The 882,980-nt window shown below is 38.8% G+C and overlaps 28 protein-coding genes, 6 long non-coding RNA genes and 21 other non-coding genes across 101 annotated transcripts; 27 read left to right on the top strand and 28 right to left on the bottom strand.

The window, feature by feature from the left end:
* Positions 1-3,824: 3,824 nt before the first annotated feature.
* On the bottom strand, positions 3,825-5,695 carry LOC110836977 (uncharacterized). Its single transcript, XR_002545524.2, has 2 exons — positions 5,559-5,695; positions 3,825-4,104 (listed from the first exon to the last, which is right to left on the bottom strand). It is a non-coding gene; the product is annotated as an uncharacterized LOC110836977 (long non-coding RNA).
* A 597-nt stretch (positions 5,696-6,292) lies between these two features.
* LOC110836971 (uncharacterized) lies at positions 6,293-255,824 on the top strand. The gene is made up of 7 exons (XR_015535781.1): positions 6,293-6,403; positions 68,052-68,130; positions 127,260-127,329; positions 163,709-163,769; positions 227,044-227,161; positions 251,004-251,219; positions 255,703-255,824. It is a non-coding gene; the product is annotated as an uncharacterized LOC110836971 (long non-coding RNA).
* LOC110836978 (uncharacterized) lies at positions 10,095-11,295 on the bottom strand. Its single transcript, XR_002545525.2, has 2 exons — positions 11,144-11,295; positions 10,095-10,438 (listed from the first exon to the last, which is right to left on the bottom strand). It is a non-coding gene; the product is annotated as an uncharacterized LOC110836978 (long non-coding RNA).
* LOC110836979 (cytochrome P450 6k1-like) lies at positions 17,208-25,492 on the bottom strand. The gene is made up of 5 exons (XM_022078743.2): positions 25,343-25,492; positions 23,122-24,075; positions 21,767-21,988; positions 21,093-21,344; positions 17,208-19,856 (listed from the first exon to the last, which is right to left on the bottom strand). The coding sequence occupies exons 2-5, from the start codon at positions 24,044-24,046 to the stop codon at positions 19,684-19,686; spliced, it is 1,572 nt and encodes a 523-aa protein (XP_021934435.1). The 5' UTR covers positions 24,047-24,075; positions 25,343-25,492; the 3' UTR covers positions 17,208-19,683.
* On the bottom strand, positions 29,308-39,560 carry LOC110836972 (putative cytochrome P450 6a14). 3 transcript variants are annotated; one of them, XM_022078734.2, is made up of 6 exons: positions 38,310-39,560; positions 37,923-37,999; positions 34,904-35,871; positions 34,396-34,617; positions 30,811-31,062; positions 29,308-29,684 (listed from the first exon to the last, which is right to left on the bottom strand). In XM_022078734.2, the coding sequence occupies exons 3-6, from the start codon at positions 35,838-35,840 to the stop codon at positions 29,500-29,502; spliced, it is 1,596 nt and encodes a 531-aa protein (XP_021934426.1). In that variant the 5' UTR covers positions 35,841-35,871; positions 37,923-37,999; positions 38,310-39,560; the 3' UTR covers positions 29,308-29,499. The 3 variants fall into 3 exon arrangements, with proteins under 3 accessions (XP_021934426.1, XP_021934428.1, XP_021934429.1); XM_022078736.2 differs by having other exon boundaries at positions 37,923-38,011; XM_022078737.2 differs by lacking the exon at positions 37,923-37,999.
* Positions 39,699-45,745, bottom strand: LOC110836973 (cytochrome P450 6k1-like). The gene is made up of 5 exons (XM_022078738.2): positions 45,610-45,745; positions 42,145-43,124; positions 41,689-41,910; positions 40,576-40,827; positions 39,699-40,156 (listed from the first exon to the last, which is right to left on the bottom strand). Exons 2-5 carry the CDS (start codon positions 43,076-43,078, stop codon positions 39,984-39,986), a joined length of 1,581 nt encoding a protein of 526 aa, XP_021934430.1. The 5' UTR covers positions 43,079-43,124; positions 45,610-45,745; the 3' UTR covers positions 39,699-39,983.
* LOC110836975 (putative cytochrome P450 6a14) lies at positions 46,917-54,190 on the bottom strand. Its single transcript, XM_022078739.2, has 5 exons — positions 53,997-54,190; positions 51,169-52,124; positions 50,514-50,735; positions 49,158-49,409; positions 46,917-47,960 (listed from the first exon to the last, which is right to left on the bottom strand). The coding sequence occupies exons 2-5, from the start codon at positions 52,097-52,099 to the stop codon at positions 47,785-47,787; spliced, it is 1,581 nt and encodes a 526-aa protein (XP_021934431.1). The 5' UTR covers positions 52,100-52,124; positions 53,997-54,190; the 3' UTR covers positions 46,917-47,784.
* On the bottom strand, positions 60,481-60,552 carry TRNAK-UUU (transfer RNA lysine (anticodon UUU)). Its single transcript has one exon. It is a non-coding gene; the product is annotated as a tRNA-Lys (tRNA).
* On the bottom strand, positions 60,914-78,824 carry LOC110836967 (innexin shaking-B). The gene is made up of 3 exons (XM_022078728.2): positions 78,057-78,824; positions 66,035-66,254; positions 60,914-63,539 (listed from the first exon to the last, which is right to left on the bottom strand). The coding sequence occupies exons 1-3, from the start codon at positions 78,423-78,425 to the stop codon at positions 63,022-63,024; spliced, it is 1,107 nt and encodes a 368-aa protein (XP_021934420.1). The 5' UTR covers positions 78,426-78,824; the 3' UTR covers positions 60,914-63,021.
* shakB (Innexin family member shaking B) lies at positions 79,982-109,300 on the bottom strand. 3 transcript variants are annotated; one of them, XM_022078729.2, is made up of 5 exons: positions 107,742-109,300; positions 106,232-106,365; positions 105,314-105,503; positions 85,408-85,627; positions 79,982-84,283 (listed from the first exon to the last, which is right to left on the bottom strand). In XM_022078729.2, exons 1-5 carry the CDS (start codon positions 107,778-107,780, stop codon positions 83,760-83,762), a joined length of 1,107 nt encoding a protein of 368 aa, XP_021934421.1. In that variant the 5' UTR covers positions 107,781-109,300; the 3' UTR covers positions 79,982-83,759. The 3 variants fall into 3 exon arrangements, with proteins under 3 accessions (XP_021934421.1, XP_021934422.1, XP_087207395.1); XM_022078730.2 differs by lacking the exons at positions 105,314-105,503; positions 106,232-106,365; positions 107,742-109,300 and adding an exon at positions 100,318-103,123; XM_087351269.1 differs by lacking the exons at positions 105,314-105,503; positions 106,232-106,365; positions 107,742-109,300 and adding an exon at positions 89,631-89,990.
* On the bottom strand, positions 114,816-114,888 carry TRNAF-GAA (transfer RNA phenylalanine (anticodon GAA)). Its single transcript has one exon. It is a non-coding gene; the product is annotated as a tRNA-Phe (tRNA).
* On the top strand, positions 121,420-121,490 carry TRNAG-GCC (transfer RNA glycine (anticodon GCC)). Its single transcript has one exon. It is a non-coding gene; the product is annotated as a tRNA-Gly (tRNA).
* Positions 123,258-123,329, top strand: TRNAE-UUC (transfer RNA glutamic acid (anticodon UUC)). The gene has a single exon. It is a non-coding gene; the product is annotated as a tRNA-Glu (tRNA).
* Positions 126,560-126,631, top strand: TRNAD-GUC (transfer RNA aspartic acid (anticodon GUC)). Its single transcript has one exon. It is a non-coding gene; the product is annotated as a tRNA-Asp (tRNA).
* On the bottom strand, positions 128,258-128,329 carry TRNAE-CUC (transfer RNA glutamic acid (anticodon CUC)). Its single transcript has one exon. It is a non-coding gene; the product is annotated as a tRNA-Glu (tRNA).
* ogre (optic ganglion reduced) lies at positions 131,715-140,399 on the bottom strand. The gene is made up of 2 exons (XM_022078732.2): positions 139,371-140,399; positions 131,715-134,531 (listed from the first exon to the last, which is right to left on the bottom strand). The coding sequence occupies exons 1-2, from the start codon at positions 139,884-139,886 to the stop codon at positions 133,959-133,961; spliced, it is 1,089 nt and encodes a 362-aa protein (XP_021934424.1). The 5' UTR covers positions 139,887-140,399; the 3' UTR covers positions 131,715-133,958.
* Positions 141,055-141,126, top strand: TRNAE-UUC (transfer RNA glutamic acid (anticodon UUC)). The gene has a single exon. It is a non-coding gene; the product is annotated as a tRNA-Glu (tRNA).
* TRNAD-GUC (transfer RNA aspartic acid (anticodon GUC)) lies at positions 155,947-156,018 on the bottom strand. Its single transcript has one exon. It is a non-coding gene; the product is annotated as a tRNA-Asp (tRNA).
* On the top strand, positions 158,016-158,087 carry TRNAD-GUC (transfer RNA aspartic acid (anticodon GUC)). The gene has a single exon. It is a non-coding gene; the product is annotated as a tRNA-Asp (tRNA).
* LOC110836966 (innexin inx7) lies at positions 179,724-183,306 on the top strand. Its single transcript, XM_022078727.2, has one exon. The coding sequence runs from the start codon at positions 180,632-180,634 to the stop codon at positions 181,847-181,849; it is 1,218 nt and encodes a 405-aa protein (XP_021934419.1). The 5' UTR covers positions 179,724-180,631; the 3' UTR covers positions 181,850-183,306.
* Positions 187,044-187,115, top strand: TRNAD-GUC (transfer RNA aspartic acid (anticodon GUC)). Its single transcript has one exon. It is a non-coding gene; the product is annotated as a tRNA-Asp (tRNA).
* On the top strand, positions 187,929-188,000 carry TRNAE-CUC (transfer RNA glutamic acid (anticodon CUC)). The gene has a single exon. It is a non-coding gene; the product is annotated as a tRNA-Glu (tRNA).
* TRNAE-CUC (transfer RNA glutamic acid (anticodon CUC)) lies at positions 191,791-191,862 on the bottom strand. Its single transcript has one exon. It is a non-coding gene; the product is annotated as a tRNA-Glu (tRNA).
* Positions 197,343-197,415, top strand: TRNAF-GAA (transfer RNA phenylalanine (anticodon GAA)). The gene has a single exon. It is a non-coding gene; the product is annotated as a tRNA-Phe (tRNA).
* Positions 197,485-197,557, top strand: TRNAF-GAA (transfer RNA phenylalanine (anticodon GAA)). Its single transcript has one exon. It is a non-coding gene; the product is annotated as a tRNA-Phe (tRNA).
* Inx2 (innexin 2) lies at positions 220,374-225,657 on the bottom strand. The gene is made up of 2 exons (XM_087351282.1): positions 225,533-225,657; positions 220,374-224,579 (listed from the first exon to the last, which is right to left on the bottom strand). Exon 2 carries the CDS (start codon positions 224,023-224,025, stop codon positions 222,949-222,951), a length of 1,077 nt encoding a protein of 358 aa, XP_087207408.1. The 5' UTR covers positions 224,026-224,579; positions 225,533-225,657; the 3' UTR covers positions 220,374-222,948.
* Positions 228,451-228,523, top strand: TRNAR-ACG (transfer RNA arginine (anticodon ACG)). The gene has a single exon. It is a non-coding gene; the product is annotated as a tRNA-Arg (tRNA).
* Positions 234,900-234,972, top strand: TRNAR-ACG (transfer RNA arginine (anticodon ACG)). Its single transcript has one exon. It is a non-coding gene; the product is annotated as a tRNA-Arg (tRNA).
* TRNAK-UUU (transfer RNA lysine (anticodon UUU)) lies at positions 237,793-237,865 on the top strand. The gene has a single exon. It is a non-coding gene; the product is annotated as a tRNA-Lys (tRNA).
* Positions 255,825-265,894: 10,070 nt separating the features above from the next.
* On the bottom strand, positions 265,895-270,230 carry LOC110836984 (uncharacterized). Its single transcript, XR_002545527.2, has 2 exons — positions 269,935-270,230; positions 265,895-265,992 (listed from the first exon to the last, which is right to left on the bottom strand). It is a non-coding gene; the product is annotated as an uncharacterized LOC110836984 (long non-coding RNA).
* Positions 270,231-273,320: 3,090 nt separating this feature from the next.
* On the top strand, positions 273,321-274,335 carry LOC147875086 (putative gustatory receptor 28b). The gene has a single exon (XM_087356846.1). It carries the CDS (start codon positions 273,377-273,379, stop codon positions 274,085-274,087), a length of 711 nt encoding a protein of 236 aa, XP_087212972.1. The 5' UTR covers positions 273,321-273,376; the 3' UTR covers positions 274,088-274,335.
* A 459-nt stretch (positions 274,336-274,794) lies between these two features.
* On the bottom strand, positions 274,795-274,867 carry TRNAV-UAC (transfer RNA valine (anticodon UAC)). Its single transcript has one exon. It is a non-coding gene; the product is annotated as a tRNA-Val (tRNA).
* Positions 274,868-276,847: 1,980 nt separating this feature from the next.
* On the top strand, positions 276,848-276,919 carry TRNAD-GUC (transfer RNA aspartic acid (anticodon GUC)). Its single transcript has one exon. It is a non-coding gene; the product is annotated as a tRNA-Asp (tRNA).
* A 6,590-nt stretch (positions 276,920-283,509) lies between these two features.
* Positions 283,510-283,582, top strand: TRNAK-UUU (transfer RNA lysine (anticodon UUU)). Its single transcript has one exon. It is a non-coding gene; the product is annotated as a tRNA-Lys (tRNA).
* Positions 283,583-284,943: 1,361 nt separating this feature from the next.
* Positions 284,944-285,016, top strand: TRNAF-GAA (transfer RNA phenylalanine (anticodon GAA)). Its single transcript has one exon. It is a non-coding gene; the product is annotated as a tRNA-Phe (tRNA).
* A 15,794-nt stretch (positions 285,017-300,810) lies between these two features.
* On the top strand, positions 300,811-319,435 carry LOC110836981 (uncharacterized). Of its 4 annotated transcripts, none has more exons than XM_022078745.2 (6): positions 300,811-301,348; positions 311,446-311,540; positions 311,977-312,086; positions 313,578-313,721; positions 314,179-314,297; positions 315,331-319,435. In XM_022078745.2, exons 2-6 carry the CDS (start codon positions 311,502-311,504, stop codon positions 316,158-316,160), a joined length of 1,242 nt encoding a protein of 413 aa, XP_021934437.1. In that variant the 5' UTR covers positions 300,811-301,348; positions 311,446-311,501; the 3' UTR covers positions 316,161-319,435. The 4 variants fall into 4 exon arrangements, with proteins under 4 accessions (XP_021934437.1, XP_021934436.1, XP_021934438.1 ...); XM_022078744.2 differs by lacking the exon at positions 300,811-301,348 and adding an exon at positions 309,810-309,983; XM_022078746.2 differs by lacking the exons at positions 300,811-301,348; positions 311,446-311,540; positions 311,977-312,086 and adding an exon at positions 312,679-312,918.
* A 762-nt stretch (positions 319,436-320,197) lies between these two features.
* On the top strand, positions 320,198-344,197 carry LOC110836976 (uncharacterized). Of its 5 annotated transcripts, none has more exons than XM_022078741.2 (20): positions 320,198-320,370; positions 321,917-322,051; positions 322,460-322,705; positions 323,035-323,383; positions 325,411-325,511; positions 326,977-327,138; positions 329,229-329,338; positions 330,091-330,179; positions 330,851-330,955; positions 332,048-332,169; positions 333,458-333,615; positions 333,723-333,823; positions 335,020-336,086; positions 336,955-337,043; positions 337,552-337,688; positions 339,083-339,133; positions 339,457-339,510; positions 340,215-340,378; positions 341,626-341,805; positions 343,709-343,853. In XM_022078741.2, exons 3-20 carry the CDS (start codon positions 322,490-322,492, stop codon positions 343,718-343,720), a joined length of 3,267 nt encoding a protein of 1,088 aa, XP_021934433.1. In that variant the 5' UTR covers positions 320,198-320,370; positions 321,917-322,051; positions 322,460-322,489; the 3' UTR covers positions 343,721-343,853. The 5 variants fall into 5 exon arrangements, 4 of the variants coding, with proteins under 4 accessions (XP_021934433.1, XP_021934434.1, XP_021934432.1 ...); XM_022078740.1 differs by having other exon boundaries at positions 320,199-320,370; positions 340,215-340,472; positions 343,709-344,197; XM_087351294.1 differs by having other exon boundaries at positions 320,199-320,370; positions 321,958-322,051; positions 340,215-340,472; positions 343,709-344,197.
* Positions 344,198-367,049: 22,852 nt separating this feature from the next.
* On the bottom strand, positions 367,050-376,924 carry LOC110838436 (xaa-Pro aminopeptidase 3). 6 transcript variants are annotated; one of them, XR_015535790.1, is made up of 8 exons: positions 376,790-376,924; positions 376,424-376,581; positions 375,124-375,624; positions 374,441-374,744; positions 373,131-373,372; positions 372,536-372,656; positions 372,014-372,241; positions 370,534-370,673 (listed from the first exon to the last, which is right to left on the bottom strand). XR_015535790.1 is itself a non-coding variant. In XM_022081618.2 (7 exons), the coding sequence occupies exons 1-7, from the start codon at positions 376,893-376,895 to the stop codon at positions 368,909-368,911; spliced, it is 1,452 nt and encodes a 483-aa protein (XP_021937310.1). In that variant the 5' UTR covers positions 376,896-376,924; the 3' UTR covers positions 367,050-368,908. The 6 variants fall into 6 exon arrangements, 4 of the variants coding, with proteins under 4 accessions (XP_021937310.1, XP_021937309.1, XP_021937311.1 ...); XR_015535789.1 differs by having other exon boundaries at positions 370,535-370,673; positions 372,010-372,241; XM_022081618.2 differs by lacking the exons at positions 370,534-370,673; positions 372,014-372,241 and adding an exon at positions 367,050-368,928.
* A 272-nt stretch (positions 376,925-377,196) lies between these two features.
* LOC110838435 (nuclear pore complex protein Nup54) lies at positions 377,197-395,203 on the top strand. The gene is made up of 11 exons (XM_022081616.2): positions 377,197-377,619; positions 388,513-388,860; positions 390,088-390,192; positions 391,276-391,422; positions 391,574-391,724; positions 391,885-392,027; positions 392,341-392,490; positions 393,359-393,615; positions 394,334-394,453; positions 394,535-394,645; positions 394,937-395,203. Exons 1-11 carry the CDS (start codon positions 377,517-377,519, stop codon positions 395,048-395,050), a joined length of 1,749 nt encoding a protein of 582 aa, XP_021937308.1. The 5' UTR covers positions 377,197-377,516; the 3' UTR covers positions 395,051-395,203.
* On the bottom strand, positions 378,979-387,199 carry LOC110838434 (uncharacterized). 2 transcript variants are annotated; one of them, XM_022081613.2, is made up of 5 exons: positions 386,789-387,199; positions 386,335-386,565; positions 385,652-386,044; positions 382,193-382,442; positions 378,979-380,150 (listed from the first exon to the last, which is right to left on the bottom strand). In XM_022081613.2, the coding sequence occupies exons 1-5, from the start codon at positions 386,906-386,908 to the stop codon at positions 379,336-379,338; spliced, it is 1,809 nt and encodes a 602-aa protein (XP_021937305.1). In that variant the 5' UTR covers positions 386,909-387,199; the 3' UTR covers positions 378,979-379,335. The 2 variants fall into 2 exon arrangements, with proteins under 2 accessions (XP_021937305.1, XP_021937306.1); XM_022081614.2 differs by having other exon boundaries at positions 386,737-386,801.
* A 1,070-nt stretch (positions 395,204-396,273) lies between the features above and the next one.
* Positions 396,274-416,624, bottom strand: LOC110838437 (amidophosphoribosyltransferase). Of its 2 annotated transcripts, none has more exons than XM_022081621.2 (10): positions 416,495-416,624; positions 406,108-406,293; positions 405,759-405,880; positions 405,059-405,207; positions 403,947-404,199; positions 402,861-403,091; positions 402,126-402,253; positions 401,537-401,758; positions 400,572-400,692; positions 396,274-400,279 (listed from the first exon to the last, which is right to left on the bottom strand). In XM_022081621.2, exons 2-10 carry the CDS (start codon positions 406,263-406,265, stop codon positions 400,140-400,142), a joined length of 1,524 nt encoding a protein of 507 aa, XP_021937313.1. In that variant the 5' UTR covers positions 406,266-406,293; positions 416,495-416,624; the 3' UTR covers positions 396,274-400,139. The 2 variants fall into 2 exon arrangements, with proteins under 2 accessions (XP_021937313.1, XP_021937312.1); XM_022081620.2 differs by lacking the exon at positions 416,495-416,624 and adding an exon at positions 410,606-410,743.
* Paics (PAICS bifunctional enzyme) lies at positions 410,841-418,834 on the top strand. Its single transcript, XM_022081633.2, has 8 exons — positions 410,841-410,982; positions 411,681-411,884; positions 412,537-412,715; positions 413,284-413,488; positions 415,033-415,229; positions 415,380-415,530; positions 416,077-416,235; positions 416,549-418,834. Exons 1-8 carry the CDS (start codon positions 410,970-410,972, stop codon positions 416,713-416,715), a joined length of 1,275 nt encoding a protein of 424 aa, XP_021937325.1. The 5' UTR covers positions 410,841-410,969; the 3' UTR covers positions 416,716-418,834.
* LOC110838442 (uncharacterized) lies at positions 416,827-419,261 on the bottom strand. Of its 2 annotated transcripts, XM_087351436.1 has the most exons (3): positions 419,103-419,252; positions 418,857-418,989; positions 416,827-417,849 (listed from the first exon to the last, which is right to left on the bottom strand). In XM_087351436.1, exons 2-3 carry the CDS (start codon positions 418,944-418,946, stop codon positions 417,271-417,273), a joined length of 669 nt encoding a protein of 222 aa, XP_087207562.1. In that variant the 5' UTR covers positions 418,947-418,989; positions 419,103-419,252; the 3' UTR covers positions 416,827-417,270. The 2 variants fall into 2 exon arrangements, with proteins under 2 accessions (XP_087207562.1, XP_021937331.1); XM_022081639.2 differs by having other exon boundaries at positions 418,857-419,261.
* Positions 419,262-419,411: 150 nt separating this feature from the next.
* On the top strand, positions 419,412-439,810 carry Atg5 (autophagy protein 5). 4 transcript variants are annotated; one of them, XR_002546109.2, is made up of 7 exons: positions 419,412-419,775; positions 419,980-420,065; positions 420,832-420,948; positions 422,358-422,482; positions 423,355-423,552; positions 436,058-436,181; positions 438,952-439,810. XR_002546109.2 is itself a non-coding variant. In XM_087351432.1 (6 exons), the coding sequence occupies exons 1-6, from the start codon at positions 419,620-419,622 to the stop codon at positions 432,994-432,996; spliced, it is 696 nt and encodes a 231-aa protein (XP_087207558.1). In that variant the 5' UTR covers positions 419,412-419,619; the 3' UTR covers positions 432,997-433,465. The 4 variants fall into 4 exon arrangements, 3 of the variants coding, with proteins under 3 accessions (XP_087207558.1, XP_021937329.1, XP_021937330.1); XM_087351432.1 differs by lacking the exons at positions 436,058-436,181; positions 438,952-439,810 and adding an exon at positions 432,983-433,465; XM_022081637.2 differs by lacking the exons at positions 436,058-436,181; positions 438,952-439,810 and adding an exon at positions 424,312-428,592.
* Positions 428,868-435,226, bottom strand: LOC110838440 (rab9 effector protein with kelch motifs). Of its 2 annotated transcripts, none has more exons than XM_022081636.2 (6): positions 435,137-435,226; positions 434,344-434,530; positions 433,791-434,148; positions 432,556-432,728; positions 431,736-431,943; positions 428,868-430,978 (listed from the first exon to the last, which is right to left on the bottom strand). In XM_022081636.2, the coding sequence occupies exons 2-6, from the start codon at positions 434,485-434,487 to the stop codon at positions 430,668-430,670; spliced, it is 1,194 nt and encodes a 397-aa protein (XP_021937328.1). In that variant the 5' UTR covers positions 434,488-434,530; positions 435,137-435,226; the 3' UTR covers positions 428,868-430,667. The 2 variants fall into 2 exon arrangements, with proteins under 2 accessions (XP_021937328.1, XP_021937326.1); XM_022081634.2 differs by lacking the exon at positions 435,137-435,226 and adding an exon at positions 435,084-435,135.
* Positions 437,645-453,404, bottom strand: brk (transcriptional repressor brinker). Of its 2 annotated transcripts, none has more exons than XM_087351360.1 (3): positions 450,479-453,404; positions 440,253-440,363; positions 437,645-437,740 (listed from the first exon to the last, which is right to left on the bottom strand). In XM_087351360.1, exon 1 carries the CDS (start codon positions 452,111-452,113, stop codon positions 450,494-450,496), a length of 1,620 nt encoding a protein of 539 aa, XP_087207486.1. In that variant the 5' UTR covers positions 452,114-453,404; the 3' UTR covers positions 437,645-437,740; positions 440,253-440,363; positions 450,479-450,493. The 2 variants fall into 2 exon arrangements, with proteins under 2 accessions (XP_087207486.1, XP_087207487.1); XM_087351361.1 differs by lacking the exon at positions 437,645-437,740 and adding an exon at positions 437,758-437,901.
* Positions 453,405-457,159: 3,755 nt separating this feature from the next.
* LOC147875088 (uncharacterized) lies at positions 457,160-461,232 on the top strand. Its single transcript, XR_015535849.1, has 2 exons — positions 457,160-457,720; positions 458,477-461,232. It is a non-coding gene; the product is annotated as an uncharacterized LOC147875088 (long non-coding RNA).
* Positions 458,404-461,841, bottom strand: Trmt6 (tRNA methyltransferase 6 non-catalytic subunit). The gene is made up of 2 exons (XM_087351383.1): positions 461,594-461,841; positions 458,404-459,983 (listed from the first exon to the last, which is right to left on the bottom strand). The coding sequence occupies exons 1-2, from the start codon at positions 461,614-461,616 to the stop codon at positions 458,492-458,494; spliced, it is 1,515 nt and encodes a 504-aa protein (XP_087207509.1). The 5' UTR covers positions 461,617-461,841; the 3' UTR covers positions 458,404-458,491.
* Positions 459,841-467,840, bottom strand: LOC110838438 (tRNA methyltransferase 6 non-catalytic subunit). Of its 5 annotated transcripts, none has more exons than XM_022081631.2 (8): positions 467,587-467,831; positions 467,361-467,397; positions 466,655-466,903; positions 465,528-465,728; positions 465,022-465,170; positions 464,093-464,255; positions 463,433-463,548; positions 459,841-459,983 (listed from the first exon to the last, which is right to left on the bottom strand). In XM_022081631.2, the coding sequence occupies exons 1-7, from the start codon at positions 467,655-467,657 to the stop codon at positions 463,441-463,443; spliced, it is 978 nt and encodes a 325-aa protein (XP_021937323.2). In that variant the 5' UTR covers positions 467,658-467,831; the 3' UTR covers positions 459,841-459,983; positions 463,433-463,440. The 5 variants fall into 5 exon arrangements, with proteins under 5 accessions (XP_021937323.2, XP_021937324.2, XP_021937322.2 ...); XM_022081632.2 differs by lacking the exon at positions 459,841-459,983 and adding an exon at positions 461,958-462,758 and having other exon boundaries at positions 467,746-467,840; XM_022081630.2 differs by lacking the exon at positions 459,841-459,983 and adding an exon at positions 461,958-462,702.
* Positions 467,841-469,206: 1,366 nt separating this feature from the next.
* On the bottom strand, positions 469,207-483,470 carry Dna2 (DNA replication helicase/nuclease 2). 2 transcript variants are annotated; one of them, XM_087351442.1, is made up of 17 exons: positions 483,191-483,470; positions 481,317-482,788; positions 480,500-480,655; positions 479,413-479,674; positions 478,701-479,075; positions 478,275-478,405; positions 477,263-477,472; positions 475,477-475,665; positions 474,839-475,069; positions 474,316-474,462; positions 473,514-473,665; positions 472,610-472,854; positions 472,067-472,260; positions 471,119-471,305; positions 470,221-470,535; positions 469,723-469,938; positions 469,207-469,577 (listed from the first exon to the last, which is right to left on the bottom strand). In XM_087351442.1, exons 1-17 carry the CDS (start codon positions 483,233-483,235, stop codon positions 469,359-469,361), a joined length of 4,746 nt encoding a protein of 1,581 aa, XP_087207568.1. In that variant the 5' UTR covers positions 483,236-483,470; the 3' UTR covers positions 469,207-469,358. The 2 variants fall into 2 exon arrangements, with proteins under 2 accessions (XP_087207568.1, XP_087207565.1); XM_087351439.1 differs by having other exon boundaries at positions 480,500-480,670.
* A 169-nt stretch (positions 483,471-483,639) lies between these two features.
* On the top strand, positions 483,640-488,533 carry LOC110838445 (coiled-coil domain-containing protein 28A). Of its 7 annotated transcripts, none has more exons than XM_022081645.2 (6): positions 483,640-483,774; positions 483,890-484,070; positions 484,180-484,300; positions 484,707-484,880; positions 486,285-486,419; positions 487,885-488,533. In XM_022081645.2, exons 2-6 carry the CDS (start codon positions 483,915-483,917, stop codon positions 488,124-488,126), a joined length of 828 nt encoding a protein of 275 aa, XP_021937337.1. In that variant the 5' UTR covers positions 483,640-483,774; positions 483,890-483,914; the 3' UTR covers positions 488,127-488,533. The 7 variants fall into 7 exon arrangements, with proteins under 7 accessions (XP_021937337.1, XP_021937338.1, XP_021937334.1 ...); XM_022081646.2 differs by having other exon boundaries at positions 483,676-483,778; XM_022081642.2 differs by lacking the exon at positions 483,640-483,774 and having other exon boundaries at positions 483,785-484,070.
* Positions 488,534-491,318: 2,785 nt separating this feature from the next.
* Positions 491,319-493,395, top strand: LOC147875090 (uncharacterized). Its single transcript, XR_015535868.1, has 2 exons — positions 491,319-491,697; positions 492,227-493,395. It is a non-coding gene; the product is annotated as an uncharacterized LOC147875090 (long non-coding RNA).
* Positions 492,933-871,033, bottom strand: exd (PBX homeobox extradenticle). 12 transcript variants are annotated; one of them, XR_015535862.1, is made up of 12 exons: positions 870,177-871,032; positions 869,386-869,459; positions 604,732-604,794; positions 588,603-588,853; positions 558,882-559,072; positions 548,718-548,853; positions 547,247-547,361; positions 536,264-536,412; positions 536,004-536,048; positions 512,620-516,054; positions 506,492-506,551; positions 492,933-496,228 (listed from the first exon to the last, which is right to left on the bottom strand). XR_015535862.1 is itself a non-coding variant. In XM_087351471.1 (11 exons), the coding sequence occupies exons 1-11, from the start codon at positions 870,374-870,376 to the stop codon at positions 496,211-496,213; spliced, it is 1,302 nt and encodes a 433-aa protein (XP_087207597.1). In that variant the 5' UTR covers positions 870,377-871,033; the 3' UTR covers positions 492,933-496,210. The 12 variants fall into 12 exon arrangements, 11 of the variants coding, with proteins under 11 accessions (XP_087207597.1, XP_087207605.1, XP_087207574.1 ...); XM_087351471.1 differs by lacking the exon at positions 512,620-516,054 and having other exon boundaries at positions 870,177-871,033; XM_087351448.1 differs by lacking the exons at positions 492,933-496,228; positions 512,620-516,054 and adding an exon at positions 499,260-501,881 and having other exon boundaries at positions 548,718-548,850; positions 870,177-871,033.
* Positions 871,034-872,462: 1,429 nt separating this feature from the next.
* LOC110840172 (uncharacterized) lies at positions 872,463-874,738 on the bottom strand. Its single transcript, XM_022085016.2, has 4 exons — positions 874,707-874,738; positions 874,467-874,602; positions 873,324-873,639; positions 872,463-872,988 (listed from the first exon to the last, which is right to left on the bottom strand). The coding sequence occupies exons 1-4, from the start codon at positions 874,736-874,738 to the stop codon at positions 872,606-872,608; spliced, it is 867 nt and encodes a 288-aa protein (XP_021940708.2). The 3' UTR covers positions 872,463-872,605.
* A 2,624-nt stretch (positions 874,739-877,362) lies between these two features.
* Positions 877,363-880,440, top strand: LOC110840173 (uncharacterized). Its single transcript, XM_022085017.2, has 3 exons — positions 877,363-877,503; positions 878,945-879,239; positions 880,003-880,440. Exons 1-3 carry the CDS (start codon positions 877,456-877,458, stop codon positions 880,362-880,364), a joined length of 705 nt encoding a protein of 234 aa, XP_021940709.1. The 5' UTR covers positions 877,363-877,455; the 3' UTR covers positions 880,365-880,440.
* Positions 880,441-882,980: the final 2,540 nt, after the last annotated feature.

Here is an 882,980-nt window from a genome sequence, read left to right on the forward strand (position 1 = left end):
CTGTCCGTCCAGTCCATACAATCGAAAGGCCTTTCTCTGACGATGCCATTGCATTCTGCTGTCCATCGTTGTTAATATACAGACGCTGAACAGATAGTCCCCGAACTCTCGCGTCCGACGCGCAAATTTCTTTGATGTCTTCTAAATTTTAACGACCACACTTATCAGAAAGAAGTGAGATAAAACGGCAGAGCTGCAGTTGTTGGCACTCTGCAGTCGCCTTGTAATATTGCGAAAGCTTTCAAGAGAAGCATCTCGAGTGTTTCATCCGCGTACCTTCCACATGCCTTCCAGTTCCGGGATTTTCAAACTTTCCTTCATCTCGCTCCACTTTCAAATGCCCAATTATCGCCAGTCATCACGCATACTTTACATCATGGGACTTTAAGCCGCTGACACTAATAACTGTTTTGAATCCAACATTCTTTGTTATTTAACGGCTATTTATTAGTTGCATTCGTTATATGTCATTGTGACTATTATGAATTAGGAAGAGTTCGAATGAAATGATCGTAGTCTATTTAAGGCACTAATCCAATATTTTAACTTGGTATAAAATGTTAACAGAATTATCTCACTCGTAATAGACTTTGAATCTTCAGCGGTATTAATAGGCATGAAAGACCTGTCAATTAACATTATATAACGTATCACATCTGACCCCATGTTGCAAAGTCTTATTTTAAAAGAAGATAATTGTTCAGATGGCATAGAAATTTCCTTCCTTCGTGAAACCGAAGTGCGCATGCCTTTGGCCTCTATTCCGAGCTAGCTGAAGCCATCCTTAGCCCTCACACCCTATTTATCTAGGATCCATTATGATATTGTCATATCATTTGCGTTTTTTTGTTTTTCAAGTGTTCTTTTACCTATGCATACAACAACTAAAGACTTGTATGTGTTTCTCATCCTTGATTCCCACATGCCCTGACCATCACATACACCCCTCTTGAATTAATTACTCTGATAACCGTTGTTAGGTAAAATATGCGTTGAAAGAGCTTACGCATTTGAGTTTGAGTATTTTATTATATAATTTTCTGCGTTTCTGTGCTGAGCTCGGATATGTATACTGCACCCTTTCATTTTGGTTTCGACTCACTATACAATAATCACATATTTTTAAGTTGACTGCCGGCAGGAAGTTGTCATTACGTAAACGGAGTCCAGGTAGTTATTGATGCAGAACGTATTATGGTCCACACTGCTTCCCAGCTCCAGGATGCCTCTGACGCCCCGCTAGAAGCCGCTCCCCACTGAATAAGAACCAGGGTGCTAGCCGTAATCGAAGATTAACAAGTTTCAATTTTGAAGAGGCACACAACTGGTTTGAATATAAATAGTAACAAGAAATGTAACATGTATAATCAATCTATTTTAGAACTGAAATGTTGCATTCAACATGTGGAGGAGCCAACAATTCGATGTGATGTATTGGACTCCGATTATAACAGAGCCGCTGGCGTGTTACTTCTATACGAGTAATCTTTCTCAATGGGAAGTGAGTCTACAAGTTGAGTAATCTAGGCAATTAAACACATATAGGCCCATTTGCTGCTACTATTTATATAGCAGTGTCAGAGCTCCACGCACGCCACATCACTCTTTTCCGATGTGGATGGATGTCATGGCGGGTTGACTCCATTCTCAGTCCTCAGTTCTTGGTACGGGGGTGAATGTTCTTCGTACCTGAGACCCAGTAGGAAGTCGGGCCCTAGAACTAAATAGGTCCTTTAACACCGGAGGAGTTTTGACTCCAGAGCCGTTTTAGCCTGCCGTCTGAGCTAACAAAGATTAATGTAGCACCGTGGTTCTCATCCCACTGCCTTTCGCAATTTGTTGTAGACCTAATTTTTTGTCTCATTCTGTATGCAGAAAAAGTAGTTACCTGATACCAGAAATCAACCTTTGTTGTAGTTTGTATTTGACAAAACAATGGCATCTGGTGACTCCCCTCCTGTAATGTGACATCTTTTGGAGAAGCTTAGTTTCCGAGCTACGGAAAACTCCCTCAGCAGGAATCGAGCTAAGAACACTTTTTCATAGTTTTGATCCTCCTATGATCTCTTCCTGGTCTCAACAAATAATCATGTCGAGTTTGGTCCGAATCAGTGTCCATTCTCGAGCCACATGAGACTTCCAATAATTTCAACATGGAACCCAGTATTATTGGATAAGAAAGACCTTCATCTTATATGGGTATTTTTTCTATTGTGGCTTGTATTTCCTTTCATTCTTATATTTTTTTATTTCTTATCTTTCACTTCCCGTATTTTTCTTTCGTTTTCTTTCCTTTGTTTCTAGGTTTATTTGTATTTTCTTCTACGAGGGTCGCTCATTAAGTAATGCCCCACATTTTTTTTCTCAGCCAATAATGAAGATAGAAAAGTGTACTTTTACATGCTTGAGATTTGATGTTTCTCGCGTTCGTGTACGGAGTTTCAAATGAATCCAACCGATGGCGGAGCTGTAGTGAACTGTTAAAATGGCGTCTGTGAACGACTCTCGTTACAAGCAACGAGCTGTAATTGAATTCCTTGTTGCTGAAAAAGAAACGGTGGTGAACATTCATAAACGTTTGTGTGCTGTGTATGGAAGCTGTGCAGTCGATAGGAGCACCGTTGGTCGCTGGGCTAAGAGAGTTAAAGCTTCAGGAAGTGAAGAAACCGAGCTCCGTGATCTGCCGCGCTCTGGGCGTCCTGCCACAGCCACCACTCCAGACATGTTGAACCGCGCGGATGCCATTATTCGTGAGGATCGGCGCGTCACAACTCGACAATTGGCCCAACAGCTTTCAGTTAGCAATGGAAGTGTAATTGCAATTATCCGGGCTCTTGCATATTCGAAGGTGTGCGCAAGATGGGTTCCACGAAGTCTCACAGCAGACCACAGGATTCAAAGGAAAACAATTTCTTCTGAATTGTTGGAGTGTTTTGATGCTGAGGGATCATTACAGGTGACGAAACCTGGATACACCACTTTGAGCGGGAGACAAAAAGGCAGTCAATGGATTGGCATCATCCTCAATCACCGAGAAAGAAGAAATTCAAGACAACTCCCTCCGCCGGAAAAGTCATGATGACTGTCTTTTGGGACAGTGATGGGGTCATTCTTGTGGATGTGATGCCAAGAGGTGCGACCATCAATTCAAACGCGTACATCAGGACCCTGAAACCCTCAAGAAGCGTTTCCGACGAGTTCGGCCTCACAAGCATCCAGCAGAAATTTTGCTCCTGCACGACAATGCACGCCCTCACACAAGTCTGAGAACCCGGGAAGAAATCACCAAATTGGGTTGGACGGTGCTGCCCCATCCACCCTCCGACTTCCATCTCTTTGGGCCACTCAAAGATGCTATCCGCGGAACAAGGTTTGAAGATGACGAGAGCGTAATTCAAGCAGTGAGGACATGGCTACGTGCACAGGACAAGAGCTGGTACCGGCAGGGCATGCATGCACTTGTTCCACGCTGGCGTAAAACCGTACAAGTTGATGGGGACTATGTGGAAAAATAGTATGTGTAAAGGAAACATTGATTTATATTGTCACTAAATTTCAGCCATCTTGAATAAATATATTCTGAGGAAAAAAATATGGGGCATTACTTAATGAGCGACCCTCGTATCTTTCTGTTTCTTTGCTTCCTTTTATCTTTATTTATTTGATTATTTATTCTGTTGACTTCAGCGGTCTCTTCGTAGTATTAGTAAAGACGTGCAGTATAAACTCTTAAACAAAATATTAACATCTACAAAAATAAAACCGTCTCATAAATCGAGTTATTTCTTTTGGGAGAGGTACGAGGCTTCATAAAAGTATGGGTGTTGTTTTGGTCAAGAGCTACAGTGCCGTTTATTGGACACAAAGCAAACTATTTACAACAACTTACAACAGAGCGACATTTCGTAACAGAGCAAAACGGTAGCGACGTTCATGGCGTCTGTGTTAGTAGTAGACGAGGGGCGTTATGAGGGCGTCGCGACTGGTCTGCACCCTGGCGGAGGAGCTGTAGGCGTAGGGCGAGTGAAACCCAGGGGCGCCAATTGAGATGCCGTACTGGGCGGATGCAATGGCGATCATCACCACCAGGAAAACGAGGGCCACCTGAAAAGTAGATAGACATTGCTGGTAAACTTTTTTTAAAAACTAGTCTTTTAATTTATACGTATCATTCAGGAAATCTGGAATGATCTGCAAGACCTCCGTATTATCACAAAGGGGAAAGTCTGCTCTAGAATGGACAAAGAACAGGTCTTTTCCTGGACTGTCATCAATCGGACGTACTTGAGATTGATGGTAGGACAGGAGCTCTTTCGATAACGTATATTTGATAGTAGTTGGCACTTAGTTACGTTTCTAGAGCGAATTCGTACAGCGAGTCGCAAAGTTATAATTGGGGGCTATCTTTTCGAACAACCAAAATATTACCAAAATAAATTAATCATCACTATTCGTAGAATATTTCCTCCTACCAGCCATGACCAGAAGGGAATAAACCACAATGTTGTTAAAAAAAATTCTCAGATTTCTTACCGAAGCAAAACATTGGAGCAACTGATTCATTTACATCCCCTGGTTCCATTGACTGACTTGGCGACGTTGAGTTTTCGTTAGCACGCGTTTAAATTTGTTTGCAAGATTTCAGATGAACAAGTTTGCGTGTGGTTGGCGAGCCAAGCTGACAGTAAGTGCTTCGTTATAAAAGTTCGTATGAGCGAAATGTCGTAATGCTAGTCTTCATAAAGCGAGGACTGACTTTATACACTCCGTGAAGTAAATGGATTTTTCGTTTCTGATCTTTATTTTGAATTGAATTGAATTGAATTGAATTAATCTAACAAGTACGTTTTGATTACAGAAGAATTTAGTTCATTGATAAGTTATTTTAGTTTTAGTAACCCAATAAAGTATTTTGAAGGTCGTAATTTTTCTGCTTGCACACGTTACATGTCATTTTTACAAAAATTAATAAGCTACGTAAATTTAACTAAAATTTATATAGTTTATCTTAATAAATTATAATATTTATTACGTTTACTTCTCCTCTGCGTTGATGCTTTCTGCCGCAGAAGTGTTAATAAAAATCATAATTACTAGTAATCTGATATGTACCTAAATAATTATAATTCAATTCAATTCAATTCTTTATTATTTGTGTGCTGTATCATTTAATAATAATAATATCACTGTCGTTCGCACCCTACTGTTGACACAAGGTGTTCTGATCAGCCTAAATAGGCCTAAATATAAATATTACATATAAAACAATCCCTAAAAAATATATTAAGAAATTAATTAAAGCATCACTCAGAAACAGGATGGCTCGGCTACTGTTTGATTCCAGTCCAGGGAACGAATTTTTGTATTTGTGAAGTCAAAGACGACTTTGGCTACGGGGCCTAAAGCGACCGGATCTTAAGACGTCCACTAATTTCCTTCTGTAATGTCTATAACGCCCGAGCATTAACAGCATTTGCCCTATAAAGCAGTGTTTATGCACACAGGTCGCTTCCTAATCATTAATTTAGATTTTTACATAGCAACTGATTTCTGCTTACCAGTTTCATCATGTTCCTCTTTGTGGTCTGCTACGTGAATCGACTGCTACCTCACACTGAACACCGCGCTCCTTTTATACCACAGCTACTGCGAGGGATGTTAAGGATATCAGGAAATTTCTCACCAATGTCACAAGTTGGAGATTAATTTCAGATGTCAGAACCACACCTATACGTATCTCTTACTCCTCCGTGACCCTCAGACGGGCGTTTTAATTACATATAGAGGTCAGCGTTGTCGGAGTGTTTATAGTTCCTGGTACCTGGTACGTCATAACTAATGACACCTGTTTTCGGTACCGTATTATTGTTATTATTAAAGAACAGACAGAATTTAAGGTCGTGGGTTCGAAACCTAGCAGAGGCATGGATAAATATCCGCCTCTTTTAGGTGCTGTGCTTTGGAATCATAGTTCAGACGTAAATTCTGAACTGGAACAGTCTACAGTGACCATTCCGCAGAAGGTGGGACGCCATATTTTAACTCACTGTGTAGACGCTCAAGACACGTGACCTTTCTCAGACGACTATTCCGATTAAAAACTAAACCACAGCCTGTAACAAAGCTGACCTTTTATCCGTTTTTTGCGCAAAAAACATGAAATGGACGCTGTGTCGGTTTGCCTGTTTAATTTTAGGAATCTCGACAGATTTAGATTAATATTTTTTAAAATCTACTGTGAGAGTTGTCGGGTGGATTTGTTTTGTCAGTATCTGCCAAATAGTCAGTTGGTGAGATTTCAGGTTATTACGGAGGCGACTATGAAGATTGCCTTCTGAAAATTTACGCCATGTAGTCGAGTCATGCAGATGTGTGGGGCGATATCGACCTGATAATGGAAGCAGTAAGTAGCCCTGTAACGTATGTAAAGTTCTACCAGACTACAAGGCGCAATATCCCTCAAGACAGGCTTCTTCATGTAGTATCATGCTCTCATGCGTAGTTTGCGCGCCGAAGAATAGAACTTAGTGGTTTTTCTAACGTCTCCTCATACAAAAGTGTCTAAAACATTGTAACAAATGACTCCCGATTATCCGGGTTAGTTGGGAAATATAATTTCCCGGATAATAGAAACTCCGGATAATGCTCAAAAATAAAACAAAAACACTTAGATGTATCAAGTAATATATTTGCATACATACACTACTTAAATGTTTAAAGATTTATGGATAACAGAAAGTATTTTATATGGAATTTAATACAGTACGTACCAACTGTAAAAAAAATCCCAATAGGTAGTAATAACGTTTTATTGTCGGAAACTTCGGGTTTTAGCAACAGTTGATCTATGTTAATGCGTTAACTAATGTAAATGTTATATTTATTCATTTCTTTTAAAAACGTTCTAACTTATACAAAAAATTTATAAATCAGTATTTATTTTTCATTTGAACCAGATGAACTCGGTTATTCGCCACACGGATAATCGGGAGTCTACTGTATTTGAGACTTTTTCAATTCGGTGAATATTTAACAAAATGTCTTCTGACTTTATAGTGATAGTGCATGTACAAGAGTAATTTTGTAGCTAATGTTTAATAACTGAGTATGGAGGGAATTGATTGCGAAAAGAGCATTAGGAAAACAGTGTACTCAGTTGGAGTACAGCTTTCTATTCTTGTTTGTAGGTTGTTATAACTTTAATGTACGATTTTAATGATTTCGGAGGACCAGATGGTAGCTCAGTTATGACGTCACAGACATCCATGCAGTGGCCCTGGACATTGTCCCTTGCAGTCATGGTGAGTGCCCACAATGTTCGGCTGCAGCTATTTCTGTTGACTGCCCCCCCCCCCCCCCAAAATTCTCGCCTCTTTCGTCGTTGTGCTTTGTTACGTCTCGATCCACGTCTCTTCTATTTCAGCTGCACAGGAAATTCCAGCCATGGTGATGCCGTTTATCTGAAACCGATTCTATTTTTGGATCGTAATATTCTCTTTGTTGTGGGCGATTGGTTCATACTATTACTTCAAGTAACGTAAATAAATGTAGAATTTTTTTTAAAAAATCTTGTTTCTGTTAAGCCATCCTTCTCACAGTGCAAAAATCGTTAAGTCGTGTTCTTCCGTATGTAAAATTACCGAGCACATTTTCGCTGATCGGATTTGGATTAAAACCTTTTAAGAAAAGCAGTTGGGTTGCCTATTCAAATGTTATGATAAAATTAAAATGGGCATTATAAGTAAAAATTAAAGGCAAGTTTTGACAAAATAATCACGCAGCTGTTAGACTTTTTTCGTAAACGCTGTGTTTTTTAATATGTGGTCCTACGATCCATGAATTACCTCTTTACGTAAGCGTAAGATGTAAGATTTGAGGTTTTCACAGCGGTGAGTATGAAGATTTCTGTCTTCTTGGTTGTTGCGCTGTGTAGTCTGGTCGATGTTTCCAGTTACGTCTTAAGCCATTATTGGTCTAATATTTCCATTGCTGATGGTCATTTCAGTTGATACGATTTTATCTGCAGTGATCCTTCGTTTGTTCGTTCTTCTCTTTTATCTCAGTATTTATCAACAATATTCATTCGCTCTGCTTCGAAAAATTTCACTTATTCGTAAATTTCTCTGGTTCATATATTAATCGTTATTAGTTTCACATTTTATGGCCACACAGACTGCTCTTATTTTGGGGGGAAGCTTTATCAGAGGAATAGCCTCAGTCTCTCCAGGCAAATGATTGGACAGAAGTTTAAAATACGCCACATATCTAACAATCTTTCAAAAAAACTGTCCTACAGTTTTATTCTACTTTTGCTTTACTTTTTCGATGTAAATAAATTATCAACTAACAACAATATCGGAGGGGTTTCATTTCGACTCTGATATTTGACGATGCTGTTTCATCCGCATATGTTATAATTAAATGAATAGAGCAGAATACTTCTTGAGAAACTGAAAGTCGCTTACATAGTCAATAAATTCCGTATCTTTTAAGCAACCTGGATGTTTGCTAGCGTGTTCACAAGAACACCTCACTAGACTCCCTCTTGAGGCATTACAATCCAATCCTCGCCCTATTTATTTAATCCACGAGGTTTATATAGGTTATTCTTATTCTGAGATTATTTAACTGTTTTGTGGAGTCGAATTATAATGAAGATGGACATGAATGACGTCTGAGTGCAGATTTATAAATAAGTCGTTTAGTGGCGTATTTCAAGACACTGTTTGTTTATTTGTCTGTAGAAAAGGGCAAATTAAAAATTTCTCGAATGGATAGTCGGTATCCTGGGCCGTGTTCAAACCAGGAACTAGTTACTGCTTTCTAGTCTCTTTGGTAAACACATTCTACATTATGGAAGAAATGGAGACACAGGATATTATCTTTATGTCCAGTGTTATTAAGATAATATTCAGAACACGAAACTTTAAGATATATTGTCACTACAGTGCAGTGCAGTGCAGTGCAGACGGTGGGTCTCTTGGTTTCATTCGCTTTTGTTATGACTGCCGTCCACCCCTGAATAAATGACACAATGTTCTTACAACAGATTACTTCCTTCCGCATGTAAAAGTTTCGTGTTTATTGACATGCCAAAAAATATAGTTTTGATTATCTTTGTATCCGTTTGAAATATTCTGGTGACCTCATTTTCATTACTTTCATCCACACAGAAATTCATATTACGTAAATATACATTTGTCTCAGTTATGAGTTATAGAAGGATTACATATTAACAAAAATCTTTGGGTTAGGACGTTTTACATTTCCTTGTGACCTGATTGTTAATTTAAGACTTCATTTCAATCCTGTATGAAGCGTCCAGTCTCCGACTCACTCGGCCATAGGTTTAAATTCTGTAGCATTTCTGCTAAACGTGTTGGCCGAGCTGACACGGTTAACATGAACGCTCCGCTCTGTAATTTCAAATTCCATTTCAAGTCTTTATGAAGCATCAAATCTCCGATTCGTTCAACCATTGTTTTTAATTATGTGCTAACTCAATGGTGCTGGGTATTCCCTGAGCATTTGACAGTTATTATGTTGGTCAGCAAATTCTGGAAGGCATCTTTTATAAATTCTGAAGCATGTAGTAAAAGTGTAGCATAATGAGGAGGCCAAGTTTGTTTTTCTTTCTATCCTTACATTTCCAGTGGTGTAATACTTCAACATAAAGCGTTACGTGTAGTTTGTGTTAATTAGACTTTATATTTTGTAAATAAGTAACAAGGTGAGATTTGAATTTTTACAGCTGTGAGGATGATGATGTTCTTCAGGGTTTTGAGACCGTGCAGAAATACTTTGGAATTCTATCGGGTTACTGACTTTCCTGAGTCTCCTGACCGGACGATTGGAATAGGCCACGTTCGTCACCTCTAAAATATATAGGTAATCTACGTACTATTCAACATCATCTCTCCATCTCATTTTCTCATGTGTACGTTAATTAATTGTTGTGTAGTTGAAGCAGTGTCATTAAGTAACCTAAGCCTTCTAACTAAGAAATCTCTTAAATTACTATTTGATGTAATTATTTCGTCTACGTTTCGGTGTACAAAATGGCCTGCTGATAGTTCAAAAGAAGTACACAGATGTTTACGAAAACGTATCCAGGTTAATTAAAACCAAGACAACAATTTATTTAAAACAGTTAACAATTATTACAGCGAATTCCAGATAGCATCATCACCAGACAGTGTACCCAACTGCTCAGAGGTTGGTCCAGAGCCTCGGTGCAGAAATATGGGTGTCTTATGTGACGTTATTGGGATTATTTGAATCAGTAGTAGACGAGGGGCGTTATGAGCGCGTCGCGGCTGGTCTGCACCCTGGCGGAGGAGCTGTAGGCGTAGGGCGAGTGGAACCCAGGGGCGCCAATTGAGATGCCGTACTGGGCGGATGCAATGGCGATCATCACCACCAGGAAAACGAGGGCCACCTGAAAATAGAAAAGTAATCGTCAGATGGTTAGGAATTCGAAACACAGCAGGGTTTTAAATTTGTACACATCGTCAGGGGAAACGTGTGTGTGACGGTCAACATTCTGGAATAGTCTTGGAATAGTAACAGTCAGTACCGCACCAACCAAATGTGTGCGAGCTAAGTTCCACGAATTTATGCAGAATATTCGATTATCTTTCCAGTAATTTATTGTTCCCTAGAAGACTTGCTAGTTTCAACCTAAGTGAAAGACGTACAGAATTTGAATTATCTACAAGTTTTTAAAATAACCCCGATTTTTCGCAGCCTCCGTGTCATTGCTTTACCTTAAAAATTATCTTAAAATTTGCATGTTTAGAGAATCTATCATCATACAGAATTTTGTGATTTTAACTGGGGTAAGTGGTTTTCACACTTGACAATTTCGGCGGTCCGCCATGTTAGTATGATGGTAGGAAGTAAGAAGTTAGGGTGTCTCTATTATCGTGATATTTATATATATTCGTTAAAATTTATCTGATGGTTCGTAATATATCAGGCAAGGGGAGTCAGAAAGTTTGTCTGTTTATAAAATAAGGAATGTTTGTCACCACTGGTCTAAATGTCTCTTTTTGAGCTTTAGTAACCAGTCCCTTGAATTTTGGTGTTCGAACTGCATGCTGTTGCCATGAGAAATATAAATTTCCCACCCGCAGCTACTCACCAGCTTATACATGTCGACTGTTTGTGATGGTGTGCGTCTACTATCTTCTGGAACTGATGATCGCCAATAGCAGGAGCTCGCCTTTATACCCAAAACAGCAGCCGGAGGTCTTCCGGAAAGGTGTCAGTGTCGCACCACGCCCGACACGCACAACTGGATGACACTGACCTTGTGCCTGTTACAAAGGCGGGGTTAACCCTGGCTTGATCTTGTACCTCAGACACTTCCTTATTTCGTAACGCTTCTATATTACTAATACAAAGACGGATGGATCAAATGCGAGTTTTATTAGAGACGACTTTCTGGTTGATTATTGGGTTACTAGTCAGAAGATTATATGTTAACAGTACTGTCATAACAAATAAACAGATTTATTATCCGAGTAAGGTTTGATTTGCTCAGATAAAATATGGCGCTTTTAGTAATATTTTCAAGAAACCAATTTTGTAAAAGTGTGATCGGATTTAACTGTCGCATGATAGAATACAATGATGGAATTTTTTAACAAAATAATTAATCAAACTTCTGCTTCTGTAAAAGAGTGGATTTCTTGAATAGCAAGGTAACTGTCAACTTTTCAAGAAACACTGCATCACTGAATTAGTTATTTAGTGTCATGTTTATATATTTATGCCTTTTTTGTTATTTTTATGCTATTTTCAGTTTGAAGTAACCAAGAAAGATCACGGTCAACATGTTTGCCATTAAAAATATTTGTTTCGGAACGTAACCCATAATTTTAAGATTAAATATGTGGAAAAAAGTCTTCAATTTGCAAATTTTCAATGAAGGAAGCTATCATGTACCTATACTGATTTCGTCAGAAGCCGGCGAGTGTTACATCGTGCATTTTACGTCTTCACTAGCACACACGATATCATTCCACGCTACCTGACAGACAGGCAGGATGTGAGGTGTTGTTGTGAGAGCCTGGTGTTCTCCCTGGTTCGTTAATGTACTCTGCGTTGCCATGGTACGAATGCAGAACCTTTACCAGATTGCTTGCCAAAATACATAAAAACATTTGCATGTCAGATAATATTATGGGCTGGAATAGCTCAGTCAGCAAACTGACTTGATACAAACTGGACGTTTCTTCTGAGATCCCTTTTCCCTTTTTTTTTTGGCAACTTCTTCTTTGCTTCTCATTAGCATAAATTTATCCGGAATCTCGTTTCCAGGCCATATCACAGCCTGACATAGGATATTATGTTTTACATGCGTTTGTAACTACATTTTTATCTCAAACCCACGGTCAGGGCTCAATACGGCCTATTCTCTGGTTTTCATTGTTACAAATGTTTATCGACGGTTAGGAGATGAAACGTTGGTGTAGACTAACGAAAATTACCTCCCTTACATGCGTTCACTTCATGCACCTGATGCAAATAACGGATAATAACCCTCTTAAAAGAATGTCAGTCCGGGGAACTTGTAGTTAAAAATGTAGTAAATAACATTTTGATAGTAGGATTCAGTAAGAAACAAATTAGATATTAATTAATTATCTTCTTTCTCGTTCGTTTTCATTTCTTTTCCACTTCTTCCATCATATCTCAAGACACAAAAGATACAAACTTGTCCTTCCTCATTTGTGGTAGGCAGGTAACCGAGTAAGAACACATTACAATTGTGGGCATTCAAAAAGGTTTGTTGATTCGTCTTAATATAGAGCCAGGGTCTGGACAGTGTTGGCCCACCTCAACGTGCTTCTGGCCTGCCTCTGTTCCTAGCACCCACACACGACACAAAGGAGAGTTAATTTAGACGTGTGATGTTCTCCAAATGTTTTTGTTTCCACAGAACGGCCTACATAAGCAAAAATACATGCAACAACGTTATATCTTATTACTGCCCGTTCTCAAAAGTGAAACATCTGATTTTCTTGTTTCCGTATATCAGATCCAATCAGGCTTTACCGTGCATGCGTCATGTAATTAATTTCAGTGTCATTAAAATTATATTATGATGGAGCTTAGTACTGACGGTTTGACTCTTGCTACATATATATACTCTTTATCAGCTGTGTGGGTTATAGTCGATCAGATATGTGTGAGGAAGTCAGCCTTGACCTGTTTTAATGAACTGTCCAAGAACTGGACTGGAGAGATTGAATGGAGTCCACGTAAAATCTCAATCGATATGTCCAGTTTCCCGAACCAGATACAAACTGTGACCTCCTAAATACAAAGCAAGATTGCCAACCACTACACACAAAATTCTGATTAAATATAATCCTATTTATTCTCTTAATTTCCCTTATATATTCTTAATTGATTTCCTGAATGCAAACTCTCTATTATGGTGGTTCGTACCGAAGTAACGTATCTTGATTTTATTGAGGTACCTAGTTCGAATCTGGTCGATAGCATCAACTATTTTTGGCTTTTCTCTGTATGCCTCAGTCATTTCAGACTATTTAGCAGTATCGTGATTTAAATAAGATTTGAGGTTTTCACAACGGTGAGTATGAAGATTTCTGTCTTCTGGGTTGTTGCGCTGTGTAGTCTGGTCATCGCCCTGATGACGGAGGCAGTATGACCTCTGAAATGTTGGTTAACATCGACCAGACTGCACAGCGTAACAACCCAGAAGACAGAAATCTTCATCGCCCTGATGACGGAGGCAGTATGACCTCTGAAACGTTGGTTAACATCGACCAGACTACACAGCGCAACAACCCAGAAGACAGAAATCTTCATACTCATCGCCCTGATGACGGAGGCAGTATGACCTCTGAAACGTTGGTAAACATCGACCAGACTACACGGCGCAACAACCCAGAAGACAGAAATCTTCATCGTGATTTAACTTTAAAAAGTATGAAAAGTAAAGGCTGCAGTTGGAAAACTGTCTCTGTGCCTTGAAACCCGTACTAAAACGAACCCTCGTCAGCTTTTTTCCGAAAGAACGTAGATTTTCTACCGAATCAGTAGCCTGTTTCGACTTCAAAATTGAATCGGAATTCGTAAATCAATAGTCTTGAGTGTCTCTGAATTTGTTCCATTGCAGAGATATCCTATATCACATCCTCATATGAAATAAATGGGCCATTTCTGTCAAGGAAGAGGAAATGGAGCGTAAACCTGCTACTTGAAAGAAGTCTGTGTTCAAATGCAGACTGCCGCGTGATAGACATTCTTTCTTTTTGGCAGAAGTTTTCGCCAGAGCACTAAAGCTCTTGTTGATAGGCTCGGTGTTGCAGTCCACAGATTCTGTTCATCCTTCCTATCCCGTTTAGGTTTCTTTCTCTCGTTCATTCTACGTTCATATGCATCTTTCTTTCTGTCTTTCCTACCCTCTTTTACTCTTTCTTTCTTTCGGTTAGGTTAGGTTTGTTTATTTGTTTCATTGTCTTGTGTTCCTTATTTTTCTCCTCTCTGTTGCTCTCGTGCTGTGTTTATTACATTTCTTTGCTACATAGGCTATTAATTATATTTTTACATTTATTTACGCCTTTATTTTATATATACTTGCTTTTCATTTTGTTTGTCTGTTTCTAAAACCTTTTTCGACCATATTCTTTTGTTATTTATTTTTTTACTTTCTTGTATTTCTCTCTTCTTCCTTTCTATCTCTCCTATTCTTTCTTCCTGCCTTTTATCTCTCTTTTCATTTTGTTATTCTTTTTATTTATTTACGTACAAATTCTCACTTTACATACCATTGTGGTAAATTCAGTGCATGTGGTATTTGTGGTGAGGTACCTTTTCTCTGAGAGCTTGGTTTCGTCAGTTCTTCGGCTATCGATAGTTCTTTCTGACCGTCCTTGAGATAAGCGACATGCCCGACCCGCTCAGAAAGATACTTAGCCTCGCTTTTTAGAATGATTAAGAGGTTATCTTTACTTACACCTGCAGCGCTGCCATATTTTAGTTCTCTGATGTTTCACAGAATACATTGACTCTGTCTGATGTCTGCTCTAATGCTGTGTCGTCTCGTACGTTTTTGCTCCCTAGGTTAAAATTAGCACTGTCATTTGTCTGTGTAATCTCTGGTCATTTCCTTGTTTTAGTTCCTAGTGCACTGTGTCCACTGCCAGAAATACGGCTCACACAAACTAAGAGTGAAGTAACATCACCAGTAACCAGGTTGTCACGTGCTTTGTCCACGTGTTAAGCATGAATAATCTCATCACAAATTCGGTTATGTTTGTGATGCATACGAAAGGTACAGACCTTATGCTCTATTCAATTTGTACCGTGTTTTTGTAGATTAGTCGTTTTAAATATGAAAACTGGAACTTCTGCTAGCACGGCCATGTTTTTATATAACGAAGCCTACTCTGTATATGCATTTTATTTCGTTTTTATATTCACATAACTTCCATATGAACGGATTAAAATGACAAGAAATGAGGATATAATTGTAACAGTTTTCCAGATAATCTAGGAATAAAACTAAAAACATATTCTCGTTGTGGCTGTAGGATTAATTTTTAAATACTTACGTCAGCCATAAACGTGAATTGAGTTAATTGAAGATTAATAGAGAAATCACACAAAATTTAATTCGCCATTTTTCCCCATCATGCTTAAATTGGAACAGAAGTGTAAATATCTACTCCAGTAACTTCATATGTGAATATTTTAAACGCATTCTCTGTTATTTCAGTACCTAATTTTCCTTGATTATTTTTTATTGCGGATTCAAAACCACCGCTACTAATGTAATTACAATAAATATTTTGCGCCTATAGAATTATTATTATTATGATTTAGTTTAAAGCCTTAGTAAGAAATACACCCAATGCTAGTTACTAATTAGTAATGTAATTAACATATCTTCGATAAACTGTATAAATGACAGTTTAAACGTGACGTAAAGTAGGTTTTGTAATGAATCGATACACTCCATAAGTAAATTCGATTGGCAATGTTAATTATAAATTCACCAACACCAAATTTAATCAGAGTCCGTCGATTAATTTCGTGCATAAAAAAACGAATACCCAATACTTGCCCTTCTGCATTCAATGGCTGCACTTCTTACACATAACTCATAAATATTTGCGAGGAATCTCTTTTATTTTAATTATATTCCATAATTTTTAAGACGTTTGCTTTGCGAACGGTGTCTCAGTAGTTGCGTGATTTGTGGTCCAGATTTTGTTTGAAAAGACGGAGTATAAGCTTAGTTCTGGCCTTCATAACGAGGCGATAACAAGGTGTGAGACGTGTCAATTGACAGAGCACATTTTACCAGTGCCGAGTTCAGTACCTAAAATATTATTGCGTTAACTACGTGTACCACCCGCTTTTACGATCGGTGATAATGCGTTTTGCCTACAGAGCGTATTTATGAGATTCATACGGTTCTCATACAGCATTGAGCCATTTGTTCTTGGAATAGCTATTTTTCTTGGAGGTATGCACTGGATATTTTATTGTTGTTGTCATGACGGCCTTGGTCTTAAAAGAATTGACTAACTTCTCAGTTCTTTACTTTTTGGTCAATAACAAAAACACATTTTAAGTCAATAAGATATTGTCAAGAAAGAAGAAGAAACAATCCAATGGAAAGTTTTGCATAAAGAGGAACTTCATAAGTTGAACTTTTTATCCGTTTTATATTATTCAGGTACTTATATTAATGATAAGATTAGCTAATCTGTAGTACGCACGGATATTTTAAAACTTACATACAAAATATTGGGAAACCTCAAGAGAAAAAACAACTGTAGGGAACTAGGAGTAGATGGAAGGATAATATTAAATTGAATATTAAGGGTATGGTGTGTAAACGAGACGGGAGGTGAATTTTTGTCTCATTTGTTTGTACAGAGCCCAGTTATAGGCCTTTTATAACATGGCAATGAACCTTTGTTTCCATAAAATGCGCGGAATTTCTCAAACAGTTGAATAATTAACAGCTTCTCTAGACTCCAGAGAGTTAATCTTCATATTTTGTTCAATGACCTTTATTCTTCTTCTTATGGTCACAAAACTGTGCAAATGAATAATCGGATTTTAATTGAGAATAAGACTTTTATTACAGTAGATATTTTATTATCCGTTTTGGATTTTAAATATATTTTCCCAGATAATCAGCAAACACTCAAATGTAACAAATACGTAAGTTTATTTACAGATATACACTCTTAACTTTTAAATATTTACCAATAACAGAAAGGATTTTATACAAAATGTAATACACTTACATAAAAATCTATTTTTAAAAACGCTCTATCTTCCTAAACTTAAGGTTTCAGCAACAACTGATTTATGTTAATACGTTAAATAACATGTTATTGTTGAGCTCATTAATTTATTTTAAAAACGTTCTAACTTTTACAACACATTTTTTAAATTATTGTTTTAAAATTTCTTTTAAACCAGACTGACCTCGGTTAATCCACCCCCCGGATAATCGGGAGTTTACTATACTTAAACATTTGATTTCTGTAATGTGGATCATCATCTTTTACTTCCTTTTTAAACGTTCTATGACAGTGTTTTCAAAAAGATCCGCTTCCGGAAATAAATAGAGTAATTAATTAAACAGAAAATCACTTCCTTCAGATTCTTTTACCCACGTAATTAAACGACCCGAATCAAAATCTGTTTCTCAAGTTTGCGATCTGTGACCCTCACTAGTGCCACGCTGACCTTGGCCTTAAAATCTAAAACATTTCAATCTCTTGCATTTATTTTATTGTACGTTATAACAATTTGTTTCTACTAGTATCTGAATTGGTAGAGGTCTATTTTTATTATCCACACAGGAACAACAACTCTGCTCCTTTTTATTCCCTTCATATTGGCGTTATAGTTGGCAACTTTCAGGGGTCGCACGTGGACGCTTTATCACCGCTTTACTGCTACATTCGTAACAAAAACATTTACTGCTGAGAACAGTTACAGCTTTCGCATTAAATTTACGACTATTAGTTGGTGGCGAAATAGAGCTGAATAAGCATGTTTGTCCATCTCAACAGATACATGTTTAAGGGTCCGTTCATTTCTGTTAAAAATGAACAGAATAATGAACATTGCAACCTTCGTGGAACCGAGTGATCGCTCAATAAAATGAAGACTGGACGACCAACCTCAGGTTGTTTATCCTGAATGAATTTTACGCGTTTTGAGATGATACCTTAAAATACACTACAATTTCTCTACGTGGTTTTCAATTCATGATTTACAGTCATTTTTCCATTCAACAGTACAAATTAATTTAGTATGAAAATTATAGTCTTTTGTGATATCATGCCATGTAGACTAATCTCAATTGACCGACGTTTAAGAATTGCTTCCTGCCTCATTATGACCCGCCGATGGATGCAGTGAGCACGTTTTGAAAGTTGGTCAATGTCTACGACTAATCTCCATGGTGATGGAGGCAATAGGAACCTCCGAAACGTCTATCAGATACTTGTTGAGTTTCTCGATCATGTATTTGTTAGACCCATTTCGTATTCAGGAGGTACCACGTTCCAAAACCTACCAGAGAAACTATAAAGCGAATGTGCGTTCTCGTGGTTATACAGGGCTATTCAAAAAGACTGTCGGGGTTTTGTGAATTTTTGTGGGGCAATGCATTAAACATACGACTATTATCATTACACTGGTGGATAGAGAAACTCTCAAAGTTTTGTTCTGTACCGCCCGCCATCCAGTATTTACGCGTTTGGCCGCCAAGTGTCAGCTTTTGCAATATGGCGGCTGACGGTAAGAAGAAGGCTTTTTGTACTCTCGAATATCAGCAAAGTCGGTCCGTTACCATTGTCCAGCGGCACTTCCACACGAAATTTGAGAAGGATCAAGTCTTTGTCCTCCTTCTACCTGCGACTATTCTGGATCTGAAGGTACGTATCAGAGCCGCCATTCTAAACATCACCGCTGACACGCTGGGGCGTGTGTGAAAAGAAATGGACTATCGTGTAGATGTCTGCAGATTGACAGAAGGCGCACATATTGAGCATTTATAATGCATGTACAAAAAAACTTTGAGAGTTTTGCTACAAAATAAAACAAGATTGGTATTCCTACCTCAATTGTACTACGTGTAGTGATTTTTTAAAACCCCGACAATCTTTTTGAATAGCCCTGTACTTACTTCCACCCAGGAAATGCTAGAAGTAATTATATCTTAATACTTCCATAACCGTTTTCTTCAAGACTTATTGAGCTCATCCTTCACAATAATTTCCCTCATATTCAGCGATCTAAATTAGGTAAATGTATTTGAAAATGGGTCTTAAATAAAACAAACCAAGTGCCTGTTTTCCAAGAGAATTTGCCACCAAAATCTCTCAGCATTCCTGGTTTCCCCATCTTAGATATATTAATTTAAGAGAAATAGCGTAATATATAACGAATACTAATTTTGTTTCTGAAAAATAAAACTGTTTATCGTCATCAGCAGCAGCAGTATCTTAATCATCATTGTCGTCTCTGAAACGTCACAGCTCTCATTTAAGCGATATTGGTTGGTAGTAGAAATTTTGTGCTATAATCACAGGAGAATGGAATGTTTCTCTAGCATTTTACTTAATTCCAATACTGACTCTTCTTACGCGGTCTCAGAACTGGCAGATATCACGCGTCATTCCTCTTCACAACGTCCAGCCACATTCCACCCAGCGGCGCCAACACTAGAGACCTGTGGTCAAACTCGAGGGGTATTGGAGTCTTCTGAGACACTCGAACCTCGTACTTTGACAGGAAGCTGACGATGCCCACCTTTGTCTGCATCAGCCCAAACCTCATTCCTGAGAAATACAAATTACAGTTTTTAAAACTTATCATAAATGAGATTAAAGATTCTTACAGGGGCGAGCGTGAATATGATAGCGATTCGTGTAGTCTCGTAGAAGTTAGGCGACGTCTCAGAAGCGCGAACTGCCTCAATCTTCACGATGTATCGACCGAACAACCCATTATTGACCTCGGTACAACACGAGCACTTAGTTTCAAGCTTCAACCGCTTTATTACGCAGGAAAGTTTTCCCAATTCTCATTGTTAACTACTTGTTTACGTGGTTGAATAGACATCGACTACCATTAAATTGACTATTCAAAAAAAATGTTAAATTAGTTACACTACATTTAGGTGAATTTACTTGACAAAGCGAAGTTTCATTTGTTCAAATTGTTTGGATGGAGGAAAATAAAAAATAGAATAATGTAAAGACATTATTGGAATTACGACAAAATTTATGTAAGTTGATACAGACGTAACTAGGCATAACAGTGCTAAATATCAAAACAGGATTTCATGCTAATTGCATGTTCCCAGGAGCGTATAGAAACAGCGCTGTGCGAAATGTCATACATCACCAAAACGTAACTTAAGCTTCACCTTTGACAGGTTGAACAACGCAGTACATATTTTTGAAAATCTTATCCTTTTCCGAGAACATTTTTCTTAAGTTAAGGGGTAAAATTTATTCAAACTTCCTGTCTACAATTGCATTTACCGTTATTATAGTAACACAGAAGTAAATAAACAAATTTTAAATTTACAACATTTTGAAGATAGGCCAATGCAGTACCTGAAAAATAAATGTACGCGAATGTGTGGACTCTGGAATTCTGGGTTATGACACGGCGCATTCATGAAGGCGGTTGCCAACGTGTCGGAAGAATTCGTTGCCTCGTTTATACGGAGCCATAACCCACAAGATGATAATCCATCGTCTTACCTTCGTCAAAAACTCAATTATGACTTTCGCGAATGTAAATGACGACTTCGTTTCGGTAGGTATTTGGAAACAAATGTGAGCTCTATATTCATAAAAATATGGCACATTCTGAAATTTATTTTATATAGAGATTGTCATAATTGAGAGGTGTCTTGAAATCGGAGCAAAGAGTTTAAGAAAATCGTACAAATAATTAAATTTAAATTAGTATTATCGGAATCTATGTGTCGAATGCTAACACAGTGACCTATATCCGTTTGATCCCTCACGTATGAATAATTAATAAAGGCAAAAATAACATACCTATGCAGATTCTAGGTCCCTCTCCAAAAGGAAGGTAGGTAAAGTGTGGTCTCTTCTTCTTCTCAACTTCGCTGAAACGTTCTGGATCGAACCTTTCTGGGTCAGGGTAATACTTTGGGTCGTGATGTATTGCCATAATGGGAAACAGAAGTTTTGTTCCTTTCTCCACCAGCACATCAGTTCCGTGCAGTTTGACTGACTTTGTGCATTCTCTACGTATAGTCGTGGCGGGCGGATATTTACGTAACGTTTCTGTAGGAACATAATTAAAAATATGAAGAATTGTACAAGCATTGATTATTCCTCTTCCTTCTAGTGCGTAAAGACAGTGTCAGTAGCAAACATATAATTAATTATTTTTATTTAGATTTAGTTATAGCCTAGATGCAGTTTCACATAATTAAATATGAATGTGACTTTATAATGATGACTCGTGTAAATACGAAGATAAATTTGTATCAAAGAATATGTGGGGCGATAAATAGAGTATTAAAGCGGTAAGCAAGGCTTTTAAACCTGTTACGAGTTTCATTTCCTTTGATTGAGGCCGTTAATTTTTGTATAATATAGACAACGTATAGTTATTTTCCTGAAAATCTTCCCATTTTATTTTGGTCTGAAATGAATGAAGCAATGAAGCGGTGTATTCAAATCAACAGATTTTGTCTTCTTACCATCCACCACTTTGTCCAGATACTCCATCTCGAAAATGGATTCGTAGGTGATGTTTCCGTCATGTTTCTCCACCACTGTATCGATTTCAGCCCGGAGTCGCTCCTGGATATCTGGATTCAGCGCCAGTTCGTACAGGCAGAAAGTCATTGTGGTTGATGACGTCTCGAAGCCGGCGAGAAAGAACACAAACGCTTGGGCCGCTATTACATTAACTGTTATCTCTGTAAAGTGACGAAATTGTATTAAGTAAAATTTTGAAAGTAATGATAACAGAATTTCTCTTATTTTCTACTAAATTAGAAAAAATACAATTAAAAAGTGTAAGAAAATCATGCCATCTTGAAAAATAATATTATATATGTATAAAGTGGTTGTGTTTTTGAACATATAAACAAGCCAGTTTCTGTCATTGTAATTTATATGACCCAGGAAGGGCATAGTGTTGATTAATTTCGTGTGGCATGATTAGTGAATATACCTTAGTAAGAATTCCTCTGTAAATATTTTTGCTGATGCCTAATGATAGTATAATATGATATTCTGTCCCGGCGAGACAAGAAAATAACTGGCTTTCAACCTTAAGTATGGCAGTAAAGTGGTGGAATGTGGAACACGTTGGCTGCCGTGAAGGTCACGGGTGGATTTAATTTCAGTACCGCGAAAATCATTGTTTGGTCACGTTAATCTTCTATAAATGGAGGTTTAAGTTTCATGGAGTATAAGAATAACATATTTCTAACACTACAGATGGGAGAATAAATATGCATGAGGTTCGTGAGAGCCACAGTAGTGTCACGCGGTCAATGCAGCAATGTTTCTGAGTTCGTATTTAATAACCTGTCTAAGGTTAGAGACACGGAACAGAACTAAAATATGGCAAAAATCGCATGGTTAGCAAAGTGTTAAATATTGTCAAATATATTAAATTTGATTGAAACGACATCAGACTGCAACATTTCCTCACTAGCACTGATAAAAATTATACTACTGCAGAGTACCGATTGTCGGACTTAAAATGGTCCGAAGGACGGTCGGATAAAACGGAATGTCGGATAATCGAGATCTACTGCATAGAATAGAGCTCATAGATCCCCGGATGATCAAAGAGTGATGATTTTAATATGGAGTGAAGACGTCGGGGTTTGCTTTAAGACAATGGCCGTATTTGCCTGGATGTAACGATAAAATTAATTAAAAATTCGGTCAGGATAACCGGTCGTTGATCGGAATTGTGAACCCAGGACCGCACAAATACGAAGCAGAGAAAAACATTCAGTCTAATATTTAAATATTGTACCTTATTCTAGCATATTTAGTTGTTAAATTTATATGAGAATATATTAGTAACGCTCACCAAATGGGGCGTTGTTCTCAGTTTCATCTGCGTCCAGGTTTCCCAGCTTTATGTTGTCTTCTTCAGCTACTCCCAGTGTTTTGTTTTTCAGTTGTATCATCAACTGCATAAAATCATTTCGCTTCACGTCATTCTTTTCGCGGTACTCCACGGTTTCCTTCACCATCTTCATGAAATAATCAGTGACGCCTTTCGAAAGAAAAGACGATCTAAAGAAACGACTAGATGACGGCAGCAAAAACGTTATAGTTCGCAATATTTTTCCTGAAAAAGTTGGTTCAAAAATTTTTCTTCCCCAGATACGGAACTCAGCATCGGGATTTTTCAAACAGTTGCACTGAATTCCAAAAGCACAAGAGGCTATGATGTCTGTACTGAATCTTGCTAAGATATCCTTTACCTCTATTGTTTCCTTGTTATTGGCTGGTTCCTGAAGAAACGTCTGGAGTTCTTTTCCACAATCCACCATTGTTCCAAACATCATCTTCATCTTCCCAGACGTGAATGTTGGGCTCAGTTTAACTCTCAGATTCCTCCATTTTGATCCAGACAAGGCAAACAAATTACCTTGTAATGGTTCCACCTCTTCGTTTGTTATAATTCCATGACTGTGAAACTTATTGAAATCTTTCACAAGGACAGCTTTGATAATTTCGGGGTCACGAATAAGGAGTGCAGGACTACTAAAAGAATATACCCCTCCAAATCTCTGTCCATCAAAATCGTTGTAAAATTCATTGATTACTTGTTGAAAGCTCTTTTTTGTCAATATGGCTTTACCGAAATCTCCGAATGGAGCTGTGGGATTCAAAGTTGGGACACCACGTTTTTTCCAATACAAGAATGACACTCTGAAGTACACATAGACAGTAGTCAGAATAGTTGCTATGGTTACCCACAGCTGGAGGAATGGTATATCCAGCATCCTGGATGTTATAAATTTCAGCCAGTCACCTGTGGAGAAGAATAATATGATAAAATAAAGAAAAGGTGCGGAAATACATGTAGTCCCCTCAAGTTCAATTAAATACAAGCTGAAATTCTTAAATACTTGAATGCTCTAATTTTAATGTGAACCTACATGAATAAGTTGTATATTTCCGTATAACAAAATGTATTTGTCACCTGCAACTAAATAAGACGATTTTGAGACCTGTACCTTCATTATATTGCCAAACCCTGAATAATAAATATAATTAATATAAAATCAATCTTAGCTGCCTCATTATAATTGTTACACCCTTGAACGAAACATTCACATCTGCAGAGCTAATTTCTAATAAGTATAACACTGAGTTCCAGGTAGAATCATAAAGCGTACTTTTCAATAACACAATTTTCTAGTCGTTGATATCTATTATTGATATATGAAGGCGATGCAAATTTATAACTTACTAGCGAAATGTAGTGTACCTCTAGAGTTAGCTCATAGGATCGTATGGAGATTGTCATACAATTGAATCCCACTTGAATCGCATTATTTTATTATTGATTATGTTTAAAGTATGTTTCAAAATAGTATTATTACTGTCTTCACTCTTTGTTATTTTTAAATGTTGCAGAAAACTTTGTTACTTACAAGGAAATTGAAATTTTGGAGAACATAACCTCAAATTTCTAGCGTAGCCACTAATTTTTTAGTTACAAATAATATGGCGTGCATATTTTCGGGTTTGTTTATGACCTGTCTCCATACTTAATTTCAAACTCTTAGCACCAACAATTCCGTAGTTATCGCTGTTAAAATAAAGCTAAAGAAAGTTTTCGCGTGGTTTTACATTCTCACTGGTTCTATTAACGCACGTGTATTTTTATTGCCTAATTATAAAGTAAGATTTCATCTCACATATTCTCGACTTTGCTATGCTATTATTACTAACAGTAGTTAATTAAAAATTACGAGGTTTTTGGAAGTCCGAATGGGATAACGTTCGTATCAAGTTTAGTGAAAATCGGTCAAGTGTTTCAATTCAGAATTTGGAAGGGAGCCTGTAACAAAACTAGTGACAGCATGGTGATTTAGTAAGCCTGTATTCTTTCCTTAAGAAACGAAAATAGCCCTTAAACGCATTCAGTATATTTGAGGCTATTCAGCTCTGTAAAAGTAATTCCTTGTTGACTTTTAATAATTCCATCTTTTGTGAAAATAACAGACCGTTCTATAATGTCTGTTGTTTTGTGATAGCTACAGTGATTGAAATGTGTCTCTGATGTACTGTACCTCAAGTTTTATTTTCTCTGTGGCATGTAGACCTATTTGTAACTGATGTAACGCCTTCAACACTGTGTATTCAATACTGATTGTCCTGCATTGAGTTCCAATTTCCCGAATGGAAAAGAGAGTTTCTTGACATCGTATAAATACCCGAGATTATGACAGAAGTCACACAATGACAAATTAAAGTGTCTTCTTATCTTAAGTACATATGAATGCTATTCGGAGTGCGTACATTTTGTTTATAAGAATGAATCAGCAGTTTTACCAGTTGCGTTACAAATAACGTATTTAAACAGTAAACATCGACTTTCGTTTTATACGATAAATTGGTACAGCAACAGGGGCAAAACCTGGATCAAGCAAAGAAATTGCCTTAATCAGATAATTCACCTGGTATCGTAAATATGACTTGAGATTTTATGTAAAATCATCTCAAACAATTACGAAATGTTCAACTAGGAAAGGGAAAGTAAAACGATAATCTAAAATTCTTCAACGCTGAAGATAGAGAAAATATGTTCCCCCAAACCGTTGGTATGAACAAATCCACGCCTTTATTACCCAGACGAGTAACAGGGACAGTGGACATTTATTTACAAAACATGCAGTTCCTTCATTTCAGAACAGCGGAGCTAAGCAGTTTTATACAGGTCTGCGTCGTCAATCAATCTAGTTTACGTCTTCGCGTGGTATTAGTCCAAGATCTATTTTAACGTTGCGCCTGCAGCTATAACACTAGTTGCATCTTCAGCAGCCGTTTTAAAACCCCAGCCCAGACTGTATATGTACATCTGCATTTCCCCACGGAACAACATATGTAAAACCACGTGTGAAACTACAGATATGTATACATTGTTTGTATTTTAATATCTGACGTTTTCGAAGTGAATAATAGACTAATAGCAAGAATTTTCTGACCCTAACACTTTAAAGCCTAGTGGTAAATATCTGTTCCTCCTGCTTCACAATCTATAAGTCTGCGTTTTTTAAAAGTCTGATTTTCAGTTCAATTAGCGATTATTTCATTAAACAGTGTCAACAATCTGATCTTCTAATTACTGAAGTGTTGTCTTATTTGTGGTACGGGCTGAATTATTAGATAACATCAGTGACCGCTGTGCTAGTGTCTGAGCCACATTGGTGATCTGAGCGACCGTGGCGACATATACGAGTCAACGTTGGACTTGTAATTCTACTTCAACTAACATGTTAAATATATATTATTTATGAGATGGTAAAGTTGCGTCATATTGTGATATAATAAATATATATTATTTAAATCTTGTCCGTCTAATCACAATAAATTCTTATTAAATATTAAAATATTATATTAATTAACATTTAAAATATTTAAAATATTAAATGATGTTCTTTATCGAAATATTCGATTTACATTAGACCATCATTTTTCACGACATGTTTCAGTTCCTAAAAGAACTATCTTCAGGTGTATATAATTATATAAAGATTCAAATCAATAATAACTTAAATACAATTTCTTAAATACAATTTCAAAAATATTAAATTTATATTATATTCTATATGTTAAAGGCAGAGGATTTATTCCATAAAGTTTAAATTGTATTTCTCGCGTATCTATTGCGTCCACCAGTGATAAAGTTATCTTTCTTGAATATGAGCTTGGTAACGGTAGTTAATTTTTAAAAGTCATTCCTTTATCAGTTCAGAGATACTTAAATTTCATTTCATGCATGCAGTAACGTTTTTGAATAACACATGTGATTTATTTTATCACTACCATCATGGTTTCTTGTAGTCACTAGTTATTAACGCTCCGACCATCTTCGCTTTTGTCTTTACTGGACAGTAACCACTGTTTCACCTCTGGCTGGCGCTAACCCTATCAGAATTGACGAATACAAATAAAACTCCTGAACACCAGAGCACAGACCATCCAGGTCGTAGCCAGTAGACATACCTCTAATAAAACTCCTTATAATCTAGTATGTAAATAATTAGGTCCTTTTCCATATGGAAGATAGCTGAAGTATAAGATTGAGTATACGTGTTTTTCACGATAATATAATTATTATTATTATTCTGGCTGTTGATACATCACGCTAATAATAAATAATTAAATTCAATTGTAATTGACTTTGTCACAACTTTAAATACAACGATTTGGAAACTGCTTTTGTCAGACCCATATATTGGGACTTCTTTGTTTGTTTGTTTGTTTGTTGTAGTTTCCAGCGAAATATGAACGTTTTCTATTGTCACCTGACAACGTAAGCATTCAGGTTGCGAAACGTTGTCTTATGATCCCCCCCCCATACCTTAAACAGGATGAATTAGTTGTCATTACCCACTGAATCAACATCACAATGAAGAAAGGCTGGAAGAACTTCGTCTCAGAAGATTTTCTTGCATGATTTTCGTAATGTATGAATGTAAATACAGACATGATGTGTTGCCTATGACTTGTTATCTTGAAATATCCATGTTGTAAACCAAATATGTCGCTCAGAATAACTGGGCTCTTCTCTAAAGGTTCTAGAATTTTTCGATTGTGATTTCCTTTGTATAATAAAATCAGTCCATATTTTTTAAAAAAAATATTCCGAATTCTTGGTGAAATTAATTGTAATAGCATTTAACTACGTTGTCTCAACTGTACACATAGTAGCGTTGAACAAATTGGGACCTAGTGGAGAATATTAAAATAGGTAGCTGAGGCCCCAATTAATGTGCCATCCCAGAATTCGTTTGCATATAAGAGTAAAGTCAGGAGAATCCACCAGTAACCAAGTCATGTTTGAAATCAATCACTAATGTAAGTCTCGGGCTTTTCTCTACATCAGCTTGTTCGGAGAAGAGGTGTGAAGAGAGAATTAAAAATGAAACGAAGAAGAATGAGAACTAGATGAATTAGAAAATTAATATAATATAAGAGAAGAAAAGAGGAATTTATAAGGAAGGAAAGTAGTAAGAAAGGAAGAAAAGCGGAGTGTAGTGAAGATAAGATTTGTTTGCTGGTTTGTTTGTTTTTTTAAATTAATTTCCAGAAGTTTTACCGCAAGTCACGATGCGTTTCCACTTAACGTTTGACGCAGCAACTGTTGAACTGTCACGATGATTTTCAACTCTCGTATCTTGCATGTGATAAAGTTCAACGATTGTAATTTTTCTGATTTGTAGTTCAAGGGAAGAGCACGACATGCAGCTATGAGCATCCTTGTAGGAATTGCTGGTAATAATTGAGAAATATAGCATTTTGAGAGAGACACAACACAAACAGTATTTTATATAAAGACACATCTTTTAAGAATACGCCTCTTAGGGATGTCATGTCAGACTGTCACTTCGCCCGATCGTCTATTCGCATGTTACAAGTCGAGAAGGAACTGAACGAATTTACATGGAATTTGGTACTAGAGACTTGTACTGAAATGAGTTGTCACGCTCCAATATTGATTAGAATCGGACAATAACACGAAGCTTTAGGAACATAATCAAATAAGAAGAAGAATTTGTTTTCCTTGTGCGTAATGTCAAATTGTCGTTAACAGACACATGCAGAAATCTTATATGGCCTGATGAAACATTGGTGAGGGCATATTTATATTTAACCGCTTTTGACTTGAATTTTCTATGATGGCGAGTATGAAGATGGCTGCCTTGTGGGTTGTAGCGCTGTGTAGTCTGGTAGACGTTTCAGAGGCTGAAGACATGTCTGAACGCCTATAAACTCGTACCAGAATACGAAAAAAAAACCCAGAAGGCAATCATCTTCAAAAGAATAGTTTCTTATGACATGTGGATAAAAAATAAATACATATTTGAAAGTTTAATATTGGGCTACACCATAAAAAAGAATTTGATAAACCTGCAATATATGTTCTTCATTTATATTGCAGACCAACCTCTGTACCTATGTAATGCAAGAGGCAAAATTTTAAGTCTGATTTTTTAAGTTTCGCCAGGGATAGGAGAATATAAGTTTAAACTTTAAACATAAATGCAGTACTTTATTCTAGAAACAAGGTATACAAAATAAGTTTTAAAAATCTAATTCCTCCCTTATTCTGAGTGTTACAGAAAGTTCCCATTTCTATATACGAATAACGCTATGTTTTTGTATGGATTTACTGTTCATGAATTAATACATTTAGTAAACCAACAGACTATTATATTTTGTGCTAAATTGAGTTACTTTTATTATGTCTATTCACAATTTTAAGCCACATTCCTCCGACAGTGGATAATATGAAGGTTCGCTGGTCAAGTACTGGCGGTACTGTGGTCCTCTCTGAAACCCTCACCTCGTAGTTGGCCAGGAAGCTGATGATGCCCACCTTGGTCTGCAACAGGCCGAACCTCATTCCTGGAACGTAAAAGTATCAGGCTAGTAGTCGACTACGATTTCGAATCTCTTTTTTAGCATCTTTATATCTGTGTAGGATTTGAGGTTTTCACATCGGTGAGTCTGAAGATTACTGTCTTCTGGGTTCTTGCGCCGTGTAGTCTGGTAGATTTCCACCAACGTTTCAGAGATCATACTGCCTCTGTCATCAGGGCGATGAATTCATTCAGACTACACGGCGCAATAACCCAGAAGACAGCAATCTTCATCTTAAAATCTCTCCACATTTTGTTTGCAGAGAGTTTTGTGGCGTCTAAATCACGTAAGTCCTCGTTTATATACCTCATGTTTAAGATTTCTGCTATTAAGATTAGAAATTTTTACCACGTTCATTATTATTCTGAGCAGTACAAAATTTCTCTCACGTAAAATCCCATACGAGGATTTGCAGTTGTCTGTAAGAATTTGATAGAATCACTTCTGTTAAAAATTGCCAGACCTATCGTATAAAGTTACTAATCTATCTGACACATAAAAGTATCTGGTAATGAACTTAGCAAGGTACACATTTACGATAATGAGGTGTCAATGACAGTGGCCACACTGTCCAAGTAGTGCACATTCTTGTATTCCTCGGACATTGGTACCGTTGATTGGAAAACCACTCGAAATATTAATATTCTGTGTTGTGCTGTCCCGTGTGTGTATAGGCACCTTGCAACACGCCGATACCCCGTTCAGGAAGTCCTACTCGAGTTCCTAAAAAGCTCTAGTTTCTAAAGTTAATTCCGCATTGGAACAGGCTAAAGGGCCCAGTCTCTTAAAGCTATATGAAAAGAAAAAAAATAATATATTAGCGACATGTTTCGATGTGAGAAGCCGTCATCAGGGAGCGTTTTCATCATACTTTGGTTGAGGTCTTTAATTACAGAGCTACAGTATGTCAAACGTATAGTAATTAACCTCAAGACAGCGTTAAGAAAAACATGTCGCTCGTTCATTATTTTATTATCGTATCTCTGTGCATTGCTACTTAGTCTATTAAGAAAGTGGTTTTCTTTTGTCAGACGGATTAATACTTTAATTTGTCCGTAATTTGCACTACAAGATGCTAAAACTCGTCAAAATTATCAGAAAGAGACTTAACCTATGCAGATCCTCGGTCCTTCTCCAAATGGAAGGAAGCTAAACGGCGGTCTCTTCTTCTTCTCTTCTTCACTGAAGCGCTCAGGGTCGAATCTTTCAGGGTCAGGGTAGTATTTAGGATCGTGATGAAGCCCTAATACAGGTAGCAGCACTTGTACGCCTTTCTCCAAAGTGACGTCAGTTCCTCGAAGTTTGATCGACTTTGTGCAGTCTCTGGTAAGGGAAATCAAAGGAGGGTACTTCCTCAGCGTTTCTGTTAAAATAAAACATATTTTAGTACGTAAAATCTTTGACTCCACTTGTATTCTTTGCGTGTGCGTTAGACTTAGGTCTTTCATACTTGTGTGCTCAGATATTCTCGAACCTTTACCAATGTTTAATACTTTATATTTGTAATGCGATAAAATTTATTAGCCTGGATATCTTATTCGGTAAAGTGGCTGAATGACTTGAATTCGAATACCAGCACGGAACCTATTTTCCAGGTTCCTTCCTCCTTTCATATATTCCTTTATATTTTAGGTATACAGTTTCAGAGTTTATTTGCCGTTATGTTTGTTAGTCTCGGTTGCATCGCCGATTGTACTTTCAGGCAGATACCGACGTTTCGGTGGAATTTTGCCTTCATCCTGAAGTTGAAATTAGTATGTCTATAAATCCACACAGCGTTACAACCTAGAGGACCAACAACAACATCTTTGCCGTCATGATAACTGCAGATTTGTTTCATTTAGAATTGTTCTGAAATTACGATACACGAATAAACGGAATTAAAATGAGATCCTTGTTCTTCTTTCCTGCGTAAAGATCCCCTTGGATTGCGTAGAACGTTTAATAATTTTGTTACACTTCTCCGCCTTTTTATAACGTTTCTGTTTATTATTAACTTGTCTGCCAACAGAGTTTAAGGTCATAAATCCCGACAGTGTCACAACATGGCCGGCGCGATAGACGACCCAAAAGTCGCGTGGGACGGAATATTTTAGATTTTTTGTGTGTATGTTTATGTACGTGTTTGGTGCTTTATATTATGTTTTTGTCGCATTACATGTATGTGGACCAACAATTAAGGACATAAGCCAGGCTTTTCTATGAGTATTATTCAGTTTTTCACTACAAACCCGAGACTGCCTTTTTTATTATAACTAGCGCAAAGCGTTACTTTCGGAGCTCCTTTCGTCTATCAACTGTCCACTTACTGCTTCTCTAGTTTGACTAAACTAGTTTTGTAATGAAATTTACAGTAGCTGTTAATCAACACACATTAGATTGGAGTTAGTCCCTATAATAATGTGGTAATGAAGCATTATTGTTTTTCATTATGTTATTTTATGTAATATATTCTCTCACTTTTATAAGTGTGCAGTTTTCAAAAATACGTCTCGAGAGAAACAGCGTGTACTAGCCTATGTACATGTGATAATTATGGCACGTCTTATTATGCTGCGTTGTGCCACTTTATCTGATGGAGACAGCAAATACCTCTGAAACGATGTTGAACGTCTATCAGACTACACGGCGTTATACACCGGAAGACAACCATCTGTTCTTTTTTAACGTTGAATAACGTTTATAAAATCACGGTACACTCGACGGAAACTGTAAGACGTAAGGTAACGCTGGTGTGTAACTTCTTCAAACGCAAATAACTCGAGACCTATGTAAGATATAGAATATAAACCTATATGTAAATTAACGAGTAAATAAAGGGTTTTTTTCTACATGATGTTTACTTTATTCTACAATGCATATTTTACACATTGTTGAAATAATTACCCAAAACATGCAATAACTATAACCTCGTTCCTTAACTTCAACCGCTTGCCACATCTAAAGCGTAAGAGTTAGATCAGGACATATTGCGAGTGAAATACGTAAATAAACACGAGCTTTTCAAATTTGCAAACAGATTTCAGCTAACTCTTACGGTTTAGGAGTTTTGGCCATTTATTTGGTAACAAAGAACTGTTCTAGAGTGAGTGTGTTGAGTACATGACGCAACATATAGATAAGCTGTCGACGGATGACGTCACATATAGATAAGATGTAAAGGTATACATTAATGTGCAAATAAAATTTTATTTTAGTATAAATATACTTCTACAGTTAAACGTTATTCAACGTTAACTAGGGAACCGTGGTTCCACTCTCATTTTTTTTCTCATTCTTTTAGATTGTAAACCCCTTCCATTTCACACAATATTAGAGGTAAAATAAACATGACTCTTCGTAGAAAGGCGATTGACTTATAATGCTAGACTAGTCCTCTTATCTATATTTACTTCCTGAGACAAACATAAAAAAGATATGTAACGGCAAAAGTAATCTTTGGTCTAAATTAACTTCTCTTGGTTTGAATAAGACGAGGTCTTCACTTTTCATACCTGCATTCATAGGCGTGACCACAGATTCAGAACACAAGTATATTTTTCTCATTAATTAGGACTAATGATGAGGTTTCTTTGTATGTTCGTTCAGTGAGATTTAAGCTCTATTTAAAGCTCTGTAATACCGAGTTCTTTCTCGCGAGACCATCTGGCTAAATGTCGCTTCGAAATATAAGCTACAGGTTAAAGTAATAACCCCCTCCCCTGTACTCCTGATCAAAAACTCTGTCCCATATTTCCGGCCGATCCAGAAAGATACTAATGGAAGCTATCGTGGAATAATTGAAGGTACTGCCCCGGAATTTATCTGCAGGGACTGGGGAAAACCACAGAAAGCCTCAGTCAGGGTAGCCGGTTTTCGGGCCTAGATTTTAAAGGGCGGCCGCCCTGGAATACAAAGCAGGGTTGCTGACATGTCCACCACGACGTTCGGTCGTAAAAATTTGTTGGTTTTAGATTGTATGCATGGAAAAGTATAAAGTCGCCGGTGCTTAATTAAGCACCACGTCATGCAGTCGTATGGTGAAGTTCAGGTATAGCTCCTTGCAGTCTTGACCTCGACACTAGATGGCGGTGAGTGATGATTTTCACGTCCCGGGCGCTTTACGCTGAGGATAGAACCCGCTGGATAGAAATTGGGTTTACCCTAGATACGGAGTGGACGTTGTGGCGAAGAAAAAGTTCCTGGCGGCCGTGAATCGAAAACCGGATGTCCAGCGTAGCCTAGGTACTGTACTTTGTGTGTGTGTGTATTTTTTACGTATGTATCTATTTATGCCTGGGACCCACCCAGCCTCCTCTACAATGGGTACCGGGGTCGTTTCCCGGGGGTAAAGCCGGCCGGGGCGTGATGCTGACCACTCACCCCCATCTAGTGCCGAGGTCAAGAAAGGGAGGAGCTATACCTCCTCTCACCCCAAGCGCCTACATGGCACATAGCGGGACAAACTTTAATTTTATGTATTTATGCATGAATGTATGCATTTACTCTTACGGAGTAAAATAACAGTATAATCATAACGTAATATTTGCATACTGTTATTCCTGATTGGTTATCCAAGAAATGATTTAGTTCAAACATTTTATTTCATTCGCCACTTTTTCATCAGCTTAGCATCTTTTCTGGTTACTTTATATTTTCATAAATCTGCCGACGCTAATCGAGTTTTATGCACAATTTGTAACTGTGATTCTCTCACCATTCACGACCTTGTCCAAGTATGCCATCTCGAAAATGGATTCGTAAGTGATGTTTCCTCCATGTTTCTCCAGCACTGTATTGATTTCAGACCGGAGTCGCTCCTGGATATCTGGATTCAGCGCCAGTTCGTACAGGCAGAAAGTCATTGTGGTTGATGACGTCTCGAAGCCGGCGACAAAGAACACAAAAGCTTGTGCCGCTATTACATCCATTGTTACTTCTAAAAGATAAAAATACTAGATGTAGAAATAAATTATCTAAACACGGTTGATAAAGATGTGCTTTACTTTGATTGCGGAGCTGGTAATAAATTAAGAAAGTGGTATAAGTAATTGTTAGGTGTTCAGTACAGAAAATTTAGAAAGGGGTACACGACTTCGTTAATTGCATTTAAAAATAAACAACTTCTAACGTCTTTCTGTAAGACTCTAGTTGCTTTAATAAAAACAGAAATCATATCATTAACAAAATCTCTGATGCACAAAAGGAGGCTGCTTATTACTCACCAAATGGTGTATTACTACTCTTCAGTCCGTCAGTTTCTTTCTGCAGGGTCTTCACGTCTTCCTCCTCTGCTACATTCAGTGTTTTATTTTTGAGTTGTATCATCAGCTGCATGAAATCATTTCTCTCCACGTTATTTTTTTCACGATATTCCACAGTTTCCTTCACCATTTTCCGGAAGTAGTTACTCACTTCTTTTGGAATTAAGGACACTTTTAAAGTGTAAACTAATGAAGGATACAAAATGTTTAGAATGGAGGTCAGTCTTTGTCTAAAATGCGGTTCAAATACTTTTCTTCCCCAGTTACGAAACTCTGCGTCCGGATTCTTCAAACAGTTGCACTGAATTCCAAATGCACAAGAAGCTATAATATCTGTACTATATCTTGCTAGGATATCCTTTACTTCAATTGTTTCTCCGTTATTGGCTGGTTCCTGAAGAAAATGCTCAAGTTCTTTCCCACATTCGATGACCGTTCCAAACATCATCTTTATTTTTAGTGTTGTGAATACCGGAGTCAATTTCACCCTCAGGTTTCTCCATTTCGTCCCTGATAATGCAAACAAATGTCCGTCCAGCGGTTCATATTTCTCATCAACTACCCTTCCGCGACTGAAGAAATGATCAAAGTCCTTGACAAGAATATCCTTGATAATTTCGGTGTCTCGCAGAAGAAGAGATGGACCAGAGAGTCTGTAGACTCCTCCGACCCTGTGGCCATCAAAAGCTTTGTATAGTTCTGTTATTTCGAATCCAGGGTTCCTTCCTAATAAGATGGAATCCCGAAAGTTTCCAAATGGAGCTTTAGGTTTCAAAGTGGGAATACCACGTTTTTCCCAATAGGAATAAGATATTTTGAAGTACAGATACCAAGCAGCTAGGACGACGCAGATGACAGCTCCTAGCTGCAGGAGCCAGGAATCGAGTGCCCCCAGCATCCTTCAAAATCACGGATCTCGGATCCTGTTACTGGAAGGAAGAATAGATAAATTGCAGATGAACTTGGTCTCAGTCGGTATGTTTTTTTTTCTGAAAGAAATTTCTTCCTGTAATTCATTTAAAATTAAAAATTATAAAATTGTGTTTGTAACTAAAGTGTGATTGAAAAATAACGTAACCTATTCCTGGGACTTATTCTATTTGTCAAAAAATAAATTACATTGAAATCAGAAAACAAATACAAAAGTTGTGTTAACTGTTGGAAACGTCCACCGCCTTCAGCTATGCATTCACTTTTATCCTAATTTTAATGCAACACGGTTAGTGCTTCTGCAGTGACGTTTGAAATGCACAGCTTACTCCATATTTTGACTATTAACATATCGTCTTAGATGGAACCATGCTTTGACAAGAAATAAAATTTTATCTTATATGTCCACGTCCCTTCGAATGAAACGTTTATACCATTTGCAATGCTGAAGTTTTACGCTATCAAATTGAGTTTGTGCATAACGTGTACGTGATATGGATGAAGTGTGAAAATATTTTTTGTCCTCATGTGCAAGTCCGTAAATAATTCGCTCTGAAGAGAAAGATTTCTCATTGACTCGTGGAAAGCGTAACAAAATTTGATACATATCGTCTAAACTATCGCCACTTGACATCGAAGGTTTACCGGAACGGTTTCTGCCCTGCAAGCTTCCTGTGTCACGGAAACTATTCACCAAACGAAATACTGTAAATGCTTTGCAGAGGAGAGTCGAGAAACGTATCCCTAAACAAATTCTGGCAAGTTACGTAAGAACGAGATACCAGACAGCGTTCGACATTGGACCCTCCTTGTAATCGTGAAAAAGATATCCTTGCAATGGACTGGGGTGAGCAGGTTTCAATATGACATGACCCTCGTGAGGTCTTGTATAGTCACAACGACGTTGTGTTTATGAATCAAAATTAATTGTTTTGAGTGGCAACCATCAATAAATATTTTAATATGTGTTGTATGACTTTTCGATCAGTCTGTAGGGTACTAGTATCGCAAAAAAACTTTTTCCATTAAGGTAGCGAGGGTTGGGCGCGGTCTAAAAATTGTTCACTGTAAAAAAAATCATTAAATGTGTCACAGAGCCCGGATTTAATCTTATTTTTACGAGCTAAGTAATTTCCCTGTCTCGGGACAGGGATCAGTGTGACATCTCGCGAACACAACAATCAACCTTCTGTTCCATTTCAAAATTTGAAAACGTTTGCAAGAAATCTGGTAAAACTTCGTTCTTAGAAATCTGGCTCAACCAAACTGAAACAAAGTTTTATTTCTGCTTATTTCAGTCAGTCTGGATTTTGAACTATGTAAATACTGAAATCAGTATGAAGTTGAATACTAACGGAGAAACACACAATTTGTTTATGAGGATTTCTGTGAGTAGGGGCTTTCAGTCTGAGTGTCGAGTTGCATTGTCAGGTTGACATGACATTCCTCGGTGTCTGGATAAAGGAAGTGTAAATCCTGAGTTTCGGGAAACGGGAAACAGTTCTTGGCTTGTACTCACAAATCATGTTTATTGCTTTCTTTTAAACTACATAATTGAGACATGGACTTCAGGTTATTACTTATGATGTAAATATAATCATTTCTCTAACCTACACAGATTAAATTTACCTTGTAGTATTTTGTAGTCTCTCGTTCCAGGTGTAAGTCGTGTTAACATAATAGGCTGATTGTACATGGTCCTTATAGAGAAATTCAGGTAAAAAATATGTTATGCTTTATACCAGGGTTGTGTAACTGTGTTTACTGAGGGTCACTTAAGGACGCTGAAAATTCCGTGGGTCATTACATAGGTAGGAAAAATTATTACTGCCTGCTTTTACGAATTTGAACCCGACGTTAGGCGGACACAAAATTCTGTACACGGAACTCATTAAGTAAATGCTAATTCCAGTGTTAATCTTAGGCTGAATTTTTTCCTATATTTTCCCCTAACACACACAAACCAGAAGGTCATTGAAATACATTCACACTGCATTTAATTGATGTCAGCGGTAAACACGAGGCTACTTGAATTACATTCGGAGCTTACCAGTCGAACGTCTGTAGGTTCTCGTTTGTCTCCTCTTCTAAAGACACTGGTGCATTTACACGTGTGACGATCACACACTGAAATAAAATCTGTGAATCACCAGACGTAAGAAGAAGTGGATTTATGGTCATTCGTACAAACCCTTTGGCCAAAAATCCCTTACCGTGACAGCGAAATATTTTATGTACAACACACACATGTAGCCATAAGCATTATCCTACCATATAAGATGCGTAAAAGTACATGGGCAAACAGTTAAGTGATAAAATTTATCGAATAATTCTGCAAGTGGGTAACAGAATTAGATGTCATATTCTATAATTCTTAGACTCCTTAACTTAATCGTATACCATTTTCAACATTTGAACTAAGACAATTATTACTTACGTTATCGTAGCTTTTCCTGATACCGATTTGTGTTCACTGCAGCTGTATGCTGTTCACTAAACTGTATGCATGTCTAATATTCTTACCACATGTGACCTGTGACGCATTATCCCATATATATATAATGAGCGTTCCGTTTTTGATAAGCATGTTATATTTACAATAAGTGACTAAGCATATTCTGTACTTGGCATAGTAACAACAACAACAAAATTTTGACTGCTAATTAATTACGTCTGAAAATTGAAAACTTTAGACTTTTCTGCTATATTTCTGATGTAGCCAGCCAAAACATATTACCCTTTGAACAATTCTTGCTATTTTCATAAAAATTGGTACAGTATTTATGTCATTAAAGTCGACGCGAACTGCGTTTTAACGTCTTCAAAAATATTCACATATACGTATTTCAAGATGTTTTATCTTAATCTTATTTGATACTAGATTTAAAGAGGCTTATATTTCACTGAACCTTGCAGCTTCAAGTTGAAACTTAAGAGGTTAAGTACCCTTTACGGTTTACTTTTCTCATCAAGTTAATTAAAAATGTATGCAGAAGATTAATCTGATATGCATGTTGTTCGAAACGTCAAGTAATAGTTATTGTAGACATGTGATATTATGGTATTTTTGTGCATTTGAATTTTAAGATTGTTATAAAAAAACAAGTAATTAAACGGCAGGATTTGAGGTGTTTACGGCGATGAGACTGAAGTCTTCTGGGTTGTTGCGCAGTGTAGTCTGGAAGACAGCCATCCACCTTATATAACTTAAATGATAAGAAAGATAGGCAGTAAACTGTAGGTCAGATTTTGCACGTTATTTCAAGGAACGACTATGAATAATTATAACATAGTTACTGTAAATCGTTTTATATTTCAGGAACCAGTTAACTCAGACAATGTAGTGACAGTCCCACACGTTGAACCACCGGGGTTTAATTCCCTGTAGAGGCAAGAGCTTTCCCTCTTATCTACCTGGCTGAGACCGGCTGTGGGGCCCAAACAGAGTCCTTTACATTTGGTATTATACCCAGGGCTCTTACCCAAGGGTAAAGCGGGCAAGGAGTGAAGCTGACCGCTCACCTCAATTTAGTCCCGAGGTAAAAAATGATTAGAGCTGTACTCCACTCCGCCTCACATCCTCATCGCGTGATGCTTGATGGCACCATGTACAGCTCATCTTATCTTTAATAATTTGGGGAAGGGGCAATCCTTTGGAAAATCGGTTCCGAGTAGGAGAGAGTAGGGGGACTTGTTCTGGTACTTCTGGTTTCCGTATTGGAGTATTTTCAAACCTTCTCAATTGAAAGACTTTCAGCGGCCTTCAGTCACCATAATTTTTTTCGTTTTATAGTGTATAAACACAGGAATCTCACCTTCAGCTTGCTTTAGTTTTCTCGTTAATTAGATATTTATTTGTCATGAGTATGTTGAACAATTCATTTTGTTACAGTTGGTATGTTATATTAGCTGTACGAGAAAATTACTAAGTATGATCTCTTATTCTAAAAATACTTGACTTTTAACTGAACAAAACGTTGTTCTGAAAACAACTTACAGCTTATGGAAGAGTTTCTGAAATTAAACCCAATAAAAATTTCGTATGTTCCCATATATGTATAAATGTTGAATTAACTCTTCTGTGACTCGTGTCATTTCTTGTCTGATTCAGTTACTTGTCTTGCCTGTTCACCAACTTAAGCCACATTCCACCTGCAGAGGTTAGTACAAGCGCATTTTTATCATATGCGAGTGGTACTTGGGTCTTCTCGGAAGGTTGCACGTCAAAATTCGAAATAATACTAATGAGCCCGACTTTGGTCTGAATTAGCCCGAATCTCATTCCTGAAACACAAAAGCCACACACAATATATTGGCCAGATGCCTCAGTTTCTAGAAACATTCTTTAAGATTTTTACAACGAATAATATTTCAAAACTTTATATATAATTATGAATATATGAGAATATGAACACCAAACCACGTGGTGTACTATGTGTTTGTAACAAATAGACCTAATTCGGGGATCACAATTGTAATCATGTGTTTTATGTTATGTTTTTGTCTTTATGTTTCAGCTACTTATTATTTTGGATATATACGTATAAAGCAACTTCCTTGAAATATGTGATATGAGATTCTCTTTCTTATGATTTTATTTTATTTCTCAAAAGTGAAACTGATGTTGTAGGCATCACATGTTGTAGCTGAGTCATCAACATTTAAAATTACTGCACAATCAAGTGAATTATCAGAAACTTGACCTATGCAGATCCTCGGTCCTTCCCCAAATGGAAGGTAGCTAAACGGCGGTCTATTCTTCTTCTCTTCTTCACTGAAGCGCTCAGGGTCGAATCTTTCAGGGTCAGGGTAGTACTTAGGATCGTGATGAAGCCCTAATATAGGTAGCAGCACTTGTACGCCTTTCTCCAAAGTGACGTCAGTTCCTCGAAGTTTGATTGGCTTTGTACACTCCCTGGTAAGGACGGTCACTGGGGGGTATTTTCGTAACGTTTCTGTAAAAAAGATAATATATTATTTGTAAAACTTTCCAATTGGATGGTCGATTCTGTGAATAGCCGCTCGATGGAATTACGTATTTGTGTCCTTGCACGCTTGCTCGTGTGTGGGCGCTCATGCACCCGTAGATCTTGGAGTGTGTACAACGTTCAACATGTTATTTAATTTTGATAGTGTTTTAATTATTGTCATTGATAACCCATTCAGTAAGTTAACTGGCTACTTGCTGTTCTCAGTGGGAGACCTGCTATTTTCTTCACAATCAGACCCCTCTGGGGACCAATCAGGTTTCTATCTTTACTCATGTACCAAGGGTAAAGCTGGACACTCATCTGCATCTAGGTTCGGTGGAAGTCAATAAGTAGATTTGATGTAAATGATCTGATATTTGTGAATTCGTAGAAACGATATAAATGAATGCGTATTGCTGATGTAAGTGAAAACATGGACGTGATTAAGTGAATCATCGTAGAGCTGTTTCCCTTTCCGTTTTGGCGGTTGAGGATTTTATTACATTATTTTGTGCTCACTGAATATGGGTAACTGATTCCACCTTTCTAATCTATACCTTTAAGGGCACGTTCACATACTACGATACCATATGTTTACGTGCCTGAATCTGATGTACTAATACTACATGAACACTGATCAGTTTCCAGTCAGCTGGGTCCCTTCGTCCGAAACAACAACATTTTAGTAGGACTGAAAGTAAAAATAGCTTTCATACAGCGATTTATCACCCATATATCACGCAGCTCTGGACATGTAGGAGGTGGATTTCTGTGACTTGTAAATATCTTTATTTCTAATTGGCTATAGCTAGTTAATAATTTCTTTTCATACAAGAAGGAACTCACCATTTACTACTTTGTCCAAATATTCCATCTCGAAGATGGATTCGTAAGTGATGTTTCCTCCATGTTTCCCCAGCACTGTATCGATTTCAGCCCGGAGTCGCTCCTGGATATCTGGATTCAGCGCCAGTTCGTACAGGCAGAAAGTCATTGTGGTTGATGACGTCTCGAAGCCGGCGAGAAAGAACAGAAAAGCTTGTGCCGCTATTACATCCATTGTTACTTCTGAAATGTAAAATACCGATAAGAATGCTGGTTCTGTAATTGAATTCATTATTTGTCTCTCGGAATTTTTTTTCGAATAAAGTGAAAACTTCCTCTTGAATTCTAATAATATTTTTGAAACCTGAACAAGGACACTTAGGAATGTTCAAAATTTTCTCAGTTGTAATTTTAAATATAAAGTCCAGCGTCTTATTGAGAAATGCAAAATAAAACTTTTAAGATACGATGACTTACCAAATGGTGCGTTACTGTTCAGTTCGTCTGTTTCTTTCACCGGGAAATTCGTATCATTATTTTCTACTGCACCCAGTGTTTTGTTTTTGAGTTGTATCATCAGCTGCATGAAATCATTTCTCTCCACGTTATTTTTTTCGCGATATTCCACAGTATCATTAACCATCTTCCGAAAGTAGTTGCTCACATCCTTTGGAATGAAGGACAGTTTCAAAGTGTAAACTAATGAAGGATACAAAATGTTTAGAATGGACGTCAGTCGTTGTCTAAAATGCGGTTCAAATACTTTTCTTCCCCAGTTACGAAAGTCAGCATTCGGGTTTTTCAGACAGTTGCACTGAATTCCAAAAGCACACAAGGATATGACGTCTGTACTGTATCTTGCTAAAAAGTCCTTTACTTCAATTGTTTCTCCGTTTCTGACAATTTTCTGAAGAGAAGTATGCAGTTCCTTGCCACATTCGACCACGCTCCCAAACATCGTCTTTATTTTCCCAGACGTAAATATTGGGGTCATTTTCACTCTCAGGTTCCTCCATTTCGGCCCAGATATTGAAAACAGATGACCGTTTAGTGGTTCAGATTCTTCATCAAATTTAAGTCCTCGCGCGAAGTAGTTTTTGAAGTCTTTAACGAGGATATCTTTCATAATATCAGTATCCCGTACAAGAAGAGACGGGTTAGTGAATCTATACAGTCCTCCTATTCTGTGGCCCTCAAAGGCCTTGTAGAATTCGGTGACTTCGTATTCAGGATTTTTTCCAAATAGCAAGGAGTATGAGAAGTTGCCAAATGGAGCTTTAGGTTTTAAAGTGAAAACACCACGTTTCTCCCAGTAGGAGTAAGATATTTTGAAGTACACGTACAATGCAGCTAGTACAATACTGGAGAAAATCCCCAGCTGCAGAAGCCATCTGTCCAGTGTCTCCAACATTTTAAGATTTACGAAGATGGGTAGAGTTCTTCAGAATTCACCCAACCTGTTTCGGGAAGGAAGATACAATATGTGAGAAATGTGATTTTGTTTGTTCGGTTAAGTTAATGTCACTGAAATAATATTTTCTTGAGCAATAATGTGATTTTGAAATTGAAGTGAATGATAAGGAACTTCTTAGAAAATCTATTATAATTGTTGTCTTCTGGGTTGCGACGCAATTTGGTCTTGAATTCCTCCGTCATTCTCACCGATGTGTAAACTTCAATCTCATATTAGTAAAAATGCAATACTATCGATACAGTAGTACGAAGTGGGACCGGTCCTAATAAATATTATTTCATAGAAGTGTCTTATTATGAAACCGTTGCAGGATTGTGAACAAGAAATTATCTAATACGTATGCGATAATAAGACGATTATTTTTAAGCCTAAGGCCACATGATGTACCAAACAAAATTCTTTTAAAGCTTTACGATTTTCCGTCGTAATTAATTTAATAGATTTATTTGTAACAGTCGTTTTCTTAAGAAATGGAACTGAAAAAAATTATCTACTGTACAGTTTATGTTGGCATCAGTAAACAAGATATAAGTGATGTTTCGTTTTGGACCGAAGTATTAAACTTTCTGTTTGTTAAATGTAATGACTTCCTCAATTCAATATTTTTTTAAAATTTCAGAAATATTTGGTTTATCGATGGATAAGTTTTGGCTAGCCTGAATTACAGACGCCTTTTGGATTTCGTCTTTATAAACATAAGCTAGACAGTTGTTTTATTTTTTAAAAATATTGGAGTTTTTTAAACTTTATTAAACGTGTGTTATACTTCGTATGCGATGTGTCTGGAATTAACTTTGCATTACTGTTATTTCGAGAAAAAAATCTAATTTGCCTTTTGAATTTCGATTTTCAACGGAATCTCGTATTAATTTTAATTGTATTAACAATATCAGATGAATAAAATTTGTGAAGCCCCTCGTTATTTAATTTATTGATTTCCGCGATGAATATGCAAATGTATGCTACCGAATTACATTTACATTCCGTAATTTGATAATATTTGAATTACGATTTGTATTATCCATGATCTGACGAACCGTTCTCTATAAATGTGACATAATAGCTGCTAATTTCAACCTACACTTTTAAAATAGAATTCGTGATCATGGAAACAAGTCAGCTACATAAAGATACGATGTTACTAGCTGCGTATGTTTGATGGGTTGGTAAAGTATGCAGTAAATGGTTTTCTAGTAATAATTTTATCTTGCAGAATGTGTGAACGTAACGAATTATAGTAATACGTTTCACTTTACTTACCTCGTTTCAGTCAATAGTCTTCGCCATAAACATGCACGCTTGCGGTCCTACTCTATTTCGTGGGCTACAGTGGGCTAGTTTCAGAAAATTAAGTAGAACTTGACTTGAGCGTAAATAAAGCATGCATAGATCTTTTTATAACTAATCCGACACTCCCACATTTGGTCCTCATGTATTCTAAATGTGTATATGTTCCGATCACTGTTTTTTATTCTACTTCCCTTATTGTATTGATAAAGCTAAGTTTATGATAGCGTGTAGGTGTTCATCCGCCCTGATAAATTTTGAACTACGCTAATAGAAGCCAGTTTACATTCATACTTTTCAATTTATCTTCATTAATAATAGCAGAATGGTGTCTATGTGTGGACATAACTTGAGTCTTTCAACATAGGGGCCTGTAATTCTGTATGGTAATGGATCTTTTATAAAAAAAATTGTATTGAGTTTGTTATTATTCTGAATCGGTGCATCACCACACGGTAGACAATCAAATTAAATAGTCTAGGCGTTCAAGAAAAAGAATATTAAGGCAATGAACGAAAAAAGAAAGTGAAAATTGTGTGGTGAAACCTGGTTAAAACTAAAAACAATTACGTTTTACTGGAAAGAAAACACAGGAAAGTTACATTTTAATAAAAAGGAAAGATTGTTATTTTAAGACTCTAAAGATTGAAGTTTTAAAAGTGAATTTTAACAATGCGTTTTGCTTTAACAAAGTTAAATGAAGTGATCAAGTGATGCATTGGTAGATTTAATACTGATGCGTGATTTGTGATGAAATAGTATAATGCTAATGCGTATAGAGGAGGCCTAAAGGTTATTATAAAACATTCGCCTTGATATACCATAGTCAACAAGGTAGTTTACACGGAAGGATAACTAGTAGAATTGTTACAAGATTTAACATGATGTTAACTACCCTTCTATAATCACTGAAAAATATACCTTCTTGAATTGAAAATTGTGATAGCTACACAAAGGTGATTTTTACGTATGATCGGACAAATTATATAAAAAGTTAAGAAATCGTTAAGCAATTTTATATTCGTTATACCTTCTGTCAAATAATTCTGTAGGCCCAGTACAACAATCAATGTAGAACTGCAGATTACTTTAGATCCTTATACTCACATACAAATTTTAAACACTGGCTACAAACTTAACATAGATTTAATTTTTAAATATTTAAGAAACCGCGAACTTACTTTGTAGTAACTTCTCTCGGTATTGAATGGTTCCCAGTTTCTGGTACGCCAGTACTCTATCGACAAAGATCGCACGTAAACGTTTATATGTGATGATACTTGTGACGTATGACCACTCGATAAGACTAATTATTTTGAATGACAAACAACGTGTTTAAAGAAAATAAATATCCGAGCGTTTGTGCTGATTTCACTTCATAATCATACACCATGACAAATCCAAAAGTTGGATATAATTGGCAGTTAACTATACGACTTAATTTATAGGTCCATTGCTTACATATGATGCATGCTATAATCCCCTGCCTGCTAATGACCCTAATTTCTGTTGTCTCTTACGCACTGTGCACTAGGAACATTTATTTCTGTCTAGCGTGCACCAAGGACTCTGAAAACAACGTATGATTCGCAGACGTAAACTATACAGGTTGGTGTATCCGTAATGTTCAAGACTTGTCTGGGCGGTAAATCTCCCAAATATCGACGAATATGTCAGAAATGTAACTGACGTTTTCCATCTCAAAACTAAGTAACTCCATGGAAGGAAGTTTTTATTGAGAATCTGATAGTCGCTAACCTAGTCAAGTAATTTTTCACCTTTTATGGGAAGCAAAGAGTATGAAGATATCCGTCTTCTGGGTTATTGCGCTGTGTAGTCTGACACAGCGCAATAACCCAGAAGACGGATATCTTCATACTCACCGCTGTGAGAACCTCAAGTCTTACAAGCAAAGAGTACGTTTCCTCTCCGCCTTTTAGTTCATATTCTCACTCTACTTCGCTGAAATCTTTTTAATATTATCATCCCATCCACGTCTGCGACACGGTCTCTTTCCTCCAGTCTTTTCAACCAAAACGCGTCTCATCTCCCTCACCATGCGTGCTACATGCCCAGCCTTCCCATCTCACTTGACACCATGTGATGTCTGTAGCCGAATTACTGTCGGAACCTAAAGATTTATGATCATATTTTGTTTACGAACTCTTAAACAGTCAGTCAGGGTTTTTTCGTCAGCTGTTTTGCGTGACTGGGCATGTTTTGTTTTGAATCACGATGACACAGCATGACAAACAATAATTTCAACGCGCCGATCTCTGGTGGGTCAGATGATAAACTTTTGGGTTGAGAGGTTTAATGACTTAACATACTTGAGTGTGACTTAGTGCGTCTTCTCTAATAATGCCTTCACGGAGTATATTTCTTAACATTGTCTCTTCGATTGTTTGACGATGTTGTTTCAGCGGAATTGCTTATGTTACGTCTTAAGAGATAGGACAGAAGGCAAATTTCAAAATAATTCTTAAAATTAAAAAAATTCTAAACTTTATGCGTTAAATATCTTGTACCACTCCAGTAAGAGACAAATAAAATAGGCTTGAGATCAGTAAAGATAAAATGCTTCAGAACTGTTGAGAGCTATACTAGCAAAAGCCATCCCGTTGCGCCCCATGTCGGCGCACAGGGGAGATATTTTAAAGTACTGTTATTCCCTGCATGAATCCCTTAAGGAAAATTAGGCGAATCAGAAATTACGTCATTTTACGCTGACTTTCTAGGGAGCTAGGGTAGCTGAGTCATTATAGTGTCTGACTACTTACTGTAGGACCGGGCAAGGGATTTTTCTTCTAGCCACTGCCAAGGCCTGACGCCGACCACTCTCCCCATTCTAGTTCAAAGGTAAATAAAGAGTAAAAATTATATATACTCTCCCTTTAAGCGCCTCCGTGGCGTGTAGGGGGACAGCTTTTGCAATGATGATCCAATATTTATCAATTATTTTTATCTACTGTAATCATACATAAGCATAATGAAGTAAGCTACCTTTAATAGAAATTATTTTGTTTGTGCAATGGTGATACTGGTTTTCGCTGGGCTTGTAATCCTGGGGTTCCGGGTTCGATTCCCGGAGGTGCCCGGATTTATAACTTGTGTTGGGTAAGACTGTGGTCCAGGTATCACGGAGTTTTCCTCCTTGGCATCCCAACAATTACTCCATTTTCATCATCATTTGACATTAAGCACACAGAAGAAGGCAACGGCAAACCACTTCTGGATCATCTGTCTAGGAAACATATGAACAGGTCCCTATCAGAGGGAACTTGTTCATAATGTCACCGACCTGATGGTACAAAAAAAATACTGGTTTTAAAGTGAGGTGTGAAAAGGAGGTTCCACTACATTCTATCGCTTCTGTCTGTAATCTTGAGATACAACCCTCCAAGAGGAGACAGGATGAAGCTTCTGGGATCCATCACGACTTTTTCCGGGGTTTTCTCCGACACCCGAAATTCGTAGTTGGACAGCAGACTGACGAGCCCAACCTTAGTCTGCATTAGTCCGAATCTCATTCCTGGAATATAAATTATTATAATTACTGGTTGGAGAATTTTTAATTATTCCGCTGCTTACCTAACACGATATTTCATGGAACAACTTCTTACCAGTAGGCCTAGCTTCTTTCCTTGTACGAAAGAAATGTCGTCAGCAGTGTTAATCAAGCAAAATTTATTTAAACGAAAATTAATTTGATTTTGCTAAGACAATAATTAGGGATATAGTAACGTTATATTACATATATACATATGTAAATAATGGTAAATAAAATTAAATACATGGGGCTCTACTTAATTATTTTATGTATTAAGTCATTTATTACTAGCGAAAGTTAATATTTTCCTCGGTGATTTTTCTTAAGCTGTGCTCCCCTGAAACAATGAAGTTTCTTATTTATTTTGACAAGACGAATAAATATAGGCTATATTTCCTCTTGCCAAAACATGAAAAGTTACAGAATGTGCTCTTTATTTTCACGGGATTTCTTAAACTAAACTGTACCTAGAAATAAATTAATTATATTTTATTAATAAGGGACTATATTAGCATTTACCTCTGTTGTGTTATATATACCACCATGGCGCCACATAGTGGTCGCCTTATACATTACACTGTTTATTCTAAAATCTGGTTCTTGTTGCCTAGCAATCAGGACAGGCACACAGAAAATAACGGAGAAGAGGATAATGCCATACGAAAGGGTTTATATATAAGGAAATGCACACTATTTCATCTTAAATTAACATTAAACAATAAGCAAAAATGTATGTATAAAGCAGCAGTTTCATTTGACGTCGATTGGGCATGCTTAATTCGTGATGAATGTCTATAACTAAACTTTTGATGATATAGGATTTGAGACTTTCGCGGCGAGTACAATCAATAAAATCTTCCCGGGCAATGAGCCGCTTTAACTGGTAACCGTAGTGAACCGACGTTTCGGGAACAAACTCTGTCCCCATCTTCAGGGTTCTGAGGATCCAGTCACATCAGAACCCTGAAGATGGGGACAGAGTTTGTTCCCGAAACGTCGGTTTACTACGGTAACCAGTTAAAGCGGTTGATTGCCCGAGAATTTTTATTAAACTTTTGATGCTTGGTTTTACGCGGTTTTGTTGTAGCGAAAATTCATTACGCATTCTGGAAAATAGATAGGTTAAATTTTCGAATTCGTCAGTTTCAAGTTGACAGATAAGGAGTAGGTAGAACTTACCTATACAGATCCTGGGCCCTTCCCCGAAGGGGAGGTAGGAGTACTGAGGTCGTTTGCTCTTTTCCTTGTCACTGAAGCGCTCCGGATCAAAACGCTCTGGGTCAGGATAGTACTTCTGGTCGTGATGTAAGCCCATAATAGGTACGAACACTCGAATTCCTTTCTCTAAAGTGGCATTAGTCCCAGGAATTCGGTACGGTTTGGTGCACATTCTGACCAATGCCTGCACTGGTGGGTACTTTCGCAGCGTTTCTACAAATCAGTACAACACCACTCCTTAAAGTCCCAGGTCACAAACTAGTTCAGTTTACGTATTATAACCTGGTATCCGGAAGATGAGTTGCATATGTACCAAAATTTACATTTTATTGTTCCTTAGTGAAACTGAACAAGTTAGCTACTCTTAAAGCGTGGTTACGTGTGGCATTTTATTACGAGGCTTGTATTCCACTCTCGTCTCCAGAGGTTAAGTTGCAATTGATAACATCCGACGTAAGAATAATCTTCTGTCATTTCATTCCGTGTGGATATATTACACATTTACCCACACACACACACAAGCATATACATAAACACAATATCTCCGGAAAAATGTATACACAATCACTGAATGAAATATACATTTAATAAAATAAACCATCACATATGTTAGCATTGACACTAAGTGTATTAGCGAATCTATTTAAGTGTTCAAAATATTCACCCTTACCTTCGTGGCACAGTTTACAGCGTTGAGGTCCATAACCAGGTAATGTTCCATATAAAGTGTGTGTGTGTGTGTATATATATATATATATATACATACGTTTTCTTCAGATACAGTCGCAAAAATCAGCTTTCTTTCTATAGTGTATTTATTCTACAAACGCGTTTCGGTCCATAAATAAGGTCCATGCTACTGCCGAACTCATTTCATGAACCAACTCCTATGCCCTTTGCAACATTTTGTAACATAATACTTTTCATTATGAGGGTTAGTTAGCCTCCTGTTTAACCTCAAAATTGGTTAGACCGCCCTTGTTGTTTGTCCGTTACTATTTATTCCATTTGTCTCCTAACGTCTCCATTTACTTCCAAAAATTATTCGCAGAAATCCCTTATAATGCTGCTATTAATGCATCATACATGAGTTTATGGACCAGTAGTGGTGTGTTGGGAAGAAGGTAATCAATTTTTGGATTCCATTACTGGTGATAATTTCGTAACTAGATATATTACCTTCTCAAGGACTCTGCTCCATGGAGTTGGACAAAGGACCATACAGAACTACGTTGTTGTGGATTGATTATGATAGCTGAATGTATGATCAAGTCAAAGTCCCCAAAGGTCTACCAGTTATTAATCTTGCGTTCTTACCACTTACGACCTTGTCCAAGTATTCCATTTCAGATATTGACTCGTAGCTGATGTTTCCGTCATGTTTCTCCAGCACTGTATCGATTTCAGCCCGGAGTCGCTCCTGGATATCTGGATTCAGCGCCAGTTCGTACAGGCAGAAAGTCATTGTGGTTGATGACGTCTCGAACCCAGCGATAAAGAACACAAAAGCTTGTGCCGCTATTACATCCATTGTTATTTCTGCAACAAATACTTCGTTTCGGTTTGTTCGGGTATTTTTCATGCAAATTTAAAAATAAATTAATTTTCGAAGAAAATCAATTTTTCTTTTAACATGATGTGTTAACGAGCAGAAAGTTTGTTTAATCATGAATATTTGTTCGCATCGAAATTGTTTTCTGCTGTTCTTGAAGCATTTAACAACATGTATCCTAACTAGGAAGTGAAGAATAAGACAACAGTACGCATACTGGTAGCAGTATTTCGTATTTTATGCTTGTCTTCGAGAAGGTGGCGGACTTTTTCAGCATTTTGTGCAAAGCTGTTATGTAAGTTCTTCATAACAAATAAAAAAAATTCTTTTGTCGTGTTATATTAATGTCACCGAAACATTCAAACAATTAAAATGTAGGATTACCATTTAAATAGAACATTCTCGAAATAATGTACGTACCAAATTCTTTGCTATCCTCAGCATCCAACTCCGAGTGACCACACTTAAACGCGTCCTCATCGGTCGTAGTCATTGTTTTGTTCTTGAGTTGTATCAGCAGATGCATGAAATCATTTCGCTGAATGCCGTTTCTCTCGCGATAGTCCACTGTTTCTCTCACCATTTTCCTGAAGTAGTTACTGACATCTGATGGAATGAGTGACAACCCAAAATACTTTATGAAGCCTGGAATTATGATGTTCAGTAATCTAAAAATCTTCGTCTTGAATGTTGTTTCAAAAACTTTTCGTCCCCAGGTACGAAATTCAGCGTTCGGATTTCTCAGACAGTTACACTGAATTCCAAAAGCGCAGGATGCTATAACGTCTGTAGAAAATCGTGCTAGAATATCTTTGACCTCTAGCGTTTCACCCATTTTCGCCGACTTCTGAAGAACGGCGTTGAGTCCTTTTCCACAATCCACGAGTGTTCCAAACATCATTTTCATCTTTCCAGATGTGAATGTCGGCGTAAGCTTAACTCTGAGCTTTCTCCATTTTGCTCCGGTCATTGAGAACAAATGAAGATCTAATGGGTCTCCACCTTCGCTCATAAATACTCCACGGTCATGGAAATGAATGAAATCCTTTACGATTATATCTCTGATAAGGTCAGGTTCTCGGACGAGAAGAAATTTGTAACCGAATCCATACAGACCTCCAAGTCTGTGACCCTCAAATGCTTTATAAAGTTTCGTAATTTCTGGTAGAACTCCGGTGTTCTTCATTATTATAGGTCCAAAGTTTCCGAATGGAACTACTGGTTTGTAGACAGGAATTCCAAGTTTGGTCCAGTAAGAAAATGACGATTTGATGTAAATATATATTGCTGCTAGGGCGGCGAGTACCAGGACTCCAGCTTCAAGGAGAAATGGACCAAATGTTTCCAGCATTTTGACTTTGGGCGAAAGATCCAACCTGTTGAAAAAATATCATCACAATGTTCATGTAAGATGTGTTAAAGAGAGATGTCGCTTACAATATCTAAGTCTTCTGATATTTTTAATTTGGCGCTATTAGTAAAACACTTGTCCTGTCAATTTTATATTTCATTCTGTTAATTACGGTTAAATGCAGGAACAAATAGGCTTTATTTTTATAATTGATGCTGGGAGAGACAAGAGTAGTATCCATATGAACCATGAAGTAATTTCGTAAGCAGAATCAACGTATTGTAGGACTGTATATGTATTTTAATGTGCTGGATTTATATTTAAACTACAATATTATTTGACTGAAGTGTTTCAAAGGCAAGCATTTTCGTTTTTCAATTTCAAAAGGCGTTCATTGTGCAAAGATTCACAAAAATAAGTTCACGACCGCATTAATTACTTTCATACATCGATGATGATGATGAAGACGGTCCTGTTTCGCATTCGTGAGGGATCCGGTTAGAGTTTTATCCCACCTGACAAATGATATTAACGGAGATCAAGGCAGCTTTTTTTTAAGTCTTTGCATTTCATTGTTAATCATCGTATCACTTGACGGTAATATGACCTTAGGACCGATAAAAAGATTTTAATTAAACCAATAAATTCAAATCTTGATAACATATAAACCATTACAGTTTGTTAAATTGCATGTGTAACATTGTCTTTGATGTTGAGCACGAATATGGCGACGTTGCGAAACTTGAGGTAATGTAATAGTAACACTGACATATAATATGTCACCTCCCAGTTTTCACATCTCAAGTTATAATGTTTCGTTAAACAAAAATTGTTCTAGTGATCGCCATGATTTTATTTTCTATCTTCCTGTCGCGAAGTTTGCTGCCTCCATCATAAGAGTGCGTACTTTTCGAAATCTACCACCCAACTAAACGTAACGCCACTGCAGTGAATGACACCAGTGTCACACCCACATACAAAGTTTTGCACCGCCGACATGTTGGTATTACTGACAACGTATTTTACACATGAAAATGACTGTCTTCTTAGGTTGTAACACCATGTGTTCTGGTAGAAGTTTACAGATGTTTTAGATGTGCTTGCAGCGAGGGTTATGCCGAATGTCGGTAAACTTCTACCAGGTTACATGGCGCTACAACCCAGAAGACAGCCATCTTCATCCTTGATACACAGAGTACCTCAAACCTCACTTGTTAAACGTCTTTATCAATATTACAAGTAAAATTCGCGAGAAATATGGCCTTTTGAGAGTTTCAGTTCGTATAGGAGAAGTTTCTGTGCATTAAATTGTACGGACAAACTACGTATTTCCACTCCGATAAGTGTAAGCCTACCGCTTCGGGCCGTTGATAGGGAGGCCGATTAGGTTTGAGAATCTCGCGGCGAAGATACGACCTTGGTCATCAGGGTAGTGACGTCGTTTAGACTCGTCAATACGTATGCACCAGCGTTTCGGAGAATCATACCGTCTCCATCTTCACAGCTGTATGAATCTCCAAGCGGAAGATGGAGAAGTATGTTTCTCCAAAACATTGTTATCCACCTGTGAGTCCACACGGCGTCACAACGCAGAAGTACAACATCGGCATTAGAGAGACCTATTTCATACGTATTTTCACTCTTTCCTTGCACATAACTTATAATCTGGACTGTATTTGGCAATACCATTGTCATAAGCGCAATTTCTAAAGGTCGGATTAACTCGATTTTACCAAGACAGAGAGCGCAGTAGATTATATAAGCATGCAGCCATTATTGGACATGACTCTCTCAGAGGGTCCGTCCTAAGTTTCCACTCAAATCCAAGGCCAATTCCCTCCTTACATCACTATCTTCATGTTTCTGTAATTCAGTAATATGTGTATATATAACTTACTAGAATATGTCTGAAAATCCCTTTCTTGCTTGCTGGATGTTTCGCACTTATATACTGAAGATATAAAAGTTCTGATTTATCTTCATTCAAACAGAAAATTCATTACACTGATAACGTTAAAACACGCACGATAATGATGTTTCATTCGTACTGAACTGCTTACAGCGGAACACGTTTCTTACGTAATCTTCGTGAGTTTTGACATGAAGGCTGTTCGCTCAAGGTTGCTTGGAAGCAATTAGGACTCATAAGAATGTAGCTGGTACAAATTGGATCCAACAGATGTCACCAGTAGTGTTAAACCATTTGAAGCCAAGTGGTAAATATCTGTCCCACCTGCCTCGCAATCTATAAAGTCTGCAGTTTCGTGTTTTGTATGATTATCGGTGCAAACAGAGATTGTTTCCATAAACTGCGTTAACAAAATGATTTTCGTATTGGTGAAATGTTGTCTCCTTTGCGGTACGGACTGAATTACTCGCAGTACTATTGCGGTTAGCCTTGTGGCGACCAAGGCGAACGTCATGCAAGACCCATACGACCGTCAGAGCGGTAATGGCGACTTCCGCTATCGTGGCGGCGCTACGGTCAGGTTTAGTTAGTTTAGTAAGGGTCAGATTTTGTTTGGTTTGTTCAGGTTAGGTTGCATTAGATTATGTTATTAATACCAGGCCAGAAAACAAAGAAATACATATGCATCTTTGCTGTTTGATATTCACTGTTCACTGGCTTTGTAGAGTGACTGTATCCAGTGTACATTCTGTATAATGTTTCTTAAATGAAAAGGAAAGCATATTAAGTAGGATTTTAGGTTCTCACGGTGGTGAGTACCATCAGGGCGATGACTCATCGCCTTGATGATGGAAGCAGTAATTACCTCCGAAACGTTGGTAAACGCCTGCCGGACTACAGCCCAGAAGACAACCATCTTCCAAAGAACATTAATCGGATGAAGAAACTCATTGCGTCGTTCTGTATGTAAAAACCCGCCATTGGAACACATCCTCATTCATATTACATCTTCGTAACCTCTTTCTTAAATATGCAGTTTAATATTATTCTCATGTCTACGCCATTCATTCTATTTATCACTTCCATTGAGATCTTTTGACGGACGTTTCGTTTGTATCTTTTAAACATACAGAACTTCTACGCATAGCCTGGAATCCGTGTTTCTCGAAACTAGGTTTAGGCTACTGATGGACGCGGTATTTGTTATTCATTTGGTTTCATCGTGTCGCAGAAACTTCCCAAGAGAAGTGGGTCACAAATGTTCAAAGCAATTTCTGGACGAGATTTATTTCTGCGTCACTTTGCTTGTACACAGTTACGAATCTGCTGCTTATTTCAGTTCGTCGCAATTTGTACACATCAGCCGTCTTAACATATCTGATGTCGGAAAGACTTCGCGCCTTTGATATCATTACAACACCGAACTTAAGAAATACGTGCATCGGTTTGACAAGCAAGACCCCCCAGGTTTGTCTTCTGACTTTTACAAAATGAGGAAAGTTATTATCGATTGTTCTTCTTTCTTTCATTTTACGATGTTGTGTCAAGTGTTGATGTTGTTTGAAATAAATCACAGCGAGAAAAGAGAATTTGGAGAGTTATTTTTGTTAATTTATTTAATGATATTTAATCATCTGTCATATTAGATATAATTTCATTAATTATTGGATTATTGTGAACCATAGACAAATAAACACTTCGAAGAGAGTGGCCATATTGTTTCAGCACTTATTTTGAAATTCTGATGGGTTTTGTATTACTTGCACTGTTTCTACTCTCAAAAATTTAGTTTGTCAGTTAACGATTTCGGTTTTTGTTTGTTAATGCGTTTATATATATTGTATGTTTTGTTAGTTCGTTATTCTAATGCTTATTTACTTGGTTACATTATTAATCACTTATTAGTTCATTACTCTGTCTATTCACTGACTACTTAATTATGTTAATAGGAAGTATATTATTTAGTTGAGTAGTTAAATTGTTCATTAATGTGCTCTTAGTTTGTACGTTCCTTATTTATACAGCCCTTTACTTAATTTCAATGTTAGTGGTTTAGATCGTTAACTTCTTTTTTAATTAACTAGCTGGTTTGTTGGCTACATAGTCACTCTATTAGTAAGAAGTAGAGTCAAGTCGCCACATTTATTTCGTGTCACTTTGCGGCTGACAGCTGGTTGATGGCTGTGTTTGAGTCAATGAGAGTGAGTAATAGATTTGTTCAGATTTTCTAAAGTAATATCAATGAGACAAATGTACGCTGTATGTATCAGAGCATAATGAGGCACTGGAGACACGACAAAAGTGACATGAATTTCCACTACCCATGTAACGCGTTTTTATTGTTTTTGTAATAGATTTGGCAGCTGACATACTTTCAGTGGGCTAACGTCCAACATAATTTGGAGAGATCAAGAAACGCTGCAAAATTAGAGTTGCAACGGAGAAAGAATCATGTAGTGTGACTAGGGAAAAGAAAAAGACAGAACATTAAAGAACAGTATATAGGCTATTATGTCGAACAGAGCTATGACCCCAATTCTTTATTATATTATATTTATATATATACCGGTGTGAAAATCGTCTATTCTTTTACGGGAATTTGAAAGCAGCATGTTGTGTGTCAAGTCGAATCCAGTGACTGTCATAGCATGATTATCTCTGAAAAATATTTTATGTGGTTTTATAAAGTGGCTGTGCTTATAGGTGTAGACATTCTTATCAAGGTTGATCAGTGGTAACACGACTGTTATCTTCGATGGATACCACGTTCGAATCTCGACATAAGTAATAATTATGCAGCCTGTTGGTTTCCTTTAATTTCTTCAGTCGCCCCAGGCTAGTACCAGGGCATTACCTTAAAATAGGCCACACTTTTTAAACCATAATAATCGCAATGAAGCATTTGTTAACTAAGGGAAGAAACACGACTGTTTCACGTGGAGTTAATTATAAATATTAGGCATATAAGTACTAATGGATGTACAGAAGTAGAAAGATTCGAGAATCTTCCTTTTTAGTTTTTTTTTAAAGTTACAGAAAATTTAAGTAGATACATGAGAACGGCTTTTCTTCTAAAGTAGGCTAATACTACGCGATCCCAAGCTGAGAGAAATGATAAAAACCAGGAGAAAATTGAAGCAGCTTCTTGATTGTCTCACAAAAGACATAAATAGTTTCTTAATGTTGCGTGTATGAGCTTTAAGGACACGTGCTGCTCATAATGAACCAATTTTCTAGCGGTGTAAAGACAGTGTGAAGAAACTTCACTCAGGGGGCCATGTTGAGAAACTGGGAGACCTGACGTGGGACTGTCTGCCTTAATTAACACTTTGAAGCCCGAAGCACATCTAAATAATATTTAAAAAAGTAAATCCTACCTCGAAGGAACACAAAAGTTCTTCAGTTCAAAGATCAATTGGCTAATGCTGTTTGAAGACACAATTCCATTTTATTTTGAGAATACAATACACATAAATTCATTCTGTGGGAAAATGTACAGTTATTTAGTGGTAAATAGATGGTACATATAGGTACCACTCGGCGTTATTGAATTTAATTTTGGTAAATATATAGATGGTACATGAAATCTATGTTTCGATAATTGGGTAAATGAATTAGTGAATGGCTGGATGGATAATTAAATGGGTGGGTGTGTGTATGCATTTATAAATGTATGGTTGAATGGATGAATCAGTGAGTATTTATTATGTAATTGTCTTACTGACACTGTTAATTGGAAATAAAATATAATATGTATTCAGTAGAATACAATTCTGTATTATTTCTTTGGTTATCGGCAGTTTGGAAAACAGAACATATCGAACTTAGGGAAATGCGTTCTGAGGATGACAGATTTTTGTATAAGAAGATACAACCAAAGGCATACTGCTAGCAAAGAGCCTGATTGGTCAATCAGTGGGTAGAATACCTGCAATCTATGTTCCTCCCTCAGAGTCAGAGACCATGTTTCACACCCATACAAAACAACAGGCAGAATTATTGTTTTGTATACTTTAATCTTCGAGTTCAGATTGAGGGTACAGAGAACATAAAGCATTCGCTATCTTAAGTGCTGAGGCGACCTTGCACACAATTGTATTTTGTAAGAAATTAGCACGAATCATAAAATGAGGTCGTTCTTATTATTATTTAAATATAGTTTCACGCTTTTAAATGAGAAGTTAAACAATAAACAACCGACAAAGAATCAAATTAACAGACTGACAAATTATATAATTATGAAATATTAATACTAGATAGTTATTTAGTTAATTTCTAAGATCCTGTTTGCAGTCCTCTAAAAAAGAATTGATAGAACCTCCTTGCATTGGTTGCTAACATTTCGTCTGGGGTTTACAAAGAGTTTTGAAGTTTTGAAATTGGTCGAAGCCCTTAACTCGGAAGTAATTTGGCCTTACAGGTTTAAGACCTGCAGAACAAATCCGATACAGAGTCCATTTATGTTTGTTGGATTTCTACCCGAATTGTTTGCTTTTATGCAAAACTGTTTAATTCTACTCACAGCTTGAACACACGCAAGACGCGGTAACTGGAACCATGGTGGGAGAGCAGTTTCATCAATCGTTCAGAGCACAAAACAAAAATAACTTGTGATAGTTTAGAAACGTCTACTTTTCTTTGCTAATGCACAGGGAAAATATACACCGTCAAAAATCGACGTGTTAGGTAAATAGATGTGGTGTTTGGAAACCCGGCATCAGGGAGGAATTGTTGCCACCGTGAGAAGGAACGAAGCATCACGACACACTCGCGCAGCGCGGCGCGACGCGGCGCAGTGCCGTCTGAAATCCGCCCGCTCTCCACTTTCCATATTTATAGGCTACATTTTATAAACACAACGGAGAGGATCAAAGTTTTATCTTTCATTTTTATTGTACCTTTTTCTCTTCTTTTCTTTTTCTGTCTCTTACTCTTTCTCGGCTTTTTTTCTTTCTTCCCTTCTAGATTACAGTCTGACCCATTACCTCTGCTGCCAACCAACTCATAAAATGAAAAGTCCACAAGCAAAACACTGGGTATAAATTCTAATGGAAAAGGTCACGTGGGAGACAAAATATAGATGAAATTTAATACTGAAATTCGTACGTGGGAAGATTTTACAATTATTTTAGTTTAAAGGTTGTTACTGCAACTTTTACACTCGATAACAAGAAAGGTGCTTTTCTTTTTTATTTAAATAACCGGGTTTTTTAACTGAATTCTTTTATATCGTTCGGCGCTAACTAGAGTGGGTCGTAGCATATTTAAAAATAACGTTTTAGAGTTTGTGTGTTTGTGCTGTGGAAAACCACGTAACATTTCTGACATTGTGAATGTAGGCCTAGATGATGTTGGCTGGGTGAGTAAAGAAAATAATGGAAGTTTATTTATAGATACAGAAAGAAGTTTAAAGAAGCTGATAGAATTGTACACAAAGAGAGGCCATTAGCCAAATGAAATGAGGCAAGATTTACTTTTTCTCTTGAAATAGAGGGAAAAATTCTTCAATCATTCCCATATTATCAGGCATACAAAAAATATGTTGTATAAAAGTGCTTCAGGACAACTGAAGTAACGTTCACACCGTTGTTTGATAGTACACTGGTGCATCACCATGTTGGTACTGTTCAGAAGTTATTTTAGTTTATTCCTATTTTGTAGAATAGGCTCCGTTGAGAGTGGGTATAACGGAGCTAGGGTGTGTTCTTTGTGCCCATGGGATAAATACTGAGGGAAAGTGGTCTAAAATTTACTTATCAAGTTTAATGCTTTATTTCAACTGAACGATGAGACATGAAAATCTCTTTTAACTACCATTAAAATAAGCATCTCAAGCCATTTATTTAACTATGAGTTTGATGTGAATATTGGTTTTAGTCATTGTTGTTTAAACTCTGCCGCTTTGAGCGTAATCGTCCAAAAATAATCCCGTCTTGCGAAATTTCTTGACGAGGTCTGAAATTGTGTGCCTTTCCGATCCAACTTTGACGCCAGTGTTCACAAACAACGTTCCTGAGATTGATCTGTGACAAACTTTTCTTGCGAGCATTTGCTGGTTGGAGAACATTTGATCTTCTATAGTAGAGCTGTAAACTTCAAAGCAAATAATGTTGTTCCCCATGAATTTAGTGTCATTTAGGAGACTAAGATGGACGTGGCATGGAAGACAGTCACGTGAATGACCGAGAAGTCATTTGCATAGAAGAGATCCCGGGTTAGAATATTCTTCGGAATACCGGTTATCCTATTTGACATTTTTGTCATTTTTCTAGTTGCCCTAGCTAGTCCTGGGACAGAACTTTAAAATGAACCACGACTGCTTTATTCCAGATCCTTCCATATTACTTTTTATACTGATTCTACCATACAATGCATTGTAATATATTGAATAAAAACGTGTATTTTAAACCCCAAAGGATTAATCATGGTACCGCCCTTTGGTGGGTTACATTGATAAAATATAAAATGTGAACGCCCGAACAGGGATTTGAACCCTGGACCATTAGGTTAAAAGCCTAATGCTCTACGACTGAGCTACCCGGGCTCGATACCATTTGGAGGAAATAAATTGTTTCCCACGCGGTTCATGGATTAGTTCACGACGTTGAGAGGGGATTTCGTTCACATGACTGTGTAGCACCCAGCGATGTAATGTTTGATTAATACATTGAAAATGGTGTGGAAGGAAATGTACGTATCCTTACCTGGTAATATCCCCGCATTTGCCTGGACGGTTGTATTCTTGAAGAGATTTTAACCCGGAACATTTCAAGTCCACTGGTTGAGGTAATCTCAAACCTGGACCAGAGAGTATTTAAAAAATTATACGTACGGAAGTAGAACCAAATTATGAAAATATGTAGTATTTTTAAATCTAGACGGTGAATGAAGTAAAAAAATACATCTGAACACATTTGAATTTTATTTCCTTTAGAGATAACATTTGACCTGCTAGACCCAGTATAAGTCTGCTATATTTTAATTTATGTTTATAACCTATATCAAATTCCTTCAAACTTTGTCGCTTAAGTTTTAATGCGAAACATGTGGTAGGATGAAGACGTAGGTATATTCACACCACTGTACTTTCAAGTTATGCAGAACTTGTTTTATGTGAACGCGCTATCAGGAGGAAAAATCCAACGCTCCTCCCGTCATTTCGTAGACTTCTTTACGGTTGCGCTGTCTAGGAAACTCATTGCATTTCGTGTAAAAAGAACTCTCAGTCGAAAACTGAGCATTCACGTCATAGCGTAAATGATGTTGTATATTATCTTGTAACATATATCGCCACAATTGTCACTTACAATTTAATTACAGAATACTTCTCGCGAGACTTTCCAGTTCGATCTCACTTCGATATACTTTCATATGCTTCCTAGGTCAAACTATCTGTTCATCCCTTATCCAGAGCTGCAGAAACACATAGAAAGTGTCAGTATTGTGAAGGTACATTTAAAGTGATGTAGGGAAGAAACTTTCGCGTTGATTCGTTGTGTTCATTCAGTCAGGGTGAGGGAGAAGTGAGTCCAGGAATACAGCCAAGACAAGAATATCGTAATAACTGAGGAAAGCCCCCTCCGTCATCTTACATTTTCGTACTCGAATGGAGAGCTGTCGACATTTGCGCAGATTTCAGAGCGACTTAGTGTCTCGTAGAGACCGTACATAAAATCATATGAAAACGTCTTTCATTAAAATTTATAAACATATCAACGATGGGAAACGATACTTGTCATATATCTTACAACATATACACAATGAATAATTACCTGTACTAGCTGAAATTTTGCATTTTTAAGCAAAAAGACAAACTACATACAACAGTGTCCTTGAAGATGGCTGCTTTCTGTGTTATTGCACCGTGTAGTCTGGTAGAAGTTTATGGACGTTTCAGAGGTGTTTCTTCCCTCCATTATGAGGGCGTAACCGAAGAGACATTTGTCTGAACCTGTAGAGGAAAACTACGAACAATATCAGTCAAGATAGCCATTCTTCGGGTCGAGATATGAATCCAAGACCTTCTGAGTGAAAATTAGGACTCCTAACCACTCGACCTCGATGTTCGGTATTACAGTTGTGCGTGACCTTCTCTGTCGTAGTTCCGAACTCAGAACACTGTCTGCTGAGGAATGTACACACGACCGTCCACACAGCGGTTTAAAATTGTTACTAGAATGTATTTAGTTTCTATGTGGATTTCCATGTCAGTTTTATTTTTCTTGGCAAGCATAAAACTTTTCAGACGAATACCTCCTTCACTATTCTCTGCTCAAACGTCAATGAAAACCGTAAAATCTAAGCTATATAGAGTTTAAGAAGCCAGCGTCCAAGGACGAAGAGGTCAGTACATTCACTTAAAACTGGAGCGATTTTGCATATAAAATCTTTGTTAAGATCTATTAAAATAATAACTGTTACCTTTAACTTTCTTGAGGGAGTCTGATGGTCTCAGCGTAAGACAATCGATTCTCATTCAGAGAACTATTTCGATCTCCAGTGAGATTGTTCTGCTCGTAGACTGAAGCCGTTCTGTTTGCCAAAAATATTTTTGGCAAACGGAATTGTAGGAAAGCAAATTTTATTAGATTTCCAACCGTGTTTCTGGGCCCTTGTTTTACCCATAAATGTGTTGATAGAACCCACAATTAGAGTGTGTCCTGAGCCAGTCGAATCCACTCCACACCTAAATATCCCGTTTACTTAGGTTACATTTTATTATGTGTTATTCCATATTCACATAGGACTCCTATATACTCTCCTCCATTCAGATTTTCAGACCAAAATTGTTTACGAATTTTCCGTTTCCTAAATATTTATCTGTTATTCTCATTTATTTACTCTAAAATATTATGTAACGAGTATAAAACTTATGAAATACAGATACTTCAATTGGTTTACTCCAGGAACAACAAACTCAGATTTATCGCACTGCATCAGTCGCAGACAGACAGAATGTTAAAGGAAACTGGCTACCCCATTCTTCTTACTTCCGATATTGTCTAAACAGAATTTATACCATGCGACGATTTTCTTCACTGCCATCTTTAATATTTTCAGCCAGTCTGTGGAACACATCTCTGAAAATTCCCGCATCTATATTGATGCCAATCATATAAAGGAGATACCAGTCCCCAACACCATAATGCTTCGCAATCTTTTCGATGTCGTATTGTTCAATGAGTCTGTAATGAATCTTGAAAAGGTAGGCCCTCAATTTGGAACTTGTGAACATAAAAACTCGATATATTATTAAAATTAACGTTAAGACTGCTAAAATGATGAACCAGAACCAAAGAAAAATGTATATCTTTTCATTAACGATGTTCAGTGGAAGAATGCAGATGGAATCATGGCGTTCCACTTCACCGGAAAGTCCGTATTTGTGGAAGGTGCACTTTGTCATTCTGGGGAAGATGTAAATCATCGGATCCACACGGTCTTCCTGATCGCTCTGCATGAAGTTGATGACGTCGGTTCCATAACTGAAGAATTCTCCATCGAAGAATCGATCCATCAGGAACATTTGACCTGGACAGTGAACACGACATTGTTGAAATTCACTACCTAATGGACGGAATGCTACAGAGAGAATTTATTTGAGCCATAGCGACCACTTTATGCTGATTTCCGAAAATAAAAAGGAATTCTGAGCACAAAGCAATTAGTCTACTTTCCTTGCACTGAAGTGTTAAGTTGTTGAGGTTATGTTTTGTAATATAAATTTATAATATATTAGAAATGTGATACGAGTAATACGCAAGCTAGCATTTCATGTAGAAATGTCAATGATGAATTTCCGTGTCATATTTCACAATTTCAGCTCCAGTGGTTATATTAATCAAATTATACCAAAATCTAAGTACAGCCTTTATGTCGAGATTTTAACCCGAAACCTCCAGAATTTGCAGCAAGAGTGATAATTATTTTTTTCGAAAAGATCGTTTTGCAATCGTGTGTAGTCATTTATAAATGCAGGCTTACCTATTTCCTCCGCACTTAAACATACTTCAGAAACAAAGCTCCATGTATAGAAGAATAAATAAACACTTCAGTACTTAAATTTTATTATAACTTAGTATGTATGATATACTTAACCCCGCAACTGTAATTCAGAAACACAACTACAGAAAGAAACATAAATAAACAAACAAGCGTTTGATATTTGGCGGACTGCATGTTCATGTACAGAAGTGACATAAATGAAACAGTTACTCGTCTTACTATTTTAAGTCAAGAAACAATAAACAGTAGGTACTATCCACCTCAAAAACATCGCATCCTGTTGTATAAAGTAGATGTTTAGGTCTGTAATATAAAACCCCTTTGTTCCTCTACAGTGATAAATTTTACGGTTAAGATATGTTAGATGCCAATCTCAAAATGTGCGCACGCTGAAGTCGCAAATTCAAATCCCCCTCGAGGCATTGATATTTGTTTACAATTTTAGCCTGCAGTCATGTGTGTATGTACGTCTGTGTGTTATATCCATAAGTACTCTTACCCCCTTATAACGTTTGAAACAATTGACGGATTTTCACGGAACTTGGTAAGAACGTTATCAAATGCCACCTCCAACTTGTGACGGAGGAGTGATTCTGTCATCACTTTATGGAGAATCCAGATATTCTTTGTGGTCATAGGCCTTTAAAATTTGCAGGGTTTTTTTTCCGGGTGATACATTTTGGTAGAATATAGAACAACAAAATGTTGACCGCGCTAGGCCCTTCCGTTTGGTATCGATAAATAAGGAACTGTTTTAAATTTACGCTGGTATTTTGTATGAATGTAGACTATAAAACACATACAAAGTTTGTATTGAGCATCTTTATTGTATATTAAAAATTACGTAGTAATAGTGAGAAATATTGATATTTCTGCCAAAAATGTTCATGGTGTGGAAAGCCATGTTAATGGAAAATATGCATGATATAGCATAAGATTAGAAAGGCTTGTAATTCCTGTTATTTAAATAGAGTAGATACCGTAAGTTCTTTCGGATTTTTGCATTGCTTCCTACTCAGATTGTTATAAATTATTTGTCCGTCTTTGCACATATTTAGCTTCCACGCTCTCACTCACATTTCCAATCAAAAGAGACAGACACCAGCTTGTTTAGCTTCAAAAGCGGACTTGTAGACGCATTCAGAACTTTCTTATGTTAACAGGGTGCAAATCACATTAATTTCCAGAGCTGAATTTTCAGACAGAACTAGGTAAGGATTTTCGCGAATTATAATTTGTATCTTTACTATTAATTAAATCGGTTAAATTTCTAAATTCCAGAATTGAATTTTCAGCCACAATCAAGTAATGATTTTTGCAAATTATAATTTTTATTTATAATTTTATGCGATTAATATCCTCCTACCACAATGAGACATTCTACGAGACATTCTCGCAGCTGTCAAAAAGATCGTTCAGTTTTGTAGGAAGATACTAACTCTTCGGAATAAAATTAGTAACTATCTACAAGGTTACTCGACGTCACAACCCAAAATACCCTAATAGCCTTTTTTCCAGAGCAAGATCATGTCTAGTTCTCTGGACGTCATTAATATGTTGCTAGCATGCCATTAATATCATACACGTGCATTGAAAGTGTTTAAGAAGGATCCGGTCTGCTGCTGAGAATTCATGATAAAAATGAAGAGTTGACGTAGCTTCCACCAAATTAGATCACACAGTTTTTCAAATGCGTTCTTAGAAATTCGGCATCTGTAATTTTTTTTTGTGTGTGTTAATTGATTACAATGGCAAATGTGTTGACATAAGTAGGTCAGTCGACAGAAAAAATCAAACGCTACAAGAGTATTAAATCCTTTCGTTCGTCTTCTGTTAATTATGGGTGTAAGACAATTGATAATTCGACACAATTATAAAGTAGCTGTGCAAATAATGGGGTGTCTAAAATTATTTTAGAGCAAAATTTACTTTATATTATTGAAACTTTTTTGATTATGATGAATTCTTAAAGGTATTGTTCCATGTACCTGGGGTTGAGAAATAGTGGGGGATGCACTTACCTACGACGTTGATGAAAGCGAGAATCTCGCAGAAGAAGTATTTGAAGGCCCAGAAGTTATGATTTCTGATATTGCTCTGGAGATAGTCCAGCATCATTTCCTGCTTTTGTTTTCTATCCACCTGTGTCATTATTCCGACATCCAAGTCCATTTTAAGCGCCTCGAGCTTTCCACCTTCCCACGTCTTCCAGAGCCATCGAGGTGCGTAGAACAGAATTGCCTGTGACAACCGTCATGTTGGTTAGACGAGCCTAATATCGACTCTAAAGAAGTTAAAGGAAATATTGTAATGGGGTTGAAACTTAAAACATCAATACGTCAGAGAACCTCAGCTTCAAAATATTAGCCTGTTGTTCATTGCACAGATTTGTAACAAGAATCAGTTAAAGATCTTCCTCAGCCACTGATTGTGTTAGAATCTTGCCATACGTCTAATATTACATTTCCCTACAGTTTCGATTCTAATTTTAACTTTTATGTAAATATCCTTAGGGTTGTAGAATTGTACCAGAAGTAATATATTGGACATACATCAGTACTTCTGCAAACAGAATGAGGCTTGTTTAAAATAAGTAAATCCTCTAGTTTTGTGATGCTGTAACCCCAATGCGTCAGTCAGTGTGTTTTGATCACAGTTATTGGCTTCTGTCCATAGTTGCCTCAAGGTGCACTAACACCGTCTTACTATAACAGTTGCGGATGTGAAACAGTGTCATTAGAACAGCGCGGTTAGTCAATGATAACCCGAATACTGTTCTGTAATGGTTACGTTTCTGGGAGTTTCCAGGTTCGATCTTCTGCCAGCAGACCTACAGATCTAGCTCAGTACTTTTGTCTTTTACCTGATAATTGTATAGCAAATACAGGGAAAGTAGGGTCATTTCTTGATATAGATCACTAAAGATTATTTTTACATTCTTTCAAGTTTATTTAATCTTATTTGAGATTAAATGTACTTTGCAGCTGATACAGGGCTTTAAGTGACTATAACTTAAAGACTCTAAAATAAAGTCGCTGTTCTAATATTAAATGTAAATAATGTGTAGAAAGAAGTATTGTAAAGCATACATCGAAGATATTATTTTGCTTTATGACAGACTATTAATATACACTTCTCTACAAATACTATTTGAGGTGAATCATATATGACTTGAGGCTTTCGCGGCGACTAAATGCAATAACATCCTCTTAATAACCAAATAAAACAGACAAAGAAACGTATATGAATTAAAGAAAGAGTTAGACATGTGCAAACAGATTTTACGGAGATGCAATTAATTTATTGCGTGCCTTTCAGTGGACCATTTATTTAACCCTTTCAATGTTGATTCACTTGCAGGTTACGTAATTTTAAAAATCTTGGTATTATTTTGACAATACGTTTCGGAAGCTGGCTCTACTCCCGTCTTCAGGTGAAAATGCCTATTCTGTTGGGTACGATAGAAGGGGCTGTACCCAATCTCTGCTAATCCAAGGATTGGTATTAGTCTTTTCTACCGGACCCAACAGAATGGGCATTTTTACCTGAAGACGGGAGCAGAGCCAGCTTCCGAAACGTAGCGGTATCTTTTTAGAATACCGAAGTATTGATGAAATCCAGATAAATAGCAGTAATGTATGCATTTATTGTTGTTAACTGTTTTCTTCGACCATGGTGAGACGCCGTATAGACTCGTAGGTAGTTAACATTTCGGAGAAATGAATGTTCCCAACTTCAGGGATGAAGTGGCGATGCTGTCAACTATAGATTTTATATAAGAATTGTAAAGGTCTTTCCTCTGATTCTGTATAATCTCCCCACTTCCCAAGCAATGCCACTTCAACCCAGACGATGGAGATAATGTGTTCCCCCGAAACGGTGGTTTATACCTACTAGTGTACACGGCCCCGTTTATCCTATAAATATCAGGCTTGTGGAATTACTTTATCTCTATGCGTGTCTGTGGGTATCTACTTTGAGGTACTCCAGCCCTTTGAAGTATTTGTAGTTACGTTGTTGTGTGTCTTTGTTTTTCAGATGATAATTAGCAACGAAATGCAGAACGTCCTGAGTGGTACATAGCCCACCCACTTGGCTGTACTTGGTTCAAGACTCGGTGAGTGTTATTGCATGCTCTGGCAACTTAAAATATAAAGATCTCTAATTTATTTCTTGGAACGTATCGTGACAGAAGTGTGTCTGGCACTGTCGGAACTCTTTCCGTGTCTCGCTGGAAGCATCATGTGTATATATACTTCAGTTACCAAGAAAATGTTAATACGTAGAGACGAAGGAAGGATTCTCAGATGAGTTGACATTTCCATGTGGGCTCGCTCCTATTTTACGCTCGCATACGGTCACGCACATGTGGATGATCCACCATTCCCGCCCGACAGCCGTATGGAGAGAAAAGTGGTTAAATATAGCGGGTTATATCGCTCAGTGCCTCACCAAGTCTCGCTTCTTCTGCCATTACCAGCTCGCACCATTGCTAGTTATTTTTACGATCTTCGCACGAATATGGAAGTCGTAGCAGCGAGGCGCGCGTGTTCAGTCTCCAAGGCAACTAAACGGAATAAATTTAAATTAGCTTCTTTCAAATCATTACAATTTAACGTAAGCCCTGCAGTGCATGAAGAACAAGTCTTTGTAATTAGTTTTATACAAACGTCATCGTAACAAAGCTGGTGCGAAATATACTTTGTAGAAGATGTTAAATGTTCGCACAGTGAAGTTAAAGACACCGTTTGGCGGTGATGGGTGGGTTATAATATAAACATACTTGACACGACCGGAGCTCACCGTTTGACCCAGTAACGAAGGTGTTCTATTGGTTCTCTGCAAAACGTAGCTCTCTGGCGCGACTGTTTCAAGAGACAGTCTCTCCCTGCTAAAACACTTCCCTGCTTATCACGTCTAAATACGTTCATTTGATGTTATAAAATGCTAATTTAAAATACTATATCTTTACTTCAGTTTGTACGACATACTTTATAGAGTCTTGTGGAATGTAAAGCTCTATGCTTTTGGACGACACCTTTACGTCTTCTATTTTATTTGTTTTTCCCTCCTCCATAATTTGTTCTTTGTTGAGTTTATCTGTTCGTTGTGGTGCCGATGTTAATAACACTCTCACATTTACCTTTACAACCTCCTTACTCCTTGATGGAGCAGTCTTAAGTGTACGTAACTCTACTCATGTCCAGGCAATCCCTACAGACACAGAGAATAAGAAGTTTGTAATCACGTCTCGTCATCAGACTGCAGGAAAGAATTATTAATATAGAGAAGTATCGGTAGCTAATAAATATTTTGGAAATGTTGCACCGTACTTTTTTTGATTGCGTTTTTCTTCACTTCTTTAATCTTATTTTATTTATTATTATTATTATTTTAGTATTCTTTTCCGTTTTCTCCTTCTACCAGCACCTTCTTTTTTCCTTTCTCTCCTGGCATTTGTCTTTCTTTCACATTTCAATAAGTATCAGTTTATCAAGGAAGAACTTTTGCCATTAACTTAGTTATCATGTTCTTGAAGTAACTATTTCTAAGAATCAACATTCCAATCGGAAATTGTATATATGGTAATATCTATTTTGGAAATCAACTGTTTAATGAGCTAGCGACTTGTGACACGCTTAGTTGTAACAGCTCCGAGCCCTCTAGAAGCTACATTTTGATGTGTTAATAGAACAGTTTCTTCGAAGCTTATACCAAGGGACTAGAGACAGAAGGGAGTGTGGCTATAATAAAATTTCCCTCGCAGTTCAACCCCAGCAGGTTAAAGACCACGCGTCTATATTTAGCGGACGTGATTCCAGCTGCCCGTTGCACGGTTCCAGGCTGGAAGTCAAAAAGAAGGGAAGTCTGTGGCGAAGACTAGACCAGGGTTTTAAGAAATGAAGTTCGAAGCCTCGTTTCAGGCTCTGCGAGCTAAATTTATGGTTATTAATTAGAATTCTGTATTGCATGGACACGCAGGTTTCTAGGTAAGCAATTTGTAGAGTTGATTTTACAACAGTAACACACTGAATGTCGGAAGAGAATGACAGGAATAAGAAAAGTAGTAATAACAGTAAACATAATAAGGTGGCGCAAAAGGAGAAAATAAAAGAAACAGAAGGAGAAGATAATTAATTTTGAAATAGATAAGAAGGAAGATAGAAAATAAAATAATAATTGTTATAGAATTATTATATTTCTGTTTCTCAATACATCACCTCTCTCTGCTTAGTCCGAGGTAGTAAAATGTCCATTTGTCTTTTAATCGGCGTCTCTCCAAATAAGCTTTGCTTAACAACTTTCACTGTTGTTTAACTGTACCTAATCTGGCCAGAATGAGACAAAAGGAGATGATGGCAGAATTTTCATCTTCATCTGTTGGCAACTTTCTACACCGACTTCATTCGGATTGTAATTTTTTCCACAACTTCAGTGAAGTTTAACTACATCGAACTTCACCAGATGTCTCCAAAACAAATTTGCTGTTCAACTGTATTTTAAGAAACCAATTTGTGCACCTCCAAACAGATTATTTGTACATATAAATGACTTGCAGTGTTTAAATATTTACTTTAGAATGTGTTAGTTTTAGTGGCTGTAACTATTAATATCAATGCGGTCCAAATCTTTGTCTTGCCCTATACAATCTAAAATTAAAATATTAAAATATATACAGCTTTTATAGAATATTACCTGTTGTTTGTGTGGGTCTCTCACATTAAGGAATGAATGCAGTTTGACGGTGTTCGAGAACAATCTGCTGAGTAGATATTTAGATTCTTTCAGATTCTCTGGTGTTGAGATAGTACCATAAAATAAGCCACCACATTCCTTCTACTTTATCATCCGTAATCACTATACCGTTATTCATACTGTGGGTGGACGTACAGTTGAAATAGCCTCGTTAAATAACATAGGAATCAGTCTGTTTATTAATGATTTTTTAGGATAAAGGCTTTAATTTTTGGGTTTCGCTGAAGACCGTTGCTGTAGTAGAGCTCTGGGCAGCCGTGGAATCAGACAGGCTTCGATTATACGATCAGACAACGCTTTGTTTACGAAGCTGGTGAAAATATTTACAGTATGAAGGAATGGCAAAGCGCTTCAATTACTACGAACGTTCTAACAGGAAGCAAATGAAATGTTTGGTGGAAAAAGGACATAATTTTCTAACGAAAAATTTTATTATGTAAGGCCTTTCTCTCCTAGAAATTTGCAGTATTTGTGCAACTCGGAGTCTCATTACTAGTTTCGCCATCACTCTACGTTATGAGCCAGTTAAATCTAATCCACACTTGTACATATGTTTTAGCTTTATTTTAATATTATCGTGCCATTTATGCTACATTTCTGAAGTGGTGTCTTCTCTTAAAGCTTTTGAGTTAAAATTTAATAGGCATATCTTATGTTCTCAATGCTGCATTTTTTATTTATTACATTGATATCACATGGAGAGTACTAATTATGAAGCATTTCATTGCGTTATTTTCTCTGTCTTTCTCTGTTATTTCTCTCATTGGTCCAAATATTTTCCGCTATACATTCTTCTCACACGTCCTTAATGTATGTTCCTTCTTCATTTTAAGAGGCCAAGTTTTACACTAGTAGAAAATAATTGATAGGATCATAGTTTTAAATTTTTCATTAAGTCGTGAATTTTATTTAAAAAGCTATTGCTCAAAATAATTTTGTTGCCATTCGATCAATCAGATGATGCCTAACGTTTCGGCACACAAAATATAGTGCATTCAAAGATTTGTAACACCTATGAAAATAGTTTTGACCAAATCGGCATAAACTACATGTAAGTTCATTTTCCTTAATTTTATAAACGACGTATCTACGTGAAAAAGGGACAAGGGACTGCGTATATCTCAGAACTACTCCGGACATTGTGGCGAAGAAAAGAATTCTGGTCGTGTTGAGAATCGAACCTTGGTCGCTCACCAAGCCTCCTGCGTCAGCCTTCAGCCAGACTAAACTTAAAACCCAAAATTAATATGACTTTAAGTTATGAAGCAGATGAAACCTCAAAACCGTGCTTCGGGAATTCTTTAAAGATATTCTGTATCGTTAAGACAGCTAGGCCAGTACTTGAGAAGTATTAGGAGGAGGTTAAGAGAAATGTCGAAGTTACTGACGTCCATTGTTATCTAACTTTGAGTGGTATTATCTCTGTGTTAATATGTCAGTGCTATCGCCAGATAGTCTTAACTTATAGGCTCTGTTATTTCACACCCCTCATTCTGTACAAAGCCGTGATGTCAGTATTTTAGGCGTTCCCATCAATGCCATTCTTTAAGACAATCGGAGACAATTGAAAATATGACAGAGAGTGCTTTATCTGATTATTCTGTCAATTATTAAGTGCATAGAACAACTTTTGCAACTTTACTGTAAAAATTTAATAAATTGAACTGATAAAACTAAAGCGTTCTTATACAATGTTCATAAATTTTAACTTGGCAGTTGGTCTGTTAAAATTTCAAAAAAATGTATTCTTGTGTTCTTGTGCAGTTATAATACGTTTTCACCAGATAATAGTTTTGTAATATCCTAGGATAATATGAAAGTTAATAATTTATTACCTTTAAATTACGTCAACATTTCTTCGTAGCTGCTGAGAGGAAAGAAGCAAGTACTGCTATTATCTCAGTTAATCTTGATTAGAAGTTGTTTTCTTGCGTAATTAAAAAATACGTCTGTGTCGTAACACAAAGCATTAGGTAAATGGTCATAAGTAAGTCAAAAGAATTATTAAAATAATCCTTTGTAAAAGCCAAGAATTAAGACGGATCTTGGACTTTGTCTTGGGTTCAAGTACCTCAAATTAGGATTCAGTGGTGCACATGCCCTCAGCATTCTGACGTATTATCGGGTTACGTAAGTGATGACTGTTGAATGAAGACACTTGCTGTTTGCTAGAACAACTTAGCGTGTTTGCATTTGCGATGTTCGGGACAAACTTTCATGACATTTTGTGGTGTTTTCTCTTAGTCCCTTCAGGGTGAATTTTTGTGTAGGTTGTCAAAATACGTTTTTCTCTTCTTTTACGATCTTCTGAACTCGATTTTAAAATGAAGTGTCATTCTTGGCGTAAGTCTCCAAATTCAGTTTTCCGTTTGTGTGTGTGTGTGTGTGTGTGTGTGAGAGAGAGAGAGAGAGAGATATATATCAGTATTTTGCTTTCATTCATATAAGACTTTATATTTTTAATATGGATTGTTTTTCTGAAAATTTTACATCTGTTAAGTGCAACACATGTCATGCCACATCTCCTCAATCCTCGGAAGGAATATTCTCTACCGTCTTCCAATCCAGGAACACTTAAAAAAACAGAAATTATTGGATTTATTCCCTTAATTCATCGATAATCTCATTTGTTGGCATATATTTATAGCTGTTCCAAGGTATTCACATGTGACATTCATATAATATATGATCTGAAGCTTTCACGGCGATAAATATCAATGAAATATTCTCGGGCTATCAGTCATGCCACTTCATTAAAACTCGACTTTTCAGGGGAGGGGACGGAAATGGTCCCTGAAACGTCGAGGTTAAAACATCTGGCACGGCTGATAGCCCCAGGATATTTTATTAATCGAATAATTTATTAGGTAACGCCAAGTTATGAAATATTTAAATGACGTCCGCTTTTGTGGCATTCTCATACATACAGCTCAGTTTGCATTTCTTCCAAATCATTATTTTTGCAGTTTCGCAAAAGTACCTTTGCGTTCATATCTTCTAATAAATTATTAGTTGTATTATCAGATGTTATATTTGGATTAGTAGGTTATTTAATCTCCTTAGTCAGAAATAATGAGGTTTCAACATTTTTATACAGCCTTCAGAAATAAGAGCAAACAGTGTAATCAGCTATGAAGATGATAAATATCTTCGTCAAATTGGGAACGGGTCACATACGAGTTACGTAATGTGTGAAGAGATGCAATGGCGTGAAAACTAAGATAAAGTATTTTATCTGCCAATAGATTTAATTTGTCTCAGATGGGCATTTCCGACAGGTAGTAATGTTATTAAAATACGCGTGTGACTCGTTTTGTCTACAAATCTTTTTAGGGACAATCTGAACGTCTGAAATCGCGTACTTAGATAATACAACACCCAAGCTTCGGAAAATTGTCTATTTGTTTTGTTTTATTATTTTTCGTTTGATTTTCCTTCGTCTTATTATCTTCTCCTATTTCCCATCTTCTTGCCTTTTCGCCTTTTCCTTCTTTCTGCCTTTTATCTGTCTGTCGTTCTTCTTATTTTCCCTTTAATTTTTCCTTCATCTATTTCTTATTGTTTTCTTTGTTCTATGCATATTTATTTTTTATTCATTTTCTGTTTCTTTCTCTGTGTTTAGTACAATATATTTATTTTTATCTCCTTTCTGTCCCCTTCTTTCTCCCGTTTCTTCCCTTCTTTCATCAAACTCCATAGAGCACAGCCGTTCTTGAGAAGTTAATGGCGGCTCTGCCATTTAAGAAATTACCCGCCGTTTACATGACCCCAAGGAATATTTCCGTATTTCGAAGAACTTGCCAACTAACCCTTGTTCAGAATCAGACAAACCCAGCCACAACCTCCCATCCTATTTTTTAAGAGACAATTTCGTATTTGTTTCCTTATACAGACCTATATATCCCAAATAACTTTCCGACCAAAACTTCGTATGCATTTCTCATCATGTTTCTACATGCCCTGAAAATTTCATTCTCCTTTGACTGCATCAGCTATTTATATTTTACGAATAGATATTCTTTGTTGATTTTCTTTCTGTTTATAACTTGTCCTGTTCTTTTCTTTGTTTTCCTTCGTTTTCATCCATCTCTCTCTTTCCTTCTTCGTCTGTCTGTTAATACTAGTCATCGAATTTTCCCGACTGTTCCACATTGGCCGCGGCTTTCAGCTCCAGTGGCTGTCACACGTGCTGTGTCTGTCAATTTTGCTTCCAGGGTGTGTTGTCACTTACGTGAAAGAGCAATCAATGTTCCGTGCGTGACCCATTCATTTAGTTTGGTGGCTACGTGATATTTGCCTTGTGCCTGACAGTGAGAACGTAGCAGCGCTTAGCTTTCCAAAAACACAGCCTTCGCCTCATTCACCGAATGGTCAAATTTCTTGCATCAGAAAACAAAATACATTGAAATAAAATCAATGTTATATGGTTAATGCCTTTGCAACATCTCAAAAGTCACGTTTGCCACGGCAAAGTCTGCATGCTTTATGTCTCTGGTATTGATTCGTAGTACAAGGTAATAGAATGTTTAACATCTTACACAAGCACCAACATTACACTCAACTATTAAATGGACTAGCTTAGTGCATTTCCCGTCAAAGTTGACTACAGTGAACCTCGTTTGTGTTGTCCAGAAAAACAGTTTATTGCAGCATTATCTTTTAAGATCGCATTGAAAGAACGAGTACAACTTTATAATCTTTTATAAATTAAATTAAATGCGAAAATATGTTCCCGGCGACTGAAGCTAGGTTTGTATCCCACGCACCAGATCAAAATCGACAACCTGACTCCAGACTTCCGCCAAACCCAACCATAGGCTCTTTTGCATTTCTTGCTAACAGGGTCTCCGCCGTCAGAACTTTATCTCACGAACGGTACACTGGTCCAGTCAAGTGTGACGAACATTGGCTCTTATATCAGGAGCAGATATCGGGTGGACATTTGTCGTTTGACCGTCTCAGGGCGATAAATTCGTCTGGATTACGGAGCTTGGACCGCAGATAACTGGACGCTCTTTGTATCAAATGCGTAGAGACAGGTTTCAAGCATTCTTACTCGTTGATTAGTTACATAAAATTAATTTTGTTATTGTGTCCAAGACAAAGAATCCGCAGGTGTTCTCAACCGTTCCCAGACATTCGGCCATACCCGTGCTTGCTTAGCGATTAGTGGGCAGCAAAATTATAAATGAGGAATATTTATTTAAAACTTCACAGGTTTTTTAAAAGCTTGTTTACATGTTATTAAATAAATTTCTTAAACAAAATCAGTGACTAGTTAGATATTCAGTAATTTTGAGGGTTCAGATTTAATTATTTTTCGCATTTTAGCCACACGTATGGACTGAATGCACGATGAATGAATCGGTTTGAGTGAGTCCACTATAAGACGTAAGCTAAGTAGGAACTGTGATAAAATCAGTTTCTTTATTCGTAATGTGATACAATTCCCTTTATTGACGATTTCTTCAGGACATTACGGAGCCCCTACTACCACAACAACACATCCCTTCATACGCATCTTAGCACGTTCAAGACTCTATAGTGGGATAGTACTTTATAATAAAGGTTAGTCACCTTGTATCTTGACGCCTTCATAACATAAGCTGCATTCTGTAGAATAACAAGTTGCTGAAACTATATTCTTTCGTTACGTCTGCAAAACGTCGCGCACATATATACATCTTTCAGGTTCTTGAATAAACGAAAATTATATTTTCTGAAATTAAGATCAAAAGAGTTTGCAAGCTTTCCGCCAATCGATCAATGTCCAGGAAATTGAGGCGAAGACGAGGACCTGTAAACCTTCTCTCTCTGTCTCTCTGTTTTGCACCGAAATGTAAACCATTACCGCCTCAACGAAACTCGGTTTAACCAATGTGAGAAAAGATTATCATTTAATCAAAGTACGCCCTTCCAGTAAAAAAAGAGGATCTTGTACGCTGTTATTAATCGAGCTATTTCCTGCACAGCGAAAGAAGATAATGAACTGTTGAGAAACTGTTTAATAATATATACATGCTTCTGACGAGGAAGCGATGACGTTCTTGAAGTGGTAGCAGGAATGTTCTGTAATGTTGTAGGCGTACAGCGCTGATTTCATTGGCGGAAGTTCGAGACCCGGAAATATTCAGGGTACGTATAGAGCTTGCCAACATCAGCCCTCTGACAATACATAAATAAATATTTTGGTCTTTATTTGGAGTGGGAGATCAAGCTTCACACCAAAATAAAACAGCAGGAAAAATATTTTCTTCTTATTTAATTATTCTTTACGTTTCTAGATATGCTACTGAATAATAAGAGATTCTGAGCTGGACGATAAAATTGCCCTACTGTAATCTGCTCTTAAAATCTCGAGAATTCAGTTCTGATTCAATACTGTCGTTCCAAAATACCTTCGCCATATTGATCTTTGTTACATTAACTTTGTTCATATTTTAGCAAACTTTAATATGAAATATCCTTGATTAGGTTACTGTCTATATCATTACTCTTAATTTTTCTGTCTCTTTCCAAGAAATATGCCATTACCTTCAGAATAACACGGACAATTTCTTTACTTTTTAAAAACAAAGCAATAACTTAGTCTATCCTAAATTTGTGAATATTATTACTGTGTCTGTCATTATTTCACTTTAAAAATTTGTTTAGATGCTTTAATAATCTATCCTTTTAGGTGCTGGCACTTCGCCCTTGTTAGTTACTGAAGATATAACTGTTGTGACATGCCGAACCTCTGATATTAGCTACTGCAGCGTCTAGACACTTAGGCCCTTATTCTGCGTATTCGTAGATGTATTCGAGTACAGTTTATTAAAACCAATCTTAATCATTGACTGAGACGTGGTGCATACATTTTAAGGGAATAAGTAACAGCATCTGAAGCGGATTATACAGTTCATGAAGTTTAAGACTTCATTTTCCAGTGATGTTGAACCGAAATAAGCCATAAAACTGAAATTAATAGTAGCTCAGCTAATTAAATATTCTCCGCCTGTTATGGAACTCGTAGACTCATTACCACGTTTAAGATCTGGCCATTGAACCCCATTATAAGCCAAATGTATCCGGCCCACATCCTTAAACCGTATCTCTGAAATACCTATTTTAATATTATCCTGCCATGTGTGCCTATTCCCATGTGGTCTGTTCTCTTAAGTTATGCGATTAAAACTGGTTACCATTTCTCATCTGCCCTATACATTCTGCTTGTCTCGTGAATTTCATCCTTCATGATTTTGTCAGCCTGTTTAGTGACGTTGAGGTTGGTACTTTGAGTCTTACCTGAAATAGAAGGCAGAAAGACACCCACTGGTAGAAGCGATACACTTTCACCTCTTCCTGATTCCCCCTTGAGTTGTCGACACCAGGAAACGGGACGTCTACACCCACTTTCTTGTAGAAGGCTTTGGTCACAGTATACGTCGAATGAATCCAACAGAAGGTGTCCAGAATTTCATCTGGGTGCTCGTCCATATGATGCATGCACCTGATTGGTTTCCCAACATACTGATTAGCAGCTAAGATGGCTGTGAATAACAAAATAATGCAAAACGTCGCACGATAATGTAACTTAAATATAGTCGAATCTGTGTTTACTTTCCGTGTCTTAAACAAAGTTCCAGTAGCGACACCTCTGACTATGTCCCACATGACTGTGTTCTGCTATAACACACGAGCACAAAAGTACTGTTGAAATTTACAACGTTCAGACTTATTGAATTTTAAATGGCATTTTAGTACGTCTAATTCACTCAATGCATTAATCAATTGTATTCGTATTACAGTTCCTTTTCCGTATTCCCACTCACAGGTTTTGCATTTCTAAATGGTAAGTAGCGAGTTCCGAAGATCATTACACTTCAAGAAGGCATTGTTATTATGGTTGTCTTTGATCCAAAGCTACACATATAGTTTTTATCAATGTGATTAATATATTAAGCAATTCGAAGCGCAATTAGGTTAAGCAGCATTAACTCTGGCTGTGTGGATTCCTGCAGGTGATCGCTTAACGATACTTTACAACGATAACTCAGATTGCTAAGTGAGAATAATAGTGCGGTTCTATCAATTTATTATTCTTAGTCTTGTTTTAATCAGTAGAATAGATAACTCCTTATCACGCAATGATCTCTTGAAATAGTAGAGTGCGTTTCATCAGACCATCTAAACGTGGCATCTGTAAGAAAATTGACTCAGACGACAAAGACAATATTGAAGATGGCTGTCTTCCCGGTTGTCGCGCCGTGTAGTCTGGTAGAAGTTTACCGACGTTTCAGGGGTCCTTAGGAAAACCTCAAATTTTACAAAGACTATTAATTTCGTTCTAATGAACCAAGGCTAGCAAATGAAATTCATCTTTGTGCCTACATGTTTCAACTAGCAGAAGAGATTGTCTTCTGTTAGCACTGTCCTCACTCAGAATTCAACGAAAACTGTATATGGGGTATCTTAATACTTTATTGTAAACCTTTCTCTTGTTACTACGAGAAATCTGTTGGAATTCTTAAAATATTAAGAATACTTTGTTTCAATATTAAATGTATTAAAATTTCAGTCAATAAATATTAAAAATCAAAATTTGTATACAGATTTGTCGCTTTATTTTGATTATTTTCGTAAGGCAACTGGTCGGGAAGACATGTGGTAAACCAGTTTAAGCTTTTCATATGTGTTGTTCACGTTACTAACTCGGCACATTCCATAGGATTCAGCAGTCAACTGATCTACTTCGTCTGTCCTCACTCAGGTCTGTAACAGATCGTACCTGCGTTCATAACCAATACGGAACGCTCCGAATTCATCACAAGAATAAAGCGATACCAGCAAACATATATATTAATTTATCAACTGGTTTTCAGTGAGCATCTTTCAGACAAAGTTCTATAATCACAATAATGGGTTAACAACTTGGTAACTATAATTTGTAATATTATTCCCTTGGTTGCCCTTCTGACGTCATTACTTTTGATTTGGCTCAGATAACATGTTTGGAACTTTAGTATAATCCAAAGACTTTGTCGATCCTATATTGTTTATTTTGTGACGTTAACTTCTTCATCAAAGCTATTGGAATAGCTGTAAGCATTCGTAATGCCAAGGACCAAAGAACACATGGAAAAATGTATACGCAAATACGGATTTTACCTTTCCAGTCTCGTTGATTATCATATAAAGCAAAACGTGTCGATTGAAATGATAACATGCTGTTTATTTCTACAAAAATTGACTTTATTAAAATACTTTTTTCAAAACATTTTCCTAAGATAAAAGAGAATAATCTCATGTATTTACATATTTCATTTTATCAAATGTTGGTCCAGAGAAAACGACATAATTGCCATGTCAATGTAAGGATTTTGCAACAGGGGACTAGTGTTAATTGCAATAAAATAAATATCTAAAGTTTTTATGAATATTAACCATTCATGTCTCATGAAGTGTAATTACTTATACCGTATCGGAATTGACCATGAATGAAGCCATCCTTTTTGTTGTACATAAACAATGTGTTTTATAAATATATTCATAACAGACTTGCTGTGGATTATTCTAGATACATAACTTATTCCCAGACAACAACTACAGTTATAATAATTTACTTTTGGTTTCCGTTTGGTTGATAATTTTTCGGTGCCAGTGTAAAGGGGAAAAGTAAAAATTTACAACAGACGTTTTATTTATACTTTAAAGCTTATATTTCATATTACCTGTAATCTGACAAAACATTCACTACAGCCTCGATTTCATGTGTAAATTCTGTTTTTCTTAAAAACCGTAAACAGTGTTTGTGAGAATTTTCCATAAATTGCTTCTCATTTCCTTAACATCTAGGACTTATAACCGTTTACTCTGGCATCGGCGCATTGCCAGTCCCAAAGATAACAAATAAAAGTATTTAAGTTACTTTAAAAAATGGTACCATTAAAATAATGCAGAGTGTTCATAAAGACTTTGGCAAACTAACAACATGACAGCGGTTATCTAACATTAATTTGAATCTATGTTCAATAGGCACAAGGAAACATACGGCAAAATTTACAAATTACATATGATTTATAATGAATGTAAAGCTAATGAATGTATTCTAGTATTTGCAATAGCATTAATTAATTATTTTTTCTTTCTTCTATCTGTTTCCTAAGACGTTTCCATCCTGATCGTGTAACAACAACCAAGCTTCTCCATGCATCTTCTCTTACCACAATGTCCCCTCCCCAATTTCTTCACACGTCCTTCTGTTCTACACTGCTCTTCCATTTTGAATTGTCTCTTTCTTGGGCCTTTTTCCTTCACATCCAAGTCCATTACCTTTTTAAATTCTTTCTTGCCCATATCATCTTATTTTTCTGTTAATGTACCTTCCGAGGTGTTATCATAAAATGTTCAAAATTTCCCACCACTTTTCTTCTTATATATAACAAATTTTATCTGTAAAATATTTTAAGCTCCTGAAGATTCAAAGAAATATATTATTAAATTTTATTATCATCATCAATCAGAATTGCTGAATACTTTTTCGTAAGCTTATTTTGAATTTGAAAATGTGATTCTGCCTATTAAAATCTAAACGTCCCACTGCACTGGACTTCATGAACACTCTGCGAAAGTGGGAGTTGTTGGATTTTCGCTATAAGTATTACTAAGATTAGTTTATTATAATATTCTTCATCACATTTACCTTTGTTGGCAGTTTGATGGCAGTTGAGAAAACAATTGACAGAAAACTAATCAATGCCATAATAACTGTTTCTGCCATCTTGATGTTTGTGGAACCAAGATCGCAGAAAGTCTGTACATTGCGCACGTCGTTCATAACAGCCGTTAGTACGAAGTTATGTGATACTCACGTGGTTAAGGTACTCTCTTCCTCCTTTACGGAGACCAATCAAAGGTACGCGGTATAATCCAAAGGCCACCAGTGCATACCCAAACATCCCACCTTTTTAGATTCTTTAATATTGTCGCCCAACTGATTTAGCTCTCCAAAGTGGCCTTTTCTTTTCAGGTTTTCCTTTCAAAATATTTTATTAATTTCTCATACAGAATTCCTCGTCCATCTTGACTTAATCGCCATTACTAAATTTGGCGAAAATTAAAGATAATGAAGCTTTCATTATCAAAGCCTTGCAGTCTTTTGTTAATTTGCCTGAAGTCCAAATATTCTCCCCTTTACTCTGTTCTCGAGCACTCAAAATCTATTTCTTCGCCCATAATCAGATACCACTTTATATGTGAATAGAAAATAACAATTTAAAGTAGGAAGATGGCTGTCTTCTGGTTTATAGCGCCGTGTAGTCTGGTAGAAATTTACCAACGTATCAGTGGTCCTTGCTGTTCCCATCATCAGAGCGATGATCATGGAGGCAGGAAGGACATATGAAACGTTAGTAAACTTCTACCATACTACACGGCGCTACAACCCAGAAGACAGACATCTTCGTACTCACCGCTGTAAGAACCTCAAATTGCAGCTGAGAGTACGGCTGTATTTATATTTTAGACATGACATAATGTAATAATTTCACACCAAACTAATAAGTGTTTCAATTTATTAAATGTTAAAACAACTGTTGATACGTTGATTCAATTAACAGAAATCAGCGATGAACTGAATCATAAAGCGTTTTCTGTCCCGCTGTTTGCATTATGAACATAGTCCTATCAAATTAGTGGGGCATTTATTGTCTTTCATTAATTACAGTCCTCTGACTTAGCTTCGGTGGACACTAGACCCGATCTGGGTATGATGGCGCCGTCCTGGCTCACAGGCAGTAGCCGCGCCCCACAAAATAATGAAATGGCAGTTAGTCCAGCAGTGGTCATACAAATTCAAAGCAACCAAACTTCCCTCTTTATTATTTTCCTACTTAAAATGATCTAAAATTATAGGGTCTGTGCAGCATTTAATATTTTCACAATTATGTAAGTTTAAATAGTGACCTTTTTAGTTGTTACGCCATATCAGTAACACCCTGAATATGAATAGTTAGTTTTCAAGCAAAATACTAAACGTCACAGCAATCCAGAATATCAATTTCTAAAGGTATACGAACTTCAAACTGAGCCTGCAAGTACTTTACATTCTGAGATCAGCTATGCAATTACGGAAATTTGCCAGAGGACACAAATGTATTGAATCAACAGGCTGAAGACGTAATAAAAATTTTTAAAAATGTCTGTAAAGAAGCTTTACAGTTTTTCATAGTACAGACTTGACTTAATTCACTTCCATTTGACCAAACATCTTTTACATGTTTAAAACAACACAAATAATAAAACATTCAGTTGTAAATGTCATATTTCCTTCAGAATAAATTATATATTAAAGTCTGTTACTTGTTATTCTCAGCTCTTGACTCCTACTATAAACACTTGACGTTACAAGACGTCAAGCCACCTTTACAGCAGTTAATATGTTTTTCAACCAGCCTCTATTTACTCAGGATTATTTAAATTTAATCCACATCCGTCCTACAACAATAAAATCTTTACTCTGATTTCTGTGCGTTATAAACACGTGAAGTATGGACTTCAGAATGACCTGGGTGATTTAGTTCCTCATTTACGAGATTTCATCTTTTTACTCAAGTAGTTACTAACTTGGATTACTTTAAGATTATTCCAAAAATGCCCCAGCTACTTCTTCTATACATACAATTCCGTGTTTAAAAATGTTAAGGTTTTCCCAGTGTCCATGCCCATGCTTTTAAATCATATAGAGAGCATAGACGTTAATTACCATGGATTCTTATCTTTGTCAACAAATGGCTAGCTTCACGCTCTAGTCGTTTGATTCTGGGATGGCGTCCTACATAGTAATTACTATTTTCTTTGTCATAATTAAACGTTGCCTTCGTGCCAGCTTCTGGGATTTTCACCATTTATCTCACAAAGAGGAACTGAAGTGATGGAGTTACTTCTAAATATGAGTTTCTGACTTTTGTTTCGACAAAGTTGCTTGGAGTGTTATGCACTGAACAATCATTACGCTTCTGTAAGCTCTCCTCTGGCGCCTCTGTATTGTCCAACTCTATGGGCCAGTTCATGCATGACGTCACGGAATATCATTGAGTCAACATTTTCCCCAAGCATGTAAAAAAGGAACCAGTCACCCATTTTGGAGTATCTAACAATTGTCCGGATATCGTCAGAACGAATAAGTCTGAAACGTATCCGAAGGAGGTAAACCCTCATCCTGGGACTCATGATGATGATGACTCTGTATAAAACACACCCGAGGGTTAGAACCCCCAGGATTAGGAACCAGAACCAGAGAAAAATGTAAATCTTTTCGTTGACGACATTCAACGGAAGGATGCACACGGCGTCATGACGCTCCACCTCGCCTGAGACGCCGTATTTGTAAAAAGTACACTTCGTCATCCTGGGGAAGATATATATCATTGGGTCTACACGGTCTTCCTGGTCGCTCTCCATAAATTTGAGGACGTCGATGCCAAACGTAAGGAATTCTCCGTCGAAGAAACGGTTCATCAGAAACATCTGACCTGTATCAGAAAAGATTATAATAACGCAACTCCTCTAGCGGTTCATATTTATCTGTCGAAGAATTGCTCTGTCATTACGAAACCAACATTTTTTTGTCTAATGGAGTAAGCCTGCACCTAGACCCAAGCGATATTTTTGCAGTTTCGTATTCCTCGTCGACTTTTATATTAATTCACCGCAGACATGGTGTAAGAGCACCACTAGCACCATTTAATATACGGTCCTCAAATAAGGCATAGCAGACTAACATAATTTCGAAAAATATGCAACTTTGGTTAAGATAATTTATTGCAGACTAAAACAAGAACATGGCGGAAATGTAATAATGTTCTGTGCCTGACAGTCTGTCAGTGATGACTAATGAACCATTGGCATAAGAATTTGTTCGAAAGTCAGTCATTAGAAACATGACGCCGGTGCAAATCTTGGTTTATATCCTGAAACATTTAACGTGGAATCTGGATGTGTATAAGTAATAAGTTTTCCCAAAACTTTATTATGCTTGTAACAAAACCTAATAAAGTAACATTTACAATTTCAATCAATTGTAAAGACAATTTGACAAATTTCAGGTTCGACCTACGACCATCTGTGCACGAGGCCAGAATGCTAATGTATGACTTTCATTGCATTTCATTGCTAAATTCTTACCTTACATTACCTAAATATAACATTCAGAACACAAGATTTGTAAGACTAGGAATTTGTTCATTAAGAACTTGGACTGCCAGTCCGCGTACTAAAATTTCCTGTATAATATTGTAAACGCAAAACTAAATAAAAGAAAAAATTATCTAGATCTTGACGTAAATTCGAGATTTAGGGTTCCTACTGCTCTACAATGCTTACATCTGGGAATTAAAAAGTCGCCTGGACTAGGGGTCACTCTAGACTAGGGGTTAACTTGTATTTTGTAACTTTTGAAAACACCCATCATTTTATAAAACCGTTCCGAATTAATTATTAATACAGCTTAAAGTAATTTGGTATATCTACAAAATACATTCAGTAATTTTAAATAATAGTTAGCTATTTATCAATTTTAACAACTTTAATTATCTGAAAATTTCTTCTAACGCTTCGAAATTTCCCCAGGTGTCTAAAACATAACCTCGTCACTCACCTATTACATTCAGGAGGGATAACAGCTCACACAGGTAGTAGCGATAGGCCCACCAGTTGTGGTAGGTCAGATTGTCACACAGATACTCCAGCAGAAGTTTCTTCTTCTGCTTCTTCTCCACCTCAGAGATGATCCCAATGTCCAGGTCCATCATGAGAGCGTGCAGCTTCCCACCTTCCCAGTTCTTCCACAGCCACCGCGGCGCGTAAAACAGGATAGCCTGCAACAAATGTTACATGCCCACTCGTTAGCAATTTAACCATTTAAAGCACACTGGTAACAATGCGTGCCACCTGCTTTAAACTGTAATATATTTATGACAATATATTAGTATCTGCGAGTTGAAGACCTTAACACACAGTTCAGTGACTGATTTTGGGAGGATGATAAACGTTTTAATTTGTCAGCAGCAGCGAATTTTTTAATCAGGTTAAAAAGTATTAATAAATGAATAAGTACTCTGTAATTTGACGTCAGTAAAGTGATTAATTATTGTCTGCGGTCACGTGAAATCTAGTCGGAAATTAGACTAACCAAACCTACACGTTTTGCATGTGTCTGAAAGTAAAATAATTGTAGCAATGTAAACCTATTAATTCAGATAAAGCAAAAAAGAGCCTTCTTCAAAAAGAGAAGTCTGCTAGTGTCAAATATTTACCTGGAATTAAGAAAGATTTTTCTGAAGTTATATGTTTGGATTACAGCGCTATACGGAAGCAAAACTTGGTCAGTGGGAAAGCCACAAAGAAGAAGGATAGAAGCATTTGAAATGTGGTGTTATAGAAGGATGTTGAAAATTAAGTGGACTGATAAAGTACGAAATGAGCTGGTGTTAGACAGGATAGGCGAAGGAAGAAGTCTATGGAAAAATCTTACCAAAAGAAGAGATAGGATGGTGGGACACATTCTGAGGCACCCAGGATTGGTTAATTTGGTAATGGAAGGAGCAGTTGAAAGGAAGAATTGTAGGGGGAGACAAAGGTTGGAATATGTGACGCTGATTTTTGAGGATGTGGGCTGTAAAAAATATGTGGAAATGAAGAGATTAGCGCAAGATAGGCGAAAATGGAGGACCGCATCAAACCAGTCGAAAGTCAGTTGGAAAAAAAAACTCCAGAAAATATAAGCCCATATCTAGTCTCGTGTCGCGTGCTTCAGTGCCCATTTATGTGATGTTCTGTCAAATTTAAAGCATTTTAAAACGAGCGAAATGTTGGTATTATGAAGGTTAATATTTGCATAACTGCACGAGGTCAAACTGGTTTAAAGGACTGAGCCAAATAGCGACGGCTTCATTTGTGACTTCCACTGAAAATCTCTGCCCTCGCATATGTCTGCGCCACATTGGCCTTCTGTTTTTCGTCCTCTTTGTATACATGTGAGGAAAATGATACCCATTGAAATACCTCCGTGGGCCACATAAAAATACGTCGTTAAATGTAGATTTTCTCTACTGTTTTCTTTTTTTTCGGGATTTGAAGTTTGTTGATCCGGCCCACTGATGTTATTGTTCTGCCTAAAAATAGATGGCGTTCAGTTAGTAGTCAACTTTGTTCCAGCTACATACTTGATAGCTCTGTGGGCTTCGGTATTCCTGGATGTCTGTCAACCAATTTTCCTGACGACATTCTGTCTTTCTTTCACTGGTTGTTTTAATACTTTAATCTGCAGATGAGAACTGGTGTAACGAACGATACGAACGGAGAGTATAGGAATGGATTGTGGATGAATAATATTGTGACCTATTTTAAGTAACTATTGAAATGTATTATATATATTTCTATGTAGTCTATGTTTATTATATTTATTTACAAATATATTTCGGTTTTAGTGTAAAGTAATAGCGCATATCGTTGTAGTTACAAGTGAAGTTTAACCGTTGGCCTGCATACTGCTAAAGACTATAAATAGCAAATGTTTATTCATCTTCTGTCATTTGCCTTATTTGTACAGAGAGACAGAGTGAATGACAGTTATAGATAGTTGAAAACATGACTAAATTTTAAAAAGTAATATGGAAGTATGTTTGTATGTGTGTTTTTGATGTTGTGTAGTCTTAACAGTTTAAAGCGTCTTGAATTCATGAAACGATGAATTAAAATTGGGAGATGTGCACTTCTTAACCCAGGCAGAAAATGAAACAACTATAAATAATGATCTACTCCTAATAAAATAGCCAATGTCCGTCACGCTGAATTGGACGAGTGCGCAGTTCGTGTGAAGCGGGAATAATTAAAATTAAATTTGACCGCTTGAAACTCTGGTAGCAAGAAATGCGTTCGAGGCTGTGGTGGGGTCTGGCGGAGTCTGTAGTCAAACGGTCGGTTTCGTGTAAGTGCGTTTGACAGGAATATGGCTTCAGTCGCCATGAAGTTTTTCCATATTTAATTTACTTTTTAAAGAATTTTTTTAAAATTTGTACTTTCAGTGCGATTTGCGAAAACAATGCTGTTTCAGATTGTATTATTCTGCAACACAAAAAGGGTTCATTCACATCAATTTGACTATGTACATCAGTGCATTACAATCCAGTTTGTGGATCTCCATCTGCCAGCTAATAATCAAATACTGGTTATATTACTAACTCCATAGAAGCTGATAGTCTCTTAGAAATTCAAGATATATTTCGCCTTTTATGGAACCTGAAGGTTTACAAGAATCAACTACTATTCTCTACCAAAAGGCAGATAAATCCAGCCAGTTTCCTCACACCTTAATTCTTAGCGATCCATAGCACATTATCTACACTCTTAAGAATATGGCCTAATTCTAACTTACAGTTTAATTAGATTTAACATTTCAACATGTTCCAACAAGGCTATCTTGTTCAAACACTTAAAACGCAAATATATCGCCATATATCATACTTTTTAATAGATACGTCATTATGAAGACAGTGAGACTTGCATAATATAATCTTCAATGAAGCCATAGGAAGAATCAGTAAACGATTACAATAACTACGTATTCGATCATTCATTGACATTTATCAGTTACAAAGGTAAAAACTTATGATATGAATTTGGCTAGAACGTAATTCCTGGAAAGGCACGTCAAGTCCGATTCCAGGGTCCTAGAGTTCATTCAGTTAAGGGGGTAAAGCGATCATCTAGTGTCAAGATTACGACTTTGAATATCTTCCTTCCTCTCGGCATGGCGTTTAAGTTTCGGGACACATTCACATTTTATTCTTGGTGGAACGCATGAAGAAAAATTTGGTTCAGTGGCATCGTCTGTCTGAGCAGCGACAACTGCTCGTGGTTCCACTCCTTGTTTCTGCTGAATAACCGAATTCATGGGCCATGTACGCCTGTTTTATCCACGCAATTGAAAATAAAGCCATATTTAATTAACTCCACGGAAAAGGTTCTTACCTGAAACGTTTACATTCAACCTTTATTCATTTTGCAGCTTTTTCGACATACATGACCTTCAAAATTGAAACAACGCCGTTAAATAAACTAGAAATCAATCGACCTTATATATCGCCTGCTTACCATTGGAGGCTGCTCGAATAGTTACTTGTATAGGCGTCGAGACTTGTGCTCAAATTTATATCATACCAGGAACTCGGAGTTTATCGGACCTGTTCGAAGACTTGGCCAACAAAAACAATTGAAGACCTCTGTATTCTCTAAATTGAACATCCTGATATACTGTGATGCCAGAAACAAGTCTTCAAGCCTAAATTGTCTTCCGAAGATCGTGGCTTAGAATACACAAAAGTCATCCACGCTGGCTAATTGACTAGTACTCTGTTAATAGGAACGGAATTTAAAACACCAGTAGTATAAAATTACAATAATTGACACGATTTCGATTCATTTCACTCCTCGTCATATCCTCATAACATGTCTTACTTTAATATTATACTGCCCTCTGCTGTGTGATGCAAACAGTCGCTTTCTGAGAGCATGGGGGTGATATCCACCACTAAAATTATGTATGTACGTCTTGTCTTCACTATCAGTCTGTCTACGTTCATAGCCATACAGAAGAACTGGAAATATATCTGAAGGTGGCTGTCTTCTGGGTCATAGCACCATGTAGTCTGGTTCCAGAAGACAGCCATGTTCGTACTCGCCACCGTGGAACCTCAAGTTCTACTTACTATGTCTGAAATTTAAAAGAGGTTCATTAAATAGCCTAAGAATCAATCACGTTCACAGCCACACAGAACAACCGGCTGTATGATATTTTCAGGACCAAGAACCAACACTCACCTGCATAAATAAGCAGAAAGCAACCCACTGGTAATAACGATGCTGTTTGTTTGGTCTGTGTCCTCCTAGGGAATTGTCGATTCCTGGGTGCGAAATGTCGGCACCGACTCTTTTAAGAAACGCGGACCGTATAGAGAAAGTGGAATGTAGCCAGCAGAATGCGTCAACGACATTATGAGGCAAATCCTTGCCATGAATGCAGTCGATGGGGTCTCCGACGTACTGCCTTGCGGCCACTACGACACATGACATTAAAAGAATGCCGACGGTGGCTCGGTAGTGGAGCGCAAAGACAAATCCACCCGTGGTAATACGTCGGAACTTAAAAAAGGGCTTCAGGCTATCAAATATATTAAACATTTCGCTTTATCGTGTCTCCAGTTTCGTTTCTTAGGATCAAAGTCGTTTTCTCACAAATTATTAAAATTTCTGAGTCGTCACGAGTGATGTTATACTTCCTAATAATTTCAGTATCTCGAATTTCTTTTTTATTCTGGAAGTATATTTTTTAATTAGTATCTGCTAAAATTATTGCTCTTTAATTTTATTTTGGATAACAGATGTTCCGAAACAATATTATATTTTGAAAAACGTGTGTTACAATGTTGATAATTAATGCGATGTCTGTGCACAAGGACAAATCTTACAGAATCAAGCAGTTTGTTTGTTCTGATAAAGTGTTACCACATTCAAAGCGTGTTTTTGAACCCAGATTATTATAAATTAATCTTTAAAATAATTAAGATATCACTACTAACACATTATACAAACAAATAAAAATCTGTGGAATTAATGTAATATGAAGTAAAAAATACAAGGTTAGATTTAAAATTCATTAACGACTCAAGTTTGATAAACTGATATCGGAATTTTTATAAACTTAAGCAACTTATTATGAATTAGTACACCTACAAAGCTTATTCGGGTCACATTCACAGTCGATGTTCAAAGTCCAGTAACACCTCAAAGTGTTATAAAAAAATAAATATCATTTATCACTGAGTACATAACAAAGTATAATAACATCTTTAATCCTTACGAAGGACACCATTAACTATGTAAAACTCAATTCACCATCCATCGAACTCAAATCGATATATCGCAATGATTCGATAAAACGTAATGTAAACATTTTTTCTATGTAAAGAAAACCCTCTCGACGTTAAGTACACGAACACAAATTCTCAGTACACAGAACCAACTTCGATAGATTTCAAAGTGTTAAATTTGTTGTCGGTCTTCTTCGGACTATGTCGACTCTCGAACATGCAAGATCGTTGAATTAAAATGTCAATTTCCCCCCCTCCACAAGAGTAAGCAAACGTGCCTAACACATTACTGTATCTATCTTTGTATTCGTTCCTTCAGCTGCAGATGGTACCCTTGTATACTTGAGGTATCACCTTACCTTAGGAGCAAGTAAACAACTTCTTACGATGGTATCAAAAACACACAAGAAACTCCCAGACACGTATAATTTCTTCCCTGGAACATCAGTTCAACAAAGCCACACAATTTTAGGACTTCGAACAGTGGAGACATTGTTCTGTCGGTAACAGAACCTCGCTTAAACTGAAAATGTTTTTTTTATTTAGATGAAATTTCATGTTTTATACGAGAGTGGGTGTTCGTTTCAACTCACTTCTGACCTGTGACTTGAAACAACAAAGAGAGACAAAAACGGCGTGCGAATCAAGTACACGTCATACACAACTCGGCAAATTAAATTAATTTTCAAAAAAATTCAAACTATTTTATTTGGGCTATTAGATCAAAGCGTACGGCTTCTGACATGCAATGGTAAGATTACAAATTCAGGCAGAAAGTAGTGGATCAGCCATCAGCAAAGTGCTGTATGAGAAGAATAGCAGCAAGAAATTAGAAATTCTAGACTTCCATTTGAGTGTATTATATTCTAATAAGATTATGATACGATTAACATTTTTGAGGCTAGGGCAGGAATAAGACCTGTTATCTACAAAGGTAGAAAAATACGTAAAATATGCCACATCACTAACTCAAGAGAGCGGAGTTCTTGAGAAATAAACTTTTCCTCGCCCCTAATGTCCGTTATCATGTTCAAAAGACTCCTTCATTGGACCTTATCCTAAACTATTTGATTACAATCCACGCCCTTAACTCCGTTTGTTTAAGAATCATTTTAACACCATCATCCCATGCACGTCTGTCTCCAGAGACTTCTTCCTTTCAAGTTTTCGTTCCAAAATTCCCTACATATTTCTCACCTTCCAAACATTCTACATACCCTGCCCATGTAGGGAAAAATAAATTTAAAATTTACAATATCAGCTACGTTAGCTGTGACAATATTCAATGCACTGAGCTGGTACATATTTGTTATTCAGTAGCTTTGTAATATGTAGTCTATTTGTCGACGTTATAAGTAGTTAATACTGTATCGCGTCCAGTGATAAGATGATTTATAAACTACGAGTGGGAAAGGATGTGGTTGGAAGCGGTCGTGGCCTAATTTAAGGTACTGTTTCGGTATAGCCGGTCTCCAGAAGAACTCAGCGATGCATGCTTGTTATGTGGTATACAAGAGTGAATGATTTCCATTACTGAGGCACACAATATAATAAACACGCGGACTGAAATCATTTCCTCATTAATGCCTGAGCTCTGAACATTTATTAAAAAATTAGATTAAGTAATATTTTTAAAATCTCAAATTTGAAATTGTGGGTTTAGTAGGCTCTGGTAACTTGTGAACGTCTGTCTATCCGAAATATGTTGTGACTCAGAAATCAGTGGCGGGTTATTAATGAAACTCCAGTTTCTGTAAAAAATCTGAGTGGCTATCAGCTTCTCAACTAGGAATCTGCCCCGTAAAGTTGCTTAGTTCAAAATAAAATATGGGCATGTGATCACCGTATAAACATCGCTAATTAGTTCTATCAGCTAATGGAATTGTATCTGCAATAAATAAACAACAAGATAAATGTGATACATTAAGAATGCTTTTAGTAATTCTGTGGGTACCTTAATTTTTTTTGTTACAATTAATGGAGCATTTGTTTCCAGTCCTCTTTGGGGCCAGCGACGGCTTCATATACAACGTGTTACCACCAAAGTGGTCTTCACTCAACTTAGCCCAGAATGTGACTCATTCCCTTTTCAAAACAAACTTACCAAATGTAAATGTTTCTGAGGATTTGTTTCACTGTTTACCGCGGGAATTTCTATATACGTATTTTAATAGACATTAAAGCGATTTCGAATAATGTAAGGTGTAGGAGAGTTAAAAAAAATTCGAAATCATTTTAATTAAACCTTTAACAGGCATTGGAAATAACGCGTAGACAGAATGTAAAAACAGGATATCCTTATAATGAGATAAATGCATGATCCACAAAGTAAATTATATATATAATGACCAAGGCATAGATGGAAGGACCAAATATTCTGAAGCTCGGAACGTAATTCAAGGCTCATGTTATTTTTGGACAAAGATGGCTTGACTTTTGAGAGTATAAGCTATATAAGGTGAAATATGTTTGTGATTCTTAGGACCAATTTATAATATATTCCGTTTTCTCATTTTCTCTTACTCTTCCCTAATTTCTAAACGGCCATAAGTGGTGTAAATCAACCGTTAATGCGGGTCCACGGCAGTAAATAAGAGAACATTGCTCATTTGAAATATTTAGAACACTGTAATTTTAAATAAGGAAGTTAATTATTTCAGTAAATATACTTTTAAAAATGGCGGGAAATGGACTGTTTTGTTATTTATCTAATAAGAAACCTGTAGTTTAGGAACAACCACAGGACAGCTCCACCACAACCTCATGTTGCCACTCATATAGGTCCTTTAATGAAATCAGTGCAAAATATTTTATTTCGCGAGACATATCTTGGTCTGCCACCATGCTACGAGCAGAGTGGTTTAGCGAGGGAACTAAAGGCTTATTTTAGAAAAATACCCGATTGGAATCCTACACCGATTATCGATTGTACTGGCTGACGTTTTCCGTGATTTTTCTCAGACTTTCCAGGTACAACATTGTTTGTCATCCCAACTTGTTTTTTCAGTACACAACATGAAACTGTATTCAGTCTGCATTCTTCCAGAATATTTTTGTCAATTTCTCTCGCATATTTTCATAAAGTCGGATTATTTCTTCATTCGCTGAGAGCAATGTTAGCTTATCAAGAAACACTCTGCTCCATTGAATTAGTTCATTGATAATATATATCATTCTTAATATCTAGTAATGACAAAACGTATGTCGCTTCCAAAAGAATCTCAATTTACTGTTTCGATCCTCTATTTCCTCTATGTAATCATCAAACTCATCATTTAACTCAGAGCAGAAAAAACTTTACTTCCATACGTAAGGTAGATTTTCAGCTAGTGTATTTTCAAAATATCACTATATTGGGTTTATCAGGTTCAGATATGAACATCCTGTCATATATTGAGACGTATCATTTGTTGCTAAACATTTCATGTCATGTAGAGATGGCAGATCTGTATCAAATAGCGCCACTTGATATAGTCGAGATACCAAGTTTCAAGAATTCCCATATTACGACAGTAAAACTGACGCACTACAGATGTACGTTTTGTAAAGATTAAAACTGACATAAGATTAACATAAATCTACTTTTCGTGGTAGCGGAAACCTTGTTTGATTTATATAGAAGATTTCGTAATGTTATAAAAATTTATAATAAATTATGACGAAACATGGTTATCAATCACTTTAATCTACAACATACAAGTTTAAAAATCCTTATTTCTTGTTCTTTAAATGACATACATAGTATATGACTGTAAGCTGACTGTGTTTGAGTAGCTCCAAGAGAAAAGAAAAACTCTAAAATATCAAATGGCAGTCGAAGTTTGTAGAACTTTGTTGAAAATTTCAGTCCTGTAGCTCTGTTAAAAGACGGTAGATCAAGAGATATGGAGCAACTCGTAAAATTTCATTACTCCTAACCCGCTGGTGGCCGCAGTGGCCACGCGGTCTGAGGCATGGCCCTCGTGCGCCTGACTGCTGCGACCGTGGGTTCGAGTCCGACTCAAGGCATGAATGTTTGTCCGCGTCTCCTCTTCCAGTCTGGTAGGTAAAGACAGGCCACGGAAGGAAGTGCGAACCCACCGTGGTTCTTTCGCATAAGCGTCCCGAAAGGGGTCACCACGTTCAGATATTGACCAGAGACGACTAAAAAAACCCACTGGTACACAATTTTATACGCCGAACGTACATTGTTCGGTGTAATCTTTTCTACTTTGTATTCCAGAAATCGGCCAGGTTGAGCCTCTGATCCGAGGCTCTCCTGAATTGGTTTCTGTGGTTTTAATAGTCCACGACCGCCTCCTTATACCTCCTTCTGAAGTTCATCATTCAGATTTCATCCTCATCAGAAGAGCTATCATCGCAGTAAACTCCTCTGAAACCTCATTAAACTTCAACCAGACTACGCGGTGCAATAACCCACACTGTCCGTCTTGTGAACCTGAAATATCACTCATCGTGTCTATAATGTTTAAGGAACAAAAAATGTTTTTTTTATTTGCAGATCCGTTTACTACACCAAACATTACAATGATCTGTCTGTTAACGTCATGAAACCGTTCCGTAAATATAGACTGGGTGTCGAGTGGTTGCCAAAATGATGCATGCTATTTTACACGTAATGACGTTAACAAAAGTTGTATATTTTTCAACTATTTATCACTGTACAAAATGTTAGCATCCTGCATTGAATAGTGCTAGTGTTGCTTCCACAGCAGACGTTCTAACGAACACCATGCTTGTATTGTTCATTGCAAAATAATGGTGACAAAGACGTGATGTTCAAACCGAGTTTCATAAGAATGATACGATTGGTTCAAAGCTTATACGATGGCCGATGGACACACCAATAAACAAGAACTTGATTATATCGAAATGTTCCCTTCCTTGTAAATGAGTAATTCTTGGGTTGTTTAAGGATTATGGCTCATCCACTCTTGTATTAATTGCTACATTTATCAACTGTACAGGTCTTAGAGCGTTAAGTGTTCATAAAATTATGAATAATCAATTGAAAAGCATTTGGAACGATGGTACTAAAGAAAATCACGAAAATCCTCAGTCATGACACCTGTTACCCAGACAGAAATTTAAAAGCGGAAACCTCGAATACTGAACAGAAATACTGATCATTCCGCCACAGAAACTGCTGGGTTTACATAGGATCGTGTAGGAAGATGGTCGCGAATGGTGAAAGAAATTTGGACGAAAGCTATAGTAACGATTTGAAGGTACAATAGCATAATTCGCTTGTAGATACTGAGGAAAATCATGAAAACTCAATCCCGATAGCTGGCCTCCGATTCTATACCCTATCCCGCTATCAGGTGAAGTGCGAAGCAGGAATTATTACGACATTTAGCATCAACGTTCAGTTTAAAACCGTACATTAGTGGGCTCAGAGAAATGTCTGTCTTTTTCATCCGCCGTCTTCGAACAGAGACCTATAAATTTCCGTTAAATTATACAAACTTCATCGACTGTAGCGTGGAATCTTGGAAGCCGGATAGTAGTAATCCGGCTGGGATCCGAACACAGTGACCCCCCCCTCCCCCACTTCCCTGACGTTAATCCAACTTAATCCATTGCGTAAGAACAGTTTAATTAAATGTAAAAGTTATTATACATTTCTGTAACCACTCGTTCCCTTGTCATTTCATAATTCATGATTATGGTCTGTATGTTATATCCTCGTTCATACAGCCCCCTTTTATAATAAAAATGTAGTATCTGGCTTATGTACAGACAACGTGTTGTAGTGGATAAGAAGTTTAGTTTTGTAATCGACTTCCTAACTGACTCCACCTGTCCACAAAATAAATTTTAAATTGACAGTAGTGGAAAGGTGTGATATAAATTACATTACGCCTGCGTATACCGTATTTTCTTGATTTTAAACAGCACTTTTTCACATTTTTGAAATTTCTGAAATAGGGGTGTGTCTTACATTTGATGGTGTCTAAGAATCGATGTTAAACAATAATATCGTATGGCTAAAACACAGGGAAAATCTTCGTGTCCGTAACACTAGCCATGGGGCTGCAAATACAAAGTCAGCAGCAAAGAAGATTCAAAAATCAATAATACAGATATTATTTATTTTTTGAATATTGACAAAATCCTTTTGTTGTATACATATTTTATCCCCTGAAAACATATTACTAAATCATTGGTGCGTCGTACAATGGATGGCGTCTTAAAATAGAGGAAATACGGTATTTCCCGAATAATTTATTTACCTTTTCGATTATCGTGTATTGTTCATCGCCGCTGCTGCAGCCCTCTATGATGAGCTTTGTCTGTTTGGGTACAGTTTACTTTGTCCTCATATACATTTGGTAGGACTGCATAGGCGGGATCAAGACAGAACAACACAGAAAGAAGCGAATACACATCCATGTCTTAAGTGGAACCATGCCTTAAGCCGCGAGGGCGCTGTGTTTGACTTTTAGTGATGGTAGGAACTGCAGATACAAATATACTCCTGCAAAGCTATTCCCACTTCTTGATCTCGATTTTTTATTTTATTTCGTTTACTATCTTATCAGAATTCGTGATTGCCAGATAAAAATTTAATGACGTGAATGACATATGCGCATGGGCTTGACATAAATCTGAAGAGCAGGAAAAGAGCTATTATTTTATCTCGTGGTATCAATGGAAATGCCTTCGCAATCGTAGTGAATATTTCTGTAACACTCTTTTATATTGCATTATGACTTATCGGTTCAGTTAACATTTTAATATTTTTATAGGTCTGTCTAATATTTGTGTTAATTTACCCCCATAAATTTTAAAATTATTTTAATCGAAATGTAAAGCAAAAAAAGTGCCAATTATGTTGAAAACGGCGTTAAATACTATGAAATCAATGCATTCATCTAGAGAAATACAGCTCCCAAACAATAATCATAGACAATATATCGTCATAAGTAACATTGCCGCATTTGGGTTTTTTTTCAGATGCACAATTTATATGAAAATGTTTAAACCAAAGCAGATATTATTAGGATGATCAAATACAGAAATATGGGGTAAATGAGACGTGTAGCACGCATGACAGCTCAGAAATGCATACACGATTTTAGCCGGAGAGCCTGAATGTAAGAAATCACTTGGAAGACATGTGAGTATATTATTATTATTATTTAGTGTTCTGTCTTACGACAGGTCCATTGCTCTGCCCAAAGTTTTCATGTGAGTATACAGGATGATATTATTAAAATGGCTCTGGGAGAAATGATTTGTGAGGTTGATGACTGAACTCGACTGCCTTAGGACAGGGACCAATGGCGGGCCCTTGTGGGAGACGGTAATTTAACTTGTGTACCATAATGATATGGAATTCATTGAATAGCTGAGCAACTATTTGTTTCTCAAGAAGAACACTGCTTCCTTCTGCAGCTTATGTAATACACATTTCATAATAAACCTTGTAATAACCAGTGCTGTTGATAAAGCGTCGTTTAAGAAAAATAACTGGTATTTTTTTCACCGACTATTGCAATGTAACACAATGAGTTTACGAAATTTTTAGTGTAGAAGTCTTTCGTCAGATTTCAAAGAGTAAAGTTTGATGTTGGTTTTCATGTTTAAGCCTAGCGATGAATAGGGGACGTTCAGGTGCAGCTAAACCTCTCCACCGTTTAATGATGAGTTGTTCGTTTCATGCAGTCTCTTCTGTGCCCAGAGGGCTTCCGGTGTCACTCAAAATGTAAAATACGAGAGTAGTACTTGAAATTTTCGCGGTGGTTTATGACGTCAGGCAACCATTCTGCGGGCGTAACATGTCTCCAATAAGCGACCAGGAGAAAAAAAAGCATCGTCAGTTTTATTTGAGAAGGAACACCGACCCAGTTCCCCTCCAGCCCCCGGAAACATGAGCAGCAAAGCGTCAGTTATACCAACTGGATACGAGAATGGGATGATTCGTTTGCCGACCTGGACTCAGCAGCGAAAACACCCTGCCCCTGTTATGAATCGAACCGAGATCGAGTTTATAAAGCCTTAAATAGTACAATATTCGACTGATATTGGGGAAGGTTGTCTGAATTAGTAATTTTTTACCGGAATTAAATGACGTAAATGTATGTATGTTTTCAAGTCTAGTTGACAAAAATAAGCAAATTGGTTCACAATCCAGCATCATGTTTAAAAGGTGGTAGTGGGACACAAATGTGATTAAACTGAAGAGAAAACTTTACCAAAACATAATTAGTACATTAGTAAAAAGACTACGAGGGTCGCTCATTAAGTAATGCCCCACATTTTTTTTCTCAGCCAATAATGAAGATAGAAAAGTGTACTTTTACATGCTTGAGATTTGATGTTTCCCGCGTTCGTGTACGGAGTTTCAAATGATTCCAACCGATAGCGGAGCTGTAGTGAACTGTTAAAATGGCGTCTGTGAACGACTCTCGTTACAAGCAACGAGCTGTAATTGAATTCCTTGTTGCTGAAAAAGAAACGGTGGTGAACATTCATAAACGTTTGTGTGCTGTGTATGGAAGCTGTGCAGTCGATAGGAGCACCGTTGGTCGCTGGGCTAAGAGAGTTAAAGCTTCAGGAAGTGAAGAAACCGAGCTCCGTGATCTGCCGCGCTCTGGGCGTCCTGCCACAGCCACCACTCCAGACATGTTGAACCGCGCGGATGCCATTATTCGTGAGGATCGGCGCATCACAACTCGACAATTGGCCCAACAGCTTTCAGTTAGCAATGGAAGTGTGATTGCAATTATCCAGGCTCTCGCATATTCGAAGGTGTGCGCAAGATGGGTTCCACGAAGTCTCACAGCAGACCACAGGATTCAAAGGAAAACGATTTCTTCTGAATTGTTGGAGCGTTTTGATGCTGAGGGAGAGGTCTTTCTGTCCCGGATCATTACAGGTGACGAAACCTGGATACACCACTTTGAGCCAGAGACAAAAAGGCAGTCAATGGAGTGGCATCATCCTCAATCACCGAGAAAGAAGAAATTCAAGACAACTCCCTCCGCCGGAAAAATCATGATGACTGTCTTTTGGGACAGTGATGGGGTCATTCTTGTGGATGTGATGCCAAGAGGTGCGACCATCAATTCAGACGCGTACATCAGGACCCTGAAAACCCTCAAGAAGCGTTTTCGACGAGTTCGGCCTCACAAGCATCCAGCAGAAATTTTGCTCCTGCACGACAATGCACGCCCTCACACAAGTCTGAGAACCCGGGAAGAAATCACCAAATTGGGTTGGACGGTGCTACCCCATCCACCCTACAGTCCAGATCTGGCACCCTCCGACTTCCATCTCTTTGGGCCACTTAAAGATGCTATCCGCGGAACAAGATTTGAAGATGACGAGAGCGTGATTCAAGCAGTGAGGACATGGCTACGTGCACAGGACAAGAGCTGGTACCGGCAAGGCATGCATGCACTTGTTCCACGCTGGCGTAAAACCGTACAAGTTGATGGGGACTATGTGAAAAAATAGTATGTGTAAAGGAAACATTGATTTATATTGTCACTAAATTTGAGCCATCTTGAATAAATATGTTCTGAGGAAAAAAATGTGGGGCATTACTTAATGAGCGACCCTCGTACATTCCGAATTATAGAGAGTCCGAATCGAATAGGTTTTACTGTTTCATAAAATTTGTAACTCACCTGAAAGAACAGACAGAAACACACCCACTGGTAATATCTGTAATATTTCTGGTCGTCTGTTCTACCACGGGAATTATCAACTCCTTTGAATGGGACATCTTTTCCCACGGTTTTGTTAAACGCTGACTTGAGAGTGTAGGTGGAATGGATCCAGCAGAACGTGTTTAGGACATCCTCAGGTATATCTTTGGTATGGACACAGTCTATGGGATTCCCCACGTATTGTCTTGTCGTCACAATGAGGCTGAATGCAATTAGCATCATCACGGTGATACTGTAATGTAGTCTGAACACTGGTGAGTCGATATGAATATGGCTGACTTTGATGAGGTTCTTTAGACCCCGGAAAATGTCCAGCATGTTGTAGCAGTCAGTTATCTAATCCATCCACACGTCAGTCATATTTCGGCACCCATATTTTAGCTTAATAATTAGTCTTATTAATTATTTTTAAGAATTTTAATTTATATCCGATGCGCGCACGCCACTACGTTGCTTGAATTAACACTTTCGTAAAGTGATTTCAATAACTGGTGTGTCCGCTGATGTGATTTTACTTAGTAATTTCACTGTTTATCTTCTTTATTTTTTTGAAAATTCACTGTAATTTTATTTTCGTCATTAACTCCACGACGTCTTTAAGTTTTATATTGAACTTTATCTGTGTTTCTTTTAATATCGCCCAACATATACACACACAGTTGTAAGTTAGTATGTTTTCACCGTTGTAGACATAACATACAATAATGTCAATGCGTTACTGTTTTAAATTTTCAATTCGAACTTTATTTCTATGCCTATTTTGACAGTTTAATATTTGTTCGCTTGGAACTAAATATTACCTAGTACACAAAGGCTAACACCTGTAATATCTCTTCGTGATGGGAAATTTCATTACCTAAAAATAACAGGGATATTGAGTAAGCATGTAGTTTCAAAATTACCACATTCACGTGTTCTTTAGTGGTTTCTTAATACAAAAATTAAGTTGTGTGTTACGATGAAGCAGCGTTCTGTAATTGTTGTTGTCCAAATAAACCGTCTTTTCCGTCAGGCGCTTACACAAGTTTCATGTACAAAAGTGCATACTGCATTACGACATGGCGCATGTCAGAAAGGCACCGAACTTTCAGGTAACTTAACTGCTGCATACATATATATGATGTATAAACACTGAATACAATGCAAGTAGTTTTTGTCTTCATATCTTTTAGGCACAGGAAGACTTCTTTTCTTACGAGATCGAGCAATGTTCCATTGATTAATTACAATAATTAATTTCCTTCAGTGGCATTATGCATATCTAATATAGTTTTAATACGATGTATTCAAAGCCTCGAATCTTCAATGCATCGGTTCGATGTGTGTCAGCAACTGTTCTCTCTTCTTTGTTATAAATATGGATAAAAGTGCTGCTCGACGGTCTGCGATGTTTGATGGCACATATTTTAACATCTACAAATATATAAGCCATCTCTTTCTTTTTGTAACGTCTGTCCCTCTCTCTGTCTTCTTAATGAAACAATTGAACGACTGAAGAAAACAATTACAAGATTTGATAATTTTTTGTAATATAGAAAAAAATAATAACTGCTCGTTCAAGAAGACAGACTTTCAGTCCTCTGCGTCTCTCCGATCAACGGCTGTTCCGTTATGCAAGATTGTTCATAACTAAGCTACCATGTGAACTAGCTAAACCTTGGCTTCCTAACATACTAACATTTTCTTTGCGGATGTTTAGATGACGTGTTAAAAGTTCGCCCAGTAACTGTCTAGTAAATAAAGTCCTTCACGCATTTGCACATAACCCAGTTTGAACTCGATTCTTAAAACAACTGGATATTTATTGAATTGTTTGCCTTTACACACCTCCCATTGTAGTTAAATGTCAGTATCTTACGTACGCTTTCATGTTAGAAGTGAACGTGTTATGCTAAAGTAATTAAGTTCACACGGTTTGTTAGGAATGCTGGCAATTCCTCGTTTTAATATGAAAACACTTTTCATAATTTAAATTAATTAGCGCCAAAGTTGATGCAATGACCTTCCGATTCACGGTTCCCTGGTAGGTGTTGTCTAATTCACTATATTTCCAGATGCGTGTTGAATCACCGAATATGAGTTAGGAAATAAAACTTTTAGCTCAGAACCAGTTTATAAATCACTTGTTTGGACAATTTTCTAGGGTTCCCTAATTTCAGGATTGGAACAAATTCAGTTCTAATATAACTTTACTTTTTCTTGCAGTTATAAACACAATCCTCTTGAAAATGTATCTTCATCACGTGATGGCCGCCATCATCTTGTTAGAAGCAATTTAACCATTACTTGCCATCCTAACTTCCACTGTCTCCAATGAAGTGGGAACACTATTTTTGCATTATTAAATATCCACATTATGTTGCAGGATAGTTGCAAGATATCACCCCTTCAACTACACTCGGTTGTGCCTTATAAACTAAGTTACATGATTGAAGGCAGGCTCGATGTTTTCTTGCTTCAAACCAAAACTCGTTACATTTCGTCTCCTTTTATCGGATGAATCATTACCACGACAGCGGGTATCAGCAGGCGTCTGTTTCCCACTACCAGCAACACGTCCGTGTCACACACACATGGTGTTTGAACCCCGAAATACAACGACGACCAGGGCGGCAGAAACGGTCCTCTGTTGTTCGGGGAGGCTGTCCAACTGACGGGCCCCACTTCCCTGTCACCTCAGGTGGATACATTCTTCCTCCATATGTTAGATCCTCTGTATACAACATCCCTCCCCGCTTCATACATCTTCAGCTTTTTCTCAATATATTTCTCTCCCTTCTCTTTACTTCTAAATCTAAAATGTCTAAAAATGTCTTCGGCAAGTCTCGGCAGTTTTCGGCGGCTACTACCGCTGCATGTAGTATATATGTATATTCCTCCAACTTCTCCGTTGTTAGGTCTAGCGTACTTTTATTTTTAACTTAGCTCGGCTTCCCCTTGCGCGTTACAGAGACTTAATTTAATGTTCGCTAAGTCTGATAAGTTTATGTTACCATTTTCCAAGCAGACGGATCGAGGTTCCATTTTTATGCGTTCATAAAATGCATAAACAGAAAGCATAATGGGAGAACATGGCTGTCTGTCCGTCTATCCGCGTGTCTCATCTCAGAAAGCATTTAAGAGATTTCTGGTATTTGGGAAGTATACAGACTGATGCGGTCCAATATAACCTAGAGTTCATGACGAACTGTTCGTTGCATACAAAAATATGTGCATAACAAAGAATATAGACCTTATAGGAACTACAGCTTTTATATTATTTGTAACATGTTTTTCTGTTGTTTATATTTAATTAAATAAAGTAAAAAACAATCTTTGTCTTTAACATTCGATTGCGCAATACGGGAACATCGCTGTTAATGAAATACGTAACCTCGCAGAGAAAAGCATTTCAAAAATGTGTGTGTACTATGTTTTGGATTTCACCTTGTTATTCTTCTTAAATTTAGTATTTTTCGTGTATAATTAAATCCAAGTACATTAGAATTCAAAGATAAATGTTTTCTTTAGTGAGATCATATGAGGTTTCAAACATGTGATTACTATATGTAATTTAACTATGATATCTCAACTGTGAAGCCCCTGAAAGTATTGGGAACGAGGTATTTCATATTAAAATCTGTTTTTCCTCCATGTTCATGTAAGAGGTATACGTAAAGAGTAAAATCTACCGCCATCTATTGGCGGTTTTAATTACATGCTACTGCTTGAAGTCTTTCACTAATGAAAGTTCAAGTTACAAAATGCTGACGTATGGATGGTTGTGCTTATACATCTTTTTGGGACATCCTGTAGAAATGTGCAAGCAAGAACGTGAATTGCTTCAAAAAGTTCAATCAAAGATCAACAATAGTGATGATAAAATGTGAAGGTTTGGAGTTGAGAATTGTAATCTTTAATTGGATGATTTGTAACAGGCGGCTAAGTAAACTTCCTCTTGGAGTTCTTAATAGCATTCCATTCCATGTTACAACAATAAATGTTGCTCGACATCATACTTATGGGATAGCAAATTATGAACCGCGAAGCGACTTCGATTAAATTTAGTGTCGAGAGTCTGCACAAAACGTTGTTGTGTGAATTGAAACTTTAGAATCGCTTCTTTAAATTAAACTAAAAAGTAATTTGTAGTTTTTCCTTCTGTCGTAACAGCAGGTGGACGATGTAAAGTCCAGTGTCGTATAGATTACAAAAAATTAAATCCGTTGAGCATCATACCGGAGAAACGTTTTGGTTAATAGCGTCGGATGATCCAATGATTTACGAAAAGAATACAGAAGAAAACGGACTTGCCTGGGAGGGCAGAGATTAACCACGAAAATCTCAGTCAGGAGAGCTGGCTCCTGACCAGTATCAGAACCCGGGACCGCCGGAGTACGAAGCAATAATTCTAACCACTCGATAGCAACCTTCGAATTGGTCAGTCGGTTAAACAAAAACTCACTTATGACAGTCTTCAGTGGTTGGCTTGTGCGATGGACTATAAATTTTGATTCCATTGAAGCACGAGATTTCTTGATAAAGTTTACTATCAGCTGTTCAAAATGAGTTTTTTAACTAATCAATTATCTAATCAGTGAACCCATCCAGCCAATTACAAGTACCTCCGCACTTTGAATTTCTTTGTTTGTAAGTGCCGTGATTTTTGAGGAAGAGAGCTGCAGTTTGCAAATGGTTATGGGCTAAAAATATCCAACGAAAAAAGCTGATATGAAACACACTGAAGTTCCTTAACCTTTTGCTCACAACGATGTTTCGTTGTTTGCTTAGATTATATCCCGCAGAATGATACGGTTGATGGATTTGAAGAGACATGACAGGAAGCAGTCGTGGTCTACTGTAGAAGTATTTAGCATTAGTGTTATACATCGGATTGCAGTTATTAAAAATGTCTCATAATAGACCGGAGACAGTAGCGTCGTTCTGTGACTCGTCTAGCTGTATTTTAAATTACCTGAATGAAGAGCGTGAATCCGACCCACTGGTAGTACTTGGTGAACTTCCCGTCTTCAGGCAAGTACTTGCTGCTGCGATCTACTCCAGGGAAGGGAACATCTACTCCCACTTTCTTGAAGAACGCACTGGGTATCGTGTACGTGGAATGAATCCAGCAGAATGCGTTCAGTACGCCCTGTGGAGCGTCCCTATGCGGACAAACACACTCGTTAATCGGAAAGCACATGGAAGGAAGCGATCGTGACCTTTCTCAGGCACTGTTCAACCATTGTCTTGAGAGAGCGAGGAAAATCATAAGAATCCTCAGGCAGGATATCCAGTCTTCGGGACACAATTCGAACCCGGGACCTTCCGAAAAATAAATGTCAGAGTGCCTAAACTATACAAAATTATCACCCGATCCTTTGGTTGCATATTGATCACCGCCACAGTTTCAACTGTACGGGTTTTGTAGCGACGGAAATAAGGTTGTGGAAGGAGGCAGTCGTGGCCTATTTGAATGTTTAATCCTGATAGTCGCAAAGAGGGACTGAGAAAAATCAGTATAAATCTCAGTAGGATGTCGTTAATACGGTTGAGTTTCGAAGCAGTTACTTTTCGAATAAAAGGAAGGAATGATAACCACTATTCTGCGACGTCGTAAGTGATTAAGTCATTCACTTTAATTAGTCGTGTTACTAATCAGATTAGATGGTCACTTAATTAGTTACTTAGCCAGCCAATTAATCCGCTAAATCTGTTAGTAAATCAGGTAACTGGGTATTAAACCCATTATGTAAACAGATAATCGGTCATTTATGTTGGTAAGACAATCAGTCGGCTAGTTAGGTGGGTGCATAATCGACAAGTGAGTCTGTGTTTTTGGTCTGTCGGCAAGTCGAAAGTGTGACAGTCTCCACAGGCCCGAGCAGCCTACCTGGTGTGGATGCAGTCGATGGGGTTGCCGACGTATTGGCGCCCAAGCACTGTGGCACTGAAGCTGAACAGCATGACCACAGTGGCAGACCAGTTGAGTCGGAACACCGCAGCGTCGATCTTGACACTGCCCACCTGCAGCAAGCAAGGCGCACAATTCGCTATGCTTTTCCTGCTACCACCAGTGACAAAGTTCAGCCTGTTTTTGTTTAACTTGGATCTCTATCGCAAATCGCATCCCACCTGAACACTTCCTTGTTTCAGACAGATTCCTGTTTAACGTAGTTACAGGCCGCTAACTTCTACATAAACACCACACAGTACAGATCGAATATACACCAACAGCAATTTGCCCTGCTGCTGTGAAGCACATATTTTGACTGTCTTTGCTTTCCTTATTCGTTGTTTATTCATTCTGTAGTATTTATCTTAACCCTTTCAAGGAAATCTCGTCGAAATAACATTTAGGAATTCAGTCCGTACCGCAAAGAAAACACAACACTTTACTGTTACAGATATATTTTTAATGCTGTTTAAGTAAATAATCGCTGTTTACACAATTAAATGAAACCTGCAAATACAAAATGTTGAGTTACTGACTGTATAGTTACCACTAGGCTGTAAAGGGTTAAAGTGTCCTGTACAAATATTTCTTTGCGTCTTATTTTCCTTTTTCCTCTCTTTCTGCCTGTATCACTCATGTTCTTTCTTCATGTCTTTACCTGTGGTCCATAAAATTATTCTACTTTTCCTTCTTCAGCATCACATTTTTCCTCCCTTGTTTTCTATCACCCTCTTTGTTCCCATTTTTTCTTTCTGTCTCCCCTTTTCCTTCCCTACTTTTCTAGTAGTCCATTAATGTGGTGTTCCACAACTGGTGTGCCGCGAATTTTATAAGAAATTATACACTCCCGCGTTATTGTTAGAAAAGGCAATGCGTGTTTGGCAAACTGGGGTGTGCAGCGAGTGATAAAAGTGTACTTTGCACAGTTATATTCCGGTGCAACATTATAACACAAAATACTACATATTAAATCAGAATATTTTTTTTAAAATTGTTGATTTCCTTCTTCTTCTTCTTTTTTTTTTATTCGAAGCAATTCTACATTACCTTCCACTCCCTGCTTTCGAGATAAATTTTCAGATAATCAGATTTGCGTGTTAGACATCTATAAATATATAGTTTGTGTTACTGTATGTCACTACTGGATATTTTAGAGATTAATGTAAATTAAGGCTATTAATTGACTGATATTGACAAAAATTAAATTTGCCCAGAAACGTTTGATGGAAAAACATTAAAACTATTCGAAGATTAGAGATGAACATAAACGTGTAGGTGCCTGGATAAGTATATGAGTACAAATAATACGCGAAATTATTCCAGATCATGGTAAAATTAAGAACTATTCTTCTGGATGCCCGAAAAATCGAAGTAAATGTTGATGGGTAAGCAGGTAGGAAATAATTAATCACTTTAAACAGTTAGATATAATAAAAATAGCATTTACCTGGGTAAAAGCTAATGCCCCGCGGACAGAATCCAACATGGCGTCAGTGCGTCGTGATGTTTTGACCCTTTAGAAGCTCAGCTCACACGCTATCAATAAACGGAAGTTCGCAAGGCGCACACTTTATTGGCATGGGATAACTATATTCCCCACACTTCGAAGTCCGTCTTAAACACAATGTACCATTCTGGAACTCCGATATTAGAAACCTTTCCCAGGACACCGTAGCGTATCCCAAAGTGGTCATGTTACTTTAACGTTTACCCACCTCTGGTCCAAGTGAATGTCTCCACAAGACTCTGAGAGAAACTGGTATAATGATCCTCACGGAAAGCAGGAGTTTTGTTTTTCGTTACTTAGTTTAAAATGCCGTATATGACTTAACCTTTCTTAAAATATATATCCTTGAAAGCCTAATGAGAAGGAATATAGAGTGTGTTGTTAAAATAGAACGTTATCCCACTAAGCACCGCGTAATATGAGCTTGTAGGACAGTGAAAGTAAAGCCCCTGTCGTACACCAGAATTAAGAACAGATTCTGTCGTGTAATATTTTCCATTGACAGTGCAAAAAGGGTCTAATTATTGGGTCTGATTATTTCAAATTGTATGAATTAATATAAAGAACAAAGTCGAAACTCTTATTATTTAAACTCTATCTTTAATACATTGTAATTAGGCGATTAGATCAAAATTCCCATATGAACGTAGTTCGTTATTCGACTTCAAGACTAATGCAAGTGATTACGGAAGTAGAACTACAGATTAAAATGCTTTCCGTGAATAATTTCGCTCTGCTCCAGTCCACACTCTATTAGCTTTAGATATATCTTAGTATCACCTTCCTGTCTTTGCGTAGTTTTCTAACATTTATTCCTTCTCTTCAGATTTTCCAACGAAAATTTTCCGTGGCTAATCACCTGAGCTATAGCACAGACAATGTACACCTAAGTAAATCTGTAAAGAGGAGAACACAGTCAAACTCATGACGTATGAATAACTGGTCCCCTCCCTTTACATATGCAGTTCGATTTAGGAATTTTCATTATTAAGTGCTATTTTTGATCTGTAATGTAAGACGAACGTCGTCAAATTCCCACAGGCTCAAGAATAATCTCACACCTTGCTTTTAAGTAAATATAAACACTGACAAATAGGGAAATGAAAACATTCACTAAAGATAATCCTATGTCAGCGATACATCATCCAAAATGTATCGTATAAACACCACACGCGCGCTTGCGATGAAAAACATCAGAAAGCTGGTCTTGATAATGTTAAGAAGCACAGAGAAGTCTACACACATACACAACCAGTCTCAATGTTAGCTGGCTTGGCATAAGAGCTTCATCACACAAACACTTTGAAAAGACTTCGAAACAAAACTGGCCTCTGTTCTTCGAGGGTAAGGGCTTTTTAACAGCGAAATGTTGCAAACTAAAAGTGGAAACCCTCGAATCAAGGCATATCCACACACATATCACATAAGAATTTAAGAAAAGAGACGAACTGAGTGACCATCTATCTTCCATTTAGTGAATCCTTGAATGCCGTAACACTAGCCTGACAGCAAAGCAGAACAACAAATAACACAACAAAACGCTTGTGCAAGACAGAAGAATTAGGGACACGGGCTAAAATAAGATTTTTAGCCTTGGTTGTTGTTTTTTTGGTTGTTTTGTGGCCTAATGTCGTGCTTCGGAAAAGATAACAAAAGAAACTCCAGTGTCTTCAGAAGCGAAGAACGATGCAAATGGGATTTTATGGATGAACGTGCTTGTTAAGTTAGACTCTTGGTTAGTTTGTATTCCTGGAGACAGTGGGTTTAGGCTAAGGTTTGCTTAAAATAGTGATTCATTGTAAGAAGGAACAGAACGTAACTTTTGGCATTAGCGTTAAGGCTGAGTAAACCATACGACAAAAAGGATGAATCGTGCAAATTCGACGTTGAACTTTGCTAATTTAAAATTTTAATTGAAATTGCTGTTGGTTATTATTGTTTCAGTGTCGTTGCTGTCACACCTTTTAACACACAAAGTAGTTTTGTACATGTTGATGAAGACAATCTTAATCATTGTAACGTGGGTTACCAACTGATGTGACTGGTTCTCAGGATTTAACTCATAGGGACATCCAGTTAACTCAAAGTTGTACAAATGAGGTTCGCATTCAAATGTTGATACCGTTACTCGTGAAAATATCACATATTCTCGCATTAATTAACTGCACTGAGCAATTTACTTCGTACGAGGCAAATATTCGTTCAGCTTGTCAAAAAATTCCCCAGCTTCCACGGACCCGAAGTTTCATTATCGTATTTACAAGAATCCGTCACTGATCCCACATCCTCACACGCTATTTTCTTTAACGTCCGCTTTAATAATATCCTCCATCTGCGACTAGGTCTCCGGAGTTGTCGCTTGTCTTGAAGTTTTTCTGACTAAAATTATGGAAGTTTCGCGTTGCAGAACTATAGTAATTTCTGATATCTAGTTATGTATATTACCGTTATATTCTTGGTAATTAATGTTTGCGTAATTTACCTATGACATATTGATGTGATTTGTACATAGGACATTTTTAAACCACTCACCATTAAAGCTACATCTGACACTGCTTATCTTTCACGAGGTCACAAGTGTGCACTTTGACGTTAGATAAAGCAGGAGCTCGTAATTCACTTTGCAAATATTCGTTCATAAGTCTGCTCCTCAGCATTTAATTCCTTCCGTCCGTCCGTCCGTCTCATTCACTTGCCCGTTCGGTGGTCGTGAGTTCGAATACATCAAAACATCCTAATTTCAATTGTCACTTCACAACGTAACAGTGTTAACCCAAGACTAGGATCTTTATTTTACTAAAACAAAAGCTAACAGACCACATATTTACAAATTTATTATATAGGCCTATGACAAGATCATATTTTCAAATAATACCACCGAGGATTTTAAGAAAATTAAACGACCCACGAGTAGTAGGTTGACATGGCGTAATTTATCTCATTGAGGAGGGTTGCTTGCCATCTCCCTTTCTTGTTAATTTAACCAAGTATTTTAAATAATTATAGCCGGAAAATAATGCAAATGACATAATTAATTGATCACAGAGTGACTTAGTAAAACACAAGTTAAAATGTCAAACGGTGAATTCACTGATAGACTAGTAAAAATTTAGAATGGCTGACAAAGGTGGTTAACATTTAACTGATCTGTGATTTCCTTTAAACCACTGTCCTGTTTCTTGAATCAGATTCCATCTCTGAAGGACGAAAAATTAACCGCCAGCCGACTTCACGTACTCGGGCGTCACCGTTCTGATTTATACCATTAGGCTGATGACGTCACGACCCAATTCTGCACTCCCAGAATCCATAATCGTGACTGGGTAATGTCTGCGATTACAGAACCTTCTATGAGCTCTCGTTCGTAATTCAAAATAGCACGTGACGTCTCAAATTTTTAAACGCTAAGCAATGCTATTCGTCACCCCCATCCAGCTCCTAGTTCAGATTCCCCCCCCCCCCCCAAAAAAAAAAATGCTAATCGCCAGTTTCTTACTTCCTGATTAGTTACGACAGACAGCGTAACTCTTTACTCCAGTAATCATTTGTGTGAAACCCAAGCGATTCCTATTGTTAATGAGAATCGCTTCTGTCTCTGTAACCCGCATCTATTTCAGTGTGGCATTTCAATAAATTCCAGTAATACTTCACACCTGGCTGGCTGATTGAGGTCCATTCCACCCACCCAGCCAATCGCCGTAGTAATTACTGAAACAGTTCACTGTCGCCAGCTCCCACAAATCTCTGTTTCTTCATTCACAATCGTCCATCTTGTCTCAGTGGAGTTACATAAGCCCGGTAGTTGACACAGCACCATAAAGCGATCGAAATAACCGACATTTCAACTTGGCTTCTGTCTCCAAGCAGTCTAGTTCTTCCTTCCCAATGAGTGCTGTAATATCAGTTTTCCATTTCTTAATTTAATGGCTAACAAAACTGGATGAAACTTTATTTTTGTACCCCCCACCCCCACCCCCCACCCCGAAATTCTGCTGTGAGAATTGTATTGTTTTTCCTGCATTTCTTCTCTGCTCAGAGAGAGAAAAATTACTTTTAGAAATACACTTATTATTGTAGTTTTTCGAAAGCAAGCTATTGTAATTCGAATAATGGCACAGATGTCATGAGTTATAAAATAGTGTCCGAATTGTATCACTGTTCGTGTTTATTCAAATTGGGTTTTCGTTGAAGTGAAGCGAAATAAACGCCAAGGCTTCTCTGCTCACCATAATCCATTGGATTTACTGTGTCTTCGGTGTTGTTTACGGAGAGTACGTGTTCTCACTTTACCAGAGAGTTCGTGATAGATCGCGTTACATTACGTCTGCGACTTGCCTCTTCTGCCACAGTTTTGAGGTTGATGCACAGGTGGCAGCATTAGTATTCTCAAGTTTGTGATGCCGCCTGGTGGTTGCAAGGAGTTGTACCACCATGGCGGGTTTTTTGGTTATTCACTTGCCGCCTTTCATACGTTACTTTATAGTGTGTGAAGTATGAATACAAGTTCTGATATTCCTTACTTTACAGTTCGATTTTTCATGCATATACTTTAGTTTGTGTATGAAGATTTATTTCTTTGAAGAATATCAACACATGTAAGTCTTTTGTGCTTCCAATTATTCTCTTAATCAGAGTACATAATTTTAAACTTTGTATTCAAGATATAATGTTGTATTCTACGTTATATTAACGGGGAGAGTTATATTGTGTAATTATAGTTTCGAGTGCAGAAGGCCTCCTAATATATAGAAAACTGTCTCAATATTTAGTTTTTTTACAAAGTAAAAAATGAATTTACAGTTTAACCTAAAACTTGGTAAAAGATGATAATGGTAATCTCCTTGCAGATACCCACAAAATTTTGATTTGGTGGAAGAATTACTTTTGTCTGCTATTCATTTACATGAGGTTAGTCATGTTTGCATACTGAAATAAGCCAGTGGTACCTGAGCCAAGTTCTTTGGAGGTTAAGATTGCTTTGAAATTTTGAAGAAATGTACGCCACCAAGTACTGGACAAATTCTGGCATAACTGATCCAAGCAGGAGATAAAACTTTGCATTCTAATATACACAAACTTACTAATTCTATTTTGGGAAAAGAAGAATGACCTGAGTAGTGCAAGTTGAAGGAAAATATTATTGTACCAGTTCGTATGATAGGTGATAAAACTGATAGAAGTAATTATTGGGGAATATCAGTGCTGTTAACTATGCAGTATATTTTATCCAACATAATATATTATGAATTTGTAAGATACAGAATTAAAATTAGAAATACAATGGGACAGTAAGTACATCAGCTATTAATGGCTAACCAAAATGTGTTCCTTCAAAACCAATAGTAAAATCCATACAGCACTTGTCTGATACAATTCCTATTCAGAATTGCATGTAACTAGGATATGAAGACCAGGGGCAATTTTCTAGGTTATAAAACGCTGTAAAGTGTGAAGCTCGTCTTCATCTACTGCTGAGGCATAAATGAATTGAAGTGAGAGTTTCCTAAATAGAAGTAACTTGGTGAAAGATGAGAATGGCAATTTGCTTGCATAGTCCTAGAATATGTTAATACTTCCAATCTCCCATTGGACTTCATTGTGTAGTGTTTTGGTGAACACATGAGGATCTTCACAGTTCCAGTTTTAAGAGTATTGTCGACCAGACCAAAAATACTGAACCGGACGCGGCCCTAAACCTATGATTTTGTATTGAAGGTGGAGAAAAGCCAACTAATTACATTATCAGTCACTAGATGGTAGCACCCGTATCAAAAGCCAGGCACAATTCCCATTTCAGAAGGACGATGTCAGCACACGTACTATGAAAGGGGAGAAATGAATTTTCGCCATCTTGTTGCGTACATGACCGGGATACTGGGAACGACCCGTTCTTCACGTGGCAGAGTGGCTCTAAGGACATTCGGTAGGACTCCTTGGACGAGGGATCGGCCCGTCGCAAGGCCTCTACCTGTACAGAGTACAGCATAGGAAGACGCGGACAAACATCCATGGCCTACATGACATGTTCGATAATTTTTATCGGACTAAAAAACACATGGGTTTCATTTTGTTCCTTTCCAAATTATATTATGTTGTCTCGTTGCGAGGGGGAACGGCAGTGGAACTCACGTAGTCCTTGTAAGAATTAAACACGTACAGACGACCAGAAAACATGTCCTCGCTGCAATGTCAAGGTCGCTTCTGTAATTCTCATATTCTACTGGGGTCAAAAGATAAATGGGCCAAAATAACACCACGATTTCTTATAAGAAATAAAAGCCCCTTAGGGCGCTAGTTTTATCGCTGCCCTTAATATTTTCTGGGTGCCAGAAATTTTCTCAACGTCTCTTGGTATGTCTTACCAGAGTCCAGCCATCCTTTGCTAGCTGTAACCCAACACTTCAGGATTGTAGTGCGCCATGCACTCGGGTTCACAGCGCTACGTGGCAAGGTATCCTTGAAGTAAAGGAAAATGTGACCTTTGCCGCTTCGTAGGAAACGATTCTCTTGAATTCGTTATGCAGGTCTTGGTTTTGTAAGCAGCGCAGTTCCTGGCGTCCAAAAAACAGGAAATTTCAACACTGGACCTGTAAGGCAAATACATCACCTCACCTCATCTGGATATTTTATCTGCAGAATGTTTTGGGAATCACACGAAAATTTTCTTTCTCTCATACTTTTTATTTAATTCTGTCTTCAGCTTACTAAACTTCTTTTTCCCCTGACTAGCTTTCCTTTAACGCAATTAAATTCCCAACAAATGGGTTTCGGGCGAACACGTATGTTGCGATCAACAATGGCACAACTGAATATCTGAAAATCGTTCGCAAACAGTTTTGATGCTAGGAGACTGACTGATGAGAGCACCGTAAAACGTTTCATGATTTGGTATTAGGAAATTCTTCATACGTGCACGTCTGAGGCGTGTCGACTCTCAGAGTCAAAAAAAAAAGTTTAAATTATGTGTAATATTATGTTTTACGAACACAAGAGACAAATAACAACAAAATGAACTGCCGAAACCCGGGATCGAACCAGGGACCTTTAGATCTTCAGTCTAACGCTCTCCCAACTGAGCTATTTCGGCTGCCTTAAGTTCAAGACACACATTATCTTTTCTTGAACAGCGTGGTAAGCTATGGACGAAATATTTCCTCCTTCGTTTATACAACAACGCTTTTCCAATTGCACAAGTTGTGTGACGTCAAATTATTATTTTGATAGTTTTCGATCATGCCTATAAAAAGCCTATAGTATTGTATTGGCTTTTGTTTCATCAGACGCATATATTTATTGAGGATTTAGTCTCTGGTTCTCTAAATTTACGAATATTTATTGTTTTGTCAAGTAATGTGTGACTTTGTGCAGAATATATGTCGAAAATGCGTATTAAAATGGGGTAATTTGAAGAACAAAAGGAATCCTTTGGGGTCCATGCAGATGATCACTGATGAAAAGGCAAAGGTTTGTATTTTTGAACAGTCAGGGGTAAGAAGTGATTATTTACAAATCCGAACCGGGTATTGTTAAGGTGATGATTAGCATTGTTTAACATTTCCAACCAGGCACCTCTACGGAGGAACGTGTGAAGAGGTACGGTTCCAGACGTTCGTCACTTTCCTATGACGCGGTAAAACTGTTTTCTGAAACAAAGAAATGCAGCAGCTGTTGATAGCGTCACGCAGTTGGCGTGTCCAGTCTGCCCGGAAACAGCTTAAAATGCAAGAAGCTTCTTGAGGTCAACTGCACTTCTAGTTGTATATCCTTCCTGGCACTATTGGGACTGCTGCTGAACCTTCGTTGACTGAATTCCTTAGCCTCGTCTAAGCAGCACAGAATCACACCCTCGGTCCTATGTTCGGGGCTTCATCTCTGATCCGACATTCGCATGCTAATAAAACTGTTACGATAGTAGTAAATCTTGTGATCTGTTCTTCGGAAACGTTAACCGCTCCACGTTCACAATGTGCTCTGGATTCTCCGCCCAGAACCATTAGACAGTCGATTGGTTTCTTGAAAGGAGGTTAAATGCAGGGGTGGTCAAACTCCACATGCGCCCAATAATCTCAAGAAGAGACGCTGTTTACTTAAAGATGCGGGTTCATGGACCTACTTTCCACATGCACTGTCTCAGGGCATGTGTTGCGATTTTAACTTGAAATCGAGTGTAGGTTCATCACCTACAGTCATACTGATTCTTTGTACCGGGCACTTGGTGATAGAAGAGTATAGAGTAATGGTGGAAAGCAAAGAACTCGGGAAAAGAACGTGCTAGAATGCGACTTCGTCCACCTCGAATCTCATTTGAAGTCACCAGGGAATGAACCCGGATTTTCGCAGTGAGAAAATACCATCTAGGGCCTCACAGTAATGCGTCAGTTTATTATTCGACGTTGCACAATTTTTGCAGTCTAAACACCGTCATTAAACAGCCGAATAACCGAAAAATATGTTTTCGGAAATCTGCAATCTGGACACCCTTGGCAAAGCATAATAAATCATCTCCGAAGGACCTACAGTTTAAGAACCTCTTCTGCAAACCTGAAAGTTTTTCTCACACGCTTCTTTTGTCTTTTTCTGCATTGTCTGTGTCTTTTCTATTGTTTATCGTTTCTCTTCCCTTCTCTACCACCACCAGTATGAGACCTCGAATATACGAAATTCTGAAAAGAAAACATTTACCATGTATCAGTGGTAGTGAATTCTATACAATAAAACTTGGACATGACATTTCGTATTCATTCTTTCACGAAGTGCATAAAATGAAAGAATTGTGTTTGCCCCTCTAAACATCCGCGTGATTCGCCTCAAAAACTATTGAGAGGATTTCTGGAAAATTTTCTGTTAGTAGTCGGTATAAAAATTGTCCAGGGCGAACGTGATGATGGTACGGACATAAAGATTTAATGTAACTCGTACTTGACAGGAAGTCCAAATCTTGCAAGACCAAAAATATTTCCTTTGTTTTAAGGCCTACCGGTATTTTTCGCAAACAAAGTAAATGTAAAGTTATTCTTGGTTTTTTATATAACCACACCCTGCAGACGTATGGGGCAGTGGAAGAACAGCTCCTCATATTCTTAACTCCGGCACAATATGTATGTGACATGTATCAATAATATATTAATTTCAATCGGTGTCGCTGATTAAGCTAGAAAGTTTGGATTGAATAGACATGTAGAACGAGAAGATGTAAACAAGAAATGCGTGCAGTATTTTATTCGAAAACGTCATGGGCAGATGCCGGTTTATAGACAACATGTAGATGGACAAGGCTAGGAAGAATTATTTCCATTAAAATACGGCCTCTGTACAGAGTGTGCCACGTAACTCGGAACTCGCCTGCTAACATGCGACATCTGTGGCCTGCGTTGTAACTCATGTCCCAGTAGCTCGCTCACTGATGCTGTGGCATGCTATCGTGGCGGGTCCCACATTGAGCTGGATAACCTGTATTTCCAATGTAACCCATACTTTACACGGAAAGATTTGTAACTGTAATAAAAAGAAAAATAAACATCAAGACCAGCGAGTTATGCGTAACCTTGGGGAACACATATAGACGATCTGTGTACCCTCATAAATTGCACCTTTCACGTAACTGTTTTAATAGAAAGTCACAGCCAAAGTTCATATGCAATGATGTAAATACAGTTTGCCTAATTCTAGAACATTTCTGAGGGAAGTTGTAAAGTGAAATTGATAAATTATTCAGTTTTAATTTGTTTATCACAGGTTTGAAAAGTGGTGCTATATCCATTTGGCACATTTTCTGACCTACTTTTCAACATACGCTCAAACAGACCCACTTATCCGAAAATTAACGAACCAGCGGAAGAATTAGTAACTAACCTTGTTTCTGAATACTCCATACCGCTCAGTAAGACACTTTCCTTCTCGCATAGACAACCTAGCTTCGAATGAGAAGATGATTATTGAGGATCAATTGGAAGGAATGTGGAAGGAAGCGGTCGTGTTCTGTTTTGTGAGCCGGAGAACGATTTATGAAGGTTGTATTGTTTGTACAAGGCTTATGGATATTCTTACCGATAGAATGTGGATCGGATCACGTGGCACTGTGTTCATGTTTCAAGGTCCTGGAGGATTTTGCTTGCAGGTCCTTTGACTTCCTCTATGTTTCTCAAAGCTACCGGTACCGCAGAGCTAATTATTCATTTCCTCCTTATTTCTCGTCTTATCTGCGAGAAAGTCTCACGTGTTTAAATTGTATCATACGTTGTCATCACACTCTTGTTGCAGGTCTTTATTTTCGTCATCTTACCAAAATCTTCTTCTCAGAATGCAATCCAAAGTATTTACCATCTGAAGCCCGAGGCTCGTTTATAAATTCAGACCGTACCGTTAAACCCCAAAGAAAACATTTTTCTGTCATGGCGGTGAAAATGACGTTCCTCTGGGTTGTGACGCCGTGTAGACGTGTAGGTAGAGGACGTTTTGGAGAAACATCTTGTCTCCAGCTACGTGGCTGACAGTCACAACCCAGAATTTCAACGTCACATTACAGCTCCACAGCCTATATAATTATCAATATTACAGGTGCATGACTAGGCCCACTTTTTAACAGAGATGTCAAGAACTGTCAGCTTAAAAATCTGTGATTGGTAAACTGGACTTTCTCAGACTCGGTTGTGTTTGCATTAGGCCCTAAATTGAAAGATAAAACGTGTACTGCTATAGTTAATACGAATACTAAAGATGTTGAGACCTTCTTTAAAAGCTCTGTTTTGTACATTTCTGCTATTGCAGTGCTGTTTCTGTTCTACATAGGTCTATGATAAGATACAGATGTAAACTACAAAGGGCCACGGCACATGGGGTCTGATATCACATCCTAGCCGCGGTTCGTTTTGACTCCCCCCCCTTTTTTTTCAGGCGTCACTTTTCCTCCCAGAATCGCACACGAAAGTTAGTTCTGATAGAAAATTTATGTTTTGGGTCGATTCATCTTGTTCGCAGCATGAAAGGTTCAAGAACAACACCGAATGCTATTGGTCGCGTTAGACTAGAGGAGGCATTTTTACGGAGACAACTTTGGTAGGAAACGAACAACGGTTGTCTTCATTGTCACGAGCATTGCCAATGTATTTCACAAGACGTGATGACATGTGTCATCAGAATTATCTAACAGCATTTTGCCACATGCTGGTCACACGCTGACGGTGACAGCAGCAGCGTTAAGAACAAGCTCTGTTCCGATGGACTGTTGTTCAGGGACGTATTAGAATGAACGTCGCGGTCAAGTGATTAGTACTTTTGCATTGTATTCGGGAGGATCTAAAATCCCGATCTCTGCCCGCAGTCCAGCTATCCGATAGGACGTCTCATGGTAGAAACCACTTGGGCCGTAGAATGATTCTTAGGGAACAAGTGAAATGGACAGAAGGGAGAAATAAAGCACATAGTTCTTGAATAAGAAGCTTAAATCATGTTCTCTGCAGGTCTCCGTGTGGCAAATTCTCCGACGTCTGCATGAGTAACCTTGCTTCTTGTCTTGCATTGCGAACAATCAAAAATGTTTTGTTCTCTTTCTCAGTAACTCTAGGCTTAAACACATTCCATTCCATATTATATTACTTCGGCATTTAAACGGCGTCGTTAAGTAACATAAGAACCAATCTGTGCAAATCTATGACAAAATCTGATTATAAAGTTAGAATTTCAACTCTGTCACGAGAACCATTTCTCGAAATATAATGTACACAGCTGAAAGCTGGTATGCCATCGCAGAGACTTGATTTAGTTTCATTTCTTATGTTATATTTATTATGGACAGAGTTGCATTGTGCTAGGTTTCCGTTTAGTAGATTTACGTTGGTTTTGACGTAAATACGTCTATATTTTAGGGTCAGTGTCATTCGGCAAAAAGTGGAACGAAAAAGTGTAACTGCATTGTTATGTTACCTTGGAAACGCATTATTGTTACCTAGGAAACGTCATCTGTTTACTTGGCATTTTTGTTACCTAGAAAACATTACATTACATTACATTACATTACCTTACCTTACATTACCTTACCTTACCTTACATTAGATTACATTTCATTACATATCATTACATTACATTACTTCACATTACATTCAGCTAGCACAGACCCATCTTAAGCGTAACTAATTGAAGTTGAATAAGCAATGTCTTAATCAAACTTTACTCAATTGTAAAGCATGTATAAAGGAAATATTTAGAATAAAGCTAATATATAAACTTCCTTTCTGTATAGACGTATTTACGTCAAATTCTCCGGAACCGTGGTTCCACTGTCACTTTTTCCTAGGCTTTAAACATTCGACCAAAGCTTCATACCGACGCGTTAGGCCAGACCTGCTAGCAGCACATTATCATCCGGATGCTTGGCAGGACTCGGGCAGAGTACGGAAGTTTCTTTGCTAGATAGACAAGCCTCAGCAACTTGCCACTGGCCCAGCGGACTGAACCACGTTATGATGGTAGTTCATGGGGTTATTGGCCTTCCCTACGAACCAGGAACAGGTTTTAGTTGTTAAGTCAGCCGAGGTTGCTCTGACTTTACCAGTAATTTGCTTCGTTACACGTTAAAAAATCTCAGAGCTAGAAAAAACAGTTTTCGGAGTTTCTTCTTGTCACTGATTAGGCCCTTGGATTCTTCCAACGTCAATAAAGTCCCATCTTCCGGTAAGGTTTGCTTTGCCAGACGTCAGCAGAATGTCATGTGTCTGACGGTGCCAAGGTCCGATGACTTACGTTGCATTATTTGGTTGTTCTTCGGCTTCTTTTATAAAAGAAAAGTGAAACTCGAGAAACTTACAGACCGTGTTTGCTCAGATAGTAAAAAGAATAATCAGGCGTGCCCTGTCGTGTTCCAGTACATCGTTTCGTGGATGATTTATTTCATCTCCAGTGTAAGAGACTGACCGTGACAACGAAACAAAAGTTCTGTGAAGGTGACCTTAAGATCGTGACCACTGGTAGCTGCATTATCTTGTACTGTGGTTTTCCACTTCAGAGGATCGTGGCAAGATTTCTAATCATCGATGTGATTCTACCATTTGATGATACTGTGGCATGCACTAATTCCGGACGCTTTTCCTATGATCTGTGGTGATTACTGTCTCTCGAAATAAAGGAATCGACACGGGATCGATTATTGCTGTTAAATTCTGTGTTACTTAAATCAGCGTAATTAATGAACGTCATAACAAGTGGTACAAATATTAACCACTGTGGTACAAAGAAACAAATCAGATTACGATGGCTTCTGCCTCACTTCACCTGATTCACTCTAGGCATGTATGTAGGCTACAGGTTACACGATGACTCTTCTCCCGTGCTTCTAAGGAGATTTTGTAGATCTCTGGCAAGATTAAAATTATTCAGTTACGTCTTGAATCACGCGAAAAAATTTATAGATTGGGATAGATGTAAAACTCAGTGTGTTGTTCCATTTTACACTACCGTCTTCATATCCAAGGTAACTCTGGACATGACATAAGGGTTAAAAAAATTCCAGAGTTGCTTCCAAGAATTGAACTTTTGGCGCCACAGCTTCGAAATATTTTATTAAGATTCATCTTTTATATGTAATACTAAATATATAGAGACAAAACTCCTTTATCGTCCACAGGCATCGGTGGTTCAGTGGTAGAATGCTCGCCTGCCACGCGGGCGGCCCGGGTTCGATTCCCGGCCGATGCATCGAACTTTTTTTTTATTGTGTATTTCAGTTCATTTATGAACTTTTTTTCATCTCTGACCTATCACGTGGCTGGGCTCAAAGCAAAGTCCGTTTTTATTTAGTTCGGAGTAAATTGTGGTATATTGAAAATCTTCGAAGTAAAGTGCATGTATAGGCCAACTTCTTATGGAATATTTTGGATTTCTGTTGCTAACTGGGAATGAATGAAAACAAGCGATCGTGGCCTAATTTAAGCAGAAAATTGGCCAATGCTGAACGAGATTCGTAATATTAATATAACTAAAACTACCCACGAGTAAAAGATGGATCTAATCTGCTCAATATTATTACAGCATGATTTTGTGTTTGCGAAAGTTTGAAGTACATGTTTGTTTTCATGAAAGCAATACGTCGATTGTTCTCGAAAACTAATGTGTAATTGTATTCCTTGGTCCCCACTCGTTCTCTTGCTGAAACAAGGGCTCCAGTGCTACAGAAATTACGTACTGAAACCAAAGCACGTTAGGTATTGCAGTCAGATCACAGAAGAGGTCCACCTTAACGAAACACCTAACATCAGCAAGAAACGAGCTCAATTCTGAAAGTTTGTGATGATCGTGCGTTGTTGTAAACTGTTTTCTGGATATTACCCTTCGTCCGAGACTAAATAAAATCAATAAAAACCACGACGTTTCGGAAATGGGAGTCTATCTCCGTCTTCAGGTGAAACCTACTCAGTTGGGCCTAATCGACAAAGCTAATCCCTATCTTCGGGTCCGGAGATAGGGATTATTAGTAGTATTGGATTCTAACGAAAGATGATCTGCTCCTTTAAGTTATAGTTAGGTATAGTCGTTGGTTGTGATTATAATATTTGCGCCGATGTGTTTTCTGCGACCCGTTTATATATTTTTGTTATAATTATAATTAACTTTTTATAATGAAAACTATTTACTGTGTAATTAAACGTTCAATTTTAACTTCATCATTAATTAAAGTAACCTAATTTGTTAAAGTTTATCAAGTAATGTGTCAGCACTTTCAATAATTTTCCATAAAGTTTATATAAAGTGACTTTATTTATAATCCGGCAGACAGCGAGTTTATAACAAAGGATGACTGCGTCTCCCGTTATAGGTTGAGAACCCTTTCCCTGTGTGAAAGTTGATTCAGCGCCGTGTCGTTAATATCTTAAAATCGCCGAGGTGATTGATGAATAGACGGATGTTTCCGCAGACTGAATTCGAGCGTGCAGAGCCAAGTGCCTTTGCTTCAAAACGTTGAAATTACGCTTTCTAGTTACACGTACTTCGGAAAAGAAGTATTCACCAGTGGAATAAGCATGATCAAATGAGGCTATAGACCGGAAACAAGTATAACTTTCAGGCCATGAAGTACAAGCATAATGGACAACGGGCATTAGTGTGTTTAGTTGACGCTGAGTCACGAAACTGCAGAGAAATTATCCAAACCTGTCAACAACAGGGTCTTTTGTTTCGTGTCGATTGTAGGCAGGTGAGAGAACAAGCAGCTCTGTAAAATATCGTAAGGTGTACTCCGGTTGGTACAACAAACTAACTACGCCTATTAGTTGGACGTTGATAAACCAATGTATGTGCTTTTTTCACCAAGTGATTCCAAAATTTGAAGTACAGACAGCTATTATGCCGACCGGATCGAATTACGTGGAATTCGCTATAGATATCTATCCGTAAGCCTATTCATTTGTCACAAGACAAAGATAAGCGTTGTACATTGAACAATGATCCAGTATGTACTGTTCATCGTCCGGTATGGTCTAGTGGCTAGGATACCTGGCTTTCACCCAGGAGGCTCGGGTTCGATTCCCGGTACCGGAATAACACTTTTGTTGTGACTTTTTTTTTTAATTTTAACGCACAAAATACAATAAGAAGAATGTACTTGTGTGGTTGTTTACAGATTTTTAGCTTTGAGAAAAGGACAGAGATTCAGTTTAAGAATTTTTAAGTAGGATGTATTTCAAAATAAAGTGCTACGAAGAACATTATAAGCGGGAAATTTTCGGATACATTATAATGGGTTAGTGTAGCGACAGTGCTGTAGACTCGTATTCTAGAGGTATCTAGTTTGAATGTCGGTCGTACCACAGATGAGTCGCTTCATAGTTTACCTCAGCTTCTAAAAGCTAATGCTGCTGTAGAATAAGAGAAAGTTTAGTTATCTGATGGGCGGTATTGGCGAAAATTGTAGGAAGAGAGAATTTTGAATGATACGAGGAATTTTTTGTTTATCCCGGTGCCGTTTTGTCTATCAACCCATCCTATAAATAACCCGTCGTTTAACCGCCTAAACATGGTACGTCCTAGAAGTAGGCAGTGACGGTAATGTTGGAAAGAGACCACCATTGACAGTTTCAAAATACGTGTAAGGCACTGCTATAGAAATGGTTTCTTCTCTGCCCACTCTGCTTGAGAAACGGCTGAGGTGTGAGTCTGTATGTTGGCGTGGTTATGAGGCCACGACCTGACCTCACGACAGAGACAGAGTAAGAACTACAAGTCTGCACGTAATCGTCTTTCTTATACTGGGTGTGGGCAAAGCATAGGCAAGTAACCGGAACGATTGAATGCTATCTAATCTTGCAGTCGAAGTCAGTTTATGCTGGCTGTGAAATTACATGCGCTACGCAGAGAGCTCATGATATTCGTCTTCAAAACAGAGCCGCCCCTGGTTTGGGCGAACGGAGAGACCTCTCATAGTTCTACTCTACATCTCTGAATGGGCGATGCTTCTGCGCGCAGGGATCAAAGGGTCAATTTATTAGGGTGGGTGCCAATGTACGACAGTCGCGGCTGTGTTCCTGGTAGTGATTCACGTTAGATGCTACTGTGAATTAGATAAATCTTTGGATGCTTACAGTGACATTGTCCAGAATTGGAAAGTCATGAATCCGTAGTGCTTGATGTTTCGACGAATAATTATAGGCCTAGATAGGTCATGATTTTAACATTGCAGGAATCTGTCAAATGCACCTTTTTAACTCTTTACGTGGAACTTCGCATAATTGGGGTACCCGCTTAATTGGCCAAAGTATTCTAGTCCCGATGCGTCCCAATTAAGCGGATTCCACTGTAAGCACTTCACAGTCTCGTTTTCATATTAACAGCCGATTTCAAACCGTGGGGTGTAATTTGCTGTCCTTACAGTAATCAGACTGAAGTGAGATTAAATTGAAGGTTCAGAGTCCGTTAAGTATCATATCTGACGTGGTTTCAGTCACTGACATGACGATACTCTACCCGGGAAATATGAGGTCTGCGGAATGCTTCAACTCACTTTGCCCTGTCATATCCGCTGGTGGTTTGTAACGAATTTCTTCCGACAGCGAATTTTTCTATTAATTTGTTGTGTCACTGTTATTTTGATGGTTACAGACCTATTGCGAGTAAGAATGTGACTCAACTAATAACGTGAACTACAGACTGATTAACTTACTAACTCATCGTAATCGAACTGGTAGCCCGCGGGCCGCATCCGGCCCGAAATCACTCGTAATTATTCCCGCAGATTGTGCTATTCGTCTATTAACAATGGACACGTTCTGTCTTATATGCAACAAACTCTAGAAGTAGAGCCCTGAATATGGAGACTGTATGTTCATCTGCAACGTTAGGGTCTATCTACATGTCACACTGCTTTACAATCCAGAAGACCAGAATTGTTCATGAATTAACAATGACTGCACAAATGCATGCAGATGGCCTTACTTGGTGAAGTCGGTGGTCCTTCGGTTTCTGCATCAGGACATTTATGTACCGGTCGAATATTTACTCTAGGATTCTATATTATCTAGGCGTGCATTTGGTTAAGTAAGGGTTTATGATGATGATTGCTTATCTTCAGTTGTTCTGCCCCTTGTCAGTCCTGTACCAAAGCGATGACCATTATTGCAGCTTGCCAAATTAAAAGCTGAATACCCTGTCGTGTCGTAAGCCTTTTTGAATTAAAATAGGTACAAAAATGCTTAGTCCAGTATTATTAGAAGGGAAAAATATATTATTATTCTTTTGTTTTCCATTTATCATTGGAAGAACGTAGTTTGAATTGGTAGTAGATTCTAACTGTGAAATTAACGCTGAGGTTACGTTTTGAAGTCCGGATTGTTTCTTGGATTGAAGTGATAACCTAATTGAGCTCTTTGATTCGCACAAAACTAACTTGTGAAACACCTGTTGTTCCACTTGCTAGAAACATTCTCTGTTACATAAAACATTGGCTAACTTGCTCTTCGTTTTGTTATTTTTTATGATTCTCGCATCTTTAACCAGCACGCAACTGAAGAGATGTCCAGACGTTCTCCTTGAACACAATACACCTGCCCTCAGAATCACAGTTCTTGCCCAACAGTAAAAAATCTATATCGATCACACAATAGAGTTGTCCTCTCGAAATTTAATTTGTTGTTCTCAAATGTCTGAACTGTTATGTTTCTGTCGGTTGAGGTCTTGTGTGTCTGCGTGGTTACAACGTTTCGGAAGTACTTTTTGTCTCCATCTTCAACTCTGAAGATGAGACGATATGATTCTCCAGAACTTTCCTGACATTTTCGTTATGAAAGCTTCGTATTATGCACCTACTCTTTTGTTCTTGAGCATTTCCTATGATGTCTATGGCCTTCTGATAGGATCAGGCTTGTTCGCAAAACACTATTCCACTCCAGGCAGGATTACACTTGCGCGTATTTATGGCTCTCACGCTGTGAAACAGGCATAACGTGCCAGATATAGAAGTTTGTGCCAGGTAATTCATCAAGCACGCACCATGTTTGAGCACTACCAACTACAAGCTAAAGCCAAACTCGCATTTCAGAATAAGACACATTGTGTAGAAAGACAAGCTTAACACTATAGAGTCTCATATCGTGCTGGAAGTCTTTGGCTTTTTATCGGGTATGACCGGGTTTAATACCAGGACAGGATTTATGGTGGACAAAGTAACACTTTCTGCAATATTTTATTCGTCCTTGTTACGTTGGCTATCGCGAGTCAATAACAATGATTCAAGGGACTGTCCTTATCACATGTTCACTTTCAACATATATTCGTGGTCCTCGGTAGTATAGTGGTCAGTATCCCCGCCTGTCACGCGGGAGACCGGGGTTCGATTCCCCGCCGGGGAGGATTTTTTTTTACGTGTAATGGTTAAAATAAATGGTATATGCTATACTCTTGAGCAGAAATTTAAAGAATGTTTGAAAATTGCAACTGAAGTGTCATTATTTGTTGATGTAAAGTCCAAATTTTCACGCTCGCAGACGATCTTCCGTTTACAGTTTTGCCAATTCAATCTTTAAATAATCTCCGTTGTTATCAGAAGCACGACGTTTTCCTTTGTCCGTTCATATCTTGACAACCTGTACCTGTATCTATTTTATGTACACTAGTACATGCGATTTACGTCTTGGTGCTTAAAGTACCGTATATTGACTTTTCGTACACGCATACCGCCCTTGACATAGTTCCATCTTAAAGCGTTTAGCTATTTAAAGTGTTGGCGAAACAAGAGGAGAATGCATTTATTTACACAGATGACAGATTTGTGTAATTAATTCGCCTCTCACCAATCAAAAAACCTTTTCGACTACGTCTCCATAAGCATAGCGACAGAAATGTTAATGACTTCATAAACATTTAACTAATAATTGTTTAGTCTACTGAAACCCGTAATTTTAGCAGCAGTTACAGATGCAATGTGTTGTATTGAAGTTCTTTTCATGCTAATGCACTAATTTCTCTTTGTTTTTCCAGGACATTTGATATATTCGTACTCAGCTGTTTCCGCTTCCCCTACTACTTTTCCTCACAGCGACAGGAGACGGTAAGTCATGATACAAGTTATTGCTTTTGTAATTTACTGTGACGCTAGTAATTGGTTTGTACAGCTTACGGATACGGACGGATTTAGGACCCTGAATATGGCATCTCGATTTTCGGGAAATCTTCCTCACGTCTGTCGGGTTTATAGGTTTATTTAAATTTTGGTTTTCCGCGAAAACTGTGCAATGGTTGAACTACAGATACTGCTTGTAACTTTAGTTCTTACATTATAATTTGGTGTAATTTTATGTGTTCGGTAATTACGGCCGCTAACATATTCCCCGTACGTCACGTTCATCCCTTCCACCTAAGCTTCAAGAAGGATCATTTCTTCACAATTTCCACAGAGTCCCAGAAATTTAAATTGCCCCAGCTTTAAACGTAAAATTGTCAAAATGCACCGATATTATTCTGAGCCACTTCATTTCGTGAGATTTTAGGTTCTCATAGTAGCGAATATGAAGACGACAACTTTGTGGAATGTTGCTTCATATATTCATGTAGAAGTTGGCCGACGTTTCAGAGGTGTCTACTGACTCATTCATCAGTCATCGTCGGCGCAATAACCCAAAAGAATGGCGTCTTCATTCCCAGTTTATTTCGTTCAACAGTCAGCAACATATTCTCCTAAAATTCGTGCTGGGACTCTTTTTCACAGAAATTAAACACATTCTGTCAGCTTTCTTGATTGCTTTGATGTTAGTGAATTGAGATTAGCAATCTTTCTCGTCGTGTGCGTGTATAATTTCTGTTAACTAATAATTTCTCATGTATGGATATGTATGTTGTATATACCTAGGGACTCGTCAGACCACACGCAAATGAAAGGCTAACACGTTTTTTCATGCACATGGACTTCCAGTTTTGAAATTTGTGATGAAAGAATATTCTGATGAATTAAATTAACTATGATAAAAGTAAAAAAAATATTCCGGTACCGGGAATCGAACCCGAGCCTCCTGGGTGAGAGCCAGGTATCCTAACCACTAGACCATACCGGAAGGTTGGTATTTGCCTGGGTTATCCTTGAGATATATACAAGCTCATGTATTGTTGTAGATACTGCACTAATGTACTATTAAGTTACTATGATAGACCTTAGTTCGGATTCAGATTTGAAAATGAAAGAACTAAGATTCCTGTAAGACATGAATAAAATGATAAGTCCTCCTGGAGAAGCACATACATGGGAAAAATATATTGGTTTCAAGAATCTGGATGTGATATCGTAACAAACTCCTTACCCTCTGAATAAATCCTTCCGCCATTCCAGTCAATTCAATTTAGAAAGAAAGAAAGAAAGAAGAGATATCTCACAAATATGTCGTCTGTGCGGTTAAGTTTACCCGACAGTTATGTGGTTTTGAGATTTTCACAGTGATTATGATGATGTTGTTCAATCACCGTCATTTCCCAAATGTTCACCAACATGTAACACCGGTGAGCCATGTTTGATATTAAGCAACACGTGTGTGATTAGCTTCAAGGTCCAGTGTACTAGGAACGAAGCTTCTGAGGAAGAATCCAAAATAAACTGCCCCCCCCCCCCCCCCCCCCCGCCATTCATCACTGCCTGTCTCTATCCGATAAATCTACACTCCGTAATTGTATGTTTCTCTATTCTGCACGATGATCAGCCTTACCACTTAATGATTTGGATAATGATGATTGATGCTCTTAGAGATCTTGTGTAGTTCAGATGGTCGGATTGCGAAGTGTTCGAAGGTGAAATGTTTCAAGCGTTTCATTCTCTCTGACACGACTGCCATGGAATGTTGTGCATAGACAGTTTGTAGTCGGGGATTGGGACGCCAAATAGTGATTTAAACAATCAAAATGGAGGCAGTATGTTCCTCCTGAACGTTGGTAATATCTACAAGATAATAACACAGTTTTTAAGCGTCACCGTCACACAAATCCTGTGCCGCGGTACGCAACAAATTTTCTGGAAACGATAACGTTTGTGGCGAGGAGCAGTTGAAGCCCTGCTGAACCTTATCGTAACCTAGCCCAAGTCTACGTATTCACAATCTGCTCCTCCCATTTTAATATTATACTGTCCTTTGAAGCACTCCACACAAGATGTCCCTCGTATTTAATCTCTCCGAAAAGACGTGGATAGAAGAGATTCAGGCAGAATCGCAGATGGTGCTTGACAGGCTGATAAAGAAAGATTTCCAGGGATGCTTCCAGGCTTGGCAGCGGCGCTGGGATCGTTGTGTTAACTCCCAGGGGAACTACGTCGAGGGTGATGGATGAATTTAATACCTGAGATAAGTGTACGGGTTTTCATACGCGCAGTCTTGAAACTTTCCGATCGCACCTCGTATGCTTTTGACCCAAACGCGATTGTTTGGTTTTTGAGCCATATCAGTTCAATAATTTCAAGAAACTCAAATCTTAAATTGTCACAGAATAAGCTTTTCGTGCAAGTCTTGCATTTTATTAAGACCTCCAAGTTTTATTGGAGACTTTTTTGAGTATGGTATATATTTAATGAAATAAAAATAAAATATTTACGATTGTATGGAGTAATGGCATCAAGTATATGATATATTTACAACCGATTTTAATCTATCATAAATGATCTCAGAGACCACTAAGATAACAAATGTCAAAAGAACGCATTTGGAAGGCCTATACATTTTGAACTTACTATAAGATAAACCTCTCTACATACTTGACTGGAGGGTTCCGGGTTAGGAACGGGTCTTCTTCTGAAATTATTGTGGGTTATGCATAACTCTTATAAAAGTCTTACTTGATTGGTCCTGATTATAGTGTGTAGACGTTTTTACATGTTACACAGATTAATGGTCCTGAGGGCATGGACCCTTCGAAGGTTCGGGTATTCAAAGAGGGGTGCTACTATGCTGTTATACGTCTGAACTGGATTAATAACTTTCAATAATGACGCTTACGATCGCGGCGCTAGTATCAATTACCGCGGGGGTTATCAGTATTATACTATGCAATTTAAAGTAGATAGACAAACAAGTGTTGTAACCTCTTAGCTGAAGACAAATACGTATCTGTTTAAAGATACGCTATTTGAAAACAACTTATTCTGCTACTAGTCTCGTGGACCGTTGCGGTTCATTGCTATTAATTTATTTAACTATGCTTTCTCACCTGTACAGGTCATTTTTATCAGGGAGTCTGAACCCGAAGACCGCATGTTGTCCGCTGATGTTACCTGCGGTCCGTGCACATTTTTTGATATTGTGTCAATCTTAGTGACGTATAATAGTCTCCGGTAAATGATCGGTTACCAGAAGACACTCTTTGTTAACGTCATCAGTGTTTGGCAGTAAACTATCGCTGTGAGCATGTATTCATCATAATGATGAACGCAAAATCAAGAATTAGGACGTGTCTTATCAATTGGAGGGACCTCACTAGTAACTGATTTAGTTAAAGACTATTATTGCGTGACAAATGAACGCTATTTCATATCTTGCAGGTCTCAACACAAGGGATGATAAGGTTGTGGGTTCCTGAGAAAGTTCATAACCCGTGTTGTAGAGTATCAAAACGGAAGCATTAATTTGAATGATAAAACTGCCAAGGCCTCTTAGAAGATACTACCGCATTTACGTGATGAGACACGACGAACTTGAGTCGAGTAAGCCGGGCTCCTGACAGATCTCCCTAATGTGAGACAGAAGCGCTAACCCCTACCGCTGCGTTTGGTTAAAGAACTAAAGTGTAATGCTCTTCAACCAGGATCGTAATACGTGATTTAGTGCGTTCTCAGTTCTTTGCAATATGTGGCCAGAACATCTCTGTAAAGTTAATCCCATTTGTTTTCCTGGGCAGCCCACACTTCTCAACATTCTTCTGCTCGCGGCTACGTTCTGGAACAATTTTCTCCCACCACAGGTGGTGGTCGTTAGGACTTCGGCTACGAGGGTTAAGCATTTTAATTTACGGTTTCAAAATTTTTATTATAAAATCACACCGCCCTTGTCTGACGTAACATTAAATGACGTCGCAGTCTTGCATCAACAGCATGAAACTGTTTTTCATCCTCTATCACGATCGAAATAAGGTACTGATAAAATTCACACATTGTCCTATTTTCCAGGATAGCTGACAGATTAATATGTCAGGAAGAAATAGTAACTTTCTTACATAGGCCTATAATTAAAAGACAGGATTACTTTTGGATTCTATAGCAAGAAAATGCTTGTGTTTGCTTTAATTTAGTATGTCAGCCAGGCAGTGAAGGATTATGGAATAAAGTGCATATGAAATGGAGATATCGTAAAATGAAATGGGCTATTTATTGCAGTGTTTGCCTGCCAAAATATCACTTGAATTCCCCCTCGCACCATTTTCAGAATACTTTTAAGTGGAAAGATATGGGGTAGAATAAAACACAGGTTTATCAAAAATCTCATTAAAACTGTATTCAAAATACTGTGCAATTCCAATGTAAAGAAATTCATATTACAATTTGGTTGGAATGTGTTCCATGAGGAAGACAGGTGTTCAAAATGGGGCAAAAATTACAACCTGTTTTTTGTTTGTTTCTTGAATTAGTATGCAACTTACAAACTGCCTTCAAAATGTATATCGACAGTGTATAAACTGCATGCTCGTAGCACATGTAGATAAAATTTCAGCTTTATTATCCACTTGTATGTAGTCTAATATAAATTATATATAAAATGTTCATTACATAATACACACACTAGAAACAAAATGCATACAGACATTTGTTTGTTTCATTTGTCTCATCATTTGAACACACAGTATGGAAGGTTCTCCATGTTGCCTTGTTAAGAGATCTCATCATTATAAAACCCTTTTGTAGAAATTACATAAAAACGTAACAGAAATTAGAAAATACATTTCTTGTCAGCTCTCAATTTAAGAAATCTACATGCAGGTTACGATTTGTAAATACTCTGGTATACTGAATGACTTCTTGGCCGGTGTTTGTGAAGTTAAAAAAATGTATTTGGTGAACTTTTGTGTAACCCCAGGGTTCCACAAAACAGCTTTAGAATAGGTTTTGGAGAATCCTCTGATTTTCCCAAGTAGCTCTGTCTCGACAACTACTGCACCACGAGCAGATGAGGATTTTATTCCTAGCTTAAACAAGATGGCTATAGTTTTGTTCAAGTTCTTTCTGAAGGATTTAGTTTTAATTGATTTAATATCTGACTACAAAATAGGACAATATTTTTAAGAATGCTGCAGCATCTGAAAATGTGACCGACGGCAGACAAAAGAACAAAAAATGTTTTAGGAGAACTTATTTTCCGAGCGCATGTATTTACTTTATAACATCCTTAAAGGAACACAGAACTGTCATTCATTGATACAATAACAACAAAATTATATCCCATCAGTGCACATTTTCTTCATTAATAAATGCGAACATTTCTGGAAAATTAATTTTATCTGAAGATTTCCGTCTTCTGGGTTGTTGCGCTGTGTAGTCTGGTCGATGTTAACCAACGTTTCAAAGGTCATACTCCCTGATGATGGAGGTAGTATGGCCTCTGAAACGTTGGTTAACATCGACCAGACTACACAGCGCAACAACCCAGAAGACACAAATCTTCATACTCACCGCTGTGAAAACCTCAAATCTTACTTAGTTTGATCAGTTTCTTCATCAACACTCTAAAACCAAAACTTGTGAAAATAATGTTAAAAAAAACTCTAATTTGTGCGTTAAATAACACACCACTTCTCCATTACAAAGATCAATTGACAAAGGTTAATCACCGTTTACTCTAAGAATCGAATACAGCATACGATGACAACTCTTAACATGTAACTGGCTGAAAGACAGAGAGAGAAAGGTATTTCTCCCAATGGTAGTCTTGTCTTTAATTACTGATCATGTTATGCCTTCAATAACATGTCCACAATATTACATTTACATACAATTTAAGGAACATAACAGCTGTTTAAGCATGCATACACCACCCTAATCTCATCGTCATAATCGTATGATACAATACATATTACTCTCCAGTGAAATTACACCAATAGGAAGTCTTCAACAACAATTCCTATTACGTAATATAATGATTTATCATATAAATGAATTTTACATTCTCATATCAATGGAAAAAATACTTGTATAAACTATATATATATATAGGAAGATTAGTTAACTTCTGAACATGTTTTTGGAAAGTTATAACATCTGTTCAAAAAACATTTGATCATTTGTGCATTAGTTAAGACGTACAATTTTGGTTTGATTTCTAAGATAGTATTATCAAAAGCGTCTCGTACCACGACACATAAATTCTCTATCGAACACTCGAAATTTACAGAAATTTATTCGTCAAGACTTTATCATTTTAAATGCTATGTGACTGCCATCTTTTTTCCACTACTGCGATACTTTAGAACCACTGAATGTGTAGCAAAACATCTAATAACTATAAAAACACGTACCCCAACTTTATATCACATATAGGCAACCAATTACGTCTCTTAAAACTGAGATTTTATTTTCAATGCAAATATGAATAATTAATGAGATAGGTGAGCAATTGATTACAGCACAGTAACCCTCAAAAGGGAATGTGCTACAGATTACGGGGAATCAAAAATGAATATCATTAACAATACCTGCCACTTCCCTTCACTAATTAATACTTAGGGTGCATTACTGGCAGCTGTCTCAATTTTCTTGGCCAGCTCTGCAACGACTTCTCTGTATATGACCGGATCCATGTTTCGACCAAGCATATACAGGATCCACCAGTCTCCAACATCCGTCTTCCGCGATATTGCCGCGGCCACTTCTCGGGGGACCATCTTGTTACGCGCGTGGAGCAAATACGGTCTCACTTTCGGTACGGCAATTATGAGTGCTCGATACAGAAGCAACAGTGACAGCAGGGTTGCCAAAATAATGAACCAGAACCAAAGGAATATGTACGTTTTCTCATTGACAATGTTGAGAGGGAGGATGCATAATGAATCGTGCTTCTGGATTGAACCAGAAGGTCCATATTTGTGGAAGGTGCACTTGGTGACACGTGGGAATACGTACACCATGGGGTCAACACGATCTTCTTGCGCTTGTTCTGAGAATGTCATGACACGCAGCCCATAACTGATGAACTCACCATCGAAGAAGTGGTCCATGAAGTAGAGTTGTGCAATGATGTTCACCAGGCACAGTGCCTCACACATCCAGTAGCGGATGGCATACGTGTTGTGCCTCTGAAAAGATGACATCAGTTTATATATGAATATCCAGAGTTCAATACATGCAAAGATGGCCTGTTGAAAATAAGTCACATTTGTAAGCCTTGAACTTGGAGAACAAAATATGGTACTTGTGGGTTATCCGGACACATCGCTTTAAAAATAAGTTAGGTTAGTTTAGGTTAGGTTAGGTTGGGTTAGGTTAGCTTAGGTTAGGTTAATGTGTGTGGATAAATGACATATAGTTTAAAGTTATCATCCACACACATTAACCTAACCTAAGCTAACCTAACCCAACCTAGCCTAAACTAACCTAACTTATTTTTAAAGCGATGTGTCCCGATAACCCACAAGTACCCAAAATATTTTTCCTATAAAAACTTTTGGAAAAAGCTGAAGAGAGAGGGACAGATATATAATTTGTAAATCCCAAACACCTCTCAAGTTCATGTTCACAGCAGAAACAGAATGTAAAATATAAAACCAAATACAATGCAAGTTGTACAGGAAATGGCAGTGAAAGAATGCTCAATTGTTCAACACATGTAAAGATTACAATGGTTTTGTTTTGTGGGCAGCAACAGAATGAGGTGTGGAATGAAAAAAAGAAACACAAGATCCAAATAAAGACGCAGATGAAGATGGATTAACTAAGAAATGAGTTTAAAAGCAGAGGAATAATTTGGATGGAGGTAGAAGAAGAAATGTGGGATGACAGATATTGGTATGCTATTCATCTAATCCTTTTGCAAGTTTTAGATTCACATGCACGTATTTACGTAGCGAACAATTTCAAGGCAATACAAAATAAGGCCAAACAGTCTGAACTACACTACTACATGCAAAGACAAATAACAAAGATGTTACCAGCACTATTAAATGAATCTGCAGATGTTTCTGACATCATGGTAACTGAATACACGTTTCATGATGTCACATCCACTTGTTTTTCTCTTTCGTACCACCATCTTCATAACACGCAAAACATTCGTATCTGAACAAGCACTTTTCAATTACTACCACCCGGCTTTGAACATAACTGAATCCATACAGCAGAGTCCTTGAGAAGCTGACAGTCACTTAGCTAGTTAACAAATTCCCCACCTTTTAATCCTTCTATCAGTCCGTCTTGACCCACATGTATTCACTCCATCCCTTCCACATGTTCCTTAAGATTCATTTTAATATTAGCCTTCCATCTACACACAGGTTTTCCAAATGGTGTCTTCCGCTCAGGATTCCCAACTAAAAAACTGTTCTCAAGCAAAATCAACATTCTTCCCTTATTTTGAGAGACCTTTTTTTCTATATAAAAAGGGAGGGGCAGATAAAGGCTATTAATTCGTTTAATAGATTTGAAAGGGCTTCGTGAAATCGCATGTCACTACAGCCTCAACTGAAGCTCCTGTTTATACATTACAGTACAAAAGCATACAGGATTCTTCGATCAAGTCGACTTCCTGCTATCTGTGATTTGATGATGGAGAATGTTCATTCGTTACGTAATTTTATACAGTCTGGAGGTAGAACAGTCGCTCAGCACACTTCCTGTTCCCGGAAATAGCAAGTAGTCAGCCAGCAGTGACTGCCCAGGGTGGATGACATCGCTATTACCTGCAAGAGTGTCGCGACATGAAGAGAGGTCATGCACTGAACTGATTTAACTGACGTCCTGACAGTGATAATGGTCAAGACACTTAACAATCCCAGTCACTTCCGTAGTTTACGTGTGCGAACAATGAGGAAACTTGTAGAATGATTCACTAGGAAAAACTTCATCTTTTCGATGTTACTTAGAAACAGAGCAGTAATACCAACATATTTATGTGAAAACATTTTTTAAACACAAAGCTGTAGTCGACTGATACCGAAAACACCCACGACTGCTTCTTATTAGTGGTCATGCTGTATTTTGACTACGTGTACGTAGTTGAGAAAGCGTTGTTAATAAAATATGAAACAAGAAGAACGAAATGGACATTCTCATTTAGTATCTTCAAGAAGCAGGGTGTAAGAATGTGGACTGGATTCGAGTGGCTCAGGATAGGATCCGTGTGAACCATTGTTCACCCGCAATACTGTACTTTCCCTTCCCACGAATATCTCACAATCTCACTGCATTTTTTTCTCGATCGTTAGTCATTTTCTTAACCTGTGAGGGCGAATAATCCTTCATCCAGGACACAACCACCTCCTTTCAAATCCTTACCTACGAGGTTCACTCTTATTAGCGTACAAAATCACTGTAGTTGAAACACGAACGGCCTGTCTGATGGGAGGACACCGGCTGTTTGTATTGGATTACAAGACGTTTCGGTCTCTCAGTTAAATATTGACATTTGTTTGGAGTGTTGTTTCAGTGAGATAAGCGACACTGAGATGTTTACCCCATACTTTATTTTACAGGTGTTTCATTAGCCCCCGTGTTGATTTATGGCGTGTTTACATGGGATACGACAGAAATTTCATTTACAATGTGGCAACTCCGTTTACACCACATGCGATGTGTTGGGTCTGTGCAAAATTTCGTAACGGAAGTTATTAGGAGCCTAAAATGTTTGTGTTAACTGATAATACAACTGCGACTTTACTTGAAGACTTAAATAAAATATCAATATCAGGTTCCGCGGCTACCGAAGCGACTGTCCACATTTTCAAGGACTGCTCCATGGAATAAAATAAACCAAAATCAAGTCGGTAATAATACATTAAAATTCTCAGTCATGGAAGCAGGAAAAACGTTGAACGTATTCAGTAAGGACACAACTCGGAAGATTACATCTCTTTGCCCAGTGATCTATCAGTATGACTCAGCATTGACACGTTAGTTCCTGACCATTCGAATTTCGATGTTCGCTGTCCTTTGGGAAAGGGGGGGGGGGGAAGCCACAAGTCGCGCACTTCCCTCTGTATTATCTAAGAATTATGCCGTGGACATTTTGTTTTCGTCAGTACTTATGCTTCGTGTACTGAGTGTCCGGCTTAAATCTGAAGTCCAAGGTCAGTCTGAAATTTTCGTGATTTACCAGTCCCTTCAGATCGATGGCGGGCTAATAAAATAAGCCACGGCTGCTTCCTTCCACTCACCGTTCAAATCATCTTTCACAGATCGCAATCAGGCAGCTCAAAAATCCGTTGCTAATGAATTACGTAAGCCAAGAACTTGAGTTTGTGTTTTGAAGTATAATTTGTATGCTTGCAACTATGTTGGACATTGAAAACCAGAAACGAGTTGTAGCTTCTTGTACCACGGTTCCTGTTTGTTACGTCATTCGTGGTCACTAAAGCAGGCAGAGTGCCGCCCTCACATGTGCCCTTGACCTTACAAAGCTGACACACTTACGGTGCCCCAAGAATGTAACCCACACGTCCTTGAATCATATTAAAATGGACACCATCGCAGTTTTGTTTAAGCATGCGGAAATTCGGATGTTTTAAACAATTTATTACTCAGTTGAGTAGTTCGTCTTCTGAACAAGTTATGAAAAACAGGTTGAAGTTTACAAGTTAACTTGAAGTATTTCGTCTTTTTTTTTGGGAACGGAGAAAATTCCGGACATTCTAAAACTCGGCATTATTTGGTGAGATGGAGATACACACGCAGTAACCCCAGAAAGAACGCTTGGTGAATCCCATAACTGGCCTCACCGTGGCGAAGAAAAAGACATTCCCGTCCAAGTTCTTTTTCAAGAGTTGTAACGCCGTGTTCACTTGTGGGTAGACACCAGAGTTTCGGGGAAACATGTTGCCTCCATCTTCAGGGCTGAAGTTTCTCCGAAAAGTTGGTATCTACCTCTTAGTCCAGGACGGCGCCGTTATACAGAATACCTACATCGACATTTTAATCACAATGACAAAATCCTACCTCTGCTGAGAATCTAACCGTGGGCATTCACCCTACAGCTAGCCACTTCACTAGCGGAAGCAAGCTAATCCCAAAAAGTGTCACTGTAATTATTAAATTTAGTAAAAAGTAAAGTAAAAATAGTACGTTTTATATGGGCTTGGGGGGAGAGGGAGAGAGAAGGTATACTTCTCACTCATTCTTAACCTCGGCACTTGATGGGGGCGAGTGGTCAGCGTTTGGACAAGATGTTGGGTGGGCCCCAAAGTCGGTCTGGACACAGAAGTTAGAAGAAAAATCCTCTGCCGTGTTGGGGTTTTTATTATTTCGTAGAAGTGAAAGCGACCAGCCACACTACGTTAAAAAGCGGTAACTGTTTCCCCTCCAAAGTTTTTGTTTGATAATTTCTACTGTGAAGTAACAACCAATTAATAACCTGCACAATCTGTAAAAGGTAAAGATAAAAACAGCTAATATGATTTATTTTCTCGCTCGTGAAGTCCAATGTTTTACGTCACATGTAAGTTGGCACCTGACATGTTGGTAACCCTACACGGTTTTAGTTACAACTCTTGTCACTGTTCCATACTGGTCTGGACATGCTCTGTAGGTAAGCCATGAAAAAAGCCCACAGACGCGAAAGAGGGGCAGGCAGATGCCACAGAACGTCGGAGGGTGTAAACAACATTTACCACTGGTCTTCTGATACTGTCGGTAAAGAAATTAGGAAGTGTTATGTTACGTTATAGTTGCAAGTCACACTGAAACAAATGCTTCGCGTTTCTAATAAATTCGGAACTGGTTTTGGTGTGATTCATTGATTTTAGATACGCTCAGATGAGCTCCCGTACTTGTTGGACAGTGAAGGGACTTCAACTACTGCATGAAACTTTCCAAAGTTCAGATCTGGTACCTGAACTTTATACGGGGCTACTAGTTGCTCTAACTGCACTGTTTCGTAAGGAAAAGGGATAAAGTTTCGCGTAACAATATACATTTCCGGTTCTTACCCGCACGTGACGTATGAGATAATCAATGAGAATCTTCTTTTTGTTGCATTTTTCGTCCTCGTGACATACTCCGATGTTCAGTCCCATGACGATGGACCTCATGAGGCCTCCCTCCACAGTGTCCCAAATGTACTTCGGCAAGTAACACAAAAGTGCTTGGAAGAACAGCACAAAACACACCCACTGGTAGTACGTATAATATTTCTTGTGTTCTTCCTCACCGTAATCGTTGGCGATGCCTGGATGAGCAACCTGACTGCCTACCTCTCTCAGGTATGCGTCAGGCATCGTGAAGGTGGACGTAATCCAACAGTATGTATTGATCGCGTTGGTAGGAAGACCTTTGCCAACAATGCACTGAATAGGGTTCCCGACGTACTGTGTGGCAGTGATGATAAGGGAACACGTGAGCAATAACACCGTGGTAAACAAATTGTGCAGCCTGAACACTGCGTTGTCTGTCACTATGTCCTGCCATTTCAGGTAGTCCTTAAGACCTCCCAACAGTTTATACATATTGCTGGTAACACTTCGCACAGAAACACATAAACAAGGGGCTCTACTTCAAGCCGCGCGAAACTCTTCTAAACACAAAACACTTCAAAATGCGTTCTTCAATATGGCGGCTCTTGTGGAGGGGAGGGGGTTACAATGTACACCCTCCACAACCCCAAAAACGGCTTATTCTGTTCGTACGAGTAGGCAGTCTACCACGTTCTCCTGCCAACAGCCCAAGTCATCTTGCTTGCTTTCCTTTACTGGTGCCTCAGTTTCCTTGCCTCAGGCACTACTTGCCCGTTTTAAATCCTTCTCACTCCTCCTTTTACCTGCTTCTCTCTCTTCTTCGGTGCCCTGAACTTCGGCGCACGGATGGTTTTTCACTTGCTATTTGTCCTGAAGCAGGACAAGGCTGTACTTGCACAGTACTACCGGCTCGTAATCTGAATCCTATACTGCAGAGAATAGAAGTTCCCCTCTGCCTCACTCACCCGTTCCGCCGCCAACAACTGCCTTTCCCTCCAATTCATTTTTTAGATCCCCTCTGCTGCGGGAACAACAGGCGGGCACCCTCCCTCCCGCTCAGGAGAGTAGGAATCCCTCCTCTCTGTCGCTCTTACTCATGCACTCTACTCTCTATGAAGGGTCTCCACGAAATGATGTTGCCTACACTGTGGCCCTTGGTTCATGGTTCTTTCGGGGTTAAAATGTCGAGCATGATCAAGATCATTCACCTCTTTCCCTCATTCGTACGTCCGCTTTGGCTTGTAAAACGTTCTGTTGATTTAGTTCTGTTTGACTTTGACAGAGGAGAATATTAAAGCCATACAGTACTGTAGTCTGATATCCTGAAGGGACGAGGAACGTGTCCAATTGCGGGCTTCGACATTAGCGATATTGCATGTCTAAAACACGGATGGTTTCAGAGATATAGCGGGAAAATTCACAGAATTAATTTTTGCTGAGTCACTTAAACTAGAGAGTTTTATTCCATTTACCAGCCTGTCTTACGAAAGGACTAGATCTTTATCGTTGCAAGGTTACTGGCGTTCTGGACACCAATGAGGGGAAGTATGTCCATGTATTAAATATTAGTATGAAGTTAAGGATATGTTTCTCATTAAATAAAAAATAAGCAGCGTTATTGTCGAGTATCTTACAGCTTGGAAATCATGCTATCCCGTCGTCCGGTATGGTCTAGTGGCTAGGATACCTGGCTTTCACCCAGGAGGCTCGGGTTCGATTCCCGGTACCGGAATTTTTTTTTTCTTTTGTGAACATAAATTATGTTATTTTTATCTCACAAATCGGTTTTCATTGTGATGCTAGTTTTGATTTCTCAGCGCGGTGTGATAGTTTTATCCATGTTTCGTATTGTGAAGATCGTGGTATTTCGGACTGATTGCAATAAAATTACAATTTTTCGGGAGCTGGATCTTCGTCCGTAGTCATGTAAAAAGGGGAAGGACAGAAATCCTAGCTTTTGGGCTCCCTGGTTGAGGTACCCTCAGACCTGGACCTGAAGACGGAAGAAGACCCAGCTTCCGAAACGTTACAATTTTATTGAAATTCAGACAATGGACGAAGTCCATAATACCATTTTTGGATATTATTACACCAGGATACTCGTACATTTAAGTCAAATATTTGAAAATAAAAGCCTCAAAAGACCAAGAAACTATTATTGGTCTTTCATTAAACAATTTCGACTTACATCCGGTGACCTCATAACCGTCAAAATAACGAATGCCATTAGAACTGGCGGATGACGTTCAAATGCCAAAGTGTATCCCTGTTACCCTGAGTGTTCATCTTTTATAAATGTAGTTTGCATCCAGTTTTGGTCACGAAATATTATCTGTGTAATAATATTGTTAGGGTGACAGTGGGTAATGCATAGAGTATTAAAATTGGTCGTAGATAAATCGGCAGGCTGACCTCCTTGAAGCTACAGCTTCTGTATTCTTCTAGTATGTCTGAAGAAACGCCCAGGTATTTCAACTATGATAGACAATTTCTAACCAGGATTCGAACCATGTATATCCCGGATACAAGTGAAATGCGCGCTAGATACTTATATCTAACGTGCTAAGATAGAGTGTGGCAGCTGCCAATTGCAGTGTGGACGTAAATAACGTTATTAAGCTAATAGTCGACTTATGAGCAGCGTCTTTGTGTAAGGGGCATGTTGATTACTCGTGCATGTTATTACCTTTAACCCAATGGCGTCTTCACAATTGGTGACTGTCTACCAATTAAATTATGAGCCGGGATAGCTCAGTCAGTATAGTGACTAGCTACGGGCTGGACGACCGGGGTTCGATCCCCGACGGGGGCAGAGGATTTTTCCTCTAGCCTCTGCGTCCGGACCGGCTCTGGGGCGCACCCAGCCTCCTCTACAATGGGTACCGGGGTCCTTTCCCGGGGGTAAAGCCGGCCGGGGCGTGATGCTGACCACTCATCCCCATCTAGTGCCGGGGTCAAGGAAGAGAGGAGCTATACCTCCACTCACCCCAAGCGCCTACATGGCGCATAGAGGGACAAACTTTACTTTTACTACCAATTAAATTGGTTTTAGCCGTGAAACGTGACTGGATGAAATTCGATATAGTTTACTTGCGGAACAACAGATGTAGTTAAAGTATAGGCAAGTCTTGTGATGTTGACATGAGATTTGTCTCTCTGGATCGGAGTTCATTTTATTTTTCTGAGGCATTTGTTTTGAAATGCAAAGACTATTTTTTTTTGCAGCTGTTCTGCTTAGAAGATATATAAATAGTATCCCGGTTAGTTGGCTTAAATCTGAAAACATACGCGTTCACAGTGCTTAGAGGGCAGTGGGAGATACCGTCCATAAATATTGCATTTCATGGAATATTAATTAAGGATGAGATTGGGAGATGTAGCACTAATGGGAGAGGTAAGAATAATATACAAAATTTTGATCGGAAAACCAGAAGAAAATAGAGTCTTTAATTGATAATTTCGAAGTTTTGTTTTCATTGGCACTTTCAGGCCTCTTTTCAACACACCTTCCTTACCTTTTATCCTCTGGTCTTCACTGTCAGGCAACAGTGATGCGCTTTTGCCATGTGTCACGTAACGAATTTGAAAATTTCAGTTTTATAGATGCGGAAAAGCCGAAGACGCTGACACGCCTCTAAACTCAAACACGCAAAAGTGACCTGACACGTAGTGGGCAACCGGGGTTCTAATCCTGTCATGGGCAGGAATTTTCCACTTCGGCAAGTCGAGAACGACTCTGGAGCGCGTCTGTTCTCTTAGCCAATCGACTACCAAGGACTCTGTTGCAGATGGTAATGCGGTCGGAGCATAAAACTGTCTACTGACGTTCATCTACTCTGTAGTGTATCCTCTTGAACCGGATCTTACGTCAAGAAACATTTTTTGTCTCTCTCTGTAGATGAAAAATCTCTGCCGTGTTCTTAAACACTCGGTGGCATTAACTTTTTTACTCTTGCGGCAGCTGTTGTGGCTAGCTTGTCATGTTGGCAGGAGGGGGGGGGGGTCCCACCCATTACGACTGAAGTTGCAGCCATGGGTTCAAAGTACGTCGCTCTATTGTGCCTAGACACAAGTTGCAATTACTGCATAGGTGTAAAATATGTTGACTCTGCATCGTGTAGTGTGACTGTTTATTAGAAAAGCTGTCTAAGTGCCTACATGGCGTACAGCGGGACTTTTTTTTTTAAAAAAAATGGATGTTCTGTTCTTCCTTGCCATCACTCCTCAAACAATTTCACCCCCCGATGTGTTTGAATATGGCATCGCGTTCGTCATTCGTGGGTGACAAGAGTTGCCAAGTAATATTTACACTAATTGTTTGGCTTTTATTGACATAATTATCGTACTGAAATTCGAGATAGAAAATTTCGCAAGAAAGAAGTAAGTTCTGTTACGCGAAAAGCAAATAAACCGAGAAACCCTTTTAAGATGGACATTTTAAGTAAGGGAGTGACGTATACAAAATTAGATTTCTGTCTTCTGGGTTGTTGCGCTGTGTAGTCTGGTCGATGTTTACGAACGTTTCAGAGGTCATACTGCCTCCGTCATCAGGGCGATTGCAGGCAGTATGACCTCTGAAACGTTGGTTAACATCGACCAGACTACACAGCGCAACAACCCAGAAGACAGAAATCTTCATACTCATCGCCCTGATGATGGAGGCAGTATGACCTCTGAAACGTTGGTAAACATCTACCAGACTACACATAACAACAACCCAGAAGACAGAAATCTTCATACTCTGATGACGGAGGCAGTAGGGACCTCTGAAACGTTGGTAAACATCTACCAGACTACACAGCGCAACAACCCAGAAGACAGAAATCTTCATGCTCACCGCTGTGAAAACCTCAAATCATACATATACAAAATGACTTTCTTATTATAGTCTGTGTGAGAACAATGTTCTAGGTCCCGGCCGTTCCCGGGCCCTTCACGTTCAAGATACGCCACTGACTCCACAAAACGCCTTCGTGGCTTCGTGTATAATTGAGGTTCCACCTGATGACGATAACACGTTGGTCTGAACAGAACTGTACTGTGCACGTTCAGCATATCAGGGGAAGGAGTAACAAACCATGCAATGTGGAAGTCATGACTCGTGATCAGGCCGTAAGAATCAGTCGTGAAACACGCGCACGTGTGACACAATAGTGATTGCCAACAGGTACTGCGTAATAAAATTTCCGGACACCCGGGTTCGTTTCCTGGCGTCACTTTATTGTGTAGTGTCCAGATGCTGATTATCTGTAGATATTCCGTTTCACTACGCCGTGCACGTGTGGATGCTTGCTGTATTTCGCCCATTGCGTCACATCAACTGATTAACTCCCGACAATTGAGGGACTGAGGCAAGCCATGAGACACCCCCAGTTAGGATAGTCGGTCTCTGACCAAGATTTCAACCTTGGATGTCCCGAATACAAAGCGGGAGTGTCAGCCACTCGATCGAGACGTTCCGTGATGATGATGATTTTGATGACGACTAGCATTTTTCGCCCAGATTCTAGTAGGATAAGCTGGCGAACACGAACACTAGAATATTTTAGTGTCCCTGGATGCATTTCCTCTGCCTTACAACGTACCCTCGTTCTGTTATTGTAAGCAGGGCATGTAAAGTTTAGGGTTGTTTTACAGACCACCAAATTCTAATCCTGAACAAGGCCGTCGCGTTGTTCTGGTTGGCTGGTTGCTGATGCAACACTAAGGCTGTTCCCTTTGTTGGGGTTGTTGCATCAGCCAGCCCCGACTACAGCTGCAGGAGTAGTCGTCGCTCGAGGGTGACTGGATCGGTCGGTAACTTAACAGCAACCCCCGATGTTCCCCTGCGGGGAAGAAAAAATCGACACATGCATCTGTCTGCCTGGCTGTTGGGGATGTGTGTATTTTTGTAAGTCGCCTAGAGGCATAGGTCTAAACGCCGAAAATCCACACGTCGTCACAATCCACAAGCCCTGAGAACGTTTTTGGCCGTTCTTAGTCAGTGTTCTGTTGACTGACTGCGTCTCTCTCCTTTCTTCCATCTATCAATGGCTTATAATTCAACTAGAGACATCGTAACGAGTGCATCCACCGTTTAGAATAAACTGTTGTTTCCATGATGACAGAGTTGCAGTTCTGTCATGGCACAATCAATTATTGCACAACAAACCTTGTTTGGCGTTTGCTCAATATATGTGTATTGCAACAGTTTTGTTGAAGCCTACTGTGTATATCATAAACATCGTTGAGCAAACTGGTCTGATCTGAGTTTGAGCCTTGTTCTAGATGCGTTCTATTACATTTTGCACGAAAGAAGGTCGAAGGGTTCGTTGTCATTCTTTAGCCCATGTTTTAAGTTCGTGAAGATGGTGTTTAACAAAATATAAGTGTAAATTCGTAGATCACTTCTTACTCTGTATTCCAAAGCATCGTCTCCTTTCGTTGCCGTTGCTTTGGCAACAGAATACCAACAGTCAGAATGTGACATTTATTTATTTCCTCATTCCCATTGCTTAGAATTTTCTTACCTCAAAACTGCACCAAATCTGTGCATATGGCTCAGTATAATTGTGACTAGTTTAGGGAGGGGGGCTCATGGTGGTTAAAGAACGCACTGAATCTGTGTCCTGGGCCCAGCGGTCGTGATTTATTTAGGTGTGTGAGGGATTAACGTAAACCGTGAAAAACTTTAAGATATCCATAATATGTCCGAGATTCGAACCAGGTATGTACCGAATACGGGACTAGAGTGTTGCCTGTGAGGTGAAGATGTCGATTGTAGTCTTATAGGTGCGCTTAGTTTAAGTTCCAGCTATAGTTGTCCGATTTTAACGAACACAAAATATGACGACAAATATCAGTAATACGTCTCAGTACCGGTATCGATTTCATGAACATTCGTGCACCCTTCTCCAGCTGTTGCTTGCAGACGGACGGACAGACATGGCGCTGCTAATATTGGCATTTCTGCAACTTTCAATTGCAAACGGTAAACTATCCAACAGTTCACACCTGGTGAGAATTCCTTTTCTTTGAGGTTTCTTTGGTTAACAAAGATGTACCAACTTCACAAGTTATGCAGCGTTGAGTGGAACAAGACAGTGACTGTACGGTCGATTACAAAGTACGTGGGTATGGTGGCCTTTTAAAAGCGTGCAGGTTATAGTAGTACACGAATCTCGGCCGAGTGCTTTCTGGTTTTCCTCAGTCTCTTCAGGCAAATGCCGGAATACTACTCTAAAACAGGCCACTATTGACTCCATGTACTTTCCACACCCTTGTAATTCCATGATTAGACGTTAAAACGTATGAGCTATTGTCAGCGTCGTTTAATAATCAAAAATAAGTAACATTCATGTTCTCTTACAGTCTCATAAGAGGCTGTATAGTCTCTGAAATAGTGTCGTTAAATAACCAAAAATAATTACAGTTTTTAATGCCCTACACCGGCGCTGTTTGTGAGGAATGGAGAAAAAGTCATTGAAACCGTTCGTTATTCTTTGAAAGTACTCACCGCTGTCCGGCTGCATACCTGCCACGTGCATCACCGTTGCAAGCACTGAGAAAAACAACGAAAATGATTTAGATTTTTAACTTCACTCACAAAGCCCCTGTAATTCTTACTGTCTCAGACATCGTCAGCAGAATTTGAAACCGTTTTAAATTGTAACTCTACCGCAAGAATTAACACCAATGACGTCATATCTTCGCTGTCTGGTGCATGAAGAAATCCCTAGTCAAACGTGATCTGCTAAACCTGTTTCTATGGCAACGTATTGTTGAGTCAGACAACTGATAAGATCCCTGCACGTGGCTTAAAAAAACATTGTGTTTTTCGATGCAACGTTGATTGGCGTAAACGGATGGTCTGTTTCGAGCAATGTCAGAGATGAGTGATATCCAGTGTTAGCTTACAAACATACACAGGGCAGTCTTTGTAAGTTCCACTAAACGTTTCCACATTTGACTGAGAATTTCTTTATTTGACATAAGATATCCTTATGTAATATCTGATCATTATACCACATGTTTAGGCAGAAAAGTGTTATATATATATATATATATATATATATATATATATATATTGTCCTTTATCTTAAGAACTTTTGGAACTCTGATCTCGGGTTGGAGGTTGATATCCTACAGGCACAGACGTCATCATTATACGTTCATCTTAATTACTAGAGAAGAGTGCCACGGTTTTAGCCCTGAGGGAACCCACGGTTGGCAAATCGGTTTCTGCACGTGCTATTCTGGAAGCACTATTCCTTCCGTAGCAACTTTGCAAACTTTTATCGCTTACTTAAGCGTGAGGTGTTGAGGATATATGTCAGCGAGGCAAACATTTTATATAGCGCCTTCACCCACTCATTTTTCATTGTGCAGTGCAGAGCACGTCTGCTCTTATCAGGCTCTGTAGTAAATTGCTTGCATCAATCACTTTATTACAGTGCACAACCTATTCTTAGCACTTATAAGCCGACTAGCGTGCCTGGTGACGCCTGCAGTCTGGAAATGCGGACTGCAGTGTGTGCAGGAGGAAATGCATGTTTTGTCTAGGCCAGTGTTGGATGCAGTTTTTTTCTCTCCCCTGATGCAAGGTCCACTCGTCACCGAGCAGATCTCATTCGACCACGGGAAGTTGTAAATTGATTGACTTGTGCACAGACCCCGCGGTTCTGAAGTAACCGGGGCAGCGGACATGTTCACAGGGTTTAGCTAATGACAGGACACGGATTACTCTGTCTTTTGTCAGTCACATGTGGCGGTGTTCGGTCGTAGAGTGCGTCAAAGAGGAAATTCTACCTCAGGATGTTCCTGTTGTTGTTACTGTGGGGTGAGACTGTCTCTGTGGAACTTCTACCACTAATGGCCGCTTTGTCCGTCCCCCAGATTGTATATGAGTGGATAAGGAGCAGCGGTTGGATGAAATTGACGAAGGAAAATGGATGAAAACTGCCCCAGAGTCATTTCGTCAACCGCAGAGTTTTTCTAGCGAGTTCTCTCTCCAGCTGTCGCTGAGAAATAAATTTATTTTATCCAGGCTGAAACTTGGATAATATCTTAAATAGACCATGGCCGCGTGTATTTTTTATTTCTCTCGATACATTGTTCACAATCGTTACCACTAGCTGCTGTATAATAAAAGCAACAGATCTCTATTGAAATTTTTCATTATTCCAGCATAAAAACTTGTTAAAAAACAAGCAAAAGAATCACAAAAATCGTTGAAGGTGAATATTGATAGTATTTTGTTCTTTGTTCTCATTGTCTCGTGGCTTCAAAAGAAAACAAATGCTGACGTCACAATTAAGCACGGAAACGTGTCGTTGTGAATAGAAATAATATCCTTCAGGGGTACGTATTTCTTTCCGACAAACGACATCCGGACATGTACATTCCCACGCCTCTGAGATTTGTTTCTGTGAAAAGATTTCATATCCTGTCCATGCACCACGAGTATAATATTATTTTTAACTTTGTTTAATTTTAGCAGAGAGTTGTCTATGCATGTGGAACCCTTCTAGAACTCGGTGGAAAAGAGACAAAACCCAACTTTTTCTAAAGCGAGATATAGGGAGAAAAACGTGAAGCCTACTTTAATTTTTTATGTTTAAATATTATAGGAACACTAGTAGTATTTTAAGTTCATAATGGTTTTTTAATTCAGTGAGCAGATTTAACACTATCTGACAACATGACATGTCTTTTAAACACTCGGCTAAAAGAACACTAATGTGTACCTGTGCATTTTTTTTTTGGGGGGGGGGGGGGGGCAAGATTGATGTCAGTGTTTGATCTATTTGAAAATACGTTTTTGTTAGCGCCATTTTTGCCGAAAATATTTTCAGTCTGATGACTGATGAATTGTAGATCAGACTTACAGTGGAGTTCCAATTATCGGGTCTAAGCGGGACCGAAGGATGGTCGGCATGACTAATGAAAAAGACGAGGGTAATTTTCAACTCCACTTTTAACTCAGTTTACGATATTATTAAATTACGAATAAAGTACAATACGGCTTGAAGTAAAAAAAATCTCACAAACAAAAATATTATTTAACATAATGTAAATCTGTAAATGAAAGAGTTTATTTTTTAAGAAATTGGTAATGGCTTCTGAATCTCCTCCTTTGCTGCAATTTCGAGCCATCGCCTGAGCATTATCACGTCTGTAGCAGCTGAGTACATAAAATGTAGAAGGTGGTGATTCGTGGTCGTCACACACTGAGTTGACTGTTGATAAAATGAAACGTTCCGGACATAAAACGCAATGTCGGATAACCGAAGATCGGTTAATCAGGGCTCCTCTGTGTTACTTGGTGAGAAATTATGCGTGTCTTCAACAGCTAATGTGGTTAGTTGCTGGCTTCTTTTGCCGAATCTCGAGTTCATGCCCAGGATAGTTAATGCAGTTCTGCCATTCAACACTTCTTTCGCATGTGGCAGTTGTTCGTCAGCTTTGAACTAGAATGACATTGATTTATGGTGTTATATGCAGCAACTGGTATCAAAACGGAATGATTTAGTGTGCACTCTTTTTGAAAAATTGTTTTCCTTTGGGATTTATTTACCGAAAGTAAAACAGTCATAAACGTATAAAGGCAACGGAATTTTGCATTTAATATTAGTGTTTTCAGTTGTCGATATTAACCGCAATTTTGTTAAATCTTTCGCAACGTGACAAATAATGATGAACCTTAAAAAACGATTTTAAAAATTGCATTTTTAAGATGTTCTGCTGAATTAAACTAGAGTTATGAAACTATGGCATCCAAATGACATTAAATAGCCTACCTGCTTGTGTCAAAATGTGCCAGTTCTTACAGAATTTGTTGGAACCACAATCAAATCATACTTCGTCCTTCAAATCTCTGTTTCTTTTCCTTTCGAAATCCTGGAGACAAATAATACATCGCCCTTCTAGTCCGCTTCCTTTCGAAAACCGAGCTTGTGATTAATAGGCTTATTTCTTTGTGTTTATTGAAATTCAAAGCTTGTCAGAAAAGCTTGTACTGCAATGTCATAGTAGCTTCATGTTTTTTAGTACATACGTGTCACCTCAAATATGCAACCTTGAGTTCAGGCTATTTTCAGAAGTACTTTATTTTTTTTGAGAGAGAGAGACCCTCATTATGATTCTTGTGTTCTAACTCTAATTCTAGTACAGTATTACTTTCTGTTCCTTCGCAAATAAGCATTAAACCACCAACATGTTTTATTTAGCAAGTTTCAAAATTCAGAATTGGTTATAAATTTTCTGGTTAAGTCTTAGAACGTTTCTCATTCCTGCGGATGGTACTTCGTGCGGATTTTGTTATTATTTGTATTTGTCACTGTATTCGGTTGTACTGTTTTCCATAATTATTCTCCAGTAATTGCATTACATATATATGATCTTGACATGTCAGCCGGACCAGTGTCGAAAGGCAACTTGTCTCTCGTGCTTCTAATATTTCACTGACTTCTATTATAATATTTACATAAAAATTACACTAAACAATCGCTTTTGTCTCATGATTTCTCATTTTAACGTAACTAAACGTAATTTTAATTAATTGAATCCGTATAATTTAATTTATGAATATAAATTTACTAGGCTTGAACGAAATTATAACATTTGAAGCTAATAGCAGCAAGCAACTTTAACATGTGAGGAATGGTAGCCTAATCTTGACTCTTGTTAAACAACTTCATATGCATGCCTAATTGTATACATCCTGCATCCATACGTACATATAGGACTACACATATACATACACACACATGCATACATCATACGTGCAAACAAATAATTTCTTTGTTGAATTTAAATATTTTTGGAGACTAACGACTACAAAATGAAAACTGGGCCTCGTTTTGAAACAGGGTATCGTAGCTATATCGAGTGCTATACGTACATTATCCGTACACAATATATGACCACTGTAAGTGCATTGATATTTTCTGCCAGAAAACTGCACGACTCTGTGTCTCACAAAATGTGTAATATGCTGGAAAATCAAGCGAGTGTCACTTACGAATAGACACGTATTCACTTGCATGAAAAACGCTCATCGTATTCATATACAGTATAAACTGGGCTGAACGCACGTTGTGATTGATTGTCAGCCAGTAGCCTGGTTGTTTGACTAAAGTGTTTCGTACAGTTCCTCAGTCCCTCTAGATAAATGTTAGGTCAGTATCTTAAAATAGACCACTACCGATTTCTTCCACATTATTACCAGTTCTTGTCTCGCAATCCTAGCGTCGTTAGATATGTAATCTAAAAATAAATTTTACAACTCTTTCTCAGATAGGCCTACACACGTTTCTTTTCAGTGACGAATGGGAGGGTGATTGTAAATTAAAGGGGACGCATAAGGAATTGGTCGTGGTTCGTGCTTGAGAACGTGCATTCTGTGGCTTTGGAACGGCAAGTGAAGAAAATAGGATGTTACAGAGAGAAAAGGGATTTGATGATTTATAGAGCTCGTCAGATATTCTTAAAAACAAAACGAAGGCGACTGAGGTGAGGTAAGAGTGTAATTTGACTAGGAGAAACAAATACATGTAGACCTTTGGTGGGGAAGTCTGTATGAAAGCGGGCTTTCGGTAGACTGTGAGGTATAAAAAGAGGCCTAATATTAATATAACTCTGAGGGAAAGGGGATGTGAACTGGATTCAATTGGCTTAAAATCGTCTGTAGTGGTCGGCTTCAATATCAGAGGTGTTCAATTTTCGGGGTTTGTTGCAAGAGAATTAGTAAGACGAATATACTCTTATTGTGTTTGCTCGTTTCAAGGTTATGCTATTTGCTCCTTTCTAAATTAGTTCTAGTTTAAAAAACACAATGGTTTACCTGAACACGTACCTTTATAAGAGAGTCCACCTTGGGAGTAAGGCGAGGTGAGAAAAATTGGTACGTGAAACACGTGAAGCGTGAAATCTAACTGTAAAATGAAGTGTGCTTTATTTCGCTATGAGGAATCATTGTGATATTTTCAAATGTTATGCAAAATTCGTTTATTCGTACGAAGTAGGTAGCATCATGAACGCATTTAGAAAAAGAAAAGTTGTTTCAGTTTTGTGCAAAGTTGTATATGCTTCTTGTAATTGTGAAAATTAATCTGCTCCTCATGTTCGCACGCTTTGTCTGGAGAATGCGTTTCTTAGACGCGACCAGCATTTCTGGTACATAAATATAGAAAGATGTACGTTATGCAGCTTACAGTGAAAAAATGACAAGTCTAACATGCCCATTAAAATTGCATTATTTTATTTTATAATTTGCATAAATATAATTTCATTGCAAAATATCAAAGTAACAAATTATTTACGGGCCTTGTGTGATATTTGTTCTCATGTGTTTGTTATAGCTAGGTTCCCCCAACCTTCGATAGTTGTAGAATAAGATAATAATGCAATTGAAATTATAATAGGCCACACGGAATTAGTGTCTTTTCTTCTGCCTGAAGACGGAATGAGAGTTGCAGTGATTGTAGCGATCCAGTGTCACAGAACTTTTAACAACGTTATAGGTCCCACTGCATCAATAAATAAATTATTTTTTGTCAGATTTGAAGCTTTCATGGTTTATGTTAATTTTTCTCTTTGTAGGCAAGTGTAGTGATATGATTCCAAGTTACTACGTTGCGGACACTTGACTCTGTTTATGGACTGATGAAGTTTTGTGGTCACAGCCCATTATTATTCATCTCTGTTATCTTTCAAGCTGCCATTTTCGTATCAGAGTTTTGCGGAATGCATGTCTCGTCTCCCCAGTTCGACCTATGATTATAACTTACCGTTACTTACTTCTGTGTTAATCTTAAAATTCCTTCTTATACAGTATTTTAAGTTAGCTCTTCACTTCATATCACACAGGTTCAGATATTTTTATGATCACTTTGTTTTCATGAATCTAAAAATACTAGTGTGGGTATACAGATAAAGTTTTGCTTGCTGAGAGAGTTCTCGAAAGAGTACCTGCTCACCCATCGCAGTAATTTTAAATTTGAACGTCTGTAGTGCAGCATCCCGATGAATTGAATTTGAAAAGTGCACAGGAAAGGAAAGAAAGAAGGGAAAAGGATTCGCGAACCACCGTTTGGGAAATAAGTTTTCCGGGCTGTGTGCTGCCAGCCTCCGGCCGTGAAATTAATAGGTCCGCCATTTGCTGCGTTGCCGTCAGAGTATCGATATTACATAACGTATGGAGGAGAGAAGAAAAATCCTTCGCATATTAAAGGCTTTTTCTCCTTCCTGTTTCGCAGATTGCTGCCTGTTGTGGGATGAAAAAATCCTCTTCTGGACATTCAACGATCATTTTAAGTTCTTTCATGTCTGAATCTACAAAATGAATCATCTTCAAGTTCTTGGTGCTCATACAATCTACGAAGCGTCTTATGTAGTCGGTATTTGGAGGTGTTTAAATAATTAAAGGACCTTCATGTTTGTTATAAAATCTTTGGTTACTCTACTGTTCACTGTTGTAATCAGCCTCAGAGGTGCGAACGAAATATTTGACCTTGCAGTGAACAGCTGAAGACGAAAGAAAGGAAACAAAAGAGACTGACTTCGGCTAAAAGTTTAAATTTCTTGCACAAAAGTATACTTGTTGTGTTTTTCCCCCATTCACCAATGGAAAGGCGACAGCTGCACCAACATCTGAGTGTACAATGAATGTGGAACATTGGGCTCCATTGGATCCGACGCTGAATTGAAAACAGTTCTTGCGCATTGCGTAATAACCAATAAACAGTTGCATGGATCGTGGAGGTCGTGCATGGGAAAGGAACAGTTTTCGATCCATTATCATCTGATTTATTCTGGAATATTTACTCACCCTGCATTTTCTACGAACAGATAAAAGTCAACATCTGTTTATTAATAATGACGAAGAGTAATCTGGATTTTAGGTAATCTGTGTTATTTACCTAGAGCTACCCTTTAGCGAACTGCACTGCACTGTAGAAAAATCATTTATTTTCGTAACGTGCGTCAATAAAAGTCCCCTTAGTTTCAGTTATTTTAGGAAAAACTGGTGTTCGCTTTGTAATTTGGAAGTTTGGAAAGGTATTGTATTCTGAGTTGTGACGTCGTGTAGACTCGTAGGTAGATACCAACATTACGAGTGAACACGCATCACGATCCAGAAGAACATCTACATCTTTGCCCCCGTGAGAACCTCAGATCTCACAGAACAATTGAGTAATTGGCCGTTGTCACAGTGTACTGTGAGTTCTTCAAGACTTAAAAAATCTGGAGATCAGCAGGCCAGTTACGTTGTTAGTTATGTAGTTAATTATTTAGTTGTCTATTAATTAAATGCTCAGATACGTAATTGGCTAGTCAGTTTTGTGACTATGAGGTACGTCTATAGTCCATGACTTCACAACCGCACTATAGCATGACAAGAAACGTCAGTAATTAGGAGCTTGTACGTGTGTGAATTGCCAAATGACTTGAAAATTGGAGCCAATTTAAGAGGGTAACTTGGAGGGGACATACCACGCACGGAAGCGTCAGCTGAGACTCTAGCACAGTAGTAGTGACGTCTATAAAGTCTTTTCTTTTCACATTTCATCATAATACTTACATGCGTCGCATTAGTTATCACAACGGTTTCCGGGATCTACAAAACCTGGCAGAAATATCACCATAATCATCATCATCACGTACAGCTTTTTTGGCACCGCTTATCAGGATTGAATAATTAGATTACCTGTTTCGTATTCGGCAGGTCTCGCTCAGATCTCGACCCGGAAATGGGCTATCCAAATTGGCAATTTTCGTGGGTTTGCTCAGCAACAAAGACAAGTGCCAGGCCAGAATCCAAAAAACAAAAACGTCACACTCAAATAATTCAGTACTTTTTTCTCATTTACCATCTTATTGAACCTCCCTTACATCCAGATAGTTAAATGAGGTATTTTTTAAATGATCCCAATGTTGAATATAGTCTGTGAAGGCCAGTGGACTGTACACCCCTGCCCAGCCATGACCCCTGATTTTGACACTTGACATCGCTGTACTATATGATACTGATAAGGAATGTTAAAGGTCGTTGGACACTGCTGCTGATCAATTTTGTAAAAAATTATTTCGTCAACTCTCTTGGTCGAAGTAGTCACTGTTACTGAGGAAATAATATGGCTTTTTTACATTACTGAGTAAACATATTTTTCAGTATTGTTCTTTGAGATTTTGCATACATTCATGTTTTAGATATGAGAAAAATGCTGCCAAATAAAAAATACAGGTAAAAATATTAGAAACAATTGTTTGCTGGCGTGTGGTAATAAACAGTGACAAATTTACACTGAATGATTCAGGGTTAAGCTATAGCTCTATGAATTTTGGGGAATAAAACTGTTACACATGATTGATAAAGTAAATACGTATTCGATTACTTTTAATGTCATCAGAACTTTCATAAAACAAAACAAAAAATTCTTAGTTTTTCGTATACCGTTTTGATTATTTTTTTCAGCACATTTTGAAAGACATAATTAAAGTTCATTAGCTATTTATTTAAAAAAAATTCTATTTTTAACAGACCACCATGTCAGAGTAGTTAATAAAAATTCTCCCCGGCGGGGAATCGAACCCCGGTCTCCCGCGTGACAGGCGGGGATACTCACCACTATACTACCGAGGACCATGCGAGAGATATCTTGTCATGATAACAGGTTCCTGGGATGTGACTACAGGACTAATTACATGAAGAGAAGTTGTATTACCAGTACTGCCAACATACTGCACTCACATGCAGTGACAATTCTTCCACATACATCGGCCAGCTGTTGCTGCGCATAAGACGAAAATGTTTAACAAAATTAAGAAGGGGAAGAGTTTGCTGCCGACTGGAAAACTTCCATTAACCGTCCAGTTTACAAAGAATGTAGTAAACGGGGTAAACCTGGTAATTATAGAGAGATTTTGCTCTTATTGGTTTTGGTAATCTTTTTCTGGTATCATGGCTTGTGGATTGAGAGACTAGTTAATAAATAATAATTTATCAAGATTTTAGGCAGGGTTTGTGAAAGATAAAATAATTATTTTTGTGACATTGAGAAGCAAGCACATCTGAAACATCGGTAAACTTCTACCTCATCCCACAAGACAGCCATCTCATACTCGCCTCCATGAGAACCTGAAATCTCACAGATTATTATAAGTGGTAGACAGATATTCATAGATAGAAATTATATTGACACAGTGTAAATCCGATCCTACTTGCAGTGTACGTTAAACAATTAATTTGTTCGCGCTAATATCGTCCAGTCGTGAACTGTTCGTTTTTAAAAACACTATATTTTTTGCCTGACTTATTAAAGTTCCCTTTGAAACTGAACGAGAAATCAAAAGGATACAAGTTTGAAGTTCCTGTTTGTTTGTCATATATGTATCTTCCATGATACCAATTTGAAAAATTCATCGCTTAGGCGTAGATGTTGTCCGTCAGCGCCAACATCAGATTAGGCTGCGGTAATCTGATAAATCCTAAACTTAACTGGAAAACACGTAATACCTATAATTGCCTGGACCTTTGCTTACTTTCCTTTAGTTTAATCTCTTTCCTCCTTCCGTTCGCAAGGGCTGGGTGCTTTGAAGCCAGTTCAACCTACTCCCAGTTCCTCCTATACATAGTATTCCTGGTGTAACTTGTGACAGCCACTTTGGGAGCTTGTCTTGCTATATCCTGCCTGCACGTAGCCTCATCTATAACGACATATCAGAACGAATATGTTTAATTCAAGCCTCATCTCATGCCTTGACAAAGAGCTGTCTTTCTAACAGGGCAATTTGTTTAATGTGACGTCACATTGAGTATTCTAAGATTGACCTCCTTAAGTGACCCTGTCTACTTAACAACTCGTAAAGGGAGGCAGTTTCAATCGTGCTTGTTACTGTAACGCAGAGCTTCTTTGTGACTCTAAACTGTGTAATTTTGCCCCCTATATCGACCCAAATCCTATAGAATAAGGCATGATACGAAAAAGAAGATGTACTGATGCTTCTTATAATACGCAAGTGAGTGGAATGCCGTCAGTCTGTCTGTCTGTTTTGGTTCTGCTATGGAATTTTGGTTATTTACAGGGATGTCATTCGATATCGATAAATCGATACGATATCGCAGGAAAATATTTGATATCGATATAAATTTCGTTTATCGATATACTGCTTGATGTTTTTAATATTTGTAAAGAAAAATAATTCTAGATGAAAGATTTTAACCAGAACTCCGTCCTCTACAGTAGTATCTTCAAAGGGAATTCAGATTAGGCCTTCATTCGCGAAATTTTCTGTGAATAGATTTTGCGCGTTATGTTCTAATACGTCACGCGGGAGAAGATTTTAAGTATGAGCATAAAATACGTCGTTAATGAGAACGAGTTAATGTCGGATAAGGAATGGATAGACAACGTGATTTATAATTGCACTGGAGACGTGAATTACATATCCTTGTTCCACGTTGTGTTACGTTGTCAGTGCACTCTTTACCTATTACGAACGAAAGGCTAAATATGAGAATCTGGGGTATGTACAGCTGTGGTACAGTAGCATATACGTCATTGCAAAGTTACAAAGTCCTGTTTATTGTTAACAAATCTATGTGTATGCGTACGTGGTGCACGAGGGTTTGTAGCCATGTCCTCGGTAGTATAGTGGTGAGTATCCCCGCCTGTCACGCGGGAGACCGGGGTTCGATTCCCCGCCGGGGAGTATGCTTTTTTTTTTGACAGATGTTTAGGAAGAATTGTACATAAGCATACGTACAATGTTGAAAGATTAGTTAATGCTTTTGAAGTTGAACAAGATTTTGTCAGTAGTGCGTCCGTTTGTGATCCTTTTTTTTTAAATCGCATTTATACTGAATGCAATTTAAAAACATTAGCGTATATTTTCAATACAGCATGTGTTCATTGACTCATACCTACTTATCTTCATACAACAGAACAAACTAGCAAATTGTAATCTAATATATACACTTCCCCCAAGTTTTACTGAAATATATTACACGTTTTAAACATTATTTTCTTTCTACTGATGCAGTTGTTTATCGGGAAGTGATAGTTCGCAAAGTGTTCTACAAGTATGCTGATTTATACGTGTTTGTTCCTTGGTTGGTGATAATTTTTAAAGTCACTATTTGCGCTACATTAAATTGTATCTTATCCTTTAATTAAGCAAAGATAATTAACTATTTTAACTTGTATGTGCTACTTTGTTAAATATGCAAATACAAATTTGCTTTTAAGTACTACGTGTTGTTTCCCAAGATGACAGTTTATGAACAGTTGGAAATAACTACTTTCTGCATGTCCCGCCTTTGTGACCGATTTTGAGTTAAAGAGTACGAATTACGAAGCTTCCCATTAGGCCTATATAATTTTCACCAGTCCATATTTCTTGAGCTTTATAAAGCCTGGGATATTCTTCTCAACAGTTTCTTCTCACAAGTTCTTAAGTTTTTGTACAAGGCACAAGAATACGAAATATTCCAAACTTTAGAAAGTGAATTACAAAGAGGGTGGAAACAATGGCGAAAACATTCTTTGAGCTCAAACACAATTTATTTAAATTGTCAGAGGCCCAAAAATATATGTGTAAGTTCATAATAAACCAATTAGGTTTAATGTTGAAAGTTGGCAATAAAGTGACAGGATGTATTCGAAAAATAACTAACAGACCCCTGGAGATTCGTACAGTAATAAGTAACAGTCTTCCAGAAGAAAGGGAATAGAATTGTGTTTAAGACACGTTTCTCCAGTTGAAAACATCCTGCAGTCCATTGTTATTGTATTTACCTCGCCTTTAAGGAACCATTTTCTGCTTGTTGAGTATATTTTTAGAAGACTGGTTATAAATTTGCTTTACGCTTAGCGGGCGGCTTGTAACGTGGGTACACGGGTGTTGTTGAGAGCTATAACGAAAACAAAGTGGAGAACAATGTTCCTCTAAAAGCAGACGAAAAATACCGCTACACATTTTAGGACCTTTCGAGACGAACTTCGCATTGTGATCAAGATACCAAAACGTTTTGAAAGTATTTTATGACTTCTACATTCCTTTGAACTCTTTCAACTGTGTGAAGATTGCCAGGTATTGTAAACTAAAAAATTATACTGTTAGTGATTTGTTTGTACTCGTAACATCAATTTAATTAAGGTACCTTAAATTCTGATATTTGAATAATACACAACTTTTTCCCTCCGACAAACAAATCAAACAATGTGAAATATCACGAAGATTTCCTGTAATTCCTTTCGCGACGAAAACCTATGAACCACTGTAGTCGGGCGTGCGTAATTAATACGGATTTGATTATAAACAAACCTACACATTTTGTTATGAAGTTTCTTTTATCGGCGTGAAACATATTCTCTTATTGTGACAGAATAACATAAATTCGGCTCTTTCTATGATTGAAAACGCACTGAGGAAAATATTTCTTGCTTTCCTTTCCTTCTAGCGCTGACCAAGAGCCATCATGAAGTTAGAAGTCAGTACCTCAAACCCCCCACTCGGGCTGTGGACCATAGGAAGCGTAAATGATGTCGGCTCCTTGGCTATTTTGTTAATGTCTGCTCCATACACGTCGTATACAGACCATGGACAAAATGACACAGCTGGGCCTCCAAGAACTGCAGCTGTGGTGTTTTTGTGTCAGTATCCAGCAGATGCCTTGGCTCCTGTCTGGAGCCGATTGCAAGAGGCAGCCGACAAACAAGTAAAATGGCTTGGCCGCAGAAACCCCAAGTATACAGTATGTGCCATAAAGAACTCTCTGATTAAGGCACAGAAGTCGCAAAGTCTGAGAAGCCTTTACAAATTTCAGACTTCGGGCTCGGAGTACCAGATGTTTTCATTCTGAGCCTTGCCGCACTTTCTCGTTCTAGCTGCCCCTACTGGTGGGAATCCAGATGTACCCCACTTGTGGAATGTGGTTCAAGGTTGGTCGGAGATTTAATAGCGAGCTTCCTTTTCTGGCGATGAGCCCAATGCTGCCGCCCTCGTGTGGTGGACACATGCTCTACTCCCTGCTTCAGATACTTTTGTGCTGCGTGCTCTTAGGACATTAGATTCTTCATACAACTTGACATTTTAATTAGATTTTTGACAACCGGTATTTCGTAGCGTAAGTGTTGAATTATTAAACCCTAGCCTTATTTTAGAAATATGTTTTAAAACGCCTGTCTATAGGTTCTTTGTCTTACACGTTCCAACTACTTCTGTTCGTCTGCGTTACATTTTTCTGTTTAGTTTATCTCTCCTCCTCTTTAAACCTTTTCTTTATTTGTTTCTTCCTTTATTTCTACCAGTGTAAAGCATCTTTTCATTACATTGTGCGAACAACACATTCATTGGTCTGCAACACTTCCGCAAAGACTTAACGTTCTCTCGTTTGCCGTGAACGTCGTCCTACTCAACAAACCCACACCATCTCTGCATCACCTAACTCAGACCGGCAAAACTTCTTCTTGAGCATGACGCAAGGGCCATTGCGTCATCCGAATGTCATCCAATGTGACGTAGGAGACCAACACACCTGCCTTGTAGTGGCATGCCGGTAAATTTGCATGTGGGAGCCATCACGATGACTGCAAGAACAGAACAGTTGGAAGCATTCTGTTGGTGGGGGTAGTTAAAATGTGTGTTCATACACACATATAAACATGCATACATAAACACAGACCGCCTATAAATCTGGCAGCGGAAACTCTCTCCCCTTCATCCTGAATATGGCCACGCAGTCTTAATAGAATACATGGAGCTGTGCCACCACTCTCCTCGCCAAAATCCACTGTTACTTTGTCGTAACATTCATTAAGATACAAAACCCGAGACAAGAGACAGTCCGAAGAACTTCTCGTCCGGTAGATTACGCTTAAATCTGGTACGGTCAAGAAGAGTTTAGAACATACGATCACTTAGCCTGGTCCAGAGATTCTCTAACTGAAGTTCTCGAATCCTTGCGTTTTAAATAAAATATTTCAATGTACTCGCCTAATAAAATAAGCAACTGAAGATTTCGTTTGTGGGCCAAATTACGCAAACTGAATATAGTTATTTACATACCTGATCATTAAAATTGACCGCTTTTGAGTGCTTCTCGATATGGTGTAGGAACAAAATACAAGTAAAAATTAAATTTTGAAAAGTTTCTGTAGTTTGAAAAGATTTGTAACAATATGTTTGAGTCTACGATGATGGTTTTGTGTCTCTGAGAGATTACCTTCAAGACAACTGACGTGTGAAAAAAATGAGTACTCCATCGGAATGTTGTAACAAACGAAGGGCCACCTTTCATAATTTGAACGTAGCATCGGTGTTTGATTTTCTTACCCTGAATGTACCTCCATCAAGTGGTAATAAAATATGTTTAAACATTAAACATAAATTACTTCCTATTAGCTATTAACTGCTGCTAACATCCATGGGTTTTACCTGCGTGTGACGTCATAAACTAAGTGTAGTCTCTCCTGGGGCTTTAACAGGACTGTAAATAATTTATTATACATCAGTCTGTCTGACAGTTGTGGACCTCAGTTCCGATTCTGGTTTCTGCACAGCTTTTGTGACACTAACTGGCGTGTAAGATATCATGTCCGAATTAATTCAAGTACCTGTGTGTGCAGTCATGCCATAAAGGGAACTACAGAATACATAGGCCCACATTACTCTGCCCTTGACGAAACATAATTGTCCATTTCCGTGTTATAAAACATAAATTGCAGGCCACGAGTAACTGACCATTTTCGGAGTTCATTTGTAAGTTCCGTCGAGTTTCCCAATGTGTGGGTGGATTGCGGCAGATGCGATGTTGAGTTGCCTATCTCTGTCGTTTGAATTGCGTAGTTTCATTAGCCTGCGGGCAGGTTACTCCCCCACAAGCACTTCCGAACACTTCCTACTGCGTAGGTTATGTTCTGAGCCCGAGTGTAAATCATGAGGGAATCAGTCAGTGATCGTGGCAAGGCCGTATTATGGTGGAGACATTTCCAGCGGTCACCGAATGTCTGGGATACTGAGAAAGAAATGTTTCCTTTTTATTATATTTCTTTAAAATTCTTTAGATTTTCGCGTAGAAATCTCAAAAGGAATTGCCACTTACAGCACGCAAATCACTACTGCATGTAGTCAGTAGAGTGAGCTACCAACGCCGACACCTTGAATCGTAGCAAATGTTGCGTTCTCCGACAGAGGACAGCAGAAGGTACATGTCTACATGCCCAAAGTGGATAACAACATTGTAATACAATGCAAGGAATGTGATGACCAACAGTGTCCTAACACTTACATGATCTCGAAACACCTTGCTGGAGGCGAGATAAAACGTATTTATGCATTTCCTTTGGAATCTAAAAGTATTTCTGAACAATGGAAATAAAGAAAATTTACAGTTGTTAATATTGGTATTCTGGGTAGTAGCGCCATGTGGACTTATAGGTAGATACCAACGTTTCGGAGAACACACTGCCTCCATTTTAAGGCTGAAGATGGAGGCAGTATGTTCCTCTGAAACGCTGGTATCGTCCTATAAGTCCTCACAGCTTTCCTCACCAGAAGACGAACCGCTGTCAGAACCTCAACTCTCACTTCAAAGTTGTTGTTTTTACTCGTCATTTTAATTGTGTATTACTTATTCTAAGCCACTCCTTCGAAATATTAACGCTTAAACGCCTGTTTCGTGATGTGCTTATTAGTTCCACAACTCTGCTGCAGGGCGTACGCAAGCAATTAGAGGTGTTCATGTTTGGTAACAAATGCTAAGAAGGGTATGAATTTAAAGGTACCTAATTTTGCAAATAAATATTTAGATAATTACAAAATGAGTGCAGTTTTAGTTTGGAAATGTAATTAACTGACTGGCTTGAGTCCATGGCTGAAGGTCTTCCATAAGCAGATGATAATCACTCGCTTCAAGATCAGATTCCCTACTGTCGTACATAAAAGCAAACATTGGACTTCGTCCTAAGCCAGTTCAGGCCATTTCACACCTTCAAGGTCAATTCTCTGAGGAAAATTTTAATATTAGCCTAAATCCGTGCCATGATCTCTTAAATAGCATCTTCTAGTGAGGTTTTTTATCAAAATTTTAAAAGCAATTATTATTACCTCGTTTGATCTACATGTTGTGCCAATTTTATTGTTCTTGTGTTAATCAGACTTATTTATAATTTTCATACTGAAAATTTAGACTATGCAGCACTTCTTGAAATAACAAAATGGCATCTTACAGGTCGGGAATGCCTTGTTAGAGGTTACGTTGATTGTAATTTATCTCGTATCTCTAACCATAAGATTTGCTCTTCTTTATAATGTAATTATGTTTGTTTCAGAATTCGTTCGTTCTGTGTGGAACGGCTGGTCAGGTGAAGAAGTAGAACGTCCGAACGCCTGGTGAGTGAATTTAACATATTTACATATTACACGTCGCAAGTAGGCGATGGATTATATTCTTTTTGAATTTACAATGAGCTTTGGTTGTGATTCGTATCCTTATTCTTACAACTATGGGTCTACTGGAAGGAAATGTGTTTGGGACAGCTTACAGAATGGCTTAGTAGAATCTGCTAAGCCACTACAAAGTAGCTTATTTCTTCCATAGGAATGACTGCAGTACGGGTTTACAACTTAGGATAGCATGGTCGTCATCAGTATAACGAGTTAAGCTCTAGGCCTGTACCGGTGACAAGGATTTAAATTATTCTTTTATCCTTCTGTCGAACTCCGTGGAATTCGGATATAGACGGTATCATCGTTCTGTATCCCGTGGCCGCTCTGACGAAACTCATTTTCGAGAACTTCATTCGTCTCATTTCCTTTTTCATTAACGTCTGACATTCAGTTTCATACCAAAACATAAGCATGAAGGTGCTCCGTAGAATTTTAGTGTGGTATGTTTTTGTAGCTCACTTGTAGCGTACGTTTTGTAGTTCTGCAGAACTGCTGAAATCGTGACTTTTGAGAATATGATATCGTATTTTATTTCTAGCGAATAACACAAAAGCGGATCTGGAAGCTAGAACCGTATCACACATGTCTGTGAAGTGCCACTAGATTTAAACCTCTCTTTAAGTTAATAGATTTATTTATATAAACACGTCACTTATTACAGAAACTTTTTTTCGGATCTAATCTACCCAAGCTCGTGTCACTGCTGTAGACAACTTGATCTGGATTCTGGGTCTCTCATGTGACCTACTAATTACAAGGCATGTGCTCGTTCTATTTCTGTCTTCACTGTTGCGGATTTGTGTTAGTTTCATAATACATGAAGGAGGCGACCAGAAAAATAATCCGCCAGGTGAAATGTTAGGTTCTCACGGCGATGAGTATGAAGATTGCTGTCTTCTGAGACGATGTGACTTGTGGTCTGATAGAAATTGGCTACAGAGACGGGTAGATTCCACGGGCTCTCAGATGTGGTCATGAGCACCCCCCCAAAAGAAGAGTTCGACGCCAAGACGGACTGACTAACTGGAAGTCGGTTGTAATGTGACTGACTTGTCCCTCCGGCTCCCCTAGAAAGACGTCTTCCCGCCCGTCTTTAGCACGACCTTCAATTCCATCAGCGGGATGATGTCCTTCCATCGTCGCCTTGACGATGGAAGCAGGAAGGATGTGTGAAAAGTTCGTAAATTTCTACTTTACACATCGCTACAATCCAGAAGACAGCCATCTCAGCTCTGACGTGTTCTCAGATACCTGTAGACTATATACAGATGTGACTGATACTGTTGAAGGTAGGCTTTGTGTGTCTGGGGCCTATTAACATGGATAAGATGTCGTGATTTGAAAGTCCGCTATCATGATGATAATTATTGTAGTTATTATCTACTTTTCTTGTTGCGAGGTATTTCTTACTTCAGGACATGATTGTGTTGTAATTATGGCCGATAATGTGGAACTGAAACATGTCTTAATCTGGATCAGGTACAGTTCTTATGTTGTGTAATGCAACAGTTTGAGTAGTTATAAGAAATAAAGAATAATCCTTCACTTCGACTTCATAATTCTCCTGGAAGAAAAGGTTTTGCTTCTTATCTTGCTCTCGTTTTGACTGAGCCAAAATAAAAATAATATATTACTCAACGTTAGGTGTGAAGGTTACATTCTGGAGATCCAAGGTTCAAATATCGGCCTGGAGACCGAGTATTGTGATTGTTTGCTTAGTTGTCGTCAGTCGTTCCAGGCAAATTCCGGGATAGTATCTTAAAGTAGGCTACGACCGCTTGCTTTCATATCCTTTTGTTCATTATTAATTTACCATTTTATTATTCAACGTTGCATGGCATCCTTGGTTATTCCAGGCAATACGACGTCATTAAATAAACCACACATAAATATTATCATACTCTGATTTATGTCAAAGTCTTCTCCCCTAAGATTTTCTGACTGGAGTCATGTTTCTATTTGTGCTACATATCCTGACCATCTTATCCTCCTCGGTGTAGTCAGCCAAAAGCTCCTATACTATACTGTGTATTTTACTCAGACTCCGCCTTTGTGTGCCTAGCAAAACGGAATTGGCTTTTAAAATCGAACAGACCAAAGACGAGTGTCTCGTATTTACTTATGTCGTTTGTGTTGAAGGGGCAACGTCCTACATGTAGAAATGAAATCGGACTGTTCAAATAAGGCTGTCGACATTCGATTGGTTTTTTTCGAAATCATGGTTGTCGTGCCGGTCGGTGTACGTGCAGCTAACCGGTTTTGAGTTGCAGTCTGACAGGAGCAGCATCCTCAAGCCACAGCCTGTCTCAAAAATGTGTTTACTAGCGACGCTTACCTCTCTCCTGAGTAGCCTAGTGATAATTCCGCCGTCAATTTAATGTTTTGTCAATTACTTAGGCTGTCTTTGAGTTGCTATATTTAGGCCTGGACAGCGAGTCACTAGCTACAAGTTGGATCACTGAGTTCGATTACTCGGAAGGGCGGGGAAGACAAACAACTTAAGAATCTTACAACTGAGACAGATTTTCTCGGAAACGAAATTATACACTGTCATATCTAAGTACTGCGTAGACCTTTACCTCCAAGAACATTTACGCTTATAAAATTGCAGTAAGGTAAGGTTAGGTTAGAAAGTTTGGGTTGCCCTCAGAATACAGTGATTTCAGAACGCCCACTGCAATGAGCGGCTGGTTACCAGAATTTTAGTGAGAGTGTCGACCGGATCTTGATCCATTTTACACACTCTGCATATTAGTGCCAGGGATCGCCAATCACAGAGTGCCAAAACACGTTTCTGAGAAATGTCGTGGTGTGCGAACACCAGGTATATTTTAATGGGTTAATTTCGGTCCAATATGAATTTTAAGCTTCTTCTAATTTGCCTGTTATCGAAGAAAGGTTAGTGAAACGTGCTGTAAGGTGTTACTGCATACTTTTCTTGTCCTTGTAGGTGTCTGGTAATTTTCTTGCAGTGCTTAGACCTAACGGGTTTCACGTAGCCATGTTGGGTCGTCTGAAAGGCTGGTTGTTAATGTTCCTTCGCTTTGCTCTTTACAGACCATGTCCTTAACTGTTCTTTCTTCTCCTCAAAAGCAGAACTTGTAAGCGTTTTTACTTCGGTAAACAACATTCGAACGGAAATCTACCAGACTACACGGCGCAATAACCCAGAAGACTGCAATCTTCGGATGAACGGAGTCTTTGAGTTCGGACAAAGGCCGGTAATTTGTTGTCTTGATGAGAGACCGTCAGCTTCTAAAAAGCAACTTATTTGCTACAGCAACCCTTTCGGTCTAAAAATATGTTGACGAAACGCAAAATCAAAACTGTAGATCCCGACAAAAGCAAACGTTTCGGAGATAAAGTGTCACATGTTTTATTCCTCAAACGTTTTAATATATGGCGAGGTTAACAGAAATTTTAAGTTTATAACAAAACAATTCGCGATCAATATCTGTTGTGTTTAACATCCAGATTCCGATTGCCGACACATTAAATTTTACAATTATAACCTTCAAATTTTGCAGTTATCCTGTTTTTAAGTAGGACTTCAGTGAGTACGAAGTTAGCTGTCTTTTGGTTATAGCGCCGTGTAGTCTAGTAGTGTAGTCAGGGCCCTCCTGATGATGGAGGCAACAAGGACGTCTGAAACGCTGGCAAACTTCTGCCAGACCACACGTGCTAAGATGACAGCCATCATCTTGTTTGCAGTTTTCAAAATATGAAAAATGTGCCCTACGGAATTTGTGGGTATTAGTATGATATGCCTCCATATAAACGTTACTGCACTTCGTTTCATTGGTCTATTAATTATCGCCATCAGCGACCATCAAGCTGTTGTTTAGCATGCTTAAAAAAATTCCAGTCCTCCTCTACTTTAAATGGCTCTATCGTCGCTCATGCTTCAAAACTTCACACGTCCGCAAAGTTCGTATTGTTGATGGCAAAAGATTAAGAAATACAAATGTGGAATTGCCTATAGTGGCATGATATTCATAACAGCTTAATGAATAACCATCACTTTGTTATACTGTTAAGGGACACACGGAGATAATACCAATGCCTGTCTTTCCTTGTAAAGTCGGGAACACAGGCTAAAAAGAAATGTAGCTATTTTAGTATTACATGAATTTGCATGCGTACTTGATTCATTGCAACCTTATTACGATATTTCAATACTAACATTACGAAAATGGCGATTTATACCCGCCCACTACCTAGCATAGTTAGCTCCGAAAATAGATTGTTTAATGCCTTCCGTGTTGGCATACTTTCGCCATTTGCAAAGCAGAAATGATTAGCGTTGATAATTGAATTAACGATTTAAGGAACGGAATTAGTTCAGAGGAATTTCCACCTCAATGCAAGTCTGGCAACAAACAAACACTGCGGTGGGCGTAGACCATAGACCTATATATTCATGACAACTGTTGCCAGGGTAAGTCAGGACCTTAGGGTTGCAGTAAGATACTGTTAATGTTTGTTTCATTATCGATAGACACTCGGGGTGAGTTAAAAGTATGTACGATTACTAGTGTCACATACACAGTGAAGTAGGCTGAGTTATTATTAGGTGTCCCACCCCTTAAGGATGCGGAAGGAAGCAGTCATAGAATACTTTAAGGCACTGTATCGAAGTTTTCCTGGAGGGACTGAAGTAAACTATGAAAACACTCATTCAGTACAGCCGTCTCAGGGGTTTGGGGGCTTGAATATGAACACAGGATCTCTCAAATACGAAACGGGAGTGTTAACCACTAGACCGCGACATTTAGTCAGAATTTAGGTTACAATAATAAATAAGACCCCCCCCCCCAAACTGTATATAATTAATGTGGGACATGCAATATTTTAAACTAATCTTTGCATTTTGTGTGTTATGTATTAATGACGGAATATCACAATTCCTAACCTATCATTCGACTGAAGAAGTGAATTATCGGTTACTAATCGATTAATCGATTGATCATGACGGTTTGTAGGCTTAGGTGTTGTTGATCTCTGTTCAGATAATAGTCATAGAAAAGTAAGCGTTTTAATTCTTCACAAAATTTCATATTTATTTCGCCATAAAATGACAAATATACGCACATGATACTCACATAAGCTTCACAAAGCTTGGATCTCATTAAAGCTCGCTGTGCATGGAAACATCGCAGTCCAAACAATTTACGTTTACTGTACGAGATAAGTCTTACCTTTTGGTTCGTGTGAGCCAGGACTATGCTGTTTATAGACGAAGCTTCATTTTTGGTGTTTATCTACAGTAAATAGAAATGTAAGGTCATCTTGGCATTGATAACTGACTTGAGGAGTGACCAATGTTCAGAATTCCTTCTCCACATGCCTCTTTTAACTGAGTCAGTATCTTCTTTCAGTTTTGAAGTGCAAATGTGAGGTATGATTTTTTATCTTATTTATTAAGTGAAGAATGCAGTTTTAAAGCTCACCGAGTCATTCTTGTAAAGTTTTAAAAAATGAAAAGACAAAACCTGCCTCGAGCGTGAGAGAACAATGGATTTTGACAACGTAAGGTGCTTGACTGTGACTGAAGTATAGTAGTAATTTGTAGAAACATACGATAATTATTTTGCATGTACACGTGAACAGATTGCCTCTGGTGTTCAGGAACTACTAACCATGGCGACTGGCTCATTGAAACGGACAAAGAATCGTTGTTACTTTAGCTGTAGATGTTGCTTACTCTTGTGTGCATTTTTCTTGCTGCCAATTATACGTAGCTTATTTATTCAACGACTTCACTGCAGTACGAGTAGCAGCGAGACACGATGAACATCGCCTCCTTGAAAGGCCAGCGTCTGTATTTCAAGAAACTGGTCATGTTTCTTTTGCGGCAGATATTAAAGAGTTTTGTTAACATTGCCAGTTCCGTAAAGTTTTCTTTGCGAACACATCTATACATGGGTTTCAGCCTATTTGATAGTTATCATGGTCGACATATGTTGTTTATTGGTCTATGTTTTAACCACAGGAATGATATGTCAAGAATTAACAATGAATCCGTTCGCTGCACGCAATTTCGTTCAGTGACATTTGTAGGAGATAATTTAGTGGTGTTTTTAAACGGACAGTTAAAGTAAGTTGCAGCATGTTCATTATGCTGTCTTCTTGGTTGTTGTGCCATGTAGTCTGGTAGATATTGACTGACGTTTCAGAAGTGTTTTCTGCCTCCATCGTCAGCCGTCTTCATTGTACCTTTACCTAACAGCAGTAAAGAAGGAGACATATAAGAAACATATGTACGTACTACTCTGCAGCTGTTTGAATACTTGATGTGGGATTTATGCAAGTAGGTTAAAGCGCAAAGAGATTGTAGGTTTAAAATGTGTTAAGCCACGACGTAGATATTGAGGCTGGTATTAATGAAGAACGCGTATGATTTCTCAATGTCGTCCGCACCTTCAGGTCCTATTATGAGACATTTGTTTCTACTAGCTGCTTATGTAAGAGTTCAGGTGAATTATCGGCAAAGAGTTGGCCGAATGTTGTACGTGGCATAGAACATGTTTATCCTTCGAAGAACTCTCCGATATTCCCGCGCTGTGTCTGGCATCCGTATTACGACCAACGCTGACGAAAATATCAAGTCAATCATGCTGATAGACTGATCCAGCGTGTTGGATAAGAAGTTGCACGGTCTTTTGTCTTGTTTTAAATCAGGGAAAGTTTATTGTTTCTAAAGTGTGGCCCGCGGACCATCAGTGGTTCATTGCCTTCAAACTGTGGTCAGCAGAAGAACTGGGTTGAGACCCACACAACTTCCTATCAAATGGGTTGAATCTACTGACGAAGGATTATCGGAAGGAGTTTTGTTTTCGTATTCCAGGCAGCGTCTACAGCCAGTTCATTAACCTCGAAGGACACAGATGTTCCGCGATACGACAGTTGACTGCAGTGAGGTCAATTGGTAGAACTTCACGTCTGTGAGACGCTGGGCAAGACGTGGCGATTTTGTACGGAGTTCGCGAGGTCCCTAGGTCTAATGCCGGGAGAGCCCTTTATTTTCTTATTTCTGTTGATCTGCTTTCGTTGTCGTCGTATCTTTTATTGATTGACGCTTCCGACAACAGAAAAGTTTCTATATTTCCCAAGGCGGGCAGGCACCAGCTCAGGCGGAATAATGTCGCGCTATTCTCAGCTCTGTTTGAACTCTTGATCATCAAAAAGTGCAGATGCAACCGTATAGCGTTCAAGGTGTGTATCTGTTCTATCCGCCGAAATATTTATATAATCTATAATTATCCAGATATGTAATCGTTTATGAGGAATGTGTGGTTTTATTTTCGGAGAGAATCGCCACTTCATAATCCTAGGGCAAGAACACGGGCTGAGGTTGCCTGACAACAAAGTGCTTAGATAATATTTATATCTAAGAAAGAGGAAGGTACAGAATGCTAGATAAACTAATTCCATGTAGCAGAGTCGTTTCAGGTGTTAAGAAATTCCCCACCCTTATGACACCCGAAGGCTTGTCAACATTGCTCACAAGTTCCCGCCACTGGATCCTGTCTTGGGCCAGATGAATTCAATCCACGTCATCATACACTGTTTTTAGATACAATTAATAATATCATCCCATCTACGTTTTTGTCTGTCAAGTGCTCTCTCATGTTCAGGTTATTAAATAATAATAATAATAATAATAAATACGAACTTGTTCAATTAAACTTTATACAAACCACAAGCTACAAAGAAGCAACATTATCTTACAGATATAGAATTTGAGAATTTCGCGGTAAGTACAATCGATAAAATCTTCTCTGGCAATCAGCCGCCTTAACTGGTTACCGTAGTAAACCGACGTTTCGGGAACCAACTCAGATTTTATTATCATACAGACTCTGCCCAGTGTTTTTCGCTATGCAGAATGCATTAACAACGTGCTGGGGCTGTCCCGATCTGAGATCCAGACTAATGTTAAGTCCAGTCGTGGTCAATTCGAATGCGGTCACATTCCTTTCACTTGAAAGCACGGTAAGAAATTTAAGAAATGTGAGTCGATAAAATCATCAGGAATTCTTAGTAGCTGGCCAACTGGAATATTTATAGCCAAGCATAAAATGTATTCTTAATAGCAAAAACTTAAAGAATTCAGAAAGGTGTTGTGATCTGTCACTCTTCTTCATTCATTTCAGCGTGTTAAAAGAAATACGAGCGAAGTATCGGAGACACAAATGAAACTGTTGTTTTGGTCGAAAAGAGTAATTTTGAGGCCGAGAGAAAGAAGTGAATATAAATAATAAATTGGCGACATCACATAGGGGAAATGGAGAAGACACATGTTGAGGGCGCCAGAGGGCACAACACTTGATTAGGATTTAGGCTGTTCTCTGCACAATACTAAAATGAATTTGGAGTCTTTAAAAAATGTTGTAGGAAGGCTTATAATGAAGGCTCTTAAGGAATTTCAGCAACAGACTTCCAAAGAAGCAGAAGTCTTCTTCAGTGCTGCTATCAAGTAAAGACTTGCAAATATATATCTCATGAAGCTGCAAGTCGAGTTCTTTCAAACAACACGTCATCAATTTTTTGTCTTATTTATAAATTCTTTGTCGGTTATTTAATTGTTTCGTGATGAACACTAGGTCAATGAACTGACATAAAGCAATTCATATTCTTGTCTGCCCAGTGCTGCTCCCTTACAACTATCGAATACACTATAACTTTGTTCATACACTCGCTGCTAGAAGGCAGCACCAACACTATTCTTTAGTTTCCGAGCGAACAAGGTCCACGCCCCAGACTGGGACATCCAAGAGTCGACCCCAAATTCTGCACAGAGATTCGAAGATTTAAATTTTGAATCTTGTAGCCACAATACCACCCTTTTCAACCGGAAGCAAATAGACAAAACAACGGCATTGTCCTTAATATCGGCTCCCCTGAGAAAATTATCAAAATATTTTGTTTTGCCCGTAGAACGCACTATGTGCGAAAACCTATGGACAAGAATTATGTCCAGTAATTCCAAAATTATTACGACAGTTATTAAGCATTGTTTATATATGCTTACAGATATTTTTTGGCCAGGTTAACCGGTCCGAAGTCACTTCGAATTAACCCATTCGGCTTCAATGACTGCCAACCCCTGGCGATATTTCGTTTGGACACGCACCCCTCCTCTCCCTGAAAATCATTAACAACGCTCGAAGAAGGCTGTTTGTGTGATCGTGTTGTTAATTTCTGGTTCAGAGCAGCTCGACTTGATTCACGGCGGAGAGGTATCGCGTATTTTGATGGTTTTGCTAATCCGTTAGGCAGGTCCTGAACCAGACTGTAGGCACGTATAGCTGACGTAACATGAACAGTTTTGTATGTCACACCTCTTGAATTTCCAGCAACTGTTGGACCGCTCCTTCTGAACTGAAACTTTTCGGAAGTGACGATATAACAAAGGAATGGCAACTCCGTAAGAAAGAGCATGGATTGGTCAGTTGGCTGCGCTGATCACTTCCACATTGTCTTCGAATGGTATTATTGGGATAGGAAAAAATTGGAACCCACAGTTGACATAAAAATGTTCAATCGGTGAACTCTCACTGTATTCCAGCCGGATCTAGGAAGCGTCCGTTATGTGTTTCGTTGTATACCGGAGGTCTTCATCCGGAAGTGAACCGACCGGAACGTGGAACTGACTACTCAGCCACATTAAGTGCCGAGGTTAATGGTTTGCTGATTATTTCTTCAGTTCCTCCTACCTGCCTTCTTGGCGTGAAGAAGAGTTAGCGTAACGTTCATTTTAAAAATAATCTAAAATAAATTGGGAAGAGGATTAAACACTGTAAGATAAGAGATTCAGAGGGGGTTTTATAAACACGATTTTGAATCTCGTGAAAATGGCTGTCTTCTGAGTTGTTGCGCCGTGTAGTCTGGTAAACGTTTACCGACGTTTCTGAGGTACTTGCTGCCACTACCATGGGGGCAATTGTCGCTTTGAGAACGTGATATCTCGCCATGAATTTTATGGTTTCAGACAAGCATGAACTTTGTTGATCAACCTAGAATCTATCAGCTGCCCAAGGAAGACGATGTGCTGTTCAGTGATCACTTAATAAGATATTCGTTAGTCACACAGTGAGTTACGCAGCCTGATGACTCTTATTCTGTTGAATACAGGTTGAAGAATTTGCGATCTGTATCTTCGTTGCCACACGCATTCCAACATTCTGTGAGATGGGTGTGACTGCTGATGACCAAGTCTGTACCACAATGCGGGTGATGCAACAGATATTCTTTGTGTGTCATGAATGAATCTCACCTCCAGTAAGACCCATCAATACAATATAACACGATCTCTGATTAAGAAGAGTTTCAAGAACCAAATAGGTGTATCATACGAGTATCAGAGTATTAACATGCAGAAATTTGTAATCGCCATTTACCTTTCTCATGAAGATCGCTGTGTTCTGGGTCGTAACTACGTGTAGTCTGGCAGAAGTTTGCCAAAGTTTCAGAGGTCGTTATGGTCTCAATCATCAGGACGTTTACGCGACGCTACAACCCAGAAGACAGCCATCTTCGTACTCACCGCCGTCAGAACCTCAAGAGTAGGCCTACTCGTTCATTGGTGTTAATTTTAAATCGAATTTCTTTGTCCTTTCGAACTTCGCCGCTGAAAGCGAGTTGGAGCCTAGGATTCTGTGACTTGCGTTGTTTGTTCACGCGGTGTGAGACGAAGTACGTCAAAGTGACGTCATCCCGACAACAGCAATTCGCATCTATAAAACATTAGCAGGTATCGGGTTTCGACAGACTGTCGCCAATCTGTGAGCATCATTTGTCTCAGGAACGAGTTTAAGGATGCTTGCGCAAGACGATTTTGTGAAAACTTAGGTGGGTCTACAACTGAACCCTAGAAAAAACTAGTAACGTCTAGGACTTCTTTCGTAGATCATAAAAATATCATCCGCGAAGATTGTATGTTCCCCCCAAGTTACGTGTTTCGGAAAAAACTCCAGTTGCCATCTTCAACGTACACATGTAATATTTCAGCGTATTTGGAAGCTTTACGTTAGCGCGTCATTTCCAAATGCCACCTACTTCCTGCCCTATGCGTAGATTGGAGTTGAAACTTTATTCTTTGTTTTTTGCAGTGAAAATGGTCTGTTAAAATGGATCTTACAGGGACAGGATGTAATGGGGTGAAGTAAGTCGAAGTAATTCGTAATAGAGTACGATGGAGGGGTTTTGTGAACATGGAGTTCAGTTAAAGTAGGGAATTTCTTGAATAATTCAATCAATCATGTATGTATGCATGCATGCATGCACGCGTGTATGTTAGAGGCGTCATTAAGATTGTCTTGGGAATTTCATGCAAATTAAAAACAGTCGGGAACAGTCACAGTAATTCAGAGATTCGAAGTGACACACGAGTTTCCAGCAATTGTATGACGTATCTGCGGAGGCAATGAGATTACTGGACCATGCCAAGCAGTTCACGCCTTTTGCATGTCATGCTATGAACAGATGACATCAGAAGGCTTCATCCGCAAGCAGGGGCGATGCAAATAATCCTTGTATCCGGCCCACTCCACGAAGGCGTACAAGGTTCATTCTTTTAACCTCAATACTACAGATGGTGCTAAATGTCACTGTCTGACCACCCTTATTCCTTCGGGAGAGACCTTGGTCCGTCTGCTCAAAGAAAACCCGCATGACGGAGATGAAACTTCCTAATATTATCGTTCGTTCGTTTGCAATTGGATCTACAGCTCACTAATGATCTTCTGTATTCTGGACCGATAGATCATCTCCAACAGTTCTTGAACTCGTCACCAGATGGAGAAGCTGCCAGGAAAAGAATCTCCCAGTACCCATTGGACAGAAAGTTGGGTGAGTCCCAGAGCGTATTTGCTCGAGGCAGGGAAGAGAAAAATGTCTGCCTCTTGCTAGAGATCGAACCAGGTTATCCAACTCGTAGTCTGGTTACCATACTGAGCTACTCCGTCTCTCACTGTTAATTATACGGTTCATATTGGACATCGTAATGGGGTTACCATACCACAGTTGTGAAAGGCGGTGTATGAGGTAACAACACCACAGTTATGATAGACATTGTATCACACTGGCGTTGTTACGAGGTATGTTACTTTGATGTACACGACGTCGATTTGTGATCATGTTGATGGATATTTATGTTTAAACATTTTCGTTATTAATAGCTGCAGTCGAATCGGAATCGAAACGTGGGCCTTCTGAATACCAAGGTTATGGTACAATTTTCATGGCGAAATATTGTAATACGCAAGCAGGAAAAGATTGTGATGCATTCTTAAATGAGGATGTGTTGTACGGTATGGTCTAGTAGCTGGGGTACCTGGCTTTCAAATAGGAGGCTCGGGTTCGATTTCCATTACCGGAAATGAGCATTTTGAGTTCTTTTGTCACTAAAACATTTTGGCAGAAAGTTTGTACTTTAAAGTTTCGTAATCACTTTTTAATTGTGACGGTTGGATATGGCATGTGAGTGAATATGTATTATACATGACTGGGCATTATCTCTCTAATCTCCCGAGTTGGTAGAATGACTGGAGATGGAGATTGCTGTCCTCTCCCATACAACGGAAGACCAGCCCGTCGCGTTACGGTCTCATTAACCTAAAACAGAAACAAGGTTAAAGATCAAACTACGAGCCATTTGTTGGCGATGGATTAGTCTTAAATACCAAGCAAACACTGTTAAGTCTTTGGGAAACAATGGAGATAAGCTAATATGATACAGTTTCAAGCTATGATAAATTAAACTGGCAGTGATAGGCTAATAATATACGGCCACACAAAATTTACAGTTCAAAACATAATTTACAGTAAACAGTTCTTCGTTCTCACACGTACGCAGGAGTTCCTTTAACAGGCATAATGCGAACGTGAAATTGAGCACTCACCAAGCTTACGAATGCGTGGAGATTTTCCTTCCCTCCCCTCTGCAAGGTGTTTAGTTCAGCACAAGGGACAGTTTTCTTTATATTTACTCGATTTCGACTGCTCATAGTTCATGATTATCTCCATATTCTGTACAACCTCTACGCTTGGAACTTTTTCTAGAATGCGTCACGGTATGTACCCTTCCGAGGAAACATTCCCGGACTGAACTAAAGCCGGATACAAAACATAAAATTAAACGGAAGAAGATGGCTGTCTACTGGGTTGTAGCGCCATGTAGTCTGGCAGAATTTTACAATCGTTTCAGAAGTCCTTGCTTACTCTATCATCAGAGTGATGACTTATCGCTCAGAAAGAAGCCATCTTCTCTAATTCACCGCCGTTATAACCTGAAATCTCGTCCAGTTCACATAATTTGTATCACAGGTGTACCATGACCTGCACAAAGGGACAGCCGATATAAAAATCTGTCTCGATCGAGAAGAAAGGAAAACCAAGTTTGTATTGTGTGCTAATTTCATGATACAGAGTCTTCCTTAAACAGATGACATTCAGTTGGCAAAGAAATTTCCACCATTATGGAACTGAATGATTCATCATCGCGTTCTTGCGCGGAACCAGTTACAGGAATACAGCTGAAATCCTTTGTGTTCTGAAGCAAGTTCCTGCCTCGGCAGATTTGCCTTTGTCTTCAATTTATTTATAAGTATCTGTAGTCTATATACGGCACTGAAACATTTTCATTTTCATGCAGAAGTTTCCAAAAACTGCCTGCACGCTTTGCTAAAACGTTGCCAGTTTCCAGAAACTTTTTCTCAAACATTTTATGTTCTACATTAAATCTTACTGGTGCTTATTTTCCGAGCTTATACCCTCACACTTTTACAGTATAAACTATTTAAAGGCAAGCGTCTTGTTGGGTCACTTTGTATGTGAAAGGAAATATTAATTATTTGGACTTTTCCTGCAATTTAACTCATTAACACGTAGGGAAAATCATCTGCTATTGATATGAATTAACACATGTGCCCTCATCTTTCGTGTTGATTTATACTGAATCATGATATGTTTAAGAATTTGATTTGTACTGCCAAGGAAACATAAAAGTTACAGTAGTCAGTAAAGGTTAATGATTTTTGGAAATATAATTAGTGTTTGTCTGAGAACCGACCAAAATACTTTACTAACGGTACGTTGTGTAGGCAGAAATCTCTGTTACGAATGCTACAAGATAGCATCCTTCTGTGGAATTTTGGTAGTCTTAGGCAATAAATACCGTCTGAACACAGCAGCAATACAACTCTTTGGCAAATGTGCGAAACTGACACATATTATGGCAAACGTTTAAGATAAAAACTACATGTTTTCACTTTTAAATAGCCATCCTGAGGTTTTTAATTATACAACATTTGAATGAATACGAAGCTTTACATAAAGAATTTCTTAGTTGTAGGTTTGAAATAACTTGATATTCTGTACTACGGTTTAGCTAATGTATGTTATATTTTGGAAAGTCGAAACATGTAACTTTTGTCAGTGACTTTTACCATAATTTGGCAGTTTGCACAGTTTGTAAAATTTTCTGTTATTGTTACTTGTAGACGGTTGTTTATTCTTAATATGTATAGGAAACTGCGTTGATGAGCCTAAAAGAGTGCGATATGCCTTAATACGCGGAGTTAAAGAGCTAAAACACGGTTCACCGTAGGAAGATATTATGTGTAACTGGAACTGCGGTCCAATCTTGAACAGATACGAAACTGTCGTTACTTAATGTTATTCTGGAAATAGCAAAGCTTGTTACCTGTTTGGGACACTTGTTCATTAACTTGGCGATACTCTGTCGGCATGCGTCGCTGATCGCTGTGGATATTTCCGAACTGAATATCGTTTCTTGTTTTCTGATTCTGTTGTTTTTTATGACGAATAGAATATGTGTCTAGGTTAAAAGTGATAATCCCGTTGGCATTAGAGTTTCTAAATTCCACAACGAATCATTCTTTTGTGTTTATACATTGTCAGAAACAGGAAATTCATAAATATTTAATTATTTCATTCATATAATTACTGACATTTGAAGGTGATGACTGGATCCATGAGCCCTTAAGAGTTCCGTTTTAAGTGTTGGCAACACTGTGTTGAAGACTGCCTTTTGCAGAAGTAGAACATATTTATCAGAGTCGCGTGTTGAAAGACCGAATAGAATTTGTAAGTACTCTATTAGGCGTGGTTGTTATTCGCAGATTATTTTGTTCTGCTGCGAGAGAGACAAAGTGAAAATGAGATTCCTCTTATTGCCACTTATATTATTTCTATTTCTCTGATATAAATAAAGTTGTGGACTACTACGTTTAACAGCATAAGTGTGCAAAACAGACAAACGTAAATATTTATTTTCTAAAGTACATATTTTCATATCATTTGGATTCTTGTATTTTCCCGCCCGGTTATGGAGGGGAAATGCTTGATAAGTGTTACGTGCTTAACCAACTCCGACTAAACTGGGATACGTACTTGATATGGCGTCATAAGCGGAAGTCTACTTTCGTCTTACGTAAGTTTTTGCTTTAAGATAACTGAATTACTTCATGTGCGATATCGTATCTTTTGGATGCAATGAGTTCGGTGTGATTACCCCTTTGTATTCTAGACCTGTGTGACCTGAATAGTTTGTTAGCTTTATGCTGCGTCCGTTTTGTTCCCGTTGCCCTTTTGGTACGAGAAGATACAAGCTCCAGAGGCGATGTAGTTGTTGTGGGGGGAAAGAAGTAGTAAGTCTGTCGGGAACAGAACCACGGCCGGCTAGCTTTGCTGTAAGCCACTTAGCTGAGAGATAAAATCCGTTGATATCGGTGATATTATTATTAATTTATTTTATGAAATTATTATTATTTCATTACTGAATCATTGTTTTAATTCTGTTTAGTTTCCGGCAGGTGCACAAATGTTTTTTTCTCTCCGTAGAGCCAGGCCGGTTCTGCGGCCAACCCGTTCTCGTTGCCAGGGCTGTGGAGGCTGTATACCGAGGATAAAGCGGACTGAGAGATCGGCTCACTGCTCAGCTCCATTTAGTCCCGAGGTTAAGAATGTGTGGAGATTTAACTCCACTCCTTCTTATGTCTTCATGGCGTCGTATCTAAGAAAAGGGACAGATAGTTATTATTTTGTGATTTTCCCTTGTTTCTTCGTGGTAATTCCAGATGTTTTCTCTGACGATGATCGCTTTCTCTTCATCATTCGTATTTTGTTATTTAGAATCATCGAAACTTTTGTCCCAGATATTAACAGTTCTTGTGAATTTAGTCCAAATTATAACAGATTGCCATTAGTGCTACTGAGAAAAGTTTTGTCGAGTTGTCAATTAAACGTTTTTCGAATGCCACTGTTGTCCATTGGCCGCACAGAAGCAGAGGCTTGCATTACGTAAGGGCAGAGGTCATCTCTCCCAGCCAATGTCCTTTTATATGACGACTTCCATTGTGACGTCTCCGGTAGACGGGCACATCGTGTAACGAGTTCACTCGCCCTCGGTGACTGCCGAGTTCGGATTAGTCAATGTTCGACCGGCAGAGCGTTACAGCATGGTATTCGCGTTCCCGTAACGGTATTTCCACTTTGCAGGAAACCGTGCAAATAAAGCGTCTTCCTGTAGACTGATGCCTGACTTATACGTTTGTGAGACCTACTTTTTCGCGATAGTGACGTATCTTGTTTACAATGATAAGCACAATACACCACGTGGTATGAATTTCGTGTTCGACTCACCTTGAAGACTTCAACTACTCAGTTATGCTGCTTGTACTGTTTGAACAGCGTTGAACAGTGAAACGTAGGCAGTATTTTCAGTTTGTGTGTTTGCAATTAAAGACTGGGTGTTAAGTTAATTCTAGAATTTCGTAACGATGTTGAAAACTTTTCAGTGTGTTGTTGAAAACGTTCACTACAAGAGTAAGGAGGCTGTAATTGACAACTTTGTATCTAAGCTCTATTACCGAGCGAGCTTTGCTATTCTCTTAACATCCACCATCTTGGTCTGCAGCCGTCAATACGTCGGTGAACATATCCGCTGTGTAGCTGACCACAGGTTGCCAATTCATGTAATAAACACCTATTGCTTCTTCACAACGACCTTCACAGTCGTAAAACATGCTAATCAATCCGCGCTTCACAGCGGAGTTGTGCCACATCTGGGTGTCGGTCCGTATGTCGAGAATGAAGATGCTGTCAAATATCACGCCTTTTACCAGTGGGTTCCTTTTATGCTGTTCTTGCAGGCGTTAATGTTTTATGCCCCTCATTATTATTGGAGAAATCGGGAAGGAGGACGAATGAAGGCGTTGGTGAAAGGATTACAGCACGCGTACTTAAGCCTGAACATAGAGGATATGAAGTTAGAATGTGGTGTTACAATACCGTCAAAAAAGAATGCAAGGCGAAAGATTATATTGATCAGAGATGCATTCGTCCAGAGAAAGGATATCAACAAGTCTTGGACGACAGATTTTGTCATTTCCGAGGTCATAAATGCCGCCAACCTCGTGGTACAGATCTACATAACGGATGTATTCCTTGGAGGGACTTTCCTGAATTTGGGACGTGATGTTCTTAGGGCTGATGGTACCAGCGAAGAGAGCCCTTTGGATTTAGTGTTCCCAAAGGTGACGAAATGTAACTTCAGGAAATATGGTCCTTCAGGTTCACTGCAGTTGCACGATGCCTTGTGTGTGATGGCACTAAATGTTGTAAATGAGAAGATATACGTATTCCTCTGGTTCTGGTTTGTCGTTCTCTGTGTTTTAACGTTGGCAGCCCTGCTGTGGAGGCTTCTGACTGTGATCCTTCATGCACGATGTCTACTATTCAACAGGATCGTGTTTGGCTTTGCAAATCCTCAGGTCCTTGACCTATGGAGTCTCGTCACGGTCACTAAAGAATGCCACTTCTCAGACTGGCTGTTTCTGTACTACCTAGCTAAGAATCTGGACGGGTTTGTGTTCCGGGAACTGTTCCTTAGTGCTGCTGTGGAGATCAGTGATGTTCCGCCAGAGACTTACCATTACGCTAGCGATGACGACGACGAAGAGGAAGCAGGGCAAGAGAACGCGGTCCAAGCGACGTAACAGCGTCATTCATTGTTGCTATGGAAACTGCTTACAGTGGCATTGTTGTTTTTCTTGGTAGGTTCAGGAAGATCTAGCTACTGGATGGCTCCAGTCTACACGGGTGAATCACGGAAGGCTACAATTGATTAAGCTTACTGGAGATAAGGACTTTTGAGTGAAGAAAATAATTAGAATATAGCATTGCTATAAAATTGTTAACTGTGTGTTTTTACCTTTGTACACAGTAGTGTATGTGGATATTAATTTCGGGGTGTTTCTTTAAAATAACTTCTTCCTTTCGCTGAAATGTCTTGACTTAATCAAACAATTCTGACGGTATTTAACTTGGAAAACAGACTGCAGTCGACCTCTTGTAATTTGGCACGTATACAAATAAGTTAACTTCGAATGGGTTTGCCTATAGGAATTTGCCCTGCAGTTGTGAAATTGATCCAGAATGAATTCGATCTGGTGTAGTGTCCGAATGAAACAGGAAAGGATGCGAAAGTAACTCAACTCTTGCAAGGATGAGAATGGATTTTGCAGTATATTTGTAGCATTGAATGACTTAATATGTCATTTTTGTTCAGTAAGCGAAACCAAGTTGTTCATTGTTTATAATTAACACATTTATCAGGCTTGATTCTTTTTAGTTCGAGAAATTTAAGAGATAACATAATTTGCGTACAGAAATTAGACGCTGAGCCTTAAGTAATTCTTGTAAATTATGTCTAAGTATTAATTTGTTATTTGGAGCGATTCAGTAGACATGATAAAATATTTTATTGTAGTAAGTTCCTATATAATATCAAAGACTGATGCAAATTATTGTAGGTAGGTTTGTATATATTAATAACCAGTTCTTTCTGTTCTGAGCCGACGATAGTGTTAGTTCGCCACCGGAATCACTTTGTTCTGTCTGGTAGGTATTGACCGAAGTTTCGGAAATGCTTGCTGATTCCATCATCAGGGCGATAAGTAAATAAGACCGCATAGCGTAACGCCCCAGAAGACAGCCTTCTTCATGCTCGTCTCCCTGAGAACACAAATCTCCTCTAATTTTAACAGAGTGCCTTCCACTCCCCTCACCAATTCACTTGGACCTTGGCTGTTCTATCGTTGCATTATGCAGATCTGTGAACGATGGTCTCTAACTGTGATAGTCTGTTTTTACCACAGTATTGTCTTGTTACAAGTGATAACTTAAAATAGTCCGAATTCACAGTATTTATTCTATAAGTAATTTTGTAATAGTTTGTAAGTCTGACTTAATTCAAGTCGGATACGAACAACTTTTATTCTAGATTGGTATTATGTGTAGCAATAATTTGAAGAAAGAACACTGCACTGTTCAAAAGAATATAAATATTATGTATATGCTGCGAAAAATGTTATTGCACCAATGAACTGTAAGATAGTCAAATTGACTTTCACACGAAGAATTTTAATAAAAATTTATTTCTGTTACCGCTTAATTTGAATCCGTCCTTTCTCACGTTTTTAAAAACAGGTATACATTAGTATATAGACATAGGCGAAAATTAAGGAAGCAAATTGTTAATCATTTTAAGTAATAGTTATGACTAAAATATTTGGAACAACATCGGGTTTCCCACGCCAATAGCCCCATCTCACTTGCACTTCAGTCAGAAATGAGTGATCTCAAATCCTATCTGGGCCACAAGATCGGTTATATCACCAAAATTTATATTTCAAACTGTTTCCAACCACAAATGTCCGTGGAACAGTCCTTATAGAGGAGCTGATAGTCGTTCAGCTCACTTTTTTAACTTGAGTTCTGTCACATAGTGAGAAGCTTTGTAATTTCTAGCATACTCTTAGTATTGTTAAAGATCAAATGAAATATGGTGAGATGGGCAAGTAGCACGCATGTGGGAGTGATAAATATGTATTAAATTTTCGTCGGACGATCTCAAGGGAAGAGACCACTTGGAAGATCTAGGCATAGATAAAATGTGTCGTTTATACGTAGAGCATGTGGTATTTTATTGAAATGGCCGAGTGTATGGTCGAATTGAAGACAATGATGTACATCTGAGTTTCATAAACACAGGAAATTTCCTTGCTAGATGAGAAAAATCTGCTTTCAGGAAAGAGTTTGGTTTATGGATACAACGCGGGTTTCGGGGGACAGCTTCAGTACCCGCGTTATATGAGACATATGTAAAATATATGATATCGTATTGGGGGACATGATCATAGCTTCGGTTTTTCCGAGACCGCGGAAAACGAAGCGCGGTATTTTGAGGATCCACTGTAATTTATTAAAGCACTAGACGTCTCAGCACGTGGCGTACTAATGTTTTAAGCTTACGTATGCGCAGAAGTGTCGTACAGACCATCTCGAGGCATACTATCGCCCTTCTTGTATAGTATACGTAATTAGAATTGCAGCTGAGCACAGCCGAAGTTGCAGGCGAATAATGCAAGGCAAGTGTATGTGAATGTCGCTTCTTGAATACAAACCATGCGGGCGAAGTCCCACTACAAGGCGCTAAGGAATACGTCAAATAGAATACCTGGCTGCATGTTTACAGTATTCATCTACACTTTAGCTTGAGATCCACGTGGTTCACATATCAGCAAAATGCTATAACAAATAAAGGGTCACAAACCACCAGTGGCGTATCAAGGGGCTGGGGGTTAAATCTCCCTTCCAATGTTAGAGCTGTCCCGGCGGTCGCGCAGAGCCCCGCGCATTGACGCAATAAAATATGCAGTACTTATTTGCACTTCTCCAACTTTGAATATCTCATAAGCCATTTATCGTTTTTTTGTAATCCGATTCATATAGAATTGAATCTCAGCTAGTTCAACTTCACAGTATATCCGGACATGGTGTGATGATGATAATTGGAACTGAATAAAAATTTTCTTGGATATTATCCATCGTCTAGTAAATATAAAACGTAAAACGACGTTTCGGAGATGGGACTCTATCTCCGTCTTCAGGTTCCTACACAGTTGGGCCCACTCTTCACCATCGTCAAGAAGTTTTAGATTTGATATAATTGGAACTGTTCTGCGCAACAAAGTGCATGGTCAACCAGTGGTAAGTAACTATAGGATCAGTTAGTTGATGATTTAATTCATGATTTGTTTCACGACGCTGTTCAGTTTACGTGGAGCCCATAGTGATTAACCGACTAGTTACTTCAGAGGGGTGTCTGGTACACAAGAATATCCAATAACAAAGGTTTAACTGGCTTCATGTTTATGTATAGTGCGTCGTTAAGACTCCCCTTTAAGCCTTTAGGCCCACACAGGGGAAGAGGATGGAAGTTAGACTGAGAATGTTGAAAGTAACCCTGATGACAAAAGAATTCTTGGAGGGTAAAATTGATGTGTTCATTAGTGTGAAGATGTCCTGGATGGCAGGTACAGCTTAGACAAAGCCACAAACCTCGCCCTTGCCCCGAGAAAGGCGCCAGAAGTGAGGACCGTGGTCCTCGAAGTGTCAGGATGATTCGTTGCCAAACTGAGCGAGGAAGTCAGAATGTAGAAATCCGCTCTCTTGTCGCGTCAGTCTGATTGGAGTATTGGTCGCTTTTGTTGCAGATGATTTCCAAACTCTTATAAGACACGATCTGCTGGGAGGCTGGCCAACTTGATTAACATTTTCGTGGTTTTCCTCTCTCCCTTCACGAAAATGAAATAAATTACGACTGACTCGTTGTAAATCCTTACGTGTGGACTATTCGTGAACATCTTTCCATTTCATTGAACAGCGTATAGCTTCTCATGAGTATTGTTAAATAAGCAGGGTCATTAAATAATTCAACGAAGAAAACAAATGATCTTGCATTCAAAATGACTGGGAGACAAAGAAAAACAGAAATCATGGTAACATGACAGGTTACGTCATGATTGAGAATGGAGTTCCTCAGGATGTAAGATTCTCGGATGTAATTGTTTTTACGCAGATAGCGTTTGGAAAATTTAAATAAATCTGATGTATTTTAAAAACAAATATGACAGCAAAGTTTGATGCTTATGAAGGCAGTGCATTTGTAAACCGCTGAAGAGGTAGCAATGGGAACAAGTTACGTGCACCCGTTTTTCGTACTCTCTAACAAACACCAGTAAATGCAACTAAATTGTTATTATAGGTAGCTTTAATGACATGCCTAGAAGTTAAAGTTGTGTTGATGCACAGGTTGCAAAATGTTTAAAGATTGCTTTACAAAGCAGTGAATTTTACATATAATTAGATGTAACATATACACAAGTTTCGTGACTTAAAGAGAACGTCGATTATTTTTTGTCCACTTTGTGGTTAACGTAAAACGAAGTGAAAGATACTTTTATGATCAGTGAAGAATGCAAATGTTCAAACACGCCCAGCTTAGTTCAAAGTGTTGCCTTTTTTGAAACATGTGTTTAAAGAAAATTACTGTTTCTTTAAACTTGACGTTGGAGGCAGGAAACACCTCTAAACGTAATCATAATCTCGATTCAAGGTTTTCGACTTTTAGCAAGAGCAAAATTTTAATGTTTGTCACCGAGTCAAGACCCGCTCCTATCTAGCTGGGTCTTTCTCTGTGAAAAGGCTTCTAAAGCATAAAGCTAACATTTTAAAACACTGGTATGCTAATATTATTTAAGAATATTTGTAGACGCTGTCAATAACTCAGATTATACTTTTGGTTCTTCGTATGGATAGCGTAAGTCAAACGTCCTGTAATCGGTATTGACCATGGCCTGTATTACGAAACGTCGAGTAACAAAGTGATTACTAAATCATTTTCCGATTGCAGTCAGTTTCCGAGCATTTGCTGGAGGGTCTGAATAAAATCACATAAAATCTCATTGAGGAAAGCCTACCAAAGGGCCGAGACTTGAACGGAATTTTCGAAGTTATTATATTATTATTGATGATTTAACTGTGACGATTACGTCATCAGCTTAGCATAATCTATGAAATCCTGTCTCTGTATAATGGGGCATTACAAATATGGTTTTGAGTTTCTCACGGCGATGAGAACGAAAATGGCTGTCTCCTAGGTTGTAGTGTTGTGTAATCTGGTAGAAACTTACCACCGTTTCAGAGGTCCTTGCTGCCTCGAATATCACAATCGATTTCATGACCTCTGAAACGAGGGTAAACTTCTACGTGACTACATGCTAATAAGACGCAAGAAAGACCCATCTTCAGACGTAATCTTCTGAAAATATAATGGGAAAGCTTTCATCCTCGGTAGTATAGTGGTAAGTATCCCCGCCTGTCACGCGGGAGACCGGGGTTCGATTCCCCGCCGGGGAGATTTTTTTTTATATTACTATAAGGCGTGAAATGTTTTTGGATAAAGGACAGTGATAATCTGTGCACTTGAAAAATCACAACACAATTCGGTGAAACGCATGGACAGACGGGAGGTGGCTATGTCGTGTGTTTTGATGTCTTGTGATTCGTGGGCAGATACCAACGTTCAGGGAAAACGTTCTGTCTCCATTTTATATCCAGAATGCTGAAGAACCACATCATAATCTTCACCGCCATGAATGCCTAAGATCTTACATGAATGAGGTGGTATGCGTCGTATATGGACTAAGGCAGTAAGCTGTGGGTACGGGCAAGATACAAATGTAACCTTCATATGCCAAACACTAAACCCTACAAATATCAAAAAGCATACTGTGCTGGAATTAAGGTATTCAATAATCTTCCTTCCACTATAAAAAAGTGTGAACCATAATATAAAAAAGTTTCTCCTATTTCACTCCTGTTCCGTAGAAGAATTCACCCCCCCCGCCCAAATTTCCTTTATTATAAATACGTGTAATTTCGTTGTGTAATTATCTGAGGGGTAATACCGTAGCCGACTATAAATTCTTGTCAGAACTGTGTAATTTATTATAATATTAAAAGCAAGTACACTGGGTTAATCAGTAACTTATTAACGCAGAATTAATCAGTTCGTAAGGAGAGTCTGTTAAGAATTATTACGTGTGAGAGAGATAGCCTGTCTGATCATCCATTTTAGTCCGTGGCATGACTCAAGCTTTTTTATTACATTTGAATAGGCGCCAAGCTGAAAGACCTTAACTGTCTGAGCGCCGAATATTGACGTCGTCGTCCGGTATGGTCTAGTGGCTAGGATACCTGGCTCTCACCCAGGAGGCTCGGGTTCGATTCCCGGTACCGGAAAATTTTATTTAACTTCCCATGGCGAATTTTTTATATCAGATGTTTTTGAATAGCGGTGTAAAAAACTAAAATTGAGTTTGGAAGAGAGCGTCAACTGAAGAGTTATCCTTGCACACACCTTCTGGCTTTTTATCATAGCTACATTAAATAAACATATTTATATGATTATTGCAATTAAATTCGTGGAATACTTGTTAGTATTCGGTTCATAATATTGCCTTCTCGTCTGATATCGAAAAACGCAATATATACAAAATTTTGGGACCAACTGTGTGTCATCTTACAAGAATTCTGTCATTATGAAATTAATTCTGGGCGGATTTATTAAATTTCTGTAACATATTTAAATTAACGTACGTTTTCTATAGGTTTGTTATTCTTTTCATTTATAATTATTTCCCTTGAAGAGGTTGCTGTTATCTTTTGAACAGAACTTCCATATGTAATTGCCTTATATTATTTCAGGGAAATAATGAGGATATAAATGCACGATTGCAAATTGGACTGCAAGTCAAAATTAGTTGATACTGTTGAAAATAATGTGTGATAATCTTGATCCGGGAAAGTGTTATAGTGTTTGAGAGACATTACGCCCTTTGAAAAACAAAGCTCATAAAAATAACATTTAAGAATTTAGTCAGTACCTCAAAGAAAGCACAACACTACACCATTACACAGATCAGTTTTTTGGTTCTGGGAAACTTCTGTATCTGTGAGCTCGGACTAGATTTCCACTCCCTCCTGTAGTTACAAGAAAGCGGAACTGTGGTTCATGGCTTCCAAACACTGTGGTTTGTTGTCAGACCAACTGTAACAAATTGCAGGCCTCCGAAATTTCAAACATTGTGATGTTGGCTGCTTTGGCATAAAGATGTCCTCAGTAAACTGAACAAATTCATAGTTTTCTGTGTATCTTTTCTAGCATCTGCAAGTATTTCATTTGGAAATGAGATTGAACAAATAACCTCCCAACTTTTGAAGTTCTTCCTTTCTATTTCACATCTTACCAACTTAATCTTTAAGTTCCGTTTGCACTTTGTTTATTTGGTTGTGCGGTTAATGCACTGGTACCCTCCCACGTGACCCCTGCTTTCTGTTCATCAGTTCTACGTTACTTTGACAGTATTAATGCCTTAATTTAATTCGTCCACTCCGACCTTACCATTATTTATTCTTGAACTCTTGTTTCAATTACATTAACAACATTATTAATGATTGTGAATCTCACGGTAAGACGATTTTCTCCTTTTTTTCCCTTATATATAATTTCCCATAGATCCGAACATTTTCCTTGGTATTCAGCTCAAGGAAAATAACTCTCAAATAGGTATAAAGTCACGACTAGGTGTTTATTTTTCTTGGGAAATGTATTTGAGCATTAACAATATTGTACATCCAGGATTTGAGACTTTCGCGGCGAGTACAATCAATAAAATCTTCTCGGACAACAGCCGCGTCAACTGGTTACCGTAGTAAACCGACGTTTCGGGAACCAACTCTGTCCCCATCATCAGGGTTCTGATGTGACTGGATACCTCGGGAGTCGCCAGTTTACTGATTGCCCGAGAAGATTTTATTGATTGTACACCCAGTTTATTTCCTTGTTATACCACCTGCTTTTATTGAATGTTACCTGAAATTTATGTTTATATGTATCCACCATATGTCGTGTTTTAGTCCCAGAGTCGCGAAATTTATTTTGAATATTCCATCATACAAGATTACACGTGGTTAAAATGTGTTAATAAATCAGGAGACACGCCAAAAGCTGCTTGCAAACGTCGTTTCGACGATATGTATGTTTTGTGTCCACACTTCACAGGGAGATGGCAGTTTCCAGGACTGAGTGCTGTGATCGTTTATTTACCCGGTTTCGTGTTTGTAGAGCTTGGTATGTGTTAAGATAAATTAGCATTAGCGGAACGCGGACAAAAAATTCTGCATAAAGGTTAGTCACTTGTCAGTAAATGTAGTCTCATCCTGTGTATAGCTTTTTCAACTTTTCTACGAAGTCTTCACAGTGGTGTTAATTACCGTAAGTTTTATTTAAACAAATTACCCAATTTCAACGTTTAACACACGCGAGATACATAGAAAATGAGCGTTGAAATCGACGTATTTAATCCGTTAAAGAATATAATGCTCAAGTATGAAAAATTGCGCTTTATCTTGACAGATGACACTTGAAGTCTGGAGTGACAACCGATTAGAAGGATGTTTATCGTTAGTAAACCCACAATATAATCATGATGGTGAGGAAATGAGTTTGTTGAGGCTAACCTTCCAAATATGAATTAATAAATCTGTTTTCTGTGTCACTGATCTACGATAGGTGTTTCAGGAAGTTTAATAAGAGATGATAAGAACGTATGTGTCTCACCTGATACAATGATTCAGTTTTTCTTCTGCAGTTGCAATACGTGGGCTATCGAACTTCGTAGTATTTAGCAACATATGTATTGGTCTTTGGGTTATGACGCCGTGCATACTTGCAGGTCGATAATAACGTTGGAAAGAAACGCACTGCTCCTACCTTCACATCTTCGTCCACACGGTGTCATAACGCCGAAGACCAATATCGATGTATTTATCATCGTGAGAACCAAATCTTTGTTCTTCTCCAATCTGCTTTGACCTAATGCCTGTAACGGGTTCAAAATCCTCTTACCAGCGTTTCCTTCTTTCTTTTCGTCCTGTCATCTATAGTATGTAACTGGATTTATCTCAGCCATGGTTTCAAAAGATTTGATTGAAATTAAGTTTTTCGTGAATTTCAGTATTTGTGTTGTTTCTACGCAACTGTGAGTCTTGCTGACTGATTGGCTGGATGCGAAATGTCATCAGTAGTTGAACTTACAGCTATATTGTCTTGATGAAGAAATCACTGTCCAGCACCCGAACGTAGCAAACGCCCACAGGTTGAGAATAAAAATTATTGTTTGCATATTCGCCGTTACAGTCTGCTGACAGTTACCGTGGAAGTGGCATACCTTCTTTCGTCCCACACTCGTCAACTCGTGTAGGAGACATTTCCTTTTTGAGTAGTGGCACTTGTCCAACAAGTAGACTGAAACGTGACAGTTGATCGTCGAAGAAACAAGCCAGAGACTGAAGATGGCTGTCTTCTGGGTTGTTACGTCGTGTAGTCTGGTGTAAGTATCCCGACAGTCCGGAGGTTCAGATGTGCCTGCTGCCTTCGTTATGAGGGTAATTAATGGAGGCAAAAAGCACCTCTGAAACGTCGGTAAACTTCTTTCAGACAACATGGACCTACAACCTAACCGCCGCTCGTGAGAGCCTGAAATATCACATCATGGATTCCCGGAACGTTGCAAGGGCGTGAAGGGAATCTGTAAGGTAAAAATGTTTCTCTACTGACGTACCCAGGTAGCACGCCAAGCAGACTTATGGATGAGAGGGTGTGTAGCTCCACAGAAGTACTTTATGGTCGAGGTGAGTGATCAGCTTCACGCCTCGGTTGCTTTACCCCCAGGGCAAGGGCTACGATTATTATTATGTAGGAGAGTGTGTGAACCCCAGAGTAAGTCTTGACGTGGTGACAAAGGGGAAATCCCAGCACCTCCCGGAAATCAACCTTCGGACTTTCAGACTGACTCATCTATCGCATCTCGTGTCTTATTTCGAGAATACTGAAGATCGGGCTTTTGAGAAACCAAATTGTAAAATAAACTGTGGTTAGAAAATTTCACACACCAGCACTTTTTGGTCATGTTCTAAGAAATATCTTATAAATTTACGTAAAGATAGTCTCAAGTAAAAAAAAAAAATATTCCGGTACCGGGAATCGAACCCGAGCCTCCTGGGTGAGAGCCAGGTATCCTAGCCACTAGACCATACCGGACGACAAGGAAAGTGTAATTCAAACCTGTTGTCTTTGACCACGCTTAATGGTAATTTCGTATTTCTGGCTGGTTCTGAGTGAAGTTCTAGCAGGGCCAGTCGACTGTTGATAAATTCAGAAATATAATTCATTTTATTGATCTCCACCTCTTTCTTTTCTCTCAGGCTGCAAAGCCTGAACCATTCCTAAATATTTTTGGTGTTCTACTTTTGCTTCTTATGCTGTGTAGGCAGAAGTTTTCTTTAAACGAACTGTGGAAGCAAGCCAGATTCTTATGAAGGGAATAAAAATATCTCAACGTATTTTATGTTTCAAGATAAGTTATTGTTATGACCGCTGAAGAAAAAAACATGTAAATCAGAATATCAACCGTGTATTACATGAACACGTGTTGGGCTTGAGCTTAAGTAAATGTAATGTTATCATGAAACATATTTCTGCGGCCAAAGGAGCAGGGGGACATTTTGAACCTTTTCTCAAACAGGTAACGGAAACTGGGATAGTTGAGATCTGTAAACAGTAATTTCCGGCCGGCACAAGACCTGAAGTATTTACAATCTTCGGGTCTCAAAGGGGAATTCTTCTTTAAATGTTCGTTTGCCCATAGAAGGTTAACATGTTCAAGAAAACAATTAAGACCATCTGAAACCTCCCTAATAGGGTTCTGGAAAGGGTATTATATCTCCTTTCTCAAAAACATTGACAACAGACATTTTACAAGACTTGAACCTTTCACCGAGAATAGAAGTGATAAAACCATCATCCCGCATGACGAAGACAGAGAGCGTCTTTCAAACTTTGGGCTTCGGTTCCGAACTGACGTGGTTGATCGCCCTATAAGATTTTGTCACAACAGAAATTTTCTGAGGTTTTACTGATTTTCCATCGTCCTTCGAGAAGAATACCGTTATTAGAGCCTTTCCATAGTCTTGAAGCTGACCACTCACCCAATCCAGTGCCGAGGTTGAGAATGAGTGGGAGCTATATCATTTCTGCCTTCCCCCCCCCCCCCCCCCCCAAGCGCCTACGTGGCGCATAGCGGGACAGCTTTATTTTTTTTTCCTTTAAGGTCGTTTCAGATTTACTCCATTCTTTCAATCTCACAGAAGTCAAAGTTGACAGCTTTTTCTCTCTTAAGTAATCCAATCGTCTGCAGCAGAAAAGCAGCTGTTCCAACAAATGGGTGTTGTAATTTCTAACCGTGTTGTAATTGTGACGGATGAAAAGGGATTTCTATATTGTATTGTAGTGCGGCAGATCACTGCATGTTTGGAAAATTACGCTCGATAATAATATTTTTTAATCTGTGGCCCACGATATAATTAATTCAGGTCTGCACATTTTAATTTGCGTTGAGTAGATAAGGATGTGGAAGGAAGAGGTCTTGATCTACCGGTAACTTATTTAAATGTACTGTTCCGACATGAGTCAGGAAGACTGAGGAAAACTACGTACCTGGTACCTCTAGAGTTGAAGAATTTAATATCGTTATTACACCAATTCTCTAGGTAGTTAATTTATATTTGTTTGCATATGAGTTCTTGCATACAAACGTGCGTAAATACACACAAGCATACAAACATTGATGCATACACACGCACAACTGTCGTAAAAGTTGCACGTAATCCCTGTGTATAGTGATCACTCATATATGTAATCAAACACACATCTGTGGAAAGCACACTTTGTTTTGAGATAAGTTTAAGAGCCTGTTTACTCAGTAACTCATTAACTCAACATGAATCAAGGCGCTGGATGTTCTCAAAAGTTAAATATCTACTTGTTTTAATTTCGTATCGAATGTGGTGCGATTAGGCAAAAAAGTACGCGAGCACTCTTAAACCTTTAAAAAGCTCTGCTGTTCTTCAGTGAAGTGCGGTGGCGTGCTGGGTCTGTTCTTACTGCGCTGCTAAGTAATTAATTCGCGGCCAAACGCCATAAATAAACTCATCAACCGGTAGCAACGAAATAAAGCATAAATTATGGTTATTGAAGAGTCTCTATGCTTAACGTTTGTCGAAGTTTCATTTCGGTGAACATGTCGGCCTTGTAGCGCAGTGGGGTAGCGGGAACCGTAAATTGCATTCCAAAACTACTGGACTTGGTACTCCGAGTCACAGGGATGAGTAAAAGAAGGAGGTAGAGCCGAATGTAGCTTCCAGCGGTTACAACAGACAGCAGCTTCATTGTAACACGGTAAACCTGCGCGAGTCCTCTTTTCTATTTGTATAAGCAAGGAGGATTTGAGGTTGTCACGTAAGTGAGTACGAAGATGGCTGCCTGCGTTCTGGGTTGTAGCGCCGTGCATACCAGACTACACGGCGCAACAACACAGAAGGCAGCCATCTTCAGACTCACTTACGTGACAACCTCAAATCCTACAACCCCAACTAAATTTGCGGATCAAATTATACTACATTTGGGATGATGATGTAGGGTGAATGGAACTTTCGCCGATGTGGAAAAACATTTCCCGGAAATGTTTTATCACGAGACAAGTTCTACGACACTCTCTTCCATTACTTCCATCCATGATGCAATATGCCAATTTTCACAACTAACCTCGGCCATCATTGTAGCAGATTAACACAGTATCTAATATTGCGTGTACTTCAGTGGGTTTGACTTTTAGACTGCCACTGCCTGTCTGCGGTCAGCAGTCTATAAACACTGATGTCGTAACTTTCAACATTTCTGAAATCACACTTGACTGAAATACTTTGTGGTTCTCAGGAAAGGAGACAATGCAAGTTTCAGCAATCGTGAGGACACTGGATTCCGATCCTCTGAACAGTGTGCTTTGTGATGAACTGAACAAGTTATGTCCTGTCTGTGTGTAAGCAGAGGGAGGTGTTGCGTCATCTGAAACTTATTTTCACTGCCAAGTACACAAGAAGTCAGTGTAAATGTTCTAAATGTTTACAGTTCTTAACTAAACAATACAGACCCTTACTTCGTGGAGTAGAGTCCTTCTTGAGAAGTTAACAGGTGCCCGTGTAACATTTTATAACTTACTAATCTTTTACGACGAGAACTTGTTAACGCCCTGCCCAATCCCAAAGCAGGAAGAACACCCCTTGTCGATTGTCTGCCACTACTTACTGAATATATTCACAGCTGCCCTCTAAATCAGAAGACAGTCTCCTACATCCGTTATTGTTGTCCAATTTAAACGAGAATAGGAATGTGTCGACGAATTATGGTAAAAACTTCCCGGCATCAAATGTAATTAAGTCCATTCAGCGATTCGCAGGTCGGTACATGCGAACAGACCGACAGCTGCGTGCGAATGAGCCAAAGTATTGTTAGGTTCATAAAACGTTAGAAGATTCTAAGAAAAATGTGGGAAATCATTTTCTGTTTGGCGGAAAATCTGTGTCAGTGAGGTAGTCCGTGGTAAAGTGTGGGAGAAATTAGGCTAAGATCAAACAGTACCATTTCCTTTTCAAGTAGACAGATAAAAGAGACGGCGTTAAAATAATAAATATACAGGAATATGTGAAGTCGTGGTAAAGTACTGGGTCACAGACTCGTCGTATGCTCTTTCGAAAAGTTAGTAATCACCCACGGGACCACACGACGTCATAAAACAGTAGCATCGCAATCCACATGTTCGTCGCTATCAAGACCTCAAATTTCAAGTTTGAAGTAAGTAAATCTCTAAAAACAAACATATTCAGGCCGTTTCGTGTTTTAAGGTGTGAAGTTCCGCTGGATATCAGAATTGACACACGCCCCACCTATTGTTGACAGACTGCTGCCTAGTCAATGTCACAACGACACGGATAGATTTAGAAGCTATTTACAAGTATCTTTGTTAGACAGGTGAATGTAGGTTATACACCATCTGTCCTTTCCAATGTTGCGCACAATAATCACACAGGTGTTACCCATTCCCAGCCTTCATTCTTTCGGTAGCCGCAATATTTATTTATTCAACCATCCAAGGATCCTACTGCGTCCGTCAACGCAAATTTCTACCATATGGTTTAACGTCCATTTTATCACCCTCATGTTATATTCTTTAATAACAGTTGGACAATATATAATTAAGTTTTCACGGCGATGAAAATGAAAATTTCAGTTTCAGGCGAAATGTTGGTAAACGATCTGCTCTGAAGATGAAGGTGGTGAGTTCAGAACGTTGGAAACTAACCACAAGACTGTTAGGAGTCATAACCCAAATGACCACAATCATCAAACAGTAATTAAATCAGAACAATATACAGGGTGATTCAAAAGGTTAGGGCCAAACTGAAGGAGTGTATAGAGGGACTCAGAGAGAATAACTTTCGGATAGGAATCCATGTCCTCCGAAGTTATCCTTAGTCAGTTGAGGCCATTGAAGGTAGGGAAGTCTGATAACATACCGCGAGTTGCGAACTATTTTGCTTAGTGTAATTGTCTGCACTGGACAGGATCGTAACTTCAGCAACAGGCCAATGGGAGTTGATCGAAGGGAATTTAATAGCGTTAGTATTTTATAAGTTCCTATGTGAAGCAGGTTTATCGCTGTGGTTAAAAAGTCATTTCATTTTAATGCGTCTGCAAGTAAGAAATCGTGTTTTAGTACTTTCTCAGTAATATTTTTATGACAGCATTGGTTTCTTTACAGGGTTTTAACAGTAATAATGAAGAATATATAGTAGTGTTCCTTAACTGGTGGTCCGCTGTTCATTAAGGTCCGCGATTTCCAACCACTGTTATGTTATACGCTGGAAAATTTACAGGCTAATTTTAAAAATATTGACATTTTCTGTTCTTATTTGCTACGTAGTCTTGTTGAACATGATCAGACTTTTGATCAGAGTTTTAGTAGGAAAGTTAATCACTTTCTACTAGTTTTCGTTTAATTGTGGTTGCATTCTCAAATATTGTAACTTGCAATCTGGTGTATTGACCGACGTTTCGGAGGAACTTAACTGCTTAATTCATCACGGCGATGATGGTGAATGCAGTAAGCTCCTCTGAAATGTCAGTCAGTAACTACCAGAGACACGATGTCCATTCCAGAAGGCATCCATCTTCATTCTCGTCTCCTTCAGACTCTGAAATCTCACTCACTTTTCTTTCCCTTAACGTTGGGAAATGTGTGGCAAGATAAAAAATTAAAATTGCTACGTTTAAAGTCGGTGATGTGTCTTTTAATACCACACAAAAGTGTTACTATTTTTAATTTGTTCTGATTGTGGACTGCTATTATTTTGCGCTGAACAATGTGGAAGAGATAGGTTACTAGTATTCCGAAATGCCACAGCTGTTCTACTAATATGTGCATGCACGCCAAGTTAAATGAAAGTAGGTTATTAGCGGTAAGACAAACGAGCACGTTGGTACCACATGTCTTTCTCTCTCAGGAAGCTGTCAGACTGAAGAACTAATGGTTCTTGGTTCAATTCCGAGTTTCGGCAGTCATTTGATTGAAATTGTTCTGTCGTCTCTTCCTATAAAAATACTACGATATGGAGGATACTCCATCGGCCGAAATAGCTCAGCTGGGAGAGCGTTAGACTGAAAATCTAAAGGTCCTTGGTTCAATCCCGAGTTTCTGCAGTAATTTTATTGAAATTGTTCTGTCGTCTCTTCCTATAAAAATACTACGATATGGAGGATACTCCATCGGCCGAAATAGCTCAGCTGGGAGAGCGTTAGACTGAAGATCTAAAGGTCCTTGGTTCAATCCCGAGTTTCGGCAGTAATTTTATTGTCGTTGTGTCGCTGACCCACATTACGAGGAAGGATATTTTGTTATTGTGATTCTTTCATCAGCTAAGAAACTCAGGTCTTATTTATTTGTTTATTTATTTATTCATTTGTATGAGCAGGGATAGTTCCACCAGCTTAGTGACTCAATACTAGCTGGTAATGCAGGGGATGTTATTACCCTTTTTATTCCAGACCTGCAGACCAGTGTCTAGATTCTAGATTTAATGTTCAATAGGTTCTAGACCCTATTGAACATTAAATCCGTACTTTCAGTCCTCCTTCATTGCATGGTACTTAGGAAAATGTATTATCATATTTTACTTATTCTATAGACCTACGTGTGTGACTTGCTCCCCGTCTCGAGATGTGAAAATGTTTGGTATAGTCTGTTGCTAATGTGCCGTAACGCAATGTTGGTAAAAATGAATGCATTAGCAGGTCTACCGTTGATGACACAATGTTTGTATGATATATAATTCGAATAATAATCAAATCATTAACTATATAACTTCAAAATATTTATAACTGATAGCATTTAGCCCCCCACAATTTTGCAGTGCATTATGGCTTTTCGTTTTTCTTTTATTTTTGTGTCACGAATGGAAACCTAACATATCGTGAATATATTTTTTAGCTAAAGAAAATTATAACCATCTTGAAATTCTTTATTGTCAGTAGACTCGACGTTTTCAGTAGAAGTCATAAAGTATTCTACCACCGTGTTCACCTTGAATACTGCTCCCTACGTCCCAGAATCGGTGAACACCGACAAGATTTTCAGGGTTATTACTATTGTACACATATTAGTGCTTAGTAACTGTTATAGGCTTCTCGCTGTTGGAAAGAATTGGAGCTCAGTTAAGAAGCTAATTGGAATTATCACTGCTGTCAGTTTACTGTATTGACAGCAAGAGACATTTGGAAACATTTCGGGAGCCTTGATATAAAAATTCACAATGGAACTTTGATAGATTTCTGTAATCTTAATCACTTGGTAATTACTTAACATAAATTAGCTATAAACGTTACTGAGAAATTTCAGTACAAGTAGTTCGATTAAAATCACCTCACTGGGGGAAAAAATATGGCATTAGCAGACCTACAAGTGGCGGGAAAATTAGTTTTATTTGTCGACAGGATGGGACTGTCTATTTCCAAGTGGCCGTAAACATGAGATTTGGGCCAGAAAAATTAAGGGGCAATGACAAAGCTTTCCCTGGTGTTTTACTAAACACCACGCCATATGTATACTTCGACGCGTTCTTAACGTCTGCACCAGATGGAGATTTGAGTTTAAAATTAAGAAATAACTGTTAATTATTTGCACTGATTGGACATATTTAATAGAGTAGGCATCCCGAATTTCACGAAAATCTGTTCTTTAGTGTATAGTGTATTGATGCGGGGGATATTCAGACGAAGACAGACATGTTGAGCTCGGTTCCTAAATTCGAAAGAAGATGTGTCCTTCGGAATCATAATGAAGACACAAGATGCGTTTGGACGTGCTCGGAATGATAGAACCACGCTTGTAAACCGTACAGAAAGGCCTTTGGGGCGACCATTACATAAAGACACAGGTAGTAATGAAATTTATGGGCGTTATTCTGTTATTACTTGTTGTAATTCTTAACTGTGGGAATGTCGTGATGTTGTATAAAGAAACACATAATTATTTGGAGTCACATAGAACGATACGATAATATAAATGTAGACAACATGACATTAAATAATATCCGAACACGGTAAAAAAAAATTGAACAGAGATTATGAAACTGTTGTTCTCCCTGAGAGCAAATTTACATGCGTAACAGCGACAAAAATATTGGGACTTCTATAGGCCTACAAACAAGACACGTGCCGTAACATATTCATACCTCAAATTCATTCGTTAGCAGGTATCCAAGGCAACCGAGTTTTCTCGGTAATTGTTAGTTATTAGAAAACCTTGTTCTGGGAAAAGTGTTCTTCTTTTTCTGGGACCTCTGCCACAGCGAACTTTGTTGAAGGAGATCTAGACGAATTCCGAAATTAGCGGAAATATTTTTTTTCAATGTAACTGTTTTATTCAGTAAATTCATCCAAATACTTTCTTAATTCCGTGTTTTGGTCGGGATTTAATTGAGTCTTAAATTGTAAATGAGTTCAGCATCTTATTTGGAAGACACACTTCTACCAGTACGCCCTTATGGCATGGTACTTAACTAAGCATGAGGTAAAATTTATATTTATATTTATACTGTGTTCTTCATTTTATCACAATGGGTCATCATAAAGAAGAGAGACTCTGTCCAACAGCAGTTAGGTTGAAAAAGAAATTCTGGCAGTCTGTGATGTTGAAGTAAGTCGATTCCTACAAGCGATTATTTCTGTGAAAGCTGCGTGGTATCCATGTTATCTCACCGTGATGGCTTATCTGTGGTGAGACCTTCTCTATTGAGTTGAGAAAGAGCGACTCTCGAAATCACAGCAGAGGGAAATCCCTGCCGTCATATTTATATTGCCGTACAGTTTATGTTGAGTTCACTGATAAAACGGGAACGCAGCTGTCACTTCAAGCTACCGGCAGGAAATGCATGACTCACCGCTAAGCGCTACAATTTTTTCCCGGTACGAGTCAAGGATCGCTGCATAAAAAATTGCAATATTCCTGTGTTTTAGAGATGCTGAAAATGCACTGTATGCCAGTTTAATACGGTGAAATTCACTACTTCGTCGCCTGGCTGATGGCGTATTCTACATTCCATTCTGTCCTGCATTTGCATACTGAATGAAAAAGGAGTGACTCCATTCGTTGGAACAAAGAGTCGAAAAGGAAATGAATATAATTTCAAGGTGAAGATGGCTGTTTTCTGGGATGAAAAGGCATATAATCTGGTAGATATTGACCGGCAATCCAGTGTGGCCACATTCCGTCCAATATGGTCACGTTGGACCGAAATATGTTGTTCATAGAATGGACATTGAAGTGTGTCTGAAAAAGTGACGTAAGAGGAAAACCAGGACTCGACATAACAAACCGGGATACAACACTACAGAGTTGATATACACGAGTCGTCACCTTGTAATCCTGAGGTCTCGGGTTCGATTCCCGGCGGTGCCCGAATTTATAACTTGTGTTGGGCAAGGCCGTGGTCTAGGCATCACGGAGTTTTCCTCCGGGGGCTTCCCCGGTTTCTCCGTGGCATCCCAACAGTTACTCCATTCACACACAGAAGAAGGCAATGGCAAACCACTTCTGGATCATCTGCCAAGAACGTATATGAACAGGTCCCAGTCCGAGAAAAGGATGGAAGATCTGATCTGATGTCATATATCTTTAATTAATATTAATTAGAATAAGAACATGTTACTTTTATACGATATGAACAAGCAAAGAGGAGGCATGTAACGACTACATTTTTTACCTTGATGTTTCAGAAAAGTATCGAAGCACAAAATGATTTGTACATTAGTAATACTTGAACTGGAAAACCTAAAACTGATGCTGATCTTCATGTTCGCCATGGCAACAGAAATCTTCGGCGGTAAGTAGATGCGGTTGGGAACCCGAGCAGAAAGTCTCACGGTTTTAACGCCTGCATTTCAACGTGAGACTGAAAGTGACTGCCCCTCAGAATGTGAAATGTCATAACAAAACGCAGGAGCTACTGGATATTCTATTCAAGGGCGCCCAATGTTACTGAAAACAGGTAGTTTTGTGATGAAATGGCTATTTTTCTTAACGACGCAAGTCGATTCCAGCCTTAGGTAATTGTTATCGGTAGGAGGAATAACCACTTGCTTATGGAAGGTGTATAGTTGATAAAGTAGGTCTCAAGCTAGAATTTACCGTTGCCGTACTGTAGAAGTTCTCGTAACCAAACATTTCCCGTGTCTGTCTTTATGAATAAAACCTGACGTGATCGCTTTCATAAATTAAACATCTGATGAGAACCCGCACTGATGTGAAGAAAAGAATTTGTCACGTACTCGCAGTCGCGAAGGGATTATTAGCCGTGGTTTGGTTTCATGAACGAAACGTTTCGCGTAGTCTCATTCATGAATGAAGAAATATGCGTTGATTCAGTCACGAACAAAAATATTGGTCATTGGCACATTTGTAAATTAAAGTTAGTTGTGGCTTCGTTTATGCAAAAAAACATTTGCCAGTACTGCATTCGATTGATGTCGATGTAGTTGCAGACTGAGTGGTCGATGAAAAAAGAATGTGTACGTAGGCTCGATAGAGCGGTGTTACAAATACTGCTGATAGGGCCTCCTCCTAAAAAGCAAATGTTTGTATGTTGAGTTTGCAGAAGATTTCTCGAACACGCATGTCTCATTTTGAGAAGTTTAAACGTATGTGTTTTAGTGCGTCAACTCCAGCATTTTGCCTTTGTATTTTTCTTATCTGAGCCGTGTCATCTCAAAATTCTCCCGTTTCCGGGAATTTCAACCATTGTTCTCAGAACTTATCATTGACTGATTCAGAGCCTACCGCAGTGGCTGATTGATAAAACTGCGAGAATAAACTGTTCTTTCGATTTCTTTGCTTAAAAGCTGACCCATCTGTAGTGGTTGTTCGGGGTCGTAAAGCTATCGAAGAATATTCTTGTTCTGTACACAAATTTCAGGTCCTGATAGGGTTCAGTCGCGAGCGGTAATGAATCTTTAGGTTCCGTAAAGCACGGGGAATTTCGTGACTGTCTTTGTTGTGAGGCTGACAGTTTTGACAACTGTTTGGTTTACAAGAAGGACTGTGCTTCATAGAGGAAATTGCTTAGTGTCGAATTAGATATAGTCAACAGAAATTGGAGCTGGATCGCCCAGACGTTTTGCATGTACAGAGCAATATTCAGCGTGTTGCACGTTGCATAGCAACGAGGTGAGACGGCTCAATGGCAGAATAAGACATAAGCTGTGATCGTGGCTCGAGGCGCATTTTATTTCGAGGGCTCTGACAGGTTGCTCATACTTTCGGGGATTACAGATGCGGACGGACAGACTTGAGTGCAAAGGACGCATAAAATATTACTACCTTTATAATGACTTCATGAATGTCTGTCAACTCATACGGAGATGGTGTGAGGGGAACCAGGAAGAAAAGACGGCGGACAAGGTGTTCGTGGTACAGAGCAGGGCAATGCCCCCACATGCCGACTCTTCCCAGGTGCGTGAGTAAGCGTGTGCTTGCATCACGCAGCTACTCCGGAAGTGCGTAGGTCTTTTATTTTAAATCTTCCTTCGTTTCTTGTCTCGTTCTTATAAAAATGTCAGACATTTAAAATTAATTTGTTTGAGTAACAACAACTTAAAGATTTTAGGTTCTCTCTGTAGACATGTTGACGCTGGTGTGATGCCGAAGTAACGCTGAAGATTGAGGCAGTATCTTCCTCCAAAACGTCGGTATTCACATGTAATTACACACGGCGTTACAATTCGTCAGAACAACATCGACCTGTGTTTTGTCCTGAGAATATTCTATCTCATTCAGTTGAATTATGTTCACGTCTTCCTAATTTCACAAGATAAGTTTTCAGTACTTTCCTCCCATCTTCTTGTTTTCCAGCATTGACCGGGAAACCGAAACACTCCTCTCCTGTCCTGGATGGTGGAAACAAGAAATGTATTCAGTATTTTTGGTTGATAATTTTCAAGATAGGACATAGTAGCACGTGGTAGGATAGACCTAAATAGGTGTAAAAGCAATAGGTTGTGAAGATGTGAAATTTGTTGAACTAGCTCAAGAAAGTGTGCAAATACGGGCTTTTGGGATCTCGCTCACAAATGCTCAGGTTCAGTAGCGAATTTCCTGACCAGATAAAGAACTAAGAACGCTCTTCATTCTGAAGATGTGTGGCCACACATGTTTACCCTGTTATTTTCTTGTTTAGAAATATGTCAGCCATATGGTCGCTTGAGACGTGCTGATCTTACGTAATTCATCTCACATCCTCTGATTTAATATTTTGTGCGTAGTTCAGTAGCTGACACTTGCCAGAAATGTATACAGATTAGCCATGTAGGAACCTGGTCTGGGAAAAATTCTTCTTCTTCTTCTATGGCTCTCCAGTCCGTATTCGGTCCATGGCCTCCTCAATTCTCCTCTTCCATTCGGTCCTCTGTTAGGTCCGTCTGTCCGAGGCTTTGACTGAGGTTTCGAAACATCTTCCTTTTTACGGTGCAAGGTTGTTAGCCTTGCGACCAACCCCCAACCTGGAGGACCAGGGTACCTGTCTTAGTCTGACCTCTCCCCCTCGATCAATCGGGCTAGGGAGGCCCTACCAGTAGCTATGCTACCGCCACTGAGGTACTCAAGCCCCACCACCACGACAAGGTACAGGTACCATTAAGTGGGGCTGGAAAAAATTACAATTTATAAATATAACTTCTTTGGCGAATATCCTACAATATATCCTCTTGTTCGTGTATATTCCCGATGGTTAAAGGCCAGAAATACACATTTAAAGCCTCAAGAGATGACGATAGAAGACATTTATTTTCCTGGTACTTTGAAAAAATTAAGATTTCGCCATATAAGCCCTGGGTCCCTAAGTGAAAATAATGAGAGCAATTTTGGTCTTCGGTTTGTAAAATTAGTCCGCGAGCCACGGTGGAAATTTCGGTAGGCAGCGGGTTGCTTACAGCTGTTGGGATCAGATCGGGTTCAAAGTGTTGTCCAAGATACCGCTGGAATAGCGTCTTCTTTTCCACAGCCACCCGTTAGTTTGTGGTCAACCGGCGCTTGCAAGCTTATCTAGAGGACTATCGACTAATAGAAATGTATGGCCACTCCAAACAGCCGTCAGCTGTGATAATGCTTTGCTTTGCCATTCATCATACTGAACGCTGGCTATTTACCTGCTCCGAATTTTAAAGTCGGAACCTGAAGGTTACGCTGGCTGTATCGGGCCTTTAGAAGTGTCACTGACCAGAACGAATTTATTTCTCTATTAGACTCAGGTACAAAACCTTTGAAGCGAAGATTAAAATTGTAAATGATATGTATGTAAATCGTGTAAGTAATTTATTCTGCTTATAATTTTGATCTGCTATCAGGACATTAATTAAGATTATTCAAGGGATGTCATTAGTTGTTTGTTATAACTGTGAACGTGCAGTAAACTGTAAGGCCATTATTTGAAAAGTGAGCTAAAGAAGCAAGGGTAAAGGAAACGTTGTCCCTGGCATGAAGATGTGTGCAGCAGTGGAGGTATAGCTCCACTCTTTCTTGACTCCGGCTGTAGGAGGTGAGTGGTCAGCTTGAAGCCTCGGCCGATTTACTCGCGGGAATGGAACCCTCGATACCCATCGGATAATAGGTTGGGTGGACCCCAGGGCTGGTCTTGATGTAGAGGTTAAGAGGAAAATCTTTTACCCCTGTCGGGAATCGAATCTCCGTCGTGTAGTCCGTAATCAGTCGCTGTACTGACTGAAAATTTCATAATAGCAAATCTCACTAGTGAACATGTCTGATAGTGTTGTTATGGTGATTCTTCATAGGAATTTCAGTTGACTGGACGTGTAGATGGAATTTGGGGAAGCAATAAGCATCAATTACAGATTTAACTCTTGGAAAAACGATTCATTGGATTAACAAGGAGTATAATATTCAAATGCGTCTTCTATAAATTGATTGCGGGCTTTCGTGTCAATGGTGTTGAACATTCGGCTTTCGAATGGCTTAGTTGATTTTAATTTATTTACTTCTTTTCTATTTTTAAATTTAGTGCACTGTAGGTGAGGAAGAAATGCAGTGTTTCTGAGGAGCTGCTTGCAAAGGCTAATTAATACGAACTCACGCTTCAGAAAACAAAGCGACACCTCGTGCAGTCACGAAAAGAAAGTAACAGTTGACAGATTTAAGCAGAGCCAGGTACGCTTGTCAGCTTTCTTTTGTTTCGCTTGTTTACAACTAAACTTGTTAACAATACGTGTAATGTGTGTCATTTAAACTGTATATTTATGGGTGCTGAGAGTGTGGAACACATGTGTTCGTCCTCGAGCACATCCAGACTTAAAACAACTGCAGGTAAACAGCCTCTTTCCTCTACCACTTAAAATTGTGTCCCGTATCATTTATTACTGTGTTAGGACGTTACCTGTCTTTTTGGGTCTACGCCTTCTTCTTCTTCTTCTTCTTCTTCTTCTTCTCCTGTCATTTAAGGTTAGGCTGTGAGTTTATGCCGGCTTCAACCGCGGATTTCAAGTGTCTGCTCAAAGTTACAGTCACATGTGCAAATATGTGCTGTATATACGTGCAATAACGATTTATGGTTCACGACAGTTGAAATTAAATTCCGTTACAAAATTGTCTGTTCTAACGGATATCGGGCTGAAAATTTGCCAGAGGATGTTACGATTTTCGTAATTTGTCACAGGCCACCGAGACCTCTTCAGCGTCTCGCATGACAGGCCCCTTCCTGGCGCAAGTTGCAGATCACTGCGTTCCGTTTCGGATTACTGCCAACGAGGACAACGTTCACCGCGAGATAAAATTATTTGCAAGCGCTTTCGATTTAAGTAGAAGATACAATTCGCTCGCTGTGCATTGAATGGCGACCAACGTTACAAAAGTCTGTTGTCGAATATAGCTCAGGTTTCTCATCACTGAAGGCAGTGTTCAGTCGATGAAAGTCCACTGTGGATGAGGAAGCACTAGACCATGTGATCTTACATCTGTCAATCATCATCGTCATCGTCATCACAGTCCATGAGGTGTGCTACAGGACCGACAAACCAGCACCAAGCAGACTAATATAGCGGTAGCTCTCAAAGTACTGCGCATTGGGTAATTAATCCGACACAGAATTTTACAATAAATCTTCAATATTTTTGTTCAAAATTATATAATCTTACAAATGCGAAAGATGAAGTATGCATTGTAGAATATAATCGTATTTTTTCGTTTCTCATTACGATTCATGTCCTCTAAAGAGTATAAAAGTTAGACCAAATATTTTGAAAAACATTTCTTCATAAATCACAATTTGTCAAAATAATTTTACAGGTTTTTGTTGGCCAAAATCTGTATTCTGAGTCCGTATATTTAAAAAAAAAGTGTTTTCACTGTTCGAATTGCGGCCGGATATCGACCAAATTTAACGTTTTGTTTGTTCCTCGACGAAACAAGAGACGAGACCAGAGCAAATTTTAGCAACGATTTGGTGTGGTTACCTTAATGCTTATAGCGCCATGGAGACGTATTTGGAGGTGCAGATAGAGCTCCGAGCATTCTTAGCATTCCTAACACTGGTACTTGATGGCAGTAAGTGTTCAGCTTCACGCCTCGACCGCTTTAACCCCAGGGGAGACTGGGTGGATGCTAGCCTGGACGTGGAGGAAAATCTTTGCCTGTATCAGGATTCGAACACGCGACGTCAGGCCTATGTCGGGTTACTTTACCCAGTAGATTAGATACAGAATGAAGGAGTCAGCTCAGGAGATTATGATCCGCCGTTGAATAAGAGCTGGTACCTACATTCTGCAGCAGTGAGATCACAGCCGTTGGTTACACGTGGAGATGAATCCTGATGCTGTGTAGTACAGAAGTATCACATTTTGTGTACGTGGCGACAGCTTGTTGCAAGTGATGACAACAAATTGTAAATACTTTCAAATTAAAGTGTTCGAATCTTTCGGATCTTGCGTGAAGGACTTTGCATCATGGGTACTGAAACGTTCAGTTTGTTATACCAGAAAACTAGCTAGTTAGTCAGTGTCACTTAGATCGTTGCTTTGTCAAGTAGTTGGATGGTTAATTCGTTCTGCTTGACACCTGATTGATCGAATTAAGAAGAGTGCGATTAATAGGGCACATAGCACCCATTGGGAAACGAGAAATGCGTACAAAATGTGAGGATGAAACTCTGAAGAGAAGAGACCACTTATGACGGAGATCTACGCTCAGACGAGTAATTCACATTGTTTTCTTGCCAAGGTATAGAGAGAAAACTATCACACAAGTAAACCAATTTAAATATCTTTATCGTAATTGACCATATGAAAAGCACATTTCAAATGTCAAGTCTATTCCAGCCACTAGATAGGTAGCTGGTCGCCTCAGAGCCGGTCGGAGCGTAGTAACAAGGAAAACATTTCTGGCTATGGGAATAGTACTTCTGCCCCCCGGGTTCATAGCCAGACTTTACTGACTGCGCTCTCCTGGCTGTCACTATGCGTAATTTTTCTTGTCACAATCGCAGTTGCGGTCAGCACAAGACATTGTCTGAAGGTTAACGATGTGCCTATACAGCGGTATTCTGATAACGGGCAATAAGTAACGCACGTGGCTTCCATTCGATTCGATAGGTCGTACCTCCATAACCTGTCTCGTCCGGTGAAAGACCTACCTCGATGCCAATTGGATAAGAGACAAAGATGAAGAAGATTAGCTCATAATCGGTCTATGCTTTGTGGGGAAGAAAAAACAAGTCCTTGCCTCTGCCGGGAATCGAACCCCGGTAATTCAGCACGTGGCCAGTCATACTGAAGCCTATGCCGGCTCATATTGGTGTCTAATACTTGTGCATTAATCGATAATAGTCTATAGCAGTGGTTTCAACCTGGGGTACGCGTACCCCCGGGGGTACGCAAATACATCTTAGGGGGTACGTGAAATTAAAAAAAATTATGATAAACACTGAATAATCAGTAATGTAATTTATTTAAATTATTTTAGATGTAGATTATATACTATGTATAACTTGAATTATACACCAACAACTTTGGGAGTACAAAGTTGAAGAGAAATTATATCTGGGGGTACGCGAACAAAAAAGGTTGAATACCACTGGTCTATAGAATGCACGTAGCAGCAAGGAATAAACCATCGACATGCCACGTGGTTGACAGAGTGCTACTTGGTCTGATTTTCGCAGAAGCTCGCTAAATTAGTGTCATCATCGAGAGCACAAGGCCACTTCAAGAGAGATTCGGCAGCATCTGGGACGTGGTAAGTGGTCTGCTGCGATCGGCAGGCTTCATCACCATCTCTCTTACCTGCTGCTGGATCTCTCAGCTACAAGGTGTTCTTCAAACATATCCACAAAACTACTTCAGTGATCTCTAGGATTGAGAAATCCCGGCAAGTCTGATAACATTCAGAAAAAAATTTAAACTTCTGAACTGACCGATTAGTTTCATGCTTCATCCTCTTGCCAAGATAAACAAAGTGTTAAGAAGAAAGCACCGTTCTGGACGATGTAATTCAGAGAAAACTTCTAACAACATTGTCAGAAAACAGTTAAGTCGCGTGAAAGCGTATTCAATAAACCGCGACCGCTTCCTTCCACATCCCTTCCAGTCAGTATCATTCGGCGCCACAAACTCCAAGCATCTTAAAGGGCGTCTTTATATAAATCAAGACTCAGCCGCCTCGTTCTTATTTTTATCAAATTTTATACTGCGATAAAGTTTCTGATTCTCATTCTGGAGGTAACCGATTCGAATTTTGACCGGGTATTTGATCTCCTGTATTACATTTTTTCAGTTCTTTCAGACGGGTGCCGAAACATCTTGACAGAAGCCGTTTTCCGTCTAATTTTTCATTTATAAACAATCGGACGATGCACAGCTTGCAGAACTTGATGCAGCGTCTTAATATAAGCGGATGACTTACTGTGTTCTTCGTCTCTTTCGTAGTCGTGTACGCTCGACTGTTGAGAGCACTCACACTGACAGAGGGCACCAACAACCATGAAGCACGAACAAGAATGCCAACAAAAACACCCTAACCTTGATAGGATCTGAACTCGTAATCCCAGAGACCAACAACATTCTTTCTCGTCTGAAAATCAGGTTATCTGATTTGGTAAAGCTATGACGAAAACGTAATTCACGTAGTGTTTGAAAATGCCGTGAAGCAGCTGAGATACATTACAACTTAACACCAATTTCGCTTTTCTGCTAATTAACCTGCGATTTCTTTATTTCATTTATTTTCCGCTATTATCACACAATGTTTACCGGCCTTAAGTAAGATCTGAGGTTTTCACGGCGGTCAGTATGAAGATGGCTGTCCTGAGGTTGTAGCTCAGTGTAGTCTGATAGACGTTTATCAACGTTTCAGAGATCTTTGCTGCCTCCATCACCTGAGCGAAAAGTGATGATGATTGCAGCAGGCACCTCTGAAACGTCGGTAAACTTCCACCACATACACGGCACTGCAACCCAAAAGACAGCCATCTTGTTTCTTTTATTGTCTAATCGGGTACATCCAGTAAAATATGCCTCTCCACGGGTTAAAATTATTTTTCAAAACCTATTGTGCCTTTCACATCGAAGAGGACAATTGAGAATTCTTTGGCCGTCCGCGGACTAGTGACATCTTCTGTAATTGTAAGAAACTTACTATAACTAGACTAAAGTCTGCTACTGTATTTGTAGATCTCTGGAAAGACTCTGGGACGTGCCTGGACCCAGGGGGACCTGGGCAGCTTCACTCTTTGCCCATTAGATAAAGCAGGCCTTAACGTCGGTTACCTTTATCTCCGAAAATGAACGGGATGGGAATATTTTCTTTCAACTGAATAAACAACTACCTTGCAAATAAATCACTAGGAACTGACAGTAACATAGGAGAAAACGCTCGGTTAATGAGAAGCGTTTTGCCGATTTACATTGCGACAGGAGTCCCGAAGAACCAGCCGGTCGCTGTTACCTTTTCGTCCTTGGGGAACCCGTTTGGTTCTTGATGAATGGAGGCAACGAGATACCGGCTGCAACTAGGGCTGGCCAACTGCACTTCGGCTGCCGGTGCTGAAGGAGTTCGTAATACCACCCCGACTCATCAGTCTGTAGTGTAGCATCACGGGGTGTATTCTTAAGATGGCCTCCCGGTTTAATGCCTGTATCAGAAGCTTCAAATATGGTGTCTGCATTAAGTACGATTATTAGCAATGCTGTGAGATTTCAGGTTCCCATGGTAACTAACATGAAAGTGACTGTTGTGTCGTGGGATGTTCGGCCGTGTAGTCTGGCTTATCATCAGCAGGGACCTTTGAAACGTCCTTAAACGTCTATCATACTACACGGCACAACATCTCAGAAGACAGTCATCTATTGACAGTACTATTTTTGAATCTCTTTGTAAACATCCAATGTATGTATGTACAGTCAGTGCAGATAACCGGTAACTACAAAACAATTTTTTCAACCACAAAGTTGTTCTTACTAGCCTCTACGACATGCTCACTCCGAAAAAGAAGCAACCAGTCCTCGAGTAAAATGAATAGGTCGTCTTTGTGTCATCCTGATATCGAAACCACGTTAATGGCGGAGAAAGGATCTCTGTAAGGATTCGAAGGGTAAGCGGGGGGGTGATATCCAAAACTGTTTTGAAGAAAGTGTCGAAGAAACAGACCCATCGTGAATCTAATCGAGCCGTCCAGCTCCATTTTACTAACCAGCCGCAGGAAATAGATAATCAGAACAAGGATTTGGGTAGGAACGTGATTGAAAGTGGACTAGCCGGATTTTCGGGCATCCCTTGTCGAAGGTGTACAAAAGCATTCCAGACAAACTGAAGAGAATCCTACGTGGCTTGCGCTTATTTGGAATGTCGCCCGTGGAGCCTCAGTGGGCGGTTGGAATTTCGCTGCGCTGCGCCTGGCGACAGAGAGGGAATGAAGAGGCATGTCACTGACTGGTACTCGTTGATGTCGTTCTTCTGCCACAGGGTGGTGGTCTTTGTTTCATAATTAAAGCGACATGACAGTTTTAGTTATCAGGCTTGGATGCTGCTTGCACACAACACACTTGGTAAGTCTTTGATATTAATAAGAAGTAATTGGGTTCGCCATGGATCCAGTCGTTTTGATACATAAATGTTTAGTATCCATAAAAAAACAGCGTTACAACAGAAAAACTACGCAATAACAAACATTACTTAGATACAACTAACTTCTATGTAAGATTTGAGGTTTTCACAGCGGCGAGTATGAAGATTTCTGTCTTCTGGGTTGTTGCGCTGTGCAGTCTGGTCGATGTTTACAATGATGTCATACTGCCTCCGTCATCAGGGCGAAACGTTGGTAAACATCTACCTGACTACACAGCGCAACAACCCAGAAGACAGAAATCTACAACTAACGTCATCCAGATAATTTTTTTCTGACATTTACGTGTGATTCATTTAACATTTTGATTTTGAATTTCGTACATTTGATTATCGGCAAGATATTAATAGATTTTGTTGTGAAGAATTACCACTGTACTTTTGACAGTATCTTTAGAAAAATTCCATGAAATACCAATGTTGGTCACAAAGAGACCACTTTGCCCTTTTGTCTTCCGGAATTGCTTTCTAACCTTAGCCCCAACCAGGAATGGAAGAGATAAATCCAGAGAAATTTGGTCGGCAAACCTTCAAGAAAAACGATTGTGAGAGTTAAGATTGGAAGGATATTACTAAAATGTCTTAAAATTCCTGTAAGTCTCGAAGTCATCAACTGGATACATGTATCTCAGAATGGAGTCAAATGGCGAGTATTTGTGAACACGTTCATGAACTATCGTATTCCATAAATTTAGTGAATTTTTCTACCATTGGGATGACTGTAAATTTTAGAGGAAGACTTTATGCCAACTAGTTAAATTCTTTAGTTACTTTATTCTTGTTGGTAAGAGCTAGGCTAGGCAAGTCATCGTGTCTGCTGTTTGCCTGGGAAACCTTCTTCAGTGGCTGAAAGACGCCATTGCTTGTGATGATGCATCTCATACCTGCAAGGGGTCGATTACTTTGACCGCGAAGATGAAATAAGACGAAAGGAATACAGCTCGTTGCTGTCGATACACAGGTTGGCCCTGAACATAATTGGCCATTAGTAAGTGCAAGTCAGGTACAGTCTCACAGAAAAGTAAAGTCTGTGTCATACGCACTGTAATGCGTATTGTATACCGTACCCCTGTCAGTGTTCCTGACCTATGGGCCCTTGAAATGAAAAGGATATAAACCCTTAACAAGAAGTTTGACAAATGACTGGAGTTCTCAGCTTATTGTAACCTAACTACTAGAATTTTTTAGATAACAATAGGCCCATGTATCACGTTCAGCAAAGCTTGGAATTTCGGCCATGAAGTGTATTGATGGGTCCCCCTTCGTCCGCAAAATAACAGTGAATAAGAAAGATGCTGTCTTCTGGGTTGTAGCGCCGTGTAGTCTGGTAGAAGTTTATAAACGTTTCAGAGCTCCTTGCTGCCTCCATCATCAAGGCGATGATTTTACTCATCGCCCGATGGCGGAGGCAACAACCCAGAAGACAGCCATCTTCAGACTCACCGCCGTGAAAACCTCAAATCCTAAACAGTGAATATATTTTTTTTCGTCATCAGCGAACTTTGTGTAGGATACGCTACGACTCACGAAAGGTCACTCCAAGACGCGCGCGCGGCGATACAAACGTCTAACCTGGGTTGTGCGGTTTCTTCTAGACCACTGCGACGTCAATACTTGAAGTTTTAATTAATTCCCTTTTTGAATCGCGCGTGTACATTATACCCTAACTTACAGACAGAACAAGTCTTCGGAAATTCATATTGCCTGCAAGATTGTTACGGATTACTTAAAGTTTCAAGGTAAATACCTTACTTTCGCCTTCTTCAGAGTTTCCTGGTTTGTTGTATTAGTTCTTTCGTCCTCTCTTTGTCTCCTTCTGCCGCTCTTCGTCTCCTTCTTTTTGAAGTTCGGTCATTGTTGATCGAATGGTAAAAGTTTGGTCAAATATGGACTAGTTGTTTACACGTTATGGACGGGTTGCCTATCGGCTCCGCGCCAGTGTGAACTCATCTTATACAAAGGCTGGCTGTCCTGTCTATTATAAATCGCCACAATGTACACTTTCCCATACAATGAATAGGATCCTCAAAGGGATTAATGTTAAGGTCAAACAAGTCCCGACATGAAATGCCTACTTTCTTCGTCAGTAGATAACTTAACGATCTACAATTGAAAATGTGGTAAGACTTTTGTTTCTTTGTTGATTGAATCCGCGCTGCTCATTTGAGCTGATGATGTTTAGTAGGGAACGATTTATTGATGTTGGTCTTCTGCATTGTAACGCCTGTGTAGTGGAACATACTGTCTCCATCTGCAGGGTAGGCGTGTCAAAGAATGTTTAGAACAGTTTTTACATTCCGAAGGCAAGCAGTTTTTATGATTATTAATTTGAGCTTCATATGAAGCAGGAATTATTGACCGGTACAAACCAAAGTTAAATTCGTCGGATAAATTTAGGTTTGTATTCCTGTATCAAATTAAATCGGAATTATTTGAGTGGTTTGGAGATGAAACACGTGGACGGACAGTACTCCCAATTATGCATTCATTTTACGTTGTGTTATACAAAGAACACTTATGAATAATGCAACATAAGTCAGGAGGAAGATGACGTATCAAACACATTACTGTCATGGTAACTGGAGTTCTTTTAATAATCTCTAGTCGTTTACATAGGACTATGAGATGGACAAAAGAATAGTCCTCCCACTCGCCTGTCTTAAAGATCATTCGTCTTTTCAAAGCTTTCAAACGCCATGATGATTCTATGTAAGAATACATAAAATAATAGTTTTGTCTTTATTTATTATGTAATATTATTTTGAAAATAGTATGTTTTAAAGATATGGATGACTTGTTTTGCTGAAGACTGGGTGGAAACAAGTAAAATTGACTGAAATAGCAGTCACCCTGAACACATATTCACTTGAGCTACGTGTCTGATATGTTTATACAGTGGAACCTCGATATGACACGGGTTTCGGGGGGACAGCTTCAGTACCCGCGTTGTATGTGAAATTGACATTTATCTATCATAAAACAAATGTAAACGCATTGGGGGGGCATGTTCACAGCTGTGGTATATGCGAGTAAGCGGTATATCCAGGTTCCACTGTAGTGCTACATAGTTATCATTCAGCCACTGAATTACGCGCTTTTACGTGCCCTTGCCGGCGGAGGTTCTGACAGTCTCTGAAGTTATGCAACGCGCGCCACTTGCTAAAGTCTTCGTTTTATCGCGTCCTGAGCCTGAACATGATTTCAGGCTTTCCCGGCGATACAGTGATGATGATGTTCACCTTGCTTTGGGCTGATGGCACCATGTGGAAGTAAGCTATGTTGCCGCCTTTGGACAGACAACAGAGGCCCGAATATCCTACCTTCGGTAATCAAATATTACGTTTTATCCGACGTGCCGATTTCTCATAAACTGTTGAGTTTTTGATTAACATATCAAAGAAAGTGTTTGTTCCCTTGGAACAAAGTCTAGATAAAGGCGAAACTATGCTTCAATGTGCCAGAAAAATATGGTGTCGGCCTGTTACTCTCTTTTTCATTGGTGTTCCGTACTATCTGACATTTTCGACTTCCCGACCGTCCATAAATCCCGTTTAGGTCGGATAATCGAGATTTCACTGTATTCAGTTTCGTTGATATTAGACATATTTAATGTTTTCTATGCCATATTTCGCTAAATAAATACAGACGTCTGAAAGAAACGCAGCTCAATAGCTGTGGTACCACGGCGAACACGTAGATATTTGGAAGGAGTCTGTCGTGACGTGTTGAAAGTATTATCTTGGTATTTGCCTGGACAGGCTTAAAAATCCATAACATTCTTCTGTCTGTTTTTGTCTGATAATACGGTCGAGGTTCGATCCGGGTACCTCGAAAAAAAAATCCTAGAGCGCTAATGCTGTCCCAGTCTGGTAGATGAACTAATAACATTCCAGCCTGTGGTCAGCCTGCAGAACATTTTAATTTAAAAGGATGACAAGTACCGCAGGTCAGACAACACGTCTTTGTGTAGCGTAGGCCACCGTTTTTTTCATTGATAGCCCATATCCCGGGCTGCTTTCCGGTGGCATTAAATCGTTTCTTACTCTAATGTCGTCATACCATCTACTGGAAGAGCTCTCCCACAACAGGCAGATTTGTTGATGTTCCCAGAACCTCAGCATCTATCAGAGTTTCAAAGTTTTTGCAAAACCATTTATACTCGCTTTGTGTACTTGCTTCATATTGACGTGAAGCTTGGCCTGTCATCCTAACGGAAGAGGAGGGCGTTTGAGAGCGATGTTCTAAGGTTAATATTTGGACATAAGATAGATAAAAGGGACGTCAGACATTATGAAATGGATAGGAGATGGTAAATTAATACAATATTTTGTCAGAATATCTAAAATAGACTGACCTAGTCATTTATTGAAGATAATATAACATGGATTTGAATGAAAAGGACATTATGAGGTTAGAAATTAAACAAACAAAATTCTCAACACCAAATGTGGTGGTTATACCGTCATCACTCGGTCGTTAGCTTCTCGTTTGATATATCGAGTAAAGGTAAAAAGGTATGGAAGTGAGGTTAAAAACGAAACCTACCTGTGACATCTGTCCTGAACAATGGGCACAGGTGACTATTTTCTCGGGAGAAAACCTGATAACTTTATATTTTATCCCTTTAAAACACTGTAATAACTACATGTATCAGACGCTTTACCATTCAGTAACTTGTCATTCTGCCCACAGAATGTATTCGTTGGATTGGTATTCTCAGAATAAAAAGATTTTTTTTTTAAACACCATCAACTAACTGATCTTGGTAACGGTGCCGATGAGTTTTTTAGGTATGAACTGAGTTTTTAAATATTACTTAGAGAGCTTCGTGCTTTGAAGGTGAAGACAAAACCTAATACGATCACTGACGAAATCATGAAACAGACAGTCTGGTTCAGAACAGATAATTTCCAAGCTCGTTCGACAGATTTTTGAAATTCATGGACGATATCAACTGCATTACGTCACTCGGTCAGCACTGTTTCGTAATTTACCGGGGGGGGGGGGGAAGTCGGAGAAAAAGCAAACAAAACATTTTCAGTCGGATAAACAACTGACAACCGACATCAAGAGCTGTTCCCTGTCACACCTTAGCAAAGTAGCTTAATAATCTTAAGTTCTCTGAATGGAAGCAGATTACACAATCACGGCTGTGACGTCTGAAGGCATCCGGGAATCACCGGCAAAGTTCCAGGAAAAACCGCACTGCCCATGTAACATTCCGAGATCCATGAAGTTGACCTCTTCCGGGAGACGTGACTCTGAAGTTTCAGCCGATGAAAAGTCCTACAGAAATCCCATTTCATTTTGGACAAGGACTGTCGTCATCATATATATGACGTATCGCATCATGTTCTCCTCGCTTCTTGAAGACTGGAAATTGGCCCAATTTGTTGCCTGCGTTTAAATATATTGTTCATGTCCTATCAACAGTATTCTTACGATTATATAGAGTCTAAGCGTAGCTATCCCGGCTTACTATAAATACTAAATAAGATATATTGAGTAATTTCGGAAATCTGTTACATTTCGTGCAAAGGAAACTGTAAAATCTCGTAAAAATATGGAAACTACTGCTCTAGGCCATCAGTAAATGCAACTGGAACGCACCATGGCTGACTCCAGAACATTCTCATGTTTATTTCTCTCACTAGAACACAGCCCTTTTCCTGGCTAATTGATTCGCGTACTGAGAAAGATGTGAGGGTCGCAAATTGTTTGCACTGAGTCTGCGCAATATGTCGCGTACCGGATATGGATAGTTGTAGCGAGCTGCTCACCCGATCCGCGTTTTGCTACAAAGCGCTGAGTGCTCTCTGCTGATCCGCAGAACACAGGACCTCTGTCCAAAGTTGTAGGCAAATTAATCTGACCGTTTGTTTCTCTGTCCCTTGTTTTAAATTTCGGACACCAAAATGAAAGGCTATAATTGGCCAATTTTTCGTGAAACTTTATGAATTTATCATTCATTCATCTTCACATTCGACGATATTGCTTATAACACGAGCAGGTGAGAGAAAGTTGAGGTTCATCAGTTCTAATTGTCCTGAGTACGAGAAAGTCCGGGCTCTTGAACGATATCTACGTTTAACATTCTGCATATTTTCACTTGAGTTAAGTGCTTTTAAGTGCCGAAGATAATATCAAAACTTCTGAGGAGTAGTGACAACTTTGACACTTACAATAGGTGGGTAACAGGACTTGATTTTCAACCTTCCCAGGTCCAGTGTACCAAAATATAACTACCAAGTTTAATGCTTCAGTCCACCAGATTCAGATCAACAACACCTGAATCCATATTTATATTACGATGGATTCATTCGACGATCTCTCCTAATCTTTGACACCAAACAATAAATCCTGTCTTGCAAAATTTCTTGACGAGGTTTGAAATTGTGTCTGTCTGGTCCAACTTCGACGCCAAACTTTACCTACAACACTATTTTGAGCTTTCAGATTTTTTGGTGTCTAGAAATCGAAAAAAACAAACAACAAATGATAAAAGAAATGGCTAGAATACTAGTGTGTCAGCAAAGGTTCTTAAAATTTAGTCAATTGTTGCGGAGAAAATTGAGTTTAAAGTTGGCAGGTATATTTTCGGTCACTGAGTGATTTTCACAATATTTTATATGATGGGTCAGTAGATTCGACGGCCATGTTTATATTACCGATAGGTTGAGATTTTTTCTTCGCTACACGCAAGATGTCTATAGGGCCCATCCAATCTTCTGTCTAATGAATACAAGGCAATTTCCTTGTGTTTAATATCTTACAAATGGCTCAGGTTGATAACAGACATTAACATTAGCGATTACCTATTGGTGTTTGATATTGTTACTGGAAGTAGCTATTAGTGAAATGAATTGTTTTGTCTACACATAAAAGGAGTGATAAAATAATTTTACTACCATTGTTACAATAATAGATGGGTAATTATGACGATTGGTTTAGAACTTGGTAATTCCTAAGTCAATTTCTCAGCTCATTGTGGTTCAGTGGACATCGCGAATGAAGTATACACAATCGAATCCCATTCGAGCGCCAAACCCTGTACACCATCAGTATTGACTTTAAGCTGGATTGGCGGTAAATTGGGAGTTATGTTTGTTTTTGGATGTTTTCTACTTATTAATTCATTTTAGTAAATTAATTTCTTCGAATCCTTATTTGTTTTTCATGGCAAAGTACAGTATTACTCTCAGCTGAGTCTCTGCATTTAGACAAATACTAATTGTTATGAAATTGATAATTTGTCTTAGAACAACTTATCTTATTATAAAAATTTGTGATTTCGTCGTCGTCAATAAATTACGTCATCAACAATGTCAACTATAAACAAACTCGGCATTGTTGTGTTCCACAACAATGCCGAGTACAACACAACAATGCCGAGTTTAGTGTCTTACTCAAGATTTTAAAACGCAACCAACCCCCCGAAAGGGGGTTGGTCAAGTGTTTTAACCCTCCATTCGGGGGGTTTAGTTTCTTACACGAGATTTTAAAACGTAACCAACCCCCCCGAAAGGGGGTTGGTCAAGTGTTTTAACCCTCCATTCGGGGGGTTTAGTTTAGTTTCTTACACGAGATTTTAAAACGTAACCAACCCCCCCGAAGGGGTTGGTTGCTTTTTAAAAACTTGACCAACCCCTCCGAGGAGCTCCGAAAGGAGCGTTCTGCCCTAGTTGTACAAAATATTGGTCATGATGTAATTGTTGTACTCCAGTAGAGTACACTTTTCCACTCGTGTATTAAACTTTGGAACCCAACCCTTCCTGACTTTTGACACGTGCTGTAAGCCCCGTATTTGAATGCCTGTGATGGAATCTCACAGAAGACGACTGAACCTGCCGCTAAGAAATATCCCTCCCCTCTGTTCAACATACCATGAAAGTAGCCCACCATTTCCCGAGCGTCGGACGATACCCACCTGCCTTAGCTCCTGGCTGCTGCACCATACACGGGACAAAAACCCAAGTTATGTTGTTAAACACCTGCCAGGAAGTTACAACCTTCATCATCTGCAGAAGAATTCGTTTCTATCTCAACTTCCATCCAGCTCCGCAATACGAATCATGTTCCCAGCACAACCTTCCTTCTAGAAAAGATTGCCGTGTTTAACCAAAATTTGGTGGACGTTATGTGAAATTATAATACGCAAGACCCACAGTTCGTAATCACTTAACACATAACCTATAATTATAATTCCTAGAGGAATTAGTAGCATTCACACTATATTAAGAAGTCCACTTGTTATATTAGATGACGTGAAACTGTAAATGCCACGAGCTCAATTTTCCAATGTGGCCCACATACTGAAAATGTTGCGTGCACCCTACCAAAGATTGCATATGAGATTCTCACGACTGTAACTGGTCTTGCGTATTTGTTGGTAAATACTAACATTTCGGAGAAATATAATGTTTCCTTCTTTAGAGCTGAAGTTCTGAGAATTTGTTTTCCTGAGGAGCTGGTACCAACCTACAAGTCCACAGGGCATCATCATCCAGAACAACACCGAATGCCTTGCACTGTGTCAAATTTCACACAAAAAGAAACACTGGAACATTAATGTGTGAATACACAAAGTGAGTTTCGAAGATAATGCATTACTTATTCTTCTTCTATGGCTCTCCGGTCCGTGGCTTCCTCAATTCTCCTCTTCCATTCGGTTCGAGGCTTTGATCGAGGTTTCGAAACATCATCTTTTTTACGGTGCAAGGTTGTTAGCCTTGCGACCAACCCCCCCAACTTCGGCATGAAATATGTACGCTAACTCTTCAGAAACAAAGGAAGTGTTAATGGGGCAACATTATTTTCCACATTTAGGCATATTTGTGAACACGTAAATGCCTAGAGCCCCAAAGACGGAGGGATTTTTTTAACAACAGTGGTACCTACCTACTAGTCCAGACGGCATTATAACCCAGGTCTACATCGTAATCTACAGATGTTCGTGGTTTTATTTAGGACAATGAAAAGATCAGTCTGCAAAAACTATATAAGCAGTGTATTTATTGGATGAACATGGTAAATGGTTGCTTACAAATAAAAGAGGCCCATTCATTAGGGTTTTCTACATACAACTGACACAACAAAAGATAACCGAGGAATGTACCTTGTGTACAGTGATGTCCAAAAATATAAGCCACAAGGCTATGTTTACATATTCAAAATGTGACAGATAAGAGCATGACCAGTGTAAAAGTAGCGATGACATAGAAATGGCGAAGTTTTGGACATACTTCACTTCAAATCTGAGCAATTTGAATTGTAAAAATGAAACCCCCGACAAAGAATATCACAATTTTTCAGCCTTGTAGAAAATGGTCTTAGATCGAAGTATTTAACAATAGTGAGTCTAAGGCACATGGATTACTTGAGTTTCACTTCTTTTGTGATATTGGAATGGTTACTTGACTTACCATTACATGCATCATTACACAGAATATAAAGAATATACATAATATAAAATGTCATTATTCAAAGGGCAAATTTTAAGTAACGCTTCTTCAAATGTACACACAATTATAATAGAAAACATTCTTAACGATTTGCCCTTCGTACAGTGTGTCAAAGCAGGCTACTCAACACTGATCAAATGACACAATAGCCAATATCAATGTGTATCATTGCTACCAACTTGTTTTTTCTAGGGATCAATCTTTTTTGCCCACAATAAACGAATCAAAGCATTTTGCAGTATATTTAATAAAACAGCATTAAAAAAGATTTTGCGAAAGTGGAATGGCTTGGCTTGACCTGAAACTGAAGTTCATCAACAGTAGTCAGAAATGGGGAATATTATCTCGTGCGACGTAATTATCATCAATAAACAGTTGGCACATCTAAATGAAAACCACACGTACAAATTTCCAACTACTGCCAAAAAGCATGGTTTACTATTCCAAGACATTGACTGTGGCTTGTCTTTCTTTCCTTACAATCAAATTCAAAACGTAATATTGCGATGGTCTCCAATATACAGCTGTGCCTCCCCCATTTTAAACGTGACAACTATACCATGCACTGCTATATAAGGTGATTATTGCTCTCAAAACATTTAGGGTATGATAATAGAAAAATGTCCTTTTTGACAAGGAAAATGAAAGGACATGTGCTGTGGCCCCTTCAATGCGGAATGTATCGAGACAATTTTGCATAAGAAAAACTTAATCATACATTTAAAATGGATATTGCTTAACCTTGAAGAAAAATACAAATACTATCACTAGAATAATTATTGGTAAAATTGCAGCATCCAGAAACTGAGTTATGTGTTAAATCATAACTGAATTACGTGGAAATAATATGAATAGATTCTAGTATATTAAGAAAAAAGCAAGTGGAAACATTTCAATTCCATATGAATATCGATATTGCCTGTAACAGTTCTGTTACATTGCCATCACAGCAGCAACATCTGTTGGCACTTCTGGAAACTGCAATATTAATCACAGAATATATTCATGTACTTAAAAACTATAGATATGGATTCAGAATGTAAATTATTACTGTTAGGAATGCAAGAACCTTTCTATTTCTTATTCACTAATTTGTCATTGTAATTTCACGAACAAATTCATTTAATTGAACAGTTTACCACTCAACAAAACACAACTCCACAACAGATGTTTATAGAAATGTTTTAGGCTGGAAAGAGGGAGCAAGGATTCTTTTTTGAATCCTTAAATCTGATATGTCTTTCCAACACTTTATATTGTTTTACATATTCAAAGACTTTTACTAAATGGGTAACTGAGAAACGTTAAAGTCATCGACAGACATCACGAACATTTACGTGTTTGCAAGACAATTGATGTAATATCAAAACAAAGTTGGTCCCACTTATTTGAGATTAAAATCCTTACATGTTAACCAATGCAAACACTAAATTTTAGAACTACAATTAAATAAATATGAGTACAAGAAAACTCAACAGTGAAAATTGATGTTGGAAATAGGGGGAACATAATGGCAGAATGTCTTGCTTGCTTTCTTTTCCTGGAAGCTTCTGCCAGAAGTGAAGTCACTATTTACTACGGGAACTTAAAAAGACAAAACAGAATCTAGACCTTACCACCATTCAAATTTCTGGCCCAGATTAAGATCAAATACCCAACAGTCTGCACAACAAATATTAAAATAAAAAAATCTATTATGCAAACAAGCAAATAGTATTGTTCCTGGCATTGCAGGCTACATGAAATGCAGGTCCATGTGTACCAAATTCGTGACGAGCCATAACCTCCATCCAGTCTTCTAATACATCACAGGAATCAAATATTTCATCTTGTATCTAGAGCCCACGCACAACTTGAATCAGCTTATAGCACGTCACTGCCAGACAGTGGTGTCAGGCTTCATTGTGAACATAACCTATAATACCAGCTGATGCAGGTGGTGCATGGAGACAAGGCAAAGTTTTGTTTGCGCTACGTGGCGACCTATGAATTGAACACAATAATTACGCCTACTTTGCCTCAGCTAATCCCATTAGATTTCTTTTTATAATTCATATTAGTTTTTTTTATAAAACAAAACGACAAGGCACTTGGATATTTTTACACTGTTTCTTTTCCTTCTAACTTCTTGGCCAAGTCCGCCACGAGTTCTTTGTAGACGAGTGGGTCGATGTTCTTACCAAGCTGATACAGGACGAACCAGTCCCCAATCTGGCATTTGCGGGATATGGCTTCTATCTGCTCCTGCGGTGCTAGACGAGATCTGGCCCGGAGTAGGTACATGCGTATCTGCGGGCCCATGATTACAGCAGCCCGGTACAGCAGCGCAATGCCAGTCACCACAGACAGGAACACGAACCAGAACCACAGGAACACGTAGATCTTCTCGTTCACGATGTTTAGGGGCAACACGCAGAGTCCGTCGAACTTCTGCACCGTACCTGAAGGACCATATTTGTGGAATGTGCACTTTGTCACCTTGGGAAACACACGACTCATTGGATCTTCTCTGTCCTCTGGCTCCATTTCAGTAAACCTGATAACATCGGCGCCATAGTTGGTGAATTCCCCATCCAGGAAGAAATCCATAAAGTAGATCTGACCCACAACATTGATGAAGTTAAGCGCTTCGCAGATGAAGAAGCGTATTGCATAGAAATTTTGTGTATGTAAGTTCGTTGAAAAGTAGTCTACCAGCAGCTTCTTTCGATCGGCTTTGCAGTCTTCGCTTACTACTGGGCAATTTAGGTCTAGTACCAACATCTTGATCCGTCCACCCTCCCACGTTTTCCATAGATAGCGAGGTACATAAAACAAAATGGCTTGGAAGAACAGTACGAAGCAAACCCATTGGTAGTACTTGTGGTATTTGACTTCGTCATTTTCGTTGTGGCTGGAAACGCCGGGATGCGCCACATCTATACCAGGCCTACCTCCCAGTCGATTCGGTATCGTAAACGTAGAGTAAATCCAACAGTATGTGTCCATAACAGCGAGGGGAATTTCGTCGACTATGCAATCGATTGGATCACCAATGTATTGTCGAGATGTAACCAACAACGAAAACGCAATCAAGATGATTACGGTGGCTTTGTAATGAAGCCGGAACACGTTGTTGTCTATGCATACCGAGTCTAGTTTAAGAAGCCCCTTCACGGAGCCAAACACATCAAACATGGTTTATTTCTTTTGCTGTTACGTTCACTTTAATCCAGGTTCAAAACAATCAACAACCACCACTCGCACGTCGGTTTTATTTCTTGCTATGGCGCTTAAAAACGCCACCAACCACTTGCATTGATAACAAACACAGTAATTACAAACACACTTTCTCTCTCACACACACACACACACACGTTATCGCAAGCACTCCCTTGCCTGTCCAACTAAACTGACTTACTGTTCTATCGTGTCTTTGGACTATGTCGCCCGCGTCAGAGCATTTCACTACAACTTTTGTTTGGCTACGGGAATATGGCGCGCAGACGCACGAATGGAGTGGAATTGTACGAAGTGGGGGTTAGTTCCACAGGGGCAGGAAGGAGCGAGAAGCTTCCTCTACCTCCCACCCTCTCTCACTCTCTCTCTCTCCCTCTCCCTCTCCGTGCTACTCTCTAAGCAGGGCCCTTTGCATATTACTGCGTTCGATTTTGTAAGGCCGTAATGGGATGTTGCTTGAAAAAAGTTGACAGTGGAACCACGGTTCCGGAGAATCTGACGTAAATACGTATCTGTAATGTAATGTAATAATTCTTATATAAGATAAGTAATTGTGATATTCTAAAACGTTTTTACCAGCAAAAAATTGTCTAGTCTACGAAGCACTTCTTCTACAAACGATTCACAGATCAACTGTTTCCGCAATAACGAAAGCGGATTGTTGACGGCAGTAATGTAACACAACAATGCCGAGTAAACAGATGACGTAACAATTAGTTTCTTAGGTAACATACCCATTGATGTCGGTCCATATTTACACAGTGTTGATATGGATCTGACACATCTTCGTTACGCTTTTTTCCTTACTAGAGCAGGGCGCTCCTTTCTGAGCTCCTAGGGGGGTTTGTCAAGTTTGTAAAACGCAACCAACCTTGGTTAGTCCCGAAGGGGAGTTAGTTTAGTGTCGCATTCTAGTGTTTTAACCCCTGAGTAAGAAACTAAACTAACCCCCCCCCCCCCGAATGGGGGGGTTTAAACACTTGACCAACCCCCCGAAGGGGGTTGGTTGCGTTTTAAAATCTTGAGTAAGACACTAAACTAACCCCCGTGTATAAACAAATATAAGGTGATATTGTTGATGACGTCATTTTTTGACGACAACGATGGCTAATCCTTTCGGAGCGCTTCCTGTAATCTGATATTTTACTTCTTTACGTCGCTGATCAGAGGCCAACAGTTCTTGGTTAGTCAACTATCTACGTCCAATCCCACCCTTGCAAATCTTCGTCTGTTTTTCTACATGTGTCGTTAATATGGTCTCGTTTATCAGTGTAAGTCTCCCTTCGCTTTTCTTTATTTCTTAAATATGTCTGATGTTTTAGTTCTTTACGTTGTTGTTCAGAGGTCAACAGTTCTTGTTCAGTCAACTTTTTACGTCCAGCCCCACCCCTGCAAATGTTCGTCTTAAAATCGGTCATAAAGTCAGTTTTCATAATCGTAATATATCGAATGCGTATCAGTTTACCTTGTTGAAGTTGTTGGAGTTGGTACTTCAAATACTTGATAACGTCTTCTTTCACTTTCCTGATGTTTTAGGACAACTGTTAGTCAATTTTTAAGATTGCGACGTGCTGCTTCTGGAGCAGTGATAATGCGACTGACTTGATATTCTTTGATTTCCTTGTTGTGAAGCGTTATTTGTTTACTCGGCATTGTTGTGTCGACTTCAACAATGCCAACAATGCTGAGTAAACAAATATCTGTTGGCATTGTTGATGACGTCATTTTTTGACGACAAATTGGTTGAAGAGAACGAGGAATCACAAATTTTTATAGTAAAAAAAGAAGATAGACGTATTTACGTCAAAATTTCAAAATATGACAACCCCACGAAATTCTATTTATCTTTAGTTCACTCTATTACGCTTTTCAATTGTAATTTATTTTAGTGAGATTCCGTATTTGACAATTCATATTATGGTTGTCGGTGAATGCTTAAATTCTATACAAAATAAATTGGTGTCATGTTATTATTTTTTATTTAGTGTTCTGTCTGACGACAGGTCCATATGAACAGGATCCTTCCATCCTTTTCTCGGACTGGGGACCTGTTCATATACGTTCTTCGCAGATGATCCAGAAGTGGTTTGCCATTGCCTTCTTCTGTGTGTGAATGGAGTGATTGTTGGGAAGTCACAGAGAAACTCCCGGAGGAAAACTCCATGTTGCCTAGACCACGACCTTGCCCGACACAAGTTATAAATTCGGGCACCGCCGGGTATCGAACCCGAGACCCCAGGATTACAAGGCGGTCTCGGGTTCGATACCCGGCGGTGTTAGAGGAAAGTAAATATTGTTTGTACACACGCGCTTGTGTTCAAGTGCTTTATTGCCAAAGACATTCTGGTATGTTATTTTTTTCATAATACTGCTTATAATACGATGAGCTGAATAGTATTACACAAATTCCAGTCTGCTGGCATACTCCATACTCCTCTTTTGACACTTTCTGAGACAAGTCAGTGAGATTTTGTGTATTTTCATACTGTAAGTATCCACGGCGTCAAAAATTGATCGAAATTTCTTTCTGTTTGCTATCAGCGCGATATGAAATTGTGTCTTGGAGAGTTTCGTCATTTACACTTGACTGTAAATGGCGTGTTATTACAAGAAGCATCGTGGTTGCCAAATTTGGATATCGCCTAAAAGTTTCGTGGTAAAGCCTATAGATTTCTACATTTTCTGATAGTCTTGTAACTTTGAATATTATGAATCATTAACAGATTCGCGTCATGAAGTTCCAGTTCCATTGTGTAGGTGGCAGTTTGTTGAGGTGATTCCTGATATGGTACCGTAAATAAAGCGGCCGAGAGCGAAACTGAACATTTATGTACCACCATGATTGCAGATTTATGCATTTAAAAAGAAATATTTATGACTAAATTGAGTACTGTGTTCATTATTATTATAATCATAATCTATCCTTTTTTGTAGGTTTACCGAAAAGCGTGAAAACCGTTCCTCTTTTGTTTTCAGACCGTGAGGTTTAAACTTTTAAGCATTGGAGACAGCCTAAGACTGCTCTGTGGCCATCCGAATTCACCATGAATATTCTGTTAGCCGTCATTTCCATGTCTACATATTCTTCTGCAAGGTACGTAAATTATTTACATGAATCTTCATTTACATTCTCATTATTTAGCATAGTAAACATAAAAGCAATAAGTAGGATTTGAGGTCCGAAGTTGACGGTCTTCTGGGTTCTTGCGCCTCGTAGTCCGGTAGAAGTTTACCGACGTTCAGAGGTCCTTGTTGCCTCCATCATCAGGGCGAATCGTATCACCGATAGGGTTTAGGCTAACTCAGTTGTACAGTAGGTGCCCGAATCAGACCCTGACTGATCTCAGCACCTCCAAACGTTCCATGACATCGTTTAAAAGTAACAACAGCAGATTTCAACTCTCTCACAATTCAGCGAACATTCTCGTAGGATCATTCATCACTCGGCGCACAAAATGACTCCATTTGACGCAGCGTCATTAAATAAACTAATAAATACTGGCAACGCAACTATAACCTGTTAGATTTACAAACAACACGTGTCTTGGGAAGAACCAATTCGTTGATGTCTCATCCGCTTTCTTTAGAGGCGTTTGTTTAATGACGCCATTAATTGATAAGATCGTGCATGTTTAGATGTGTTAGTGGTGGTTAGATTTGTAGATTTATTGCACAATTAAGACAGATGGACGTCATCACTGGAAAAGTCCACTGCCATTTTGCGGTCCACAAAGAAATGTTTTGGGAACTGTATCACTTCCTGGTATCCATGCTCAACGAGAAATGATGAACTGATAAATTTTCCCAGGTTAACTTCCGCACTCGTACGTCAGAAACGTGATAAACGTAATTCTGCCTGATATCAAAGACCGCACTGCTCTATGTGAACGAAGAAGCACGTTACCTTTACCTACAGCTTGGATTCTCTATGCGAAAGTTATCATGCGGCCAGTATGTACGTTCGTATGATGGACGAATGAATGACTCCACACACTTTATTGATTTATACTCGTGCGTCAGAGATATTAAGATGATTCCATTGATTCTGCCGTGGTAGAAGAAATTAAAGGTTTAGCACCTCTAATACGAAAGCTCACAACTTGATGAAATACGAATCAGTTCCATCCAAAGAAATGAAAAAAGAACAGGTACGAAGTTAGAGTTTATTGTATGGATGCATTATTCAGATATCGAAAATTTGTGGTCTGCGGTCCCCTGTGTCCGAATTCTCGTTGTCGTGACTCCTGATTTCAATGTTGGAGGTAAATTAAGTTGCTCTGGGAGAATGCTGAAAGCAGGAACTCATAGTATCATCCAAATTGAAAGGCATTGTGTGTTTAGTAACGGTGTTGAAGGTTTGATATTAGTGAGGTTAACTGTCGTGGCCCTGTGGCGCAACGGATAACGCGTCTGACTACGGATCAGAAGATTCCAGGTTCGAATCCTGGCAGGGTCGGTGTTTTTTTATAATTATTTTCAAAACATTTAATAATACATTTCTATTTTATGACGATTTATGAAAAAAAATTGTCGCCAAGAGGGAAAATACGCATTCCTTTTGTCGCATGATTTCTTCTGAACGTAGTAGTGAAAGTGTTCGCACTTCTTATACAGGATACTGGGAACGACCCGTTCTTCACGTGGCAGAGCACTGCGGGTTGGCTTTGATCTAAGGACATTCGGTAGGACTCCTTGGACGAGGGATCGGGCCGTCGCAAGGCCTCTACCTGTACACAGGACAACGCAACACAGAAAAACGCGGACAGACATCCATGGCTTGAGTGGGATTCGAACCCACGGTCCCAGCGACCAAGCGGCCACTGCGGACCCCTAGTTTAGGACACGTACTGACAAATATGACCTCCCTTATATGCGTTCACTTTGTTTAAAGAACGTATAATAAACCAGTGTTTAATACTATTTAATATAGCCCCCTGACTTCCCAGCCAAGGTTTTTATTTCGCGCTGTGTCCACCAACGCCGAGGGAAATGGGGCCTGTCTGGCACCAGTGCGGGATAACATCTACCACGTCATCCTGAGCTCTGCTTGTACTTTCTCAGAAGCGCGGAGCGCATAAAGAAACCAAAAAATACGAACAGAGAATGAAAAAGAGGCCTGCAAGTCTCCAGTGAAATGTATTATGGACACAGACTATCTGATATTACTACATGCTTATTTTATGTAATTAATTTTTTTACACTTCATTCTGTAGCTACGTAGACCATATTTCCATTCCATGAGAAGATGGGGCACGAATGGATTTTAGTTTTCAGAAAAGAAAACAAAATGCTGTGGTTACCAGTAGGCCTGTCTGGGAAGTGGAAAGCAGAGGACACTTGTGATTTGTCCGGTTGTTTCGCTGTTGTACATACATACATCTCATTTTAGCCTACCGATCGCAAATTGCGTTTCCCACTTGCTGGAAGTCTCGCTTTCTGCCGTCTTATTTATTTGTAACTCTGTTTCTCTATGCTTGTGATATCGATTAAATCAAGCGTCTGTGCAAATCGATGTGAGAGTCTGGTTGCTACAGTAGTCATCACCATACTGCACACTTCAAGGCCACGAAAGGATTCCCCTACATCCATCGCGGCTCTAAATCTGTCTTAACTCGTCTGGTCTCTGCTGTTCGTGTGCAACTTTGTACGATTATGCTGTGACTTTGACTCATTCAAGGCGGTGACGGTTACTATAGTGTAGCGACATTGCCCATTATTTCCATTCTACATTACTTTTTTCTCGTACTAGTTTCTTGGTCAGATCATTTAATGACGTTATCTCATTAGAAAGGTTCTCCTACTCTTCGTCGAATGAAAAGAACTTTCCAAGAAGTGACAAGGAAGGAGAAGTAAGCTGTTCTGGCCTATTTTAAGGAAGTATCGTGATATTCGCTTAGAAAGGCTCAGATTATAGTTTAAGCTGTTATGGTTTATTGATTAATCTATCCGTTTCGAAGGAGACTGGAGAGATATTCATGTACAGGAGCTGAATAATATGTACTCTTCATCACATATTATTAGGACAATAAAAGAAAGAAATTGAGAAAAACACGGGGAGAATGATGGGAGAGGTAAAAGGTTATAACATATTTTATTGAAGATAACATTTAAATGCGTTCTGTTACCTGCACCGACAAGCCAAGAAATTGAATGGGCACATGATAAATTACCTACAACAAAATGTTAATTTAAAATAAATTAAAATTACAAAGCAAACTGAACCAGGTGGCAACAGAACATCAATCACTGACAGTCATTTTCTGCAAGTTGTGATAATTATTTTTCTTGTCTGGTATTAAGATACACTAATTTTGAATGATGATACGTTTTATTCATTTTTTTACGTATTTATACCACCCAAAATCGACTTTCTATCTAACTGCTTAGCAATTTCCTAGAAAGAATTTCATCTGATTAAATCTGTTCTCCAATTATTTATTACATGCGTACAGACAAATAACTAAATAAATAAATAAATAGTTTCTTGCACCGTTGTGTGGGTAGCTTGCAATGGCATGACGTCAGACCAAGTTTAATGAATATTTGTCACACTGTTTAAAAGTTAATAATGACGTAAAGAGACATTCTGAGATGTGATAATAGGCTACTGTAGAACCTACTTCAGCTTGGAAATGGAAATTCAGTGACTGAAGGGATATCATTATATCAACAGCATCACGCCAGATTTCATAATAATATTTTAGCGTGTGTGGTGGAAATTAGCAGTACTATACATTTATAAATGTATCATGTAATTATCTATTCTGCGCATAATTTCTGTATTACATGAAATATGACATATAACTAGAGCCTAGTGTCCAATTGTTAATACAATATATGATTTGTACAAGATTTGAGCGAATGTGTCTGATTTATTCAGAAATAATTTTGCATTAATGTTTAGTCCCAGGGGTTTGTTGGTTTTCGGAACCAAACTTAGAGATAAATAAATAAACTTAAAAATTTATCTTGACCGTAAAATCCTTCAAAATTCTACAGTAAGTAAATAAATTACCTCAATAAACATTGGACTTTTTTAAAGACCTCTTTCACGACAAATTTCGGATATCTTTTATCAAATGTCGCCAATGTTTCTTTAAACTCAATTTAGAGACACCGTATTTCCGTGTTGGGAAAAGTAAAGTGTCGCCAAATGAAGGACGGAAATTGAAGTGAACTACTCATGATGTCTTCTGTGATCATAATAATAATTCTTAATTAATAAATATTTTAGTGAAAAGGCTGAAAAATTTATTTATAGAATGGTCATTAAATTTTTCCGAACTGAATAAAGAGGTTTGACAGTTTTTTCATAAAATTCTACAATATTAAATTTAATTAAAATCGTGTTATTCGTTTTTGAGTTTATTTATGCGTTCTGTGGAAGATGGTCACGCTATACGTCACATCAGGCTCGCGTGAACTGACTTTATTCTTCCCACAACGATATGTTTCGATTATTGATGGTAGGAAGTTTGGAAGTACAAAGGTAGAGGTGGAATGAGCTTCTAGCGGGATGCTTTTCTAACCAAGTTTCATAAAAAATAGTCAGTTGGTTTCGTAGTTATTAGGGGAGGATATACACATGTATTCGAACACACAGACTAGATGTCTTTGCTTGTAAAATAAGTAAAGACGGCTACAAATACATTTGATTCACAGCGGATTTTTGAAAATACTATTCTCTAAAATAAGATCTTGGTAACGCATAGAAATAACAAATATCTTTCCTTATAGCACAGCCAATTGTAAACACGTGTTCAGTTTTGCGTTTCCTTGGCTATACATGTTCCTCTCAGCATTAAAAAAAAAGTAATATAACCTATAATCTACGATACGCTAATTTGAAATTAAAAGAATGTTCGTGGAAACCTTGGAACGAAATTACTTCTAAATATAATAACCTTGTAGTGCAAGTATGCGGCTAGCGTACTTCGGTGCTCGTTCAATATATTCCACAGAATGGGACGACCACTTGACATCTGACCACAACTTACTGTGGTCAAGCTTCCAATAAATATCACGTGTGCATTCAGAAACCACGACAGCACAAAATCACCATTTCTTCTAAATGCCATTTGATTAAGCTTTCTTTCTAAGGAAGAAATCTGGCGTAGGAGACCACCGTGTTTTCTTTGTGTGTGTTTCAATATTTGAACCAATTGACTTTTCTTTTCGAATCTTGGTCAGATGGCAAAGACTTGAGAAAAAGGTAGCTGGAGAGAAATTATAATATGGAACTTTATAATTTGTACTATTCACCGATTTGGGGTGATTAGGCGATATGTTCTTCGAGTGATTTGGTGATTATTAGGGCGATGTGGGCGGAACATGTAACAGGAGTTGGAGAGATGACAAATGCATTTAGTTTTTTAATCGGAAAACCTGACGTAAAATAGATTGTGGAGTTTGTTCGCGTGAGGCAACACGTCAGTGGAGGCTGCATAGTGAAGTCCACTGTGCTTCATAATTGTAGATCTCTGTCATTAATTAGGCTTGCTGTACATTCTGCGGTTACACGGACAAGCTGGACGGGCAAGATGTGTCCTGACGAATTACATGGACTTGTGAGTTGTTACATGTACACAGGCGTAATCCACGAATTTTATAAGATTGTAAGAAAACCAGAGAAAATGAACAGTAAATAAAATAAATAAACAGGTGAAACAAATTGGTAAAAAAGAATACAATGAAGAACAGAAAAAAGGAAAAATCATAAGGAAAGAGAGAAATACAGAAAGAGGTCATTGTAAAAGGTTTTTTTTACTTTGTTACTCTTGCATGCAGAATTATTCTTTTCGTTTTCTTCTTAGTCTGAGAGTGTTATTATAAGCCCAGGAGGTCAGTTGACTGTGCCGAATTCTTACAAATTGCACTTTGTGGCTGGAACATAACCGGTTCTGCTGCAAGCAAGCCATTGCATTCATTCTAACACGTCCCCATGTTCGCGGCATTCCAGACCCCACGTTACGAACCTTGTAAGAATACAAATTACACCTCTCTGTGCATAAGTACACACCCGTATCAAGGGTCCTCGGCGATGTCCATTTATGAGATTGAATTTGATCAAACTTGTATGTAATGTATTTTGAGGCACATTATACTTCGTGGGTATTCTGTCGGTGGCATTTGAATTAAGGAAGCTGGGATAGGCCGGGCGTGTTCAGTCCTAAATAATTTTCTGTTTTCGTGAGTATAAATGACTTAACAATGCAATTATCAAATACAGCCACCGCTTATTTTGTTGAATATAAAATGTGAAAATTGAGGTTTCCACGGTCGTGAGAGCTTAATTTGGTATTCTAGAGTTGTGATACCAAGAATCCTTGCAGATGTCGGAGTTTCAGAAAAAAAATATCTTGCCTCCATGTTATACCCTGACGATGGAGGTGACTAACTTGTCTTCCTTTTGATAAGGATTGAATGTTCACTTGTTATTTAGATACGCTTCGGCATCAAAGGGGTTAATATCTGATAATTTATCTAAACATTTATACTCAATTCAACACGTCTGTTAAGTGCAATGACTGATTAACGATTATCATTATTTTTGTTTAGATAAGCGTTTATTATTACTTCAAAACAGTTTCTCTGCTATTAACGTGTTAATTAAAACCTAAGTCATGTTTAATATCTTCTGTTTGTGTTTCCTGTTTAGATAAATAATCTGCAACTTTTGATATTAATCCCCTTAAGTAATGATGAAGTATACAAAATAAGTTTTATTGAAATAAATAAAATAAATCGGTAGCTTTACTGCAGTTGAACACAACTTTTAACTCAGGGGTTCTCACAGTGGTTGAGTACGAAAATGGCTATCTTTTGGGTTGGAGCGCCGTGCAGTCTGGTAGAAGTTTACCCAAGATTTAGAGGCCCTTGCAGCCTCATCATCAAGGCGATGAGTCAGAAGACATATCTAGGAAAGTATTTGTTACTTCCTCTAGATATCCCAGTTTCATTATTGTGTATAAGATAAGCCCACACTACGAAATCATCAGTTTTATCTCCTTTTAAAAATTGTAATCTTTTTCAGCCACAGGCTGTGGCCGATATGGAGAATTAGGTTATCGGACGTACTCTGTCTTGCCATTATATGTTAGCTGCACTGGAGTCGCGATTTGATGATTAGACCTCTTTTTGTCCTCAGTGAACTTTCACACTATTGGCCAACAGTTCTGTTCTTACCAGGCGCGTTGCCCCTCAGGACGGATGCCTTCTTAGGTCGCAATGATAGGGAATTAATGATTCGTGATCTTCGTTGACCTAATTCACTGACGAGTCTTTAATAAGGACGGTGCTATGTTACTGTGCAGTCAATTTCAAATGTTTTTGATTAGGTCGTTAGGTTCCGCCTTCTTCCACTAGTCGGAGTCGAGCTGCATCTGGAAGCCACTTAACTCTTGATTAAAAGATGATTGTAAACGTTAATCCATTATACCAATAATAAGAATGGCGTTGTCCATTGTATGTCACGACGTTTCGGGAGTTTACTCTACTCCCGTTATCAGGCCATTGATTCTCATTACACTGACGTCTTTAATACTAGTTAGCTAGTAAAGTAATGCGAAATTTAATATTTGCGAGTTACGTTTGCAGTGAATGACGTTACAAAATTGTTTCAGTCTTAATTTCTTACGAGGTAACGGCCAGGAAAATGACAACACTTTTATCTTACTCTTAGCACGGAATCAAAGTTGTAGAGGTACTGTACATCAAGAAAAATATAAAATAAAAGATCATTTTACAAAGAAGGTTAACAAATGCTCCTTTCAAAAACGACCATATAAGACGTTAAAACATGGTACCTGTACATTGGAAACGGTTACGCAAGTGGCCCTGTGGCGCAACGGATAACGCGTCTGACTACGGATCAGAAGATTCCAGGTTCGAATCCTGGCAGGGTCGTTTTTTAAAATAGTTTTTGGTATTTTTAGAGGCATTGTTATGTCTATAGTTGTCGTTAATGACCACACACAAGGACATCTCGGAGTGTCAGAAACTGGAAACATTGTATCGCAGGGTCATCGACCTTTTGATTAACGGAGAAAAGAACATATTTGTGCTTATAATTGCTGCTGATCAGAGGGTTATAGATTCTAACCTAGTTATAGGAAAAGTGTACAACGAACTCCGTGTTCTGAACTCTTCATCGATGAGAGCGATTCTGGAGCGCAGAAATACTTCCTTTTTTGGAATTAACTTCTAAAAAAATGTAGACATTTCATGGGACTTCTTGAATTTAGGATCAGCCCATGGTAAGAAAACCTACACAGGATAATTACAGAAATAACATTGAAGCTCCGAACGGGGTTTGAATCTGGAACGCAAGACCGTAAAACCTTGGATGTCATATTAAAACCAACGATTATTACTATTATATAATAAGATTACAACGAGAAAATAAGGAATCATGTTATTGGAAACATTTGAGAAAAAAATTACCGTAATATGTCGTCTTCCTTCTTAGCAACAACCCAGTTAGTGTTGATTTAAAAATATCATCTGTGAAGCAAAAATGCTGTTGTTTCCAGCTTATGAGAACATATTTAAGCACAAAAAATGTATGTGATGAAGTTCCAAGCTGTCGCTTTTGCAGAGAAATTAAATTTGAAAAGATAATCATGTCTTAATAGTAGTGGCAGTAATAGATTTATTACGCTGTTATTTTCGACAACAGATTTGAGGACGAAGAAAGCGAAAATTTAAACTCAGCGGCAATTTTAATTTCTGGAATACAGAAGGCATTGAAACGTACCCAGAACAGAGAGTTTAATATAAGTACATAATATGCATATCCGAAGAGGGGATATGATTAAAATGAAGAAACTGCTTTCCATATTGAGCATATTAGTGCATCACGTATACGCAAAAAACAGAAATGAAAATGCAAGGCAAGTAATTATTCAGAGTTAAGTTGCCACGACGTGATGTATCGGGACGGTGTCTGCCTCTGAAGGTCGGTGCCGAATTAACAACTACACTCACAACCTGCCCCAGCAGGCCTGTAGTAGGCTGCGTTGGGTGTGGAAAAGCTTACTGAATTTTGCATATAAATGATGTAGCACGACGTACTTTACATATCAAATTGCATGATTCAGTTACTTTCATAAAAAGTTGATAGTTGCACAAAGGGTCAATATACTTCTTTCTTTTGTGGAACCTGAACGGTATCACCACTTTCCCGAACTCCCAACCTTTGACTCCGAGCCAGTTCAGTCCAGTCTAAACCCAAATATACTATTCGTGTACGATCCATTTTAATGTTGACCTGAATTTTCGATGTAGTCTCTTTTAGGACCAGGTTTAGGTTTTAGGGCTAACATTTTATCGATTTTCATATCCCCATGCGTGTTAAATATCTCACGCATTTTGTTTCTTTTTTGTTTTCTTAGTTAATGATGCCAGGCGATGAATGTAAGTAATTAAGCTTTTCGTCATGGAATTTAAATGATCCTTCTGTTACTTTGTCTCCGTTGTGTTGAAACATAACCCACTTTTCAGCGTGTCCTTGCACACTGTTAATCTATATTTTCCTCTTAGATTGAGAGACCTAGGGTGTCTCCCTTGTAAATACTTTCTTATCACCAGACTTGCCGAAAAAGAATCTCAAATACTAACCACTCGGTCACGTCTTTTGGTATCATTTATAGAGTGCAACGCCAAACATTCGTCTTGAACAGATGGCTGCCTGCTACGTAGAGGTCCATTGCTTCTAATGGATGGGCAAGGCCAGAATGGTGATCGCCGATTACGCTGTTTAGCAGTTGGCACGGTCATATGGAATAAGCGACAGTAGAAAGGCACTGGAGCCCAGAATACGATCATCTGCCTCTTGGTTCAGAAGATAACAAATGTTATCTGTGATAAAAATGTAGTTACTGCAACACCCCCAGGCAGCAGGGGAGAAATTCATATTCTGTCGGGAGACTAATCTGTGTTAAAACGATAATGTGAATTAAGATTTGGATCACGGAAGCATTGTCGCCATATTTCATTGACATACTTCCGAACCCCAAAATGAATTCCAGATCAGTAAAGAGCAAACAAGTTGGGCAGCATGCTCATTAATAAGTTACGGTAACTCATAATACCTCCATAACAAATTTTTCCATTTTAAAATATTAGGATTTGAGGTTTTCACAGCGGTGAGTCTGAAGATTGCTGTATTCTGGGTTACTGCGCCGTGTAGTCTGAATGAATGCCATCGCCCTGATGACGGAGGCAGTATGACCTTTGAAACGTTGGTTAACATCGACCAGACTATCCAGCGCAACAACCCAGAAGACGGAAATCTTCATTGCCCTGATGACGGAGGCAGTATGACCTCTGAAACGTTGGTAAACATCGACCAGACTATCCAGCGCAACAACCCAGAAGACAGAAATCTTCATCGCCCTGATGACGGAGGCAGTATGACCTCCGAAACGTTGGTAAACATCGACCAGACTACACGGCGCAACAACCCAGAAGACAGAAATCTTCATTGCCCTGATGACGGAGGCAGTGTGACCTTTGAAACGTTGGTGGAAATCAACCGGACTACACGGTCCAATAACCCAGAATACAGAAATCTTTAAAATATTGGCTTCGTGTAAAGGTTTTTGTTTGATGACAAGTGATAAAATGTCGGTTTTTGGAAGAGGGGTTGGGGAAAACGGTCAAACATGTTGAGGGATTTACATTGCTTCTGCATGCGTCAGCTACCCGAGAGGGGTAGTAGCATCAGCCCGGATAGCTCAGTCGGTAGAGCATTAGGCTTTTAACCTAAGGGTCCAGGGTTCAAGTCCCTGTTCGGGCGAATAATTTTAGTGTTACTTTCAGTAAATTTTATTAAGTATGTTTTTTTTAATCAAAGAGGAAATTGCAAAGAACGTTGTAAGATGTATTAATAGGAAACCTCTGTTTATATTATATTCACATACTTCGTAAAAGGGGTTTAGTCCCTACATATTTGTATTGTGTGTGATAAAGCAATATTTAATATCGAAGAAAACTGTGAATGTGATGAGAAATTTTGTCAAAATAATTTTTTAATATCGTATCACTCTTTAAAGAAAGCTGCTAGTTCAAATTGCTGCAAACATTTATGTTAAGCGAAAAAATTTCTTTGCATTTGACAAGAAAATGAGAAAATAATTGAAGGCAAATAAAGAAAAATGATCGGTAACTAGAAACCGGTAGAAAATATGAAAGATGTTGCTTCTCTCTCTCCCCCCCCCAGCACGTTTACTTGGTTCATATTCGGAATGTTTGTGATTTCAGGTTCCCACGGAGGGGAAGATGTCGTTGTTGGTCTTTTTGGTTATAAAGCTGGCGGACCTTCAGGTAGACACCAGCGTTTCTGAAGTACTTGCTGTCTTTATATTCAGTGATGAGGCCTGAAACGTTGGTATCCACTTACAAATCTACACGGCATTAGAATCCAAAAGACAAACTCCTAGTTTTTTGTGGTTGTCTTCAGTTACTCCAAGCAAACTTCGCAGTAACTAAAGGCCATGATACCGATCGCTCTTGTAGTGTAACGTAAGAAGGGAAGTTAAACAGAGTATCAGTAAAATTGACGTTTTTCATATTGGAGCTCTAGCTGTATGTCTTCGTATAATATGCTTGTCCTTATTGTCTGATATAGACCAAGATTACATTGTGGTGGTGAATTTTAGTAAAGGTATCCCTTGTCAATTCTTATCAAAATCCGTTCAGACAGAACAGAGTTGCTTTGTTTTTGGGAGGGAAGTTAAGATAAGAGAAGCTGCGGTCAGCTGTTGCCAGTTGCTACAAATTGCAGACGTTGCTTGCCTAAGTATATACCAAGGTTCCTACCGTGCAAATGAGAGGTTGTTGCGTTCTGGGATCTGTAATTAAGGCTGTGTCCCTACACAAGTGATCACCATCTGTCTGTCAATATCATCTTCACAACCAGCCGGACTATTGTATGCAAATTCACAGTCTGAAAGAATTACTCCTTAAATTCATGACTTCAGTATTACAAGTATGGAAGAGAAGATGGTAGTTTGATTAAACGCAGACGTTGATTTATTTCTCTTGGAGTTTTAAGCCGCAGAGAACACTGCATTTAAAAAGGAGAAAACTCAGCAAAGGTAAAGAATACTCCGCTCTTTATAGAATCTAAAGTTTAATTGCCGTGTTTACAAAAGACCTGCGCTGGTCCCTGTTCTGAGACTGGTTTATTCTTCCTGTTTTCTGACAATTTATGACGTGAACGTTTTCTAAACAGCGCAGTCGCAGAATGAACTTCCGCTGTACTTGTCGGTCTAAATTGACGGGAAGACATTCGAATTACACTGCAAGCGTCTGCTAGCTTTCATAGAGTGACTGTAGAACATTCAGTTTCTCGTTCCTGAGCTTAGGTTCTGCTTCGAGAAAGTTTGTAAATGTTATAAACACTAAGATATAAACAACTGCAGTTCGTAGAAAAAAAAGTCCATGTCAAACAAGTGCTGAACTACTTTATTCTCTTACCATGTAAACTAAGCATTAACCACACTAATGGGCACATTAAAATGTAAGTAAGTTGTGCGTTTATATGCTGTTTGAGAGATCCCCTGTTGATGGGGTCGGGATAATGAAGTTTGGTTCTTATACAGAATGTTTTTGAAATAAGTACGGTGGACGTTAGCATACAGAAGTCAACGGATAACGAATTTTCGCTTTTCGAATTGTCTCCCATATGTCGTAATTGAGTCACAAAATCAATTTCTCCCACACAACGAATTGTTTACGAAGTTACGCGGTTGCCAGTTTCGGCCATTCGGACTGAGCGAATTTATGTAACGAAGGCTTTCGTGGAAATAATAGAATTCGTTGTGCCGGGGCCCACTGTACTGTGTTTTCTGAGAGGTATATGTATGTTTGACTCACTTTAAATGCTCAGTTATCTAACATCCGGAAGTGGTTGTTGAAGTTCGTATACAGTGAAGATTTTTTATCGTGATATAGTCGCTTAATATGTTTCCGTCATTTTTATATCTTGGGGAAGAATATACTTTCTGCTGTCTGCAGAATGTGTCCCCGAAATTCTATGCAAGCAAAGCGCTTGTTTGAGGCGACACTCTTTATAATCTCGTGAGTTCATTTTCACACGTCTTCCTGACATATACTCATGTTCGTTTCGTGCTAGCGGGAAGTTTTTATTTATTTTTACCCCCTCGTCTCTCCGTAGGAGGCGTTCCCCGTTCACATGCTGGACCGCCCACAGAGTTCTCTGAGATTTCTCAGTAACTCGCTACTGTTTGTCGTTTTAGAAGACAACTGAAGGTGGCTATTAACTCGTGATATGTCACATTATTAGCCTGGCCACTATCATTCACTCATCGAGCAGCAACTCCGGAGAAAATAGAAATCACAACTTCAATTGTGGGATAAGTTCTCTTGCGATCTGCACGGCATGAGCGCGCAGTCCGTGCTTTGGGGGAACTAAGTTTTTCAACGTGTAAAACAGACGTCCTTTTCATAACTCCGTTAAACACGACCTTAACCCAAGCTGCTTCAGAAATTGATATTCTTTATATATGATTTGAGGTTTTGACAGCGGTGAGTATGAAGATTTCTGTATTCTGGGTTGTTGCGCTGTGTAGTCTGGTAGATGTTTACCAACGTTTCAGAAGTCATACTGCCTCCGTCATCAGGGCGATGAAGATTTCTGTCTTCTGTGTTGTTGCTCTGTGTAGTCTGGTCGATGTTTACCAACGTTTCAGAGGTCATACTGCCTCCGTCATCAGGGCGATGAAGATTTCTGTCGCCCTGATGACGGAGGCAGTGTGACCTCTGAAACGTTGGTAAACATCTACCAGACTACACAGCGCAACAATCCAGAAGACAGAAATCTTCGAATAAAAGCTTGTGTTAATAATTATGTAACCGTTTAAATGGGTAGACTGTGGAATAATATCAACATTGTACTGATGTAAAAACTAGTTACCAGAAAGCAAAGAATCAAAGGTCTGGATCACCACTTGTGAAGTTCCAGCATGACCACTGTTCACCGTCCAGTGGTTTCTAAGACTGGACTATAAATGCAAATACCATAACGTGTGATATGTATCAATCGCCTAAGAGAATCTGCATTGGAAATATGATCGTGATAATTAGTGTTTTTTTTTCAAGTTCCGCCATTTTTGTTGTGCTAATGGGGGTTCGTGATGACCCGCCCACGACAGGAAAGATGGGTATTAGCCTGTAGTCCTTGAAGGCAAAGCTGTTGAACCAGCACCACCGTCTTGCAAACCGATTGATCTCACAATACATTAAACGTATAACTAGATGACTTCTCGAAGAAATCCCGCTTGTGAAGTTCATAATCGCTGCTCACGTTCACAAGAAGTCGCCACTGGATTCTGAATTTCTTGCCTCGTAGGTGAAGCTAGCTACTGACCTCCATCTAGTGCTTAGGATGAAAAGCGGGGAGCTAGACCCACATTACCTCATACGTCTGCATGGTGTGGTACTTAATCAAGCATTAGGGACAACGTTATCTTTAAAATATTAATTAGTGGTTTTTGACGTTCGGTAAGTAAAGTGTGCGTTATCTTTATCCATTGTCATTTACTTTCGTTTCTTTGTCTTCAGTTTTATTACTAAGCTTATTCTTTACTTTGATGGCCCTACTTTATAAACACGAAAATTAAACATTGCTACTCAAATTCAGCAACTTGTGTTTTTTTTCCCTACAACACGGATTTTAATTGCGTTTAGTTATCTTGCTTTCTACTCAATGCGATGAGTTTTATGTGAGGTAGCAACTGGAAATTAATTATTTAAATTCGTGGGCAACAGACTTTTTGCAACTGTTAATAACAAGTCCTAACGCTAGTGGGTAAACAGTGTTTTTCAAATTACGAGGAAGGAATTTTCATCCTCAGAGTAGATAAAAGGCTTGTATGATTTGAGGTTTTCACAGCGGTGAGTATGAAGATTTCTGTCTTCTGGGTTGTTGCGTCGTGTAGTATGGTCGATGTTTACCAACGTTTCAGAGGTCATACTGCCTCCGTCATCAGGGCGATGAAGATTTCTGTCTTCTGGGTTGTTGCGCTGTGTAGTCTGGTCGATGTTTACCAACGTTTCGGAGGTCATACTGCCTCCGCCATCAGGGCGATGAGTATGAAGATTTCTGTCTTCTGGGTTCTTGCGCTGTGTAGTCTGATCGATGTTTACCAACGTTTCGGAGGTCATACTGCCTCTGTCATCAGGGCGATGAAGATTTCTGTCTTCTGGGTTGTTGCGCTGTGGAGTCTGGTAGATGTTTACCAACGTTTCAGAGGTCATGCTGCCTCCGTCATCAGGGCGATGAAGATTTCTGTCTTCTGGGTTGTTGCGCTGTGTAGTCTGGTCGATGTTTACCAACGTTTCGGAGGTCATACTGCCTCCGTCATCAGGGCGATGAGTATGAAGATTTCTGTCTTCTGGGTTCTTGCGCTGTGTAGTCTGGTCGATGTTTACCAACGTTTCGGAGGTCATACTGCCTCTGTCATCAGGGCGATGAAGATTTCTGTCTTCTGGGTTGTTGCGCTGTGGAGTCTGGTAGATGTTTACCAACGTTTCAGAGGTCATGCTGCCTCCGTCATCAGGGCGATGAAGGTTTCTGTCTTCTGGGTTGTTGCGTTGTGTAGTATGGTAGATGTTTACCGACGTTTCAGAGGTCATACTGCCTCCGTCATCAGGGCGAGATTTGAGGTTTTGACAGCGGTGAGTATGAAGATTTCTGTCTTCTGGGTTGTTGGGCTGTGCAGTCTGGTCGATGTTTACAATGATGTCATACTGCCTCCGTCATCAGGGCGATGAATTAGTATGAAGATTTCTGTATTCTGGGTTGTTGCTTCGTGTAGTATGGTAGATGTTTACCGACGTTTCAGAGGTCATACTGCCTCCGTCATCAGGGCGATTCATCTTCCTGATGACGGAGGCAGCAAGGATCTCCGAAACGTTGGTAAACATCTAACATACTAGACGGCGCAACAACCCAGAAGACAGAAATCTTCAGATAAAAGCCTTTTTTAATATAACAAGCACCAATGTGCTGCTGTTTGTGAACTTTGTTGATGAAGGTTGGGAGGAACGAAGTAAGGATATTTAGGTTAAAAGAGAAAGACAAAGGCAACAAAAATATGAAGAAAGAAAAGAAATGAAATAAAAAGAGAAAGAATGAATGGTAGAAGGAAATAAAGTCGTCATGAGGTATGCAGAAAGGGCGAAACCTTCTCGGGATGACTAGTTATGGCACTTTCTCTTTCTCTGTCTCTCTGATTTCGCAGTATCTCCTACGTCCGACGCAACCTGATTATCATCCCGTGATCAGAGCAGTGATGCTGATACACAAGGCCTGCAATAAACCTTACCCTAAGATTTAATCTCGAATGGTTTGTATTTTACAGTTGAATAAACTCTGTCTGGAAAAATCCAAGCATCTTGACTCAAATTAATGATCGCGAGGCCCGGTGAGATCTTACGTGCATAACTTTTATTTTGCTTCTTATGTAGTTGTTTTTTACGCCTTGTTTGATGGCGGCCACTGGTTGCCGAACCCCTTTCTGGCCAACATCCGGTGGCTGGCGACTGAGCCTTGATGACATCACGAAGGACTGCAGCAACTTTGCATATTATCTACAACAAAACAAAGAGTCTTGTCTTTATATCTCCCGGAGCTGTGGCAGACCCGGGCCGAATTTTAACAGGATTGTTCTCCAGAAGCATGTCGTTGCTGCGGTAGCAACAGCACTGGCGTGCTGGCATATCTTTGGTAGCTGTGACCCTCAGTAGTGGATGCGTTGAACCCCACGAATGGCAGACTGAGGGACACCAAATGTTTGTATCTGACTTAGACGGAGATGCGTATTCATTCTTAGTTACAGACGGGGAAAAAACACAAATTTACTGTTTTGCTATTTTAGTTACTGGCTTTCTGTATGCGTTCTGTTTTGCTGCAAGAAGCATACATCTCGTGAATAGCAGGTAATTTGATAGGTGCTTATTTCATTAATTAATAAATTAACCTGTTAATTAAGCAGGTACTACGTCCAAATCCGCTGTAGACCAAACCAGCCTCCTATTACACGGTATATAAAATCATGCATACAAAATTGTTTACACTTGAAAAGACACTAACAGTTTTGTTTGTATACATGATTTTATATATCAATACACTGCACGGTATGCAAGGTTTTAAGATTCATATTACATTGGGTAAAGCTGCTGGAGCTTCAAGCTGTCCACTCATCTACATCCTGCTCCAAGGTTAAGAATGCTTGGAACTTTATCGCAACTCATTCGGAAGTTCTTATGACACGGTGCATAAGTACAAGGTCATCCTTAATTTGTAGGCTGTTATTTTGCTTACCTGTAATTTCGGCTCAGGTATTCACCCATATTTTTAATACGAGGACAGTCCACGTTTGTTAGTTTGTTATCTGCAACAAGTTATGAACTTAGGCAGGCAGGTGTCCATCTCCGCTGTGTTATAGACACCACTGGAAACGATATCTGATGCTATACCACGATAATGAAATGTTGCAGGCTCGAGGTTGGATTAGACATTATGGAGTACCTCCTCCTTCTGAAAGTTTCCGTGTCTGCAGGAGTCCCCTCCAGTATTTTATAACATTAGAGTACAAACATCAGTGATGATAGCTTTCGACCCCTTTCATTACAACAGCCTCTATACAAATGTTGCTATAATCTATAACTGAATCCGTGGTATTTGGCACGCAAAGGACTAACACTATTGCACAACCTGAATAAAACCTGAGCGAACTTACATAATCGTTACCACAGTTCTCACTAATAACATTGTTGTGTGTCTTAAGTCAGTTCCTTCTGGCTTTCGTTGTTTAGACTTCCAACTATGCTTATTGTCTATGGTTCAGGAAATGGTTATGGTTTGAGCATTGCCCGAATTACTAGCTATATTGCTAGAGGTTTCTGATGGTTGTCCACATTCCCTTCAGACAATAAGAGAGTGTGAACTAGATTCAACTGTGTAAGATTTCAAGTTCTCACGGCCTTGAGTGTGAAAATAAACATCTTCAAGGATATTGCACTGTGTAGTCTGATAGAAATTAACAAACTGTAAGAGGTTCTTACTGTTTTAATTATCAACGCGATCGCCCTGATGTTGGAGGCAGAGACCACCTCTGAAACGTCGGTCAGTTTCTACTGGAATATACGGAGTAATATCCCAGAAAACTGTCATCGTCTAAGATTCGTCTAGCTCCGAATACACTTCTGTGGTGGGCTCTTGTGAACGACAGCTCGCACCAACTATTCCTTGAACTGACTGTTGTTTTCAGTTGGTCATGAAATTTCCTACTGTAGGTTTGGCACATTCATTAGATCACCACTCGAGTCAGTTGAACTCACTTGATATGCTCACAAGTTTATATCTACGACAAAGAGAAATTTGTTACGCAGACCCTCGAATATCTCTCACAGCACGCCTTGGTAATTTACCGCGAGATTGTCTGACTGATTTTTTGTGTTCGTTATATGGGTCCTGAATGTTTTGCATGCTAGCACATCATTCATCTTGATTTAAACACTCAAAGAATATTAGATGAAGTGTAAAAATGACTAATGTTCTCTGGTACCCTGCTAGCGATCTATGTTTGGTCAAAATTTCTCCTGGGAGTGTGACCTCATTCTCAACACCCAAAATGTCTGTACCAATGCGTTCGCAGACTGATTAAAGCTGTAGGCGTGATAAGAATCAACTGATCTCACGCAGGTAGACTCGTTCTGTAGCTGAGTCATCGGCCCTCTGTCGTCTTCTGACCAAGGTCCGTGCATCCCACACGACAAAGCAGGGACGTTCCTTCTCACAGAACCTTTATCTTCCATTATTCAAAGCCCTGGGAAGCAATTTCCTGCGTGTTTCTTATGGTAATGTTCCGTTCACTTGGCACGCAGGTTCAGTGAGTAATCAGGATTCCGAGAGCGATGCTTGTTTCTTGGCTTCAGAAGTTCATAGCCGTAAATGCGTTGTGTATTGGACTACGTTTTGGGGCTGATACTGTAACAGTTAAGCATGGAAGTTCCTAGATCACAGTGTGTGTGTGTGTGTCCACACGTAACGAGATATTCGTGATTTTTACACCTGTGTTGGTGATATTCGCTATTGTGACACTGACATTTCTGAATCATACGGAACTATTGCAGACAAATGAAATATGTTATCTAAAAATGAAGACAAGGAAGTACTATCAGGATATCTTTGTTTGTTATCGCCCTCCATTACATGAATGAGATATAGCATAAGCCACTTGGTATGTTAGGTTTGAGGCACTGATTTTCGCACATTCGGAGTCCAGTTTTTAAACTTATAAGTGAATTTATTTTAATGTAAAAGAATGTCTCGTATTGTTTCTATTATAAATCGTATTAATATGCCATGCGTTAATGGTTGATTGATAACGACGCTCTAACAAAAACGCAGATTATTTTTTCTGTTTTGAAAAGGTGACAACTTCTTGTAAACTGTAAATATAGTTTTTCTGTTATTTTCTCTTTCTTAATTCCAAATATCTTCCTAAGCAGTCTACTCTCAGACACCCTGAATATGTTGTCTTCCTGTGAGAAGCCAAGTCCCACCACATTCACCCGAAACAAGGAGAAGCAGTAACTTTGCATATTTTAATATCCTTTGTTGCACTATGAGATCTGAGATCCTCACGGCGGTGAAAATGTCCATGTTAGTCTTAAGGTCTGAAGATGGAGGCAGTACGTTCCTTTATATCTACCTACAATTCCTCACGGCGATACAACCCTGAGGACCAACATCGACATTTCCTGATTTTAGTTTGATCTATTTCGTCATTCGGTTAGGTCTGATTATGACTTGTTATTTTTGTCAAGTATCTGGTCCATCAGTTGACTGCTGTATAAAATTACGACAGCAAATTGCTGTTTCCCGTCCGCCTTAATTACACGTGGAGGCAGACCAGACATTGGCGTCCTCTTCGTGTTGTTAGTATTGGAACACAGATGAACGCAGCTGGACGGATTTGTCAGCTGCATAGTGGTTCTCCTCTTACCTACTGGCCTAGGGCAAATCATGACCAGGTCTCTCTCACCTCTTTAGAGACCGTCTCTAAGCACTGACTTGAACAATGTGCACGAGTTGGAACAAGTGCTGCAGCACAGGAGCGCGGAAGAGGGGGGTCAAGTGCATGCCATTCGCTTTCATACCCATTTTCTGTTCGGTGGACTAAAGCCACTGATGGAACAGACAATGCATTTATAAGAGCTAATTCTTTTTATGTGCTGCAACTCCCAGTATGAAGATTTGTGTCTTTTGGGTTGTTGCGCTCTGTAGTCTGGTCGATGTTAACCAACGTTTCAGAGGTCATACTGCCTCCGTCATCAGAGTATGAAGATTTCTGTCTTATGAGTTGTAGCGCCGTGTAGTCTGGTCGATGTTAACCAACGTTTCAGAGGTCATACTGCCTCCGTCATCAGAGTATGAAGATTTCTGTCTTATGAGTTGTAGCGCCGTGTAGTCTGGTCGATGTTAACCAACGTTTCAGAGGTCATACTGCCTCCATCATCAGGGCGACGAAGATTTCTGTCTTCTGGGTTGTTGAGCCGTGTAGTCTGGTCGATGTTAACCAACGTTTCAGAGGTCATACTGCCTCCATCATCAGGGCGATGACTGTGAAGATTTCTGTCTTCTGGGTTGTTGCGTTGTGTAGTCTGGTAGATGTTAAGCAACGTTTCAGAGGTCATACTGCCTCCATCATCAGGGCGGTGAGTATGAAGATTTCTGTCTTCTGGGTTGTTGCGCTGTGTAGTCTGGTAGATGTTTACCAACGTTTCAGAGGTCATACTGCCTCCATCATCAGGGCGGTGAGTATGAAGATTTCTGTCTTCTGGGTTGTTGCGCCGTGTAGTCTGGTCGATGTTTACCAACGTTTCAGAGGTCATACTGCCTCCATCATCAGGGCGGTGAGTATGAAGATTTCTGTCTTCTGGGTTGTTGCGCCGTGTAGTCTGGTCGATGTTTACCAACGTTTCAGAGGTCATACTGCCTCCATCATCAGGGCGGTGAGTATGAAGATTTCTGTCTTCTGGGTTGTTGCGCTGTGTAGTCTGGTAGATGTTAACCAACGTTTCAGAGGTCATACTGCCTCCATCATCAGGGCGGTGAGTATGAAGATTTCTGTCTTCTGGGTTGTTGCGCCGTGTAGTCTGGTAGATGTTTACCAACGTTTCAGAGGTCATACTGCCTCCGTCATCAGGGCGATTCATAGCTGTGAAAACCTCAAATCATACAACTCCCAGTATGTTGAGAATAGTAGTCATAATATGTTCTGCGACAGCGAAATTTATAAACTGAGATTCATTTGATAATCGTTACAAGTCTGCGAGTTCTGTTTATCTAGCACGAACGCTACATTAGTAAATTATTAAACAAATAATGTAACACTTTACTCAAGGATTGATCGAGTAGGTGTCAGTGGCAGTACAACTCCAGGCTTTGTATGCGTATGATGTACGAAGTTCGAATCAAGACCGGATTTTCACGATTTTCCTCAATCAGTCTACTAGCCGAGATGACAGTACTTTAATAACTTACCCACTTATGATTCATCATCGTCTTCCCATGTAATTTTACGCTTCGTAATCTGTGCAGTTGGAATAATGTATGAATAAATCAGTCTTTACAGAATGAAATAACATTTGAAATGTTGGTCTTACTTCGAATAGAAACACCACATCTCCGAAAAGATTAGTATTTTAGTGACGCTAGGAAAATAATAGCTGATTATTCTGAAAACAATAAATAGGCGTACGTTGTGATCAGGATTCGAAGTTGCTAATTACACTTTGAAGAAGGATTCATTCTGCGATACAAGAAGCTTGCGAAGTGAGCTGAAACTAACTTTGGAACGCGAACGTATAATTTGCAAACATTTGTATGAGGAGAGCTATGCAGCAGGTAGCGTTAACTACTGGTAGGACGTCCTTTGCCGGAAAGGTCGAAGGTCATCAGCCAGACAAAGCCTCCCATTGGTAGACGGGACTCGTAGGATCGTGAAGACCACCTGTCTCAGACAGAGACAACTCAGATCCAGTCTTGCTTTCCAAGTTCAGTGGTGGGAGGGGGAGATGGTTGCCTTTCTTAATACCGCATATGCAGCTCACACAAGGAAATTATTGGTCGGAACTTATGGGGCAGCAGTGGGACAACACGATGTCTGAAGACATGTGTAACCTAACTTTTAAAGAACGACTGGAAGAATCCTGAAAAAAAAGCTGAAACTTTCTAAAATAAGTGATATTTGAGGTTCTCACGGCGGTGACAATGACGATATTGTTGTCCTGGGTTGTGGTGTCTTGTAGACTCCTTGGTAGATAAATGACCTTTGTAAGAAATATTCAGCCCTGAAGATGCCGACAGTTTCTCTGAAACTGGTCTCTGCCTACGAGTCCAAACGGTGTCAGCCTAGAAGATTATCGTTATCCAAAAATAATGACATAGAAAGTGATAATACTCCAGGAACAGATCGGAAAAGATGGAACGAATGCGTTTGGTGGGAAGAGACCTCAGCCTGAAGGTGGTTGTCTTCTAGGTTGTTGCGCCGGGTAGTCTGGTAGAAATTTACCGACGTTTCAGAGGAGCTTGTTCCCTCCATCATCAGCATCGCGATATATATTGATACTGATATTTTGGTATGCCCCCCTACGAAAGTACGGAACCGGCTTGGGGGATGCACATCATACATTTTCAGGCAAATATAATTTTAATGTAGACTGTTTCTTCAGAACGCGTAAATGATGTTTTTATATGTTTCGTTAAATTTGAATAAACCGGATAAAAACTTTAAATAAGAAGTTTTAAAGCAACCGGGAAATATTTTCTGTCGTGCTTTATTTTGTCGTTTAAACGACGAAGGCTGTAGCACGGACTGCGACAGATCCGGGTTCAATCACCGGCTGGGATAGCAACAAGTACGCTAGGAACCTGCAGTTGGAAAAATGGCGCTCAAATTATTAGGACGAGAACAGAGAATGCAAAAACATTATTTGTCCTATAATGTTTCTTTTTCTTCCTTCAGTAACAAGCATAAAGTGGAGACATTAAGCTAAGACATTCTTTTCTTACATAATATAAACCTCTTGAGGTTAGCACACATTGGCTGATATCCACGTGTCTCTCTTCAAAACTGTGCTCAATATTTGTAGGTGTCTTCACGGTGAAGCCTGAGCGAAAAACCTGTTATTAGCCTTCCCCATCTGTCGCAGTTATCTACGGGGGTAGGCAACCTGCATGATCGGGTATCATTGTAGCACAACAATATGGACCGTTTGTTCCTGCTGTCCATACGCATTGTTCTACGTGAAGAACTTTGAAATGTCAGTGTAATCTTCTGTAGAGAGTATACCTTTCCAATCTTGTACAATTAGCAACGCTCTGCGGTGAGGTCCGTGGATCTAATCCAGATCGAGCCTACTAATCAATCACCTGTTTCGAAAGTTGCTATAGAACAATGAAAAATATGTCACGACTTTCTTAACTATAATTCTAACTAATTAGCTACTCACGAACTATCAATACGCCATCATGGGAAACCTCTTTATGGGAGCAGTTCGTTGTTAAGGGCGTGATGCAAGCTGTTCACAAGGTTATACGTCGTTAGATGGATACGAAATGCGAGGGGAGTGATCTTCATTGATCTGACTCTCACCTCACTTTGTAGCGCATTCGTGAACTGTTTAATTACTCACTCGTAATCGTTCATTAATTCGTTATGCAGGATCAGTTTATTCTTCAAAGTAAAATAAAGACGCTGTGCCAGTTACACAGATTATTTATGCTCAAATGAAATGATAGTGTCTGATGTATTTGGAGAAAGGTTAAGAGAAACTGTCGTGAAATATTTCAAGAAATTTTCAGTTAATTTTAGTGATGTATGGCTTTCTGTTATTAGTGGAGGAACGTTTTCTGAGACATCCACTTACATGACCAAGATAGAGATGGGTGGAGAACACCAAGAAGATGGTCGCCCTGGTGATGGGGCAGGATGCATCTCTGAAACGTCGGTACGCTTCTGCCAGACGGCCCAACAACCAAGAAGTCTCGCCCCCACAAGAACCTCAAATCTCTTAAAGGAAGGTTTCTTCAATTAAAACCTCAGCATGGAAAGGTTAGTTTAATTATAAATAGGTTACAATGTTATTTGTTACTGTTGTTCGCGAGTTTTTCAGCTGTACAAGCCTTCAAAGGATTCATCAGTAGCTGTTATATTGTGATCAGAGAACTGACAGATAAATCAAGTCTTGTGGTTGTTCTGTGTTACGACATTGCTGATGCTAATTCGCATTACCAACTGTGGACTTGCAGCTGTGTTCAAGGCTGTTGGGTGTCATAAAATTTATGGAGTGGCATTTTACCTATTTTTGTGATGTAAGCTGCTGAGTTGTTACCTTATTCCTCCACGTTTAATATCTTTTCAAGAGGATAATGATAAAGTTTAAAATCTGTACAGTAAGAATACATAAGTTGTGCTGTGCAGTCCCAAAGCTGGTTATTACCCTCTTGAAATATACCCAGTAGGGAGACTGGTTTTGCGGACTGAGATTTTTTATTCACTATGTTCGGCAAGTGTCAGAAATTTAACCAGTTTAAAATAAGCATTCACCAAACCCGTCAGAAATCGTTATTTTCCTTCCTGTCACATTTAATTCGTCGTTACATGACCTCAACAGCAGATCAAAGTTTAATCTTTCCTTGTGTTTTATTAGGAACACCGCTCCGGGAAAAAGGTTTCTGGGAGTGAAGGTATAACTCCACGCGTTCAGGACCTCCTACAAAGATGTCTAGTCAATTTAAAATTGTTAGGTTATGTTGCATGTGTGATGAGGTTAGCGCTAAGCGCATACAGTGATCCGGAGTTCTGAATCAGCGAAAGCGTTGTAGAAATTTCTTCAGAGGTTTCGGGCCGAGTAGGTAGGTAGGCTGGTTGGCATGTTCCCACGGAGGTAGAGTGGTCTGGCAACCTGGCAGCCAACACCGTGGAGGGAGGACAGGGGCTCCACCCACGGCGGTCACCCGTGTTACCCGTTCCCCTCCCACCCCACCATCCATCTTCCAGCATCCATCCACCAACAACTCTACCTCATCTTAAAACCCTTACAAATCTTCGTACTGAAGAACTGCCTTTGTGCAGATTGTGCAATGCTGCTGACACCGTCCACATGAGATTTCATATTCCCATGGCTGCGGGTATGAAGAAGGCAGTGATATTGCGCCTTGATTATGGACGCAGTGAGCATCTCTAAAACGTCGGTGAAAAAACCGCATCTCGTCTGAATTAGAAAGATCGGTTGGTTAATGTCGTCAGAATTCGCTGTTTATTATAATAATTATATAATGCATCCTCCTGTTATGCCGAGTTACTGATTAATCAAGCAGGTGGTGCATATACTTACCACTTGGCTCCAAAGGGTTTAGTGTCGGAGTCAGCACATTCATGCCAATTCAGAAGACAAAAGTAGAAAACATTCACGACGCAAATGACAGCGAAGGCTCGTGAAATGCTCGTCTCTAGTGTAAGGTTCGCGACAAGCTGACAGTCGCTAGGACCAGAAATTGTCCGCACTTATGAACCTCAAGTGTCCATTACCATGTTCACAAAAGACCGCCATTGCATCCTCTTCTGAGCCAATTGAATTCAGTTTACATCCTCATACCTACCTTATATCTCTGAAGTCGTTTTTAATATTATCCTTCCAACAATGTCCATATCTTACTTTGAAGTCTTTTTTGGACAAAATTAAAATAAAATATGTCGAAGTTTGTATCCCGTGGTATTTGTGTTTTCGACTTGCTTGATCTTATCTTAGAATGCTGTCTTAAGTATAAATGTTGCGTGTGTTTTGTTAATCTAGATTTAACTTATCGCCCACTTTACAATACGAGTTCTGCAATATGACGATACTCCATTCTGATAACAAAGCAGTTTACTTTAAGTAAAGCTGTGAGTTGATTCCCAAAGATGGGATTGCGTGATTCATGGTGGGGGAACCCGCACAGAAAATTATTCTCTGTCCATGAGCATTAAAGAATTTCGAAATTGTGTGTGTTTATAAGGAAACAACTTTTAGGGCGTAACTAGCATTAAGCTTATATGTAAGCAAAAACGTAGAGGGTGGTATAGCTAGCCCCTTTATTTACCAGTTTTATTGTCTGTTCATATAACACAAGTAAACAATAGTGATCATTTATAGGCTTGTCTGAGCACGCTAATGCGGATTCTGTAAACGACTGTGAATATCTGGACCAGCTGAGATACTATTAGATTCTCAAGAAGGACTTTATTACATGGAGTTAACTCTTTAGTTGGGGGGGGGGGGCAAATAATTTTATAAATATTCTTTTGTAAGCCTTGTTTCTCCGTTTCGTATTCCTTTTAACCACGCTTTAAAATGTTGTGACAGTAATGTTTTATTGTTGTTAAGGAAATATGTTTATCCGTGTTTTAGAATGTAAAGTATAAATTCTAAAAATCGCTTGTGATGAAGAATACTTTGATACAGATAGGCTATCTCTTCAGTGTCTTCCCTGAAGACGGAGACGTCACCGGTCTCCGAAACGTAATGCCCATATAAAATACCTAAAAAGTACACTAATGTAGTTTAAAATTCGAATAGCGTTTTATTGATATTACCGTCCTAATATATGGTTATATATGAAAATCGGCCGTGTTATACGAGCCTACTGATCAATGTAGCAGAAAGGAATCTCTTTGCCTCTAGCGGCCTAGTTACACCTTAACACCTGTTGCTAAGGCATCACTGACCTTCCGTCCATGGCATTCCAAGCGTAGTTTCGACTGCATGTAAGTATTCGTGCTGCCATAAACATTTTAACATCCTAAGAACGATCACATTAGAATCGATAAGAGTGGTGACTTGTACATGGTGATTTCAGGCACCAAAGAAACAAGTATACCAACTTATGAATATTAACGCTAGGTTTAAGTTTCTGTGGCGTAGTACTACGGGATCTCGTAATCTGACATTACTCTCCAGGACACAGATCCACACACGCCAAGAATTTTCGGGGCACGATATGCAACTCTTGGGGTGTTATATTTTAATCGTTAGGTTTATTTATTAGTTCAGACACACAAGTTCGTGGCGATTTTTAAACAGCTTGGAAATGTGAAATTTAGCGTGACATGTAAATCCTTTTGCCGGTATTTATCTGATTTTGGCTCCTACCTTCATATTCGCTCTATATTTCTACCTTCAAGTCATGTGTTTTGAGTTGGCAGCTCTGTCTGCGTCACATAATTGAAGGAGACCCTGATCCAACAACACTCCTTTTTTCTGAAGGAGCCTGACTTCTCTGCCACCCGCTGTGCTCCCATTTCTGACAAACAATGGGCTGATAATACTGAACATCTCGTAAATGTGAAGAAATATAAGAATCTGTTTATCTTTAGAAACGTCTTTAAGTCCTGATTAATGTTCCAAGTTCACATTCAGCTTTAACTAACTCCATGGAGCAGAGTCCTTTTGAGAAGCTAACAGTACATTCAGCTAGTCTAGAAATTCTCTTCCTTTTATGAAATCCAAAGATTTATTACCGCGTTTACAAGATCACGCCACTGGTCCCTATGGTGAGCCAGATAAATCCAATCCACACCTACAAAACCCACTTCCTTGAGATGTGTTTTAATATTGTCCTCAAATCTACGCCTGGATGTTCTGAGTGGATTCTTCCATGCGCGCTACATGTCCCTCCCATCTCGCCCTCCTTGAATTGATGATTCCAACAATAATAAAACACGCAGCCAATTGATTTAATGTTTTGTTATGAGATTCACATTCATGCAGGTCTCCGAGTACAATGTATGAAGCAGTGATATCGACGTACGCAAGTACAAATTTGTCTACTCTGACTTTGATTCCACATAGAGTTCTGCAGTATAAAAGGGGACTGCCTTACCTCTTACAGATGAAAACGAGCTATAAATAAAAGACCGGACTCTATTGGTCTTTTGAGTTTGTTCGTTTTACACAAAAGGAGCGAAGCAACCTTCCAAGTTTTCCGTCAAAGACAAAGAAACCATCAGATCAGGACTGAGCACCTTCACGATGCTTTTGAATGAGGAAAGTTAGAGAACGTCGTCAACCAGAGCTCCTGCCGTGTTATGACAGCTCTGAGACTCGTTCCTTTGTGGCCAGGCGACAGGTTCAGGGTCGGATAATGCAAAGTTGAATATACAGCGCGTATGAATCGACTGGAAGTCGATATCGCATCCAGTAGATTCTGTAATCTTCATTAATCGATTCATCGGTAAAATAGTATCAGGACACGGGCAACTGGCGGGCTCTTGGGAACCCGATGAGCCTTCGGATTCCATAAAAATTGGCGAATTTCTTGAATATCTAAGGAATTATTTGCTTCTCAGTAAAGTCTCTGTTCCATGAAGTTGAATCATGTTGCAGATAGAATACCCCCCTCCCCGAAACTATAACGATGATTATTTAATTTCTTTATGTCAAGTGCTGTGGCTATTTGGCGTAGGAGAAATCAGACTTGTACGTGTTTAGTCTGGTACTGAGTCAGTTTTGACGATTATCAGTTCTTCATTTATTACATTCGTATTGTAATTCTAGGCGGGCGCAAACATGAAATGTTGGATTTTCCCTGAGTGGTGGAATGCAGTTGTTCTGACACAAGCGGGTCTCATGGAAAGGACTTCTCATGTTCCCCTGGCTGCTGCTTCAGCAGGAGAGAGAGACAGGAAGGTAAAGATGATGTTCGAAAGTCATTCTCCTACACATCTTCCTCTCCACCCTAAACTTGGTCTGCATCGTCTTCTTTTGTGAAGCTACATTCCACTGCATTGCTTGCTTTCATCACCAGGGCTGACCAAACATTGTGAAATTTCAGGCACAACCGACGACGAGAGTGAAGATAATTTGTCTTCTAGGATGTTGCGTCCTGTAGACGTTTATCGACGTTTCAGAGGTACTTACTGCTTGGCATGATGATGGAGGCGGCAAACACCTTTGAAACATCTGTAAACTTCTACCAGACTATACGGAGTAGGAACCCAGAAAACAGCCAGCCATCTTTACATTTTTATTTACCTTATGGGGGATAAGAGGTATGATTTGGTCCATGTGTGTGTGCAAACCCTCCAGACCTTTATATTTCTTGACAAAATTTAAGTGAAAAACATTTCGTTTGAAGCCTTTGCATTGTCGAAGATTTTAATTCCAAGAAACAGTGACTCCAACATGGTGGCTGTGGAAGTTCTGACAGTTTTCTTTGCGACTTTTTGGAAGATTACATTTTGTGGTGTGTACAACATGGCAGTCGAGCGTAATCTGTATTTAACTTTCTATTTCATAGCGATAACTAACGAACCATTGAAATTAGGTTAAGAATGATAACAAATGTACGAGTAAATTTTCTTAGGAAAATGTTGACACGCCACAAAATTATATAAAAACTCTCCGTAATATGACCAATTGTTTATGCAAACGCATTAATTTCAAAGAAATCGGGCATCGTAATTCCCCCACCGGAAATCCTGTAAATTTTCTGATGACGCTAGAATGACGATGCCTGCTGGCTAAGCCAAAGCCCATTTAATAATATTTTAAAATACAATTCACACGGCAAAGATAACATAACACTTTACCATTGCAATGATCAATGGTCATTGCTATTTAAGAACAAATCGCTGTTTGTTCTGTGTGTGATGTTGACTGTTAAAGCAAATGGCACGTGTAGTTATCATTGGGTTTTATAGAGTTGATGAAATGGGAAGTGTATTTTTCGACAGCTTGTATTAAACAAGGCGTATGACTTGTGGTAGCTAGAACCTTGAACACAAAGACCTAAACCGAGCAAGAAGATAAATTTGTATGCCCATGATCAGGATTTATGTTCTGTCTCGATATTATGCGCGTGTAGATACGGTTACTGCAGTCTGTCACAATGAGAACGTAGGAGCACCGTCATAGCTAGGGAGAATTGTATATAGCATAAAATTGGTCGTTTCAGTTGCGACTGGCCTTGGAATATTTCTGCCTCCTTCACCACGAAGAAAACTCGCAAAAAAAACACCTAACAAAACATTTATATCAATATTTCATTGGCATATTAACTGCCTGGACAGTTTTGCTCTTGAATTTCTCTTTTTATTTATTTTTAAGGTTGCAGTACGAGATGGCCACATTTTCTCGTCAAGAATTTCTGTAATAAAAATTCTCTCGTAAGTGAATTGAATTAAACCTGAGTGCCATCTATGGGAAGCTATATGCACTAAGTTGACCTAGCTGAAGAACTGCGAATCGTCTCGTAAGTCTACAATGGCATAATAACTACACGCCAATGGCTTAAGATACATAACATCTGTCTGGGATATTTTTCAACTTTGGGGGCTGTGTTGGTGATTTAAACATTTTAAAAAATACTTTTAGAATTCGATGTTGTTCTAGCAGGTTATAACGCTGTGTGGATTTATTTTAAATGGATCCCAACGTTTCGGATAAACATACTTGTTTCCATCTTCAGGGCTGAAACCGAAGATTGATAAGATATGTTTCTCCGAAACATTGGTATCTTTCTACAAATCCATACGGTGTTACAACTGTGATAAACTCAAATCTCTAGAATTTATAACAGGCTGCAATATTTTCCCAACATTTGTCATTGTATAAAATCTTACATTTGACTACTGTAGTTTTGCTGAAAGTTACGTATGTACGACCGCCTTGGTGTTGCAAACCGGGAGCTCAAATCTTGTGGCGGGATGTCACCGACCTTCCGCCCGGGGCCCTGAAACCACGTTCATCCATAGTCGTAATTGTTGTCTCGCATGCCATCATCATGTGAGCCAATGGGTAATTACATACCAAGGAAACAATGACGAACTGAAGATATGCAATGTGAGAAATGCGATGAGAGCTAGAAAAACGTTCAGAATGTGAGTCTTAAGGTCCTCACGGCGGCGAGTATAATTGTGGCTGTCTTCTGGGTTTAATCGCTGTATAATCTGCTAGGAGTTTATCGACGTTTCAGAGGTTCTTGCTGCCTTCATCATAAGTGCAATCTCTAGTCGCCCTGATGGTCGCTGCAGTACAACCCAGAACACAATCATGCTCGTAGTCGCTTCTGTGAGAACATGAAATCCTGCTAGTAATAAAATTTATTGCAGCTGTTAGCAGGTCTCATTAAAAATTTACCTATAAAATTTCTTTATAACTAACTTACTAGATGGCTTACCGAAACCGAAGGTTCATCACCGAATTAACCAAAGCCCTCCACCGGACCCTGTCCTGGGCCAACAAATTCCAGTGTCCTTCAACTCCTATCTCCCGTAGATCCCGCCTGAGGTTATCCTCCCATCTACGTCTAGGTCTCCCCAGCGGTCTCTTCCCCTCAGGCTTCCCGACCAATACCCGGTGCACACCTCTTGTCCCATCCATGCGCGCTACATGCCCCGTCCATCTCATTCTTCTCGACTTAATCACCTAAACAAAATAAAATGTGAAACATCTTCTCTCTTTGCCACTTTTTGTTTTTGTTTGGAATGTTTTATTTTTTCCTTGGTCGTAATTTTATATAGAGCTGCGTGCAATCTGCCGTGATTGAATAACGACCTGCTACCAGAGTTGCCACCATCAGGACCTTACAATAAAACGTGAATGACATTTGCTTTTTTCAGGCGTTATATATCTTATAGTATGGTGATCAATATTTCTTCTTTGTTTAGTGTGAGTCAGGGTATGTTCCCTTAGACCGATAATGCTGACATATTTTGTTGTATTTCACAGTTCCTTGAAACATAATATGATCATGGAAAAAGATATTTCCAATTTGCTCGATTTTATAGCAGACCTGCCTTTTCAGTAGTGGGAACTGCTTCGTCACTAGAAAGTCAAAAGTGATAAGAACGCCGAGGTTGAAAGAAGGTCGGCCTTCAATTTCTGTTCTGATTGGCAGTGGCCAGCATCTGCTCTTCGATGTCCTCATCAACACCGCCTTCAACCCTTTCCCTGCCAATGAGGGCAGATCCTGTTGGGTCTCTCAAGGACTGTCTGGCAATTTCTTAAAGACTGTGCTTCCATTGATTGCAATTCGTCTGTATGGTATTAGGTAACATGTTCGTAGAAAATTCTTTATTATTAAAGCTTTCTGCTTCCTTGGTACAAAAGTGTTGAACAATAATATCGCTGTAATTCCTGTAAGCCACGGTGGTCTAGCGGTTAGAACGCTGGCCTTGTAATCCTGGGGTCTCGGGTTCGATTCCCGGCGGTGCCCGAATTTATAACTTGTGTTGGGCAAGGCCGTGGTCTAGGCAACACGGAGTTTTCCTCTGGGGCTTCCCCGGTTTCTCCGTGGCATCCCAACAATTACTCCATACACACACAGAAGAAGGCAATGGCAAACCACTTCTGGATCATCTGCCAAGAATGTATATGAACAGGTCCCAGTCCGAGAAAAGGATGGAAGGATCCTGTTCATATGGACCTGTCGTCAGACAGAACACTAAAAAAAATAAAAAAAAATAATTCCTACTCGCTTGTACAACTGTCTGGGTAATGAGAGGTTTATAGCAAGTTGATGACATGACATCCATGTGAGGAGGAATGGCGATACTAAGTCGTCAGTAAAAATGTTCCATTTTCTACTCCACAGCACTCATTGTCAAAAACAAACGCATTAACCGAATCAACTACAGACAAATAACAGTGACATTTTACAAGTCAAGTTTAGTGTGCTTTATTAACATATGTGTGGAGTGAAGAAACACGGGCAAGAGGTCAGGTGTCACAAATGAAAGCCTAGTTCACAATGAGCTGACGGTTTCAACACGGGAATGTAGGAATTCTGAATAATTACTGTCCTAAAGACAAATACTTCAAGAATATCGCTGTAAACGTAATTTGTTACTTTAGTGATTGCCTGACTGCCTTCTGTTCTGTTGTAAGGTACAGAGACATTACATGAAACATGCTTACAAATACATCCCAAACTGGAATTCAACTGGAGGCCTACTCGTGCTTGTCGCAAGATAGCTTCGAGCTTCGTTGACAGTTACAGATACACGCGTTAGTGGCCAGCGGGGCGGGAGGGAAACATACGAGGTACCCCCCTTCATATTTTGATGTAGCTCATGCTCGCAGATATTCTGCGCCCAGTATACCGTGCATACTTTTGCTTGCCTTAGACACCGGGAAGATAACAGCTTGCCTCCGTCATAGGGCGATAACTCATCATCATCGTCCTAAATAGATTCAGGCAGTGCCCAAAATATTAGGGTCGTAAACTAATATTAGATCTAACATTCATCATCGTCTGCGTTACCTACGTGGCAAAACAGTGAGACGTTTAAGTAAACATATAAATAACGACTCTGAAAATGAAAGGGTTTATTAAGCTGAGAATCGTAGTATTGTTTGCATCTAGTTATAAGCCGCATGTAAAGGTTGTATATGCTCCTTCAGTATACATAAGGTTGTGTAATGTCATATATTGCTGCCCTGTTTCTTTTATAGCCCTGTAATCTGTGTTGTTTACGTTGTAGATGAAAATTGCAGTTTGTAAAACATGTCGAAGAGGCATATTTGCATTGCTTATCCAGCAGGAGAAAGACGACGAGCTTCAGTGGGTGTATAAAAATTAAGTTCTCCCTTCAGTTGTCTATTGTTTCCCGCACTCAGTATAATTCTGAGCATTGTGTATTAAATGTTGGAGATACAGCACTGTATTTCCATCCTTACTGTGGGTTAACTGGTGGGGAAAAAATATTTATATCCTATGCCATTTTTGACGTAAATACGTCTATAAGGAAGGGTCATTCGGCAAAAAAGTGGAACGAAAAAGGGAAACGAAAAAGTGGAACGAAAAAATGATAGGAAAAAGTGACAGGAAAATGTGTAAGATGGTTACCTAGGAAATATCAACAATTTGTAAATGTGGACTGACAACAATAGTCAGCTTGCATGCATTGTTATGTTACCTACGAAACGCCATCTATTTACTCGGCATTGTTGTTACCTAGGAAACGTCATCTGTTTACCTAGGAAACGTTACATGACATTTCATTACATTACCTTACATTACCTTACCTTACATTACATTATATTACATTATATTACATTAAATTACCTTACCTTACATTACATTACATTACATTCAGCTACCACAGACCCATCTTAAGCGTAACTAATTCAAGTTAAATAAGCAATGTCTTAATCAAACTTATCTCAAATGTAAAACATGTATAAAGGAAATATTTAGAATAAAGCCAATATATAAACTTCCTTTCCGTATAGACGTATTTACGTCAAATTCTCCGGAACCGTGGTTCCACTGACAACTTTTTTTTCTCCGTAACAGATACGGCAAAGAGACCAAAGATTTATTTAAGATTTGAACCCCTGTAATTTTTCCAAGTGTCGCATCTTATTTCCATCTGGAGGAACATTAAAATTGTGTGGAGGACAAACAATGAACCTTAAAAATGTAAAATTAAAATATAAAGATATATGCTTTCACTACGGTCTACATAGGAATACAGTTAGAAAGATAAAATTAAAATTATTTGTATTAGTCTGGTAGATGTTTACCGACGTCACCCTCATGATTGAGGCAGCAAGGACCTCTGAAACATCGGTAAACTTCTACTAGACTACACGACACAACAGCTCTTCGTTGGTGATAGGGTGTGTATTTCATTGTCGTTCGTGGAAAGACGCATTTCGTACCGGAGTAAACAGCCTTTCTACAAGTGTTCTTTGCACTCTGGCTTCCTCAATGGTGACGAAATAAACACGAAAATATGTTTGTATTTTGCCCCTCTTTTCCATTTGTTCGTAAAAAAATGTTGACGGGGCAGCAAAGATTCAAATAGAGAACATTTATTTATATTTGAAATTATTCAGTAGGTCCACATTTCCCGCAACATATTAATTTCAGAAAACATTATCCGTGAAACAAAACGTTTATTAACTGTGTCTTTTCCTCCATTACGTATTTCTGTAGTGGAAGCATCCACCCTCATACGTCACCATATGCCTGTTCACGGTAACAATTATCCCTGCCAATTAGCAGTCTCGGTATGTAAATATGGTTAGCGCTTCTCCCAATTAGCTGGAATGCAGTATGCAGATTCTGTTTTCGACGTTTTACTTTGTAGGATTGTTTACAGGTCATTTCCGGGTTGATTCACTGGTGTGTTGACTGAACGCCGATACATTTATTTAGAGCGTTGACAAAAATGTGTCTTTGCTTTCATAATATATCGTTTGTGCCACTTTAATGATTTCCTCAATCGTGGCTCGCGTGTCTCAAGTTGACGCACAAACGCACCCAGAATCGGTTTAAGAAAAATCACTCAGGAGACCAGAATAGAATCGGGATAATAGTACTAAAATAAATATTGCTACATTGACTCATTTTCGACTCCATTGATTGACTTGTTAGCTTCTTAGATAATTAGCCAGTTTTGTTGATGATCTATTAGTGTTACATTAAAACCTGAGAATTTAAAATCTTTTTACAAGTCGTAATTGCAGACGTAATGAGTCGTTATATAAGGGCTGTTTTTACTCTTTAAAACTCGTCTTCAAGGTAGAGGAAGTGCTAATACATCGAGCTCCTACTGTTTCTCAAAATAACTTTCAAGTTAATTGTGTCAGTAGAAGGTCACACTATTCTAAGCTACTTCTACGTCATAATTTTAGGTTTCCGAATGAATACATTTCCTACTTCGGAGGCATTTTAGCGAGACTCGTTTGTCTGTCTGTAACCTTGTTAACGATGATGTTTAACTTCAAGTTTTGGCCTTGATTTGTTCACTCAATCGACTCGTCACAACCATTACAATTGAGGTGAAATTAACTTTTTAACAATTAACCTACGAACATATCGCATTGTGCTAACAAGTATCGCTAAATTTCGGACTGAAATGAGTCTCTGCACATTTAACATTTATTAAAAGTGTGATAAGAATAGTGAGATCTTCTTCATCATCCCTGTTTTATCGTCTTTTATGGACTTTTCATACTGTTTCGTCATCAAATTATTGCTTCCCCAATATATTTGTATCCAAACAAATTGTTACGTACTACTTTTTTTTCGTAACTGTTGTTTTTAATCTTAATATGTCATTTGTCTGTAACTGTTGTCATTATTACTCGTTCATGGTGTGTTCTTATCTTCTAAATTGTTCAGTACGGTATTTATATTATCATAATAATTTAATAATTCAGAGATGATTTTGGTTTTTAATTTAGAGAATTTCCATATTCTGGTTAATTTGTCCCTTTATTATTTGCTGTCCCTAAAGCATAGACAGCTTAATATTTGTTTTGATTTAGTGTGTTGTAAAGTTCTGAACTGTGTGGAAAGGTTTAAGCACCATTGCAGTAGAGTGCGGACATGTCGTACATTCGAACGCGGCGGGAGTGTGTGACAGACAGACACTTAAAGTATGAAAAGGTGTTGCTATGCGGGTGGTGTCTTTTATTTTCTTCTCCTGGTGACACATGACTGCATCGGGAACGCCCTTTTAGCAAGCCCTTTCAAAATACCGTCTCAGGTAAAAAAGAAGTTAAGTTAAAAAGAAATGTATCTTTGTGTTGTCGTGTGAAAGAAACATCCGTCCTGTCTTTCTTCTCGCTAACGAAGGATGACCAAAACATTTGTCGTTCTCCGAGTTACAGGTGTGGGTATTAATCAGGTAACCGTAGCTGATGTGATCAAGGTATTTGAGAATGTTAATAGTTGCCACTGTAACCAAGCGTAGGGCACTTGCGAATCGTAGTCTAGAAGGCACACACTCCCTAATGGTAGCGCTAGAGTGCTGAGGCAAACATTCACGAATTCTAGTCTTCGGCTCTAAATGGAATCCGGGTTCACACTCCTGACGCTTTGCCCCAGCAGAGATGGTCCTCGGTACACACCAGCTTGTAGACTGAGTGATGGAGAACAGAAAAGTGTCTACCTCTACCCAGAAGTAGTAAATCAGTTAACAGATGTTGTAGGTTAACATTATTACCCGATTCAATATTTATATTGAATATTCAGCGGTGAAATATGAACAAATGTTAAATTAGAGCCATTTTCGTACTCACCGCCGTGAGAAACTCAAATCCTTTAATGAAGCTGTTCAAATTGTTACATAATATAGTTTATTGTCGATAGCAGTAGTAATATTAAATCGTTTAATTATTTATTTTTTAATACTTTCGATCACATAAATGTATTTTGTCTTTGTTGTATGTCCACCTTTCACGTTAATTTAAATCTATGCTTATGAAGAAAAACTGTTACATTGTCAGTATAAAACTGATATACGTACACTGGGTGTAAGGTTTGTTGTTGAACAACAAAGATCGATTGTGAAAATGAGTGTTACGTGTGATTGTGCACATGAAATAATTAATCTCAGTTTGTTAGCTGCTTAGCAACTGCCGAGTGGTTTGAATATCCCAAGAATTAGTGCATATGATGCATTAATGACGCGATAACCAGGGAAAATTGTAAATCGGACTTCACTCGGACTGGAATGAAAAGAAGTCGGGCGTGCTAGATTGGACAGGATGCAAAGGAAATAAATGCAGATTCTGGATTAATTGCATCTGTCGCAGAGTTGGCAGACTTAGATTAGCCAAGTGGGTTTTGAAATTTGAGTATACATTACCCCACGTGGGGGAAACATGACGGGTCTGTAAAGTCTATTGTGTCCATTCGACAGACAACTCCATCATTGCCAAAGGGGGAAAAAAAATCTACACGCGTGAAGCAGCCAAATAACCTGTTCGTCAATAAGATTTGTCATGCCACTCAATTGCTACACCGGTAGATCTACAGACCGACAGATGGGTGTGACTCGTTTATTTGTTCTCAACTGATTTGAACAAGTAACTTCAGTTCTCGGAATTCTACATGAGTGGCAGGACAACTTGAAGGCAATGTCAGTGCGTGCAAATATAAATTCAGTTCAGTACCTGTTATTCCTATTTCAACTGAGAGTCGCGATGAATTTAATACTGTGGTAATTGCATTCTCAAGCTATGTATCTTTTTATTCTGATATATTTAAGTTGTGTATACTGATAAGGCATATTGTCAGTCAAAACATAATTTATCAATGTTATATTCGTGAATTATCTGCAGACGAAACCCGTTTAACAGGGTTTATAAAATTCATAGTGTTGGCGCGTGTTAATACGTAGATCTGCACGATGCTGTCTGTTATCAGTAATGTTTTTACGACTGGTAGTACATAACACGCTCTGGCTACAAACCGAGCCGAGGTGCGAATAAGCGAATTCTGTTCGTACCGACTACGACTGATAAATCTATGTGAGGTCACCAAATTCTGACTTCGCCTGGTGTGTTGGCCATTAAGAGGCTACCGCATCGCACACCATTTGCTTTGTGAGTGAGTTCTCATGCTCGTCTTAATTAAGTGACCTCTAGGCTGGCAGGACACCCGTGTGCTTGTCTGCGTCGCGGATCGGATTACTGATGGACCACGTTGGGTGGGTAGCACACAAAAACTTGAGCAGCGAGGCCCAGAAAGGGGGAGAGGGGCCCCGAAAGATTTTAACGAGGTCGTTGCAGGCACAGCTTCCAAAATGAAGGTTTACTTTGATACTTTTCGACACTGTATCAACTGCTGAAATTACATTATATCGTATCAGAATGACTGTCAGTGCTGAAATGCATGGAATATGTGGAAAAGGGCTTTTGCATATACTAAATAAAATTCATGAGTTAAAATGAATTTTCAGATTCGCTGTTTGTTAGCGATGGGGTCTACGACAGATAGGCTAATGAATGTCTTTAAGTAATTTTCTTTATTCCTAATTTACAGTTCTCTTAAAACATATTTCTTCTCCCCTGAATGTTGTTTATTCGAAAGTGGACATGTTGAATCTGAAACGGGAAAATAAAAATCAGGGCGTTTTGGAAAATAAATCACCAAGAAGACCAACAAAGAGATCTGATGATAATGGGCCGTTGCTGGGGAAATAAATTTATATACCTCTGGTACGACGAAAAGGAAATTGTATTTGAGAGTTCCTGCATATTTTCTGAGAGTTTTCTGTTCTGTTAGGTGAATGAAGGTTATAAACACGTTATAGCCTACGGCCACTTCACAGTGTTCTATGGTTACGAAAGTCTGAAGTAGGAAGGGACGTTCTGTTCTCTTTCTTATGATTCTTAGAATATTGCGCATTCTAAAAGCTGGGAAAACCAGGAAGAAATAGAGACCCTTAGCTAGGATTTTAATGACGGCGTTTGGAATTGCGGTTTTAAACATGAGTTCATTTGCATTTGCTTTGAAACAATGTCCCAGAACGTGTCTGTGTGTAAGAGACATCATTTAAACAAGACTGGAGAAATGTTCTCCGATTTAAAATACACGTGCGTATGTGTTCTTTGCGATTTGAACTGATTCACGCTTATTGAACACCTAATGAACGCAGTATAAATGCCTTTTCATTATAATGCGGTAAATATTACCTATATAAAACCACTCAAATAAGAATTGCAGGTTGTAATGGGATCCGTATTTTGTGTTTTTATAATTTTTTTGTTCGATAGTAAATTGATATGCTGAAATTTTAATTTAAGCTTTATCTAAAGTACGACTAGTTTCGGCCAATATGGACCAATACGGACAAAAATAAAATTGTTCCGAGAACGTTAGTTCAGGTCTAAAACTCCTTTTCATGTTTTATCATGATTTATACGAAATCTTTATTAGAATCAATTAGATCAGACTCATTGTAATGTGGCTATGTAACCGGAACATTAAGCGTTCTCAGTATTCGTTTAACTGTAGTTATCACAGTGTCTTACGTCAGGAGTATCGGAAGGAATTACGTGTATCACAGACGCCATCATCAATGGCGTTTCTGGAAGATTACAATAGCCTACATCATATCCTCTAAGAAATTCATGTCAGGAAGGAAATGCAGGATGTATTGTGGTGAGGAGTACCTTCCTTTATTGCGAGGTTTTTAAAGAATTGGGGATATCTGTTCAAATATGTGTTCAGTTAATTTTAACTCGAAAGGAAAATCTGCGTTAATTCTCACAATAAAAAATGTTGAAATATCTATTAATTTAAGTGTATTTAATTTTTGTTATGGCTGACATACATAGGTCGAAGACATTGCTTCTGCAACTTACGCTCATTAAAGTGAAAGATTTTGATTTGTTAAAGTCTTATTTGTGTTTGGTGCTGCAGGGGTGATTAGCGTAAAACCTGAAACGTCCATTTTACCCTGCGTCAGACGCAGAATAATTTGATTATGTTATTGCCCCCTCATCTAATTTTCGGTGTAAATAATGTTGCATGTGCATAACAGCGCTGCGATTACAACCCATGTAAATCGTCTCGGATTTTAGATATTTATAAGGCTCAATATTGACAGTGATATATTGCATCGGAGTGAGAAAGTGATAACGACGTCGGCTCTAAAAACCCAGAAAACAGTCATATTCAGACTCACCGCCGTGAGGACCTCAAATCCTACAATAATGATTTCGGTTGACACTTTTTGTTCAAAGGAGTATCGGTTTGTCAACTTTTCAGAAATTTTTGAGGAGGTGGGTTGCTTTGTCGATGTAGGATTCAGAAATTGATATAACCCTGAAAATTGAGGAGGAATTTTAGTGATTAGCGCGATGACTTTGTAATACTTGTAAAACGTTATAAATCCCGAGCTGGGATGGCCCTGACATGTTGTTCACACAGAGTTACAAGAAAATGGATTAAATTTTCTTTGACGTATTTGTGTCGGAAAATCAATCAGAATATGGCCAAGCAGAAAGGCAAACTGGCTCGTAAACCTCGATAAAAGTACTCCTTTGGACCCCTAACAACTCCTGTTCAAGTATTGGTTGTACTGACGGGAAACCACTCGTATGTTCCCATGCATTCTTATCAAGTTTTCCCCCCGACACTAGAATTTAATTCTCATTTCTAAGAATTTTATTTTACGTCCATGAGAATCCGTGTGGCATCATTCCACGGAGACAGATGAGGCTTCTACTTAAGCGTCAAGTAACATCGGTGTCTGATTTACATCAAGGTCGCCGGGATTCGAACATAATCGCATGTTTTTTGCAGATCCTGTTTTATATTCTCCTTGTCCTTCTCTTTAATAAGGTTTTCTTATTATTTGTGTTTTGTGGGAAGAAAAGAGAACTTAACAAAAGCCTAAGTTTGAACCAGAGGCTTTGAAACATATTTGTTCTAATTCTTTAAGAACAACATTTTTACCGTCCTTTTAGGAACAACTTTATTGATTTCTTAAACACCGTCATATGTCTGTAGACATGCCTTTGGACTTTTGAAAGAATGAATTGGTTTGTCTTACTCAAAAGTCTTTTAAATACCCACAGAAATTTGATAGAATTACCGGATCTTTCGGTAGATTTACTTAAAAATAAAAACAATGTCTACCGGAAACTACAGTTTTTACATCCAGATTATTAGTCCTTATTGAATCAAATTTGAATGCAGTCATTTCCATCGTCTTGTTGGTAGTCTAGATCAGTGGTATTCAACCTGGGGTACGCGAAGACATCTTAGGAGGTACGTAAAATTTAAAAAAAAAATATATATATTATTTTATGATAAACACTGAGTAATCAGTAATGTAATTTATTTAATTTATTTTAGATGTAGATTATATACCAACAACTTTAGGGGTACAAAGTTGAAGAGAAATTATATCTGGAGGTACGCGAACAAAAAAGGTTGAATACCACTGGTCTAGATACCGTTCTGCGGAAAAGACGGTATGCTTTACTGAATAATATTTTCTGATTTTCCGACATTTTTTGCGGGAGTTGATCACTTGTCTCCATCTAGTGCTGAGGTTGAAAATAAACGGATCTCTGTAAGGAGCTCTGGTACTGTCCCTGCCTTGCAACGTCATTGTCATTCTGAACGTTGTCTGGCCCATTCGGATCTATTAATAAAGTATACTAAAGCCTATTAACTTAAAGTGCTATATATGACGTCATAACACAAGAGGTTAAGTGTTGGTTTTAGCTTATCCGATTAATGCTGCTAGCGAGAGGAATATTATCGATATCTCGCTGAGAAACAGTATCTTCAGTTTATGCCAGTTATTTCTTTACTAGCGTACTGTTACCCGTCAATGTTGACGGGGATGAACCTTTTTTGTGTAGAACAATAACACAGTTTATCGTAGCGTAATCTTTCCGAATCGCCTTTAAAGCACATTTACACAGATTCTTGATAAAGTAAACTGAAAGTGGAAACATCTTCAGATCGACTGCCGAACTCGCCAACGTGAAACTTGGGCCTGACCCCATACTCCAGACTCCCGCAAAAACTCAGACTTCGCCAGGCCTCATCATACGCGCCGCCACAGCCTCGTTTGAATATCTTACTACCAGAGTCGCCACCGTCAGAACATTTCAATTATTTCGCCTTCCAAAAACTGCGCAATCGTACAGTCAAGCTTAATTGATACTGGCAATTATGTCAGGAGTAGATTACTGGCTAACGAAGTTTGAAATCTTAATTGTTTCTAAACTGGTTGAAAAATTCTCTGCTCCTTTGGAAGCTGAAGGGTTTTTGTGAACCCGCTGTTAGCGTGTTTACAGAAAACCTTACTGGACGCAGTTGAGCTAGTTGACCCCAGTCCTCGCCCTCACACCGAATTCTTTAAGTATTTATTTTAATATTATTGTTCTGTCTAAACCTGGGTCTTCCACGTGGTCTCTTTCTTTGGAGTTTTCCGTCATGTCAGCTTTACCTTCAGGCCTTTATCGTGTGATGCCCTGTCAAAGTGGAAACTTTGGCATTGTTTTAGTTACTTTACAACTTACCCACTGAGTTTGATCCATGAACTTGAAGGTTGAGAGATACAGAGGACGAGTTTTAAATACTGACTGTGAACTTGTATTGGAGATGTGAGTGTGATTTGCACATCATGGCCGAAGCTGCTGTTGCCAAGGTTGGATGACGTAACTGTAGTGACACCTTGCAGAGAGACGCAAAGACTCGGGAGTAATTTGAATTCTTCTTCCTCCATGTGCCCACTTTCGTGAGTGAAGGGACTGAAGAACGATTGTATCGCTGCAGACGTATTTGAAACTCTTTGCCCATCGTGTCACTAGACACCAGCGTGAGTAAATGTACGTTTGGTAAGCGATTTCTCTTCATGCGTTTTCTATAAGCAATGACGATAAACTGTAAGCAGTTAAGATGACAATTTCGGATCTGGGGGGAAAAGGGGGGAGAGAGAGAAAAAGAGAGAGAGAGACTAGATTTGAAGCGTCAAGTTTGTGACGAAAATAATTTTAAAATCGATTCATAAATTATGCAATGACAAAGGTACGTATTCAGTGGTTAGATCTTCAACTTGTCGAAAGCGAGCACTCCCCATGGCGTCGTGGACCACAGTTTGAAAGCACCTAGTCAACTACTTTTTTTAATATAATTAATATAAAATGTTGACCATAAGCATTATTCCATTTTCGTTAATGATCTGTTACAATGGACACATTTGAAAAAAATATACGCAGTCCATAAAATAAACATCACCAATATCCATTATCATTATTCCCATGCTTCTGACACGGCACCTTGAACAGTGAACACTTATTGAACAGCGGCCATAATTTTATAATACGACAAGGAGAGATGCCTTTCATTAAGATAATGACAAATTATAATGGAAACGAATGGGGCTTGTTACAACAACATTACATTATCAGGAGATGAGAGATATGTAGTACTTTGTCAACGGGAAAACACCTGTATCGCAAAAAGAGACTGACATCAATTATAATGAGACTATCAGTGAAAGCTGACTACTTGATGCTACTTTAAAAGATAAACATTAATATACATTAGTGTCTACGCATAGGTTAAGAAGACATGCGACCGGTTTAGTTCATGCATGATGTACTTCCTAGAATCACACTAGTCTTCACATAGACACGGAATTCTTACATGGTACTTAAAAAGGATTTATTCAAAATTAATTATGTTACACGAAGAAGATTTTAAGAAATGTGTGTTGTGTTGTTAAGAAGACATGAAGAACTTAGTTTGCTAGACAAATGCTGTCACTACAGCACACTACACAGTTAACGTTTGTGTCTGAAATACGTTTTGAAATTACCACGGTCTTCAAGAACACTTCAAATTTGCTACTTGTTTCTACATAATCAAAACATACAACAATTTCTACACTTTCTAAATTTCTGTTTGTAATTTAAATTGGCCTATTTCAAACTTAGGCCCCAAATACGTAAATGATAAACTTTAGTATCAACAACGGTTAACATCTGAAGGTAACGTCGTTTTCAAGCTGTAGGTTAAAATGCGAATCTACATTTGCAATTCTGAACCATTTTTATTTAATTTATTTTAAATGTTTCCCTTGTTCAAAGCCATTTTCACGTTCTCTGTGAAGCTTGGCAGTTACTGATACAGATTTATCATACCTTTTCGTCAAATGCCATATATTGAATATTGGAACTTTCACCTGTCTTTTCTCATTTTTTATACCATTTATCAGGGGTAAACTGGTAGATTTTCATGTGTGTTTGATACGGTGATAGACTGCTAATCACATCTAGACGTCGGAGTGCTTTAGTTCAAGTTGTTTTTACGAAGGCGCTGTGAAGTCGTCTATGTGTGCTATGATCAAGAATCCTTCAAGATGTTTTAGTGTTTCCACAGAGAACAAACATAATATGAACCGTACTGTTCTTTGGAAACACGTGACTTGCTGTTTTTTTGTGTGATTGTGGATACAACGACTCGCGTTGTCGCATACAAATAACGTCTTCTGTTTTTTTTGTGTTTTATGCATGAAGAAGTAGTGATGTAGAAATTACATCGCAAGGAATATACATGTGGACATTCTGTCATCGTATACGTCAGATTTTCTCCCAGACGTAAACTTTTTTCACGCACAGATATTCACACCAATTATCTTTAAAGTTATTACATAATATGGACGTCCAGTAACATAGCATGAATGTGCGGTGATACATAAACTTAATCGGAACGTAGAACCGGCCACGTTTATGTATGTAATAGTTCCACCCACAGAGATACTACTGTCATAAAATAGTTTTACTTTCAAGGAACAATGACAGCGTCTCATCGTTATTACATATTTATACAGCAGCTGTTGTTGATAGGGAACAAAAGCTGTTTAAGGCGATCTTTATAATAGCTTCTTCTCGTAACAAATATCGCTAAGTTCGAGGCATCAACAACAATCCCTGAAACTGTTTACGTGTTGTTGGACAAAGATTTATATCGAATTCTACCACAGCTACTACTATTGACAAACATATAACTTTTCGACGCGCCATGTAGATATTATTTTGTGTCATAATATTTGGTCACACAGTGACACTGACGTCGCCGAAGGTGTAGTTTTCATAATCATTGGATCTGTTTATATATATTACTGAAAAAAAGATTCTGTACAGAGGTATTACCTCTCTTTGGTTGTCCTCGGTATCTCAAGCAAAATGCTGCGATAGTACCTTAAAATAAGTGCCTCCCGTCAGTTTCTTAAATCCTTGCCAACTCACATATCATCGTATTGTCATAAAACTGTGCTCTTTGTAAAGAGTTAAATTGGCCTCCTTTAATAAGCTAAGAATGAATAAGTACTTGTATGCTGTGTTGTATTCAGATTTTTGCTTCGTTGTGTGGATGCATTAGATAGATCTTGTAAGTACTACACATTTCATTGAGTGTTGCGTCATTGCTTGGTTGTAGAAAATGAAGACTTTTGACAACATTTTTACAGCTATTAAACCACTATTTTACTTGTCTAAGGCATTTGGCCTCGCGCCGTTAAGCTGGATTAAAGAAAAAGATAGTGGAACAGTGAAGCCGAGTTCACGATCTTTTGATGTGTACTGGGGTGCTGTGTTATTCTTGTGTTTCCTTGTAAATGTGCCTTTGGAATTTTACGTTATGCAGTTCAATAATTGGAATTACCCGATAAAATTAAATGTAGTCTGTTGTATATATAAAATATCTTGTCATTTATCTGGTATGACATCTCTACTTTTCATATCAGCTTTCAAAAGACACAGCTTACCCCAGATATTAATCTTAATATCAGAAGTGGATCAACTGTTGTATAAGAAACCAGAAAGGCTAATCCTTTACAAGGAAACAAGGTCCTTTATTTCACGCGAACTTTGTATACTGTCCATTATTTTTATTCCTTTACTTGTCACGTATTTTTATTTCTCTCCCAAAGAAGGACTTTTAAGATATTTTGTTTTAATGATTGAGAGTATACAAAACTTGTCATTTATGTTGATGATTGTTCAGTTTACGAACATAATTTTGCTTTTGAGGCAGAGGTACAAATGTCTTAACAGGTGGCTCGATATTCATTCAAATATTTGGAGAGACAGAATAAAATCTGTTGGTAAGGACGTTCCTTTGTTATCAGATGTAGAGACCTACGTATTATCACGTTATAGTCTGAAGTATGGAAGACTTAAGATACTTGAGCAAAGACATATTTATAGTAAACTATATGATATTGTATGTCTGGTAAATTCATATTTTGGATTACCAGTTTTTATGTTGACATTCTGGATGTTTGTGAGTGTTGTGTTCATTTCATATTCGTGTATGTTATCTATTATGCTTGTTATAAGTACAGGTAAAGAGCTCGGTGAACATGTATGGGCAATGACTGGTTTAATTTGGTCCTTTGCTTGTGTAGTTTTGCTGCTTTTAATAATTGCGGCGTGTCATACCACAACTGAAGAATGCGGTAAGTCACAGATTCTGGTAGAAAAGTTAATATTACGCTCTGGATTAAGTTATGAAACGATAAATGAACTTAAATTTCTGTCAGCGCAACTTAAAAACATGAAAGTTTCATTCACTGCTTACGGCTTCTTTTCGTTGGACTTACCTTTCATGTACAACTTTGTTGGTGTCATATGCACATATTTATTGATACTAGCCCAGTTTAATTGACGTGTGAAGTGCATATCTACAAATAGCGTTGTCCAACATAGTAATAGCTAATTTATATGCCCGATGTAATTTGTGAATATTGCTTCTTCAGAGCGGTCAGGTATGTCCTTAACCCCGTGACGTCACGCTCCAATGTGCTGTAACGATTGAAAACGAGCAGATACTGCAAACTCATGTCTGACGTGGCAATTTTAAATACAGAAACATCCCGTCTTGGAGGCAGTTTTTCCCAAAAAAACAGCTTAACTCTAAAGCATGTAAATTGAAGATTTGTTTCCTGTATATTCAATTTTGAATAAAGATGGGGGAGGAATTACTATCCTGAGCGTACATATTTCAATATGAAAGTTGGTGCGTCTAAGTCTGACCTTTTAGTCATTTTGCAGACTGAAGAGGATGACTTTTTCTGGCAAGTGAGGTGTGACGTTGGGACGCAGATAGAACTGGCTCTGAGTTGTGTATCATTAGCGTCGAGTCTTCGGATTCTGCAACTACAAAATTAGAATTTAGTTATTTAATCAGTTTACCTGTACGTTGTCTCTACTTCTTTACCTCTCAATATATTTGTACTCATTTTCGTATATAAAATAGTACAGCTAATATTTATGGTAATATGACAACTTCCACAATGTGGTAGTAACTTCTGTACCTTGGGTCGTGTTTGATTTCCTCAGCTTGAAGTCATCATTAACAAAAAATAACATTCATGGCTCCGCCCGGTTTCGAACCGGGGACCTTCTGCGTGTAAAGCAGACGTGATAACCACTACACCACGGAACCAGTTGTCAGAACTCTCACAGATTAAGAAGGCTTACGAACTTTCGGAACTTGATTAAATATTTTGTGCAATATTGTATCATTTAAAATACACAAAGTTCAGGAGTCTATTGGATGAAAGCCAGAATTCCTACCATAAGATCAATAGCCTACGACACAAATGAATTCTCTTGTCATCAGTAACACCAACATGGCGGCATTATGATCTTCTGATGTCGGTGTCTCTCTTTGTAGGATACTTAAGTTTTCTGCAAGTTAGATCTTCGGAATATGTGCTGCTTTTGGCAAGGCGCCGTAATATTTTTGAAGATTTTAACAGACGTATTGCTGGTCTAATCATCAAGAGGATGACGTGACGTTTCTTTGTTTCACCTTATTATTTTCTGGCCATAGAGTGGTAAACCTGCATATAAATAATAAAGATTTTTATCCCTGCTTGAACTATGACAATAGTGCAGGATGGAATACCCTCTGTGGTAAATGAGCATAATAATTTGGATTGACTCACTTTCATCAAGGAATTTGATCTTGTTTCTTACATGAAGTTGAAGGAAGGGGCGTTCGCTTGAATAGTTTTAGTAAAGTGGTCAGAGGGCATTTTTGATTGGCGTGAAGATGAAGATGGATGCCTAGATCGCAGTGGACGCAATAAAAATTAAAATTCCTCTGCTTTGCCTGCGTGACTTGTAAAAGAGGCGAGGTCAGAAGGTGAAACATTAGAGCGGCCATCATGCCAGCTCGTAATGGAAGCCGCAGCTGGGCGAGAAGTGAGTGAGTGGTTCCTACATCAGCAGCTGACAATTAAGCCGTGTTGAGACGCGTGGTGCAGAATTCAAAAGCTGTTGTCCCCAAGTCCCCGTGTGAAGAAGTGTGTATGACTGCCTGCACATGGATTACCGCCGGTAGCATTTTGGGGTCGCCAGAACTCTTGAATCGTGTTTGATGTAACCTGCTACGTCATTGCCTCAACCATTGTCCGGCAGGGGAATAAAAGAAATGCTATCTTATAATTTGTATTCATTAATCAAGCTGTATTTTTTTAAAGACGGTATGCAGCTAATTAAAATTTGTCCCAAACATATCCTTGTTTATTAAACGACGCTGTCAGGAGCTTGGACTATATAGAATCGAAATGTAGGAAGATTAATTAGTTATAATTGGAAAAACTATGGAAGGAAGATACTATACCGGCATTTTCCTTCAGTCAGGACATCCGTCTGCATACCGAGATTTGTACTCGGCTCTTCCCGAATACGAATAAAGAGTGTTCACCGTCTCTCTGTACCTTCAAATGAAAATTTCAGTGAGTTGTGTAGTTTAACCCCTCAAGGCGAATTGGTAATTTTATGCACCAACTGCTCTTACAATCAGTAACCTTGCATTTTGTCCACAGTGTGTATTTACAGGTTCCGTGTCTCTCAGTGTAAACACTGATCATTTCCTTACACAGCATTCACCAACTTTTGCAATGGAGAAGTGTTGTGTGTTCTTTTGCGGTACGGGCTGATTTTATAAATAGCATTCAGACGAAGTACGGTCTCAGACGTTTGAGCCCTGAATTAATTTCTGTGCACAATGAATCAGTTTATAAATATGATAAAGTTTCCTTGCAGCTTGATTTAAAGTAGAAGTTGGTGTAGAACAAGACAGACCAAAGTGAAATTCACACGACAACTTTTAGTGGAGACCCAAAATGACAAACATAATCGAAATCGTAAACCTTAATAACGTGAAAACGTGTTCTGTTGTCACGAATCACGAATAGGCCTGTACCGACTTTGTAACTGTGATATGCTTTCATACGAATTTTTAGTCACCTGTAAAAATAATTGCGGCTGGGGACTGTCTGTTATCCTTATCTCTGTCTGTCCTTCTCTTTTTTATACACGCACACTAACAAAATGTTATAATGTATGTGATTTCTTATCACAAGACTTTATGTGTACTGAGTGTCTATATATACCGGAAGCGTTACGAAATATGTCCTCGGTAGTATAGTGGTAAGTATCCCCGCCTGTCACGCGGGAGACCGGGGTTCGATTCCCCGCCGGGGAGAATTTTTTTTTACGTTTTACCATTTTATTTATTGCTGATCATTATATCCTCATCGATATTTAATTTCAAATTCCTTTGCATTGCTTGATTGGAAACGAAAATGTAAGCTAAAATAAGCGATGGGTACACACAATTTCCAGTTGCAATGAGAATTACATATTCTATACTGTTATACATAACATCACTGAACAGACGGACTATTTTGTCTGTGGATCTTCGTGGTTTACCTCAGTGCCTCAAGGCACATGTAGTGCATTTTATTGAGCACTGCTTTCTTCCATATTCGCCATGAAGATGGTGACAGCAAGCACCTCTGAAGTGTCGGCAAACTTCTACCAGACTACACGGCACTACAACACAAGACAGCTATTTTAATATTCTGCTGTTTTTCTTGCAGAAAGCAGTACATTTTATTGTGAAGGACTTTCCAAATAATAAAAATCAGCAAACTGTGCACCTTCCCCCATCACAAGGGGCTTGTATTATACGAGTTACCAGTCTAATGAGGTCAGTGCACATGACCTCCTAGACATTACCACTGTCAAAAAACGTCTACATTTCGCACGGGCTTTAGTGCAGTGAAGCTAGTCTAGTGTTGCACCTGGTCTTTGCATGACCTAGGTGTCTTGGTTGATCACAGGTGCTCGACGGGGCATCGGCACATGAAATCGTTGCCAAGGTCCAGATAGCCCTCGGGACACAGTACACAGTGCCTGTTCATTGTTCGCGCTGCCCCCGAAGCCTGACATCACCAAGCGGTTGGTTTTCGTTCAGTGTGTAAATGGTTTAGGAAAGACGGGACCTACATCGGCTGACAGGCGGAACGAAGCGTTGTACGTGCCGAAGGAATATACGCTAACACTTGTTTGTCTCAAACTTTGTAATTAACTAAGTAGTTAAGGATTGCTGCGTAACTGATAGGTACGTTTATTGTGGTTTTATAACTCAAAGGTTCTACCTTCAACACACTAGGCAAGAAATCCAAGAAATTTGCATATAAATTAAATGTGCATTTAAACGTTGAATTATAACGGATTTACTAACAAAAATGTGCTCGGTCATTAAAGTGGCAGGATCCAGAGTTCAATTCTCTGCGGGGGCAGAGATTTTTTAATTCCGCCATCACTGGAGCCCACCCAGCTTCCTGTACAGTTGGTATTGTACATTTTTACCTGGGGTTAAAACGGTCGGGTTATGAACCTGATCACTTATCCAACCGAAGTCTTGTATACGTGCAGCTTTGCATCTACTTCCATTATCTTAATGGTTTCATGGAAACGCTGACTCAACTTAACAGATTTAGAAGTACAGAAAGTGAATTATGGAGGGACTGGGTTCAAATGGTTCAGGATAATTTTAGGATGTTTTTTGGTAAGACGGGCGAAGTAAGACGTAATTTATATCGACTTAAGCCCTTCTTTCCGAGTACCGAATTTATAAATTGAAGAAAAAGAATTTAAAGCCTCAGCGAACATCACACGAACCGCGGTCATTGTAACCTCACGTAGGCGTTGCACTTGCGAACCTGGCTTTATTGACGACGACGTACAATTCTTACAAGCCAGCTCTGCCAATATTGACGTTTCGAATCAGTATTTTGAAGGCCATAAAATACTGCGCTTATATAAGACGACAGGCGTGTTCTCTTAAGTTGTTTTAACGTATTACCATACTCTCTTAATTCACACTAATGCAAAGCGTTTGTCGTCTCTGCTGCAATTTTCTTTTACCTTTCCGCTCCAAATATAAATTTTTGAGATTGATTGATTGATTTTTATGTCCTTGTCAGGAATAAGCCACTTTATATTTCAATATAGACGGAATGTTAAGCGATTATACTGTAAGGCAGGTTATTTTGGTAAGATGGACGAGCGGGGATGATGGTCGAAACGGAAGGTTTTTGTACGACTCTGTCACGAAATGCTTTGCTGTGGACCTTCGACGTGGTGACACACGTCAGCAGTGGCTAACATCAGCACAAGCTGGTTTAACAAAGTAATTTACAGCAAGTAAGGAGAAGGAGATCATTAATAGTAACGGTATACTTTACCGATGTACACCGCCTGCTCGCGCAACCTTGACGCGTGGCAACCAGGAAGGTAGCTCACTAGATAAATTGCGCGTGTAGTACCTGGTGCTACCTCACGAATTCGCCTCTCGGGAAGTTTGAAAAAAGTGATTAAATTCAGACGCTTTCACAGACGACAAGACGTTCTACAGAGGATTTATTACATACTTTATTTCATGACTCTGTATCAGTTATAAAGGTTGTATTCTGCCCGGTTATTTGTGGTAGGATGATTATAGTGGGTGAATTGAGACAGATATGACGTTTTTGATTGAATCTTCGGTTTGAAGTCGATGAATTTGTTTCTTTCACTTACGATCGTGAAGAAATAAAAAAAACCAGTTTAAACTAAGTTGTAGCAGAGGAATTATGTCTACATTAAATATAATGGTTAATTCGACAATATTAATTTCTGTAATCAGTTGAAATTTTTTTAACTAGATGTAATGGTTATAGGCTTGTCATGGCAAATCGACGTCTTGTATTATGTCTCCCCACCCCAGATGTAATTGTTATATGGCCATGACTCGATCGTCGAAGCCATATCAGGCAAGTGCTCGTCCATTACATTAACGAGCCAGTAGAGGCGAGATATCGAGTTTTTTCTGTTGAATATAAGACTTGTTTTCGTGGCGTTAGCCCCCTCTAAAGTCTTTGTCAGATAACTCGTTTTTCTTCAGGATGGTTGGTTCCTCCCAACGGCGAATCACGTGATATCTCCTTGTATTTAACAAGGCGTCTGGGTTTCCACAGGCTCTGGGCCGACGTTTTCAGATATCGCATGTGAAGAAAGGAAAGGAAAGGAAATGTGTATTGGACTTGTCAGGCGGCCATGGAGTCACTTTCTATACTTTGTAATAATCAGAGACCTCTTCTCATTTTGCTCTTGGCATCTGTCATCCTTAAGATATGCAGATTTGTATGATTACACGCCCTATAATTTTTGTTGGAGTTTGGTTTTCAAATTAGGAAATTATCATTTAATTTCCTCTGTGGTCTGGTTTCCACTACATAGAAACCGACAGTGTTATTCTGCTGTTAGCTTCTCAAAATATCAGTGAAATTCTGGTTGTTGGAAATTTTATTTTGATGCAGAGTTTCCAGGATTTAGAACATCTTATTGTAATTTACGGCAACAAGAACATTTCAGTACAGTACAGATGAATGATCTGATTTTATGAATACATTATGATTTAGAGATTTAAACAGAACAGTATACGCGAGATTGGAAGTTTTCACGGAGGTGAAGATCTCCCTGATGGTCTTATGGGTTCTGATGCCATGTGGTCTTGTAGGTGGGTGTCAGTGATCCTGTGAGATGCTGCTGCCTCCAGCTCCAGAGCCCCATAGCTAGAGTGAGTAAGGCTCGTCGCGAGTTAGCCATTTCTTTTGTCAAGTAGCACGCTTTTTAGCTCCCTAGGTCTTTGGCTCCTGGAATCTTGACTTCCCCAGTACGAACATCCTGTTCTGAGTTGTTTAACCAACTGGTAGAAAGACTGAGAAAACCAAAGTAAAATCTCTGCTCGAGTCGCCGATGCTGATATTCTACAGAGAGAGAATGTTGTTCCGTTAATTGGTCGACGTTTCGTGTGGAAGGTAGAAAGCACGTGCAGACTTCTTTCTGCGTAACTACGTCCCGCTGGGCGCTGCTGAAACAGCAGCAGCACGATCTAATGAAACGGCTACAGCATCTTGCCCACATCTCAGTAGCGAATCTCTAAATCACTGTTATTCAACTAGATGTCTCCTCAAAATTCCTTGCTGTACGAACACCCCTTGGCTTGCCACCAAATGCAGCTCCTGACTTCTGTCGGGTCTTTGCTTCGTGTAAAGTGAATGGACTGTGACCTCCATTGTCGATAATGCGTCCATAGCTTGGTGATTTAGCACAGAAACAACGTTCTCTTCACCTTTATCTACTTCTAGGTCTTCCAAATGATCTGTTTTCTCCAAATTTTCCGAGTTCATAATTTATATTTTAAAATAAATTTTGTGCGAAGCCGGTTCGACTTTTCAGTGTGAATCCAAGGGTTGTAATGGGTCGATACCTCCCTCCCCACAAAAAAAATATAAATAAAAAAATTACCCTGACAAATTTTACGATGGAAACCCCCCCTTCCAAAGTAGTGTTAAATATAAATTGAAATCCTTTGAGTCGTTTCGGAAATTAAACACGTGGACTGACAGACACTGCCTGCCATGATGCGTTTGTTTTTTGTAGGCCTGCTATGTGCAAAGAACGTACAAATATCAGTAGAAGGTAAACACCTATAATCCTTGTAGGAAGAGGCTCTAGGCTAGGCCTGTGTGAAAGCTTCGTCAGGAATCCTTTTCCTTTGCTCGCCTCTTAATGACAACTGTCTGCAAGAGACGTCAACATTGACACATTCACAAGACAACTGAGGTTCTTTATTCTGTTATTCGTTTGCCATCTGGCGCCAACAGGATTGTCTCTTTGTAAGCAATGCAAATACATTCTATGTTTTCTGGTTGGAGCATTGGACGATGGCAGCTTCTTGTAGGTGAGTCTTCATGTCAGGCCTGTGGTTGTTGCAGAGAGGTTTTATGTACATGCCTTTAAAATTATAATGGAATTTTATATGGGATTTCTGACACAAATCGGAATTTTCTGACCTTCGAGCAAGAATAATTTCTGAAAATTAAGATTGTTCTACAAGTGGTCCAATATAAAAATATAGGCTTTATTTTTTGTTAACTTTCATGAAAATGTAACTGGATTCTTAAAATGATATATTTGTGTAGAAATTTTATAAATATTTTGCGAATGTATCCATAGTAAGCCGATAAAATGAAATAAAATAACCTTTTAATATTATATTATAAAAATATATTTTAATGTTTACGTTTTATTACGTAATTACGTTTTAAAATATAGTTATTTTAGAAATACTGTGATGCTGTCGTTATGGTTCTGTTAAACAATTCGTCGTCATATAGTTACTGTTATCAAGATATTTCTTTGCTGTGTTCTGACTCTAAGTGTAATTAATTATAAGTCCATTATAAATATTTAAAATGCTATTTTTTTAATGTTAAAGCTTTATCACTACAGGCGGAAGTTGTCTTCCTCAAGTTTATGCTGCGCTAAATCCCCTTTCTGCAGAAACTTATATACATCAGAAATAATAACATTTTCTATAAATGTATAGTTGTCCGCCTTTTGAACGAAGGGCCACAATTGAAGTGATCATGTGGCCTTCAGTTTCACGTTATCGGGACACGAAAGGTGTACGAAAATTCCAAGGCTTTGTTTCAACATCGACCTCACATTATATAACACAACTATATAAGAATTATCGCGTGTCTGGGATCGGTATGGCCTACTTGTTGCTCTATGGACCGGTCGAATACCCACCAGGCATAGGCCAACGGGTCTGGAAATTTTTTGAAGTAACCGCCGAATTCTTATGTTAAGAGTTTTGCGATAATCCGTATCTGCTATTTATGTTAATGCTGTTCCTGGAATGCTAATGTTATGACCACACTATTATTAATTTATTTTAACTAGCCTACTGACGAACCCGAAGATCTGTCACCACTTTAATATTATCCTTCAAGGACAAAAGGAAATGCATAATGCCGTCATATAGAGTACAAAACAATATTTCAAATAATGTAGGTAATAAATATGGACTAGCTAGTATTACGGTGTAGGAGTGTAATAGAACTTCGGAATATGAACGGTCAATTATAGACTGAATTTACGAAGTTGTTTCAAATATAAATACAGTATAATAACATTGGTGTGAAAGGGTACGTGAGTCGGAAATGGTTCTATAGGCAAATAAAACAAATCAAGAAAGGTTCATAAATGTAATTTCTGACACCGAAATTCGGATATACTTGTCACTGATACACCGTGATTCAGAACCTCGGCTGGAGATTATTATGGCTACTTTCACTATCATTATCGTAAGAATCATCGCCCTGATGACGGAGGCAGTATGACCTCTGAAACGTTGGTAAACATCGACCAGACTAGACAGCGCAACAACCCAGAAGACAGAAATCTTCATGCTCATCACCCTGATGATGGAGGCAGTATGACCTCTGAAACGTTGGTAAACATCGACCAGACTACACAGCGCAACAACCCAGAAGACAGAAATCTTCATACTCACCGCTGTGAAAACCTCTAACCCTAATCATTTTCACATGTTCCTGATTTACGCGCCTTAACTTTCTTCTCTTTTATCTCCGATTGCTTCTGTTTATTCTTCTTCATCACATACTTTCCATCTATCTCCTGCCCACCGCATATTATTTTTATCTTCATATCCGCGTTCGTGTTCTGCTTCTTAAATTTCTGTCGCACTATACAAGCAATGCTTCTGTTATGGTGCCGATAATAGAAAGATTTGTCTTTGTTGATAACTTTAGTTTTTCTATGGTTTCCGCTTCGAACACAGCAAATTGCGTTATAAATGCGATTTGTCATGACAACACGTGTTAGTAAGCTCCACGGAAAGATCTAAGTGATATTTTATGTGAGTGCAGTACAGCCCGGATAGCTCAGTCGGTAGAGCATTAGGCTTTTAACCTAAGGGTCCAGGGTTCGAGTCCCTGTTCGGGCGTATTTTTTGTTTATGAAATTGCACAGAGATTAGATTACTAAGAGAAGGAAGTTAAAAAATGTGTAGTACAGTCGATTTGTATTGCAAGATTTTATTATAACTTCTAAATGTAACAGTGAAATTCAGAGACGTGGATTTTTTTGTTTTTGGAGTGTAACGTGTCTTCTTCCACAATTAAAACTATTTTATTTAAATAACAATCAAGTTTAAAGTTCTTTGTACTTTACTTACAGACTAATTTCACAAGGTAAATTAATAAAACATGCGTGTCCTTCCTTTGTAACAACTTACTCTCATTGTCTTCCGAACAGTTCAAATATAGGTCTATATAACATCGTAACATATTTTAAGAAGAGTTTTATATACTCGTATATTGGCGTCGGTTTTTGTCCTGTGAGGCGCTTTAAAAAATAGCATTTCGATATGTCGAAACGTAAGGAAAAATGATTTGTCATGTGTCCGTGAAGACTAATATTTGTGTTATATGTTAGGTTTGTAAGGAACAGAAGTGTGGGTTTTGCGCTATTGATTAGTTCTGCAACAATAGACTTATATGAACAAGAGGACATCAACACCTTCAAGGGATAGAAAATTTCGAACAACGTAACTAATTTCAGTTATTGAAGTTAGACGCATACAGTTTATAACTCTAATACTTTACCGGTAATGATAAAATTAAGACACATTAACAGTCTTCGACCATGGAAAGTAAACACATTTTCTTTGGGTACACGATGGTTTCTGAACTCATACGCAAATGGTAACGATCTCCCTAATATGACTGCTCTTTGTCGCGGTAAGATCGCGGTGAATGAAGTGTAACAGAAACTCTGAAATTGCTTTGTGTCTTGTTACTATTTTAATCCGGTAGATATGTCTGTTAGACTTGAAGAATAGACAAAGACGATTTCATTGCTTATTACTGAAGTCCCGTGAAATAAATGATTGTTTTAATGCATAGGAAAGAGTATGATAATTATGGGATTACCATGTGGTGTGTGAATACTTCATTGTTCTACCATCTTCGTCGTCTGAAGTAATTTCTTTTTAGTAACGACACTTACTCATCTGGCTTTTCCATGTAGAATCGAATGAGAGTATACACAAGTGATCGATTGAGAACAGCGTGGAAAAAAGCGATCGATTAGTTGCAATCAGAATAGCTAATTATCAACCCTGACCAGGATTCCAAACCGGTACATCTGAAGCTCGTTGTTGGGTTGTTCTTCTGATGACAATGTTAAACTTTGTGGAACCACTGTTCCACTCTCGGGTTTATTGTCTTACGAAGCATCACTTGAATCACTCCTGCTTGCAGTGTACTAGCAGTACTTCACTCGTTCTGTAGGAGTGCATTATCAGCCGAAATAGCTCAGTTGGGAGAGCGTTAGACTGAAGATCTAAAGGTCCCTGGTTCGATCCCGGGTTTCGGCAACATTTTTTTTTATTCAAGTATACAAATTCTAATTAACGCAAAGAAATATTAACAAACACAGTGTTTTTAACGACTCAGTACGGGGAGAAAACTTATGGAAGGCGTATATAACTATACGGGCTGGCAGGTAAGGAAATATCGCCTTATTTCTTTCACTGGCGTTCCGTTTGCGTTAAAATTATTGTTATAAATTACTATGATATTAAAATGGATATTAAAGAAGTAAGTATTTACTTAATTGAAATGAATAAAGGGCGGCTTGTATTAACATGGTAATGCATTATTGAATTTGTGTTGGAGAACCTCTTGATCAGTCGAATTTCGCCAGGATACCCAAGAAGAATGTAGCATGGTGTTAATTTCTAAGTTATTGATAGTCTAGTGAGGACCAGTTGCTGTGTGTGTGTGTATACCCTCAAAGACTTGTAACGCTGCGTGTCGCTGATTGTTGGTTGCGTGCATTGCTGGAGATTGACAGGTTTTATTTTTTTACCGACACGAAAACCATTGCTATAGCCTGACTGGAAACACTTTAACCAGGAACCGAAGAAAGATCAATTTTGCAGATACGAGTAATGGTCAGACACACTTTTAAAAACTGATTTCACTTATCAGATCCATTATGAAACATGCTGCTTCATGCAAAGAACACATCAGCATTTTTGTCCTTAGCAGAAGGGTTTATAACATTTGAATTAACACTACGTGTTAATTAAAAACATAACTTTAACGGTTATTCAGTTTTATTTAGTGGTGGATTTAGAGACTCTTCAATAACACGATTATTTGCTGTCATTCATTATCACGTATCTATTATCGTTTGGTTTGCGGTCAGAATGTATTTCTGAGCTCACAAATTTGCATGACACGATTGCTAACCACTAACTATACGGATTATTTGAACGCTTGTTTAATACTTGTTGTTTCACATGCGCTGTTACGAAACACATTCATCTTGGTGACATCGTGTTCTCATGGTGACGAGTATGAAGATGGCGGCCTTCTGGGTTATTGTGAATTGTTGTGCGGTAAACGTCTGTCACACTAAGAGGTTCAACAACCCAGAAGGAAGCCATATTCTTACTCGCCACCGTGAGAACCTGAAACTCACTTCGTAGAAGTTTACCGACGTTTCAGATGTGCTTGATGCCTCCATGATTATGGTATTAATAAACGTCAAGGTCAGTGAAGTTTTGTAGAATAGGGAAGAGCGACATTTACACTTGCGATCTTCTGAATACAAATATTTAAGTTACAGAAATTCCCTTCTTCCTTTAGCGACGTTTTAACCCCTAAAATATAAATGTTCATGTTGAGACCAGCTGTGAGTTTCATCCATCTTGTAAGATTTGAGGTTTTCACAGCGGTGAGTATGAAGATTTCTGTCCTCTGGGTTGTTGCGCTGTGGAGTCTGGTAGATGTTTACCAACGTTTCAGAGGTCATGCTGCCTCCGTCATCAGGGCGATGATGATTTCTGTCTTCTGGGTTGTTGCGCTGTGTAGTCTGGTCGATGTTAACCAACGTTTCAGAGGTCATACTGCCTCCGTCATCAGGGCGATGAAGATTTCTGTCTTCTGGGTTGTTGCGCTGTGTAGTCTGGTCGATGTTAACCAACGTTTCAGAGGTCATACTGCCTCCGTCATCAGGGCGATGAAGATTTCTGTCTTCTGGGTTGTTGCGCTGTGTAGTCTGGTCGATGTTAACCAACATTTCAGAGGTCATTCTGCCTCCGTCATCAGGGCGATGAATTCTTCATCCATCTTCTCTGGGTTAAACAGTGAACAGGCAGTGACTATCATTTTAGAACACCGTGTTCCCACTGTGTTCCGTTGATCCCCAGTGGTGGTATTTTATTTTATTTTGGCCGTCTTTGTCTAAGCCTGTGGCTCCAAAATAAGGTTTCTGTTCCTGGTTTCACCAACGCTCAGCGCTTTTTCCATATTCCTTTTCTTTCACCTAGTAACCGGTTTCAGAGCCACCAACTTTGCTATTGGAATGCGCTGAAAATAGAATTATTTCTTTTCTACATAGAAAACTATAACAAATACTAGAAAGGTTAGACACCAAATACTAGTCTACAAAATGAATTTGAGAATTTAGATGTTATAGGTGCGGTATTATCTAATTAATAAAAGTTCTGTAACTGTGAGCGTCATTAATTATTTTTGTTGGCACACCTATCTACAGTAGTTCGGCTGTTCATTAACATAATGCAAATACGGTAGCTGTAAATGGTTAGAGGGCCAGCTGCTTCCTTGGTGTCTAGCATACGAACTTCAGCAATGCATAGAAGTATGAATGACTTATTAGCTGTGTAGTCTGGTACACGTTTACCGACGTTTCAGAGGTTCTTGCTGCCCTCCGTCGTTAGGGCGATGAGTAAGCCCACGTCATCGCCCTAATGATGGAGGCAGCAAGTACATCTGAAACGTCGGTAAACATCTACTGTATTACACGATCCTACAACCCAGGAGACAGCCATCTTTGGACTCAGAGACGTGAAAACCTGAAATTCTGAATGGAAGATCAAATACCAAACCTCCAGGTTATGCAAAATATAGACCGTAGTTTGTGGGACGCTGGATTAACTTCAACCGAGAGGCTGAGAAAGGTGAGCTTCTGAAGGGTTTTATTAATTATCAAGATCGCTGTATGGTATGGGACTTATGATAGGCAACTTCAAGTGGAAGCAGTGCCTTGTAGGTCTGTCTGTCTGTCTTAGCGCAACAGAACTCCGCTCATCAGCCGCCATGTACAAATATTGGTATGCAGGCAATTTTAAGTTTTTATTGCACTAGTATAAACAAGCATTTCCAGGTTTTCCTTGTCGGACAAAGGGCAACTGTTGTATCTGTTAGCCATACTGCTTCAGTTGAAGAATGTATATCTTTTTTGTCCTTAGTCATAAAACCGTAGGTTTAAAGTGGAACGAGAGATTTGGCATGTTACTTTCTGCTTCAACAGCACCTTCTTTCTCACAGGTAACAACTATTGGGACCCTTTTCCAAGGATCCGTAGAGCATTTATTGGTGGGCTTCCGTGAACTTGATTTTTATAGCTCCAATAATGTTGAAACTTTTTTTTTTTGCACTTTTCTTTTACTAAGGGCCTGCTTCACCAAGAACTGGAAGCGACATGTTTATCTTGTACATAAGAATTCCCCACAGATTGCAAATAAGATATTTCCGCTGTCTTCCTTAACTTTTCTTCGCGACCAGGAGGTCCAATCCCATTTCTAAGGACGTGATATATTATGTTCTGTTTGTGATATTCCTGGTTCTCACGGAGGCGAATATTGGGTCGCCCTGATGACGGAGGCAGTATGACCTCTGAAACGTTGGTTAACATCGACCAGACTACACGGCGCAACAACCCAGAAGACAGAAATTTTCATCGCCCTGATGACGGAGGCAGTATGACCTCTGAAACGTTGGTAAACATCGACCAGACTAAACTGCGCAACAACCCAGAAGACAGAAATCTTCATACTCATCGCCCTGATGATGGAGGCAGTATGACCTCTGAAACATTGGTTAACATCAACCAGACTACACAGCACAACAACCCAGATGACAGAAATTCATCGCCCTGATAACGGAGGCAGTATGACCTCCGAAACGTTGGTTAACATCGACCAGACTACACAGCGCAACAACCCAGAAGACAGAAATCTTCATCGCCCTGATGACGGAGGTAGAATGACCTCTGAAACGTTGGTTAACATCTACCAGACTACACGGCGCAACAACCCAGAAGACAGAAATCTTCATTGCCCTGATGACGGAGGCAGTATGACCTCTGAAACTTTGGTAAACATCGACCAGACTCCACAGCGCAACAACCCAGAAGACAGAAATCTTCATCGCCCTGATGACGGAGGCAGTATGACCTCTGAAACGTTGGTTAACATCGACCAGACTACACAGCGCAACAACCCAGAAGACAGAAATCTTCATACTCAAAGATGTGAAAACCTCAAATCTTACATTCAATAAACTTGTTTCATCCACGCCTTTGATTCGGTGAAACGCGTTTCGATAACAATGAAGGAATGCGAACACAGGTCTTAAAATATTGAGAAACCCTGAGATAAACTCTTGAGAAACAGTAATTGCCAGACGCAACGCAACTAGGTTTTACCATATCGTAGCAGTGAAGTGAGGAAGCCATGACACAAGAGGAACAAAGCGTAAAAATCTCAAGTCACAAACATATAAGGTGCGTCAATCAGAATATACTTAGCGAACATATGATCGTCGTCGTAGCAAGCAACATTTCGTTTATAATATGTGATCGTCGTCGTAAATAGGGTAAGATGTCTTTGGATAATTCATATAACGCGGAGAGTGTTATTGGAGACACATTTTAGCTTTCATTGTTTCAAGTGGTGGAATTAATATTGGCACTTTACATTGACTAATAGAATGGATGTACTTCAGACAGAGTAATCCTTAAATCGATATTTATTATCTCTTGAAGTGTACCAGATAACAGAGACGCAAACTTTGGACGTTTCTAAAGTAATTAACAAACGATGGAAAGACACGAGGAAAAAGACTGTAATTTGGAAATAAGGTTTTTCAGGATCAGTAGTCCTATGATATTTATGTGCTGTTTTGTTGTGTAGAAATTGTCCCTGACATTTAGATATTCAAGATAGCATTCATGTCTACTGTACGAAACTCTGTGGTTGTCTGACAACATTAAGGTAGTAGGAGTCTGTACTAGTGGAATTTAGGGCACAAATTAGCCACTGAGTTACTGATATAATCTTTTTGAGTAGACGGAGTCATTCGAAGGAAGTCAGACGCTTTGGTACTTCAAAGATCTGATTTTCTTCACGTGGAATCAAAACAGATGTGGCCCTTCTCTCTGCCCGTCTGTAAAATTCTTGTTACTTGAGACAGACTGCAGCGTTTATAGTGGTCGTTGTTTACGTCACTTGGTGGGGAGAGCGGCAGAGGATGTAACAAAGATGAAGGTGAGAGGAGGGGGCTAAATCCTGAAGCTGGATTCCTTTTCTCTCTTCCCATGATGCATCACACTGTGTAAAAAACAGGGCGACCGGTGAATGGCAGGTAAGCTGGTAGGCCTACGGTTGATGATTAGTGACTATGAAAAATGTGGCCCAAACTTACAGCGGATAGAAACGGACTAAAAAAAGATATGCATTAGGGACATACATGCGGGCGAGGAAGCGGATCTGACGTGAAGAGATGTAATTAATGGATTCTTCCTTTCAAAGTTGGCGGTTCATTAGAGTCCGTCGAGGTTGTGATTTCTAAATTTGAATAACTAAAACAGGGGTACGTAAAATATACGTGCTTTACGTAATAACAACGTCACTATTTGGCGTAGTAATTCCTAACTGCTGGTCCGCGGACCGGTTTCGACCAAAAATGTTACAGGTCTGTGTTTACCTTCAGATAAATGACGAGATGGGTTAAAATAGACTTCGTCAGTTTCCTGCAATGTTCTTTCCGATTCATACTTCACAGTAATCATACTCGAAATCATTCGACGCTGCATAACGCTGGCAGATGAAACGTTCAGAAATAATCGTAAACCGATCGATGTTATATGGACCAGCAGTTTGAGAATCACTCGGGCACTTGTCAGCATTTGGTGCACGGGTTACGTCAGTCTGAAACGTAAATGTGTCCTTTGGACCAACATAGTGTTTTAGAAGTATTTTATCGTGAGGAAAAGATAGAATGTTACGAATTGTAGTGTTTGGCGCAAAAAAGGCGTAACTTCAACTTGCTGGTTTCCCCCACGTTCTACTAACTACTCTCCGCTATTTCAAATTGCAAAGTAAGTGGGGGTACCTCAGTTGGTAGAACTGGATCCACCGATTATGGCCGCTGACCTTGCAGGGAGTGCCCAGTATGCGGACCACTCAATGAAAGAAGGAAGGAAGGAAGGAAGGAAGGAAGGAAGGAAGGAAGGAAGGAAGGAAGGAAGGAAGGAAGGAAGGAAGGAAGGAAGGAAGGAAGGAAGGAAGGAAGGAGTTTTCGTCGGTCAGTACAGTCTGTGTCAGTGGAGCAGTCTAGAAGCCTGATAAATGTTGTCTTGTGACTGTGCTGTGTTAACAACGTGACACCTGTTCGTTGCAATCTCCTTTCTATTCATTGATAACGCCTCGTATGACAACACTCAGACAGACAAACCACCGACGTCTTAACCAAAGAAGGACGAAATGAAAGCCTGGCTATTGAAAATAAACACCCCATTTTGTGACAACGTGTTGAAAGCTCAACTGTACGATTTAATCGAATTAAATAAGTCAAAGAACAAATATTATGTGATTGATAAGATTTTAGCAGACAAAGAACGTGCTGTGCTGAGACTTCCGCTGTTCAATCCCGATTTAAGCCCCATTAAACTTATTTGGGCAGATGTAAAACAATGGGTTGCAAGCAAGAACACAATATTTAAAATTAAGGTCGTCGAGCATCTGTGTCGCCAGACATTCGAAGAAATTGGACAAGAGGAATTTGATAATATATGTCAGCATGTGGAAAAACTAGAACAAATTTATTATGAGCAAGAAGGCATAATCGAAGACGCAATTGAACGTATTATAATTGAAGATAATGGAGTGAACAGCAGCAGCTGTAGTGATGAATCGAGTGATATGTCAGAAAGCGATGGTCTGTGAGGAGTGGAAGAATTGGAAGAGGACCGAAGAGACGTGAAGAAGATAAAACTATATAATACTCTCTGCAGTGTTAATTTTCTAGTGATGTGTAGTGTAGTGAAATCGTCTTTCCTGTGTTACATAACGTGGTGATATTTTATTTGGAGTGTACTGTAAGCGGCCTGCTGCCATCCCTTCCAGAAAACTTCTGCTAACTGACTCGCTCCTTTCACAAAAGTTCAGCGGCCAAAAACGCTGGAACGCAGTGTACGTTACGCTCGGTTAATTTTGGCAACTTTGCAATACGTTAGATGAAGTTACGACAGGTTAGGAATGTTTGGGTTAGGTTAAGATGAGTTAGGATAGATGTCTAAAGGGCCTAAATGTCCAACGGGGCCTATATGTTCCAGAGGGACTAAAATGTCGGAAGGGCCCAAATGGTAAAAGGGCCCAAATGGGCCAGAGGTCCTAAAATGTCCAAAGGGCCTAAATGGTCAAAAAGGCCTAAATAGTCCAGAGGGCCTAAATGGATCAGAGGGCCTATATGGTCAAAGGTGCCTAAATTTTCCAGAGGGCTTAAATGGGCCATAATGCCTAAATGGTGAAAAGTGCCAAAATGACCTAAATGGTCAAAAGGGCCTAAATAGTCAAAAGGGCCTAAATGTTCAAAATTGTCTAAATGGGCCAGAGGGCCTAAAATGCCAAAGGGACTAAATGGTCATAATGGCCTAAATGGTCAAAAGGGCTTAAATGGGCCAGAGGGCCTGAAATGTCCAAAGGGCCAAAATGGTCAGAAGGGCCTAAATGGTCAAAGGGGCCTAAAATTCCAAAAGGCCTAAACTGCCTAAATGGTCTAAAGGACCTAAATGGGCCAGAGGGCTTAAATGGTCAAGAGTGCCTAAATTGTCTAGAGGGCCTAACTGGCTCAAATGGGCTAAAAGGGCCGAAATGGCACAAAGGCCAATTTTGTATATGTACGTTGTTAGGTTAGGTTCGTTTAGGCTAGGTTAGTTTACGGCGGATTGATAGGTTGGGCTGTTTGTTTCCAAGGTCAGAGTGGGCTTCAGTGGCCGAAAGGGTCTAAAATCCCCAATGGGCCGAATGGGCGATATACTTAAGTGACAATACCCGTTAACCCTGTTGATATTCGAATCTGGTACGGACAGAATACAAGTTTAAAGCATTTAAACAGTACCTAACAGCCCTACATTTTGCGGGGTATTAAAGTTATTTCAAAATATACTAAAGATGAAGAAAGCTGAGTTCTCATGATACGCTTACAATTTGTTTCTGTGGTAATAATTCGATAAAATCCAATTCTAGACAGACAAAGGGGATACGCGTTCGCGCTGTATGTTTTGATTCCTGGAACAGATTGCTCTAGGAGAGAAACAATGAACGTTTATAAAGTCGTTGTTTCAATGAAATACGAACACCACCCGATCTGTTATCCTCTTGCATAACCAACCCATATTGTGGCCACCGATTTTGTGATTTTTCGTCAAAACGAAAACGCCAGTCATTGCAATTAGAGACAGTACAAAAGAAAGCTTATTCACCTCACACATTGCTTTTGCCAAATACAATCCACAATCATTCAAAAAATACATTCATGGGTCGCAATTGTATAAACACTACAGACCTCTAGTAGCTAAGCCATTAAATATATGAAGCGTGTACAGTGTAACCAATGCGACTAAATTTCTCTTGCTTGTTAGTGACATTTGTAAATGTGATTTAAAATGTATGTTCACTACAAAAGTAGCTGTTACATGTTACTTATAATCTATAATGTTGTTGTACCCTACATACTATATATTTTGTACCTAAAAGAATTTAGTTGTGAATTAATAGAGATAGTTGATGGGAGATTGGTTTGCCTGGCTGCAATAAAGATGGCGGAAGTCTTGTTGTGTAGTTAAGCCAACGTTTTGTCTGACTTGCATACGCGGCGAGTTTGTGTTCACTTTTCCTTATATTAATAGTTGTATTACACAAGCAGTGGGGATAATCTGTGTCGTTGTTTACATGCATGTAGGTAAATGGCAAATGACCAAGCTTGCTGTTTTTTGAAAATGTTTCAAGAGGAAGTTTTGAAGTCATATCGGTAAGAGCAGGAATGTATGTCGATAAGAGCCTTTATGTTCAACCTTCAATTATATATATTGTCACACCTTTGTTCCTAAACTTTTAATTTGTTGATGTATGTCGGTAAGAGACTTTGTGTTCAAAATTAAATTAAATGGCACTGTTCTTAAATGTTTAAAATGTATATATTGTGACCATATTTATTATACAGAATGCTAGCAACAGTAGGTAACATTTCAAAGCATCCACGCAACAATTTCTTGTAACGACTGTTACCTGTATAGATACATTCTAGCCTTTGGTCTTCAGAGGTAGCCACTAAATTTGTAGAAAATTTGTGCAGGTCTTGTCATATTTTAGAGATGATGAGAAACCTCCATAACTTAACTACCCAGATAATATGTAGTTGACTGTACGTCATAAAGTAGATATTAGCAAATAGGAAAATAACCTGCACTTCATACATGTGCAGTCAAGTATCATAAAGCTGGCTGCTGTAGTGAGGTGCTAGAGAAAATTTGTGGTTATGTAAATCCCTGTTCAGGACACACTGCAGCCTGTTCAGCTGCTTTGCATTACTACATTAACACAGTTCTTATTATCTGGTATACTTATTTTACTGTTTGTATTAGTTTAGAATGTTGCAAGGCATTAGGGCTCCTTACTGATTCATCCATAGCTTTTTTACTGTGCCCCAACATGTCTGGAATAACAGTGCAATTTAAGCTTTCATTCCCTTTAAGCTGAACTGAGCAAAGCAAATGAAACACAAGAAATTCAACCAGGAAGGAGGTACCAAAAACTGCCCAGAAGTATGATGTTATAAATGGAATTATAATATCAAATCCAAATGAAGATGATTCTTCTGGTGACAAAGAGGATGAGATGAAGTCATCTGGAGATATAAACTGAGATTGCTGTGATTCTGAGGTAGTGTATCTACTGAATTAGTTCCTCAGTTAGTAGATCATACAATGAAATTTCAGATTTAAGGAAAAGGGAACAGACCATAAATGGCCAAAACTGTGAAGTCCATCAACATGTGCATGAGTACACTTAGTTACTTGCGTTGTTCGTCAGTTCAGTTGTTGAAACATATTTGTTAAAATACTACATTTTGCAGTGTTAAAGCTCATATATTTTTGACAAGATCCATATATTTTCCCCCACAATGTCTGCTCCCACACCGCAATATCAGAGCTTTTCTTCTGAGTAACAGACAGTTATATTTGTTATTAAAATTGTCTTCCAACTTTCACAATGTGAATTACAAGATGAGATGGTAAATCCTGTGCCATGGTAGAAATTTTGAACTATGGTACAGTGGGTTAGATTATAAATCTAGATGGACAAAATATCATGTTCCTTTCTGTCTGAATTCAAATTTGAGTACTTTTTGTACAATAACAAACCATAACAAAGCAGTTTTGGAAATATGCATGCAAATATCAGTGTGCCAAACTTGCAACAACAAACTGCCATCACTGTTTGTGCTCTGTGGTCTTGTTCTCTTTTACTCTGAATTGATAACAGTTTTGTGAGTTCTCATCAAATTGATTGTATTCTGAACAATGGAAGGTATTGTATTGATTTATTTCATAATTTGTGCATTTACTGTTAATTTTTTCATGTATATTGCTTAGAACATGTCCCAAGAATTGTAATTAAACTAATTGCAGTGCACTGTACATAATGTTTGCAAAGGCTCTTGAAAGAACCATTTGATATCTGGCGAGTTAATTTATTTCCATTTATATTTGTTGATTATAGGACAACACTTATGTGCTGCAGTATGCTACTAATATGTAGTTTTGAGTGCAAAAAATGTAATTACTGTAATTAAAAGTAGCTTTGGTTTCTCTTATAATTCTGTCCACCTGCTGTTCATGGGTGTGAATGTGTTAACTTGGTAAGAGCTTTGCTTGTGTTGATTGAATTTTGCAGTATGAAAACTTGAGAAACTTTTTTCAGACAGAAGGCATTTCAGGGCTCTAGAAGTACAATTTAAGTCTACCAACCACATTACAAAATCCATTCATCTATTCTTGCTTTAGGCTTTATACAAATAATTTAACATGAGATATTTAAGAACTCAATCTTAAATGTAAGATTATTTTTACATTTTTAAATCCATTTGTTGTATGTTGCTTAGTGTATGCATAACATTATACTTCACTTGCATAAGGGTTTTTATTTTCCTCCACTATTTCTTTTAATAGTTACATTTTATCAATTATATATACTGTGGTAAAGGCCTGAGGAGAACATGCATTTATATATATCATAAGTAAATGTGTTGATGAAGATTAAAAGTACTTGTCATTGTCAACATTAACTTGCCAGTAGTGAGTAGGCGAGTATATTTCTGGTGCCCTGCTATTGGTAATATATAAGTGGTGACTGTTACAGGGTTCAGATGCAGAGATGCTTGTTGGACTGATGTGCGAAGCCCGAAGAATGCTTCGGCTGACACAGTCTCCAAGAATAGACAAAGATGACTGTGATCTGTATTTTAGCGCCATGTAGTCTTGTGGATGTTTATCAATGTTTCAGAGGTCTCTTCAGTTGATGTAGGCAGCAAGGATTTCTGAGACAGTGGTAAACATCTATCAAACTACACAGTGTTACAACTCAAAAGACAGCCATCTTTATTCTCACGGTCGTGAGAACCTCAGACCCTACAAGAATAGAACTGACCTGCTCACCTATTTGATTCTTCTTCTTCTATGGCTCTCTGGTCCGTATTCGGTCCGTGGCCTCCTCAATTCTCCTCCTCCATTCGGTCCTCTGTTAGGTCCGTCTGTCCGAGGCTTTCATCAAGGTTTTGAAACATCTACCTTTTTATGGTGCAAAGTTGTTAGCCTTGTGACCAACCCCCAACCTGGATGACCAGGGTACCTGTCCTAGTCTGACCTCTCCCCCTCGACCAATCTACTCTCAGAACTTTATCGTAGTTTTTCTACATTGTGGCAATAGCACAGTTAATACAGCCAAGTGTGACAGATATTGGCTATTGTATCAGGAGTAGATAACGGTGAGAAACCGTGGCTCATCTTGTGGCTTATTGAGGTGGGTGCTTCTTAAATCTGAAAATCTTCATACCTTGTTATCTTAAGAGAATCTTATGGCATGGTGCTTAAGTACCAATGTCAACTTTATCATTTTGTAGTTTGGAAATTAAATATGATAAAAAAACAGTGCCAAGACCATAGTTGTTTGAGGAGATTACAGGAATAAAGGCCACAACCCCAAACAAGTGTTTTGGGTATCAGTCCCAGTGAAGATTTTTCTGTACCTTAGAAATTAATTATGGTAGAAGAACATGGGTAAGACCAACGTTATTTGTTTTGATAGTGATAATAAAGTATCAAAGGTCTCGGACTCAAAAAGGCTGTCCTGATATCAAGTCTGAGTGAAGATGTTTTCTATATTTTGGAAAGTGATGTGATATAAGATGATGGATAAGAATGGCGATTTTTTTTCGGCAAGCAGACTGCAGAATCAAACACCGCTAAAACACAGACTGAAAAAAGTGTCCCTTGTAAAACATCTGGTAAAGATAGTTTTTCTGAATATTGAAAACTAATTGCACTAGATGATTGTATGAAGACAAATGAACTAAAGATTATAAAACAACAGTTTTAATACCAAAATTGCTCTTATCAGAGATAATATCCCCAAAAATTATGAGTTGGACAAGATTTCATGTTCAATTCTTAAGGCAGAACATAACAGAACTCAGAATTTTAACAGAATCTGCAAAAAGGAAAATGGAGTTGGTCCCTAAGCACCTCTAATGTAATACTGCCTGCCCACATTTATGGTGTAACTGATATGATGAGGAAGAATGGGCCAAACTGATAAGTTTTTGTAACTAATTACTGCAGATAATACTGTAAAGACAAATGTTCTTGGGTTTTGGGATCCATTGTTTTTATTGTGTCAAATGATTGGCCTAAGATCAGCTTTGGGACAAGAAACATTGATAAGAAAATGTTAACATTCCTCAGATTTCTGCACAGTAACAGTTCAGGTGCTGTGCTAGTTTTAATATGGTTAAACACATTCGGCCAATTATCATTTCTTGCATTTAGGCATGTGTCCATTTCGCTTTGCAAAATCAGGATTAATCATTCAACACAGAAGAACTGAATTAACCTTTTAAAGCCTGATTATTTCTGTTAGCAATACTAAGGAGTTAATCTTTGTAATTAATGGAGGTGTGGACTGAGTTTTAGAATATTATTTAGATGAGCTTTGTGATTCAAGGGTTAAGAGTCTTTTGAATTGTATTGGACAAAGCGAGATACTTGAGAACCAAAGTGAGCCTATTATGTTTAATGATCAGACCATTAGTAATCTAAAATGGAGAAAAATGCAAAACTGTTGTCCAAATTAATAAGCCTCGAATCACTTTTATTTTCTTATAGGAAGGATGACATCACAACCGAGTGTGAAAAAAAGGAAACCAGAAAATTAAATTTGAACAGATGGCACTGTTTGGAGCAAAAAGCTTGTAAAGACATCAGATTCTATTCTTCATGCTTATGAGGTCCCAGTATCAGTTCTTTGCCCAGACCCCAGTTATCCTGACTGAGGTTTTATGTTCTTTTCTTGATTCATCCAGCCAAGGAATTAAATTTGAATGGCCATGGCATCTTTCAGTTCATCATGAACAGTTATTCACCCACTTGACATTGGATAACTTATGCAAGTAAGAAAGAGCAATTAAATAAATTAAGAGGTATACAGGAAGCAGAAGCTACACATATGATTATTTTCCTTTAGTTACGGACCTACCACATTCAAAATTCTTCAGGTTTGACTGTGTCAGTACAATTATTGGATCATTTGTGGACCATTTCATCAGTTTCTACTCAGTTGATATAATCCTGTGTTTCTCAAGTTGGTTGTGCTAAAGGGGTTTACGAGTTGAGTAGTGCTGTTTTTATGCTGTATTGCTGTAAGTTGTAAGATTTTTGATAACATTTTACTTCCACATTGGTTAAAACATGACCAAACAATTAAACCATCTATCTGTATTTTAGTTGGTCATGTTTAACCATAATGGTTAAGATAATTTTTGGTGAGGGGTCTGCAGTACCAGAAATGTTGATTTTATTTCAGCCTTCTATCCATTGGGTATGCCAGTCAGGGTATGAAGCTGGTCACTCACCTCCATTTAAAGGTAAGGAAAAAGTGGAACTATACCTCCACTGCCAATTTATTTTCATGGCATGGTGCTTAATAAGTACCAGGATCAACTTTACCACAATTTATAGTGATTTAGGAAGGGATCCATATAAATTTTTTAGAGATATCTGCTGATAAACTAATCTACAATGTTGGTTGGTATTACGTTTCCAGATTCTGTAATAAAAAGCTGAATTTATGTTACTTCATGTCTGTTTGTTACATGTAAGTTGTATATAACTTATATTCAAGTCAGTCCACGAAGGTCTAGTCTACTCGTTGAATAGAATGAAGTGAATTCTCCAAGGTCAGTGTAAGGTATAGCAATAGGAGGAGGATTTCCACCCCTCCCCCAATTATTTGTCTCCTATGTATAATGTAATGTGTTCTGCAAGAATACCCCTTTTCCTATGTTCTCTTGTGTTATGCAGAGTTTCTTAAATTTTTATCCACTTAATGTTGTGGCAGTATACATATCTTCATGCATTGTGAATATGTCAAACAAGACTGGAAAGGTGTAATCCATACCTGAATACACACATGCATTCTTTGCAAGTTCTGAATGTTCCTAGATGAAATAAAAAAAAGTGTATCATATCTTAATCATGTATGCTGTGCACATGTTACTGTCAGTATCATCCACATAAGCATAGCATTAGCTTGCAGGCAGTGTAAAAACTTACATGTATATTCTACAAAATATTTATTCCTTTATTTTCTACTGATTAAGTTGTGTGGGTGAGGTAAGATTGGGTTACATTAGGTTAAGATTGGTTAACTTAGTTTTAGTTCGGTTGGTTTAGAGAGCAGGAAAGATGCTGAGAATTAACTACCACACAATGCTCGTCTTTGTGTTGCCAGCCTTGTCTCGTATGGCATCTTTATTCGGAGGTGCGTCAGCGTTGGGACTTACGGCATCTGGACGATCGATTGCGGTTTTTCAGTGTCTTATCATATGAAGCTATAGTTTGCTTTATTTGGATCTTGTGTCGGGTGTTGTTACGACAGGCGTTTCGACGCAGTGCGTCAGGGTTCCACCGTGTTACCGTATGGCTTATGCTAGGTTGGATGAGGTTGATTAAGTTAGGTTCAAAAGGTTGGCTCAAGTTAGATTAGTTTGCGTTGGTTTAGGTTAGGTTGGTGACATGATAGGGTCAGGTACAATAGGTTAGGATACAGTATTCATGTCCCAACTCAATAATTTGTTTGAAAATGGCAGAATGTCTGTGAACAACCCTCAATCAGGTTGGCTTTGTTTTCGTGGGAAAGCTGTTGGAATGTCGAGATGCCACTTTGAAACAGACGACGATTGCTGCTTCCCAGATCATTCCATTCCAATCCATCAAAGAAGCCCTGCAGATCATGCAGTGTGCATGCTTTAGTCAATATTAAACGACGGAAAGGAATTCTGAACAATCCACGCAATACAGTCTCCTTAAAATCAAACAACCTGCCCCACAGTTGTGACAAAGAAGTTGCCGCTATAGCACGGCGAACATTTATATGTTAGCTGTATATAGTAGTAGAACGTTTCGTAAGTATAGTTCTCCTAAATTCGGTCTTACCATTTGTGCCGCCACAGGACAGTAATAAAATTACACAAGTTTCTGTTTGGGCTCCACATCTTAAGGTGTTGAATTTGATCGAGATAAAGCAACATTAAAATTGCCTTACAAATTTAAACGCAGACCTGCAAAACCAAATTCAACCAAAATTTGTTTAGTAGTTTCAGAAAACGACATAGACCGATGGACGTACAAATGCGACCTCATACGTTTATGCATTAGCTCAAGGATTTATTACATTTTAGATATTTGCTTCTGAATTTTGAATTCTGGGTTTCAGAAATTAAAGGCTCGAAGTCTTGCGTCTAACCGATTAATTGATGAAGTAAAATTGGCCTAGTGTTAACTTCACGTTGTGGGTGAACCTGGTTAGCCATCCATCCAGTTTGCCAGAAGCCACCTGCGGTCTTCCGATTCCGCAGCAGGGCCACCTGTTGTCAACGGGCTGCATTACGACGTCGCCCCGGGAGGTCTGTACACTCCCCTCTGCCCCTCAGGCTGATGATGCAGCCCCCCTGTCAGGCTCCCCCCAGCAGCGATCTACACTCACACCAGACCAATGACTGTTACCGGTTTTTTAAAAAGAGGCAAGAGGGGGAGAGTTGCAGCTTGTGTTATGGCCACCACAACGAGTCCTCCAGCCGTGGGAAGGAAGGTTTTCGACAACAAAGCTGCTGCTTTGATCTAATGACACCCGAGGAACAACGAAGGATGGGCAGTACATCGCGATGAAGAAGCCTCCTCTTGCATTCGGCATTAAACCATCTGACCTCGCTTCTGTATCGGCCACGAAGAGTCAGCGGCGCTTTTGCACAAGGCGAGACTGACCGCGGACCACACACAGGTAAGTCCATCCGTCGTCAGCTGTACTGATTGTCACCTTTGTCTTCATCTGGGTCCGGAACATTATTTTGATAGATTCTTATCAACTGTATAGGTTAGATTGCATTGATGTTGAATATATGTATGGTCCATCCAGCAACGCTGGTTGTACGAAATGGCCTTTAGAACTACTTTCCTAGCTTTACCCATGGAGACCCGAGCAAAACTATTACAGACCTCTAGGCAGCTAGGCCTTGAGCCGAGGTTAGAGCCAAAGAACTTTGTAGCGCCAACAGAACATCGCATTCCAGGATAATATGATTATAAACAGTGTATTTTGCAGGATGTAAAAAATAAAGGGTTGTGGCCTATTTTAGGACATTTTACGATATTCGCGTGCAGACAGTGCAAAAACCTGTGACAAAATCGTCAAGGGTATATCGGGTACAAGAATTTCACCACTTCCGCGAATTCTGCCTCCTACCCAGGCCTACTAGAAAAACCAAAGTTTGCATTGGCTGTTATGCCTTCATTCTACGATGTGCATGAAATGAACGCTTAAAAGGTTCATAGTGTCTGTCAGTATGTCCACATGTTTCATCTCGGCAATCTCTTGACGGATTTATTATTTCGTTCGGTCGGTAATACCAGTGTGGTGGATACGCGAACTTCGTGGCTGTAGTGCCAGATCTTTTAAGGTTGAGAGCCAGTGATGTAGTGGGATGGTGTTCGTACTGCCGTCGTAGAATGATGTCTGTCGTGATGCCATTTCACTGTTCCTTTGCTGCAGTAATTATACCAGAGACGAATGTGATATGTCTTGCGTGAAGCTCACAGAGTTTGTCTCTGTCCTTACAGTAATCACACCGAACACCCATTTATTAACACAGTTAATCGGCTTTTAAAGCGGGTTTTACGTGGTTGTATAACATGAATAGGGATATGTAAGCAATCTCCATGGCATTTCATGTCGCTCGGAGTAAATTTTAAACGTTTTACCAACAACATGGAAAAAGTCTCAAAAGAACAAGTAAGCGATAGTGATCCTAGCCGAATGCGGGGTGACCTTCCTGACAGATCTCAGTAGGTCTGTGTTGCGGTAACCAATTAGTCCTGTATCCCGGGGTTACCATGTTCGAATCCTGGTTAAGCTACCAACTTTCCACAATATAAAAGTACTCTAATGCGATTACTGGTTTCTGACTTTTTCTTACCAAATACTTACTTGCTGTTCATGATAGTATTCCTATGATGTTAAAAACCGAAAACACATAAGCCTACATATTAAAGAGCGTTATTAAATAACCCGAGAATATGTCGTTACTGGAAAACAGTGTATTCTACAAAACCGCGTAAAGAACTATGGGAAAAATACGGTTCCGGGAACTTGGAAAAGAATACACAGCAAACCTCCCTAACAGAGAATGTGGATGTTTTCAACGAAAAATTCTATTGAAACATGGGTTCTTGGATTCCTTGAATTATGGGTAATTTTATTTTGGAAGAATACTGGTAAAAATAAAGTGTTAACCTTTCTACAGGATAGTGTTTATTTACAAATAGCTGATTCCAGTGTTGCAGGTTCCGGTTACAACAAAATTAGCAAAGTATTGTCCTTGTGCTTTCACACAGCGCGCTATGCACGCGCGTCTCATTAAGGACTGTCGCAGGACATGAAACGTTTCAGGCGTGTTACGAATTAACTCTCGTCCGTCTTCTACCCTCTGTACCACTTCCGCTACGTCATTAACTGACGTAGCAAAAACAGTACTTTTAAAATGGTCTCATAAAATCCAGCGGGTTCAAGTCCGGCGACCTTGTGGGCCATGGCACGAAAATGATTCGTCCAAGGTCTCAGACATCTTTCGTTATTTATTGCATAGAACACGTCCTCGAAGTGGTTACATGTGTTTCAGAACGTTCTGTAAGTTATGGGTTATACGAAAATGTGAATCGTGGTCTTCTGGGTTGTAACGCCATTGACGAAACGTCGGTATCTACTTACGAGTTATCGCAATCTACCACCTGAAACGTGTTTCTCTGAAACCTTAGTAACTACGAGACCAGCAGTTGAACCTTTGCTTTGGATCGATATCTCGGGCCAACTTGGTTCCGACTCTACATGTGCATGGCCCTAAGGGCCTCACCTCTTCACACAATGGTAGCCGGAAAACGCAAATGACACATGACATAGCAATTAGTGAATGCGACAGTCGTATGTTTCATTGTACACAGACAAGAAAGAGTGGTAGCACCTATTGTCCAATACAAAAGGGCCCGCACATGCTTTCTCTTCGACTAACTTTCAGCTGTTCTCTTACAAAGTTCTCTTAGACAACCAATACAAATGCACTTATAAGTAATTACTATCGCAGTTTTATCGATCATTACTAAGCTTGTTCCGTTGTTAAAGAAATAATTTTCATCTCATTTCCCTCTGACTGCATATTTCAACACAGAAACGACCATTTCTGTCGACTTTGGTGGGGTAAACTATATTAGTTATGTAATACCTTTGAAATAAATAGGCCCACTGAACGTGTGGCATGGTATAGACATTTTTTTCTTCATCGTCATGATGTAAAGTTGCCACTTCTCTCTTCAAACATTCTTCAGTCTCTTGAGGGGGGGGTAGTCCTTTCCCCTCCTCTGATTTGTGCCGTAAAACGCAGAACCGTCACATATTTAATTTTCTGCTAATCGCCCCCTGGGCTGGAAAACTTTAAAACGCACATTAAACTAGCTGAGGATATGGAGTGCTTTTGTGAACAAAGTTCTGAACATTTGGTTTTCGTAATAGGAGGGAATTTTTTTGGCTAGCCAAATAAATTACTCATCTATATCCAAAAGAAGATTATTTTATGGAGACAGTTAAAAATTACAGTTGGCTAAGGAACGCAGTAGCTTATCCGTGACGGGAATGATGATATTGGACAATGTTTAGCTTCCCTTGAATAAAGACCATATCACCTACTGGACGTACAACTTCACACGATCAACAGTTGCCCTACCTGTCTGAACAGCTTCGCCAGAGGGGAGGTTACACGCCGGATGCTGGCCACCCCTACCGTTTGAGACCCCCCCCTCTCTGCTCCTGCTGTTCTTTGTCGCCCCCCTGCCGATGCAACTGCCCGAACAAAGAATGAACAGTTTTTTATGTACTAGTTCGTCTATTATAATAGGACCTACAATTTGAAACGTGTCACACGTAGTGAGGGACCCCCACGTTGTTGCGTCAAGTACAGGGGTTCCCACAAACCGCTACACATGCCCTATTACCACTACTACTACATTTTGACTTCTGTTCGTAAATTAAAATGTACTTGCCTATGGAGTACTATAAGTTTATAGGCCTAAGTCTTCGTAGTGTGACGAGTTTAATGAGAAAGCAGAAGTTGTCATTAGTTCCGTCATGTGCCGCTTGTGATTGTCGGTCTTTCTAGCGCTCTCTCTCCTTGTAGACATTTCAAGGAACTTTGTTCTTTGTAATTGGGGAACAGTTTGTAACAGTTCCTCTTCTTCTTTGCTTTGTTGCCAAGGTGGGATCGGGTTTGATGACGGAATTTATGAGACTTATGCTGTGTCTTTAGGTATTTATTTCAGGTGATTGCTGAATTAAATTCTCCACACGATATTGGTAAAAGTTAATGTACTACACCGATACGTCCATGATAACGTTTCAACTTGCAACAACTGACAACTGACCGACGACTGATTCTAAAAGAAGTTTTCTCTCAAATATATTAATTTCTCCTACTCATTCCGAAATCTGAAATTGATGCGACTTCCCGCTTTATTTTGTGGTTGGTTGGATAATTTAAATTTAAGTCAGAATAACTTTTCTCTGATTGGTCGGTTCGATACCCGAGGTCAACTTTGACAGTTTACATCGCGTGGTGACGATAGGTCACTTATGCCCCCTATTGCATAAACCCGATTAATAGGGGCCCGACCTCCTAGAGGTGAAATACTGCAATGGCCTGTGAAAGTATCCAGTTACAAGAAGTTTCGAACTTCTTGGATGTGGATTTTTCGAAAGGACAGCTGACAGTGACAAATGTAGGTATATGTTCCGCTGTATTGAAAACGGAAACATTACTTCTTCCTTGATGGGTGGTCATAGTCTGAGCTCGACCTCATGACTAGACGATTACAAGTTCTTATGAACCACATTGATCCACTGCTACAACACTGGATACTTGACTTTTAAACATATGTGAAAATATTTTCAGATTTATATTAACAGCTGCTAAATAAATATTTGATTACAACATATATTTAGCCGAGTCAAATCATTTCAGCACAGGTGACTTGTTATACGCGCTTTCGCATATCCGCGGTGTTATTTAAGTATTAGGAGAAACATCAGTAGCCTATCCGCGGCCAAAGTTTAAAGCCTGTTGCCTGCGTCGAACCTTTTCTAAGCTTACAGATGATAAAATTCTGACGACAGTTTAACATTAAAATGGAGTTTCAAGATGAATTTTTTCTGAGCTGTTGCGCTGTGTACAAGTTTACCGACGTTTCAGAGGGCGATACCCTGATGATGGAGGCAGCAAGCCTCGTAGCAAATGTGCGGGACTGCCTCTGGTCACGCGGTCGGAGACACGGCTGCAAATTCTTCGTATGTTGGAAGCTGGTCACACGTGATGGTGAATCCTACTTTGTATACATATCATAGCGTGTTGTAATGAAGCACTAGTATTATTAGAAATCCCCCCTGCCCTTTGCCCCTTCTCGCCCCCGCAGGGGTACTGAATACTTTGCTGTGTCCCCTGGAGAGTGGCAATATGCACCTGAACCATGGCGTAAGGAAATGACAGTCTCCAGTGTTGATCAAGTGCTCACACATCCCTTGGAGCTGTGAAGTTGCGCTGGATGTTTCATTTACGTGGCTGAAGCAAGGTTGGTTGCCCGTGTACCCTCTGTAACTGACTGTAAGTACGATTAACACAATGTACGAACTTTGCCGTATTCTGTAGGATGTTTGGGGTTCACACGTTCTGAAATATACGCCGGCAGGATGAAGAAGTGTTTGTAGGCTAGATAAATTGACTTAAGGGTCTCTGGACCTATTCGACGAAGTTTTTTTCTGATGACCACCGAAATGACGTCCCTACTTCAGAAATAATTTGAGTTAAATATCCCAAATACAAAGTTGAACAATGAAGTTTTTTTAAAACAACGTTCTGAGGAAAGTATATGGAACTAAGGATAATAACAAACAGAAAGAAGAAGAAGAACATAACATAATGATCTTTAATAATTTATCTTTATCAAATATCATTAAGTTAATTAAATCTAGGATGACTTGCTGAGCGAGCCATACACCACGCATGGAAAAAATGAGAAACTTGTAAAACATTTTATTCGGAAAGCTTCAAGGGAAAAGACAACTTCGGTGACGTAGGCATAGTTCGGAGGATAATATTAAAATGTATCTTAGATAAATAGGATGTGGAACGGTTTCAACTGATTTAAAATATCGTCCAATGGCTGGATTTTTTTAAGGTTATGTTATGTCTTTGGGTTTCATAAAAGCGAAGAATTTCTGGGACACTACATGAATATAAACTTTTAATGAAATACGGAGAATTATGAAAAAAAGTACAGAAACTTTGTTCCACGTTCCAGTAAATTAGACTGCCACATTACTTCTAAGAGAGATGACACCGTTCAAGAAGAATAAAATCTTTAGCGTACATATTTCTACTATGCTTCAAAGGCCGTGATTGAACGAAGTATTTTTATTGGTGATATTCTACAATTATCGCATAGTTTTAAGATTCACGTGTCATACATTACGCAACGACGTGATGAAAGTGGTTGAATTTGACCTCCGTTTATTTGTAACTGTCGTCTGTCTTCCTACCAAAGTCTGGCAAAGTCCAACACATCTGCATGACTGTATGATACACACCGCTCTGACTGCAGTCATTTCACCAAATCGTAGGCCATAGAGGTCATGTATACCACCTCGTAGACAGATTTATTTTCTATTTCTTGCGTTTATTTTTACAAGTTTTGATAAGAGTACTGAATGTTTTCAACTGGATATGTATGGATTCATGAGTAGAGTTTTTTATGCAGTTATGTATAAACACTATTTTTTTGTGAAGCGGATGGATTGTGACGTACTGTAATTACTGAACCGTGCCCCTACACGCGTAATATACTGCGCTGTGCATAGAATATTATCGATATACGGTCCCAAGTGTGTGGACTCTTAAGGTTTCTTATAATAGAATGTTTTATCGATAGCACGAAAATTAATTTGACTTCTACTCTTCGGGGGACGAGGGTATAACCGTCAACCGTCATCGGTTTTGGTCCAGCTAACTCAGGGTCTCTCAAGGGGATCGAATGTAGAATAAAGTTACAACTGCACTTAAAATTCAGTACATTTATTTAATAGTTGCTTTTACATAGAAACGCGCTTATACGAGGTGCGTTCGGAAAGTTTATAGACTGCGCCTGTAAAAACCCGTACACTTATCTCAGGTATTAAATTCATCCATCACCCTCGAAGTAGTTCCCCTGGGAGTGAACACAACGATCCCAGCGCCGCTGCCAAGCCTGGAAGCATCCCTGGAAATCTTTCTTTGTCAGCCTGTCAAGCACCATCTGCGATTCTGCCTGAATCTCTTCTATCGTCTCAAATCTCCTTCCCTTTAGCTGAATTTTCATCTTTGGGAAGAGGAAGAAGTCACACGGCGAATAAGGAGGGTGCGGGATGACGGCCATGGTGTTTGAGGCCAAAAACTGGCGAACTCTGAGGGCGGTGTGCGCTGGCGCGTTGTCATGATGCGTCGCATGTGGAGTTCTTCCTTTAGAATCAGCTGACAGGTCCCATAGCCTATCCCAACAATGTCGCACAAGTCGTTGATGGTACGACGTCGATCTTCGTGAATGGCCTACCGAATCTTCGTAACATTTTCGGGCGTTGTGCTCGAAGATGGTCGTCCAGAACGCTCGTCAACATCGACAGAGGTTCGGCCATTTTTAAAACGTGAATGCCACACAAAAGTTTGTGCACGACCCATTGCGGACTCCCCAAATGCTTGCTTTAGCATTTCATAGGTTTCCGTAGCCGTTTTGGCGAGTCTTTGGCAAAATTTGATGCACACGCCATTCCGAAATCGCAGGAGAGTCGGTGTAATGCACTACCAAAACGCCCGTAACTAAGAAACAAATGCTAATTCGATGATGCCGGCTGGCACACTGATTCACTGTGAATGTAGGCCGCACCCCCTAGCGGCAGAAGCTCGTACTACATCCGGTTCGCCCGCTATTGACACAGTCTTGAAACTTTCCGATCGCACCTCGTAATATAAATTTGGTCTCTCTCCTTCGACTTTCTTATAATACTTCACTGGTCTCATTCCTTCAAAGAGACGCACTCACGAGTCTCCCACCTGGTCTCCTCCTCTAAAGAGCTTACGCGTTAATATTATAATCACTTCTTTGTTCAAACGGACTTCACCGCAGCATTCTTTCTCATAACTCCAATACACAATCATAAACAGATTGATAACAAGAATAATGAAAGCAGTGTAAGCATACGGACATGACGAATTTAGCTGAGATTTGGTATTTTGAATGTACGGTATTTGTCGGCTAATTACAACAAATTTCGTACTTGAAATTCAAATTGGGATTTGGATTTTTTAAATGCCGGGTTGCAAAGCAAAATGTATTTGAAATGTTTTTTGATATGCATATTTAATGCGAAGGGGGAATATCTTCATTTTCAATTTAATATCTCAACTACCGGTGGTTTTGTCAACAGCAGAACTCATGATTGTAACCAACTCTATGGAGGTGGCTTATTACTGAGAAACTGATAGTCGCTCAGCTAATTAAGAAGTGCTGCGCATTTTATGGATTACGAAGATTCTTTACCATATTTAGAAGAGTCTGCCACTGGACATTACCTCAGCCAGACGTATCCAGTGCATAGCCTGTTTCTACAAGATCCGTTATAATATTATCTTCCCGTCCACGCTTAGATTTTCCAAGTGGCCTGTCTCTTCCCTTCAGATGACCAATTTTTAAGCACTGGCCCCGTTTTCGGACGAACTAGAGAGAAACTTACACAGAACAGAAGTCTGACGACACTAACGGACATGATGTGCTTTCTCATACTATCATAAAAGCATGGGAGAAGTCAGCCATTTTTAAATAATAACATAATTGCAGATGTCTTCGTTCCCACTTACCTAAATATAATAACTCTGTACGTTGTGATCTGCCGGCCTGATGCCAAGTATCGTCTTCGTAAGGAGCAACGGTCAATGTGCTTATCACTTGGTCTCCAAAGTGGCCCAGACCGGTTTTCCTAGGAAAATCAAGTAGTGACCTCTGACCCTATGGGGCCAAGGGGAGACGCAAAACTGGTAGAATCTGGATCAACTCTGTCTCCATTTATTGCATGTTTGTTAGCATTCGCCCTTGAGCCCAACACTTTTCCTGCCAACATTACATTAATAGTTGTTCCTTCGAGTTGAAACCATTCCTAAAGAAGACACCACTACAAGCAGCTGCTAGTCCCTGTTTCTTTACGGGAGAGACTTTTCATCTTTTTTTTTATTTGCCCGAATACTGACAGGGAAAACAAGATATGGGGTCCATCTTGCAGTATTCGAACTGCTATCGAGGTAAACTACTATACTGTTATAGCATATTTGATTTATTGCTGTCGTTTGCAAACTTTATTACTCTGTGAACGAAATATATATCGTCGGTGGTGTTTGTTTATTTATTAACTACTGTTATTTCAGTAACATGATTTCATAATCATTATTTTTAGAGACTTACCAATGTGTTTCGCTCCAGGGAATGTAGTAGGTTTGCCTTTCCAAAATGCACAAAAATAAGTGAAATTAAAATTTTGTGCGTTTCAGCATTGTATGGTTGAAGTGTTCAGAGGTTCCTAACTTGTGGGCACTTCCAACATAAATTCACCTTGTATTTTATTTTACTTGTTAATAATTCGGATTGATTTTGTTCCAAGACAAACGTAGTATTATTTATTTATCAACTATTATAATTTTACGAGATAAGGAAAATTATATCAGTACTTTATCACGCGACCTGTTATTATTTCAGGAGGGATGGTAACAATATGACCTTTCTTATCAACTTTGATAACATTAAATTATACACTGTCACTAATAATGTGGAAAACATTACATATTATATAAATTAAATCGACAAAGCTCGGTCAGCAAGGCTGGGCGGCCGTGGTTAGACTCTCGTTAGAAGAGGCTGTTGTGTCCTTCACCACACCTAGAGTAACTGCTGATGCCGAATTAGTCTTATGTTCACTAGATAACGGGGGATTTTCCGGGAATAAGGGGCCTAAGCCTAAAGCTGAACTCATCTCAATCTCGTTTCAAGGTCATTAAGGCATGGTGCTTAAACTAGAGCGAAGTTTACTTCACGAGATTTGAAATTTTCAAGGCGGGGGAACGTTGATACCCACAGCCAAGATTACATGGCGTCTCAACCCTCAACAATACAGTCCACGTTTAGCCTTGTTTCAGGGGTGTTCATAATAAAAGTGTTAGCCCGGCTTACACTTTTATAAACGTAAAATAAGAAGTTTCTGTCTTAAATGGTTCAGTGGTACTCCATAAACTTGAACACAGCAGAACCGGTAAGATAAATGCATCGTTAGCCAGATAGGCGCTCGGGGTAAACGTTCCCCAAATAACCAAGAGAAATCGCCACAACGCAATTTGTACATTTCCTAATCTGTTCACACAATGTATCCAGAATTTGTAAGAAAATGAACAGATCAGTAGTGTTTTAGGAACGAGTGTTAAATGACGGGGAGAAAGTAAGACATTGCGATTAAAAATGTTCTTAAGCCCTGTACGGTATGGTACAGCAGCACAGGCGGATGACTCAAAATAAACTGATCTCACTACTATTACCACACATCTGAGATCTATTGCTAAATGTGTATAAACGCAGAAGAACAATCGATATAGCCCACTACTATTCGAAAGGGACCCTGAAACTGGAGTGCCGCTAATTATATAGGAGTTGGTTTTTCTTTCCCGGAGAGTGAATTACCTTCTTTGTGATTGGAACAGAAGTGTTTCGTTCTTGCAGGTTCCACGGGTAGAGGACTCTGGTGCCCTTACCGTCTGCCGGAACATAGCAACGCAATGGGTGAGATTGCTGAAGAGCTGAGAGCAGCTGTACAGGTAAGCTCCTCTACAGGCTGCCTCATAAATTTGGTAACGTTTCTCCAAAATTTAAATAGAACAGCCTTTCCCAAACTTTGCAACTTACGGACCAACGAATTAACAGCAATCGCTGTGGCAGCAGACTCTAACCTAAGCCAAAGGATTCGTTCGTTGAATGCCGAGGTATGTGTTACAAGTTCTGTGACGCAGGACATTTTACCGTGGAGGGTTGCTAACCTTACACCCAATCCAGTTCAATGACCACATCCTATTGGTTGTCGGTTATTACTCCTGTACACTTAACAGTATTCTCGCACTAAATAAATCGAGTTCACAATGGTCAATATTTTTAAAAGCGATGTCTCGAATGGAAAAGATTGACAAAAGGGGTCAGAATGGTGAATATCCGCCTCACAACTTTATGTTAAATTGTGGTTGTTTTGTGCCCATCCAGAGCGACAGTGAGGGCAGCAATTCGAGTCTGGACCTGGGCAATGGTGTTGCCAGCATGGCACTCACAACAGTCGAGGGATCCCCCAACACAGGCGCTGTTGTCAAGTGCAGGTGAGCATTGTAATGCACGATCAGTGCACTTGGAGGGAGGACCCGCAGAGTTAGAAATACTGCAAGGTATTTGCAAAGTGTGGTTTAGTCAGTTTTGTTTGGGCGGTTAAATGACAACACACAAACACGTTTAATTGGCTTTATAATGAGCGCTAAAACTGAACTGCCCTAGTCGGCAACCAGCAAATACCACATAGGGAAAATTTAAAAACCAATAAAATGTTGGTCGGAATTATTCCGAATGGCAATGTATGGGCTTATTCAAACATGGCACGTCCGGAATATGAGGCAAGAGTTCTAACCATTTAAACTCCTTTCCTATAAGGGCTGTAATGGGAAATCCGATGTACAGCAGGTATCGTCTTATCAAGGTAATGTTCATTTTCGTAAATCAGCCTTAATTGTGCCTGGTTTTCTCCTTCGCGGAAACTGTTATGTCTCTCGCTTTTATTTGGGTTGTTAAATAGTTGTGACATTCATTCACTAGTTATAACTGGAATGAGTAGCGCATATTCATAACTCAAGAGATAAAAAGGACGTAGTGTCGTAACTTTGGACCGAAGACTCGACCCTCTGCGCACGCGCACGGGCCTTCTTGCATCCTCCATGGGGGGTCAAGTATTGTGTAATGTACTTATTGCGTATTCCATCTTTTGCCAAGACGCCATTGATATGAAGGCCAATTTTCTCATTGGCATTTAAAATCTAGCAGTGGAATGCAAACAAGTTCCAAATTATTAACACTAAGAGACGCCGCGCAGAAGGCTTTTCTTCTTGTATTCGCAAATTTAACGCAAACTGTTCACGTATTAAATAAACAGATAGAACACAGGTTTGTTTTGGTTGTAGTCTACGGTACGACATACCCGTTATTTTTTAATATAAAAAATAAAATAGCAGAAGGCATTTCATATTTATATTAGATGTTTTGTGAAAAACTTATAAAAAGTTTGCACCACATTGTCATATTTGAGTGTTGGCAAATTTCTGTAAGAGAGTTAAGAATTGTAAACATAGCGTAACAATATTGGCGTGTTCTCCAGAATTTGAACCTCGTTTTTTTTGTGAACGGCGTACAATGACGTAAGAGTTGTCTAGAGTCAATGACCTTTACATGGGCAGGGTCTAGGAAACCATGGTAACGAAGCAAACAATGGTAACCAAGGTGAATGCCATATGCAGTCAAATTGAAATAAGCTAAAAAAAACTTGTGTTTTTAAACAAAGTGGTCTTTGAAATTTAGATTCCAGTTGAAATGTAAATGGTTTTACAATTTTTTATGTTCTCCAATATAAAATTTCATCGAGATTGGTGCATCTTGAGTTGTTTCGTGCTCTGAGACTTTTCTGCTAGAGCTATTCCAAGAGCCCAATCTACCTCAGTACATAAGTAACTGGTCACTGTGTAGTTCTAATTAAATAATTGATACCAAAGAATAACTTAATTACTGGACATCATAAAATTGCCTAATTCACCATATTTTCTTTGCAGGTGGGTTGGCTGTGGACATTGGTTTGGCCACTTGGAGCTACTGGCTTCACACGTGACCCGAGTTCATGCTACATCAGGACAAGGAGGCCTCTTCTATTGCGGATGGGAAGGCTGCAGTCGAGGAGACAGGGGTTTTAATGCCAGGTGAGTCACACTGTTTCATTCATATATTACCTTTAATGTATGTCTTTACTCTGTGTTGACCAGTTCCCATGTATCTTTTATTCATTTGATGTTCTGACATAATTAGCTATTTGCCAACATATATTTATAGATATTAGAAACATTAAGTATTTGCTAATTGGACATGCTTCTGTATATCTCCAACAAATCAGAATTGTGAAAAAAGTTAGGTTATGTTATTTTGATTTAATTTACGTAAGTTTATTTTGCATCTAGTAACGACAACTAAAACACAAATTTTGTGAGAAATTTGGTAGTATTTTACATATTCTGAGACTGTAGAGGTCACGTACAGACCGGCGTTGGACCAGTACATGATTTATACGAATGGAGGGTTTTATCTGAAAGGAACAGTTTTCTGATTATTTACATTGTAGGCAACTATTCTGTTTCATGACAATTCAGTTTCATTTTCCAGGTATAAGATGCTGGTTCATGTTAGGACACACACCAATGAAAAGCCACACCACTGTTTCAAGTGCGACAAGAGCTTTAGTCGGGCTGAAAACCTAAAGATACACGCACGCTCCCACACAGGTATGCAGCTGCAGATTATTCATATCACGAACCATGACAGCTTAGTGATAGGCCGTGGTCTGGGGTTTAACCCTGGCAGGAAATCTCTCAGTTTTCTCTTATTTACTTCATCTAGAATATCTTTTGGGGCCTATTTAACATCCTGTCCAGTGCGTTCCTGGGGCACTTTACTGTGGCTATGAAGCAACTTTTATAACAGTGAAGACTTTCATTCAAGTACAAGCTTACACATTTTGTATTATGGCTGCTTTAGGCAGTAGAATGTTATATGTTCTGTTCTGAATATCTGCATATTATTATGTGTCCTTAAGATAATATTCCTTTTGCTTTTGTTTATTGTTAAAATTATTATATGTTTAATTATGAATTCTTCATTTTATGTTCTGTAAAGAAATTTAGCTTCGAAGATTTCTGTCTTCTGGGTTGTTGTGCTGATGACGGAGGCAGTATGACCTCTGAAACGTTGGTTAACATCGACCAGACTACACAGCGCAACAACCCAGAAGACAGAAATCTTCATACTCACCGCTGTGAAAAACTAAAATCTTACATCTTTAGCTTCTGTGTCTGTAATGTAATGTAGTGAAAAGAATTTACCCATTCAGTATTATAATGTTAATATCGTCTTTTAATCATATTATCCATTTATCTACTGATGATGGCATAATAACTTCAATAACATGTTAGGAATATGAAAATGTATTTTAATCAATAACAGAAAATTTAACCATTGTTTTTAGCTGATGGCTATAAGAAAATTAGACATACTTAGGATTTCTTTTGTCAGTCATTGTTTCACCAATATTACATCCATATAGAAGTACCCCTCAGGTATGACAGGTCTGACGAACCAGCATGTTACAACAACCATTGGTCATCAGCTTGAGATTTATCTCTGAGAGAGAAATTGGCTTTGCTCAGCAAAGAAATTTAATTTATTCATATTAACTCATGATCTTGTTTATGCTTACAGCCAATTGTAATCAATCAAATAAACACACTCGATGAATAACTTGAAACTGAAATGTTGCAGGTGAGAGGCCATATGTATGTCCAGTTCCCGGCTGTGGAAAGGCGTATTCCAACTCAAGTGATCGTTTCAAGCACACTCGAACCCATTCAGTCGACAAGCCTTATGTCTGCAAGGTGCCAGGCTGTCCAAAACGGTATACTGACCCAAGCTCACTACGCAAACATGTCAAGACATACCGTCACTTTCCACCAGGAGCAGTTCCTTCAGACAATGATGAAGTGATCAACAGATCTGAAAACAACCACATTAAATTGGGTTGTGAGGATGAAATTCTTCTTTGTAGTACCAAAAGAACAACAGCATCTAAAGTTCCAATTAACACTTCCATAGCGGTTGTGCCAGAAGTTCTGAAGAGGGACTGTAGTGATGCACTGAAGTTGGGATGTGAAAATCGGGAAGCCAAAGTGTGTGGAAATGAAGAATGCTGCTCTCCACCTCCCAATGCAAGATCGCCACTTCGATGCTCAAAGTCATGCTGTGTAGAAAGTGGAAGAGAGTCAGTGCCTCCACATCCTGAGACAAATCTTTTATGGAATGGACATGGTGCCCATTACGATATGTTTCGTTCTTGGATCAATGCTGACTTCACAGTACTATCACAGTCATTACCTTGGCCTTCTGGCCTATCATTATGGAATTATCCATTGCTGCAGCTGTCGACTTGTGGTCGGCAAATGACAGATGAAGTCATAAACCGTTCTTCAATATCAAACTCTGGTTTGGGTATGGCTGCTTCTAAGTATAGCCAACTGGAACTTCCCATGGAAGTTACTGACTCTCAGGATACACCATTAGATCTCACCATGCATCATGCTGGTACCAGGGTTTAGTTAATGTCATGTAATCATTCATCATCATTTGTTAGAGTTGCCAGTTGTCTTGCACTTGCTTGGACAGTCCCATACACATGTCATGTACCTAGTCTTCTAACTCAGTCAGATAAACTTTACATATTTCTTGTCATAAATTGGCAGTTTCGTTTTCTAAAGATAACATATTGGAACCTGTTCTGGAAGAAAAGTAAAGTTTATTTTATCACTTTTTGTGTGTCTGTGTTTGCACTCCCAATAACATTTTAATGTCTGTGTTTATCTCCTAAACCCTTTAAAACAAGTGGACCAAAATTGTTGATGTTTTTGTAATTGATAAAGGTGAAAGATGAAGTTGCACCATGCTGTGAAAACATATGGAGAAGTAGATGTAAGGCTAAGTGCATTAAATGGTCAGCTTTTTGCTCAATCTGCTTTATCCCTAGAGAAAGACCCCCCCCCCCCCCCTCTTTACGTATTTGTATCAAGTATTACAGTAGGCAGAGTGGGCACATGAGACACTCTGGATATGGTGGTTAAAACACAAATCTCTTCCCCTGCTGGGAGAAAAACCTGGTCATCCAACAGATGGTCAGTCACTTTACAAGTTTTCCTTTCTATAATTTTTGCAAACTCCTCTGAAGTTTATAAAGGTGAAAAGATGAAGTCAAAATCCCCCCCCCCCCATAATTACATTGGCTGAGACACTGCCTATGTTATCAATGACATATTATGTCTGTAAATAATCTTGACAGAGAGTCACTACTTTGCTACCACTGTTAATCCTACTGAATTAGCTGTGAATATACAGATATCTTCTAGCAGTGCAATTCAAAATTAGTAGCATTATTGTTCAGAACTTAATATTAGTACATCCGATCCAATATGAAATAGTATTTGGTGAACATGTTATGGAAAGGAAACTGAAAAACATTTCTACTGCAGTTTGCAAATGATAAAATATCTTAGCTCTTTATTTTGTTCATATAAATGCTATATTTATTATCAAAATGCTATTGGGCCCCTTGTTTTAGTAAGTTTTTAACAGGCTGTTATGTTTAGAACTGCTAATTGTCGTACTTGTTTTAGAAATTCCATGGTAATCCTATCTCGTCCATCATCAACATCAAATTCATTACAATATTTATTTATTTGTGTTAGATCAGAGGCCAGCATCCTGAAACCCACAGGCCACATTTGGTTCTTGCAACCCTTTTCTGTAGCATATCAAATGATTTGGGTATTTGCCAATACGATAAGGGCACAAATGTTCTGCTAATGAACAACAAATATGAAATCAAAGCATAAGGGTAATCACAAGAAATAATAAAACAACAGTTTTGTATATCAAATCTAAGTTTTGTAGATGAAAATTACAGTGGCATTATAACTGAACTCCTATAAAATTAACAATGATTTGAAATGAAGACTGTCTGAAATTAACAAATATTTTTAAAACAAATTCATTTGTATGCATCCCCATAAGTTTAAGAAATACTGTTTTGTTTACTGTCCATGACATTAATTCTTTCTGCAGCCCTCTAAAAAGACAGCCAATATGGTCCATGGTATTGAAAAGATTGCTGACCCCTATTTTAGGTTATAAAGTTTGCACTTACAATAAATTATGTTTAAAGAGACCAATGTTTTAGGCCATATGTATTTTACATGGAACAAAGTAACGACAAAGATGATTTTATATACAAGTACATTATTAATAAGTGGCACTTACCATACAAGCCAAACTGGTGCAATTGTAAAATCATGGTTTGTGTTTGAAGCCAGTCTAAATCTACTTTAACCCATCCGTTTATGTCTCTGTTGTTCCGCTGCACTGCCCATGTTAGTGCTCAACATATTTAACCATTATTCCAGGAATATATTTAAACTGTGGTTTTGATTCAGTATCTTTTAGTTAGGAATTATAGCTAAAAGAGTGTCCATAGCATTCACTGCATATATAAGATTCATTGTACTGGCTCCCACTGTGAATACCACAAAAGTAAAGTCATAAATAATTAGAAGACAGTGTTCTCATGCTTCAAAATGGAAATGGTACTTTACAGGTATTTTTACACAAAACAATTGCAGAGTGGATGAATTAGCATACTCCCTGCCAGCAGCATAAATTTTTAGTATGATGAGAATATCACAAACTTGTATGTTGATATACACTGGATTCCGGTTAATTGGGACACATTGGGACTAGAACACTTTGGCCTAATTAAGCGGCTGCCTCAATTATGCGAAGTTCCACGTAAAGAGTTAAAAAGGTTTGTTCTTTTAAGATTTGTCCCAAATAAACAGCTGCCCTGATTAACCGATGGCCCAATTAACCAGAATCTACTGTATATCAGTACCCATTAATTTTGTTCATTGTATATTTAAACAAATCCTATGATATTTATTTGTTTACTTGTTCATATATGTAAACTTGTATGTGCAGGAGACCTGAAAATCCCTACTGCATCCAAACTTTCAAAAAGTCAGACTATACTTAACCATAAAATGGTCTGTTTATGACAAAGGTGCATAATAAATGAAAATTACTATTATATTCAGGCATTCCTTGCACCTTCCTAAATATTTTAAGCTTTTGAATTAAAATGTGAAACATTTAGTTTGAATTATGATTACTTGAAACTTCATACTGCTGGTTAGGGATATGTTAACTGCGTGCCTGAGATCAGAAGCAACAATTTGTGTGTGTTTATTTTGGTAAATTTTAAATACAGACATGATGCATTTACAGAGTTTGAAGTAAAAAATATACATATTAACTCAGGGCCCAATGAAGAAAACATAACCACAAAGAACATTTATCCTAAACAGAAAAGACAATTAAATTATAAACTTTGCGTTAAATATGATGCTTCGTTGTGTTGGGGGGAGGGGGGAGCATTTTTGTATAATGATATCAGTGAAGTAATATTACCATCAGCAGGTCCTTTATGAAGAAGTGAACTATTTCATGAGATGAAATATCTTGCTATATGCAAATTTCTAGTGCCTTTAAGCTTCAGGAATCATATCACATAAGGTATGTTCTGGTTCCAGATTAATGTACAAAGCATTTGTAAGGAAGATAAATTAATAGCAGTCTGCTAATCTATCCATGGATGGAAATTGAACAGAGTTTGGAATAATGATTTAATGACCTGAAAGTATCTGTGTTGCTGTAATTTCAAAGACTCAGTTGTTACCTATAAGTTTTTTTCTATAGACAAGAATTATACCTCAAAGGTTCAGAAATATTTATTGTATTTACAATAAACTTATATTCTTTTTCAATGTTACTGACTCTTGAGAAGTTCCTTTTCTTCCCAACAGACTGTACATGTTTTGAGTTAGACATATTGTTATGTAAGTTTCTGGTAAAAGATAATTTAACTTTGCTCTCATTTAGGAATTTGTTTCTTATGCTTCTGGCAAGGACACCCATTGAAAGAGTTTGAGAACAAAGTGTTGAGAAGAATATTTGGGCCTATGAAATGCAAAGTATCAGGAGAATGTTGAAAAAGCACTGCATAATAATGGAAGCATTATTTTAACTCTGCATAATATTATTAGTGATTAAATGAAGATGGATGAGGTGAGTAGAACATATGCCACAGAAGGAATAAATGTGAAATGTATATAGAAATATTGTTGCATGGGGAATTGGATAATATTAAATCTATCTTAGGGAAACAGGGTGTAAAGGTGTGGACTGGATTCATCTACCTCATGATTGTGTCTAATACTGGCTGCTTATGAACAAGGTATGAACTTCTGTAAACAATGGGAATTTATGACCAGCTACACAACTATCAACTCGTCAAGGAAGGCCCTGTACCATGGTGTTAGTTATGTGGGTGTATCATTTCTACAATCTAAGCTCAGCTGAATAAACCACAGATGTAATAAATAAATTAACGATACTAGGGCAAGTAAAGCACTTCATTACACGCATTGTTGTAATTAGAAATTACATAATATAGCAGAACTATCATCATGTAAGTTTAGATGTTACTGCTTTCGCCCCGGCGACTATCTCTGGGTATTATCTGTGACGTAACTAGTCATGTATATGAAATGCTTATGTGCTCGAGCTGTTACTTATGGCGGTGGGAATTTCGATCTTTAGGGACGCGTACTTTATTTGCAGTTCATAGTTTAAAAACGTAAAGTTAGATTGGTCTTACTTTTGGCATAGAATATGTGCTATTATTTCTTATGTTACGGTATTGAGGTAAGAGTTCGAAATTAAATTCGTTACATATGTTGTAGGTTAAGGAGTTACAATTCTTATTGATTGCTGGATAATCTCTTGGCATGTGGTTAAAATGAGTATGGATAAGCCTTCCAGGTGCAACCGTTTCTTAACTCGAAGTCTGTTAAATGCCTTCCTGGGATACCTAGCCTATAGTCAATTTGTTTATACATGTACATGACTTAACATTTAAGCCCAGGTGATTTAAACCTTTTCCAGACCTAGGGGCCCTATTCTCTCTTGCTTATGGACTTGTGGGCTGCATGATTATAAATGAAGACAATATATTGAAACTTCATGATGATTAATTAAGCCTCTTACTATTGCAAACAGGTTCACATATTGAAGACGACTGTCTTCTGGGTTGTTGCACCATGTAGTCTGTTAGAAATACTCATGGCCCTGATGATGGTGGCAGCAAGCACCTCTGAAACGTTGGTAAAATTTGACCAACTATGTAGTATAATAACTCTGAAGACAGCCTTCTTTGCTGTGATGAGGATCACAAGTCTCACTTAGGTTCATATAAGTAAAGTAAAGCTGTCCCACTATATGCCTTGTAGGCACTTTGGGGGAGAGAAGGTATAGCTCCTACTTTTTTTTAACCTTAGCAGTAGGTGGGGGTGAGTGGTTAGTGTCATGTCCTGACCACGCTTTACTCCCAGGAAAGGACCCCAATACCCATTGGATAGGAGGCTGGGTGGGCCCCAGAACCGGTGTGGATGCAGAGGCACATATTTCTCAAATATTTCCTTTTACAGAATCAGTCATTAGTGAGTTATTTGACACTGCCTTGCTTGTGTAATCTTTTGATATCAGGTTTAATTTATTGTGATTTACGTTCATCCCTCCTGAGAAGGATGAACATGATGTGTCATAGTTCTTGATTAACCAGAACAGTTGGTCACTATGATGGGCACTGTCTGATACTGATGATATTGACAGATCATGTTTGATGGTATCAGGTAACTATTTTTTATCATACAGTATGACATTATTACAAAAGAAATAAATGTGGATTGCACAAAACTCAAGTCACAGGTTCAGACCCTGCTCTTTAGACAATATAGTAAGCCATATGTTCAGTGTTTCCAGTTATGAATATGCATATGTTGGGAGAAACTGAGGAAAATTTATGATCTGAATATGAAGCAGGAGTGCTGATCACTCACTGGTATTGCTCAGTCTGAATCACTATTGTCAGCACCATCACTGCTAACAGTGCTGTTTAGTTTATATTCAGGAGGTCATTGGTTTAGGTGCCGCATCTGAAGCTAGCTGTCCTCTGATATTTTAGTGATTTTCCTCTCTTCTATGCAGTTGTTGGAATAACTCCTTAAACAGACCACTCTCACATGTATATGCTCTGCAGTTCTTCATCCACAGCCATCCTGTCATTTAACACTGTGTAATCTATACAGTTGACACTGCATTGTTCAATTAGTTGTGAAACTGATAACATTAATGCTGAAAGAGATGATACTTATCTATGAATATGTTTGTGATATTTTGCAATTAATTTCAGGGTTCCAAAAACTAATTTACAGAATTTCGTATTTGCTACAGAAGTCCCATGGAAATGTGCTTATGATACTCATCAGTTTGATCTTGCAATCAAGAAATTAAAGACTGTACTGAACTAATGTGAAAAATTTTCTGTGTAAGTATGTGTAATATTTTTGGATCCATAATGGTTAAACAATCTACATGGTGTAGGACCTTCCTTGAGCAGTTGACAGCTATGCAGCTGAACAAGAAAATTTTCTTGCTACAGAACCCAAAGGCCAATGCCAATTGTGTGCCATAGGACCCAGTCTTGATTGAGTAAAATCCATTTCACATGCTGATAGTTTGTTTCTTCAATTAGACTGATGTAGTAGTGATGTGATATGGGAGGTACTCAGTTTGAATCTCAGCATAGTTACCAGGTATCTTAACAGAGGTTTTCCTCTTCTTGGTATTTCTTAGTCTTTCTGGTTGAATTCCAGAATAAAACCTTGAAGTTCACTGTGACTGTGTTATTTCACATCACACTTGTCATATTGTTTTTATTTTGTTTTCCAAACAGAAATCCCAGCATGAAAGGAAATTGTACGATATGTTCAGGAAGAATGACATTTATAAGATTGGGTCTCATAAAGGCTCGTTGCAAGATAGAGGCCGTGAAGGTTCATTTCCTCCATCCAAAAAAGCAAGACTGGGTGACAACTATACAGCACAGCAAGCTAGAGTTGAGGATGATGTCTGGGGCGAGGACCTGGATGCCAATACAGTTGAGGAATGTTTTATCCTGGCTTCACAGGCATTATCTCAGGTTTGTACCACAAATGGTTGTACATATCATATGTTTCTCAGAAACAATGTTAACCACCTACAAGATTTTACAGCAACACATCCCAGAAGGTTAATGTTGATACCTTCACTGCTTTGAGAACCTCAGATCTTTGTACATTTGATTTCCAATTCTTCTTTTATTTTACTTTTTATAATATTATGGGGGGGGGCAGCATGAATTTCAGGCAAGTGTAACTCAGTCAGGAGTGGTTGTTTGGTAAATTAGTCATATCATGATACTAATCAATGGGGCACAGATTGGCAACTTGTTTATAAAATCTAAGTATAACAGACCATTTCTTTTCAAAGACATGCATCCCAGAAATATCCACAAGCAAAGAGCAGCCACAAGCACAGGAATGTCACCGAGTCCAGCCAACAGTGGAGCAGTTCCAAAAATCTGCAGTGCAGCTGTGCAAACAAAAGCAAACTGCAACCTTTACCAAAAATGTTACATCTTCAAGATGGTCAGAGACATTCCCAAGAAAGATTCCATCTGTATCAAAACATGTCGAGATTTTGCCAACAAGCATTCCATCATCTACAGGACAGGCGATGATAGCACAAAGAAATACTGCTACATTAAACTATAGAACATTGGCAGGAAATGCTACAACCTCATCTTCTTCAGTCAGTTCAATAAAGAACATAAATACAGGTAATTATTACCATTTGTCTCGAATAATACTGAGTAGGGTTTGCTTGGATGCCAGCAGGTGCAATTAAAGAATGGTGACATGCATGACTGCTTCTTGCATTGTCCTTCCTAGTTCACCGTATGAAACCAAAACCTTATCTCATTCAGTGCTTGTGAATATTTGCATTTAACATACCATCCCTCTCTCCATTAATGAACACATTGTTTAAAGAAGGTTGTTCTGCTAGCCCTAACATGATCTGGTACTTGTGGGTTATCGGGACACAAAACGGGAGAGTCGAATGAGGCATGGCCCGACATCATCTGGATTCATATTTAGCTGAGTTCATGTGGCGGGGTACAAATGATAACGGCGATATTTTTAAAATGATTCTAAAATCTATAAGCGAATTTTGGCCTCCGGAGACAGGTTGTAACAACAATTAACATCTCATGCATATCCAAATAAAATATAATAATTTGTCATTTATTGAAATAAAATATAATAACTTTCAAGTATATGTCATTTACCCACACACATTAACCTAACCTAACCTAACCTATTTTTAAAGTGATGTGTCCCGATAACGCACAAGTACCCATGATCTATTGTGGTTGGTGTATAGAGACTTTTATATTGCATATAATTTTCATATGCTATACTTACTCTTTTCTGAAATTGTTGCTTTGAAAATCATATTGTAACTGAAGGTTATTTGTTGGTTTCTTTTGTTTTTAGAAACATAAGTATATCAGAAGTTGGAATTTTGTTAGGCAGTGTAAGTCAAGAAATAGAATTTAAGTTGCGTGGAAATTTTTGTGAGTTCCATTTCACAGTGAGCAAACAGTATGTAATATGAGTGTCATTTATGCCCTGTGTTTTACATCATGTAATGAAATGCACTGAAAGAATACTAATATACAGGAAATCCCATTTAATGTCGATCCTACTGCAACAGCATACCACTGAAGCAGCAGTGAGCAAAATACTGGGATATGAGTTAGAGCGAAGAACTTGGCTGTCACATGCTAGTATGCGGGTTCCGAGTTACTTGGGATTCTACGAGCACAGTGTGTTTTCAACACCAGATATTTGAAATTGGTGGTGTTAGAATATAAAATAGTGACAAATAAGCAATTGGAATCAAAGCCTTGAAGCATAACATGTGTTAGACACCATATGTCAAGCCCATTCTGATAGCACTAGGACGAGTATACTGTAAATCATGAAGCATGTAGTTATGACATTTTCTTTATTATCTGTCTAATTTCAAGAGTCGGGGACCTTTGTGACAAGCTCAGCTTATTAAGAAATTCCTTGATTTTTCTGTTTTAAGTTTCCTTACAATAATGGTATATGCTTTTCTCATCTCCCCATGCATACTACATGCACAGACCATCTAATCTTTGTTTGTAAAGAGTAAAAATTATAAAGTTCCTCATTATATGATTTTCTCACTTCTCTTGATATGTCCTGTCTGTTAAGCACAATTGTCCTGAATATCATTAATGTGTTCTTTCCTGAAAGTGAGAGATAACATTTCACTACATGTACGAGAACTTGAAAATTAGTATTATCAGGCTTACAGTTAAAAAAAAACAGGAATGTAATAAATTCTAGTGTTTCTCCCAAGTATTTGAAGTTTTTCATATTTATATTATTTCTTCACTGTATTGTATTATGAACCGGGATGGCTCAGTCAGTATAGTGACTAGCTACGGGCTGGACGGCCGGGGTTCAATCCCCGATGGGGGCGGAGGATTTTGCTCTAGCCTCTGCGTCCAGACCGGCTCTGGGGCCCACCCAGCCTCCTCTACAATGGGTACCTGGGTCCTTTCCCAGGGGTAAATCCGGCCGGGGTGTGATGCTGACCACTCACCCCCATCTAGTTCCGAGGTCAAGAAAGAGAGGAGCTATACCTCCACTCACCCCAAGTGCCTATATGGCACGTAGTGGGACAAACTTTACTTTTACTGTATTATATTATATTTCAGTAGCATTTAGAAGCAAGTGAATTTGTCCTGCAAGAGTGATATTTGTTTTGCAGTCAATGATCGTGATGAAAAGGACTTACTCATTCGTGAGTTACAGCAGCTCAAACTGGCCTATCAGAAGCTGCAAGACCATGCTCTCACAAAGGAGGGAGAGGTGAGTTTAATCCTGTGTTCAGATTGAACACTGAACATCTTGTACAGGATGGTGCACAAAATGTCATACCATTTGTTTTACATATAACATATTTTTATTTTTATAAAAGTAGTACAAAACTGGTATAGAATTAATCACTGTAGCTTGGAAAATTGTTCCTAATGAATGATGTGTTCAATATGACCGCCGTTTGCCTCACAACCTCTTGCAAACGAACCCTTGTGTTCGTCACCACTTTTTGACACAAGTTTTCAGATAGCGCACGGCGCAACTGCACTATGCAGGCTCTGAGCTGCACTACATTTTCTGGCCTCCTTTGGTACACTTTCTCTTTGAAGAAACCCCACAAGAAGAAATCACACGGATTAATGTCCGGGCTATGAGGCGGCCACATTTTGCTGCCCTCATGATGTTCAGGAAACTGATGCAACATCACACGAAGATTAAACGTCTCGTTCAGGAAATCAAGAACCACGTTCACAGTTGTGTGGATGGGCTCCATCCTGCATGAACCACTTTTGTTTGCATAGGGAGACCTGTTGCCAAGAGATGGGGGATAAAACTGTTTTCCAACATGTCTTTGTATTGATCTTTGTTAACGGTTTCATCAAAGAAAAATGGGCAAAATGTGGCCGCCTCTTCAAAGAGAAAGTGTACCAAAGGAGGCCAGAAAATGTAGTGCAGCTCAGAGCCCGCATAGTGCAGTTGTGCCGTGCGCTATCTGAAGACTTGTGTCAAAAAGTGGTGACGAACACAAGGGTTCGTTTGCAAGAGGTTGTGAGGCAAAACGGCGGTCATATTGAACACGTTATTCATTAGGAACAATTTTCCAGGCTATAGTGATTAATTTTATACCAGTTTTGTACTACTTTTATAAAAATAAAAATGTGTTATATGTAAAATAAATGGTATGACATTTCGTGCGCCACCCTGTATCAGTTTGCAAAACATCAGAATTCGGTCTCCACAGTCAGTTTACAGTACAGGCAGGCCTTTTCATTGAAACTACCTCCGTAACAGTATGAGCCGGGATAGCTCAGTCAGTATAGTGACTAGCTACGGGCTGGACGGCCAGGGTTCGATCCCTGACGGGGGCAGAGGATTTTTCCTCTAGCCTCTGCGTCCAGACCGGCTCTGGGGCCCACCCAGCCTCCTCTACAATGGGTACCGGGGTTCTTTCCCGGGGGTAAAGCCGGCCGGGGCGTGATGCTGACCACTCACCCCTATCTAGTGCCGAGGTCAAGGAAGGGAGGAGCTATACCTCCTCTCACCCCAAACGCCTACATGGCGTATAGTGGGACAAACTTTACTTTTACCTCCGTAACAGTAATTGACAATGGGTAAAAACCGAAGCCAAAATTTGTATTTGTCTCTGAAATGTGGGAACTGATTGCACACTCACACTGTGGATTGCCTGAAAAAACTTCATTGCAGCTTTGTTTAAATTGGTATGTTGCTTTCACAGGTGTCAATTCTACGCACGCAGCTAAATTGCAAGAACGCAGAGGTTGAAACAGAGCGGCTAACAAAGGCACGGGAGATAGAGTCCCAGGCACAGGAGAACAGGGACAGGATGAAGGACCTGCAGAAGCAACTAGAGCAGATGAAAACACAACTGGAGTTCAAGGTGTGATGCATGCTCTCCCTTCACAGTAAACAATCATTATTTGAATTAATTTTCATAATCTGTTTTATAAGCTGCTAAGTTACTGTGATGTTGCAAGAGAAAAATAATTATTGTATAAATTAGGGAAGATTTCCTTCTACTTAGTATTTTTAGGACATTTACATGAGATAGTATTGGTCAGTCAGTAACAGATGGTCCTCCAGCTTTGGGGTTGGTGTATGGATTACAGCCACAATATTGTAGAATATCATGAAATGACAACAAAGCTTCATGGAGGAAGTTAGAAATTCATGCAACATTTTAGTCTGAAAACCTTTAAAAATATACAGCTTACGAGACCTAGGAGTAGACATGAGATTAATACAGTGAAACCTCTATCCATCGTTCCCGGAACTATCGTTTTCCCGGATGCATCGTCCGTTTTGTTCGGTCCCGAATACATCCCATATAAAATAATGTTACATTTTCCCGCTTCTATCGTTCCTCGAACTATCGTTTTATCGCATCGATCGTTCAAAAATCTTAGTCCCGGCCCACAATTTTCCCGCAATGATCGTTTCTGAGAAATTAAAATGCTGGGTTTTGAGATAAATTAATACCGAAAGACGCACAATGTTTTTGGAATACGCAGTAGCGGTAACCTGTTATGTCGCCCAACCAGCACATTCTTTTGGAATGAGGGTCAGCGGTGCAGGGGTGATATTGGAGTGAATGGCGGTGCTCATTGTCAGAAATTTTACGATTTTAATTAGGGTGCACTCATATTTCGTTCCAGCGATGCCAGATGGCATGTGCAGTGTGAATTTCTTCACAAATGCTTTTATTACAAGTACAAAGGAAAGGCTGGCGGCACTTTTCATTCTTCTGGTTCATCTCGTTTCCAGCGGTTCAGGGTCTTCTACAGCTACGTTTCGTTGAGTTCGGCAGTAATAGTATTTCCATTCTTCCTGTTATTGTCCGCAAAGGGGGTTGGAGTGGTGAGGAAGAGGGAGACGACGAATGCGAGCCCGAAGCTTTGCCGAGTTTTGCCGAAGCACACGCTGCATTGGCGAAAGTGAAGTCGTTCTTTTATGCGCTTAATATTAGTGAACGTGACGAGGAAAACACTTTGAACGTGGAAAGTGCTCTGTTTGGTCTAAAACGTAAAGTTTCGACAAACCAGTTGTCCACTAAAGACTTTTTTGGTAAAAAGAAGTAACTTTGAAAGAGAAACATTGTTTTTTTTTAAATTTTTAATGCTTTCCCGCATCTATCGTTTTCCCGCATTCATCGTTTTTATTTCCCACCCCCGCCGAAAACGATGCATCGAGGTTTCACTGTATTACAAGATTGGAAATGCATTTTTTTGGTGCACACCGAAATTTCTAAGATATTCTTCACACCACATTACATCAGCAGGTTGATTTGTTGGTAACTGCTACTTCAGTACAGTTTATATTAAAGAAACCAGGGTAAAGAATAGGCACATTTGCTCTACTTTTGTAAGAACAGAGTAGTGGCAGTATAATTTTTCACAAAAAGAAAAAAAAAATGCTTAAATTTGTGTCGGTGGAAACAAAGAAAACAAATTATTTTTTTCATTGTATGATAAGAGAAACAATCTAAGAATAGTTATTACAATACAATTTTCACTGTTAAGAGAGAAATAGTATCATTGTCCTGAACTGTGAAGAATATAAGAATGAATAAGAAAGAAAAATACCACACCAGAACACTTGGTATACTTTGATTAAGCATAAACGTCAGAGGAATGTTAGGTCATGTTATTATGAAAGTGATGTTGCTTCTGTTTCTGCATTCAGTATCTTTCTTTCTAGGCTTGCTATGGTTATTACATTATTAATCTTCATTGCAGGAAATATGTAAATTAATTTGGTACCCTGGCTAGTCCATAATGCCAATGTAGTGTTTTCTCTGAAAGCAGACGGCTTTGGACTCTCCTCGTTAAAAACCTCAAATCGTACGTTATCTCTCTTTTTTCTGATCACTCCGAGGCCAAATGTAGCAGTCTTCTTCTTCTTCTTCTTCTTTATTAATGGATTAAAAGTTAATATAACCAGGTAGTGAATTACATGTTTATATGGTTTTAGACTCTTGAGGTTGGTAATGCGGAGGAGAGATGTCGTCTGTTGGAGTCACAGACCAAAGTGAAGCTAGTGGAGCCACAGCTTTCTCAAACCCCACAAAAATTCCCCAAAAAGTAAGTAGATTTGCTACCGGTTATTACCCAGCGCAGGTATCTGTCTGTATACCGCTAATTCAGAATTTCTCAGGAGTGTGCGTGGGTAAAATTGGCTGGAGTATGATTCTTACTACTCATCTATATTTTGATTTTATCTAGAGTGACCAGTAAAGAAATTTGATCTGGCACATGGTTGAATTTAGATATTGTTAAATGTACAGTGCTTTATGAATTTTTAAATTTGTTTCCCACATGTAATCATAATTCTAGCTAATTCATCATACTCATCTAAATTATGTCCTTGATCCATGTCCTTCGCCTTTGTCCCTGGATTTCACTGCATTCAGATTAAAGGAACTAATCTTTCAAGATCAACTTATTGTAAAGTGAAATGATGTTATGTTGACACATTTAAATAAATATCATAAATTTATTCTTGAAATAAACAATTATAACGATAAAAATTTACTGATGAGTGTATTACGGTATTATGCGTAACTTGTTTTTGCAAGGTACCCAATTTGAATCCTGGCTGGAGATATGCTACTCTGAGTTTTTTGTGGTTTCACTCAGTTCTAGCTGAGTTCTGGGCCACTGTGTGTTTATTCATAACAATCCTCTCATTTCATAACATGTGACTCAACCCACTTTTATTAAACATTTTACTGCACATGCACAAAACTACTATGCCATTTTACCTGTTTTGATAATAATACAGTGTTAAAATATTATATTTTAAAATAAAACTGAACTTTATTTCCATGCCTCAGACTGCCAGTGAAGGGAAATTCCTCCCTGCAGATAGGGACTGCAGTGGCTTCCTTGAAACCTGTCAGATTTGAGATCCATGTTCCTGAAGGTAGGTTGTGTTCCGTGGTTTGTTATGTAAGTAATTCTGTGGTAGAGTGTCTTACCTGTGTCAAGACATTTCCTGAAACTTGAAGCAAAATCTGTAGCACTATTATTGACAATTAAAATGTTGTTTAGATTGCAGTGGACATAAAATATAAAGAAAATAATTATACTAAATTATATGTTCTTTCAGCTTTATTAGTATTATCAGTAAATATTTTTAATTTTATATATTTCAGTTATAGTTTTGTAGAATGAAATGTGATGTCTGTATTTTATGTGTATTAAAATCATAAACATTACAATATGGAACTTCTAAATCATATCTCACAGTTTTGAGGTAGTGGAAATTTGTTCCCAGAGGATGTATTCACAATTTTTGGATTGTAGTTTTCTAAGTTATGACAGTGTAGTTTCGTTTTGTTGGAACTTGCCATTTCCATCTTCAGGATGGGCTTCTATCAATATACTGGTAACCACATACAAGACTACAAAGGGTCAAAATATGAAGGATCACAATCCAAATTTTACCAAAACCACAAATTTTGCATTCACAATTCTTCATTCCTGCTGGCTTCCCTGTGCAGACGTAGGTATGCAAAAGAAAGTATATATTGTAAGTTTTTGTTTATTATCCATTCTTTTTTATTTGCTTATAATTGAGTTCATCTGTTTCAGGCCCCATGCTGTCTCGGTTGGTGACACCAGCTCTCTTTGAGAAGCCAGTGCGTGGCACAGAAAAAAATTCCTGTTTAGGTATCAGGCAACTACCACTGTCATCTGGTGAGTGGAATTCCTTACTACAGCATGTAACCAGCTCCTTAACTGTGGGAATTTTTTTAGCAGAGTGTATATTAAGTTTCTTAAGATTTTCCCTGTTTTTATGGAATCTGAAACCTATGAAAGTACATGCAGGCTAATTGTGTATGGACTGCACACCATTGCTATAGTCCTTTTAAATTATGCATGTGTCAAGATATTTGTAAGATTTGAGGTTTTCACAGCGGTGAGTATGAAGATTTCTGTCTTCTGGGTTGTTGCGCTGTGTAGTCTGGTCGATGTTAACCAACATTTCAGAGGTTATACTGCCTCCGTCATCAGGGCGATTCATCGCCCTGATGACAGAACGTTGGTTAACATCAACCAGACTACACAGCGCAACAACCCAGAAGACAGAACTCTTCATCAAGATATTTGTTTCGTATCACATTAATACACCTGTGAATTTTAGTTTCATAATGTGTGAATGTGTGTTTGTTTCTATTTCCATGCTGGTGACATTGTATTCGTTTCTGTTGCAAGACTACATCACAAATTGGGGAGGAGGACAGAGAGAAGGAATGTAGAATTTGAAGTTTCTGTGACAGTACAGTTCAGATTGTTGTCTTGACAATAACACCAAATAATCTTTTGGGTGATTACCAGCGATGTTGTAGAACATATTGCCTCTGTGATAGGATGGAGGCAATTTGGTTGCCTGAAATTTCAGTAAACACCTACAAGACCACATGGTGTTACAACCCAGAAGGCCACCATCTGAACAAAGAAAGAAGTGTAAAATACAATGTGCGTTCTTGTGTCATATATGTACTTGGTACAGGAAGTCATTGCTCTCTGAAATGTTTGTTGTTTATGATTAAATGGGTCTATAAAAGATGCAAGAAATTGGAAAGTTGAAAGAATGACCTGTAATAATATTAGCAAAATGTTACACTAAAAAGGAAGTGGATGCTTGGGAGGAACGCTGGAAAGATTTTATTTTGTAGTATCCACAACCGGTCAGGTATATAGGAAGGAAGATGAAAATGATATTGATTACAGATGGCGCTGTATTCACTAATGTCAGTTTTTAAACCTGATAGCTGGCTGTTTCAGGTGAATATGGCGAGAACCTGACACCACGAGGGTCCACAGTTAATGTGACTCATACCTCAATCAGCAAGCTGGTACTCATGGACTCTTTGGCTGGAAACAGTGCACAGCGACTCATACAAAAGGTATATTGAATCCTCAGTAACTTTACAGCCTTAGACTTTAGATGGAACTTTACTCAGAATAAGGATGTTAAAATTTTCAGGAAGGTGGTTAATTTAACTTTGTGTGAAATGTGTAAAGAGAATAGATGTCATGTCTGTCTCATGTTTTATTTCCCAGACCAGTTGATGGATTTCACTTGAATTTGGCATGGTAAGACTGTACCAAAAAAGTTGTTGGGAACATTTAATTCCATTTCATATGGGTATATTATGTGATTCATATTTTATAATGTTGGCTTTCTTAAAAATCACATATGTTCACTTTTATCACTTAATAATATTTACATATGTCAAACATGCATCATTTTCAAAGCAGTTCAGTGACATGAATCTCAAATATCTCGTATTAAACTGAAATGGAGGACTCATAATGCAAGAAGTGAGTATGTTTCATATAATACAGATCCTATTTTTATCTATAACTTTAATTTAAGGCTTGTTTTGTTGTTTATATTGAATAAAATACAATGAAATATATAATGTTGACTTACTGTATGATGTCATATGGCAACAGGGAATTTAAAACCCCACGTTATGTACCTTTCAGCAGTACTTTAACTCCAGGGCTATGGTTTGGCGGTATGGTACTATGATGCATGGCCAGTTGGAGTGTGCATAAGATCAATGAAGGTTAATATGTATTTTATTAAGATTTTCCAATTGGAAATTTATATGCATATATCATTTCTCCCATGTCCAGCCCTCCTCATCCTCCTTGATTTATGACCCCTAATTTTAGTGAAGAGTAAAAGGTATGAAACTTCTTGTTATGTAATTTTCATCAATTTCTTGTAACTTCCACTCCTTTTAGTATGAATGTTCTTGTCACATTTTTTTTGAACACCCACAATATGTGTTCTTCCATTAGAGCATAAAATCAGGTTTTGCACCCATGTAACATAATGGGTAGAATTAATATAACTTCTGCATTTGAGAAATTATCGTTAAATAAGTGATGAGCCAACCAAGTTTGGAAAATTCCTTTTCACTCCTGTTTGAGGTCAGAAGATATGTAACGATATTTGTCCGCAACTAATTCCATTTTAGTTATTTAATTGCAATTAAAAATGCCTGTTAGTTTTTAGTTTTCATTCTGATTAAGAGTTCTAAAATTACGTGATGTGCTGTATGGTGGCCTTATAGTCAATGCCTATTGGAACTGGTTTAGGTTAGCGTGATGGCAGAGAAATCTCATTTCCTCTCAGCAAACAAAATTTGGCCTCTCGCCTTATCCATTACCTGAATACAGGTGGTGTGGCAGTGTTACTTGATGCTGGTTAAACAGCGAGATCTTTTGGAGCTTCACAAACCTCCAGAGAACAAAGATAAACTTAAGGAGCAAGACTTGAAGGTATCGGCAGCTGCAGGAACATTGTGTGGGGGCAAACTTAGCATCATGACGGCCAGGTATGTGTTTAGTGCAGTTGTAAAAGAACTATGCTTTTTTCCAAACTGGCATTTCAAGTTTCCTTATTGTTTCTCGTAGGTAAAGATTGGTTTGTCATGTATTACAGACCATGGTTCAAGAATGAGCAAGGGGTGGAGACCCGCAGAGCTCTGGGGCTGATGGGAGCACTGGCATTGGTGTCTGAGTATGCTGCTGAGTACATGTCAGGTATGTCTGTAGGATGAAGTGCTTATTATCACCCTTTGATATGAGCTACACCATGGTATGGTTGAGTGGGTAACAAACTCACTAATGAATCAACTCCATGCTACACCTGGTTCTGATACTTATTCAGTTTGTCAAGAAATTCCCTGCTTTTGTGTAACCCATGTTCACATACCTCCACTTTTTTGACCTTATCCTGGGGCAGTTCAGTATAATCCAAACCCTCACATTCTGTGTCTTAAGATCAGCTTTCTCATTATTCCTCTGACAGTGCATGCATCTTTCATTGTTATTTTGCCTTCAGATTTACTGACCAAAATGCATTTATAATTACTTCCATGTGTGTTGGATGCCCTGTCAAGTCCACTTGTGGTGGTGGTTGTGCCATCCCAGTACTTTAAAAATGTGCAAAATGAAATTGTATTACAGGTAGCCCTCGATTTGCACCGGTCCAATTTGCGCTGATTCAGAATAACACCGATTTTGAAACCAGAAAGTCAAAAAGTGAAAAAAATATATTTTACTATTGTTTATAACTTTTTACAATGTTTCTCGTACTGATTCTTATACTAACTCGTAATTCTTACATCACTGATTTTGAATAAAAATTATAAATACAGTCATCTCTGCAATTACGTATGTTTCGTTAACACGAATTTGCTTCAATGAGATCGATGAATTGGTAAGAGCTGTTTGTGAAGTGCAAACTTTTGCATATGCGAGTTTGCTCTTCTGCAATTTCATTCCTGGCGCTTTAAACTTTCAAAGGACTAATTTAATCTCTGAGGAGGTACCGGGGTTATTTTTACTACGCGATTTTCTATAGGTCAGTGTTTTACCTGAATGCAGCTATCACATAACAGCAGAGATGACTGTACACATCAATCACATGAAAGAATCACAGTCAGTCGCGAGGACCAACGAATTGCCGATTGTAAGTGTATAAAATATATTTTTTAAATTCCCTCTGTTTTATTTACATTGTTTCAGAGCTTTAAATATATTGCCATTATATTACTAGTCAGTGTTGGTTGCTGGGAACGCATGTCATTGACTTCCCATTTATTTACATTATAAAAGAATTTCAATTTATGCCAGTTTGTCCAGGAACACGTCCCTGGCGTAAATCGAGGGCTACCTGTACTGACAAAGTTTTACTAATTGATACCTCCAAGTGTCTGGGTTCCTTTTTTATGCAGGTATGATCCGGTGTAAGAAGTTTGTCACTAAAAAAAAGCTTATAAAGAAAGGGCATTCTGAAGCTAAACCTGTTCACAGAAAATGGCTTGAACCTTGTAAGACAGTGCATCCATCTAAACTGAAAAAAGCACCAATATCAAATAAAGTGAGGGAGATCATCGAGCAAAGAATACTCACAAACCAAGCGATCAGCCGAGCCAGAGCAAGTATCCGAGCTGCAAAATGTGAGAAGGTGAGGATAGAAGCAGAGCAAGAAACAGAACTTGAGCAGAAGACCACTTTGTATGAGCCTGTTATTGCAAGGACTTCTAAAGGTTCGCGCAGACCTCCGAATCCCTTAGTGGTTTACAAGAAATATCTTGAAAGGTGCAAAGCTGCTTCAGAGGCCAGACTCAGATGGGTTGGTCAGGAATCTCCATCACAGAATCTGATTTCTGTGCAGAATTCTCTGGTTACAAAACCTGGACCAAGCTGGATATCAAAGCAGTATATGCCAAGTACATCTGCTGTGTCTGGACACAACCTGAACTGTGATCAGAATACAGCTACAAGGAAAGTTCCAGCAAGAAAATTTACACTTGATGGACCTTTCCCAGACCCAAGCAATGAATTGGTTTCAATTACACAATCAAAAAGTGCTTTGAGAATGAAGGTTGAGTTAAAAGAAATGAAAAAGTTTTCAAACAAAGAGCAAGAATCAGATGGAAGTGAAGAATTTTTTTCTATTGATCAACCAGGAACTACCAAGGATGGTGATAATATGTTTAAGAAACCTTTACCAGTAAAGCTTAAAGCTTCAAAACACAAGATAGTCGCAAAGGAAGCTGGGAGAAGGAAAGATAATATAAGGAACAGGAGATATTGGGCTGCTGATAAAATAAATGCAATAAAAAGTAAATTCCCTGTTGTGATGGATCTTATGGTGAATCAGAAGATGAAGGTTGCCAGGATTACGAAGCTTTCTTCGGAGAAGGCATGTTCACAAAGTACGAGGAAGGGGCAGACAGCAAGGGCAATAGACTTGTTTGAGACGCTGCATGACATTGTTCTACTTATATGTGATAAGGTGAGTTACACTCTTCATTTGTGAGGTTAGGAAGGTGTCTGTGTTTCCTCTTATTTTTCATGAGATACTAGCCTGTGGTACTAAGTTATAAGCATAAGGGAAGAACATATATTGAAGCTGTTTGAAAACAGGGTGCCAAAGAGAATGTTTGGACCTAAGAGAGTGAAAGTGAGAAGGAAAGTATAAAATTACATAATGGCGGGCTTTACAGTTTATACTTTTCAACTGATATTGTACAGTGCTGGTTTTATAGGTAATAATACCATGCAGACTTCTAGGTAGATACTAACATTTCATAGAAATGTACTCTCTCCATCTTCAGCCCTGAAGATGGTATATACCTGCAAGTCCACATGGCATTACTACCCAGAAGGCCGGTACATATTGACATTTTCACTGCCATGAGAACCTTATATCTCATAATATTGTCTGGTTTCACACCAGAAAATTATCCTCTTATTTCAGGTTTTTGTACCTTGTTAGAAACGATCAGTGTGTGTGTTATTGTATGTGCTTATTTATCCAAGGAATTCATGTTGTGAGAAATGTGGGCTATCACCGTCATCACTAAAGGCCTTTGCATTAATGGCAGTGATTAGTCTACACAGTTTTACTCATATCCCATGATACATTTCATGTTTCTCTAGGAATAGTGTCTGTGTATACTGAGCAGAGAAAAGTTGAATAAAGGGGGAATTAACACAGGTAATTAGACTGGGACTGCAAGTTGAACACTAAATTGGGATCCCAATATATCTTCTTAGTTATGCTATTGTTGAGTTCTCTCCCCCAAGGACACTTAACTGGAATCCAGGTTAAGGCACCTAGCCATATCACAATATCATTTCTGGTCTGAATTATGTTCCAGAGATTGTCGGTGAAATTCAGTGGCGTTTTGCTTGGAGTGACGCGTCTTTTAAGGGCCATCTCATGCAGAGTTGAGTTCAAGGAAGACAGGTGAGTGCTAATACAGGCTTTTCAATAATTGAGCGACATGAGGTCTCTTGTTTACAAAATGTTGATATTGCTACATTAATAGGTACACTGTCTCCTCATTTTATAGTTGTTCAGTTACTAAATTTTTACATTATTGGAAAATTAATATTCTCTCTTTTTCAAGAGTAGTGAATAGCTTATAATTGCAGTGAAAACACACCAAGCTGAACCTGAGAACCCTCTTATATTAGTCTGCTAGAATATTCTGCTCTTATTTTGTTTTAATTTTGTTTAATTTTCATCCTCTTGTGGCAGTCATGTTTGTAACAGCATAGAACAGGGTCCCTGTTGCAAATCTAATAGTTGCTCAGTAAGTCTAGAAATATCCCTCTCATGTTAGACACTTTCCATTCATTATAGGTAATTTAACATTAATTTTCACTTTGTGTTAGAACGAGAGAAATTTCTAATAAAGTCAGGGTTTCATTAATGCAAATGGGTTTCCCTGTATTGAGTTTCTGTGCTACAGGTGTCCAGTTTTGGCGAGGATAGTGCGAGAGATGATATTATGCCGCCCATCTGTGGATGTGCTGATGGAACTTACTGATCTCCTGTTCTCGCTCGGCGAGTACCGAAGCATAATGGAGACACTGTGTCGTGGCACTGGTATGTATTGTTCTACTATTTGCTGTTGGGAACACGGAGATGGAAATTAAATTTATAAGACCTCTTCCGTGGTAGAGATTAATAGATCACAGAAGAAATGAAAAAAATATTTTTAGTTTAAGTGGAAAATTAAGTAAAATACAGGACTGAATCAGAGAGCATTTGGAACACAGATCATACAGTAACATAACTGAACAAGCATTTAGGCAAAGAAGGAAAAGAGACACAAAAAGATGATAACGTATGATCTATAGCTTTCATGGCAACTAAATTCAATGAAGTCTTAATGGGCATTTAGCCATGTAACATCTGATTTCCAATGAAGACTTCATGGAAAAAGAAGATAGTTTGAACATGCCTGTAGACCTTCTCGTTGGTGTAATGGTTCTGTCTTTGGCTTGTTTCGGCTGATGTTCTGCTACAGTCTTGTGTGAAAACCATATTCAAAGTTTGCTGTTCTTGTGTAGTTGATAAATGTTGCTAAGGAAACACTGAAAAGGATTGATTGATTGTTGTATTATATTATATTATAATTTTATTTTAAGACTTATTTTGTAATCTGGGAAATAGAACCTAAATGCATAAGTTCTCTTATTTATTTTGACTATTTTATTATGTGGCATAATTTTTGACATGTTTGCAACCACTGGAGTGCCAATTAAAATCACCCTATCACTAAAGAATAACCTAAGAACAGCTGAATGAATTTTTCTTTATATTGACGAGTTTTACAAAAGCTGAAGCCGTTACACAATTTTAATTCAGATTGGGTGATTAGGGCATGTAGCTTGCTTAGGAATGTTGAGAAATGAACACAGAATTATGGCCAGACAAACTGAAGGGAAGAAACCACTTGGAGTACCTGGGCAGGGAGGATGCTATTGAAATGGATTTTAAAGATACGGAATGAGATTGTGGGGTCCGCAGTGGCCGCATGGTCTGAGCGTGGATCTTGTGCCGCTTGGTCGCAGGGACCGTGGGTTCGAATCCCACTCAAGCCATGGATGTTTTTCTGTGTTGTGCTGTCCTGCTGTGTGACGCGCCGATTCCTCATCCAAGGAGTCCTACTGAATGTCCATAGATCAAGCCAACTAAAAGGTTGGGGACCCGTAAAGAGTACCAGAAAATGTACAAACATTTTTAAACCAGAAAAAGAAGAAGAATGAGAGGGTGTGGACTGATTTAATTTGGCTCAGGATGTGGGACAATGACCAGCTGTTCTAAACGTGGCAGAGAATTTTCTGGTTCCATAAAGGACATGAAAATTAACTAGCTGAAAGACAGTATTGAGTTTCACTGATGTGGTGCGCTGATTGGAATGTTGGTGCTCCTGGTATCTGGGTCACATCATACTAATGGAACACACTTTAATACATAGTTCTTATTTGTTGCAGGTCCATCCCCCTATCTTGGTGGTACAATTGGAGTAGTGTATTTTGTTAAAGGTACTGCTTTCAGTTATAATCATTAACTCATTAACTTTAATTACACACTCACACGTTTAAAAAGTGGCATATGTCGAAAAGGAATATTTTCCTAATAGAAAGTAGTGAGTAATGAATGTAATTTTATAATTGCAGTTCTAAATGTGTCAGTATGTATATTTATCTAAATGGTTATATGTATATAAAGGGCTAATTGAGTTTACCTTAGTGATATTTCTGTTGAATGATTTTGTTGCCAGTCTGCTTGTCAGGAATTTCCTGTAATGTAGTGCATTGGAGTAAGTAACATTTCATTCAATTTGTGTGCCTCTTCCACATTATAGGGAAACCACAGTATGATCTCGGTTCTAATGAAGAAGTTGAATATTTTGGCAAAGGTAAGTTCACTTAATTTCAGTTTTGTTTTCTGTTTGTTTGATGATAATTTACTCTTCTTTAGTAAAGCCATTTATATTTGTCATTTAAAAGTGTGACTGTGTAGTGGTGTTAAAATGATTAGGTTCTTCTTGAAATAGTTTGTACTGAAATGAAATTGTTTATGATGGAAATCTTATGAATGTTTCCATTGACCAAAAAAGAATGTTATCATTTCAAAGTGCTTGTTCTTCACCTAGGTTTTTCACAGAATAAACTATATCAACTGAAATAACGAAATTGCTCCAGTCTTCTGTAATATCTCTTCGTGCCAACCTGTTAATCGACACATGACAATTAACAGACTGCAAAAAACGGGCATTAAATCATTCTTGCTTAACTTTACAATTCAGATTATTACAATCTACGGATGTAACATAACACAGCTTTTATATTCATTACCGTTATAGCACATCATAACAAACATTTTATACATTAAACAGTTACGAAGATCGCTTGATGCATTATAAAATACCATTGTGTGGTTGCCTAGATATGAGAGAGAAATGGAAAAATGAAACTTGTGAGGTGAAAGGATTTTATATAATAAATGTCACATACTTTGTTTGTATAATAGTTGAGTTTTACAAAACAGAAATGTGAAATGTGTGGTTCGTAAATTGCGTGCTGGTATAGCCTAAAGCAACGTAGGATGTTGATGTTGCAGACTCGTGCATGATAGCCCTGCTGTGTTGGATCCTGCTTGTCCAGCGTGCCGGTATCAAGCAATATGTGGTGTTGGCAAGCAATGTCATCAAGTGGCTGGTGTGTGTTTCCAGACAGCAGGAGGAGGGACCCTACTGGATTGGCTCCAGCGACCCCGAGACAGAGGTGCGTGACTGCCAGTGTAGAGCACGTATCATAGAGGCTACCATCATGCTCCTTCATCTCTGCTACTCACATATTAGGAACAATAACTTTCAGGGTGAGTTGTGGCTTCAGTTATGTAGTACATAACATTAAATTAATTAAAAATTAAATCCGTGGCGTAACAGCTCCAGAGAGCCAAAGCCGATTAGCTTGACTGCTGGCCTCACGTTCACATGCCTAAGTAGAGGTGAACGATCATCCAACCAGATATAGGGTGACGTGTGGTCAGCACGACGAACCCCCAGCCATTGCTAGTTTCCATGACCAGATTACGCTACTCATTGTAGCTCCCCAATTTCCTCACGATGCTGGGTTGGCACCGGACCCATACACTGGTCGAAAGCTCATGAGAAAATTTCTTCTCCCCCGAGACTCGAACCAGAGTGCATTTCGTATCGCCGGTCCGAAGCATGATGCCTCAGACCGCGCGGCTACGGCGCGGGACAGTACATAACATAAATGAATTGTTTTCTGGTAAGGGAAGAGAAGGCAAGATTCTGTCAGAGGTCAAGAATACATTTTGCCTGTCATTGGTAGTTTGTAAGTACCATAACCCATCAAAATCTGAATACTTAACCTAAGAAAGACATTGTTTTAAATGTATATAAACATTTGGTTGTTGCAAGTTCATGAATCTTAAATTTTCTTATTTGTAAAATTGTTTCAATGTGACCCTGATCTTTCTTCTTCTGCATTACGCTGATAATGCTGGGTTGAGATTGATATGGAAAAAAGTGGTCGTAACCCACTACACAGCTATGCCCCAGGATTTTTGGAGCTTTGATAGCTCAATCAGTATATTGACTAAGTTATGGGCTGATGATCAGGATTTTATTTCTGGTACAGGGAGGAGTTTTCTTGTCACTGACTGGTTCTTGGGACCATTCAGCCTCTTACCCACTGGATAATATCATGGAAGACAGGTTGATTGTGAATAATCACTCTGGAAGTTTGTAAGGGAAGCATTTCTGACCTGTTTTAGAATACTATCATGACATTTGTTTGAAGGATGTCAGGATAACTACAAAAAATATTGGTAATTTGTCTCCAGGCCATGGTTTGTACATGGGATCACCTGAATATGATTCAAATGTTGTTATGACTACATCACAACAGAAGAAGCATTTAAACAAAAGCGAACACATTAATTAAGTTTATTGTAGAATGTTTGCTTAAAAACCTGAATTTTCACACTTGCCTCTGTTTAGATGATAGGTTGTTCCGTGACATCAGGCATGTGCTGGGCAGGGGACTTATCTTCCTACATCGACTGGTGCACCAAGACGCAGATGTCGGATTACTCATGGCTAATGCAGAGGGGGAATACCAGGTCCTTATTCATGGTCTTATTGACAACCTCAAGTTCATGGACTTCGGTGAGCAAGAAGGTAAGTAGTGTTGAGACCATAATATAGTGAAAGTCAACTGTTACAATTGTGTAACCATTGTTATTTTAATTATTTATATCTGAAATGAAATTGTACCTGCATCCTACACCTTTGCAAAAAAGAAAAATATAAAGTCTTTCTTTATCTTTGTTCATGGTCACAGTGGAAATGAAACATTGCCAATACACAATTCAACATATTCTCAACAGATGGCAGGAACAGATTCTTTTTTGATTCACCTGAAATTCCATACACGTAATAAGCATTAATCACTGTTGCAGAAATGCATATTACACAATATCAGTTTCCTTCAGCATATACATATGAAGGTGCAGTACATATATGGTGTCATTAACCCTTTGCGGTCCCTTTTAAATACCACTACCCCTCTCTGCTGGTCTATTTAAATGCCACTAAGCTGTATACTTTCAACTACTATTATGAACTGTTTTGATTTCCTTTTTAACTTGCATAAAATGGAAGACACGTTGCTAAATATGGTAAAAGAATGTTCTGAGAGGATCACAATTCCTCTTGTTTGAATACTGACAATGTGTAATTTTTTCATGGACTGTACCACTGTCGCTAGTGAGATGCGTAATAAGTGGTGCCTTTCTGCTTCCTGTCATTCGGTAGAGAATAAAGCAAGTCCAAGTCGGTAGATATGACTTTGGCAACGTCTAAACGTCTCATATTGCATGCAGATATACGATGTATAAGCATTGGATTTCATATTCTCAGAGTTGTGCTTCTTTTGCGTTGGTTGTATTCGAAAGTTCAAGACCAAGATCAACACCTGGAAAGTGAAATAGAATGCAAGTGTAAACGAAGTCACTACACACAAAGAATGCTTGATAAGAAGATGAAAGAATATGCACATGTCAGTGGTAGACTACTCTATGCGCCATAAATAATTAAAAAATAGAATTTCTTATTAGGAAGATGGGATATTTGTTTCTAACTTTATCAGATATAAAAGACTTTTCTTCTAAGTAAATATGACAACTGCACACCCGATGGTATTCCTTTAATATATGATGTATGGCAAAACACTTGGTGTGGAATCCTGGCTTCCTTCGACATGTGTCAGAATAAAACGACTTTACTCTCCTGCCTCCTATCACTATTATAAGGTACACAAAGTCTTACCAGGAAAACTTGGATAGAACTATTGCAAAGCAGAAGGCTTGAATGATATGCTGACACTGTTTGCCAACCTCAGTTTGACTCCAGATGACGTAAAAATGCGTAAAATATGTGGCGGACTCAGTCCGACATCGGACTGGAACTCGGATATTTAAATGTCGGACTCAGTCCGACAGAGACTGCAAAGGGTTAAGACAGTGATTGGTGGCTGTTTGTAACAATTCCTTTTATAGCTGTCAGTTTATCGAGAATTAAGTTTTACACTCACTTTCCACACTCTCAAAACTTATGTGCATTTCATAAATGTAATGAATTTAGTATAGTATAGTTGAAATAAAATGGGACTGTTGAGATGGAAGAAACTTGTAACATGAATGGGAGACCAAAACCTCTTAAAAAATGTTAAATCTGTGACTTGCACAGATGTGATAGTTCAGATTATTTTCTTTTGGGTTGTAACACTGTGTAGTCTTGTAGGTGGTTACCAGCATTTTTGAGGAACAAGCTGCTTTCATCTTCACTAAAGAAATAATACAGTATAAAGTTATCCCCATCTAGTGCCGAGGTCAAGAATGAGTAGGAGCTATACCTCCACTCCCCCCAATTTAAAGGTGTATATTGGATTAAAGTAGATTAGATTATGGTCCATTAATGAAGCATGGGATCCTGTATTAGCTGAGAACTTCTTGAACAGCTAAATAATTATTACAAGATTAAGAAAGTTTTCCCTTATGACTGTTTGCATGTGCTACTGTAGAAGAAGCATTGAAGGTACTAAAGGATCTTGAAGACCAGCAGGATGCACACAGCCCCACTTTGAAATTCACTAAGCCAGCCGCAGTGATGGATGATATATTCAAGGCCATCAAGTCTTTCTGTGGACCTTCCTACAAATAGGAGGGCCTCATGCTGTCAACTTTGTCATTAATGTGAAGTTGGAATGGAAGGCCCATGTATTTGTGGTCTTGTGTGCTGTAAACATTGATATGAGGGCCACCTGCTGAAAACTTTCCTAGAAGGGCCATTACTGAAAGCTGTATCAGTTGTGTGAGGACACTTGATTGATGAACATATATTATATTATTTATAATTAAGAGTGATTGTATAACTAGGGGTCAGAAAATGGTAACTTAATTTACCAGATGTGTAGATATTATGCTTGTAAAGTTTCTGAATGTATCACTACAAATTACAAAATGTGTATTTAACATATGCTGGTATATATATAATAGCTTTCTACTCACCAGCCAAATTTTTTAATTTGTCTCAGATGACCAGCCAGATGTGTTTGATCCTGTGGTATATGTTGTTCAGGTTCCTGGTAAATGGAACATTGATTTAATGTATTATCACCATAACTATATCAGAGGGTGGTGGCAGGTGGCGCTGACACACCGCCACCCACCATCCACCACCACCACCCGCTATCCGCCACCACCCGCCAAACCATGTGTCAGTGATTGTTTCTGATAGCTATAGAATGGGGAAAATTGTACTGTGTCTCTGACGAATGCGGTCTGTGCCTGCCTGACTCGGTCTCTGCACGGACAGGTCTCTGTATGACACGGCTCTAAAAAGCTCTGGTGCGGCAGACAACACGTAAGGCAGAGACGGAGGCCTTGCAGAGGCCGGTTGGTGCAGACACCAAGGCAGGCAGCAACCGGGCGAGATAGAGGCCGAGTCTGGCTGAGACAGGGTTAGTCATTCACCGAGTTTGGCAGGCATCTCTTGGGGAGAGTTTAAAAAAAAATGTTCAAAATTTTCTAAAAATCAAAAAATGCTGGAAATTGTCTGAGAAGCGCACAAAACCAAAATGTTTTGAAAATTGTGAAAAAAATTTTGAATGTCAAATTTTTTGGTTTTGTGCGCTTTTTAGACAATTTCGAGCATTTTTTGATTTTTTTAAAATTTTGAAATTTTTCAAAATTTCCAACACCTGACGCCTTGCAGGACCCGTCTCTGTCGGACTGTTTCTGATGTGCTGTGTCTCTGACGAATGCGGTCTGCGCCTGCCTGATTCGGGCTCTGTATGACACGGCTCTGAGGCCGGTTGGTGCAGACACCGAGGCAGGCAGCAACCGGGTGAGATAGAGGCCGAGTCCGGCCGAGACAGGGTTAATCATTCATCGAGTTTGGCAGGCATCTCTTAGGGAGAGTTTAGAAAAAAATTTCAAAATTTTCGAAAAATAAAAAATGCTGGAAATTGTCTGAAAAGAGCACAAAACCACATGTTTTTGGAAATTTTGAAAAAATTTTGAATGTGAAATATTTCAATTTTTTGGTTTTGTGCGCTATTTGGAGAATTTCCAGCAATTTTTGAAAATTTTGAAATTTTTCAAAATTTATTTCAAAATTCTCCCCACACTTGTCCCAAGTCTTGAGAAGTCACTTGTCCCAAGTCGTGAGAAGTTGTATGTCCCAAGTCTTGAGAAGTCACTTGTCTGAAGCCTTGAGAAGTCACATGTCTCAAGTCTTGAGAAATCACTTGTCCCAAGTCTTGAGAAGTCACTTGTCCCAAGTCTTGAGAAGTCACTTGTCCCAAGTCTTGAGAAGTCACTTGTCCCAAGTCTTGAGAAGTCGCTTGTCCCAAGTCTTGAGAAGTCGCTTGTCCCAAATCTTGAGAAGTCGCTTGTCCCAAGTCTTGAGAAGTCGCTTGTCCCAAGTCTTGAGAAGTCGCTTGTCCCAAGTCTTGAGAAGTCCCTTGTCCCAAGTCTTGAGAAGTCACTTGTCCCAAGTCTTGAGAAGTCACTTGTCCCAAGTCTTGAGAAGTCACTTGTCCCAAGTCTTGAGAAGTCGCTTGTCCCAAGTCTTGAGAAGTCGCTTGTCCCAAGTCTTGAGAAGTCGCTTGTCCCAAGTCTTGAGAAGTCGCTTGTCCCAAGTCTTGAGAAGTCGCTTGTCCCAAGTCTTGAGTAGTCGCTTGTCCCAAGTCTTGAGAAGTCCCTTGTCCCAAGTCTTGAGAAGTCACTTGTCCCAAGTCTTGAGAAGTCACTTGTCCCAAGTCTTGAGAAGTCACTTGTCCCAAGTCTTGAGAAGTCGCTAGTCGCTTGTCCGAAGTCTTGAGTAGTCGTTTGTCCCAAGTCTTGAGAAGTCGTTTGTCACAAGTCTTGAGTAGTCGCTTGTCCCAAGTCTTGAGAAGTCGCTTGTCCCAAGTCTTGAGTAGTCGCTTGTCCCAAGTCTTGAGAAGTCACTTGTCCCAAGTCTTGAGAAGTCACTTGTCCCAAGTCTTGAGAAGTCACTTGTCCCTAGTCTTGATAAGTCACTTGTCCCAAGTCGTGAGAAGTCGGATTTCCCAAGTCTTGAGAAGTCGCTTGTCCCAAGTCTTGAGCAGTCGCCTGTCCCAAGTCTTGAGAAGTCGCTTGTCCGAAGTCTCGAGAAGTCACTTGTCCCAAGTCTTGAGAAGTCGCTTGTCCCAAGTCTTGAGAAGTCAGTTGTCCCAAGTCTTGTGAAGTCACATGTCCCAAGTCTTGAGAAGTCAGCTGTCCCAAGTCTTGAGAAGTCACCTGTCCCAAGTCTTGAGAAGTCACTTGTCCCAAGTCTTGAGAAGTCACCTGTCCCAAGTCTTGAGAAGTCACCTGTCCCAAGTCTTGAGAAGTCACTGTCCCAAGTCTTGAGAAGTCACTTGTCCCAAGTCTTGATAAGTCACTTGTCCCAAGTCGTGAGAAGTCGGATTTCCCAAGTCTTGAGAAGTCACTTGTCCCAAGTCTTGAGAAGTGGCATGTCCCAAGTCTTGAGAAGTGGCATGTCCCAAGTCTTGAGAAGTCGCTTGTTTCAAGTCTTGAGAAGTCACTTGTCCCAAGTCTTGAGAAGTCGCTTGTCCCAAGTCTTGAGAAGTCGCTTGTCCCAAGTCTTGAGTAGTCGCTTGTCCCAAGTCTTGAGAAGTCCCTTGTCCCAAGTCTTGAGAAGTCACTTGTCCCAAGTCTTGAGAAGTCACTTGTCCCAAGTCGTGAGAAGTCACTTGTCCCAAGTCTTGAGAAGTCGCTAGTCGCTTGTCCGAAGTCTTGAGTAGTCGTTTGTCCCAAGTCTTGAGAAGTCTCTTGTCCCAAGTCTTGAGTAGTCGCTTGTCCCAAGTCTTGAGAAGTCGCTTGTCCCAAGTCTTGAGTAGTCGCTTGTCCCAAGTCTTGAGAAGTCACATGTCCCAAGTTTTGAGAAGTCACTTCTCCCAAGTCTTGAGAAGTCACTTGTCCCAAGTCTTGAGAAGTCACTTGTCCCTAGTCTTGATAAGTCACTTGTCCCAAGTCGTGAGAAGTCGGATTTCCCAAGTCTTGAGAAGTCGCTTGTCCCAAGTCTTGAGCAGTCGCCTGTCCCAAGTCTTGAGAAGTCGCTTGTCCGAAGTCTCGAGAAGTCACTTGTCCCAAGTCTTGAGAAGTCGCTTGTCCCAAGTCTTGAGAAGTCACTTGTCCCAAGTCTTGAGAAGTCACATGTCCCAAGTCTTGAGAAGTCAGCTGTCCCAAGTCTTGAGAAGTCACCTGTCCCAAATCTTGAGAAGTCACTTGTCCCAAGTCTTGAGAAGTCACCTGTCCCAAGTCTTGAGAAGTCACCTGTCCCAAGTCTTGAGAAGTCACTGTCCCAAGTCTTGAGAAGTCACTTGTCCCAAGTCTTGATAAGTCACTTGTCCCAAGTCGTGAGAAGCCGGATTTCCCAAGTCTTGAGAAGTCACTTGTCCCAAGTCTTGAGAAGTGGCATGTCCCAAGTCTTGAGAAGTGGCATGTCCCAAGTCTTGAGAAGTCGCTTGTTTCAAGTCTTGAGAAGTCACTTGTCCCAAGTCTTGAGAAGTCGCTTGTCCCAAGTCTTGAGAAGTCGCTTGTCCCAAGTCTTGAGAAGCCGCTTGTCCCAAGTCTTGAGAAGTCGCTAGTCGCTTCTCCGAAGTCTTGAGTAGTCGTTTGTCCCAAGTCTTGAGAAGTCGTTTGTCGCAAGTCTTGAATTCAAAATTTTTGTCGAAAATGTCGAAAATTTTTAGTTTTCTATGCGTTTCATGCCATTTGCAGCCATTTTTAATTTTTTTAAATTTCGACGATTTTTGAAAAATTTCAATCTTTTCGAAAAATCAAAAAACGTGGGAAATCGTCCAAAAAGCGCACAAAACTAAGAATTTTTGAAAATTTTCAACTTTTAATTTTTTTTCGAATTTTCCGAAAATTTTTGGTTTTGTACGCATTTCAGAAGGTTTGCAGCGTTTTTTGATTTTTCGAAAAATTTGAATTTTTTTTCTTCTAAATTTGACCTGGCTCATCCCTATCAGGTCTAGACTCCGTCGGACTGTCTGCTTCACACATTCTCAGCCGTACTCAGTCTGTGAGTCAACCGGTATCTGCTGTACACGGTGTGTGATTCACCAGGTCTGTGCTTACCTACGTCTCTGGTTAACAGGGTCTCTGCGTCACTCGTCCTGTGCCTCACCGGTCTCTGCTTGATGCGGTATGTGCATCAGCCTGTACGTGCTTGACTCGGGCTCTGCCTCACCCGATCTCTGCTTCCCATTTTCTGTGACTCACCACGTCTTCGCCTCACTCTCTCTGTCTCACACCTCTCTGCTTGTTTCGGGCTGTGCCTCACCCGGTCTCTGCTGAACCATGTCTTTGCACAGACGGCCTGGCATATGTCGGGTGATACAGAGACCGTATCTTGCTGAGAGCGAGTCCGTTAGACACCGCGTCCGACAGAGAAAGGGATCGGCAGTGACCGGGTCGTGCAAAGACCGGTCCTGGCCTGGATATTGTGGAGAAACTTTTGACGAAAAACATAAAAATTTTCGAAAAATCGAAAAACGTAGGACATCGTCCAGAAAGCGCACAAAACCGAAAATTTTTGAAAAATTCCGAATTCAAAATTTTTGTCGAAAATGTCGAAAATTTTTAGTTTTCTATGCGTTTCATGCCATTTGCAGCCATTTTTAATTTTTTTAAATTTCGACGATTTTTGAAAAATTTCAATTTTTTCGAAAAATCAAAAAACGTGGCAAATCGTCCAAAAAGCGCACAAAACTAAGAATTTTTGAAAATTTTCAACTTTTAATTTTTTTTCGAATTTTCCGAAAATTTTTGGTTTTGTACGCATTTCAGAAGGTTTGCAGCGTTTTTTGATTTTTCGAAAAATTTGACATTTTTTTCTTCTAAATTTGACCTGGCCCATCCCTATCAGGTCTGGACTCCGTCGGACTGTCTGCTTCACACATTCTCAGCCGTACTCAGTCTGTGATGCAACCGGTATCTGCTGTACACGGTGTGTGATTCACCAGGTCTGTGCTTGCCTACGTCTCTGGTTAACAGGGTCTCTGCGTCACTCGTCCTGTGCCTCACCGGTCTCTGTTTGATGCGGTGTGTGCATCAGCCTGTACGTCCTTGACTCGGTCTCTGCCTCACCCGATCTCTGCTTCCCATTTTCTGTGACTCACCACGTCTTCGCCTCACTCTCTCTGTCTCACACCTCTCTGCTTGTTTCGGGCTGTGCCTCACCCGGTCTCTGCTGAACCAGGTGTTTGCACAGACGGCCTGGCATATGTCGGGTGATACAGAGACCGTATCTTGCAGAGAGCGAGTCCGTTAGACACCGCGTCCGACAGAGAAAGGGATCGGCAGTGACCGGGTCGTGCAAAGACCGGTCCTGGCCTGGATATTGTGGAGAAACGTTTGACGAAAAACAAAATTTTTCGAAAAATCGAAAAACGTAGGACATCGTCCAAAAAGCGCACAAAACCGAAAATTTTTGAAAAATCCCGAATTCAAAATTTTTGTCGAAAATGTCGAATTTTTTTAGTTTTCTATGCGTTTCATGCCATTTGCAGCCATTTTTAATTTTTTTAAAATTCGACGATTTTTGAAAATTTTCAAAGGGGTACCCCTTTGAGAAATTTCAATTTTTTCGAAAATTTTCGAAAAATCAAAAAACGTGGGAAATCGTCCAAAAAGCGCACAAAAGTAAGAATTTTTGAAAATGTTCAACTTTTAATTTTTTTTCGAATTTTCCGAAAATTTTTGGTTTTGTACGCATTTCAGAAGGTTTGCAGCGTTTTTTGATTTTTCGAAAAATTTGACATTTTTTTCTTCTAAATTTGACCTGGCCCATCCCTATCAGGTCTAGACTCCGTCGGACTGTCTGCTTCACACATTCTGAGCCGTACTCAGTCTGTGATGCAACCGGTATCTGCTGTACACGGTGTGTGATTCACCAGGTCTGTGCTTGCCTACGTCTCTGGTTAACAGGGTCTCTGCGTCACTCGTCCTGTGCCTCACCGGTCTCTGCTTGATGCGGTGTGTGCACCAGCCTGTACGTGCTTGACTCGGTCTCTGCCTCACCCGATCTCTGCTTCCCATTTTCTGTGACTCACCACGTCTTCGCCTCACTCTCTCTGTCTCACACCTCTCTGTTTGTTTCGGGCTGTGCCTCACCCGGTCTCTGCTGAACCAGGTGTTTGCACAGACGGCCTGGCATATGTCGGGTGATACAGAGACCGTATCTTGCAGAGAGCGAGTCCGTTAGACACCGCGTCCGACAGAGAAAGGGATCGGCAGTGACCGGGTCGTGCAAAGACCGGTCCTGGCCTGGATATTGTGGAGAAGCTTTTGACGAAAAACAAAAATTTTCTAAAAATCGAAAAACGTAGGACATCGTCCAAGAAGCGCACAAAACCGAAAATTTTTGAAAAATTCCGAATTCAAAATTTTTGTCGAAAATGTCGAAATTTTTTAGTTTTCTATGCGTTTCATGCCATTTGCAGCCATTTTTAATTTTTTTAAAATTCGACGATTTTTGAAAATTTGAGAAATTTCAATTTTTTCGAAAATTTTCGAAAAATCAAAAAACGCGGGAAATCGTCCAAAAAGCGCACAAATCTAAGAATTTTTGAAAATTTTCAACTTTTAATTTTTTTTCGAATTTTCCGAAAATTTTTGGTTTTGTACGCATTTCAGAAGGTTTGCAGCGTTTTTTGATTTTTCGAAAAATTTGACATTTTTTTTCTTCTAAATTTGACCTGGCCCATCCCTATCAGGTCTAGACTCCGTCGGACTGTCTGCTTCACACATTCTCAGCCGTAATCAGTCTGTGATGCAACCGGTATCTGCTGTACACGGTGTGTGATTCACCAGGTCTGTGCTTGCCTACGTCTCTGGTTAACAGGGTCTCTGCGTCACTCGTCCTGTGCCTCACCGGTCTCTGCTTGATGCGGTGTGTGCATCAGCCTGTACGTGCTTGACTCGGTCTCTGCCTCACCCGATCTCTGCTTCCCATTTTCTGACTCACCACGTCTTCGCCTCACTCTCTCTGTCTCACACCTCTCTGTTTGTTTCGGGCTGTGCCTCACCCGGTCTCTGCTGAACCAGGTGTTTGCACAGACGGCCTGGCATTAGTCGGGTGATACAGAGACCGTATCTTGCAGAGAGCGAGTCCGTTAGACACCGCGTCCGACAGAGAAAGGGATCGGCAGTGACTGGGTCGTGCAAAGACCGGTCCTGGCCTGGATATTGTGGAGAAGCTTTTGACGAAAAACATAAAAATTTTCGAAAAATCGAAAAACGTAGGACATCGTCCAAGAAGCGCACAAAACCGAAAATTATTGAAAAATTCCGAATTCAAAATTTTTGTCGAAAATGTCGAAATTTTTTAGTTTTCTATGCGTTTCATGCCATTTGCAGCCATTTTTAATTTTTTTAAAATTCGACGATTTTTGAAAATTTTCAAAGGGGTACCCCTTTGAGAAATTTCAATTTTTTCGAAAATTTTCGAAAAATCAAAAAACGTGGGAAATCGTCCAAAAAGCGCACAAAACTAAGAATTTTTGAAAATTTTCAACTTTTAATTTTTTTTCGAATTTTCCGAAAATTTTTGGTTTTGTACGCATTTCAGAAGGTTTGCAGCGTTTTTTGATTTTTCGAAAAATTTGACATTTTTTTCTTCTAAATTTGACCTGGCCCATCCCTATCAGGTCTAGACTCCGTCGGACTGTCTGCTTCACACATTCTCAGCCGTACTCAGTCTGTGATGCAACCGGTATCTGCTGTACACGGTGTGTGATTCACCAGGTCTGTGCTTGCCTACGTCTCTGGTTAACAGGGTCTCTGCGTCACTCGTCCTGTGCCTCACCGGTCTCTGCTTGATGCGGTGTGTGCACCAGCCTGTACGTGCTTGACTCGGTCTCTGCCTCACCCGATCTCTGCTTCCCATTTTCTGTGACTCACCACGTCTTCGCCTCACTCTCTCTGTCTCACACACCTCTGCTTGTTTCGGGCTGTGCCTCACCCGGTCTCTGCTGAACCAGGTCTTTGCACAGACGGCCTGGCATATGTCGGGTGATACAGAGACCGTATCTTGCAGAGAGCGAGTCCGTTAGACACCGCGTCCGACAGAGAAAGGGATCGGCAGTGACCGGGTCGTGCAAAGACCGGTCCTGGCCTGGATATTGTGGAGAAACTTTTGACGAAAAACATAAAAATTTACGAAAAATCGAAAAACGTAGGACATCGTCCAGAAAGCGCACAAAACCGAAAATTTTTGAAAAATTCCGAATTCAAAATTTTTGTCGAAAATGTCGAAAATTTTTAGTTTTCTATGCGTTTCATGCCATTTGCAGCCATTTTTAATTTTTTTAAATTTCGACGATTTTTGAGAAATTTCAATTTTTTCGAAAATTTTCGAAAAATCAAAAAACGTGGCAAATCGTCCAAAAAGCGTACAAAACTAAGAATTTTTGAAAATTTTCAACTTTTAATTTTTTTCGAATTTTCCGAAAATTTTTGGTTTTGTACGCATTTCAGAAGGTTTGCAGCGTTTTTTGATTTTTCGAAAAATTTGACATTTTTTTCTTCTAAATTTGACCTGGCCCATCCCTATCAGGTCTGGACTCCGTCGGACTGTCTGCTTCACACATTCTCAGCCGTACTCAGTCTGTGATGCAACCGGTATCTGCTGTACACGGTGTGTGATTCACCAGGTCTGTGCTTGCCTACGTCTCTGGTTAACAGGGTCTCTGCGTCACTCGTCCTGTGCCTCACCGGTCTCTGCTTGATGCGGTGTGTGCATCAGCCTGTACGTCCTTGACTCGGTCTCTGCCTCACCCGATCTCTGCTTCCCATTTTCTGTGACTCACCACGTCTTCGCCTCACTCTCTCTGTCTCACACCTCTCTGCTTGTTTCGGGCTGTGCCTCACCCGGTCTCTGCTGAACCAGGTCTTTGCACAGACGGCCTGGCATATGTCGGGTGATACAGAGACCGTATCTTGCAGAGAGCGAGTCCGTTAGACACCGCGTCCGACAGAGAAAGGGATCGGCAGTGACCGGGTCGTGCAAAGACCGGTCCTGGCCTGGATATTGTGGAGAAACGTTTGACGAAAAACATAAAAATTTTCGAAAAATCGAAAAACGTAGGACATCGTCCAAGAAGCGCACAAAACCGAAAATTTTTGAAAAATTCCGAATTCAAAATTTTTGTCGAAAATGTCGAAATTTTTTAGTTTTCTATGCGTTTCATGCCATTTGCAGCCATTTTTAATTTTTTTAAAATTCGACGATTTTTGAAAATTTGAGAAATTTCAATTTTTTCGAAAATTTTCGAAAAATCAAAAAACGCGGGAAATCGTCCAAAAAGCGCACAAATCTAAGAATTTTTGAAAATTTTCAACTTTTAATTTTTTTTCGAATTTTCCGAAAATTTTTGGTTTTGTACGCATTTCAGAAGGTTTGCAGCGTTTTTTGATTTTTCGAAAAATTTGACATTTTTTTTCTTCTAAATTTGACCTGGCCCATCCCTATCAGGTCTAGACTCCGTCGGACTGTCTGCTTCACACATTCTCAGCCGTAATCAGTCTGTGATGCAACCGGTATCTGCTGTACACGGTGTGTGATTCACCAGGTCTGTGCTTGCCTACGTCTCTGGTTAACAGGGTCTCTGCGTCACTCGTCCTGTGCCTCACCGGTCTCTGCTTGATGCGGTGTGTGCATCAGCCTGTACGTGCTTGACTCGGTCTCTGCCTCACCCGATCTCTGCTTCCCATTTTCTGACTCACCACGTCTTCGCCTCACTCTCTCTGTCTCACACCTCTCTGTTTGTTTCGGGCTGTGCCTCACCCGGTCTCTGCTGAACCAGGTGTTTGCACAGACGGCCTGGCATTAGTCGGGTGATACAGAGACCGTATCTTGCAGAGAGCGAGTCCGTTAGACACCGCGTCCGACAGAGAAAGGGATCGGCAGTGACTGGGTCGTGCAAAGACCGGTCCTGGCCTGGATATTGTGGAGAAGCTTTTGACGAAAAACATAAAAATTTTCGAAAAATCGAAAAACGTAGGACATCGTCCAAGAAGCGCACAAAACCGAAAATTATTGAAAAATTCCGAATTCAAAATTTTTGTCGAAAATGTCGAAATTTTTTAGTTTTCTATGCGTTTCATGCCATTTGCAGCCATTTTTAATTTTTTTAAAATTCGACGATTTTTGAAAATTTTCAATTTTCAATTTTCAATTTTTTCGAAAATTTTCGAAAAATCAAAAAACGTGGGAAATCGTCCAAAAAGCGCACAAAACTAAGAATTTTTGAAAATTTTCAACTTTTAATTTTTTTTCGAATTTTCCGAAAATTTTTGGTTTTGTACGCATTTCAGAAGGTTTGCAGCGTTTTTTGATTTTTCGAAAAATTTGACATTTTTTTCTTCTAAATTTGACCTGGCCCATCCCTATCAGGTCTAGACTCCGTCGGACTGTCTGCTTCACACATTCTCAGCCGTACTCAGTCTGTGATGCAACCGGTATCTGCTGTACACGGTGTGTGATTCACCAGGTCTGTGCTTGCCTACGTCTCTGGTTAACAGGGTCTCTGCGTCACTCGTCCTGTGCCTCACCGGTCTCTGCTTGATGCGGTGTGTGCACCAGCCTGTACGTGCTTGACTCGGTCTCTGCCTCACCCGATCTCTGCTTCCCATTTTCTGTGACTCACCACGTCTTCGCCTCACTCTCTCTGTCTCACACACCTCTGCTTGTTTCGGGCTGTGCCTCACCCGGTCTCTGCTGAACCAGGTCTTTGCACAGACGGCCTGGCATATGTCGGGTGATACAGAGACCGTATCTTGCAGAGAGCGAGTCCGTTAGACACCGCGTCCGACAGAGAAAGGGATCGGCAGTGACCGGGTCGTGCAAAGACCGGTCCTGGCCTGGATATTGTGGAGAAACTTTTGACGAAAAACATAAAAATTTACGAAAAATCGAAAAACGTAGGACATCGTCCAGAAAGCGCACAAAACCGAAAATTTTTGAAAAATTCCGAATTCAAAATTTTTGTCGAAAATGTCGAAAATTTTTAGTTTTCTATGCGTTTCATGCCATTTGCAGCCATTTTTAATTTTTTTAAATTTCGACGATTTTTGAGAAATTTCAATTTTTTCGAAAATTTTCGAAAAATCAAAAAACGTGGCAAATCGTCCAAAAAGCGTACAAAACTAAGAATTTTTGAAAATTTTCAACTTTTAATTTTTTTCGAATTTTCCGAAAATTTTTGGTTTTGTACGCATTTCAGAAGGTTTGCAGCGTTTTTTGATTTTTCGAAAAATTTGACATTTTTTTCTTCTAAATTTGACCTGGCCCATCCCTATCAGGTCTGGACTCCGTCGGACTGTCTGCTTCACACATTCTCAGCCGTACTCAGTCTGTGATGCAACCGGTATCTGCTGTACACGGTGTGTGATTCACCAGGTCTGTGCTTGCCTACGTCTCTGGTTAACAGGGTCTCTGCGTCACTCGTCCTGTGCCTCACCGATCTCTGCTTGATGCGGTGTGTGCATCAGCCTGTACGTCCTTGACTCGGTCTCTGCCTCACCCGATCTCTGCTTCCCATTTTCTGTGACTCACCACGTCTTCGCCTCACTCTCTCTGTCTCACACCTCTCTGCTTGTTTCGGGCTGTGCCTCACCCGGTCTCTGCTGAACCAGGTCTTTGCACAGACGGCCTGGCATATGTCGGGTGATACAGAGACCGTATCTTGCAGAGAGCGAGTCCGTTAGACACCGCGTCCGACAGAGAAAGGGATCGGCAGTGACCGGGTCGTGCAAAGACCGGTCCTGGCCTGGATATTGTGGAGAAACGTTTGACGAAAAACATAAAAATTTTCGAAAAATCGAAAAACGTAGGACATCGTCCAAAAAGCGCACAAAACCGAAAATTTTTGAAAAATTCCGAATTCAAAATTTTTGTCGAAAATGTCGAAATTTTTTAGTTTTCTATGCGTTTCATGCCATGTGCAGCCATTTTTAATTTTTTTAAAATTCGACGATTTTTGAAAATTTTCAAAGGGGTACCCCTTTGAGAAATTTCAATTTTTTCGAAAAATCAAAAAACGTGGGAAATCGTCCAAAAAGCGCACAAAACTAAGAAATTTTGAAAATTTTCAACTTTTAATTTTTTTTCGAATTTTCCGAAAATTTTTGGTTTTGTACGCATTTCAGAAGGTTTGCAGCGGTTTTTGATTTTTCGAAAAAATTGAAATTTTTCTCTTCTAAGTTTGACCTGGCCCATCCCTATCAGGTCTAGACTCCGTCGGACTGTCTGCTTCACACATTCTCAGCCGTACTCAGTCTGTGATGCAACCGGTATCTGCTGTACACGGTGTGTGATTCACCAGGTCTGTGCTTGCCTACGTCTCTGGTTAACAGGGTCTCTGCGTCACTCGTCCTGTGCCTCACCGGTCTCTGCTTGATGCGGTGTGTGCATCAGCCTGTACGTCCTTGACTCGGTCTCTGCCTCACCCGATCTCTGCTTCCCATTTTCTGTGACTCACCACGTCTTCGCCTCACTCTCTCTGTCTCACACCTCTCTGCTTGTTTCGGGCTGTGCCTCACCCGGTCTCTGCTGAACCAGGTGTTTGCACAGACGGCCTGGCATATGTCGGGTGATACAGAGACCGTATCTTGCAGAGAGCGAGTCCGTTAGACACCGCGTCCGACAGAGAAAGGGATCGGCAGTGACCGGGTCGTGCAAAGACCGGTCCTGGCCTGGATATTGTGGAGAAGCTTTTGACGAAAAACAAAAATTTTCTAAAAATCGAAAAACGTAGGACATCGTCCAAGAAGCGCACAAAACCGAAAATTTTTGAAAAATTCCGAATTCAAAATTTTTGTCGAAAATGTCGAAATTTTTTAGTTTTCTATGCGTTTCATGTCATTTGCAGCCATTTTTAATTTTTTTAAAATTCGACGATTTTTGAAAATTTTCAAAGGGGTACCCCTTTGAGAAATTTCAATTTTTTCGAAAATTTTCGAAAAATCAAAAAACGTGGGAAATCGTCCAAAAAGCGCACAAATCTAAGAATTTTTGAAAATTTTCAACTTTTAATTTTTTTTCGAATTTTCCGAAAATTTTTGGTTTTGTACGCATTTCAGAAGGTTTGCAGCGTTTTTTGATTTTTCGAAAAATTTGACATTTTTTTTCTTCTAAATTTGACCTGGCCCATCCCTATCAGGTCTAGACTCCGTCGGACTGTCTGCTTCACACATTCTCAGCCGTAATCAGTCTGTGATGCAACCGGTATCTGCTGTACACGGTGTGTGATTCACCAGGTCTGTGCTTGCCTACGTCTCTGGTTAACAGGGTCTCTGCGTCACTCGTCCTGTGCCTCACCGGTCTCTGCTTGATGCGGTGTGTGCATCAGCCTGTACGTGCTTGACTCGGTCTCTGCTTCCCATTTTCTGACTCACCACGTCTTCGCCTCACTCTCTCTGTCTCACACCTCTCTGTTTGTTTCGGGCTGTGCCTCACCCGGTCTCTGCTGAACCAGGTGTTTGCACAGACGGCCTGGCATATGTCGGGTGATACAGAGACCGTATCTTGCAGAGAGCGAGTCCGTTAGACACCGCGTCCGACAGAGAAAGGGATCGGCAGTGACCGGGTCGTGCAAAGACCGGTCCTGGCCTGGATATTGTGGAGAAGCTTTTGACGAAAAACAAAAATTTTCTAAAAATCGAAAAACGTAGGACATCGTCCAAGAAGCGCACAAAACCGAAAATTTTTGAAAAATTCCGAATTCAAAATTTTTGTCGAAAATGTCGAAATTTTTTAGTTTTCTATGCGTTTCATGCCATTTGCAGCCATTTTTAATTTTTTTAAAATTCGACGATTTTTGAAAATTTGAGAAATTTCAATTTTTTCGAAAATTTTCGAAAAATCAAAAAACGCGGGAAATCGTCCAAAAAGCGCACAAATCTAAGAATTTTTGAAAATTTTCAACTTTTAATTTTTTTTCGAATTTTCCGAAAATTTTTGGTTTTGTACGCATTTCAGAAGGTTTGCAGCGTTTTTTGATTTTTCGAAAAATTTGACATTTTTTTTCTTCTAAATTTGACCTGGCCCATCCCTATCAGGTCTAGACTCCGTCGGACTGTCTGCTTCACACATTCTCAGCCGTAATCAGTCTGTGATGCAACCGGTATCTGCTGTACACGGTGTGTGATTCACCAGGTCTGTGCTTGCCTACGTCTCTGGTTAACAGGGTCTCTGCGTCACTCGTCCTGTGCCTCACCGGTCTCTGCTTGATGCGGTGTGTGCATCAGCCTGTACGTGCTTGACTCGGTCTCTGCTTCCCATTTTCTGACTCACCACGTCTTCGCCTCACTCTCTCTGTCTCACACCTCTCTGTTTGTTTCGGGCTGTGCCTCACCCGGTCTCTGCTGAACCAGGTGTTTGCACAGACGGCCTGGCATATGTCGGGTGATACAGAGACCGTATCTTGCAGAGAGCGAGTCCGTTAGACACCGCGTCCGACAGAGAAAGGGATCGGCAGTGACCGGGTCGTGCAAAGACCGGTCCTGGCCTGGATACTGTGGAGAAGCTTTTGACGAAAAACAAAAATTTTGTAAAAATCGAAAAACGTAGGACATCGTCCAAGAAGCGCACAAAACCGAAAATTTTTGAAAAATTCCGAATTCAAAATTTTTGTCGAAAATGTCGAAATTTTTTAGTTTTCTATGCGTTTCATGTCATTTGCAGCCATTTTTAATTTTTTTAAAATTCGACGATTTTTGAAAATTTTCAAAGGGGTACCCCTTTGAGAAATTTCAATTTTTTCGAAAATTTTCGAAAAATCAAAAAACGTGGGAAATCGTCCAAAAAGCGCACAAATCTAAGAATTTTTGAAAATTTTCAACTTTTAATTTTTTTTCGAATTTTCCGAAAATTTTTGGTTTTGTACGCATTTCAGAAGGTTTGCAGCGTTTTTTGATTTTTCGAAAAATTTGACATTTTTTTTCTTCTAAATTTGACCTGGCCCATCCCTATCAGGTCTAGACTCCGTCGGACTGTCTGCTTCACACATTCTCAGCCGTAATCAGTCTGTGATGCAACCGGTATCTGCTGTACACGGTGTGTGATTCACCAGGTCTGTGCTTGCCTACGTCTCTGGTTAACAGGGTCTCTGCGTCACTCGTCCTGTGCCTCACCGGTCTCTGCTTGATGCGGTGTGTGCATCAGCCTGTACGTGCTTGACTCGGTCTCTGCTTCCCATTTTCTGACTCACCACGTCTTCGCCTCACTCTCTCTGTCTCACACCTCTCTGTTTGTTTCGGGCTGTGCCTCACCCGGTCTCTGCTGAACCAGGTGTTTGCACAGACGGCCTGGCATATGTCGGGTGATACAGAGACCGTATCTTGCAGAGAGCGAGTCCGTTAGACACCGCGTCCGACAGAGAAAGGGATCGGCAGTGACCGGGTCGTGCAAAGACCGGTCCTGGCCTGGATATTGTGGAGAAGCTTTTGACGAAAAACAAAAATTTTCTAAAAATCGAAAAACGTAGGACATCGTCCAAGAAGCGCACAAAACCGAAAATTTTTGAAAAATTCCGAATTCAAAATTTTTGTCGAAAATGTCGAAATTTTTTAGTTTTCTATGCGTTTCATGCCATTTGCAGCCATTTTTAATTTTTTTTAAAATTCGACGATTTTTGAAAATTTGAGAAATTTCAATTTTTTCGAAAATTTTCGAAAAATCAAAAAACGCGGGAAATCGTCCAAAAAGCGCACAAATCTAAGAATTTTTGAAAATTTTCAACTTTTAATTTTTTTTCGAATTTTCCGAAAATTTTTGGTTTTGTACGCATTTCAGAAGGTTTGCAGCGTTTTTTGATTTTTCGAAAAATTTGACATTTTTTTTCTTCTAAATTTGACCTGGCCCATCCCTATCAGGTCTAGACTCCGTCGGACTGTCTGCTTCACACATTCTCAGCCGTAATCAGTCTGTGATGCAACCGGTATCTGCTGTACACGGTGTGTGATTCACCAGGCCTGTGCTTGCCTACGTCTCTGGTTAACAGGGTCTCTGCGTCACTCGTCCTGTGCCTCACCGGTCTCTGCTTGATGCGGTGTGTGCATCAGCCTGTACGTGCTTGACTCGGTCTCTGCCTCACCCGATCTCTGCTTCCCATTTTCTGTGACTCACCATGTCTTCGCCTCACTCTCTCTGTCTCACACCTCTCTGCTTGTTTCGGGCTGTGCCTCACCCGGTCTCTGCTGAACCAGGTGTTTGCACAGACGGCCTGGCATATGTCGGGTGATACAGAGACCGTATCTTGCAGAGAGCGAGTCCGTTAGACACCGCGTCCGACAGAGAAAGGGATCGGCAGTGACCGGGTCGTGCAAAGACCGGTCCTGGCCTGGATATTGTGGAGAAACTTTTGACGAAAAACAAAAATTTTCGAAAAATCGAAAAACGTAGGACATCGTCCAAGAAGCGCACAAAACCGAAAATTTTTGAAAAATTCCGAATTCAAAATTTTTGTCGAAAATGTCGAAATTTTTTAGTTTTCTATGCGTTTCATGCCATTTGCAGCCATTTTTAATTTTTTTAAAATTCGACGATTTTTGAAAATTTTCAAAGGGGTACCCCTTTGAGAAATTTCAATTTTTTCGAAAATTTTCGAAAAATCAAAAAACGTGGGAAATCGTCCAAAAAGCGCACAAAACTAAGAATTTTTGAAAATTTTCAACTTTTAATTTTTTTTCGAATTTTTGGTTTTGTACGCATTTCAGAAGGTTTGCAGCGTTTTTTGATTTTTCGAAAAAATTGAAATTTTTCTCTTCTAAGTTTGACCTGGCCCATCCCTATCAGGTCTAGACTCCGTCGGACTGTCTGCTTCACACATTCTCAGCCGTAATCAGTCTGTGATGCAACCGGTATCTGCTGTACACGGTGTGTGATTCACCAGGTCTGTGCTTGCCTACGTCTCTGGTTAACAGGGTCTCTGCGTCACTCGTCCTGTGCCTCACCGGTCTCTGTTTGATGCGGTGTGTGCATCAGCCTGTACGTGCTTGACTCGGTCTCTGCCTCACCCGATCTCTGCTTCCCATTTTCTGTGACTCACCACGTCTTCGCCTCACTCTCTCTGTCTCACACCTCTCTGCTTGTTTCGGGCTGTGCCTCACCCGGTCTCTGCTGAACCAGGTGTTTGCACAGACGGCCTGGCATATGTCGGGTGATACAGAGACTGTATCTTGCAGAGAGCGAGTCCGTTAGACACCGCGTCCGACAGAGAAAGGAATCGGCAGTGACCGGGTCGTGCAAAGACCGGTCCTGGCCTGGATATTGTGGAGAAACTTTTGACGAAAAACAAAAATTTTCGAAAAATCGAAAAACGTAGGACATCGTCCAAAAAGCGCACAAAACCGATTTTTTTGAAAAATTCCGAATTCAAAATTTTTGTCGAAAATTTTTAGTTTTCTATGCGTTTCATGCCTTTGCAACCATTTTTAATTTTTTTTAAAAATTCGACGATTTTTGAAAATTTTCAAAGGGGTACCCCTTTGAGAAATTTCAATTTTTTCGAAAACTCAAAAAACGTGGGAAATCGTCCAAAAAGCGCACAAAACTAAGAATTTTTGAAAATTTTCGACTTTTAATTTTCTTCAGAATTTTCCGAAAATTTTTGGTTTTGTGCGCATTTCAGAGGGTTTGCAGCGTTTTTTGATTTTTCGAAAAAATTGATAAAATTGAGAATTTTTAGAAACATGTAAAAATGTTTGTAAATGTTGTGAAGAGCGAAATTACACAGAAATGCACAGCCCGGACATACGACAGGCCGTCGCTACGAAGACAGGCTTCCACAGAATGTGGGGCACAAACCTACTCAAGCTGAGAACGTGTGGGGCAGTCACCGATTCAAGCAGAGACAGGGTGAAGCACAGAGCACTACAAGGGGATGCCCTGTGTGTCACAGGCAAAGTGCAGTGCAGTTTGGGTGAGGCACAGACAGGCCGTCCCTGCAAGGACCTGGTTCGACGGACCGTGAGGCACTGGGACAAGTGACTTCTCAAGACTTGGGACAGGTGACTTCTCAAGACTTGGGACAGGTGACTTCTGAAGACTTGGGACAGGTGACTTCTCAAGACTTGGACAGGTGACTTCTCAAGATTTGGGACAAGTGACTTCTCAAGACTTGGGACAAGTGACTTCTCAAGATATGGGACAAGTGACTTCTCAAGACTTGGGACAAGTGACTTCTAAAGACTTGGGACAGTGACTTCTCAAGACTTGGGACAGGTGACTTCTCAAGACTCTGGACAGGTGACTTCAAAAGACTTGGGACAAGTGACTTCTCAAGATATGGGACAAGTGACTTCTCAAGACTTGGGACAAATGACGTCTCAAGACTTGGGACAAGTTACTTCTCAAGACTTGGGACAAGTGACTTCTCAAGATATGGGACAAGTGACTTCTCAAGACTTGGGACAAGTTACTTCTCAAGACTTGGGACAAGTGACTTCTCAAGACTTGGGACAAGTGACTTCTCAGGACTTGGGACACGTGACTTCACGGGACTTGGGACAGGTGACTTCTCAAGACTTGGGACAGCTGACTTCTCAAGACTTGGGACAAGTGACTTCTCAAGACTTGGGACAAGTGACTTCTCAATACTTGGGACAAGTGACTTCTCAACACTTTTGACAAGTGACTTCTCAAGACTTGGGACATGACTTCTCAAGACTTGGGACGGGTGACTTCTCAAGCCTTGGGACAGGTGACTTCTCAAGACTTGGGACACGTGACTTCTCAAGACGTGCGACAAGCGACTACTCAAGAGTTGGGACAAGTGACTTCTCAAGACTTGGGACAAGTGACCTCTCAAGACTTGGGACAAGTGACTTGTCAAGACTTGGGACAGGTGACTTCTCAAGACTTGGGACAGGTGACATCTCAAGACTTGGGACGGGTGACTTATCAAGACTTGGGACAAATGACTTCTCAAGACTTGGGACAAGTGACTTCTCAAGACTTGCGACAAGTGACTTATCAAGACCTGGGACAAGTGACTTCTCACGACCTGGGACAGGTGACTTCTCAAGACTTGGGACAGGTGACTTCTCAAGACTTGGGACAGGTGACTTCTCAAGACTTGGGATATGTGACTTCTCAAGACTTGGGACACGTGACTTCTCGAGACTTGGGACAGGTGACTTTTCGAGACTTCGGACAGGTGACTTCTCAAGACTTGGAACAAGTGACGTCTCAAGACTTGGGACAAGTGAATTCTCAAGACTTGGGACAAGTGACTTCTCAAGACTTGGGACAAGTGACCTCTCAAGACTAGGAACAAGTGACTTCTCAAGACTTGGGACAAGTGACTTCTCAAGACTTGGGACAGGTGACTTCTCAAGACTTGGGACAAGTGACTTGTCAAGGCTTGGGACAAGTGACTACTCAAGACTTGGGACAAATGACTTCTCAAGACTTGGGACAAGTGACCTCTCAAGACTTGGGACAAGTTACTTCTCAAGACTTGAGACAAGTGACTTGTCAAGACTTGGGACAGGTGACTTCTCAAGACTTGGGACAGGTGACATCTCAAGACTTGGGACGGGTGACTTCTCAAGACTTGGGACAAGTGACTTCTCAAGACTTGCGACAAGTGACTTATCAAGACCTTGGAAGTGACATCTCAAGACCTGGGACAAGTGACTTCTCACGTCTTGGGACAGGTGACTTCTCAAGACTTGGGACAGGTGACTTCTCAAGACTTGGGACACGTGACTTCTCAAGACTTGGGACACGTGACTTCTCAAGACTTGGGACACGTGACTTCTCGAGACTTGGGACAAGTGACTTCTCAAGACTTGGGACAAGTGACTTCTCAAGACTTGCGACAAGTGACTTATCAAGACCTGGGAAGTGACATCTCAAGACCTGGGACAAGTGACTTCTCACGTCTTGGGACAGGTGACTTCTCAAGACTTGGGACACGTGACTTATCAAGACTTGGGACAGGTGACTTCTCAAGACTTGGGACACGTGACTTCTCAAGACTTGGGACACGTGACTTCTCGAGACTTGGGACACGTGACTTCTCAAGACTTGGGACATGACTTCTAAAGACTAGGGACGGGTGACTTCTCAAGACTTGGGACGGGTTACTCCTCAAGACTTGGGACAGGTGACTTCTCAAGACTTCGGACACGTGACTTCTCAAGACTTGGGACAAGTGACTTCTCAGGACTTGGGACACGTGACTTCACAGGACTTGGGACAGGTGACTTCTCAAGACTTGGGGCAGGTGTCTTCTCAAGACTTGGGACAGGTGACTTCTCAAGACTTGGGACAGGTGAATTTTCAAGACTTGGGACAAGTGATTTCTCAAGACTTGGGACAAGTGACTTCTCAAGACTTGGGACAAGTGACTATTCAAGACTTGGGACAAAAGACTTCTCAAGACTTGAGACAAGTGATTTCTCAAAACTTGGGACAGGTGACTTCTCAAGACTTGGGACAGGTGACATCTTAAGACTTGGGACAAGTGACTTCTCAAGATTTGCGACAAGTGACTTCTCAAGACTTGGGACAAGTGACTTCTCAAGACTTGGGACAAGTGACCTCTCAAGACTTAGGACAAGTTACTTCTCAAGACTTGGGACAGGTGACTTCTCAAGACTTGAGACAGGTGACATCTCAAGACTTGGGACGGGTGACTTCTCAAGACTTGGGACAAGTGACTTCTCAAGACTTGGGACAAGTGACTTCTCAAGACTTGCGACAAGTGACTTATCAAGACCTGGGAAGTGACATCTCAAGACCTGGGACAAGTGACTTCTCACGTCTTGGGACAGGTGACTTCTCAAGACTTGGGACACGTGACTTATCAAGACTTGGGACAGGTGACTTCTCAAGACTTGGGACACGTGACTTCTCAAGACTTGGGACACGTGACTTCTCGAGACTTGGGACAGGTGACTTCTCAAGACTTGAGACACGTGACTTCTCAAGACTTGGGACATGACTTCTAAAGACTAGGGACGGGTGACTTCTCAAGACTTGGGACGGGTTACTCCTCAAGACTTGGGACAGGTGACTTCTCAAGACTTCGGACACGTGACTTCTCAAGACTTGGGAGAAGTGACTTCTCAGGACTTGGGACACGTGACTTCACAGGACTTGGGACAGGTGACTTCTCAAGACTTGGGGCAGGTGTCTTCTCAAGACTTGGGACAGGTGACTTCTCAAGACTTGGGACAGGTGAATTTTCAAGACTTGGGACAAGTGACTTCTCAAGACTTGGGACAGGTGACTTCTCAAGACTTGGGACAAGTGACTATTCAAGACTTGGGACAAAAGACTTCTCAAGACTTGAGACAAGTGATTTCTCAAAACTTGGGACAAGTGACTTCTCAATACTTGGGACAAGTGACTTCTCAACACTTTTGACAAGTGAGTTCTCAAGACTTGGGACATGACTTCTCAAGACTTGGGACGGGTGACTTCTCAAGACTTGGGACAAGTGACTTCTCAAGACTTGGGACAAGTGACCTCTCAAGACTTGGGACAAGTTACTTCTCAAGACTTGGGACAAGTGACTTGTCAAGACTTGGGACAGGTGACTTCTCAAGACTTGGGACAGGTAACATCTCAAGACTTGGGACGGGTGACTTATCAAGACTTGGGACAAGTGACTTCTCAAGACTTGCGACAAGTGACTTATCAAGACCTGGGACAAGTGACTTCTCACGACCTGGGACAGGTGACTTCTCAAGACTTGGGACAGGTGACTTCTCAAGACTTGGGACACGTGACTTCTCAAGACTTGGGACACGTGACTTCTCGAGACTTGGGACAGGTGACTTTTCGAGACTTGGGACAGGTGACTTCTCAAGACTTGGGACAAGTGACGTCTCAAGACTTGGGACAAGTTACTTCTCAAGACTTGGGACAAGTGAATTCTCAAGACTTGGGACAAGTGACTTCTCAAGACTTGGGACAAGTGACCTCTCAAGACTAGGGACAAGTGACTTCTCAAGACTTGGGACAAGTGACTTCTCAAGACTTGGGACAGGTGACTTCTCAAGACTTGGGACAAGTGACTTGTCAAGGATTGGGACAAGTGACTACTCAAGACTTTGACTTGGGACAAGTGACTTCTCAAGACTTGGGACAAGTGACTTCTCAAGAGTTGGGACAAGTGACGTCTCAAGACTTGGGACAAGTTACTTCTGAAGACTTGGGACAAGTGATTTCTCAAGACTTGGGACAAGTGATTTTACAAGACTTGGGACAAGTGACTTCTGAAGACTTGGGACATGTGACTTCTCAAGACTTGGGACAAGTGACTTCTCAAGACTTGGGAGAAGTGACTTCTCAAGAGTTGGGACAAGTGACGTCTCAAGACTTGGGACAAGTTACTTCTCAAGACTTGGGACAAGTGATTTCTCAAGACTTGGGACAAGTGACTTCTCAAGACTTGGTACAAGTGACTTCTCAAGACTTGGGACAGTGACTTCTCAAGACTTGGGACAGTGACTTCTCAAGACTTGGGACAAGTGACTTCTCAAGACTTGGGACATGTGACTTCTCACGATTTGGGACAAGTGACTTCTAAGGACTTGGGACTTCTCAAGACTTGGGACATGCGATTTCTCACGACTTGGTACAAGTGGCTTCACAAGACTTGGGACAAGTGAATTTTCAAGACTTGGGACAAGTGACTTCTGAAGACTTGGGACATGCGATTTCTCACGACTTAGGACTTTTCGGAACTTGGGTCACTTCGTGACTTTGGACTGGTCGGTTTTTGCACACAGAGATAGGCAGAAAACGGGTGAGATAGAAGCCGAGGCCTGCAGAGACGCATACAGACATTCACCGATTTTTCAGTCATCTCTTGGAGATATTTTAAAAAAAATTTCAAAATTTTTTAAAACTCAAAAATGCTGGAAATTGATTGAAAAGCGAAAAACGTTTTTTTAAAATCATGAAAAAATTTTGAATGCAAAATTTTACAATTTTTCTTAGTTTTGTGCGATTTTTGGACATCTTCGAGCATTTTTTTATTTCCAAAAAATGTTCAAATTTTTCAAAATTTATTTCAAAATTCTCCCCACGTGATGCCTTGCAGAACTGGTCGCTGTCCGACTGTATCTCATGTACTTTGTCTCTGACGAACGCGGTCATTACCTCATATGGTCCTTGACGTTCCGTCTCTGAAAAGCCCACTTGCAGAGACACGGTTCACACGAGTCCTGCATAGGCCGGTTGCTGCAGACACCGAGGCAGATGCAACCGGGTGAGGGAGAGGCCGAGTCCGGCAGAGATAGGGGAGACTTCCACGGAGACTGGCATGCATCTCTTCGGGAGAGTTTTGAAAATTTTCGAAAAATCAAGAAATGCTGGAAATTGTCTGAAAAGCGTACACAACCATTTTTTTTTTTAAAATTTTGAAAAAAAATTAAGGTGGAATTTTTCAAAAAATCTTTATTGCAAAATTTCATTTTCAAAATTTTAAAAAAAGAAATTGAATTTGAAAATTTTCAATTTTGCTTTGGTTTATTGCGCTTTTTGGACAATTTCCAGCATTTTTTGATTTTTTGAAAATTTTGAAATTTTTCAAAATTACCACCACCTGACGCCTTGCAGGACCGGTCTCTGTTGGACTGTTTCTGATGTACTGTGTCTCTGACGAACGCGGTCTGTGCCTGCCTGACTCGGTCTCTGTGTGACACGTCTCTGAGGTGCCACCTCTTAAAAGCTCTGGTGCGGCAGACAACAGGTAAGGCAGAGACGGAGGCCTTGCAAAGGCCTGTTGGTGGAGACACTGAGGCAAGCAGCAACCGGGCGAGATAGAGGTCGAGTCCGGCAGAGACAGGGTTAGTCATTCACCGAGTTTGGCATACATCTGTTGGTGAGAGTTTAGAAAAAATATTCAAATTTTTCAAAATTCCGAAAAATCAAAAAATGCTGGAAACTGTCCAAAAAGCGCACAAAACAAAAAAAAAATTGAAAAATTTCACATTCAATTTTTTTTATTTTGAGCGCGTTTTAGACAATTTCCAGTATTTTTCGATTTTTTAAAAAAAATTGTTAAATTTTGAACTGAACCTTACCATTATCGATCTCTGGGAGACTCATTTTCTGCCACGCTTGCCCTTAGTCACTCCGGGCTTCTGCTCAACCGGTCTCTGTCAGACATGGTCTCTGCATCCCGTATCTTCCACACCGTCTCTCACACGATGTCTACGTCTCCTGTTCTCTGCTGTAACCGTTCATTACTGAGACGGACCAGTAGAGATAGTGTCACACAAAGCACGGGTCCGTTAGATACCCAGTACGTCAAAGATGAGGTCTGGTGGAGACCGTTTCTGACAGTGGTGAGTAGGGGAAAATTTTAAAAAAGTTCAAATTTTTCATAATTTTCATAAAATCGAGAAAAAAAGCTGGAAATTGCCCAAAACGCTGGTTAATTGTTAACTTAAATTGTTTCAAACATTTCAAAAATATTTGATTTTGTGCGCCTTTTAGACAATTTCCAGCATATTTAGATTTTTTAAAAAAAATGAAAATTTTGAACTGATCCTTACCATTATCAATCTCTGCCAGACCCGTTCTGAGCCAAGCTCACGCTCTGTCTCACCAGGCATCTGTACAACCAGACTCTGCATCACTCAGGGTCTTCCACACACCGTCTCTGTCTCACAGGATGTCTACGTCTCCCATTCTTTTCCTACAGTTCTCCATCCACTTGTCAGACAGCAATAAATTTACCTGAGGAGAAGACTGTGGCTTAAAAACGTATAATTACAAATTATTTTATTCAAACAGAAAATGTAATTTTATATATTTTTATTATGCCATATATTCATGCTGCAATACAGTTGCCATTAGCCAGTTGTCCATTATTTGCTACAGCTTATTTAACCCTTTTTTAGTTTGAGAAGAAGAAAAGATATCAATCAGTTTTCTGTTGGCCAATATTCAACTCAGTAAATATTAATATCAACAAAATATTTAGTTTATGCATATTATGGATATATACTGTTTCGTTTTAAATTTTAAAATTAAAATCACATCTAATGTCCATTTTTTCCTTGCCCTGGAATTTAATGAAACAAATAATAAAATGGTACAGGATTTAGCATAACAGCTCTGTCCATAATAGTGAAGGGGTTAAAATTTATATGATAATGTTTTAAAATTGCACATTTCATAGTTATGACCAAAATGTACACAAACATACATCACTTGCTTTTCTGATAAAATATCTTAATACAAAGAGAGAGAGAGAGAGAGAGAGAGAGAGAGAGAGAGAGAGAAGAAGAAGAAAATAAAAGAAAGAGGCATGATGACATATTTAGAACTTTTTCACTACAAATGCTGTGTGGACTTGAGTTGCAGATATAAATATTTTGGTGGAATATACTGTTTCCATCTTCAAGGCTGACGGGAAGTGGACAGTTTACATGGGGTCAAGAGAAGGATCAGGCTGAGGGAATTTGGAAACCAGAGTCAAGGAATGAGATGATCTAGGCCAGCGTTTCTCAACCTATGGTACGTGTACCACTTGTGGTATGCAAACTAAATAAGAAAATCAAAAGATAATATTAACAAAAATAAGTTTTCCTTGAATGCATTTTGTTAGTGGTACAGTTAATTTCTTATATTAGAATTAGTGGTACGCCAGCGGTAAAGGGCGAGAACCCCTGATCTAGGCCAGACCCAGACCACCTCCTCCTTAAACATCAACTTCAGTAGGTGTCTTAGCCTGTTCCTTCTCCTGACCACACATAAATTACACTTTCCAACAACCTCACTTCAGTCTTGAAGATGCTACCAACCTACATGTCCACACAGCATTATACTAAGAAGACCAATACTGACATCTACACTGCCATAAAAACCTCACTGAAACTTTGCACAATAAAATATGTGAGTTAAGCACTACATAAATGAGACCTACTCCACAGTACCAGCCTGATAATTGTTTACCGCCCCAAAAAAGTTCTGAATAGTTTGCATTATTGTATTACCTAACCAAAACTAAACTCATTATAATACTATTGATAACGAATCATCACAGGGCATGTTCTTAGCATGCGAATACAGATACTGATGTAACAAGCACACATCAAAATGTCACATTTGGATAACCAAGATCGTATGTCATGCACTGCTATAAAAATAATCAAAATTATTACATACACCACATACTTCTCCATTATTATTATTATTATTATCACCATTAGCAAGAAATAATCACACAAATTATTTCTTAATCAATTATGATAATTTGGCACTAGTTCTGTGGTTTTGGCAAGGCATAGAAATCTGTGTTTATAAGTCCATAGAATGTGCATCGCTCATCAGGGTTTCTATATCACTAATCTGTTTCAGACATCTAACAGTAAGGACATCAGGTCCAGAAGCAGTAATAAGAACGTCATCTTCTATTCGTACTCCAAGACCATGGTACTTTGAGGGTGCCAGCTTGTTCCGTGGACTCACATAGATTCCTGTTAGAGATTTATAAAAAAAAGTAAATAGCCATAACTAAGAAAGAATAAATATTTATAAGTAACTGACAGATAACAGTCACCAGTTCTCTGTAACATGAAATGGACATTCAAAAATTAACTTCCTATGAGTCCAGTAGTGCAATGAAGGTGACTGTCTTCTATGTTGTAGCACTGTGTAGTCTGGTAGAAGTTTACCGATGTTTCAAAAGTGCTTACTGCCTCCATCATTAGGGTGCAGACTACACAACACTATAATACATATAAGCTGCCATGGAAACCTCAAATCCTACTTACAATGAAGCAATGTCTACTTTAGTTAAGTACTCTCTTTGGGCAATTTGAGCCAGCCTACAAACTGTCATGCATCTTTTCAATCCAGACAACGGACAACAGCCAAAATAGAATACTTCCATAACAGTAGTAAAATAATGTCACCAACAACAAACGTAAAATTAATAATGAAGATTTCTGTCTTCTGGGTTGTTGCCCTGATGACGGAGGCAGTATGACCTCTGAAACGTTGGTTAGCATCGACCAGACTAGACAGCGCAACAACACAGAAGACAGAAATCTTCATACTCATCACTGTGAAAACCTCAAATCTTACATAAAATTAATAATTTAGAAGTAATGGAACTAATGGATCAACCTTCAGGGCATCTAAGGTCATATTGAGATGCTCCAAACCATTCATATTTCTTTTAAACAAAACACAAAAGGCTTAAATTCATATTAAAAATTTCCTGCCTTTTATGGAACCAGAAAGTTCATTATCATGTCCACAAGAAACCAAAACCAACCCCTATCCTGAGCCAGAGTAATGCCATCCACTCTCTCCAAACCCATTTTTCTAAAATTCATTCTTTTTTATTATCTATCCTGCCATCTGTCTTCTGAATGATCTCTTCCCTTCAGGCTTTCCAACCAAAATTTTGTACACATTTCTCATCTTCCACATGAGCTGCATGTCCTGACCACCGCATCTTCCTTGATTTGATCATTCTAGTAAAGTCTGGTCAACCGATCTTCATGCATTTACTACCTACAGATATGGAATAGTGTGAAGGTAATAACTTTGATGAATCATACGATATTTTGACTCACTTCCACCTAGTGCCAAGACCTACAATATGTGAATTAATATCTCCACACTGTTCTTAGAATCGGGGAAGAAGATAGCTGTCTTCTGGGGTATTGTGCAGTGTAGTCTTGTAGAAGTTTATCAACGTTTCAGAGGTCCCTGCTGCCTCCATTATCACCCTGACTTAGACTTTATACTACCTTATATGATATATTTTGGACTAAATATGATAATGTCCCCACTTAATGGTACCTGCACCTTGTTGTGGTGGTCGGGCTTGAGTACCTCAGCGACCCCAAGAGCTATGCTGGCGGTAGCATAGCTACTGGTAGGGCCTCCCCAGTCCGATTGGTCGAAGGGGAGAGGTCAGACTAAGACAGGTACCCTGGTCCTCCAGGTTGGGGGTTGGTCGCAAGGCTAACAACCTTGCATCGTAAAAAGGAAGATGTTTCGAAACCTCGATCAAAGACTCGGACAGACGGACCTAACAGAGGACCGAATAGAAGAGGAGAATTGAGGAGGCCATGGACCGAATACAGACCGGAGAGCCATAGAAGAAGAAGAAGAAATATGATAATGTTGTTGAACATGTTAAAGTATGAAAGAAAAAGCACTTTATATCCTAGGTTCCAATAGATGGCAACAAACCTTACAAATCAAAGAGTTAATAATGATTATTGTGATAAGTGCTGTCTCTTACCATGACTAAAAAAAATGTCAGAATATTCACTCTTTCAATTTCAAAGAAATAAATATATATTGTACACGAACAATTTACCTGGCTCTATAGTAATCACCATCCCTGGTTCAAGAGGGACACTGCGTGGGATGAGAGCAGTGTCATGAACATCCATGCCAAGGTAGTGACTCACATGATGCGGGCAGAAACTGTATGCAGCCTAAATACAGAAATGCATAAGACACACATAACTGTTACATATGTATATACTGTAAATTTACTGTACAAATATTTGTTATTGTCCAACATTATGACTTATCAGAAAATTCCCCAACAATCCCACTTTACTCAGAATTGAAAATAACCTCTTCCAAGGACATTTTGTCCACTGTTCACTATACACAAACATGTTTCAGATAAAATTTTCAGAATTCAATAAGAAAAATATTTAAATTCCATCATGAATATACACAGATATGCATATAACACAACACCTACTGAAACAAAACTGTCTTCAAAGACTGCTTGATCCAGAATGCTTTTAGGTGCCATTCATCGCAACAAAAGTATAATATTTTTCCATTCTCTGTGGTGCCTTAACACGAAGGTAGTAAAACTCCAATAATAGAAAATGCATTAAATGCCACGTGGGAAGGGTTTAAAAAGCCATGGTTATGTCTGACACTTTACTCACCCTTGAAAGTTCCTCCTCTGTAGCGCGAGAAGAAAGAACACCAAGCTCCTGCAAATGCTGCCCAAGCAATGTGCACATGGCATGGAACAGATTGTCCAATGAAGGAAGGGTTGCACACATTCTAATCAGCTCAGTCTGAACTGACAGCACAGCTTCATACAGATCACGCTGAGGTTGGGAGAAGCGCCCATCCACTGGCCACGTTCGTGTGATGTCACTGCTGTAGCCATGATATTCACAGCCTTGACAAAGAATAAAACTTCACCGACTCAGTCATCTACTGGTTAAAATATTAATTAAGTCTGTAATCAAAGTGTACTGGGTTCAATTCTTCATGCTGTCAGAAGAAATGAAAATTATAACACAGAACATTATTAGAATAACAAATAATCAACAAATGAAAGAACATCCAACTTCCAAACATTGTTCAGAACAAAAACGGACAATGTCATTATACTTTTTCATACTGCAAATATTATTTTACTAAATATTTAATGCCACCTTGGACATCAACAGAAATTCAACAACATTCAAATGGAGATTACAATTTCATCCACTAAGTTACTATTTTTACTAAAAATATTAAATATTATGAAGAATTTATCATGACTAAAATCTGTTGAATATGTAAAAGAAACAAAAATAATAGAGACTCGACAAATTTGCTAAAGTATACAACTCCCTACAAATAAATTCTTGTTTCACTTGAAAATATGAACTCAATAATTTTATTCATATAATCTGTGTCAATACAAATATAAATAATGAGCAATAAAAAAAAGGTGTAAGGGAAACGTGGCTTGGGAAAATAAAGTTTTTAAGGACTCAACAGAGATCTGTACCAAAATATTTGGGAAAGATTATAGGGAGAAGTACAAAATTTTAAACTGAATAAGAACACTGTCTTATGCATTTTGTCCAATGAGATAACAGCATAATAAATATTACTCAGAAACCAGAAGGCTAAAAATATAAAACAGTTACTGGATACCTAATGAGATTCATAACTGTTTTGCAGTTAACTTGATGCAAGTGTAACATGTATGCACATGCATGTGCGCGCACACACACACTACTTACAGTCTGGATATCCTGTGGATGCAAACAGACATCCATATATGTTCTGGGGTATCTACAAAACAATTGTGGAACCATAAACACAAAACATGCTAACACACAGGAAGGAAAAAAGGCAGGGAATAAGAATAAGAAATGACATAAAAGTGACTTCCTGTCTTTTCAAATTATGGAATTTTTTTTACTCCCATTGACTTAAATGATGTTTCCATAAAAAATATGATTGAACTAACCAGCATCCATAAGAACCATCTCTCCCTCAGACACAACTTGATTGTTGTTGATGTAGTGAATGATGTTGGCTCGATCTCCACCAGCAACCACAGGTGGATATGCCAGATACTCTGCCCCTGTCATCCGACACTCGTAGTCCACACGTGCGAACAGCTGGTGTTCAGTAATGCCAGGATATGAAGATGCAATGGTAGCATTAATGGCATCACTGGCTATTTTGCAAGAAGCCTTCATGAGAGCCACTTCAGCTGTGGACTTATGCAGACGGAGGCGATGGATGAATGGCTTTGGTGACTCCCACATCTACACGCAAACCAAGGGATCGGCACTCAAGTTCAATAGATGACCTGAGACGAAAATCCACTTATGACAACTCATAGCCAAAAACTAATAATTCCACTGTGAAAAAGTTCTTGTAATATGTACATAAATGAAAATTATAATAAAAGATAAATTGTCCTAGACTAACACTGCAATAAATATACATTTCTAATTTGATTGCTTACACCACAGGGCAAATAAACCTAAATATGAAAAATCTAACTCAGGTCTGGCATATGAAAATAACCTCTAACAGATCGAAGGTTATTAACTCATTAATATTATTATTATTAACTGATAATTTTCGATGTTTTCACTGAAAACTGGAGCCCATGTTTACAGCACAGCCAAATGCACATACCTTATTCCATGTATCTCCTAAAAATTCACGTAAGATCCTATGAACATCCGGCTGGGCTGGATTCATAAAGTCATACCAGAGGATGAAGTTCCGATGACTTCGCATAAAGGATGCAATGAACGATTCAAGATCAGTCAACGCATAAGCCTGGTCAAGACCAAACAGTGCAGGAGCACCTTCCACCCCAGTACGCGGTCCATCCCAAAGTTCTGAATGTGTGTCACGTTCACGTACAAATAGTGTAGATAAATGATCATCTCCTCTCATTCCAGTTAGAACTAGGGCACTATCTGGTTCAAGGCACCCACTCAAGTACAGAAAGTCTGTGTTCTGACGAAACACATATGGAATTTTCTGCGTCATATAAACTTTTGTAGCTGATGGTATAACTACCAGGTGTTGCTTCAAATTGTTGTCATGTTTTGAAGCATGTTTGTGAATTCCTTCCATAAGACGAAATCTTCTCTCTTGAAATTCGTCTAGTCTCACTCCTGGCAAAAGCTAAAATATCAAAACAGATAGAACTAGAAAGGTATTATTCAGATTTTTCCACATGGATACTTTGCAAACTCTGAATTCTGAATGCTCCTAGCTGCAATAAAAAATACCACAATGCTTATATCATGTGTCACCATCAGTACTGACCACATAAGCATTACAATACATTGCAGGTGAAGTAAAAACATCAACATAAAATTTACTCAATAAGTCTTACATAATTATTTCCTTATTAACAAAAGAAATGAGCAAATTACAATCCAATGGATATATTTTCCAGAGTATTCACTGTTAAGAGAACTTGGATTTGGGTGGCCTTGACCTTGTCTTACAAACTGATCAATAAACAATACAAACCATGCTCTTATTGTCTTTTCTACACAATAAAAATCAATAACAATATAGGGCAATGAGAGTTTGGTATACTGGACTTGTACACATGTGACTGAGAGATGGAATCCTGGTAAAATAAACAATGTAAGATAAATTTAGTGTGAAACCACATCAAGATGGCAATATTAAATATCAGAGTATGTTGTGTATGTAAAATATATATAATAAAATAATATAGTAAAATTTCAGTGACTAATGGATAATTGATTAGCTCACAAAGGCTAATTATCGAGTGTTGACCTTGCAGATAAGATGTGACAGACTATTCTAGACATGCCACATAACATTTCTGCAAGTCATATAAGATGTTTTGCTACCAGTGGTTTCACGATACTGATAGTAGAGTGAAACCACTGGTAGCAAAACTGTAAATAAACTGCCATGATTATTTGAAAGAAAGATGTAATACCTCTCCTTCTTGCATAAGATGAGGATGTGTTGCATGAGTAGGTTGTCCTTGCTTCTGGGCTTTCACCTGCCATTGCCCCGATGCCTTCGGGGCTTTGATGGTAGTCGTTTTGGTGGAACATGCACAGTTAGTGTTCCAAAAAAACCCAATACTTGAGACTTGAAACAAAAAACACTACTTCAGCAACAACGAACACCCATTACTAATTCCTTCTACTCCACCACCACCACTACTACTACTAAGACTATTAAAAAAGTACATTCTTCTATCAGCTCTATTAATTTACACAATAAAACATTACACATAACAAATACATTGCATATATATATATATATATAGTACTTTACACTCCAATTAACGCTGTACCTGACCGTAACAACGAAGAACTAATAATTTGTCGAACTACAGGCAACATTTTGTACCATCGTTGTATTCCAATTGCAAGTACACAAAGCGGAATCGCCTGGAACATGACCCCTTACGTCATACTTCTTCTGTTACCAACATTACAAGAAGTTCCCAAACCACAGATAAAAAATTCATTCTTATGTGTGTACAAGTTTATGGTTCATTTAATGACAATATCAGCAGCTCAGACCATATGTAGCGTCGAGTTAGAGCCAAAATTGAATACGAAGGCCATAACCTTAGTAGGCCCTAAAATAAAATAAAATTTAGTAAATAATGGGATTGTACTACCTACAAAGTAATAATGTTCTCTCAAATTATCAGCCATGTAAGGTTAACAGGCTGGTAGCTGGAGGGAGGCTTATTATACCAAGTCGCCGTGAAACCTCAAGATCATACGTATAAGGTGTTCTTTGCTTACTGTAAAGCATAAAGAACACCTGATAAAGCTACAACATTGTTTACCTCACATTTATCTACAGAACACAAACTAAGGTTTAAAGGGATATTCAGACCTATTATCATCATCGTGGGATGCGTAAGAAATTTTAGCCTACAGAAGGGAAACTACAATGTCGACGGTACAGTGGTCACACTGTTGTATAATGTGACTAACAATAAGGGAAGAGGTTATATTCTAGTATTTTTAACACATTTATTCAGTTTCTGCTATTCACATATAACGATGGCTTTTAGTTTAGGATCTACCCCTGGCTTTCCATCAGCAACGTCATCCGCAGCACCGACATTTGGTTTCGGAGTGGGAAATACAGCCACTACAACGAAAGGTCGGTTCAGTTTGTAACCTCTATTCCCGGACTTTTTATTCCTCCCATCGGATTAAATCGCAGCGCACTGCATTTATGTAAGTGCAAATACATAATTTACCTCGATGCACATATCTTTCAGTCCTCGTCAAGGGTTTTGTATGTATTTAATCGTGTTGCACGTTGTTGGATGGTTTAATAGACTCCAAATCAGGTGGTAGTGTGGTCTGTCTCTAGGACTGTATAAAACTTGCTACAAACGAATGATTGAGGTTTTCAAGGCCTTGAGAGTTGATATTGTCTTCTGGGTTATGTTCAGGGTAGAACATGGAGGAAATACATTCCTCTGAAATGCTAGTAATAAGCTAGAAAACAGCATGCTAATGTATCACTATACTAATGCACATTGGCACTTTTTCCATGCAGAAGTTAGTATATGGAAGGGATTACTGAAACTCATCCCCAAGACTTGCTTTCTTAAGTTATAAAGGAAGAAATATAATGGTTAATGTATTATGAATTGCCACCAAATGCAATCATTTATAAACTGCAGGGAAATGAATACAGCAGTCAAATATGTTTTAAAATAAATAAACTGTAGAATAGAATTTATTTACATTCCATAGATCCTTCATAGGCCTAAGCCAAGGATGTAAAACAGGTCATAGCACAAATACAATACTTGTTTCTAGTACAAATATAAATACATACTTATAACAGCTATTTAAAGATTTTTTTGAACTACAGTATTATAGCAAAATTATGATGAGAAACCATCACCATTATTACTTACATGTATTTATAATAGTTGAGACTTTTTGGGTGATGTAAATTCTTCTACTAAGGAGGCCAAGGCTTGACTTCAGGCTGTCGCGCCATAGAAGAAGAAATTCTTCTGTTGAGTATGAGGGGTGAGATAGGAGATACTCTTTTTAACTCTGGCTCAAACATTTTTATAGCATGATTTAAACTTTTGATAGTTACTGAGGTTAGAATTTGGCACATGAAGGTTATATCTGTAAATTGGTCTTATATTGTGGATAACTGTTTGTATGGACATAAAGATGTAAGTAAAGCCCACAGCATAACTGTTGCTTTGTTTGGGACAAAAGCCATTTTCAGTGAAATAACAGAACATCTTGAAATTATCATTGCATCACCATCAACAGCAGTGATAAAGTACTACATTATCAGGGTCATTGAGGAGTTTACAAACAGATGGGCAAATGTTTTATAATGTATATTAGACTCAGAAAAGAAAACTGTACCTCTTTTGAAAAGCACCAACTTTCCTGTGTAGAATAACAAAATATTCTTGTCTTATTAGTATTATTTTGATTATGAATAACTTATGTTGTGTTCATTCAAAGCTATGGTAAATTTCTTATCTCATAGTGTGTTGTATTTAAATACATATAATTCTCAGTGCTGACATCAAATATATTTTCACTAACAGTGACAAAGTTAAAGATGCAGTTACCATGTAATACTACTTTATAATAAACAATAGTAGAACAAGGTTCAGTTAAATAATTTAACACAGGTATCATTTATACAAATCAGTTGCAAAGAGTTGACATCTTAGTAATTATAGTTTTCAGGTTCACAGTAATATTTTTGTAAACTTTATTAAAATACTTCAAAATCAATGCAACATAAGACACTTTTAAGAAAATGTATCATAATCATTTATTTTGTATGGTTAGTCCTGGCTAGGATATTGACTTGTCCTCAAAATTATTTCTTGATTAGCATATCTTTTGACGAAGCTTGCTTCATTTGCTGATGCTGCTGTTCCATTGGAGTTTCACCTCCATTAGGAGAAATTTGGCATTTCCTCTTACGTTTCAAAATGGAAAGAGTCACAGCTAGAGCAGTTCCTACAATTATGAGAATTATCAGGACAATGCCAAGAACAATATATATAGTTGTGTTATCAACAGACTTACCAATGTTTGTACCATTGGAGGCAGTGGAAATATTAGTCAGCCTGTCTTTTATTGGTACCTCTGTGGAAGTACTGCTGAGGTAGGCATCAGAAGTGTACATCCACTCAGGATTATCAGAAGTCTGTTCCAGTACTCCAGCTGTATGCTCTTCATTACATGCTGGGCTAACACTCTCCAGCAACATATGCCCTTCAGCATTGTTTGGCATTTCACATGTTGTTTCTTTCTTTGAGAGTAGAAACTTTCCAAGAGTGTCTCTTTCTCTATACTGTATCCACACAAGATGGCAGTCACAGTGCAGGGGATTGTAACTAATATCAAGACGAGTATTTTCTGGGATATTCTCTTGTGTCAGACTTACAAGCTGTGTGTGTCTCAAACTCAAATAATGAAGTCTTGTTAACTGAGACACCAACTGTTCATTTGTAAGTATTGGCTTGACAAGATGTGTACTTTGGTCCAAACTAAGATTTGACAGTATCTCCAGGCTTTCAATAACTTTGTCAATGCCATGATATGATTGTAACGTGATGTTTTGTAGCTTCAAGCTGGCCAAGTTCTTCATACCAGTAAGGAATGACAGATTCTGAATATGGTAGTTGACTAAAAGAAAAGATTTAAGTATGTTTTAGATAACCCCTTTTACATTGATTTTTGGGTTAGTTGATGATCCTGTTTCACCTAAGTGGACTTCATACAGGGCTCCAGAAATACAAAGTAAGTTTTTTACACACTTAATAAAATTCACTTACCCACAGTTTAGCAGTGTAAAAGTAAAGTAAAGTTTGTCCCACTATACGCCATCTAGGCGTTTGGGGTGAGTGGAGGTATAGCTCCTCTCTTCCTTGACCTCGGCACTGGATGGGGGTGAGTGGTCAGCATCACGCCCCGGCCGGCTTTACCCCCGGGAAAGGACCCCGGTACCCATTGGATAGGAGGCTGGGTGGGCCCCAGAGCCGGTCTGGACGCAGAGGCTAGAGGAAAAATCCTCTGCCTCCGTCGGGGATCGAACCCCGGCCGTCCAGCCCGTAGCTAGTCACTATACAGTTTAGCAGTGTGCTTCACATAAATATATTGCAGAACGCATTTAAAACCCCATATTAACATTAAATGTTAAGATCAGGGAACAAAAGTTGAACAGATGTACAAGTTGTAGAGCAGTTAATAAAAAAGCCCAGCATTACATTCTTTGCTTGGAATTCCTGGAAACTAAGTCTGAAACATGTTCTGAGAGATGTTATAAGAAGGTGGCTATTACTGTTCAGGTGCTTTCACAGAGTAATAAGAACACATTGAGAAGTAAAATTTAACTTTAAACATTTTCAGATCTGGACCATTACAGCCAAAAAGCAAAATTTAAAACCATACAAAAATACAAATAGATGGAAATATTATTGGTAATCATTATAGTAAATTCATCAGAGGAGAATAAAAAAAGCCTGACTGAGGAAACCCAAGGGAAAAATGATTGCAAAAGACAGCTGGTTAACTTTGACTCTGTGGTCCAGCTGTCCATGGGTTACAGCAGCATATTTCAAACCATTAAACCCTGCAGTTAAGTTGAGCGAAGAGCCCCATATATGGGGGCATAACACACTGGCTACCATGAGAATTAATTTGAGTATTGTCAGAAACACTAGTGGGTCACATGACTATATCATTATATGAAGGCTCAGTTTTCATAGAGTGAAATGATGTATTTCTAACACCACAGCTGGGACAGGATAGCCACTGGAGTATCACATGGTTCATACAAGAAGAGTTCTTAAATTTTGTTTAGGGTCGCTGGTGGGTCATGTGACAAAATGTATACCTGACAAAAACTGCTTGGGAGACAGTGTGTTAAATCCCATTTCAGTGCAATAAACATTCTTTAAAATGTTACCTGCATCTTACACATAATAATAAATAACTTGTTAAAGTTAATAAATTTGGACATGCTAGAAATGTATTTGTTGCTGGTATCCATTAATTTATTTGTCTGTAGTCACACCTGGTTATGTAGCATCAAATGAAATGAAAAGATGATAATGAATAATGAGAATGTAAGGAGTTTGAAAGGAATGGGCCACAGCCTATTCAAACATACTATCCTGGCATTAATTTGATGAGATGAAACTCCTTGGACAACTTGTCACAATAGCCAGTAGTCCTGCTATGCTACAGATCAAGTACCTCCTGAATACAAGTCTAAGACCTTGGCCACACGACCATACAAAGTACGTCCGTTGCAACACGAGTGCAGTGTGATGCGTCAGTTGCCCCAATGTAGCCGGAAGAAGCTGTTGTGTTCTGTGGTCTTACCCCTTCATAATTCTATGACGGACGTCACGATGTGCATTACAACGGACATACTTTGTATGGTCGTGTGGCCCCAGCCTAAAGTGACTGCTACATCACGATACAGTAGTTTGGACATGTTGCACACAGATGACAGTAGAATTCATTAGGGAGATCAAGTAGTAAGTGGAGAGAGGAAGAGAGAGGGGGAAGAAAGACACTTAAAATACAATAAGAAAGTAGTGAACATATGAGCCTTGCTGATGGGAGTGCAGGGAGAATGATGAATGAAGTCTTTGTCCTGGTGGAAATGTCAGTTGACGGTATGATCATAACTTTCCTTATAAACTGTACAGTAATCTTACCAATGGAGAGAGTAATCAGTTTCTTCACTTTACTCAACTCAGACTGTGTTGTTGAATCAAGCTCAGCCCGGAAAGGATGAGTTAATGCCACCAAAGTAATATCTGCAAGTTGAGGAAAATTAGCAGCTGTGTGATATGGCAGAACAGCAGCTTTGCCTTCAAGACAAATAGTTTCCAGTGTTCTTGATGACTTTATAGAAGGGAATCCATTTAGTGGATTTCCACATAGATCCAAGGTCTTCAGATTTATCTGTTGAGACACCAGACCAATATTAATGGTTATAGTAAATAAAATGTTTGTATAACAAAGGAAAAGCCTGGTAAGTTATATGTGGTAAAATAAGAAAGAATTTATAATATACTAAACTAAACTTTTCTACTCTAAGCCTAGTCAAGAACCAGGTCATAAGTGAAGATGAAATTTTTCTTGTGCTAAAGCATCTTGCCATGAAATTGTATAGGAATACTTACTTAGGCGACCCGTTCTTCAGTGCCTTGAGCATCCGTGGGTCCCAACTTTTCATTGGCTTTGATCTATTAGACAGCTGGTAGGACTCCTTGGACGAGTGATCAGCCCGTCACAAGGCCTCTACCTATACACAGGACAGCACAACACAGAAAAACACAAACATCCATGGCTTGAGTGGGATTCGAACCCACGGTCCAAGCGACCACACGGCCACTGTGACGGCTTGTATTGCAAAACATGCATTAAATGGAGGCAAGTGGTCAGCATCATGCTCTGACCACCCTCCCTATAATACTGAATTAAAATCTGGGTAGATCCTGGAGGTAGTCTGAATGTTATGGCAAGGAGAAAAATCCCGTCCCTTATGGGATACTGAACCCTGTCCATCCAGCCTGTAGCTAGTTACTTATTGACCGAGATATGCTGTCTTTCGTATTCTGAATCCAGCTAAGAGCCAGGTCAGATGTAAAGCCCTAAATTCGAATTATGATTGGCCAGAAACTAATGTGACCCATTACTAGTTTATCAATTGCCACAAATTCCAGTTTTGTTTAGTTCTGTGTGCAATTTCACATAAACTACTGAGGTTATGTACGAGGGTCGCTCATTAAGTAATGCCCCACATTTTTTTCCTCAGAATATATTTATTCAAGATGGCTGAAATTTAGTGACAATATAAATCAATGTTTCCCTTACACATACTATTTTTCCACATAGTCCCCATCAACTTGTACGGCTTTACGCCATCGTGGAACAAGTGCGTGCATGCCTTGCCGGTACCAGCTCTTGTCCTGTGAACGTAGCCATGTCCTCACTGCTTGAATCACGCTCTCGTCATCTTCAAATCTTGTTCCGCGGATAGCATCTTTGAGTGGCCCAAAGAGATGAAAGTCGGAGGGTGGATGGGGCAGCACCGTCCAACCCAATTTGGTGATTTCTTCCCGGGTTCTCGGACTTGTGTGAGGGCGTGCATTGTCGTGCAGGAGCAAAATTTCTGCTGGATGCTTGTGAGGCCGAGCTCGTCGGAAACGCTTCTTGAGGGTTTCAGGGTCCCAATGTACGCGTCTCGCACCTCTTGGCATTACATCCACAAGAATGAACCCATCACTGTCCCAAAAGACAGTCATCATGACTTTTCCGGCGGAGGGAGTTGTCTTGAATTTCTTCTTTCTCGGTGATTGAGGGTGATGCCACTCCATTGACTGCCTTTTTGTCTCCGGCTCAAAGTGGTGTATCCAGGTTTCGTCACCTGTAATGATCCCTCAGCATCAAAACGCTTCCAACAATTCAGAAGAAATTGTTTTCCTTTGAATCCTGTGGTCTGCTGTGAGACTTCGTGGAACCCATCTTGCGCACACCTTCGAATATGCAAGAGCCCGGATAATTGCAATTACACTTCCATTGCTGACTGAAAGCTGTTGGGCCAATTGTCGAGTTGTGACGCGCCGATCCTCACGAATAATGGCATCCGCGCGGTTCAACATGTCTGGAGTGGTGGCTGTGGCAGGACGCCCAGAGCGCGGCAGATCATGGAGCTCGGTTTCTTCACTTCCTGAAGCTTTAACTCTCTTAGCCCAGCGACCAACGGTGCTCCTATCGACTGCACAGCTTCCATACACAGCACACAAACATTTATGAATGTTCACCACAGTTTCTTTTTCAGCAAAAAAGAATTCAATTACAGCTCGTTGCTTGTAACGAGAGTCGTTCACAGACGCCATTTTAACAGTTCACTACAGCTCCGCCATTGGTTGGAATCATTTGAAACTCCGTACACGAACGCGAGAAACATCAAATCTCAAGCATGTAAAAGTACACTTTTCTATCGTCATTATTGGCTGAGAAAAAAAATGTGGGGCATTATTTAATGAGCGACCCTCGTAGATTCAAATGGGATACAAAAATACTGATGTAAGGTTAGTTGGGAAGAATGTGGAAGAAAAGTGGTTTGATCTGTTTTAAAACTTCTAGTAAGTATCTGGATATCAGTGACCTCATGTAGGATCATCTGTCTGCAATCTGAAGTTCTAACTAGGTACTTCCAAAATACAAAACAGGAGTAATTTTCTCTATGGTATGAAATTTATTTTTTATTTTCACCCATTTTTCCTTTGATGCTGCTAAATAATATTTAAAAATTCAGTTCTAAATATTGTCTAAGGAAATACTCATTGTCTACTCTGAGATTCATATGAAATCCATAAGTATATTGTGTGACCAAAATACAGAGTTACGATTGTTAAAGCATGTGGCACCACTGGAATTTAAATTATGAGATTTGAGGATTTAAAACATGGAGTCAGAATGACCAACAATTGCATGACCTTTCTAATAGTTTCAAACAAATTGGCAAATTCTTCCGTAATTATAATGGGACAGATGCACCGACAATTTTTCCTTTTAAAACTAGTCTGGTGTACACCATAACGGGTTAATTGTGATCACCAGATTTCTGTTTTGCTATTTCTAAAGTATCCTATGCACAAAGAGAATGAAATTAACCATAATGTTTGTGTCTCTGTCTGCATGTTTAATCTCCAGTATCATTGAATGTTCCATAAGACCTGGGTACTGGAGTCTACAATAAAATTTGTCAGGCAGATTTCATTATGGGCCACATTAGTAAATTAACCACACTTTAAATGAAGACCAGTATAATTTAAAATCAGATTTATGAAAAATGATTCATCATACATAAATAATTGACACACAACATGTAAATCTCATTAAGGTCTGTAACTTTACTTGAAATGGTTTCTGATATTGACATATATTTCATAAAATGCAAGGATAAAATAAATTGTATCTGTGCAATATAATGGATTAACTCTGTAATGTTTACAAATGACATATATTTTGTACACATGTAAATGAATACGGTCAGTGAGGAATACAAAATACATTTGGGAAAAATATATATATATATATATATATATATATATATCAAATTCAAATACACATTTCTTGTATTTTGGAGCACAAAATCTTACCTTGCTCAAATCCATAGTAATAGTTGAAATATGGTTGTGGGAAATATCTAGTATATTCAGTGAGCCTGGAAATGTAATGGGAATGTCCAGAAGTTTATTGTGTTGCAGATATAGCTTCTGAAGTGTTTTAAGTTGGGAAAATGCATCATTCTCTATGTTCTCCAAATTATTTCCATCCAGATAAATAACTTTCAGATGAGAAGATGAAAACATTCCGCTGCTAATTTCCTTGATGTTGTTATTGGACAATTTCAGGCTGACAAGATTATTCATTGAATTAAATGCACCTTGTTCAATGTTGATAATGTTGCAGCCACTCAAATCAAGCATATACAGTTCTCCTCCAATCTGTAATATCTGTTCACGTGTAACAGAATAGATGTCTCCAATTACCTGTAATAAAGATGTATTATATCCTTGACTTTCACTCTTAATTACTATATATAATTTCCTAAACCTGAAGTAAGACATGTATCTGGAGCTTAAAGAATGAGGGTGTAAAGGTCTGGATAGTATTTAACTGAATCAGGATGTCAAGTGACAGATTTTTGTGAACATGTTGACAAACTTTCAGGGTTCATAAAAACAGGATTTGACAACTTCCATAACTGTCAACTGCTTAAGGAGAATTCTGCATATGGAGTTACCTAGTTAGCAGAGATATATTAGTGCAAGTTATATACCTGTAATGACTTGATGTTGTAATGCAGAGAACTTGGTATCCTGGGACAGATTGCCTTTTTGAAGGCACTATGCAGATCCATTCTTGTACAGTTACATATCTCTGGACAAGCTGGAACTGTTTGTATGCTAAACGTGTCCCTTGTTGGTGCTACAGTTATTCCTTTCCTTTGACCCAATGCACACCCAAATGCAGTTAAAGCCATTAGAAAACACACAGCCTTCATCATGATCTGCTGAAAACAAACACTGTATTAAAATCAAAAGGTAATTATCAAAACATATATGAGAGGTGTGCTGATTTTAAAGAAAGAATTACACAATCTGATGGATGACTGATATGGTGATTTCTAGTGTTCTTTCAATTTCCATCTTGGTTACTAAGTTCTGAAAGCAGTACATACATTTATGAAACATGTATACATTATGTTTTCTCTACTTCAAATTAATTCATACCTGAAAACAACAAGACTTGCAAATGGGCTGTTGTTGGTCTGAAAATATGTAAAACATAGTGGGAAGGATGTAAACACTTTGTCTTCCTGTGGTATCATATATTTCCTCTTGTGGTTCCATTTCCTGACTTACAAAGAGAGACAGAAATCCATGTCACTGAATATTGTGGTTGAGTCAGCACTGTTGCTTAATATCTGTGGAGATCTCAGGTTCAGTTAATGACCTGGAGACAAGCTAACAGACTGATTTTTTCCTCAATCTCTTGATGCATATGCTGGAAAAGCATCTTAAAACAGACAACTGTAATTTCATTACAAACATCTGACAATGTATAACCTATGCAAAGTGTTGGTAACTAAACTAAACATAAAAGATACAAAATCAACACCACAAAAATAACACAATTCAAACAAATAACCTCACTAATAATTTTTATTATGTATAGAAATTATATGTGTGTGTGAAATACTATTACTATTGCTATCAAATAAATGAACTGAATTGAATTACATGTAACACTTAAATAAATGAATTTAATTGGTTTTGTGGAATGCCGGCTCAGTGGCCACACGGTCTGAGGCATGGACCTCGTGCGCCTGGCCGCTGCGACTGTGGGTTTGAGTCCCACTCAAGGTATGGATGTTTGTCCGCATCTTTCTATGTTCCTATAGGCAGAAGCCATTCATGCAAGGAGTTCTGCCAATGTCCAAAAAAATAGATGAATCATAAAACCTACAAAATAGGTAAAAAATGTGAATGAAGAAAAAAATTGGTTTTGTGGAATACATCTTTTCTAAATGGACTATTCAGCAAATATTGTTTTCAGTTTTCCTGCTATTTATATCCACTTCACACAACTTTTTTTCATTCTCCAGTAGTTTTAATATCAATATGTGATTTGAGGCTTCAAATTTAAGGCACTCAGTTGCTTTTTTATGCACAAGAAAACTACAAAAAATCTTAGGAATGTTTACTGGTTTCAAAATTTGATTCACAAACATTGTATAGAATCAGAAATTTGAATGGCTCAAAGTTTTTATTTTATCCAGTCTCATCCTTGTTTTACTTTTTATTTATTTTTGTTCCTTAAAAAAGTTTTAATTTTAACTACTGCTGTTTCATTAAGACATACTATGTCATGAAAACAGACAACTTTAACTTATCTCTGCTGATATGTTAACATTTAATTCAATTCAATTCTTACTGACATGATTAAAGCTTCCTAGTTGAAACTTGCAGTCTTCCCCATCTTAATGTATTTCCTGGTTATTTGTACTCTTAATTTCTCATACTTGTGTTGACTTGTTGAAATACAAGATTTTTGATTGGCTGTACATTAATTTGAATTAAAATATGAATTCTTATATATAAATAATGACACATAAATAAATATAAATTAATAAACAAGTAAACAAATATTCTCATGCATACACAAGGCAAAATATAAGAATTATTTAAAACTAATAAATTAAAGCAGCTTACACAAAGAAGAGGGAAGTTCAAATGCCTGAAGTGTGGAAATCACAGAATTTTTTTTACAGTCAGTAACAATGATGTTAATTAAGTCCCAAGTATAGGGAATATATATGTCTCAATGGTACTGACAGTCATGTGAGTGAGAACAAGTAAACCAAATGCTTTCTATTGTAAGATTTGATTTTTTGCTCTATTTGGATTTCTCAGTCTTAAATGTTAAACTTTTAAAATACAGCTTTTTCTTTCAGCTGGATTTGGTAACACTGGCTTCTCTTTTGGTGGTGCAACATCTACAGCTCCTAGTTTTGGCCTAGGCAGTGGCACAACTACTACAAGTTCAGGTTTCAGTTTTGGGGGTCTCAGTTCATCCATTGCCCCTACTGGAACAACAGGTGGTTTTGGTGGATTTGGAAGTAGTTTCACTTCTAATCCAGCAACAGCCATCACTACAACGATGGCAAGTGGCAGCCCATTTGGAGGGTTTGGAGGATTTGGGAGTACTGGAAACACTGCTCCCACAACTCAGAGTTCTTTTCAATTAACTCCAACTACAAGGCCCTTATTTGGCCAACCACAAACAACCACTGCAAATTTGGGTAAGGCTCATGTAGTTACAAGAGAAATCCCATTAAAGTAACTATTTAAATTAGGTGAAAAAGGAAGAGCTTCTACATATTGTAATTATTACATTGCTAAACTGCAGAGAGCATTACATATAGGTGCTTTTTCATATACAGAGTGACCACAAAAGTCCCTTTGCAGTGAAATTACAATTTAAGTCACCTTCTCTTCATTATTTCATCTGTGTCCATGATTTGTAGACTTTTCTTCCATCCTTTGTGAATGTTTCTAGATCTTGAACATTTATTAGGTACAGTTAGAGAATTTCTCATTCATGGTAACCAACACTGAAAAATTGCGTTTTGACAGGTCTGGGGTTCGAGGAGGCCATGCTATATCAAAACCTCAGCCATTAAACATGGTATTAAGATATTGAACTATTGTTAAAGAGATTGAATGTTACAGCTGAGTGGTTAGTACTCTTGCTTCATATTTGCATTGTCCCAGTTCCAAATCTTTGCCTAGAGACTGGTCATCCTGACTGAGGTTTTCATGGATTTCCTCATGCTCTCCACCGTGCGAAAACAAATGTTGTTAGAAGACTTTGTTGCCAATGCAAAGGGACTTTGTGATACCTTGAAGTATTTGAGTCATGTATATTTCATGCAGTGAAATTTGATTGAAAATAAGTTACATTCCTCTGAAATTGAAATGCCAATATTATGTACATTGAAACACTTTCTCTGCAATGTAAAGGGTTTTCTGACCAAAGAACTAATTGACTCACATTTATGATAACATTTTTAAATTTTTAGGAACAAGATGCGTACGGCAGCCAAGAACTAAAACTAAATCTGATTTCAAGTTGATAAAATTTGCTTAAAATTCAGTTTGTAATTCTGTGAACTATAAATTGAGGTGAAATGGAACTGAAATTTAAGAAATGTCACAGGTCAAACACATGCTCAAGGCATGTGAAAATACATTTTAAAACCGATTCAGTGTCTTCAGTTATTTAAGAATTTGGTTCTACTCTACTAGATTATATTACCAGATATCACAGAAGAATATTGCATTTAGTGTATTATTCTTCCTGTTCTATTGATGGCATATCAAGACATGCTCAAACAAACGCACAGTGACTTTTATTACAGTAATGACAGAGGGTTTAAAATGTGACTAATGTTTTCAGTTTATATTGTGTCATGTGAACCAAAACAGTTACTTTATATGCGATTATTCCATTTATATATGCTTTCTAGGATTTGGAGGATTTGGAAGTTTTGGTGTAAAACAGCAGCAGGCACCCATGCTAGGTTCTTTTGGAGGATTTGGTACTGGCGCTGGTAGTTTAGCATTTGGACAAGGTAGAATTATTTTTATTCTTTCTACTTTTGCTTATAAATGTAGTAGTCTAAGAAGAACAGGTAACCTTGCAACAAAATTTAACAGGTAATAAGTATGAAACACCATTAGTTAGTAGTAATAACAAAGAGAGTCTTGTTGTAGATACGAGGTGCGATCGGAAAGTTTCTAGACTGCGCCTATAAAAACCTGTACACTTACCTCAGGTATTAAATTCATCCATCACCCTCGAAGTAGTTCCCCTGGGAGTGAACACAACGATCCCAGCGCCGCTGCCAGGCCTGGAAGCATCCCTGGAAATCTTTCTTTGTCAGCCTGTCAAGCACCATCTGCGATTCTGCCTGAATCTCTTCTATCGTCTCAAATCTCCTTCCCTTTAGCTGAATTTTCATCTTTGGGAAGAAGTCACACGGCGAATAAGGAGGGTGCGGGATGACGGCCATGGTGTTTGAGGCCAAAAACTGCCGAACTTTGAGGGCGGTGTGCGCTGGCTCGTTGTCATGATGTGTCGCATGTGGAGTTCTTCCTTTAGAATCAGCTGACAGGTCCCATAGCCTATCCCAACAATGTCGCACAAGTCGTTGATGGTACGACGTCGATCTTCGTGAATGGCCTGCCGAATCTTCGTAACATTTTCGGGCGTTGTGCTCGAAGATGGTCGTCCAGAACGCTCGTCATCATCGACAGAGGTTCGGCCATTTTTAAAACGTGAATGCCACACAAAAGTTTGTGCACGACCCATTGCGGACTCCCCAAATGCTTGCTTTAGCATTTCATAGGTTTCCGTAGCCGTTTTGGCGAGTCTTTGGCAAAATTTGATGCACACGCCATTCCGAAATCGCAGGAGGGTCGGTGTAATGCACTACCAAAACGCCCGTAACTAAGAAACAAATGCTAATTCGATGATGCCGGCTGGCACACTGATTCACTATGAATGTAGGCCGCACCCCCTAAAGGCAGAAGCTCGTACTACATCCGGTTCGCCCGCTATTGACACAGTCTTGAAACTTTCCGATCGCACCTCGTATGTTGCTACATATTAAAATGGGTCTTTTAATCTTCATTAATGGTTTGTTAACTGACAGGATTAATCCAACCACAACAGCAGGTTCCACCAAATCCTGTGGAGGCTCTGTACAATGCCGTGTTTAACTGTAATGTGTATGGGGATGAAAGAGACCCTATACTGGCAAGGTGGAACTTACTGCAAGCTCTCTGGGGGACAGGCAAAGGTAAGTACTCAGTTTTCACATTCAGTAATATAATACATGCATGTACACTTGTCTACTTGAATGAACCTTCTGAATACAAAGCAGGAATGCAAGCTACTACATATAAACATTCAGTTTCATTTCATTACACTACATTTTATACACTTTCCAGCTTACTACTCACAGACAGCTCCTCCAATAGAGTTGACACCACAGAATCCATTGTGCAGATTCAAGGCTATTGGATACAGCTGCAAGCCTTCATCAGACAATGCTCATGGGCTAGTGGCACTCACCTTCAACAAGAAAGAAGACGAGATCAGGTCTGCGTTACTGCATATTCGAATCATGCATGAGATTTGTGTCCCATGCTTTAGTATTTAGTTAAAGCATGACAGAAATCCAGCGATATTGCTCCCTTTCAGATGGCAGCAATGTTGCTCACTGTTGGAATATCTGTATGTATGTGTACTGTCTGTGCAGGAGTCAACAGGCACAGCTGATGACGAGCCTGAATATGGTACTGGGCAACAAGCCAAACCTGACTCTTACCATTGAAGGCCTGAAACCCATCTCTGAAACCAAGACTCAGGTGGTTATATATGTCCAAGAAAGAAGTATTACAGGTAACATATAATAAATATAAAGAGGGAAAAATTAATGAAACTGAATACTGTACATCTCTGGTAGTAGAACCAGGAGGTTTAGTCTATTATTATATTTGTCCTGAGTCCATGACTCTAACAATATTTAATATCCAAAATATAATGACTGTTCAGAATGTAACTTCAGAGGTTGTGATACATTTGCATTTATTATTTTCACATAGGAAAATTTGTCATCAGTATAAATTAACACCCGATTTAGGCTATTCAGTTCTAACCCTTCCTGATGGTACAATGTATAATGAGGCATATTTGTTATGAAACATGTCCTTAGGGTCCATGAGGCGCATACCTGGTACAGAGTTGTCAGCATATCTGCTGATGCAGAAGCAGCAGCTGTCAACCCTGGGTGCCGATAATGTTTTTGCGCAAGTGACACCAGACAAAGACCAGATCAAGGAATACCTAGAAAATCCACCAGCTGGTAGGTAGCCAATAGAGTCTGAAGCCAGTTAGAAATAATATAATAGAGAATATTACAACCAACTCTAGTCACAGAATCGAAACGCCTAATACTGCTAATACCAAAGTCTGTCATTAGACATGATCACATGATTCTCATCAAGTATGCAAACACTGAAGAGACTGATTAACCTCCCAGCATTTGTGGCTTGCCATCCTCTTGCTCTGGCAAGAAACATTTTAAGAGGTTCATCATGACAACTATGAATGTACCTTATATGTTTTAGCCTTTTAGACCTAAGAAACATTTGTAATACTTTTAATTTTAATGACAGTATCACTTCTGATTTTCGGTTAGGTTTGTGTTAATTATCCTTCTCCATTTTTAAACACACTGTATAAAATGTCTTCAATCTAATTATCAGGCTGACTCTATAATCTGCCTTACCTTTTAGTTTTTTTAAAGTTCTTGTGTCATTTTTGATAGGTATTTACTATTAATCCATAGTATATTCTTATATGTACTAAACTGTTCCTCATTTTCTTTTCTGCTCTTTAAAAGATATTGTTTAGAAATGGAGCAAGAAACTGTTGAGTTTTGTAAGTTTCTTTTTCTTGTTGCTTTCCCTTTTTAATGCCTGAACAACTCACACGAATTATGCACTAATAAGAACTTCTGTGCCTGTAGCACCTGTAGGCATTCCTGGTTCTATCCCTCTGCCGCTGTTACTCCTATTGCTGGAGACAAGATCTCTCTCATCTGCATGTATATTGTTTCTAATGGCTGGCAATCTAGAGTGAAAAGTATATTAAATTTTCACAGCCAGAATCTGAGAAAGGCAGTCTTCCAGCCATGAAATGTGCTCTTAGATGTTCACTTCTTTTTGTAGGCATTGACCCTCGACTGTGGAAACAGGCCCAACTGGACAATCCAAACCCTGAAAAGTATATCCCAGTACCAGTGATTGGATTTGGTGAAGTACGTTGGCGAATGAAGTGTCAAGAGCAAGAGACTAAATTACACCAGGCATTCTTGGATCGTGTAGCTGAGGATATTGCAGAGTTACAGCGACGCCACACAGCTACTGTTGCCAAGATCGCAGAATATCGTCGCAAATTCCAAGAGTTAGAACACCGAGTGCTCCAGGTCTGTCATATATCTTGTCTTAACATTGATCCAATTGTTATGTTGCATTTAACTTGCATTTTGAAGGTTCTTGGATTGAATTGTGGGCTGAGCTGCCTTGACCAAGTTTTTTATGATCGGCCCTAATCACAGTCATTTTAAAACTTTACTAATGTTCACATCTCTTGCTCAGTCCATTTATTCTTGTCATTGCCAGAAAAAATGAGAGAAATTTGGGAAAATGTCACCGTTTTCAGTGAGGTACAAAAAAATGAGCATGTGCTGACTTGACGTGTAGACTTGTGGAAAACACAGGGAACTGCTGCTCAATATTAACGTTAGGAACTTAAAACAGATTCCATCATTTCATATTTATTATCCATAAGCCTCATCACAAAAGTTTGATATATAAAACATTTTTAACTCCATGGTAGAGGGTCAGAAGTTATTAGTTGCTTGTCTGGTCAAGAAAATCCTGCTTTAATGATACCTGAAGGTTCACTCTGTGTTCACAGAAGTCCGCTAATGGGACCTTACCCCAAGCCAGGTGAATAAAGTCCACACCCCCACCATATTCATGTAAGATCAATTTTAACATTTTCCTGGCATTTATACTTTGGTCCATTTAACAATCTTTACTCAGTATTTTCAAGAATTCTGTAAGCATTTGTATGCATGTAAAATATATTATTATGCAGACTTACCTAATCAGAAGTAATATTTTGTTTTGCTATAACAGGTCCTCGTGAAGCAGGAGGTATCACGGAAAGTGGGTCTTGCTCTGCAACCTGAAGAAGAAGCCCTTAGGAGCCAATTAGAGGCACTTCACAACCAGCTTAATGCACCGGCACAGTTCAAGGTAAAATCTATAATAAAGCATATGTCATACATTCTTCCTAGAATTTTTTGACAAGCTAAGTAATTTGGTTTCTGTGTGTAGGGTCAAGTAAGTGAATTGCTGTCACAGATGCGAATGCAGAGACAAGAGGCAGCTCAAAGAGAAGTAGAGCGCTATTCGATGGATCCATCTATACAGGATGATATCAAACAGGTTAAACATTATCAGTATTCTTAAATTCTCATCTCAGATGTAACAAAAATATAGTTTCCCCACACATACCAGTATTCCACTTATCCTCATCCTTCCTGATTTAATCACCCTAAAACTACTGAAATTATGACATTGATTTATATGAGATCTTAAGAATTATATTTGTGTAGGTTTTTGTTATTATTAAGTAATGATTCAATAGAATAAGCCAAGACTGGAAAATTAATAATATTAATGTAATGATTTTACTGTTTGTTATGCTGTTTCATTTAATGATTTGTTTTTTTTCAGTTTTTGGTTATGGAACAGAATGGCATGGCCCACTTAATTGAGACAATCCAGACTGACATGGCCACCCTGAAGATTATCAAGGAAGGGATGACTAGATTGTTGCAAGGGCACTGACATAATGGAATGTTTAAAAATGATTTTTTTCTTATAAGCTTCAGAGATAATGTTATACTTAATGATACACTCAGTTCTGATGTAATCAGGTTGAAATCTGACCAAGAATCATGTACCAGTAATTTTGTTTTAAATAAATTAAATTGAACTAAATCCAGTTATTGTTTTTCTTATGTATGGTTAAGCTTTATCAATCGTGTCACTGCTTATGTGCGATCCGGCTGGGTATGCATCACAGTAGCATATCATTCAACTGTTAGGCCCAGTAGTTATAGTTCAGCTGGTAGCCCTGCAATTTTGGGGTTAAAATTGCCAAACCTGAAAGATAAAGCATATGTTTTAGTTTATAACTGCAGTCTTAGCTTTCAGTTTGAGCGCGAATACAGCGGAAGGGAAGAGAATAATTTACAACAATTCTGAGTTATGAATTCATGTTGTCTTTGAGAAATATGTGGATTAAATTCAAAGATGGATCTGACTGGACAGTTTTACCAGTTTTAATACAGCCCTGCCTATCATAAAACCCACACTGCATGAACATAGATGAATAAATTATATGTAACAATGATCTAGGTGAAGTGGTTCTAATGGCTTTTGGAATATTATTGAAATTGTTTTATTTTCTTGGACACTGTTGAGTGTCAAGATAAAAAGATACAAGATATTTCATAGGATACCTTTGTCTCCACCTCTGTCTGGTAGAAAAAAGGGGTACTACTCTACAGATCACATTAAATAAAATCCATCAGTTAAAGCTACTCCATAACCAGTGACAGAGGGCTAGCCTCGACAACAGCACACTTTTACATTGACAATGTTTAATGTTAAAGATAAATACTCAAGTGGCAATCCTATACAAAGCTGATAAACTGTAAATATGATACCAAAAATACAGAAACACTGAATTATTACAAAAGTGCAAAGAGTCATACCATACCCAAAGTGTGTGGCAGACGTGTTTTTGCATGGAAGAAGCCACAGACTGATTTATCTGTCCATTGCCGACCACTTCTTGAAGGAAAATCTTGACCCAACAGCTCTGCTAGCTCTAAAAAACTTATAAAAAACAAATTTCAAACCAAACAACATAATTCATATAAAACTGGGTTCACATAACCTATATAGTATGTGGCTGGCTTCTTTTCCTCCATGTTAAAGACTAAATACATATTACCAAGTTTCTATGGAACAAGGAATGGAGAGACTGGAAAGTAAATGTAAAGTAGGAAAAAAATATATATTTATTATATATAGTTGAGCAATGTACAAAAATGGTAGATATTTTCCTACATGTAATACAAATAATGATGAATTAGGCTTAGTAAACATGTATAACATTTTACTATGAATCTCTAATGGGAATGTATAAGTAAATGAAAGGACTGAGCTACATGTGCCATTGTACATTGGGGGCACAGGAATGGCTCCAGACATTCAATATTCAACCTTTGCACTAAGAGGAGATGAATGTTCATCTTAAACTTCTAACTCAAATCTTGTAACACCAGGGGAGACAATCCCAATACCATCAGGGACAGATTGTATGCAGACCTCAAGCCATTCCAAATGTGTTGGTCAGTAATCAATGACCATTCTTCAACCCTCAACTATCAAGAACCATGACTTTGCATGAGTTACTGTGACTCAGCATATTCATTTCAATAAGTACAGTATATTTATTTTGTGTTCACCATAACACAGTATGTTTATAATAAGTACAGATAATTGACATTGGTAATTCAATGATTGCACATATGCAGCTACAGTATAGAGTAAAAATACTGTTATATTAACAGAGACCTCAGTAGTCTCACTGATTTGGCAGTTGTAGAGAATGAGAGACAAATGTTACGTTCTCAGACAAGTTAACAAGTTTTTGCACTAACCTGAAATAATAATATTAATTTTAGAAATATTCAGAAAACTTTGTACATTCTGTCACAAATGAAGAGCAAAATTTTATGTAGGGACAGACAGTTGTGCAATACCTAACTGTTACCTCTATCAAATCTTGTCTGTAATTAGGCATCACAGAAAAATGTTTTGTACCTTCTACAGTTCTTTCCTCTTTAACAGAACACAGTCAGTTTAAAATACATAGTAAAATAACAAAATAAAATAAAAATAAGCACAACACAATTAGGGCTAGATAAGTATTTACATGTAAAATAATATTTCAAAAACTATTAAAGTTACATGGTAAAATGTTGCTTGGAGAGGACAACCTATTGGTCACATGGGTATAAACTTACATACTACCATATTTTTAAATATGTGTGTATATATATATATATAAATATATATATAGAGAGAGGACTGACATTTGTTTCCACACCAAAAGTTACTCTAAAAAAATCCAGGTGTTTTTGTGTGTGTTAAGTCCACACAGAAACAGTTTCTACCACCAAGAGAGATAAATTACCAACTACATAAGAAAATTGCCTTAATGTGCAGTCTTCTTGAACTATTCTAGACTGAAATGTCTATCTTCTAAGAAATATCATGAAGGACTTCAAATAGTTTTACTAGAAATAAATATAACTTAGCTTCTGTTTATTACTAAGGAAATTTTCTATGTTCTATGTTTACTTCCTTTTTTCTCCCAGTTTATTCTTGTATTCTTGTTACTTGTATCGTTTCAGTGGAATGACAGAGAGAAATTAAACCGCTATGTGCAATAGTTTTTGAGCAACAAAAAGTTCAACAAGAGTAAAGTATCTGTCCATAACAGACTGCAGGACAGCATTAAGATGAATCTTAGGGAAAAAGACTGTGAGAACAGAAGATGAAGAAAAGCCAAATGGCCAGCTTTCGTATTAGTGGTACTTACTTTCTTCTGGATTGTTCACAACCATAGTATCAGAGAACAAGAGAAAAACAAAAATGCTTCCTTTAATAACTGTCCTGCATTTCAGTACTTGGGGGGGGGGGGGCACTAACATAACTTTTGCATTCAAGAGTATTATATGGCCTATACTACTACATCATTTGCCATAGAGAATCAGATATTATGAATGCTTAAATCCTTAATAATCAAATGCCGAGTTATTCCTTCAAATAACAGCACTATACTTGTGCTATGTTGACAGGCACAATTAGCATACGTGATTAATACATATTACTTATGAGGTTTAGTTTTACTCTAGTATAATAGCCAACATGGTGAAGAGAACATAAAAATAGGCTTCCTGGAAGTGCTGTTAATAAAATTATAAATATGTATAACATATAATACTTTCACAAAAGGTAGTCTTGACATTTCAGACCAGACTTCTCAGTTGTGTAATCACTCAAGCTGCAATGTCAGATCCATGAACAATCTAAATATTCTGCATACAAGAAGAAAGCTATATAAAGCATATCTAGCATTAAATCCAAATTAGCTGTAGTCATCAAATTTGTGAATCAAAATAAATTAGCAATGATCATATTTATTTGAAAATATTTTAATCATCCAAATATAAGATGAGATTTTTGTTTCATACTAATACCCACATCAGGAAACTAAGCCATAATACAAAAGTCTTCACAATTATTGTATCTTTTTTTTCTGTTATAAATAAAGATTAAAACTTTTGATGTTCGATTAAATTTTTCCAGGTTGTAACTAAAGATCACTCTCACATATATTATTGTATAACATTTTATTTCTTTAGTTAACAGATATTAAACCCTCCAATTTCTTTCAATTCAGAATTCTTAAATAACGAATGTTAGATATTTGGCTTGGCTCAGGAGCCCACCCCACTGCAAGGTCTCTACCTATAAAGGCCAACAAGACAGATAAAATTCCTCAAATGGCATTTTGAACCCACAATCCCAGTCTCTGTGTGGCTAAAAAAAAGTAAAATTACAATTAATTACATTATGACTGTGGTCAGATATATGGTTAGTGAAATTTTATAGATTAACAATACAGTAAAGATATATAATCTTCTATTGGTGATTGTTACTGTGCAAAGAAATTATGGATTATGTGTATACAAGAAGAGTAATATATATGCCTTCTATGGCAGTTCTGACAAGTTATGGTATGACTACGGCTATATGGCTGCTAAGTAGACACCTAACTAACTAGTCCACATCTTTAACTTGTAAGATTAACACAGGCAGAGAAAATAATAACTTTGATGGGATCTTGAAATAAAACACATTTTAATCCTCTGCCTGTTGGGGATGGGAAGGATAAAAAATATGGTGTTTCCTTAATGATCATAATGTACACATCTAAAGCTGTCTAGGAGATGAATCAACATGTATAAAATGGACGCAGAACATGTACAGTAACATTCACCAGTATACATCATCACGTCATGCCTTAGATGATACTCCGTAAAAATTCTCCAAGCATAAAATCACATGCCATCATAATAAAATGAACTACAGGAGAGATGAGAAATACACACAGGAAAACTTGAGGGGAAGAGACCAATTGGGAGATGTAGCATAAATAGGAAGATAATAAAATGAATCTTAAAAAGAAAAAGAGTATGGGCTGGATTCATGTGGTTCAGGACAGTGGCCAATTGTAAGTTCTTGTGAACACAATAATGAACCGACTGATTCCATAAAAGATAAGGAATTTACTGATAAAATGAGCAACTATTAAATTCTCAAGGACTCTGTTCCATGAAGTGAGGATGTTAGCGTTTTATATATTTAGCATACGGTTTTCCAATTTTTCAGAACTAATGCAAGCTACAGAAGGAACATATATTTACCTTTTATTATATGAAGATGCACCACTCTTGAGGCTGACCACATGATTAAAAAGAAATCCTACAGCAGGAACACAATGCATTCATGTTATGAGGCATCTCATCCAAACCACGTAAGATGGAGACGGTGCACAAGACACTTCATCGAAAACAGCTGAAGGGTTAATTTATACTCTACAGTTAGAAACCTTGCAAATGTGTTTTACAGCACATTATGTCTGTACCATACACTTTAGCATCCTCTCTTCAGTTAGCTACAGTATGAAGATTTTAGGCAAGAATTGGATATCGTGCTTCATAGATGACCACTGCTGCCTTACGTGACTGGAGGACTGGTTGAGGTAAGGATTCAGCCTGGCTGCTACAGTCTGCTACCATTCAAGTTTTTCTGGATAGTTCCCTGTAAGGCAGGCTGTGCAGTGACCAACTTTACTCGCGTTCTTCTCTGCGATTCGGTACCTCACAGCCTGAACCAGACCTTCTACGGACAGGTATGCTAGACTGTCAGCACCTGAAAAGCAGAGCTGTCACATAGGTATACGGTACCTCATATGTTTAAATAATCTCTGCAGTTATGAGACCGCATTTCTAACACTGAAGACAAACACATACTGCTTCCTTCCATATCCCTTCCAATTCATTAATCATATTATCATCCACTACACAGTCTGAGCTAATGATAGCAATGTTAAATAAACCACAACTACCACAAGCAAAGAACAGGTATCTCAGAAACAACTCATTTTCAGACCAAGAGAGGGTTATTAACAATTAATGCTGTTTTTTTATTTTAAAAAACTTACCCACATGTTTCGCCAGTTTCAAAGGATCTAACTTGTTTGCAATGAGTTCTTCTCTTGTTGGAATGTTAATACCCATGTAGCATGGATACAGAAGAGGTGGTGAGGCTACTCTTACATGAACCTGAAAGAAAAACATTTGGTCAAGTCTGGGTGACGTGAAGTTCGAATGATGACAAGTATGAAGATGGCCCACTTGACTTAAATCATATAAAGCAATTCCTTACGAAATACAAAATACTTTTGTCATGTTAGTACACTCAAGGGTTCTTTCCGGGAATAACAACGTTGTATTTTACCGAGAACTATTTATGAAAAACGAAAATAACAAAAGTAAAATTGTGTTACAACAAATTAGGGAATAGCAGAGACTGAAATACAGACAAACTTCTGACAAACGTCAATAATAGTTTCTAAAGTGTTCATCCTTGTCGTGGTCGTGGGGCTTGAGTACCTCAGTGATCCCAAGAGCTATGCTGGCAGTAGCATAGCTACTGGTAGGGCCTCCTTAGCCAGATTGGTCGAGGGGGAGAGGTCAGTCTAAGACAGGTATCCTGGTCCTCCAGGTTGGGGGTTGGTCGCAAGGCTAACAACCTTGCACCGTAAAAAGGAAGATGTTTCAAAACCTCGATCAAAGTCTCGGACAGACGGACCTAAAAGAGGACCAAATGGAAGAGGAGAATTGAGAAGGCCATGGACCGAATACAGACCGTAGAGCCATAGAAGAAGAAGAAAGTGTTCATCCTCATGTTACATGCTTCAAACATACATTTCACTTTGATTTAAACTGTGATGCAAACCTCATTACAAATTATGATCTGTTAAAAGTACATATCCATAAATGTATGAGATTCTTTCAAATGTACCCACAATATTAATTATATACCTGTCCTAAAATGGAGGTTGGGGGGGGGGGGGCAAGAAAGAAAAAGAAATGTTCAACAATTGGTAAGTCTGTATAATGTTACCTCCTTTGCACCAGCATCTCTCAACAGCTTGATTATAGGCCCAATAGTATTGCCTCTGACAATAGAGTCGTCAACGAGAACCAGTTTTTTGCCAAGCACATTTTCTGACAGAGCACCAAACTTCTTAGCTACGCCGAGTTGCCTAAGCCGTGTACTAGGCTGGATGAATGTCCTTCCCACATAGCGGTTTTTACAAAGCACCTCGGCGAAGGGTATCTTTGACTGAAAACACAAAATGATGGAAAATTCACTATCACTTTTAAATGCTATACACATAAACGGCACTAACAGTAAGATAAACATTACTGAAAGATTTTTATCTCCCAAAAATGTTGCATTTTAACACTACGATTAAAAAGAAGTAACATACCGAGGCAATGAAAAAATATACTGTAACATGTATATTTTATTCAAATGTGAAAGTGTTTATATTTAAATTCTCTCTTTGTCAGACTCTAATTACTTCCTTCATTTGGTTCTATACAAGTGGAATCTGGAATGCAATAATGTACAACCGCAGTTCTATAAAAATAAATACGCATAATCACATTAAATTCTACTTTAATTGATAAAAACAAGTCTCACATACCTCCCTGGAGAAGCCATGGGCGGCTGCAGTTCCTGATTCAGGAACTGAACTAACAATGTCAGCATTCACATGCGCTTCTCTTGCTAATACTCGTCCACACTGCATCCTTACAGAATACACCATTTGTCCTTCAAAGAAAACAAAGGAAGTTTCAAGCTTGGTATCAGGCCAACTGTAAAATCTAACACACAATTTATCTTCAATACAGAACGTCCTATTTCAGTGCATCCCAAACAACAGTCAGTAAGACATATATGTATATATATTTCACCAGAGCTTAAAAAGTTAATATCTTATAACAAAAATTTGTTCTAAGAAATTAAATTATTTGTGTTGAGCAAAACTATTATTTTCCTTTCCATCTTGGGTTGCATTTAATGGTGTAAATAAGTTCTGTCGTGAGGAAGAGGACAGTTTTGGTGCTGGTCACTGCACCCCTCAGAATGCGCATAACATTTTTTCAGATTTTAATATCACATGAAGAATGTTTTGGAATGCTCAAAAGAATTAGATTTGTAGACTATTATTTGTGTAATACATTGTAATACCAACATGACACCAGTCTTCAGGATATTTATTATTATTTTACCAGAATCAACTGGAAATTACCTTCTTCTTGATAAGTATTAAATGACATGTAAGAAATTAATTCTTTATAATTCAAAGTGGAAATTATAAACATCATTATCAGAAAGTGTAATTATCTGCCAAAAATATTTTAAAAAATACACAAACCCTCAAATATGCTGTCAGAACGAGCAAAGTACACATATTCAAATATACAGAAGGCTTGTGGTTTGGCATTTGGTCGTTCAACAATGCCAATAGTCTTGATACCATCTTTAGTCATTTCAACAATTTCTCCAGGAGCCACCTCCCGTTCATACCGTGCCCCAATTGACAAGAAGCCACAGGACTCAGATGAGATAACCCAACCTTCTTCCATTTCATCTTCATTTTTGTTACCTGCAATACAAAATAGATCACAAAAATTATAACAACTACAATTTCATAGGTATTCGAATATAAGTACGCAACCCTCAAACTTACAACATAATTCCACAGACCTACATCAAGAAAAACAATGTTATTTATGACAAAATATAAATAAAATAAAGATTATACAAAACATCTTACAAGAGAGAGCATTAAATACATGTACAGAATGAGAATAGTAAAAACCTGGTACAGGAGCAAATGTCCAAACCAAAGTAAAAGGAAAGAAATTTTTAAAATATGCAAAAATTATACATTTCATGCACAGTAATAAAACAAAAGGCTGTTTCAATTATACAGTATAGGCTCTCCTTTTTAAAGTATCTAACAGATAATCAATAAAAAAAATCATGTTGTTATGGACACATGACAGTTCATAACCATAGGCAGGTTATATTTGACCCTATTCAAAATGACATGACAAAATAAAAATAAATTCACCTCCGCACAGCAAAAATTCTATTAAATTTTCACATTTTGCACTGAATATGAACCTGACTCATGGCACAGTAAACAGTCAGAGAGCTAATCCATCACCACAACTCGTTGATTTTACCATTTCAGTCATTTAAATATATGGTTCCTAGGAAACGTAGTTCTAGAAAGCAGGACACATTGTGTTAAAAACACCATGTTCTTTCAGTTTCACAAACTTTCAAAACTTCTGACTACAAAAAATCATAGGCAAAACTTTTTCTTTTTATAGGATAAAAAAAATTCTCTCTAACTCTGAAAGAATCTTTCATGTAACCGAAGTTCTTCACACAACCACCAGAGTCCTTCATGTCACTAAAATGCTTCATATAAGCAGCAGTTGTCTCTAACCATTTGTAAGTTTGAGGGGGACTATCTTCCCGATGCAGAGAGGCCTGTTGCCATATGGGTCACGCACACCATATATACGATCCTTCTGCATGATAACAAGCGAGTATGAGAGAGGAGCCAGTTGCATCAGGTGCTTGATTCTTGCCGGCCAGTCAGGTCCATTAACCTCACCTTCTGGGGGGTTCAGACAAAGAGCCTGTGTGATTAGCTCACTATCAGAGTGAGTGGAGAGACCCACTCCTCGGCCCAGTACCTGTAGACACATCACAGTGTCAGATCAATTTACAATTTTCTCCTATAAGAAAAAGAAGGGTGACACATTACAATATTATAAACAATATCCTGGTTAATTTTAAGTTTTTCTTTTCAAAGTGCATTACATGGAAAATATACAAACTCTTGAAGATTTCTGTCTTCTGGGTTGTTGCGCCGTGTAGTCTGGTCGATGTTAACCAACATTTCAGAGATCATACTGCCTCCATCATCAGGGTGATGAATAATCCAATAGGGTGTGGCTGGGGGCAGGCTACTCCATTCACATTCCAGCACCTATAAACCTAGCCCCACACCCCCTATTGGCATATTCATAGCCCTGATGACGGAGGCAGTATGACCTCTGAAACGTTGGTTAACATCGACCAGACTACACAGCGCAACAACCCAGAAGACAGAAATCTTCATACTCATCGCCCTGATGACGGAGGCAGTATGACCTCTGAAACGTTGGTTAACATCGACCAGACTACACAGCGCAACAACCCAGAAGACAGAAATCTTCTTTTAAAGACTAATTCTTACACAATTTTTATATAATTTTTTCTCTAAAAGTTAAACAGAATAGTATATTTGCCATAAAACAATAATTTTGCAGCCGTTTATTGTTCACATTCATCGCCCTGATGACAGAGGCAGTACGACCTCTGAAACGTTGGTTAACATCAACCAGACTACCCAGCGCAACAACCCAGAAGACAGGAATCTTCATACTCACCACTGTGAAAACCTCAAATCTTACATAGTCTTTACAATATTACTCAAGCGGTTTTCCACAGACATAATTAACATTCACACAAGTACAAGAAAAATGAGAATAATAAGAACCAAACACACACCATTTTGCGCAATGATCCACAGTTTACAATTTCTCCATTGTGTGCAACAGCCAGTGCCCCATGGGCTGTGTGAACAACAAATGGTTGGCAGTTAACTTCTTCTGACGCTGCACTTGTTGAGTAACGTGTGTGCCCAATTCCCAGATTTCCTACAACATAACAACAATGCATGATTACAATCGACAATGATCATTAAATCCCAGTGTTTCTGAACAAGTGTGTTATGACACATTAAATTAAAATTAATTTCTACACATTTAATAATCATAAAGTATCTTAAAAACAGTGAGATTTTTTGAAGCCCAATTTTACCACCTCATCACCCTGTACTGACATTTCTTTGTTAAGCTCTTGCCTTGTTGACATTTTTTCACGTTTCTTTGTATTTGTTACATGCTGTGCCTTTATAGAATATAATTTTTAATCACAATATTTTATTTGTCTGTCATGCTTAGGCAATTAATACTTGCTCCCAAATGTTAATATGTTAAATTATGGATCTCTTTAACTGGCACATACATGTTCTTTTATTATAAATCAGCAAAGAACTATTCAAGAAAACGAAGGCATTTTCTAAATTTAACTCAGCATAGCAAGGATTTGATAATTACTATTACTGATGCAATTTTCGTCACTGGGTCCTTGAATACTTGTTATATCACTACTTTAACAAAGCGTAATCATTCATACTTCAGCTTACCCCTCAACTTCTTCATTGAGTCATCACTGAAGACGTTACTAATCATCCCCATTCCCTTGTGGACCCGGAATGCCTTTGCATTGTTGCCTTCGCTCGTTACAATCCCAGCACTTTCTTGTCCTCTGAAGAAAACATGTGTTACATTATACACATATTTATAGTGTTATTATATTTGAATTTCCTAGCAGTATCTTAGGATATGAACCACAGCTATTCATCACGTACCCAGTTACTTTGTTCACTGAGCTTATTGCTACATAACCACATAGCACTAATTATGCATCATTTTTAGTAACACTCTGCAAAATAAAGAATATTTTGTACTGGAGAGTAGACTACTCGACATTACCTGTGTTGCAAAGCGACGAGTCCGAGGCAGATAACTTGAGCAACATCAATCTGTGTGGGCCACTCTCCGGTAGCAACGCAACCAAACACACCACATTCATGTGTGAGACCTGTCTCCTCCTTGCTAATTACCGTCTTCACTGATTCAGAAGAAGCCATTTCTTCAACAGTATTGGAATATTACTGCCTAAAAATAAAATGCAATATGTATTATATGTTATTTCATAACAGTTTCTTTTACCTGGTCCTAAAAGAACCATCTTCCAGACTCTATCGCACAGGTGTTCCAACCCAAATTAACTGGATCCTGAAAGTAATTCATAGCACACACCTCCAATCAGTATTTTATTTCAGTGAGATCATACCATTTTTATACCAGACTCCCAAAAGAAATGAGTCAGATACTAATAAGGCCTTAATCATATCCCTGGAATAATTAATCTGTTTCCTTTAGCAGCTCTGTATCTTTTGGACCCTGAACATGTAACTATGAAGATCAGGTCATTACTTTCTCATATCAGCTATGCAAATGGATCTCTAGCGCATGAAAGTAAAAGCCTCTACGCGTATGTTAATTTCTGCCATAACAGATGTACTTTGTGAGACACTGTACTTCTTATTATAATGCACTACCCAGTTTCTGAAATAAATTTAATGCAGATGCAATTTTAAAGACTTGGCACTGCTCCCATCTAGGTGATTGGTTGCCATTACTGAAATGTTTCAATTTTTCTCATCTACATTAGTCAGAGGACTCAGGACTGAATCCAGAATTCTCTGAATACTAGTTTTGTAACAGTGGCAAGTTATAATAACATGACAAAAGTTCTCATGTAAATGACCTCACAAAACTTTTATCAAACACTATCTCTAGAATGCCAGTTTAAACTACTATTCAAACCAAACACATTAATGCTGAATATAAAATTATGCTCAGCAGAAACAGAAAAATGGGAAAGGAGTGAGAGAGAAAAAACAGAATTAGCAATTTAATACAATTATACAAAATTCTTCTGTGCAGATTATAAAAATATGACTACTACAAACTTATACTACTTCACTGTCATATGATAACTGGACCTAAAACTTTCCTTGAAAGCCTAAAGGAACTCTTATATCCATCTTGTTAAAGCAGCCACAGTTTCAGTGCATTTCCAATTTTCATCACTCACCAAATACTAGACTATTGTTTTGCATGAAATGTTGGAGGGTATTTCTGAAATATTCATATTGTGTAAAATTATATCTATAAATGAACCTTATAAACAGCGGTAATTTTTTACCCTCTCTGTCGAACATTTGCCTGAAAGTCATTCTAACATCCATCTGAGCCCGACATTTAAATATCCGAGTTCCAGTCCGATGTCGGACTGAGTCCGCCACGTATTTTACGCATTTTTCACGTGATCTGGAGTCAAACTGAGGTTGGCAAACAGTGTCAGCATATCATTCAAGCCTTCTGCTTTGTAATAGTTCTATCCAAGTTTTCCTAGTAAGACTTTGTGTACCTTATAATAGTGATAGGAGGCAGGAGAGTAAAGTCGTTTTATTCTGACACATGTCGAAGGAAGCCAGGATTCCACACCAAGTGTTTTGCCATACATCATATATTAAAGGAATACCATCGGGTGTGCAGTTGTCATATTTACTTAGAAGAAAAGTCTTTTATATCTGATAAAGTTAGAAACAAATATCCCATCTTCCTAATAAGAAATTCTATTTTTTAATTATTTATGGCGCATAGAGTAGTCTACCACTGACATGTGCATATTCTTTCATCTTCTTATCAAGCATTCTTTATGTGCAGTGACTTCATCGTTTACACTTGCGTTCTGTTTCACTTTCCAGGTGTTGATCTTGGTCTTGAACTTTCAAAAACAATCAACGCAAAAGAAGCGCAGCGCTGAGAATATGAAATCCAATGCTTATACTCGTATATCTGCATGCAATATGAGATCTTTAGTCTTCGCAAAATGGATCTCTAACAGACAGTTAACGTCATCTCTACGAAAACAATTATCACGCTGAATATTACTCAACAGACAGGTCACGACATATGATCCCAGTACTGACGTCCAGTGGTATCATGATTATGTGTAAACATGAGGATAATGCTGATGAAAGATTTCATCCATCATGAACAAGAGTGGTAGTCTGCAGCTTCCGGTTCAAGAGACTAAAAACCTCGGTCATAGTGTCGGTATGAAGTAATTCACTGCTAACAAAACGGCGAAAAGTCCCATTTCATCATACTTTTTCAACCCCCAATTGTCTACATGGCCATTCACATTTTGAGTGTTCACTAACCGCATTACAAAATCTATAAGGGGGACCCCCCCCCCCCCCCACATAAGAGTTCCAGTGACTAGAAGAAGATAAAACAGTATTATTTCCTACTTGGCGTATCGTTTCTTGAGCTACCCTTTTACACCTGCATACGTCAGTACAGTACCAACGAACAGGGTGATGAACGAATAATAAATGACGTGTAAGGAAGTGGTGGTGTATACACAAGGTACTATACCAGAATTTGCTCAGAGGGTCAGAGAGAGAAAATCGAACCCGCAACTCTCTAAACACGACGCATTAGTGTTATGCAGTAGGTCGGATTTGAAGTTCACATCGATGTGAGTACGAGTCTTTTGTGTTGTAGCGCCGAGTAATCTGGTATAAGTTTACAAAAGTTTCAGATGTCGTTGCTGCCTCCATCATCAGGGCGATAAGTACTCATCTACCAAATTACACGGCGCTACAACCCAGAAGACAAGCCATCTTTGTTGTCCACTGGACTGAAAAGTCCAGATTCAAAGACTGTCCCTTTCTAACGAACTAGATGGCTTAAGGAACCCAAAGATTCATCACCGAACGAACCAAAGACCTCCACCGGTTCCTGTCCTGGGCCAGCAAAATCCAACTGCCTTCAACTCCTATCTCGCATAGATCCCACCTGATATTATGCTCCCACCTACATCTAGGTCTCACCAGCGGTCTGCTGCCTTCAGGCTTCCCGACCAATACCCGGAGCACACCTCTTGCCCCATCCATGAGTGCCACATGCCCCGCCCATCTCATTCTTCTCGACTTACTCACCCTGACAATATTGGGGTAGGAGTATAAAATTGAAGCTCATCATTATGCAGTTTGCTTCAACTACGCACCATCGTCACAAACTTTCAGAAATGAGTCATCATTATGCAATTTTCTCCATACTCCATCCTCTTCTCTCCTGGGCCCAAATTATAACCGTCCACTCTTCTCGATTTGCTCCAGCTAACTCAGGGTCACTCACGGGGATCGAATGTAGAATAAAGTTACAACTACACTTAAAATTCAGTACATTTACTTAATAGTTGCTTTTACATAGAAACGCGCTTATAATATAAATTTGGTCTCTCTCCTTCGACTTTCTTATAATACTTCACTGGTCTCATTCCTTCAAAGAGACGCACTCAGAGAGTCTCCCACCTGGTCTCCTCCCCTAAAGAGCTTACGCGTTAATATTATAATCACTTCTTTGTTCAAAGGGACTTCACCGCAGCATTTTTTCTCATAACTCCAATACACAATCATAAACAGATTGATAACAAGAATAATGAAAGCAGTGTAAGCATACGGACGTCAAAACAAGGTCCAGCCGGTTACAAAATATTCTCAACACTTGCAATCTATGTTCCTTCCTCAGAGCGAGAGACCATGTTTCACACCCACACAACTGTGCCCTTCTGCCGTTGTGATATAATTTCTATTTAATTGAATTTATTAGACATTAAACATGACTCTGAATGGGGGATCAAATTATCACAGAGCTACTACCTAAGTGGACAACACAGAAACACGCATGGCCATAGAGTCATTCGAACCCACGACTCCGTGTAATTTTCAACACCCTTTCCTTGCAAGCTCGATAAGCGTGTGTGAATTTGACCTCACCAAACGTGGTTGATAGTATGCGAAAGTGTATGTCTTAAACACAGTATGAATGGCATTCATTTGAAAACAGATAAAGGTTGTACATCGCAAAAGAAGTCAATAATAATCTCTCAATAAAACTTTGCCTATTATAAGAATTTACTTAAATGCTACATTTATTAGTACAGTAGCAATATTACATTTTAATAGATAATTGTTAATGGCAACGTTTCGTAAGACCGCCACTGATTGTAAACAAAACATACAGGAGTGACTACTCACTTTACTCGCTGCCACAACCGAGAACTAACAAAACATGCAAATCACTTCGAAAAATGTGCTCAGTGAATATGCCTATTAATGTCAAAAAAGACGGAATAACAAAGTCACAAGAAACTGTAGCCTCCAGCCAAAAAGTGTTTTAAACCACTTGTATGCATGTTCATGGCCACTGCATATGCCTGGCAATGAACCAAAAGTTGGCTTCTAAGTAATTAAATCGTACAGAACATGATAAACTGCACAGAACCACCTTAAAATGCATAAGAATTAAGTTTATGACATACTTTTCACAAGGCACTTGTACTTACGTTGTATACACTCCACCTAACTTCGCAGTCACTAACAAACTGGTTACCACGCTCTATGCTACTTACTAACTACCCATGTGCCCTGATCCACTGTTTCTTGCCTTTCATTTCTTAGCTTAGCGATTTGCTGGAACTCCGTCCCACGTGACCGATAAATCTGCGAAGACTATACACAACAAACAGAAAGGTGATTTATTTGCTGCCATGGATTGACGCTAAATGTAGGGGCGAGTATAAGCACGCTACCAATACTAGATTAATACAAACATCCGCTACCAATCGTGGTAGGAGTGACTGAACAGGAAAATTTAGTAGTCTAGAAGGCCGAACTGACGCCGGACGCTTGTACCGTTACACTCCAGATATGACTGGTATTGGTGAGTAATTTTCAAACGCACAATGATGTTTTTGTGCCTGGAATACTTGCATACCTCTGAAATGCAGACACAGTTTTACGGTATTTATACGTAATACCTCTGTTATCCATAAATTACAAAGTGATATGTAATAAACAGAGATCAGCTGAGTTGGTGGTTGACCTATCATGAACTTAGTACCCTGAGGATGAGGACGGTTCTCTAAACGTTGGTGTTTTCTCCATTAAACCACTAGACACAGCTGCTAGCCTTTGAAGAATTCATTATGACCTATCATACTCTGAAACAAACTGAAAAGACAGCTCTTCTAAACATGCTTTTGCTGGAGTGACTTCAATCTATTGTCTCCAATTCATTGGTATTATGGAACCTGTCGGTGAAGTTCATGTAATTACATATGATTCATTTTAAAGTAATCTTATCATCTCTACTGTCTATAAAGTGGATTCTTTTCATGATGCTCATGTTCAAACATTTTGTATGCATTTCTTGTTTCCTCATGAGTGATGCATTTTATACAGACTGTTTTGTAACAAAACAGCAACCTGTTCCACAAACATTATTCTACTTTCCAAATGGTTTCTCTGTTATTATTCTTTTTAGGATTTTTTTTTGTGAAACAAAAATATGCACTAAGAAGGGGATGCCTGTTCCATGCTACTAATTAGAATGTGACAGTGTTTGTGTGTACTTTGCAGTGGATAATTACAAGTTTGAGCACCTGATCATAGAGGGCAAAACAAAGCAGGTATGGGACCTACCAGCAATGCCAGGCCATGTTCTGGTGTTGAGCAAAGACCGTATTACTGCAGGAGATGGCATCAAAGCACATGATCTGGAGGGCAAGGCTGCTATCTCTAATCAAACTAATGGAAGGGTGTTTGAAATTCTCAGTTCTGTTGGTTAGTACAGGGACTGATGGTATATTTGACCTAATCAAAAATTATATTGATTTTTTTATTGTTTTGTAACATTTGTATAATCATTGTGGACCTGATGTTTTTAACTTTTTTTTAAATTTTAATTTGTGGTGTTACTTATTTGTCAACTAGTATGTCAAGAAATGCCACTTTGAGAAAGATGGAGAATTTTTGTTTAAAGTGAGATGATTCTGAACAGCAAAAGGGGGCAACTGGTGTGAAAGCAAAGGCTGACCAGGATTGGGATAAGAAGTTGGTTATTAAAACTCCTTTAGAAATCTGGACTACAGACCTAACAAGTAGTGTTATTTCTTATTCTACTTGTAGCACTGTTTTCATTTCATGAGTTGATGGACAAAGAGTCTAAATGTGTGACTGTGATTTTTACCCATCTATGATTCTGCCTTTTTAGAGTTCAGTGCTGGATCATGATGTCATTAATTGTGTAAATTTGGCAGTGGTATATTGAACCATGATATTCAGCCCACTGATAGCTATGGTCTAAGAATGCAAGTTATTTTACATGTTAATTATGTTTAAATTTGTCATTATAAAGTAATGACTCATTTTAGTGCCAACAGAAAATGAGTCAGGTACTGAGCTATATTCTTAATACCTTTGCTGCATTATATAGGGCTCAAAACTGCATATGTGAAATCTGCTGGAGAGAAATCCTTTATAGCAAGAAAATGTGAGATGGTTCCTATTGAGTGGGTGACACGCCGCTTAGCAACAGGGTCCTTCCTGAAGAGGCACCCAGGAGTGCCTGAAGGTTTTCGCTTCAGTCCTCCTCTACAGGAAACATTTTACAAAGTAATTATTGTTACTTATGTTATATTCAGTGCCTTTTAATCCATTCTTCACATGACATACATGGAACAGAACATATTACAGGAATTACAGGTATTACTTCCCAGAAACTGCTAAATTAACTTTTGTAAAAATTTTACTGGGGGTTGGTGGAACAGAGACTAAAACTTCTTAGGCAAGCTTAATTTTGGTTCCTACTGGTCCAATATAACCCCCTACTTTAAATGAAGCTCAGATCAAACAGACATATTGCACAAAAATTCTGACACATGATATAAAATAAGGTCTCATTAAAATATATAACTTTTATTTTAAATGTTCCTTTAATATTTTGAATCTTTAACAAAATACATGGCAAAGTAATTACTGACTGCAGTGTGATATCTTTAGCATGATTTACTTTGCAACAATAGGTTTGCATCTCAGTAATTGCAAATGAAGGCCAATGGTGTAAGAGAAACTGTGGAAAAGGCATTTTGAAAATTGTCTACTCCTTACTACTCTTGTATTAAATATGAACAGTGTATTATTCTTCATGATGTTTCTGATTTCATTATGTGACCTTTGGTAGGATGATGCAAACCATGACCCACAGTGGTCAGAGGAGCAGATTGTGTCAGCGCAGTTCAAGGTGAATGGGCTTACAATTGGGCAGGATGAGGTGGACATCATGCGACGGACCACTGTGGTCGTGTTTGAAGTGCTAGAGAAAGCATGGGCAACAAGGAATTGTGCCCTTATTGACATGAAAATTGAGTTTGGAGTAGACTCAAAAGGTACACAAAAATTTACTTTACTTTTGCTTGTGTTAGAAACAAATTCTGTGGTTCTTTGTTTTTAATATATATGCATTCATGCTGGGATTAATGGGAGGGGGGTTGTTATTTTGATACTGTAATACGAGACAGGCTAGGTAACTGACCAATCAACCATTCTGACAAGCAAACTTATTAAAGTTAAAAATACCCAGTGTACAAAGAAAAGTGTTAATGTGTACTGTCACTTCTGAATGCTTTTGTACATTATTCTCATTTATTTTGTGTGTTTACCATCCTTGACAAAATGTGTTATGTAACAAGAGTATAGTTACATTATTATGATGCTGATGGGGCATATACAGAGACAATTATTGTTTCATAAAATATAATGTAGTGAAAGAACTAACAAAAACTTGATCAAATTAATTATATCCCAAAACAATACTTTCTCTAGGACCCATTTAAATACGAAGTGAATTTCACTCATGTTCCATTTTACTATAACTAATTATACTGAAAACTGTCCTTCTTGAGAAACTAATGGTAACTTAACTGATCAAGAAACTTTATACTGTTTATAATTTATGAAGGTACATAGTGTGTTAACAAGTCTTTATCCTGGGCCACATGAATCCAGTCCTCACCCTCATATCCTGTACCTTTAAGATTAATTTTAATATTATCCTCCCATCTTTGTCTAGGTCTCCCAGGTTGGATACTTGATAAAAACTTCCATAAAAGACGGAATTTCTTGACCAGCTGACTACAACTAATATAAGGTTCTGAAGGAGGACTATGCCTCATGGAATAGTTAACTGTACAATGATTAAAGCAGCTAGTATAATCGTAACAGTGAAGTTGGATTGACGTGGTGACAAGATATCACACACGCATAACAACAAAACTGTCACGCTGTGTGTTATCAGGAGATATATTCCCTTAACCTTTGCCCAGATCAGACATACATGCTAAAAGGTCAAAGAGGAATCCCTATGGACACAGAATGGCAAACAACAATTATCTGTAAATTAAACATCCAGAATAATTCTTGTAATTGTGCCAGAATGTGGAAATTATTGCATCCTTAAGTATGTCAAATTTCAAAATTCTAGATCTTATCATGTCAAGAAGTGGTCAACATAAATAACCTTCCATATGACAATCACTCCCAATACACAACTGAAAAAATTATGAAGAACCTGCTGCCTGTACACTATGAATCAGATGTGTTATGGTAATCAAGTTCTAGAGTTTCTCAACAAGGTGAAAAGGTCCACTCCAATGAAATACACACATTTTCCAAAGCCACTGTTTGTTGTTTTGAAAGTGTTATTGAGCTCAACACATATATCATATGATATGCTCCAGAGTAGGAATGTTCAAAAACTTTCTTAAGCGTGACTTAAAACTTTTCAGTAATGTCTGTACACTGAGACTTATAAGAACAAGCCTGACAGTTATTGTACAGGCACTGTCCTACAATTATCAGCTAGAGAGTTAAATGTTTCAAATAGAATATATTTTGTAAGAATAAAATTTAATGATGCATCTTTTATATTCAGGCGAGATCTTGGTGGCTGATGTTATTGACAGTGATTCATGGCGCCTTTGGCCTTCAGGAGACAAGAGGCTTATGAAAGATAAACAGGTGTACCGTAATCTCAGCACTGTCACCAAGGAAGATTTGGACACTGTGAAGTGTAACTTTAAATGGGTCGCTGACCAACTTGGTCACCTAACTCTGGATACAAGCTGTCTTGTAATTATGATCACGATTCACTTAACAAATAAATTAACATTCATAATTATTCCACAGAAAGTAGTCATGAATGGAATATATGTTACAGTTAATGTTCAATGAATATTTAATTCAGTTAAATATCCCTGATTTTATGCTAATATTTTCCAGGTTGTAGTGCTGATGGGCTCACCATCAGATGAAGACTACTGTAAAAAAATTGCCAAACACTGCAAAGAACTTGGTTTGATTTGCCAATTACGGGTGACATCTGCTCATAAGGGAACAGAGGAGACTCTCCAAATATTGGCAGAATATGAAGGTGTTTATGTAATACTTTATGATACAATGTACAAGATGGAGACATCTAAACAGTTTCATGCCTTGGCAGAATTCATCCTCAGGAAAGAGCCCCAGGTACCCATTAGCTACAGCAGGCTGATGGTGGGGATCCCAAGCATCAACTGTTACGTCATTGAGTCCATAGACAAAATATTAAAAGAAATAGCTGTTTATTTGCACAAACCAAATCACAACTCTAATATTTTGGCATTTGTTTTATACACAAGGGACCCCAATCATCAGAGAACAGTTGCAAAATTTTACGCATTCCTTTGATGGCAATAATATGAAAAACATTTGACTAGTGATTTGTGGTGAAAGAAAATGAAAAGTTCTAGGTTTGCTTTAATGTTCAGAAGTCACCTTAAGGATGGAAGGTTAGGGGATGAAGCAGCAAGAATTTGAATTTACGGTGAAGCCCCCCCCCCCCCCCCCCCATAAAATGGAAACACCTTACGTCGAAGAACAAGAAAGAAGAGATTCTGAAACTGATCATGGTAAATGCTACTTTTATTTTTGCTTCCAGGTTCTATTGAGAAAGTAGTACTGATAGCAGTTGCTGGAAGAAGCAATGGACTTGGACCTGTTCTGTCTGGAAATGCCTGCTTTCCAGTTATCAATTGTCCCCCAGTCAAGCCAGATAATGTGGCTCAAGACATATGGTCCTCTCTAAATATACCATCAGGTGAGATATTATTCTGCCACAGTTTTAATGAGAGATTTATCTCAGTACCTTCACATCAGATGTGCATTTGGGAGATACTCAGTTTGAGTCTGTGAAGATATCAACTGTCATGAGTACTGTAGGTGTTGGTCTTATGGTTTATACTCATACTACACATTTACAATTGGTGAAAGCACCCGACCAATATTTTCCACCTCTGTAATACTACTTTCATCAAGAATATTATCTTGTGTTTAAAGAATTTATATTATTTCCCTACCTTAATGAAGACTGCAGTTTCTTGGTAGTGGCCTCATGTCTTCTCTGTACACAGGGTTGGGGTGTACAACTGTTGTGTACCCAGAATCAGCAGCACTTGCAGCAGCTCAGATCCACGCCCTTCATGATCACATCATTTGGGCTAAACTTCGGGTGAAGCAGCTCAACAACTTCATCTCTCTCAAGGTGGCTGATAAAATGATCCGAAACATGTCTGTATAAATGAACATGTTCATTTGGTATTTGGTTGTAGCATGTACATTACTTCCAGATAGTACAAAAGCGAAAGAACATAATCATAGGTTCGAATCCATGTTATTATTATACAAAGAATTATTTTCTATGTTGTATTTTCTAAAAATATATAACCATACATCATTGCGAGGTCCTACTGCAAGTGGCACTAGTGGTTATCCCACCTCAAAAGTTTGTACATCCACCATGTTGGTATTACCAATTGTAAAACGCTGAAAAGCACAATTTTAGGCTACTCTTGAATGGCATAACATCCATACCAAATTTCATTGAAATCTGTCCAGTGGTTCTTGAGTTGAATCATACAGAATACAACTAGCTGATGTCAGTTCAAACTAATTCCAGATACTCCTAAATGTTGTAACTAGCAACTTCAATATTGGCATTACTGAATAAGGCATGATGGAACCAAACTGAATGCAGCTAATGCACTGCATGGAAAGTACAATGAATAACACAATATCAGTGCATGTAGCAGTTATCACTTCTACAAGTTACTCCACATGTTTCTCAGGGAAATCTTTAACTGTCGGAGACACTGTCAGAATCTGTCTCAATATTTCTAATGCTATCATTAGTAACCTTTATTTGTTTTTCTACAAGTCTTGACATCTCATGTGTCACACTCCTTGATGCAGTTGCTTCCATCAATGTTCCCAAAATTCTAGCATCACCATCAGGTAGATCAGACATCCATGAAGGGCCTGCTATTGGTTCAGGCTCAGGCCTTGTGGTCGCCTGTTTCTTCTCAGTACTATGCAATGGAGGAAATTCTTCTACCTCAAACATAAGGTTGATTGAAGAGTTGTCATGAACATGTTTGGATCCATTTTCCTGACTTTTATTTTTAGAATTCCCACCAATATCCTCTGGATCCAAGCCAGAATCATCTTCAGCATTACATTTTGCATTAATATTCTCACCTAAATCTCTTCTCCTTAAAAATACTCTTGACATGTGTAGTGCTTTACGAGTCTTATAAACATAATGAAGGTTATGTTCTGGAATGCTTGTAAAAACAGGATCACCTCCAGGGGGTACTGGATCCTCTTCAAAGAAAAGAGCTGTCCCCACAGTGTCACGATATTCCCCTGCAAATGTCTGAAAAAGATGTACAGGGACTGAATATTGATGCACACTATACTACTGCTAACATTTAATTTGCTGTCCACCATAAAGTCCTCAGAATGTAACAATATTAAAATTAATAATATTTGGTATCTTTAAAATATCATTTCCATCTATATCTTAATTCTGCTTTGCTCAGCCTCAGTCCCCATAGTTGGATCAAATCCAGACTAAAACAAGATGCCTCCTAAACACAACAAATAAGTGGAAATGCTACATCCAAGAGTGAGGCATCATTCTGTGCTCCTTGATGCTGCTGATGTTGCATTTATGTTGGATATTTTCTTTAATTATTTTGTAACATATATGGGCAGTGTCATGACCAATATCAAGAAATCTTCCATATTTGACCATTTTCTTCATACTGTTTATCAGTACACATGGACAGAGCCTGAAGGTTCATACATACACTATTAATAACAAACTTGGAATCAATTTTGTAACAGAATAATTAAACTCTCTTCTCTATAAAAATGTAATAACATCCTCTTCTCGCAAAATTCTATATAATTTCTTGTTTCCTCTTCCAAACTATGTATCTAACACTTTGTAATCTCTTGAATTCATTAACCTGGCAATACTAGAAAGGATTAATTTGACAAAGGTGTAGAAGAAGAAAAAGTATTCAACTCAGACATATATAATACTAAATAAGTTACACAAGTTATTTAATATATAATACAAAATGGAGTAGTAATTGCAATAGAACATGTTCTCTTAAGTCTATAGTAACAAAAGTCACATTGTTAAATAATTAATTGACCCAATAAACCCAAACCAGGAAACAACACTGAGGGGCCCTGGAACATGGCAACGTGGGAAATTAAAGACTATTGTACACTTTACCCATTACCAGAACTCATCTTGGCAATTTGACAGTCTCATGTTTATATAATTATCAAAATCTTGCCTACTATAACTATGTAAGAAATTTAACTTTCATAAATCTATATGTATATTTGTCTTTGTCTTACACATACCTGGTTTCCAATCTGCATTACCGGTCTTTTTCCTTCAACACCAATCATCTTGAACATTGGAGACCTATCAAGAACGTCCTTCTCCAACATGCCATTAAATTCCACATGGACCAAGAATTCCTCCTCTTCACTACTAGACATTAAGAGTTCTATTTGTGTCACAGTACACACAAATAAAATGCAAGAAAGACGCAAAACTACTTCTAAAATTTTTGCACAATTTTATACTATACGAAATAAACAAACCAAACAGGTAAGGTTAGATTAAACAAAAATACAGATTTCCGTCCTGCACACTGTTTTCGTTGGCGCGTTGTGGTGCACGTCTCACAAGTAAGACAACTAAGTAAAAGTTTAATATGAAAGAAATTTGCTCTTGAAGACTATCGATACATTTAGCAACAAATAGATACGTTATCTATGACAGTTAGTAACACTATTTTCACTCGCAAGTTGGTGTTCGTTTATTTATTGTTACCAATACTTGACGATGAAAAAGCAACAAATTTATATTACTGAACCTTAACATTCATTGAATAGGAAATAACTTTATAAAACATATATTTCATAACATCAGATTGGATCGATTCTAATACAAACATGTGGCTGTTTATTGAAGAATCAAAATCTGTAATTAACTACGTAGTTGGTAATGCACATTGGCCTTGCTAATGCTTCAAGATCAAGCAGACGATTTTGTGTTTAGTAAACAAGGTAACTGGAAGAAAGGGAAACGAAAAAGTTTTAAGTATTACTACAAGAAATGGCGAACGACAGAGAGGTTCTGAGAGAAATATGGGAGGGACGATTACCTGTCTGTTTTCAGTTAAATTCTGAAGAAATACATTCTCTCCAGGCCCCTGATGCATATTATTTGATGGTTCCTCGTTTAAGCTACTTTCCTCTCGTTACTGATAAGGTAAGAAGGAACTCACCAAAAACCTGAAATGTGCAACATAAGGACTCCAATGTTATTTAATTTTTATAAAACTAATTTATAGTCAACGAGTGCTTCCCCATCAATAGCTTAACCAAATTTTCTCATGACTTATGAAAGTGGCATAGCCCTTCACTTATGTTCCTAACATGTAGGTATTATAAACTAATGCATAGAATGTTTCAGGTCCGTAAGCAGTTTGTTAGGTATATTCATCCAGATAAACAGGAAGCTGAAATGTGGCTTGATTTCAATGGCCAGCCCTTGAGATGGTAAGAAAGCATCAGGATGTCCTGGTGATAAATTTGTACTGTTGTCCATTATTTGCTTTTTAGAACTCTGAAGATGCTTTGACCACTTATTATTCAGTGCTAGACTGCCAAGTTTGAATTTAGTGTTTACATAATTCAAGTAGTGGTTAAAACTATAATTTTCATTCATGTCTTCATGGGTATGGGTATGAAACTTGGTCTTTGCCCCCTTCAAAAGTTCAGTCAAAAAGAATAAGATGTGAAGAGCATGTGGCATGCTATGCATACAAAATTTTAATCAAACAACCTGAAGGAAAGATACCACTTACAAGAGCTAGGTATGGATAGGAGAATATTAATGTGTCTTAAATATGGCATGAAAATGTGAACTCCTTCATGATAGGGTCCATCAGTAGGTTCTTGTGAACACAGTAATGAAGCTTCAGGTTCCATTAAATGCAGGGGAATTTTTGACCATTCTCAAGAACAGTGGCTACATTGAGACAGTTTTCAGTATAATGTTACTAGGCATTTAGTTATATATCTGAAAGGGGTATGAATGCTGATATAGAATTATTACATGTTTGGCATTGATTATGTGGTAGGTCCAGCAGTATCAAATTGGAAAAAAGATATCACTAGATCCCATATAAATATATGAGAATCCTTCTCTTATTACAAATCCTCATTACAGACATACAAAATGTAAAGTTATATGATTTGCTATGAGAAATTCAGTGTATAAAATAAGTAATGGATTCAACATTTTATTTTCCCTGTTTGGAAGGCATTACCCGATTGGAGTGCTGTTTGATATGTATGCGTCAGATATCCAATTACCATGGAATATTACTGTTCATTTTGACAAGTTTCCAGAAGAGGAACTACTACACTGCCCTTGTAGGTAAGATGTACTTAGAATGTTTTACCCATTACATCACAAGGCATCAAAGTTTCATTATGTTTTGAAAATATAAAATTCATGTGAAGGAAAATTAAGGATATGAAATTTAGAAGTAACAATCTTTGTCTGACACCAATTACATTGTCACAAAAACTTCTGAAAATGATAACAAGCCTGTTGACCTGGAGTATGATGGGAGTGATGTTGCTGCACAAATTCACAAAATTATCATCCTGTACATGCTAATGTGATCTAATAACAGACTACTTGAACATGTGTATGCATGGACAAGTACTTCTGATACTAGTGTACATAATACATTGGTTCTCAATCAGTCCACAACCTCATTCCTTGAGAAATTAGAATATGTGAATATTATTTAAATTTTCTTCTGATAATTTCTCTTACATGACCCCTTATTCTTTCCTAGCACTGAAATCTAGACACAGTGTTTCACAAAGAATTTACAAAACATTAGATATATGAGTGATTAGCACTCTTGATTTGTATTTGGGAGGTTCTAGCCTGTAGACAGGCTATCCTGAAAGGTGTTCCATATTTTTTCTCATGGCAGATGCTGATAGTACCGTAAAGCAGGCCATGATAAGTTATTTTGAACATGTCCACTAATCTCTTAACCACTCACATGGAAGGGTTAGATGTTCATCCTGTCATAAAACCCATGGGCATTCATATTACTAGTATAACTGACAAATCTACAGACTGAACACATTCAAATTAAAACTTACTGTGATTACAGCAGATGCTGGAAATGTTCTCCATTGTTCTGTTCACATTCCTGGCATCTTTGTGAAATGTCTTATGTTCACACGTTGAAGTTCGTGGTAGCTAATCTGTGACCTGCTGGGATGCACAGAGAAAACCTCATTCCATATAAACTATACAGTTTAGAGAATTGTTAAACTCACAACCTTTTTTTGTTAAATGAAAGAAGTTGAAGAATTGTTACTCAACAATAAATGTTGATTATGCAATTAGAATATGAAAAATATTATTATCTGAAACAAAAACAGAGTGATTTTAACAGAAAGATCTTCATAACACAGTTTTTTTCTGGTGAAGCCCTTGAAATATTTTGCATGTCTCCAAGTGCTCACTAACTACTTGCAGTTTGGGAACCACTGATAAACTTCTAGCAGACTACATGGTGCTATGATCTGGAAGACAGCCATCTTCATACTCACTGTGGGAACCTCAAATCCTAACCACTGAAATGTTTATATTTATGTATTCACATCCTTCTTTTTTCCTGTTATTTTATGAATTAAAATTCCCCTTTGGAATTGTGGCAAAGTAAAGAAACTTGGTACCTTTCATTTCTAACAATAGTAGCCAAAGTTGGAAAATATAAAGTCTATGTGGATTTTTAATTATTATGTTGATAACAGGGAAGCTGTGGAATCTCACTTCATGTCATGTGTGAAAGAAGCAGATGTACTTAAGCACCGTAGTCAAGTAGTCTCTAGTATGCAGAAAAAGGACCATAATCAACTGTGGCTTGGACTGCAGAATGGTAAACATTTTCTGTACAAGCAGTAATAATTACAAGGGTCAGATAAAATGAAAATGGGCCAGCCATCACTTACTGCACAATTCTGATTATACAACATGTCTTATGTGAATACTGCAAAAATTTGTATACCAACACAATGACAGAAAAGATACAGCAGATTGAATAATAAAAATTCACTTATACAAAGAACTGTACAAATTAAAATGTTTCTGTGAACAGAATATGAATATATGATTTAAGAATTTTAAAACTGTTTTGTAAAAAACAATGTTCTATATGAGGGACCTCTGTGCCAAAGAAGGTAATGTTTTGAAAATCAAGTATTCTGCATGGATGTCATCTCAGCATATATATATATATATATATATTGTGTATATATATATATATTAACCAGCAGACCAGGCTTATTTATATTCAGTAAGGAATGATTTTTTCCTTATCGTCATCCCTCATAGCCTTTTTTTACTTTCCTATATCCCTTCCATACCATTCATAACATACAATCATAAACCACATACTATTATATTTATAGGTTATAAAACCAACCTTCAACAGTAAGTATTGGTCAGATAACACTGTAACAGGCCTAGTGAAAGTTGCTTTTGAGATTCAAGTGGTTCATTGGTGAGGAAAAGGCAAATATTTATAATCAGTTTTCAGTATACATGACATGGCCCAATCTTACTTGATTAAACTTTAGAAACTGTGTAGTAAACCTTTTATCAGTCACTTATTGTTTATTTAGCTGGGCAATCATGATTTTGAATTCCTAATAGTAACTTTAACAGATTGTGCAAGAGAGAAATCTCTCTTTGCATTTGATTATCTCTACTTTCAGGTCAGTATTTTAGATTTTGCGCTTAATTTTGCAGACAAATTTGATCAATTTTGGGCTGTGAACCGGAAACTTATGGAAGCGAGTGGCGAGGAAGTATTTAAATATATTCCATTCCGTTGTTACCGTGGTGAAGGACCTTTCATCCAGCGTCTTGTGAGGCCAGTTACAGAGGAAGGACAACGAAAATCTTTGCAAAATCTGATACAGGAAGTTTTCCCAAATGAGACAAATCGTAAGTTAACCTGTTGTAGCATCATGTATAGTAGGTCTACATACCAGCATAATTTGACCATCAATACTTGATAGTTATGGTCATGCTCACAGAAGCCTGCCTTTTCATACTATCCTGAGCTTGTTTAGATTTTATTCTGGAGTGCAGTGTTCCCTTAAAAATAAAAAAAATAATTGAACAAACATCATTATTTATCAGGTTCTTACATTTTGGATTTAAATATTATTGTGCATTGGGAACTGTCTAACCTATTAACCAATAGAGATGAATTATCTGACCTACTTACATAACATTGAGGTAACTAAATTATATAATTGAGAAAGAAGAAACACTGTCCACTGTCTTGTTCTTATCTTATAGTATTTCCTAAACACTTGATATTCAGTGTTCCAGCAATTTCAAAGGCTCATATCTCTAACCAAATGGCTCACCACCAAGCTGTATCTTCAGCGAATCCAGTAAAATTATTAAAAAGGTACAAGAATGATAAGGAGAAACAGAACACGTACTGGTCATAAGAGCTGCATGGACAAGTGAAGTCTTCTCCTCTTTTCTTCTTTTTATCTTCACATTTTCTTAAGCCCTGTCTGTATCATTGTGTTTTTGCATTTCCAAATTATATCATCTATGCCACATCCTGGTGGTCTTTTTAATTCCAGTAATCTTAGGAATTGTATGTGGCATGAACATAGCTTTTCATAGCTACAGTTTTATTCTTATTCCTATTACAACACTGAAGCACTGCCTTGTTTCTTCCAGTTCTTGTAATGACACATGGTATCGAGCCTCCTTGGGAAACACCATTACAGTGGATGAGTGAACATCTCAGTTATCCTGATAATTTCCTGCACCTTTGCATCCAGCCATTATAAATTAAATTGTCTGGTCTGTGTCTTGCAAGAAATTGCACATACCATTCCATTGCTACTCCAGAGCAAATTCCTTGCACAGCTTTCGATGTCAGTGCCTGTTGATTCAATGAGTCATTCATATGCCCAACAAAGTAAGCTTTCATTTTGTATGATAATTATCAGAAGTGATGTACCTAAAGAGACTACAAAGAGATGAACTTTTAAAATTACAAACATTTTTAAAAAAGTCCCTTCATGGAAGACAGGAATGTCAGAAGAGAACACATTTCAATAAGTGGAGACCTTAATATTAATAATAATCCGTGGCGTAACAGCCCTATGAGAGCCTAAGCCGACTAGCTGGCTGCTGGCCTCACGTTCACATGCCTAAGCAGAGGTGAACGATCATCCAACCAGATATAGGGTGACGTGTGGTCAGCACGACGAACCCCCAGCCATTGCAAGTTTTCATGACCGGATTACGCTACCCATTGTAGCTCCCCAATTTCCTCACGATGCTGGGTTGGCACCAGTCCCATACACTGGTCGAAAATCTCATGAGAAATTTCTTTCCCCGAGACTCGAACCAGAGCACATTCCGTATCACCGGTCCGAAGCATGATGCCTCAGACTGTGTGGCTAAGGCGCAGGACAAGTGGAGACCTTGGTAATGGTTATTTCTGTATTACCCATTGGAAGCATATGAGCACCAAACATATTAATGCTGGATAATATTTTCACAAATTTAGTGGCTCTGGCAGGAAGCTAATTTATGAATTTATCTCAAACATGGGAATAACTTTGAGAGTGTGTCATCCTGGTAAAATATGGATGATTATGCTGTATCTGTAATTGGCTGTTCATGTAGCACACTAATAATAAAGAACTGAATTATCAATGTAAGCACAATACTGATTGCTGAGATGTGCATAATTCATATGATTTGTGTGTTAGAGAGAGAAAATCGCAGACCGGAGAAAATATCTGAAACCAAATTAGGTCATTAAATTATTAGTTTCCTTAATATTTTGTACAATTCTTTTTTATAATTTTTTATGGAAGAAGTTAGTAAGTAACAGAAAATTTCTTAGGCAAGGAGATTATTGATACAGACACATAAATGACATGTTAAAATATAAAGTCATTTCATTTTGGTTATATGAATTTCCTTTCACTTGGTCAAGTCCATTTTTAAGGGGTGCATTTTGTCTGCCCCTTATGTATTTTATAAGCCACTGTAAACATGGATGCATAATAATCTGATTATGTTAAATGGCTTTCTTGTCTTCCCTGAAGGTTTAATTTTGCATTAAGAAAACTTAATGAAATAGAAACTTGCACATTTGAGACAATTTGCATTGTTACTTGTTCATGTAGATCAGCCTTCCATTTGTTCATAATGATTGTTACAATAAAACAATATTAATTCAATATGGAACTGAAAGAAAGAACATTGACTTTCTACTTAGCATCAACCCTTTCATTGTTTAACCTGACATAACAGCTGTTTCTGCTGCATCTTGTTTGAAATAAACTGATAATTTATTTGTAACCTCTTGTGCCCCAGATACAAAAAGATAGGAAAAAGTGCTCACAATACAAAGAGGAATCCTTTCTATTTATAATGCTATAGACATACAATATTGTCCCTACAATAGCTATTAAAGTAAATGGTATAAAGTTTTCATGTTTTTACTGTGGCTAAAATGATGTGGACGATTTATTTTATGTTGCTGATCAGTATTCTTGAAATTTAACTTCTTTCACTTTCAACAACACAATGAAAATTATGCATAATTAAAAAGATTGAAACAGACTGCTGTGGCCAGATTTGATATGTTTATCAAAGCAATGTAGACAAAAGATGAATATTTATAGGTATGAAATAACTAATCAAACAAAGAGATAAAATCTGTTGTTAATTACATCACATAATTATTCCTGACCTGAGAAGTACAAAGCTGTGTATCATTACCATTAACAAGGATTCATTACAAAACATTAAATATTCCCAACAACTGGCAACTAAGAATTATTCTTAAGCATACTTTACAAGTTAAGACAGTGTTTTGTGTCCAAGCTTGAATCTCAAATAGTGTAATCCAAATTTTTTTAAAGGCTACAGATATTTTGTTGTGTGCTACATCTGTCTGTCAGCCTTGACAGTGTAATCAGTATAATGGCAGCTAGAATTCAAATCTTAGTTCCTTATAAAATTGGAGCGCTTACCCTGAGAGTAGCCAGTTGACAGATTCTGAAACTGACAACCGATATCTGTCTAATGCCAAAGGTCAAAAATGTACTCCATGCCCTCTATGCACCTTCATGGTACAATACCTAAGCACAGTGGAAATTTTTCCTTTATCTCTTTTATTACCTATGTGCACAATAAGTTATGCATAACCTCTGGTCATTTAATACTGATGCACAGTCAGGACTTACACCCACATTTCCCATTGATTAGTTGCTCTGATGACTCAAGCCGTGGAGCTTACCTTCTGCATCAAGTATGAAAAATTTGGGAAAGAGGTCACATTTGTTCCTTTCCTAGAGTCAACAAATCACAAACAGAATATTATTATTTGTAGTATGAAGACTATAATACCTAAAGAGAAAGAAATTAATAAATTACATTAAAATATATGACAAACATAGATCTGTTGGAAATTGAAAGACACTATTCTTGCTGACTAATCACTTTGCTTAAGGGACAAATCTGCAACCACAATATGATCAGTTTGACCTCTGAAACTATGAAAATAATAATCTCAGGCCATGCCACAGCTCAGGCGGTTAGATGCCAGCTTCTCAGCACTGAGATCCGAGTTCAGGGAATTTTATGTAAGATTGGGGGGGGAAGAGAAAAGTGGCACTAGAGCAGGTTTTTCCCCTGAGCACTTTGGTTGTCCCATCATCATCATTCCACAAATATGACTACTGCTAATATGAAGTGGTGATATAATGGTCCAAATAAAACCACAGTCCCAAGGCACTCATTGTTACTCCACTCTTGAATAAATTAGCATAATCAAATGGCATACATATGGTAACATTAGTTGATTTGATGTTATATGAAGCATTTCTCTCATGGAAGAGAATGTGATGAGAACTGCAGATATACAGTATATAGTGACCTTGGTCAAGCAACTTTATTTAAGAAGAAGGCTTATGATCCTTGATATATCTAATTTTTATAACTTACCTAACCTTTTTTCATTTGACATTCAACTAGTGTGTCAGCCATCTACTGTCTATGGTACAGAATACAAGAATAGATGTTTAACTGTGTACCATAATGGAAATGTCTGACCATAGGAATGAAAAGAATAATAAAAAATGGTGTGAATTGATTTAAGTACACAAAACACATCACAAGCCAATGCTGAATAATCTCTGTAACTGATGCAGTATCATTAAATGACCTATGAATCAATCATATATAACAATTACACAAAGATGTGGAAACATGTATGCCTCATTACCCAAAAAAATGTTGTATACTGTACACAAATAATTTACTTTGTTTACACAAGTTTTAAATTAATTGGAAAGACTTGTCTTTGTATTGTGTTGGTGCCTGATATAGTTTGTGTTTTCAGCCTTTGTATTACTGCAAAGTTGCCTTTGAATGCCAAGCCCAATTCACAATGAAATACCATTTTTATACTTATATTTAAGGCAGTGCAATATTTATGTATAAATAGTATATCTTAACCACAAAGCAAGAAAATGGAAGAAACAAGAAAAATAAGTATCTCACTAAAGAGTCTTTTACATCATAAATCATTAATACCAGAGTTGTAGCATTAATTAAGTGCCACATTTATACAGACTTTCTCCTGTCATCCATGTTAGAAGAACTTCCCAAATGCCATACGTGTGGGCAAATATAAATCGTGCAATCACATATTTGTCTCAGTTATATATTTTATTGAAATGGCTAATATTTTAATAAGCATGCACTATTAACTTTTATGAGGGAAAACAATTTCTGTTGTATAGCAAATTTTAAATTGTGAATGGGGCTTTATTCAGGATTGTAATGTTTGGCTGAAGTTAACAGCTGTTACTTGGTGCTGAATTCAGTGAACTATTGACCATTTCTATACTGTGTAAATACTTGTAATAAATCTTAATAATACATCATTTTATACAATACTGAATAAATTATATAAAAGTATAAAAGGAACTTTTTTATTAAAATTACTCAAAATAAACCCAAGTTGAAGTTATATTGAAATGATTCTTTAGATTTAAAAGAAAGCCACATTTATGCTCAAATTTACTGTCCTAAACAAATATCCTTGTACTTTTAAGATGCAGTATAGTATAAGGAATAAGTTCAGTTTATAGTGAGCTAAAATTTAATTGTAATTATCCATTATATTGTTTATACACTCCCAGCTCACAGTATACCTCACCAAAATTCCAGATAAAATGTAAATCAATTTGGAGACACAGAAAAATGTTAAAGTACTTGTATTTATTATACTTAAATGTCATAGATTCTGGTTTCTTACAAATATTCAATTCTTCTAGGTTTAAATGTAATTATGTTAATGATCAAATATTCCTTAGAGAAACATTACATTACATGGGAATGTCACCAAAAGTTGTATCTAAATAACCATCTCCCTAAGGACAAACATTCTAAACCAGTTTATACAATATCCTGTCACTGGACAAAATTCTAAGCATTTCAGCCCAGTCCACATCCTCAGTCCCAGTATCTAATGTCCGTTTCAGTATTGTCTGCTTATCTTATTCTCAAGTTTTCTAAGTGTCACTTTCCAACAGGCTCCTGCACCAAAATTGTATGCAATTCCTTATTTCCATTTTCATGCGTCACCTTCTTACTTTGGTTATCATAACAATGTTAAGTGAGCTGTATAAATTACAAAATTCTTTATGTGATATCTACCATTTTTTACTTACTTGTCCCATTGTATGTATTGGTTTTATAATGCCACTGATTGTCTTCCAATTCCCAATCATCATTCTTCTCTATCTATGATCCCCCTTGCATTCCTCTCTCTGCCACTGCATCCTGGATTTCCTTCATCAATCAAAGTATCAGTCTTCCACCTTCCTGGTAGCATCTACACCAGCACTACTTCATCCTTTTTATGTCAAAATGATTTCCTTGGCACTTTATTTAATTGAGAATTTCCATGGAGTTTTATGACCAAGGTTTTGAGAGTTATAAATACAGAACAGTAAGAGGACTATCGGTGGTTTTCAGCCACAGATAACATAAATTTCTTTTTCCTTCAACCTCTCAATGTCCACTACTGGACATAGGTCTCCCATTTGGGGATTTTAGCCATACACTACCACGCTGGCCAGTGCGGGTTGGTAGTGGACAAACATCCATGCCTTAAGTGAGACTCGAACCCACGGTCAGTCAGGCGTACGAGGATCGTGCCTCAGACTGCGTGGCTACTGTGGCTGGCATAACTTAAATAGTATATCTGAATATCTGAGGAACAGTATCCACCTCACATACAGCCAGTAATATCTGGCACTAAATTTATTATAACATGCATCAACAAATGTATTATCGTCAACTGTGGTCTTCAAGATTGTGATGCCATGTGGTCTTGTAGGTGGTTGCAACTTTTGGCATTCCTTAAATTTGGTCATTACAGGTTCTTTTCGTATATTTTCGTATTTATCATTCATTAATCATCCTATCATTAAGTGGCATATAGTATGTGCTATTGACATCACTATTAAATAAACCACAAGACATCTTCACTACCGTGAGAACCTCACACTTCAAATGTATCTTTCTTTGTCATATGTTCTGACAATATATCATGATTCTTGTTACCAGATAAATGTCTTACAAAATATTACATATTTTGAGCATAATGAACAACTGGCAATAAAACAAAAGACTTTAAAAATTGACAGCTATCACATTTTTTAAAATGAAGAATTTTACATTACATAAACATTATAAAGTTAATCACCTTCTAAAGTATATGACAAAGACCAAACTTTCAAGTAGCAAAATTAATTTACTGATATGTTACAAAACTGAGATATCTGTGAGAAGGTGAAAAAAAACCAACACAATGATGCCTTAAAGAACAAGGCTGTAAATCTCCCCATGAAAGTCTTTACATATGAATGTTAAAATGAATAAGTTACAACTGTTGTACAACAAAATTTGACTGAATTTTGAACAGTGAAATGTGTTTTGATGATATGTTCTTGTAAGAAGTAAATTATTTCATGTAAACAGCAACAAGTTATGTTTCAGCCTAGTACAATGTCACTTCCCAAACCCAAACTCATAACATAAAAGTCATCATATATGTGACCTGTTTCATCTATACCTCCATGCAACAAAATATAAGGAACATATGGCTCATTTGCATCAGGTGTTTTGTTGACTGCAGTTTCTTCCTTCAACTCTCTTTCTTTTTTTTCAACCTCACCGTCACCTTGACTATGATCCTGCATTTTCTTCTCAAATCTGTGAGGAAGTTCTACTAAAACTAAAGCAAAATCCAACCTCCTTGGAGGCACTGAACCACTCACAGTGACTTCTTCCCATACCAATGTGTCTGAAATTGATAAGGAATCATTTGTAGTGGACAACATAGAAAAATTCAAACAAACTCAGATACCCAAATTATAAGTACAAGATACAGATCTAACCTTCATATGCCATACACTAAAGCCAATAAATATCAAAAAGGAGTTTACTATACTGGAATTAAGCTATTCAAATAATCTTCTTCTTTTTTGGCGTTACAGCCCGGTGTGAGCCTTGGCCTCCTCAACGACCCTCCGCCATCTGTCTCTGTCTCGCGCCACCACTCTCCAATTTCTGCATCCCAACACCCTTGCATCCCTCCACTCCATCAACCCATCTGAGCTTTGGGTGGCCCCTCTTTCTTTGTCCTCCAGGATTGCTGTCAATCTCTCCCCCCCTCCACTATAAAAAGTCACTATCATGATATAAAAACTTCAAGCTAGCACTAAAAGAATATCTTGTACCTCACTCCTACTCCACAGAAGAATTTACCTCAACCAAAAATTCTCAGCTGTTATAAAAATATGTAAGCAATGGTGGGTATGCTTTCTTGTGTAATTATTTTTGCAATAATACTGCAGTTGATTCTAAATTACTGTCATAACTATGTAATTTGTATTAGAAAAAAGTATTGTATTCAAGCTATGACATGTTCTACATCCCCAGCTTAGGCTTATGAAGGATCTATGGAATGAAAATAAATTCTATTCTATTCTACACTAAGCTATACAGAACAGACTAAATTATTAACATTACATTTTACAGCACAGTTCATTTTGACTCACCCACATGAAGTCTCCACATGTCACTGAGAGCTCCAGAATTACCCAAACCTCCAAAAATATAGATGAATCTCTTGTGGCATACAGCTCCGTGTGCTGCACGTCTACTGGGCTGATGCTTACAATCAATGGATGTCCATGTCCCATCACTGTCCAGTACATACAGGTCATCACAAAGACCCATTCCTGACATTCCACCATGACAGAATAACTGCAAACCAAGACAAAACTTCCTGTGGTTATCTTTACAGTTTCTTATAAACATTTAAGTATCATAAATATTCATGAACAAGCTAACCTGTATAGAATCAAAATAGTCGCAAGACTTAGAGTGTTTTAGAAAACAGACCTTGTGCCTTAGGATATCTAAAAATGCAGTGTTAATTTCTTCATGGAAGATTTGAGGTTTTCACAGCAGTGAGTATGAAGATTTCTGTCTTCTGGGTTGTTGCGCTGTGTAGTCTGGTCGATGTTAACCATCGTTTCAGAGGTCATACTAACTCCGTCATCAGGGCGATTCTTAGTATGAAGATTTCCGTCTTCTGGGTTGTTGCGCTGTGTAGTCTGGTCGATGTTAACCAACGTTTCAGAGGTCATACTGCCTCCGTCATCAGGGCCTTATAGGGTTTTACTTTGACATTCACCATAATTTTAAATTTGGGACAAATGACCATCCTGACCATCAGAACACTGCACTATAGTCCACCAGGGCTGCCTCTGTCAGCAATATTACGAAGACTTAATACATTAGTCAATTAATGTAAATATTGAAACTACTCAAAATGCTTTAATTACTATTTCACTTGAACATCAAAATTTATACCTTATCATCAACAGCAATGAGAACATGGCCCTGTCGAGACCTCGGTGGTTGTCCCTTGGTAGGAAGTATGCTCCATTCCCTAGTATGCATATTTAGCTGATATGTCTGAGTATCAGTCACTGCTTCTACACCTTTGGCTCCCCCACTAAATACCACAAATGTATCACCCAAAACTGCAAGATATACATATAAAGCAAATCAGAGAGGCGTGTTTCTTCTTGAATCACAAATAAAATTCATACTATACAGCCATTTTTCAACTACCATCGTCTGAATCACAAAATCTCATTTACTGTTTTATTGATGTAAAATGAGACTATAAATGGTATGCAATGATAAAAATGGGCCACCATTCAGTATGATATTCTGACAAGAGATATGAAACCAGTCACTGTACCAACAAAGATGGATATTATTATGTGTACAGTCAACTTGCTGTGATGTCACCTGAGGGCTTCAAGTTACCCTTCCCACCCCCCTGCAGACCCTTACCATCAGCTGTAATTGCATCGCCAAGATGTGTGTGCAACTCTGGTGCTCATGTTATTGCTAGAAACTTCCAGAATGTTTAGCTAGTGTGCTGAAGGAAACTAAACGATGTTGCCTCATCTCAAAGTGTATGAAACATTGGAGAACTCCACAGAACATTGCCTGGGCCTTTAAATATGAGTCACAGCCACCAACCAGAGTCAGTCATGTCATGTATGAGCAAGCAAGTAGAAAAGTGAGTGCCAAGTGAGCCGTGAGCTGACCGTTAAGTAGCAGTGTAATACATTGAGATATGAAGTTATTACTAGTGTGGAAGTTATCTATAGTCAAAACTGCAAGTCATAAACTGCCAAAACTGTCATCAAGGAAATAATTAATTGTAACTATAGTAAATGGAATAAATTATGATTTCAAACAGTAACTCAACTTAATTACTGATATTAGTTACAATATTTAGTTTTGTATTTGTAGAAGTCTGTAATACCTATAGTCAGTATCTTTTCCTTGTTCTTTCTGTCCTTGTAAAATGGAATGCTTAGTATGAGATAAAGAAGAACCTCACGGAGATGTGTTGTGCAGATGGAAATAACTAAGGATTGTGACCAATTTTAGACTTTCGTATTAGTGGTGCTGAATCTTTGGGTTCTGATACTAGACAGTGTTATTTTTCACATGAATCAAATAATTAACAGTGTTCTCAACAATTTTGTGGAACAAGCAGATCAGAATAATTATATTATACTTACATGCAGAGGTTGTGTGATATGTTCGTGGTGATGGAATTTCTCCACTCTGTGATAGTTGGACCCACTGCTGACTCTCAAAGTTCAGCTCCCAGAAGTCATTTTTGTTTTCCTCAGTATTTGCTCCAGCAAATATCCACAGTCTTGAACAATCATATGTTTTCTCTGTCTTCTCTGATTTTGTTACCATCTCTTCTTTAGTTTCAGAACTGATTACTTTTATTGGAAAGAAGGCACTGTGTTCATAGCGAGCCTCAAACTCACCTAAGACCTGAAGATGATTGCACGTCAAGTTTTTAAGGTTAAGGATCCAAACTTCACTATACAAAGAATGAGGTGTTGCACCACCAACTAGAATCACCTGTTAGGAAGAAACTAAAATTAAAATGTGGATTCAGTTCCTGGCATTTATGACAATTTTTGCTTACCTGAAAGCAGTACATAGTTCTGAACTTATTTACCAGTTAATAAATAATTTGAAAATTTTTAAACTGTAAGTATCTGGTAACAGCAACAACAAAAATATGTGAAACAATTTATCAACTGGTCTACTTACCTCATGATCAGTTTTACAATAAAGAGCAGTGTGTCCAACACGTGCATCAGGAAACTGTTCAGCTGGTTTAAGTTTATACCAAACATTCGCCTTGACATCACCAGGCACACTGTCTATATTTATTTCATAGGCACTTGGATTCATGTTGAATAGAATACTATCACACTGATGTTTCTTTCATCAGTACCTATGGTGAAAAATATACATCAGTTATGATTACTAGTCAAGCTAAGGGTGACAGATTTTACACAGGAAAATAATAAATGTACAATCATTTGAGAACTGAGCTGCCAAATTGTATAAGTCTCCTATGAAACCACCAAAACCAAAAAGTGGCATGACCAAAACAAAAGCAGGGAAGAACTTATTTATCAGTTTTCCTTTATGTGCTCACTTCTATGCCGAGAAGCTGCTGGAAATTAAAGAATAAACTGTTTTTAACTAAATATCCACTTTTGTGTGTAATTTTTGCTATTACAGATTAACACTACCCAAAAGCACAAAACTATATTTTATGTAAAATTCATAGGTATGTTTAAAATATATCATAATCAAATTATAAATCAAAATTGCATTGCTTATCACCATGGAAAAGTAAAGTAAATTCCAGAGGTTTTGGTTTTATCAAATTAGAGAGTAAATTCCCCACAACCCATACTCTAACATAAGACAATGAGAATATTTAACATTACTATGATATTCTAATATTTCAAAACTTTCCTGACAAAATAATTACACACATGGAATTACAAATTATGTTACAGCTGATGACTCTAATTATGATGTATCTGACCTTCCTGGCACGTGGCCCATTTTAAAATGAAGACAAGAGTCCATTTCTGAAATGGGGGACCTGTGAAACAAATTCTGTTACCTCTGATAACAAGATGATGATAATGACCAGAGGACCTAAACATTATATGTAGTCTGTTCTGTGGTGGGGGCCTCATACACATGTTCATTTCTGTCAGAGATGAGATGACATATGAAAAAATCTGCAGTGGATCTGGATGGTCTCAAACCAGTCCTACAGGACAGAAGAAGCCACTACCACGAAGTTGGTTCATGATTTAATCTCACCATGTGTAGTTACAGATTTTTTCTTTGGTCTTTATTGTTTTTAAACTGGTTTAAATACATAATTTATTAGGGCTGTTGTTTTTACTTTTTTTTGGTATTTATATATTTTTCCATGTTTGTATGATACAGAAGAAAGAATCTAAATGAAATATATTCATTATCTAATGACAAATCACTACACTTTTATCTTCCTGTCATCAAACAGACTTAATCATGATCAAAAAATTAAATGGCTCATGTGTGCACATCTTGGACACAGCAGGAAGTACAGTACTTAGGGTGTGTATTAATTAGAATGCATCATATATCACTTGTTATGACAGTATTTATTATAAAATATAAAAGATCAGTCGATAAAAATACCACATTTATAGAATTTACAAAAACACTTAAATTTATTTATTATTACAACAAGAAAAATTTAAATTCACAAAATCTGTATATTACATAAATAACATTCTTATGCCAAAAAGTCTTAAACACTTCACAAAATGACTAGAACCTTTTGCACAACACAAGGTATAAAAGTGTAATCCTGCTGAACTATAAAGCATGTCAAGCAACTACTAGAAAACACCAAAAATATGAAAGTTTAATGCCCAATTATAATGTGACTGAGTTTGTATGATTACAGATGAAATGTATGATGACTCAGCAGACCTTTCTTATCAAGGCAAAGTTCATATGCATACTTCAACAATATAAAACCAACAAGCAGTGAACAAGTCTTTGCCATCAACATACTCCAGACTTATCAGGTACAATTTAACATCCAACTGGCAAATCACAGCCTTCTGAGTTAAAAAATATAAACACAAAAAACAATTTGTACAATTACTCTAATAAGATGCACTGACAGAGACTCAGATTTATGATTTTAAATTGTGACACTACTTGTAATTATCCATCCATTAAAAAGGAAATTTAATGCTGCATTTCCTATGAAGAAATGTTTTTGGTCAAGAAACTACTGATGGAACTGTAAAAACTAAGGACATATAAGACAAGGTGATAGTTGTTTAATACCTAAAAAGACAAATCTAATTTTTCTTCTGTAAAAAGTATTACTGACAGAATAGTTCTGATTTTTCATTAAAATGCTAATTCTCTATATACTGTAAAATATACTACAGATATGGATTCAATAATCCCATTTATGTCATACACTTCCTTCATTTATCACTTAAGTACTACGCAAAGCAAACAAACACTTCAGAATCTTACCCTCTTGTTTTAGCACACATACACATAATACAATTGGGAAGCTTTCAAAATTTTTACTTTTCATGTGTTTTGACTGGGACCTCGGCATAACGATTAACTTATGGACAGAACCAACATTCTGATTTAATTTTAATATAAGTTTGTATTTAAGATAGTGTTAATATTAAAACCTGCCATTACAGATATCTATTTGTGGAACACCAGAATCTGTTTCAATGCCTCTGTTTGGTTTAATCATTTGTTTCCCTCCAAAACACAACACTTAGATTCAACAAACTTCAAAAAATATTTTATTGTCTCCACTTATCTTAGTATGTCTCGATACTGGAATTAACAACCAATCCTGTTCCTCTGCTTCCAAGCTTTTAAATCCATCTGGTGTACCAGTACTCCAAATTAAACATATTAAGTAAGATTTGAGGTTTTCACAGTGGTGAGTATGAAGATTTCTGTGTTCTGGGTTGTTGCACTGTGTAGTCTGGTCTATGTTAACCAACGTTTCGGAGGTCATACTGCCTCCATCATCAGGGCGACGGAGGCAGTATGACCTCTGAAACGTTGGTTAACATTGACCAGACTACACAGCGCAACAACCTAGAAGACAGAAATCTTTAAACATATTAACAAAATAAAAATAATATGTCAATCCACAAAGCACCTTATATTGTCTTAAAAAATGTAGTGAGCTTGGTAAAGTGTTTACCAAGTAACAGGAAAGTTCTTAATGTCATTAAATTATTCATGTGTGTTCTGTCCACATGTGTCAATTAAACAAATGACTCCCACACTACCCATTCACACACCATTCTGATACAATGTATCTTTCCGTTACTATCACCACTACCATCACCACCACCACCATTAACACTGCTTGCAACTGGAGTACAAATATCTGTATCTAAAAAATGTACATTATTCCACCACCTGAGACGTATCACAATAACACACATACTTGGGACTCGATGAACTTCTGGTCAGACAGCAACTCGTCTGGCTTGCGAACTATGACTGAACTGTTGCCATTGTTACTGTATTCATAAGTTCGACGACTGGTCCCAAATGTCAGGAAGTTTGAAGCGTGTTTATTTTGCTGCTGTTCCTAACAATCAGTTAATGATGTTAGTTGATATTTACACTACCAATACATGAAGTGTATCACAGATTTGTAAAATTCTCCTAGGTGAATGGCATCCACAACTGAACAGTCTATGTTTAACACTCAAAGAGTTCTGGGTCTCATCTCGACCACTGCCACTAATATAAAAAATTCAAAATGAAATGTCAGTAAAAGAACAACCTATGAGAGCAGAGTTTACTTCTGACCTGTTCTATATATTAAACACACCTCAAACAATGGACAGTGTCTAACATAATTCAGTCCTGGTATTGTAAAAGTAATCACCACAAAGATAACCACTGCATCCTTCGTTTCCAGATTACCTCACTAATCCCACTTCCCTACATTCAATTTTAAGTTTCTGTTCTATTAACTGGATATCAGAATTTATTTGGTGTTCGAGAAGATCACTGTAAAAAGCCCTTTGTGTCATCCTTAAACAGTTTATTCTAAGTATCTATGGCTTCTCAAAACAGAAATTATACATTACCATCAAAATATGTTAACATACAAAGGCTTCTGAAATGTTTAATGTTAGCCTGCCTTAATATCCCAAAAAGACTGTCCATAAGGTTTTCCTAACAAAAGTTATACTCATTTACTGTTTGTGAAATTAATGCTAAGCCCAGCCTATTATTATTTTTCTATTTGATTACCAAAACAGCATTTCCCAAAAACTAAAATTAAATTGTATTAAAAAACAAAGAAAAAGATTGTTACTTTGACACTAACTTTTAATCTGAGCCCATAAACTGTGGATACGTTTATGATACACTACTCTGTTATTTACTTTACTCTTAAGATAAGTTAGATCTGAACACAAAAAGAAAGCGTTAGGATTCAGGTTATTGTATTCTGAACCAATAAAACATTTAACGGTGACAAAAAATTGGTAAAATAACTCTATTTCTTTCTCATTGGTCATAAAATATTGGTTGTGTTAGAGAATATGGTTAGTATATACAAATATTTCTTTCACCATACAAACCAACTAAGAGTTCCTTCAGAGTTCATTTTTATTCTTTTGGGTTGGTGCATAAGTTTGTGCCATTTTCAATCAATCAAAGTTTTGACCTGATAAGATTTGACTAAGGCGGCAATGTTATATACAATTTGATATCTCTCATCGTCATCTCTATTAATATGTTTGAAATTTTTCGATTCAAATTAATGTCTAAAATTTTCAGGTTAAGAACTATGGAGTGCCAAGTTGACAAAAACGAACATTTCCGACACCTTCTCTGCGAGTTCAATTGAGTCTCCAAAGCTGCAGAGGCTGCCCGAAACATTTGTGCCGTCTACGGAGAAGACTCTATTGTATACAAAGTGTATTTATGTGTTTCGTATGATTCTCAGAATAAACAATGATTAACAGCATTTACCAAATGATCTTCATAATGGAGATGCACTGTTCTTTTATGGTGAGAAATGAATTTTGAAATATTATTTTGAAAAACTTCATTTCAAATCATTAAAGTGATAGATGTGGAGGACTTGAGAAAGCTGGGAATTAGATGCAAACAGGAAAGTAGTGACTGAGAGAGCCATGTTTCAAACTGAGGTGTGTAGTCCAGGGAGGAACAACATTGCAAAATATTGGGAGTAGAATGGAAATAAACTCTCAAGTTCTCACCAGGTGGTTCTGTATCACTTATGATGATCATTATGAATCATGTTATAAAAGTAAATATTCTTCTTGTATATGACACGTTTCGTGGTTACAAAGATATTTATTTCAAGTTTGCTTTAAGCCTGAAACATAAAGTGGTTCAAAAATGAATGCTTTACAAGATTTCTAATAGTCCAAACATGAACCAGTCAGAGTTTTTAACACATATATCCAAAGAGATTTTAACAACTTTGTAAAATAAATACTACAAACATTCCTGTATCCACAAACTATTTAGACACCCACAGCCAAACAGACAGACACAAGGTGCCAACCAGATCTAATGAAGGTATTGATTCTTGTCAATAATGCATTCAACTTTCATTCAGTGAAATATCTACATTATTTTTGGAAATAAAAGTATTTGTTTGTCTATACATCTGAGTTGCTGGCATTGAAATTTTGGTAAAAAATTCAAGGCAGGTTTTTTTATGAGACCTCTCACTCTCTTAAGGCAGATGAATTTCAGTATCTAAAATAATTATTACAAAAATATTTCAAATATTAAATCTTTTAAAAACAATTAAAAACCCAAAAACAGTAATTAACTCATTATTTTAAAATGTTCTTCTTCCGTACAAGTAAAGGAGTTAATTTAAGATGATAAGAAATAGTCTAAACAAATTTTCTACAAATAATAATGAAGTCTGCATTAAAATAAAAAGCTTTAAAACATGCATGCATAAATATAGTGAATTTGTTTTAAATCATTGCAAACTGAAACCCTATTTTGGTCTCATACTAATAAATTATTTAACACTGTCTTTCCTTAATTTCACACTGCTATAATATATAAACTGCTAATCTACAAACAAGTACCTTGAAAATTGCAAGGGATGTATCTTCATAACGCCGCTTGATCTCACTACGTGATTCAGCTACTAGGGTGCGGCCCTCCTGCATTGAGCAATTACACACTGAAGCCTGGAACTGAGCAAAATAAATGATCATCTCAGCACTGCTAATATGTTGAACCTGTAACCTCTAGCATATTAAAACATGACTTTACTAAATAAACCTACATAAAATGCTAAAGATTCAGGTAAGTTCCCTGTACATGCGTTAAAAATCATAACATGTTCAATGAGAAGGGCTTTTTTGTAATCATATACAACAAACTCCATGGAGAAGATTCCTCAGCTAGTCAAGAAAAGTCCCTGGCTGAAGTACATGCATTTCTGTACTTGAATATCATTCTGGTTGAAGGTTCCGGAAAGAGACGTGATCATCAGTTTTCTAGTAAACCACGATATTGTGCATATCATAACTCTGCAGTCATGGAGTTTCCCTGTCAAATTACAATCAGGCTCCATAGACAGGATTCCTACTGGCAATGACCTTACCTCTTATCTTGGCTTACAAATATATAAGCCTACCCACACAAATAGGATATTTTTATGATTGTGTGTGTTACACATGACTAACCAAAGTTCCCTCAGTAATGGTGCTATATGACAATAAAACCTTTTATATGCAAAAAGAGCTGTCCTCCTACAAAGGCATATACTAAAATATAATTTTTGCATACTAAGAGAGTAATAATAATAATAATCCGTGGTGTAACAGCCCTCTGAGAGCCAAAGCCGACTAGCTGGCTGCTGGCCTCATGTTCACATGCCTAAGCAGAGGTGAACGATCATCCAACCAGATATAGGGTGATGTGTGGTCAGCATGACAAACCCCCAGCCATTGCTAGTTTCCATGACCGGATTACGCTACCCATTGTAGCTCCCCAATTTCCTCATGATGCTGGGTTGGCACTGGTCCCATACACCGGTCGAAAATCTGATGAGAAATTTCTTTCCCCAAGACTCAAACCAGCGCACATTCTGTATCACCGGTCTGAAGCATGATGCCTCAGACCACGCGGGACGACTGAGACAGTAAGATATAACAATACAATATCTTCCCTCAGTGCATGACTCAACTTATAGCACATCAGAATCTGTTAAACTATCTGCATTATTTTCAACAGGTACTACATTACAATGTTATTTTATTAACTTAAATAGTTAATACTGATAACTGTAGCAGTAAGCTGTTTCTTGACATCAGTTAAATGGGTTTCTGACACACTAATGCACTGTACAAACATCAATGAGAACATACGGAAAGAGTGTCAATAGGAATGGAACATACTGAAAAGGAGTTTGAAAAAAGTTTAATTTATCTTCTGTTAATATATTTTCAAATTCCTGTACACAAGGCAAATATTATAAAAATATTTATGTTATTCATGTTACAATGTTATTGTATTGGATGAAATTCCACATGCAGACAAACTATCACACACGCACAGCTTATGGAAAATATGTTCAAAACACAACTAAATGTCATTCAATGAATATTGCTGTAATACAAATGAAATGCATAGATTAAAATTCCAAAAATGATAAGCTCCTTGTCAATGTGAACTCTTTTAACATATTCTTGTGTTCTGCATCAGCTTTGTTAACTTTCTTGGAAGATTTTATAGTTTGTCTAATCCTCCACTAGAAACTACTCATGTGATATTGTTTTTCCACTATATATTGCTTATGTTGTCACAAACCTGTCATTTCCTGGGTTCTTGCCAAATGCACACAAATATGCATTATCCTAGCATGAAGATGACAATGCTGAAATCTAAAATGTGTACTTTACCTCAGTGCTCCCTTATTTCTTCATGACAATGTTACCATTTACCTTTACAGAAATTGGAATTTAAAGCAGAGTTTCTGAAGTCTGATGTTCAAGTTTCTGCAAATACTCATAAGCATTTTTTTGTACATTCAGACATAATTTACATTCCCAAAATGTGTCTTAATATTTTTCAACATATTTCATACTCTGTTACAGAAAATAAAAAAGTTTACGAACAATTAAGTCTTTTTTCACACAGAAATCTTAAGAAGTTTAAAATAATCAAACGTTTTGAAAGATTTTAACAAATGTAATATTTATTTTACATGACTGAAACTAACGGAGCCGGGATAGCTCAGTCAGTATAGTGACTAGCTACGGGCTGGACGGCCGGGGTTCGATCCCCGACGGGGGCAGAGGATTTTTCCTCTAGCCTCTGCGTCCAGACCGGCTCTGGGGCCCACCCAGCCTCCTCTACAATGGGTACCGGGGTCCTTTCCCGGGGGTAAAGCCGGCCGGGGCGTGATGCTGACCACTCACCCCCATCTAGTGCCGGGGTCAAGGAAGAGAGGAGCTATACCTCCACTCCCCCAAACGCCTACATGGCGTATAGTGGGACAAACTTTACTTTACTGACTGAAACTAACATAAATTTTCTCCCCCACACAGTGGACTAGATTCTGAATATACACTTTGGATCAACTTACATACCACAGTACTTCTGAATTATAACAAACCAGTTCAAACTGCACCGCAGAGTTGCTACTTTAAAGAGATCAATAAATACTTGGAATTACTTGCCAACAATAAACAAGGCAAGGAATTAAATTTACAGTGGACAGTGATTTATTCATCCACTTATAAAAATTGTAGAGTTCCATACAATCTTGTCTTTGTTTGGTTGCACACACAAGCCACCTTAAGCACTGACAGAATCTCCAGTAAACACTTAAAGCCACACAATAAAGTGGTAGTATGGGAAATAAAAATGGAAAGCAATCTTCATGTTATTCCCTAAATGTCAAGCAACAATATCACACTTTAGTTTTAATGTTTTATAATGCTGATTCAAGTTATTAGTTATCAAAGAACACTTCATAAGTTGGCAATTTATGCATTCCTAAATTAAGGTCTGCAATAAGATGAAACATTTGACAAGCACCATAATATATTCAAAACAGATTATTAATTAATTTAAAATATGGCAGTCCATTTAGCATTTTTTTAACATTAAAAAAGATCACACTGAGTAAGTATAAAAGAAGCATTAAACAGGAGGGGGAACTATAACCTGACAAATTGCAAAATTTTAACTGACATTTCATGTCACCATTAAATATTATTATTCTTTATTGTAACCCAATACATACTACTTATGTCAAGAAATCACCAAAATATCATCTTAGCATATAACTGAGCAATTGCCACAATGTTACACAGGGGTGATAATTTAAGTTTATTAAATTATAAAGGATGAGTTCTAACCATTTTACTATGGCAAGGCATATGATCACATCTTGTTAGATGTATGATATGAAGCTTCATTATACAACTTGTTAAAACTAATGTCTTAGGGCTGTCAACAAGTCCAAATGTGTAATCCATTGAACTTATACAATTAACTAACTGACCAATGGTAAATCAACTGGTTAATTAAAATATTAATAATTTCATTTTAAGTCTGAACATACAAAAGACTGATTCATGGTAATTTTCAATTGGGGAGTAGTTTCCCAAAATCTGTAATAAAAAACTGATGGATATGTACATAATATTTCAAGGTACAGCCTAACTTGACTTTAAAAAGAACAGATTAAAGTTGCGCTCCTTGACCGACTGTCAAAGGAAATTAGCTGGTAATTAATAAATTTGTTCATGTTTTACAATTTATTAAATTTCTGTAAACTTACTAGTGTTAAAGCAAATACTTTAGATGGTGGAGATATTCAAAGGGCAGAGTTTTCAAAATCGTGGGCATCAGAGAGTCAGCATTAATCAATAAGCAAATATGTGCTATGTCAATTTTGTTAAACTAAACTCTGTTCATCAGCTTCAAAGGAATTCTGGCGTTACAATTGTAGTGTTGTTTCATAAAGAAATAATAGTTATAGAGCAGGAATGGGTATGCATTTACCTATTTCCCCCAGTAAATGAAAAACAAATAAAATCATTTTCATGACATGCAATCTTCTGATATATAATATTGGCTTACTGCATTATCAAAGATCTTTGTGATGTCATCCAAGTTATGCCAGTTATTTATATCATGTGAGAATAGTTCAATCAAAATATGTCAGATAAGAAAATTCTGTACAATTTTTGCCTCTCAGTTTTAAAGATATATTCATACAATTCATGTTTGCAAATCATTATTGTATTCATCTGTATGGTGGAAAATTCCTAAACAGTAACGTGCAAACATATTTAAGCTCTGCTGACTTGTCTCTGAAAATTAAATCCAACAATATAGCTGGTTAGGTGCATTCCTAGTTCCTGTACGCAATTAAAGAGAAGTATTTACTGTAGCAATTCACTGAGTCTAACTGGAGTATTAATTTCTTTAAAAACAATTCAGTGTGTACCAACATGAAACTACTTGGCCCTGAATAAAAACAATTTGTAGATTCATGTGTTGTAAATCTAATTATGGCCTACATAATATTCACTAATAATTAGCACTTTCAAGTGGTGTAAATTGAATGATATTAACCTCCCTTACAGGACAAAGGACAGAAACTTCAAAACAAATCAAACAGTGAAAACAAGCAATGATATAACAAACTTTTTATTAATATAATATTCACTCCTTAAAAACTGTGAATTGCAACCCAAACTGTTTCTGAGGGTTGATAAAAATGAGTACAAATGTGTACCTTAATATGTATATATTTTCATGCCATGTAACAAATATGAGCTAATAATATAGTTCAGTTTTAGTTTTACATAATGTAAGGGTTTAATATATTGATACAGACAAAAATAAAATTATGTAAGACTTGAGGTTCTCACAGCGGTGAATATGAAGATTTCTGTCTTCTGGGTTATTGCGCTGTGTAGTCTGGTCGATGTTAACCAACGTTTCAGAGGTCATACTGCCTCCGTCATCAGGGCGATGACTATGCCAATAGGCCAACCAACCAAAAAGCTAACTGAGGGCGGAGGTCTGCGCAAGCGCAAGCCTCGTCCCTACCTAGGTGAGGTCATACTGCCTCCGTCATCAGGGCGATGAATATGCCAATAGGGTGTGAGGAGTTGGATTTTATAGGCAGGGAAGTGAAAGGTGTAGCCTGCCCCTGAGCCGGTCCTGGAAGCCTCTGATCCACACACTCCGAGGACTCCGAGAACGAGCAAGAGTGCGCCGCCAGAACCAACCAGACCACTAACTCGGCCCCTTTCAGGGCCTTTATCCATACAACTACACTCACCTTTCTCTCTCTACTTTCTCTCCCTCTCCCACCCTCGCCCACGTGCTACCATTGGTCCACTCCCATACCTGCTCCCATTGGCTCGGGGCAGGCTACACCTTTCACTTCCCTGCCTATAAAATCCAACTCCTCACACCCTATTGGCATATTCATCGCCCTGATGACGGAGGCAGTATGACCTCTGAAACGTTGGTTAACATCGACCAGACTACACAGCGCAATAACCCAGAAGACAGAAATCTTCAAAAATAAAATTTTCCAAACAATTTTTAGTGTTAACACCAATTTCAAATTTCAATGAAACAAATTAAACCATTTTTGGAGAAGAAACATGGAGGAACAGATTGACAGGTATGACATCCCCATTCTGCATTCTATTTATGCACTGTGAAAGGGAGGGAAGAAGAAGAAGAAAAATCACCCTTGGCACTGTATGAATAACTTCATGTTGCAAATTTTATATAGTATGCAAAATGTGTTTTTAAACAGGCCTGAAGTACAAAATAATATTGAAATGTTATCTCTTTTAATGTTTGTCACATTAAAAATATCGTAACATTTGATAAAATTCAACACAGCTAAAAATCCCAAGAAAAGACTGAAAAGTATAAGCTATATTTATATGATTATTTCTAAAGATCTAGATGTAAATGAATTTAATTTTGATTTAAAATATGCAGTGGTATGTTCATAATTTACATATAACTTTGTTATGATATTTCTCAATAGACATTGTTATAACAAAGACAAGTTCATTTAAAGTCTTAAACATTCACTTATGGATGGCTCTGAAATTTAAAAACAGGAAAAAAATAACATACGCTGCAGCAGTCATGTATGATATATCTCATACCCATTCAAATATCCTCCAAGGTTTTGAGGATCTAAAATCCTCTATTTGGGACTGATTTCACATTACACTTGACTCCAAACATTAAGGTAATTAACAATACAGTTTTAAAGCAATTTAGTGACTTGACTACTAGTGACAACTGTCTTACAATCTTTCATACAACAGTTGAAATTATTGGAAAGGATGTGGAAGGAAGTTACTGTGGTCTACTTTAGGCAGCATTTGCCTTTGTGATCATGAGTATACTGTGAAGTCATGTAAGCTGAAAATTCACTTGCTTCTAACTGCAATGTCTGAAATAATTTATTTTTATCAAAATATTAATACAACTGAAACCAAGCTAAAAATCAGTATCTGCTCCCTTTTTAAGGCACTGGGTTTTTGGTACACTACATTAATATACATTCCTCACAAATCACTGGTTTCTTATTGACACAGTAGGGAAATTGGGGGGGGGGGGGGGAAGCAATGAAATATAAAAAAAAAATACAGAAACCCTTGTGTTTTGTTGTCTTACGACCTGTCTAAGGGTCAAAAGAACAATAACTTCTGTTCCCACTTGTCAGTAATCAGTGTAATAATCAGAATATTTAATAATTTGTTCCTAGTTTTCAGCACTCCACTTTCTAAATGGTTTGCTAGACATACCAATATTAATTCTTTCACAGAAATACACAACCGATATTTATAAGTGATTTCATCCTACACAAATAAACTGTACATATGAAACTCTGTAATGTCATGGATTACATTTCTTTACTTATTATAATTCCAAATTTTTATAACCCATCTATTTTGAGGATTTGTAATTTATTATTTGTTTTACATATCTTACACTATACCAATCTTCACACATGAGACTGAGTTGTCTTGTACCTTCCATCCTCTTACTGAGTTAAAACTGTTTAATATTTCTCATGTTGCTAGAGTATTTTAAGCTACATTACATAAAGGCTTTCACAAGAAATGATCTTCTCGAGAAAAATTCTTCTGATTGGTCAATTTCTGCAACTTCTTTTTAAAAATATGAATATGAAACAGGATACTTTCCTATATGCTTAAAATTATCAACACCTGCACATGGTCTCAAAGTCTCAAGAGAATGAAAACCATAGATTATTACAGTTTACCTTGTTACAATATTAAAATCATCTAACTAATTAAGAATATTATATTAAACAACTGTACGAACTCCAATATCCAGAACACATCATTGTATGAATGAATGAGGCTGATGAGCACAAAATTTCCCATTAACCATGGCAACAGACACCAATTTTGTTAAACATACCTGGTATACAGTCATTAAATTACATATTCTCAAGATCTGTGATTTTTGGGATCAGTTCTTATAAATAGCAATTACAATTACATACAGCATAGTAAAAACAAGAACATGTTGAACAATTTCTCAGAGACAAAGCACCGTGGCACAAATTTTATTATACATATACATCAGTGGTTCCAAAGTTTTCTGTACTAACCATCCTGATCATTAGACATACACTTGATGCAAAAACTATAATGATATAACAATAGTATAAATAAAGAAATAATCACAATGAAATTATATTTTCCATGTTAGTAATGACAAACTTTGGTTTGTAAAGTAAAGTAAAGCTATCCCTCTACGTGCCATGTAAGTGTTCATGGCAAGAGGTACAGTTCCTACTCATTCTTAACCTTGGCACCAGATAGGGGTGAGTGGTCATTATTACACCCCAGCCACACTTTACCCCTGGGGAAAAAACCACCAGAACCCATTGGACACGAGGCTGGGTAGGCCCTAGAGCCAGTCTCGATGCAGAGGCTAGAAGAAAATCCTCTGCCTGTGTCGGATATTGAACCCTGATCATCAAGCCCTCAGCCACTATACTGACTAAGGTACCTAGCTCTATGACAAAGCTTGGTTTGTAAATTTTGTAAATCAGTAGTAGGATAAAATTATTTAATTTGTACATTTCACTGGGATAAATAAATAAGGTATTAACAGAAAGAAAATATGGACCAGTGGCAATGAACTTCACAAAAGTATAATGAACAGCAAATTGATAAAAATTAACAATAAAGTGAATTTTCTTAGTGACCCAATGCATACAGCACAACTATTACTGGTTGTTTGTACTGTATAAAAGAACACAACTGGAATATTTCACACTGCCACAAATTAGAGCATTTCATTTGTACATACCCATGAAGTCAAATTTAGTATTTGAGGATCAGTATTCCACAAAATAAAAGGAAAGTGACATAAAACACTTTTATGTCCAAACCTTTTGCCTGAAACATTTTTCTATCTAGTCAGTATTCATCATGCTAAAAAGTTATCCATATTGTGGACTGTAATCTTCTAGGTTGGGATGCCATGCACTCTTCTACATGGTTACTGTTTTGGAAGAACGTATGACCTCTATCTTCATGGTGGACAATGAAGGCAATATGCTCCTTCAAAACAATGGTAACCATCTACAAGACTACATAGTACCACAAACCAGAAAATGCAAGATTAATTATATGCAGTTCATATTGTCCAATTTAGGCCAAAATTACTCTTACATTTAAATTCTGTTCAGGGCCTGCACCTTTAAAATATAGAGCAAACCACTTAATGTTTTTAGACTAGTTCTGTATTGTATACATCATTTCACTTGGAATCTGGGAGGGAACAAGTTTAGTATGACACACACTGCACACAATCTCAGTACTACCAACTAAAATAAAATTTCTGTTGTGCATGAATGCAGTAGGCATTGATGCAGAGAATGTTCTGTGACCAGCAAAGACCTGCTTTGCAGTCTGACTGCATAAACCAATATTAATTAAGCAGAACCAAAATAACTACTTTTGAGTGCAGACACCATGGAAACTGACACAGACAATACCACAGCTTGGATACCGCTATACACAATTCTGTACATCCCCGCAAGTAACACTTTTAAACCTATACAGTACAAATTCTATACAACAGTCTTAAAGACTTCAAAAATAGTGTAATCCAGTGAATCTGATAAATATCTGTTAGTATTTAATGCATTACTTAAAATAGCCTCCAAACATTACATATTTATTAAGGCACTGTAGATTCACCATCGTAAATATATATGCTACATAATCAGAACGAACCTAAAATTCAACCTGAAGGCCACATGCACATCAGTCCAAACATTCCTATGCCCATTAAATGTAGACTCATTAGGCTTCTCATGACATAGAAGTATAATCTCACATTTAATCAACCCTCAAAAATATCATTCATACATAAATATAAACACCTGGTTAGAAAGAGTAAGCATCCAAAGAATGAACTACTCAGTAGGGCTAAAATCAATTAAAATCACTAATCAATGAACTACTTGTCAATCAATTAAATAATTAGCCAATAAAAGAATCTGTTCATACAAGTACATGACACAATGCTACCTAATTTGTTCAATGAACAATAAGTGATCTGAAGTTTTATATCGGAAAATTTGTGACTCACAGTGTTTTCTGGAAAGGTAACAAATTTTCAGAGTTCTTGGCACCACAGGTTTGAAAATTATAATAATGAGGAGTAAACCAGAATACTGAAATATATATATATATATATATATATATATACCATCAGCACTGTGGGCAAAAAACAGCTTGGGTACTGCCTTATAGATATTCCACTATATAAACTTCATACAGTTGGGGTCATTCATTAACATGACCCAGCTTTCAGTTACCATCAGGCAGGAATTTTGTTTTCTGCCTGTATTAGGGTATTTAGGGTTGTTTTTTCAAAAGTTGTTATAAAGTATATAATACCACAAGTTTCCATTCTTTTTTCTTTGTCTCTTTCAGCTACTTAACAATACTTTATCAACAGCACAGCTAATATCAAATGCTTCTCTATGTAATTGTTTTTTAAGATTAATGAATCACCCTGTATAAGCAATGTTACATCCAGCATAAGTGATTAGGAATCTTGTAAATCAGTAAAAAATAATTTCAGTATTGTACAGGTATTTCTTCATACAAAATGTCATAAGACTTCAGGTTCTAATTTCTATTATACAAATAGATTTTTTCCATAAAATCATAAATAATTTTGAGGGCTGATTATAAATTATCCATAAAAATACAGTAAATTTCTTAACAAGACTACTTAATACAAATACCTGAATTGTTTAATTTCACCTAAACATATTGAATACGTGTGCACTAGTACTCCTCTGACGCAGCTGAGTTTCTTGCTGGAGCCACTTCTGAATCTGACGTCGATGGACACCAAACTTGCTGGCAACAGCACGTTGGTTTCCATGACAATCACTATTGCCATGGTAACAGTCTAGGGCATCCAATTTAAAGTCTAATGGATATGTATGTCTTCGTATCTTACATTCACCAACCAGCCCTCGGCAGAGATTCAGCATATGATGCAAACCACCAAATGTTGGCACCGGAGCAAATGATCCAATAGAAAGAGGCTGAGATGGCAGTATAAATGGAGGGGGTGTCACTGAGGGTTCCCTGTTGGAGTGAAAAAGTACGGGTCCTGTGCTCAGTTCCTGCCTAATTTTATCAATTGAACTTGTTACTTCAGGGTGACTCAACTTTGGACTTTCTTCAATGAATTCCTTCTCTCGCCCTTCCACTTTCACAAGACAAAGTGCAGTTTCCTGTACATCTGGCTGTACAGGGATGTACATTTTGTCCATGCTAGATGTCACATCAGTATTTTCATAAGGCATATATTCCTTGTGTTGTAATACAACCATGTCTGTAGCCCATTTCTTAAATTGTGGCACTTCAATAACAGGCTCTGCTTTCCTCTTCTTGTTTGACAAGTCCCAACACTGGTCTTCCAGGCTTTCTGGGTGCTGGGACTGGTTAAAATTTACCCTTGCTTCAATAGGTTGGTCATTTTCTTCTGCTCGTTTTCCCTCTTCTGAATCTAGCAACCTCCCTAACCTCTGTCTATAGAGACCACCTCGAAATGCTGCTTCACCTCGAAGCTCCGGTTCTTGCCCAAGCCACTTTTGGACCTGACGACGGTTAATTCCAAACTTCCTTGCTGTGGCTCTTTGATTTCCATGGCAAGATCTATCAGAATGGAATGCATTTAAAACCTCAAGTTTAAACTGAAGAGAAAATGAACGTCTTCTACTGAGGGTAGCACAAGTGAAATCCAATGCTTGTTCCGTTTCTGGGTTCGACGCATTCATTTCATCCATATCGTCTTCCTCCCAGATTTCTTCCTCTTTTACCCTAACCGCTTCTTCAGATTTAGAAACCTCAACTCTAACACTGGGAAATAAACTTACTCTCACCCCTTTTTGTTCAGTTTGTGGCTCGGAAACTTCGACTTTGATACGAGGGAACAAAGTCACTCGCGTAGGATGATTGGTCTTCTCACTACAAGGAACAGAACTTTGTTGGCACGTTGCCTGCCGACTTTCCCCAGCACTGTCGTCGCGCTGTCTGGCAGCATCGGCACAGAGGTTCAAGGCCGTCAGCTCGGGAACAGCAGCAGGAGCAACTTCAACTGCCGTGCGCAAGGAAGCCTCCACTTGAAGCCATTTCTGGATCTGACGCCTATGTATACCATATTTTCTGGCTGTGGCTCGTTGATTTCCACGGCAATCCGCATCTTTTCGATACGAATCCAAAACTTGGAGCTTAAACTGTGGGGCGAATATTCGCCGTGAACCCATAATTTTCCCCTCTCCACAACGACCTGAACGAACTGATGTTGACCTCTCATCTGATTCTTTAGACCGCGTGTGCACACTCCAGTCCAGCCCTGGGGCCATAGCACCGAAGAAAATAATTGCGACGCAGTCATATAACAAAACCAACAGCGGCGATTTCAACACTCAACTAACAAGCTCTCTCCTTCTTGCGACTTGCCGCTAGCGTTCCCTTCCCCCCCCTACGCCCCGAACCCATTCTTGGCTAGATAAAGCATCGGGCGCCCTCCCCGCTCCCCGAGACCCAAAGTTGTCAGCCAGCCTGCTGAGCGGGAAGCATCCAACATCTGGCGCCATTTTGTTGGAACGAACAAACCTATGAGAAATATTTAAATCGAAACGCAATACTTGCAACCGAAAACAAATGTTAATATTGCGGTTGAACAAAATATTCGTTATAATAAGTATTTTAAATACACAAGAATATCAAAATATTAGAAAAATTGTGTGTTCTTCTCCATTATTGACGTGTGCTTTGAAGCGCAATGTTCACAATTACAGCTATATTTTTCATAGCACCTAAAGTGTCATGGCAGCGATTCATTGCGAGACAAGGGAAACAAAAAAGAAACTGGTTTTTAACTCCACGTTGCCACATTTACCGGAATAAAATTAATCACTGACACTGTGAAGGAATACATAAAACAAAGTGTAACACCATTACCATTTTTGTGAACAACACTGGGAAACACAAACCGGAAATTATAATACGATCATACAGTAAATGTCTACGTTATCAGAATTCGAGTAGGCAAGGCAGTTTCCTTTGGCCTTGAACCACCGACAACAGCTGGCCAGACATGTGGCAATGATACATCCTACCCGCTCTGACCAGCCCAGACAGGGTGACGCCAAGCTCGTTCTACTCAAGAAACTGGCGCGCGCAAATTCTCATGAACCGAGCATACGTTACACGTCAGCTTTCAAGATAGGAACACGCAAAAATCAAACAGTTTGTAATTGCAGATGGAATTAAACGCAAAACTATGGTGGACCAATAACAGTTTAATTACTCTTTGGTACTTATGAAACAAAGTAATGGATGGATATAGTTGCATTTATTTCTGAAATCTGTTATAAACAAAAGATTTTTAGAAAATGAAAAACCTTAAATCGCCTTCAATGTACAAATACAAACTGGTTCCATTATGAGCACTGCTATGAAACAAATGCCATGCACTCAGTAAATCAAGTTAAATTCAATAAGTAAGGTTTAAAACCAATCCAAATCATATCAAATGTTTAATTCCAGTTCCATACACTCTCAATATGGTTTTGGAATTATTCAACTTTCCTTAGTTTGTCCAAACTAAGTGAGGCTGCTAATCCGGTCAATGACCGCCCCCCCCCCCCCCACACACACACATACACACACAAATCCAAGAGTCGCTGCACAAAAACCTGGCCACCATACAATTTGTCCTTTCCGTCGTTGGATTGCACGGTAGTTATGCGACAAAGTTACTAAATATGTTGTTACCCCACAGCACACATCTCCAGCTGGTACATTCAGAGTTTTACCTCGATGAAGTAAAAGTGAAATTTAGCATGGTATTACATGTATTAAACATCGCAATAAATACACCCCTAATAAAAATTACACGTTCTTCATGTTTCCTTCCTGCCCTCAAACGAAAGTCACTGATCTGTTAAGGTGCAAATATAACGTTCCTCTTCACTGGTTTATTGTAGAAGAGCTTTGACATAAAATCCAGAAAACAAACAGTAAGAGTTCCTAAGTCATATATTGTTTTGAAGATCTATGTAGTCGGCAAATTATGTCGTACACCTAAAGTAACTAAAAACAAGAGGAAAAGGTTTTATAGCACTATTTGGAAGCTGAGGTGGCTTTTAACATAATCAGGTCTTCATTCGCCTTCACGTAACACTAACCTGCTTGAATACAATGAACAATATTTATCCCTGGTTCTTCTGATTAAATGTTAAAATTATATTTTGGAACATGTCAAAACTAGATATAACAGTAAAACTTTGTATTGGGTATTTGCAATTATTAGCACAGCCACAGCACACAAATTTCTGTCGACATTAGTTCACTGAATAACATACACAGGACTTCCCTATAGGAACTGTTATATTTGTGATTAAGGATTATATTTAAAACGCACAGGAACTTCTACTGTATAAAACCATTTTTCGGCTGGTGAACTTTACCACTGCCGTGGTCATAGTGGACCTATCTGGTTAATGCAATGTGGTGTGTGTGTGGGGGTTGTGTATTCCGTAGATATCGGGCTGTTGTAGAATTGGACTGGTGGTCTTTCGTGGATGTTAATTTGATGATGACGATGAGGATGTCTTGTATCTTGTCTGGTGGGAGGTTTTACACTGTACAATCTGTCAGATCTCCTATATTTAAAAGAAGGTTGTGTAGGGCTTATGGTACAGACTGACCATGCTTCGAGCAGTGAAACACCATTCGTAATGTCCCTAAAACGGGGAACGTTGACTGCAGGTACTAGGCAGTCGTGATTGGCATTTCGTTCAGCCACTCTACCTTCCATCTAGTTTACGCATGTCTATGGCTTTATGATGAAATACATCTGTTCCCGGACATATACTGTATTACAGTGATAGACATTGTGCCAAAACCTGGTGTGAACGGTTAATGCAGCGAGGTTTAGGATATGCAGCACAACAGTGTGCGTGTGTAGTCATATTTTAAAACCGGCTGTTAACGCCTTTTATGACGTAACACACCCCACAACGCCCATAACTTCCACTCCCATAATGTGTTGGAACAGAACTCAGCTGCGTCCAAATCCGTCACTTGATGCGCACACACACACGTAAGTGTACCGATCGTACACCAGGTGACACCAGAAACATAAGGAACACAGCGCCATCTGTTATAAGTTTTCGTAACTACAAGAAACTGTTATTGTTATTACAGTAAAACCCCTCAAGTTGGACACTCCTTTATATTGGACACTTTTAATTGCAACCGGCGAATATCCTACAATTTTACATGTCCACAATACCCTATAATCTTGAACACCCCTTTATCCTGGAACTTGAAACCCCTTTTGTTGTAATTTGGACAGATTCATGTACTTAACTTTGATGCTTTTCAGGGAAACTTTTTCAATTACATATTTTGTTATTTTGAATTTCTGACTGTTGAATGCCTCCTCTCTGGAGGATTATCTTATGGACATTGAATCCATCATTGGAATGCACTGCAAGTGTTTTGGGAGTGGGCTTTGAAAGATTATTATTAATACTATTGTCATTAATTCTTAATTCAAGTAAGACTACAGTAGTTAGTGTATGTAAGTAAATAGATTATATATTGTCATTAGACAACAATCTGATTTTTCTCTTTCCCTCTATCTTGGACACCTCTGTAAGTGTGACACATTTTCGTGGAACCCCAAGTGTCAGAGAGGTTTTACTGTATTATTTAAATAAAAAAATGTTCGGTTTCTTGTGGTTGTGGAAATCAACTTTGGGTTAAAAAGGGGGGAGAAATTTCTTGACTAGCTGAGCTACCTTCCTACAATAGGTTCTGCACTATGGCATTTGTAAATAAAATGTGGTCATTGTACAAGAAACTGGGTTGTCCTGCAACTTCTGCTTAGCTAGGAATCTTCCTCTGGAATTAGCCTTCAGCATGGAATTGTTTCAATACCAGTTTATCCAAAGAATCCATAACATATTATAAAATTCAATCACAGACAAAAGGAAATAGGAGCCAGTGTACCACATCTAAATAAAAATTAACTTCTGGGAGTTGTTTACAACTATATGTAATTTTAATGATACCTATTGTGCCTTTTATTCAACTGCATGTCTGGTTTTGTTTTGTAAAACATCTTCTAAAATACAAATTAATAAGGTGGATACATGAATATACATGTTTTGTATACTATGTAATGTCGTTTTACTAATGTGACAAAATTTGTTACTAGTCTGGGTGTACAGGTCAACTTTGAAGCATTCCAGACCTTGGCAGGTTTTATCCGTGAGGTAAATATCTATTACATAGGATTTTGGGTAGCCTCCTCAGGCATTCTGGTTGCTAACAGAAGTATATTTGAAACTAATGTTCTTGGTGAAAATTTTGACTGTGATCTTCTAAACTGTGATCCCATACAGTCTTCTAGGAGGTTACCAATGTTAGTAACCATATTCAAGAATGTTGCATTACAGCTCAAAAGACTGCAAGTGGCAAGCAGGTAATATGTTATAAAAGCCAGGAATCAAACCCTATCAATGCTGGAGTTTATAAAATATATAATTATCATAAATATACTAGTCTTGCATAAGGCCAATTATTAGACGCAATCAACTGTTTTCTGAAATTTATGGTGCTTCAATTTATGATGCCATAGTAACACGTAAGTTACTGATACTCCTGCAATAACCAAGGTCCAATTGACTTAATGTCTAACATTTTATACAATGACTAAAATAGGGATGGTTTATATTACCATACAACGCGTCACAATGGGCGTAATTTCAATAAACCTTGTAAATGTTAAATGTTCATGCCAAGAAAAGATAAACTACAGTTGCAAGTCCCAGAGTGGAATCACCATATGCTACTGGGTGTTATTTTTTAAATATATCTATTTTATTTTATACGGACACACACGAAATAACTAAAGCCTCTAGTGCATGTCCACGGACAAAGTATGTAACGCTGCATAATATCCTGCGGACACTTGTCACTTTTTCATACGATTACGTCCTCACACGTTATTTAAAAATAGTGGTAAATACTAAAAAATTAATTGGTTACACAACGAATAAAAATATAATACTGTGATCTGTTTTGTTTTAGAGTCCATGTCAATGACACTAACCCCACAGGTAAACTGGTACAAGGTATATTGATAACTTGGTCAACATCGGAAAATAAACTACACTTAGAATCAAATAATGACACTCACTTTTCGCTTGCGTTTTGTTCTTCTATCCTTCCACCAGGTACTAACGAAAAATTGCAGTACGAATTACCTTCTCACATTACCACCAAGGCTACACACAAATGCCGGTCGACATTGTCATGACCCACTCTAATTTCTTTGCATATGACTTTCGTCACGAAGCCAAACTGCAACCACATAATCTATCTACCAACCTAAACGGACAAAACTGTACACATTCATAACGAAATGTGCACGAATGGGAATTTCCGGCAGCAAACTTATGACAAACACCAAAGGGTAATCTTGAACTACGAAGAAATTGCACAGAATGTTGATTACAGTCTTCTGAGTTGTGACGCCAGTAGTCTTGGACGTGATTACAAACGTTTTGGAGAAACGCATCGCTTCCATAAAAAGACGCCGCTTAACAAAACGCAAGACCTCAATCGACACTTTCACTGAACCTCAAATATAAGCTTTTACACAATGGATTTGACGCTGTACTGTTACAGAAGTTAAATACATAATTACATAATATATAATTCCGAGGCATTTCCATCAACGAACTTGTCAGCAAATGCGTTTGCCTACTTACGATAAAAATCACTGCCATGGCTCAACCGGACAAAAAGTATTCCTCATTTATGTCGATGACAGCCCCCCACTTCACCTCACATCAACTTCCAACATTACTAGATTAGATACTGACAACAATCCTTCAAACTTCCAAACCCTACACTTCAAATCTCAGAAGCATATTATTCCTCAGTTCAAGGTAAATGTAGAAAAAGTACTCAAACTGTCCCATCCTAATTACTTCATTATCATCCTGCAACTTCACATAATGAAGCAGTTACATATTATTTTTTAGTGACTGCCAATAATATCCACACAAGGAAAGTTATGTCTATATGTCTATACATCTATGATGTTAAGGAGTAACAACAGACTTAAATTTACTAAAGCTTTAGAGCTATACCACCTCTCCACCTTAGGACCTACATGGCATGTGGCAGGACAGCTTCTCCTTTAAAACTGCTAACATTTTCTTGTGATTCTGAAAATGCCAATGTACCAAAACTCAATGGGCTACTGGTAGATAATATTCCACAAAAAACTTAAATCTCAACAAGTCATTAAGTATATCTCGTCTTTCGTTGTGTCCATGAAAAAGCTTGCTAACAGAAAACAGTGACACATGATCTGAAGCTTTCACGACGATTAAGTATAATAAATTCTTCTTGGGTTACCAGCTACGTAAGTTGACAAGGACAAAGACGGTTCTTGAAACGTTGGTGTTTTCTTAATTAAGCCACCTAACATGGCTGGTAGCCCAAGGAGAATTTATTATAGTAAACAATGAGTTACTGTTTTACCATTATAAGAGGTAGCATAGTAAACACATAAATTAGTATACAATACAAAAAAGGACATGATAATAATTGTAGACTTTGGATATTTTCTTTTCAGAAAATGCATAATTTCCACATTCTTTCACTTTATTAAATAATGAATAAAAATTCTGTTGCAGCCATTTACAACAGCATTACTGCAGTGATGAACCTGATTCCTGTGTATTGGTGCTACATTCCACAACTATCCCAGTCAAAAGATATCCTCCACTCCCACTCATCAAGATGTCTGGGTGTGTGCGGCTTGGCAGGATCTGATGAGAGCGAAGCCATGTCTCTGTTACTCGAAGTCCAACAGTATTGTTCTTTCTCTTAAGTTGTATGTATATTTCCAAAAGTGGTTCTCGATATGGGCAAAATATAATAAATGGTCTTGAAGGAGCAACATATGGCAACAAAGCAGTCAAAATGTTGGAAGGGTGTTCACGAGAAATTATTACTAGGCCATCTGCTTTGGATGGCCTGAGAAAGTCAGCTGCCTTCTCAGTTTCTAGCTCCCACCGTGGCTTCTTTGACATGCTTTCACCTGGGTCAGAATGCTTCCTCTTTCTTTCATGAACTACATTTAAAGTTATTTCCTTTTCCTCCACAAACTCCTTATCATCCTTCTTCAAAGAATCGCATACCAATCTACCACTTCCAGAACCTTTTTCAGTTATAACATTTTCCTTTGTATCAATTACATCATTTGAAGAATTTTCCTCATTCTTTATTGCTTTATTGTCACTTTCAGATTCTGATAAAAAGCTCTCATTAATTACACTTTCTTTCTTGTTCACTTCAACATTGTTTTCATCTGATGCAGAATTTTCTTGAAGCTTTCGAAGGAGACTATATATATTAACACTAATAAGACAAGACATTTTGTCATTGTCATAATTCATTGCAAGGATTGCTTGTTTCTGAGGCAAATTTCCAGGATGGATATGGACAAGTTGTCCACCAATATTGATGTTGTTCAACATGGCAGCTGCTACAAGCCCTTGGCATCCACTCTCATACACCATGTATGTACCATGGGTATGTATGCCAACAATGGTCAAAATCTGTGATAACGTATCCATGCGAAGACCCATGATCTTCAATGGATCTGTACGGTACATGACCTCAGTTATAAGTCTTATAGTTGGCCATCGGATTGTTATATACTCAAAGTATTTTTTCTCTTTCTTTTTTAAGTACTTCTCTTGTGAGTACTCTGTCTTGTCCCGAAATGTTTTGCTGTTCTCAATCAACTGTCCAACAATAGCTTGTCCAGACATACCACTGGTACGCAAGCTCACTATCTCTTCTGTAGATAGCAACTGAGATCTGCCATCATCAAATATATTTCTGTTATCTGATCCACATGACACATCCTTTTTTAATTGTTCTGCTAGGGATTCATAGTTATCACATTCTTTCAGCACAAAAACACGTTTTCCATTCTTCTTTGGTATCATTTTGTAAGTCTTCCATACAGGTCTGCCAATAATTGGTCCCAGTTCTAACTGATCTTTTCCCAACATTACAATACCCTTCAAAGTCACTTTATGCAGTTTAGTGTAATTCTGTCTCTGGATAACTATGTAATCACCCACTTTAACATTATTCTTTTCCATTTCATTGGCCATTCTTCTAGCAACACTGTAACAGAAAATATATATCATTAAACTATTCTCATATCCATTAACAGTATGTTAATTTAGAACAAGTTTGTGACAGAAAGATATACTGCAAGAACAAAAAGATACAAAATAAATATACCCGAAAAGAAGTTATTTTACAACTTCTAGAATGTCTTTCAAAATGATATGCCAAATTTTATTTTGAAGATCATTATTTTCTGAAAGTCAAGAGTCATTTTTTGCATGACTGCAAACACAAAGTACAACAGGTTTCTACTGCTATGCCAAGCATGCTTAAAAATGTTAATAACTTTCATAAAATTGTGCACACATCTTTACAAAATAACCTTTCTTATAACTGCAAATATTTATATCTATCATACCTGAAAGCATTTATTTATAATGAAACTGATAACTCAGGAATGGTAAACTTTTCTGAACAATAACTAGAGTAATTAATCATTGTTCACAAAGAATGCATAACTTCACACATTCTAGATGAAAGGATGTTTCTACGTGTAGGATTATGTCTACAACATTTTCAAGCCAGCCAAACTACCAAACTTGGTTATAAAAATAACCACTACAGATAATGGGCAATTTCAGGGAATATCTTATGATACTAGACCACTGTCACAAACCTTCTGAACCTTATCCACACTCAGCTACCCATGCTACTGGAATGCCACTAACTAGTGAACAGAGGTAGGGTTATTGTTAAAAAGATATTTAAGGTCTGTAAACTTTGTGCAAATTCTGTCTTGTTACAAACCTCTCTTAAAATATCATCAGATTATTCATGTACATACATTCAGCACAAATGAGTTTCTGGTGATCATTTACCTCTTCCAAAGCCCATCTTAAAATATACTCAGAATATAATTCATGTATCATGCACATAAGTACAGAATAAAAGAAGTGTATTCATTTTCTCTGTGGCATATCTGAATCAGCAGAATAATTTACAAAAACTGGGCCAGCAATTTATAAGACCTGGTATGGGTTTGTAACTTACCTTCTATTATGCAAGAATAGGCAGACTGAAACAGTACATATAGTTTATTCCTATTCCTGGAAACGGATATTACTCCACAAAAGCAAGTGCAAATCACAGCAAAATTAATTTGCATGTAGCACTGTGTTGAGGTTCTACTTAACACAAATTGTACATTCCTCGGTTTCGCTTATAATTCAGTACAAGTTTTTTGACATTATGTCACACTCTCGTTACTTCTGACGAATCCCCTCAAAGATACAGATTTTTATGCTAGAATTACATTATACAATAACTTACTTCAAATATGATCTACAAACTTGCGAAAAAATATTGTAACTTAACTCTGTAGCCTATGAAGACCAAAAAACCTGCCGAGTTACCAAAATTAAAAATCTCCTTAACCAGACTACACGACAGAGAATCTAAACACACAATACTATTACGACAAAAAACATGTTTTCACAAGCATTTCACTTCAAATGGTGCTTCTTTCTTCGAACGCCAAAATTATTAATTCAAACGAAATAACCGATGCATTAAACGCAACACATGACAATCATAACCTTAAAAGCATGGAACGCACATTGGCTTCTTACGTACAAATTAGCAACTTCGACATGTTAACTTCTCACCCACAATTTATGCTTTTATCCATAAACACTGTTATAGGTTCAGATTACACATTATGTCCAGGCATATGTCCATGATAACTAAAATATAGAATATAAAAATAAAGGACCATTAATAGTATAACACACTTCTTTCATTACGTAGTTCTCGTCACAACGGTTGGCTACTCCGCCAATTTGACACAATTTCCCACGCCATGCACAGGGCAGTGCTTTGCAAACTGTAATTTCTCCAATTCTTTAACGTATGTAAAACCTCACGCTTTATCTTGGGTTATTAGTTGGTCATTTACGAAATGAAGGGAATAAAATGATTTCCAATGGGTATATCCATACAACTACACTTTTTGTCCAACTATACACTATATATATTACCTGTTCATAATTTATTTCCTATTTACATTTTTTAAGCAGAATTTTCACACAAATGTTGTAATGTTTTAATATTATCTGTGCTTATATATCTTTTCTTTAAGGATTTCCATCACATAATATAGCAGTTACATTATCGTAAGTTCTTGTCAAATCAACAAACTTCTTTTATACTGCAATTTCCTTCTGTTCTTCAGTTAACTGTCCTAAAAAATATATTACCAATTATAAATGACCCCATCTATATCCTGATTGTTCCTTTGATTTTTGTTTACAAAGAGAATTTTACAATGTCCATACACTCTAGCTATACTCACTACAGAAATACTGTGCACTCTATCATCCTTTATGTTTTGCTGAAAAGTATGCTACTTTCAAATCTTCATCTTCCAGTATGTTTCTCCAGTTATATGTTTCTAAGAAGTTCATTGGTTCCATTTCAAATCAGTTCTGCTGGTATTCTACCTAGTCCATTCACATATTTTAGTGTTCTTTACACTTTAGCATCCCTCCCTAGGGACTGCAAGACCTTAATGTTGGTGGGAGGGTTCAGTCCCCTAATGACCCGAAGAGTAATGCTGGCCAGAACGTATGTTCCTGGTAGAGCCACCCATGCCGGTAAGGTCTGAGGAGAAGGGGCAAGCAAAGAAGCAGTCCGGCCAGCCTGGGGACCAAAGGAGGCAGCCCCTCCACCAGGTTCGGGCAGCTGAGCGGCTCAAAACCCACACTGCCTTAAATCTCTAATATGAAAGAAACTGATATAAAACAATACCGGCCTGATTCTCTGTTGATGACCCTAAGCATGAAAAAAAGAACAAGAATAAGGTTACATGGCAGAGATCTATTGAAAAGGAAGCAAGATCACATGGTAAAAGTTGGAAGGAAATTAAGGCACTCGCCAAAACCGAGTGAGGTGGAGGAGCTTTATATCAGCCCTATGTTCCCAATAGGAATAAAAGGAATTAACTAACTAACTAACTAACACTTTAGCATAAGTTACAGACCTGTTCATTTCTGTGTGTTGCATCTTTCAGTGTAGATCATACTGCCATCAACTGGCGGTCTTACAATCTACACGCTCTACCACAACTCAAGAACAGATGAACAAGTATTCATACTACAGACAGTTTCAAACTGAATTACAAAGTATCAAGATACACACGCTGGAGTTTCATTAATGGTTTCTATTATCACACCAAGTTGGCTGAACCACAGTGGAAAGATCTTAGGATCACATTAACACGGTGGCTCCTAAGAAATTTTTTCAGTTATCATTCATGTGCCGGCTAAGGTGTTAGAAATGCATTACTTCACTCTATAAAGACTGGGATTTCATGTAACAATACAGTCCTGTAACCCACCAGTGCCTCTCATGGTAGTAAAATTAATACCTGTGAGACCACTTATGACCTTCATAGTAGCCAATCTGTTAAAATGGAAACATACAGTTATTCATACTTTAATTCTCACCTGGCAAATCACATTGCTCCCTCAATTTCTTCGTTGGCTGGATGATTTAACGTGTTAATGACACGTTCAATGTTCACACTGTATACTGTGTGAGATGGAATCACATTACGATGAACCTAGCACACAAACATTACATATACTAGTAAACACAGTAATAATCAAATTACTGCCCTACCACTCAGTAATCTCAAATGTTTATTTACAATGTAATAAAAATTAAATTAATTCAATCCGTGGCGTAACAGCCCTCTTAGAGCCAAAGCCGACTAGCTTGACTGCTGGCCTCACGTTCACATGCCTAAGCAGAGGTGAACGATCATCCAACCAGATATAGGGTGATGTGTGGTCAGCATGACGAACCCCCAGCCATTGCTAGTTTCCATGACTGGATTACGCTACCTACTGTAGCTCCCCAATTTCCTCATGATGCTGGGTTGGCACCAGTCCCATACACTGGTCGAAAGCTCATGTGAAAAATTTCTTTTCCCCCCCGAGACTCGAACCAGCGTGCATTTCGTATCGCCGGTCTGAAGCATGATGCCCCAGACCGCGCAGCTAAGGCGCGGGACATTTACAATGTAATAACAATGCAATAATGTGAGTGTATAAATTATATAAGCAATAATGAGTTAAGAAATTAACACAGATAGTTATACTAACCTGGAGAGCTTCCAGGACTTGATAAGCATTAACTGGATATTGGACAATACTAGCAACATCACCACATGCTATTTCATAAGCTGCCTTCTGCTCTATTTCATCCAATGATAAGTTGTGTACTGGTGACTTCATCCTTCCAGCTTCATTTATGTTAGTCGACAAGCTTAAAGGCAAAACAAGTTATATAAATTAAGTTTCCCGCCATGCATATTTTCTGTCAGGAAGGAAAATGAATCATTGAAAATGATTTGCATTACAGGCATTTGGCATGTACAGCTGTGAAGGACTCCATTTTGTCATTTATTTGGTTATTTTATACCACATAACTGGAGACCCAGAAAACCACTGGGCATACAAGGTGCGATCAGAAAGTTTCAAGACTGTGTCAATAGAGGGCGAACCGGATGTAGTACGAGCGTTGTGTTCACTCCCAGGGGAACTACTTTGAGGGTGATGGATGAATTTAATACCTGAGATAAGTGTACGGGTTTTTATAGGCGCAGTCTGTAAACTTTCCGATCGCACCTCGTATGTTGTTCTTGTGGGTAGCATCTCTGTGTGAACATGTAAGTGGATACCACCAAACACACTTGGCCTAACAGCCCAGACAAAGAACACTGGCCTCTTTGCCACTGTAGTGAACCTAAAGGAGAGGCAACACTAAAAAGATTCTAAAAACTGTGGATATCCTGCTCCTCATGTTAGCTGAGAAAGTAGTTCTTCTTCTGCCTAAAGTTGTGTCCACACTTAAGGGATGACTTCTGCATGTAAGCCTCAACTGGCTCTACCTCCTATTCTTTCACTTCATGTACTCTCAAGAAAGTGATTACACTTGTTAATAGTGCAAGATCATTCAATATTACTTTGGGTTCTAGAACTATTCAGGAAATACTCTGTACTAGGGAGTTAAAACATGGATATGTATTTACCTCACTGCCACATCATCTATAATATTCATTGTGTTACAAAGCCATGGATTAGGTACTGCTGATCCCATGGCATATAAGAAATGATCTTCTCGCACTTTGTATCCTTTCCTTCGACCCAAAATAGCTGTCAGCACATTCTTCAAAAAATGCTGCATAACAACCAGAGATAAGTAAAATGTACACAGTAATTTCAGGATCATTAAGTTACTCTTTGTCCCACAAATTACTACTGCATTTAGCCATCCTTAAGATGACCCCATGACAGTGGGAATACAACAAAATTACTTCATAAGAACAGACATATTAAACATTTAAGTAGCTATTAAAATGAATATGATGACCCTGATGACGGAGGCAGTATGACCTCTGAAACGTTGGTTAACATCGACCAGACTACACTGCGCAACAACCCAGAAGACGGAAATCTTCATACTCACCGCTGTGAGAACCTCAAGTCTTACATAGCTATTAAAATGTAGGACATTCTTTAGTTACTTTGTTAATACCTGAACACCAACAACCAAGAGTTCTGCAGCATGTTCCTCTGCTCCATCAAGACCCACTTCCCAAGCAGACAGTATCATACGACCAAAAATAAGTGGCATGTCCGGTAAGAACAATTCTTGTGCACTGTAACGTAATGGTTCTTCATGTACATGTGGTGGCAGAGCATTTGGTGGAACAATATAGTCAGCAATATCTGCTGGCTGCAACACAATTACACAATATCATCTGAATATCCCCCACAACAACACAGTTACATATCAAACAATTGCACAGTGTGGGAAAGCAAGCAATGTCTTACAAGATGAACTGTACAAAGTGTACCGTAATATCAGTATTGTGCAAAATAAAAAGTGCACAGGCGCATTCGTTCAAATGCTCTTATGGGGGATACAAAGACATAATATAAGAAGTCTGTCTTCACTTATAAATATGGAAAGCAGGCTAAAATGTACTAGTATCTCAGTTACAAAAAATTAGTTAAACAGCTAACAACGAAATATGTTTAAATGTACGGAAATTAAGTATCATTCAGATGCTCAAATGTTGTAAAGCTTTATTATATTATATTAAAGTATTATGTATTAGAGAGGAGAAAATTTCCAATCATGGATAAAATGAAAGCCATGTATATAGTGAACAATGCTAATAAAACAAAATACCCTATGTTTTACCAACAACTGATAATTTTAATTATTTAGAAATCATGAAACCAGTATAGAGAAGTGCCTTTTGTTTATGTAGATGACAAAACAATGATTCAAGACTCACAGACATTGCTGCAATAAAACATACCACCAGTACAGCAACTATGTTATTACTATACAAATTTAGATTTCAGAAAGAAGTATGTATATGCAACTTTTTAGATTACATTACTTTTAAAGAATTCCATGAAGCAGAGTCCTTATTGAGAAGCTAATAGCTACTTAGCTGATCAAAAGTTTCTCCTGCTTTTACAGTTTCATTACCATGATCACAGAAAATGCCACTGGTCCCTGTACTGAGCCAGAAGAATCCATTCTACGCTCTTACACCCTATTTTGTTAAGATCCATTACAATACTGTCCCACCTACTGTACTTCAAAATTTTAACTTATTATTTCACACACACAAAGTAATAAAATACCTCAAAATTCCCTTTGTCAGATCTGCTCCTTTTCTTCACCTTAGTTCTTCTATTGGTTTTATCCTTCAAAGCACTGCTTGTACTTTTGGATGGTGAAAATGATGTTTTACTTGATACAGGAGGACGTGATGTAAATGAGGCAAGGCCCTGACATTTGTTGAACAGGCAGAGGAGGAATTCATTGTGCAGATGAATCTGCTCAGCTGTCATTAGTTTGCGAGACTCAGTATCAAATTCTTCTTTGGTGGACTATATTACATAAAGACAAAGTTGTTCATTGTAATTAGAACATAGGCACAAAGAAAATAGTACGGTTATAAATGGCAATTATAAATTATACCCTAAGAATATATCTGGAGAAAAAATAATAAAATTCATACACTTACAACTATTCCAAATAAAAGAAAGGACTAGACATAATAAACATGAGTTACTTATTAGTCAGGTAAATACACATACAAACATTAGAGCACAAAAGGTGTGGATATGTTCATTGTCCAAATGCTTAGTCAGCTAGTATTAATGCACTAGCATGTTACAAACTAATTGGCAATGTTACATAATGATATTAACATAAAAGAAGCTTCACAGAAAATATTAAAGTAGTGCACGCTTAAAAGGATATATATGCCAATTTCAACTACCTGCCGACACCAACTGTCATTCTTGAATAACAACATTAATCTTTAATTATGTGTTATATTACCTTTAACTGAAACCAAAGTTTCATCAACTGGAAGTAGCTGAAACAAAAAAATCATGAAGGGAAGTAAACTTGATGGCATTGCGAATTAAATGTAGCATGGATTATTCTCATATAATACAAATAAAGGGGCACAAACCTATGTGACATAGTTTGGATACACTGAGCACACATCCGTAATTCCTAACCTAAAACGTCCTGAACATCAAAATTTAAGTGAGAAACTTACTGTTTTGTGGTTTCACCCAGGGCAGCTTCCAACTTTTTACGAGCATTGTTTAAATCGTCACACCCGGACATCTTGTCAGTAAATTATACAGTTATGCAAAAATGACATATCCTGAAGTATAACCTACTAAAATCAAATGTAAGCTTTCTGTTGATATACCTTGAAATGCAATACCACCAACATCAATAATATAGAATCTCTGCATTCATTTCGATAAACAACCGTAAGTGGGTGAAAGCTGGTAAACAGTGATCAGTTCAGATGTTAATGTTGGTATAACTGTGGTTAAGATCAAGCGGCTGGCAGTCGCAGATCTAGAGCTATTCGAATGGAATATCCTCATAACCAAGCATAACTATAATTTAGCTACATTCCACAATTCCCTTTTAGGCCTAAGCTATGGATGTAGAATATATATGATTTGAATCTTCGCGGCGACAAAACTGACGCGTCAATTGATTCGTGAAACGTTTGTCTATTCCTGTAAACATTCATGCCCCTGTAACCAGAGTAAATTTTAGTTGGGATGTGGAACATGACATAGCACAAATACAATACTTGACACCAATAAACATAAAATAAAGCTGTCCCGCTGCACGCCATGTACGCGTAGGCTAATTTTGTTTTTATAAGGGATGTGACAGTCCTCATAAAAAAGCATGCTGAGCTTAGTTTAGGGATAATGTACTGGTTGTGTTCTCCTATTTAAATTATAATCAATTTGCAGGCTAAAAAATTTGTTTCTACTGCTTCAATCGTTTTTATCCTCATATCCTACAGATGTTTGCTGGTAGTATAATATTTCATGAAGTTTGTTTTGTCAAAGTTTAATGTGAGTTGATTGGCTTCAAACCATGTGTTGAAGCTAGCAGACAACCATTTATGTAAATTTTGAAAGTCAATTTCTGGATGTGAAATAATATTAATATCATCCACAAAAAGTATGGGTTTAGACTGACAGTTAATGGCTAACATTAAATCAATGATACATGAGGAAAAGCAGAGGACCAAGCATTTTTATTGCTCCAAACCCCAGCTGAATGTTGCTTTCTATATATGCTTGGGGCTTTATCAAGTGGGGGCACCTGTTGAATTTTATCAAATGTCATACTCTGCTAAATGATTCTGAGCTTTCAATGGTGACTATACAAGTATGTAAGTCTGAATTTTAGTTAAAACAATGCATATTTTATAACCACTAATTAAAGTTACAATTTCCTTCTTGGCTTTTGTGGTGGTGTCTTGGTCCACAGAACATGCCATTTCTCATGGGAAATTCATGACTATAAGAATGTGTGTAACTAAACAACTTAGCAGCACTTGTTACTTCCTGAGATAATTATCAATGGCAAGCATACACTGATAAAATTTCTTAAAGAAGAAAAGGAATGTGGGAACTGTAACAAAATTTACAAAACTAAACACACAGTAGAGGGAAACTTCTTGCATGACAATCACAGTATACTCATCAAGGAATGAATATACACTTTGTAAACCTGGAAATCAGTTTATACACTACATTAGCTGGCAATGTTCTGTACTAATTACTAAATGAAATAAAACAAGACCAGATGAAGTAACTTATCCTCTACATGAAGATGCATTACAAAGATTAAAATATACACAAATAAATCACATTTAATCTTTCTCTAAGTGCAAAATACATTATAGTAATATAAAATTGGTAACATGACATTCCAAAATATTGTTTGGACTCTTTCTTAGCATGCATATTTACAAACATATATATGTTCAAAAAAAAAAGTCATATTTCAAGAGACTTCTTTTATGTTCATCATTAATCGACACCAATCAAAATTACTGCTACTATCTGAGAGAACTATTATTTGCTCTGATGACAGACAATCAAAAAGATTTCGAAAAGGCTGATATGTATGTAATGTTTGCGCATCTCCAATAATGAGCAATTTATGTTTTGCTCTTGTGATTGCCACTGTCAATCTTCTTTTATCTCCAAGAATTTCACTTTCCTAGAAATGAGAGACAAAAGGGTTTAATTATTTATATATAAGCAACATAAATGGTACAGTGACTGAAGTTCAGTTGTTGGCCCATCATCCCAAGAAATGTAAGCTAAGGAAGAAAAATTAAAATCTGTAGGAAGTTTTAATATACCTTATTTTTGGTAGGCAATGATTTGCTGGATGGAGACTCAACATTTTCAGTCCTCGTACAGGAGAAGATAATAACATCCTTGTCTCGGCCCTGATATTGATCAACTGTGTTAACTTCCACATTTTTATCACTGTCACTAGCAACCATCTTCTGTAGCAGTGCCACCTGAGCACGAAACGGTGCAATCACACCTATGCTACTGCCTTCTACACCACCCTGTGGAGTTAATCATTCAACAGTGTACAAAGACTCAAACCTGTTAAAACCCAAATTTCACACAGAACCACAATGGTACATGAGTTACTTTAAAAATGAATGGGAAACCTGTAGAACCAACTTTTGGAACATTGTCCTTGTAATTAAGAAACCATGGACAATATCCAATACAATATTATACACTGTATCACACCATAATCAGCAAATGCATTTTAGCTTGAGTAATGTTATCAACTATTCATTAATTGTGAAATAAATTCAGTTTATTCACTGCATGCTTACCTTCATCATTACTCTTACAATATGCTTAACAAGAGCTGCCTCAAACAGGTTTGTGCATGATCTCTCCTCATTGCTAATTTCTTTTATTACTTTGCTGAGTCCTCTGCATTTCAATACATCATTACTTCCTGTACTGGTTTCTTGACATTCATTATTTTCATTTACTGGATTGTAAATGAGATTGAGAAACGCAGAAGTGTTGTCTCGCAGTTTATCCCAAATGGGACCAGTATCCAAGACCAGAACAGAATGGATCATGGCAGGTGATAACACTGGACACAGCCAAGTCTCTGATTCTAACTCTTCTGTAACCATCTGAATAAGAAAATTTATAGTGGCATATTTTTGTGTATAAAATGTCTGTTGTAAAAATGTAAACACTGCTAAAAAAATTTACGTGCTTATTTTTCTGATGATAAATATGGAGTTGAATATGGATATCTTATAGGTTGAAGATTGCTGTCTTCTGGGTTGTTGCGCCATGTAGTCTGGTAGTTCATTCTGATGTTGGAGGCAGCAAAAACCTCTGAAATGTTGATAAACTTTTTCCAGACTACACGGTGCAACAACCCATCCCATGACACAGCCATCTTCATATATGCTGCCATAAGAACCTGAAATCTCACAGAAATTAAGTTATTTCATTATAGAATGTAAATTTAAAAAACTGGCTAAGTAGATTGAAGATGAAGGGAAATAGATCAAAACTATGTCCAATGGAGGACTGATTATATGATGTAGTTAAGGAGAGCATGATAGCATGATGATCAATATGAAAAATGCTGATACTTTCATCAATGGAGAAATTTACTTCACTTTCCTAATGTCTTCAAAGCTGGCTTCTCACTATTATTCCTCATGTTCATTCGTTTACTTACAATTCTATTATGACACTTACATGGGGGGCTGGAAGGTGCAATGTTGCACTGGACACCTGCTCATTGCCGCACTTCAACTGACCATTATACACAAGGCCATTGGCAACATTAGTGATGGCTTGATTCATACGATACTGGAGGTCAAGACACACTGATGCATCAGGAGAATCTAGCCTTTCAAATAAGCTCTCGGACATGCCCATCTCTCTATCACAAAAGAATGACATTAATTTGAAAACACTATCATACATCTTTTAACGTTTTAACACAAGTATGCACAATAAATGGTCAGCCAAGCTGTCTACTGAAGTTCATGGATTATATAACAACATTCAGGCAACTGCAGTAGTTATATACAACAACAACAACAACAACAAAAACATTGATGTGAGTTGGTAGGTGGGAGGGACAGCCTTGATCTATTTTTAAATACTGTACAAGTACTTCCATAAGAGGGACTAAATAAAATCCTGAACAAGTTTAACTAACCAACCAACTGCCTACATAAATTGTTCACAGCCTTTCTTAAAATGATTATAGTTATTCAGGTGGCAAAAATATTTCCTTACTTTATATAACACACAGTATTGCCACCACGTTCACAAAAGCTTGACATCAGATCCTACCTTCAGCCACTTGAATGTACTCCATACCTTTATACTCTATTTCTCTCAGATCCATTTTAATATTAGCTATACATCTATGCCAACAACTTTCAAGTAGCCTCTTCCTTTTTGGGTTTCATAACCTAAATTGTATATGTGTTTTTATTTCCTCCATACATGTTACATGTCCCTCCACTTCACCCTTTTTAACTTTATCACCCAAACAATTAAAGTCATCGACCCTTTATTATGTGTATTACACCAAGCACCACCAAGATACAAAATATAAATACAAATAACTATACTATTTTACTTGCTTGTGTGACTCATAATGTTAATGGACTGTGTGTAGTATAGCTGTACCTTGCAGTTTTGTTTCGTATAACAGGAGGTAGCTGTTCAGGATCTCCGATGAGTATAAACTTCTTGGCACTGAAGAGGGGACGCAGCACAGAGACTTGTAGTACTTGAGTACTCTCATCTACTATACACACGTCAAAAGTTCGTCGAGTAAAAAGAGGGTGACCTGCACCCAGGCATGTGGTGCCAACTACAGGCTAGACAAATTAAATGCATATCAATCACAATAGTGTAGAATCAGTCATACTTTTAAGGAATCTGCGTGAATCTACAACTAGAGGTCAGGCTGATTAATGACTATTTTCTTCAAGGATGGGCTATTTAATGATGCTGTATCAAGTACTGTGTTTGTAAATAAATAAAATTATCAGAAGACTATGATCTAGGAAACACTAGTTCATGTTCTTCTGGAAACACCTAGAACATTTGGTTTATGTAACAAATGCACATACATATTTCATGCAAAATTACAAAACAATCAATCACACATGGCCTCTAACTGAGTGGAGCAGGCTGTTTGACAAAATGTGGTCATACATTACCAACCTTGCTATTATATAAGGTCTCCAACTGAGCAGGTGAGGAACAATTTGCTGTAAGGTCATCCTCGCTCTTGGCTCGTAGTTGTGGGTGAATACGACTGGAGGACCCGAGTCTCAGGAGGTCCACATGTCTAGCTGCTAGCTTCAGCAGGACATTGTCTACAGCTGAGTGGGTATGACTTGTCACCACTACAGACTGCCCCAGTTTCACCAGCAACTCTACCAGTGACACTATGGTGGCAGTCTTACCTGACAAAATGAAATACTGACTTGCAGGTTTCAATGTTCACCAAAATATTAGGAGAGGACTAGGTTAAGTCAGACTGCAACAGTTGTTTTGTCCATACACTGTCATGAGAAAAGGCTAAACAACACTGGCAATGACCTTGAGATTCACTAATGACATGTTACAATCACTGTTAAGTCACCAGAATTCCAGTTAGTGGACAAAAAAGAGAAAATTTGTGGAGTTGGAAAAATATACCAATTGCTAGAAATATAATTTTGTAACAATAAAAACAACTGAAATATGAAACATCAACTTGTATATGATGACATCTGGAGCAGAAACTGTCATCTGTCTGTCCACATTTTATGTTAGATGAAATAGGACACTGGTAGTATGCACAAATGTTTAATTTTGGTCTTTATTTATTTACTATAACTCATATTTATCATGTTTATTAAAAGAGTTCAATGTACAACAAATTTGTAATTAATATATAATACGATAGAAGGGACAACATAAGAGGATGACGATTAAAGAGGCTTCACTATTTGCTGACATACATTTAACGGAAACAAAAGAAGTTTATGATAGCAGTTCAGTGGTTCAATATAGATTCTTACCTATGCTGAATGGCTTCTTTACTCTGCCAAAATACAAAATCTAATAAAGTTTAGATTACCTGTACCAGGCATTCCCTTGATTAGAAAGTAGTCTTTTGCAGTAAGAGCTTTCACTACAGCCCGACGCTGACCCACGTTCAAGGGTTCCAAAATTGGTCGAGCAGGGCGCATGATGCTAGATCTAAGTTTTTCTACAAATGTGGGGCGTTCCCTGGCAAAACACACACACACACACACATGTATAATATTACAAAACATTTGAATGAAAATGTATTACTATTAATCAATAAAATAAACCAATATAAGGAATGTTAACACTTCATAAATGTGAAACTATACTGTAAAGGTAGGGCCCCAAAAGCTATGTAAGCAGGTCAGAAAATTTTATAATCGGCTATGTTGTTTAATGCACCATAAATGTTTGAATAGTAGCCTGTGCCATTATTTACAACTTATGTCTTCTAATGTGATTGCATATTTTTCTCCAAAATGTTGATGATCTACCTACAAGCCACACAGTGTTACAACCCAGAAGACCAACACTGAAAATTGGAATGTGTTGACAAGTTATAGTAAAATTATCCAATATAAAAAATACAAAAAAATCTATTTAGCCATTCTTGGCCTTACTATGCACAGACAGACAAGGTGAAGCCAACAGGTGCATTATTTCAGCTTTTAGTTGTGAACAAATTTGAAAATCTGTGTGGAAAAACTGCATTTCTTCCACTTGAAGCTTTCCTTAGGTCAGTGTTTAAATCCACTGTTCCCCAAAGAAATACAAAATGGGCATTTTATTGATACTTGTTAAAAAACCCATACAAAACTGTACAAGACAATAATACACTTACTGATACATACTTATCAACAATGAGCTTGCGAAGTTTAGCTGCTGCATCTGTATCATCCATCAAACAACCAAGGTTCGTAAGGTTGAACACCTTGCCATTCTGCAATGTGTATATGTCAATGTGAAAACATGAACCGGGACTGTGTTTTGTTATATTCCTGTTGAACAAAACAGAATCACATATGGAAATTAAACAGAAAATTTAATCAGATTTTTTTTCAAATATTTGTTCTATATTGTAATATTAACTTGTGTGAAATATCCAAAGGTATTCACTGATGTTATTTTACCAAAGCAAAGTAAGATGCTACAATGAGTTTTTCCCAACTGACATGAAGGATCCAGAATGGAAGTTGGAACAATGTGGCCCACCATGCTTCTGAAGTGGAGTGACTATATCAATTCTAGATCAAGGTTTAGCTTCATGAGGTTCCCTATTGCTTGGTCAGTAGTTTTATACATTTCCGATGCAGTACAGGTCTGTAAAATGTCAAACTTTGCTACAAATACACAGATGCATATAAGAGAACTGACCTGTTCAACAATAATGTCAGAGTGCTTTGAGTGATGTCACTAATTGTGCCTGTAGCTACAGCCAGCCGGTTATCAGTACTGACAGTGACATATTCCCCTACAGCCAAGCCAGAGATACGGAGATCTGAGAACTGATCACAGTCCTTCTGAAAGATGTGAACATAATAATCACCTTTCTCCATCACTGTACCAACAACAACCATTGAGCACAGACTCTTGCCTCGCTTTTCTCTGTAAAAAAGAATAGAAATTGTAAGTAAAACCTGCTTGTTAGACACTTATCATTCCACTATGAGGTTTAATAATAATATTAAAAAAACTTAACCCTATTCCCCTCTTGATAGAGGCTTTTTGTTACAAAATTAAAGTGTGGTATCTTTAAACTTACATTCATTACAAAATATGAAAGACCAATAGTATTATGCCCATAAGAGTCTCCCTTCTAATAACTTCTAGTAACTAAACCACTTCAACAGACTTTCATAAAACACTGTATGAAGGTAAATCCCACCTCTGAATTTTTTAATTTCCAACCAGTGATCACCCAGATGATGGATGCAGCAGGAGCATTTGAAACATCAATAAACTTCTACCAGTCTATATGGTGCAACAATCCAGAAGTCATATTCACAACATACCTCTGCTGTGGAGTCAGGCACCACAGATCTTTCTGACAGACAGAACCAAAAGTCTGCGATTCCTCAAGCAGCAAAAGTCCAGTCCAATGAATCAAGTAGTCAATATGTGATGCAGACAGATGAGAAGTTGCAGAAGTAGCAAATTTTGATAGTGGATTACTCGTAGAGAGTCTGGATAATCCATCACGACTGGAACATGAACACAATGTCTATTCCCAGACATTTGAGAAATATACTCACCCACTTGTTATGGGCAAATAAAAACAAATCACTAGAAAGCATAATTTTTTTAGTATTTTTACAGAAGTACTGTATTTAAAAAACCTGGGGTAGCTCAGTCAGTATAATTTCTAACTATGGACTGGATGACCAGAATTTGATCCCTGGTAGAAGCAAATTATTTTTATTCTAGCCTATGTCCAGATAGGATCTGCTAAGGCCCACCGAGCCTCCTATCCAATGGGTAACAGGAGCCCTTTCCCTGGGATTAAGCAGCCATGGAATGATGCTAACCATCATTTAGTGCCAAAGTCAAGAATGAGCAGGAGCAATACCTCCTCTCCCCACAAAGTGTCTCCAAAGTGTGCAGCATGACAGCTTCACTTTGCTGTATTGGAAACATAATACAGTATACAAATAATATCAGACAGGTCTCCATTAATTTCCAGACTACTACTTTACCAGCAGGCACTTCATATGTGAAGGAGTCTTTACTCTAACGAACCTAAAAAAGTAAAAGTGAAATGATCAATGAATCTATCCATTCTTTGTGATTTACTAAAATACAGTATGAATGGTCCTTTCTGCAGGATCTTATTTAGGATAAAGCAATGGATAAGTGGCATTACATACATAAAAAAAACATCGGAGTGAGACTAAACCATAGCGTCACAGTTAACCATCCATGAAAATGCTTGAGAAGCATTGTCCTTGTGCCTAAGCAGTATGCCATGAAAACATACTGAGAGTAGAAGAGGTGAAGTTCCACATATTCTCAACCTCTGCCATTAATGGAGGCGAGTGATCAGTTTCACATTCGAGATGTTTTGCCCCCAAGAACGGGATCCTGGTAATCACTCTACAGCAAGTTGAGTGATCCTTATAGCAAGATTTGGATGGCAACAAAGGAAAGTTCCTTGTATGCTAGGAATCCTCAGTTGATAAATGTATGATTATTACTGTAATACCATATTTAAGATACAAAAAAGGAAATTAAATAATGCATAAGTTTTGTCTCCAATCTTCACAATCAACACCAAGCTTCTAAATATCTCCTATAAAAATAACTGTATGAACCATTCTGCAAATTCTGAAACTTTTATTTATATGAACTAAAATAACAAGGCCATAAAATTTTGTACTAAACTCTCAGTTTATGGCAATTAGCAACTAAAACATTTCAGCTAAGAATGTTGAATCTGGTATAGAAAGAAAAATAAATGAACACCCAAATTTAATGTGTTAAAAATTATAAATATGGCAACAAATTGAAAACTTGAGATCATGTCTAGCATTTTCAGACAAAGAAAATATGTAATAGCATTTAGGTTATGCACATGAATATGTTATTAAACTGAATAAATGGTAAATTATAATTCCTGCCAGCCTCTCTACAGTGTTTAAAGAAAATCAGTTATTGATGGATGTAAGGCATATTAAATTGCCAAATTCCAAATACCATACAAGACATCCAACAAAGACAAAAATAACCAAATATCAGTAGTTCTACACAAAAACAATGTACACTTTTCTAGAGTCACTAAACATATCCATCATATTATCTTACCCAAGGAATGAGGAGCATATCGTTAAATATGGGCATTTTCCACAAGCACTGGGATGGTTTATTGGTTCTGGCAATTGTGGAGGTTTGAATCCAGCACCATCGTCAATCAAAGCAGGTAATCTTGTGATGAAATGAGCAAGTTGGTTGCGCAGCATAATCAAATCCCTACATTCATTATTACCAGCTTTCACCTCTTGCATCATTCCATCTCTGCAAAACAGAAAAAATTATGAGACTATAAATTTGAGCAGAAACATATGTATACTTTTGTAGATCCCACAGCCAAATTTCTAATGTAATTTCAATATTCATAAGTACCTTCAGAAGTGTAGTTATTGTTAATGCCATTTATGTACTATGGAGCAGGCTGGTCATCATCAGTGTGATGCAAGAAAAATTATTTTTAAGACTACTAAAGACTGTTCTAAGAATTCAAAACCACCCTATTTTATATAACCTGTGGTGTGATTTGTACTTTTGATATGCAAAAGAGGTATGGGTTGCCAGTTTGCCTAACACCCCCTTTGTTTACCTGTTGAACAGTAAACCTTGGACATAAGAAGTAATAGTGAATAAAAGAGTGTGTTTGGTTTCCTGACTTTACCTTCATACTTGCTATATTAATCATTTCTACACTAGCATATCACCCATCAAAGTGGATGGGAATGAATCATTTTTTGATGAACAGTAATATAATTTATTGAAGCATTTTCTTTACAAATCAAACTGAAAGTACATTTATAAAACTTCATTATTAAATAAATTAAATGTCAAAACATCTCAGCAACTGAAGCCACATTTCTGCAAATGCACCAACATAAAACTGACTGCCTGATTTCACCATAGCCTTGTTTGCATTTCTTGCTATAAGTCACAATTGCCAGAATTTAATTTCAATTTTTTCCACAGTGCATGAACTGCACACTCATAGTCAAGTGAGATGGGCAATGGCTATTATATTAGGAGTAGATTATTTTCCATGGTTTTAAGTACATGTTTAAAAACCACTCACCTCAGGTACAGGAGTAAGCCAGAATCCACTTTATTTCCCAGCTGTGACATCATCATTGTGTACAGTGTAACCTGACCCCTATGTTCAGCTGAAAAACTTGAGCGCCCAGTTTTCAATTCTAATGGTATAACCTGTAATTTAAAAATATAAATAACTACAGTTTTTACAGAAAGATGCTGTACTCTGGTGTTAATTACTCTGCAGATAAATATTTTCTATCCACAGAAGTTATATCAACAAAATGTCAACATACTTTAATCCAACTTCATGGAACACCCAATAGTTGCTCAGCGAGTCAACAAATTTTGTCTTTTATGAAACCTGAGGGTTAATTTTCATATTTGAGTCACAAGAATCCAGTCCAGACTGTGACACCCTATTTCATTACAATCCATTTTAATATGGTCATCCCATTACTTTACTTACCTTAGTTAAATTCCTCCTATGTCTATTTATTTTAACTTCCACAGTGACATCCACCTTTCCCTTTATTCCAAGTTGTGGTGCCCAAATGTTTTCTTCTATATCACGAATAGCACATATAGTTCCATTCCATTTCTCAACATTGTTCCCATCTTTATTATTCTCATTTTGTGGTGGTGGTGACATTTTATACCCCAAATCTTCAACATATGTGTTCACAAAGTTATAAATATATGGGACAAAACCATTTAGCTCCTTCACTGCATCTTCCTTGGACATACAAGCTGAGTACAACATCTGAATACAGTCTGATCTATTCAGCAACTTCTGCACCACATCCATAATTGTTGACATTGTACTGATGCTACATTCCAGCACCTGCAGGGGTCAGAACAAACATTTAGTTATTTCACTGAGTCTAATAAAAAGATCCTATATAAGTAAATAAGCATTTAAATAACAATCTAACAAGACCCTACATAAAAGGTACATGCAATATTTGTTGGGTGTCTTATATTTTGAAAAGTAACATGCCTTACATCCAAGAACTTATTTTCTTTAAATAATGTGCAGAAAGGATGGCAAGAATTATAAACTGCCATTCATTCAACTTGCTGACATACTTGTGTGCATAAACACTATTAAAAAAAAACCTTGACATACAACACAATACAGAATAAAATGGGTAAATGAAGGGCAGCGGAAAAAGAATTACCTCTTGAAGCAATTCGTGCACCAAACTACCAATGACCATGATGCGGGAATCACCATCTATGCCTCTAAACCACTCCGACAGCACACCTCTGCGGCCACAGAAGTGTGACCCAACAACAGCTGTACTGGAAATCAATGTATCAGGGTGAAGCACAAGCAGGCCCGCAGAGTTGCTAACAAACCATGATGCAGTGGAATATGAGGCCTCACACTGACTGGCCTTGACACTTACAATGTCACCAATTTCCAAGTCAATGTCTGCCCTGCAAATTAAATTTACTGGTCAGTCTCCTTCAGTAGCATATTAATGAACTAATCATTGGAAACTGTCCTAGACATAGCCATTACTATAGTAAAGTTGTGCTGATGTTTAACTAATTTCAATGCCATGCAGCTGTATAGGAAACTGGAGGCATAGCTCCACGCGTCCTTCCTTAGCCTTGGCACTAGAAGGAGATGGTCAGCTTCATGTGCTGACTGCTTGAGACTCTAGGAAGAACCTGGGGCCATAGAGATGGTCTGGATGTTGTGACAGAGAAAAACTCTGCCTGCAGGAAATCAAACCCCAGCTATCCAGCCCATAACCTAGTCACTATACTGACTCAACCATCTCAGCTCTGAAGCCATTACCAAGGACAATACAACAACTGGCTCATATCATGATACACTGGTCAGTGCTACTGAGCAATGACAGTAAATTTTATTATTTCTTAACACCTGTATCATATTGTTGGGTTACAAGAGAAGAGTAAGAACTGTGAATAATATATTTTGGTGTCAACGTTGAACACAACATGCCAAAAGCTCCACTAAGTAAGTTTATGTAAGCAGTACCCAAAGACACAATTTTACCCACCACTGGACGCAATAAGCCAACGCTATCCACTCCACCTTCGGAACCTCTTGACGTTATTCTTCGATATTTTTGTTTTACACACGGCTGCTTTCCTACCTAAAAAGTTTCTTGGTATTCTGAATTCAATTAAAATGTTACACAGTAATTCTCCTGCAGCAGTCAGAGTATGTGGATGTGTTGAATGTATTTGTGGGTACTTTTCGATATCAACATGAACATTAAATAGTCTCACCAGAAACCCTGCAGCAAACACGATGTTGTGGCTTCACTGTGTGTAGAACGAAGCTTAATTTTTTTCTCCCATTTCTTGTTTCCACTTAGCTCTATGATCTCACACCGTTGGAAATTTTCCAGGCTTAATTCGTCTTCCTTCCCCATAACCACAGTTCTAAAGTAAAGACGTCTAAATTTAACATTAGTGAATTAACTTATTAACTCACAGGTTATTCAACAATGAGATTAAAACTACATTACATTAAAACTGTGAGATCTTTTATTAGAAAAGTCTTCTTGTCACACACATTTACAATTATTAGCATTATTTTTGTCAATTCTAGCATCAAATTCTGACCAAAGAAAGTAGAACTTGTTCAATATTCATTAATTCACAACAGGTAATTACAGTAAGACAGAAAAAGAGCAAGAAAGCAATGCAAAGAGCAATCCGTTTAGTGCGTACAGCATTAGCATTTTCATAGGTTAATAAGAACCCTCAATAATATCAAATTTAATCAAAGCTGTTTACACAGAGCAGTTGCTGTATAGGTAATCAGAAGCCAATAATTAAAAATGCACTGTTAAAAAACTCACCTGAAAATCAGGGAAAAATGAGGAGAGGGTGGAAGGAAGAGAGAAATATGGCAACCATGATTTCCGGTGACAAAATTTTGATATTTATCTAAAATTACTAGTCCTTACACAAAAATATTACAACATTGCTGGACACCACACCACAAATATATAATGAGGGGAGAATCCTAATAATATCAGATGGAACATAAGAATGGTGAAGCCACTTATTACTTAATTTTAGAAACTATTTCTCTTACTCTGTTTTCTTCTCATCAATCTGTGAGAAGTCCCATTCCTCCAATGGCAGCCATGCCAGATGATCCTCCTGAGTTGTAGTATCTGAACTCTGAACACAGGATTTAGTTTCCACCTGCTGAAATGCAGACCTGCCTGCTGTTGTGTGTACTTTGCCACATAATACAACTGCACTTTGGTCACTCTTTTGAAAACTACAACGTGAAGCTTCCAAATTTACTGAGTCAGAATTGGAACTCAAATCCTGCAATTCAATGTCTTTAGATGACACTGTACGTTTACTCACAACTGCACTTTCTTCAGTTTTATCTTGATTACTTTGAAGATTACAACCAAAAGCTTTATTATTTGAGTCAACTACATCTGTACACTGAGTGGAATTACTTTTATCAATTTCCAGAAGACTGGAGGAACAAGCTCCATCATTATTCAGATCTACACACTTTTTAATAGTAGATTTTTGAATATTGCTATCAGAAACTTTGATCTTTGGGTTTTCCAGAAACAATTCACATATGCTAGTATCATCATTTGAAATCACAGTTCCAGTTTCTGTTACATATGATCCAGTATTAACAGGCATTCGATCAAATTTGTTAATTAGAGAAATATCCTTTGTGTCTATAAGCTGCTCTAAACTGTTAGCTTCTACATCACAACCTACAGAAGGCACATCACTCACATAGTGCTCAGTAACAGGCAAGTTTTCACATTTCATGTCTTGAACATCATGACTTTCAATTTTCTCTGATAAGCTATCCAATTTTTTACAGTCTGATGTATTATTCAAACTAATACAATCATCATTTTCATCTTTTATGGTCCTCTTATTACCAGTAGATATTTCACTAAATTTCTCGCTAACCACTTTGACAGTTGTACTATTTGAAGACTCATCTCCCTGTGTACAAGTATTTTCATTTGTCGTAAGTTTTATTTTTTTGCACAGTGAAATGTGATGAACTCCATCTCCCATTACACCATTATTATAAGCATCATCCAATGAATCAGAGAGAGAAAAACCTTTCTTCCTTCCTTTGTCTGCAAAAGTCTTTTCCAGTTTTACTATTCCTACCTTTGAATGTTTTGTAAGTTTGCTTGAAAGGGTGAGCTTTCTGGTTTTAACAGTGGGTGTTGCAGGGATGACATCTGGAATCTCCTCCTCACTGCATAATTTCCTTTTAACACATGAGGTCTGCCTTGGTGTGGTAGAAATTAAATCATAGTTATCATTAAAGTGTTTTATTTCTTTTATTGGAGATGCCAGTAATTCATCATCTGAAATTATAACTTCTGAAAAGGATTGCTGGACCGGAGACTTAATTGGATCCTTCTTAAAATAGTGTGAAGTGTGAACCCCAACAGATATATGACTACTGTTATCAGATAAAACAGGCTGTGTCTGTTGATTTTGCAGCTGATTTTGCTTCACAAAGAAACTGGATATTTTTGTTTGTCCTTTACCCAGAATTACCTATAAAAAGGCCAAAAAAATTAATGTTGTTTACATTAAAGAAGATTGCAAAAATGTTATACAAAAACTATCTCCTTAACCAACTACACAAATAGTGTTTTATCCATAAATGAAACTGTGAACAAAGTAAACAAACTGATTATAAATAACATAACAAAGAAACATTAAAGAAAAGTATGATATTTCTACTTAAATACAACTTTAACAAACTAGTGTTAAAAAATTACAATGAAACAAACATTACAACACTTAAGCATAACGTGTTCTCACATAATATTTAAAAACAAGCATAGTATGACCCATCAAAGTTGACAGGATTGTCCAGTTATATACAGATTGGAAAGTACCAGTCAAACCATTGCACTTGGAAATACAATAAGATTTGAAGCTCTCAGTACTTACGTCTTTACGACCTTTGCCCATAATTAAATTGCAATTCAATTTCATAATCTGTAAGCTGAAGAATGCAATTCTATCCTACTCATTCACCCTTAAAAGACAGCAAGCAACATTAATAACAAACACAATCTTGGCGCCACCTCGAAATTCATATTCGATAGTTTCACTCGAAAACCAGAATAGCCAATACACGGACTGGAATTATAATCTTTAACCTACCAGATCAGAAGGCAACAAAATTAAAAAAAATACTTTCGATAAATTACACCTCAAAAAAGCATTTTCCACATATGTTTTAATAATTTTGTCATTATAGACCCCACCAGTATGTTGGTATACATATTCCAGTAACATTTTATTACAGTGAAGACTTTTAGTGCGCACTGTTGCCGCGAAAGTTGATATAACATATTAAATGTTTTGGAGAGTCATCTGTTGGCTGATGTCATAATGTATCATTTTTTGTTGGCATACGTCATACATAGTGTTAAAGAAGAGTATACAATATACATGAGTTACGGAAATTTGAGGAGGGACTTTTAGCACGAGAGGTTTTAGTACCACATTAATAGTCCCAAAAATTTTTGGCAAGTAAATGGTTTCTCTGATATAAAATGGACACCAAGGTCATAATTACTTTAAGCACCCCTCAGAAAGCTGAAAGCAGTAAAATTAATTATGGTGTGTAATGCTAATTAACAGGGTCGGTAGGCCTAGTTCTGAAACGATGGCGACGGAAGGTGAGGAATGTGAACTCCAACAACTGGTTCCGTCGGATGATGACTCCAGAATGATGAGCAAGTCTGGTGAAGTGACACCACCAGTAACTGCTGGTGTGAGTAAGGTGACTCAAACCTCTCCCACTTCCCCTGACAGTAACAAGGTCAGTAATAACAATAATGATGTTCACATTAGTCAAGTCACCTGCATGTGAACATCTATCACATAATAACGATTTTATCTTTTACAAGAATCATCAAATATTTTTGCAGGTGTCATCAAGTGCAGGAAGTGTGCGAGGAGCTCAGAGCCAAGGGTCAGGGGGCTCACGCAATCCGAATAGAATGTCAGCAGCTCCTATTTTGGGAACATCAGCAATTACATCACCTGCAGGTGATAAGATTTTTAAGGAAAATTATTTTATTTATTTGTGGCTTGTTTAATGATGCCATTAGTTGTACAGAATATGTCCCAGAATGATTCATGAACAGGAAAGGAGATGGAAAGAAGTGGTCATAAAATAAAGTTGTTCCTGGTACTTATATAAACACTGTGCCATGCTTATGTATGGGGCAATGGAGATATAGCTCCATGATTTCTTAACATCAGCATTATAGCTGCCAATTTAAAACAGTAAAAAAATAAACATTCAGAAACTTTCAATGTAGTCCATGACTGATCAACATTGTTTAGGGAATTCACGGTAACCACAGTTCCTTCTGGAAAGTTCTGAAAAAGACTAATATGAACTCTACCATTACATATCTTAATGTTCGTGTTTTATATGTGTTTGTCTCAGGATCTGTTACTGGAAGTCAGCATACAAAATTTCTTTATGTGAATGAGAGATTGCCTTGCGCATCTTCACTCATGCTGGACAATTCACCCTCTTCACGTGAACCAAGGCTGAATCCAGTAGCAGCACGACTACACAAAACCAAGAAAGGTACAAAGTTTAGACAGCAGCAGTCTGGTAAATGCAATTTGACACTTCAGTATGTACATGTGAGGAAATTGCGCTGTTCTTGATATTTATGGGGACATGATGCAACTATGTAATTCAGTATTTGACAATTAGAATTTATGATGCAGTTTTGAATCTTAATATAAAATTATTCTTTACTACTGTTACAATAAAGTTCACTCTTTTGCTGTGGTTATTGCATTAACATATTACCCCTACAGTGTTATTTTGTATTTATCCATGGAATATTTTAATAATATATGAACAATAATTTGTAATGACTGAAGTAGCTACTCAAAAATCGAATCAGTGTTGAAGTTAACTTTCTATGTAATTTTTAGTCTCTCTATAAGAGAAATGCTGATATGCTATAAAGCAAAGATGTAACAATGAGTACAGCACCCAAAATAGCCTTGGTTGTATAATAACTTGTACATGGATCACAAAATTTTGTACACACATTCAGGTATGGATGCAGTGTCTGCCACAAAACACCCTTGCTTATAGTATTTTATCTTGCAATTTAAATTCACCATGGAAATAATGCTCACAGACCATTTAAATCTACTTTTAAATATATCATTTTATTTCAGTACACTGCCCCCTTCAATTTCCTATGGTTTACTGCAATAGGGCATATCTAGGGTTAATTCCGCACTTGGGGAAGGAGTTATTTCAAAGTTTAAATCTACAGCAAGACTGGTTACAAAATATGCCCTCTATGACAGCCAGAAGATGGAATAAAATGAAAAAACATAATTTATTTTTGTGTTGTCTTGATTAGGATTTGTTTTGTTATTTCTTTCTATACTTAATTTTATTCAGCAAAAATGCCCTACAGTACTGATGGTAATGTGACATAACTTTTATAAAATGCCTCAGATAATTTGAATTAACAAAGAACTTACAAAAGTATTTTTCAATTAAACTGTTCAACACCAAAGTTATTAAGAAATTAAGTAATCACTGTTCTGTGTGAGAAACGTTTAATACAGTTCACTGTTGTCAAGAAAACAATATAGTGTAAGCTAATAAATAAGAAGTATTCAGTTTGAATACACCTATTTAATATACTAATGACCTATATAAAATGAAAGTGATGTTAGAAAAAGAAGGTATATTTAATATAGCATCTGATCATAGCATAAAACATGAAAGCTGTATTATATTTTGTAACTGTGGTGTTTTGTTTGAAATGCATGAAAGCTTAAAATGGTAGCATATTGTGTTTCTTTTGTATTGCACATTATTTGCATTAATATTACTGTATTATATTTGTTTATTCTTTAATTTATGTAGCTTGGTTGTAGAATCATTATTATTATTATTATTATTATGTTTGGCACACTTCTGTTTTGTTTTTGTTTTAGTTTAGTTTAGTTTGTGCTTTGTTTTGTTTGCACTATGAGGTAGGCATAGACATGGGTGCAGGTCGGCGCTCGTGTCAACACCACTCTTTTCTCTCAGATGTAACAGATGTTCGACGTATGGAGGCAGCTCTACTACACCTTCTTGAAGACTTCCATTCTGGCAAACTGCGGGCTTTTGGTGAGTCTATCGGACCATGATCTTGAGAGTGTGGGGAGTAGCAGGTAGGATAATGAGAACAAATACAACTACCCTCTAAAAATGAAAGGTATGCACCTCAAGTTATTTATAAACATTTTTGCACTTCATACATGAAGTGTACTTCCTATACACACACACACAAGGAGTTGAAGATATTTCTGTACATACATTCATCTAAATATTTTTGACATCAAGTGAGTTCCTCTGTGTTTTTGCATTGTATACTAAGTTTGTTGACTTCAGTTTTATCCAACTTAACATATTCAAGGAATGTGACTGTTTTTGACAACATATTTCTGAACTGTGGGTAATTTGTTTGTGGGTCCAGAGCACCATGTTTGTCTTTATTGTTCATGTATTTTACCTAATAAATCATCATCACCGTAAAACTATGATTGATGGAGGTATTTTAACCAAATCTCCCTTCTCTTCCTTATTGTTCTTGATAACATATGCTATACCTGTCTGGAAATGTGTCAGTCTCTACTTTAGAATGTTAATTCTAGAACTAAAATAATGCTAATATTTCTCTCTCTCACCATACACTGAACTTTGTAATAAATTATTAGACTTACTGAAAATATTAAAGTCTTTGAATGTGTCACTAGTTGGTTTATTCTATCACTCAAGTGCCCTGAAGTTTATATTTTACATGTATGAGACATCTTCTATTCTGACATTTAGGACATTACTTTTTTACTTTCCTTGATATTAACAAATGCCATCTACTAATCATATACTGCTGTGAATATTGTTTATCTCTTCACTTGTTTGTTGCAAGACTCCTACCATGTATTGGAGGAATTTCATATTTGCTGTATCAGTGCAACCCATCACTTCATACTGATGGATAGATTTGCAGTTTTAGAACACTTCATCATGTCTCATCCATCTTCTCTGTATTATGTTTTGTTAAAGTATCAGAGATTTTGCATCTCAGTGTTTAAAACCCTTCAAAACGTAGTGCCTTATAATTTGTATTACTGTTTCCTCCCCTTGTAAAATTCTTCATTTGATGAGCCTAAAATGACTGAATTAAGAATCTAAATCATACTGAATCCTTATTTTGTAAGAGTCTTTGCATCGTTCATCTGAACATCTTCTTAGTTATATTTTAAAGACTCAAAATCGTTGTTACTCTCATGGCATTGGATGGAAATGTGTAGTCAGATTTACCCATAGCAAAAAAAGCTGCCGGTATCCACAGCATTGGACCCAGTGCTATGGTGATAAGAACAATGTGTGGAAGTATGAACTGTTTACAGGTTTTATGCTATCCTCTTTTGAATTGACAAATCATAGATTCTTTACACTAAAGTTATTTTTCTTCATTCTAAATTAGCAATTATGTTTGTGTATTACAACTTGCTGTATACTTGGATTACTTCTATAACAATTATATGGAGATATACAATATTTTTACAATAAATAATTTATTCTGTAGGTAAAGACTGCAGTATGGAACAGATGACAGGGATCCGCGAGCAACAAGAGCGATTGGCAAGGCTGCACTTTGACTTAGGAGCGCAACAGGAACTGTATGATCCTCTCAGTGATGAAGGTTTACATGCTGGCCAGGAGAACATGCATCGCCTTATGGAGAGTCTAGAGCAGCTCAGTGTATCTATTGAGAGATTACATTCCTTCTCCAGTGACAGCCGAGATAGCAGTTTATTACAAGATTAACATCACCTGTACTCTAGAATAAGAAATTGTGCTGAGGCTTTCTGTGGTGCTGTGGAGGAGTGATAACTGTGATCTTTTCCATGAAAAAAAATTGTTATAATAAGGAATATATGAACTGTTCAAATTCTGAACTATTTGTGAATGCCTGAGCTCACATTTAAATATGTCACTACAGATAAATTTGGTTCATACTGGATGATATGACTAGTACTTGTCTTGGACCCCCCAATTTGTACTTCAGATATGAGATGTTCATGTGTTTAGTATTGTGATACAATCCTTTCAGTGTTATAATCTAATGGAACAGGCCTCAACACTGCATTATTGTCTGAATAAAATGACCACTTGTAATTATTTTGTATACTAGATACCTATAAAGAAGGGAAATAAAGAAAGCAATGCCAAGAGCCTAGAATTTGCATTGAAATAAACACTATAAAGTATGTATTCAGGTTAACACTAACTGGACTAACCCCTGGTTGCAATTCTAATGACTATTATCCATTAAGATAGAAATCTACTTTTGTATAGAAATAAAAAGGGGATTAGCAAACCTTTGAAAGTATTTTCAAGCTTGGGAACAGTGAGTATAATTTCTATTTACATATAAAACCAACAACTAGCAGTTTTAAAAATTATACTTGTTAGATCAGGAATAAATTAACAATTTTATTTTTCACTGCTACTGAGAATCCTCTTAGCATAATAAATGCTGAGAAATAAACTTCACATCTCTTTTACCCACACTTTCTGACCTACTTTGTGATCCTTAACCCAGATATTATTACCCAACACTTTAACCAAAGATAATTTTCTTAGCTCCAGTCTGAGTATGTACTATGGTATATATCATACATCGTTTTGGCTAGTTTCATAGTTTACACTTCACTTCAAGACCATGGTTCGAAACTCTCATTTACTGTTTACAAAAAAAAATTCAGACAAAATGTTGTGCAACTATATGAGAGAAATATTTTATGTTATAAACATTTATTTGATGATAACTAAAAGTTGAAATAGTGGTTAACATGTAGCAGGATGAACTGTATGGATCTCATTTATACAGTGTATTCCAGTCACTGCTCCCACAGATTTCAAAGCACAAAAAAATTACATTGATTTGTTTGGTGGCATTTATATAATTTTATTGTTTTGAGTAGCAGTTTTACCACACACCAGAGAATTCGTAGCCACTTTATCAATCTTCTGATCTGACATGGTTGGGAATTACTATTATAGCTGCGTGATACAGACATATAGCACAAGCACCTGTTACGTTGGTTCTACTAGATGTGGGACGTTACGAATTATGAGGTTCGAGCAATCACCTATGACATAACGTCCATACAAAGTTTCATTAAAGTCTTTGCAGTATTTTTTTAATATTAATGTACCACAATCAGAGAACACATTTAAAGTCTGAATTGGGTAGAAGGTTAAGTTAGGTTATAACAGGTTACGTTATTGATACGCATGCGGATATGATCACGGGTAATGGCGTCATCATCACTCCTTTCACGAATTCAAGCAACGTTGAAGTTGGTATTACCAGGTGTGGGAATATGAGTTTGGAGCACCTGTGATATAACGTACATACGAAATTTAATTAAATCTTGCCATTATCTAGTTAAAAAGTAAGACAGTCAGACACCATAGTTTAAGTCTGAGTTGGGTTACGGTAGGTTATGTTTATGATGCTCATGCACAGATCATCATCGGCAATGGCGTCATTATCACTCCCATCTCAAGATTTCAAGCAAATTCTATGGCTCCATGGCCTCCTTCAAATGACACTTACAAACTTGCCAATCGAGTTACTCTGGCTTCAGTATGTAACGTATAAATGGTTAATTAAGCGGTGGTGGGTTTGATCCTATGCGGATCGGTTATTTTGGATTCCTTTAAGTTTGATTGGGATAAGTTACATTGGATTAGGTTGCGTTTTGGGTTAGGTTAGGTTTAGTTAAGTCAGGTAAGTTAAGGGTAGTTATATAAGGTTGTTTTACGATGGGTTGGGTTGTCCTGGAGAATTTCTATCGTGTTCATCGGGTGGTCGTGGGGATTTCCTGGAGAATTCCATGAAAATTCCTGGAAACGTATGCGGAAAATTATTTGTCATGGAGAATTGCTGGAGAAGTCCTGGAAGGTTATTTAGACTCCTTAAATTGTTCCCGCACCCTAGCTTGTTTACTACTTGCACTGTGACTTACGCTTCATAGTTTTACAGATGTAGGTTCATTAATAAATTATTTCCTGTTTAAAACAATCGTCCTCTTTGCTACTATTCGTTATAAGACAAAGCAACTCCTGAAATCCATGGTTAATTCTTCTCAATTCGCAAAAATATTAATGTCCCTGCATTAAATATCAGTTTCAGCAAACATCAACGAAACCAACTTCACTAATCTGTCTTTCCTGTCTCCTGGTATTCAGTTGACTTGGTCCACAAAGTCACCACATTGAATGTCTATTCACTAAACACTAGACAGAAATTTCACGATACTATAGTACTTGCATTAATGTGCCGATCAGATCACCGCACATAATTATGCTCAACAACAACAAATATCGCGTCATAGAAATCGCTGCTGATACAGATTCAGTTAATGTCGTTTAAAATCTAAAAGATACACCCAGTATCTTAAATTAGATTTCCCGTACTTTCCTCTGTACTTGCAATCAAATATACCAATTCATTATCATCACATTGTCATTTATCAATTCGAAGCGAAATAATCTGGACCTCCAAGTGTCGTTAAACAAAGGAATAAACAACTGTCGGACATAATTCATATCGACATCGTCAGCCCTCATGTAACTTAATATGGTTGTTTTGTTATTTCATTAAGGAATGTTAGGTTATCTCACGATTCTCAGCAATATAAGACAAAACTTCCGATGTCACAAATTAACTTTACCATAGCAGTTCCTATCTTAAACTGTAACATGCAGGCTTACGAAACTGAAGGATGGTAAACAAGATTTGGGCAAATTCGCTGATGAGAAACGGGTCACTTTTCGATGAAGTACATAGTAATGAGAATACAGCAATCTATACAGATAAATATGTGACTCCAGTTAACAATTTCTTTTCTCCGAATATAAATTTTGAAGATGAATTGAAACTTTAAATCAACCTAAATCGCCACCCACCATTGAAATATTATAAACTAACACGCTAAAAGACCCGAACGTCAGCACATACACCCGCACCTCACTAATGCAATCGTCTTACTGCATTTCACATCAGCATCGATCATTAAAATATGATATTCCCTTTGTATCGATAATCTTGAACTACATTACCTCAGGATGCAACCGAACCACTCTGCTCTGTCACACAATCATTCGACATCGATTTATGCCATCTATTGATTAATGCATGAAGTTAAAACCTCCGTGTCTTCTTCTATAATAGCTTTGATTTTATTACGTGTTGATGATCGAAAAGTCTTCAGATTTCACTGAACGATTTCTTTCCAGCTGTTCCTTATCTACGTGTTCTAATATCTGGCAGAACCATATTCTTGTGGGTCATACCATGCGTCTCTTTCGTTAAAATTTTAATTAGGTATGAAGTCCGCATACGAACATACTAACCAAGATGTGATAAATAATTTTTTGAATTGCAAAACTATCTTTATCTAAAATACAAATTTTTCATGAATCACAAAGGAATTGCATTAAATTTATTTAACCAAATTATATATTGTTTATTAATTTCAAAATTATTTCATTATGTTCCATGACAAACATCGATCTAAAATATATAATGCTTATTTCTGATTACTTTAATAAACTCAGAATTCCTGATAAGATGAATTTTAGCCATGTATTCAATCATGCTATGTTTACAAGAAATTAACAGAAGTAACCCACACTCGAAACGTTGGCGGAAGAAATGGTTCATTTACCATTCAGCAACCTGACACGGCTTGTTGCCCGAGAGTCTTTCATCAACACACTAAACTGTTTTCACATTGTAACAGTTTTACTATAATTATGGTTTTAATACCAGTGTATGTTAAGATGACAATTTCTACTGATAACTGTTACATTGCATAGTCTATGTTATTGATTTTTGTTTTTGTCTTTTACAGTGAATTTGCTTTTGGACACATTTAAAAAATTCAATAGAAATTATTGAAGACTTTAGTCCATATGTAAAAGTTATTCATTCATTATCAACAATATGTGTACCACCAGCAATGTATGTGTGCAGAATGTCACATCCAAGATAATGGCTTCATCATACTTCACCCTAACAATTTTGAGCACGTCACATTGGTATTACCGAGTGTAAGAAGTATCCTGCGGCACTAAGTCCATACCAAATTTCATGACGAGGTTTACAGTGACTGTGTAGTTATCAAATGTGAAGAGACTGTTAGCATCTGTTAGAATGGAAGTGTAAGATGTTAGAAATTATGTTTGCAGTAGAGATTAGATTTCATGAATTTCTGTCCAGCCATTCCCTAGTTATTAAATGTTATATGGTTTGAACAACAGAACAATGTAACAGTACAGGCCTACATCTCCCCCTTTTTTATAAAAATGTTTAGAAATTATTTGCCCTAATGCTTAGATAATGTATATAAATTTATACCAGTGTTCTCTTCAGTAGCAGAATACTGCTCCCCTTTTCATATTAGCTAATTCCAAAATCATGTGATGGGTCCTATAAAACATGTGGCCCATAGGCTGCAGATTTCTGAAAGATGCCCTATGCTATGATGTTGGTCTGACTGACAGAGTTCCAACAAAGAAAGAAGTAGAATACATTATATAAAGAAAAATAACTCAGAATCAACATCCATTATTATATTTTGAAAACTGCATATTTTACAATACATACAGATGTCAATATTAACTTACATGAAGACAAGAAAAAGTCAGTTGCAGATGTTTTGTCAAAGAATTGACAATAATCACACTTTCTTAATAAAAATTGTATTCAACCATTACAGTATATTTTCGTGCTCGTTTTGAGTGGCTGAAAAACTGACTGTATATAACTGCACTAATCTTGGCAAACTAGTAATAAATGAATGACTTATCCAATGAAATATATAATCAATTTTTCAGTCCCTCAACTGTGAACATGTATATGAAAGAAGACACTGTACAGTTGTACCTGGACTCATTTTATTTTTTATTTGTTCATAACGTATACTGAGACATGCATTTCTGCACTTTTTGGAGACTTTAAAAATAGTTTTGCTAGTCATCACTTGTAAACATTTATAGTAAAAATTATAACTTATGAAAATTTCTAGAAATGAATCATTACTGAAATGCAAAACAAATTGTTTTTATTCTTTCCAATCTAACATGAGGAGCGGGGGTTTTGTGAACACACATACTGTACATGATATCAAAAGACCATTTTAACAAAGTTTTTGCAGTGCAAATGGTGAAAATATATTACTTGCTTTGTTTAGTGGATACAGTATTTTGTCTATGGACACCAACTTTCTTCTACCAAACCTGAACAATGTAGCAACCAACATTCAAAGAAATTCATACACTAGAGTACAGAATACAGTGGACAGTTGCATCTCTCATGCTAGGAGAATTAAGGTTCTCATGGCAGTGAAATTTGAATTTATGCAGATGTGAGGTTTGAGTGCAGCATTTTCCTATAGGCCAGGGTATTGTGTTTCATTAGTTTCATCACACTCTTCAAGTTACACAACAAACATATTTGGGTCTTATAGCAACTAAAAGTTTATCCTGGAATTTTTTTGCCAGAAAGTGGTTGTCATAAGCATTCAAAACTGGAAATTGGGTAATAATAAAATAACAATACAAAGTATGATGTAAACTCTGTCAGCAATATAATATGATGTAAAGAAGAAGAATTACAAGAATGACGATGTGACTGAAGTTGAAACACATATAATGCATTCAAAATGTGGTTTCTACTTTTCTTATTTCTGCTTTACGCTTTTGTCTACTGGCATCCATTATTCCAGTATATGAATCACCTTCATGTTGAAAAGGTACTTTAAAATCCAATCTAAAACTAATGTGTCAGTGTTTTTAAGCTGCATACATGGGAAAAACATATTTCTCATTGCTGAACTTATCGGTGTAGTTGCAATGGAATACTGTAATAAGACATCATTATGATCACTCTGAGATGATTATGCACATGAAATGTCGAATACATTATGCATTATTAATATTGCAGTATTGTCATCTGCCAAAAAATATTGTAAACAAAAATATAATAGCTTGAACACATTCCATGTAAAACACAATGAATGTGTAGAAGCATGTTGTAAATGTTTTATCCCTATACATGTTGACCTGCATCACAATTATATCAAGTGAAAACTGCTAAGCGTGCTTAAACCATATTAAGTAATGCATTTTTCCTATGACCATATCAATTCAAATCCTCTGTTGCTTATCATACAAAAAAACACATTTATGGATACTACATTGGCATCCTATTACAAAACAAATGGTGTCATAGCTTTCATTCCAACCATGTTCAAGGTTCAAGACATGTTAATAATTAGTAATCTCTTGGCATCATTTAATTTCAAGAAGGAACATTGATGTAAGCATTTTTAAATTTAACCAGAACTTTAATATCTTTCAAATTGCTAACATCACACTCTCAACTTTTTCATGTTTAGTGCAAACATATTTTTGTGTACTACAAAATACATATTTTACAAACTAATTTATACGTCACATTAATACATATTTTAAACTAACTAAACAAATCAGCTGTTAAAATATTCAGAATGATTTAAAACAATACAGTGCCAAGAGATAAAGTTTTAATAAAGAGTTATGACAACAAAACTGTTTATAATAATCACTTCTGACATTACAAATTAAACAATTATAAGGCATTCACAGTGTTAGCAATACAGCAGGCTACTGCGTTCATTTGACCTACTTACAAACTACAAGAATAGAATCCCCTAGAACCATCCACACTGTACAATATATAACCAAGATGTTAGAATAAACTAAAACCTAGGGTGGTTTTTCTTGATGAAACAGTCATTATTATTCATAATTAGTACCTTGATGTTTAATGTGTACTCTTGTTTGCTAATACTAATACACTTCTCAAGAAAAACTGATATAACTAACAAACTGAATTGCACAAGAGATTTCTCTCTTATATTTATGTAGAACATGGCTTTGTGAATACGACCGACATCACATTTCAACTGTGAACTAGTGTGTTGTGAAACAAAAAATAATTACATACAGTATATGCAATCTTATTTTAATTGTAGTATACAAGTATAGAATATCTATTAATTTGATATTGAAAAATCGTATACATTCTTGGGGGATTTAGAGTTCAGTAAAATTTAATAATGTTCCTGTTTTCTCATAGTGTGTAAGACTTACTATTAATTAAGCATTACAATTACTGCAGACCTCATTCGGACTATTGGTGACACCTTTTTCCTGTTTTTATTCCACAAACTCTATGTTTATACCAAAGCAGATACCACTTTTGTTAAGATTTATGAATTCAGGATAATTAAATAAATAATTCTCACAGAACACTTGAAAACACTGTTGATTTTGTATCTGAATAATACCTAACCTTTATTGGTTGTGCATCACAGCTTACAAGTGGTCTAGCTGGCCATGTGTCTATTCTGCTATCACGACTGTTGAACCACATCACAGCTAAGATCTGGCTGATGACCTTCTAATACAGGGATTTAAATTCCACATTCTCATAAGATGAAGGTTAAACTACATCGGTGTTCTAGAAAAGAGACATAAATTAACCAATTAAACTTTTATGAAGATGTACAAATACATATTAAAATATTTTAGCATTAAATTCGGTTGAAATAATCTGCTGAGGTAACAACACTGTGCTTATCTTAATAATTATTATACAGTGTTTATAACTGCAGCAAAAAGTACATAAAGACAAGTTTAACATTTGATGGGATCCACTTTAAGATGGACATCAGTGTTGCCAATGTCTGTATGAGATCTGTAGAAACTTTATTGACATAGTATACTGTTGTAAGAACCTGAGCTGCCAACCTCCACCTTCTACTTCACATACTCACAGAAGAAAACTTCTGTCAAGGTGATTCATCATCCTGAAAGTAGAGGTACTTATTATCCCTTTTTGTTTTCCTGAGAAGCACAATACACACAATACAAAACCTAAATTTTAGGCACCAACATGTGCCAAAATGGCATCACCAGTCAATAAATGATAACACCAATGATATAATTTAATAAACTTTGTCTTTTCCACAAACAAATGGCTTTTGTTTTGATCAGTAACCTGTAATCATAATAGAATGTTATTATAAAAATAAGTATGATGCATTTGATTTTTGAGTCAAAGTAACATTTATGGAACAATACTTGTTCTGAAATTTGAACTGAAATTCTGAAATATTAAATTCCTTTTCATTATAGATTGACAATGTTACGTATGAAGTATGAGAAGAAATAATGAATATTTTCCATCACCAGCATGCAGGAAACAATTTCCAAATTTACTCAGCATGTAATGAGAATTGGAGTGCATATGAAAATTATAGACACATAATTAAAAATTAAAAGACTTAACAGCATGCTTTAAATATAATAACAAATTAACATGCTTCACAAGAAAACACTACACCAGGACACACATTTTTAGATAAGGCAAAAAAACAAACAAACAAAAACTCGATACTATGCAAACGTAGCAATGATGCCAAACTAAGTGAAATCTGGTTACCCTTCTGGAAAGTCTTGTGTGCTAGGGATAATGTATGGTAATCAACAATTTATTCACCATGAGCACAGCACAGGCGACCTCCAAAGAAAGATGTAGAAGAAACAAGAACAAAGAGAAAGAAAATAAACTACTTAGTGTACTTAAAGCAAAAACTCCACACTGTAATCCAGCTAATTAAAATAAAGAGTGACAGCTAAGTAAGCAAGTTAATTATGTCTCCAACAAAGTGTGATTAAATCTTCTTAACTCAATCCCTTTTTACCTTCCCATTCCTACACTCTGAAACAAAAATATCAAGGTAACTTTTCAAGGATCCTTTTTCATCTCTCTGTGCGTTTCTTACTGACTAGTGGATTAAATGACCATAAGTGGGAAACAGTAAAATACTGAAAATATGGCTTCACTTCATTTAAGGTTCTGAAGCAGCACCACTGACAGAAACTATGACCAGAACACATCTGATTCTTACTCTAAAAACTGGTTTAAATTTCAAAACAGTCATCCGCTTTATCTATATCCTGGCACTGCAATTACAGAATCACCGTATACATAGGCTGAATAGCCAAATGAAATAATAACCATGGCCTTGATATGCAAGAATATGCAATTGTCCATATAAGTCCACTACAAATCCTACAATACTTATGAAGTGACACAATAATAGGGTCCCTGATCTCTCACCTTTTATTTAATTAATTGATGGCATAAGTTTTAAAGACAAAATCTCCTGCCAGTATTAGAAACTGTACGTATTAAAATTTCAAAAATATTCATTCAAAAACTGAATGACTTGAGGAGAATATGTACAAAGAATATGACAAAAATAACATGACTGTTACTAAGGTTTATAATCAATATAAAAACTTCACTGCTACATAAATATATAAAAATAAAATATTTATATTATATGGTAGATAAACTAAACCAATCATGCATAAGCATCTCCAGATTCCCCAATTCTGCTATCTGATCAAGAGGTAAAATTCAGTTCCTGGAGAATCTGGCCCAAAACTGCAGAAGTATGAATGTAAATAAAATAAAGTGAGGTATGAGGTTTTCATGGTGGTGAGAATGATGATGATTTTCTTCTGGGTTTTGATGCTGAGTGTTGGGGGGGGGGGGGGGGACCCCAGAACATCATAAATGAAATAACTCTTCATTTAAATAATTTAAATAAACATTTGGTCAGACAGCCAAAACAGAAAGAAATAAAGACTAGAGGTCATTCAACTTTTGGTTTGGAACTGCTTGTGGTTACAAGCATTACCAAATGTTATCTCCAGTTGAGCATCACTTGAGAAGATAACATGCTTCACTATCAGCAAAATCCAGTGAGATATCATGTTTACATAATAATTTTCTTATGGTAGTTATGTTTCTGTTATGAATTGCGAAAATGCTCTAAAATATAACATATCTATGTAGAGACTATTATATAAGTATTAATGTCATTTCAAAGCCAACGATTATGATAAAAATGACATATGTATTTGTCAGATAAAATGTATTTATGGTACATGTAACAATATTGATGCATAAGCGTAACAACACACATATAACATTTTCTGTTTTCTTTTAAAAATGATTATTATATATTACTGTATCTAAGACACAAATTTGCATCTGTGCAGTACTCAAGAAAACCTTCATATATTTTAACCACAAAAAGGCTTTTTTGTTATCACCTAGCTTAACAAGGACACTGTTCTTTGTAATGCTTAATTACAGTAAAAGTGATAAAATAATTCTCCACACTATTGATTTAAACTCGTAGGAGAAAAGATGATGTTTATGTGTACGTATACCAGAGTTATGGACACACCAAGTGTCAAAATTGTTTGCAAACTCTTCGAGTAAATCTTGTTTGCTTTTGAACACCTTGCAAAAATGACTACATATTGCGAAAATAATACTGTATTGTGAAACTAATTCCTCTTGACTTCTCCAAGAATCAATTGCATTATTAATGGAACAAAATGAAATAATGTTCTCAAGATTACCACACTACAGTATATCAAAAGATACATCCAATTAACCTATTACCTTTTAATTTAGCTTCCGTTTCTGTAACAGTACATTTAAGAGCTAATTCCTTTTAATATCTGAACAAAAAGTTATGATTGTAACAAAATATGGTTTTGTAATAACAAAAGAAATTGTAAAAATGCAAAGCAAAATTTAAAACCTGTCTGTGAAGACCAAATAAATCAGATGATTTTTTCATATGTTTAAATAAAGATATAACGAATATTTTACTTCTGGTTACTACTTCTTTATTACGCCGTCTCCTTTACAGGATATGGCGAAATATTATGAACAGGATCCTTCCATCCTTTTCTCGGACTGGGACCTGTTCATACATGTTTTTTATGCAGGTGATACAGAAGTGGTTTGCCATTGCCTTCTTCTGTGTATGTATGGAGTAATTGTTGGGATGCCACGGAGAAACCGGGGAAGCCCCAGAGGAAAACTCCGTAATGCCTAGACCACAGCCTTGCCCAACTACTACTGTTTACAAATATTAAAATATGTGGGTAATGACATATCATTCACAATATATTTCTAAATGTAAAAATAATTGATTGTAAAAATCTAAAAACTGTTAATTTAAACACAAATAAATTTGATCCCCGGAGTCATGTTATTTTAAATGTTGTGTTCTTTGAACTGTCTGTGTATTAATAACCATGGAATGAATATCTTGTGTCACAAAAGAAGCTTCCTTAGGAGATTAAAACACTGTGTCTTCTTTGGTTACTAACTAGCAAACAAGAAATATTGAAGAGAATGAAAACATCTCACAGAGTATTTTGGATAATGATTGGACCACCAATGACTTAAAAATGTTAAACTTATATCTTAAACTCTTACTGTCCTTTTCTCTCTTCTGTTATCTTCTTTTGTCTCTCATGTTGCTATTGCTGCAGAAGTAAAGGACATGAAGATTCATGATCTGCTGAATCATTCTAATCACATTTTATAATAATAGCACTTGCTACATGAACTCCACAATTACATCTTCATCATCGCGTACGGAGCCGTAACACTCGAGCCATGAACTTAGTAATTCAAACAATACAATTTACTAGGACCAGGAGACTGCCATCGCGTGTGACATGATTTCCTCTGAAAGTTGACATTCTTGAATGTACCTCTTCAGTTTTAGTTTATCACCCGAATATTTTAAAATCGTCAAATTAGTGACATCACCACCACCAATATTCTATTAATCACTGTCCTATCTTCACATTATCCTTATTTAAAAAAATCAGCTACCTTCTGAACAAGAAATACACCTATTATATTAAAATTATAACTTATATATGTGACTCATAAGGTTAAGAAACATGAAGCAATCAAATGGTGAATATAATTATGTTTGTCTCTGATATTAGTAGTTATACTATGTTCTTCTGTTAACTGATAAAACATGTTAAATTTAGCTGAAAAATAGGATAAAGAAAACAATGATACTGCCACAGTTCTAAATCAGCAATAATCACAGCTTCTATTCTTGGACAAACAGGGTTGAAGAAAATGATAATGGTCGTGCTGAATCCATGTACCACACTACTGCTTTATGCAGTGCCTTTATGATACAATGCTAATTATACACTTTTATAAAATGTCTTTATTTTGATGTAAATTAAAATTTAATCTAAACAAAAGTTGTAGAGAAAACTTTTTAGAATTATGCATTACCATTCTATTTTATGGTGTCATTATATATAATTTAATTATAAATTTCACAACAAATTTATGTAACATATTTGCATTAGCATCACATTCACTTAAGAATTTACAGACATGCTCAGTCCTTCAGCTGCTATAATGTATATGAGATGTAAGGAACTAGCATTCTGCATTACTAAACAAAAGTTCCAAGATTTGTAGAGTATTTATAATTCACATTATCCACTGAAAATAATGATACCATTCCATGCATAATAATTTCATGTCAGAAGTCTTACTTTTTTTGCCTCTCCTACTGACTGGATGTAGAGGGATCAGTGTAATTAGCACACAAAATATAGCTGTTGTTTCACGTAATCATTCCAAAGAAATTAATAATAAAATGTAAAATTTAATTTACACCTGGCACAAAGTTGGTCTTTCTCTCTGAATATCTTCTCATTCCTATTACAGTCTATTCTGGTAGCTTATATCTCTGGATTACAGCTACACAGTCCCATACATTCACTGTCTTGCCAAATAGGATGAGACACAAGGATTCAGTACGACAACAATCATTTGTTTTGTGGACAGTAAACCAAATACAAGATGAACTTAATTCATTAATTAGCAGTCATGTGGCTGAGTTTAGTCAAATTATCTTCCACTTGTGCATGATCTATCTTCATTCTTTTCTTTTGTCTACCTCAGTGATCATTTAAAGCTAACTTGTTTGACTTGTGGTTGCAATACTCCATATTTCCCTCTTCAGTGCAGTGGCATTTAATAGAGTTAGTGAAAGGATTACCGCCTTGTAATCATTTTCTCACAATTGTAGACATAAGCCAACCATTAATTTATTCTGTGTTGCTATTATTGGTTTTATCTTAAAAGAACCACAGTCAACATTAGAGCAAGTGGCGGCCAATTTTCACCAGTTAAATTCTCTCCTGGTGTATAAAATCCTCGAGTACAATTCATCTTGAATTTCCCTTCCTCTCGGCAAGTCTGTATTCTTATTTTCTTCATTTCTTTAATAATTTTTCTTTGTTTCTTCAACAAAGTACTTGCAAAATTAAGACTTGTTCCTGGCTTGATTGCTTCCATGGCCCACTTTATTATTATTAACCTTCTCATTTGATGCTGCAATCTATAGGACAGTCCTAGAGTTTCTGTCTTTTGACAGACTCTGGATCACTGCTGTCGCCGCTGTCCTCCTCATCTGGGTGCAGAGGTTGTACCGGAGGGAAGTCTGGGATCTGTTCCCGGGGTGGAGGACCTTGTGGATTCCATCCTCCAGAATTCGGTCGAGGTGGGGAGCCCGACTTGGGTGTAACGTGACCACCCTGGAAGGAAAACAGTCCCGGTGACTAAAGATAGAAATATGTAATTGTATCCTTCCATATTATGTTCCTTTGATTGGGATAGTAAATTTAGGATGCCTACATGAATAGATAATGTTCCAATTTGCCTTCTTGATTAATTTATTTCTCTTCCCAATTCTTGAACTGTGATCTTAACCTTAAAGCGACATATTTATCAATTACAATATTTAAGTGTTAGATATGCCCGAACTATCCATCAGCATAAGCAACCATAAATAATGGGAAACAATATTATCATTTAAAAACCAGTTTGTGCCATTTTTATATTTAATGAATCTTGTGATACAATAGTAAATTTAAGCCGCAAAACTTGTATAACTATGAAGTTTTTTTTTATAACTTTACTCAGCAACACTTCTGATTCCTTTGCATAAACTGATCCTTCTATAATGTACAAAATCTTAAGTGTTCTGTAGACAGAAAAATAACTCTTTGCATGGTACAAATGGTGCCAAGAGTTCTTTCACCTGAGGGTAAAACTGCCAGATTGAAGCAGACTACTCACCTCCATCTAGTAAAGTAAAGTTTGTCCCGCTACGTGCCGTAAAGGCGCTTGGGGTGAGTGGAGGTATAGCTCCTCTCTTTCTTGACCTCATCACTAGATGGGGGTGAGTGGTCGGCATGACGCCCCGGGAAAGGACCCCGGTACCCATTGTAGAGGAGGCTGGGTGGGCCCCAGAGCCGGTCTGGACTCAGAGGCTAGAGGAAATATCCTCTGCCCCCGTCGGGGATCAAACCCCGGCACCTCCATCTAGTGCTGAGGTTTAAAATGTGTGCAGCCATATCTCCAGTGTGTGATGCTTAATCACAGGGACAACTTTACTTTTACATAACTTCAATACCATCCTTCCAGCCACAACTACATTCTGACACGCTTACAGATGGACAGACAAACTAACAAGTTGAAAAATCTTTGCGAAACTGTCAAAAAATCTGAATCATTAGAATAAGGAAACCACTTCCAACTCCTGAAGTGCTGTCCTATGAACCATCAAGCTTGACACATCAAAGGGTCCAGGAATGGCGCAAACCTTTGAAGAACCATTGTTATCTAGAGCAGAATATTTGGGACAGAAACAATTTACATTTAAATCTAGTTTTATGACTGAAAGCTCTGCTACAGAGCATGAACCAGGCCTCTCAACACCCCATTCATGAACAGTGTTTCTCAAATGTGGAACCATGAAGCAACTGAATGTGAGCCTTAGAAAGGATTAACATCAATTCAAATAAACTTATAATCCTTCATGCCATGTACTTTTTGTAAGTACACAATTATTTCACAAATCAAGAATTTTTATTAAATATCGTATTATATAGACATAAGCATTTCAGGCCTCTTGAGGTCAACATGTGTCTTCTTGAGTGATTTCACTTTTTGTTAAAATGCATCTTTACAGCCTTTTTAAAAATTTAAAAACTCAAAAAATTAAAAAATTCATACCTGTTTTATTAAAACACAAGCTGGGATAACTGTATCTTGATAAAATGTACTAAAACTAACCATTTTGACAATTTTAATCTTGCATTTCCCACACACCACTTTTCATTTCATATTTAAAAATGTTGCACTTCACTGTCGATAACCTAGGTCACTACTATCTTGTTATCACACCACTTCCTTGTTCTTGTTTTAATTTTTTTATAAATTACCTGAGTTTTCTATTTCCTTCAGAAATCTTATCACTCATATTTAATGCTATCATATGACTTCAGCCCCGAAGATGGGCAAAATATGTTTCTCCAAAATTCTGAAATTTACCTACATTCTATATTGTACCAAAACCCAGAACTTGGTGTTATAATGTGTCACTATCATAAAATAAAAATTCACCACTAATTATGTTTCCTACGTGGATTTTTCTTCTCTGCAATATGAGGAATTTACTTCGCTGTGTTGATGTAATACAAGCATACAAAGTTGCAATTAAAAAGGGTCTAGTGTAGTGGTCCCCAAACCTTTTGTGACTACGGGCACATTTGAGATTTTATGAGATCATGGCGGGCACCAACCAATTAACAAAGTCAAATTTTCTTTTCTCTGGACAAATAAGATATGGACACCAAATAATACACAAAACAACACGACGTTTAATGATACAAGAAACCATGCAATCAAAAGTACGTACTTTTATAAGTACAATTATTATAACTCAAGTGGGAAGTTAGTGAGATGTTTGTCACTGTATTTCATCGGCCAGTTTTTCAAATTTGGGAGTGTAGAATGATGTTTCTGCTCGCAAACAATCGTCAAGATGGGCATTAGTAAGTAGAGATCTGTGCTTTGATTTTATAATGTTCATGGTTGAATGGCCTTCATTATTCAGTATAACCTCTTTCCGTATCAACGTGGGCACCCAAAAAAAGGCCTTGGCGGGCACCACGTTGGGGACCACTGCCTTATGCTTTTATATAATCAAGTTAGATGTCAGTGTTACCAGGCTTTAAAATAACTGACACTGGACCCTACTCTGAGTATGCAGTTCTAATTTCCCCCTCGTGTGCTACATGTCTGTCCAACTCATACAACTCGATTTAGTTACTCTAATAATACAAATAATAAATCCGAATATGGAAAAAAGAAAGGAGATGCATTACATGAAAAGAAGAGAATAATATGAATGAAAAAAATGGAAGAGAATGGGGAGGCAGAATAGAATGAAGGAGAATGAGAGGAAAATATTAGAACGAAAAACAAGAAGATGAAGAACATAAAGAAGGGTGAGAAGGGGGAAACAAAGATAAGACAAAAAGTCTTTATATTCAATTTCTGCATTGTTCATAAAACCAATACCCAACAAAAACAGACCTCTTCCTGATGACACAGGTTAAAACAGTTGAGAAACACTGTGCCATGCCAAAGTCACAAATATTTAGAAAACGGTGAGACCAGAAAAGGAAATATGTATTATTAAACTTGGCTGAGAAATGTATTTGTGGTTTTTAACTAGTTACTGCTATCAGACTGCTATATTGGAAAACCTACTTTCTCATACGAAGTTAAACAACAATACAATTTCAGTTCTGATTTTTGGTACCACAATAAATTAAATATTAACCATTTGGTTGTGATTTGTAAGTTCTGGTAGAATGAATTTTGGACATAAAAAATCTGTTTCAACCCCTTCCATGTCTGTAAGTTCAACAGTAAGACAATTATTTTGTTTCATAATTTCACGGAAACATAAAATTCAGTTAGTGGGATGACTAAATACCATGTTCTACACTCAGGAAAACGGAGGTTACATGTGCACACAATATCACTTGCCTACCAGGCTGCCTATGTATAGTAGTTATAATATTATATAACATTGAAAACACAATTACATTTGTGCATTTCGTGTATTTTAATAATCAGAGACTGTCACCAAAAATCGGCGTACGCCTGATATTGCTAAGTTAAGGGTGGAACGTCTGAAAAGAATAGATGTTCCCAGATCCTTCCATGAGCCGTAGTACGTAAAAATATTTTTCGGATTTTTCTGTGAAAAAACATGTTTTGGTATTTCTGATGTTTTATACACAATTAATAAAAAACAGGAAGGTTCTGTCTGTATCTTCATCCATTCACATCTTCCAGCTATAAAATATTATCGATAAACATCGAAAGTATACATTAAAATCTTAAAATTTAGTAAATTTATTTTTATTTGTACCGAGCCATTAGAACTACCACTTTATAAAATGCATTGCAACGGAAGAAAATTCAAATAAAACTGTAAAATATGAGACACGTATACTGTGCACATATTTTGGAAATGGGTCATTTCTCAGACATTTGATAAAAATGTTTTTGAGTCAAATGCTCAATCTATCTATTGAGACTGGAACTGTATCAAAGCCAAGAATTAGAATCTTTCACCACTTATTAAATAATTCCAGTGATATTTAATTAATTCAAATTTCTGTCACCACCAACCAGAATTTTGTATGAATACATCATCCCACGAGTGGTACATTCCAAAATTTATATATCAACCTTGATTTAATCACTATAACAATATTAAGCAAAAAATATAAATTATTACTCTCCTTGTTAGGTAATGTTCTCCTGGTGTTCGTTTATTACGTCAAAATATTGTTATTTAAACATGTATCAAAGGAAATAGTGAGATGGAGATCTACAATTATTTATACAAGAAAAATGTCAACAGAAAAAAATAACATGCTTTTAAATAAATATACAATAAAACTACTATTAAGTATGGGTGTCTATATTCTTGTTCAGAGTAGGGATTACGTATTAAAGGAATGGTGGAAATAAATTATATTTTTAAAAAAGACACAAGGTGAAACGAGTATCCACTAAAATATTTAAATTGTATATCCAGTAAAAAAAGGATAATTTCTAATAAATTGGCATAAAACAGTTTTTAATAAATATAACATAAACCAACAAATTTAATATTAGGATTAAGTGGAAAAGAACTCAGCTCAGAAGTTGTGTTGTGACGATATTGTGTTTAAAACAAGGAACCAGCAAGGAGTACATCTTCAGCGCACAAACAGAAGAATATTTCACATCGTCATATATGAAACGCACTAATTCGTATAGGGTGCGTTCAGCCTACCTTGTAAAGCAATGATTGCGATCCAGTTACAGGTTCATCCTTTATTAGAAGCCGGGAGGCCTGGTCAAAAAATAATTTGAAAATTAATTTTGTATAACAAATCTCAAAATTATATTTGTTGTTCACTTTATAACACAAAAATTTACTTCTATATAAGAGGCGGGAGTAAATAAATATATTCAGAGCAGTGTATGTGTAGTTCTTAAACTTCAGAAAATTTAAACACGTCATTTTTGTCCCTTAACCACAACTATCAACCAGTAGCACACAATTTTTAATAATGGCTATTACCTTCAATATACTCAAAGCACAAATTCTGATGGTAACAAACTATGGTGTACATTGCTCTAAGAATTAAACAACACCAGTGTGAAAATGAACTTACTCCCAACTCCATTAATGATTATGCCCAGCTATTAATATTTTTGTTAAGGGTACAACAATTTAAATTCAGAACTACAAAATCACACTAAATATCTAAAAGCAAATATTTGGACACACTGATATTCTAGTATCTGATGTCATAAAATAAACATTTAAAATTGCGTACCATTTTACAAAAAAATAACTTTAAACTATAATACAGGCAAAGATATTATAATATTATTTCTGTATTTTAATTTCAGATGCACGTTTGTCCCTTACTTGGAAAAGGTTTGTTTAACCGTCATGAATTGGAAAGGGATTGGATTAAGGAAATGGCAGTATCCTATTAAGCGATATCCAATCCTACTGCCCCGTACCAACAACTTTCATGCTGCCATCAATCAGTTTCCATACGTACTATTTGTGCTGCCATCTATCAGTTGCAATATGAACTAATTTATATCATACCAATCGAGTGTGATAAATATTTGGAAGTTTTGTGTAAATGTAATATCACATACCACTTTCTTTATTCTTTCTCACGAAGTATACCAATAGGCTCTCTTCAGTTCCATACAAAACAACGACTGTGTTTCTGAGTGGTCTTGGTGGCAGTTGAGATTAGTTTTCTTGGAAGTGGAAACTGAATTTGTTAATGTTATTTATAAGATAGTGTAATTGCGTCATACCGTGAATATTATAACAATTATTTATTTTAATCCGTCTGATCACAATATTTAAAATTTCTTATAATTAAGATAATAAGATATCATTGATGTTCCATATCGATTGATCGATTTACATTTCGGAACATTTACACAACATGTTTCGGTTTTTATAAAACCATCATCAGGTGTAAAATATATCTAAGAACTTAAAACTCAATTATGATTTCTGTAGTATTTTGGTGATGTTTCATTACGTTTGTTTTTCCATTTTTGGGCGAAGGTGTTGTTTTTCTTAAATGTTATTTGATGTACATATCAGCCAAAGATGTAGGAGTGAGTATCCCGATATGTCCAGAAGTACTAGTGTCTTCGAATAGGTGTGGGTCAATACTGAAATCATAATTGAGTTTTAAGTTCTTAGATATAGTTTACACCTGATGATGGTTTTATAAAAACCGAAACATGTTGTGTAAATGTTCCGAAATGTAAATCGATCAATCGATATGGAACATCAATGATATCTTATTATCTTAATTATAAGAAATTTTAAATATTGTGATCAGACGGATTAAAATAAATAATTGTTAATGTTATTTAGACACGTATCACGCTACACAGGAATAATGTAAAACTTCCATGTTTCAGAATTTATTAACCACAGCCAAAAATCTTCCCATGTTATTTTTGGTACATCTCAGGAAACTTAAAATAAATATGCACGTCAATTTATGTGCCTGATACGTAAGCAAACAGCTGTAACTCCAAATTACATAGACGCCTTTCTAAAAAATATTACAACAAAGTGCTTGGAATCAGATTTTTATAGCGGAACGTATGAATTTCTGTAAATGAAAATGTATGTTTTATAAAGTATCATCCATCATTTGGACTATTGTAGACTAACATCAATGTAAGATACAACTGTTTACCTGCAAGCGACATGAATTATACTTTATATATGTATACATGAATACACGAAACGCAACATGTTTCACGCTTAAGGAAATATTACAACGGGCCGAGCAGAATTTAAAATATTTGTGGCATGCCTGACTAATATGGCCGAACAGTACAATTTTACAACGTCTGTTTTTAAGTTTAAAATTATATTCAGACGATGCCGCTATATACACAAGCAGGAAAACATATGAAGACAAGAGACGCGTTCTCTTGGTTACAAGGAGGGAAACCGCTGGAATATGTTGAGACGCGGAAGATTACTTTCCCGAACGGTAATACATTATTTTAGAGGAAACATAATTCTAAAAAATGAGGAATATAAGATCTAGAGTACTTTTATTCACAATGTCATACAATGTGTTACTTAGCTACACCGTCTAATTTATTAAAGAACTGGAATAACGTCAAACTGTGTAAGGGTAAGTAAGATTCAACAAATGAAATAGCCACCATCTTTCCATCACAATTATACAGAGGCGCGTTAAACATAAAAAGATTTATTACATTAAGTGAGAAAATAAATGCTGCTAAAATACATCTTAACATAACTGATGCATATGAACACAGTGAACTTGGACCAAAAGAATCTGGAAGAACTGTGATATATATATCCTAATCAAAGACTGGTTCCGAGAAAGTAGACTGAGAACAGATCTGTCATAAGACTACGAAAAGTATTGTCATTTATGATGACTATCAAGAACATCTGAGTTAAAAAAATCCATTATAAAACTGAAATGTAATACTTCAAATACAAAATTAAATATTTTTGCCTTAAGTCAATAAGTATGAGGGATTAGTTTGTTTTGGTACGGGCATGAAACAAGATCTCAGTAAGTAGGCATTATAATTGCACGCACAACAAAATTTTTAGTTTGTTATAAACGACGCTTTCGGTATCTCGGACCGTACAGCGTCAAATGAGAGGATGATAGTGAATAATGAATTTGAAAGGATGTGGAAGGAGGCGGTCGTGGCCTAATTTAAGGTACTATCCAGACATTTACCTGGAAGGGCAGGACAACTACGAAAGACCTCAATCAGGGTAGTCGATCTCCGGGACGACATCAACCTAGGAAGCTCTGAATACGAAGCAGGAGCACACTCGACCAAAGAGTTTCGTATCCAGAATAATGCACAGATGCAATTGTGTGGAAACCGGCAGGCACGTGATTGATACGAGGAAGTATGATTACTAAACTTCGCATATTTATTTTTTGGTAACTGAAGTTTAGAAGTGACATCTGTGGTTTGTAATTAGTAGTAAAACCTTGTAACCGTCCACTGGTCGTAACCCCGTGGAGATGTAGTCGTCTCAGGGTGGGTGTTCGGATGCCTCTCCTCCCAAGGGCGATGTGGGTATCTCAGGGTGAATGATTACTGGGTCCTAGCTCGTCGGTGGGTGGACTCTTATCTCGGGTGTTAACGGCCTGGCTCGCATCAGCCAAATGATAACTCGGATTGAAGTTTTGAGGAAGTCACCACTATTTATTGACACTCATTCAATACTGAGCTTACAGAAGTAAAACCCTTACGTACTCACTGTCTCACTAGATGGTGCGCAAATGAGAGACCTGTCTTTAAACAACTTAGGAAACAACCAGTGGATATGGTACGTCTGTGTCCTGATACTATATACGGAACCAAACTTTCTGAGCTGGTGTTACAGTTTAAAATATAAATATTTCAATGGAACAAGTCCTCTTACATAACTAAACAAAATGAAGTACCAGAATATACAAATAACCAAACAAGTGAACAAAAAATAATACTACGTGCGTATTACATGTTTCCATAACGAAGATGGGCAAACGTTCTGCCAACAAGCAAGCACAAACAAGACGGATCATTTGAGCTACAGAACTCCAAACTCTGGTAACAAACAAAGCCATTTCGTTCGGAACACGGAAACGTAGCCCTCAGTATAACGCGAATGTAAAGAGAAATATTACTGTGTAAGATTTGAGATTTTCACAGCGGTGAGTATGAAGATTTCTGTCTTCTGTACGCAGCGCAACAACCCAGAAGACAGAAATCTTCAGAAATATCACTGTTATAACTGACAATTATTTTGTTTAAATATGACACGTAAATTCATCACATTTCTTTACATGGCGTTAAATTTTCTCAGGGAAAATTCTAGTCGGCAAACTGGATGCAGATGGCTTAGGGTAGGGTCAGGTTTTATACGTCAAATGATAGGATGTTTAAATAATACCGAACTGGAAAGGATACGGAAGGTAGCGCCAATGACCAAATTTAAGGTACTATCCTGGAATTTGAATAATGTGACTGAGAAAAAACAACCTGGTCTCCGGATCGAAATTTGAACCCGGGGCCTCCCGAACACGAAACAGGGGCGACGTTCGATAACAGAAAATGTTAAAAAGTGAACTAATTTGGTGGTTTTGTCGTAGGATTTCCTTCACGAAGTTACAAGAACAGATTAGTATACAATACTATTTAAGCTGTTGACAATTATTTTAGACTGAGGAAACGGGGCAACTCCAAGAATATTATTATTTTAACATGTGTCTAGAAATGAGAAGAAATTCACACAGAAGTTTGGTGGGCAAACGTCCATGCCGCCGTTTGGGGAACAAATAAGATACAAGTGAAGGGTTAAAACGGATTTTAGAGAAACCGAATGTTAGCTGGATTTAGTTGGCGATTGAAATATCCTCGTAAAATGGGCCACATTTCACTAGTGCTACAAATATTTCGTAAGGACTAAACAATCAAACCCAGACATCAATAGAATTGGAATCCACTAGACGGCGTGCAAAAAAAGAATAATTTTTGGTCCATGTATATTGTGGTAGTTTAAGTGATCTTAATCAATCATATTACGGTGAGATTTCAATTTCTCATGGCGGTGCGTATGAAGATGGCTGTCATCTAGGATGTTGCGCCGTGTAGTCTAGCAGAAGTTTACCGACGTTTCAGAAGTGCTTACTGCGTCTATCATCACTCATCTCTCTGAATATGGCGCCATTAAGCACCTCTGAAACGTCGGTAAACTTCTACCAGACTACACGATGCAATATCCCCGAAGACAATAATCTTCAATCATATTTATCCTCATCCACATAAATTCAAACTAAGTTTTAAGCACTGAAATTTGGCAATTTAGTTACTTGGGCAGCTTATGAGCAGTTTGAATACCAGAAAACACGGCGACATTAGTAAATTAAAGAAGGGTGAAGGATTCACGCCATTCACATCTTTATAAAATAGTAGTACCCTAATCAGAATGGATTGGAATGTAGGGCACATAATAAATAAATAAACAAATTCTGAGCATCCAAATATGAAATATTCACGAAACTACGCATAAAATATATTTATAGGAAGATATCAAATTAAATTTGAAATAAATACATAAATTAGTGCGAAAACTGTAACCTCATACGAATGACCATATTCACAAAATTGCGCTTACTACACGCTAATCCAGTATCATCAACCATTCTTTCTCTAAAAGTGAAATTTGTGTACAAATATTATGAATCTGGAATAGTCCGAATTAATTTTTAAGTTTGACACAAAAATCGGATTTATTGTCAACTGGACTGTCTTCGAACTAAACTGACAACACAAAACAGATGAAAAGGAAGCATAATCCAACAAAGATACATGCTACCTTCGATTTATCGAAAAGAATTGATGCGAATTAAATAGGCGACAAACTTTACACAAGGGCCTTTTAGAAATAGCAAATTTCATACAAAAACAAAGCACTTGATTGTCATGAACAAAACAGATTTTGGATCATGTTGAAATCAATCTTATCCAGTCAAAGTTCTCAGACGACAACATGGAAGAAGCATATGAACCCAACACAGTAAAACGCCTCAAGAAAATAATGACAAAGCGAACTTTATAGACCAAACTATCAACTGCATTCTTTGTTCAGGGCTAGAGACCAAGTTTCCCAACTATGCAAATCAAATAATAACACTGTACGTATATACATACGTTCAATTTTAATATTTACTGTTAATTATTTAGAAATTCAGCAGACGCTGCTCGTTGATAAAGCGCCTGGCTCAAATCGCGAAAGGTTTTTGTAGCTTTCTTCTGGCTTCAACAAAATGTTACAAAGTACCTTCTCAAAAGTGATCACGATCTTACCGTCAATTTACGAGACCCGAGGTTCTGACAGGGGTGAAGATGCCGATGACGACCTTCTACGTTTAACACAGTGTGGACCTGTTGGTGGGTATATCCCGTCTGACCAAGGAACTTCGGAAACTACCTTTTTGACCGGTTACGTCAGCTATACATAAACTGTACAGCACTGCACATGCAGCCTCTCCTCTTGCCTTCTCTACTCCCCTCCAGAGCCATCGTACGACGTAAACATTGACGAGCTCCCTCAGTTAAAATCGGCAGTCGCTGGTCAGACGGGTAGTACCAAAGTTTCGGAGCAACGTACTGCCTCAATCATCACGGAAGGTAGTATGTGCCTTTGAAATGCTCGTAACCCTAAGTTCATAATTCGTCACAACCCAGAAAACCACAATCGATTTACAGTCGCTTCTTTTTGATCATATTCTGACAGCGTTGAAGACTCATGCTAATTCAATGCGATGCAGCTTATGAGACAATGTTCAAGAAAAGGTGACTATACGTGCAGACGTACAAATTTTCTGCAAACAATACAAATATTAATTCTTATTGAAGGCATCAAAACATATGTTGAAAATTTAATGTATAACATAAGGATAACACGTTGAATGAATAAAAACGAAAAAATTGAATGTAGATGGATGATTAGGCGAAGTTTCCCTCGACCTACATTCATACAGAATGCTACACATTTCACAAATCAAAGGATATAAATAAACAATACTGTATATGCTTGGCGTAAACTGTCTTTTAAGACGAAATATTGAAGACCTTTTCCGACTGGTAGCATGTGATTCACTATATTAAAATCAGTTCATTGTGCTCACTTTATATACGTTGAGAGCTTAAACCAACAGACAAGTCACGTGAAATTTCTATGGTTGAAAGCTCAGAACAGCATATACCATTACTTCGAAAGGAACAAATAACTAAACAATGGTTATGTCAAATAGTTAAATTCTTGTTGAAACAAATTCTTTAATATAAGTAATAGATAATATATTCTAAATCAAGCCATGCCAATTATGGTAACACATTTTACGCTCCAAAATAACCTCTCTGTCGGTTACTGATCTAAAACTGAATAAGATTTCTGGCATTTTGCGTAATATTTTATTCATCGGATAAGTTTTTAATAATTGTGGACGGTGTACACATTTGCGACCAGCAGTGGATTCCATTACAATGAGTACAGTGCGAAAGTAAGCAGTTACAGTCACACAAATAAGAGAAGAAAGAACATAAATGTGCCCAGTAAGACGTATGATCCCATGAACTAACATATTTCAACGTTCATTTAGTTATTACATTACACGTTTTGTAAAACTGTTAAGTACTCCAAAATCTGTTCACCCCATCTGTCATCAGACACCTTACTTCTCAGTGGGCACAAACATTTACTGCTCGCGAAAATTAAGTACCTGTGACGTATGCTGCCTGTTAAGTCACGTGCTGCATTACTAGTAGACCAAAAAACGTCGTGCTTGTTCTTATTTAATGTAAACTTTATGGGTAATAATTTACAACACTAGAACTATTATAAACAGCAACAATAACAACAAAACAAATAAATGAATAACGATACCACGAACAGCGGAAAGCAAAAACTCGTGTGAGAACCATCTTTGTGCTTAAAGACCAATGTTCTCGACTCAGAGATAGGGGGATTACGCATGCGCACATCACTCCAGGCTGTCTACGTCACGAGCATTTACTTCGCGTACAATAAATATGCACGCATTTTACGTAATTTCACATTTCAACTACTGATATCTTAAAACATTTCTTATAACATGAGATGATATTATAAAAAAATAAGACAAAATTTTTCACTTCTTGTCTGTAGATTACTAAGTTTATGCGTATACTGATGTATTGCTGCGTGTGATTAATTTGTTTGTATATTTGTTGTTTGACGACAATGTTCAATTTAAGTAAAGACGAGAGAGATCTTAGAAGAAACGGAAATTGTGAAGAAATCACAACTAAGTTACTTAGAAACTTCTGTTAACAGTGAAAACGTAATTTCAGGTTTCTACTGGTATTTGCATACCCTACATTGTATTTCACACTTCTTATAAATTATGCTTGAGAATAAGAAAACAAAATTACACATAGTTCTCGACAACACTCAAAAATAATTTCGGTCTGTCGTTGTTTTCTTGAGCACGATGACAACCACCATCAAAGAAATAAAAACAGCCAGGAAAAGAATTACTAGACAGTACAAAGTTAACAACTCCTTCTAGCTCCATTATCATATAAAGACGGAATTATATATTCCGTTCATTTCCCTTTATATACAACCATTTTCCTCCGACTGTAGTTGCCTTCGAAAACTGTAATCTCATAAACTTCGACGGGCACCCATTTACATATTCAGGTCACGTAATACACTTCTGCCAAATGAATATGAGAAACAAATAAAGAGTTCTAAGTTTATACTTTTATTTTTCACTTCCTCACTCGTCTGTCATCTTATCTGATTGTCACTAATTACGTATATCGTATAGCTGAGTAGCACTGAACAGTTTTATAGACATGTTTATTTATATAATCATTTGTATAAAATAGTCATTCAAACTTTGTGTGCATATAATTAATTTAAAAAAGCTCCACATATAACAATAAAAGATATCATCCTTTTTAAATCTTTCTTTATCCTCTTTCCAGCTGGGAATAGAGATTGTAAATTAGCTCGGGTCACCATTTTTTTCCATGTTACTATAAATGACACACTTGTACACCTCACTTTCGTTCACGTACATTCACACATATGCAAAGTGAATGTACCTCACCACATCAACGCGCGAGTATACATTTAAAAAAACGTATAACATGAGGCTAGTTTAAAACGCACTGTAAGTATAATAAATTTAGAAGTTTTCACTTTTGTATTAATATGTTCACGTATACTGACATTATTATTATTAATATTAATATTAATAATAAAGGTCTGGGTAATCTTTATCCTTTTTCTTAGTTCAAAATAATGACACAGTTCTAATCTCAGTCACACTTTATCACAAACACTAGCTGTAACCAGCACACAGCAGTTCAAAACACCTGATCAGAATGCACCGTTGCAATTAAAAACAAAACAAAAATAACATACAAGTTATAAACAAAAATAAAAAAAATAAAAAAGAGTTCACGAGATCTAGCAGGCTACCAATGACAAGAGCCAAGTCCTTCCGTGTTAACAATTGTCCTTATCTTGATGTCTCCCTATGCTTCACGGGGGGAACATTCTCATATTGATTAATATTTTGGTGATTGATTGGTGATGGTGATGGTTGGTTGGTGTTGGTAGTGATGATGCATGCTGGATTGAGATCAATCCAATCCCCAACTCTCTCTCACTCTCTCTCTCTCTCGCTTGCTTGCTCGACCAGTACTCGCGCGCGGCCTCGGGTTCTCGAGTGTTCATTGATGAACCTATACATGAAACGAATGCAGTGTCTCAGTGATGGTCTTTTGTTTACTGTCAAAATAGTTATATAAAGTTAATTATAAATTATTAGGATGCAAAGAAATAAAGTACTTATCATAAGGTTGCCATCATCCGAATTCATTATGAAATTAACGTTTAAATTCTTGTACACAAAGGCGCACGTTCACATGACATAGAAACAGACCAGAAAACAGTAGTTGCCAACTGAACAATACTGTATTACCTTTAGGTTTGGATAGTTTGAGGTAATATTGTATAGTTCGGTTGGCGGCCTCTGGCAGGTTTTCAGAGCTGCCAACCACCACTAACTGCTGTGTCTCTAATTTTACCAAATAACGCATTTCAGCACGCCGTTTTCTTTAGAATAAAACTCTGGATATGATTTTATAACGAGTAAGATATTTTAAGGAATCCGTTTAGTATTAAAATCCGGTTTTCAGAAATTTACAACAATAGAAGGAAACAGAAACTTGTCGAAATCGAAAAGCGTTTACGAAGCAGCAGAAGATTTAAGACTAGTTACACATTGCAGAGAACTGAAATATTCTTTTAGCAAACTATTATTATTCAGAAATATAATGTATTTCTTACGGACATCAACGGTAAAATATAAACAATAAATCCATAAACATGTAACGACTCTGCATAGAAGACAGCTAATGAAATGTCAAGTAACCAAATTTATTAACCGATTGTTACAAAAATCTATAAATCGGTTAAAATATCTACCTTAAAAGTCTTCTGCATTTTTGTCTTACTTCCTGAGTTAATTTTTTAAGGTTTCAAAATAAAAAGTTCGTCCTAGAATTCAGGGCAAATGGCAACCCTATGGTCTTCATCACATATCTTCAATTTCTCGTGAGATAAAAAAGGCATCACCACCAAACACCCATCACCACCCTAACATTCAACTTAATAACATTATTTTAGTCCTTTACCCAAAAGGTTTAGACAAACAGTAGGATATACGATAATCCATGCAAAGAAGTGTTATTATTCTGATTAATTCTGATGTTTAAGACTACTTGTTAATGACACTGTTTCCTTGGTGACCATGAGACAATGACACAGAACTATGACATGCTCCAATGACACCAGGAAAACGAAATGGAGGTATCAAAAGTAGCGAACAAGAAACTTCCACAACGTACATACAGCATTTGCAACACTTACATTCACTTCCTACACAATAAAAGAAACAGTTCCACGGTGTAAAAAAGTGTTAACAGCAGACCGCGTTGTGGTTCTATTTATTTATGGGTTATTTAGAAACACTGTCAGTACCTCGTAATAGAATAGAAATATAGGAAAACTGATGAATAGCGAAGTCTGAAGGATTTCGAGGTAAGTGGTCATGGCCTGAAGGGACTAAGAACCACTAAAAACCTCAGTCAAGATAGTCGGTCTCCGGGCTGAGATTTGAATCGGACACCTCCCGAATACAAACACCAGGTCGTGATGTCCAGTGCAGTAACAGCGATAATATATTATTCACGTCAATCAAACAACAATTTCACTCCAAATTGTTCTTCACCAGTAAAAGTATGAAACATTCTCCTTGTTAACGTGGTTCACTTCAGGGTTTCTTAAGAATTATGCCTAGATGATTTTAAGTGACACCAGTAAACATGTTCATAAGAAATACATCCTATGGATTTCATACATGAAGTCAGTGGTTTATCAATTACTGCCGTAATAAAATAAGGGGTGTAACTTATAGGTCTAGCACAAATGCAAGGGTGTGCTCCACATACGAATCTAATTACAGTCAATACGGACATGGGACAGGGACGTGCCATAGCTCAGGTGGTCAGCCGCCAGCTTCTCACAGCGAATGCCCAAGTTTGGGCTCAGGACAGTCCATGTGGGACTTGTAGTGGACAAAGTGGTATTGGGATGGGCATTTCTTCGAGTCCTGTCAGTAACAGTCAACCGCTTCTCCATATTCACTCATGTATCATCTTGAGCTGATCGATCACTGTAATCTCGTGATTGAATCCAGATCGAGGCCTACGTCTTGCGTCTTTCTGTGCTGTGTTTACCTGTGCAGATGCAGGTCATACGATTGGACCATTTTAAATAGAGCAGTCCTATCTAATGTCTAATATATTAATTTACTTGGTAATTAACTTTGGATGTGAATAGGCCAGTGGGCACTAACTGTAACAACATATAAGACTACACGGCGCAATAACCCAGAAGACATCAATCTTCAGGATATTCCTGGCTGAGTTTTGTTGCGATTTTATTAAAATAAATACAGTTCTTTCAGCATTATGAATCAGTTTTATTGTAATTTTGGTATTTACCCATTCTCCTAGCATTGCAATCTACAAAACGCATATACGAATATATATCCCGTCACAATTAAATATGAGCTTTACTTCTCGAAACCACAGCAAGACGAGTTGAACATAAAAAGCGACTTTTTGTTTTTACTTTGGACGTTCCGAGAGATTCCATCTGCCGGTCGGACCCTGTTTCACACATGCAACAGCAGTTTTCGTTTTAATTAAACTCTGGTAACAGCAGGGGTTGCCCCCCTCCTCACATGAAACCCCCAGCTTGTGGTCACTGGGACCCGCCCGACACTGCCCGGGAATTTGTGAGCGTGGGTTGAGTGAGATTGGTTTTCTACCCCGACAACCAGTGAGTTGGCATGGTGGTAGATGCCACACAAAGTTCCTCCTCTTGGTTTGCGTTCACATCCTCCCCTGATGCGGTTTGCTCAAACCTACCCGTCAGCCCACCCAGTACCGAGTCTCGCACAAGACTGTCTATTGTTTCTGTTACATCAGCTTTTAACTATTTTCATCCATATATCTTTTGATCAGCAATGCTGACCAGTATTTAACATGTTACGTTTGTTATAAAGAAGAGAAGCATGTGGTTGTGTAGTATTTACAAATTTTATAAAAAAAATTAATCTGAAGCCGCTGTGAGGGTTCTGTTAAAAAGACGTCAAATTAGTCCTTGGTTCCAAACCAATGGGTGTTCATCCAAAGGCTTCGTGAATAACAAAGATTATAGAAAGCTATTATCTGATCAGCTAACAAACTAACGAACGAACCAACCAACTGTCTGGTAGGAGAATCCAAAGATTCAAAACTGCTAATAAAAACCTGACGACACGATTCAGTTAGTTTAATCTACTTACCATCTTTACATCCACCATCAAACAATGTATCTTTATTTCGTCCTATCATCTTCTTCCGTCTTCTACATGACTGTTTCCCCAAAAGCCTTACAGATGAAAATCCTACATGCAGTTACTGTTACCGATTCGGAGGTACAAGCCAACACATCGTGATTTCCACGATTTCACTATCTAAATATAACACCAAGTGACCTGTCTAAATCACCAAGTTCTCGTTCCGTAATTCCTCTAACTTGCAAACTTACTCTATCTATTTACCAGAGCACGTTTAGGCCTAAATTGGGTAACTGCGTAAAGAATTACGATCTTTTTAAACGCAAATTGGCGATACAGAATAATACAGAGCTGACAGGGCAGCACAGTAACTGTCAAAGAGTTCATGGGAGCGAATAAACTTGCAAAGGCAAAGAACAATTCATTTTATATCACTCCGTTTTAATCGAACAAGACGACTCTGTCTGAAGACGACATGCAGCCCACGTAAAACTGTGGTACAGCAGTCAATCTGTTAACTTCCCATTGCCTCGGACACCGTAACAACCAACCTCCTTCGAGAGACATTTACATGTCAAGAAACATTTATACTCAACACGGTCAAAGTCAAGGAAAATAATATTTCATTCAAAAGCTAATTGTTTCCGATGCTTCACAAACTCGACAGCAAGTGACAGCTCAACTTATGTGCCTTGAGTCCACCTATAGGTCTTGGAAATAACACGTGACCATACCAAACCCCATTCATGCTACAATCATTAGAACTAAATAACTGGATAGGATCTAGAAGGAAATAATCGTGGTCTACAACAACAGTAAGTTATTTGCCTATTATTATTTACATTTATTACAACAGTATTCATGTCAATCAGTTTTCCGCAGAATGATTATCTAATATCAATTTTTACTTAAAAGAGAATGCCCATGTGTTCTTTACACAAATCACATAAAACGAATACATAATGAGGAGATAGTATCTGTCCGTATGTCTGTCCGCATTTTATATATATATATATATAAAGCTATCAATTCATTTCAATCAGATTCAATATTTCGTTCTAACTAAAAACTATTGGGTGAATTTAACTTTAATCTGAACAGTTAATACTATAATTCCCAATTTACATACATTTACATACTTTATAAACTGTCTCAAAAAAGAGCTACAGTACAGAGAATTTACAGGGTTTGTGGGTCTACATAACATGAAGTATACTAACTACAACTCATTAACATCAACTACAATTTTTGACACCTGTTCGATATAACACGCATTTAACGAAATAAAAGGAAATCGACCACCCTCCACGTTGGTACATACTCCAGTCTTTGTTACTTATAGTTTGTATACATGCATCAGTATAGATAAGGAAGATTAGGTTCACAAAATGTCGTCACAGATTGCATGAAAATAAAATATTACTAAACCATTACCACAGAAATTGATATCAATCTCAAAAATAAAACGCAGACAATGTGGAACATTTCAATTAGACGAATAACATTCCAATTTTAACGCTACCTTCCTGAAAATATACGTCCTGTCTCTCACCGATACGGCTATAAATAAAATAAGATGTCGATATTCTGATACCGTTACAAAGAACTACGAGCCCATATTGTGAATTAACACGACATGTCAAAAAGTTTATAAATCATTCCTCCGTTTAAAACACCCGTATTATTCTGTCAACAATTACAGCCCAGTGGCGCTTCCTGGTGTCAGGATACTATATCCCATGGTGTTGCCTCCTACCGGTAGGGAGCTAAAACACATTAGTCATTCTCACTTAGCTGTTGCCGTCAGTAAACCTTCCTCGAAAGAAGTCGAGGTGTCGACGATCTATTTATTTACCACTTTCATCTGACGGCTCTGTTGTCATGCTTATATCACTTTATGAACACGCGGCTGTTGCGGAGAGGAGGAGAAGAAGAAGAAGAAACCACTTGAAAATCACCGCACAGAAATGTTTTCATATAGAACACAGCTCCGTCTTATTTAAATAAAACGTCTAGAAGGATGTTAACTAGAAACACGAATAACTTCCGCTGGTACTAGTCATCGCCAAACGAACCTTGCTACATAAATACTGGGCCACACAGTCATCACAAAATGAGACAAACCACCCATAAACACGTACAGAGTACTTAAACGCTGACGTCACTTCCTACCACGTGCCAAGCAAAAGTTCTCGGTGATTCAAAACAAACCAACTCCATGGCGCAGTCCTTCTTCAGAAGCTAATAAGTCACTCAGCTTGTCAAAAATTCTGTACCTTTTATAGTCCCAGAATGTTCATTACCGTGTTCACAAGATCCTGCTTCTCTGTTTATTTCCGAGGACCTGAGTAAAATTTAGTAATATATATTGGATTTTACTTGAAGATGATATACCCCACCCAATCACCAAGGTGGAGAACCACCCCTTATCTGCTGTCTGTGAGTGCTTATTTAATATATTCTCGGCTATCCAAATCTAGAGGTCATCTCCAAGGTCACATCATGCCGCGGTGACAATGGACCCACTAAACGTGGAAAAAAGATGAGAAAATGGCGGCAATGTGATATATAAAGTTGTGAAGGATAATAGATTAATATATCGTACTGACTTCCGACCGTTTATAAATTGTATTAATTTAAATAGTCAGAAAGTAAAATCACATATATTAATCAAATTACAGTTTTGTATCAACACATACGCCTGTCCGTTGGCCCCTCCATCCTATTTCAAAGATGAATATTCATTGTAGCAGACGGCCGGTCGACGTTCGAGCACGATCATGCAACTACTTTCCTTCCTATCTTGAATACATACCCGATGAGATTTTTGCACAAACCGTGTCAAACGAAAACATAATGGACAGGCCAAGCCCGTATCTGTCAATCCATCAAACATTTCACCTCCTGAATACCATTCTTATATTTTATAAAATAAACATGTTTCTAAAAACTATTAATTAGAAATAATGTGGAGATCATTTTATTTTAGTTCGTACAGACATGGACCTAGGTAAACCCTACTGAATGTGAAGGTCTAATCCTGACTGCATAGCCAACGACGAGTGCTTAATGCAATGAATGGAACAATCACAAGATCATATTTACGTATGTTTGCATTACGGTACAAAGGAGGATACAAAATAGGTCGAAAGGAAGAGAGAATAAACCGTGCAGAAAACAAAATTTCAGAAATAAATGAGGGAAGAAAGAAACAAAGAATGTGACAAAAATAATGCAAAGAAAGGAGGTAATACAGAATAGTGAATAAATACATTTTCCAAATAACGAGATGACGTTGCAATTCGATAGAAAAACAAGATTTGTTTCAAAATGTTCATTTCATGACGAAAACGCAGCGTGCCAACCGTGCACGCCTCTAATATTTGCTATGAAATACCAACGAGGCAACCAAAACTGAAACTCAGCCTGGAAGAACCTACGAATCACTGAACAAACAAATTGAAAACAGTTTTCTATGTAGGTCAGTTTATCGGAGACTGAATGTACAGGGATACTGGGTCTTATAAGAGCGGCCGGGGGGAGGGGAGGGGGAGAAGGGCTGGAGATGAGGGAATTTTTCAATTTGCAGTTAATTTCCGCCCCAGAGAGTCAGAACCCAGACCGAGAGACAGACGTAAAGAGGAAGGAGGGTGGGAGCTTGACGCCTGACCTGAGGGGATGGAAGAGCCCCAACCGGGTCATTGCAGGGGGGAGAGATCCCATTGCTCAAAACACCTCGTTCACAACCCGACAATTCACCCTTCATTCGGTCGTCCTGACTACAAGAGTCGGAAGATCACAACAAAAAATTTAACAAGTATAATTTTGGTTTAAATTTAGGTGTAAAGCGCCTTTCTACAATTTGCAAGCAAGAAGTGCGATTTGTGAAGAAAAGAAAACGGTCCGGACAAATTGTTACTTTACGAGGAAAAGGTGCAGTGTTCAAAGTGCGAGTGTCGGATAAAATTCCCGTTACATACAACAATTTGCTTCTCCGTATAATGTTTCTCATAAGTTGCGGTGAAAAAAAATGTGCATGCAAACCGCAATGAAATACAATTAAAACAATAAAATATATAACTCTAGCGGCAAGTCGGGTCAATTTTCCACACATTATAGACCTTAGCACGAGATCATGTCAATAGTAAAATTCACGATCATGTCGGGCTAAACTCCACAGCCGGTCTGAACGCGGTGGCAAAGAGGAAATTCCCTGCCCCCGACGGGAATCGAAACGCTGCCGTCAATCCGGTATCTATTTACTTTGCTTCAATGACACGACGTTCATAAAAATCCACCCAGGAGATCCATACTGCGTAAACGGCAAATATACAGACTCAGTACTTGAAATCTCTTTCAATTAGTTACAAATAATGCAAACTGCTCAAAATTACAATTAGTTACCACGTGCCTAGTTCATGTCAAAGCAGCCCACAGGAATTGCCTCGTTCCTTAGTTTTTATATGCTATAAACAGGGAGGGGTTGTGAAGTGCAGGAGAAGTAACATTTCATTACGTCACCTAGTGGTCAGTCCAGAAGAGAAGATGAGTCCACACACGACTGCCAAGCACGGTTCACTGTTAGTGCCCATAAAACGCCGACTACGAAGCTTTGGGATGGACCATTGCCCCACAAGTACCCCAGAAATGTGTCAGAAATAGACCAACTTTGACCCTACTTGATGTCTTGGTAGTCTCTCTCATTCTATTACTCCTTTCTCTCTTGTTCGTATTATCTCCATTCCAACTTACAAAACACTAAAAATACGAGAACAGTAAATCAAACACGAGCTTACTCCCTACATATCCAAAATGTTGTTATGATTCAATAGAGCTCGTGTGATAAAGACTGGATCTTATCTCTTCGAATGTAAAACAACCCAGTTCTTTGTAGGACTTTCGGTTAGGCTGTGAGTCCGAATACAGCATTGTCCTTACCCATTTCTTTGTTTCAATAAACAGACGCTAGGTTTTATGGCAGATTGTGTTCGAGAAGTAATTGTAACTTCCATCTGACTAACACTCGCATCGATATATCGACCAGGTGAGTGACATAACCAACTGAAGACTACCAAAAAATCAGATAAACATCTTACCAACCAACGAAGTCTTTCTGAAGCGAACAGTCTCTCAGTTGGCCAAGAAATTCCCCGCCTATTATGAAACGCGATCCAGCTCACACCTTCACATCCAACCGTTTTTAACATTGCCCTTTCTTCTACGCCCAGGTCTCTCAAATAGTTTCTTCCCTTCAGATTTTCTCCACTGACATTCTGAATGCATTTTCTCAAATCCCACATGAAAGGACATCGTCCTTAACTTGATCACCCTGATACATTTTGGTAAAAATACAAATTTTAAAGCTCCTCATTATGTTATTTTTCCTAACCCCCCCCCCCCCCCCCCCACGGTTACTTTCTTACGTCAAAATATTCCCCTCAGCACACTGTTCTATAACACGTTCTTACTCAGCCTTTAAAGCCAAATGAATATTTAAAAATCCACCACTACAAAGACCAGTTGATTAATGCCGTTCAAAGAAAATAACAGCTGAAAATCAAAGAAAACACAAACACACCCTTTGGGCAAACTGCAAAGACACTGATTATTAAAACCAGTGGTACACATCATTACCACTAACCATTAAACCGAAAGAATAGTTTTACACCCACGAGATAAAGAATTAGTTCACACAGCCAATATGGAACAAATAATTGGTCATATTACGTTCAGTATATTGTTTATTACGTTGACAGGATTTGAGAATTCCTACCATACGACACTTTCGAGTAGGAACAAGCCTTCCTATGTTTTCAAAGCGACCAACTCCTTACAGCTTCACTACACTGCGAGCTTCTTATATAAACAGTACAGTGGCTGTCAAATGTTATGACGTAGCAATCCCCCCCCCCTTTCAAGCTTATTTCCCGGGCAACTTCCCGCCACAATAACAACACATAACAGATAGGAGCGGGCCGTGGGAGGGAGGACTACTAAACAGATGACAAATATTGTTCCCGCCCAGAAATTACTGTCCCGGAAAATTTCTGTCACCCCTAACATCGATCAAACCCAATAACATGAAACCTGCCGCCACTTATAGCAGACGTCAACGGTTCGTTCCCTCTGATCAAGCAGCAATTTTTGGAATTAACAATCCGTGGTACCGCTATACGTCGGTAGATCAGGGGTTCGATATCCGTAAAACTAGTTATCTCGACTGAGATTTACACTGCCGTCACGTGATTTCTCTTGTAATGTCCTTACCTCTTCAAACAATTTCCCAAATATTTATTGTAATATCGTCTTATATACTCGGACGTCGGGTTAGCAATTTGTATACATTTGCGTGCTGTATGTCCAGACCGTCTAATACTGACTGATTTAATAACCATAACAATACTATATAAAGACTAGGGGTAAACAAATAATTTATTTCCTCAAATTATTTTGTTACTTTCTCAGGTTCAAATATTCTCCTCAATTCCTTGTACTCAGTCGCTCTCAAATCTTTTTTTCTCCTTCAACGTAAGACACGAAGTTTCAAAGCTGTACCAGACAAAAGGTAAAATTATATATTTACTTATTTGTCTAGAGGGTTAATCATTCTGATATACATTTAACGAACTTGACAAGTTTTCAATTTTTATCACAAATATACTTTGGATTTATTCAACTGTTGCAAATTTGCCCCATTACCAAACCACCTATCCTTAAACTGTGGTTCTACATTCTTCCGACGAAACACTAACACACACAGAGGTCATCGACTTAGAAAACTTAAGTCAAAGGAACTAACTTCTTCAGTCAGAATCCCACCAAATGCAGGGTCAAAGGATACGCCCCAGAAAAACAGCTAAGTCCTGATAAGATGCTGGCTGGTTGGTCCTATCGCATACTTCAGGGACAATGGCAGATGCATATGGATCAGTAAGGAGGCGATTGGCTGACAGCGGAAACCCAAGCCTTAAAGCCACACTATCCAAAGCAAACCGAACACGAATTTCTATATGACTCAACACAGTTGCAAGTGTCTCATCGCCTATATATTAAGCTTAATGATTTATCATTGTATTATTTTACGCGACTTTCTCTACTTTAAGCTACAGCCCCATTATTTGTGTTGAGGATCCGAGGAAAATACAAAAAAGTCCCTGTTAGAATAGCCCGTCTTAGGGACGAGACTTCCCGATTACGAAGCAGTGCTAATCACTAAATGCGAAGTTCCGTTACGTGGTATAGCATCCGTCTTCTTGCGGTCGTCAAATGCTATTCTGGTTCCATCGTCTCAGACGCGGTAGAGAGATGCGAGTTGTAAGACAACAAACAATAAATCCAGGCTGGGGCCTGCGGAAGCTCAAGATCGTCAACTGTTTCGGTTCCCTCGCGAACGCAACCACCAGGTTCACCCTGCAGTATATCAACCTCAAGTCCCTATGTTTCCACACAACAAATACGATTCAGTACAGTAATCTTAGTATAAAAGCAGGAACTACAGAATAGTAACCGACACTCACAGCACGATTAAAATAGACCCCGCTACTAGAATTAACTGAATATAATCCGAATTTTAAAAAAAATCGAGAGAGAATATAAAAAAGCATCACGTCTTAAAGTATTATATTATTAAACGTCGAAAAACGTTAAAGTGTAAAAACATCCCATCACGCATGGGCACAAAACGAAATCAGAGAACCAAAATACTTGTAAAATTCACACTCCGAAAGCAATTTAACGTATGGAGAAGTGAACTTGTTAACTGAGAAAGATCAAAGCATCTTATAAAATCCGGGCCAGCCACTCTGTGATCGGTACGCAAGCAGAGCACTACCACAGTAAACATGAGAAAAAAAAAGATTGGTATTTCTGGCCATTTGTCTCAACGATTAATCAGAAGCAAAGAAAAAATATCTGAACTTTTCGAATTGCAAAAAATCAAGATTCGAAACCAAATACAACTGCACATATAACCGAAAAGAAGATGATCCATGAAAATAAACACCACCACATTCTTATTTTATTTATTCACTAAGATCATAATGGCTCAACTGGCCTAAAACGTCCAGCCGTTTATGAAACTCATATATATTCATTTTCCCCAGTAAATTTTGTTGTTATCCAAAGGTTCCCAAACGAAATAACATAATGGTACTGTTTGTAGGCTTTCCAGTAATAAATGTGTTCTTGCAGTACGTACAAAAATAACCCATTCCGAAAATATGTAGGCCTATACTCCAATTATTCCTTCATATGTTACGCCTGCAAGATTCCGTTTAGATTACACGCTACGGAAGGGTGGCAGAGAAGTTGCCGCACTAACACGGCGATGCCTACAAAAGACACTAATAATTAAAACTCCTTACGCTTCAAAGTTACATCAAAACAGAGTATGAAAACTACATACATTGAATATACACTTTGCAACAACACACTCATCCCTTGTCTTTGGTTTTCGTTCTAAACACGTACATGTCGCACGAGAATTTTTCTGCAAAAGTTTCCATTTAATACAGGTTACGTTTTAAGCAGGTTTTACAGTGCCTCTCATTAAGCTATCTGAACAAAACCAAAAGTGAGAAATCGGTTTGTAAACTTCGTCACGCAACAAGAAAATTTGAGGTTAGAACTGGATATGCTATGTAATTTATCCTCTTCACCCTGAATACTAGGCAGTTAGCTCCTCTGAAACGTTGGCCAACATCCCAGGAAGTCCCATATTCAATGCTATTTTGTTTTATTAAAGTGTTATATAAATAAGAAGAATAAGACACACAGGAAAATCAGTCAAAGGAGATGAAACAAGGTGAGCACACCATAAAAGTCAAAACACACACGTATATAAAACTGACCACCACTGAAAATCCCTGGTTTTATTTGTTTCCTTTTTATGTTTCCCACAACAATGAGCATGAAAACGACATCTTAGACTTTTGACTCATCAAACTACCGTGAGGCTCCTACAGACGACATTCGGCTTCATAAAAGTCAACGGACACACAGACAGACAAAAAGACTCGATAAATTTCTCCAGTCCATTACATTTGCTCCAACCTTTCTTCTTTCCTTTACGCAAGGTTTTGGCGGCCCGGTCTTAAAAACCTGACCTCTCGATAAAGCATTCCCAGGCTGTTCGAAACCTCTGGGTCGTAAGATGGGATCTGCTTCTGTGCAGGTGAGACGCATTGGAATGACTCCATTTCACACTGACGGCTATTCAGGGTCCAACTGCTCACTCGCATCTTTCCCTCAAGAGAGTTACTTGGTCGCTCCAGCAGGCATACGAACTGCAGTCTCATTTACCACCCCTCCCCCCTCTATGCTTGTCGGGAGAAGTTCATATGAGGATTGAGGGCGTGATCGAAATAAATGTTTAAAATAAATAAGGAAAACGCAGTAATGGCGTAAACGGAATTAATAAGAGGGGCAAAGAAACATAAATAAGTTACGAAAGAAAGGGTACCAGTACGCATTATTAGCATTTCACGAAAACAAAGTAAAATTCGCATAAAAATAAAATAAACAATGTTAATGGTAGTTAAATGCATACTCTTAGACAACCTTGTGGATGGGAGTACGCGGCACGTATTCCAAAAGTACGCACTGCTCGTTCCCTGCAAAAATGTTGGTATAGACGGAAATGAGCGCAATAGCCAGCTCCTTTAACACTTTTATGCACTTCATTTTGGCATGTTATATCTTCGATGGAACCCAGCTCATGTGCCCAGCAACCTGGAAAATCAACGTTTGCTTTGTTCTTCTGAAACTCGCTTTCTTGATTCCTCAAACTTCATCGTAAACAGAAGCTTTCTCTCCGTGGTTTGCTCGTATTTTCCAATGATCATGCCATCAACATGCGTTCCCCTGTCCACTACTGCACTGCGCCAGAGGATCAACATTAGAACACGGAACTGCTCTTACATTGTTCTTATTTACACACCTGCAAATTATGTAGCATGACTAAAGATATGAACCAAACTAAAACGAACATAAACTAGCAATGAAGATGGAAGTCATCTGGATTTTCGCGCTGTGTAGTCTCGTAGAAATATGCGGACGTTTCAGAGACAGCAAGCGCATCTGAAAACGTCTGCACACTTCTACCAGACTACAGAACGCAACCACCCGGAAGACAGCCATCTTCATATTCTCTCTTTGTAAATTTACGTTGTCGGTGCTGAAAGAGTTAATATGGACAGAGAAAAGAATATGTATAAGATGCCTGAGAATGCATTTGCAAAGGCTTCAGCAGAAAAAGTCCCAATTCCCTGAAGAAAGGAACACGAAAGCAGAAAAACGATTGGAAACAGAGTTAGACTAGGAGGGGGGAATGAAGCTAGAATAAAGTAAGCAAGGAAAGGAGAAAAGAGAGATATAAAACGCAGAGGCATAGAAAGAGAAAGTGGACTGACTGCCACTGCATTGGCCAGGATCTCGCAAACCAGCGCTGTATCATATTTACAGTCCCCCAGAGGATCCTTGCCAGGGTGAGGAGGTGGTCCAACGGTGCTCAGTTCAAGAGCTACTGTAACTTCCGTCCATTTGCTTGCAACAGGGACAGACCTGGGTTTGGATAGCCCTGCTTCAAATTCCGGCACAAACCACTAAATCCCCAAACTAAAGCAAGAGAATTCTACCTGATTAAATGAGAGACTCACTAAGTGACTGACAAATTCTCTAACTCAACAACCAAGGATAACATAGACAGATTCGATATATAATCGAAGTATCAATTAATCATCCTTTCATAACCCTACCATTTCATATCAGAAGCTATAAAACGCATTAGTCGATACGAAGTCGTCAAACGAACACAAAATGATTTATGTCAGAGAACGGTTTATTTTCTTACTTCTATTAATTTCAATACAGAATTCGGGAGAGACACGTGCATTTTATTCCCATATAAATAACACTGTAATGTGGTAAAGTTATGGACTGTTTTAACAGCGTAAGCTTCAGTTTAGATTTCTGGAGAAGACGGCGCATGAAATGGTGGCTACTGTGACCGGGGTGGAGGGGTCTGGAGACCGACCGGACGGAATCGACTTTACGGTATCGATACTACTAACCCAAGGTACTGGCTACTGTGGACTTGCTGTGAATTTTTCATACTTTCTGCATTACATCTCGCTGGCATCGTGACTTCAAATCCAGTTCGGAGAAAGGTGATCTCCATTTGTGGTAGGGCGACGATAACATATCCGACCGGACCAACGGATGTAAAACGAAACACAAGACAACGATTTAAAATCTACTCGTATATGTACGAACAGCATCTGTAAAGCGCAAGTAATTCTTTTACCGATTTAAACTAAAATTTCAAAGAATATTGAAATAGATATGAACATGATATTTCAAAAGGGCATGAGTCTCACAAACAGAAATTCCCCAATGTAATAATATTTTAATCAGATTCATGGCACCAAAAGTGACATCTTATATTATTTGGCTAACAGAAACGCATGTCGAAAAACTTTTAAATAAACGTGAAATTACATTCCTCGTTCATTCAAAATTAATTCTCGTGACTCATGATTTCATTTTCAAAACGAAAGTTCCAGTTAAGTCGATCAATACGCGTATTTAAATCACTGTGCCCGTCTGAGTGACAAAACATTTTATCGAATCACTAAACGAGGAATATGCAATGGATCCTCAGATTCATACTTGAATACAGACCTACATCATGAGACATAAACGCAACGATCTCGTACTTTGGTAGTGATGCCATTTATTTATCGGTAACCTAAAACATGACCAAAACTTAGGGAATTCTGATTTTAACAGTTAACAGCACATCTGTTTAAAATGGCGTCGTATAAAGTATCGTTAAACTTCTTATAGTGAAAACATTTTACTTTCTTGGGAGCTTGTTTTGTGCGAATGAAATATCGTAATTACATTAATGTTCATGTAGTACCGTCCAGAGACGTACTGTTTGGTAAAATTAATCTGAAGTGATTAGCGTACGACAGGTAGCCTTCGTCGCTCGTTCGTCGTCCTGAAGCTGTCAGTCAACGGTCGAACAACAAGTTCAAGAAGCAGTGTTCGACATCTGTCACAACAGTTTGGGATCTCAATGAGCTTCGTAAGTGAAGTGTATCTTCCAAATTTATTTTTATTTGGTAAAGGATTCAATTCGGACGAGATATTGTTCTAATGACTAAAGTAACGTTACAACTGAAGTAGCCTATAAAACAAAAAACACTTAAAAATTAAAAACACGGGTTTTGGGCAGGAGAGCTGTGGGGGGGGGGGGGCAGGACATGTACAATTCTTACATTCTGTCCATATCAGGGGTGTTCAACCTTTCACGCAGACGGCGCACATTAAAAGATACAACGTGTACTAGAAGGATCGCACCATTCAAATTTTTCTACCGCAACCAACACAAAACAACTTATAATCACATTAATAAAGTGAAACTAGGTTCTGCCTTTGCTCCGCAAGAGAATTAGCATTTGGTTCAATTTTTGAAATGTTAATTCGTATCACGTACCCTAGAAACGACCTTAGCTAAAACTTATTTACGGACAGGTTAAAGGGACACATAAAGATGTACCGTGGGCCGCAGGCTGAGTATTCCTCTTCTACCCCCCCCCCCCCGTATGGCCCTCTTTGACCGAACTGTATTATTTTCCAAAATATCATGCTTCCTAAGATGCTGGAATCGCTCACAATAAAGAATTTAGCAACGGTGAATAAAAACCAACGAAATACTGTACTCTCTTATGGAGAACATTCGACGAATCTGTGGCCATGTGTAAAATACTTCGTACTGTTACAATTCAAGGGTCGACCTCGTGTTAAGGGAAGTGGAGTGAATGTATTCTCCATCGATGTTCACGAGGGGTGGGTAATCGTGAACGGTAATCCAATGGTAATCCTTGATATTAAGCTCTGTTGCCTCGCAGTATACTGAAGCACGCCTCACACGTTCGCTATGCATTTTAGGTGCCTCATTAAAAACACAGGCAATGTTGTCCCCAAGGGAATCCAACTCCCTCCAAGGAGAAAGACTTGCAGAAAAAGAGCCAATGGTTTCAGGTAGTTTCCCCGGGGCGTACGTTACAACTGCTAGTGGAAATGAGTCAGCACTGTAATTTCTTACGAAACCGTGAACTTGAAACCCTCTGGCATGCATCCACGTATCATTCACTGCTAAACCTATAACATTCTGAACTTTATTTATACTTATCACGTTCATCTTAAGTGATGTCATACGCAATGTCTAATTTTATTTCTGCTTATAATTTCAATCAGCATAAAAGGGGCAAAGCCCCATCATACGACTACTGAACTACACATATGAAATATTTAAAAAATAAAGAAAATACTTATATATGCATGTAATACACAAATGCATAAAATGGCTAATAATAAGTTACTAGACAAATTACGTTAAGTTAACTCATGTAATACCGGGTCTACAATTTGTGTCTTTCGGGGCGTGGCTTGCGTAGCGTGGTCGGCCGGCGATCTGTTGACGTCGGCAGGACTGGTGCGTGTTCTTCCCGTGAGTCACAAGCGAATCATTTTCAGTGCCGCTAGTAACAGGGAGCTGCGAGTGTTTCTCGTCACTGGTACATTTTATTACATTAATTGTTCTTACCTTAAATCACAAAAGATGTTCAAAGTGACTTCCTTGTGCTTGCAGGCAAGCTTCACATCTCGTTAACATATTTCTAAATACTCGACGAAGCTCTTCTGGGATATTGCCGAAATGAATTGTCGTTTCCTGTTCTTCTTTTTATCCAAAACTGATCCCGTACTACGACACTTTTTTACTAAGCTCTCTATCATGGGCCTGCTAGGAACATTTACACCGGGAAAATATCTGCGAAATTTACGGCGGCATCTTCCGTAGGATGAATATTTGGCATATGTTTCGACTAAGAACACACGTTGCTTAATACTATACACCATATTATCAACGTCAATCCGCTACAAGACGCAATGAAACTGATTCGCCTGTGACTCATGGGAAGAACACGGACTAGTCCCGCCCACGTCAACAGATCGCCAGCCGACCGCGCGGTGCGGGCGCGCCCCGCAAGACGTAAATTGTAGACCCGGTATAACCTGTCGTAGAATTATAATTATCTGAGAAATATAAATATTACTTTTATGTTGAACAGTAAAATTATGTCAATATGTTCAGCAAAGAAAGATACACAGTCACCCGATTATAGATAATAGATACAGCTTGCCCATGCATTTCTACTTTACAACTAAGGTTATCTATGCAGTCAGCCTTGGCTTTACAAGTATCAATACTTTCTTTAGTATAGCCATCATGCTTCGAGATTTATGTCTCATTTCTACAAGGGCTGTGGATTCGATACTAAAATCTCCGACTCCTTCATGAAAGCTCAATATGTATCAATAATGGTAAACCTACTAAAATGGTAAATGACACCATAAGAGATTTCATCACCACCACGTGAATCATAAGCCTACTTTTAGAATTATAACCTATATTTAAATATACGTCTAATGGTTATTACAGAAATCCGTTGATTTGAAGACAGTTTGTATTCTTAAGGTACCAGAGCCAAAGTTACAAAGCATTATTCCCACACCACGTGACTCAACGCGTCATTGAGTCTCCCTAAGCGTGGGGCAGCCGATGGCTCACACGGTATTGAAATTGTTCTTAAGATTTTATATCGAGTTTGGAGTCGGTACATTTTTACGGACTCCGACTCCACAGCCCTGATTTCTACATTTGATATCACCAACATAACATTGCAGAGCGCAGAGCAACGCTATTCCTTAGAATAAACAATTTATAACCTATAGCAGGTGTTCCTCCTCCAACCTCCGTGTCCATTATGTAATTCAGTGATAAACTTTTATAAAATTACGCTCCTAGAAATGCAGCCCAAAGTTCAAGCCCTGGAACTTGGATTTCAGTAATAAAACAATCTTATATGATTTCCTCTTCTGTGAATTATGCGTGAGTCTTCAGGATGTGTTCTAGCCTATAGATTCCTTATAATAAAAATAATGAAAGGCAGATGTGAGTTTTGCATACAATCATGTACTATAATATGCATAAACATGTTTATTTGAAGGATTTATCTGCAGAAGTAACTTTCATTCTTCGGAGTCCTTTAAATTGCATGTGAAAGGAAGAAGTGGGAAATTTCAGTCTAAAATACAAAGTGGACAGTTTACTGCTTAAGTGGCTCTTCGAAACATCTACGTGATGGCTCCGTTGGTATAAGAGAAGTCCACGCACTTTATAATGCTCAGATTGCAGGTAAAGATTCCCTAGCTCCCAATTATCAGAACGTTTCCAGTCTATGAATTTATCAATGCACAACAGACTTCCAGAAATAGGCCCGACTATAATCATCTTGCAGCTGTATCAATTAATGAAACAAAATAATACGTAATTCGTTCTTGTGGATAATCTACATGATTAGTCACCACCCAACCAGACATAAGAACATTTGTTGCTGTATTTGCGATACCAATTTTGATTACGAATCAATATTTATTCATAGGCAAGTAGAATGGAAACACAGATGACGCTTTCATCGTCTTATGACAAATCATCTCCCAGTTAACATTTAAGGAAACCATTTTAGAAACGTGGTTCACGACCTACTAACACTAGAAATGAACAAAATCACTAACTGAATTGGAGACAAGTGAATTGACCACCAGAGGCAATTTAAGGAAAGAAACAAGTTCGTGGCACTGGCCTAACAGTACATTCATTAATTACAATACGCACACAGAACTTAAGAAGTATTATAAAGTAAGAACATAATGTCAACATGCCAAGTTTAATGCTTTAGTAGAAGCAGACCGACAGCATGCCACTCGGGTAACATTCCAGAGAACTTGTTCATCAGATCATCACTTGCTGAGAAGCGTTAATTCTCATTCCACGAATTCCTCACAATTAAACTTTTTTCACGTATAAGCTATACTTAACAGAAAAGTCGATTACCTTACCATATCAATTTGCTAACTCTAATGAACAAGTCCAGTTAAGTCATGGTTAAGGCTGTGCACTGATATTTCAAGAAACTTTAATTTTTGTATTTCTTTGCGTGTATAGAGTATGGCACTGCATATACGGCGGGTTAGGAACCAGACCACCGCCGAACAGCGAAAATCGCCGAAAAGCGGATCTTTGCATTTTTTCACTTGCAAATGCATATCAAAGCCTAATACGATGTTTACACTATCATATAGTAAGTGAACAATAGCGCTAGGCCTAAGAAAACGAGAAAATGGCGCCGGACGTACTTCTCCAACTCAGCTGTTGAGCGCGTGGGGCATTAAAAGCGGGGCCCTCCTGAACGTAATTGAAAAACGCCGTATTAGCGGATCGCCGAAAAGCGGGGCCCTACTGTACTTTCATAAATATATTTTGATTTAACAAAAAGGACAAAATGAAAAGACCACACGTGACGCATGTGGCCAAGCCAACATCTTCAGATACTAACGTATTTTTTACTAACATTTTATCTTCAAATCTGAAAATTTAATTAATAAGACCTGTTATTCTGCGACAATCTGCAGGAAAAAAATTACTGCAGTTAAATTCTTCTCAGAATTTGTCACTAACACATTATCAGAATTCCACCACAGAAATGCCACCATCATCCATTACTTTCACACAAATATTTCCTATACTAACAGTACGCATTTCAGGAAAATTTGTTTTATACTGAGTTAGCAGTGGACAGCCTTAATGCCCGGGTGCTGTTAGGTTTATAGAAGCGTAACTAAACCTACTGATCAGTCAGAGTAGTCGCTCACCTGGTGCATCGGGTCATATCCCATACTGCTGTCTGTGTACGGGGGCTGCAAACACACACAAAACACAGCGTTACATCCTAGCAATTAAGCTGACACACAGTCCCTGCTCTGCATTTCGATTTCAAATTCAGCTACTCCAGATAGCAAAGTAGCAACGCGCAACCCAAACGTCTATAACGCGACTACAAGACTTTTTTTTCGTATTAATTCAGGAAAAAATCAAACAAATGATCGACAACACTGAAGTTGTAATGTCTTACCTGTGAACCTGACATTGAGGAATTGTAGTCACCCCCATTCATATTCATGTTATACCCCATACTGTCTTGAGGGCCCCCTGGGGGTGCAGGTGACATCATTGGGGTGGGTGTCCCCTGGGAAGCAGGACCCATGCTGTATGGTGATGCCCCTGCTCAAATGAAATACAATAAAATGTGTTACGAAAATTAGAAGTGAAAAAAAGAACAGAACGTCACATTTTTAAACAAATTTACACGAGTCACAAAAAATATAAGATTATGGGAACATGCTGTCAGGCGAATTATGCTAACTAAACTAGTCAAATAAATGGAATAATGTCGGTGGAATGAGAATGGGGCAAATGACCCCTGCCTGCTGAGAGATTATTGTCATGCAACAGTGGCAATTTTTTACGAAGCTCTGCACTAGACTCTTTCGTAGATTACTTTTACAAATTTACAAATCACTTTTAATGACCAATATTACAATTACTGCTAAAAACTGCCTGATAGTAGCAAGACATGCAAAATGAAATATTCTGCCACCTAACATCATTACTGAGATATTTTATGCTTCAGATCGCAGCAAATGTCCATCAAGAGCAAACAAACATCAAATTCGGTTTAAGACATTAATTATTTGATCCCCAAAATTAAAAGCAGTTTCTACCTGTGAATACTGGGCTATATATGAGCCAATAATAAATATAAAATGCAGTCAGCAGTCACAGCGTATTTCGATGTAGAGCCAAGTGATTCACAATAAATTTACATTTCCAATCCCGAGTTTAATTACATGAGCTTAGGAACACGATTCGGCCAAAGACTGCAACTTCATCCGTGTTAGCAGTGTGGGACTTGTAGGTCGGTACCAATGTTTCGGCTGTATATACAGCTTCCAACTTCAGAGCTACTGCATTACAACCCAGAAGACCAACATCGACACAGACTAAGTCTGTGCTCGGGAGATGGAAAAACCCGGCGGGAGCTGGAGGTGTGTTAGTGGGTTAGGAATTGGAAAACCGTCTTTAGAAACAAAAACTGTGAGAGAAAAAAGGGACAGGGTATAGGCCTCTGAGGAGAGACATTGGAATCCGGCCTCGAGCTCTGTGCTTATACTGAAAGAAGAGACTAGGCGAGCGAAGGAAGGCCTGCGCTCCCCAGACCCATTCAGACTGTCAGGACCAACGTTACGGACTTGTGATATATTAACTCCATTTCGTTGCCCGCCTTCTCCTCAGCTGGCTGGCGAGCCTTACAACCATACTCCACGTCTCCGTACACTCCCACCCAAAACCTGTGCTTCAAACCCCTCCGCCCCGATCACAAAAACACAACAATCCTTTTTGGATAATGGGAAAAAGTAGGGAGTCACCCTACAACGGTTTTCAGCATTTCCCATACTAAATTTGTCAAAAATTGCCCTGTTTTAAGGTCTGCTTTTTCTTTCTTTTTTTCAAAATTATATGCATGTTAGTGAACTGTACCACTAAAATAAACTACGCATTAGCCTTGAAGAAGACAGCGTGCTTCTATGAAACGATATCAAACCTGCGAGTCCACATGGCATCACAACCCACAACATCGACATCAAATGGAAAGAGTTGAAGACGAATCTTAGAATTGTGGTACATCCAACAAACCCCGTCCATCTTGAAAATTTAAATGTGACATAACAGTGTCGTAAAACACGCCAGTCTTAAAGAAATTTCCACATTAGCGTTTATACGGCACTCATGTCTTCCTGCAGACTTAGAGTAGTACCACCCGTATGAACGTGAAAAGAATAAGATTGGCTCTCATCGCCGTCAATATTTTAAAACCGGAAAACTACTCGTAAAGAATTGACGGTAAAATCTAAAGTGGTGCTTAAAACACATTTCGTTGAAAAGTGCAACAAAGCAGCATATAAAAATTAAAACAATTACTTATTTTCTGCTTAATTACGAAAGCTGTGAGCGTTAAAGCGTAAACATGTTTTGCTGGTTCTACAGAAGTAAACGAATGACAGACAAGTCTTGTTTTAGTGCATTATTTCCACAATGAAGAATACCAAAATTAAAACTACGTAATGCTGCGAAACAAAATATATCCTTCCTTATCTTTGCTTAATTAAGTAATATAATACGATTGTGTGTATCGCAATCTCAAACATGATCTTTCGAGTTTATTATAATAACTGTGATGCGTTGTAGTACAGGCCTCCCTCAACAGTATTACCATGACAACGGTTATAATATTATCCCATAAAGCCCAAAATCCCTTAACAGCATATGCTCTACATATTAACCAACTAGCATTAGACACCCTTACGAGATCAGAGCCAACCTTATAAACATAATATATTATTTACCATCCAAATAATAGATCACATAAAAGAAAATTCTCTTATGCCATCACTAAACCTTTAAAACCACAAAAATATGATTGTGTATCTCTGTATTGATGCACAGGTCACAAACATAAACCGTTATTGACTCGCGTTGGGTTCAAGACGTGCGTCTCTGAAAGTCAGAATGCCCCCGCTTTGTCGAATTGAAATCAACGTCGAATTCTCCTCAGTTGTAACGCCGTGCAGATATCAACGTTTCAGAGAAACAGGTAACATAAATTATGTTCCCCCCGAAACGTCGGTGTCTACATACAAGCGCACAAGGAATTACCACACAGATGACCAATGACGATAAAGTTGAGTTCTTTCGCAGATTCGCATTCCTAAGCTCGTGTAATGAAACTCTGGATCACAAATGTGAATCACTTAACTCTACATCGAAGTAGGCCATGATTGTTGCCTTCAATCTGAGACCTAAACCTTCTTAGTAATAATGATGCATGACTGAACACTATTTTACAAACCTGCTACGACCAGGCAGTGTTTATAACATGATTAAAACGCTGAAATAACACAGTACGTAGCGCGGTTGAGATTTTTCACTGAAAATTTCATGGGTAAGGGATGAAGATACGAAAGAAAACTTCTTGTGTGTCTACCGGCAATTGGTCGGATATACAACACTTCATCATTAAGCATCACAGCAAACCATGAAGAGATTAGGGAGAGATGACGTATACAATAAATAAGTAGCTACCATTCCGCGAAAACTCATAATCTCATAATAGTTATAAAACTACTAGCAAAACCACCCGCTCTTCACCCAGCATTTTATTAAAATAAATTACAGTCAAGTAATAAAATCCCTTATAAATTACGTCAGTCTTATTATTACTGAAAGCCAAAAGAAAAATATTGCCCATCGTGTCCCGTTCTTGGCCCGGCATTTTCTTAAAATAAACTGTGTTTTGTCAAATACCTATTTTTTTAGTGTTTTACACTGGAATACTGTTTCAGAAACTCAAATTTTTCTCAGCTCAAAACTGTTCGTGTTTTACCCCTTAAAAGCGCTGCAACTTGTTTGACATGTGTTCAGTCCGTTTAGTCCGGATCGTAAGATATTTATGCGCATTATAAACTCGCAAGTAGGCATATATAAATTATTTTTATTCAAAAATAATTTGTTTTCAATGAGGTCTTGACGGGCAATCAGCTGCGTCCGGTGGCCGCATCGAATCGACGTTTTGAGAGCCGTCTCGGTCCTCATCAACAATGATTTAATATGTCTGCGAAGCCCTGGAGACGACTGTCGAAACGTCAGTTTAATATGGTTACCTGACGCGGCTGATTGCCCTGAAGACTTCAGTGAATTCAGCTGCATCTCGGTCTGTTTGTCTTTGCCACTCTTTTAACACAAAGACCTGTGTTTGAGTTTTTGGAATGCATAACACTTCATGAGGGGCGATTCCCTGCTGCAATCAGCACAGGACAGAAAACCGAGGACGAATAATGTGGCAGAATTAATGACCATTAACGTTTACAGATGAGCGTACAAATTCCAGAGTGAAGAGGTCAAAAGCGGAAAGATACGGACAGTTGTGCTGGGGAGTTTCGGGTCAGATCTCTATCAACAGACGTCCTGATGATGGGGAAAGAGACAGTGCCCGAGACGTCGGCGAACTTTTACCATTTAACACGGCTGACTGCCAGATAGAATTTCATCAATTCAGAGCTTTTATATTTCTTAGAAGGTGTATTTTTACACGTAGACAATTTAAGATGTAATCAAAGCGAGGATAACTAACGGTTTGGCGTGCGAAGAGAAGCGATGTTTTAAGTTTAATTCCACTCAAATTTTTAATTCAATGTAAAGCCAAGAAAACAGTATTATTATCAGTAAATTCAAGAAACCGTTTTATTACAGTTGCCGCGTTATTACCACGTTTAGAAAATCAATGTCACACAGTCTGGACTTCTATTAAAGAACGTACAAAGTGTAAAATCTATGTGACGTAGAGTATTTCATTTGCAAGAATTTAAACGTCAATCATTCATAATATGAGCCATTTAAACACGACATTCCATCATGTTTTGACTGTGGCTGTATCTTGGTATACAGCCGAACCCTGGTACAAGTCTGATAGATGTATTTTCGGTCTGCTCCTTCCATCCTCTCTCACTTCCCTTCGTTCACCCTCCATCCTCAATTCCCGAGATTAAAAATACACCGAATGATTTCTACGGCAAAAATAAAACGGAAAGAATGGGGCACCGGAGGAGGAGAAGAACGAAAGAAAGAAGCAGAAACTCATATAAAGAAGTTTTTCTCAAAACTTCCCATCAAGTTCCTTTTTTCCTTCTTTCGTTGTGAACGTAAAGGGGAAATGAGGGCAAAGGGAGGGGAGTGTGTGTGTGTGGGGGGAAGACACAGATAAGAGGTCTGGCGACGGAAAGGCCAACAGAAAATGAAGATTAAAAAAAAATGAAGAAGGGGAAGTAAGAGGAACAAGCCTGATGCAACGAAACGTGGGTCGTATTCATGGCTGGGGACATCGTTCATTATCGAAAAAGTGCATTTAGGCTCGTCTTCAGGTGACGATAACGACGTTCTGGGTTCTGTGTGTGATCTGAGATTTTCACAGCGGTGAGTATGAAGATTTCTGTCTTCTGGGTTGTTGCGCTGTGTAGTCTGGTCGATGTTTACCAACGTTTCAGAGGTCATACTGCCTCCGTCATTAGGGCGATGAATGACTCTCCACTCAATTGGCTGATTCATCGCCCTGATGACGGAGGCAGTATGACCTCTGAAACGTTGGTAAACATAGACCAGACTACACAGCGCAACAACCCAGAAGACAGGAATCTTCATCGCCCTTATGACGGAGGCAGTATGACCTCTGAAACGTTGGTAAACATAGACAAGACTACACAGCGCAACAATCCAGAAGACAGAAATCTTCGTTCTGGGTCCTGTCGCCTTATTGACTGTTCGGTAAATGCCGAAGATTTGGGGATTATTTAACAACGCTTTTCATTTGCATAGGTCATTTAAGTTAAATTTTGGGATAATGAATTGGGAAGGACGCGGGTCATGACTACTTCAAAGTTCTAAACTGTCTAGACAGATCGAGCAAAAACCGAGATGGACCGTCTCAGGGCCGACATTGCGAACTACGACCATCATAACTGACAACGATCGTAGCTAACCAATGGGACCGGCAGTTTGTCTTTGTTTAACTACGCTTAGCAACACCCCGTGATGGCGTATGTAGGAATGGAGGTACAACTCGGGGCATTCTTAACTTCAGCACGAACTAAATATATAGTTATACGTTTAATAAACATATAAATACGTATTTATTAAAGGGAATTGGATTAAAACTAAAAGTACTAATTCAAACAAACATACAACACAGAGGTTAAAATTTGAACAAAGCAGAAGACAAGCGGATAAGGAAGTTTTCGATATGACTGGCGATGATCTGCTCACTGATAAAAGTTGAAGGTTCAGGATTTGAGGTTAGGTATGGCGTTTCAGCTGCAGTAAAAAATGTATTACAATCCTGGAGTTCGGCAAATCACTTTATTATAAAAATATTTATATCTGCATGTCTCATGATAAATTACTGGTGAAATATTTCGAAACATCCTATAGATGGAGTAAGTGGTTTTATGTGTGCGGTCGGAGGGTTGCGGGGATGTGCAATATTATACGACGAAATAAGATAACTGAGCAAGAAGTGCTAAATTTTGCGGTTTTCCACACAAATTCTCTTGTCCTAAGTGGCTTGAAATAATGGGAACAAAGTCACTGTAACGCTGTACTAACTTCTGTGACCATCGAATCAGCGGTCTTACTGACAAATGAAGAACGCACAGCGTTAGATGAAGTTTTATACACGTTGGTCGGAAAATCTAAAGAGACTTACGGAAAGAATTTAACTAGCTCGGGGCAGGCTTTTGTAAAAACTTTGGTAAACTTCTACCAGACTACACGGCGCTACAACTCACAACATTGACATATTCGTTAAAAAAATCAGTTTACCTTTCTTCTGTATGGTTATGAAAGCATAAATGAGACTCCGTTTTCTCCAGTTTCTCCAGGCTTATCCATCCATGGAATTTTTAAATGAGCCATAAACGCTGCCTCCAAAATATTTCGGGAGAACGGAGTAAAGCTCCACGCATTTTTCGTGTCCCACTCTCTTTAATCCTCGATCTTAAAATCTGAAGGGAAGACACCATTTCGGAGACACGATCATAGACGGAATAATATCAATATGGTTCTTAAATAAACTGATTTCCCAAATCAGGACTAGAGTAATCTGGCTCGAAACAGGGTCCAGCGTCTGGCTTGTTTGTAAACACGACAACTAAACTTTAAGACGTGGAATTCCTTGACGAAATGACCCACTGTCAGTTTCCAAAGAAGGACTATGCTATGATAAAAAATAAAATTATATAAACTACCTGTCTAATCGGCTCGTTTATTCCGTGTATTTAATTCTGCATGTAACATTTTAATGAAGTTGGTAATGACAGGTTTCTCCTGTAGAGTGCAGCTTGTAATTGTACACAATCCGGCTAGCAGAGTCGTAATTAAACAAGAGAGGTACAAGTGGTACAATTACCGAGAGAAACTCTGTGCGACAGACCGTGATTTAGAGCGGGCTAATACTAAAGTTTGCGCTATTAATAACAGTGTTTAAATAACAAAGGTATCAAACGATACAACATAAATTACACGATACAAATAAAGGAGTCTGTTGTTTAATGACAGCTACAATTATGACTTGTATTGCTTACTTTATTTTCACGGTAACGGTGATGGTAAATACTCAAAACTAGGGACTTTGGTATCACTGAATTACTGCAATTAAAAGAATACTGAACTGCAGTGGTTAGCAATGAATAATTTGTAATATTTATTAATTATCTCACTGGCATATTTTGACGGCTGTAGGCATCCTAATGTCACAGAAAGTCACAGGATATTAGTTTAAATTTTAATACGGCAAGTGAATAAGACAGAATAGATTAAGACAAGTGACAGAAAAAGAAACTTCGTGATTAACATCTGATACGTCATTTGACATTTTAGTCAATATTATGCAAGTTTCATTTCACTTTGGAGTAGGCAGATCACGTGGTAGTCGTGGGATTCACAGATACAGCCTACAATTTTGTTGTCGTGTGGGCAAAGGTTTCAGATTTTGATGGCGAAATATCCATTTCTTAATTCGAAGGGTTTCGTGTTTGAATCTCGGTTTGAAGGTCAGTTGTCCTAAGTTTGCGATCTTTTTCTTTGATCCCTCAAGACAAACACGCCTGATTTAACTAACTTCATACAACAGAGTCCTTCTTAAGAAGCTGACAGTGCACTCAGCGAGACAAGAAGTTCCGTCTCTAATGATAACAATTTATTACCGTGTTAAAAATCAATTATTAAAAATAATACATACGTTTCGGGGGGGGGGGGGGGGGTTTATAAGTATGTGTCAATAATATATTTAAATGTTTATCTACGGATATTCGGCTAGCCATGACATGACCTGCACAGAGTGAAGGGTGCATGCGGTCGGTCATAGGCTAGCGACCACCTGTCAACTGTCAAATTGTCAACACATCTGCAGACCACAGGCAGCACAGAGATGTCACACCCGAGTTACCGGTAAGTTCCCCCCCTCCCCTGCTCCCACGGTGCGAACATTGGCAACCTGCAGTTGACACGTAGTGACCACGGCACATGTTAACTCCCTCCACACAATTCAAAAACAAAACACACCATGATCCCTGTATCACATAAGCCACATATATGCCAGGCTTTTTACAGACCTCGACCACTTTCAACACCATTGATTGAAATGTTTCACTCATACGCAGACGTCTCTAACTTCCAGAACAGGGTAGCCAATAAAACAAGGGGTTACAGAAACAAGCAGACCAATCGTATTTAAACATGAAATTTCGTCATTGTTTCAATTGGATAAAATGAACGCGTAATACACATGCAATGTTAGTCCATCGATTTTTTTTTTCTTTCGAGATTACTTAAAAGAATTCGACGAAATTTAGTATTTGGTGAATTTGCACTAAGAGATGTGAAGAGAATTTGGATTTCTTTTGTTTGTGTTTAATCTAATCCCTACTTTTAAGGCTAAAACTTTCACAAATTGCGATGTCGGTATTTTGAGTGTTAACGCCGCGTGGACTTAGTAGATTAGATCGACGTTTTTACAGAAACGAGAACTTCAAATTTTATAGATTTCACCAAAACGACCCCAATTTACAACAAACTAGTACATGAAACGAAATATACATCTGAATAAGGTTCGTATATTTTGACAAGCATTGATAACGAACTAAAACAGAAAATATGTAATGCTAACACGGTGTGTAATATCTGTATTATTGATAAAGTTCGTCAACAATAGATTTGCAACTGCAGTAAATGAACATCAAAACCATTATGGTATAGAAAATCTTAAAAAATGTTTTTTGGGAAATAAAGGATCAATACAACTTTTTACCACTCCTGATACGTCCCTGACTGTGTCCCTTCTTAGCAAGGGTTCGTTTTAAAATAATTGAACTGATTATTAATTACGACAACCACATCAATGCGTGATACATTTTTATTTACACTGTCGTATAAAGGAGGCTTTACGGACTATAAGACGTAGCTAAATATTAATATTTAAATATCTATTGACAGCGCATGAAAACCGTGAGACTACGCCGTGACACAATTTATTAAAAACGATACACGATTATAATCGATACCAGCGTGGGAAACCTACATGGAAGCTTAACCTTAATAAAAAAATCTTTGACGAAAACAGCAAAACTGTTGTTTCTGTCTTATTAAAATGGGCTTTGTTTACTGCCAGAACTACAGTGACCCGCTTTTACTCACAGCCTTCTGAACAACGCACAGGATAATTTCTTGTCAAGTCACAAACAGAACTCGGCGTTCAAAGAATCAATACTGAATCATATAGCATATTACGAACGGAAATTTGCATGTGTCTGCTGATCAGGACCAGTTGAGTTGTGGATTGAAAATGCCAATAACAGAAGCGAAACATTTAAAACTGACCTGTTTAAACTATACAAATAGACTGCAAATGAATTCTAACAAAACCTACTGCAAACATCACTGTTCATTCTGACATTTTCACTTAGTTTGTAAAATCTGTGTTGATTCTGATTAGCTCTGAATTTATGTACGAAGATGCGTATTATTTTATGGACGTCGTTCAGTTTCACTATTATCAGACACGCGAAATAAAAGGCGAGGGCAATAAGTGGGAAGAAAAACATGAAGGATATAGGAGACGAAGAATGAATGATAATACGGCAAGGATGGAAGAAGAAAGTAGGGACAAAAAGAATAATTACAGAAGAATACGCATAAGAGGAAAGTTTTATACTCAGAACCCTTTCCGCTTGCGTTCTCTTGCGATACGTCTACATTACGTGTGTGCATTACGACTAAAACCTACTTGTCCTACTGAAGCTTCATCACTTACAGAGACAAGAAAAACATTTCTGACCAACCTCGCGTATTTATAGTCATCACAGGGTAGGGCAAGTGGGGAGATTTGCGAGAACGTGCGTTTAAAACCACTTTATGACTGGGAAAATATTCCATTATGCGGTATCTCACAAATCCATTACATTTATTTCCTGAATTAATCTAAATTAAGTTTTGGTAATAAAATACAACTACCCCTCCCTCCCCTGGTGCCATACCTCTCTTCACTTCAAATGCTGATAGGGGTGTGTCACGTGATCAACGTCGCTACAGCGCGGAGCAGGGAATCCCTACGCCCCTCGGACCTTTATCCTAGCAGCAAATCCATGAGTAACGTGCTCCTCAAGAATTCCCTTTGTATGACGTCAGTTTACCTGCAAACTTGTGTTTCTGTGTTGACATACGCGTTTGAATCTCGGGCCTTAACAGCTGAGCATCTGACCCAACTATAATCGAGGCATGACATGCTTAAGAATTGGATGAGAAAAATCGAAATCTAAATGAAATTTTCTTTGTTGTTTTTCTGCACGGATACAAATTTACGAACTTCAAAACCTATTCGAACTGCACGCCAAATTATAGGACCAACATATTTTACTGAATATGCTTACGTTAATAAAAAAGTACGTGTTAAATCACGCAATTCAGCTTTCGTGTCTCGTCTGTTCTGTGTCTTAATTCTAAAGCAATTAATTCTTTACACACACATGGTAAGACTCACAAGGTAAATACATAATTAATATTATTTACGGCTGATATTTCGCGCTTTGCACCAAGTATATAAAATAAATACGTAAGTGGACTTCGTTTCCGCTTGCCTACCCGCCCATTCCAATATTGAGCTTACTCGAAGTAGTTCGACGACATTTAATATTGCGGATCGACAATGAAAACCGGTTGGCGAATTTAACTGAGAAAGGAGGAATTACATGAAAGCCATGGGGCGATGACAAGGCAGGGCTTCAGCTACAGAAGACGGCGTGCCAAATTTACGTTAGACTAGCTCGGGACACGCGCAACTCGCTTCTTGAAAAAGTCCATCAGACTCATAAAGATCCGGCCACTGTCGCGATGCACCCAATGTCAGCATAACACGTGACAAAGAGCTATGGCACCTCATGTTTGGAACCCCTACCTTGTTTACCGTTCCTACCTGCTGCCTTCTTTGCTGCATACAGATTCGCTTCTTCTTGTGCCTTTCCTATATTCTTCTTGTATCGTATCCGCTTGTTTCCAAACCAATTCGACACCTGGAACACAAGAAGACGGCGTAGTTCTAGACACTATCTGGGCTTAGTGATGAGTAGCTCTACCGAACAGGCCCTGCAGAGCAACCACTGTTTTTTCTCTAAGCAATACCCTGGTGATGGACGCAATGAACACCTCTGAAACGTCCGTAAACGTCTACCAGACAACACGGCGCAATATCCCAGGCGACGGTCATATTTACGATCGCAGCCGTGAGAACCAGAAATCTCTCCAATACGTAGTGCCTTTAGAGAACCACGTTGTACCTTTCACGTCACAGTAATGCAATGCCTGCTGCTTCGTCAATCAGAATAAGCAAATGCGAAGCTAATTAAGCATGAAATTATTTGAGTTCAAATTTCAAAGCGCCTTTATATTTCTTTAATTGCACCCGCATAAATTAAACAAGAAGCTTATACTTGAAAATCCTTTCGTCTAAGAGAATTTCTGTAATTTCATTCCACCTCGCGATTTGATTAAAACTCTCGTTTTTCCCCCTCTCCCAGTTGTAGCCTACACACACCCTTCTGTAGTCGTTAAGATAGCCCAAGGAAGAAGACGAACCCCTAACAATCTCTGAAAAAGAATCTGAAATCTTTTTAAAAATTGCTACCCTCCTGAAAGCCTATAATGAAAAGCTGGATCATCGTAACGACGCTGGGGCGGAAATGCCGGGGGTGGGGGAGGTGTGGATGTCTTACATTTCCAACATGGCTGCTGTCAGAAAGAGATTAAAACTTTAAAATATTTGTATTCAGCTGTTTGGTTTGTTTTATATCTGGACTGATCTTGTAATGGCAAGGAGAATTGCTTTTGGAATATCAACCCCTGACCGTGATTCTCAATCCGTGAGCCGTAGTACACAGGTGTACCGCGATATTCTAAATTCATATCCTTTAATACACGCTGAACGACAATTTACAAAGTTTCTAACAGCAACGAAATATACACTGTTGTCTCATCAGCCAATGTTTTTGTTTGTTTGTTAAATTGCTTGTAACATTTATTTATATTTGGTGGCATCTCAGGTTCTCACAGCGGAGTGTATACACTCTGTCTTATGGGATGTTGCGTCGTGTAGTCCGGTAAAAATGTACCCAAGTTTTAGAGGTGATCGCTGCTTCCATCATATCCCTGATAATGGAGCACCTCTGAAACGTCAGTCAGTTTCAACATGGCGCAACATCCAAGACGACAGACATTTTTCTTTTAATTTTTATTTCTCTGACACTTTCCATTCATTGCTCGTTCCTAAAGTTAACCAGTAACATTTTCCCGTTAAATATAACGCGTTTTACAAAACGTAAAATACAAATACTCATATAAATGTAGACACATATACAAGAAGCAAAGCTCACCTGTGACACAGTGATACCACACTTCCTGGCAAGTTCCTCCTTCGCCTCTTCGGATGGGTAGGGGTTACTGAGGTGTGAGTAAAAGTATTCGTTCAGGATCTCTGACGCCTGCTTGCTGAAGTTCCGTCGCTTTCTCCTGGGGGAACACACAGGAACACCCTCTATTAAAGAGCAGAGCTCACGCTACAAACACATCAATATCCTAATAGTATTACCGTGGACAACATCTAAAATCACCCAGGGAAATTATCAGAAACCATACGATCCACGTCGACATATTTTATTTAAAGGATCTTTTTATTGTAAGACCGAGCGCTGTAGAGAATACTTCACTGTCCGTCCCATGCAGCAAGTATGCCGCCTGATCTGGCGCGCTCAGTCTCGCGATAAAAAAGACCCAGCACAATTATTACTACGTTAGCCATTCTTTCGTTGTTCTGTAACAAAAGCTCCCAAAATACAACTTAAACTTACGAGAACTGTATTCTTAAGTAAATGAGTGTGATATTAACGGCCAAATTTAATTCTATGTTATCCTGAAGTAGCAACGTACAAAAATATCAAAATTTCATAATGTAATTAATCCTTTGAAACAGAGAATCAATTGGTTAATGTCAGGAAATAATTAGTTTTTTCTCAGACTTACATGAACCCCATAAAAACACTCTATGGGCAAAACTGAAAATTACTGATTGTTAAAGCAGGTGGTACATACAGTTACTGCTGGGGTTTAAAACGTTAATCAACTAAATAAATGTTATAGAATCTTCGGTGAACACTACATAGCTACTCAATTCTAAAGGGTTTTGACGTCGGTAGTTTACACTTAAAATTATTCTTTGTCAGAACTTTTTTCATCGTCTGTTCTTTAAAATCACGACGTTTCGGAGGCTGGTTCTGTCTCCGTCTTCAGGTGAGAGGTACATACTCTGTTGGGTCCCTTAGTTAGAGCTAGTCTCTGTCACTGGACACTATAAATCGTGCAATTATTTCAACTTATCCACCCAAGTTCGGGTTCTGTCAGTAGATTATAATACTTAAATGATAAAATAAAAATTATAAGACCGCTCGTGCAGTTCTGAAAGCGACCAGTTCTGAAAACGCAAAAAAATTACATAAAATCCCTGTAAAAATGTTAAGGCGGACACAGAACCAGCCTCCGAAACGTCGTGATTTTAAAGAACAGACGATGGAAAAAGTCCTGACAAATAATAATTTGAAGTACATAGCTACTCGTTTTAATCAAATTACTTGATTTAATGCAGTCCAAACGTTGAACGTCGTGTTCACAGGAAAGCCAGCTATTCAACATCGTCTTTAACCAATTCCAACTGCATCCTCCCATTCATATTATGATATCTTAAGCGATCTATTCTGTACTTGATACATCGAACTATCCCATACCCTTCACGCAACTGCTTACGTAATAATGACATGTCGATGTTTTTGCACCAGATGATATAACATTTGTTCGGGAGGGAAGAATATTACAGAGTTGAATACAGCGTGTTCGCCCATAGTAACTTATACAGCCAGTATGTATTCCGACAATACGTACATAAAGATTACGGGGCAATAAGGGGCCCATCCCAGAGCGCCATTACGAATCAATTTCCCCTCGCATATACGACGCAAGCAAGAGAGAGAGAGAGAGCAAACCCCCAGCCATAGCGTCAGTGAAACGCACATTCCACCCGGCCTGGAATTTCCTAATAAAACCCGGCGGGCTTCGAGGGTATGAGGAAGTATGGAGCGGAATGGGCTTTTTTTGGCGGGGAGAGGGGATGAAACAAGAGAGAGAGGGAGGGAGAGAGAGAAAGGAATCTACGTCATTGATCCATTGCTGGAGGCAAGATACTGCAGACAAAGAAGATAGATACATAATATTATAGTAGTAGGAAAGAGATGAGATGAGATGAACCATAGACATCAAGTTAAGAACAAAAGGATGGAGAAACTAAAGTTTTTATTTAGCTTTTTTTTTTAAACATCGTCTCTTCTACCTCTAAAATTATCAACATTTGAAATTTTGTATTTTACAGTTTAATTTTTATTCCAGTTTCCTTCCAAAAGCAGGCTCATGTTATAACGGCGTCAAAAGCTTGTCATGTTTTGATCCAAATGACGGCTTTTCATTAACCTCGGCAATGACTCCACGCTATTTAAGGTTAACCCATCTTCATCATTTTTAATTTAATACCGTCGATAACATCAATATGGCGAACTTCTTACGCCAGCACCATTTAATGTAGCATTTCCAATTCGAAAAATGTGTTGACACTGGTAAGGCCGTATTTACGTTAAGTGATGACTGACTGAGTCATATGTTATTCAATCGCGCTGTTCCATTTGCGTAACATAACTTAGACTAAGATGGCAAAGTGAATGTAAACAGTGAATAGGTAGGGACTGGAAAGGCGGTTTCGCGCACATGATGGCATTCGCCTAGATAAAATGAGGAGAACCACTTTTTGTGTGTTGATCTGTGTCATCAGTTTTTTCATCTACTTTATATTTTAAGTGAGTATAAACCGATATTAAATTGTTTACATTTTAGAATACTTTATTCCAAACGTCGTCATCACAACGCGTTATAATTGTTTTAAGGACAGACTTATTATGCCTATTTGTTTCAGTTTAATTTTGTTTGAATTTGTTCCTTTCTACTATATCTTATTAATGTTTATTCTTATAAGAGTTATATCAGTGTTCACGTCACGAACACTTTGCTCTTGGCAAAAAACAGAATCGAATTAAACATAATATAAAACAGAAACATCATGAACGGGCGCAATATATAATTTCTGTTCTGTGTGACAGCGATGAACATCGAAGCATCGCAGCTAGGAATGCGTGCAGTGAATTTCTTAAGGGGCGTAGTGAAGCATGGTTAATCAAACAGGGCCTGCAAAGGTCAGTTCGACACTTTTCTCTTTATCAGTTCTTTGGACAAATATACACAGCCCCCTGGGGGTACAGTTTAGTATTACCATACATCATCCCTCACGTGAACAGGTAGCAGCAATTTTAACCCTTTACATTCACGTCTTACATTAAATAAAATACAACGCATTTCCATAAAAATGTCCATGTGGCTGATGTTATTTAAGGAAACAATCGCGGTTTGTTCTAAAAATCGTATAAAACCTATGAATCTGAATCTTATAGCGGATTACATGCTTTAAAAGTTAAATAAAATAATATACGAAGTCGTATTTTCCGGAATTTAATTACTGCTCTCCTGAATAGCCTATATATATATATATATATATATATATATATATATATATATATATATATAATATGCACCCCAATTTTGAAAATTAAAATTTAATAATAAATTCGTTACATCAGTGGCAAAAATATATTGCACAGTTTCTAAATACAATACAGTGAACACTAAGCGATATATCCTGTTAAACATGTTTATAGTTCATTTACTATCAGTTTGAAGAACAATAATTTTTTAGGGGAGGTATACGCAGATAAAAAGCACAGTACGTTCGGGTAAATACGAGTCTGTGATCCACTAAAAAATTCAATTTGTACGTCTGTCGTGAGCATTTACTTTTTCCTACATTTATTTGGACCTGCTTTGTTTTCAAAAAATGGAATGTGAAATGAAAACAGAGAAGCGGGAATGCGTGAGGTTAGTTAAGATGATGGCAGGGGCTGGGTAGAGGAAAAGGGTAAGTTATGATAAAAGAGGAGTAGAATTGAAATTTATGAAGTACAGGTTTTGTATAACGTCACTGGAAATGTCTCGTTTTACTTTCGTGTAGCTCTTTGGAAAGGACAACAGAAAAAAATTGCTAGCCGTATAAAAGGAATTTGTTAGCACTTTGAGATCCTCAGGGTGACAAAACTGAAACGGTAACAATTTTATTTCTGTTTACAATAACTATAACAGCAGAAAATGAATCACCAATTTAAAATAATTTTTATATTTTGACACTAACTAGTTTTATGAATGAATATTTGTTCAGTTTCATATGTGTCGTCTTATAATAACAAGGGCTGATCCCCATAGAAGGAGTGCTAGGGCGCATTTAAAATATTGATTATCTCAGGTTTAATCCAGATTAAGAATAAATGCAATATATAATTCGTGAAAGACAAGAGCCATATGATAGCAATTTCGAATATCTGTACGCTATTTTAGACTCCAGCGACAACGTAATGGACGAATGACAATTATATTTGTAATGAAGGAAATGTCAGTATCAAGAACAAATGCAGGGAAAACGTGGCCCGCGAGCTGTATGCGGCTAGCGAAAGGAACCAATCCGAGTCCATCACTTCGATAAAACTTTACTTTCTCATATAGCAGAGAGAAAGTACTGTGACGCGAACATTGGGATAATGTCGGAAGGTTAAGTTTTCACATCCGCAGTAAGTTACACACTAAGTGTGTACTATTTTAATCTACTCTTCGTGAAGAAGTTTGGTAAGGCCATCTCCATATTCGGTTTAATTAGTGTTAGCACAATAAGAACTCCAGGAAGTGTTAGTACTGTAATCGATATCATGCCCCAATTAATTATTAGTATTTATTTAGCCTTTTTGGCTGTTGTCAAGCAATTAAATAAATGAATTGAATTGAATTAAAGTCTTTTGGGATATTTATGAAGTGTGTTTGGATAACTATTTACACATTTGTAACTATAGAAATTTATTTCGAGGCGTACAGTTATTTTAAGACACTGCATTTTAGATTTTCAACACTATAAACTATTATGTACTATGAAAATATGACGACAGGATAAGGTATTTTAAACAAAACAAGCACGGAAAATACTAAATACACTTACCAATGTAAGTCGAGATAAAACAGACTTTGAGTTGAAAGTCCCCCCTCCCAAAAAAAAAAAAAGCAGAGATTTTGGCGGAAGTGTAAGAAGTACGAAGGTAGCCCACAGCAGTTTGTACAGGGGATCTGCAGTGTTTCCTGCCGTGGCAGACTGTTCTTCCACCGACGCCAAGTTTTCATTATTAAGTTTTTGAAGACTAGCTCTAAGTAGAAGTGATGCCCCGGAAAACAGCGCTAAAAGATATGAACTTTGTCAGTAGCTGCTCTTCCGTATTAATAATAACAAGAACACACACGAACAGAAGCAAGCGAAGGAAGAAAAGACCAAAAGACAATTTCTATGAAAATGCATGGAAATTTAATACAGTAATAATTAGATTCTCTTCCTCGTGAGGGAGGAACTTCCCTTTCCAAAGGACAACAAAGTCAACGTTCACCAGAGGAGGATAAACTTTATATGAAGGTTAACAAAGTGAACTGTTTTGGAAGGGAGACAAATCTCAGAGAAACAAAATTCCTGTAAGTCTTTCTCAAGAGAAGGAGTAATACATTCCTACAGATCCTCATAAAACTTCTCAAATCACTGCAGCAAGAAAAAGTCACATAATCAGAACATGAAAAGAGAAGAGTTATTTGGATACCGAAACACGAACTGATTGCAGACAAATGACATTTCGAGAAAGGAAACTGAGTTGGGGAGTATGGGACGCAGCTACCAGCAGTGACTGAAACATTCTAATTCCCACCTTGTAAGCTAGACAGAAGCTCTGCGCACTTTGTAATATTTTAAGACGAACTGGAAGCTCAAATAAGCTTTAATTATTCACCAATAAAGTGACGGAAGAGGAAACTTCGATAAAGGCTACAGGCCAAAGGTGTATTAAATAATATCAGAGTAGGTTAGAATCATACAAGCGTACCCTAAATTATGCATCTTCATACGCACAAGGGTCTCATTCTTAGAACATCCATTACGCGACACGTCCCAGAATATGGGCGGTTCCTTCGATTTCTAAAAAAAAAACGTCTAAAGTATCATCAGAACTCTACAGCCTTGTGCATTTCTTGTCCATCACATGCAAGCTACATGCACAGTCCATCGTAACCTTCTCCACTTGACTGTCCAAATTACATTTCCATTTCAGATCTTCCCATCTGTATCTGAGTCCCCTAAAAGATCTCTTTCCAATCAAATTTGTTTTTGCATTTCTTGTTTCCTGTCATGGACACTGCAAGTCCATGATATCTGGACCTCCTACATTTAACCATCGTAAGCAAAGGCAAAGCTACTGAAGAAGTTCGATATTACGTATTCCTCTCTATTCCTGTTTCTTCACGTGCACAATACAATAAAAGGAGGAATGAAAGAATTGAGGGGATAAAGGAAGACACTAAATAAAAACCTAATTAAGAGAAAGAAAGAAGGAAGAGGTAAGAAATGAGACAGAAAGAGATGAAGATGTTTCTTTACGTTAAATGACATAAGAAATCGACTGCGGCGAAATAGAATTGGGCAGGAAGCGGTGCGGGGATTCGAATGGATAATTGGCGGTCCAAAAGAGGTTCGAATCGAGTACTTCCTGAATACAGGTCAACACTTGGGATAAAATTCTAGGGTGAAATCTCAGGGTTTCTGCCGATGGTGGGTTAAAATCTCTAAACATGTTTTTCTAGACTTTGTCTATCGTCTAAATTACAAAGACAAACAAAATATTTGTAATTTAGACGATGGACCAAGTCCAAAAAAATACTATTTTTACAGAATAAAATTCTCGGAGTTACAGCGAGGCATTGAAACGAAGACACGAATACAATACGGAGAAAGTACGTATTTTATTTCACTGCAATAAAACATATGGACACAGAAGTAGCCGCCTCTAACGAAATAAGACGTACTTTGCTCACGTCACGACATGCCCAGCCGGATCTTGACAGCTGCTACGAATAAAAACCAACCCCACACTATATTCCAAATTCCCCCTCCCCCCTGTCAACTCTGGCGAACGGACGGCGAGAACGTCTCCTGTCACTCAAATGTACCGCGGTTAGGATTCTATCCCGGCTGGCGGAAAAAAAAAACAACAACAAAAAACTATTTATGCATTTATCTTTGAAACTTGAAACAGTTCATAGGGTCGACGTCTTTATCGACTCGATTATTCAATGTTTCTTTATTTATTTATGTGCAATGTCTATAAAACATGTATGGCATCTTGATTCTCAACGATTAATTGGAAAGGGTGTTGAACTGGCTACGCAGCAGGAACATTATTTGCTTATTTACCAACGCTATCAATAGCTCAGACTACACAACGGCGAACGATAGGATCATTCGAGAACTATGAATTTGAAAGAATACAGAAGAGTCCGTGGCTTAATTTCGATACTATCCTAGCATTTGCCTGCAGGGACTAAATAAAATCACGAAAAACCTCACTCAAAACGCCCGGTCTTCGTGCCGAGGGACCCTGGACCTTCCGAAAACGAAGCAGAATTGCTAACCACTCGATGGCTATGTTGGCTAGTAGAAATGATATGGAAGTCGCCATGGTCAACCACGTTCAGTTAAATCAATAATAATATGACAGCAGTGATAGTGATGGTCCTTTGTATTATAGTATAGAAATATCATTTTGTAGCCTGCATTTTCACGCAGGGCCCGAAAAAACCTGTAAAAATAATCCGTTTTCGGACAAAAGATCGAAAGGGGGAGCTCGCTGAATACGAAGCTGGAGGGATTACCATTACACACAATTCAGTGATTACACTAATACCTGACTAAACAGAAAATTACAACCCTCCAAGTTTTAAATCCATAATTATTCGATTTCGAACGAAGTCGTCAATTTTAACATAAAAATCATTGCAAAAAAAGTATTTGATTTACGTTTTAGCTTTATCGGTGTAGGCAGTATAAGGGCTCCTTTGATTCTTCACAAAAAGAAGCGTTCATTTATTTTAAACGGTTTGCTCTAAATACGCAATTTATGTTAAAGGCAAAAAACCCATTTGGGATATTAAAATTAATCTTAAAGAAATAAAAAGTGCGGATATGAACTGGATTCAGCGACGACATCTTGCGAAACGTTAATGGACTTCCGGTTGTACAATGAGCAGAGAATTTATTGACAAACCAAGCGACTATCAGCTTGACAAGCAGGATTATTCCCCATGGAATTAATTATAATGTAATTGATACTTTGCATACAAGTCCTGTAATTCAAACCTCTTACTATTACAATAAGAGTTCACGCCGCAGTTTTTAGATTCAGTTCTTATTCAATATTTTGAACACGCTTTCACATAAATATATAAATCCACAAAGGAAAACGAGGGATAGAAGGAAAAGGAAGGGATAAAATATGAAATATAGAACCAAAGACAGATAACAATAAAGAAAAGCTCCGAGTTGGTGTGTAACGCAGCATAACAACATACCGATTTCACGGTTTATGTGTTCTGTGGTGCGGTGGAAGTACACATCACTTTTTTTCCCCTTTCCTTTCTTAACGCGGCCAGCAATGGATGTGTCTGGCTCACAGGGATGGGGCAACGGTAGTCCTTCACATTACAGCTCGTTCGCTTGTCTCAACACCAACGCCTTCTTACAAGACACAAATAAATTCACAGCACTATCATACCTTTAACCCTTTCAATGCTACGCACGAGTTATCTCGCTTAAAAGCGCCGGGTTTGTTTGCTTTTTGAGGTAATGGAAAGAAACTTCTCATCTTCTCTGTCAACAATCAAATAAAAATATATGCGGGTTGTCAGCAACCGAAATTACACTTTACAGTGGAAATATATTATTAGGAACGGATCTTATGCCTAGCAGTTATTTAAGAGAATTTTAGTTCTCAAACCAGTGTTACAGAAGAGTAGTACAAAATAGGGGAAGTCATTTACCAACTGACGAAAATAAACCCCACGGAGCTAGGTAAGAAGCAGGAAATGTCAGACTTGGGTCTACGAAAGTATTTACGGGGTCACGCAAGAGTGACAATACACATTATTACATCGTACAACCAGAAATCGTTTTCCTGAAGCCAGATGTGGTGCCAAGGCTGAGAATGCGCGGAGCTATACCTTCACTCTCTCATACGTCTGCATGGCGAGGTGCTTAATTAAGTATCAGGGACAACTTTAATTTTACCTTCACCTCTATTCACTGCACACGCCGTCGTGACAAAGATGAGATTACAGCGTTCCAATATGGAGTCAACTCCACTTTACTGACAGTAATCGCGCGTCGTGTTACAAATCGGTACCGAAACGAATTCACTTTATGTACTGAAAACACGAAAGACGTTCGTGATGGACAGAAGAGTTGAACTTGAAGGCGGAAGAAAAGAATCTTGGACCACAGACATGCAAGATTTTGTTCAAAATTTTAACATACAACCATGTACCTTAGCTGAGACAATTTGCATACAAATAGCGGCATTTATGTGCGTGTTGGTGTGGGAGGGAATGTTGCAGATCGTGCAAGGGGGGAACCACGTGGAATAGAAAGCCTTCTCTCACCGTCGTACCACCTCACTGATTTGACCTTTTTATGCGAGGAAAGATTGCTTGCGTATTTTCTGCGACAAGGTTAAACAAAGCACAATACCTTGATACCCATAGAACGCCATGATGTGTTTCTGAAACCTCAAAATGGCACTTAAAATAAAAAGTGTACATGATGTGTTTACGCCGCGAATTTTCGTAAGTTCTGTGTGATCTCTCTGCAAGATTTTAAAAAGCACCAACAAGACCAATATTGACATGTATTCACGTCTTTGATTTTCTTCGTCTTGACTTCAAGTAATAAAGCAAATGCCTTGTCTTGTTCATGTAATAACACCTAGAGATTTATAATTACCAATGCTGAAAAACCAAAAATATTTTTTATCTTGAACTCATCGGAGGTCGCAGTACGTTAAGGGCAGGTGTTCGGTATGAAATTTTCTCCAGTATCCCTTCACTTCACACCTCTGAAGTTCAAACATTATCGTGGACAAACACCCTCAGCGTTTCTTCCCTACCGCGAGAGACCAAGTTTCACACCCATATAACTACGATGATAAGAATATATGTAGGATTTGAGGTTTTCACAGCGGTGTCTGAGAACGGAGGCAGTATGACCTCTGAAACGTTGGTTAACATCTACCAGACTACACAGCGCAACAACCCAGAAGACAGGAATCTTCATCGCCCTGATGACGGAGGCAGTATGACCTCTGAAACGTTGGTTAACATCGATCAGACTACACAGCGCAACAACCCAGAAGACAGGAATCTTCATACTCACCGCTGTGAAAACCTCAAATCCTACATAGAAACTTATGAAGACGAGGTGGTTACTGATTTACCTGGCGTCAAGGAACCTGGAGCGCAAGATCATGACGGCCTCGCAGGTACTCTGCTTCAGCTGCATCTGGATGGACGAGAACTTCTTGTGGATGATTTGAACCATGCGTTCGATCTCCTTCGGGGTGATAGGGCGTGTCCGGGACTGCTCCCGCAGGAGGTTCATCACGTGCGTTGTGAACTCGTTACACGCCTGCAACAAACCAGAAGTTTTATACACAACCATAAGCGACACAGTGAAATGACGGAGGAATTATATGCACATGTGGTACGGGGGAGAGAATTACAGACCTACAAGGAAAGTAAGAACGAGAAATGAAGATAGGAAACACACACACAAAATAAAAAAGGAAATAAATAAAGGAAGAGAAAAGGAAGTGATAAGGTACGAGTGACGAAAGAGAGAACCAAACAAAGTAAGGGAGATAAAATAAAACAAGAATCAAACAAACACGTATGAATGAATCCACTACGCGCTAGGGTAAGAACAAATTACAGTAGTTTTTAGTCTCAATTTCGGTCCCAGTTTGGCGGAAACGATTCTTTCAACTGCAACTCAAAAAAAAAAACAACAAAAAAAACTTCTCTTACTTCTGTGATAGGAAACCAGTTATGTTTAAACACAAAATAGCGTCACACTTCAATTGTTATCTGCATTCTCAAGAGAAAACAGATCTGCAGTGAATGGAGGTCCGTCTTAGATTATCTCGGCAAAATAATGAGCCGCCCTCTTGCGAATGTCCGCGCCAGACAAGAAGTCTAGACGAGGGGTGCACAACTTCCTTATGTAATGGAACTGCGATTCTCGTAATACCTTACAAAACTGACAAAGGCCACAACTAACAAATGTAACTCAGATACGGTATTGGTCTAAAGCAGGGGTGGGCAATTACGTTATCCATAACGGGCCGGAGGGCCTTGCCAGAAATATCTAGCACCTCAAAAGCTGCTATAGAATTTCTATCAGCCTTATGCATCTTGAGTGATTATAATTAATAGGTTATCAAAGTACATAAAAATTGCATTATTAATAATTAATACCCGCATGACATTCTGAGCTCTGATAGGCGTTCTCATGAGTTGTACCTGCTCTAGAGTGACAAGGGACTTTCTCTTATTCACTTGTATGTATAGCAAATTACAGTAGTTAACAAACACAAAAGGCCCCAATAACTTGCATATCCATAAAATATTTCAATTTTCCTGCAACCAAAATATATTTTTCCAATGCCCGAGCCCAATTGCTGTAGTTTGCCCATCCCTGAGTGTAAGAATTAAATAAACAGAGCCTCCCTGAGGATAATTTTCGTATGTACGTAAGAAAGAATGTTCAATAAATTCTGCGGAGAGACCTTGTGGTTTGCCTCATGGTACTGGACAGGCACTTTGGCACTTGCTTCTGATGTGGAAGAAAGCCGACAGCAGAAGGCGATCCGCCCCAAGTTACAATGGTATAAAGAACAAGTTCGCGACGACTGAGATAAATCTGTGTCCGACCTCTGCTGCTGACCAGTTTCACCCCCCACCCCATCCCATCACCCCTTCGCCCAGCTGGCCAAACGTATTGTCCTGACACGTCAGCAAGACTTGCATGGAGGTTCATCCTGGAATGGACACTCCACTCCACGTCAACGGGGAATGTTCCTACAATATATTTGTAAAATTTATCCCACTGCAGGAGTGCTAGGAGCAGTTGCCATGGGACAGCGCAGTCTTGAACTACACACAGTCTTAAAAACATGTGGCGGATAATTTCAATCCTTAAAGTCCCCGGTTAGGGCTCTGTTACCAATTTATGAAAATTTTCCCTACGCTTCTCGCCAGGAAGAGAGCCTAAAGTTGAAGGAAATACAAAAACAAGAAGGAAAAATTCAATGAATAAATGAGCCGTGTAGTTCGGTATAATTTACCGACGTTTCAGAGATGTTTCATAATGATCGCCCTTCGCTTGTAGTCCGTATTTGTCTTTCTCTACCTCTTCCTCTACACTTATTTTGTCATTTCTTTGTTTCTGTCCTTGTATCCTCAGATTCCTTCTTTATACCCCCTTACGCAACTTCGCATTATGGTCAACTGTTAATATTAAATGTCAAGACTGTACCTTGCTAAGCTGCTACAGAACAGTACAAATAAAAGGACAAGATAATTATAAAGACTTTAAGAAAAAGGGCCAAACGTAAAGGAGGTCAGTCGTCGTGCAGTGAAGTCAACAGATCCATGTGATCAGTCATCATTAGAGCTTCCGGTTTTGTGTGTCTCGAATCCTGGCTTAAAACATTACTGACTCAAGACGAACGGAAATTAAATATGCGCCTTTTTCTTTCAGACATACTGAGGCGATACAGTTTCGTAGCTTTCTTCGTGTGTTTAATGAGGCAAAAAGCCGAATTAAACAATTTACATAACTAAATAACTCTTCCCAAACAAATTATTAAACTATAAATCAGAGAAAGTTTTAAAAATATAATTTTATGAGTTCTCTGTACGACACACATAAAATGAACTCGTAGTACGGAAGACAGGTCTGTCCGCACGTTTCATCACATAAACTACTAAACGGAATGCGATGAAATTTGTTATCTGATATTACTAAGATATTCCAGGCGAAAAAATAGATGCATAAAATAAAATGTACATTTAATTACGACTATTAACGTTTATCTTTAACTTTCTTTTCATGTACTGTTTGCTTAACCAAGTGCAATAAAACAGATACTGGACAGTAATTGTCAATCGGTAATTCCGGTATAATGATTCAACTAATAACTAAAATGAACAATTTTCCGACAAAGTATAAGGTGGAATGTACATACAGACAATGGTATATTGAATTAACCAGTACCTACATTATTTATCTAAATGAATTTCGACTAGCCACTAGTGCATGTGTAACTAAATGCAAGGAAATAATCATAATGAACAATGTCCGACATAACTGCAGTCTAATGAATCAAAACCCTCAAAGAATTGCTGACATCTTGTTATTGTTTCATCAACGTTCTGTGATGCCTCTTGCACCTAATGCCAATTCGTTTCTTTATACGAGGTTAAAACGCAGTGCGCGGTGGCCGCAGGCAGGGAAAACATATTTTTAAACCAGAGAAGTAAGAGTCACGACTACTCCCGTCAGAGCGAGCAGTGCCTCTGTCATCCGTCTTGCGAAGCAGAGGGCAGCTTGGTGCAGAATGGGCCATTAGGGCTTCAGGGCGTCGAAACGCTAGCTAATTTCTTCAAAACTCCACGGCAAAGTCTTCTTTGAGCGGTTAAAATTTTACTCGCACCTAAAATTTTAATTTTATGTACGATTTACACCAAACATTTATCATAGTCAATAAAAAAAAGTCTGTTATAAGTCACTACCTTGGAGAAGTTCAATTCTGTTATCTTCATAATTGAGTCTCAGCTTATTTAACAAGGGTTTACAATCTGCATGTGAAGATACAGAGTGCTGAATTCGAAGTGATCATGAACTATTTTAAGGTACTGTACCAATGATCTCGTAGAAAGACAGGAAAATCGTGAAGTATAAATCAGAACAGTTGACCTCCGAGTCGAGATTCGGACCCCAAGTCCTCGTTAATACGAAACCGTAGCCCGGACCTGTCGGACCCCTACGTTCACTCTTGTTAATTTCTCTAGAGTCGCGTTACTATTAGCTCTGCCATCTACAGCCACGGCTTCTCTGTACGATCTTCTCATGAGGTTTTCCAATCAAACTTTTTTGTGTCTTCATGCGTACACCACGTGTCTCGTCCATGTATCTTCTATTTAATCAATGTAAACATACGAAGTGTACAGTGCACTCTGTGAAGATCCATACTACGTACAGAAACCATTTTCTTACGACACTAATCAAAGAAGTACTGAAATACAAGTTCCCAGGCGGTGAAAACATATATGACTTATGTGACGACGTAAACCACCACAGATGACCAAACAAACCGACTATTTAGAGATTGCTGTCTTCAGGGACGTTTCGCCCTGTAGTCTGATAGATATTCATCGACGTTTCAAAGATGCTTACTATCTCCATCGTCAAGGCAATAAACGCCGCCATGACAGCCTGGAATCTCACAAACTACTTAACCAAACTACAAAAGAATTAACCTGGAATAGAAATTTCCATCGGTGGTCAATTTGTTACGGAACTCTAAGATTCAACACCGCCTATGGTAATTAATGTTCGCCAACTGAATCAGTTCAACTCTAATAACCACTCTGCCCTTAGAAGCTGGGGTGACGCCGGTTACATACACTGCGGCGAAGATGGCATGAAACAGACAATTATTTTCTTTTCGGCTTCTTCTCATTTGCAGAACGAACACTGCGACGACTTTCCAACTGAGCTTTTGCGCGCAGAAAGAAACGGCGAGATTGAAAACGAGACGGGAGGAAGCAGGAAAACGAAAAACAGCCATCTTTATGCAAAAAAGTGCTGATGTTTTATTACTTTCTTGGGAAATTAAGACATGCGGAATGGACCGTGTGATGTGGGCGATATAGAACAGACACAGGGATTGCACCTACAATTTTCTAAGTTTCCCTATTAATCTCATCTAGCTGGGAAGTTTAATTTTTAAACCAAAGGAATTTATCGCATATTTATGTTTCAATGGCACGAAAAATCTTTTTTTATTTCATACTTGTTACTCTCTTATGTATTCTGGCCAAAAAGCATAACTAACAATAATTAACCTTTTGATGCCAAAGCTAGTCTAAATAATATTTAAAAACTCAGTCCGTACCTAAAAGAAAACATTACTTTACCATTACAAAGATCAATTTGTTGGGCTCTGTTTAAGGAAATAATCCTTATTTAGCATGAAACTTGTGTTGGGAGGTACCCCTATGAATATAAGGTTTCCGGTAAGTCTTTTCAGCCGAATGCCAGACTAGCATCTTCAATTAGAAACACTCAGTTCGTCCATTCAAAAATAGTTGTATCTTCACTCGACGTTATGAAATCATTGTAGTTGAACGAAATTATTCATCAGCATGTGCAAAAGCATAATAAACTAATGCCGATTTAAAATAATTCTGCATGAAATTAACTCAATCAGTCAACCACTCGGTTATTCGGTGATCGAATCAGTCAGCAACTCAGTCAATAAGCTAAACAGTCACCTATTCAACCTTAGGACTCATTCACTCAATAATTCAGCAAATAAATCAGACAAGATCATTAAACCAAAATGGTTGTCTTCTGCGTTGCTGCACCGTGTGGCCTCGTAAACGTTTACAGACGTTTCAGAGGTGTCTCCATCATCAGGGCTCGGTGTAGGCAGCAAGCACCTCTGAAACGTAGGTAAAATTCTACCAGGCTACACGACACAACAGCCCAGAAGACAACCATCTTCAACTCGCCTGAAATCACACACAGCAGTGGATCAGTTAGGCAATGAATCAACCACTCAAGTGGTTAGTCACTCAGCAAACCAGAGTTTGTCAATAGACAAAATGATGATTCCTTCCGTGAATGGAATAATGAACGAATGAATCAATCGATCAATCACGCAGTCAACAACCGGGGAGCGAGAGGGTTGTGCTACAGCACATGCAACTTGCAGGGTGGCTGCTGCTATTCGCCACAGTGTCCTTCCACGTTAATTAACTTGGCCATAGAGGTTGTGGTGCTACCAACCCAGCCGATCAAAAAAACATTACTCACGTCACGAAAAAATATCGATCTTTTCCACATTACTTTTAACTGGTCTGCGTGGGCGGCCGTTCAACTGCATATTTCGTGGCAGGCCCGTTAGCAAAATATTTATACATTTTGTGAGAGGGAGAAAACCAAATTCAAACCATCGGCTAGAATAATAACGTACCAAGCGACATTATTTAAAATGTACAAGTTGAGTGTAAAATGAAAGCGCAATAGTTTTTATGACATACCGAACGGCCCCAATCGGTGTAACAAGTTTATTTATTTCTAAAACAAATCGAACGTAGCGATTGAGTGATTAGAGCCCTTGCTTCGTATTCCGAATGCGAGCCAGGGTTAGGGAGGTAATCCCAAAGATTTTCGTGGTTTTCCACACACTTCTCAAATACTGGGTAATAATGTTTACCTTAGATATTCCTGTACTGCTTCATTTCCAACTGACAATTTTAAAAGCGTCGATAATTTAAATTAGATTAGATGATAGAAGGATCAACATGCATCCTGTATTCAAAGTACAATTTATTTGTAATTCAATGCAGCGTACGAGGAATAACAATTTTAGATTTTGACAATGGTGTGATACGATCTGGATTATTGAGTTTTTGGACCTTGTTCATCGTCTGCTGATGTGCTGAAGGAAGCACCTACTCTGTAAGGTCCGTTTGAATGAGCTATCTCAATCACTGGACAGATAGAGTCCTCAAAACGTTGTGTATTTTATAAAATCAGACAAGGTCTAAAAACCCAAAAACCCAGACAGAATTTTAAACTATGTTTCTCCTTCTCTTTAAGACATGGGCATGTGTTCTCCAACTGCATATCCTGACATTTTACGCAGTGTTCTAGAACTATCTCACCGTTTACGAAAGCTGACTTTAGCCATTCTGCTGTCAAACTGCGTTCTGATAGCACGCAACAAAATGATATCCTTGATATCCGATGACAGGACGAACAAATTCGCAAAATGTTGAGCCTCACAATTTTCATTTTTCACCAGATAATATTAAAGTGATTAAATCAGGGAGATAAAAAAGAGCACATAGAATTTTAGTTCGAAACCTCTCTTAGAAGACGTAAGCTATATTGGAGTATAATACTGATTGAACTGGCTCATAACAAAATACAACGGCGGACCGATAGCTATAACCGACATAGATCCATTTTAATAATAGCCTTTCATTTATGCCTTGATCTTCGAAGTGGTTTCAACACTTTTTTTTAAAAATGAATTTCATATCCATTTCTTGAAATCCCCAAGCTTGCTATACACCATCTTTTTTTACGTACTCAGCTGATTTCCCAACGACTAACAAGTATAATATTCTGTGTTAGGTTTTGATGTGAATATATGAGAGAGTATACGACTTCAGCTTAATAAATAATACATACGTAATCCAGAATAATATCAAAACTTCGACTCCTGCCTCCTTATGATCTCTGCAGAAACATGCATTCCAGAAAGTCTAGTGTGATGTATGAGACAGACAAGTGAAACATGAAAAATAAAAATAAAAACCCAAACCAGTAACAAGGAAAGCTAGCTGCTCATATTGCTTCCCGAGTAGAACATTATTCATAGTTTCCAACATACTTTGTTGATCATCGCTGGATAAAACTTTACTTGAAGGGGAAAAAAAACACGACCATCGTTGCTACATTGGTACTGCCATGCATTGTTTAAATCGTACCATCTGTGACATCTTACATTTAGTTATCCCTTTAGGATATTAAAGCCATTTTTATGTTTTCTGTTTGCTTGCGCTCACAGATGAGATATTTAAAATGGACACGGACCTTGGGGAAAACATTGACGAGGCACGATTAGAGTTGGCAAAGAGCTGTAATATGACTGAAACCAACCAAAAAGAAAAGACAAGCTACGAAATGCAAGCAGAGTTTAAGAATTCTGGCGGACTCTCAGTCTGTTACTGTCCCCAGATTTTAAACTCATGAATGAAACACTTTAATTATTTAATTATCTCTAAAACCGTAAAGAAGACCAAACAAGGGTAGGGAGAGAGACACGAAAAAATGTCAAAAAAGAAAAAGACTGAAAGCAATAAATAAAATAACAATAAACGGGCAAGCTAAGAAAGGTGTAACAAATAAATAATTAATTAACGCACTAATGAAGAGAGATGAAAGCTACGTCGGACCTACGACACAATTGCTGCCGGAGTCTTCGCCTTACCGCGTGTATTAAACGTTTCGACACGGAGGGACAAGTGTTACTTTATGGGATTTACAACCGGTTCGTGTTCCAAGGGGCCTGGGAATATGGTGTGTGGGTTCTTAATCTTATCAGCGTGTTCATGAGGGCAACGCACTTAGGTACACTCACATTGCAGCCAAATGTACAGGAAATATAACAACAAAAGTAGCACCCGAACGTGTGTACTTGTGATTTTGTATAGGCATACTTCGACGTCCTTGTTGCTTATACAAATCTATCACTGAAGATGAAAAAAAAAAACACACAAATGATAGTAGAGCGAACAACCAGAAAATATATTTCTCCGTATTCACTACAATGCTAAGCAAATATTAACCACGTACAAGAAAATGTTTCAAATGAAAGTGGGAGCCCGAGAAGAATTCGTACTTAGTCGCCGTAAAAGCTTCAGATCATACAAAAGTTGCAGATTTAACAAGGTCCTTATGCCTACCACTTTCCACTTGTACAACGAAAGTCTTTGACAAAACTTACAAAACTCGACTGATCTTCAAGAGAAGTAAGAATTATATCGGATCGATACAAACGAAAATCAATTGAAAATTTCTATCTTCTGGGTTGTTGCGCTGTGTAGTCTGGTCAACATCGACCAGACTACACAGCGCAACAACCCAGAAGACAGAAATCTTCATACTCACCGCTGTGAAAACCTCAAATCATACAAAATCAATTGAAGTTAAGAATGACTGGAGTTGTATCCCCACTCCCCCATACATCTGCATGACGAGGTGCTTATTCAAAGCAACGGAGACTAGTTCGCATTTATTTCGTTTTATTTTTTGTTGTTATAGTACCTTCACTATGTCGAAGAAAGACAGAATGTATGAGAACAATTTGTAAAAGCCATAATATTAATAGTGTTCGAATATCGCAGCCGACCGGGTTGAATTTTACCACAGGTCCATTTATACATCTGAGGACCATACGAATGTGAGATCAAATACGATGCAACAGAGGATTTCTGGAACCATATTTTCTTCAGCAACTTCAACCATAAGATGGTACCAATACGGCCTTCAAATTTCAATAACCACCCACAATCTTGCCTTATTGAAGAACACATACCGGGTGGGGCTTATACTTAAATTCCTTTGGTCTTTTCTGGTATAGTACGATAAACAAAAACAGACTGGACGTATGTTGTGAAAGTGACTGTACCTAGTAACGAGGTTGGCGCGAAGTAGTGTCGCAAATTAGTCGATCATGCAAGCCAAACAAGATTGAAATTCACTGTCACGGATGGAAAATATAGTCCACTTGGCATCTCTAGGGACTGCGTGGTTAATGCAGCCGTCCCTACTGAGAACCGCTTTAAAAAAACAACTATCTGTTTCGGAAGCCAAGAAAATCATAACCGACTACTTTTCCTAATTCCACGATTAAGCCTGGTGCGCATTTTTCGTTCCTCTATTTTCCCATAAGAACATACAAATGTGGATTCCACTGAAACACAGCGAATAATAATGGCCAGAAGATGAAAAGGAATACAGAAATATGAGCAAAATGTATGAAGAGACCTAGGAGCTTTTTCTTCTTCTTCTTCTTCTTGGCGACACAGAGTCTGTGGTTATCGACATAACAGCATGTACACGGAGCCAATGACATACAAAACCCTATTCAATGTCCATTCGTCGAATTCCATCTGATTGTAGCCTTATTCGAGTCCAGCATCAGCTCCTGAATGGACCAAAAGCATGTCTGTAACCCCTCATACCCCTCTTTGCGGCACTTCTAACCACTTGCAGGGCACATAAAACGCTCCGAGCTTTTTACTGCCAATTCTACTTTATAAACATCCTGGCTAAGAGCTTGGAAAAGAGGATGGGGGAGTCAGTTTAGGTTAGCTGACAGAGCCCGTTCGCTCGCTGGAAAACACTCCCTTATGGAAGTGGAGGGACGACTGCTTTAGTGCTTTAGAACGAATGTATAAATTGTTAAGTGCCACAGTTAAGCTCATATATGCACACTGATGGAAAGACAAGGATAGGAAAGCCGGATTTCTCCGAAACGTTCGCAGAACTGAATCTGTAGATTTGTACACGATGATGTATTATCACAACGAAAAATTTCTCGGGTGTTATCCATCTTCCTGATTTTAATTGAAGACGACGTTTCAGAGACGAGAATCTGTATCCGTCCTCAAGCAACATATATATAATTCAATACTGTCTTTTTTTTATTTCTTTTGGGCTATCCAAATCGTTCTGTATGCATTTCAAAACGTGTCACAATACTTGATTATCAATCCCTGCTCAACGGCCTATGTTCACCAGTTAATCGTCATTCATAGATCAAAACGTTCCCCGATACTGGAACAATACTCACCACCGTGTCAACAAAAGCCTGTCCCTTTATTCTTAACACGCGTAATCCATTTCACAACTTATCCCAACCTATTTATATGAAATCCATTTCAGAAGTACTCTCTTTCTACGAGGTTTCTAAACTAAAATACTATTTTAATACATTAATAGTAATTCAAAACTGTGAATTTTGCTCCATGAAGATCTAATTTGCATTTGTAATGGTGAAAGAAAGGGGTGCATAGAGTACTCCAGCCTTAGTAAGCGACTTCCCCCAACACGCTACTTCATGTTCCAACAGAGTGCGCTCGATTGCCTGAATGTCATTCACCTACTGCAGAATTTGTTTTGTAACCGTCTTTAACGGAAGTCTACACCTTAATTTGCTTAAGCCCTTTGTTCTCACACAGAATGCAATTCTCTGTTCGTATTTTGGGCTATAGAATCTTTTCAGCTCGGAGTATAAGCTACATCAACGTCAAATATCGATTCAAGTTTCACGCTATAAAATTTGGGTCAGCTCACGTGAAAGGTTGCGAACAATAATGTTCGAAATGAGAGGTAAAGATGAAAATTACAAATTCCAGATAAAATTCACAAGTTCCTGACATATATTTTAATAAAACGACATACCGCTTTTCCAGTTCTTTGAGATTAACAGAGACAAACTAATTCATTATTCCACCTCTTTCTCAAATGGGCGTGAAAACAGCTTAAGTCACTTTACGATAAAACGAGTTACGTTAATGTGAGATTTACGTTTATATTTGCAGGTAAATGAGTCATTTCCGGAAACTACTTCAAGAATCTACATAACATCCTGCATGTGAATATCACTTTGTCATGTATAATTAGCCAAGTTCTCCGGCAGTTCTGGCAAATATAAACATTCCACAGAATCCAAATTCGCCTTAAAATATAAACATTATAAGACAGTTGTTAATACACCAGAAGATAACAAAAATATTTCGACAGTGTGTATGCCAGCACCTTAAATACTTTGTAAACAAAACTTGACAAGCCTTCATATATAAAAAAAGGAAAACGAGAAAAATACAGGAAGAAACATAAAGGAAAGAGGCGAGAGAGAAAGGAAATTTCCCGGAAAGCAATTCGTGTTTGAACCTATAAAAGGTCGAAGTTAAGACAATTTTAAGGACATGTACCCTTTTTCCAGTCTAAAATAAATTTCTCTCAGAGCATTCATAGAACATACACGTTTTCATTAGAACTTTTCCAAAATTCTTGACACATGTAATAATTAGAAACCGAACAAGCTAAATTATACTGTGGACGTGTCTCCCGTCGCATCGTTTCAGCTCGTCTGTGCTGGGGAGGAAATACGAAACCTATCTCCATCCACTGTTAAATAAAATAAAACAAAACGGAACGGATTTAATGTACGTACTTATGTATATTTTATAAAATTTACAACTCGTGTCTCTATTAATGTTTCTAGGTGGTTCTCATCTCCGAAACACATTTTGAAACGGGACTTCGGTAAGGATACAATATTAATTCTTACTCTGACAACAAAACGTCTCGTCTAAAGGCCCTGTTACTCCTTTACGTTGCAAGTCTGATAACCACTGCCACATTTGACACAGAAGGGGAAAAATAATTGTCAGAAGTCAGAAACGTTTCGACGACCACGAGTGTGTCAAATGTTTTAAATATCAGAGACGTGGAGAATGATAAAAATGGCTTTGTACAATCTACTAGAAGCGATTAACAAAGAAACGGCTGTGGTCTGTTTCAAGGTAGTATGCTATTACATGCCGGGGGACTGAGGAAAAGTATGAAAATCTCAATCAGAATTGCCATCGGCCTACATAATTCCCAATTCATGATATTCGCCTGCTACTGCACCGCCCGTACAAAAACTGCTATTGCCAAACGTTGATCTTCAGTTTGGAATAAACAGTTTCCAAATCCGCTCTTTGCTATGACGCACCACAGAGAATTTTTGTTGATTTACAACAGATAGAAACCGATCACAGAAATAAAAATAGTAGAAATTTCACTGAAGATACACAAGCCCCTGTATTTCCTTAAATATTCACCATATCGATGCTTCAAATAAAAGTTGCATACCTTCAATAATATTTATATTTTATGGCATGTAACAAATTATCGTAAGAGAGATTTAATAGACATCTGATCTGAATTTCATGTAGGGTTTGTAATGTAACGACAAAAACAAAAATTTAACTCTCCTAAAAATATTAAACGTACGAAGTCCCCCGATATAAAATTTAACTAAAATAAAGTAAGTGGTTTAGGAGATTAAACGGACGGACAGAAATTTTATTGATCTGACTAAAACCGTTTCTTATTGTGTAGACGTCACAATCCAACCACGAAACCATGCAAACAAATCTCTGTTTATCTGTGAGATTACTCATATTTACTGCTTCATACCGAATTTGACTTTTCCATTATCCCCTTATAAACTACAAAGATTCTAAAACTGCCAGAGAAAATCGTTAAAATTCGTCACCTCGCATAGTTCATAAACACGTAAAATCTTTATAGCGGATATTATAAATACGTATACAAATCATTTATCAGGATTTCATTCCGCGGATTGAAAAATGCAATGTCGCTCCTATATTCAAATGGGGACAAATAAACGAGGCTGTATGTCATTTATTTTTTCAGATATTTTTAAACAACTTATTTTTGCATTGTTACTATATTGCTCACTGTCTGGGGTATATTTAACACACACGACGTTTCGGGAGTTGTCAATTTCTGTCTTCAGCTAATCAGCTGTCATTACACCTACATGTATGAGTTGCCTTTATTGTTTTGTTGTGTTACTGACAGTGGTTGAGATCATCTTCAGAACCTCTTCAGGCTCTAACGTGAGCGAAGGACAGGTTATGGTCCCAGCAATGGCTGCCTGTCTGTCGTGCTCTTCCTACGGAGTAGGCAACCTGCACGACCAAGGACATCTGTTGCGCAACACTGAGAAGAGTTCATTGTTGGAACATTGTTGAGCAACAGTAATCTCAGACATTCGTGTTAGAATGACATAAAGCCCAACAACCACCTCGGATGGCATTAGTGCAACAATGTGACGTGAAGAACACCTTTGGAATCTCAGTGTACTCCCAAGATCACGCCTTTCGAATGTTGTTAAATAGTAAAACTGTATAATAACCACTGGACCAACGCGATTATTCTTTTATTTTTTCCCACAAACTTTTGTTCGAATGTCACATAAACTTGACAAAATAAAGTGTATTTTAGCGTAATTGCTACATAAAAGTACAGCATTGTTACTATTTTGGAAACAGTAGAATCTGACGATCTATTTCCTCAATCTGTACACACGACTGCTTTCAAACCAGAATACTTGTTTGTGGGAACGAAAAGTATTGTTTGTGTACGTTGTAGCAGAGATGGAGGAAGAGTCTGACGCGCATAGGAAGACAGCTGAATGCTTCGACCATTAATTTCTAGCCGCAGGAATACAGACGATTTTCCGGAAACACGAGGGAAGCGACAGGCCCTTTGTAAAGGGCGGAAAACCGCGCAATGTCGGGTATAGTCTCGTGCAATTAAAACGTGCATCAAACTCACAAAAATTATAAAAAAAAGGCAGCATGGTTATAACCATAGAACTACATAGTTACTGATGTTTCTGTAGTGGTTAATTATGACGGTTTCGGAATGAGCTGTTACATCGTGCTAGCCTTTTGATGTTGACAGTTCAGTTATCGTTCACAAGGAACACTCGTGAGGTCGTAACGCTCTAGATTTGAATTACGGAGGAACCCGTTTCGAATCCCGGTTGGACCACCGTCTGTCCTGAATGACGTTTTTCATGATTTTTCTGTCTCTTAACGAACACTGAAATATCACATTAAAACAGGCCACTGCCACCTCCTTCCGAATCCGTAAAAACTCAACAGCAAGGACTTCTGAAACGTTAGTAAACTTCTACCAGGCTACACGGCGCTACAACCCAGAAGACGGCCATATTCGTACTAGCCACTGCCTACATAGCCTTCCATGGAGATCGTTAACTGCAGGTTTATAATGGAAAACATTCTGGTCCTCATACATTCCATTTCTGAAGTTTCCAGACAAATTGTTTCGTTTACAAAAAGCGATCAGCAATCGATTTCCAAGCAACCAGAATGTGATAAATGACAGTAACTTCGGTTTACATCCGATCTTGCTGTTTGGTAATAAGATATTCTCCCAGCATATAAATGCGGTATATAACCGAGTTTATTTACTCAAAACACATATATCTGTTGTCTTGGATGTTTCCTCAACAAAGCAAACGATCAGTATTCCAGGCAAGGGTAAAGTTTCTACATCGAACGTTCCTGGAAATCTCCATAAAACTTCAAAACAGAATCTTTAAACAAGTACTTTAAAACTTAATATTACAACAGCCAATGTTCAATTTTTTATCGCAGATGGTTATACGCCATACAATATTAACGTCTAAAACGTGGAAGGCTTTTATGCATCAAAATCCTATACATTAAAGACGTATTACAGTGTACGCGTAATACGTTTACTGAAGGACAAAATACAGACTGGCGGAAAAAGAAGTACATCAGAAAAGGAAGGAATGAATTAGACGAAAAGAAATAAAGACAAAGTCTGCCTAGGGAATGCAGAGAAAACAGGAACCGAAAAAAGCATGGTTACGGTGGGTATATTAAATATACATCAGCACTGTACGACGCGAGGAAGGCAGACTCCACAAACAAACGGCTACGTTCCAAAGTTCGTACTTGTCACAGTCTGTACATCTTAGCGGGTGTCAAAGAAGGCATGGCTCTTGACAGCCTGGATAATGTGATCGTGGGTTCGAATCCCACGCTAGGCATGGATGGTTGTCCTCGGTTTTGAGACCTTCCATAAGGAGGCGGTCTAGACTGTCCAAGAACGGGAAAAATAGGCCAACTTAGCAGGAAGTCACTCAGTGACTACCTCTACGGTGCATGATCTGTCTTAGAAAGAAAACTTCATTGTTTTATGGGACCCAAAGGTTCATTATCTTGTTAACCAAATCCCACCAATGGACTCTATCGTCAGACAGATGAATCAAGTTTCTGCATCCGCCCATCTATGCCTAGATCTCACAAGTGGTCTCTCGCATTAAGGTTGTCCAACCAAAGTTTCGCATGCATTTATTAGGTTAAATATTCTCTAAAGGCTTGTGATAATGTCTTATTTTTATCTGCGCAGAAATGTCCACACTTGTAATACCGCAGCAGCGCCTAAGAATCGATCACATGACATCGAGATGAGCGCAAAAGTAAAGGGTCGTATTTTCCCACCCCTGTTCTAGTATTTCTGACACGCAGTGGCAAACTCACTAGTCCCAACTGCATCTGTAAGCTCCGTAACAAACAAAGAGTTCCCTTGCTCCTAGAATGTCTAATAAGCTCTGCAATGTGTTAGCGATCGGCAGATTCAGCGCCTTGAATTTTACCTTGCGAAATGTGCTGTTTAATTGCTTGTTCGAGCATTTAATCGCTCTGCTGGGGTACAAATGGTACATGCGAATAATTATGGAATTAATGGCCTGCAGAGAATGTAATAGCTGCTGTTGGAGTTTGATTCGGAGGCACGTTCTGTAACGACGAACGTAGAATATCGAAGCTTCGAGTTCTGTCAATATATAGCCTAATCCGAAACAATGTTTCTTACACGCTTAATCATGGAACCATAATGTGAAATGACAATACAACTCAAATTATAAAACATTATTATTTTGGCTGTAGTACAACCTGTACGAGAAAGTAAACATTCCAAAATGTTGCGGCAATCGACAATTACGCTGCAGCGGAAGTACTTTGCGAACGGCATCCACCCCTCCTTCCTTCAACAATGCAATAAACACACACATCCTATAAATCCATCTATCGATCAATCGATTAAATAATGAATCGAATCAATGTCCCGTCAATAAATAGAGAAGCCAATCCTTGATCTCTGATCTATCCATTAATCCATCCTTAATCTTTCATTCAGAGCATTCAGTACTTTTAATCAGTATATCCAAACTTACATCTTACGTCCTTCTATCATTTAATCAATCAGTCCATCAATCCTGTCATATAACAACTAATCCATTCTTTGTAACCCCATCAGCAGCCTCGTGTTCCTGAGTCCACCTGCGGAAGTCATTGTGACAGACACATTTTTAAGAAAGTCGGTATGAACTTTACATACTAGATGGTTATAACAATAGAGCCAATCCAATGTAAGGCGGAGGTTGGTGAACGTTTTACTATGGAGCGGGATATGGCTATTTCTCCGATAGCCAGTGAGCATCGCAAGAAATGTGTTCTGAAAACATATGTTAAGGCCCTGAACATGTGGCTTATTCCCCAAAGTCGAAGTATTAGATGTACAGAAGAAAATACGTCAATTTCCGTCAGGGTATTTATTTATGTAAGCGATCACAGATTTGAATGATGAAAAATAATTTAGCCTACATTTAAATGTTAGTCGGAAAACGACAAGGACCACCTGGGCAATATAGACGAAAGGATAATATTAAAATGGATATTAAAACAAGATAACATAAGAGTATATACTGGATTTAACTGCCTAAGGCTAGAGGCAAATGGCAGACTATTAAACACGCTAATGAACATTCAGATTCTATAAAGGCGCAAAATTTCCTGAACACTTCGGACAATACCAGGCACTCAAAAAAGACTCAGGTCCATCGAATTATCTATTTTGTCTATTATAAAGCCTTATACATTGCATAAGAAGATACATAAATAGCAAAAAGGTTGAATAATTAATATCCGAGACAAAGCGAACTGTCAGCGTGAAATTTGCTGCGCTAGAATATCATGTAAAAACAAAAACGCCTATGCTAACAATATTCTTACTCGAGTTAAAGCACGAACAGCATTCTCATGCACGCCTTTCGTACGAGTGAGAAGGTTCTTGAAAAAATAACTGCAACCGGCGCAAATACAAAATTGAAGATCGCGCAAACCCAACGGAAGTGGGGAGAGCAGCGGCTTTGTCACGGTTGCCATTTTAAAATTCACGCCTAGTGTTCATCAAACATTCACTAGACATGATGTCAGCTTGTAAGTCTGTGTCGTAATTGGATGTGCAGGAGGAAAACTGGGGTGGAGGATTGTGCCGAAATGCGAACACAAACGTTAGCACCAGCAACACAAAACCCCACCGTGAAGCTCGTCTCAAAAGGCTTTTTGAATAGACCAATATAAGAAGATCTTGATTCAAAGCGACACTAGAGACAGCTTCAAGGGAAATATATTATATCCTCTGCAGATTCCAGAGCAAAAGAAGAACAAAACACTACGACGAACAAGAGAACTGTGTACAGTAAGTAATTTGGAAAGGAGCCAAAGACATAACAATAAGTGGAATAAGACGAAAATGTAACAACCCATTTAAGTTTACTTACAAACTGGACGAGAGATTATACAGTAATGTATTAAAACATTTTTTATATATATATACACACGCACACACACGTACTGAATCACGAGGCACCGCAGTAGATGACTTTTGGGATGTTGCATTGTGCAGTCTGGCAGACACTGAACGACGTTTCAGGGCGATGACCCTGATGATAAAGGTCACCTTTGAAACGTCGGTCAATCTGACAGACTGCACTGCAACATACCAGAAGACAGCCAGTCATTTTCAGCCGTCGCCGTGAGAATTTAAGATCTCACATAATGCATCGAGTTCACATATTTCTTATGTAAAGAGGAAGAACGGGAGTGTGACAAGACCTTGCTGTGTATAAAGAGTATTCCTGCTTCGTACTTTGGATATCATCGGTTTTATTCCCGACGGAGGCAGGATATCCTGAGGAAGGACCTTCGCGGTTACCGCCAGTGCCTTCATGCCAGTACTGGAATATTTACTTTCAACCAGACACCGACCAGTTCCATTCACTTTATTTAAATTCAATATCCATAATAACCTGTCTATACACTTACACATCAAATTCAAAATTCGCACAGTGCCCAAGCAACAATTGGGGGGGGGGCATGGTTCCACAAATTCTAGATCCGGCATTAGATAGAGTAGAGTCGAATTCAAGGTCGGACAGTTCCACTTCCCGGGCAGTGAACCCCGATGAGCATTGGACAGACTCCAGAGAAGGTCTGGACACACTGTTAATTCCCATACTGTCGTAAAGGATGTCTTTTATAAAACGTTCTCTGAAACATTTTGCGGAAGAACTATGTTTCACAAAAGACCTGATATGACACTATTTTATTACACAAAGCAGACAAACAGGCGGACGGAGAGAGACAGACAGAAAGGTTACACAGACAAGACGATTCGCGGACAAAGCAAGACAGACACATTAGACAGGTAAAACTACCGGCACACAATTCCTCTACTTTCATAAAATTTAATGATTCCGTAAAGCCTCAAAGACTATTTCTTCAGATCATTCTAAATGGCAAACGTAAACACTTGCCAAAAATTAATGCTAAACTCGGTTACCTTTCATGACTGAGTTTTTTGTCTTCAGTGCCAACGAAGATGGCCGAGTTATCTCGAATCTTGGAAACGGGGAACCAAGATATGGCAGAAACCCTGAACTCAAAGGAGGACTGTAAAGAACGCAGAAATATTCTCGTATCTCTAAATGTGTCGTAGTGAAAATAGCGCTTCGTGTATACATAACTACTGTGTAAATATTCAGCCACAAGTAAAGCAAGGACAGAGAAGGAAAAGAAACTCGTTTATTTTATCAGTGAAATTTTTAGCAAAAGGAAAGATGTCGCAGTGCCTTGGGAAATGTCAAAGAGCCGTGACGATTTTGTGGCTAAATGGAAATGAAAAGTGAGGAAAACGGTTAGATGGAATCTTTGCAAACATGGACGGCGAAAAGTTCGAGGGAAAGGAATAGAATAAATTAAAATAGGCAACTTTTCCTGGCCTTAATTTCCCATTTGTTGTCTTCAACACGTTCTTCTCATACCAGTCATACCGCAATCAATGGTTCGCATCCCCCCTTTTCCTTCACTCATCCCCTGCCTACGGAGAATCCATGATAATGAAAAAAGAACTCATCAGTAGTCTGCACCCCTAATGACTAGTGATAGCAGCTACCCCCATCCGCACACCTCATTTGATGAGGGTGAAAATGAGGGAATCGGGACGCATTACAAGACATCTCACCTCGGGCTCGCTACTTCCCTAGGGATGTCATTAAACAGACCTCATAGTTTTTAAGTAAATGGAAATGAAACCCCAGACTATACAATACCTGGATGACAAGAGGGCGAGGTTGGCAATCCCGGGTGATTCTGTGTGTAAGACAAGTTCGTTTCTTAGAGGAACTTGGAACACTGGTTATCAACAATCACCAGATGCGGGAAGTGTTAATCTCAAGTCATAACCCCCATCCAACTGTTGTATTCTGGAGGTCACAAGTTTGATACTCGGTCCGGAGACACCGCTGGTTGAGACTCTTCGTGGTTTTACTCAGTTCCCAGAAATTGTAAGAATGATACAGACCACATCCGATAACTTCACATTCGCAGTTATCATTCTTCATCACCCTCCAATACGACGATGCAACAAACTTCAGAAAGCGTAACTGAAGAAATTCCGAGACAAAGAACGCATTTCAAACAATAAGGACGAACTTTTTTCCCCTCATGAAATGGAACACTGAGTCAGAACAAGACGGAACAACACGTTTCTGAAACAGTGCAAGAAGCACCATCTGTTGGTAACACTGCTACAGGGGATCTCTGACACTTGAGAAAAGCACTGTAATGACGCTTCGTTATATTCTGATCTGCAAATAATAGGTTGCATGCCAAGCAGTTCGCTTCTGACTGGGAGTCGACCCGACGCATAGAAACGAGCCTTAACACTTTCAACACAGAGATGTTCAGCTTAACTGCTTGCAAGGTAACTGACAAATTCAGTGCGTGGGATGCTGCAAATTGTTAACTTAAAGTGTCTTAACCACGTTCAGAAAATCCGGTATCAAAACAACATAGGCCTCATTATATCGTTCTTAGCATGGGAATTCTTAAACGAGGTCATCTAAAGAATTTTGTGTTTTAAGGTTAAAATTTAACTTCGATATCACTAGCATAAGTTACAGGCTGACATGTAGCTGTCACGTATCTTACACATCGAATCGCAATGATTCATAACCATCGATATTATTATATTCCTTTACTTTTTTTTTTTTTACAAATCTTTACCAAAGTTAGATATCTCTAAAGACGTACCAGCTTACTAAACATTAACACCACACATTGAATGGTGCTGTTATTGTTCCTTCTCAAAAGTTTGCACGATTGACATGTTCATATTGTCGGTGAAGAGGGGTGGAATTGCGTTCAACGTCAAGGAAAATGATCGATATAACAATTCGGAGTGAACATATCAGGTTTAAGAGATATTCTCTTAATAATTTTGGAGATGAAACATGTACACGCCCATTTTATGAACGTCTCTCGAAGAAGAGATGAAAAATAACTAAACTAGTTTTATAATAACCCAATGGCTGGTATTTCACGTTTAAAAATGCACTCATAAATTACTGCCGGTATAAAATGCATTAATATGCGATTTTATCTACATGACTAAGTCATAGTAACTAAAATGTTTCGAACTCGTGTTTTCAAAATTCCCTGCGACACAGTTAACCTAATTCCTACAGCTGTGGTTTTCTTCACTATGCATGGGGCTACAGTCGCAAGAAACCACAACAAAATAAAACTCATTCTTAAGTAGCAATTATTAAATATAAGTAAGTTATTTATCCATTACCTAACTACACACAGCCTTCTAAACAGAGAGGGCAGCTCGCACTTAAATTACTCCTTTTCGGCCATAAATTACTATAATTATGAAAGGACTGTGAAATATTCTCAACATGTAATTTGTAGTTGGAATCGACTGTTGTTCGTACGCGCATTGCCATTAGTGTATAAGCAGAGGTCATGCGGATTCACTTAACCCTGTGGCTGTATTTACTTGCTGACCGAGGTACAGTCTGATTAAAAATGTGAACATCGATCAGCGTTATCACGCATACTGATTTAGCTTCTCTCATCCATCTCTTAAGCCAAAGTCTTCTTTTCCGTCACCATCATGTCCTACAGCTTACCACGTTTTACGATCAAATCCTTGAAAGTATTTTCCACTCCCAAATATGCCCCCCCCCCCCCATCTGAATCATCTTCATTTGACTGATTGAGTCCTAATATATGTGGGATGTAAGAGGTAAGACGGGGTTCTTACGATTTCCAATGCTTTAATGCCGTATCACCATCATCACATAATGTAACTCTGTTGACACAAACGAGCTTCTGAGGACCGAGCCACATGGTAATTAAGTATTATTGTCTATAAATGATGTGGTGAATATTCCAATACCTGATTCTAGAAATCGGATAATGGATGAATATTGTCGACAAGTAGAAGTGCTTTACAAGCCAAAATGGTGTTTATTGTTACTTACAGGCCTATACCTCAAAAATCCCTTCTTTATACTTGATATAATTTCTTCCACTACCACGGTCAGTTGACCTGAATTCTTTTAAAATATTCCCTTTCATCTCCGTTTGTTATTAGACATAAATTTTATACTTCAAAATGGAAACCTATATTAAAAGCACTGACTGAATGGGAATATAAAGTTAAGAAGTTTCCAGAATACAAAAGAGAAAGTTCGTGGCCAACAATGGTCTAAGTAATTGCTGAAGTAACCTACAAAAATAACATAAAAAATAGTTGAACAAACACTATTCCACGTCCATTAATAAATATGAATAGGATGGCATGGATCAAATACTTAGCGCACCTACTGTCCGACTTTTTATCCTTGACCGCTGGAAAGCGCGGAGGGGCAGTGAGGGGGCTGTGTAGTGGGATATTTGTTACGCATCTGTCTAAGAGGAAGAACAGCACCACCAAATAGCGAACCTGTCTCGCTCACATCTCCTGATCGACTAAAGCACACGTTTTATTCATAAATCAACCAAATCAGCAACGTATTTGGTAGACACAGACCATGCGTAAAAAATAATACTGTACTCCACCGTTCACAATGTAACTAAAAAAAAATCAGGCTTCACTTGCGCTAGCAAAACCGCTAGAAACACAGCATTAATTTCCTCATTAACGACCCTGGCTATAAAAAATATTTATTCTTCTGTGAACTCGTTGCATTAAGTTGTACCAAGTTTGCATGTTAGAATGAGCTGGATGACGCTAAAGGTCACATGGGTCAACCAGCAATACAATATTATAGTACTGTGATGTTGGTAACACTGCTCATATGATTGTAGCTGATAGCCAGACTGTTCCTTACCTATAAAATATAGCTCCATACGGCATAAAAGAGAGATATAGTTCGCAAATAAAACGGATTTACATAAAAATACCATGCATCGTGCGTAGACCAGAGACCCTATAATCCCAGCAGAGTTCCAGGAAACATCACCGGATGGCACCACATGCAGTCAATACATACACCGATCAATAAAAATTAGACGAAAATAAAACGAATACTTCGATGAACGAATGATTAAAAACACAAATAAAATAATTCATCATATGAGATTTGAGGATTTCTGAGCGGTGAAGACGTGGATGATGGTCTCATGGGTTGTAACGTCGTATGGACTTGTAGGTGGATACCAACGTTTCGGAGAAGCATGCTTTCTCTATGAGACAGAAATATCTTTGCCGTTCACACGCGTCCGTGAAACATAAAATAACGCTGCATGTTTCGCAACTGTCATTAAGATTTTGTCACAACTGCGTCATATAATAGAATGGGTCTGCAGCACAGGCCTACCTACACAACGGCTTATCTTATCCCCAGCACTGAATAAAGTTTGCAAAAATTGCAATATCGCGTGCTTGAAGTCACAAGACTGTAAATTTAGAGCCAACGGGGGTTTGTTATGACACGCAACCAATCAAAGATTGGCTTATCAGACAGGCGATATCATGAACTACAAGAATTTGCAGTATCTAAGGAAACAGCGGAATTAATTTCGGATACAGAAATACAGCGCGTTCACTGATAACGTTGAACGCAAGTTTTACTTCCCGGCTCCCGGCAGAAACTGCCACAATACAAGCAAGCAGATTTTATTAATTTTATGCACAGATACTTGACTATATAATACTCAACTATATGACACTTCTGGTTTTCACGGCAGCGAGTATGAAATGTCTTGTGGGATGCTGCACCTGGTAAACACTGACCGCAATATTCGAACCCGGTACCACAAGAATTCGAAGAATACTTCTAACCATTCGACCGCAACATTCGAACATTAATGGCGACATATAAAAGATTTTGAAGTGAAATTTTTTCAAGCATCTCTACCCGAAGCTGTAAACACGACCGTTGTTGAAAACAACCTTATCACCACCACACACGGAAGGTCTAGACGCTTTGGAAGAGAGAGTACGCCACTAGTATCGCACGTGGAAATGGAAATCACCAGCAAACGAGAGAATTGCGTGAGAGTACCCCTCCTCCACCTCTCATATCACCCCCATGCAGACACTGACAAAGAACCTACCACAGTTAACCCTCCCCTATTCCACCCCACACCTATTCTGGTCGAAACATGCAAAGCTTGAAAATGCGAATCGGAATGGTACACAATATCGACTGGAGTCAATTCTCTTGTCCGCGGGAAAGCAAACGCTGGAATTACTTTCAACTGTTATACCGATTTAGAGGGCAATTCTGTATTTCGATTCCTTGTCCGCTGCTTTCTAATTGCTACACTTAACGCAATGTTGAGGTTGTTCTGTGGCTCTTACTGGACACCCCCCCCCCCCAATAACCCTATTGCAGTTACACCCCCAGACACTTTTCCTAAAATGCTTAGTTTCCACAATAGTTTGTTTAATTGGAATCAAAGGTGTCCAGAAATGGCTTCGTAATGTTATGGCCACCCGATCACGTTCCACGCAACACGAGGAGAGACTTGCGCACGTTGCCATAGCAATCGTGGTTACAGCGGTAGCAGATAATGTTCGTATTAATCCACGTGATATTCCTACACGTTGGATAAGCGGACCAATAAGACACACTCAAATTAACAATTACACGTCGCAACATCCCAGAATAAGCACTGTTCGCTCGTATTTTGTATTTTAATGTTCTAACGGTAAGAAAAGAAAAGAAACTGTAAATGCTTATTTCTCAGTGACTGTATATATAGTGTACATATTTACCTCGATTTCTGATCTGACTTTAGGTTCGTAAATACACATACATGCATTAATACATACGTGGGATAAATCGTGGAAGAGAGACGAAAGTCTTATTACCTAGAAGCATGTCCTAAGTGTGCTCAACGAAAATCTTTTCGAAACGGGAAAATGTCCGTATCCCTCGGGAACCTGTCATAACAAGCAGGAGTTACTTGATATCGGTTGTTCTCGAACGGATTTCATACTTGTCCCCTTGAAGGAAACGCACAGAATAACTCAAATCTTAACAAATGAATCCTTTATCATTATACTTTTAAGTAATTGCCAGCGTTTATTAATGCTGTTCGTTCTTAAGAATCAAATATTTTTTTAAAAATCCCTACATTTCAAGCTTTGGTCCAGTAATAGTTTTATTTAACCGTATCAACTCTACTTCTACTTGTTACAGCTGACGGTAGTTCATACAGAACACAGGTTCCCTACTTCGTATAATAGGCACGTCACACAATCACAGGATGGTCAAACACACTATCCGATCAAAACCAACATTACCGCCCTTCTAAGCAAAATGAATTCATTTTAGAGCAGACAACTTCGCTTACTTTGTATTCTTTCCACAAAGCGCTGTTTCCAACAGCATTTGTACAATATTTATTTTGTCGCACAACACGCTGTTCGCTCTAAACACGTGGTAAAAATAAAACTTCCCTTCCCCTATCGCCCCCAACATTCCAGAAAGTGATTGGACATCCAGATCACATAGTTGCATCCGGCGACAAATGTACGCTTTAAATTATGTAGATGTTCTGGAAACACCGCCCCTTGGGATGCAGGCAGGCTGAGTGCTGGCTGAATGTTTCATTCTCTGTAGCTGTGATCACTAACCAGACACGGCCATTCTGACGTGTTCGCATTTTTACCAAACAGTTCGAGCCACGAAGAACTGACAGCTCTCGCCAGGTAAAGGCTACGCAGGGCAGAAACTCCCATTGCGTCTTACGCGTTCTGGGCAGTACGTGCGTAAAATCATCTCTGAAACGATTCATCGAATTTTTATGAAACTTGGAAGTCAGAGGGCGAGGTCCCACACTGAAACCAGTGGAGTGAATTTATTTTTCAATAGTATGCTATAAATAAGCCTACGTCAGCATTTACGAGCATTTGAGCCAGGAAAATTAATTTGTAGCTCATACTGCCAACACGGCGCCTTCGTATATTTGTGTTAATTAAATGCACTGTTTTAAATTTAAAAAAGAAATGCATCCATTTGCACAGTCTCTCATTAGCTCTACTTCGTATACAATTAAAACGTAAAAACGCTGAGTATTGTATACTACTATTGATCCATAACTTTCGTAGACATTGTTAAACTTGTTAACTAACATTACGTTAGAGGTTTCTGATGGGGTAAAACATGATTTTCGTTGAACTTAATCATTCTATTTGTGTAATATTATAATCCTCTTATTGTATACCGTCATTTATGACTACTTTGCCATATTTAGGAACTGTTCGCTTATTCTTGAGGATTTTAATAATTCAAAAAACCTAAAAGTTTTTGAAGGTTGCTGACTATGCTTGTTCTTATTTCATTGGCTACTGTATTATGTTCGTAATGTGCAATTTGTAAATTCATTACAATGTAAATGCAATATCCCCAGCCTGCTTAAGACCCTATTAAATTGCTTTTGATTACTCACGGAGAAAGATTTGGTGGCTGCATCGTCCCTTGTTACGCCGATGTAAAACTAAATGCATTCTCGGTAATGTGAACTTAATCATGTGCTGCACGGGCCCAAATACCCCCTTTAAGTAAACCTCGAATCAAGCTCGACCTTTTTTTTTTGCAGACATCTGTTACTGTAAGAATCATACAGAACCCTTAAATACAAAATACAGAGTTGCTAATTGTTAAGGCAGGTGGTACATATATTTACCACTGGGCTTCAATATGTCAAAAATTACCTAAAGAAGCCAGGAGTGTAACTCAGTTCACGTCGGAAAATATTTTAAATTGCTTCGACAACTTGTTTCTTTACGAAATTTGCTCGATAGATTTATAATTAATTAAAAATTAAATTTGTACGAAATTTACGATCGTCAAACATTTATACGTACACGTACATAATTACGGTGATACATGGTTTGGCGTGCTCCAAAATATTGGAACTATACTTTTGTGTTCTGTAAAGTGTAGAAGGCTGAAATATATTGATCTATAATACAAATATTTTCGCTAGGAATCGATTCTGATAAGTTTCGTAGTATAAACTATATCGAGTTACCAAGGAAACAGCTTGCTTATTATTGTGGGCTACAAGTAGCGCTACGTGGTGGTGCAACAAATTACAGGTTTGTCCTGCACTTACAGGGGCGGGGAACATAAAACGCGGTGTAAAACTTGTTACGACAAACGCTGTAATTAAGCTGATTCCTCTCTACACTCAAATCTCCTCCACATGAATTGTCGGCTCTTAAAACTTGCCAACCTCACAAGCCACTGTTATATAACACCCCATTAAGAGACTCATATACTGTATCTCAGAAATACCAGCAAAATAGGTGGGATTTCGTTTCGGGCAGTCTGCTTAAAATAAATAACGAAAACTAAGTAATTAACTGACTAAGACATGACCCAGGGTCTGAACTTAAAAGTTGCTGGTTACGCTGCTAGTCCATATATCCTGTGGTTGTAAGAAATTCGAAAGTTCATGTCTGTATTCACAAAAGTATGTCATTGTGCCGTAGCCAAAAATATTTTAATCCAGTCCCCAATTTCACACCTTATTTCATCAACACACACTTTAATATTATGCTCCCATCAATGCCTAGGTTTTCCTGGAGGCTTCTGGACGAAATAAATATATGAAGTGCAGGGATTTGGGGCATAAACTGTGCTATCCCTCAAACAACATTATTTTTACAATTATCCTTGATTTCGAAGAGTTTTTCTAGTAATAAAAATAAACCGTAAATAATCTTGGCCTGTCATGTTACGTAAGAGGAAGTGATCATGAGTTATTTCATTCGTATCCGAAATTTAACAGGAATAATTGAGGTCCTCGGCCGGGATTCGAAACTAAGTATCTTACGAATAGAAAGCAGAAGGATTACTGCACTGCGAACATGCTGTAGCTATGCCACAGCGTAGGAAGATCAGTCACCGGCTTCTTACTACCGACACCCGGGTTCGCTGTCAAGCAGTCCACGTGGGCAAAGTAGTACTAGGGGAAGATTTTCTCAAATTCCATCAATATCATTCCGCCGATGTTCCATACACTCTCGTGTCATCTCGGGGATGGACAGTGGGCCCGTTAGAGGCCGCAGTTTCACAGAGACAGTCGCCCCACCGCAACAATAAGAAATCATACTGTATTCAATGCAGCTAATGGAAAGTGTCCGGCTTGTGTGAGGCATGAGAGTCGTAGACCCAGGTTCTTGCCCCTTCGCGGTGCAGTCATTGCTCAGACATAGCTGAGGGGCGGCCACGCGATATGCTATCATATCGACAAACATTTGGCAAATAAGGAACACAACAAGACAATTTAATATAAATAACGCTCATTAACCATATTAAAGTTGGTATTTTCAGCAAAACGCATTCTTTGTTTTATATTTCTGTAGCAAAGTATAACAGTTATTTGGCTGAATTAAGGGTAAACAGCTGCTGGTGGGGTGTAATAATGCCATACAAGGAATGCGAGCCACTTTCAATGCGATATGCCTAGATCGTAACAGGACAGTATTGAGGAATTCGAAGTAAATTATAACAGGCATGCATAATCCGAACACCCTCAGAGATCAAAAAATCATAATCATATTTCCTTATGACTAATACGAACTTGCTGAGACTGCGCGATACAACTTGAATTCCAAAATGCAATGACATGAAGTGTCAGTTATTTTGTATCTCCCTGTAGTTTTCATAGGTCGTTATTTAAGGTGTTATTAGGGCGGGCAAAGAGGCCGTTAGCTTCATATCCTAATGCGATAATTCCAAGCCCAGATCTTCTTGTTCCTAACGTCTTAACAGACAGGTGTCTCCAGCTGGAAACATATAATTGAAAACGATTTCTTACTTCCATTTTTTTTACATCTTCTGCCCTCAAAGTTCGTAACCTCTCATTTGCCTGATATTTCATAACCATGTAGAGGGAAGGTTTTATACCGTCAAGTGGCAAATTGAAGGGCTGTCAAGAAATAAGCCACCAAGTTTTATTTTACAAAAATTTCCATCTAGCTGTAGCATTTCTTCAATGAGGTTCAACGGCTTTTACTGTGTCTTATGACAAGACTTCAGGAAACGATTTAAGTGACAGTGATTTAGAGCCAGATCAGAGCTCAATCATGCCATTGCTATAACCTTCTTCTATAACAAGATTAAAAATATATTCCTTCTTTAACATTTCATGGCTGTGAACGAGAAACGAAAGATATACTCAATACGTTCTTTTGTAAACCTCACAGGCTTCTATGTTCATTTACGACATATAATCTATTGTGAAACTGACATATCATTCACCACCACTTTCGTTAAATATTCTCCGTATAAAAACTAATTTAAAATAAAAGTTGTAGACCTTAATAAAATATACTGTATGTTTATGTGACATACAAATTTATTATGCACTGTTCAACGAGCTGATTTTAATAAAATCTATAAAATTCGAGTTTCGTATAAAATAGTGGTTCATATCAGACCTACACAAACCAAAATTAAATTCATATCACAATATTTTTTGCAGATCTGGGTGTCAGAAAAAAACTACTGTAAATATAATTTTTAGCACCTGTAACAGAACACAATGTAAATTTCTTATATTAACCTCTTCCTTGATTCATTCATAACAAGATCCATAAAATCATATTTTTTATTTCACAAATGGAATCTACTCACAAAAATGACATGACGAAAAATAATTAAGAGTGCTGTGCAAAATATAGTTTATATAATTTAAATTATTACTATCACGAGTTATATCGGGTCACATTCCATAGCTAGACATAGTGCAAAAATACACAGACGTAAGCGGCTTATTAAAGTACAGCAGTATTTCATTTGCTGACATCTACAGTCTGATATACGTATTTTCTTCACGAGTGTAATAATGAGACGAAAATAAATACTGTCCAAAATTAACTCGGATAAATATTTTTTTTGCAAAAATCATCAACCCAAGATATCTCGGAATGATCAGGGAAGCGGTTAAAATCAGTTTTAAATAAAATAATGCTCCTACAGGAATAATGTATACTGTCCCGGAACGCACTGATGCCAAGGAAGTTGCCGAATGTACAGTGATGGTAGAAGACTTACCTGCTCATATTTCTCGAGTTCTTGGTGATAAATCTGGCGGATTTGTGCGAGCTTGGCGCGGTAATCTGAGTGCTCGATGGCATTATCTGGCTGTCCGGGACCACCCGATGCTGCCGCCGAGGCGCTGGCTGCTGCCCCCGCACCACCACCCTTTTCAGGACCTGCTACCCCCTCGGCTATAAGCATGTTGTCTAGACGCATCAGCTGCGGGTCCGGTGGTTCCTCTTCCTGTGTGTTGCGAAGGCTCAGCACTGAAACAGCAGAAGAATGACGCTGCGTCTCATAACCACCACTTCATGAAAGATACTCTATGTCATTCAAAATAACTATAGAAACACGGTCACGGCATCTGGGTGAGACAAGATAAAACCTAGTTCACAGTCAGCCGATAGTCGCCTCCAACATAAGAGCCACGAGTCCTGATGATAGAGGCAACAAGGACCTCTGAAACGTTGGCAAACTTCTACCAGACTACACGGCGCTACAACCCAGAAGACAACCATCTTCAGACTCACCGCCGTGAAAACATCAAATTCTTGGGCTTTTCCCCTCGTCTGAATTATATATAAAATCACAACGTTTCGGAAGCTGGATATGCTTCTATCTTCAGGTAAGAGAGGGAAACCACAGAAACCTTATCAGATGGGTCTCTTTCAGGTTTCATCAACGTAAACACACTTTCCTTTCAATATAAAAGGAGACACCCATTGAAAAGTTATACGTCATTTTGAACAAGACAATGAACAACGCCATAATAATTTTCCTATTGGTTACGTACCTACTTCACATAGCGCCTTCTACTGAGTAACATCACTTCATTTTATCTGATAACGGAGCCTACATTCCCAAAAGAGAATGGCAAGCGTTTTAACACGACACTGAGCAAGTTTGCTTCTATGCGCCATCACTTGGTCCACGTACGTGCCAAGAGAAGGACGAGTTTATGAAAGAATTATGAACGAGGGGCCCCTCAAGTGGCCGGCTGGCTCTAGTCTTTTAAACGCTTGGAATCCTCGGCTCAAGCTTGCTTCCTACAGAGGAGTGTTGCTCGTAAAAATTACTGATATGAAAACTACCGAGAAAAGGACACATTGCTGGGCGGCGGAAAAGCACCAGAGCGGGGCGAGAGATTTATGTTCTGGTACGGTCAAGATGGCCTGGCTGGCTGGCACAGCGATGGGGAGGGGAGAGTGACCCTTTTCTGGAACATCGCGACGCTGTTTCCAGTTGCACGTCGCCACTGTCTGCACATAACACACAAAAAAGAATATGTTGACCCGCGATATTTTTGCATCATACAGTGTGCAGTCTGTGCCATACGTTTGGGGTCTCAACTATTGACAGAACAGCTATTTACGATTATGTAAGGTAACTAAACTGAAATACCGAGTCGTAATTCAAGTTTCTGTAGTTCACAACTGATAATTTTACGTTTCTGGCGTTATGAGTCGATATGCGAATAACAAAAACAACACTGAGAAACTGACAAGCAATTCAAATCGTGTCCCCCGCTTTAAAGTTAGTACAGCAACTGGTGTGCTGTCTTTTATGGTTTAAAATGCGTCTCCTGTGTCTTACTGGCGGTAGCTGATGCTGAAAACCTCCTCGTTATTTTTTGACGCGTTATATTAACTGCCTTAATAAGGCGAGGCGAATATATGAATAAAGAGTAGTTAGAGAAAATTAAAAGACAGCAGCAAATAAGAAGAACGTAATTCAATTACACCCTTCCTCTGGAATAAACTGCTTCTTTATTTTCCACTAGCGTCTAATTTTGGGGATAAAAAGGTGTTCAGAAAGTATTAGCCAAATACTTGAGACCGAACGTGAACAAACAACTTAATTGATAATAATATGGAAGGACAGAATTAAATTACAATGTTCAAGAAACTTCGCCTACGCTGTATCAGAGTCTTTGTCACTTTTCGTTAAATCATTAAATAAGAAATAGCAAGAGAAAGGTGCAGTTAACTTCGGTGTATGGGGAAGAAGGACAACACGGAGTCACATTACGTCGATTCTGGTATGCTACAAAGTTTGGATAATTCTCGCTTAACCCTAATAAACGGGCCACGGTGCTAATGTGGATAATCGAAAATCCGGTTAATCGTGAGAAACATAAGAATAAATTAAATAAAACGAGTCAAGACAATTATGAATCCTGACATTGTATTCTATTACGAGCTACGCAACTTCATGTCCAATTTAACTAAGATCTGAAGAAGACTGTCTTCTGGGATGTTGCGCCGTGTTGTCTCCCAGGAACTGGCTGACGTTTCAGAGATGCTTACTGTCTCCATGATCAGCACCTCCGAAACGTGGGCCAGTTTATAGCAGACTATACGGCGCGACGTCGCATAAGACAGTGGGGCATGACACTTCAATTAAATGGAAAATACAATAAAGTAATAGGAAAACCACACATGAGATATATGTGAAGATGGGAGAATAATATTAAAATACATATTAGAGAAATAGGGTATGAAGGTATGGAATATATAAAACCTTATGAAAATCTGACTATCCACTTGCGCCTTTACATAGAGATTATTTTTAATACTGTCCATTGTCAAATTAATAATAATTTACGGTGTGAAACTGGCTCAGTACAAGATCCAGATATAGGTTCCTGTGAACACGATAAAGAACTTTCGAGCTCCATAAAAGTCGGAAAATATCCTAACTGCCTGAGCGACCATCAGTTTCTCAACAAGGTCTCTACCCCATGGAAGTTTTGCGGTAGCCATATTCTAACCGATTAGGTATTGTATAATTCTGGCTATTAAATTCTGCTCCAGTGTAAAAAAAAGAAACAGTAAAATAACTTAACAACTATTTCGACGTTATAACGTTGCCTATGTCTTTGGGGACATGCACGCTCCCCAAGTTTGGAACCCAGGACTCAGATGCTGGTGTTCTTAGGCTCCTGGAACACACAACACAGCTGGAGGGCCCTTGAGCCAGTCCGCGTTCTGCACTTCTCGTATGCAGATTTATGACGACGACAGAGCTTGGCGCCTTGATACGACGAGTGGAGGCCGCTATCTGCCCAGTGTTAAAAACTGAAGTGTAATACCGATCCAGTGTGTGTGTGTGTGTGGGGGGGGGGGGGGGGGAGCTTAAACCTTGCTAATGGCGGTACTTAACTCCCTAATCGTTCACACTTAATCTAATTTATAGTTTTTAAAAACCTTTTAAGAGGTTCACCCCATATAACAAGTTATATATTCCTGTTATGTGTTGTGAAATGCAATTGCATAACTTTTTATTGCCCTCAATGAGAATATCCACTTCTAGTGCCTTTGTTTTGTTTTTCTCTTATCACTGAACACTTTCAGGGGTCTTGTAGTAAAAGGTTGGCTTTTCAGTATCTCAAACAGGATCGCTATGCTTTAACACATAACCGCGAAATCATTTTGTTGTAACGGAGAATTAAAAACTTATCGTAAACAAATGTGCAAAATTTGTATGCCTTCTTTCCACACAGAACATTTAAAGTGAGGAAGACGCATCAATCAGCCAAGAATGTCGGTGAGTTACAGCTCTCAGACAAGGCAACGGAAGTGGAAGAAATGTGGTACGGATGTCTGCATTTTCGTTTCGGGGCGCTTCAACCAAGAAGTTGGAATCAGTGTGTTTCTCCTAAACGTCGGAATTTACCAACAAGTCTAGACGGCGCCAAAACCCAGAAGAAGATCATCTCCACCGTCCTTAAAAACTCAAACGATCAACTTTTTTAAAAAATTCTTTACTGTACCCTGACCCCATATAAGCTCTGATTATACTGCGTCTAATTAATACGTACATAAGAGGTTCATTGTGCGAGAGTTCGACAAGGCACAAAATGCAGACCTTGTTCACAATTACAAGTCCAGTAATCATTTGTTGAAAATAAAATTAAACAGGAATCTATAAAAGCGTATTTGCGTTAATATAAATTATTTATTACAACAAACAAATCAAGTTGCTGCGATGTACTTTCCAGTACAGCCGGTGATCACGCGCTACAGTTTGATAACCTGTGTATTTGAATATTCATACCTTAGTCCAACCTGTATACAGTACGGTCGGTCACAGTTGCAAACTTCGTGGATCATCAATTTTGATTCTCGAAGCTTGGAAGCTCGATAGTTCAGTAGGGGTAGCATTTGATGGATGGCAGAGAGGGGGGTGTCGGGGGTCGACGGGGGGTACATCCCCGACCTGTCAGCACATTCAATGATATTATTGGTAGCTGTCATCTTCCCAGCGTGACTTCTGGTCAAACTGATAGCCATACCTCCATTGACAGTGCAATGATATCTCTCTCTGTATCATACAATGTAGTACTTTTATGCGAGTAACCGACCTACGTACTTATTACGACTTCTGTCGCCGTACATGGCTGCATAATTGTGCGTGTCGTTGATGATAACGCAGATCCCAACTCAACATTCAATAAAGATATAATACAAATGTGAGAGACTTTTAAGTTCTCACACCTGTGAGCATGAAGATTGCTGTCTTCTGGATTTTTGTACCGTGTAATCTGGTAAAAGTCTAACGACGTTTCAGAAATACTGGCTACCTCCATCATCAGGACGATTATCCCAGATATTGGTTAAGAAGAAGGTCCAATGACGCATGTCGTGAAGACGAAAATAAACACGAATCTTGTTTACCACACTATGGAACTCGGATGTTCAGAAATTATACCAGCAATTTTTAAGCAACTGGTAGAATAATATGTGCAGAATATCCTGATGAAATGGTTGGTTCCCCATTGGGTAAATAAAATTACAAAAACACTGATGTGATAAATGTTGTAAAAATCTATTTCAGATCATGTATGCGTCACATAAAGACACTTCTCTGTCCTTAAATAACAAGGTCTGCTCCTGGCTCACAAACACACAAATGACAAATGCTGAAGCAAATATTACTACTAGCAATTACAACAAAATAACAACAACAATATATAGTGAGCGGTTTTGTGTCAAAACCACCGGAATTTTATTCGATACGTAACAGGTCTGTATCTTGATTGGGGTTCTTCGTGATCTCTCTCTCCAGACAAATACAAAATAGCACATAGAAAAATACCACAGCCACTTCCTTCTATATTCAGCTTTTATCATCATCTCCCGTCTTCCTCGACGCGATACAATCTCTGAGTTCAAACAGAGTCGTTAAATAACCTAATAATTAACAGTGAAGAAATTATCACCTCAGGTGTGAATACTGGTATATGGTACGACCGGAATGGTCATTAGAAGGGAAACGCACCACAGCCGAGGCGCAAAATAAGCTTGGCCATTTCTTTCGCTGCTGTGACAGAATGCAGCCTCCTGTTTTATCACACTCAGCCAGGTCGATCTCCTACATCCGTCCGTCTGCGGTGGAATCCAGCCGCGAATCCCAATGTCATTATTGCGGGCTGCATCATTTATCAAATTCGTTCCACAGCCGATTTCATGCAACCGGCACCCACACAGAAAAACGTCGAAATCTTAATTCACGACTCACGATCTCAATTTCTGTATAACAACACGGTCCTAAAAGAACTGCAATCTTCCATAAAGGTCGACACTACGAGTTCCAGCATCGAATTCTAAAACGAAGAACGAAAGTGATGTTGAAAAGGAACTCGATAAACGGTCAACCTAAGAAGAAATGTCGAAGCCACGGCAAGAAACGTCCAGCCGAGTGCTTCGTATTCGGGAGGTCTCGGGTTCACGTATCGTGGTTTCCCACAGTCATTCCATGCAGTCGCCGGCACAGTACCCTAATTGGGTCGTGACAGCTTCCTTTCATATCCCCTCTAATTCATAATTCATTAATCATCGCACCATCCGATGACATACAGTCTTAGTCACTGGCAGCGTCGTTAAATCATAAACAAAGCGAACAACAAATCATGGAAACAAGTTAAAATGTACTTTTCGGAGCCTGCAACAATTTAATCCTTTATTACTGTCGACAAAAGACGAGAACTGCTTTAACATTCAACATTTTAGAGACATGGTCCACTTTTTTATTAATAGAAACAGATTCAGAGATTGGAAACGAGTCATTGTGTTTACTCTGTGAAGAGTTCTTACTATTACGCGTTTTCTCCCAAAATGTTTGTAACAAAAATATAAGATAACTACATTCATAAACAATATTTTACAAACAGGGTCTTTGTTTATACATTTAGAGAATTTACAACCAAAAAAGTTCTGCAATGGCAGTACTAAGTTCTCTTATTACAGATCCAACGTTTTGTGCAAGCGTCAGCTAACATTTAACAAAACTTCTTATAACAGGGAACGGACAATTTTTCCTACAATAAAATCTAGCGTGACGTCAGGCGCTGGCTGCGCGTGGTCCAGTATATATGTAATCTGGGCAGGAAATTGAGTCTTTAGCTCAGAGCAGCTGTGCCGATTACAGGAGGGACTTCCTTGCCTGGGACTCCATTTCCGGAATCATCCTCCTGCGTGCTCATATACCATGAGATAATGCAGTTCGATAACCAACCCCACACGCCCCGCACTTCAACACCATTGCACCATCGTCCGCCAGGAACACGTCATCGATAGTGACCAGGTGGAAGTTTGTCCGACAGAGTCACCCAGCGTGATGACGGAGGGACAATATCGACACGCCATAGAATATCTGATCGACTGTTACAAGAAAACAACACTGAGTTAAGTGTAAATCATGCGACTGACTTTGAAAAGTAAACGGGGAAGGCAGAGTCTCCGAAAGTAAAATTTATTCATGTTTATAGCATTTTTCAAACTGGAAATGTCTCCCTATAATGTGATGTGACACATTTACGTTAACTACAAATATCTCAGTAGTTCACCCATAAAAGGGTTTAAAGTTTTTCTGTACTTTGGTTCTATAACCCGACAACACAAAAGGCAGCCACTAAGCACGATTCACAAACAGTTAAATGTAGTTAAAATTCTGACGATTTGAATTATTTTTAATAGTATCCCCCACTTGCGGTCTCTATATTCCAGCTGTTGGTCAATTAACAAAAAATGCGTCTTTCGTAAGCCAAAAATCGTACGAAAACCAAAAAGAATTTCCCCGCTTAATTCGTCTGGCAGAAATACACAAAGTAAGGAAAAGTATTCAATTCCTTTCTCCATTACGAACCAAGATCTTAACCTATTTCATTGCATGAAACAAGTTTAGCAAAAATTAAAGCAGATCTCGAAGTTTCGATTCTGGTATCTGCAGGACTATTCTGTATGTCTCCATGTCTGGGTTCATCCAGCTTCCTAACCAGTGGGTACTTCGGACTCTCTTCAGTCGTAAGACGGTCGAGCCTAAATACAAACACCGACCTCATCTGATGTCGAATTTAAGAAACCGTGGATGTTTACCCTCACCCGTCTATAAGCTTTTACATCAACGGTAATAGGAACATAGAAGAATATACCTTCTGAAGTCTTCCTTTAGTACGTACAAGTGCACAGTACAGCATTGGAATATCTATAGTAGGTCTATATTTTATATAACTTCATAAATGAATATTCTACGCCACGTGTTTTCGTGTCCATAAGCGAACAATAAATCCTTCAACTTCACTATTAAGTCTCTGAACTTAATGTAATATACTGATTTCAAGAGTTAACAGATCAAGAGGTAATTATTCCACGCTGTATTGTCTGTGCTGCTGACAGCATCGTTAAATAAACAACAAAGAGACAACTGACACAATTCTGGATTATAAAATGGATGGAAAAGATCAGATAATACGAGAAAAAGTGGACAGACACAAGGGAGGAAAAAAGGTTCCTCGAGACATCCTATACATTACAGACTAACCGAAGTATCGAGAATAAACGAGCGGTTAATATAGAGAGAAAAAGAAACGAAGAGAGGGAGGGAGGGAGAGAAGATAAAGAGAGAAAGAACACCGCGATCTGAGGGGGGGGGGGAGGAGGAGGTTCGTTAGGATCGCCTTTTTGCTTCAGCAACTTTTCCATCTAAGCCGAACCGGCTGGAAGAATTATTATCAAAGTTCAATTTACTTTTGGAGGGGACGGAAACGGAAAGAACGGAATGAAGAGAACAAGAAGAAGAATGAAAGAGCTGGGACTGAAACTTGATAATTTCCTATCGAATTCCTCAGTTCACACTGTGACCTAAAATCCACTCCAATACAAACAAATGACAGATAGTTCAGAAAGAGTTCCACCAAGTTTGCCCTCCAGACACACTTGTTAAAAGTATAAAAACATGAATAACATTTGAAAGGACCCCAAAAAATAGTTATGTCCGTCTAAGAAGATCAATCCACTTACAACATTAATTCCATAACAATAAAGTTATTTTTAAGTGCTGATTACAGAAGCTTAATGCAAATAATAATATAATGAAATTTAGTCCTCCTTGTGAAGCTAGTAGTCGCTCAGATCAGTGTTGAGCAACCTTTCTACACTCGCAGCACACTAAATATTGTCGGAGAGTCATGGCGGCACACCAACCCCATTTTGCGTATTCGGGGTGGGGGGGAGGAGGTAGATGGTTTATGACATTGATTGGTCGCGACAACTTCTTATAAATCGACCTCAACTGAAAAATGTTCTATTTCATGTTCATAATTATCCATCTTTATTATTAAATTAAAATATATTTCCTACCGTTTGATCCAGAATTTATCAACTACGTACTTATTTATATTTGTACACTTAGATTTCAGAAAAATACACAGACTGGCAATGAAAGTAAAGGGGAGTTACACATGTTTTGCTGCAAAGCGGTTGTTGTTTTCCAATTCCATTTATTAGATCTTGTCTGTCCTCAGCAGCCGGTCACCGAGCCTTGTCACGATAAATACAGTACACATCACCAAATCCTACTTCTCTTTATAATATTCGTTTTAATATTATCCTCAAATGAACGGCGAGAGAACCACCACCCTGTTCCGGTACTGACAAGACGAGCAATTTTATTCACCCTCATGCAAAATTTGCGCTGTTAAACAAAGAAAGCTGCGTAGAATCACTTTACTAAATATACAATGTCGTCGGCGGCAGAGCCTTTCTGCAAAGTGATAAGCATAGTCTTGTATTCAAGACCAACAAGGCAATATCACCCATCCTATCACCGTGTAAACAATGGACTGTTGGAACTGGCCTTTCGTTGGGAAAGCAGATCATCCCATGTTGCTCTGACATCACCTCCACACCCGAAACAATACAGCAGCTGTCATCTCACGTTGCGCCTGTCATTTGTCACCATCTTGCACGACAGCTTCGGCGAAGGGGTTGAGGCCTGGGGGGGGGGGGGCGGCGGCACCGAACGACAATGGCATTCCCCGACAATGTCTCCTCCAGGGATGAACAAGAAAAGGATTTGTCACCGGTTGAAAAATTCTCCGTGTCCTTCGTATCATACATCTTATCGCAGTAATTGGGGTAATACAGAAATTGTCACAGAAAAACAGATATATACGAAAATATACAAGTAAATGAATATATAAACTTAATAGGGGATAAATAAATAAATAAATAAGCATGTGAATACATAGCAATAAATTTACAAATTTATCATGAAGTATACTAAATAAACAGAAATGTTGTAGTACTAAGACTTTATTTTATTACCAAGTCTACACTGTTAAATAGAGCATCGCATAAAAAAATCTTCCGAGGAAAAATAATTATAAATAGTACACAACTAACACATAATAAAGAAATTACTACAATAGGCCTATTCTTTGCAGGCGAAAAGGTCTTACTGACTAAATCGGGGTAGGAACAAAAAATGATGTCACACGAACTAAACACACCGCTTAACATAAATATGCAACCAAAATTTCTACTATAGAAAACTAAATCTACCGAACGTACAGCAGTGGCATTTCATAGAATATAGAATTACGTCGCACAACATAATTCTGTATCGAGTGCCATAGCTAAAATTACAATATTTAAGAAAAAAAACTGTTACTCACGAGATAAAGTTCGCCAAAAATGAAAGCAAAAAGAAGAAGAAGAAGAAGAAGAAGAAGAAGAAGAAGAAGAAGAAGAAGAAAATAATACGTAACAATAGAGTAAAATCAGCTTCGGGACATGGAAGAGAGTTGTTAAATGGCGCACGATTCAACGAATTTTAGCAGAACAAGACTGCCTTCTGCGATGTTGAGCTGTGTAGTCATAGAAACTGACCAACGCTTCAGAGGTGTTTACTGCCGCCATGTTCAGGGTGATTAATCTCAGCTTGAGAGCCGGTTGCGCAACATTTTCGCCCTGTCTCTGCCCATCCCTGGCAAATATTCACATTAATCCGATGCAAAGTCTTGCTGCGGGATTCCTTTCAGTCTTTCGCCAACTACCGACGTCTTACGTTATCTAGAAAACATGACAGTCGAGACAAACGCTTTGATTGACAAGGGAACCACGAAACAATTTGCATTTTGTCATTCATGGTTTGCTTCATGCACGGTGATCAATTATCTACAGCACTGGTCCTGGTTTATGCAACGACCACCTCCATGAAGTAGCTGCCGACAGGATAACAGGCTAAGAAGACAACCGGTCTCAATTGCCCTATAAGAATTATACCAACGTTTCCGTCTATCATTACAGGAGTTATACTACGTGCAAGTGAAATGCCGTATCTGCTCAATGAGTCAGCTGCTCGAATTTTGCGGCCAGAATCCGGTATTCCACCGTGTGTTAATCAATTTTCTAACTTTCTCACAGTAATGTAACTGACAATGGGCTACACAACCAGGGTTCAAATCTCAGGAAGCAAAATAATTTCTTCCTATCGAACCCAGACAGCGTACTAGCTATATTTTACTATTTGACAACACATGGGCCTTGCGTGCGTAGAAGTTTAAAACGCGCCGTGATCATGTCGGACAACTGTCTGGGCGAAGCGGAAGGTTTTGTCCAAAATGTTGCAATTTACCTCTAGTTTACAGGTGACAGTGCTCTTTTTAACACGTACTTAAATGGACTTGTTAATTATTTTGTATTGTTGTTATACGTAAATCTCGACATTAAAGGATATTTCTAAAGCGATACCAGTAAAGGTCATCATTTCGAAATGGCCCCATCCGGCCCAGGAATCTGTGCAGAACGCATCAAAGTTTCAAGAATGCTGAATACGTCGGAAACTGTTTACTCAAAGGTATTAAATTTTTTTCTTCAATATGAACTTTGAGAATTGGAGTCCGTGTTATTTTCGACGAAACATTAACTTATTCGGGCAAATACAAATTCAACTGACCACATCCCACAGCACAGACGACACACGAGCTGTTGATCTAATCCAACAAATTTAAATAGGTTGAATAGTTGATTTTTCGTCTACTTTTGTTGTTGATTCTAGCCTGTGAATCAATCGGCTGTCATCTCTACAACAGGGGAAACAATAAGCCTAGCAGAAAAAGAGAACATGGAGCCACGTGCTCGCAGGAAACAAATGACGGTCATCACGAAGACAATGGCCAGTGTGGGAGAAATGAAAACAACAAGACAACGGCGTACAGCCAGGCCCATAAAAATAACAGTACGCTTAAAGCCATCATAGCTTATATTTAGGCCTATTCAGCTGTCACAAAGAAAATGTATCGTTACAAATATCTCAATAGTTAAATCTTTTCAAAGAACTCTGGTATTTTCCTGTTTTATGGACGAACGGCTTAGAATTCCACGCATGGATCACACCAACACCTTTATTCGTAATCAGTGTCCCTTGTACGGTGCATAAAAATTAAAGCATAATGGAGAGGTCACAGTTGCGTGTCATGTCCTAAATTACTCAATCGATCCGAATAAAATTTGTTACTAGAGGCTCCTCTGAAAGAGGTGTGAGAAACAGAAAATGAATTAAATCTTGTAGGAGTATGAAAAGGTTGTATTCTTCCTCCATCACCCTAATGATGGAGGCGGCTAGTACCTCCGAAAACACTGACAATGCCTACGAGTCTACACGGCGCCTCGTTCGACACAGAAACACTCTGGGGTCGATACAACATATACAAATAAGTTAGAAATCAGTTAATCACATCAGTTTGTCGTCATCTTGAAATGGGTCGCGGGTCATAAAACGGTTAAGAACACATTGTAGAAGACAACGCCTGCAAAGATTTGTTCGGGACACACGCAACACGGAGAAGTCAGGCGAGTGGCGACGGCTGAATTGATGGCCTGGCAGTCTGCACGAGCGTCGTTACTCCAGAAGGCACGCAACGGAGTCTACAACCCGCATGACAACAATGCAGTTTCAAGCTGTGCATCCTCCGAACATCTATACGACACACGAGGAACACGATATAGCTTTTTTGTGATTTGTCGCCAAATTATGTATTCATGACGTGACCGCCAAATGTGTACAAACAGATTAAGAGGGCAAGGCCCTTCGAGGAAAGAAGACAACAGATGTAATTAAGGCAAAGAAGTCTAGCTACGCGCAATGGAGACGCTTGAGGGGAGAGGTGGTACAGATCCCACCGATTCCCGACCTCTCCACTGGAGGTGGAGGGTGTTCAGCTTCACGCTTTACCCCCGGGGGAAACGACCGACAGTGACCATCGGCTACAAGCCAAATTCTCTGCTCTTACCGGAGACTGCTCCCCGCCTGTCCAGTTCCTAGTCGGTCACTACTGAGTGAGATACACTGGGCTGTGGCGATGTTACACAAAGTTGCAAAGAATTCTGTTAACATATCTAATCATTTTTAGAGGAATAAACTACTTTCTAATGCATTTCGTTTAAAAAACACATGGAAAACATCCAGTGAGGTTGTGGATTTGATGAGTAGGCAAATGTTTCTCGTTCACAAACAAAATGATTTGTGGCCTAGTGAATTGTTGGTGTGAGCTTAATGCGACGTAGGCCTTTTTCTCGATACACGTACATTATTAATGTTATCATCATACTAACCACATGTTTACCAAATTATAAAAAAATCCCTGTGTATTTCGTTAAATTTACATCACATAGAAAAACACTTAAATCAAGAGTTGTAGTGCTTGGCCAAGCCACGTGGCTTTCTTTTTAAGATGAGAACCACTTTTAAGTACAATTATAGAATTAAAATTCAGGTTCGTATATAGTAGCAGTTACATTGTACCAATAGGCAGAATTACAATCTGAAAACAAATTACAGTCTAGACGCTCCACGCCAAATTTAACAAAATTCCGTTCAGCAGTTGCGGTGACAAGCAACAAACACAATTCTCCATTATACGTTCATTTTATGCATTTTGTAAAGAGAACGAAAAATCAGCTAAAATGAATTCAAATTATGTAAAACATAAAGTAAAATAGACGTAACACCAAAACACCGAGAGACGAAGTAAAAGCGAAGCTTGTAAAATGTTTGACAAAAGTTGGGTCCTCGCACCGCGCCTCACACCCTTCCCCCCAACAAGAACAATGCTCTTCTTGATCCAACTTTCTCATGAAGAATAAATAAGCAGCAAGTCGGCTGTGAAGCCAGACAGTTCTTAAGGAAAATAGTAATAAAGGAGAGAGAAACAGTATATAAATAAAAAATAAGTGAGGAAGACTTCTAAACACAAGAAATATAAAAGACTGTCTGTGGATGAGAAAGGCAAAGTTTTCCTCCAACTCCAGAACTGAAAGGGATTCAGAGAGTTTCAGACTGCCGTCCAGGACACAGGGGAAGTACCACAGAGCTGTAAAACTTATGACAAATAAATGCATCTATTTCATATATTTAAAAAAACCTTGTATGAGACTTAGGTGCACGTGATAATATTAAAATGGATCTTAAGAAATGTGGACTCGAGAATCTCAAAGCGACGAGAAGTCATACTGACTTATTTTAGGTTCTGATACCATTTGTGCATCCAGGTTATTACCAATATTTCTGGAAAATGAACTGCCTCCGTCACTTTTACCATGAAGAGAAAGGAGGTTTTCTTTTACTAATTCTATGCAATTTCAGTTTCTCTGACTGCTCCTATACCCTTGTAATTAGAGCCACACTGTCGACTTTGTAAGATCGAAAATCACAGAAACATATGCACTCACTACATGAACCACATCCTGGAACATTATATCACATCATATAACGTAATGTTGGCATGTAGTAGACCTATCGCAAGACGACTATAGGCCTGCATTGACTTTCTCTTTTTTGTTTTCGATAAATCTATACTAAAAATCTATAATTTCTTTCAACCTAACAAAAAATTCAAAGTTAAACCGGAACTTTTGTTCGATCTATGCCGCCACCTACCTCTAAATAATTAGTAACACTTCAGACACCCCGAAGTCCAGCAGCAAAGCAACAGTCTAACTGCTTTTCACGTCATCAGCATCGATCCTGAAATTCGCTTAGTATCGATAATCTTAAACTACGTCACCCCAAATGAAACACCCTGACCTCTATCTCAAACACTTCCTTATATCGATCTACGCCATCCGTGGAATAATCTTTCAAGTTAAAACGTCCATACCTTCTTCTTCTACAATCGCTTCCATTTTATTGGGGTCGTTTGCTTCCTTCAATCGTGACTGTTTAGAACAGATACTCTTTTCCGTTCGTTCTTTCTACAAAGGCAGTTTCTAACGTTATTGGTTATAACGTAGAATTCCCTGTTTTTGTGAAAGTTTATACGAAATGCAAAAACACTAGTGACCAGGAACGCCAAACACTAGACGTCGTTTAACATATTAACATACAGGACTTTATTTTCGTAAGGTTGCTTACAAGCGCATGATAAAATTAATTTTTATCGGACAGACAGAGTGTACTTTTAAATTATGACACGCTTCGAAAATTGTATCGTATTACAATGCAGAAATATTTTATTTACGCCAGGCCCAAATAGCAGGGCTGAGTAATAGTATAGAAACTGTGCTTATTGTAAGATTCCGAGAATTTATGGTAGAGCCAACTATATTCATCAAAGAGTATTCAATTACAGAAAACTGCGACACAGAACGACACACAAAAGAGTCGGTGTTTTTAGTTTAGACATACGATGGAAAAGCTACAGTGAGTTTCCCATAAGCACCCATCACAGCGAAGAACTTCACTGCCCTCTAAAACCCTTGGTTTTACAACTTCCCGAATTGGTCGTAACCTTGACTCTGCCCTCCCTCTCGCTTCATGTTCCGACCATATTCCACATCTTGAAGCCGTCATGATAGGCAGTCTCTCTCTCGTCCAAGTTTATTAATATTGTCACGACGGCAAAGTGCATTCCTCCCCCTCGAGTCAGGTGCCTCAAGTAACAGCTGATTCATAATCCTCAACCCGAAGTCAAACGCAACTTTTACAGAGACTACGCGACTCACGCGGTAAGAATTGTACACAAATTTACTTACATAACATACGCCAGGACCGTTCCAAACGAGGAGGCTGTGTGAACATTAAACACGAAGTGAAGGAAATGTAACTTCCAAAACTCATCCCAGGCTCGTGGTAGGATGAAGATGGCTTGTCTTCTGGGTTGTAGCGCCGTATGAGAAGTGCTTACTGCCTCCATCGTCAGGGCGATGAACTGCCGGTAAACTTCCACCAGACTATACGGCGCTACAACCCAGAAGACAGCCATCTTAATATTCGACGCCGTGAGAACCTCGGATCCTACTCATGAGTTTTTTTTTCCTTACACGAGCACAAAATGTTAAAATTGAATTTCTCCATCCGCTCGACAAATGAACGTCATCAGTATAGTACCTCTGACTTTAACTAATTTATTTACTGAAGTCAATTAAATGACAGCGCCTGCTAACGAAGATATATGCTTTCTTACGGCAGGTTTTGCATATGCAAGTTCTACGCTATGAAAGCTGCAGGAATTAGAACCAATTATTTATCCAGATTCTGTTCATTCGACTTTAACCGTTTAGACATAATTTCAACTGAATACGTGAAGTTTAAGACATATTTTCAGGAGTTTGGCGATACTAATGCTGCAAGTGAACTGCTCAAGAAAATACGTAAATAAATACATTTATAAATAACAAGAAAATCACAGTCGGTTGTATGAACGTGAGGATCAAGACAATCAAATCATTCAGAAACAGAAACTCTGAGTGAGATTTCAGGTTCTCAAGGCGACGAGTGTAACGATTACAGTCTTCTGGCCAGTATCTAATCTAGAAGACTACACAACATCTCAGAAGACCACTTACGATCTTGGTTTACTTACAAATTGAATTCTGGATACAGAAGCGTGGTTCACCCACACTTAGACCACCTAAGCAGTCCATACCTGCAACACAGAAAGAAACACAGTTATTTAAAATACCATACAAACAAGCCAAGACATCATATAATGCAACAATTTTGCCAGCTGTTAAAACGCGATCTATTAATCTGGGGGAAACAATAAGCCGACATGCACTTCAAGTTCTTTGAAACTTTTCAGGAAAATTCTTGAATCCAAAATAAAGTGTACGAGGATGCTATTTAACGAGGTACTTCGTGACTATTTGTTTCTACTGTTAGACCAATAAAATACAGGTTCGTACGACTAGCTAAGCATACAGCTCAGATGGGAAGAAAAATATATGCAAAGAATATTTGTTAGAAAGTCTCTTGGACAGCGGCAACTTTTGAGACCGAGTAAATGAAAAGTCAAAATTAAATAAGTCTTCGATTTTGTGGATAGTAAGTGGAAGGCAGTCGCTGAGGATCGTGTTCAGTGGCGTCTTTCATTTTCTGAGGCGTTGCACCTTCTGGTTATGCTGTCAGAAAGTTAAATAATAAGTAAGCAAGAGCTCTGTAAGGCACTCGGTCCAACACAAATTAACAATAATCTGATGTTCCGCTCATAAATATCTCCTTTTATAGTATAATTCGGATTAAAATTCGCTTTACTGATTGCATGTTAGTAACAATTCTCAGTATAAAAGTTAATCATAACTGGTGCATTGCATAAAGAATTTATTGTATAAATATAGATGGAGATACAGGTACTGCTAAGATAATACGCGGTGTTATGAAAACCGTCTAACAAAACACTGAGAGATGTAACAGAAAGTTTCCTCACGAGATGGCAAACATCTGGGTATATGAGATGCTGCAAAATGACATTCTGACTGCTCGTGGGGGGACTTCAATTTGCATGACGTCGCTTCACAACCCATCTCATCCGCGGTAACGATCCGGCTGCTACGAGGGAACGTCTGAAATTGCTAATGCGATCTCTATTGCAACCGATCGTAAATTGCATGGAAACAATTTTTAAATGCTTTGTTGTGAAAGAGACATCAACGATTCCGGAGCAGCCAGACTATAAAATACGCATGATCAGAATCGTATAACAAAGGAAGATTATTTCAAAACAAAATAAACTACACGTCCTTAGAACACATGACACAGACATAAAAAACACAGTAAGAAAACGCTGGAACTCAGAAACATATGGCAAAAACAGATTCCACAGCAAAGAAACAATGGACTGTACACACTGGGAACTACTGTCAACTGATTCGTACATCATTTATATTAATCGTACAGAAGTTTTACGTAAAACGACAACGATTCGATTGGCATCCTGAAGTTTTGTTTGTTCTTCTCTGTCAACCAACATTCTTCGGCGCATAATCTCTGTAGTTGCTAAGTTAGGTTAAAAAAAACTGAAGTAACAAATACGCAAAACACCACTTATCGTCGGATGGAATGTAAAGATCACCAGGTTAGTGCACTACAATCAAACAGAACAAAGTAAGGTACACACCGCTAAACCGAAACTTCAAAATTGCGCAATATTACAACAATTACATTACGCGCACTAACTTATGAACGAAATACGAAATGCACACAGTAGTTCGGTCATATAAGAAAACTCAGTAAATATGACTCACGTAGTTTGTAGTTGCGTGCAGTTGCCAGTGGCGCTCAAATCGCATCAGTAGGAAAGCAGACAATAAATGGGATGCAGGGGTCCAATTTCCTGTCCTTAACGATCACACGTACTATTTATATTTCTACGTAGGCGCACTTAATTGTAATTTTCTCTAATTTCTTCTCCTCCCACATTTTTCTATCCTTCACTGCTTCTTCAATCACCTATTTTTATTCACTCCTTTGTATCTGTAGGATTTGAGGTTTTCACGGCGCTGAGTTTGAAGATGCCTGTCTTCTTGCGATGGCCCTGATGGCAGAAGCAGGAACGACCTCTGAAACTTCGGCAAACTTCTACCAGACTGCACGGCGCAACAAACCAGAAGACAACCATCTTCGTTTGTATCTGTTTCATTTTGATTATTTATTCCGTTTTGTTTCTGTCTCCACAGGTTGTCAAACTTGCGTTACCTTATTACCCACAAATCAATAAATAAAATCCGCAATGTTGGTAAAATTCATCCGTCGGATTCTGCAGATGCAGACTTCGATTCTCCACGCAGTGGGGGCAATGCCCTCTGCATCGCAGACAGTTTCTAAACATAGACCAGACATTGTCCCGCTGTCCCAGTGCCAATACGACGAACAAACAAGGGATGGGTGGCCGATCCCCGATGTTCCACTTGAACAGCATCTGCAATATTAAATTGTTCGCTTCTCGCTCGGATGCAGTTGAACAGTCTGGTGAATACTGTCAGAATCTTTAAACAAACCTCGCTATATTCTTGCATATCTCGTCTTATTCTCAAGTCTCTTTAGCTCACTGCAGAATTTATAATGAATCGTTAACATCATCACCTGTTCAAATATCATGACCCTTTGGAATATTAACACGCACTGTCTCGACTGTGTCAGTGAAGGAACGGAAAGGTGTGCATAATATCCGCACTGAATCTGATTGGTCTTGAACCCGAGACCTGGGAACAGCCAGCTCATTGCTCTAACACAAGACCCTGAGGTCACCAAACTTTTCAACAAGTGCGCCAATAGGTCATTGGTCATGCTTGTAGGCCCGACTATCAATGAATAAATACGTTAATGCAAATGGCCAATATACAAATCTAAGCTACATCCACATTAAAAGGGGGGAGGAATAAATCGAGGTATTTTCCAGGCTGTCGTACTCTGGAGAGTACCAGGTTTACAGTAGGGCTTCTAAATCGGCCTACTGATTATTTTCATCGGAACTGCAAATTTACTATAAAAATGTTCAAGAGACCATGTGATGAGATGGATTAACTAACCACTTACATGTCTCAACATCGTCAAACACGAAATTGAGATGATGGTCCCATCTACCTCCTCCTAACAATATTTGGTAAAAAGTCAAAATTACGAAGCTCCTCACTGTATAACTATCTCTAATTCCTGTAACTGCATGCCTCTTAGGTCCAACATTTCTCCTTAAAACCCTGTTCTCAAACATAGTCAATATATAACAGATAAAAAGAATGTTCTGTACCTTTTAAACTTTACGTTTTTAGGTATCAAAAGGGGAAACATGTTCTGAATTGTAGGACGGCAAGCGATCCCAAATTTAATCAACTAATAATTTCTCGTAAATGCAAATTTTTCTCTGTAGTTCCCAAATATTTTAATTTTGTCTCATTTTCGAAAGATTGTTTACAGTAAACTTGTCCTGCAGTCTGGCGCCGAGACAATATATACACCCGCGCTTACTAACTTTGTTTCGAGATCTGATCCCAGAGTTGAGTTGATACGACAGTGATTCTGCAGTGGAAGAGGGCGGGCGGCATCAGGGTCTCATCTGCATAGTCGTACGTCACACACAAGCACAAGAACACGCGAACACCTTTGAATAATTCATGTGCCAAATGAAGCGGGCTAAAGCTGCAGAACTCCTTGGCTGCTGCAGGATGAGGCAGAGCGAGAAGGTGTTTTGCACTTAACAACTTCGCCGCAATTAGGAAAACATAATTATTATTCAAGGAGAAGCAAGCCAAGTTTAAGTAAGGACTATTTAGTGTCTATATAGACCTCTTAAAGATACCACAAACACTCAAAAGCCTCTCCAACTCCCCCACTCCAAAAACCGAGGCCTCTTTCAAACAGCAGCTGCATCGCACAAATACAAGTAAGGAACACTAAGTTTTAAACGAGTGATAGTTAAATCGCTTCTAACCCAAACAAAGTCAAATAACTACCATAAAACTTCTTCAGATATGGCGATTAAGTACACCGTTAAACATCTATGCCAGTCCTGTTTACATGACAACAACGCATGGCTTTAAGATCAGTTTCAATATAATTCTCCGACGAAATATTTATATTCAAAATTCTGTAGATTGGAGATCTTACACGAAGTGGAACCGACACAGACGAAGTCAGTCAAAACCATCCAATTCTGTGAAGCCACCTTTTTGTTTTCAGCGGACTGCTGGCTGGCCTCGTGTGGGTATTATTCACACGCCATTCGGCTAGAACCGCTCCACCCTTCTGTTTGAAACTTGCGTTTGCAGTCATTTTGTGTTCATGACAAATTTCGAGTCAACGTCACAGTCCTTTTATTCAGGGGTGACCATCACAGCTCACAACGCCCGCAATTTCTGTATCAAAACGTGGGTGCACGTGCACACCCCTTGTAAACCTCTTAAATATTCGTTGTGTAAAGAACCTGATGATGGCAAATTGGGTCGAAACATGTAGCTCATAAACATACTTATCAATAAACTGAATAATATTGTTATTTGCATATTTCAAATAGATATTTCCACAGCACTATGCTCGAATTTAAATTTGTTGTGGTGCATTGCATAACCACAAAACTAATTTCTTCGCACTGATCCTGATATTATTGTAGAGACATGAATTTGTTAAACGTTTCACACGACAACACAGTCGAACAAGCGGGGAATCTTGATCATTCAGACTGCAGTACAGACCGTTAGACGGACAATGGCGTTTATATACAACAAAACATTTCAACAGTTCTGAAAAGCTGTAAACACAAAGATCTACGGAGACACCAAAACGAAACTTTACTAAACTTCTACGTAATAATAGCCACATCGATGCAGGTCATAACACAGTAAGGACATGAGAGAAAAAGTAGGAATAATAAGCATTTATAAATAATAAAGAGACTATCAAGAGAAAAGACAAGAACATTTTAAAACGGTGTCTGAGAACCTGAATACGTTTTGCGTCCACATCAATGCGAACAAGAAGGCTCAACTGACATATCCTACTTGTTTGTTAAGAATGATGAAGAAGCAGGAAGGACGGAAGACGGAAGGAGAAGGCGAAGATGCACAAGGATAATGGATAAGCCTGGAGGATTCTCGTTTTTTCTGTATACATAAAAGCTCAGTACTTCTCCATAAATCAGCTATTAATCTAATTTTATCAGTTTTGCAATGATTCATTTCAGAATTAAGCGGCTTCTATGTTACGAAAGGGAGAAGAAAGTATGGAAATGGTGAGAGGGTGTTTAAAAAAAGTACACAGAAAGCGTACATTATCCTGAGGAAGTGGTGGTGGGGGGTGAGGAGGTTTAGCTGGAAGGTTGCGGAGTCTTTTAAATGATGAGATATTGTAGGAAGATTATTTAAAGCGCCATTAGAAGCACTTTACTTCTCTATAACACTTTTTCTTCCCATGGCGGGACTTTAAAAAGACGATGTTACACGACGCAGTTCCCCCACTGCATCCCACGAGAGCTAATTAATAATTTGAATAATGTGAAAAGCGTATGGATCCTTAGAACACTACCAGTGAGAGCAATTAGCTAGTTTACACCGAGTAAACAAAGCAAAACAACGAACTAAACTTAGCCCATATACTCTGAGTCCAGAAAATTGCTTACAAAGCGAAACATCTATTGGACCCAAGTTCTGTTAACATATCGGCTGATCACGCTTGTCACAGAGGATACTGAAAAATGTTATATCTCACACAGAAATGAATTAAATTTAATTACCTAATTGTTTATAGAGGAGGCTAGGGCTCGATTTTGGGCTGTTACGCCATAGTAGTAGTAGTAGTAGTAATTGTTTATAACCATAAATCTGGCTCGCAATATCATTTTTCGTGATATCTGAGCGAGTGTACGATTGTGTTGTTTCAATAAAACCACGTGTTGACGAACGTGCTTAAGACCTTACGTATCGTTTGTAAATTCTACACAAAACTAGGAATGTCATGCTTCTATATATTCTCTTGCAATGTATTCGTGATAACTTAAGGATGAGTACAAAAAAAGTATAAGAACTTCTTTTTCACCGTAATCAGTGTGATGTTAGTTTTAACCAATAATTTACAAACGCTTTATCATTCTAATAAAAACAGTTCACCTTACGCAACAATTGTACATAAAATAACATGTCAATACACAGGCTTAGTATGTAATTGTGCATGCAACATGTGTGAATATGTATGAAACACTTTTCTGTAAATTATGTTCCCACATTGAACAAACAAACTATAAATCTAAATTAACTAGTTACATGGGGTAGATCCATTAAGAAGCTAACAGCTAATACGCTCAGAAAGTCAAGAAATTTTTCCACCTTTTATCAAACATTAAAGTTCATTACTGGTTATTATCGTCAGCCAGATGACCAGAATCCACAACCGTTAACCCTGTCTCCCTAAGATTCAATCTCGTGTTATCTTCCCATCTGCGCCTAAGTTAAACTACAACGAAAATTATTTAAAATAGTTATAACGCATCTCACACGACTTTAATGCCATGTTTTATATCATGTGTCAGTTTCCGATGAACGAATCGTGTCTTTTAAACAAAACTGATTAATCTGATTTAAGCTCCTTTTTTAAGCAAAGGGCCACAGTGGACCCTTCGTCCAATTTTCCCCACAAACACCTCCCGCAATTCGTGACAGGGCTCGTCAGATGTGTGAGACAATTTTACACATACCAGAAAAACAGCAAAAAGTTTTCCAGCATGTAACATGGTCCAAAAGAAGAGTTTCTTCTTTCCGAAAAGAAAATAACGTGCGATTTTCAACCGAGCCTGCACGGCGCGATCTTGCGATGGCAGATAATTGAAAGGGGCGGATGAATGAAAGGAAAGATGGAGTGAGTCAGAAGTCTCCCATGGGTTTATTAACGGAGAATGAAATATTCCATCTCTGAGCGTTCCTGGGTAGACAACTCCTGCATCGTGGAATTTTTATATGAATCTTCGTTGCCCTTGCATCAAATCTTTGAATGTGAAGAACAGAGGACGGAGGGACACCAACCACTATAAGGTCTGCTTGTCTTTCCGTTCATACTATTATATGAAATGTGATTTAAGTTGCAATTTTTCGGGACGATGAACTTGGATTTTTCATCCTTTCTAGCCCCTTCCCCAACACGCAGGCAGAAAATAGAGGAAATTATAGAAGTCAAAAAGTCAGAGTACGGAAAAATAAAAGACCAAGAAAGATAATAATAAAGTACGTAGGCAAGAGAAGATGAAAAACTTAAGAAGATGAAGGGAGTAGCTTATGATGTCATTATTATTCAGTGGAATTATTAGAAATGTCATCTTTGTACAAGACTCAACACCAAACCTTCATGTCATGAAAATTCACCAGGACGACTTGGAGTACATGGGCACTAAACAATAACAATAATAACAACAACAAACCATCTGCATGCAATAAACAAACGATCCACACATGACTCGTCCTTGCATTATTAGCCTATTAGACAACGTACTACACACAGCACAGCCCTTTTTGAGCCAAGAAATCTTCGCCTTTTACGTATCTATAGATTCATTACCACGTTCACATCAGCTCGATAAATAGCGATCTTCCCTGCAAAATGTCAACACGTCTAGTAATTAAACGAGACATGATTTAGGGGACAACGGTATGCGGCCTGCTGCCAGAGGAAACAAGGTATACACCAGTCAGCTCCCCCAACCCCGCAGGCCCGTGACCATGGCAGCGGTACTCCGAGCGATTGCCATTTGTTTGATTAAAATGGCGGCGTCTTGCTCAGCAATGACGCCACGAGGGAGCTATGTGTGACGTCCCGATACCGCGAACACCTAAAGCCGTCATTCTGGCTTCAAAGATGTCTTATACCACATTAAATTTTCCATTCGGCCTTCTTAGTCAGAAAACCTCAAGGGAAGAGACAACTTGAGGGATCAAGGCGCAGATGGCGGGGATAACATTAATATCGATCTTACAGAAGCGGGGTATGGATACAAACGGTTCCATATAGGGTCTAATGGCGCGGTTCTGTGACACTATAGCCAACTCCAGTGATTCAAATAAGTTATTCAAGAACTTGTGTCCATTTCTTTTTGTCTTATTTTTGCAAAAATAAACTACATACATAACTATAACTGCATTTCAATGTTAAAACACATGTACATGTATTCAAAAATAAAATGAAAATGTTCAGAAATGTTGCTGGAAAAGTTTTTCGCGATTTCCCTAACATGTTCTGATTACTGTGTACAGTATCGGAGTGCAGTGTTACTGAGTATAAGACACTGACAGGAGCTGACAATAAAGCATCGTAAGATGGAACAATTAATAAATAATATACTGGAAAGTATGTGGGCGTTCTTATTGTCTAATTTAAGGTACTACCCCACCATAAACTGAGGAAAACCATGAAAACCGTCAGTCAGAATAGCGATACCCGGTCTCTGGACCGAGATAACCCCAGATCTTCCGAATACAAAACGGGGGTACTAACAAGTAGGCCAAGACGCTCGGTTTAATGATGCTTTAATATCACACGTCTACGTCTGAGTTAACATCCATTTCTTCCAGAAACTCACGGCTCATGCCTGCCAATGTAACACAGCCAAGTTGGACAATTGTTGAGGTTAAACTTTCAAACTGACTGAGTCTGCTGTTCATGTTAACTCGGTCGGCTTACCACGAACCTAAATTAATTAGCATCAGATCAAATTCCACTAAAGTCACAAATTTCTATAACTCACAAGGTAGCGTTCACACTTGGATAATGCATTATGGGACCAAATAGGAGATAGGTTACGACTATCGATAAGTACGGATCATCATGGCCCATTACAGAATAGACGCTCCGATCATATCTGCAGCAAAGTATTGGAAGCACGTTAACTATTGAACTCCTGCTCACAACGCCACAAAACCAATAACGATTACCAATAAATGGCTGCGCTAAGCGCTACATCCGTACCCTGGGGTACTCCACCCTCAACCCCTACCCCTCGACCAACACTCGGCCTATAATCCTAATTCGAACTGCGCTGACCGAGCGCAAAGAGTGGATTGGAAGGGATGAAAGAGAACGGGGGGGGGGGGGGGGGATTTTGTAGTTAGTGGGTATGAAGAGGTGGGGGGTTTAAAATGATAAGCTGAGAGAACTGGCAAATTTACAATTGTTTTCGTATTTCTTTAACAACGGTTCTTACCAATTAACCGTGAAGTAAAGATGAAATATGAGAGAAACTTATATGCAGAAATACCAGCAGATGTCACGGGATATCACCAAAAGTGTAGAAACAGACTGAAGTAATTTATATGTGGGAGGTAAAAAGTAATTCATCAATATTTCAGCACATGAACGTAGATAAATCACCATTCCAGAGCAAAAATAACGGCTATTAGGTCGCTAGTCGATATCCAACGTTTCCGCTCCCAATTTCGCTCCACAGCATAACACAGCATCACCATCGTTTCGCGGGATGAATGGCTCATCCAGCTGGCCGAACGCACAAAGGTGTTTGTGGTAAATTATTATACTACAGAAATATGTGATTAAAGAAGGGGCGTTTAAAGACACGAATATAGCTTATAGGCCTATTAAAAGAAAAATAAAGTACTAAAACAAGTAAGAAACAAAAATTAAAGCAACAGAAGTCAAAAGAGATAAGAAGACAGGAAATAAATGCATAACGAATCACTTCTGGCGTGTGCGCTGAGATTGCCTCTGGATTTCCATTCATAAACACTGCCTTATGAATAGCATAAATACTTATGGAAAGCTATTACCATCGTCAAAGCACAACATACAAAATTTGAAAACATGGTGCACCGCGATAGGGTTGCAATTTGGTTAGGAGGGCCTTAGTATAATCAACAAACGCTCGACATCCTAACCTTCACAGACTCACCCGGTTCGAATCTCAGGAAAATTAAGCGACAACCCTTACTGAGGTTTCCCGCGGTTTTCCTACGTCTCTCCAGGCGCGCATATGCCCTTCAAATACACGGCTGTCTCCAACAGAACACGTACATTAAAGTTCACGAAGATTCATTTTTGCAACTCTACTTGCAAACGTACGTAAAAAAGGGGCGACTGATAAGAAAGAAATATACTATCCTGTTCATTATTATAGCACCTGATTTGCTTATAGAATTAAGAAAACCCTTTAAAAATATCAATATCATCTGAGCTTGTTCGAATTTAACTTAATTACAGCCTAATCGTGAGGTATATGATGACAGAAAAACCTGACCATATGTCACGCGAGCTGCTAGTTAGTGAAGTTTATCTGCTCGTGTTCTCACCACGCTCGTGCTGTTTCACAGAAAGCATGAAGAAGAGTAGATGACATAGAGAAAAGATAAAACAATTTGGAGGTGCCATAAAGCGACTTTGCGTACCTCGTAACACCCTGTTACAGGCGTCTCCATGTACCATACAGATAACCCGCGCAACTGACACTGCTGCCCCCACCACACACACGGTCGTTTCAATGCGTGGGGGAGGGGGGGGGGTTTGCCTGAGCCCACAACGGTAATCAGGAGAACACAACCACAGTTACTGTACAACTACACCTGTGAACTGGGAAGAACAGGAGACAGAAGGGTGAGAGGCTGAATGAGGCCTACACTTTGTAAAACTATTTAACATTTTTATAACAACGGATACACAAGACCTTCGTCCTTTTATTCGTAGAATAAACATAAGAATCAAAGTTGGGATTAGGTCACGCTAGTGTTAATATATTCCATTTATGTTCAAACGTGGTCGACAGGCTTATACAACTGGTTAACGAGTGCAATACATTACTATTTCCAGGACTACCATTTTTTAATTTTAATAGATTTGTCCTTTGTCCACATAGGTTCAGTTTTATAAAGGAAAATGAGCAAATATGTTGTCGAAAACTTAAGGGGGGAGAGAGCATGCCGTATTTCTTCGATGTTAATTTTGTTACATTAACATACTTTTGATATTTTTTTCCGAAACCCTAATTAAAAAAATTGACTTCCATACAACCAATAAACCTGAAGATGACTAGTTTCTAGTCGACACATGTAGTTCAGCGAAAAACAGGCGTAGTTTCATAAATCCACCAAGGATGGTAGGCAACTTTTCAGGCATGCAATGTACTGCAAAATAAGAAACATAATTTTTCAGGCAGCGATCTACTTCGATCATGCCATCCCTTTCATTCTGTTTGAAAATTAACCAGGCGATTAAAGACAAGGTTCGACTAGACCGATCGGCAACTCCTATGACATGCGTGTGATGCGAAATATCTGATCACTCTCACACGGGCGGCGATTCTTTCATCCTCTTCGTTTCTAAATATATATATGAATAGAAGGACACATCTCTACATACCTTGTTACTAGAAATGCAATATAATGGAATAAATGGACACTGACATCTGTGAGCCGGAACAACTTAAGCCAAATGATTAGGTACCGGCTGGAAAAATAGGGTTCGACTCCCGGCACCGGAATAGTCGTTGATTGGTTAGCACTCCTGCTTCATATTGAGGTCACTGTTTCAAATCTCGGCGCAGATACAGCTATCCAGAATAATGTTATTCGTGGGTTTCCTCAATCGCTGTATATTCTGAGCTACTACAAGCCTTGTTGTTGATTGAATAAATCACAAATGCGTCAGATCCCCAGGGACAGAAACACTTCGCTTATATACCGCGTCCAAACCACAAGTGGATCACAACCAATGTCTTATTCCTGACAGCGAGGACTTTCTCCAGAGCTGAGACGGTCAGAGTCTGACGGTGTCTGCTCATTTACATCTGGTGGTGGTGTTTCGGAGGCTTGAAGTTTACCAGCACTCCTACACGACTTCACAGCGCAAAGCACAGCAGAAACCTTTTGCCTTACGATGTCTGAGAGGACTTCTACTGTGTCACAAACACATAAAAGTTTTAAATGTCAAATTACACGTGAGAAAAAATATTATATGGAGCAACAGCAGAGAGAGTGAGGGAGAGGGAGGGAGGGGGGATAGCATTATAACAGGCAACGAGCCAGTTCAGGTCATGCTATAAATAATTTCCCTAAGCGATGAGTGACAACCCCAATTATTACCCTTAGCTTAGCTTCATTAGAAGTCATCCGGCCCCTAGCGGCTGCTTTTGTGAAAACAACAAGCCAGAGGAACTCGAAAGCCAACAACAGATTCTAATGACCAGGACTACAAAAACAAAGAATCAAAAAGCTGACCCCTGGCTTTTATGTTGTCTTTTTGTTGTAATCACCTGAAAGCTTTGGCCAATCCTCGAACTCTCTTCAAACCACCCCCTCCCCAAATTGCGGTTTTGCATAAAGGAACCCTTTTTAGATTTCCTCTTTACTACATTTTTTCTCTCTATAATCCACCCCACATTCCCCGCTCAATCAATAGGTTGGTATACTTTATTCTCCTTTATAGTACTGCAGGGAAGCCGAAATACTGTTTTATGTATTGATACAGGCTGCAGCTTAGGGACTTGCCCGTACAGTATGTACAGCAACACTCTTCCCTACAGCAGTGTTTAAAAATAAAGTTTCCACTGTACATATGAATGACGCCCGTGAGGCTTACAGAGAATGTGAATTATCATTATCACTTTATCCCTGGAGAAAGATCTTCCACTATTTACTTAAAGAAGTTTGGGTGGGCACAACAGATATTTCGGATTTGTGGTTAAGTGAAAAATCTTAAATCCTTTCCCACGATTCAAACCCCGATCATCTAAGCCGAAGTCAGACATTTTATTGGTCGAGCCATTACTGAGATAGCGTGTGACAGTCCCGGGTTCGATACAGACAACTGCCAGCAGTAAATAAACTGCAGAAATGCCTAGTGTATCTCAGTCAGTGGGCGGGACAAAGCGCGTTCTGCCTTCAACTCGAACTCTGGGATCACGGGTTCAAATCCTGCTAGTGTAAGTATGTATGCATGCATTATCTCTTGGTCTGTGTAGACAGATGTGTGGTGATAAAACAGACTCCAATCAACGGGGCTCTACCAAATACTTGAAAGACTGAGTTCCGGAATTAATTCCGAATCATAATATGTAGATGTAAAATAAGCAACCCGAAGACCGGAACGGAGGTATCCCACGAAACGCTAGGTATATCAAAATATATTTGAGGAGGACAACGTATAAGGCAACCTTCTTTACAATGCCATTAAAGTAGAAGGCCGTCTTTGGAAGAGAAACGAACAAACCTATCACCCGTGTCGCCATGAAACAATAAACACAATATTATAACACAAAGTATAGTTTAATACTTCCAGAAACGCACTATGACATCGATCAAACTGTGCATTGGTTTTGGTCTGAGGGTCAGTGCAAGTCCAGCAAGAAGGCAGGCAGGTTACCTAGTTCCATCACACTTATTCGCATAACGAGAGCTCGGGAGGTAGGACTGCAACTAAGCTTCAGCTTTATGTAGTCGGGCATAGGATCACATCTTTCACGTTATTTTGAACCCCCCACGCCCCCCCCCCCAGCTTTAATACCCCGGTGGTTCTCATTGTGCAGTATTCAGTCGTACTGTGCTCGGACCACCTCGGGTTATATTTCAACCGGGCTCTGTACGCGGTCATTGCTAGTCCAGCCATCGAGGGATTTAGAACCCATTTTGGGTTTAAATTTAAAGCTTTAAAACCGAGCTTTGGGAACGACCAGAGTTGCAGGGGCGGCAGAGATAAAGGTGGCAGAGTGACGACGTTATCAAACTATCAAAACCCTGATATTCACCCGAGTATTCAGTTTATTCCACTAATTGGAACGGAATTTTTTTTGACAGAATCTTCTATAAGTCCGTATGAACGGTTAAATTTGGAAATACGGAGAGATGGAAGTTTACATCTCGACACTGGGTAAAACAAATTAGTCAAGGGATAATAAAACGTTTTACGACACAATTATTGTTAAGCAGTTGGGGTTAGATGCTGCAGTTAAAACGACTAAATTCTTTGTTACAGCATAGTACATACCCCTCCAGGCGTCTTCGTCTACAGATGCTCTATTACAGAATTACAGATACATGCGCGTGCAATTACCATCAGAAAACATTCAATCAAAACCGACACTCAGTATGAATAAATTCTGGAAATAACTGCCATTTTTATTCGACTAAAACACTTACTGCCCCGCCCACTTCCAGAACACCTTACAGCAAAACACACACACATACATAAAACAATATCTTTGTCAGTTGTCTTGTATAATTATGAAATGTTACCGGGGCGACGTCACCCCGATGATGAAGGCAGTAAGCATTTCTGAAACATCGGTAAACTTATATCAGACTACAACATTTCAGAAGACGGTCATCTTCTAATAAGAACACGGACAAACTGTTGCATCCACACCAAAAACGGGTCCTTTGCGTTGTCTGCAGCGAAGGATAATTAAGACGCATATTCTAGCGCCAACTGGCAGACGGTCCGAGAGGCGCTATCATGAATACACTCAATACGGATTGCCATACTGAAGTGTCAGTACAACGACAGTCCAACGCCTCTCACAATAGCGACAATGAAACCTAAAAAAAAACTAACCTAACCGTACAGACCAAGGGATAAAACCTCATCTCTGGCATGAATACGGAGATGAGGGTTAAATCTCTAGGGGGTAGGTGGCTAGAAGAGTCTGTTGTCGAGACCAGTGGTGCAACACGAGGTGGGGCGGGGGGAGGATTTGCCGGACTCTACAAACCATACCCCCAAACTACCCCGGCCAGCAGCCGTTCGCTATTTCCCAGTGAGCGCCGAACTGGACCATTACCCATTAATTTCAAGTGTAGCGTAATTTACCCGCCTTTCGTAATAGCTTCACGTGTGAGGGAAAGAGTTGTAGTGGCAGAGCAGGGGGATGAAGTGGAAACAGGATGTAAGATCGATACTAAAACCTCCCTCGTATCACATGGCAAGCTTCCACACGGAAACTTTTTCGTTCCCTTCATTTCAAGCGACATACAAAGGAGGTCTTCGTTCCATTGCATTGGCACTGCATATCTGAGGCCATCACAGTCGAGCAAATGACTTCCATGTCTAAAATGCTACAACAACCTTTTCGTTTCACGAAAGAAAAATGTATTTCTTGAAAGCGGTTAAGGAAAAACTAGTCACACTAAAATTATCTTACCATTACTTTAGACAAGAACAAGAGATAAGACAATGTGAGATAAACTAATACTTTTATGCAACCCAAAGACTCATTGTTACGTTCACAAGAAGCTCATCTCCGGACCCTACCGTGTCAGCTGAACCCGACTAACTATCCTAAGAAACATTTTAATATTATACTTACATCAAAGTCCAAAGTGACCAGGCGACCAGTTTCTTCCCGATTACAATTTGTATTAATTACGCGTATATGTTGCATTCAGGCAAGCTTCCAGCACTGGCTGTACTTTGTGCTGAACACCAACACAACAGCAGAAACTTTCGTATATCCCCACAGCCAAAATCATTACAAATGATGGTGACAGTCGCTTTAACCCAGAGCTTGATTACACTAATATAACAAAATGAAGCTCTCCGTATCCTCGGCAAACAGAACACGAAAAAGATGGGAGAAGGAAATTGAATTAAAGTAAGAAGGCTGCTGCCACCTATCGGGAAACGCCGGTAATGACATGGAACGCAACACCCCACCCCTTTAAAATTCGGACTAGTATAGATTGTTGGCGTGTGGGAGGAGAAAGACATTCCGAACAATGGCAAAAACACGATTGCACAGAGCATGGTTTGAACGAGAGGTGGATATGCCTGTCAGGGCAGCCCCTCATTTCAGCAGAGACGTACGGTGCAGCAAGGGAGGTGGGAATTTAGACAGGGGAGGGAATAATGAAAAGGGGGTGGGGGAAGCAAGGCAGCCAGAGAGGATCGAATTCCACTTTCTACCCTCCACCGTCGCCCCCTCAGCGCAGCAGAAAAAAAAGCTCCCACTGCAGCCTTTCGCGGATGAAATGCAGCACGAATACGCGTACAGTCACGACGAAATAAATTACTCAGATTCTAATAAAGGTACAGCTTGAAAATAAATTTCCCGTGCTTCGGGGACCCAAAGATTCATCGTGTTCACAAGAACTGGACCTTAACAAGGGCCATATGAATTCAATCAACAATCTCATTCCTATAAAGTTAATTTTAATATTATCCTCCATTTATACAGTCTTTAAACGTCTTCCACATGTTTTGCAACTAAACCTTTGTCTGAATTCTCATGTCTCTCGAGTTCTATAGCGCCCGCACACTTCATCCTCTTTCATTTGAGCACCCTATACACAGTTCTATGTCACTAAGCCATTTTTCCGATCACTCAAGCTGAGTAGCAAGTAGCGTGTTATTTTCCCGTCGTACCATCCCATAACTTGAATTCACCTAAATATCACACGGTACTGCAACATGTCAGAACCAATACCTGTAAACCTGAAAGCGTCTCACGGTGTGAGGTGTCACAGTAGTGTCCAAACAGTCCGTCTGCTTGTTGGCCCTGCACATTTTAGGAAAACAAACCACAATCGGTGCGGAATTATTCGTTTCTGATTACAAAAATGCCGTCTTTATAGACGCTCAACATCGGTAAGGGACGACAAGATATAAATGGATTCCAACATGGGGCCAAGACGTGAAAACGTACACTCAAATCGAGCGTTAGCAGATTTCGTCCTTGACTTATTTTGGAATAAGACACAGAGAAGCCTTGATCTTCCAGGATAAGGGTTGGTATTCCCTCCACGTAAAATATCTTCCTCAGGAGAAAACAAATTGGAAGAAACAATGTATTTGCAACAGTACATAAATTACCATGCCCTTGGAAGTTTCTTTTCTTCCTAACTTATTTAACGACGCTTTCTCGACTGCTCGTTAATAATGAACTGAACAATACGGAAGGGAGTCCTGAAGAATTATCCACAGGTACATACCAGGGCGATTGAATGGCGTCGGGATTTATCGATTTAGGTATCAAATGTCCTACTAGAAGCCATATATTGATTAAGCTACGCGCTGGATGATCGTGTTTCGATTCCTAGCAGAGCTGTATTTTTCTCTCTGTCACAGCGTCCAGACCGACTCTGAGGCCCACACATCTTCCAAATCTGTGTCACTTCGGCTCCACGGTACCGTTTACCTCAGCCAACCAACATATTTTTCACCCACAGTCCTCTATTATATGCGTGCTATATTCCCGGCCCATATAATCCTTCTTAATTTAATAATCCGAACAGTATTTGACAAGTACAAATTATAAACTTCGACGGAATGAGTAAGGCAATGGTTCTCTAAGCAATAGTGCACTAATGTTGTTAGCACTTGTGGTGGGTGGAAGCCAGAAGTCTACAATCGCCTTCACATAAACAGCTTTGCTGCCAATAACATTAACAAATTTGCTCGAGGGTGTGTAATACTAACGAGCGATCGGTTTTAAACTCCAGGACACATTAATGTCGGCGTAGATATGTGAGAAAATTCTAACTAACTAACTTACTAGATGGCTTACCGAACCCGAAGGTTCATCATCGAATTAACCAAAGCCCTCCCCCGGACCCTGTCCTGGGCCAACGAAATCCAGTCTCCTTCAACTCCTATCTCCCATAGATCCCGCCTGACATTAACCTCCCATCTACGTCTAGGTCTCTTCAGCGGTCTCCCCTCAGGCTTCCCGACCAATACCCGGTGCACAATCTTGTCCCATCCATGCGCGCTACATGACCCGCCGATCTCATTCTTCTCGACTTAATCACCCTGACAATACTGGGGGAGGAGTACAGATTTTTAAGCTCGTCATTATGCAGTTTTCTCCACGCCCCATCGTCTTCCCTCTTAGGCCCAAATATCCTCCTCAACACCCTGTTCTCAAACACCTGCAATCTGTGTTCCTCCCTCTGAGTGAGAGACCATGTTTCGCAACCATACAAAACAGGCAAGATTATTGTTTTGTATACTTTAATTTTCAGGTTCTTAGAAATCAGAAGGGAAGACAAAATAGTTTGAACTGAGAAGTAGCAAGCATTTCCAGAATTTAATCTCCTCCTAACTTCCTCATGAGTGTCATTTTGATTTGTTATTGTTGTTCCCAGATATTTGAACTTTGTAACCCTTTCAAAGGACTTATTAGCTACCCTAAGATAATTTTGCCCGCCTGTCTTCTGATGACGAGATACTAACATGTACTTAGTTTTTTCTAAATATACTTCTAGCCCCACCTGTCTACTAGCCTCTAGTAAATTGTAAGACCATCAAAAGACAACAAGTACAGAGTATGAATGTCATTTGGGGACGTATAACTATACATACATTAGTAAGAATGTGATCTTTACGTGTGGATAACGTATTGGACACCACTGGTTTAGACGAAGAGAGTGGATTTCATTTTAAAAGTGTGGTGCTGCAATTTCGATGAAGACAGACGTACGCCAGCTGAGCCGACCAGTAGGGAACCCCCCCCCCCCCCATGCAGGCAGGCACCATGTTTACACCGGAGACTAACGCAAAGTACGTAGCTACACAACTCGAGAGTGAATGAGAATTTATCGATATTGCTAGCCCAGAGAGCGAGATGGGACATGTCATAGTAGACGTCTCTATGCGTCAGAAAGAGAGAGAAGAAAAAGAAAAGAGGGACTAAAAGGGCTTTTTACACAGAGAGAAAGAAAGGGGGGGGGGGGGCAAAAGTGTCTGATGGGGGGAAACGAACTGAAAAAAGTGTATATACCTGCTGGATCATAGGCTACCTTATATGTGCTACGTGGCCACATATTACAGCACCTATCCCTCTATATCCTCTCTTGCATCTAAAACGTACACCTGATTGACTAGGTTTTTAAAATTTACATACATCCCTTCCACCATACACTTACAAGAGTAACAAGAGAACGTCATTAAATTTCCCAAAAAGGATCTCCTCGATTCTGCAAAAACAATGATACTGGCAGACAACACAACCACGCCTTAGTTCCAGTGTTTTGTTCGGACTTCTTTTTATTTTCGTTCCGATTACAGCTACTGATGATGGTGCCCTGCTCATGACATGCACGGATAGAGACGTATACCTTATTTAAGGCAGTTAATATTCCATAGGAAACTCAAACTTACTTTGTTACATTATTCTCCCTCTCTTAACCCGTCCATATACGCGGTAATTTTTGTAACATTTCAAAATTTCCTCTAACATACCGTTACAAAACATTTACCACATAATTTTACAAACTTCCATAAATACAAATCAATTAACACGAAGATAAATGTGTCAAAGTTTAGCGTTTTGTTATTAAAATGCGACATCCTAATAATAACAGTGTTTATACGCCGCTATTGCACTCACTACAATAAGGCACTGTTTCTTGAATCATGGCTAATTATAAAGGATTTTAATTCTGGCTGAAGTATCAGTTCTGCTGATTCAGACATCGTGTTTTCTCACAGTCACTCCTGACATTAATGGCTATTTTAACTCCCAGACACCGCCCTGCACTTTTCTGAAAGCGAAGAAGCATTTTAAGAACTTCCGAGTCGCTAGGATATTAACGAAATAAAGACAGCGCCTTCATTATGCAAACGTTTAAAATTGATTCCTCTAATGAAGGAAGCGACTAGAGTTAAGTTCGTTCTACTGTCTGGAGATGAGTTGAAGCCTGTCTGGTTGGACTAAAACTCCCCTATCAGCCTCTCTTAAGATGTATTTTCCGACCTTACTCAGAACAGGAAATAACTTTTCCGACGGTAACAACCAAAACCACCCCCCCCCCCCCCTTTCCGTCCGCTCCTGTTAAGACATTTCAGGTCTTCAAGATGCCGATGCTGGTCTTCTGGGTTGTAACGCTGAGTGGTAGATACCACTTTTCGGAGATCTACAATAATTAAAAGGGTGAATACGTGCGTTTTATGTCCGTTAGAAGTCTCGATTGTCCGACAATAAAAAGCAAATACCCATCACCAAATTCTTAAAAAGAATCTTCAAATTTACATTATACTATATAAATACTATTTTTGCATGTGAGATTTTTTCATTTCAGGCGGTACTGAAATTTCTTCAGAATTTAATAGTATCGCAAACTTAGTTATAAATTAAGCTGATATCTCCCCTCGCCTTTTTTAATTACTTTCCCGTATTATCCGACTGTAATTCGGTCCCATTTAGGTCGGACAATTAAGGACAATTCAATAATTTACAAGTTTTAGATCGCAGCCTGCGCTCCACAAATTAAATGTTCTCCGTTATGAACCAAATAATGTTCTTCTGCTTTCTGAGCGCGGGTGTATTAAGTGAAGAAAACGGACTTACGCGACACTAGGCTATAAGGCTCCTCTCAACATGTGACATCCGTATCTGCTCCGAACACGAAGTGAAATCAATAGGAAGTAACTTACATCAACACTAAAACAACCTGTTTAAAACCACTAAAACCACTGCTACTCCCTATAAAAGAAAAGTTGGAAGCGGCAAGGAATTCCGTCGGGATGCCATAATATTAAAAATAAAAATCAACCCTATCTAAATAACTTGCCCGCAGATGTCCGTTATTGCACGGGCACAAAACACGTTCGGGGGGGGGGGGGACATAAACCACAGAAATACGGCCTAATAAATGCAAGACTACGCAGCCATCAGTTGAAGCCATCAATTGAATTTAAAATTTTATAAAATAAACCGTTCACCGTGTTGAGAGCTAACGGAACAATTAAGGGGAATAGAACATTCATTACCAAATTTTGTGCCTAAGGGCCACGTAAGGACGTCACCCCTTACAGGGCTGCTCCACGTAAAACTGATATCTAGTAAATGGTATATACGAATGTAGACAGATTTAACATCGCTCTTAAGTATGAATGAGCGGCGGGCTCTTGTGAAAACAGAAATGAATATCTGGTTCCATCAAAGCCAGGGGATATTTTACTAGCTCGTCAAATATTAGCTTATTAACGTCTCTGCCTAACGAAGTTAACCAAAACTCTCTAGCCATAAAATCCTGTTATTCCACTAATTTCATATTGCATCTTGTTTACTTGAAATATATTCTAATATTATTGTCCAGTAGCAACCTAAGCGTTCTAATTAGCTTTGAGAGTAGAAAGGTTATGTATTTATCTTCTCCTGCCTGCTACATGGAGCACAAATGAGTAAAGGTAGAAATTAATGAACCTCACTTTTATAAACTTTCCTTACGTTTACTCAGTTCCAATTATAGTCGAGCGCCGATTATCTCAGATCGTGATCTGTAAAGTAAGTTATAAAGAAGTCCTCGCAGCTGCCGAGACATTACTTATCGCGGAAAATGAAGATGATGTTAAATATATTGACCTCTTACAAATTCGTGGGTCGATACACCAGAAAATTAATTATAAAAAAACAGGCTAGCAGAAAAATCAAACAAAATTACGGAACTTCTGGTTAAACTGGTTTAAGTAAAAGAAAAACATTACTGTTTCACACGCATTTTGCAATGTGAATATGTAAGTTTCTACGTACAACTGTGTACAAGTTATTATTTCGCTTACATGGATGATGATAATTATAATGCAATATAATTTTCATTAACCGTGTTTCTACATTATCCGTATCTCCGCTTTAGCACATCCTATATCTAACTCGATGTAGCACAGGATCAGCTAAGAGGGAAGTGTGATAAATGTGCACGACTGTACCTAGGTGTATGGGATGAAAATTTTGCAGAGAAAATTTTGCTACTGTGTGTTATGTACATACAGGGGGACAGGTGTTTCATGGGGCAGAGGGAGTTAGCATGATCCACAAAGCGATTACAGCCTGCTATATTGGAAGAGCTGCATGATTTATATTGCGCACACACACCGGCGCTCAACTCGGTACAAGCAGGCAGCAGGAGGCACGCGACACACAATCTAACTGAACAAAACCTGTGTGTAATCGTCACTAACTATGAAACTGATTCAGTATCTAGTCCAGTACCCAGACCAAAATTTATTTTAAATATTAAATCACAAAAATATACATAAAATGTATTACCAAGGTTGTCCAGAATTCAGATAAATCTTCAACGCATAATTTCAGTATGGTACAATTTTTCAATACTTACGATGAGTAATTACATTAGTCAAAAATTACAATGATTTTATGAAGCAGGGTGTATGTTTAATAGGCATTGATCATAAATGAATATAAAACAAAAAAAACTTTGAAAAGTTGTCATGAAATTGCAACTACAATTAAACACGTGATTAGCAGTCACCTGGAGCGACAGCCATATAACTGTAAACAAATGACATGAACTGGGCATCATCTCGCGAAAAGGGACAGAAAGAGGCAGACAGGTGGTGATGCTAATACCCTACGCTCACCACGACCAACCCCTCCAAAGGATAATATCAAAGTACATTATGCTATTATACTGCGCTTAGGTCATTATCTGGATTCTTGGAAGACGGATTACGTAACTTAAGCGTAGTTTATAAATGCGGTTCCCACATTCAAAATGTATTTTATTCTGTTCGAAAGTTGTCATAACATCCACTTCGTGATCCCTAATAGCTGAGCGATATAAACATTGTAAGATTTGAGGTTTTCACAGCGGTGAGTATGAAGATTTCGGTCTTCTGGGTTGTTGTGCTGTGTAGTCTGGTAGATGTTTACCAACGCCCTGATGACGGAGGCAGTATGACCTCTGAAACGTTGGTAAACATCGACCATACTACACAGAGCAACAACACAGAAGACAGATATCTTCGATATAAACATTGCTTCGTATGTTTGTAAAACAAAGTTTCTTAGTCAAAAACAATAAAATGTGGATGATTTAAGAGTTCACGTGAATCTGTAAGAACACAAATACATGTCTCATGCTGAACCTGCTTAAGACACAACTGGATACAGGAAAGTATTGATCAATGTGACACGTGACACAAGTCACTTGCCCGTAACTACAACAGATTTTCTCCCACGGAACAAAGACCTTCTAGGGTCGACGTTATGGAATTTACGGACAATCAAATCACCTTATGAGATTACAGCTCAAATGAGGTACGGCAGATCGAAACTGGCAGGTCTTTATATCATTTCATTTCGTCTGTATGAAGAAACTGAAAACCAGTGAAAATAACAACTGAGACAAGAAATTGCATTTGAAAACGACCCAACCCCAGATTCATAGGCAGACACAAAGAAATATCTACAGATAAGTAAGGTGGTAGGGTCAGAAGCGAAGAGACAGATGATATTCAGACAGACATTCCTACAGAAGATAGAAAAGTCGCGTTTCTCTTAGCTCAGACAACGCATAATCTGACAAGTATATTTCAGTGTTATGCAATAGCAAGATCACGTTAACATTTTAGCATCAAACCAATCCAATTACACAGGATACTTTAAGTTATTCAGCAACATTAATTATAACATGAAACTTCTTGCAGAATCCTGTACTTAAAAAAACACTACAAAGACCTCATGGACGTATGTACCGTGCAAAAATTTATTCTTTGTCACTGGATGTATTCGGGCTTCGTAAGACGGCTATAATAAATACAAGAAACTGGTCAGACTTCTCGTCTGAATGGATAGTTCCTTTGTCGACTTTTCACTGCCGAGGCTAAAGGAGAGAGAGACAGAGAAAAAGATATAATGGAGATGATGGTTATCTGAGGAGCTAGACACGTAGCCATTGGGACTGTTCTGTTGAGGAGGGGGGGGGCGGGGGGTTATAAGAGAGGTTTTTCAAAGATCATGCAGAGAAGGCCAAACTAACGAGGTAACAAGAATAAAGAAAGGAGAAAGATAAAAAAGTATAAAGCAGTGCCTTCAGGCCACAAACCGTTTAAAGGATACAACCTAACATACTATATTAACTTCTACCTTATGCTAAGAAGTCTCACTATGCCAACTTTCATCTGAAGCTAATACAACCCAAAAGTTGCGTTATCCTCACTTGCCTTTAAAAAAATCCTATCGGCATCTGATCTTTCTTATACTGGAAACATTTAACTCATTCGCGATGCTTCGTAGACTTTAATAGGATGAATTAATGAATATTCAAAGTAAGTTTACGATTAACTGTTTCTTGAGAAAATAAATTCCAGTCAGAAGACAGGAATGAGTCATCGCCCTGATGATAGAGGCATCAAGGACCTCTGAAACGTTGGTGAACTTCTACCATACTACACGGCGCAGCAATCCAGTCATCTTCAGACTCACCGCCGTGGAAACCTCAAATCCCACAATTTCAGTCTAAGCTTCAAGGCAACTTTACATCCAGCATGACTCAGAGGCAGGAGCGTTACACAATCGGCAATCTAAAATGACTGCCGGTAACGGAGTAACGTCTGTGGTTTCAGTGAAGTACAAACGAATGCAGAATCAGAAGTTATAAGAAACGAACAAGGGTGGGTTTTTGTTGGTCTACACAGCGTTATTTATTGAGGCCATTAATAAGGACCCACCTGTGGAACATAACGATGCACTGAGGGCCTTATGAAAACTGGAGGTGGGGGTTCAGGATTTATACTAATAAACTTCACTGAGAAAATGATGTGATGCCACTTTTACAACTGGATGTATTTGCAAATGGGGTTGATCTTAGAATTTTGTTACCAAATTTTTAAATTAAAAAATCAAACTGCACTTACACTAATTATAAGGCAATGTTTAACGCACGCAATACTCGTAGCCCCCAAATTCCTACCGTTTAGAGATCTACTATCATGTGTATCCAAAAACCTGTTGTCGTGTAAATGGCTGTCAGCCGTACTAAATATTCATAACGTAACTTCATTGTTATAACGACGTAATTACAGCCTATGTCTGTTTAATGTCGTATTAATTGAGTTCAATGTGGTTTGTAGCAGGTTACCATTTACGCTGGAAACACTGATTCCTTTACATTGTAGACGATATAAATATAAAAACAGTATCTGACAGATAAATGAACTGACGCCAGCTGTTTCAATTATATGTAAACATACTAATATGTAGGCGTTCTTTATTCAAGAAGTATAAATGGACGCATAAAAGAGGAAGTCATGTTTCTACAATCGAAAATTTTACAGCAGAAATTACTGAATAAATTAAATTTAATATTGGCGAGATCACATTAAAAGTTTCGACGCCCTGATGATGGAGACAGTTATCACTTCTAAAACGTCTGTCAATTTGAACCCGACTACACTGAGCAACATCCCAGGAGACGGTATTCTCAACTATAATCTGGTAATTCATTTTCGGAACTTCTTTAGAACCCATGGTGTGTGTGTGTTTTGCGGGTGGCCGGCACTTTGCCTGCTGGACCACCTCAACCGTTCGCTTCTGGGGCATTAGGCAGGCACAGTGAATGCCTAATGCGTGCGTGTGCATTCTGCATGGAGCAGGCTAATGGAAAACAACATGAATGAACGGATAATCGTATCAGAGCAGCGGAGCGGGGGAGGGCCTGGTGTCTGAGCCAAATTAACACCGAAATTTTGCCTGCGAACCGACTAATACTTTCAACCCATCGATTCAACGATTCGAATGTCGTGGTCTGGTGCTTCGTAATCGGGACATCCCAGGTTCCAATCCTCGGCCCGGTAACCTTATCCAAGGTGTTCGTGGTTTTCCTCATCATCTAGAAGTAAATTCCGTTACAGTAACTTACGACCGCTGCCTTTCAGTTCTATAAAATTCATACATCACGCTATTATCCTACGCTTCGTTATGTAGTTGAAGAAGTGTCGTTACGTAAAACCAAAAATCAAATGATCACTTGTTACCGATTCCTGATTCCGACGTGGCGTAATGGTCCCATGGTCATGACACGTTTGAACACAGGGATCGCGGGGTTCTAACTTAGCTCGGGGCACGTTCTTCAGTTGTTCTGCAAAGCCAAATGTTTGAAAATGGACTGATTCCCCTTGAAGGATTATTAGGTTATTTAACGACGTTGTTTCAATAGTATAATGTATAACGCTCAATGGACTGGAAAGATAATTAACTGAGATAACCTGAAAGTTTGGAAGCAAATGGACATGGCCCAGATTACAAGGTATAACATAGCAGAAGACATGGCCTATTTCATAATACTAGCACAGCAATCGCATGGGGAGACTGAGATAAGTCCTGAGTCAGAATATGTGCCAACCCAGTCGATATTCAAGTCCTGTGCATCCTGGGGGAGCTGTGAAATATGTCTATGCTTACTGGCACCATATTTGAAACACGTTACATCAAGACAAGTTGCAGATATTTTAATTCCTAACATTTCAGGCGGGGCGAACGACATGTCGTACAACGGACAGACAGAATTATTGTAAAATGCATCCCTCGAATATATATAAATGTTAATACAAAAGCGGAGAGAACGCGTTAATAAACGTTAACATTCTGGAAATAGAGTCATTTCTCGATTTAAGTCGGATTCTCGGTTTAACAACCGAGTGTACTTTACACCAAACAAAAATAAAAAATTTGACATTAATCGATAGTTAAGTACAATATTTGTAAATTTAAATGATATAAATTAAGTGAATATATCGATGCTTACCGACCACAACGTCTAACATCAACCAAGATCCAGGTTTGGCATTTACTAGTGCCACGTTATGAATAATAATGAGTACTTTATCCGAAGTTCGTTTCTAGCAAGGAAGAAGCCCTTTTCTTTCGACCTATAACATCTTGATCGTAAACTCTGCATGTTACAGCTGCTGCTTGTGGAGGTTAGACGCGGTCCATTTTGCAGCATCCTTCCGTACACGCAATCATGGGAAGTGGGGACAAATTGTATGATGAAGGGCTTTGTGGTGCATTACGGATGGAGGAGGGGTTGGATATCAGCAAGGAACAGACACACATTGGGTACAACATGCGGTATGGATTTTGAGCCACCGATAACAGACAACCGCGTGCCTTGATATATAACTCTGATAGAAACATTTCACGCCTGCAAAAAACAAAGGAAAATTATTTAACTGTTGGGTTACCGTATCTTTCCGAACATGTACTGTTATTCCCTCACAGAAACTGATTGCGCATTTATATTTGAGGGCGTTTAATTCTGTAGTCATTATACAAGGAGCTACCACACAGACCACATAGAAAAAAAGTGCCTACAGTTCTTTAAAGATCTCCGAAAAATATCCGTTTCATATGTGAAAATACTCGATTCTGTTACGTATTTTACTACAAGGTACCACATAAATCTTCCATGAATGTATTTCGCATAGATTTCCTTACAAATACCTCGATAAAAATGTTCGCACTTTACATTCAAGAACACAAAATTCCGATATTTCACTGGAAGTTATTAAAAACGTGTATACGTACAATTTTAAAGGGATTTTCGAGGGGGGAAAGTCTGTGCGTTACATACGTAAAACCTGAAAATAATGTACTGGCCTCCAGCTAGTGCCCAGATTCAGAATGCGTGGAGCTTTGCTTCAACTCCCCACTCGTGTTCATGACGTGATAATAAGGCAGTCTACCTTTAAATGTTCATCTAATTACTATAAGAAAAACAAAGCATCTATTAAACCTAACTGACACACAGAAGACGGATAATGTAAAGTAAAATGTATATTTCCAGAGTAATATCTCTTAAAACACTTCTAATTGTGACATACAGAGAATTGGGATTTCAGTCAGTCATTCTCCATACTGTTACCGGTAAAAAGAAAAAAAAATGATTGCAGGCAGTCGCCCGGCAGGGGCTGCAGCCCGCCGTATCTCTTCTCCGTGTGACAGATATCCTAACACAGCGGAGCAAGAGAACTTGAAAAATTGCAAAGTGATTGCACGCAATTACGGCCTCCATCCCTTCAAGTTGCGCCATTCCAACTGTCAGATTTATATAACGCAAGGCTTACCTATGTTATAACTTTATGCAAGACTCTCCCAAACTTCATATTATGGCCCACGACGCCGCGAAGTATATACATTATGCATGCATGCACACACACTATATATATATATATATATATATATATATATATATATATATATATACACACACATTTTAACTAACTTTCAATGCCTCTTATCAGAAAACAAAGTTTTATTACGGCATCATGACCGTCTTCAGTAGTAATCATAATCCTTTTTCTTATAAGCTCTTATGGACAAGACCCCGAAACGAAAATTAAAACAAAAACATATAGAAGATTTCTGTATTCTGGGTTGTTGCGCTGTGTAGTCTGGTAGATGTTAACCAACGTTTCAGAAGTCATACTGCCTCCGTAATCAGGGCGATTCATAGCTGTGAAAACCTCAAATCATACAAATAACATTTTAATTTCATGTCAAACACAATTAAACAGCAACACCGACTTCTATCAAAGTTTATCTCGGACGGACACGTAACACTTTTGTTTTAACGCGAACTGTCCGGCACTGCGTGCGGTTGGTCCTGAAGGATAACAGTTCAGAAACCGAGAAGGAAGTCCCAAAGGAGACGACGCTGCAGGACCGGGGATTATTGTATGACAGAAAAATGGAGTTTCCGCGTTCTTTTAGTCTTCACTTCTCCCAGCGAGGCGCTACGAGCGAGCACGCTGGATTGCTTTTTGTTTACACTCCGTACAACTTCCTGGTTCCATTTCAGAGAGACTGCCCTCTTCCTCAGATCCATATTATTGGCACGGCTGTGGGTAACTGTTGGCACTGAGAGACTGCAAGAAGCAGAACACTGAGGAAAAGAGCGAAAACGTTTATCTGAATGAAAATTTCTTACATTCAGATCTTTGGTACAGGACAGCTCGGTCAGTTCAGTACGTAGCCATGGGCCGGGCGAACGAGGTTCGATTTCCGGAACGGTAGCATTTCTCTCTTCCCGACGTCAAGCCCATAAATACAAAACGCATAAATACTGACTGTTAAAGCAGGTGGCACATATTACCACAGTGTTTCAAATGGTTAACGTTGACATTAAAGCAGGACACAAGTTACCTGAACTTCTAGACCCAAAACAACGTGAGATTTGAGGTTCTCACGGCGGCGAGAATGTATATGGCAGTCTTCTGGCTTATCGTAAAAGTTTACCAACGTTTCAGTATTCTGCGCGGGTTACTCATAACCCTGATGATGGAGGCAGCAATCACCTCTGAAAATCGGTAAAATTCCACCAGACAACGCGGCGTAACAATCCAGAAGACAGTCATCTTCAGAAACACGTATATCCTAGAAATAGATCCTGTGCTGGGACAGCAGGAGCAGCATTCAACTTGCTTTTCCTCCTCTTCTAGCGGACTAACCTCCCCCCCCCCCCTCCAACCAGCCCAACGGCCTCGAGCCGCGCCACTCACTCGCCTTATTAAAAATTCCTCTCACGCACGTTCCAGGACCCCTTGCACACTGCAGTGGAGTCCAATCTTAGATTAACACTGGCAAAGTACAGCACTCGGCACTATATCTAAAACACCGCCGCGTCAGCCATTTTCTTTGAAGAAGCGAAGGTGATACCTGCTGCTGAGTTGGTCCCAGGGCCTCGTCCCTTGCGAACTGTCTTCTGGCAGAACAGGAAGGCAACGGTAATACGGAAATCCGCCATTTGACACGACCTTCGGCCAGTTCTACCAGACTCCCATCTTCTCAAACTAAGTACCCAAGATCTGTCTTAATAATACCCTACTATCCAAGTTTCCCAAGAGCCGGGATAGCTCAGTCAGTGTTGCTACTAGCTAAGGACTGAACGACCGGGGTTCGATCCCCGACGGCGGTAGAGGATTTTTCCTCTATCCTCTGCATCCAGACCGACTCTGGGGCCCACCCAGTCTCCTGTCCAATGGGTACCGGGGTCCTTTCCCGGTGGTAAAAGCGCAGCCGGTGCGTGAAGCCAACCGCTCACCAACATCTAGTGCCGAGGTCAAGAATGAGTAGGAGCTATACCACCTCTCCCCCCAAGCGCCTACATAGCGTATAGTGGGACTTCTTTACTTACTTTTCCCAGTTTCCCTAAGGACCGCAAAATAACCTACATGAACATACAAACTGCTAATATCTCAAGCTTTAGTGTACATGCTGGTCTTCTGAGTTGTGCTGCCCCCCAAAGCATTTAGCCCACATAAAATTTCAACATTTCAAACACCAATTCCTCTAAAAGAATCCGTATATTTCCAATATGGCGTCAAACGATTCGTTCACGTAGAATGTCGCTCGTCGAATGCTCCGGTGTTGCAGTTAGCATACGCCACGTCCCACGGCAGGTGCAGGCACTGCATCCTCCCCTGTCCTGTCCTTTTTTGTATTCTGATGCAGTTCCACTGCCTGTCCGTCCGTCACAGTCAGCCTTTCACTCGCTTTTCTATTCGAGAAACGCGAGGGTTGAAGCAAAAGACGTCTCTCTCTCTCTCTCTCTCTCTCTCTCTCTCTCTCCCCCCTTCCTAAAAAAAATTCAGCATTCAGGGAAAGCAGGTTCTGGACGATTGCTCGCTCAGCCAGTCAGATGGGGTCAAAGTATAGGTCGTTTCAAATATTTTAAACCCGTCAATATAATCCCTTTGTTTAATCAGTTGTATTAATTTCCAGAGAATAATATTTGTGTTAGATTTATTCCAAACATTTTGTTTCTGTGAAACATTTTTATGTATGGGACTACAGATAACGACAGATAACGTGAAAGTTAATGTTGGTACCAAAACAAGAAATACTGGAAAGAATGATATATAATTTTTCTTTTATATTCCGAATGAAGTGATTATTTATCACTGGCTTCAGAATTTGTACGCGTTCTTCGCACAAAATATAAGCTGGCTTATTTAAACCTCCAAACTTACTCACAAGATTTCGATTTCTGATATTGGAAGGTCCCATGAATTTAACTTTTGGTCCAAAAAAACACATTTTATCATGCTCAAAAAATAATCTTTTTTTTATAAACTGCTCATCGTACAAAAGATTCGCATCATACATTATGTCCGAGAATGCATGCGCTCATAACACCATGAATAACGAATTCCTGATATCTTTCACTCTTAATAACTGTTTAACTTTTCTGGTGTCCAGAATATTTAGGCTAATGTACCTACATTGCTTCGTGATGTCTGCAACTCTTACTGTACGTGTAGGATTGTGTGTTCTTACAGAAGCGTTTGCTCGTATCTTACAGGCGTTTGTGTAATTGTTTCACTGTAATCATTCTCATTGCCTGACTAACGTATTCAAGAAAGTTAACACTGAACTGAGTCATTCAAAAGTTGAACTGATAACTCAGTAAAGTGGCTGGTCAGAAGCTTGACAATCAGCCTTAGATATCTCACGAGGGCATTTCTTTTAACGGTGTGTCAGGACTGACTCTGAGCCTATACAGAACAATATCCAATTAGTATAACAGGCCTGAAATTGAATCTGACCATTCATATACGTCTTGTTTCATAGTTATGAAAGCCAGGCGCTTTACATCCATTCCCAAGAGATACCTTCCACCCGCAATCCTTCAGCACTGGACCAAATTCAATCTAATGTAAGAGCATATCACCGCTATAATATAAACACACAAACATTCATACACATTTCGAAAATTTAAAGCGATAGTCTATTGGAGCATCCTAAACTACGGGCGATGAGTGAAAAAGTGCTCCAGCTAAGCAATGCAGGACGCAGGAGGGTTTGGGGTGGTTAGCATCCCTCTCCAGGCGGCCATATCTCTGCTTCATTACCCTGCTATTATCAGCTGCGAGGGGGTAGGAATGTTTGCATTCACTTGATAATCATACAAGCTTTCCAGTCGAGAGGGGTAACGAACTGACAAGGTAGCCAGCCAGTCGTGCTGTGCAGACACATCTTGGTACCCCACACTAGCTGTATCAAAGACAGGCCACGCCATTACGACGAGGAGAAACACCGACGATGGACTAATCTCGATACAATGGAAGTCAGTTATGGCTGGTTATTGATCTTTTCAAGAGAAGACCACAGACTGGAGGTGTCTGAGAACAAGGCGATGGGGAAAATGTTCGGACTTAAGTGCGGGGAATACGACATAACGACGAGGTTCACAACTGGCACTCTTCACAAAATATGACCAAATAAAAGAGGGATACGATGGGCGGGATACTTAGCACGTATTTAGAGATGAGACCTGCATACGAAATCTTAACCGGAAAATCTCAAGGAATGAATTATTTGGAAGAAAAAGACGTTGGACACGAGGATAATATTAAGATGTTTCCTACAGAAATATACTGTGAGGACGTAAGCGCCATTAAAATGGTGCAGGACGCGGTCTAGTGTGGGCTTTATTGAAAACGGCAATAAGCATTTTGGTTCCATAAAAGCATGGCCGATGGAAAAGCGAAACAAATCTCATCATCAGCACTCGCATAAAACCGGTGACTGAATACTCAAAAATTTATTTTTAAGTTTTTAAAATAGGTTAATCTCATAATACAACGGCGATCGATGCTAGTTTAAAAAGCCAACAAATGTGAGCAAATCATAATGGTGAATGGCCGGGGATTCCCTTCCTACACAGTCACATAGGTTTTCGTGTAAAGTGCCCGTCATTCTTGTAAAATGTTAACCAAAATTAAAATGCGCCGACAAATTTCAGTAAAACTCCCCAGTATGAAAATTTTATGGAAATCCTTATAGACATTCCCTGGTTGTAACGCGGGCACACAACAGACGAAAGGAGCGGTCCCCAGACGCGAACGAGCGTAACATATATGAATAACCCAATGAGTAGGTCCAAATATAAACGGATTTCTATTTCTGCATCCAATCACATTTTATAATTTCAAGAGGCGACACCACAACACTGTAACGAACTCATTTGAGTACGAGAAATCAAAAGAGAAAACCGCCCGAGACGTGAATCACGAAATCGTATCATAACTCGACGGCTGGTGGCGGGGGGTGTGTGTGGGGAGGGTGAGGAAGGTATAATTATAGGCGAAAAGAATAGACGTATATTTATAAAGCAGAATAAGAAGACAAAGGGGCGGAGGAAAGAAACGAAAGAAGAAGAAAAAATATCCCCGCATTACGGAGATTATGAAGCCATTTATGTGCTGACGCGCGGTGTGATGCAGCAAGAGGGAGGTGGTTAGGGGCGGCTTTAATTTCCGGAGACTTATAATTAAAGAAGGCCTCCCCGCCTAACCCTGCCCCCTCTACCCTATACCAAAACCCTTCCTTAGCAGTTACTTCTTTTTTTCTCAATTTCAGTACCTCTCTGTAATCGCTCAGAAGGATATAGGGCTACTCTGCCTACATGAAACTCGTGAAACCCTTAATCGGCGTTGTGAGGAGCTGAACGCATCATGGAAAAGCGGACGGAAATCTGCGTTCGGAAACAGAGACGTACGTGAATAAATATTTATGCAGAAAATTAATAGCAAGCAGAAAAAGCAGGTTCAACGGCCAACGAGAAATACAAGATTCAAAACAAAGGCAAACGCTAAAACTAAACGAAATTAAAGTTAAAATGCAAACTTAAACAGAAATAAGGTAAATGTGATAGGAAAAGAGAATACATGAAACAAAAATAACGAATTACATGACATATGCAAAGAAAGAAGATACAGTTGTATATATTTCAAAGGTTACATCCTTCTCGATAAAAGTAACGAAAGCTCACAGACTACACTAAAAATCAGCTGATTACACACTGCAAGACGTTCCTCCGAAAGCAGCTAGTTACTCGGCGGACTATAAATTGCCTGCATTTACGGACCCCCGAGGTTTATCAAAGACTTCACCAAAACCCGCCACTGAATCCTAGTCTGAGCCAGCTGAATCCAGTCCACACGCTACTGCTCTAAGATCCACTTTAATATTATCACCTCATCTACGTTAAGGTCCCTACGTGATATATTTCCTCCGTCCATCTTATCCTTCTTAGTATAATCATCTAAAATTATGCAGTAAAGAATGAAATTTTCACAAGCAACAAATAACTAGTGCACTTTAGTCTAAGGTAGTATGCCACATGAAACAAGCAACTTGGTTAGTTCTTAAGGAGGTTCGTCCCTAGATGCGACTATGCAAGATCACAGTATAGTCGTAGGCGGGGATAGAAGAATTAAAACCTTTATTTCCAATAAACATCGTATTAGGAAAGCCTATTAAAATGTTTAGGCTATAGAAGTAGGGCGCAACATTTCCTTTTAGCTCAAATGCCTGTCTCTAATGCAAGACAAAGTAAAACAATGAAATAATAAAAGAAATAAAATTTAACATAAATACAGACGGCAGGAATATGATAAATGAAGACAAAAGAAAAATAATAATGAAAGGAAGATGAAGAAAGAAAGAACGTAACGCAGAAATGAAAGAAAGACAAAGCAAGAGAACGAATCTCAGGCATGACACAGTATAAAATTGAAATTCTGATTTCGCAAATCCCTGTCTGTTCGTCCGTGATTTAGACGCACAACAGAAATCACCCCAGAGCCAGGAGGAAGGCAATTCAAACAGTTTCGCATGGATGGGATATCTTGGTACAGCCTCTTAATGGCCCCGTCCCATCTCACGCCCCTCGCCCTGTTTAAAGTCATTAGCACTTGTTCCCGGGCGTGCAGAATTTTCTTCTTCTTTTCTACAGAAACTCAGAGGGAGGAAGTTGGGTTCTTCCTTCGTGTCCTTTCTCTTTACACGCCTCCTAATGAGTGACATTAAGAACAGTTTCTTCGAGAAAATGTGTTTTAAATGAGTTACCATGCCGCTATATTGCAGACATCTTTGTTTTCTCCGTCAATATTCCTTCACTAAGGATTTCTGAGTCGCTGTCATGTCATGTCCGATATGCAGACTACGAGATGGATTCGCGGAATAAAATTAAAAATAAACGTATTCTTGGGCTTAATTTCGATAGTAATACCTCGCTCCGTTTCGGTTTTCTAAGGTCACTTCTCAGTCACACCAACCAAAATCATGTAACATACTTTTACCCATCATTTGACTGCCCTTGTTGTATTAAAGCAAAATAATAATGGAACATTAAGAAACGACCGGGATATGTAGAAAGACGCAAAACATGTTGCAGATCCCGCGAAAACCAGGCTGATAACGTAAAACTATTTTGAAGTTTAAAATTCCTAAGAACCCTCTACTACTGCTCTTAGATCTACTGCATCCATGCAACACACTGACTTAATGCTCCGTTAAAAAACCTGAAACAGCTTATCAATACCAGCTCCACTACGAATTAAACTGCAGTTACATTTCATTACTTCTGAAACTTTTATCTACTGTGTTACTGAACACATTGCTGCTAACCAACATCAACGAACAGTCAGTCCGCGGTTTTAATCGGCGTAATAATAACAATATTGCTTCTAGTTGTCCTATTAATATCTAAAGGAATTTGCCTTGAAAGAATGAAGCACTGAGGTATGAGAAATATTATGCTAAGGCTTTTCTAGAAGGTGATTATTTACCGAGGAGACGTCTCACGTTAGACTGAAGAACAGCAGGAATGTACACATTACGTACGTGAACATGAAATGAGGGGAGAAATTCAATTCCACTACAGTACTTGGGGGCGGGGGAGAAAAAACGACAAAAGTAAAGCAATCTTTACGAGCCTATAAAAGTTACACAACTCAAAACATCATAAAAATGCCGTAAAGCTGCACCAACAACTGAGATGACGATGATGTTGACTATGGCGGGCTCTTCTGGAGGAAAAAGTACTACTCTATACCCTTGTGTATAAACTCTTTACCGCGCTTTTAGAAACAAGAATGAGCCCTGTCCAGCCCACATTGGCAGCGCGTGCCAATTTAACCGAAGGAGTTCTACTGCTTCATATAAAACGTTTTAACAATGGAGTAATTGTTTTACAAGCAATACGATCCATTTCGGAAATAAAAGAAAACACAGTACCTACAAAATCGGTTTAAAATAAACAGGACAGACATCAACTCAGTGTCTTCTGACGACTGTAGACTGCTCAGAACTTAAAAGTATCTGGTTTGTACAAGAAAACAATAATAGGTGTGAAAAAGTATACTAAAACTCTCTAACAAAGCCTCAAACAAAAGACAGTAAACGATGGAACAAGCGATGATGTACGGAAACAAGTGGTAGTGGCAACTCAGCTGTTATCTGAATAACAGCGACTGATTTTTCACTTTGTACATAACTGAAGGATATCTGGGCATTAAATGTTCTGAATAAATTATTATTATTATTATTAGAATTATTACTCGATAGTATTCATAATTCCAACTACCTCTTACATGTTGCTTACTCGAACATATACTGTAGTATAAATAATGACGAAAACTGTAAGCATCCAAAGATATCGATAATTTGTGAATAGGTGTTTGGATAATGGTACAAAATTTGTTATAGTGAAGTAAAACAGCGATTATATTCTATACTCGCAAAATGAACAGCATAATTCGAGATTTTAGGTTTTTACGGCGGAGAAGATGTTCATGTCGGTTTTCTGGGTGTTAACAGCGTGAGGACTTGCGGGAAAATATCAAAATTTCGGGGAAACATACTATACAGCCACGGAGACCAAGGTATCCTATTAATGTCTGCACAGCCTCTGTCTGTCGAGAAACGCTGAACGGATTTTAACAGCATTTTTCTGGGGCGTTTTACTTAAACGTCGACACATTCCAGTTTTACAATAGCGGGCATTTCACAGCAAGATCTACATGAGAATCCCCAGCAATGGAATATTCGATGTTACTGGCCTCTACAGCATAGTCCATCGTTAAACACACGAAGCAGCGGGCAATCAAATGCTGCCATAAGGATGGATTACTTTTTTACAGCTTTAAAGCCGTTTACTTACATCTCTGCTATCTGGATCATGTGAAACTCACCTGAAACAGAACAAAACACGTCACTAAAAAGAAAAACTTTGTAAAGAAATTCTGCTTGCACCTTCACGAATTCCGATAACAAAAATCAGATTCAAGTTCCTCTAACTTCACGATATCTTAAAACACATAACTAAATAAATATTCCCATACTACACAGACGATAGCATTCACGAGAAACTAACCTTGTATTTTTATTTTCCAACTGCCCCTCTCACGTCTTCAGAATAAAATCCATCACTGAGAGCTGGGAGTCTGGCAATATGTACACAGGACTCGACTTTACGACATCTAACATATCGTTCGGGGCAGTTCAGACTCTATTCAGAAACGAAGAAGAAGAAGGACGCTATGTCATAAACATTCTAAGCTTCAGCATCGGAATACGATGTGGTAATACAGCAAATGTACCGTAAAACTGAAATACAGAGTCACTCGTTCTGCATATGTTGATCAATATCTCTAATGTGGCACACAGAACAAATAAATTGCTACTTCCCCTGCGAATGAAGGTGCACCCTTCCTCGAATACTGTATTTGTTAATTATGCATAATCGTCATTTGTCTTAACAACGTTTCGTAACGGATGATTGCCTGTTAAAAGTTTTGTTTGTTTCTTTGTTTGTAGGAAACAACACGTTAGCGCAAATTAGCTTCGTCCTGTCTGTCTTCCTGCTACACTTCGCTACGGACTGACGCATTTTGATTAAATTTGGTATTCAGATTTATTCATTGTATTAAAATTACTTCCTTGAGCAGATGGCAGTCATTCAGTCAGTCAAAACTCCGCGCCTTTTATAAAAACCCAAATGGAATTACTCTGTTTAAATGGTCTCCCATTAGGCTCTAACATCCAGATGAGGATGAGTGTCTTCTGCGATGTTGCGTCGTACAGTCTGGTGGATATTGACCGACGTTTTAGAGGAGATTGCTACCTCCATCATCAAGGCGATAAGTAAGCCGCGTCCCTATTTCTGTGACAACAGTTACAATTATCAACATCCATCTATCCCTTCCATATTTTCCTTTTAAAACTCTGCAAGCATTTATAATTTACCCCCATGCATGCTACACGCCCCACGCTAGCATGTCCTTATCCAACTTGTTACCAAGTTGCAGTATCAAATAAAAATCAAGTTCGCGAATAAGTCAAGAGTCGATTTCAGAATAAATTAGTTACTACATGAAAACCCAAGTAAGAAACTAGAAAACTCATTTTATCTACTGTTTTATATGGGTGCGAAACTTGGCTTTTATGCAAAAGTAACGCTATCCAGCCACACGCCATGGAGGTGCTTGAGGAAAGAGGTGGTATAGCGCCTACTCATTTTGACCTCGGCACCAGATAAGGGTAAGTGGTTAGCGCAACGTCCGGACTGCGCTTTACCCCAGGGGAAAACGCCCCGGTATCCACCATATAGCCGGGTGGGCCCCATAACTGGAATCAGAGGCTAAAATAATAATCCTTTGCCCCCGCCGAGAATCCAACCACGGTCATCAGTCAGTAGTCAGACACGATACTGACGAGCCACCTCAGATCTTGATGTACGTTCACGCAACAGAAATACTGGTCTATGTTTTGTCATAATTCTTTCTCGCCTCCTGTCCCCGAGATATAAATGTCGTGGGACGAACATTTCTGGCGCAATAAACGTCACGACTTGTCGTCGCTGTGCCGATGATTGTGCTCACTCCTTACGTCAGGGACCAAGCGGCTGCATGTGTTTACTCCGCCGATCCACGGAAGTGCAGATAAACGGGGCAGGACAGAAACTGCAAGAGAAGTGGAACCTGGATTCTGTGTGGTTAAAACGAGAAATGCACGTGAATCTAAACGGTGAACCAGAATGAAATACTATCCCTTTAAAGCCGAACTCGTCTAAATATTATTTAAGAATTAAGTCCGTACCGCAAAGAAAATACAACACTTTACCATTACAAGGCCAAGAGACCAAGTCGGGAACGCTGTTTAAGGAAATAATTTATGATTCTTAAAGAAGATACGAAACATTCGGTTACCATTGAGCTTTAAAAAGTAAGTAAAAAGTAAACTTAATCTGTTAACATCCTAAATGAATGTAAGATTTGAGGTTTTCACAGCGGTGAGTATGAAGATTTCTGTCTTCTGGGTTGTAGCGCTGTGTAGTCTGGTAGATATTTACCAACGTTTCAGAGGTCATACTGCCTCCGTCATCAGGGCGATGAGTATGAAGATTTCTGTCTTCTGTGTTGTTGCGCTGTGCAGTCTGGTAGATGTTAACCAACGTTTCAGAGGTCATACTGCCTCCGTCATCAGGGCGATTCATCGCGGAGGCAGTATGACCTCTGAAACGTTGGTAAACATCGACCAGACTACACAGCGCAACAACCCAGAAGACAGATATCTTCATCCTAAATGAAGTAACTAAACTGAATCATCAAACAAATTAAAGTAACAGAAGTAATTTATTAAATAAAATACATTTGATTACGTTACTAATTAACCTGAATTACGTACCTCAACTAAACTAACTTAAGCTCTGTTAACTTTCATTCCATCGTGTTCTTATTAGTAACACATCTTTAGTCGGCACACGGTTACTATGCAAAGTAGCACGCGTTTCCCGGCAGCATCTTTCACAAACAAAAATCTGTCTGATTCGTAAAACCATGGCGGAAGAATCTAAATCTGTTTTGTTGTTCAACGTGAATACTGCCACAGTTTTTGCAGCGAAGTACGGACGGACAGCGGGAATCTACATCATCTGTGCAGGAGAGACACCAAGGCCCCCCTCCAAAAAAAAAATACTGCAGAAGAGAGGGTAGGGGTGAGGTTGATCGGGGAGGATTAGCGCACGGGGATGCGGGGCTGCATGCTGGTCTATGATAAATTACGCTGTCCGGGGTTTATTTCGCACAAATTGGCCGACATCTGCTCATCCTGCAATACGGAGCAGGACAGCAAGCATGTCCTTATGGAGCAGATATCTTCCTTCTGGATTACTCAGTTCTTGGACTTCGTCCATCGTGTGGTATTCTAAAGACCATTACGTTTCGAAAACCGGATCTGTTTCCGTCGTCAGGTGTAAAGAACGGGGACACCTACTCTGTTGGGCCCCTCAGAAAGAGCTAACCTCAATCGTTGACACCCAACAGATCAGTAATTCAGACTGAAAACACCACAGTCAAAACTCTTTAGAATCGACAGACAAAAACACCCACAATACCTGATTCAAATTTCGTAAAGGGCAAGAGAAATTAAATTAATTATGGGTAGATTACAAATTTGCATAAAGTTTTGATTCGAAATCAAGATGAAAAGACAACCTGGAAAAAATATAGTCCTAGATAGGAAGATAATATTAAAATGACTCTAGAAGAAATTATATCCACTGAATTAATGTGATTCAGGTAGGGGCCAATTACGGGGTCTCGTGCGCACGGTAATGAAATTTGGCGCTCCATAAAAGACGGGACATTTCTTGAGCAGCTGCGTGACTATTAGTTTCTCAGAGTAACTCTGCTAAGTGTAGCTAGTACTGGAGTCCGACATGGAAATGTTGGTCTCCGCTGCGCACGGCACTGCTAAGATCTCTTCAGACAGCAAAATCTCTTCCCGCCTTCATAGCCGGATCAAGGTTTTTAAGCCAACCTACTTAAGCCCCATACATCGACATGGGAAATTTAAGTAGTTACAGCGGTAAAACCATAAAAGGGTTGCCTACATTGTTTAACGTTTGTTTAGAAATCCAAAGTCTTTTCCTGACAGATATTTGATAAAACAATGTAACACAAAATATCTTCGAAAATTAATTTATGGTTTAGCTGAATATATTTTAGAAACATTTTCTTCCCTTCTTTAATTTTCCTTCCTTTCTCCTTTCCTTCAACAATTTCTTCCTGTTACTTATACCCTAATTTTCTTATTCTAATGTATTTGTAAACTTTTCCTGGAAACAAACTACACACTTCAGTAGATAAAATAAAACAGCATTTATTGCGAAACTGCTATGTTCAATACATTAAGACCATTCAAATTACTCCACTTATTAATAAAACAGTCGGCCCAATTTGCCTACAAGATACTGTAATATCACAAACATCGGCCCATTCCTCCTAAATCTTGCCCGTAAAACTCTTAGGCCCTGGTGTCAGAGAAAGAAATTACGGAAGCACGGAGTATATGAAAAAGCTACTGCTTTTTCCTTCTCTTCCTGTTAAGGATGATGGAGACAAAAGAGGGGGCCGGAGTTGTGGGGGGGATAGGCAAGAAAGACTCGTGGTTGAGCAGAGAAAGATGGCCTAAGTTTAGAGGTCGTGAAACATTGCACATTCTTTAAGTCCTGTCCTCCCTTCTCAGCAATACAGCAGTAGGGGACTAGGTCAAGGAGAGCAGTCTGCAGTAGGCAGGTCCCCGAGTTATGGGTCGCTGTGTGTCTTCTGTCTCCCCTCGCCCCCCCCCCCCCCACACCCCGCTAACTGCCAGGGGGTAGGAAACTGACTGACGAGTGCAGTTACTGGGAATGCGAAGTCTTAAATTAAGGGCCGCAACGCTCCTCTTTGGCACTCAAATTCAGTTTGCTCGGGACAATAAAGATTTCACCCCTTTCTTATTTACACTGGATATGTTTAGTTATTTCTGTAGATTAGGGTTTTGCTTGTGATGTTCAAGGAACCATGAAAATTCAGGTGCTGCGTCTCGCTCAAAATGGAGCCAGTGAGTTCCCTTAGCAGTCTACCAGGACAATTATGATGAGGTGGACGGACGGATTTGCCCTGATATTTAGACCGATGCCGCGCGGACTGTATATCCTGCTGATTGGACTCACCATAACCACAGCCACGGGAACCCAAACAAGTGCTCAAAAAGTAGCTTTGCTGGGAGAATGATTTGATTTATTCTTGCCTTGTTTAACGATGTTTTCAGTTGCTTAGATTATGCAGCGTCGAATGGTAAGATTAATGAATGGGAAGGATATAGAAACAAGAGGTGATGGACCTAAATGGCATTTGCCTGGAGGGACTAATACAGGACAAAAACGTCAGTCAGAACAGTCCATCAAAACAAATGTGAAAACGGTTCTCTGAAACTCGAAACAAGAATGCTAACCACTCGTCCGCGAAGTACAGATTGGGCGGGAGAAACATGAGAATGTTTGTGTAGGGATTTTAGACGAACAGCGGAACAACAAATGAACACACAAATAATTAATAAACTCGACAGGAAGAAGAAGAAGAAACGGAAAAGGACAAAGGAAAGACAAAAGGCGAATAGAGGATAAAAGTTGAAATAATGTAAATTTGGAAATATCGATGAGATATGATAACATTAAAACAAGATTTTAAGCCCTCACACTGATGACAGATACACGCATTCAATCAGAACTCCATACCCGGCAAGACAACAGGAAGATAAAGTTTATGGAAATTGGTTTGAGAACGGGAGGCGCGTTCCTTCCTTCGTACACGCACAGAGTCCGATTAAAGAGTGGCACCGATACTTGCAGTTTCATTTGCCGGCTGTCGACTGTTCTGTCGCTAGGGAACCAGGGGGCTGTGCCCGGCGTCCAAACGGTAACGCGCGCCTTGGCTTATAGTGCAGATTAAGTGCAGTAAGCGGGTTGCGGGGATTTCAGGGCCCGGAACAATCAATATACCGCAGCTGGCGTAGTCTTGAGTGGCTTCACTAGACAGACAGGAGAACGGTGTGTCCGGCGTCAAGAGCGAAGTCGGAAATAACGTCACTCAAAATGGACGTCTTATTGAATTTCACTAACATATGATTCTCTAAGTCAAGACCAGTAACTCTAATGGTCTCAGCAAACTACGGATGAAAGAACTCTTACAATATTAAATGGGAGAGTTACTGAATATAATACTGATTTTTTATATTATTTAACGACACTGTTTAAAAAAACTAATTTTACAGAGTCTAACGACTATGCGACTGATTCTGTTAGTCCGGTTCTGTCCGAGTAATGTCTCTTAAAATATGAGTATCCTTCGTCTTAATATTATAATTCACTGTTAGCTTCACTTCTGTCTTCAGGAGTTTGGCTAAAATTTTGGAGGACGGGGTTCACGACAAGCACGAACACGCAGTGTATATTAAATAATATCCAGTAAAAAAGCAACGAAATGTACCAGGTACTCAATATAATCGACGACGGTTATCCTGTGGATGCTGCGCCGTATTCTAGTAGATATCCACCGACGTTTCAGAGGCGCTTACTACCTCCACCATCAAGACTCACCGCCCTATTTGTTATTGACTTCGTTTATTTGCTCATTCTTCCACCGTCATTCATCAGTTCATGTATTTATTCACGTCTTCCTGCATTCGTTCTCGGGTTTCCTTAACGCATTAATTAATTCTTTCGTTCAATAGTTCATTGATTCGATCATTCATTCAATCACTGACTATCTCATTTATTTATCCAGTCCTTTGTTAATTCATTCATTTGGTCATTAATTCATTTACTTCTACCCCACGGATTCATTCATTAATACGTTTACCCGTTCTTCACTTGTTCCGACATTGTTCAGTAGGCCTAGAGAACGGTTATCGAGAGGTTTATATACCACCACCGTGACAACCTGAAATCTCACCTAGAATTGTTGGTGTTACGATAAACTAGATGGATGTGCAGCTAGGGGTAGGGCGACAAGAACGTTAGGACGTGTGACTGACTTGGCAGCGAACGGGCCTAATGGCGGTGTAAAACCTCAGCGCAGAGGATGAAATATTTTATCGCATATATAATCACTACCTCAAACCCATTTTTTATTTTCGAAATTAGGGATCACAGCTAAGCTATAAGTTTTTAATTACAGGCGCATGGAAAAAAATATGGGGGACGGATTATAGAACACTGAGTGTCTTTTGTTCTTCAATTTATCTCCACTTCAGTGAGTGTCTGCTGGTGTAAGCCGTTTCTACTTCTCTCTTGCTTTATTAATTGTACTAACTGCATGATAGAAATGTCTGCGTTCGCGGAGGCATACGAGCGTGGGAGAGCCGTCTTGACCAACTGACGACATACCATGGCTACGGAACGCAGTCGCGTTGATGGCTCACCCTCAGCAACGGGTGTGTGTGTGTGAAACCCGGCTTATTACAACTTCCAGCAGACACCCGCTCAAATTAATATAATACTGCCTTCCTGCAACACGCATCGTGACCCCCCCCCCCCCCCAATTACAAGTTTGTAATTATTTCTTTCTTCGCTTTTCATTCTCCCTTTGTTTATTTCGATGCTTCTATTTATTCCCGTTTCCGTTCCGTCCTCCACTTCCCTCAGCCGCGTCGCGCTGACAGCAATGCCACAGCGACTGACATCCCGTCCGTCGTGCTTAAGAAGGCGCCACTGTGCGGGTTGACACTGACGAACTCGTGGAGATTCCAGCTGTCACTTGCGCTGGGCGGCCATGACCCAGTCAACCGCCCGCCTTGCTATTAGTGATTGATGGTCTGCCCTCTCGCCATTCATTCATATTGCCACCACATTGTTTCTAAACACGCGCCCAAGTCAGCTACTGTGTTAAAAAGCAATGCACAGGCCAAGAAGACTCCAGCTGACCGACGTTTCTGACGTGACAGCCCTGACGATGAAGAAACGTCGTTCAATTTCTACCAAAATACATGGCGCAATATTCAAGAAGACAGCCATCTTCATGTTCGTCGTTGTAAGAACCTGATATTTCTACAAATGCACAAGACGTCCCTTTGTTCTAATATTACTGTAGTTCAAAAATATTTAAACTTTGGCACATTTTCAGAGGATTTCTTAGCTATGCATTTATTACCACTGTGCCCCATATTCTCATGAGACGAGATATTCATTTTTACATAGTTTCTTCTACGTCTATTTCTAGACAAATCTCCGTACCAACACCTACGAAATGCCATGAAAATGGAGACAATATATTCCTTCGAAACAAGTTCACACGGCGATCAACGCAGAAAACCAACATAAACATCTTCACCGACTTGAGAACCTCAAATTCCCGATTATAAGCACAAATTTGATCTCTTTTGTTCACCCTGTGACAACCGCGTCCTGTCTTTGGCCATGATGTTGGATGAGTGATGGTGAACGGAAATTTATAGCTTGACGTGGCTACAGCTCAGCCCCGTTTATTAAGTGAGAAGACAGTCATACAGCGCCTGAAGTGTATGAAATGCAAAGTACAGGCTTCTACTTTTACACGAAAGTTCTATCAATGACAACCAAAAACTGACAGTTTTCTTACAGATCAATGCAGGTGTGACAAGTGACGTGTTAATTCCATCTTGATAAACGATTGCTCAGTTTTTAAAACACTGTACTGTACCGTACATACATCATCAGCATCACACGCAACGTGGACATAACAGAAGTTACTATCATACCATTTCTAATCTCCATTTTAAATAAATACCACAACTACCTACGTAAACCAGGCCTCCTGCTTTCTGTCCTGATTTAGGCCTTCTGTGGACACGTCAATAAAATAAACATTGAAATGTCATGTTCATCCACACGCCCACCTCAAAATATGCTACATTTTCCAAGCCATCACAGAATTTGAGTTTCTTGGCACATTTAACGACTCTCCATCAAATGCACATTTCGCACGTTTTCCTCAGGTGAAAACAGCAAATACACAGAATCCCGTAACGACAATTCCAAAAGCTTTTTGGAAATGACGTGCGTCAAATGTTGACAGTTGTCCAACGTTTCGGCAAACACTGTAGTTGCTATCTTCAGGGTGAATAAGTAATTGGTGGGCATTTTTTTGGAGTATATATAAATAGGGTAGGTAGTTTTCTGGCAAGTTTAGTTTGATGGTGCCCACTGGTGGAGTGGAAGAGAGGGCAGCTATCCAATAGGAAAGCCAATTTGAACATTGAACTCTAGCCTCGAAAACCTTATTCTTATCATATTCTTATTCCTGTCTTTAAAGACATAATTCTGTACGATACTGTCCACACTAAACAAGGGGACAATTGGATTTTCTCAGTTACTGCAAAATTTACCAACTCCTGCCACATTGAATGCTGGATGGCACAATATATCCTTAAATACCCTGTTGCTGGGTCTCAAATCACGACACGTGACCCGTGACAGACAGTGAGGACTACGCCCACGTGTGGTCAAAACATGAACAGCCACTCCTTGGATGTAGTGCCAAGATACGTCAGGATTAAGTTACTTGCTTTATACAAGGGATCTTCAGATTCAAAGGCGACCATGGGGAACAAGCAGACACTTTCTCAACGAAGGCAAGAAGACAGCCATGTGTGGTCCAATATTATTCTCGAAAACAACACAGTTCTTCCAACGCGTGTGTAAAAGTGAGTTCCATCCTTCTTCTGCGAGATAAATTCCAACTGAAATTTGGACCGAAAGTGTTTTCCAAATATATGTTTGTGATTTTGTTTACATTACTGATCTAACGCTAATTTAGACGGAATAGAAACACGTCTAATGTTATTCAACCACTCTTATTGACCATACTGTATACAGTCGGAAATTAACAGTAAGTGAGTTATCTTTAAATATACTCCGCAACGGAAATATTTAATACAAAAGTGTAGATCTCAGTAAGATCTGCATATTGTCAAGTACGTATTTGTGTGATGACTCGTCTTCGAGAAAAAAATCGAGATGTTCGATTTGGACCTCCCAAAAAGCAGCGATGTATCAGAAACATATGTAGCTGTGAGCAAGGACATTATCTTCAAGAACCTATTATTCACAGTTCATTGCTCAAAGTAAGAACTGTAAACCTTACCGGCAATGACCACTTTGATGCTCTTATTACGAAATTATATCCACTATCTGTCAGTTACACCTACATCCATGGATATTTTCCTCAACAGTTTTTCTTCCAAAAACCACATGATCTGCTCTTCTGTCAAGTAAAAAATCTAACAGACGGCCTACACACAATTACCACTTCTAAACGCTTCTCCTCGTGTAATTATCTCCATTAGTTTTCCTTGACTGTATGTCTTCTGCGTTGTTGCGCCGTGTAATGTAGTATTAGTTCACTAACGTTTATGAGGTCCCTGCTGCCTCCACCTTCAGGGCGATGAGTTAACTGGTAATTGTAGGCAAGATAGAACTGTAAGCTTTGAGGTTCTGACAGCAGTGAGTATGAAGATTTCTGTCTTCTGGGTTGTTGCGCTGTGTAGTCTGGTCGATGTTTACCAACGTTTCAGAGGTCATACTGCCTCCGTCATCAGGGCGATGAGTATGAAGATTTCTGTCTTCTGGGTTGTTGCTCTGTGTAGTCTGGCCGATTTTACCAACGTTTCAGAGGTCATACTGCCTCCTTCATCAGGGCGATTCATCGACCAGACTAAAAGGCGCAACAACCCAGAAGACAGAAATCTTCAAGATAGGATTCTCACTCTCAGTTAAGGGCAGAGTATTTTGTCTTCAAGTATTTTTCATGGTACTTCGTTCTCAAAGACAAAATACCCTGTCCATAACTTCGATAATCGCAACTTAATGACAATCACCAGCTAACTCTTGATACAATCTAACATGAGAATCAGAATCGTTTGCGGTGGACTATACATCCTGGTCTGGTGGAAAAAATTCTCCATCCTCAGAAAGAGATATTTACTTCGGGGCAACAATCTGAGCGGGGCAGAAGGACGAGGAATAAGCGTCTACAAAGTTTTGAAACAAAAGTTTCCAAAAACTAAGAAGTTACGGGCTAAGGGAGTCAAATGAAAGGGCGACAGCATGGAAATCGATTGCACCACCACCACTCCCCCTCCCCCCATTTCCCGAGACGCCTATACATACCATAAGTGCCTATAGTCTATAGCAGCGCAATTTCAAAGCGATTGTTCGCGTACAGTCATGACTCGAATAACGAGCAACGTTAATTCTGAGGAGGATTAGCGTTAATGTCGCCTTTCTACTTGTCACAAGATGTGGACATATTAACAGACGGTGCCGTAATTACTGTACTTCATCTCAGCGGGGATTTCCCTCCATGTCACCAAGTCTATTTGCGGACATTTTTATTGGACTAGTAAACGAGATGGCATTTACATACTACTCAAATTGAAATCACTTTATTGACACTAAATAAACAATAAGTTGAACTGAGCGACTTGGCTACTTGGTTTATCTAACGACGCTCTTTCAACTGCATTTATTACACAGCGATAAAGAATTGCATAGTTACGGCCGAACAAAGCTTCTTGTTCAGGAAGCTCAGTTTCGAATCTCGGATCGGAGAAGAGTACTCCCTGAAAAAATGGCAGTTCCGCAGCAGGTCAATAAACTCTTTTAATTGAACCTGAAGGTACATTACCGTGTTCACAGGAGACCGCCACTGGACCCTACGCTTAGCCAGATCAATCCAGTCCACAACTTCCCACTATATTTCCTTACGATCCACTGAATATTATAATCCCATCTATGCTTTGGTTTTCCGAGCTGTCTTTTTCCATTCAGATTATTTCCCAACATTCTATAAGCATTTAGAGTACAGATTATTCAGCTCCTTATTAAGTAGTTGTCTCAAGCATCCTGTCACTCTCAGGTCCAAATATCTTCCTCCTGTGTTCTTCCCTTTATGTGAGACACAAAGTTTCACAAACAAACAAAAAGCAGGTAATGTATACAGAATTGTTCATATAATTCGCTTTATCGACACAGTTTCCACTTTCAATTTGGTACTTTCGTGTGCAAGAGTTGGTCACTCTGCAGTTTAATCTTCACATTTCTTGATAGCAGAAGGCAAGAAAAAAGATTCTAAACTGAAACACACTAAATTCTGAATCGACGGTTTGACATGACGTTAAGAATGCCTCCCATACAAGTGGTACACAGTTCGCATCTCAGTCGGCTACTAAGTCGTTAGATGCGGTAAAATTATTAGCGAGGGACGTGAGAATAATAGGTCAAGGCGAATTCCGTCGCAGAATGGGGCAGAGAAAAACCACAAAGACGTCACAGCAGCCAACATACCGGACGAAAACAAAACCCTCCCCAGTACGAAGGCTAACCATTCCACAGCAAAGTTATCATAACACCCCGATTTTTCGGAACGATACTTTCTAAAGCGGGGATAAATTCTGTGAAGGGTAAACAATCATTCCCTAGCAACGGTACTAACATCTGAATACGCACTGCTTGCCCCTGCAATGCGAGCAGCCTGAAAATAATTCTATGATAGTACAACATTTGCAGCTTGCTGCAATACTGGCGATGACCTTCTCGTTATTAATGGTGTCTCTCCTGTCGGGGGGTCCCCCTGACAGTCCTACAGCTTCGTGAGTGATTACTCAATTCTCACATGGCCTACACAAAATATTCAGCTTACAGAACGCACAGAAACCAAAGCATCACGATGTATATATTATTATCTGTCATTTACTGCTTTATTGACGCAGTGGTGACAAATTCTGCCAGTCTATGAACATGGTAGTAGCTTTAAATTCTGTCATAAATCTGAAACAAACATTTATTTATAACTGCAATTATATACATATATGAAATAACATCGAACTTACCAATTAAAGATAACTTTTTCGTAAAGGAATGTGAAGGACGCCAAAGTACACACGCGGGCAATGTATTAATTACTAAATGTTTTAATGCGATACTGAATTCTCAGCCTCCCTAGTGAACATGTTCCTAATCAAAATTTTGTATTCTGTGTACATTTCTCGTTTCCCCCATTCGAGCAGCACGTATTCATCACATGACCTTAGCATTACAACGCAACCTGTCGCCTAAGGTGATAGTTCAATGTTAAATGTCCCACCTTCAGCTCGGTCTACCACGTGGACGTGGTCCAAGAGACTTCCTCACTTAAAATCTGTATGATAACTCACTTTCCTGTAACAATACAAACTGAGGTGAAAACGCTCCACGTTACAAACCATTGATTCGACATGTAACCAAAGTAGTTGGTAAAGGGTAGTCAAATAATCTAACCTTAATGCGGCCGTTCTTCAGTTTAGTGTAGAGAATGCCTAAAAACGAAACTCTGCTCGCACAAAAAGAAATTCACTGCCATTTTTCTCTCCATCTCTCTATATATTGTATATCTCTTTGCCCTGCCCCTTGTATATAGTAAATATTATCCCGTGGAGTATACGTACACCCTCGATTCCATACTCTGAACACGTATCCTTGCTCAACCGTACATTTTCAAAGCTAATTCAAGCGTACCATCACAGCCAGCCAAGGATTGCTTCAACTATGGATCAGGTATGCACCACAAACACCCCACAAGAAATATATGTACTATACAAAATGTGCTTGGGATTTCAAATGCGCAGGCTACACAAGCAAGGAAAAACTGTAGTCCAGCTGCATCTTTAGAACTAGTTTCGCCATGCTGCTGCATTTTCGAATGGATCATTTCTGAGGAGCAGGTGAGCTGAGTTTCTGTTCTTGGCAACCAAAATCATTTTCTCCCCCCAACAACCGCGTCCTTTGTATAGGCCACCCAAGACTCGCAAACGGCCAGAGCGTGAAGCTGACAGCTCTCCATGTTGTGCCGAGGCCTAGAATAATTAGAGCTTCTCCACACTCACAGTGTGGTGCTTAGACACAGGGACAACAGGAAGTCAGTCAGCCACCCACAACGTCAGTTCACAGATCAGATAGGCAACCATCCAGTCAGTCAGTGAATTAGTGAGTGAGTCAACCATCCAATCAGTGAACGTGTCGGTTCCTTACCGTGCATAAACAATACGTTTAAATATGATCATTGCCAAATAAAGTCAAGAAGGTCCTTTGTTTCTTACGTCGGTCGGAGTTTCCTTAATGAAAAACAACCTTTAAACAACAGCTTCGCATTAATATCGTGCCCCTTGAAACAAGTTACTTGTGCTACTCATTTTGTATTCATATCCGGTGCCACAGGTTGGTCTGTCTGTTATATTTCACTCTCTCTCTCTCTCTGCCTGCCTAACATTGTCATCCCCATTTGCGTTTCATTCTGACTCTGCATCTCATCTTTGAGGCCACCTTGTTCGGAGGTGAGTATGGTAGTTCCCTACGGATTATGCAGCCACGCAACACACATCAGCTCACAGAAGGCTATATTTTGAACTTGCTGAGTGACTTCAAGTTTAAGTGCTGATATGGATTTAATACACTGTAGACAAGGGGCTAATAACACCAGCATTGCCGATGTATGTCTCTGTCTCCCGCCAGTGCCGAAATGTGGTATGACGGACTCGTAAATCATCAACACAACTTAAAATATTATCAGCGAAGACCGTGTGGAGAGAAAAATGCTTCCAAACCCACCAGATCAAAAACTAACTATATTTTGTCCCTGATGTTGGGCAGATACTGTTAAAATGCTTGTTTCGTGTCCAACGCATTTTAAAGTTTTCCATAACTGCGTCCACGCTAGTGGTCAGTAAGTTAACACAAGCAATAAGTTACAGTGCGCGCACCGTAATGCATTGTAAAGTGTCTTCGAACCATCAGGACAGCGATTTATGGTTAGTTGTGACAAATGACATTTAGAATTTCGCCAACTCCCGTTTTACAACCATCAGCTCATTGTGAACCGAATTTTCAACTTCCACTCAATAGCTCAATTCTGCATACACAACGAACCAACATACGAAGTATACAACCAAGCACATAACTTGTAGACTAGCTAACTGCTAAAACCGTGGTATCAAATCCGTAAGTTTCAACACAATACCAAACCGCCATGATCCTAAAACCAGTTCCAGCCACTGAGCCCCTTCTCTAGAACCCATTCCAAACGATCCACGTCGGTCTTCCCATTGTCTATTTTCGTACTTCAAAAGCTGCCGGTTTGTTCCTATGAATCCATTATATTCCGAGGCTAATAAAGATTTTCGTAACGTAGTCTGCCATCCCCTTGTTCAACCTCAAACAAGTACCACCGATCCTTATTGGCGTCCGTGATAGCCTACTTAGTAGACCTATATTCGCAGCTCATATATCTGTGAAGTCATATCTACGCAAATGAATACCTCTTTCAACTTTCGATTAGGCCTAAGAAGAAACGGAAGTAGTTATATCAAGATAAAAATCCATAAAAACTCATCTTGAATCCGATAAAAATAAAAACCATAAAAAGGTTAGCGCAGAAACTCCCTTAATTTTGTATACTGCCAGGTCATTTTTCTTCAAATAACATTTAATTATGGCCCGATGTTGATCCCTGCCACTATGGGGCAATATCGCAGCACACCTTGTTCCTAATAAAGAACACGCTCGCAGTAATGGCGGAGGGAAAATAGAGTAGCGGCTCGGGGCAGTGGCGGCTAGTAGCCTGCAAGTAACATCTCTAACGCTCACAATGAGGTATGTCTGTATATCAGTTGTGGCTGTAACTGATAAAGATGTGTTGGCATAGCGTAAGTGACAAACATCAGCGAAGGCTAAAACTAGTAACTGCAGCGAAAATGTCTGAAACAGCGTCAGTGGCGGCTCTTTAACTGATGTAATGTGGCCACTTAACACAGTAAGACAAACAAATTACAAGACTAATTACCAGCAATATTAACGCGACTCATCCCGAGAAACGGTTACATTTGATCGAGTCAGCTGTTCAGTTTGGTTTTCATCGATGGTTCTTCCTTTGATAATGGAGGCAGAGTGCACCTCTGAAACGTCGGAAAACTTCCACCAGAGTACGAAGGCTTATTACATATAACTAATAATTTATAGAAAATCATCATATTTTAGTATAAGTAACACAGATTAACCTTAGAGTTACAGACTGAAGAAACAAATACATTACATACGTATAGTACATGAAACAACTTCCATGATCTCAAAAACCATGTACCGGACATACCACATTATAAAACAATTAACCTATTTTATCATTCCTAGATGTTACTATTTGTTACTTGTTCTACAGACCAATAAATACGCATATTTTCATGAAGTGTGCAGTTATTAGTGTAAACATGAATTTTCACTTGGAACTTCACGATGGTTGCTGCAACTGAAACGTCGTTCAAAGACGACACAACGTCCAAATATACTGCACTGATCACAGACGCTAAAACAACGATGTGAAAAAATCGACTGAACACAATACAAAGTTATTATTAAATAATACAACTGTACAAAAGCTGAGCTCTTGTAAAGGGACAGCGCGCTGAACGAGTAGTCAGTCGGCAGATGGAAACTCATTTTGGCTGGAGAGTCCCTCAGACGCTAGTTGTTCCCCACCCAGTCTGCCCGCCTCGCTCTTTCTCTAGGCAAGCCCATATAAATCAAACTTTTAATCTCAGCGGCCAGGAAAACTGTTCTCTTCAAGAAGACACCGAGGAGGAGGAGGAGGACGAAGACGAGAGCGAAAGACTGACGAAACTCGCGTTGCTGCAGGAAATATATTAACTACTTCAAAAACATTTCAGAACATGAAGTGACAAATCTATTGATAATGATTACCACAGTTCGCAACGTTTCGGAAAACAAGAATTGCAGACAGAGAATAAACACGTTTCTTCAGAAGGTATTTATTAGCCATTCGTAATTTACAGAGCAAATTCGCTGTTTAATAATGCACTTAGTTCTAAGGTATAACAGCAATATGAGAGAGAAATGAAAATTATATGACGGAAACTTCGTTGCTAACGAAACCTTGCAGGAATTAACGCGCAACTGTATGAAGTTAATCTCTCTTCAGATAAGGCTGTTCCAGGCGAGAAATTTTAGGCTATACAAACCATATTTTTGTAAAATAACGAGCAATGACCCATTCTGGAACAGATTACTTTTTCTAGTAAACTGTGAAGGGCTTCGTCTCTGACAGTTTAATACAGCCTAATCTAGACGAAAATGACTATATCTAAAATCAATCAAGTAACTTTGTATTCATTCACTGCGTAAAATGAAGGCGTGATAGGAAGCCATGCCCATCTGTCTGCATGTTTTATCTCCGAAACGGTTCAATGGATTTCAATTAAATGTCGTGTTAACAGTCTACAACAAAATTTAACCGGTACATGCACATTTTGGATCTTCCTAGACATTTATAACTCAAACTTTACGCAAAACTCAAATCGATGTTTATAGCCTTTAATAGATCTGCTGATTGCACAAGTACATTGGAAACATAGATCTCTGTGTGTGCTGATACTTCACGAAAAGACCTACATTACAAGGAAAAACAATTCAAGATTCCAAGTAGTGATTAGCAATGTAACAATAGCTTTATTATTGTTAACACATTACCTGCAGTAAGTCAACATCAAGGACAATGATGTGGTCAGAACAGCAAAGAACGAAGATAATGGGAAACTAATTGCAATAGTAATGAAGTACGAAGTAAAAGGGTTTAAACTGCGGAGTACAAAATTAGAGCCCGTTTCTTTACAGTTTATTTGATGGCCAATCAAAAGCTGTGAACCCGTCCGAATGAGCAGTTAACATTTACGAGTAATGAAGAGTTTAACGATTTGTCAGTCCTAGCTGTATAGCAAGGCCAGTTGTAAATGCGAACTGACAATCATGGCGATGGGGCGTAACAACGAAAGTCAAGCTACCGGTATCATTATTCTTGTCAATCTAAGTTGTATTCCCACCGGACAAATAAAGCTGTTACATCCAAAATGAAATATGGCCACATAAATAAGCCTACTATTGAAAAGTAACATATTAACTGAAACCAGAGAATTTTAAGAGACCGTATTCCATACATCAATAACAGAAACAGAATTACGGGAAAGAAATTACTCAGCACTTTACATAAGTCGTGTACTTCGATATCACCTCCAGAGGATATATTTTTTTGATAACTGCAGAAAGATTAGATTATCAAGCTTACTTGCTTCAAGTGACCGATAAAAAGCACGAGGACTTTTCGAAATAACCTGTTCCTGGCAGAAACTAGAAAATGGTACGTCCCGAATACAAGACAGACGACTGTGTTAGGGTTGAAAATTTCTGTCTTCTGATTTGTTGGGTTGTGTAGTTTGGTAGATGTTTACCAACGTTTCAGAGGTCATACTGCCTCCGTCATCAGGGCGACCACACAGCGCAACAACCCAGAAGACAGGAATCTTCATACTCACCGCTGTGAAAACCTGAAATCTTACATGTGTTAGGGTTGTCCAAAGAGAATGAATTTTCTAGGAAATCAAATCACATATCTTGTTAAAACCCTACCAACATGAAGTTATCTGTACAAACCACTAATTTCCTCGTCATGATACTAAGTAAAAAGGAAAGCGATGCTTTCTCTGCAAGATCAGAAGTCTCCATGGCGGTGTGAATACAGACGATCTCCAACACAAGGATGGAGACAGTATGTGCATCTAAAATGTTGGTACACAGAGAAAATCCACGACGGAATCTTCCCTTTGCGTGAGGGACCTAGTTTCACAGTCCCACGAAGCAACAGGTAAAATTATAATTTTGTAACTGAACACACGCGATGAATATATTAATTATTCTAGGCTTATATTAAATTTGTACCTGTACCATACGATAAGTCCATAGGCTATGTTCTAAAAACCCATCTTCAATTAAATTAAAGAATACTCGACATCGAATCTGACAGCCATTTTGTGACGACGTTGCAGACGGGCCAACTGACAGAGAGAAGCTAAGTAATATCTGTTCACTTTCTTTCGCTTAAACAAATGTGAATTGGTTGCGACGATCATAAATGTGAAGATCGCTGACAAAGTAGTCCTGGGATCATAACACCAGAATGCTCTTACATTCACTGGCAGCGAGTTTCCCACCTCCTGCCATGTTCCTGTGCATGCCACGCACGCGGCACAGTATTCTGCTGTTCTTATTTCTTTTCTTTTCTTTCCTTTCTGCCGACATACTTCCTCATTTCCCCGGCATTTATATGTTTTATTTGCTACACCTCCCTGCTCTTAGCGGTCCACAGTTCCATTCCGTGTATCAAACACCCTCCTCCATTCTACTATTCTTTTCTTTGGCTTTTTTTGTCTTGCTGTCTTTCCTATTCTTCCGCCCTCTCAACCATACAATTCCCGGTCTTTTCCTGTTCTGTCGTTCAGTTACTCTAACCTTCTCTTTCTCACGCGCCATTTTCCTTTTTCTCTCTCTTCATGTACAGGATGGATCACAAAAGACTAAACTTGTTTCATGGACTATAACATAAATGAAAATGAGTCCTGTAATGCAAGGGAGGTTTGTCTATTGAAATACAGCTTCAACTACTATCTAAGCACTTTTCTGTTTCAAAATTAAAATCGTGGCAAATAATATGCAAAATGCTGGAGATAAGAGGATGCGAAGAAGATAAATTCGCATCACATAGGTGTTGAATGTGCTTTCGACGTTTTCTGATCCAGAAAACCATTTCGTAGTCCTACGTGCATGGCGTACGAGCAAGGTAGTGTATGGTAACACACATGCCCTTTCGAGCCAAGGCTGCTTCCTATGCAGTGGTCTATTCTAAACAGCATATAGAAGTGCCATTATTAACTACTTAAAAGTTACGCACGAGATATCATGTTTTAAGAAAGCCGGTCCTTATAGAGTGTATTTATTGTTTCAGTACAGGCCACAAGTGAAATAAATTTCTCCCATCTCTCAGTATTTAGACTTGTATGTGGTTTTTCGACATAAAAGTATAACATTATCAAAAATATATTCTAAAATCGGAAGGCTTCTTTAAACCAAATCAGAATTGAATAGGATAAAGAACGTTGTTATGAACATGGTTAACGAACCCACTATCGAAGTTTTCGAATGACGCAAGTCCCTACAAGACCCACTGTAAATAGGCAGTAACAATATTTTTTATTCAAAGCGGGGCTTCAGATACAGTGGCTAGTTACATCAGCAACTTCTTCCACAGACTTGTCCGGCATGTAGTCTAAACAAACGTGGCAGGCGGTGTTGGAATCAGGCATTGATGTGCAGCAATAATGTATTCTGTTAGTGAAATTTGTGATCGATAAAACAGCACAGAGGCCGTGCTAGTCGCTCCATTAATGATGCCATTCTGCATGTTGTAATGTAAAATTTATAACAAGCTAAATGTTGGCTGATCTATTTTGCTCACGTTCTCTACTTAATTGACCGGCCAATGCCATTTTAATTTCTCCGCTGCCTTCCCCCCCCCGATTTGGCCCTTTCAAAAAGTTTGGTCGTGATTTTAAATGTTGGAGAATATTACATTTTTCATGGAACCGCTAAATGCAAAGAGTTCTGTATTTGGTACCCCAATTTGAAACGCATCGTCTGCTGAATTAATAATTTCACTTGATCACGGGATCAACTGTAAATTGTTCAGTCTGGTGATTCAGTGTGAAACCAGTGATAAAATAATCGTCAGTTCAAGTTACATCACAGTCTGAAAACTAGAACACTGTGTCATCGATAGTAACTTCTAGCCCGAAACTTGCCATGATCATACCATTGGAGACCATCCAGCCTCTACAATCTCCAAGTGCACTTATCGGCCTCTGAAAGATATTTAAGGAACGCCAAAACCGAGCGAAGAGCCCCAACGAGTGTGCACGGAGGGCTGAATAAGAAGTGGGAAGACGCAGATCAGTAGAGAGAAAAAGCAGGAAAAGAAGGGAAAGTGCTCGATAAAGTAAAAAAGGAGAAAAATAAGATAAGGTCGAAGGGGATACAAAGAAGGCAAATGAGAGGATGAGAGAGAAATGTAGTAAATAAAGACGAATACGCGGAGGAAATGAAAAATAAATGAGGAAGAGAAGGCAGAATAGGAAGAAGACCAGAGAGAAAGCAGGCAACTGAAGAAAACGGGGGAGACAGAGGAAATGAGGAATACAGAAATTAATAAGAAGAGGAAGATTAAACATAAGAAGGAGAACAACACATAATTAGGAAGGAACCTGTCTCATATGTTTTATCATTATTATCGCAGCACTTGCTAGAAGTGTTTAAAGAACAGAAAGTGAAGTCGTTCAGGTGAATCGGATTAGAGAATCAAACGAAAATGCGATATAACTCTAAGCTACGAAGGGCGTTGTGAAACTCCTTGCGGTCCATCTTATAGCGATATTCCTCAACCTTCCTTCTTGGTCTACATCCTCTCCCACCCAACATCCACCCCTCTCCCCATTTTCTCGTTACATCCCGGTTCACAAGTTGGGGATATTTGGGTCCCGGAAATCCAGCAGTCTCCCAGACTGAGTCGACTCCCGCCGCCTACATACAGACCGTTTCGGCGCCTCAGCGCCCCTCCTTCCCCTGTTCCCCGCCCCATACTGCACATACTAGCCATTTCAAAACCTCGGTAACACTCATCACTAGCAGCAGAAAGAGTGCTCAAAGCACATATACATTTAAAATGCGCTGTCTGCTTCTCCGAATACCTCAACGATTTCACTGCTCGCTTACTACATACAGAGACCTCCTTTTGGAAGAATCGATCAGCAATACAAATATCACAATGCATAATTAACAACTGGTAGCAGAGTCTTCCTTGAGAAACTAACAGTCGCCCAACTAGTCAAGAATTCTCCGCTTTATAAAACCCAAAAATAATCATGATGTTCACAAGAGCCTGTCACAGGACACTGGACATCGAGCCAGTTAAATCCAGTCCACACCTTCCCAAAAAAATTCATTTTAATAATATCTTATCCTTCCATCTACGGCTAAGTCGTCCATGTAATCTCTTCGTTTCTGGTTTCCCAATCAAAACCCCGTAAGAATTTGTCATTTCTCTGACGCCTGCTACATTCACTGTCTATCAAATCCTGTACAATGAAAACATGACTTTTAATGAGTTGCATCCAATTTTTATAGGACAAGGTATTTCTGAGAATCTGAAGTTCCACACGGACCTCGTAACACAAATAAGTTCTCAACATTATCATTACATTAATTTAATTAAACCAAAGAGATTTTTGCATTAGGTCTGATAAAATTCTGGTTTTATTAGCAATTACCAGATACTGAACTATAATTCAAGTTTGTGATTACAGCGCATGCGTTCATGAGTCTAACGTTACGGACAGAGTTTAGTTATGACACATTTGTCATAAATTACCCAATATTTTAACCAGCCAAATGACTAACGAACTATTTCTGATACTATAATGAACCAGTTTAACCATTCCAGAAATTACAACCAATTTTCCAGGAATCCGTGACACCATTATCCTCTTTCCATCTAAGTTTAGATCTCACAAGAGTGCCTTTCCGTAAAGTAAAATAAACTGTATGTACAGCATTCTGCTCACTTATCAATCTTCCAGTGCTGAAACTGTTTCCTCGGTAAGTAAGCCGTGTGGGTTCGATTCCTTGCCACGCTGATCCACAGTCTTGTGACGCAGAACGAGTACGAACACGTAATCGGCCAGAACGCTCGCGGCGAGAGAATCACTCCCCAGAGACGCATTATATTGGAGTGGACCGGCTTATAACTCCGCGCTATTCAACTATAGAAGCACATCATTTCGCAAAGCTTCTATGTACTGCAAACTCTGTCTAAGGCACGTAGCGTTCTATGAACCCAGCACATATTAAACTGAATTCACGTTATTCGCGTCAAGGCTATCGAAACTTAGTAATTCGCAACAAATATCAAGCCCGATAACACACGATCATTCATTAAACTCAGCGGATAAACTACTCAATATTTTGACAAGCCAACTGACTAACGAACTAATTCTGATACTATAACAAACCGCTTAAATCAGTCCACAAGTTACAACACATTTATCAGGAATCCACAATAATATTATCCTCTTTAAATCTGAATTTAGATTTCACAAGAGTACATTTCCGTAGTCTTCCAAACAAAAAGTTAAAATTATTTTCGAAATTTACCACGTGCGTGTTACATGTATTCCCCATCTTCATTTACCAGCCTTAATAGTATTAAGCAAACATTACAAATTACGATCCCAATTATACAGCATTATTTCGTCCACAGCTTCATGTTCATCAGAATAAAACATTATTCTTAGCGTTCTGTTCCCCCGTATCACTAACATTCGTTTTAATATTACGCCCCATCAACGCTCATATGAATTTTTTTTCATCGTTGCAAAATATTTTAACCTTGTCCCATTCTCAAATGGTTTATTAGCTACTTCTGAATTATGATGTTGTTTACACCAAGATAGAATTTCGTGGTAAAAACAGTCATTAACACGAAATATAAATCTCGTCAATTACAACTTCTGTTTCAAGTATTTTTTGTTGTGGTGAATATTTCAAGATCCACAAGGAAAACTAATTCCTGGCACCGTGTGCCTTATCTTTCCAACAAATGAACATCAGAACCAAAGCAATGAGGCACACAAAATATGAAACACGGCATCAGTAGAACACCAGTGCTTACCTTTCGAATCTTCTAGGCAGCATACGCATGGGGATATAAAATACTGTGAACCGAATTAACAGAACACGGATAAGCCTTATGAATCAAATCTTGTAAGCAGGATTGAACTGGACAGCCCTTGTTTATCTCACATAACACAGACACAGGCTGGCCTGTACACCTGATACCCATCAAGCGTTCATGTAACCATAACTTACCATCAGGCTAATGAAATTAGAGGGGGCTGCTACTGGGAGAGGCAGATACAAAGCTGGACATGTAGATGTTAGAACAGGATTGAGATAAAAAAAATTGTGTTTATTTCCATTTTCAAGCACATTCGCGTCGACTCTTTATACCCTTTCTGTAAGTGACCGTTTTTAATAAGCGGGTATAAAAGCCACGTATGAGAAATTTTTATGAAACTCTACGCGTAATACTCTCATACCGTAATTAATCTATGTTAAAGTCACGACACCTAAGTCTTTTTTTTTACTCCCTCCGAAAAAAAACCTGTTTAAGCTCATACTACATGTTGGTTGCGTAAATTCGTCCCACATAAAAAGACAATAAGCAAAGACTAATCGCCACACTTGGTAGAAAGTGAGATGCTTGGCCAAATAACATCGGGACGTGCAGACTTATTTTAATTTGAAATATTTATCTTACGCAAGCAGCACTTCGAAATGCCATCCTTTGTGATTTTACATGCCTCGCCGATATTGAAGTCATTTATTACATATACAAATAAGTTGTTGCAATGATAATACACTAGATACCACACTGCAAAGCACCGTAACTATCCTTCCTTAATACTTAATTAAATAAGAACCATTCCATTAGCAACCAAAAAAGGAAAGAAGTCAGTCACAGTTACTCAGATAGCTCAGCACTCCTGCTTCGTATTTGGGGATGGGGAGAGACTTCAAATATCGAACCGGAGACCGGCTATTCGTGATTTTCCTCAGTACTGCAAAGCAAATGTTGATATAGCACCTTAAAATAGGCCACGACCAAGTCATTAATTCAACCTTACATCTGGGTGGGTGTCAGTAGGTCGACAACAAATACCGAGAAGGTCCTGCACCGATTCTCTGTTCTGTATGACGGGCAATAATTGTTCCGGTTCACTACAATTCTCGGCAGTCGGATGAGGAACAGATTTTTGGAATCTGCTGTACAGGGGAGCCGTTATAAGACCGCCGTATGAGCAGCGACTCCCTCCTCTCAAGTCCCTTAACTCTCCGCCCTACCCTACGGTAGTTCTTGCACCAACTGAGACGGCTCGAAAATCAATACACACACAGACCAACAATTCTGGCCATCAAATTCGCAACACTCAGACAATACGAACGCCTCAACACGGTTTGTCATAACACAGGCTGGATATATGGCTGAAACAAGGGATGACATAATAACAGTTGCTAACAAACAAACACTAGAAGATGGCTGTCGTCTTGAGTTGCTACGCCGTGTACTCTGCGATCAACACCTTGATGATGGACGCAGCAAGGACCCCTAAAACGTCGGTAAACGGCGCTACAACCCAGACGACATACAGCTTCATACGCACTACCATAAGATACCCAAATTTCACATCACATATTTGGTTTTCTTGACAATGATATAAATAATAGACAGTAAAATACGTTCAATCAAATAAATAATTATAGGCAAATTTACAAACAGTACATATAACGTTTAGTCTGAAAGCCTCAAAGGAAGATATCTCTTGGGAAATCTAGCCGTATATGGGAGGATAATATTAAAATGGATAATAAGTACTACGTGAAGATGAAGAACTGGTTGTAATGGCTTAAGACAGGGTCCCCGGTAATGTACGTTAGATTTCTGTAAATGAGAGAAAATTCCGAACAAGATTATTTAACTTCATCTTCTCAAAAAGGACACAGCTCTGTGGAGCTGGAAGTACGTGAAGTTAAATTATTTGACAATAAATATCAATGAGTACATCTTAATACAAGACACTGGTTAAACCAATTGCAAATTACGAAGGTGAGAAATGGCCACGAGGAGGCAGAGACAAGAAACAGAAATGACAGAATAAGGTTGCAATTGTTAGCTGTATGTACCCGAAAGGCGGAAAAGCAATAGAAATGAAGTAAGCGAGAAAGTTAAGACAAATAATGACGCTGGATAGTTATCACAAATAGCAGAAGCTGGAAAGACCGTGCAGACAGAAGATCAAAGAAGACGGCTTGAAATTATATAAGCTTACAGGACGAAGAGTCGGAGAAGTTGGAAGAAGTATTTAAAGGCTAGAACGGGCATTAAACTTCTTAAATTTAAAGACAGGAAGACACAGAAACAACCGGCAACCTTACCGACAAAGAATTAAACCCGCATCGGATGTCTGATGAGAGACGCAAATGATTAAAGCAGATAAAAATAAATACACATTTCCCACTAATGTGTTGAGACACAATTCAAATAATCTTAAAAAAATGACAAGAAAATTCACTCCACTTTAGTGTTATAAGGTGATGGATAACTTGTCAGATTTATAAACTACAAAAGAAATGAAGGCGGCATCACAACCAAACACATTTCATACTTTGACGGAAAAAAATCTATATATTGTAAAAATAAGAACAGAAAATATTTGTGAAGACAGGAGAGCAGCTAAATAAGTATTTAGATACAAATCGCATGGCTTAAGAGTCGTCGGTTGTCCATGAGCATGAAGGAAGTAATTCCTGTTGAGGGGACATTCTTGGTTCATTTTGCGAGGGTCGCCACCTTACGGGAACGTAGGGCTGATTTTTATATCACACTCTTATTTTTAAATTTTATATAAAAAAGAAAATACCTTAACAAAAATTCAATATATTTCGAAGACTTCCTTTTCCATGTGCAGCGTTACTATTCACATACGACAATGAGATCACGTAGATCATAAAAGTCTTTCCGATGTTACACTGTCCCAAGACCTAGTACGAGTAATTCCTGTGGATAGTTGAAGGCCCAATCGCCGGGAAATTACCTTCTGAACGGGCACTAACAGTGAGATCCACAATAAAATGGAAGTCCCACTACAACGGCCGAATAGGTAGGTCACCGTTGCATGTACCTCGAATGCACGGCGTTGTTTATGACCACGGAGAGGTGGAAATATATCGAGAAGAGAATCAATTGGCTTTCGGCTGTCAGGGCGATACACGCTATGTGCATTAGACCCTACAATCGTGCACTAGGCGATACAACACGAATGTGCGGACAGTTTACAGAACACCTTTTGGTGTGTATATTGGATGTCTGTATTCATACGTGTATGTTTATGGATACATGCACGAAAGAATGAGCGTATTATACAGAGAGTTTCTGAATTATGCACCACAAATTATAGGAGAGATTCAAGATTTGAATATGAGTCAAAAGAGTCTAATGAAAGCAGACCCGGAAATAACGCTGTAAAGAGTTACAGAGAATGAAAGTTTAAGGGCGTAATGTTCCAGTACCTGTGAAACGTGAAATGCTTAGACTGAGGGACGATTTAATTGTTGCACGTGTTACGACAAATGCTCGAAATGTCCTCCACTGCCAGAGGTAGGTTTAGCGAAGGTAAAATATTTGGAAATGGAGCCGAGCCTCGTCTAAGTGATATCCAAGATTCGGCTCCTACCGCAAAGAGAACACAGCCCATAACCAATGCAAAGATCAACAGGTTAAATATATTTATAAATACACGCCTAATTGCTGTTCTGTGTAATACACAAACTAAAGCGGGCGGTAAAAATAGTTACCAATTGGTCATTAAAGGGTTTAACAAACGGTTGGAATAAGTTGGAAGGAATGGTCCAACGGGAAAAAAAATGTTGGAAGCGCAATAAACTGTTAAACTGTCAGAAGGAGATTTTAAAAGGGACGAAACAGACCAATGAATTTGATGCTGGCATTCTATGTATGAATCATTTCTGGGTGACGGTGAGTGGTAAGATGTAAGTGTGAAACAAATCCTTGGAGCTGTTGCTGCTCGGCTAGTAATGCGGCCGGCGTTTGTTTGTAATCTTAATACAACTGACATGTTGATAAGGGTGTGAGAGAGGGGGACTGAGATATGCCCCGGGTGGGGAGAATCTCCAGGTGGTCCGGATCATTCTGACATTTCCCGCTGTGGCGCTTTCTCTCTTCACTAACACCCAGAGAAAACAAATGACAAACGGGTTTAATTTCGAGATGGCAACCGTAAATTTCTTTCGGTGGAAAAGTGTCCTGGCGACCTGGGACTTTCACTCTTTTAAGTTAACCCCTGTGCACTACTATAGTCAGGTCAAAGTATCTTGGGATTTTCACAGCGGATAATGTATAGGCTGCTGTAACGACAGAGACGTTGAGAGGAACTCTGTAGTCGTCGGTATAACAGCTCTCTGCTGCGCGTGGGAAGTTTGTAGCTGCCTCAACAGTCAACCTACTGAGTAACTAATGAAATTAACAACCAACGTGCCCAGTAACTGAACGACACTTAAACCAAAAGCGATGTTCATCAACAGGTGTTCAGGGTTTTAAACACAGATGTTTTCTACCACTTAACATTACTTGAAGATGGCTGTCTTCTGGGCTGTTGCGCCGAGTGGCCTGGTAGATTACCAACGTTTCAGAGGCCCTTCCTGCCTCCATCATCAGGGCGATCATCGCCACAGCAGCAGCAACAATCCATATCTTATCATTTATTACTCATTCCTAATCACGCACCTACCGCAGTGCCTCCAGGCAAATTCCGCGATAGTACCTCTAATAATGCCATAAACGCTTCCTTCCATATCCTTTCCGAATCATAATTCATTAATTATCTTATCATTTGACTCTATATAGCCTGAGCTACTGAGTATCGTTAAGTAAACAACAAATAAACCTGACATGTTGCTAGTCTCGTAAGGTAAGCTTAATGCACATTTCAAAAATACATAAATCAAGGTCAAGACGCATAAATAATGTTAAAAATAGCCGTAATATAAGCATAGTGTATGCATACATGCACACACAACGTGAGATTTGCTGTAATACAGGCCTATGAAGCCGTCTGCTAACAGATAATGAACCACACTTCGACGTGTCGGCACAGAGAAAAGGTACGAGAAAGACTTCCTTCCTCACTGCGAGAGCCAAAGGTTTGGGACGTCTGAAAATAGCCCTACGCTAGCAGTCTGTATACACAGTGCCTGTTAAACTCTTGATGAACTGTTACAGACTAAACTTACGTAACTTCAGGCCTGGTCTCGAGATTCACGTTCGCATTTATGTAAAATTAAAACGGGAGGGAACAAGTTCATGCCTGTGAATACGTCACAAGTTACGAACAGTAAAGAATCTGCCGTCTCTAACAAGCGACAACTACAGAGAAACTTTACAACTTTCAAACCCATCATTGACATTTCTCCGTTGTTAACTTAAATACTAAAGAATTTTCTGTGGAAAGACAGCATTTGAATGTTGACTACTGTTCTAATATGACATAAATTACGGTAATACCTATCTACTTATCGGCCATTCACACAGCTTGTACTAAAACTGCTGCACGGATGGAAATGAGCACGCCGGTAGAATCAAAATATTTTGCAGATGAGTCCTTTGCTCTTTGGCACACCTCATTTCTTTGGCCGTGATATCAATTTATTTTAGATACAAATATTGTAGCAAATTTATTCACACATCTCACATTGCACTGAGTCAATTTTTTTTTGTTTCGTTAAATATTCACTGGATAGACAACTGCTTGAAACACGAATTGGAGATCTTAATGCCTTACACAAATATTTTGCAAGTAGCCATTTCAAAACGATGAAGTTACATTTAAGCTTCAAGTAACGTAGAGAATACATTTTACGTATTATAAATGACAATTAAGTGCGCGATTGACATTTATTGTAGACAAAACTAGAAAAGCCCTGTGTAACTATAGGCCTATATTATACTTTATAAAGCACGTATAATAATAACCGTTTTCGGAAGCAAAATTAAAGACGTAAAATTCACATTCTGTGGAAAATGGCAGGACAATGACAGATAAGGAAGGCAAAACACGTTGTTACCACTGTCCTCTTAATAATCAAAGTACTATATGTTCATTTACTTATTAATGACCATCGTTACCGCTAGTTCTATATCAAACTTCGAAATAACGAAAGATTCTGAGTGACTCGTCTTGATGACGCAGGCATTAAGCACATATGATCATCGGACTATTTCTACGAGACTACACGGCACAACAGCGAATAATCGTCTTCAATACTTTCGTAATGTGAAGAAGACAAGGCGCTGGAGCACACACATTCTCGTTGTAACCTTTCAACACCGTCGACTGACTCTTCGCTTGGTATAAAGTACACCTTTGTGTTCGCCGACACTTTAGCCTTCTATTCCTCCTCTCCCACAGATTTTTTCGAGTCAAATCCCTCATAACCGGGCTGTACACCAGCTTCAGCGATACAAAGGAACTTAATGTCCATAACAGATTCCATTAATACTACGTTTTTTTATGTTACTCACTTCTGAATGCAGCTGTGTCAAGTGCCTTCATTTACATGCTCGTGGTTAATGTACATAAATTCATGCAAGTCGATGTACAAGTTTTTATATCTGAAATCATTCGATTGGGGGATAACAAACAAGCTTTTAATACTACTTAAATTCTGAAGTATTTCGTTGCTTATTGTGTACACCTACGACAATTAGTACTATTAATCAGTGAAGATTAACTCTATATGACAATTTCAGTAACGAAATATGTTCCAGTGTCAGTATCACCATCGTCAGGGGTGGCCAACCCAAATGATCTTTCGGGCCACTTTGGAAATGCATCATAACTCCGCGGGCCACATATAAAATTATATATCCCCATATTAGATTTAGATACACTATAGACATTTTTTTGGAGTGAAAAATTGAAACATAATGAGTTATTATTATTGTGTTTACTATTATTCTTACATGTAAACATAGATAATATAATAATAATGATACTAAGCGTACATTGTAAAGAAATATATAGCACTAAAAATTAAATATAAAAAATATATAAATATGAATGAAATAAAATTATTCTGCGAACTCATAACTGTAAACTCATGAATAAAACAGGCAATATCTGTCATATATTCGCAAGAATATTATTTTAAAATCAAAGTTAATTTTTTCTCATAATTTCGACAGATAATTTTTGAATATATGGATGCACAAATAATGTATTTTTTTAATACATTGGTTTTCACTACTTTGGCCATTATAAAATAAATATATTTAGTAAAAGTGTGATGAATCTCGCGGGCCGGAAAAATGTTCAAGGCGGGCCACATGCGGCCCGCGGGCTGGCCACCCCTGCCTTAAACTCACTGAATTGTGAAGGTCTGAAGATGGTGACTTTAAGACCGAAAAGTGTTGCTTTAATAAAATTAATGTGTTAGGCCCTACAAAAGGTTGATGTAGACTAGTATCAGACCCACGTATCGTAGTTTCATAACATGCATGTTTAACCTAATAGTAATATGACTAGATCAAGGACATGAAGGAACGAAGCTGTGAAATTTTCTACAAAATTTAGACCAGAGCGTCAAAATAAAGGACACCGGGAGACATAATCGAAGATCACAAAATAAAAATTAGTGCCAGGATGTGTATGTACTGTATTAAACATAATGCTGCCGAGTTTTTCTACCTAGTAATTAAACCCGTAAGTCCATTATCGTATTCACAAAATCATTCAATATTTATACACACCCTATTTCTATGCGACACATCTGATCATCCACATTTTTACAAATAAGTTTCCCCAAATTTTGAGTCGATAACTTATGAGTATTTCCTCCCTTCCCCATGAGTGCTACAAAGGTCTAAGTCTCATCCGCAAGTCCCAGTCTCCTTAATTTGGTCACTCGCTCTTAGCGCCCGCACCGACCTCAAACTCATCTCCCACCAGAACTCCGTAAGTGCTAAGCATGGTGGAAAGGCGGCATGTTCGTTTCCTGGCTAAAGAAGGCCATTAAATTGACTTGCAAGATCTCCCTAGTGGCAATAATGTTAAAAGCTGCTTATCTGAATAACGTGGCAAGGAGGTACTTCACATTTCTTGTGTGTGACAGAAGAATGGAAGTGTTGAATTCTTTTTGCCTGTTATTAATGCCATTGCGTTATACCGAGTAGGTGAGGTGGGTATTGTTTTGCACAGTTCATCCGTTCTGGTCGTTTATTGTGCAACATCTGGCTTCAAGTGGCTCTTTTCCTTCTACGAAAAGCGGGACGGAAGGGGGGGACGGACGCATGAGTTAAAATTGTTGCTTCTTTATCTTTCAGACGAAAAAATGCGCACGTAATCGAGTTTTGTCCAAAACAATGAGAATCCTTCGGTCGAAATCCATTAATGTCCAGAAATCGAAACATCAAATAGCTGTTCAAACACATCGAAGAAGCTGGGAAAATAATTATGAATGGTGAGTAGGCAAAGATTTGGGAGATGGTAGTTGTCTATTATCCAATGGGCACCAATAGTTCTTCCTCAGGAGTAAAGCGGCCGTAGCAAGAAGCTATAATCACTCATCTTGTGTCGATATTAAAAATGTGCACAGCTATACAACCGCTTTCTAGACGTCTTCATATAGTGGTGCTTACTTAAATGTGCGGATAACTTATCTTACATCGCATAAATCTACGAATAGCCGGTAATGGTACAAGTACCCAATAATTTCTTTGGAAGTCTTATAACAAAACAGTAGAAACAAAAAACGAAAGAAAAATATTTTTAAAAATCATAAGCGCCAGATACGCGAAACATAACGTCACTAAGTGGAACCTACATCTAGCGCCAAGACAACAGAAGAAAGTTAAAAGAAAAATCCATGGCGCTGCTGCATTTTTCTCAGACGTTCCATTATTGACAGAAGAGTTCGATAAACTAACGTATTTCCTTTGTTTCTGGTGCCTAAGCCTCGGCGGACTGGATCTGCAGCAGCGCCAGCGTTGCCCCCACAGACCCACAGACCCACCCCACTCCAACTGCTGCTGCTGTTGGCTACGAATAATTCAGGGACGTACCAATCCCGCTAAGTGTACCTGATTAGATTAACGTTAGAGGAAGAGAGTGAGGTTATAGAACTGGCAGTGGTATCAGCTGCTGATACTCCTCTCTCCCGATACTGGGAAGTATTTTCCAGTTTCCTCTGGGGCTCACAACGCCGACACTCCCGAGACGAGCCAATACCACAAGAGTGTATATCCTTCGGGGAAGAGTAGGCACCTCGATCATCATTTGTACATTTATTTCTCTTTAGGGGAAGGGCGGACAACGTGCTCATTATATATGTACTAACCGAGCAGAAGATAATTTGGACTTACAGATTCATATTTCACGATTTTGAAATCGGACTGATGTGAAATATATATAGTCCTACGAATCAGGATTTTATTCTCATGAGCATTGGCCGGAACTTTAATAAAGGCAAATGCTTGTTAAATGTTATGGAAATATGTAGCACTGAGTACCGTATGACAATGACATGTAATTCGGGAAGTATTTATTTATTTATTTTTGGTTTATTTAACGATGCTGCCAGCAGCTCGGACCTAGCATGACAGCTTTATCAATTAATAATAAATTAATCGTCGTTTAATCTAAGATAACATTCCAACATGTCTATAAGTACGGGCCAAGGTTTGAACTTGGGAGCACCCGAGTACGAAGCAGAATTGCTAACTACCCTTGCTCACTATTTCCAAAGTAAATTAAATTTTATGTATGTATATACTTTTTTATGTACGCACACGAGGGTGTGTCACGATTGTGGCAAACTGGCATGTAAGTTAATCCTTTGGGCTTTTTTGATATACGAAAAACTCACCACTCATCATATTACTACTTAAGTCTTTGAAGACAAAGCTCGTTTAAATAAAATTTAAGAATTCAGTCCGTACAGCAAAGAAAACAACTATTCACCGTTACAAAGATCAACTAGCTAATGCTGTTTAGGGAAATAACCGCTGTTCAGAGAGAGAACCATACGAAATTCGTGTATATAACTTTTAGTGTTAATGTTTGTAAAAGCAGGTGGTATATATAATTACCACTAGACTTCACACGGTTACAAAGGGGAATCAAAATAATGGACGCAGTACAAAGGCGGTTTCAAGACCTTCAGGCTCCTCGTTATTATCAGATGAGATCGTTCCAAATTAATTACTGAAAAGCAGCAGGTCATATAGTTACCACTCGTCTTTAAAGGGTAAATTCGGCGCCATGTAAACAACAGATCATCGATGTTAAATAACATACGATTCAACCTAAACCACATCATTAATATAATCATTAATCAAAACGGAAATCTTTGTCTTGTACCTAAGCATCACACCACACTGTAGAATAGGGAGGAAATTTAGGGTGAAGTCTCCACTGATTCTTCACCTTTGCATTAGAAGGAGGTAAGTGATTAGGTCGATGCTCCAAAAGCTTTCTCCTGGCACCCACTGAAAAGAAGTACCAGGGCATAAGTACACACGGAAAAAAGAAAAAAAATTACTTCCCTCTACCGGTAGGGGTGGGGTGCTGTCGTGAGGCTTACAAGTACTGTAGGACCCACTGACTTACCAACGATGTCTGGTATTTTATTTTCTCTATTGCAATTATATGTGAAAATCTATTAATCTCCGTGGCATGTGTCTGGGTGTGAGTGTCTCCTGCTGTGGTTGGCTACTCTGGCATTCAGTGACCACTTAGCAGAGCGGAACATCAATCTTAGTCGACTGCACTGTCAGGCCTTCGTGTTTTCTGCATGACCACTGAGTGGGGGAATACCTTAATGAACCAATCGCCACCAATTGAAAATGCACGTGTGTTAATTGACCGCTTGAGTGATCCGGAAGGCAGATACGGGAGAGTCTGCCAAGAGGTCCTCCGCAGTTGTCAGATCAGATAGGTTACCCTCCCTGACATTTTTTATTAATCAGTTTTGGTTGATTTTAAATTAATGATTGTCACTTATTGACAAGTAATGGTCTCTATACGGGGTTATTTTAGCTCAGTTGGGCCAACAGAATGTGAGAAACTTCGCCGGGCATCAACTAGCCTCGTCACAATCTGTATTATAACTCTTCAAATTAGAATTTTTATCCCAAAATTAAAATAAAAGTCAACAGAGTAAAGTCAGTTGAAATAAAGTGTTTAATTGGAGCCGGGAATTTACCGAATAGTAATTTAAAACCAAAATATACAGAAAGAGAAACTAAACACGTGTTCGTAAAATAGAATCACATACAACTGGAAAGAGAAATGCCAACGTCTGAACAGAACAGAAAACAAATAATAAGAATTCCAGTACTTCCTGAACGATATGTACCAGGCGGTGGGCGGTCAACTTCACGCCCCGGAGTCTTCAACTCCAAATAGAGAACGCAGTACAACTGCCTCAGAGCCGGTCTGGATGCTGTGGCGAAGAGATAAATTCTGCCCGACCCGGAATCAAACAACGGTCGTCCACCTCACAACCTGGTCATTATGCTGGGTTCTCTGAAGGTTGGCCGTTGAAATAATGACAATGAAGAAGGCGCAAACTTCAGTCGATACGTATAAAGTGGAAGAACTGTCCTACCGTGAAAATAAACAGGGAGATCCCTGGTTCGAACTCGAATCAGCTCAGTGTTAACTTATATACAAACATGGCTTACTAAAAAACGGAAGTGTAAAAATAGTTTATACCACGGTTAAGTAAAAATCTAAAAATCTTTACGTATGTTACAATGATTCATCACTTAAGCCAATACGTATCAATACACGCACAACATGATGTCACCAAGCTGTCGTTTACGGTTTTGACAAAGAAAATATATAAATTTTCATTCTTTCGCGGATGTGTACCATAGACACTCCAACACCCTACAATGTGTTTCACTATTTAAAATTGGATATTAGGTGCCCATTCTTAAATCAGAGGAAGGTAGAACAGACATACACGCTAAAATGATTGTACCAAGTACATCTTATGTCGTTTTTTCTTCTGTAGCATTCGCTACCAAAATTTAATTACAGTAATCGCCAGCAAAAGACTTGAAATTCGTGTACCAACGCAAGAGAATGCTGTTGAGCACGAAATCAGAAGTTTGGCCACTTCGCAAGTCCTGCAACGGAGAGCGGGGAGCCATATCAGCGCCTGATAGTCCTCAATTATAATGTGGCTGCGTGAGACTTGTCCCATCAGCCAACGCGCTCACGCCGTGCTCGCCTGCTAATGGATCTAATTTATTAGGAATCCCCTTGCTACAGTACGACGCGTCAATCGCAAAGCGCCTCTGTACTGTCTAGTCATTCAGGAAGTTGGACAAAGGGCTTCGCCCTAATGACGGAGGCGGGTAGCACACGTCAGCGAACTTCATTTCAGTCTGCAAGTTGCTATATCCCAGAAGACAGTCATCTTCATACTCACCGCCGTGAGAATCTCAAAGCTCACAATGGGGTTTATTGTTGTTCTGGGTGTTGTATTTTGGCTCTATTTGTATTTGGCGAGATTTCAGGTTCTCACGGATGTAAAGCCGCCTAGGCTCACAGATATTTACCGACGTTTCAGAGGTGCTTGCTGCCTCCATCAACAGTGTGATGGAGGCGGTAAGCAACTCTGAAACGTCAGTCAACTTCCACCATACTGCATGCGGCAACATCCCAGAAGACAGCCATCTTCTTATATGTACTTACTTCCAGCTTAATTAACGGCGCTTTCAACTGCTAAAAACATGCATCGTCGAATTACAGGATGACTAGTGAATAATGAATTGCAAAGAGTGTGGAAAAAATCGGTCGTGGCCAACTTTAAGACAAACCCCGGCATATGCCTGGAGGTTCTGACTAACACCCGAGACAAGATAGCCGATTTCCGATACCAGATTCGAACTGGTACATTCAGAATAAGAAGCAGGAGTACTAACCACTCAACCGCGATGTTCGGTTAGGTGTTGGGTATAAAGAATATTACTGACTTTTGTGTTACAAAACTATTTCTCTGCTACACATATAGGACAAAAGAACAAGTTCTTGTCGGGCCAGCTCCTACATCTCAAACTACATTTTCGTGCGCGTCTTACTCATCGCCCTGTCGATGGAGGCAGTAAGCACCTCTGAAACTTCGATAAATTTCTACCAGACTACACGGTGCAATATCCCAGAAGACAGTCAACTTCATACTCGCTGCTGTAAAAAACTGAAATCTCAGCACGTAGAATTACAACTCTGATACATCATCGCTAAAACACAGGAGACTAGGCACTCCGGGTTGCTACGTGGAGGCAGGACGGCCTCGTTAGCGCCGTGGCCCTGTCACCGGACCGACAGAATGATCTGCACCCTCGCCAACCTAACCTTCTCTTGACACCCAACAAGATCACACAACCCCCTTCACTGGATGCTCCTTTCGCTGACTGACACGACAGGCGTATCTCGTTTCACCCCCCCCCCCCCCGCCCCCCCCAGTCCGTTCGAGAGATTTAAGTTATAATCGGACTTAAACCCTGACCTATTCTGCTTCAAATTCAGTTGCTGATTGCGTGCAATTACACCACACGACCACCTGATTGGGAAACACGTAGCATGACAACCAGGCATCCTCATGACAGACTACAAAAGAGCTTAAGATACGTGAAAAGGTTTGCAACTGGTGTGGAAAACCATTTCGACGATATTCGAACTTTTGAAATAATTTTAGATTTGGTTTAGAAAAAGACTTGGGCTCAGGGATGAAAATGTGGGTGATCAAAAAACAGCCTTCGATAATTATAACAAAGAGTTAGGATGTAAGTGAAATCAGGATGAATAAATGTGCCAGTTACTTGGAGCATAGAACAAGTACCAAATTACCAGGGCTATATATTGAGGTTTCGTATAAATGTACGCTGAATTTCACCCGCTATTTTGTATTATGGTGGAATACATTTTCTAAATTAAAACGTTGCTCAGTATCACAGCGCTATATCATTAAAGGCAAATGGGAGTGTTGAATTAAAACACAAAGCAGTACAAAACTCAGCACGGCATTTATGTGAGCGACAAGCCTCAAGCTTCGACCGAAAATCTCGAACCCCGCTCCTCCAGCCCACGTGTAGTCTGTTCAGCAACTGAGCTCAAAGCATAAAGTACAGGCTATAAGACACTCGAATCACTTTGCTAACTATCCTATTCGCAGTTGATGCATTATGTGCTACTGTTGTCATTTAAGACCGGACATACGCACATCGAATCACAAATCCACAATCTGCCCACAAACTGAATGTAAGAAGTCCATCAACCCCCCCCCCCCCCAAAAAAAACCTTCTATACTCCTAACCACGATTTTTACGGGCAGTAAAACTCTCCCTAATGCCTTGTTAGGAGGTCAAAGTGAAACACAAGGGCCCCTCTCCCAGCACAGGTTCTTCTCGTGCTCCCCACTGCATTTTGCAACTACACTTTACAGCCCTAACTTGTTTTACATATTTATGAAAACCTTTTTATATCTCGTTACAACCAGAATCTGGTTTTATACAAATACAATTTGAAGAACGTAGCCAAGGGCCATAATCTACTTAAAGATGACTCTCTTCTGAGCTGTTCGCCATGTAGTCTGGTAGAAGTTAAACGATTCACCCGCGTCTTGGCTCACCCATCGTCCTGATTATGAAACTTCTACGGCGAAACAACTCAGACAACAGTAATCTTCAACCTTTGCGCAGTGAGAGAGTGAAATCGCGCCCATACATGAACTTGTTTCTTGAAGTACTTAAGGACGCTTTAACTGAGTTTTTCAGCATCGAATGACAAGGGGATGATTCAGAATACTGAACTGAAATGACTTTCGTAGGAGACGATCGACACAAATTTTATGCTGCTCTATCACTGCACATCCATGCAGGTTTCGAGGAAAACAACGAAAGACCTCTGTCAATACAGTCGATAAACCTGTCGAAATCTGAAATGTGAATCTCTCAAGAAGTCGAGAGCGTTCAAGTTCTCGCGGCGACGAGTTTCACGACAACTGTCCTGATGATGGAAGCAGAAAGAACCTCGGAAACGTTGGCCAATTTCTACCAGGCTACACGGCAAAATGTTCTAGATGACTGATCTTCGTTACCAGCAATGACCACTATAAACTGTTCTTTTTTGTTGGTGCTTGGTCGTAGGGACTGACTTATCTTACAAATTCGACAAAAACTTGGAAGAGACGTTAGAGCGCTTCTGTAAGTTCTCTTTTTTCCATCTCTACCACTAAAGATGGAAACCGAGGCGGCTCTATCAATACGAGCGGCAATATACAACTCTATCGCGGCCCTAACAATGATGGCTCAGTACCTTTCATCCCGACAGCCACCCAGAGGGCGCTCTCCAGGGTGCTAAGTGGCACTCCCGCTAGGATAACCGTCTGAGACAAGTTTGTTCATCTTCGTCTTTCTGCACAGTCATCGCGCTGCTGTTACTGCATTTCTTACTCTGGATAATGAGGAGAGATTGCTACGGTTCAGTGAACATGGCTTGCTGCGAAAATACAGTTCAGGAGTAATTATTGTGTTCTCGTTTATTTGTGACTCGCAAAATAAGCTGGCGCCGGATACACACATCTTACAGTCCACGAATCTGCCTTCCCAGACGTGTTTGAAGGTATTTACATTACGTTTCTGAGACCTACATGAAATAAAACCAATTCTAACCTGAGATTACTCTGAGGCATGTTTGGTTGAATTCAGAAGAACCTACACGGTCCCAGCAATAACGCAAGATGCCAACATGTTCTATTTCACAACGGCTGCTATCATTAGAAAGCTTTTAGAAGTACTAACAGGAGTATCTAAAACGACATTATGCAGTACGTAGCATGGCTAACAATATTTCATTTGTCAGAGCATTCTGTAGTCAGTATTGACAATCAATACGACAAAGACGCAGTGAATAATCGAAAGCTCTTAGACATAAGTACGCCCCCTATAATGGACAACACGGAATAAACTTCGGTGAAGATCGTAATGAGCGAGTGCTTAGAATCGATGTATGTACAGTTCTTGAAATGTGCAGGGGATAATTGCCCTTCACTTTACCCGCGTCATTTATTCGGAACTGCGTCTCTTGACTGACGAAACAAGGACTACCGGTATCCAAAAAGGATCCGAGTGCGTGGCATTAAATTTCAGGACTTAGTTCTTAACTTCAGTTGTATTTCCTTACGCTGATTGAACTGTAATGTACCCTATTTATATTCCAAAAGCGTTAGGCAAGCTTTTCGCCAATGGTTACACAATTTCCATTCTTATTGCGTTTTCTGAACTGACGACAGGAATCGTGACAAAAATATGCTCAAACTTTTATTCTCTTATTTCACGAAACTCCTACAACACACAGCCGTGATCTGAGTTAAGCTGACATAAGAATAACAAGTCGGAATAGTTGATACGAAGTCTGCTATTTTCTATTCATTCAATCGATCCATACATTCATCTGCTCATCTACTTTTCTTTCCACCAACAAGAATAAGAACTCTTCTGAAGTCGATTCTCAATACTTAAACATTCAATTGTTACCTCACAGAAAACACAACACGTCTCTATAACAAAGATGAGATGTATGATTTGAGGTTTTCACAGCGGTGAGTATGAAGATTTCTGTCTTCTGGGTTGTTGCGCTGTGTAGTCTGGTCGATGTTTACCAACGTTTCAGAGGTCATACTGCCTCCATCATCAGGGCGATTCTTAGTATGAAGATTTCTGTCTTCTGGGTTGTTGCGCTGTGTAGTCTGGTCGATGTTTACCAACGTTTCAGAGGTCATACTGCCTCCGTCATCAGGGCGGTGAGTATGAAGATTTCCGTCTTCTGGGTTGTTGCGCTGTGTAGTCTGGTCGATGTTTACCAACGTTTCAGAGGTCATACTGCCTCCATCATCAGGGCGATGAGTATGAAGATTTCCGTCTTCTGGGTTGTTGCGCTGTGTAGTCTGGTCGATGTTTACCAACGTTTCAGAGGTCATACAGCCTCCGTCATCAGGGCGATGAGTATGAAGATTTCTGTCTTCTGGGTTGTTGCGCTGTGTAGTCTGGTCGATGTTTACCAACGTTTCGGAGGTCATACAGCCTCCGTCATCAGGGCGATTAGTATGAAGATTTCTGTCTTCTGGGTTGTTGCGCTGTGTAGTCTGGTCGATGTTTACCAACGTTTCGGAGGTCATACTGCCTCCGTCATCAGGGCGATTCATTCAATGATGTTTAGAAAAATTATGTTTATTATGAGAAACACTGGAAAATCCACAAATGCAGTCTGTAGGCAAAATGCAGAGCTGATTTTTTAAGCAGGTGGTTCACAGAATTATCACAGGGCCTTAAAAGACCAAATTATTCGTATTCCATCGACAGTTCGGTATTTATTTTTTAATCTACATTTACTTTCTTTCTCAGATAAAGCCATGGACCAGCACACGGAAAATTGTATTAACTAAAAACAAATATATCAGCAGCCTGTTTCCCGTACGTATCCGTGTGCTTCGTTTTAGTTTTTAACATTTCCCGTTTATTAACTGGAAGGAACTGGGCATTAGGTTGCACTGTATATTCTCCAGACCTGGGAATACATGTTTTGGTTTAATCTAAGTTACGTTTTAGATAACTTTTATTCTTATTTATCCAAATCTGGAATAAAATGTTAGCCTAATATACATACAGAACATTTTCTTAACACTCAGTGACCAAATGCAACAAATTGTAAGGGCCGGGAATATAAAAGTACAGTAACACGCCAGTTAGAAGCAATATCCGGGTGATCTTTTCTTCTTTCGTATCCAACAACCCTCATCCCCCATTTTTTAGCTTTATAATGCGATACAGCAGCAGCCCTGGTAATTACACTTCCAGACTCCCCGTCTTTGTCACGCCGCTGATATTCCGTCTCTTTCCTCTGCCAACCCGCCGTAGTTTTCCGCCCTGCTCACTCACTCCTCACTCCTCACTCGGTGTCTCACTCTAATGTTAACGTGCAGCGCCAACTCCACAGAGCTCGAGTAATTAAACCCTGCCCCTCACCCTTACTCCACCCCTCGAGAGAGATAATGGCAAGAAAATTATTTGCAAGACGAAGAAAACTTCCTCGTTTATCACGATAGGCCTGCATATCCAACTGTATACTCTGCTGTAACAAAGTACGGAGACACAGCAACAACGACTTAAAGCCGATCCCTACCCCTGGGTTCTGAAAGATAGGCTGGGGCCCTACAGGATGTATGTGGGTGTTCAAGAACTTACACAATTTTTTAGGGCAGTTTTAACAATTTCCATGCTTCGAGGGAGATATCTCGATTAGAAAGAAGCGTTGACAGTCTGACCTGCATTTACTTGGTATATGAGGTCAGTGAAAGTAACAGGTCTCACGATCAAAAGTTAAAACTAAAACACATAACCTGCTAATAGGAGGTTTCTTTCTTTGATTTATTTCAACGATGTCTCTACATGTCGTTCACAGTCTATCTATAGATTTCAACTGGTTCTGAGAATAACAAAAACATTTTCCTGAAGATCATGAACATTTCTAATGGTCATGTGGCGTTTTCTTGGAGATTAAGAACAGCTTCTATAAATAAGATTTAAATTAGTCTTAGTCCTTCAAAGGGTTAAGCAAAACCCAGAATCGATATAGTTAACAATAAGCACTTGCCACGATATAAAATTTACCATCATAAATGTAATAAAACATAATATTGTACTCGATTATAGTTAAGATTATTATGGTTCCGATTCCTACTTGGAAAATTGATACACGACGTGTTTTTATAAAACCCCCAAGTTCGTAACAGAGAGTACAGAAGCCCTCTTAATGGACTCTACCATGAGACACTTCTAATTAGAATCAAGAGGATAGAATTAGCTAGGAAGTTTCCCCCAGCGCCTTATTTCTGTAAGATACACATTAATGTTATCTTTAACATGTGTTTAGGTCAAACAGTTGGTCTGTTATCTTGAGGATTCCGGACCAAAATCTTTCACGCATCTTCCAATTCAGTCAACACCAGTAAAATATACATTGACTTTTCCACTTGCATCTCTGTTAGGACGCTCGCCTTACATACCAAAGTGCATATGATCGTAACACGCAGGTCCCACAGAAACAATGTACTGTTCATATGAGCTGGAACAGCATAGAATTATTTCAGCTTGTGCGATAAGTCTCATTGTCACTGAAAATAAACCAACCCTCTCCGCACAAATAAGGTTGGGGTGGGGGTGGTAAACCCTCTTCTACAGCAGAAGGAAAATGAACCGCCGACCTAGAAGATTCTCCGGGTGCTGTATCCTTTACTCTGCGTCCAGAGGTATGACATACGAGAAGAATCAAGATCGACTGGCAAAGGGGGAGGGGGTTGTGTTTTACAGCCCCCTTCATCTCAAAAACCTAACACCTGCGGTTTACAAGAGGGGCAATTTTCAGCACAGAGTACTTATGGGTTAATCTGTATTTGCTTCCTGGTAGGTTTACATGACGACACTATTAATTCCTCTGAAATGTTGAAATAAAAATGGCAACAAGATTTTTAAATTCACTGTATAGTGTCGAAATAGTAAACGTTCGTCCGAAACGTCGGTACTTTACCACTTTCTGCTACAAAGGAAAGAAAGTTTTTCAGTCATTTTTACTATTTTCAACTTTGCAAATGGACTTAAGAAATTCCTCCGAAACATCGTAATTTGTTTTCATTTTTTCAGTGTGCTCTAACCACAAAAACCCACGTTGAACTAAGTAATAATCGTCATGTTAACATTTTTTTGTCGCTTAACATAAGATAAACTAAGTAATTACAATTTTCATTTCATCTGACCATAACACTTGAAATAATTTGGCCATGAAAAGATTAACACCCTAAGGAATATCAGAAGGGTAGTCATTACAAGGTGTTTCACAAATGATTTCCGTTGTGAATACAAATGGGCCCTAATGAAATTACACATTTCGACTTTGAAACTCCGAAATAAATATAACTTAACCTACAAATGCTACTCCTCTCTCGTTCCTCTTGAAACATTCAATTTTCACAAATGTAATAATGTATATGAAGTGAACATCAAGTTCAAAAGAATTATCTATTCCTGCTAAGGTAAGTGGGAACTGTACTTCGCACTTTCGGGTCCCAAGTCTTGGTGAGAAACGTACGTCCTAGTCTTCCTCACCTTCTTTATGTAAAATATTATTTGACCCCGAAACGGATTTTTCGGGCGAACCCCGTGAAAAACCGTCAAAATGCAAATTCCAACCTTGATAAAATCTTTAGCCTATTTTCACTATCAGATGACATGTTCCACAAGGCGACAAGATGACCACTGAACGAAACACACTTACAGGCCATCTTTCTGAGTCACTCGCATGGCCCAGTTTTGCACACAGCCACATATCCACTGTATATGCGCGCCTTGCATGAGAGGTATGTTCGCCCCGAGCAGAACATTAACATGCTTATTGCTTTTGTCTACTCTCTCTCTCTCATTTGTTTCTCGCTTCCGACTGCTTCCCTTTTTCTTGATATTGTTTCATTTCAGTCTCCGTTCCTAATTCTCTCTCAACTTCATCTCAACCCTTTTCTCTTTATTCAGTGATGGCGTCTACAATGTCTCTTTAATCCCTCAAAGCATCGTGGTAACTATACGTGCCATCTGCTTTACCACTCGATAACTATATTTTGCCCAAAGTGTATTAGTGAGTTTCGTGTGATTCTCAGAATAAACAACTCTTATTTCCTTTAAAAAATAGATAAATGAATCTTTAAAATCCTGCATTCGTAGGACTTTATTTTCATTCGCGATATTTGATGATGGAGGCAGGAAGCAACTCTGAAACGTTGGTAAACTTCTACCAGACTACAAGGCGCAACAACCCAGAAGACAGTCAACCAACTTCACTTTTATATGAACCCGAAGGAACGTTTTAGAAACAACAAATAAGAACATTCCAAAAGACATGAAAGCGTCTCTCAGGTTAATGGCAGGTTAAAGAATGATGGCTCATATGGCAATAAAAACAGTTGGCAACAATTTGGAATAACAGTTACCAATTATAATAATGGGATCTATCCAAAGAAACTGCTAGAAAATTTAGAAAAATTGCGAAAACATAATTCCGAAGATGCTGTATCAATATAGCCTACAGAAAATCAGAAGGTGACAGACTTCCGACAAGACGATGCCGAAAACCGTTCAATTCCTGCAACCGGGTCGGACCACAAAATTAATCCGTGATGTTTACGACCATAAACACAGTTCATCCGTAAACTTCCATATAGTCAAGGGTAATATTTAGAGGGAGTATAATTTTATACTCGTTAGATTTGCTAATACCTATAAATAGCTTTGTAAGTACACACGGGCGCAGGAAACCGACAAGCTCGAGAATCACGGAGGTTCCTGGTTTACAAACTCTATGGCGACTCAATTTGAACCGTCAAAGGTAAGCAGTGTCTTGATTTTCCCCCCGAGTTTAAGTAAACACTTTTCAGACAAACTAATTAACACTTGAAATGCGTCAAACGAGGCACTTTTCCTTGCTAAAAAAGAAGTCTCTCTCTGTATGTGTACCTCTGCTGTTTGATGGTTGCTAATTTCCTGAGGGAGAGAAGGCACGCGTCCACTCATTCATCCACGACTTTCTGACTCAACAACGTACACTCGCCACTGAATTGCGTAATAGCGAACCAGAAGCTGATGGAAGAATGTATAACTACTTTCTAAATATTCTAATATATGCTTATATGGTAAAGCTAGCAAAGGTTGTAGATTAATAAGGTCTACTGTAATTACATAAATTCATGATCGATATCTCTGTAACCTATATAACCGCAAATGCACACGTTAAATTAGCAGATATAATTTCGAAAGATCTCCCAGCCACCATTTTTGCAAATCTTAACATTGCAAAATGCATTTCACACAAAAGCTATTGGTTGCTTTACATCGATCCTCATACGGAACTTTACATGAATTAACGATAGTCGCAGTGTCGTTCCGAACGAACAATAAGTGCCGGAGAATGCAAGGCATTCAAGTACGATAGTCCTGCGGCCAGACCTTCCTATTATGTAATTTAATACGCGAAGTCATTCATCCCGGAAAGTATTCTTAATGGCTAGCGTTTCTGTTAATGTTGCTGAACTTTAAGGATCAAATACATGAGAAGTGGTAAGTTAGTTAATACTTTAGTCAGGAAATGGGTCTGATGTGTACCCAGCTGCAGCGGTTACTCGTGACTGCCAAAACGGTGAACAAATCAAATCAAAACTTTAGAACTAATTTTAAACTTTCATAAAACTTACGTTTAAGGACTGGCATTTTTCCGCGCCAGAAGCAGAACCCATTTTTACAATGCAGAGCTTATTCATAAAATGGCGGTGTCCCACGATAAGGTGAGGGTTGGCATGGAGATATAAAATGATCTGTATTATCTGTGTTGAAAGCAATTCGTTGTAACAAACCTTCCGAAAAACATCAACTCAGTAAGTTAGCCAGTCATTCTTATGAACATTTTCCGTTGCTTTTCTCAGTCCCTACACGCAAATGCCAGGATAGTATTTTAAATTAATCCATGCCCGCTTCCTGTTATATAGTTTAAGCTACTGACAGCTTCGTTGAACAATAAATAAACAAACGCTAAACGTACAAAGGACCTCCGTGGTCAAAACGCAGAGACACTGAACATTAAATCAAGTGGGATCCGTTTGCAAAGAGTCCTGGGCATCAAAACTAGGACCTACATCCGGTATGACTGGTGGCGAAGGACATACTGCCTGCGACAGGAATCGAACCTCCGCTCTCTAGTCCATAGTCAGTCAATTTTGTCTAAGCCATCCCGGCTTACGGACACTTACGTCATAGCAAGAGGCAACGATCTGTGCTAGAAGAATCCAAAATACACTGGAGGTCTATAACGAGACGTTAAAAAGAAAGAGGATGAAACAAACAGGAACAAATAAAACAGGTACTGGATACAGTGACACAAATTTAAATCGTAAATGTCACGGATAAATTACTAGGCAAATGGCGAAATAAAAATTATCATCAGGACTCCCGATCACAATGTTGTGGCTCCGAATCGACATTTAAAGCGTCAACATTCGAGTAAAAATACACAAATGCGTCGACCAAATGGCTTTAAACACTGGTGGCTTTTTAACGCAGATGCTGAGGGCGTGGAGGGTTACTGTAAATTCAGTATTTTAAATCTATCCTGCTCAATTAATTGGAAAAAATTTCACGGCACTATAAGAAATTTTCGTTTTCAAGTTTGGATACTGAATCGGATTCATGATGAGATACTTTAACAAGGAAGTTAGCGGCCTACTTTACAAGTAGCCGTTTCGCGTAACTTATTTAAATATTATCACTAAACTTGTGTATATATAAACACAAATTCTTTATTAATGTTTATATTTCAAGGGCTAAACACAATTAAATACAAAATTTTGATATTATAATTGATACATTAATATATTTAATGCAGAAATCGGTATTATTACAGTAGGGTTTATGTACAAAATAAATCACTAAACAGAACGATAACATTTTATTCGCGTCAAACGTAATGTCCTAAGAATACAAAATATATAATTTGGCAAATCTTATATAATTTACCGTAAACATGAGAAATTCTCGTTGGTTCGAAACTCTTGGCAGATGTCTCTAGCATACTACACCTAACATGAAGTCAGGTAGCTGCAGATGAAGCGAGACCCCTTCTTTGTAACGGCAACACGTACTGAAATTAGCCTCTTGCCCCTTCCCTCTGTACCCCCTTTATTGCACACGTGGACTAATTTATTGCGCGATCCCTGGACGTGCGAAGGTTTGTGTATTACTACAGTTACCATACTCACCCCCACCCACCTCCTGGTATCAAGAATGCTGGGATCGGACGGTTCGCGTACTGCATGTGCCAGAAATCTGCTCTAAGCGGTAGAAATATCCGTAAAACAGTCGGTTTTTGACGTTTCTCATCGTCTTCGGACTTATAATACAGGGAACCTAATCATACCTTTATTACGCCTTCTATATGATTATGAGATTTATACCAGTGGATGTTGGCGGTCTACTTACTTATCTCATTCCGAGAGAAGGCGAACATAATGCTGAGAAATCGAACGAAACGAAGGAACAGCTTAATAAGAATCGTTTACACATATGGTGCTCACATAATTGTGTACTGATAAATCAACTCCAGAGGAAGAGACCACTAACATTTAGTGCTGGGAACCTTTTCACAACCTCAGTGGTGCCACGGACCCCTCCCCAAAATTATCTCATACATTTTGATTAAACAGAATACAAACAAAATAAAATACAGACAGAAGGTATGTTTTTTCGGCATGATCTTACTTCACTGAGGAAGAAAAAATTGCTTCAAAAATAAGGAGTAGAAACTTCTAAACTCGTGGACCGCATAGGCACAACTTGAAGAAACCCACGGGATCGACTGTTGATAAAAATTGCATTAGGGAAGGCCCAGAAAAAGGGATGAAGAAAAGAGAAAAGACAGTAAGGAGAAAACATGTGAAAAAGAGTGGAGAAAGGGAAGAGAAAATGACACAAAAAGGCAGACGATAAGAAATATACAAATACGGAATAAATATTTCTGTCTTATGGGTTGTTGCGCCGTGTAGTCTGGTCGATGTTAACCAACGTTTCAGAGGTCATACTGCCTCCATCATCAGGGCGATGAAGATTTGTGGCTTCTGGGTTGTTGCGCTGTGTAGTCTGGTCGATGTTAACCAACGTTTCAGAGGTCATACTGCCTCTGAAACGTTGGTTAACATCTACCAGACTACACAGCGCAACAACCCAGAAGACAGAAATCTTCATGCTCACCGCTGTGAAACCTCAAATCATACAAATACGGAATAAAATGTAAACGGAATAACAGAAAGAAACGAGACTCAATAGAGAGCCGAGATTGCAGACTTCAGTCGCCAACAACGCTGCAGCAGTTACATCGTTCGCCGTTGTTCATTATCATCACTTCAAGTGCTGTATCTTTCACGCCACAGCAAACGAGGAACGGAGAGACAGAGAGAGAGCAGTCACGGGAACAAGTGCGTCATGACTTAGCAACATTCTGAATGCCGTGCATCACTGTGCACTGAGACGAGCCGCGCCGGGTTGACTGGGCCAGCATAAGCAAGAACTCTTTTTCCTCCTTCACTATTCACGATTTCGCTCGGGTCCTACACAATGGCCATTGTTCTAGGCGCCGAGCATCAATGGGTTTTCAGCTGACAATGAGTAGCGAATAGGCTCGTTCTTGGGAGCAAGTGGGACGACGACAGGCGTCCGTGGCAGCACCGTCGGCTGCCGGAGGCACGCATACACAGAGGAATTAAATATGGAGAGGAACTTCGTTATCCGAAAAGGCAGACCTTCCAGCAGCTACACTCTGTAGCGAAACAGATTTCAGCACGTCGCAACTCTCTATGTCAATTGGTTGTCTGACAACGCTTTATCAACCGACACGGTTGTGCAGCATGAAATAACAGTACCAGTATACGTCGCAGCGTAATGTTTGGTACTTGGGAGGTTACGGGTTTGAACCCTCGGTTCAGATTAGGGTTTCATTGAAAACGGGATTTACTGACCTTCTACATAAGCAAAGATTACTCAAAATTGAGATTGAAAAGGTATAGTTTTTGGAGTACCCTACACTAACATTCCAAAGGCGTTCTTCAAAACATATTGACATATGGACGAACCCATAAGATGTTTCTCGCCAGCGCTAGAGTGCGAAGACATCAAATAAATACGTGGCAGCCCCCCAATTGGGCAACATGGGGTAGTCTCCACCTGACACATTAAATGAAATGATATTGTACTTTAGGTAAGATAACAGTATAATCTTTCACTCATACTTTTAACTGAGCCCCGGTTCAGGAGTGGCGAGAAACGAAATAATGGTCTGGAATGATAGTTTCGTCAGGAACCTATTCTCTGAAGAAGAAGAAAATATAATTCAGCCAGTCGGATAAATTTTGTGAAAATTTCGTACTAGCAGTTACCAATAATGCCACTTGAACTGATTCCGGAAACACTTATTTGACAATCCTAAAATGCACTAGAATTTGGTAATTTTATTTTCCCGTTTGTTTATGAACCACACAATAAAATACGGCACCAACGCAAAATTCTTGCAGGTTCTATAAAGTTATTTACTTTGCTGGTCATTTCCTTACACAACTTGGTCAGTAAAGTTACTAAAACGTAACAATTCAAGCTATTTAAGATTAACTACGTCAGATACTTATTAAAGTAACTTACGATTTACCGACTGTGTGCATACAGTGCCAAATGATGGCATACGTCTAAAGGCGGAAACTCTAAAAACATGAACGTAATCGTAGTCTGCTTTAAGGTGTCGTCCAAATAATAATAAAGGAACAGATAAATCATGATGAAACCTCGGTATAACCTGTCTCCAAGCCGCGATTCGTAATCGGAACCTACCGATTACTGATCCCTGCACAACGATGTCATTCTTAATTCCATCGTAAATATATAGGGAAGAAAAAGTCTGAACACACAAAAGCTCAGACTAAACACCACTTGGTAACAAAAGATATAAATATAGAACAAAGTTTTCCCAAGAAGGCAACGCCAAGAACTCCATGAATTCAATAGCAATGGCAGAAGACTGGATATATTTAGTCACATCACATAGTCGCGACTAGAACCATAAAAGTTACTCCTACTATCGGTTATTACCAAAACAAGCGATGAATGGATTTCATCAAGGAATAAACTGTACCATGAACTAAACTTCGGTACGGTTGGTGACTCTGACAAAGTGAATAATATTCGTACATTACAAGCATAGTGCAGTGCAATGCCACAAAGTGGTCTCTGTTGAATAATGACAAAAAGCTGATGATATCAGTTGGTACCCTACGTCCGCACGCCAACTGGCTGCAGATCAAATTGGTTCATCTCAAAGCCTTTTCTCCTTTTCTTCTCAGCTTCTGAAGAAATTTATATTCCCCTCACTCATTTTCCAAGACAGAGTAACTGTATTTTTATTATAATTACAAACTATCTGATTGAAATAAATATGGCTACTGCAAATTTAATAAAATTCACCTGGAATCAAAGAATAAATTTTATGCGAATGCATATAGAACAAATAATACCACGTGGTCAGTGGCCATCCGGATTCCAAATTGTGGTGCGCGGGCTAATTTCAAGAACAAAAAAAAAATAATAATCACATTTACAAGTATCAACGTCTCGGAAATTTGATAGTAAAGAATCAGAGCCAAATACTGCATTCACTTACTTCAATTTACATTATTAACATTTAAATAACTCTGTGGAAGATACAACTTCTTGAAAATCTGACAGTCCCTCTGATGACCAATACATGTCACACATCTTTTATGGAGAACAAAGACTCAATACCGTATTCAGAAGAGTCATGAAAAGAGACCTAAGTAAGCCAGATTAATCAAGCCCACACCCATTCACACTTCTTAAAGATCCATTTTAAAAATAGAAGTCGCGAGTGAAGATAAGACCCCAGCCAGCCCGCATCTTATAACAGATTTGCATCTTTAAATGGCAGTGGGAACTCTATGTATCATCTGTATAGGCTCGATATCTGACCATTTATGGCAACCATAGTTTGTTCATATGAGCAGCAATTCCATTCTTAAATATCAGCAACAGAGAGATGTAGGGTCTGATGCGTTTTCTTCGCGATAAGAAGATCGGTTTCAAAGATTCAGGCCCCATCTACATAATTTTCTTTAAAATATAGCAGACATACACGCGGCGACAAAAAAGATGAACATTTCTTAATCTTTGAACCGCGTACAAGCCAAGAATTTAAACATTAGACTAATGCCGATCAGGCTGTCTGGAGTCCACAGTTTAAAATCACGATACGGCACTGGAAATCTCTGCAGTCCGGGTTAAATTTCTGGGCTAGCTGCAAATGCAAATAGCGCATTAACAATTAACAGCTTCAAATGCGTGTGTCTAAGTATAAAAATGCATGCAAATTTTATTATGAATGTACAAATATCTCGTATAATCGAACAATAAAGTAACCGAATCAGAAAAACAGAAGCAATACAAAATACGCAAGCTGTATTAAAAATTCATGATAAACTTTTATTTGTCCCCTTCATAGTAATTCCTAGTATCAAACTTTGGGAGAAATCTGGAACACAAGGTGCACTGTATTTTGACAATATGCTAGGTGATTCTTTCTCAGTCTTATTCTTAAGCACACTCAACCTATGTTCTTTCCTAAGAGTGAGAGACCATGTTTCACGCCAACATCAACGAAAGAACTGTAGATGAAAGAGGGAAGACATTCATTCCTGTATTCTAAAAGGTTTATCTTTGAGTCTTACATTAAAATCAAGGTTTCTGTTTCGTTCTCTACTGCATAAAGAAAGGCTTCTCACACTACGTAATTCCGCTTGAGTGAACGCCAGTCGAAAACGACCTGTAAAGGGAAGCAGGAGCTGCCATTGTGACAGTCCCTTGGGGCCGATAGCACTGCCTTCTTGATCACTGTAATGCGAAGCCAAGCATTTCGACTGGAAACAGCATGCCCCCGTACCTTAACACGTGACACTGCGTTATTGATAACTCGAATAAGGCCATATATGCTAACAGCACCTTGTTTAGAAAAACCATCTGGATGATTCACCAAGGGTTATTTATAAAATGTAAAAGAACTTTAGTTGTGTGAATATGAGAACCGATCCAGCGCATAGACGTCACGACCCAGGAGACCAACCGCTGACAATGTGCTTCATAATTTCTGTGAGGAAACCTCTTGAAAGCTGCCACTTGGAAAATCGGAGGATAACATTAATATGGATCTTACAGGAACAGGCTGTGGAAATGGTAAGTGAACGGAAATTATTCAAGTTCGTGTCCAGAGCAGGATTTTGATAAGCTTGTAGTTGTTTGACAATCACCTTCTGCGGGGGAAAAAACCTTAAGACTTGTGGAAACAGGTTTTAAGGGCGTGAAATGTAAGCGAAACTCGATCAAGAACTGTCCCTAACGGCGTGTTTTCGCATAAGCTGTGTTCAACATACAAGTTATAAGACATCAGTCTTCTTCAACAGAAACAAGCCCATGTAGGTCTGTTCTAACTTACTACTATCCAACAGGACGCTGTGGGACTGCATTATTTATTATGTTAAGCCATTGTATGTGACTTTTTTAAAAAGGCTGTAAGTAGCTTCGAACAGACTGCCCTCTGGCTTGTACTCTCGCTCTCGGTTCTTATTTTAACCTGATGGAAACGCACAACAGTCAGGCTATGCAGAGTTAGAAGACGGTGAAGAATTCGTCTGCCGAGAATCGAATACCAGTCGCCTAACCCACACCTCGTGACCGAACCGACGAATTATCATGACTCGTAAGTATACTCCAAGAAAGCGCCATAATTTTAAGATAGAATTTTATGGTCGATGCCGTGACAGTAGGAGTACGCCATTAGCTCCTGTACGAATTGAAGAAAGGAAACGCAGCTATGGAAAGGAAACATCAGACTGATGTGTCGCGAATGGCAACGACTCCTGGGGGGAGCGTTAAGTTACGTTGGTGCACGTGATTTAAAAAAGAACGGAGAGAGAGACCCCGCAATCGAGAATAAAATGGACCAACATGAGGGCCTAATGTGTGCTCAACACCGACATTATTACCGATGGGGTTCGATTGGCAATGAAGAACAGCTGAATTCGCACATAGGTTCATAACTATGAATTAGCACCTGAATGCCACAGCAATTTTTGTACGTTTATTTAACGACGCTTTGACAAATGCATGGGTTACGTATCGGCAAAAAAAAAAAACCCAGAAGGAGTGATTAATTGGGAAGGAATCAGCTACCGTCTTCTGTACACAGGTCACAGTAGCTCGTTCACTGGGGAGATGCTAAGGAGAAGGAGAGTCTTCAGCCAGGATAATCAAATACCAGGCCGATATACGAACACGAGACTTCCCGAAAGAAGAGTACTTGACATCGTACCTTACATTTAGTAAAAAGATTACAATGCTATTAAAACAGTAAGATATATGGTTTTTATATTAAGTTCTACTCAACCACGAGCATTAGCCTACTGGACCCCTACACTTTGTCCATCGTCAGTATTCCGAACAGAGCACAGCGTTTCGGAAATTAGATGTTTTGTCCCGAGGTAAAAAATATATGGAGCACCTGCTCAGTAATGTCATTAGAAAGAGCTAACATCAACCACAGGAATGAAAAATAAGTCAACTAAAGCTATACCCAACTAAATAGGTAATGCTTCCACATAGGCAGCATTTTCATCGGACACGTCGTTACCTACCTACACGGTGTCACGCCCGAAACCAACATCGACATTCTAGCGATGCTCTTACACGTTTCGCGAAATTAAATCTTGCTCCCTGGTAAAGTACAGTGCCCAGGAAGCGTGAAGTCATAAACAACAACAATGATACGTATAAAAAAGATAAATGGAACAAAGGCACTGTCTTGCACGTAGGAATGCATTAAAATAAAAAACATCTGACACTTCATTTGGTTGGGTGATTAAATCAAAATTGAGATTACTAAGTTGGGTTTTCTACACAGAAGATTGTATCCGACTAAGAACGTGTTTTTACGGCCCACAGTTCAACCATAACTGTCTTTACTAGCGCTAGATTCCTATTACACAATATTTATTCTTACAACTATAATTCTAATAATCCCTCCCCAGTTCTAATTATATATTACTGATTTTCTTCACCTGTTTACATCTAAAAATTGCTGTCTTCTGGGTTGTTGCGCCGTGTAGTCTGGTAGAAGTTTACCCACGTTTCAGAGGTCCTTGCTGCCTCCATCATCAGGGCGAACCAGAAGACAGCAATCTTCAGACTCTACGCCGTGAACACCTCAATTCCTACATGTTTACATCTAGTTTCACACAGGTACTTTCCTATACTCCTTAATCTTACAGCACTAGCACAAGACAAGATGAAACGCGCGTATATCACATACTGCTGAAAGAGAGGTATACCGCCACAGAAATCAAGATTAAATCTTGAGTGAAACCAAAAAAGATAAGAACATGACTCCGATCGCGAGGTTTCGCCACATCCAATCGAACGAATCTCAAATGTCGACACGGGTTTTATATTTCCGAGTAATAACGTTCAATGAGCAAGTCTGTTAAACCAACGTGGCGCATTCGGGTGATGATCCCATACCAAGAAAATCAAATAGTTTATTTTACATCTTGAAAGATCAATTTATATCCAAAGGCTCGGGCCTGTTGCCAAAAGGAGTTTCATCACCTCAATTCAAAGCTGTATTCAAAGCTTCCATATCGACCAAACAGATCCTTGTAGTTACACTAAAACACCCATTCTATCCAAATCCTCCCCCGAGTTCCCCCTCCTTCCCATCAGCTTGTCACAGCTCGTAGTCACCGTCTCGCACGTACAACGAACCCCTTTTCCACCCCTCTATATCACCCCCTCATTCTGCATGCATTCTCTTTTCTTTCCAAAAACCTCCTCCCTCCCTCCCATAGCCTTGCTACATCTCTTCTCAAACTGCCATCTAGAGTTTTCGGCGCCTGGTAGAAAAATTGTTAAATTTATGGGTGCAGGAGGCGGCTCAGTCGGTGGTTGGATTATCTTCTGCCGCCCGAGCAGTTATGTGTCCCTGGAGAGGCCTTTACCATTACCACAAAGAAATCTGCACTCCCTTCTTCGGGCCCTCTCAACTCTGATAACGTATCTGCACTCCCGCCCGACATGCTCTGCAGTCCACGTCCGACAATGCATCACGCTGACACCACGCAGGAGTTGTTCTAAAATCAAATTCCTTCGCTGTACCTCACTAATAGCACACAACACTACACAGGCCGCGAGTCTACTGCTAATATAATAGTCAATGTCCGTCACGCTTGGCTGTATGAGTGCGTGATGCGGTAAACATGGAAATCAAGTTCTGACGGTGGCAAAGAAATGCAAGAGGTTATGGTGGCGCCTATGGCGGAATTCTGCAGCTAGGGGGTCGGTTTCGTGTTGTTTCGTTTCGCAGGAATCTGATTTCAATCGCCGTGAATATGTTTTCAAATTTAGTTTACTTAAAATAAATTTTATAAATTTTGTACTTTTAGTGCGATACGCAAATGTGATGCTGCCGTAAACTGTGTCGGACTCCGGACCAAATTCCGCGCCTTTCGGCAACGATTTCAGGTGCTGAGAGACTGATGCATACGGATGGACACATTTTATGGCAGACACCACACAAGCCAATGTTAAATTCCTTTACTCCTACATGACTTTTTACGAATAACTCACATGAGCTTCTATTCAGAAAACTACAGAGAATGTGAAATGGCTTTCGTCATTCCGCTTATTCAAGGAGAATGTCCAGAAAAAGTTTGCTTCAAGGAGAATTGCCTTAAGCCAGTGCTTCCCAAATCTGGGTAAATTATCCAAAAATGAGTAAAAGTGGTTTTTCTTTGGGTGACGACACACCCATTTCTGTGTGACTTGACTGAAATCCCCGAGAATGTTAATGGTTTTGCAGAGCGAATGATGGCGCTTAGGTCAAGCAGTCAGTGCAAAATGTTATTTGAAGAAAAAAGGACCATTTTGAGTCTTTTTGGTTAACAATTCACGATGAATATCCTGTGGTAGCTGGGGAGCCCGTGATGCAAATATTGCAGTTTCCGAGCATCTACATGTGTGAAGTAGGATTTTCCACTCTCGCCTTCATAAAGAGCACAAAACGAAACTGTTTGCTGAACTCCGAATACGATGAGAGGTGAGCTCTGTCTCCAATTGCTCCCAATTTTGCGGAACTAGTAAATAAGATGGAGCAGTGGCAATGTACGCATTAGCTGAGACCTGGGTGATGAAATATTCATGATGAATAATTACCAAATTTTTTGTGGTTGCTAAAATGTTTAGAGATGTTTAAAATAAAGACATTGCATCAAACGTATTGTTTGCTTCCTATCTTTTACCGATCTCTCTTCACTTGTCATATGTTTTCTGTGCAGTCAATGTTTTACCTACATTGGGTAAAAGGGACTTTCTGATAAGCGGTTTTGGGTAATGAAGGGAAAAGTTTGGGAAGCAATGGTTTACAGCAATCTTACTACAGTTTACAATACGAAAAATAAATAAACATATATCATGGATGGAATAAATAAAATTAAATATGGGATGAAGTAAAAGACAGTAAACAAAGACCCCATCCCGAGTTAGCTGAACCCAATACAGATTACTGAAACATGTTTAATCGTGGCCCATTTTAGTCTCATCATCGACTTGTCTTTTCAAAGTGGCTTTTTCTGCATAAAAATTCAAAGTTCTACAGATTCATCACACCGTATTCTCCTTCGTTTCACCATCCCAACTGTTAGTTACCCATTATACTATTTCCTCAGTTGACTAATTATTTCATCTCTATAAATTACAAATATTTCTCTTAGTAGGCTACGTACTTCAGCCGATGCGAAGAACACGTGGAGATTTGCCTCTACCTTCCTACGCGGCTTTATGGTGTGGTGTTTAGCCACTGGGGCACCTTCAACGTTATGTCTCACAGAGTTCGAATTCTTATCCCTTATATTCACTCTCTTCCCCTGACATTACTTTCAGTTTTCTTACTTTCTCTTCTGTAGAGGCCTCCCCAATACGGAAATGTAACAAACGGGGTTTGAGACTATTTCACAGCTGAGCGATCTCTGTGAGAGACGCCAGGAAGCGTGACGATACCGCTGTGGTAACTCTCCCTGTACAAGTAACAAGTAAAAATCATTCAGCCTCCAGACCGAACGATAATGCGCAATGCTGTAATTATCTGTGATGAGCTGCAGAAAGTGCACGCACGCACGTACTCAAGAGTTTTAAACCCTCATTCTGTATGAACATTATCATCCCCCACCATCCCCCGTGGTTTCAGACATTGTTAAATGACGGGTTAGCAGAGGAGAGGGAAGAACGGGGCGAGGGGGCGTATTAATGAGACTCTTGAGACACGTCTCTCCACTGCCATCTCGCGGCTATTTTACGCGAATTCAAACATCCCGCACATTCCTGTGCATTGGTGACATTTTAGGTTCTCGCGGCGTCGAGTATGAACATGGCCGTCTTTTGGAATTTTTGCTGCGCCGTAAAGTCCGGTAGACGTTTCTGAGGTGTTTTCTGCCTCCATCATCAGGACAGTAAGTCACTCTCATCAACTTTTAAATAAAAAAACCTCCACAAGTGGAAGTTTCAGCGTAAAGATAACATTAAAAACTCACCAGAATTCCTATCATATAATTTAAAAAAGTTAAACTTTATCCAACCAATGGTTTTCGAAATTATGTTTAAGGTAACCATAAACTCGCAAGCCATAACAGTGGCTATATTCATTTATAGAGTATACTTAAATTAATCACGGCACAAAGAACTCAGTTATAGAGTTATTAGATTATACGTATAAGGGATCATAACAGCATTTATCTGTCAGATTAGTGGCCACCAGATTCAATCACAGGGTCTCCAGGTCACATCGCAGACGCGTAAGCCACGAGCCATTAAGGTGGATTCAATTTAATTTCCTACGGGACATTGACAACAGTGACATGTAGGTTAACAATAACTAAACTGGCGACACTGATCGCACTTAGGTCCAGTGGAAACTGAGTATACAATACGCATTAGAGGGGAAGCAAAGAAAAGAATCCCTACCGGACCATCCCCACACAGTGAAACTCACCCCATACTCTGAAAAGGATCGGCGAAATGAGAATGGATAGTTGGGATTCCAGGACCACGTAGATGGCAGCAACGGAGCACTCGGGGGAGATGCAGGGATGCTACTTCTGGACTCAGAAAATACCTCAGGGGATGCGAGAGACGAAAAAAAAAAAAGACAGAAGATCCCAAAGCACGTTCTCGTAGTTCTGTTCGTTTCTGAAATAGACTCCACGAATACAGTGTGTTCACTAAGTAATAGCTTCTGGATTTAACCCCACCCCTAACTATAAGCAATTCCAATCAACAGTCGTTTTTCAAGCATTCATAACTCGGAAATGAACCCGGAACACAAGAATACAGTTTGCAGCCGGTGCGAGGACAGAGGTCTGCGCTCTTATCCACGTACGCGCCGTGAATTTACTCTCTATATTGCTATTTCACTTCCTTCTTATCTTTATTCTTATCAAATATGTTTCCTATCCGTTATTTACTTCGTTATCGCCACCCTTTTACGAAATACCTGCGAGGAGGAAGCAACCTCGACACAGTTTTAATCTTGGCACTAGAATGAAGCAAATGACTAGATTCAAGCTCCAGCGGCCTTTAACCAAAAGGGGAACAATAACAGCTGACCAGTGACCTGGTTCATTTTATACTTTTTCCAGTTACTCTGAGGTTAGCCGGCGTTCTAATCCATTAGTAAGACGATTATGAACTTACATTTGGTCTTCTTGTTCAGTACTTAAATTCCACAAGGAAAATCGTCAACATACCTGGAAAGAAACAAGAAATAAATTAAGAATCACAACCGACTGATTTGCAGCACTTCGTCAAACTTCGGTTGAAAACGAAAAAGTCGATGTTACGACTTCTGGGTTGTCACGTCACGTAGACTCGTAGGTGGATACCAACGTTTCAGAGAAACACACTGTCTTCACCTTGAGCCCTGAAGATGGAGACAGTATATCTCCCCCCGAAACGTTGATAAGTCCACGCGGTGCACAGCCCAGAAGATTAGCATAATCTTTTTCATCGTCGTGAGGACCTTAAACCTCATAGAGTTACACTTTGTCAAACACAAATCCCATATGCGTCGTCCTGAAATTGAACCACGGCCTCTGCCTTTACTTATTCATATTAAAGCTAAACGTTTCAACTAAAATAAATCTCAATATTTATTTTTCAAAATATAATTGTTTGGTGTTATTCGGTTAGGGAATTGCACAGAATTTGGGGCGTTTTAAATTAGTCTTGAAGCAAAATGGTTGCTTCAAGCGTTACGCAGAATTCTCGTAGGCAGATGAAATCCCTTTATCATGACACGGACAGGTTTGTCCAAACATGGAAATCAGCAAGAAAATGAGAACGGCATAAACAATGAGAAGTGTGGAATCTGCATCTTAAACAGCAGCAGTGCCCCCGTACTTATCAACCGGTTCTCTGTGACATGTCAATTCAATCTCATTTGCGTATTTTTTTATTTTAAATTTCCATTTATCTTCCGCTTCTCATAACACGATCATGGCATGTGGGGCTACTCACCCCTATATCCTGCCTGAGGCCTCAGGGGATGATGAATATTCACACATTATTCATCCCATTCAGTCACTGGACACTGGACGAGCTCGTGACGAACCCGCCTCATTCAGCACAGAGCGCGTATAAAAGAGATAACCCTCATTCACCCCTTCTCCCTCAGTCCAAAAACCATATCACATAGGCCACAACCCACCCCCTCACGACATCATATCTGCTGTTTAGATATGTATTATATTTTTATTATAAAAAGTTTTCTATAACGGGATTTGTATGTCAGATATTGCCCATGGGGCAATAATAAGAGTAACAAGTGAACAGCTTTCTAGTTGTAAAAATAGAAACAGCATTTTCACATTATTTTTATAGTAATATACTCAAAATTATGTAATTCTTTTTTTTTCCTCGTAAATCATGTATGTTTCGTATTGTGAAGCCTCCTATAACGGAGTTTTTCTCAGCTGGAGGTATATAAATAATATATTAACCCTTTGAAGCCGAAGGTACTTAACAGTTAAACATTCAGTCCGTACCTCAGAGAAAACACTATCCATAACCATTACACGGTACAAGTGTTCAAGGAAATCTCCATTTACTCTGAGAATCACATGAAACCGATAATACATTTGTGAACAAAACGCAGAATTATTGATTGTTACAACGGGTGATATATAGTTACCACCAAGCTTTGAAGGGTTAAATAACTAGAAAACGACCCGTCGTAAACAACGGGACACAAAAATATCAAAATTGGTCTCATATAAGTTACATCTCACCCCACAAAACGGCACTCCCTACTCTAAATAGGATGAATGCAACTCAGAACGAAATCATACAGACTAGGGTTCGCGATTTGCGGCCTGCCTAGGTGATCTATGCCTTACACTTACAGATTGTAATGCTGTTATAACCCCGCACGAAAAAGAAACTGTCTATCGTCACAGGACTTCTACGACTTCTGTCTTTGTGTAAGCGTTTGGGGGGGGGGGGGGGTGTCTGAAGGATAATATGTAAAAAAACAATCGACACACAACAGGAGAATTAAAACAAAATACTGAGCTGCGCATTTAAAACTCTTCATCGGGCTGCATTTTACATGAGTAAAATAACAAATGCATGCATCGCTGAACGATGTGGACAGTTAATATAACATTGCTTTTTTTTCTGATTTCAATGTAATCAGTTTTTTGACAAATGGAACATGTGTCAGGAATGGGTTGCGTGACTTTTCGATCATCGGCCAGCACAGGCCTCAACTGGCTGGCTGCAGATGGCCAACGATGCATGTTATCTTATTCGTTCTACTGCATTCCAATATGGATTACCGCTGAACCACGAAAGCAAAACAGGAGATTTGTTATTTTTCGGTTTTCAAAGTGTTAGCCGGGCTAACATGAACGCTCCGCCCCAGATCAAACATTCCACTGTTAACTGCTGGAGACATCTGGTGGAGCGTTTCAATCCTTTCAGACTTCAACACCGTATTGTAGACTTAGTGTGTTCCAGCAACTGTAGACAGTTTTCTGGCCGCGTGGAGTGGAATGACAAATGAAGGCCGGTGTCCATTAGGCGTGGCGAGAGCCATCTATTGCCGCGAGGGAACACGTCGCCCTCAGCAGAGGACTGGAATCTCAACACTTCTAGCTGCAATCCTCATAATGCAGCCGTCTCCATTAGTTACCCACAGACAAGTAGCCATGTAGGTCAGAATGGCTTGTTTACCTCAGCAGCCTAATAAGAACGAACCACCACGCATGGCATGTGCCATGACATTCACAGGGTTCCGCAAATTTGTTATCTCTCGTACTGGCCTACAGATACTGTCGATCTAACCAGCTCTACTTTGCAAGAACGTACAAAGACTTTTTAATGTACCGCGACATGACTTGTCATTTAAACGTGCAGAACACAAAGTGAGTTCTATTAGATCAGAAGCGCGACGCGTGTCACCAAGAGTACTAACGATATTAGTGAGGAATTACAGGTTAACAATAGGGTTTATTTGTGACACAATTTGACTATAGATGTAAAAAGTGAAGTCACGTTGAACGCATGGAAGAAAACTGTATCCAGTCTAGAGTTTCCAATCAAATTTCAAGAATAACAATTTCTGAAGTACAAAGAACTAGCCAATCGAGATTTTTAATGCACGGAACACCTACAAATGTACAAGCGAATGATAGATTAACATTCCATCAGCACTACGTTAGAGTATTTTCAAGACATTTGCTCACTATGCAGCATTTGAAATGGCCGGGCCTTACAGAACTCATAGGACAGATAAGAAATGCATACAAAATTTTAGTAAGGGGTAAACACATAGATTCAATGACTAGACACAAATGGGAGAATAATATTTATATAGAATGCGAGGGTAATAACTGGATTAATCTCGTTCAGGACAGTAACCAGCTGCTAGATCTTACAAACACGATAATAAATTGTCTCGTTTCCAGACATTTCTTGACTTGCTGAGCGACTAGTAGCTTTTCTGATGCGTATAGTTAACGAAGTTTAAGCAGAAAGAAGATCCAGAAAATTGTCGTTTATAACCAGAGACTTTAAGCAATTGAAATGTAGGTCAAAACGCAGTGAAACACTTAAATAACCTTAACGTCCAATAAATTAGAAACTTGTTGATTGTGGGCTGGATGTGATACATCAGCTCTGTGTCAATAAATAATCAGCACACAGTAGCTCTGGCTTGCTTCCCCGTGAGTTATTGCATACACAAACAGTGGTCCTCCTCCACAATAAATCCCCAAGGAAGCTGTCTCAGTCGCTTTCATTTGTCACGCGGCCTATAAATCATTTCAAATCGACCTGATTGTTTGTCTGGATGTGTTTCTAGCTTCCAGAAATTTGAGCTTTGAATTTCACTGCTTCCAAACAAGGAGCACAGGAATGAAGTTTTGAAAAGAGAGGGAGCCAGAAATTAGTTTAATACTTCTGAACGAATACACGTTAAGAAATTAAAATACAGCAACCCAGAAGACAGCCACATTCACGGCCGTCAGAACCTCAAATGTCACTAAAATAAAGTAATTTGTTGAATCTTCAAAAACGTTTAAGTTGTAAGTGAGACCGTGTCTGACGTTTAACGAAGTTCATTTGTGCCACGAGGGGCTAAGTGAAGTTTATCGCAGGATTCACGCGGACTTCAGAGAAATTCGAAGATTATTTTTTTCATTTCAAACGAGAACAAATTTTAAATATGAAGAAAATATTAGTTTCAGGCACTTCAAGTGTAGGAAACGCAGTGACAGATGGGCAGACTTGCATTCACGAAACACCTGGTTCATATCTCGACTGATTCTTGCCTTGCCTAAAATTTCTTCTGTCGTCCCTTCCAGTTCTATTATCAAGCATCGATCGGTGTACTTTACAATCCATTTCAACAAAATCAGGGAAATGCAAAGAATTGACGGACATGAAAATCGAAAGGAAACGGAAATTGGACTACAACATTCACTTAACAATTCCTGACTCTTATTACATGACTGAGGTAAGTTCAACTTTCTCGTTTTCGTTATTCCACGTGCCCCAGGACTGATCCTAATTCCATGGAAGTTTTTCGCCATTGGTTAGAGCACAATGCTTCAAACTACGAAGTCATGAGGCGTCTGACCGAATCACACAGTCCTATAAACGCTTCTGGTTTATAAAGACTGACGCAGAAAAAATTACAAAAATCCACCCACTTCCGCCTAGAGTTTGTACACATTTAGAACTGAAAGGAATCAAAATAAAATTTTACAATTCTCCAAAATTGGCCCTTTTGTAACTGAAGATAAGAACTGTCAACTTTCTGTTATGACATTCTAGTTCTCCAAGGATTTTAGATTGTGAATTTTGTGTCTTAACCTTTTCCGTTTCCTTTGTTTCCGTGGCTTGCTCTTTTTCCGAACTCTGTTACGTATAATCGCGCAGTCTTACTATACTATAGTCATAAGTGTACCTAAAACAGAGCAGAAATATACAAAATATTAGTTTGTTCCTTAATGCTGTGTCGGCGGATGCAAAATCTGATTATTGGTGTAAGAACCAGTCATGAAGACGTAGTTGCAATTTGTCGGAGCTTACGACAGATGTACACGACCTGACCTAACCAATAACCTCACTGGATAGGCACACACGCGCAAGAAGAAAAATAAGAAGAAGACGGCGACAGAGGAGGAGGGTTTATACATGCGGATAAACTGTCTCGTTTATTGCGCATTCGACAGAACCGTAAAATCCAGTTTTACATTCTCGTAAAATTAATAGGAAAATTGTTCCCTCCGAGTCTCCCGCTTCTCTACCTACTGGGTTTATGACCGCCTCCCTACTCCGTGGACTATCAACCCTTCCCCTTCCCTACTATCATAAGGGGCTATATATATTTACTTCTCAGTCTGACTGTTTGCTACTAACCACATGTTAAGAATAAGTTCTACTAAAAATCAAAAATCAATAATTCTTCTTCGTTATTATTCTATGACGCTTGCAGGAAACATCAAATCTATAGTTAACAGATAAAAGATTTTTCGTGTAATAAATGTAACAGCTTGTACTGTAAGAAAGAAGTGGTATACCGGAAAGTACATGGATATGAAACCAGTAGGCACGTATTTCATAATTAAATAAATCTCCACCCATATTGAAGTGATTTTATACAGGTCACGATACAGTCAATCAAAGAAGAGAATTAACTCGACCTTCGAAAAGAAGTACCTATTTGCGCAGGCGCACAGCCGTTCTAATACGTGGTGTAGAAACATCGGTTGATTCTCAGTTCTCCATTACTTTCCTAGCTTCCCAATGTTTCGTCCCCTTTAGTATTTCACAATTGATATACAATTTAGTAAACTGGTCTGGTCACCGGTTTCAAGCCGATAGTATCAAATAACATTCAGATCGCCCCAACAGTGGAAACATTTTTGTATGAGGCAATGTTTTTAGGACAGCATTCAGCATATCACAGCTTCAAAGTCGAGCCAGTTCTCAGCTCAGACAGACAGTACTTTAATAAACAAGATTTTCCTTTTTCTCTCCATTCCTTCTTTCCTTCCGCCTTGTTACTTTGTTTCTTCCTTTCTTTCACCCCTGTGCTCAACATTGAAAGATCACTTCTGGATTAAATGAAGATGTGGCCAGTTTCTCGATCAGACCGTTTTAAAACCCGGGAAAGAGTCCAGTCAGTCAATATCTACGGAAAGGAAGAATGTACATGAGTTCCACCGGCAGCTTGAACGAAGTGGAGCCATCCTACTGGGGTTTGTACAGCGTAACACAGCTTTGAAGATCACAGCACAATATTCAATTCAATTCATTTATTTAAGTGTCTGCCAACAGCAAGAAGCCAATAACAGGCAAACACTGATAACACATACTGATAATAACTTACACGAATAAGTTGTGACGTTGCAGAAAGTGCAAAGGGGTAACGTCTAGAATGTAAGACCACAAATTTGTCTATTCGCATATCAGTTATCAACTTTAAAAGGAGTGGGCTGTTGATAAAGAAGAAAATTAACCTTGTAAGTCACGAGAGGAGGAAAAATAAGAGATAAAGAAAGCAAACAACAACCAGAAGAAAAAGGACCTTCCCAAATTGATCCTGTTACTCCATTTTATTCCAATTTCTATTCCAACCCTCGTGTTGCTGCAGTAGTGCCCCTGGTGGCACGGAGAGGACTTAACTCTAGTATCTCTTCCCGGACGGTAGAAGAGGGAGGGGAACTCCCTAAAGCCTAATAACTATTTGACACGGCGGATGAATATGTCACAGTACTTGAGGGGTGGGTGAGTCGGCCTGCTTTACAGCCGACCTGGGAACAGGAGGAAGCAAACACAAAGAAAGAGAAAGGAAAATAAATAAATGTGTTCCTAGATGGAGAAAGTTAGGTACAACAGAGCTCAACACAAAGGTGGAGAGAAATGATAGGGCTTGTGGGTTTATGTTATCAACACGTTGCCAATGGATACCATAGAAAAGATCTTAACTAACTCTCAGTTAGCAGAACCCGGGTCACAAAGACCGCTCTTACCACGTTCAGCAACCGCCAACAATCCGTTGCCATTTCCAATTGCCTCAGTCTTCACAACTCGTCACCTTCCACGAGGTTTCCAGACTTAAAATTCCACATGCATTACTTGATTCCCCCTTTCCAGCTACAACCTCTCCCCCGCCAACCTATCAATGCCCCTAGATTTACGCTAATAGCACTGCGCGATCTGAAAGAAATAATGAAGTCTGTCGTTAAGCAACATTCTAAACTGCTTACTTCATGCTTCTTAAGTCTTTTTAAGCATAGGAAAGTTCTTCTTCGTCTAATCTCAAAGTTAAGACCTTTGCAGACCTATAAGGAAATGAGAAAACCTATTCTTTTACAGACAACAAAATAAACTATTTTAAAATGTCGATAATAAAAATATGATGATAAAAAGCAAAACATGAAAAAAGTATTCTTTTATCATTTCCTAGGCATTCTCCACAACACAGAGCATGATTCCGAATACTATTATAGCGGAATCACTTTTAAAATTCAAGCGAAATATTTTGCTGTCATAATCAGTAACCACATAAAACGCACTTGTGTTATGCCTGCACCACTGATCACGGTTTTATAACAAACAATAATAAACATACGTCATATATTTCTGTCACATTAGTACTTTCCCATTTGCCATAAACCACAGACCTATAAATTGTTTGTTCTGGAAATTCAACGCTCTTATTTTATCGCACAAGAACACCAAATAAATTTTGGTGTGTAGAAAGAAAACACATATCCTGGATCATTCTTCAGATCCTACATAAAGCCTGGGAATTTTATAAAGTGCCCTTATATTCTATACTTGGTCACTGTACAGAATGCCTCAGCTAATTACATACTGCGCCAGTGCCATACAATTACATATCTTTTTATCAGAGTCCAATAAGAAAATGGTCAGAAAGGGCAACCTGCCCCTACCTGAGAAATACCCCTGAAAATGAAACTACAAACAGGGAAGACACACACACGTGGCACTTGTAGCTGAACGCCGCGGGGATGTACGGATGGAAGCTCCCGAGTTCTGTAAACACGGCCTAATTGCATTCGTATGCCATTTATCGACGCCGGAAATGATGTGATTTGCGCTGAATACACAGGAAAACAAACGTCACATTTTTCAAACTGGATATTATAGCGTGTTTTACTTTTTTACATCTGCCTTCGTTCTTACACAAAAATATAATAAACAGGAACTAATGATTTTATTGTAAAACATTCTACAGGTCTCTGATTCTTATTATAATAAATCATAAAGTACGATGACAGGCCGCGATCGGAGAATTTAGCCCTTCCATACTACGAACGAGATATCTCGTTCAGTCAAGGTCACTAATGTTCTAGATCATTGGTATTCAACCTGGGGTACGCGAATACATCTTAGGGGGTACGTGAAATTTAAAAAAAAAATTATGATAAACACCGAATAATCAGTAATGTAATTTATTTAATTTATTTTAGATGTAAATTATATACCTACTATGTATAACTTGAATTATACACCAACAACTTTGGGGGTACAAAGTTGAAGATAAATTATATCTGGGGGTACGCGAACAAAAAAGGTTGAATACCACTGGTCTAGATAACTTAATAACGTTGATTTGAAGTGTTTCATGACTAGAAATTACGTACGTCTATGTTGCCATGGATACATAGCCTACAAACAAATAAAAGTGTTTTTTTAATAAATAGAATAGAATAAATAGAATCCGGCCTGTTTGACTAAATGCCGACTGCATTTCTTTTCGCTTCCTTCTGTCAGCACCTTTGAAATAAAATAAAAACAAATCAAACACAAGAAACGTTCCTACAGCACTGACAAAACCTGGAGGACTTGTGGGCGGATGATTTACCCGCCCTTTTGTGTTTCTAACTGGACCGAGTTTACACAATAAAACACACGTATTCTTCATCCAGTCAGCTGACTTCTGCCATCTTCTGCCTCCATTAATCCTTGTCAATTAAAATGAACAGTTCCGTTACGAGAATCTCACAGACGCGGCGCTGGTACTACATAATGCTCTCCTTCCTCAACGGCGCAAACCAGTGCAAGGAGAACAAAGAACAACCAAAGATTGGCACAGAACTTGAGCTGTGCGGTGAAACCAGGTTTTGTTCTTGCCTGGATTGGAAAAAGAGGTTGAAATGTCGACAAGATACATCCCAAAATATGCAATGTTCGTAGCTTTGCATTAAGAAACCGGTACTTTACAAAAGAGAGACAGGGTTTGCACTAACAGTGACCCCATTCTTCTGAGCAGTCGAACACGAGGCCAGCCGAGATGAGAACGGATGTAAGAAAGATGCAGCGAATACCTGTCACCCTTGGTTTTACTTTCGAAAATGAAAATGTTTTAATACACCCTGACATCACACGCTGAAGTTGCCACAACGCGCCTGTTAACTTGATATCTGTCCACCCGTATGTCAACATCGTGAGAAAGGCTAAACAAATTTTCATTAAATTTGGTAGTGGCTGCTTTTACAAAAAAAAAGCTACACATTTCCATTGTGGCTAAGATTACAATCTGACAACAGCGATATGCGCTTTACACTTTACGCAGAAGTTACGAAAATGGGAAATCCCGTCATTTGCCCAGTTACGTAGTACGTACCCCGTTATGACATCATCGCCCCGCCAGACAACAGGCAGACACACCTGACCACGCAGGGGTTACTAACCCCAGCAACTAAAGCCACTGATGCCATTCGCAAAGTTTCAAGGTCAAAATTACGGCGATAAATGCAAACTTGGTTGCATCCTTTACGCCTTGCGTACATTTCGTAACTTGTTCAATCCAAGAACATTTACTGGCAATGCCGGTTGTTCCTTTTAACATATGCATCCGGGCAGTTTCCACTTGAAAACTGATAGCCTACAAATTTTATACCCCCAGGGCAAGGACACTGTTGGCCATCAATATATTTTGCTAAGCATTAAAGTCCCGATTTCTATTAGAAAGGTGTCCAGTTTAATTTCACTCAAGCAGCCTGTACTCCGAGGACTTTCACGGGTTTCTTCAGTTCCTTCAGGCTGCTAAGACATTGTACTGGATCTTCATACATATTACGACCCTTTCATTTCAAATTCGCAATATTTGTTACACGGGCGTTCTAAATCCTTCCTACATCCCAAACGGTGGATTCGACCACACATTAGATGCTTATCAACACTCATTCTCATTTTCGTTGTGTAAGGTTCCAAAATCGGCCCTATCTTAACGAGATTCTCTTATGGCTTTTCCCCTATGCCCCAAGACAAATGCCGTGAAAGTGCTTTAAAACAGCCACTGACATTTTTTTTTCTAAATTTGTAATTTAAAATCACCATAATTTTAGACACTGCGCAACTTACATGTTGAAAAATCGTCATCAACCCTTTACAGTCGAAGGTCATATAAATATTATTTAAGAACTGAGTACGTACAGCAAAGAAAACGCTTCTCCATACTACGCTTAACTTCTTAATGCTATTTCAGGAAATAACCTCTGTTTACAGTGGAATATATAAAAACCATAATCCGTCAGTTGTAAACGTTTCGCCATTGCCATTGTCATTGCCATTACAACAAACCGTTAAGTGTGGTCTATCTCGTCACCTCTTAATTTCTGCATCTCATTCCCTTTCCGGAGTGTTTAACAGCTTTCTGTCTGCCAACGTCAAAGGTGAAGGGGGAATGGACTTGTAACTGCACTAACAGATGTCTTGTTCCGCACGCCTGTCTGCCCTACTAGGACATTCGTTTACTTAGTCTATTCCAATTACCAAACATACGAAACAGTTTCATTTCAAAAAGATTCACAGACCTGTTGCTTTACGATGTAGCGGGCTGCATTTCAAATACTGGTATCATATATGAACGTTTTATTTATCGCCCTGATGACGGAGGCAGTATGACCTCTGAAACGCTGATAAACATCGACCAGACTACACTGCGCAACAACCCAGAAGACAGAAATCTTCATCTTCCTGATGACAGAGGCAGTATGACCTCTGAAACGTTCGTTAACATCGACTAGACTACACAGCGCAACAACCCAGAAGTCAGAAATCTTCATCGCCCTGATGACGGAGGCAGTATGACCTCTGAAACGTTGGTTAACATCGACCAGACTACACAGCGCAACAACGCAGAAGACAGAAATCTTCAAGAAATAAGTGGATGTGAGAGCATCAAACGAAAGTAACTGCGTCCTACTCTTGAAGTAACTTCTTCTCACTTTGAAACTTCCTTCGCGTTGCGCCCAGTTGCATCAGCTGTTTCACGTAGGGACAATTATTTTTTACTGGGTCGTTCTCGGGACGATGCGATCGAAACAAGGGCATATAATGGAGGTATTGTCCGCATATCTCAGAAAATATCGAAAGATTTTGATTACATTTTATATTCTTTGGGTCTACACTACAATTTGTCGGGTGAACATTCTACAACATATAACTAAGCTCTTTCCGCACACTGCGTCTTATTCCTGACAGGTAGGTCCCTGGGTCCAGATTATTACTTTAAACGTGCAGACAGACAAATTCGTCTACAAAGCAGTGGCAAAAGATTTCTGTTATCTACCGAGTAAGATCAGCTCTGGGCCTCATCCAGCCTAGTACCGGAAGTTCTTTCACCGGAGGTAAGTGGACGGGGCGTGAAGCTGATCATTCAACTCCATTTAATATCAACTACTCAATTTCCAGTACAACAGAGTCGACATAAGCTACAAAAAGATATGCGCTTTATATTCGGAGGTACATTGCCCGAACACAAGCACGTCTAAATAAAATGTAAGAATTCAGTCCGTACCTCAAAGAAAACACTTCACCGTTGCAAAGATCAACTGATCAATGCTGGAAAAGGAAATAGCAGCTGTTTATTCTGGGAATGAAACAAAATTCACAAACACAAAATATAGAGTCAGTGATGTTACAACAGGTGGTATATATATTTACCACTGTATTAAAGAGTTAGAGTCAAGAAATTATAATCCTTTGTAACCACATTAACGGCGAATGTTCTGAATACTTGTTATTCGTTAAGTGAGTATTACACTTTTTTCATTTTACAAAATGTCGGCGCGTTGTGTGAGTAAGAGTGCAAAATGGAGTGCCACCAAGAATATGACTCTTCTAGATGCCCTTTTTCAGATAAGGGAAAGTACATAGGGAAATGTTACCACAAGCCGGTACACGCGACCACAATTAGAATTCATTTGAGAGCTCAAAACAGCCCTCCATAGAGTGGTGCTGTACACGGACGGATGAGAGAGAGCCCCCCCCCCCCCCCCAAACCTCTCGCTTCAACCTCTTAGTCTTGCCTCGTCTCCCTCAATTGGAAAGCTTATGCATTATTCATAACTTGTGAATTTCCCTCCCTCCAACCCTTATTCCGGTCTGAAACCAGTACAACTGAAGTCTATACATATCACAGTCAATACTAAAAGTTAAACTTAATATACAGAGACCGTGGTTCGGCCGCAGCCTCCTTCCCGAAACTAAACCAGACGCGTGCAAGTCTGCCAATATTGCATACTGCATGTCTACACATAGCATCGTCCAAATGTGTTCTGTACGGGTACTAGTTAGACTCTAACTTGGACGATTTGGGCTCGATTCTTGGCAGATACGTTATTTCTCCTTCTGCTGCAGTCTGCACCACCCAATGAGTGACCTATTCAAAGCCAATGGAGTAAATTGACTGGATCGCAAAGTTGTTCATTCGTCTTCACGTAGTGACTGAATTAAGAATACGTGGAGCTTTACTACCACTCTCCCCATACACTTTCACGTCTACGGGTGGAGCTCGCCCTGTCTGTCCACATGTAACAATTCGAGAACCTGTGAAAGGATTTTAATAAAATCTGACACTGGAGGGTTATATGTAAAAATATCTGCAAGTCTTATGGTTTTAAACACAGAATTCTGGTTGTTGCGATGTGCAGTTTAGTAAAGTTTGCCGACGTTACAGACGTACTTGCTGCCCCCAACATCGGGGTGATAAATATTTTATTCTGTCATCACTCGAGAACACATAAACTGATTTTGATTGAATTTTAAATGGAAGGTCCTACGTCGTAAGCCTCCACCTATTTTACGCTACTAGTAAGAATACAAAATTATCCACTGCTGACAACCGCGCAGTGCATTTTGAGCATGAGAACAGTTTCACGGATAGATTTGAGTCGAGTTCCGAACTTTTACCAGGTTCTGCAGTTCGTATTTACGTAAATTCAAAACGTATGAAACAACTTTTCGGCCTATACTACAACACTGACCATTTCACCGACATCATCTACCTAATTTTTACACAAAATAGGGTATCTTAATGGCATTTCTGTTATCTCAATCAATACAACAGGCATTTCAGTTCAGAATGCGACACACCCCACCATCCAACGTACCATCGCAATTTATGACAAACTTAAGGACCGAAATTAATACATTATGACTCTGAGTGAGGACGGAAGGATACGTTGACACGAGCTGACAGCGTTAGGCGAAGACTCCATGTAGCGAGAAATTATCATCAGGGCTATTTCTTCTTTCTGAAGTCCAAATGTTATCAGCAACACTGTTAAACCCTTCAGTATTCGAGGACTGGCATATTACGTGATCACGAAACCATGGCAACAGTGAGACATCGGACAGGATAAATGGAATGGGAACAACTTACTACCAAACTTCGCCGCTTGTCAAAGAAGTCCGGGGTGCCATATTGGTTGAAATATACCCAATATGAAATTCTGTGATTACAAAACCCATTCTTTGCGATCCCATAAACAGTAACAGAGCTAACTCAACCAATTGCAAACAAAAACAGAATCAAAACAAAATCTAGAAAAAACATGGTCTCTCTTCTTTTTAGTTCGCTTCCCAAATCTAACCCAAAACCCTGGTCGAGTATAAATCTGTCACAACAAGAAAATAGTACGCTGGCATTCGGGGCAGAACCCCCCCCCCCCAGAGGGGGGGGGGGGGGGAGAAGAGACACAGCAAGTTGCCGGCACGAGGGGGGCGGGGCTCCACTGAGCTCTCAATGGGAGGGGCCTTATAGTCTGCAGTCACGCCCCTCCAGAGCCGCACCCCGCCCCCGAGGGGAACAGCTGGACTGCTTTACGAGTTACCAACTGTCGTGGTCGCCCCAAAATGCCCACAATTTACAAAACAAGGGGAAATGTAAGCCCAGAAATAAACTGACCGAAAAAGAAATATTACAACAAAGCGAACTAAACCACAAAACTGGGTCATGTATTTTTAATACACGGGCTTATAAAATTGAAAATACGTTAAATACACGAATAATAAAACGAAATTTGTTTAGAGTTGCTATGCGACATACTATTTCAATCCTCAATATCTGGTGAAACAATTTACTTGCAGATGGCTATCCTCAGAAATGTCGCACCTTGTAATCAAGTAGAAACTGAGCCGACGTTTCAGAGGTGCTTATTGCCTCCATCACCAGAACGATGAGCCCCATAGAGGTTTAAGTGAGATTTCAGGCACTCACAGCGGCGAGCATGACTTCCTGGATCCTGCGCCATGCAGTCTTAAAGCGAACGCCCTGAACCCTGAAACGTCGGCGAATTTCCAAGAGACCACACTGCAACACGAAGCAGCTCTCCTTGAGAAGCTGGCAGTACGCTCAGCTAGTCAAGAAACTCCCGGCATTTTATGGAACCAAGACGTCGCCACCAGTCCTTATCCTGAGACAGATTCATCCCAAGAAAAGAAACTCTGAACTGAACAGCAGTTAGCACTTGATCTCACTTATATCCCATCTGGTAACATTGCTTTCGTACTTAACTACTGTTAAGATCCATCGTTCAAAGAATTCACTGGTCAATATTATGATTGTGTCCTGTATTCTAACATCCACCTATTAAAATGCACTCAAAATTATACTTTTTTGAAAAAAAAATCCACAACCTTACTGGTTTATAATACAATTTCCATGTTTCTGTCATCAACTGTTTAATCACAAACCACCCTAAGAATAAAGAAACGTGCTTAACGTCGACTGAACCTCCTCCCCCGGCCACCCACTGGAATGTCTTCTCACCCCCGTGACCATGACTTGTTTACGTCTGGACAAACCCCCCCCCCCCCCCCCCGGCCCAAACCGACAACAACACGCACACTTTAGTTCAACATTCTCACACACCACGAAGTGGACCAACTGTCGAGTAAAGAACAATATCAAGAACAACAGAAGAAAAGAAAGCGAAAATTCTAGAAAGAGGGGACGGATGGAGCAGAAGCGAGGAACGAATTACGACTTTTTGGTGGCCCACAGGTCAATCGCTTAAGAAGACAAAAAACAAAGCGGAAAAGGCGAAGATCTTGGTCTTGTTTCTGATTACAATTGGTTTGGAAAGGAATAGGTTAGCTTCGGCCGGGTGCTTAACGTCGCTAGCAGAAGGTGTCTTCAAAATAGGGGCAATTAACGGGAAATTATGGAATAGAAGCTCTAAGAAGGAACGTACACTCCAACACAAACCAAACTAAACAAGAGCCTTTCTTGTTATCTAATCCTGTATGTGGGCGCCTTGAGAGGGTATACAGTGTGATAAGATAGAGCCAGGGGTACAGAAGGTTGTGGCTCAAAATATATTTGAAAGAAAAATGGAATATAACAAACGAGTCTCTTGCATGCATTTAAATGGAGCTGGATTGTTCAAAATTGGTTCAAGGGAAAAATGAAATACGGTAAGATATCAGGTTCTCACGGCGGCGAGTATGAAGAATGGTTGACTTCTGGGTTGTTCCTTCGTCTAGTCTGGTATACGTTTACCGACGTTTCAGAGGTACTTGCTGCCTCCGTAGCCCTTATGATGCGAGGCGGGAAGCACTTCAATAAATGTCTGCAAGACTACACAGCTCAACTACCCGGAAGTCATTTTATCGAATAAAGCAGAGCATCACTTGACCGTCGTTACGAAACAGATAAATCAATCACCTACTACGCAATCAATGCTGAAATCTCTCTTCAGTGACGGACTCCTCATACAGTGAAATCTTGCGGAGTAAACAACAAATGGTTTTATTAGCGGCGATAGTTGATAATTTTAGAACACCGCTGTTAATAAAGTAGGCATTGTTTCGCCAGCCACGCGGTAGATAGAATGTCAAGATACAGCGCGCAGAGTGGGAGAGCTAAATAGCATTGTGTATCTGTCACATGGCTGATGTAAAACAGTATCAGGTAGCTAGTGCACGGGGAAAAAAAAAAAACACTTACGAACCCACTCTTTTGTTCCCCTCCCCCCATATAGACCACTGAATACATGCGCGGACCAGCTCAGTTCTGATAATAACCACTGTTCATACGTAAACAAACAAAAGATGAAATTAAACCCTGTTTTAATATGATTTTGTATCTCAGTTTCGCAAACAAAGGATATTCAATGCCCAACATTATCCCGACATATAATTAAACCTACCAACCTGCACCCAACACCAAGTTATGAAAACGAAACTTTTTATATCAGCAATGGAAGGGAGCGAGTTTTCAGATTTACGCTGTCTTTCTTTATCCCAGCCGCGGAATGAGTCCGTGAAGCCTTAGGGAAAGGAGGACGGATATGAAGATGGCTGTCCTCTGGGTTGTAGCGCCGTGTAATGTGGCAAAGTTACCAACGTTTCAGAGGTTCTATCAGACTAACGGTGCTACAACCAAAACGACACTCATCTTTGCTACTAACACCTTTTATACTTTCAACCCAACCATTTACCGGGTCAAAAGTGAACCTTAACTAAAGGCCACGTATGATGACATGCTGGCTGGCCTGGCCTGTCGCATACTTCACGAGCTGTGAGAGGAGAGTACAGAACAAAAGTGGAATGATTAACGGGAAAAACCAGACCCGAACATGGGAAAATTATTTATAAATTATTTAACGCCTTTTTTCAGCTGCTCAGACTATAAAGCGTCGAACGAGAGCATGATAGTGAATAATGAATTGGCAAGGGTGCGGGAGGAAGCGGTCGTGGCCAAACTTAAGGCACTATCCCGACATTCGCCTGGAGGGACTGAGGAAAACTACAAAAAAAGAAAACCCTGTCAGGATAGTAGATCCCGGGCCGAGATCTAAACCCGAGACCTCCCAAATACGAATTATGAGTGATAAGATAATACTGAGAAAAAGGAAGCAGTTAAGGTTTCTTATGCGGACGGTCTTTATCGACAGGTAGAATTCCGAAATGACTTCAAGACTGGAGGAAAGGAATAACACAGCCGAGCTTCGAACCCAGTAACATATAGATGCAAGTGTAGAGAGTTACGATAAGCTTCGGTAAACGGATCTATATATTCGGTTTGTACAACCCTGGCTTCCGCCACCAGGCTTCCCTGTGCAGCAAGGAACTCTGCCTCTAAACAATGCATGGAGTTCAGAAAGACGCCGGCCTGCCTCGAGGAGCGTCTTCACTCCGTACCATTATCTTGGCCGCTTCCTGTACACCTTCATCCACTCGACGTGCTGGGGTCTTTGATATCCCAGCACGACCTCAATCATATCGCAGAGGACGACGATGAAACAGGTGTGAAAAAGGATTACTCAGTTTCGAAACGCGATGTCCTTAAAGTTAAGACGGCCAGTTCTGGATCACGTTTTGTGAATTAGTTACAGACAGTGGACCCATACATTTGTACTATTGCAGCCATAGTTTCGTATCTACATTACTAATCTCTTAACACACGACACATACAAAAGCGAATGTATTCAGGAATTATTTGTCATTGTGCTATTCAATTTTTCCGGGAAAAAATGTTTCAAACAAAAAGCGTGTCTTCATGGGACGTACTTTTGTGTTCTGTACCTGTTGTTTGTACCACACGAGCTGTTAGTGAGAAACGAAAAGTTAATAAACTACAATTCTACCGCTATGAAAACATCAAATTTCACACACTGTATGAATTATATGGGCTTATAGAAAACAAAAATATCTGAAACGCGGACTACACAAAATGTCTTCGTTTATCGAGCTTTTATATAATTTTTTAACAAAATTTAAACACTATCACATGATTCAGGTCTGCATAGTTATCTGAGTAAAAAGCAAGACACACTCGCGAATAATAAATGAAGTTGTTGCGCCTGTTAACCTCAAAACGAACACCAACTACAGAGCACGTGTATTGCCATGTTGTGTGAACAATCTCCATTCGCGATGCCTTCTCCTGTATTCCATTGTTGCATGGAATCCGCGACTTCCCGAGTCGCAAAAGCCCAATCCTACTCTCAGCTTATTCCGTTATTCTGTCACTAAAATTACAAACTTCTTCAATGTTTAGTTCACTCCTTCCACGAACTAGCAGACACAAAATTTTCTTTGTCCACAGTTTGTTTGCATTACGGTATTTTTAAGCATAAAGATAACAACAAATTCGTTGTTACTGTGTTTACCAGCGGAAGAGAACCCATGACAACACAAACTCTACAAACACTGATAAAAATAGTGAAAAGAAACAAATTAAAACAAAATTAAATTAAAACCGATCATTACTGTAAATATGACGTCATGCGAATTTGGCCAAATCCTACTTATCCACCACAAGTATTAGGAGCTCATTTCCGAGGATCAAAGCGGCCGAGGCGTGATCCTCACCACTCACTTCCGTCCAGCGTCGAGGTTACAAATGCGTGGAGCTACACTTCTACCTCTCCCCACACGTCCACATGCTGTAGTGCTTAGTTAAACAATAAGGATAACTTCACCTTTATCACCACGAAAGAGTGGTATCTTGACAACGGTCAGGTCTAATTCAACTCCCTGGGCATTGATATTAATAACTCCCGAAATGTGATTTAAACCACTGTTGCTCGTAGCGCAATAGTACGCCAGCTGCAGACATCTTGCAACACGTCGCTTCAAGTGTATAAACTGGAGGATTTGTGCTCGGAATGAAGACAGGAGAATTTGCTGGTAGAGCCGAGACAAGTAAAGTCTTATTAGACCTACTTGAGCATGTTCCGGGTGTTAGCCCCCCCCCACTATCTGCACTCAGGAACAACAACCACCAGTATTATACCGCACTCCGAAACCCAGGAGCATGGATCTCTGTAATGTCCGGAACCAGCGCATGGCCTACCACCCACAAACATTCAAACTTACTCTCCGTGACTAACTTACTAAAGCTAGATAACTCAGTATGTGAATAACGATTCTCTAAAGATTTCTCAAAATTGTTGATTTATTACAGTCCATTGATATTAGGCCCAGGTCAATGATCCCAACATCCTATTTAGGACGGATAATCGGGACACTATTGTAAGTAATGAGCTAAATACCTAGCAAACTCAGTATCTGACCCTCGCACCTCAATTTTGGGTCTACCTACTGTCGACTTTCTGAAAGATTTTCCCACTTTCTTCTTTCTCAGTTCGAGCTATGCGTCCATCCTACATGCTGAATACCAAACATAACTGAAATCCTTCCAGTAGAAGTTTCGAAAATGAAATATAATGACCTGAAGATACGCCATTCATATTATGCATTAATTTTTGTACTCATATAAAACGTACGAAGTTATAAAACACAACTGCATAAAAAGATTTGACGGTGCCCTGATGATGGACGCAGCAAAGACCTCTGAAACGTTGGTAAACTTCCACCGGACTACACGACGCTACAACCCAGAATATAGCCATCTTCACAATTGCACTGGCTTATACCCTATTTCTAGAGGCCTAACGCTCTGAATACGGCACAGATTAATAGTGAATACGGTAATGAACCTTTTGGTTTCTTTACCACGACTCTGTTCGACAGAAAAAGTTTAGCGTACTGAAACCATTATTTATTTAACCAATCAGGCCAAAACTTCGCTAGACTTGAACGTATGTTTTTCCAATTCTTTACACAACAATTAAAAGCAATTCTCTGCATAAAATTTCTACACCACAAAATATCTAGAATATTCCAACACAACTACTCGTTTAACAGGTAACTTAAAAATTACGCTATCTCATTAATCTTCTCGCTTCCACATTAATTAATTAATTAGTAACACTGGCGTATCAAAGACAAAGTGGACTCTAGGGTGCAGAATTTCTAAACGAGTTTTAAATATTAAAATGCACTGTCAACAGCAAACAGTTATTATCGTGGGACTCTTTCATTCATACGAAACAGAACAATTATTATAAGTCTAAATGTAAATATTTTATAATTTCCTAACTTAACAAGGCAATGAGGAGTTCCGCAGGAAAGTGGGATTACTGACGCGTAGATGCGGAATAGAGAAAAAGCTTTCTCACATACACAACCACAAGCTTTTACCTCAGCTCCAGGCAATACTGAAAGGTTAGCTTCGTACAGCAGCTGCCTACACGACAGGGGGGTAATCGGTCGTCGAGAAGCAGAGGTTAAGACGTCTTACTGGGAAGTTACATTTCTGACAGGGAGATCGGGTATCCTGAATGAGGATTTCGTGGTTTATTTTGTATATTTTTCTTCATTTCTCTACCTCACTTTCTTCATTCATTCGACTTCCTCCACTTTTACTTCTTTGTTCCCTTAGCCATTTATTCAATTATTCACTTGTTTTATTTTTTCTTTGTCTTTAGGCACATTCGCATAACCGTTCCGATAAAAATTCGAGAATGGCTTAACAGATATTCATAAAATTTAATTCTGGAAAATCCTATTAAAATTTGTAGACATATACCAATTTTAGTTAAAATCGGTCATAACAGCGGGCACATAAGAAGACCTACGGGTGTTTCTGCGCCAGAGTGACTGGGCGGGGAGGTGAATCTTCTGGCTACCTTCGTTACGCTACCATAATTACTAATTAACTTGGTTAAAGATCAAATTCGCCAGTTTCCTTAAGTCTCTTTTACGAACTGTGGACCCGGCTAGAAATCCCACCAGTGAACACATCAAACGCTGCAATCGTATGTGTACACACTTTGTCTTAGAATTTCCAACAAGCCTCAATTAAGTGCTCCATTCCCCACTTTTCCTGACAAGGCTTCAGAATTATGAGCAGGAGATTTCCATTTATATGTGCCTATATCTACGCGTAACATAGAATGAGAAGCTAAACAGAAGCTTCAGTTCATGTATTTCACACCCCAACGGTTTTCAGCTTTATGAAGCCAAGAGCTTATCATATCAAACGGATTTGAATTCAACGGCTTCCGAATACAAGCATTATTATCTGCGGCGATGTCTGCCGATTCTGTTGTTGAAAATAGGGCTCTTAATATAAATCAATTAATGACTAAATTATTCATTAATCCTTTCAGCGATACGCACGAGATGACTTCGCTTAGCAGAACTTGTCTTCCTAGTGCAGTCGACATGTAAAACCATACAACATCCACGTCCAGCGTTCTAAATGAAACAATTAACTTTCAGAACTGAGCACAATTTTCGGTAATTATCAAGAGTATTTTAAAAAGTTTGGACTTTTATTGCAAGGAAATGTATTGAGCTGAATAGATAAGAATGGAAAATTTCTAAGTTACACATCAAACAACACCCTCGTTTTCCTTACAGGTTGATACCCTATAGGACAATGAAATAAAGCCAAATGTTTGTACTTCCGTCAACTACATACGATTTATGCATACTGGGGACACCACGTTATGTTTTCAAAGCTACTACACAGAAGACAGCCTTCTTCAGACTCGCCGCCGGGAAAACTTCAAATCCTACTAATACACAGACATCTTTGACTGGAATAAGCTATTCACTTTTATCAATACTGGGTGTCTGTCTGCAATGATTTCAGACCTTCTCTGTTGAACTGGGCCATCCTCTGAGTGAACAGCGATGGAATTATACTGGCAGGGAAACAAGAAGATTCGGAGAAAAACCTGCCCCAATGCCACTTTAGCCACACAAATCCCACATGAATTGCTCCGGGCGCGAAACCGGATCTCCGCGGCTAAAGAAAGCCTGATATGTTAAGGTTCGGCTTCCAATTAATTACTCCTTTCATTATTCGTATGATTATTATTATTATTATTACCACCACCATCGTCCAAATTAAATTTGCTTTCTTCCTAATATATAAAACAACATATAAACTGGGATTGGCCATACATAACTGTGCATAACGTTAATTTATAATCTGAAAACTTTGTTACATTTCAGAGCGCGGGTTTATCACAGACCAGCTACACTGTATTCTGGGAGCGCAGTTTTGAAATGCGACGGGGGAATTTGGGAACAGATACAGAATAGGTGGGAGAACTTGTATATATATTCCCATCCGCATTCACTTTTTTTTGTTTCCTTATTGCAAAGCAGACTGTGGCATTCATATTTCTAGCAACTCCACAATACAAACGGGGACGAAACAGGGGTGTCATTCGGTCTGTAATAAGGGGCTCACACGTGGCTCGTACATGGCGTTTGAAGATCAGCGGTTAGAATCCCCAAGCTTCGTATCAACGGTAACAATACATTTTACAGTTTTCTGAGTAAATTATTGATTATAAACGGTAAAATAACCGACATTGCGGAAGATCAACAGACGACAGAAAAGCCACGTCGTCTAGTTTATACAGAATATACCAGAAGTCACGCACCCTAAAGTTGAATGCCATGTTTATTATACAGATCAAATAGATATTAAGGTTATAATTTCATACGCAGGCCTGCACATATGCTTAAAGTGTCCTGAACCAAATTTATAAGTCATCGTCCTATTATGGTTCTTATTAAACCAGTAATCTATATTCAACCAAACGCACAACCACAAAATGTTTACAAAACCACCAACACCAACTTGTATTACTAAAGTCACTGTTGATGAAACACTGGCATACTGACATTGATTTTAGTAATAAGTTTTGTATTAATGGTGTTATCTTATACTGCTCTGTCTTCGAATATAAAACACTCGTTTGATAATTCAAGTCGTTTCAACAAACCCGGAGGAACTCTGTGAAGTGTGGCGCCGTTGAACAGCATGCCCAGAAATAGCTGACTTACTTGATACAGCATCATCCCGAAAGTAAACCTGATACGCCCATTTGCTTGCTTCTTACGACTACGTACGAAAATAATGTTCAATAATTAACACACCCTGCACTCCTGTACATTTAAGGTTAGGTTAAATTAGCAGTGGAAGTACTAAAAGAGAAATTTTAGTACGCAACAGAACAACGGCATAATAATAAATGCCTTGGAATTTTAATACGATCTTTTTGGGGGGAGGGGGTAGCCACTGTTATGGGAACCCTATCTAAGAACATAACAGACAATCAAAAGTTAGCGGTTATGAATTGTGTTTATCAGAAAACTGTAAAACGAGGTTAAATCGATTGGACACCCATTCATGTCAGACCTTAATCCCTGATGCTTAAACATGAATCAGGTATTTTCAGGTTATCACATATCCATGAGACATCGAAGTTAGTATGGGGCACGTAAAAATCAAAAGGAATTTTTAAAACTCATCATGGAAAGGGTTATGAAAGAGAGGACCTCCAGATATGACGTATCTGTAAACAGCTTATAATAAGCAGCATCGGACAGCCGACAAGAGATGGTCAATAGGTAAGGGATTGAATGCGTATCAAATTCTCGCAAAAAAAAAAGGGGCGTTACGAAATGTTAACGAATTCTAAGGAACAATCAATGCAACGGAAAATGAACGTAGAAAGGATTAGGTGTTTCTATTTAACAGACACTAACGGGGAAGAGATTCATGTTCATGTCACTGACGTTGATCACCCCTGTTCGGAGAAGGGGTTAGGGTGAATGGGATGAGAAGACCATGCAAAAGACGAAGCGACGGCAATGGGAAACCCTCTTACAGCAAGCAGAAGCCGTAGTCGGGCGGGCGGGAGGTACACAGAATGAGTTGAGAGGCTGTTGCATTATTGAAGAAATCGTGCGGAAAATGTCATGCCTGCAAAGTGCAGTACAGGCGAGACCAGGAGTTGGATATATCCATATCAGGTGGTAGCAGCGGACGGCTTCAAACACACACCGTCACGGGGAAAACCACAAAAGAAATCGGCCACTGCGACAGAACACTGTCGCCATGACAACCAGGTTTTGGTTTTGCCTCTGTGTATTAATGGTAGCTTAGCTTCCTAAAGCCTGGACTTAACTATACATACTGAATATTTTAAGATTTAATAATTCTGTATTTTTCTCACAAAATGTATTTATGGGTTTTCTAGGATTCTCAGAGTAAACAGTGATTACTCCCCTAAACAGTAAAAACCAACTGATATTGGTAATGGAGACACATTGCACTTTTCAAGCCAATAATTAGATTTTTAAACATCGTTTTCATGAGATTTGTGCTTCTCCAGGGTAAAACTCTTTCAGATTCACTAACCACGTGTCAAGACTTACAGTTTCCCTAGAAACGATAACTTGTTAATTTTGTCAATAATTTGCTTCAAATGGGGAAATAAGGGCACATGCAAACTTCTAGTCGGAAATATACGAGATACCTAGGCACACATCGGAGAATGATATTAAAATGCGTCATGGAAAAACAGACTGTGAAGACATAGGCAGGCCTCTTCTGGCACTGAATGGGGTCCAGTGTCTGGCTGTTGGGATACGGCGCGAAAACTTCGGGTTCTATGACCAAAACAGCGAACATTCTCTTATAACAGAGGGGAGGGGGGAAAGAAACGCTGTTCGTTGCAGTTAGACAGAATGTACTTGTTGACATGGGACCCAGGGGTTTGTCACAGTGCTCAGGGCACCGTACCTAAGCTAGTTTAATCCATGCAACAAACTCTCAATGCGGTTTTTATTAAAAGTCCTCATATGCAACGTCTCTTTGGCGGAGTCTTCCCTTAAGGTCTGTCCAGTAGAATTCTGTGTCCTCCGTTTCCTGCGTCAATCTGCTGTGAACTTCAAGACAGAATGCGGTGGAAGTATAATGGCTAATAACGGAACCAACCCCTAATGACCAAGGGGTCATATATTGGCAACAATCGGGTTTCCATCTCCTAAATCACAAGAGTGGGGGTAGGGGATAGGGGAAGGAGGGGAGAAATACAGCGCTGGCCCAGATGAGAGGAAAATAACAGGGATGTGAGCTTTTGAGCCACGCTCTTTTGCAGAACAGAACACAGAGGGAAAAAAATAATAAATAAAATATAAAAATAAACAAATAAAAGGCAGTATAAGGGCGTTGAACGGAATTTATGGGAAATTAATTACGATTCCGTTTGTCCCTTGCGTGATTTAATCTGGCCCGGCTGGCGCACAGTGGAGTACAGTCATAAACGTGTGAAAATGGGACGCGCAGTGATCAACGCCAGGGCAAAAATAAAGGGCAAGAAAAGATTAACTAGGTTCATCTTCCAGGCAAGGGAAACACTTTACAAAAGCATGAGAAGCAGAAGACTGAACTCCAAATTCCTTTTACCAGCTGCTACGAGTGAATCACTAAGAAGCGGTTTAAAATTCCAGAGGTTAATTGAGGAATGACAATTTAAAGTATCTATCCAGCATTTTAAAAATTGCAGATACCTTAATCGCATTTATACAGATTATTAAACTGAAGGGTAACTAAGCCTTTAGATCGTAGTGGGAACTATATGCTTTCACGAACAGTAATTGCGTGTTTTGTATTTATTGGTATTGCACAATTTTCAAAGTAAACAAGGATTACTTCCTTAAACAGCGTTAAAAATTGATCTTTGCGATGGTGAAAGATTGGTTTCTTTTCGGTACAGAAAGAAATCTTAAATATTATTTAAACGAGCATCAGTTTCAAGGGGTTAAGTCGAATGAGGCACACTGCAAATTAGGTTTAATGCGTGACCTTGTACTCACCAATGACAATCAAACACGGAACTACATCTTTGTTATGGATTTTATTCATCGCCTGTTTCTAAAAGACCTTTAAAGGGTTGAAGCCTTAAAAAATCAGCAAGTTCGAAGGACCAATATATTCCTGATATGTCAAAACATCCTTCGATAAGTTAAGGTATTATATTTTTATATTATATTTTTTAAGACTTTTAATTTTTTCAGAAATCAGACGATGGACGAAGACCGAAACAAAGAAAGTAGTAATAACAAGACCATCGCCATAGACATTCAGAAAAGACTATTACCACGGTAGTCACGTAAACTTGTAACACGCTGTCATATAATTTATTCTTAAAACAAATGTAATTATGTATAAGTTTAATTAATTTCTTTTTGTAATATTTTTCTTTATTATTTCATTATTATTGTATATATTATCAGTGTTTGCCTGTTATTGGCTTTTTGCTGTTGGCAAACACGTAAATAAATTAATTGAATTGAATAATGCTCAGTAATGCAGCTAACGAACAGCACATCATCTTAAGGCAGCCTTCCTCTGCCCCAAATACATTATTTTCAACCTGTGACGTTGGTGAAACACCGTTCTTTAAATTTCAATTACACGTTTACAATTCTCCATGGATATATTTCTTCTGTGGAAATACACAAACAAACTAAGGCATTTCGTATTAAAAGTCCACTCCCACTGACTGAGCAACGTTAAAAAATAAATGCAGCATTAAAAAGCACTTCACTTCAAATGTCAGCTGAATGGCCGACTGTCCCACTTGAGAAGTGTCTGTTAAAGTAGCAAAACGCCATTTTAACAGTTCATTTTTAGTGACAGAGAGTGTAAGAGTCCCATGCAGCCTCCATCAGTGTTGAATATAGGGCCAGAATGAAAGGGCGGGATTCAGCAAGCCATGAATATTAGGGGTGGTTTGTGGAGGGAGGGTGAGGGGGATGGCAATCGCGTGGTGGTTTTTGTTTTTAATCCTCGTTATCACATCCAGCCACATAGCAGCAGAGCCATATAGAACTAATAAAATATATTATGTACCTGTCACCAACCTTCAGATTCCAATTTCAGAGAATGAGAAATGGGGCTCCGGGGGTTGTGATGCTATACTCGCGCTATGGTGGCATGAGAGGGATGGTGTTACGTTGGATGTAGGGGAATTTTATGTGGACCCACAAAGGAATGACAAGATGGGAACATTCATCTGGAACTGCGCCGTCTTCGGTTGGATATACCATAGTGACTGCGACAAGGGTATGGGAAATAATATCAGCCAAGTCCATTATACCTCAAAACTGAGGTCATATGAACTGTGCACAGCCTACACACAAATTAGGGCTTCTTTTATAGGAGCATTTACAACCATATTGAGTGCCAATTAAAATAGCTTCGTCCGTCTTTACGGATACAGCAACTCAAGATCGGAAGAACAGATTTGCACGAAATTTGATATTAGAAAGTTTTACTGGTATTAATCGAAATATTCCAAGTCTTGATCGAAATCGGACAACAATTTAGGCCTACATTAAGACCACGTGCGTTGCTCGCGCGGAAATTACTGGGTGTGGAATTCCAAGTTCAAAGCTTGTTTAAAGTAAAAATGTCTTCGCGAGATTTTCAGTTACTTCAAGGAATTGGATGTAATTACATAATAATTAAAGACTTCATAATTTGCAGCACAAATATACTGCATTAGAGTGATTATGTTTATGACAAGAATAAATATAAGGGCAGGACATGTGAAGAAAATGAAAAATGCATAAAAATCAGAATAAAAACATTACCGTGAAAGTCTAGGATATGTACGCCTAATCCTATAATAAACATTAGAGAAATCGCTTGTGAAGACTCAAACTTGATTCTACTTACACAGCGCAGGGTTGAAAGGATGACTCTTGAGAACACGGTTATGAACATCTCAAATTTATACACAACATTAAATTTCTTGGCAAATTATTACTAAAAGGAAGTGATTATTTGTCTACGGGACAAAAATTCTGAAACGTCAATTTGAGCAAATGTTCTGACACAAGCAGCGTGAGGCACTGAACCTCCAAATCCTCTGTCTACAAGATTTCGTGCAACGCCCTACGCGTTCTGGTTTCCCCTTCTGTAGGAACGGAACAGGTGTCCTTAGCAAAACCGGCATAAATAATTCTGTTCTATCATGCGCCATGTTGCCACTCATACGGAAAGGATCACATGGGAGGTTGTGTGAGGGGCGGAGACGACAGGGGAGAGAGTTTAATTATGTTACATGTGAAGCAGTGAAATGGGTGGGGTCAATGAGACGAGTCAGAAATAATTAAAACGGAAGGAAGAATCAGTTCCATAACGATATCTTAGTACCGTTCTATTGGGTTCGCATTATGGAGGTGGCCGATTTTCGGTATCTGAGGAAACTTGGTCGTGTCCACTCTCTGAAACTTGCTATTCGGGGTGTGGGTGTGTGGATAAGGTTTCTCAAAGCTGTGTACAAGAATTAGAGATTATCATTGAAGCCACGAAAGGCAAGTCTAACTCTTATACGCCAAAATCATATTAAACGTACAATCAAAATGAGCCAACTGGATAGTTTTGAGCTTAATTCAAACGCTGTAGTAATGACATTTTAGAGTTGGGCAGATCGCTATGGCACAGTATTGTTTTGAAAAACAATGCATCCAACATCCAGTTTGATGTTCATTGCGTAATTTCAGAATAAAAAATTACGAATACATCACCATCTATACTGCGTGTACTGACCACCAGAGATCACTGTGGACTCACCTGAAACAAGAGAAAACAGCCATTATTATTATGTAAAAAAGGTTTTATAATGAGCATTTGTATCCTTATAATGTACACAGTCACTGTATGGCAGCTTAAGCTAGATCGTAAATAACTAACCAAACCCGACGTTGCTGTTATTTCTTCGAAGTAAGGTGTTGATTCATAGCACGCTCAAAGAAATTTCGTAAATACTGCCATGACGTCATATTACATTATTCTTGTAGCCTATTATTATTACACACGGTATGAATGGGAAAATTAGCGCGACGGTAAAGCCAGTCGGAGCGAGTTTATGATCCATCACAATCACATTTCACTTCTTTATAACTGAAGCAGTGCCGATATTTTCGTTAAAAAACTGAACTACAGAATTTCATTCATTCCAAACTGCGGACTTTCGCAAATCATGAGATCATTAAGTAGCATCCACCTGATGACCCCCCGCCCCGCAGCCCGAAACAAAGAACCATTAATTTTATGTTACAGTCACCTAAAATGACGTCACTTCCGGCCTTTTTCAGCTTCAGTGCTCTGATCCCCTCCAAGTGGGAGTACCTTATTGGTCACTGTGTCTTGTCTAACAGAAGAAAACGTTTGAAGATGTTAAGTCGCCTGGGATTTTGGGTCATACAGTCTCGTAGTACTTACCAGCGAAATGCTATAGGCCTATTAGCTAGCACTTTAACCCTTTCAAGCATAAAGTTCAACTAACTAATATTTTAAAATCGTCCCCACTTCAAAAAGAGCACAATTCGTCTAATTTGCAAATACGAAGTGGTTAATGCTGTTCAAACAAATTATCGCTGCTGATTCTGAGAATCATTCGAAACAAATTACTCTGTGGGGAAAACGCAAAGTTACTGAATGTTACCATGTTTCAAAGCGTTAAAACGGGGAGGCGACTGCTTCCTTACACGTCCTCCAAATTTATAATCATCCTACAATTAGACGATAAAGCGTCGTTAAATAATCCAGTAATCGGTGCTATGCCACGACTACGTGTGGGAAGATATAAAATAGACATGAAGACCAAAGCTTCAAACATTTGAAGAACGAGAGGCGTAGTGTACAACATATCGGTCGGGCTGGTGACAAGTAGAACGAAAAACTAAATAATTAGACAGTCTCTCAACTAACAGCTAACCCTTGTTAGAGGTTGCCCGATGAATCGATTGTATTATTCCCAACTAGCGTACACTTCTAACCCGTTAAACACGACTAATCGATTTCAAACTACACAGAAGTTTACTTCAAATGCCAATTCCCATCGATTTGGTTAAATTAGTGGTCAGTACTTAAAAGCGTACCGCTGTTGCGTCAAAGCATCCAATAAAATAACAAATACATCATGAGGAGAGATGGACAAACACTGCATCAGCCCACTAACCAAATTTCCCACCGACATGACATACTGATCTCCTGTATTGAAGCTTTGACATCATTGATAGGTAAATAATATTATTAATACCAAAAAATTGCCTCTAAAATGAAATTCAGTGTAAAATATCAAATGAACGCTTCCAGGTTATATTTATATGAAAATGAACACATTGCGAAAAGGAGTTATTGGTTAACCAAATTATTTTACCATGCTTTATCAACTGAGGTTACAGTCAACATATGCACACATATATTCAAAATAAAAGTATTGTTATTATTATAGTTAAGATTATATTCCCGACCTTTACGGCATCTGTCTACAATTGGTCTCTCAATTTCACTTTTATCTCGGTGGAATATTCTACACCCGTTACGTTGTGGAGCTGGCAACGCTTCTTTAAATCAAAAAGGAATTTCTGCCGAGTTTTAGGGCGCCTAAATCGTAATCAGAATGTACTTGGTTCTAACTCTTATTCTTCCTGTAGTTTTCAGTCCTGCAAGAAGTCCTTACAGCACTGACACCCATCTCCATCCGCTTTTCTTCTGGCCCAGCGTCATCGGGGTCTCAAGACTTCATGCAAAATCATGAAGGACACGAACTACATTGTGTTCCTCCTGTTTGCATACCTAGCAGGCGTACGAAGGTAAGTATTTTTTTCAACACAACACATTTAAGCAAATCCATCCCTCAAGCTTCATATGTGGAGAAGATGAACATTACTGCCGCCTGTAATCGTGGGTTAATGTACGCAACTAAAGCACGGAGTGATTATCTTTTCTGGACCCCCCCCCCCCCAACACACAAAAAAATCAATGTCGCACATTAAAGAGGGAGGGCCCTGCAGCAGTGGCAGGAAGGGCATAAAATTGCCCCTCCATGCATGACTAAAGCTCACTCAACTCGTTGGTTGGTCTGTCTGTCTGTCTGTCATGTCATGGCTGACATTTTGTTTCAGGCATTGTTATTTCCCGAGGGGACGGGCTTACATCCTGGGAAAAATCAACTGTGCCAAAGAAAAACCATATAAAAGCGTGTATTATGAAAGGTTTTCTGGCAGTTTTCCGAAAGGAAAAGATCCGTATAGAATAGTTGGCAGAGTTACTACTTATAATAAAGGAGGTGGTGGTACATACACTTACCACTGGGCTTTAAATGTTCAATTGAAATTAGATTTCGGGTTACATTACTGTGGGTTAAAATACATAAAAGATGTCTATTAGGTACTTGTAAAAAATCAAACGCGCGAAAATCAGTGCTCAATACAACGACTTTAATCAAAGGACTTGCGAAAATACTATTATAAGCAATGTCATGCCTTTTTTGCGACAGAATATCCTTCGCCAGCCTCTGTCAAAATTTTTCCTTCTGTAAGCTGGCAAATACAGACGATCCTGCTAATTTTGACCAATTCCCAGATACTAAGCAGCTAGAGAAGCTTCTGAAGTAAACAAGAAGCCTAATTGAAACTCATCTTTAAATCACCACTTGCCAAATTCGGGAAAATTAAGATTCCTTCGTCAAGTAATGGGCCTATCTGTGAATATATTCTTCTTCATATACCGGGCACGGTACATTTTATATCTGTGAAATGGTTTGGAAAACCAGTTCCTGTGAACGGAGTCCAAATTTAATAATTTCGAGGGTTGAAATATACAATGGCTAATGTTAGACCACAAATTCAAAAATATATAAAATTCTATTTTTGTACCCTTACAGTTCACAATGCATATTTTGCGTACACATTTTTCAAACCCCATGTGCTTAATGTTACAAATTTAGAAACGTCATAGTTAAGGGATCATATGGGTATTAGCCCGAAAGAAACATTATCGATCTCTTTAATTTCCTTTCATATTTATGTGTTGTTTTATTGAGAGTATAACACATAGGTCCTATTCATATTTTATATAGCAGTCAAATAAAGAAAATTTGTTTTATTTTCTCAGGAGTATAAGCTAACATACATTAGTACGTGCAAAAAAAAAAAGGTTCGGAATCAAACCATTCTCACAATTTACCATCATTCTGAGAAATAACTTAAAGCATTTTATACGATTACAAGGATTCATACCTTCATTCCCCCCGAGCGTGCCCTAAAAAGTGTCAGTCAGACACGTGGGAATTATTAGATCGATGTTTGAAACAGCGAGTGTAAGTCAATTTGCCTATATCACGTCACGACCGAGTTTTAGCAAAAATAGCCTTGTTATATGCAGACAGCACTGACAGTTGTGAAAACAAGCCATATCCTTGCGCTGCAGCTGCATGGATTCAAGGTATTTAGCGGATTCGAATGTCGTTTTGACAGAGCCGTCTCGTATGGAAACTGTCATCCCATTATACCGTATACGGAAAATAAAATGCACAAATCTGGCACAAGATGTAAGTAACAACTGAACTCTGAAAGCAGGAATTTTATTTTTAGACAGTTTATATCGAGTCAAATAGTAGCGTTAGGTCTAAGCATCAGGCTATGAAAGGGTGCAGGGGAATGGAAGTAAATCTCTTTGCATTTTAACCTCAGTCCCAGACAGAGGTAACTGAGAAGCTTCATGCTCCACCCCCATAAATGGTTCAGAGATGGTGGCCGGGAGAAAACGAAATAAGTAAATTGTACGGCGGGTTATTTTATTTTGAAATTTTATTTATTGCAGTCACTATTATTACAATTATTTTATTTTCTTGCTTGCAGTACTGTTAGTTTGAAAGTCACAACCTTCCTCGTTCTGCCCAGACTCCACACTATTATCAACTGTTCTCTTGTCGCTCACCTATTACTGCCAGGTCTTGGTTTAATACACGTATCAAACTGCCTCGTCTCGCTGCCGACCGCCACACTTCGACCACGATCAGGTCACAGCTCGCTTGCAGCACTGAACCAACAGCGCCAACCAAAAGGCTAACGGAGGAGTCCTGCGCAAGCGCGTAACATCGTCCCTTGCTACTGTACGGGACAAAGAAGAATGACCCTATGACGTAATCGGCCCTGCAGGCAAGTGATGTTCTACGCATGCGTAAACTCTCTATCCCTGAGTGATGAACATTGGTCTTTAGTACCTTCTGCAGCTCCGCTGTCCGTAGTATCATTATTAATTCTTTTGTTATACATTACTGCCGACAATTTTGTAACTTCCAGCGCTTTTAAAGTAAGACCGGTAAACGTTTTTTGGTCTGCTAGTAGTGTAACACTTCTTTCTGCTTTCCAGGCCGCATACGTCACAGCGACTTCCTTAACTGTTGCGTACAGTAGGCTACCATTTCTGCGCACTAAACGTATTGACAAGGTAACTGGTGATTTTCAAACCAACAACCGTACCATACCATGAGCGGATTACAAACCCACATCCTAAGACAGAGTAGCCAGGAGTACCGACAACAACGACAAAAGCTCAGAGTTCCAGACGAGATTGTATCAGATCATGTAATAAGTCGCGACTCAGCCAGTCTGACAATAATTACATGGGGTGGCGTTGTTGGAGGAGAAAGGGGAGGGGGTCCTCACTTGACACATTATGACATTGTTCGTGGCCAAGTAGTATCTGATCTACCTACGTCACGCAGGCTGCAGCCTACAACAGTGGCACACGTTTCTACGTTGAATCGTCTTGCATCAACCGCTGTCTTTCACACATTCAATACAAAAATAAAAATTCTTTTTTGCGATTCTACGCTCCCCAACTATGCCCGGCGGAACTCGTGTTCAGAGCGTATCGAGTACCCCGCCGCTGAAATCGAATAATGCGTTTTTAATTCAAATATTAATTATAGTCAATTTCAGATAAGTACAAAAAACAACGCAATGCCGGCATCGTATTTTCTACTAGTAAAGTTAGTCCCAGTTCCGCAACTATTTTATAACAACATTCAAGGGATAGATATGGAACTTTAATTTTAAAGGATGCAAAAGAAGTAGCCGTGACCTTTAACCTTCTAACCCCACTGTTACCTGTCCGTACCACCCGCTCTTACAATCAGTAACTTGACTGCACTTTGTACTAAACGTTTTCGTATGATTCCCAAAGTAAACAGCGATAATTTCTTTTAACATGAAACAACAGATCATTGCAGTGGCGAATTGTTTTCTTTGCGGTACGGTTTGAATTTTTTATATACTATTTATACGAACTTCCACTTCGACGATACTATACCGGAATTATTTGCCAGATGGCTGTCACGATAAACAAATGAATATTACTCCTGAAGCAATAAATCAGGATGGACTTGTTCCATTCTTACATTTAACTGTCCGAGCACGCATAAAGTGACGTCATCACTACAATCATTAACAGGTGCAGTGTATCCCATGATATGGCTCTCATCAATCGCATATCCCACGGCTTACAAAAACACCGTTCTACTGTTACATACACACACTTAATCAAGATTAAGCCACCTAACCACGAGTGCATGTTAAACGCAATACAAATTCATCTCTATATTAAAATGTTACAAATGCGATTTAATTAAATTAATACTCGACCATGATCAAAGTCACAAAAAAAACGACGAGAATTTCTGCTCCGCTATTTCACTTTAGGATAATTGAAACCGTGTCAGTGAAAGTGGTAAAGGAAATATGGCCGACTTTTCTATCTACGCATGAACAGATTAGGTAATGCTACAGGATCCTCAGGAGAAGTTATTCTTTTAAATCCCAGTGGTAACGAAATGTCCCACCTGCTTTACAAATCTAGTTAGTGTTCCATCTAGCAAAGCAGAACATCCAATAAGAACAGCTGAGCTTAGTATCGGACCGGGTGTACTGATCAACAACTCATGTTAACTGAAGTCACCTTTCAAATAAATTTCTTCAGGGAGGAAATTGGGAGGTTTTGCAGGGGGCACAGAAAATTCTAACGGAGCTAGAATGTGTTGCAAGAAGAAAAAAAAGGACAGAAGGGGTGAGTCTATTTTGTTGGGAAATGGCCCATGGGGCTTTGCGGTTTTCCTCCCCCGCACACGTTTTGGAACTTGGGTGCAATCAATCAGGAACTGAATTCGCCCCCTAACCGCCCCTTCACAGCCAGCATCCTCCAGGCCTAGGAGAGAGATAAAAATGATTCCGTTGTGAGTGTAATCACATTCTCTTGTCTCAGCTAAAAGCAGACCGCTAAGAACAGAAAGCTTCTACACCGAGCAGTGCAAATCACACGAATTCTGATCGGTCATGTCCTTGGCTCATCAGGCAAATCTGCAACGACTACAATCACCAAGCAACTAGCGAAGACCTCCCGCCTGAATAAGCGACATCGTAACCCAAGAGAAGATTTTTGTAACGTTAAACAAAAGGAACGCAAACATTTGTGTGATGTAACTTCCGGTTACTGTATCTGCCAAACAAAACCGAAATATCTCGGGCAGATTTAATTTTGGAGCAAGATATTTAGCAGAATCAACACGCGTAACCGAACACTCCGAGAGGCCTGACGCTCTGCCGCGACCAGAAATAGACCAGTAAGAACACAGGCCTACCGCAAGGTTGGCTGAGACCGATGGCAGAGCGCTAGCATGGTGACACGTTCATAGTACACAGCTGCTTCAAGAAATCAACTTGTATATTCCTGTCGTCAAAAATAAAATTAAATAAATTCTGGGTTGTAGTGCCGTGTAGTCTGGTTAACGTTTACCAACGTTTCGGAGAACAACGCTGCCTGGCAACATGAACCTCTGAAACGTCCATAAACTTCTACCAGACCACAAGGCGCTACAACCCAGAAGACAGACATCTTCGTACCCACCGCCGTGAGAATCTCAAGTCCTACAAAGTTAAAGATGAGAAGGAAAAACAAAGTAGTACAAAAAATAACAAAAAGACAAAAAATATAAACGACCAATGGAAAGATGGATAAGAAAGAAGGTAGGCAGATTGGCGTTGGTAGGTAGAAATAGATAAACAGACATTAGAGAGAACTATAAAATGTAAGATTTGAGGTTTTCACAGCGGTGAGTATGAAGATTTCTGTCTTCTGGGTTGTTGCGCTGTGTAGTCTGGTAGATGTTAACCAACGTTTCAGAGGTCATACAGCCTCCAATCGCCCTGATGATGGAGGCAGTATGACCTCCGAAACTTTGGTTAACATCGACCAGACTACACATCGCAACAACCCATAAGACAGGAATCTTCATCGCCCTGATGACGGAGGCAGTATGACTTCTGAAACGTTGGTTAACATCGACCAGACTACACGGCGCAACAAAACAGAAGACGGAAATCTTCAGAACTATAAAACTTCGCAAAGAACAGAACAGAATTATGTGAATAATTTGCGCTGCTTTCTTCGTTGTCTGAGGGCGTACGACCGTAATAATTTCAAAAAGCGCATGTGTGCGATTATCTGAAGAATGGCAACCAAAAAAATGTCCATTCTAGCCAAAGACCCTATTTATCCATTCCGAACACATTTCCAGCCTTCTATAACCACAAAACCAATGTCTTCATCTGATAAATATACACTAGTTTTAACCACCACTAATCCGGAAAGAAAATCTACAGTTATTTCCTCTGCACGAATAGAGCAAAGAGCTTACATTATTAAACACAGTCATTACAATGAACAGGCACATTACAAATGCGTTATTTAGAAACGAACTAATATAAACGTGTGAAAACGCGTATAACGGTATGGCCGTATAGAGATAAATTAAGTTTCATTATAGTTTTATGGCACTGTAATTACATACGTCTGTTAAGGCCCGCTTCACGCGCAACACTTTCATACTACCTTGTAACGATAGTATCGGTATCAAAGGGGAAAGCCATGCGGAAACAGCATTAGTGAGGATTTTCGTTTATGCATCCGTAACCCCCGTCTCTATTTTTGTTTCCGCCAGTTCACTGTAAAGCAGGCAACGTGTTAATCCATTTCCTCCCGTGCATCCCAACATATAAACGTGTTATCATTCACTTTACTTTTCGAAACAATACATACAATACAATTTCTGAGTCTGTTTTATGTGACTCTGAAACACGGCATTTTACTCTCAACAAAAAAACAAAATGCAAGTGTTGCTTCTCTTACTTTATTCGTCATATTTACGTTCGTATAGCGATGACAAACTACTTGTTTTGTGTGTTAACTACAGTCCATGTGCTGACGCAAAACACCCAAGATTTTCATCCGTGCCAAAATTGTAAAATTACGCCTGCGTCACAGTAGAAGCTCCATTCAGAATATAAACCCACGCGGAACCAGAAATCTGGGTCCCTTAAGTAACAAAACAGATGTAATTATAATTATTATTCAGTGTTCTGTCTTACGACAGGTCGATTGCTCTGCCCAAAAAGAGCTCTCCAGGTTTCCCTATTCTCAGCTTCTCGTTTTAATTCCTGGAACTTCATCTTCTTTCCTTGTTTCAGATAGTAAAATAAAATGATTAATAAAGATCTGGAATTTCATCCAAAACTGAAGACCCGGTAAACGTTAATTCAAGATTCCACATGAATACAGATTCAAAATTTATCACAGTCTCTAAGATCCACTATGTGGCCCACAATCAAAATATAGTTATTTATTTTTCCTTACCTAAAAAAATCCACATTTTTTATCAAAACTATAGAATATATTTTAGCAGCAAATAAATATCTGTTTAAACTACCTACACAAACACTGGATGGTGTGTTGTCCAAGGTAAAAGACACAGAATATGGCCCATAATGAACATCTGGTATTATGCGTATGATTAAAAACCCGGCCATTTCTTATACTAATGACCCAAACTTTAATTCATAATTTATATCTTCTCAAACCTTCGTCTATTTAAAATAAGCGTCTTGTACCGGTTCGTTTCCATGTAGCATAGGAAAAAACAGGATTAATTTCCTTTAACTGTTAAAAATATGGCGGGACAGGCCGCATTCGATGATCTGAAACGCCAAACAGACGGTCGATAATGGTTAATGACTTTAAGCGAAACCAAACAGGTCATTTACTGACCTAAATTCGTTATACGAACAAGAATAAGTCATATATCTCGTGGGTAAAATCGATTACTTGGTGAAACTTTGAACTGCTCAGGTTACGCAGCGCCGAACGGTAGAAACCATTGTATTGTGAACTAAAGAAGACATGGAAATAAGGTTCTGAACCCTACGTTAATATACCAGCATTTGCCCGGAGGGACAAGCGGAAACCACACAATCATCCAGTCAAAACAGAACGTCTCCGGATCGAGACTAGAATCCGATATTTCTCCGACGATTAAAATCCCTTGTTTTTAGACAATTATTGAAAAATCATGAAAAAGGTATCTAATTAAAGATAAGAAATTGTCTTCAATAAATTAACAGGTATATGACTCAGTTTACGTTATTCGATAAGCAAAATTTGAACACCCGGTGTAGGCCTACAGGCAACATGGAACATCGGTCTGCAGGCCTTCTACATAATAAACCCTTGATATAAAAACAATTTTAAAGTTATTTTCCTGTTCATTTAATAGACACAAAACGGAATAGGTCAGTAAAGTGGTTACGGCTGGGGAAATGGATTTTCGATTCCCGGCAAGAGTATGATTTCTCTTCTTCGCTACGTCCACACTGACCCCGAGAACCCGTTCAGTGGGTACCAGAAATTCTCATCCTGGGATTAAAGCGCTCGGCAAATGAAGCTAATTTATTCATCTCCACTTTAATAATGCGTGGAATTTCGCCCCCATTCCCCTATACATCTTCGCGACGTGGCGCTTAGGCATGGTGATAAATTTCAATTTATAATTTAATGAACCACTGACAGAAATCACATTCATAGTTATTATAACTTCTTTCGAAATTCTGATAAGAAATGAAGTAAGAATGCAAGGCGACACGAAATAAAGAAGGAAAAAGAAAATATAAGTAAGCAAACTAACGCGAAACACGTAAGAAAGTGTAGATTTAATGGATTTAGCTAGTTCACGATAATGTCTAACCATAGTTTTGTGATTACGGAGACGAAAATGACATGGAATATTTCGATCAGCATACTATTTATTACCAATTAGGGCAACTGATGGAATTCATAGGTCTGTTATGTTGGAATCAGGACGCTGTAAGGAATAGTTTCCAATATCCGAGCTTTCAATGAATGATTCTGTAAACTTTCTATGTTCTCATTAGCATAAAAACACATGCATATGCAGACGCTCCCTACTCAGCAGCGTCGATGCTGTGTTTCTTTGCCAGACACGACGCTAGGTGCCTACAGTCTAGTGCAATGGCGAGGGACACGAAAGCGACTGAACTGAAACCCCGAATTCGTATTTACCTCATCACGTTTTAAAATACAGGAGATAACACTAATAAAGTCAAAATTGGAAGTGGGGCAAAATAACTCAACTGAAAATGACGAAAACAAAATTATATACGAGGGAAGTCAATGAACCAAATACCAGAGAGAACAAATTCTCACAACTCAAAATTAGACAAGGAGTTCGAGAAATCACCAACTTCAATGTCACAGGAGAGAGAAAAAAATATCCGAAAATGCAAAGACGTGACTGAATGAAACTTAAACTTTCAAACGTTAACAAAACCTTCAACTCTAGAACCGTGGCGATGAGGTGAAATATTACGGAAGTAGATAAGACGATTTATAGCAGGATGCATTCCGAAGAAGTTAACTTATTCTGGACACAACTGAGTGTTTCTAGACAAACGGCTTTCCACGCAACTTAACACCTAAAACATTTGCAGCCCCCTTCTAAACAGAGACACAAAAAACAATCATCACAGATGTACGTATGTGTGGGTAGCTTTATTAGTCTTTTAATGGTTAAATACTCCAACGAATAAAATAAATAAACACATACTCCTGCAAATTGCTGATAGCCAATTACCTTGAGTGAACTATCGACAGACAGAAGATGTGCGTCCCCATGCCAAGAATTGTGAACTTACTAATTCTGTTTACGAGATGATGCAAACTGCTAGGGTGAAGTGTCAACAGATGGCAGGACTGGTTTACTTTCACTGATACACACCGAAGATACATTGTGGAACAGACAAAAGCGGCATATCTCGTAATAAAGTAAGTGTTAGGCCTAAATACAGAATGTCCAAAAATGATGAATACAAACATTCAATTAATAAAATAAAGACCGGAAACGCAACTGACCTTCCGCCATATTGTGTATGTGAATCATGAATCATGGGAAAAGATACTGATGTGCCATACCACACCAGGTTCCCCTCTTAAACACAACATACAGATATCGATAAAAAGATTAATATTCCCTATTATAATGTGTATCCGAGGTTCGATCCCCGACAAGGGCACAGGGGTTTCCCCTCTAGCCTCTGCGTGTAGACCGGCTCTAGGGCCCACTCAGCCCCCTGTCCAATGGGTACCGGGGTCCTTTCCCGGGGGTAGGGTGACGATGGCCATTCACCCCTATCTAGTGCCGAAGTTAAGAATGAGTAGGAGCTATACCTTCTCTCCCCTCAAGCGCCCACATGATGTGCAGCGAAACAGAAAAATAATTATAAGTGCATACACGTATTTTTGGGACTTTCTATATATATGAACGTAGCTGCGTTTTCCAGGGGTTCATTTGTTGTTGAAAGCGAATGTACACCAATAGGCTTACAGTATAGCTACACTATGATTACATAATACGTAGTGAATATTCATGGCTATGTGCGAGAATGCCAAAATGGCTCTGTGCAGCATCCCTCTCGCTTCGCTCTGCATTTTTACACCAACTCATCTGCCTCTCGCTCATTCCACCCCCGTTCTCTGTGGACTCAAAGTTTTGGAGAGGAGTGGAAAGGGAGGCCGGATAGCAACGCCCCAGCAGATGGTACAGCAATGTGTGGTCCATTCATGTAGGGGGTTCAAAATAATAAAAAAAGGGAATTCAACGAACTTCATCAAAATATTACTACATGCACAACTAGCCTTCTCCCTTCCAATGTAATACAACATACAAAATTCTGGAAATAACCATACGCAAAAAATGCATATGAATTTTGTACGATTTGTGATATTAAAATAACCAAAAATAAAAATCATGAAATCCGTAGCAGCCATAGTTTACTTTACAAAATCAATCGACATTCTAATGGAGCGATGGTACAGTATCACGAAGAACTGGGGTCAAACAGGGATGCTATAACCATTAAAATGCTATGTTCATTTTAGTATAGCCTGTGTGGCCGTTACTAATGGCAAAACAGCTAATTTAAGAATTTGACGGAATATCAGGCACAGGACTGGTTGAGGTGGTCACTTCTTACTGCCACCACAAGATTGATATGCGGGCTGAAGAAGTTGAGGACAAAAGCGGTCGGAGGAGGCAAGGGGGGGGGGGGGGGGGAACAAGCAGTCTTCTTGATACGGCAAACTTTGCAGTCAGCCGAAGTTCGCATCTTCTTCTTCAGCGTACCCAGAACATTGCCTACTGGATGTCTACACATGATGTCCTTGTAAGCAGACTACATAACACTGATAAACGGATTAATGGATTCAACTGTCTCATTCGAACGCATGAAACAAATATAACCAAAACTTAAAAACTGACAATCGATTTTTTATAGCAACATCACCCCCCCTCTTCGATAAATATACGTCTGATGGTTATACAGTTGTAACTCGGTCGTCTTGAATTAGGCAGTTCCACGGTTTCTAGACCACATGACATCTAGGTGGGTAAACAGGTGAGATTCGCGAATTGTGGACGTAACGAAATGGAAATCGGCAGAGCAGTATTAAATTAGATTTATGCGAATTAACTGCGAGGATGTGAACTACAAGAACAGGTACAAGCGAGAACCCGAGACGGACTTTGGAGATAACAGGGATCAATCTTGTCTTTCTAAACAGCTGAGTAACTACCAACTGCTCAAAACGTCTCTCATAAAGAGTTCGGTAATAAAATCAGCTGCAAGTTCTGCCAGTCCTTCGCCACATCGGATATTACTAGACACGGTTTATTCGTTGAGGTGCAAAGCCTGTATTTACCATTTACTTAACGACGATGTAAACAACACGGACTACAAAGGTTACATTGAAAATATTACTGCAGAATTGAAAATCAAGTGGAAGTAACTTATCCAGGTCTTATTTCGCTCTGCTCAGCGCAGTGGTAAGTATGGTACGTATATGCACCACCTGCTTCAATATTAAATAACGCTGAATTTTACCCACATACGATTCCCATAATAAACATCAGTAATTACTCAAACACTAACCAACTGATCTTTGTATAGAAAACGCGTTGTGTTATCAATGAAGCAGGAACTGAAGAATCTAAATATTTTTCACGAATACTTCACGCTTCAAGGGTTAAAGTACTATTCCGACACGTGCCTAGAGGGACTGAGAAAGGCAACGAAAAACCTCGTCGAAAAAGCAGGTCTCTGGGCAGAGATTTGAAATCGGGACCTCAAGAGCTAGCAGATTAAGTTCAGCCATGCTCATTAACATGCATATTAACAAATTATGCCGACGTTGATCTTCTGGGTTGAAATGCCGTGTGGACATGTACATAGATACCATCAATTCGGAAAAACAGACTTTCCATCTTCAACCCTATGTACAAGTTCCAGATGGCGTTACAACCCAGAAACACCAACATCGACATCTTCACCTTCGTGAGAGCCTCAAATCTTACATAACATAAATTAGTTCTTCATCCAGGAAATAAGATCTGTCGCTAAGATTTCCCTGTAAGGAACTGACAATGAAGACAAAAGCAATTGGTTTCTCTGAAACACGATAAGATCATTTATAATGTAGTAGTAGGAATAGATGAAGCGTTGAACGACAGAATAAAAAGGGAATTGCGATGAAGACACAGAAATATAAAAAGTACAAAAACGGACCAACCAAAAAGGACGCGGAAATCTAGTGACCAGGAGAAGTATAAGAAAGAACAGGACGGGTCGACATTAGTGGTTAAATAGATGGATTCGGAAGAAAGAAACGCAAGGGATTGGCCCGAGGGGGAGTGAGCCACTAGAAAACAACATCCATAACTACGACGAGGGATGCTGGGTGAGGGGAGAAAACAGAGGACAGGAGAACGTCTCTGCTGAGGTTCGGCCGTTCGTAACTTGACACCGGCAAGCGAAAACAGATTTAGGCAGGGACTGTCGTACTCACAATATTTACGCTAATTTAGCATTCAACTCCAGCTACAGCCGAGATTAAGAATAAGGTTGAAGGTAAAGTGGACCGAGGTGCTTATTAAAGTACTAGCTGAGTGTATGATCCATCGCAGTCGATGGCAATACTTCTTTTTGTGTGATATTTCAGGTTCTCATGGCAGCGAGTATAAAGATAACGTGTCTTCCGGACTGTAGCTCCGTATAGCCCGGCTAAGTTCACCGACGTTTCAGAGGCACTTCCATCATCAGGACCTACGCGGCGCAACAATACAGTTCACTGCAGGATTATCTTTGCAAGTCGCATTAAAAGCGCAAAATTTATAAAATTTATTTATAAACTGAATTAAATGTGAAAACACCTTCAAGGGAGCTGAAATAAGATTACGCCAAACGTAACATAAGTCTCCATTGCATTTCTTGCTACCAGACAAACGACACACTAGCCCAGTAAAACGTGACAGACGTTAGATATTATATTAGGAGTGGAATACGCCATGCTGACGTAGCTCCACGCATTCTTGACCTCGATATCTGACGGAGGTGAGTGGTCAGCTCAGTTTAAAACCAGGGAAAACTTTGTTGTAAACTTCTATTTTAACCAAACATCCAGTTTGTCGATAATAAATCTCACAAAAGGGATTAATTACGCTGATACACGAACGAAACAAAGCAACAATCAATACAGTTGTATAATAAACAATGTTGGCTAGTGATCATTTACCGTTAAGGGAGTCTGGGCCTTACTCCCGAATATTTATAAATGTGAGCGTTGTTACAACCATTGCCACTGTAATGCTGTTATGGGATTTTGGGTCTTACTGGATAATATTTACGATTGTGTGTTTACGACTTTAGATTTTCCCATCAATATTAACGGGAAATTTATTAGTATGGTAAGATTTGTTAATTGCATATATTTTTACTCAGTGACTAAATCAATTGACTGAATAACTTACTAATCCACTGAAGTGATATCATTTCCTGAATGACCTGACTGATTATCTACAAAACTAACAAATTCTTCGGCAGAGAAACCCGCTGCCACTCGGTCCTCCGCCAAAATTGTCGAGAAAGAGAGGAAGGAAGAATTAACTAAACAATGTGAAAGACATGAAAAATAGAGGAGGAATTAAAGAAATAAACGAGGTAGTATTCGTCTAATTTGCTATTTCAGATATGCCCCCGCATCACGCGTGTACTGGAGAACGTATTGAATTCTTAAACGTTAAACGGGTCAAGTTGGTGTCGTGTACCACAGTTTGTAAACAGCTAAGAGGAAAATTCCGTGGAGGGATGGGAGGTGGGATGGAGACGAATCTGAGCTCTCTCCCCGATGACCAGGAGCTGGGGGCAGTTAATGAAACTGTGCAACAAGGGTCACGACGGAACCCGACGAGACAGCAAAAACCGACGCAAAGAAAAAGTCTTATGGCGGCAGGAGACATGTCGATGCCATGACATGGATCCGGCCAGTGGATCACTTCACTGCTTCAGATTAGTGGGAATCGTCTTTATAAATATGCCCGTGATTTGAACAGCAATATAACAACTCCTTTACACGCAACACACGAAATGTTTCGCCCAGAAACAGCAGTATTCTTCCTCTGAATAATTTTTAACAGTGTAAAAAATCCTCCTTCCCTTTCACTTCCTCCAGACTGCAACTATTTACATTATCGATACCTATGCATCCATTTATCGATAAACACAGATTATTAAAACAAACACTTGCGTTTTGCTCAGTTGTCAAGACACACGATACAGATTAGACCAGTGGTATTCAACCAGGGGTACGCGTACCCCCGGGGGTACGCAAAGACATCTTAAGGGGTATGTGAAATTTAAAAAAATATATATTATTTTATGATAAACACTGAATAATCAGTAATTTATTTAATTTATTTTAGATGTAGATTATATACTATGTATAACTTGAATTATACACCAACAACTTTGGGGGTACAAAGTTGAAGAGAAATTATATCTGGGGGTACGCGAACAAAAAAGGTTTAAATACCACTGGATTAGACAAAACTCAACCTGCCAGCAAAGCAGCTTGTAGAGGCAGCGGGAAAATTGTTCCCACTCTTCAGCCACGATTTTTCACTCGTCATGGCCAAGTAGACGAGAGCTGCTAGTGATTATTTTAAGCGGCATCCATTGTGTTTCACCCAGTGAATCCTAGTCACAATGGCGTCAAGCGCACTTCAAACCCAAACGAATCGACCCACGTCACCTCAAAGCAACATCTCTCTAGTAAGATGGTGAAAAATCTTCACACAGCTTCTGGCGTAAATGATGGTCAGGTGCCACTGTAATCTCTCAATGTACATCAAGCGTCATATAAAACTCAATACACAAGTAGTGTCGTCTACTAGATATGCCTCAGTACAGTTACGAGCCATGTCGGACTTTAAAAATGCATGGAACATCACCTAGAATACATTCTTCAGCAGTCCTACTATTTAAGTCATCTCGGACAGACTCTTTAGTACACATGAAGTGTCATCTAAAAGTTTCCTCGGCACAATTAAGCGACATCTCTCTAGCAAAATTCTGAAACATTCTCACACAGCTGCAGCAGTAAGTGAAGGTCTGGTCTCATTATGGATCCTCAGTACACATTAAGCTATAAATCACTCTAAGGCACGGGGCCACTGTAATAAAATTTGGCGTCCGACAGAAAAGGAGAGAGCTTTTATAGGCGTATAATTCAATGACGCGGCGGCTGTAAAATCGACGGGGTCCTCCGTGCCCTTCCACGCGTTTTATTGGTAGTTTGGATCAACAGGACAAATGTGGGAAGAAGTGAGAACTACAATCTCTTCTGGACCTTCCTGCAGTTAATTAACTTATACTTTTACACAGACTTCAAGCATAATAAACCTCTACGTCCCAAAAGAAGATACATAATTTTCTGAGCACCGTCATTACTAACATATAATTTAGGCAACTGGTTTTGTTTTAAAGACTTCCATAATAATTAACTTTAAATATAGCTGAATACTTCATAACACGATATATGTTTACGTTGTCAATGTCAACATCATACGTTCAACTATTTTATTACGGCCGCATGTGTAATAGAAATTAAAATATGAAATATCAATATTTTCTTACTCTGTTAATGTCAGAAAGTGATTTAAATACTTTGTGTAATGAAAATTTAAACGAATAGGGATGTATGAATGAGCCAGCCAGAGGGAAACGTTTGATCAAAATACCTCCAAACAGAGAAATTTTCAAAACGGAGCAGCACTGGTAGAACTATTATTTGGAGGGGGAAATCTAAATACGGTCCTTGGGTTGTACCATTCTGTATACCGTAATCAGACATAAACATACCTCAGCCTAGAACTAGCCTCAGCGTTCAGAATTAATAGACTAACAGCCACTGCAAGGCCCATTTGATTAGCAGATGTAAAAATTATTAGGATGAGGTAAAATAAAATTTATTATTAAAACAGTTTGGCAATAATTTGTGAGTAGCATGCGCTGCAGCCAGAAGGCAAAATGCATACGAAGACATATATAGATACATAATGTTTAACTTTCATACGGTAAATTGTTTTCACAATCAAGGGAATCAAGGCCAGAAGCTCCTTCAGTAACATGACCCACTATTACGTCCTCATTGTCTTACCAGAAATACTTAATACACGAAGACAGAACGCTCATTATTTACATGGAAGACCGAAAGGGTTGGGTGGTCCTAATTACTACAAAAGTCTCTTGTCAGAATTAGACAAAGTAGTAACGAGGGCCGCACCCCAACCCATAATTAAAATTTACCCCGCCTTACGTTTAATTGACGAACAATGGGGTGGATACTATCTGTGAACAAAACATTAAACCTTCCCGGAAGTGTCCTGTAATGTGCTATGACTTCGGGCAAGTATCTGATGTTCCTAAAACGTTATTTGAAGACTCATCTAAGATAACAGGTTAAGTCTTAGTTCAGCTCTGTTACCTTGAGTTAGCATTACTGTAGACTTGAATACATCCTCATTTCTTTCAAATCTGTCCAAGTCTGCCATCAAAAATGTAAGTAAGGAGAGAATGAATTCACTTGCAAGTGAAAGCATAGTAAATTTCTGAAATAATTTTCTACATGGGAGACTACTTTTAACACCTGCCATTCTTCTAATTATTTTCTTTTCGATGTAAAATACTTTGTTACTGTCTGTTGAATTTCCCGAAAAGATTAACCCACATGTCAGTACAGACTGGAAGTAAGTGAATTAAACCAATTTTAAAGTATCTATTTTCATGAGTGGTAACACTGTCATGGAGAAGTATGAAGAGCTTAGTTTGGGAATAATGCATTCAATGCATTTCTTCCACTTTAAGTTACTGTTAATTCGTAAGACAAGGAATCTGTTTGCTTCTACTTCCTCAATTAATTTACTGTCAAAACCTATATTCAATCTAGGACATGACTTATTTAAAGTAACAAATTTTATGTAATCTGGAGTTACATATGCAGGAATTTGCACTCTTTTTATATAGTGGTACTAATTTTGAACATTTAAGTCTTTCAGGAAAATTCCTACAGCCATTGCATGGTCACAAACATAACTCAACAGAATACTTATGTAACGTATGCAAAATTTAAATAATTTAAATTAAATTTTATAATAACCACAATAATTTTTTTGACTTGAGTTAGTGACGCGTTTAGGATAATTTACTACGGATACAAAGAATGTGACAATATTTAGATTCAGTATGTAAAGTATGAAAGATCACCACCAGTGAAACTCTTCCTGCACCCCTGAATGTTTATTATTGGTCCTGTATTTTATGCTTAATATTATTACAGATGTAAGTTTATTAATAAATTATTGCCTGTTTAAAACATTCGTCCTCCTTGATAGTATTCTTTGTAAGAGAAAGCAACTCCTGAATTCTATGGTTAATTCTTCTCAATTCTCAAAAATATTTATGTCCCTGTATCAAATATTAGTTTCAACAAACATTAACCAAATTCACTTCACTAACCTTTCTTTGCTGTCTACTGGTATGCTGTTGACTATGGTGCACAAAGTCGCCACATACAATATCTATTCACCATTGACAGAAATTTCACACGATACTATATGCAAATTAGTACTTGTATTAAACTACCGCAGCCCTGTTTTAATCGACCACTTTCCTGATAAAGCCATAGGGCAGATAATAGTCACGTTGTTTCAGCGGTTAACACATTTTATTGTTGGTACAGTACAACTGCTAAATCGAATTTGGATCACATCACAAGCCATTTTAACTTCATCGTGGTTTTACTCAGCTTTATATCTTCGTTTGAAACAATTTACAACCGTTTCTTGAATTCAACGTGCCCAACTGAAGAGAATTTTGCGTTACCGAAATAGATTCGTGGTTCAGCTTCAGTTAATTTTATTTAAAATTAAAAATTAAAACCTAATAAACATGATTGTCTCGTGTAATTCGGCGCCAAATAGTCTTACCTCAAAGAGATCACACCGCCAATCGATATCTGTAATCCTTATGCAACAACATGGCTGTTTTGTTAGTCTATTAAGGAATGTTTGGTTATGTCGCGATTTTCGGTAATATAAGAGAAAATTTCCATTCTTACAAACCAACGTCATCAGGGAAGTTAGTAAATTATTGCAATCTAATATTTCGGCATACGTAATTCACTAGGTTTACGTAAATTTGCGTATGTGAAACTAGTCACATTTGCATGAACCACATTGTAATTTAAATATACCAGCCGCTATAAGTAAAGGTGTGTCTGACTGTCGCGTATAATTTATAAATCAACACTTAAAACACCCGAACATTAGACACACGCCCACGCCCTATCAAAGCAATCGTCTCACTGTCTTTCACATCATCAAAGACGAGTAAAACCGGAAATTCGCTTTATACCGATATCTTAAACTACATCACCCCAAGAGACAAGCGAACCACGCTGCCCCCTTCCACACACATCTCCCAACATCGATCTATGCCATCTGTTGATTACTCTATCAACTAAACACTTCCATATCTTATTCATATTCTTCTACTGTTTCCGTTTTATACGTGTCGTTTCTTCAACTACAACGTCTTACAAGATTCCCTTCGATGGGAGTTAAAACAGTATTATTCACAGATATAAATGCCTCCAGTTGAGTGCAGATTAGTAAGATATTTTTAAAAGCAGAAACACAGTAAATAGAAACGTCACACGGAGACCTCGTGCAATATACATACTATCCACCGAATTAGAGAAGAGCCCTGCGGGGTGAAGTCGGTTCTGGTGGGGTGCAGGGGAATGTTTACTGCCAGGTGGACTAGAGGGCTGCTATTGGTGGGAGGTGTGATACGTCAGAGTCTTACACTACTACACACAGACCGAAAACATCAAGCAGTTAAGAGTAGCGTGTAGCAGAATTCCCAGCACGGATTTTCTCCTGGTCTGTGGACTGTACTTACTTCCATAAGGTAGCCTACAGTGTGATAAAACGAACTTCGACGGTACAGAAAGAGTGTAATTCCTGTGCTCTTTCTATTTTGATCTCAAAAGAGCAGTGTTCAATTCGACCTACAGCGAGTCGCTTGGAAACTCATTGTTTCATGTTGTAGGAAAACGTAATGAATAAATCTATGGAAATGAATAAATCGTAATGGTGGAACGGACGCCGAGACATTAGAAGCGAATGTGTCGCAGGTTACACGTTCAGCTCCGCCGTTCCAAGAACCACGAAGCGAAAACCAGTTTAATGCCTGTGGGTGGCTATCCGTCGCGTGTCAGTTGCAGCTACCGTAAATCAAAAGACGTGACGTAATGTGCTGAATTCCAAACTTTCGGGACCACGCTGCCCCCATGTGTAGTCCTGAAGACAGCGTCCTCCTCACGGCAATCGGCCTGATGATGGAGGCAGTAAGCACTTCTGAAACGTCTGTCTGCCGAAACTACACGGCGCAGGTTCACATAATTACAACGTCTGCAAAGCTTTAATCATAAAACCTGAAGGGATGAAACCACTTAGATGACCTAGGGGTAGACGGCTAAGATATTCTACGTGGAGAATAATTTAATGCATTATTTCAGGGTTTCGTTGATTTTCGCGGGGAGTAGACCCACAGAAGAAAGTGCCGAGGGCCCAGCTATGGACCGAAGATGATGCTGTGTGAAAAAGGAACAAGGCGAAGTGGCGGTAAGGGACGGATTTGTTATAGGCCATAGAGCAGGATAATAAAACGGGAGGCCCGAGGAAAACGAGAGCGAGTATGGACACATTTCCTTGAGACTGACTTTCCTTTTGTATTTGTGTCTTCTTTTATACGACTTCAAACAATAGCACTAGTACTTGGTAAAGGAAATGGGCGGGGGATGGGGGTTTGAAAATGACGCCTTCAACCCCTTGTTTTCCAAGTTATGACCCATTTTCCTCTCGTTTCCTCCTGCCCTTGTCGGCTTCTGCCACTTACCGACACACATTTGACTGCAAGTTTACGTGGTCAAAATGTTTTGGAGGGGTGACGGGGGGGAGTTGTTACTTTTATGCGGCACATTCACTTCCCTTCAACACCCCATTTTACTTTATTATACGTGTTGCATAAAAACTGGTACTACTGAAAATCTCTTTTCCAGCAACTCATGTAGTCTCTACAGGTGCGACGGTTTCTTTCTAAACGTTTCCACATACACATCCTGCATAAAAGGAAGTTTGTTTTCACAGGCGAATAAAACGTGCTTCGTACTGCACGAAGCATCACCGTAGAGCTCCATGTGTCTTATACAACAACAACAAAACGAGGTGTTAAGCAAATCGCCATGATGGCGTTTGGGCGAATGGAAGCAGAGCTCCACACATTCTTAACCTAGGCACAGTGTAAAGGACAGTTGTCCTCTCGCTCACTTAATAACCAAAGGCAAGGAAAGTTCCTTGGTACCTAACAGACTTAGTAAGTGTAAGACACGTGTAAGTTTTGAGGTTCTCAAGGCGGTGAGCATGTAGACGACTGTCTTCTGGAATGTGCCGTGTAGTCTCGTAGAAAATGGTCGGTCAAGTTAAACGAGACTAAATGGCGCAACATTCCAGCAGGTGTGGACACTCCTACTAAATAATACCGGAATATCTGTTGTGAGCTAGTTGTTTACTCAGGAAGCTGGGTGAAGCAGAGAGCCAGTCTGGATACAGTGACAAAAAGAATAATCCTGCCCCTGCTAAAAATCCAACCACAATTATCTAACCCTTGGCCAGCAACATAAATGATTTCTGGCTCATTGATTTACGAGTTCGTGACACGAATTTCAAATAATGTACGCGTCGTTTCATTGGAGTCGATCTGTATCTTTCAAATCTTGTAATTTCTCTTCCACAAACGAATATTAAGAAACAACCTGACATAGCTATTATTATGGCTCAAAGACTATGATTTAGAAAAGAAATCTGAAAATCGCTAGTAGTGACCCACAGCACGGCCATGATTGTTACACTGCCAACATCACCGACAGGTACCAACACCCACGCCATGACATAAAGCAGGGGGTTCTCAAAACATGGTCCGCCTATGTCTTGTGCGGTCCGTGTACATTTTTGTATGGTATCATTTTGCATAAAACATAGAAAGTATTCGAAATGAAACGTTATTTAATTTCGGGCGAGTAATATATAAAGATACAAATTCCGCAAGGGAAATTACTGAGTCTTGTTTAATAACTGTTTCCAATTGTATATTCTTAGTGTTTTCTTATAAACTGTCCTGGGGTTTTATCGATCGTCGTATGTAACACGGTAGGTCGCGACTTCATAAGAAATGGTTAAATGTGGCACCAGGTCTTAGAAAGTTGAGAACCCCTGATCTAAATTTTCTGCTGCTATTTCTTTCCTTGTAAACAACAGGACAGAGCAGTGCTGTATTTCACAAGTAAAAATAAACCTTATGTTTGTATATCAGAGTAACAGAGTGGCTTAAGCCATTACAGGTCTATTGAAGTATTCGATATTTACATAGGAGAAATTCCACATGGCTATACAATTTATTTTTTATCCAAGATTGACTATACCGTGGGGGTTTAAACTATAAATTCGTGAGTGGAAGGGGAAGAATCCCTCCCAGTTAGGGGTTAGTGGAAAGAGTGAATAGGGTCATAACGCGGTAGTAAAACTAGGATCGTAATTTCGGGGCGGAGGGAGCATCTTGCAGAATTACACTCCTATAAACCTCAGTATATGGTTCATGCAACAGGTTCTTCTTTTCTTTAGTTGTATTCACTTTCTCTCTCATCCTCTCTCTCTCTCTCTTCTTGCAAAATTTTATACGTATCTCTTGCACCATATTACAAACAGAACAAACTACATGAAGCAGTCCTTATGAAGCGAACAGTCGCTCACCAACGTAACCTAACGACACCGTCCATTTAATTATGCGCCACGCCATGAAGACTTGCGTGATAATGGAGGCAGTTCGACGCGTCCTTAACATGACATAAAATGGAGATGAGTGGTTAGCTTCAAAGTCCGGCCGATTTTACCCTGGGGAAAAGTCGATTAAGTGGAAGAATCATTGCCCTTGTAGGGAATGAATTTCTGTTATCCAGCACCGTAGCTAATGACTACATACTATACTGACGCAAGAACCTTATTCGTGCTATTAAAACATGCAACTAAAAACTGAGCCGAAGGTAAATTTCTTGGCGCACAATCTGTTACCTGAAGCAGAGAACAAAGAAGATTCCAGGAGCGGTTTCATTAGGCTGCTTACTGAAAGACGCTAAGACAGCTGTTTAAGAATTCTTACAGCGGTAAGTAGAATCCAGATTATTATACCTACTTCGCAGATTAAAAATTCTTTACGAATAAAACTGCATAACAGGTTTACAGTAAGAACAGAACTAAATAAAAACAGAGAAAATGAGACCAGCGCAAACAAGAATTTAATATCACGAAGAACATAATTATCCTCTTACGCAACTTTCAGACTGGGCAAAGTACGATGAAAATGGCGAATCAAATAACAGTACGACAGTACGGTGCAACATACCGTGCTAATTACCTCAGTGCCACATTTATATTAAAGGTAATCAAATTAGAGGGACGGAGAACACAAAAAGCTGCAAACGTTGAACTGCTATTAATTGTTAACGAACAGATCAAAAAGGATTAGCAACGCAGATCATGTAGTTTCAGCCAGCGAGATAAACAAATACTTTTTTTTACCTGGAAACAAAAACGTGTAAAATCTTAGCGTAAATAAGATACATTCAGAATTTATCTTAATTAAGTCCATAGAGCAGAGTGATTTTTAAAAAGTTAAAGCTCCACTTGTCAAGAAATGCCTCTCCTTTTATGGAATCATATGATTCCTTACCGTCCAAGGCATGCCAATGTTCCCTGCCTTGAGCCACATAAATCCAATCCACAACCGTCAACCCTATTTCCGTAAGAGTCATTTTAATACTGTCCACCCATTTGGGCCCAACTCTTCACAGTGACCTTCGTCGAGGCTTCCCAACAAAAAATGTGTTCGCATATCACTACCCCCATGCGCTCCAAATGCCCCGCCAAACTCATCCGTAATACTTAGCCCAACTAACTGTGAAACCCTGAAAGTAAGTTCACTGGCCAGCAGACTACAAGTTTATATTCATCGCTCTGATGACGGAGGCAGTATGACCTCTGAAACGTTGGTTAACATCTACCACACTACACGGCGCAACAACCCAGAAGACAGAAATCTTCAAGTTTATATTCCCTTGCTCCTGAATGCCATTGAAAACACTAAATCTTTCTAATTACGTGACGCTGTTACAGATCGTACAAACTGTTTACCCCTGAGACAGACAATGCATGAGAATGCACCTAAGTCAATGACAATCCATCGTATAACTCAGGGGTGGACAAAATGCGATTCGACAAACGTCCACTCCGAACTACGTTATGTTCGGAGTAACATTACGGTTAAATCACTTTCACTCCAAGAAAATTCTATAATCTCAACAAGGCGACTTTACTGGGAGATATTTTCGTAAATAAAGTTTTCGGAACCCTAGAAGAATCAGGCCTATACACCTCATATTCTAATTTACTGTTACTACAACCGAGTGTATGAGGGTAAATCGATCGTCCAGCCAAGCACAACGAACATAGGCAATAAAGAGTGGTACAAACTACTTTTGTGTGTAGTTTTGAAAAATCTATGACGTATACTTGAGAAAAACCTATTTTTGAAGACAAACTTCAGGGTGGACAAGAGACCACTCAGAAGAGTCGGGCATAAACGAAAGGCTAGTTCTTTTAGAGAAACAGGAGTGAGGGTGTGGACTGCAAGTGCAATATTCAGGTATAGATCACTTTCCTAATAGCAGGTATGTATGTGATGAGATGTCAGAGATTGGCCAAAAGAAAGAGCACTGAAGATTCAGACTATACTCGAAATAACCTCAAAACGACCAAGTCTTTAGTTATCATGTTGTGATCACACACCGTAGATATAATTCCCGATTTTTGAACAACAGTGTTTTCAAAACGACGTTCTCCGGGTCAGCCCTCACTTCTAAACAGCCCCATGTGGCCCTCAAGTACAAATATGTCACCCCTGATAAACTCCATGTCTCATATAAGCAAAAAGAGAAAAATCAAAGTGTAGCTGAAATGATTTGTGACAGAAATCGTAAAGGAAAGATTATTTTTTTCTAACACAACGAAACTAACGAAGAAGATGGCGTTCCAAGAGCCATTTCATTCTCAGAGTGGCCACCTGCCGGGAGAATTGTAAAGTATGGGGACAGAGTCAGCGGGAAGCCACACAATATGCCCGTGTTCCACAGTCCCACAAAAGCTTCGTCTCAACATTGCAGACCGTGGCCGACTCCGGTTAAGGTACAATCAGTTCAGATGACGATGGACAGCGTTACTTAAACACAATAATTCACTCTTCACAGCACATGGGGAAAAAAATAACATTTTACTCAAAACTGCTGTTATAATATACTTAAATGCCCTTCAAAAACTTTAGAAATCATCCACCTCTTTTAACTACCTAACGAATTTATCAGTTATCTTCCTGTCCATCTATCCATCCAACCGTCTCAAAGACACGACATTTTCTTTGAGCAGATGACAGAAGGATCTCATTGTGAAATTCGCTAGAATAAAACCAGAACATTCATTAGTCAACCTGCCACAGCACTTCATCCCGAGTCACTTCAATGAAGTTAACGTCTTTACAGCGGGGTCTACTTCGTTATTATCTATTTATCTTAATCTCGATCCTGTTTTGAGGAGTAACACCTTGTGGGAGTGGATTATGTTGCCGAATTGTCGGATCCATCGGCATGTACCTCCGAAACGTCGGCAACACAGTCCGATTCCACAAGACGCCATCGCCCTGTTTCCCATTATCCAAGAAAATTATCATTTATGTATATTACACGTACGGATACATTAGCATGATTAATTCGATCGCCCTAATAACACGACATAACGCAAGAAACTAAATTATAGTCGCCGTAACATGATAAAATAAGAGGTGATACTATATGTTTAAATTCGCAGTCGAAGTCAATTTGACTTGGAAAATAATCAGAAACCATTCCTTCAGCATACAATCAACATATTGTTTTTCTATTACACGAAATCCTTTTTATACCAAAGATAGTCTTAACATCAAAATACCCAGGTACTAATCGGTGCCAGGAGCTGTCAAAAAGTCCCTGGAAATCATCCTCATGTTAGATCTTTATAAAAATAATGAATCATTCCTAGTTTCAAAGTCACGGAAGAATTGACACTTTGATCCACGTATTCATTTAACCCTAAATAATATATATATATAAAAAATTAATTCCTGCCTCGAGGAAAACACAAAGCGTATCATTACAAAGAAAAATTTGGTTTATGCTGTTTAAGGAAATAAGCGATGTTTTTCTGACAATCATAAAATTCATAACTGCACTGTGGGAAAAATTCAGGGTTACTGAATGGTAAAATGGGTGGAACATGTAAGTTACCACTGTGCTTCAAAAAGTTTAAAACGGTAGAACGCTGGATCGCACTTTCTTTTACCACATAATTTTATGACGATGTATTAACTACTGCGGTTAAGTGGCATAGAACAGTATGTACTTCAACGACTATGAAAAATTAACTACAAAGAATGTGGCCGTGGCCTACTTTCTAGTTCTATCCCGGAATTTGAATCGAGTGGCTTCTGAAACCTTAAGACCATGTGGGCATGGGTCGGAACCACAGATCGAACGGGTGCCTCTGACTGCTGTTCCAGCCGCTGCATAGTTCGCCTAAACCAAAAAATACGTGCAACTTAACCACGGTACGAGCGGCGCGGCGGGGGAAGGGGAGGCCGTAACCACAGATTCTTGACGACCGATCTCCGCGCTACAGCCTGCTGTCAAGTTATCTCCGGCTACAGGGGATTACTCCACGCCACATTTATCAGTAATCTGAAACTCTCTTCCTTCACACACGGTTTGCTTAATAAGCAAGAGTAGACGCGCACAAGTACAGCGTCGGCTTAACAGGACCGCGCGCGACAGCTCCTCCTCCATTTATATGTTTAGTTAAACCAGTGTGGCAAGAACAGGTTCAACTGGAGGTCTGTCTTTTTCTCTACATCTTTCAATAACCCAGCATCTTCGTTATTTCTGTTTCACTGTATCTCCTACATTTTACTGCTTCCGCGTTTTCTCACTTCTTTCGTTTCCTTCTTTATTCCTTTCTCTCTGAAATGCACTTTCTTTCTTTATTTCCGCTTCGTTCTTGCATTCCTTTGGTATTATATTGCCCTTTGCCAGGTCATTGAATCGGGCACTTATTCCGAATTTATACGCCCATAAGTCGGTGACTCGAAATACCAATTAGACAAAACGAGCAGAGAAGAAAATGGATAAAGAGCTGAAGGAAGGACAGAGGAAATTCAATGGCGTGAGCAGGTTCCTCGCCCATTGCTGCCGATACCGCAAGAAGTCTGTAGTGGCGTTGTAAACCACCTGCAGTTTCAATCCGCCACTGAGTATCAGACGGTGTCTTCTTCGTCGTTCTAATCTCGTATCGCGCACGTTCGTTCCCGAAGTTAATTTATGCCCTCGGGACGTTCCTAGTCTTCTCCTTGGGCGAGACAGCGTATCCTTCAGGACTATCTCAGCAAGTTCCGGCCAGACAGTGGCTCTCGCTTCAATCTCTCCGCCATCTTCACTCTAATCCAACTTAGTTTCAGGTAAAGCTCACAGCGTATACGAAACTTTCAATAATTCAAACATACTCTTATGTTGGTCGGAGAGACACTGATGGCAGACTAATGCAAGGTCTTTCTTGAAAAGCTAACAGTTATTAAACCGGACGATAAAGTACAAGATTTTGTAGAATACAAACGTTCATCACGTTTCCACAAAAACATCACTAGACCCCCATCATAAGACACTAGTATCAATCTCCATCTTTAAAGCATGTTTCTCTAAGATCCATCTTACATTATCATCATTAATGATACATAAAAATAAATGTACGCATCACTGTCAATTTTCGCGTAAAATAAACATAAATATTACGATAGTCAGAAAATGGGCCACTGATGGGCTGTTTTGAACACAGTAACAAACATTCTCATTCCATAAAAGCGAGGAATTTCTTAACGAACTAAATGAGGATAATATGTTTTTATTAAGAATGAGTGAGCTCAACGGAGTTAACAACAATAACACCAACAATACGATGATAATAAAAGTCTCATATTCTACCAGTCACAAATAGGTACTATATGTTAACTTCAATTAACTACAAACCTTCTCTGTGTGGTCTAGGCCTACAATACAGCAAAAGAACAAATATAACCACAATAAAATTTGTTATCTTGTAACATAAAAAATCAATTTATGATACTTATACACAGAATGATGACAACTTTTCTTTAGAAGAGTACAATATTAACGGTGCTACGCAAACTTAATTACGCACTCCTTATAGCATCCTACACTTGCGCTACACTAAAGAACGTACGAATAGTATGTAAGTTGGCCGGCATTATCCGTCAGGACAGAGTGAATCTAGGCGCAAATACACTCTCCTAAAAATACACACTGTTATCATCTTTGAGCGAGAGAATATTTTCGATAAGTTGATAAAATGCCTAATAGCGCCAAGTTAAGTAATAGGTAGAGTGAACTGATAAGAGCCTTTATCAGACCTAGTACTGAATTGATTTCAACGATCCCTCCCGAAATTACCTACAAACTCAGAGTAATGAGCCTTTCAGTTAGTTAAAATAACTTATTTTAAGGTACTATATGAACTGAGGAAATCGTCGAATCGCCGATTATCGGGTCAGAATTCGAACCGAGTGCGTCTCAAACGCTGACCAGGCAAGACACTCTTCTGTAGCCCCTGTGGTATTTTAGGTGGCCAGAAGCTTAAAATTGTGTCACAACTGGCATTATACGCATAAAGACTTTCAACTACAATCGGTCAGTGTCAGATCGTCTACCATTCAACATTAAACAATCTACGTAGATGGAACATCGTTATTAAATAAAGTGAAAAGTAGCTCAACCGCCGAGAAACGTATTTTGTGCACGGCAAGCCACATAACTTTTCAGCAGAATTCATAAAACTGTAACAGCGAAGGTAGCCGAGTAATTGTAATGTCCATTTGCCGCAATGTGAGAGAATGTAGCGCAAAATGAACGAAGCATTAAACCGTCCGTCCGTGTGTGTACCATTGTTCGGAGCGCTTACCCCCCCCCCCCCCCCCCCCCCACTTCTATCTTCATAAACCATACTCCTGACATGCAATTACATCAGCACTTGAACTTTGCAACATCCATCGAACAACTAGGGTCATTTTAAAGCCACATTTGCAGCTACGTGCACAACGTTGATTTCCCGGAGGTTGGCTTCGGCTTTGTGAAGGTTCTGAACACACTCACATTTACCAACGATTGCAGAATTATCTACAGTGTGTTGCGTAACCCACTGATTAATTTCTGGGTTATTTAACGTAGATTGCAGTGTAACACAGCGCCGACAATTTTAAAGACTAAGTGTAACTGCCTAAGAACGGATATGCGTACGAGATTTGAAACATGGCCTGTCAGAAATCCCTAAAAACTTAATTTTAATTCGTGTTTCATATGACTGTGAAACACTCAGCTCACGGTAGAACACAGATTAACGGACTTGATGAAGCGCAATTTGTCCTCTTCAACTTTTATTACTACCGACCAAAGAAAGGAAGATGAGATTGGTTAAATATATAGCACGTATGTCAGATGCGAATTGCTTACAAAACTATATATAAATAGTGCAGTTTTGAACTGCATTCAGGGACTGCGTTCCATTGACGGTCTTTCATGTAACAAACCTTGGACGTCTTGGCTGGCTACCAACATTAAAAATAATACGGAGTTATTAAAATGTTTGCGCCCTATGTATCGTTATTTACTTTCTATGACGAGCAACTGAAAAAGTGGCTTAACAAAATTAAAAGTGTCTAAGAACATATTTTCTCCCTCATGTCTGCTACATGCCATATCAAATTTATCTTCCCCGACTTTATCATCCTAATAGTATACGGTGAAGATAAACATTATGCAGTTTCTTCCATTTTCCTGTTGCGCCCTCTTTGAATTACAGGTGAGATTTGAGGTTCTCACGGCGACGATTATGAAGATGACCGTCTTCTGGTAGAAGTTTTCATTCGTTTCAGAGGTGCTTACTGCCTCCATCATCAGGGTGATGGACGCAGTAAGCATCTCCGAAACGTCGGTAAACGTCTACCACACTACAAGGTGCAAAATCCCAGAAGACAGTCATCTTCAGACTACGAATTGGTTTACACAGAGTTGAGGTGGTCCTGTCGCTTTATTGTTACTGACATACGTAAGTAAATCGTTTACACAAAAGACAGTGCGAGGTAAACTCAATCTTTGTATCGCGCACAAACTGAGATACACCGGGGCTTATGGAGTTTATATCGAACTGCTGTTTCTTCCCGCATCATATATGTACGGTGTTTTTTTTTCTGAAGACACTAAAGCAGATAAAATACAAAATGAAGTGCAGCGAAGCAAGGCTCAAGCAGAAACCTTGTGGAAGAAGCAGAAGGCCTTGCTTTTGCATTACCGTTGCATCCAGCTGTCAGCAAGCATCAACATCACTTCCCCTCCCTGCTGCCTTCACCCGACCCAAAACCCAAACCCTACACAGCAGACTGAAGTTCATTCTGTTCATCGTTGCCTACAACACAGACAGACAGACAGACAGACGACTAGACATGTTCAGACACCCCCCCCCCCACACTTGTACATGCCTTATCATAAAACTATGGAACTGTAAATCAATTAAAATTCCGAATATTACAGGGACATAAACTGAGATGCGTTCGCAGGCTATACGAGAGATGGCTGTCTTCTGGGTTCCAAAACGGCCTTGGGGCGCCTCGTGGTCCATGGCTATCGGAATGCCTTTCGGCGTGGATGAAGAAGGCGCAGAGCGAAAATGATCGGCCCAGTGCAAACGATCAATTAGGTGATATCCTTATTGCGAGAAAAGCAGATCATTAGCGTATGTATGTACGTACCATTAAGGCGAGAAATAAACGTCTGTTCCTTAGCTTATTTTTCTTCTTTGTTTGTTTGTGTCCGAGCACAGACGTACGCTATTGTATCTTCGGCCTCTCCAAGCAATGAGAATATTTAGAAGTAACAGAAATTCAACTGCCCAAGTTAGGATCCACTATACTGAATGAAAAATATCTGCGACCCTGACCTGCGTCACAGTGAGAGGAAGGGCGGATGGAAAGGGCAAGGGGGGAGGAATCAAGACGTCTTTTGCGAAATCGCCCCCCCCCCCCCCGCATCGTGGCTGGCTGACCAGCAACGCATTTGTGTGATCAACAAAGCTCGGAGATATCTTGCGACAAGCACGCAGAATACATTATAACGACGGGAAATGACTTTTGCGTTGAAGCAGTAGCATATTTTGGAATACCAGAGACAAAATTACAAACAGAACAACCAACAAACCTGACAAAAACGTTGATCAATTCAGCAACTATCAGCTACCGAAATAAGGTTCGGTTGCACGTACTCTGTTGATAGGTTTAAACCCTCGTAAAGGAACGCGTTTCTGAGATGGAATGAATCAGGTTATAGTGAAATATGACAAACAGGAATAATCGCATACAGCGTGGGCCTCTCAACTGCTACCCCTATTTACATAGCGCCAAGCAATGCCGCAGCGCGAAGTTTCAGTTCATGACTGTACAGCCTACTATCTCTCACGCCTTCTCATCTTCCTCGTCTCCCTCAACGCTCGTCAAAATCACGACACCGGAATTTAAATTAAGGGTTTTGTTAGAATCTTGCATCCTCCCAAGTTTTACACCTTATAAAAATTACAATTCAAATCCACGCTTCAGTCTACAAATATTAGGCTTCAATTTGTTTTGCTCTGCGTCTACGGAGAGAAGCGAAAATGTTTTTTAATATTATTTTACCCCGTAAAGGTTAATACAAGCTTTATGTTCATCCTTCTTTTCGCATGAATTTAACATATATGTAAGCTACAGGAAATTTGAATTTGCCATACATTGAGAGATTATTTTAAGATAACAATTCAATCAAACTTCACGCATTGCGAAACTGCTTATAGGCTCCTGTTTTCAAAAGGCCGCTACGACATTCTCAGGCTACAATGCAAAGTACTATTCGCAAATTGACTAACCCTTTCGATGCTACGATCAACGTATCTCGTTCAGAAACATCGACTACTTGCGGTGTGCTCTAAATGTAAATCCCTGGGATATGACAACGCGACTGAAAACGCTGCTACCATTTCTTAACAACCAAAATCTTATATTTGTGGTATCCGTCAATTTGGACATAAAAACGTAAATAAATTATTTTTAACTCAGAAAATTAAACTAAATACGAAGCCTAAGTGCTAACTACTGCCAGTCGTACTTGTAAATGTGCTTGGCTTCGCAACAATCAATTGGAATTTGCAATAAATGTACGCAAATATATTATATTGATAATTGCAAAGAACGCACGTTGAAAGAGACACGACAGATAACTGATGCAGAGGGTACCAGGGGCTTTCTCCCCGAGGAAGAAGGGTAAGTCGGACGGAGCATGCAGCTAACCGCTCACCTCCCTTTGTCTAGGTTAAGAATACATGGGACATCTCCATTCCCTCATAAGTCTACATGTTTAAATCATCACAGTGACAAGATTAATTTTGCGCATCTGCAAAGAACAAGAGAAATACACTGTCCCGGTATTTTTAGCCTGCTGTTTCTGCTTACGTGACACCAGTTCCGTCAGTACACTTTAGGCAAAATTCATCAAATCAGTTTCGATTATCATGGGATTACGTCCAATGAGCTCACATCTCCATTTTAGTCTTAAAACATTTCTCAATTCAAAAGTTCGCTCTTTAATTTAATAAGTTTAAGAAAAGTATGAGCACAATTTTGATAACGTCGTATCGCAGTCTCTCGCCGGTGTATAATTACATTAATATTTGGGATGTGCCTTCGAGAAGAGTCATAGTCCTGGCTTTTACCTTCACCCCGCCTGCAGACGTCGGGGTCATGACACAAGCAACTAGCCAGACTAGTTGCTGTACCACGGGACGACTGACCGGTACAGTCCCATCAAAAGAACACTGGTTGCTCTCAGTAGCAGCTTATAGACGGGTTTCCTAAACGAATTCAGTAGCAAGACAGTGTCACAAATTGCTCCCTTGTAGTCTACATTCATCTTCGTTTCTGGAGAACAGTGACTGACAGATGTGGCTCTAAATCGAATTTGTTTGACAAGTTTTAGCAGTATTCGTTAACGAATTTGGACAGATTCAGAAAAATGTGTTCTGAGGAAAAACAGTCTGTGACATAATATTCGTCTATCTTTTACTGGCGATTAACAAAATATATAATATTCTTGATAATATGTACTGTTAGCAGAAACTAAAGAATTCAGTCCGGCTCGCATTAGTGATGTTAAGATATTATTAATATGACTCTGTACGAATATTTTTCTCATATATTATAGGTCTACAAAGACAGTAAGCCCTATTTTAAATGCAAAATGCGATAATTTATTCAATATAACAACAGTAACTGCTTACAATTTAGGCGAAGAGATTCGATTCCCAGCAGAGGTCTTTCTTTTCTCTCCCACACGACTGGAAAACACTGCCCCCTATCCAATGGTTATTAGGGGAGGGGGTCTCGCCCCCGGAAGACACTCGGCTAACGCACTAAGACAGTGCAAAGATGGGTACAGTTATACCTCCACTCCCCCCCTGCCTTTATGACGCAGTGTCACAAACAAATATTGTACAAAATATATTTTGTGTGTGTGCACTTCCGAAATAATGTATATAACAATGTAACGACTCTCTTGAGGTTTTAATATCGAAACAAATTACTGGATCGAGTGTGATGTCATTTCAAGAAGGATTTTCCGACTTAAAATATAAAAACACGAACTCAGTATGTCTGAGGTACTTCGGAACGATGCATGTTATAACAATATAAATATTTGTACCACTACAGGGAGACATCTGTATCTGTGTACTGACAATTGCCAGATGTAGCAAGAACAAGCACATAAATAAAGAACGTTAACAGTTGTTGAGGTACAAAAGTACAGCATTCAATTTAATCCAGATCCTTTCCACAATTCTGCATCCATCACGTGGAAGTCTCTTAGCAAAACAGGGTTTCTAACGGATCAAAAAATGAAACGTAAAGCCATGGAGTGGGGCATTCTTTAAAGTTGATAATTGTTCACGTTGAAAAAAATCCATACCCATGTAATTTAGTTCGTTATCATGTTCTAAAACGTTCATCAACACGTTTCGGCCTATCCTTCCACGTACGACACATTTCCTAAGATTAAATTTATCATTCGCCCTCCTACAAACGCCTAAGTCTGTTCCCATCATCTGTTCTGTCTAAAATGCTATATTCATTTCGCACATTATCCATTCCCATTTCATCTTCCTTCAATTATCCTAATAATTCTACGGTAAGAGTTAAAAATAAAGAAACAACTTACCCATTTTATTGACATTTCCTCTCTCAGGGGTCCGAATGTTTTCAGACATCTGTGTCTGAAAATATTCGGACACCCTATGCCTGATATAACTGACATTATCATAATTAATTCATAATTCCGTCCATTCTAGATACCAGGAAGATTGGATTCGAACGATGACAGCGGAGTATAACCAATCTGTACCGATACTCTGGTTACTGGTGTCAAAGACTATACAGTGCATTATCATGCCATTTACAATGTTTGTTGTTACTCACTAATATCGAACCGAATGAACTAACCAATAAATAACCGAGCAAACATAAATGGGTTCCATGTGTTATAATTACTGTATTTTCCCCACTATACCAACAGTAATTACGTTTGGTTAAATACTGCATACACATTAGAGCCACTTGGTCATTGCCGATAGATGAATGTTTCAAAACTTCACTTCATCTTATGCATCAAACCAATCGTAAACTTTGAATACAACAAATGCATAATACGTGGGTCCAAATGTTGCCTGTACGTCTATCCGTATCTTTCATAGCAAGGCCTGCTGAACGATTTATTATAAAAATTAGGATCTTAAAGCAACTTAAAAGGTAAAAATGAATGACCCTGCGGATTTGAAAGAAACGATCAGAACTCCTATTCAACTTCAATATGGATAACTAAAGAAATAAAATGCCTATATTTAACATTCAATAGAACAAAATTTTTCTGTGTAATGAGTCAACCGAAATGAACAGGTCTACACATTTGTCTTCACATATTTACGTATCTTCTGCAGAACTTACACGGGTTACATTCAAAACCGCAGAACCGCATACTTTTACCAGTTCCTTGTTAATGTTAAGCATTTTAATTATTGGTCCCTATCGGTGGCAACTCCTACTGTACATGAAGCTCACATAAAGTTGAGTCAGAACCTTGGACCTTACGAATATCAACTTCCGAGAGCCCCAGACCTGCGCACGCAGTTGTCAGAGATGAAATAGGTAAAATTACGTGGGCGTCAAGCGCAAACTACAAGACACAAGGCAGTTCCACCTTTTTTCACATTCACTATATGCGCAACTCTTCGGCCACGAGCAATTAATTGGACTGTAGCATGGTAAACAGTATAACACAACATCGCTACACATTGAGTTATTATACCGAATTACAGCAGCTGCAAGACCCTGGATGAGATTATTAACGAATTAGCATGTCTGAAAACATCTGTTCAGACACGAGGAAGAATAAAATAACCAATGTAAAGTTTACGCTCATGTGGTAAAGTCAACAAAACAGTTTTGTTATTCTGCTGTATTTAAATAGCTGGTGAACATAAACGCCTCTCACTTCTGCAGGAAACTGTTGCCTTTATGCTGCTATTGCAGGAAGCTCATAAAAAAATTTGCATTATATCAGATCGTGTCTGTCTTCATGGTTACGCCAAAACCTACTAGACCGTTTTTGACTAAATTAAGTACCGTGGGTATAACCCTACAGTAAAAGTGTTTATTTTCATTTTGGTCTCAATCCACTGTGCACAGAGTTTAAATATAGCATAATCAAATTTGTGTGTGCTCGTGCGTGCGTGTGTAAAAGCTCGGCGAACAAATACTAATACATTATAAAATACAGATACAGCGAATTCCGGTTAATTGGAAAACATCGGGGCTAGAACACTTTGGCCCAATTAAGCGGCTGCCTCAATTAACCGATGGGCCAATTAACCGGAATCTACTGTATTCAAAAGATCTGCCACTTCCATTTGCAACAAATTTCGATGTAATGTACTCCTATATCAAATACCTTTCAAATAGAAAAGAAAAAAATTGTCTCGCCTCAAAGCAGTCAATGCTGTTCTGTTTGGCACATTCATCGCTCTGATGATGGAGGCAGCAAGGACCTCTGAAACGTTGGTAAACATCGACCAGACTACACAGAGCAACAACCCAGAAGACAGAAATCTTAAAGTAATGCTCTGCTTGACACCGACGACTATCGCCAACAGACCGAACTCTGCAGTTTGTACCTAATTGTACTGCATCTGCATAAACCTGTCGTATAAAACTAATAGCCACACCAAATGTAACACATTTTAAAAAATTATGTGTATTTAAAGAAATACGAATGAAAAGCGACTATACAGAGCAATCTCTTTGAGGTTAATTCAATCACAATAGATTTGTATCCGTGATAAAGAAACATCAATAATTTACAAAGACGTAAATTACAAGCAACGAATTTGGAAATGCATCAAATCTTTCCAGTCTTGTTTATTTTTCCGATTTTAGAACCAGTCACATCATGAACTAAAACGAGAGAAAAAAATAAAGAAACTGCTCCACACACCTTATAATGTTTTCACCGAGAGCAATCACAACAGTGTGTGTGTGTGTGTGTGTGTGTGTGTGTGTGTTTTATAGGATGTTGGTGCAGTTATGTTGCGTCCATCCGGCCCTAGGCGGCAGCACACTACATGGGCATGCAGTCATTTGTCACCGACGGTTCTAATGGGCGATAAATCATGTAAACAGCCACGACGCCCCCTACGCTGGAATAGTACTGCTTGCCGGATCGTAAACACATTTTTCATCCTTCATTTCGATAAGGTCCACATTGCGTTACTATTCTTTCACCCTCGCCCCACCCCCCTCCACAACTCATTTTTATATTATTTTCTCTCTTTCTAATACCAGAAGGTATGTCAAATGAAGTTTAAAAACGTGTCTCCAAATAGAGCAAATTCTATTTATGTCGAGTATGAAAACGCTAAAAAAGTAGTTTACAACTCTCCCTCTCTCAAAAAACACTTTTTCTTAAATTCTCTCTTTCTAATATCAGAAAATGACAAACTGATTTTATAACAAGAGTATCAATCCCTTAACAGAGTTGTCATGGCAACGGATTTAAGCATAACAGATACAAAGCCCCATAATAATTACCCCATAAGGTCGAAAACAGCTCAGCGTAACTATGGCAGATTTTATATTAAACTATTGCACATAAACACGCAAGCGTGACGGACATTGGCTATTATATTGCAAGTAAATTGTTGGCGAACCCATGTCTAGAAATATGTACAGCGATTCAGAATTCCATATATAATTATCAGGCGTCTAGTGTCTTAATGTTCAAACAGGCAAGGTTTATGTAAATGTAACGAAAACCGTTTACTTAAAATAGATAGCCATAATTTCTAGTAAAATCGCGCAGAACGAGGAAGGTCTTGCCCTATCCGCTTGTTTCATCCTCGAAACTGCTGAGGGGTAAAAAAAAATTGTATTGGGGGCCTCAACTAAATATCGCGCGAAATCTATTTCTGATTCGTATCGGTCACATGTATACTACACCACCATCATCACCAACATTAACATATTTGCACCGGTCAACGAAGCTCGGAGATATCTTGCGACAAGTATTAGAGCTAACAAGCCTGCTATATAACAAAATCAAATAAGAACTATCCTAAAAATGACTCACTATGCAACAAACTATTTTTAATATTGATACGAGATGGAGGTGAATGTTCAGATTCACCCTATTGACTCACAACCCCCAAAAGAAATAAACCCTAGTACCCATGGGATAGAAGGTTGGGTGGGCCCCAGAGCCGGTCTGGACGTTCTGCCACGCTGGGAAGCGAACTCGGGTCGCACAGCCCGTAACCTACTCAGTATACTGATTCAGTTATCCGAGTCCAAATAAGTCAGTGCATGACAAATTATATACTTTGATCTGTAAATTTCTACACATATAATTTTTAAAAAAAAATTCCAAAAACTGTTCTTTTCCCATACATCTCATGCGTGCTGCATGCCTAGCAAATCCCATCCTATTTGACTTTATCAGTTCTAACAATATCTGATATTCAGTACACATAACGACGGCCTAATATAAGTTTCTCCAACCTTCTGTTAATTTCGCTCTTTTGGGTCCAAATATTCTCCTCAGGACTGCAAATTAATTGCTGTCCTATGACGTCAGATCAATTTTCAAACACGTATAAAAACGTTTCTCCTGTCTAAGATCGACGTGTTTTTAAGCGGGCATTGATGTTCCCATTCACATCGTGTGAGCGACTTTAACAGGATTTACTAACAAAATTCCAATGGGGAGGGGGTTGTTGTGGGTGGTAGGCACCCTTCCACAGAGGGCGGTTATTGGTCTTGTAAAGTTGTAGCTTAGAACGATAAATTACTAATTACTGATCCTGTATCCCAACCCAACATGAAGTTAATTTCATACACAGTGTAACACAAGACAAACAGAGAGTTTGTCAGCGCTAGCAGATACAATGCAGGTAGGAACTCTGATGGACAAGCCGAAGGTGGGGTTGGCTGTATTTATGACAGACATCAGAGACTGTTTACACGACACATGCACTGCAGGTCCTGGTTCAAAAATCGACAACTCACTGATCGGAAGCCTCTCTAGTCATTTCTGCCATACACACAACACAGCAGAGGCTGGTTTTGAAAACAACCCCGCTCCATATTCGGGAGAACTTGAATAAAATTACAGCTCCGAGGTCTAAATATACAGACGAACTTAGTGGCTGTAACGAGTTTCAGAAAGCAAATTAATATTAAAATACACCACGACATCCTTCACAGCTCGTCATTACAGCCATCCTCCCTAAAGGCGCTATACCGTTCAATCAACTACGCATGTCCGGACAAATCTTGGTCATATTCCTGGGCAGGAAACTGCCTATCCTGAGATAATTCATGTATGTCGTTAGTCTCATTAACAAATAATGGAACAGCAGATAAAACATACTATGATTGCTTTCATATCCTTCACAGTTAATCACGACAATACTCCACAAAACAATAAATAGTTCAGAAAGCATTGTTAAATAAGATGAAGATCAAATCTCCCCTGCTGCTCACTTGATCACCACATGCATAGATCTACCACTCTTCACCTCAGCACTAAATGGAGCTAAGCGGTTAGCTTCACGCCCCGGCAGCTTCAACGCCGAGGTAAGAATCCCGGTATCAATAAAAAGGAAGCTAAGAACCCCTGTTTATTATTCGCGTGCCTCTGGATCAAAAGGCTGCCCATAGGCCAGGTATTTTGATGTTTTCTTCGTGGTTGTCCTCAGTCCCCCAACACAAACTCTGGAAAAGTAGGCCCACCACACGGGCCGCGATAGCTTCCTTCCACACCCTGCATAGCCACTGCAGTTGAAAAAGCGTCGGTAAATACATAACCACCTCGTTTCCCAGAGAATTAGAACTTTGAAGAAAAAAGAAAGCTGGGACTGGGAATCTCCCTCGGCCCAGCTCTGAGCGGAGTGTTCAATACGATTCAGCTGTCAGATCAGAGGTCAGTACAGGTCGTACATCGCCGCCAACCTCGTGTTGACCATGAAATCGCTTTACCAGAGAATTACGGGGCTTAGGGAAGAGATCTTCAGCATCTCGGGGTCCAACGGACACTAAAGCCGCTCTGGCTGTCCGGCGTGGCGCTAAGCCGAAGGCTAAAAGACAGCCTGATGGCTCTGTTCCTACAACCTGTTCATCAAATCGCTTATCTTCTGGCGAGAGTGTGGCAGAGTTGAAGATCAAAATGTTTCGCACATATAAAATGTACCTTAGACATTGCATCATGTCCAACACAGTAGTTTCATAACGAATCAACCATTGTCGCAAACCTTTAGAGAACCGTAACATCTTATGGGGTTATACTGGCGAAAAAAATGCTGGCCGCGAGGAAATTCATGAAAATGTTTTTTAAAAAAAACAACATAAGATGCCACATCGTCAAGGCGTGTAAAGAGTTCAAGAACTTGGAAGCTGTGAAAACAAATAATAAAGCTGGCACTAGGAAGATTCATACAAGATGTTTATCAAATCACTTTCCTTGTGATCATCTTCCAAAGTTTCCGCCTACTTTTTGGGAACCAGACCTCAAAATCAAACAAGTTCTATTAATACGCAGACCTACTGCAGAAGACCATATATGACACCACAAACGATCCATTAATATAGCAATAAAAAATTGCAATTCGTTAACAAAATTCGAACATCCCGTCATGAACACTATGTCTACAGAAACACTAAATCCCATTAAGTTTATAACTACGAGCAAACTACTTGGGGCGAGAGCGACCATTACGGGCGGCTCGTAACGGTCACGATGGAAGTCTTGGGAACGCCTTGCTGAAAACATTTGTCTCGTGTTTCAGTTCAAGTCGTGCAGTTGACTCCACAGTCAAATGCGTTATCAATTACTAGTAGAAACTCGATTAATGTCTCAAAATTCTCATTTCATCCATACGCGAAGTTGTTTGCCGATTACAATACAACACGATTTGTCTTGAATTCTGCAGTGTTGCATCATTAAATTATATAAACTGGTATTTACTGAAAAGTAGATAAAACGCTACATAATGTTTAAGGTGACGTAATCAAAACGGTGTAGTGGGGGCAGGGGCGTAATATTACGACACTCCAAACTATGCTAATATTATAGCGCAGGAAGTGGCTATAAAACGAGGTGTGCTGTAAACACAAATTATCACAATCAAGGCAGTAAATAACCACATGGTACAGACCATGTTTAAAATATAAGTATAATATAGTATGCTGTAATAATTCCAGGCAAATCTGCGGCAGTTAATTCAGTGAATAAGAAATCCATAGCGCGGGTTTCATACCTTAAGTAGCCTAAATCATACACAAAAATGTTCGTGTACTATAAGATTCAATGTTTCCGTGAGGCCCGTGTTCATTGAGTAAACGCCACTGCGTTAATTCCAATTCAAACCGACCGAAATAACTTTTACGTCATGTTAACTCAGAATAAGAAGGCAAAAAATTACAATAAGAATCGTATGAAACCCATAACTAAAAGTGCAACCAAAAAGAAGGAAATGGAAAGGGGGAGAAAGATAGACCAGAAGATCGTTTCCATTGCTCAAATGTAATTTTACAATTCCGTGATTTATGCAACTCCGATGTTCACTACTGTAATCACAAAAGTCCAACTTTAAAATAGAATAATCTATCAGGTTCTGTGATTTCTTTGACAATTCATCAACTACTAACATAGTGAGAGTTCGTACCCCCACGCCCAACCCACCGAGGACCACTCGTTGCCGGCTGAACGTGATTACTTAGTGAACTTACACATGAAGACAGTTTCCTCCTCGATCATTCCTGACCACAGACTGAAAATTTTACTTCCAACTTCTAAATTACTTCTCTATAATCAGATCAGAGTCGTACAATTGAAAATTTGACACTAGCATTTCTCTCATAGGGCTAGCCCCCAGCCTAACAAGCTGCAAGGCTTATAAACGTAAGATAACTTCATTAGTTGCTGTGGGTAGGGAAGGCGGGGAAGGTGATACTAAACACAAGTTCATTTAATCTGCATTTTAAGGGAAGGCGTGCAAAAATCTAATTACCACAAGCAAATAATCTATTTATTGATAATGAGCTTCTACTATGTACATTTCGACCGCAATTCCATGTAAGGACTGCGCTAAAACACTCATACAAGTTACAATTAAACTCTGTGTTGTTACCAGAGCTGTCGGATCGGTACTAAAATCTCCGACTCCGACCCCGACTCCTTCATAAAAGCTCAGTATGTATTAATAATGGTAAACCTATTAAAATGGCAAATGGTACCATAAGAGATTTCATCACCACCACGTGAATCATAAGCCTACTTTTAGAATTATAACCTATATTTAAATATACGTCTAATGGTTATTACAGAAATCCGTTGATTTGAAGACAGTTTGTATTCTTAAGGTACCAGAGCCAAAGTTACAAAGCATTATTCCCACACCACGTGACTCAACGCGTCGTTGAATCTCCCTAAGCGTGAGGCCGCCGACGGCTCACACGGTATTGAAATTGTTCTTAAGATTTCATATCGAAGTCGGAGTCGGTACATTTTTACCGACTCCGACTCCACAGCCCTGGTTTTTACGCAACCTGAAGTTTACCGTTAGAGGATTTGTCACAGCTGACCGAACCTCAGGTACCTGGGCTAAATTCTTGTTCATTTCAAATTAAAGACTGTTAAAATCGGCAGTCATTCTTAAAAACTAATAAATGCTGAATTAGTGAACAAGGTCGTCACGTGTTGAGACCCGAAGTTTCAGTCCCGCGTTCACGAAACCCACCACTTGTTTTTATCTGGTGTCTGATGAATAAAATCGACAACCTCACAAGTTATGTCTTTAAGATACGTTTCAACTTATCGTCACATCTATGACTAAGTCTAGCAAGTGGTTTCTGCCCTGCAGGTTTTCCGACAAAACGTCCGTATCTACAGAATTACGTACTACCTTAAAAGGCCCTGCTTAAAACCCCAAAGTTTAAAACATAACTTTAGTATGACATAGGGCCTATTCTTATAAGTGTGTGAAACTTGGTATCCTACTCTGTGCGATAACATTTAAAAGAATTCTGATGGTGTGAATTGGATTAAACTGACTCATGACTTTCTACTTTTCCATTAAAATGTCTTTGGGAGGTATCCACCGAGTTTCAGAATATACAGCATATGGACAAAGTAACATCAAAATTTATGAAAACTAAGAACGCCAACATAATAAAGTGGAATAGCAACTGAAAATCAAGAATTTCGATAAGCTACTAAGGCCTACATATGTAACAGAAGCTTGCGAAGAACAAATATACGGTCACAGTTACGCGAAATGCGAAACAATAATTAATTTATTGAACTAAAACTGCCAACAAATAACACTAAAATATAACACAAGATAAGCTACCAACTTTATCAGGAGCTGCTGGAAAAAAAAGACACCGAAGATAAGAGTGACAATCTACTCAAGCCAGTCAGATATGAGTTCCCCCCCCTACCCCACCCTCCAGCGACTGTTGCTGAATAAGGCTTCAAATGAGATGGGATGCGCCTTCAGCTCCAGCGAGTTACACTTCAAACAAGCCATTGTTTTAGCAAAAAAACTCATTACCCATAACACACCACGTACTTATAACGTGTAATTAACATTAATGGGAAAGGGGAGTAGGGGTAAAAACAAGGTGTTCCTCGTCGTTTTCTCAAGTTATAATTATAAACCTCTCACACAAAAAAATGACTAACAATAAACGAAGCCTTGTAAGGACGTTGTCACCTCATGACAAAAATTCTGAGTGTCTGGTTGCGGGGCAGCAAGGGGGCGTTTTGAAAGACGACGAATATTCACTACAAAATTATATGTCTGAAACACACTTCTGTGGTCACCTTTCTTTGCGTTCTCATACATGAAGGGCAGAGAAAAAGAGGTGATTGTAAATAAATGTATATCCAGGCATTAATGGAAGACAATTTTGTGCACAGAAAAGCCTTAGTTTAAATATTTCTCCTTTGTGCACCCCACTGAAGTCTCGACCTTTCGGCAAACTTGACATAATATTTGGTGTTGACACGTGTTTGCATCCCAGACACGGGGTAAGCGAAATACTACCAGCGAAACATACAACAATCCGCCTGCGACGATGTTCGCACATTAACAGGACGTGATTTTATTAATTTCTACTTTTTATACACAGCAAAGTAAAATTATAATCACACACAAACATGTGGGCCCTAGAGCCGGTCTAGACGCAGAGGCCTCATCCCAGATCTAAGACCCAATTTATTAAAAATTAAATGAAAGCATATATATTTTTAAGACAGGACTGTTTTCTTCACAACAGCCTTAAAGCCAAGACATTCATTAATAAATAAACATTACTAAATTTATAAACCGTATGTGGGTTGCATACATTCTCGGTTTCTCCATTACATGAAGGCTCATACTATGGGGGGGGGGGGGGGGGACAGTGCTGAGGAGGAAGTTACAGGAGAAATACATCAGACCTAACGAGAGACTTCATTATTAACACTCTTCGCCGAATATTGTCAGGGCGTTCAAATCGGGGGGGGGGGGGGGGGGGGGGGGGCACGTAACACGTACGTGTATGACGAATGGGCAGACAAGAGTTAAACTCTGAAACGTGAAACGAAGAGAACACTTGAGACAAACGAACAGTCAGGAGAACCATGTTATATTGGATCTTAAAGAAACAGGATGTGACGGTGTGAACCAAAACTGGCTGAAGGTAGGATCCTCTGAGGGCTCTTATGAAACTTCAGGTTGTATAAAAGGTGCGAATTTCTTGACAAACTTAGGGATTACCAGCTTTTAAAGGTTTCTACTCAACAGAGAGAAGAGCACCCATCTTCGCGCTTCGCTGCCGGACAAAGCACTTCAGTGTTTAGTAGGCTTTTATAAACAAATACACCAATTATCAATGTACAGGTGAGCATAAAAAACTTCAAAATGACACAGAAAACACATTCAGCGTACATAGAACCTCAAGATCCACACCATCCGATAGAAAAACTGTCAGAGTTTGTGCACACCTCACAGAGACTCGATATGTCTCCAGCGAGTCGCACGGCAGATGTCAAGACGATAATCCAATTCGTCCCAAACTTTGTGTACGGTGACCATAGTGACGGGAGCTATGAGAGCTTTGATTCGCTGCCTCAACTCTGGTAAAGACTGCGGAGTAAATGGATACTCGACTGTGTGGTTCCATGTGAAATTGTGTGCGAAATGCACTCCTCTGTTGTGGGGTATTTTATTTAAAAACTAGAGGCATCAAGCGGAGACGCGTAACGTCAACAATCACTCAGGCCATTTGAAAGAAGACTCCAAGAGTTTTTAATCGACTGGTGTGGGTGTGAAATTCTTAGTACGCTCCATTCGCTTTCTGTGCCATTTTCATGGTCTAAAGTTATTTTGTGCTCACTCTGTATTAAATGTTTCTAAATATATTTCGTGAACTTTCTTTGAACCAGCGTCTAATAATAAGTACAACTGTGCTAATGAAACGCGAAGTGAATTTTTCGAGAGATACTTGATCTGAAAAAAGTGAACTTTAGGATAATTATTCTGTAACCGCAGTCAACGCTAAATAGTATCTACGGCTGATACGGCGTACCGCAAAAATCAAGTCCTCTGTGTCATGATGGAGGTTTAAATGCTCTCTCTTCAGGAAACCTTGTTTTATAGACTCGGCCAAAAAAGGACGTATAATCTAATGCATAAGGGGGTAACTGACTGCAATCCTACATCTATACACACCAGAAGGTGGTTCTTGACCTTATTCGCCCTCGCATTAAGTAACCCTCTGTTAAAAGAAGGCAGAGACAATATTTTTCAGCAGAAACGCCCTCTTTAAACCTATATTTTATTGTGAACCAGAAGTGTGTACACAGTGCAGTACATGAGAGTGCTTTTGCCACCCTTATTGGCAAGCACACACACATACTGAAAGGGGGTTATTCCAACCCTCTTCTTCTCACCAAAGCTATAAATTCTACCACCCTCGGCAACAACACACATTCTGTACCAGTACACACGGAGCAAAGACTCAAATAAATTTATAAAAATACAACGTTAGGGCGGAATTTTTGTATATGCTGGGAGGACTTACCGCCCTGATGTGTTCTACGCGTGTCTCCAGCCGACAGTCCCATTTCTAACCTTTCCTACTCCTCACCGCCCGCTCTGTTTATCCAAGTGACGCTGAATTCATTCATTCATTCATTCATTCTGAAATGTCGCACGAATCGTTTTATCGCTAGCCGGCAGTTTTCAGTCGCTAAATGCTCCTGAGTGACGATATAAAACCAGACAGAAAAGAGTCATCATCTTTACGAGAAACATCAACCGATTAATAAATAGTTCATCAATCAGTAAACTGGTTCACTTGAATTGCACACGCCCACTGCGTTGTATAACACTCCAATAATTTTATTTATTATTATTATTATTTGTCATGTGTAGTTGCCAACAGGCAGCTATTACAGAATCAAGGTACTATTTGTAAACAATTTTTTTTAACTGGTCAATTCGTAATGACCTTACGTTTATGTCTGTACTGTTTTGTTTTATATTCTTGCTTTCTTTTTCTTGTGCTGGTTGTAATCGGCTACATCAGCTGTTGAGTCAGCACGTTGAGGTAAAGATTATTATTAATATTCCATCTATTCACCACTTTATAGGTATGTATGTATGTACCCGAGACAAACCTGCCCCTGGGGTACATAGTACAGCAGCTATTTCCGAAATATATTTTTTTAATATGTTTTACATGTATTATACAGTTTTATTGTGAGGGATGACGTCTTTCGAATGATGTATGAAGATACTAAAATGGCAGTTTTCTGAAGTTCCCTAATGTCGTGTTCGTCCGGGATGTTGGTCAAATATTTGTTTAGTTACTTGGAGACATTTCCTGTTGCTCCCATAATTATTGGGATTTCTTTTACTTTCACTTTCCACATTCGCTGTATTTCAATGAGAAGGTCCTTGCATTTCAAAATTTTCTCCGCTTCCTTAGTAATTAAATTTATTATTATTATTATTAATAATAAAGAATTGAATTGAATTATTATTATCCAATTGTTTGGTTGATCGACAAAGAGCCAAAAACTTCGGGAGTTTTATTATTATTATTATTATTATTCACGGCAAAACTGATGATAGAACAGCATATGAGGAACCCTGCATATGCCATACAACATTTTATAGGAACATATATTATTAATTACAGGAAATTTAACCTACCACACAGAATACTCAATGAATGATTAACATTACAATAAGTCAACTTGGCAGTACCTGCCGATCCCTGACACACGGTATAACATTGGAGACACCCGTTACAATATTTGATACGACAAACCTTTTAGGTGACTTTTTGGCTTCCAAAGGATTAGCTATTCTGCATAAAAAGGTGTTCATTTTACGTTTTCCAAACCCGAGATCAGCGGATGCAATATCCGCATGTCCTGTTTTTAATTTGAAAAGTCGATGTATCGAATTCCACCCACAAGCCAATTCGTACTGGCCGAGTTAGGGAGAAAACCCTGCAGGGCAGTATATTGTGGGGACTAGTTCCTAATGGGTTTTATATTTTAGAAAACGTGGCGTGGTAAAAAGTAATTCGCTATCCCACAACACAACCCTAGTGGCCTATGGAACATAACACCCCACAGGGACACTCCCCCTCTCAAAACACAAAAAATAAATTCTCCCCTCCATAAAAAATTCTGAAGCGCTCTTGTATTTCTGACGCTGGAAACTTTGAAGTAAACGTTAAGTATGTAAGCCAGTAAACACGTGAGGTTAGCACCCGATACCTCCCCGTCATCATCTGGACTAAGCAGACGTCTCGTTTCAGCACCCTTCAAATTCTATCGCTGTCCCACCAGGTCAAAATCACGCACGCTGGCCGAATCTGACTGTCGGTGTAATTTCTTCAAATTATTAATTTAATTTGCTTGTAATGATGTTTATGTAATGGTGAAAACGTTCTGTACAAGATGACATGTTAGGGAAAGAACAACTTTGTGAAACTCGATGATAAAACCATTCTTTTACTAAAAATTAAGTACACTTAAATAATAATGATAATTATTATTATTATTATTTTGGTTTGATAATGCAAACGTGACGAGTCCATGTCAAATTTAGCGGGCATCTTTATTATGTTTACGGGAAATTACATAAACTAAATGTTGTAAAAGAGAAACTATTAAGTTTCATCTATTAAGAGTTAAGTACCTAAAAGGGCCGACCTGTCGGCACTCCTCGCTCCTCGAAGTCGAACAAACTTGGGTGCTGACTGGGCCCAAGGGAGGACGAAGGAAACTTGGCGCCCCTGGTGATAGGACAGGTCGACTGAATTCCTCAAGGCGAAATGATTTAGAGCCCATCCATCATAACTTCCCCTCGCAAGTTGTCACTCAAGTATCGCCCGAAATCTTGTATAATGGTAAATTAGAAGGTTACAAAAGCACGGACATAAAATGAATAATGCCGATCTGCCCGGGTGCCCATCAAAGTCATTCGGGCAACAGCATTCAACTCCATGTAGTGACGATATTAATTCGCGATTTAACCCTACGCTTTCCGTAGGTCTCACTACGTCGGCACTGGGAAAGAAAATGTAATTTACCTCTAAGGGCAAAATCATGTTGTGGGAATGGGAAGAATGAAATGTTCTGGTAAGGAGAACGGTGTGATATAACAATTACCAGGATCACTCAGCGCAAGTTTTGTCACACATTTTCTCTCAGTAAAATGTTACTGAATACAGCTGCCATATCGCGCACAGATACCCTTTACAAAAACTATTTTTCTACGGAGTCAAAATTAATAAATACAATTTAAGCTGTTTTATATAATCTTTGCTGAAAAAATTGTGGGGCCAAACTTTCTCCTTGATCCTTTTTTGTTCATTTCATGCTTAAAGACGCTTTAACACAAGACATAAACTTAGCAGCAAAGATTATATTGAAAACTTTGGAACACAGAGGACAACAGATTATGTCCTCTCCCAAGTTTATCATGACTGAGAGTTCACAGTCGACCCCGCAGGTCTGCATACCCAGGGAGCGTGGGATTCTGTTCTTGAGGACAGAAACTAAGTTTGAAAGGTCAAGAGACGACGAAGTCCAGACCAGACTGCAGCAGAGAGAGATTACACTTGCGTAATTAGGGGAACAGAACTCTGACGAACACAGACGGACCACACACACACAGCGAGGCAAACATCAGTCAGCGTGTCTAGCACAAAAATTTAAAACACTCACAACATTAGTATAACACACACTAAGGCTCTCGTAGATGAACCCGGAAGTTTAACACCGCTATTATCAAAAGATTCACTTCTTTTAGCTTTCATCAACAAAACCTAATTTCTCTAAAACTCATCATAAATGCCATTCTTTTCCTTCTGTAACCTGCAAGCCTGGTCGCAGTTTAAAAACGGTTTTTCCATGAAATTTACATACGCATTCCTATGTTTCCACCCTATCTACATGTCAAGCCCATCACAGCCTTCCAGGCTTCAATCAATCAATCAATCAATCTTTAAGCGACCGATTCAACGTTACGCATTACCTCAACTGCGCTCTGTCATCATTCTTAGGACCAAATATTTCGTTTAGCATTCTATCTTGTAACGCTTGACATCCATGTTTTTCTCTCGAGGTAATGCTCATGTATTCGTGTAAAATTGTACCAATCTCGGTTAAAGATGGTTCCGAAATAATATGCAGGCTTCAACTAACTCCTGTAGCAACAAAACCTTAATAAAAATATTAGGATAAATATGGTATCTGGGCAAGAATATTTTATGAAAATACATCAATTCTCCTTTTTGTATGCATGTAAATGTAGGCTTGCGTTCGTATCATGAAAGGGTTGACAAAATTGCACATGTTTTATGAAAGCAATAGATACGAATTACGATCAGCAGCATGTGAATTGATATGATTAAACGAATACAACACCATAAGCCCACATTTCCTTATAAAATAATGATAATAGATTAAAAAGGAACCAGAGGGGAAGAACGAACCTCCTTTCATGTCAACGATAAAGTGTTACCTAACGGTGGTATCCTGATCATCACACCGTGATAGAGATATGAATGGTCCCATTTAAAAAGATGTAAAAGACTTCACCCAGAACTAACTCCTTGCCAGTCTTGTAACATCGATTTTTTTAACGTTCGGAAATTACAGACTATTAAATCTCATCGCCTAAGATCGACCTTTCTTTGCTTAGTACTCGTGTAAACCAAACATGGACCATGATGGCATTATATCTTCCGCGACTTATAACATTGCTGTCTTCTGGGCGTAGCGCCGTGTAGTCTGGTAAAAGTTTATCGACGTTTATGATGGAGACAGCAAAGGCCTGTAACCTCTGTCAGGGATCAAACCACGATCGTCCAGCCCGTACTGTACTGACTGAGCTACCCGACTCACATGATGTGGATAATTAATAATAATTAACAGAAGGATCTTCATTTGCAGATACACACAGCGGCACACGTTTCATCACTGATTTTCTGAAACCAAAAATAACTTTACCCCGCAGCCTAAGAGCTATATTTTAGGCGAGATACATCGTGCGTAGGATGCGAAGGGTCAAAATGAAAAGATGAATGGTACCGACCCATACAAGGAAGTGCAAATCATTGTCCACCACCACAAGGGTAAGCTTATCCCGGAAAGAAAAGACCGAGGCATGAAGTTGATTGACACTCAAGAGTTCCTGAAGACAGGAGCTGTCTGTCGCTCTAGTCAAACACAGTGATGGAAATTAAAGTCGCTTTTATATGGTAGGCCACGCAGCGAGGTCCACATGTAATTAATCACTTTCAGTCTGCTACAGTGTTTCGACTCCGCAGATGAGTCCTCTGGGTGTGCTTCTCAGAACGTCTTGTACGCTTCCGATCAAGATAAATACTGACGAATCCGGAGATGCAATACTAATAAACGAAAAACGTATTAAAAAACAATAAGTATTTCAGAAATAGCTGCTGCATTATGTACCTCAAGGACAAGGTCTGTCTCAGGTACATAGAAGTAAATACCACGTAAAATGATGAATAAATGTAATAATACTAATTCTATTAAAAAAGTAAAGTAAAGTTTGTCCCACTATACGCCATGTAGGCGTTTGGGGTGAGTGGAGGTATAGCTCCTACTCCTTCTTGACCTCGGCACTAGATGGGGGTGAGTGGTCAGCATCACGCCCCGGCCGGCTTTACCCCCGGGAAAGGACCCCGGTACCCGTTGTAGAGGAGGCTGGGTGGGCCCCAGAGCCGGTCTGGACGCAGAGGCTAGAGGAAAAATCTCTGCCCCCCGTCGGGGATCGAACCCCGGTCGTCCAGCCCGTAGCTAGTCACTATACTGACTGAGCTATCCCGGCTCATACTAATTCTATTGCACTGGTTATTGAAATGTTTTCCGACAGCAAAGAGCCTATAGGAAGAAAAACCCTAACACCCTGCTAGAATGCAGCGGTGAAGCACCCTATGAACTTACAGAATCAAAACGTAAAAAAAAAATATAATTAAAATCGCCGATGTTGTCGGAAAGCTTTAATTTCAAATTCTGTCTAACTCGAGACAAGGACTCAGCTGTCTTCTGAGCTGAGGCAATGTAAACAGTTCGTTCGTTCCGCGTTAAGGGCGGTCAGGTTTTGCCTCTTTACGACTGCAGGAAAGTGACAGATACAGATGGTTTATAATACGTTTCATATATATCAATCGGGCTTTTGAATGGGGCACTAGAAATAGTAGCAATCTCCGGGCGGGTTCCAGTGGCGTTCCTTCGATCTACACCAGTGGCGAAAAAACGTTTCTTTTAGAGTACGTAACAAATATTTAAAAAATGTAATCAAAATTTGTTGGAGCAGACACATCTTATATATGCTTTCTTTCTCCGCAAATGCGGGCATATTTAACCCTTTGATGCCGAGGCTCTCCAAATAATATTTAAGAACTCGGACCGTACCTCAAAGAAAACACTTGACCATTACAAAATTCATGTAGTTGATGCTGTTTGACGAAATAATCCTTGTTTTAGCTGAGAATGATACGAAACCAGTTCGTAAAAACGCAATACGTCGCTGGTACATGTAGTTACCGTTCGGATTTAAATGTTTAATCTGTAGCCGATACAAAGCTACTGTTAGAGGTACGAACCATATTTTAAGACGTAAATAAATCATTCTATTTAGCACACAACAATGCATAGTCAATTTTTTCGTATTTCGTCAAATAATTACCTTAAAAAAATTTGAAAATAAACCAATAACGCAGTAATAACATCTGCCTACATTTTATGCCATAAATAAATTAGCTGTAAAACGAGCAGTTGTTGAGATATTTAAAGTACGTTCCATCTGAGCTTCATATAACTGACCAACGAGAACAAAAATGACATTTTCTGGAGACTTATTAGTGTTGGCCCACAGTAAAAAAATTCAATAATAATTCGTTCAGGGGCTACTTGGATGAAACGAGAACAGACATGACTTTCCAATTACGAACTCAATTTATGCTCTTTTTGGAAAGAATTCTTACGCAAAAAAGAAAATCAAGAACAATCAAATGCTACACACCTTCTTGATAGAGAAATACGAGCCGTGACAAATGAGAAAGCCAATCAGTCCATACATTCGAACTCAGAACACGTTATAAATGCTAGACAGAAAAAAAAACATCCTGTGTTAATTACCACGACTAATAAACAAGGCAATAAACATTCCTGAGAAAGAAGTGATTTCAATTACAAACAAAACCGGGGAGCTGAAAAACATCTGCACGTACTGAATAAGATTAATGGGCGACAAACAGGTCTATGCCGTTCTGAAACCCGTATATTAAGTAAAGTTTAACAAGCACGACAAAGATTAACTTCAAGACGATACGTCGGTATGAAAAACAGTCAGTAAACTATGTGACTGGTGCATAACAGCCCTCGAATATCTCTATTCGTCAATCACGAAGACAACGTGTCTTCTGAGCTGTTATGCCCTTTAGTCCATACAAAGTTTACGGACGTTTCAGGGCGATCGCCCAGATACTGCAGGTAAGAAGCACCTCTGCAACGTCGGCAAACGTCTACCACAGTGAAAACGCAACAACTCAGAAGAGAGTCATCTTCACATTCGCCGCCGTGAGAACCTCAGGTCTCACCAATTCGCTTGCCAGTCAATCACTCGGTCGGTCTGTTATTCCATTAGTCGCTCGGTAGAACGTTATCAAACTGCCTTTCTTCCAGCACGGAGCACAGTATCTCTTTCAGCCGGTAGAACAAATCCAGTCCCGTGCGTGCCACTGTTAATTACGTTGATGGGGGTTTCTCCTCTTCAATGCAACACGCAATACATGTTTTATTTTTAGCCATGACGACGGGCTATAGAAAGTTGGTACGAGCTACATCCGATTTATTCTCACTACAGCTCTACTACACGTTTCAAATATTTATCTCCCAGAACGTACCACCTGGTCATAATTCATAATGATATTTTCATTTAAGCTCTTAGGGCTTATTTGAATAAAGCCGAATATAGGACTAAATTATACAAAAATAACCAATAAACCCGTTGGCTGGACGTGTGGGCAATTTTCGAATACCTGGGAAACACAGTAACATATTACACGCAAAAATAAAAATAAATTCGCCACTATCCCATCGAAATCAGCAACCTGGTGGACCATTCCTTGCAGGCTATTTATTCCCTCCCGATCACATTAGCAGCTGTCCGTATCTAAGAAACAGTGTCCTCCACTTGAACCTCAAGATTGGCGTGCTGTCACGAAAAGATACCCCACTTAGCATGGTTAAATGTTAAAAGGAATTATCGCTCACAACGTTGCAGCTAATCCAACGCTGATACTAGTTTTGTTAAGAGTGGTTCGCCAATTACCACGAAGCTTTCACAGAATGAGGGTTCAGGAATCAATACACTCATCAATTTAGAAAAAAACATTTGACTGATGTATTTGTTCCTCTACTAGAATCCGCTGTACTGGTCTGCTTAGTCATGGCTTCCTGACTTACCGGTTCAAACTTAATTCCCGGCTGTGGGTGTGTTAGCTCAGCAACCGAATGACCAACAAATACAATCCAATCCTGACAACTGAAGAACCAAGATGTAGGTTGCCCTGAATTCACAAAGAAGTTACAAAATAATGGCTGAATATTTTGGTATGACTTGTTGTATGTGTTCCACAGATAAGGTATTCAAACACACGGGGATTTTGGCTGCAAACAAAGTGAAATTGCGTCTCTGCCGAGGAAAGTAAAGTTCATGGCAAATTAACGCGCAGACAGAGCTGAGCAAACTAACAAAAGAATAGGCAAGCAAGTAAATATTGCAACAACGGAAGAGTTACAACCATGATTAAGAAGACGATGATCTATTGAATACTCTGGTGATACATCTTACCACGCAGTTAGGAGACACAACAAAATTGCACCAACGTGTGGAGTTTACACATCGCACTCGAATTCAAAGTCATATTGAATAGCAATGGCAGTGGATAATTTTTTGTAACATAACCACAGCAATTTTCCTTGGCACTGATACAACAGATGTCACCTGGATTTCTTCTTCAAGGCAAAATATATTCGTCACGCAAATAAGGGTACAAGCCTTCACACATTTGGACCCTTCGCAGTCCCTTCTACGACCTTCGTAACCGAAACCCCCTAACTTCTAAGGGCTGCAAAGCTCTTGTGGTAAAGGAAGAAATGAAAGGTTGAAATCCACACCCGTAGCAACCAACTGAAAAGAATTACATCCAGCCCTTTCAAGTTAGAAGAACAAATGTCTCCCTATTTTGTGTTGGTCTCTTTATATATTTCCTCCGCAGTGCCGCTCAAAGGCACTACAGGCTGACTCGAAAGTTACAAAAATTACAAGTAATATCGCTATGAGACGAACAGGGCAATCAATGTATGTCAGGTCTTACTGGTGGCTCTAAAGGAACGAATCGCCCCGAAGATGGAGGCGATACGGTTCCTGCAATTGTAGGAATGCAAAATCTGGCGTTCTCACGGCGACCTTCTGCGACGCTACACCGAGTAATCTCCCAGTTGACGAACGCTTCACAGCGCGTACTGCTTCCATCACTCGAGGCAGCACGCACCTCTGAAACGTCGGTCACCTTCTATGAGGATTACACGGAGCAACATCCCAGAAGGCTGTCATCATCTGAATCACCAGCTAGACAAATTGAGGCAAAAATTGCTGATAAAGTAAGAAATTACGTTGTCCATGAATCTGAGGACACGCGTGGTATTACAAGAATCGAGGTTATGACCCGAGTACTGGTATAACATTAAGAGAAAAGTAACGGCGAAGGAAGGACTGTCATGTGTACGACAAATGACACGAACTGCTAGCTCACGAGGCAGGCTTCACAGAGCTGATCCACACAAAGACAGTGAAAGAAACGAAAAAAAAAAACGCAGCAATTAAAAAATAAAGACCCTTGTTGTCGGAAAGGTATACACTTCAGAACCTTGTTCATTCTTCTCGCTCACTCTCCGACGCAACAAAGTGCCGAGGACATCAGCTGGTTGAAACGTTTCATCTGTCTGACAACAGAAATCCCGCCCGATCGAGTCGCAGCTGGCGATTATTTCCCAACGTCGACAAGGAAAACAAATTCAGTTTCTCCTTCTAAAAAGATAAACCACTTCAGAGTCTAAGAGTTCCAAGAACTTCTTGAAGTCCTTCCGAAGATTAAGCCTATACTAAGAGAAATCAGAAAGGAACTCCCGTTTCCTCGTCTCCAAATGTCTTACCGTAAGCCGTCATGTACTAACGTCATCTGTCTAATTTTCCTGCTACATACAGCGAGGCAACTTGTTAACTTAGCTAACACTCCCGAAACTCCCTCCCTCTCTCTTTATAGATATATCCATCCGCCAACCCCACAGCAAATTCACCACCGCCTACTAGACTACAGTGCTCGGACACACAACTGTTCCACAACATAATGAGTACAAACATATTCAAAACATTCGCTGCTCCAGGTGCCTTTGAAATTCTGGGCAGCTCATCTTTGGCCTTGTAATTCATTTACTGCAGGTACAAACATATTTTACAAAGCAAAATCACATTACGCTGAGTCTGAAATCTATTTTTTAATGTACTTCGTTACATTTTTATCATATCAAAAAAGTGTCACATGAACGCTACACATGTTAACGCGATCTATATTATTATTTTCTACAATCAGCCGCTTTTGGGAGATCTGATAGATTTTGAGGGGTCCCAACTGATCCGATGTATGCATCAGAATAAGGTTCACCCGACACAATAAGAGTAGAATCCAAATAAAAAACAATCAAAATCCATCCGCTAACATCGGAGATAGAACACGAAAAGATTACCTCCCATTCTGCGTTCATTATGGCATATTGTGCCCACAAAAATGTAAACGTTACGACGAAGGCGTCTGACGACATGGAGGGAAATCAGACATAAAAAGCAAAGCGAGCACCAAATTCCAGGTAAGCAGCCCACGGTATGACCAGAGTAGGAGGTTAACAAGTTCCAGGTGTCCGTCTGCAGACAGTGGAGGAGAAAAGCTCCGACTAGGTTGATTACGAGAGATGAAAGTTATTATAGTCTACAATTGAAAGGAAATGCATCAGAATTCAGCTGAATAAATTCGTAAAATCTTCAACACCCTATTTCTGGAACGGAAATTCGAACACCGGCCGAAACAGGAGAAAAAATTAATGCACCTACACATTTGGTACGAATATGGTTGCTTTCCAGGAGGCTAGGTCTTGTGATTCCCTGCACTATGTAGCCTATGAGGAGGGTCTTATCAAAGAAGACGACGTGTCTACCTTAAGTTACATAAGGAGGGCCTCGTTCCAGAACTCAGCTCCAGAATATTACTGTCAGACATCCCCATGCAATTACAGCACCTCCTAATGAGACGCAATTCTAGTAAGTGATTTTCTTAACGACGCAATGTTACAATGATTCGGATTACGTTACGAGAGAAACGATGATGTCCTTCAAGGTGGCGTAACAATTTGTGACTTACTGATTAACTGGTGCTGATGTTACGTCTGAACTTGGAGAATTAAAATTTAAATGAGTCGTATTCTGGCTCTCATCTCCGTGAAATTAGATCATTTGAAAGTATAACCTAAAAAACATTTCCTCAAGTATGTCTGAAACAGAAGTGTGACGTCTAAATTACTTTGCATACTGCAGTGCAGATTCAATACAGACGATCAGGATATCAAGAACAATAAATTAATAAGCTCAGAATTCAATGTTTTAAATTGTCCGGTTGGACTTCGTCCAGCGACAAAATATTATAATATCACAATGTTTCGGGAGCTGGATTCTGCTTCTGATTCAATCTTCGACAAAATTTAGTAACCCACATCTGTGCACATTTCAAACGGAACATATTCAAAATATTACTTTAAATCTTGGCAGGTACGACATCAAAGATTCGTGCTCTAGGTTGATATCTTATAAAAACGTACACAATTTGAAAACATGAATATGTTCGGCTATCACGTATAAGACATGTCGAGTGTCGTATGTCCAACGTTTTGGTAAATAATGGAGTTGCCATCTTCAGGCCGAATGTCTTCCGGAACGCATTCTGCACTTACGCGACTTGATACGAAACGCAAAAGAAACGAAAAGAAAAAACTGTTGCCGCGGAAATACAAGGACACGAATTCGAAAGTTTGTTCATGACTTATGCCTACTTTCACACGTAATTTATTTCGTCTGGCTGCAATGTTTAACTATATGTTGCTACCGGCTTAGGCTCTCCGAGGGCTGTTATGCCACGGATTATTATTATTATTATCCCATCTCTTCACCACTTTATGGGGTATGTACTCCCATGTACCCGAGACAGACCTTGTCCCTAAGGTATATAGGGCAGCAGCTATTTCCGGGATCCATATTGTTTTTAGCAAGTGCTACATGTATTATATAATTTTATTTCATGAAAGCGCCTTTCGGATGATGTATGAAGTTCCTTATTATTATTAATAATAATAATACCAAAAAAACTATACACAAATTTGCTCTGGCGCCATGTTACTGTTTTAAATTCTCCAAAATATGTCAACAACAAAGTTGAATATGCTTAACACAATATTTTCCACTAGTAATTTCACGGCTCTGACAAGAAGAGGGAAAAAATTCTTCCAGGGAATAACAGTTTTTAAATCTTCGTTGTTCACTCGAAGCGACAATTCATTTAAGGGAATTAGACAAGAGTTTCAGATGGGGAAGAGATCACTAGCTGCAAAGTGGCTGGCTTGCTTAACTCAATCTTGGTCCATTTGAGAGAAACTTGTGAGTTTACACTCGCATCTGACGCAAGCAGTTTCATCTTGGGGAAGGAAACTCCTCCTGTCTTCTTGAAGCTAAGCAGGGTAAGGGGTCGAGACAACGTCCCACCGGACACAGCTCTTGTTACTGTCAGACGCGAGAGAAAGTCCTCTGAAGATGCAAATTACAACATCTAGCTTGACGTGAAGTGTAAGCTAATTTATATCGGCCTCAAGATATGCGTGAGAAATTTTAGTGGAACAGAGTTTAAGTTACACATAAGATCCACAGCGAGACGATGCCTGGGAAGAGAATTTACATACTTCCTTCCACTTACAATTCGTTACAAGTTTCCAACTGAATCTCACTAGAATGCTCTAACAGAAAATTAAATTTCTTTCTACGCTTGTCACTTAGGATAAGCCGCAATTTTAAATATCAGAATCTAATATTACAGATTCAACGAATCTTCTTAATAAAAACAGCAGGCAGAGATGTTGAATTCGTATTAATCAGACTTACTTAATTTGAAATGAATGTCAATGCCACTCAAGTGACGATCACATATCGAAATAGTAACAAGAATAGAAAAATGTACTAAATTTGGGTACAACAAATTCTATTTTTTCTTCCATTTTGTATACCAAGTCAGTCGGCTTCGATGTTCATTTGTTGCAACCACACAGACTTATCGCAGCGGCGGCGGCGTATCAAGATGGCTCGGGTTGTAGCACTGTGTAGTGTTTACCGACGTTTCAGGGGTGCTTGCTGTCTTCATCATCAGGGCAATCGCGCAACAAACCAAAAGACAGCCATCTTACTATTGCTGCAAAGCTAATCGCACTACAGATACCCGAGTAAAAAATCTCTTCCGCGAAGTTTCCCTGCCAAAATATACACTTCTTTTCCCATGCTTGCTTCTTCATTAGTTTGATAAGTCATGATTAAGAGAATATATCAATAACCTTACCAGCCAACTACTTACTGACTACCTGGTTCAATACGTAACAAACAACTGAATAGCTGGCTAACTTACAGAACAACAAACTGGCTGAATAATTGATTTACAGATTGGCTGACGCAATGACCAAGTAACTGACAAACATTCTGACTTACTCGCTCTCTGATTAAATCACTTGCAGGCTTAATTGCTGATTAAGAAAATGCTACTAAGACTTCGTTGTTTAGTTGATACTTGTTCGTCTCATCGAGAGAATATGAGTTGTTGATACACCAGAGTTAATCACCGACATCACAAAAGGACGAAGAACTACAACGCTCCTGTCAGACGGCATCTTGCACGTAATGGAGGTTGGTGATCGTAATTAACACAACTAAACCTAACTATGATAAGACAAATTACGACACTTGAATCTAGGGGAACCGAAGACACTGACCTCTGAGAACATTGGCGTGCCTTTACAAAAGGTCCTGTATAACCGGAAATGGTATCACTACAAGGTGGCAGATCTCTCTCAACGCGGTGGTACAGGATCAGATCAGCATCAACATGCACGTTCACACCTCGGTCCAGGGAATAACACTCCGCACTAATTTATGCATCAGACGCCCCCTCTGTCGGAAGGAAGCCAAAATATACAAGCGCAAACTGACGTGCTCTGTTGTTGATCGCGGGAATAGATCTACAGCTGAGGAGATATTAAGGCATGTACCGCGAGCCCAGAGTGGTACTCCCAGAACGTAATCTACAATTCAATTTTCACAACACAAGAGAGTACAATTTAACCAAATGACTACATTTTTATGCTAATTGACACTGACCATAAAACATAAATTGAGGGGGGGGGGGGTTAGAGGCTAATACGCTACAGTATAAAGCATCTCAAAACGGTGTAAATATGTTAAGAAACGCTAGTATGAATAAGTATAGGAGTGTTCCTCGCCGTTATACTCATGCCAGTTTGAGGTCACGGATAGATTAACTTCATGTCTAGGTCACGGAAATAACATTCCAAATATAAGGCTAGTTCATTTAGGTTAGGAAAGGTTAGCTTGGGTTGGGTTAGATTAGATTAGGTTAGGGAGGGTTATGTTACGTTAGGTACGGTAAGCTTACTTTGCGTTATGTGTAGATAGATTTTTATTGAATTAGCATTTGCTAATATGGGTCAGGTAAGTTGAGGTCACGAATTTACCAATGTCATATCAAGTTCACGACAATATCTACCCCAGGTTTCGCTGAATTAATCTGAATACGGTTCATAACATAAATGAACTTGTGTAGGCCTATTACATAAATATAAATCTAATTAAAATCGACATTTTTTTATTACATAAGATCAACTGGTTTAATATAAAACATTTCTCGATGTCGCCAATAATTAATAAAACACACAAAAAAGGCTCTACGTAGTGTGGAATATTATGAACCGATACATATGTAGTGAAAATATCAGCGTTAACTTTTTCCATTCCTATTGTGGAAGAATACATATGAATCGCATTGTATTAGTAACTGGTTTTGGTAATTCAAGTTAACTTCAACTGAAGAGATAATAAAACTTTATGTGGTTCAGTGAACAGTGATATAACACTCAATCGCGATTTGCGTCCTACGAATGATGAAAGGATGTGTAATCCAACAAAAAATAAATGCATAACAATGTCGAAGTAAAGACGATTTCTATTTCATCAAAGCCCATAACAGCTACGAGATTCAAGCAAGTGAGATACACATTTAACTCTTCTTAACATCCGAGTGAAGAAGTCCGGTTCTTCAACGAGAAATACTAAGGCAGTTCGATGAGTTTCTGTGGCCCCTGCTTTGTACATCCTAATTATTTAAACTAGGGTTTCGTGCTTTCTTCCTATTTCGCTTTATTTTTTTTATTTTCCTCCTTTCTTTCTTCTCTGTCTCTACTTCCTCTTCTGTCGTCTTCCAAGTCATTCTTCTTCTCATTCTTTCGCAAAGTTGTAACGTCTGGGTTTTCAACACAGCCCCACCCGGCCTTCGAGACCAAAGACCACGCAACCACTGATCGGCCAATTAAGCACTGCCAGTATCGAACACACAGGGCCAAAAATCGGATTTTATCGGTCTGTATGAAATTCACTCATGATGTGGAAGGGTAAAAAGCGTGCGAAACGCCTGAAGCAATGCTATGGTGTTTTGTCATGGTCGAACCACGTATGTATATTATATCTTCCGCTGTCAGATTATGGTTGCAGATACGAGTGTAGCGCATGATGTATTACATGGGACACAGGCAGAAAGTGGGGCTCGCAGGTGGAAATGTGCAGTTCGACACCCTCCCTCTACCCAGTAGGGAGGGGGTTAACATTTATTTTCAGTGACGAGAAGGAAGTTGTTCTGCGGCGGCCGTAAAGGGTTTTTTATTGCCAAAGTCGTTTCTATAGATACGCTGCCATATATCTAAAACTGTATGGCGATATTTTACACTGCACAGACCTCTCACTAATGTTGTTAATAGAAATTATTTTAGTGCGGGAATATAAACCAAATCACTGAATTTCTTGTTGTTATAGGGCGATGATGCCCTGATGATGAAAGCAGCAGGCATACCCGAAACGTCAGCAAATTTCTCCAAACTACAATATCCAAACATCCCAGAAGACAATCTGTCATCTGTTATTATTATAAGTTTTGATACTTTGGGTTCCGTTGCCAGAAAATTGGTCACTTATTCATGGCATTCGCCTAGAAGGGCCGAGTACAACCGTGAAAATCTGTCAATTATAAGCTTGTAGAAGAGGATCGAACAGCGAAGATGGCTGTCTTCTGGGTTGTTGCAGACTCGCTGTCGTGAAAACCTCAAATCCCGGCGTATTACCGTCACTGATATTTGCGCGATATGTAAAGAAAAGTGTAAATAACACACTTTACTCTCTTGGGCAACAAGAAAAATATCAAAACTCGTGCTTTGACTTCATTTATCCGATGGTAAGATACATGGTACATCTCTAGACTTATACACGAAAAAAAGTCGTAAAATTATTACACGCAGAGAGAGACAAATCATCAGGACATAAAACATTTTACGGTCTTGAAAGAGGACATTTTCAGCACCAAATACATGCAGAAACAAGATCCTTAATTGTTACCGGAAATATTTATTTTACGCGCCATTTTCCTACGTCCATAAACCGGAAGCCAGCTTTATTTCTACATACGCACGTAATTTAATTGGGTTAACTTTGTTTACATATTTTTCCATTACAAAGGCAATTTGGTCTCACACTAAACTACTCAACAACCCAGAGGGCAGCCATCTTCGTACTCACCGCAGCAAGAACTTAAAATATCACAACTTTAATAATATTCAGTGGGAATCAGGGCAATTTCTGAAATTCCTCAATATGCAACTGTCTCCATCTTTACATTTCTTCCTTTCTCTTGGCCTCCATCTAGATCCTAAGTTAAGAATAAGTGGAACCTTGCCTTCACTCCCTCGACAGTCCTCATGGTGTTGCGTTTAAGCACAGAGATAATTTATTTATCTTTTACCTTAGCTGCCATGTATTGCGAATTATCGCATTACAATGCGCTGCACGGCCCAAGGGACTACCTGAACGAGACAATATAACGATTTAATTAATCCCAATTCTTTCAACTTGCCACTACACAAGACAAATGCGAATTACAGACCGGCTTCCAATACATCTCTCCGCCTTTCACACAGCCAAGGAATGCTACTTTTCAACACAGAACTCTTATTATAAACCTGAGTGGATCACTTTGAACCAGTTTAACATAATTAAAACATAATTTACACCGCCAGAAGAGCTCTGTCAGTAAAGTACGCAATTGGTTACGATCATGACGGCAAGGGTTTCGAGTCCTGGCAGGGACACAAGTTATTTTCGAAACTACGTCCGAAATGATTAATATTCTACGTGCACCAGAAGCCACCTTCCTGGGGACGACGGAAGACCGGAATATTAAGGAGAGTTGATCAATCTTTAAAATTTATGAAAATTTCCTGACCAGCAGAATATCTGTCAACTTCTCAAGGAATACCCTATATCACTGAACTAGTTAACAATTTCTAGTTGAACCATGGCCGTAAAACCATTAGGACCTTGCGAACTTGTGTGTGGCACATGCGACTACAGGATTTGTCCACATTGACATATAGAGCCATTTCACTATTGTCTGTCTCGAAGAATAAAATTAAGGACCGTCTATAATTTGTACTAGCAGATGTATCATTACGGCGACCATACGGTAATAATGCAATAAGGCGGTTGGAAACATTGAATATTTGTTAACTTAGGACGTAAATTTGGTAAAAGACAGCGAGAAAAGTAACCATCTACAACCTAGACGTTAATGAAACTCAAAACGAGAGGATTTGTGTAGTGGGGAAGCTCTAGGACAGCTGTCTTTTCATTCCCTTCAGGCTAATACCTATACAATGCAAACAGGCCACGACCACTTCCTGTCGAATCCAAACGTTACCCATCTCAATCGACGTTACAGAACGTGAGGTCAGTTTTGAAACCACTCATGCAGAGTACGTGATGCGAAGGTGGACTGAGGTGCGAGTGGTAGTCGACGTTGCCACAGAGCACCCCAGGCCGGTTTCAACACTCGCCTCATGTGCTGTGCATAAACCTTTTCAGTTGACAGCAGGTCATAAACAATTTAAGAATCGTCAATGAAATATGAGACTTCCTCAAAGAACCCCAGAGTTAGGTTAAATTCTTGTCGAAAGATCATTTAATCTGAGCCCAAACTGAGAAACCAGATACATAGTTTCGTCTGGTGCAAAATCTTGTCTGAAACGACCTGGTTCCCAACATGCAGTATGCGCTATGGCAACACTTGGGCAATTCTACCAGCGTTATTCCGGGATCTATGGATATTTATGTGCGAGGGTTCTAGGGTTAAAATGGGATACGTTACGTATAGGGCGGCTGGTAAAAAAGGGGCAAAAGGAGAGTAGGGTTAAAAAAACAGGGAGTAACATATATGAAGAGAAAGACTGGAGGTGCAGATAAAAAAAACGAGAAAGGCACACCAAACGAGAGGGGGGAGGAGGGAACATGTGTGCGTGTGTGTGTGTGTGTGTGTGTGTGTGTACTGTGCTTTACAATATGGCTATGTATGCTTTAGCGAAATGGAATCTGTCTGCCACGTCCGAGATACATTAATCTAATAGCTCGGTCTCTGCCAGCAGGGCTGGATGGGGCTAACCTAGCTATTCCATCCGAGCGAAGCGTCATGGAGAGGGAAACAGTTCCTGCATGCATACAGACACACAGAGATGCAGAGAATGCTCAAACCCAAGCTTCTCCTCCCACAAAACCTTCTAAAATGGAACATGTATGAATTGGAATGGATGTTGGAGCTAACGGCCACAAATGGGTTTTAGTTAAGGTATTTACAGGAGAGAAATGTTACCCCCAACTCTTATGTATCTTCCTAAAATGTATTTGAGATGCATTTATTCAATGGAATGATACTCTTATGTTACTGGATTTTTTATGTCAAGAGACGCTGGTTCGAATATTCCTACTATTCCCAATGTCACACAGCTGAAATGAAGGACTGTGTCGTTTTTGTTGTCTGTTCGTACATATCGACTTTAGGCCGCAAAAATCGGAATTGTATCGACATATCGTGTTAAGGAACACGGTGACAAATGTAGTCTACCAGACGAGGTTTCACTATTTCTGAGAAGTGACTAACGAGGTACAGAAAGCGCATATCAGGACCATTCTACCACGATGCCAATCTAATCTTCCCGATGCGTACCCTATTTTCTACCACAAACAATATTACGATGTTGCTTTTTGTTTAAGAAATTCCACTAATCAAAACTCAGGTCACTTTTGTGATACACAGACTGTGTTCTAATAATGTTATTAGAAAATTACAGTAACAGATCAAAGGTGGCAGGATTACAATTTCATGACGCAACAATGACGGGATCCAAAATTCAACAAAAGAAGAAATTATTCAATTTATTTTCTACGTAGTCCACTACATAATATTAACTTGGGATTAAAAATCCAGTTAAATCTATACACGCGGCTGTAGCTTTTTTGTTTACATTTTAGAAGACTTTTATAGTATATAAAATGGTGGCTTATCTGACTTAAGGTCTTCCAGTGACCTGCTTCTTTCCTTGCTGCCAGTAATATCTATATCCATTACTTCATACTTGTACAAACTGGCCATAATGTCTTGCTGCCCTTGTAGAAATGCCTACCACACAACTGTAGTACCCTTTCACACACATTACAATGTTGACACAGCATATGACACTGGCCGTAATTGGCCAGTGAACGCATTTGTGCTCCATCATTCACATGACAGAATAATTCTGCGCCATATTCTGTACGAAATTTTCAGAAGCATTATGGAAAGAAAAATTTGCATTTCGGAGCCACTATATTAAACATTTAAGACCAGTCGGTCAATAAAATGACTAGAAGACCGCGGTTATATTCCCAAAAAATGCAGGGATATCTGTCTTCGCCCGCCACATCGAGAACATCCCAAATTTTTAAGCCTAACACATATTTAATTTTTTATATGCTCACAGACAGATCAAGCAATAAACAGACACTGAACTGTATCGTTAGAAGCATTTGCTGAATTAAATCAGCTCAACTTCATCATGAATACCGTTTGGATTTGTCATTGTCGCTACCATGTACCTGTGTTACAATTACGAAAAATATATTAGCAATTCGTATATAACGCGTTCAACACTGGCCTTGATGGCATTCTGCATAAATGGATAAAATTAAGAGTAATCTACAGTACCGTGAACATGCTCCAAACCGGGAACGAAGTCAGAACCAAATCACGGCAGCTATGGCTTCGAAAGTACAAAAACTCACCTGAAACAAGGACAGAAAATGCATTAGCAATTAGTTACGTCAACAGCAACTCTCATTACGGTCATCAACAGAATCCCTCCGCTGTAATCTCTCACCAACAGCGTATAGTTGCTCAACCCACTCCTCACACTGAAACCGACCCCATTTCTTATAATATTGTTATTTTCATCGTAATTTTATTCATGAATTTCTCAACAGCCAAAGACATTAGAAACTCGTACGTACACATAAAGGAATAATAAACCAAGTATAGGCCTGGACAGTAGGAGCAGACAGCTGGTACAGTCGAGTCAATCTGTCATGGCACATTACCCTATTAGTCAATTGATCATCGACGTTTCAGAGACGATTGCTGCCTCCATCATCAGGCAGCAAACACCTCTGAAACGTCGGTACTTCCTCGTACGCAGAACAGCTCAACATGGAAAGAAGTTATATACGTCCATGCTTCTAGTGGGACTCGAACCCGTGATAGAGCGGACAAGACTCAGCCCCTGATCTTTCAAAAATACCAAATACGTTAATTGAGAATAACTTGGTATGTCAGATAACACGGAGTTTTATTAAACTGATAATTTGATGGCGTCAACTAAAGCTTCAAAAGTATAGAATGTGATATGTCCAGTGTTTTTCAACCTCTTCCACGTGATATACTGAATAATATATTACATGCGCGTGTATCTATAATCCATTTTGTTATTGTTACTGTTCACACTGTTATGCTTTTCACTAAGGTCTACTGTTACAGTTTATGGAAACACCCAACAGTTGACAATTATTTTAGGCACGTGGAAATAAACGACAAACGTGCCTGTTATAGGAAATATTAGGATTAAAAATGGCTACGCTGAATATATCGAAACAATATTGAGACAGTAAGAAACTAAAAACAAAATTCAACACAGACCGGTGGGATAAAAACATTATATATCATATTGTATTTTTATCGTTAAGTTACATTTATCATACTCTATTATATTTTCGGCATTAACAAACTTTATTGCCAATTCTGATTTGAATACAATTTTTAAAATTAATATCAAGATATTCTTACATTACAAACGAACTCTTTTGATGTTCTGAAGCAACCATCTTTGGAGTAACATGACAGTACAATCTCAAGAGGCTGAAGGAAATCTTTTCGCAAAACCACATTACATTATCTTGCCATTCGATCTATCGTCATTATTTTAAACCTTATACGCTGTGCACCGCTCTCTTTTTTCCACGTTCCTTTGCTTCTCTGTGTTACAAGGTCTAGCTCCGGCACGATACATCAAAGCCTCTATCTGTCCAGATCTCCTTCATACCAGCCAGGCGGTGAGATGCGAGCTACGTTTTGTTTTCGGTATCAGCTCCAAGGACAGAGAGCAGAGAAGCGGTCGGTCGGGTTTGCATAACTTATTAGATGCACAAAACAAAATATAAGTAAATAAACAGCCAGAAACTGATCAGAGAGAAGAAACCAGTCCTAACGAAGACGAGTTTGTTCAGATCAACAAGACGCCCCAGAAAATTGTACAACCTTCACATACGGTCTAATCTTCTCATATCAAATGACGTGACAAAGCAGTTAACAGTATTCTGAAGGCCCGGCCTCAAATCGGTTACCCTTCTCCAAGCAAGTGGCGGGACTATGCATCAAATTAGGCCACGACCACTTCCTTCGACACCCCTTCCAATTCATGAACCATTGATCATCCGATCATTAGAAGCTACACAATCTACGCTAAATGCACAAAAATAAATAAATACTCTTCTCCGAATACAGTCCAAGGAGTTAAATTATAAGGAACAGAATGGTTAAACCCATGTTACGATAAAAAAATGCATATAAATTTTTGATAAAAAATCACGTAAAAATTTAAAAGGATAAGAGTAATTACAACATGAAACGAATCTTAAAAAAATTTAATCGAGCTGGATTTTTCTGGTTCAGAACAGGCACAATTAGCGGGCTCTTGTGAACATAATAATTAACCTTGCTGCTCCATAAAAGATAGGAACTTTAACTCGCTGAAAGACTATTAGGCAAGCACCTGGTGACAGTCGGATTTAAGTCAGACGCTTTCCTGCTCTGCAAATACGGTCGGTGTCCATAACACTGTCGACAGCGAAAAGCAGAGAAGAGTAACGATGGACCGACAGTTGAGTCGTTCAATTGGAGGACTGCATATAAAAGGTAAAGATAATATTAAAATTAATGTCAGACAATTATACTATGAGATTATTAACTAGATACAGCAGTTCCAGAATGGAAGTTCAGTATCGGCCCTCGGCGTTACTGGCATTGTATCATCGTGTTTATATCACCACACACCCAGTGGTTTGTTAACTGGACTAAGAGTAGAACTAAAAGCAGATTGACTGAACTGACACAGGCAAATTCTTGCTACCGAGGTATACGAGTGATCTGACAGTACTACAACACACAAAGTGGGGGAAAAAAATAGCCCTCGCCTAATGTACTATACAATCAGATTAAATCAATCAACCGCCTATAAACTGGTTATTAATCAGAATGTGTAATATCAATCAATTTATCAGATAATAACGCAAGTGAGGGCGGTGCTACACGAATCATCACTGCGCTTTCGTTCGGTTAACCAACAAAATTATAATTTTTTACTTAGTTTCTCTGTTTTAAAACACTTTACAGAGAAAGAAGCAGACGTACGAAGAACTATACGATTTCAAGTTTTCACGGCGATGGGGACAGAGATGGTCCCCGAAATGTCGGTTGTATTGTTTAACCATTTGACGCGGCTGATCGCCCGAGAAGATTTTACTGAGTACGAAGAACTGTTTGAAAATAACGTGCACCACCACCTAACTGAACTCGTGCTAAAAATAAAATTACTTCTCATTTCAACCCTGAATATGGAGAAAGCAGGCCCCGCCGAAACTTAATTTTACCAAAAGAACACTGGGCAAGAACACAGAAGACAACTATGTGAACTTTACTCTTTGTTATCCAAAGATCCTTTCTGCTAGTACATGCCTAACTGTGGTTACGTTTAATTTCTATTGTTTAAAAGTAAGGAATTATAAGCTTCACTGCTGGCAAATTGGTGACATTTATTTTGATCTCAAAGACTCAATCAAATCAGAACACAGGGGGCTGAGTTTCTAAGCGAGATATTTCGCGAGTAGCATGGAAGTGCATCATTCTACCGATCAGTCAAAAGTACCTTGTATGAGACATTAACAATCACACATTTACACAATGGAATGACACCCGGTGATTCATAAGCAGCAAAAATCAATAACAGTGTTCAGGAGCAAATCTCACTGGATATTAAGACACGCATTGCCTCTAAACTAACGAAATAAGGCAGACATTTAAAGGATTGCATGTGATAAACGAATTTAACCTGCACAACTCCTTTCGGTTAGTTTGTGGTGGGGTTTTCAAACGGGACTCGAAAACCGCATCGCGAGAGTTCGGTCATACTGGAGGAAGAAGAAGAAGGAGCCAGAGGGAGGCCCGATTGCATCTTCAGGCGATTTAACTGCTTTGTGTTACCGCTTGGTACAGCCGCCATGTTCACACAATGTAACACATACTGGTCTACAGACAAGACAGCCAGAGCCAACATCTGCACGTGGGTGGGAAATGTGCCGTTCTGCGCATAATACGAGGGTCGCTCATTAAGTAATGCCCCACATTTTTTTCCTCAGAATATATTTATTCAAGATGCCTGAAATTTAGTGACAATATAAATCAATGTTTCCCTTACACGTACTATTTTTCCACATAGTCCCCATCAACTTGTACGGCTTTACGCCATCGTGGAACAAGTGCGTGCATGCCTTGCCGGTACCAGCTCTTGTCCTGTGAACGTAGCCATGTCCTCACTGCTTGAATCACGCTCTCGTCATCTTCAAATCTTGTTCAACGGATAGCATCTTTGAGTGGCCCAAAGAGATGAAAGTCGGAGGGTGGATGGGGCAGCACCGTCCAACCCAATTTGGTGATTTCTTCCCGGGTTCTCGGACTTGTGTGAGGGCGTGCATTGTCGTGCAGGAGCAAAATTTCTGCTGGATGCTTGTGAGGCCGAGCTCGTCGGAAACGCTTCTTGAGGGTTTCAGGGTCCCAATGTACGCGTCTCGCACCTCTTGGCATTACATCCACAAGAATGAACCCATCACTGTCCCAAAAGACAGTCATCATGACTTTTCCGGCGGAGGAAGTTGTCTTGAATTTCTTCTTTCTCGGTGATTGAGGGTGATGCCACTCCATTGACTGCCTTTTTGTCTCCGGCTCAAAGTGGTGTATCCAGGTTTCGTCACCTGTAATGATCCCTCAGCATCAAAACGCTTCCAACAATTCAGAAGAAATTGTTTTCCTTTGAATCCTGTGGTCTGCTGTGAGACTTCGTGGAACCCATCTTGCGCACACCTTCGAATATGCAAGAGCCCGGATAATTGCAATTACACTTCCATTGCTGACTGAAAGCTGTTGGGCCAATTGTCGAGTTGTGACGCGCCGATCCTCACGAATAATGGCATCCGCGCGGTTCAACATGTCTGGAGTGGTGGCTGTGGCAGGACGCCCAGAGCGCGGCAGATCATGGAGCTCGGTTTCTTCACTTCCTGAAGCTTTAACTCTCTTAGCCCAGCGACCAACGGTGCTCCTATCGACTGCACAGCTTCCATACACAGCACACAAACATTTATGAATGTTCACCACAGTTTCTTTTTCAGCAAAAAAGAATTCAATTACAGCTCGTTGCTTGTAACGAGAGTCGTTCACAGACGCCATTTTAACAGTTCACTACAGCTCCGCCATTGGTTGGAATCATTTGAAACTCCGTACACGAACGCGAGAAACATCAAATCTCAAGCATGTAAAAGTACACTTTTCTATCTTCATTATTGGCTGAGAAAAAAAATGTGGGGCATTATTTAATGAGCGACCCTCGTACTTTGTGGCATTCACATGACCAAAGGGCAAGGACAGATCTTCGGTTGAAATGCATATTGTCTCTTTCGAGGTTCACAGATCCGTTTGCCAGAGAGTACCTGGACGGATAAAAGCGACAGAGACACGAAGAGACGAAAGGTTCCTTCTCTGTCTATCAGGACAAGTTGTTATGGTAATGTGGAACCAGATTCCAGGACAAGAGTACAAGCTGCCTGAGGTGATGGGGACTCCGAAGTGACCAAAGCATCAAGGATCAGTCTGCCAGCCAGCTAGCAGCCGAGTTAAATGAAATTTTAAAATCTACGTAAGTATATAGATATACAAAAGCATACAAGAAGTACTTGATAGGAAATATCTTTATAAAACAGAAATGATAAAAATACTCAATAATCTTATCAGTTTGTTAGTACACGAAACATGTACTTTACTTAAAATGACCATAAACCGCAAATGTATGAAAACAAACAGGACAATTAGGATTTGAGGTTGTCACGGCAGCGAGTATCAAGTTGGCTGTCTTCTGGGTTCTAACACCGTGTAGTCTGGTAGAGGTACCTGCTGCCTCCATTATGAGGGCAATGAATGTCCTGAGTAATCTATATAAACAAGATATCTGGTGTACATCAGTGAACGGGCAACGATGGACTGTGCGGATCTGGTCTGTGTAAAGAAAAAGACGAATTTCTCCAATTCACTGGTTGCTAGATTCTTAAATTTAATAATTCACTGAAGACTGGAGAATTAAAACAATGTAGGATGAAACAACTTAAAGACTGCTTTTCGCAGCGAGTAGGAAACACGTACGTGTGTAATAGGGGAGGGGGGGAGTGTGGATGGCCTTCGCGTATTTCAAGATAGTATGCAGGTTTCTTGAAGAAGCCAAGGAAAACCACCATACACTACGGTCGATGGCCGATATTCGAATCAAGGATGTCCTAGACACAACAAAAGAACTCGAAACTTTCTTACTGTATAGGTCGGTACACAAATTTCTCACACTGCAGTAAAATACAAATCTGTCCAAATTAACAATTTTTTGAAGATTTCCGTATTCTGGGTTGTTGCGCTGTGTAGTCTGGTCGATGTTAACCAACGTTTCAGAGGTCATACTGCCTCCGTCATCGCCCTGATGACGGAGGCAGTATGACCTCTGAAACGTTGGTAAACATCGATCAGACTACACAAAGCAACAACCCAGAAGACAGAAATCTTCATACTCATCGCCCTGATGATGAAGGCAGTATGACCTCCGAAACTTTGGTAAACATCGACCAGACTACACGGCGCAACAACCCAGAAGACAGAAATCTTCATCGCCCTGATGATGGAGGCAGTATGACCTTTGAAATCTTGGTAAACATCTACCAGACTACACAGCACAACAACCCAGAAGACAGAAATCTTCATACTCATCGCCCTGATAACGGAGGCAGTATGACCCCTGAAACGTTGGTTAACATCGACCAGACTACACAGCGCAACAACCCAGAAGACAGAAATCTTCATCGCCCTGATGACGGAGGCAGTACGACCTCTGAAACGTTGGTTAACATCGACCAGACTACACAGAGCAACAACCCAGAAGACAGAAATCTTCATCGCCCTGATGACGGAGGCAGTATGACCTCTGAAACGTTGGTTAACATCTACCAGACTACACAGCCCAACAACCCAGAAGACAGAAATCTTCATACTCTGATGACGGAGGCAGTATGACCTCTGAAATGTTGGTAAACATCTACCAGACTACACAGCGCAACAACCCAGAAGACAGAAATCTTCATACTCATCGCCCTGATAACGGAGGCATTATGACCCCTGAAACGTTGGTTAACATCGACCAGACTACACAGCGCAACAACCCAGAAGACAGAAATCTTCATACTCATCGCCCTGATAACGGAGGCAGTATGACCCCTGAAACGTTGGTTAACATCGACCAGACTACACAGCGCAACAACCCAGAAGACAGAAATCTTCATCGCCCTGATGACGGAGGCAGTACGACCTCTGAAACGTTGGTTAACATCGACCAGACTACACAGAGCAACAACCCAGAAGACAGAAATCTTCATCGCCCTGATGACGGAGGCAGTATGACCTCTGAAACGTTGGTTAACATCTACCAGACTACACAGCGCAACAACACAGAAGACAGAAATCTTCATACTCACCGCTGTGAAAACCTCAAATCTTACATAACAATTTTTTGTGTTCACACCTATGTACTACAAGATTAAGAAGAGGAAAGTAATTTAAGGAGGGGGGATAAGAAAAGAAAACACAGAATAAAGACAAAATAAATGGTTTGTCCAGGTCTTTCTCCATGTCAATACCATTTACTGTTCATAAATAGCCTATATATTACAGGTTAAAGGAGATGCAGGGACAAGAAATGAAGACGTAGAAAATAAATGCAAGAAAGAGGAACAAGAAACAAGGATTAAATTAGTTCAATATGCTCTGTCACCTCCACAATAAACTTGTTTCATACTGAGTAGGATACGAGGTTTACACAGCGGTGAATCCGAAGATGGCTGTCGTCAGGGTTGTTACGCTGTGTACTCTGGCAGAAGTTCACCAACGTTTCAGAAGGTACTTGCTGCCTCCACATCGAGCCGGTAAACGTCTACCAGAGTACACACAGCTACAACCCAGAACACAGTCATCTTTGTTTCTTCTTATTTTTCTCAATTTGTCACCCCCATCCATCTAGTGCCGGGGTCAAGAACGAGTGGAGCTATACCTCCACTATCCCACGTCTTCATGCTGTGGTGCTTAATAATGAAGCTACTATGGACAACCTGTTACCTCCGTACCTGATTTGTCCACGGTAACCAATCATTGCTTGTGGCCTTCAAATTGCTTCTAATCTGGTCGAATTTTGGACAATCTAATATCTCCGACCTGAAACTATCACGTTAGATGCAATCACGATATTCCGATATCTCTTATTAGACAATCCGCCCACTAAGATTATGGCTTTTGTTATCATGAAAGAACTCCAGCCTTTCGTTCGCTGTAGCTTTCCGTCGGCGGTCTGCCTCGTAATTAGTGTTCACAGACCTCTGGGATTGGTGTTTACCTTGGATATACGCCGTCCCCTCCCCCTCTCACTCTGTCAATACACTGCATACAGACTATGTTGAAGTAATACACGTGGCCGCGTACATAGCGTCACTCCCTGGTTCGAATCCCTGTTAGTATAGATAATCGTTCACATTTCTCTTTGTCATGTACTTCTACCGTGTGTCCGAAAGATTCCTTCTTTCAGATTACTTCCGTGTTAGAGCAAACTTCTGTTCCTACCTGTGATCGAATACCGGTCGTCTATCCTGTCGCTTCACTGACAATTATCCCGACTGAAATAAAAAGCGGCTAATTATACCGTGATGCATGTGGAACACGATGAAAAACCTCAGATTCCTTTAATCCCATTATCAGTTTCTTGGAATTCTGATGGAAAAATATGAAATATTAATTGCTCAAATAACGATTTCGTCATGGTTTTTTTTTGATTGTTACAGTCCGGCGTTAAACAAAAAGCAAGCTTCCATGGTTACGAAATGGTCAATCTTACACAGCTATACTTCAAAAGGAGAGAGGTCATGTGACGAGAAATGGGAATTATTCATCCAACAGAATGAGATATTATACGACAGAATAATTCTGCTTATTAGTCAAATACCTCAGTGCCATCACATCACACATAACAACTGGCCTTCGTCTGGCTATACAAACATTCGAAAGAATCCTACACTTAGAAAGTATTGCAAAATCACCATAAACTGCGGTTTCTTTCTGTAATATTTCTTGCCTGCTTCAAATTTCTCAGGAAAAAAAATATATATCGTCGATACGTTGCAAAGTCTGCATTACAGACACATACAACATTGCTGAGGTTTGTTTCTTCAGAGCTATATCACGCTCACCTTGGGCAGCTACACGTCATGAAGAAAAAGGACATGTGTAGGCATTTACTATACATAACAGAACTGACACAAAGAAAAAGAGAAATCCAGAAAACAAGCCAGGGTGTGGGGGATCCATAACCAGGAGGCTGGATCACAATAACACTAAACATAAGGTTGGCGTGTCTTGATGCATACACACATTCCCAACTTTAGAGTGTTCGTTTTCCGCGCATTTTCACATACCCATACACTTTGAAGCCCGAAGTTCAACTAGTCTACATAAATAAAAAAGTAGTTTAAGCTTCAGTGAGAACAACATGTTTTTATTACAAAATCACTTGGTTAATGCTTTTTAAGGAAATATCTGCTGATATTTGAGGTTCTCAAGGCGGTGAAGATAATGATGATGATGATGATCTGTGTGGTGATGCCATTTGTACTTTGTAAGTATATACCAACGTTTCAGAGAAACACAGTCTTCATCGTCAGGCCTAAAACTTTGGTCTCAACCTCCTTCAAATCCGCACGGCGTCACAGCCCAGAAGGCCAACAGTCAGAAAAATCGCTGTTTACTCTGAGGATCATACGAAACAAATAAATATAGGAAGTGGAAGGGGGCTACTTTACAATAGGGGTACATTGCAACACGGACGCGCACTAATTTTGTTCCAGAATGTACATTTAGAGATCTTAATTATTTAAATACTTTGATAAAACAAGGTGCATTATTTCTAAACGCAATAATCTAATGTTACTTGTAAATTCAGAACAATATTCAGTCCCTAAATATTTCACTCAACAACAGACCACTGTGAATAAGCTCATCCGGAAGCTAAACATAAAGTGTTACAAAGTGCCCCAGTAGCAGGGCAGATTGAAAAAGTTACATCACTTTTTTGTAATATTATTGCTATTGTAATGTAATGTAATGGCTCTTACTTCCTGTATGTCCACAAAGGATGCGATTAATATGCATTACAAGTTTTAGTGTAGTCGCTACACACACAAAAAAATCAAATTCACAATTTGTTGCAGCGTACCCCGGCCTCCCCTATAATGCGAGGAAATTCCACGTTAAGTTGAAAGAATATTTATTACGTCTGTGTGCCAATACTAATTAGTATGTAACCAGCTTGATTGTACGACTTCTTACAAAGCCGATAATTATTCATCTGGTGTAGAAATTCCCGTATGTTACGAACTCCAAGTTAATGTCGTGTTCACATGAAAGCCATCCCAGACACTGTTCTGAGTCACCCTAAACCAATCCACACTGTGGTTCTCTTTTATACATTGTAATGGTATTCTGCTACACACATCTACGTTTCGAAAATCATCTTCTTTGAGATATTCCGATCAAAATTGTGTATACATTTATTTCACCCACACGTATTTCATTTCTCATGCCTATCCTCGTTGATTTCATAATCCCAACAATAAGCGAAAAGTTAGAATAACACAGCGTGTAAAAACAATATTTATTTCATATAACAGACACTTCTATTATTAAACTATGCGTGTGGGTTGCGGTCCAGACAAGGTCTTATGCTAAGTGACCCTCTTCATTCAAAGTCAGGCAGCAGATCTACGCCTATTCTGGCTTCAGCCCAACATTTACGAGTCTAGAGGAGAATATTAGGACCTAAGAGAGATAAAAATACAAGAAACTACAGCAAACCCCGAATAAAGATAATCAAATCAAACAGGATGAGATGCGCGGGGCGCGTACCACGCAACGGGTACACAATTTTGGTTGCAGAACCTGAAAGCAAGAACCCACTCATAAGAAATTTGCTAGAGGGAAGGATGTAAAAATAATTCTTGAAGTAGGGTTGAAGACTGATTAGATTCATCTGGCTTAGGATAGGGAGTTCTTGTGAACACGATAATAAAACTTCAGCTTCCATAAAAGTCGGACAATTTCAAAGAATTCTGCTCAACAGTGTTTGTTATGAATACTCCCTGCTTTTCCTCCTGAGAGGTAATGAGTAATATATCTCGTCACTGTCTCAATGATGCATCCACTTCTGCGCCAATTTATTTTGTCCAACCACGTGTAGATGTTCGCCTTCAAAACGGATAAATACATCGCCACGTCATAAAGATTCCAGTCGAATAGCTGCTCTTGAGCATATCACAGCTTCAGAATCCCGTGAACCAAGTTTCATCTTCTCAGCCCGATCACAAGAGTGCAAATGACTATGTTTTGGAAGCACTTGAACACCATAACTGAGAGCTTCTTCGAAACCTGGCATTAAAGCAATGGATCTGGCTTCTCTGTAATTTCCCTCACACGCAACACGAAGCACCGCGGGACGTCCCTCGCAGCAGCGAAAGCCCGGCCACGCCTGTGTATTCATTATCGTAATGCCACAAGAAGAATAGCCTCGCAGTTTAACACGCCACCAAGGGGTGTCCACTGTTCTCAGCTCTCTGCTGGTCACACTTCACGTTTTCACGGCGTCGAGTATCAGGGCGACTGTCTTCTGGGCTTTAGCGCCGGGTAGTCTGGTAGACGTTTACCGACGTTTCAGAGCTGCTTGCTGCCTGTGATGTCCCTGCTTCTTAGAGCTGACTGGAAATCAGTACTAATGCAGTGTCTCCCAAATTTCAGGATGGCCATATTTATATCTTCTCTTCCTTAGTGATTTTCTGGTTGACAGTCAACAGCAGACGGTGCTGCATTCAGTTTCTCTTAATTATTTGCTAACAGTGTTTTTAAGCATTTTTCCAAAACCTGAGGCTTCCCACAGCCTATTTAAAATAATTTATTTTGTAATGGTGAAACGTTGCGCTTTCTTTGCGATAAGGGCTTCAAAGTTTTAAGAGTATCATCTAAGCCAATCTACAGAACAACAAAATTAATGTGCTTCATCTTAGCGAAAGTTCAGTTCTGTTTAGTATCCTACTAAAATCTCCATGACGATATGGCAAGAAATTATAATTACTTTATCTTCGTCAAAAAATTATGTCATTCGAAAATTTTATAATATACACATGCGTATTTACTCTTACTCACAGGTATTCAAAAACTTTGTAACCGATTTATAACATAAATTTAAACTTCCCAAAATAACTGAGCATTAAAATTGGGCAAATACGGTATCACCGTCAGTAAGAAACCCCAAAGTACCGGGTCCCTTGCTTAATGGACAAGGTTGGCCTACTGTATGACAATGTTGATATCTTCATGCTGTAATTCATTTTACTACTACGATAACGGACTGACAAACCACTTCTAATCCACGACACACTTGTTTCGTGACAAGGCGCAAATAGGCCCATGTTATGGAATCAATCATGTGATTTTGTCGAGAGGAAACCGGCTGGTGGTTCATTGACACTATAATACGAAAAATACTTAAAATTCGTTTTATATTTATACAGGTTGGGAACTGCACGCATTGCGTAACAATCATAAGCAAGTTCGCCAAAATCCGACTACTGCCTTCGCGTATGGTGCTAGTGACGTCAGAGATGTCTTGAGCGGCAGGGGATTCCCCAGGTAATCATTACACAAGGTAACAAAGTAACCACTTTAACTAATGTATCCTAGGGATTCTCCAACCAGTCACTTCAGTGGCCATAAACGCAAGTAAATTCTTCGTGTAATGTGACCGTTAAGGCTGTCCGACTTTAATTGGAATTGAAAATCGTCGAATTTTATTAAAATTTTCCCAGTAACAAATTTCATAACACTGTTCAGTCGTTCTCAAGTTATATCACATACAGACAAACGGGCAGACTGGCAGTGACAGACGTAAAAGGCGAAACTAAAACAAGTTCTTTTGCAATGTTCATTTTTAAAGAAGTCTAAAATGGAAGAACTGGATTGTATAGAACAAATAGGCAGTATACATTATGCCACGAAAGTGTTCTCACTGAACATATTTGCCAAAATATTTCCTTTAACCGGTGATAAGTGTCTGAACTGTCATGAACTATAGATAATAAAATAATCAGTTTTTCTGCGGACACAGAACAATACATAATATCAAATGTCACAGAATTTACAAAGATTAACTGACACAAACTTATCGTTAATTACTTTCACCTTATCTACAGAGGACACAAATGTAGATTTTATTGCATTACATAACAAATACCAAGAATAATAGCAACAACAACAAATGTAGATAGCAGCATGTCATTAAGCTAGGACACCAATGTATTGTCGCACATTTTCTTTGTTTTCATTATCTCTCTTGTAGAAACTCTCATATTTATCTGTAAAACAAACAACCCATGTTACCATGATGACCTACAGTTCACATGGCTATTACACATTGTAACTTCGGCAGACGATAAGACAGCTTCACGCCCCGGCCGCCTTTTAAACTTAACGTTTCATAAACCTGGATGTGTCGCTCGGAATCCGACATATCCATGGCAGTGTTAAAATAGACGAGATACGCTTAGAGACGTCACTTATGCTCAAATTTTAACATGAAACGTGAAATACTCTCTTTTTCTTGTGTCAGAAAAGCTGCCGAATTTTACATATTTTAAAAGAATGAATTTTAAAACAAACGTAACAATAAAAAGGGTTTACGAGAAGCCATTTAAGCCAATTTCTTTTCAAACAAACCAGGGTACAAAACGCATTCTACAATTTTCATACCAAAAACTTTCCTACCTTCTTCATTTTAACGGTCAGCCCATGTACTTCAGTACACCCAAACCATTTCCAGAAAACTATTAGACGCCACAGTCCAGAATAATGAATAAAAATAAAACGGTAGTCTTAGATATGAAAAGAAGGTAATTAGAGAAGCGGTTTGGCGGATCGTTAGCACAACTGCTACTGAAAATGTGTTTTGCATTCAACTTCTTTAAATAATACACAAAGGACCATTAAACGAGCTTATTTAAATTACTAATTACGAAGGCAGAAACTTTCCTGAGATTCAGTAATTAAATTAAATTAAGCTCATAAGAATAAATCAATTACATTGGAAATTCCAAAGCTTAGTTTTGAGAAAGAAGGGGGGGGGGATAAAATCATCATGATTGTGCATCCACAACATGTGATGCAAATACATTATAAAGAAATCCACATCAAAATATACGCGTAATTAAAACGTCTGTCCATGCTCCACCCCACACGCTGAGCTGTTTCCGCGTCCAAACGGACACTGACTGTACTATTCAGCCAGCCGTCCCTAGGGACGCTGTCTGTAACGCCATAAAGCAGTTCTATAAATATGAAACAGCTAAACACAAGAAGACCTATTAAAAGAACTAGCTGGAAATAATTGCACAAGGAGGATCTTCGTAATTTGCACTCTTCACCAAATATTCTTACGGTAATCAATTAAAGATAAGACGAGCACGGCATGTAGCAGGCATGGGAGAAATGACAAATGTATACAAAGTTTTGCAAAAGAAACTTGAAGGGACGAGACTCCTCGAAAGACCTTGAAGTAGATGGAAGGATAAGATTAAAATAACTATTTTATATATATATATATATATAATAGGTATTATTATTATTATTATTATTAATCGACATCTTTAACAAAGATCGTATTTTGCTTACTGATGTCAGTTAGCTTTTTAAACAATAATCGTTTTTTTTTGTTTATTCATTTCCTGTGCTGACTGTATTTTATTTTGTGGTATTAATTTTATAAGTTTTTTGTTTTGTTTTATTTAGTATTTTTATTGAATTATATTACTTAGGTATATTTAGTTCATTTACTTATTATTATTATTTTGTAATAAATTAACACTGTACATTTATATATTTAGTTCATTGCTTGTTTGTTTTTATTGTAATGTTTGTATTGTTAGTGCTTGGCTGTTATTGGCCTTTTTGGCTGTTGTTAAGCATTTTAATAAATGAATTGAATTGAATTATTATTAGATAGAAAGATAAACACAGAAAGAGAAATAAATATAGAAACATAGAATATGCTATGGATCACTGCTGACTGAACACCAATGTTAACAACAGTGTGAAAGATGAAGCAAGAATGTACGCTCTCTTCCTTCCACTTCTGTAGTTTGTGGGTGGTTTTACAGCACGAAAAGCAATGCTCTTCACGCGTACGAAAGTTCCATACATACAATGGGCACACGGAAACTAGAAGCCACTGTCCGTTCTACTCCAAGGAATGGCAGTAACTAAGCGGTTTTGGAAAGCAGCGCTTCTTGGATGCTTTTGGATGAATATTCCCATAAGAGGCCATTAGTTAGCTACCACAGCACGTTTTACCAATAAAGAACACAACTATTATCTACCCAGCGTCGTCTCACGACTTCACTTAAGTTAAGACTTGCTTTCACGGTGGTCACTGGGAATTACGAAAGCAGAAAGGAGGGGGAAGGCACAGAACTGCATCAGTCTTTCTTTCTGACGCGTGTGTGTCATTACTTGACTAACCTACGAAGGGCTAATCGTTAATAAAACGACACGGAAGCTTTCATTTCCGGCGGTGCACGCCAATTGTAAAAGAATATCCCTGAGAAAAAAATCCATTCATACTCGCAAACGGGTAATCCTTGCCGCCAAGTAAAAGTGGCGGTCGTGGCCTGTTTTAAAACAGTTTCTGAGCCCGCTTAGAGCTGTGTTTTCAAGCCATAAGTCGAAACACAAATGACCGTCGCTTAGGTTCGTCCTCTGCGATCACCGAAGTTCCTTCATCCCTATTATAGTAGCCGTCAACAAATATCATGTTTCAAGGCCACAGAAGGACTTCACACTCCATTTACAGCGCGGCTCAAAGTCAACAATACGCTGCGAGGTCTGAGCTGTCTTCACTCGCCTGGATTCTGCTTTTCGTGTTGCAACGTTGGACAATTTTCCTATCACCTTGAAGAATGCAATTCGGTGACGGTTTCTATAGTGTGACTGTTCTGGAAAATTGCTGTCGATGTGTTATGAATTACTGGCAGTACGTAAATGGGGAGATCGTGTCAGTCCATCCAAATATTTCATCTCAAGAAATGTTCGCGCGGATTTAGGTGAAATGCGACACCAAGTTTGTACATTACAAATTCTAAGGATAATTTAATATTCGTATGTAGTTTATCAGTCCAATGGAATTTCTGCTTTACATAAGTTTAAAATCGAACTTGGATCACACTCAAGATGCAAACCTCAAGAATCCACGAAGCAAAACACTCTGAAACATTTTGTTTTTCGAAATGTTAAGTATGAAAGAAAGTGATTTCATTACGTTCTGTTATATCTGAAAGGCCATATATTCATTATACGAAAACCATGCAAACGATACATCCAAAAGCAAAAGGAAAGTATGTAGGGTCTGTTCTAAATTGGAGTAGACACTTCTATTTTACTTTGCATTCTAATTATTCTTTTCGTGAAGTGCTTACTAAACCCCTTCTAGATACACCACTTCATGAAGCAGTACGTTAACACATTTATATGGGAATCATGTAACTCCAAGTCTGAGCCCTCTGTGCAGCCAGAGAAAGGAAGGAACGCAGAAGACGCAATGGAAAAAAAAATCAGAAGAACGAGTGATCGTCACGGCCTGAACACGTCAATCACAACGCCATCTTCCGGCACGGAATGAAAGTTACAATCTACAGATTGTTCCGGTGGAATCTTTCCTACAAGACTGTTCTTCTTCTGTCTTCTCATAATAAGAGCACGATAAAAAAGTAATGACAGACGAATGTGTGTGAAAAAAACATCAAGATCAAACGTTACCATTCATGAAAAGCTCTTAAACAAACACAGGAGCTCTCTAAATTTTTTAAAATTATATTTTGTACTCTTATCCACTGTCCAAGACACTGTTAATGTACGATGTTTTTGGAGCAGTTTCTATTCACGTCTTCAGGCGACAAATTAGTCTTTCTACAAAGAGTCTGTTTCGTTTTCGATAGCAGTGGTAGCAGTCGGGACCAAACACGGGCCTCTACTGTTACTGCACGACAGAAGTAGATCTATTCAACAAATTTACGGAACCCAAAGATCCTTTACTGTGTTCACAAGAACCCATCATACCACATTCTCATACTCAATTTCCTTAAGATTCATTTTAATATTATGTTCCCATTTGCACCCTCCCAAGCGGCCACTTCCAATCAAGTCTCTAAAGAAACACCGATTTCTTTAAATTTAATATGAGGAATGATTTAAAGTTTCTGTTCTCAAATTAGAAGACAATTATGTCAGGAGATGGCTCTCCTCTGTGATATAGCACCTTGAAGGCTGCAGACAATGACCGACGTTTCAGAGATTACTGCCTCCATCAAGAGCGTGAGAATGGCCTAGACACGTGCACATCCCAGGAGACAAGTCTTCTTCTTACTGTCGCCGTGATAACTCCAAAGCTCACAAGACCACGCGAGATCCAAATCTTGACAAAGTAATTGAATTTATTAACTAGGCAGAATAGGTACGGTTCTGATAGTAAAAATATAACCAAGTATGGAAAGAGAACGAAAGAAATTTAGAATAAAAGTAGCGGATAAAGTAAACTGTCGCCCTGGTGTTAAGTGCGTTGCAGTTTTAAAGTACACGCATCTTTGCACGTGGAATGCGTGAACTGCAGTTTTATTACGAATGTGAGAAAGTCACTGTTCTCCTACCCGATTCCTTTCCGTCGATGTCTACGTAATCTATGACGTGCTACACCGATTACAGTTCACGCCATTCGCTTGCGACTTGTGGTTGACGCTACAATCAAGTATGTTAATTGCATGGAACAAGGTAACAAGCAAAATGGTTATGTGGAAGGATAAAGGATCTTTGAGAAATTTGTTGTCAGGCCGAGAGCTGGACGAAGCTGCCACATCTATTCAGCAGCTGGTTATATTAATATAAATGGCCAACCTTCGGATTGTTATCTGTTTATCTAAAACCCGCATTATCAGTAATATAGTCATCATAATAAATGTTGGATCACACAGAGTCAAACAATGGAGGGATAAATATAATATTAACATTTAGATGGCACTATCGTGAATAAGTTGTGAGTATTTTAAACCGTATGTAATTCGTCCAGTAAAGTGTTCAACACGGGGATTTTTATTAACAGCGCCGAACCTTCAAGCCTTCTTCCACACAGCTAATTAATATTTAATGCTGAGTGCCATACCCAACTACAAAGCTGGAGTACCTCCCCTTTTAAGAAGTTCGTTACAACATATATGAAGCCACCATCAACATTTCAAGGCCTTACGTCAACAACTTGAGAATATCAGAAGCGATTAACACAAATAATACACTTAACACGGTCATTAAATATTGGGAAAAACTACTTTTAACGTAAATGGACGTAAGAAATACAAGGAAAAAAGTGTGAACCAACGTTTTCTTAACATGGCAGTGAGTAAGTCAAAGATAAGAATAAGCATAAAGCACAAAGCAGTAAAGAATAAAACTGGCGATGCGTTTGCAGAACACAGATCGACTTTTGCACGCGAAAACAAACAAGCCTGTGTTTAATGTAAATTAAATAAATGTTGGAGGTTAACTGCATTATTGACACGGAAATTTTGACACACGGTCCGACTATAAATACAAAACGAATACCCAAATCGTCGATACGTTAATTATTATCCAAACTATCCATCGCAAACCTTTTGAAATAGAAAGCAATGTTAATGACGTGGCCGTATAAACCAACATACGTGGAAATGTACCAATACCCATTAAAGGGTTACACGTAGTCAGGCAACAAATGAAAAGTATGCCGCATCGGCAGTTTCATGTAAATAAACTGGATGTAGCTGCTATTACTCCGACTTGTTTACGAGCATGGCCACTCTAAGCCTATTACACACTGTTCGCTTGATGTCGGAGTGGGAGGAGAAAGAACGGCTGTATCTCAAAATTTATAATGACAAGCTTAAAATGGAGGTTCCCGTTTTCTTGTATCAAAACTTGCAACATCTCTCGCATGTATTTTGAACGTGATGTATTATACAGCGATTGGTGTCCGCGAGCGAAGGGCCGAGAAAAATACTTTGACCTAAGAGTACCGTAACCGGGCAATGAGCGTATGTTAACAGAGAACTTTAAAATGGACATTTAAAATTGTAGGATCTGAAGTTCTCGCGGCGGTGAGTGCGAAGACAGCCCTCTAACATTTAAAATAGATTTAATCACATCAAAACTGCCAACATTTTTCATTCACATTCTATTATTAATCCGTGTACTTTAAATGCGATGGCATTGGGACCATTAGACAATTAACAGCACATAAAAGGTAACTAACTCAAACAATCGTCCTGAACACGAGGTACGGTAAGCACTAAGAAGACGCGTCAATTTCCCGTTTCTGCAAAAAAAATTGTTTACAGAGTTTCAAATTCTCACAGGCCGTGTAAAAAGTTGTATTTTGCTTATTTATTATATGTCTTCAAGAACAACCTTAAGTGCAGTAAACGATTAAATCGAAACGTTACTGAGATACATAATAGCCAAAAATAAAACAGTATAATAGACCATCAACCAAGACACAAGTGGCTGAAATTACAACGTGGAGCACTTTTCATCTCGTGGCCAGGACAGTCATAATTACAGTAGCCTGTTTCTGCCCTCCACTTATTTTGAACTCCAGATAATTTCTGTCGATCTGTGATGATAGTAGAAGTCTTGCAATGGGCTGGTCCATTATCAAAATAGTCCTATCACTTTCTGAGATTTGACGTGGTCTTGGCTGTAAAGATGTCGGCTGTGGTTCTCTGGGTTGTGACGATATGCAAGTAATTAACAAACCGCTGTGTCACAACCCAGAACACGACAGACAATCCTGTGGCTTGTTTCTATGAGGATTAAGGGAACCTCTAGAACTGTAACAACGCACATTATTCTTTTCTTTAAATAACAGCTGTGGTTCTTATATATATTTATGTCCAAAAGTCTACTATACACCAATTCCGAATTTGCTCTTATCAATAAGAGCAAATTGAAAAAATTACAATGACAGGGACGATCGACAGAACAGGATTCGAATTAATAGCTTCACTCCTTGCAGCCAGAACAGACGAAGATCTCAATATGTGACGGTGACCAGTCCGTTGCAAGAATATGCGTTTTAGAAGAATCTGACGAAGTTCGAACCGACCCTCGTTTAAAGTAAGCAAAACTCAACCGACGCGGATCAAAACTGTCCACAAGCAGCTTGAAATCCGAGGGTTCTCACAGCGAAAGACCTCGATTGTGAGTAGGATTTGAGGTTTTCGTCACCGCCCTGATAATGGAGGCAGCAAGGATCACTGAAACGTCGCTAAACTTCTACCAGGCTACACGACGCAACAACCCAGAAGATAACCATCTTCACCTCGATGGCGGTTTCTGGATTGTGACGCCATGCGGTCCGGTAGGTGAATACAAACATTTCGGAAAAAGTATTCTCTTCACCATAAATATAGAGGCGATATTTCTGCCTGAAACGTCGGTAACATACAAGGTCGCACGGCATCACAGCCCAGAATCCTCAATAAACATAAAGAGTTTTATTCCATGTTCTATAGGCAAGGGTTAAATACACGCTTAGGAATCTAGCTGTAAGAAACAGTGCAGTTCAAATCTATACGCGAAAGAGAACAGATTTCGATGTAGCTTGCAAGATCCATTCCGTTGACAGCAGTCACTTCGCAGTTGAAGCTCCTCGCCCAGTTTTATAACGCAGGTACGCCAATGTCTTCAAGTGACATTTGCCGGCAGGAATCCGTTTTATTGCAGCATAGGAAAGTCGCATTCCAAAGCCCGAATTTCAAATTCCTATAATGCTGGTATGCATCAGCGAGGATGCGTTGCGTCACAGCAGTAGTTTGTCAGCGGATAATGCAACTTGTACGGAAGACACAGAACTCGAGGGACACATTACAAAGAATGCTCTTTTAAAAAAAACTGTGGTGGAGATGATGTGTGAGTGTAGTAGGAAAACACAAGTCTGGTTACAGAATGCTGTGTTCTGATAAAAGTTATCAAGCGCGTATTCAAATATTCATAACACAAAAGGGGCCACGGACGCTGTATCTGGAAGGTATCCAGTTCGAATCTCGGCTCGATTACCTGCCGATCAGATTGAGGTTCCTCCAAATTTTTCTCAATCTCTCTAGACGAACGCCTTTGACAGTATTGCCTAAGATGTAACGACCGCCGCCTTCCAGATTCTCGCCTACACAATTCATGATCATATTCACATCTCGCCTGACGCAGAGAAACTATAACATCAGCCAAAAAAAAATCGTCAAATGCCTGAACAGCCAGCACTCTGTGAAGATACAGCGGATCATTTGAGTTCTTGCCACTTCGTACCAATCTGTCAGCACTCGGCAATGTGCAGTATTTTCGTGCAAGAAAAGCAAAGAACCACGACTTTGAAGATGGAACAATAGAAGCGCTGTCACCACACATGCTTCTAATAATACACGGAGTGCAACAGCATGTCGCCCTGGCACAAAACGAAGTGAAGTGCACTTGTCTCTACAAACATCAAGACGCATGTTAGAGAAGCGTTAACGCCTCAGAATCGCATTCCAAAAACACCCAATTAGAATCCCGACCTCAAACACTGCAGACTACGTATTTTTATAATATTTTTCGATATTTTCTAGGTAAATTCGGGAGCAATGTAATAAAACAGGTCACGGCCACACACCAGACGCCCCAAAATTTATCATTCACAATCATAAATTGTACCTGACTACAGGCTGGGAAACTGGGGTTCGATTCTCAACTGGGGCAGGATAATTTTCATTACCGTCACGTCAAGACCGGCTCTAGGCCCCAAGACTCCTATCTAACGTGAACCGGGTCAATTTTCTCCGTGGGCAAAAATATTGCAGCAATAAGCTCACTACTAAATCCGATATAGTACCGAGATACGCGGAAATTTAGTACTTCATGGGGTGACGGGTATACAAAAGGACTACTTTACTCCAGTCTATAATTTACTTCGTATAATCATTCCGTGGAACATTGTTTCAGCACTTGATATTAACAGTATATGATAAACAATCTGCAGAATCAACAATGCTAACACCAAATCACGGCAATGGAAACGATTATGAACTAGTTCTATCTACCGCCTCCACTCAAACTATCAGTTTTGTACAATTCGCAACCCATGAGTTGATTCATTGATAGAATAAACATACACACTACATTTATTAAAAAATCTGTGGTAAAAATCAGTGCCATATGTAAGACTTAAAACGTTTCGGAGACCACCCTGTCTCCATTATCAAGGTCAGTGTCAGAATTTGATCAATGGCTGACTGCCCGAGAGGATGTTTTAACAAAAAAAACAGTGCCACGCTTCTGACCGTGGTTCTTCCAATCATAAAATTAAAAGTTTAAACCGTAAAAATATTCACTGTGTAATTCTTGTTTCTCTGGAAATAATGCCAATATATTTATGGAAATTTAAGAATTATCCAAAAAAAATATCAACGTTATCATCTGTATTGAGGCACTGACAGGATTTCGATTGGTTTGCATGCAGAGAGAGGGATCCTCACAAATACCTTCGACTTATTCGACGACAATCGAATTCTGAAGTCGACATAGCAACGAACAGCTGCTACCAAAAGTACTTCATAATGTGAATGTAATCCGACAAGACACCGCCTATCATATATACGACAGAACAAAGTCGTCTAGTTAATAAATTCATACATATTCAATGCCAATTTTTTAAACTCTGAATTAATTATTATTTTCAATTCCAGCATACGGCGATACCTTTGGGTACAGTTTGCTTTCATACAAAGTGGTTGGTATGGTAACAAGTTCTGCCTTATGATTAATTCACGCTTGACATGAACACTAATTCCTCGTTTTACAAACTTAATACAACTTTAGAAATATAGTAAAACATGTCTACAAAGGAATATTAGGGATCCTCAACTTGCCGTCTTGTACATGCTTCTGCTTAACACTGGTGATTACATTTAGATAATAAACATTGCACACTAGATGCCCTACATATACACACATTTATGATCATAATAAGCTACCCTTACTAAGCAATAACAATTCATTTCTTCATCCGTTTGTATCATCTCTCTCTGTCTTTCCTTCTTTACTGTGTTCATTTTCCATTTTAACTTCTTCCAGCGGTTATAAAACAAGTCCGGACACTATTCCGTTCCGGAATAAGCACAGATTCCGCATGCGTTCTTTGCAACACGCATTTCCAGGTATTAAAACCGCCCTGCCAAGCGAAATATATTTACTGAGCCGAGTAACCGCATTCGAAAACTTGAAAATATTACCTAACCTAACTTAAAATAACCCGGCGCAACACCCACAATAATAACACTTTCAAAAATTTAAAATCCCAGAAATATTTTTTAAAAAAAATTAACATCAAAATTTATAATATTTAAAAGTTTCGAAAAATAATGTTCAAAATTCCAAAATGTTAAAAATTCTTCCTTACTTTACCGATTTCCGTTTTTTAACTTATCCCACTGATTCATGAATAAATTTCGCAAAAGGTCGGTATTAATAACATTCTCCCACTTGTACAACATGAACGTTTACTGTTAGATAATTTCAGTAATCACAGTTTAGAATAAAATTGGTACAACAAGGTTTTAAAGTTCTAGCTTTTGATGGCTATCCTTTGGGTTGTAGCTCTGCAACGAGTGATTGCTCTGATAAAGGAAGGAGCGAGGACCTCTACAACATTGGTAAACTTCTACTAGACAACACAGAGCTGCAACTCAGAAGACGCCCATCACAAGCCGTTAAAGTCCACATAAATAAAAACATAAGTCTTATATGTACCAGCAGATTGCTTTGCGTCTAATCCCATTCATTTCCGTGTTAAAGTCTCCTGTGTTTATTACCGCAATATAAAAATTAGGTCAGGAAACTTGTAAGCTCTTGTGCCCACAATGCTAATAAGGGTGACGTAATTTTCGTCTTAGCTCTCTTTTTCCAGCAACATCCAACTTACTGAGATAACTCTTCTCCATCTGTCATAATACCAACTTCACAATATGATTTGGCATAAAAACCAGCCCACTTACCTTATGCAGGTTAGTGAGAGAATCACGGAAGTAGAGATCTGCCTGACCACCAAGAACATTTTTCATTTTAACTCAAAACCTACTCCCACCCGAATTAAATCGCCTACTTCGGTCACTTTCCTTCAACATTCATCAAAATGAAGTCTAGACCTTTTCGGTCTTACCTGCAACAAAAGAAATAAATCTTCAGACTCAGCACATGGTTAACAAACAATAAATCAATAACCAACAGCCAGTCTAAATTGCTTCAGTTCTAACCAAACACTGTGACCAAATTCGCCGAAACATGGAACATTAAGATGGCTGTCTTCCGGAACGCTTCACAGTGCTGCCTGGCACATATCGACATATCAAAAGACAACCATCTTTATACTCGCCACCGTGAGAGTCTGATACGAGGTGCGATCGGAAAGTTTCCAGACTGTGTCAATAGCGGGCGAACCGGATGTAGTACGAGCTTCTGCCGCTAGGGGGTGCGGCATACATCCATAGTGAATCAAAGTGCCAGCCGGCATCATCGAATTAGCATTTGTTTCTTAGTTACGGGCGTTTAGGGATGCTTCCAGGCTTGGCAGCGGCGCTGGGATCGTTGTGTTCACTCCCAGGGGAACTACTTCGAGGGCGATGGATGAATTTAATACCTGAGATAAGTGTACGGGTTTTTATAGGCGCAGTCTTGAAAATTTCCGATCGCACCTCGTATGTCACATGAAACTTTCCATCACCTCTTTTTCAAAGACATTTAGTTCCATGGCGTGGTAGTTAGCTATACGAGTAACACTGCCTTTAATTTGACGACGAATTATAAATATTTCCTTACGAACTTTACCAAATGACCGAAATCACCCATTAGGTTACTTAACGTAAAACGCAGAACCTTTCATCAAACAAAATTTTTTTCAGACTCAGATGTAAATAAACCACTAAAAGCGTGCCTTAAAGAAGTAATATATGAGGATGTAGACTGGATTCATCTGGCTCAGGACAGAGATTAAAGGCAGGCGCTCGTGAACACGGAAATAAATATTCGTATTCCATGAAAGATACGTAATTTCTTAACCATATGAGTTACTCTCAGCAATTCAAGGACTGTGTTCTAAGGTGTTACCTAGTTCTTCCCTTGGGGCGAGGGATCGAATTTCATAAATATAAAGAAAGACAAAATTATAAAGTCGTACATATCAACATATATAAGTTTTTAGGTAGGACACAAAAAGACAAAAGATTCTGAACTGAATACTAACATATCCCGACTTTCATCAAGGATATGTTGTGGCTATATTGCTATGAGCAGACAGCAGACAATACTGGAAGGATCGTTACTTCTTCGCTGCCACATTCCAAACTACCCCATCCTACTGCCCTCAGCAACACCATCTAAACATGTCACATCGCTAGCTGAGGCACTACCAACCCCACAAAAAAAAATGCCGTAGCAGCAACAGCATTCAAATGGCAACATGTTTGGTGAAATGCCTGCCACAGACAGACAGTAACTCACCGTGTCTCCAGTTACCAGTATGATGCCAGTCATTCAAAAGTCTGACTGCATTCCGTTCATAGCCGTGTGGCAAACACCCCGCGGGCAATATCAAGTGGTGTACGTATTCATTAAGAGACTAAGGGAAATCCCAACTTTTATAATTAAAATACCTATCACAAGAGGAAGCTAATGAGAAACGAGAAACAGACTCTGGAAATGAATGGACATCTTGCTTTACTTTGAAATGCCAAACCAATGACAACCGACTAGGGACCAGCGTACCATTTAAGATCATGTGACAGAATTCTAACAGACGTGATGCCTCCACTGCCAGCCCTGAAAAGGTAGGCTGTAGGTTTCGCCGAAACGTTGATAACCCACTACAGAATTACATGATGCAGTAACCCTGAACACTATAGTCGAAACTGCCCACTGTTCATAGCTGCTGAGCCAATAAAGAAATTCAAACCATGAATTTCATTACAGTACTCACAAAACCCCGCCACTGGACCTCACCATGAGCCAAACAAATCCAGCCCCCCCCCCCACAATAATTTACGCAAGACACGTTGCATTATTATCCTGACATTAAAAAATAAGTATTAGAAAGATGAAGTCTTTCGACGAAAATTTTGTACGCACTTAATAAAAACCAACTAAAAAACCCATGAATACGAACGGCATTTAAGAACATGCATGACCACCTTTGTAAGGAAGAATGTTTTTTTTCCTGTGACTAGCCTTTCTGCCGGCTTTTCAGATTTCCTGTAGCATCCCAAATGGACCTGCAACTCGGCTTCTAGTATCCATTCTGTACAAACCAAAATGCACGTGCATCCTGAGTATAAAAAACTAAAAAGGATATAAAAAAAGCAGTTCCTCTCAAACCAACTCCCCCCCCCCCCTTTCCATCAGCCACATCGTCTAATTAACACAAAACCAGTTTAATGCTCGCAGTCGACTGACTGGGAGGAGAAGCAAGGAAACAATTATATAAAAACTGCAGTAAGTCAACCGCATCCAATTTAATCTGCCGCTAAAAGTAATTTATACTGGAACTCAACAAGTAATGGCAAAACACAGTTGGCTTCTTATAAAAAAAAGAAGTATATGACTTAAAAACATATTAAGCGTATTTAATTATTCAGAAACTTAATTTGAGCATTTAGATACGGACCATGCCTAATTACAAAGCTATTCTACTTTCCTTAATAGACTACAAATATACCTAAAGCAGATTATCACTGCTTCAAAAGGAATCCAAGTTGGACTGATAAAGCAACTCTGACCCATTCTTGAATCAATTGCTTTAATACACACAGAAGCAATCTTGCTCATTTAACGGGCAATTTTCTGTTGCCTACTTGAAACCTCACCTTCAACCCTTTTATATTCTGGCCAGAAATTTGTCGTTTTACATTATTTTCAGTAAGGCTTATACCGACAACGGATGAGTAAGGAATTCTCAGACATTCTACTGTCACACAATGTTGCTATTGTAACTGTAAATGCGATTAAATGTTTTAGCGTTATTATGGTTTGAAAAATCTTTTAAATAGCAGAATTCGCTGGTGGTATGAGAAGGGAAGGTCTACGTCAGAAATAACCACAATTATATAAGCAGCTGGCTACGAGTTCATTTTTTCGTGTTGCGCACGACGTCCAGGAAGAATAAACTTGGCACTAGATTCTATCCGCTCTTATTCTTGTTCGATGCAGGGTCACTGGCTTATCGTTCTGTTCAAGCGAATCACTGTCCCATACACCCAATATTTCTCGAAAGTTTGTCACAGTACTCGTAAAAGAACGCCATTGCACCCAATCCTGTCACTTTTCAGTCCCATGTACAAACTTATAGTTTTCTAGCATCCATTTTAATATTATACCCCTTGTCTGTGCTCAGGACTCAAGTGGCCTCTTCGCCTTACTATTAACTGAAGAGTGCATTGTTCTATGTACCTGAGACAAACCTTCCCCCTGAGGTACATAGTGCAGCAGCTATTTCTGAAATACATTTTAATTTTGAATACATGTTACATGCGTTAAACAGACTTCGCGTGAGGTATTATATTTAAGGATTTTGGACCTTGTGACCCGTTCCGGCCTCAGTCATCAAGGAATCTTTTTAAAGGGCGTCCTTTGTTTCTTTTTCCTATTGGTTTATGTTTCAAAATTTGATGTGGCAATCTGTTCTTGTCCATTCTTCGTACATGTTGGATCCAGTTACTTCTGTATCTGTGGATTTTTTTCCAATATTGGCTCTTTTTGTAGTTCTTTGTGGAAGACGTCATTTCTTTTATGATCTCTCCATGTGTATTTCGCTGTTTTTCTTAAAAACTTCATCTCTTCTGCTGCAATTCTTGATTTGTCGCGTTGTTCCATTATCCAGGTTTCGTATCCGTAAAGAAGTGTAAGTATGGCCAAGGTTTTATATATTTTCAATCTAGTTTATGTTGGGGTTTTAGAGGTTTAAAGATTTGATTAATGATGCCTGTAACTTGTAAGTATTTAGATAATTTTGCTGGGAGATCTTTTTCTGTTTCATACGATACTGTACATCCCAGATAGTTAAATGTGTTAATTTGTTGTATGATTGTGTTATTTATTACTATCTTGGATCTGATGGGATCTTGTCCTTTGAAAGCCATAGTTTTGGTCTTGTCTGTAGACAGCTTTAAGTTATATTTCGAAGCCACCGTTACTAATTTATGTACAGATTTCTGTAGTGAATCTTCTGAGTCAGTTATCAGGACTTATTATTATTATTATTACTGACAGGTTTCTTATTTCCGCTGTCTCTTTCTGACCGGTTCTGAGGCTCCCTCAGCGTCTTACCCAACGAAGATAGGAGACGTCGATGGCTGTCTCCTGCGTTGTAGAGCAGTGCAGCCTGGCAGAAGTTCACCAACGTTTCAGAGGTCAATACTGCTTCCAAAACCACTACAACCCATAAGTCAATGATCTTTTTAATCGCCGCTGTGAAAACCTCAGGTCCTGCTACAGAAGATTTCTTCCTCTGGGGTAAAACGACTGCAGAATGAATTGACCACTCAGCTCCATCTACAGTCGCGTTAAAGGACGAGTAAAACTTTACGTTCTCTTACTACACTTCAGGGTGTGGTGTATATACACAGAGACTACTTTACCTTTTATCTTATTAATATCATCATCATCATCCATGGTCAAAAGGACCAGGTATAGTAAAGTTTTTATTACTTACGCCGCTTAAATATAAGAGCAAATTATTATCTTTTAGTATCTTTTGTCACTGGGTTATTCTCCAAAACGAACTACACACCGCTCACCCCATTACCCCCCCTTGCTCACACACCCACACCTTTTGTATGGATCACACACTTCGCTTCATAAAATTCTTTTGTCTTCAGTAAGTATCGATACAACAGACCTGTGGGATTATTCTAGTCGATATAACACAACAAAGCAATTGAGATTCAGAAAACATACTTTTCCCCTCATCAAAACACCTCAAATTTCTATCATAAATATTTTCACACTTCACATATTTGTATTTACCCAAAATAAGAAAAAGAACGTTTATACGTGCCTTACTTATTGACTACAAGATGGTATCGTATGTGCGTGTTACACTACAATATTGTATTATGACAAATGCATATGAAGCATATAAAGTTTATTTCCCTTTCTCACACACACACACACACATGTGCACCCTCTTCTCGCCCACCCCCCACACCAAACGCCACGCCCATTCATTTTCAACGTAGTTATAAATCTTTGCTGTGCACGGAGGCAATCGACACGTCCGAAGTCCTAATTATCCCCATATATTCTGTTTTCTGCTTGGATAGTCACAGCAACACACACACATGAGATGACCAACTCGACATACGAACATATATTTCACCGGGTGACTCAAAAGTCGTGCTCTAAATATCATCCTTATCTTGTAGAAATACAGGAAATAATCTCTGGTTACACCCATCCCTTGATTTACTAACGTAATTCGTTCGAAGAAAACTGTTCGTAAGGTAAAAATTCTAAATTTAAAATAAAAAATAAAATTCCCATTAATTTCGACGCAAAAAATTCTGACTGGTTCCAAATTCCTAGGAAGATCACCCGTTTTGCACCAAAATATTCCAGAGTACTACAGAATAATAAAAATAAGAACATTATTATTTTCATGATAATTATTAAATATTTAACCCTGAACGCACTAATTAAGTGCTAGATTAAACGTTTCCATTCCACAGCAGTTACTGCAGTTACAGGACAAACATTAAAATTTGCGTAATAAAATAAAACTCGTAAATGCATGGACTGGAGTACTTAATTAATCAATGCGCCGTTCATACGTATGGGTGAGCTGAGGTATAGCTCCACTAATTCTTAACCTGGCTATTATATGGAGGCAAGTCCTTAGCTTCACTCTCCTGCCGCATTATTCCAGTGGCTGACTGGATCAAAAATATCAAACCCTGGCCTTCTAGTCTGTACTTTAGTTATGTAATAACTTGGCTATTACGATTTTAACTAGTGTTCATAACACCGTAATTAGCCCTACAATGAGCCAGCTCTGTCCAGTCCACCATCTAAGTGAGTTTATACTTTAATATTATACTACCATCTACATCTAGGTCTCCCAAAGACAAATCCTAAATCACGTAATGCAGTTAACTCCTTCGCTGGACACCTCACTGACCGCTTCATTATGGGTCACTGAATACAAGGCATTGGTAAAATAAGTTTCAACACTACGTAGAGACTTGTAGTGGTCCATGTATTCTGTGATAGCGCCATTTCTGTGCGCAGACACGTACGCACTCACACGCAATGATGTACGCAGACACTATACAGTCACGCACGTCATATTTCATCCAGCAAGAGCTGCAGCCAACGCTCCAGGTTACAAAATCTTGGGGACAGCCTGTGCCCCGTACCTTTACTCTCGGTTACTTCAAAATATGTGATTAGTTACTTTGCGCGCAGTGAACATAATTTCAACATCTCACTGGTCCTGCTGTTGGCAACTATGACCGGTTCTTACGACCTACCCACCGCTGTTTCGTGAAAAAATAAAACGATCTCTATGCGGCATCACGGCAGTAAATGACAGAAAATACATGCTGTCATATCCTTTCGTAGCTTCGATACATTCTTTTCGTCCACGGGAATACATATTGTAAGATGGCTGTAATAAATAAGTTTCAATGCTGTTTATTTCAAGAGGCACTGTTGCTATTTCTCTAGATCCAGGTACACATTTATTTTTGCAATGATTATAATGGTCTTGTGTAAAGCCGTACAGTCTGGTAGATGGTTAACGTATAGTCTCCATCTTCAGGGTTGAAACAGAAGACTTCAAACATAAGCTATTTTGGAACGGTTAGCTTATATGAAACTGCACAGAATACAAATAATTCCCCCTCGTATTCCGTTAAATGTTTACCATGTAGTAAAATGTTTCAAAATGAACTTAGGACTGTAGACCTTTATTAAATCTAGATTCTATATTACGCATGCGTCAATTTTTGTGCCATGAGCTCGTTATGGGAATAACTAGAGTTCCATTAAGATTTCCTCTGAAAAAAGGGCTACCTTACACCATTTCAATCGCAACCAAATTCACCCTACAAATTTGACTGCAGATCTCACAAAATTCAACAGAAGTTTGTGGAGGTGATTCATAAAGGCATGCCGATTGGACCTCCCCATTATGTGTTCATCTTACGCACTTGGTGCAAAGAACGGATAATTACATTTCGCATAATAGGCGGGTTTGAAAACACAAGTTGTGACCGAAAGATAGCAGGAACGCAGTCTGTAATCTGCCTAATCAATCTAGGGTACTAACAAAGCACGAACCGGGAACCACAACACACTTGTCAGCGTCGACCCAATCGAGCTATCGAATCCAAAGTTTATGGACACGATGCTTGTCATTTCCGTTGTGTGTGACCATCTCAGTAAATGAGCGACGGACATTATTTTTTCGCAGATAAACGCAAAATAAAAACAACTCCTGAAATATACGACGACGCTTTCATCACAGTTAAACCTATGGTTGTGTAGTATAGTTCTCGGCGTCTGGCTGATAGCGTTGTCACGGAGATTCACTACGAGGAAGCACCGCTGGCTGGGTGGGATTCCCCAGGCAACGATTGTAAACAAGGTAGCCAGATGATTTTCCACGACCCACCCAATCACCGCGTCGAAATACTTCACATAAAGGAACTGATACTACTGTTCGATATGAACCAAAATTTTAATGTCTTTCGCAAATTTTAGTGAAATTGCCTTATAACAAGTTTCAATTCAAACCGTTCTCCAGTTGTTACAGGCGAGCAGACACATTTTTTCAACTTTCATTTGCTTACACGCTTGATAAACGCCTTTAAGGAGCCATCAATAACGCGCAGTGACCGAGCATGCTTTACAGATATAACAAAGGACATAAAGATACTTTACCACTTATTAATTCCGACAGGTATTCTTAAGGAAAGTGCAAAATCGAATCTGCTCTGTGCCCCCCCCCCCCCCCCCCCGCAACTCGACTTTCTCATGTTCAGTTTCAAGTGTAACAAATGAAAATGAAAGTAGAAAAACCTGTACTTGCTTTAAAATGTTAGTCGTTACACTCACGCTGTCAAAATAACCTATGTTCTCTTTTCAATATAAGTTATGAAGCACCAAGTGCACATACGCGGTTACGTAAATCCTGCAGCAATGGCGGTGTGTGCCTCACTGATAAAGGATGTCTGAACATGGCCGCAAGCCCGAGGGTCGTTTCTGCCCACCTCTGCATTAACACAAGTCGATGCTAAAAGTTTCGAGATTTTAAATCGAATCTACAGGAACTCGCACTTGGGCCAACCGGAAGTAACCACTTGAGAAATGGAAGAACACTCAAGAGAGCTCTTACACAAATACAATGCAATAATATGGACTGGATTCAACTGGCTCTGGGCAAGGATCGGTGACAGGTTCTTTTGAACACGGCAACGAACGTTAGGACTTCATTCATGACGGAGCAATTCCTAAGTACCTGGGCTACTGTAGGATTCTCAACAATGACTCTGATGTTTCAGTGATAATAACATAAGTCAGAATTTTAAAAATTTACCACACGCGATGCTGAATTTTTATAGTATGCAACTAAAATAAAACACTGAGGTTTTGAAAAATGGTACCTTTTTTGAAACTGCGCGGAAAATATCACGTAATTAACAAGGTTTAATTAAAACTGTCTGTTAACAAACTAACGAGATGCTTATTTCAAGCGTACACACAGATGTGTTTATCCTAAAATCATTCGGCATTTCTTATAAGCAAAAATGTATTTGAAAAGAAGTTGAGGAATTCAAAATACGATAAGATTCGGAATCAGAGACTTTCTCTTGAGACTTTATAGGGTTGGATCTGCGCAGGCGCAGACTTAATACGAAGTACCAGCTAACCTTTTCACTTTGATACCATAATCGATTTCAGTTCTTCAGTTCTGTCACAGTCCACATAACACTTCACAACTCAGGACGCCAGACCTATCTCCAGAGAACGTCTTAACTACGAGAAGCCTCATACACACTCCGACAATGACAAAAGATTGTAATCACCAATTACCTGCTACATTAGTCATTTCCTTCAACAGAAATAATCACTAGACATGAACGTATTCGCCTATTAATAAAAAACAGAAGCCAAAGCGAATGGGAAAGAAGACAAATGCGTACAAATTTTTGTTTCGAGGAGACCTGTAAAGAAGACAGCACTTGGGAGACCCTAAATATAAACAGGAGGAAACTAATTAAATAACCACATTCTCTGGTAAAGCATTTTCCCTTCGGGCACTATATATTCAACTGTCCAATAGCTTGGAACCCGTGGGTTCAACCCCACCACCAGCACATACGCCTCTCAAATGTCACAATCTAAGCAACTTTTATATTCTCCAATACTTCACACTCTATTTCTCTAGCAAAGATTATTTCTGCTGCATGTGACTTGTTCTCCACAGATATGGTTTCACGTAACTTTTCAACCAAAATCTTCCATGGGTCACTAGTTTCTTATTTGCGTATTTCATGCCTAACTTATACCATCCTTTCAAATTTTCCACGCCGATAACGTCTGGGAGGAACTTGGATAAAACAATCATAAAATAAGAGGCTTAGGGCTTGTGGGCCGGTGTCCGATTCCTGGCAGGGGCAGTTTATAACCGCCACCACATTCGCGACGGCCTTGGGGCATTAAGACTCCTATCTGGAGCTTTTTCTCTGGTGGTAATGCGGCTGGAATGTGACGCCGAACTCAGTTACATTTGCTGCCTTGGACAGATAACGTCTAACATCTTCCCCGCATCTACACACCTTCATGGAGAAATGCTCAGGGTAAGAGACAACTTTACATTTACAATATTACGCCAAACGAAAGAAATAACTGTGAATAATTTCCTTGAGGTTCTGCGTTGAGCTGTCGTCCAAGACATAACTACGCGGTTTGTGTACGGAAGACTGACGCATTGGCTGGCGGGAAGCGAGACGTCAGTTGCCGGGAATCGTCTGGCGTTCAGGCCGCACGAGCGACCACAAAGAAACCCAATAGAACGGGGTAAGGGGAAGCAGTGAGGGAGAAATCAACTCGCACTGTAGAATAACGTTATTGATCCCTACCCACGACGCAAAAAAGAGCGAATTGGCAGGATTCTGAAACTTTCTTTTCATTTCCTCAAAACCGCTTCAGCAAACTTTCCTTACAAATCTCCTTCATTCCCATTACTTCTCCCCCCCCCCCTTTACTTCTATCAAGAAAAAGACGAGACCGTACTGAAAAGGAATGAGAAATCAAGTCAATATACAGTGGCAAAAGCTGGGCAATTTGAGCAGAGCAATAGCGGGAAGGAGCAGGCTCATTCGCCGGCGAGACGGTACGACAGCTTCCCCGCTAAGCCGGGAACGACGCAGCGTCACGCCTAAACGAGTCTGGATTTCGCGGTGACAAATGAACGCTCAGCCCTGCATTATTTTATAACCAATCATTTCGCATACACATTTACTAGGGAGGCAGGTTCCTCACGCCAAAACACTGCACCAAAACGACTTCTGTTAATTAACTGTACCTTCAAAACAAGGTTCCCGTGTCCAAGAGACGTGTCTTCCTTTCAGCATTAAATCAAATATAATCATTCATGCCCATGCTTCTGCTACCAGAATATATTTTGCACGTGTTTTATTCACACAGTATCGATTTTTGTTCCTGGTAATGGCAAAAGGGGCCGATGTCTGACGACTGAAGGAAAGTATTCCCTTAATGGCATTTGAAATAGTTGACACGTTCAGAAAAATATACGAGAATTTGGCAATTAATCTCTGCCGATTATTCCTGATAGGATACGTCGTCTCCTCATTACCTCCGTCTGCTACTGTGCGTATTTTCTGGAAAATACGATCTTGGAAATACATCATAAATTCAACACAACACAGCACGCATTTTATCTGAACATACAATACGACCAGTCCCACAATTAAGTATCTCAGTTAATTTACTTATGGAATAATATAACTGCAGGCTTAAAAGTTACTTTAAAGAGATCCATGACAGATAAAATATAACGAAACGTGATATATTTACCACTAACTGTATTTGACGTTTAACAAAATTCATATAATGTTAAACACTGCAAATAACAACTAGCGGACACAATAAAAATTTATCAACCGACAAAGAGAAATTTTTAACATCTACGACCAATCAAAACAAAACCAACAATATTTAGGCAATATAATAAATTTCAATTTAAAAAAGTGTCTGATTGGAAAGAATTATCTCAAAATTAATTATAACACTATCATATTTTATATTTAAAAATAGGGATGTAATTTATTTCGATCATGCATGAACCTTTCTGCGTGTGACAGGTGTCAAGCACTGCTCTGTTCCAAGTACTGGACTTCCTAATTAAATGATCACCTAGTAACATCAAATATATTTGTGTGCATCTTGCACTCTAGTCCCAGATGGGCCAAGAAACAACTTCTAGCAGCCCATTTACGTTTTCAGATATAACAAATTTTTGTTCAAATTTTATTGGAACACGCACAAACTACTACAGAGATACATATTATTTTAAATTTGCTACTGCAATAGCTAGAATGACAGAATTCATAACTAAAAACCCTAAACAGCCCAGAAGACAAGAGATTCTGAAGTAAAATGCAGCATTATTCCCCGAATTAATATAATTTTAACTTCTTTGTGAATGCAGTTTATCGTCTGTTATCGTCGCTCCTTGATATTTGAAAATGTTCACATTTTCAAAGAACCGATTAACTATCGATATATATATATATATATATATATATATATATATATATATATATATATATTATAATTTTGTCCTGCAGTCTGCTAACGATACATGAACATACTGTAAATAGTTTTACCTACGTCATTATATTCTTTAATTTGTATTCAAAATCCTAAAACTTACAGCGTCGTATACGGAGATAGATACGGATTATCGGTTATCGATGTGTGGGTTCGATAGATCGAACCACACAGTCATATGTGGCCAGCCATTATGGGTTTACTGGACAACACTGGTTTTGAAGAAACTAGATGAAAGCTGCGATCAAAGATAACTGGCCATCAAAAGTTTTCAGTCTGAGAAAGAAACGGGACGAAGCAGTTTATATTTTTGTACGCAGAAGGAAAACAAATACACGAGCCCATCAGTGGTATGAGTGCGTCTGTAGTCGCTTGAAAACATGACACCGTGCTGAAGCACTGAAAGGCATGGAAGACGACGTAGCAAAGTAAACAGCTGATCCTTATATTTATGCCATGTCAATCAACTTTCTAACACTGAAGCAATTTTGAGGTTTAGTTTCTAAAATTATTCCGATGAAATTCTGTGTACCCAAAACCGAATGCCAAATACTTTAACACGTGCTTCTAAGTTTTAACTGAATGCATCTCAACCGCAGTATTGCGACTATTTGTATTCAAATTAATTTTTATAGCAATACTTACTTACCTGTGCTGACGTATGGATGTTTGTTTGTTATCTTTAGACTAATACAATAATAATTTTTATTTTAATCAATACAAACCATATTTTTCAAAATGCTTTTCGTTTCTAAAGTTGGCAACTGCTTTAATTTTTATGTTTCTTCACATGGGTGATTTTAAGTCCAGTGCATATCCAAACATGATTACACAGTTTCATTAATGCAGACAATTCCCTGCAATCACCAATAATTTCGGGACCTTCCAATGATTACAATTTCTACGTGGAATTAAGTGCGTCAAAATGTTCAAGTAATTGTAATTTGGATAAAACTGTGATCAGGATAATAGCATATTCCTTTAACATAATCTACATATTTACATTCACGTATATCGCTAAGCATTTTACAGATGACGCTAAAAATATTCCAATATAATTACCCAAAATGTTGTGTAACGCATATGCACAGGTTACAAAGCCTTAAATAAAGACTCAAAAATTGGCACGAATGATCAACACTTCCGGATTCCAAATGAGGTCCCCATTTCAACGTCCTCTCCTAACATTCGCGTGGAGAGACAAAGGAAAAATACGAAAAATTTCAATCAGGATAAACTGTAAACGAGTCGAGATTTGAAAAAGGGATACCGCCTAAAAGTACAATGCGTTACTGTTACAGCAATTTGCTAATTACGCGAATCAATGAGTGGGGGGGGGGGGCACACAAAGTTGAATCCTCGCTACCTATAAGTTGCGGCATTTCTATTTATAAGGAGGCAAGAGGGCAGCTGTAAGACACGTGTTCTCGTAGGTGAGCGATGCCAGGAGCAAAAGCGAAACCAACATCTGCACTGAATTCTGTACAAAGTGGCTGCTCGCCCAAGGAAAAAATAACACATATTATAAAAATCCATTTCGAAGACCAGCACGTATGATCAAGACAGCGAAGAAAATAAGTTCACATATTCCAAAATACACATGCGGCAATATAAGAAATTTAGAGGCCAGACCTAAATTTTTTTTCAAATTCTACAAGACAGTAGCAGTTCCAGTGTTATGAAGCGGGGGCTTGTAAAGAAGAAACGGAACACAAGGGCTAAATTCTCAGAAATGTGACTTTTAACGTCACCCAAGGATGTATATGAATGGATCATATCGAAAGTTATTAAATACCAAAACAATTATCAATATAAGGTGTCGCAAACATATATATATATATATACACATTGCTGGCGTATGTAACGGTTGTGTACATACACGCACATATTTTTGGGCCACCCTGCATATTCAAAATAATATCACAGTGGCTGAAGAATAAAAAATGGCTTCCACTACACATCATGATGAAGGAGATGATACACTGACCGTCGCAGAAACCAATGGGAAGCCGAAACCAGAACCGGTGGACTTAACATGCCCTGGAGCGAGGATGACGATGGGATTAAAAAGTGAATAAACTAATTCTAGGGTACAGCGGTTCCCTTGAGCAGTTGACAGTAACTCGTCTGGTCACTCAAATGTTACAGACATGGCCAAACCACTGACAGCTTCTCGATCTGAATATTGCGGAGGAAACTCTTCGTTTACCTCCTATATCACCAACTAAATTAATTTATATGGTGCTCAGACGTGTTTCTTGGGGCTACTTTTCAGAACGTCGCAATTTATGTCCGTCACGCAGAATAAATCACAAAATGTCACCACGAAACAAAACAGGTTAGTGTTTGATGCACCTTAATCTTTATTGTTTGTTTTAAATAAGCGACAACATGTTTTACTGGCAAGGGAACCCAGTCGGTTGCTATCCTCCGATCTGGCTTACGGTTTTCTAGTATAGCAATGGACCCTCCTATGACTCTATGACTTCCTGCCATTTTCAAATCACCACGTCTATAATGGCTTTGCAGGCCGTAATATTTTCATTTACTTTTAAAGTCTTTCCTTTCAATTGTTCCTTCATTCACAATTCCGAGAATGAGAGGGGTGAAGTTATTTTAAACTTTGTCAAAATAGTTTCCAACACATCAGACAAGGGTGACAGGGTTTCAGAATTTCGGGCGGTACGCCTACCCGACGTAAATGCGACGAAAACACACAGATATGGACACCTCGAGTAGCTAATACATGTCTGCTTGTTCGCTGCACTTGCAGCTTATTTCTTCCGCCGAGAATGCAACTTTTGTTTACATTGCAGTGTGATGTCAATAGCTTGGCCGCATACATCACATTTCAAATAACGTATATCGCTTCACGTCCGTAAAATATTCCTGTATTTTCACGCTGAGATATCGCAACTCAAAAACACCTTGCCACTCAACACTAAGTAAATTATGCAGCTAACAATACGTCGTTAAATGCACACAGAATAATGTTGCTTGTCTTTTATCAGAACACTGCAACATAGACCGCGTTACGCAAGAATAAAAAACAGCTGAAAAAATAATGTTCTTGGAACGGAACAAAGAAGAATCTTTTTCCAGAATTTACCAGGAATAAGCATATTTATTGAATTCTGAAATCCAAAGTCAATGATCTGTGACACACTTTACTGCGCCAATAACAGTCGGACTGATTAGCACCAACACGTCCCTAAAGTCGGCATTGTCTTTGCAGCAATAATTATTACTTTCTGCGTCTATTACGAGCATCAATTAAAAACAAGATATTTTGAACTTCGATGCGCGCGTGTAGGCGTCTAGAAGGTCAACAAAATTAGAACAACAGCGGTCACATGTACAGTTTTAAGCGTCAGCTCGCAGGTTCAACATCACAACACGCACAAAATTTACTATAATCTTTCTGATGTAGTACCACCAACGAACGTGACTATTTTTTCAGCTTCAAAATGACAATAATAGTGACCAAGGGCTGTAACCCAAGCCATTTGAGCTTTGGATGGTCAGAACGGTGTAGCTTAACTGTGTGTCAAAGTTATTTCGGATAGGTAACCATCCGATTCACACCAGAACCAATGTCGTAACTGGCTGTGGTATTCTTACATTGGTCAACCACGAACAATAGTACCGCTAAATTGACTTCTTTTATCGAGTCTCATTAATGTGAAACCATAAACAGAAAGTTAAAACACGAAAACACAACGTTGAAGTAGTACAAGTTATACCACGTCCCGAACTTTTATACGGAAGTAAAACTTGGGTTAAAATATGAAAGTCGGGTTCAAGCAGATGAAAAAAAGAGCAAGCGATATGCTAGATAAGACACAGCTAGAGATTCTGTCATCGAAATCGTTAAATGCATGGATCAGAAGATTCACGACGTTTCGGGAACTTGTCTTCAGGAGAAACCATCATCAGTGATTTAATGATTCGCTGTACATATGGGGCACCACAAAATGAAAATCATTTGTACTATCTGGTACATTAATGTCAATATCGGCACAGAAAACCTTAAATTTTACGATATGCCGAGGTTAAAAATGAGTGGAAATATTCCTCCACTCTCCCGTATAAGGGTGGCACTTAGTTAAGCACCGAGAAAAATGTCATCTTTACTTTTACACCAAAGTATGTTCTGTGTTATTTTCTATCAATGAATTTCAACTTCAGTCCGTGATTTCGTTACGTGTCTTAGCCTGGCTTTCGTAAAAAAAAAGTTAGAAGAATCCTGCTTCAAGAATTATTATGTTCCACCAATGACGGCAATAATCAATACCTTGCACGACTTCATCAAATAAGGCGAGAGTTGGTTTACTGTCGAATTACTGACACTTGGATTAGTTTCTTGAGAACATATTTTGTTACTTAACACTAAAGAAATTTTACTGAAATCTTTAGACAAAACAATTGCTGCTTTTGCTGACCAAAAATTACACACGCCACTACAGCACAATCACTAAAGACATTACTTTGCATCGAGTAAAAACTCTAAACATTATAATCTTTTGCAAAAACAAAACAAAATTATCTTCAAAGGGAATGTTCAATGGAACTGAATGCAGCGTCCAGTCAAGAAGTCAGAATTGCCATTCTCAACACGCGCCACTAGATCAGACCTATATTTGAGTGCATTTTATCTTGAACACATGTTGCTTATCATTGGCTCTTCACGATACAGTATAAATATGACATCATACAGTTCTAGGAAGCAACAACTCCAACGATACCCTAACCAGAAATCGCGGCTACTAAAACATCACGTTTTATAATCCACGGCGAACACAAATAACGTGAACCGTTCCACATATTTAATAAAACCCAAATGGCATACAGAAATTAAAGTCACGCCATTGGAAGAATTACAAAAAAAATTAGCAAGCCACACAAGCGACGATAACCACGACACTAGAAGCGCAACTGTTGACCTGGCAGTGAAATGGCGGCCACATGGTTCACTTTCTCTACGGGTAAATTTCGTACCCAAAAGACGGGCAAATATTATGACCCGTACGCTTGTATTTAGTCACTTTTTTCTTTCAAAAAAATTATTATCGTCATATTTTTCAAGGTAAACTAACGTCTTATTTTACATAAAATAAAATTTATGACAACTGCTTTACGAATCCATTAAACAACATTGATTTTTAAATGAAAACAAAATCATTTCTTTCGACTTTAAATTTAGCAATAATAAAATTTATGCAAATTTTTGACTGGCATCTGACAAAGGATAATACTTAAACGAAAGGCTTTGACATGTAAATAAAAAAAACTCCTTCGCTTTCTTTACCTGATTTCAGAACGGGTCGTCAAGAAATTCCATCCTTTCCCTTGTCTGTTCCTAAATGAACGGGATTTTTCAGTAACCTGCAGAGCCCACCTCTGAGCGACAGAATGCGGCAGTAAGCTGATGGTACTATTTATAAATCTGCATGGAGGGAACGAGGAAAAACATGAGACCAGGTCTGGAGTTCTATCCCAGAAGTTATCGATTGAAAATCAGGCCCAGAGGCCCAAGATTTAAAAGTTAAGTAGGATTTGAGGTTCTCACGGCGGTAAGAAGGAAAATGGCTGTCGTCTAGGTTGTAGCAGCGCGTAGTCTGGTAGACGTTTACCGACGTATCTGAGGTACTTAACGCCTTCACCATCAGGACAATGCGTGATGATGGAGGCAGCAAACATTGGTAAACTTCTACCAGACAAAACGGCGCTACAACCCAGAAGACAGCCAGCCATCTTTAAAAAGAGAAGTGATAGAAAGAGAATAATTTAATTTTATAGTTACTGTCATTACTGCGTTTCTCTGACAACAGATAACCACAAAGCCAGTTGCAAATCACTAAATCAGCTGTGACAATACAGAAAACGGCCTATATATAACATCGCAAACATAAATCTCTTGTACAGATTAAAAGAAGGGTCTGTGTTGGAAATCTCTAACAAACCGTAACTTGCAGCATACAGCGGTGATTTCCGTAAACAGCATTAATCAAGTTACATTAGTAACAGTGAAGTTTTGTGTTTTCCTTGCGGCAAGAACTGAATTCTTAAATACCGTGCAGATAAGCTTCGACGTCGTAGGGTTAAACCTTGATATCTTCGCAAATAACTTCATCATAGAACAAACGTCTGTAATAAAAGTGTTAGGAATCATTAAAGAGTTCGCATTAAAAAGTTCTATCCAGTGATTTCTTAACGATAGACACTTGTTGGTCATATCAGTAGCCTATACTCGTACCCCCCCCCCCCCATATTCGTTAACGATTTGGACTTACCTGTATTGTAAAATGAACATAATGAATAACAAAAAAAAAAACTCCGTGAATATGGCTCGAACTCGTGACCGAAAGTCAGAGATCGTTAAAAAAAACTCACAGATATTCAAGCGTGTCAAGATTTCAGGTGAAAGAAACCGAGTACGCTACTTTGGCCACGCGTTAGATAACCGTGTAATCTAATCTAGTTCATCAGGTAAACGTTTCTTGCATTACACAGGTTCAATAAGTAGGTCTACTTCTTGCAAAACTGTGTCTTGGTTTCCCCAGTCTTACAGCCACGATTACAAGTGATGAAAATTTTGTCGATCATGAAATTAGCATTCTGAATCTATTCAAGTAATCCTACGGTAGTTAAGTTTCATAATTGCTCTCACATTGACTTGCAGTAGAAGCGAAAGTTGATTTATTTCAGTACACGTATGAAATTTAGGGTTCTCATTGTCGATGTTTGATCTTCTGGGTTGCAACACTGTGTGCACTTACCGACGTTTCGGGAAAAAAAACATACTGCTGAAGACAGAGGCGGTTAAGTTCCTCTGATAAGTTGGTATCTTACCTGCTACATGTTCACACAGTTTCAACCAAGCAGATACAGCCCATAAATGACAGTACTTGATAAGCTAATAGTTGCTCAACTTCTGAGGATATTCTCAACATTTTTGAGGAGGATCCGAAGGCTCGTTAAAATGTTCGCAAGGGCCCGCTACTGCATCAGGTCTTATGCTGAGTCAGATGGACCCAGTTCATATTCCTTTATTCTAATTCAGCATAGCATATATTTTAATATCATCCCATCTACGCTCACGTCTCTCTGTTCTTCATGATTCACACAAACAGTGTATGCATCTCTCATCTATCCCATGCATGCTACATGCCCCAACCTCATCCTTGATTTTAACACCCATTTTATTGTCCATTATTTGAGAGTACAATACGCCATTCTTCCTCTCTTACATCTTAAATACTCTTCTCATGTCAGCACCCTGTTCTCGAACACCCTGGGCCCATGCATGTCATTCACGACCATGTTTAACATATAAAAGAACGGGTAACATTATTTCAACTTCATAATTGTAGACAGAAGACGGAAGACAAAATGTTCTGAACTGAATTATATAAAACATTGCCCCTATTTATTATGCTAATAATATCTTAAGCTACGTAATCTTGTTGTTGCCATTTCCAAACATTTAAATTTCGCCACAATTTCCGAAGGGCTTCATTTGCAATTCTTATTTTTCGATAGTGTTTACTTTCTTCTCAATAGATTAATATCATCAGCATAAATCAAGAGGTAAGATTTAATTCCCCCCGAATACATTAAAATATGTTTTGTATACGTCTGTCTTATTGCTGTACATATAACTTGGACAGAATTACAAGGCATAAACACTTTTTTGCACACACACAAAAAAAACGTAGCCTTAATGACAAAACGCAACCGGGGAACTGTTTTTATATAATGAGATGCCTATCATCAAATATGTCTCTAGGCCATAGGGGCGTCATTAAGGGAAAGAGAGTGGGGATGGAAGTCTAAATTCGTGAGTCCATGAACCACAAACGACGTCCTTGCAACTTCTCGATAGACGTGCTTCGTTAAGCATTCTACTAACTGCCGAATCTGTGCGTCTGCAGTTTCATTTTTTATTTTCTTTAGCTGCCAGGACAATGGACATTCCCAGGAAAACCAGAGCCTTTCGACTGGCATCGTTCTTGTGGAACTGCGCGTCTAAACGGACGATATACGGCTCCTGGCAGAGCAGAGTAGATGTCGGTAGTCCGAAGGACGAGATTATTTCGAAAAGTATCATCACACTGTTTTCATAACAATTACTCAAATGAAAAAGAGAACCTTAAAAAAGCGGACATTTTGTACCTGCACAACTAAAATGTTGCGCCACACCAACGTAAACGAGAACGAAAAGACAAATAAACACAGAGGAAGACTGAGAAAGGAGGAGGAATGAGGAAGAGAGAAACGAATAAATGAGTAACAAACTCTATAGTACAGAATCCTCCTTTAGAAACGCTCAACAGGTAAAATATTTCTTATCTTCCAAGGAATACGTTCCTCAGACATTTCGTAACTAAAAGAAAATTCTCTAAATTCAACAAAGCAATCTTACGTCACTATGAAAACTGAATTAAACCAAATCTAAACAAGACAAAAAAAAACCTTCACAAAACTATGCAAACCCCATTCTGGTACGAGGGTAAAGAAATCTGAGGTAAAACAGTAAGGGCAACATACCAAATCCCATCAGCATCCCTCGTTCGATACACCGGCGATCAAGATAAGCAACCCCTCTGTTGAAGACGGTATAAAAGTCGAGAGATGACAGTGATCTACAAGTGGACCTGACAGCCGCGCTCCTCACTGCTTGCCGCTCGCTCGCCGTCGGTAGGCCTATTACGTGGATATTGAATCAGCGGATATGCCATTTTCCAGATGAGCAAATCTCTGTCGAGGGTTCCCACCCACCACACAACGTGCAGGGATATGACCACAAACGTTACGAGAGATTTCTGTAAGGTGTAAAGTGGGCAGACGAAAAGGAAGCCAGACGTAGCGCCTGGTGTCATGTGTAGATCGGCGTCTTGTCTAGTCTGATTGCCATGACCAGGTAACCACGTCAATATTACAATCTGGCCAACTAAACAGCCTAGACATAAATGTCCTTATCAAGTCTTTCTCATTTTCCTAATTCCTTCTTTCTTAATATGGCAACTTCCTTAGCAGGATTTGACGTTCTCACGCACATTAAAGAACTTTGAATTTCTAGGTAGGAAACAACCACGTCGTTTAATGACGTATGGGACTACAGGCCCCTGAAAGTATTATTTCCCGTAGATTGAATAACAAAATAACGAAAGACAATGAAAAATAAAAAGTAGAAAAAATAAAGTTGAGAAAAAAATAGAAGAACGCAAAATACACTTCATATTTTGTGGGATTACCTTCATATTTACACAGTCCAGGTACAAACGCTCCTTGCTTGAGTCTGAAAAGGTTATTAAGAACTGAAGGGATGACCATCAGCGTACAACAGCGTCACATTAACGGGAAAACTGGACATTTCAGACTTAACAAAAGATAGTTGGGCTTACAGAGGTGCAGGGAACAAACGACTCAAAATGACTGGTGTGTCAGGGCTCCATCTCACCTAAAATAGACAAGAGGTTTGCAGAATTCCTGACAACATCGTAGGAAAACGTAAACATGCAAAGGGCTGTATCCAATGACAAGCTTCAGTAGTGGTTATAAACCTTCGGGTTATACTGCCACATAGATCTAATTATGAAGGACCCGTGTCCTAATATGATGTTACATCATTAAAGACGAAGATTTCCGCCTTCTGTGTTGTTGCGCTGTGTAGTCTGGTCGATGTTTACCAACGTTTCAGAGGTCATACTGCCTCCGTCATCAGGGCGATGAATCGCCCTGATGGCGGAGGCAACAACCCAGAAGACGGAAATCTTCATACTCACCGCTGTGAAAACCTCAAATCGTACATCATTAAAGACCTCCACTGGGATACTGAGAACAGCCCGTTCTTCAAGTGCCTGAGCACTGCGGGTCCCAATTCAACAGAGCATGCGCAGTGTCATAAAACCTCCCGGTCACTCTTCTATTAGATGACAAGTAAAGTGACACGGACAATACATCGTTAGGATCTTAATATCTCATCTCAGTCAATAACGCATAAAAGACCAAACAGAGTCGTTACAGTAACTACGGACAGTTCAAGTAAGGAGTATGAATCTGAGAAGGTGAAGAGTTGTAAAATGCACTTTGTCAGCGCACTTTAGGCTCACCGTCGCGTGACTGCACTGGGGCCCACGCGATGTGTATCGCCTGATGATGGACAGGGCCGAGATGTCACCACGCGCGCTGACACAACCCCCGCCTTTCATCGCAATCATGAGATACAAATAAACATCGATCCCACACTGTGGTCCGCACAGGCGATGTCGCAGACCAGACGCGATCACTGGTACCCCAGCCACCACGTTCCTTTAACCACTGCCAAGAAACCATGAATATGATGATGCCAAATCAGACATTCCAGAGGATAAACGTACAGAGACAATGGCCGGTCATGCAGAGTTGCGCTACACCTTTCATTTGACTCCGTATAACCTCCAATTTAAAACTACGACATTTTCTTCGATGAAACCAGTTTCCAGTTTCATTAAACCGATTTCATGAAACTGGTTACCAGCCAAAGAGGCACACAGAATTGAAGATACTTAACTCTGTCAGTGTATACCGCACCGCATAAAATATCTAGGGACTTTTATTTCATAAAGTTGCCTACTCAATGTATGACATGTCTCGCAACATAGTGCCAACTGTATCGTCGACATGTAGAGAAGGTCCCATATTTTCACGGCACTGAAAATTTGGAGTGTAGGCCTCAAGGATATGACGCCGTGAAGCCTTGCAGGTAGTCAAAAACGTTTCGGAGTAACATTTCACCTCCAAATAGAGGAACAATTCTTCCAAAGTTATAAGACAACAATTTTCACTGAGGGAGAACCTGAAGTTCAGATATCTATGTTCTGGTTATATAATATATACACTCAGAATCCATTATATATATTAAGTTGCAAATGTGCGACATTCATGAGGACTAGCTGTCTGTTGTCAGCACTGAAAGTATTTTGTTAACACAGGGCTGAAGCTGTAGAATAAAGAAGGAGCATCCCCCTCTCCAGAACTGTGTCAACACAGAATCACATCTGCTGGAGTCCTATCTCCACTGGCTTTACTTTGGAATCGAGGCCCAGTTTGTCAGAAATGACTGCCAGCTACACGGGATTAAACAACAAAAAATGATCCAGGGGGGACTAAACTTTGAATGGCATTCGACTGCAGAACGACAAGAGTTGGACCGATGTATTTGGAGTGAACAATTTCTTTTTATCTCGGGCCAGATGAGGCTATTTCGAAGTAACATCGATGTTAAAAATTTCGTCAGAAAAATTACGCGGTGAAATAAAATATCGTTATGCTATTCAATCAAAAGCTGGTGACAAAGCATCGTTTAATAGCCAACGATCCCAACCATAACGTCTAACTTCTATAATCAGTTCAAGAATTTCCGTGTCCACAGTTTCTAAACTGCAGGCAAGAGCCGCAGGTACTTAAAATCAGGCCTATAAATACGAAATATATCACTACAGATATTTTACCTCGATCATTTGATCGTGTTCGATGACACGTTTCGATACTAGCGGTGACGAAACTCAAGGTTCTGTCACCAGACGGCTACATGAAGTCACATCAGAAGTTCCAACAAACTCTGCTCTGCTAAAAGTAGAAAGCACCAAGGCACCGTACACCGGAAGCACACGCAGATACAGCTCAGAGTATCCAAACTTCACGTTTCGGCCACTTTACCCCTGGGGATACAAATGTGGTTGACCTGCTGGCCAATTCTGAGTGACAATGAATAGAAAAATCCCTACCCACCTGCCTAGACAGAACTCGGACCGTTGCTAACCTAATGACTTAAATACATTGGCCCATGCGAGGTAAATAACCAAGCAAAGTTCTTCCCTATTTAATATCATAATACCGCCACCTTTAATACAAAAGCTATTCCCGAATCAACTGAACACGATAGACTAATCTCTTAGAAAAGGACGCAGACCTCGCAAATTTCGTAAAATAATAACATCTACGAAAATAGTTGCCTCCAACATCAGTCTCCGATGATGAAACATTGGGCGGGACATTTGCATTCTCAGAATCGGTACTAAGTGTGTGATATCCTGCAATCGGGAGTTCCGTAAATCCAGAAGAGTCTCTCTTTCTTCTGCCGGTTTATTTAACGACGTCTTCCTCTATCGCTCCATGAAAGTGCAGTTACGAAGCGTGACGCGGCAAACTGCCATGCGGGAATGCTTGGTAGTGATTTTGAGCTTCAAGCTTTGACCGTTTTAACCCCAGGGGAAGAGGAGCGTTGTACCCAATGGATAGGAAGTTGGGTTAGCCCAGAGCCGGCCTGACTCGATGAAGATAAAAAAAATCCTGTCTCTCTGAGACTCAAACCTGGGAGATACAGCTCGTACAAAGGATCTTCACACCTTATTTGACGACAAATTTCAGTTGAAACAAAACTGTTAAATAACCAAACAATCAAACATTTGTCTACAGATGAAGCACGGGAAAGACAAACAAAGATAAACAAGTATCCTTGCCAGGAGCGAGATCTGAACCTGCGATCCTCTGAAGCACCACGTAATGAAGATGTATGGGAAGCAGAGCTTTACATAATTTGGCATAAATTAATATACTCTGGATGTATATGGGTAAACACTGGATGAAGGACCTGCATAAAATGATAACATAAATAAGTTGGTGATATTATTAGATCAAACTATTTTCCGCGTAATAATTGAAATAATTTCGATTTATTCATTCCTCATGTTCATTTCTGAATACAAGGAAGCACGTTATTCCATTTCTGTGTTGTTGGTAGTATTGGGTATGCTCTGTTTACAGCAGTCTCCCTTGGCAACCTGATTAATAGCAAGGCAGACAAGCAGACAGACGGACCAAAGCTTGGAATGGTCCTTAACCTCACTCCGACTCTGCAGATAAACCACACTGTATTGATCATACACCAACAGTTGTCTGTCATTTTATTTCTTTGTTCTTAACTTCGGGGTTATTTGGAACACAGACCGACCGAAGAAGTGTAAGCAACAATAAATGTCTATTAATAATAGTTTTCGTTGCTACACGTTTGCAACAAGGAATCACAATTTAATGTTCCTGTCCTACGAACAGACTGATTTCTACCATTCATTGTACTTCAACAAAACTATACTTAAAACAACAGAAAATAAATTATTTTCAAACACATTATAGTTGTTATACCGTTTATTTTGTGGCGTCAAAGGCGTTAACCGGTTTATATCGTAGATCTATAAACTGGACAGTGGTGAACACGGCAAATAAAACTTGCAAGGAGCAGGGAAATTATTGACAAACTGAGCAATCATCAGCGTCTCAAGAAAGAACTCTATTCCATTAAGTTAGAAAAATAAACAAAACTTCTCAATACAATTTAATTATTAAAATAATAAACAAAAATACAGTAAAATATTAAGAACAGGCACGTAATGCAGCGATACTCAACACTCCGGACAAGAAGATACGTTATCAGGAAATTTTTAACAATTAATTTTCCCCACGTTTAGTTTAACAAATTATCTACCTTACAATCTCTCTCTATTGTCCTTTTTACCTATTCGTATTATTTAATGTGTCATACGTACGCGTCAGCCACAATGTTACGTACACTCTCTGACGCGCACGTAAAACATATGAAAAGATACCAGCAGATAACGGGTAACAAAAAAGAGGCTGTGTCAGATAAAACGTCGAAAAACTGAACACAGTTAAAAACAACTTCAAGAATTCACGAAATGACCACATATCCACGTAATTAGAAATGTTGATTGGTTGACGATCATTTGCTTCTGTTAAGGCATTTTTGGGCTCCATCCGATAATATTTATTATGAACGCGTGTGTTATACTGTTGCCATGGTATGTTCATCATTTGCTGTTACGGGATCCTGGGCTTTATGGAATAATATTAAAATAGTTATCATGGAAATGCTATTGAGGAAGGCCTACTATGTGAATGTACTACAACGCACCACAGATATTATAAACTCGAAAGATCATGTTTGAGATTGCGATACACGGAATCGTACTAAATTCTTTAATTCTGCAAACGTAAGTAATGATAATAATTTTTGTTGCTACATAAAATTAAGAATTTTAATTTTTATACGCCGCTTTATGGAAATAATGCTTTCAAACAAAAGTCAATTCACTCATCCATGGCCTGCTGTGTACAACGCACTAAGACAGATGTTAACATTCAAAACTTTAAAACCTAAGCAGAGAAACGTAATTATTTTTATTCTTACGTGCTGCTTTGTTACACTTTCTAGTTAAAACGTGTTTTTAGGCATTATTTAAGATTTTCCCGTCATTCCTAACGGGGGATTTTCTAGTCGGTATATGGATGGAGTGCTTTCCTAAAACTGTATGAGCCTCGCAGTTACGGAAAATAAAGGATAAGTACTTCTACAAATTTTCGAAGATAACAGAATGACTTTATGAACTGCGTTGCCATGCATATAATAACCTTTTACTGTAGGTCTATGGTAGCCATGACAGCAGCATCTTCAGGCGTCATTTGCGTGTCATGAACGTAATTGTGCTGCTTATGACTAAGCATTACCACAAAATTGACAGCCTCACGACACGACAAGATTTTACTATCATCTATGACCTTGTACAACAACCAGAGGAAGAGTTATGTCAGGTACCACGGATGCTTCACTATATAGGGCGATTTTCTTGGCTGTACAAATTGAATTGTAAAATACGAAAATCAGAAACGAAACAAAGCCATCAACTTTATAATAGCGTTGATTTTATATGCGAAAGAACTGGACACAGTGATTTCAAAATCGATATATGAAATTTATATCTTGACTACGTAACGTATTTTGTACGCCTTCAACAAACTAGTCCAGCCATTCAAATCCTATACATGAGGTTTTTTTAGCAAACTGGTTTTCCATATTTTTGCCTCCAGTCCAAGTAATAATACAGGTTTCGCGGTAGCATAATCTCGCAGAAAACGTGTCGTGGTATTTACACGTGGCACTTAGCATGAAGAAAAAAGTAATACATGTTTTATAGAATACAGTAAGACCTCGTCTTCGGAGACAACAATACCAAATGTCATCGCCAAGAGAAAAGAAAATATACAACAACAAAATTTACTAGTGAGCAGTGGGTTCATCATCGACCATGGTTACAAAAACCCAATTCTAACAAAGCGTGTTGCAGAGGAATATATCTGGGAACTACGAGAGACCACTGAACAAAGGGCTGGTGCGATTAATGCCATGTATTTATTTATTTATTTATAAATCTTCAAACCAAGTGTAAGGTTTACAAGACAACAGGAAATTAATAAAAAAAAATAACCACACTTTCTTATTAACTGCTGCGGTATCTTATACGAGGTGCGATCGGAAAGTTTCAAGACTGTGTCAATAGAGTGCGAACCGGATGTAGTACGAGCTTCTGTCGCTAGGGGGTGCGGCCTACATTCATAGTGAATCAGTGTGCCAGCCGGCATCATCGAATTAGCATTTGTTTCTTAGTTACGGGCGTTTTGGTAGTGCATTACACCGACCCTCCTGCGATTTCGGAATGGCGTGTGCATCAAATTTTGCCAAAGACTCGACAAAACGGCTACGGAAACCTATGAAATGCTAAAGCAAGCATTTGGGGAGTCCGCAATGGGTCGTGCACAAACTTTTGTGTGGCATTCACGTTTTAAAAATGGCCGAACCTCTGTCGATGATGACGAGCGTTCTGGACGACCATCTTCGAGCACAACGCCCGAAAATGTTACGAAGATTCGGCAGGCCATTCACGAAGATCGACGTCGTACCATCAACGACTTGTGCGACATTGTTGGGATAGGCTATGGGACCTGTCAGCTGATTCTAAAGGAAAAACTCCACATGCGACGCATCGCAGCCAAGTATGTGCCAAGGCTCCTGTCTGAGGACCAGAAGCAGAATCGACTTCTCGTTTGTCAGGAGCTCAAAGATCTTGCAAGAACCGACCCCAACTTCCTTTCTAAGCTCCGTGTGACTTCTTCCTCTTCCCAAAGATGAAAATTCAGCTAAAGGGAAGGAGATTTGAGACGATAGAAGAGATTCAGGCAGAATCGCAGATGGTGCTTGACAGGCTGACAAAGAAAGATTTCCAGGGATGCTTCCAGGCTTGGCAGCGGCGTTGGGATCGTTGTGTTCACTCCCAGGGGAACTACTTCGAGGGTGATGGATAAATTTAATACCTGAGATAAGTGTACGGGTTTTTATACGCGCAGTCTGGAAACTTTCCGATCGCACCTCGTACATACCTATTAAAATATTCGTACCGCCATAAAGCGCGAAAAAAACTTCTTTCTAACTGCATGTCCTCAAAGAAGGCTGTGTCTGGGTCTCAACAGTAGAGTAGCCGCCGAGATTTGGCTGAGCGCTATCACATACACAAACAAACGAAACCTTGCGAAACACGAAAAGCAAACTCGACACAACTCAAGACCCGCTCAAAACATGACTTATGCAGATACACCACGCTGTCACTGAGATACCACGCGCCTAAATAATTACATATCACACAGAGGTCCAGTTGCTATGATACAAAATGGCCTACAACTTTCACGGCAAGTGTCGTTGTCGCAAGCCCAACAATGCAGCCAGTTTCTTCTCTCCTACTAAAGACCCTTCCATCTTACTGTGACGTAGCTTACGCACGCAGATATTTTACGTCCAGTTTTCTGGTATAACATGTTTTCGACGTAGACTGCATTCACAAATAAGTAGTAAGTTCTGGGAAGAACTTATGACGGCAAACTTTTAGAAGCTTCAAAGTGCATGGCGAAGCTACGTTAAATTTATCAGATACATCAAAGTTTCGAACCATCACTGTTCAAATATTTTAAAAGTTTAAAACAGAACTTACGAAAGCATGCTTTTGATGTTCTTCCATACAAAATTTCATTTGCCTAATTACAAGGGTTCATTAGCTATCGCCTTCAAAATAAAAGCCTAATGGAGATTTCCACGGCTGTCACGTTGCAGTTTTACATTCTACGAAATAATCGCCTCAATAAAATTTGGAGATTTTTAAAGCTCTATCAACTCATTACAGTTAAATGTTGATGTTTTTTTTTACCAAAACGCATCAGAAAACTAAGCCTGTTAAAATCTTCATCAGAACATCAATCGATACATTCGGTAAGTCACAAACACTAGGCTAACGTCAAAGTATAAGTTACAGAAATAGATACGTGATTCTTGCAGACAGACTCAGGAAACGAACTCAGAACCTTGGAATTATGACACCAAAGAGATAAGAATAGCTGATAAGAATAACCAAGCTTGTTTTAACTATGTCAAGGGCAAAAAGGGGGGGATACAGCCTGTAAAATAAATTAATAGCCGAAACTACACCCTATTTCTGAACACCTTGTTACCACTCCAAGTCAGATCGCTGTGGTGTCAAACTGTTAGACTGGTATTACAGTCTTCGCCTTTTATCTGATAACAAAACCAGTCCTTATTGGTACAGTCTCATGTCGAATAAAATACAGCGTTACAACGCTGTTACAAAGATTGTCATGTGACATAAGTTCAATCAGCTTCAGTCTTCGACGGTCATCTCATCGGGTTGTAAAGTAATATAGTTTATGTGTGAAAATAAGGTTTGTCAGGTTTTTGTTTCGCTGAGTTCTAGAAGATAAGAGGAAAAATAAAACAAATCTGCAAATACAAGCTACAGATGTGGTGGATAACAGTGGGCCCATACACTGTAACGCTACGTCCAAAGTACACCCTTTACGATTTTCAGAATTACAACGAAAAAAGGAGAAGTTCAAACTGAAGATATAGAAATATCGTAACATTGTAGCTCTGTCTTTCTCTAGGTGCTTTAAAAATTAACCACCAGCCGCCATGTTCGAATATTAGTAATATACGACTTTCTTAAGTTGTCTATGTCTTCATGAACAGAAGTTTGATGAAGTTTTTCAAGAAACTGTGCTTACTTACTACACCCGGCGGATACGCAGTGTAAGAAAAATATGATAACCATTTTTATAATAAATTGGTGTGCCAAAGAACTTGGAAATACTACCAAGACTTCTACAACTGATATTCACAAACAAAAATTAACCTGCTACTATATACAACGCAACGACATGAATAACACCACGACACTCGAAATCAGACACTGAAAAAAGTACACAAGAATGCCTTTCCTACTACATAAAGACGTTCTTTTAAGCAGACGTCACTAACAGCACTATAAGACCATTTTCAGCTTTGTGCTTTTAATTCTAAAACTTAATTACTGAATAAATCAAGAAGCCGGGATTTATTTTTCGGGTTCAGCAGGCACGTTTTCTAAATTTATTTAGGTTAGGATTACACAAGGTCGAATATAAGTGTGAAGTATGTGGAAACACCAGAATTATTCTAGTTTTCCTAGAGGGACTGACGAAAACCACGAACACTTTCACTCAGTATACCCAGCTCCGGAAAGGAAATCAAAGCCGAAACTGCCGAATACGAAGCAGGAATGCTAACCATAACTTATCGTCTGGTGGAAACACGTGTCATTAATACATAGAATATTTAAAACGTTCTTTGTCCAATGGACCATTTTGGAGAAATATCAGAAACTATAGCTATTTTTATAATAACGGCAGATGAGGAAACCCAAATGAAATCCACAAGACAACTTTAAATTAACCTTCGTTCAGCTTTTACCGATAGGGTATTTTGACAAATTCCAATACAGAATTAATTCTAATATTACGAATCTACTTCTACATAAGGTAGAACTTGTAAGACTTGAGGTTCTCACAGCGGTGAATATGAAGATTTCTGTCTTCTGGGTTATTGCGCTGTGTAGTCTGGTCGATGTTAACCAACGTTTCAGAGGTCATACTGCCTCCGTCATCAGGGCGATGAATATGCCTTATCGCCCTGATGACGGAGGCAGTATGACCTCTGAAACGTTGGTTAACATCGACCAGACTACACAGCGCAATAACCCAGAAGACAGAAATCTTCAAGGTAGAACTTAATTATGAAATCATATTTAGACGATTCTTGATTTTAAACGAGATCTGGCATGAAAGAGTCGATCTGCCGAGTTACGTCTACTCTGTAATGACTGCCACAATGAATTATTTAAGTGAAAATCTAAACGAAGTATGAATTGGGTGTACAGGGATTTATGTTTGAACATTAGTACAACACACACGGACCTCTACATTAATGCACTACGTATTGTAGTGTGTCAGTAGGCAGTGAAGGTCGAGGAGACATTTTACCTTTCTGAACAGATTGCTTCTGCTTTGAAAATATTTGAAAGAAATGTCCCCGGGGGAAATACGACTTCTGGCCTTGAACACGCAAACAACTGTGAGACATCTGAAAAGTTTTACAACAGTAACTGTAAAGTAAATGACTACTTTTGTGAAGTCCTATCCTATCCATTACAAAATGCAGGTCAGTTGTCCCTCGTGTGACGCTGAACTCCCTTGCTGTTTCTGTTTTCGTTCGACATTCCCAGGTACGAAAATGTTCCCTCCTTGTGGCTACATGATTGTCCGTGAGCAACTGGCCGTGCAGTTTGGTTTCCAGAGCGAAGGCGTCGATTGTACGGAACGGCAGGCAGACTTGGACTAGACGCGAGGTTGGGAAATCTAATAACACGTCACAAACGACAAGGACTTACAGTGATTTTTGTCCCATAAAGCTGGTTATAAATGAGTATCATTTCCGACATCTCGCTACTATCCCCCCCCCCTCCAACTTTCCATTCATTGACTCATTCATTCGAATTGAATAGCATCACCAACATGTCATGCACTTAACAGTCACTTCTGAAAATTATAATAAAAATGCTAATGATATCATGAAGTCGTGTTCAGGCTGTGGGACAAGGAAATACACTTCAATTACCATAATTCCCTGAGCTACTTTGTGGCGAGGTGTCATTTTGTAGGTGTTTCTACTTGTTAAAAGCTAATCATCTCATTTCTGTCGTAATTTCAATTCCCGATGGTGTTAACCCCTCGATTTGCTTACTACTGGAATCTTCTGTTTAAACATAAGTTTCCCCAATTCACTACTACAAATAAAATAAGTTCTTTGGAGGTTGATTCAAAGTATGAATACAACCGTTATTATTTCCACTGGCTTGCCTGTGATAAGGAACAGCTGTTTCTGGGAACAAATGTGAGATTGTAAACCACAGAAACTTTCAATGACGTCTAGGCGTGAGGCTGGTTAACGAAGCTCGCAGATATCCTGCGACAATTATACATCATAAGCCTCAAGGCAATATATGGGGGTTGCAGTCCAGAGAAAGAAACAGTGGCGTTTTTAGCATGTATACAGGTAAGTTCTAAGTCCAAAAAGAGAGTCAGAAAAACTGAGCTTTTAATGTTGTGTGCTCCCAGACGTCTGAGTGTTTCCTGTTTCTAAAATGTCTGTTAAACTACATGGCCGATGTCGAGAACAGAATGCAACGACGTAATGCCTGAAGCTCGTTTTGCTGCAACCCTACACAGACATTAAGAAAGAAGACGTCCCTCGAGTCGTCGCTTACTTTACAATTTACAAAACTTCTTTATAATTACGATTATACATACAGTTTAATTCTCGTGATTTATACAGGTCACGTGATAATGGTATGGACTGAAACATAAAAATTTGAAAAGAGACGGACTCACAGTTTGGACGGAAGAGAAGAAATCCCTACAGAAGTCCGGCGGAAAAAGCTGACAAACGGCACGTGTGCGACAGATGAGGTACTCACGGCGATTAATGTTGATCATAAGCCCTGATGATGGAAGATGTATCTTCCTCCGAAACGTTAGCATCTTCGTACAAGTACACACGGCGGAGAAAAGCACAAGACCTACACCGGCTTCCACACTGAGGTGGTGGTGTAAGGATATTATTAAAATGAATCTTAAGGAGACAGTTACGAAGATAGGTGGTGGATGGGAGCTACTAAGGATCATGCCCGATAACGGACTTCGTGTGTTAGTGAGATATTTGGTAAGCTTTCAGAAATTCTTTACTCATATGAACCAACTCTTGCCTATCCTATTCCTTCCCCATAATAAACACCTAAAATAGATGTCAATACTTGTAATCTACCAATTTAAAATTAATACATTAATAAACCTACCAGTTTTAATGATTTATTTAAGGACACATTCCCAACTGCACAAATATAAACAGTGAAATTCTAGACCAATTTTGAATGATGTATTTCAAGCTATGAAAAAGGTTGTGACTTATTAGTAATTTAGTAATTTCAGGATAGCCAGGCTTCGGGTTGAGACCTAAACACGAAACGCCCCGAATACATTTCACAGTGTTAACCATCACACCGTGACATTACAAACAACGCGTAACAAATTAATGTCTGACTTCATCAGTCGTGACAGACCTTGTCAATTGATCTGTAATGACTTCAACTGGCTCACGACAAGATCTTAATGGACAGTAGTAAACTTTTGTTATCGGCGAAAAATGCCTTGGTCTGTTAAACAATACCAACTACTGAAGGCAGTGCTACGTTCTTTGCTATGGAATGAATGTATAAGTTATTTTAGTGAATCATAAGACTTGTTATAAGTTTTTGATATTTTAACGACGCTGCCAGGAACTCAAACTTTGCAGTCGAATGATTAATGTAATATTCATTGGAAAGGATATAGACGTACAGAAGGAAACGGCGTGGTCTTTTTTAAAGGACTATTCAGGTTTTACCCTGGATCGTCTTGAGAAAATCCACAGAAACCTCAGTCACGACAGCTAGTGTCCGGGCCCGAATCTGAATACTGGACATCCCAAATACGAAGAAGGGGTTCCAACCAATCGACCGCGACGTTTATAGGCAATGTCTTCGGGACATTTTTACTTCTAACTTTAAACACACCGACTGGCAATGATGCCATCGCCAAGACAACTGTTGAGAGGGTCTAAAGGTTGGTGACAATGGTTTATTATTGTAATGGGAGCATTTTCTTTGGACACTGGCCATTGTCTGAATTAGTCGCGCACTTTTACTTTTATTTATCTAGAAATGGAAAACAGCCAAAGACAACACTCACGCGACAAATTTTGCAGTTAGAGGCAGACTTCACAAGACTTTCATCAGTGGCGTCAGTTCGTATCTCCAGTTTGTTAACCGCTACCCAGACCGAACTGTCGCACTTTTCTAAAACTCTTTACTTTAAACGTCTCCAGACGAAAGCAGAAATAGTACGCCTACCTTTAAGGAGGCGGCGGCCATCCCATTCTAAATCATTATTAACCAAGGCCTATATTCATATCAGTTGCTATTATGTTTCCTCGTTACGAAATTAAATCATTCCTCAGAGGTTTCAGAATTTCAAAATAAAAAATTCTCGCGACTTTTCAAAACTCGAAACGATTAATTTTAAAAAAGGAATAGGAACACAGCCAGCTGTTTTTATTTTAAAACACTGTTTTGTAAAACGGCTGATATTTTGGAAGAATCCACATGTCCACACGTCTTTCCGAAATAAACTTTTGGCAATGATCACGCACACAAAATCTGAACAAACCGCTTAGGAAGTAGAAAACACCGACACCTCGTTTGCAAGACAATGCTGGGATAGGATATGTCCCATCACAATTGCAGTATCAAACAACATCGGACAGAAAATTACAGCAGTTTTGTTTCCACGGTAAATGCGTCGTCATTTGTCAGGAAGCAGTGCCCTGTTGTGTACGAAATCATGATTGTGCACGGAGCATACAAGGTAGTGGAGAAATTTAAGCCCATGTCAGGAAGTCTGTGTTTATTTCGTGATGACGTCACGGTTGCTTGCTCAGGTTCACAAGTTGGATGTGTCAGTCCGTCAGTCATCCTGTGACAGTCGCAGAGAAGAGGAGGTCAACCGTCATTATGCGATGAATGACGTCGTCCTTACGAAACAAAGGTATGAAATTGTAACTGCAAAGTTTCCCTCCAAATTATGTGAAATTTCTCTTCTCAGAATATATTCTGGGACGAAGATCTGCTTGCGTCCATCTAAAATTACATTCAGGAAGACACTACTCGCTGAACCGACCAACAAACATAAGTAATTTGTACACCTACTGACTAGTCTGCCCATACACTTATTAACCAATTATCTATCTAACTATAGTTGCATTTATTTGTCTGTCTGTGTACGCGTATATTTGTGTCCACGTTATTTATCTAAATTTCAGGGAAAATCTACAAGGGAAAATTAATACGTAAGTGACATGTTGCAAGGGGAAAAAATGTATGAAACCCGGAGCTTAGATATGCAAATTACAACTGTTGTTATTCATATGTCCAGGTGAATTACGAAACTACAAGGGCAGCAACAAGAACAGAGTGGCAACGCAAGTATCTTCACATCTGACTCAATCCATACCTTGAAAATTGTTCATATTTTACGTACATGCATGAGAAAAGTGGAGTACTTGTGCCAGACACAGACAGTGTTCCAACAAAGATTTGGTCGAAAACAGACACAAAGACGAGGGAACAAAAATAAAAATGAATCTTAGAAACCGATTTTGGAGTGGAGACTGGACACCGATGGCTGTTCTAAACACGGTAATGAACCTAGGAAGGCAGAGAATTTTTCTATTAGCTGAGCGACTGTTAGCTTCCCAAGAGAGTATGTCAGCAAGTGCCTAAACGGTCCAACTTCAACTAAACACAAGTTCCTCTGCTGTATGCACACAGTGACAACGCATGCGTCCATCGGTTCACCGATCAACAATCTAAAATCGTCTGCCCGTGGAAGTACAGTCCACGTGGGTTCGTTGGTAGCAGTGGTAACAACAATATGACGTCACCGTCTCTGACCCCGCTTTACGCCTGACCCGATATTGTAGTGATGGTTTCATTTGGCAGAGGCAGAAAGGTCTAAGATGCAAGTGGAGAAGAAGAAGAAAGTCTTTCAAGGCAATATACTTAAAGCACAACCTAATATTTTTTGTTAATACAAATACTCATAACAGTATTTCAGGCAAACGTACGTAGGCACTTACGAAGGGATTTTCTCGACATTATATACCTTCAAATTCTTCTCTGATTCTTGCACTAGAATTAAAATGTTCATGTGAGTTAATGTTAGTGTATCCGGGGTTTAAATAGCAGGTACCCCACCAGGCAGCTAGCATAAACGAGACGAGGCGAAGTCACAATTATACTGATAGGCTATCAGGAATTAATTATAAGAAACTATACAGTTTACTTTTCTGTCTGTATCTTTTTCTTCTGGGTTGTGACGCCCTGAAGATTGAGAGAACACGTTTCCCCCTGACCGATAACTACTTACAAGTCCACACGACGTGCAACTCAGAACATCGACAACCTCAATACAGTGAGGACCTCAAAACTCACTCGTTAGTTCTAGAATTCTGTGCGCAATTACTGACAGCAAAGATCCCATTATGCAAATTCTCTCTCTCTCTGTAACTGAAGTCTGAACCCCCTCCAGCACCAAATTTAATCGAAATCCGCCGAGCAGTTGTTGGGATTCAACACGCGTGCCCTCATAATGCATTCTGTGCAAGATACACAAATATTAAACCATAAAATGTGCGGGTCTCGACATAACCAGATAGACTACTTGTTTTTGTGACACACTGGTGGTTGGGTTGTTTAAAAACGTCGTATCAACTGCAGAAATAACGTGATAAGTAGTGTCATATGACATTTGGTACTTATCAATGGTGGGTTGGTAAGGAAGTGGATGGAAGTGGTCGCGACGAATTTAAATGTAAATTTCAGTATCAGTATTAGCCTGGGGTAATTGAGAAAAACAGTTAAACTGACAGGAAAATATGATTCAAACCCAGGGCTTCACGATATGAAGCTGAAATTCTAACCAATACCCTGCATTATGAAAGTGCAGAAATGAGCAGAAAAGAAAATCCAAAATGAATGCAAAGAAAATGCAGTTAACTGAATGAGAAATTAGGCCAAGTATTGTGCTGAGCACATTCGTTCCATGTGCCAATTAAAGTCGTATTTGTCTCGCTCACAGTGAACCCGCAACTTGATCCTATCAATATTATTCTTGTCACTTTAGTAGACGACTGCTCTGGAGTAAAAGTGGCGCAAGTCATTCATTAACAGAACTCTCTGCAGGAATTTAGTTGAAGATTTCTGTCTTCTGGGTTGTTGCGTTGTGTAGTCTGGTCGATGTTTACCAACGTTTCAGAGGTCATACTGCCTCCATCATCAGGGCGATGAGTATGAAGATTTCCGTCTTCAGGATTGTTGCGCTGTGTAGTCTGGTCGATGTTTACCAACGTTTCAGAGGTCATACTGTCTCCGTCATCAGGGCGATCTTATTGCAGTATGCACCTCTGACGTCGTTAAACTTCTACCAGACTACACGGCGATACATACCATCAGAGTTACATTCAACTAATTCGTTCGTTGGTTAAAATGACTATGACTAAGGCAGCAAAACTTCCTGTCCACAGGCTTAAAAATAGATGTAGTGTTTTCTCGAGTGCCTACTTATTTATAAAACTGTACTGTAGACGAGATCAGAACTAAGCAAGTCAGAAGAGCAACCCATCCACTGTGCAAGATGCAACAGTCTTCCTCAAACAGCAGTAAATAATTCTGATTTATCTGCATACTTCTCTGGAAGCACAATTAGTCCTGAAGCTTTACTTTTATAAGAATCGGCTCTAAAACACGCAATATTTGTAGCCGAAGGCAGTTAAATCCTTCGAAGTCAGAGAAAAGAAATAATTAAAGGAAGGGAACAAACAAACAACCTAATAAAGAAGAGCATATAGGCCCAGTTAACAGTGTCGCCTTCATACAGCGGTATACGAGACACCTTAACTTCCGCTGAAGACATTACGAGATCAGAAATCGCGAGCTATTCTGTGGGAAGACTTGAAACGTATAGTTTCAGTTGTCGAGAAGCTGAAACTGTTGAGAGGCGGAGGAAAGGATTTTCTGCTTCTGGTACTTTGAAACACCAAACGAATTCATACTAGAAAATCATATTTTCTACGCAAGATATCTCAAGCACAGATTTCATACGGATAAAACATAACTGGTATTTCGTAAACTATTTTAAATGGCGTATGGTGGTCCAAAAGGCTATGCTTACGTCTGTATGTTATTAGATTTAAAACACCATCTTCCAGACATTTTTTTGTCAGTTATCTTACACAAACTGTTACATCTAGGAAACAGAAACATTCATTCAGTTATAGGAACCTGCGCTTACAAGAGAGGGTTTGTGTAGGATTCAGTCACACAGGGGAAGCGTATAAAGAACTTCTCTGTGCGTGTCACAGTGTGGCTCTAATGCACTGAAATCACGGAAAGCTGTATAAAGAGCAAGCTAACAGCACACAAACGTTCGTATTTACTTCACTTCATGCGCTCCACTACTGCTAATAGCTCTTGTAATATCGTATACGCACGTGCATACATGAACACATCACTATTTCCATGGTAACATAACTTCACATCCCGAGTGCAGTTATGTGGCGTTATTTCAAAATTAAACGAAACTAAACTCGATGTGAGTACAGAAGTCATAATAAGAACAGTGTCGGTGACGGTCTTCTGAGTTATAATGCCACGTGGACTGTGTGTATTTCCAAGTCCACACGCCATTAAAATCCGTTCTCGCTGCCGTATCTCAAATCTCATTCGAGATTTCAGGTTCTCACTGCAGTGAGTAAAAAGGGCTTGTCTTGCAAGATACTGCGTTGCAGTAAGATAGAACATGACCGACGTTTCAGAGGCGCTTACTGTCTCCATCATCAGCGCGATCTGATGATTTTCTTTCGTACTCCGTTACTCGTCTCCCGTTTCATTTTTTTCTGTGCCTATTGAACTAATAGGCGGTCATAACCTGCTTTTACAGTGCACACGATCTAGGCACACTTGTGTTTCCTCGCTTGGAAACCACGTAATGAATAACGAAATCTTTATGGATGTAAATAATGTAAAACTGATAAGATAAAGGCAGAGTTGTCACTGGCGCTTAATTACGCAACACGCTATGAAGGCGTATGGAGGAGTGGAAACATAAGTCCACGGATTCTAGATTTCGGAGCTTGGTCAACGGCAATATAGAGCAGACTAATAACACAGATAAAAAACGAGCAATTTCAGTGTTTAAGCACAAATTACTTCAAGAACGGAAGCTTTCGACAGTGTATAACAATGTTCACATTTCTGAAGTATACAGCGAAAGTTGTAGTAAGCAAGACCATTTTACACAATCTCTGATGTTCTGTGTGTTATCTGCAAAGATTTATTAGTATTATGATATCAAATATGTGTCATTATAATACATATGGCATGTAACTGGAATGAGAGACCTCAACTCGAAACCAATTAAGATAGCAAAGGCCTTTTTCAATGACAGGCCTAATTGCAGTTACTTAAAATCACTCCTACTACTGTGTAGTCGTCACTTAAGTTACACAAACCACAATAAGTGTGCACTGTCTATGAATACCAACCAACGTGATAAGCAGAAATTGACAAGTTACCACACTTCTCCGCAGCTGTGATAATGATTTACGTTATCTTTGCATTTATTTCCTTAGAAATTTATGTTACTTGAAATAAGAACTTACACAGAAGCATTCCCTATTTTACAAGGCTCACTCAAAACATTCTGCCTCACTTTTTTTCAACAAAACAAAACATAAAACAAATTAAATTTTGGTGCATATTACTTTTGAACCATCTTTTGTTACTATCTGTAAATAAGAGACATATCTGCGTATTTTAACTGGTGTCTTTTTCCAAAGATTGTCGCTGACAGAATCTTGGGTATGTCTATCAACAGATAAAGCTTGATCACATTATCTATAGATGAGGGTGACAAGACTGACAGATTAATTAATGTAAATATTTCTCCAGAACATAAATTTTATATTTCTCTACTTGCAGCGCTTTTCGTTAAATAGCACACACATTAGTTTGGTGCCCACGTTGGTCTCCTGGCTGCAACGCCGCGTAGATTTGTTTGTATACACCAACGTCTAGTAGAAACATCTTCAGGGCTTAAGGAGGTGAATTTCCCTCCGAAACTTTGGCACCCACCAACAAGCCCAGAAGGCGTTACAGCCAGGACACCAACATCGACATCACGCCGTGATAACCTCAAATCTCACATTTTAAAGTGTCCATCTACCCACAAGTTCTAAAGACACTTCAGAAGAAGAAAAGAGACAGAGAGAGAGAGAGAGAGAGAAGTAGACGGAAAGTTGCACATTTCTTATTTTATTTTGAAATGCCATTCCTCGCTTCCTACACATGGAGACGGGACACCATGTTGAAGACAGCCATATAAATAGCTGGCTGCGCACCCAAGATATTCTTGGTTGCCGTTTCAGATCCGAGCTGTTGGTTTACAGCTCCACAGAGCAGTGTTTTGTTCGATTTGTTTCAAAAACTCCGTCCACGAAACTCCCTTATCACATTCCAACCCTTACCATTGACAATATCGGTTTTCAACAACGATTAACCTCATTTTAATGCCTGTAACAATGGTTCAGTACCATCACTGGACAATTTTATTTGGGCATAGAACGCATCACGTCTCCATTACAAAGATCTCTTGGTTGATGAATGGAATCATATAAAACCTGCAAACACGCTTTTTGATCAAAATAAGGCATTACTGAATGCTAAAGCAGGTGGTGCATAGTGGCTTGGTTATCACGAAGTCTAAATGGTTAAAATTACACACTTTGAGCAGAAGATCGGAAATATCTGCTGTAATTGGAATTTTCTTGTGTCTAGCATTTGAAGTTACAAACGACGAAACCCAATTAACCTCACCGACTGAAAATGCATACAGAAACAAATGTATTATACGCAACCACGCCCATAAAGGCCTTTCAGTTTGGAAACAGGGAATGTTTCAGCTGGAAGCTACACACAATCAACATCACGACTGGAAACGTTTGGAGCAGATCAAAATACAAAATCCTTTGCATCGGAACTACGCTCACCAAATGCAATCTATTCAGCCACCGTATTCATTGTCTTCGTTAAAAAAATAATTATATCCATAGTCACAAGACTTTCTTTGCTTATGGGCTGCAGCCACTTAGGCTAAACCAAAGAATTTTGAAGAAAAATGTACACTTATAAACTATAACAGTGCATGTATGTCACTGCTTCATAAATATGTAAGCCTATAGTCCGATTATTCACACATGGCCAAGGTAAACTAAATGCGCAGCTGAGGTGTTCGTGGCCACTGTGAGAGTAGAGATAAGAATATGTCGTTAATAAAACTATGTTGTGTCAACCACTCGCCCATCATTTTTTCTTTCTTCACACGTAAAAACTCTTCCATCATTATCGCCATTAATTCCCCTCACGCGCGTAATCCGGCAGCCACAACAATTTTATCAGACTGTATTTATCCTTCGAGTAAGTTTTGTCTACACGTATTAAACAATTGAGTTATAACGCAGAATTTCAAAAATGTCACATATTTATGGAACAGAACACGACAAATCAAATTATTCGGAACACACTTGACAACAATACCTTCTTCTTACGTTCTCTTCTAGGACACAATAACTCTTGTGACTTATTATATTTTAACCTAAAATTGCAACAATGACGTTTCGAATTAACGTTGCAGAACTTGAAAACAAATTAAAGAAATATCTATTACATCATTTTGTATATTAATAAGACCTTTGTAAGTCCTTTCAAGTAGCGTGTGATACAAGAACTAAAGTATAGAAGCCTTGTATCTGTCCTGCTCTTACTAAACAGACAATGTTGAATTTTGTATCAGGACATTTCACGAAGATATTAACCTAAATAAGTTCTGACCATGGCTTATTAAAGATTCAACTTCAAAATAATTAATCATTACCAAAACACAGGATTAGTAGTATTAAATAATTCAGTTGTTATAAGCAACATTTCCAATGCAACTGAAAAATCGTAATACACATTTTGTAAATTTAGCCAGTAAAAAAAATTCAATTCGGCCTTAAATGCCACAATCCATCAGTTAAAAAAAACGCATATTGTTTGAATCACCGAAGTGAAGCCAACAACGCCGTATTTACATTCATCTACGTAATACAGCTACTAGTGGGGAAAAAATGGCTGGACGTTGCAAATGGACACACATATAAATGGGACAGTAAATATTATTTGTTAATGACATGCCTGTATCAAAAGGAAAAATGCTAGTTTATAACCAGTTACGTGCAGAGTAGCTTTTTTCGATAACTGAAACACTGTGTGGGCTTAATGTAGAAATACTGTCTGATAATATGCAAAGTCGGTTACACCTACAAGAATGGAAGAGGCCATACTAATTAAAACATAACCACGACTTCGGGCTATGGAAATACAACTACGTAAAAGGCGTTACTGATTCTAACGCAGCGTGAAGTAGGCCCTGCTGCAATTCGCGGTTAAACACATCTTCTCGGAATTAAATGCGTGTATATGAGATTTCGAAATAAAGCGTCAATCGCTTTCTGCATTTCGTTTGTCCACACTAGATCTGTGACCCACCCGAACATCGGAGACTTTCCTCATTCACTTCAGGCAAATGCTGGAACATCGACTTAACTACCTCCACCGCCCCTCCCGATTTCTTATTCATAATCACCGAACTGTATCTCAAGCAACGCTACATAATCTCACCAATGTCAGGACAAGCTCTCTCATGAACACGTTCATAAACTTTCGGGTACAATAAATGCGGAAAATTTCGGAGTAGTTGAGCGCACTATTAGCTTTTCGAGAAGGTATCCGTTCTATGCGTTACAGATATTCGGAACGTATTCACATAGAAGTGGAGGTAACAACTAGACGATGCTGTTGTTGGAATGGCTTCAAAGTCATTTGATGTGTTGTGGGACACCCGGATGAGTGACAGGGAGATCGTAACCTATCTGGCAGTATTGCAGAAGTGGATGGAAAAGTGAAGGGAAGAGGATTCGTTGCCCAAGAATATTTAAGCGGGTATCTGAATTGTAGCATCATCCATCGATATAATTTTTCATTCTTATAGCACAAAGTAACCAGCGTATTAAAATATCTTGCCTCTTTTCCGTATAGTTAAAGCTATATATATACCATTATATGAGGAGGTATTATGTAATTATATTTCGAAAATAAATGTTGTGGAGAACATGGAAGAACTACCACAATAATAAAAATCAGTTCATAATTATGTAATACAGGAAAGGAAACTGGCTGCACTGATTTTCACTTGCGTCTTGTCATGCAAAATGTTATCCAATATTCTTCTGGCGTAGATAAATATATTCATGAACAAGGTTATTGGTATTTATAAATGCGGATTCGAACAAAAAAAAATGATCAAGTGTCTTTCGTATTCGATATATATAAGGGAATAAATTATAGCACAGTGGAACACTACCTAAGCTATTTGTTAATCTTAACACGATTTTTGTAAACGCCAGTTTCAAGATGACCTTAAATCAAAATCTGTTTCATAAGTTATACATTCGCATTATGTATTGTAAAAGACATGTCAGAGTGATGAAAAATCACAAGCTGTTGAATTTATCCATTTCGTTACCTAGAACCTGGTCACCAATTTAAATAAAATACGACCTACACACAGAATTATTGCCTGAGCAACTTAGCGTGCTAAATGTTATCCAAGTTTAATACTTCTGCCTCTTTTGTAGCCTGTTTATTTCGTCCCGTATCGCGGAAGAAATCGATAAGAACACTTTCTTCTTCTTATCTACAGGGCGTATCACTTAACGTGAAATCCGCTACGACTGCATGTCGCAACAGCAGCGAGCGAGCGACCTACCGGAAAATGAGTTAGTCACAACGCAGACCACAGTGGTAGCGTGGGATCACCCTGTATAGCACAAGAAAGAGTCATGTCTTGATGGCATCACTATACAAAAGTCACAGGGCACCTAGAACACCCACGCCTAGATAGAAGGATACCATTAAGAGGGATGTCAGTGTGAACGGTATTCATTTGGCTCAGCTAAGAGCAGATTTGAGGGGTTTTTTTTAAAAAAAATGGTAATAAACCATCGGCTTCCATAAAACGGGAATTTCTTAACCAGCTGAACAACCATCAACTTTCATTACGCATCCTGCACCATTAGTTACTTGCTTTTACCTCGGCCAACACGAAGCTCGGAGTCAAATTTTATATCGAGTAGTTACAAAATTAAGGGTGTAGAATCGTATTTCTAGACCAATAAAACAGTGGTAGAAATAAAAGCCGATTACACAATTAATACACTTGTACTTTTGACACACGCTGTCATCAGTGGCGGAGGGGGGGGGGATACGCACACGTGCATCGCAGGTTGGACCCAGTCTCATCTCGCAGAAAACATTCCCAATGAAAGTTCCTCTTAAAGCGTCGTCTGTGGCCAATGGCACTATCGCCCATAAGGCACATATGCAGCATACACATACAAGCCTGCACATTAATTTTCATATCAATTACTTTAACAAAGTAATTAAACGGAATATAAAACAATTATATTGCAGTCGACTATTAAGTTATTTTGTTTTTAATTTAAGCCAGATCTAACACTCAGTTCACCCCAGTGAACGGTTATACAATAAATACGCCTAAAAATGCAATTAATTAAAAAAATTAAAATCGTCCAATATAAAGTATTGGGAGGGGGGAGACAATTTTTTTGCAATTAAACTGTCACAACATGCGAAGGAATCTCCATTTTACGAATCGTAACTGTTTTTCTACTATACAAAACCTGAAGGCCTGAGTGCATGCACATCTGATAACATGACTACTGATTTGACGTACAGTTTTATGCAAAAATCTGAAACAATGTCACTATTGCCAGTTTTTATGAAATGTAATACTATGATAGGTTCTCAAACTCATGTTACCTCAAAACTAAGCTTCTAGACCATTGAACGTTTTAAATTTATCTCAATAAACATGAATTCCAAGCTTAATTTACACTTAGAAATTCAAAACAGGATTATTTTCAACACACACATTCAGATATAATTTACGATCTTCTCTCGGATGTAAGAGAAAACGTCTCACTACAGCATCTGGTAAAACCGCTGACCCAATGATGAGCTCCAATTGAAACCAACTTACAAACAAACCTCATCTGAACGATCTCCCTTTACGTCATGCATTTATGACCAAAATCACAAGTCCGAAATTCATACTACTTATTCGGTTAAAATTTAACTGGGAAATTTGATCACAATTTGTCAATAAACTGTCTTACCCGCCTCATACTACAGTCTTCTCGAAGTAGAATAAGTTGCATGCCTATTTTTGTCTTATTCCAGCAGCTTAAACATGTTTAGGATGAGTCCGCAGCCAATAACAAAAAATCCCACGTCAAATCAAAAACGCCCTCATACAAATACACTATAATTTACTGCTAAACACTCATAACACTTCTTCGGTTTCCAACCTGATTTCTTTCTTATTTTAATTAGTTTGTGACAGTTCGCCAATTAAAAAACGTTCTACACATATTTTACCAGAATGGATTAAACAGTTCTTTGCCATTTGCGACAGGAATGCTACTTCCCAGATAAATTCCAAAATATAAACAATATAAAACACAATTTAGCGACGACAAAACAAACATTCGAGCCGATTATATCTCGATAAATTCTCGTCTATCCCGTCTCGACCGGTTTTAAACATTTTTAGTTTGTTAACGATAATTTTATTGGGTTTAGCTCCGTATTTTCAAGACCTGAGAAATTAATGATATAGACACCATTTTAGAAATCTTTTATTGTACTTCGTATTACGAATGGCAGGCAATCACTCATGACAATTTGAAACTCAATACTCTGCTATAACTACAATTCACCTGTAGTGTTTCAATTTTAAATTGCGTTTCTAGAACTTCCAAATTCACGAAACTGTTTATCGAAAACAGCGCCAGAAATATGTCAATTTATTTGGTTGCTACCCGCCTTTTCGCTATATTTTTTATTCACAGATTTGTGCACGACACACTAGGAAACCAATATCAATATGCAAAAACAAAACTACAACTACCAGAGGTGATATTCTTATCAAATTTTTATTAAACAACAGAATGGCAAGTTTACGTGTCACATTTTGCATGAAGTCCTGCTTTCCACTCCGTCAGTTTCCATACATGAAGCCGTATTGAAAAGTGTTCAATATTACAGCACAACCATTGTTTACCGTCAGAGGCGATACGGACAGCTGCACAATATGTCAATCGCAAAAGTTTTCAGCTCCAATGGAGTCTCGATTTGTTTTCGTTTCGTAGCTTGTCTGTCAATCTTATTGTATAAAACTTTTAAAACTTGAAAAGTTATAGCTAACTTATTACTTCCGTGGAAAATGTTTTCAATGGGACGAAATTCGCTACACGTGGGTGGAGAAATATTGTCAGGCTAGCAACGACTTCGCTCATTCGCGATTTATCGAATTAATGATGGATAATACCACAGACGATTCAACTCTGTGATTTCAAGGCATTTTTCCTTCCCGACAGCCAACAAACATAAACAGGAATAGCATCTTTGATAAAACATTATTACGAAACCAAGTTTCATTTATTTGGTAACAAAAATTAAAACCTTAATAATTCATTATTTATTATACAGTTGAAACGATTTGCAGGTTTAGAATGTTTCAGTGAAACGAACTTCACTTAACAAATCGAATCTGACATAATATTGACATATAAATGACAATAAAATTACACTTTAGACATATATTCTTTATTTAATAACTGTTAATAAAAGTCAATAAAATGAGCTAGGATAAACGTTAGTACGATGCAGTTCAATATTAAATTTAAACATCGTTAATTCTACAATAAAAAGAACAGCTTGCAATTTCATAGTCAGTTGTCAGGGCTTGATGCTGATTTTAGGGCAATTAGAGCTGAAATATCTTCACAATATAATTAGGCCCCTGCTATACGCATAACTGGCTAGTGCAGGGGTCGGCAAATAGCGGCTCGTGAGTCACATGCCACTTTTTACATTAATAGGCGCGTCTCTTTATTAACACAAGTCATATTGTGTAGTGACTTCCGATTTACGACGAAACCCACGTAAACTACGAAGAACATGGATAATAAAGCCTAATATCTAGTTTATGACCATAGAAGATGTATAATAATTTGCATTTCTTATACATTGTGAGGTCCAAATGAAAATGGAAAGCTATTATATTAACTTATATAAACTAAATAAAAACAATCTACAAACTGGCACAAATACCTTCCTATTGTCAACTGAATGTGTACAAACAGCTTTCAAGAAGCTTTTTTCCCTAAAAATATTATAAAAAATTACCCTTCTGCCTTGCAACACTGCCAATTCCTGGTCTAGGGTAACACAGCAAATTCTCGAACCAATTAATGTAATGAAGGATGTAGAAGTGGGAGGACTGTAATGTAATACCACGCTTATTATCACAGGCCAATATTTGTCGGGGTAGTTTTATCTGAGTCATAATTCGCGAAAAGAGTGGGCCTATATTTCTCGGGCTTATATGGCGTTGGTAAAAATCATTATGTAAATATGGCTGCGTAATTCTGAGATATTAATACGTGACACGTCAATAAAGATTTTTGGCTGTGTTTCAAATGCGCCGGAAAGAAGAATCAGTAAAAATCCCTTCAAGATAAAGGACCAGTGCCGCATTTTTAATCGCACGTCAAATGTATGCGAGGAATTTTTTCCTGGCAATAATTGACACCAAGTTATTGACAAACAGACCAAAACATATATCAATTTGTTAATGTACGTGACTGTTAATAGACTAAATTTTAAACATCCCAGACATTAAAACCTACATACGACACCATCTAGCCTATGAAAACGGAAGCCCAATTATACTAACGGCGTAAGCAAATATTTGTTTTATATACGAGAAAAAATTATAAACGTTTATAATCCAAATGTAAATAATAACGTCACGACTTCTTTTCTGCAAACTTCAGGAAAAAATGTTCTTTTCCTATTAAGCCTCTCTTTTTTTAAACTCTAGAACCAAGAGGTACAAAACATCGGATGTTTATACTGAGATAGTATGACAGTACAAAGTACAACAAATTTACATACGTAGCTTCAGAAATTAGCTGTATATCTCCAAAAATCAAATCAAATAATAAATCGTTTACATTACTGTATATATCTCTAAGTTACTTGAACAGTTTAATAAGTTTTATATGTTGACGAAACATGTTTTACATATTAAAATTGCCAGGCGAAATATACATAAACGGAATACGCGCTTTTTAAAAACTCGTATGACAGGCGATACGTTCCTCTGATAACGCTGCTACGTCACCTTCAGGGTAATACGGCGTCACAACCTGAGAGACCACATATTTCCACCGCTGTGAGAACTTTAAATCTCAGACAGTACGTGGTACGCGATTTTCACTGCAGAAGCGTGGCTGCACTGTGTTATTCAACTACGTACTTCAGGAAACACAAATTGCTGCGGTGTGAAATGAGATACAGGCACAATTTTTCGTTAGTTAAAGAACGTTCTCCATTCAGCGGCTATACGTTACAGCTCCAGTCGACATAAAAAAAACCAGGGCTATTATAGGCCTATGCACGCGTGCATGTGCACGTAATAATTAAATTCCTTTAACAATTAATCGAAACATAAATAAATGTGGGGAAGATATTTAAGCAGCATGTTGAGTACGCCGAGAAATCAGAAGGCGAAATATGTCGTTTTACAAAGCTGTTGCAGGGTTATGAAATAAATGAAAATCAAGACAGAAGAGTCATTCTACGGGGAAAAAGAAATTTCTGCGATGTCAAAATTAAAGTTATTTCACGTTAATTTACATTATGTCCACACACACAAAAGGTTTCTTCATTAGAATTTTACGGAGGAAGACAAAAACGATAAACATTAGGCCTACACAATCTGATCTGTAAATACTACGTAACTGATTTCCACATGGTCCGGGGTCTTGTATCCATTTATAAAAATTCTCTCATTTTATTTTCAACTAAATCCTAAAACGCCTTCCTTCATAATTACTGCAGAACACACACAAAAAAACTAAACTTGTTTCTTAGAATTATTAAATACTTCCAGGAAAACATAGGCTAAAAAACGTCCTTGAAAAGGTTTATGATTCGTTCTATGAAAGCTATTCATTTTCCGTAGCAGAAGAAACTGTCATTCACATTAAAACAACAGAAGACAGATACATAACATCGATGATAAAACAGAAACAATAGTTTAGTTTTCCGGTCTTCAACAAGTTATCTTACACTTGTATGCTTTTGTGGTAACGCGCTTTGAACAATTTCTTAGGCATAAGTCTGTGGAAAATGGCACACAAGTTGAAGGTCCAATACGTGGCCTTCATAGTTCTTCAAATGGGGTCGATTCTTATATTCCCGTCAAATACAGTGGTGTTTGGCGCAAACCGCGCACGAGACGTGGTTTCAGGCACACACGCCAACGAAATACTTCTACACGCGTCGTTCGGTAAATCCGGTTCACGAGGTAGAGACCGTTCGGCATTGCAGTGCTCTGTATTTATGCGTTTAACATTGAACTCAAGTTCTAAACAAATCAGCAAGCCACAGTACGCAATATTTCATCACTGTTTCAGAAAAAACGTCAAGACCAAATGTTTGTGTCCATCACAGTGACAAAACAAAACTGTTACTCCTTATGTTTCTGCAGTCCCAGTTTATCTGTACGTCTACGAAACATGACAGAGTCAAAATGGTGGTCACCGAACCGGAACGTAAAAATCCGTAAACAATCTTACATGAACCTTAAATCCGAATGCGTGTAAGGAAGACCTAGGCAGGCCTGCCAACCACAGCCTAACTGCACACGGCGACAGATTCTGGTATAGTGTGATGAAATGGGCCACGACCATTTCGTCCCACACGCTATAGATTCATAGTCCCACAACATCTCTTTCTGAATGAACTTCATCAGCATAGTAAGATTGCAGAAAAGGTACATTTCATGAATACTAGCCATATTTCGTGGCAGAATAAAATTGTTACAACACAGATAATCAGTATAGGGAATATTAATGTCGTGAGAACTCCCACCAACTTTCTTTCAGTGGAACATACTGGCTTCAACTTCAGCCCTGATGTGTCCTGAAGGTGAAGGCAGTATATTCCTATGAAACGAAGTCTGCCTACAAGTTAACACGGCGTTACAAACCCATAAAACATCGACATTTTGACCGCCGTTAAAACCTCAAATCTCACATTCTTTTGTGGCATGTGCAGTTCTGATGTGGGCCAAAGGAAGGTCAATTCTAAGAACACAAATACTGCACTGTCTCTGGGTCTGTACATGGACGCAAAGTACTGGCTTTGATTGAGTATCCTACCTGTTTTCTCCTTGATTTCACACAGCACGCTGAAAAGGGCTGGCTTCATGCGGTGGCAGTTAAGAGTGTGTTTTCTGTACAAGGACAAGAACAATTTACAGTTAGACATTTTGTTTAAAGCGCTGAAATATGTCACTGTCATAAATCAATATGGGTGCAAACGTAAACAAACTACTATTTTTATCTTTGTGACATGATATGATATACATATTTATCATAAAAACTCCTATTACAATCAACATTTTAATTATGCAGTCTGAGATTGCTGTACACTAGAGAAATAATGTAGTACGTCATTTAAAACTGCGGCAAAATAATTTTTGCAATGGGAAGTCACAGACAGCCCAACAAAAACACATCCACATAACAGTGACATTTTCGAGTTTCGTTTAATTTTCAACCTATTTTCAAATGCAAGACGATGCTTGACTACTGCCACTGTAAATACATGTTTTATTCATTTGTATTGTAAACACGGGATGGCTGCATATACATACAGATGGTTTAGAATTTTGAGGTTAAACCCGTCCAGATAAAATACTGCCGCTTTTAGGTAGTGGTAGTGGTAGTGGTAGTAGTAGTAGTAATAATAATAATAATAAATACCACCCGATTACAGAGGAGAATTGCTGATAATTATAGCTGTTCTGTTACAATGATATGTATAATTTTCATTTGGTAACTTAAAACCTACTGGTATCAAAACTCTACTAATTTAAAGATATGATAAGTAAGTGATGTATAAAATAATTCCTAAATGTAATGTGATCAACTTGTAAGACAATTGTTACCTTGCTTGAGCCTCGTCCAAGGACTGATCCGTGATGTTCATGATTTGTTGAAGAATCTCCCCAATATCTTGCTTTCTGGTTTCCTGATCAGGAGTCGTTGGGCCCCCATGGTTCGGATCCACAGGTTGCATCCCATACCCTTGAGGCATCATTCCAACTTGAGAGGTAACTGGGTGCATCATGCGACTCTGTTCGTCCATAATATCAGCAGCTGCAAGCACTAACAAAAGACACGCACTTGGAACCGCTGCAGAACAACCACTGACACCAGCTGAACTAAAACACCAAGTACGTCGTGTAGTTGCTTTCCAGTGTGAAATTTTACCGTCACCATACAGCACCACAATTCGATCACCACATACAGCAGTATCACATGCGTCCTGCGACTCACTCAGTTTAGGACACTAATAAAATATAGAGTTTGGGCACAATAGTTTTGACAGGCAGGTAGGGGGCACGATTTGGGGAGGAGGGTCTCAACAGTATGCCACTCAAAGTCCGAACGCCATAAAACCTTCAGTCCAAGTGCCATTTAGGGAAGTGAGGCTTTGAAAAGCAGCCAATGAGAATACGAGTTTGCGCGTCTGTTTTCTCGCTGAACGCTGCCAGTCATGAGAGCGCCACCTCCTTGGGCATGAGGATCCACAGCGCAGGCACCTTGTCACACGGCATAAGCCACTGTTTGAACAAAACTACAGCAAAAATACACAGATATACACCGAGATATGCAATTCCCTTATTATATAAATACCTTTACCAAACCTTAAACATAGTAAAACAAGCTCAGTCTTCGTTATACAACGCATCCACACACAAACACATCCGTTACAGCCTTTGTGTCAGTCTCTGTTCTGAATCACCGCCCACTGGAGGAGCTGTAGCCAAGGTCATTCCGATTTTATATCGTTATAAATTAGAAATCAATACGCGTAGAAAATGTTACTGTAAAATGACTCCATATTTATGACTACTACAATATACGATATCTGATCTTCTTGTATATAAAGCGTGTATTACATGGAGTTAGAAACCTTCCGCTGAAACACAAGACGTGGCGCCTCATGATGATTTACGTCATCGTAAACCGGCCTAATGACAGCCATCATGGCTGCCTGGGTTGGGTAATGTTGATTCAAAACAAACCAAATACTACCATACACTCTGACTTATTTATCCAGGATTTCAGGAAAAGTTAAATATTGAAATCATAAATGCAACTTGTAGTTTGTTATGTGCAGTTTGTGATGTGCTGGAAGAGAGATGTGCATTGTAGTGGCGAAAAGGCGTTCTACTGAAATACTTTGAGGTGTAGAGTGATGGCTGGAAGGAGGAGCGTGGCGATGATAAATCAATCACGGGACATTTCAGTGAAACTCCCCATCACAGAAGGCATAAAAGTCAGGGACAGGGAAAATAACTTCAAAAAATCAACAGTGCAAAATTTAATCCTGAATTGTTTATTTATGTGTTAATTTTCGAAAATAATAGGTTTTAAACAGAGGATTTTTTTTAAAAAAAATCCTTACTTCGAAGGAATATTATTTTCTGATTTCAAAAAGTTTCAGTCAGCCAAATTACACTGTTAGAAACGTTTCAATAACAGAATTACTGCATTTTTCATATTTTATATAAAGCATTGCTAGATATTTATTGGGAAAGTTATTGTTTATGTGCTAAAATTTTACGTATGAATGATAACATATGACATTCTGTAAGATCTCATTATTTATTACTCAATTCAATTTTACTCTTCATTTAAAAATTGTTTCTATTACAAGAATTGCATGTTCGTGCCACCATGCGGTAGAACTATATAGTTTCAGCAATTTCTTCGGTAGATGGCAGACGCCTATAGCTCCGCTTTCAGTAACTCGATCGATATGGTAGCTGCCTCTTTATCTACATACTCGGCTCGTATCCAGGAAGTAGGGGGACAGCATGTATCCGAAACGTTAGTATCTAAGTACGAGTGAGTGCACATGGTGTGACAATCCAGAAGGATCTTTAGTGCCGTGATATCTGCAATAACTGAAGTTTACATAAAACGTTACGGACCACACGCGGGATAAATTCATTTTTTATTCAAAAATTATTTGTTTTTCTCACCTTCAGGTTTTCACACCAAAATGCACAAATTTTTCATGTAATCCATCCGTGTTATATGCACATTCTTGTTTAGTTGGTTATTCTAACAATATTTTGTTAAGAACGCATTATGAAATATAGTGTATTTATAATTGTATTAATAAAATAAAACAGACTTAGGAAAAGAGAGTGAAACATTAAAACGCTGTAATGTTCGTGTATTATTTTAATGGAATTCACGTACATGTATAATTTTCTTCCGTGTTGTTTAAGAGGTGAAACTAATTAAGAACATGCATATATTGCTGAATCGTAGTCTTTTCAGCACCTTGAACAGAAGAATTTTAGTCTGTGCTGTCGACCTTAGCACGTATGCACTCTCTGGATGCCTGGATAATATTAACGGACTCGTTGATGGCTTTATCCTGGACATTGTTTGTGCATACTGTGAAGTCCGCAGTGAGTTTGGGAATGTTGGCTTTGAAGTCAGCCATCTCACCCAGGATACCAGCCATCAATATATCTCTGCCAACGAGCACCTCGTAGCCAACGACATTCAGACAAGATGACAAAGCTTTCACTGCTTTGTACTCGTTGTCACAGGCCGTCACGTTACCAAGAGCGATCTGAGAGCGACTCTTGGCTTCCTGAAGCATCTGCTTCAGATTCAGATGGTACGGCTGCAGAACAAGAGATGCATTCTGAAGACAGATCGGGATGCCTGTTGCTGCCAAACAAAACGAAAGTTAATTTATTTATAACACTGCAAAATATTTAAGGCAGTATTTATAACCGCGATTCGATGGTAAAAATGTCAGCAATGAAACCAACTGCAGAATGGCGACCAAAGACAGGCTGAACCACGTAACCTGAGATCTTATCGGGTCACCTAATTCCCCGACAGCAACGCGACAGAAATACGAAGGAGATATGGAGCCGGGTATAGAATGCATTCCGATTTATCTCCAAGCTCCTTACACACCGTCATGAGTATGTCGAGGCGGTTGACGATTCGTAGGCGTATGCCTCAGTTAACAGACGAGTACTACAGATAACACTTACCCGCCTCCTGGATCATGGCTTGGTACTTCTGGTCGTTACCATCCTCGCAGGCAGATACGTCGATGTCCGGAGGTTTTATGGCGGCGATAGCAAGTTTGGCTTCTGTTACCAGAGCCAGAAGACCTTCCGGGTCGTTGCTCTGGATCTGCAAAGCCTGAAGCAGTTGACTGCCATCGTTTTCAGTCTTCGTTACCAGACGCTTGAAGTTGCTTCCTAACTGCTGAATTTGATCTTCAGCGTGTTCAGTGAGGTCTTGGATTGATCCTATTGGTTCGTCAGGAGCATATCCGAACTGAGTGGTGTCTGCACTGGACACCTGTAAAGAATAGATTTTTGCAGCTGTAAGTAACCAAGCTTCTTTGCGTTTACGTGACGTAACTTCAGGTGTTCAAAAGAAATTGCGCTTTGTATTACAGAATAACGAAATTTCATCTGTTACCCTAGTTTCATTTATACTCTTATTTATGGGTTCCTATGGATCTCTTTGTAAATAAATATCACTTTCTTAAACGGCATTAACGAACTGATCTTTGTACTCGAAGAGTGTTATTCTTTATTGCGTTATGGACTGAATTCTTAAACAAAATTTAGACAAGCTGCGGCTTTATAGAGTTTATTAAAATATAATGATTCTGCATATATTTAATTTAATTACATTTAACTTCATTATACTCTTAATGGTTCCACTGCAGAACAAAACAGAACATAACGAAGTTCACTAAGGAAATTATAGTGCATTTGTTTTACAGTTACTCACTTCTACTGAAGGATATGACTACTCCGTAAGGTACATTTCTCTTTTAAGGAAATGAAGAGTAACACTTCAATTCTGACAACTGTATCGACTGACATTATAAGGCATTGCATCAATTTATTCTTGTGGGCCTAACACCGAAGGAAATAGTTATGTTGTAAGCAAGATCAGGCACTGTAGACATTTAAATAGGCTATTCAACTTAAGCAAAATACCTGGCAACTACTTGGAAGAACAGTCTTTTGTTTCCATAGGAAATACATGATAATGTGATTTATTTTTATGCTTAATACAAGAATTTCTTGCACTTAATTTAATGTATCGAGAATAACTTATGCCTGTTGCAACACATTTTCCCTGTTGTAAAATACTATTGCAATCGTACTTACTGCACAGAATGCCATAATAGCTACAATAATTTTGGCGACCATTTTCATGTTCTTCCTCTCGTGTCCCAATATCTTGGGATGTGTTCCGCTGACAGGCTGCCACAGTTTATATATCCATATAACAACTGCGCTACAGCTGAGAAAATAATGCGCTGTTTGCTGAGATTAACAGAGCTCATTGTTTCATCCTACGCTAAAAATGTTAGAAACAAAGGGGAAAATTTCGCAATCGGAACTTGCCTGACTCCTGTCTGGTGTGGTGACAACGCCATCACGGTGATTCTCTACGAAACTTCGTTGGCAGGGTGTCTGGAACCTATCTTTCTGGGAATTCCTCCCCGTGATTTTAAGGCAACTTCTACAAGCAAAACCTCACGTAATTCTTGCAAAGAGCCTGATATTGTTGTCAACAGAACTGGAATTTGTCCGCAGATTTTAATAAAACTCATCAATATCAAATTTGATAAACAACTGATACGTGAGGTAGTATAGCTGCGTCATATTTTGATATTAATTAAAATAATTATTATATTTGTTTACCGTCAAATCACAATAAAATAGTAAGAGAAGATAATTAAAATGATTAAAATATCATCTTATGTTCCATATCGAGCATTCGATTTACATCGGAACATTCACAACATTTTTCGGTTTATCAAACCGTCATCAGGTGTAAATTATAAACTTTTAAATTCAAATTACAATTATTTATAGTTTTTACAATTTTATAATTTTATCATCTTTCTCAGTATATTTTATGGAAGTTGTGTTTAGATATTATTAATATAACATTATTGTTGAGGTGGTGTTATTGATGTTTATACCAGTCTGTGAAGTAAAAGATTCGAAAACATTAATGAAAATGATTGAATATAGAAAACAAAATGAATTAAAATAATAAATAATAGCAAATAAACATACCATATATGAAATAGCAATCGGTTCAGATGTGTTCAGAGGAGAGATCCAGAAGTGTTACCATCTCGGAACGAGGTTCGTTATTGACTGCGGTGTAAGTGGGTGAAAGGTGGTTTGTCAGGGTTGGGGTCAAGGTACTGGAGTGCATTAAAAATGGGGTTATTAAGAAAAATGTTATTGCAGTTTTCGAAGCGGACAGAATGAATCTGAAATGTGGATTTTTTTCAATTTCGTTGCAAACGCGCCCAAGACGGAGGGGAGAAGAAATACACAAAGCATTGAAAAAAGAAAGCACTTCAAGAAGAGAGAAAGAATGATTATGACACAATAAAATTTATTTAACAATCGTAGTTAATTATTTGACCTTTAAACCGGCTTTCACACATGTTCAGACTATTTACTTTAATCTCTTGAGTACGTAGAGAACATATAATAATAAATGTGGTTGACATTTTCACACATATGTTCAGATGGATGAGTTATTACACAAAGCCTACTAACACATTGTGTTTACTCGCACTGCAACAGCTGACTGTGTTTTTGAAAGTTCACAGCTCAGACACGAGAAGACTTGCGTATTCTGTGACGAGAAAGCCTATCAAACGCAAAACGAACACAGGAGTAAGAGTGGACAATACTAGCGCAAAGATTCACTCCGCCCACGATAACATCATACAGTACTTAAACAATAAATTCTTCTTCTCTTCTTATATCTTTGTCTCTCCTACGTGGAGCATAGTGACATCCCTTCGGAGGTTTCTGATCTATTTAAGGCATTTTGTAGGGACTCCTTGGACCAGCGATCAGCCCATCGCAAGGTCTCTACCAAAAACATGGGTGAGAAATGGCCGCTGAATTTGGCTCACGAAACATCTCGTTCATGCGCGTGAGGTTCTTTTACATGCCGTAAATCTACGACATGGGACCGCCAGCTTTACTTCGTCTCCGAAGGAAGTTGTGCTACGGATTTTTATCACCCTTAAGAATCCATCGAACTCGGCCGGGTTTGAACCACTGAGGGCGACTAAACAATAAATTAATAACAAAAACGTAATAATATCTAAAATTAGCAGCACTCATCCTATAAATGGTGAAAGGAATTATATAATGAGTATGAAGCAATGGAATTCTACCACTTTTCAACAATTTGCTTTTTACACAAAGGCAAGATGATACATGACGTATATGTATATATATATATATATATATATATATATATATATATAAATTAAAATTAAATTAAATTCGTGGCGTAACAACCCTCTGAGAGCCAAAGCCGACTAGCTTGACTGCTGGCCTCACGTTCACATGCCTAAGCAGAGGTGAACGATCATCCAACCAGATATAGGTGAAGTGTGGTCAGCACGACGAACCCCCAGCCATTGCTAGTTTTCCTGACCGGATTACGCTACTCATTGTAGCTCCCCAATTTCCTCACGATGCTGGGTTGGCACCGGTCCCATACACTGGTCGAAAGCTCATGAGAAAACTTCTTCTCCCCCGAGACTCGAACCGGCGCGCATTCCGTATCGCCGGTCCGAAGCATGATGCCTCAGACCGCGCGGCTACGGCTGTATTATTTTTAGTCAGCTAAGTACCTTACAGAAACTGAATATGAAAGTGTGGACTATATTAATTTAATTCAAGATAAAATGCAATGGCTAGCTTTGTGGACTCGGTAATGAAGGTAGGGGATTTCTGGGCCACGTGAGCGATTATGAACTTATAAAGAAAGTTTCTGGAGTTAGTCAAACTGACATTCCTTTAACAGAGACTACACACCAGCTAGCTCATTAATGATTGTGACAAGGATGAATGCGGAACGAAACATATTACTGTTGACTGAGACGTAGAAATTGTTAATTTATGTTCGTTATTTACACAGCTACTGAACCGTTTCTCTTTGCACTGTGTCACACAGTACTTATTGACAAAGCCTGATATAACACACGGATTCTTTATGACATTTCGGCACCTACATTAGTTTGGTTTGTGTATATATATTGCGAGAAACACTGCTACAGACACATTTTTTCTGCTTCCATCAGACTACAAGGCAACAACGTACAAAATGGTTGCCAAAATATACATCACTTTCTCTGCTATATGTATGCTTCATGTAAGTACGATATTTTTTTGGAAGTCAGAGCAACATCTGCTTAAAATTCAAATATATGTTATCCACCAGCATAATAATTTCTATTCGGTAGGTAAGGGAAGTGCACAGGTTTTATCTCCGAAATTATTTGAAGAATTTGTTGACATTTTGTACGAATTGGTTTATTATAAACTATGAAGTAGCTTGTAAGATAATTGATAAAATGTACCAATGTTGTAAAATTAAGGATTACTGAAGAATAATTGTATATGGGGGAACAAAATTACCGAAATGAAGGGTGAGTGTCTAGTTAGAAGAATAATGTTGTGCGCCTGTGTAGCACCAGAAGAGCGTAATAAACTGGAAGTCCGCTGAAACCAGGTTTTAGTCGGACAGTCTTCTGTATAGAGAAATTAACTAAATAAATAAATGAAGGAATGGATGGATGAATGGTCTCCGCCGAAGATTGCCTGATAACTTAAATTTGAATTCTATTCGTTTACTATAATCTAAACTGTACATGAAGTTCAGATCTATAGTAATATCTGTTTATTCATAAACGGCTGATCGAACACAAAAATCATACAAAATACTGTGACCTTATGTAATTACTGTAAGAAATTTGGTCTGAACATTTTCCAGTATGGTTTATGTTTCATTAAAAACAAATAAAAGTAATTATCGATTATGCCGCGCAGTATCCGATTTGCTTCAAAATAATATAAGTACCGGTAAGTACAGGATAGTCTTTTAACTTCAATACATGAACAGAAAGAACAAAACACTACGCAAAATCGAAAGAAACACGTTTTGAAAATACGCGTTCCAAAACTTGTGTATAATCTACTTTTCTGCATGACACGTTGAGTCATTATATAATACTCAACGAAGGTACTAACTCATGTTTCGTTTTGTATAGATTCTTGCTGAGAAAGAAGTAGGTAGAAATTTTAGAGCACACAAATTTCATGACAAGTATGAAGGAAGTCTAATACTGGCTAATATTCTCATCACAGTGTTAAAATAGATCTTACGAAACTATGATGTGGGGATTTAAACTAGGGTAAACTATCTGAGATGAAAGTATAACATAGGACTTCGAAATGTTTAACATATCTTTATAACAACAGGAAATTTGTTTAGCAAGTGTATAAGACTATTACTCGAATGCTTTGGAAATTTCATGCAACAGTGAGTTAATTAGGAAGTCAGTTTATTAATTCGATAAGGGGTTAGCGTCATTTTTCTGTTTACATGATACACGACAACACTTATCGAATAACAAAGTTTAGCTTCAGAACTTCCTTGAAGTTGACTCGCTCCCGTCCGGTATCGGCTCACTTCGTATTACTGTTATATTTAAATATTTACGTCAGGGGACCAGAACGACATAGTTGATTTGTTAGCTGTATCCTTTTAAACATACGAGATACTTTAAACATGCATTTGAATGTCTTTTCAGGTTGTGAGCTCTGGGTTGCTTGGATTGGCTGTCCAACCTCTGACGACTCCTATACTGACCGAGATTAAAACTGTGATAAGTAACCTCCAGAACGTCCTTACAGGCTCAGGCGAAAAGGCCGATAAGTTACTTCAGAAGTTGAAGTACAAGAGTTCCGATCCAGAAGGTATTCTCGGACTGGTGAAGGAGATTGATATGGCCATCTCGCAAGTAGTTCCGGTTGACGTAGCCACTGACATCAGTCCGTGTTTCGACGTGGGCAAGCCGAATATCTCAGAAATGGTAAAGAAAGCAGGTAAAGAATAATCTGTTCCTGTCGTGATACCTTGTTTTTTATATATATATATATAACAAGGTATATATATATCAGAATGGTTTACATAAACATCGTGTTATTTGTTCCTGTACTGTATATAACAGCGTTCCATGTTTCGACACGGGTAAATCGAATATCTTGGAAAAAGGTAAAGAAAACAGGTGAGAAATTATGATCCTCTGCTATACACTGCAACGAATTTAGCTGTAGATCTGTGATAAATATTTATCCCAAGTTCTTCCTGAAACAGGATCGACGTTCTTATATTAACATGGTTAATATGCGCATCAAGTAGTGATTGTTACATTTAAAGCCTCTGTGCAATGGAGTTAGTTATTTGTTAGGAAAATAAGCGACCCACGTTCCATTTAGATCAGAACACACGTTGTTTCAATCAAATTTTATTTATGTATTTCCCTATGCAAAATTCTCGGCTGTCTCAGTTCTAAGGGGATGTGATGATATTATATTACAGTTTTATTACGTACTATTACTGGATTTCTGGACTTTGTCCGTTGTATGGTATCCTGGAAAAAGAACAGAACTTTCGGGAAACTGGAACTGCTTCAGTCCTTTGGTTAAAAAGTGGTTTTTGTTTCCTCAGTTGGGTCCTTTAGAACCACTCTACAACCACTATTCTGTATTTTACAACACATTATTGATAAAACTAGATCTTGGGGGTATATGAAATATGAATAGGTTAGGATCGTCACCCAGCATGTAACTTTGCTGTCTGTATCAGGAGAGGGGGCGCAGGCCTGCTACAATCAGGTGGATACAGAGCTGCAGCCATACAGAAACAACCTCCAGCAGACAATCCAGAAGACCTACCAACTCATGACGGAAGCTCAGAATAACCTAACATCATGCATTCTGGCGCTGGGAGGTATCGTCTCCTGCACTGCGAAGGTTAAGAAGCAAGTGTTCTCGGCGAGAGACCGGTACGTGGCCGACAGCGACTACGAAACGAAGGCCAGCCAGGTCGTCAAAGAGTTCCAGGATTGTTCAATCTTGGTGGAGGATAACGCAATAGCCACAGCCGTAAAGGTTATCCAGACTGCACGCCAGTGTATCCGGTCCAAGATCAGCCCCGCTACAAAATAGTTCAGCGCTATACAGTTTTGTTTCTTATTACTGTACTGGTCATTACTGCCGTGCGAATAAACTGAATAAAGCATAACTGGTGTTCTTATTGACCTCTCACTCGGTAAATTTCCCTCGCCTGTTGAGACTTTGCTTAATAGCAAATTCCTTCGTGTGTGAACATCTTACGACTTTGTATGAACCGCAGGCCCGATTGCAGCCAATAACACGAAACTGTCAGATGAACACTGAGCACGAACCTTTGAAATTTTCAAGGTATTTTCAGTCATTTTTTCTGACGAACTGTACGTATCTGAGTGACTATACACAAGCCAGTTTCAGGTCATGGCAATGTCACAATATCAGCCCATGGGTTTGCCGAATAGAGGCCTTTAAAATTTTCAAGGTCATTTAAATTAGATTTGTTTTCTCACGCTTATTTCTGCCGAACTGTAAGTATCTGAAGGAAGACACACGTGTCAATTTGAGAGCACGCATAGTTCAAGTTTATGTCAAGATCACCACAATACAATTTCAAGGGTTAGGCCCTATATAGGCCTTTAAAATTTTTGAGGTCAAATAAAGTATATTTTTTCTCACGCTTATTTCTGCCGAACTGTATGTATCTGAATGCCCGTATAATAAATTCTGATTGATACATACGACTGCACGACTGCTTAGAAACGTTATGTTTCCTGTCAGTGTTTTCCGAAGTGGAAACCGCGGACTCGATGTTCACAGAGCTTTCCTCCGTGTTTACGAAGAAAATTTGACCAAAAACAATTATGCTAAATTAATTTTTACACTGATAAATGATAAACTATAATGACTTCAGGCATACCCAATAGCTTATTTTAAAATATATAGGCCAAAAATAAACAAGAAAGCACACTAATCGCGTTAAATTACATACATACAACGCATTAAAAAAGGTACCTCACATGTTTAAGTTTATTACTAACATAAAGGGTATATAGGGTATTGACAAATTAGATTTTAAGGCATTTTTATAGATTTAAGGATGCTAAATATTTCATTCGCACCAAGGGAGCGCATACCTAAAGAGAACGGGTCTAAATCTCGTCGGGAAGTGTTGTGTTTCTTTACGGGTTGAATTCTTAGACCATGCGCACACGAGAGATTTGGGCCGCAGCGATTTTTCTGCCGCATTGATGGAACGCACTGTTTCAGTAGGAAGCGAGGGCACGTGCGATAGTTTTACCGCTGCGGCTTTTCTGCCGCAACATGCTTCATTTTCGATGCGGTGAGGTGGCCGCACAGCTGATGGCGGTGGCAATAGAACACGAAGAACCCTACCAGTGTGTGCGCGCACGAGCGGTGAAGCCCGACCTTGGTGTAACTGAAGAGGAGAAAATGCCGACACTGAACAGTTCGGCCATATCGGAGTACAGTGACAGAAAATATAGGGAAACTGTGGATAGAAGTCTGTGAAGCAATACTGCCGAACTCGAGCCAACTTAAAAAAATGTATCCGAATAATTTCTTTGGATACATATGCAGGTCCTCATATAACTTTGAAATCCGGCTTTCAACAATCTTTTACTTAGAAGTCCAGGGAACCGAAATTTTTTTCCTACGCTTTGCCCTTGCTCTTAGCATAAAGCGTACACAGCGACAGTATCAAAAATATACAAGCTTCGACTTATTAGCCTAGAGCACACGCCAACTGTCTCCACAAAATTCAGCTGCCAACTGAATAGAAAACGCAGACAATGCGTTTATTTCACCGTCCGTGTGCACATGCAACAAGAATATACGGTTGCGCTAGTTTTACCGCTGCGGCTGAAAAACCGCTCGTGCTCACTAGCCCTTAAACATTCTTAAACGAGCTCCCGCAAGCAGTGACACCTCATTTTCGTCAGTGGAATTAAATGAAGACGAATTTTGATGATGTGTCTTTTTTTCGATTATGACCTGCCCACATCCAGCGAAGAACGTTCATTTTCTGCTTTAGCTTTGAATTGCATGCAAGTGGTTATGGACGGTGACCAAATATATTGATACTGAAGATTTCTGTCTTCTGTGTTGTTGCGCTGTGTAGTCTGGTCGATGTTTACCAACGTTTCAGAGGTCATACTGTCTCCGTCATCAGGGCGATGAAGATTTCTGTCTTCTGGGTTGTTGCTCTGTGCAGTCTGGTCGATGTTTACCAACGTTTCAGAGGTCATACTGCCTCCGTCATCAGGGCGATGAGTATGAAGATTTCTGTCTTCTGGGTTGTTGCTCTGTGTAGTCTGGTCGATGTTTACCAACGTTTCAGAGGTCATACTGCCTCCGTCATCAGGGCGATGAGTATGAAGATTTCTGTCTTCTGGGTTGTTGCTCTGTGTAGTCTGGTCGATGTTTACCAACGTTTCGGAGGTCATACTGCCTCTGTCATCAGGGCGATACTGATACTGTTTTAAAGCGGCAGAGAAAGACCACAAAGGATTTATATGTTAGTGCTCTGACAGAGATTTGAACTAGGTATCTCCATGCTGCTCATGCTGCTCTTACAATGCCTACCTTAAATTTCACGTCATTATTAAAGAAAACGTTGTTGTACGAGCCACTTGAAACTCCCACGTTTATCGAATTTTGAAAAAACCCATGCATTGTTGACACATTTCCACAATA

The sequence above is a fragment of the Zootermopsis nevadensis genome, unplaced genomic scaffold (assembly GCF_977971745.1).
Source record: "Zootermopsis nevadensis isolate Lab colony 2312 unplaced genomic scaffold, Znev_1.0 Znev_ptg000002l, whole genome shotgun sequence".
NCBI lineage: Eukaryota > Metazoa > Arthropoda > Insecta > Blattodea > Termopsidae > Zootermopsis > Zootermopsis nevadensis.

Bases quoted from the DNA above. Each gene is read 5' to 3' on its own strand.
- LOC110836979 (XM_022078743.2), bottom strand. From the start codon at position 24,046: ATGCTGGATATACCATTCCTCCAGCTGTGGGTAACCATAGCAACTATT. The intron at 21,345-21,766 runs GTAAGAAGACAA...ATGTTCCTACAG, and splicing joins TCTGGACAAAGTGGTGGATG to AAACGTTACGTAAATATCCG. The intron at 19,857-21,092 runs GTATGTTATTTT...TGTATTTCTCAG, and splicing joins GGGACCTAGAATCTGCATAG to GAATGAGGTTTGGGCTGATG.
- LOC110836972 (XM_022078737.2), bottom strand. From the start codon at position 35,840: ATGCTGGGGGCACTCGATTCCTGGCTCCTGCAGCTAGGAGCTGTCATC. The intron at 31,063-34,395 runs GTGAGAGAATCA...TTATTTTAACAG, and splicing joins CTTGGACAAGGTCGTGAATG to AAACGCTGAGGAAGTACCCT. The intron at 29,685-30,810 runs GTTAAGTCTCTT...TTTACGTTCCAG, and splicing joins AGGACCGAGGATCTGCATAG to GAATGAGGTTCGGCCTGTTG.
- LOC110836973 (XM_022078738.2), bottom strand. From the start codon at position 43,078: ATGTTGGAGACACTGGACAGATGGCTTCTGCAGCTGGGGATTTTCTCC. The intron at 41,911-42,144 runs GTAAGTCATCGT...TTTACATTTCAG, and splicing joins GAACAGTAACGCACCATTTG to AAGTAACAATGGATGTAATA. The intron at 40,157-40,575 runs GTCAAGTTTCTG...TTTGTGTTTCAG, and splicing joins AGGACCGAGGATCTGCATAG to GAATGAGATTCGGGCTAATT.
- LOC110836975 (XM_022078739.2), bottom strand. From the start codon at position 52,099: ATGCTGGAAACATTTGGTCCATTTCTCCTTGAAGCTGGAGTCCTGGTA. The intron at 50,736-51,168 runs GTACGTACATTA...TATTTGTTGCAG, and splicing joins TGAGGATAGCAAAGAATTTG to AAATAACAATGGATGTAATA. The intron at 47,961-49,157 runs GTAAGTTCTACC...TTTATATTCCAG, and splicing joins AGGGCCCAGGATCTGTATAG to GAATGAGATTCGGACTAATG.
- LOC110836967 (XM_022078728.2), bottom strand. From the start codon at position 78,425: ATGTGGGACATAGTCAGAGGTGTCGCTACTGGAACTTTGTTTAAGACA. The intron at 66,255-78,056 runs GTAAGACTCAAA...CGGTTGTCACAG, and splicing joins CTTTCTGCCTTCTATTTCAG to GCAATTCTGTTCTACGCACC. The intron at 63,540-66,034 runs GTAAGTGCATCC...TTCACTGTCCAG, and splicing joins CGCTTTCATCAACGTCGTAG to GTCAAATGTTCCTGATGGAT.
- shakB (XM_022078729.2), bottom strand. From the start codon at position 107,780: ATGTTGGATTCTGTCCGCGGGGCATTAGCTTTTACCCAG. The intron at 106,366-107,741 runs GTAAATGCTATT...TGCTTGCTGCAG, and splicing joins GGGCATTAGCTTTTACCCAG to GTGGGCAGTGTCAAGATCGA. The intron at 105,504-106,231 runs GTAGGCTGCTCG...TTGTCCGCATAG, and splicing joins ATCGACTGCATCCACACCAG to GGACGCTCCACAGGGCGTAC.
- ogre (XM_022078732.2), bottom strand. From the start codon at position 139,886: ATGTATAAACTGTTGGGAGGTCTTAAGGACTACCTGAAATGGCAGGAC. The intron at 134,532-139,370 runs GTAAGAACCGGA...TCATCTTTTCAG, and splicing joins ATCTCATACGTCACGTGCGG to AGGCACAACACGTATGCCAT.
- LOC110836966 (XM_022078727.2), top strand. From the start codon at position 180,632: ATGTTGAAAACTTTTCAGTGTGTTGTTGAAAACGTTCACTACAAGAGT.
- Inx2 (XM_087351282.1), bottom strand. From the start codon at position 224,025: ATGTTTGATGTGTTTGGCTCCGTGAAGGGGCTTCTTAAACTAGACTCG.
- LOC147875086 (XM_087356846.1), top strand. From the start codon at position 273,377: ATGATTGAGAGTATACAAAACTTGTCATTTATGTTGATGATTGTTCAG.
- LOC110836981 (XM_022078744.2), top strand. From the start codon at position 309,947: ATGGGGTCCATCTTGCAGTATTCGAACTGCTATCGAG. The intron at 313,722-314,178 runs GTGAGTCACACT...TTCATTTTCCAG, and splicing joins GACAGGGGTTTTAATGCCAG to GTATAAGATGCTGGTTCATG. The intron at 314,298-315,330 runs GTATGCAGCTGC...GAAATGTTGCAG, and splicing joins ACACGCACGCTCCCACACAG to GTGAGAGGCCATATGTATGT.
- LOC110836976 (XM_022078740.1), top strand. From the start codon at position 322,490: ATGTTCAGGAAGAATGACATTTATAAGATTGGGTCTCATAAAGGCTCG. The intron at 333,824-335,019 runs GTATGTCTGTAG...TTTTTTATGCAG, and splicing joins TGCTGCTGAGTACATGTCAG to GTATGATCCGGTGTAAGAAG. The intron at 339,134-339,456 runs GTACTGCTTTCA...TCCACATTATAG, and splicing joins AGTAGTGTATTTTGTTAAAG to GGAAACCACAGTATGATCTC.
- LOC110838436 (XM_022081617.2), bottom strand. From the start codon at position 376,895: ATGTTCCAGGCGATTCCGCTTTGTGTACTTGCAATTGGAATACAACGA. The intron at 373,373-374,440 runs GTTAGTTCAATC...TTCTTTGTCAAG, and splicing joins GATGGTTCTTATGGATGCTG to GCTGTGAATATCATGGCTAC. The intron at 370,674-372,535 runs GTAAATTGTTCG...AATCTCTAACAG, and splicing joins GGTGATTACTATAGAGCCAG to GAATCTATGTGAGTCCACGG.
- LOC110838435 (XM_022081616.2), top strand. From the start codon at position 377,517: ATGGCTTTTAGTTTAGGATCTACCCCTGGCTTTCCATCAGCAACGTCA. The intron at 392,028-392,340 runs GTAACATATAAT...ACATGTCCTTAG, and splicing joins CCAAGAAAGAAGTATTACAG to GGTCCATGAGGCGCATACCT. The intron at 394,646-394,936 runs GTTAAACATTAT...GTTTTTTTTCAG, and splicing joins TACAGGATGATATCAAACAG to TTTTTGGTTATGGAACAGAA.
- LOC110838434 (XM_022081613.2), bottom strand. From the start codon at position 386,908: ATGGAACCACAAGAGGAAATATATGATACCACAGGAAGACAAAGTGTT. The intron at 386,566-386,788 runs GTATGAATTAAT...TGTTTTCAGCAG, and splicing joins GCAAGTCTTGTTGTTTTCAG to ATCATGATGAAGGCTGTGTG. The intron at 382,443-385,651 runs GTAAGATTTTGT...GTGTCTCAACAG, and splicing joins TTACTATGGATTTGAGCAAG to ATAAATCTGAAGACCTTGGA.
- LOC110838437 (XM_022081621.2), bottom strand. From the start codon at position 406,265: ATGGCTTCTTCTGAATCAGTGAAGACGGTAATTAGCAAGGAGGAGACA. The intron at 400,693-401,536 runs GTAACATTATAC...TTTTTCTTTCAG, and splicing joins GAGATGCTGGTGCAAAGGAG to GTTCATGTAAGAGTAGCCTC. The intron at 400,280-400,571 runs GTAAGTTTTTTA...TCTGCTTTTCAG, and splicing joins GAAACTGGCGAAACATGTGG to GTGCTGACAGTCTAGCATAC.
- Paics (XM_022081633.2), top strand. The intron at 412,716-413,283 runs GTAATTATTGTT...GACCTTTGGTAG, and splicing joins TACAGGAAACATTTTACAAA to GATGATGCAAACCATGACCC. The intron at 415,230-415,379 runs GTAATTATGATC...AATATTTTCCAG, and splicing joins CTCTGGATACAAGCTGTCTT to GTTGTAGTGCTGATGGGCTC.
- LOC110838442 (XM_022081639.2), bottom strand. From the start codon at position 418,997: ATGTCTAGTAGTGAAGAGGAGGAATTCTTGGTCCATGTGGAATTTAAT. The intron at 417,850-418,856 runs GTATGTGTAAGA...CATCTTTTTCAG, and splicing joins TAATGCAGATTGGAAACCAG to ACATTTGCAGGGGAATATCG.
- Atg5 (XM_022081637.2), top strand. From the start codon at position 419,620: ATGGCGAACGACAGAGAGGTTCTGAGAGAAATATGGGAGGGACGATTA. The intron at 420,066-420,831 runs GTAAGAAAGCAT...CCTGTTTGGAAG, and splicing joins AATGGCCAGCCCTTGAGATG to GCATTACCCGATTGGAGTGC. The intron at 420,949-422,357 runs GTAAGATGTACT...TGTTGATAACAG, and splicing joins CTACTACACTGCCCTTGTAG to GGAAGCTGTGGAATCTCACT.
- LOC110838440 (XM_022081636.2), bottom strand. From the start codon at position 434,487: ATGAATCCAAGTGCCTATGAAATAAATATAGACAGTGTGCCTGGTGAT. The intron at 432,729-433,790 runs GTAAGTATAATA...TATATCTTGCAG, and splicing joins ATATCACACAACCTCTGCAT to TTTTGGGTGATACATTTGTG. The intron at 431,944-432,555 runs GTATAAATTTTG...CTTGGTTTGCAG, and splicing joins TCATTGCTGTTGATGATAAG to TTATTCTGTCATGGTGGAAT.
- brk (XM_087351360.1), bottom strand. From the start codon at position 452,113: ATGGCCCCAGGGCTGGACTGGAGTGTGCACACGCGGTCTAAAGAATCA.
- Trmt6 (XM_087351383.1), bottom strand. From the start codon at position 461,616: ATGGATAAAAGCATAAATTGTGG. The intron at 459,984-461,593 runs GTGAGAAGTTAA...TTTCTGTTACAG, and splicing joins GATAAAAGCATAAATTGTGG to TGTTGCTAGAAGAATGGCCA.
- LOC110838438 (XM_022081631.2), bottom strand. From the start codon at position 467,657: ATGTCCGGGTGTGACGATTTAAACAATGCTCGTAAAAAGTTGGAAGCT. The intron at 465,729-466,654 runs GTATTTTATTAC...ATTGTGTTGCAG, and splicing joins CTGACAAAGGGAATTTTGAG to CCAGCAGATATTGCTGACTA. The intron at 464,256-465,021 runs GTAAATACATAT...TTTGCCTTTAAG, and splicing joins ATAGATGATGTGGCAGTGAG to CTTGTCGACTAACATAAATG.
- Dna2 (XM_087351439.1), bottom strand. From the start codon at position 483,235: ATGAAATTGAATTGCAATTTAATTATGGGCAAAGGTCGTAAAGAC. The intron at 474,463-474,838 runs GTCAGTTCTCTT...TTTGTTCAACAG, and splicing joins CTGACATTATTGTTGAACAG to GAATATAACAAAACACAGTC. The intron at 469,578-469,722 runs GTATATTAAAAC...TCTCATTTCTAG, and splicing joins CATTGCCTACCAAAAATAAG to GAAAGTGAAATTCTTGGAGA.
- LOC110838445 (XM_022081642.2), top strand. From the start codon at position 483,876: ATGCTAATTAACAGGGTCGGTAGGCCTAGTTCTGAAACGATGGCGACG. The intron at 484,301-484,706 runs GTGATAAGATTT...TGTTTGTCTCAG, and splicing joins AGCAATTACATCACCTGCAG to GATCTGTTACTGGAAGTCAG. The intron at 486,420-487,884 runs GTGAGTCTATCG...TTTATTCTGTAG, and splicing joins TGGCAAACTGCGGGCTTTTG to GTAAAGACTGCAGTATGGAA.
- exd (XM_087351443.1), bottom strand. From the start codon at position 870,376: ATGGACGAACAGAGTCGCATGATGCACCCAGTTACCTCTCAAGTTGGA. The intron at 536,413-547,246 runs GTAGGGGTTCCA...TCATTTGAGCAG, and splicing joins AGGTAGGAACGGTAAACAAG to GGGCATCACCATACAGCATG. The intron at 506,552-536,003 runs GTGAGCGACTAC...TTTTTTGACCAG, and splicing joins GATATGACCCGATGCACCAG to GCCTCCCGGCTTCTAATAAA.
- LOC110840172 (XM_022085016.2), bottom strand. From the start codon at position 874,738: ATGGCGTTGTCACCACACCAGACAGGAGTCAG. The intron at 874,603-874,706 runs GCAAGTTCCGAT...TTATTTTCTCAG, and splicing joins CCACACCAGACAGGAGTCAG to CTGTAGCGCAGTTGTTATAT. The intron at 872,989-873,323 runs GTAAGTGTTATC...TTTGTTTGGCAG, and splicing joins AGCCATGATCCAGGAGGCGG to CAACAGGCATCCCGATCTGT.
- LOC110840173 (XM_022085017.2), top strand. From the start codon at position 877,456: ATGGTTGCCAAAATATACATCACTTTCTCTGCTATATGTATGCTTCAT. The intron at 877,504-878,944 runs GTAAGTACGATA...ATGTCTTTTCAG, and splicing joins CTGCTATATGTATGCTTCAT to GTTGTGAGCTCTGGGTTGCT. The intron at 879,240-880,002 runs GTAAAGAATAAT...TGTCTGTATCAG, and splicing joins AGAAATGGTAAAGAAAGCAG to GAGAGGGGGCGCAGGCCTGC.